The 1,153,433-nt window shown below is 40.1% G+C and overlaps 3 protein-coding genes and 1 non-coding gene across 14 annotated transcripts; 2 read left to right on the forward strand and 2 right to left on the reverse strand.

Moving 5' to 3' along the window:
• Nucleotides 1-7,993: 7,993 nt before the first annotated feature.
• SREK1 (splicing regulatory glutamic acid and lysine rich protein 1) lies at nucleotides 7,994-44,081 on the forward strand. 2 transcript variants are annotated; one of them, XM_069492137.1, is made up of 12 exons: nucleotides 7,994-8,263; nucleotides 16,573-16,706; nucleotides 22,386-22,501; nucleotides 24,797-24,961; nucleotides 25,102-25,280; nucleotides 26,485-26,615; nucleotides 27,562-27,676; nucleotides 32,516-32,635; nucleotides 33,010-33,390; nucleotides 37,607-37,702; nucleotides 38,957-39,101; nucleotides 40,457-44,081. In XM_069492137.1, exons 1-12 carry the CDS (start codon nucleotides 8,103-8,105, stop codon nucleotides 40,604-40,606), a joined length of 1,893 nt encoding a protein of 630 aa, XP_069348238.1. In that variant the 5' UTR covers nucleotides 7,994-8,102; the 3' UTR covers nucleotides 40,607-44,081. The 2 variants fall into 2 exon arrangements, with proteins under 2 accessions (XP_069348238.1, XP_069348239.1); XM_069492138.1 differs by having other exon boundaries at nucleotides 38,960-39,101.
• A 26,195-nt stretch (nucleotides 44,082-70,276) lies between these two features.
• On the reverse strand, nucleotides 70,277-70,379 carry LOC138398550 (small nucleolar RNA U13). Its single transcript, XR_011236025.1, has one exon. It is a non-coding gene; the product is annotated as a small nucleolar RNA U13 (small nucleolar RNA).
• Nucleotides 70,380-355,480: 285,101 nt separating this feature from the next.
• MAST4 (microtubule associated serine/threonine kinase family member 4) lies at nucleotides 355,481-865,967 on the forward strand. 10 transcript variants are annotated; one of them, XM_069492548.1, is made up of 31 exons: nucleotides 355,481-356,099; nucleotides 493,655-493,808; nucleotides 516,681-516,805; nucleotides 619,132-619,163; nucleotides 633,115-633,150; nucleotides 764,047-764,135; nucleotides 794,020-794,089; nucleotides 797,993-798,001; nucleotides 799,209-799,287; nucleotides 804,677-804,834; nucleotides 806,037-806,112; nucleotides 807,937-808,146; nucleotides 810,958-811,059; nucleotides 814,266-814,398; nucleotides 817,995-818,062; nucleotides 819,025-819,110; nucleotides 825,044-825,252; nucleotides 826,691-826,829; nucleotides 828,203-828,335; nucleotides 829,210-829,375; nucleotides 831,598-831,699; nucleotides 837,980-838,102; nucleotides 838,303-838,415; nucleotides 840,337-840,464; nucleotides 840,823-841,058; nucleotides 844,938-845,138; nucleotides 847,724-847,953; nucleotides 848,515-848,637; nucleotides 856,250-856,386; nucleotides 859,049-859,230; nucleotides 859,595-864,867. In XM_069492548.1, the coding sequence occupies exons 1-31, from the start codon at nucleotides 355,743-355,745 to the stop codon at nucleotides 863,422-863,424; spliced, it is 7,836 nt and encodes a 2,611-aa protein (XP_069348649.1). In that variant the 5' UTR covers nucleotides 355,481-355,742; the 3' UTR covers nucleotides 863,425-864,867. The 10 variants fall into 10 exon arrangements, with proteins under 10 accessions (XP_069348649.1, XP_069348650.1, XP_069348651.1 ...); XM_069492549.1 differs by lacking the exon at nucleotides 633,115-633,150 and having other exon boundaries at nucleotides 859,595-865,967; XM_069492550.1 differs by lacking the exons at nucleotides 633,115-633,150; nucleotides 797,993-798,001 and having other exon boundaries at nucleotides 859,595-865,967.
• A 9,256-nt stretch (nucleotides 865,968-875,223) lies between these two features.
• Nucleotides 875,224-888,638, reverse strand: CD180 (CD180 molecule). Its single transcript, XM_069492572.1, has 3 exons — nucleotides 888,549-888,638; nucleotides 879,047-879,213; nucleotides 875,224-877,380 (listed from the first exon to the last, which is right to left on the reverse strand). Exons 1-3 carry the CDS (start codon nucleotides 888,636-888,638, stop codon nucleotides 875,652-875,654), a joined length of 1,986 nt encoding a protein of 661 aa, XP_069348673.1. The 3' UTR covers nucleotides 875,224-875,651.
• Nucleotides 888,639-1,153,433: the final 264,795 nt, after the last annotated feature.

The raw sequence follows: 1,153,433 nt of genomic DNA on the forward strand, positions 1-1,153,433 counted from the left end.
TAGCCTGGGCAACAGAGAGAGACCCTATTTCTAAGTAAGTAAGTAAATAAATAAATAAAAATAAAACTTTAAAACACAAAAATAAGAGAAAAAAGTCTTAAAAGCAGCAGGGAGGGGGTGAGGGGGGCGGGCGGGGGGGGGGGGGGAACCCAACAACAATAGATTATCCTTAAGGCAAGTAATTAACAAATAGACTGACAGTTAACTTCTCAACAGTAAAATGGAGGCCAAAAAGTAACAGAACAAATGGAATTCTATACTTAAAGTATTTTAAAGAATGAGGTCCACTAGCTGCAATTTCTTTCAGCTTTCCTTTCTATAAAAATGTCTTATTTAACCTTCCTTCATTCTATAATCATATTTTATAGGATGTATGCTTATAGGTTATTTGTTTTTCTTTCAATATTGTAATTTTTCCTCTATTCCCTCCAATTTGCACTAATTTGGATGAGAAATCAGCCATTATTCTTGTTAGTGTTCTTCTGTATGGAAGATGTATTTTGTCTGTGACTGCTTTTACTTTGTTCTTTATCATTCTTTTTCAGAATTTGACTACAATGTGACCAAGTGTGATTTTCTTTTATTATGCTTATTTTTTTAAAGTTCTTAGATTATAGTGAGATTGATTATGGAAAAAAAGAGAGAAGGCATAATATAATAATTGAAAAATGGAACATTATTACATATCTTACAAATATGAAAGACATGCTAAATATATATTATGAACAACTTTATGCCAATAAACTTAGAACTGTATTGAACAAGATAATTCACTAAATAAATATACTAACAAATGTAATCAGTAGTCTTTGGAAAATACTTATTGATACAAACCTCTAAATATAACAGGAAAACTCTTGGTATTTTTTTTAGTAAAATCATTTAGAAATTCAACTTGAGGATGCCAAAGACAGGATAGGTACGTTTAACTTAAAATTTATGGCAATTGGAATTAAATATTTTTTAATATTAACCCTTTTTCTTCTATTCAAAGATTGAAGGCAAACTCAGTGCTTCAGATTTTCACTGGTTCTTAAATCAACAACTTCTCCACTAAAAGAATCTCATTAGGTGCCAAGGAAACCTGTGGCTTGTGATTTCAAGTATAATTGTGAACAAGGCTGATTTTCTATATCTGATTTATATAAATTCTCTTTTCATAGTTATTGCTTCTTGCTCTGAATTCCACCTGAACCAACATAAAGATCATGATCTCTGCTTTTCTTTAGTGAAACATTATTATTTTTACACATTCTGTGTCACTTTATTTGACATTCAGTACATAGTTAATGTATCTGTCAGATACCAGAAACTGCTGTAGTTATTTTCAGCAGAAAGGAATTCAGTACAGGGAACTTGGTGCTTATAAAATCTCTGTAAGGGCTCTAAGCTGCACCTCCTGGAATGACTCTTAGAGAAATATTACAAAACTAGCCTATTTGGGGAGGTTCTGTCTTTGCCACAATTGGTAATAAGCTGTTGGATCTGGAAACTGCCCCTGTAGCTCTTGGCTTTAGAAATACACTGTTTTATCTGTGATCCAGGCATCAGAGCAGCCACAGAAACCATTACATCCAGGAACAAACCACCATAATCCCAGGGACTAGGAATCTGCGGCCAGAACATTTGTGGGGCCATGCTGCACCTGCCATGTCTGTACTGACAAAAATGGGTGCCCTGTGTCCTGCTTCTCAGCCCACTTGAAGCTTAGTCCTTGGGCCCTTTAATGCAGCTGCAAAAACAAAGAGCCCTATGCCTCCACAACCATGTTGGTCAACAGAAACACAGAGAGATGCAGAAACATGGACATCCTCATGTCCACCTTCCAAATTTGACACTTTCTTATAAAATTAAAGAATTAACCCTATGACCCAGCAATTCCCCCCCTAGGCATTTGCCAAGGAGAAATGAGACCGGTATATGCATGTTCTTTTTTTTTTTTTTTTTTTTTTTTGAGACAGAGTCTCACTCTGTTGCCCAGGCTAGAGTGAGTGCCGTGGCGTCAGCCTAGCTCACAGCAACCTCAAACTCCTGGGCTCAAGCAATCCTCCTGCCTCAGCCTCCCGAGTAGCTGGGACTACAGGCATGCACCACCATGCCCGGCTAATTTTTTCTATATATATGTTTAGCTGTCCATATAATTTCTTTCTATTTTTAGTAGAGATGGGGTCTCGCTCTTGCTCAGGCTGGTCTCGAACTCCTGAGCTCAAACGATCCGCCCACCTCGGCCTCCCAGAGTGCTAGGATCACAGGCATGAGCCACCGCGCCCGGCCTGCATGTTCTTAATGACATTATTCATATAGCCAAAAACTGGAAACAATCCAAACGTTCACCAACTGATGAATAAACAAAATGTTGAATATTCAACAAGGACTGTTATTCAGCAATAAAATGTAATAAAATGCTAATGATGTTCCAACATGAATGAACCTCAAAAACATTATGCTCAGTGATAGAAGCCAGACACTAAGACTAAATATTGTATAATTCCATTGATATATATTTTCCAGCAGAGGCAAATATATAGATAGGGTTAGAAAGCAGATCAGTGGTTATAGGAGCTGGGGAGTTATTAAAGTTGACTTACCTTATTTACAGGTAGTCCATGAATGTCTGCTGCTAATGTCCCCAGAGCTTCCCTGGTCACTTCCCTTCCTAAGATTTGTTTGTGCACCTCTTTCTGCAATTCTATTAGATACCTCAGTCATGTTATATATTTTCTGTTTTTTTTAGAGTAGCCACAGTCTGTTAAGATTTCTAAACATGCCTTAGTCACATCCCTTCTCAAGGTTTGGTTGTGCAATTATTTCTTCCACTCCATGGAATACCCTTGCCATCATTGTCTACATTTTCCTTTCTGTTTAGACAAAGTCATTTTTTAGTAATAAAAAAAAAGTAATGCCAATGATAAGGTTCCAGAACCAACCCCCTAGAGACATCATGAATTGAGAGTTTTGGATCTTGAAAGAAAAAGGTCATGTGGCACAGGAGCAGCACAGGAGAAGACCAGGAGTTTCTCCTTCATTTCTGGAAGAATCCTACTCCAAAACACAGCGCACACACACACACACACACACTCTTATGTACGCATAGTTCTTACTCCTTTTCTGATTCATTCTAGTACAATCTTTTAACCTTTCTCCCTGTCCTAAGACTACAAATCAGCACTCCTTCAAAGATAGACCTACTAATAGATCCTTCCTTTCTTAAAATTACTTCTAAATTATACCCTATTGTCAAAATTTCCTTTTGAATTCCATAGAGTAGATTCATAGCCCATTCCACCCATTTGAAAGCAAAACAAGAAGACTAAACAAAGTCAACAAAGCCTCTTGTAAATATAGTCCACACTCATCTGCATACCTTCTCACTCAAGCACTCTCTTCCTGTCTCTGTTGTCCCTGTAACTGCTTTCTCTAGCGTCACCTCCTGATTCTCAGTCCAGTAAGTAGGTAACATTTTAAATGTATATCTTTCTCATTTTTTCCTGTTTATTTACTGGAGTTTAGTTTTCTTATTTTTGGTTTCTGGTTGGCTCTCATGGGCCTGAGCCTGCTTATAAGGACCCTTCTCTTTCTTCACTGATACTTTGTTCTGGTTTGTCTTATTATTTTGTTTTTGAAAGTGTTGGGTCAGTGTGCAGATGAAACCAAGAGGCCTGGTGATAAAGAAACATCTGCAGATTGGAGCCATGAAAATGATTACAGAGTTTGGCTACAGAACATAGCATGAAGGTTGGAATTCTAAAATGTATCTCAGAGATCCGGTTTGGAACAGTCTGACATTGGCCACAGTGCAACGGCTGGGCCAGGCCCAGGATGGAATACCCTCCCCAAGGTTGGGAAGTTTCACTGAGAGTCTTACAGAGTGATACTGTTGCCTCTTCTTCTCTAAAATGGTGTAGGTAGCTTTTGTCTCAATAGCCACATTGTATCTATCAGTGGACATAATTTATCCCCGATACTGTCATCTTTGTAGAATTTGACACTTTTCACCATTCTTTCCTCCTTATTTCTCACTTTTTCCATGTTAAATTTTTTTCCTTCCTTAAATGTTGTGACTATTCTCCCTCTTTGTTTTCCTCCTGGCTTGATTTTGTTTGTTTTTGGCTATTTGTTGTATTTGTCCCTGTAATGTTGTCTACTGTACTTCTGTTGCTACAAGTGTTCCTGGCATATCTGTATCTACTCTCAATCTTAAATCATGGATATGTCTTAGTTCTAGACATTTTCCCTAAATTTCATTTTAAAAAGTTGTCCATAATGGATCTTAATATTTTCTGCTCCTTCCTCACAAAGCTACTCTTCCTTCATATTTTTGAACCTAAATTATGGCATTGTTCACTCAATTCCCCAAGCCAGAAATCTAAACTCCTCCTCTGCTATATTATCAACAGATTACTAAGTCTGCTGAATATACTTCTTTTACAACCTTCTAAACCTGTGGTTCTCAACATGGGGCTTGTAGACCACCAGCAGCAGCTCAGCTGGGAACGTGTTAGAAATTCAAAATTTCAGGCCCCACTTCAGACTCTCTAGGGATGTGGGATGTGGCCAGCAATCTGCCTTTTTCTTTTTTTAATGAGACAAGATCTAGCTCTGTCACCTGGGCTGGGCTGGAGAGCAGTTCTGTAATCATAGCTCACTGTAACCTCAAACTCCTGGGCTGAAGCCATCCTCCCGCTTCAGCCTCCTGAGCAGCTAGTACTTCAGGGACATGCCACCACACCTGGCTAATCTTTTATTTTTTGGTAGAGATGGGATCTCACTATGTTGCTCAGGTTGGTCTCCTGGCCTCAAGCCATCCTTCTGACTTGGCCTCCCCAAATGTTGAGTTTACAGGCATGAGCCTCCATGCCTGCTGTCATCTGCTTTAAGGTGCCCACAGGTGATTGTGATGCACACTAAAGTCTGAGAACAACTGTTTTAAACTAGTTGCTATTAATCCTAGGGATCCATGGTTGGGCTTCCGGAGGCCCCAGAAGTACTGGTAATTGAAACTAAAACTGAGTGTATGTCCATATATATTTTTCTGAGTGGATAGCTTTGATTCCTTTTATCTTCAAATGGGTTCAATGATCGCCAACTTGGAACTGTTCCTTGCCTTCCATTATTACCTCCTCTTACTTTGTTCAGGACCTCATTATAGCTTATCTAGAGTATTGCAAGCAGTTCCTTTGCCTCTAGCCTGCATGCTTTTGTGTGTGGGTTTGTTTTTTTTTTTTTTTCTTTTTACTGAGTCTCCACCCTTTTCAATGTATCTCCATGTTGCAGTGACATTGATCATTTTAGAACATGAATTTGATCATAGTCACTGTCCTGTTTCAAGGTCTTCAATAGCTCTCAAAAGCTTATGTATGATAAAGTGACCTTTTAACATGACAAACAATAGGCTGGGTGTGGTGGCTCATGCTTGTAATCCTAGCACTCTGGGAGGCTGAGGCAGGTGGATCGCTCGAGGTCAGGAGTTTGAGACCAGCCTGAGCAAGAGTGAGGACGACCCCCCCCCCCCAGGTCTCTACTAAAAATAGAAAGAAATTATCTGGCCAACTAAAAATACATATAGAAAAAAAAAAATTAGCTGGGCATGGTGGCACATGCCTGCAGTCCCAGCTACTCTGGAGGCTGAAGCAGTAGGATCACTTAAGCCCAGGAGTCTGAGGTTGCTGTGAGCTAGGCTGACGGCATGGCACTCACTCTAGCCTGGGCAACAGGGCAACAGCGAGACTCTGTCTCAAAAACCAAAACAAACAAAAAAAACCACGATAAACAATGGCATGGCACTCACTCTAGCATGGGCAACAGGGCAACAGCGAGACTCTGTCTCAAAAACAAAAACAAACAAAAAAAAAACTCGATAAACAATACATACCCTTCATCAAGGCTTATTCTTTTGCATGCATCTCTAGTCATTTGCAATCTTCAGTACAGCAATAATAAACTTTAAGGATTCTGGACCTCACTTGTGCTCTCTTATACCTCCCTGCTTTTGTATATTCTATATGCTCAGTGTGTAGAACCATGTATGTACAATATATATTCGTTGAAGATTCAGCTCAAGCACCATCTCTTCTGGGAAGTCTTTCATTAGAACTAAGTGGCCCTCTTATGTGCTCCCAATTCCCATGTGCTTATCCCTATGGTAATAGTTCTCAAACATTTTGGTCTTAGGATACCTTTACACTCTTAAGAATAACTGAAGACCCTAAACATCTTTTAATTTATGGGATATCTATCCATATTTACCATGTTAGAAATTAAGCCTGAGAAATTTGATATTTTGAAACTCATTAAAAATAACAATTATAAGCCCACTATGTGTTAACACAAATGATGTATTTTTATGATAAAATGTTTTCCAAAAAAATTGGTGATCAGAGTGGCATTGTTTCACATTTTCAAACCTCTTTACTGTTTGGCTTAATAGAAGACAGATTCTCATATCTCTTCATGTATTCAATATGTTGTGATATGTTTTGGTTGAAATATATGAAGAAAATGTGATCTTACACAGATCAGTTGGAAAAATGAAAAACTATTTTCGTAGCCTTTTCAGATAATTGGAGATATTCTTCTTGGATACTACACCAAACTTGACATGTAATTTCTTTGAATGCAGTTGGAATGTGGACTGAATCTGGAACCACATCAATTAACTTATTGAAATCCTTTAGTCTATTTTGCTTGTGCAAGAATCTTTTTAATTTTGTAATAGCACTCATTGGTCATTTGGAAAACAGTTGTTCACTGAGTCATAGACATCATCCAAATGTTGACATATTACATAAGGTCAAAAAATGCATTTGTTATTACAATATCAGTGGTGATTTTAGCAGAAAAGTCTCTAAGTACTGAAGGGCTGTTAAGCTTAAGGTAACAGACACAAATTTAGCAAAATTTGTATTTTTGCATAAAAACTCAATTACACAAGTGATTTTTCTGGAGAGAACTATCCTACTGGGGCATGCAATAGCAGTAGTTTCTATTTTTTCACACATTTAAAAGATGTGCATGCTACGGCGAAGATTTGATAAAATTACTATAATTTCTACTCCTTTGTCAAAGACATTCTTTAAGTGAAACTGACTTATTTTAAAATCTTCAGTTTTGTATGCAGTGAGTGGAATGAGGTGAAGAATACAAAATACAGTGAGTAAAGTTTGGGCCACTGCCTTGATTCCCGTTAAGGTGTCAGCAATTTAATCTTTTACACCATTAGTGCAAATGTTAACAAGGTGAAAAAGGTCAACAAGCTCTTAGTATTATTGTGAACATCATTTTGACCTTGCCCACCCACTAAAAAGGTCTCAGGTCTGGGGTCCCTTAGGGATTTGCGGAGGGCATTTTGGGGATAGCTGCCCTAGTTTCACATATATTACTTGCCTCTCATTAGGTTTCAAGTTCTATGTGGACCGTCTGTACCTGTGTTTTATGTGCCCTTGTCTAATAGTGTCTCGGACATTACGCTCAATAAATATTAATACCTATGGAACGAGCGAAAAAATTACATAGTCTTCCTACCTCCTTCCTTAATTGGATCTGAACCTACACGTTTTATATAATAAAATTTTCAAGTTTTTCACAATTAGGACGCCTGCCATTTTTTGGGCGAGTTGCCTGTATATAATAATGACGCACCAGAGTTTGGTCAAGTGCTCATCTGCGATGAGGGGAGTCATTCCTCCTTTCCAGCCTCGCTCCAGGCCAGGCCGCTAGGTTTCCCAGTCGACTCTAGAGTAAGACTGGAAAGAGCTGAGTCTCCCACGTTGACAGGAGCACAAGAATTTGAACGAGTTTCAGGGGAAACAAAAACACTGATAAAAATCTTGGCGGAGGGAAAGAGCAGCTGCAAAGACCCCGGAGACCCCCAGAGCCTAAAGCAGCCGCTGCACGAGACCGGCCGCGTTGCCGGGGCGACGCTTCCGGCCGGCGCGCGCAACCCCGGGAGCAGCGGAGTTGTGAAATGGGCGGCTAGACCTGCCCGGCGCTGTGCATTCGCCAGCGGGAGCGCGCTCGCGGCCGCGCGTTCTCCGCTTTCCCGGCTCCGTCGCTGACGCGTCGTAGACGTTGGGGAGCGGGAAGGCAGCGGCAGCAGGATCAGGATGAACAGCGGCGGCGGCTTCGGGTTGGGCTTAGGCTTCGGCCTCACCCCTACGGCAGTGATTCAGGTGACGAATCTGTCGTCAGCGGTGACCAGCGAGCAGATGCGGACGCTTTTTTCCTTCCTAGGAGAAATAGAGGAGCTGCGGCTCTACCCCCCGGAGTAAGTGCTGGAGCTCGGCTGGGGGAAGGGCGCGGGCGCCATAGAGACCTCGGGAACCGAGGCGTGGGGGGAGAGCGCGGACGCGGGCGTGCGGTGCCTGTCACATGACCGCCCGGGCTTACCTTGGTGCCCATATTTGATAAGGGCACTGGGGCCTCGCGGTTCCGCTCTCCTTATGAGTCGGATTTGGGGGTTAACCTTTGCTTCGAGCCCTTACAAAAGATTTAGAGTGGTTGCCTTTTCCGCGCCTCCGGGACTTGTGGTCGCTGCCAGGACTTCGAATTGAGTGCACCCCTCTTCCATTTTTTCCCCCGAACTTAAGATGGCCGCAGGTGGGCCCGGAGTAGTCCTCATGGCCAACGCCTGTTAGCGTTTTTGCGCTCTGAAAATCGCAGGAACTGCGCCTGAGCAACTGATCGGTTCTTAAGGCCTAAGTGTCAGGCCGTTATTGCTGACGGGAATGCCTGCGGCTGATGACATGATAGGATTAGGACTGTATTTGTTCCCCAGGGCGGTCTCACAAATTTAGCATCTTGGTCTTAAAGATCGTGTCTATTTACCCTTTTGACAACAGATTAAATATTTCTCCTGGAAGGTCATACTGCCCCAGACCTTTCAGAAAAGGTGCAGCGTTATCCCTGCTTTGTACTTTTTAAAGTCCACATCTTGGCTGGCATTCACAGGTCGTGGGCCCTTCCCAAGTGGTGAATTTTGAGGTGGTAACATTTTCCCTTGTACAATGTTATCTACCCAAAAAACTTGTAAGGGTTTGGGTGTTGTTCATATTCTCACACGCATAAATATCCTTTTTTTAAGGTCTTAGAACCTTAAGATTCTCAGTTATTTGTTCATTATGTGAAAATCCTTTGAAGGAAGAGGTAGTTGTTGCCCAAGGTTTCTTTCTTTTTTAAAAAATTTGATTTGACTTATTTCATAGGGATGCCTATAGACCTATTTTTCTTTAATTTTCTGCTTATAAGTTATAGCAGTGCTACTGTATAGATATAAGTTATTTGGATATTTAAATTTGCCTTTTACATTTTTCTTTTCTACTTTTGATTTTGAAATATTTCATGCATGCAGAAAACATAGAACACCCTTAACGTGTTCCCTTAACGTGCATTTGTCCATTTTTTGCTACAGTTGATTATTAAAATTTCCTGTTATTCTAATAAAGCTTTTTTTGTTTTGATCGAGTATATATAATTATACTATCTCCTTTTAAAGCTCCAGTTAATCCTTTTAGTTATCTCCTTTAATCCAGAACAACTCCCATCACCTTTTAAAAATCTTTCATACATTTTGCCTGGTAGGTAGTTTTTGCTTGTAGAATGACCCATAGTCTGAGTTTATGTAGATTGTTTCTTCATGATGAGATTCAAGTAATACGTTTTTTGGCAAGAATACTGCATACGTGCATGCACATACATTGCGATTGATTAGCCATGGCATTTATAGCTTTGAATATCTTATTTAACTTTTTTTTTTTTTTTTGAGACAGAGTCTCACTCTGTTGCCCAGGCTAGAGTGTCCTGGCGTCAGCCTAGCTCACAGCAACCTCAAACTCCTGGGCTCAAGGGATCCTTCTGCCTCAGCCTCCCGAGTAGCTGGGACTACAGGCATGCGCCACCATGACCAGCTAATTTTTTCTGTATGTTTTTAATTGTCCAGCTAATTTCTTTCTAATTTTAGTAGAGGGGGGCGTGGGAGGGTGAGTCTTGCTCTTGCTCAGGCTGGTCTCGAACTCCCGACCTCGAGTGATCCACCCGCCTCAGCCTCCCAGAGTGCTAGGATTACAGGTGTGAGCCACTGTGCCCGGCCTTATTTAACTTTTGAAAATGCTTTCAGCCATCTTGATTTAAGTACTCAGAACATTTCTTTTCTTTTTCCTTTTTTTTTTTTTGAGACGGAGTCTCTATTTTGCTCTGTTACCTGGGCTATCGTGCTGTGGCATCAGCCTAGCTCACAGCAACCTCAAACTCCTGGGCTCAAGTGATGCTCCTGCCTCAGCCTCCCGAATAGTTGGGACTACAGGCGAATAGTTGGGACTACAGACGCACGCCACCACACCAGGCTAATTTTTCTATTTTTATTGGGGGGGGTGCGGGGCCCACACTTGCTTTGGCTGGTCTGGGACTCCTGACCTCAAGCAATCTTCCCGCCTCTGCCTCCTGGAGTGCTAGGATCACAGGCGGGAGCCGCCGCTTCCTTGCCCTGCCCTGCCGGAACATTTCTTAATTGAGAAGTATTTGGAGGAGTGCTGGTGTCCTGCAAGAATTGGAATCAGTCAGTAAAATATTTTGTACATGAACCTTTGTAAAGTAGCCTTGCTTTCCAGGTTGTGGTAATATCTTATAGGTAGAAAAAGTATATCAGAATATTCTTAATTGCCGACATACTACTTATATGGTTGACACCTGGGTTTGGGTGACAATATGCTGCCAGTTATTAACTGACACATCAAGAGTTACTAGTGTTTAAATGTCAAAGAGAATAAGAAGCTTTTTACTTAAACATGGAACATTAAAATGGAGTTAGTCACAAACTAAAACATTTAGCAAAATTGTAGCATAAATGTAACACAGGCCAGGCAAAATCCTTAACCAGTTTTTCCATAAGTGCAACACTAGATCCCTCATTCTTGTTTTGCAGCAATATTGACATGCTTTATTAACAGGTTCTCTGCTTTGTAATGAAGTTGTCATTACCTGGTTCTTATATTAAAGATGTGTTTGCAAATTGGGGCTTAAATGGATAAAAACACAGTAGTAGTAGGTTGTATTGAAGATAGAGATAATTGTTTTGCAGTGTCACATAAACTATTTTATGATTAATCTTTAGACGCTGAGCAGAAATTCAGTGGTTTTAGAACTGGAAATATATTTCTTCAATAGAATATGAAAATAATTTCTCATTAAAATTCTATGATTTCCATTGCTAATATGAAAATTTACATTTTAAATTTAATTATTTTGGCATGAGGCAGTGATTAATTTTATTTTAAATTTTAAACATTAAGCATTCATGTAAACATTCATTATAAGCATTAAGAATTCTTATTTGTAATTTGTCGTCCTTTTTTGTGCTGCCAGATAAGTATCCAGAATTACTATTGTAATTTTTTGCATAATAAATGAATCTCATAGCTGATGAAAACCTTTTTACACTTGTAAGAAATCTGTTTTTTTCAGTAAATTTTTCATTGAGGTATAATGTACATACAGAAAAGTGCATGTAAGTGTACAGCTTGATGAATTTTTTCAAAGTAAACATACCTGTGTAACCACACAGAGCAGGATTATCTGCACCCTGGAAGTTCCCTGTGCCTCCCTTCAAGTGACTAACCCCCAAGGATAATCCTATCCTGATTTTCTGACACCAGAGATTTTTGCCTGTGTTGATTTTTTGGCTTACTGGTTTCCTTCACTTCTCTGGTCTTCAAAGATTCTAAGAAAGAAAGATAAAATGTATCAACTACTTACTTATTTAAGTTTATTTAGTTAAAAAATTAATATAACCAATATAGATACTTTATGGAAAATAGAGGAAAGGAAACACTTGTGATTCTACCACTGTATCAAAGCCTTTCTCCATTTCCTTGTATTTCCTTCCTGTCCTGCTTATATGCATTTGTTGTAATACAGTGCAATTGAAGGAGTCCTACACTGTGATTGTAACTCTTCACTTAACATGTAATAAGCATTTTTCATATTGCTGTTTTATTTATAGTAATATTTAAAGACTAATATGTTCTAAGTGTGTTGTGTTTTGTTGGATATTTTGGTTGCTTTTTTTTTTTGGTATTACAAATCAGTCGATTTTAGCTAGAAGCATTTGGAAGTGTATTTATGATTGCTATGATTGGAAGGCCTACTGGCATTTAGTAGGTGTCAGCAATTCATAAGAAAGTCTGGTACAAGGAGGAATTATGTTACCAAAGGACCACTGAAGCCGTGTTATAAATAAAGAGTCGATTAATATTTTTGTCCTAGAACTGTATACTTTGCTCATGTTTTGAACTATATCCCTTTTGATAGATCCTCTAAAGGATGTATATTAATGTACTAATAAAATACTGGACATTTTATTACCACATTGACTTTTAAAAATATCATACAGGACCATCACCCTGTTTAATGAAAAACAAAATTAACTCTTTAGGGCCCAGAAAATTTAACTGATGGTCAAAAACTTGGTTCTTTGATTTCTGCATTTACAACTCAGAGGGAAATTCTAATTTTTTTGAAAAATGGTAAGATTTTATATTTAAAAAAAAGTTGGAGTCATTAAATGAGGCCAAACTAAAATCTGCTAAATTTGAGTGCTGCTACCTTCTATAGATGTATACATTTAGACCACATGGAATATGTAACCCCCCCTTTTAAAAATTAAAACTAAAGATCAAAATTACATTTTTAAATGATTAATTTAAAAAGTAAGTCTATTTGGTAGTTTAGATATACTAAAGAGAAGGATCTAAATATAAGATTTGGAAACATACGGATTTGTAAATAAGTACATATTTGTTTGCTGGGCTATTTATCATCTGTGTGTAGGCTTGCCGCTGTATCATATTTTAGTCCATAATGTTAAAAATAAAAGTGTTATGGCCGGGTGTGGTGGCTTACGAATGTAATCCTAGCACTCTGGGGGGCCAAGGCAGGAGGATCGCTTGGGCTCAGGAGTTTGAGACCAGCAAGAGCAAGACCCCATCTCTACTAAAAATAGAAAAATTAGCTGGGCATGGTGGTGCACCTGTATGTAGTCCAGCTGCTCAGGAGGTGAAGGCAGGAAGATTGCTTGAGTTCAGGAGTTTGAGGTTGCAGTGAGCTATGACGACACCACTGCACTCTGTCTCAAAAAAAAAAAAAAAGTGTTACTCCCTCTCCTGAAAAGCCCAGATATTTATAAAGGAAATATAAATTAGCCTTTACTCTCTTACTTTAAGGGAGGTGATTTCAGACAAAGATTAAGAAAATTGCTTAAAGCAATGGGATAGTCCTACCTACTACCCACACTTCCATTATGCCATTCAGAACAGACCAGTGTTTTTTTTAACCAGTTTCCAGGCTTTTCAAATCTTGGTGACATGTCTATTTATGTGTAGGTGCTTTACAAACTAGGCTCAGATTTCCTATTTCTGTGGATGTTTTAAGTTTGAAATGAAGTAAATTTCAACTAGGGGTATTTAGAAATGTGATTTTAGTTTTCAATAGTAATTGTTTATGTTTACATTCTTTGACCAAAGGATCTCAGGCTCTTAATTTCAGGGCTAAAAGAGTATTCCTGTTGCAACTGATAGGGCTTTAGGAGGTCAGTGTAATCCTAAATTTTTTTGGTTGCAAGGGACAGAAAAAGTGTTACCCAGTCTAGTTCAAGAAGAGATATTATTTCTTAAAAAGAGATTTCATTAAATTGTAGTACAGCCAGGCCTGCTGGGAACTAGGACTGGGAACCAGAAAGGTATCGGCAATCAAGGTGACTATCTCTTGCTTTCAAGAGTATTGTCAGTTCAGTTTGTTTCTGTGTATCTGGCCCAAGGCGATTCTATGTAACTTTCCAGCCCAGTGGAGAGAATCTGATTGTTCCAAGCTCATTTGGTTAAGCCTGACTACTCAAATTGTGGGTTGCTGGTCAGCCAATGAAATGGGCCCATGTGACAGGTGTGGCTAGAGAAGTTTACAAGATCTGTTGAAGATTTCACTTAAGGAAACTGTGATAAGGCCTGTGTCGAAGTTTTACAGAATGTCTTGGTAGCACATATAGGAGGGGTACCTAATCACTGTGGTATTTTTTTTTTTTTTTTTTTTTATCACTGTGGTATTTTAAGATGGCTTACACAACCTTGGAAACCTGAGCCTTGAGGAAAAATGGAATTACCGTTCAAAAAGGGAGTTAGAGGACATCACAGCCAAATGGAACAGCTTATAGAAGACCCAGATGTTCATCATGTGTTCTCAGAACCACAAGTATTTGTATGCCTGGATTTTTGGGTGCATTTAGATGATGAAGCAAGAACAGAAGGTTGCCTTTGAGGAAATTTAAGCTATGGAATGACATGATGAAATTTAGGATTTAGAAAGATCATGCTGGGAGCTTTTGTGGAAGACCATTAATAAGGGGTTGAGGTTGGGTGCAGTGTGGGTGGTTAGGAGCCATGGTAGTAATCCAGACGAGAAATGATGAGGGCCTGACTTAAGGCACTGATAGTGAGAATGATTAAATTAATTGAATTAATCCATTAATGCTTAATGTGATAAATATTTGGGAGGTACTCTTAGCAGGATTTATGGACCTATTGGATAAGGGTACAAAAAGGTCTAGAATGGTTTATCAGTAGGATAGGCAGAGTTTTGGAAACAACCCCAAATCTCAATAGTTTGACAAAACAGATTATTTCTTACACTAAGTTGGTAGAAGTGTGAACTCTGCTTATTGTGATCACTCACTCTAGGGTGAAGCTGATGAATCTTTTGAATATTGATGATCACTGTGGCAGAGGAAAAGAGCCTAACAATTGCTCTTCAAGCATCTTCAGAATAGTGACACGTTAGTTCTGCTCATACTTAATTGGTCATAGAGAAATTATGTGTCCACACCTAACTTAAAGGAGCAGAAAAATAGAATTTTATCATGAACCTAGAAAGAGCTTTGGAAATACTTGGTAAACTGCACTAATGACTATGACGCTAGTGACTCCCAGATTTAAGGCTTGAGTAATTCGATGACATCTTTCACTGAGATATGAAATAAAGGAAAAAGGGCAGGGTTGGTAAGGAAGGAGGATGGTGAATGTATTCTGTACTTAATGCTTTAAAGGTGACCCTGTTAATCATCAAGGTGTAGTACTCCAGCAGGCACTTGGATCTGGGGGACTAGAGCTCATGAGAGGCCTAATAAATTGGAGATTCGATGATGTAGGGTGGTGAGTTAAGTCTGGATGGGATCTATTTACCTCAGTGATAACACATAAAATGCTTTGACTTATTGGATGGCCTTAGGCAGAAGTGAGTTGAGTTGGGTGTGAAAAAGGTAGAGGTCTTTTTATCAACTTTAATTAATTAATCTTACTAATTATGTTAATGATGTAAATAGTTTCAAGTTCTAAATACAAATACATTTTATCATCACAGTGTTTGGTTAATAGCATAAATATATATAAATGTAACCATTATTAATGTGGTTATTCTACATTGTTTTTAAGGACGGATTTGTTGCTATATGTGAAGGATTGCAAAGAAAGACTTTTGAATTTTAAAAATGACCATTTGTGGAATTCCTAATTAAATAATATATCAAAATGATATTTAAATTCTTGATTAGTTGAATAATTATGGTTGCATGAGATTTGGAATTAAGTGATTAGATTTTAAATCTTTGCCGTTTGCTTGTTCTGGGATTGTGGTCAACTTCCTTGACCTGTTTTGTAAACCAGAGTAAATTAATATTATTGCACAAGTCATATAAGATATTTTTCGAGTGATCTCTGTTTCAAATGATTGTATGTTTATGTTATAGATTAGATATATATTTAGTTTGGGCCTTTTTTTTTGCTGAAGATAATCACAGACTTTAATGAAAAATAATTATGGATAGGTTGACAAAATGATTGTCTATGAAGATAGTATATTTTGGAGTCTAACAAGATGGATTCATATTAGGAAAAGTTCCTTTCATTTGTAATGTGTCTGGTTCCTTTTTACCATAGGCCTAAGTTGAACTGAATCAAGTAAGGGTAGAGTCTATGCTGGTTTGCATATAAGTATGTAAAATTTTGTTTGTAAAATCTTTTTGTCTGGAAAATTACATTGTCCAGCTTAAAGCAGTCTGGTATAGGCAAAAGACCTTAATTTTAATTCCGTATTTGATTGTTTCTAGGACTGTTGTGAAGGTTTTAGTAATTTAAATGCTGGGGAATCATATTTAGGAAGGGTTAGAGCAGTTATAAAATTTGAAGTTTTGAGGACTGGAGCTTTTATAAAGATTTTGCCTACTTATGATACACTGGTTGAACATCTTTGGGTTAAATTGGCTGTTATGCATTTCACTCAGATTAAGGACAGATTAATTTTGAGTTTCAAGTTTTACAAATAAGGCTGTAGGCCTGCCTACATTGCCTTCTCTCTTGGCAGACAGATCACCATCAAATGACTAAGTTTTTCTATTTTATGTCTTAATGATCCTTAGCAACAAAAATTTCTTAATTGATTATGTGAGATTATGGAAAAATTAAGAAAAAAATTTTAAATGAAAATGACAAAACCAAGCTAATGTTTATTAGTCTAATTATTTTTCTTTTTATCTTGCAGCAACGCACCTCTTGCTTTTTCCTCCAAAGTATGTTATGTTAAGTTTCGTGACCCATCAAGTGTTGGCGTGGCCCAGCATCTAACTAACACGGTTTTTATTGACAGAGCTCTGATAGTTGTACCTTGTGCAGAAGGTTGGTATCTCTCATGTTTTTTCCCCATTGTTTTAATCTCTGTCCTGTCTGTTACTGCCTTTGGCTTTCCTAGAAATTGGCAAGTAGACAGTATTCGTGTGTGTGTGGGGGGGCGGGGGGGAAGCAAAAATGAAATTTGGAGAAGGAAAAAATTTTTACCTAATAGTAAATTATATTAAAATGGTTAATTTTTGGCTTATGTATGTTTGAGATTTTACAACTTAACATTTAAAAAGTTCATAAATTATTTGGCTTCTCTGGTTTGCTTTAGCTTTCTGTAGTCAATTTGCAGAATATGAAGAAATCTTTCTAAAATTAAAAAAATAGTTGATATGGGAAATTAAAGCATTAGGAAGTAAGCCTTTACTCCATGTGTTCAGCATTAGTACTATTACAAATTAAAACAGTGTACACATTTTGCCAAACTGAGGTTAAGTGATATTTATAAGAAAAATATTCATAATTTATACTTTCAAGAATCCTTTTAAGGTAATTTACCTTAATTGTTACTGTGACACCATTATTTTAAACTCTTTGTAATTGTTTACTATGAAACTGGAACTTACTTTTTTCTTTTATTGGCTTTTTTGTCGGGGGAGAGAAAAAAAAAAAAAAAAAAGAAAAAAGCAGTTTTCTAGAGTCTCCATCAAGGAGGAGACAGTTGTTGAAGATAAGAATAAAGACCTTACAGTTACTTGTTAAATTTTATGACTCAGACTGCTTTAAGAACTAATTATTACTAATATTCTTTAGTAACTTCTATTTACAGAGCCACTCATATAATAAGCTGTGCTGAATTTTGACAGGTCTGGTGTGTAATTAGCTTTTATTCAGAGTACTGACTATGGCATGTGTACATGGATTTTAGAATTGGGTTATTGTAAATTTAAATGTCCTTAAAATAGATTTTCTCTGATGGATGATGGTAACTATTTTACAGTGTACAAGTTTACCTACAACAGTTTAATGGGATTTGATATGTAATTTTTAAACCCTCTTTTAGTGGCCAGGTCAGCATTAAAATATCTTAGTGGGCAATAAGCAGTTTTCTGCACTTACAGAGTTTATGCTTATTTCAGAATTCCTATTCTGGGATGTCAAAAACATTACAATCAATTACAGTGAGTTCCAGGTTAGTATTTTTGAAGTCCCAGAATAGGACATTCGGGATTTTTTCAGATAAATTTGAAAGTATGTTTCCCATGCTTCAGGTTAAAGTGGTTAGAGAAAATAAAAATGGATTAAAGTTAATTATTTGCTAAATATATTCCTGTCTGCTGATCTATAAGGATACAGTGAGCCCAAAATTAGAGAGTGAGATGGAAAAGGAGCCAGTTAATTGTTTAATTCTACATACTTTGTACTGAAATTTCATACCGAGAAACTGCATGGGAAAAAAGAAATCAGGTAGAAGGTTTATTAAACTGGAAATTTAATTATCTCAGGAAATTATACCACCAACAGCACAAGATGTGTTATGTTAGGTCATACTGAATTGGAAGGAAGGATTTTAACACGGTTGCTTGGTTGGGACCTTGCTATATTCCCATAGAATCTTTCATAGATCTGAGAAGCCCTGACCGTGATTTGTTGTAAATATTCAAGGCTATGGACATCTAAAGGTCCCTTTCATTGTTTGTTTTACTAGATAGGGATGAATACATGCACATTCAGATACAGCTTTTTGATATTTTTAATATTACCATTTTGATACAAAGTTTTACTATTTTTGAACATGAAAATTTAAGCATACCTTTATTGCAATTTAGTTTTAAGTAAGTCAGTATTTTAGAACACTAACCTATAAAATAACCGGAATTAGCAAAACAATCAGATACATATTTTTCATTGGTTACAGCAACAGAGTTGTATTTAATACATACAACTCATAAATGTATGGAATTTATGGAACTTGAAGAATTTGTTAAGTCTGATTATGCACTGTAAGCAAAGAATGTGTTATTTTACTAAAAATAGCAGAGTGATTTTGAAATAACCAAAGAAAAGTGTTCCAGTGGAGTAGAGTAAGTTCTGTAAGAGGAGATGTATGTACTATGGTGCTGTAAGCAGTCTTGTGTTCACTTCATTGACTGCATACTTTTCCTTGATGTTATACAAACAGCATCATGACATAAATAAGAAGAACCTTAGGAAAAAATTTTAAGTTTTTTCAGTTTCTTTCAATTTGCTGTTTTTTAGTGCAGACATAAATGTGTGAAGATCATAAGCTGTAAAAGTAATGTTTGATGTGTAATAGGTTCATGCATATTAAGCATTAACTATTAATGAAACATACCATTTCAAAATAAAGTATACATTCATTATACTTGTCCAAATATGACCTCTTTTTGTTGTTGCGTGCACTTCAGATTTCTTTTTATAAATGTTAACACTTGAAAAAAGATAAGGTCAAACATAACAAGGTGTCAGCCTAATCATCAGTCATAACTTTATGTCCACATTTTCGGTAGATGGATTTTGACTATTAATTTGGTTTTGTATGTTTTCTCTATGTGATATTTGTGCATTATTAGATGACTAGACTGGCCAAGGCAGACCTGTTACACTTGCCTGAGTTAGGCATTGTTTGCCATGCCACTAAACCTGCCGTCAAGTGAAACCTTCATTGGGGAAATGAGATCGAAGTCTGAACCGCAGAAGATGGACGCCCTGTCTCTGTTTTTTATTGTTTTACTTTAATTTCATTTCTTTTTCTTTATTTTGTCCCTTTTTTTTGTTTTTGTTTTTGTTTTTGTTTTGTTAAATCTCTTTCACTTTAACTTGTGAGCTGGTTTTCCAGTTTTTTGTAAATGGTATTCCATTAAGGGTTCATAACGTGTTACAAATTATTTTGGAAGATGATTAGCAGAGCTCAACGTCAAGATAAATTAAATTTTCATGAAGTAAATTAGGGTACAGTGTCGTGAAGCTCATTGTGAGTCTTGATTGGTGTTTATGAATGATCAGGTACATTTTGTTCTTGAAACATTACAACCCTGATAATCTTAGGTAATCTTAGGAACACTACAACATTTTTGTAGTTTTTTTCAAGTTTACATCTCTCATAAAAATTAAAGTTTTTAATTTTCATCCTTCCCCCAGGAATTTTAGGCATACAAAATCATCAAGGAAAATAAGGAAATTTGTTACTGCAATCTGGGAGTTGAGAAGAGCCTTTCACTTTTCTGACTATTATTAATTATAGAACTTATTTCCTTGACTTATGAAGACTTTGTTGCCTATGTGGGGAATGGATATCTGAGAAACTGTTGATTATTTATTTGCATGTGTGTTTTTGTTTGCTTCAATTTTTTGTTAAAAATTCTTCAAAGATTACCAGCTTCTAAGTGGATTTTGAGATTAGGACTAACACTTTAATACCATGAGAGATGATGTTTTCCTCTCAGTTGTCTTTGAGGAGTGCAGTTTGGGGAAAATGCCAAATACTTATTGTTTTATACTTTTATATTCTCTGATAGTATTTGCAGGGTAAATTTGATAGATCTTGGAAATTAAGCAGTGGAACTTGTACTTAAAGTACCTTTAATGATAATTGGAATAAGACAAACATTATTGTGCTTACTGTTAGAGTTATAGATTTATAGTAATTGATTACTATTGTGAAAGTCAGTGAAAGTATGACAACTTACTGATACTTTATTTAAGGCAGAAGTGAAAGACTTCATAATACTAAGTAATTAACTTTTGGCCTGTGTTGAATACCCTTTTTGTTTGTGTAGTCTTTCTGCGCTGCCTTCAATGGATAGATTTGCTTATTGACAGGTAATATTAAATTTGGAACATCACTAGATTGGAACTCTTCTTTATTTTTTTTAGGTGCATACTTTAGGGTAGTGAAGCATAGGGTTTCCACCTCAGGACCTCAGTTGATTTATCAAGAATGTTCAGGTTTTATAAATATTAAAAAAAAAACCTATTTACAACAGATAAAACAGGTGTAATATCAACATAAATAGTATAGTGTATATGTGGGTATACATAAATACATGTGTTCATACTAATAACTAATACATATAAAATAGATTATTGTTATTTGATGTTTTCCTTAAGACCTACTTTTTGTTTATTTTTATGCATGTTAAGAAATCTGAAGAATTACATAGAAAAGATAAAGTAACTTTGTTTTTGAAATTAGTAAATTAAAGTAGTATAAACTTAGATGCTGCAAAATTAGAAAATAGTAGGCATTTGCTAAAGCTATTAAAAGGTAATTTTTAGTCTGTTCCTAAAATAAGACATAGCATTATTTAAAGCAAGTTTTAAATGTCATCTTGAATTCCATCTATATTTAGAGATATATTCAGATATTGTTGAGAGAGTTATCTCTGCACATATGGTTGTTTTAAATATAATTTTTACCACTGAAGCCCGGCATGGTGCTTTTGAAAATTTACTGCATATGCTGTATTTGAGTTTAGTGTGATTTAGTACACTGTGTGTTTTAAAACACTTTGGAAGAATTCATAATTGGAATGCATAGCCAATTACCACATGACTAGTTCTTCTAAATGTATCCACATGTCAATTATTTAAGGATTTTTATTTTTTTTGGCTAAGAGGGTAAGGAAATGTGTGAAAGTTGCAGTCCTTATCAAAATTAATTGATTAGAATTCAGCAATTTAATATGGCAGATTGGACTTATTTCAGAGTAAGTTTTTTATTTTTTAGGTTATAGGGATTTTTTTCTTTTTAGTGCCTAAGATAATTTTGTTGTCCCTGTTTTTATTGCTATTAGGCAGTTGAAATATTTATAAGCAAGACATTTAGACATTAACTTCCTTTCTTCAGATAAGTGTGCATAAATTAGTTGTAAGTTAATATTTTAAGTTTCCTGGACTAAGGAACTTTTTTTGTTAGTTACTCTAAAAATTTTTTAGCAATTTCCCAAGGCATATATTTTGGAACTGAGTTCTTAGGCATCTCTGATATTGGTGAGATGCCTTATTAACTGAATGGATGTAGGCTTCCTTTTAAATTGAAGCTGATTACATGAAGTATGTTTTTGTTTTCTTCTGTTTGAAATTGAATGGAATCTATTGGAGGGTTATCAAAATTGTTTGCATCATAAGAAGGTAGTTCAGTAACAGGATAGGGGCACTCATTAAGGAACAAATTTCAATTCGCACATATTTGTTTTTTCTTTTTCTTTTTTTTTTTTTTGACTAATTTGGTTATTTGCCATTTCTGGGGATTAAACTTTAAAAAATGTTCTTCTTTTCTGTATCTGATGTTCTGTGTGCTATTAGTGATGCAGCCAACACGAACGGTTGTCATGTGTAACACAACTTTCGATCACCGCGAAAACACCGTCCTGGGAAAGCGTCCATGCTTGATATCGTTTGGTTCATGAACATTAAGTTTCCAGTACAGGTGACCCATAGCTCAAAGTGTTAAATAATTGTCTACATTATTCAGTTTTTAAAATAATATTCCATTAATGAGATTGTTAATCTTTGAAGTTTTGCTCACTTTTATTTTTCCTAGTAGAGCAGGATAAAAGGAAAGACTTAAGTTTTTATTTATTTCTTTATACGGATCTGATAGATAGATTCATTTATTATTATTGTTTTTTAAGTGCAAGGGTAAATTATAAAATCATAGTGTAAAGTTCGTGTGGTGTTTCTGCTTTCTGTAATGTTTGGAACTTGCCTCTGCAGGTAAAATCCCAGAGGAATCCAAAGCCCTCTCTTTATTGGCTCCTGCTCCAACCATGACAAGTCTGATGCCTGGTGCAGGATTGCTGCCCATACCAACCCCAAATCCCTTGACTACAGTAAGTACTATAAGCTTTTTTATGAAGGGTGAAGTTCAACTTTATAATCAGTTGTATAAAGAGCTTAGAAAATTATTTCCATTAAGTGGAGAGAATTCAAAATTGTTACTTAAATTCTTCTCCTACGTTATCACTGACTTGAACTTTTGGAATTACTCTTCAAGTAATTGGGGATTCACTTAATTTAGAATTCAAATAGATTATTCATTAGAAAATCAGTTATTGAAGCAGTATTTTGGATAGTATAGTGAATTGGAGGATGTAGGTAACTGTATTTCCCAGTTCATGAGGACTAAATCCATTTTTTAAATGAAGTGATCCACAACCTTGGTAATGGGAAAAAATATCTGAGAAGCATTTGTCTGATATTGAAAAAATGCAATAAGGTGAGAACATGGCCAAAATATTTTCCCATTAATTATGGAGAGTGAAATAGTAATTTAATGCCTCCTTTGTGATTTCCAAGTGGGATATTAAAAAGGGATATTACTATTACTGGGCTCTTGGTTTTTGTATAAAAAATTCTGGTCATATTTATTTTAAAAGAAGGGCCATTTTCTTGAGAAACCTAAAACAAAATACAAAGCTCAGATTAATTGGAAGTTGAATATAGATTGGTGGTGCTGGATAGGGAGTAAACTTAATAGATAAGCTTTGTGCTTGTAGTTAATTTAATCCAGATTGTAAAAGTAGTTTCTGAAACTTCAAAGTGCAGAATTTTAGGTTTTTATGTAGGGCTTTTTAGACCAGGGAAAGGAGTTGAAATTTATTCTTAAGGTAATTAGAAGCCATTGTTGAGTTTTAAGCAGTAGTGTGGTGTAATTTGGCGATTTGAAAAGATCAGACTGGCTGTTACAATAGCAATAGTGACTGACATTAATTTCATAAGCTTGTGTTTTCACCTTTAGGAAGTGTGCTGTTACTTAACAGTTGTTACATTTTAGTAGTTTTGCAACATATTCACATGTATAGTCATTAGTAGTCAAAATTTTCTTGAATAGCATAAGCAAAAATGAAAAAAGTGGTTGTATTTTCTTTTTTCACCCATGGAATGGTCTTTTTGTTATTTCTGAAAATTTTTTCTGTTTTCAAATTCTTATATCTCTTCTGGTTTAAGTTAACATTAAACTTAATATTTTCCTTTATACTTGAACTAAAAACTGCATTTAGTAGTAATGTTATGGAAAGATCATTCAAAGGTTTTTGTCCTTTTCCTACCATAATGTAAGTAAGGAGCTTAATATTTTAGATTTATTTTCTTAGGTAAACTTTGTTTCATTCTGTGATGGTGGTACCTTGCTTTTACCACTGAATAGCTTTAGGCAAATCATTTAATCTCTTTAAGTCTTTTTTCTTTATCTGTGAAATTGGCATAATAATATATGTTTCAAGGTTGATATGAGGATTAAGTTTTAATAACTCAGCAAAATTAGATGCTATGATAATTGTTAACTATTTGGAACTCACACAGTCTGTGTTTTTGAGTGACCATGGTACAGTTGATCCTCATTTGTGAATTCTGTGTTTATGAGTTCACTTACCAGGTAAAATTTTTTAGGACCTCCCCACATCAATCCTTGAAAGTGCTTTTGTGGTCATTTGTGGACATGGAGTGATGAAAAATTTGAGTCAGTTGATGTGCACTTTCCCAGATGAGGTCAAACTCTGTCTTCTTGTTTTGCTACTCATGCTGTAAACAAGTTTGGTGCCACATTTTTTAAATTTTTGTGCTTTTTGTTGATGATCTGCCCCCACGTGTAATGCTAAAATTCTCTGTAGTACAGGAAGTCTGTGATGTGCCTTGTGGAGAAAATACAAATGTGTTAGCTGAGCTTCATTCAGGCATGACTTATAGTGCTGCTGGTTGTGAGTTCAGTGTTAACAAATCAACAATGTATAACAACTAAGGCGTCTTTAAACAGAAGCACACATAAAATAAGGTTATGTATTTATCCGCTGATGAAAATGTTGTGACCAGAGGCTGGCAGGAACTTCACCCTTTTTTTCCCCTGGGAACAATGGTTCAGCATCTCGAATAATGAGAATCGACTGTTTTCAGCGTCAAGTTGAAAAATAGCTAAAATATCTGACAGTTAAGAAATATATTTCTAATTACATTTAAAACTAATGTGACCTCACTCTCTTAATAATTCAGAAATAAACGTGGCTTAAAGTTAGGGGTCCCCAGTCTTCTTCCGTTCTTGTTGAGTTGATCCATTCTTTTCAAGATCAGAGAATGGTAATTTTGGATACTAACAGAAAATATATGCTCTGTGTGTTTTTTTCTTTTAATAGCTTGGTGTTTCACTTAGCAGTTTGGGAGCTATACCAGCAGCAGCACTAGACCCCAACATTGCAACACTTGGAGAGATACCACAGCCACCACTTATGGGAAATGTAGATCCCTCCAAGATTGATGAAATTAGGAGAACAGTCTATGTTGGAAATTTGAATTCCCAGGTAACTAATTTAAGAAGACGTTTAGCAACAGAAACTCTTACTCTTTTTCCTCTTCATAAAAATCGTATCAGTTGATAAAGTAGTATTGACCTGCTTTTTGAAAGAATATATTTTATTAAAGTGTCACTTTGTTTCCTCAGACAACGACAGCTGATCAACTACTTGAATTTTTTAAACAAGTTGGGGAAGTGAAGTTTGTGCGGATGGCAGGTGATGAGACTCAGCCAACTCGGTTTGCTTTTGTGGAATTTGCAGACCAAAATTCTGTCCCAAGGGCCCTTGCTTTTAATGGAGTTATGTTTGGAGACAGGCCACTGAAGTAAGAAATCCTAAGCAAAGAAATTTTAATGATTTTGAAAAATGTGAAATTTTTTTTATGTAATTAAGGCTTTTTTTCTTTTTGATATTAATAGTAGTTGGCAATTTGTGGAAAGAAAGACTGTGAAGTACAAATGAAATACATGAGATACTTATCATTTTAGCCTTTAAATGCCTGTATCTAAAGACATTTACTTCATCATTTTCTATTTTATAAGGTCTAATTTAATGTTAACATTATTTATATACCCTACACAATGGTTGTAGATCTTTTTCCATAAGCTTTAACAAGTCAGGTTGGTTTTGCATTATGACTCTAGACTAATGGGCAACTTAACGTGTAAGTTGAACCTACAATAATTCTAGTTATAAGAAGTTTGGTAAATTCAAAATCTCAGGAAGAAAATAAAATATTAAGTACCCAGAAATGTTGTAAACCAAACATTTTGACTTTTCAGGTTTGCTCATATCTTTGCAAAAAATTGATGTAGCCTTTCAGAAACAGAAATTCTATTTTATGCAGATTATTGAGGCAAACATAGTTTTGTCTGAATTTCATAGATGATTGCCTTAGTTACATAATTTGATCAGAATTTTGCTGTTAAAGGGTAAATAACTTCTTAGTGGATATTTGTCTTCTCTGTGTGGAAGGGGTAAAGCAAGACACATCAGATTCATTTATGTGCATCAGAGAAGCCACTGTTAGCTAGTAGAGGAAGAGTTTTGTCAGATGCTACCAACATTCTAGTCTGTGTCTGACTTAGCAGTGGTTCAGGGTCACTTAAAGTGATGCACATGATAAACAGCTTTCCCTTCATCCTCCCAGTGTGTACAGGTTATCAATAAAATCTTACCTAAAAATAGAAATGATTCATTTTAGTATTGGTATCATTTTAATATAATTCTAAGCTATATCAAAAAGCACTTGGTCTGGTCTATTTGAGTTTTTAAAAAAGTCAGCTAGGGTTTAGTTTTTCTCTTTTCCTTTCTCTTGGCTTTGTTAATAAGATGATGGGAGGTAGAAATGAGAGATTAATCTTGGTTTTAAGGTTGTTTTTGGTTATTCTGTATATAGCTATATCATTCTTAATGTGTTTCTGAGATGTCCTCAGATTTATAAATATGTGTATCATATAAACATTTGATTGTTTCATGTTTTATAAAATATGGTGTGTGTTTGTGATATGCTAATATTTTTAATTTAGAATAAATCACTCCAACAATGCAATAGTAAAACCCCCTGAGATGACACCTCAGGCTGCAGCTAAGGAGTTAGAAGAAGTAATGAAGCGAGTACGAGAGGCTCAGTCATTTATCTCAGCAGCTATTGAACCAGGTAAGGCCATGTAGCGTTGTTACATAGGTCATAGTTTAAAGATTACAGACTCTTAGAACTGAAAGGAATTTTAGAAGTTATCTTGTTCAGTCCCTTCGTTTTACAAACAAGAAGACTGAAACTCAAGAAATAGTAAGTGACTTACTCATGTCAAAGAACAACTTAGCACAAATCCTGTCTTTTCCCGTGATACTGAATCAAGGCACATTAGTCTGAGTTAATCAGCTTTAAATATTTATATTTTAAGAGTCTCATGCTCTACCGACCGAGCTAGCCGGGCGCCTTTAAATATTTATATTTTAGTAGCACAATCTGCTCAAAACTGATTTGCTAAAAGCAAAATATAAATGTTATTGAGAGGCTAAAAAGAAGAGTAAATGTATTTAAGATGTTATGATTCTGTAGGTTTACTTTTCTTCAAAGTTTTAGCTTTAAAAATAGAAAAGAGAGTCCATGATTTAGGAAAAAACCCCACAGGTACTGTTTTAGCACGGTAGAGAAACACCTATTCAAATTTTTGTGTTGCTCACTAAAATAATTTAAAAATCCAATCTAAAAATGTCTAGGTGGTTTACATTTGAGCAGATTTTCTAAATTAACACTCATAATTTAAGCTTCAATTCTAGCAGAGTAAATGGAAAAAGGACTTAAAATCACTGTCATAGGAATTACAGACATGTTATAATCGTACGTTATGGCAGCAACAAAATATTACGAACAGCTGTTTATAATCATCTGGTTTATATGTACTGCTGCAGGGTGGCTGCACTCAACGAGTTTATGCAATGACTTTCTTGGATGTTTCTGAAGGATAATTGCAGAGGAGGAGGATGTACAGAGAGTAGGCCCCTTGCACTATATGTGGTACATTCCACTTGTGCCTAATTATTAACTGGGATCTTTAATTGTTCTGAGCTTACACTGCAAAGTGGTTTTTTCCTCCCAGAGTCTGGAAAGAACAATGAAAGAAAAGGCGGTCGATCTCGTTCCCACTCTCGCTCAAAATCCAGGTCTAGCTCAAAATCCCATTCTAGACGGAAAAGATCACAATCAAAACACAGGTGAGAATTTCTACCATCTTATTTAAATATTTTTTTTAGCTTTGAATTTAAAATAGTTAAGATTTTATGCGTTTTTTGTCAAAATACTAGAATTTAGAAATTTCAGTAGTGTTCACCTGGAAGTATGTGGTTACCATTAAATATTGCTCTAATTATAATACTATAGTTTAAAGAATCAAATTTTGTCTAATATTTAATTTTTAATATTTCAACTAATTTTCAATTTTAGAAGTTGGTTTTCTGTCTAAATATACTTTATTTCTGCGTTTTCTTGAGAGTGAACTAGTCCTTATATATATAGAAGTTGCAGAAACTCTTTTTATTCATCATATCGAGAAAAGGGAACATATTTAGTGTCCATACTGAAAATATTATTCATGTTGCAGGTTTTTTGTTTTCTTTTCCCACTCCAGGTCTGGGGAGCACCACCCCAGATCTTGGTTTCAAGCAATTCCCTATCTCCAGTACCATGTGTCCAGTGGAACACTTTGAGTCCTTGGTACTTCTGGTGATAGGCGCCTCCTCTGCCCACTTTTGGACTTGAAACACAGGAATAACTTGCAGTTTGAGCTCCAACTGGTGTACTTTTCCTAAGCTCAGTTTCTCTGTTCATCTTATTTTTGATCATATCTTTGTCATTTTGATTTTCTTTATTTTTTCTTTGTGTTTGGTGCAAAGAGGACCTCAAAATGTAAACGTGCAACACTATCTTGACTGGCAGTACCTTAAAAATCATGTCTAAGTTAAAAATTTTGTCTTTAAGGTATGGAGGGCAACTACTGTTGAAATGTGAAAGTGTCTATAGTGGATCCTAATTGTGTATTATGTGTGTTCATACTTATGTCTTGAGAAAGGAGGGAGGGAGGAGTGTGTGCGCATGTTGTGTGCATTAGAGAAGGGGAAACGTTTCAGGGGAGGCAAAAAGGAACCCAGTGTGCTGTACATTGAGCCTTACCATCAAGCTCAGTTTAGTCTGTTTGTCTGTGATCGAGAAAATTCAAAGAATGTAATAGGAAAGTAGGATGTTCTTTCTTTAATTCTAGTGAACTGTACTTCTCGCTGTACTGGTGTATACATCTCTATCATTCTAAGTTTGCAAAATCTCCTTTGGAATATGGTTTTACTGTCTCTATCCAGGTTCTTATAGTAAGGCACATTAAGAACCAAGTGAAGGAAATTGTTTCATGTACAAGGAGTAAGACAGTGCAGCAGAAGCCAGAATTGGAGAAGAGAAGTAGAACAGAAGCAGCAGTGGTACTAGACTATGGATATTTCCATATGTTGACAGGATGTGGTGAGGATAAAGGAGATCAAGGAAATATAAATTGGGCTGAAGAGTAATAACTTCCTTTCTGAGGGAAAAAAGGGCAATGATCTGAATCTAATTTTTGTGTTGATTTTTAAGAGAGCTAAGTTCCAAGGAAAAAACCAAAACTTGATTGGTAGCGTCATTGTTTCTTTGATAATCTGTGTGAAGCTTTATGTGCATATTGAAATTATGGCAAATAAGTTAGCTGTCTACTTTAAGGTTTTTGTTTTTATTTTAAGTATATTTGGCTATGTTCCCCTTCTAAGGGTTAGTAGGGAGGGGTTATTCAGTCTAAATTAAAATCTGTTGATTACTGTTCTCATTCATGGGAGTATGTTCTTGTAGATGTGTCTATATAGCATTAGAAATTGTTAGCTCTTGGCACATATACATACATATATATTTTTGTTAGCATATTCTGTTTTTATACATGCATATGGAAACCTTGACTAAGCTCTCATAAACAAATACTAATGTAAAAGAGGATGAGTTCTCTTTAAAGGAGAAAAAAAAAAAATCCCTTACCTAAAAACATTTGGCTTAAGGGTCTTGACCTAGAAGGACTCCAACCCTCAGGAGCCTGGGAGGGAATGACAGGCCTTTCTTGACTTTTCCTCCCATAATAGTGGGAGTTGATGTCCTCCGGTCTTGCTCTGACCTAATAGACTTAGCAGGAGTGTGGGTTGTAGGAGCCCTTTCTCTTAAAGGCCCAGCCTCTTCTACTTTTTCACCATCTTCATATGCTTCCAGAGCTGTGCTTCCTACCTTCTAACGACCGGTACAACCTTTCTCTTTTCCTTCCCATTCTTACTATAAGAAGGAAGAAAGGGTTTCTTGTTACTGTGACTTTGGCTAGGACTGAGGAATTGTGTTTCCATTTTGTCCAAATTTGGATACATGTTTTATTAATAGAAACAGTGTTAGAAAAGGTGTATAGCACTATAATTGTTGTATTTTTAAGTTAAGTAACTTTACAGATCAGCATAGAAAAACTATTAGACATTTTGTAGTGATTTAATGGAAAAACAACTGATTTACAAATGAACTTTGATGCAACATAATGGTAAGTTCCATTTATTTATAGTTTAATTTAAAATACAATTTTGCATTATTCAGAGCAATGAATATAATTTGTCATTGTTAAAAAATGGGAACTGCTGATAACACAAATCTTTATCTTTGGTTGGATTAGATCTGCTCTTGACTACTTTTAGCATTCTTAATCAGAAAACTACTGGAATGGGTGAGATAGAGACATGAAAATACTTAATGTCAAAATTAAAATGTAATAGTTACCCTTGAGCAGTGATTTTTGAAATCTCAGGACCTACAGGGCAAGATGAGAAGCCAAGTGATGAAGTTTCTTTGCTTAATTAAGATGGGAAAGTACTGCTTTGAGGAAAAATTATTTGTATTTTTAGCAAGGATAATTAGAACAGAAATCTGTATATTAAGACTTTTTATTAAGGTACATAGAAGCAAAGGCACTTTAAAAGAGTACCCTATGTGGATATCTGTAAATGGACTAATAATGTTCTAAGTTACACAGTTTTGCCTTAAGATTTACTCCTTTACTTTAGTGTCTCTTAAGTTACTAATGATAAAGACTTCAATAAACTATGAATTATCTTGTATTAAAAATGTGACTGGATGACAAGTGTATTATTTTAAAGCCATACAACAAATGAATGTTAGAAAGCACATTTTTAAATTTTTAAAAATTTTGTTTTAACTAATTATTTTTTAGAGACAGGATCTTGCTCTCTTGTCCATGCTGGAATGCAATGGCATGATCATAACTCACAGCAGCCTCAAACTCCTGGGCTCAAATGAACATCCTAAGTACCTTGGGATACAGGCGCACATCCCCACATCTGATTAATTTTTAAATTTTTTTTGTAGAGGAGAGGTCTCGCTGTGTTGCCCAGGCTGGTCTTGTACTCCTGGCCTGAAGCGATTCTCCCACCTCAGCTTCCCAAAGTGCTGGGATTGTAGGTGTGAGCCACTGCTTCCGGCCTGGAAAACAAATTTTGACTAACTGAAAAATGTGTTTAAAAAACAAGGTTTTGTCATTAATTGAGGATTGTAGAGGTTATTCTGGTTCATGGCATACCACAAGCATGGTTATTTAAGTATGTTTTGTAGATATTTGCTCAATTGAGTTTTAGTTATAGAAAGCATACTGTGGAAGTTCATTTGACCTCCTTAGAATAAATAAAGATTACATTTATGTTAATTTTTAATGATGATTATATTGAGAATTAAGAGTTTCAAGCATTAACTCTGTGCTAGAGGCTGCTAGGCAGTTTTGCATACATCCTCAGATTTAATCCTCATGACTGCCCTAGGCAATGTAGGTATGATTCTTACTTCATTTTATGGATGAAGATACTCAGGCTTAGAGAGCTTAAGTGACTAGCCAGAGTTCTCACAGCTAGTGTATGGCAGAGCTGAGTTTCAGAGCCAGATTGTCAGACTCCAAAGCCGGTGAGTCTAAATCACTTTGCTATTTAAGTTGTGTGCATCTATTTTGTTACATTTTAATAAATAGTGCTTAGGATACCTCCTTATGGAGGAAAAAGAATCAATTATTAAAACAGTTATTTCAGTGGGGGGTGGGGGGCTAGCCAAAATTGAAATAACAGTTGTTTTTCTTGCAAGAATTCCAATAATAGTTTCGTTTAATACAGGTTGAGCCTCCAAAATCTGAAAATCTGAAATGCTCCAAAATCCAGAACTTTTTGAGTGTCATGATGCTCAAAGGAAATGCTCATTGGAACATTTTGGATTTTTAGAGTTTTGCATTTGAGATGCTCAACTGGTAAATGTATATATTGCAAATATTCGAGAATTTGAAAGAATCTGAAATTTCAAACACTTCTGGTCCAAAGCATTTCAGATAAGTGATACTCAGCCTGTAGCTATGATTACAGTTAAAGCTATAAAACCAAAGCATTGCAGATCTAACATTTGATTATATCTAGTTTTAACTTATGAGTAATGATTTTTATCTTCCTGTCACACTAGCCACCATCATTAGTAGTGTGCTTCCCTATATATTCTTCTTAATATGTTTATGACAAACAGCACACAGCCATTTGAACCACATAACCACTACTCCCTGTTAAGATGCATTATAACCAGATTACATGCAAATCAAGAGCTAAAGACAATTTATGGTATGAAAACGTGGACCATGGGAAAAGTTTTCTATACTAATTTGAGGCATATGATTAGCAAAAGAAAGCCACACCTGAAAATATCAACTTAAGTCTGACATAGGAAATAACTGTTAAATTCTTTGTTTCTATCTCTGTGGTTTAGACAACAAAAATATCTGGTAAAGTTTCTAATAAACTTATTTCAGATAATCCTAACAAAAGCATTATATAAGAGAAAATTTTAAAATACTGATAAATACTGTTAGGACAGATTATTAAATTCTCTTCTTTGAAAGGCATCTTAAATTTTTTAAAAATTGAAATTCTAAGAATAAGTTTTGGTATTCTAACAATTTTGTTTTTGTTTAGGAGTAGATCCCATAATAGATCACGATCAAGACAGAAAGACAGACGTAGATCTAAGAGCCCACATAAAAAACGTTCTAAATCAAGAGAGAGACGGAAGTCAAGGAGTCGGTCACGTTCACGGTGTGTTTTAGAGAAATTAAGCATAATTTTTTTCGTTGGCTTCACTTGTTAAAAATCTGTTGTGGGTTAGGCTTTTAATGAGAGAAATGATTTTTTTTGCTGATTGTTTCAGTAATCTAGGATTAATATTGATTGCCATTGATTTGAATCGGATGTCACTATGACACATGACGTTTCCAAACTCCCCAATTCTGCTTGATAATTGCTTCATTTAGTGGCTTCTTGGACACCTGAATTATATAAAAATTTATATGTAATGTCTATATAGCCATTATAAGTTGTTTTGTGTTGGTAATTGTTGAGGAAAAGGAGGGTGGTACTTTTGTGGTGTGGAATTATTTTAGTTACAAATTTATTTTTGTTTGTTTTTAAAGGGACAAGAGAAAAGACACTCGAGAAAAGATCAAGGAAAAGGAAAGAGTGAAAGAGAAAGATAGAGAAAAGGAGAGGGAAAAAGAGAGAGAGAGGGAAAAGGAACGTGAAAAAGAAAAGGAACGGGGTAAAAACAAAGATAAAGACCGGGACAAAGAACGAGAAAAGGACCGGGAAAAAGATAAGGAAAAGGACAGAGAGAGCGAGCGGGAAAAAGAGCATGAAAAGGAGCGAGACAAAGAGAAGGAAAAGGAACAGGACAAAGAAAAGGAACGAGAAAAGGACAGATCCAAAGAGACAGATGAAAAAAGAAAGAAGGATAAAAAATCCAGAACACCACCCAGAAGTTACAATGCATCAAGAAGATCTCGTAGTTCCAGCAGGTTTGATAATGCTTAGTATTTTTACCGAAGGGTTTACTGATGACTATGAAAACAACTTTTCACTGAGTGGGGAAAGGTTACTCTGTATAAATGGAACCAGTACGGTAATATCAGAACATTTTACCCTAATTGCAGAGTAAACATTTCTCTAGCAGAGAGATTGCCACAGTATTGATCAACTATTTGGAAGAAGAGATGATACTGGGCAACATTATTTTTAAAAGTTTTAACTATCCTTTGTAACCCACTATTTTAATCTGGCTAAGTGTTGTTATTAATATTGCTGTTGTTATTTTCTTGGCAGGTGGGATGGCGGGGGAAGGTATTTTCTTTTTAAAGAGTATAGAAGAATTGACCTCTTTAGACTTCTATATTTTTTTGGAATGGTGTGGTGAATTTTAATATGCAATTTTTTTCCTAAAGTTGCAGTGTTAGCCTTTTTTGTCATCTGAGTTATTTTTTACCTCTATTTTGTTGACTGGATCACATTTAAATTCTGGTTCTCTTTTATTTGTCAGTTTGTTTTTTTTTTTTTTTTTTTTTTTTTTTTGAGACAGAGTCTCACTCTGTTGCCCAGGCTAGAGTGAGTGCCGTGGCGTCAGCCTAGCTCACAGCAACCTCAAACTCCTGAGCTCAAGCGATCCTCCTGTCTCAGCCTCCCGAGTAGCTAGGACTACAGGCATGCGCCACCATGCCCGGCTAATTTTTTCTATATATATTTTTAGCTGTCCATATAATTTCTTTCTATTTTTAGTAGAGGTGGGGTCTCGCTCTTGCTCAGGCTGGTCTCGAACTCCTGAGCTCAAACGATCCGCCCACCTCGGCCTCCCAGAGTGCTAGGATTACAGGCGTGAGCCACCGCGCCCGGCCTTATTTGTCAGTTTTAATGGTTAGATTTTCTTCCTACGACTGTTCTCTCAATTTGTTAATAGGTACATTGCCACCAGGTGGCAGCAAGTTGCCATAGTAACAGCTGCAAAATGAGAACCAACTTTGAGATTTGAATATCCCTTACTTCAGATGATAGGATGACTATAAATAAATGGAAGTTCCTAACTTATGTTTATCACATTTAAAAATATTAAATGTACATATATTTTTAGCAAGGTTTAAAGATATTTTAAAAGATGATTTTCTATAGAAAACAATTTGAGATAAAGAAATGTATATTTCCTAGTTTTTAAATGTATGTTTTGATAATTTATTCTTTTTTTTTTTTTTTTTTTGAGACAGAGTCTCACTCTGTTGCCTGGGCTAGAGTGCCATGGCATCAGGCTAGCTCACAGCAACCTCAAACTCCTGGGCTTGAGCTATCCCTTCTGCCTCAGCCCCCCGAGTAGCTGGGACTTACAGGCATGTGCCACCATGCCCGGCTAATTATTTCTGTATATATTTAGTTGTCCAGCTAATTTCTTTGTATTTTTTTAGTAGAGATGGGCGGGGTCTCGTTCTTGCTCAGGCTGGTCTTGAACTCCTGAGCTCAAACAATCCACCCGCCTTGGCCTCCCAGAGTGTTAGGATTACAGGCGTGAGCCACCACGCCCGGCTGATAGTTTATTCTTAATACTAGCCTTGGACTAGGTAATGAAAGATAATTGTGGGCATTTATTGGGTGCTTTACTATATGTTAGATATTATGTCTCAGCAGATTTTTTTCATGTCTCACCTTATTTAATCCTCACATAGAAGACTACTATCATCACTGTTTAATACACGAGAAAAGTGAAGCTTAGAAAAAGGTTTTCATCCACCCCTATGCTTTAATATCAGAAGTATAGTAGCTCTTTCTCTTCTTCATACAGATTAAGTTTGAAACATTTCTAACTATAGTACTTGGTACCTGGTTTTAAAAGCTGCCTCAGAATCATAAAGTTGAAAGCAATAGTTTATGTTAAAATGGGGCTCAAAGTAAACAGATCATTGTAGGATTTTGGCACATTGAACCAAAAATCGAAAAATTAGTTTAACCTCTGCTGTGGGTATCATTTGAGCCTTATAACTGTACCTTTACTACAATGTGATTTTATTGATTGTGTGTTATTCATGCCTTTTTGCTTATGTGATTGTTTAGAAATTACCCTTTACAGCACCAGATAATGTTTTGATTCCTTTTTAAGAACTTGAATTTACTTTTTCTGACGACTTTGAAATGTTTGATTTTTTTCACAGGCCATTTTAAGTTGCTTGGTTTATAGGAAAGTTCAAGTGTTCACATTCATTCCTAAATGTATTCTTAAACGGCCTCTGGGGCCTGGAGAATAAAAGATGACTGACAATCGTTCATGTTTCAGCAATTTGAAACATTCCCTGCTTTCAGAAGAGCTTGTTAAAGAGCTATAGTTTCTCATCTTTTAGCTTTTTTTTTTTTTTTGCTTATTAGATGCTCTGATTTATTAAATGAGAAATATTTTAACTAAGAAAAACAGTCTACTTAATATTTTAATTTTCAACATTGTCTCTTAACCTACATTTGTAATGAAAATTTTAATATTTAAAAAATGTTTATTGCTTAAAAGTTATTGTCAATAAAGGTAAGACCAAGAAAGGGAAGGAGAGAATATTTATTGAGTACCTATTATATGCCAGACTCTCTGCATAGTGTTTTCCAGGTATTATCCCATATCCTCAAAACAACTCTAAAAGGCTTGAGTTGTTAATTATATCTCCATTTTGCTGTTGAACAAACAGACTCAGGTTAAATAATATGACCTTTGTTGTGCAGCTAGTAAATTGTGTAACTAAAATTTAAATAAGTCTAACCAACTCCAGTTCATACTATAGCTTACAGCTTCTTTCTTAAGTAATTGATTGTCTAGGTTGCTGTCTATTCATTCAGCCTTAGCTCTTGTTATCATCACCTGGTAGTAATTAGACATCCACCTGTACATTGTGCTTTCTGAACACACAAGCGAAGAATTAAACTGATTAAGGCAGAGCCATTTTGTGTAAACTTAAAGTCTGGATTATGCTGACATTCTCATGCAATGAAAAAAATTACTTTTGGTTCTTACTCTGAGCTGCTACAGATGGCATTGAATGAATGAAATATCATTATCTAATTTCCACATTAGGAAGTATGATTTTGGAATGTGTTGGGAATAAAAGTGCGTAATGGAGAGAGAGAGCCTTAGGTCAAGTTGGAATTGATTTATTTGTGTTCTCAAAGTTCTTGAGCTTTTTATAAGATCTTTTACAAACATCTGCCATATGTACCACATGGGAACATTATTTAGTTTTTTATTTTATAATTGAAAAATTTAGAGAAAAGTTTTATTAGTCTCTTATTATCAATTTACTGGGGTGATAAAAAGAACTTGAATTCCAGAGGATTTGGTTCTTTCAGCCATGTGGTCACTGATTATCAGAGCTCCTTGTGAGATAGATGATTGAATACATTAATCATTTAATATATATCCTCACACCTCATCTAAATTATAGACATAGTGAAGTTCATTGTTTCTAAATTGAATGCCCTTATCAATGAAGTAATTTAGAGTATTCATCATTTGCTAATACGTTAAACAAAATAGTTTCTAACAGTAAACATTGTTAATCTATTTACTAATTATTTCTCACTTTGTCATGTTAAATTCCAGATTTTAACTTAAACATCTTGTTTACTCAATTTCAAATTAGTTGAACAACAATAATGAAATGGTAGGAAGTTGGAGGGAAAAGCAATTTCTCTATAATGATATAGTGTAATTACTTTTTAGAGCCCTTCTAAATATTTGGGTCTAGAAAGTTCACATTTTGCAAACTTATCTTTCAGTTTTTGAAAAGGGCCTGTTAACTTTGTTACAAAATAATCCACAGTGGGGCAGCAAGGAGCTAAATGCATGACAAAGGATCTGATAAGCAAAACATGTTTTAGGTGCTAAGAAAGAATATAATTGAGAGAAACTGAAACATGATTAATATTTTTTCTACTCAATAAATTATTGTTCAAGTAAATCAGACGAAAAGGACACCCTCTACCCTAGTTTCTAATATGAAATTTGTAGGTGATATTTTCATCAGTCATTGAAATTCCTGGTTCACAATTTGATCTGCCCTAAAATTAGGTAATAGACCATGTTCATCAAGGACATGAGTTTTAACTGGCCTCTAAGGAATACTATTCACTTGAGCATCTCAAGGACCCTTTTGCTATTATATATTTGAATTGCTGTTTACTTCAATTACTGTTTTCTGAAATGACTTTTTTCGCTTTCAGGGAAAGGCGTAGGAGGAGGAGCAGGAGTTCTTCAAGATCACCAAGAACATCAAAAACCATAAAAAGGAAATCTTCTAGATCTCCATCCCCCAGGAGGTAGGTTGCAAGCATGTGCTAAAACTAAAGAGGAGGAAGCAAGCAGGAAATATGAAAAAATTTTTAAAAATTCTCTTTAATCTATTAAACTTTATCTTTTGAATGAGTAATACATTTGCATGATCCAGAAGTTCAATAATATAAAAAGTTCCACTTTGAGAAATCTCCCATTTATGTGCCCATCTATTCTATCCTTATAAGTGATGACTTTTATTAGTTTTTTTGTACATCCTTCCAGTTTTTATATACAAGATGAGAATGTATCATGTTTTCCTTATATCAAAAGTAACACAAAATATACACTGTTGTGCACTTGATTTTGTCACTTAACTACCAGATCTTTCCATACTGGTCAGAGAGAGCTTCTTCATTCCTTTTTATAACTGCATCAGTTATAACTGCATTGTATAGAAATACCTTGGTTTATTTAACTAGCCTGCAGTAGAAAGGGTTTTCTGAATTTTCCTACTATAAATTTTGTAATACTGTAATAAATAGCTTTGGATTTAAATTGTTTTGTTGTGTGCAGATGTGTAGGAAAAATTTCCAGAAATGGCATTACTAGTTTAGAGAATGAATGTGTTTGTAGTTTTCAGATACATTTACAAATTCCTCTTCATAAGAGTTGGCAGCAGTTTGCACTCTACCCAACTATGTAATGCATTGTTTTTTCCCTATAATCTTCAGGGTATGTTATTTTTTAAAAATAATGGTTATGGTGTTTATTCCATCATCTGTTTAACTTTTGCTCTTGAATTTGTGAGACTTCTGTCCAATGGTGGATAAAGGAGGGCAAGTGGCATAGTAGGTTATTTGAAGTTCCAAGTTTTGCTAGTAATCATTCAGCTCTGCGTGGGAGCCACATTTGATTCTTTTTAATTCCTTTCTTCTTTATTTATTGGTTTGGAAAGGTTTGTAAGAAAACAGTATATTTGGTTTTATTTTGTCCTTATTACAGTTAGATAGATAAATCTTGAATATTTCAAAACTAATAAACTGGCAATGCCAAATTGTGTTTTCTGTGAACACATGGTGGCCTCTGCAAAAATGACTTACATAACTTTAAAAAACTGAGTAGGAGTGGAGTAGGTTGTGTTATATGACTTGTTTATGTTATTTTGTCAAACTACTGGTAAGTATACTTATTAACAATGAATTATTTTAGATACCCTATGTGAGATAAGGATATTTTGTTAAGAATATAATAGATTTTTAATTTCCTAGAAGTTAATTGACATACCAATATTCTTATAGCAGAAATAAGAAGGATAAAAAGAGAGAAAAAGAAAGGGACCACATCAGTGAAAGAAGAGAGAGAGAACGTTCCACCTCTACAAGAAAGAGTTCTAATGACAGAGATGGAAAGGAGAAGTTGGAGAAGAACAGTACTTCACTTAAAGTAAGCGGCTGTCATTCAGTGTCTGGGCATTGTCCTTTATTACATAGAAATAGTTTTAGACTAAAAGGTTTTTAAGGGAAACAGTGTCTTGTACATTGTTGGTATTTTTAAATTTTTGAAATTGATAATTTTTCTAAAGTAAATTTTGGAGAGATGAAAGCCAATTAAAATGGAAACAATTGCATTCCTTATTTTAAAGAATCATAACATGGTATGCAATATGAACATTTTTAGAAATCTATAGGTAACAAATGTATTTGATTTTATGCTGATAAGCTTTCTACCTTATGCCATTTTCCTCAATATATGTTTCAGCAAATTTGAAAAGACTTTCTGGTAGCATTGGTTTTGTAATATATAGTTAAAATGAGGTTTGTTGAGTTAGAATACTTAATGTAAAACCAGATTCCACCAAGGAAGATTTTTCTTTTTTCTTTTCTTTTCTTTTTTTTTTTTTTTGAGACAGAGTCTCGTGCTGTTGCTCTGGGTAGAGGGCAGTGGCATCAGAGCTCATTGCAACTTCCAACTCCTTGGGCTCAAGTGATCCTCTGGCAAATTTTTCTGTTTTTAGTAGAGATGGGGGTCTCACTCTTGCTCAGACTGGTCGGGAACTCCTGAGCCCAAGTGATCCTCCCGCCTCAGCCTCCCAGAGTGATCACAGGCGTGAGCCACTGCACCCAGCCAGTAACCTTTTCCTTGGATAAATATTTTAAGAAGTTGTGAATTATGTTAATTTCCTTATTATGCTGGTATAATCTACTTGTATTTGGAAGTTAATTATGTGTTCTTGAGCTTTCATCTTACAGATTTATTTATTCTTATGCTGATAGAGGTTTATCATAATTTTCAATTACGTTGATAGCATTTATTGAGCATTTATTATGTGCCAGACATTGTTCATTTCCATTTAATTCTCTGTTAAGCTGAGGGCAGAATTTGGAGTGTTCCTGAACAGTTCTTTTTTTAGGAGGAATAGTGACTTCCTTTTCTGTATTCCCTTATTTTTGCTTCTTTGATATCCAGGTTACAAACCTATCGTGGCATGTTTAGAAACTGTTTCGCTCTTTCAGCAGATCTATTCCACTTTTTCAAGTCTGTCAGTAACATTTATTGAGTGCTTCCTTAGAATTTATGTTTACCTATTTGATTCTAATTTAGTTTCCATGGATTGTCCATCTTTTATGAGACTACAAAGGGCAAATTGATGGTGTTTGCATATTCTTTTTATATGAAAAAGTACTGGAAGAAAATACTCAGTTTTATTAATTCACAAAAGATAAAGTTACATATTTTAGCCATAATATCAGACAACTCTTGAGGAAAATATTAAATGTATGCCTTAATATTCTTTATAGGAGAAGGAGCACAATAAAGAACCAGATTCAAGCATGAGCAAAGAAGTAGATGACAACGATGCACCAAGGACTGAGGAAAACAAAGTACAGCAAAATGGAAATTGTCAGCCAAATGAAGAAAACCTCTCTACCAAAACAGAAGCAGTATAGGATCAACAAGTGCACCTTTACACTCAGTGCTGGAATAAAATCCAAAGCTTTTCATTTTCTCAACAAGATGTAGACATGGAAGAAATCTAGTTGAGCATAAAGATAGGCTCTAACAGCTTTTCCAGTTGTTAGGTGACACTGTGGCCATCTTGTTGCTGAGTAAGAAAATAAAGCATGGACGTCGTGAAAACAACAGATGTTACCCAAACTCATCTTCTAAAATCTGTGCATTTCCATGGTGGCTGACACACTCATCATGTGGTTTGTTAGTGTTTGCCAAGAACCATTGCAAATAAATCGAACATCAAAGATCCAAATTTGTACCATCCCTAAAGACTGGAGATAAACATTGGAGGCTCTTTTAAAAAAATGCAAGTTACTGAATTTTGTATTGTTTTACTTTTTTTTAAAAAAATTCAGTATATACAGTTTGATGATGTGCTTGAAATTGGTGCAAACATATACACATCCTTGTAAGTGCAAAGTATGTAAGAAGTTTTAACATTTACTTCACAGGATTTACAGTGATTGTGTTAAATTCTCACTATTGTGTTTTCTTTTGCTCACTGTTTAGGACAACGGTTTTTCTTTAAAATAGTTTTGCAGATTAAAATTGCTTAAATAAGTGGATTAAAAATACAACTGACAATGCATGTTACTGTTATCTTTCAAAAGGAAGAACAACTGTGTTGAATACTAATATTAATGTATTAGTATTCAGTGTTTAGAATCGTTGGGTGTACCCACAAAATGAGCATTTCTTTTTGAACTTTCTTGACATTTCCAAGCTTATTATGAATAATATTGCAGTGTGTCTTGTCAGCTGTAGGTGGCAAAGGTGCCCTTATAAAAATGAAACTGGGTTTTCAAAATGGGCTATGGGAGCACAAGCTGAAGCTTTAGTGCCTTCTACAATGTGGTATACTGTTTTCTAGAATTTTATATGTGCTAGTCATTCTCAATCATATGGAATCTAGATGGATATTTCATTCATATCCATAGAGAAGTGTGCAAGTGGTATGTCAGAAGAGCTTCTTACTTGTTTCACCTAATATGAGAAGGAAGTCCTGTTTTCAAGAATGGCTTTATTTAGAGTCATACAGTTTTGGGACCATCAGTTTTATACTGTGATAATTGAAAATGAAACATGTTCTTATTTTTATTAAATCAAAGGAAACCCTTTAGTTGTCTACATTGGATGGCCTTAATTATTACCTCTCAATCATATTCTCATAAATGATGTGCAGAAATTATACTTTAAGGGAGGACTAGGACTACACAGGAGGTTATTTGTTTTATGTTTAAGGATACATTTACTTGAGTTTATCATATAGGTCATCCATCATTCTAAGGCTCACTTTTTGCATATAGTATGCTAATAGTAAAATGATAACGTTGTTTTTCTCCAAACTATAACTTGTCATTTCTGAACTCTTCGTTGTGGTTTTATTTCCCAAAATGTAATCTTTTAATTAGCATGTTACTAAAAAAAATCAAGTATAATTATTTTAATGCAATCTAATACAATCAAATTACTCAGTTGCCTTACCTCATGGGAAGAGTTACTTTTATAGATTTAAAAAGCTGAGTAGCACATTGGTTACTTGGTTTCAACTTGAGTTTTCTTTTAATGTTAGTACTATTGAAACTTAAGTATTTGGTGGAGAATGGAAAGAGTTGCCCTTATTGCAAGTAATGAAGCCTGGTTTGATTATGAAGCTGCTTAATCACTCTTCATGTGTTCAAAATTACTGTTTTTGTTTTTTCCTTTTTGTCACTGTATACATTAAAATTTTGGAAAATGCTTTACTATGTAAAGTATAAGATGGTCATTTTAATCATTCAACCCATACGGTTGGCTGGTAAACGGCTTATTCTGATACAAGAATGCTTGGGTGCATATGGAAAGATTGTGAAAGCGTGTGTGTCTTGCATCAACAGCTATCTTATTTATGATATGTAAGTAGCATAGAGCAAATGTTTGAAATCTTTGTTATTTTTAGTACTGTTTCTTTAATAAAGCTAAGTATTTTAGAGGAAAATATTTGTTTATGCATTTCAAAACATTTTAGTTTCATCCTGCTCGTTTTGGTTGGCATAGAGATTGTTTTGACGTGGAGAGTGTGTTTGTATGGTGTCTATAAAGCAGTCATTTAGAGTTTGAGTGTTTTTTGTGCTCTGGACTAGTTTTTTATGTTGGTTATTAACATTCAATTTGGTTTATGCTGCTAAATATTTTTCTTGCTGATACTTATTTAGCTTTAAAATAACCATACTAATCTTGAAAGACTCTAATTTGTAAAAGCAGAGAATGAATAGGAATACAAGCAATCTGGAGAAAGTGAAATCAGATTATTATGTGGGACTTGACATTTCCTCATGTGGGTTTACGGAAGCAAAGCTTTCTAGGGTCTAGGGTGTTGTGTGTGTGCGTAGGGATATGTGTGTGTGTGTGAGAGAGAGAGACTTATTTTCTCCGTTCACTTATATGAGCTCATTTGTTTCCATTATTTTCTTTGAAGGTATTTTTTTTTTTTTTAAAGACTATTCTTTTTAATCTCAGGTAGATGTCAGGAAAACTTGAGGTAAGGCCAAGAAGACAGCCATTTTACACTTGATACCTTCTATAATTATCTTTTTTAGCTTGATTATATAGAGAGTACACTCTTCCTTAAATTGCAGTTGCTGTTTATCATTCTAGACAAATTCTGTTGGTACTTACTCTTGCTTTTCAGCAATGCACACTGAACTGGTAACAGAAGATGATGGTCCTTCGTAAGCTAGCCAGTCAGTTCCATATGTCAAAACTTACAAATCCTGAGGATGGCAGTCTTTGAGATGCTAGTCCACTGCCTTCCTCATTTACTGGTAAATTAATAAACTTCTCTTTCCTTTTACTTAAAAAAAAAAAGGAAAAAAAAAAAAACCCCAAACTTATTCTTAACTTCATTATCATCTAATGTAATTGGCTTATAATTGCAAACACTTGTCAGCTTGTGATCTTCCCTGTGTTTAGAATTCTTTTTTGGAAGAGTTTTAATATCTGGTATGTTGATCTTTAGACGTCTCATAGGCTTCAATTTGGACATGCTCAATCAAAAGTAAAAACTGGCATTTGTAATCAAAGGGGTTTTTTGGTCAAGAGAGTAATTTCTTTTGCGATAGTAATCACTTTCAGGGCCCTCAGTCATTCCTGTGTATATGTTGATAGCTGTATTTTAAAACTTAACAAAAAGAACCCTAATCCAAACTTCCTTCCAACCGAAGATATTATTTAAGTTTAAGGATTATAATGTATAGTTAATAGGCTTTTAAAAGCATTTTCAATCTACCAGAAATAAAGCACATGATTTGATTTAATCATCTTTAGTTGATGAATTGGCAATTAAAATGAGTCCTTTTGGAGAGATGCATTGAAGAGCTTAACATTTCTGGTGAGTCATTTCTTTTCCTTAAAAGATAGTGTATGATTTTCACTGGGTGGGTTATGAAGTAGAGCCATTCCCCAAAAGTAAACATGCAGTGACCATATCCTTACATCTTTAAATATTTTTTATTTTCTTTACATATATACTTAGTATTTTCTCATGTTTATTTACTAGTGTAATATTCACTTGAAATTAAATTTTATTTTCAGATTTCAAAAGGTAGTGCTCTTAAAAGGGCTAAGTTATATTTCTGAAAGCAGCATCTAGTATAAATGTAATAAAAAAAACCTTTTAAAATAAAATTGACTTCCCTGCTTAATCTTGGGTTTTTCAGTAATTTTGTTTGTTTTTAGTATATTTTTATTGGTGGATTTGCCTAAACAGTAATACATTATTTTAAAAGTCAAAGCTAAAACTGTTTATGATTTTGGGTCATATTTAGTCAGGTTGGATTTAGTACCTAATAACTAGCTTTCATTCCATTCCATTCTAAGATACTGTCATGGTTTCTAGCCACTAATTTGTTATAATTATTAGTTTATATCTAATATAACATTTCTTAATATAATGTTTTTAAAAGTAGGTTTGTAGTCTGCTTGATTTTTAAATTGATATCTAGCTAATATTTTAGTTTTGAAAATTGCCAACTTTGGGGAGACTTCACATATTTTACCTCTAAATTTTATTTTTCCAGGATTAGAATGGATTAGTAGTTCCATCTATGGTTGATTAGTTTTTATTTGCTAGACAGATAATTTCTTAACTATATATGTAAGTTCACATTCATGAAAATCATGCTGGAAGAATTAGAAGAGATTTGTACCAGTTTAAGGTTACTGGCAGGCAACACACTGTTGGGGAGTAATCTAAAGAATTCCTGATTTATTAAATTTGAGTATACTGTGTAGCTGTATAGATCAATTTAATGGTTAAATAATTCCTCCTTAATCTAAATTAGTTTAATAGAACAGTGCTGTGGATTATCAAGGGAAGAGTTTAAAATGTAAACATAAACATGCTGCATAGGTGGTGTATATTTGTGAGTAGGACTACTTTTAAATGGTACTAGTAAAGATTTATCAAATGCTGCTATTATGTTGCTATATTTTTAATAAAATGAAAATCTTAAAATCTTGCAACTGTTGAGTAATAATTTCACCTGTTTCGGGGACACTATTTGCATATTTATACCTTATTTTTATAACTAAAAGATGGTAATAGGCTCTTCCAGGGTTCAAAATTGAGGGGTTTGTATATTGGGCAATCTTCATGTTGTATGGCAATAATTCTAGTAAGCTTTTCATACTAAACATTTTATAGTGTTTTGAGTAAGTGATAGCTGCTCTCTGAATCTCCCCTTTTTTTTTTAACCATAGAATCAGCTTCTTAACTAGTATATTTGTACAATGAAAATTGTTACTGTCTTTTAACAGCAAGTGGAATACCTTCTCCCATTTATCAAAAGTGTAGCTCATCATTTGGTGGATGAGCTGTGTGCTCAGGGTGGTTATTTAAGTGAGACAGCCTATTAGTCAAAAGTGCCTCTAAAAAAAATTACCTGTCAGCTATGTAAATTTAGAATCCTGTATGACCTGATGGGTTAATTGGCCCAGAGATGATGAGGCTATGTATATTGATTTTTCTACGTAGGCCAGCTATTATAGCTGCTTTCTGTGGTTAAAGGCCATGAGCCATTTTGGTTTTCAGATATATTAAACTGCAATTGTGGGGGTAGGAGAGGAGAGGCCTTTAAAGTGTACCCCTTGCTCAGTAGTGGGATTGGGCTTCTCTGTGTGTGACCTTCTCACAGGACTTCCTAGAGGAATGCCAGTTTGAAGTAGAAGCTGCTTTTGACAGCTGACTTTCATACAGAATCTCTTATGTTGCATTATCTTTGAAGGATTACTAAGTCATAATTACTTGAGTGTAATGATAGAACATTTAGTTTTTAAATATATCATTTTCTTACCTTTGGAAAAACATCCTAAGATTCACTGAAATGTAGTTAAGTCTTAAAAAGTATGCTACTCTATTTAATGTAGTAATAGTGACAGTATGATAATCAGAGGTGGTATATGAAATCAGTTATATAGGCTTGATCTCTAGTACTGTATGTCCCTTTCTTCTGAGCTTCAGCCTTAACTTTCCCACTATCTCATACAAGAACTGTTTGAATATTAGCTATTATAATGCTGGATATCTTACTACCACCCTAAATTCATCCTGTTCCAAACCATTCAATTTCCGATCCCAAGGACATCCCTCTGCTGTTCATTGTTTTTCACCAGCACTAAGTTCCACGTTGCCGCCATTACAGGCATACTCCATGTTACTGCATTTTGCAGACACTGCGTTTTCCATGAATTGAAGATTTGTGGCAACCCTGTGTCACCATCAACATGTGCTCACTTCATGTTTGTGTGTCACATTTTGGTAATTTTTGTAATATTTTGACTTTTTCATTATTGTTAAATCTCTTATGGTGATCTTTGCTGTTACTATTGTAATTGTTTTGGGATGCCAAGAACTGCGCCCATGTTATGGTGAATTTAACCAGTAAGTGTTGTATATATTCTGACTGCTCCACTAACTGGCCGTTCCCCCATCTCTCTCCCTCTCATTAAGTCTCTCTATTCCCTGAGAACAGCAATATTGGAAGTAGGTCAATTAATAACCCTACAATGGTCTTTAGGTACTCAAGTAAACGGAAGAGTCATGTATTTCTCACTTTAAATCAAAAGCTAGAAATGATTCAGTTTGTGACAAAGGCATGTCAAAAGCCAAGATAGGCCGAAAGCTGGGCCTCTTGTGCCAAACCTTATAATTGAAAGATGGCAATAGGCTCTTCCAGGGTTCAAAATTACTACCAAGATCTGAGGGTTTTGTATATTGAATTATGAATTTAAAGGAAAAGTTATGAATTCAAAGAAAAAGTAGAAGGAAGTTAAAAGTACTACTCTAGCGAACACACAAACACTAAGAAAGCAAAACAGCCTTGCTGTAGGGAGAAAGTTTTAGTGGTCTGGATAGAAAGTCAAAACAGCCACAATATTCCTTGAACCCAAAGCCTACTCCGGAGCAAGGCCTTAACTCATTTCAATTCTGTGAATGCTGAGAGAGGTGAGGAAGTTGCAGAAGAAAAGTTGGAAGCTAGCAGAGGTTGGTTCATGGGGTTTAGGGAAAGAAGGCGTCTCTGTGACATAAAAGTTCAAGGTAAAGCAGTATATGCTGCTGGAGAAGCTGCAACAAGTTATCCAGAAGATACAGCTAATGTCATTGATGAAGATGGCTACATGAATCAGTAGATTTGCAATGTAGACAAAACAGTCTTACATTGGAGGAAGATACCACCTAAAGACTTTGACAGCTAGAGAAGAGAAGTTAATGCCTGGCTTTAAAGCTTCAAAGGACAGGCTGACTCCTGTTAGGGGCTAATGCAGCTGGTGACTTGAAGTTGAAGCCGATGCTCACTTACTATCCTGAAAGTCCTAGGGCCCTTAAGAATTATGCTGAACCTACCTGCCTGAGCTCTGTAAATGGAATAACTAAGCCTGGATGACAGCATATCTGTTTACAGCATGGCTTACTGAATTTTAAGCCCATTTTGGAGACTTACTGCTCAGGGAAAAAATTCCCTTAAAAATATTACTGCTCATTGAAAATGCACCTCTCTGAAGGAGATGTAGATGGAGGTTAATGTTTTCGTGCCTGTTAACACAACATCCATTCTGCTGCCCGTGAATCAAGGAGTAATTTCAGCTTTCAAGCCTTATTATTTAAAAAATCATTTCATAAGGCTGTAGCTGCCATAGATACTGATTTTTCTGATAGATCTGGTTGAAGTACATTGAAAACCTTCTGAAAAGGATTCGCTGTTCTAGATGCTATTAAGAACATCATGATTTATGGAGGCATAAAGATGTGACTGAATTGCTGCAAACTCATGTTCCAACTTGAATGAATAAGGAGTTGCTTCTTGTGGATGACCAAAGAAAGTGGTTTCTTGAGATGAAATCTACTTCTGGTGAGGATGTCGTGAAATTGTTGAAATGACAACAAAGAATTCAGAATATTCCATAAACTTAGTGATGAAGCAGTGGCAAGGTTAGAGAGGATTGACTCCGATTTTGAAAGAAGTTCTACTGTGGGTAATACGCTATCAAATAGCATTGCATGCTACAGAGAAATCATGAAAGGAAGTCACTTGATGCATCAAACTACATTATTGCCTTATTTTAAGAAATTGCAGCAGGGTGTAGTGGCTAATGCCTGTAATTCTAGCACTTAGGGAGGCCGAGGTGGGAGGATTGTTTGAGGTGAGTTTGAGACCAACCTGAGCAACAAGTGAGACCCATCTCTACAAAAATACAAAAATTAGCCTGGCGTGGTGGCACATGCCTGTAGTCCCAGCTACTAGTGAGGCTGAGGCAGGAGGATCGCTTCAGCCCAGGAGTTTGAGGTTGCAATGAACTATGATAATACCACTGCACTCTAGCCCAGGTGATAGAGCAAGATACTGTCTCAAAAATAAATAAATAAATAAATAAATAAAAAAGAAGAGGAAGAAAAGAAAAAAAAAAGAGGGAGACAAGACAAGGCTGACCAGAGACATCAACTGCCAGATTGTCTCAGAAAGAAGAAAAAGTTTTACATAAAAAAGAAAAACAAAACAAAACCCAAACAAACCAAACATAGATCAGGTGTAGTAATTCTGAGGGAAAAGTGCCAGAACCTATCAGAGATTCCACAGGAAGAAGTTGTGGAGCTGAACAAGAAGGAGCAAGATATTGGCAGAGATAACTCCCAAGAGGTTTGGAGCCAGGTGAAAAGGTAGGTTGAGGGGGTGGGAGGGGGTTCTCCTTCACATCTCTGGCAGTCAGCAGGCTCCCGAGCTGCTGGAGAGCCTTTCTACCCTCAAGCCCCAAAGCTGCTGCCACCAGTGAACTGTGAGCTTCTTGAGGACAAAGCACCAGGCTGCCAGCCTCGCAGTGGCGCTTCCTATTGTCACAGACCCAAGCAGAGACAGCAGGCACCACATTGCTTCTGTACCCACTGTGTGCTTTGTCCTCCCCAGGGAGCTTCAGCCCCTCAGTTTTTGTCTTGCTGGTTCCCACACAAACATTTCCCAATGCTGGCCCAGACTGTGGGAGCCACAGGGGTGGGTGGGTCCCAGGGGATCTGTGTGACCCCAGAGTCTGGACATTCTGGGCAGGCTGCCTTCCAGAGACAGGGACAGGGATGAACAGAGTGCTAGCTGTCCTCCATTCAAACTCTTTTCTTTCCTTGCTCCTCCCCTGCCCGTGGCTGCTGAGACAATTGAGCTGGGGCTCTCAGGTGTGGCTGCTTGACCTCTCTTGGTGTGTACACCACACTGAGGCTTCCACAGAGAGCAGGGTTCAAACCTTTCCTCTTGAAGACTTGCAGCAGACTAAGGTGTGCTCAGACTGTGAGTTTCCCGCTCACTGTCCCTTCCTGGGGCTGCTTGCCTGGTTGCTTCATCAGAGCAGGGCACCCCCTGAAGCAGACAGACATCAAACCTGCTTGAATATCCCATAGGCAACTCAGGATCAGTACGCTTCTTCCTGATACACTCAGGGCTTGATCTTTAGGGACCCGGGGACAGGCCCACAGTCCAGATCCTGTACCCCCAGGACTCAATCGTGTTGCTCAGGGACATGGAGGTGAGTTTTGTGAACTAATCTCTGGAGAAAGGGAGCCTGCATGGGCAGAACTGAGAGAAGAGTGTGGTGTAGGTCCTAGCCCTGGCATACTTGTGGAGTACTCCTTCCCCCACAGGAAGGTCATGCTCTCAGCCCAGGTTGGGATCTGGGACAGGGAAGCTCTCAACCTGCAGTGCCATTGCTGGGGAGCTCAGCTCGTTTGGGTTCCTGCCTGTTGGCAGACGCTGAAGGGAGATCGTGGAGCAGGGAGATTGGGGGAAGTGAAATCTGCTCCTGACAGCCAGATTGTGAATCTCAGATGGCCTTGCCCCCACAAGCAGACTTTCTGGCTTGGTGGGGGCACTTCAGCTCCTCCCTGGTGGCTTTCCCCGGCAGCCTGGGAGAAGACCTTTGGCCTCTGCCAAGACAGCTACCTCATCGGCTTTTGTGGAGCCTGAGGGCATGCTCACTTAATCCAGCCCCACCGAGCCTCACTCCCTCACCTGCCTCTGCTATAGTGGAGAATTAAAGACTCATGTGGAAGTTCCAGGGTCCTACCCACCACCTTGGGCATTTGAGTGCTTCTCCTGAGGGGCTAGAGCCAGTTATAGATCCCCAAAACAATACTGCAGCTGGTTCTTTCTGGCAAGAACCACATACTGGCAGGGAGGTCAATTTGTACAGCCCTTTACAACATTTACTGACTCAATCATACAGGGTGTGGTTGATTCTTACCCACAAACTCCACCTACTGTCTCAGAGATTAAACTGAGCATCCCAATATAATTCACACTGTTAAGAAAACCACAGGGCTGGGGAAAGAGAAAGGATTTCAGAGACTTCCATCCTCCCTCATCAACAAGAGACAGGGAATCTGCCCCCACACACAGCTAGCCACTGCTACACCCTACAAATAGCTAACAACTGAGGAAACCACCACACTAAGGATATCTATAGCCAAGGCATCCATCCAGAACCTAGACCACCATCAAAGCACCCACAAGCAAAGCCAAAGGTTCCTTACCCAACATATGCTACAGACACACCCTTATGAGTGAGGGGTGGAGGAAAGTCTTATCTAAACAAAAGAAAATCCAAGGCTGGGCATGTTGGCTTATGCCTGTAATCCTAGCACTCTGGGAGGCCAAAGTGGGAGGATCGCTTGAGGCCAGGAGTTCGAGACCACCATCCTGAGTAAGAGCAATACCCCACCTCTACAAAAAATAGAAAATTTAATTGGGCATAGTGGCATGTACCTGTAGTCCCTGCTACTTGGGAGGCTGAGGCAAGAGGATCACTTGAGTCTAGGAGTTTGAGGTTGCAGTGAGCTATGATGACACCACCACATTCTGGCCTGAGTGACAGAGTAAGACTCTGTCTCAAAAATAAGTAAACAAATAAATAAGAAGATTCCCCAAACAGGAAGTGACAGCTGCTCCAGATCAGAAGGAATCAGCACAAGAACTCTGGAAGTATGGAAAATCAGAGCAAAAGGACACCCTCAAAGGGGCACATCAGCTATCCAGCAATGGATCCCAACCAAAATGAACATATTGGAATGACAGATAAAGTATTCCAAATATGGATTATAAGGAAGCTCAATGACATCCAAGAGAAAATGGAAAACCAACTCAAAGAAACCAGAAAAACAATTCAGAAAATGAATGAAAAATTTACTAAAGAGATAGACATATTTTTAAAAAAACCAAATAGAACTTCTGGGAATGAAAAATTCATTTAAGAAATGCAAAACAGTGGAAAGCTTAAAGAATAGATTAGACCAGGCAGAAGAAAGAATTTCAGAATTTGAAGACAACTCTTTCGAATTAACTCAGTCAGTCAAAATAAAGAATAAAGAATTAAGAGGAATGAACAAAACCTACAAGAAATATGGGATTATGTAAAATGCCCAAATATAAGAATCACAGACATCCCTGAGGATGAAGAAGAAAATGCACAAATTTTGCAATCAAGGTGTCAGCTAGGAAAAAAAAAAAATGCACAAGGGCTAGAAAACCTATTTGTTTTGTTATGTTGTGTTTTCATTTTCATTTTCATTCAGTTCAAAAACTTCATAATTTTTCCTTAGGTTTTACCTTTGACCCCTGGGTTATTTAAATGTATGTTATTTAGTGTCCAATTATTTGGGAATTTCCAAAGATCTTTCTGTTACTGATTTCTAACTTAATTCCATTGTGATTAGGAAAATTAGTTTGTATGATTTGATTCCTTTTAAATTTTTTGAGACTTGTTTTATGGCTCAGAAATAATCTACTTTGGTAAGTGTTCTTTGTGTACTTGAGAAGAATGTGTCTTCTGCTGTTGAGGGTGAATTAATTAGGTCATGTTGGTTGAATGTGCCATTAAAGTCTTCTATAGTCTTATTGATTTCCTATTTTTTTATCAATTTTTAAAAAATTATTATTGTTATTATTTCATAGAGACAGTATCTTACTATGTTGCCCAGGCTTGTCTCAGAACTCCTGGCCTCAAGTGATTTTCCCACTTCAGCTTCCCAACGTGCTGGGATTACATGCATGAATCACCATGCCCAGCTGCTTTTTCTATCAATTAAAAGTCTTGAAATCTCTAATTAGATGGTGGATTTGTTTATTTTTCCTTTTAGTTCTATTTTTGCTTTATGTATTTTGAAGCTCTGTTATTAGGTTCATAAATGTTTAGGATTGTTGTGTGTTCCTATCAAATGGAAAATTTTATCATTTTTAAATTACCCTTTTTATTTCTGTTGATATTCTTTGTTTTAAATTTTTTTTCTGATATTAGTACTAGCATTGAGTTAAGAAAGATTTTTTTTTTTCGTACTGGCATTGTATTATCTTTTCCCATCCTTTTACTTCAAACTTACTTGTGTTTTTATATTTAAAGTGTGGTTCTTGTGGGTAGCATATAGTTTTGTCTTTAACTGGATACTTTTCATTATCCCATTTTATCTTCTTTGTTGGCTTATTAGCTATAATTCTTTGTTTTAATTTTAAAGTAGTTTTATGGTTTATTGTGTGTGTGTTTGTGTATTTGTATTTTTAAAGTTATCACAGTTTACATTTTTTTTTGACACAGAGTAGTCCCATCTGTTGATCTTCAAACCTCTGTCTCTGTGAAGCTCTTTCCTCCGTACTCTGTCCTGTGGTCTCTGGTCACCTTGGCCTCAGTGGACTCCAAACTTCACCTATTCAACTCAGACCACTGGGTTCAGCCCGGATTCCTTCTCTCTTTACTTTAGCCTGGAAGGTTTTTCTAGACAGTAAGCTAGGGCAATCACAGGGCTTACCTTGCTTGTTGCAAACTAAGCTACACTGCCTGATGTCCAGTGTCTGAAAACCATTATTTTATAAACACACACACACACACTCACACACACACACACATATATACTGCCCTCCCCCACCCAGTTTTTTATTGTTTCAGGTGGAATGGTAAACATAGTTTCCATTATTCCATTTCACCCCAAAGTGGATGTCCACGGCCATAATTTTTAGCCTGTGTTTTTCGGCTGCAAACTTTTTGCTGATAATATATTTTACTTCCTACAAAAAAATTGACCATGTGGATAACATTGCTAAGGTCCCTCCCAGAGCCTTGGAAAGGCTGTACAAGTGAGGAGGTACTGAAGCTTAAACTTTATTAGCTTCACAGTAAATCCATCTTTGGGTCTTATTTAGGAAAAGAAGAAGGACAAGAACTGGCAGGATGGAGGCCTCATCCAGCCCAATTAGACTCTCCCTGGGCGCAACATGGCCAATGACAACCGATGAAGGAGGCAGTGTTTACAAGGACTAATTCCTCCACAGATCATAAAGACTCATTTCCTTGAAGATCCAGGTAAGCCTCTCAGCCAGTAGCTTGGGTATCAACATCCAGTGGATCTACCTGTGCCTCTAGGGTCAGGCAGCTTGGGGTCCAGGTGGCTCAGGGGCAGGTGGAGGTGGGGCCATCCACCCAGGCGTTGCTCACCTGCATAGAAGAGGTATCACTTCACAGTACCACTTGAGCCGAATCTGTGTTGCGTGCCTATATCTTTTTTGCCCTAACCTCAAGCTCCTACTTAATCCTAACTTGGCTCCTTGCATGGAGTGAGAGGAAGCTAATATCAGAAACTTGAATAGAAGTTACAGTGAGATACACTGAAATCACAATAATGTGATTATAGAACAAATCATGAAACTAACGACTTAAGCTAAACAATTTAACTAAATAACTAACAACTTAGATTGTTGTCATGTGTATAGTCTGGTGATTTAAGGACAACTAGAATTTTGAAATTATATAGCTAGTGTGTTCGTTTGGAACATTCTCTAGGTTCATGGGCATGTAATCTTTTCATAAGTTCTTAAGAACGGTGATAAAAAATAGTAATAAATTAACAGTATAATAAGAAATATATTTTTTAACTGTCTTCTCTGAAACAAGAAAGGAATCTGGCAGCCTCTCAAAGAAACTGTGGAATCCAGGGAGGTGGGAGCAGGGCTGCTGCTGGCCTCTTTGGTGCCTCGGTGAATTAGGAAAAGGTGCTGCCTCACAGGTGCGCGGCTTGGCAAGTGGAGCTCAGTTTGGAGTTCAGGCTCCCTTGCCTCCTGGACTGGGCACTGTCGTGCAATAAGCAGACTGCACAATTGTAGGGGGTACCAGTGGCACAGGAGGCTGCTCCAAGTCTCCCTCTTCCAGTCCCTGCCTCTGGTTGGCCTGTTTGACAGGTAGAGGGACTGACGGTTCAGTAAGAGATTTATTGGCTTAAAAAAGGATGAAAACCTAATGTGAAATCCTGAGCCCATATAAATATGCTGCAGAGAAATAAGAATAAACTGTCCACAGACAACAGTAGTTGAGAGCTTGATAGGATCTTGGAAATGATCTAGTTCTTCCCTTCCTATTGTGACTTTACATATGAAGAATTCCAAAGCTCAAAGAGGAGGTGAGTAGCCCCGGGTCTCACCAACGGGTGAGTAGCCGAGTCTGGAGAGGACCCGAATGTTATGATTTTAGGCCACGTTCTTGCCATGACCCAGAACTCAACCACCAGCAGTTTCCTTTCCAATATCTAACTACCATTTTTATAAATTAAAATATGAATAGATTTTCTTTCAAAGTGCCCCTTATGTTACAATTCATCTCCAAAATACAGACAAAAATGTAAGTTCTCTGATTCAATGATTGCAGGACTTCCAAACATCATTTATAGTATCTGGAAAAATACAATTTCCATTTCCATGGAAATCATGGCTTCTGGCAGTAATAATTCTATTACTCTTAATGAACCAAGTGAGATAACCCAGTTAATGCAATTTGTGTTCCAAGATGTCCTGAAAAGGCCGATGTAACTTTATTATCAGTACGTGACTTTTAGAAGTACTGTAGCTATTAAAATAAACAATGAGAACATTTTCTAACATCACTCTAATATGATTTTCTGTTCTCTCAGGTCAGGTGGCAAAAGTTTAATGAGCAATTTAATCACTTGATGAATCATATAGGTCTTATTTTCTGCTCCAAGGGTTGGGGTAACATTGGTACAGATGAAATATTAGAGTTTTGGTTAGAGTATTTTACCTTCAAGGAACAAGACATGCCTTAGAAATCATTTCCGATCCTCCAGATCCTTTATTGTGCTTACTTTCATTCCCTTACTAGTTACTATTCGTAAAATCCACACACCTCAGAACCAGATTTCATTTTAGAAATATTTCTATTATCATCTTCTCATTTTGCCCAAGTGGCAGGTGATAGGGCTGCTGTTAAAAAGCACCACCAACAAGGGGGCTTAAAACAACAGACATTTATTCTCTCACAGTTCTGGCTCCGAGTCTGAAATCAAGGTGTCAGTAGGACATGCTCTCTCTCTGAAGGCTCTAGGGAGAATTCGTCCCATGCCTTCCTCTTAGCTTTTGTGTGGCTGGCAATCCTCATTGTTCCTTGGTTAGTGAGGCCACAGCTCTCCAATCTCTGCCTCCATTGTCACATGACATGACATTCTCCATTGTGTGTCCTTGTGTCTGTCCTCTCCTTTTTTTTTCTTTAGAGATAGGGTCTTCCTCTGTTGCCCGGGGTGGAGTGCAGTGGGGCGATTATAACTCACTGCAGTTTTCAAGCAATTCTTCACCTCAGCCTCCTGGGATTACAGGCACACGTCACCACACCTGCCTAATTTTTAAATTTTGGTAGTGATGGGGTCTTGCTATGTTGCCCAGGCTGGTCCCAAACTCCTGGTCTCAAGTGATCCTCTCTCCTCAGCCTCCCAAAGTGCTGGGATTACAGGTGTGAGCCACCATGCCTAGCTTCTTCTCTTCTTATAAGGACACCAGTCATACTGGATTAAGGCCCCATCCTACTCTAGTATGACCTGAACTTAACTAATTATGTCTGTAATAGCCCTGTTTCCAAATAAGATCACATTCACAGGTACCAGGGGTTAGGACTTGAAAATCTCTTTTTGGGGAACACCAGTCTACCCGCTGCAGCATGCAACTCTCCTACTTCTAAATACAAAGACACTATGGGCAGACATTAATTACCATAACTTTCTGTGGGGCTCTTTGAGTTAGGTGAAAGTAGGATGCAGGGCATAATTGCATATATAAACCATTCCTGTCCTCAGAAAGCTTACAGTCTCATGAAAAAGCTGATGATAAACAAGTCAACCCATAGATATTCATTAGAAGAAAATATGTATAATGCCTTCGTCCATTTGGGTTGCTGTAACAAAATACCTTAAACTGGGTAACTTATAAACAACAAAAATTTACTGTTGAAGGCCCCAGCAGATTTGATGTCTGGTGAGGGGACACTTTCCCATAGGGGGCACTTTCTGTGAGTCCTCACATGACGGAAGGGGCTAACAAGCTTCCTCAGGCCCCTTCGATAAAGGCACTAATCCCATTCATGAGGGCTCCTCCCTTAGGACATAATCGTTCCTAAAGGCCCCACCTCTTACTCCTACTGCACTGGGATTAGGTTTCAACATATGAATTTGGGGGACACAAACATTCAGACGATAGCATGTAGTGATGGAAAATACTACGAGAACATGGTTTACATGCTGTGGTCAGGGGAGGCCTCTCTGAGGTTATGACATATAAACTGGGACCTGAAGGATGACAGTGAGTCAGCCATGGATAAGGATAAGGAGAGGAATGTTCCAGGTGAAGTTAACAGCAAATACTAAGGCTCCAAGGTGGGAAAGAGCACAACACTTTCCAGGGACTAAAGGAACAAGGAGGGAGAGATGACAGAAGATTGCAATTAAACATGTAGGCAAGGGCCATAACCCCGTGGGCACTGAGTGGCTTCCAAGCTTTTTCGACTGCAACCCTACAGCTAAGAAATACCTCTGATATAATTCCTGGTATGCAGATGCGTATCTGCACAACTGGATAGTAAATGGGAAGATAGTGAGTAGTGGTGAGATTTTTCTTATCTTTTGGAGGTAGTATCTCAGAACATCAATTGATCATGCATGGGAAGGTGACAGAATTCAGGATGAATTCAGCATTTGGGCTTCAGCTCTTGGGTTGCAGGATGTGCCAATACCTGAAGTGGGAATGCCTGGGGCAGGGAAAGGATTTTGTCGGGGAGAATGTGGCTGTAAATAAATAGTTCGGTATTTGACATATTAAGTTTGAGACACCTGCAGAACAGTAGGAAAACAACAAATTGTTTTCTCCTACTATACTCTCAACACTCAACACAGAATACCTCACATCTGGTCACCAAAATTTGTTGGGGGGTTCCCCCCGACAGCCAGTTCTCCGGCAGACACCAACAGGCCTGTAACTCAGATCAATTCTCACACCATCTAGACAGAGTTAGAGTCAGACCCCAGAGGTTAAGGGCTCAGTCCCCCAAGACTGAATCCCACTGCAGGCACTGATCCCAGGCCGTGAACTGCGCTTCTGATGACTGGCTATAAATTGGGGTTCCTGTGACCTCCTCTTAGGATTCACCATTTGCTAGAGCAGCCCACAGAACTCAGAAAAGTACTTTGCTCACATTTACTGGTTTGTTATAAAGTATATCACAAAAGATACAGAGGAACAGCCAGAAGGAAGAGATGCGGAGGACAGGGCCTGACTGACGGAAGGTCTCAGAGCGTCCATGCCCACTCCGGGCGTGCCTGGGCACTCCCTGAACCCTGTCCTTTGGGTTTTATGGGAGCTTCACGACAGAGGCACGATTGATTAATCATCGGCCATTGGTGATCAACGCAGCCTTCAGCCCCTCTCCCCTCCCTGAAGGAAAGGGGTGTGTGGCGGTTTAAAGTTCCAACCCTCTGAACACACAGTTGGTTCTCCTGACATCTTGAGGCTGTCTGGGAGCCGCAGCCACCAGTCATCTCCCCAGCATGCAAAAAGGTACTTATAACTTGGGAAATTCCAAAGGTTGGAGGAGCTCTGTGCCATGAAACTGGATGAAGACCAAACTGTATTATTTCTTCTTATAAATCACAATAGCATAGTTACCGAGGTCGAAACCACAGAGACCATCACTTAAATAAGAGGAAGCAAGCTTCCTTTGCTTCTTTCATGCCGAATAAGCCTGAACCCCAGTCCTGCCTTCTGTGAGTGTGTGTGTGTGTGTGTGTGTGTGCATGAAAGGCTGTTCTGGGGTAAAGCGGAGTTCATGAGCCGAGACTGAGCCGAGCTGTCCAAATTGGTTTCAGCTGACGGCCTTTGTTAGTGGCGTCTGCACTCCTGCTATCTGTCTTGTTATTTTTTTCATTTTCTCTCTAAATTCATTTCTGGAGCTTGGGGCCTCAAAAATAACAAGCTTTTAAAATGACCGAGCGTGCTCTCTGGCTCCACAGGGCCCAACTTCCCCGCTGCGTGCTCCACGCAGGCCTCCGAGTCCTTGTTTTCCAGACCAAGCCCACTAGAGCAGTGGCAGGGAGCCAGTCCGTTCGTCCTCTGGCTGGGGAAGGAGGGGGCTGAGGGGGAGAAGAGGGAGGGGAGGGTGGGGATGAGGGAGAGGAGGGAGGAGAGGGCGAGAAAGCAAAGGTAAAATGGTGAGCCTGAGGCACGTGAGATGCTGACAAATACTGGGTAAGATCTAAAGCAAGCTTTAGCCATTTTAAGATTGTACGTAAGTTTGGAATTGCTTAGCAAATGCTTTTTGGTATAGATGCCTCTTTGCTCTGGCCTTCATCCTCTCGGGCCATGTGGCACCTGAGGGAACCTGCCCCACACTTAGAGAGGTACAGCCTCGCCAGATGGCATTTGCCCTTTTTAAGATCTGCCCCCACCAAGACTTGCCTCCAGATCAAGACCAGAGTCAGCAGGAAGCACGGCTTGGTGCCCAGAGGAAATACTGAACACAGTAAAAGTCGCGAGGCCTAAATAGTAGGGGACAGCAGCGCCTGGGGGCCGAGTGTGGAAGTGGATCTTGAGGGGTTGGAACTGGGGTTGGCAGAATATAAGAGTGGAAAGGGGAGAATGTGTTGCCATACGAGCCCTTCTGGAAAAGGCACCTGGGCCCATCCCAACAGGCTGCTGAGTTGCTCTCTGAGACATGGACAGTGTCGGCCTGCGGTGAGTGAGGCAGAAAGCAGAGCTCGCTGAGCTGGGTGCCGAGGAAGGGAGCTCGGGGCACTGGGAATGTTGGAGTGGATTTATCTGGTGAGGCCAGAGAACCACCTGGCTTGCTCCTCCAGAGACCCAGAGGACACCCCTCCCCGGGGACAAGGCTGGGCATTTCCCAGATGCTCAGACGCTGGGGAGGGGTGGGGGCTGAAGGCTGGGCTGACAGTGGGCCATGCTGCTGCCCACCTGGCCTCCCCAGTGGGTGTGACAGGATCGCCTGGCGGCAGACACAAGTGGATGCAATTAACCCGACAGGCGGGGGAAAGTCGATGCCGGTTCATAGTGGTGAAGACGGCACAACTGCAGACTGGAGCTTAAGCAAGCTCTTCTCGTCCCACAGTCCGTCTCTCCCCGAATGGTATCACCATCCAGTGGCAGCTCAGACCAAAACCTGTAATCAGTAGCCCCGATTCATGACCCCACTGCCACCACGTCCTGCTGTCTGTGAACGTCCCTCGCACAGGCGAGACAGCGACAGCTCTCCACCCTCTCCCCTCCTGCCTTGGTTCAGGTCCTCGTCAGTTCTCATTCCAATTACTCGAGCAGTTTCCCATCTGTCTCTCCCACCCATGTCCAGCCCTCGTGCACAGCGGTCTTTCTACACTTGGGGCTGCTCCTACCACTTCCGCGAATACGTCGTTTAGTGGCTTGCCGTTGCCTTCAAAGCACAGCCCCGGCCAGGCGCGCACGCCAGGGCCATGACTGAGTGCCTGGAGGAAGTTGGCCTGCAGAGGGGAGAGTGAGGCCAACACAGATCGGGGAACACAGCTGAGGAAAGGGGACAGAGGGAAACTGACGTTTTTTAGCACTGCCTGAGGCCTGCTGCATCCCTGGACAGGCCAGTTAGGAGAGACGATGAATTCCCTGTTTTTTTGGATTCGCCTAATTTGAACTGGGTTACAGTTACTTCCACTGAAAGAGCCCTGCCGCCTCAGGCCGCATCAGACTTTCCACTCCATGTTCCTGTGCTGTTGATTACAGACTCTGCTCCCCACCACTCGGCCCTTTCCTGTCCTTGCCTTCGCAGCTTGGCATGTCCTCTGCACCCAGCCCCTCCAGTCCCATTTCCCCAAGTCCAAATTCCACTTCTCCTTCAGGGCCCACGAAAAATTCCCTCAGATATGATCGAATGGTTAGTTACGGTTTTCTTCCCTGCACGCCGCAGCTCAGCCTAAAACATTCAAAGGTAACAAGTCCTTTATGGCACACAGAGAGCTGTGGCCTTTCGGGAACGAGTATTCTGTGCTCAGACAGGGCTGCCAACACCGCCCCGAGTCAAGACAGGATCCACACCATTTATCATAGAAATTGATTTTGCTCCAACACGTATTACTAAGATAGATCCATTTTACTTTGAACTTGGAATGTGCCGCAGCACAAAAATCACAATAAGTATTCAGCAGTAAGGTCAGTCAAAGGCACTGATGCTCAGAAACGTAATTTGTTTCATCCCAATCTCAGTGAGAATCAAGAATGGCTCTGGGCTTTGCACAAAGCCCCTTCCAACCACCTCAGCCTTTTCTGGCATGTTGTTTGGGATCCGAGAGGAGGCGTAAGAGCCATAGCCAAGACCTACCAGTTCACAGAACTTTTATTGGCCTGTACTTCTTTTGGGTCTACGGGTTGAACTCAAGTTTGGAATAAACCAAACCAATCCCATTTTGTCAGTTGCAGAATTCGGGGATTAAAGTAGAAGCACATTGCTAAGGTCATTCCAGCTTGGATTCTGTGAACCAAGAAGATGTTCCAATGTAGATACAAGTTAACAGAACTTAGTAAGCCTAATTATTATAGATAAAACAAGTGTAAAAATCTCTGTAACACACTGAGTCTATTTCCTCTTTGGTCGGGTGAGGGATAATATTATCGACCTCACAGGGTTTTTGTAAAAATTAGAAATAATCCATATAAAGTACTTAGCACAGTATCCAGTGTCACAAAGATATTTAATAGATGGTGGCTGCTATTATTGTAACCATTTATTATTTATTTTAGAGACCTGCAGAGAGTTATAAACCAAATACTAAGGGAGTGCCGTGAACGAAGGTGAGAAAAGCTTCCCGATGATCTCACGGATTTGGAAGGAGGGAAGGAACGGTGTACAAAGTTGGATTTTGGTAGCTGAAGGTGGGAGCAGCCCTTTTGGTCACAGGATTTGCTGTGGTCTGGAGAATATTCTCCCTGCTCCCAATTTGTATCTAGAGCATGAATGTCTTTCCCATTAATAAAGTTCTATTCTAACCTCACCACCACACAGGTCCCTCAGCCTCCTCTGTTCATGCTGTGGTTGTATATTACGCCTGTTTACAACAAACCCCCCATCAGACAATGTTGGCACTTTTCAACTTTCATGCATGTTTTAAAGAACCCAAGAGGAGAATAATAGTCTATTATTACCAGATATTTACCATTTCTGTTTCTCTTCCTTTGTTCCTGAAGATCCAAGTTTCCTTCTGGTATCATTTCCCTACTGTCTGAAGAACTCCTGTTAGCAATTCTGTCAGAGCCAGTCTGTTAGCAACGAGTTTTCTTTATTTTCCTTCATCTGAGAGTGTCTTTATTTACCTGCAGTCCTGCGAGATATCATCCTGGATATAGAATTCTGATAGTTCTTTCCTTTCAGCGCTTAAAATGTCGCTCCTTTTCGTTCTGGCCTCCAGGGTTTCTGAGGAGAAATTTGCAGTTATTCAAATTGTTGTTCCTTGTCAGCAGTGAGTTTCTTATGGCTTTTGGGATTTTTGTCTTTGTCTTTGTCTGTCAGCAGTTTGATCATGATATGTCTCGGTGCGATTTCTTTGGGTTCATCCTAATGGAGTTGTTGAATCATGTTTATGTCTTTCACCAAAGTCAGGAAGTTTTCAGCCATTGTTTCTTCAAATATTTGTTTTACACTACAATATTTCCTCTCCCAAGACTGTAATGACATGAATGTTAGACCTTTGGTATTGTCCTATGGTCTCTGAACGAACTCACAGGTTCATTCTTTTTAATCCTTTTTTTCTCTTTGTTTCTCAACTTGTATAATTTCTGTATCTATTTTTATGTTCACTGACTTGTTCCTCTGCAATCTCCATTTGCTATTTATTTTTATTTATTTTTTTTATTTCATCTTATTGTTATGGGGGATACAGAATTGCAGGTTACATACGTTGCCCATGTACCGCCTTTCCCCCCAAGTCAGAGCTCCAGGCGTGTCTGTTCCCCAGATAGTGCGCGTTACACCCTCCATTTGCTATTAAGCCCCTTTAGTGGGCTCCTGCCTGTAATACTAGCATTCTGGGAGGCCAAGGCGGGAAGATCGCTTGAGCTCAGGGGTTCAAGACTAGCCTGAGCAAGAGCGAGATCCTGTCTCTACTGAAAGCAGAAAAATTAGCTGGGCAACTAAAAACAGAAAAAATTAGCCCAGCATGGTGGTGCATGCCTGTAGTTCCAGCTACTCAGGAGGCTGAGGCAAGAGGATTGCTGGAGCCCAGGAGTTTGAGGTTGCTGTGAGCTAGGCTGATGCCACGGCACTCTAGCCCGGGCAACAGAGCAAGAATATGTCTCAAAAAAAAAAAGCCCCTTTAGTGAGTTTTTAGTTTCAGTAATTGTATTTTTTGGTTGAAATTTTCCATTTGACCCCCCTTCCTATTTTCTGTTCCTTTGCTGAAGCTTTCTTTCTCTTCATTTCAATGATGTTCACCCTTACTTGGTGGAGAATTATATAATAGCTGCTTTCAAGTTTATCAGATAATTCCAACATCTGTGTCAAATCATCTCTGTGTTAGCATCTGTTGCTTGTCATTTTTCATGGAATTTGAGATTTTCCTGGTTCTTCATATTCCAAGTATTTTTGGATTTAATATTGAACATTTTGACTATTCTGAGACTTTGTTGTTTAAATTCTGTGGAGTATGTTATTTTTTCTTTGGAATTTGCATATACCTGCACTTATGCCAAATTAATCACTATCATTTAAAGTGTATATTAAGAGGCAATTGACCCTCTGGGGTTCAGGCTGCAAGTTCTTAAGCAGCCTTTTGTGGGTTGTGGTTTCTAAGCCTTTGGAGTGCTGTCCCGTGTGTGTATGTGTGTGTGTGTGTGTTTATGCGCATGCATGACCTAGTGCCCAGTCCGACACTGGGGCCCTTAGCTCGGTTCTCAAAGTCATTGCAATGCTGGTTAGGATTAAACGATCCTCCCGCCTGAGCCTCCTAGAGTGCCAGGATTACAGGTATGAGTCATTGACCCCTGCCCACGACTGGGATTTTACTGTTACATGGAACTCTATTGGATTAAGTCACTGAAATTTGGTGATTTATTCTTTAGAAAGAATCATTATTAACATTTTGGTGTATTTTTCTCTGTTTGTTTGTTTTTTTCCTATGCACTTTTTTCTCCATACTTTAGATCAGGGAATGAATTTTTTTTAAGGCTATTAGAATGGATTACCAAAATGCTTTTCAAAGATGTTCCTTTAATTTATATTCAAGCAAGTCATACTGTATATGAGAATGGCTTTCTCAGCATCGTTTGTTTATAGTTGCCATATTTTTATGCAGATTCTTAGACTACTTAAAAAAACCCATCTAGGATATGTGACAATCTTTTAGATATCTTATTTCTCTTATCAAACTGTAAAGTTTTTTTTGTTTGTTTGTTTTGAGATAGAATCTCGCTCTGTCACCAAGGCTAGAGTGCAGTGGTCTCATCGTAGCTCACTGCAACCTCAAACTTCTGCGCTCAAGCGATCCTTTTGCCTCAGCCTCCCAAGTAGCTGGGACTACAGGTGCACACCACCATGCCTGGCTACATTTTGTATTTTTTTAGAAATGAGGTCTCACTGTCTTGCTGAGGCTGGTCTCTAATTCCTGGCCTCAAGAGTTCCTCCCACCTCAGCCTCCCAAAGTGCTAGGAGGCATGAGCCACCATGCCCTGCCTTCAAGTTGCCTGTTAGAGGCTTGTCATTGATCACTTAATTTTAGAGTCAGGAACACTATGCAGTTCTCTGAGTTCATCTGGCTTCCCAGCCTCCAGAAAGCTGTTCCATCCAGTCCCCCTTTATTTGTTCACTTAGTCAGTCATCAAATATTTATTCAGCACCTACTGTGTGTCAGCACCTACTATGTGCTAGAAGTTTGGGTTATGGCAGTGAATGAAACAAGATTCCTTTTTCCACAGAGCTTATGTTTTAGAGGGGAAGATGGACATTAAACAATAAACATAATAAGTAAACTCCAGATATGTTAGAGGACATGGAGAAAAGAGAAGAAAAGCAGAGTAAGAGGAACAGGAAGTTGCAAATTAAAATACGGTGTGTTAGGGTAGGCCTCACAGAGATGGCAACATTTCGGCAAAGACTTAAAGGAGGTAAAGGATATCTGGGGAATGAGTCATTCCAGCGAAGAAAGCAGTCTATGAAAAGCCTAACGCAGGACCGTTGGTGTGTTCTGGGGACGGCAGAGGCACTGTGTCTGCCACAGGGTGAGCGAGGGCGGCCAGACTAGCGGTGCAAGGCAGGGGAGCACATGAAGGGACATTCTAAGGGCTCTAGATCTCACTCTGAGTGAACTGGGAAGCAGAGGAGTGACATGGCCTGACTTAAGTTTACAAGGGTCGTGCTGACTGCTGTGAGAAGAAGCTGCAGACAGGCAAAAAGAGAAGCAGGTGACCAGATGGAAGCCTTTTTCAAAGTCCAGAAGAGATGATGATGGCTTAGATCAGAATGGTAGCAGTGGCTACAGGGAAAGAAGTAGGAATTGGGATATATTTGGAATATAGAGCCCGCAGGACTTCCTAATAGACTGGACACGAGGGTGGTGGTTGTAAGAGAAAGTCTCCATGGTGCAGATGGAGAGAGCTTCCTAGCGTGCAAATCTGAACTGTCCTTGGCTTAACTCCAGGCAATAGCTCTCCCTCATCCACCAGGAATAACGTCAACCAAAACAAATGTTTAACAAAAGCAGACTGGGCTCCCCATATCTAGCCCAGGCCTGGTCTCATCTCCCTATTGCTTGCATTTTATACACCAGCCTGGATCGGCCAGGACTCCTCACCTTCCCCACTCCCTCTGCAACTCGGCTCTGGCATTTTTTTTTTTTTTTTTCCTGGAAAGTCTTTCCCAACTTTTTGGTGTATTTCCTGTGGCTGCTGTTACAAATGACCACAGACTTCATGGCTGAAAACAACAGAGATGTATTCTGTCACAGTTCTGCAGGCCAGAGTCCAAAATCAAAGGGTGGTCCTGGCCGCATTCCCTCGGAAGGTTCTGCAGGAGAATCCATTCCTTGGCTGTTCCAGCTTCTGGCGGCCTCTGGCCTTCCTTGGCTTGTGGCAGCGTCACTCTAATCTCTGCCTCCCTCTTCACATGGCATTGTCTTCTGTGTGTCTGTATCAAATCTCCTTCTGCCTCTCTCATATGAGGACACTTGTGATTGGATTTAGGGCCCATCAGGATAATCTCCCCATGTCAGGATCCTTAACTTAATCACATCCGCAAAGACCTGTTTTCCTTATGAGGCAACATTGACAGGCTCCAGGGGACAGGACCTGATCTCTGTGGGTGGCCATTAGTCACCCTCCTACACATGATACCGGCCCTTGTATCCCCAGCCACAGCACCTGCACACTCGATTGTAATGACTGATTTTGAGCACGTGCACACACACAGGTCTTCCCACTTCTCAAGGCTTCTTAAGGCCAGGGATTGTGTCTTATTAGTAATCACTGTTTTCCCCACCCTGGCACAGTTTCTAGCTCATAGCTGACAGTCAGGACGCACTGGTTGGGTGAGAGAGTGAAGATTCGTGAAGCAGAGTTTGTAACTGGTAGGTGTTAATGGGACTTAATAACCTTATGAAAATGGAAACAGGATTGTGTTCCTGATATCTGCACCCTCTTTACCCGAACCTGCTCAATCCAGGCTTTGGGCCCAGTTGTAGCCTTTGATAAACATAGCTATCGTTGGATAGAAGAATACTATGTTTTCCTTTGATTGGAGTATAAAATCTAGAATTTAGTGTCTTTGAGGTTAGCTCTGAGAGCTAAGAAAGTTGATCACGCTGCCCGTTTGAAATATCAGATCTCTTGGGATTATGGGTGAGGGGCAGGGCATCCCGGTAATTGCCCTTCCTCTGTTATATGGGAAGTCATGATATTGTCAGGAGGTGGGTGAGACTGCGGGGGGGTATTTGGGAAGTCACTATGACTTTGACGATAAAACATTTGTATAACCCCTGCCTACATGGGGTAGGATTTACCCGCAGCGTTGGTTGGCTTAACATAGTGAGACACAATGAAGGACACGAAGTCCATATAATCTTCCAAGATTCTACTTGCCAAATGGTTTCTGATTTTATTTACACTACCCTGGGACTTAGTCACACATGGCTACAGGAAGAATAGGTACTGGTGGCTAAAAAGCAAATCAGTGTTGTGCTTTTGCAGTGGGTTCTGTCTGTCTAGAAAAGGTATACTATTTGATTTTCCACCTTGAAATTTAGTTTCCCATCATTTTCTATGTTCCTTTGATTATCGTGAGCTATGTTTGCAGACAGCAGTGACCTACTTTGCTATATTTTAGTAAATCAAATTTGTTATCAACCTTGACACGGGCCAGACACACTCAAACATTCCACTGGTTAACATCACATGTGTTTTCAGACACCTATAGGGCAAACTGCGGCACTTTTAAAAATTGTTGAGCGAAGTCTGAATAAATGAAATGATAAATTTCCCCTACTGTTATGGAAATGCAATGATTTATATTAATAATCTGCCTGATGGCAGAGTCCTCCTGAATGAGTTCTGTTTTTTTTTTTGTTTGTTTGTTTGTTTTTTATTTCTAGCCCTCCTTGTATACTGGCAGCTTGTCCCAAATATCCATTAGGCCGTCCCCTGCCTAGGGAACATGGATCTCATTTTTATCAATGAGAAAATTCTAAATGTGTTGACGATGAGGGATTAGGTGGAGAAAATTAGACTGGAAGAGGAGAGGCAAATGGAAGAGAGCTATAAGAAAGAGCTCTTTCAGCTGGGTACCTCTGGGTCTCTTTAAACTTGCTGTCACTTCTCATGATGTTTTTGCAGCAACTCTCACAAGAAACCTGCATTATGGTCTGTGCTCTGCTGTGTGCGGGTAATTTAAAAGGGCCAGGGAGATCATGAAAGCCAAGCCTCGCACTTGGTTAGTGGACGGGGAGCAGAGCAGGAAGGACCTGGGTAACACAGAGAGCCATCTAGAGCCAAGGACACTGAGACTGGCTTTGCCATCAATGAGGACCTGCCCTTTGTATACATATTCTCTCTAGAGTCCTCTGCTGTTACTGCCCACTGGCAGTGCTTATTGTTTTCCTGTGAGTGCCTTCAGAGGCCCTCTCCTCCCACCCCGCTACATGCTGGGTCTTTTGGACCTGGTCACACTTCAGGCTCTTGTCTGTCTCTCAGCCTGTGCCCAACCAATGTCTCCTCAAGAGAGCTCTGTGATGGGTTAGAATGAGGAATCTTCCTGAGAGGCATTTGCATTTTGATAGGAGACACTTTCAAACCAATCTTATTCTTACTATTATTTTGCAAATGTTGCCATTGTAAATATTACTAAATGTAACATACATATAGCAAAGAGCCCAAGTTTCAGTGTATAGCTTGAAGTTTTGCTTTGTAAAACCACAACCCTGGTCAAAACCAGTGTGTAAGTGGCACCCTAGAGGCCTTCCTTGTGCCATGTCTGGATCACCCAACCTGTTGCCAAAGGCAACTGCTATTTTGATTTCTATAATTATGGATTACCTTTACCTGTGTTTGAACTTTATATCAATGGAATCATAGGTATATACAGTTGACCCTTGAACAATGAGGGGATTGGGGGGCTGTCCCCTGTGTAGTTAAAAATCCACAAATCTTCAAAAACTTAACTACTAATAGCCTGTGGTTAACTGGAAGCCTTCCTAATAACATAAACAGTTAATTAATACATATTTTGTATGTTATATGTATCATATACTATATTCTTACAATAAAGTAAGCTAGAGAACAGAAAATGTGATTAAGAAAATCATAAGGAAGACAAAATATGTTGACTATACATTAAGTGGCAGTGGATCATCATAAAGGTCTTCATCCTTGTCATCTTCATGCTGAGTATGCTGAGGATGGTCTTCTTGTCTCGGGGGTGGCAGAGGTGAGAGAAAATCCGTGTACACGTGGACTTGTGCAGTTCCAACTCGTGTTGTCCAAGGGTCAACTGTACGTTTTTTTCTTTGCTCTGGCTTTTTTTTTTTTTTAATTCAATCTTACGTCTGTTAGATTTATCAAGGTTGTTGCTAGTAGCAGTATTTGTTCTTTTTGTTGTCATGTAATATTCCATTTTGTGGAAAAAACTTTACAATTTAGAGATGGCCCTCAACTTCTGATGGTTCAACTTAGCAATGTTTCCACTTTATGATGGTGTGCAAGTGATACACATTCAGTAGAAACCATATTTTGAGTGCCCATACAACCATTCTGTTTTTCACTTTCAGTATAGTGTTTAATAAATTACATGAGATATTAAACGTTTATTATAAAATAGGCTTTGCGTTAGATAATTTTGTCAAATTGTAGGGTTAATGTAAGTGTTCCAGCACTTTAAGATAGGCTAAGCTATGATGTTCAGTAGGTTAGGTGTACTAAGTACATTTTTTACTTACAATATTTCGAGTTATGATAGTTTGATTGGGACGTAACCCCGTTGTAAGTTAAGGAGCATCCGTATCCATTATCTATTGTTGATGAACATTTAAGTTGATTTGGGCTATTATACACTTACACAGTTCTGTGATATTCTTAAACATGTCCTTTGATGCACATATGTGCATTTCCTTTGGATATATTTTACTTAGGAGTGAAATTGCTAGGTCATAGGGTGGGCACATATTCAACTGAGTAGAAATGGACAAGTTCCTTTCCTGGTGACTAGCTACAGAGCATCTTTCCATAGACATATCGGCTATTTGGATGTTCTCTTTTGTGTTGTGCCTGTTCAATTGGGTATAGATTTCAATGGATGGTCTATGCATGTATATACATATATCACATAAAATTTTTTTTTTTTTTTTTTAGAGACAGAGTGTCGCTTTGTTGCCCTGGCTAGAGTGAGTGCCGTGGCGTCAGCCTAGCTCACAGCAACCTCAAACTCCTGAGCTCAAGCGATCCTCCTGTCTCAGCCTCCCGAGTAGCTGGGACTACAGGCATGCGCCACCATGCTCGGCTAATTTTTTCTATATATATATTTTAGTTGGCCAGATAATTTCTTTCTATTTTTAGTAGAGATGGGGTCTCGCTCTTGCTCAGGCTGGTCTCGAACTCCTGACCTTGAGCGATCCACCTGCCTCGGCCTCCCAGAGTGCTAGGATTACAGGCGTGAGCCACCGCGCCCGGCCTACATAAAATTTTTGATGAACGCATAATTGGGATAATGTAGTACATACTTGTGATAGATTGAAAATTGGCCCCCTCCACCTTTCCCTGTAAACACAACCTTTGCAATGTGATTTGGAAAATCCTCCCATCAAGAGGCAGTGTTAATTTCCCTCAAATCTCTGCTGGCCTGTGGCTCCTTTGGGCCGATGTGATGCAGTGGAAGTGACTGTGGCCTTGTGGTGTCCTTGCCTCTGCCGTGGTAGCAAGCTGGGGCTAGCTTGATGACTGCAGAGGGCTGGGGCACTCAGCTGATAACCAAAGACCCTTATTAAGGAAAAAAAAACCTCAGGTTTGGTAAATGAATATAGTATTGTATCTTAATTTGTATTCCTTTGATTACAAGTAAAATTGAACATTAAAAAATCTATTAAGTGGCCAATGCTTGTTTATATCCCTTGTATATTTTTCTCTTGAAGAATTCATCTATTTATAGAGCTTTTTATATAGAAAGAATATTAACTCCTTGTATTGTATACATAAAATTTTTATCCAGTTTATTTCCTTTTAAATTTTATTTAGCACATTCCTATAACCAAAAGTTTTAACTATTTTCTTTCACATTAGGTGGGTAATGTGACAATGTTGTAACAAGGTTTGAGGGAGGCACATTCCACACGTGACTATGAAAACCCAGTCATCACACTTATGAACTACAAAGGATCCTTTTAACTTTTTATGTAATTAAATGTATTAATATTTTCTTTTATAAATCATTTTTTTTGGGGGCAATGCTGAGAAAATTAGTTCCCTCTCCAAAATTATATAGTTATTTACCTATTACCTATAGGGAAGACAAATATACAAAGGAATAAATCTCTAATTGTGAGGCACAGGACTTGGTAGTGTACTCAAGAAGCTAATTTGGGCATGGAGCCAATATCAGTTAGGATGCTTTCATATGCCAGTGACAGAAACTCTGCCTTAAATTAGTTAAAAATAATGACACAATTACTTCACATAAGAAATTTAGAAATACGACAGTTTCCAAAATTGTTTAAGTCAGCAGCTCAACGTTTTTTTTTTTTCCCACAAACCCAATTTTTTTTTCCGGTTTGCCACAGTGCCATCGTTGGGGTGTGGCTTTGTCTTTAGGTTCTCTTCACAGTCACAATATGGCTGCCAGTAACCAGAGGGCAACACGCTTCCTTTTCTATCCAGGAGAAAGAGAAGTGTATCTCCCAAGCATTGAATATATGCTCCTCCCTTCAGTATAGCTGGGCCATCTAAGGTCACGTGCTTACCCCTAGAACAATAACAAATGCTAAGAGAATACTAATCCAGGAACATCTTAGATCAATCAGAACTCCCTTTGGGAATTGGAAATTGCATGATTAATATCAAACATAATTGAGGTTTGGGCAGGAAGGAGCAAAGGGAGAATGGATGTTGGACAAGTCACCAACAAGGTTTGCTTCAGGCCTACCTAGGCATACCTCAGATTGGATGCCATTTCCCAGTTTGTAGTCTTAAAAAATTGTAGCCATTTCCAGCATAGTCTAAAACAATTATGGTCTTTGTATTCTGTTCAACCCTAGTTTGAATTCAGGCTCTGCTATTTATCATCTGGGGCATCTGTTGCAAGTTATTCAATCTCTTTAGACTTGTTTCCCCATTGGTAAAATGGAAATAATATCTATCTGGTTTGGTACATAGTAGATCGCCAATAAATTATCATTTTTTATTATGACGACTCACAAATCAGCTCATAGTTCCAATTTTCTTAGCTCTATTTTGTCTCAAGACATTTGAGCGAATTTGTGATTATTATGCCGGGTCATTTCTGCTTCGAGGCCAGTTTTAAACCCTGAGCTGGCTTTTCCTTACAACCACAGTCCCACTTGCCCTCCCACTGCCCTTCTAGCTCTCTTGAACTCTGATGGGTTTCAGTGTTTTCTGCACTTTATCCATGAATGGTATTGATTTTTTTTCTCTAGTGAATTACGTCTGACTTGGAGTTCTGAGGTTAGCATTTACAAAAAAATGATTCTGTCTGTGGTGAGGTTGCCAACTCTCTAACATGTTTTAAATCATTCTTTGGTTTAATAATAAAAACCAGCTCCCTTTTCCCATATGAAATTACATATGTAAGCAGCGTTCCTTAATTTATATTACCTCATGCTTTTCACATGAAGCTGGGTTTCGTTGAGGCATCACCTGTGTGTGTGTGTGTGTGTGTGTGTGTGTGTGTGTATGCGCATGCGTGTGTTTTTCCCTTAGTATGACACAAGGCAATCTGTCATTCTGGCAATGAAGAATGAGTCTCATAGATAGCAGGATTGAGAAACAGAAAGTCTCCTTGTGCTGTCATTCTGGGCTGATGACCTGGAGCCTCTTCACACGTCAAAGCAGTCAGCACTAACGCGCAGGTCACGACCAAATGAATTGTTTCTGCAGCTGGCAGCCGTGGTGAGCTGCTCTGGAGCTGAGACACACCTTTGTTTCCTCTTCCAATGCTGGAGTGACTGCCTGCTTAGTAACCAAACAACGCACGAGCCATCCAGGCCTCCTTAGCATACTCCAAAATGTGCCACACCACAACTATGTGCGGTGACAGCCACCGCTACACAAAAGCAACATGGCCTCTCCGGTATTTTCAGAGGCATCAGGATCTCCCTCTCCTCACTGTGTTTTCTGTTTCTCCCTCAAGACAGATGTCCCATGAGGCCATGAGATGGGAAGGCGGTATAGACAAGTGATTAATCAGCCTACCCAGGTTACTAGTTCCATGGTCTTGTTCAAGTTAATTAACGTCTCTGAGCTTCAATTTTCCCATCTGTATAAAAAAAGAGAACAGTACCCACCGCACAGGGTTGTGAAAATGAATGAGTTGATCCTGTAAATTGTTTAGCACAGTGCCTGGCCCATTGTAAACACTCAACAGGTGGTAGTGTTGATAAGGGTTAGGATTTCTTTTTAAACTGCAATTAGACCAAAGCATGGAAGAATTATACCTGCTTACTCACTTGGGAATCATTATTTTATTTCAAGTTGATTTTTGTTCAAACATTCAGCAAACCGTCCAGTTCTAGACATTGTTTTGAAGAGCAGTTGACGCCACTCTGTCTCTCTGTGGAATGGCATTGATCCTTTTAAATGAGTTGTGGAGAAGCACATCTTTGTCGATTCATAGAGGAAAACCTACCTATTTAGCTGAAGGTTTTGTTGTTATTGTTGTTTGTTTGTTTGTAATTTCCATTTTCCTCTCCTGGTTTGTTTTCTGGGGAGAGAGCTAACATTTTGATGTGGTTGCATCCTGCAGGGTTGCATGGGGTCCTGTGTGCCTGGTAATCCCTGCGGCAGAAAAAGGGCTTGGAGGCAGGTCTGGGCAGGGGCGGGAGGGAAGCAGTTAGTCTTCTCCGAGTCTCGCTGGACCATAGAAACCAAGCGTGTATTTGAGCAGGCTGGTTGACCTAAACAAATGGTGCTGAAGACCTGGATGTAGAAAGCTTGACAACCATCGGGCACTTAACTAGGTTTGGCATGGGGCCTGCATCATAGATCTTTTTTTTTTTTTTTTGAGACAGAGTCTCACTCTGTTGCCCAGGCTAGAGTGAGTGCCGTGGCGTCAGCCTAGCTCACAGCAACCTCAAACTCCTGGGCTCAAGCGATCCTACTGCCTCAGCCTCCCGAGTAGCTGGGACTACAGGCATGCGCCACCATGCCCGGCTAATTTTTTCTATATATATTTTTAGCTGTCCATATAATTTCTTTCTATTTTTAGTAGAGGTGGGGTCTCGCTCTTGCTCAGGCTGGTCTCGAACTCCTGAGCTCAAACGATCCGCCCACCTCGGCCTCCCAGAGTGCTAGGATTACAGGCGTGAGCCACCGCGCCCGGCCCATAGATCTTATCACGTGGCCTCTGAGATAAAATTAGTTGGTGGAAATCATGCTTGTTTTGTCTCTAAAATGTCCAGAGGGCCTTCAGTTTGGCTGGGTTTTATTCTGCTTGAGCAACAGTTTTGCAGACTACACATTTCCGAGAGGGCCTGATAGAGGTGGGGGACCTAAGCCAGGGGGCTCCAGCCTGGTGCTGTTGGGGGCTCCATCCAGAATGGGGCGCATCCTCTGCCTCTCTGAGGGGTCAGGAGGATGAAGCTTGGCAGCAGTGCTGAGGGCCACTGGGCTGTGAAATGCGCCAAGAGGGAAAGTGTTTCACAGTTCCACGCCACTCAGAGGCTGTGGTCGAGGCCTCTCTTGTCACGGTCAGGATCTCCTTCCTCCCCGGCCCCCCAGGCCTGAGCACCGAAAGGGTTCTGTCCTGTCTCAGCACCACAACCAGGACTTGAGTGGGAGCTCACGGAGGGCTTTGTGCTTAGGGGTGACATCTCTGAGCGCTGGGCTGATGGCTCTGGAGGTCTCAAGCAGTGTTCTGCGACTGTCACATACGTGGTAGCCCCAGGAGCTTGTTAGGCTGCAGGCTCCACTGCAGGAGGTCTGGGGCGAGGCCCAGGATTCCGCATTTCTAACAAGCTCCCTGGCGATGCTCCTGCTGCAGGTCCTGGGACCACAGGTTGAGCAGCAGGGTCTAGGGCAGAAGGTCTGCAAGGGTGGCACCCAGCAGCAGCAGCTGCACCCCCTGGGAACCTGCTAGAAATGCACATTCTTGGGCCTGACCCCAGATGCACTGACCCAGGAACTCGGGAGGCGGGGGAGGGGCGGCAGTCTGTGCTTCAACGCGCTCTCCGGGTAGTTCTATTTGCTCAAGTTTGAGAAACACTGGCCTTGGGGGACAGGCCCACTTAACCATTCTGACATCACCAGTCTACTTTTTCTCAGAAATGACAGAGGGAAACTTTTAGGATACTAATGTATTGATGTTTGAATATAAAGTGCCTGGACCAGATCACAGTGTAACAAATCTTTACATCAGCTGTCCACACCTGGCGGTTTCCATTTGGCCAACAGCTGTGAAGGAGGCAAAAAACGTTTTTGTTTTTTTTTTTTCCTTTTAATTACAAAGGAAGTCCATGTTCTCTTTTTGAAATTCCCACAATACTGAACGTTATAACAGAAAAAGTGAAGGTTCCACCTCCCTCTCTCTCTCTCCCTGTTTCTCCTGGGAAGTAACCACTGCTCACAATTCGATATTTAACATCAGAACTTTTTCTTGGAGCAACTAAAAGTTCACAAACACACTATCTAGAGCCCATTTTTAAATACAAAAATGATATTGCCTTAATATTTGTGAAATATCCTGACACAGAACTCATAAAACTCCCATAATCTCTTGCGGGATACGGGTGCTAGGAGCGTTTGCGCTCTAGTAGTCGACCCCAGTTCCTCACACGGAGCTCCCAAGCCCTTGGAATCCCCTGGGTGACAGGAGTGGCTTCTGTTCTAACGAGGTGAGTCTTGGTGGCCTCCTGGGTGGGGCTGGTCACTGGGAGGACCAAGCCCTGGTTAGAAGCCTGGAGCTTTCAGCTCTACCCTCCATCCTCTGAGAGGGGCTGGAGAGGGAGTTACTAGTCTGCTGTGCCTGTGATGAAACCTCTACCAAAATCTCTGAAGTACGGGATTCAGAAAGCTTCCAGGTGGGTGGACACATCCACATGTCAGGGAGGTGGCACACCCCAAATCCACAGGGCAGAAGCACCTGCGTTAGGGACGCTTCCAGACCTTGCCTTACGTACTCTCTCATCTCGCTGTTCATCTCCACCCTGTATCATATCTTTTATGATAATCCGGTAAATGTTGTGTTTCCCCAAGTTCCGTGAGCTGTTATAGCAAATTATTGAATATGAGGAAAGGGCCATGGGAACCCCCGATTAGTAGCCAAGTTGGACAGAAATGTGGGTAGCACGGGGACCCATACTTGTGATTGCTGCCTGAAATGGGGTGCCGCCTTGTGGGACCGAGCCCTTGACCTGCGGCATCGCACTTACTCCAGGTAGGGCTGCAATTGCATTGTGGGACAGTCAGTTGGCATCTGGAGAGGGGGCGAGTTGGTTGGTGAGAAAACGCCCCACACATTTGGTGTCAGAAGTAAGGGGTTGTGAGAGTGTGTAGAGATAAATAAGTTTTTCCTTTTCAATATTGTTTTCTAATCTGTTAATTGCATTTCACCTCATTGCACAGGCATATGAAAATTTCTGAAAACCTGAGGACCCCAGTGGAGCTAGCTCTGTGATTGTCCCATGTTCACGTAGGCGTCCCCGGGCAGGGCTCTTCCCCATGCTGAGCTCTGGTGGAGGCAGAACCTGTCCACCGCACCTTCTCCCTCTGCCTGCTGCCCTGCAGAGGGCGGGTTAGGGAGCACGGGCCTCCCTGCCTGCTTCTGTCCAAATCTGTTTAAATCTCTGAGCTTCCCACACTCCACTTGGTTGCAAAGGACAAACCTTTCTCTTCTCCTTATTTAATAGAATCAGGCTGAGATCATATCTTGAGTCTCTTCTACGCTATGAAAGAGACTTGATGATCTGAATTGGCCGGTGAGGCGTCTAATAAAGGAGCTGCGTCCGTCTGGGTTTCAGGTGGCAGCAATCACTGATTGGTTTTAGCATTCACGGATTTAATACATTTTGTTGGTTGGGCTAGGGAAGGAGGTTCCAGAACAATACAGCAGCATTAGTTCACCAAGGGTGCTGCGTCCACTGCTGGGGACGCAGTAAACCTCGGCCTCAGCCGCAGGACCCCTCAGCCTCAGCCAGCATCTGAGCCAATAAGCTGGACCCTGTGCTCTGCCAGTGCGAAAGGCACCTCACTGAGGCTTTGAAAGTGTCCTGTGGTGTATCTGCTTGGTGGCAGCCAAGTCCTAGGCAGAGCCTGAGTTCCAAGGGGGTCAGGGAGATGCAGTCTTGCTCGCCAGCCTCCAGCGCGTGCAGCAAGGCTCCCAGTGGGTTGGAATGGAAGTGAATGGGACGATCTGCAGTCTCTACCCGTATCTGAGGACTAGAGAAAACTGTGCTGGCTTCATAGTTCCCCATATTGGTATCTTAATTCCATAGCCACAATGTCCTTAAGCCTCATTTGTTTAAATGCTTCTAGAACTTGGTTAAAAAAATCTGTGTTACTTCTTGAGTTCGGAAGTTTACCAGGCACTATGTAAAGTGATGTGTCTTTTCACTTTTCTTTCACAAAATGAAAGTACAGATATCTTCAGGCCAGAACTAGGTGTTAGGGAGACCTTGAAATGGAAAAAGAGAGAGCCCTCGACCCCAAGGGATGCACAGTCTAGTGGGGATTCACAGGAACTACCTAATAACAATAACCATCACTATTGAGAACCACTATGTACAGTTTAGTGGCTACTTTACACACACTTCTCATTTATGCCCTATAACAGCCCTGCCAGATCCCGATTATTTATCCCTTTTGACAGATGAGCAACCTGAATTTCGAAGAGGTTGGGTCATTTGCCCAATGTCACAGCTAGCCCATGGCAGGGCTGGAATTTGGACCCAAAACTGGGCAAAATCAAAGTTGACACCTCACTTTTTATCACTGTTTCCTGTAATTGCCTAAGGTTTGGAACACATTTAGACATGCAGCCTAATCACGTTATTACAGATTTAAACCAGGGATCAGCAAGTTACGACCTGTGGGTCAAATCCAGTCAGCCACCTGTTTTTTGTAAACACAGTTTTATCAGAACACAGCCATACCTACTTGTCTGCGCACTATCCATGGCTGCTTTTGTGCTACAACAGCGGAGTTGAGTCGTTGATAGAGAACAAATGGTCTGCAAAGCATGAAATATATGCTGTCTGCCTTTTTACCAAGTTTGTTGTGGTTTAGATAATTCCAAGCTGCCTCCTTTTTGTCTTTCCAATAAGAGCATAACAAAGTCATCATTCGGGGATTTCCCATTTCCGACCGTGTCTCGTTCCGTCTGGTTTCCCGAGCACACGATTGCGTGAGTGCAGCTTGGACTCGGATAAGCGTGCTTGAGCTCTGGTTCTGCCGCTCACTACTTCATTGACCTTTGAGAATTTGCTTCATCTGCCTAAACCTATTCTCATTTATTCACTCATTAATTACAAAATATTTATGGACTACACACTGGGTGTCAGACACTGCTCTGTGTGTTGAGGACACAGCAGTGAACAAAACAGATAAAAATCCACACCCTCGTGGAGTTGTCATTCCACCAGGTGGAGGCAGACACTCAAGAAAAAAGTGAAAGTTTATAGTATAAAGATGACAATAAGTGTCAGGATGAAAAATAAAGTGAGAAAGGGGGACAGGGAATTTCAGGGAAGGGAGATGGGGTGCGGAGGGGCTGTAATTTTAAGTAGGGTGATCAGGCAAACTTCAATGAGAAGGTGATATTTGAGTAAGGGCTGGAAGGAAGGAAAAGAGGAAGGCAGTGAATATCTGGAAGAAAGAACATTCCAGGTGGAGGTGAGAAAAAGAACGAGACCCCGAGGCAGAAGTGTGTCCAGCATGTTGAAGGAACAGCAAGGAGGCCAGAGGGACTGGAGTGGGATAAATGAAGGGGCGTAGCAGAAGAGGGGGTCCCTGAGGTGCTGGAGGCAGCAAATCTAGGGTCTTCTTAGTTATCATAAAGACCTTGGCTCTTACTTTTAATATGATGGGAAGCCAACGGAGGGCGTTTGAGGAAAGAGGGCCGTAAGCTGACTTTTTTTTTTTTTTTTTAAGACAGAGTCTTCCTTTGTTGCCCGGGCTAAAGTGAGTGCCATGGCGTCAGCCTAGCTCACAGCAACCTCAAACTCCTGGGCTTAAGCAATCCTACTGCCTCAGCCTCCCGAGCAGCTGGGACTACAGGCATGTGCCACCATGCCCAGCTAATTTTTTTTTCTATATATATTTTAGTTGGCCAGCTAATTTCTTTCTATTTTTAGTAGAGATGAGGTCTCGCTCTTGCTGGTCTCGAACTCCTGACCTCGAGTGATCTACCCGCCGCAGCCTCCCACAGTGCTAGGATTACAGGCGTGAGCCACTGTGTCCGGCCTGACTTGTGTTTTAAATGGTCCACTCTGGGCACTGCGCTGAGAAGAGACTGGGCATGGGGAGAGTGGGCCAGAGTAGCAGCCATGGCCAGGCAGAAGGCAACTGTAATAACCCAGGTGAGAGGTTACAGGGGTTCACTCCAGGGTGGTCATGGTGAGTTGGTAAGATGTGGTTGGATTCTGGTTATATTTTGAAAGTAGATCCAACAGAATTTCTTGATGGACTAGATGTGGGATATAAGAAGTATAAAGGTCCACGCATGTGGAAGGATGGCGCTGCCCGTAACCAAGATGGGAAGACAGCAGCTGGAGCAGGTTTTGGGGAGGGATCAGGAGTTTGAGTTTGGATGTGCTAAATTTGAGATGCGCACCAGACAAAGGGGATAGTAAATGGGCAGTTGGATATACGAGTTGGGATGCTGGAAATCGGCATTTGGAGGGATGCTGTCACTGTGCTGTGACAATGGGAGCGAGGCCCTGAGGTAGGGTGGAGGCCAAGATCTTAAGGACCTGAAAAGATCATCCATGTGGGTATTAAAATCACCGAGAATTTTGATAAGAGTGCTGTTGGAGGATGTGGTAGCGAGCCCAGGGTGAAGATCTTAGAGGAATGAGGGATTGATGTCAGGCAGGGGCTCAGCAGGCGGCTGCCACAGTGAGGGCTAGTGGGTGAGAACAGTGCGATGACATCAGACACAGAGCCCAGGGGAGGAGGCTTAGGAAGAGGAGAGGTCTAGAAAAGGCAGTGAGGAACAGAGGAAGCGGCCCATCCCCGTCCAGGGGCTTAAGAGGTATGAGGGAGAACATGTCCAGCATTTGAAAGGGCCGCAGCCAAGGCAGTGTCCCCAGGTTTTAGTCAGAGCAAGAGGTGAAGGAAACGGGCCCAGAAGAGGCTGAGAAGAGAGGCGATTTTGCTGAGGACAGGCTGGTGTGACCCTGCCAGCCCAGTGCAAGGATTTCAGAAGCTACGGGTGGGTGCTTCAGGGAGATGGGGTCAGAAAAGGGGACATACAAATGCTTTGGAGTCCTGGGCTTCTTGTGGTGGCTGATGTAGCAGAGACAAAGGATCTGACGGTCACCAGGCAGACGGTGGTCGTCAGGGTGTGAGTCATGGGAGGAGGGGGACAAGGGGGCCTTGCCAGAGCAGGTCGAGTTCTGGGGCCCCTTTTTGGCTCCTGCAAACGAAAGTGCTGAGGCTGGAGGGGGTACAGTCTTCCTTGTGGCTCGAGCTCCCTCTTGCGTCGGGGCTATGGGAGTCATGGAGGTCACAGCAGGGAACAGAAATCTAGCTTCAGAAAAGGGAGCTTGCTGGAAGATCTCTCTCGGGTGCCAAGGGTGGTGTGGATGTCAGCAGCCAGAGCTCCCGGGGCTCCTTTTCAGTCTCCGCTGCTAACACTCAGCAACCAACTTTCAATCTCTCTTGTTCTCAGTTCCAATTTGGGCTTTTGAATGGCCCCACTGACAGAATCAGGTGGTGTTACTACCGACATGTTTTTGGGGGAGCCACCTCTTTGGATTGTGTGACAAAGATAGGGGAGTTTGAAGAGATGGAAATCGATTGTGAATTGGGCAGACACTTGCCAGTGTCTAATTCACCAAACTTCAGGCTCTCATCTATAAAAGGGCAGAGAGCAGCAATACTATTCTCCTCATTCAGTTGCGATAATACAGAGACAACATTCAGCACAGTGCCTGGTATCCAGTTGGTACTCCATACCCATTAGCCATTATTTTTATAATCCTGGGATCTAGTAATTTGTCATCTTGCTGAAGGACAAATTTGACTTGTCCCTGCTGTGTGAATCATTCGGCTCAGGGGGAAGCGGGGATGAGGTGTGTGTGTGCTGGACAGGACGGGAGCGCTGGGGTCTGGCTAGGTCCCCAGTAGGATGCCCAGCGATGAGCGCTGACATTTCAGAGTGCCTTTGTTGTCCTTTACCTGGGTCTGAAGGGGACACACTGCATTTCTATTCACATTTTATTGCTTTTTATTGGCGAATTCTCCTATAGAAACTTCTTTGAACAAGGGACCCCTGATGGCCTGGGGACTCATTCCCAGCTAATGCTGGGGGTCTCGGTTGGTCTCCTTTGGCGCTGTCTGCTGTGGCAGCCCCTTCATCTCCCTGACCTTTATAGCTGACCTCTGCTGGCTTGCTTTTGTCTGCTTTTTCTCTTAGTTTCTATTAGGACAGATCTTGAATGTGAGCAACCATGCATTCACCCCCTGGATAAGAATTTTAGTTAGCTCTTTTATTTGGTCATTTAGAATTTATTGGCTTCTGTATCTATCTGAGCACTTGTGGATAAATGTGGGCATGATGCATAGGTGTGCCCTCTATTGTGTGCTTTAAAGAGATCATAAATGTATTGATGGAAACTGTATGATAAGAAAAATGAGGTTTGGGCTGGAATAATTTTGGTTCCTACGGAGAAACCTTGAGGGCACCTAAATGTACTGAGTCTGTAATGTATTATTGAAGAGGAGACTATTCTAATTCAGATCACAGTGATTTGCAGCCGCTACAAGGTCACAGAGACCCTTTCTGTGGTCGCCTCTGGATTGTCCCAGGTAGCAGAGAATGTTAAACTGTTGATATCAAATGCTGATTTTCCTGATTTCTTGCTTTATTGCTGTGGATCTTGCTGTAAAACGTGGGCACGATTTTGGGGAAATAAACTGCTATAGATTTGAGGAGCAAAAGCCCCAAGACATTTTTTGACATGAGCCATAAATAAAATATGGTTATAACTCAGAAAATACATGACTATAAAAATTCTTTGAGTATGTTACCAAGGATATTATTTGATCAGCTTCTTCCAATTTATCTCATCAGATGTCCGAAAAAAGTAGATAGGTGACTGAAGGCAGGTGTTTTAAAATACATGATTTAAAAAATATTGGCATTTTTATGCCTACCCTCTAGCAACAGACTAAGTTTCTCAAGCCAAGTGTTTTCCTCACAATTATTTACGACAAATGAGCCTGCCAGAAAGTCTTATTAATACTCATGTTCAGCCATGATTGCTGTTGAAGACGGCATGGAACGTTCTGTTTTTCCTTCTTTACACTATCATGGTATTTTGTTACTTCATTCTCTCTGGTTTTAAAGGATTTCATGGCAAAATACATACCTTATTATTATACTTTAGGTGGATTTTAAAGTAACCATGCTGTGAAATATTACATGGTTATTATATTGATTCAATTTGCTTGATTCTTAGAAGAGGCAAATATATAAAGTTATCTTAAGTTATCACTTGAATTGAAAAGAGCCATGTTTTTATTATGTAGAACAAGTCATTAGGGTAGACAGGACAGAAGCATTAGACTTTGTGTAGGGGAAAATGTTTCCATTGTTGCAGACCATACAATGCAGCACCCATAGCATATAAATCAGCTTAAACTCCACACTGAAAAGCAAAGAATGAATCTAGTTTATTCCCTGTTCTTTGACTGTTTGCTGGATCCCTCCTCTTTGACCTGGCTACAGCCCAACAGATCCTCCACCCTGGTTACTGGCAGTTCAAAGAGCTCCTGGGCCACAGTGGGGTGACTTCCAAAGCAGGTTTCTCACAGCCATCAAAAGAGAATGGACAGTGTTTCTAAAGGTATATTTGGGGCAGCATCCAACCCTGGAATCTGGATGGTTCTTCACGAGTGGGCCAGGCCAGTTTTCATATGCACTTGTCAAAGCTGGTGCCAGTGTACAGGCTAAGGCTGCTTTAGTCCCAGGGGTGCAGCAACCATTTGGCTCCCAACAGAGATTCCAGTCCATACCCAAGAAGGTACCATGGACTTCAAGTCCAACTCTGAGCACCTGCCCCAAGAAAACGCAGCTGCTACTCATGTGAGATTTGACAGTCCTTCTCCAAAGCCAGGATATTATAATCCCCATGGATTAGTTAGTATCCACATGGAGAGCTTCAAGACAGGTGCTTTCATTTCTTCCAGTTTGACTCTCTCATCAGCACGGCTTTGCACAGGCCCTTCCCTCTGCCTGGAACACCCTTCTCGTCACCCTTCTCCTGCCTGCTTTGTGCTTGTCCTTCAGCACTCAGCTTAGAAGTCACTTCCCCTGGGCAGCCCTCCGAGCGCCCAGGCCTGACAAAGATGCTCTTCTAATACCTCCTGCTTCTGCTAGGGCAGCCCTTTCTGCCCCACGGTGGAACTTTCATTTGTATAACTGCTTCTTCCACAGGCTATAAACTATTTTCTTTGTCCTTTAAAAAATTGCTTCTTTTTTGCATTTAAATCTTTAATTCACCTTGACTTTATTTTAGTGTCAAATGTGAGGTAGAGATTTAACTTTCTTATCCTGACATTATTTACAGAAGAATCCTTACCGTAACCTTTTCTTTATCTACACTGACCGACCATGACACACTTATGGCAATTTCTGTGTACAGCCACAGTGGCGGATGCTGGGGATGCAGAAATGAGTGAGGTGCTGCAGCCCCTGCCCTCATGAAGCTTACATTCTGCTTGAAAAGAACAAATGCAAACAAATGCCCATTGGTCAGATCATAGGACATTGCCATCTTCGTAGGTCAAAAATGATCAAATATTGGCAATTTCACATGGTTTAACCCCGTACGATACAAAGTAAATACAATGTCTTTGGTTGTATTCCCTGAAAATGGAGGCCTAGAAAACATAGGCATGTAGGCAGTTTATTTGGAAATGATTCCAAGGAGCAGTAATAAGGGAGGGGCTGCGGAATGAATTGGGGGAGGGAACACCAATGCACGAGGTCACCTTCTGGAGCTGGCCAGTGCTCAGGCCACTGGTGTTCCATCTGCTGGACCTTCGAGGAGCTTTGTGAAATGCAACTCAGAACTGTGTACAAGAGACAAAAGGGGAAACTTTATCCATGAGTGGCCCCAGAGGTGTTACCCCCCTGCAGTTCTTCTGTGTGGCCCCTGTGTGTGTCCAGGGGGTTTCTGTGGATGTTCCCATGTTGGCTTCAGAGAAGGCCTGGAGCAGGAGTGACAGGTGGGCAGAGAGGGTGGAGGAGAGGAGCAGTCAGCCTGGGCTGAGTTGCTGCAGCAGTGGCTGAGGGAGGCTGGGGCTGAGAGGATGTGAAGGGATGTTGGATACAAATGACAGCAGTGGTATATCCAATGAGGAATGGTTAATTCCTTGGAAGTTTGACTGGAGGGGACTACGGAGTGGGGACTGGGGAAACAGAGGAAGGGAGGGTTGAGCTGAGACTTCAAGGATTCATTGGCACCTTCCGGGTGGAGGGGGCTGGGGGTGGGCATTCCAGGCAGAGGGAGCAGCGAGAAGGAACACAGCACATCTGGGGGACTTAGAGAAGATCAGTGTGGCTGGGCAGTCAAGCTTGGGGTGCAAGGCGGGAGGTGGCTGGAGAGACAGGCATTGGTCAGATCAAGAGGCTGACGGAAGGTGTATTGATTTGCTGGGTTTGCTGTAACAAGTACCACAAACTGGGCAATTTAGTGTATTGTATCACAGTTCTGCAGACAGTAGTCCAAGATCAAAGTGTTAATAGCAGCAGCAGAGTTGGTTTCTTCTGAGGGCTGTGAGAAGAATCTGTTCCAGGTGCTCTCCTAGCTTTTGGTGGTTTTCCGACGATCTTTGGTATTCCCTGGCTCGTAGATGCATCACCACAATCTCTGCCTCTGTCTTCACACAGCGTTCTCCCTGTGCGCATGTCCATGCCCAAATTTCCCCTTTGTATAAGGACACCAGTCACATCAGGTTAGGGCCCACCCTAATGACCTTATTTTAACTTGATTACCTCTTTAAAGACCCTCCCTCCAAAAGAATTTTACCTGTTGAGGTACACTGGGAGTAAGGCTTCAACATATGGATTTTGGGGAAACAAAATTCAGCCCATAACAAGAGGGAAATCAGAGAACATGCTGCGAGTCAGCAGCTGAACCAAGCAGCCTCTACTGGTCAGGCTGAGCTGTCACTTCCCTTCACCTTCCCACACTTCAAGGCGGGCCACAGACGTTCAGTTCTATGTCTTACACTGGGGCTGGTATCTCTTCCAAAGCTCTTACCTGCATTGGACATTGCAAGGCAATTCTGTGGGGGTGTATATTTGAACAGGGTTTTAAGGAAATGTCTTTAAACAATTGAATCTGCAACATCCTTCCAAAGCTAGATCACCCTTTGGTTCAGATTTTATGCCTTGACTTTGTCATTATTCTCTTTATTACTGGGACTTTTTAGAGGGTTATTGTGTGTGTGTGTGTGTGTGTGTGTGTTTGTGTGTGTGCGCGCACGAGTATGTGTGTTATTAAAGAAGAAGGTTGGTGTTAGATGAGTTTGGGTTTTATTAGCTAGGTACTGGAGAGCTACTTATTGAAGGGTTTTTTTTAAGGCAAGAGTGGTATGATTAGATTGGTGTTTTTCCAAGATCATTCTGAAAGCAGGATAAAGAAGAGATTTGAAGAAATAAAACCTGGAGGCAGGGGTGCAAGCAGATGACTCGTGCAATGATTCAGGCATGCAACAAAGAGCACATGCACTAAGGCTTGGTTGCATGGAAGAACCCACAGGAACTTTAAAAATATCAGTGTTCAAGCCCTACCTCAGACCAGTAAAACCACAATCTCTGGAGGCTGGATCCAGACACTGGTGTATTTTTATTGAAAGTCCCTAAGTGGGTCTGATGTAGAGCCAACATTATGACCCACTGAGCTAAGGTGAGGCAGTGAGGAAGGTTGGTGGCAGATAGGTAGAGATATTAAGAAGGTAGAACCATAGGTCTTGGTGATTTATTTGATGAAAGATTGATGGGTAGAAAAATATCTAGGATGAATCTGGTGTCCTGCTTAATTAAGCATTATTATAGCTACCAGGTATAAATTATAGATTTCTAAAAAATTAGAATATGCTGAGATACACTTAACACGCAACTTATATTAAATATAAGTTAGTCTTCCTCTGATTCAGAAGGTATTTGGGGATCTGCCCATATCTCTAAGACATTGTTATGTACATAACTAAGTTTATTTATTTATTTTTTGGAGACAGAATCTCACTCTTTTTGCCCTGGCTAAAGTGCTGTGGCGTCAGCCTAGCTCACAGCAACCTCAAACTCCTGGGCTTAAGCAATCCTTCTGCCTCAGCCTCCCGAGTCGCTGGGACTACAGGCATGCGCCACCATGCCCGGCTAATTTTTTCTATATGTTTTAAGTTGTCCAGATAATTTCTTTCTATTTTTTAGTAGCGACGGGGGTCTCGCTCTTGCTCAGGCTGGTCTCAAACTCCTGACTTCGAGCGATCCTCCCGCCTCGGCCTTCCAGAGTGCTAGGATTACAGGTGTGCGCCACTGCGCCTGGCCTAAGTTTATTTTTAAGCGCTATGCTAGATGTCCACATATAGGAGAAAGCGGTACATCGCAAACCACTGCCATCCCCATCTTCCTATGACACCATTTCACCCAAATTAGTGCCCTGCTCAGAACCTTTAATGACCCACCAATGTTACATAATCAGTTCCACATTCCTTGCCTGATATTTGAGACCCAAGTCTTCTACCCATCCCCTAAATAAACCTATTTTATATGGGTTTTAGAATATTTCACTGTAATAATTAGTATCAGTATGCATTGCGCTAAGGCATTTCAATGCCTATGAAGTCACTAGGCGATTAGGAATTTTTCAGCTCCATGATAATCTTATGGAACCATCATTGTATGTGTGGTCTGTCATTGACCAAAACGTTATGTGGTGCTTGATGGTACACCACCAGGTCTTCCTTCAACCTAACTCCTTTCTAAATCTTTTAATTCTTTTAGCTGATGCCAGTCCTTAGCCCTTATCTTAGGCTATTGCTCCAGGCTGTCTTCTGGTTTTAGTGGATCTGTTTCACCAACAGTATGGTTACCTCTGTGAGAGCAGGAAGCTTGCCCACTAAACTTTGCACTTTCTGATAATACTTAGCATCATCTTTTCCACACATGAGGTATTTGATATTATGCTGTTGATCTCATTGCTTTTTGGATAAATTACCCATGTGCAGTTGTAAAATCTCCATTTGTCCCCACCTTATAAAGATGAGCACAAAAATGCCAACCAGGCTCCAGGTGATTGGGACTTTATTGTGTTTGCCTAGTGCAGACTCCACTGACTTTGGGGGCGGTAAAACTCAGTGTGACCTTGGCCTGCACTGCTCACATCTCCAGACTCACTTTCTTTGAAAAGATCACCTCTGGCTCTCAGAACCCTGGCCGCCCACATCCAAGCATCATCACTGTAGGGCATTACTTGCCTCCCCTGAGTCGCCTCATCCTTTTCTTATGCGGGAGTTCTGTCTACCTGTTGAATTTTGAATGAAAACCCAATGGACAGAATCTCTGTGCTGAATTCTATATTTTGTTCCTTGCTGAGCTTCCATGAATATAAAATGCCAGCACAAAGGGGAGAGCCCGCAGGCAGAGATCAACACTATCCATATTTAATGGAAAGGGAGTCTAAGTGCATAAGTGTGAAAACTAAGTTAGAAGAAGGCCAAGTTCAATAACTTAGCCACGCTCATGGAGTGAGTTTCTAGCAAAAAAGGAATAAATATCTTGTAACAAGTTTTTATGATTTTTGCTTTAAAGTAACACCATCATTTTAGTGCCTAAGGAGGGGGAAAAAAAGCAAGCAAGAATGGGATTAAATAGTCATTGGTAATCAGGAAACTTCCATCATCCACAGTGGAGTACAAAAGTGGGGACAGGGGCCCACATTCTTGATTCCTTGACCAAGAATCTGAGCTCTTTATTAACTTGGATGGCCTAGAGCCCTTCACCCCCATTTCTTTCTCCTTAGGAGAAATACACTGAGACACCCACAATCTCTACCTTTTACTAGAAACTCAAGGTTGCAGGGTAGAGCAGCCTGAAGCACAGTGGTCTCCCTACTGGTCCCGAGGTACATGGCTTTCAATGTGGAACCCACAGTGGTTCTGGCCAGCGGCTCCCAGGGTGGCTCTTTGTAAGGCTGTCCCAGTGACAGCATGTCCCAGCACAGTTTCTTCTCTGTTCCAGTGGCTTTTGACATCCTTCTGAGGAAACTCCTCTGGTGGCAGCAACATGATCAGTAGCAGTGGCTTTAGTCACAGCACCTGCAGCTCCCAACAGCTGTTGCTTCTAGAAACTCTCTTCGGAGTTCCCAGGATCCCTTCTGTGTCTTCTGCCTTCTCTGCCAGGTTTCTCAATAGCTGGGCAACCATCAGGACTCTTTCAGCATCAAATACACAAATACATATGTTCTTATAATAACTACATGAACAAATAAAATATGGGTCCCACCCTCCCCACTTCTATTCACACATATTCCTTTTGCATTGGACATAGAAACACCAATGAATATCATGACCAAGAAAGATCTTGCAGGTTTTCAACCCATGTTCGCTGGAACTATGCATTGCATTCTTGTTCACACAGCTGCTTGCTCATACAAATGAGTCGATCCATTCATTCAACCACCCACCTGATATTTACTGAGCAGCTACTATGTGCCAGGCACCGTGGCATGGAGAATTAGACCCAGTCCTGCTGTTCAGGTGCTCACAGTCTAGTAAAGGTAATGATTATAATAGTAATGGCAAATACTTACAGAATGCTTAGTATGTGTCATTCCTCAATAGCCTGAGGTTAAATACTATTATTCTCCCTACTTTACAGATGAGAAAACCAAGGTCAAGTTGCCCATGTTCACACAGGCAGACAAGTAAATAGATAACCGCTGTTTCCCGTGGTAGTCAGTGATGCAGGGAAGCTGCATGTGCAGAGTGTGCCCACAGTAAGGCGTGATTCAAACCTAACCTGCTTATATACTTGCACCCAGACACTTAATTCTGGGATTTTCCAGAGGTAATCAAATTTTAAAAAGAATGAATGCTTGTTTTAAAGAGAAAGCCACAGAAAGGCACTAACAATAAAAATGAAGTGTTCATTGCAGATGGAAAAAACAGTCAGTTCTAGGGTTAGTGTGACTTTAAGTTGCATGTGTCTTCCAGTGCTCCTGGCAAAACTCAACCCTGTGTGTGGAGAAGTGGTCTTTACAGTGATGAATTAGAAAAAGTCAGAAAGATTTGTGATTGCTAAAGAATTCTCAGAAAACCTTTTCAAAGCAGAAAAGACCAGACACATGGAGCCAATTTCCTTCCATGTGGAAGAAGGTCTGCAGACACAGAAGGGAGAGCCTTGAAGCAGCAAAGCTGCTCTGACACCGTGGTGTCTGCTGAACTTCCTCTCCCTCCATCGTGCGGACGCTGGCTGCTTTGCAAACCTGAAAGGCTGCCAGGTCTCCTTGCGAGGATTTTTTGAGAACTGAGAGAGGGCATTTGAACCCAGTTGTACGACCAACAGCTTGAAATAATTAATAAATACACACTCTGGCTATAGCCGCATGATTCCAGGTCCCTCATCAGCTCTATCAGCTCAGAGAAGGAAAAAAAATCAATGTGGTGCAAACTCCCCAGGTTTCAGAGGATTGGAAGGAGTTCTGAGACTGACACAGTCAGCGTTTGTTTTGTTGTCATGTAGAGGCTGCCCGTTGTTTGGTTTCCGTCTTTCTGTTGCTGTTCTGCTTTGGTGATCAGCTACGAATGCTCACCATGGTGAGAGCTGAATACTTTTGGTAGTATTTTTCCACAGCAGTTTGGGACTTGACAGAAGTGTCGCCTGTCAGCAAGCACAGAGTATCATCATAAAGAAGCAGCTTCACCAGTTAGCGGCAGTGATACCTCACTTATCTCTAGAAGAAAGGCTTAGGTTCCAATGTGCTTTTGCAAAGCAGTAATTCTTTGTTGACTTCTCCTTAACCATGCATAAACAGTTACAATTAATCTCTTTAAGTAATAAGGAGCATTTAATGAAAATAATATTTTGTTTGATACTATTCTTAAGAGACTTTGGGGGCCTTTTGGAGATTTGAACTCAAGTATGAACCACTACCCAATTTTGGCTTTAATAAAATTCCTTGCCTTTGTAGCCTCTTGCAGACTATGGAGCATTTTCGCATACGTTCTGCTGTTTTATGCTTCAAACAACTGAATGAAGTGATCAGGGCAGGCGTTATAATAGTTTAAAGATGAGGAACTGATGCTCAGGGGCGTTAGGGTCTTATCTGAACCCTTTAAGTGGCAGAGCTGGGACTAGAATCCACGTTTTCTGCACAGTAGGTATAGATACACAAACTTTTTTTGTATTGTACATTTTGATTTTTATTATATTGTATTGGAGTTAAATTTTATTGCTTAGGGTTTCCTGTGATTCTCTGCAGATTTGACAATGTAGGTACTAGCTCCCCAATAGGATTCTAACTTCTCTGAAGGTGGCGATCACGTCCTGTGAGGTTCCGGGCGGGCGTGACGAGGGGTGGGAAGGACCTAGACAGAAAGTCCAGAGACTGGGGTTTCGCCTTGATGGTACCACAGACTGGCTCTGTGACAAAGGGCAAGCCACTCACCTCTTTGTACCTGTGAAGCAGGGATCACAAATACTCAAGGGACAATAACGAAAGCACATTGAGACAAATATAGTGTTCAACAAACATTGCAATAGGAAGTAGGAATGCATTGTGCACATATGAGGTATTAATTGTTAAAAATGTTTCATTATAGAACATTTAAAACACATTCCAAAGTAGGGAGAATAGTATAATGAACCCCTCCATACCCATCACCTCACTACAACGATCAACTCAAGGCTTAACTTTTTTCATTTATACCTCCATCCGTTCCCCATCCACCCTGCGTTACTTTGAAGCAAATCCGAGCCATCATATCTGTAGTAGTTGTATCTGTAAAGCTGCCGTGACAAAGTACCACAGACTGGTAGCTTGGAGCATCAGAAGTGTGTTCTCTCACAGTTCCAGAGGCTAGAAGTCTAAAATCAAGGTGGCATAAAAGCTGGTTCCTTCTGGGCACACTGAGGAGGAGTCTGTCCCATACCTCTCTCCTGGCTTCTGGTGGTTGCTGGCGACCCTTGGCATTCCTTGGCTTGAAGATATGTCACGATCTCCACCTTCTTTTTTTTTTTTTTTTTTTTTTTGAGACAGAGTCTCACTCTGTTGCCCAGGCTAGAGTGAGTGCCGTGGCGTCAGCCTAGCTCACAGCAACCTCAAACTCCTGAGCTCAAGCAATCCTCCTGTCTCAGCCTCCCGAGTAGCTGGGACTACAGGCATGCGCCACCATGCCCGGCTAATTTTTTCTATATATATTTTTAGCTGTCCATATAATTTCTTTCTATTTTTAGTAGAGGTGGGGTCTCGCTCTTGCTCAGGCTGGTCTCGAACTCCTGAGCTCAAACGATCCGCCCACCTCGGCCTCCCAGAGTGCTAGGATTACAGGCGTGAGCCACCGCGCCCGGCCACGATCTCCACCTTCACCTGGCATTTTCCCTGTGTGTCTGTCTCTGTGTCTCTTCGATTCTTATAGGACACTGGTCACAGTGGATTAAGGGTCCACCCTACTGCAGTACAACCTCATCTTCACTAATTATATCTGCAATGACCTTATTTCCAAATAAGGTCACATTCTGAGGATCTGGGAAGGACATGAATTTTGAGGGGTTACTCTTCAACCCTCTTTAGTTGGAAATATTTTTGTATGTCTCTGTAAATCAGAGGGCCTACTACAACAAAATAAAACCACAATACAATTATCATACCTCAATACAATGAGTAATAATTCCTTAATATTGTCAGATATCTAGTCAGACTTATAAATTTTTCCAAGTTTGTCTGAATCAGGATCCACATTGTTTGATACGTGTTCAAAAGATCTTTTAATCTATATCATACCTACTTTTATTTCTTTCCTTGTAATTTTTTGTTGTTGGATAAACTGGATTGTTCATCATATAGTTTCCAATTTGACTTTTGCTACTTGCTTCCTAGTGATGTCCTCTCTAGGTGATTGATGGGATTTAAAAAATCATATGAACTATGGGTTTAATGATATTTGATATGTTTCAATCCAATGCAATTATTAATCTATTAATACTCCAATAGCCTCATGTTTAGCCAGTTGGGACTTGAAGTCGACTCCTGAATTTGTTTTTGTTTTTGACATGGATCTTGCAGTGTTTGGTAGCTTCCTTGCTATGACAAGATGTTCTAAGCTCATCTTACACATTTCCTGCCCCAGACACAGACTCAGCCATGTCTTTAAGAAACCCTGGCTCCTTTGAGTGAGAAAAAGTATTTAGAGACCACAATCTGGGCATGAAGCATGCTCAGCATACATAGGCCTTATCGTAGGTAGAGCTAGAAATTTTTATTTCAGATAAAGTATATTATTAGTTCATACTGATCCTTGAAATTAAAATTTAGAATATCAGACTTTTTAAAACCACATCCACTGTACATCAACATCTCCTTTCTTCAAGCTAAAAATACTGCTTTTCAATAACACCAAACAAATTGCCCGTCTGTTTCTTTCTCACAACACATACACGGTAGTTTTAGAACACCAAACCAACACTACAACGATCAATAATTTGATTACGGAAAAGAGTTTAAGATTATTTTTGTAGCTAGGCGCGGTGGCTCACGCCTGTAATCCTAGCACTCTGGGAGGCCGAGGCGGGAGGATCACTCGAGGTCAGGAGTTCGAGACCAACCTGAGCAAGAGGGAGACCCCCATCTCTATTAAAAATTAGAAAGAAATTATCTGGCCAACTAAAAATATATATAGAAAAAATTAGCCGGGCATGGTGGTGCATGCCTGTAGTCCCAGCTACTTGGGAGGCTGAGGCAGTAGGATCGCTTAAGCCCAGGAGTTTGAAGTTGCTGTGAGCTAGGCTGACGCCATGGCACTCACTTTAGCCCAGGCAACAGAGTGAGACTCTGTCTCAAAAAAAAAAAAAAAAAAAAAAAAGATTATTTTTGCAGTTTATCATTAGGATACGTCCCACTAGAGATGTGCAGCCAAATTATTGCATTTTGTTTTCCTTTATAGTTTAGTATTCACTTCTGAAATAAAACTTTCTTTTGTTTCTAAGCACTATCACCTCCCTTTTTAATCTTCTTTTTCTCTACTTGTAATTGGCACCATGAACAAACACAAAATAACATCCTCCCCCATGTATGTTTTCCCTGTAGCTTTCTAATGCTTTGGATTCCCAGGCCAGTAGGGCTTAATGACTAGAACATTACAATCTTTGTGTTCAACTAGCCCTTTTACCTTTTGAGTTGTCTCCCAGAAACCGCAGACTCTTCGCAGGATAACAATGCCAAGATTCACCATCCATCATTAACTTGTGACTTCTGAATTAGACTTCCTGCATGAGTTGCTTTCAACACAACCTGCCCCAATACTCATAGCCACCTTCCTGAACCCCTTACAACCCCCCTCCCAGTTGGTCAGGGAGATGGATTTGAGGCAGTTCTTCATCTCCCAGGCAATGTCATCTGTAATAGATTACCTTTCTTCCTTGGCACTCCTCATTGTCTCGGTAATTGGCTTTCTGTATGGTGAGCAATCAGACCTAGACCAGAACACCCTTGTGGTTTTGGTGACGTTATCACCTAATTTATGAGTTTTTCTAATTCTGACTTAAATTGTTGTTTTATAGCTTCTATTATTTTCTTTCTTTTAGTGTTTTAAAATAGTAAGTTCACTTTAATTGCCTGTAGGAATGTTGTTCTGATCCTTATTTTCTTAGAATAACTTTGAACGGAATCACAAGTAATTTTTTCTCTCATTTTTTAAGTGAAATGAGTTTTCTTGTACTTCTATACAAGAGGTGAGGGGAGAGCAGGCCAGAATAGTATTTTTAGAGTCATACTTTTGGAGGTTTCTCTTGCATCATTTTTGTAGAATGATGAAAAACTTTGCCTGAGATCTGCCTCCCCTGCTCTTAACTGGACTTTCTCTTTGGTTTTCCTTCATCTGTTAGATTTGGAACCAAATGTTGGCCACTGATTTTCTCTGTTGTTTTTCTGTTCTCTTTGTTTATATCTGATTTAATCTTTATTATTTGCTTTCTTCTTGCTTTGGGTTTATTTTGCTTTTCTTTTTCTAGTTCCTTAAGGTGGGCAATTAAGTTATTCATTTGCGATCTTACTCTTTTTAAAAAGTAGGCCTTTAAAGCCATGAATAACCCTCCGAGCACTGCTTTTGATGCATCTGATTGGTTTTGCTATGTTATATTTCTGCTTTCATTCATCTCAATGTATTTTCTAATTTCCTGTGAGATTTTTTTTCTTTGATCCATTGGTTTTTTAGGAGTGTGGTAGTTAATTCCCACATATTTGTGAATTTTCTAAATTTTCTTCTATCATTGATTTCCAATTTTATTCCATCATGGTTGGAGGACATAGTTTGTATGATTTCAATGTTTTTTAATTTACTGAGACTTTTTTGTGGCCTAAAATATGGTCTATCTTTGAGAATGATCCACTTGGGAAAAATGTGTATTTTGCAGTTTCTGAGTGGAATGTTTAATAGTTATCAGTTAAATTTAGTTGGTTTATAGTGTTGTTCTAGTTATTTATTTCCTTGTTAACTTTCTGTCAAGTTGTTCTATCTGTTATTAAATGTCAGGTAATAAAGTCTCCAACTGTTATTGTTGAACTATTTATTTCTCTTTAATGTTGCCAATTTTTTTGTGTGTGTTTTAGGGCACCATTGTTACATACATATGTATTTATAATTGTTACATTTTATTATTGTATTGACCATATTATCATTATATAATGTCCTTCTTTGTCTCTGTGACACTTTTGGTCTTAAAGTCTATTTTGTCTGATATTAGTGTATCTATTCCAGTTGTTTGTAGAGCTGTTACTGATTGCAGGGAATATATTTTTCTATCCATTTACTTTTGACCTATTTGTGCCTTTCAAAATAAAGTGAGCTTTTTGTACACAGCAAATAGGTGTATCATACTTTTGTTATCCATTCTGCCAATTGTTGCCTTTTAATTGAAGAATTTAATTCATGTATTTTATGTGATTATTATATTATGTAAAGAATTCCTTCTGCCATTTTTCTATTTACTTTCTCTATGGATTAGCTATTTTTTACTCCTGAATTCTTTCATTACTGCCTTTTTGGTGTTAAATACATATTTTCTAGGGTATCATTTCAATTCTCTTCTTTTTTCTTTTACTATATATTTTTTAGTTTTTTTCTTAGTGGTTGCCCTGGGGATTAAAATTACAACTTAATTTATAACAACCTATTTTGAATTAATACTGGCTTAGTTTCAATAGTATACAAGGGCTTTTTTCCTATATAGATCCACCCACTTTACAAATGCTGCTGTTTTTACAAATTAAATCTTTACACACTGTGTACTCATCAATGTACATTTATGATTGCCTCATATAGTATCTCTACATTAGATAGGAGAAAAGAGGAGTTACAAACAAAAAATACATTAATATTGTCTTTTATTTTTACCTACGTAATTTCCTTTACTGGAGTTTTTTATTTCTTCTTATGGATTCAAGTTACTGTTTAGTGTTCTTTCATTTAAGCCTTTAGCATTCCTTCTAGAATAGGTCTGCTAGTGACAAACTCTCTCTGTTTTTGTTTATCAGGGAATATATTAATTTTTCTTTTAGTTTTGAAAGATAGTTTTGCTAGAATTCTTGGTTGACTTTCTTTTTTTTTCACCACTTTGAATATGTCATCCCACTGCCTTCTGGCCTCCATGGTCTAATGGGAAATTGACTGTTAGTCTTATTGAGGATACCCTGAATGTGGTGAGTTGCTTCTCTCTTGCTGCTTTCAAGATCCACTCTTTGTCTTTGACTTTCAACAATGATGTGTTTGATTTGTGTGTCTTGGTACGGATCTCTTTGAGTTTCCCTTACTTGGACTTTGTTGGTTTCTTGGATGTGGAGATTAGTGTTTTTCATCAAATTTGGGAATTTTTTTGCCAATCATTCTTCAAATATATTTTTCCTTCCTCTTGCTCCTCTCCTTCTGGTACTCCCATTGTGTATATGTTGGTGTGCTTGATGGTGTCCAGTAGGTTTCTCAGACTCTTTTTTTTTACTTTCTTATTATTTTTTCTGTTCTCCAGATTGGATAATCTCAACTGACATATCTTCAAGTTTACTGATTTTTTATTTTGTTTGAAATTATTTGCTGTTGAACCTCTATTGTAAAATTTTAATTTCAGTTATTATACTTTTTAACTGTAGAATTTCTATTTGGTTCCTTTTAATAATTTGTCTTTTTAATTGATATTCTCTATGTGGTGAGACATTATTCTCATCTTTCTTTTAGTTCTTTAGGCTTTTTTTTTTTTTTTTAGTTCCTTGAACATACTTAAATAGCTGATTCAGAATATTTTTCTAGTAACTTGCTACTTCAGGACAGTTTCTATTGATTATTTTCCCCCTCTGTATGGACCGTACTTTCTTTTCTTTTCTTTTTTCTTTTTTTTTGAGGCAGAGTCTCACTCTGTTGCCTATGCTAGAGTACCATGGCATCAACCTAGCTCACAGCAACCTCAAACTCCTGGGCTCAAGCAATCCTCCTGCCTCAGCCTCCCGAGTAGCTGGGACTACAGGCATGTACCACCATGCCCAGCTAATTTTTTCTATATATACTTTTAGTTGCCCATATAATTTCTTTCTATTTTTAGTAGAGATGGGATCTCACTCTTACTCAGGCTGGTCTCGAAATCCTGAGCTCAAACGATCCTCCCACTTCGGCCTCCCAGAGTGCTAGGATTACAGGTGTGAGCCACCATGCCCGGCGGACCATACTTTCTTGTTTCTTTGTATACCTCATATTTCTGTTGTTGTTGTTGAAAGCTAGAAAATTTGAATATGATAATGTGAGGACTCTGGAAATCAGATTCTCCATCTTCCCTAGGGTTTTTTTGTTTGTTTGTTTCTTCATGTTGTAGTTGTTGTTTGTTTTTTTTGTGGTTTTCTTGAACTAATTTTTAGAAGTCTATATTTTGTCATTTGTGATCACTGAAATTTATGTTCCATTAGCTTAGTATTCAGCTAATGATTGGACATGGCTTTCCTTAAATGAAACAAAAAATCTCTCAGTCTTTGCAGAATGGCACTATATGTGTTGGGGTAAAACTTCAATACTCAGCCTGGCAGTTCATAACTCTGTCTTAGTCTTCACTTCCTGCATGTGCAGAAAGTAAGGATCAGCCACAGCAAGAGCTTAAGATGTGCTTAGGTCTTTCCTGAACATGTGCACAGTGCTGTTTATGTGTGTGGCCTTATGGATTGCCATGAATGTGTCAAAACATTTTGAAGCTCTTTTTCCTAAAACATATTATTCCCCAGCCTTTCCTTCTAAGATTTTTAGTCAACAGTTTACCCCAACTATTATCTATCGTCTCAGATAGCAACAAAATAAAATATCTGCCTATAAATGTTTTTGATAAACGTCCCTCAGGTAGCAATTATAGTGCTCAGTGAGTACCGGTTAGGTGATGAATCTTTTCTCTTACTTGCTTCTGGATTTTGAGGCACAGTGAGAAAATTTTCCTTCTGTCTAATTCTAGAGCCATTTACCTATGTTTTCTTATGGTATTTGTATAGATTTTATTTACATTTAATCTATAATCCATTTGGATTTGAACATAGCATGTGGTGTGAGAAATGTATCCAATTTTATCTTTTTCATATGGCTATTCAGTTATCCTCTCAGCACGTTCTCATTGATTTTAGATGCTTCGTTTATTGTGCACTAAATTTCCATGTGAAATTAGATCTATGTCTCAATTTTCTATTCTGTTCTATTGGTTTCTGTAGTCAGGTGCCAATACCACACTGTTTTTAATTATAGAGGCTTTATTATATATAAGCTAGTCCCCCATAGTCTCCACATTGTTTTTCTTTTTTAATTTTTTTCCTGGTTATTCTTGCTTGCTCCTCCAAATGAATCTTGTAATAAACTTGCTTTGTGCCAGAAAAAAATTATGACAATGCATATGCTTCCTGATTTATGATGGTTAGACTTACAATTTTCTGACTTTACAATGGTGTAAAAGCAATTCACACCATTGCAAAAGCAATTCACAATTTATACATTCAGTAGAAACCATACTTTGAATTTTGCTCTTTTCCTAGACTAGTAGTATGCAGTATGATACTCTCATGATAAAGCTCTCAGTTAGCCATATGATCATGGGTGTAAACAGCCAATACTCTACACTGTGGTGTGTTGCCAGTGTTTTTTGGATGTTGTGTTTTATGATTTTGTCTACAAAACACTCATTTTTGACTTACAATATTTTCAACTTACAGTAGGTTTATCAGGATGTAACTCTATTGTGAGTCAAGGAGCATCTGTATATTATACTGGGATTGTGTTTTATGTGTATAATACCTCTAAAAGAACTGATATGCCAAAATATAATATGTTTTTATATTTCTTCACGTGTGCTTTGGAACTTTGAGGAGTGCTTTGTAGTTTTCCTTATAGAGGTTTTGGGCATTTCTTATGAATGTTTGCACCTAGGTATTTTGTTTCATTTTCTGATGTCATTAATGGGGCATTTTCTGCAATTCTCATTGATTTTTGTTTGTATATATGAAACCTATTAATTTTATTATACAATTTGCTATTTTACTATGATTTTTAGTAGTATTACATTGATTCTTTTGGGCTTCCCAGTTATAAAATAATATCAGCTGCTAGGGCATTATATTTTGGTGGCTTTGGCAAGAACTGTGAAAACCCCATAATAACAAAGTTCTGGACATTAGTATTCAGTGATAAGACCCATTAACCAAGTTATTCTCTCATATATTTCAGCATTTCCTAAGATGTTAGATTCTGGGCCTAAATCAGCCTCTTCAAAAGTGAATTTAAAAAGTGACTGTCTTAATCTGTTTGGACTCCTGTAACAAAAGCTGGTGGCTTATGGACAACAGAAATTTACTTCTCACAGTTCTCGAACCTGGGAAGTCAAGATCAAGGCTGTGGCGATTTCGGTATTTGATAAGGGCCTTCATTCTCTTTCATAGATAGGGCCTTCTAGCTGTGTCCTCTTGTGGTGGGTGGGGAAAGGCAGCTCTCAGGGGCTAATTCTATTCAAGAGGGCTCTTCCCTTGTGATCTGATTACCTCCCAAATTCCCACCTCCTACCACCACCATCACATTGGTGATTAGGTTGCAACCTATGAATTTTGGGGAACACAAATATTCAGAACATAGCAACAACCCTTTGTGTCTTCAAACGCACGTGTGTACACAGTCACACACATGTACACACAATCTTCTGTTTTGCTTTTGAGAACTAAATGTATGTTTGGAGCTGAATATGTTCTACCCAATGAAGCAACCAGGTAAGTTATAACGTGTAGTATTTTTGAAAATGACATCAAACCCTTCACCTATCATTTGTCAAAGCTGAGATAATAATTTCTTAAATTTTGCTAACACTCTTCACTTTTAACATGCAATTTTGTGCCTATCATTGCTTTTTATTCTCATAGTAGTCCTATGGCAGCAGGTGGGAGGTTGCTATCCCATTCTAATTCCATGAAACAAAGGCACAGAGGCTTGTCAACTGGCTAGCAGAGGAGTCAGGATCAAAACTCAAATTTTCTAAGTCTTAACATCCGTTCTTTCCAACATACTCAAATACCTGCAAATCCGTCTGCTGCTATTAGAGCCCATTTCTTACCTATCCTCAGAGGAATGGGGAAACAGTTGCTCAGCTTTCCATATTATAATAGCGCTTCATGTGCATGAAGCCTGCCAGTTTGTTTCCTTCCCGCTTCCTCTTCAGCAGGTTAAATAGCTCTGACTCTGTTCCTCATAGAGTTTATCTTCCAACTCTTTTGTCAGTTTTAACAAAGAGGTTGTGACCCTTGGGTTCCTCCTCAACAGAGCTCTTCCTCATTATTTTGTAACCTTTATACCTCCTTCCAGGGAGAGTTAAATAAAGCCTGTGGATTTCTGATCTGAATGTCTGGCAGGCTCAAGGCTGCCCAGGAAGGCTTCCTGCAGGGCTTGCTGATGAAAGCCCTGCTCCCTCTGCCGAGTCTCATTCATGGCAAATGAAAGGCAGTAGCATCTCTGCTCCATCCCAAACCCACAAACGGGAACAGTGCCCACATGAAGGTCCAAATTCCAGAGCGAGTCCCATTTTGGCAGGGAGAGATAGGTTGTAATGAGAATATTTAGAAGCTAGGGACCGCTGCCTAATTACTTCAGGTGAACAATTCTTCTTTGGAAAGGCACTGCCCCTTCAGCTTGCTAATCATGTGTAAGAATTACCCCTGACCCAGAATTTCATTATTGCACCTGAGCCAGCCTGAAAATTGGAGGAATTAAATGCCATAAAATATGAGCAATAAAAACGAGAATCAACCTTGAGAGTTAACAGCTACGCAGCATTCTGGATGCTAAAGCACGAAGCATGTCAAGCATGCTTCAGCACGTTTTTTAAAATGACACCAGATGCCACTTCTCTTTCAGCACCTAGGGTCTTCTTTGTAGCTCTTCTCTGTCCGCACAAAAAGGGTGTCAGATTTGGATGATGGGAGGGTGCTTTACCCTCCATCAACCAAGTTACTTGCTTCTCTTTCCGGGAGTGACGTGTGGCTGATGTCACTGCCCTTCACGGGACATTGATCCACGAGTCAGAGAAATGGGTTCGTGTCGGCCTCTAAAGCAAAAGCCTTGTAACTGTCTACCTGAGCAACTTCTCCCCTGCTTAGGAACAAAGTCTCTGCAGCCTAACACTGACCCTTCTCCTGGGCTCTCTGCTTATTCTGTCACTGAGCCCTTTAGGGAATGTAAGAACCACTGGATTCTGAAAGGAAAACTCTCTTCAAGGTTAGCATTAGCCCAGGTCAAGAAGAGAAAGTGGAAGGGGCTTGAGGAAACTCCTCTGCAAAAAAGTGTTCCTTATCTTAGAGTGAAGAGCTAAGACTGGTATAGAACTCATTATTTGTTTGTAAAGGATTTGGATAATGAGGCGGGGGCGGGGTGGGGGGTGGGCAGAACTTTCCAGAAGGAGGCTTGTGGTGAATAGAGGGTAAAGGTGTGAATGATGAAGCTGACTGAGGACCAGGCGTCTACCCACTCCGGTCCCAGGCAGTCTGATTTGGGTTGAGTGGGGCCTGATTGGAGTGGCCCTAGGTAGCATGATGGGGCAGGGGCGGCCTCTGTTGCTTCTGGAGCAGGGAAGGGACATTGTAAAAGTGGTCTTTAGAGAAAGTCTGATGATGGTGTGGCATGTGGCTTGAGGGGCAGTGGTGACAGGAGAGGATGACATCAACATCTGGTATGAAAGGAATCTGCTTGCACCTTTGATAAGAGGAAGCTGTGGTCGAGTGGAGAAAGTTCTGGTCTGGGAGTGAAAAGGCCTTAGTTTGAATTCTCGCTGTGCCTTCAAGTAGCTGGGTGGCCTCAAGAAGCACTGCCCTGAGCCTCTAAGTCCGAGTTGCAAACTGGATCTGTGTGTGCATCAGTTTTCACCTGCAGACATGCTTATTGTGGCTGACACAATGTCGTCTTTTCCACAGTCCCCACCACTCCCTATCACATCAGACTAGCTTGCTTCACGCTTTCACATCACCAGCCTGGCCCCTCTAGGTGTTCAATCTCTGCTATAGATCTTGTTAAAATAAGTGTATTTACGTTTGTCTAGTTTGCTGTTGCTCACTTTAGGTTACAAATTCTCAGAGTCAGGAAACTATTTGACTTATTTTCTTTTAGCAGAATGTCAAGGGCACATTAGTAATGAATACTCACAGATAATATTCACATATGCTAACATACACGCTCTTCCTTCCCTTTGCTTTTCCTCTGCTTTCTGGGAAAACCTCCAGTGGTTAGAAAGCATGATTGGGGAATTGTCATAAGGTCAGATTTTATTTTACTTGTATTTTCCTTGCTCCAGTTTGGACCTTTCATATATTTAGAGCCACAAATGCACAGGTATCTGTGTTTGAAAAGAAATTGGTTCTGGCCCCTTTTGTTAATTTGAGAGAGCCTTGAGGATTGTGATGAAGGCAGAATAGATGTAAAAGTAGAGCAGAAGGCGGTCCGGAGATTATCAGGCTCAACACCTTTATTTGCAAGGGGAACAACCCAGCCCCAGGTAGGACAAGTGGCTTGCTTAGTCCCCACCTCCAGGGCGACAGCCCAGCTGAGCTCATGGCTTCTCTGATTAGCCACTTCCAGAGGCTGCATTCTGCTTGGGACTTGGCGCAAGACATTCATCTAAAGCTAATTAAATTCTTTAAATTGAAAACCTATACTGAGTAGCTAAAATTGCATTTTAAAAAATGAAAGTAGTGATGTGTTCTCATAAAACTAAAAATCTATAGTCTAAGTTTACTTTCCCCCCAAGTTTTAAGAGCTGAGTCATAGAAACCAGATGATTCACAAAATGTAAAGATTAACTCAATTATCATAACATTCCAAGTATTTAATCACATTTTAAGATAATCATTTAGTTATGCTAAGTGATTTTGGCTTCCATTTTTCTTTCTTTATTTTACTTATTATGAATTCTTTTATTGTTCCCAAAAGAGGGTATAACTTTAAAATCAGTTAAAATGTTACATGACATTTTTTTTATTAACATGAAATTCAATTATATTACATTTAATTCACTTAAGTGTTCATTTAAAGATTGCATTTTTAAGTGCTTTTCAAGTTACTAGACATAGAACTTCTCCTTTTTTCCGTCATTCTCTTTTCCTTTCCTTTTTCTCCTTTTGTTCTTTCTTCTTCTTTCCCCTAAAATAAATTCTTCAGTATTCTCTCCTGCTCACAGGCTTACACATTACAGCATATGAGGGCTGGAAAAGGCCATAGAGCTTCTCTACAGCCTTTCTTAGGAGTTCCTGTTGTTAACAGTTGTGACACCCCCAAACCTGACTTTAAAGCCGTAAGGACACTGGGCACCACTGCCAGGAACCACCATGTCACGCAGCACTCTCGTGTAAAACCTGCAACCCCCAACCCCTGGGTCCAAATCAACCCAGAAGGAGACAGTGCTCTCGGTGGAACGTATAACATTTCCTCTTCCAGCACTCCTCATGGACACCCACCCCTGCCTGGGCGCCACGAGCCTCCCTGTGGGCTGTGCGACCAGGAAGCTTCTACTGTCCTGCTCTCCACACTTCACGTTAGCAGTTTCATCAGGTAGTAGAGACTTCTAGCTTCGTTGTCCACATTAATGTAAATTTTCTTATTTTCAGACACAAATATCAACTCCTTCCCAAATGTTCTGATCATGGCCGGCTCACTGATTATTAACAACCATGAGTGGATTTAAAAATTTCTCTCTGAGCAGAGGTGCAGTCTTCAATATGCAGAGAGAGGCTTTTTTCCCCTCCCTCTGATGGTGATAAAGATGATGTCTTTATCTTTTTTTCTCATGTTCTATGTTCTAATATAACGGAGACGAATCATGCCAGGGCATTTAATCACAACTGTCATAATGGAGACTTTCATCCTTTGGATTCTGTTTTATTAGCAGTATTTAAATATCTGTAGCAACTCAGATCACTCAGCTCAACAGCTTGACATAAACTCTTTTCAAAAAAAAAAAAAAAAAAGATGAAAATAAATAAAGGAAGGAAGAAAAAGTTAGCTGTGTGACACGAGGCCATTTGAAGCACTGGGCCAGGCTGTGTCACCGCATGCTGCTTGAGAGGGACGCAGGAGCTGCGGGCCCAGAGAGGCGCGGCAGAGGGGGGTGCTGTCTCTGGGGCCACTGGACACACACCTCTGAGTTAAGGGGCTGTGAGACCTTAGGTGTGTGTGTCCCAGGGAGGACACTGAGGTGAGGTCCCCTCTGGGGTTTTCAAGCCTGGCTTTCTCCTGCTTTGGGTTTCCATCTAAGTCTCTACATAGACCTCAGGATTATTTGCACCTCCATGACTGATGTCTTGGTGGGTCTTGACTCTGGAGGGCTCCTCAGATCTGCCCTTTCCCTTAGTGATTGGTAAGTCAGGTGACGCTGCTGTTGTGCTACCCCACTGGATTTGCCATCCCTCTCTGGGCTTCCCGGGCAGGCAGTGAATTTTGGCAAGATTAAGACCGCAGCAGCACACAGAGGTATCTCTCTCAACCGTCTGGGGTTTAGCAACATTTATCAAGCCCCTGGTTATCATGGCGACCGTGCGGCATCATGTTCTGGGGCACACAGCACTTAGTGGCAGCCCACTATCCTCAAGGGGGCAGTGGGGAAGAGTTTTAAATACATCAAGACCGTTATTTGGTTTGTGGGAAAGATCACCCACCAGGATCCATTTCCTGGGTGGTGAGAGGAAGAAGGATGTTCCCCGGCAGGCAAGCTGAGCACTTATATTTCTTTGGCTTATGGACTTAAGAGTCTGAGTTCAAACTTTAGGTATCACTCTGTGAACCTCCCAATATATGGGTGGTCACAGTGATACAGGAATGAATCTAAGCACTTGATGGCAAAAACTTACTTGATTGACTTCCACACATTTTTTTGGCAGAAGCCTTTAAAATTGATTTTCAGAGATTTTTTTTCATTATTGACATCAAAATTAGATGGAAAGGAATTTTAAACCACCTGGCAGCAGTGGTGTGTGTGTGCGAGAGAGAGAGAGAGAGAGAGAGAGAGAGAGACGAGTGTTGATATTGAAAGGGGGATAGCCCTAGAGTCTTTCAGGGGCAGTGTTTGTGAGGAAGCCTTATAAATAAATACACTTCTGGTTTATTTCTTACTAAAGTATCTGCAAAGATGGAGTAAAATATGAACATTCATACCATCACCCCAAACTAGACAACCTGTCTCAGTCTGTTCAGGCTGCTATAACAAAACACTGTAAGTGCACTGTGCAATCCAGTGACAGAATCTGGGAGGGACTGACTATAATTATAAGGAGGACGGGGTTGGACTAGGAAAACTCTACTCAAGTTTAAAATTTAGCTCCAAAGCAGATTTCCTGAAAAATAAAAGTTGAGAGATATTATTAATACATATGCCCCCACCATTTGTCTTCTCACTAAGAGAACTTAGGTCCTATGTAACTTGTCGATGATCAGTTACACCTTTTTGGTCTCCCTCCTTTCCCCAGGTGCCTCCCTTACCATCTTTCTACATCTAGGCAGACACTAAAAAATCTCAAAAATCATCTGAGCATGCAGTATGTGTGAGTGTATGAGAGAGAGCATGCACATGTATGTACAATAGTGCTATGTATTTGGAGGGATGTAGTCTCTATGAATAAAGCACTAGGTTAGGAGCAGAGACATGAAGACTTTGGAAGCAGCACATGCTGGGAATTCCAGTCCCTCATGTATTCTGTTGGTTCAGGTAGAAGGGAACCAGGAAGAATACACCTCCACAGTAAATCAAACGATTATTAAATGAAGACCCACGTGAAACAGCATTAGCCTGAGAGATGAGCTAATTGGATATTACACTGTCTGTTGACAAGCTGAGCCTAGATAGATGCTTCATTCAAGGAAGAGAGAACAATATCATGGGGCACATGCAAAATCGTGCGGAGCAAAGGAAAGGATTTAATATCTGGGAAATTCAGATGAAAAGCGCACCTTTAAAAGTCATTACAGAACACAGAGAACAGAAGAAAATTTCACAAGACTTTTTGACGTTCTTAAAATAGTTCAGAAAGACTTGCTCTCTATGAATAAGGAGAGAAAGCCAAAAGTAAAAAATAGCTGAAACAAAAAGGCAGTTGGATAAGATAAAAACGGAATTAGATGAATCAAGAAGTTGGCTCACAGCTGGGAGGCAATTGCAGACGTAACAACTATTAATACATTGAAGGCAGCGAAAGGAGAACCAGGCTGAAAAAAGCAGAATGCAAATATCCCACAATCTCCTTTAAAGAGAATGTAGATAATATAAAATGAATAAGAATCTGGATTTTAAACTCCAGATTAACAAAAAAAAATTAGAAGTGGACAGAAGAGAAAGAGAATGCGCTTAATTCCTTATCTCAAGTAAGGGTGACTGAAAAAATTCAATTATTCAATTTAAAAAGTATTTCTTGGTTCTGACAGAGAAATATGGCTAAAAAATTAATTTTAGGGGCTTAAAGTTATTTAGTGGAATAAAAAAGAAACTAATTTTCAAATCTTGGAGGATAGAAATAAAAATCAACCAAATAAGCATAAATTTTTTTTTTTTTTTTTTTTTTGAGACAGAGTCTCACTCTGTTGCCCCGGCTAGAGTGAGTGCCGTGGCGTTAGCCTAGCTCACAGCAACCTCAAACTCCTGAGCTCAAGCGATCCTCCTGTCTCAGCCTCCCGAGTAGCTGGGACTACAGGCATGCGCCACCATGCCCGGCTAATTTTTTCTATATATATTTTTAGCTGTCCATATAATTTCTTTCTATTTTTAGTAGAGATGGGGTCTCGCTCTTGCTCAGGCTGGTCTCGAACTCCTGAGCTCTAATGATCCGCCCACCTCGGCCTCCCAGAGTGCTAGGATTACAGGCGTGAGCCACCGCGCCCGGCCGAAATTTTTGAAAAAAGGAAGTCTAAATAGTGAAGCATAAAACTAAATTAGCATTAAAAAGCATAGACTATGGAATAAAATATCTTTATTAAAAAAACAGATTCTCATATTAGGTCAAAAAACAGAAGCCAACCTTACGCTGTGATAAAGCAATATGTCTAAAACAAAGTGAAGCAAATGTTTAACTTTAAAAGGATAGGTATATAATAATAATGAAAAAAAGAGTTGGGGGGATATAAATATAATTATGTCGAGTTTAAGGAACAAATTAAATGAGATTATGGGACATTTTACAATGATAAAATAAAGAACTTGTCAAAAATCGAACTGTCATGAACCTTTATGAATTAAATGATAATTGCTTTAAAATCTACAAAGCAATTACTGTTGGGAGTAGAGAATCTGAACATCAATAATAAGGGTTGCTTTGTAATCTATGTCAGTGCCATTGCAGAATTAACAATTCTGCAATTTATGTATAAAATTTGGTTTGTGAAAATGAAAAAAATCGTATTTTTCATACATGGAAATATTAAAATTATTCAAAATAGATCTAAAGGAAGTAAAATTTTCTAAAAACTAAAATTAATAAAACAGAAAATTCAACCAAGTATAGAAATTATAAAACACTTCACTAATTAGCTTTTGAATCTAAGTGGAAATAAAAACTGCAAGTACAGATGGAAGAAATAAGCATGATCACAGAGCCTCATTATACTCTTATTAATTAGAATGTTCAATTTAGGGACTTATGGAATCTTTTCTCTGAATATCACTAAGAAAATACTAGAACAATCATTGTTAGAATGGTTTATATAAGATTTCTTATAAGGAAGGGTATTCTGAGGTTTCTAAATTTGCCTTTTAACTTTACTAGGACACTGATATGGTTTGGATGTTTAGCACCTCCAGATCTCGTGTTGAAATTCAATCTCCACTGTTAGAGGTGGGGCCTGGTTTGGGTGATGGGGGCAGATTCCTCATGAATGCTATATTCCCTCGAGAGCTGGTCATTTAAAGGAGGCTGGCACCACCTCCTCCCTCTCCTGTTCGCATTCTTGCCCTGTGACACACCTGCTCCCCCTTCACCATTCACCTTGATTGGAAGCTCCCCGAAGCCCTCACCAGAAGCAGTTGCTGGCACCGTGCTCCCTGTACAGTCTGCAGAACTGTGGGCCAAATAAACCTCTTTTCTGTATAAATTACCCAGCCTCAGGCATTTCTTTTGTAGCAACGCAAGACAGACTAACACAGATTTTCCCCCTCCCCCAATGAAAAAAATTAATTTTTTCAATGTGAAAACAAAATAAAACAGACAAAACTCAATTTCCAAAACAAACAAAAGCAACAAAACAAAACATCCAGTCAAGCAAGAACCAACCCTTGAAAAAAACTGAAACAGAGTAAGACACCACCACCATCACCACTACCACCACTATCCTTGAGATCTGCAAGAACATTTCCCAATGCACGACCTCTCTAGGTCTCCAGTTTGCCATGGTCTCACCACTCCCTGATTGTTTGACTCATTTACATAACCTGTCTGGCCCTGTGCATTTGAATTTGCAATCCTTGACAAAGGCTAAGAATTTAAGAATGTAGAAAGACTCTTATTAGCTTCTTTTGGGTTAACAGCCATTACGCAGAAGTTTGCACTCACTGAGCGGGCTGGAGGCAGGGCTGGGGGAATCTCCCACAGTGCAAAGTAAGTTCAGGTGAAGTCTGCATTGGAAGGCTGAAGCAGGGCTCTGCCAAAATTTCAACTAGGGATCACTGTTCAATTGTGTTTGAGAGGAGAGTTAACTCCATCTTCCTAAAGCAAAATAGAGAAATGGAAAGCAGATTAAGCAATGATTGATGGCAGTTGTAGATTTATTAGAATGGCTTAAATAAGATTTCCTATAGGCAATGGTATTCTGAGGTTTCTAAATATATTTTCTAGGCATATTTAATTCCTAGGTATTTTGCATCCCTCCATTTATACTTGTGTCATTCTAAAAAGGATTTGAGGCAGTTATTGAGGCTGTGGCATGACAACGGATGGGAACAGCCAGCTTCAAGGACAAGCGAGAGAGAAGCTTAAGATCAATAATAAAACTGACTAAAAGTCAGTCTGCTTTTCATTATCACTCGCACTGGCAATTCTAAATAATGCCAGTGATAAAATATTCCTCCTTGCCAAGATGGACCACTCCACTATTTATTTTAAATACAAATAGTGTAAGTGTTTATATTTATTTTAAATCGTGTTTCAAAATTGTGTATCATTTCATATAAGTTGAAATATAGTGTCAATGCTTCATCTGTAATGAAATTTATTTTCAGTGAAAAATTTATGCAATATGCCTAAAAAATAACGGGTTATTTTTCTATAGAACTCAGCCCGTGACTTGCTTAGGTAAATTGATTGCCCAGCTGAGCTGCCTTTCTCTTCAGAGCATTGATCAGCCATCACTATTATTAGCCTAGTCCCAGTTGCTGGTTAAGGTTGAGGAACTAGGCAAAAATAAAAATTTTCATATGTGCTAGTGCCTCAAGTCTATAATTTAAAAATCACAGGAAACATCACCTTAATTTCTATTTCTTAAAAAATTGTCACATATAGTGATGAGCAGAACTGATGTTGTGCCACATTTTTAGACTCTTAGTAAAATATTTGATGGATAAATCTTTCCCTAAAATAGTGGTGCATTTCTATAACTTATATCTGTATGTATTTAATCCACTTTAAATTAGAACTCAAGCCAATTCCATGTACCGTCTCATTGGTTCTTCTTCATCACATTGGGATGTTTATCTCCCCTTGACGTAAGTGGATGTCACCTTCCCTTTGATAAAGTATTTGCTCAACGTTTCATTTGTGCTCTCTCTTTCCATGAGAGAAAGAGGAAATCTGCAAACTGAAAACTTTTTCACTCTTTAGCGTCTTGCTGTTTCTCAAAAGTTAGGAAGCAGGTTCCAGAAAGGCAGATCAAAATAGTCACTTAGCGTGGAAGTATTAACAACCTGCCTATATGACTTTTTTTTTTTTTTTTTTTTTTTTTTTTTTTGAGACAGAGTCTCACTCTTTTGCCCAGGCTAGAGTGAGTGCCGTGGCATCAGCCTAGCTCACAGCAACCTCAGACTCCTGAGCTCAAGGGATCCTCCTGTCTCAGCCTCCCAAGTAGCTGGGACTACAGGCATGCGCCACCATGCCCGGCTAATTTTTTCTATATATATATTTAGCTGTCCGTATAATTTCTTTCTATTTTTAGTAGAGATGGGGTCTCGCTCTTGCTCAGGCTGGTCTCGAACTCCTGAGCTCAAACGATCCGCCCACCTCGGCCTCCCAGAGTGCTAGGATTACAGGCGTGAGCCACCGCGCCCGGCCCTATATGACTTTTTAAAGATGTTAAACTCTTGATTATTCTGAGGGAAAATTAAGATAAAGTAAATGTATTTTAACAAAATATAATGCATTCTGCACCCCATTCTCTTCATTTTGAGTCATAGACCCCAATGATATCTTACTTCTTAAGAAAGTTGCAGTCTGTCACTCAACTTTCAGGTACAAAATCATCCTCTCCTTCTAGGTGGGTGTCTACCAATTCCTTTTGGCAGTGGCGTGCATATGACATGGTAGGACAGCGGAGAGGGACACCTGTGTCGATTGGACTGAAGATGTGGCTGTAAAAGCTGCAGAGAGGTGTATTCATTTGCTGTCATTTTGATGCTCTTGTTCTAAGTTGGTCTGTCCCCATCAGGCTCGTGATGAAAGGGACCCAGGATAAAGCAGAAACCAGTCAGAGCACTCAAGGGTCTTTATGTGTTGCAAAGAGGTGTGAAATTGTTTGCTGTTGCCAGACTCACTCCAGTGCCAGGGGAATGCAGGAGGGTCGTGTACGGTGCCCAGGCTCATCCTTGTAGATTGTGCTTGCCACAGGTAAGGGGTTTGGACATCTGAGCCCAGTTGTTAGTATATAACCCATGCAAATTGTTCAAAAGCGCCGTGGACACAGTCAGACATAACTGCTGCAAGGAGAACAATGCATCTGAGAAAGAAGATAGAGGGGGACACAATCTCCTATTTTATAGACTTTTCTGTTCCCTTCCTTATCTTTTGAGAGGGAAAAAAAGGCATTAAAAGCAGTCATTTTATAGCTTGCAGAGGATTGACTTTGACAAGTTTTGGAAAGACCACAAAGGACTGGCTTTGGGGTATAGAAATTGCTAATTGTCAGCAGGAGGAACAGGTCTAAAGGTTTTTAAACACCTCTTTAGGGGATAATTATGAATATGACTTGGTATATCTCATATATTCTTGCAAATGCATTCAAATCCACGACACACTTCCCTTGGTCATCTCTCCTTTCTTTATGCCAATGTCAGAGCCCTTGAAAAATTGGTTCCCTAGTGTTATCACACAGCCAAGTACTCAGGCAAAGGGTACAATAAGGGTTATAATGAAACTATTTAACAACTGGCAGTGCAAGCACCACCCAGTCAAATGGAGCCCTGATGAATCAATACAGATGCACACAGCTGGCACAGCTGTGTCCGTACAAGCCTGCTGAGTGTCAGCCCAGGGACAAGGCATGGGCTAACCTTGGGAACGTCAGAACGTCTTCATTAGCCACCTCACCCCACCAGAAAACAAGCACACTTTCTGTCTCTCTCCCCCTCTGTCTGTCTGTCTGTCTTCGTCTCTTTCTCACAGGAGAGAAGTGAGATTTATCAGAATTATCAGATTAAAGGTCAGGCATACCAAGGCAACAATCTATAAACGGCACTAAACATCACTGAAATAAAAGGCAAATATTATATTTAATTCAGGGCACCTTACATAACTGGTGAAGTACAGATCTATTTCTCTCTTATTGAAATGAATGTTACCTTTAAGTGGAAGTAAGTATAAGGCACTGATCTATTTCTATTTGTATTTCTGTATGGGGCGAGATTCATGGAGCAAAAGCAGATTGTGCCAAGAACTCTCAAACCCACCAGCCGATGATTGCCTGAAGTCTAGGTCGAGTCCTGCTGAGAAACTGGAAGTGAACAAACCTTGGAGTATTGCTCTATACTAGACTTGGTAACAGTGGCATAGAGGTCAGAGATTCCCAGTAGTTTGTCACTGGTATGCTGAGATGTCACAGACAGGTACATGTGTGCTGTAAGACAACAGTCCCCAACCTTTTTGTCACCAGGGACCAGTCTCACGGAAGACAATTTTTCCCACCCATGGGGGTTGGTACAGCCCAGGCGGTGATGCGGGCGACGGGGAGCTGCTGTAAATACTCGCTTGCCTGCCCCCTACTCCAGCTGTGCGGCACCCCTCCCCCCAGGTTTCATGGAAGACAATTTTCCCACCGATGCTGGGGGAGCCTGGAGCATGGCGGAGCTCTGCGGCCTGGTCCCTAACAGGCCAGTGGCGGGTATTGGACTGCAGCTGTAAGCCATTGTTCCACTTAGCGCTGAAGGGGGTTTGGCAGGGCCTGCCGAGGTGGAGCTCCTGAGTAGCTTTGTGTGGGGCACCTCGCAGGACAGCCCAGGGGAGCAGCGTCTGCGGCTGCCCTGTGGTCCCCCCCTTAGGTGGCAAGCATGGTGACTGGCATCCAGCACCCGTGGCTCTAGGTGGACGTGCTCTCTGAGGTCAGGGTGCTCTACCAGTCCGAGTCCTACTTCCGCAGCCGTCTGCGGAGCGCATTGCCACTGCCTGTTGTGGACAAGGGGCCCGTGGAGCTCTTAGGGGATTTGTGGCTTTGGTGCCTAAGGAATGGATGCTTGGAGGTGGGGGAGGGGCAGAGGTTGTGTATGGTTCCATGTGGGTCTGGCGCCAGGTCCTGCCCCAGCGTTAGTCTAAACACATACACGTTTTCGATTGCTGCTATAACAAATTACCGTAAATTTAGTGGCTTAAAAGAACACAGATTTATTATCTTATAGTTTTAGAGGTCAGAAGTCTGAACTGGGTTCCATTAGATCAAAATCAGGCTGTTGGCCAGGCTGCATTCCTTCTGGAGGCTCTAGGGGGGAATGTGTTCCTTTTCCTTTATTAGCTCCTAGAGGACACTTGCGATCCTTGGCTCGTGACCCTCTTCTCCACCTTCAAAGCCAACAGCACAACACGTTCAAGTGTCTCTTCTGCCCTCTGTTTCCGTTGTCACGTCTCCTTCTCTGCCTCTGCCTCGCCTGCCTACTACTTCTCCTTATCAGGACCTTTGGAATTACATCGAGTCCACACAGATAACCAGCAAAATCTTCCATTGAATTCCTAATTCAATCACATCTGTGGGATCCCTTTCGCCAGGGGAAGTGACATTCACAGGTTTCGGGACCTGCAACATAGATATCTTTTGTGGCCTATTATTCTGCCCGCTGCACACAGGCAGCTGGTCGGCAGCTGATTGGCCCTGAAGGGTGACATTCATGCCCTCCAAGCTAGAGTGTTGTCATTATTTTAAAATACTTAATGTGAAAAAGTTCACTGGATTAAAAATCTGTTCCCATCATTAAAGATATTTCATTATTATATTTGCCAAGGGGAAAAAAAGGAAGAGTAGTTAGATTTTTAAAATATAATTTTAACTTTGTGAATTTTTCAAAGGTTGTAAAATGGTTTTAAAATGTGTATTATTATAATTGTGTGAACAAAATTTCCCATTGATGTGACTTTCACAGATTTGAAGAGTCATCATTAAAAATTCTTAATCAGGAATTGTATATACCCATTTCAGCCTTAAAATCCTATATAAGAAAGTTATGTTTGTTATGTTCATGGAAACAAATTCAAGATTATTTTTAAAAGTGTAGAAATCGTTGGGAAAGTTTTATTCAAATTCACTATTTAATATCTTCCCTACTATTTTTATATTTTATTTTTATTGTGATTACATATAAAATTAAGAAAAGTCATGAGGTTTTGTTTTTATACCAAGCTCCAAAGAGATATACCTACATTTCCCCCTATTACCTCAGTGTACTATACAAATATCGTTTTCTATGTGTGGATAATGTGGAAAAAGTTGGAGAGCATGGTGTGAGTGACGCCATCCTTTGTGACTGTGTGGGACAGACACATAGCCGTTTCAAAGAAAAAAACTACAAAATGATAGACGATTTCAATATAAGATCAATTGCTATGTTTAGAATGCATAATAAGTCCCTTATTGTGACTGTAAAGAAAGAAGTCTATAGCTTTCATCCACAGAATATTAGCCTTTCCCCATCCCTACTAGAGAATGGTGAATAAATTCTTATCATATGTAGGGATGCCCATTTATTAGCCTTCTGTGGGTCCCCCATGTTTTGGTCTTTCCAAATCATTTTTGAAAGTTTCCTTAGATTCCTTGTTTTTTTTCTTTTCTTTCTTTCTTTCTTTTTTTTTTTTTTTAAGACAGAATCTCGCTCTGTCACCTGGGCTAGAGTGCCATGGCGTCAACTTAGCTCACAGCAACCTCTAACTCCTGGGCTCAAGCAATCCTCCCACCTCAGCCTCCCAGAGTGCTAGGATTACAGGCATGAGTCACTGCACCCGGCCAGATTCATCTTCGAGTATAAAATAAAACTATAAATTCTAAGGGGGTTGAGTCAGTGTTGAATAAATAAATATTTTAGTAAAGATTTCAGTGGACACTTATTTTTATTAAGAAAGGCAGCAGAAATGACCTGTAAACCCCTGTCCTGTAATGGGCTCCCAGTTCTACTGCTCAGGGCGCAGAGGCAGGGAAGGGGGTCCAAAGGCAGCTGCACAGGGTCCTGGGCACATAGGAACGGACCCTGGCCTGGAACACTTCCCTACCGAGAGATAAAGAGCCCCACGGCCTGTGCTGGGCTTACTGCCTGGTGTGGGAATGTCTTTCCCTGTTGCAAGCTTCTTTGTTCTGCCTAAGCCTGTGCATCACATGGCACTGGGCCAACCCTGCTGCTATGTCTGTCCTCCACTGGGAGGGGACTGGGTCCTTCTGCAATGGCTTGGGTGTGCGTAGCCAATTACCTGGTGTGGGCTGTCAGGAGAGACCTGCTGGCCACGGAGTCCCAGCACACACTGCTGAAGTCTTGCTCTGTCTCTTCTCTGTGGGAGTAAAGCATCACTCCATTCAGTGCTTGGCTGCGTAGTGTTTTCCTGGTGACTCCGATGCTGTGATGCAGTGGGCAGAAGTATTTGACTTCTCTTCCTGGTGGTTGGCATAGTGATGGTCTTCGCTATCCTATTTGTAGCGGGAGCCCTCCCTTGGGGTTGGTGTTCTCCTACCCTGGGAGTGATAATTGGTGCACAATATTTTGCTTACCAGAAGCACAGTGAGAGCCCCTTGGCTGCGCAGGGAACCCTGAGAGAGAGAGAGAGACCAAGAGCAGCGTCTGCAGCCCTGGGTGGGACAGTTGTAGGGAAGGAATGTAGGCCTTACTTGGATAACCTCTGGCCCTCCTCTGTTTGGGGCATCCGTCCTCAGGTCAGCAACCCACTAACCTCCAGCCCTGTCATCCCCACACCCAGGATCTATCTGGAAGCTGGCTCTCCACACAGAGCTTTTGGCTCCATTCCACCCTGCAGAAGTAAAGACAAAACTCTATCCAGGTAGTCTTTCTGTGCATGAAGCTGGTGCAGTTTTGTTCTTTGTTTTCAATTCCTTTTCTTCGCTGCCTGATCTTGCTGTCTACCACCTCCCACTCCTGGGCCGATGACTCTAACTCCTCTGTTTATGACGTAGGATGGCAGGCATAATCTCTACAGCTCTTTGTTTTTCCCCGACATCCAGAAGGGCAGAATCCCCAAGCGTGAGTCAGGGGCATCTCAATGCTTGGTATATAGGCAGTGCTCAATAAATACTTGTTGACTAAGGGAATGAGTAAATAAATGAAGACATGAATTTTATGGAACAGATTGGATTACCTATTAAATCTTTCAGAGAAACTGAACAGAAACAGAAATTTACCAAGAGTAAAATCCTTAGGTCCTCTTTTTTTGATTTACCCTTTTTAGGTTGTATTTTTAGATCTTAATTATTTTTATTAAAAAAATAGTCAATGCATCTATGCTCATTGCATATACTTTTAAAAAGTATAAAGAATAAAATAAAGATTGATTAGAATCTCTTATCTCAGTGATAATCACTCCTTATATTAGTGTACATTTTTCTAGTCACATACCTGCATATATATTTATGCATATATGCACTTTTTACAAAAATGGAATTCTATGATGCTGTTTTGTAAGATGTAACCCTTAGCAGTTCAAATATAACAGTATATTAAAATGTCATATTAATATAGATCAACTATAATCCTTACATTTTTAGTCTTTATATATATCCCTATATGTGTTTGTATATATACAGGTATATATGTGCATATATATAAGTATATAGATACATATATGAAGAATCTTATATTTCAATATCCCACAACTCTAGCCTCTTGCTGGGCTCCCTGTGGCATGGGAGTCAGACAGGCTGGCACATATTTTGGCCTCCCATGTCCTTTTGTGGGCCCTGGATTGGGTTTATTGCTTAACTTGCAGAGTGCCAGTGTAACAGAGGGAATGGACTGAAAAGGGTAAAATGTTTTAGGAGATGTCTCTTTAATACCCCTCCTACCTAGTCTTTTCAGAATAAAAATCTGCATCCCTGCCAGAGGCCAGTAATCAGAGGGGCAGGGGAGTGTCCTCTGTTCTTTGTAGCATAGGAGACGGCTCAACAGAATTGTCCCTGCAGAGGTCATGGGATTGTCTTCACTGGAGATGGGGTTGATCAGTACCATGAACTGTAGTTAAAAAGCAATAGCCGCAAGCTGAAAACTCCTTTTAAAAGCTGGTATTCCTGCTTATAGATAAGACTAGAGTACTTTAAGACGTGAGTGTGCCATACTCATCATTTGCTGGCAAATTAATAAACTTCTCTTTCCTTTTCCTCAAGCCACTTGTCTTTGTTCTTCCTTTGGGCATGGGGACAAGTACTGAACTTTCTGTAATTTCAGTTTCTACCTCACATCTGTTACCTATTTCATAGGATTATTGTGAAGGTTGGAGGAGATTAAGATGCACAAAAGTTTTTGTGACAACTCCTGAAGCTAACAGTGATCATTTAATAAATGTTAATTCTCTTCTCCTTTAACCTGTTTGTTAAGAAAATGCCTTTAAGTTATGGGTCTTTTAAAGTAGAAAAGACCCATTTTATGGATAAATGAACTGCAATGACCATTATTGTGATAGTTATATCAGAATGTCTCACTACTGAACCATCACGGTTTGCATAAGTTACTGCTGCTGCCCAAGGCTGGCCGTAGGGAGCTCAGTGCAGCAGCAAGGCGGTTTGCCACACCTTCGTCTCTTTCTTCTCTGCTGCACAGGCATAGGCAGTCAGTTCCAAAGTGAATGGCAGCAAACAATAACTGCTAAAACGCACAAGCTGTGGAGTGAGCCTGCCTTCAGCTTTTCTTTGTATGCTAAAGGCCAGGAGCCCTGCCAGGGCAGGGAGGCCCCACAGTGTGTAATTATTCTAGCAAACCTATAGGTATTCAGATCGAAGTCATCATGGTCCATGACAAATAATTATTAAGTCCCACTTTGTGTTTGGTTTCTAGGTATAATGAATGAGGTGGCAGAAGGTTTTAGGTTAAAAGGCCTAAAATCCATTTAATGCCTGGATGGACACCAGAATTAGGTGACAGATGAATCATGTGAAAGTCAAGGCAAGAAATGGTCTTTTCCAAAGTGAATGTGAGCACTGAGGTGACGGTCTCCAGATCGCTTCTTATGCTTTATATTCCCCACACGCCTGGGGACCTGGGTGTTTACTTGGAAAGTGCTTGTTGATTTATTGTGTTTAGTATTTTAGAATTAAGTAAACTGTTCTCTATTTTGAAAATATGCAAAATAGTTTATAAATGTTGATAGTGTAGGAAGATGTCTACATTTGCAAGTGGGGAAGAGATTTGGAGGATTAAAAACAGATGTGTGTGAGCAGCCTCTTTAGATGAGTGAGGGTGGCTGCGCTCTGGCGTCCACCTGTGGGCAAAGTAGCTCATCCTTGGGCACAGGTGCCTAGTCAGGAGGTGAGACTATTGCATAGCTTCAGTTTGGGCATAAATTAACAAAAGCAAAAAGGCCTAGGTTTTGGCATAGTTTTGTTAGAGGACTGGTGCCTTTTAAGATTTCTGGACTCTTGGATCCTGGGAGGCAGCAGGAAGAGGGAGGTGGGGGGACAATGACGATGCTGCCTTCTGTAAATAAATGTTCTCATCTGCAAGTGAATGGGTTGCACGGTGCAGCTTGAGCTCAATGCCCCTTTCCTTCCTTTTCCATGGCTCCTTCCTGCCTTGCCTATTTCCCATTTATTCACTCAACAAATATTTACATAATGCTGGGCCCTGCCCCTCCATGTGGCACCAGATGGTAAGAGAGACAGATAAATGAGCATATGGCCACCATCTAGGGGAGGAAGTGACTTGCAGCCTGAGACCTGAAGGGTGGGTGGCAGATGCCAGGCAAAGGGCCTGGGTGGGACTTAAGGCAGGTGGAGGGAGGAGTGTGCCAGCAGCGTGGCATGTTCTGTCCGTGACCCAAGATCCTTCTTTCTCTAATCGGGGGTCTCCAAATACAAGAAAGGGTGTTGTGGAAAGCTGTAGAGAGGCCAGAAACAGGCAGGAAGCTGGAGCCTCTTTTCCTTTCCTTTTGCTTACTTTTCCTTTCTTACTCTTCTTTACTTGAAACTTCTCAATTCATATGGATTTCCTCTGGCATGGGAATGTGGGGACTCAAAAGCAGCACATAAATGCCCTGCCCCCCAACTGAGGCTCAGACACACTGGTCAGGTGGGAGGACAAGTGTGCTGTGCCTCATCTTCTAGCAGAGCAGTTCCTCAGTGCTCACCTACATCAGAACCACCCGGAGAGCGCGTTGAAGCACAGACTGCCGCCCCTCGCCCGCCTCCGGAGTTCCTGGGTCAGTGCATCTGGGGTCAGGCCCAAGAATGTGCATTTCTAGCAGGTTCCCAGGGGGTGCAGCTGCTGCTGCTGGGTGCCACCCTTGCAGACCTTCTGCCCTAGACCCTGCTGCTCAACCTGTGGTCCCAGGACTTGCAGCAGCAGCATCGCCCGGGAGCTTGTTAGAAATGCGGAATCCTGGGCCTCGCCCCAGACCTCCTGCAGCGGAGCCTGCAGCCTAACAAGCTCCCGGGGCTCCCACGTATGTGACAGTCGGAGAACACTGCTCGAGACCTCCAGAGCCGTCAGCCCAGCGCTTGGAGATGTCGCCCCTAAGCACAAAGCCCTCTGTGAGCTCCCACTCAAGTCCTGGCCTGTGGTGCTGAGACAGGACAGAGCCCTGTCGGTGCTCAGGCCTGGGGGACCAGGGGAGGAAGGGGATCCTGACCATGACAAGAGAGTTTTCCCTCTTGGTGCATTTCACAGCCCATGTGGCCCTCAGCACTGCGCCAAGCTACATCCTCCTGACCCCTCAGAGAGGCAGAGGATGCGCCCCATTCTGGATGGAGCCCCCAACAGCACCAGGCTGGAGCCCTCTGGCTTGGGTCCCCCCACCTCTGTTGGACCCTTTCAGAAATGTGCGCTGTTGCATCCAAAACATGTAAAGAATGTCCCTAGATTAAAAATAAAAAGACAGGCTGGGCACAGTGGCTCATGCCTGCAGTCCCAGCTAGCTGGGAGGCTGAGGCGGGAGGATGGCTTGAGCCCAGGAATTTGAGGCTGCAGAGAGCTATGATGGTGGGGGGGGGGCCAACTCTTGCATAGCTTAGAGATCACGCCACTGTACTCCAGCCTGTGTGACAGGGTGAGACCCCATCTCTAAAAATAAATAAATAAGTAAAAATAAAAAGACAACTCAATAAGAAAATGGGCAAAAGATATGAATAGACATGACAAAGAAGATATACAAAATGCCAGTTAAACGTGAAAATATGCTCAACATCATTAGTGAGCAAATTCAAATAAAACCATAATGGGATATCACTACATTACACCCATTAGAATGGCAAACAAATAAAACAAAATACAGCACAACAAAATGCTGATCATGCCAAGTATTGGTGGGGACGTGGGGCAACTGGAACTCTCATATGCTGCTGGTGGAAACATAAAATGTACAATCACTTTGGAAAGAGTTTGGCAGTTTCTTAGAAAGTTAAACATACACCTACCATACGACACAGCCCTTCCACTCCTAGGTATTTACCTAAGGAAATGAACACATGTGTGCAGAAGAACTTGTACACAAATATTCATATCAGCTTATTTTGTAATAGCTCCAAACTGACAACAAGCATCCATCAACAGGAGCATGGATAGACTGTAGTATAGCCATACACCAGAATGCTATTGGCTATAAAATAAAATGCAGTACTGACATACACAACAACATGGATGAATCTCAAAACAGTTATGCTGAGTGAAAGACCCAGACTAAAAACAGTCCATCCTATATGTCTGCAATTATATAAACTCTAGGAAGCGGAAAGCAATCTACAGGGACGGAAAGCAGCTGAATGAGCGACTATTGCCTGCTGAAAGAGCACAAGAGAATTTTGGGGGTGATGGAAATGCTTGTTGATTGTCTTGATTGTAGTGATGCGTTCACGGTAGTATATGTGTCTAACCGATCACACTGTGCATGTTAACACGTGCAGTTTAGTGTGTTTCCATATGCTCCAGTGAAGTCCCCGAGTTAATCTGAACTGAGTGGGTGGTGAGAAGGTCACCCTGTGGGTATCTGATGTTCAGAAGCCAAACAGAGCCTTGGGAGTAAGAAATGGTCTTGGCAGCATAAAAGCCCAGAAGGTAACGGGGAGGCTATGGTCAAGTCTGTGGGTCTGTTTTTGACCAGAAGCCTGACTAGATTAAATTCACTTACCAGACCTTTCTTGGCCCCGTGCTGGCTTCAGAGATGGAGATAAAGACCAAGACATATGTAAGAATCATTACATGGAGAAAGAAAGAGAGACACGCACGAGAATATTACAGGGAAGGCACGAATTGTTGGCAGGTGTTGGGACACAGGGGGTTTGCGTGAGGGCTGGGGGAGCCCTGCTCGCTCCTGTGTCCTTGGCGGAAAGTGCAGACCCAGCTCCTGGGTTTGCTGCCTGGAGCTGCTGTTGCTTAGTTGTGTTGTGTCACCTTTGTTATTTCCCTCTCTGTACCTCAGTTTCCTTATCTATGAAATGGGGATAATACTCATCCCATAGAGTTTTAACATTTTTTATTAATAGATTTTAGTATTTTTTAGAGAAGCTTTAGGTTTACAGAAAAATTGTGCAGAAAGTACAGTGAGTTCCCTCTGCACCCTTCATATTTTATAGTTCTGTGGGTTTTGACAAATGTATGTCATGTGTTCATCATCACAGTATCATACAGAACAGTTTCACTGCCCTAAAAATCCCCCGTGCCACCTCCCTTCTCTACAACTCCTGGCAATCACTGATTTTTTTTTTTAACTGTCTCTATAGTTTTATGTTTTCTAGAATGTCATATAGCTGGAATCACAGTAAGTAGCCTTTTTAAGACTGGCTTCTTTCACTTAGAATATGCATTTAATATTTCTCTATGTCATCTCATTGCTTGATAGCACTTTCTTCTTTTTTTTTTATCATATTTAAATTTTTTTTTTTTTTTTTTGAGACAGGGTCTTGCTTTGTCACCCTGTCGCCCAGCCAGGCTAGAGTGCAGTGGCCTGATCACAGCTCACTACAGCCTCAAATTCCTGGGCTCAAGTGATCTTCCTGCCTCAGCCTCCCAAAGTACTGGGATTACAGGTGTGTGTCACCATGCTCAGGTGGTTTCTTCTTATCACTGAATAACATGCCATTGTAAGTATGTGCCAATTTGCTTATCCATTGATCTATTGAAGGATATCTTGGTTACTTCCAATTTTTGGCAATTATGAATGCAGCTACTGTAAGTATTTGTGTATAGGTTTTTTGTGTTGACAAAAGTTTTCAATTCATTGGGGTAAATGCCCAGGACTATGATTGCTGGAAAGTATGGTAAGCCTATGTTTAGCTTTGTAAGAAACTGCCAAATTGTCTTCCCAGGCAGCTGTACCATGTTGCATTCCCACTAGCAATGAATAAGAACCCTGTTGCTCCACATCTTTGCCAACATTTGGTGTTGTCAGTGTTTTGGATTTTGGCCATCCATAGAGTTTCTGTGAGGATTGAATGTAAAGTTCTGAGCATGGGGCCTGGTCCAGAGGCATCGCTCAGTGTCCAGCAGCTGTTGCTACTCTTTGTGCGTGCTCTTCCTCCTTCCCCCCTGCTCTTCCTCCCTTTCACGGTCTACTTCAAGCTTCTCTTTTATTTGAGACATAGTTCTCAGTCCTTAATCTCTTTACTCCCAAGCAAGTCCCTGATTATGTCAAATGGCCTTTTTAATAACCCTAAAAATGTGTTGTTCAGGTGCAGGTCTGTTCCACTGCCACCCAGGTAAAGCACATGTGCCCTGGGGTACCCAATTCTCTCTCTCTCCCTCCCCTACCCCTTTGAGAGAGGCATCGTGTGTGAGGACAGCAAATGTCTGGACATGCTCATAGCCCCATGCAGACACAGGGAGGGAGATACCCAAGTTCAGCTTATGCTTCATTATGGCCTCAGTGTGTGGCCACACACCTGCCATCTCCTACTTCCTGGTGGCTCTGCCCCACTTCTGATGGCATAGGTGGGACCCAAATGTTAGGGCTGGGGGGAGGTGGGAGGCTAGCTAAGTAGGGTTTTATTTTCTGCAGAGCAATTTTCCTAGTGCTCAGAGGTGAAATAAGAAGGGAAGATATCATGCTTGCATTTTATAGTCTTTACTCTCTGTTGGCCCCTGGAAGAGATTTGAGGGCCGAATGAAATATTCACAATCACCCACGTATCGGCTTCAGTATTGATCACTGCAGATGTGATCCTTGAACAGCAAGGATCTGTGCTTTGGCTTAAATTCCTGAGCTTGTATACAGGCATCAGGAAGAGAGGGTATTCTTTGGTTGGAACTCGTTGCTGACCAGGGACATGGTACCGGTGTGAGGGTGGGGAAGAGTGGGATTCTTCCTTGGAGGCAGGTGCTGGCAGTCTCTAGGCAGCACATTCAGAAATGAGATGTACGCTTGTAGCTATCCTGCATACTCTGGCATCTTTCCAAACTAGGTCTGGTAAACTCCAGGACGCTTCCCCTCTCATTCCTTGGAAGGCGGTCTCAGGAAGATGAGGAGAAAAGGCAGAAACACTCTTAGTATTGTAACACTTTGTGCTTTTGTTGCAAAGATGATCAATGGTAACAAAAAGAAGATTTATTTGACTTGTTTGCTAGGGAAGCACAAAGGAATCAACCCTTTCTAGCTTTATTGAGGGTGTCTTGTAGGGAGGTATTACAAAATTCATTAAAAAGATGGGGATTAGGCCAGGCATGGTGGCTCACACCTGTAATCGTAGCATTTTGGGAGGCCGAGGCAGGGAGATTGCTTGAGGTGAGGAGTTCAAGACCAGCCTGAGCAAGAGTGAGACCCTGTCTCTACAAAAGATGGAAAAATTAGCCAGGTGTGGTGGCATGCGCCTGTTCTAGCTGCTTGGGAGGCTGAGGCAGGAGGATTGCTTGAGCCCAGGAGTTTGAGGTTGCAGTGAGCTATGATGACACCACTGTACTCTAGCCTGGGTGACAGAGCAAGACCCTGTCTCAAAAAAAAAAAAAAAAAAAAAAATAAGGACTAGGGTAATGGGGAGAACATGGAAGAAAGGCCAAAGCAAACAGAAGGAAAAAAGATGTGGCCTATGTGTGAACTGTAGGCAATGCAAAGGGAAAAGTGACAAACTCTTGTGAGTGTGCCTTTGAATTCTACGTGTATGTGTGACCACCAGACAGTAAGTAATAAACTGTGGCTTCCTGCCCTAGAAGGGGTTACCTGCATAGTCTGACCCTTGCCTCCTTGATTTCACGAGTCCCCTGCAAAAACATATGAATGATCTTGAACCTCACATGCCCTTTGTCATTCTCAAAGCCAGCACATGGTCCCTATGTCATTTGACCTTGGAGGCAGGGGCAGGAAAGCCCCACACACCTCCTTCCATGCTCTCTTCTCTTCCACAGGGGCTTGAAATCTGCAAACCACACTCCCAGTGCTCTGACAGAAGGGGACTAAATTCGGGGGAGGTGGGGAACCATCGTGTCTGCCTCAGTGGAGCCTCTGGCAGCGGCGAGTGGCTGAGTGCAAGTCTGTCTGCAGCAGCTCCTCCAGCAGCAGAGCTGAGTGTAGGCTCCTGTCCACAGGCAGCGGCAACTTTCTGACTTTGGGGTAAATCCCCTTCTCCTTGTGCTCTGTGGCCACACCACACCTTTGCTTTCTCTTGTGTTCTTCCAGCCCCTCAGCCGCATCTATAACCAATTCCCTGCTTAAACCCCTTTCTCCTCAAAATATCCCCAGGGGTTTTGTTTTCCTGAGTGAACACCGACCCAGCCATGAATTTTTCCCAAGTCCAAGAATGTTCTAGAAAAACTCAAACCCAAAGTGATTTTTTCTATTCTCTCACAACACAACAACAATCATCACAGAAGACTTCTGTGACCAAACGTGGCGGATTTCTCCCCACCACCAAGCAATCAGTCCTACAGCAGACACCAGCTGGGTGTCCTGTAATTCAGTTCTGATGCCATCTACTTGGAGATAGCGTCAGATCCCACAGGGTGAGGGCGCAGTCCCCACTGCCTCTTCTCACATTGATCACAAGTCTGGGCCTCTGGAACTTCTGACAGATGAGCTTTAAGTTAGGGTTCCCATGACCCTCTCTTTGGATCCCATTAAATTTCTGGAGTTGGTCACAGAACTCAGGGAAACACTTACATTTATGGACTTATTATAAAGGATATTATAAAGGATACAGGGGAAGAGAGGTATAGGGCGTATGGGGGAAGGGGTGTGGAGCTCCCATGCCCTCGCGGGGCACACCACCCACCAGGAACTTCCACATGTTCAGCTCCCCAGAAACTCTTTGAACTTTGTTCTTTTGAGTTTTTGTGGAGGCTTCATTATACAGGCACAACTGGAGTATGGGCGATTGTGTTGAAATGTGATCGGACAAAGAGGGTGTGACCTAAATAAACCCAGCAAGGCCTGTCTGCTCAGGTTCTTCTTGGCCTCTCGTGCAGCCTTCCTTCCTCCAGGCTACGGGCAGGACCCTCTCTGGCAGGAGAAAGGAGGGCAGGAGAAGGTCAGAGAGATTCTGTTTACTGTAATGAGGGATATGAGAGCTATGAGCTGGGAACTGTGGATGAAAACATATATATGTGATACTGATTGTGATATCGCAAAGGCCAGTCCCAACAGGGGCCCAGATTTGCTTGTTTTTGTTCTCTAAGCTTTCAAGTTTGGTTTGGCAGTTCTGTGGAGCCTTACTCTGATGGTTAAGAGCTGTTGACATTGTTGTTTCAGAGTTAGTATTTTTTGTAAAGGCAACCAATCAAGAGACTGATGGACATGTCAATAAACTGTAGTGACGAGAGCCAGGGAAGAAGTATGGGGCTGTGCACAGTGATAGAAATTTGAACCTGGACTCAGTTCTGCCAGGCCTCTCTCCTTATACTCACCAGGATGTTAGCTGTTAGACAAGCTTTGCCAAAAGGTGACTGAATCTGTCAGTCGATGTTGTGTAATGAACTTGAGCTGACATTGGTTACTCTACCAATTTTCCTTAATCTAATCTACAGCAGGTCCCCCAATAATGTCGTTTTGTTCAACATCATTTTGTTATAACATTGATGAGGAGAAAAAAATTGCTTCTGGAGCCGGGGCCACTGTCTATGCAGAGTTTGCATGTTCTCCCCACGTCTGTGTGGGTTTCCTCTGGATGCTCCGGTTTCCTCCCACCTCCTGAAGACGTGCACGTTAGGGGAACTGGCGTGTCTACGTGGCTGCAGTCCGAGCGTGGGTGTGAGGGTGCCCTGCCATGGGCTGCCTCCCACCTTGCGGCCTGAGCTGCTGGGATAGACTCCTCCACCTGTGACCCCAAACTGAAATAAATCGGTAAATAATCATCTTACTTCTTTTTATTAATCTTTCTTAAATGTATACATAACTTATATTTATTTCAATGTTTAGTTTTAGAAGTATTTGGGTGTTTAAAAGTTTGTTGATGTTTTTGTGATCAGAAATAGGCCAGAGAAACTTAACTCTTGTTTATATCAGTTAGCCTATAGTAAGACTGGTTTTGTTATACGTCGTTTTGCTTAAAGTTGCAGTTTCCAAGAACCTACTGATGGTGTTAAGTGAGGACTTCCAGTCTATTTCACAGACAAAGGGGAAGGGTGATAGAAACATGGTTTACTTTTAAATAATCAAGCAGGCATAAGTGATTAAGTGATATTTTTCAAATGCATGTGTATGTATATTATTTTGAATATATGTTTCAGGCGAGATGATTTTAATTATAAGAACAATGGCGTAAAGAACTCTAAAGGACTTAAAAAGAGGTTTATTGGGCTTATATCTCTGGAAGTCCCAAGACAGGGTGGGCTTCAGTGTTGGCTTAATCCAGAGGCTCCTGCCCTGTTTTTCTGAGAGGCTCTTGGCTCTGCTGGCCTCTGACTTCTTCCTGGGCTTGTAGGTGGGCTGTATGCCTGCATCTGGCAACATCCAGAGAAAGAGAGTAAGTAAGGGATGCTTTTGGGAGCTTGAGAAGCCTTCATAAGATCTTTTCTCATGTCTCATAGGTCCCAACTCAGTCATATGCCCCTCTGGAACCAATCACTGGGAAGGCATGGGAATGGCATTACCTTTGGAACATTCTGGAACTGGGAAGGTGGTCAGCTTTCACATTTGGGCTGCATGGAGGAGGGTGTTTCCCTGAAGGAAATCAGTGTTTGGTTAGGGAGGAAGAAGAGGGAAAGGCATGCTTGAATAATTAAGACCACGGAACAGCAAAGTGGTGTTCACAAGTCCTTTTATTGTACTGACTCGGAAAAGCCCTCTGTGTTGTTGATGTAATTGATGGGCTTACAGTTTTTATTCATTCAACAAACATTTATTGTGCCATTCAATCTGTGGTTGGCACTATGCCAAATGCTAGAGCTATAGAGAATAATAAAAATATTGTCCTATCCCTTGAGGATTTTGCAGTCTAGTGGAGGACACATATAGGTGAAAAAATTATTATGAGAAATATATGAGGAGGTTTTTGAATAGAGATAAAGTAAAGTTTTATGAAAACTCAGAGGAAGGAGCAACTAAATCCATGGGAAGGAGGCTGGGGGGGGAGCAGAAGTCTGGGAAGATGAGGAGGGCATCCCAGCGGGAGGAAACAGCATGTGCAAGGGCACGGGGCACGGGAGAGGGTGGAATGTTCCAAAAGTACAACCACCTGTGTGAGCACGACACACTGAGCATGTGGGAGATGGCGAGGGACAAGCCCTAGGACCCAGGTGACGGGGAGATGGAGACTTCATCCTGTAACAACAGGAAGGAGAAATTTAGCAGGTAGGAGGGCCATGGGATAGGACTAGTAAGACTGTTGTGGCTTCAGGGTGGAGATTGAATCAGAGAAGGCGAGTCTGAAGGCGGGAGGTTCTGTCAAAGGCCAAGTGAGAAATAAAAGGCAAGGAGAGCCTGAAGTGAGGAAGAAATGGAGGGACTAGAGCAGAGGGGACAAATCAGAGGAGATTTAGAAGGAAGAATCAGCAGGTCCTGATGACTGCCTGAAAGGGAGGGGGAGCAGAGGGGGGAGATGAGAGGGAAGAAGGGACGTGATGAGCCCAGAATGTCTGCTCGAGTGTCCAGGAGGTGATGGTGCCAATGACGGAGACAGGGAACCCAGGAGGAGGAGGAAGAGCAGGTCTCGGGGCAGACAAGCAGTTCAGTTGTGGACACGTGGAGGATGAAATGCTTGCGGCACATCTAGGTGGAAATTCCAACAGCAGCCAGGACTGTGAGTCCAGAGACCAGGCAAGGGCTCTGGTGGTAAGTGGAGGCAGGGTGGGACATTTGAAATAGATGGTCAGAAAAGGCCATTCTGAGGGGGAAACATTCAGACACGTGAATGAAATCACTAAGCAAGCCATGCAGATATTTCACGCAAGCAGCTGGCCAGTTCTCCAGGTTGCTTTTCCTAATTGCTTTAGAGCTATGGAGCCAAGCGTTGGGAGGAAGATGCTCACGGACCCATAAAGGCATGACCTCCACCCTCCTCCTTTGGGTCTGTGGGTCAGGAGGCTGTTCTTCTGGGAACCCCCGTGAGGCTACTGGCCTTGCTGTTGAGTGTGCCGGAGACTACAGGATTCCCCTGCCTCCAGCTATGTCCCCTTCTTCTCCTTTCCACCCTTGATTTTGAGATTGGGCGCCAGAACATTCCAGATCTTCCTTGGGGTTTGGCTGTAGCCTAGAATGAGCCGCAGTGTGAGCTCCACTTGTTGCAGATATTGCCCCTGAGCACTAGGGGGCTCTCCTGAGGACCTGAATCAGTCTGGATAGGATCTAGGGAAAGGTGTCTTGGGAAAATTTCTTGTAGGAATGTGTCAACAACGGATTGAAGCATTATACAGTTTATTCAAGCTCAAATCATACTTTTAATTTGGGCCCAAGACCTCATCTGGTAAATGCAATGACTAAGACAAGAAAATCCCATAAAACCCTCATTTCTCTACTTTTCTTTACTGATTTTGGTCTTGAACTATTTGTTGAGTGAATGAATGAGTACTTTTGCAAAATTCCAGGGGAATTTCCAAACAGGGATGAGAATGAGAAGTAAAGCAATATCTGTTTTCCTATACTCGAGGCAAGTCCCATCTGAGTGCCATTCTCTGCCTACTTGAAATGACTCTTTGTTTGTGTCACTGCTGATTTGCACAGAGACCTTCACCAGTTTCCTGATAATAAAGGCCTCATAGGAGAGGGTGAGAAGGTTGTGGCCACTGGAACACTTTGAGTTTTCTAAGGTACCCTGGAAAGGTATTGTCTTGCTACAGTGAAGCCTCACTGTCACAGAATATGCGAGATCAGTAAGGTGGAGTTTATGCTAGGCAGGTTTGGGTGGTATGATATTAAAAAACATTAAGTTCATTGTGTAGAAGGAAGAATGGCTACCTTTCTTTGGATAAAAAACAGTTTTTTAAAGTTTTATTGTTTCAAAAGGGAATATCCTGTTCATTACTTGAACGAGGTCATTCTTTAATGCCACTATGTCTTTAGCATACTGTCTGCTGAGCTAGGCCGGTACCAGACAATGCGTCTTAGATTATTGGCCCACAAATGCCATATTCTTGCCGATACAATCATCTATCGTGTCTTAAGGAAGCAGATTTATCATAAGCACCAATTTAAATAAAAATGAAAAATACAACAGGCCAGTTCTGTTCTTTTCCATTATTGCTGCTACCATATTTTGCCATTGGATGTGATTTCTCAAGGTCTGGTCCCTGGGGGATGGGCAAGTGAGGATGAGAATTGCAAAAAACTAGACTTTGATCAATAGGCAAGTTCGGTGAATTCATTGTTTTACCATCCTAAAAATAATACCTGTGAAGGCTTTCATATCTGACACCACTAGATGTCACTAAATATCAAGCTTCTTAGAACAATTGCCTTAGAGGCTTGAACAACCACTGTTCTCATTCTATTAAAACGGTATTGTAAAAATGTATTCATACTGTATACATTTTCCACATTGAATCTTTTACATTTAATGTGACATTCATTCCTAGGAACAGCACTTCATCCTGAGCGTAAGCCAGCTTACTGTCTGGGTAGGGACAACTCCTCTATACGGCAAGTGAATTTGCATTTCATTTGCTATTAAAATATCCTGGTAAAGATGTACATGGTTCTGTTTTTCATGTTGGCCAAATACTTGTTCTCTGGCAGGTTTTGGTTGACCCAGTGCAATGTGACAAGCTGGAAGCTTGATTGCCTTGCTTCTGATTTCATAGAAAATATGACAAGGAAGCCTAGAGAAAGATACTTTCAGAAAGAGGTCATCTGGGGCCTTCAGACAGGGACACCATGTAAACCATCTGGGGTGGGTGAAAAGCCTCTACTGGTTTAAAGACCTCTATAGAAAAGGTCTTTGTTAAAACAAAACCCCTTTCTTTGAAGTCCCTTAATCCCTTTATCTTTCTCTAGGCTTCCTTGTCATATTTTCTATGACAGCTCTCACGGGACCAAGGCCAGCAGAATTTTCTATGCCTTGGGACTATCTATCCCCATCAGTAATTCAGACAGTAGGAAGGAGAACTTGTGTGTTCCCAGAGGGACCCTTCAATTGTGCATTTGATGTTGACGGCTTCCTTTGTCATGAAGAATGGAATTCAGGGGTACATGGATCACACAGTCTAATGATAAAGCCGTGGAGTTATATCAGGCTTTACAATTTACAGAGCTCTCTCACATCTGTCACCTCACATTATTCTCACAACAATCTATTAAGGGAGGCAGGATGGCTGTTTTTATTTCCATTCCACAGGAGAGGAAGCAGAAGCTCCGAGAGGTTAAATGGCTTGCCCAAGGTCTCCCAGCTGCAAAAGGCAGCATCTTAACACTCACGTGCATCTCCAGGCCCCTGGGCTGTGTGTCCTCCCTTCCTGTGTGACACCAGGCTGCTCCCTGCAGTGGAATTGTTAAGGGCCACGAGAAATGGACTTCTAGCAAGGCTGCTTCCACAAAGATCTGGCGTTGAGTTCAGGGCAAGAGCAGAGGAGTCCCTGGTCCCTTTGCTGCCAACTGCCCACTTCCCAAGGCATCCACCCAAGGCTCACCAACTCTGGGAGATTGCTTGGTTGGCGCTGCTTGCCAAAACTGTTATTTAAGAGATGTGAAAACGATGGAGAGTACAGAGGGAGCCTCTAAAAATACCTCAACAACTGCAAGGCACTTTGGGAACAAAAAGTATTCAAAATATAATCTTGTTTCATTTAGAGAAGAAAACTTGAGAAGGAGAATTTGAATATTGTTTTCAACTCAGAATCTAAAACTTATCCTGTCTTTGGAGTATAAGAGGAGGTGGAAAGGATGGGGTAGACTGAGGCAATGGAAACAACAATAGCAGCGTCTGCGGGATGAATTTACTGCCTTCCCAGACCATGAGGGTCAGACAAGAGTGGGGGAGAGGTGCTGGGAGGCAGCTTTTGTCAATATCAGGAGCTATTGCTTGACCAAACCACATCTATAAAGCATTTTGCTAACCTGATGAAAACCACTGGCTAATCACTAAAATAATCTGTCAATCTGTTGAGTGGAATCCCTTTCCTGATGAATAGAGACTTTGAAAAATACTGCTTAATCAATGATGACGACTGAGCTAATTTTCAACCACAGCCGATATTTGACTGAGAATGGGGCTGAAATTTCCTATTTATCAGCCATGGCTGTTGAAACTAAAGGCATCTGTCTGGTGTTAATTCTGAAAGAAGTCCTATGTGCAAAATCCGTGTTTGTGAATTCCAAAGCAGCTTTATTTTTGCATACATTCTGAAATACCGGTCTTTTCACCAGATGTCTAATTATTTCTTAGGTCCAGCCTAAGTGCCATTTAAGAAACAGGCAATAATGTTTGCCTCTGCTTTCTGGGGTTTGTTTTGCAAGACTAGCCCCTCAGTTCTCGTTAAAGCCAGTAGTTCTCCACCTTGGCAGCACATGAGAATTGCTTGACAAGGTTTTAAAAATTGCTGATACCTGGGCTCCACCCCCTGGATGTTAAGCTTTAATTGGTTTTGGGTGGAGCCCAGGCAGTGGTGTTTTTAATAAGTGTCTCAGATGATCTAATGTGCAGTCAGGGTTAAGAACCACCGTGTTAGAGCATCTACCCTGGGTGAGCTGCGCAGAGGATGCCCTACCCACAGGTGTGGGTAACCGAGAAGTCTAGCTAGCATAGCTTTCTAGTCTAGTTTTTTGTTTCAGTGAAAGAACTTTGTTCAAATAGGTAAGTGCAAACATCCAGTAATCAGTAATTTCATTTAAAAGCTAAATCGCATTTTAGTACTAAATTGAAATACCTATAATCACCTACATATAATTTGCCCCCAATTTAATACAGCATTTCTCAAAGTGTGTTTTTTTTTTGGCAATTCGTGTCAAAATAATCCAAATGCCTGTTAACATGCAAATTTCTGAGCCCCATTCCAGACCTATTGAATCGAGCACTCTGAGTGGAAGCCCAGGAATCTGCATTACAGCAGTTGCTCCAGGGGATTTTGGTGAGAGTCAGCACTAATGCTTAACTGTTGTCAGTTAGTATTAACCCTGTTTGTCCTGAGGGCGTTAGGAAATCTCAGTGCTTATGTGTTTTTTGTTTTTACTGTTCCAAGTCTTCTAGCCAGGCAGTGCCTCGCCCCACCCTTCTCCATCAGAACCATACGTTTTTTCTATATAGGTTGTTGGCTACTGAGAGTTGGCCAACTAAAATGTCCGTTGTATCTTCCCTCAATTCTGTTACAAAGTGGAAAAAGAAAGAAAAATGAAGTAGCAGCATGATGTCACTGGTCTGCTTAAGAACCCCATGATTGTCGATTTCCAATTAGCAGTTTCCCTGCCAGCTGGCCTCTGAGTCTCTCCAAGCTTGCCCTGGCATCGGCTCTCCAGCTGTGTAGTGTTTGCTTATTTATTTGCATCAAATAGCCCCTTAATAACTATCTCTCACAGTATCAAACACCTCTGATTTTTGGCATAGTTTTCTCTCAAGAGTTTGGAGTTATAAAGCCAAGCTCTATCCTTGGTATTGAAAACCTATTATTAGAGAGCACAATGTAATTGTAAAGTAGCTGTGAACATGGTTTCGCTAATACTTATGAAGTCTTTTAGATTCCTGCTTTGCTATTTTCCCTCTCAGGTTCTGGACTTTCTTATAATAAACAGATTCTGGGTGCCTTCCACATATTTCTATTATCATATCATCTTAAAATCAAGATGCCTTAAATCTAATTCCCAGCTACACTAAAGAATTAATGTAATGACTTATGAATCAAAAGGTCAGATTGAGCATATGCTGAGAGACCCTTTCCCCAAACACAGAGAAATGCCAGAAAAAAATAATAAATTATTCAAAGTCAAATTAAAAAGAACCAAGTAGAAATCTTAAAAATGAGAAAGAGTCATTAAAATTAAAAGCTCGGTAGATGGGTTATAGTATAGGTTAGATAGAGATAAAGGGAGAATTAATGATTTGGAAGATAGGACCTACAGAGTTTTTCACATATAGTACAGAGAACTCAAGAGAAAGAGATAGAAATATGGCAGAAATTCGGAGGCATGAAGGATAGGATGAGAAACTCCAATATATACCTCATAAAAATTCTAGAAGCAAAGAATAGAGCTAATAAGAAAATAATTGAGATAATGATAGAAAACCAAGATTCAAAGAAACAATGGCTAAGTATTTTCTAAATATGGAGACGTAAGTTTCTAGAAAGAAAAAGTCAGAATACCAAGAAGGATTTAAACAGAAAAAATTATCTTGTTGGATTCTATTGTGGTAGAACAGCAGAATATAAAATCCTAAAATCTACCAGAATTACCTATAATTTGCTATCAATCAAACCTGACAGCAGACTTCTCATGAATAGATGTCAGAAGACAATGGGTACTGCTCTGAAACACTCTGAACACAGAATTTCATATCCAGCTTTTAAGAACTAAGCCTGTTCAGTCACTGCCTTATTCTTTTGGTAAGTTTTGGTGGCCTTCAATGATTAGTAGTGAGTGAGGTCCCTTTTTGTACATTGTTGCCATCAGGTAGAATATTATAATGAAAGCAAGTCTCAGACTGAACTCTGCCACACTTATAAACATTTTTTTAGTAAGCAGGCACAAATAATAGTCATGTTTGTTCTTATTAATGAAACTCTAGCTCTCCATTCTTTAGGCATTTCTACCAATGCATAAAACACTCTGTAGAGGCAGATGTGCCAGTAGTCTAGAAGCAAGATCAGCTGACCTTCCTGTTGGATCAAGTGACAGAGTCCTCTATTAAACTGGTAAAACACAAGTAGAAAGAGAGCCCATTGCTCCACAGGGAGTTCAGGGGCTGGGCCAGCCTGATTCTATACCCTGTTCATGCAGAAGTGAAGGAAGTGTCTGTACAATATTCTTAACCAATCCACCTAGCTTGACCCCCAATTATTTCAACAGTGAAAAAAAATTTCAATATCATTATGCTGATTAACATGACCTCACTGTAGTTCGGATAGCAGTATTTACAGGGCTCATAGAAGTTGCTTCTGGGGAGTGGAATCTTGAATGGGATCTTTCAATTCTAATTAACCACCTTGGAGTATTTATCATTGATTGGGTATGTCCAATGTTAACCAGCCGTGACCATAGCTTACAATTATTAATAGCATACGTTTACAGATATGTGTTATGCTATTTCTTCTAAAATATTTTAAAGCACATTATAGACTATATAACACCAGACAAAGGATATTTTAAAAGTGAGGGAAAAAGAAAGACATTAGACATGAAAGCACTTGAAGAGTTTACCACTCACAGATAGAAGGAAATAATAAAAAATGTCATAAAACAGGAATAAAAATGAACTAGAAAAAAAGGTATGGGATACAAGAAGCAAACAAGAACTTATTTATATGTTTAAAAGCAAAATATAACAAAGCTTTGTGATTGAGTTCATTCGGGAAGGGAGTTGTATACGGATACCAAATAACTTTAGTCTTGCTTGCAAAAATGTAAAGTTAAGTGTGTATTGTAAAATCTTAAGAGTAACCAATAAAAGAATAGAAATAGAAAGTGAAACTTTTAAACCAGGAGTAGGAAATAAAAGATCATGAATGTAAAATTGTAAAAAGAATGGACTGAAAGATACACACTAAACTCATGGTGGTGATTTTCTCAGGGTGCAGGTTGGGGAGAGAGTAAAGAAAAGGGAAGAACAAAGAGACAGCAAATAAAATCATTAATTCTGCATGTTGGGGATATGGAATGTAAAAATAGTATTCTTTGCTACTTTTTTGCATTGTTTTTAAAAAAGGAAGTCTTGAGAAAAGCACATGTTGCAACTTTGGATTAGTTTAAAGGCAAAAGCCTGGAGGCAATCAAAGGCTTGGGTGAAAGGCACATGGACTGAGCGCTTTAAGGGCAAGAACCAAGTGTTTTAGTTGGGGCATGAAGCTCAAAGTGGTGCTCAATAAGTGCTTGTGGGTGCAGGTGTGACTCTGAACACCCATTTTCTTCCTGGGAATTCCAGACCTCCAAACAACTGTCTTTCTCTGGAGGGCCAAGATTGCTCTTGGGATTCTCTGTTATTGCCTTTCTCCATCGGCCCCTCCTGAAGTTCCTGACCTAGCACAGCCTGGAGTGATTATAGCTCTTTCATCTGATCTCAGAACGTTTGCCCTTCAAGTGTTTTCAAGTCACGTGGGCCCACAGAACCTTATAAACCCCTCTGTGGAAGACTATTAAACAAATCCCTGGAACATTTGAGGAATCATCCTCAAAACCATTCCTCAGTCAGGTGCAGTGGCTCACACTTATAATCCCAGCATTTTGGAAGGCTGAGGCAGGAGAATCAATTCAGGCCAGGAGTTCAAGCCAAGCCTGGGCAACATATCAGGACCCCATCTCTAATGGGGTCCTAATTTTTTTAAAAAGTTAGCTGGGTGTGGTGGTGTGCACCTGTAGTCATAACTCCTTGGGAGGGTGAGGTAGGAGGATTGCTTGAGCACAGGAGTTTGAGGTTGCAATGAGCTATGATGATGCCACTGCACTCTAGCCTGAGTGACAGAGCAAGACCCTGTTTCAAAAGGAAAAACAAAACAAAACAAATCCATTCCTTATCAACACTGACATATACCTGGGACGAAATTCTGTATCCCTTACCTATCTGGAGGTAAATTCCCTGCCTTCGTGTGTGTTTATGGAAGCCTTCATCTTTCTTTGTACAAAGAAGTGTTGTCATCCTTTCTCCATGACTACAAGAGAAGCTTCATCACTGGAGGAAGAATATTCTACCATTTAGGGATGCCACCCCAAAGAAATGGGATACCAAAAGGAGTGAACTTCAGGTCATTGGAGGTGGCCAAGCTGGATGGCAACCTATGGAGACACAGTGAGGCTGGAAGGCCTCTAGGATCCCTTTTAATTCTGAGATTCAATGATTCTGGGATCACTGGGGCGAACTCCTAGAGTCAAGTTACCCTAGAAAACATGCATATATAGGGGGCCTCTTAGCAACTAATAAATGCTTCATGCAAAGAAGTAACACCTTTGATAGGGATTCTGAGGTCAGATACCTTGTCAGAGTAGCAGGGTATTTTCTGATGCCTCTGAGAGAAGTCCACTATAGACAAGCATAAACACCGTCTGTGAATGAAACTCCTATGCCACTGCCTCCCCTTGCAATGCAGAACTGACCAGGGATTCCTCTGATGGAAAGCTATTTTCTTTGCAGTTAGCAAAGGGAATGAAATTCTCTCTGAACTCTTTGATGGGATATCCAGAAATTTAACTTGTTCCACTGTTCCTTGAAATTAAAATCATATGACATCCATTTGGTATTTATTGCATGACACTTTGCTTTATGAGTTATTGTTTGGTGCACAGATATTTTTTGTTCTTGGTTTTGAGATAGGATCTTGCTCTGTCTCCTGGGCTAGAGTGCAGTGATGTCATCATAGCTCACTGCGACCTCAAACTCCTGGGCTCAAGTGATCCTCCTGCCTCAGCTGCCCAAGTAACTGGGACTAGAGCTGCACACCACCATGCCTGGCTAATTTTTCTATTTTCAGTAGAGATGAGGGTCTCACTTTTGCTCAAGCCGGTCTCAAACTCCTGGTCTCAAGTGATCCTCCTGCATTATCCTCCCAAAGTGTTAGGATTACAGGAGTGAGCCACTGTAGCTGGCTAGGTACACAGGTTTTATTTCCTCAATTCACTTATAACCTTCTATAGGGAGGGGCTGTGGTTTATTCTTTGTATCACCCACAGCGTTTAGCAGAGTATTCTACACATACCTGTGTTCAATAATTGTTCATTGACTTATTGGCAAGAGCCAATACAGAACTTGACAGGAATTATTAAGGTTAAGTTTGTTTTAAAGAGGATAGTCAGCGTATCCCTTCAACAAAAGCTCTGGTTTTTATCTGCCATTGGTTTTTTGCTCCCTTGTCTCCACTGTCTACTTCTGTGTGTTCTCCGGTGAATCACAGGATCGTACATGCATCCATGCAAAGTATGAATCGATGACATTCAAGAACGAACTGTGGCAAAACAACTCCAAACCAACCAAGAAGACACACGCAATACAGAAGGAAATTTCAGAGTTAAATTAAATATTCAAAGTAATGCCCGCCAAAGCAGAACCCAAAACAAGGATTTGAGGGCACATAGCTTATCTGGGAGGTCACCCTAGGAACCACCAGCAGAGGAGTGGGAATGAGGCAGGAAGAGGCCAGACAAGGGCGCGTGACAGCCAGGCGCCTCTGAAGGCATGTGGAGCTCAGTCTTGTGGGAGAATGTCACGAGGTGGTGTAGGACTTCCCCAGGGTTATCCCAGCTGAGGGCTTGACTCCCCAGCTTTCATCACTGGTCAGGTTCCTTCTAGAGGCATTAACTCCTGGCTCTCCCAGCTTCCCCTGTGTGTCGGCTGAGTGTGCTCCCAAGGTCAGGAAAAGAGCCCTCCTCGGTCAGACAGTCTCAGGGGTTCCAGTAAGCAGTGTTTGCCGTGTTGCATAGAAGAGAAGCTGAGGGGGCTGGACAGGCATCAGAGTGTCCACGACAGGTGTGCACACATGCTGCCCCACGAGGAAATGCTAGTGTGAAGACCGGAGGGCCTCCTGTGGTTGCAGCTCACATTCCACCTCCCCCTGGAACTCGTTTGTCCCTATCTCATAATTCCCAACCTTGGCGAGTCAGCCTTGGCTCAGAGATCAGCTCCCTCTGCCGCGCTCTTTCCTGAGCATTAGGTCAGGGCTGCGGCAGCCAGGGAGAACCGTTTCTGGGCTCAGCACGCTGAGGCAGCTAAGAGGAGAAGAGTGAAACAAGGCTGTGTGGCTTTGGTCAGTTGTCACTTCTGCCAAAGTGCTATTTGAGGAGGAACAGCTCCCAGAGGTATTGGCATTTGAATGGGTGGCTCTCAGTGCAGAACAGTCTACAGGATTCCAAAGAGTGAATCTTTAGGTGCATTTCTGGCATTTTGACAGTCCAGGGGGTGGGGAGGCCTTTGTGACAGGCAGAGGGGCAAAAGGGGAGCTGGCAGGGTAGGGGAGAGACTGGGCTCCCTGCAAACAATGAAGATAGCCATCCTTTGAGAAATTGCCCTATTGTTATGAACCCCACTGGATTTCAAAGGCTGAAAAGAAAAATATGCTTGCTTTCCTGGGGCTGGGGGCATAAGGGTATAGCTTCGAGAGAATTGAAAAGGTCAGAGGGTTCTTGCTACATGAACTAATTCTGATAGAGAGTCCCTGGAATGGGGTGGGGGATGACTGAGGCAGACGAGAGAGAACTGCCATCCTGGAAGCCCATGCTGGGGGTGGGCAGCCTTCCATGAACTTGGCATTGAAGTCCACCATCCTCCTTCAGAGGAGCAAAGGTACAGGGCCAGCACAGGTGGATGGGCCATTTCAGGCTGCGGGAATCCAATTTCAACAGCCACTTTGGTGGCAGCAAGGAACCCAGGCAGGAGTGACTTGTCCAGGGGCCAGTGCTCCCCTTGCTGAATGTGGAAGGCAGACTGGCCGTTACTTTGGGGCTGTGGGTATTAGGAAAATACTGGAATTATTGCTTTAAGGTAGGTGGATGATTGAGCCAGTTTTACTTTATAGAAGAGAGAGAGAGAGAGAGAAAGAGAGAATGCCAGCTGTGGTCTGAATTAGCGGAGCAAGTCTTTGCTCTGTGTCTCTTTGGAGTAAAGATAGGAGGGTTCTTTAGAGATGTAGAGTTGTCAGGAAAGTGACCATTCTGTGACAAGAAATCTAGGAGCTGGACGTGTGCCCCTTCCTCACACAGGATACCTACAACAGGCATTCGTAACCGCTTTGAAATTCATACATGACTTTTCCCATTTAATCCTCACAATAACCCTGCAAATATTAATAGCTATTTCCCTCTGTTTTAGAGATGAGAAAACTGAAGGCTAGAGAGATGCAGCAACTTGCCCCAGGTCTCGTGGTGGAGGTGGTGCTCCAACCCCGTCTGTCTGATTCCAAATTCCACGTGCTCCCGTATCCCATTGTCCCTCACGGTTCCTGTGCGCAGTGTTCCTAATGTGGGAATTGAGTCCAGTGGCAGTTCCACTGCATACATTTTTTTCTTTATTGCTGGGAGTCTAGGCTTCTTTAAGTGCATAAATAATACATAAATTAGTATGTTGAGCTGATTCCCACACTTTTTCAACAGGCCTTCAGTTCTTCCCGAGATCAATAAAGCTTAAAAGAAAAGAAAAAGCCAACTCAGCTTGTGTGTGGATCCTGGACGTTGCTCTAATACAGACTCCTCTCCTGGAGTTTGAGCCACACTTGACAGCTCAGCTTTCTTGTCACTAATGAGTTGGGATGTGGTTGTGCATTCAAAATCCAGCAAGAGCTAAGTAAGCGCACTTGGATCCACACCACTGATTACACACAGAAAGAAATTTCTTTTCAAGGGCCTGTGTAAGAGGAGAGGCGAGAGAGGTATATGGGATTTCTGGTTTGTGCAGTGCTTCCTCTGAAGCATGGCTGCCGAACTGTCCACAGGGGCCATCAGAGATGAAATCACACAGATGGAACAGAAGTGAAAATAACCAAAGGAGACAACAGCAACAACTCGAGGTATCAGAATAAGCAGCAACAATATATCCATCATGGGCGCAACTCAGTATCAGGAAGAGAACGCAGAGCTGCTGCCAGCCAGATGGTACCTTGGTGCAAAGTGGAGAAGGCACCCTCTCCAGGCACACGCAGTCCTGTGTGGGCTGAATTTCGGTTCGTGCAGAGAACACCCTGCCTTGCTATGCATGGCGCCCCCAGTAGCCACATGTAATTCTCTCATATTTCCAGCCATTCTTTTTCTTAGATTTTTCCTTTTTTGAGAGGCTCAGTAGCTACTTTTTTTTTTTTAAGGACTACGAAGCTGCAGCCTCTGACATGATATGTAGATAAAAGATGTCACGGGGATAAGAGCTAGAGAAAGCTTTAACGAGAAGAGCTTAGACCATTTTCAAAGCTCCTCCACAGTGCACGGAGGGGCCCCAGAGCCAGCGAGCGCCGGGTGACATGCAGCGTCAGTGGGCTCCAGCTCGCGCCAAGGCCTCGCTCTGATGAGCTGGGCAATTGGGGGACTGTTTGAACAGACCAAAGAAAAATATCAAAAGGCAAATTGGAGTCAGGGAGAAAATGAATAGCCCATGATCTCCAAGGGAGATTACAGAGGTAATGACAAAGTAGTCAGGTTTTTAAAGGGGCTATTATTCCAAGAAAGGTAATTTTGTTCAACTTTTTTTTCTCCAGTGGAAAAGAGGATGAAGAGATCAGCACTGGCTAAATCATCACTGTCAGATAAAAGATAAATCTTTCATTAGGAAACATATCTTTACATGCCCTTCTGACATTGAAGAATATATTTGATGTAAGGATTTGGGGCTTTATTGAACTGTAATATGCTAAAATAAACAAAACCACAATGTCATGTTTTATTGGAGAAGAGGAGCTATAAAAAAAAAAAGAAAGGAACTTTTAAGATTAATAGTGCATTTTCCCTATAGGAGCTTTGCTCCTTTTGATAGTGTTTTAAGATCCATACTTGCTGAGTGTTTGCATACTCAGCAAACATAGGCTCATATAACAAGAGAAGCTGCTTTGACCCCCTAGAGATTCAGATACAAACTCCTACCCAGAGTTTTCTAATGTCTGCAAAACTTGAGAAGGGATAAAAGAAACCCTCACCAAGAAGGCCACCCTGCTGCTCGTCCTGCGGGGACCTGGTGCTTCTGCCAAGGCTCTCCTTCCTGTTGCCATTCTGTCTCTCCCTGGGCCCCCTCCCACGACAGGACTATGCACCGGCCAAGTCTCCCTAGGACTGGCATTGTGTCCCATGTCACGATTCCTGCTTTTGACTTCCCTATGCCTGTCCCAAATCACGATGCAGTCTGTTCCCATCTCCCTGGGGAGAACTCTACCACCTGGTTGGACCCCTAACTCTTTACCCTTGGCTGTAATTCCCATGTTCACTGTCTTTTGTCACCCCCTTGCTTCTCTGGATGCTACCTTCTGACTGCTGAGTTTCCCCTGCAGCTGTGTTCATGGGCCAATATCTGTCCTACTTTGATAGACAAATGTTTTCCCCAGGTTTCCAAACCCTTGGTCTGGCTTGTAAAACTCTATCCCAGTAGGAGGAGTTCATGGCTCCTTTTAAAAATTGGTATGCTTTAGGAAGCATAAACAATGTTGATTCTGCCGACCCACGAGCATGATATGGTTTTCCACCTGTTTGCATCCTCTGCTATTTCCTTCCTCAGCATTGACTGCTAACAGCTCACAGCTGTTCCTTTCTCTGGTGACTCATCCACTGCTGACAGGACAGCAGCTCCCACCACTGCAGGGAGCACCTACAGCCAGAGCCCTTCAAGCCAAAACTAGACTTTCCTGAGGTCACATCCTTGCCCAGCACTTTCCTTTTTCCTATACTGTTTCTCTTATTCTCTCATAGGCTTTTCCTGAAGAGTACTCCCTCAATAAATCATGTGGACCTGAACCCCTATCTCAGGCTCTGCTCTGAGGGAAATGTGACCTAAAAAAGTGACTCAGTTTCTGTCTCTGGGAAGTGAAGTAGGAGGCTGGGTTGATGAGCTCTGAGGTCCCCTTCTACTCTACTATTCCTTGGTTCTTTTGCTATGCATTGTCTCACTTCTATTTTAGACAAAGCTTAGGAGAAAACTAGTGATAGTATTGGCATAACCATGTTTCTAGGTAGCTTACTACACAATTGACATAAGCTAAGGGTGTCTTAGCCAATCAGATCTCAATACTTCCTTTGGTTACTCCTGGCAATAGGATTTGGAAGAGTTTCCAGGAGTGATTTTATTGGCATGCTATATTATGTGCACACAAAGTTCATGACTTGCTGAACGATGTAGACATTTCAGGGTGCCAAGTTCCTGAAATGTGGACCTATCCAGTCACTCATATCAGCCTGACTTGGTACTTGTCAACACCTAGGCAGATATTTGGAAATCTCACATGGTGTTCTTCACGTACAGCAATGTGTAAGTCATTTAGAGCAATAGGCAGGCTGTGTTCCAATTTATCTGTATCTAAAAAATGTTAGTTGCACATGATTGTATTATTTTCAGTCTTGGCTTGGGTCATGGAAAAACTGAAGATGAATTAAATCATTGAAGTTGATAGCACAAACAACCCTGCAAAAGAAACAATCTCCCAAATTGGATTTCTCATAACATAATTCCTCCAGAGTAACTGTTCTAACCATCCGATGTCTCCCTTTTCTGCCCTTAAAAGTTAACAACATTTGCCAAAACTTTATCACATGACCATTGTCAAGTAGGCATAAGTTACTTTCACTTAGGAAACCTTATTAAACTAAACTACTGAACAGGCAGTTGGGGAACTCAAGATCTCACTGCTTTCTCTTCTACTGACTTCACCTTGTTAGCATAACCAGCCACTCCTGTGGCTGAATGATTTTAGCCATCTGTGGGCGATGGTAGTTATTTCCAAAGGGCTCTGTGAGAGTTGCTTAAAAAGTGCTTGCTGCACCTCCAATAGGGCTCCAAGTCAGCTCACAATGTTCCCCCCAAACACACATATTAATACCTAGCTGGGGGTTATAGTAACATTGAATTCAGAAGTCAGTAGTTCTCTGGTGACTGTTCCTCCAGATCTGAACACAGTCCAAAGCAGAGACCTCCTAGGGAGCTCATTCTGCCTTGGGCTGCACTTTGAGCTCCAGCGGTTGTGGTGGGAGAAGGAAAGATTGTGAAGAATTGTTATCTACTCAAGGGCTTTATACTAACAGCCCTGCCTTATGCCAAAAGGAACCATGGTGTGGACTCTGGGCTCCTTCTATTCTGTGCTGTGTATCCTCTTCAGTTCGTTTTCCTAAAGTCCAGGGCCATACAGCTCCCAGGGTCCGGGAGAGGCAATCTGGAATGGTTCAATGGAGTTAGGACCAGGAGGTTAAAGACCAGTCTGAGTTTGGCCAAATCAGTTTACAATCCAGGATTCAGAGTTCCTGATCTGAAACAGAAGGGGTTGAGGAAAAAAAATGGCTCTTTCTATCATAGAATTGTGTCATTTTAGACATGATAAAGCCCCAGAAGTCACCAAGACCAACCTCCTCATTGATGGATGAAGAAATGGGGCCCAAAGAGTCAGTTCTCCTACCTCCCAGATCTGTGCTCAGAGTTCCTAAGCACTGCAGCCGTAGACACCGTAACTCCTTACTGTGCACCTACCAGGTTTGGTGCACTTGGCCAGGCCACCCACCCTCAACTTTGATGATGTTGGTGACCCAGAGTCAATTTCAGGGTTTGGTTTGAAAGTGGACTTTGGGACCCTCTGGACAGTTCCTGGGACCTTATTTACATGCACTTTTTGTGTCCAGTGTGGGTAGAGTGGGTGTGTAAGGAGAAATTTAAAAACTTTAGGTTGTTGCCAAGTTCCTTAAATACCTGATGCTATGGTTTGAATATGTCACCTCCAAATTTCAGGTGTTGCAACCCAATGGCCAAGGTGATAGTATTAACAGGTGGGGCCTTTAAGAGGAGATTAGGCCACGAGAGCTCCTTCTTTGTAAATGGGATTAAGGGCCTATAAAAGAGGCTTCGTGCAGCGCTGGGCTTTCCTGCCCTTGCACCTTCTGCTGGTGCGGCTGCAGCGTTCCTTCCCTCCCAAGGACACAGCAACAAGGCACCATCTGGGAAGCAGAGACACAGGGCCCTCAGCAGCTGGCACCTTCATCTTGGACTTTCTGGCCTTCAGAACTGTAAGAAATAAATTTCTGTTCTTTATAAATTACCCGGGACCAGGTTTTTTGTTATATCAGCACAAAACCAAGACACCTGAGGAGAAGGTGAGGGGTTCAGCGCTGCAGTACTCAGTTGGGTTGTGGCGGCAGCGGGCACGGACGCCCTGGGTCTGTGCCCTGCTCAGAGCACAGCATGGGAGCTGGCGAGGAGGTGACGGGTATGCTGCCAGGTTGGTGGCAGAAGGGGCTGGGTAGTCCTCAGCACGCCCCCAGACACGGACTAAAGGGCTGCAGACCGCTTCCTTGAAAGAGCTCGGCAGGTTCACCAATCCGGTGGGCGGGGACACTGTTTTGAGTCGTCTTCCAGAGTTGAGCTGAAAGAACACTTAATTGTTCTGCCAGGATGGAGTTAGAGCACTGGGTCCCAAGGGAGGATATTTCCAGTGAACTTACTGGGAACCATTCTGGTGTGTGGGAGTGTGGAGAGAGGAGACAAAAACAGAGACTGAGTTTGAGGAGACCTTTGTAAGTGAAGGTTTCCACCATCCCTGAGTGAGTTTGTCCCTTTAAGGGAAAAGTGGGCTGGTTCCCATTCAGATCTGCTCGTCCCTGGGGAAGATAGCAGAATTTTCCACTAATAAACCTAGGAGTTTAAAGATTCACAACGTCTAAGTGGGGAATTGAGTTGGTAGTCAAAGCCTTGAATTAAAGCTTGGTTTCAGAGTCTCTGTGGGGCTGGGTGGGGTGAGGATGGTGTGGGTGCCTCACTTCAACAAATGAATCCTAGAAAAGACCTGGAAGCATCTAGCTTCACCTTCTTCCCACCCTACAATTCTCTCACAGATGACCATGTGGTCTTCTGCTTCAATTCTTCCATTGACAGGCAATTTACATACCTCTTAGTAATAGCCTTGAAGTCCAGCTGTGGGCCAGCCTTAATTGTTAGAGCCTGCTTCCTTGTGTGACATTAATCGGCCGCCTGTTGGCCACAGTTCTCTTCTAGATCTAATCCTTTACACCAACTTTCACATACCGTCTTCCAGATTTCCAAAGAGAGCTATTATTTAGCTACCACCTTACTCTTCCCCCTTGTCAAGCGTTTTCTTTTTCAGGCTAAATATTCTCAGTTCATTCCACTGTTGATCACAGAACACAGCTCTAGACTCCTCTGTGCTTCTCTGAATGTTTTCTGATTTGTCCGTGTGAGCTATGACCTGGCTCCTTCTCTCTGCAGGCCAAGAAGATTGTAGCACTGTGTGTGGTGGGTAGGAGTTTTCTGAGTCTTGCTGAATGATTTTCTGGCACAGTGTGGCCTGTCCTATGCCTAGTGATTATTTGTGGCTGCCCAAAGGTGGGGACTTTGCCCAGGGGTGTATACTCTGGCCTGGGCAGCTGGTTGTTCCCAAGAGGTGTGGAAGAACTAAGTTGGAAAACACTGCCTGTCCTCTTCACAGATCTGCCTACTCCCCAAAATGGTCCACGCTTCTCATTTTCTCCAGGACAGTGGCTCCCTGAGGCCCAGGGTCACAGCATAGAATTAATTTTGGCCCTACAGAAGAGTAGATAATGATCTGGCATCCCTGACCTCCATCCGTCCGTGCATCCATCCACCCACCCACCCAGCCATTTATCAGCTGTACCAAGCACTAACCATATGGCAGGCCATGGACCAGGCACGGAGACAGGGCCTTTGAGACGCAGGTTCCTGCTGACTGACCTGTCTTCTCTTCCTGAGCCCCACCCGTCTGTGGGTAGCCAGAGACCCAAAGACGATTTAAGAAGATCCAGGAAGTGGATCCTTAGGACATTATTTTAAGTGAAATAAACCAGGCACAGAAAGATAAATATTGCATTTTCACACTCATATATGGGACCGAAAAAAAAAATTGATCTCAAGGAGGTAGTGAATAGAATGGTGGCTACTAGAGATTGGTAAGGGTGGTGGGAAGGGGTAATGAAGAGGTGTTGGTGAAAGAGTAATTCTGTTAAATAAAGGGAAAAAATTCTAGTGTTCAATAGTGCAATAGGGCAACTATAGTTAACAATAATTTATTGTATTTCAGAATAGCTAGAAGTTTTCAAATGTTCCCAACATAAAGCAATGGTAAATGTTTCAGGTGAATCATGTCCCAATTACCCTGATTTGATCATTATATGTTATATGCTTGTATCAAAATATAACATGTACTCCATGAACATGTTATACATAATTTGTGTATAACAATTGTACAATTATGTATCAATAAAAAATTAAAAAAAAAAGATTCAGGAAGATTAAGGCAGAGCCTCAAGTAGATCACAATCTAAAGTAAGTTTATAATGAAAAATCTCAGTGAGGGGGCAAAAGGGAGCATCCCAGTGAAGGGGATATCGGAATCTCAGGCAGTGGGATAAGAACGAGGAGAGGAAGACTGGGGGACACAGAAGCAGCAAGCTTAGTTCCAAAAGCATGTGCTTAGATCAGCATTACATCTTTTATTGAATCGAAGTCAATATACTTAATTTACTTAAAATTCATGCAACTCTTAAAGAGTGAGATTTCTATATTTATCACAAGGGGGCACGGATTTTTAAGAATGCCAAGAACCCCTGGCTTAGAGCTTATTTGGAAGGGTTAGGCCCTTCCCTCCCTGTTTCTGTTCTCCCTTCCTCCCGAGATGGATGGAGCTATTTTTACACTCGCTGCTTATGGCTCACAGTTCACTGATTCTGAAGAATTGGGGAATATTTTCTTGGCACACCCTATTGATCAACTTCTGGGACCTTCTCCGTCCACTCTCTGGCTGCTCACGGAGGGGCAGGGCTCAGGAAGAGAAGAGAGGTCAGGCCGCAAGAACCTGCATCTGGCTGCTGTGCCCTCTGCCCATTGTCCGGACTCTCTGCAGGCCACTTTCTTCGAGACAGCGCCTGCAAAGGCCCAGGGTTCCTGGGCCACCCCAAACCCTTTCCGTTAGGGAAGTGAGTCCGGGCTGAAGGTGGCAGCTATTCCATCCCCACCGCATGCCGCGGTGCTGAGGTCCCAGAGGGCGCTGCTCATGGATGCAGAACAGTCCGCAGTAATGAAACTCAGAGCAGGCAGGGGACCTATTAATAGTGAGCAGGGACCGTGCCAGCCTATCAGTCAGCTGCCTCCTGCCAGCTGCTGGAGCCAGCGGGTACACAGCCCTACCTCCACCTTCTTATCCCTATTTCCAGAATTTGCTCCACCTTTCAGGCAAAAGTTTCCCAGGTCAAATTGCCCTGAGGGGACATTGTCCCCTTAGCTTTGGTTCCTTTAGCCAAGCACCTGTCATTTCTAGGTGGGATTTGCCTGCAGGCAGGAAGAGAAGGGTCAGCCCTACCCAACTGAGTTCTGGTACCTAGTAGGTGCGCAGTAAATGTTTGTTGAATGAAAAGTGCACTGGGCTGACAGCAGAAATGGCCTTTGCCAGGTAGAATTCTTGAATTCTGGAAATGATTTTCAGGGAGGGAAACATTCTCTTGGATATATTCCTTTAGTATGTATGTATGTATTTACTTAAAAATATTAAGGAGGTACAAGTGTTTTTGTTATATGTCTTATTATGTCTTACATAATGCTTAAATCAGAGCTTTCGGTGTGCCCATCACCAAGATAGTGTTCATTGTACCAAATAGATAGGGTTTTATTCTACGTCCACCCTCCTGCCCTCCCCTCTGCTTGGTTTCCCATGTCCTTTACATCACTTGGTGCCCATGTGTACCCATCTATTAGCTTCCACTTATTAGAGAGGACATAAGGTGTTTGGTTTTTCCATTCCTGAGATACTTCATTTAAGATAACGGTCTCCAGTTCACTTCACGTTGCTGCAAATGACTTTATTTCCTTCCTTTTCATGGCTGATTAGTACTCCATGGTGTGAGCATGTGTGTGTGTGTGTGTGTGTGTGTGTGTGTATGTACACGCACACCACATTTTCTTTATCCACTAATGAATTGAAGGGCACTTAGGTTGATTCCATATCTTTGCAATTGTGGATTATGCTGCAATAAACATTCTAGTACAGGTATCTTTTTGATTAAATGACATCATTTCCTTTGAGTAGATACCTAGCAGTGGGATTGCTGGATTGAATGGTAAGTCTACATTTATTTCTTTGAGGAATCTCCATACTGTTTTCCATAGAGGTTATTCTAATCTGCAGTCCCACCAACAGCGCGTAAGCGTTCCTTTCTCTCTGCGTCCATGCTAGCATCTGTTGTTTTTTTTGACTTTTTAGTAATGGCCATTCTGATAGGGGTAAAGTGGTATCTCATTGTGGTTTTATTAATAGTTTACATTTCCCTGATGGTTAATGATGAGCATTTTTTCATGTGTTTTTTGGCCATTTGTCTATCTTCTTTGGAAAAACTTCTATTAATGTCATTTGTCTACTTTTTGATGGGGTGGTTTGTTTTTTTTTTTTCTGATTAGAGTTCTTTGTAGATTCTGGATATCAGTCCTTTGTCAAATGTATAGTTTGTGAATATTTTCTCCTGTTCTGTAGGTTGTCTATTAACTCTGTTGATTATTTCTTTTGCTGTGAAGAAGCTTTTTAATTTAATCAAGTTCCATTTATTTTTGTTGCTACATTTGCCTTTGGGATCTTAGTCATCAATTCTTTGCCTAGGCTGATGTCTAAAAGAATTCTTTTCCTATATTCTATAATTTTTATGGTTTCATGCCTTACATCTAAGTCTTTTATCCATCTTGAATTAATTTTTGTATATGGTGAGAGATAAGGATCTTGTTTCATTCTTCTGCATGTAGCTATCCAGTTTTCCCAGCACCATTTATTGAATAGGGTGTTGTTGACTGCTTTGTCAAAGATCAGGTGGTTGTAGATTTTTATTTCTGGGTTCTCTATTCTATTCCATTGGTCTATGACTCTACATTTATACCAGTACCATGCTCTTTTGGTTACTATAGCCTTGTAGCATAATTTGAAGTCAGATAATGTGATGCTTCCAGATTTGTTCTTTTTACTTTGGGTTGCTTTGGCTATTCAGGCTCTTTTTTGGTTCCAAATAAAGTTTAGGATTATTTTTTTCTAGATCTGTATAATATGACACTGGTATTTTCGTGGGGATTGCATTGAATCTGTTAATTACTTCTACCAATCCATGAGCAGGGGATGTTTTTCCATTTGTTTGTGTCATCTGTGATTCCTTTCATCAGTGTTTGTGGTTCTCCTTGTAGAGATTTTTAACCTCCTTTGTTAAGTATATTCCTGGGTATTTTATTTTCTTTGTAGCTATTGCAAATGGCTTGATTTGACTCTTGCTTGTCTGTTACTAGTATGCAGAAATGCTACTGATGTGTGTACATTGATTTTGTAACCTGAGACTTTGGTGAATTAATTTGTGAATTCTAGGAGTCTTTTTGGTGGAGTCTTTAGGGTTTTCTAGATATAAGATCGTATCATATCATGATCTTGTATCTAGAAAATCCCTTGGATAGTGAGAGTGATAAGCTGGTGCAATTTTATTACCCAGTCAGTTTCTTGCAGAGAAGCTGGGCAGGTCATGTGCATTGGAATGTCTAGAAGTTGGAAAGGAAAACCTACCTCGCTCTGTGCCCACAAACTGTGATATCAGAGGGAAGTCTGGGTCTGACCACCTCAGGAAGTCTTGGAAAAAAGGGGGGTGGGCTGCCTCAGAGGAAGCAGTTAATGAACAAAGCCCCATCAGTCTCCGTGAGTGGGAACAGGGCTGGCTACATAGTTTTGTGGGGCCCAGTTAAAAATGAAAATGCTGGGCCCCTTGCTCAAAAATTATTAAGAATTTCAAGATGATGAGAGATCATTAAACTGATTGCAAACTCTTCTAAGTGTGAGGCTCTGTGTGACTGCACGGGTCACGTGCTCAGGGTCTCCATGGCCCTGGGTGGGAGTCATTGCCTGTCCCTGTTTATCCTTAAAGGTGGGCCAGTGATAGTGTTTGGGAAAGTAGCTTGATTCAGCTCCTCTCTGATGCATTTGCTTTTTACTCTCTCCTTGGCCTAACAGCATTAAGCCCACTTTGCTCTGGTTCCAGACCCACAACGTTTGGTATTCCCTTGCTCCATTGTTAGCTGCTAACAAGTCTGAGGTTAACACTGAGATACCATTTATCAAGGTCTACCATGCTCCAGGCAGAAGTGCTTCATATACGTTATCTCTAATCCTTTCAGAAACACTCAGTGGTATTTTTAATACCATTTTATAAACAAGTAAAAGTATGGTCAGAGACGAAAAGTCAATTGGCTAGGGCTACACAAATAGTAAATGACAGGAGCAAGATCAGGATGGCTTCACAATCCCATGCTCTCCATTCACTACCTGGTCTTTGAGGGCACAATTTTGTCTTGTTAGTTTTTGTGTCACCTGCAGGGCCTTGTACATAGGCTCACAATCCTTTCTCCCCCAGCCCCCACAATGCCAGGTTTGTGATAGGAGAAGCAGTCAGATGTGAAACTCAAAGGAGAATTGGGGACCTTGACTCCCGGTAGCACTCTGCTCACCTGAGTGTGGTGCCATCCTGTCCATTTCTGAGCATCCTAAACCACAGACAGCTGTTGTATGTTAGGGGCTTCCTGGGTTCTGGAGCTCAATTAATGTTTGGGGTTTCCTGACTTGGGTGGGCTTCATTTGCACGTCTTTCTGCCTCTCACAGGCACTGAGCTCATTCTAGCCAACTGCATTCTCCTGGGTGGGTCCTCTGCTGAAATTTTACCTCCTCTGCTGCCTTGGGGAGCTGGGCTGGTATGTAGAAGCAACTTGCTTTCCCCTCTTTTCCCAAAGACTCAGCCAGAGCAGGTCTCCACCAGTGAGCTCTTTGCTCCTGTCCCCCGGGCTTCACCCTGAGCCCTCTCAGCTTCCAAAGGCCCCTCCTGAGCAGAAGGCAAGCCCAATTCAATCATTTCTTTGGGGAGGAGAGGAAAGGGGCAAGTGAACACAAGAGCAAGGAGATAGTTTTTAAATGATGCCAATGAGTCAACTCCCCACTCCTGCAGCATTGGAGGGGTTGGGAGGTGAGCAGTATTCCAGGGAGGGTCATAGTGTGTGTGGCTGATGCCTCATTTTATGCTAATCAGAGCCCCTTTCAGGAGCCTGCAGGAAACTGGAAGGGTGGGTTTGGCCAGTACAGGTAGACTTCATGTAAAATAAAGCCTCGTTGCCCTCCTGCTTTCTAAAGCAAGACTCACGGGTACAGATACACCTCAGCTTACAATGGGGTTACATCCTGGTGAACCCATCGTAAGCTGAAAATGTCTTAAGTCCAAAATGCATCTGATATACCTAACCTATAGAACACCACAGCTTAGCCTAGCCTTCCTTATACATGTTCCGAACATTTACATTAACCTATAGCTGGGCAAAATCATCTAACTCAAAGCCTATTTTATAATAAAATGTTGAATATTTCATGTAATTCATTGAATATTGAAAGTGAAAAACAGAATGGTTGCATGGGTATAGGAAGTATTGTTTCTACGGAATGCATATCACTTTCTCACCAGTGTAAAGTCGAAAAATCCTAAATCGAACCATTGTTAAGTCAGGGGCCATCTGTACACTTCGCTGTGCTTAACACACACGCTCCATGGGCAGGTAATATGGCCTGAGAGCCTTTGCCTCTGTCTGCCTGGCCCTGCGGTGTGGCCATTAGACCCAACTCTCTAAGATATTGGTGCCTTGCCTCACTGAAGTCCCCGGAGTCTCTGAGTTTACTCACTAATTTGAGTCTCTGGTTCAAACTCTGCTCATTTTCCTTCGGATGGGATTAGGTTAGTGCCTTTGTGCAGCTCAGGATCTCAGCTGAGTCCCTTCCCCACTGGCTTCTGATGAAGAATAAATTGAGAGGACTGATAGGGATGTTCTGCTGATTCTGACTGTTTGGGGACAAGGGGGTGTTTGGCAAATCTCATTTTGAAACTGTTACTTCTATGTCCAGAATATTCAACAGGACAGATTTTTACATAAATAATGTGGAAAATTGATTGTATGTGCCTGCTGGGCCATAGGGGATTTCCTCTTTGGAATCACAATTTAAGCAATGAGATTCTGAGAACACTGCAGCGAACTGGAGCTTCCATTTGGAAGATCCGATTCTCTCGAGTCCTTGTGCGTGAGCTGGTTCAGGTTTCACGCTGTTTTGCTCATCTCTGTTCCTGTGTTTAGTAGCAGCAGAGGAAGGAAAAAAAAAACCCCTGCTCTTCTGATGTTTATTTGACTATTGAGGCTAATTGTTCATTTGCTGAAAAGAATGAAATCAAAGACCAAGGGTCTTTAAAAGATTCTCTGTGTGTGTATATGTGTGTGTGTTGTGTGTGTGTGTGTGTGCATGTACATATATGAGTATGTTTGTGTGTACATGAGTACATGCTTTGTCAGTGTGTGTTAGAAAGTGAGAGGTGAGTACCAAGCTAAAAATAAAGACAACATTTTATAAAGAATATTTCCCCTGTGTTTTTCTTTCCTCCCAAAAGACACTGCCTTTCAGCTGTAATTACACTCTCTTTTTACCCCTTGCAGAGAATCAGTTACACATGTCCCTGCATACTGTTGTGTTACCATGTTTATCTTTCAATATATAATTGTGGTAGAAAGTCAAAAGGGATGATCAGATTTCAGGAGTAACAAGGAAGACAAACTGAAATCTGAGATCACAGCTCTCTGTAAGCGTTTGACTCAGGAAAGAGAATTCTGTCTACCGAACTTGGTGCTGAGACAATGCCTCAAAACACAAGTAGACCTCTGCGGGCAGTTAGAAAAACCATTTCTCCAGAATATGTATGTGTCCATCTAGGGAGGAGGGGGAAAAGGTGGTAGAAGGCTGCCTGAGATCGTAGCCACTGGAGACTGCTGATGAAAATTGTACATAGCTGAAAGAGCAAATCGCCCTCGTTTTTCAGTGATTGCACTGGATTTTGAAATTAAACCCAGCGGGGAGAATGTACCTGCCTGAGCTTTGAGAGAGGTGCGGGCTTTTGTGGGCTTAGGAGCTGTGAGCATCTATTTTTCAAGCTCTGGAGTTCTGTGCCTGTCCTGCTGGAGCTTCCAGTGTTGAGTCTCAGGACTGGTGATCTCTTTAGCTCTACTGTAGGCAGAAAGGAAGCAGATTTTGCCTTGGGAAGGTGGGTGGGGGAGGATAAGGTGGTGGCTCAGGTGGTAGAAAATCGTAGCCCCTTTTTTCCTTTTTACTACATGTGGGAGGTTTTAATCCTATTCCTCAGGCTAAGCTTAAGGGTGATTTAAACTGTTCAAAGTAAAGACCGGCTCTCAAAAAGCCTTCAAGGTTTCTAATTTGATTAGAATTTACTCAGTCCTAAACTGACAGTAGTGCTGGGACGTTGTCTTTTTAGCAAGGGTTGGGTTTTAAAGTCAGCTTGGAGGGTAAAAATTGTGTGTAATCAATATTAGGCTTGAAAATCCCTTAACAAAGTATGCTTCAAGCTGCTCAGACCAGGGACGGGTGGGGAGAGCCGCGCCAATGGAGGGGAGTGCCTGTGCTCCCTCTCCTCTCTGATCGATTTGGGGCATGTGCTCTCTGAGAAGAGGTGAGCAGGACCGGCAGTATCTGAATTATTTGTCTCTGTCTCATCCAGCCAGCTGGGCATTCCTGAATTTGCTTATGTTAAATCCATGGGAGAAGAGATGGGGGATAGGGAGCAATTTGTTGAAGAAGACAAAATTATAGCTAGATAGGAGGAATAAGTTCTAGTGTTCTATAGCACTGTAGGATGACTATAGTTAACAATAATGTATAGTTTCAAATAGCTATCAATAGGAGGATATTGACTGTTCCCAACACCAAGAAATGATAAATGTTTGAGATGTTGGATATGCTTATTATGCTGGTCTGATCACTATACATTTTATGTATCAAAACATCACTATGTATCCCATAAATATGTATAATTATCATGTGTTAATTTAAAAAATAATTGTGATTCATGGGAGGAGGTCAAAATATCAACATTAAAAAACAGGAGTTTGGAAGAAGTTGATTCCAATGAGGGGTTCAAGACTTAAGAAGAAGAAGTAAGTGCAGATGTGGTGGAAATAGCAAGAGAACAGAATTAGAAGTAAAGCCTGAAGATGTGACTGAATTGCTGCAATCTCACAATAAAACTTGAATGGATAAAGAGTTGCTTCTTATGGACGAGCAAAGAAAGTGGTTTCTTGAGATGGAAACTACTTCTGGTGGAGATGCCACGAACGTTGTTGAAATGACAACAAAAGATTTACAATACTATGTAAACTTAGTTGATGAAAAAATGGCAGGGTTTGAGAAGATTGACTAATTTTGAAAGAAGGTCTACTGTAAGTAAAATACCATCAAACAGCATCATGTGCTATAGAGAAATCTTTTGTAAAAGAAAGAGTCAACCTATGCAGCAAATTTCCTGTTGTCTTAAGAAATTGCCACAGCCACCCCAGCCCTCAGCAACCACCACCCTGATCAGTCAGCAGCCAACAACATTGAGGCAAGACCCTCTGCCAGCAAAAAGATTATAACTCGCTGAAGGCTCAGATGACTGTTAGCAGTTTTTAGCAATGGAGTATTTTTTAATTAAAAAAATTAATAAACCCATGTAGGATGCAGTTTCACTGTACCAGTGGGTGGTTCAAAAATATGCACTTGCCTTATCTGGAAGAGGAGAGAGAAGGTGGGGGCTGTGGGGGAAGCAGAAAACCTGGATCTTGATATACCCCTAGCCTGATCACAGAGACCTCTAGCTTCACTGTGGCATATTTACAGGGCCTTTAGCTAATAATAATTGCTAATATGTAGCACTGAAAATGCCCTAGGCACTGACTAAAAGCAGTTTACATATATTAACTCATTCAATACTCAAAATAACTTTATATGATAAAACTTTATTATTCCATTTTATAGCTGAGGAAACCAAGACCTAGAGCCCATTCACAGTTTTGTCCCTGAAGTTGCTTAGGAAGACGGGTGTCCGGAGCATGTAGGCAGAGGCTGGGCAGAGGAGCTGGACCTTGCAGCCGCTTTGCTGAGGTCCGGTGAGGATGTTACAAGTGGGAGGACCTGTGCTGCTCGTCCTCTGGGCTCAGCGAAGCAGCCGATCCAGCTCTCTTCCTCTGGGTCTCCAGTCTGTCTTTTGCACAGGTTGTTTCCTCTGCCTGGCGCACTCGTTCCTCCTCTTTCACCTTGTAACTCCTATTCATCTCTCCTCTGCTCCTGTAGCTGGATTAGGGTTCTCCCCACCTGCTGACCCCTTCCATAGCTGTCACTCTCTCTGTCCCATCCCCTAGACCAGAGCTTGTGGCCAGGAATGCTGGTGTTTCCTTGGTGTAGCCACAGCAACTCAGCACGATTCCTGGCTCCCTGTGGTACTCGGGGATGTTTGCTGAATGATAATTGAGTAAGCAAAGAGCTACTTTGTATCATTTCCTAAGCAGTTTCTGAAACACAGGCAACTCCCATTTAACATCAGTAATCCACTCCTAAAATCAGATATTCTGCACAAAAATGCTAACCATAGCCTAGTTCCTATTATTTTAAATGGAAAAAAATTACAATGCACTACCCATCAACCCCAAATCCCTAACCAATTTCCTAAAACATAACTGAAACATAGTAAAATGCCTGTATGTAACTAAAAGATTCTGCTATTGGAATGTAAAATGATTACATCCCTTCCTGATCTCAAACTATCAGTGTGGTTGTTGGCAAGCAATTGCTTTATGTGTGGTAAAATCCTCTCTTCCAGGGCCATGGCTTTTTCCCTGGCTTTACTTTCTTCTCCAAGTTTTTCTTCAATGCTTTCTCAAATTTTGGGGGACTTGTATAATACTAAGCAAAAATTAGGGCAAATGAGCCAAGGCTGTGGAAATATGTTCAGGGCAAGCACATGACAGGCAGGGAATGGCTCACAGTGAATATGAAATCTTATCCACTGAATTTGGAATTTAACTTAAGGCTTCTTCCACACATTATTTTGTTTAAAACAATGCATTGAGTTTTGGGGATGTTAATGTAATTATTTTTTTCTACAATTCCTGCTTCACTTGAAAAAATATTTTATCATAGCCAGTGCCTTCCTTTCTTCCTTCTGTTCTTCCTTTCTTTCCTTTTTTCATTACTTCTTTCTTTCAAAGTAATTGAGTCCATAAAATTTGGCTGTGACCAGTGAAGGGACCAGAATATGCCACCATGGCATAGAGATTATTTTGAGTTGAAGGCATTTGAGAATCAACAGGTGAACAAAGAGCCTTTCTCTACTCTCTTGTCTGCCTAAAAGCAGAGCCTTCCAAAAGAATTCTGCTGTAATAAATCCTGCTTTAAGGGAAGGCTTCCTGTACAAGAGGAGAAAGAGTGACTCCTGTCACCAGAGATGAAGAGTTGACACCGGTTGCATAAACCACACATTACTGAAATAAACCTTATGGTTTTATAAGGAATTGATTTATATGATTATGGGGGCTGAGAAGTCCCATGATCTGCTGTCTGCAAGCTGGAGACCCAGGAGAGCTGGTGGTGTGGTTCCAGGCTGAGTCCCAAGGCCTGAAAACCAAGAGCTGATGGTATAAATTCTAGTCTGAGGGCATGAGAACTAGGGGAGTTGATGGTGTAAGTCCTAGTCTGAGGGCAAGAGATGAACGTTCAGCTCAAGCAGTCAGGCAGGGAGAGTGAATTCTCTCTTCCTCTGCCTTTTTGTTCTATTCAGACCCTCAGTGGATTGTGAGGGGCCCACCCACATTGGGAAGCACAATCTGTTTACTCAGTCTACGGATTCAGTGCTAATCTCACGCAGAAACACCCTCACAGACACACAGAAATAATGTTCAACCAAGTGTCTGGTTGGTTCCCTGTGACCCAATCAGTTAATATATAAAATTAGCCATTTCACTACCTTCTTTTGGTTACCCCGATTTTTCTCAGTCATTTCCCACCATTTATTACCCCTTGAGATCCTAATCCTGTCTCCTTATTAAGATGGTTTATAAGCACCGAGCTCTAACTGCTTCTTTGAGCTGCTTTCTTGTTATTAATAAGTTCCTGAGTACATACGTGAATAAACTATCTTTTCTTTTGCCAATCTGTCTTTTGTCAGTTTAATTCATAGACCCCAGATCACTGAACCTAAGAGGGTAGAAGAAAAGTTTTTCCTCTTTGACATCAAGAAATTTTCTATTAGGAAACTATAAATCTGGGATAATTCTGCAGTGCATGCTTTATTTTCAAATGTTTAAAAGTCCATGTATGCCTAAAACAGGCCAGAGAATTGTTGTTTTCTGAAGTTTTCATGAATGGTGATGCTGGCATGGTTCGCTTGTCCCTTAGTGGCCTGAGACCTGCACCTGACTCTGAAACCGTGGCCTTGAAGTAGGCCTGGGTTCCAAGTTAAGAAATCTGCCTTACATGGCTCTTGGCTCCTGGCTAATGGAGATGCCCAAAACTCTTGACTCATCAATGTAATTAAGACACTCCATCTTTTGATATAAAAGCAAATACCTTACAAAACAGACACTTAATATTGGTTTTTCCCTTCCTTCTCATGGTAACAAAACCCTTAAATTTTAACTGGGCACAGAGTGAAGACTACATTTTCTAGCCTGCCTGGCCATTGGTGTGGCCACATGACTGGCTCTCACCAATGGAATGTGAATGGAAGTGGCATCTGTCACTTCTGGGGTGTTGCTAGTTTTAGAAGCCAGGGGTCAACAGCTATCCTCAACATTGTCATAAAGTGGTTTTGCCCAAGATGGGCCCTGTGCAAACTGCCAAGAGTTCAAGTTTGCACAGTTCCCATTTAGGGAAACCAGGAACGTGTGCAGCACAGTCCCTGGCACAAAGTGGGAACTCACAAACACGTGTGTTGAGTGAATGAATGGTTGAATAAATGACCATAGAAATCTAGGTGTTCATGCTGAATGGGGGTCATCTTTCATTATTCAGGATGGACGACTTATGAATCAAAGACAGTTCAGCTTTCAGCGGCCCTCAGGCTGCCCACTGCTGTCATCTGCACCTTTTCATTACTGGCATGAGATCCCTCTAGAAAGGTCATGCTAGTATTCTCCATATTTTGTGTGCCCATGCATGACTCCAATCGACTTCCTCATAGTGTTACTACATTGAGGCCTATAAAAGAACAGCCTTGAAACTAAGGTATGCTGTTTTGTGGAATTTGCCAACGTGTATTATAGCCAGTTTCTTTTAAAAATTTATTCACTGGATTCAAGCATAGATTATCAAATAAAGGAACAGAAGCTCAATTCTTGTGTAGGAAGAAGTGAATACAGTGCTTTGGGGGTAACAACCTTTCCTCTCCACAAGATACAGCAGACAGCCCATTTGAAGCCTTCCAGGCCTCAGTTACAGAGGAGTGCTGCGGTTGTCAGATGTTAATTTGCTTGTGCCTGATGTCACTGGCTTGAACTTTGCTCTCAATAGAATTGGGCCTCAGGGTGCGCCATCTCTCCTGCATGATGGCTCTAGCCATCAGGGAGATAAGCCTGATGCTGGCTAACGGAGGCCTTCTGAGCACCTTGCCTATATCCTTAGCACTGTGCCTTTGGATTTTTATCTTTTTTATTTGGAAAAAAAATCACAAGGACATGGGGCCTAACCGCATTGATTGTCTTGATAGTTTGTTGATTAAGTCCACGAGATGCTGGCATTTGCAAATATATCTTATTAGGTGTGATCAGGCAAGTAAATTGTCCCTGCCCTCCAGCATGCTCCAATAATTAACTCAAATACTAACAACTAAAAGTTAATCACAGCAGGTGCAAAGCCAGGCTGTCTTTGTCTGCATGCAAAACCTTTTTCCCACCATGGCTTCAAGGTGTTAGCTCTGAGACTTGGAACAGGTCCTTTGAAAAAGAGCCTTGCCTTTCAGTAAAAGCGTTCCACATATTATTTTAATTTAATTAGGTTTTAAAAAGGTTAACCGTGACATTTTAATAGCTTGAGCTCACATTAATATTCTGAGAACACTGTTTAGCCCAGCCAATTGTGATTCAAAAAGATGTTTTTCCAGAAAAGGAATTGGCTTTTAGGACAATTACTGAAAAATAGCTTTCATTTGATTAAGATGGGCATTTTGCTATTAAAAATGTTACTGAAATGAAATACATACAAGACATAGAAAAACGCTAAAATCTTTGTTTGATGTAATTTCTCTAGGAGAAGGTGCGACTAGGCGGTGTGTTTATGGAGATTATCCCAAAGGTGGCTAATGTCCTTCAGCAATGAGCAAATTAGTGGACTGCGCTTGTGATGTGCTGTGTGTTGTCAACCTAATGTTTTATTTATTTGCCTGAGAGCTGCTATCTTCATTAGGGAGTTTAGGGAACAAAGCAAGATGATATTTACTAGCCCGGCAAACTAATAAGCTCTTCTCATGTTTCTTCTTTTGCTATCATGGCTAATCCTTGTTTTTTAAAAAACAGCTATTCAATATGCTAATGGATCCCGTGGGAGCAGGAGGAAACCATAACTTCCTAGAGAGGGAAGCAGCAATTCAGTCATACATGTGCATATGGCTACCGTGTGCCAAGCGCTGTGCCAGCTTTGGGGGCACAGAGATGTTGAAGCCATGGGCCAGCCCTCCAGATACTCACAAGGAGCAGGGAGCTGGCGTTGATTGTACAACTAACTTCCATGAGACAGAATCATAGGTGCTTTGCCCGCCCCAGAGAAACACAGGGGACAAGTAATTAGTTCAGCTTGGTGTGATTGGAGATAGCTGCAAAAAGTAGGGAGGAACTAGAAAGAATTTGCCAGAAGGGAAGTCATATGAGGCCGACTCCAGCTTAAACTGGTGGTTCTCAAAGTGTGGTCTCCAGCGTCAGCATCACCTGGAATTTGTTAGAAGTGCACATTCTCCGGCCTCACACAGAACCCACTGAATCAGAAAGTCGGTGGAAGGGGGTATGTGTATGTCCAGCAGTGTTTTAACCAGCTTTCCAGGTGATTCTTATGCTCTAAAATTAAAGACATGTGCGTTCATGGCCCTTCTGGTCAGCTGCGAGATGTTTAACTTTACCAGAGCTTCCAGATTGGTGGAGGCAAGGATGGGATCCTAGGCTGTGAAGCTGGAAAGGTCAATTTGGAAGGAAGGAAGGCAGAAAGGGGAGAATATTAATATTTATATTAGCTATCTTTATGTGTGCTTTTGTACTAATGATTGTTCTGGTGCCATGTAACAGGAACCAACTTGAACTATCTTAAACGAAGAAGTTTATTAAAAAGATACCATGAAATCATTGCTATCCAAAGGAGAATTCAACAACCAGGCCTCAGGGAGGTATTTTTTTTTTTTCTTTCTCTATTTAATATTACTTCCTTAGGATAGATTCCCAGAAGTAAGATGACTGGTTCAGAGTGTGAACAATTTCACGGCTCTTGATGCGTATGGCCAAATAGCTTCTAAAAGTTTATAGCAGCATATGAGACCTCCGGCTTTGAACACAAACACCAGTTTGACTGCATCCTTATCAACATTTTTATTATTTCTAACTTGATAGGAGAAAGGGGTGCATCGTTGTTGTTGTTTCAGGTGATTGATTATTAACGAAGTCAAATATTTAAAATCATATTTATTTACCATATTATCATATTTGCGTATCCTTGAAAAAGATTTTTTGCCCTTATTTTGTGAGGCAAGGCTCTCCTCTCCTCTCCAGGGATTCAGGATAACAGTAATTTTATTAATAGCAAAATAAAGAGGAAATTATATTGATTCTGGTGGCTGCAGAGGCTGTCAGTTCAACAGTGGGAGCATCCTCCTTATTGTCTTCACGGGCAGCTGAAGGGGCCCAGGTATCAAGAGAACCGTGTCCCAATCCCAGCTCTGCCACTTCCAGGCCTTGTGATTTGGTGTAAACCTCTGCTCTCCTCTGAGCTCCCGTGTCCTCACTGGAATATGGGAACAATCCGCTCTACTTACCTGATATTTTGAAGATCAGAATGAAGTCAGGTACTTGACAATGCTTGATGAACTATTAACCTAAAAGCACTATAAAAATGTAAGATTCACTATTGTAACATTGGCTTGTGCAAATAAACAGTCTCCATGAGGTCACACTGGATCAGGACTTTTGCTGTTGCTCAATAAGCAGAAAATTCAGCTTTTTTACTTCTCACACAAATGAGATTCAATTCACAGATGCAAATTCAGGAAAGATACAGGTGGTGTTTCAGGTGGTTTCACTGCCACCGGCAGGGGATGCATTTCACAAATATGTGGAAGGAGCTGACGTTTCATACCTCTGGATGCATAGTTTTCTCCCTCCCTCCCTTTCTCCCTTTCTCCCTTCCTTCCTTCCATGTGTCAACACTGGGGATAAATAGTGAGCAGGAACCCCTGCTCTCACGGAGCTTATGTGTTCATTCAGAAGGGCACACTGCCCAGTGTCCCTAGGGTTGACATGAGCCTTTACTTGACTGAACAGTGCTTTACAGGTTATGAGGTGTGTTTATAGCAATAAGTGCATTTGATTCTGCCAACTTGGTCATGGGGAAGGCTGAGAGGCATAATCTTCTGGAGTCAGGCAGGCAGGTTAGGCGACTTGCCTAAGATCCCACGGCAGAGTAAGCTGTGGGGCCAGAACCTGGGCCCAGTTCCCCGGCACCTAATGCAGTGCCTTTTCCAGGGCGCCACCCTCCCCACTCCTTCCCATTCTCGTATGTACAGTGGGTTAAACGGAGCTCTGTTTTGATGAGGAAATTGCAATGATGGGATTCCCCTGCAGAATCCTAACTCACCTGAAAACTGGGCTGGGCTTTTGTTGTGTGAAATGCAGCTCCAAATGTAATTAAGACAAGAAAGCCTGGCAGCCAGAAATTAAAAGGCTAAAAGAAAGGAAGGTACGGTCTGGAAAGTCCCCACTGACTTAAGCAGCCAGGCAGCGGGTCCGCCGGGGTCAGAGGGGCTGTCGAGGGGAGGGGCCGAGGCGCGGCAGCGGCTCAGCTCTGCGCTGACGGAAACGTCCCTGCCAGTCAACGGAATTACTGGATGGTTCTGAGGGATAAAGAGAGATAAGTGAGCCAGATAGGAAAGCTTGCAGAAAATTGAACAAAACCAGGAGAAGATGAGATGGGCTAAAAAAAGCACCTCGGGAAACCTGGGTAAGACAGGTCTGCGTTCCTTAGCTTGTCTTCAGTGAGCAGAGAGAGGAGGTGTAGTCTACACAGCCGGCCAGCCAGCAAGGGTCAGCTTGAGACATGGGCCCAGGAATGGCAGTTTCACCCTGTCCCCTGAGTCCTCTGTGCATCGTGGCTGCACAGTGGGACGATTTACTCACCTGATGATGCATCTCCTCCACTGGGCTGCGAACCCTGGCAGGGCAGAGCTGCCACGTTCGGCTTTCACGTCCAGCATCTGGCAGGGCACCCGGGGCGCACCCATGCCAGCCAGCCAGCCAGCGTCATGGGTGTGTGCAAAGCCATGCCTGCTAAATCTCTGTTTAATATGTTATGGTTTTCAAGCCACTGAGATATTTTTTAACACAAAGTAAAAAATGCTCTTACGTGCCCAATATTCCGTAAATTAGGGAAGGAGCATGGATTGGGGTTTGGGGAATTATTCTGGCCCATGAATCTGTAGGTGAAACACAGAGGTGGGGCAGATACCCAATCATCCAGGTTGATTTTTTTTTAAAACCAAAATTTCTGGGACATTGCTCCATTCTCTGCCTTAATCTCAGGAAAGAATGGTTTGACTGGTGGCTTCTGAGTGGGACATGGGCTTTACCATCCTGCTTTCTAGAGGACAGAAATAGCCAGCTCTCTGGCTTCACCTTCTGAGGACTGAAACAGGAGAAAGTAATACAGAATCTCCTTTCTGTGCTTGCCTCCCTGCTCTCCTCTTCCTCCTCCTGCCTTCTCCAGCCTCATCCATACTCTTATCTTAGGCTTGTAACCTAGATAGCAGCTGCCTGGGTGCCTCCAATACCTCCAGCTTCTTGGGGCTACCTTCCAGTTGGCAATTGAAGGAGCTCAGGAAATTTCACCCCAAAATATGACTCCCTGGTATTTTGAAATAAGGCCCTTAGAAATTAACAGGCCCTTGGAAAAGAACAATTGACTTCCTTTCCCCTCCCTCTTATCTCACTACATTGCAAGAAAGAAAATGAAGAATACAACCAGCCCTGGCCCAAATAATTTAAAACTGTGTTCCCCAACCCCTGAGCCATGGACAAGTGCCGTTCCATGGCCTGTTGTGGGCTGGGCCACACGGTGGGAGGTGGGCAGCAGGTGGGTGAGCTAGGTAGGCTTCCTCTGTTTTGCAGTGGCTTCCTATCACTCGCATCACTGCGTGGGCTTCGCCTCCTGTCAGATCAACAGTGACATTGGATTCTCACAAGAGCACGAGCCCTCCTGTAGACTGCGCATGCGAGGGATCTAGGTTGCAAGCTCCTTGGGAGAATCTGGTGCCTGATGATCTGGGATGGAGCTGGGGTGGTGGTGCTGGAGCTAGGGAGTGGCTGCAAGTGCAGATTGTCATTGGCAGATTTGACTGCACAATGAATGTGGTGCACTTGGGTCATGCCTTGGGACCTCCCCCAGCCCCAACCTCCCTCTCTGTAGAAGGATTGGCCCTATGAAGCCAGTCCCTGGTGCCAAAAGCTGATTTAAAACATAATACCTGTCTCTAAAGTTAATTTACAAGTCAATCCTTTTCCCCCATCCATTCATCCTCCCTAGCAACCATTTATTGCCCCTAAACAGAATTACCTATGCTGTTTATCTCCTCCTCCTCTCTGAAAGGTGTGTATAAAAATATCTGGACCCCACTGGGATATCAGGTACACTCTGTGATTCTCCCTATGTGCTTGTTTATTTTTAATCTGCCTTAAATGTGAGCTGATCTTTCAGGGGAAAGGGCAAGTTTCCCCTCACCCCTACTCAGTCCAATAGAAAGACTTGCATATCCATCTCCTTCTTGGGAAGCCCAGGGTTCCCCCAATATCTCCAGGAATTATGGATAGCCCTTTGTTCCTTCTCTAGCTCCAAGTTCCTGCTTTTGGCAAATTCTTTCTTAATCCCTTCTCCTTGTCTTTCATCTTCTATAAACTGTCCTTTTCTGTACATCCTCTCCCCGCCATGGGCACAGCCCCCTCTTTGTCAATTCCCCAGGGCAGCCACACACACAAAGCCATGACGTGTGGCAGACTTTGTTGAAGGAGCATGGTGCTGATGCTGGTTACACTGCCATGTCACGTGACAGATGATTTTCACAAAGTCAAAAAAAACTGGATGTTAGACATCTTGTTATTGGAACACCCTCATTTTCATTAGCTCTACTCACCACCATGTTGTTTTGGGTCTTCCACTTTCTTTCTTTACTCATGTCTCTTTTTTCGCCTCTCCTGCTCGCTTTACCTTGCAGTTGGCCTTTGGAAACTGAGTGCCAGGAGGAAGAAGAAGAGGGGCAGAGCCGAGCCCGCCCCAGTTACTCTTCTGAAATTTACCAATCATGGGCACATCTGGGAAGACTATGTCCCAGGAGGAGGGACAAGAACCAGGGCGGAGAGAGGCCAGAAAAATTCCTCATTTGGAAACTATTCTAAACCTGTCTATTCTCAGCCTAGCCTGACCAGCTTTTATATCTAAATGTAAAACAGTGGCCAAAAAGAGAGTGTGTGATTTTCAGTGCTTCACTGCTTGGAGAGTTTCATAGAGTAGATTTCTTTTACTCTTTAACTGCCACCATCCTTCTTTAGATGTTAAATGTCACATGCCAACCAGCAGGCACCTGGAACCTTTACTGTTAGCTTTTGTTTTTCTTTATTTCCTGACAGCTGTTGTTTAAAAATCAACATTTATTGAACACCTAAAATGGTAGCTCTGCGGTAGGAATGGTGGAATATGCACATATGATTAAGACATGCTCCCTGCCCTCAAAGGAGTCATGATCTAGTAGAAGTAAGCATAAGGTTGTGCTATGTCCTATAAAGTGCGTTTGAAAAGATTACCCTATAATACTTGTGAAGCAGGGAAGGCAGATGATCTGACTTGAAGAACGACAAAGGAGAGACTCAGAGCTATGAAGTGACTGGTCCAGACTTTCACAGCTAATAAGTGATAGAACCACAATAGGACCTGCAGTTTTTGACTCCTGATCCAATCTCCTTCCTACCATATGCCCACATTGGGTGCATCATATTCCCAGAAAGAGAAAAGAGTATTCTGAAAATAATTGGATAGGTTCCATAGATGGAGGAAACTTACCAGCTCTTGGGGAAAAGAGTATGTTGTGGTAGGCAGTAGCTTTCCTCTTTATTTATTTATTTTTTAAGGCCAGTTGCTGAATCTATCAGCCTCCATAAATCATACTGGGATGATTTTCAGTTTTTCAGGTTAGGTGGATGTGTATTTTTGTTTTATGAGGGTTGTTATCCTGTCCCTGGGTTGGTTTTTAAGCAAATATTACTTGTGAGAGAATGAATAATTGTTGATACCCCAGAGTTCAACAAATGCTTACTAAATGCAATAATTATGTAAATTATATGATAAAGTCTGTTTTGACACAATTCAGTATTTTTAAAAGCTTATTTTGACTTCTCCTGGTCAGAGAAAACCCAATGAGAAAGATGTGAACCACAAATATACAAAGCCTGTGAGGTGGTATAATCCTAGAAAACAGAGAGGCAGAGCAGACACTAAATTGTTTTTCAACATCTCCCAAATCACATTTTCACAGCCAAGTGTCATTTTCTTTATGCAAATCTTTGTACATCCCAGAGCAGCCATTGGCCATATTGAGGTATATGTGGATTCTGCCTGGAGACCCACAAAGAGAGAAAGGGAGAGAACCTTTATGGCATCATTGAGCAGCTGAACAAACAGCTCCGGAAGACTGTCCTATCCTGGACTTGCTTCCTTATTATTGGGTCAGGTTGATTTGAGCTGTTTGAGTATTTGTGGAATAAACTCCCAAAAGAAAAGAAAACAAAACAATCTAAATGAGAGAACATTTATTTACCATTTTGATTATCTCTTTTATGTTCCTCTTCCATTAGCACAAAAAATTGAGAATTGGACTATTCTGCAATTTCTGTCCCTGACAATGGCAAAGTTCTTCTGCAGTGCCGTATAAAGATTATCAAAATATGTGTAGGTCCTTTTTCTGCTCTGGTCCCAGATAAATGTAGGAAGGTTGTATGTGCATGAAGTTGTAGCAAAAAAGTCATGGTGGCTGATGTAAACTAGCCAGCACCTAGCATGCCTGCTTCAGATGCTCAACAAATACTTGTTGACTATCCTCTGATAAACTAGTCCTCTCATAAATGTAGCGTACATTATCATCTCTCTTGAAACCATCACCATATTAAATACTTGTCCTCATATGGCTTGTAGGGTTTAAATATGTCTTATCATATTAGTATTATTTGATAAATGATAGAATGCTGTTTGAGAACAATAACAGTAATTACTGTTTATTGTTTTCCAGTGGCTAGGATCTGTGCTAAGTGTTTTATATACGTTGTTTCATCTTATTAGAATTCCACAGGTGGCCATTATTAACTCCATTTGCAAAATGAAGAAATTGAGGCTATCTTTTGATGGAAAAGTTCTTAACTTTAATATATTCAAATTTATCAGTCGTGCTGTTTATAAGCAATGTGTCTATATCTTCTTTAAGAAATCTTTTCCTACTTTAAGGTCTAAAATATATTCACCTATATTTTCTTCTAAAAGTTTTCATTTGTTTTTTGCCATGTAAGACTAATTTATCTGGAGTTGATTTTTACATTTGGGATCTTTTATTCCATATGGACAATTATTTTATTTTCCAGCTCTATTTAATTAACAGTTTCTCCTTTCCCCACTGACATGTCTTACCAACTCTGACACATACCAGTTATCCACATATGCATGCACACAATGAAATATTCTACCACAGTTTACAACAGACCACATGCAAACCTGAATGAATCTGTGCAATGGGATGGACTAAAGAGGAGTGTGACAATCCAAAATTAGTGACTGAGGCAAACATCTCAATCAATTGGGGTTTATTAAGCCACCTTCCCTTTTGCATGAGGAGTTGGAGAGATGGTCCTGAGATTTTAATTTTCCTTCATAAGGGTGTGTCAAGAACCAAGGATTATGATGAACCAAATTCTGCCCGTCTGAGATTCTAGGGGAAACAAACCAACCCGAAATTCAATGACTTGCCCAGACTCACTTGGCTGGGAAAGCAGTAGAGCCTTAAAACTTTGGAAACCAATTCATCTTACTCCAAACACCAAGCTTTTCTATCAGACGGTGCAGCACTACCAATTCATAACCTTCCTTAGAAAGCATGTCATTCTTATGATAACAACACTGGAGATACAGCTATATCCTCCTGGGGAACAGAACACCACACAGCTAGAAGGCTCTAGATGTTTCTCTCCTCCTGGATCCCTGAGGTCCTCGACCCATTAGCTGTGCCCTCTCTCCCCTGTGTATTCTACCTCTGCCTAGGCTCCTTTCTGCTAATGAAAATGCTTGAATTCCTGGTTATGCTTGGGTATGCATACATCTTGATGAAAGAAGTATGAAACCCCTTTGATCACTTCCTCATGCCCTCCCAGCACTTGACATATCTTGCATAGTTCTCACTTGTTTATATGCCTCTTGCACAGAAAGCTCTGCAGGCCAGGGACAGCTGCCTTATTCACTCGCTGTACCTAGCACCTGGCACAGTGACTGACATATGGTAGGCTCTCAATATATTTGTCTAATGAATGAATAAAGGTGAGATTCTTACGTGTTTCTAATTCACTATTTCTATTAATAGTTTCTGCCCTGCCCTACCTCTCGAAAGAGTCCTGTTCTGAGGTGAGGGAATTGAAAGTTTGGAGAGCTGATGATTTAAGAAGCCAGTGTTGTTGTCAGGCACACTGAGTCCACGTGTTCTTCATTCCCGGCTAAGGAGCTTCCGCCTCTCATCTCTGTGTGGGTAAATAGTCCCTGCTACATTGCTCCTGCAGCCCTCCAGCAGACCTGAGCCACAGAGAGCCTTGGTCCTCCTGACCGAGTCCCTGCCACCCTCTCCACATGGCCTGACACAGTTTTGCCTGCAGCCTGTCTCCCATGGACTTCTCCCTGTGGCCTGAGCCCAGACCCCCTTCCACACCCACCCTGTTCCACTTGGTGCCTCTTGCAGGGCCCTCCAGAGAGCTGCTGTGACTTATGCTCCTCTACACTCTCATTTGCTCACTCTTCTCTGTGCAAGTGGCCATTCATGCTGCTGAGCCTTGGAGGGACCTGGCTGCCATCTAGGAGGTCCTTACAATCGCCTCAGGCAGAACCACTGTTCCCCGGATTCTTGTTCTCCACGAAGGATGGGAAGGTTAGGGTGTAGGGGGAAGAGGTGGGACAGGAAGGCAGCAGGGTGGCAGACAGGAGAGCCGTGGGAAGTTGGTGGTGGCCAGTCTTGCTGTAGGTCCCACACCCTGACTGGGGAAGAGGTCGTGTCGTGGTGGCAGTGGGTAGCTGAGGCTGAGGAGGGAGTGTATCTTATTTGTCTTCTTATCCTCAGTACCTCCCACAGAGCCTGCCATGAACAGGTAGTCAGTAGACGTTAGGGGAAATGGCACGAATACATTCCAGTTCAGGCTGTGTCCCTAAAACTCTGTGTGACATTGGACTAATGAAGTCACCTCTGAGCTTCAATTTTCCCATCTAAGTGTGAATCATAGTGACTCTCACAGTGTTGTTTCAAGGATGAAATAATTTAATGTGCTTGAGATTATGACATCCATAGCCTCCAAAATTTTTTCAGCATATCTCCTGTCAGGAGCTTTTAAATGTATGTATCCCAATGTATGTATATTTATTTATTTTTAAATTACATCTATGTTCTATTACTTATTTACATAATGCATATTTTTAAAGGATGAGGCAAAAATAAATAGAAGTTTTAACATATTCTTTCTGTAATCCAATGAATAATTTGGGGCACTCCTGGGTTTGTGTTTATCTTACTTTGGAGATCTTGACTTTAAAGTCTGATATACACACATAAGGGGGAAAATTGTCTAAAATCTGAGACTATTTTTACGCACAACATTTCTGACTTTGGATGCATGGTGTCTTTTCTAACATCACTTCAACTCTCAATTCAATTCTGACATTATCTACCTACAATCATCATCGGATCCCACAAAGTAAGGATTTAGTCCCACAAGACTGCTCCCACATCACATGCCAGTTGCGAGTCCCAGGTTGTCACTGGTGCTTCTGACCAGCCAGCTATAAATTCAGGGAGTTCCCACAACATACCCCTCAGGTTCAATAATTTGCTAGAATGACTCACAGAACTCAGGAAAGCACTTTACTTAGTATTACCGGTTTATTATAAAGGCTATGATCCAGGAATAGCCAAATGGGAGAGATGCACAGGGCATAGGGCAAGGTATGGGGGAGGGACAGGGACCCTCCATGCTCTCTCCAGGTGGGCCACCTTCCCGGCACGTCCCTGTGTCCACCAAATTCCATGCTCTCCAAACCCCTTTGTTTAGAGTTTTTATGGAGGTTTCATTATATAGTCATGATTGATTAAATCACTAGCCATTGATGATTGAACTAAATCTCCAGCCCCACCCCCTCCTCCGAGGTCCCAGGGCAGGGCTGAGAGTTTCAACCCTGTAATCACATGCATGATTCCTTTGGCAACCATCCCCCTTCCTGGAGTTATCTTGGGGTCCTCCAACAGTCACCTCATTAGCATCAACCCAGGTATGGTTATAAGGGGCTTGTTATGAACAACAAAAGACACTCCTATCACCCCTTTCACTCGGGAAATGTCAAGGGTTTTAGAAGCCCTATGTCAGGAACCAGGGACAAAGATCAAATATTTATTTCTTACTGTACCACAGATATCAATGGATTGCTGTTCATATTAGCATTTTAGTGGCTAAAATGTGATGCCCATTTGCTCATTGATATTTGATCAATAAACGACATCATCTCAATGGTAAAAATCCACCACCTCCCCTACCCTCATAGGATTCAGTAAAGTTACTTTCATATTAAATTTTAAAATGCTGATCGTAAACATTTATGCTTTTCCTGAGCTGGCTCTCCACCAGAAAAGGTTGCTCACCACTAGTTTAATGTCACTAGTAACCATGTGTGTTTCTTGGAAATGTAAATTCTTGGGCTTGTTAAAGCAAAATGCTCCTTAGGGCACTATAAACAGATGTTGTGAGGCATTACCCACATCAACAGAGGAAATTTCCCTCTTCTTGCTCCGTCAAAGAAGTTACATTGGCAATAAGCTGGGGTTCATTCATTGCTTCATCTAGGAAATACCTATTGAGTGCGAGGCCCTGGGCTAGTCCCTGGAAATGATTGAACGAGAGTGATATGGACTTACACACTAACTGAGGTGAAAGAGCCACACAGCACAGCGATGTACAAATGAGGCAGTTACAGACAGGACAGTCTATAGAGGAAACACTCTCAATGCTGAGACAGCTGTGGGGATAGGTGTGGGACCCTCCTGAGGGTCAAGGAAAGCTGCTCTGAGGAGGTGACATTTCAGCCCTCAGTGAAGGATGAGAAAATATCTGGCCGTGGGACAGAGTGTTGGAAAGCATGTGGTGGGAAAGGGAAGGGCTGGAGAGTGGTGAGCTAGGGGGAGAGATGCACGATGCTCAGCTGGAGAGGAGGTGGAGACCGCACAGTGCAGGAAGGCAGGGACCCTCCATGGATGAAGGCGGGGACCATGTGATGCATGAAGGGAGAGACCATAAGAGGTTTACCTCATTAAGTCATGGTAGAGAATTGGGATTTTAAGTGCAATCAATGGTCATTAAAGGGGAAGGAGAGGAACACAGAGTAGGGAAGCTGCTGTGAACAATGGGCTGCAAACCTGGAGTTGGGGGTGGGGCTGCTGTTAGTAGGTACCATGGATCTGAGTCAAACTAAAGTATGCTGCAGAAATGTAACTTGTAATCATTTTTTTTTTTTTCCTCTAACAATTTAGCTTCTCCATTCTTCTGGGTAGTAGAAACTTCATCTAGAGCCTAGGTTATCTAGATTCTAGACACTTCAAGATAAACACAGTCACTGCAGTGTTTTCTTTACCGTTTTAGGGTTTCACTCCTCCTCCTCCTCCTCCTCCTCCTCCTCCTCCTCCTCCTCCTCCTCCTCCTCCTCCTTCTCTTTCCCCCAGGGCTGGTCTGAGTGCAGGGGTTTATTTCTATGCCTTCAGGGCCCTGAGGAACTGGATCTGCTCTGCAGGCATCACCAGCCTCTGTACCACTGGCTTCCCTGAGGTAAACAGTCCCTGTTGGATTTTTATCATCTTGTCTCTTGCCAGGTTCTTGCAAATCAAGAGCACCTAGGTTGTTGAAACTACTAACTCTACCATGAACTCCACCATGAATTTTTTAAAAATCTGCTAAGAAATTCAGTTGAATTTGTCTTCTCTCTTCACTGTGGTAGGTACAAGCACATGTCACTCAGAGCAGTGGACGAATGCTGATGAATCTTTGGGCACGGGTCAGGAGGAGGAAGAAAGCTATGGGGCGAATGCAACAAGAAAAAAATGCGCTAATAATTTCACACTTTATCCCTCTATATTTTTTCCTAGTGAAGCTTTGAATATCTTCTTATGTCCTCTTCCAGTCCACTCCTCCACCTCCCACCTCAGCGTCTAGCAGCAGGGAGCTGGGGCAGAAAAATAGCAGATAAGTTCTTTTTGTGGATATGTTCCTTTCATGCAAATGTTCCTCAGAGGCTTCTGTTGCAAGAGGGAAGATTAGGACATCATAACAGGAATGCAAAGAGAAAGAAGCATCTTCGTTCTGCTTTGGAGTAGCAAAATAAGATCTTAAATATCAACACAATAATGTCTTGAGAGAAGAAGATGTTTTGAATATCTATATTCCTGGACTGAACAGTAGGCAAAGAATATGGGTCAGAACAAGTTTTCTCCACTCCCAGAGAGCAGGTGAGGATTTCCCAGGCTATGAGAGTAGAGGTGAGGGGAAGACTGGTGCCCAGGCCCCCTTGCGGGATATGGGGGGTGACTGGCCTCCTGAAGAGAAAGAGAGTGAGGGGAGGAGCGAAGATCGAGGTCTGGCTTTCTGTCGGGGGCATGTGCCGCCTTCACACCTTGAAGTACTAGGCTGTGGGGAAGAGGGCGGAATCCAGCTGAAAAGGGAAGGGATGTCCTCAGGTCAGAGGTAGATGTCAGTTAGAGCCAGGAGGCAGAATAGGCTTTTAGTGAAAAGGATCTCGGAATTTGTTCTTGGTGGAGTGTGTGTTCCGGTGTGAGGCAGGGCAGCTCTGGAGTCAGTGTTGTGAGAGGAGATTGGGTCAGGAGGAATGAACATGAAGCTGGGAGAAAAGACAGATAATCAGAGGGACTTGGGTCTTAGGTGGGGACCAGGCCACAGGACTGTGAGGCCTTGTGGATTTGGGTGACTGGGAGGCTTTTGCCCCAGCAGCCTGGGAAGGACTCAGGCCTCCAGAAGGAGCCTGGTGCTTTCCACCGCAGCCCCGTGACTGAGGGAGCATTGATGAGACTGTGGTCCCTGGTTTGAGAATAACTGTTCCTGGCAACTGTGAAGCTTTATATCGCTCAGAGCACCTTATGCTTTTCCTAGTCCCTGCGAGGGACTTAGGAAATGTGTAATGAACGACCAAAAACGTGGCTTTCCATTGTATTAGTTTGCTAGGGCTGCCATAACAAAGCACCCCAAACCGCGTGGCTTCAACAGTGTAGGTTTATTGTCTCACAGTTCTGGAGGCTGAAGGCTGAGATCAAGGTGCTGGAGGATGGATCCTTCTGAGGGCGTGAGGGAGAAACTGCTCCACGCCTTTCTCTTAGCTTCTGGTAGTTTGCGGGCACTGTTTGGCATCTGTTGGCTTATAGGCATATCACCCCCATCTCTGCATCCATGTGCAATGTGCTTGCCCTGTGTCTTTGTCTTCACAAGGTCGTCGTCTTAAAAGGTCACCAGCCGTGTTGGATCAGGGCCCATCCTGCCCAGTATGATCTCATCATTACATCTGCCATGACTCTATCTCCAAGAAGGGTCATGTTCTGAGGAACTGAGGGTTAGGACTTTAGCATCTGAATTTTGGGTTGGGGGCAGGGGGGCACGAGTCAACCACAACACTCGTCTTTTTGAAATCCAGTCCATCAGGGTGTCCCACAAACACTGCCTCTGAAATGCGGCTTAAAGGCACCCGTTTCTCTCCAGCTCCTCCTCTGCTGCATGGTCCAGGCTGCCATCAACACTCACTTGAACTACTGCTATAACCTATGTGGTTGGCTTCACACTTCCCATGTGCAGAAATGTAGCTTTTAAAATTTTTCTGTAGCTTTGTTAGATTTCTGTCTCCAGTCACCATGGTAACTGATGCTGAAAGCCTAATCTAGTCATGCCCGGGTCCACTCAGTCAGACTGGGTGACTTCTAAGTCTATTCGGGTTTAAGCTCAGTCATATTCAGGTCTTTCTCACTCCCTCCCTCTCCTTGGCAGGGAAGACTGTTCTTCCCTTTGGGGGGATGTCACGGTGCAGTGGCACTGAGGAGGCACCTGGATTCATGGTTACGCAGGGCTGGCACCCATGTTCTGTGTGCTGTCTGGTCTGGATCATTGGCGGTTGGTGGAGATCCCTTACGGGTGTTGCTGCAGTGGGCGGGGCCCTAGTTTCGGGACCATGCTGCCATCCATACCATCTCATCCTCGTGTCCACAGAGTCCTGTCAATTCTGTCTTTCCCTGGAACATGGGAGAATTTGGTCACTCTCCCTACAGCTGCTGGGATGTATAGGACCCTGGCCCAGTGGTCTAGACTCTTCAAATAGCCGTTGGTTCTCTGCGGGTTTCTCTGCAGGGTTTGCTGGTGTCCCAGAGCCCCAGGTGGAAAGTTGGCACAGCTTCTTTTAGTCCCAGATGTCCTGAAACATATTTGAGGGTTTAAGTGTCTGTTTTCACAGGGTGGATTGTTTATTGACTAGTATTTCTTAGTCTGCCTTTAGTAAGTGATACCTTTGTATCCCCGTACCTAGCACAGTGGCTGACATGTTCTAGGTGCTCAGTAGAAGATGTATTCAAGGAAGATTCTGGAGAGCTACCCTCTGGGGAGAATATGTGACATCTGCGGTGGATACTGTCTTAGGACTTCAATGTAGTGGATAAATCGTGGGATCTGGACGCAGAGCAGACCCTCATTCAGATGCCGGCCCCACCGTGTGCTGGCTGCACCACCTTGGGCAGGTGTCTTTACCTCCATAAGAGGTAGCTTTCTCAGACATAGATAGGAAACTACTTCCTAGGTTGAGACTGGGTGTAAACTAGATAATGTATACAAAGCACTTAGCATGCCTCCTGCTGCTTTAAGTAAGTGCACTATAAAAGGCTGCTTTTATTATTACATTTACAGTGCTTTCTTTAGCTTCTGCGAACTCCTCAGAGCTTGCAGATAAAATGATTACTGTGAGCTCTGGAGGAGGGACGGATGCTGCTTTGCCTGGGAGCCACAGACAACTTGGGTTTGACACTTGCACGTCAGGTGGAAGGATACGTGAGTCTGGCAGCTGTTCACGTGTTCAGGTAAAGGGAGAAAAAACGTTATTGTGGTTGAAAAACAAACCACTTTTTTTCTAGAAGGTACCAGAAGATGAATCTAGACTTCATTTCAAGTTCCAGAAGTAGCAGAGATAGACAGAGAGATACAGTGGGGGTGGAAAAAGATGTGTTTTGCTGGCAGGAGTTCCTTTTGGACTTAGGGTATAAGCTGCCCTATGGCTATGTACTCTAATCACTGTAATGAAATGGTGGGATCCACAACCTTCTCTCCACTCTTTTCTCTGCCAAGTATGTTTGGAAGGGCCAGAGTGGGGTGGGGAAGCAATGACATCACTATTTTCTGTCTCTAGGTTGAGCAGATGCCAAGTTGAAGGCTGGCTTCCATTTTCACAATTAGGTCTCACTCTGTTGGGGAAATTTTCCAATGTGCCATTCTATTCTGAGCACCGTGCTTTTATTTTTAAGGAGGAAACTGACAGGAATCTAGCAAGTCTGAAATGGTGGGTGAGTTGTTCATGAATACTGACCTCCTTGTTTCCAAAGTGCACCAGGGGGACATAAAATCACATACTAGTACCCACACACCAAAAATCAATCTTATGTTCAGAGTAGAGTTTAATGGAATAAATAAGCAGTTAAACAGAAGGCTGAACCTCAGACCCAACTCCTGCAACAACTTGCTCTCTTGGTTTTCTTGTTCATAAAACTGGGACAAGAATAATGATCCCAATTAAATCACTTTTCATTCAGCTCCAATACCAATAATTGATAGCATTTTTTTGAGAATGAAGTGCTCGATGCTGTTCTTCACGGCAACCCTTGGAGATGAGATAGGTTTTATTTCCATTTTACAGGTAGAAGAAACTGAAGCAAAGGGAAGTTAAATAACTTGCCTAACTAAGTTAGGAAATGCAGGACCAGGATGTGGACCCAGGCGGGCTGACCTGGGTCTGCCTGTCCCTAACCATACTTTTATCTGGCTGCTAGCCAAGGAGCAGTCTGAGGTCACCGTCTGCTAGAAGTGAAGTGAAGTGATGCAGGAATAGTATATTTTCTTGACAAGGGAAGATTTACTCTGTAAGGGTCAATCTAATATTAGCCATTTGATGAAATCTTTCTATGAACATATCTCTTTTTCTCTATTCTTTTAACAGAGTGTACAAAAAAATGACATAACCATTTTATACTCTAACATACGTAGCCTATCATGCCTACCGCAGCCTAGATGTGCCAAACCTGCTCCAAGTGCTTTACCTGCATCACCAGGCACTTCAGTCTACTAACCAATGTTAAAGGAAAGAAAAAAAATTTAGACAAGTTAAATTTGCAGAGTTTAATTGAGGAAAAAAGCCCCATAATGATTTGTATATTAAGCGTCCCTCAGAACCAAGGACAGGTTCTGAGAACTCTGGCCAGGAATAGGGTCCAGCAGTATTTATGGATAGAAAACGGAAGTGAGGTACAGAGCTCAATTGGTTAAGCTCGAATTTGCCTTATTTGAGTCGGTTGCCTGTGATTGATTGGTGTTCAGCTGGCTGAGACTCAGCTGTTTGTTACAAAAGTATATTCCTAGATTAGGCTAGGCATTCAGTTAGTTTCCACACTAGCCCAGCCTGCAGTCCATTGTGTAGGCATCCTCAGGCCAAACTTAGGTTGCTTTCCACCAAGGAAGCAGGCATTGATATTGACTCCTTTCTTTGATTATATAACAGAGGCACAGGGAGATTAAGCAACTGGCCCTGGGTCACAAAGCCTGCCCTGAACACAGATTTTAACTTTGGCAATTTGGCTCCAAGACCTGTGTGCTTCCTGACCAGCAATTTGGAATTATGACACAGTGGAACGTGCGTGGCGTCATAGCAATGATCGTCTTTGACGTTTATTGATTCTTGACTCTATGCCAAGCGCTGTGCTAGAAGCTTTATGTGCCTACATCACTCAGTCCTCTCCACAGTTCCTCTGACTTAGGTGCTGCTCTAACCCTGTATATAGCTCAGGGAACAAAGAGGAGTTAAGTTAACTTGTCCAATACCACATAGCTGGAAGGTGGCAGAGTTAAGGTTCAAATTCATGTGTATAGCACCAAAACTCATTCAACTGTGCACCTCTGCCTTCACATATGGGCATCGATAAAAAAAAGACCTTCAGAAGTTGCTCAGGATTCACATGAGGTTGTCCTCCATGGGTTGGGCACAAGTTCCTCCGCCACCGTCTTGCTGCTCAGCTGCTTTTGCCTTCCCCAGAGTCCTAAGCCTTGGTCTCTTGCTCAGCAGTTCCTGGCTCCGTGGTTTGCACAGAGACTGAGCAGTGCTGGTCAGTGCTGATTACGTCCAATTCAACCTCAGGCTGAGTCTGTCATTAGGTAATTCTGCAGGATGACCCAACACCCAGTCCCCTTCCCCACCTCTGCTCTCTCTTTGGGGGAGAAGTTTGGTGTTTTTAAAAAAATCCATTAGGAGCCATTATCAGCACAATTCACAGATAAGTGGGGACCCTGAGAGTAGTCATATGCTCCTTTGCACAGTAGCCCTAGGGTGATTGTTTCTTGGAGAAGCAAAGTCAAAGTCATGCCAATAGAGGAACATGCCATCTTTACACGGAATCAATCAGAAGATGTTGTCTTTGGAGAAAAATTAGTTCTCATGAAGCAGGCATAAATGTCTATATTTAAATTGAGGTGTTCAAGAAATAAAACTTTAAATGTTACAACAGAACTTAATTTTGATTTCTGATGCACTCCCTGGTGTCCTCTCCCCACCCCCCAACTCTTCTGGTTCAGCTAAAACACTGCCTTTCCTGGGGTTTCACCCTGGAGGATATGCCCCAGATCTGGAGAGTTCCCCAGTGCCCAGGTGCTGGCTAGTTGGCTCTGGGAGACTGGCCACACAGCAGGGCTTGTGAACACTGTCATCCTGGTTCTCGTGGTCCTGTGGTATGATGATTCTCTGCTGCCGCTGCGGTGCTTGACTCATGGATAGCTTTGATTCTAGTCCAGACTACCATGAAGCACTGTGCAGTCATTTTTATCTGGAGTCTTTCTGCTTTTCCACTGTGGCTGCCAGGATTTGGCTCTTTTTCGCTTTTAGAACCCATAGAACAATTGATCTCTCTCCCTTCCTTTTCTTCTTTCTTTTCACCTCACTCCCTCCCTTCCTCCCTCCCTTCTTCATTTCTTCTTTCTGTCCCTTCTGCTCCTCAACCCAACCCTGAAAGAAAATGTTTTCTAAAATTAAGAAAATTCTACTCCAGTGCCTACATCACTCAGTCCTCTCCATTGTTCCTCTGGCTTAGGTGCTGCTCTAACCCCATCTTATAGCTAAGGGAACAAAGACTTGGAGAAGTTAAGGAACTTGCCCAACACTCCATGTCAGTAATAAGGCTGTTTCATTTTCTTATCATTCGTGTGTTCACTGGAGTAGTGCTTTTAATTTCTTTTAAAAAGTTTTCCTTTGCATTCATAACTTGGCTAACTGTTTGGTGAAAGAGGCCTAGCTTTTAGTCTTTCTTTGCTTTCAACATCCCTGGGTCCTCATGAAGCTTAATCATTTCTAGCTTTTGATTTAAAGTGAGAGACCTATGACTCTTGAGACTCTTCCTTTCACTTGAACATTTGGAGTCCATTGTAGGGTTATTAATTGGCCTAACTTCGCTACTGTTGTGTCTCAAGGAATAGGGAAGTTCAAGGAAACGGAGCGGGATGGGGAATGGTCAGTTGATGGAGCAGTTAGAACACACCCAACATTTATCTATTAAGTTCACCCTCATATAGGCGCAGTTTGTGGCATCCCCAAGCAATTACAAAATTAACATCAAAGATCACTGACCACAGATCACCATAAGAGATATTATAATAATGAAAAAGCATGAAATATTGTGAGAATTACCAAAATGTGATACAGAGACACGAAGTGAACCCATACTGTTGGAAAAATGGTGCTGACAGACTTGCTCAATGCAGGGTTGCCACAAACCTTTGATTTGTAAAAAGAATAATATTCGTGAAGCACAATAAAGCAATGTATAATAAAACAAGGTATGTCTATATTTAAATGCAGGGATATGGGGGTAGAGGATAGAAAAGAAGGATACACAAAGAAAATAATCATAGAATCATATTTTTAAATGCTATAGAGCAGCATTCCCTTTGTTTAGTTGTGCTTCTTTGGTAGGTGCCTGGTACACTGCCAGGCTGTGCTGTTGCTGCCAGGGAAATGGAGCTTTGTGTGCCTCCCCACCCCAGGACTGGAGCCTAGACTTTCTTCTGGAAGCCCTTAAAGTCTGAGGCATCAGGCATCACAAGGGAGTAGGGGGAGGGGTGCTGGGCTTTTTTCTTTCTTGGAAAGGTTAGCATTTCCTGATTAAAGATTGGGCTCCACAATCAAGCAAGAGAAAGAAATAAGGGGCATCCAGATCAGGAAGGAAGAAGTCAAACTATCCCTGTCTGCCGATGATATGATCTCGTATCTAGAAAACCCTAAAGCCTCCATCCAAAGACGCCTGCTGAATAAATAAATTCAGCAAAGTCTCAGGTTATAAAATTAATGTACACAAATCAGTAGCATTTCTATATACTAATAACAGTCAAGCTGAGAGTCAAATCAAGAACACAATACCATTTATAATAGCTGCAAAGAAAATAAAATGCCTAAGAATATACTTAACCAAAGAGGTGAAAGATCTCTACAAGGAGAACTATAAAACACTGATGAAAGAAATCACAGATGACACAAACAAATGGAAAAATATCCCATGCTCATGGGTTGGAAGAATCAACATTGTTAAAATGTTCACACTGCCCCAAGTGATTTACAGATTCAATGCAATTTCCATCAAAATACCAATGTTGTTTTTCACAGATCTAGAAAAAGTAATCCTAAACTTCACATGGAACCAAGAAAGAGCCCAATACCAAGGCAAACTTAAGCAAGAAGAGCAAATCTGGTAGTATCACATTACCTGACTTCAAATTACACTACAAGGTTATAGTAACTAAAACAGCATTCTACTGGTTGGTATAAAAGTAGAGACATAGACCAATACAACAGAATAGAGAACCCAGAAATAAAACTATATAGCTACAACCAACTGATTTTTGACAAAGTAGACAAAAAAATACACTGGGGAGAAGAAGCCTTATTCAGTAAATGGTGCTGGGACAACTGGATGACCCAGCAGAAGAGTGAAACAGGATCTCTGTCTCTTGCTGTATACAAAAATTAACTCAAGATGGATCAAAGACCTAAATGTAAGACCTGAAACCATAAAAATTCTGGAAGAAACCATAGGAAAAACTCAACCTAGGCAAAGAATTTATGACTAAGAGACTTAACTAAATTAAAAAGTTTCTGCATAGCAAGGGAAAATAATCAACAGAGTAAATAGACAACCTACAGAATGAGAGAAAATATTTTCAAACTATGCTTCTGACAAAGGATTGATATCCAGAATCTACAAAGAATCAAACAAAGCAGCAATAAAAAGTGGGCAAAAGACATGAAAAGAGATTTTCCTAAAGAAGATGTACAAACGGCCAACAGTCATATGAAAAAATGCTCAACGTCATTAATTATCAGGGAAATGCAAATTAAAATCCCAATGAGATACCACCTTACGTCTATTAGAATGGCCATTGTTAAAAAGTCAAAAAACAATAGATGTTGGCTTGGATGTGGTGAAAAATGAACACTTATACGCTGTTGGTGGGACTATAAATTAGCATAACCTCTGTGGAAAACAGTATTGAGATTCCTCTAAGAACTAAAAGTAGACCTACCATTTGATCCAGCAATCCCACTGCTGGGTATCTACCCAAAGGAAAAGAAGTCATTATATCAAAAAGACACCTGTACCTGAATGTTTATTGCAGCACAATTCACAATTGTAAAGATACGGTATCAGCCTAAGTGTCCATCGATTGATGAGTGGATAAAGAAAATGTGACACGCACACCATGGAGTACTACTCAGCCATAAAAAGGAATGAAATAGTGTCTTTTGCAGCAACTTGGATGGAACTGGAGAACATTATCCTAAGTGAAGTATCTCGGGAATGGAAAAACAAACCCCACATGTTCTTACTAATAAGTGAGAACTAACAATAAGTACACAGGTAATAAAGTGGTGTAAAGGACATTGGAAACTAAGAAGGGGGGAGGATGGGAGAGGGGCAAAGGATAAACACTTACCTATCAGGTACAATGTACACTATTCTGGTGACAGGCACGCTAAATGCCCCGACTTCAGTGTTATACAATTCATCCATGTAACAAGAACAATTGACCCCATAATATTTTGAAATAAAAATTATTAAAAAAAAAAAAAAAAGATTGGGCTCTGGATTCAAGGATCTTCAAACAGGGAGCTATGGCAGGTGTTGGGGGATGGTGGAATTTAGAAAAGAGTGTGAGACTGAACTTTGCAGTAGATACTTCCCACCCAAGGTCTGAGACTGTGGTAGTGGAAGCAGGGCAGGGTCCTAACTCCTGCCCATCCTGCGTTACAGGTTCTTACATATCTATATCTGCTTGCTGTGTGATAGTATGCAGAGAGTCAGGAACAGTCTAGGGAGTTGTGGGAGGGGAAGATGGTGGCAACTTCCCAGTCACCTCATGGGATCTGGCCAAGACAGTTGCCCCTCAACTGGGGCATCACTGATTGCCCCAGATGTGGAGGGACCTATGGGCCAGGTGTGGTCAAGACGATTTCTCATCCCTTGAGACCTCCTTAAGACTGAGGTCCCTGATTTATCTCACCCCCATAGGTGGGCAGATAACCTCAGGACAGGAGAGAGGGGCCCTGGCATATCTGGGTTACACATTTATTTATTCAGTCAACATCTATTGAACACAGCCTATGTGGCAGCCAGGGAATTTCTTTTTCTTGTCATACAAAGATTAATGAGGGAGGTAGTCCTTGCCCTTGAAAACCTCAGAGTTCAGTGTAAGAGACAGAATTCTGTACAGAAAATTACAGTCCCCAGGGGTGTGTGTGTGTGTGTGTGTGTGTGTGTGGATTATTTTCTTATTATACTGTTCTTGTGTCTCTCCCCCCACCACGACCCCTCTCTCCACTCCCCATCCCTACTCCCTTCCCTGGAATATCAGAAATAAGGTTCTGCCCTGCCTGCCACCTGTCACTCGCTCTTCCTTGGAGCAGGAGAAATGACTTACCTATTTTCTGGGAAAGGAAGATACTAACATCCACTGCCCAGCATTGAAAGGAATGATGTTTTAATTTAAAGGTCCGCATTCCCAGAAGGGCCCCTTTTCCTTCTCTTTGCAAACAGCCTCTTTGCAGCAGGCATGAGCGTGCGTCCTCCTCTGTGTGCCAAGATCCGCTGCGTGAGCGCTCCCGCTGCTAGGGAGTGGGGCGGGCGGCGCGGCAGGCCTATAGGGGTGTGCGTGTGTGTGGGGGCGTGTGGCAGACAACGACGAAGCTCCTTCGGCTACAGTCCCGCTGCTTCCTCCCATCTGGCTTCGCCTGTTATATGCGAAGCTGGTAGTGTGAGCTCCATCTCCTAGACTCCTGTGTGTTTCTCGATTGATTCCAAAATCACAGGGGACGGATATGCTTTATTTCTCCTAAGTCCTAGCACAGCACAGGACTGTAACAGAAATGTGAACAGAGGGCCGTGGTGCCCAAGAGGAAGGGGTACTGGTCAAGTCAGCCTTTACAGAGTAGGTGACAATTGAGCTGGCACTTGGGTGGAAGGCCACGAGCCAGGTGTGGCCCAGAGGCTTGACAGTCCTCTGACTGGTCTTTGTCCTCTTTGGCCTTAGCACGGGGCTCCATACCTGTCTGTGGAATGGAGAGATGGTGACCCCCGAGAATGCTGTCTGAGAGCCGGAGGAGTCCCTGGAAACGTGGGAGGGCCGCTCTCCTGCCACGCCCACCTGCCACCTCCAACTGCACAAGGCCACGTGTGTGGTGCACCGCAGGGAGCGCAGGGCCCCGACCCACGGCTGACCGCAGGCGAGGAGCTGGGTGGAAACTCGGAAGGTGGAGATGGGAGAGCGGGGTGTGGGGAAAATCTAGGGCTGAGAATGTGGAAGTCAAGAAAATGCCAGAGCTTCATGCGAGCGGCTTTTGAAAGAAGTTGCGCGCTCCCTTGGAAAAGAAGGCAAGGAGAGCAATTCAGGGAGGTGCCGTGGAGTCGAGCCTTTTTCTGGTACGGAGCGCCAGTTTTGCTAGAGGATTTCTCCTGGGAATTGACGGTGGGTAAAGGCATCAAAGGACTCAAGGAAAACCCACTGCACAGGCAGAAAACCAACTTGAGCTGAAAACAAAGGACTAGAAAATTATTATTGAAAAATTGTTTTTCTGTGGTTAATCATTCTACATTTGAGAGCTGGCATTTTTTTTTCATTGATGTAATTAGTGATTACATTTTCTAGAGGACATTTTTCATGTCAAGCAGACAATGGCTCTAAAGGTGAGGGAGGATGGAATTTCATGGGAGGAAAAAGAAATGCCACGGTGACACAACGGAGGGGTAAAACTGCATTTGACAAAGGCGCCCTCTTGCACTGTCAGCTACCCCGAAGTACCAGCAAGTGTGAGCTAATCTTTGAAATGTAGTTGAAGCCTTGTAATAATACCTTGTAATAAAACCTTGGGTTCGCCAAGGGATTTGACTGTGCTAGGATTTTGCTGGTTCAGTTCAAGTTCACTTTCTCTCTCTCTCTCACCTCCAATACATACTGGAATTAGAAATACACAGGTGAATAACACATAGCCTCTGTCCTTATGGGGGAGAGGAGTGTGAGTAGACAATAACAATATAGCATGAAAAGTGTTGTGAAAAGGGTAACACTAGAGGAAGGGCACCTGACCAAGCCCAAAGGAAGGTCACTGAAGGTAGTCAGTGGCCACAGTGTCTGAGATGAGCTACGGGAGGACTTGTGATGCCTTACGTGGTGGTAGCTGTTAAAGTCTTCCTTGGAGCTAATGCTTCGAACCTGTTCTTCTCTTTGTTTCTCCAGGATGCATCCCTAGGATGGTGATGCATTGTGAAGGTCATGGGAGGTGGGGGAGGGGGGGATCAGATATTTCAGCAGCTGTGCAATCAGGGTTCCTGGAGATCTGGAATGTTCTTTTGGAGCAGGCAGCCTGGCACTCCCTTGTAATGGAAGTGCCGGTCACAGGGCCTGTCTTGTACTTGATATTTAGCCTCTTGGTCTCGGAGCTGTCCACTGCTTCTGCTGCTGTTCTCCCCTGCCCTTCTTCCCCATTTGCATTTGCGTATCCTCAAAGAATTACTTCTCCAAATCCTGGGTCCAGTTGGCATTTCTTGGGTACAGCTTTTCTTGACACAGGTTTGACAGTGTGAGTGCCAGGAGCCACCCAGTGCCTGCTTTGCCTGGAAGGTGGCTGGGGCATGGCTGCAACCTAGGTCTGCGCTGACTGGTACTGGAATTTCCCTTCCTGACCATGCCCGTTGTCCCAGAACAGCCAGATACTCTGACCTGCACTCACAGAGTCCAGCCTGTGCTAGGATTCCTTCAAGAGTCTCTAGCCTGCACTCCAGGACAGATTCTACCCTCACTCTGACAGCACAGGTCACAGCCACTAGCGTTTTACCTTCTCAAACTATTACTGTTTTAAAACAACACTATCATGCCTTAGGATGGACCATGAGGGCCATTTTTTCTAGGCTTGGGGACTGAGCAGCCCTACCTCAAAGGCTCTCAGCCTGCCAGTCAGCTCAGCTTCAACTCCACAGGTGCTCAGGGTACTCACTGGCAGCTTAGTGCTTTCTCCTGCCTCAGCAGACTTCATCTTACTCCGGTCATTCTACTTGCTACAGTTCTAGGTTATATTCCTCAAAAACATTTGTTTTGGTTCCTATCACCAGTTTAATGCCCCAGTCAGGAGTCCAGCCCGGGGGCTAACCCAGGCATGGATAAGGCAGACCAGTTCCGCAGAGAGCCCCGTCCCCCGTACGCTCTCCTGTCCTGCTCCAACACAGCCAGGGAGGACCTTTAAGTGACTGGAGCACATTTTACATCACTAAACTCCATTCTATTCAACTGATTCACCTCCAATCAAGATAGGACTTCCAGAGGATTCTCCTTGCTCCAGCTTCTCCTGATGTTTTGTCATTGTGGAAACTAAGGTCATTTTCACCAGGAAATTCAGTTCTTTACAAATGATAGACATCAAACACTCTCAACCCAATAAATATTTGAGTGCTTACTATATGCAAGGTGGCGTGTGACGTGGTATGGATGGGGCACTCATGGCCCTACCTTTAAGCAGCTCCCTTCCCCTGTGAAGTTACCAAGGGAGGTGTATTGACAGAAGATGATGTCAAAGGAATGCACAGTTCCACTTACTCTGATAAGGTGTTGTGCCAGAAACCCCATGGAGGAAGTCTGTGGCTTAGGCTGGAAACCTTTAGGGAATCTCTCCTTCCCCTGAAACACAAATCTTCTGACCACTCATCAGCTACATCAGAGGATAGAAAATGAAATAAACACAAGAACATGGGAGAGAAGAGCGAGAGAGATGGTCAGACCTCCACTGGCCCATTTACATCTTCCACACACAGAGAAAAAACATTGATGTGTAGGAACTTTGAACACGCTGTGACTTTATTCCTTGGTAAACAGGTCTAGCTGTGTCCTGGAATTTCCAGTTCAGACCATCTCCACAATGGTCCCTGCATGGGGAGCAAGAAGAAGGGACAGTGGAGAAGCCTGTCTGGAGAAAGTGGCCTTGAGGCAGATTCCTGAAGGGTAATAATGTTTCCAAATTCATGAGTAGATTTAAAATTCTCTTTTGGGACAGAAATGCTGGCTCTTTCTTTCTGCCATCACCTCTATGGCCAGCCCATTCATTCTGTATCCAAATAGAAATTAAGTCCACAAATATCCACAGTAGAAAATTACTATGGTAGGGATCCCTGGAACAATCTCGCTTAGTGTATGGATCCCTCGAAGAAAATGCCACTGTGCAGTGAGACTTTTTCTTTGGTCACTAGTCTGTCTTGTAGAGTAGGAAAAGTATGTAGCCTTAGCTATGAGCCTGGTTGACGCACATTGGTTGGAATACTGCAGTGTGAATTCAAGTGACAATGCTACGATGGACTTATTGCTACATGATTGTCTTCTAGCTGTATGTACGTTTTGTAGGCTTATATTTGAAAGTGTCACTCAGCAAGAGTCAGGATCATACTCAGGTGATCTCATTTGAGGAGAAGCACAATGCCCATCCCTTGAGGACAGCTTAAGCCAACAAGGAACTGCATTGGGTCCTGGCCACTGCTGTTCTACCTGCTGGGACCCTATGAAATGTTGAGATGGCATCACCTGCCTCTTTCTGCCATCAATGTGGACATAACTCTGCCTAGAGTGGTAAGAAATTATAACCCTGAACTTCCAACTTCATCTAGGGACTCCTCCCATTCCTCCCCATTTGGTCTGGGGACAATGGGAGGTGGAATGAAAGCTGTCTTGGTTTTTGTCCACATTGTGAGTCTGACTTTTTTTGTAAACTCCCATTAGCATAGAAGAAAAAGAACCCGCTTTATTTCTACCACAAGAATGAGCAAATTAGTCCTTAAGTAGATGAATTGACTCTGCCACCAGCTCACCAGATGTCTAAAGAGAATGAATGACTCTTTAGACAACAACAAACGGAGCACTTCATATACTTGTGAGAGACTCAACTAGAAGTTGTCTGCAACCTGGCAATTGCTAAAGGCTACTTGAGACATCTGTCACTTGAAAGAGTCTAGGGGACATGCTCCACATCACTTTCACTATATCCTCTAAGCACCATTTATGTATTAATTCAGGCTTCCAGGAAATAGGAAGTGAACACTTTTGAGCTCCCTAAAGAAAGGCCTAGCAGGAGTTAATACTGAATATTATGCTTTTGAAAATCCTGAGAGTTGATGTAGCAAAGGAACATTTTCCAAGTGTTTCTGTATTTTTTGTATGTCTATTTTCGAAAGTGTCACTTGTTATGCAATTCATGTTACATTTCTTGAAATTCTTTGATAGGAACAAGTGTCTTTGACCAGATTAATTTATTAATTCTCCCAATAAACCTTTATGGAATGTTTTTTATTTGCCAGGCACTGGGCTAGGTACTGGAAAATGACATACATACCGGAACGATGTATGTCAAAAAGCTTATTTTGTTTGATACAAGTTTTGTGTAACTTAAGCTGTATTCACTTTTGCTACATTTGGCAGAAGTACCAAATTAAATTTGGTGTTCAAGTACATTAACTACCACTTCCCAGGTACAGCTATTTTATTTTTATCATTAATAAAATTATTGTCTTTTATTGGTAAAACTATATTATAAAGAAATATATTCTCATTTTAAAATTTTCATGTAGTACAGAAAACTTTGTGAGCTCTCTGTTCTTTATATATCCTCCAATTCTATTCCTTGGTGCAACCACTATTAACTGTGTGTTATATGTGAATCCAGCTGTGAAACACATACACACACTATCACACACACTTGTGTTCCATTCCAGACACCCTACATACACACACATACACATGCGCGTGCGCAAACTAAGAGCAAGGAGAGTGGCGTGCTCTACCCCAGGTGCAGGCAATAAGGAGGTACACTGTTTGAAGAGAATTGTAAAAAATAATAAAACTTCTGAAGAGAATTGTAAAAAATAATAAAACTTCTGAAAGTCAGTCTACTTTTTATTACCATCATGCATCAGCAATTCTAAACAATGTCAGGGATAAAATACTCCTCCCTGTGGGGTGGATTTCTCTTTCCAGTTCTCTCTTCCATTGCTATAACACTGAACATACCCACATTTGCACATAGACACACACATCTATATAGGCAAATGCATACAAATGTATGTGTATGACATATATCCTTTGTAAAATACAAATAGTATAATATGCATTATTCTTGCAATATTTTTCTATTAATTTATACTGGAATTCTTTCTACATCATTTCTTATAAATCCAATTCTTTCTTAATGACCATCAGATATTCTATTATATGAATGTACCATAAATTTTTTATTCAAGCTCTCTTCCTTTTTTTTTTTTTAACTATAGCATAAAAGATAGTTGAGTTTTGCTAATCCAGACTTACAGTATTTTTCTTTTATTAGGTAAGTTTATCTCATTTACATATATTTTTTGTAATAGATATATTTGTTATACTTAATTTTGTCACGCTACTATTTCTTTGGTTATAGTACATTTATGTTTTCTGTTTATATTGTTTCCTTAAAGTTTTTTTTTTTTTTTTTTGCTAGTCTGTGCTTCCTTTCTTTTGCCTTGTCTTCTAATAATATCTGAAACTTTGATATAGTTAAACCTCTATTTTTTGTTTTATCAGTCTTGGACAGTTTTTATACCACATCATAAAAGAAGAAAATTTATATTTCACACTTTCTTCCAGCTCCTTCCCCTCATCTTACTTTTTGTTTTTTTTTATATTACCCAGATTTATAATTTATACAGAGCTGAGCTCAGGAAACATTATTACACACTCAGTGGTCACCAACTGTCCTTTTATCCATGGCTTTCCCATTCATGACATGACTTTAAACATTTTTCACTTATCTTTGGGTTGGTTGGATTTTGTTATCAAGTGTCTTTTTTTTTTTTTTTTTTTTACAGGACTCATAGGTGCTATATTGTCAGAATTTTTGCATTATTAAAACTATTTTTCTGCTACTTTTAAATATAAAGCATGTATTTCTTGAGCCACATATTTTCCCCATCAGAATTCTGTAGATATTGTTCTACCAACTTCTTGCAGTGAATGTTGCCATGGAGAAGGCTGAGGTCAGCCATTTTCTCCTTTTGGGAATATGCTTTTAATTTCTGAATGCCTGTAGGGTTCTCTCTATATTCTTAAAATCAGGGTCCGCACTAAGATATGACTCAAATTTAAGACTGTATTTTTCTTGGACAAAAATCTATGTTCTTTAGATTTTAATCAGTGGATTCATATCTTTCTTTCAGGAAAATTTTCTTTTTTATATCTTTGAATATATGTTTTGTTTTCTACTGTAGGAAAATCATGTACACAAAGAAACTCCTTATACTGATTGTGTTTTCAGTATTATCTATTCTTCCTGCTGCCTCTAATGTGATTATTTCCTCTACAATCTCTTTGATCTTTCTGTTGTTTTCCATTTCATTTTGTGTGAATTTATTAAGCTATCCCTCCATATTCCTGCCTGTGGTTTTAGGATTATCTATTCTTCTTTCTGCCTCTAATGTGATTTTTATTCCCATGTTTTTGTTACTTTAAATTTATTCCAATGCTACTTCTGATTATATTTCCTCTTATTGTTTCATACTCTAATCTTTGATTCTATGGTTTCTTTTCTTTATTCCCTCCCTTTTCCCAAAGAACATAAATTCTCTTTCTTTGTAAGTAGAGTAAAAGAATATTAAGTTGCTTTCTCTTTTCTGAAGATTCTTTTTTAGAATAGTTTTTTTTTCAATCTGCTTATTGTTTCGTAGGTTTGTTTCTTTTTAGGTACTATCTTTACATGGATCCTAATTTGTATTTTTTGTGTTAACGTGTGAAGAGGGGCAGCTGTATATAAGAGGATCATAATCGGGGTATGCCATGAATGTTAATCTGGAGAGTGTCCTTGAAAACTCTTTCCAGATTTCTCTTCCTCTCCCTCGAGGGTACATCTCTCCTAAGTTTTCTGATCTTACCCAGTTGGGGAGAGCAGATCGCCTAGATAGGAGGTTACTGTGGCTCTCAGTGAAGCCTCCAACTCACAACTGATTGCTTAAACATTCAGTATAATAAAAATTCAAACAACATAGAATGATGTAGATTAAAAAACAAGTCTAACCACTTAACCCCTTCCCCTGAGGTAACCACTCTAGCCAGTTTTTGTTTATCCTTCTGGATCAAGAGTCTGTGCATATACAACTCTATTATTCAAATAGTAGCATTGTATATAAATGCTTGAGTTTTCTTCCTTAGCAAGATATGCCAGCAGCTGTTGTATACAAGCCTGTACTGAATCAATCTACTCTTGTTAATAGCTACAAGATGTTCATTTAGACTCACACTCAGGGCTTCCTGTACAAGTTCAGGCTTTCTCAGCCAGCACAAGTTTTCCAAATGATGAAGAGGGAGTATTTTCTTTCCTTCTTGATTTTTTTCCATGTATTCTCCCACTTTGTGAGCTCTAGAGTTGCCAGGACCTCCTGGAGGCCTAGTAAGGCCCCGGGGACAGAGCTGAAGTCAAAAGGACAGTGAGTGATGGCTGCTCATACCTATGTCTGTTCAAGCTTCAAACGCCGGACTAGGAGAAACTTGACTGTGATAATAAAACAAGTATTAAAATGGGAAAGAAGGTTATGTAAATAAATATGGTACTTTAGAGATCTTTGTTTTCTCTCTAGTTCCCCTTCCTATGAGAGGGGATGAAAACCCAGAAGACACCAAAAAATGTTTTGTTTTAGCATATCAGAAGCTTGGCTTATACAGCTGGCTTTACTCTGCACTTAAAATGTTTTTCATGAAAACAATATAGTTGTATCTGAGATCGGGACAAAAAATAAGTTAATAATATCAGATAGATTAAATAAACAGATTTAAGAAGAGCTGAGATGAATCACTGGAAGTTTTAACCTCTACAGGAAAGATTTTTTAAAACACAGATCTTGGTGTCAGGGCACTGTCAGAGAGTTGTCCTAGTTCTTTGGCCCCTTGCTTGGAAGAATCACAAGCAAGGCCTGTGTGACAGAATGATGACAGACACGAAGCACTTCCACACAAGCAGCCTTTATTGCAGAGTAAAGGATACAAAGCAAAAAGTGTGTCTCGGAGAAGGGACAAGTCTGTCTCTGCTAGTGGAGAAGACCCTGGGATCTTAACACACTTCTACTTTTATGTCTACATCTTATGATATGCTAAATGGTGGGTGGAATATTCATTATTTTTCTGGGAAGAGGGTGGAGAGTTATTGGAGCTAAGGGCCTTCCCCAATTTTATCCTTATAGGGTAACTTCCAGGGGTTGCCATGACATTTGTAAACCATCGTGGCACTAGTGGGTGTGATTTTTTACTATGCTAATGTATGTTAGTGGGGGAAAGATTACCTTTGGTCATGAGCTCCTAGTTTTTGTGCATGCTCCTGACTGGGAAAATTCCCTAATCTCAAGTTTCTGCCATTGTGGGTTTGGCTCTAGATGTTCAATGGCCTCCTCATACTTACCCTCCTCCTCTTTTCCTGTGGTTAGCGCTGCCAACCTGGGCCTGTCCCTATCATTGGGTCTGATCTCCCCACTCATATTTATTATCCTCCATTCATGAGGACAAACAGAAATTTCTCCAGGGGGTTCTTGGGAATGCCTTTCCTGGGGAGATGGGACTCTTCCCTGTGGTACTGTTGGCCAGAGTAGAATTCAGTGTCTTGTGCCCACACGAACCTCCTACATTGCCACCAGTAACTGTTGTGGATCTGGTGGTTGTAGTGAGAATGGAGAAAGGGTGGGGCATTCTTGTTTAAAAGGATCTTTTAAAAAATGTGTAGTATGTGCTTATTATATTCCTGGCACTGTGCTAAGGCATTTATATGCATTAACTCCTTTAACTTTCACAAACAACATGATGAGATAGTTAGAGTCAGACACCTGGGATCCAGTTCCAATTCTGCCATCCCTAATTCTTGGCAAGATGGTTTAACTGCTCTGCCTCTATTTTCTCCTGCATAAGACAGGGCTAGTGATAGCACCTGCCTCATAGGACGGGTGTGAAGATTAGATGAGGTGATTCATGGAACACACCCAGCAGGGTGCTGGCCACCTGGTCAGCACTCACAAACTGTCTGAGCATATTCGTATTATTACTCTTATTCCTCCCATTTTATAAGTGAGGAAACTGGGACCCCACCAAGTTGGTGTTTTTGTCCTGTTGCCCAGTCGGGAAAGTGGAGCCAGGGCCAGGACAGACATTGATCTGGCTGATGGTAGAGACTGAGCATTTAAATATAATCCTGTCTGCATATCCAACATCACCGCTCTGGGGCTCAATGCTTTTTGGGGACACCCTATGCCCTACCCAGACAAAATGCCTCTGAACTTCCTCGTATAATAGATGCATTCCTAAAAACCATATTCATGCTGAATCCTGTTTTTCCTTGCTTTCATTATACAAATAATTTTATGATTGTACCTTTCTTTCCTGATCAGTATTTTCATTCAAAGACTCATAAACACGTTTGAATCATAGGTTGCTCTCTGGAATCTTTATTATTCTTTCAGAGTTTTTTATCTATTTACTGCAGAATTAAGCCTCTACTAGAGTTACTCGTAGGAGGAGCTCAGAAGCTGTTCATTGAATGTCACCAAGAGTCTCACTAATATGTGTCCTTTCACTAATTAGTGACTGCATTCCTAAAATGTTTTGTTTAGAACAAAATATTGTTTTGTGTAAAACCAATTGCGTACTCACGTGAGAGGTGGTTTTTGTTTTGAGTTTTTCAAGTATGCCATTAGTTATATCTGGAGACAGAATACAGCTTTTGTCATTTTACTATCTTTTTTAGAAAATAATGTTCAGAATAATTAGAAGTATAGCTGAGTCTCGTTATTCATGGTAATCATGTTTTATAAAATCACTGCGAACACTGAATTAGCGAATACTGAACAAGGGAAAATATAGGGCTAGATTCCTAGGAGCCCATTTTTGTCATTCCATCAGTACAATAACCTTGTTTTAGATGTGTATCTATTTAAAGACATTTAATATATATAGTTGATTCACCAACATTGAACTCATTGCCAACAGCACTCATTCACGCCTGAAGGAAGATTATCTCTAAAACACATATTTTCTCCTCAAGGCACATCAGTCTTATTGTGCTTGGAAACAACAGACAGCACTTCAATACTACACTTGGGGGCCATTTTGAATAGCAAAATCACTAATACAAAGCACAAAAATGCAAAAAATGTGATACCAAACATACTGCAAAAAGAACACGTCTACAGTATGAGAGCTCAGACAGAAGGCAGAGGGTTGCCTTGTTTGACCTACGCTGGGAAGCTGTGTATTGGGCAGCTCAAACTTTTCATTGCTCTGTGCATGTCCATGAACAACTGTGAAATGGACACACACAGAATTTTGATTTTGAAGTTACAAATAAATTTTAGCAAATAGGCCAATTTGCAAATTTGGAATGCACCAATAATAAGGAGCAACTGTATTTTGCTTTCAAAATGTCCCTTTTTGCCCACTCTTAATTCATGGACTTTGGTAGCTTGCATGAATGGCCTTAGTATCAATTTCCCAGTATAAGGCAGGCCTTCTGCTCTGCGACTCTTGATCTCCTCTCACTTTAGTGCCAGGCTTGGACAATGGGATGATAAACCTGGTGCAAGCAGAAGCTTGCAAAGCACATGTGCAACTCCTCTGTCTCTTTTGGACCCCTGCCACCACCATGAGACCATGCCAGCCTAACCCAAAAGAGAGGTGTGAGAGGCATGTGGAGGGGAGCAGAGTTGTTCCTACAAGGCCAATCTAGACCAGGAAGCCCTGAGCTGGACCACTAGCTGACTATAGATGCATGACAGAGCCCAGCTAAGATCAGCCAAGACTTCTCCACTGGTTCCAGACATCCTGAGAAATAATCAGTTGTTTTGTTTTAGGCCACTATGTTTTGGGGCAGTTTTATGTACATCGGTGACTAACTGATACTGGGGACACGAGCATCTCTAGTTTCAATATGAGGACTTTGGCATTCAAGATCCTTTAGGAGAGCACCAGGCAGCTTCTTCAGCTGCAGATCGATGTTTCTGTCTCTCCATTATGTGGAAGGTGGAAAAAGAGAGCAATCATTTCAACACAGACCAGAGAAGTTAGAAGAAAAATAATGGCAAGAGGGGAAGGAGGATCAGACTGGGATAGAACTGAGTGTGGTTTTTCACATCTGGTTTCCCAGGCCTTGATGAGTAGCTGCTCATTCTTGTAATTTAATTTTAGCTTGGTTAAAACACAACCTGTTATTTAAAAAATTTTTTTCCACTGATAGTGGTAGTTATTTTATTTATTTTGCACTGAAAGAAAAAAAAAAAACAGGCAGGAAAAAGGAGGGATTAAAGGTAGAAAGAAGGGAGTGAATTACATATAAAAAATAATTTCTCATGTTCCAGCCTCAGAACACGAAGGGAAATTCACAAGGGGTCTGATACATCAATAACTACAGAATATTTCTCTAGAAAAGCTGCTGGCCCCAAGGCATAATAAAAGTTACACTTAAGAAGACCATAAACCTTTTAAAAGTCATATTTTGAATCAAAATAATTTTCTTATAAAATATTAATTCTCAAAATGAGTTGTAAAATATGAACACAAAATGGCATAGGCTATTTTTATTTCAGGCAATAAAGCAAAATTTCCTAGAGAAAACGACAGCTACTAGACTGTAATTCTCAGAGTCAATGAATGAAAATGTAAGTCTGAAATTCACTGTGCTAGGCACTCACCAATCCAGGTTTCAAAGGAAAAGCTCAAAATACAGTTGGAGCATAATTTCAAGGTTGGATCAATTTCAAGGCAACTCATTATTCTTTAATTGTTCTGAACTTATTTCCTGGACATTGGCTTTTAAAAATGAAAAGATAGATATGAGCTCAAGACACAAATCAGAGGCAATTCCTTAAAAATGTAGGGAAAAAAATGAACTCACGTATTGAAGGACAGCTCCCCGAGTGGAACTGAAAATTCTTTAATTAACTGAAAATTACCTTACAAAAATTTGTGCAAATATAATACCTTTCAGTTAATGCTAAAAGCATTAGTTCTCTAACTTATAAATTTTACTGTTGGGATTTTTTGTACAATGAATATTGGTATTATGACTCACTCCTATGGGTCTCTGAAGTCAGCCTCCCTGGGTACAAATCTTAACTTTAGCACTTGCAAATTACCAATCTGAGGCGGGGCCTGGTGGCTCATGCCTGTAATTCTAGCACTCTGGGAGGCTGAGGTGGGAGGATCAATTGAGGTCAGGAGTTCCAGATAAGCTCTGATCAAGAGTGAGAGTCCCCCCCATTCTTCCCCACCCCCTACTCTGGTCTCTAAAAATTAGCCAGGTGTGGTGGCACATGCCTGTTGTCCCAGCTATTTTGTATTTGGGAGGCTGAGGCAGAAGGATGGCTTGAGCCTAGGAGTTTGAGGTTGCAGTGAGCTGTGGTGATGCCACTGCATTCTACCTGGGGTGAAGGAGTGAGACTCTGTCTCCAAAAAAAAAAATTACCAATTGGCAATTTTAGGTAAATTTCTTAACCACTCTGCCTCAATTTCCTAATCTATAAAATCTAGATTATTCTATCAACTACCTCACATTTGCAGTGTGAATTAAATGAGATACATGTAAGTGTTCATTCTACGTCAGCTATTAATAAATATACATTAGCCTCAAGTGGGAAACCAAAGCTTTCCTAATCCATTCTCTGACCCAACCCTAGTGTTGGTTCCAGTTCCACCTACATTAATGCCCTCCTCTTCTTCTCCCCAGTAGTAAATGAATTTTCAGGTGTTCCTGTAAGTGTCCTGCCAGGTATACTGCCCTCCCTGTGAAATGTAGAATCAGCACAACCCTTCCAGATTTGGCTGACTACACCTAAATGCTTTTTTGAGTGGGAGACTAGAGGAAATAGGGGCCAATCACCAAAACTGTTCAAAGAGCCCCGTTCCCCGGCTGCTGAAGAACCAACCCCGTAATGCTACTCTGCTGTCCTCCCAACCCCTGCCCAGCTCTGCCTGCATCAATTTCCCTGCTCATGTGTCTCAACCTAGAAATTCCCTCTGGTTGCAGGATCTGCGAAATCCCTGCCCAGGAATGGGCCCTGGTGATGACTCTCTGAGGCTATTTAAAGTATTTGTTTACATCTTTGTTGGATTTTGACGTGCTGTACTTGAAACTAACTGGACTTTAATTCTTTACATTCATATTTTCTCTAAATTGAAGTGATCTACTTGTTCGTGGCTCCAAATCTCCAGGGATTTCCTGCTCAACCCTATGAAATCCTATGCACCTGGTGGACTCTGAAGTCAAAATATACCTGAGTAAACTGAACACACAGTCTTGCTTTCCTCCTAATGCTTTTTCAAGTCTATTTAAGTGCAATTCCAGTCCAGAGCCTCTAGCAACTCCCTGTCGCACTTGCTGAGCCAGCCTCCTGATTGGCTGTCAATAGATCAGTTCTCATCTTGCCTTATTTAACTCATATGCTCTCTTGAGCTCCCGTTACACAAACAACATCAAGTGTGGGGGGTCACCAGGGGTAAGAAGTAATTTAGAGTTGGACGATGAGGTATAATTTGGAAAGGCCTGACTTCAGCTGACCCAGCCTCCAGCCATAATTCTACATTGCCGTCCACACTGCCCATCATCAATCTTTCCTCTTCCAATCAGCCCCCTTCCCTAAAGAACAGCGACTCACCCACAGTTACACAGCGTCCAGGAACAAAGTTAATTAGAAGTTAGGTCTCTGAATAGTTCCTTCTTTCCTCAGGAAAAAAAATTCCTCCTGTTTCCAGAAAATGGGGTTTAAAACAAAGCAAAACAAAAAATGCCGAGATAGAGCATAATGACGTCTCTCTGGGAGCTGTGCCTGCTTGTGTGTTTGGGATCAATCAAAAGAATGAAGGAAGACTGAGACAGACTGTGATATTGTTTAAATAATAAAATAACAATAATGGCTAATATTTTATTAAGCATCTACAATATACCATACTTTGTGGCAAGAATTTTCCATATTTTATCTCATTTTGACCTCCACAACAACCCTGTTACTCATTTAAAGCCTATATGTGGTGTTTACCATGTGCTCAATAAATAAATAAAAAAGAATATAGGTGTGAAAGGGATAATATTGTCAAAATATTAAGCCAGTACATTTTAGTTTTTCTCCTTCATAGCCCTGGCAGCCATTCTCTCCCCTATTTTGTCCTTGGGAAAAGGGACAGGATTGTTGGATGTGACATAAGAAGGTCCCGGAGAGAAAGGAAGAGGAAATAGAAATCCTTTGTGTTCCATCCCCGGGGCTGTGGAAAGAAGAAAGGGCTCCAATGGGGGAATGAGGTGGTAGAAACATGTGGGCTCTGACTTCTCTTCATCTGGCTGCAGTCCAAGGGGGATGTGTGGATGTGTGTTTATGGTCGGGTGGAGGAGCACTGTTGGGTTGGGGTGAAAGTTGAAATCAGAGGAGATCTTGGTGAGATGTCCTGTTTGGGGCTCATAGTGAAAACTGCCTTGCTGTGTGAACCACAACCTCAACAGCCATGCTGTGAGGTGGAGAGAAAACCTGAACCCTAAATGTCATGAAATGGGTCAACAGTGATGACTGAATAACCCACTACGATCCAGGCCTTTGTCTTCCTAAGTAACAGAAACCCAATTTGGGTGCAGTCATTGACCCTGATAAAAAGACTACATTTCCCAGTTACCATTGCAGCTGGAATGGCTATAGAACTAAGTTATAGACAAGGCCTCTTAAAGGAAGCCAGCCTGGTAGGGTGACACTTCCCATTATTCTTTGCATTATATCCTATAATTTGTATTGCATTATGCCCAGGAAGCTGGACATAATAGCTGGAGCTCCAGCTGCCATCTTGTAACATGAGTCTTGGGGACAGAAATGTGCTCAGGAAAACACAATCATATAGGATCCATGATGACTTCATGAAGCCGTCACACAAACCCTGGATTATCTTTGTCTAGATTTTTTAAAGAGAATAAACCTCATGGTTTAACTCATTACTATGTTAGATTTCGGTTAGCTACAGTTAAATATTATCCTAAGAGGTATTCAGAGTCCACTTAGAGTCAGGCTGAAGAGATTGCGGGGCAGGTGGTTTGAGGAGATAGGTTCACAGTGACTGGAATAAAGAGAAAATGCAGCTAGGGGCTATGGTCTGGGGATCGAATGGTAATCACAGCAGATCCCAGGAATTCACAGTTCCAGCAAGGGCCCAACTGAGGCCAAGGCAGCAGAGAAGGTCCACCTGGCTGTGATTTAGCAAAGAGAATAGACAACACGGGAGACAGATACTGGCTTTGGGTAGCAGCAGGCCACCCTGCAACCAGGCAGAAAAGAGAGACCAGGGGAGTCTGTGGACAGTACAAGGACATGCCCAGGTAGACCATATTTGCCCAGGAAAGTCTCCAGAGGCCAGCTCTCCTCATGGGAAGGAGAAACAGGAGGGAGGGGAATGCCTAAAGATTTGGTGTTAATCTGAAAGAGATTGAATTAACTAAAGAAACTGCTCTAAGTGTTGAATTGGGCTGAATCTCACTGGATTGGATTAAATTTGTTTTCTAACCCTACTATCCAGTTGGCAGTGGAGGCTGTGAGGAGGATCAGATCAGATATAGGGAAAAAAAGACACTAGCTATATTTGTTTTGCAGACCTGAGTATAGTGCCTAAATTGGCTTCACCATGACATGGGTAATTTTATACCCATTTCACAGATGAGGAAACTGAACTTGGAGAAGTTCAGTAACTTTAAAGTCACACATTGTTAGTCATGTTCATATTTAATATTTCTATTTCTAACAAATTTTATGTTTGGGGGCCCGACCTGCTTTGATCCAAGAGAAGGACTGGGTAGTTGCCATGGACATAGTTTACTTGCTTTGTGTGTTCAATGTTGGGTAGTGGGTTGAACTAGAACTCATTTTCAGAGCCTCTGCAAATTCCAAACTTCTTTCTGCTAGATTATGCAGCATTTAAGAACTGAGTGATCTTGATCTGACCCCAAAATCTGTCAGCATATGGATAGAAACCTATCATTCTTGGCTACTGAAACTTTCAACATATACCTGATTTTTGAAGTGAAAGTCAAAATCCTGTGGACAAGATCCATACATAAAGTGGCAAATCTAGATTGAAGGGGTATTGATTTATCAGGGCACAGCTCAAGGGAGATTAGAATGGCAAAACCTAAAACAAGGTCTTGGATCCTTGAGCAGGTGCTCATAGCTACGTTTTTCATTGATTCATGCGTTCATTCATTCATTGAATATTTTGTGAATGCCTACAATATGCCAGGCAGATTGAGTGGGGAAGAAAATAACTAGGAATAGCTGGGTGGAAGCTGATCAGTGCCCTATTATCTCTTTATCAGTTCTGCAATCTTTCCTACCTCAAATATTCCAATTATTCCAGAAAATTCTCTTTAGCCCCTCAAAATAGAGAACACCTAAAACACAAACATTTTATAAACAAAAATGTCTACGGAAAGAGAAAAGGTGTAAGGAATGTATACATAGTACCTCCCAGAAGATCGATGGTTCTCACTTGTTAAATTCTAGAGTTCAGTTCTGCAAGTTATCAATAAGATCTGTATTTATGATTTATATCTTATTTACCTATACTTATCTAGAAACATGCTAAATGAGTATACCCTCTGACCCAGCAGTCCCAATTCTAGGAGTTTATCTTTATAGACATACTTGAATATGTGCTGAAAGGTATTCACTGTAGCGTTGTGTGAAATAACAAAAGTCTGGAAACGATCTAAATGCCCCTGAATATGGAACTGATGGAATAAATTAAAGTATTTCTCTGTAGTGGAATACTCTGCAGCCATTAACAAGACTGAAGTCGATCCACAGATCTAACATCATGGAACTATTCTAGCACACTTTATTCAGTGAGAAATTTCAAGGGGTTTCTTGAGTTTTCTTCCTGCTTTCTTCCTCACTCTGTCTCAGTCCTATGAGGGACTCATCCCATACTACAGAGGAGCAAATTCATCATATTTGTATGATAAAAATGCTACTATTTGATATTAGTCCATTAGGTGGGCAAATTTATACAGAAAACTGAAAAAGAAATGTTTCTTTTCTTTTACATTATTGGAAAGCACTTGCTTGGTGCGAAACCCCCAGTTTGTACAATATGCCCTGAATGTGGGTCTGAAAGACGAATTGGTTCCTTATAATAATACAGATCTCTACATTCAGGTAAAAATTTTAATGATTATGACATGGCTGAGATAAGCATGGCTGCAAATCAGGAGTCAGACAGCCTGCGGGTTGCCTGCCATACACCATGCTTGCTTTTTCCCTGCGTGAGGCAGAAGGGGGACTGAGGGAAGCAGAAGGGAGTTCAGAATGTGGTGGAAACCAAAGCGGGGAAGGGTAGTGAAGAGTGTGAGAGAAAAGCCCTGCACAGCACAGGGTGGAGAGCTTGTTTCTTTCTCTGATCTACTCTCCACAGGGGCACCTCCCAGCTGCCTCCTCACCCATATTTGGAGCTGATGTGCTGAAGGATAGGGAGGGAAAACTGTAGTTCCTCACCAGGGCTAGGCAGCTTCTTGGAGTGGCCGGGCCCCAGGCAGCCCCTCACTCCCAGCCGTCTTTCTGTGCCTGGCATTAGGGTTCATTAATCATTCAGTGGGACAGATTCATGGTGGGCAAACAGCTCCATGTCACCATTTCCCTTGTGGATAGAATATGAACATAATTAAATATTTGCAAAAGGTGGACGACAGATGGGCTGTTTAGAACAGCCTCATTTATGGTCATTAAATGGGACCTTTTGAAACAGAGCAACTGGAATGATGACAGTCTCTTTCCAGGAAGGAATTATGAACCCCACACTATCCGATGTCTGATTCCATAAGCTTTCCCAGAATCCCAAGCGACTTTCCCATAATCCCCCACCCACGTCCCCAGTCTCCCCTCCCTGACACAGATGCCGCTGTGGATCCTACCTTCTTCCTCTGCCTGTCTCAGCACCATCAGGGACTCACCCTCTACTGCTAAGATCCTTCACTGTAGAGGAGCAGATTTCGGGGGACACAGCTCCTTACCTGAGAGGAGTGGTGCATAGTCAGCTCTGCCTTAGCTTGGCCCATTCCTGAATCTTCTTCCTTTCCTAACTCTGCTTTGAAAGTGAGGTACAAAAGTGGAAATATTGGTATGCAGTTCATTTATGGAAGTAATTACAGCTCTTGTGAAGGCTGACATGCATTAGGTACTGTGGCCCTGGGGATGATCCCAGAGTTGTGGAATCTACGTGTCAGAACTGCGAGGATAAAGGCTTGACTCCACCCAGTACGTGTTTGGGCCCCGGGTCCTAGAGGTGTAAGGTGCCTTCTAAGGTTACACAGCTGGTCCCCAAACACGGATGCCCTAGAAGTCAGCTCTCCCAATTCCACAGGCATGGTTGTTCCCACATTGCATAGACTGGTGATGTGATGTGTGTGTGAATGTGGGAGGGGTGGGAGGAGGTTGGTTTTCCAAGGAAAAGGGAGAGGCTCTACTTTGTGTTTTCTTCCATTCTGTGGTGACATTAGTGCCCAGCAGGCGTCAGGCCCAAGGATATTAAATCCATACAAAAGGAGGGCTCACACATTCCTTCACACTCTCCTCCTAGGGTGCCCAGTCCCAAGAACCTCAGCCACGCACCTCCCAATGTCACCCTCCCCACTCTGCCTGACACAGCCACCCATCCCTGCTGAAGGCTCGGGTGCTCCCTCTCTCGCAAGTGCTCCAGACAACCCCCTCCAGCTTCCGCTACTTCTGAGGAACTTTTCATACTCTGACTCAAAGTGCTGGTAGATTTTGTGTCTGTCCTCTCTTCTCAACCTGCCTCGAGGAACCTGCAAGCCACACTTGAAAAGGGCTATGAGTGAGGTCTGATGCAGCAAGTGCCACGGGCTTCACAGGGGCCTCGTGGGACCCAGAAGTGACCACAGACTTGACCTCCTGCTCCATGGCATCTGTTTTTCCTGTAGCTCCAGTGTTCTGGGATTCCCCCGAGGCACAAGGGTCGGGCCCTGCAGCAGGAGGCCCCAGGAAAAGCCAGAGTGGAGACAGGCTGGCTCATGCCTCCTTTCTCCTTTCTGTTCTTCATGTTGTCCCTCTTTAAAATGTGGTTCGTGCCCATCTCGGAGCTTGCAGCCTTTAGCTCTCAGCTCATTTCTGCCATGCCATCTAGGGAGTGCAGCATTAGAGGAGATGGGCTATTTCTAGAACCATCTGTTGGGAGGTCTAGAATTCTTACTTCTGCTTCTATCAACCATGGATCGCAATATGGAGAAACAGAGTAAGATGAGAGATTTAGGTGTGATGTGTAAAAGAACTTCTTGGCGATACTGGTACCGACAGGCATTGGCACCCTCAGAATTTTTGGAACTCTACCCAGAGAGCTGTGAGAATGGCACATGAGTAATCTATATCATCTAGTGTAGGTGTGATTCTATTCTGAGGTAGAAGGATGGATTAGACTTGTGTTTTCCAAAACACGGTATGGTAAGCATCCCACAAATAGTATATAAAATTTTAGATGATACATGGACCAACATTGCTCATTTTAATATTAAATATCCTAATTTTAATTAATCAAGTTAATATCCTAATTTTAATATGTATTAGAAAAAAGGATCACTAGCACATTTAAGCTCTAATTTCATGGCTATTATTGCCTGGGATGGGGCTAGATAAAAGTAAATCAAAATACAGTTGATTTAAGAACAAATATTAAGTGAACAGAATTACAGGTATGGTGCAGAAATGGCAAAAATCATGGAGGTGGCACGCAGAGGACAGAAGCTGGGGAAACGTTAGAACAACAGAGCTCCCACTTTGGTTGCTTGCTCCCATGACCTTTGTAAGAGTTTCAACATCATTTAGATCTTGAAGGTCTCCTTCTTTCACCCACTGACAGTGTTTAAGGCATTGTGACAGGAGAGATTTCGCCTGGCTAATGTGATTTTCAGGTGTTTGGTGAGGAGACCCCTCAGCCCGACCTGGGTAATGAAGAGTTCTTCTCCCCGGCAGCGGAGGCAGCTCATCATCCGCTGTGCGGTGCGGGATGCATGGCCACTGATGAAGATAGAATGGCCAGGCTGCGGTGTTATTAATGCCGGCGTCGGATCTGTGAGCATCTGCAAGGGAAACAGTGACATGCCCTTCACTTAAGCCCAGGAGGACAATGAAAGCTAGTGTGCAGCTTGGATGGGAGCCAGAATCAGGGTCTGTTGTCAGAGTAAAGAAATTCATTAAAGAAACTCTCATAGCAAGGGCTGAAGAGGGGAGAAAAGGAGGAGTGGGTGCTGATCAAGAGACAGCAAATTAAAACTTCGTCCCTTGCTCCAGGGACAAAGTCTCTGCTTCTTGAGGAGATTTATGACACAGAGGCCTGGGAGGGTCTTGCAAAAGCCTGCCATCACCCAGCCACACATCTGCTACCCCCTAACCCTCCCCAAGCCATGGGCCCATTTGCTTCCTAGAGTGAGAAGAAGGGGCTGTCATGACATCTCTGCGCAGATGGTAGAATTCTGAACAGGAGGATGTGCTGCCAACAGAGAGTGAAGGGGTCTCAAGTCCAATGATAGTAAAATGATAGTGTGAGATACAGACATTAGTGAGATACCTGGCACAAGCTTGCAAACTTAACGGGGCAAGGCAGGTCACATAACCTGAAGTGCACCAGGAGTACAGGCAATAGGAAGTGCTGGAGGTCACTGCTGCCTGGAAGGCCCAGTGCCCCATTCAAAGGGGTAGCCATGGCTCAGCACCAGCTGATCATTTTGGCCAGGGAGTCCAGGCCCTCGTTCCTAGACTGGGTCAGGTTACAGGAGAAACTAGACATGTATATTTTAGAAATATATAAAATATCCCAATTTAAAAACATTTAACTTAAAATTTTAAGAAAATATTTGGAAATATTAAGACAAAAAAGGAAAGAAAAAGGCTGATCAAATAAAACATGCCATGGACTGGATTTGGCCTGTGGGGTAAGTAGAATATTGGTCTCCTAAAGATGTCTATGTCCTAAGCCCCAGGACTTGTGAATATGCTACTGCATGACGAAAGAAAATAAAGGTTACAGATGGAATTAAGTTGCTAATCAGCTGACCCTGAGATGGGGAGAGTACCCTGGATTACACAGATGGGCCCAATGTAATCACAGGGTCCTTAAAAGTGGAGGAGGGAGGTATAAGAGTCAGAGCTACCGTGAGGAAGGCGTGGGCCGTGTTGCTGACTTTAAGATGGGAGGGGCCCCGAGCCAAGGGGTGCAGAAGGCCTCTGGAAGCTAGAAAGGTCAAGGAAACAGATTCCCGTCTCCTGCAGCCTCCAGAAGGGAGAGCCGTCCTGCTGACATCTTGGTTTTAGCCCAGGAAGACCTATTTTGGGCTTCTCAACTATGAAACTGTGAGATGATACGTTTTTGTTGTTTAAGCTACTAAATTTGTGCTAATTTGTTACAGCAGCAATTGGAAACTAATATGGCCTCTATTTTCAAACTCCAATCCAGAGATTGAAAGGGAGGGAAAAGTAAGTGTAGTGAAAGCAGAGGAACACTGTGAAACTCTAGCTGCCCTTTCTAATACTGAGGGACAAATGGAGAGAATAAATGCTAGGCTTGGCTATTTAAAATTTTTCGTGACCATTTTAATAAAAATACCTGCTTGGTTGAGCAGAGGCAACTGAGCTTTTAATTCTGAGACACCCAGCCCTGTCCTGGGGCAGTTTTGGAGCAATGGTCCAGAGGATCTCTAGGTCAGTAGTACCTAGTGTACAGTGGCAGAGACTCTTACTGCTCTCCACTAGCTGTGGGATCTGCTGTAACTTTCAGCCTCTCTCATGGCTGGGTTGGGGCCACATGGCCAAAGGGACATAAACTACTTCCAGGCCAGGCCCTTCAACAATCCCATATGATCTCCAGTTCCTCTCTCTTTCCCTACCATGGTGACCCTGGAGGCCTCGTGTTCTGGATCACTTAGCTACAGGACGGAGGAGGGCTGTCCACTTGTGTCATGAGCAAGAATTACACTTTCGTTTTGTTGCACTACTAAGATTTTAGGGTTGTCTGCGGCAACACTACTTACTCATCAGTTACTGAGTCTAAAACATAGACAAAATAGGATGGGAGAGTGGATGTGGAGAGACAAGCGAGTTGGGAGAGATGTGTGCGATGGCTCAGGGTAGGATCGTGTTTTTCCAAATGTGGTCTGTGAACCACTAATAAGAACTGAGCCTATGTAGACAGCAAGCAGAAAAAACACTGTAAATTTTTTCATAGGCATGCATTTATTTGACTATGCATTAGAAAAAAATTTATCCAGCATGTATGTTCACTCTGTAATTTCACAAATATTTTTTGCTTAGGAGTCAATTAGAAGTAGATGTAAAGAAAAAATTAAATAAAAAATATACAAGTGGTATATAGGTATGGAAGAAAAATCTGAGGTTGGCATTTAAATAACTGAAATTTGGGGACTATGGCAGTCAGCATAGGAAAATAAGGGTGGCTTAGAGTATATCTCTGAAAAGAACAGATAGCTGCCATGGCTTTTGCTACAGGTAAGTCATATTTTTTAGCTCTAAAATTCTAGGACTTGAGGGAGACCTAAAATTACCAGTTCCTTGTTGCCTTTATAATGATGTCCAACTTCTGCCTGGCATTCAAGACATTCTGGATGTATAGAATCCAACAGTAACTGAACTTGCCAGTTTAATTTCTATTGACCTCTGTACAGGGTTCCACCCAACTTGTAAGGCACAGCTCACATCTCATTTCCATAAAAAATAATCTCACCCTCTTTAAAAGTCTTAGAGCACCTATTCCTGGTACCACCCAGACATACGGTCTTGAAGTGGTGTTATTTGTGTAAGCATCTTGCCTTCCCATTTACATTGTAAGCTCCTGAATAAGACTGTGTCTTATTCTTACAATATTTTGTTAAAACATTCACATTTCCTGGTAATTTTCAGTAACATAGAATCAACATATTTGTTGTTACTTTTTGTTGTTAAACATCTGTTTCTTATGCTTCAGAACTTTTCAAAGCACAAGCCAAGAATTGCTAGGTGGAGCAGAATTGAGCTCCCCTATGACATGAGGGTAATTTATTGAGCTTTCTGTTTGAAGAAACTTCTAGGCTTTAATGAAGAAGACTATTGGGAATGTCATGATGTTTGCTATTACCTCGTTTGTTAAAATGGTCATTTGGTGAAATGTTTTCAGGCAAGATGTTAAAATAACGGTAGCTACTTAAACAAATAGACCTCAGAATTAAATAATAGAATTTTATTTCTCACATATAATAGTTAAGACAAGTCAGCTTTCCTCCTTGTGGTCATCCAGGTTCCTTCCACCTTATGGCTCAGCCATTCTCTAAGGCCTTACCTGTGTCCAGCTGGCAGAAGGTGAAACAGAATATCAGCTGGGTGTGATATCACACACCTTCGATCCTAGCTATTTGGGAGGCTGAGGCAGGAGGATTGCTTGAGCCCAGGAGTTCAAGGCTACAGTGAGCTATGATTGTGCCACTGCACTCCAGCTTGGGTGGCAGAGAGAGACCCTGTCTCTTAAAAAAACAAACAAACAAACAAAAAAAAAACGAACGAAAAAGAAATGACCACGTGATTCCAACTCATAGTCCATGGTGAAAATTAGTCACATGGCCACATCTAGATGTTATGGGAATGGAAAATGCAATCACTAGTTGCTTTCCATCACAATTCTTAATTATGTACTAGAGAGCCTGAACTTCTGGCACACAGCAAGGGCCAGCCTACCCTGAAACCAGTCTTTCAAATTTACCCACCACTTCATTTGACTTACAAAGAAATGCGGAGGAGTTTGGGAAATAATTGGAACAACAGAGGAAAACACAGTGGAAGAAGATGACCTGAGACATAAGTGAAACATAAACAAAGCCCATCTGGGTCCTTCAGTTACTTTCTTAATCTTTTTAGGAGAGGAAGAAAAGCATAGCATAGGTATTAGAGCCCAGTTATGCTGAGTTCTGGAACAGAAGAAGCAGGGGTGGAGAGTGGCTCCTCTAATCTGAGTGTTTATAAGAAGAGTTGTGTTGGGATTCCAGTCAAGTTGCCAGGCACTTCCGTCTGCACTGCTGGCCAGGCTCTGCGATTGTAACCACTGGATATGGGAGAGAAGAGCCAATAGCGCTGGCTCTCAGGTAGAACACTATATATTTTTCTGTTGCATTTTCACTTGTTCTCTTATTTGAACTTTGTAACAATTTGGTATAATAGGGAATATTACCATTTAACAGATTAGAAAAGTGAGACATGGAAATAACCCAACCCCTTAGGGTCAGGACTAGACCCTAAATCTCCTGGCTTTATATTCAAGGCCCGTTCCATGACAGTACAGTCTCCTCTCTGGGAAACAGTTGGTTTTCCAGGTTCTCTTTTCTATGAGTTTTTGCTCTCTCAAAGATCAGTTCCCTAATTTCAATCAAAACCTGCTCGTATTCCCTTGGTTGTGCTAACTCATCCCTCTCCTACAGGCATTGGTGTTTTTTCCTAGGTTAACTCTAAAGAGAAGTGGTTCTATTAGTGGACATTCTCTGGGAGGATGTTGGTGAGCAGGAGGGTCTGTTCCAGCACCTACAAAACACAATTAAACAATCACATGCTCCAAAAAGCCAGTTCTGCCTTTAGCCAGCATCATCGTAACCATTACTTCTTGCCAAAGTATAAGTCTCACAAGTCAAATTTTACAGCTCTGAAGAATTTCAGAAATCAGCCAATCTAGCTATTTATTTTTAGGCAATAAATATATGAGTATTTGAAAAGATGTTCAATTCCACTAGTGATCAGAGCAATGTTATTAAAACAAGAAGACAAAGTTTGTCCCTATCAGATTGAAAAAAAAACCAAACACAAATTTATCTAGTATTAGCAGGGGTGTGAGAAAATTGGCACTCTTAAGCTGTTATGAGTATAGATTAGTAACAAGCTTTCGGGGGATACTTTGGCACATTTCAAAGCAAAAATTTAAATATCCTTTGACATAGCAATTTCACATCTGAGAATCACTCTACCTGTGGAGGTGCATAAAGTTATGTGTTCATGAATAATCATGATTATAATCATGAAAAAATGGAGAAAATCTAATTGCATTTCAATAGAGTAAGGGTTAAATTAATTATAGGGCATCCATCTTGCCAAACTGTGGAATTTTGTGCAGCTATTAAAAAGAATGAGCTAGAAATATAAAATGGTACAGCTGCTTTGGAGAATACTTGGCAGTTCTTTAAAGAGTTGCTATATGACTCAGCAGAATATACCCAAGAATGTTAAAAACATGTCCACACAAAAACTTGTACGTAAATGTTCACAGCAACATTATTCATGACAGCCAACAAATGGAAAGAACCCAAATGTCTATCAACTGAAGAATGAATAGGCAAAATGTGGTATATCCTTATAATGAAATATTATTCAGCCAAAAAAGGAATGAAGTATTGATGTGTGCCACAATGTGGATGAACCTTGAAGAAATTATGCTAAGTAAAAGAAACCAGACACAAAAGGCCACACATTGTATGATCCATTTATAAGAATGTCAATAAGAGGCAAATTCTAGAGAGACAAAAAGTAGATTGGTAGTTTCCTGGGACTGGTGAGAAAAAAGAGCAAAAGGAGTGACTGCTGGTCAGTATAGGGTTTCTTTTGGTGGTGACTGAAATATTCTAAAATTAGATAGTGGTGATGGTTGCACAACTTTGTGAACAATATGCTAAACCAATGAACTGTATACTTTAAAAGCATGAATTTTATGGTATGTGAATTGGTTCAATAAAAAAGAGAAGAATGAGTTAGTTCTGTTTGAAATGGAAGGAAGTCCCTGGTACACTGTAGGCTTAAAAAACAAGCTGTAGAACAAAATGAAGCCTATTTTATAGCAAAACAAAACAAACTATATGAGTCATGGTCCAACCAGGAAAATAGAAAGCCCTCTAAATATTTAAAATAAAGGCAATTTAATACAGGGAATTGATTACAAAGGCGAAAAGCACTCCTACAAACTGAAGAGACAATTTTATCAGAGCCCAGATGTTGTGGCCACTTAACCAGGAGCAAGAAGTAGGAAGGTCTTTCCAATGGGAGCTGAAGCCAGAGAAGAATTGCAGCCACTGTCAGAGATGTCACCAGAACCAGGAGACAGGGAGAAACACTTTTGGCTTCTTTCCTCCTCCTACCCTCCAGTCTTCCCCCAACATCTCCATAGGTCATATCTACTTGGAATCCAGATGGAAAAAGATCCTAAGAAATGCAGTTCCCAGAATAGAGCAAAAAAGGAACAGAGAATGGATATAAAAACAAGCAGTTGACCTACACAAGCAACTCCTCTTGCAACCTGGCATCCATCCTCATTTGCCTGACACAAGGCATGTGTTACACAAACCAAAATGTTCCTATCCTCTTCCAAAGAGCGGGGACTCAAGGTCCCATTAGTTGACATAATCCTGTTTCAAGTGCACAATTTCCAGCTGATATTATCCTTTCCAACTTAATGGTAAAGTTAAATATCACTAACACTTATTACAAAAAATAAGGGAAAAGGAAAGTAAAGAATAGTGTATACTTAATATATAATATATAATAGCTGGAGTCCTCATTTCTGTAACTGGTCATGAGACCACAGTTGATACTTATCACTTCCTCTTCCCACCACCCATTCCCTGTCACCTGGCCCTTGGCCAGCACTCCACCGGGGTAGGTAACTGAGTCTTGAGTGGCCATGACTTTATCGGACTGTTGTAGTCTTCTACTGCTCTTTACTTGGAAGTATTAATACTAAGAGGCATCTTGGAATACCCTCCAAGCTCCAGTAATGGCCTCGTTGCCTCCATTGTGTAGTAGCAACCCAGTTTCCCCTTGATAATTTAACCCCATTATCTGTTTTTTGGTGCAGTGATACAAGGAAATCCCGACAGCTACATGGAGTTTCCCTTTCCACTTCCTGTGGAAGTAGTCCTCACTTGGAGACAACTCCAAGATTGCAGAAGAAGCAAATCTCTGAGAATTACATACAACAGTGAATGGGGGCCAGTCTTCACCCTTTAGTTCCCAGACTCAAGTGTTCTGGCTACACAAGAAAGAGCACCAACCATTTGTTGCAGTTTAAAGCATATATTATATTCTATAGCATAGTACCCAACCTCATGAGGCCTTGTCTTTCACCTGACAGTGTAACTGAGTCTGCAACAAGCCATTCAGGCCAGCTTCTTTTGGGCAATAGAGGAATACGGTGAGGCTGTGAATTCTGTGAGTGAGAAGCCACTGCTGCATGTCCTTCACTATAAAATGTACTGCTTGTTCAGAATGTTGTGTGAGATATCAGGGAGATAAACGAGAAATCCTCTAAATCCATGGACAGGGGTGCTTGACAGAAGAATGCAGAGCTCATTACACCAGGGAAGTTTCGGCATCCTGATGTAATTGAATGTAGGTGGTTGAATCCCAGTTTCAGTCAACCAATCAAGGAAACTGTTGGAACTGTTTCCAGTTGCATGAGGTAGAACATGAAGTCTGGAATCTTGAGTAAGTACATCCTTATTGGTAAATTCAGCATCCTCTCATGTTATTTTCTATTATTGGACTATCACCCTTAGAATTCACATGCCCAGCTGTTCTCCAGGTTCCTGCTTATACAAATTAGCAAGATCTTACATTTCCTTTGGTGCATAAGATATCTTTTCCCAGAACAGACCTTGCAATTCTCCCCCCAGAGTACAATGATATCTGATTCTGTTTATGGGTCCAGAAGCAACGAGGACTTGTGGAAATAGGTCTAGAGCAGAATAGTATCCCATTGCTAGCTGCTGCCTAAGATCAGATCATTGTAGTACAGAGACTGTGAGCAAGGGCAGACGGGGAGATGGACTGGCTCCACAGGAAAGGGGAGTTCAGAGGCACTGTCCATTCAAGCTTCTAAGCATCTTCAAACTATCCAAATGTCCCCGTCTCAAGGCTCAGGATCCCACATTTTCTCAAATAATTGTCTTAATGTTAACATATGAGACATGGCTGGGTTTTGCATCCAGTTTACATTGTAATTCTGCAACATGCACAATTAGATTTTGCGCCAAATCTTCACCTGTCTACCCAGTGGCTACTAGAAATAAGAGATTATTTTAAGGACACTAGAGAAGCCCAGGGGTTCTGTACGTGTGCCTGAGCTGGTAGTTTTTTTTCCTGTAAGCTCTCAACACCTTTAGAAGCAGCAGCCACCTAACAGCTTATATCTGTTGAGAGAAGGAATTAGAGTCGTTGCTTAATTACAGCGGTACATTCTGGGAAATGTGTCGTTAGGCAATTTTATTGTGTGAACATCACAGAGTGAGTGTACTTACACAAACCTAGATGGTAGTGCCGCTCCAACCAACGTCATATATGTGGTTTGTTGTTGACTGAAACATTGTTACTTGATGCATGACTATTTCATTTTCCAAAACCTTAACTTAACTGACACATTATCCCAAGCAACCTTTAGGTGATGATTTAAGAAAATGTGTGGCCACTGCTTGCCACAAATGACTTCCCTTTGCGAGGAGGTCATCACTGTATTCAGGCTTTAACAGGTGAGCAACCCAAGCCAGAATTTTATCTTGAGAATCTGTTTCTTAAAACCACTGCAAGAACCAGAGAAATAGAACCTCTCTAGTACTTAAAACAGAATGAATCTACAAGGTGAATATATTTCACACTACTGAACTGTACACTTCGAAATGGCTAAGATGGTAAATTTTAGGTTATGTGTTTTTTACCACACCTTTTAAAAACCAGAGTGAATCTAGTATAGAGAATTCGTTTCATGAAATGAAAGAGCAGAGAAGCGAATAGGAAACCATCCAGCAATTAGCAACAGCAGAAAGCTGTCACTGTCCCTCTGCTGAAGGCTGTTTCAGGGCCTTCAAATCAGGGTCATCCTCTGGGAGCTGTCATGTAGGTTCTGAAGCTGTGGACAGATGTCACAGGAAGCAGAAAGAGCCTCTTCCTGCCTCCTACCCTTCAATCTCTGTTGGTTTCTCCCCTTGGCAGAGCTGACCAGAAGCCCACAGATGTAGAAGCAGAGCAGGAGATAGACTGACAGACACTCGAGCTGCACACCAGCCTCTTTGTAGATGTATATAAATGCAGAGAAAGTCTCCAACAACAAACTATTTAATGCTATTAAAAATAATATAAATATTCACTAACAATAGTACATTACTAGGTGCTGGAGAGACAATGTATAATCCCTGCCCTCAAGCAATTTATCATTTGGGTTGGGGGTTGAGGGAGGGAACAGACTTATGAAAAATATAATACAAATAGGTACTTGAGATATATAACATGTGATGAAAGAGCACAGTGAGGAGGACTACGCTCTCTTTGGGGTTGGGGGTTAGTAAATAAATACCTCACAGGGTAAGTAAATTCTGACGGGGCTGTAAGGCATGAGTAAGAAGTTTCCAGGCAGAGGAATTATCAAATGCAACTATATAGTTGTATAAGGATGAATTATTGTTGACGAGTTATTCTAAATGTGAGGTTCTATGTATGGTTAAATAAATCTATACTAATTCTGTCAGATTTCTTTTTATTTTGGAATTTTTGTTCTCAAGTCTGACATTTTCAGAGGTCCTTAAAAATCCCATGGACCATAGCACTATACCTGTGGTGCCCCAGAGAGAAGCCATAACAGTGTCAACAGGCTGTCCCCTTCTTCTGAGCCAGGACATATGGCAGCTCAGAGGGCAGGGAAGGGGCCATGCGTCCTGCCTCTGTGGGTCTCCACACACTCCTCTCTAGCACATCTCTGGCCTTTCCAGGCTGCACACGCAGGACAGAAGCCCTCAGAACTCTGCCCTTTTTTGGGGGGGAGGGGAAGGACAGTCAGCACCAGTGATGACTGCTGAGTGGTCAGCCAGTTGACCCCATGTGTACCCACTCCACTTCTCCACCCGCACGATGGGAAAACCTGCTGCTGATATCAGGGGAAAAGTGGAGAGAAAAATGTCCCAGCCCTTCCATTCACGAAGTCAACACGTGCACATGCTCCTTAAGAAAGTTTAATTCAGTCTGTGTGTTGTGGACTGAACTGTGTTGCCCCCAAGTTCACATGTTGAAGCTCTAACTCATAATGGGGCTGTATTTGAGGACGGGGCCTATAGGGTGGTAATAAAGGTTAAATGAGGTCATAGGGTGGGGCCTTACTGTGACAGGACTGGTGTCCTTATAAGAAGAGGAAGGGACACCAGATCCCCACACCCCCCACCCTACCCTGTGCCTGCAATAGAAGAGGCCATGTGTGGACACAGTGAGAAGGCAGAAAGTGATTCCTCACCAGAAACCAACCCTGACACAGCACCTTGATCTTGGACATCTAGCCTCTAACACTGAGAAAATTTCCTGTTGTTTAAGCCATACAGTCAGTGGTGTTTTGTTATGGCAGCCTGAGCTGATTAATATACTGTTCTCCAGGCTTAATTGATGTAACCCAGATTGCATACAAAATCCAAAGGGTGTTAGGGATTGGAAGTCGGGTCCAGAAGCCTTGCAATCTATTACAGTGTCTCTAGTTTCTTGGGGTGTCTAAAGTCACCGTTTGCTAAGCCAAGAAAGAACACGAATTCTGTGCCTTTCCCCTTGTACTCACCTTCCCCCCTTTCCCATGGCCCTTACTCTTTATTTCTTCTTTTCTCCTTCAAACTCTCCCTGCCTCCCCATCCCACATTTCCTGCCACTTCTTGAGTCACAGCCCCTGGCATGGATTGCCTGTCGCCCTCTATTCTGCCTTGGACTGCTGCCTGACATGGGGAGGAAAAAGCTTTGGATCCTGGTGTGCAGTGGTGGCGGGAATGGGGGTGGGGACTGCTAAGAGGCCGTCACAGTGATGGTGGGAGAGCTTTTTAGAGGAAATTTAAAAATCTCATCCACTGATGTATAATCTCCTGCTAGCCTAAAACCTGTGCTTTATTTTGCTAGAAGAATGCCAGTCTCTTTCCCAACTTGGAGTTCTTGAGTAACATGTTATGTTACATTACATTTCAAAGAAGCCTCTTGTGTTTCTCATACTTTGTGGTCACAGTAATGTGCCACTCGGATATTTCGCCAAGGAAGGTCCTGCTGCCAGCTGCTGGGAGCGCTGTAGACAGATGCCTTCAGCTGCCAGCCCTTTTGGGGATGGCCTCAGCTGCAGAGAGCTGCTTCACCCAAGGTCATGCACCTTCCCGGGTGCTCACATCCAGTGACTGATTTCAGTGGGCATATAAAGGCTGTTCCAGCCCAACACGGAACAACTCTCATGGCCAATTTGAGCTCTAGAAATCCCAGGGAGGCTGCCCAAGGCTCAACTTCTCCTTCTGCACACTCCTGCTGCATTCTCCTCCCTTCCACCAGTGTGATCCCAAGGGAACTGCCTACTAAACTTGCCATATGCTAATCTCTGTCTAGAGTCTGCTTCCTGGAGAACCCAACCTGCGACAATTCCCTTCCTTGGAAGGTACCAGTTTCCACGCATTTAAGGAACAGGATTGAGGACAGTTTCTTCATATCATAAGGGGAAGAGATATTCTTCGCAGTGTTTTGTGCTTGAGTGAGTGCCTTTAGCAATTATCTATGAAACGGAAAACATTGTATTTCATCACCTGTTGCCACCAGGAAACTCTCCCCACTTTTCTGTGCTACGATAACTTCTGATTTTCTGGACAGAGCCCTCTTTTCTCCACAGGTCTTGTTTCTTTTAGAGACTTTCCCATGGGGCTTGGTGAGCGCAGACTCTGCCAACTCCCATAACTCTGAGCCACACAAGCTCTGCTTCCCTGAGGCGAGAGGTTGCAGGATGACCATGGGGACTGATAGCCACATCTCTGGCTTTAGCTCCGGTCTACTCCCAATTTCCATCTTCCAGTTATAATGGCTTTGTAAATGTATGCTTTGATCCATCTAATCTGTTTCAAACACATGTAATTAGAGATAAACTATAAACAGATAAGATGAAAAAGGCATGGGCAGACTTAAAACCAAGACAAACATTCCCTGAAGCAGAAATGAACCAGCAATGAAAAGGATAAGCCAGACTGAGACCAGAGTCAGGTACTGGTGACTGGGTGTTTCATTCCTGTAGAGTAAATGTGCTCAATGCAAGATGGAATGCCAGACCAGTCATTGTTTAAAGGCAGGGATTGGAATAGGGCTGTCCTCTTAAAAAAGGGAGCCAGGAAAACTTATTTCTGCTGACAGCTGTTGAGGGGCTATGGCTTTATTGGAAGCTCTGGGCTTGGTGGCAGTCTCATGACAGCCTACTGATTTGGTGACTGGAGTAGCTATGACACCCTGAGACAGAGCCTATAAACCACATATGAAAACTAGTTTTGGACTTGAGGATCAAGGATCCAAGAGGAGGCAATCATGAGATAGAAAGGAGAACAAAACCCAAGAGACATGCAAATGCAATTCCCCAAACTTATAGAAATCCAATGCTCAAAAAGACAGTCATTACAGTGGACAATTAGAAAAAAATTCACCTTGAATAAAATTAATTTCATAAAACAATCTTATAAAGTCTTTATAATAATGATTAGATATTCAAAGAGCTAAATGAAAAAAGTATCCATAATCATGAAATTGTGAAACAGCAACAACAAACAAGGAGAAATGAAACAATAAGAGGTGCATATGAGAAAAAGATTAAATTAGGATGTTGGAAATGAAGAAATATGCTAATTGAAAATTTAAAAACCCAATAGATGGGATAAACTTTAGACTGGTCACTCTCAAACAACAAATTAATGAATTAGAATATAGTATTGAGGAATTCACCAGGATGCAACATAAAAAGAGATTTTTTTTTTTAAACCTGAAAGCACATTTAGGAGATACAGTGCTTACATTGAGAAACTCTAACAGACATATAGACAGGGGTTCCAGAAGAAGAACATGAAGGGAATGATAGAAGCACAATATTTGAAATATTGCTGAGGATGTTCCTGAACTGAAGGAAAGATACGACTCGATTGAAAGTGCACCCTGAGGAACAAGCAAGATCAATAAAAGTAAACCCACACTGAGATACGTTGTGGTGAAACTGAAGAATACCAAATATAAAGCAAAAAAAATTCTTTAAAGACTACCAGAAAAGACACTTTATCTACAAAGAGAAACCACTAAGACTGATAGCAGACTTCTCGTCAGCAACAATACATGCCAAAGAGAGTAATTTCCTCAAGGCACTTGGGGGAAGTAATAGCCTCATATTTTATAGCCATTTAAATTATCATTCAGGAATGACAGAAGAAAAATAAAATTGTTAGAGACTCAGCATCTAGAAGAGGTTACCACCTTCAGAAATAAATCGTTAAAAAATATCTTCTGCAAAATGAACGTAAGCACAGAGGGAGGCTGGTCTACAAGAAACAATTGTGAGCATACAAATAAATAAACTTTGCAAAAAGTTGGTAAATTTAATTAACAATTTATTTTAAAAATAAGATCTTTTTGTGTGTGTGTTGAAAATTGCAGGGTTAAAAAAAGGATAAACAACAAGATGGGGGAATGAAATAGTCAATATTTAGTGACTATAATAATAAAGTGGCAAAGTCCTTTTCATGTTCTACAAGGGGATAGAAATAAAGTACAAATTTAGACTTTGTGAGAAAATTTATGGCTAAATGTTTATATTAAAAATTTAAAGATAACCACCAAGAGAAGATAAACACAATTTGTAGATTGCAAGCCAGTGGAGGCCGGAAAAACAGAAATAAAAATGTTTTCCAACAGAAGGCAGTAAAAGAGATCAGAAGCAAAGATAAAGGTTGGTAAGCAGAAACACAAAACGTAGTGGCAAAAATAACTCCAACTCTATCAGTGACCAGAATAAATGTAAAAACATTAAATTCACCTATTAAAAGATAGATTATCTGATTGGATTTTAAAAAGACAAAGGCAAGTCATATGCTGTGCACAAGAGCTGCACTTCAAACAAACAAAGGCTGAAAAGAAAGGGCTGGGAAAAGCTATGCCTGGAAGAAACTGCTCAAAAGAAAGCTGGAATTTCAGGCTAAGGTGGAAAGCAGATGATTCTAAAATCTCAGGTGTTATCTTTGGCCTCTTAAGGGTTCCATGCTGACCTACTGCACACCTATTCAGGGCCCCACAGGTCTCCAAGTCAACTGTGCAAAACTGACATCACCATTTTCCTTTCCAGTCTGTCTCTGGTACGTACTGAGCCTGCTGTCCACACAGTTGCCCAGTCACCTTTGGTCTCAAGGCCTGTCACTTTTTTTCAGCTGGGCTTGCTTTGATTATGAAGGCAACCAAAATACAGACTGAATCTCTCACGAGGTCCCAGAGACTTCCTGGAAAAGATAAGAACACATGCTTTTGAAGAGAACGCCCCACTGGAGTGCCAAGGGCAAGGCAGGCTCCCTGCGGCAGATGTCGTCAGTAACAGAGAAATGGCGAGTGGGGACTGAACCCTCCAGTTTAAATTGAGTCCTGCCACCCCTGCCTTCTCTGATCCAGCTCTACCCAAGGAGGAGCAAAGCACAGTAGCAGTGCTGGCAAAGCCAACAGCAGAAAAGGAAGCTTTGCTGAGTGGTGAGAAGTGGCTTTAGGGGGATTGAGTCTGGAAGAACAGCCAGTGCTGTAAGGGGAGTGAGTGGGTGGTTTGGAAGGAGACTGGCAGATACAGACCCCCCTCCCCCCGCCCCCCACTGTCAGAGTGTCAAATCCCAGTCCATCTGCATGCCTGCCTGGGGGGCAGGGGGAAAGGAGTGTGGAAACCTCTGAATACTTTGGCCCTCCTTATATTTGACTGTGTCAGTTCCAAGATGTTCACCTCAATCTGGCAGGTGACAGTGCCTTTTACAGTAGCACAAATCAAATATTCTATTGGGTCGATGTAGAGCAGTCATTAAGCGACCCACCTCAGGGAATTGGATGCATCATTGTCATCAAACTGGAACTTTCCTGTCAAGCAGGCACAAATCTGGCCGCCAAGGCATGGTTATTTCACGACCCAGACTCGACCACAGGGGCGGTAGCTGCGGCGCCCTTATAAACCCCAGCCTTCATTCTGTGTAGATCAGCACTCTGCCTTAATTGAATTACGTAAATGTTCATTTTTTAAATGCAATGATGAGGCAATTGCTTAAACAGAATACACATATTTTTGATGGCTTGCTCTCCTCTGTATTTAAGGGAACAAGGGCAAGGCGACCCTCAAACAGTTTCCAATCCTGGGCATGGCCAGAATGTGGACAGTGAAGAGCAGGGAAGAAGCCCCTCGCTTGGACAGGCCTGTGGGCCCCCCCAGGGGCTCAATTACTCTTTGTCTGTGTTGCTCTGTTGCTGGCCTGGGACGGAGGTGTGGACAGACACTTGCACAGTCTGAATGTGTGCCTTCCCATTTGGGCCCCCGTTTAAAGGGGAAGCCGTGAGTCCTGGGACCCAGGAAGACCAGGGGAAACAGGGCCCCCCTTCTGCAAACCCCCAGTGGTGGGCCACTGAGGCCTGCCCATCTGCCACACTGCCTTGGTTTTAATGAAGACTGTCCATGTGTTGCTACTCACTCCTAATTATCTGTGCTCTGGCCTGGCTGGCTGACGTGTTTGTTTTGTGGCTGCCAGACTGGTGGAGACAGTTCTTTCATAAAGAATCACACCCCTTTCAAGTTGAGGTTTCTTTTTGCCCATCATTTGTTTTTGCAAACATTGCAGGATTAATTGAACACTCTTCCCCTTTCCAACCAAAACACATGCTCGCCTTCCCTGCACAATATGGCGATCTTGGCATTTGATCATTGCTGTACTCTTTCATTACTGAGTCCCCAGTGCTGACAAAAGACCAGTCTCAAGTCACCTCAGGCCGCTGTGTTGGAGAAAATTGAGTTTCATTTCAGATTGGCCTCTTCAGTTTCTGCCTCTGAAAAGCTCATTTTCTATAAATCTAGGTTTGGATAACTTCAGGCTCACCTTGAGCATGCGGCTGCATATCTTTTGCTCGTCTTTTTAATTATAACTCTAGGTGGGGAAGCTTCTACAATACGTCATGTTTTGAGTAAGGGAAGAAGGGAGAAAAGAGTTAGCTCTGGGCAGACTTGAGGAAGTGTCAAATAAAAATTGTTCTTCTCTAACATCATTTTGCTGTTAAGACTCCACCGAAAAAGGTAGCTAGGGATTGAAATGATTGTCTCTTTTATTTCTCCTACTGCATACTCCATCTTGTAAGACAAAACCAAATAAAAAAACTCTCTATCAATGCCATTATCACCCCCCTTTCTCTTTTTAGTGTTGCTTAATCCCAACTGGTCGAAAGAATCACCGGGGGTGTTTAAAAATGTTCCTGTGTGTGGGAGGCAGAATGATGGCCTTGCAAAGATGTTCACAGCCTGACCTCCAGGATCTGCTCCTGTGGTTAGGTTAAGGATCCAAGGTGGGGATTATCTAGGATTATCCGAGATTATCCAGGTGGGACCTAAATGTAATTACAATGGCCCTTACAAATGGAAAAGGAGGCAGAAGAAGAGAGTCAGAGGGAGATGTCACCATGGGAAAAAGGCACAGAGAGATGCAACGTTGCTGGCTTTGAAGATGGAGAAAGGAGCTCTTTAGAGGTTTGAAAAGGCAAGAAAACAGATTCTAACTTTCTGGAAAGGTCCATTAGCCCTCCTGGCACATAAGATTTAGCCCAGTGAGACCCATGTCAAACTTCTGACCTACAGAACTGCAAGATAGTAAATTTGTGTTTTAAGCCACCACGTTTGTGGCAATTTGTTGCAGCAGCCATAGGAAACTGATGCATCATGTGAATGTAGTCCAAAGAAATCTGAATTGTGTGAGGTGGGGCCCAGGCGTCAATAAGAGTTCTGAGCTCTGCAGGCGATTCTCCTGTGCAGCAGGGCTGGCTGCACTGATGGCTCCCAGGTCCTCACACTGCCCTGCCTCTCAGGCCCCTGCAACCTGCTGCTGGGCCCACCATGCCTCTGAAACTCTTCTCTCACACCAGTCGCTCCCTCCCTGACAAATCCTGTGGACACATCTCCCTCCTTATTTTACTCAACATTGACACCTGCCATTTCCTTATGGTGAAACAGCCCCCCACTTCACCCTTCCCTGACATCACTCATCCATTGTCCCTTTTACCTCTCTTGTCATCCTTGTGATTCTCCTGGGCTGCTGCTTTTCTTTGGCCCAACCCTTAGATGTCAATGCTTCGAGGGCTCCATCTTAGGGTCTCATCTCTTCTCATGCTGTATGTTCCTCTCAGCATGTTGCATCTGTCCCTTCAGCTTCCACGTACAGATTCATGCTTAACCTGAATCTTTGGCTCAAGTCTCTTTCCTGCTTTTCAAAGCCATATATTCAAAGTCTATTTCAAGCTCAATATGTCTAATGCTGAACTTGTTTCCCCCACCATCATTCCCTTCCTCTCTCTATGGTATTATTATCCATGCAGCAATTGAAGCCAGAAACCTGGAAATCATCTTGTCTCCTCCCACCCCCTCACCTCCTCCTCCTCTAAGTCTACTGAATCACTTCTCTACATCCACTCACTCTCATCCTGGTTCAGGCTACCTTCATCTCTACCTGAGTTACTACAAGAACCAAAGCCATCACTCAAAAACAAAAACATCACAACTCTACATAAAACACTTTAACATCGCCCTGATCCTCAGGAATAAACTCCAAGCTTTTCACTTGTCTTCAAGACACAGTGTCACATTGCTCCTGTTTTCCTGTCCCACGTTATCGACTCCCACTCTGGCCTCTTTATCCTCACTCATCCTCTCTCCAAACTATGCCAGGGCCATTTTGAACTACAGTACGTCAGCCATCTAAGTTCACCATGCCTCCTCTTGTCCCCGGACTTTGCACATGCTGGTCTCTCTTTCTAATCATCCTCCTTTCCCACTTTGGGACTATCTAAGTCTTCCCATGCATTGGTCTCATCTGTTGCCATGTGCTTTTTGCAGCTTAGCATCCCTTCACTCTTCTTTCAGCATCCTGATTTCCTTCTGCAGAATTAACCCTTTTCCCCTTGGTGTCTTCTTGGTTAGATGGTAAATCCAATGTCAGACCCCTACTGCAGAAGCCAAAGGGAGTTGGCTACTTTCTCTCATGGCCCTTGTATAAGCAGGTGGATGAGCTGTGACCTAAGCTGGTCAATCAGATGCTTTCTTCCAGTACTTTGCAATATTATACAAATAGTGCAAGGATGAAAGAATTTGAAATTCCTCCATGTCAATGGCAGGACTCTGACCAGAGTGTTCTGGCTCAGAGACTCTGCCTAGGTTCCTACTTCCCAACCCTTCAAAGCTGCTTTGATTTCTGCCCCTTTGTAAGCCAACTTTTCTAGATGCTCTCTGTTTGTATACATTACCCCTCCATTAAATTCCTTTAAATTTAAGTGAGAAAGAGTTGGTTTCTGGTGGCCTTCATTTATAATGTCTTCTCTGACTCCCTAGCCTTTCCAGGCTATCCTTCTCATAGCATAGACACCCTTCTGTGCCTGTGCTACTGGACATAAACTTTTTGAGGGAAAGGAAAATACCTTGTTCATTATTGTACACCCGGAGCCAAGGACAGTGGCTGGAATATAGTAAGCATTCAATAAGCATTTGAGGAATGTGTAAATGCAATTTCATTCTTTGATGTGAACAGAGTAAATGTAGAAAAGGCTTATAGTCTATTGGTTGCAGTGTTTCCAAGCAGGCTATTTCTAGCTTAGAGAAATTGATACCAGAAAGATTAAGGCTTCCTCTGCCTAAAGACAACCATGCAGATAATTGTGCAAAGTATAAAACAAACCAAATCAAATCAAAACTGAAAATATCAAAACAGGGACTTTTACTTCCAGGAAAATGAGTAAACATATTTTCCCTATTCCCTCTATTCCCAGCAAAAATCCCTGGGGAAAAAAATATAACTAATTGATCACAATCAGTTATAGAGTCCTTTGTTCCTTCTCCACTCCTACTGCTTCACTTGACTACCCTTAAAAAACAGTAAAAAATAAAAAAATAAATTTAAAAAGAGGCAGCATGAGGAACTCTTGTGGTCATAGGAATGTTCTATATCTTGACTGTATCAGTGTGAGTATCCAGGCTGTGATATTGTGCTATGTCATGTGCACTGTACAGTTATGGACGATGTTAACATTGGGGAAAACTGAGTAAAGGGCACACAGGATCTCTGCGTATTATTCTTACAGCTGCATGTGAATCTCCAATTATCTCAAAATAAAAAGTTTCTATTTAAAAAATCAAAATAACTGATTTATTTAGACATGAGTTCTGGTTCTGGTCAAGGTGGAGTTAAGTCCACTACAGCTTAGCTCTCCCATCGATACAACTAAAAATTGTGGACAAATACAAAAAGCAACTACCTGAGGATGGAAAGTAAACAGAAGCAGGCAGATTATGAAAAGGGGTCAAAACTTGTAAAAATGGCACATATGGAAATGAGCTTCTCAAAATTTTTTTCTATTCTTTACTGGCTTTGCCTTGAGGGGGAGCCTCAGTCAAGGAGCTATGAGGGTGGCAGCCGTGCCATGTGTGGCTAAAACTCAAAGAGAAATGTCGCCTTTCTGGCCAAAGGAACTGGGAAAAGGGGCCCTTGAGTGCCGGAGAATATGAAGGGAATCCCAGAGAAGAGAGAGCTTTGTATGAACCTCGTTCAGTGTGTGAACCTGTAGATGTTCTTGGAACAGGCCCCAGCAGCAGCCCAGAAAAGGCTTGGAGTGTTGAACTAGGATTTAAACCACTGCCTAAGGCTCAGATTAGTCTTGAATTGTGCACGTGCAGGACAGACCTAAAGCAGCACAGTAAAGACTTGGAAACTGAACTAAGAATTACCACCCACAGAAAGAAAGTGAGACAATATTTGCAGTCTGAACCTAACCAGATTGATGGCCTGCTAAAATAACAACAGCAGCAGCAAAATCTACATTCTGTGAAGGATTTGAACTGGATCTAACTAACGTCTATACAACATAACATCACATTGTCAGGATCCAATCTCAAATTACTCAATATACAAAGAATGAAGAAATGTGACCAATTCTCAAGGGAAAAAACAATCAATAAATGCCAACCCATGTAAACCAGATGTTCGATTTATCAGACAATGACTTTAAAGTATGAGTATGCTCTAATGAGGGGAAGAGAAACATACTTGAAATGAATGGAAAGATAGACATCCTCAGTAGAGAAATAGAAACTATAAAAAGAATAAAAATGAAAAAAAACCTGAAAAATACAATATCAAATTAAGAATTCACTGGATTGCCTCAATAGCAAATTGGAGATGATAGAAGAATCAGTAAGCATGAAGATAAATCTGTAGAAATTATCCAATCTGAGTAACAGAGAAAAAAATGTTCTTTTCAGTTCATTAAAAATGTGTATGATAGCCGGGTACGGTGGCTCACGCCTATAATCCTAGCACTTTGGGAGGGTGAGGCAGGAGGATTGCTTGAGGCCAGGAGTTCGACATCAGCCTGAGCAAGAGCAAGACCCCATCTCTGCAAAAAGCAGAAAAATTAGCCAGGTGTGGTAGCGTGTGCCTGTAGTCCTAGCTACTTGCAAGGCTGAAGCAGGAGGAATGTTTGGACGCAGGAGTGTGAGGTTGCAGTGAACTACGGTGATGCCACTGCACTCTAGCCCAAGCAACAGAGCGAGACCATGTCTCAAAAAAACAAACAAAAAAAAGTGTGTGTGAACGTTGAAAGCAAAAACTGTAACATTGTCTGATGGGATATTCAATACTCCATGTATGTAGATAAAATACATATGTATGTAATACATATGACAACAATAACATAAAGGTCAGTGCTGGAGGGTAACAGGATCTGTATGGTCGTAAGGCATTTACATTTTTGAAGTGGTAAAATATTAATTCAAAATAGAATATGACAGATGCGGTAGGTATGTTATAATTCCTAGAGAAATCACTGAAAAAAAATAATTCAGAGATATATCCAAAATGCCAATAAATGAATTGAAGTAAAATTTTAACTAAAATATTTGAATTAAATTTAAAATGTTCAAATAATCCAAAAGAAGGCAGGAATAGAGAAACAGAGGAACAAAAACAGATGAAATACACAGAAAACAAACAATAAAATGATAGACCTAAATCCAGCCATATCAATAATTAGATAAAGTGTAAATTCTTGTTTATACCAAGAAACTCTCTTGAATTATAAAGACATTGACAGAGGAAGATGCATTGTACAAACAATAATAGAGCTGTAGTGGCTACATTAACAATCAGACAAAGCAGACTTAAGAACAGGAGTGTTGCCAGTGGTAAAGGGGGCATTAAATAATGATAAAGGTATCAATTCACCAACAAGATGTAACAATTCTAAATGTATATTCCAGATCTGTTGTAGTTTGACAAAAAACTGGTTGATTAGTTTTTTTTAACCGCTTACTTTCTCATTATAGACAGAGTTTGAAAAGAATGAGTATAGTCTTTATCAGAAATAAAAAGTTGTAATTATTATATCCTGCAAAAACTTCCAAAACTATGTCTGAGTTGTTTCCTAGTCAACAAAACATCCCCTGGAAGTGTGTATTCTCTAATAGATGTGAGTGTTGGAAGCTATAACCGAGCCCTGGAGTGTGTAATTGTAAATGATCTCACATGCTAAGAACAATAGTCTACTTGTTGCCCCCAGTCCTAGTTTGCACGTTGCTTTCTGCCTATCAACTTAACGAATAAGACACCTCTGGAAACCAAAGCTGTGGTCTTAGAGATTCTCTGAACTCCCAGCTTCTATGGCCCCCTCCTTATTGACTGCAGGAGGCCTTGATGGTGCCACTAGGGAGTATTTCTTGAGTGTCTTTCTTTCATGGGATGGAGAGTCATTATCTGACACTGATTTCTTCTATATTTTCTCATAAGGTAAGGGAGCGGTTACAGGCCAGCCTATCCATTGGTTTGGACCAGCTGCCAACTATTCCTTCAAGTCACAGAACAGGATCTATAGTGGGAAGTCAGCAATCAAAAAGATACTGGTAGATTGCTGCAATAAAATAAAAACATGATAAAATCATCAGTAATATAAACATCAAGACCAGTTTTTCTGTTTCAAAAATCCATTTCATTATAATCAGCATATAAGAGGCCACCGTAGGAAACCCTGAGGAAATTGGTAGCAAGGTCACTATCTGAGAGTGAAGCTAGTAAAAATCAACTTAAAATGGATGAGGACAAAGAGCACACGCATACCCACACGTACACACAAACCTACAGACTGTTCATGACAATCATTGCTACAATCATTGCAACCATCCTAAATAAAATATGTGCAAACAGATAGCATATTGAAAGATTAATATTACATGACCAAAGAAATTTATTCCATAAATGCAAGGATATCACAGTATTTGTATATTTATTAAAATATTTCACATTAATGGCCAAATATACATATGATCATTTCCATAAATTTTTTGAGAAAATTCTACACCTATTTTTGATTTTAAAAAAATTTCAATAAAATGGGAATCAATAGATATTACCCTATTACACAAAACCCAGCATTTGCCTAACAGGGAAAGAGTAGAAGCATTCCCATTAAAATCAGGAACAAGGAAATGACACACTATGACCATTGTGAGTTACCATGGTATGGTGGTGTTTTTCAGCACAATTGAAGAGAAAGAAATGAGTGGTTTAAAAGTTGGAATACAGGATGTAGAATTATAAATTTTAACAGATAACATGACTATTTGCCTCAGAAATCCAAGAGAAAAAATAGAATACAATTATAGTCAGATAATAAAGTAATTGAACAAACATCAGAACTGGAAATCAAGCCTTCATATATGCAAACTATAATCAATAAGAACAAGAGACCTCAAGAGCAAATACAAAATACATGAAAGACTTATGAATAAACTGAAGAACTGTGCAAGATCTACAAGATGAAAACTTTAAATACTAGTGAGAATCACACAAGGACACTTGAACAAATGATAAGCAATTCTTGCTAAGGTCAACTCAAATTGTAATGTATTGTTAATAAAATGCAAACTGGATTTTTTTTCTAACTAGACAAGCTACTTCTAAAATTTATATGGCCCCCGTCACCTAATGGATAAGGCATTGGCCTCCTAAAATTTATATGGAAAAATAATCCAGGAAAGCTAGGAAAATTCAGAAGAGAAAAAATAATGAGAGGGGACTGTTTCTACCAGATATGAAAACAATATTCAAAACAATGTGACACTGGACCTTAAATAGATAGACTAATGGAAAAAAAGTTAGAAAGTCTAGGAATAGACCCCTTGAGGGATTTTTTGTATTAATATGATAAACATGGCTTTGCAAATCAGCGGATGGGCCGATTATTTGTTGGCACTTAGCCCCATTCCCAACCTTCCATGCTCTCGCCTGTTACAAAGGTGCCGGCCGGGAACCTGTGTATGCTGTGTTTCTAGATTCCCTTGTCAGCTGCCTGTGGTCAGGTTCTGCAACTGAGAGGCACTCACTGCTCTGGACTGAGGGGCAAGAGGTAAGAAGGAGCCATTGTTTTTGGTTCTGGTGATTCTTCTGGGAGTAGGAGTAGCAGCAACAGCAACAGCAGGCAACTTGGACTCCACCAGCATTAGTGAGAATGGTAGTAGCGTTAGAGTGCAGGTCCCTGGGTCACAGTGTCCACAGTGATGTTCCAAACAAATCAATGGCCATGCTACTGGCAGCTCAGCAGTGAGCGTAAACTGATGGTTTCCAAACCCTGAGGCACTAGCAGCATCATGACTGCGGAGTAATATCCCTTTCCCCCTTTCCTTCTTTGTCATTAATTCTTTGCATAAAATTAATGTTCTGCTTGAAATATCTAGAGTGCTTTTGTACTTCCTGACAGGACACTAACTGATATAAGGAGAAAATAACAATTTTTCAATAAATAATATTGGTGAAACTAGGTACAGTAAGTCCTCACTTAATGTCAATAGGTTCTGGGAATTCGCAACTTTAAGCAAAACGAAGTATAATGAAACCAATTTTACCATAGGCTAATTGATATAAACAAGAGTTAAGTTCCTATGGCATATTTCTGGTCACAAAAACATCACCAAACTTCTAAGGACCCAAAACACTTCTAATATTAAACACTGAAATAAATGTGAGCTATACACACATTTAAGAAAGAGTAATAAAAACAAGGTAATTATCCAATTTTTGGTCAATCAATGAGTGATGGAGGTCATAGTGTCAGTAGGTTAAATCAAGGAATAAATAATTGCAAAGTAAAAATTGTAAGGAGCACCTCTTCCTACCACCAGGAAGTTCAAAACAAACAGGAACAAATATGTTTGGCTCACTGAGAGCTTTTATACCTCATCTGTGAATTTTGTTTATATTGGATGTTTACTGTCTAGATTGTGGTGATGGTATGATGGGTGTTTTCATATGTCCTAACTTATCGAATTATACACATTAAATATGTGGAGTTCAGGCCAGACACTAGGGCTCATACTTTAACTCCAGCAGTTTAGAAGGCTGAGGCAGGAGGATCGCTTGAGGCCAGGAGTTTGAGACCAGCCTGGGCAATATAGCAAAACTCATCTCTACGATAAGTAATTTAAAAACTTAGCTGGATGTGGTGGCACATGCCTGTAGTTCTAGCTATTTGGGAGGCTAAGGCAGTAGGATTGCTTGAGCCCAGGAGTTCAAGGTTATAGTGAGCTATGGTCATGTCACTGCACAACAGCACGGACAACAGAGCAAGACCTCATCTCTTAAAAAAAAGTGCAGTTCTTCATATATCAATTATAACTCAATAAAGCTGTTGAAAATATTGTATCTCACTCATATTAAGGAAATTATACATTAAAATCACAATAGATAACATTTCTACCTATCAGATTGGCAAAGATAAAAGCAAGTTTGATAACTCACTGTGGAAGTTTTAAAATATATCCACAAATTCTTTGATACTCTTCTCCTTCAAGAGGTGGAGCTTAATTTTCCTCCCCTTGAATGTGAATTAGACTTAATGATTCACTTCTAATGAATAAAACACAGCAGACACGATGGTTTGTGATTTCTGTGACTACGTTGTGAGAGGCATTGCTATTTCCCACTTGCTCTCTCTCTTGGATTACCCACTCTGGGAAAGGCCAATTGCTATGTCATGAGGACACTCGAGAAGCCCTGGGAAGTCCACATTGCAGGGAACTGAGGCTTTCTGCCAACAGTCATGGGAATGAGACATTTTGGAAGTGGATCCTCCTGCCCCAGTTAAGCCTTCGGATAATTGCAGCATTGGTCAACCTCGTGAGAGTCAGTGAGGCAGAACTACCCAACTCAGTTCCTTTTAAATTCCTGACTCACAGAAACTGTGAGATAATACACGTTGTTTAAACTATTAAGAGTTGTGGTAATTTGTTACACAGCAATCAATAACTAATGAACTCTCTGTGGTGAGTGTGTGGGAATAGGCACCCTCATGAATTGCTGGTAGGAATATAAATCAGATCAATGCTACAGAGACATATTAGACAAATCTATTAGAGTAAAAATATAATTTCACATCTAGAAATACATCCAAAGATGTGTTTGCACAGGTGTGAAATGTTAATTAAACAATGCTATTTATTGCACCAGTGTTTGTAATGACAATCTGCTGGAAATAATCTAACTGTGCATTGTTCTTGGGACTAGTTAAATAAATATGGTACATACATACAATGAAACTCTGCATAGCTGTTAAATAGAATAATTCTATAAATGAGGACCAAAACAATGTACACAGTATACTACCATGATGTAATACAAAAGAAAATATATATAGATTATCTTTGGATGGATACACAAGAGACTGACAGCAATGGAAGAGACAGGAATCAGAGGTGGGAGAGAACTTTTCACTATGTGCCTTTTTGGGACACATTTTGGGAAAAAAAATCTTTTATCATGTACATATATTACTTATTCCAAAAATTAAATAATTAGAAAATTAGATTAGATGAACAGTCACTCATGTTAAGACAGAGTTTATAAATGTGCTGCTGATACAAAACTGGAAAGCCTTCTACTGCAATTTTGATAACTAGGAGAATATCTTCAAGCATGGAATATAACTTAAGAAAGTTATGACCTAAGCCATCGTATTTTCTTCTGCCCAAAGAAGGAATAGATTTATAGGAAGCGGATGGTCTGCTTAGAGTCTAGATAAAGAGAAATCAGATAGTAAGAATTTGTCAGTGTTTACCCAGACCAAGGGAGAAAGGCAGGATTTAGCAGACATGAGTACTTGAGGACTAGGGAGATATGTTTTATATGATTCAAGAACATTCAGTTCCCTTTGTTTAGATTCTGTGCTCAATAAAGTAAACTTTTAATTACTAATTAACTTTCCCTAGGTTTTTGCAAGAGATTTACTTCATATTAGACACAATTATCATAGTCACTGCAAAAATATAGACCTCATTGGAAATTTTAAAAGGACATTATCGTCTATGGATCAATCTTTTTGTAGTTAGATCTGTGTGAATTAGGCCCAAGAGTCTGAACGGCAGCAATGACTTTTCTAATATGATGGAGTTTGTAGACACATAAAACTGAGGAGCAGAATCCATTTAGATCCCACCTCCCTCTGAGGCCGAGTGGAGTAGCCAGCCAATCTCTTTCAGAGAGTTTAGTATCAACTTTTAAATGCAATAAGCATAATGAAGCAAAACGGAGAGCATGCTGAATAGCAGTTCATCTGAAAATCCTTGTGTGAGCTGATAATGTGATCCAACCAGGGAAGCTGATGGAAGCTCAGGTACCATAATCATATGGGGACCAGATAATGGAAAAACATCACCCCACTGGGTTTTTGGCTAGTCCATTTGGAAAATCTTTCACCTTTATAATTTGAGAGGACTATGCCCTAAGATCTTGCAAATTCCCAGATTTTCTGATACCCCTGTAGTATACCACTTGCATTGTAGAATACATGAACTATAAAAGTCAAATGGAGGCTCGGATGTTGGAGAGTCAGCTAGGCTCACTCACTAGCTAGATGATTTAAAGGGCTTACCTGTCACACTAACTTGGTGGCATCAATTCAGTTTTGTTTTGTTTTTTTCCATAACCATAAATGACTATATTGTGCAGGCCTTTAGAGTCACTCACAAATAATTGAAACTGCAAATGTTAACTTGGTGGTTGTCAAAAGTCAACTGTACTGAGCCTAGGCCTTGGGCACCTCACTTCAATGAATCATTGACTAACTTGAGAGGATGGGCAGGTGAGTATTTGTGTCTATCCATGAATTATCCCTCCATTCATTTATTTAACTTACATTTATTTGCCAAGAGCTATAGTATGTTTCTGGGTACTCTGCTATGAGAAACAGCTGAGGGGACTTCAGATGCACCACCAAAAGAGAAGGTTTAAAGGGGACATGACAGCTGTTTTCAAGTACGTGAAGAGGAGGAGGCTTATCTGTGTTTCTCCAGAGGGTACAATTAGGGAAAGTGAGTGGATGATAAGAGAAGTCAGACTTGGGCATAAATTACAGAAGAATCTTTTGACTTTGCAAGCTGACCAACAATGGAATCTGCTGCTCTGCAAAACAGGGATCTTCCGGCAGGTCAAGGGAACTGCCAAAGCACAGATAAGGAAGATGGGGCCCAGAAAGATTAAATGACCTGGGCAAGGGCTCGGGGCCAGTGAATGGAGGGCCTGGCTTGGGACCCAGACTGCAAGGCAGTCCAGGCCAATCAACCCTTGGCAGGTAATGATTTTACCTTTTGCTTTTTCAGCCCCAGAGCTTTGTGATGTGTTGTAATTTTGATGAAAAACATGCTACAAGGCTAATGTGTGGGAGTGAGTCCCTGAGATACCAAGTAAATACCTGAATCTCAAAACAGACTTTGAAATTCTAGGCTTGTGGAATACACAGTAATTCTTGGGGTGTATAACAATTTATTTTTTGTTTCATTGCTTTTTGTAATGAACAAAAAGAAAACTAAGTGAGGGTTGTTATCAGAAATATGAAGGTTTGCATTAATTAGAGAGGCATGTTAAATTCAGAAGTGATGTGGATCTGTGAGGCGAAATTGTTTCGTTGAATGTTTCACGGTTTTGACGGCCACAGAAAGAGTCTGAAATGTTCAAGGAAATGATCAAGAAGAAAAAGAGTGTTCTGTACCCATTCAACTGTATTTTGCAATTTCCCTTGATCTTTTGCTCTAAATAATTTGAAGACTGGTTGTGAGAAAGGAGAAAGAATTCCTAATCAGATCTTACCATTCTGGTAAGAAGTGTGGGGAGGTATTACACAAAGGTATCTCGTGACATGTGGCCTCCCTGCAGGTCTACGCAGCCCATGGGAGACCTAGGCTCCCTCTAACCTGTCAGATATTCCAGGCCAGTGTGATTCCAAAAGATGGGAACAGAGTCCAAGATGTTTCTGCCTGTTACTTTAAGGAATAGGCCTATTCTTGTCCGCACCAGGCCTGAGGGTGTTGTTTCAGACTCAGCCACTTTTTCAGTTTTCCCCAGGATACCAGAGGCAGTTCAAGCTTAAACACAGAAGGACTTTTACAAAACTTCCTAGGCTCCAACTGCCCTAATATAGTCCTTCTCAAAGTGCAATCCCTGGACCAGCAGCAGCACCTGCATCTGGGAACTTGTTAGAAATGCAAATTTTCAATCCCTGCCCCAGAGGCAGTGTATCGTAAACTCTAGGGGAGGCCTCAGTGATTTGTGTTTTAACAAGCCCTCCTAGTGCTACTGATGCAAGCTGGAATTTGAGCACTGCTGGAAGACCTTCAGGAGTAGGAAGAGTGACTTGGGTTTAATAGTTGGTTTGGTGTCCAATCTTGACTACTCCGCCTTTCTCTCCCTCAAAGAGGAGTGTGCTCATGGAAGCCAACAATGACCCTGACCACCTGTGTGCATCAGGAATCTACAGGCTTTGTCTGGGATTTCCTGGAACACAGAGCAGTAAGTAGAAAATGCTGTTCGAGGCTTTCTGTTTGGCACCCTATAGCTCTGCCAAGGTTTAAGTGGCACCCAGGTTTTTCTTAAATGGAAATGGAGATGTCAGCACACCCGTGATGAACCATGAACACTGATCCAGTTTGCAGAAACTGTGCCGAGACCCCCCAAACCAGCTGCTTTTTGCATATTTCTACCTAGAAAGCTGTCAACACAGCACTTTTGCCAGCTCCAAACATGAGAAAGCCAAAGCCCAACCATTTATATGATTCATACATTTTATTACTAGAACTTTACCAAATTAAATGCTTAATAACCAAAATAACAAATTCTTTACCTCTGTGTGTGTTGTTTGCCTGGTAAATATTTCAATCTCAGTCATTCCCCTCCTCCCTTCCTCACTTGGTTCTTGTTTTTCTTCTTTATGGCAGGCTGTGTTTATGTGACAGCTGTTTTACATTGAGATAAACATGCACCCCACTCCAACTGAATAAATGTCAAGGGAACAGCGGGAGGCCTATTTCTTCCTGTTACATCGTATCTCGGCTCTAAATGTGTGGGCCGCTAATGACAAGCAACATTTGCAGTGTCCACACCTGGAAGCTAAGAGGTTGTTCACATTCTAAGAAGAGCCCAGACATGAGGGAGTTCTGGATTACAAACCGGGAGTGGACCTTCTGCAGTGCAGCGACACTTGGACACTTGCTTGCGCTCACTTGCTGTTTACATTCTCACCGTGTTTACCAAGGGAGGCCAGGGCTAAAAACCAGAGTGCTGAGCAGGGAGGAGATGTTGCCGGATGGTGTGGGGGAAGGGAAAGGGCTGGATTCGCATTAGCAGCTCTGAAGCAAGGCCTCCATGATTCAGTGGGTTGTGATTTGGGGAGAGGTCACAAACACCTCAGGATTTTATCGGGTTTAAAAACTGTGATATCGGTTGGCTCTGAAGTGTGGTATTTCCAGGTGGTGCTCTGGTAAGCAGATGGTTAACTGCTTAACAAAGTCTCTTTGTGTTGAAAGCAGCTGATTTCAGAGTTTAACCTCAAAATCTCTGTTCTGCACCCCGCTCGTGGTCTGAAGAAAGAGGGAAGGAAGAGGGGAAAAAATATCATAATTAGATACATTCATAAATTATAGTCACAGAGTCCTGAATACATGTTCTCACTGAAAAGTGAACTTTAAAAATTTAAGGTGTGGTTCCCTCCAGCGGGAAAAGGGTGAGGGAGGCTCTGTCACGTGCAGCTGCCCTCTTGTCCCTGCTGGAGCGCGGGGGCCGCGTGAGGAGCTGGTCCTTGTTCCACCGCTTACGCGATGCCTGTTGACAGCCTGTGTGAAGTAAACGCTGGGTTTGTGGACGAAAGTGGGCCTCTTCCTATAAACCTCTCGCTGGTGGTTAAAGAAAGGGCAATTTCTTATGAATAGACCAATCTGGGTTGGCCTTTACCTGGCTGGCAGAATGCATTCTGGTAGCGTGGGGGGGGTTTTATACGAAACTTCTGTGTGCTAAATAAAGGTCAGTGGAACGGTGGGCAGCCTGTTTCATCCCATTATGTCCCTGTCTCTTACAAACCAGTTGAGCCTCCAAACCTTCCTGACAATACAAGGCTTTGAGGGTGGCAGGGCTGTCCCGCTGTTCTATTCACAGTCATGGTCGCCAGCAGTGCCAGGATCCCGTGGGAGCTGGGGTGGGTGAGACTGTAGTTGAACCATGGGGCAGGGATTGACTCAACCTCTTGGAGGGTCTTGGGCCCCCAGTGGTATCCCTGAAATAAAAACTTCCCCCCTAAACACAATTCTGGGAATGGAGAGTAGGGTTGGCTAGGGGTTGTTGGGGAGTAAGGAGCCACAAGAGGGCATGGATTACGGAACGGAAGACATTCCTGAAGAAACGGGAACCCCAGAGCAAATCAGTGTTATCCCCCATATATTTTACCATGGAAAAGTACATTAGAATGAATCACAGGAGGGCACCGGAAGGCAACATGATAGAGCATGTGCCATGTGCTAGGCATTGTTCGTGATAAATACATATATTGTGTCTCCTAGTACTTAATACAGTGGATTCTTTCATTTGGTCCTCATGATAATCCTCCGATGTAGACAGTCTTATTGTCCCCAATTTCTCAGATGAGTGAATGACGTTTAATGCACCTAGGATCACACGGGTGGTTTAAATGGAGAACCAGGGATTCTAATTCAGGTGCTGTGAATCTAGCCTCTACACCGGACCACTGTTAGGAATGAAGAGCGAACGTTAATGGGCATAGGAATCACCTAGAGATCTTGTGAATGGCAGAAACCGACTCCTTAGGCCTGTAGGACCTGGGATTCTGTATTTCCGACAGGCTCCCTAGTGCTGCGGGGCTGCTCCAGGCTTCTGGCCACTTCCAGGTAGGAGGTGAATGATATGCCCAAGAGCCCAGGGCCTGGCCTCCCTTCTCCAAAGCTTCATGTTGCACCACCTACCCTGGCTGTGCCCTCCCCTCCTGCAACCCAGGAAGGAGACAGGGGAAGGGATGTCCGGAATTTCCACTGTGACACTAACTCCCAGGCTGCAGAGAGGACCTTTGTACCCATGGCCACGCACAGCACCACTTTCCTGCTTTCATGACCCCCGGGGCTGAGGTGTCCAGCTGCAAGAACATCAGAAGTGTGCTGCCTAAAGCTATTGATTTCACACCCCAGCCCCAGCCCTTGGCTCTGTCCTGGTATTTTAAACCACATCTTACAGCCACAAGAAAACATCTTTGTGCATCTCGCATCTGTGCCACTAGTGTAATGGCAACAGCCCTGGATTGGAAGGCAGGGGCTTAAATCCCAACCCCAGGTTACATTTTCATTTGCTCAGTGACCGGAAGCTAGAAGCTTAACCTTTCTAGGCCTTCGTTTTCTCTATCTTTACATGGAGCTACTAAAACTAATCCCCAATCTGTGGCCTAGGGATACTCCAAGAATTAAGGAACTTGCATTTATAAGACAATTTGAGCTTCCTTGGAAATAAGTTCTTACCATGGACATGTATAAATAATAATATAATAATTGCCAAAGTCTGTGAATGCTTTCTGTGCCATTCAGCAACTCATTAGGCTTAATGACCAGCTCTCCTTCCCTTTGGTTTTAAAGACCTCTCCTCATTACAGCATTTCCCTGAAGTGGTCAAAGGAAGTGGCCTGCTTGAAATTCACACTCGATTTCACCATCAGTCAAACCCCACTTAAGTGCCAAGTTGCTGCATTTCTGGAGAGAGAATTCCACGTCACAGATCCAGGCTGCAGCAGAGGGTGGCTGGACTTCACTACAGAAACAGGTAAAAAAAAACGAGACGACCCCACCAGCCGTGCTAGGTGCAGACACCCTGCTGTGGAACCCAAACTGCTTCTTTGTTTCGATAAGAATAGCCATTTGGCCAGTTCCAGGCAGGTCCACATTCCCATTGTCAGTGTGCGGAGTGGATTAGTTGGAACAACTAGAAAGAATTCTCCCTGGCGCCCAGAGCCTGGGAAGGACTGCAGGCTGGAGAATGCCTGTGACAGGCACGTTCAGTCCTTTATCCAGAGTGCCACTTCTCACTTCCTCTGCAATATGCAGGGAAATTGTTCTCGTCTTAGGGCACAATTGCTTTATTCAGAAAAGAAGACGTTCACCTGGAGTATTGCCTGCCAGGGAATCAGGCAATCGTGTTGTTGAGACGATGATTTATCTTGTACCTGAGATGTCTTAATCTTTCTATCATTTCGTTACAAAGCTGTTTTTGCTCTCCCTGCCTCTTGACCCACAGCATGGAGTTCTCTTGCCTTTTCCCATTTGATTTTCACTTGTTCCCCTGCCGAATGCATTGCCAAGTCGGGGTTCACATTGCTAGTGACAAGGCTATGGACTTAGAAACCATTTATAAGCAGCCGGGGCAGGGCTGCACAAATCCAAATGCACTAAGAGACTTAGAGGGTAGGTTGGTTGGTTTGTGTCCTGCCAAACAGATTATCTTTCATTTTCCTGTAAAGAGGTAAAATGGTAGACAGGGGTTTACAGTTCTCCAAATGCCTCTCAACCTAATTAGTCACCCCTCACACAGCATATCCCTAAAGGCTGGTGTGTCCGGCTGCTCTGCTCTGCTTTCTGGTCCTTTAGTCCTGCACCCTTTTCTCTGTTTTCTTGTCCCCTCATTTTCCTCTCTTTTTCTAAGTCTTTGCTTTGTATCTGGCACAGCCTCCCACTTTCTTTCCCACCTCACTTAAGACTGATTCCAAGCTGTTTTCCTCCAGTAAATCTGACCAAATAAATCCACTATGTAATCCCAGCAATTTCCACCTCAATTTCTATCTCCCCTCATTTCCAATTAAATATCTTTACAAGTCAGAATTGGCCATTACCTCTCTTGATTGATTTGAATCCATCATGGTGTTCCAGATATGAAAATATGCCTCTGGATGTTGTGGAAACAAAACCAAACTCCTTACAAAGTGCACAATTGTCCCCTGCACCCAGGTTGTGTCTTGGTTCTGCCTCAATTGACCAGTGCTGTCAGATGCCCTGTTCTCTTCCTTCCCTCTCTAGGAAGTAACACATTTAAGGGCCCAGGGAGAATTGGTTTACCCCAAAGTTCAAGATGGCCCATTCTTTATGGTAGACCAGAACCTGGCTCTTCCTTGTGTGGTTTCCTCGAGTTGCTGGCTACTGTCTGGAAGCATGGGTTTTCCCACCAGCTGGCTCCACCTTTTAATGGCTATTTGACCTTGAGCTTAACTATCCCCACCTGTAAAACAGGAATGATTGTATATACCACGTGGAATTATTGGGAGGCTAAAACAAAATAATTTATGTAAAATATTTAGCATGGAGCCTGCCATATATTTATGGAAATGATAGTTTATTAATTGTTTCATTTATCAAATAACTACAAAGCATGGAGAGAAGTTCCATTTATGACATGAAAATGCCTTTGCCCACCCTCCCCTGCCACACACAGCCCTTCATCTCTACAAAAGGATTTGAATTAGGCAATTCACAAATTGGTGCTCCCTTCTGCACCCCCAACCTTTATTTTTGGCCCTGGATGCTGGTATTTTCCAGTATTCTGGGTAGAGCTCACTGTGACTCTATACCACCTAACTCCTGCAATAAAATACCTCTTTCTCCTCAACAATTTTTTTCTGCTAGTGAAGAAACATAATGATCATTAGTGCTACGATACAAACATAAGCCCCTTCATGACTTTTGGGTAGGACTTTGTCTATATGGCTTTGGAATGGTCTATTTTTACATGTGTAACCACAAAGAGTTGACATAAAGCATACAACATATTTTGCATTTTCTGCACATTAAGAGGCCTTCTCTCACTTATCTAACTTAGTGCATTTGGTAAAATATATTTTTTGAGAAAACTTTTCCAACAGTGGAGCCAGCTGCTAGATAGTTTATGTTTCTTCTTAATAAAAACACTCAGGACACACTGCCCGGGTCCCTCATTTATATGTTCTTGCTGGTAATATACTTTGGAGGCACTGTTTTATTTTCACTTTAAGTGCTTTGGACTTTAGGGAATTGAGTCTTGTTTTGATTTGTTTTGGATGTTGGTGTGTGTGTGTGTGTGCACGCGTGTGTGTGTTTTACTGCCTGCCAGCCTGCCTGTCCTCTTCCCTCCCTCTCTCCTTTATTCTTTTCTATCTATCTTTTTTTAAGGTTTCTTTTCCTAAAGGAATGAATGACATCTATATGCTTCTCAAACACTCAGACTCAGCACCTATTAAACTCTAGAAAGTCCTTCTTAGTCATTTAAAATAAGGATGCAGAGAGTGTGGTCTTGTATATTGAGCCCTGTCCAAGCTCTAAATCAGTTGATTCAATGGTCAATATCCTGACCACATGCAGGTCAATTGCTCCATAATCACTGAGCCCTTGATGTGATTTGATTTACCTAGATTGACCATTTTGCCTCAACAACTTAATTGTTCTGCAATTTAATATATTGTTTTTCTATTATTAGTTCTGACTGTGGAAGTAGCCAATTAGAGAAGAAAATTATTGAGTAGGTATACCATGAGGACACTTCTCAACATCTTTGTCAAAATTAGGGTTATAGTTGGAACAAGTGAACAGTAATGCTCTGAACAAAATTTCTGAGTTGATCATTTTTGACTGATTTGACTGCTTAATTTTGTCAAAAAATATCTATCAATTTGATCAGGTGACCAATTTGATAGTGTGTACACGGCACTGAATTTATGCAACAGTTTGTTCACAATGGCCTCTACAGCAACTGCATTCATTTATTCATTTACTCCTTCATTCATTCTGCACATATTTCTTGAGCATCCTATTGTGTTCTGAACACTGAGGATACGATAAGGAACAAAATAGTCCTTGCCCTAATGGAGTTACATTCTAGTGGAGAAATAGACAATAATCAGGAGAGCAAATCATCCATATAGTAGTTTTAACAGGCAGACATGCTCTAAAGAAAAAGAAGCCAAGGGGTTGGAGAACAGTAAGGAGGATCATTTTATATTGTGATCAGGGTGAGCCAGTCTGCGAAGGTGATGTTTGAGCCAGCCGACTTTAAGTATGGCGAACTCACTATGTTGTCCTCTTTCTGTCTGTCCACCCATGCTTTTCTGGGATGAAGCCTGGAAAATTTTAGTTTTAAATCAATTTCCCTACAATCTACAAAAAAAAAAAAAATTGCTTCTAAGCTGGCACACCACTGCTGTTTCTAGATCTTTTATTTCTGTGGGGTTTTACAAATTGTAGATGGTGTAGATGAGCAGATTTTTCTGACAGCCGCAGAAAATACTTTATGATCTCTTCTTTGTCCATTCATGTCTTCTCTAATTTTTTTCTTTCATTTGTGATTTAAGAGCCCTTTTATCTTCTCACAAAATAAGGGCTATTGTAAACAGAACTTAAGCAAGTGCTCAGGCAAAAGTCCATTTCAGGATATAGGGATGAAATAATTATACCACAAACAAAAGAAAGCAAATGCCTTTGAAATTCTTGTAGCTCCAACCATGAAATGCGTCTGTTGTGAGTTTTTGGTTTCCTTTCAAAGGTTTTTTTCTCCCTTACTGAAATCATCTAAATAAAGTATCTGAAGCAGTTGGGATTTTTCCATAGTTTGTTTAGTTGAACTGAGATGCTAATTGAATATAGGAGTTTTTCCAAAGGGAGATCATGGTTGCATGAATGCATGATTGCCTACCCATGCGGATTCAACATGTCTAAAGGAGCGAGACTCAGTTCTGTGTGCGTATATGGAGCCAGATTTCCCCAAGGCCTAAGGCATTTTTCAGAAACAATAACTAGCATTCATTAGTGCTCTCCAAGTACCAGGCATTGTTCTAAAACTTTTTAAAACTTATTTTTCAAACATTGTGATTATCTTCATTCTGGAAATAAGGAAACTGAGACACAGACAAGTTTAGTAACCATCCCAAGATCACACAGCTAGAATGTAGCAGAACTGAGAATAGAAGCTAAGTGGACTGGATCTGGAACCCACCCTCTTAACCTCTACCTTAGACTGCCCCTCAGTGGGAATCAGTGAGGGCCTTGGGAGTTGCACATTCAGCCAGTATGCACAAGTGTGACCTTGCAGGTTGTTTACGTCACTGTATTCCTCCTGGTTAGTTGGTGGCCCATTCTAATTGCTAGGTGCCCATGGGTACTGATTGCTAAAAATTTTTGATTTTGTGGCAGATTTAATCCACTTCCTTCATCTCCAAGCTCTGCCTGAATATCTCATGTCTCATTCACCACAGAGCTCAACAGGATGGGGATTTTGCTGCTCAGTTGTAGCAGAAATACAGTCCAGAAGCTGAGGGTGTCCTTTGTATTCTTTAAAGATTAGCTGTTTCAACTTATTCATTTGATAAATGAGGAAACTGGGCTCATAAAGTGAGAAGAGGTCCCCAGACTCACTCAGCTCAGTCCTTAGTCTAGAACCCAGGTCTCCTGACAGAGGGCCGCCTCCTGTACACACCTTCTTCCTCTCTTCCACTCCTTCCGTGGATTGTGGCCCCTGGGAAGCTCAGAAGCATGGAGAGAGGTAGGGGGAGGTGGAGAAGGCAAGTAAATGTTTTACTGCATGGTATTCCATCAAAGATTTTGAGATACTGCTATTATAAAATGGTTGATTTCCATGAAACTGCTCTGCTTGGTCCTACGACACCTCTCTCTGGTCTCCTGTGTGGCTGCATTCCAACCCCCACCAAGATATAATATTGATGGTCCCCAGGGGTCCAACCTCAACCCACTTCTCTTTCAAAGAACACATTCAAATACATTCTCCTGGCAAACTTTCAGCTGACACTGCTTTATTTACACTGACACATCAATGATTTATGTCTATTTCCAGGCTCCTCTCAAGATACAGACCCTTATTTCAAGCTGTCTATTGCCTCAATGTCTCAAGCTAAACATATCCAAAAATAAAATCCATTATTTCCCCCCCCAAATCTATTCTTCCTTCAATATCCCTTTTCTGGGAACCCTGCCTTGGTTAAGGCCAGCACTATGAAACCGGCGTCCCAAACACTGTTTCTCCCTTGCTCACATTCGGTTAATTGTCAAATCCTATTGATTTTACTGCTGAAATCTCTCAAATCTGACTTCTTCTCCCCACTCATACATTAAAGCAGTCCTCCTTATCTCTCTCTTGCATTTAAAAAAATGTTGAATTGAAGTTTACCGTACATGTAAAGTACACAAATCTGTGTACAAGTGAACATACCCAGAATCAAGCAGCACAGCATTACCCCAACTGCGGCAACGCCCTCCTCCTCCTCAATGTCTGCTGCTGAAATTCCTCTGCTGATGGTGGCTGACTTTCAGGCCCCAGTCCTTATCAAAATGCAAATATGCAAGGTGGAATAGCATTTTAGGATATCATCAGTTATGTATAGCTAGGTATGTGTGAACAACTTAAGAGCGCAGTTCAGTAAATATGGGGAGAAAGAACATGGGCCGCTGGGGAATTGGGAGATGAAAGTCTGCCCAAGGGTGAGAGGGTTCTGAGAGATGTGGTTGGAGATGCTGACCTGCACTGCCAAAGACAAACTGCCTGTTGGACAGTGTTGCTGTCGACAGACTCCTATGGTAACTATGTGGGGTGATGAGAACCTCTCCCTTCCCCCCAAATGTTCTGCTCCTTATTTGGATTCAGCTCTCCATTGTAAAGCTTGAAGGAGTCAGAAATAATAACAGCAGAAATAAAAGTCAAGGTGAAACTCACCTTCAAAGTCAGAGTAGGTGAGGCCAAAGAAGTGAGAATCCATTTATGTGAATTTACCTAACTCATGTAACATTAAATTCATTCTCTGCCTCATGATAGATCAAAGTAAAATTCTGGGTATTGAACTTCATCTGAGGAGAGATCCTGAATGGCACATTACTTACCCATCCTCTGGTCCACGGGAAGCAGCACCCCACAGGTTCCTTCTTCCTCTACAGGTTCCTTCTTCCCCTCCTGGAGGACTTTCTCTAACCTTAGGATTGCAATTTTGCCCTCAACTATATTTATGCTTTTGGCCAATAGTGCCACAATCCTACCTATTTAAATAGTTATTTGTATAAAAAACACTCTCCAACTTTCTTTATAGCCATTAGAAGAACACTTAGATTTATTTTTAGTGACCAGGAAGTAGATTAATATTGCTGGTCAAAAATTTTCATAAAGGGTCTTCCCTAGGCTGGCTTTCATGCCAAGAAGAATTGTTACATGCCATGGAGTTATGCCAGAATAATTTTTAAGCTCAGTTGAATAGTGAGAAGAAATTTTCGAATGCAATTCAGTTGCTCCCAGCTCTATCAGACACTCTTCAATTGCCTCTGTAGATATCAATGGGCAACTCAATTCCATCTGATCTCTTCAGGAACAGTTGGATTGCTGCTGAGTAACTCAACTGACTCTCACCTTCTCAGGTAGAGCTCAGTTGTATAAAAAATGAAGGACATGTGGTTAAGGGAACACTTAGGGGATATTGGCTAAGAATTCATCAGATTTCTTTTTACACTGCAAAGGTTGTTGGGCTGGAGCAAGAAAAGGAAACACTTGGGATGCAGTAATGCTCACATCGCACACATTTACTTTTTCAAGCCTGCTAGGTGCAAAGGCTATAGAGATTAGGTAGAAAGACCACAATCAATTCCCTCCCCAGCTCCATTCCACTTTTTCTGGTTATAGTCCCTGCTCTCAGGAATGGAGAATCCATCCTTCATGCTGAATCTGTGCAATCTGGGAAACTTCGCCCAAGATTTAGGGGTAGAACATGTGATCCTGGTTTAAGCCAATGACTGCATCACATTCCCCTGGCCATGATGATTGATTCAAGAAATGTCAGGGGGCCTCACCTGATCCAATCAGAGTGAACCTCAGACTTTCTAGAGAGCTGTCCAAAGAGATTCTGCCTCTGTCTGTTATCTGAAAGAACGCTGGGTCTTTTGTCCACCTGAAAGGTGTTAGCAACTCCGTGAATTTCACCGCCTAAAGAGAGAGCTCAGGGCTGTCAGGGGTTATCATGGAAGTTAAACATTAAGCCAGTGTAGCAGGAGGCTCAGCAATGGGATGTTGAAAAGCAGGTACAGTGAATAATCGGAGCTCTGAATCTAACTGTAGCGAAGCCCTATATCCTTATACCTTACAGCATAATATCCAACTTTTCAAATTAACAGGTCAAGGTAAATTTTTCAGTGGATGTAGACAGAAAAAAAAAGGCTGAACTGAGTCCATCTTCAATCAGAATAAACTCAAGATCAAGGAAACTGAAGCTGGTAGAAAGAAAGTAATAGAATATAACAATATTTATGAGGGGAAGGGAGTGATTGGGTTCTTTCCTTCCCTCTGTATGCTTTTCATCTTCAGGATGATACTGACCCAACTGGATGAAAAGTGACAAAAACAGTCAAGATTTCTAAGTGTGTGGCCCCAAGTAACCAGTGCAGCTCCTGGTTTTTTAGTGAATTGATTTGCTGTGTGCTTGACCTGGCTAAAGCAAGTAGAAAACAGCCTTAACATAAGGCTTAAGAATGTAAAATACATAGAAGGTAACCAACAACTCTGAAGGATCTTAATGTCAAGCTATGGAATGGAGTAGAGAACCTCCTGGTTCACCAAAATTTTTTCTCTCCTTGACAAAGAAAAAGAGCAAGAACTGTTAATTACAACTTAGAGCAGAAGAACAGAGGGCGTGGTTAGTGAGAACAGTCTGGACAGACAGTGGGTGGTGTCTGACTCTGGAATAAGATTTGAGGGCCACAAAGAAAATCACTTTTCTGGTCTCATGATTTTGTTAGGAGTTTGGGTCTGTTTGATGTAACAGGAAAAATGTACTACCCGATAACAATCTAAGAGGACGTGATAAAATTATGAAGCCATGTCATATGGCTTCAAATGCTGCTAGGTCATTTATATGGCAGTGACAGCTGCTATCCTGTGTATATAGATTTTAGCCTTGTCATGATCACTTTCATCATGGTAGCAAATACGGAGAAGATGGGGGATAGGCATTCAACTTTTAGCTTTCCCTCTGGTATGCATTCCTAGTCTTCACTGTCTGGAAAGCTAAAGGAGGCATTTGCTAAACTCCCTTACAGCTAAAATTCTTGACAAGATTTAGGTTTTTTCAACTAGATATATCCAAATGAGATTTGAAAGGCAAGAATGAGGCATTGAACATCTTTCTTCCCCTTTTACAGCATTTTGCTGGCAAGCACACTTGCAGAGCTGCTCCACTGTGTTTTTTTGCAGCAATATTACAGGATACAATCGCTGGCTTCGTGGGTACCAACAGGTAGAGTGTAGAGCTTCCGGTGTACATCTAGCAGGCATGGGTATGATCTTAGAATTTCAATGACTTCCTGATCCCTAGATCACAGAGAAGGGGCCGTGCAGGAAGTCAGCACCAAGGCTGAGGTAGCAGTTCACCTGATGGCCAGTTCTCCAGGGTTGTTCTTGGAGGCCCAGCCTGGCCCCCTACTCTATCCCTTCTTGTGAATTTGCACACTTATGGCTTTCTGTTAAATCTGCTTCTACTTCAGGTAGCTAGAGTGCTTTGTTCTCTGCCATTGAACCCTGATGGAAACAATCACCACGATCAAAAAGCATTTATGCAGCAAGGCTCTAGTTTGGAGTACTATACAAACAGAAATACAAAACTCTTTTACTTCCCTTGAGATTATATTCTAAGACAAAGAACAGATACAGATATATCTCTCTAGGATATAGAGCAAAATCAAAATATTATCTATGGAAAAGAGGTAGAAAATAGTGAGGAACGGGACAGAATACAGAAAGTGATTGAGTTTGGTGCCCAAACTTAGTAAGGTGAGAAGTAACTAAAACCAGGAAATCCACAGGCCAAAAAAAAAAAAAAAAAGTTAGACTCTTACAGCATACACAAAAATTAACTCAAAATCTATCAAAGACCTAAATATAAAACTGAAACAATAAAACTTAGTGGAAAACATAAAGGAAAAGCTTCACAACATTGGATTTGGCAATGATTTCTTGGATATGACATCAAAAGCACATGCAACAAAAGAAAAAATAAGTTGGACTTCATCAAAATTAAAAACTTGTGCATCAAAGGACAATGTCGACATTATCAATAGAGTGAAAGGCAACCCACAGAATGGGAGGAAATATTTTCAGATCATGTTTGTATATCCATGTTCATAGCAGGATCATTCAGAGTAGCTAAAAGGTGGAAGCAACTCAAATGTTATCAAGGGATAAACAGATCAACAAACTGAAATATACATACAATGGAATATTATTCAGCCTTAAAAGGGAAGGAGATTCTGATTCATGCTAGAACATGGGTGAAACTTTAAGGCATTATACTTACTGAAATAAGCCAGTCACAAAAGGATAAATATTGCATGATTCCACTTTTATACAGTACCTAGAGTAGTCAAACTCAAACACAGAGGCAGAGAATAGAATGGGGGACAGATGGGAAGTTATTGTTTAATGGGTACAGAGTTTTAGTTGGACAAGATGGAAAAGGTTCTGGAGATGGACGGTGGTCATGGTTGCACAATAATGTGAATGTATTGAAAGTCACGGGACTGTACACTTAAAAATGGTTAAAATGGTAAATTTTATGTTGTGTATATTTTACCACAATTAAAAAAAAAACATGAGAAATCTAGGATATGGGTTTTTATTAGGAAATATTGAAAGAGGCAGATGTAGTGGTAGGATGTGGAGAAAGGAAGAATTAAGAAGCAGAAAACAAAATAATGGAGATATTCTTGGGTAGCTTGGAGAATGGGTTTCATTATTTGAGAGTCACAGATCTCCAAGCTTTCAAAAGAGCAACCCATGTATATACTTTAGTTAGTATTTTTTAAACGAGAAATAATATACATTTGTACAATGTTGATGTTGTATGTTATACTCAAGGCAGAATTTCATGGGTACCATGTGTCCATATTTAGATCTCAGGCTTAATTCCACAGTAGGACATTTTTATCTCTTTACAAGGTAAAATAATAATAATAATAATGATAATAATATCATTTGAAAACTGGCAGGTAGTGATTGTCCAGGTTAACTTGTAATGATGTACCACGTACTGGCTCTAACTCTTCTCTGAGACATTACAGTGAAAATTTGATTCAATTATGGAAGATAATCTATTGGGAAGAAGTGCTAGTGATGTTTTTAAAAGGAGCTGTGAGTCCAGGAATACTTTGATTTCAAAGTAATTAATTCCAAGGGGAACCTTTCTGAGATGAAATAGTGGAGGTTATTTGGTCATGAGAGCTTTCATAGCCGTGAAGAAAAAAGGAAGCACCATTCTTTTATTAAATTGGCACTGCATCAGGAAAAAGAGCTAAAAAATGATTGATTGCAAATATAATGTAGGGGATAGAAGCATCTGTTTCAGGCATAAATAACGAAGGCTCTTCAACATATGGCACTAATTTGTGTTTATGCCTCTATAATCTTACCTTTTCAAATTGCTATGCCTTTCTCAAGACGGGCTGCTCTGGGTATCAATGTGGAGCAGATAGCACAGGGAAGACCCAGTGTCTCCCTGGCCTCCTCTGGACGGAAGAGGTGTTTGGTGTTAATACAAGGATTTGGGGCGTGTGTGTGTCTCTGGCTCCAATTCATCTGCAATCACAGCTGCAAACCCAAGAATGAAATGGCTTTAAGTCTAGTAGCCTTGATTACAAATTGAACTCGAAGTGTCAAAGTTGAAGCCCTTCAAAGGTTTAAATTCTCCCCATTTCTAATGCAAAACTGAACTAGCTTTGGCAAAGCACAAAAAGATGGGATTTTTTTTTTTTTTTTTAAGACCTGCATCTCTGTCCAAAGAGAGTTAGACTTCATTTAACTTTAACAAAATCATAGAGGACTAAACAGTCCCTTCAAAATTGGTGGCATCAGGCCGTGCACCGTGGCTCACACTTGTAATCCTAGCACTCTGGGAGGCCGAGGCAGGAAGATCACTCGAGGTCAGGAGTTTGAGACCAGCCTGAGCAAGAGCGAGACCCCGTTTCTACTAAAAATAGAAAGAAATGATTCAGACAGCTAAAATTATATGTATAGAAAAAAAATAGCCGGGCATGGTGGCTCACACCTATAGTCCCAGCTACTCGGGAGGCTGAGGCAGGAGGATTGCTTAAGTCCAGGAGTTTGATGTTGCTGTGAGCTTGACGCCACGGCACTCTAGCCCAGGCAACAAAGCAAGACTCTGTCTCAAAAAAAAAAAAAAAAAAAAAATTGGTGACATCGGATGAATCTTCCTTTCATTCTGCAGCACTGTTTCTTCTGACTCTCCCGCACTCTGCGGTGTGGTCCTGCCTTTAGGCATTCTCAACCTCCAGGCAGCCTCAACCTCCAGGCAGCCACATAAACCCTGGACATTGGACCTCTGCTCTCTGCTCCCAACAGTTCGCAGAATAGGAAACCAGGAAAAACCACGTTTTCAGAGAGGACTAAAGATGACCAATATACGTGAGATAATAGAGGATAATGTTTCCTTTGGATTTAACTATTGAGAAAAATGTCTCCTCCCTCTTTCAGGAAATGCCACATTTAGACCTGCCTTCCCTCCGTTTTCTGAGGACAGGGCTCTAACTCACGGCATGGTCCAGAGTGCTCCACTCTCAGCCTGACCTTGACCTAGGCAGCTCAGTTACTCAGCCAGCTGCGGCCATGACCTTTTGCAAAATTTCAGGTTACATCCTTGCTGATCTTTGAGAACAAGTCCTTTTCCTATAAACAGCCCTACTGTCTTCTCACAGGAGAAACTGCTCAACTTTTCATGACCTTTTCTCATAAATCTAATTTTTAAATTTCTTTTTGTAAAATAAAATGATTTAAAAAAAAATAGCTGTTCTCCAAGCTGACAGTTTTCTGCTTCCTTCTAGTCAGTCCCCTACTGCTGTTGAGCAGAAGTCTCCCATGAAGTCCCAAGTGTCCGGGGCTCACTAGGAAGTTTTACTAACTCTGAACTGTTCTGAATAGATTATTTATAACATTTAAGATGAATATCATCTTTTCACTTTTTGGCTTCATTACTGACACATCTGAAATTTCCTGACAATAAAACTCCACATCTTACCTCTTTGTTGGGGCAGGAGCCTCTATTTCATGTTCTGATCCAAGATAACGCAAGCAACTGATTGAGTAGAATTTTTTTCCCCCAGAAATGGCTCATGTGAGCATTTTGAGACTATGCAGACATAGTATATAGTTTCCCTACTTTTTTCATACTTGAAAAACCTCATACTAGTGTCTAGTAAATTCTAAGTTACTGACTTCAGCTCAGATTTTAAAATTATGAAGCTCATCCTATGTTTTAAAGTTATCTTCCAAAGATTTATAATCTTCATGAAAATCTGTCAACTGAATAGTAGATGAAAATATAAGTTTTGGATCCATAATAATTCCCTGCTGCAGGGAATACAACCAACCAACTGAAATACAAACAAACAACACCTGTATGTCCAATTTGTTTTTCCTGTAAATGTAATGGCTGCTAAAACACTTTCATTTCTCTGGGAAACTGCTTTTCTCAAAGGGCAATACCTCGATAGACTGAGACAGGGAATCATTTAGAGCAGTGGTCTGCAGCCTTTTTGGCACTAGGGACTGGTTTCATGGAAGACAATTTTTCAACGGACCAGCATGGGTTGCCAACTGTGGAGGGTGGTGGATGGATTTGGGATGATTCAAGCACATTACAATTATTGTGTATTTTGTTTCTATTATTATTACATTGAAATATAGAATGAAATAATTATACAATTCACCATAATGAAGAATCAGTGAGAGCCCTGATTTTGTTTTCCTGCAACTAGATGGTCCCATCTGGGGGTGATGGGAGACAGTGACTGATCTGACAGGAGGCAGAGCTCAGGTGGTGGTGTGAGCAATGGGAGCAGCTGTAAATACAGATGAAGCTTCGCTCGTTCACCCACCGCTCACCTCCTGCTGTGCAGCCCGGTTCCTAACAGGCCACTGACCCATCCCAGTCTGCGGCCCAGGGGTTGGGGACTGTAGATTTAGAGGACAAAAGATGAGTTAAGGTGTATGTATGTTAAACTCTGTGACTACTATTCTGGAAACTGAATTATATTTACTCAAATTACAAAAATTTTTTGTCTGCTCACATTTCTGGCAAAACTATGGAAATGCCAAATTGTATGAGTTAGGACTTTTAGATTGTAGGCTGAAAACGTGGTCAAATATATTTGTTAAACATAATAGCTGCTTGTCTCTGTGGCAGCAAAGACTGGGAAAATCTTCAGGGAGGAAGAGGATGAAAGGCTTTGGGCACTTGTTACTTTCTGGAATGGAGTCGTGGCTCTCTGTACAGTAGTATAGAAAGCCAGAAGCAGTTGTCAGCTTGGGCAGGGTGGAAAAGTACATGAAATCAACTCAGTCTGAGCTTCTCTCATTATTATGCTTCATCTGAGTGCTAAATCTGATTAGATCTAATGGAATTAAAAGAATAAACCTCAATATAAAAATTATACATAGCAATGATGGTTATCCATGTAAATATTTTGGAGGACTTTGCGTGTTTACTGAAGATTGAGAAAGTGATCCTGCTTTTAGCAAGCTGTTTAATTCTTCTTTTTCCTATTCACTTTCTTCGTCACCTTATCATTATGGAAAAGAGGCACTATGCCAGAAGTTAGATAATGTGAACAAAATCTAGGCGTTGTGTGTAAGTGGGAAATACAGGTAATTAAGTTAAAACATTACTTATGTAAATATTCAGTAACAGATGAATCCTGTGGGAAACTTTTGCTTTGTTTGTTCCTGTCTAAATGTACCTTTTGGTTTCCTGCCCCTTTCTATTTGTCCCAGCTTGTATTTTCTGCCTGTCTCTACCTGTTAATATTACATGATGTTATTTACCACAGTATAAAACGTGAGCCTTTATGAGGCCAGACATGATCCCCTCCTTTGACCCCTGTACAACTTAATTTCTGTGCCAAGAGTTTGACACTTATCCTGCAAAATGGCTTGCATTAGAGTTAAAATGACATAGGTCCTGGTTTAACTGAGGGCTGTCCAGATTTACTTCTATTCCTGCATCCCTTCTTATTTAGCATTTGTCCCCAATTTTTTTAAACAGAGTCTTATTATTAAGAATGACATTAAAATGAGCCAGGGTGGGTTTCCTTGACCTCCACTTTGCACTTCCATCTTCTGCCATGGCCTCGCCCAGTAATGTGGGGGGTACACGTGCAATGAACAGAATTCTCACCTGAACATGTAGTTAAATATAAACATGACCTGTCTCTCTTTGTCTGATGTTTTTAAGGGGTAGTGTCAGCTAGCATTTTCCTTTTAAGGACAGTTTGCAGGACACTCATTGATAAAAGCTCTTGCTTTTATCACACAAGTAGTAAAGGACAGCTTGCTCTTGCAAGCCTTAGGTGGTGGTGGAAGGGATTGACTCTGCCACTCCAGCTGGACACGTGGTGTACCAGCCGGTCGTGCCAGGGCCTCCAGGAGCAAGGAGCAAGGCCTCGAGACCACCTGGCATGAGGGTCAGTGGGAAATTAGGGAAATGATAGGTTTGACCATGGACTATGTCCAGAAAGCAGAGGCTAAACAGTCCTGCCGTAGTGCACAGAGAGAAGGTTGTTGGCATGCTTTTGCTGCAGCAGTTCTCTCCTTTATCACATGGTGCCTACAAACATTGATTTTTTTTATTGTTTGGTAACACTTTTTAAATTTTATAAAAATAACTCTGTCATCAGCATGAGCTTTGTTAATATTACTGAAATAAAATACACACACAAAATTTACCATTTAAATAAGGTGTACAATTCAATGGTTTTTGATAGATCCACATGTTGTATAACTATCATCACTAATTCCAGAACATTTCCATCATACCAAAAAGAAACTCTGTACCAGTTAGGAGCCACTCCAACTTCCTTCTCCCCCTGTTCTCTGGCAACTACAAGTTACTTTCTGTCTTCATGGATTTGACTATTCTGGAAATTTTAGGTAAATGGAATCACAGAATATATAGCCTTTTGTGTCTAGCTTCTTTCACTTAGTGTAATGTTTTTCAGGTTCATCCATGCGATAGCCTGTACCAGTACTTCATTCCTTCTTATGGTTGCATATATTCCCCTATACAGACACATCATATGTTGTTTATCCATTCATCAGTTAGTGGACATTTATGTTGTTTTCACTTTTTAACTACTATGAATAATGCAGCTGTGAACACTTGTGTGTAAGTATCTGTGTGTATGTATGTTTTCCAGTGTTTGCACAGGGGCTCTGTTTGTTAGGGCATGCCTTCAGTGCTTAGCCAGGAAGTGTACAACTCTGCCTTAGCTTTCACTTCCTGTGTCTGCAGAGCCCCAAGATCAGCCAGAGGTTTTAGGGCCTTCTCAGGTCTTTCCTGAGCATGCACACAGCTCTGGGGTTACGTGTAACCTATGCTTCCCAGGAGAGTGTCAGAGCTTTTCAAAGCCCTCACTCCCTAAAGCGTCTCACTCCCAAGACTTTTCTCCTAAACATTTTGGTTCATCTATAATTTTTCCCAACTGTTATTATTGCATTAGGCAACAGGGACTGAAATGTTTGCCTATAAATGTTTTTCACAAGGATGCCCTACTTCTGTATCAGCTTGACCACAAGGGGAAAGTTTCAGTCAGGTGAGATAAAAACAAGTCTTCTGAGGAAGTCTTCCAGGGAGCCACCAGACAGATCAGCTAAAGAGAATTTACAGATGATGTCTGCTCTACACTCTCTTCTACTGATAAGGTATGGGGTATGCCCACTGTTACTTTCAAGGCTGTCATAGAGCTGAGAAATGGAGGATGGGACTAGGTAAGTTAAGATGTGGTGAAGCTCATTGTTCTCACTGAGATTCAGTCATTTTTCTTGAATAAGCACTTTCTGGGTTGCTCCAAGCTTTTGGTTAGTTTTCAACATTTCAAAAAAATTGATTCTGATTGTTTTTGACAGTTTTTTCACTACTTTTATGCAGGAATGGGCTTGTGGAGTTCCTTACCCCCAATCTTCTCTCAGCAATGAGCTTTTTAAGATCACATTTAACAAAAATTTAAGAACTGAATTTTAGTTTCTCAAGAAAATCAATGGTGGATATGTAGTCTCAGCAAAAAACAGCTCATTCTTACTATTCACCGTGGAGGCAGTGGTGACATCTCTGACCACCTGAACACAAGGGATACAAATTTATTGAGGAATTATCAACACCTATTTAATACTTTAAATGTAGTTACTCTAAGAAGACTATACCCAACAAGATTTAACATATATAGCTGTAGAAAGTATGTTTGCACATTAACTCTGAAATATGAACTTTTTTGATAAAACTATTGTTCTATATTAATTTCTCTCATTTTTATTCCAAAGTTCTCTTGTGCATATAGAAAAAATGAAATGATAACTGTCAACATGTTGGCAAAAGAAGAAATTTGCAAACAGATAACTGATGCCTGCATCCATGGCATCAGATGCTCCTGACAGAAAAATCAGTCAAGTTAATGTAAATAATGGTTCATTTTTGTCACCAGATCCACAGAGTCAAAGTAAAGCTTTTGGAATTTCATTGTGCTGAATTTGAAATATTTGACATGAATGTGGATTTCATTATAAATATAGTTCAAAAGTTTAACACTGAAGACAAAATGATTTGTTTTTATAGTTCTAATACAAATACAATTGTTGGTAGGCACAGTATCATAGCAATGGCAATGTTCTTACTAAATTAGAAAACAGTGGAGCAGAAATGTATTTGAAATTGATTGTGTGCACACAATTGATAGTTGTGTATTCAAACAAGCTGCATGCAGTATCCCACCAATCAAAATAGAAATTTTAGTTGCTAAGATTTACAAATATTTTTATATATGTACAGTGTAACAGAAGTACAAATTTTTTTGACAAAGTTAATGCTAAATACATTAGCATACAGACTATACAAAATATATTTTAGTCTGGCTGTATATGTTTTCTCTCTTCATTGTCCATCATCAATTGAAATTTAGAAAATGTTGGGTGTTTGGAGAACTACTTTCTAAATCCACCTAAGTGACCTAATGTGGTATTATGTTATTTTGTAAACAAGTCTTTCAAATCTTGGTTGCATTTTGTTTAAAAAACAGCCTTTAGTAATAAACAGAGACAACATATTTGACAAGTTTTATCCTAGACAATTAATTGCCAAAGAAAATTACTCCAAATAGAGGCAAAAAGTGCTAATGAAAATATCAAGCTCAAATGTTTATACATTTCAATTCTAAAAAGTAAAATTGAGAATATCTTTCATTTAGTAGAATTTTCGCTAAGTTTCCCATGTACCTCAGCCCCTGTACAGAGTGTATTTTCTAATCTAAAATATTGTGGCCTACCAAGAAAAGTCAATTGAAGGTGTCAACAATTTCAAATTTGGTAACTATAAAAATGCAACTTTGAAAATATTACAGTAAATGTTATGAAAAAATGAAGAATAATTATACTAAATAATTATAATTAAAAAGCATATTGGCCAGAAAAACAGCACTGGCATGTTCTTAGAAACAGATATGACTAAAAAACAGATTCACATAAATGAATATGTTCCAGGAATCATCATTCTGTTTTTTAATATTCAGAAAACCAATACAAGGAATTTTTAAAAATTTTACTTTAATGTACATGGACATTATGTAATTATACCTGTGGAAACATTAATTTAAATTTTCTAGAAAGTTTTTATATTTGAAAATTGTTTGAACAGAACTTTTTTATAGATCCACATATCATAATATCAATTTGTTACTTAATTTTAAAAGTCTGTAAAAATTATATAATTGTAGTTATTCTTAGTATCCTTTCACTCTCAATGATTTTCCCGTTTGGATGATAAATTATATAACCATAGTAATAGTTATATGTCAGGTACTCAGAATACCTGGACTTCTGGGTAATCACAGCAAATTGCTACATTAAGTTATCTCTTCTATTAATCCCACCAAAATGACTGTAGGGGAATACAATGGTTTAAACTTGTTAAAAGAAAAACTTCAGACAAATTGTCTTTAACAGAGTTTAATTGAGCAAAGAACAATTTGTGAATCGGGCAGGACTCACTTTCCCCCACACAGAATAGGTTGAGAGCTACTCCGGGACTGCCACGTGGTCAGAAAGGATTTATGGACAGAAAAAGGAAAGTGATCTACAGAAGAGGGTAGTGAGGTATAGAGACAGCTAGATTGGTTACCGCTCAGTGATTGCCTTACTTGAACCTGGTTTGAACAGTTGGCTGCTTGTGATTGGCTGAAACTCGGTGATCGGTACAGGAGTAGGTTACAGTCTGCTTACGCGTCCAGTTAGGTTATGGTGCACTAGGGATGGAGAAACTTTTAGGTCGAACTTAAAATATGTAAGAAGGCAGCTTTAGGCTAAACTTCATTTAACAAACTCATAACGCCAGAGTAGAGGCATGGAGACAACAAAGAGTGCAAGATAGCAACAGATTGGTGTAAGATCCAAGGCAGATGGATGGGGGTAGCTGGTGAAGCGGAATCAAGAGGCTTCAGTCCAGCCCTGTGCCTGCAGCGGGGCGAGCCCACCACCGGGCAAAACCCCGGCAGCTTCAGGACTTGTAGAAAGGCGGGGTGAGGTGTCGAGCCGAAAACCAGGGGAGTGACTGAGCGTCTGGGTAATGTAATTATTACCTACCTTTCTCGACTGAGGATTCTGCAAGAGAATCAAACTCTGCAAAAAATGGTTTGAGCTACTATTCTCTCAGTTCTCCCAAGGATGGTACAAAGTTAGTGTTACTCTCCCTGGCAAAGGAGAGAAATTTCTTCCTTCCTTACAGTGGCCTTAGCTCATCAGAGCTGAAGCCCCCAGCAGCACCCAGATAAAGAAGGGAACTTCAGGGCCCTCTGTTGCCCTGAGCAGCTACTCTTGAAAACGTGAGTTATGAGACCCTTAGGCCCCTTCCTCCAGCCACTTTCCTGAATGCCAGCAACTGTATTTATACCTTCCGAAAGAGATTAGAAGATTCTTCCCTGGGGTGATTGAAGGACTACAGAGGAAAGACCTAATAATACTGACAGTGAAACCCTTCAGTTGACAAGCCCTGCCAAGACCCTAAGTTTTCCATCAACATGTCAGTGTGTCCCGATCACATTATGAGTGTCAACAGATCCCCAGAGGTTTGAAGAGACCTTGTGTGTCAAAGACAAAGGCCAGTATCAATAAATAGAAGAAAGGAACCCTGAGGAAACAGAGACAATGAGAAACTGCAAACTTAAAGTAACTCTTAATTAAAAGCCTCAGAGAAACTGCAAACTTTAAAGTAACTCTGCAAACTTTAAAGTAACTCTTAATTAAAACCCTCAGAGATATATTGCATCTAAGATACAAAAGGAGCCAGAAATATGTTGGAAATTGAAAAATAACAGCAAAAATAAAAGTTTCAGAAGAACATCTGAAACATAATGTTGAGGAAATCTCCTAGAAAGCCATAGGGGGAAAAAAAAAGAATGGAAAATAGTAGAAAAAAATAAAGAAAATTAAAGAATGAATTGAGGATCTAAGAAGAATTTTAGAAAGATAAAACAGATAAAATGAAGAGGAAATTATTAAGGAAAGTATCTAAGAATTCCCAGGACTTCGGGACTCACATCTCCAGATATAAAGGATCCATCAAGTTCCCTACACAAAGAATAATTTCAAAAAGATCCACATTGATGCATATTAAGGAGGGGGAGAAAAAGCAGGTCACACACAAAAGATCAGGAATCAAAGTGACATCAGGCTTCTTTTTTTTTTTTTTATTTCAGCATATTATGGGGGTATAAAAGTTTAGGTTACATATATTGCCCTTGCTTTCCCCCCAATCAGAGCTTCAAGAGCGTCGATCCTCTAGATGGTGCGCATCACACTCATTATGTATGTATACACCCATCCCCTTCCCCCCCAAACATCTGTCCAACACCCAATTAATGTTATTCCTGAATGTGTTCTTAGGTGATGATCAGTGAAACCAATTTGATGGTGAATACATGTGGTGCTTATTTTTCCATTCTTGGGATACTTCACTTAGTAGAATGGGTTCCAGCTCTATCCAGGAAAATACAAGAGGTGCTCCATCACCATTGTTTCTTATAAATGAGTAGTACTCCATGGTATACATATACCACATTTTATTAATCCACTGATGTATTGGACATCAGGCTTCTTGTTAGCACCACAGAAAGCTCGAGGGCAATGAATGGAGCAAGTCCTTCAAAATCTGAGACAAAGTGACTTCCAACCTAAAATTGTTAACTAAGCCAAATGATCAATCAAATGTGAGGGTAGAATAAAAACATTTTCAGACACTTACATCCCATGCACTCTTTCTTAAACAGCAACTAGAAGATGTTCTTTTAGTAAAAGGCAAAAGATTTATACGATCTGAAGAGAAAGCAGAGTATTGAAGATGTTCTTTTAGCACGACACGGGAGTAAATCAAGAAAGGAGAAGACAAGGAAAAGGAAATTGGAGAGCAGGGAAGGAAGTCCTGGGACAGTGGCATGCAGCAGCCTGGGTGTGACTCAGCTCCCGCTGGAGCAGAAGGACCAGAGATGCCAGGAGGGAGGTCTCCAGGTGTGAAATGCTACCCATAGATGATATCATAAGTCTGACCTAACGAAAAATAGTGTCAAGAGCAGTTCTACAGAGCTGTTGGAACTGTGGGAAGAATCAGTAAAAGGCACATAGAAAATTAACCAAATGGGAAACAATGACATCAATGAAAGGAAATCATGAACATGACGTGGCTCAGCAATACACAACATTTATTTAACCGTAACTGTATATACCTTAGTATTAGGTTAACCAAAAATCATGATTTCAGTATGTTGGGAGGATGCCAGTAGAACAGAGGACCCAAGATTTAAATGAGTCTGTTTGTAAAAAATACATTCTACAAAACTTTACCAGGCTCCTGTTGTGTGTCCAGCTCTGTGCCCGGCTTAAGAGAGTAAGGTGATAAAGATATGTCTGCAAGGACTGCACAGTCTGACAGGAGAGATTGAAAAGTAGTTTGTGTTAATAAGATGTTTCCAGCACATTCCCTAAGGCCTGGGTCACAGGTGTGCCTACTCCTTCCTGAAAGCCTGGATCTTTTAAATGGATGGCAATTTACACTTGAAAGAGGATTCTTAAGTTAGCAATATTTTTACTGCAGGATCTTTTTCATTGTGAACTTTTGGTGCATTTAGTATTTATTTACACACGATTAAGTGTTGTAAAAAGTGTAGGCTACAATCCTAAATTTCCCTTCTTGACTAGAGAGAGAAAGCTATATCTTTGAATCTTAAGTATGCTCCCCAAATTGCTTACCTGTACCCTCACTATTCTATACTTCTCTCTTGGCAGAGGACTAAGCTCCACTAGGCTTGCCCATTTCCTTGGGTCTCTATGAGTACTATAGTTCCCCTAAGATTCATTATATTTATGGAGCACTTATATATGACTGGCTTGATTCAGAAACAGGATGACTGTCCTGCTTTAACACACCACTGGGAGGAGGTCTGGTGAGGTCTGAAGGTGAAAACGTCTTCAACAAGAGAGGAGGGCACTTCCTGAAAGGAAAATGTGATAAAACAAAGGCATTAGGCCTTTCCTTCAGAGAATGGAACATAGAGTAGCTCCCTGTCCAAGAGAACTTTCTGTGCTGATGGAAATTTCCTGTGCTGTCCAATACCTTATGGCACTGGACATGTGTGACTATGAGGCACACTGGACTATGAGGCTATTGAGTATTTGAAACACGGTTATTGAGACCAAGGAACTGAAATTTTAATTTCATTTAATTTTAATTCATTCAAATTTTATATTTAAATAGCCACATGTGGCTAGTGGCTACCATATTGGAAAATGCTGGTCTAGAAAGAAGCTATGTTTCCTATTCAATAAGTCACTATATAACCTTTTAGGTTTTCCTGAACCTCTCATTTCTTCCCCTTTAGGGACTAATGATAGAACCTGGAACTACAAGGGCCTGATTGATGATTTTAGAGAGAATGTAAAGAGGGAGAAGTAGAGATAGGTTTGGGGAATAAAACAATCCAAGGTGGAGGCTGTGGTAGTGGCTTTTAATAGAAATAAGAAAGGCAAAAGTACTGTCTTTGGAAGATGAGAGTGAGAGGGATGAGGGAGGGAAAAAGAGAGGGGGGAGGGAGGTGCAGCAGAGAGGAGTGAGGGAGAGAAGAAGGAAGGATGGACAGATGAAAACTTAGCAAACACATCATGGATGAGTGACTGAGCCTGTGGGCTGCAGGCTGCTAGGGGAACCCAAGCAACTGAAGGATCATGCTACAACTAACGTGAACTCAATTCTTTTATTCATTTTATCAAAATTAACCACTCATTTATTCTGAGTAATGTCTTAAATTTAAACATTTAAATTACTATGAATAAATGAAAGTGTATTTTACCTTGGTTAGCATAATCAACGCTATAATCCTCTTTAAAATTAATAGATGAAGTCTAACGTATGCATTTACTAATTAGCTATTTGAACTCCAAAACATGTGTACAAGGGCACATATATGCACGTGCACACACACTCACACACAGATAATATTACCTTACTTTTCAGTAAGTTATCTAAATCCTTCCTTAATTTATTGGCTGAAAAATATCTGAGCAACTATCCCAAGGAACTTCCTGTCATTTCTCTAGAATGCATGATGTCTTTCCTTCAGCGTGGCAGTAAGGCCTGCAATGTACAACGGGGACATTTTTCACACACACACAGATGGGCTGCTTAGTTTTTTCCTAAATCTTTGGGTAAATGAATAGATAAATCTGCATCATCTGGAGGCTTACTTTCTTTCAGAAGAAATAGCAGGTTTCTTCAATCTGGATTTGGTCAAATGTCTTTTGCCTTCAGAAAAGTATCAAAATTTATCGTAAACTATCATAGATCTGTAAGTCCAGGACCTGACATGTATTCTCTTTGGAAAGTAAAACGTAATTAAAATTTAAATAATTCAAATTTACACACAGCATTATTACTAGGGCTTATTGGCTCAGAGAAACCATTACTACATCATAGGGGACTGTGGGAAGAATTAGTGAGAAGTTGATGAAAAAAATGATTCAATGGTGTTTATTGATGAATATAATGAACCCACATAGCTATAGCATTACTCAAAGTAATACATTTAGTTATATTTAGTATATTAGTTATATTTAAATTGCATTCTGAAACCTTTCAAAAATCAAAACTTGCTCACAAGTCTTTATTTAAAGAGCTCAAGAGATTGGCAGGTTAGCAAATTTCAGCAGATTAGCTAGGAAGAAAAAGCACCACTTAGGAAAAGAAAAACAGACATTTTTGGATAAAATGTTCTTCAGAGAGGCCGCAATTTTAGCACCTTTTCTTCCTTAGTGTCTTCAGTTCTTGTACTAGAAAAGTACGAGGGTACAGGTACATTTATAGTCACCTACATTTGTCAGTCAGTGACATTTATTGGGTCTGTCCTCTGCAGAAATGTGAACTCACATAGTGGGAGGGATTCAAAAGAACTGCAAGACCAGATCTTCCCCTCAAGAAACTGCACATGAAAAGAAATGAAACGCATATTCATAGAATAACATAGTGAGAGCGTATGAATACAGTAAAATCTCTAGGTACATAATTAATGAAGGCTCATTGAGTAGAGGAATTAAGAGAATTGGGTCAAGTTAATCAGAGAAAGTTCTTACGGAGTGATTTTGAAGCTACATTTGAAAGGTGAGAGAGAGTTTAATGGAATGGTGAGAGAGGATACATCCCTCATTGCCTGCCCATCCCCGCTTAAGGATGGGTATAATTTTGAGCTTGTGTGGCCAATGTCATTTGTCGTATCCGTTAATGGTGCAATTGAAGCAAGGTGGCATTACGCTGGAAATGCTGTTCAAGTGCCATATTATGAGGCAGGCAGGGGACAGGGTGGTATTCTTTGAATGCCAAGTTTCAAGCCAACCTCAGATCAGATGAGAGTACAAAGACTTCTTTTTTTTTTTTTTTTTTTTTGAGACAGAGTCTCACTTTGCTGCCCGGGCTAGAGTGAGTGCCATGGCGTCAGCCTAGCTCACAGCAACCTCAAACTCGTGGGCTTGAGCGATCCTCCGGCCTCAGCCTCCCGAGTAGCTGGGACTACAGGCATGCACCACCATGCCCCGCTAATTTTTCATATATATATATATATATATATATATATATATTTTAGTTGGCCAGATAATTTTTCTATTTTTAGTAGAGACGGGGGTCTCGCTCTTGCTCAGGCTGGTCTCGAACTCCTGACCTCGAGCGATCCACCCACCTCGGCCTCCCAGAGTGCTAGAATTACAGGCGTGAGCCACCACGCCTGGCCTAAAGACTTCTTAAGAGAAGAGGCAGTTGAGAGCAGGAACGCTATTGTGAATTGTGAATTGTGCTGCTATAAACATTCGGGTACATGTGTCTTTGTTACAGAATGACCTTTTTTCCTTTGGGTATATGCCCAATAATGGGATTGCTGGATTCACAATAGCAAAGATGTGGAAACAACCCAAATGCCCATCAATACATGATTGGATTAGTAAGCTGTGGTATATGTATACCATGGAATATTACTCAGCTATAAGAAATAATGAAGATACGACATCTCTATGGTTCTCCTGGAGAGAGTTGGAACCCATTATATTAAGTGAAGTATCCCAAGAATGGAAAAACAAGCATCACATGTACTCATCAGAAAATTGGTTTCCCTGATCATCACCTAAATACACATCTGGGAACGACACCAATCGGACATCAGACTGAGGTGGGGGTGGGGGGAGGGGATGGGTGTATGCCTACACAATGAGTGCATTGCGCACCGTTTGGGGAATGGTAACGCTTGAAGGTGCTGACTCGGGAAGGGGGGGTGGGGAAGGGAGGGATATATACCTACATGATGGGTGCAACGTGTACTATCTGGGGATCAGACACGCCTGGAGCTCTGACTTGGGGGGAAAGGCGGTACATGGGCAACGTATGTAACCTGCAATTCTGTATCCCCCATAACAATAAGATGAAATTAAAAAAAAAAAAAAAAAAAGAGAGAGCAGGAACGCATGCTGAGACGAGTTGCCAAGTAGAGCTGACTTCGGAGGTGCCATGGAAGGAGGCGGGTCCTTAGGGGAGAGCGCCCCCTGTGGACTGCTGGATGGTGGTGGAGAGAAAGGAATCCAGGTGTTCCTACAAGGTTGAGGGAAGGTTGTTGCCCTCCTACCAGGTGCTGAATACCTGCTTGTGCTCAGATGATTGCTGCTCTCCAGGAGCAGGGAGGAGATGGAGGCTGTGGGCAGCAGGAAGATTAATGAGTTCAGGTGATTATGCTATGGGGCAGGAAGTCTATCCCAGAGGTGAGCGAGGACACAGTGGGGACCCAGGGATGTATTCTGCCTGGGGCATGTGTGAAGACTTCACAGTGCTGGTGAGGGACATTTGACTTTCACATCGGGCCTTGAAGACACGGTAGTAATTTTCCAGGTAAAGAAGGCAGGAAGGGCATTTCAGGCAGTGGGACAAGCTGGTGAGAAGATATAGAAGGAGGAAAGGGGTGAGTTGTCTAAAAAGGCCCAATCTGCACCTGGGGGGAAAGGCTCCTACCTTCTGGGCAGGGTAGCAAGAAGGAAGAAATTCTTGTACCCAGACATGTGAAATTCTCTTGACCCAATTCTCTTGACCCAGTCTCACAAATCGGACTGCTCATCTGTAGGAAATCTCAAGGCCAGGAGAACATGTTGGATGGCACCACTGGTAAGCAGTCAGCCAAATCCAGACTGGGCTACGCCACTGGCCACACTTCCTGAGTTCTTCAACAGATACATTGTAAGGAAAAGAACAGGACTGAGGGGGTGTCTGTAGGTCAAAAGAGCCCTAACACAGCAGTAAAAAAAAAAAAAAAAAAGGGCAAGACTATAGTTTTTATCACTTGGGTTAAAAAAAAAGAATGCTAAAGAAACACAAGAAAAGATTTCTATAAAAGTAAAGAAGCCAGTGGTGGGCACCCGTAACACTAGACTTTGGAAGGCGGGAGGATCACTTGGGCCCAGGAGTTCAAGGCTACAGTGAGTTATGATCACCTCACTGCACCTTAGCCTGGGTGACAGAGCAAGATCCTGTCTGTAAAAAATTTTTTTTAATATATATATGTATATTATTTCAGAATATTACAGGGATACAAACATTTTGGTTACATAAATTGATTTTGTACCATTTAAGTCAAAGTTATAAGCATTCCATCACCCAGATAGTGTGCACTGTACCCGTTAGGTGTGAATTTATGCACCCTCCCTCCCCCCACCACCTGCTGGATTTCTGATGAATATTTTTTCCATATGAGCACATAAGTGTTGATTGATTAGTTCCAATTTAATAGTGTGTACATGTGGTGCTTGTTTTTCCATTCTTGTGATATTTTGCTTAGAATAATGGTCTCCAGTTCCTTCCAGGTTAATACAAGAGGTATTAGTTCACCATTTTTTTTATATGGTTGAGTAGTACTCTATGGTATACATATATCACATTTTATTAATCCACTCATGTAATGATCGACACTTGGGTTGTTTCCATATCTTTGCAATTGTGAATTGTGCTGCTATAAACATTCGAGTGCAGGTGTCTTTTTTATAGAATGTCGTTTTTTCCTTTGGGTAAATACCCAGTAGTGAGATTGCTGGATCATCTAAAAAATTTTTTTAAAATACTGACAGTACTAAGAATTTTTTTGAAGGATAGCTTTACTGGATATTAAAAAAAAGTCAAGAGAGTTTGAGACCAGGCACACGATGGAGCTTTGGGGGTCACTGGCGGAGTTCTTTTCTTGGCCTGAATGGTGGTTATAAGGGTGCTTGCTTTAATTGTTCATTAAGCTACAAATTTGTGAGATTTTCAATATAAAATATTTTTAAATAAAATTATGAGGAAAGCATTTCCAAGAGTGAGCTGAGTTTCATGCAGAGATGGGTCCTAGATATGGACAGAGATCTTGCTAGAACCACACCCAGTACCATCTTAACTGAGTCAGAGTGACACCGAAAGGAAAGACTGAACCTGCTGAGGATGGCAGAGATTAGCTGTGCTTTATCTTGGCTGCCCAGAGCACCAGTGCTGAAGGCACAGTGTGACCTGCCTAGTGAGCCATCCGCTTCCACAACCTGCCTCCCTAAAGGCAATAGCTTGTATCAGAAAAGCAGCCAAATAACAAGCTATATGTTAATATATTACCCCAGGTCCTCCTTGCTAGAATGCCCTGGATCTTTGCATCCTACATCAGCTGGGTAACTTAATTTTGGTTAACTTGGCTGAAAGTGTATTCATTATTTCTTCAGTTTGCCTTTTAAGATGGAGAGCAATGTGGGTCTAGGGCAGAAAAAAAATAAAAGTATGTGCATGAAAATTCCCATGCCCTTCTCTCTTACCAATAATCTATGCATTGTGCAGGCCTGGTGTTGACTTTCAGATCACATCTCCCAGTTCCTGAGACAGTCACACATGTTTGTTTTGTAGTAAGGAGTTAAGCATCTCAAACTGTGGGTTCCAGCACTGAGTATACACAAGTGCAGCCAGACATTAAGCAGGATAATAATAAAGCAATAAGTAATATGGTTAAACAAATATGTTCCCAATTGCCCTTGTCTTCTTCAAACATCTAATGCAGATGTCTCTGTTCTTATTAAGAAAGTGCTTTGGTCTCCATCTGCTTTCCTCTGGCATGGTGGAAGCAGCATGTCTTAAAGAAAGCTTTTGCACAGAAAAGGCTGTCAGCCTCTCTTAAATATAAACAAGTAAAAGTAACTAAGGACTGTTGTGTGTGTGTGATGCTTTGATAATGGTCCCTGTAGTAATTCCAGCTTGCTCGTTTTAATGAGTAAGACTTGGACCTTGCTGTCCTCATATGTATTATTAACTCCACACACAAAGGCAGGGAGGATATTGTGGGAATAACAAATCAAGGATCAGATGCTTCAGGTCAACAGGACATTCAGAAATGAACACTGTTCAATGTCCTGGCCAAGGTCAAATGAAACTGGAACAACACTGGGCAGAGGAGAAGAGATATAGAAAGAGCCTTCAAAGTTTAGAGAGAATGAATGAGCAAAAGTTAGCCAGCACATATTAGCTATTCCTATAAAAGAAAGCTCACTTTAAATCGTTTTCATGTTGACCTTTTGCACAGAATTTATGGGAGACTAAAGCCTCAGCTTTCTAGTATCCTTTTGAAATGGATCATTCCAGATAGCCAAGCATAATGCATAGCCAGAAATTCATCCAATTAAGCACAAAATGTTTTTAAAACCTTGTTGGGTGGAAAACTTTCAGGAAAATGTTTTCCATACTCTTCCAAATAACTAATAGAAAGAGTGCAGACTTTGGAGGCCAAGAAAGCTGTAATACTCACAGCCCCATTTATTAATTGAATGTCCTTGAGTAAATTAATTATCCTACTGAACCTCAGTTTCTTAACCTGAAAAATGAGCATAATTGTACTGTATGGTAAGCATTCAGTAAGTATTGGTTAATTGTGCCACGTAATAAGCACTCCTTATTAACTGGCCTCTCTTCGGCCACCAGACTGGCTCCAATCTTCCATGTTTTAGATAGACGTGATCTGGAAAAAATGCTAATATTTCACCTGAAAGATCACACCTGACTGAGTTGGAAGGATGCATGGTTTGAGGGGGTTTAGAGGGAATTGAGATGTTTGGGTAGGGTTTGCTCTGAACACTGAGTATGTGGCATCTGTGTGATACGGTTAGAGAATTGGAAGTTTTCCCTGCCATCTACTGACTATAATCAGGATGTCCTCTTTGGGGTCAGACATTGATTCTGTAAAAATTCCTGTTATAAAGGTTCTTAGAGGGTGTGGCAGACATGGCAAGACAACACACAGATTCTTCATCAAGGAAGTATACACTGCCCAGCTGCGAGGAGTGTAATTAGCTATAGCTTTCAGCTGTTCCTTTAGAGTTGGCCTTAGCTTACTGACCAAGGACACACTCTTCTTGGAGCATCCACCAGCCAATGTCTGAGCAAGGGGATGGTAGCTGAGGGCACATTTTTTTTTTTTTTTTTGCGTGAATGACTGAAGAAGACAGGGGTGCCAGGGCCCAATGTTGGAGCCCTCTAAGGGGGAGTGGCTCCCATTGGAATGGCAGAGGGTTTGCCCTGTCTGTATCATGGTCTGAGTTCCCCCTGCCCAGTCTTGTTTCCTCCTTTTTCCTTTCATAGTGTTACTTTCCAATAAACTTTTTGCACACTTAACCCTGTCTCAGCATCTGTTTCCTGCCACAGAATGCGTCGCACGTCAGCTGGGGTGTGGAGGAAGAATTAGCACAGCATACATTACTGAGTCAGTGGCCATGAATGGGGCAGAAAGCTCTGCACAGTTTAACGAGGACAAGAAAAGTTGTGAGGGCACATTAGGAGTGATTTCCAGGATAGCTTCCCGAGTCGGGGTTTGGAAGAGGGCAGCGCAGAGCAACACTGTCTCCTTCACCATGGGCTGAGCGCCGGAGTTAGAGGGATCCATTCGGGGTCACAGTTACCAGCCAGGAGCGGAGACAGACACAAGGGAGGCGGGGGGTGGGGGTGGGGGTGGGGGGGGCGGGTCGGTTAGCTGAATAGTGCTTTACACAGGTGATCTTCAACCTCACGCTAACTCTAACAGGTTTGATATAAATAAGAAAAAATGAGACCCAAAAGGATTAGATACTTGCTCAAGGTAGCAAATGGTGAGAGTCTGTCTGACTGTAGATCCCTTGCACTGAGATGCCTCTGTAAAGAATGAGATGCATATTTATCACTCTTTTGGGCCCACTCAGCATCTTTTGCCTTTCAGAATGGACTGTCAGTCATGTAGTCCCGCCTTTTTAATCATGGAGGGTGGGTGGGGAGGAGTGGCAGGACTCAGTCTGGCCAGTCAGATTACTCAAAAGCTCTGGACTTCCTGAATGGTCTGAGGAGAGCATGTGACCCAAAGGGGACAATCAGTATTTTCAGGGGTTGCTATGGATGCTGAAGGAGAAGGGTCAGCTTTTTTCTTGATGGAACTGGAAACCAAAAGATAGTATAAACCTGATTTTCTAGACTATCTTTTCCCTGTCTGAGGATGAAGCCATTGTGATGGCATAATTTGAGGACATTTGAAATAAATGAAAAAAAAAAAAAAGTATTCTTTTTATTTTCATGTGCTATTTTGGCCAAATCTGGCCACTACCTGTTTTTGCAAAAAAATTTTTACTGAAACATAGCCACACTCATTTGTTTATGTAACATCTATGGCTGCTTTTGTACAACTGCAGACTTGAGTGATTATGACAGAGATTATATGGCCCATGAAGACTACAATATTTACTGTGGTTTCCTTACAGAAAAAGTTTGCCAATCTCTGCTCTAGATCCTCATTCTGGAACTTCTAATAGACTTAAGTGAACTTCTCATTCTATATCTTGTGTCTATTAATCTCTAGTCCTAATTTTTTACAATTTTATTTCTCTGTGCTACATTCTGTGTAGTTTTCTCAGAAGTATTTTTTTGGTTAATGAATTCTCTTTATAATTATGTGTAACCTAATATTTAATCTATCAACAAAATTTTTTATTCAGTTATATATTTCATTTCTGGAATATTTTTTCTTAAATTTTTAAATGTTATTTTTTCCATTATGGCTTCTATTCTCTACCTCTGTTAAGCATTAAAAATGTTTTTAAATGGATTCATCACCTCCAGTTTTTATGGGAATTAACTTTCTTTTCGTGTCTCTACTGACTCTTGTTATAGTTCATCACTTCCTTTAGTAGCTCATTATTTTTGTTTGTGAGCTCATCTTTGGTAAAGATTGATTCTTTTTTCCTATAGTATTTTAGTGTGTCCTGGGTTCTGAAATGTCCCAGTAGAGAAGTTTGAAATTTTCTTTTTTCAGACACCTCAGGGATTCACTGCTCTGGAACCATTTTTTACATTAATTTTTTGGCTTAATAATTCCTGCACCTGTGAGTAATGAAAATTTGCATTACATGTTGGTACATGTATAGGCTTGGGATTTGTTTTTGTTTTGTTTTTTTAAACTGGAGATATTTACTTTCTACTCTGACTCCTCAAGAGAAATAAGCATGCTGTGCCTTATTATTTACTTTCCTAAGCCTGTGGCAAGAGGTTTGAAGTTTTAGGGGACATCTTTTCACCAAGGAGGCGAACTCTTCCAGAATTCTGGTTTGGACTGGAATCTCATTTCCATCATTTTACCTTGAGGAGCCCAGGGACACATTTTATAGTCTTTATTCTGACTCCTAGCTCGGGATAGTGCCTTTATCTAGGTTCAGTTCCCATCCCATTCTATTTACCACCACATCAGCTCATAAGCATAGCACTCTGATTTCAGTTCCCAGTTATTTAAATAAAAAAAACCAAAACACTAATATATAGTAAAGATGTCATTTTGGAGGGTAGAGTTCTATGAATTTTAACACATATATAGGTAGATTTGTGTAATCACCACCACAATTAGGATATAGAACAACTTCATCATGGCGAAGTTTCTCATCAGTTTTTGTAGCTAGAGATTTCTTTTTTTTCCTAAGTTCAGCATTGTATTAATTTTTTAGGTTGTATTTTGTGTATTATTTCTACCTATGTGTATGAGGAGTGGGGACCAATTGTCTCAGTCTGCCATGTTTTCAGACCCACAAGTTTGCCCATCTCTTTGATTCATTATCCTAGCCAAAACACACATGGCAGCCATCAAAAAATAATCTGTTTGTCTGGTGTATTAGTCAGGGTTCTCCAGGGAAATAGATCAATAGGACATGTATATATGTAGAAAGAGATTTATTTTAAGGAATTGGCTCATGCAGTAATGGAGGCTGGCAAGTGCAAAACCTTCAGGGTGGGCTGTCAGGCTGGAGACCCAGGAAAAAGTTGATGTTGCAGTTCAAATCCAAAGGCTGTCTGTTGCATAGGTCCCTCTTGCTCAGGGGAGGCCAAGCTTTTGTTCTATTCAGGACTTCTACTGATTGGATGAGGCCCATCCACATTATGAAAGGCAATCTGCTTTACTCGTAGTTCACCCATTTAAATGTTAAGCTCATCCAAAAGCCACCCTCACCAAAACATCCAGAGTAATGTCTGGTCACTATCTGGGCACCATGGCCAGTCAAGTTAACACATAAAATTAACCATTATAAGCCTGCCCCTTGTCAACTTTGGACCTGTATGCATCTTCGTAAACCATACTTAATCTCTAAATAAAGACAATTAACAGGGTCATACTTCCACCTACTGTGATATAATTACCCTGTGTATAACTGAAAATGCACTAACCCTTTCCCTAGAAGAGGATGCAATGTCCTTGGGTGATACTTACACTTCTCCTTGATACCTCATAACTTAAATACTTTAATATAAAGTTAGTAATACTTAAATACTATGACGTAAAGTCAATATATCTTATGTTACATGATAAGGGGCCAAGAGTAGGAAGAAAACTAAGATGTTTGATACACACACACATGAACATATTCATAACAAAATAAGGAAGAAATACCCATACCGATTACAGTCCTCATTTCTGTAACTGGTCATGTTGTTGTAGTTGGTATTCATAACTACCTTCTTCCACTACCCATTCCATATTCCCTTTGCCCTCATCAACCACATCAGCTGGTTATAGTTCTATGCCTGGTGGGGTGACATCCAAACCTTCGTTCCTGAAGACTCTGGGCCATTTATAGTCCTCCCTAGATTGGGTTGTTATAGTTTTCCATTGACTTTTTTTTTTTTTTTTGAGACAGTGTCTTGCTCTGTTGCCACAGCTGGGCTGTGATGGTGTCATCATAGCTCACTGCAAACTCAAACTCCTGGGCACAGGTGATCCTCCTGCCTCAGCCTCCTGAGCAGCTGGGACTACAGGGCCACCATGCCCAGCTAATTTTTCTATTTTTTGTAGAGATGAGTTCTCTCTATGTTGCTCAGGCTGGTCTTGAACTCCTGGCCTTAAGTGATCTTCCTGCCTTGGCCTCCCAAAGTGCTGAGATTGCAGGTGTAAGCCCCTGTGCCTGGCCTCCATTGACTTTAATTACAGGACATGGTAATACTAAGAGATGCCCTAAGGGAATTCCTATGTTCCAAACATACTCTTCGTTACCTCCATTGTAGAATGGCAGTCCTATTTCTCCTCGGTAGTCAGAATCAACCACCCCAGCCAGCATGGTAATCCCCCTTTTTGCCTATCAATTTAGAGGCATAAGGAGCCCAAAATGTCTGTGTGGCTGTCTTAACTTCCAGTTCAATAGAATCATTGTTGTGTCTCCTGGTGAACTAAGACCTCAAGGCCAGCAGAACATAAGGTCACAGTGACAGAAAACAAAAATTTTGCTAGTGAGTCACTAGGGGTAATAGTGAGTGATGCTACTTCATCTCCACCCCTTGGTTCCTGGACCTACGAGTCTTGGCTGTGAGAGAATTAGTACCATGTATTGGATGCTGATTCAGAGCATATACAGCTTTCTGGAGAACCTTGCCCAAGCCCTGCCCAGCATTGCCACCTGGCTGGCATGAAGCTGTAAGTCTTAGCTGTAACAAGAGTCTCAAAAGGCTGTTTCACTTTTCTGTCAAGCCAGCTGCTTCAAGACAGTGGGGAACATGGTACCACCAGTGAATTCCATGAGCGTGGGCCTATTGCCACACCTCATTTGCTGTGAAGTGATTTTCTTGATCAGAAGCAATGCTGTGTGGAATGCTATGGTAGTGGATAAGACATTCTGTAATTCCATGGATGGTAGTTTTGGCAGAAGCATTGCAGGCAGGTACGGCAAATCTGTATCCATGATAGTGTCTATTTTTCCTGGCACCACAATGTTCTGGGTCAGCCATCCTTTCTAAAACAGCATATAAACATAAACACAGCTGATTGACTAGTTGCAGGTACCATAAAAAAAATGGAAAGCTCATGAAAGAAGTAACAGTATTTAAAAACTAGAACGAATGTAATAAACCTTTGCAAGCATTACTGAATCCACAGAAGTATTAAAGGATTCATATTCCAGAAATCAACCTGAGCTACAGAAATTATTAAAACCTCTACAAATACGTACTCATTTCCCCTTGTACTAAATGTAGTCAAATTCTAGAAAGAAACACCAGTGACCCATATTTTAAACTAAAGCACACACTGCTTTTAGTGAAAAAGCAAAGTCATTTAAAGCAGCTAATTAAAACACCATTTAAGCAATTACAATGGGTAACAGGATCATAATATCGTTAGCAAAGTAGAAGCTTGTTACTGAAGCTTCCATATCTTAAAGACTAGAAGTAGACCGGTCAGGCTTTGTAGACATCAGATAAGTGAAGGCACCAAACTCCATTAAGTCCTCAAATTTCAGTGTCCTAATTTTTTTCTAAGCAGCACTAGAGCAAAAAGAAAAAGCAATGGTAAGAAAAATACACCATGATCTATGGTAAGGATTGGTCTGAAGTTTTAGGCAGACAAGCTCTGTGTTGGTTTTGCATATATAAGGCATCTGGGTCAGGTACTTACCGGATACTTATATGTGCTAGTGCTTTGCTGGCCACTCTGGGGAAGGCCAAAAGAAGTATCAAATGCTGTGAGGTTGATTCAGCCTAGTTGAAGAGAGAAGACTTAGACACATGAGAGTTAAAGCCCAGAACAGTGTGTATCGCAGGGCTATATCATGCAGTCCCAACCATTAAGGAAGAAGTGCTTTCTACATGACAGATCACCAGTGAGATGTGAGAGGCCTGACTGCAGCAGGTCTCCAGGGACTGTAAGATGCTGACCAGTGGCATCCTACCCTCAGCAGCTATTGACACCAGGGATGAACTCATATTCAGAAATAAATTACTATTGGGTTCAAATTTGGATAGAACCTTTTTATAACTTAAAGCCACCCAGTCATTTGAGTTGCCTGGAACAAGAACTTTTTAGAAGGCCTAGCAACTCTGCCCCGCTTCAATTACAAATTCCATGCCCCATGGAGCTCTTATTATTATATCTGTAAGGCCTGGGCTAGGGACCCACAAGCAGGTGGCATAAAGTGCCAAAGGACATGATAGCAAACAGTGTCTGCCCTGGGAGCAGCACATATCTTGGTGCATCCTTCTTACCAGTGCTATTCTCCTTCAATCTGGACTCCCGAGGTCCCTATGCCTAGACCTTTCAGCTGTGCCTGATCCTTTCTAAATTTCCTGTTCTCTGGAAGCCACTTGCCTGACTGCTGAGGTTGGCCTCCTGCTTCCAATTCCATCTATTTCCCTCCATGTCTTTCATGACTTCTTAGACCTGTCATACCAACAGATTGCTCATGTCAGTGGAACTCTGAGTTCTAAACAGCCACCCTGAAACCCAAATCTGCTGTGCCCAGGGTGATTCACTCTAATGATCTGGAATAGGAAGATTCACCTTTATGTGATTATCCTCAGAGGTACAGTGTTGGTGTTCTGCTCTGCTTGCCCTTGACATGTGGCTGTGTCTTAAGGTCCTGTCCTCAGCCCACTTCTTTTTTCACCCCTACACTCTCTCCCTGTACAATCTCATTCCCCCAATGGCTTTAATCTTCATCTTTTTTCTGAGGAACCCCAGTGCCCCCTCCAGGCTTTAGAGTATCTGAGCTGGCCAGGGGCCTGAGCTGCAAGCCACAGAGGCTAACTTGAACCCTAAAGTTCAAGTAAATTATCAAGATATTGTGTAGCTTCTACAGTTGTTAGAAAAATTGAACAAGACATGGAAAATGGGCTGGAAGAAGGGGAGGCCACAGCTAAGCCACAGCATTTGTCCAAGGAGGTCCCTGCTGCCCCAAACACTGCACACTGCAGTTTGCTCTGCCAGTGTTGCTCCTTGGGAACCGGGTGTAGTTGCCACCTCCAGAATGAATTCTCCACTGATCTTGCTTCTTTGAATCACTTGTTCCTAATTCAAAGTCTCAGATGGGTGCATCTTATTGGCCAAGCCTAGATCACATGCACATATCCTAGCTGCAAGGAGGCTGGGAAAGCAAAAGTCTGGCCTTTTAAGATGTTGTGTTGGGGTGTGAGCTGTCTCTCATCAGGACTCATTCAGTGGGGAATTTCCCACCTCTCCAGAACAGGTGACATTGGCAATAGAAATAAATGAGGGAGAAAGGGAAAGCAAAGAAGGGAAAGAAAAGGGAAAACAAACAAATATCCACCACAGAGTCATTTATCCAATTGCCCACTGTACAACTTCATTACATCTCCTACAAACACCTCAAACTCTGTATGTCCAAAAGTGAACTCTCCAACATTTACCCCAAACTTACTTCTACTCCTCTTTCCTTCCTTGGTATCTGGTTATGTCCTCATTTATCAAGTCACTAATGTCCCTAAACTCAGAGTTATTCCACCCCCTCCCCTTCTTAAAGCCACAGGTAAACAAATCCTATGGATTACATACATTTTACAAATGTTTCTAAGATACATCTCTTTTTATGAAAGCCCACTGCCATTATTTCAGTCTAGAACTCATCAGTTTTTGCCTAGATGACCCCAGGAGCTCTCTATTTTCTCAGCCTCTAACATCGTTCATTGGTACTTGTCAACAGTTGTCATTCCATTTGTTATGGGATTATCCTCTTGTTCTATTTTCTTCTGCCTCTTCATGCCATTTCTTCAGTTATCTAAAAGTAGAATAGTGAGAAAAACATCTCTAAATAAATTGTTTCATCATAATCTCAGATTACCACCTTCTGCCATTTCTCGCCCCGAGATCAGGAACGCTATGGAGTCATAGTGTTCCCCTGTACAATTAACTCTTCAAAAAAGATAAACTGAAAGGAAATAGATGAGAAGTACATAAAGTTTCTTACCAGGTCATCCTAACTTCACTAGACCTTGAACTGGCATGGTGCTTATTCTCATTGTTGAGTTGGGGGTGTGGTAACTATTCTGCCATGGTGCCCAGTGGGCCATATCTCCCAGTATGTATTATTTTATGTTCTCTCCCACCTCGAACCTGGGATGGACCTGGGACTCTCTTGAACCTATAGAATTTGGCAGAATCCTGTGCCAGTCCTGGGACTAAGGCTTGAGAAGACCTGGCAGTGTCCACTTCTGTGGTTTTGGAACTCCTGAGCTTCCATATTAGAAGTGTGGTTACTCTACCGGAGACACCACACGGAGAAACCTCATGGGGAGGACATATGGAATGGGAGAGGCCCTGAGGCTACATGGGGAGAGAGAGAAAGAGTCAATGGCTCCAAAGTTGCAGCTGTACCCAATCTTCCAGCTGTCTGCACCAAGGCACCAGACACAGGACAGAGCCAACTTCGATGTTCCAGTCCAATTGAGCCCCCAGATGACCACAGCCCCAGCTGACATCATGTGGAGTAGAAGAACTACCCAGATGAGCCCAGAAAGCCTAGTGAATCATGAGAATAATAAAATGATTTTTGTTTAAATCTGCTGTTTTGAAGTGGTTCCTTACGGCAGCAATAGAAATCTGAAACAGGGGCATTGATTACATGTGTGGTCTTCTTCAATTATTCATTTAACTGAACTCCACTTCTAGGCATTTAGTGTGTTTTTCTGAGGGTTGATATTAGCTATTCAATGCAAAACCCCTCTAGTTCACAATCAGCACAGGGCTTTGATTTTTTAAAAAAGATGAATTCTTTGGTGGTCCTTATCAATATTTGAAGGCCAGAAAAGTGCACACATAACAAAACCACAAGCTTCAGGCTATACATTGAATTGGCTAGATTCTTCCTACTCTTTTCTCCCTCAGAGTTCGCATAGCACAATTACCTTGGTCTATGAGTTAGTTGTTTAGGGCCCTGAAATAGATTGATCTGAAATTTCCTTGGCAAGGAATAGGGACAATAATAGATAGAAGAAGGATGAAGTTTTAATTTGGAGAAATTTTATGAAATAAGAGGGAAAATAAAAGACAGCTGCCAAATTGAATAATGCCCATCATGTTTAATGATGCTATTATTAATGTTTTACCCATTGGCAGCAGGGAATGAACCTTACAATATGTTGACTTTGTGTTCCCCCTTACATAGAAGGAAGTTGTCACTGCGAAGCAGCTTCCTGGCCAGGGACTGTGTCTCCCAGCATGCTTTGCATCTAGGTGTGGCCATATGACTAGTCTTACTGATGGAGCGTCAGTGGAAGTGACATGTGTTACTCTGAGCCACAGCTTTTAAGAAGTCATCTGCCTTTCCCATGGTCCCTTTCCCATTGTGCTGGCTGGATTTAAATGACTACAAAGCCCTAGGGGATGGCAGATCTCCCAGAAGGAAGAAGCCTGGATGTCTGACTCATGGTAAGGAGATGCATTTGCCAAGTGGGAACATCCACCTTGAAATGTAAAACAGAAGAAATAAACTTCTGTTGCGTTTGAGTCTTTATAAACTTGAGGTTTATTTGTTACAGCAGTTAGCATTCCCCTAATATATATAGTGGTTCATTTATTTGAAAATTCACTTAATTTTTTCATAGATGAGATCATCACTAGCTTTGAAATTGTGGGGAAGTTAATTCATTTTCCTCAGCCTCTATTCTCACATCTATAAAATGGGGCTAATGCTCTGCACCTCCCAGGATTGGTGTCATACTAAATGAGGTATGCCAGTATCTCATTTATTGAACATTATCATGTGCCAGGCCCACTGCAAAGCACTTTACATACCTTTATTTCACTGAATCATCCCAATTACCCTGTGAAGTAAGTTCAATTAGTCATCACATTTCACAGGTGAGAAAACCGAAGCTTAGAGAGGGGAAGTACTTGTGTGGTGTTACACAGCTAGTCGTGCCAAAGTCAAAGTCAGGCAGCCTGACTTCAGAGGCCACAAGCCCGGCACTAGACTGCTCTGAGTAGGACCATACAGAACACCCAGCACAGAGCCTAATACACAGTAAGTGCACAATAAACGAGAATTTTATTTTCTCTCCACTTTGAGGAAAGGAGCAATATAAAACATCAGTACGAATGACACATTTTTGGCTAAGTGCACAAAACACCCACATACACAAACTTACACAGCCTCACCTTTATTCACACTCACATTCAGCTCGATGTGTTTAAACTAGAAGTGAAACTAGAATTTACTAGAGTTTGTTGCCCGCACTGCTCCAAAACATACATAGGTCATCTCAATGGAGAACGTTATTACTTTGTGCTCATAGCCCAACTGCAGCTGCATGATCAAAAGGAGCAGCAAGAACACTGAAGAAATGAATCTCAAAATGACTAATGCATTTTAAAGTTGCTTGTGAAACATTCATGTTATCGAGCTGCTGGAGGAAAATTGACAGAAAACCTGGTTTAGGATGGACGTTACTACAGGAAGTACAGGAATGCTGGGTCCCTAAAGTCTTTCTCATTGCATTTACTATACCACATATTTCTTGAAGCAAACTAGTTTAAACATCCAGTCTGAAGTATATCTTAGAAATAGACTGCCTTTATAGTTTTGGTCATTTGGCACTTTATATACCTGAAGTACTTTTAAAAAAAATTATAGAACCATAATGGGAATGTTGGTGCTTTCACTAAAGTCATATCAGCTGTTATTAGATGGTCTACAGAACCAAGTTCAAAGTGCTTTTTCAAAGAAGGTACAGCAATTTTCCCCATTCTAATTGCTATACGAAGAGTAATTTGTCTTCTGGGCTTTGGAGCTGCTGAACCACTTTATTCTTTTGCCTGAAGTTTCATCAAGGCAATATGCTTAATCAATGTTTGCTGATGTTTATGGTCTAATGCTTACTGACAGCAGGTGAAAAAAAAAAACCCAGAAAAGTGAATCTCCATCTGCATAAAAATCTTCCTTAAATTCACCAGCATGCTGTTTTGCTGTAATTTTAGCAGACAGGTGATTTTTCATGGCACCCTCATGAGCTGTTTTCTCCCCTATAGTTGGCTCCATTTCTCTCCCTGCTGTTCCCAGAAGCTGTGGTCTTATTTACACCACATGTGGTAGCCCCTTTCAGGCTATCTACTTGGCTTGTTGATCAACTCTCCTTAGTGCTTGATGTTGCCATTCTGGTCCAGGAAACGGACTCCAACCCTGAGTAATTTAGAAGCTGTTGCTGACCTATCAGTTAAGCCAAGCCACAGGTGGGCTGTAGGATTGTACAGGCACACCTCAGAGATACTCGGGTTTGGTTCCAGACCACTGCAATAAAGTAATTGTTGCAATGAAGCAAGTCACACAAAATCTTTTTGGTTTCCTAGTGCATATGAAAGTTAAGTTTACATTATATTGTAGTTTATTAAGTGTGCAATAGCATTATGTCTAAAGAAACAATGTACACACCTTAATTTAAAAATAATTTCCTGCTAAAAAAATGTTATCATCTGAGCCTTCAGTGAGTCATAATCTTTTTGCTGGTGGAGGGTCTGACCTCCACGTTGATGGCTGCTGACTGATCAGCGTGGTGGTTGCTGAAGGTTGAGGTGACTGCAGCAATTTCTTAAAATAAGATAATAATAAAGTTTGCCACATCAATTGACTCTTCCTTTCATGAAAGATTTCTCTGTAGCACGTGATGCTGTTTGATAGAACTTTCAAAATTGGGGTCAGTCCTCTCAAATCCTGCCACTACTCTATCAACTAAGTTTAGATAATATTCTAAATTCTTTGTGGTCATTTCAACAGAGTTCACAGCATCTTCACCAGGAAGAGATTCTATCTCAAGAAACCACTTTCTTTGCTCATCCATAAGAAGCAACTCCTCATCCATTCAAATTTGATCATGAGATTGCAGCAATTCAGTCACATCTTCAGGCTCCATTTCTGATTCTAGTTTCCTTGCTATTAATATTTCTACCACATCTGCAGTGACTTCCGCCACCAAAGTCTTGAACCCCTCAAAGTCATCCATGAGGGTTAGAATCAACTTCTTCCAAATTCCTATTAATGTTGATATTAAACTGCCTCCTATAAATCACAGATTTTCTTAATGGAATGCAGAATAGTGAATCCTTTCCAGAAGGCTTTCGATTTACTTTTCCCAGATCCAGAAGAGGAATCACTATCTACAGCAGCTAAGACCTTATGAAATGTATTTCTTAAGTAATTAGACTTGAAAGTCTAAATTACTCCTTGCTGCATGGGCTGCAGAATGGATGTTGTGTTAGCAGGCATGAAAACAACATTAATCTCCTTGTACATCTCCATCAGAGCTCTTAGGTGACCAGGTGCATTGTCAATGAACAGTAGTATTTTGAAAGAAATCCTTTTTTCCCCCCTAAGCACTAGCTCTCAACAGTGGGCGTAAAATATTCAGTAAACCATGCTATAAACAGATGTGCTGTCATCCAGGCTTTATTCCATTTACAGAGCACAGGCGGGGTAGATTTAGCATAATTCTTCAGAGCCCTAGGATTTTCAGAATGGTAAATGAGCATTGGCTTCAACTTAAAGTCACCAGCTTCAGTAGCCCCTAATAGGAGTGTCAGCCTTCCCTTGGAAGCTTTGAGGCCAGGCATTGACTTCTCTCTAGCTATGCAATTCCTAGATGTAATCATCTTCCAATAAAAGGCTGTTTAATACACCTGCAAAATCTGTTGTTAGTGTAGCCACCTTCATCAATGAGCTTAGCTAGATCTTCTGGATCACTTGCTGCAGCTTCTACATCAGCACTTGCTACTTCACCTTACACTTTTTATGTTGTGGAGATGGCTTCTTTCCTTAAGCCTCATGAAATCACTTCTGCTAGCTTCCACCTTTTCTTCTGTAGCTTCCTTACCTCTCTCAGCTTTCACAGAATTGAAGAAAGTTAGAACCTTGCTCTGGATTAGGCTTTAGCTTAGGGGAATGTTGTGGCTGGTTTGATCGTCTATCCAGACCATTCAAGCTTTCTCCATATCAACAATAAGGCTGTTTCACTTTTTTATTATTCATGCGTTCACTGAAGTAACACTAATTTCCTTCAAGAACTTTTCCTTTGCATTCATAACTTGGCTAACTTTTTGGTGCAAGAGGTCTAGCCTTTGGCCTCTCTCTGCTTTTCACATGCCTTCCTCATGAAGCTTAATCATTTCTAGGTTTTGATTTAAAGGAAGAGACATGTGACTCATGCGACTCTTCCTTTCACTTAATCACTTTAGAGGCCATTGTAGGGTTATTATCTGGTGTAATTTCAGCATTGTGTCTCAGGGAATAACGAGGGAGTCCTGAAGAGAGGGAGAGACACAGGGGAATGGGTGGCGGGTGGAGCAGTCAGGACACACACAACATTTATCGATTAAGTTTGCCATCTTGTATGGTGCCATCTTTCATGGTGCCCAAAAACAATGACAATAGTAACACCAAAGATCATTGATCATAGATTGTCATAAGAAATATTTTGATAATAATGAAAAACGTGGATATACTGTGAGAATTACAAAAATGTGACACAGAGACATGAAGTGAGCACAAGCTCTTGGGACAATGGTGCTGATAGACTTGCTGGATGCAGGGTTGCCACAAACCTTTAATTTGTTAAAAAAAAAAAGAAGACAAAAAATGTAATAACTGCAAAGCACAATAAAATAAAGTATGCCTGTACCTTTTCAGAGAGCTTAAAATAGCTTCACTGACCCAAAGGATCTATTTCTAATGGTAAACAATGGAAAGGAATTTAACCTGGGGAAGTCTATTAACCTTAATGATAGCCACTTGGCTAATTACCCAGCGAGGCCCTGGAAATGTGTATCTAACTACAGCGGCCTCCTCATTATCATTTGTTTACTGAAGCAAGGGAGGCTGGTGGCTCACCTTTCTGCTCCCCGTTAGGAAAGGGTAGTTTATAAACCAAAGACAGTGTACAATGCTCCAGGCAGGCATTTTTTCACTTTGGCTTCTTCATTTCAGTTGACCTTAGATTCTTTTGGGCAAAGGTGACAATTTATCATCCATTTCTGCTGACAGGGAAAAAAGGAGGAAGGCTTGGCCTGATGGAAAGACTCCTATTGACTCTTCTGGGTCATCAGTGTTTCTATGTCTCTTCCTGTCCTGCCAATACGCAGGGTTGCTCTGAAAATCATGTGAACTCCAATGTTGATCTTATACTTTAAAGTATTATACAAAGTTAAGGCATTATTTTACCAGGTAGAACTCTTAAAATTTTGGTAGTGTCATGCATTGACCATAGGCTTGTTCCAATCTCAGGGAGCTGCAATGAAGGCAGCAGAACTAAATCACAACATTGCATGACTGTTTGGTTTGCTTGTTCTTGAGACATGGAAAATACACAACTGCCTTAAACAGGAGCAGTCCACAGACTCCCCGAGGATATTATACACATTTTAAAACATAACTGAGTTGCAAATAGACTGCTGCTTTTTTATCCATGTGGTTTTCCCCTCTATCACACATTATTTCTAAAACACTATATGAATATCTTGCTAAATTAGCTTTAAAAATAATTTAAAAAAGAGAAAAGGGGTTGGGGTGGAAATCAAGTCTCTTACAGGATTCAAAGGCCAGATGTAAAACAACAAGAAAGAGAGAATTAAACAACCCACGTGAGAGAATGCTCAAAACAAGCTGCATCAGAACCAATAGAAATTCAAGATCAATTGTGTCAGCAGACCAAAGACAAGACCTGGCATAGGGAAGAGCCTTAGCTGTCATCGGGGAGATGCATCCTGCTTACCAGAGTGACACAGACACTTTGTTTCTCCAAGGTGGTAAGGCTGGCTTTTGAGTAAAGATCAACCAGATTGAGCAAAGCAGTTACCTTTTCCCATACGACTGTGGTTAGAAACGGAGAAAGAGGTAAATTAGCTTTATAGAAGGCATCCTAGACAGCCTAGGTACCAGAAATTTTAGAGGCTAGAGTTCAGCCTCTCTGTTAGAGGAGCTATTCTACCTAAACAGCATCTATGTCGCCTTGGCGGGTATTTTGTAGCAAGATTTCCTCTGACTGCGCTTCACTGAGTGACCCTTGCTGTTTATCTGGCAGGTAAGCAAAAAACCTGTTTCTCAATTTTAATTTAACAGACTTAAATAAATGTATTGTTGGCTGAGAGTCAGGACCATGGTGCGATGGTAACCGGCATGGTAGAGAGACTTGGCAGGAACTACTGCACAGATTTGTCCAGACTCTATTTAGAGACCTGCAGGAGATGGAGAGCGGTAGACTGCCAGTACTCTGTCTAGCTACCGGGAGTCTATATTCATCTCAGTACCGGAACACTTAAAACAATGCTCGAAATGAACCATGCTGTTTATGCAGTGCCAGTGATACGCATACCTAGAAAAGTAAAAAGGTAACCAAATGTGACTATAAAATTGAAGTCTTCTGAATGTTTACCTTTTTAGTTAAGAAAGAGTGCTCTCTTACCAAGATATGACAAGGACCCATATTCCTAATAGCCTATAGTCAATAGTAAAGTAATTCTCAGTTCCTAAGGAGCAGATGGTGTAAACAGAGCTAAAGCACCATGAACAACGAATGTGATTAAGTAGATGATTCAAAATGCAATTGAGCTATCACATAGTTGTTATCAATGTTGATAGCCACTAAGTGATTCAGTTGCATTTTTAAATAGATGAAGATGGAAAAATGGGACAATTTGGCTGTTAATTGAATATTTGTGTGAGCTGGGTAATTATTGATATTGGGAAGTTAATTATCATCACCATGGGGTACATGAGAAAACTGAGCCACAGAGGAGTAAGTTCAGCCGATTTGCTCTAAGGAATTGGTGCGTGTGTCATGCATAATAATCTAGCTTCGGATGTGTTGATTACCAAATTGTAATGTAGCGCCTTACCACTGCTAAATGCACGTCAGGAAATTTTTTACAGACATAGTCACATAAGTCCATAAATAGGTGCTGTGAAAAATTATCTCCATGAGACTCTAGACAGCTAGTCCTCCCCAAACCCTCCAAAAATCTCTCAGTTGGTAGAGTTTAGACAGAATATGGGTGAGAAACCTTAAGATTTCAGATCAAACTTGGGCCTCACCTTAATTTCTTTGGCTTGAGTTATCACTTGGAATGATTTCTTCAGTAGATCTTGCATTCCACCCACAGCAAAGCCTCTAGCACAGTTCTTACTGGTTCAGTGAGGATACCAAAGGGATTAAATGAGCAAATAAGCTAACTCTCTGGTCCTCTCCCCCACTCCCACCCCTGGCCACAGATTGGTATAAATTAATACTTTTACCTCTTACTGGCCAGGGAAAAGACTTTAGAACACTTCAAATCTCTCCATTCTTACATGTATGCCATTATTTTCATGTATTTTAATTCTATATCTAATTTAAATCACACAAGAAATTGTTATAGCTGTTTTATACACTCAGTATTCATTTTTATTTTTCCACACATTTGCCCTTCGGTTGCTTTTCATTCTTTCCTATATCTGAGCTCCTAACTGGTATCATTTTCATTGTATGTCCTTTAGTGTTTCCTGTCAGTAACAAATTCTGGTTGGTTGGTTGGTTGGTTTTTGTACAGTTCACTTTTATTCTTGAAATATTTTTTGCTGAATATAGATTACTATTTTGCAGGTATTTTCTTTGAAGGTATGATTCTATTGTCTTTTGACTTCCATTGCTTCTGGGTGAGAAGTGTAATGTCAATCTAATTGTTGCTTCTTTGCAGATCTTATGACTCTGGATACTTTTAAGATTTTTCTTTTTGTTTTGTTTTTCATTTGGGTTGTTTTATTTGTTCATTTGTTTGCTTGCTTGTTTGCTTTAGTAGTTTTATCATTATGTGGCTCGTTATTGTATTTTCTATTGAATTATTCTGCTTGACATTTTTAGAGCTTCTTGGAAAGGAGGCTTGATAATTTTCATTATTTTTTGGAAACTTATCAGCCATTATCTCTTTAAATATTGTTTGTATTCTTTCTCTTTCTCTTATTCTTCTGGTACTTCAATTACATGTATTTTGGACCTTTTTCACTGAACTCCCATGTCTCTTACATTCTTGGTAGGAAAAAGATCCCCCAACTCTAATAAAGGTTTTCTTTCCTTGGCAGTTTTGGGATCCTAACATCTACCTGTCCTAATCAGTTTGTTGATATACTTATTTTAATTTCAGGAGGTTCATTTTCATTTGTAATTTCTGGTCAGTTTTAGATGCAGTTTAATATTTACCTTGGGGCATCATGTGATATCTTAATTTCCATCATAGCTTTGAGATTGGATGAAATTTACTACATCAGGGTTTCTCTCACTGGGAATGTTCTTAAAATGCAAATTTTGATTCAGTAGATCTGGAGAGGACCTGAGATTCTGCATTTCTAAAAAGTTCTTAGATGTAGCCAATGGTGTAGGTCCTCAGACCACATTTTCCAAGGCTCAACAGGAACATCTTGTGGAAAGAGTTGTTCTTAAGGCATCTGAGATCTTACCCTGGGCCCAGAAAAATCTCTAGATTTATGCACATTTAGCAAAAGATTGCTGAGGAGCATCTGGGATACTGCAATGTATGGCTTGCTCCTCATTGCCATCCTGGAGAAAGATGAACATGTTCCACCAAAGAGCTCCCATGTGGGATGTACTGGTGCTGGCTCACATCTTAGCCCTCTGTGTGCATCTCATCCCAACTCCATGTTTAGTGGTGGTAGTATTTCCACCATGGAAATCGTCAAATGCTGTAATTTAGGGCTTTTTCTCCCCAGAGAGCCAGTCTACTAGCACACCACTCTGACCAGTGTTCAGTGGGAAGACTACTGTGGATCACCTTGGCGTGACCCTGAACAACACAGGTGGGAACTATAATTTCCCAGCATGGTTTCTGGTTAGGAGAAGAGTCCAGCTTTAGAGGAATCAAGTAATAACTGAGTTCACCTAGAAAGGTATGGAAGAAAAGAATAAAGAGGTACACAGGAACATAGAAAATGGGCTTTAAAGGTAAAGTTCATTTTCTCTATACCAATGTTCCTCACTCCAAGCAAATATAGGCCAACATTAAAAGAACATTATGCTTGCAGCAAGGGGTCTGTAGCAGGAGCTGATGAACTCTTAAAAGCAAATACATCATTTTAAGTATTCATACATATTAAAGTCAGGGAGGGAAAAACAGAGAAAATATATTATTTAGAACAGGAACACTTTCATTAAAGAGTTAGTAAGTCTTTAGTGTTAGCTAAGAGCACAGAGGAATCAGTGTGGTGACTTGGGAGTTGAGTTCCTATTAAGAGACCACTACTGCAGCTAATGTAATGGCTTAACATGGTTCTGTATATATATGTATTTTTACCATACTTTCCTAACTTGTAAAATAATAGTAAAAATAGCTTTCACCCATCTCACCTCCTCACAAGTTCCATAGCATGTTGGATAATAAATGAGGTTGAAATGGAAGTTGGGAAATATCTGCAAATTACTCTGATTTAGGAAGAAATGCCTATGTGTAGGCTATTACTACCTGCAGTGAGAGACCTGTGTCTTCTTTAGGTAGATTCAATCCCAGTAAAGCCCAATTAGAAAGTATAGTAAGTATACGAAAGAAGTACATGTTATGGAAAACCTCACTGAACTACCACAGGAATGAGCAGAGATCGACTGAGGTACCTCATCCTAACCACATGCTCTATTCATTGGTACTGTCCTGTATAACATGAAAAAAAGTTCTATATTATGGCCAATACCTGTGTAATGCTTGTTCTGTGGCCAACTCAGAGCTTTCATTCCTTCTCCTAGGCATTTATTAAATCAACATTTAAAAACATATTTCAGGAAGTTGAATTTTGAGCTGCCTTTTCAAGGAACCAATCTCATCACATATAATTTTTATTTTGATTCAAAATTATAGAACAAAAGCCAGTTATAAGACATAGAAAATATGATCTTAAGTCTGTTAAAAACATAATCATATGTGCCTTCCAAAATATAGGAGGCTAAATCTTTACCAAATTATTTCTATGATTATCTCAGGACACTGGAGTTATGGATGATACTGATTTTCTTTTCTTTTCTTTTTTTAATTTTAAAGAGATTTATTCTGAGCAAAATTTGAGGACTATGACCCAGAGACAAGCCCATGAAGCCTTGAGCAAGTGGACTCGCTGTGGTTGGGTTACAGTTTGGTTTTATACATTTCAGGGAGACAGGGGTTACAGGTAAAGTCATAAATCAGTATGTGGAAGGTTTGGCCCCCAAAGGAGGGCCATCTCAAAGTGGGGGCTTACAGGTTATAGGTGGGTTTAAAGACTCTTTGGCTTGTAATTGGTTAAAGACACGAAGCTTTTGTTTAAAGGCTTAGAATGTTAAGATAAGTAAGTCTGTAAATGGAGACAAGCCACCAGACATCTATTTGTTGTGTAAATTGAGGACCCGCAGGTTTGTCTTGCATAGCCTTAGGCCTGTTAATGGGTTACAATGGATATCTCCAAGCGAGGGGGGCATGATGAGGCAGTCTGACCTCCCTTCTTGTGGCAGGCAATTTAGTCTTAGGATATCCCCTTGGCCAGAAGGGGGGTCCATTCAGTCAGCTTGCTGGGGAGCGGGGGAGCCTTAAGATTTTCTTTAATATATTTTGCTCCGTTTTCTAAATTTTCAAAAATGAAGATTCATTATCAGAAAAAAAATCCACATATTCTTTTTTTTGTCAATTTCCCATGTTTAAGCCTAATTCTTTCAACAACACTTTACAAGACCTGTCTAATATGTATTTTGAAAGCATCTACTAAAGCTTGTAGAGCCCAATAGCTCTAAAAGAGGTTTTCACTTAGATGACGAATTGATGTTTTAGAAAAAGTTGATTTGTTGAGTCACTGTTGCAAGTGAAGATTTTCTATCTCTCTCTCCTGTACTTCATCATCTGGTTCATGCTGCTTCTCTCAGTCCTTAAAATCCAACAACGTGCACAGACACAACTTGCCAGCTGGAACTGGTGTTATGGCAAACGAGGTATTGACATCATCCGGCCAAACAGCCAAAGAAATGAACATGCCTGATATATGTGTGTCCTGGTTTACTTTGGAATGCCACTCCACAGCTCACAAAAAGGCAGTTGTACTTTTTCCACTTCGCATCCCAAAACCCACATACTGCTGGCCAAAATTTAGAGCGTTGCAAATGGTAAGGAAAGACAGGAAAACCTGCCACGTCATATGTACTCGGAACTGTCTGATTAGGGAAAGGTTATGTTAGATGTTATGTTTAGAATATTTTACTCCAGGATTTCCATTCTAGACTGTGACTTCACCTGATTATAATTTGCATTTTACCAGTAGAGTCTGTGGAGCACTAACCCCTCAGGAGACATTACCTCATTGACCCTCCCCATGGTCCTGTGGGAGAGGTGGCATGTTAGGGAAGAGAAAGCAGAAATTGGCTTTCTGTCAGGACCTAAATTTAGAGGCACGGGCCCCAGTTCAGAAGGATCACAGGCTCCTGAGTCCACTGCCCGGGCTCCTGCACCAGGGAACCCATCAGGGAAGTGGTTCCTGCATCTCAGTGTACCCCTGCCTCTGAGCCATACAGTGGATCCACGGTCCCTTCCAGCTTTATTTTCTGTCTTTTTCTTCCCCTACAATTTCTTTAACTCCCCAGCACATCCCCAGATCCATTTTGAATTTTGTTCAAACATATCAACTATTTCCTTTGGTCCTCTAAATGTTGACCTGTGGTTTTTAGTCTCTTCATCCGAATCATAAATTTTTTCTAACACAGCAATGGTATTTTATGATTTCTGCCCACCACTCCCAGCACCCACTGGCACAGCACAATGCATGCCTGCCTCTACCTATCTCATCCTTCTCTGTCCCTTTAGCCAGTGTTATTTTTCTGATTTGTACTTATTGCTTATTGGTGTCTTCCCCCTCTAGGTTGTAACTTCCCCAAGGCAGACTCTTTTGCTGTTTTGTTCATTGCTACATACTCAGTGCTTAGAATAGAGCCTGGTACATGGGAAGCCCTCCATGAATATTCACTGAAGAAAAGAACTAATACTTAAAGAAGGAGTTTGATAAATGTGTGGATGTATATTTTTGTTATTATTGATTGTTGAAAGCTGGTTCTCCAGTTACTCTGCTCTGATACCTTTTTGAAGAAATCTTGCTTGAAGAGTGACCAAGCAAAAGATCACAATCGATGGCTCTTAAGTTTACAGAGATGATGGGCCCATTTACAAAGGAGAATAGGTGGAGGAGGGCAGAGGAAAATCAGTTGAATTTTATATTTAGAGAAGACATGTTTCTTGATATTGAAGAAAACTGTCAGCCCAAATGATTCAGAAAAATGTAGCAACTAATACGGGGGCCAGAGAAAGGTACCACTGAAATACTAGAAGGGCATAAAGCACTTTGCATTCCCTTAGGCTTAAAGAACCTCAGCACAGGCAGCACCTGAGAGATACTGGGGTGGGGAAACTGGGATACAGAGAGATGGAGATGAAGTCTTTTACTCAAAGTCACAGAGCTGCATAACGTCTGAGCTGACTTCCAGTCAATGTAGTATACTAAACAATCTTTAAGAAGTATTTATTTAAAAATAAATCTATTGGGATCCCACACCTAGTAAACTTCCATGGTTTCTCAGGATCCAAAAAGTATCTTAGCTAGTTTTATGGAGTCATTGATCATGTAGAATCAAGTGCGGTATTTTGTACAGCATCTGGTTGTATCAGTTCAAACCAGGTTATAATTTGGTTTAAATAAGTGAAGCAAACCTTATAGGATGACACCTAAGTAGGAATCACTCTGTTCCAGCAGACACTTAGAGTTGCTTCCAGCCAGTGAGCACACAAATAATCACCATGCAGCAGTGCTCTTCAGGGCCCAAGCGGTGGGACTCTCTTTCCAAAAGCTGAGCAGGACTAGAATCTGGCTTTTGCTACCAGACTGATGGCTTGAGTGCTGCTGATTGAAGAGGAACAGGACAGAAATGCTGTGCAGTCACTGTGTGGGCGTTGAACTCAGGGGGATGCTCTCCTTCTCTATTCAGAGCTCACGCTAATCCCTGCCCTTAGGGTGGCTCTCTGAGCTGCTCTCCTCTTAGGCCATGCATGTGATCAGAAAATGACACTGCAGTCAGTCTGTGTGCTTTAGAAACCAAACTTCCTTTCCAACAATTTGAATCAAGTCAATATTCTTGGTGGGTACTATATTATGGAAACATGAACTTATTACCAGTTCATTCAGGAGTAGACTACCTAGAAATATGTCTTTCTTAGTGGACAACAGTTACCAGCAAGGTACTGCTCATTGTCACCTAAATGTTCTTCTTTGTCTCCTCCACATTTATTCTTTTATCCATCCTTTTCTCTTGATTCCCTCTCCCTCCCTTCATTTCTTCCTTCCTCCCTCCTTCCTTTCTTCCCTTTCTCTTTCTTCCTTCCTCCCTTCTTCTTTCTCTCTGACTCCCTCTCTTTTTTCGTCTCTCCTGCCTGGTGCTAAGCCTGCCTGTGACACTCAGAGTCCTTATTTAGCTCTCGCTTCAGCAGGCAGGGCTGAAAGACCTTCCTGACCTCTCCACTAGCAGCTCTCAAGATGCTCTTCACTAGATCCTTTCTCTTTATTCAAATAGAGAGAATATTCAAGGTTGTTGTGTTAGCTTCCTAATGCTGCTTTAACAAATTATCACAAATTGGTGGCTTAAATCAACACATATTTATTATTTTATTTCTGGAAGTTAGAAGTCCCAGAAGTCAAGTTATAAGCAGGGCTAAGTTCCTTCTGGAAAACACGTTTCCTTGCCTTTTCGAGATTCCAAAAGCTACTGACATTCCTTGGCTCAGGTCCCTTCATTCATGTTCAAATCCAGTGGCATAATCTTGAGACCTCTTTCTCTCCGACTTCTGTTTCCATTGTCACATCTCCTCTGATCCCACCCTCCCGCCTTCTGATACCGACCATTGAGATCACACTGGGCCCACACTGATAACCCAGAATAATCCTTCATCTCAGATTCCTTAACTTAATTGCACATGAAAAGTCCCTTTTGCCATGCTACATGGGCATCTTTGGGCACCACTATTCTTTGTACCACAGCTGTGAAGCCAGTGATCCCAGAAGCAAGTTACTGGCTTGAACATTCTCATTCAAAGAACAGCAGCCTTGAGTCCTCTTATGGGTATGAGCTCAGTTTCCCACAATAAAACTAAATAAATACATGGGAATAGTATTGCATAGAGATAGGATTATAGTTGCTTCTGGGTACATTTGGTTTGGAGAAAGTTGGAGCAGTGGCATGGTTGAGCAGAACTTCAAGATAAACCAGACTCAGGGTTTAAAGCCAGGCTCTGGCACTTGCTATAGAACCTTGGGTATGCTTGCTTAATTATAAAGTGAGATTCATAATTCTTCCCTCATAGGGGTACGGGATTAAATGAAATTATGTATGTAATATGCCTAGTATGGTAACTGGCCCATAGATAATGCTTCTGGAAGTTATTTCTTTTACTTTCTTTCTTAGTGATTTGCCAAAAGGTTAAGAATGTAATTACAGTATGGACAAAAGTAATTAAGTTGAGAGCAATCAAATGGATGTTGAGCAATGGAATTTTAAAATAAACTTGAAGGACACACCCACACAATCCATTGGGAACTGACAAAATCTATTTCTTCTCATCTGGCTTTAGTGTAATTACATTTTATGTCTCTGAATTGAATGAGGATGTATAAGGGAAGATCTGACTTGTCTCATGCCTATGCCTGAAGAATTATAGAAGCCAACTGGTGTTTCTCTCATTTCCAAATTTGATAGATACATATGATCTAAGGATCAATGATTCTTTTTTTTATTCTTTTTTCCAGCACCTTGATCTTGGATCAATGATTCTTTAGGTACCATCCAGAACAGCCTTCCAATAAATTCAAGCGCTCTTATTTGCCTTCACTTGAACACTGTCCACAATGAGAAGTTCATACCTTTTGAAATAGTTTATTGCATTGTTGGCCAGTTCTCATTAGAAAGTTTCTCTTTATTTTTAGCCAAAACACCCCCCCCAAAACAAACAAACAAAAAACCCTGTTTACCCAAAGTTTCTATCTTTTGATTCTAATTCTGCCCTCTAAACCTAATATAATTTTCATATAACAATCCTACAGGTGCACCCCACCTGAGTCTTTTCTTCTCTAAATTAAAATTCCAAAGTTTATTCAACTATTTGTCGTTTACTATTTTTTTCAGATCTTTCCAAATCTTCCAGTTGCCCTTTTTTTAATGTTTTCTAGTTTATCAATGTCCCCTGCAAAATGGGTCACCCAGAGCTAAACAGAGTATTCTGAATGTGGTTGGATTCATGCACACTATGTTGGAACTTTCATTTTTTTTGGATCTGAATTATATGCCCATTGATGAACTCTGATTGCATCAGTTTTGTTAAAAGTAGTCGCATAACACTGTCATTTGGCTAATTCTGAGCCTGCTGTGGATCAAATCCCCAAGCATTTGTTTCCCCTATCTTTACCTGTTCAATTGATTTATTATAATGGTTATCATACAAACAGTATTATAAAAAGATTAAAAATGAAATAAGTGACCCAGAATCTTACTACCTGGACATCAGCAATTTTCAATTGTCCATGTTCCTTTCTAGTTCTTGCTCATATGCTTATATAAATTTTATACAGTTCTCATCATAACCTAGATAACTTTTCATATCCTGACTTTAAAGTCTAACATACTAACATTTTCCCAAGCTACATTATCTTTCATAATTAGACTTTAAAATAGCTGCATTCAGTTCCATAGTAGGATGTACCATATTTACCCAATCATTCTGTGTCTCAGACAGGAAGTTGTTCTATTATCATACATAAAATGTTTTCCTTTGGGGGATTTTAATATGGTCCTTGAGATCAAATGACTCTTTGGACCCAAATCAGAATTTTACATTTTTCTATTTTAAATTTCTTCTTTTTTAGTTTTATTCCTCATCTAGACTTCTGTGGGACCACTTCTCCAATTCCTTTTCTCCTTTGCTCTTAACCTCATCTTTCAATTCAGAACAAATGAAATAGAGAGTCAGACAAGACTGAGGTTTTGGGCTTTAGTATCCATATTATTTCCTATGGGGAGTTCATGACTGTCTCACCCTCATACGACAACCTCCATCAGTGCCAGGCGAAGAGCTCCTATTTCAGGGGCAATTAGAAAGCCGTGCCCACTTAAAATGCTCCTTTCTTACTGGCTAGCTGGTGCCCGCAATTAATGGGGTCAAATTTTCTAAGTTCCTTAGGGCGCAGGCTGTGTGTCACTTTCGCTTACCGTATTCCCAACTTAGTCATTGGAGGCTGTCAGTGAATATTTATTAGTAGAAGGAATGAAAGAATACAGTATAATTAAAGATAAGACTTAACAATTTAAATCCGCCTGGGGGAGATACAACTTCATTCGCACTAATGAGTAAATTGCTGGTATTAGTTATTTCCCTGGGAACAGGTTTTTCTATAAGGTAGCAGGGGTAGGAAGCAATCCTGTTCTGTTGGAGAGAAGAAGGCCATGAGCTTGGGACGCCTAAGAGAGGTACCTTATAATTTTGCCTATGGCCAGCCTCATACTTTATAAACCCAACTATTAGTGCTGTAACTAATCACACACAGAGATTGGAACTTGTAGGGCCCGTAGAGTCTGCCCTATAAAATGCATGGGATGCTTTTGTAGCCTTCTGTAATTTCTGACTGGCCTGTTTAACTTGGACTGGTGCTACCAAATAACAGAAATTGACTTTGATGTTACTACTTAATAGAATAGATATTAAGCTCTACTGCTTCTTGCTAAAGAGCTAGCAGGGTACAGATTGACATCCTTTCCTGGTATCCCTCACTCGAGTCAGGGCCTGACCTAGGTGGGGAGGAATGTTAGGGTGACCAACTGTCTGAGTTTGCCTAAGATACTCCTAGTTCTAGTTTTAATACTGAAAGTTCCCAGGAACCTCTCAGTCCTGAGTAAATTGGGACAATTACCCAGTTAGGAGCTGCCAGAAGTCTTGACTGGACTCTCTGAGAACTAAATTGAAAAATGGCAAAATAGCTACAGATTCCTGGACCTCTCTCAGCCTTCTGTCTGTGCCTCTTGGCATGGTCTGTGGAGGGTAAAGAGAAGTTTTCCTTCCTGCCTCCCCTGTTCCAGCTGTGTCAAAACCTGATGGGATGTGATGTAAGAAGCTGTGCCCAAGGAACTCCCCCTTCCAAACTTCTCTGCCCTACTGATCTGTCACGTTGGCCAAGGTACCTTTGGAGCCTAAATGATTCTTTCTAGAAAATCGTCTTTAGATATAAGTGCTACTGCATACTAACTCATTTGTATTTCCATCATATTAATATTTGTATGAGTAGGCTTGCCAAACCATCACTCAGTTGTTGTTTTGTTTGTTTGTTTGTTTTTTAGAGACAGGGTTTAGCTATGTTGCACAGGCTAGGCTGGCCTTGAACTCCTGGCCTCAAGGCATCCTCCTGTTTCAGCCTCCAGAGTACCTGGGATTACAGATGTGAGCCACAGCACCCATCTCCAAACCATCACTTAGAAGAGTGTTCTAAAATTAGAGGACAGCAGATAGGAATATTCTGATGGGCCCAGAGCAATAAGTATATGTCTGGAAGTTTTGCTCTAGTGAGTAGCTCAGTAGAACTTTCTGTCCAGCTGGGGGAGAAAGAAGCACTGTGTCCCTTGGAAAAGAGTAGAAAGGCACCAGTTATTTGTAATCCAGTTTATGATTTGTGTTAACTCTTCTTTAGGTTCCAGAATAGAAACACTCTCCAAGTTATCAACTGAGACTTTGAACATTCATATCATTGCTTGAACACTGTTTCTCTCTTTGCCACTAAGCAGCTGCACTGCCCCCAGCATTTGGGTCTCATTTATTAAGCCATCACCTAGCTGTGCTGGGTTGGAAACATCTCCTGGTGGTGGATTTATGTCTTTATCCTCTTTTCTTGTTCCCTTTTGTTTTTGATAGTCACAGATCAATTCATTACCTCTTCTATACATATATGTTGTTTTTAACTTCTCTCCCCTTTCTGCCTAATTTTCTAGTTATCTTAGAAAAATCTTTTGTCATATTATCCTTTTTCCCTTCCTGTGTTCCTTTTACAAGTAATACATTCATGTGTCTATGTGCATATATGTACGCATGTGTGTGTACACGCACATATACATCCTCACAGCCTGCTTCAGGTAAAAAGGAGGGACAGAGATTTTAAGTTCAACATAGTAAAGGCTCAGAAACTTCAATTTCTAGAGCACTTGGAAGTGTTCAGAGGATTTCCTTCATAATTTTTGCAAAAATTTTCATCTGCTCCTTTATCCTCTGCTAATTGAACCAGTTTTTTTCTCAAGCACGAGTATTCAAAATAAATAGAAGAAAATAATTTCCTACTCATTTTTTCTTGTTTTCTTTTCTCCTTCTAAAAAATCATAGCTAGCATTGTAGTAGCACCCTTTCTATTCTTCATTGTAAATCGAAGGCACATGCAGCAATATTATGTGTTAAATAAGGCTTTGTGGAATATGTGAAAATACAACCACTACTTTATTAGGAATGATTAGAAATAGAGGGAAAGCAGGTGGTGAGGGGGTTTACAAAAGGAGACTAAAAGACACAATCACACCAGGATTTTGAACTGTAGTCCTTTATTTGTTGTGGGAGGGGCCTGAGAAATCTTTGAGAGAGACCTAAAACCCAGTATGTGCTTGAAAACACAGCAGAGAGTCCCAGTGTGTTCCAGCAAGTTCTAGTATGTTCCAGTGGGCTCTGGCCTGAGACCACCACTGAGGGTGGCACTAAGAGGATGCAAGCTCTTTGTGAACAAGAAGTCAACAGAACTGTGGGTCTGTCCTGCAAGCGCAACATCTCCCGGACCATAAGGAAGGTGGGTGCACCTTCTTGCCCTCCCAGCTGGATCCACTTCCCTGGGGTCCTGAATCCTAGAATGAGGAGGGCAGTTCTAGGCCATCCGAGCTTCAAACAAGGACTTAAATTGCATTTGTATGCCAGAGACTTCGTGTATTTTACAAAGGTCTTTTCATTAATTCGCACGGCAAACCTGTAAAACATGGCTATTATCACTATTTTATAGACGCTAAGTAATTTGCCCAAGTTAATAGTATATTTGACTTTTCTCTCTCCCTCAGCTCCAAAGAATCAAAGCCCTGTTGATTTTTCCCTCAACATGCTATGCACACTCGTTGCTCCCCTTTTCATTGCCACAGGTGCCTCCTGTTCCAGGGCTGTGTCACTTTGTGCCTACACCCTGTGACAGCCTCCTAACCATGCTCCTGGCTCTAGCCTGCCTTGGCTTTAATACATCCAAATATCCAGATACCACTGCTAAGGCTCGACGTTGGATTCATTATCGTGAAATTGCTTTCTCTATGTCACTTCCCTATGCAAATCATTCGATGACACCGCCATCCCTCTACAGGATAACAAACTAGAAAGCTTGACATTCAAGGTCTTCCATCATATTCCCTTGGCCTACTTTTTCAGCCTTTGTTCCTCTCACCCTGCATGACAGTCAAACTCTTTGCACCTTAAATGACATTGACACTCCACGTCCACACTTACACTTGTCGAGTTTCCCCACCTGAAATACCACCTGTCCTTGCAGCCATCTATCTAAATCTATGCAGCTCAGACCTCATCTTTCTGCAAAAAAGCCACACTTAGGGTCTATACCAGCCCTCACCTATTAATCATGTAGATACAGGTGACATCTCTTTCATTTCTGCTTAATATTGTTACTTTGTTCTTTATGGTTATTAATTTTTACAAATTTACCTATTTTTTCATGTGTTTTCAGTTATATAGGCAGCTTGGAGGCAAGAACCATGTTTTCTACTATTTTGATATAGCAAAATAATATCTTGCAATATTAATCTTTGTGCTTTTGTTTTCTTCTTGTCCTTGTAAGTGACTTTTCCCTTCTCAGGAAGAGGCATCCACATTGCCTCAAGCAGAAAGATACAAGCAAGACACTGTCAATGTTCCAGGTTTGTTTTTTTAAGTCCCAAAACAGATTTTTTTTTTTTTTTTTTGAGACAGAGTCTCACTCTGTTGCCCAGGCTAGAGTGGTTGCCGTGGCGTCAGCCTAGCTCACAGCAACCTCAAACTCCTGAGCTCAAGCGATCCCGTGTCTCAGCCTCCCGAGTAGCTGGGACTACAGGCATGCGCCACCATGCCCGGCTAATTTTTCTATATATATTTTTAGCTGTCCATATAATTTCTTTCTATTTTTAGTAGAGGTGGGGTCTCGCTCTTGCTCAGGCTGGTCTCGAACTCCTGAGCTCAAAGGATCCGCCCACCTCGGCCTCCCAGAGTGCTAGGATTACAGGCGTGAGCCACCGCGCCCGGCCAGATTTTTTTTTTTTTTTTTTTTTTTTGAGAATCAAAAGGGAAAGTCTGGGGTTTTATACCATGCTCTGAGTTTATACCATAACAATGGGATTGGAAAGAGAATGTAGCTTTTGAGAGGCCTGCCTATTACTCATGGTACACTCACCCAAAGGAGGCCTGCATAGTTCTGGTACCTACCTGAGATGATCCACGTAGACACCTCCTGCTAATACTATGGTCCAGGACACTCAATGACATCACCAACCTTCAAAGAGGACGAAGGTTCTAATATCCTGGGGGAGATGGAAGCAGGAAGAAAAAGCCTAGCATTGAGATATGGGCAGAACCTTGTATTCCAGTGTCCTTGTATCTGTGCTGTCCCATACAGTGGCCACTAGCCTCGTGTGGCTATTGAGCCCTTGGAATGGGGGAGTGTAACTAAGGAATTGAATGCAATAGCCACACATGGCTAGTGGCCACCACAGTGGACAGAGCAGCGCTAGAGCACCGGACCCAGTTTACCTGCTTCTAATGATTAGCAGTGTCCAGCACAATTCCCAACACACAGTAGGCACCCAATAAATATTTCTGGAATGAACTGATGACTCACACTATAAAAGCAATAAATACATGTTGACTACTGGTTCAAGATAGACCTGAAGCTTCTCTCTGAACTTCAATGTTCTCTATTTTCCGGATCTCATAGAAGATACTGCAGCTTTCTCCATTTAAAAAACTATAGGAATTGATTTTTCTAGGGGGTGCATAATTCCCAAACCATCGATGTCAACAGCTAGCTAGCTATTGGGCCTGACAACCGCTACACTGCTTTGAATTTGAAAGCATGTAGACCAGGCTTGCCAAAGCTTTAAATTCCTCTCTCTGTAACACTCTGAATAGAACTTAGGTAGCATGCTCTTTTACTTCTCCTGTTTAGTTTAGTGTTATTGTATATTATATTTGTAACCGGAGTGTCTTGGACCTTACCAACCTGTGTGGATAAAGAGAGAAGGTCATATTGATATTCAAATCACAGCAGCTACAGTAGTTCAGCCTCTAAGTCTCTCTGGTGTTCTCCATTATTTCTCCTGTTGCTTTGTAAGAAAACACTCTCCACGGGGCACAGCCAGCCTGCCCTGGGAGCCACCCCCAGCGCTCAGAGGGCCCAGACTTCAGTGTGGTCATTAATGGGTATGCGAAAGAACGTGCCACCCAGGCTGGGCTCCACTTGCTTCCCAGGCCCTGAAACAGCTGCTTATGTTCCAAGTCTCATGTCAGGTGTTTTGTTTCTTTGTTTCATTTCATTTTGTTTTGTTTAAATGAACACAGACATTTCAGTTTCTGGTCCACCTTACTCCTTTGGAGATCAAAACCAATTTATCAAGCCAGAAGACTAGGCCGAATCAAATAATCAACAAATACTTGTGGATTCTATTTTGTGTAAAACTTCTATTTTTTTTCAATTGATAGATATTGAATACACATCATAACGCTTAATATTAATATCCAGACATCTTGCCACACTCCCATCTTCCATGTCTCCTTCCTGCATCTTGAAAACCTGAAACTTCTGTGCTTTTCAGCTCATGGAGTCAGAGGCCCGTAAGCATCCCCCGTTACAAGAGCAGCCAGTTGCTGAAACCCAGATCCGGTCATTGGTTTAATCCAGAGGCTGTTAAACCATAGTGTGGCTCGGAACCACCTGTGGGGCTTGTTAAAACACAGATTGGTGGACCCCATCCCAGAGTTTCTGATTTAGTCTTGAGTCTTGGGTGAGACCCAAAATTTTGCATTTCCAACACATTCCCAGGTGATGCTGCTACTCATCTGGGAAAACCACTTGAAAAACCATTGCCTTAATCATTTGGTGACTAGCCTTCCGGGAAAATAGCTTTTGAATGCATGACAGCCCTCCAGCCTCACTTAATCTTACTTTTCATATGCCCTAAAAAATTAGTCGTAAAGATCTTTCTTGCTTGACTCCAAGAAGGTAACAAGTTTGAAATAGGAGAGTTCTCAATACCTTCATTTTGACTTGTTAGAAAAATGATCAGTTTGTTTAGGGTTTCTATAAGCGTTTGGGCAGCTTGGCTTCTACGTGGTAGAAAGCAGTGATTCACTGGGTGTCAAGACACTGAGTCATTTAAGTAAATCTCCCTATAACCTCACTGTAGAGATGACTGATTAAGTGGAGCTCTGTCTGCTGTCTGAGCCCAGAGGAATGAGTCCACTGTCGGATGGAGATTGTTATTCTAATTATATAATATAAATGACTCCAAAATAATGTAAAACAGAATTCGACTCCTTTGCTTTTCATTATTTAGGTGAAATTTCCCAAAAGCCATAAAACATTTACTCAGTTAAATTAATCAATTAAAAAATCCAGTTATCATACAGATGTTTTATCCACATGACTTTTAACCGTCAGCTGGATAAAATTTTCACTGTCACCAGATGTTTTGCTGTCAGGAAGACATAGCTTCACTTGAAATGTGTTAGGAACCTGGATTTTTCTCTGGGCTTAATTACTCTTCTGGTCAATAAATTCTACTTTCAATGTATCTAAACTTCACTGTTGGAATTTAAACTCATTTCTCCTTTGTTTCTATCTTTCGTATAGGGAATGAGCAATTCTGTTAATTATCTATCGGTAATTATTCTTAATTTATTTGCAGACAGCTAGTCACTCTTTGTCTTTTTCTTTGTCATGCAAAATTACCTCCAATCCCTTTTAAACTTTCCCTCATAGATCCTAATTTCAGTCCCTCTAATTTATTCATAACTGTCCTCTCGGCTCTATTTTTTCCAGGCCCTTTAAGAGCTCAGACCGAAATTGTGAATTCCTTGCTCCTCACTGATGTGCCTTCATCACACGGGCCCTGAGCAGTGAGGGCTCCTAATCTAGGCTGCTCAAGGAAGTCCTGGGACTCTCGGATCCTCAAGCCTTGGTCTCCAAGTCTCTATCCTGTGCGGTGCCAAAACATGACATCCACGTCTCATCAGGTTTGAGGAACATGGTGATGTTGCAGGGTTTTGTCCTTAATAGTTAATTTTTAAAAATATAGTAATTCAAAGATGCTATTTGTTGTATACAAGTTGATGCAGTTCACAGTTAAGTAAAATCAATACTGGTTCCAATTAATGAATGTAACTCTGCTTGGTTTACTTTCATTTGGGGTTCAGTTTGGTTTATTTTAAGGTGAGTTTTACATATACAGAAGTTAAGACAACTCTCATGGATATGTGATGAAAATTATTATTATTTTTTTAATTGTGAGAAACCTATTGCTCTAGACTAGGGGCCTTTTCCTAGGGGAAAATCAAGATATAGGTAACAATTGTCCTTCATTCTAATCCTCACCTACCCCCTTAGTTACTGAGGCCTGGGGCCCCCCAGCCTCCTTTCTTCCTGGGGTTCTATGTGGCTCAAATGCCTTGACAGCAGTTGTCATTTTTTAAAATCATTCTACTAGTTATGATAGAATAGGATGAAGTTCCCTCCTCACAAATTACACTTACATCAGCAGTTATCAATCTTGGCTGCTATGTTGGTTATTGCTGTGTAGCAAATTTCCCCCAAATTCGGTGGCTTTAAACACCACTTATTATCTCACAGGTTTTGTGGGTCAAGAATCTAAGCACAGCTTGACTGGATCCTCTAGCTCTGGGTCTCTCACAGGTTACAATCATTTAAGACTCTACGGGAAGGATCGACTTCCTGGCTCAGGCACGTGCTTGTTGGCAGAATTTGGTTTCTTGTGGAGTGTTGGGTGGGAGGTCTCAGTTCCTCCTGACCTCTTGGTTGTAGGCTCCCTTAGTTCCTTACCACATGGTGTCCCATAGAGGATCTTCCTACACGGCAGCTGGCTTCATAAGCCCACAGAAAAGAGTGCAAGACACAAGACACAACAGTACCAGTCAGATGACAGTTGCAGTCTTTCATGATGTAAGTACAGGAGTTACATCCCGTTGCTTTTGCCGATTTCTATTTGTTAGAAGCAAGTCACTAGGGCCAGCCCACACTCAAAGAGGGGATTACGCAAGAGCAAGGCTAACCAGAGGCAGGGACTGCCTATCACTGTTGTACCCCATACCGTTTAAATTAGGTTTTATTCATTAACGTGGTATAATTTACATACAATAACAAAAGTATACAGTGTTTAATTACCACCACAATCATAATGTAGATTATTTTCAACAGCCTAAAAAATTCCTTTTATGCCCTTTTATAGTCAATCCCCCTCCCCACTCCAGCCCTTGATAACCAATGATCTACTTTCCATTGCTGTAATTTTGGCTTTTCTAGAATTTCATGTAAGTAGACTCATGCAGTATATAGTCTTTTGTGTTTTTTATTTAAAAGAATGCTTTGAGATTCATCCATGTTGTTGCACGTATCAGCAGTTGGTTTCCTTTTCATTGCTGAGTAGTATTTAATGGTATTTATTTGTCCATAAACCAGTCAATGGACTTTGGATTGATGTTTATCATGAATAATGCTGCTATGAATGTATGAAAACAAGTCACTGTGCAAACATACATTTCCATTTCTTGTGAACAGATACCTAAGTGTAATTGTGGGATCACATAGTAAGTGTATGTTCAACTTTACACATAATTACCAAGTTGTTTTCCAAAGTGGCTATCCCATTTTGCATTCTGACCAGCAATGTATGTGAGTTCCAGTTTTTCCACACCCTCACCAACATTTGGCAGCCTTGTAAACTTTAGCCATTCTGATGACGTTTTATAGTTTTAGCTCTTACGTTAAGATCTACAATCCATTTTGAGTTTATTTTTATGGGTGATGTGAGGTAAGTGTCGAGGTTCATTTCTTTGTTTATGAATGTTCAGTTATTCCAGATGATTATTTTGCCCCTGAATTACCTTGGCACTTTTATTGAAAATCAGTTGATCATATGTGAGTGAGTTTCTTTATGGACTGTGTTCTGATCTATTGATTTAAATGCCTATTCTTACAGAAATATCTTACTTTCTTGATTATTGTAGCTTTATGGTAAATATTAAAATCAGCTAGTGTAAGTTGTCCAACTTTGATCTTCTTTTGTGAAATGCTTTTTACATTTGTTTTTCTCTATAAATTTTAGAAAAAGCTTGTAAATGTCTACAAAAAGACAGCTGAGATTTTGATTGAGATTGCATTGAATCTGTAGAACAATTGGGGGAGAATTGACAACTTAACAAAATTAAATGTTCCAATGCATGAACATGGTATACCTCTCCATTTTACGTCTTGGATTTCTTGCTACAATGTTTTACAGTTTTTAGTGTATAGATTTTATACAGATTTTGTTAAATTTATTCCTATATCTTTCAGTCTTTTATTTTTTAATCCTATTGTAAATGGTATTGGTTTTTGAAGTTTTAATTTCCAATTGTTCCTTAATAGTATATAAAATTACAGTTGACTTTTCTTTATTAGCTTTGTATTCTATAACCTTGTAAAGTCATTTATTTGTATCAGTAGCTTTCTTTTTAGATTTTTAAAGGATTTTCCACATAGACTATTTTACTGCCTCCTTCCTGATACATATGCCTTTCATTTCTTTTTACTGCCTATTGCAATTTTACTTCTTCCTTTCCAATCTGTATGCTTTTTATTTCTTTTCTTGCGTTTCTGCATGATTTTAAGCATTATTTTAGCTGCAGGTTTTTCTATACATGCCCTTTATCAGGGTAAGGAAATTCCTTTCTATTTTTAGTATGCTGACAGTTCTTTTTATTAACAGATGTTAGGGATTTTGTCAAATCTTTTCCTGATGTTTATTGAGATTATCACATGTTTGGTTTTTGTTTTGTTTTTGATCTGCTAATATTGTGAATTACATTAATTGATTTTCAAATGTTAAACCAACCTTACATTCCTGGAATAATATCCACATGGTCCAGATGTATTATCTATTGTATATACAGCTGAGTTTAATTTGCTAAAAATTAGGAGGGATATTGTTCTGTTGTTTTCTTTTCTTTTGATTTTTGTTCTGGTATTACAATTAGGATAATACTGACCTCTTAAAAAGAAGTAGGAAGTGTTGCCATCTTTTTTGTTTTTTGGAAGTGCTTGAATAGAATTGATATTATTTCTTCCTTAGGTGTTTGGTAGAATTCACCAATGGTTTGGCATTTTCTTTGTGAGAGTGTTTAAATTACAAATTCAATTTCTTTACCAGAAATAAGACTGTTCAAGGTATCTACTTTTTGTGTGAGCTTTGATTATTTGTATCTTTCCAGGAATTTATCTAACTAATCTAAGTTGTCAAATTTATTTTCTTATTATCTTTTTAATATCTATGGGATAATTCTTGATATTGGTAATTTGTGTATATCTTTTTTTAAATAATCAGTCTGCCTAGAGCTTTATCAATTTTATTGATCTTTTCAAGAATATCATTTTAGTTTCATTGATTTTTCTCTGTTGTCTTTTTAAAATTTTCATTTATTTCTGCTCTTATCTTTATTATTTCCTTTATTCTACTTATTTTGGGGTTTTTTTGTTTGCTTTTCTTTTTTTTTTTTTTGAGAAAATGTCTTGTTCTGTCCCTGGGTAGAGTGCAGTGACATCATCACAGCTCACTGCAACCTCAAACTCCTGGGCTCAAGTGTTTCTCTTGCCTCAGCCTACCGAGTAACTGGAACTACAGGTGTGCACCACCGCGCCCAACTAATTTTTCTACTTTTTTGTAGAGACAGGGTCTTACTCTTTCTTGCTCAGGCTGGTCTTGGACTCCTGACCTCAAACAATTCTCCCACTTCGGCCTCCCAAAGTGCTAGGATTACAGGCATGAGACACTGTGCCTGGCCTTATTTTGATTTTAATTCACCCTTTTCTTATTTATTAAGATGGCAAATATAGATAATTAGATCTTTTATTTTTTCTAATATAAGCACTCAATGCTATAAATTTCCCTCCAAGGATATTTTTAGCTGCATCCCAAAAATTTTGATTTTTTGTGTTTTCATTTTCATTCAGTTTAAAATATTTCTCACTTCTCTTGTAGTATCTTCTTTGGCTCACTTGTTATTTAGAAGTATTGTGTAATTTCAACATATTTGATTATTTCCCAGGTATCATTTTGGTATTCATTTCTAGTTTAATTCCTTGTGGTCAGAAAATACATGTAATATAATAATTTATCGAAGACTTGTTTTTTGCTGAGCATATTTGGCAAATTTCAACGTGTGCTTGAAAAAGATATTCTGTTGTTGGATGAAGTATTAAATATGTGTCAATTCTGTTACTTTGGTGGATGGTGTTGATCAAGTCTTCTGTATCTTTACTGATTTTCTGTTTACTTGTAATTTACTTAGTAATTGGTAAACAATTACTAAGAGAGGAATTTTGAAATCTCCAATATAATTTTGGGTTTATCTATTTTTCTCCTTTTAGTTCTATCAGTTTTGCTTCACATATTTTGAATCTGTATTATTATTGCATATACTTTTAGGATTTTTATGTTTCTTAATAAAATACTCTCTCATTGTGAAATGAGTTCTTCCTTGTTCTAAAATCTGATGCTAACACAACTACCCCTGCTTTCTTTTGATTAGTGATTGCATGGTAAATATTTTTCAATCTTTTTACTTTTAATGTATCTGTGACTGTATATTTGAAGTTTTTTCTGTTTTGTTTTATTGGTTTTTTTGAGATAGCATGTAACTGGCTCTTGGTCTTGTTTTTTCATACAACCTTAAAATCTCTGCCTTTTAATTAAAGTATGTAGACTACTCACATCTAATGTAATTATTTATATGGCTGGGCTTAAATCTAATATTGGCTATTTGTTTTATGTTTGTCCTATCTACTCTGTTTCTTTTTTTCCATTTCCTGCCTTTTTTTGGATTAATATTTTTTAAATGATTCCATTTTATTTTTACTCTTCTTATTATACCTATTTGTTTTATTTATTTTTTAGTGGTTACTCTAAGGTTTACAATATACACTTTTAATTTATCAAAGACTAACTTCAAATAATATTGTGCCAATTTACATATGGTATATGAACCTTACAACTGGTACAGTGCACTTCTGTACTCTTACTGTTTGTGATGGTTGTTACAAATTTTACTTCTTTATATGCTATAGTTTGCATTTTCAGAATATATTGTTATTTTTATTTTAAACAATAACTTTTTTATAAGTTTTACTAAAAGAGAAAACAACAATATATTTACCTATGTATTTACCATTTTTGGCTCTCTTTATTCCTTTATGGATTTGCATCTGGTATCATTGAACTTCCTTCAACTTTGCTTATAATTCATGTTGGCTGGTGACAAATTTTGTTTGTCTAATGTCTCTTTAATTTGCTTTCAAATTTGAAAGATGTTTTTATGGGTAAAGAATTTTAGATTGACATTTTGTTCTTTTCATACTTTGAAGATGACTTTCCATTGTTTTCTGATTTGCATAGTTTCTTATAAGAAGCTTGCTATCATTCTTGTCATTATTCCTTTTTATGAACAATATTTTTTACATACAACTTTTCTCTGGCTGCTTTTATATTTTTTTCTCATTGGCTTTTAGTAATTTAATTATAATATGGCTTTGTATGTTTAGTTTAGGCTTATTCTGCTTTAATTTATTGAGCTTCTTGAATCTATAATCTTATAGATTTCATCAAATTTGGAAAATTTTGATCATTATTTCTTTAAATATTTTTTGTTCTCTCTCCTCTTCTTTCTGAGGCTTTAATTACATGTATGTTGGCTCACTTGATAGTATCCCACAGGTCACTGCTACTTTCTTCATATTTTTCAGTTGTTATTTTATGTTTCGTTTTGGATATTTCTATATTATGCCTTCAAATTTATTGCTCTTTCCTCTTCATTGTCTATTTTCTATTAATCTCATACAGTGTACTTTTCATGTAAGGAGTTGTATTTTTTTTTCTTCGGTAGTTCATTTGGGTCTTTTTTCATATCTGCCATGTTTCTCCACATCATGATCATGTTTCTCTATACTTTATTAAAACACATGGAGCATATTTATAATAGCTATTCTAACATTTTTTTCCAGATTCTTGTCTGCTAGTTCCACCATCTCTGTCATTTCAGGCTCTGTTATGATTGAATTTTCTCTTGTTTTTAGTTCTTGTTTTCCTACTTCATTGCATGCCTATTAATTTGTTATCAGATGCTAGATGTTGTGAATTTTATATTGTTGATTGTTGGATTTTGTGGTATTCCTTTTATAGTATTGGCTTTTGTTCTGATGCACAATTTATTTACTTGGAATCAGCTGAATCCGTTAGAGACTCCCTTTTAAATTTTGTTAGGACAAGTCCAGAGCAGCCTTTAATATGGAACTAAAGAATATCTGAGGAATTTACCCTATATTTTGTAGATTATGATCACTTTGCACTATTGTCTTGTGTGAACTCTGGGAATTGTTCTGCGTAAATATCCTGATGGATTTTCCCTGGCCTCAGGTAGTTTCTGCTCAGGCATGCATGTTTCTGCTTAATTCTCAGCCAGAGCCTCTAGAGGACCCCTCTACAGATCTCCTGAGCTTTTTCTCTGTGTAACTAGTACTTTGATGAAAAAATTCTGACTGTCTCAGTCTCTCTGAACTCTTCTTTCTATATTTTCACCTCATAGAGACTATTGGACTCTGTTTGATTTCCCCTTCTCTGAACTGCAGTCTAGACTGCCTTCTAGCACTAAGCTGGTACAATTGTTCAGCCAACCTTTCCCTTCTGTCAGGAAGCATAGTCCCTTGCTACCTTCTGTTCAATGTCTATGTATTAATAGTAGGCAGCTTCTAAGATGACACCCAGTGACTCCAGCCTTCTAGTATTCACACTTTGTGTAACCCCTTCCTCTAGAGTGTGGGCTGGGTCTAGTGACTAACAAATAGGATATGGCAAGTATGATAGGATGTCACTTCTATGATTAGGCTAGTGAAGACTATGACTTCTAACTTGCTAGCAGACTCTCTTTCTCCTGCTGGCTTTGATGAAGCAAGCTGTCATGTTGTGGAGGTTCACATGGCAAGGAACTGAGGGCAGCCTCTGGCAAACAGCCTGCAAACAACTGAGGACCTCAGTCCAACTGCCCACAAGGAACTGAATCCTGCCAACAACCACGTGAGTGAGCTTAGAAGTTGATCTTTTCCCAGTTGAGTGTTCAGATGAGACCACAGCACTGGCCAATCCTTTGATTGCAGCCTTATGAGAGACCCTTAGCCAGAGGACCCAGTTAAACCATGCCTGGATTCCAAGAACTGTGAGACAATAAATGTATGTTGTTTTAAGCTGCTCAGTTTTGGATTAACTTTGTACTCAGCAATAGATAACTAAGACAGTCTTAAAAATCATTGTTTTATATATTCTGTCTGTTTTTGTTCTGTTGTTTAAAGGAGGAGGATAAATTAGGTCTTTGTTACTCCATCTTGGTCAGAAAAAAGTCCCAGACTATTCAAATTAGTATCTATAAAGGTGGGACCCAGACATCAATATTTTGTAAATCTTTCCAGATAATTGCAATATGTAGCCAACTATGAAAGCCACTGGCTTAGATCCATGATTCTCAACTTTTAATGTGCATGTGAATCACCTGGGAATCTTGTTAAAATAAAAAGTCTGATTTAGTAGGTCTGCAGTGGGACTTGGGATTCCGCATTTGCAACAAGGTCCCAGATCATGCTGACGCTGCTGGTTTGTGGACCACATTTTGATTGTGAAGGACTTAGATTATTGGGTACCTTCTGTTTATTCCATTTATTGAGAAACTTGAAATACCTTTCTCAGCATCTGTACCAAAGGATATTCGAGTAACTCTACTCTCTATCTTATACAAAAACAGCACTCTCCATAACTGGTGTTTCATTCGTGAATTTATTAGTTCAGCAAATATTTATTTTATATTTCTTATATGATAACCCTTTTGCTGGATGAATGAGACACAGCTCCCTATCCCTTGCAATCTGCAGTCATTCTCAGTTTAGTGGATAAAGTAGACATGTAAAGAAGTATATTATAAGTAGGCTAAGTAAAAAAATAGAAGCACAAATTGATTATGAATTCTCTTTTATGGTTTAGTGGTCAAGGAGATATGAATGGTCTTCCCAGTGTGTGAATTGGAGAACAGTGTTCGAAGAGAGTAAATACTGGGACTTCCATCCACCTGCTTCCTCTCACTGCTGGAGAGCCTTAATCTTGGTGTCTCAGGCCTGGCCTTTGAGGCCCCAGGCCCAGATAACTGTTTGCTTTCATGCAAATTGGATTCCTGGTAGACTTACCTGACATCTCAGAACCCTGAGATAGGTAGGAACAGATTAGGTTCCTACTGCAGCCCTTACTGTCTTCATTCTCTGTGTTTAAGCAAACAAATTTAAGAAATATATTATTTTTAGCCTCAAGTTAGTTTTATTGTAGAAACGTTCCAACTGTCAAAAATTATCATCTTTCATTTTTATCTCTACTCATTTCTCAGCGTGGGGGAGGTAGGGAGTGCAACAGATAGACAATGTCATGTTTCACATTTATTTTATACATAGCAGCATTCCTGACTGTTCCCATCAGGAGAATTATATGTTATGAAACCCCTTTCAACACCCTCCCCAAATATTTCAGATTAACTAATGAAAGTTACAAATGAACCTATGTAGAAAACAAAGCAGAAAAGTGTAAGCTTTTCTCTATTAGGATCATAGGTAAGAGATCATTAGTGCCTTTTGTAGACTGGCTAGTTCAATGTAGGCTTATGCACTGATGATCACCGAGATTTTTTTCCCCTTGAAAAACTCTCTCTTCATAATTTCTCAATAAAGATTGGAGAGGAGAACAAGACTGGTCGCCCCCACAGTTAGAATATGAGGACTCTTTGCTGCTACTACACATCTGAGCCTAAACTAACTCAGTGTCCCCAGAAAAGGTGTGGTTAGAGATACAAGAGAGCTGATTAGTAGTCCACAAAATCTTGTGCCTATTCACAATTATAACGGCATTGGAATCCTAGAATTAAATAGTAAAAAGTTTGGCATCCAGGTTTGGAAGATTATTTTCTTCTAACCATGAAGACACACTGGTTTACTCTCCCAAAATCTAAGGAAAGAATCCATGTTAATAGTTGCTATCTGATCTTGATGATTCTGATTGTGATAATGATGAAAAGGGTAAATAGAGCCAGTGTATCAGTTAGCTTTTGCTATGTAACAAACCACCCCAAAATGTAATAGCTTAAGGCAATAAAAATGTATTATTTCTCACTATTCTGTGGGTTTTCTGGGCATTTCTTATCTAGGCCAGCTTAGCTGATGCCAGATGATTTGTGTTGGCATCACTCATATATGTCTGGATGATTTAGAAATGGCTGGGATGGAACCTCTACCTGACAGGTCCCTCATCCTTCAGAAGGCTAGCCAGGGCTTATTCACACAGTGGTGGAAAGTTCCCAGAGAGCAGCAAAGAGATGGCAAACCCCAGTGTGCCAGCAGTTTTCAAGCTTCTGTTTGCATAACATTTGCTAATGACCCATTTGCTAAAGCTAGTTATGTGGCCAAGCCCAGAGTCAAGTGGTGAAGAAATTGACTGCACCTCTTAATGGGAACACATTGAAAAGGGCACACGTATCAGGAATTGCAATCTACCAGGGGCAGGCACATCTTGGTTCTATTCTCAACACTCAGGTTCAATCATCCCACACGTCATTCTCAGCCAGCCAGGTAAGTACAAGCTGGTCACCAATGGTAACTTTCAGAATTACTTATTATTCACCTCCAGCCACACCCTGTCTTGTGTTGTGTCTTGTCTTGTTCACTCTCCCTCTTGTCTTTTACCAAAAACACCTAACATCTCTGGCCTGTGCACATGTGGTTTCTTTAGGCTGGAAGGCCCGTCTACAGTTTATTCATCTAGTGAACTCCTATGTATGCGCTAATCCCTAGCTCAAGTACCACTGCTGTTAAATCCTTTTGTGACCCCCTCAGTTGGATCTAGATGAGCTCTTCCACAAGGGGTAGGAGAAAAAGCGTCCTAGGGTTGCACTGTGATATCACATCAAAATCCTTTATCACTCCCACTGGACCATAAATCTCTAAGGTGAGGGAAAGCATTTGGTCTTCAGCTTTCCATTCCTGGTGCCTCACCCAGGGCCTGGCTGGCAGTAGGTGCCTAGGAATTGCTGACTGAGTATATGATACATAGATAAGTAAAACATAAGGAATCCTGTACTTAGGTAGTTTATGTTCTAGCTAGAAAGACAAATGTATTCACCTGTGAAACATCCAGAGAACAATATAAATTATTTGCTATAAGAATTAAGGAAGGGAAAAATATTTCCTCATTCAGTTTATGGCATCTTACCCACCTTAAATTCTTCCCTTTCCATCATGTCTTTTTGTCTCCCTCCACCCCCAAGTCTAATCTGTTGTCATTTTTCTGTGACTCTGGAAATAGAACATTTAGGTTCCAATCCCGGTCACTTGCTGACCTCATACAAGTTACTTAACCTCTGAAAGTCTCCTTTTCCTCTTCTTTTTTCTGAGGATCTGTGAGGATTAAATAAGTCAAGACACCTAAAACCACTTGGCACAGTGCTTGACTCATAGGAGTGCTCAGTAAATATTAGTTTTTATTAACGTGCATGACATCATTATTGCTATTATTAATACATTTCCAGCTCTACTCCTGCTTTTGTTCTGGCCCTTGTCACTCCTTTCCTGGACCATTACAATCACATTCTTTTTTTTTTTTTCTTTTTTTTTTTTGAGACAGAGTCTCACTCTGTTGCCCAGGCTAGAGTGAGTGCCGTGGCGTCAGCCTAGCTCACAGCAACCTCAAACTCCTGGGCTTAAGCAATCCTTCTGCCTCAGCCTCCCGAGTAGCTGGGACTACAGGCATGCGCCACCATGCCTGGCAAATTTTTTCTATATATATATTTTAGTTGGCCAGATAATTTCTTTTTATTTTTAGTAGAGACGGGGTCTTGCTCTTGCTCAGGCTGGTCTTGAACTCCTGACCTTGAGCGATCCACCTGCCTCGGCCTCCCAGAGTGCTAGGATTACAGGCGTGAGCCACCGCGCCCGGCCTCAATCACATTCTTGAGACTTTTTCTCCTAACCCATCCTGCAACGTTCACCTGATTGCCTTTACTAAAAGAAATCTGACCACCTTGTTTGCATGCTTGAGAACCTTCCTTGCTCTTCATTGCCTGCAGAATTCAATTCAAACTTCTCAGCATTCTTCCAGCAATGCTAGACAATTTGCCCTTCTCTCAATATGCCCTGCTATTTCAAATACATCTGCTTTGCACAGTGGCTGATTTACAATGATGCGTGAGGCTTGTGCTTCAGGGACCCTCACTGGCTGGTGTACCTTCCAAGGCTTGGCACATTCTCCAGGACTCAGGGAGGAAGCGGCAGCCCCATAAGGGTCCGGAGCCAAAGGAGCACTGTTGTACCCTGGGGTGGTAGTCCTGAAGCTGCAGGCAAGGTCAGTGGTCTGCCAGCACCCCCTCCCCATCTTCCCAGATCTCAGTGCCAACCTGCCTTGGAGACCTCAATAGGCATCCAGACCCCATCTTTGACTCCCAGAAGAAGATCTGAACTAGAGAGGCTGCTCTCTCACTGCTTGGGGGGGGCCACTATGACCCCAGTGCCAGGGATACCTCATGCTCCCACCCCCAGTTCAGGGTCTCTTAGGGCTTTACCCTGCGTGGGAAGCACTGCCTGAGCAAGAAACAGCAGAGGAAGTTACCAGTGAGGCATGACCAACAACAAAATTGTGAAGCCAAAAGAAACTTCTAAAGCCATCAACAACAAAAAACAGATTTTTTTCTCACCCATGGGAGATAAAAGACTGAACTGTCTTCCCAATCTCTCTACAGAAAATGATGTTACAGAATCAAAGAGTAGGATGCCAAAATGTAGGGGTGGGGTGGGGAATTATCACAAAGGTCTTTTAGGCAGTTCACACACTGAGAAGAACACCAATAGTATATTGCTCTTCTGGAATTTGTGGTGCTCGTGATATTTATCAGCTTTTGAAAATTTGTAGTTTTTCTTGACTATTTGTAATGTTGCATTCTTTTTAATAAAGGGCCCCAAATTGCATTAGCTTCGGGCCCCGTAAACCTGAATCTGCTCCTGTAGCCCACGTGCTGCTCTTTCTTTGTAGGGCACCTGTTGTCTCTGAATGTCGTTTAAATGTGGTCCCCTCTGAAGGCCTTTTGGATTCCCTGTCTGCCCTGACAGAACTGACCGTTCCCTCTCTGGGGCTGTCACACACCCTGTGCACCTGCCGTTCCTGCGGCCCGCGGCACGTTGACCGACACTCACTCATTACTGCCCTCTGTAGCCTTCTGCAGGGCAAGAGGCTGTTTTGTCTCATCTTTGTATTCTCAACACCTGATATTGTGTCTCTGTTACATAAAAATACTTAATCAATGTCCTTGAAATAAACATGAATAGCTGGATAGACTGGACAGTAAATGGGCACAATCAGAGACAGTTTCTTGGAGACGTGGATTCTGCACGATACCTTGAAAGATGATACTGTGTAATTTGGAGGAGAGGAGGTGTGTGCACCTCCTAGGTAGGGAGATAAACATAAACAAAAATGAGGCCAGGATGTCAGGGGTTACGGAGGAAGGAAGGGGTGACAATGCAGGGACAGCACTGTAAAGGGAGTCTGGGGCCGACAGAGATGTTCTGCATCGTCTTGATGATGCTGGTGATCGCATGAATCTCTACACGCATGAACAGTTATTGAACTGCAAACTAAAGAAAAATGCGAATTTTACTGTCTGGTAATTCAAAAAATAGAATTTAAATAAAAACAACGAGGACCACAGAACGCCTGGTGTTCGTGACAGACAATAAGGAAATTAGTTTGATGAAAAGTAAGGGATTAAGCTTTATGACTTGCATAATACAGTTTTAAAAAATGAAGCAAATGATTTATATTGAAAATGGTGGAAGAGAAAACTGAATAGGCAAAATGATTCGGCCTTCAGTGAGGATTGATATTTGACTTTGACTCGATATGTGACAGGGTATTTTACCTGAGAAAGACGTGTGTTAGGAGGTTCATCAGAGACCACAACGGGCTTAGGTTGTGGGGATGGCAACAGTAACACCATGACAGTCACAGAGCAAAGACAATTTGAAAGGGAGAGTTGGCAAGAATTAGAGACTTAAAGATACCTTCAAGATTTCAAATTTGAAACAATGACTATCGAGGGATAATGAAGCTGCCGCTGAGAGAAATGGTGGGATTGGAAGAAGGTGATTTGTGGAAAGAACAGAAGGAGGCTCCTGGTGAGTGCGATGCACTGTCCCCCTAGCCCAGGAGGAGGAGGACAGACCTGATGGAGACTGGGACTTCCGGAGCAAGAGCCAGTGGGAGGGGGCCCCTCACCCAACCGTCACGTCCCTGCTGCAGTGAAAGAGAACTGCCCCTCCCGAGGGCTCATGTCTGGAGTGCTTCCTGTATGCCAGGACCGGGTGCAACACCTCCCCTGCCTGTACCCCCTTTAGTTCTCTCGATAGCCCTATGATGCCAGTGCTATTGTTATGCCCATGTTATAAAGGAAGAAACTGAGGCTTAGTAAGTTGCCCAGAGTTATAGGTAGGAAAAAGAAGTGCCAGGGTTTTTTTAAACACTTGACTTCAGCCAGTGTATTGTGTTACCTCTAGAGCTCTAATCATCTGAAACCATTTTAGGGTCTATTTAAGACGTTATCAATGCAAAAAAATGCCTAAAATGCCTTAAAGACATCACAGTTTCCATCAAAGTGGCAGACAGGCTTAATTTACTCTTGTTACTTCATTTTGTACCAAGATTTTCTTAGTGTAATAAGCTAAATTTTATTGTCTTTTGTGCACATACCAGACCACAGTTAAATCTTGGTGTTTGGCAGAGGCTTTTCCCTCACACCAAGTTGCTTACGATTTAAATCTCTCTAGAACTGTTTGTGTTCCTGCAGGGAGGATCCCTTCCCCTGGAGTTCTCTATAGCTAGCTCAGGGAATGCTGAGAGTGCACACTCTGTCCAAAGTATGAGTGTGTACGGCTTCTCTCCAACCAAATTGCGCTTACCCATAGCTCTGTTGTACCTGGCTTCATTTCCCCAAGTACGTGGCTCTCTGCCCTTGCCAAAGCTGAGGATGAGTGCAGCAGTGAGTCACATGGTGATAGTCACTGTTTTCTCCATATTTTACAAGAGAACCCACAGACACTTACCTGTTTCCATTCTCTCAATTGATCCTTCTTCAATAAAATAAGAGATCAGAGCAAAGGGGTGTGAATCACTTGGAAATGATGAACAATGGCCTCCAGCAGAGAAAAGTGTCTGTGAGGGGTGTGGTTTTTCCAAACCTAAAATATTTGCTTTCAACACACTTAGCAGGGTTATAATTATAGGGTGTTAAACTCCTGAAGTGTCATGCCTACTCAGCACTCCACTTGATGATCTTTTTTTCTAAAAAAGTAACAGCTTTATTGGGATGTAGTTTACATATTCATAAAGTTGTGCTACCATCACCGCTATCTAATTTCAGAGCATTTTCATACCCCAGTAAGAAGCTCTGCACCCATCAGCTGTCGCTTTCCATCCTCCTTGCCCCCCAGCTCCTGGCAACCACTACTTTTTGTCTCTATGGATTTGCCTATTCTGGACATTTCATATAAATGAAATCATACAATGTGTGGTCTTTTATCACTGGATTCTGTCACTTAGCGTAATGTTTTCAAGGTCCATCCATGTTGTATCACGCACCAGTACTGGATTCCTTTTTATTACCAAATAATATTCCATTGTATGGATATACCACATTTTATTTATCCACTCATCAGTTAATGGATATCTGGGTTGTTTTCACTTTTTTGGATATTATGAATAATGCTGCAATGAACCTTCGTGCAGTTTTTTTATGTGGATATATGTTTTCAGCTCTCTTAGGTATATACCTAAGAGTAGCCTTGCTAAGTCATATGGTAACTCTGTTTAGATATTTGAGAAACTGTTAGACTATTTTCCTGAGGGGCTATACCATTTCATATTCCCACCAACGGTGCATAAGTTTTCGAATTTCTCTATATCCTTGCCGACACTTCATTATTTGTTATTTTGATTACAGCCATCTAATGGGTGTGGAGTTAGCATATCACTGTGGTTTTTAATTTTTATCTTGTACAATGGATGGAATGTTTGTGCCTCTCCCCTCCCCACCTTCCCCTGCTGTATGAGGAAATCAGGAAGAGATTCTCACCAGAATCTGACCATGGGAGACCTTCCAGCCTCCAGAACTGTGGGAAATGAATGTTCATTGTTTACACCACTTAGTCAATGGTATTCTTGTTATAGCAGACCAAACTGGCTAAGACATCATGGTAAAATATACATAACATAAAGTTTATCATTAACCATTTTTTAAGTATACAAGTCAGTAGCATTAAATATATTTACAATGTTGTGCAACCATCCAATATCCACTTTGAGAACTTTTCATCATCCCAAACAGAAACTGTACCCATTAACAATAACTCCCCACTCCTTTCTTCCCCCTCAATTGAAGTTTTGACTTGTGTTTTGCTATTGGCTAATGATATTGAACATCTTTTCATATGCTTATTGGCCATTTGTATATCTTCTTTGGAGATAGCTCTGTTTAAATCCTTTGATCATTTTTAATTGGGTTATTTGTCCTTTTATTGTTGAGTTATAACAGCTCTTTATATATCCTGAATACAAGCCCATTATCAGGTATATTATTTGCAAATATTTTATCTGATTTCATGAGTTCACTTTCTTAGTGAATAAAGCACAAGTTTTAAATATTGATGAACTTTGATTTATCTATTTTTTCTTCTGTTGCTTGTGTTTTTGGTGTCATATCTGAGAAGCTACTGCCTAATTCAAAGTCAAAGATTTACTATATTTTCTCTGAGAGTTTCATAATTTTTGCTCTTATATTTATCTCTATGATCCATTTTGAGTTCATTTTTGCATATGGTGTGCTGTGGGGATCCAATTTCATTCTTGCATGTGAATGTTCAGTTTTGTCTCAATATCATTTGTTGAAAAGACTATTCTTTCCCCCATTGAATTGTCTGGCACCATTATTAAAAATTAATTGACCATAAGTGGACTTTCACATCTATTCCACTGATATATGTATCTATCCTCATGCCAGTAGCACACTGTTTTGATTATTACAACTTGTATTAAGTTTTAAAATTGGGAAGTGTGAGTCCTCTAACTTTGTTCTTATTTTTCAAGATTGATTTGCCTTTTTTGGTTCCCTTGCATTTCCATATGAATTTTATTATAAGCATGTCAATTTCTGAAAAAAATTCCAATTGGGATTTTGATAGGGGTTGTATTGAATTTATAGATCAATTTGGGTAGTATTGCCATCTTAATAATACTGTGTCTTTAGATCCATGAAGATGGAAGAACTTTCCATTTATTTAGGCCTTCTTTTGTTTCTTTCAACATTGTTTTATACTTTTCAGTGTACAAATCTTGTGCTCCTTTAAATTCATTCCTAAGTATTTTATTCTTTTGATGCTATTATAACTGTAATTATTTTCTTAATTGCATTTTTGGATTGCTAGTATACAGAAATACAATTGATTTTTGAAGATTGATCTTGTATCCTGAAACCTTGTTGAACTTGTTTATTAGTTCTAATAGTGTTTCTTGGTGTGTTCTTCAGGATTTTCATGTCAAGATCATGTCATCAAAAAAAAAAAAATCTTGTCCTCTGCCAATAGAGATAGTTTTACTTATTCCTTTCCAGTCTGGGTGCTTTTTATTTCTTTTTCTTGCCTAATTGCCCTGGCTCAATGAACATTTTAAACCCAATTTAAGGAGAGCCAGGAGAATTTAGAATTTTTGTTTTTGTTTTTTTTGGTCAGAAAGGAAAATGTCAAGAAGGGCAAGGCCAAGAATGTTTAGGACCCAGTATCTTGCAAATAAATCTATTTGTTGATGTTCTTATTTTCTCATTTCTGATTAAGCCATCTCTCTTCTCTGATTCCTCCAGTTAGGAAGGAATATGTACTTGAGGCAGAGTACTTTTTTAAAAGTGTGTTCTTGGATATTCATCAATTTGTCTTTCACCCTCGATCTCCTGTCTTATCCTAAACCACCACAGTGGACACAAAGGGCAGGGAAATGTATTAATAAAATTTAAACAATAGAAACCAATAAAGTTAGGTTACTTTTCATTTATATACCCCAACCACCAGATTATGGCTATCAGTTTTTTCCTTTTCAACCTCCTCACCCTGGCTTGAGATATCTGATCATTTTTTTTTTCTATATCCCCATCTATGTCAACATTGGGAAATAAATGTCCCAACCTTGGAGGCTATGTTTATCATCTGGCCTTTGCTGCACATGTATTATTTAGCCTCTTTACTACCTGGTCGATGTAGAGAATTTAAAGTTCCAACATAACTCTGATTTTAATTTTCTCCCAATAAGAACTGAAAAATATGTCTCATTATAATGATGCCATAGACTACAATGGGAGAATATTCAATTCCTACTAATAACCCTGACAAGTCTGAAATCATGTGTTATTTTTGGAATTACTGTATTACCCTTTTAGCTGGCAGGGCTATTTTTCAGGGAAGCTGCTGTAAAATAACGGAAAGAGCAGCACACTAAGAGCATAGTACTGAATTCTGGTTCTTCTGCAGTTAGCTCAGTGTGTGGCCTTGGCTAAGTTGCCACTTGAGCTCTCTGGGCCTGAAACAAAGGGATTGGACTAATATTTTATGATCCTGTGAACGAGAAGTATGGTATACAAGCCAAGTAAAATAGTGCTTTATGCAGGCCAATGCAAGAAGCCTGTGGCTTTCAGGGAGCACACTGCAGAAGTGATGTAATCAAAGCTACCAGGGCAGCAGAGTCTCTTGAAGGAGGATGGGCACAAAAGGTTCAATTTTAAATTCCTACCTACCAGCTTGTGTAGTCTTTCCCTTCAAAGACCATGGAGGGATGAGGGAAATATATAACATGTGGTACTAGAGCATGCATTCTAGATGAGGATTGGTTTGTCCAGATAATTATTAAGAACAAAGTTGATCTAAGCAGAAGGCAATATCAACTATCAATCTCCTGAAGATTGCACATGTACAGCCTAGAGAATTTCCTCATCGATGCTCCTCCCACCCTAGCCTAATGGCCAGCCTGAAGTAGGGGCTGATGGGTCAGGCAAAGGCCCAGAAAAGGTCCCATAGCCATGGCTCAAAACCTTTGTTTACAAGTATGTGGCATTCCCTGGCTTGTCCATGAGTCTGTTTATACCTGTTATCCCAGAATAATTATTGATAGGACCCTTTTCCTCTCTAAAGTCTTCTGGTTTAGATAATAAATTATATAATCACTGTAAAAACTTATTTATTCCTAGGTCCATTTACTTAGGTGTTTTTTAAGTAGTAAAATAATATAAAATATTGTTTAATTAAATTCCTTCACTTGCTTCATTTTCTTGCCTTAATAACAGTATTAGCTTCTATTTATTGCACACCCACTTGCAGCATGCTCTGGGCCTCGCATTCATATTTTACATGTGAAATCTTAGTCACAGCACCTTGACAGGTGAGTGTCATTAGCCCCTTTATGGACCAGGAAACTGAGGAGAAAAGTAGCAGATCCAGAGTTTGAATAGGTTTGTCAGCATCAGAAGCCTCTTGTCATTATGTTAAAACACAAAACAAAGTATTTTCAACCTTCAGGAAAGGTAACTTGTCTCATTTTTTAGATTTGGAATGCTGATAATAAAATTAATGAAGCACTTCAAATCCTGGCATGGACACCCATTATGTCACCCATTATGTATTCTTTCTGTTCCTCAGTCTCCTCTTCAGGAAAATGGGGCCAATAATACCTCCTACCTCTAGGTAGGTAGGTACCTCCTACCTCATGATGAGAGTGTTGTGAGGATTAGGAGCTAATAGTGTAAAATGCTTACAACAGTGTCTGGCTCACTGCAGTCTCTCAATAAGTGTCAGTGTTAGTGTCATCGTTACCACCATCATCATCACAATGTCATCATCTATGCTTGAATGTCGTGTCCCCAGTATGCGTGCCTCACTAATAAAGCTACTGCTCTCTGCCACCTGAGCTCAGCTTTGCCCAACTGCCACGCCTTATCCTGCCTGCCAGTTTGCATTTACCTTGCCATCTGTCTCTGGTTATATTCATTTCTCATTAACACCTTTTTGCTGTTATAATTTCAATGAATACAAAATATGTAAAAAAATTATGTTTTTACCGTGGAAACATATGTTTTTTTTTCCTTCTATCTACCACCTGATTTATCCAGCTTTGAAAAGCTGAAAAGTTCTGTGGTAATACTTGAAACGTTATAACTTGAAAAGGTGAGAAAATTACCTGAGGGATCTGTGACCATTTCTCAATTTTGCATTAATTCACCATATGACTTCACCCCTCAGTCTCTCTACCTCTAAAATGGAGAGGACAACAATTAGCTGCAAGATTCTATATAAGATTCCATGTAAGAATATGGAAGTTACAGTCTTAAGGTAAAGAATTGGTAGTTAACTATTGATTTAGGCATCATAATGGTTGAAACACTTGAAATGCTGAGAATCATATAGAAAACATAATTTTAAAGTTAAAAATAACCTTTTTCCTATTATCCAAAAGAATAACATGTTCTTTGTTATATATATTCTTCATGTGTATTTATTTTTTTATTGTGTGTATATACGCATATATAAACAAAATGAGATCAAACTGAAGTAGTATTTTTCAGTCTGCTTTTCCCACATTAAAAAGTACTGTAAACATCTTTCTATTCCAATAATATTCAGTTCTTTCCCAACTATTTTTGGCATCAGAGCCAATTGTCTGAAAGGAACCATCCTACATAAGACATAAAAGTGAAACTTTTGAGATTGAAACATGAATGTGAGGTCCAGGGCCCCACTCACTCAGGCTCCCACCATCTTCCTTTCCCAGCCTTCACTCATGGCCCCTGATATGATTTGTATACAGTTTGTCCCCACCAAAGCTCATGTTGAAATGTGATCCCCCTTGGGGCAGTGTTAGGGGGTGGGGCCTCATGGGAGGTGTTTGGGTCATGGGAGTGGATCCCGCATGAATGGCTTGGTGCTGTTCTTCTGGTGGTGAGTGAGTTCTCATTATTGTGGGACTGGCTTAGTTCTTGGGAATTGATTAATTCCCATGAAAGTGCCAGGATGCCCCTTGGGTTTTTCTCTCTTTGCATGTGTCCGCTTCTCCTTTGACTTTCTCCACCACGTTGTGATGCGGTGGCATGAAAGCCCTCACCAGAAGCCAGGACCATGCTCTGGAATAGTTCAGCCTCCAGAACCATGAGCTAAATAAACCTCTTGTCTTCATAAATTACCCAGTGTCAGGTATTCTTTTATTGCAACACAAAACAGACTAAGATAACCCCTGAGGTATCACCAAAGGACCCCATGCATTCAAGGATCATTATAGTGTGCCATGATATATTTAATCAATCTCTCATTGTTTAGATTATTTTCAAAGTTTTGCTGTTATAAGCAATACTGCTAAGCTTGGCACATATATCATATATATGTATATATATATATTTTCTTAGGAAATACTTTTTTAGAAGTGGAGTTTCTGGGTCAAAATGTGTGCACATTGTAAGTGTATTTAAGTCAATATTGCAGAAAATGTCTTTTAGAAAGTCTGTACAAACCTGCTAACCTTGGGTATTTTCATTACAAAAAATCTTGGCCAAGTGGCTTTTTTAAAAAATTTTTAATGTGTAAGCTAGAAGAAAATTTATAATGAGGAAAAGCAGTAATAGAACAGACATCTCTGGATCATTTCTTCAAAAAGTGAAAATCTAGCCCCAAGTCTCTCCAAAGTCTTTAAAAAGATGCCTGTTAAATTTCCTCAGAATATTATATGGATCTGCGTTCTTTGGATTTGGGCATTTTTCTGTGCATTTGAACATTAATTACACATTTTATTTTCAACAATCACATCAGAAAATCCTATTTAAATCCTCTGATTTCTTGAAGGTGTTTCTCTTTTATGTCAGAATATTACAGGGCCACAAATGTTTTATTACATGATTTGCTTTTGTGCAGTTTGAATCAAAGTTATATGTATGCCCATTACCAAGATAGCATGCATTGTACCCGTTAGGTGTAAATTTACCCATCCCCTTGTCCCTCTTCCCACCTACTTGGTTTCTGTTGCATTTTACTACCATATGTGCACATGGGTGTTGATCAATTAGTCCCAATTTAATAATGAGTACATGTGGTGTTTGTTTTTCCATCCTTGTGATACTTCACTTAGAAGAATAGTATCTAGTTCTATACAGGTTGTTACAAAAGGTATTAGTTCACCATTTTTATGTCTGCATAGTACTCCATAGTATACATATACCACATATTATTAATCCACTCATGTATTGATGGATACTTGGGTTGATTACACATCTTTGTGATTATGAATTGTACTGCAATAAACATTCAAATACACATGTCTTTTTGATAAAATGACTTTTCTTTCCTTTGGATAGATACCCAACAGTGGGATTGCTGGGTCAAATAGTAGGTCTACTTTTAGTTCTTTGAGATATCTCCATACTACTTTCCATAGCGGTTGTACTAGTTTACAGTCCCGCCAACAATGTGTAAGTGTTCTCTTCTCTCCACATCCATGCCAGCATCTGTTGTTTTGGGACTTTTTGATAAAAGCCATTCTCACTGTGGTTAGATGATATCTCATTGTGGTTTTGATATGCATTTCCCTGATGATTAGACACTTTGAGCATTTTTTCATATGTTTATTGGCCATTAGTCTATCTGCTTTTGAAAAGATTCTGTTCATATTTTTTTTCCACTTTTTTATGGGGTTGTTTGATTTTTTTCTTGCTGATTTGTTTGAGTTCTTTATAGATTCTGGTTATCAGCGCTTTATTGGATGTGTAACATGCAAATATTTTCTCTCATTCTGTAGGTTATCTATTCACTCTGTTGATTGTTTCCTTGGCTGTGCAGAAGCTTTTTAATTTGATCAGGTCCCATTTATTTATTTTTGTTGTTGCTATGATTGCCTTTGGGGTCTTCCTCATAAATTCTTTGTCTAGGCCAAACTCTGTAAGAGTTTTTCCAACATTTTCTTCTAGAATTCTTATACTTTTATGCTTTAGGTTTAAGTCTGTTATCCATTGTGAGTTGATTTAGAAGTGAAAGGTGCAGATTCTGTTTTAGTCTTCTGCATGTGGCTATCCAATCTTTCTGGCACCATTTATTGAATAAGGATTATTTTCCCCAGTGTATGTTTTGTCTGTTTTGTCAAAGATCAGATGGAAATATGAGGATGGATTTCTATCTGGGTTCTCTGTTCTGATTCATAGGTCTATGTCTCTGTTTTTGTGCCAGTACCATACTGTTCAGGTTACTATAGCCTTGTAGTATAGCTTGGAGTCTGGTAAAGTGATGCCTCCTGATTTGTCCTTATTGCTTAAGGTTGCTTTGGCTATTTCGGGTCTTTTCTGGTTCCATACAAAGTGTAGAACTAATTTTCTAGATCTGCGAAAAATGACATTGGTATTTTAATGGGGATTGCATTGAATCTGTAGATCACTTTGGATAGTACAGACATTTTAACAGTGTCGGTTCTGCTGACCCATGAGCATGATATGTTTTTCCATCTGTTTACATCCTCTGAGATTTCCTTTCTCAGTGTTTCATAGTTCTCCCCGTACAGGTCTTTCACCTCCTTAGTTAAAGATATTCCCAAGTATTTTATTTTGTTTGTTGCCATTGTGAAAGGTATTGGGTCTTTGATTTGAATCTCAGCTTGACTGTTTTTGGCATATATGAATGCTACTGATTTGTGTACATTGATTTTGTAACCTGAAACTTTGATGAATTTGTTTATCAATTCCAGGAGTATCTTGGCAGTGTCTTTGAGGTTTTCTAGATGTAAGATCATATTATCAGCAAAGAGGGGTAGTTTGACCTCTTCTTTCCCCATTTAGATAGCTTTGATTTCCTTCTTTTGTCTGATTTCTCTGGCTAGAACTTCCAGTACTATGGAAGTTATTCAGTGTTATGGAATAATTTCTGCAGGATAGGAACCAGTTCTTTGAAGGTCTGGTAAAATTTGGGTGTGAAACCATATGGCCCATGACTTTTTTTTGTTGGAAGATTTTTTATTGCTTCAATTTTGATACTTGATATTGGTCTGTTTGGGAATTCTATTTCTTCATGATTGAGTCTATAGAGGCTGTGTGTTTTTAAGAATTTGTCCATTTCATCCACATTTTCAAGTTTATGTGCATAGAGGTTTTTACAGTATTCAGAGATGATATTTTGTATTTCTGTGGTATCAGTTCTGATTCCTCTCTTTTTGTTTCTGATTGAGCTTATTAGAGTCCTTTCTTTTCTGCTTCTGGTTAATCTAGCGAGAGGCTTGTCAATTTATCTTTTTAAAGAACTGACTTTTTGTTTCATTAATCTTCTGTATAATGTTTTTGTTATCAATTTCATTTAGTTCTGCTCTGATCTTGGTTATTTGTTTTCTTCTGCTGGGTTTGGGATTGGTTTGCTCTTCCTTTTCCAGTTCCTTTAGATGATTCATTACATTGCTAATTTGTGTTCTTTCTGTCTTTTGAATGTAGGCATTTAGTGCTATGAATTTTTCTCTCAGAACTGCTTTAGCTGTATCCAACAGATTTTGATGACTTGTGTCCCCTTTATCATTTAGTTTGAAGAATCTTTTAATTTCCATCTTAATTTCCTCATTGATCCATATCATTTAGCAGTAGGTTGTTTAGTTTCCATGACTTTATGTGTAGATGAGTATTTCTTTTATACTTGATTTCTAATTTTATTCCACTGTGGTCTGAGAAAATACCTGGTGTAATTTCTGTTTTTTCAAATTTGTTGAGGCATGTTCTGTGACCTAGGAAATCTTAGAAAATGTCCTATAAGCTGAAGAGAAGAACACATATTCAGTGATTTTGGGGTAAAATGTTCTATAAATGTCTGTTAGGCACATTTGTTCTAGAATTATGTTTAAGTCCATTGTTTCTTTGTTTATTTTCTGTTTGGAGGCTCTGCCCCATTCTGTCAGTGGGGTATTGAAGTTCTGGCTGTTACAGTGTTGCTGTTTATCATTTTGTTTAGATAAAGTAGGATTTGCTTCAGGCATCTGGGTGTTCCTGTGTTAGGTGTGTAAATATTTAGAATTGTTATATCTTCTTGTTGAACTGTTCCTTTTACCATTATGTAATGACCATCTTTGTCTCTCTTTACTTTTGTTGATTTGAAATCTGGGTTATTTGATGTGAGAACGGCTACACCAGTTTTCTTTTGGTTTCCATTTGCATGGAATATTGTTTTCCATCCCTTCACCTTGAGTCTGAATGAGTCTTTGTGGGTTAGATGTGTTTCCTGGAGACAGCAGATACTTGGCTTGAATTTTTTATCCATTCAGCCAGCCTATGTCTCTGGAGTGGGAAGTTTAAGCCATTCACATTTATTGAGAGAATTGATAAGTGGGGTAGATTTCTGTTCTTCCTGTTGAATAGAACTTTATTGCTCTGTTTTACCTCTTGAGCCATTGTGGTAGCTGGGCTCTGAACTTTAGCTTTTGGATTATTTTACACTGGTGGATATCTATTGTGCTGATCAGTATACAATGCAGTTCTGAGTACTTCTTGCAGGGCAGGTCTGGTCTTGACAAATTCCCTCAGCATTTGCTTGTCTGAGAAGGTCTTCATTTCTCCCTCATGTGAGAAACTTAGTTTTGCATGATACAAAATTCTAGGCTGGCCATTATTCTGTTTGAGAAGACTGAGAATGGGCTCCAGTCCCTTCTGGCTTGTAAGGTCTCAGTTGAGAAGTCTGCAGTTAGTTTGATAGGTTTTCCTTTGTAAGTTACCTGAGTTTTTCACCTTACTGCTCATGGGAGTGCCTTTTTTTGTGTTTACTTTGGCCAGTCTGATGACTGTGTCATGGTGATTGCCTCTTTGCAATGAATCTCCTGGGAGTCCTTTGGGCTTCTTGTATCTGGATATCTAGATTTCTAGCAAAGCCAGGGAAATTTTCCTTGATTATTCTTTTGAATAGATTTTCCAACCTGGGTGTATTTTCTTCTTCACCCTCAAGGAGGCCTATGATTCTTATGTTTGGCCTCTTTACATAATCCCACATTACTTGTAGCCTTTTTTCGTTCCTCTTGTTTCCCTATTCTTTCTCTTCAACTGAATTGTTTAACTCAAAGGTATTGTCTACAAATTCTGAGATTCTTTCTTCTGCCTGATCTAGCCTATTCTTAAGGCTTTCTGCTGTGTTTTGTAATTCCTTGAATGAATTTTTCACTTCCAAACATTCTGTTTGGTTTTCTTTAATAATTTGATTTCTTTAGAAAATTTTTCACTCACTTCCTGCATTGTTTTTGTGACTTCTTAGTGTTGGTTTTCTATTTTCTCTTGTATTTCATTGAGCTTCCTTACAATCCATATTCAAAATTCTTTATCTCTCATTTTAATCTTTTCATTTAGGTTGGTAACCATTGGTAAGTAGTTATTGTTTTCTTTTGGGGGTATCCTTTTTCTTTGATTTTTCATTTTTCTGGAGTTCTTTTACTGGTTTCTTCTCATCTGGCCTCTCAACTGAAAGTGGAGGGTGCTAGGGCTGGCTTATGGACCTGTCTCTGAGTCCCTGAAGATCAGTCCCTGACTGTGCCAGGGGAGGAGTGCTGGTCCTGAGTTGCCTTTGGGGTGCTGTAGCAGGTTTGATGAATCTCTCAGGTTATGCTGCTGTGGCGGCTCCACTCTCAGTGGTGGCTCTACTGGGAATGTGCCCCTTCTACAGTGAAACAGGCCTCTCAGCACCGAGTACTCCTGTAGTTACTATGGGGGAGGATGGGTTGTGGTCTTCCTGCACTGGGTCCTGCCCACCTGTCCAAGCCACCAGCGAGCGATCTTGTGAAATGTCACTGCAGCAGCTCCATTCTCAGTGACAGGCTCAGCCAAGAATGTGCCCCCCCCCCCCCACAGAGAAACAGGCTTCTCAGCACTGAGCACTCTTGTGGTTGCTACAGGGGTGGAGGGGCTACAGTCTCCCTGTACTGCTCTCATGTCCTGGGGGCACTGGGTCCTGCCTTCCTGTCCAAGCCTGCTGCGGGAGATCCCATGAAATGCCACTGCTGCAGCTCTGCTCTAAGTGGCAGGCTTGGCCGTGAATATGCCTCCTCCGCAGAGAAACAGACTTCTCAGCACAGAGCACTCTCGTGGTTGCTATGGGGAGAAGGGGCCACAGCTACAAGACAGCTTGAGCCAAAATTACTTTCTGTAGTGCCAGGAATGGAGGAGGTGCAGAAGAGGTGGTGTCTAGGTATAAGAATGCTGGCTTTCTGCTCTCTCGTGGCACTCTCCTGAGGGGTAAGAGTTTTGTGTCCCACTGCTCAGCAGAGTCACCCAAGTAGGGGAGAGCCCCCCCCTTATGCTTTCACTGGGTTCTAGGCCTCTCTTGATTTGCTTCATGGCGCCGTCCTCTCTTCTCTCTCTTCCTCTTTCTTAGCTTTGCAGCCCTTCTTGGTGGGGTCACCGGACACCTCTGCTGTCTTTCCCTGTGATCCACATTCGAGCTGCAACTGTTCTCTGCTCTCCTCAGTCCAACCTTCTACGCTTCAGCTGGGACAGTCCAACAAGCCATGTCTCTAGTCTGCCATCTTGGCTCCTTCCTCATAGAGGTGGTTGGCCAAATGTTTTGGTTAATGGCAAAACCAGAAAATTTAGAACAAACACCACATACCATTAAATAGAGGAAGAGAGACAAGACTCTGTCACCTCTACCCCTTTGTCCCTCCTACTTTTTCCTTCCCCTAGACCTTTCTTCCCTCCCAAAGGCATTTTGTCCTTTAATGTTTACAGAGAACTTGAAAGCAAAGGCCCTACCTTCAAAGAGCTTGTGTTTTAAGGTAAAAAAAAGATAATAAAATGTGGATAGAAGCTTGCTCCTTCCTATGAACTGGTCTTAGTACAAGGTCTAACACAACACACACTCTTGAAGTAGGAATTCAAGAATCAAATGGCCCTAATAATGCTGATATCTTGGCAGAGCATGGCTAGTAAAGGCAGCTATGACCTGACTGTACAATGTAGCCTTATCCACCACGGTAGTCATACATTTGGCCCACTGAGCACTGGGCCTATCACTTTAATGGTCCCATTTTGGGTCAATGGGTAGTCCTTGACAAAGCCATTGAGGAGAAGCTCCATGAAATCACTTCTGGCTATGGAGGGTGCTGTCCTGATCTTGGTCATCTGCCTCACCACCTGTCACCCTGAGATATTATGGCGTCAGTGAAATTACACTGGGTTGGGGAGCAGCCGTAAGTGATGTAGCAGTGAAATATCATCTCCTTCAAGTTGGGTAGAATTTTTCTTCCCTTTTTTCCTCTTAAAGAAGAAATTGGCTTACTTTTCTCAGGAGGTTTTTGTGTGCTTTGCATTGCATATCTTTTGGAGTCAGTAAGATCTCTACAAATTTCTCTGCAGAGAGAAACAAACCTGAGGAAAGAGTTGGTAGTGGAAACCTTGGGTACATAGCAATGCTTTACTTTTATATTTGATTCCTCCTGTTTTAGTAGGTCTCTGAAGGTTCGTAAGCTAGCATTGTGCATAAATTTGAAAGGTATTCTAAATTAAACTAAAAGTGTTTCCATAGATAATTTCCTCAGCTACAAGTCATCTTTAATGCTATAGGTTACCAGGCTCAATGCTGCACCAGGGCAGTGGTGCTGAACCAGCTGCCCATTTGGAAACCTAAAGTGCACCTCACCTACTTGACTCTACTTTCCTAAAGAGTCCCAATGCACACTGGCATCATTCAGAGGACTTTTGGAACAGGTGCCTAGATCCAGCCCCAGATATTCTGACATATTGGCCTGGGGTGGGGGCTGGACACAGACTGCTTTAAGAGCTCACCTGCTTTAAGGTGATTCCAGGGTGCAGCCAGGATTGAAAATCATGAACCGAACCCACTGTTCCTCTACTGTCATATTTTTGCCTAAAAATTGGGTTGAACGTAAAGAAGTCACCTTAAGGAAGTTAGGAAAAATAAAGAGGAAGATTGGAAGAGAAATAATTTCTGTATTTTAAGAATGTGTTTCACTTTCCTAAAATAAAGCATAAATATTAGGGCAAGATCAGGGCTCTCTGTCATTAACTTACCTGGAGGGAGGTTGAGCACAGCGGTAAAAACATGAGTGGCGTATGAGGAGACAATATGAAATTAAAATGAGTTTAAGTTAGTAATGTCTTCTGTGGTGTCATTGCTAAATGACATAGCCAGAATGGTTGAGAGCAATCATTCCAAGCCAAGTTCTTGGCACTTCAGAAGGCTGCCACACTTTTTCCTCTGGACCAAGCACTTAATTACTTCATTTGTCTGGGATCTCATTGTGGAACTCATTACTAAATCCATCAGGACCCAGAGGGTGTCAGAATGATTTAGCAGTCTTATAAATTTCTCTATATTGTCTAGTAATTCTCATTGTACATTAAATGCTTCAGAATGACAGGAAGATGTAACTTATCAAAATGACTGGGAATGACTTTGAAAACATCTTTTTCTCTTTTTAAGAGGAGAAAAGAGCTATGGAAAGAGTCTTTTAAATCTCCAAATTAGTATTTAACTAAGTTAGCACTAAACCTGCTCCCGTTCAAGCCCTTGATTGCTTTATTAGAAGTAATTGCTTATCTCAGTTTAAGAAAATTGGCTAAGACAGGTTACTTGCTTTCTTGTCTCACTCATATAAACTTTGTAGTTAAGTATTTTGAATGCATTTTAACTCTTAAGGTTGTTCAGGAACCTACAGAAAGAAGAGGTATATCTTTTTAGCATTAATATATTACTCCTATTAAAAATATCATTCCCACTAATGTCAAATGGTCTTTTGGTACCTAATGATCTTGGCAAGAACAAATACAACCATGTGGATTTGGAATCAGGAGAGAATAGGGTCATTTATCTGCGGTGCTGTGGGAGAGACATTTTCTTTTTCAATTTTCTTCCTCTGTTTTCTTATTACAATTACCGTTTGTGTTCATTATGACAACTCCCATCATTATGACTTTTCCAGCTCACAAGCCAGCAAAAGATTAATGGTAGAAGAAAATACAGTCTTTGGCATTAGAGCTACATCTAGTTGTTAACATAACAGAGTAGAAATACATGAAATCCATTTATAAGATTTATGCTTGTGCTGAAGAAAGTGGTACAAGGTATAAAATGTTAAGATGTAGAACCTGGAACGTTGGCAGGTAGAATGTGAATTTCAATCATTCATTCATTCGCTCATTCGTTCAACACATTTCAAGCATAAGTTATGTGTAGATGTTGTACACTGAGCTTAACATAAACCCTAGTCAGACCGAATCTGATAGGGATGTGGGGTAGGAAGGAAGCATAGGGCTGCAGTTGCGGGTGGGTGGACTGCCTACCTGGTTTTGACCATTCTGAAGACTAGAATTCTGATTCTAGTTACCTAGTGGGAGCCCCTGGGTCTAGGTGTCTGTTACAATGACAACTAGAAGTTCCTTAACACAAAGCTTTGTTGAGAATAACTGAATCTATAAATAAGGACTGTATATTTATTAATTCATTCTGTAGTACATAAACAATAAAAGCGCCACACTTAGTCTGATATAAGCCTCTAATTTCTCCTCACCAAAGAAATTGATAATTCTTCTTTAACTGTTGTAACAGAGAGAAAAGTTCTGGTCCAGGCTGGGTTACTTTCTTCCAACATGGCAGTGTATCCATATTGTCCTCCTTTGATATGTTTGGAGTTGGCTTTCTTGCTGCAAGTCCCTTATTATTAACCCCGGGGAGTTAGGCTTTGCTTTTTAACCTTGGAAGGGACTGCTCTAGGTCTTGCTGATGAGAGCTCTCTGAATGTTCTCTCTGTGGGATTTTCTTTCTCAGCCCTATGGCTTTGGGTGGGGTGTTTTTAAAACCTTTGAAATGGAAGTGTCATTTCCTGTTTGGAGGTCTATGTGTAAAGGCCTTTGTCATTGCTCAGAAATGGGGAGTCTATGACAATTGTTGTGTAACCCCATTCAGCACGCTCCCAGGTAGAAATAGGTTAGTAGCAGCTCAAGGGTGTTGCCCTTTAGTCACTTCTTGTTCAATCTCATGTAGGTTACAGTCAGCACTACTGGGTACTGGAGATGCAACAATTAAAGCGAAGTGTTCCCATCCCCAAGGAACTTACAGTCTGGTGAGAGAGTCAGGCAATTACAGAACTGTGTGATTAGTGCTGTGATAGAGGTACGGGGGAGCTAGGGGGAGGATCATAGAGAAGAGTTACTTAATCCGGAAAGGTTAAAAGCACTTAATGTTTTGTTAAATAGCACAATTTTTAGAACGTTCATTACTCTGAAATAATCTGGGAAATTTCTCCAAGATATTTTGTAGTTCTACATTAAAATATAAACTGGTAAATTTTGTACTATGTTTATCATGGTAGCATCCTGTTGTTATTCAATTCCATTAGCCCCTTGAAATGTGAGAAGAGGCTGGTTAGGGACAATTTCCCCCCAAAATCCTACCAGAGCTGAGGCCCAGTGAACCAGTGGCAGGCAATAAGCCAGAGAAAGTCAAGAAGGGGAGAGGGAGAGCTCTGTGCAGGGGAAACAGCACGTGCAAAGGCTGGGAGGCAAGACGTGGCGGGTTGGGAAAGTTGGGTTGGTGCCTCCAGGGCTGCACTGAGAGGGGAAGCCTAGAGTTGGGAAGGGATGAGGCTGGAAGAGTAAGCAGGGGTGTGTCCATGGGGAACCTCACATGTACTGAATAAGGTGTTCGGACCTTATCCTGAAGGCAATGGAAGAAGGGAGATAATAAAGGCCTTTGTACAGGAACTAACGAGACAAGATCGGATTTCTAAAGGGTGAATTGGAGGGACAAGACTGAAGGCAGGAAGACCAAGGGGAGGCTGATGCAATGAACCAGGGAAGAGAAGGTGGCACCTGAACTTAGGCACGGGTAATGGAGGACTGAAAGAAATGATGGGCTGGACAGTTCCCTGGACTGGATTTGGTGACTGGACCTTGAGGGGATGGGGAAGAGGGGAGAATCCTATTCAGCCTTGGCCATCAGCCTGTGGGTCCAGGGTGTTTTACAGATGAAAACAAATTTTAGATAAATGTGTCCAGTTATACACATTTTAGATAAATTTGCTGTAGAGACAAGATAGCTTTTCCCTTCAAATCACTGCTGCATGAAATCAACCTCTAGCTTAGGTGTCCTACAATGCAACTGGCATGAGGCCTGCTCCCCTGCTGTCCCAAGGAAGTACCTCTGTTCTAGCAATTGGCCTGGGTTATCTTTGAAACAGTTGCAGTCTCCCCGCCCGCCAGGGGCACACAACATTTCATTGCTGGCAATATTGGAGTCAAGGAGCCCTGCCTACCTAACTCCAGGTGTGGAGTTAGAGCTGGTGGAGTCTGTGGTAATTTTATTTGCTTTTGCTATTGAGTCAGTAGGAAAACCGAGAGGATATTGAATTTCACTAACTCTTACTTAGAAGCACAGATACTGCTTGGATTATGAACACTTTTGAGTCTTCATCAAGAGAAGAAGAAAAACACTATGGCAAAAGGGTGGGTGTTGTCTTTGGTTCTCCTTCAGGTGTGGCCCACTTTAAACACAAGCCCCTCTACCCTTGCACACCCGCCTGTCACCTGGTTTCTACTGACCTTCATCACGCCCCAACCTGCAAAGCCCAGATCTTGAGAATTTCACGTATTTTGTCTCTTACATTGAACTGTGTCTATCCCCTTCTTCCCTTGCTGCCACGGCCATGCCTGTGCTGTTGCGTCCGTACACAAGATGGGGACTTTGCCCTATTCCCACCTTTAAACCTCAGTGTGCTTCAGAATCCCTGGGAGTGCTTGTGAAATTCCTGGGCCACTGCCTTTGCACAGCAGGCCCCTCTGCTGTGATTCCGACCTGGTGAGGAGGCCACATTTTGAGCCAAGCCCACACTCTGCAGCAGCAGAGCAGCCCTGTTCTCTGGTCGGGAGGCCTTGGTTTAGTTCTGGCGCTGCCTTCCACCAGTTCTATGGCTTTGGGTAAGTCATTTCGACTCCCTGGGGGAGCAGGGAGAGAAATTGCACTGGACATCTTAAACTCCTGTGCCCCATCGTCTTTCCTTCTCACCTGCCTGAAAAACCCCAACCCGGGGCGGCCCTGCTCTCTCCCTTCTCTTCCCCGCACCTGGGCTGCTGAACGTGCCAGGACGTAGTCACAGACCCAGGCCAGTGCCCTGCTCAACAGAGCTCTCAACACCATGCAAGGTGCCACCACGCTCTCCTGTCAGCACTTTCTCTCCTTCCTCACAAGGACCGCTCCAAATGCTCTTCTCTCTTCTCAAACTTCAGACCCAGCTACTCCCCTGCATCCTAACATGTGAACTTAACTTCCAATTCACAGAGAACGTAGAAGCCAGGACAGAAAATTCCTTAATCTCCTCCCACCACTCCTACAAATACGCCGGTGTCCACACATGTCCTTTCTTGCTTCCTTCAATTGCATCGTCTCTCCTCCTGGCTGCATCTTCTCAGATGCTCTCGATTGCGTCCCTTCTGTCTTTCCTTCCTGTCAAGGCTTCCCCATCTCTCCCACGTCTTCAACCTCTTCCTTCCTACCATTATATTCCTACCACCCAGAGATTGGCATTATTAACATACTGACATAATCATACATTCTATACATCATTGGGATTTTTATCAGTTAAAGTTTGGACAGGGGGAGCAAAGTCACTTTGTTATGGGATTTATTATATAAATCAGGCCTTCCACAATTGTGGGAGGAGAGAAGTGAAGGTCTAAGATGGGAATATTGGAGGAAGAGAGGAGTCCTTTGTCCATCCACCGAGAAGCCAAGTGCATTCTCCTGGGTTATCCAGGTAGGTCCAATGTGGTATGAGAGGCAGGTGGAAGGATCTGACTATGGTAGTAGGAAATGTGACTGTGGTGGGAGCCACGTGAGGAAGGGGTCCCGTGCCAACAAAAGCAAGTGGCCCGCAGAAGTTAGAGAAGGCAAGGAAACGAATTCTCCCTAGAGCCTGCAGAAGATACAAGCCCTGTCGACACCTTGACTTCAGCCCAGAGAAACTGATTTCTGACATCTGGCCTCCAGAACTGTGTTGTTTTAAGCCACTGAGTTTGTGGTCATTTGTTACAGGAGCAAGAGGAAACAAATACATCCATCCAGCCACACAGGGAGAGCACTCGGGGAGCATCTCTGGACAAGCCTATCGAAAGCAGTTGCGTCTGTATTTAGGTCCCTGTGGATCTGCAGACGAGCACCCGAGGCCGGGCCTGAGACCACTGCTGGTGGGTCAGCAGGGCCAGGAGCAAGGGGAAGTGCTGGAGCCCACCACGCCCTGTCTGTCTGTCCTTACTACGTCTGACCACAAACACTTGCAGAAAGCAGTGGCTACTTTGTCACTTTTGCCTTCTAAATTTCACGCAAGTTTCTCTTCAGCCAGCTTTAACCTATGCAGAACTCTGAGACCCATAGTTACCAGCTTAACCAAGTTGACACAGCACATTCCATATGGTTTTATAGGTTTTCACTGTCTCCCCCACCCCACTTAACATTTTAGCAAGAGCATCTTTCCATATCATTGGAGAGTCTTTCAAACTAACTTAGAAAAAATTCTGATGAAGCATTATTTATTTAACCATCCTGTATTATTGGTAACTTAGGATGTTTCCTGTTCTTCTGTATCACAAACAGTGCAGCAGTAACTCTCTGCACATACAAATATTTTCAGTATCTCTGACATTTCCTAGGAATGGATTCCTAGAAACGGGATTACTGAGTTAAAGGAAGTGAATTTCCACAGATCTTGATGATTCTTCCCAAATTGCTTTCCAGAAATGATGGATCAGTTTTCCTTCCTATTAACACTGGGCTCTGGCCAGCACTGAATATTATATTTTAAATCTTTTCCAAGAGACAATTCTTGACTACTTCTGATGCTGGTGATCATTATTGCTTAGGAGGTGAGTTGGCTGCACCATTCATCTCTGGCTGGCTGGCTGGTGACACTTTCTTCCCTTTTCCTCTGCGGGTACCTGCACCTTCAAAAACTGTACTCTTAGTGAAAGGGGACAACATGTTTTGACAAGGAATCCAGCAATTTTTGTTGATAACTTGAGAAAGTATGTTGCTTAAAAATTAAATATGATGAGTCAAAAGCACTATGTATAACCAAAATATTTGTACCCCCATAATATCCTGAAATTTAAAATAAGTAAATAAGTCAATCAATAAATAAAAATTAGATATATCCTCAATAAGCACTTTGTACACAAGAACAACTACTGTTCCGATATCACAGAAAGAGAAACAGAAATAAAAAGAGAGTAGGTGACTTCCCCAGGTATAGCCAGCAAGTTCCTAGCAGGGTTACGATTAGCATTCACTTTCCAGAAGTTTTCAATCATGATTTAAGACATTTCAAAGCATCTATATTGTACCAAAAACTAGATTCTGCATCACACAGAGAAAAGCACAATCTCTGGTTTATTGCTAAAACACTAAAACACATTAATTGACTGATTCCCATTGCAAACATTTGAATTGATAAGGATCATTTTATTGCACATAATTTTAAATAATATTTTTGATTCTCAACTTTGCTGCAGCAGAGATGAAAATAAAACACAATTGTGTAATGCTGAAATGACCCAAGGAGAAAACCTCTCACATCAGAGAATTTTGTGCAGGGAGTGATTAAGCAGTCTATGCCACATGTTTTCCTAAATTTATATTTGAGCTGAAATTTAATGGCTAGGATGGATAAGCAGTAATTGGTATACTGAGAAGAGAAATTAGGACTGACTTATCTTCTCTCCAAACTGCAAAGTGTATTTTTTATGTACAATCTCAGAATGCTAATAAAATGATCTAGTTTCTATTTATCAAAATTAGAGATGCCTGAATTTCTGATGATTGGCTTGCTTTTTGAAAGTCTATTTTAGAGTTATCAGACTGAGATCTTTGGGGAACTTCTGAATTAAGTGAGCCAACCGGCAAACAAACATGCACTTAACACGTACAAAATCCTGGCAGGCTGAGCTATGAGGAATGTGGTAGAGATGACTAGTGGTTCTCGGAGTGGTCCCTAAACCAGCAGCATCAGCATCAGCATCACCTTGGAACTGATCAGAGATGCCCACCGCAGACCTAATGGATCAGAAACTCCAGGAGGCAGCGCTGGGCATCTGTGTTTTAACAACCCCCTTGGGGTATGCTGAACTTTATTTAAAACTACTGATCTGGAGTGATGCCTTCATTCTACAAGATGAGGAAGCTGAAGCCCACAGAGGTTAGGTATCATTCCCTAAAGCAGCCAAGAAGTCAGTGGGTTAGCAGGACCAGATTGCCCAGTATCTAGACAATTTCAATAGTCTTTCTACAACAAGCAACTTCTCTGAGATGTCCAGTACAGATGTAAGTCTGTTTAACATATTATGCCATTACATCCAGGCAAGCAATGGGGTGACGTATTTTAGAGGGGAAGGCTTAGTGCTACAAGAAGCCACTTACACAAAGCTCAGCTGCCAACCTTTCAAGGAGCTGGCTGAATGAGTGATTACTCCACCACTGGATTTGATATTTTAATCAGAAGCATTAGGGAAATTTCTATATTGAGATCACAAAAGCTCCCACAGAGGTATATGTAAAATCTGCCCAATTACCTGTCATGTCAAACATGAAAAACTGTGTAACTCTACCCCTTTGAGGGAATTACCTGTTCAAATGACCTTATTCACTGGGGGCAGGGAGAAAAGTAAAGAAGTTTCACTGAGTGGCAACTGCACAGTTCACCTCTATGATCTCTAACCAAAGGGAAGTTTTCTTATTTCTAAAGGGAAACTCTTGCCATGATAGCAACTGGAAAAGACTTTGATGAAAATGATTTTTATGGTATATAAAGAATCTCAAAGATGTTAAAGGAAAGAAAAAAAACCAAGTCACTTCTAACTGATATGGTGACCTTATTAAACAATTAAGTTTCTCTTCATTTAATCAAATTATATTTAACCAGATGGAAGAAGGGATTTATTTGATTGAACTTTTTTCATAGTCAGCAAGGACACCTTAAACCTTACAAATATCAAGGATATGATATCTCCATTCTAACAGTAGTTTCCTATCTTAGCAAGGACCAAATGATCCATGTGACATTGTCTTTGCTAAAATATAAGTCTATCTGCACAATGCAAACACCATACCCAAAATACCCAAGACATTGTCACTTTTCTTTTAGGTCATGGACATGATCTATGCCCATTAGCACCTTAAGAAAGGCTTGCAGAAAATACCTACAGAATTCTCATATAAATTTAAATGCTTGTTCAAGAGGCCCTAATATGCCACACTGACATTTCTGGAAAACCAGGATGAGAATGTGGGAAAAACATTATAGACCAGCACTGCCAGAAATATAGTATGAGCCACATATGTAATTTTAAATTCCTTAGTTGCTACATTAAAAAAGTACAAAGAAACAGGTAAAATTAATTTTAACAAGTTTTACTTAACCCAAATATCCAAAATATTTTCATTTTAACAATGACTAATGAGAATTTTCATTCCTTTTTTGTACTAAGTCTTCAAACTCCAGTATGTATAATATTTTGTACTTACATCTCAGTTCAACAAGCCACATTTCAAGTGCTCAGTTAGCCACATGTAGCTGGTGACTACATATTAGCACAGCCAACAGAACATATTTCCCCATACTTGTCTGCCTTCATTTTACCTCAATCCTAAATTTCAAATTGTCATCCTTACCCTCTGATCTCCGTAAGCAACTCTTTCAAAATACCTCTGGGGCTTCATTCTCCACTCCATTCTATCTTTGCTCCACATTCTCTTTCTAGATCCTAAGGCTTTAAATGCCAGCTATATGCTGATGATCCTCAAATTCCCACCTCCAGCCCAGAACTCTCCCCTGAACTCCAGACCCTCATGTCTGATTACATATTCAAAATTTCCTCTCGGATGTCTAATAGATACAAAAGATGTTGCGTGATCAAAATAGGTATTGATTACCAACCCCTAGCATCACCATCATATTTGCTCCCTGTTGGTGATAAATGGCACCACTACCTACCCAGGTGTTTGATTAAAGCCCTCCCTTTCCCACGCCCCACATCCAATCCATCAACCGACTCTGTTGCCTCTACCTCCATAAAGTATCCCTATCCAAACCCCTTCTCTCCACCCCTACTGTTATAACCCAAGTCCAAGACACCATCATCTCCCTCCTGGATTACTGTAACTATCGCTTAACTAATCTCCTTCCTATAGTCTATTTGCCATTTAGTAACCAGATTGGACTTTAAAGCACGAATCATATCATATATCTTTCCTCTGCTTACAACTCTTCCATTGGTAATGAGGACATGAAAAGATGCTTGACATCATTAGTCATTAAGGAAATGCAAATAAAGTCCACAATGCGATACCATTTCATACCCACTAGAATGGCTACCATAAATAAGACAGACTACAATAAATGTCGGTAAGTATGTCAAGAAATGAGAAGCCTCATACATTGCTGGTGGGAATATGAAATGGTGCAGCCACTTTGGAAAACAGTTTGACAGTTTCTGAAAATGTTAAATCTAAAACTACTATATAACCCAGCAATTCCTTTTCTAGTTATCTGAGAAGAATGAAGGAAAACATGTGCAAACACTTGCATAAACTGTTCATAGCAGCATTATTCACAATAGTGAAAAACTGGAAACAGCCTACATGTTCATCAACAGATAAGTGGATAAACAAATTGTGGTATACCCTTACAGCACTGTTCAGAAATAAAAAGCAACAAACTCCTGACACGTGCTACAGAACCTCAAAAAACATTATTCTACAGCCTGAGCAAGAGCGAGACCCCACCTCTACTAAAAATAGAAAGAAATTATATGGACAGCTAAAAATATATATAGAAAAAATTAGCCGGGCATGGTGGCGCATGCCTGTAGTCCCAGCTACTCAGGAGGCTGAGACAGGAGGATCGCTTGAGCTCAGGAGTTTGAGGTTGCTGTGAGCTAGGCTGACGCCACGGCACTCACTCTAGCCTGGGCAACAGAGTGAGACTCTTGTCTCAAAAACAAAACAAAACAAAACAAAACAAAACATTATTCTAAGTGAAAGAAGCCAGACACCAAAGACTATACATTGTATGAATCCATTTATAGAAATGTCCAGAAAAGGCAAATTTATAGAGGCAGGATGTAGATTAGCAGTTGCATGGGAAAAGGAATAACTTTAAGTGGGCATGCGGGATCTTATTGGGAGGATAGGAATGTTCTAAAAGTGATTTATGGTGATGATTGCACACCATAAAGATCATTGAATTACACACTTGAAATAGGTGATTTTTAGGATATGTAAAATAAACCTCAATAAAGATTTTTTTTAAACTCTTAACTTCCCGTTACTCTTAGAATCAAACCCCAACTTATCAAACTCCTTATCGTGGCTCACAAAGCTCTCTATGATTGACTCTCTTTGTTCACTGCGTTCCGACTACACTGGTCCTTTTTTCTACCACTTTAACAAGCCAAGTTCCTCCTGCCTCCAGGTGCTTGTTCCTGTGCTAGGGCTGGTTTTCCCCCAGATCCTCGCGTGCCTGTCCTCTTCTCAACATTCCCGTCTCAATCCCAAGAACTTGGCCAATGTCATCTGGGCTAAAGCAGCAAGTCCCCTCCCGCCACAGCCCAAGTCATCCTCTGTGACTTTACTTCTGTTATCCTCTTCATGGCCATTGCCAGTACCTGAAATTATCTTTGTCGCTAGATGCTTACAAGTTTACCACCCATCTCTTGCTACTAGCCTGTGAATTTCCCGTGGAGGGACCTGCCTGCCTTTTAAAACAATGTGTTCAGAACAGTAAGTTCTGACACACAGGAAGTATGTGCTGAACCAGAATAACTTGCTGAATGTTCTTGGGCATTTTATTTAATCCTCTGAGCCTCGAATCATTCTTCTGTAAAAAAAAAAAAAACAAAATCAAAAACCAAAAACCCAGATAATAATTATATCTCTTTCTTACTTCATAGAACCGTTTGTGAGGCTTGAATCAGAACTCTGTGAATGCTCGCTGTACACAACGCTAGTTGTCACTATTTTATGAGAGGATTACCTCATGATTCCTTTTGCCCATCCTTCTGTCTGCATATTTCAGGGTCAAGAAACTACTGTGAATGAACGACTGAGTTGGACGCTCTGTCTATACCGGAGTAAGGGAGACAAAGCGGGCACAAACAACCATCCTGTGTGGTCACGTGAGGAAGCCAACACTCCACTGATGTGTAGGACGTACAATGCCCTTTCCTGTCCCCTAATGCCGTAAGTGAAAGAAGACCTCATATAGTCTCTCTCTGTTTGGTGGCCTTTTGCCCTTACTGTAGAAAGGAGGACAAGGACGGAGCACTTGCCGTACTTGCTGAGAGTGTAAAACCAAAAATTCCAAGTAGAGGAAACTAGACTTCAAAACTGGTTCATTTCAAACAAACCCCTAAACTATTAGAGTAATAACTTCACTGCCACTTAACTAAGCTGCTAAATAAGAACTTGTCCCTAACCTTTTCATTCTTCTCTCTCTCTCACTCTTTATTAAATGTGTAACTTTCCTAAATATTCTCTTGGAAATTATTTCAACAGTAATCAAAACCCTTCTTTTTCTCAAACTAAAATACAGTTTCCCAACTGGCTCAGTATTTTTAAACTTTAATCTCTTTGTAAATTCTTTAGTGCAACAAGACTTTCTTGTACTTAAAATTGTCATTTCTTGTTCCTTCTAACTTGAATGCTAGTTTTTCTAGGAACAAAATACTTTGTTCAAAATACTTTCCCCTAAAATTTTGAAGAGCTTCCCTAGTGTCTGCGAGCATGCAGCATTTCTGATAAGAAGTCTTGATGCCAAACTGATTCTCGTTCTTTTATAAGTGATCTTTTTTTCTTCTCTTTGGAAACTTTCTTTTCATCCTTGGTATCTGGAATTTCATCTAGATGTGTCTACTCCAACCTGCTTAGCATTTTTTGTACACTTTCAATCTGAAAATGTGTCATTATTCAGCTCTGGGAATTTTTCTTATGTTATTTCTTTGATTTTTTTTTTCTCCACCATTTTTAATATGCTCCCATTCTGGAGCTCTTCTTAAACCATTCCCATTCCCTTAGTAATATTTTTTTTAACATAATTTGGGCTGTGGTTTCCTCTGCCAATGTGATCACATCAGCTTTGTTCTTTCAGAGTTTTTTCAAAATTTCTGATTTGCTAATGACATGATATTTCTTCTTTGCAGAGTTGACAGTGTGTGTATTTGTGGGATGCTCGCGTGTGCACATGTGTGTGTGTGTATATTAGGTTGTTTCTTGGGATCTGAGAATGGGAATTGGAATATGTAACCAATTTGCCATATTGATCCAGGTTTCCACGTGGTCATTTCTATAAGGCTGGATTCTACCTGTACCATATGTGGAAGCTTTCTGTTCGGAATTTCACGGGGCCTTCCTTGGTCAAACCTTTGGAAGAGGTATGATTTTTTTGTGGATGTAGAATGCAAAAATTCTTCCTTTGTTGCTCTGGTTCTGATATGTTATCCTTTTCCATTTTAGTTTGCTGCATTCCTTTTGGAGTTCTACTTTCTGTTAATATTTATAACTGTTCTTAACATTGTATTATTTTTGTGTGGAATATAAATGCAGTTATCACAAAGAGAACAGCGTTCAAATTTCCATCCCATAATTATTGAAGATCTTGAAAAGAGGTGGTCCTTTTATCTAGCTTAGGACTGGAGGGAGGGATCTTTTTAAAGCATGTGGCTGGGCTCCTGAGTGTTAACCTTGTGTCAGCAACACCTTTATATGTTTTCAACATTTTAAGGGGAAGAGAGATCATTAAAGAAAGAAAGTGGTCATGCACCTCAACTCCATAGTCCTGGGAACCAGTCAAAGGAATAATAATGTTCCAGCCAGAGTAATCAGAGCAGATATGGCTAATAGATTTCAACTTGAGTTGAAATAATAAATGATTGATAGGGGATGCCTGGAGCACAGCTGTGTTGGAAAAGATTTTGAGGCCACATCTGGGTTCACCGGACAAAGTGTGATTTATGATGTCTGCCATGGTTATGAGAGGAGGTAGTGGTGGTAGCCATGCCATGTATTTTTAATCCCTGAATGAGATTCTTCTGATGAATGCAACTATTCATCCATGAAGTTGCCAGATTGCACTCGGAAGATTATGGGCATGTTCCAACAGCATGGGGATAAGATGCTAATGCTATTTGGGCTGATATTATTCAGCTTGTAGCCAGAATGATTTCCTGACTTGCCAGAGCCAGTAAGTTGGAGAATAAAGTATGTCATATCTGTACTCCCACTGCTTGGTGTAAGCTTAAACACAGGACCATAATGCATCCCAGTGCAGACACAAATAGGATGTTACATGGAAAACAGGATGTTAGGCTGCTTGAATTATCATTCTAATAAAAATCTTCTTGTGTCCTAGAAGGTAGGGATGGATTCTTTGTTACTTGCATTATTTTATGCTTTGTGTATCAACATAGAGAGATATAAATAAGAGAGTAATATTTACCCATAATATCTCTGCCAGAGACAAATATTGCTAATATTTTGGGGGTGGAATCTTTTAGAGTCTTTTCTATGTATATGTTGAAATTTAATGGGATCATATCATCGATCCTGTTTTTAGCCTAAATTTTTCATTGAACAAAATGTAGACTTCTAAGTTAATAAATATGGCTGTGGTATAGTATTTAATGGATCAATACTATTCCGTTGTGTGTACGTACCATCACTTATTTAATCAAACTCCATAGGTTTCTCATACTTTGGTATTATAAACATTTTGATGAATATCCTTGTGCATAAATATTTGAGCACTGATTATTTCCTCAGAATAATTTTCTAGAAAAGCCTTTGCTGGGTCAAATTTATGTTTTCCTTTTTATTCTAAGGGTTTTGATACTATCTTCCAAAAATGTATTAACAATATACTTAATAACTTTTGAAGAGAGTGACACCGAAACCATGATAAAATTTCTATGATCGCTACCGTGAGTAAGAGCCTGAACTACCCCATCCACACACCCACACAGTCTCTTTCTCTACTTCCTGATATTGTATATCTCAATTGTAGACCATAATAATTCAAAACTGCAGCAGCCAATTCAGAAGTGGGTATGTGCACTTGGAGCCTATGGAGTAGAACCAGATATAATGACAGAGGGTTGCATGATTCTACAGACCAAGCACAGTTCCAGCTGTCCCGAGACTCCTGAGCTCTCTGGAGGGACCAAGCATTCTGCTCCGCATGTCCTAGGACTTGCAGGCTCATGTCAACAAATTATGCGGGTCCCCTAGTTCCTTCTATTGATTAATCTCTGAGATTTCCTGCAGGCCTGCAGAGCTTGGGAGACTGGGGAATAGAGGAGAAGTCTAGAGCAAGACTGAGCTACAATTCCCACAGCGAGGGAGAAGGCAGAGCGTTGCCCCTCAGGGTGAACATTATCAGAAGAGTTGAGTTAGCAACCTAGTTCAGGGACAATTCAATCCATCAGTGGGTCAGGACAGTGTTATTTTATCTAAATGTCTTTTCTTTATTCCTTCTGAGATACATCTATCTTTATCCCATTCCATTATTTTCTTTTTCCTCGAAGGACTTTTTGACCTTGAAAAAGTCCCCTTTTTCATTTGTGGCATCTGAACAAGTGTTTAGTGTTGTATATAAATACCAGAATAAATGACTTATAAATCATAGTTAATATTATCTACAAACAGTAGGAAATTAAACCTCAAATAAGCTATATCTGCACATTTTAGAGGAAAAAGTTGTCTCTGTTTCATTTTCAAATTATAGCCTATTTAGTGATTCCACCCTCAAAAATTGCATTCTTCCTATAAATTGTTGTGTTGGTACCTTTTTAAAACTAGTAACCAGAGCAACTAGGGCAACTACCTCTGCACATTGGAATGAAGGGTGAGCTAGAAGGCGCAGCGGAAGACTGTTAGCTCACATGATTCACAGGGCCAGTTTCCAAACACACCCAGCCTGAGTCCAAAGAATGAACAGTTATTATCAGTGATAACTGAATTTAGATTCAGACCTGGAAAATCTTGTGTGGCAGAATACACGCACACACACACCCCTCCCAAGAGACTAGGATAAAATGCAATTTTTCAAATTCCATTTGTTTTCTAAAAACATGTTTAAAAATTTTAAATTCCTTATTACTGAGCTATAAACAGATCTGATTCTTTTTTCAATACATATGAACCATGTGATATAAAGTTTGGAATTGTGCCATTTAACTTGACATAATTTTGCAAACATTTTTCAGTTTCACTAACTGTTCTTCAAAAATATGACTTTTAATGACTGTATAGTTTTCCACAAAATAGATATATCACATTAATTTGGTAAATTTTCAAATTATCTTTCTTTATATTATAATAAATTCTACAACAAACATTTGTGTACATAAATCTTTCTATGTATTTCTCATTATTTTCTTAGGATAAAAATTAGAATTAGGCCAGTCTGGGGAATTTTATTCCAAACATTTATATTTTAACTTATTTTTAAAATTGATATTATTCTGTACATATGGATTGCCACCCACAGTTTTCACTTAGCAAATTGTGGGTACTATGCCATGTCATTAAATATTTATTGAAAACATTATGGTTTGCTTTAGTGGCTACATAATAATTTACCTTTTCAATATACCATCATTTATCCTTTTTAAAAGCCATTTTCCTATTATTAAATAATCCAGCTGTTACAAATATTAGCAGTGTTATAAATATTACCACTCTACATGTATTTTATTTAATTAAGAAAATAGAATAGAATAATGAACTTCCACATTTCATCACTCAGTTTCAACAATTATTAGCACATGGCTAATCTTGTTTCGCCTATAACCTCCATATCTCCACTCCACAGTGGATTATTTTGAAGCAAGTAGCCCAGGACATTTTTGTTTCATAAGACACAATAGGAAAATGATCATTTGGAGCAGATAACAGCTTTAGAGGATCCTTTTTGTTGGACATATCTGAAGTTTTTTAACTCAGTAACTTATCAGAAACTATTAGAAGATTCACAAGAAGTAGAATACAACATTATTGAAAAAATATGGTTTTCAAATAAACACAATGTTCTTAATTTTATGTTAGTAAATTATAGGTTTTTCCTGATTGTCTGAAAGTAAAGGAGTCATGATTAGGATACTTTGGCCAAAGACTGCTTGAAATAGAGAAAGTAGGTGCTGCTCTTCCTAGATAAACAAATATCACCTTCTGAATCTCCATAAATGGTTAAAAAATGTTAAAAAAAATACCCAGAATACTTATTTACTTTATAAATTACACAAAATTTCCTGTAATTTCATTTAATGCTTTTAGTGCTGCAAGTAGGAAGAAAGAATAAATGTACGGTTCATATGAGGAGAAAAATTGTTCGATGTGGTCCTCTAGAAATGCAGTAACAGGCTTTTTGAAGTCTTGTGTGTCACATATGCACCCACTCTGAGCCATGTGAGGGAGACTAAAACTATAAATGCAGCCCTAAAATATTTAAGTACATCAGAGGTCAGGTATCAGTAACAGACACTCCCCTTCCTTATAATCCGGCCGTACTGTCTCTGCACAGAAAACCGTCAGCTCCTTCTGCGTCCACACTCTCCGGCTTCCTCCTAGAAGCTCCTTCCCTAGTTTTTGTTAGTCAACAAATATGTATTAATTACCCACAGGGGATCCAACAAAGTGTTAGGCATTTGCTTCTAAATCCTTTCATTCACAGTAATATCAGAACAAATTTAATCTTTTCCAAACATGGGGCCAGTATTTCCTTAGTTCTATTTTGAAAGCATCCATTTGCTTTCTCTTTTCTTTCCTCCCTAACTTTAAGCACTTTGGTCTCTCTTTGAAGCAATCAGAATCAGCCTTCTTTTCTCTCTTGTTTTCTTTAGCAGTTTTTTGTTTCCTTAATTATTTCTCCCACCATTCTTTTATTTTCAACATTTTTTTCCCCAACGTTGTTGTATTTTCAGGCTGCCACCTAAGAATTGATGGGTTCTCACTTTATCAACCTCTCTATCTTCTTTTTCTCGTAAAAGACAAAAACAAAACACAACCAAAACAAACCACTGTCAAGGCCAGACATTCATCCCCAGGATGATTGCCTTGTTTTTCTGCTAGTGGAAAGTTTGCCCAACTAAGGGGACCTTATTTTATATCTTTTTTTAAAAAATCATAAGCTCTAACTAGGAAAGGTAACTTTGCACAAGAGTTGCTTTGCAGCCCCAGCTCATTTGGAAAGCAAGTTGACATGTGGAATCATGATTCAGGATAGAGTCAGGTTTTCTCAAAAGAGAATGAGACAGATGGAGAGATGCCAAGATGGAGAACTTTCTTCTAGTTTGGGGAAGAGTTTGTCCCAGGGCACTCATGCTGTAATTGTAGAGGCACTATATGTCTATATTTTTCTCTCAATTTCCACTAAGATTTCGGGCGGGGGTTGGGGCATAAAAGGATGTATTCTAAAAAGAAGAGAGCTAGAACTTGTGGAGAATTGCTTTAGCAGTGGCCTGGAAAAATAAGTGGTTACAAATATTCCTTAATCAGGAATAGCCAAAAGTGTATAAATTAGGGAAAGTGGTCCAGAAATTTGAGGTTTGTTTCTTGGGAGGATAAAGGGTAAGTTAATTCTATTGAAACTCAAAATAAACCCAGGATGAAATTAAGCAGTGATTAACAACAAAGATTATGAGAAAGGAAGATATAATTGTATCAAGTATCTGACATTTCTTTAAATCACACCCTAATTATAGGTCCTATTTAAACAGAGCAATTAGTAATATTAATAAATATTTGTGCTTGTCTGCTTTAATAAAGAGTTTTCCTTTCATGTAGAGAGGCATAATTACAGGGGAAAACATACTAATCTTTCTCATTTAATAATGCCTATGGGACATCATTTCGGGGAGCAGCAAAGCCATAAACACCACCGACACTCTGACAGCTAACACTATTTATAGTTTAAATGTTTATAGTCTAAGTTCCAGTAATGGAACAGAGTTTTTAAGGATTGACCGTAGAAACCCAAATTTATAAAATGATAGAAAATGTCAAGCCAACTAAGACATATCTAAGTTGCTTTTCTCCTAACAAAGAATCTTCAGCAAATATCTTAAATGATATTATTCAATCACTTACTATGTGCATAGCCCATATAATTGTACATTAATAAGACTTTTGAAATATCATCTAATGTATTTTTTGTTCCTGGAAAGTCTTAGTTGTTCTGTTTTCCCCCATTATATCAAGGTATTTATTGGTCAAAAAATGGAGAATATAGTCTAGAATAAAGCTATTCTCACATTCAAGAAAGTTTTTGAAGTTAAGAGCAGAGAAAATAGTCTGAAAGCCACAACATTTTTGATTTTTAAGAGCCAGGCTCTTCTTGAGAAAGAATAGGTTTGGGTAGAGTCTCCCAACTTGGCTTCGTGTATCAAGTGCTATGGCCTGAATCAGCATGAATTTAGAAATTTTCTAGTCTTCTGTACCACTATAGGATGACTATAGTTAACAATAATATATTACAGTTTCAAATAGCTAGAAGGTTATCAAATGTTCCCAACACAAAGAAATGATAAATGTTTGAGATGATGAATGTGCTAACTACCCTGATCTGATCACTATATATTGTCGGTACTGAAATATCACTATGCACTTCATGAATATGTACAATTATTATTTGTCAATTTAAAACATGAAAAAAAAAAAGTAAAGAATTTGTGCCACGAACTGTCAAGAAGGCCCATGTCTAATATGGCTTCCGAGTGGTAGAGCAGCAATGACTGGGGGATCTGCCCACCACAGTGGAGGTGCAGGTAAGCAGCTGAGAGCAAAGGGGAGTGGCTGGCGGACCTGAGCGAGAACAGAGATACTTCAGCTTATGTGAATCCACAACTGTAGGCCATGACGGGACCTCAGCTGCTAGCAATGGATGCAGTGAAGATGGAGGTTGACACTCAAGATCTACACATGAGCAGAGTCCAGAGAGAACAGCGGACACCATGGGAAACATCCCCTGCAAGGACGGTAAGTCAGCACCCCTGGAATCCAGAACATCTCCACAGAAGGCAAAACCAAGTGGAATGAATATAACTCTGGATTTGAGCATGTTAAAAAAAAGAGTGTGTGTGTATGTGTGTGTTTTCAGAGATGGAGTCTCACTCTGTCACCCAGACTTGGAGTGCAATGGCCTGATCATAACTCACTGTAACCTAGAATTCCTGGGCTTAAGCGATCCTCCTGCCTCAGTCACCTGAGTAGCTGGTACTACAGGGTGCACCAGGCGTGCACCACCATGCCTGGCTAATTTTTCTATTTTTTGTAGAGACCAGGTGTTGCTATGTTGCCCAGGCTGGTCTCAAACTTCTGGCCTCAAGCGATCCTCCTGCCTCAGCCTCCCAAAGTTCTGGGATTACAGGCATGAGCCATTGCGTCCAGCCACCCCCCTGCCAAAAAAAAAAAAATGTTTTAAAAATAGAAGGAACTAGGCCGGGCGCGGTGGCTCACGCCTGTAATCCTAGCACTCTGGGAGGCCGAGGCGGGTGGATCGCTCGAGGTCAGGAGTTCGAGACCAGCCTGAGCAAGAGTGAGACCCCGTCTCTACTAAAAATAGAAAGAAATTATATGGACAACTAAAATATATATATATATACAAAAAATTAGCCGGGCATGGTGGCGCATGCCTGTAGTCCCAGCTACTCGGGAGGCTGAGGCAGTAGGATCGCTTAAGCCCAGGAGTTTGAGGTTGCTGTGAGCTAGACTGATGCCACGGCACTCACTCTAGCCGGGGCAACAGAGTGAGACTCTGTCTCAAAAAAAAAAAAAAAAAAAAAAATAGAAGGAACTAAATGACACCAATAATGGCAAGACCAAATCTGTTCTTAGAAATGAGGAGCAGATAATTAATTTCAGTTAACAAAAAATAGTTTTAACTTTATACATCTGACTTTTGTAACTATGTGAAATTCAAATTGGCAACTTAAATAATCCCTGGCCATAAAGAATTTATAACTTTAGTGAGACCTTAATACCTAAAAGAGTTTTAAAATGATGACCCAAGACCACAATAAAAGGGGTGTCAGAGACATGTCTGCATGAAAGTTATGCCTTTCAGATCTGACTTTATTTGGCCCCCACTGCATTTGTCTCCTCTCTGCTCCTTAAAACAGGAATTTGTCTTGATTTTAGTGACTCAGAGACTTTGGTTTCCTTGCTTTTTCTCTGATTCTTCTTTTCCTTTACCTTATATGTTCATGTGCCTTTGGGTTCTTGCCTGGGCTCTGTCTTTCTGACTCCAGCCCTGGAGAATCTCATAATCTCATCCATGCTCAGGTCTTTTACTATCCTCTGTGAGCCATTGACTTCAAGTCTAAATCTCCACCCACTTCTCTCTCCACAACCCCAGACTCACATGCTCAATCCTCTCTAGAACAAATCTGCATCTATATCCCACTACCTATAAAAACCAGTGTTTCCAAACTTATCTCACTGTGGCACAGGGCCTGGTACAAAATAGGTGCTCAAATATGTATTGTAGCTATAATGTATTGTAGATGTACTGTATTGTAGATATAATACATCATGAGCATCTGTCTTCTCATCCATCTCTGGCAGCCTGTTCATACCTCGCAAGCTGGGTTCATGTTTTTCTCAGAGCCTATTGATTCCTCAGCATCCAGCACAGTGTCTGTCACTTAGTAGATGCCTCAGTTAATGTTTCTTGGATGAGTGAGGGTAGAGAATAATTTCTTTGAAATTTAGAGAAGTGAGGGGTGAACATAGGCTTGAGAGGTCAGGGAAAGAATTTATGGAGTGTTCTAATTACTATCATGGTATAACAAATTACCCCCAAAACTTAGTAACTTAACCGTTTATTTTGCTTGTGATCTGGGAGTCGGGAATTCGGGAAGGAGTTGGTGGTCTGATCCTGGGATGTTGTTTGGGGGTGCAGTCATCTGAAGGCCTGGCTGGGCTGAATGTCCAAGGTGTCTCTCTCCTTGAAAGGCGGTTACGCTAGAGCTCAGCTGAGTTGTCACTGCTGTTGTCTATATGTAGTCTCTCTGGCGTGGTAGTCTCAGAGTCTTTGGACCCCTTATATGGTGCCTCCCTTCCCCCAGAGCAACATTCCATGAAAAGCAGGTGGAAGCTACAGGGCCGCTTCAGACAGAACCTTGGAACTTATGCAGCAACTCTTCTGCTGCTTTCTATTGGTTGAGTGCAAATCCTTAAGGTCAACGCAGATTTGAGAAAAGGGGACCTAAATCCCACCTCTCAGTGGGAGGAGTGTCAAAGAATCAGAGGACATGTTTAAAACTGCCATGCAGGGGACTGGATTATTAGTTCAGTTTTGTCAGATATATAGATTTTGTGTAGTTGTCAGACTTTAATGGGCAGGTAGCTCCTGTTCCTACATTAGCCAGCTGATTAAATAAGTACAATTAATCTTTCTCCAAGCAATATAATATGTAAGATCATGGTTTGAAATTAAAAACTGTAATTGTTGGAAGAAGACACCAAGGGGAAGCTCTTTTCAAAATTTCTCCATTGTCTCTCTTCTCTGCCACCTGCTTAATAAATATCATATTTGAATCCTTCTATTAGATGCCACCGTAATTGTGAATTTTTTTCATTTTTTCTTTCTGAAAGCCACTTAAGAAAACATAACAATAACACTGAGAACAACCACCACCAACAGCTGAACTTCATAAGGCAGTATGGATTTTATCCTATTCAAGAAGATCTCTTGGCTTTCCCTATTGGTAATCCATACTTACATTGGTGTGAACAGGCAGAGCTGTGGAAATCACTTACTGTTTTTATTTATGTTTCATTCCATATCTTTGAAACTAAGTTTACATCTGGTGTTGGTAGATATTCGTTACCTTCCTAAAATGCCACTTAAACCGATTGCTTGGGGAATAGATGGCAAAGAAGGGGACATTTTACACTCAGATGGTCGATCCTATTCATAAAATGCTATGTTTAGAAGTTCGCCTATATTTATGGTGTATACTGTTAATTCCACTCGTGGACCAGGATGACTTTCCTGGGCTTCTTTGCATCTTTCTGTTTTAAAATAATCTTTATCTTTTTTCTAGAGTAAAGCTTTTGTGTTCTATGAAATATTATGCATGTTGGCAGCAAGACATAAATAATGAACCATCTAAAGCAACATTCCAGCTAGCTCACACAATTTGAGAGGCTTATTTATACTGGAATTTTCAAAAAAAAGCACAACACATGATAAAGGGGGAAGAAACAACCCACTAGAAAATGAAAAAATAAAGAAAAAAACAAGTCTTTCTTCACAAGGAACATCCCACATATGGATGTCTGTGAGACTCAGAAATTAGTCCTAGAAGTTGTGAGCCAAGTCTTCTCTGAGGTGCTATTCTTTCCCCCAAAGAAGTCATAACAGGTATATATAGAGAGAGCTATAATGCCCTTCTGTTTGGGAAATGAAAGTACTTTCCAAACAATCTCATAACATTGTGGTGGAGGAAATGATGGCAGGTTTTATATTACCCCCATCATACAGGTGATGGAGGCCCTGATAAATGGAGTCAGCGCAAAGTCACAACCAGAAGCTAGGCCTTCAGTAGTTAAATGAAAAATATGTTTCTGGTTTGCTCAACCCTTTCTTGTCTTTCAGAGGGAAACTTCCCCATCCGTTTTAACCCTTACTTGTTCCTGCACAGACATGCATTCTCCCCACCTCCGAGAGATAGGGCTCCTGGCTCAAATTTTAAATTTGAATCTTATATTGCAAAATGATATCACAAACAATAAGTGCTAAGATCAAACATAAAAAAATTTCATCGAATTTTTAGAAGCCAAACTTACAGAAGCCAAAAGTAAAATGTTGGCTGCCAGGGGCTGAGGGGGAGGGGAAAATGGGAAGTTGCTGTTCAATGTATATAATAAAGTTTCAGTTACACAAAATGAAAAAGTTCTGGAAAGCTGCTGCAAAACATTGTGCTTATAGGTAATGATAATATTCTGCACACTTAAAAATTTATTGAGAGGATAGATCACATGATATGTGGTTGTTTTTTTCACCACAATAAAAAACTTTAGTTGGAGTGTATCCCCCTGCCTCAATGACAACAGTTTTATGATCATAAACTGGTCTACTACAATTTTGCGGAGTACAGTGGTATATTACCATTGGGGGCTTGGCTATATTTCCCCTTGACATCTGATATAAGCTGTAAATGATCTCCCCAGAAAGATGCACATCCACAATGACATGGGCTCCTGAAGCCACATTGTCAGTGGTTCCATAAATGCCTTGGTTAAGAACCCAAGATAGTAGGAAGAGCATGGACTTGAAAGAGACCTTGGACCAAATCGTAGCCCCCCTTACTGTGTGACTTTGAGAAAAACTACTTAATTTCTCAGCACTAATTTCTTTATTTATAAAATGGAGATTATACCCTTGAATTGGGGTTATTGAGGAGATTAAATATATAGTGCGCATAAGGCATTTAGCACAGTGTCTGGCATATAGAATGTGTTTAGTAGGTGATAATTCTCTTCCCTTACGAAATAGTTAGTGGGGAAATGACTCTGACGTTTGGAGCAGCTATCCTTAAATGGATGCTCAGGCCCACATCTACCTGATGGCTGAAAACATTATACCAGGGGGCAGATTGGTACAATTAATCAGGGGCTGGAGCGTTTTAAAGTCTAAATCATTTTGTTTGCCCTGTTAGCCAAATCTTTTGACACTCCTGTATTATGATGGTTCCCCATGGTGTGAATCCCTTCTTCTCAAGATAGAATGTAAAGCTCCCACATTTCTCAGTTTCCTTTGCCTCCAGGTTTCAGTCATGTGACTTAGGTTCTGCTAATCAGATGCACATACAGAGATGCAGATACAGAAGTGATTCATGTGAGGAAGCAGGTGGGGTACAGGACATCAATTTTGCAGGCACAGATGGTAGGAGAGGCAACTTGGTTCTGGAACTGTGAGGAGCAGCAGTTCCCTTCCCTGCCAGTTCTGCACTGAGGTTCTGGAAGCTCACTCCAGAGCCTGTTTCTTCAGTTCTTCCAAAGACTCAGTAAGCATTCTAATATCGTTTCATAAATCACTTCCGACTTAAACCAGATAGATTCCATGGTAGGCAACTGAGAACATTGACTTTCATAGTGCTGAAATGTCCCACCATTTCATTTAATCTTCCTCCTTGCCACAATTCCCTTGTTAATTCTGCAACAAGACAAAGTGTAATAAAGGGTCCTAATATTCTTACATAAGGATATAGTTTACATAACAATTGGGCTTTCCTTAAATAAGAGGCACAGACTCTTCCCACCTGGACTAGGGAACCGAGTGATGTCTTTGGGATGCCTGCAGGGAGATTCTTGTAGCTTTAGTCTCAAGAGTTCCTTCTACCCTATTCACATCACCTGCAAGCAGTGCTTATTACTTGGCTGTTTCAGGAAGGCAAATAGTTGGGAGGAAACTACTATGAGCATGACAGAGTAATAGTGGTTTGAACTGAAGCTTTTTATGCACTTATTATTTTTATTAAAATGAGGGACTCTTTAGGAACAAGGCCACCTTACTACATAAACAGATTTTTTTCCTCCTAAAATATTTTGGGTTCTTTTGATAAACCTATACAAGTCTTAGACTGAGTAAACTTTTTTTTTTGTAAAGATAGACTTTTAATAAAGATTGTTTAAAGTCACATGGTAGCAATAGTCTCGTCAATTCACTAAGTATTTTTCTTGAACTACTGTATGCCAGATGCTGTATACTGGGTAAGATACAGTATGCTCTCTTGCTCTTAAGACTCTCATAACCTAGTAGAAAGACAGACAACTCCAACATAGTGTGGTGCCAGGATCTGTTTCTGCCAGAATTAGAAATAGTCTTTTTTCTGCCAGTGCACTCTTATTCTTAAGTGTTTTAACCTCCAGTAAGAGGGAGAGCCCTTCTTAAACCTGAAATGTTCATGGTTTGCTAGAATTTGGTGAAAGCAGCACCCTTATTGAGGTCAGGAATACATCTTTTAGTATCACTAGTAGCTTTTGAAATGCATTCAGATGTCTTCTTCCCACCTGGACTGGGTGACCAGTGGATTCAGGTCAGCCTATCTGTATTTCTTAGGGTTCCTTGGTGGCAAGCAATGGTGGACTTTAGCCAATTCAGTCAGAAGGAAGTTTCATTGGTAGCTCAGGAAATCCAAGGAAAAGCTGGAGACTAAGACTTGGAAAAGTACTGGAACCACAGGAGCTCTGGATCTAGTTAATAGGAGCTAATTGACAGTCTTGTCCAGATACCGCTGCCCTTGTGTTACTCTTTTCAAGATTCAGAGTCCAAGAATAGTCCATTCCTGGATTGATAAAGTCAAGACTGCTCAAAAGGAAATACCTAAATCCTTAAAAATCAATTGGGATGCTCTTACCAAAGGAGAGCAGACTAGATATAGGGCAGCCAGATTCCAAACATATCTACCATTGTGTTTATGTTCCAAGTGTGTGGTTCCCATGGTGCTCACCACCGACAGTTTCCTGGGTGGATCTTGGCTTAGTGTTGTTCTTACCTCAAGCTTGGCAATTTGATAAGGGTAAGATAGGAAAAATTATTTTCCTTGTGTAAGGAGAAAGGAGATAGGGAGGAGTTGTAGTTCTCAATCTTGGCTGCATTAGCATCACCTAGAGACTTTTGCTTTTTCATTATTTATTCTTAACTAATTTTAGGCTTAGAGAAAATTCATAAAAAAAAAAAGTACAAAGAGTTCCCTAATTTCCCTCACCCTGCTTCCCCTAATTACATAATTATAACCATATAGTAATTATCAAGAACAGGCAATGAGCATTGGTACAATATTATTAACTAAACTACAGACTTGATTCTAATTTCACCAATTTTTCCATTAATATACTTTTTTTTGTTCCAGGATCCTATCCAGGATCCAGCATTGTATTTAGCTGTTACTTTATAGTTTCTGTAATGGTTCCTCACACTTGCCTTATCTTTCATGCCCTTGATACTTTTGAAAAGTATAGATCAGTAATTCTGAACAATGCCCCTCAATTGGGATTTGTCATGTTTTCTCATGATTGGAGTGAGGGTATGCATTTTTGTCAGGAATACCAAAAAATAATGCTGTGCACCTTAGCAAGGGGTTCAGGATGTTAATAAGTCTTACTAATAGTGATGTTTACATGGTTAAGTCGAGGGAGGTCTGCTAGGGTTCTCAACTGGAAACTTACTATCTTTCACTTAGTATTGGTAAGTTTCTTGGGGGAAATACTATGAGTCTATGTAAATCCTTTTCTCCTCAAACTTTTGCCTGACAATTTTAGCATACATTTCTGGGTCTCATCAACCCAAAACAATTATTGCTGTGGTGTTCCCCTAATGGTGATTCTCAATTTCCCTTTCTTTATACAATTATTAATTGGATCTCCATTGTGAGGAAGAGCTGTCTATGCTCCTCTACTTACTTTTTAATTTATTTCCTTATTTATTTATACAAGTTTGGGTTCATGAGTATGTATTTTATTCTATGACTTAAAACACAACACTATCATTATTTATTTGTTGCTCAAATTGTTCCAGCTTTGGCCATTGAGAGCTCCTTTAGGCTGGCACCTGCTTTCTTCCAATAAGCTCCCATGATTTTTGAGCATTTCCTTAATTTGTGGCACCAAATGTTATTCCAGGCTCTTCTTATATTTTCCCTGCCTCAGCCCTAAAATAACCACTTCCCACGTCGAGAACTTATTAAATCCTAGTGTCCATACCCCAACCCAAACCAATCAGGTCTCGGGGGTGGGACTCAAGTGTCAGTAGTGTTTAAAGTTCCACAGGTGATTCCAATGTGCAGCTGAGTTTGGGAACCAGTGGCCTACAGCAGCACTTTTCTAACTTTAATGTGCCTCTGAAACCCTGAGAATCTTACTAAGATTCTGATTGAGAGATCTGGGGCAGAGACTGAGAATCTGCATTTCTCACAAGCTCCTACATCTGTTTATTGTGTGATCACACTCTTAGAGGAAAGGGTCTATGAGATATTATCTCCTCAAATTCTTAAGTACTCCTAAGGTTGCAAAGTGGCTCAGGACTTTGGAACAAATCGCTATCTGGTAGGTTACTATTCAGTATCATTTTATTTTCTAATTAGTTGAGGTTAATGGTGGATGGAACTACTTGCCATGTAGTGTAGACAGAGTCAAGGAGATTGCTCAAAGAATTGAAAGTGGAAAACAGAATCGTTTGACTTTGAAAGAAAAACTTTTTAATGAATAAAAACGAGTAAATGGGTTTCTTTGTCTTCTATTTCCTCAATAGGCAAAGAGTAGTGAATAAATCTTTTGGAAAAAATGAAAAGTGATAAAGGAGCATTTCATGCTGAAAGCATAACAAAAAATTCCCAGATGTGAATATCCCTCTTGGAAAGACAAATGCAAAAGACTGGAGTCTTCTGTGGGAAATAGGTCACCATTTTGAATTTTGTTTAAATAGAATCCTCGAGGGAACATTATCCTCAGTTCCTTTTGTGTATTAGCTCAGTTTTTCCAGCTGCTTTTAGAATAGCTGCATATTCCTGTCCAGCTGCTGGGCTGCCTTTGTTTCCTCAAGGTGATTGGTCTCCAGGAGAACAAGAACAAAGAGGTCCAAAGAGACTGTCCAGATTATTCTAACTACCTTCTACAGAGCCATACATGTTCACCCATAAAATGGCTCTTTGATCTCCAAATTAGGATTATCTTCAGTAAATCTCAAGCTTTAGGATGCTTGATATTTGCTTGGGGTGATCCTTAAAAAATACAGATTCTCAGTCCCTTGAGTGGGGACCAGGGAATCATCATCCTCTGCTTCCCCAGTGATCTGATCAAGCGTTCCACATACAACACGCTCAGAAACATTGATCTAAGAGATCAGATCAGCAGCATACTCCTGTTTGGGCTATCACAGGCTTGTTTTAATTTGCTAACATAGCTTAGTTTCACATCTGTCTTAACATCTAGGCCAGAGAATCCAACAGCTGAAATTCACATTACTACCCTTTCTCCCTGTCCTTTTTGACCATCATTTAAAAATTCTGGGCTAAGTGTGGTGGCTCATTCCTGTAATCCTAGCACTCTGGGAGGCTGAGGCTGGAGGATCACTTGAGGCCAGGGGTTTGAGACCAGCCCAAGCAAGAGTGAGACCCTGTCTCTATAAAAAACAGAAAAATTAGCCAGGTGTTGTAGTGCGTGCCCACATTCCCAGCTACTTGAGAGGCTGAGGCAGGAGGATCGCTTGAGCCCAGGAATGAGAGAGGTTGCGGTGAGTTATGATGATGCCACAGCACTCTAGCTGGGGTGACAGAGTGAGACTCTGTCTCAAAGTTAAAAAAATTCTGTTACTTATCTTCTAGAACCTTCTACTAGAATCTTTCCTTTCCTAGAGCCTCAGACACAAACAAAAGCTTGAGAGGCTACAAGGGCTTTTCCTCCTGGCTGGCTGGTCAGAAACTGCCATGGTTTGTATTATGCTACACCCTCAGGTATAAATCAGGCACCCCAATGTAGGCTACCTCAACAGCCTCCTTTTGATGGATTTCTGTCTAAAAAATTCTGTCTAAAAATTATACTTCATTAGTCAGGGGGAGCATTATTAATAATGATACTAAAAGTAACTTATCAAAGTTGGATAATATCATCTTCATAATTCAAAGACAATCTGATATTTAAGATTTTTAAGTGCATTAAATAGAAACATTTTCCTGTGATTTTGCAAAAATTATTCAGAGTTTATGATGTTCTAATTTCATGTATAAGAAAGGACAATTGATTTCAATTTTATTATATCCTGAACTTAATGCTTGGGAGAAAGGTCATGACACTGTGAGTAGACTAAGGGTGTGATGTCTTGTGCTGGAATATCCTCCATCTCTCAGAGACAGAGCTTGACATTCATTCAGAACTGGTCTCGCCCACATGGCAGAAACTACAGAGACTCCCAGAGGCGATGTCTCCCATCATTTCTGAGAACAACATAGAAACCTGAGCAAGTGTTCAATCACAAAACACAATGAACACATACTGGGTGCCCGGGAGTGCTTGTCCCTGAACCAAACACCTGGGGAGTATGGTCAACAGAATGTATAGAAACTGATTACCTTGGAGTAGGCTGACCTTGTCCCTCCTAGTCTGTAGGCTAGTTTGGGTCTATCATGTGATGCTATACTATTGGCTTTTTAGGAGTTATGACTATGTTATTTTTAATTTGTCTGGCTCCTGTCTATAGTGACACTGCAGGAAAAAAGCTGTGCTTTCATACCCATCTTTGGTCCCAAGTTTATGAGACGTCCTCCTGGAGGGGGCACTTTTCTGGACATCACAGGAAATGTTTATAATTTAATTATTAAGATAGGAAAGCTGAACTGCGAGATTTAGATAAATCAAAACTGATTTTGGTTCAGTGGTTTGGTCATACCCCGGGATTTGTCAATGGGTCTAATTGGGACACTTTGGGGGAACTATCCTGACCTGCTGATCATCTTTTATTTATAGAGTCATCCTTTGAGTTTGCCCAGTTCTGGTCTGAAAACTCAGCCTGAACTACACTCACATTTCCCTCACAGGCAAGTGTGGAGAGGATCAGGTATGCTCTGAAAATGCAGGTTTCAAAGTTGAGTGTGAAATCCATTTAGTGGACCACAAGTAAGTACCATCTTTATTTTCAATAAAATATAATAAAAATTTCAGACTGCTTTGCTTACAGGAAGGGTATTGGTGAATGAAATTTTATTTGTATTTGTATGTATCTATATGTGTCATGAGTTGCAATGTGAAATAGATTTCTTATTTGGGGTTAAGGTTTAAAAAGTTCAAGAAATACTGATCTAGTATTTGACTTTGATCTACAGGGGTTAAGAGCACAAATGCTGGGGCTCAATGTTCGAGTTTGAATCCTGGCTCCATCATTTGCTAGCTGTGTGATTTGGGGCAAATTCCTGCTCTGTGCCCTAGTTTTCACACATTTCATAATTGTGACATGGGAAGAATAGTAGGAGCTACCACAATAGGTTGATATGCGGATTAAGTAAATTAACATTGTAAAGTGCTTGAAACTTAACGTAGTACATAGTGATTTATAAATGACTGTGCAGAAAAAAAATCTGTTCCTCAAGTATATTCTCAAGTATTTTACATATTGAATCAAGACAAGAAAGTTCCTGCCCTATGGATATTTTTAATCTAATATATACATACATACTTGAAAAAGTTGTCTGTTCTGAGTGGCATTATACTGGAATGCTCCCACAGTGCCTTGGAACCACATTGCTGGGTTCAAATCACAGCTCCACCACTCATGTGCTGTGTGAACTTGGACAAGTTATTTGACTTTGCAGATCCTCAATCTCTTAATCAATAAAGTGGGACTAATAGAATCTATCTCATAAGGTTGTTGCCAGGATTAAATGGGACCATCCACAGAAGATGCAGAGGGCTCAAGCAATAATTCCTATTGTCATTCTTACTGTTATTCAGATCATGCCTTTTCTTCTTCTTCTTTCCTGATATAATGAAAAGCAACCTCTCCTCTTCTTTTATGTGAATGGCTGAAGTCGTCATTGCAGTTCGACTGTGGTGAATCAACCACATAGGGGCTCAGATAAAGACCAATACTCATGAATAGGAAAGTAATTGTGAAGCCCAGGGTTGGATTCAGACCGCCCCACTGTGCTCTCTCTTCAGTCTTGCTCTCACAACTTAGCTAAGTCACTAGACTCATCCTTTTTCCTCAGCAGGTCTTCACATCCCTGTGGATAATTCTGAAGTGTCACAATGCAAGCCTGACAGCCGGAGGCCGTTTTTCAGTACAGCCCTCTATGGCAAGAGGGTCACATCATGTTTCCTTCCCCTTCATCTTGGGGGGAGGAAACCGATCAGGACAATGCTTGCTGTCCAATATGATGAAGCGCTTTGTATGACGTATCACTTCTAAATGCCATGATAGCATGAAAGGGCTCATTAGCTGAAGGGGCTTTCAACTTGAGCCCTTCAGTTCTTAAGGACCTTTGGCAAAACTGTAATGACAAAGAGAAATTTAAGATTCCTGAGCACCTCTGAGCTTGAGGACATGCTACTATTTTTCTGTAACTCTTTCCTCCTCTCCCATGGCACACTGTTCTTTGTAACATTTACCACAGCTTTTACAAATGGATAATGGAGCTATATTATGCAGCATCAATCTCTCACTTGACCATAAGCTCCTCAAGGACAGGGGACCTGCCTTATTCATCTTTGTATCCCCTGCCAGCCCCTGGCACACATCTCAATCAATGTCTGCGGAATTGAAGCTGGTTGAATTTATATCTCAGGTTACAGTGGCGGAGCTCAGAATGGGAATAGAGCTGAAGGCAAGTGAGAAATCATTTATTTCCCATTGCTGAGCTCAGTGCTGGCTTCCAAGGAAATTCAAGTCATCCCAAAGGCTGCATCTTCCAGCCCCAGGGAGGACCTTAAGGAGATTCTATCGATGCCTTTGGTGAAAGTTCTTTCTTCTAGTTCTTAGAGGAACTAAGGCAAATGAAGCACCCCATCCTGCATCTTGCTCATTTACAATCCAGGGTCAGGAGAAAGTAAACTGGCAATGTGCACTCTTTCCATCTTCTGCTTAGCTCATGTACACAGACAGACAATGGTTAGGGCCACAGAGCCCTTTCTTATTCTGCTTGCTCTAATTAAATACAGGGGCATAATTTATCTTCCTCCTTTTCAAAAGGTTCAAGTCTTTGACTTAACTTTTTAGTTTAAAACAGAAATAAAGGTAGAAAATGGTATTTTGAGAACTTTCCAGGTGTCCAAGCCAGGCACTCCGCCTAAGTCGTATATATATTTGCTCTAATCCTGGTCACAGCCAGACAAGACTGGTATTAATGTCTCCATTTATTAATACAATTGAGGAAACTGAGGCCCAAGGAGATTAAACGGAAATTCGAGATTGGCGATCAGCTCCCTTTGGAGCCACTCACTATACCACAGAGTTTCTCCCTTTTTCCTCCAGCACGCTGGTGGGTGCGCGTGTGTGCGCGTGACTGTGCGTGTTTCCTTTTCTTCCCCATAAAGCTGTCATTCTGGTCAGTTTTCTTGATTCCACTTTTTGGAGACAAAGTCCAGTTCTTCTCCAAGGTCTCACCACCCCCTTGCCGTTTCCTTCAGGCGTCCCAAGGACGGCCAGCCACTCCCCCGCTAAGTTTGGAGTCCCGGCCCTTGGCTCCGATTCCCAGCTCCCCTCCCACACTCCAGGGACCCGCGCCGCGTCCTTGCCCCGCATGCCCAGCGTTCCTGCGGGACACAGCGGCTAGCGCCTCAGCCCCGCCTCCCCTACCTGACGCCCGCGCGGCCGGGGGCGCCGCAGCCTCCGCCCACCGGCGCACCGGCCCTGCCATTGGCTCCCCGGGCTGCCCGTCTCCCTCGCTCCGTCCCGGAGGCAGGTTTCGCCGGAGAAGCCGCAGTCCCGGCGGCTCCGGCGCAGCGCGGGAGCATCGTGGAGCGCAGAGCGCGGACCCGAGCGGGCATGTCCCCGCGCTCGGGAGTCCCCGTCGATCGCCGGGCCCAGGTGTCTGCTAACTTGGCGGCGGGCTCCTGTGGCCCCGTCGCGGCCATGTAGTCGCCGGCGGGGCTCCCTGCAGCCCGGGAGCGGCAGTGCGAGTGAGCCGGAGCCCAGCAGCCCGCGGCTTCCCCTGGAGGCGCTGAGTGCGCGCCGCGCCCCCGCCGCCCCTCGGGCAGCACTTTGGCCCGAGAGGGAAATGGGGGAGAAAGTTTCGGAGGCGCCAGAGCCGGTGCCCTGTGGATGCAGCGGCCACGGCGCCCGGACTCCCGCCTCTGCGCCGGTCGCCGCGTCCTCACCGGGTGCTTCCTTGGCCGAGTCTTCCTCTGGCTCAGAAACTCTGTCGGAGGAAGGGGAGCCCGTCGGCTTCTCCCGCAGGCAGCAGCCGCAGCCGCCGCCGGGCGGCGCCCTGGGCGTCCGCCTGCCCGTCGCGTGGGCTCCCGTGCGCGTGCTGCTCGAGCGTGGAGTCCCTGCGCTGCCGCCGCCGCCCCTCGAAGGAGCTGCGCCGCCCGCGCCCGGGGGCAGCAGCGCGTCCCAGGAGGAGCAGGATGAGGAGGTGGGCCCCGCCTTCCCCTGGCTCGCCCCCACCAGGTCCCGGGCGACCCTAGCTCCCCACTTCGCGCGCGGGCTGTGGGCCGGGGTGCGCCTTGGCCTGGAGAGGGAGAGGGACCCCATGCGCTCTGCCCGAGCCCCTGGTAATGACAGGAGCCTCCCTGTGGGTCATTGACTTCCCCGTGGCTGACACCCCCGTGTGTGTCTACATGCGCTGCCTAATGGTCTGCTGTTAAAATGTCAAAGCAGCAGACTCCTTAATGTCTGTATCTTGCTTTGATCGGTCTGTGAATGGATGCGATCTGGACGCCTGGCATATTCTCACAACTAAGATCTGATTTCCAAAGTGGGAGTTGTTTCCCACCGAAGCGCTTGGGGAAAGGGGGACTGTACGTTGGGGATGGAGAGGCGAGTGGGATCGGTAGCCGCGGAGTTGCATGGCGGGGTTTCAATGTTGCCAGCCTCCTGGGGTCTCCAGCGGGTGTTTTTGGGGTGTCGTAGTAGCATCTGTCCCGGGAGAGGAGGGCTCCCCGCGCTCGGCCGGCGGTGGAGGCATGCGCGCCTGCAGCTCCCGTTCGGACTTGTTTCCAGGCTGTCTAGATGAGCGCTTGTCACCAAAGCGAATAGGAAATGTCCCATCTTGTTCAGGGGATGTGTCCTTCTTAGAACTTGTGGGTCGCTTCCTGACACACTGAGCATATGACTTTGGTGTCCTGCCGGCTGTTGTCTTTGGCATTTTTTTCCTGCTTTTGGAGAACAGTGAAGGAAGCATAAGGTTCTTCGTGTCTTTAAGATTGTTTGCTTTGGACGTTTCTTGTGGGGAAGTCGTCTTGATCAGGCAGGGCCATAAATAAAACATCGCCCTCACATAGCCTCGTTGTGAAATTAATTCCTCAGTGCCAGAGTGGTATTTCCCTGATCTGATTGGGTTAGCTTTAGTCAATAATTGCCTTTGTCCCTTAGAAGCAAGTGGCGGGCCCCCCCTCCCCGGGGTCCCCAGCCTGGAAGCAAAGGCTGGATCTGGCACAAGATGAGAGGAGGCCAGTCCTAGCCTGGCAAAGATGGAACAAGCCTTAGCGGTCATCGGCCAAGCCTCTCCCAGTAACCATGACCCATTCCTGAATGCCCCCTCCCCCATTGCAGGATCCTGACTCCTGTTTCGGATCAAGAATTTTGGATGGATCTGAAGTTCCAGATTGATCCTACGGGCAGGATGTCGGGAGTTCTCTGAACGTTTAACGACTCACTGAGTTATGTCCTGGGAGAGATGACCAAACCTTTTCCTACACCAGCATTCCTTGCTGGTTACATCTCTCTTTGAAGATGCCAGGCATGTGCCAGATGTTTGTGCTATGACTTTTGCTTCAACTTTCAGTGATGAGCACACTGTCACGGGAAAACTAGGGGTATACCCTAACTTAGTGATTTAACATTAGATTCTAATTTATTATTGTTACCGGTAGAGAAGATGGTAGAGTCAGTTGCCCTGTTTTAGCTATAGGAGGATGCTCTGCTGTAAGAGATGCGGTCTTGGGGGGCAGTCAGGAACTTCTCAGGTCTGGTCCCAATTCTGTAGTTGACTTATTGCCTGGCCTCAGGGTGACAGTGTTTTACTTTCTTGGAAGTGGATATAATGATAGCTTATTTCACAGGAAATGCAGTGAGAATTGGTTGATTGAAACACAGTTTGGAAAGTGGAATGACTAAATAACATTGGTCACTATTTGTGAAATCTCTGAATTGGATGTAAACTGATGCAATATTGCAATTTGTTGTGTAACTTAACTTGGGGCAAAGGATCCTGGAAATTGTCCAGGAGTGAAATCTTGACTTGCTCTGAAAATTTTAAAGCGAAACTAAAACTATGGTAGTTTTTTTTCCTCCCTTAGGAGTAGAGAAATGCGATAGTCTTGGTGAAAGGGGTTGAAGTCCAGTGTGCATTTTTTGGTTCTTACCCTGAGGGTGTGGTGTAGTGGGTCTTAGCCTTTTGTATTGTTGTGGGCCTCTTTGAGGATCTAATGAAAACTCTCTGGCCCCTCTCACTAGAAAGCACAAACAATTACAAATACTGTTCCAGAGGGTTAAGGAAGGCCAAGTTACAAACACTCAGTTTAATGGAAAGACCTGCTTTGATTTCTCCCTCTGTCACCTTGACCAGGTGTGGGATTGTGGACCATTCAACTTCTGTAAGCCTTAGTTTTCTCACCTTTTCAATGGAAATAACAGCAATAGAGTTGGATATTTTACACATGCCATCTAATTTAATCCTAGCACAGTAGCTAACATATATAGCATTGAGTGCCAAGTAAGTATTACTAAATATTAATTTTTCAAGTTCTTTTGTGACAAAATTTTGTGAAATGGAAGTACCTGGCTGGGCTCTCCTGTTCTTTCATTAATGCATGATTTATATGCTACCTGCTTTCAGAGAATCTGAGGCTGTGTCTATTCAGTTTATTCCCATTTTATTAGTATAAACTGGGAAACAGTTTTTATTTGTCCCGGGTTGTATTATGACAAGGCACTGTGAGCATAGTGTTATAGCAAGGCACTCAGTATAAAGCATTAAAAGGCTTAAGTGCAATTCAGAAAATGGAAAGAGGTTTATTTTAAAATTGTTGTGTCTATCTTGGGAGATTCATTGTTTTCCAAAGTGTTTTTTTTTTTTTTTACAGTAACTTATTGTGTCAATATTTAAAAAGTAAAATTCAAGTTTCTAGGATATTATTGCATGCTAATTTTTTTGACAGCCTTGTTAAAGTCATTTTGAATGTATTTATTAATGTCAACAGTTTGACCTATTTCATATTTTATCTTACTGTCAATATTTGTATAAACTTACAAAACTTATACACTTAAGTCAGCCCTTTAAGCTATTGGTGTCTTAAAAACAATAGTTTAACATGACAGTAATTGCAGTTTGTATGTACTTAATATCAAACCCGTGAAAGTTAGAGATAGAACGTGAGTTTTTGTTTAAAAAAACTGCACCTGACTTCTCCTTCACCAAGCTCGTGGATTTGGGGTCTGTGTGGGTTAAGGGCTACCACACTGCATTTCTGATAGTGAGGACAATCTAGATTGGAGGACTGTTCCCTTGATAACATTTTTGAGATTTGGCTTTAGGCATTCTGCCTTGTCCCTTCCCAAAGCTCCTTCTAGGGGCTCTAATAAAGTATGGGCTGCTGTTTGGTAACTGTGTTGGTAAACTTGTTGAAGGCAGGAGTTTTGTCTTTTATGCTTAGCACGGTGCCTCTAATGTATTAGTAGGGGCTCAGTAAATATGTATTGAATGAATGAGAAAAAAATGACATTTTTGAAAGTAGTTGCACATTTGATTGAAGGGTGATTGTGTGATTCATTTATTTTGTCTGTTGTGAATTATGAAGCTCAAACCTCTAGACTTCTCATCAAGAAAAACGTTGGGCATCACAGCAAAAAATATTATGAACAGGTTTTCCAGGTAAATTTTGAACAAAGTCAAATCACTGAGCTTTTACTTACAACACCTTTGAAGGGACTTGTGTATTAACTGTTACTAACTCTGCTTCTCATTGTGTATATTAGAACTTGAAACTTTCCGGGATTCTTAGAATGGTAGAAAAGGGCTTAGTAGCTAAAAGGATTTCCGGCTCAATATATACAACCTGTTTGTACTCTGCTGCACTAAGGGATTTATTTTATTGGCATAAGCTGGGAAATAGTTTTTCCTTATTAACAATAGGCACAGTTATGGGATCTCTTTAAAGTGTTCTATTAAATGGTATATGAGTATGAGGATTGCTTGTAACATCATTTTGGGTGTGTATGTAGATTCCCCACGTGGTAGTAATGCGGTGGGTGAGTTTCTGGTGTTGTTGGTTAAGAGACTAGATAGCAAGAAGCAACCATGAATTCAGCAAAGCTTTTCATTGAATTTATATTTTATTAATCACAGCAGCTACATAATACAGAAAGAGAAGTAGTGCATAAATCTTGGCATATTTATTATTTAGTCCACTTTTGGACTCACTACTTCAGATCAGAAATCACTCAATCAACTGAACAGTATGTGTTCAGTGTGACTCTGTGTGAGGCATCGTCCTGGGCACAGAGATGGTTTTGATCTCAGGGAGCTTCTCGTCTAGTGGGGGAGATAGTCACTAAATGCATGATTATTAATTAATTGGTTTCAGAGGTGGCCAGTGGGGGAACAGGCTGTAAGGGCGTGTGTGACCGTATTCATTGAGTTTGGAGTTCAGGACTGCCTCACTGAGGAAGTGATGTGTGAGCCGCACCCAAAGGATGAGTAGGAGTTAGATGGCAAAGGGAAGGGATAGGTGTGACCCAGGTCTCAGAGGCCCCAAAGCTGGAGAGAGCATGGTGGGTCGGTGGCTCCGAGAGGAATCAGGTTGTTTGGCGTGGAGGAGAGGAGAACCTGGCGTCACACGACATTTGAGAGAGAAGCAGCATCTGGGTCACAGAGCTGTTTGGACTTTCTTCTAGGGGCACTGGGAACCTATGAAGGATGTGAAGCAAGGAAGTGGCTTGATCACATTTGTGTTTGGGGAAAGCCAAGGCAGCATGAAGCCCACCTGTTGGGAAAGGCTGGGGTAGCCTACTTAATTGTCCCAGAATTGGAATTGATAAGCTAAGAAGATGGTCTTTTAGTAAATGCTATGTAGATGAGACAGGGGTCACTCCTGGTAGTTTAGGTACTCCAGGCAATTACATAAGAAATATAATAGGAAAGAATTTAATTCAATTCAAGAAAACATCTTAGTGTGAATATTAATGCTAGTTTTCACTGCAATGTTGTCTCAGGCCTAGTATTTTCTTGAAGGAAAAACTTTATTGCCGTAAGTGGAGAGAGAGAAGAGGGCCTTGCAAATGCTCGTTTCCATAGCAGATTTTGGGGATGCATTTACCCGAGGTGAGCAGGAGGGGAGGTGGTCTGAGACGGTGCCTCCCTGTTGCCAGGAAGCTGGGGTTTAGGTCTGACACGCGTCACCAGAGTCTGGCTTGTTAGCTTGGATTTTCCTAGAGAGGAAAGCATCGAAGAACTGGCTTTCACCCTTTCCACCTCTGCTCTGAGGTATTCCAGGAAATACCCAGTGTTTATATGTTGCCAGTGTTTTAGAGCCTGTAACAAAGGCTGTCTGTCCACTCAGACTCAGTGGACAAAGTACGTGAGTCCAGTTTTTTTCCAGTTTGGTCCTGTAGGGAAGGGCATGGAAGTGGGGTGCAAAGAGAGTAAACTCGAGAACGAATCCTTGCAGAACATGCCTCACAGTGAGCCACATCCACGACCCAGTGGCCTGGCCTTGGAGAAAGCTGAGGGGGAGGCGTGTGTGCATCTTAGAAGAGATGATTGTACTTTTTAGAGAAAAGCCCCCCCGTATTGTTTCTGATCATGTTCTTATTTTCCATAGTGTTGCCCAGATAGGGCTCGTGTTCCTTTCCTTCATCCCTTCAGAGCCAGCAGCCAGTGTTCCCCTGCTCTGGGGTCGGGGTCTATAGTGACTAAGGGTCGAGACTTCTGATCCTGGGTTAGCTGCTAACAGGCCAGATAACCTCTGCTAGGTTATTAATACCGACACTATTTCCTCATCTGGGGAATGGGCATGTAATATTTGTTACTGAGGGTCATTGCAAGGGCTAATGACATGTTTTATGGAGAGTACCCAGCATGATGCTTGGCTGTAGGAAGCACCCTGTGATGGTGTTTGCTGCTATTACCGAGTATGGAAAAGCTGGTTTATGCAGAGCATCGGTACCATCAGGACCACAGCCAGGTACATAAGCAAGAAACCTAGGAGTCCTCCCCTGATGGACTATGCTGCCAGCATGCCAGCTGGTAGTCCCAGCAGGCCCTTTCATTCATGAGTAGATAGATATGTAACATAGTTATCTCTTTTAATTTCATAGAGAGAGCATTTCTTATGAGGTACTAACAGCACAGCTTTATGGTGTATGATCCATTAACCCTTCTATTAAGACCCTATCTCTCTTTTGCTTATGGAACCTGCTCTTAGTGATCAGTTATTAAATAATATCCTAAAAGACTCTATGAACATGTAAATTACTAGCTGCACTCCGGGATTTAGTCAGAAGGCAGCATGTCAACCACGTGCGGAGGCTGGTGAGATGGCCATGTACTTTGCTTAAGCTCCCTAGATAATGAGAAGGGAGTGAGAAGGAAATCAGGTGATCATCTGGAAGTCAACTTTGGTTTATCTAAGCGTGGGAGGGGGCAAGGCAGTTGGCTAGAAGCCAACACAACTTCTCAGAGGGGAAATGTGTTAGAAATGTGATAGAACTTTCAAAAATGCAAGAACTTACGTTTGCAAATTACCCAACAGAAATTCTGTTTTATCCCTTGGGACAGTATAAACATTTCGGTTTTTAAGACAAAAATGCAGATAATCTAGGAACACTTTTGCTATAACTCCAATGCCGGTGCAATGACAGCAGTGCGCTTCTCTTCCAAATACCTGGTGGTCTGCCCTGTGTACTTGGTCAGGTTGACATTTACAGAGCTTTGCATCATTTAGTTCAAAGGTTCTTATTTTCTTTTATGTGTCCAATATTTTGTCCATGGTTTCTTACCTGGTAATGTTATTTTAGGTTAAAGCATTACATAAAACACAAGATTAAGCAGAAGTTGATTTCTCCAACAGCTGTTGTGCATTTGTTTTTCTCCCTCTCTTTCCCCTTCTCTCACCTGGTTCAGAAATCCCGGGAAGGATTGGACAGTAGTTACCTGTGCTTTGAGGGTTAGGGGAGAAAAATCATGCCTTAAGTGTACAATACTGGCTCAGGACTGTGGTCGCTGGTACATACACATACTCTGAAGTCACATTAAGTGTATAGAGCTTGTATGAAATTCCTGGTGGCTTCTCCAGCTTCTCTTAATGAAAAGCGGCCACTGCTCATTTAATGATTTGAATTCATAACTAGACATGTGTCTGTGAGACAGCTTATAAATTTGTACCCTAGGCCTGTACTCTTGCTAGCCAGCCCATCAATTCCCCTCTCAGACACAGTCGATATAATTTTGATTACGGTACTTACTTCCACTGAACCTTTCAGCCCAAATGCTTTGTAATGATACTGGGGGAGGGGGGAGTGAGGGTAGGCGGGAGGGAATATGGAAATACTGACAAATTGGGCTTCTTTTCTTAACTAATTTCATAGGCTGTCATGTGGAAAATGAAAATTTAATTTTAATGTTCTTTGTAATTTAGCGGTGTTTTCGGTGGACAGCAAGATCACAAGTGCACCCAGTTTAGTTTGGGTAGGTGAGTGTGTATTAACAAATAAACTCACATCAGATGTGGGGCTTTTGGCTTCTGCCTTAGAAATTGGTTAGCTACTTTTTTAATAAGCTGAGAAGTTAGGTACGTAGTTCCTTCTTGGCTGATGATTTTGTGCCTTTCTATCTTTGTCTAAAAAAAATACTCATCATGTCTCGGGCTTTTGGTCTTAACATTTATCTTTTCAGGCATTTCTTTATACAGAGACAGGTGCACCTTCTGCAGTGCAGGAAGGGCCCCAGGGCTGCCTTGTCAGTGGCGGGGAAACACAGTTAAATTGGGTTAGAATTGGAGGTTAAACTCTTGTGTCACTGTACACCGTCACTGAGACTGATGTTCACAAAAGCCACAAATTCCAAATGACTTCGTAGAGCAGTCATAGCCAGCTAAGCCACATTGAAGTATTGAAATGGGATGCAGTCGTGATGAAATCCATTTTGTGTTTGAAGGTCAAACGATTAATTTCACAAATAGGTTCTATATGAATAAATTAGTTCCATGGAAACATATCCAGCTCCTAGACACACAACACAAACTCACAAAATTTGCTTTTCACTCATAGTTTTAGCTGGAGTGGCTTAATTGAAATAACCTGACCCCTCATCCGGGCTTTTGTTTTAAAAGCCCAGCTCTGAGGAGGCTCATTTAGACGCAGCCCAGCCAAGAAGAGAAGAGGAGGGGAGGATTGCTCCAAGAAAAGCGCGGCTCTACAGAAAGAACCACTGAAAGGTTTTTACTCTAGGAGGAGGATTTCAGACATTCCCAAATGATTAGAGTACATTCTGGGAAAACCCAAGAAAATGCTGACTTTCCTGTCCCCCTGACTCTTAGCAGACTGGTAGGTAGAAGCTCCGTGTTAAGTGAGTGCAATTTTACTTTGAAAACTGAGTGGGAGTGAGCGTGGAAAAGTGAATGAGGGGAAACTTACTTGCCAAGTAAGAAAAGACTCTCTTTGCCCCACATTTTGGTACTTTATTTATCTACTGTTCAAAATATGACCTTGGTAAACTTTAGTTAATGTCCTTTTTATTTCCTTGGAATTTCTTGGTTGTTTGTTCTACAGGCGTTGGCCAAGTTACCCTAATAAGGTATTCCAGTTCCTCGTTGGTTAGGGAGGGGGTTAGTCCCCAAAGAGCCTGTAGGACCTTTTAGGACCAGCTTTAATCCATAGTAATGGGTAGGTCCTGGCCACGATGCAGATTCCCTATTCGGAGGACAGGAGATAAAATGGAAATTATAACTTTGAACTCTCTTGATTTTTCTTCACAAAAATGCTAATATCATTTTTAGGATTTCCATTTCTAACATTAAAACATTTCTACTTGGAGAAAACTTAGCACACCTGTGTGAGCAGCCTGAGGGGCAACAGGTTTTGCTTTTTTTTTTTTTGAGACAGAGTCTCACTCTGTTGCCCGGGCTAGAGTGCCATGGCCTAGCTCACAGCAACCTCAAACGCCTGGGCTCAAGCGATTCTCCTGCCTCAGCCTCCCAAGTAGCTGGGACTACAGGCATGTGCCACCATGCCCAGCTAATTTATATATATATATATATACATGTATTAGCTCTCCATATAATTTCTTTCTATTTTTAGTAGAGACGGGGTCTTGCTTTTGCTCAGGCTGGTCTCGAACTCCTGAGCTCAAACAATCCACCTGCCTCGGCCTCCCAGAATGGTAGGATTACAGAGGTGAGCCACCGCGCCTGGACAGCAACAGTTTTAAAATTATGGAGTAAGACTGATTGGGAAGAGTTATGCCCGTATAGTAACACTGCAGTTAGGAAACTGCTAAAATACTGTTTTATGTTCTTTTAAAATTATTTCAGAATCATCACTTTCTGTGTATTATGTTACCTGTTTTTGCTTGTTCTACTTCTTCTTTCATTTTCCCCCTCTCTCTCTATAGCGTTGTCATTAGAATTTTAAAAAGAACATGGCAAACCACTTTAGGTAGAAGATTGTAGAAAAACCTTTGTTAAACAGAATGTTTGAAGGGAAGAAGCCTTCTTTGGTTACTGAATTTTATGATTCACTGAAGATTAATTTGAAAGCTCTTTCTGTTTATCACCTTGTTGCTTACCTTTTTTTCTATAAAGTCATGGTGTGTTTTCCTGCCTTATTATTCAGTGCTGAACAAGCTAATTTTTTTTTTTTTTTTTTTTTTTTTTTTTTAATGATTGGACATCTTGTAGTGCTTTAGGGCTCTCTGGGCATCAATCATCTCTGAAACATATTGAAGATGTGAAAGTGTATATGAAGAAGTAGAAAGTGAGTACAAAATTATGTGTTCTGTTAACAAAAGTAGTTACCTTTTTTTCCCCTAACCTTAACAGTGGAAGATTGCAAAATAAGTTCTGTTTTCTGAGGGTTGTATGGCATTATCTTTGTTCCTGAGTTATGCCAGTTCTCATATGTGTGTGTTTTGTGGATTTCTTACAGTTTACACTACCCTTTCTCGTATCATTTCAACTGTTTTCTCATTCCCATTTTGTACACCTTTCTTTTCTTAGTAAATAGTTCATAAATGTCTCCCCTGCTGGACTGTGAGCCCCTCAGGGAGGAAACAATGACATACCAATTCAAATCTTGCAATAGGAAGAGTTCACGGCATATGGTGGATAATAATGCATAACACAAAATTACAGCTGAGGCATAGGGTATGTCAGGACACTGTTCTGAATGTTTCATGTGCATTTATTCATTTAATTGTTACACAAGTCTTTTTGAGATTCAATTGCTAATTTATTTGGTCCACAGTACCAGGCTGTAGCTAAGTGACCTGTTCAGCCTCATACGAGTGAGGAGGAGATAATGGGTAGAGACTGGGAGAGGAGCAGGTTTGAGGAGACAGGGAACCCCTTGGTCATCTCTGTATGCCAGAGCCTGGCATAGAGCCTGCTGTGATGTGATGCACACAATGGTGGCTGAACGAAGGATTCGGTCCCTGTGCATTTGGAATAAGAGTTTATGTTAAATGTCTGTAGAACTTCTGTTAAAGTTACTGGTAAGATTTAAAGTGATACTCTTGGGTTTTAATTTAGGTCATTAGTTAAGAGGAGAGTAGGTTTCTACAAATGGAAAAGTTTGACTATACGCCAATTCTTATTTTCCTGTTGGCTTCAGGAAACTGTATTCTGCTAGGATAAATTTTGGTTAGTCATTAAAACCACATGTGTAACAGTAAGACATTTTTGGCCACATGTTTAAAAGACTTTTCATTTCTGATGAAATATTGACAGCCAGCTTTAGATTGTTACCAACGCTACTGGGCTGGACTCAGTTCTCAGGATAAAGCTGCTGTAAGTGGAAATGGGTTGCAGGAATTATGGCAGTTTTATTAGTAGTGGAAGTGTTGGCATGCGATTGGGAGCTCTGAACTCTTGCCTTGGCTCCTCGTGTGTGATGCTGTAAGAGCCCCATTTTAGCTCCAGCTGTAGTTTTTTATTTACTCATGACTATAAAAATACTTTTTATTCTTATTTTATTTTATTTTTTTTAGACTCAGTCTGGTTTTATCGCCCATGCCTGAGGGTAGTGGCATGATTTTAGCTCACTGCAACCTCAAACTCCTGGACTCAAGTGATCCTCCTGCTTCAGCCTCTCAAAGTGCTGGGATTACAGGTGTGAGCCACCACTCCAGGCAAAACATTACTGTAAAATGTTAAAGCTTTCATCAGTTTATAATTTGTTAAGAAACTGTTCATTGACATTTTTCTTTTGACAACAAACTTGAGAATCAATTGTTTTCTGATTGGTGAATAGGCACATATTCTTCCCCCACAGCTTTATTAAGGTATAATTGATAAAAATAATATTAATATGTTTACAGTGTACAACATGATGTTCTGATGTATGTACACATAGTGAAATTAAATTAAGCAAATTACCCCATATCCATCACCCCACATACCTTTTTTGGGTGTGGAGAGAACATTAAGATCTATGCACATATCCTTGACAGGAATTCTCACGTGGACACTTGAGATTATGCTGACTTAAACTTACAGGAGAAAAAAATGGTTTTCTTAATGTTCTACTTTTATGCATCTTTTACAATTATCTGCACATTTCTGTCAGTATCCCTAGGTATTGAGGGTATTGCCTCTTACCTTCTGCAGAGAGGCTTGACTCCAGAGAACAAGGTCAGTTCTGTGTCTTGATGCTGAAGCTTCGTGTTGTCATCTCACCCATTCAACTCCTCAGGCTTCTGCGTAGTTTTTAAAATACTTAGATTTTATTTCCCCCCCCCCAATACTTAGATTCTTTAATCGCTTTGAGCATGAAGATTCAGTTTTAGAATAAATCTTGTAATAGAAGACTGGCTTGGCCAGCAGGGGAATGTGGATGGAGAACGTCGGGTTTGGGTTTGGTTTTGTGTGTGTTTGTTGCTTTGTTTCGTTTGGGTTTGTTGTTGTTTTGTTTTTTTTTTTTTTTTTTTTTTTTTTTTTTTTTTTTTTTTACCAATGTGCTTATTTTATTTTTTAAACCAGAGAGAGGCTGGCAGCTGTGACCTAAGCTTGTTTCATAGGTTTGTTTGAAAGTCAGCTGGAGTGTGTGGTCCCATAGAGACATAGTTTTAAATGATGATTTAGTTTCTGGATCAGCCTACATAAAACCTAATTAGCTCCCAGAATGGGGATGATAAAGTCCTAGAAATGGGATAATAGCACTAGAAATGGTGAAGACAGCAGAATTTTGGAACAGAAAGGTGAAAGGACGTTTTACAACCTGTTTTCCCTACTCCCTAGAGGTCGAGTGAATACCTGGGTCCCCTGACTCTGTCAGCTTCTCCTGCCCCTGGGTGCTCTGCCAACTCTAGCTCTTCGTTTCTAACATGAGTTCTATTTGGGATGCTGGGGGCAGGTCTGTCTGCTCTATAGCACTGGGGACAGTACAGTGGCTTCTGGGGTGGATGTCTATGGCACAGGTAATTCTCATTCTCAACATCTGCACACCTGGAGGAGCAGGCCTTACCCTGCAGGTGTTCTGAGTTAGTAAACAGGTGAGCTGGAAGGGGAAACCTACACACTCAGCCTCCACTCCCAGCCATGAGGTGGCTCTGGAGAACCTTCTGGAGACACGTCAGTGACCTTTCTTTGTCTTTAGGACACCTTCACATATGGGGGCGAGTAATTTCAACCCAAAGCATCTCCTGTCATTTTTCAGTTTGCTACAAATGGGGGAGGCCAGTGAAGGCTCAGAATTTAAGGTAGAAAGTGGTGACTTCAGAGAATCCATGCCTTTTTAAATAAACCAAGCGCTATTACTAGAAACAATGAAAACTGAAGGGTTTTTGTCCAAAACCTTTCTTTTGTAATAGTTTCCTTATAAAACAAATGTTTTAATTTGCACGGTCAGTCTCCCCATCACCAGCAGACTTTAAATTCTCCTGTAGTTTTTCTTGTAGCTTAACTCAGGTAATGGATAGCACCTGTAGATGAGGCTTTAAATAATTGCCACTTGTCCTTGTTTCAGTGAGGACCATACACTCCAAGGTGTGTTTTCTTAGGGGCCTCTTTGTTTTGGAACCCAAATGCACAGTTTGAGGAAGGATGTCCACATCGCTCCAACTGGAGGATGTTTTATTCATATGCTGTCAGCTGCTTGTTTTCTCTCTTCTTTCCCCTGTCTCCATCCTCCTCTCGTGAGAGGGTTAAAGCTGACTTGTGGAATTAGTGCAATTTGCTCTTTTAAGAGATGGCAAAGGCCCCATCAAAACTGTTTATAGCCATGATCTAGCAATGAGGTTGATTCCATCAGAGCCTCTCTCAATGTCCCTTTAGAGATCTTCTGTGGTAATTAAAAGGAAAGTGAAACACAGATTTATTAAAATGATAAATACAGGTTTACCAAGTGACTTCACAATGAGAGGTGTAAACCGTGCTGGGAAACATTAGGAGGTGGTCACATTGTACTCCAGGAAAAACGTATAATCAGATGGGCACTGTCTTGAATTATTAAGCTACTGTTACCTGCAGTTTTTAGACATTTGTTTTGACACTTAAGGACACCTGAGGATGTAAATTTAATTGCTGCTGCTTTCTTTGTGGGCTTGAATGAAAAGTGGCAGATGATACAATTGCCACTAAGATGTAGTTTTTTGAAACCTAAGTTTCATGGGTGTGCGAAAATTTTATTTCTAAGTGTAATGTGGATTAATGACTTTTAAAGCATTACTCCTGGGTCTTGGGCCATCAGAATAATGTGGATTTTGAGGGGTAGCTCTAACAGCTGCTCATTTAGGATATCCTAGAAAATGAGGGCCTGACTACAGTGAGGTCTTATGTGGCTCACATAACCCAAACTTGCTGGCTGGAGCGATAGCTCTGATGGTATTAGAGTTCTCGGGTGATGAGTGAACTGGGCTAAGTCACCTTCTGGAGGGTAGGTTTTTTTCTGCAGGGCTCCGTTTCCTTCCCCTTGCTGGCTTACACTTCTGCAGGGCAGGGAGGAAACACTATTAGAGTACTGGATGGGCTAATATACAGGGCTCTGGGGAGTTAAGGGTGTTACCTTTGCACTGTTTCACATAACAGGTGCTGGGGAGGACCCTCTTAGAGGAGGGGAGGTGTGGGACTCTCCCATACTCTGGCTGCTACTAACCCTTCTTGCTATGGGAGTGGAGCTGGTGTGAAACTGCCTGTTCTTTTTCAAGTCGGCCATTATTTACTGAATCTTACTACTTGCAAGGCGCTGCAGGAATTGGTGGGTGGGGAGAGAAGGGAGATGCAAAAGAAACAAAAGATGTGGTCAGTGCCCATGGCAGCCTGCAGCTGGGTTGGGAGACAGTGCGGGGATGTGCTTGGTGCACTATCAAGTGAGAAATGGGGTTCAGGCTGAAGGTGGATACGGGGAGGGAACCAACGATGGAACAACCAACCTGCTGGGGTTTATCTGGACGCGGATTTTCTGTGGCGCCTTAAAGATTTTAAGCATTGGGAAGGAGAAAAGGAGTTTGTACCAGATTGAAATTATTTGGCCTATCAGATATGTTTGCTAGAAATAGTTACAGTCTTAGGGAAGTCTTCTATTTTTCTCTTTAAAAGTAATATTTAGAAGGAATAGTAATGGACAGGTTTGTTTTTCCATGTTTATGGGTAATTCTTTGTGCCTATGTAACTTAAAATTGCTGGTACAAAATACATTACCAGAATCGGTGTTTTCTCTAATACTGCCTTATTTATGGCTTCATAACTTTCTAATCAAGAGTGTTTTTTTAAGGTTTATATTTCCCTAGGTTATTAAGCAACGTTTACAATTAATACTTAGCCATTGTCTTAAGGAACTTATTTGTTTTTGTTTTGAGGCCAGAGTTTAGGAAGAAAGTATGTTGGCTAACAATTGACCAGGTAACTCATTTTTCATAATATTTCTTTGTATTTTCTTCTCTTGCTTTGGGATATATTTTGGTTACTCATTACTTGAAATTTGTGAAGTTTAGAGCAGTGATGATTTTGGCCCATTTAGAATTTCAAATAACGCTTCAGTACCCCTCCACCCCCCTTACAAGGCAAGAGCCTGTGATCCTCTGAGGTGGTTTCTCCAGGCCTCAAACCACTGTTTGCAGGCAGGGGAGGGGAAGTCAGCCCACTGAGGATAAGACCCAGTCTCTGACCTCAGTACTCCACAAACATGAGGAAAACTTCCTTCGTCAAAGAGTTAGTGAAGGCCAGCCGTGGCCTGCTGGTCTGTGACGGGGTCTCTGCTTCCAAAAGCCCCACATGATACAAAGCAAGGCAGCAAAGGGGACTGGTGGAAATGGGTTTATAACAGGAGTGGGGAAAATGAAAAGGAGAAGGTGCTACTTACAAATATGTAAGCCCAGGTGGAATACTTAGGGCAGTTCGGCTTTTATAATTAACATTAAGCTCCCAAACGAATTTCACTTTTTGCCCCACTTGCTCTTCCCTGGCCAGCACATCTTATCCTTCACTTTCCGTCAGGAAAAGTCACTACAAAAGCAGTCTGTGAGGCCCCGTGTGAGTGTCCAGCGAGCTCCACTACTTCTTCAAAGATTCTCTGTCCCAGTTATTTTTATTAAAACCACAGTGTGTACTCTGGACTTTTGAAATTTGCTGCTGCAACTCTGTCGATCTTAACTCTGAAAACTAAATATTCTCACTGTCCACATAGAGCTTGCAGACAACCTAGTAAATGCATGAAATGGTGGAATAGAAGCTAATCCCTTTAAGATGTTAGTCTTCTGGCATATGAAGTCAAGGAGTTTATTAGCCTGTATTAAAACAATATTTGGGGTCTCTAGAATTTGTTGGCTCTTGATGAGGGCAGTGAGGTCCCAATCTTCAATTTTGAAAAAAAATCTTTATTAGAGGTTTTCCGTGTTGCAGAACAGATTACCATTGAAGGGACCTATAATTTTCTCATTCTTTGGAGAGCAAGTTCTCTCCTGCTGTTTTAACTGGCAGGTCTCTTTTGTGCCAAAAAGAGAGAAAGGTATGGTACTTCCTACACCTCCCAACATGATGGGGCTGCTAGGACAGAGGTTTGGGGAGAGCAGGGACCTCCCGGTACACATGGTGGGAGAGGTCCAGAGTCCCCTCATGTGAGAGGTGGCGGGGGGGGGGGTGCTTCTATCGGAGATGTTTTTATCTGCAGCAAAAGACAAGGCATCCTTTCTCATGCTTTCTTTGGGGTGGGGATACTTGTGGCAAAATAATTTTTTTTTGAGCTATTAAATCTATCTCTTGTTCTTTGTTTTTTCTCTTCTGGTATTTCAAGCAGGAACTGGGACCCTTGTAATTCCTTGCCTTGGGCATACTTGCCTGGCAGGAAACTGAAGCAGTTTGAAGTTGAGACTCTTCAGTCTCTTTGTAAAAAGTCTAAACCTGTGGAAGAGAGTGCTGTGCATCCTGGGGTGGAAGGTAGTTTCCTTTTGAGAGAGGGAGAGAGAGAACAGATTCCCCCAGACCACAAAGGGGTCAAGTTTGGGTCCTGAGGTACAGGAGTTGGGACCCATTGGTGGCAGCATGAGGCAAGGGAGGAGGACACTGGCCACTTGGTGGGCGTGGGGAGGCTGCATTTTAGACACCTGGGTGTTCTGCCTTGGCAAGGTTCTGCTGTAACAGGTGGGGCATGGAAGCATAGATGTGCTCGCTTCCAGCGGCCTGCGGTTGACTGAGCATTTCAGCAGTAGGCAGGACAGGGTGGAGGCCCTTCCCTTTGGGTAACATCCCAGGAACAGCTCTGAGGAATCGGTTCCTACCATGGGCCTTGGAGTCAGAATTAATTTGATCTCAAGAAAAGAGTGATTATTTTTGCACACCCGACTTTGTGTGTTGAGATTTTATACCTGCTGTCCTGATCAAAACTTGGGTTCCTGAAAATGCCCAGGTGTGATACTCTATGGCCCCATAAACTTAAAATCTTGGTCCTGCTCTGTGTAATTTTACTAAAAATTGAAGTGTCAAGAGCCAGACAAATCAGAGGAATGCACGGGAGCTCAGCTTCTCTTACCTCCAAGGTCGTGTGCTACCCCCAGCAAGGTGGTGGCTTCTTGGGCACTCCTCACAGGTCTGCGAAAGTGCTTACCTTGTCATGCTGTGAAGCTCTCCCCTCTCCAGACTTGCGAGCTACGCCAGAGCAGAGAGCCCTCTGCTTGCCTTATTCATCTTCGTAGCCACAGCAGTTGCCTCCCAGTATGCAGTGAATCTTCGAATAAATACATGCACAGAGGAAACTTTGCAGCTTAAGGGCAGCTGAAGCTCTGAAATGAATGCCAGCCCCTGCAAGGTAGATACAAAAGGACTCCAGGAGAGAGGGTCCCCTCGCTTCGCTTTGTAGACCACAGGCAGGTGCAGTGCGTGAATTTTCCACAATCAGTTCATGTCCTCTCAGGGTGAGTAATTCAGAGTTGGATTCAAAGAAGAGATGACTTAAATTTAGATATCGTATGTTTGACTTATATGTAAAAATCAGTTTCTAGCAGTCTGGCGCTCTGGCTGGCCAGTTGTCGCCTATTAGGCAGAACTGCCTGGAATAAGACCAGCTCTGGCTGGCTGGACATCTGTGGCAGACGTCGCGGAACTCCTGGTTCTCTTCCCGTGGCGCGTCCCAGGGGCCTGCTGAGAGTGCTGGTCCCAGAGAGGGGTGAAGCCCAGCATGGGCCTCCTTGGAGGTGAGGGGCAGCTCTTCTAGATTGACAGGTTCCGTAAGACCCCCAGGAAGGCCAGGGTTTTGCTTTCTCTGCTCCAGATGGGAGGCTGTCAGGGGCCTCTGGGTGAGGGGACAGCTCGGGACTGGATGTGAGCGCTGTGTACACCACCCCCTGAACAGGCGCACATTTAAAGATGTGTGCAAAAGCAAGTTCTGGACAAGAACTAAGACTTCCTTGTATAAAAGTTGGTAAGTGCTGCCCCTTTCTTTCCTTTCACTAATTAATTTCCTTGACAGCATTGCTTGCTGGCAGCTCTTCTCTACAACTGGCTGCGGAATTGCAATGCTCAATTATCTGTGTAATAACATGCTATAAAAACATAGAAAGCCAGGAAAAAATGGGTTTTGAACCCAAGTGGCTGAGCCTTGAAAATAGACACTCTGCACATTCACATCTGGACCAAAAAGAGAACATTAAATCTGTCATTAATGATTTAATTGACTGGATTCCTTTCTAAAAGGTAAAGGAAAACATTAAAATTGAGTATGAGGTGCTCAAATTACCTTCAGATACAACTCGGAGCAGTGTCTCCTTAAAATATTTGGGTTTTCTGATGCCATTCATTAGAAGTGATTCTCTGTGGCTATTTAGCTTTTGAAAACGTTGATGGAGCATCTTAGCACAGGCCTTATTGAAGGCCTACTGCGTGCCAGGAACTGCTCGCGTGCTTTGTGTACACCACGGCATTTGTTAATAATCCTGCCCTTGGTCTTGCCAGGAAGGTGGTGGATGTCGCCATAAATAACTGGCTCATGTGTTTGCATGATTTCAGAACCAATGCTCTTTCCCAACATGGGTCAGTAAAAGCAGAGGGTGGCTATTTTTTTAAAGTTTTTTTTAAAGTTGCTTATGAATGGATGTACCAATTTATTGAAAGCTTTTTAAAAATGTAAAAAATAGTGCATAATTGCCAAGCCCTGCCTGAATTCCTGGCTCATAGAATTGTGGGGTAAAATGAAGCAGTGGTTATTTTAAGCCTCTAAGTCTGGGTTAGTCTGTAGCACCCAGGAGATGAGCAGCTCACGTGCCCTTGGTTCTTTCTGCCTATCTTGCTCTCCTGCTTGCCCTTCTCAATCCGCCACCCCGCACCCTACTGCTTGCGAGCTCACCATGTGAGGACCGCTGTGGAAAGGCCAGTGACCATCAACAAAATGAAACACCAAAGCAAACTAGTAAAGGGAGAACGGCGATGCTCGGGAAAGCCAGAACACCATAAGCAAAACATTTAGCCTATTCCTGGCAGCTGGGGTTAAATCGGGAACCGGGTGCTGCGGCTGTATTTTTGGTCTCTGCTTTGACTACATTTGAATCCCCCCGTGGAGGTCTGACGACGTCTGGGCTGGGAGATCCTGATTCTGCATGTGTGCATGTTCAAGGCCTGCCAGGGCGTTCTGTGAGTGCCCAGGGTCGTAGAAGCATTGGCCTCGCTCCTGCTGGCTTGTGGAGAAAGATAATCTTTACTGCCCAGGGCCGTTTATGAGCAGGAGCTGTGCCAGATGTTCACATGCATTGTCCTTTTTATCCTCACAGCAAGTGTGCCAGGTGGGGGGAGTAGCCCATCTCATGGGTGAGGAAACGAGGGTTTCAGAAAACCCAAGTTACTGGTACTAGGTCTTCCAGTTAGCGACAGGGGATAGGATTTGAACTCATGTTTGCCTTTCAAGTGTATGACTTTGCCCTCTGATTCCCCCCCCCCGCCCCCCCCCCCCCCCCCGCCCCGACCTTCAGCCTTGACCTGGGGGCAAAGGACACTGACCTGCTCTCTCAGTGTAACAGGATTTTGGACACTTGGTTCTACTTGGATTGTTCATGAATACTTTTGTAGCTTGCAGAAGACACCAAGTTTTTGTGTATATGTTTTTGTTTGAAAGTGTACTTCCTTACAAATTTATGTCCCTTCCCCTGTCTAACTTTTTGGGTGAACATTAATGTCTTATTGCAGAACTAAACACTTTTCTCTGTATTGACAGGAAACTGACATGCCTCAGATTAACTGTTAATAGACGCAACTTTTGCTGTGTTTACCCTGACAATTTTTGGGTTGATCATCAAATACCAAGGTGGCTATTAAAAAGTATCTTTCCCATTAGGAATATTGTGCTTTTCATTTCCTTCAGTAATCTGAGAATTGCTAGTATACATTTTATAAAAAGATTTTTTCTCCCCTGACTTAATTTTGCCGAACTGATGGATATGTGGGGATGTAAGGAGAGAGGAAACAGAAGGAAGCTCTCTCTCTGTCTAGGGCATCGGTGTCTTTCTGTTGTTTTTAAGCCTGCAAAAGGATGTTTTCCAACAAAAGTACCACTTAGCAATACAATATTCCTAAAGGCAGGGCTATAACACTTGTGGAGGATAATAGGGATAGTGAAAATAGTGGCAAAAATTGGCAGGTGAAGAGAATAACGCTCGACTATTACGTTGTGCTCATCATTCGTCAGTGCTTTGATCCTCAAATAGAAGTATGGCCATTATGTGAGAGTAACTTTTCCAGGAGTAACTATGGTAGATGGGTTTGCATTTGGGACTTGATGGGCTTCCTGCCCGGAACCTTCAAGCCCTCGACACAATGGGGGCTTGCTGGGTGCTGAATGAGCCCTGTGCCACCCTCCAAGTAGGGACTTGGTGAGCGAGAGCCCCAGGCTATGTGTATTTCATTCCCTTGGAGATGTCAGGTCTTATCAACCTTTCGTTAGGAATATTTTGTTCTCCCTGAAAACTCATAAAAATTCATGTTTGTAATGTTGATGCTTGCAGGATCCTGTAGAATTTTGTTAAGCTGCTTCTACCCTTTTCTCTTAATAGATGTATCATTCTCTTCATATACACAGGTACAGGTGTGTGCTTGGGAATCTATACAGGAAGCTTATGGAGATGCCAAAGTAGGTTTGCTGAGGGGAATGAAATAAACTAATTTTCCTCCCCACCAGTTCAATGTGACCAAGATATTTCTATGCATAATCTCAGAAGATTCCGTTCTGGGAAATATTATAAATTTTATTAACCTCGTATATATTTTACCAGATACCTATTCAGCATATGTCTTTATTTGATTACCATAATGATTCGTTGCTTGCGTATCTGGAAAGAAAATAATGTGGATTTAATTTTTTTACAATATTTTTTTAGCAAGGTCACCTTTTGTATTGTTTGAAACAACAGATTTGTAAATTCTTAACACTGTGTATATCCTTGAGACTTTAAAAGAAAAAGGAATGGTGTTAGCCTAATACATCATACCAGAATTTTATTAATAGTATTTTAAATACGGATCTTAAATCGAATGAAAGATATAGGCTACTTTTTTTTCTTTTTGATGGACTGAGGAGAGGGACAATATTTAAAAATTGTGACCCAGTAATGATAGTACACTGTTATGAAAATACTCTATAGGACAAATTATATCTCATTACGCTTAACTATGTAAGATGAAACATTGATAAAGTAGAAAGCATATGCTTGTCCTTTTCCTCAGTGCTTTTATAACAAAGTGATTGTACTGTATTGTGTGTATATGTTTGGGAATGGAGAAAATATATGGACTTCTATAGTACTTTCCTTTACATTAAACTGATATGGAATTATACCTATAAGTTGATGTATTGTAAAAACTCAGTACAATTTTTAATTCTGAACAAAGTTATGTAGTGCTTTTTTTTTTTTATTATGAATAGAGAAGTTATCATTGTGTGAAATTGCTACGGACAGGTCATCTGTAATACTCGCTGTTATAGCAGTCAACCCTAGCTGATGGCCTTTAGTAAAACAAAACAATATGTAGCGTTTCTGGTTAGTGGAGAACAATTCAGCACAGTGAGCAATAGTCTCATTTATGGAATGGTAATTATCTGTAGATGGTGACTAACATTTGTATGAATTTTATAAGAAAATAATTGCTAGTTTTTGTTCTTTTTTTTCCCTGCCTCTTTGCCCATGCCTCTTTCCTCCCACCTCATATGGGGACAAATCTGTTTTTACAGGTCTTGATTTTTTTTTTTTTTTTTTTTTTCTTTCCTCCCTCACCAGAAGTGATAAGTCATTTTGTTAGAATGGTAGTGAGCTCAGAAGTGGAGGATTATGACTTCAGTTGGGGCTTAATCGGCCTGAGCAGGTGCATTCTAAGTAAGAGAGATACTGTTCTAATGCAAATGTCCCCACTAATTCAGAGAAAGGGAGACATATATAGGAAATGACATAGCAGTTAAGTCAGAATTGTTTCTAAATAGATTGTTTTTTTTTCCTCTGAATCCTCTGAGCACCAGCAGCAGTGTCTCTTTAATAAATTGGAGAGAGATGGAAAGGAAGAGAAGTTAAGGGTGACTGTCTTAATTTTTTGCTCTGAGGAATCAGAAATGCTTAAGAAAAATGAAGTCAGATTTACATAGTATAGTGTTCATTTTAGACTGGAATTTGATTCTGGGGACCTCAAATAAGAGGGGATGGTTACATTAAAAATGCCCAAGGCCCTACGATTAGGCAACTTTAACTTAAATGGCATATGCCTTAACAGGGTTGCTTTATAGTGAGGTTCCAGAATTGTTCTTCCTTAGTCTTGGAGGGTGCTATTGTATGAGAAGAAGTGAGAAAATGTTTGAGTAGTATGTCTAAGAACCAGGGCATGCAGAGAGAACTAGGGCTCTTTGTTAGGTGAATAAAATTTTTATGTCAGGTATAATTCTGTTTTGCATTTTAGTTAATTTGGCTTTTAGAGAAGTATATTTTGACTTGAAAGGCATTAGCCGTATCTACTTATTTACTTGAGTGATGGTTATTCTGTAATTATTACACTGCACTTTTATGTTTTAGGTATTTTTCTGCATATTTCACAATAAAAATGGTTTGAAGAAAAGTCACTAGTGTGTCCTAGACCTTCCAACTGAACCATGCCAATTTATTATTCATTCCTCCATTTACTCAACAAATGTCTGTTAAGCACCTACTGTGCACCAGGCGCTGTTATTAGCACTGAGGATACAGCTGTGAACAAAATGAGTAAAATGTCTCTGATCTCATGGGACTTGTACAGAGGGCAGACAGATAATATGTGAGATGGTGGGTTCTAGCAGGAGTTGACAAGCTTTTTCTATGAAGGGCCAGATAGTAAATATTCTAGGCTTCATGGGCTACATGGTTTCTGTTGCAGCGACTCATCTGTGCCACTGTCGTGTGACAGCAGAATAGACAATACATACATGAGTGGGAGTAGCTATGTTCCAATAAAACTTTACAGAATTGGGTGGAGAAAAGGGAACTCTTGTACACTGCTGGTGGGAATGTAAATTAGTACAGCTGTTATGGAAAATGGTATGGAATTCCTCAGTAAATTGAAAGAACTATCATATGGTTCAGTAATCCCACTTCTGGGTATCCTGTACTCATGTTCTTAGTGTTACTCACAATAACCAAGATACAGAAACAACCTAAATACCTCTCAACAGGTGAGTGGAGAAAATTTGGTATATGTGTAAAATGGAATATCCAGCCTTTAAAAAGGAAATCCTGCTGTTTGCAACAACGTGAATGGAGGTAGAGGATGTTATGCTAAGTGAAAAGCAAGATACAGAAGAGAAATACTGCATGACCTTACAGGAGTAGTGTGAAATAGTCAAACTCAAAGAAGCAGGGAGTGGGATGTGGTTACCAGGCACTAGGGAGAGGGGAATGGGATGATGGTGGTCAAAGGGTATAAAGTTTCGGTCATGTGAGATGAAGAAGTTCTGGAGATGTGTTGTACAACATGGGGACAATAACAGTATTGTATATTTGAAATTTGCTAAGAGGATAGGTCTTGAATACTCTCATTACACACATACAAATGGTAACTCTGTAGGGGTGATAGAGAAGTTAATTAGCTAGATTGTGGTGATCATTTTAAGATTTATATGTATAGCAAAGCATCAAGCTATACACTTTCAATATATACAGTTTTTTTGTGAATATCTCAGCTATTTTTTAAAAAATCACGTGTTCCATGCACTGTTAATGGTTCTCTGTGTGCTACTTAAAGAAGGTACAATGCTCTCCTGCTTCACTGTTAGTGCAAAAAAGCAACATGTAAAACTCAGCACCAATAAGCTGTTTAGGACAGTCATGTCTGCTAAAAATGTTCTGTAAATTCTCTGCTAGAACATCTGCAAATTGTTTCCTGAATGCATTGCCAAATTTATGATAAAGCATAATGATTTGAAGACGATAAGCATTGTGTTTTGTTTCTAGTAAGACAAATGCTTTAGTCTTCTTGTCTTACTAGAGTGTTACATGTCAGTGCTGAAAATGCTATACTATATGGTATAAAAGGTATTAAATCCTCTCAGTGGGTGGGGTTGAGATTTCTATTAGACATGCAAGTGGAGATGTGAAGAAGGAAGTTGGATAAATGAGTCTGGAGGTCAGGAAGGACACCCAAGCTAGAGAAATACATTTAGGGAGTCTTCCCTGGCAGGTAAAGCCCTGGGACCAATGGGATCTTTGGAATAGTTAGCATAGATAGTTAGCAGTGCCTGGGCACTTTGGAGTTGACCAGCCAGGGAGATAAGCAACTAGGATAGGAAACTAGGTCAAATTGCCAAAGACAGTAGATTTAAGAGGGAAATCACTATGTCCTGGAAGCCAAGTAAAGTGGTGTTCTGAGGGAGGAGGATGTTGATAAACCATGTCCAATGTTGCTCAAAGGTCGAGGAAGGCAAGACTGAGAAGCGAGACTTCACCAGGATAGAAGTCATAAATGACTTGGGTTAGAGCAGAGTAGACAAGAGTTCCTGAGAGAATTTTTAGATCAATGGCTACAAATAATTAAACTCAGAAGATATAGTTGGGGCATCTGTGACCTGTATTAATGATTGCCATTTTCTTCTATGCTAATCAGCTATCATAATCATTATTTTAGTATTAAAAAACTTTCTATAGTAAAAAATGAGCTTATCCATTTCAAAGAGCTGAAAGAGATGTGAAACCTCTTCTATGAAAATTTCATTGGTCTTTCCCAGTTAAGCCATGTGACTTTTAGGGTCTCATTGTCAACACAGTTTCAGTGGTGACGCATGCTCTTTCAGATTTGCTGGAAGTTGAGACAGATTTGTTAAATGCTATTCAGTTCCTTTGGGCACAGTACCATGTGTGCTTTTTTTTTTTTCCCGCCCCCAAGTAGGCTGCAGAACTGTGAAATGAGGGTCCTTGTGAATAGATGAAAGGTGTAGGAGAAAATTGTTGCTTATATATTTAGGCAAAATTACATGTTGATTATTTACAGTTACTTGATTGTCAGGTTGAATTCCTTCCTACAGATTGTAGAGGGAATTTCTACTTGTGCTCAGAGAATAAAATTAAAAGATCAGGAAATTGGAGCATCAGGAAAATTAAATATGTGTAGGGGAAAGTCATGGTGAGGTGACTGTACAAGAATGTAAGAGAGCGGGTGCTATATATTTGGCTGAAAAACTTGACTCTAGATTTCATAGCATTATAGCAGCTTCGGCAAAGAAGGAAACATGACAGTTATGTGATTTAGTGTTGTACAGGCAAAAACAAACCAATAACTCGGGAGAAGCAGAGCTCTGAGGTCTGAGAAATTTTCCCACAACATAGGAAATGTTGGATAATGAATATACAGTGTCCCTACAATAGATATTTCAGAGTGAATTGCATTTTACATTCAGGGATCGTGCTAAAAGCATGATTATATTAGGGACTCAAACAATGCTATCATTTTGGGAGAAAACCTGCACTACAGATACCGATGTTGTCCACTTAAGGGCATCTCCATGTGCTTTGGAAGTTGAGTGAGTGCAGCTGAGGACTTGCGGAAATTGAGCCTAGTGGTGCTGTGTACCTGAATGGCTGATGACCAACACCAGGGAGGGGGAGGCCAGGGAGGGTGGGCTTCTTACTGGAATGCCTTTTAGATAAAACATACTTGGAATATAAAAATATGTTCTCCTTGGACCCAGATTCCTGAATTCTGGTTGTAAATTCTGGTTTTTGATACTGATGGCTCTACTGCAAACTAGAGAAGCTGAACACACTTTAAGCGGTATCCTGCATTGGATACCTGTGCAGTTAGCTCTGTGATGAGCCTGGCAGAGCTCTGACCCACACGCCGACCTGCGGCTAGGCCTCTGCCTCTGTAAACTGCCTCCTTTTGAATCCCACCCGTCCTGCTCTGTTCAAGTTTTAGCAGATTACTTAGATCATTTCATATTTAACATCATGAACCATATCCACCTGGGCCCACACATATCTCCATTTATCTCAGTGCAAGAATTTCAAATAAAGCTTCAGTATGTTTTGCAGCACATACGGTGGCTGCTATCTGTCTCCCCTTTGTTTCCTTTGGTATAACTCATCATTTAGTGGAACACTTCGAGATATTGTCAAACCACAAAGAATTGCCTGCCCATGGCTCCTGGTTGCCGGGAACTGGTACAGGATTGACTGGGCACGTGTGAATTAATATTAAAACAATTTATTAAAAAGCTAGCATTTAATAACTTCAATCAGCTGGAAAGATGGCCTAGGAGTAGCTAATACTCACATTTGAACGGGAATGTATTTTTATTTTTGAACTTTGAGATACGTTTGAACTTAGAGTGGGGTAGAGGGTTTAACACCCATTTTTAACTCATTAGGTCTGATCTCTATAGATAAGAAAGGGGACAGTACTGGGGCAGTGGTTCTCAACACTGGTTGCATATTGGAATCATTTGAGGAGCTTGGGGAAAAAATAAAAAATCCCTGGCCCCACTCCAGACCAATTAAATCAGTCTGCCAGGAATGGGGCCTGGGTATTGCTGAAGTTTCCCAGGTGGTTCTAATGTGCAGCCGGGGCCGAGAACCACTGCTCAAGGACTTTACAGACTCTGGCCGTCAGAATGCAGTGACGTCAAACCGTAACTCTTTGATTGTAAAGAGTTGGTAAAAACCTCTAAACCTCACTTTTGTTCTCCATCGTTATCATGCTAAATGTGCATCCTGTTTTCATCATGCATGTGCTGAGGAAAATTATAATGACTCTACAAATACAGTGGGGAATAGTAATTTGGATTTGTTGTTTGGGGATTTGGCTTGCGTAGTATTGAGGCTGAAGATTATCCCTGTTCTACCTTGAAAAAGAGACTTTGTTATAACATAAGCAGCATAAACACAGTGGTAAGGGGAGTTTAATATAGCTGATAAAACAAATCTACAAGCACTTTAGAATGTATATTGAAATTTAAACTATTCGTGTTATAATTATGTCCTTTTCTCTAAGGTTCTGTAAGATACTACCTGGCAAAGCCAGTTTTTATCACAGTGTGCATAGTTAAACTTGGACTATCTGGAGCTCTTTGAGAAAAGATTATTCTATTATCTCAGCTTTCCCGTATAGCTTAGAGTTCATCCCAGCAGAGAACATCGGAACTTAAATGTGGTTCCACAGAGCAATCTCTCTGAATCTCTGCTGCCTTATAGATTTCTAGCTAATTAAACCGTTTTATATTGGCTCAGGGCTAGTGTTACAGACACAGGTGCTACGCCATAAAGGTGTTGCATTCAGGAGCACTTGGGAAGGCTGCTGTTTGTCCTTTCCCCGAGTCCCCTCGGACTGCTGTGCTTTGGGTTCTATCTTGTTTTTATGATTTTTCTATAGTAGCCCCCATTTTTTTTCTTTTGTTGTTTCTAATCTGCCATGAATCTGGAAAGTAGGTGATCCAATTCTTTAGAATTGTGGGTCAAATAAGAATAGTTTGTCCTTAAGGGCCTAAGGACTTCTACAAATAAAATCTGAATTGCAATAAATGGACTTCACTGACTTTTTGTTTTATTTCTGGTCCTTTGTGTTCTAGAAAGGTGAGCTTGATGGTAATTTCTAAATAGGGGATAAGGAGCTATGTAGAATAGTGAAATGGGGAATTAAAAAAAAAGCATTCTAGAATTTGGAGTGTCCATGTTTTGTATGTGCTTCTAGTTCTAAATCTGAGTCTCCTATTTCAGCATCCAGTCTTGCTGAGAAGATAGACACGTACACACGTGAAGGGCAGGAGCCACAATAGTACTAAGTGTCACCGTGAGCTGAGGGAAACCAGAGTTAGGGAGGTGAATAGGAAGAGTTATTTAATGCCTTTTATGTTCTAGGTATTGTGTGTGCTTTCCATGTACCGTAACCCCCTGAGTAATGCAGCTTTGGGTATAAAGCTGTTGGTGATTGCTGGGCATTATGGAGCCAGGCTTATGGCAAAAGCTTGCCCAATATATAACAAGATTTTGTATTGTACGTGATTTAGTATTTTGGACCCTTCATGTTGAGTTGTGATTTCTTTTTTATTATATTCATCTAATATTTGAAAAAATTTTATGAGTTAGGTATTACTGCTGTCTCCATTTTGCAGATGGGGAAACTGAACCAAAGAAAGTTTAAGTAACTCGCCAAGAGTTGCTCAGTTAATAATTGTTAGTGCTAGGATTTGAATTGAACCTGGGCATTCTGACTTGCCCCACGCCCTTATAAGCTGTGTTCTGCTGTCCTGGAAGATGCCTAAGAATGTTCTGCTAGTCACTTGATTCTGAGTCTTTATTGCAAACAATGATGTGCTAACCTTTCCATGCATAATGTTTTCTTCTTTGGATTATTTTTGTAGAAAAAATCCATAAGCAGAATCTAGCTGTCATGGGTTGGATTGTACGTGCCTGAAATTCATATGCTGAAGTCTTTACCTACACTATCTCAGGATACGGTGCTGTTGATAGTTCCACTATTGTCCCTTCTGAAGAAAGCTGTTGGAAGTAATGTAGAATTATTTCCTTAGTGTGTTCCATTCTTTTGTAAAGTAGCTCTACTGGGGTGATAGAAATCGGGGGAGTAGAGCTACCTTACAAAAGTCCTAATGATGCCATTAATATTATCAGTACCAAATAATATTATTGGGGGAACAACATAATAGTTGAGCAGGGGCTTTGGAGGAGGCAATCAAATCCCCAACTGTGAAATGGGGGATGGTAGTGCCTGTCTCATGTGATGGCGGTTATTAGCCATTACACTCCCCTGCATTCATCTGGCTCATACCTAACAGCCCTGTGCACATTACCTGCAACCTAGCGATCTCTTTTCCAGTTTATCCAGGTAGGTCATTAAAAAATTCTATTGCCCATTTTGGTGAAGTGAGCTCTGTGTGCGTGTGTGTGTGTGTGCGCGTGTGTGTGTGTGTGTGTGTGTGTGTGTTGTATGGCTGATATAGATGCTTGGTAATACTCACTATAAAATACTTTCCAGACTAAAAATTATTCTGGCCTTCATGGTATGCAAGAATTTCTTATGCAATTTAGTTATTGTTGGTAAGTATAAAATGAAATATTTTCTCTGTATGCACACAAATACATACAAACATACATATACACATATAAATTGCTTTTAGTACAAATGTTTGAGTTTTTTCTGTTCATTAACCAATAATTTATACTAATTTTCTTTGTAATGTATTCAGATATCCTGAATTTAAATGACTGCTTATTATTGTAAAAGGGATGCTTTAGAGAGCTGTACTGTCTTTATTCCGTGGCTTATGTATTCACATCACCAGCTGCGTACCCCCTTGAGGTACAAGGACCTCAGTTTGAGAAGCCTGATTCTGGGGCCTTGGTTGATTTGTCCTTGTGTCAGAAAAGAACTCCAAGTTATTTTTTGAAGACAATCTGGTCATGCCTGTAGCTATTTCTACAAAGGTGAGAATGTCTGCTTTTTAGGAATAAGTTCCTCGATGGTACTACTTGCAGCTGGGATGAGATGTAAAACATTTGGAATGGTACTTGACTGCAGACTGTAGTATCAGTATCAGGTACATGATGGGGTATACAACTAGAAATTCATAGCTGTTCAATTATGTAACACTGGACTGTGGGTAACAGTTATGGAGATGTGCCTGAAGAATATGCAGCCAATTCAGTTTTTAAATGAAAAATACTTTATGATCACCATGCCTTATTGCACATGATTTGGTCCAGTTTATTACCTGCCCATTTGTGTAGCATTCTCAGATGGTTCCAAAGATCACTCTGACATCCTATTGAATCTTGTTGCTGGTAATGTTAGATTTGATTTTTTTTGTAATTAGAAACTTTCAAATACAGTTTCATAGAATTCAAGCACTTTCCTAAAGTGTTTACAGGGGGCAAGGTCGGTTGGTTTTTCCAACAAGATTGCCTGCCTTTGTTTTTTTATTTTATTTATTTATTTATTTATTTATTTTTTTAATATATGCATGTCTTCCAGTTCTCTTATATTCTAAAATTTGTTGCTGGATTAATTCAGCCCACCAGACAGCTGAGTTCCTGAAAACCTGGTTTTAGACTTGGTTCTTCTGAATGGAGGTTTGGTATAAGGCTGTCAGCTTACACTGAGGCACACTCCTCAGGAAAATCCTGGTGAAACTCTTATTTACCATGAGATCAGGTTACACAGTTGCCTCATTATGAGGACACAAGGGAGAAATTTCTCCTTGCTCTCAGTTTAGACAGGAGTTGTGTTGTTCTAGAGTAACCCGCTTGTTTTTTCTTAGGAACATAGTTTTTCATGCAATTGACCCTGTTTCTTCTTCATGCTGCCTGCGATCATGCAAAAAGCCTAATTTGTGGCCTTGCTGTAGTGCCTAGAACCTCAGATCATGTGGGATTTTGTTTTTTTTATTTTTGTAAAAAAAAAAAAATTGGTCTTAACCTTATGTTTTTAAAATTTAGAATTATCTTCCTTTTCCCCCTGTAGAAAAATGCCCACATTTTTGTGAACTACTTCAGATGCTTTTTTAGGACACATGAGGGAAAAAATAATGATAGCAGGCACCTGGTGAACGTCGAAGCAAATACAGCGTAGCCTTCGCATTTACCTTTTGTTGTGGTGGCCTGGCTCTCGGGAAGGCTGGGGCCTGAGTGATCGATCAGCTCTACCCCAGTGACCCGTGCAGCCCAGCTGGGCCCGCTGTCCTGAAACCCAGTGTGAGCCCCTCTGCTTCCTGCTCCCACCATAGTCCTGCCCCATCAGCACTCCACATATGACCAGATCAGATGTGCTAAAAATACAGTCCTGCCTCCAGGATGCAATTCCTGCCATCCTACTATTGTCCTTGAGAAGCCTTAGGGTCTACATTTGTAAGTGACAGAGGTCTATAGCCTTTCATTTTCGTATGTGAGGTGTATCATTCTGGTTAGGCTAGGTTATACCGCAGACCCAAACACCACGGAAACTTCCTGGCTTAAAATATCATCGTGCTGCATGTCCATTGCTGGTCCACAGGGGCCCCGGGCTCCCTGAGCAGCTGCCTTTTCCAACCTTGCTGCTAACCCTGCCAGAGGGAAGGAGCTCTGGGAAGTTTCCATCAGCAGTTCAATGTGCTGGCCTGGAAATGACATGTGCCACTTTTGCTTGGAACTTATTTGCTGGAACTAGAAATATTTGGTCATGCACATTAATGACGAGATTTTGGAATTAGCATTATGTTTTGTTTTACTTATATTTGTCATCCTATCTTTGTTCTCCCCACCCCCCCCAAATCAGTTTCTCAGGATACATGAACTTCAGCAAAGCAACAAATTAAGTTTGGAGCAGAAATTAGTACAGGGATATGAACCTCAACCAGGTATGCAACTATTACAACATGCATATCAAAATGAACTGTATATTTGTTGAAGGTAGACATTAAATTGAAAGCTACACTTCCTAGCAGCCCATATAAAAGGAAACCTGTGAGAGGGAAACTTGACCCATAAGATGGGGATTCTTAACCTGGGGTCAGGGGAGATGTCTCTGAACTCCCTGAAATTGTATGCGTATTCTAGCATGTGCATGTGGAGAGGGGAGTCATAGCTTTCATCAGATTCTTGGGGGCATGTATGATGTTCCTCCCCAAGGTTAAAAATCACTGTGTAAGATAAGTACAGACCTTTTATTCAGAAGATGCACCATAGACTTCTGATGCTAAGTCCAGACAGGAATTCCTCCCAGGGGTAATTTTAGGAGATGGCAATATAACAACTATTCTCTGCACTTACCAGTACACATGATGAATTTCACAGGTGTGTTTATTACTGTACTCCACAATTTAGGCTGATCAGATTCTGTGGAAGCTAATTCAATAAAAGCAAGTTTGTAGGGGACTGGGAGTGGGAGGGTTGAGATGATAGCTCATTGTGGTTTTGATTTGCATTTGCTTGATTTAGAGATACTGAGCACCTTATCATATACCTGCTAGTTATTTGGATTTCTTTTGAGAAGTATCTCTTGAGGTCCTTTGCCCATTTTTTAAATCGGGTTTTCGTTTGGTTGTGGGTGTTGTGTTTTTGTTTTTTTTTGGTATTGAGCTGTATGAGTTCCTTATGTATTTCAGATGTTAGCCCCTTATCAGATATACGATTCACTCATAATGTTTTAAAGTGTATTTGCTTGTTCCTCTACTAAAAGGGCCTGGAAATGATCAATCCAGTGGCAATGAGCATCCCTAGTGCCTGATTGTGGTTTGTATATTTCCCACCAAGAGGAGGAACTAGGGTTCCTGGGAGAAATGGCTGGTTCCAGGTCTGGGGTGGAAAATAGAAATGAATCAGAAACAGCTTGTTACACAAGGAAACGAGGAAGCTATCCAAGATAAGGTGAGGGTTGTATTTGAAAGGATTCAGGATTTTCTCACTGGCTGTAAATGTAACAGAGTTTGAGGATCAATAAGAAAAACTACAGAAAGTTGAAACACATCAAATATAATTAAATTCATGACTTCATAATGATACAAAAAACCTTATCAGTCACCTTCAAAGGAAGCTAGGAAATCAGTTTGTTACTTTGAAAATGGTAAAGAGAAAATAATCATTTATCCTACCTTTCCAATTGGAATTGGACCTCAGGGTGATGAAATAATTGAAGTTTCTCTCTATAGAAATATTTTAGTAATTAGATGAATTGATTTAGAATATTACTATTTTTCAAATTCTAATAAGAATGGATTCAGGCAATGATCATTAAGAGCTACTAACATCACACAGGGACAACCTGACATTAACTATATTATCTGATGATGGAGTGGACAACACCACCTGAGATGTATTCTAGCCAAAAAAACAAAAAAACAAAAAAACCCTAATTCTGTTAAAGTTTCTGGATCTTGGATCTAACTGCCAGTTTCCAGGAAATAAAGTGGAAAGAGGAACATATTTAATGACACCATGGGAGTGCAATTAGCAAAATCTAAACTGTGGGAACCTGTATACAGGACAAACCATAGGGTTTCTTCAACAAATTGCAAAGAATGAAAACATGGGGAAGAACCTCAAGATTTAAAAAGACTTAAAAAGTGTATCAGTTAGTTGTAACGTACGAACACTATTTTCATCTTGGCTCAAAGAGACCAATATTTTGAGACAATTGGGGAAACTGAACAATGACTAGATGTTTGGTTTTAAGGAACTACTATTCAGTTTTTAAATGTGATACTATGGTTATGCCTAAAAAGAGTTGTCTGTTTTAGGGATATGTACGGAAACTTACCGATGAAACGATGTCTGAGAAGGTGGAGAAGTATTCAAGGACAGAGGAAACAAGAATGAACACAAACTGATATAATAGAAGCTGTATCACTATCTTTACTTTTGTATAGGTTTGAAAATTTCCATTTCTTTTCAAACTGACTCTTGTTCTTACCCCCATCAAGAATCACTAGGTATGATTACCCATGATGATACATACATCCTGAGAATCCTCAATTCTGAGAATATACAAACAAAATCAGTGACTGAGTACTTTGTCAAATATTGATTCTGAATTGTATTGCACTATCCCTTATAACACATGGTGTTCTTCCTCTGGGAGTTGAGGATAAGCATGGCATTAATAATAACTTCCAGTATTGTTTGCCATGGTTTCTGTTTTCATTATGCACGTAGCTTGAAAACTGGGAAGAGGCACCAGGCCTTTAATCTAAATTGAACCCATAGCTTTTGGGCATAAACTACCATGTATGTAAATGTGAATTTCAGAACATCTGACATTTAATTTCTTTCAATGGACTGCATGATTGTTTAAAATATATATATATGGCTGACATATCCTCAGATCTGTATTCTAAGACAGATGGTTTTAGGTTGGGTCAGTTATATGACATTATAGAATTAAATATAAAAAATTACTTGCAGGATAGACTTAGAGAAAATCCACTTGGTATGTTTTTGCTTCCCATAAAATGTTAGGGGAAGCATATTTTCTCAGAAGGGACTGTTTGGACTTCTAGGAGTGCTGACTTCAGGAAGTCGGTGTGGAAGTTCTCTTATTATTGAGTTGAAGCTTAGTAATATTTGTTGAAGCTGTTGCTGTGTTCCTGTGATATGTGAGACTGTATTATAATACCCACATCTATCTTCTATTTAAAAAATTTTGTTTTTCAGTATTAGTCACGTGCAAAGTTCAAGTAGCAAAAAGAATTAAAAGGAGTGAGAATCTAAAACTGAACTAAACAAAAGGGATATTTGAGGGATTTCAGTGAGAGGTGATCTTCAGTAATTAATTTTTTCTTGTGTATAGGGCAGGTCCCCCCATTCCAGTGCCTTCAGACCAGGCCTCGGGGTACATTTTTAAATTTCTCCTTGGCTTCAGCTGCTTTTTCTATGTTGGTATTCTCCCTTTTGACGTGCTTTTTGTTTTGCTAGTCAAAATGAGTTTTTTTTCTTTTAAATAACATATTCCTCTGGGTTCAATCTACCTCTGCAAAATTAAGCTATATTCCTTCTGTTTAAGTCATGATTAAGTTTCAATGCAAATGGAAAATCCATTTGCATTCCTAAATTGTTGCTGATGTTTCTGATTCTGAGGGATTTATTGGTAAGGAAAGAAGAGCATGGCTTGATGGTTTTGTTTGTTTGTGGGTTTGTTTTTTTTTTTTTTTTTTTTTTTGTTTTTTTTTTTTTTTGACATTCAGGTGACTCAAATAGCTTTCAGAAATAGAAAATGAATTTTGACCAAGAGTTGTAATATTCATTATTGGCTTTATGAGTTACTGTGTCCTGTATTCTAGAGTCCTTCATGTAAATAAAAGTGTTCATTTATAAGCTTTTTTAAACAACTATGTCCTTGGTTGTTAGTGCCTACAGTATTTTAGTAGTTAATAGACAGTTGGAGAAAAGTGTAGTTTGACTTAGTTTTCCTTTTAAATCTGAAAAGGAGGAAAAAAACTAAGATTCATTAGATGGATGTATGAACAATATCAATAGCTGGTCAAGTCTTATGGTTTTGAAATAGTAGCAAACAGTTTTGTGTAATAGGGATCCTACTGATCAGAGCTTTGTTTTTCTAGCGATTATGCTTGAGGGATATGTGGGAGATTATTGGTTTTATGGTCAGTTTGTATCTAGGCAGAGGAAAGGATGAAAATACTTATTACAAAAAACTTATTGTGCCAATCAAAGTCTATACTCTAATTTTTATTTACACATTCCCACCATTTTACTCTAGTTGCTTTGTTTCTTAATTCAAATTATTGAGACATCTTGTTGGCTCAGCTCAGCTTATGGATTGAATCCCTGAGAGAGGTACCCACCTTGTTGTTGTTACTGTTCTGTAATGGAACATTCCATTTGGTACAGTTGGCTTCCAGAGGCTACAGGTAGGAATGGCCAAGCCTGCAGAAGCTGGGATCCAGCCAACACTGTACAATGTCTCAAATAGGGATCTGCAAGAGATGACCAGGATGGCACAGCTCTAATGAGGTATGATTCTTTGGAGAGTTGCATTTGAAGTAGATTAAAAAAAAATTGAAACTGGATAAGATGTCACATATAGGACATTTCTTAGCTATCTGAAATGCACATTGTCATAGCCAGGCTCTAACAATGGTGGGTATGTCCCAGTCTTTAGTTTTGGGAGATAATTTGTCAAGGGGTAAGGTATCATACCCTAATGACAGTGTCAGAGTATCAGAACTAGATGGGACCTTTAGAAATTTCTAAGGACAGGGATGAGAGGTGAGATTGATGGATGAGTTTTGGGGGTTAGGGGCATGGTGGTCTACCTCCCCAGAGTCATGTAGAAAATGGGCATGTGACTGTTTCTTTTTAGGGGATATCTTGAGCCTTTTACCCAAATGTCAGAAGCCCTGTAACCAGAAAAGATTAGAACCACTGTAAACCTAACTCTATCATTTTAGAGACAATAAAACTTAATCCCAGAGAGATGAAGAGCTGTAATTCGAGTCATTTTGCTGAGTCATCACAGAAAAATCTGGATTAAGATCTAAGTTTCAGTTAGTTTGTCCATTTTTATAGGCACATTGATTTTTATAGACGACTATCTAAAATGTTGGCATCCTAAATTTAGTTCTTTCAGACTGTGAAGTGGATGGGGAAAAAGTTATTCCAGTTAATTTTTCAGAATGATGTACAAAAACTATGTCTGGGCTGATGTTTTAATAATTTGATTAATATCTCAGCTGGGGCTTTGAGGAGGTGGTAATGGCGTTGGACAGTTCAGAGTTACTGAGTATTCATTTCACTTTTATTTTCAAGTACGTACGTTGACCATTCCCAACCAATAGAACGTGGTTAGAGAAGCTGCTTATAAGCTTTGATTAACTTAGCAAATGTCTACATGTAAAGAGAGACTTCAACACGAATTTTTCTCCCAACCAGTTAAATGTCTTGAAATCATATTTACTTAGCTACTCTTTTGTTATTAAAAAGTAATGGTAAATTAGGTCTAAAATTATATCCTTTTATATTAAACCATTTTATACTGCTTGCAAATCTCTTGCAGCATGTATAATTTTACTTTGAATTTTGACTTTTCAGATGTTAAAAACTTTTATTCTTCAAATTCCAGCCCATTCCACCTTTGTTCCCTTTTCCTCCTCCTCTGCTAGGACATTCTTCCCAGATTTGAAACTTTTTCATTTTTGGTTTTAAAACATTCTAGAGAGAAATGTTTTCTTTATTCACATGTGACTTAAAATAGTTGTATTTTTTTCGTTCCATATTGCTGATGTTTTGATTTTACTATAACAGGTTAAAATGTTCTGGAATTGACTTGATAACATAGTAAATCATAGGGCATTTGCCAACAATTGAAACAATGGTTTTTTGCGTTCGTTGGTTTGGTCTCATTCCTCTACCCTGTGTTTCATAATCATTCTCTCCACACCATGTGGTGCGTAAATGTTATAAACCCTTTTTGCCATGCAATGAGATCTGGATGAGAGAACTTTTCGGTCATTAATCATTATTAAAGGATATACTTCTAAAAATGTTTTGTGATAAATCATTTTGATTGCTTATAGAGCCCAGCGTTTATAATGGATGCCACTGGTTATATATAGGCAGACATCAGAAATTGAATTGTGACAGCAACTTATATTAAAGCCCCAATTATAGACTCTGATTTAATCCTTTACTACTTGCTGAAGCCTTGAGCTTCTGTAAGTGCTAAAAATTCCTTTCAATTGCTAGCTTTAAAAAAGTGACATTCTGTCTCTACTTAACTTGTCATTTTAGCTTATGTAGGAATAACAAAAACATGAAAAGGTGTTAATCTAGTACGGTTTTTCCAGAAAGCCAGTATTATTGTAAGGAACAATATGGCATTCATATCTATATTCACAGATACCAATTTTTTTATTAATATGTTTTAATACCATATTTCTAGAAAATCATTGTACCCTTTCTCATTTACCTCTAATTCATGTTTCACTTACTCCTCTGCTTCAGTGGGTGACGTCAGATGTGTCAAGAGCACTTTATGAAACCGTTTATCATGACTGTACGAGAATAGGCCACATAACTCCAGAACATTATAGCCCCAAGCAGCTACCCTAGGTGACAGAAGCAAATGTCAGACTCAAGATTGACATTGGGTTTCTTTGTAATGCTGAGGCTTAAAGACTATAACTTCTAAAAGCTTATTGCTATCAATGTGATTGAAAATATTTAAATGACTTTGAAAATAACCTTTAAGGTATCCGACTTAGCTATTTGTCTAAATCATTCTCGTTGATTTCACATTTGGGGATTTGCCCTCTGCTTCCAAATGTAATAAAACATTGATTGGTTTCCCAGTGCACTTAACTGCCGTAATAGGACTAAGATTTGGGGTTACGAATGTTAGTGCTTCGTAAACAAATTTCTGAATGACCCTCAAATAGTAAATCCCTGGCCAAGTAAACTGTCTACTCATAACCTGTGTCTCTGTTCTCTTCTGAAACACTTGGATGTTTTTCAAAAGTTTGGCTCGGGGATCACTGATTGGGACATTATTTAAATATTTTGTATTTCCACAACAGATCTTCAAATGTTTAAAGAAATGGTGAGTTGGAAGCGCCCTCTCCAAACGAGTTATTCCAACCTCTGATTCACCTCTCCTCCCACTCCCCAGTGGCTGCCCTGTATCCTTGAATACAACATCTAAACATTTCTGCCTTGTAATTTCAAAATATCTACGAAGTTGTTTTTCCCAAATGACATTGGATATTGAATAAAGAAATCGATAAGAGCAAAAGCTAAGTGTTTATACTGAAGGTTGAAAGCCATTATCCAATGTTTTACGTAGATAAACCAAATCTAAAAGTTCTTTTTATTTTTTTACGTAGAATTATCTGCATTATTTTAAATAAGGAAAAAAGAAGATAAAATGTTCTAAATAATCTAACTGTGGTGGCAGTGGTTTGTAGCTTGATTGAAGACGATGTTGGTATAACCAAATGAAATTCCTGTGGCAAGGGAGCAAGGTGGTGGGGTTCCAGGCTCCCTGCAGGTAGCGCGGGAGGTAAGGGCCCATTTGGATACTCACACCTGGCTAACTCCGGTCTCTTTACCACTGGTGGGCCATCAGTGCTTCTTGAGAATTTACTGCACAGTTCACTTTTCATGCCTCTAACTCTGTTGCCTTAAACATAAAGGAAAATGTCTGGGTTTCTGAGTTGAACTTCAGAAATATATGGGGCACAGTGGGAATTAGGCCTAACTCTAATAAACCCATACTTTAATTACATCTGATAAGTCATTTACATTACTGACCTTCTATAACCTGAAGGAAATTCCTAATTTCATTTGAGTGGTTAACGTCCTGTGTGTATGTCGCATTTCATCTTTCCTTGCTATTTTCAGGCTTTGTGACAATGTGGTAATCTGGGTCATATTATAATAAAAAAAAATCACAATTCTGAAGCTACTTTTTGCTATAGATACCAGTCATTTTAGGGAAACTTTACTCGGTTATTTTTACTGGAGTTTGCTGTGCTATGATTAGAACAAGATGATTTGGGAAAGTTTAACTTGGCCTGGCAGAGAGGCAGCTGTGGAGAAAAATATTTGGTGAAAAGAGTCAAATGAATAGGATGCTCAAGAGTGAAGTTCAGCCAAAGCAGGAAAATAAAACGGGGCACCCTGTTATGTACTGGTTTTTATATCAGAAATGTGTTAGGTGTATATTGAATTGTATCAGAGAAAGAGTAATGGCTTTGTGATTTAGCCTTTTTTCCTCCCTTAAATTAAACAATTCTGTCTTGCTTATGACATTCCTACAGAGTTTTTTTACTCAAGTCTCTGAAGAAAATAGCCTTATTAATTTTAATATTTCATTGCAGACTAACAATCTCAGAAGAATAGATTGGTGCTCGATTGAACTGTATCCTGAGATGTTTCTAAATGAAAGCCTTGTCAAATATTTTATTTTCCTTCGGTGTTTCAATATTTGAGTTGTCATCTAGTAGAATGACTTTAGTATGCTTGGTTTACCAGTGTGGCTAAAATGAAGTTGATTTTTACATTATTTGCAGTAGAGTCAAATAATGTAAAATACTTGCAGAATTAATTCTTGAAGCAAAAATCTTACAGTAAGACTTGATGTTTTGTGATTATGATCATCCAATATGAATTAGGGCTGTTTAAATTAAAAATACTAGTTTTTAAAAACCTTTAAATTTCATTTTTCTGTGTAAAATTGCTTTTGTTAACTGAGTGGTTTGGACATACCTTCATAAGCATAAGTAATGGGTGTGTGCTTTGGATTTTAAGAAGTACATAAAGGGTATGATCTCTACATGTCTGCGTTTTCTTCCTTGGTTGGGAGTACAAGATATTCCAGCTTTTGTGACTCAATGTTTCCTGGAAACCGTGGCCCAAACGCTGCATTAATTGACGTGGATGTCTTTCTACTTATAGACAGTCCTTGTTTATAAGTGCTGTTACGAAGTGCTGACGAAATTTGAGCTGTTGAGTTTTATTACTGGGACAGGGTCAAGATTGTCTGGCAGGTAAAGGAACAAAGCATCAAATGAGAGGTGAGAACAATTGTGGTCATCAGTGCCTGAGCACGTGTGTTGGGCCAGGCTCTGTGCACGTCTCTGGGGTTACAAAGATGGACAGGGTCTCCCCTAGTAGCAGCCCCCACCTGATGTAGGGGGAGCAGGAATGGGCCATACCCTCACCCTGTTGGTAGTCCAAGGCTATCTGTGATGCGTTTTGATCTAATCATTTGTCAAAGCCTGCCCATTTCCTCTGTAGAATTGCTGCTGCTGTTGATTCTAGCAGCTCCTTTTTTTTTTTTTTTTTTTTTTTTTTGCCTGTAGTTATCTCTAATGGAACTATTACAGTATTCTCAGCTCAGAGATCACTTCCACTGGGAAGTCTTCCCTGATCCCATGACCTGGGCCAGGTCCTCTTCTGTGTGCTTCCGTAATACCCTGCCTTTGTCCTTTCCCTTGTCTCTTGGCACCCTGGATTGTATTTGCCTCTCTCTGTACTGATCTGTTTCCTTCTCTCTCTCTCTCTCCCCCCCCCCCTCTCTCTCTGAATCCACAGTGCCTGGTATCGGGCCCAGCACATGGTATGGCTAAACAAATCCTCGAATTCCCTTCACAGGCAGTCCTCCTTTAACATCCCAATTAGTCCTAAATACTGCTGTCTAAAGCACTATGCTGTTTGGACTCTGGCATTTTATCATTTGCTCACGTTCAAGGCCTGTACAAGTTCACCTTTTTTCTTTTTTTTTCTTCCTTAAATGGCAGTCTTACTTCTTCAGATAGACTAATTGACCAAGCTCCAACTTGGACCATGTGTTTCAGTCAACCATTGCCACGATATTGTTGAATAACAGACTGTCCTCTAACTCGGATTATTCCAAAAGCATTTGTGCTCAGACCCATGGGCTTGCTGGGTGAGTGTGGATCGGCAGATCTAGGTTCAGCTTTGGCTGGTGGCTCTGCTTCAAGCTGCGGTCTGGTCGTCTTGCTGTGGGTTGGACTCCAGTCTGCTCCTTATACGTTCCTTCTAGGGCCCCAGGGTGAAAGGACAGAGACTACCAGGAAGCATTTCTCATGGCGATACAAGCCTAACTGGCTTCCTGGAAGAAACGACAAGCTCTGATTTGTAGCATTTGCCTGTTCTGTGGAGTAAATACTCTTACTACAGTCGATTTCAAGCTAGTAGTACTGATGTGACATCACTGAAGAGAGCTGCACAGTAGCACACCATCAGATAGCGTTTTTCATCATGCAGATACAATAGACAACCTCAGAAACATAAGTAATAGTAAAATGCAGTAAAAGAATTAGGAAGTTATGAATTTTCAGCACCTTTATTTTTACTGTTTAAGTTTATATAATCTTTATTGGTATGTTTTTAACATCTGGTCTGTAAGTTCCTGAAAATTAAATAATTAGCTCTCATGAGCTGGTACAAGCTGGCTCTAATATATCACTGTGTTAACCCAAATAGATACATAGAATACTCCAGTACATTAGTACTCCAGTACTCACTGGGTTAACCCAAATATGTGCAATAAAGCCTGGGCTCCAAACTGGCACGTTGTCACTTCTGTTCATATCCTGTTGGTCAAAACAAGTCTCATGGCAGAGCTCAAATGGACGGGCAAGCACACACGGCCTCTGGAGGGTGGACCTGCAGAGTCCCATGGCAAAGGGTATGGCTACGTGGAGGGAGAAGAATTGGGGCCAGTGATTCATTGTCACACCTGGTACATACTTGCCATGTCACATGTTGGAGCAGTATCTATATTATGTTAACTGCACTTAACCTTTGAAATGCTTAAATCATATCCATGGGTGCTCCCATAAGAAGTCGAAGTTCTGTTAGCAGATTTAATTAAGATAATGTTTTTTAAAAATGTATGTTTCATAGAATATAATAATTGCTGTTCAGGAAAGATCTAGGAGTAAAACAATAAAGTCTAAATTTTTGCTCTGTATGTTGTAAAGCATTGTTAGGCACTTACAGATGCAAGATTGTTATTTCCTAGTGGATTGCTCCTTTATCATTCAGTATACTCTCTTTATGCTTAACTTTTTTCTTTAAAGACCTTTGTCTGATGTTAATACTCAGTCTTTTTAGTGCTGTGTGTCCTTTGTAGCATGGATATTTTTGTAAAATTTGTCAAAACTTTTTGTGATGATTGATGATTACTTACGATTTGGGGTAGCACCAATAGTGAGTATTATCATTGACCAGTTAATTAGATGCATTTCAGGTGTACTAGATGACAGTGGATTAAAAAAATAGATTTAAGACAAGGAAGATCTTAAAAGGACTTTTAAAATATTACTTAGTATTGTCACAGATACAACTTTTTAAAACTTAGTGTTACATTTTACAGATGGCATTCACATTATTATATTATTGCTGTGTGACAAATTCCTCTAAAACTTAGCAGCTTAAAATAATTATCTTATGCTTTCTGATGATCAGGAATCTAGGTATGGCTTAGTTGGCTGCCTTGGCCTCAAGTCTTTCATGACTCTATACTCTAGAAGTTGAGCCAAATCTGCAGCCTCATCTGGAGGCTCAGCTTAGGGGAAGATCCACTTCCTAACTCCCTCATGTACCTGTTGGCAGGATCAGTTTCTTAATGTCGTTGGACTGGGGGCCTCAGTTCCTCACTGGCTGTTGGCCAGAGAACTCCCTCAGTTCCGTGCTACATAGACCTCTCTGTAGACTAAGCAAAATGATTCACAGTACTTACACTGAAAATGAGCTTGGAGGTCAGGCGGTGATGCTAAGCGATGGGGAGTGGCTGTAAATACAGATGAAACTTTGCCTGCAGCCGCTCACCACCTGCTGTTCAGCCAGGTTCATAAGTTTCATGGGAGACAGTTTTTCTTGGGTAGGGTGGGGTGGGAGGCGGAGCTCTGTGGCCTGGTCCCTAACAGGCCACTTGACTAGTCCAGTCCACAGCTGGGGGGTGGGGGAGTACTGCAGGCCTAAGAAATAGAATTCAATCTTCAATGTAAGCTGAGAGAGAGAATGACATAGTTTTCAAAAAAAAAAAAAAAAAAAGGAAAAAAAAAAAGATGGTTCTTTGGTTATCTTAGGTCTGAAGAATCCAGTTGCCTGAGTGTTTTTCTTTTTTTCTTGTAACAATATGCTTTGCTTTGGGAATTACTTTAGCATTTGGGTATGAACTAATATTACCTTTAACTTTCTTCAGGTTCCTCTTTTTATTTAAGAAAAAACAATTGCTTGCTCTATTTTAGGCAAGTCTTTTCATTGCCTCTCTCTACAAGGCCCCAGCCTTGAGCATTTGAATTAGTGATTTTTGATCTTTGCCTTGTTAATGTGAAACCTGATGTCTTTGTGAGGCCACTTGATTCTATCTGTAGGGAGTAGGTCGTATTGCAGCCTATGATGTGATGACTTGTTCAAAGGGGCAGAGCTGTGCTAGATCCATGATTTTCAATAGTCATTCTTATAATTAACCTCACTTAGCTAATCTTAAGTGTTACCAGTTGGTGTAAGGACTAAAGCATTTGTTATTAATAGTAGTATGTTGTTCTCATCTCCCAGGGCGTGGTAGTATATGCATTTACTTGAGGAAAAGGATGCATGTTATTTCTTATCTCTGCTGAAATCTTCATTTCTCCCTTTCTGCTTTTATTCTGTTCCTCTGGCCAAGAGGTGTCAGTTGTGGGAACTTGCACATCTTTAATATTTGTTGCTTCTCTGTTCCCACGGTCATTACCCTGGCGACCACTCTACCTTTATTGGTCTCCCTGCCTCTAGTCTTCTGCTACCTGGCTGATCCTGTAACTGCTGGGCCAATTCCCTCCCAGTGCCAGCATGACATTGCCTGCTGAACCTTTTGAGTTTTTCTTTTGACCGTGGTGTCAAATGCAAATGCTTCAGTCTGCATTCAGGGCTCTTCCTAATCCGGCCTTTCATAATGTGTTTCCAGGCTGCCCAGCTGGCTCTCCGTTTAGCAGCATGAGTCTTGCATGTGTCATTTCCAAGGAGACCGGGGTTATTCGTATCTCCTTCCTTGGCATATGCTTTGCTGGTTCTCTCATTGTGGAAGGCTGTCTGAATTCTTCTGCAGCCCTAATTTAATACATCCACCAATGCCCAGCATAAGCCCTGCTTCTGCCACGTCATCTTCTCAGATGGCTTTGGTCATTCATATATCTCTTCCTTGCTAGGTGCTTGTAAATTTATACCACACCTTTTGATATTTGTGCATTTTTCTCTAGTTGTAGTGTGTCTTGCTTCCCCAATAAAGTTGTAAGCTCTATAAGGGAGTACCATGTCCATTACTTTTTTTCCCCTTAGAGCCTGGCACAGTGCTGAACCACATGAGCATCCCAGATTTCATTGATTTGTTCAACAGTTACATATTGAATACCTTGTGTTTTCAGAGACACTGTACTAGACATCTGGTCTCCATTGTTGAATGAATCAAAGTCCCTGACCACATGAGGCTTAGAGACTTGTGAAGGAGGAAGATATGATGGTCAGGGAGACTTCTCTGAGGGGTAATGCTTAATAAAGTCCTGATGCTAAAGCTTGGTATCTGGAAAATAGAAGTGGTACAGTATAATCCCCCATTAGGTGTTCTGAAAGGAGAGTGGTATTCATCAAACATCCTACACCTGTGATCTTTCTTTTGTAAGGCAACCAGAGGTGGTTTGATTTTGAAGGACCCTGGTTGCTATGGAGTAAATAGTAAATAGATCCTTTCCAAGAGCTTCATGAAAGGACTGGGGGACCCAGAGATGGAGATGGGCTGCCAGAGAAGAGAGACTGTAAGGGAGTTTAGGTGAGGACAGAGTTGCAGAAGTGGCCACTTTGCATTCCTCATTTCAGAGGAGAAATGAAAGAAAGGTTCAAGTGGACAGAGCATGTAAAAGAAAATCGAAGATTTAACTGTTAATGATTTTTTTTTTCTTTTTTTGAGTGCAGATTAAGTAGCAAAGGTGGAAATGAGGTTTAGAGGAAAGAATAATTTAGCCACTGCATGGATAAAACCATATTAGTAGAACAAATAACTTTTCACTTTTTTGGTAGGTGGCTTTATTCAGAATTATGTTCGGATTATTTTTAAGCAGGAAACAAATATGATTTAGCTCAAAGATGAGAGAATCACACAAAATTAAATACGGAAATTCTGAGTTGCTGGGATGTGCTTTCTGTGAGTATGTTTGGTTAGCGGCCAAGTGAATGCATCATGATTTCTTTTTTGGGGGGAATTTCTGTATAGACTCGGTTCTGTCACCTTGCTTACATTGGAATTGTTGGTATTAATGAAAATCTAGAGAACTAGTTTCAATATTAAGAATAAAGCTAATACGTATTGACTGTTTTACTAAATGCCCAACATCGAGCTAATGCTTTTCATTCATTCTTTGATTTAACCTTCACCACATTGTGAACAGGCACTGATTTAAGTTCAGATGTGTTGCATTGTGGTTGGAGTCTGAGAACTTTGGTGTTAAATGCTTCATAACTGTCCTTAATGTTAGGGTGTTATGCTTTTATGTTAAGAGATTGTGATACATTAAAAAAATTCTATTTTAGAATTTAGATTTATGGAATTTTCACAGAATGGGCTTAAGTATTTTGTAGCTGAGGGAGCTGAAAGAGAAGTAAAAGTGACTTAAGTTGTTTTAGCAGAGCTGGAACCAGAACCTCCCAGGTATTTGGTTCCTGGTCAGCAGTAAAAGACAAAGAGCTGAATTCCAGAAACTGGGAGTTACTGGAAAGAACAGTAAGTTGGATGTCAAGAGATTTCAGTTCTAGGAGTGAATTTCCCAGAGACCAATAATCTTGATGTCAACTTTTTGTCCCGAGTTTCTTTTGCAGGAAACCAATATCAAGGTAGGTCCGGCCTGCCTTACAGCAAATACTCAAAAATAGGGTGCTCCAAGGAGACAGTACAAAGACAGCACCCCGCTACAAAGAGAACGCTCAGAGTAGTCTCTCTCCAGGAGTTTACACTCCAATTTGGGAAACAAGATGCATCACTTTGTAATTATTCTACACTTACTCATGCATCATGATGCAGTGTGAAGTGCATGTGTGTTAGCATTCATACAGTGGAAACTGGCTCATTACTAAGTAGGCCAACCTAGCTGAAGTGTGGCTGGTTGTACCTATTCTGAGTGCAAAGAATGGCATGATGCAGAACTTCTAATGTGTTTTAAAAAAATCCACAAACCATTACCAATAAGTTTCCCCTGCTTTTTTCCTTTAATGTGGAAAATATTTATTAAAAATTTAAACCCTTAGAAATTTAATGGCTTTGGAAGTTCTGTGGTGTGTAAAAGTTGGGGATGGCATCTTCAAGGAGATGAACAAAGAACATAGGAGTAAAGACGTGGGGTGTGTGATGTCGCAGAGGAAGGCAGGCTTGGTGGGCTGGAGACACCCAGGGGAGGGCGCTATGGAGGGGCCGTGTGAGAGAAGGACCTTTCTGTACCGTAGGGACCTCTGCATATCACATTGCATGGGGTTGGAGTTGTTTTTTATGACCCTGAAGTAACATGAATGCTGTCTCCACATTATCTTCCATGAAATTTGTCTTCTCCAGCATATTTTCCTCAGAAATCGCCTGCTTGCTTGGTGATGAGGTTGGGAATGTCGTTAAATCCTGTTCCATTAAATTCCACATTTAACCCTTTTCCGTTTACTCAGTAATGCAATAGCTTCCCGGGGTGTGTTAACGCCATTTAACAGTGGAAAATAAGCTTGTGTGTATCGCCCGTCAGTCACAGGGTTATCTGGTCTTTTGCAGTTGGGGAAGAGGAAGCATGGAGGAATATTGATGAGAAGACAGTGTGGGTGGGACTCTAGATTCGATTAAAGAAACTCTGATAACCTCACTTGATTAGGTTCACTGGTTTCTCCATGCAGTGGAGAGACAGCTCTAAGGTAGCTTGCTTTATTGGCTAAAAGAATGCTTTTTGCATTGCAAGTGCACCTTTTTTCTGCTGTGACTTGACTTTATAAAGTAAGAATATTCCCCCAGTTTTAAAGTACTCTAAAAGTGTCAGGCCCCACATACATTTTACAAATTACTAAGTGAAATGTTTTCTTTCTCGAGTGCCTTGGAAAGGAAAAATGCCTGTGTTTATGCCTGTGAGAGATAATTCTTAGGTATGTAATGCATGTAAGTTCAAATATTGGGTATATTGGTTTCATTTTTCCCAAGCAAAATTGTATTTTGAGAGCCCATATGTCTTACTTTGCCCAGTGGTATCAAATCTCTCTCTCCTTTATCTGTTTATTTTTGCAGCTATCGAATAAATATTATTCACCGTATTTCTGAGAAGATTGAGTAAAGGTAAAACTTACAGTAAAAATACTCCTTCCAGAGGTTTTATGAATTATTTCTGCTTCATGTACTGATTGCTGATCAGCTGAATAAAGCATCTGTCTTTGCCTACCTTTAATGACTGAATCTATTCACCATTCATTGTTGTTTGGGTATTTGGACGTCCAGCCTAAATCAATACCCTATCTAGTTTGCTGGGAGACAAACATAGATAAAAATTATCATCGTTTTAACAGAAGACACTGTCTTACCACCAAGGAGAATATCTTCAGAGTGTTTAATAGTTTAGCGGTCTGCAAACTGATCACAATTGGGCAGTACCCAGAGACCCCTTAACATTCTAAGTTGTGTCCTCATAGAATAAATAATGCTAATGTTGCTTGGAGAAGAAATCATATATTCTATGTTAATGTGCAGATATTCCATCCCTGCCCACTTCAGTAGTAATACTTTGTTTCAGCATTTTACAAATGAAAGTGAAATCGGTATTTGTAGTGTAATTCCCCGTATATATTTCCAGTTAATCGAATTTTGCTTTTATAAATGTATGGTCCTGAATGAGAGATGCATGCATGAGTACTACCAGCAAGGGAAGTTTAATTTCCATTCAGCTTGAGTTCTGCTTATTTCTATGTGCTCTTTCTTCCTACTTTGCTGCCTGTCATTTTCCTTAACCGTGAAGATGACTGGAAAATGTGCCTTGGTTACTGATGGTTGTGGAGGTTCTTTAGTTCTAATCAAAAGTGACAAAACATAGAAATGGTTAAAAAAAAAAAAAAAAAAAAAAAAAGCCTACCCACACAGGTTGGGAGATGGCAAAGCAGAAAACAAAGGAGGAAAGTAAGAAGTTGAAACAGGCTTCCTTAAAATCCTCTCTAGTGCTTTTACCTGGGGGAATATGTTTGTGTTAAGCTACACAAAGAATGGTTGTGTCTACAATTTTAGTATCTGCATGTATACATTTATTTTATGGATACTGGTGAGCTTTGGATGGTCAGTTTGCATTTATTCTCCAGTGTGAGGTAACTTGGTGCTGCCACTTCAGAGTGAGCTGATCACTTCTGAAAAGAAGCATTAATTAGTTGGAGAAGCATTAATTGGTGTATAACAAGAGCTGAGGGATAGGAATAGCTGAATACAGGCTACATTATTCTGCTTTTTAAAATTTGCATCATGAAAATACATAAGTTACATAGTTTTTTTTAGGCGTAATTGTGCACATACCTTTGATTTCTCCAGCTAAATATTTTAGGTTGGTCTGTTTGAATTATTATAAAAGTGAATGTTCCATTCCTGAGAAACGAAGTGTCACAAATACCGACCTATTTCCAATCAAGTTTTATGTAAACTTAAATGTTAACTGTAGAACTGTTACGGGTTTTTTTTTTTTTTTTTCCTCTTTCCTAAAAGAGAAATCAATATCAAATTAAACCTAAGCAAGTGAAATTATTAAGGCAACAACTGGCATATAGTCTTTCAAGGAAAACACTGTAGTGAGAAGAGAATAAGTAAACCAGTATGGTTAAACTGAAATGGTAGAAAAGCAGCATTTTGTAAAATAAGCATTATGAGCCTGCAGGATGTGGTGGGAAAAGGCCTGGTCCGAGTTCAAACACTGCCTCTTCAGTGGTTCATTCGGTGACATTCGCATGCCCCCTAGGTGCCAGATGCTGTGCTCTGGTTCAGGGATATAGCAACAAATAAGAAACTTAATCCTCATAATAGCCTGCAAGGTGGGTAGGAAAGCAATTGCTATTTGATAGCTGGGAAGTAGCAGGGCTGGGATGTACCACACTGCCATACAGTGTGCACCTCATCTGGATGCTGTAGCCCGATGAGACAATGTATATGTAAACAAATGCTAAAGTGCTTTTCATATGTAAGGTGGCCTTGATATCCAGAATTAAAAGATGTCTAGGCCAACGGATGAGCTAAGCAACTCTTTATTTTCCTTTAAAGATTCTGTTTAAAGTCAACTTAGCTTTATATATACTCTAAGTCATTACTTCTGATGCATTTTTCTATGATATTGGCGATAGGGGTGCCATGAGGCACCAGGTAGTCATTGAATCCTTCAGTCATTTGGCAAACATTGATATTTTTCCATGTCTCTCGTAGACTCTAGAGCAGTTTTCATGAGCAGTTCATAGCCAAATAAGAGAATAAGAGATGTAAATGGAGAATTACAATGCTGGGTAGCACATGCTCCAGGAGAGATGTGAATGAAGTACTCTGGGGATAACCTTCGCAAAGAGGACTAGGCTTTTGTTCTGGGTCTTTGAGGATCGGTGGGAGTTTGCTGGGTGGGAAAGTGGTGGGAAGGGCTTCTTTGGCATGTAGAAAAGTGCTTGTGAAGACACAGAGATGTGGTTTGCTGTTATACATTACCCGTGGCTGGGTGTCACTGACATAAGTGATGTCCAGGAGCAGTAGCCTTTCTCTTCTCCAAAAGCAGAGGACATGGAGTCGGGACAGTCAAGCCTCACATCATCTCTGCCCTGACTGCGACCGGGGCTTATGTAGAGAACATCTGTGAATATTTCTTGAAACTTGACTATGTTGTCTGAGGTATCTTGAAATTTGTGATAAATACAATAATGGCGGTATGGCTTGCCTAACCACAAGCTAGGAAACAGTATTTGCGAGTCAATAGGTTTTGTAAGCTTTGGGAGGGATTTTAATTTTTGAGATTAAACTATTTTTTTTCCAATGGTAGCAAATACTTTAGAACATTACATATAAATAATTATCTTGCTAATTACCAAAATGAAAGTAATACAATTAAGCTCTATAATTCAGACTTTTCATTAATGGTGATTGTATTTCCCAACCCCTGTATGAATTTTTTAAGCTTAATTTCATTTAATAAAAGAATGTGTCATCTTAAAAACTTAGTTTCTCTTAGCACCAGATCACTATTATATAATCAGACTCTCTCAACGTTATTGCCTGGATAAAATGTGAGAAATCATATTAGCATGTAGTGTTTTTATTTTTATAAATATGCTGAGTTAATAAGTTTAGGAAGAAGAATATTGCCTCTGATCTTCCAGTCACCCCTAGTATATCAGTGAGGATTAGATTCAGCGTAAGAAATGCAACCTGAACAGTGACTTTAACCTAGTGTAAAGGTTCTGCTTTTTCTCATTGAAGGGAAAATGAGGTAGGCAGTCCACAGCTGGTACGTGATTCTGGTATTCCCTCAGTAAGTCCAGGACCTTCTCTCCGAACTCTCCATCATCCTTGGCATGCGCGTGTCCTCTCATGGTTTTAAGATGACTGCTCTAATTCTAGTATTGCTCCTGTCTTCCAGATAGGATGAAGGGGGAAGGTGATAGACAGGCTACCACTGCTTGGCTAGAATCCCCCTGGCCACTTAAACTCATATCACTGGCCAGTACTGTTTGATGGCCACTTACAGTTACAAAAGAGTCTAGAGAATGTAGATTGATTGACCAGTTGATTGCCTGGGCACTGCTCTTCTGAACTTGGCTAGTGAGAAGAGGAGGATGTTTGGTCAATTGTAGTGTCTGTTGTCATACCCTGTCTAAGGATTTTCAAATCTGCCTGTTCAGAGCCTGGATCTTTCATGCATTTGCCACATAACCTTTGGAGATGGGATTAATATTCCATCCTGCAAGAGAATGCCAAAAAAGAAAGTTCAAATTAAGCCAAAGTAGACACCTGTGTTTGCCCTTAATAGTTGGGAAATAGGCTATAAAAAGAATTCCTTAATATTTTTAACTGAAGGGTATTTTCTCAAATAGTTAGCAGTGATTGAATTTTAAGAGTTGTGGTCAATTTTAGGTCCACTTAAGTTTTTATTTTGAAAGAAACAGCAGGATACAATAATACTGTTATAACCTTGCTTTTCCCTCCTTTTTGCCTAAAATACATATTTTGGATGTTAAACCAGAAGGCAGTCATGCATTATAGATAGGTGGTATTTATTCAGTGGTGATGGTATTCAAAGCAAGTAGGTTTGCCCTCCACTGTGCCCAGTATTCGGTGTACTAGTTAACCCCTCAGATTTTTTCTGTGAGCACTTAATATGCGTCAGACACTATTCTAGGCTCCGGAGATACAGCAGTGAAGAAAACGGACATCTGTGCCCTCATGGAAGTTGCAATCTAGACTGTTACATGAGTTCTTCATAATCTAATGATTGGGGTTATTTAAAAAAAAAATAACACTCTTTGGATGATTCTTATTGCTGTTGGAATTTGCTTTTCTATCTTGGAGAGTTTTGTTGGCTGTCTGTGAGACATAATGGTTAATTAATTAAGCTATAGGCTTCAATTTCAGAGGCAAAACACAGGCAATCAAAAGTTACGAGTAGAAAGACTTCTCTTTCGAGGCTGTCAAATCATTTCATTTTAAGCTCTTCATTTCACATTTCCATCATGAAAAGTACCTTAATTACAGAACTCTTTTCATTTCCTAATTAAATATTGTAATATAGTTCAGGATTTTAGTTCTTTACTAGACACTTCTTAATATGCTCAAGAGCACTTAATATTCTGAACTTTGGGCGTGTAAACAGTTTATTTTAAAGTTAAAGGGACAGTGGTGTTTTAAAAGCTATAGTTTAGTAATTAGAATGCTGAGCACGCTGGGCGCTTTTTACTGCTGCCATCTGTTTAAAGACAATGAAAAGAAATTGGAAAAAGTCTTCCAGGAGACTGTAGATTGTTAGCTACAGAATATGTTCTTTTTTTGAAAAAGAGTGATCCCTTGAAGATACTTAGTTATAAAATCTTTGATAATTTTGATCTTTCATTGTTGGACCCTCAGTATATTTGTGCGTATGTGTATGCCATCCACGCTGCATGTACGCAGCGTGTGTACATGCATTTTTTTTTTATTAATCATAAATTCTCCTTTTTAGGAATGGTGTCCTTTTAAGATACATTTCCTTTTTAAAAATGGTCTTCATCTATTCATACAAGTCAGATGGGTACAGATTAATCAGTTAACTTAGTTCTTCGTTATTCCTTCTTTCCTTCAGTGACTGTTTCAATACCTACCACGTGCCTGACTCTGATTTCTCAGTGATAAACAAAACAAACAAAACTCTTCCCTTCATAGAGCTTAAAATCTAGAAGGGAGACAGTTAAATAAACTTGATAAAACACATAATCCGTGTCAAATGGAAAAAATGGTTAAGGGAGCTAGGAAGCAATGGAGGAGTTGGTGTTTTTTTATTGGTCAGTTATAGGAAGTCCCTTTGAGAAGGTGACATTTGAATAAAGACTTGACAGAGGGGGGCAAGTCATGTGGCTGTCAGGGGAAAGGGTGTTCGAGGCAGAGGGGGCAGAAAATGCACAGCCCTCAAACGAGCAAGTCTGACTTCTGACCTGTTCAAGGCACAACAAAGAGGCCACCATGGCTGGAGTAGAATGAGCAAGGTACGAGGGAGAAGATAAGCTCAGGAAGATAACAGGGTGGATCATGTAGGGCCTCTGGGCCATTTAAAGAACTTTGGAACTTTGCTTTTTATACTGGTTGAGAAGAAGGGACAGTGGAAAGTTCTGAGCAAAGGAGTGAATGATGTTAACTAAAGCTGAACTCACTCTGGCTACCATGTTGAGAATAGATTCTGGGAAGCTGAGGTGGAAGCAGGAGACTACTGGGGTTATTGCAGTGATAGTGCTTGGCCAGGGTGGTGGTGAGAAGTGGTTGCATTCTGGATGCATTTTGGACTGGATGCGTTGGATTCACCAGTGGACTTACAGGATGTAGGGGTGTAAGAAAGAAAAGAGATAATGATGAGTTTCTGATATGAGGAGAATAGAACTGCCATTTACTGAGATGTAGAAGATTGCTAGATAAGGTGGTAAAAATCAGGAGTTTGGATTTGGACATACTAACTTTGATAATGTGCTTATGAGGCAGCCAAGTATGGATGTCTGGTAACCAGAGGGATGTAAGAATCTGAAGTTAAGGGGAAGGGGCTGGAAATACTAATTTGGAAGTCATCAGCATAAAGGAGGTATTTAAAGCCAGAAGACTGATGAGGTTATGAAGGGAGAGTGAGTATAAATAACGGAGAGAAGAATAAGGAAAAGATGAGACTTGTTCAAAAACCAAAAGGAATAGAAACAGACTCACAGGGAATTCTGAAAATGAGGACAAACTTCAACTCTCATTACGTTCAAGGAATTAAAGATGAGATTGAGAATTTTGTAAGAGAATTGGAAACTTAAAAATAAATGGAAATGTTACAACCAGAAAGTGAAATAATCAAAATAAAGAACTTAATGGAGGGGTTTAATGGAAGATTAGACTCATTTGAAAAGAGAATTAGTTAACTGGAAGGTAAGTCAGATGGAAATCTTCAGACTTAAGCATAGAAAAGCGCTTCAGAAATATGTGGGAACTGATAGATCTAACCTACATGTAATTGGAGTCCAAAATAAGAGAAAAGGGAAACTAGAACAAAGCAATAATGGAGAGATAGTGGCTGAGAATTTTTCAAACTGATTAAAGAGGAATGGGAGAATTTGGTACAGTATCTATAGAGAATTCTTTTGAGGAGTTTTGTGTAAAAGGAAGCAGAGAAATAAGGCAATAGCCATTTGGACATGGAAACAAGCAAGTTTTTTATTCCTATTAATAGTTAGATATTACAGCATGCTTATATGCTGATAGGAATGACCCAGGAGAAGAATACTGGTACAGGAGACAGTGGGGACAATTGTATGTCATGGGATTTGTCCTTTAATGAGTAACATTGGCTGGGATCCAGTGGCAAGAATAATATGAACATTTTTGCACAACCATCCCCAAATCCCTATTTGCCTTTAAATTAAATAATTAATGAGCAAAGTAGATCTGCTCTAAGAATGTTATTTCTTAGAAAGCAGAGAAGTATTTTAAATTGTATAATTCTCATTATCTTTGATTTGCTATAGTATTAATAGCTTATCTAAGCACTATCTCTCTTATGCCCTCCCTTTTGTGATTCACCTAACCCCAACCCCACAGACCTATTGGATACGGAGACACCTACTTAGGACCCCTGGGAATGTTTTTAGTGGCCAGTATTTGAACTATAGTCATTGTTAAGAGAGCCAACATGGGAGATAGATTGCTCAGGTTTGAATCACATTTTCTTGCTAGGAATGGGATTTTGGGCAATTTATTTAACCCCTCTGAGCCTCAGTTTCCTTGTTGGTAAAATGTGGTGTGATGGTATGTTAGTATCTACTTTGTGGGGTTATTGTGAGTATTGAGTGAGTTAATGTTCCTAGAACTGTGCCTAGCACACAGAAAACAGTCAATAAACGTTGCTTGCTACTATCTCTGGTTCTGGGAAAGCATATTGGAAGTGGAAAAGTAGTTCTCCTTTTGGTTGTACGTTAGCGCCCTGTTAGGGCTTTTTGAAAATACCAATGCCTGGGTTCTTTATCCTGAAATTTCAGTTTCATTGGTTTAGGGTCAGATCTCTAGACCATTAGTACTTCATTAAAAACAAAAACACTTCAGTTATTCTAATTTGTAGGCAGAGTTGCACTGGCCCAAGAAGTTGATTAATTTAGTTGTTCAGTGTATCCCTGCCCTCAAGAATCTTTGTTCTAGTCTTGTATTTGCTAAGACTGTGTTTAAAAATGTCCTTTTGATTGAGCCTTTAAACCTTGGCTTGTGTTTTTATTCTGGACGACTTTGAAATGTCTGTGATGGTAACGATATTTATCTCTACAGACACCAGCCAGCTAGAAGCGTATCATTCTTGCTTCCCATGTCCTATCTGGTAATCTGTATTCTGCTGTATGAGTCTCTCTCATGGAAACTGTAGTCTGGGAGAAATTGCACAAATCATACCAAATGAATTGTATGGTATGCCAAAAATAAAATGGAATATTCATTCCTGCACAGTTGCTTTTTATATGACTTAGAGTATACAGCCTTTGGGACAGTTGTTATCACATTAACTCCACTATGGCAAGGAAAGCTAATTTAGTAGAGAAATTGGCTGGAGTGTCTCATCTAATAGAAATAAACACGAAACCACTTCAGTGTCTCCTCTTGTCAAGGACTGCTATTTTTCCATAAAATTTACAAGCCCACAGATTGATACAGAAGCCCTTATAACTCATGTGGCTGTGGCTTTACAATTTTAAATATCATTTCCCCATAAATTAATAGTCCTGAGAAATGTGAGACCATTTAAAAATCGCAGCATGCAAATGAAATTTTGGAATAAACTTTGGCATAGCTAGTAAAGGGGCCAGATGAGTAAACAGACACTTAATAATGAAGTGTAGCCAGTGCTAGGGAGAGGATAAATGTTGGGTAGCATGCAAGCATGTAGCAGGGCAGTCACCAGGAAAGAGGCAGTGTTCAGAGAGGGCTGCAGGGTGAGTGGGAGTAGCCAGAGGTTAAGGGAGGACAGGGTAGGGTGGGGGAAGAGCATATGCTGAGGGTCACGAAACAGTGTGGTCCAAGGGAAGTTTGGCCATACCTGTGTATGCCTGTCGTTGTATAATTACTAACAATACACCTTTTTACTTACAAAAATGAACTGATTTGGATAGTAAGCTATGTATCTGGTCCCCATACCCATGTTTAAGAGTTGTACAGGCTGGGCGCAGTGGCTCACACCTGTAATCCTAGCACTGTGGGAGGCCAAAGTGGGAGGATCGCTCAAGGTCAGGAGTTGGAGACCAGCCTGAGCCAAGAGTGAGACCCCATCTCTACTAAAAATAGGAAGAAATTATCTGGACAACTAAAAATATATATATATGTTATATATATATATATATATATATATGTTATATATATATATATAATATATATATATATAAAATTAACCAGGCATGGTGGCACATGCCTGTAGTCCCAGCTACTTGGGAGGCTGAGGTGGAAGAATTGCTTGAGCCCGGGAGTTTGAGGTTGCTGTGAACTAGGCTGATGCCATGGCACTCTAGCCCGGGCAACAGACTGAGACTCTTTTTTTTGAGACAGTTGTACAAAGGAATGATAAAATATATAGGCTTTTGATTGATTAGTTGCTCTCCTTTCAGGTGGAGTATCATTCACACCTAGCTAATTACTCTATTTAGAGATACAGTGGCTTGTACTAAATCTACTACTGGAATATAACTGCCAGTGTCTTGTTCCTCCGGAGGATCTTTCCTTTGCTTTGTTTTTAATCTTTTTTTCATGAGATCCAGTCCTATTTTAGGATATGTGATGATCTTCTTACCATGTTTCTGTTGGCCCCTGTTCCTCTTGTCTCATCTTTTTATGTGGCCTTGTGTAGACCGCGCCCGCCCCCGCCAGTGCTACTGGCAGCATCATCTAATGCGGTGACCCTCAGTAACCCCAAAGTCATGGTTAATCTCTAGTTCTCCCCTAGTTATTCTTTGTCCTTGTTGATACTGAGTTCCTATTCTACCACTTAACATTGCCGGTAAATTTTATTCTGTTCATTTTATTGCACAGAGACTAAAATCTTGGGAACACTATGTATTTGCATAATCCTTCAGTCCTGTGGAGTTGGGGCTGCTGCTTCTAATAGCATCTCCAATGAACAATAATTGATTTTTTTTGTTGTTGTTCAGCCAATGGTGATAGAATTTGGTATTCACATTGTCAAAATGTAATTCATTTTCATCTATTCATCATAAATTAAAAATGTTAAGGGCCAGCACCACTATTAATCAGTAGTGAGACTAGCTTTTAAAAGAATTGCATTTTGGAGTTTAACAATTGATGACTTAATTTTTTCCCCATGCATTGAACTTGAGATTGCTTTATTTATTGAATTACTTCCTATTTGCTGTATAGTAAGGAAAATCTTCCACTTGAATTTAAACAAGGAGGAAATGAGTCCCTGGGATCAGTGAGTTGGCCCATGGCTTTCTAGCAAATGACAAAGCACTCAGTACAATCAAAGTTGGGCTAATTTGGAATGGTTTTATTTTATAATAACAATTTGAGATGTAAAGAATTAAAGTTATGTTTTCTACTTTTGGCTGAATAGTCTGTAACTGGACATCAGTACCTATGGTCAGGAAGCTTAATGTAGTCAACTCTAATTTTTGACTGGATTTTGTATGGAATTTTCTATCCTGAGAAAGTCTTGCTTTTACAGCCTTTCTGAGTGTATCTGCTCTGCCTAATTACTTGCTTGTAGCAAGTACGCAAGATGTTTGAAACCTAATCGCCAAGCTTTTTTCTGCCTTTTTATAAAGGGTTTTAGAGATGGCTTTTCTGCTTAGCTTGGTAATTTGTACCCATTTAAGAAGACACTGGAGTGGAGTGGGGTGGGGATGATGCTGAGTTGGGGGGTGTGTTAGAGGGAACTATGCAGCTTTGTCCCCTGTCCTAGTTAGACTTCCCCAGGAGGGAGAATCTCCTTCTCTCTAAAATGGGGACAATATAGTGTCAACCCTACAAAGTGGTTGTGAGGTCTAAATGTTAATTCATGTAAAGTGCTTAAAATAGTGCCTGGCTCTTAGTAAGTGCTGGAATATTAACTGTTATTGATCTGGCATGATTTTGTTCAAGAGAATCTTCAGTACCTCAAACTTACTGTCTCAGAAAAATTGTCCATGTTTGTGAAATATGATTTGCTTAATATCCCGAGGTAGAAGAGGGAGGAAGCTGAAGGTGGGAGGAAACCTAGTCTTGACCGGAATTTGATGGACAGCCGCTTGTTGCTCAGAGACGGGGACAGTGGAACTTGCAGAGCTGTTCTGGCAGCGTGGCCAGATCCAGACCGAGAGAAATCGGGAAGCTGCCCTAGACATGCTGAGGAAGAAAAAGCACTCGGGAAGTATCTGAAGCTCTAAAAATAAGGAGCTTAGTGGATATGGCGAGAGCGTAGCGTCCATAGTTACATGTTCCTTTTTCTAAATCTCAGTCTAGTGCCTGCATTAAGAATTCAGTTAGAGGAAAACTGTAGAACGAGCATGAGAGCATTTTCTTCTCTCCGAGCATCTCCCACATCCCAAGCTTGCTTTTCAGGGATGCTCCCCTTAAAGAGAGAGAAAGGTAGTTTTCGCCAGTAATCTCTGGCTGTGTGTGCTCTGGGGCCAGGACGCCGCCTGAAGACTTGGCGTCTAGAGGAGTGCCACAACTTCCACCGTGTAGGTGCCACTGGTGGGGAAGGGGGATGCACCAGTGCTGCTTATTGATTTGAATTGAGAAGAAATCAATGGGTGTAGTGAATGGTACCAGGTTTCATATAGCTCCTTTTCTTTGCAATACTGCATGGCTGAAGCACGTCTGGGGCTGTTTGGGGTAAGATCAGAGTTCGGGGGGTGTGCTGTTGGGGGAGAGTGGGTGTCGCATATAAAGGATTGCAGAGTGTTGAAGTGGAGACTTTCCCCTCTGGGCTCAGCAGTGGGGGAGGTGGGGCTGCTGGCACTGGACTTGCCAGCTTGGCAGGGGAGTAGAGTGTGGACTTGAGCTACTGGCTGAAGGTTGAGGCAGAGGAAAGTTTTGCTTTTGGCCTGGGTCACTGGTGTCTGCATCTGATGGTGACATTTGAGTTGAGCCTTGATGGCTAATAGGTTTGCCAGGAGAAAAAGGAGCAAAGGCGGAGTCTGAGGACAAAACTTACCTTCCGACTGTGAACTTGAATGTGGAGCATGCAGGGAGTGGGAAAAAGTGACCTGAGAAGCCAGGTTACCTCTGGGATGTGCAGGGCTTTCCAATGCCTTGCTCAAGATTTGGTAGTTTACACTGCAGGATTGGGGTGAGTCCCAGTGAAGGGGTGGCAATTAACCTTCTGCACTGCAGGGTTATAATTTTTGTGAGGCAATTATGGAAAGTGACAGTCCTGTGTATCTTCATCTTATTCAAAAGGAAGTACAAGAACAAAATACTCCAAGGTCAAATATGAATGGCTCTTGGAGTTACTGTTATTTCAGAGTAGTCATAGCTCTAGTAGACTTTTTCCAGTGGTACAAATAACCACTCTTTGGTCAGGTGTGGGTCTCAGTTCTAGGAAACAAAATAAAAATATTTTAATTTTCCATATAATCATACTAATTTATAATTTACCAACCCCTATTCTTTGATTTACATTTTTCTTGGGTGGATCAAGTTCCTTCCAGAGTTTGTTATAAATCGGGATTCTGGAAGTGATTTAGTTATGTTACCTGGTGAGCATGAACTATGTGACTGTATTTTGTATAAAATATGCCAATTTACAAGAAAGTCTGGCTGGAAGATTTCGCAGAAAAACTATTGTTAATTGAAGGTGTGTAGAAAAATATTAAGAGATTTTTATTGAGGATTCCAGGCAGCGTACCTCACTAGAACTATTTTGCACTGACTTTCTTATAAGGGCAAGCACAGAGTATGTTCCAAAGAAGATGAAGGGCTGTGAGTAGGTGGTCGGCTAGAGAAAGTAAACGTGAATTTTTGCTCTTTTGTAACTGATAAAGGTGAGATAAGGACGTTACTGGAAAATTTTTGAACAAGTTAAAAACATTACATCTTATAGCTTTCCTGGGGTAGTCTCTATACTTATCTCAGAATAATTATTGATAGCACCCCTTTTCATTCCAAAGTATCCCAATTTGGAAAGATGATTTTGTCACCTTACCCATACATAGGGCTACCTCCCTGACACAGTATTTTTACATTGTATATTGCTATTCAGTCTTTTACCAAATCATGAGTTTTTTCTTATATAGTTGCCATGGTGGTTTGCATGCCATTTCATAGTCATTTTCACTTAATAATCTCTTCTAAGTATTTTGAATATTGCCACATAGGTTTTGTATTTTTAGAATTGCTACTGTATCAGTTAGGAATGCATTTAGCTAAAACCCAACTAATAGTATCTTACCCAATAAGGAGTTTGTCTGTTTCACTTAACAAGGGCTGGTGTGACTGCTGCAGGTTGTTACCAAGGATTGAGACCTTGTCTTCCCATTCTGCCATCTTTGGGGTCTGTTTTTTATCCTCTTGTGCATGTCCAGCATCCCACCTGTGTTCTGGGTGGAGTGGGGTGGGGAGTGAAGGGCAAAAGGGTCCCTGCCAGATAAGTCTGTCCCTTGCTAGAAATTTTTGCCTAAGACCCATCTAACAACTTCTCTGAATGTTTCACTGGTTGGAACTGACTCTCGTGTTTACCCCTGGCTGCAAGAGCATCTGGAGGGTGACAAGGAGGAAGGGGCTGTGTATGGCTTTTTGGGGAGCCAGTCCACAAAGTCTGCCACAGCTATAAAGTATTGTTACGCGTTGATGTAGGAATGTGGTTTTTTGAATAGTAACATCTTAAAGAGTTAACCACTGCCACACCACTACAAAACCCTGTAACATCCATGACTGAGCGAGGATTATGAGAGGTTAAATTGAGCCCTTTCAAGTGAGGTGCAATAATCTTACACAATGTCCAAGTTAATTTTTTTCCTAATTTAATTTTAAAAATAAAGCTAATTCATTCACCAACTGTTTCAAGAGTGTTTCATTATCTTAGATTGTGGTAAGCATGACCAACTCTACAAAATACTTAATGTCATTAAAACTTTGGAAAACCTGTTTAATTTTAAAAAGCATCTTGTAATGTCAAATATCTTATATTGGCAAACTAACTTTAATTTCTCCCATTTTTAGCTGAGTTAGAAACTCACCAAAGATGTGCATGAATATTCTAATTTTTTAACGTCCTTCCAAGAGCCTTAATTTTGTTTGATTTAAACATATAGTGTATTTTATGTAATACCTAGTGCTGCTATGAATCGAAACTATGTTCAGTCAATGTTGGGTACCAGTAATGAAGTATAATTGACTTATACCTAGGTTTTAGCTTGCCAGGCTTACCCAGATCATGTATGTGTACATGCATAGCCTTCCCTTGCTCCCAAAGAAAAGCCTTCTCTGCCCCTAACTCCTGACACCTGGGACTTCTCATCCTATTTTTGTCAAAGTTTTATTAAATGACATGTCCTTCCTTTTTCCCTCCTATCTCATAGTCAATTTTTATTCTCTCCCATCCTCCATAGGCAATCACTTTAATATGCATCTTTTTATTTGAATGAGTTATTGCACAATAGAAAATGGAGGAGATATGACTTCCTACAAACCGTTTATTTCAAGTAAGAGGTAGAGTCGAGACCAATATAAATATCGGTTATAAGAAACTGAATACATCATCAAAATAGCATTTTCATGCTTGACCTTCCATAAAAAAAAAATCACTGTTTTATTTGAATGTATTTCTATATTTTTTCTACTTTATATTGCTTCTATTTATATTACTTGCCTTTTTAAAAACTATATATCCCCAAGGATGATGGAAGAAATCAGAAAAGAGAAAGAATATGTGGTATCTTAAATTACATATCATATAAATCACAGTGCTTCTCAGGTCCCATTGTACGTTGGTCTGTGCATGGGTAGTCCCTGTCTCTAGCTGCCCTCTGGGGGGTATATCCACCACATGTTACTTATATACTGTCTCATCCATGGGCATTGATGGCTTACCATTAACTTCTAGCTGCCACAAAGTGTGCTCCAGTAAAAATTCCTGTCAATATTGCCTTCTGGATCTGTGTGACGATTTCCATGAGATTTATAGCCAGAGGCAGAACTGATGGGTCATGGGATAATCGTACTGCCCATCATTTTACCTAAACGGTGCCTGTTTGCTTTCTCTTGCAGCTGTGTGACATACAGTTTCTTCAGTGCCCTCCCCCGCGCCCCCCCCCCAAAAAGTAGTAAGTGTGATTGGCATAAAGTAGTAACTTTTTGTTTAAATTAGCTTTTCTCTGATTACCACTATTTGAGCATGTCATCAAGTACATATTTGTGTTTTTCACCTTAGTACACTGACTTTTCACATCCTTTAGTCATTTTTTTTTTTTTTTACTCCAATTATCTTGTAGCTAATGGTTATCTTGATTTGTAGAGGTTTCTTGTGTATTATAGAAATTAATCCTTTGTCAGTTTTGTCAGATCTGGCCTTTTGGTGGACTATTGTCCTGGTTGTTTAGCTCCTTGCTTGGAAAACTCACAAGCAGGGCTGGTGTGATGAAGTGACCACAGAGAGGAAGGAATTCCATACAAGCAGCTTGTATTGCACAAAAGAAGGGAGCTACACAAAGTCGAGAGTACATCCCAGAGAAGAACGGGCCAGTCTCCATGAGCGGAGAAGGACGTTGAGGAGTCCCAGGTGGTTTCTTTTTACTGACCTGGTCCAGGGAAGGTGTGGACTGTTACCAGGTGATTGATATACATGATTGACAGGTGTTCTTATAACGCAGTTGCAGCTCCACAGGTGTGTCTGCCTCAAACCCCCAAGTTCCTGCTGCTCGTGGTTGTTAGCTGCGTTTTCCCGCAGTCCCCTCCCCACTTCCCCACCCCTTGGAACAGCCCTGCTGGCCTGTATCTGCTGCCTGCAGATTTGGTCCCTGCCTAACAAGTTTTATACATTTAAAATATCTGCTTAAGTTTTAGCTGCTTATTAACTTTGTCCCTGGTGTTTTTCTTTAGACAGAAATTCTAAATTTTGATATCATAATCATTTTTGTTTTGGCAGATTTCTAGGCCATTAAACTGGCTCCTTTCTTTTTTTGGTGTTCGATTTTCTAAAAGTGTTTATTATATCTCAATTTTGAAGAAACATCATTGTTAGCATCTTATGAAATCTCTGCCTTTCTGAAACAAATTGTTACATTTTTATCTATTGGAGCTATAATAGGCTAGATTTTTTTTTTTTTTTTTTTTAGATCTCTAGCCAGAGTACTTTAGACCTAATAGAAGTTGAAAGTTTTAGCATATTTCATGGCTTTATTGGCATAATGAAGTGGTCATGTTCATGAAACCGTACCTTGCATTTTTATGATCAGTTAAAAAATTTAAAACAGTGGTAAACAGTATAAGGTTCAGGATTGTAAACAAAGTCTGAAGACAGTCATGAGATGGTGAAGTCTACATACTTAGTTTTGTTTCTCCAGAAAAGAACATAGAAAAATAACATGAAAGTTAAAACTTGACAAGAATGTGGCTAATTACTGAGGCATACGATCTGATGTTCTCTTAAAATTAAGAATGAATATACTGCATGGGATTTTGAGAGTCTAAACTGGGGAAGGATGACTTGAGACTTAAATGTTTTATTGACCTTAGCTGGAACAAACTGTAATGTACAAGTTGAGGGGGAGGAGGAGAGAGGTAGTAGGTCTTGAGAGAGTAAATGTGTTCTTTTTAAATACATCCAGAGGCCAACTGTCTGTTTAGTTTGTGAGAGTTTCTGGACTCTTGTGGGCAAAGACCTTTAAGCTATTCACAGGAAAAAAGCACGGAGATACAACACTACTTGTTAAAGTGGATGGGTTACAGAGAAGGAAAAGTACTAAATTTCTGGTTTGCTTTTTTTTGCTCTCTTGTTAAAGAGAATAAGATTAGAAAGAGTGGGGACTAAGCTTGGTAAGAGGAATTAGAAACCTAAGACAAGTGAAAAGATTTGACAAAAAGCACCTTTTGCTCTAAATGAGTTCAGATTCTCTGTTTTGGGTGAGTTAACATCCCAGTGTCCTGAAAGAACCTGTAGATGGAATTGCTGAACTTACAGTTGACCCATTTTTTGGAATTGTTGGGGCGTGAGAGCAGTGCCAGAAGTGGAGATAGTCGTGTCTAGTTTTCAGAAGGGGTAAGAGGTGGATTCTGCCGTGTTGATACGGCCCTCGGGCAGAATTCTAGACTGATTAGTAAAGATAGGGAGGCTGAGTCCTTGGTTGCAAACAATAGAAACCAACTCTGCATAACTTAAACACAAGTGGGAATTATTAGAAGGATATTAGATACAGTGATGGGAAGACTGGAGAGCCAGTCTCAGAATGGCAGGCACCAGGAGAGGCCAGACAGCTAAGAACACCACCAGCTGGTGCTGGGGCAGTGGAGCTGTTAGAAAGCTGCCTTGGACCCCTGCTATCGGACATTCACTGCTACACGCTGGACCCTTGACTCTGCTTCCAGTGTGCATTCTGCACTGCCCCTGTTCTTCTGTGCTGTGCATGCTGAAGTCAGTCCTAGCTAGGTGCACCTGTTCCTTGAGCCGTGTTAAGTTGTCCACACTTCAGCTGCTTGTGTTCTGGGAGAGACTGCGTGCGTTTAGTTTCCTTTTCACCTTCCTTAGTAGAAGGTGAAGTTCCCCCATCCCCAAAAGGTCTCTCTCACTGGCAGAATCCTTACACACAGGAAGCGTATTCAGAAATTGGACAGCCAAAAAAAAAAAAAAAAAATATTCATTGCAGTAGTCATAGGAAGGGAAAGAGATTGCCACTGGGACACAGTGTGTGTGACCATGGGCTGTTTGTATCGAATGAAATGCATCCTTTTTGATGGGATTCCTCGGTTAGAAAATGATACAAAAATGGTTATTCTGAATTTTAGAAAGGCCTTTGCTGAACTCCCTCTCAAGTCTCATGTACAAGTCATAACTGATTGAGCATCTGGACCCAAAGAGTGTTGGGCAAAGTGAGCGATGCCTGGAGGCAGCCCGAGGGGAGGGAGCCTGCGCTCCTTAATGACTCGGCCAAGAACATGGGGGAGGTGCATCAAATCTGCTTTTGAAGTTAAGCTGGAAGGGATAGGGAGTGCACTGACGAAGAGAATTAGGATCCAGAAAGATCCCTGTGAGCTGGAACAAAGAGCTGCATCTAACAGAGTGACATTTAATAGGGAATAAATACTACGTCTTGTTCTGATGTTCAGAAAACCGGCTGCATCTATGTGATGAATAAAGAAGGAACCACTTTACAGCATCACTTGTGAAAACCCCTTTAACGTTTTAGTTGAATGGAAGCCCTGTATATGAGTCAGTAGTTTAACATCTTTAAAACAAACTCCTAAGGGGATCTTGCAGTGTGGTAGTGAAAACAAAATGTCCTTCACAAGGCAGAGATTTGCCTTGTTCTATTCTGTGTGGCTCAGGTGACATATGATACGTTCACCGATTTTTGGATGCACTCAAGAATGCTTTTTTGGGTGGACAATGACCAAAATGCAAGTGGATATACAAGCTTGGCGTGTGAAGGGCAGTTAAAAGGATGAGCTGGTACCTTTGAGACCTGGGAGACACAGTAGCTATCTACAGATACAGGCAGGTGTCCGGAAGCAGGAGAAGGTGGCGTGCTCATGGAGGGAAGAGCTAGAACCAGTGGATGTCACTTGTGAGTAGGGAGTTTTCCTATGCCAAGAGCCAACTGCATCTGGACAGAAAATAGTAAGTTGCACATCACTTGTGGCCAACTAGGCACTTGGAGAAAGTCACATGTTTCATGTGTTGGCCCATATTACTTTCACAGGTCTTAAGTCTCCCTGAATATTGAAGTTACCCCAGCCTCTTTTCCCGAAAAGACTGCTGAAAATATTAATACCGGTATGAGGTTAGTGAAAGACTCGGAATAGCTTACAGACCTGGGAATATTAATTTGTCATAAAGCTGGAAGGGAAGGTCTTAATAAAGAGCAACATGAGACGATAAATATTTGATTTGAAAAGATGGGATCATAAACCAATCAGCAAAGCACTTGCTGAGATGCAGGTTTTTTTCTTAACTGGCACCAGGCTGCCATCACACAAGTGGCTGCTTTTTAGGAGGCTTGTAGTTTTCACATTAAAGGCATTTTATTTTAAACTTATTTTCATCCTAATGATGTCAGTGTGTTAGAGTTGCCTGGCTGATCAAGTAAATTCTAAAGGTAATTGCTGTGGGAGTCTAACTAACTTGCCAGAGACCTGGAGAAGTCTCTTTCATACTTTAGAAGATATAAACAAGTTGCAAAATAATGTTTCTGTCAAAGAAAATCACATATTGATTCATCATCCAGTATTGGGAGTTGGGTTTAAAGGGTTTGTTCATAAAACATCTCCTTTTTGAAGGTCATTTAGTGGAGGTGGGGGGATGGCTTTTAGGGTTTTGTTTACTTTGTAGCCTGTGTTGATTGCTGCTTTTCCCAGTGGACATTTATTGAATACTTTTTGCAACCATTATTGCAACTGAGGAGAGTTCTGGCACAAATACCCAGAATGGCAATTAAAAGTTTTAAAAGTGGTGTTTTCAAGGTTTTTGGCCTTTACAATGCAAACTAGTACATGTATCTTCTCTAGCAAAAGTATTTATTGAGAGAGATTAGCATAAAAGTAGTTAGCTTGCAGCACGATTTGAAAATTACAGCCTTGTAAAGGGTCCCCAAGTTACAACGGCAATCGCCAGAAACAGCATTGTAAAAAGTCCATGCTGGTCTCTGTACTAATTTCATTCCTCTGGCATTCCTCCTCCCCGTTCTCTAACCAACCTCTCTTTTAGTTTATTGTTCTGAGATAATGAAAGACTGTTTGAGGGCAAACACTGCCAGCTATCCATTTTGGATTTGCTCAGAGTTTATGCATTTGTTCATTTATTCAAAATTTGATTTGCAACGTTAATTGAATGCCTACTGTGTGTCAGGGTAGTAGTGGTGATTTTTTAAAAAAAAAAATTATCTTTCCTGTAGCTCTGAGGCTAGCAGAGACAGAAAAGGAAATTTAATGTGTTATATCTGCTATGCAAAGGGAGCTTGGGGTACCCAGAGCAAGGGTGTGTGTCTGGGGAAATGTTACCAAGGAATTGATGTTTGAGCCAAGTCTGGAAAGGTGGGTAGAAATGAGCCAGGCACACTTGAGAAGGCAGGTGGCATCTGCAGAGGTTTGGAGGAGGAAGAGGAGGTAGGCCTGGAGATGGAACTGGAAAGCCGGCAGTTTAAACTTCAGGGTGGAGTTCTTACGATGTAGCTCTATGAGAACACCTGAAGATCTTGTTGAAAATGCAGATTCCTGGACCCAGTCCTGCCCTCTGGGATAGGATTCTCTGGAGGGTGGGACTAGGTGTGTCTGATTGTGAAGTTCAGAGTTTGAGATTATTCTTTTGTAGGGATTGGGAGCGTTGAAGAATCTAAAGCTGGTGAGTGCCATGATCAGATGAGATCTTTAGAAAGATCATACTAATCTAGTTTTTGACAATGTGGATAAACCTGAAGCACATTACGCTAAGTGAGATACACCGGGCACAGAAAGACAAATACTGCATGGGAATCTAAAAACGTGGAACTCGGAAGCAGAAAACAGAATGGTGGTTGCCAGGGTCTGGTGGAGTGTGTGTCAAGCAGCAGGGGAACAGGGAAAGATTGGCCAAAGGGTACAAAGTTAGGATGAGTAAGTTCTGAAGATAATGTACACTTGAAAATTGCTAAGTAGATTCTAAATGTTCTTACCACAAAAGACAAATATGTGAGATGATAGATATGTTCATTAGTTTGATTGACTCATTTTGCAGTGTATACATAGATCAAAGCATCACAGTTTACACTGTAAATATATGCAACTTTTGTCAGTTTTACCTTAGTAAAGCTGGAGGAGGGAAGTAAAAAGAAAAAGATGACTCGGACAGTGAAGGCAGGTGAAACGCTGTGAGAGCAGAAAGAGGCGGGGGGTGGGGGGCGGATATTGTGATAGTTTGGGGAGAGAATGGCAGACATTAACGCTGTAGTGGGGTAGATCTCAATCATACTGAGGAGATAGAACCGACCAGGTATAGTAGTCAATCGTGTGTGGCCTCTTGGGGACAACTCCTTGGTTTCTGGTAGAAATCAAGAGCCACCTTGTGTTTAGAAAGATACCAAGAGCACTGTGGCAGAAGCTGCCCTGGTGGCAGGTGTAGGCTCGGAACAGCTTCTGTCTTGGAGCATTTTGCCATCTCTGGTTTCCCGAGAAGACAGTATGTGTAGGCTGCTGTAGGCATAGACTCTGCTGAGAAGGAGACCTCTTCCTAATTGCCATAACCTCTTACCCTTCTTCCTTCACCACTTAAATTCAATAAATTTGGCAATTCTAAAGTGAACCTTTTGTATGGAAAGCGTGCATAGTTACACCATTCCGATGATCCTAAAGAGGTGGAAGCTGTAGGCTTCTCGGTGGGGTTGCAGGCTCTCCAGTGTTGGGGAGGCGATTAACTCGGCACTTCGGAGCATGTGCACTTTGCACACGTCCTCTGCAGCAGGTGCTTGGGCCCTGCTGTGTGCACGACTGTGATTTGGCTCTAACCTTGACCAGTGCCATTGGGGCTGATGGTGGAATTCATCATCCTCTGAAGTCCATATTCTGAGTCACTAAGCTCAGTACACTTTTTTCTTTATGGTACAGTTAATATTACATAGTATTTTTCTATTACACAAAGATTTATGAACTCTCTGGGTGTAAACTGGCTCCTTATATCCCCTTTGGATAAAGACTAGGGAGAACCTTATCCTTAACACAGAGCCCAGTTTTCATTGTTTGGACCAGGCTCTGGTCTCAATCTGAAATGACACACGTAAATTGGAGGGTGAGGTGGAGAAAGGCTGGGAACACACTTTGCTCTGAACCTGGGTCCTTCTCAATTTATTAGTTCCTGGCTCCTTTCATACTGGAAGGATATGCTAAATTGAGGCAAGTTCTGTTGACTCTTTTTTTTTTTTTTCCCATAGGATTCACTGGTTTGTAATCTATTTGGTTGTCTTAGAAGGAAATAAGGAAAGAGCCAAGCACCAGTTGCTAACCCTGTATCTATGCTGTCATTCATTGTCTGGCCCAACTCGCTTTGTCCTCCAGGACACCTCCTAACCTCATTGACAGTCTCCTCTGCGCCTGCTGCCAGCGGCCCACCCTCCCTCCCCCCTTAGTAATTAAAGAGGGAATGGGAATGTCAATTCGACTTCTCACTCAGGGCTAGCGCTAACCACAGATCTTATTTTAGGGCAAGGCCTTTCCCCTCTAGCTTCTTTAAATCCCCTATTAATTCAGACACTTTATTTACTGAACAAACAAGCCCTGATTTCAGAGAACAGTGAACAAGTGCTATACTTCGGTGGGGGTGGGGGACGGTGTGGAAAAAGCTCTTTGTGCTGTTCAGCTCATGCTGAAGCACGAGAGAGGTTTTTCTCTATTTTTTTGTGATGTCACTCCCCTCAAAAAGGCAAACCCGAAGTAGAAAAAAGTCAAGACTGCAGCAATGTCTTGGTGGTTTTGATAAAAGTTCTTTTCACTGGAAAGATCTTTCAGGAGCCCTCTCCAGAGAAGGGGTCGCCTTGACTTGGAGCGGGGTTGCAGGAAGGTGTGCCACTGGGTCTGAGTGCCCAAGGGCACGGGCCTCCCTGCCTTCTGGGTCAGTTGTTGGCACTCTTCTGGGCACAGCCTATACCCCTGACCTCCCAGTCATGCTGGCGCATGTGTTTGGGCACAAGGGGGACCAGAGCAGAGTATGTGTTTTATTCCATGAGATATTAACAATATTTTCTCACCCGCAAATCCAGCTTTGCCTTACCTCTCATATCCAGGCTGTACACATGCATATGGAAGGCAGTAACCTTGTGAGTTTGTGAAACAAAAATACAGGGACTATGAGGCTTACCATCAAAAGCACTTTTCACAGTGCCAGTATTTCAGATTATTGGCATTCTCCTCATTTAACCGAAAAAGAAAGCTATCCAGGTTAAATGACTTGCCTTAGGCCCTGTAACTTCTAAGCAACTAAGACTTGAATTCAGGTCTCACAGTGCTGCTTCTAGAATTGCTTCCCCAGCTGCTGGGCAGGAACAATTTGAGTCACAGTTTGACCCAGTGTTGCAGGGGCCACCTGCATCAGGTCACCTGGGGTCCATTGAGAATGCACATTGATGGGCCTCCTTCCAGAACGACTGAATCAGCATCCTGGTGGGGGTGACTCAGAACCTGCATTCCAAACAGACTTCCCACTGCCTGTCGCCTTACTGATGTTTGAAAACTGCTGACAGATGTCTTCAGGATGAACTTGGGCTCTGCCCTTGTTCCAGCTGCAGGCTTCATCCTGAATGTGCTTCTTTGGCCCTAATTGCTTTATATTTGTGCTTCTCATATAAAGGACACAGTTTGGCTGACAAGAGGCAATTGCAGGGAGGATCTGGATGTTTCCTGAAGGAACGGTGGTGGTGATAGCGCAGTTGGTGCCAACCCACCTGCACCTCTGTTGTCTTCTCTGTCCTCCCAAATGCCTCTTCACTAAATAACAACAACAACAAACTCATTTTCAATTGTCACTGCTTTCCTGCACATTCTCCTCTCGGGCATTCCCATCACAAAGTCAATTTGGGGTCATTTGGCAGGATGGGTGATGATGGATGGCTGGAGCACCAGTCAACATGACTGGTGACTTAGGAGGAGGCAGGAGGGCTGGACAGTGTGTTGTGTGTATTTTAACTGTGTAAATGTGCAGACAGGTGTCCAGGCTTTAGATCATAATCTCATGTGCTCCCTGACCTACATGAAAGCATCCAGGTTGGACAGGCCTGCTGCTACTCCCTGGGTTGACTCTTCACATGAACAGAAGTTATAAAGCTGCCCTGTGGGTTAGCACCAAGAGCATTGGTGGGTGGCCTCACACCCCAGAAATGAATTAGTCCATGCCTGGCCTTTGAGTGCTTTGGGCCTGAATTGCAGGGGCGTCAAGGTTAATTTGATCGGCATTTTCGTGACTCCAAGTTTCAGTTTCAGTGCCTTCTGATGTTTGTGAATTCCCGAAGGACAACGTGAAGAATCAGCTAGACCTTCAACTTAGACACTTTGACCTGGGAAAGGTGCTACGTCAATGCTGGTAGTGGTGAATTGCATCAAGAGACAAGCTGAAAATAAAGGTAGGTCCAGTTGAGTTAGGGTCTGGACTCAGATCTGTCTTGAATTCCAGACCTGCTGTTGGACTAGTATCATAACTGGGAAAAGAAGACAATAGTGAGACCTATCTCTTAGAATTGTTAAATTAGCTAGTGTATCAAAACATTTAATATGGTGCCTGGCAAAGAGGAGGGAATAAGTGTTGTGTAGTATTTTGCAAGAGAGTGCCATTGGTAACAGCCTACTTGTCTGAAGAGGTGAAAGGATTGAGTGGCAAATAATTGCATAAGTGAGCTAAGAAAGCCATCTGGTTGTGTCTTTTGTTCTGTTTTTCTTTTTTTTAAGAGATGGGGTCTTACTGCATTTTCCAGGCTGTTCTCAAACTCCTGGGCTCGGGCAATCTTTCTGTCTCAACCTCCCGAGTAGCTAGGACTACAGATGCACACTATTGTGCCTGACTCCATCTGGTTTTTAATTCCTCAAGGGCTGACCTTTGAAGAGGTTGTTCATTGTATTCTAGATTGTTCCTTGGCTGTTCTCTTGGCTGGTGTAAACGGAGAGCCCTGGATGCAATAGAGGGCGGGGGAAGGGATGGTTGGGACCTTTGGAGAAAAGGAGGACTCACTAGAGGAGACCTGCACCCAGGCTTACCTGGATCAGAAATAAGATTCTGTTTTATCAATGAATATTCACTTCCTCTGATTTGTGAACAGCTACTTCACTGTCCCCAAACAGAAGCTCCTCTTTCTCCGTGGTTTGATCAGTATTATTTTGGCTGCCATTTAAAATTTAAACTCCTTAATTTACCCCCAACTCTAGATATGGAAGTTAGCCCTCTGGCATCACTTAGGTTGAAGCATGAATACCATTAAGACCTAACATTTGGAAGCCCCTTTACAGTTTGTTTATTGTGACCGTTACTATGGCCCCTTGGACTGTTAGGTGCTTCTGCTGGCTGACGACCACTTGTATTTAAAAGGTACATGTGGTGGTGTTTCCCACATTAACCTGGCAACTAGTGCCTGACCTGACACAGTAAACATGTGTCTCCAAACCACTGTTCTTACATGTACTGTCTTGCATTCTCTTAGTTGGCCAGCCTTCAAGCAATTAAGCTAGGATCAGAGTTGATGGTTCACTAAAAGTAATGACAGACGTGTCCCAAAGGTGGCTTTGTTGGCACACTGGCACCCCTGGAGCAGATTTCCCTGAGCAGCTAAGCATACCTAAAAATCATGTGCCAGATGTGTGCAGATGGTCTGCCTTGGGGTCATTAAAGGCTGTGTGTCCCCAGAGGATTGCTCGAGACTGGGCTTTGGTTTGCCTCCAGTTCTCTTTTCTAGCTAGGAGACATCCAGTGGACCCAGGCTAAACATAAGTGTTGCCCTTGGCACCGTGAGGGAGGCTGGCGTAGGATGCAAAAACTGGTATTCACTTTGACCTGGCATCCATGCATGCTGTTTATGATGAAAGAAAAATTGGAGTGGAGGGCAGGGGATTGTGCTGGGCAAGTAGGTATTGTGCCTTACAGGAATGACATCAGAACACATGAGTCATGTGTTTTTCTTCCTAATCTGTTTAGATGTTGGAGAAAGGCCTTTGTTGGCTAAAGTACTAACACGGTAGCCTGTTTTTAAAAGACATAGTAGGGTGAGGTGATGTTTAAGGATGGTCAGTAGGTTCTGTTCCACACTTCTGACAAAAGCCAAGGCCGTACTTGTCCCTGCAGAGCCTGTTTCGATGTCTTTCCATCCAAGTAGGGCACAGATCTAAGTGGTCGTCTTGCTGCATGGCCCTCCGGATCAGCCTGCCCATGTCATGCGGAGGCTGACAGTGACACTGGGCAAAGGGGAAGGAATCTGTTGTACAGGCATCAGAGGGAAAATGTAGTCACTTCTTTTCTTCCAGCGATACCAGGAGATTTTTTCTTTTTCCTTTTTTATGTTCCATTCTCAAAGAGCACTAGTTAATAATTCACATGTAGTTACCAATTAAGTAGAAATTTCATCTGAAGCGACAGTAAGTTCAATTAAATGTGTTTGGAAATCAGGTGTCTAAATTGCTCTGGAAGGAATTTGAATATTGATGTATATATGCATTGTGAATGTGGGTGTAGGTGCATGTATATGTTTTATACATTCACATTTGGCTAAAAGGGTTGAAAAATTGCCTAAAGGGCTACTTGCCAGTCACATGTCTAATTAGTTACGCATATGAAATGTAACAATTGCTTTCTTGGTTATAAACAGAGGGACTTTCATTTTCAACCTGGTATTACTGGAACGAGTAAGGCTAGTAATTTGGCGGGGGGCTTTCATTAGGAGAGTTGGGAGAAGAGGTAGGAAAAGGGGGGTCACTGTCTTGGTTTAGAAATACTATAGAACCAGCAGTTGGTGGTACTGAGTTAGCACCTGCTGCTCAGTGGCTGTCCTGAGCTTGCGGGAGGTAAAAGGCCTTGACTCGGGCTTCTAGGATTCTAGTAAGTTCTTCTGGTATATAAGAGCAGGAACAAATGGGTGTGGGGTTGGGCATGAGGACTTAGCAAAAGAATAGCTACACACATGGTCAAGAATTCTACAAACATAATCTGACAAATTTTAAAGGGTAAGGGCATATAAACAAAGAGCTGGGAGAAAGTCACAGGTATTAAATAAAAGATTTGCAGAGTTGTATTAATGGAGCCAAACAGTTGAACCACTTTGCTTTCTTACTTTCTAAAGACTTTTTCCTGAGTAGATAGGAAGGAAAATTCCGTACAGAATAGTAGTGGTTAAGTAGGTCTTTCATAGAAACAGCTAGATTCATCATGATTTAGTCCTTTGATTCATTTTGGGTAACCATGTTTAGGAGAGAGATCTCATTGCTGTTATCCATTGCTGTAGAAAGAGGTGTACTTTCTACTGAAGTTTGCTTCAGAGAAAAGAGTAACACTTGATCCCATCACTTAGCATAGAGGTTAAAAATGTGCACTTTAGAGTTAGACCACCTAGATTAAAATCTTTGGCCCTGACGATAGCTTTGTGACATGAGGGTAGTAGTAACCTTTCTAAGACTCAGTTTCTTTATCGGTAAAATGGGGATAATAACATTACTTACCTCATAGGCTGGTTATAAGGTTAACTGAATTAATGATTTAAGTACATAGAATAGTACCCAGCACAATAATCTACACTCAGCAAATGTTAGCCATTAGTAGTTGTTGTTATTGTTATAATTTCATTGTTATAGCTGTGTTCACTTTGGAAAGTATAGAAAATATTTATGGAAAAACCTTTCTGAATAAAAAGAGTGGTAACAAATTTGCTAATTTGGAAATTTAAAAACTAAATTTAAAAAACTGTCATGGAACTAAAGGTATTTTTAATAAGATTTAAAGGAGAGTCCCTTGTTTATATTTCTGAGCTATCCCCCAAGAGGACAGGATTTTCCTTGATTAGCCCTGCTGCTAGGATGGCATTTAGAAGCAGCACATTTCACAATATCAGAATTCCAATTCGATGATTCAGATTGGATTGCTTCCTCATTAGCCTGCAACCAACTCTGTGCTTCTTCCCTGCCCTCCAACCTACATTTTATGCTCTTTTGAAAAATTGCTTTGTATAGTTCAGTCTCTCCCTACCCCTATCCTACTTCACCCATCTAGCTGCCTTGTAAGAGTCTGTGAGCTCTGTGGGTAGGGATTACAGCTTACGCCTCTTAGATATCACTGAATACCTAATTCAATGCCTTCTATGTAAAAGACATTTATTCAAAGTTCAAAATGTAAAAGTATAGCCATCATACTTTAGCCTTATTTGGCTAAATTTTTTCCTTTATTTCTAGGAATTTTAAGTTGTTTACCATTTGTAAGACTAAAAGATAGGTGTGCAAAGAATATTCCTTTACAAATATTGTTTTAGTGGATTGGTAGAAATTGTAATTTCAATTACTTCAGTTTCATAACTGATTTCTAGCAGCTATTTTTTTTTTTTAAAGGATGAAGTTGACTTTAAAAAAAGACATTGATCCTAAGTTCAATTGATGTTTTCATTTGAAGATGATGTGGCAGTTTTCCAGGTACATAGGTGGGGCACAGAATGTTAGCTCATGATAAAGTAGTTGCAATAAGTAGTTGAACTGTCCTTATGTCCAAATCTTATATCCGTGAGACTTGTTGAACATCTTCTCTGTTGGGCAAACTTTTGGCTTGGTTTGGACATTAATGTGGCATGACTCACTATCCATCTAAGGTCATGATAGCTTTTAGATTCTGCTTTTTAGCGCAGTTCCCGCTAGGTTCTTGTGTCTCTGCCTTGGGAACATGTCTATGCCAAGTCTACCAAAGGGGATGACCTCTTTTCCAAGACTGCTATACAATACTGGTGACACGGGGTGCACCGATAAGGGTGCCTGCAGTGATTTGACATGGCCGCTCAAATGGATGTGAAGTAACTTTAGGAATGTCCTGGCGGTCATACCTCCCGAAGTGCTATCAGGATCTGATTCTGTTCATGCTTTCAGAACAACTTTGGATGAGCTGAGCCTTACTGGCCAGGCTAATTGCCATTTTGGAGGACTGAATTCTGGCTGGGACCCTGAGCTATGGTGAGAAGGGTTGCTGACTCCTTTGTACCTTTTATTCTGTTTCCTTGGACAAGAAAATTACCAGTCTTTCTAGAGACTATGTTCGATGGTTGGTGATTAGAGTGCTGTGTTTTCAAGTACTGGAATAAGACAATGAGGAAGGCATGATTTGTGTATTGTGCAGAATTAACTTACAGAAAAATGATTCCCGTTCTAGGTTTAGTGATTTCAGGGGCTGACAACTAGGGTGACTTTCTGGACTCTTACCCAGGCTATAGGAGAGTTGGATAAGGATCTTGCTTGGACCAAGACTGGCCATTAAGGCCACCAGTACAGAGCCAGTGAGGACCTTCCCATGGCAGCCCTTGTAATATGTTGGGACCAGAGATGTAATTAACTGAAGAGGCATATTTTGTAAAATTTAGCTGAAAAGCCCTACATTTAAATTTATGTTCCTACCTCCCTCATCAGAATAGAACCACAAAAGGGCTTTTCCCAAGCATTTCAATGTTTATCCTATCCTTGGAAAAAAGTTTCAAAATGAGGATCAGAAGGTCTTGTAGTAACAATGTCATAAGTGTCAGTAGCTGCTTTGCTTAAACAGTCCCTCTTTTTGTGATTTAAGCTTTAGTGAAAATGAAAACAGTTGGTTACTTTGATCTTTAGAAAAATTCTTCATATTTGTGAAGGTCATTAATTGGCACTTAGTGTTCTTTTCTTCAGGCTATCTGATCTCATACTACTTTATCATTTTATCTTAGATCTCCTCTGAAAGATCTTGTGAGCTCTTAGAAGTGAGCCCAGGGTCAGGTTCAATCTGTGCTGTACCCTAAGTAGGGTTTCTTGAATTCCAAGAAGAGGGGAGGATTGGTCTCCGTGGATAGTCACTTGAACGGGGCTGCCATTGACGATGGATGCCTTGGTCTACTCTTGTCACTCCTGTATACTAACTCTTCTTAGGCTTTTTTAGGTGAGCTTTCCCCCTCCCAGATGTTTCTTGCTCTTACTTTGCTTTCCTTCCTACCACTGCTCCATCTTCCCTGTTAAACTTCAGTCCAGTGCCTATTGTTTATTTGACCTCCCTTGAACTTAAAAATCCAGTGGCCTTACAAGTCATTTGGGGTTCTCAGCTAGCCCTTGTCCAGTGTGTGCTGGTTACTATTTGTCCCCGAAGTTGATGAATAACCTCTCCAGTGACTATTGAACATTAGCTCTGTGTTTCTGATTAAACTGTTTAACAACTGTCAGGATGAAGAGTAAAATGAACAGTGCTGGTAGTGCAGTGTGTTGTACAGTACTATCCGTATGGAAAGCGTAAGTATTGTGCGAGGGTAGTGGGAGCTGAAATCTTATTTTCTACAGCCTGTTGAGCAGCAGTAGCATAGATCTTACAGGCTTTTGTTCTTTCACATGATTTGGATATACCTGGAATTGGCCTCCTCTATTGGAAAGCTGTAAGTATATTACGGGCGCGTGATGTGGAAATTTTGGAGCAGCCAGAATCCTTTCAGTTGCATTAATGGCCATAAGTAATGATTAATCTGTGTGAGGTGATGGAAAAGCCCTGACTTCAGGGAAACTCCACTCCTGTTCTCTCACTTACGGGCATGTGACTCTGCGCTAGTCGTTTAGCTTTTTATGTCTCAGTTTCCTCATTTGTCAAATGAGAACCACGTTACCTGCCTTGTTGACCTCACAGGATTGCTAATTTGAGGGTCAAATAATGACTATACAAGCATTTGAAGAACTTTGGAAAATTTTGTTAGTGTGTGAAATTTAGTGTTGCTACTTAATAAGTATTAATTTATAGAATTCTGAAATCTGGGAAGGAGATTAATTTTTATGTTTATCATTTTAGAAACTACATGACCCTTATTGAGGAATTGTATTTTTGTTTTCATTATCCAGTATTAGAAAGTGTTTGCTGTACATTTCTTCTAGTTATTACTTCCCAGCCTTGAGCTAAAACCTCATATGCCATTAGCTGTCTTTTAAAGGAAATTTTCAACTCCCTTTTCTTCAACTGTTGAAATGTTCTGAGTGACACTTCATGCTCCTTCCTTGTGATTGTGATTATTTCGTCCAAGCAGTGGACCCTCTACAGGGCTGTTTCACGTGCTTGTTTTGAATTCTGAGAGACGAAAACAGTTATTTAAAGAACTTCTTATCTAGTTCTGTTAAATGTGGGGAGGTGAGTTTTCAGAGAGCCAGAACAGTGTAACTTTTGGTGAAAGTATCATCTCTGCTTTAATAACCTTGTAACTGTAGTTCTGGAAGTAGGAATGTGTTCCCTGGTAGTTCCACTGATGATGGGATGGCTACTCTCTCTCCAGCATTATGAAGCCTGTGGGCATCTTAGAATATTGACAGTTGCTTTCAATTTAGACTGGTAAATAATAATTGGACACTTTTATTTCAGTATACTTATATGTGCCGGTTATTGAGTACAGTTTGCTAAGTGACATATAACATTGCCTCATTGAACTTCATTTTATCCTCCCAATAACTCACTTAGCGTGGCAGTAACTTAGCAATTTAGGTTAGCAAATGGCCTAGGGTTCCAAAACCAGGTAAATGGTGGAGGTGGAATTGTCATTCATTAGCATTGGATAGGTTTCTTCTTTCCACAAATGTTATTTTCAAAAAATTTCTTGGGGAAAAATAGAAAATTTCAGATCCCTTTGGAAATGGTTTATTAAGGATTCAGTACCTTTTTGTACTATTAGTTATGATGGCTTAATTGTAAATTACTGCTTTTTCAAGTGTCTTAACTCTTCTAGGGCTTTTGCTAACTCCAAGGAAGGTCTTATGTGATATTAAGGCCATTTTTAATGTGTAAAGACTCAATTGATTAAAAAATACTTTTCAGAGTACGTGGGTTACAATAAATAAAAAGGCTACATAGAAAATGAGCTTGATGTCTTAGTTTGGGTTTCTATAACAATATCATAGATTGACTGGGTGGCTTATGAACAACAGAAATTTATTTTTCCCACAGTCCTAGAGGCTGGAAAGTTTTCAAGATCAAGGTGCCAGCATATTCATTGTCTGGCCAGGGCCTGCTTTCTGGTTCATAGATGGCTGACTTCTTGCTTTGTCTTCACTTGGCAGAAGGGGCGAGGGAGTGAGTATTCTAATGTGCTTTGAAGTAGGCTGGTGGTAGCTATCAGCCAAGTGAGAAGAAAAGAGAAAGGGGGGTGTGTTTTGACAGTCTTGTCTATAAATTGAATCATGAAGTCTGTCGCCCACATAAATGCTGAAATGTATTTCTTTGATTCCAAAGTTTGTATTATTTTTTTGCTTCGTTAAGGTGCTCCCAAATGAGCTATAACAACGAATAGCCACAGTAGTATAAAGGTTACGAGATTTCACAAGATATTTTTCTGGGGACCAGCAGGTCTCTTGCTCCATTTAACATGTTCTGGGACTGAAAATTGAAGGTCTCTGTCGTGAATTTAGCAGCTAACCCCTGGGACCTCCTTACTATTGTTTCTTGTCTTCAGCTTAATAGTTTCACAATTGTAAGGTGGCATCTAAAAAACAGACAAGAATAAAATATTTTAAAATGTGTGAAAGTTTTATAGGTAACAAAAGATACAAAGTAAGCACTTTATTATTCATTTCATATTCTTTTAATAAGTTAAGCTCTTTTGGGAAAAACCCTGATTTGGAAATGAAATTGTTGAACTACCAAGTGTGTGTTTTATTTTCATTCCACCACAAGAACATGAAAGAAAGGCAGTTGCCACAGTCGCTAACAAGATGAGCAAGATGTGATTGGGGGAAGGTTTATTAAATGCCTACTGTTATAAAAAGCAGTGCTAGATGCTATCAAATCTCTTAAGATTGTAAAACACAGTGCTAGATACTAGCAAATCTCTTAAGATTAGAAAACACAGTGCTAGATGCTATCAAAATCTTTCAAGATACGATACCAACTCTTGTGGAACTTTTAATCTAGATGGGGCCATAGACATTGAAGAGCACAAAAATGTGTAGGTGTGCGGCTGTGAGAAGAGAAACAAGCTAGCAAGTACTTCGGGGAGGGTAGGAGGTTCTCACCCAAGGTTGTGGTGATCACAAAAAAAGCTTTAAACAAGGTGAGGGATTTGCCCAAACCTTGAATGGGTAGGGCTTGGATAGATACAGATAGGCATAGAACATTTTAGGTAATATTGAGGGGAATGCTAGAAGGCTACTTGCACATACTTGAGGGGAAAGCTCAAGCTAGATTTAAGCTGGCCAGAACAGAGGCTTTATTTTACAGAGCTTGAGATTAAGTTCAAATTGACAGTGGCTGGGGAGTTTGGCCTTTCTACCACCTGGCAGTGGTTTTTAAGGTGGACTAAGCATCAGAATCCTCAGGGAGTGCGTTGAAGGACTAAGATGCCCAAGACCCACCCTAGACATCTTGAATTTATTTCTTGGAATGGAGACCGAAGCCTGGGTGTTTTTCAGGTGCGTCTGAGATGTGAGTCTGTCTGAGACCATGCCACAGGTACGAGAAGTGAGCCAAGGTGCACTGAAGGGCCCACCCCTTTCAGTGGTTTCTGGCAGCCAGCAGTTCCTCTGCCTTACCTCGGATATGCCACCTTGGAAGTAGGAAAGCTATTCTTCCTGCTGCTGTGGCCACTTCCAAGCTATTGTTCCTCCTTTCTCCTTTAAAAATCTGTGCTACCTTTAAGCACGTGTCCTCAGGCTTTAGCATCCACCTCCCAGGTGCACCCTTCATTCACTAGTATCTACCTCCCCCCTCCCTTTCTCTCCCTTTCTCTTAATGCTCCTGTTGTTCTTGTAACTTGAGCATCCACATGATGAACAAGTCCACATTCTGGCTTCTGGGGTGTTTGGCTTCCTCAATGCAACTATGTTTTCTCCCCCTGACTTCAGCGACAGGGTATGCATTCGTGGTGATACCCTTAGGCTGATGGCTGGTTCTCAAAGTGTTGTGGGTCCACTAGATCGTTTCAGGAGTCCACAAGGTCAAAAGTGTTTCCGTGGTAACACTAAGATACCATCTGCCTTTTTTACTACGCTGACATTTGCACTGATGGGCAAAAGCATCAGTGAGTAAAACTGCCAGTGCCTTAGTGCCTCACAGTACTGGTAGTCATTGTATTCTTGGGTCACTTACTTGCAGTAAATAATGCCACTTTCACTTAAGAATGTCCGTGATGAAGCAGTAAAAAAAATTATTAATTTTATTGTATCTCAACTCCTTTTTTTTTTTTTTTTTTTTTTTTGAGACAGAGTCTCGCTTTGTTGCTCGGGCTACAGTGAGTGCCGTGGCATCAGCCTAGCTCACAGCAACCTCAAACTCCTGGGCTTAAGCGATCCTACCGCCTCAGCCTCCCAAGTAGCTGGGACTACAGGCATGTGCCACCATGCCCAGCTAATTTTTTCTGTATATATTTTAGTTGGCCAGATAATTTTTTTCTATTTTTAGTAGAGACAGGGTCTCGCTCTTGCTCAGGCTGGTCTTGAACTCCTGACCTTGAGCGATCCACCCGCCTCGGCCTCCCAGAGTGCTAGGGTTACAGGCGTGAGCCACCTCGCCCAGCCTGTATCTCAACTCTTGAGAGCGCTTCTTTTTAATACTCTGTGTGATGAAATGGGAAGTCTGCATAAAGCATTTCTATGTAGTGAAATACGTCGGTTGTCTCGGGGAAAAGCCCTGGTGCTGTTGTTTGGCAGACAAACCATGGTTATCAGATTTAGGCATTTAGCAGACATTTTCTTGAAGTCAGCTTCGCACTTCAAGGAAAACAACTGTATTTGTTGCCAATGATAAAATATAAACCTTCAAGTGAAAATTAGAATTTTAGAAAACTTATACATCTATTACCCTGAGCTTGAGAGCTTCCTGATATTTAAAGACTTTGCTGATATGTCAGTTTTTGGAAGATCTGTGTAATTTAGGGAGCCAATATTTTCCAAATGACTGGTGTATGATGTTTCAAAATTATGCATGGATAAAACATCCATTCAAAATGCAAGATAGACTAATAGACTTAATGTTTCAGAGTACAAAAAGTTCATTGATACTGTTTCAAACTCCAGTTGCAACTAACCTTTAAGAAACTAGTACTTGAGTTTTCATGTAGTATTGAAGAATAATATCCACAATCATCTGAAAGTCTATTATCTAATATTCCTTACTTTTTTTTCAACTACATGTATTTGTGTGAGAACAAATTGTCTTCATGCACTTCAACCAAAACAACTTATCTCAGACTGAGTGCCGAGCAGATATGAGAATGTAGATGTCTTTTACATTGGCCATCAGGAGGTTTTCAGAAAGATAAAACGATACCACTCTTTCACTATTTTTTGAATACATAGTTATTCATAAGGATATTATTTATGTTAACATGTAATACATCTATTTTTAAATGAATTAGTATTAAGTATCTGTTTTAGTTTCTAATCTGGTAAATATCAATAGATATGACCACAATAATTTATCATAGGTATTAGACCCAGTAACTTTTATGAGTTCAGAGGGGTCCTGCAACCAGAATTCTCAGGAACTGCTGTCCTAAGCCAAGTCAACACCGATAACTACACCACCTCCAAAATCTCAGTTCTAAGCATTTCCTTACCATAACCGACACTTTCCATCCTTCCACTTGCATGTACCTTCATTTCCCCTCAGTGAACCTCCACTCCACTGGCACCACCTCTGTTTCACAGTCCACAGCCCTGGCCTGGCTTCCCTCCTAACCCAGCTTAGAGTGTGTAGTCTGGACTCCAGCACAGCTCTTGCCCCTCTCCCTCTCCTGATGGACTGGGCTTAACACTGCCCAAGCACCTGCCCTCTCAGTTACCGCAGCTCAGTGTGGTGGAGACAACTACGAACCAAGCTCGCTGGTCTAACCTAGGCTCTGCTGTACTATCTCACCCATTCCCATTCCCTGGAATGACTGTCACCTCCCCTGCCCTCCCCTCCAACCTACTCTCCACTGCCTTGCCCACCCCTCTTCACCCACCCACTTTCTTGAGGCTTCCATGTCCCTACCTGCTCCTGGTTCTTCTCCCTGACCGGTTGCTTTTCCCTTTATCTCTTACACAGGTGCCTTTTTGCCCAGTCTACAAAGGTTGCAGTAGTTCAGGGTTCTGTCCTCTGCTCTCTTAATATGTCTAGACATTTGCTTTAAGTGTCATAGCTGTCTAGCCCTTGACTGTAAACAGCACCTGTAAGGTGGTGTCTCCTGTATCTCTAAGTCCAGCCTGATCTCTCGTATGAACTCCAGATGTATGGTCATCTGTCTGCCTGGCATCTCCACTGGGATATCGAATGGGTGTCGATAAGGCCCTTAGGCCTTGTGAATTGTTCATTCCTCTTGTGTTGTTCACATCCCCACTCAAGTTCTGCAAGTTCTGTGGCCTCTACCTTTAAACTCTATTTCTGCTGCCATAACCCTGGTGCAGGACACCACCTTTCTCATTTGAACTCCCGTACTCTGATCTCTCTGCTTCCACCTTTGCCTCCTTGTAGTCTAATCTCCATCTGCCAGGTCAGTCTCCATCTGTATCTTGTTTAAAGCATAAATCTTGAGTTCATGTCCCTCCTCTGCTTAAAATCTACTGGTGGCATCTCAGTGCAATTAGGATAAAACCCAATTTCTCTTTGCCATGTCCGGGCCCTGTGTGGTGCTGCCCCCTTCCACCCTGATGCCCCAGCACTGTCTCCCCCAGCCACGTTGGCCCCTCCTACTTCCCTCATTGATTCTTTTTTTTTTTTTTTCCAGAGTATTATGGGGGTACAAATGCTTTGGTTACATGAATTGCCTTTGCACCACCCAGCAAGTGGGCCCATCCCCCAGACAGTGTACACCACATCTGTTAGGTGTGGATTTACCCATCCCCTCCTTCCCCCACACATGCCCGACACCCTATGAATGTTACTTGCCATATGTGCATGTTAGTGTCTATCAATTGATACCAATTTGATGGTGAGTACATGTGGTGCTTGTTTTTCCATTCTTGTGATACTTTGCTTAGAAGAATGGATTCCAGCTCCATCCTGGAAAAATACAATAGGTAGTTGATCATTTTTATGGCTGAGTAGTACTCCATGGTATACACATAACACATATCATTAATCCACTCATATATCGATGGGCACTTGTGTTGTTTCCACCTCTTTGTAATTGTGACTTGTGCTGCTATGAGCATTCCAGTGCAGGTGTCTTTTTTAGTCTAAGACCCTATCTCAGCGTCTTTGAATGTGCTGTTAGTTCTTTCTTGAATGCTCTCTACCTTGACCTTGCAGTTGCACCACCTCCTCACTTGAGTCCTAGTCAAATGTTAACTTTCTCAGGAAATGCTCCTGACTGCCCCAGCAGCACCCCCACCCTGGGCCCTGGTGTTCTGTAACACATCGTGTTGCTTTATTTTCTTAAGAACCCCGTGCCCTCCGAGGTGGAACTGTTTTTTGTTGATGTTCATTCATCTCACGTGATTGGAGCAGAAGTTCCAAAGGGACTTTGTCTTTGTCACCAATCTGCCAATACTGTTTGTCTCATAGTAGGTGTGCAACACGTTTTCTTACGTAAATGAACCAGTTATCTGCTGTGCATTGTGCAGCTGCGATTGTGAAACTGGAGATGTGGTAGAGGCTGCACAGCTGCTGTTGCAGACATTTTTTGTGTTACCTGTAACCTGGTTTCCTTTTTGCCCTGGGCTTGCCTCTGCTCACCTCCACCCTTCCTTGTAGCATGAGGGCGTTAAGGCCAAAATGGAAGCTGATAATTTTGATTGCTCTATTGGCAGCACAGAGTTAATGGTAGCTTGAAGAGCAGAACTATATTACCTTGCATTTCTTAGCACCAAGATATTTAATAGAAATTTGCCTGCTATTTCATGATGGAAAATAGTGATAGTTTCTCTCTCCATTGTAACTGCACACAAACATTTGTTCTTTCTGTTAGTAGTCTTAAGCCTTAAATTTTGATATGATATAGTTAAATGTTTTAAGTTTTATGTTAATCTTGCTAGAATTTGTTAAGCTTGAGCAGCCTCTCAGAATCTTATAAGCTAGAAATTCACATAGAAGCAAAACAAAATTTGCATATTGGAAGGCTTTATTAATAGTTAAAATATTTACTATTTTTTTTAAAACTTCTCAATGTAATGCTTATGTAGACCGTTTAGCAGTTTAAACCATTTAGAAGTGTACTTTTCTAATCAGTTCTTCCCAGATTAAAGATTCTGCTGCAGGAAAGTGTCTTTTCCTGGTGGCTTTTTGACTCTGAGCGTTCACCAGTTGTGGTGTGATGTGAAACTGAACAAGTGCTTTCTCTGTATGGAAATGAGACTGTGAAATAAAAATATAAATAGCACTATGCTAGAATTTCTCGATTACATGTTCAATGTCCTTTTATTTGTATAAAATGGATTGCTTAATTTATGGCCCTTCATGTCTTTAAATATTAATATACTGAAAGCTTGGAAACGATTTAAGACTATGATTACCAATATGTTTTTAATCTTTTGTGTTGCAGTGTAAATGCTGTGTACATTTATTATTGGTGATAAAGTACATTTATTATATCATTAGTGAAATCACTTAAGTAGTAATTACTCAAATAATTATTGATTTTTTATGACTAATGACTAATATTATTTATCGAAGTCATTACTAGTGCATATTTTGAATACATTTCAGTAAATTGTGGTTAACTTAAGGTTTGAATTTTAGTAACTGACCAAAACTTGGCTGTTTCTGTGTAGGTTGGATTTGCATGCAGTGATTCTCATGACCTTTGAGGTAAATTATATAACTCGCTTTTTTATAAATTTATCTTAAATACATTCTGAAAGGTTATGGTGCTGATGTTTGATGTCTTGTAGCACCTGGCTGTGTTTTATTTGGTGTGTTCTGCCTCTTTCTGTATAGTTAGTAAGGTGCATCCGTGTATCTCTCCTTACAGCAAGGGGTCTGTATCCCTTATATCTAATTTTCTGTCTCACTTTACTGCTTCTCTGCATTCATGGTAGACAAGTCTAGGTGTACTTACCAATCTAGTTTCTGTGGTATGTCAGGCTTTGGTTTTCCGATCTAGCACCATTGAGTTTCTCAAGGGTTCATGTCTACCACTATTTGAATTTGGATGTATGTTTAGTTAGGTCTGCATTTCACAGACCACTTTCTCTTTTTTGGAACTTGGTTTTCTATACACATAACATAAATAATGGAAAAAGTAGTGTATTTGAAATAGAATGAGGTCAAGTCCTGATGCTGGGATTTTATGGCCTTGAGCAAGTCACTTAACCTTTTTTAGCCTCTGTCTGTTCATTTACCAAATGGAAATGATGGGGATCATATCAACCTCATGAGCTATAGGGGTATTGTTTAAAAAAAGTGAAAATGCCCTACAAGTATTCGTTTTCACCTTTTAGAAGACTCTGTTTTTCCTAAAACATGGACTTTTCAAGTTAAAGACTCTTAAAAATTAAATTCACATACACTTCAAAATATACCAGACTTTCATACTCACTTTTGTCTTTATTCATACTTCTGTTAAAGAAAAAGTATTTTTTTCCTGTGGAAGTGTTTTGGAGGGTGATGGTTTTTGCTCAGATAATTGTGGGTCCTGAATGAGTGCCACTGCCAGGAGCAGACTTTGAACTTTCATGATGGGAAAAGTCCCTGGTGTGGATTTGCTCCTTGGCTCTTTCCTCTTTCTCCCCTAAGGAGATGGGGAGCAGCATCAGCTGCTGGACCTGCTGGGAGTGCATAGCTGCCTTCTGCAAAGCGGAGCATCCTCATCCCAGTGTATCTCTGCTTTCTGACGTGGGTTTGTACTTGGGTTTGTGCTTGCTTTTATTCACTGACTACCACCAGGTGTTTATTAAGCACCTTTTATGGGCCAGGCTCCATTCCAGGCTCTGGAGATAGTCTTTCCTTTTGTGGCTTTGACATTTGGGTATAGGGAAGGTAGAGACCGGCAGCAACACACATGATTACATACGGCAATGTTGCGGAGGTATGCTACAGATAAAGCAGAAGCAAGGTAGAAGGGGTGGAAGAAGGCTGTGTGTGTATGTGGGGGTAATGTTTTAGATAAGTTGGTCAGGGAAGGCCTTTCAGGTAGGGTGCCATTTGGGTGGAAGCCAGAATGGGTATCTAGGGCATCCACAGTAGGAGCCCTCCGGGCACAGGAGCAGCAGGTGCGAAGGCCCCTGAGATAGGACTGTGTTTGATGTGTTTAAAGAAAAAGGTTAATGTGGCTGGAGTAGAGTGAGCAAGAAGGGAAGAGCACATTGATAGAGGAAATCTGGAAGGTACCAGGGTTCTAATGACAGTAGGACCTTTAGGCTGTCGTCAGGTCTTGGGCTTTTGTACTGAGTGGCTGTGAAGCCACTGGCAAGTTTTGGTCTGAGGAGTGATGTAATTTGACTTAGGTTTTGAGAGGGTCACTCTAGCTGCTGTGTTGAGAATAGACTACAGGGAAGTTGGGTAGAAACAGATCAGTGGAGAGGCAGTTGGAAAGGTTCAGAAGGGAGATGACCCAGGCTTTGACCAGGAATTGGTGAGATATGACCAGAATCTAGACATATTTGGAGGGTGGACCTATCAGCATTCAGTACTGGTTGGATGCACATCCTTGTGGCTCTCCTCCCTTGACAAGGTGGTTGGCATGGTGCTGGTGAGCGTACTCTCCTGTCCTTCATGAGTGTGTTCTTCACAGATGGGAGGGAAGTTGGTAAAGGAGGGGGGAGGAGGCTCTCAACCTTTCAAGAATTCCTTTGGTGCTGTGAAGAAGGCTTTATTCCAAGCAAATAGACTCAGAAAGAAGACGACGCTGACATGACAAGAGTTCTTAAGGTTTAAGCTCACTTTGCGCAGCATTTATGGCATAAGCAACCTTTAAAATAATGCCTTCAAAAAGTCATAATATTTAATGTCTTACATAATATCTGAAAGAAGTATGATCACTCTCATAAAAATCACTTTACATTTTGAGTAATATCTAGCTTTATTAGTTGGGTCAGTCATGGTAATGTGGGTGTTGGGATAGAGAATGGGAGTAGCAAGATTAGAACTTTTGTTTTTCCCAGCCAGTAACCCTACTTTTGCAGGGTGAACTCTACAGGTGTGTAGCAATGGGGTGGTATTGTTTTTAACAACTTTATTGGGATATAATTTATGTACCATAACATTTACTCATCTTTTTTAAATGTCTAAGACTACAACCTTTTTATTAATACATAATTTACATATTTATGGGGTACATGTGATATTTTGTTATATGCGTAGAATGTATAATGATCAAGTCAGGGTATTTGAGGTATCCATCATCTTGAATATTTATCATTTCTATGTGCTGGGAACTTTGCAAGTAAAATTTACTCATCTTAAGTGGATAGTTCAATGACTTTTAGTAAAAAGACAGAATTGTTGCCCTCATGAGCATTTATAATCACTCCCCGTTCCATCCAGTACAGTGGTTTTGCTACTCTTAGGAATGTCCAAGGTAAGAAATAGTCATTAAACTAGTATATAAAAGATCAAATCAGGAGGAAAAGATTGTGTTTATCTATGCTCTAGTTTGAACTCTTTAGGCAATCAGAAAATGTGAGCTGTCATGGAAACACACAGATCATAATATTTTGAGTCATAAACTTTTATAGGAACCTGAAGTATTAACGCATGCAAACAGCTTGTCCATATTTTAGATAAAGTGTAAGAATGTTGTAGGCAGATTAGGATGGTCAGTGTGTTTTTAGTGATTGCCAGGGTGGAGGAAGACAAAATAGACCAATTTTCATCAACATTATAATTTTGTTCCTGGGTTAATGTGTTCCAGAGTTTTATGAGTGAGACATAGTTTTCTTGAGTACCTGGTTTTTTCCCCTATCACCATTTACATCTCATTTTATTATGCCATGTCTGTCTGGAATGCCAAAGTCATCCTTCTAAAAGTACAGTCAGTTGGGTTGACTCATTTGTTCATCAGAACAATAGCTATATTGTATTGAGTACTAAGTGCCAAGTGTTCAGCCTCAGTTTCTCATCTGTGAAATGGGGATACTAATAACTACCTCATGGGTTATGTGCCAATCATTTTGTTGTGGCAGTGAAAAAATAATTGTTCGGTAATTGATGGCCACTATTGTAGTTAATAACAGTTACTCCTGTCTTGGAGTATTGTGCCCCAGTTTCGAACTACAGGCTAGACTTTGGTGACCAGAGAGCTGCTGTTCCTTCCTCCATCTCTACTGAAGACTCCTTCCTTCTGCATCCTACTGGTGCTCATTGCTCTGCTCTCCCACTCTTAAAAGCTCGCAGCTGATCATCGTCGTTCTTGCTCCTCCCCTTTCTTCTTTCTTTTGTGTCTTCTCTTCTCATGTAAGAATCTCAAGCCCACCATCTTCTGGGGAAACGATCAGAAGTTTAATCTGTTTTAGGGTGCTGGGTGTCATATTGAGCTCAGCATGAGCATTTTGGGGCTTTCTGTCCTGGGATCAAGCTGTGACTGTTTAGTGCCCACCAGGCCACAGGAATTGCTCCACAGTTCCTCTGGTGCCCTAGTTCTTGGATGGGGATTCATTCTAGAAATGTCCCAGAAGCCGTCTCTGGAGAGTAGAAATGGGAGCGTCAGTTTTCCCGGTTTTTATTTACATGCAGTAATTTGGAATTCTGCCTGCACCAATTCACTTGAGATCATCTAAAGATTAAACTTACTGTGTGCCGTCTGCATTTCCCTGTAGCTTCCTTTTTTCTGTTTTTAATGGGCATAGCATGAGCATGTTCAGAATTATAACACCGGAAACCTCACCGTAATTAAATACATGTGCTGCTTCAGTTCTACAAAAGTCCCGGGTGTGTTTCTAATCTCTGCCGTACATAAAGATTTTTTAAAGATTAAAAAAAAAAAAAAAGATATAAATGGTTTTTTAAAAATCTGATCCAGATACATCATATACAGATGAATGCTGTGGTGTTGTATTGAACAGCAAAGTCAAATCGTGTTTCATAGGAACAGTTTCAGGTTCCCCTGAGTCTGCTTTGACACCTCCGTTTTAAGACACTGTATGATGAAGGACCTAGTTGACTACAGAACTGCGTTTTCAGAATATATTCTTATAGCCTGGCATTTACCATTAAATGTTATTTAAAAACTCGGTGCTCAAAACTTCATGATTTTTAATCAGAAGATATGTTTCCCTGGTTCCCTTACGATATATTCATTTTCCTGTAATAAACGGTTAATAAGTCACTCAAGCCAAATTAATAAATTCAAAGTCTCTTTGCATAACATATAATAGCCAGCGTATTTGAACACTTGCTGTAGGTTGGGCAGTGTTTGAAGTATTTGAAGGCTTTATGTAGATTATTTTGTGTCATCCTTCAATACCTCTTGGAAGTTAAGTACTATTATTTTCCCTAATGCATAGGTTGGGAATCAAGGCTTACTAAGGTGAAGTAGCATCCCCATGGTCACACATGCTGTAAATAATTGTGTCAGGTTCCAAAGCCAACGGCCTCAGCAGATACTCTATGGTACTTTAGGTCTTAAACTATATTCAGAATAAGAATCAATCGGGGGGTTTGATTAATATGAAGTTTCCAGGGCTCTACTCTAAGGTTAAGTTAGTAAATCTAGGTCTAGCTCACAAATCTGCGTTTTTAACAAGCCCCCTTCCCTGATGATGCTAGTTAAGTTGATTCAGGGACATATCTTTGAGAAATGTTTCTATACTGTCCCCAGAGTATTTTTCTTCCTCAACAGGATCGAGGACTTTAGGGAAACGCAGAGACCTTACATGAGCTTAATCCCTGCATGTGGTGATGACTATAAGCCATCGGGGGCAGAGAGGGCTCAGTACGTCTCACAAGGTGAGTTGGAGGACACGGCCAGGCCCTAAATCCACCCTGTTCATAATGCCGTATGAAAGGGGAAGGCAGCTTATAATTTGAAATTTAAATTCATGAGAAGTAGGAGTAGTATTTGAGCTTAATAAGACACATCATCCTATACGTGGTCTTAAGGAACGTTTTTTACTTGCTATTATATTTTCTGTTAACTTCCTGTGGCTGAATGATATTCCACAAAAATGTAGAATTTTCCAGGAAAGTGTGTATTCTGAGTAATGATGGAAAACAGAAATAGTAAAAATTTTTTGTCCTTTTAAATGACCAGATAAAACCCTCAAACTAATGATTCATAAACATTCTTCATCTTGAGTTTAGTCCGCTTTGTTCTTCAGACCTGGTAGTTTTGAATAGCTGCCATAATATAAAAAAGAGATTCAGCTCTCTGGTGATGATCCAGAAGGTTTTGGCTTCGATTTATACATAGCTGTAGCTGAATTACTCATTGTTTATTAAATGTTTTAACCATAAGAAGCTTTGTTTGGGGGCATCATTAGAGTGTTTAATAACAACAGTAATAAAATTTCTTCATGCTCTGATGTAAGTCAAGAAATTACAAATGTGCAGTGCTAGCCTTTCATAGTACTGTAATTTTTACTTTTAGTTATACCCACAGGAACCATGAATGCTTTGTGATGTTCTTGGACGTTCAGACAGTGAGGCTCCGTCTTCTGTGCCCTAACTTGCTTTCCTGCAGGGAGGCCGTCCGCCTGAGCAGAGCCCAGACTGACATAGCTAGATTCCAGTAAGACGCCAGCGCTTTCCTGCTTCTGAGTCCAGTCCCTCCTCAGGGGTTCCTGTCAACCAGCCACTGCAGTCGAAAGTGCTGGAAGACGTTGATCCTTCTGTGGTCTGCAAATACGTGAAGGGCTAGTACACAACAGGCTCCCGTTTGCTACTCGTTTGTGTCTGGCTCTCAGCTGGTTTTCTAGCAGCATGTGCAGCGACTGTAGACCCACAGCTGTGTGTCCCTCATGCCCGAATGGGCTGTAAGTGGGGGTAAGATGTCACTTGGTGTATCAGTTTGCTAGGGCTGCCATAACAAAGTCCCACAGACATAGACTGGGGGGCTTAAACAACAGAAATGAGTTTTCTCACTTCTCGGGAGTCTGGAAGTCCACGATCAGGGTGCCAACAAGGTTGATTTTATTCTGAGGCCTCTCTTCTCAGCTTGTAGTTGGCTGTCTTCTCCCTTTGTCTTCACATAGTCTTTCTTTGCTTGTCTTTGTAATCTCCTCTTACATAAGGACACCAGTCATAGGGCCTACTCCAGTGACTTCATTTAACCTTAATTACTTCTCTAAAGGCTCCATCTCCAAATACAGTCAATTCTGAGGTGTCCTGGGGGGTGGGATATCAACACACGAATTTAGGGGATGGAGGACACGATGTAGCCCGTAACAGTAGGAAAACATTAGCTCCTAGATGGATGGAAACCAAGGGCAGAGGCGAGAGCTGTGGTAATGAACAGTGGCTTTCATACTCGGGAATCCTTTTGTGTTGACTTCATGAGATTGATTTCTTTTGGTAGCATATGCTCAGTAGTGCTTTATGGAAGACTTACTATGAGGACAGAGCTTATGTTATCGATAATAGTAACAGCTACCCCTTGAGTGTCTGTGTGTACCAGACCCTTTACATATTGTCTGTGGTCCTCACAAGGAGGAGGATGGCACTGGTAGATCCATTGTACGGATGAGAAGACTGAAATTCAAAGAAATTAAATGGCTTTTTTGAGTTTACACAACTACCAACTGAGAGTCAAATCCAGCTCTCCAAAACTTGTTCTAGTTTCACTATACTGTGCGGTCTCTCCGTCAGGCTTTTATTATTTGTGGAAAGAGTGTAGAACTTGGAAGATGAGGTTGTTACCTTGGCTTGACCACCAACGTTTGACTACCTTGGGGAAAATTTAACTCTGTCTGAACTTTAGTTTCTTGATTGATCAAGCGGTATTGGTACTAATATCTCTATCACTGAAGGTGTAAGGATTAAATGAAAGTGTGAATGGACCCCTCAAAATCTCAGCAAGCTCTTAGTCATGTTGAATTTTGTTGCTAAAGGCAGCATCCCATAATTACACAGAGAATCATTGTTGGAGCCCATCATACCTAATTGACTCTATGTGAGCCACCCTGAGCTTTAGTTACCTTTTCTATAAAAAGGAAAGTAGTATCTGGCATGCAGTGGTCAGTGTAAACTGTTCTGACCTCCTTACCAGGATCAGGTTTGCTGTTGGTTTTCTTCTTTGTCTAACTTTGGCCTTCAGTTTTCTGTTGTTATATGAGTGTTAAAAATTGATTTTCCCCTAGTGATGGTGACCTGCACATTTGGCCATTGTTAAGGTTTTAGGTGGGCAGGCTGTTGCAAACCCATTTTGTGGCCATTAATCATTTGAAACAATAGTAATACCATCCAGAAAATTGAGTTTCTGTTTTCCATGCATTACCTTTGACCATAAGTGTATTTATTTCCTAGGGTGTTGGCAGTGTTTCCAAAAATATAAATGATCAGGGAAAAAACACAGAATTAAAAAATGCTAAAATTCCAAAATAATGACAAAATAGGATAGAAATAAGATTTTACATTGAGAATTTTGGGCTGCATGGGCAAAAAACAAAATTTTCTTTACTAAGACTTCAACTGGTTTTCAAACTTGGGGTTGTCTTTCTTCCATGTTTGTTATTTCTTTTTTCCAAAGGTACCTGAAACATTTTTTTTACAGATGGGTGCTTTAAGGAAATTTTCTGTAACATTCTTTAATTTTTGCTTCCTTTGTTAAAATTATGAAACATTCCACATATCCAGACTATCACAGATACCACCCAGATTTAGCTATTGTTGATATTTTGCTTTGTTCAAGATTTTTAAAATTTTCTGAAGCTTAAAATTTACCACCCTGCTTTATAGGCATCAGTGAATGTATAGTTTGTGTTTGACTGTATTATACTCAGGGGCATTGAGGCATCACAATGAATTTTTCAAGGCCCAATTGACATTCTGGTTATTTATATTTATTTCTTTTTATGATTGTTATGAAACATATCAATTAAAGAATTCAGTTAAGTTACATATAATATTGTTGAATGTCAAAAAAAATTCAGGTTACTTGAATCCCCACTTTATGATGTGCTACCTTTGTGATTGCTAACGTCTCTGAGCCTCCTTTGGCACCTGTGGGTGTTGCAGTAGGAGATTTTAAGCTTTACAAAATGAAGTGTTGCGCCAAAATTTGGTGCCTTACAGGCAATTGGACTGTGAACTGTTTTAACATTAGTACTGTGACTCCTTTTAAGCCAGCATTCTCCAGTTGCCCGCCACATAGCTTGATGCCCTTGGCTTTCATAATACAGGGGAAGAAAAATGCTGGTGTCCACTGCCTCTCTCCTTACCTCCCTGAAGTCAGGCAAGTTTAGCTTCTTCCATCTCTCTCCTGGATTTAGTAATTGTTAGTCATAGAAATGATATAACTGGATTCAGATTCATCCTGATCTGATTTGCCAGAGGAAGCGAAGTTTGATTTTTTTTTTTTAGATGGAGAAACATTGTATATTTTAAATTCTACCCATGATGGGAGGTGTATGTTTTATAATATATACCACATCAAGGTCAAAGTATTAAGACTTTCATTCTTCTTTTATTTGGTAGGAGGACAAAACAGAAGAGCGCTGTGTAGTAGCATCTTGACCTTGTTAGGTGGCTGGGGCTTTTCTCACTGATCGTTTGCCTTTACCTTCTTTCTTCCTTAGATGTGTATCAACAGACTCGGGTTACATCTTTCTTAGCCTAGAGAATTCACTGGAACTTCTTTGCTAAATTCTTTACCCTACTTTTGTTACATAAGATAAAGGTTGAATTTTTGGAAAAAGAATTCTAGGTTATATAGCCTTTTTTATTTGCATAAAACTCATCTTCTGTTAGAAGCATTGGTTTATTTTTGTTTTCCAGAGACCTAATTCTTCCTTTTTCCTTATGGAGTCACTGTTGGTAGTCAGTGGTCTTATCTTTCCTTCCCTCACTGCGTGGGAAATAATGGCCAAGCCCTGGGATTGCTCCCAGACATCACTTCTCCAAGAGGGATTATTTCATGAGTCATTTGGAGCTAATGATTGCAAAAACAAAACAATATGTAGTTTTTAAAAATAAAGCTCTTATTTATGTATAACATGTAGAGAAAACTATATACATTATGTGTGTACAATTTGATGAATTTTCTCAAAGTAAATATACCCATGTAACTAGCACCCATATTAAGAAAGCAATTATTACTCCAGAAGCTCCTACACCTCCTTCAACTCAGTGCCTCTTCCCAGAGATAACCACTGTCGTGATCTGTAACACTATAGATTAGTTTGGCCTGTCTTTGAACATTATATAAATGTCATCATACAGTGTATTCTATTGTGTCTTGCTTCATTTACTAGACACTGTTCGTGAGAATCATTCTCCTGTGTAGCAATAGTTCATTCTTTCTCATTTCTGTGTAATTATCCCATTATATTTTAGTTTCCTATTGCTGTTGTAACAAATTATCACAGATTTATTGGCTTAAACCAACACAAATTAATTCTTTCATAGTTCTGGAGGTCTAGAAGTCCAAAATCACTGGGCTAAAACCAAGGTATTTGTAGGGCTCGTTCCTTTTGTAGGCTCTCAGGAGAGAATCGTTTCCTTGTCTTTTCCGGCTTTGGTGGCTGCCTGCGTTCCTTGGCCATGTGGCCTCTTTCTCCATCCTCGAAGCACATCTCTCCAATATCTGCTTTTTCGTATCACCTTCTCTTCTTCTGTCATCAAATCTATCTGCTTCCTCTTCATAAAGACACTTGTGATTACATTTAGGACCTGCTTGGATAATCCAGGATAATCTCCCCATTTTAAGATTCTTAATTATATCTGCGGTGTCCCCTTTGCCATGTAAGGTAATATTCACAGGTTTAGGAGATTAGGATGTGGATATGTGGGGGAGGGCATTTTTTTAGCCTTCCATGCCTATTGTGTAAGGAGACTATCATTTACTTACCCATTCTACTGTTGATGGGTTTGTTTGTGTTTTCAGTTTGGAGCTATTATGAATCATGCTCCTGAGTATTCTTGTGCATGTAACTATTATACACATTCTCACATGTGCATATACACACTACTTTTGTGTGTGTCTGTGTAGGAACCATTCAGTTCAGCCTTAGAATATAATGCCAAACAGTTTTCCAAACTGGTTGCACCAACTTGTGCCCCAGCTAGTAGTGCATAAGGGTGCCAGATGTCTTTTTTGAAGAATAGAGCATAGTCTGGCGGTTTTGTTGCAGAATTAAGCCATGGATAGCCCCCATTTTAGACCCTTTGTATATAATCCAGAATTTTCCAAAGTGTATTTATGCGAACAGGAATCCCAAGATACACTGTAGGAGAAAAGGTGGCTTTTAATAAATGAATTGGGGAAATACTGGATCCTGCTGGGAGACTCACACTGCAGATAACATGTTAAAGGTCATAAGCCTGTTTAGGTTGTTTGCCTTATGTCTCAAGTGGATTTAACTTTGACTCAGTTGCCCTCTTTGGATGTCTAAAAGAAATAGAATTCCAAGGAATACCCGCTGAAAATTCTGAAATAAACTATAATTCAGGATGTCCTTTGCTGAAAAAGTAATGAGAAATTATTATCCCTTTAGAAGAAAACACTGCTATGTCTGTGAGTATTATCTTCATAATGTAAGACCTATTTAGAGAGAGTAAAACTATCAAGAAAAATAGGTTGAATTTGCTTTTATTTAGTTTTCTTTTACTGAGGCCTATACTTCTGGGAAAATCAATTTGCAATACTATAATATTTTGCATCAAGGAGCCCAATATGAAAAATAATTTCTACTGAGAACAATGTTGATGGGATTTAGCAAAAAACGTTAGCCTCGATGTCTTTTTTTTCCTTCATCTAAGTATTTCCACACAGTCCCCCACCCCTACCTACCTTTTTATTTTTACTTCTCTAAGCTAGCCTGTAACAAGATAATTTTTGCTTATTTCTTCTTTCTTTTGGTTTCTGGGTTGTTATTTTATTTTATTTTATTTTTTTTAATTCTTATTTGTGTCACCGATGATTCTACTTGTACCATCACAAAGGTCAAGATCCCTCCTCTGGGACACACAGCCCACCCAGTAGATACCCGGTTCTCCTGCCTCAAGCAGTCCTGCACGTTTCCTGGGTCACACATTCATCTGCTGGTTGTGGTCTGGGGAGGAGAGGCTGAGACTGATGGGACCATGGAATATGAGCAGGAGAAGCACTGAGAGTGGCTTCTGAAATTTAGCTTGGAAGTTAAAAATAACCGGCGTATGTATACCCCTGAACATTCTCTCATAATCACTTCATCCTTCTGCCTTGGAACATACTGAGTTATTAAGCTAGACACGCTGTAGATAAATTACTCAAATACTTTACACTATGAAGTTTGGATTGCTTACCGTCTTCCATTTCATTTGCATTTCTTCATCATCAATTGAATCAAGATCTTCACTAGAATTGTTTTTTTAAATTTTTTGCATTAGTTATTGCAAACTTTTCACAATCATGGAAGAAATGGCCTTCTTGTGGCTGTGTTATAGTGCTTTTATTAGTGCACTAGTTGTCAATATTTGTTTCTTCCCACAGTGGCTGGTGAGACCAGTGGAGAATTAGAACTGATGTTCTAATCTGAGTTTAGTGATCTCTTTTCCTAATGGTCTAGTTCTTTATCTGTGATCACGGTAATCGTAGTAGCTGAAATTTATTTCCATGTGCCTGATAAATTTTTATAAATGCCTTCTAGATATCAACTCATTTAATCATTATGATCTCATTAGGAAGGAACTTTTGTTTTTCCATTTTACAGGTAGGAAAAGTTGAGGCACAGAGCTTTAAGATCACTTAGCTGGTAAGTGAAGGAGCCGGCATTCACACTCAGGCAGTCTGACCCCAAGTCTCTGTTCCCTGTGTTCCTGCTAGACTTCATCTCTGGCTACTCAGCTGACTCATGCAAGTTGCCGTTTATTTTAGTCTCCAGTCTTTTTCAACTCGGTGTGCATGAAGATGCGTGAATCAGGTGCATTGCTGGTTGCAGATGAATGTGTCCCTGGTGGCCTGGGAGACTCCTTGAACTGCCAGTCCCTGCCTGTGCATCACGCTGGTGGTATGTTGGAACCATCTGCCAGGTTTTGGTATTTTCTTCTTAGAGAACATGAATGGGGTTCTCTGACTTCAAAAATCCAGGAATTGAGAAGAACGGACCTCTCATTTGAGAAGATAGCGTTACCTCCCACTTGGTGTGCCAGTGCCTGGCTCAGGCCTGGATTAATCCTGTAGCACAGTGATCAGAGTCTTTATCTCCTCTCTTGTTCTACATCTTGCCTGGATCTTGAGCTTGTCCTTGGCATTCCCTTCTGCTGGCAAATTCTATTTCTCCACTGCAAGTGACTACCCAGATACAGTGCCCAGAACTTTCTGCCATTGCTCCTTCTGCTCTTGCTGCTCTTAGCCTTTTTTAAAAATCTCACTGTTTAGATGGCTCATTCTTTCCTGGCCACACACTGAGTGGGAGCCCCTGCTCACACGTGGTTACCTGAGGTGCTCGCTTATCTGTCTGCTGTATTTCGTGGTCCTACCTGCATCTCTGCTGAGCTTGTTTTGTCTTATACTCCACTGAAAGGTTAGCTTCTCTAGTCTACGTTCTCTCCTTCCACTGGTGTTTGAATCCGTTTCCTCTGTCTAAGTACAGGCTTCCAGCACACTGGTCCTCGAAGTCAACAAACGGGAATGTATGTTACCCTGGGGAACATGACTTTCCAAGAGGTATGGGGCCCATGGAGAGTTATAAGGAAACTATTTCAGATCTTTAGCTTCCCTGTGTACTCTTTCCCCAAATGCATCTGCCCAGGAACACACCTATACTCTAATGGGTTGCCTGGTTTTAACTCTCCCAAATCTTACCATGGCGTATAGTTGACAGGGAGTAACACCGACTCGAGGGCCAGACAAAGGGACAATCACAATATCAGTGATGTTGAGAAGAGGAATGAATCTGATGCCTTAAAGATTAATCCTTTTGCAAATCAAGTGTCTTCCAATTTTTTTTAAACAAAGTTGAAGATGACCCTAAACAGTTTGTGAAAGATTGGTGATTATCATATAAGTTTGTTTAATTATCTATGACTTTTGGGCATAAATCTCAGGAGTTTGAAGAATTAATTGCTATAACAACACTTCTTTCATTCCTATCAATTTATTTACATGAACAAGGTTTTTACTTTATATATCTAATACCAAAAAATGGAATAGAATTGCTATTGAAACATTTCATATTCCAGCAATAAAAAAAAAAATACCTTTATGGATTCTTGAACCAATTGGGAAGAAAAAAAATCCTATCCATCTTGTTGAAAAATGCGTTTCCAATAAAAATTTGCTTTTATGCTTACTTAATTTTTAATTACCATAAAATTGTACATTTGTTTTGTCAAGTCACATTCTACTAATAGTTTCATTGATAATTTAATCCAGATGAAATTTTTAACAATTAGAACCTAGAACCATTTGGTCAGAGAAAATAAATAAAGTTTAATTTTTGTAACTTTGCTGCAGGATAAGTAGTATCATTAATAAAAATCTTTAAAGCATGAAAGTACTACATTGGTATAAAATTATATGAGAAATGGAAATACAAGTTTAAGGAGAAAAGGAACTATAAAAAATGTGAGTGAAAGGAAAGATGGGTCATGTATTTTTTATGTGGATAATGGGTATCAAATCACTGTGGTATTTAAATAACAATGGATACATTCAAAAGCTTGAATAAAAGCAGTTATGATTTAAAATGTCAGTATTTACAAAATACCAGAAATTAGATACCATTGCACTATTTAAACATAGGATGACCTATTTTAGATGTTACATTAAATTGTGTTAGGGCATTTATAGTATTTCAAAGTTCTTTGGATGAATTTGGAAGCAGAAATGTTGGTAGCCAACTTCTCCAGGGCATTGACCTGCACAAGCAGGGCTCCTGTCATCCCTTGTGCTGCTTTCCTGGCCATCACCTTGACCACATTAACAGGGTAATGCAGTCCCATGAGCAGAACTGATGTCTCCTTTATCAGTTATATCTGTCCCTTCTGTTTTGACTCAATTCCCAATGAGTCACTGTTCATTCAGCAGACACACCTGGCTGCTAGTGTGCTAAGCATGGGTCTCACAGATGAGTACAGAATTCTCCTGCAAGCTCATTCTGTGGAGGAAGACTGGCCACTCTGATCTCAGGCCATTCTGGCCATTCTGATCTCAGGTAATGAACAGTAAGCTGGAGAGAAGCGAAGGTTTCCGTGGTGAAGAGGAGGATTTCCTGGAGGAGTCCTGGTGGATGGAGACCTAGGATTGGCCCAGGACTATTTAGCCAGGTGAGGGAGGAATGCTACTCTATTCTCTGGATAATGGAGAGGGAAGGGTTCATTTCCGGTAAAAATGTGGCTATTAAGATAGAAAGATAGCCAACATTCTTCCACTGAGGGCAGAGGGAGATGCCTATTTCTGTGATCTTTTAAACATTTCTTCTGTAAATAATTTTCATTAGGCAAAGGCCAAAGTGGATATTTTAAATATCATAAACAGTAGCTATTCCCATATCCATAAAGAAAAGACTCCTTTGGGACTTCTAGTGTCGAATGTTTTCTAGCAAATTGTGGGTGGGTAGCGCATCCAGTGCATGAATTTTGACATATGATCACACCCAGTGCAGCCTCAGCCAAGCAGTCTCTTGGGAATTACAAAGGGCATGAAGTTAAATTTCCCAAGTTGGAAAAAGGCTTTTAGAAATGAATTTCTCTCTTCACTGTGAGTGACTTTGCTACTATTTCCCTGGGGAGGTTGCTAGGCATTTAATAGATCTCTGTGTTAGGAAAATAAATTCTTGCTAGAATTTCAGCCTAAGGTGTTTTCCTCCCTTGGCCTCAGTTTTGTATTGTGGGGGCTGTATCTGATCTGCTTTATGTTCGTATTTATAAAACGTTTTTAGATGACTAGCTCTTCCTGTTATCATTTGGATAGTCCCAGGTATTAGTTGTCTTGGTCGTTCCCAGTTAGGCGTAGTACTGCTAACTGCCTGAGGGAAGGAAGGAGGCCGTGGGACCGCTGGGTCCAAGCCCGGTTCCCACCGCCTCCCCACAGCTGCTAGCCTTCCTCCATCTCTGAGTTCTCGCTGGGGACAGGAGGGGACTGCATTTCAGTTGTGACAATGTTTTGTTGCTCTTGGCCATTGCACAGCAGCTCACATCCTGTGGTTTAAAAAAAATGTCCTCCCTTCAAAGACCCTTTTCAGAGTCTATGGGGTGAGATGCACAGAAACAGACGATGTATATTTAAAACCAGTGTTTTGTTAGCTTTGCTAAGGAAATAAAGCATAAGCAAAATGAAAGGGGCTATATTTGAAGGAATCATTTTTTTGAAAGCACCCTTTAAAGCTTGTCTTTAAGTTACTGAATTATGTCGTCTTGCTCATTATATGAGACACGTAGCCTCTTCTACGTGCTGTATTTTGTTAGTTTAGTAGCGGCCTTTTTTTAGTGAAGGCTCTTTTGGTATCTGAAGCTGAAGGCCCCGTGAGGGCCTGAGACCAGTTTAAGCTCCCAGCAGAGGCTGGTGAGAGAGTGGGTGTGGTGAGCTCAGTGTGTGGAGGTGTGTACCTCAGCGCCCACCACCGCCCGTGGCTGTCATGGGACAAACAAGGCTGCTGGTCTCCCAGGTGGCCCTCTTCAGACAAAGGGCCTGAGGGCTTGGTGGACAGCCTTGAAAATATTTATTACGGGGTGGTTGTGTGTGTTTGAAAATAATAAAATTTGAATTGTTTCAAAAAAATATCACTATTTGAGTTTTTCGCTGATTCCTAATCTCCCCAAGTTTATCTGAATGTGCCCTGTCACTGCGATGCTTTGCTGTCATCCTCGTACCTTCTTCCTCATTGGTATCCTGCTTTGGAGGTCTCGTTCCCTTGTGGTTGCTCTCGGTGCTGTCTAGCGTCCCTTCTGTGCCTCCTGCTTGAGTTCCAGGCTAGTTCTTTAGCACAGTTTGCATTTTTAGAGTAACCTGGTGTCCTTCCTCAAAATGCCTTTGCGTGTCCATGTGCTTAACTGTCTAGACTGATCGTCTTTTGGTCTTCAACAGCATGTAGAGTTACATACTAGCATTAACTAAGAAACATCCAATTTCCTAAATTCCCTAGAGGAGAAGCAGCAGATCTTTCAAATGCCAGAATGGTTGGGGCGAGTTAGGGAAGTGAACTGCGTGTGTTTGGGAATAATTTTCCTTTTGGAGGCTAAGAATACAACTACAGTAGACAGCAGGAGGCTGCCTTGCTCTAGGGCCAACCACTCCCAAGAAGGCACCACCTTGGCTACTTCCTTTTTCTTGATTTTTAAAAGCTTTCTCAAACCTAAGGGTTATGAGAAAGTGTGTAACTAATTCTTCTTGGAGGAACTATAAATTAATTTGATTCCTAGTGAGTTGTCTTCCCAATGGGAAATCTCGGTGAAATAAAGCTGGGAAGGAGAAATAAGAGTTCTCAAAGTTTCTTCCTTAAGCTGAAAAATTTCCCATTTGTAAACTATCAGCTGAGTAAACACGAAGATCAAATGTTTAATGGGCTATACATTGTCCTACATTGTTTACAAAATGAGATGAAGTAAAGTATTTTTGTCCCATTGTTCAGAGTTTTACAGATTTACTCTTTCTCAATTCATTGAAATTTGGGCAAACACCAAGATCTACATTGTTAAAACAAAATGCAATTAAACCAGATTTTTTTCCTTAAAGTATTTGTGTTTTGTGTTTTATTGCAGAAAGATTTGTAATTCACTTGTCTGAATTTACACTCGAATTTTCAAGCAAGTTGTCTGTGTCATTGGTCCAACGCCTCCCTTGAAGACAGGGAGGAGTTACCTTTATAGAGAGTAAATATCAGTGGTAGGAACAGATAGTCCTGTTTAAATGTAATAATAGTAATACTAATATGGCAGCTAACATTTATTGAGCACTTATGTTTCTGAGGTTAGTGGGAAGGCCTTCAGTAGTTTATTGTGAAATAGGATCCCAGATGTTGATTAGTGATGACAGATACTGTTTGATGTGAGTTTACTAAAATTTTTATGAGGAATGATTTAAATTTTTTTTTTCAAATACAGTTTTGGCATCTAACAATATGATCGTGTTATAGCTGTATATGATTTGATAATTGTGTCAGAATTTTAACTTACATTTATAAAGTAGATTTATATTTCTTGTACTATTTTTTTGAAGCTTTGATATCAAGGTTGTGCTGACTTTATAAAATGGGAAGCTTTCCTTGATTTTTCTATACCATGTAACATTTTCAATAGCACAAAACGTCTGTTTTTTAAAGGTTGATAGTGTTCCTCTGTAAATCATTGTCAACATTGTCTATTTCCATAGAGTTATTGAATTGTTCAGAGTCTACCTCTTCAGTCAATTTTGATAATTTATATTTTCCTAGGAATTGTCTCTTTCATCCAGTGTTTCATAACTTTCAGCATAAATTGTGTATCTTCCCTTATACTTATATTAAAGCTCCTTTGTCTCTTTGGCTATATCATCATCTTATTTCCGATGCAGGGTAATTGTATTTTCTCTCCTTCTTGATGAGCTTTGCAAGAGGTTTGTATATTTTATTGATCATTTCAAAGAACCAGCTGTTCTACTGTTTATATTCTAATCCTTTAATTTCTGCTTTTATCTTTTTAACGATTCTTTTTGTTTCCCTGAGGTTTATTTGGTAGGGGTTGTTTTTTCAGCTTGTTGAGAAAAACAATTTAATATTTCATCTTCTTGTTTAGTAATTTTTCAGGTGACTTTTTAACCTTTTTTTTGCCTTTCGTGAAGGTGATTTTTTTTTCCTCATTTTCTCTCTCCTCAAACGTTAAATGTCTCTCCATCTTCACTCTTAGCTGATGAACTGGATTCCCACAATGGTGAGAAAATTGAAGCAGCCAGAAGAGACTCCCCAACCTCATTTCCCTACTACCAGCCTCTCTACTCCCATCCTCTCTCTTCCTGCCTGTTGTCCTAGGTAACTATTCATGCTCCTACCTGGAGCCAGTCCCTTCTTGTGCTCCCCTATCCTGTCTCCTCTTGCCTCCTCAAAAGAAACCTCCCGGCAATTCTCCCCGCCTCTCATATCATGCAGATCCTGGATCTTGCCCGTCTGCGCACAAGCGTGCTCTTACAGCTCCAGCTCCCATTGACCTTCTTTTGCGCTCCCTTTACCGCCAGATGCCTATAATTTCATTGTCCTGTACAGTCAAATTTCAGAGTAGAAATGACTTCACTCCCCTCAAATTCATCTTCCCCCACTCTTGAATCCAGTCCTCATACTCCATAGAGACTACTCTTGTCAAAGTTTCCAATGACCAACTGTCACTTATTGAACTACAGTGGTCAGTTCTCAGACCTCACCTTACATGACACAGTTAGTGCTCGCTCTTTTGTCACGTGTGGTCCTCACTTGGTCTCCAGGATGCCTCAAACTCTTGGTTTTCTTCCTGCCTCACTGGTTGTTCCTTCTCACTCTCCTTTGCTGGCTCTTCCTTTTCTTCCTGGCCTCTTAATGTCGATATCAGAATGTAGTCTCAGTCCTCCTCTCAGGTCTGTTTTCACTCTATCCTTTGTGATCTTATCCAATATGATGGCTACCACCTGTATACTCATGGCCCCCACATTTATGCCTCTAGCCCTGACCTTTCTCCCAAACTCCAGACAAGCATATCCAGTTGCCTACTAAATACCTCTACTTGAATGCCTAATAGGTATCTCCATCTTAATGCATCTCCAGTGGAACTTCTCATCTGCCTCCCTGTCTTGTTCCACTGAACTTCTCCATCTTGGGAAATACCTGTTTCATCTTGCCCAGGCTATATTGTGAAATCATCCTTCACTATTTATTCTCCTGTACTCCATATCCAAGCCACTGGACATCTCTCTCAGCTTACCCTCAAATATATCCAGAATCTTGTCCCTTCTCACCTTCTGCACTGCTACTGCCCTGGTCCGTGTCACAGTCATCTCTCACTGCAAGTACTGCTGTGGTCTCCGGAGTGGTCTCCTTGCTTCCGTCACTGCTCCCAGCTCCCATGGTCTGTGCTCAACAGAGCAGCTGAAGTGAACTTCTCCAAGTGTCAGCAGATGACTCTTCTGCTCAATGCTCCACAGTTGCTCTGTGTTGCACTCAGAGTAAAAGCCAAAATCCTTGCGTCCCTGCTTCTCCTCAGACCTTCCCAATTGTTACTTCTCCTTCTCTCTTTCCACTCCAGCCACATGGCTTCCTTCTTGGTTGCACATGCCAGACATGCTGTTGCCTCGTGGCTGTTTCAAGCCTCTGTCTGGAAATTCTTCGTCCAGATATCCAGGAGGCTAATTCCCTCTGCCCCTTTAAACCTTCACCAAATGGCATCTTCTCCATGGGGCTTACAGTGACCAACTACCCTAGGAAGCTATAGACCTTCCTCTCAACTTCCAACTCCATTTACCTGGCTTTAGTTTTCCTTTTTTACGTAGTATTTTTAATTATTTATCAAATTATTCATTTATTTATTGTCTGCCTCCCTCATTAAAATTGTAAATTCCAAGAGGGCAGGGATCTTTGTCTCTGTTTTTCCCTAAGCTGTCCTAAGTACAGAGAACAGTACCTGGCACATCGAGGGAATTTAATGAATATTTGTCAAATAAATGAGTGACTTAAGGCTATGATTTTGCTGTGAGAAATATTGGCTACAGCTCATCAAATTTGATGTCCAGCATCTTCATTGTGCCTAGTTTCTAACTAGTTTTTTGGGATTTGTAATCTGTTTCTGAGTGGAGGGAGATGACGGGTTAGGGAGGTGATCACAGTTGCACAGTGAGGGGGAGGTATCTGGGGAGAGATGCCCTCCGTGCTTCTCATCAGAGTCTGAGGTGGAGAATGGGACAGCTGCCAAATACTGATTTGAAAGGGATGTGTCTGCATCAGGGTAATGGCGGAATTATGAAGCAACTTCCCACCATTTTCAATAAAACCTATTAATGAAGTGAAGTGAGGATATGTTACGAGCAGAAGCGTGGGTGTATTTCTACCTTTTTGTCATGGTGGGGTAATTTGTGTTTCCAGCAGCCCTGGTTTTTGAAGGTAATATGAATATTCGTTCTTTTCTAATTCTTTAGTGGCACTTTAGTGAGAGATTGGGAGAAGCAGCACCAGGAACTTAGATGGGGATACCATTTTTAATCAGAAATCTGTTATTTTGAGATGGAAGTTCTTAGAAGCTCTTGTCCAATGTTAGTTGATCTTTATTAAGTCCTAAAAGATTGTTATTTCTGTTGGTTATTCAGTTGATTCTTCTTAAACACAATGAGATCTATTGTAAATTCTTGACTCTTAACTCTCCTATTAAGCCTGACTTATTAAATGTCATGAGAAGCAGCTACAATCGCTAAAAGGAGGTTTAGCTATGGAACTGCTGACTTTGCCCTTTCACAGGACTTCCTTCTAGAATTTTTATAGGATTAAATCTTATTGATGAGAAAAATGCTAATATTTTATTTTTGATACCACATGGAGATATGAAGAATTTGATAAATTACGAGGAAGCACTTTTTCCCTAATGAAAAATTTGAGCTTTTATTTTGGCTTTGTGAATCCAGGATAATGGGAATCTTTGGAGATGGGAGTGATCTCAAATTGATTCCCTTTTACTTTCTATTCAGAGATTATTATATAGTATTTTTCTAACTTAACCAGATCACTTAAGAGGAAAGACCAAGTTAAGACCAAATTTTTATTAAAAGTTACACTTTATGAAGCTGACTTCTTAGTTTGTCTCTTTTTTTTTTTTGTAACAGAAACACTTTTTTGGTGATGGTGAAATTTACAAATAGGCAAATTCTTCCTGAGCAGTTGCTGGGACCACCTCCCTGTTACCCCCACCCCTCTTTGCCAAATGCACTGTCAGGATATTTCTGGGATGGGTGGTCTGAAGGAAAATAAGGGAAATATTTAAAAGTTTGATTCAAGGATATAAAACATAAAACTGCCACTTCTAGTGGAATTACTCTGATTTTTATTGCCAAGCAAACCTGGCTGATTGCACATTGGCCTACTTCACTAAAAAAGGTATTCATTTTCTTCCTAGCAGAGGAGAGAACTTTGTTCACTCTGTTCTTTTATTCTCTTTCCTTCTATAACAGTTACAACTATATTTTTGATTCATGATAGTTTTGTTTGTACGTTGTTGATTTAAAAACATACTTCCAAGGTGTGAGGCATAGGGAAACACAGGGCAGGCAGGGTTTTGTGTGTTGACCTGTCAACCCTGGTTTACCAAAATGTCACAAAGCACATTTTAAACTCAACATGTGAATTATCCAGGTGGGATTCTGGCCATTTATGATGAGTTACGGTTTGCGGTTTGGGTCATTCTTGCCCTAACTTGGTAAATGGAGAGCGCATTTATGTATTATGAAATGTAGAACCCTTTTCAATAGTGTTGCAGTCATGTGGTTGCTTAATGACGTGTATTTTCTGAGAGATACGTTGTTAGGCACTTTCTTCCTTGTGCAAACATCACAGAGGGTACTTTCACAAACCTAGATGGTAGAGCCTACTACACATCCAGGCTGTATGGTATAGCCTATGGCTTTTAGGCTACAAACCTGTACGGCATGTGACTGTACTGAATACTGTAGGCAGTGTAACACAATGGTAAATATTTGTGTATCTAAACATAGAAAAGATACAATAAAAAACACGGTATTTTGTGGGACAAATGTCATATATGAGGTCTGTGGTTGATCAAAACATAATTTGGCAGCACTTACTACTGTATCTCACATGGTCCTAGAATGTGAGGTTATTTATGCTGGTGAGTCTTTTTGAGACTTTTTGCTTCAAGAATCTTAATAGTTAACATCTTCACATCTTGGTTTCCCTCTGTAGGCCATAACCATGTTTCTCTCCGGACATTCCATTCTTTTCTTTTTGAGTACACTCAAGAAAACACTCCTAATTTTTCAGCTAAGTTGGCTTTGTTCTTCATGAAATATTGTGCCATTTTAAAGAAATGCTGCTCTTTTTCTGGTCATGTGATTTTTCTGTTTTTTTAAATTTCTGCTAGTTTTTTTCAGTTTATGGCTTAAGGACAAAGTGATACTATATACTTTTTTATTAGAACATCTATATTAATCTTTGATCCGATGGAAACTTAAAAATGATTTCACATTTCTTTTAAAGTTTGAAGTATTCGCAAATCTGTGTTTTAGCAGAAATTACTTACATACATGTGTGAGATTTGGTTTTAAACTTCAAGAACATATGCATATTTTATCATTCTCTTTACATTCTTAATTTGATTTTTTAAATGAATATAAATATTGGATGTGCCCATGTCTTATCAAATAAAAGCCTCCTTCCCTCAAAGAATAAGAAGCCTAATGGTTCATTTGCTTCAATTGCCTTCAGAGCTTTAATGGTTCTAGTGTCAACAAATATGAATGCTGAAAATATGAATATTAAAAGCTCTTAACTTTTATACCTTTATACCTTCATGCCAAATAATGAATTTCTTTTTAAGAAAATATTCATTTCCAAAAGATAACGGATGCCTAAAAATGTCTTCTAGTGGCCTGCCCATAATGCAGGTATGGTGATGTTCTAAAATTTCTGCTTTTGGCCAGCTAACTGGTCTGTCTAGCCATATTTCTTTCTGTCCTGTGTCTGTTGAATGGAGAAGAGTATGAGACAAAAAGTGGAATTTGTCATATGAGAGTTTGTATTTTCACTTTTAAAATGCAAACATTTATTATGTACTAACTCTGCAGGAGACACTATGATACATGCTGGAGGCTCAAAGTTGAATTGATTACAATCTCTGATCTTGATGGCATTTGCTCATTTATTCATTAAGCAAGTATTTTTTGAGTGCCTCTTATATAGCAGTAATAAAACAAATAACTGAGCTGACATTCCTGGTTGTGGAGATAGTAAAGTAGATAAGTTAAAAACATATGTATGTACACTAACATTTTGTGTGTGTGTGTGTGTGTGTATACACATTAATTAGACAATGATAAGTGATAAGGAAAGGAAAGAGACCAGTAGAGGGAGCTAGGGAGGGGGCGGGGAACCAGTGGAAAGTTGAAAATTTTAGATAAGGCAGTCTGGGAAGGCAGGGATGGTCTCAATGAGATGACATTTGAGTTAAAGACTTGGAGGAAATAGATAAAAATTTTCTTGGTTAGCGGAAGAAGCAGGTGTACAGGTAATCTAATTTTCCTGGGGTAAGATACCAGACAGATGTAGATACGGGGTATACTGGAGCCCAGAGTAGACTCGCTTAACCACGTTCCAAGGTTCCAGGAAGACTTTGAAGGAAAAGACTCCCGAGCAGGTTCTCCAAGGAAGAGCAACAGCACAGAGGCAAGGAGAGATGACTAGACAGATCTGTGTGGGTCTTACTGCTTGAGCAGTGACTGAGGAGTTGGAGGAGGTGAATTTGGAAGGGGCTTGGGGTTGGTTTGTATAGCACCTGGTACGCCATGCTAAGGGAACTTTGGTTTGATTCTGTAAACACTGCAGGCTCTTAAGTTGGGGATTGGCGAGGTCAGACCTGCATTTCCAATAGATCATTCAGTGGTAGAGGGTGGAGGCTGATTGCAGGGGACCACGCAAGATAGGCAAGATAGGGGAGACCGATTTGGAGACTGTTCTAATGGTTCTGGTGAAAGATGTTGACCTTAATTAGGAAGTGCTATGCACAGGGAGGGGAGTTAGGGGCCAGAATAGGTTTAGGAAATAAACTCAGCAGAACTTGGTGGCTGCATGTGAGGGATGAAGGTGAGAACAGTCAAGTAACTTTGTAACCTATAGTGAAAAATACATTTTATATCACAACCTGGTACACACACTACACAACACGCATATAACTGATTATAAAATATGTTGCTAAAATAGTTACATGAAACAGTGTTTCACCTTATTATGTGTAGCACACTCTCATGATTTCTATTTTTGGTTTCTTTAAAATGCTGGCATTGACCTGCTAAATTGATTCCACTGATGGGTCATGACCCACCGTGTGGAAAACACCTGCACAGGCTTCTTTAAGTTAACCCCCGAAGGATAGGATGCTTCCTCCTTGAGTTTCTTTGTGGCCCTATCTTTCCAGATAGCTTTCACTCAGCGGAGAGGAGAGAGGGGGAGGGCAGTCAAAACGATTGTTTCCACATTCAGTGCGCTATGGAAACATTCGTTTAAAGAAATACTATGCTGACCATTTGGTGGGCCAACTGATGGCCATACAGTGGGACAGTGAAAGAAGTGCACATAAGAATATGTCATAGCATCTGTAATCTTTCTTTCTCTATTCCTTTGTTGCTAGAATACCTGTGCTCGTTAGAATATAGAATGGCAGAGGTTTGGATGCTGGAAGGATCTTAGGGGTCTTGACTCCATGGTTCCCTTATCCAGAACTAGTGACCACTTGGTCTTGCCTAAGGTCATGAGCTACTGCTAAATACTTGGTACCCACTGGGCTCGCTCTCTGTTGTGTTGCAGTGGGAAGCCACCTGCACCTCTGGTGTTTGCTTGGGGGCCTCTGGGTTGGGCTCCCTATTGGAAACCATTGTTGGTTTTCTCTGATCAAATGACTTAGGTTTTTCAGCTCTAAAAGGGGATAATACCACGTACCTGGTTCAGTTGTTTCATGAGGATTAAAGGAGACAACATGTAGAAAGTAGAGTGTCTGAAGTGTGGGAAGCATTTAAAATAAATGGCTACTGTTATTTTCTTCCTGTAACTAAAATATTGTGGACATTGGCCTACTTTGCTCATTTAAATTCACACTGGGAAAGATGTGGAACCTTTCTCAGTTTCTCATATAGAATGAACTAAAATTAAAATTCTTCTGTTGGTATGTGCTGAAACTTTTTTTTAACAGTATAGAAATTTCCATGAAAAATAAAGATGCATTTGAATTCAGGAAGAAAGATATTAAAATACATCAAGTTGAGATGTTCTATAGATGTCTTCTTAAGGACTTCAGTTCTTTGGAATAGCACACCCTGAATTGCTTAGGGTGAACAAAACTGTTAAACAGTGCTGGCCTTTTGCCGCCTAAATGACATACAAATAATAGAATCTTGAATATTTTAATTTATCTTCTCTGTAGTCTTTTGTACAGTAGGTTTCCAGTGCATTTCAAATGATTAAGCTTAAATTTTTGAACATGAGATTTCTGGGTGGGAATGGTGAGAATGCCATGGCTTTAAGAGATTGATTTCTTTTGAATAGTGAAAGTTAGAGTTTAGCTCAAAGAAGTCATTAGTATAGATGTCTATGGAAATAGGTAACAAACAAAAAACACATCTATCAGCAGAATTTTATTGGTACCAATTTTCACATTCCCTTTAAGTAAAATGTGGAAAACAGGATGAAGGAACATTCTTTTCTTTTTGAAAGGGCATGGCACAATGCTCCTTAATAAAAGTCCTGATGGCTTTCTTGAACACTAGTACATGTAACTTTCTAAGGAAATAATACCCAAAAGTCAGTCCCTCCTATTTGGGCCTAGTGGAAGGGACCAAGGGTTAAACAGGGGTGACGGAGGTTGGCGGGGAGGGGAGGATTATTGAATGCTCTTTGGTTCCTAGGGTACCATCAGCTTTTTCAGAGTTTCTGCTCTGTTGTGTAAACCCAATACTATGTATTCAGGGAAGTTAACTGAAGGAAAACCACATAATATTTAGCTCTTAAATTTGCGATTTGGAAAAGGGAAAGTGGTGGAGCAGCACTTAATTGGCCCATTTAAAAGGAAAGATAAGGTAAGTGTGTGTTTTATTCCAGTGAGTGCAATGATTATGCAATTAGGGATATTTAGATATGGATTTTCTGCTGCAATCTGAGTAAGAATAGTAAGTTTTTTATTAATGCTAGGCTTTGAAGGGGAGGTATCTGTTTAAATGATGGAGTATATTAGAAATCAGGTGCTTTGGGGTATGTGTTGATGTGGACATTTACATTACAAATGAAACATTTGAAGGGGCTTTGTTTGAGAAATGATGGTGTTGGTTATCTCTAGTTCTTATAATTCTGTACATTTAAATAGTTCGGTGCTGCTTCTGCATCTCTTACACTACGTGCCCAAGCATTACTTCTGACTATGGCATTCTTTTCTCCTAATGAAATGTATATTAACTATGCAGGCCCTTCATAGAGCAGTGTTTTAATCATTCTGTATTGATTTATACATCACTTCAGTGCTGCATATTGAGGGCTGCTTATTCTGAATCTGCTTTACGGGGATTCTCATTCTGTCTCCCTGACTTGCATAATATTCTGGGATCCTCTTAATTTTTCCCCCCCGCTGGGGAAGCCGTCATGATTAGGAAGCCACAAGAGGTCAGGAATATTGTTGCTTTCCCTCAGCTTTCTGAGGTGCCCAGAAGAAATAATGGGCTTAGAGAAATATTGTCATTGTCCATAACTGATAATGGGTATCAGAACTCATTTAAAATTAATAAATGCTAAAGGTTTGCGCTTTGGCATGAGCCTGAATGATTTATTGCAAGCTATGGATGCCAAGAGAATGCCTTGTGTTTACCAAAAGACTGGAGTAAAGACAAGAAGAGGACCCCCTCAGTGGGGGCCTGAATTTCCTGCAAGGGGAGCATTCTAGGCAGTGCCATGAGCAGCCTCCTGAACAGAGGTTATTCTTTGAACCTAGGATTGTTGCTACAAGCTGGCCAGTACCAATGGGAATATTTTATTTTTTTCTTTTGTCTTAATGTTAATTTGAGTGAGAGGAAGTGTAGCCGGGGTTGATGTAGATGAAGGATGCCTACACGGACTTGAATACTGAAATCGAATCCCTGACCTCCATCTGCAACTTAGAATCTCATTTGGATTGAAAGACTAGAGCTAGATTTTACACATGAAGAAAACTCCGCTCACTTCATTATTATTCATGGTCAAATCCCCAAATCTCCTCCCTGAAGAGATGTATTCTTCCCAGCAAATTAAAACATCCCTGTTTTTTTTAGAGGCCAAATGATGATGGTGTCAACTATTGATGAAGATGAATAGGTAATTCTTTTAGCAATTTATACGTTCGTTTCCCCCCTACTGTTCAGAATGGGGTTTGCTCATTTAAACCGAGATCCAATATTTCATTTACTCTCCTCTCCATAGGTTGTAGGTGCTGTGTAAATCTCCTGGTTAGATAATGGAGGAAAATGTTTGAAAATGTGATAGCTCATTATAAGGACATTTGACATAAGCATATTTGCTGATGACGGATTGCTGATCAGTGGTAATTTAAGGGATTCTGAGCAGTAGTTAGGTAGAACATTTTCCTCAGAATAATCAGTTATGATCAGGATAGTCTAAATTACAAATATTTTTCAAAGTCTCTAAGTAAAATGTAGATTTTGGAAGCTGATGATGTGAATGTGCACATACCTTATGCTTAACTACTGTGTTTTTTCCTGTATGTAGTTGAATTATCCTGAAAGAAGACAGGGGTTGCCAATGTGGCATTTTACTTTGTAGACTCACAGATTACCACTGCCCCCCAAAATAAAGGGAAAACAGTACTTTAAAAAAAATGTTAGAAAATAAGAAACTGGGACTGCAATGGGATAGTGACTTTTTGAAGTTTTCTAGATATTGGCAACAGAAGTGGATATCAAATTCTAATCTTAATAGGTATTTTAACTTTAATCAAGTATGTCTTTAATAGCCTGACCTAGTTATACATACTACTTAAAATAAGCACTATCCCACCTTTGAAAATTATCGGAGTTTTTGTTTATGGAAAAACATCATACATGAGCCATGGATGAGTAACTGTTGTTTAGAGACATTTTGGAGCTCCCAAAGAGATGCACAATCGCATACTAACGCTTCAGTTTCTCTATGATATGCTTTATGATTAAGTAGCATTGGGTGCAGCTTAGCAATATCCAAAGATCAGAACAGCTGTTATCCGCAGAGACATGGGGGTATATCTGTCAGACGTTTGCATATAGAACAAGGTGTTTTAGTTAATGTGTCATGATAGTTTAATTACATCACCTTTCTTGGGAGTTTGCTTGATTCCAGGTTCAAGAGCATCCAGTGAGATGACAACCTATCCATTTTTCTGTCTTTAACAGCCTTCATTTATGTTATTGCTTGGTAAGGTTATATCTGCTCATTTCTAAAACACACATGTAAAAAGGAAAAAAATGTCCATCATTCTACTCAGTTTCCCTAAGGTGTTTAATCTTGCTCTGTAAAACCACTTTGTCTTGTTTTGCTTCTAACTTTTTGTATAAAGAAAAATCAGTCTTTTCCTCTGGCTCATAGTCATCTAGCTGTCTTAAATATTGGTGGCCTCTCCTTTGTCTCCACTGTCATTGTCTTATTGTTTCTCTTTTGTGACGGCCACATTAATTTCTGTCCTGCCCCTCGCTGTTGGATTTTCACCTGCTTTCTTGGTAAACCCATTAGGGTGTCCTGAAGGCAACCTTAATTCTGTGTGTTTAAGAACAATTCTTTCTGTCTTTGCTCCCCAATCCCCCGCCAGCCCTGCTCCCTCCAAGTAAGAACCCCATGGGGGTTTGTGACCTTCTGTTCTTCACCTTCCGTCCAGGTAGGCGCAAAGACTGTTCACGTGTGCTCTGCCCTTCCTGTGGGTACCGCTGTCACACAGGTCCTTGTTTCTCAACAGCCTCCTCACTGGCCTCTTTTCCTGCCTTCTCACCTCTGTCCAGCTCACCTCCTAGACGACTGCTTGTGTGCTCTTTCTGAAGCATATGCTTAATTTGTGCTATTGCTTGGCTTAAAAATGTCTGGTTGCCTATTGTCCTTAAGATACTGCTTGTCCTTGTCAGCTCTGCTTACAAGACCCTGCACGAAGTGGTCCCAGCCTCCTTTACCGGCACTATCACCCTCCTACTGCTCCTTCTCCTACCCTGTCTCCCCCAAACCCACTGTATTCATCATTTCTTCCACGCAGTACACACTTTCAGTCTTACCCACTATGTCTATGCTGTTGCCTCTGGTGGAGAAGCTTGTCTTTCCTTTTTTTCTCCCAATAGATTGAGGGAGTCCAAGTGTTTTTTGTTATATGGATGAATTGTAAGTCAGGGCTTTTGTTGTACTGTCACCGGAATAGTGTACGTTGGACCCGACAGGTAGATTTTTATCCTCAATCCCCTCCCCCTCCCCCTCCCCCTCCCCCCTTCTTAGTAACGTTTCGTTGCCTCTTCATCCCAGAAGGCTTTGCTGACCCAGGCAGAACCGCTTGCTGCACCTTCTGCGTTCCTCTAGTTTGGACACGACTCTGTCCTAGCACAGATCACTTTGTGCTGTAGTTACTTATTTAGGACACTGGCTTTTGACTGTGGTTTCTTAAGGGCGGAGACAATCCTTTCTGAACTTTGTACATCTGGTGCCTGGTACGTGGTAGGTATTAACATTTGATTCACTGAATGAAACACTGAACGGATGCATCCTCTGTCTGCAGGTGGCTCAGCAGCTGGCCGTGTGGCGGCATGGGGACAGAGGTTGCCCCTTTCCATCTAGGTGGTCAGCCATGGTCCATCCTAGCTCGTTAGGAAAAGAAGTAGGTCAGCTGGGACCAGCCCAGCTGGTGTCGCGGGTCAATCAGCTTGCTCTGTCCTTGCCCCAGCTCATCTTTCTTTTAGTTTTCTTCCTTTAGTATTACGCCATTCGGTTCCTGAAGCTCTGCTTGTGTTTGAGGATGTGAGCATCATTTTTTCTGTTCCCACTGGAAAGTGCTGCAGTTCCCCACCGTCGTCCCCCCCCACCCCCCCGCCTTTCCTCACCACTGTAATCCAGGGTTTCCTTCATTAAGCCTGTTTTTATGCTTCAGTTGCCACGGCTGGGCCTTCTAGCTCAAGTCCACTTCCAAGGCCACTTTCTCCAGCGCTGCCAGGCAAATCTGCCCCAACTTTAATTTTCCACCAAAAAGTGGTTCCTTCTTGCCTGGCAAATGTAGAAATTTACATATAAGACTTTTCATTAAACACCTCCAGCTGTTTCCCTGTGTCTCTGTGTCCCTGTCTCTGTCGTTCCTGCACATACACACACGTTTACAAATGTGGTTCCCTTTCTTCAGATAGACCATTTACCAGTTTGTGCCATAGTTGTTCTTACCCTGTAAAGCAATATTTTTCATCCTGTTGATTGGAACCGATGAATTGGTCATAAAATTAGTTTAATAGGTCATGACTTGTATTTTTTTTTAAATGAAATTATAATAGAGGATATCATAAAACGTAGTAAGGCTAAATTACTGTTTTATGAAATGTTTGCTTCAGTGTGGTATATGCCTACTGAACGATAAAATGTCTCAGTGTGGTTTGTGGTTAAGTAGTTTTGAAAGTTACTGATATATAGTAATATAAAACCATTACTGTTTTTCAATATTCAACTAAAAGCTTACTTCCTTCATGAACCCTTTTATGACAAGATAATAGACTGATACATAACCCTGTCATCCAAGCATTGCTGTTACCTTCCCTTTTTTTTTTTTTTACCAAATTTAAGAAAAATTATGGCTCAAACATGGCTTTTCTCATTCTGCAATATGTCACCTTTGCATTCTTTATGAGAAGTTGTTACTGTTACCATGTATTTATTTGCATGTTTTGTAATGCTTCCCTATTCCTGTGTGAGTCTTTTAGTACCAAGTTGGATCACAGAACTTAGAGAAGCAAAAGGAGAAATAAACTTAGATGGTGTGTCCGGTTCCTTAATTTTTCAGGTGAACAATTGAGGCGTTCCAGAAAGTTCCTGTTTTCAAGTAGACCTAATCTCCACTCATGAGTCAAAAGAATTAGGAGGCAAGTAATGAAATGAGTTTGTGGAAAAGATAATATTTGAATGAAAATCAAAATTCTGTCTCAGAGAAATAATGTGCCTCGTTTCCCTCAGACACTTGTGATTAAATACAGCATGACTTTGATATGTGGCTATGGAAATGTGGGCTGGAAATACAAATAAAGTCATCTATATTTCCTTCTCTCCTTTTCTCCTTTCTTTCCTCCTTCCCTAGTGAATTCCTGATGGCTAAAACATGTCTTATTATTTTAGAACTTTCTGTGCAGGGTATATGTGGATGTTAGGAACTCAGAGAATGTGATTGGCTGGCTGAGAAGAATAACCCACAGGCCTTCCACAGGTGTGGTAGCCCCTGAGCCACTTGAATCTCAGATGGGGTCCAAGTGCATCATGGGCTGGACTGTGTAATGTGGGCCTTCTCTCCATTGCGCTCAGAATTCTGAATCTTAACCATTTTTTTACCTCCTTTGTGTCAATTTACATTCCTTTATAATTATATGGAAAAACTTAGCTGCAAACAATCAATCTCTGAATCTACGTACTTTCTGTTCAAGGCTAAGTAGTTTCTCATTGTTTTCTATGTTCTCTCTTTATAGAATAGTGCTGTCCAGGAGAACTTTCTTAGATGATGGAAATGATCTATATTCTGCAATATCCAATATGATAGCCATTACCCTCATGTGGCTTTGAGCTCTTAAAATGAGGCTAGTGCAAGTGAGGAACTAAATTTTTAATTTAAACTAAATATAAATAGCCTATGGTTATAAATAACCATAGGCTTATTATAAATATAAATAACATATGTTATTATAAATATATGTTATTATAAATATAAACAACATATGGTTAGTGGCTACTATATTGGACAGCACAGTCGTAGAAGCCTGAAAACACATGAGTTCATATTTCTTTCTCTCCTATTTTCTAGATGTGTTCTGACTCTCCCCACCCTGTGCAGGATCATTCTTTTACTTTTGGTTCCAGTTATTCCTCCATTCTTTCACTTGACACCTGTTAGTATTCTTGCCTCACCCGTAAGAATATCCTCTGCCCTGTATCCGAGAGTCTGTCTCCTGGAAGACACTGCAAAAACTATGAGAGAGGATTTTATTTTTTAAATCCCTAGTGCCTAATTCACTTGTCATTCATGTTTTCTTTTTGACAGCATAAATACAGTTTATGTAGAGAAACTGAGCTTTTTTTGAACAGGAAAAATTCAAGTAAATTTTTTTCTACCAGTATTATAGCCAAAAATTAAACTATTGAAACCAATGAGAAAGTACTCAGCTTGCTCTTTTGAAATTACAGAAAATGTTTTATATTCAGAATTAATCATACAAAATAACTACACTTAGTATAAGGATGGGGTTAGAAATGTAGATTTTTACAAATTTAGGTCTCATGCAAAAATTTCATTTTAGTTTAATTACTGTTATTCATGAAAAGTGATGCCAGAAATATTATAGTGTTACTTTCATATAGATGTTACTTTTACATGAATGTATGTGTTTTGCCTTTTAAGATATTTGGTATTTGATAAGATTGAAGATGGTGTTTTCAGCTGTGTAGAAGAGAGGATAGGCTAACATCTAATGTTACAAATTATGTAATGAATAAAGTTCTGCATATATTTTGCTCCTAGTAGATCAAGACACATTTATCCTAGGATCCATGGACCTTGACAATTTATGGATAATGTGAAATTGTTGGCAAAATTTTGTTTTTCCCTGGATATATATTTATCTGTGGAGAGGAATGGGATTCACAGATCTGAGATCCTCAAAGGGTAAGAGTCACTTGTTAGATTGAGATACATTACTGATTGCAGGGGCTATGTTTATTTATCGCTCTACCCCCGCCGCCTACTCCTAGTATAGTGTTATAACACTGAGCAAGTGCTCAATAAATGCTTTTGGAATGGAATTGGAAACCATTTCTTTCATAGGTGACACAGTGCTTTTCTTTTTATCTAGGCAAAAGGAACCTATGCTGACCTTTGTTTTTCATGCCTCTGTTGTTAGGTTTCTGTTATTGCTACGAGTTAGGGTGATATGGAACATCTAATATTGGAGCAAATAGCTATGGGATTCAGGGGATCTCGAGAAGTTATTTTTCCTATTTCCATCGCTGGTTTTCAGATATCTTGTTTTCTGTTGGCAATGACTCCACTGTGAACCTTAGTTCTGTCTTATTTTAACCTTACCCTACTCTCATACCATTGTTCTTTCCTGCCCTGCCCTTACCTAGGATGGGTTAGTGACAGCGTAAACGTGGTGGTTACAGAACTTAAACCATGGACTGCTTGATGGTCATTACCCTGTACCACTTACACTCCCACTAGGGAAGAGGCAAAAGATGCAAAATGCCAGGAAATGGAGAATACTTTGGCAACCACGTAGTATAGGATGTTTTGTACTTTTGTGTGTGTTCCTTGGCTTATATGTGCTTCCCAGCCTGCTGACACACAGACAACTGGTGTTGTATTTGCTCTGGGTCAGTCACTGAATTACTGTTTAATAGTAAATTACCCAGAGAATCAGATGCAAGTCTGAGGAGGGGTAGAAAGGTAACAACAACAGTTCAGCTGCTGAAGATGGCAGTGAGTCAGCGCTGGGGAAAGTGATTCCTACTAGAGCTATTCTGCTAAGTTCTGAGTCTTTTTTGGAAAATGGTAGAGTATGAGTAAATACAAATAAAAGTCCCACATTCAGGTACTGTTAACAGGGGTCTGTTCCTTTCTTTGCTGGTTTGCAGTTCTTCAAGAGTTTTTTGAGTCATGACGAAGTGAAAGGGCCTATCGTAGATGATGTGATAGAGGTGAATGAAAGTGGTTTTCATATGTGACAGAGAGATGCAAGGCTGTTTTCAAGAGATCAAGGTAGCAATGAAGGGGACCTACTCTTGAGCACTTAAATGACAAGAAAACCTAGGGTTAGGCACCAGGAGATACTGTACTTGGTCAAACATGTTTGCATCCCCTCAGTTGTATCTGAGTCATAGGGTCACTTTATAGTCCATTCCATAAAGTCACAGTGAACATATGCACATACCCAGGCTAGAGGACACTTGATATATTAGTTACCTTTTCTGTGTAAGAAATTATCCCCAGGGCACGGTGGCATGCCTCCGTAGTCCCAAATACTTGACAGGCTGAGGTGGGAGGACCACTTGAGCCCATAATACAACATAGTAAGACCCCTGTCTCTTAAAAAAAAAAAAAATAAATAAAATCAAGAGCAGCTTAGCTGGGTAGTTCTGGCTCTAAGTAATTCATGAAGGTGCAGCCAGGGCTGCAGTCATCTGATGGCTTGACTGGGGCTGGGGGGATCCACTTCCGAGATGACGTTGCTGGCATGTTGGTGCTGCCTGTCATCAGGAAGCCTCAGTTCCTCACCATATGCCCTCCCCATTGGGCTGCTGAGTGTCTTCGTGTCATGGCAACAGCTTCTCCCAGATGAGGCATCAGAGAGCGAAAATACACAACACCTTTTCAAGCCTCAGAAGTCACACATCATCATTTATGCTGTGTTCTGTTCCTTAGCAGCAAGTCACTAAGTATAGCCCATATGCAAGGGGAGGGTTATTAAGGTCCACCTCTTGGAAAGTGGCGTACGAAAGAATTTGTCTACATGTTGTGAAATCCCCAGTCCTGGGGAGTCTCCTCTTGGCTTAGCACCCCTCCGCGCACTGATGGCTTCTGTCTTCTCCTGCTGGGCTCTCCGTGTCTAGGGTCCATACTGATGGGATGATTTCATTCTTGAGACCCTGTGCTTTTCTGGAAGGAGCTATAAGCTCTTTAGAGGCTTCCGAGTAAAACCATCTACAAGACAAGCCATACTGATCACTCCTCACAGCATGACTTCTAAGTTGCTTGGCTTTGATCAAAGAATTCTTCAGGACTGCTTGAGGCAGATGTGGAAAGAAGGGAGTGAAGCTGATTTTAAGAAAAGTTCTGCCTACTCCCTCTCCTGCCTTTTACATTCTTTAAGAACATGGCTTTGGACTTGGTACTAGGAAAGGACATGAGAATTGTTCTAAATTAGAATAGGGCACATTGTGAGTAAACAGGTCCCCTCAGAACGCCATATGCTGTGTGAGCTCTGCGCAGAGAGCTGACACAGTCAACCACAGATTTCTACTGAGACCTTACCCTATCGGGAAGGGGGGTTACAACCTTCATCTTTGGTGGCTTAAAGCACGGAGGTTTATTTTTTGCTTGTGCTTTATGTTCAATGTGGGTTGGCTGGGCCTTTGCTCCTTGTTGTCTTCACTCTGGGACCGGCTGACCAAGCAGCTCTCATCGGAAGCAGGCAGTCACTGAAGCAGAGCTAGGTAAGAGCACGCGGGAGGGTCTGTCCTGCAAGTAAGTGCTTTAGCATGGATGAGACACACCCCGCTTTTTATCATACTTATTGATCAGACCTTATCATGGGGCCTTATCCAAACACAAAGGGGACACAGAGCACAATATCATTGTGTTACCTACAAGGTAGAAAATCCAAAGTAGTCTATTCTGTGCTAATGGCTACCACATCTACTATGTGCCAGGGACTCCTCTAACCTCTAGGGAATGAAACAGACCCAAATCTCCACCTAGGTGATACTCTAAGGGTGGAGGGAGACAACAGTAAAATATGCAGAGTGTTAGATGATACGTACTGTGCAGGGGGATATAGTAGGTTGGGGTAAGGAGTGGAAGGGGGGTGATCTGTATTCTGAAAGTACTTCCTGACAGGCCAATATAGGTAGTCACGATGTCCTCCAGGTTGAGAATGCTGTGACATTGGTCTCCTTTCTCAGGTTTTGATTGTTCTGAACAAGTAGCTATTGTGAAGCCTTTCCCACCCTGAGCCACATCATACTCTTAGGCTGTTCATGGATCCCTTTCATCTCAGTGCTTTGAGCTTTTATTTATAACTGTATTAAGTACCGTTGTTGAATGATTAGATTTTAGTTATGAGATATTGTAATTACATAAGACTCTGAACTGTAAGAATCTTTAAAGGTTTTAGGTAGATAACTTTGCTCTTTTGGATCAGTTATTGAAGTCTTAAATTATTGATACCTTCACTGTCATAATCCTATAGATCTTTTTTTTTTTTTTTTTGGCTGTACTTAGCTACAGTAACGAAGAGTGCTTTATTGTCAAGTAAAAATTGCTATGACTTAATTGCATTTGTGTGGTTTGTGTAATAGCCATTTCTAAGTTCTCAAAAATAATTCTTAGAGTTGACTTTGCTGCTTTTCCCTATATTTTCATTCACTGGGGGAAGTGGGGAAATGGCACATAGTTCTCATCTTTAGGGAAATATCATTTATGTAATATAAAATGTAAAGTTATTCTATACTTCCAGACAATCCTGCTATTTTTGTCTCCCTCCCCAGAGGACACCCACTTGTTTAGCCACATGTGTCTTCAGTCATGGGGGCAGCAGTCATTCTTGTTTATTTCCCTTGAGCTCTAGACCCCCTGGGGCAGGAATTCTAGGAGGAAAAGGGAAGAAGAGTAACTCGGGCCTGGGACAATCACAAAGGGCTAGGGATAGGCAGTAGAGAGTGATTGGGATTTTTCCTGTCCTTGAGGAAAGTTTTAACTAGCCAGCCCTCTTCTCATTTCACATATACAGAAGCTTTTGACTTTATTTCAGGCTTTCACTCCTCCTCAACGGTGCATCTCTTAACTCCCTGGGAGAAGCTGTCATCTAATAATACCCTGAAGTCTGAGTAGATGTTTATTCATGTGACACATATACTAAATGTTGACTGCGTGACACCTTCTGTTAAGTGTTGGGGGCCACAGATAAGGGATTAGGATTCAGAGGGGGCAGCAACGTATTAATGAAGAATGACATCATGTTTTCCCGGGTAAATGCTAACATAGAAGAATCGGCAAAGCATTTTGCTTATTTTTTCCCCACTGAGCAGGGTGTTATGTTCCATCAGTCTTGCCATTTTTTTCCATCCTATTTTTTGTAGGTAGCATTTATTGAGGGATGCTCCTCGTTCTCCAGTGCCTATTGCCGCGGAACTTTGTTGTGTGAATGGTTATTAGGTATCTTAGTAGTATTATGTTTAGGGCTACAATGGGAAATTAATCCTCACATCTGTCTTGGGAACCCTGGGAAGTAGTGATAAGTCACCAGGAGTCCCACCTACCTGAGGGCTCCAGGCCTGTGGGAGGGACGACGTGTCTATGTGGGTAGCTGGCTGCCTTAGGTTGAAACAGTTGTGCCATGGACACCATCTTTATGAGGAAAGCATTTAGAGGCTGATGAAAACTCTTAGAGCAGGAGGGTTGAGGCATCAGAGGACACGTTCTGAGGTAACAGAGATGAGAATGTGGCTGTGTGTCTTGGCTCAGAATATTGGATGACAATTGATCTTGAGGAACACAATGTGTAGTACGTGCTGTCTCTTCAACTTAAATCGTGCCTGCTGTGGGGACTCTTCCAACAGTTCCTGCGTTGTGGAATGCAGAAGTCCAAATAGAAGACATTGTGTATTTCTACTTTGATATTTTCATTAACTGTCATCTCCCAGAAGTGAAGTCCACAGAGTGCTTATTACATCTGTGCTTGGCTTATAGAGGGCCTTCTGCAAATGTCCGTTCCCTTTCTCCTTTCTTCTCTTGTATTACTTAGTCTTCCATAGCTTGGCTATGTTTTGGAGGTAGTTTTATATAACGTTAGCGGTGGAGGAAGTAGAGAAGCTCAGTGAGAACATGGTCCAAAAGTGGAGAGTGGAAATGGAAGCAGGCCCAGTGAAGTCTCTTCCCCCATCCAGCTTGGCCCGGCTACAGCAGTTGCTTAGAGCTGTTGGTCTGTGGCCGGGTGATGGTGCTGCCTCCATGAATATGGACTGGGAACCAGTACCGGAAGAGCCTGGCAGCTAGCCACGGATCTCCATCTTTATTGGTCACTAGCACTGATATCTTGGGTAAGTCACTTAAGCTCCCTAAGCCTCAGTTTCTTTATCCGTGAAATGAGGGTGAAAATAATAGCACTTTAGAGGGTTGCTTTAAAGATTAAATGAGATAATGCAGAGAAGGCTTAGGATGGTGCCTGCCCTGATTGGGGAAGGGCTGGTGGGTTGTGACCGTGGAGAAAGAGAACGTTGCCCAGCCACCTTGTTTTCTTCTTTTCAAACATACTGAACTCACTCTCACTTCAGGGCCTTAATACGTGGTATTCCCTTGGCCTGGAAGCCTCTCCTCCCTGCGTGGCCTACTCCCTTCCTTCCTTTGGGTCTCTGTTCAAATGACCCCCCTAAGAGCCATTTTCCTTAATCACTCATACAGTAGAGTGGCCCTTATTCTCTGTCCATATCCTGTTGTCTTCTTCATAGCCTTTGTAACTACCTGAAGAAAGGGACTTTGTTCTGGTCACTGCTGTCCCCAACCAACAGTGCCCAAACCACACTTGGCACATACTACATGCTCAGTGAATGTATTGAATAAATCAGGCACCCACAAACTTTTTCTGTAAAGGGGCAGATAGTAAATATTTTAGGCCTCGTGGGCTATACGATCTCTCTGGCAACTGCACAACTCTATTTTAGGCAGGGTGCAGACAGTACTTAAATGAACGAGCATACTGTGGTCCAGTAAAATTTTATTTGGTGCACAGGCTATAGTTTGTCAATCCCTGGAATGTCAATGTATGGTGAAGGCCAGGCATGAACCTTCAGCAGCTATAGTGGTTTGCGCTTGGTGGGGATGGGGCCTCTCAGCAGTGGAGGGATGACCTTAACCTTTACAGTTAGAGGACTATGTAGAATCAGAGGAAGAAGAAATCCAGAGCGCTGGTGAGGAGGCAGCCTGGGCTCCTCCGCTAGGACGGGGGATCTGTGTGCTTCGCTGGCCAGACCAGCCAAATGGGTGTGGCCTCATAAATCAGAGCTCTTCCTTTATATGCCGTGAACTGATTTTTGTTAATCTTTAAATAAACACATGACAGAGGAATCCATTGTTTCAAATCCTCACATAACGAGAGGAAATCTAATTGATCTACTGTAAGTTCAGGCTTTTATATATAATACTGGAGTCCTAGATTTATGGAAAGGAAGGCTATTTGTACCTGCAGTGGGGAGCGCTCTGTTCTCAGGCAGGTTTTGGGCTCAACGTTGAAGCTTGCCGCTTAGCTTGTCTTCTGGTTCCAGCCTCTCCATCCACGTGTCTGCAATGCAGAGCCCTTCACCAGCGAGGCGCAGGCAGGAATGGGAAAATACAGACCCGGAGGAGCGTGGGAGACGGAGCTGGGTCAGATGCTGACTGTATAGTTGCTTTCGGGGTCTATTTTCAGAGTTCGTCAGATGCCAGTGTTGTTTGCGCCTTCCAAGGTAGGGACTGGTTAGCACTCTGGCCTGTTCTATTGTTCCTTGGGATTGTGTATTGGTGTTTCTTTCCTTTTGCTTTTTATAGGGAAGGGAAACAGAATTGCTGCTCTTACTGGCTAAGACTATGTATAATTTTAATTTTAGAATAATTGTTTATAGATGTAGTTTTTTAAAAAAAGGAGAATATGATACAACTCTCAAAGCCCTTCAGCTCTGCTCCGGTTGCTGCGCTGGGCTTGCTTATGCAGCTCTGTGCAATCCCCAGGGGCTGCCTTGAAGACGCAGGGGACTCTCGACAGTGAGTTATTTTCTGTTTTTACTACACTGGGGCTTCTCTATTAGTGGAGTTACGGTCCTGTACCCAAAGGCAAACTCTTCTCCTTTCCTGATTGCATGTGGATGCAAGGAACATTTTGATTCCCGCTATGCCTTTGAAACCTGGAGGAGAGTTCTCTTCCTGGCAAGCAGAGGGGCCAGGCTGTTTGGAGGCAGATCGTCACATGTGGATAAACACATGTTAGTAAACACATGTGAAGAGGTCTGAGTGATGGTCAGCTAATCAGAATTTCAAACGACAGTGTGATCAGGTTGCTCATATGCTCATAATCCAGGTGAATAGTATTAATGGACTAGGAAGAAAAGTTTAAGTGGATTTATTTTTCTGCAGAATTTACCAAACTAATAATTGTTCTCCTTTTTCTTCTGTTTTCCTTAGTGCATTTGCACATCTTCTCTTTCTCCTGTTACATGTCTCCCTGTCGTATTCTCCTTCCCTTGTTTCTCTAGTTCATGTTCACTTGGGGGGTTGGCAGGTTAGGTTTGGCCTGACTCTTGGGGACTGGGAGTCCAGGTGGTGGAGGAAGACTTGGGGTTCAGCCCTGGGCTGGTGTGAACCAGAGAAAGGAAAGCTGGGTGCCAGCGCCATTACCCAGTTTTAAAGTAAGCCCCAAATCCAGCGTGCGCCTGCAGCAGAGACAGGGCAGACGTTTGACAGTGCATTGGGCAGGCTGGTGGCACAGGCTGGTGCTGCATCCAGGTCGGGTTCCCAACAGTTTGTGGTTCAGAGGCAGGAGCAAGTGCAAGAATCGGGGCACACAGCAGCCCCCAGGCCTTGAGTTCTGGGGACATGGGACAGGTAGACTGGTAATTGAGAAGCAGAGACTCGGCCCAGGGAAACCCTGGGGGAGGGGGGGCAGGGTGCAGTATGGTGGGACCTGCCATATGAATTCAGGGGTAAGATGGGTCTGCCACTGAGCCTGGGAGTGGCTGCCCCAAGGCCTTAGAATTTAAAAATCTATTATGGAGTATATTTACCAGTATTTAATAATATCATTTGGTTATTAAAATTACTTATTGTTTTGGCTGAGAGAGAGATTGGTTTTTGGTTCTGCAGCGGGGCACACCCTGGAGTCGTGAAGGACTCCAGGGCCTGGGAAGCCTGGGAGCCAAGCAAGTGCTTGGTCTTCTGAACATCTTGCTCAGTTACTTTCTCCTCTTTCTACCTTTGCCTTTCCCTTCTCCGTCAGTCCTTCCCTTCCTGTTCTTCTCCATTCCCTTCATGTTCTCTGGTTATTTCTCCCCTTTAAGAAGAAGTAAAGCTGATTAAACCCATTGGAATGGCTGCATGCCACCCTTCCAGCCCCCAGGGCCGTTTCACCCTCTAACATTTGCCAACTTCTCAGTGGTTGTCTTTGTATATCTTTCTAAATTATTTCCATTTTAACCAGGTGAGGCCCCTGAGCTGCTAAGGATTTGCAACTCTTAAGAATGCTTTTCTTAAGAACATTGATTTTGCCTCTCGGGTCAGAGCTATCCACTGTGGAATTGCTCAAACAGCTCGTTTTCCCTCTTAATGTGAAATCATGAAATGAATATTAATTTTGGGTGTCTGTTCAGTTAAAGAGCTGAAACATTATTTCATAATGTCAGGATTGGGTTTTTGAAAGAGAAATACTGTCCTGGTTCTTTGGCTACTTGCTTGGAAGAATCACAAGCAGGGCCAGTGCGATGTAATGACCACAGACAGGAAGCAATTCCACACAAACAGCTTTCGTTGTAGAAAAGAAGGAAGACAGAAGAAAGCTACAAAATTGTAGAAAAAAGGGAAGCTAAGATACACAAAGTGAAAAATACGTTCCAGAGAGAGGAATGGGTCAGTTTCCACGAGTGGACAAGGTCATTAAGGACTCCCAGGTGGTTTCTTTTTATTGGCCTGGTGGGGGGGAGGGGTGGTTAGGATGTTACCAGATGATCGATAGACATGATTGTCAGCAGTTCTGTGTTTTCCTGCAGTCGCTTCCCCTGTATAATCCCTGACTTCTCCACCCCTAGGAACTACCCTCCTGGCCTATATCTGCCACCTGCAGGTTTGATCCCTGCCTAATGATAAGAAGGGTTTATTTTGAAGTTTTTTTCTCCAGGAACTTGTACAAAGTTTATTTTTAGCTTTGATGGATGTTACTGAACAGAAGTTGCAACGATTGATTATTTTCTTTCATGGTTCTGACAAAATGTACTAGGCTAAGAAATGGCAGGGAATGGGGGAAGAGAATAAATGTTCAAGTGCCTTCTAGGTGCCAGGTATGATGCCGGTAACTTTATATTGATCAGTTGACAGGAATCCTGTGAGGAGGATATAATTATCCTTATTTAAAATTTGCTCACCTTTATATATGGCTTAGTGGCTGAATGTAGTCTCAACTGCAAGCTTGTCTCAAACCACTGCCTTCCCTGCTGCCGTTTTCTGATATCTTCAGGAAGCGGGCTATGATGCACTGTGTGACTCCTAGAGCACCTGGCCCACGGAGGAGCAGTTGGTGCCTAGAGAAGAACAGATGTTTAGGATCTCATGGGCCTGTCATGTGTGGTGCCAGGGGGCTGGGGCAGACTCCGTTTTGTCTCTTTTGCCTCTTAGAACATGGTGAAGGGTTTGAAAAGCCCCAAGTCAGAGGGGAAGTAGCATGTGTTTAGACACCACTCTGTGTGCCTTTCTGGACTGGCTTCTGGGTACCTGAGGAGAACGTAATCTGAGTCAACGCAAGTCCAGGTGTTAAGTGATAGCAGCACTGCTCAGCCAGCAGTAAGCGTGAGAATGAATTAGATGCTGGACCACAGCTCTGCTGAAAGCCCTGCAGTCCCTTGTAGCTAATTCTATCCCCACGTTTGCTGTGTTGTTTTGTGGTTGTGGTTTTGTGTCTGTGGGCTGGGATAGACGTGCCCTGAGGAAGACGACTGCATCCTTTGTGTTCTCTAGCTGCAGCCTTTAGCGGAGTGTTGAATCCGTAGTGGGTATTTGTGAAAAACATTTTTGTACAACAACTATGGGCTGATAAAGCATGTATGAATCGACAACCAGAGGAAATGATATAAGATGAATATACTAGAGTGAAGAATACCATGGGGTTGCAGGAAGCAAAGTGGTTTTGGGAACACAGTGTGGTGGGCAGTGGATTGTAGGTCGGGCATTTGGGTTCTGGTCTGGATTTATGCACCAGCTATTAAATATCTTTGTCAACCTCGGCAGTTGACTTGATGCATCTGGACCTCAGTCTTCTAATAAAACCAGGACATTAGACTACAGGTGATTTTTTTTGGTCCTTTCCACTGCTAATAGTTTGTGATTCTGTAATTCTTACTTAAAGATGTTAGCTACGGAAGCCCTAGAAACAGCTTGTGTAAGCCGCCAGTTACGACTGAACTAGACCAGTTGAGTTGGCTGACACCAGAGTCTGAGAATCAGGGGGAGTTAAGGTTAACTTTCCAGGGCTTTGGGACTTCGCCGCCACCACCCCTCTCTGGGAGACACTTAGTAATGGTGAGAGGAATCTGAGCTTTGGAGTTAGGAATCTCAGGCTTGATTCTGCGTGGTGACTTCTAATGAGCTGATAATTTTGAAGGATTAATATTTCTGAATGTGTTTCCTTGTTGGACTGCCCAACTGGAGTCTACTCTGCCCGTGGGAGGAGTGAGCACATGATGTAGGTTCAGTGGTGCTGTCTGGGAATATTCCCTTCTGACTTTAAACAGGGAAGACGACGGCGGAGAGGTATATTTTCTTCTTGCTCATTAACCACAGTCAAAATCTTTAGTTATGTTGCTGATGGGGACATGATGGTATCAGGGGAATTTAACGACTTCAGATAAGTAAACAACTTCAGGCACAGATCAGATCCCTAAATAAAGGTCAGGGAAACATCTAGAATATTAAAGTGACAGGAAAACAGGTGATACATATGCAAAGTCAAATTAGTATATTCCCTGTGTTTTCTAAGTGTCACTGTGAACTTTGAGAAGTGACTCATTGTCTGAAAACATATAAACATAATTACTATGTTTTTAAAAACTGTAAAGTAATATTAGCTTGCCTGTTTTATATCTTTAGACTGTGGAATTTATTGCTGCGTGTACATGTTACATTAAATGTGTGCTGTGTGGTGCTCTGTCCTTGGGGCTGTAATGATATTGTATTGCTGATGGTGGATGAGAGTGTGTGTGTGTGTGTGTGTGTGTATGTATGTATATATAGAGAGATGTTTATAAGCAAAGGAATTGACTTTCTTGAAGTTGAGTTGACAGACAAGTGAGACAGTGGTATCAAAGTGCTAATTTACATATTTCTCTTGGAAGGGAACAAAGAAAATCAATTTTCTTAAGAAATGGATGTAGTGGTACAGCTCTGTTTAGGTGCATTTCACTGTAGTTTGATCTAATAATGTATTTTAGGATGTTTCTGAAATACTTTTTATATTGCTAATTGAAGTTTAGGATTCAAAGAATTAATTACCAAACCAAAGATGGAAAATGATGTTGGTAGCTAGTACATTTTCCAGTGTAAATACATTCTATTGATGTACTTTTTACAACATAAACATTCATTGAGAAAGTGAATTGTGATAAACAGCAAAATAATTTGGGTAAATTAATGTTGCTCGGGAAATTGCTTTCTTACCAACTCTTGTTGACACAATTTTTGCTAAGATTCTATCTATGCTCTTTGTCCCTCTTGTTCTCAAAAGGCTTTAAGATGACCTGTAGCAACACATAAGTCAGCAAGGTGAAAAACTTAGAAATAGGTGAAGATAGACAAAAAGGAAAGTAAGGTAAAGCCAGGGTTGGTTTATTTGTTTGGTGGGTTTTTTTTTTTTTGAGACAGAATCTCTCTTTGTTGCCTGGGTTAGAGTGCAGTGGTGTCAGCCTAGCTCACAGCAGCCTCAGACTCGTGGGCTCAAGTGATCCTCGTGCCTCAGCCTCCTGAGTAGCTGGGACTACAGGCATGAGCCACCACTCCCAACTAATTTTTTCTGTTTTTAGTTGTCTGGCTAATTTCTTTCTATTTTTAGTAGAGATGGGGTCTCGCTCTTGCTGAGGCTGGTCTCAAACTCCTGACCTCCAGCGATCCTCCAGCCTTGGTCTCCCAGAGTGCTGGGATTACAGGTGTGAGCCACCATGCCCAGCCAAAGCCCCAGGTTCTTAACAATGGTGTTATTGATGTTTTGGGCTGGGTAATTCTTCGTTGTGGGTGGCTGTTCTGTGCATTGTAGGCTATTTAGTAGCATTCCCGATAGCAACCCCCATCCCAAATTTTAACAAACAAAAATGGTTCCAAACATTGCCACATGTCCCTGGTTTGGGAGTGGGGGTGATGGGGGGGGGGGTGGCAAAAATTGCCAGACATTGAGAACCACTGATTTAGAAGGTAAGGTGAAATCTGGACAAAGGTTAGTACAGCATGTGGGTCCATGAGGTCTCAATTAGAGATGGGACTTGCCACGCTTGTTGGCGATGGGCTGCAAGCTTTGCCTGGGGATTTCTAGCCCCTGAAGTAGGTAGAGAAACATGACTAGTTAAGTGGTTCACGGGATTCCCAGGATGAAAATAGACTATAACCCAGCAGAAGCACAACTAATTCCAGTGCGGGAGAACTGAAAGGATTTTCTCCAGGTGTGTGTCTCCCTAACTCCAATGAAACTCCCAGTGGGCAGGGATTTTTGACTGTTTTGTTTATTGCCTTGTTGCCCAGTGCTGTGCCCAGAGTGATGCCAGGCACACAGCTGCTTAATAAATCTCTATAAAAAGAGATGAGTCTTGACAAGGAGGGCACTGGGTAATAGAGGCCCACTTCCTTGCATGTTTATAGAGCAGAGTGCCAGGATTTATGGGGCCGTTTCTCACATTATCATTAAATGGAAGAATGCATTCTGGGTGGCATGATCCAAAATGAATGCCAGCAAAATCAATCAATAGGCCCCAGTATGTTGTGCTCAGGATTGTAGCTCTCTCGGTGATCTGACTCAATCTATGGTTAGATTTTAGGATGCCAGGGAAGCGGCCTTGCATATTCTTCAGGCAGTGCAGAGAATAATAGTGTTTTTGTTTTCTATGTTCTCTGCTGTAGAGAAGGAGGTAAGAGGGCCTGAGAGGTGCCACTCGGAGGCTCCAGGTAAGTGGAGAACCACAGGCTGTACCAGTCACCAGGCTGAGGGAGGGGACACTTGGGCTAACCCCAGGATGGTGGTGACAGTTACGGGTGTTACTGGTTATTGAGTGCGTATCTGTGCCAGCTTTTCACACATCTCTGTGCATCCTCTCCACCTCCGAGGTCCGTACTTCAGAGAGAAGTAGCTTGCCCAGCGCCTGGCCTTGGGATCCTGTCCCTGATAGCTCAAATGGGGACAGGCTCCTCACCACTGTGCCGCTCTGCCGTAGCGTGGGCGACCACGCCCAGGGTTCTATGCTCCAGAGCACAGGCATTACAGCCTGAAATAATTTTAAAGCAGTTTTGATTAAATTCTCACTTTAGCTACAAAAATGAAAAACAAACCAAAACCTCGGTAAAATTGCAATCAGTTTAATTTCCTTGCAAAACATTTATGATCATGTACGCACAGAAATGTTTACCTGGATAACGAATGAGGTGACTTCGCATTTGGGAACAGTAATGATAACCACAGCAGACATTCACCGTTCCCCTCTGTGCGCCAGGAACTGTTTTACAGGCTTCATGTACGTGAACTCTTATTCCTCACTACCACCTCAGGAAATAGGAACTGTTGTTACTGACATTTTGTGGAGAGGAAACAGGCACAGAAATAAATATTTCAGTTAATATAGGAAGTATCGGCTCTAGTCTGAGATCCTAACCACTCTGGAATTAGTAGGAATCTAATAATGACTGTCTTAACCATAGGAGTCTGCTCTATCAGTTTTTAAAATATTGATTGTAGGCTTTGGTTTAAAAATAACTAAAATGCAATTTTGAAATACAGTAAAGTCATTTCAGGTTGCCAGTTTGATTCTTCATTGGGTGGTGAGGATGAGGAAAAGATAGAGCAGTTTATTAGGATTATAAGCATAGTTTATAGTTTTATATTTTTGTATCTTTGGTTTCTTTTAGAGTATTTAATATCAAGAAACAGAATAACTGAACAATGTCTCCATAATCTATGGTACTAATCAGCCTCTTTAAAGCATAAAGAGGACTTTACTGGGAAGCCCTCATTATGTATGCGGAAGACACTCGTGATCTCTTTGAACTAATGAACTTTGGCCTTAGGGCACATGCATTCTGGATGGGTCTTTAAAATGCATGTGCCACGTCTTGGGAATGAATGCAGAATTATAGACGACAGGAATGGGATAGGAAAAGGCTGGATTGTTAGGCAGGTGAATATGATAGCAGGGATACAGTTAAAAAGCAGAATAATTCATTATTTAGGAATCACTTTCAGAGGTAGCCGCATTCAAAAATTAGCATATTAGTTTGGTACATAGAAAAGATTCTTTGAAAAGATATGGTTTGCCTTAACCTAAAGATCTTTTTCATATACGAAGTTTGCAGTTTTGGCAAAATACTAGAAACTCACTATAGTGTTTCACCTTGAGTAACATTTAATATAATTTTTTTCTATTTTTTCAACAATAAAAGCCTTTTATAGCATGCGTTCTGTATTTTTTCCTGTCATATTTTTTTTTTTACTAAATGCCAGAGATTTGCAATTCATTTGTTCTTTGCTCAAATATTTAAAGGGTGCCTTTTATGTAGTTAGCACTATTCTAGAGATGGAACAGTGGACAAAACAGACTAGTACATAATTTCATGTAACATTTTAGCAGAGGAAGAACAGCAAGAGACAAACACAAAAGATCTCATATAGATGCTATGAAGAAAAATTGTAGAAAAGGGAGTAAAGTGGTGGGTGTGCTATTTTGCATAGGCAGTTATAGAGGGCTTCCTGGGAAGAGTGACATTTGAATAGAGACCCAGAGGGGGGAAGGGTAGCTAATACCTGGAAATTGTCACAGGTAGAAAAGGTAAATGTGAGGTCCTGGGTGGGAAGATGCCTGGGACATCAAAAGTCTGGCAAGAGACGAAGGTGGATTCAGTGGAGTGGCAGGAGCTGGGATCAGTGAGGTGGGAGTAGAGATAGTTGAGACCTTGTAGGCTACAGGGAACAAGGGTGGTAGCACTAGAAGTGGTGAAGTGATTGGATTCTTGGATATTTTACTATTTGGGAGGTTGAGCTAGAGAATTTGCTGGTTGGGTATGGAATGAGAGAAGGTTAGATTACCTGTAAGATTTGTGACCTCAATAGCTAGAAAAAAGGAGTTGCTATTTACTGAAATCAGAAAAATTCTTCTCTTTCTGTTTGTATGATCATTGTTAATATTTAGAAATTATGAATTAGAGAACTAATGTGCTCGGGCATGAAAGATGAGGTTGGAGAAAATCGTCAGGTAATAAGGTTGAAAGTTCAATGTTGATGATGTAATATGCCTTTTTAGAGATGGACAGATGACCTATATACTAGGGACTATAATCACAGAAAAAGAAACCTGTGGTTCGTGTTTGAAGATAGTGGTGGTGACCATGATGGCAGAGACACTAAACAAAATTAGATTGAGCCTCTCAAGTGATTTACCTTTACTTTTACTGTTTTTTAGATACATTTTTAATTGACAAAAATTATGTATATCATGTGCAATATGATGTCTTGAAATATGTATACTTAGTGGAGTGGCTAAATCTAGCTAGTTAACATGCATTACTTTTTTGCGGTAAGAACACTTAAAATCTACTTTCTTAGCGATTTTTCAGAATATAATATAAATACATTGTTATTAACTCTGTCCTTTTAATTCATCTTCATTGATGTGGCCAAAGCCACAATGTAATTGTGGTGGATTCTTCTGTTTTTCTCAGCCTGATGATTTGAAAAATAGCATACAATGGGCGGGGATGATAACTGTAGAAAATACAGGTGTAGAATTCTGGTGATCAGCACTTATACAGGACTGACAATTTTGGAAACCTTCCCCCAAGTCTGCATCAGACTTACCTTGGTTACATACCTTTTGTCCCTTAAGATGTTTCCATGTTTCCTGTGATGAACTGCTAGCAAGAGCACTGTACATCATTCACATGTAGGTGGTGTGCTATGCCCCATCTGTCTGAATTGTAAATTCAGTAATATGCAAACACACCTTTTCAAACTGTTCTGTGGCTTTTCAGGGAACTAAAGGAGGTTGTGAAAACTAACGTAGGAAGTTCTTAGCAAGTCCAGTCACTGTAAGTGAATATTTGCTATTGGTAAATTGAGGGAAGGATACATTTCTGGGGAGTTATGTTTCAGTCCAGGATACTTTGTGGCTAGCAGCATGCTAGGTGGCAAAGGGAGTAGGATCTGGCCCTCTAGGAGTCCACTGTCTGCTTGGGGTGGGAAATCAGAGTTTTGTAAAGCAAGTATAAAAAGCTAAGGCTTAGGTGACCTTGAATGTCAGTGAAAGTTTCAAGACAACCTCTGTCTTTAGTTAAACTCCTTGTAGTATGAAGACTTGGGGAGTTTGGAAAAGTTGGAAAACATTAAATTGAAATCATTTAAAGGACAATGTCCAAAGTGAGATGTTTGATGTCTACCATAAGCTCTAGGGTGTGATGAAATGTTTTTAAAGGGATCATGAGTGTTTGAATCAGGACAAAAAATGAAAAATTGCAGGGCAGCAGTAGACTATTTTGAGAAGCTTTGACTAATTGTAGAAAGAATAGTAGAGCCACTGACAACGGAGCAAATTTGGAAAAATGATCTATTTAGAGAGAGCCCTGTTGGGAGTGTGATTTGATGTGGTGAAGGAAATGGGATCTTGGAACATTCCACTATGCTTATAGGTTTTCTACTCACATTATGCTTGAAACGTTTGCAGCCCTCACAGTTCACTGCCTCAATTTTCCCAGACTTAAAAATAATACTCCTCTGTTGGGGTTGTGATTCTGATTAAAAACCCTGGCGTATGGACTAATAGCTTGTGGCTATATATATGTGATATGTGGCGAAATACATTTTTTTTTTTCTTTTCCCTACCTTTTCTCCTTGATTTCCTTCTCTTTCTTCCACATTTGTTTCATGTCTTTTATGACTTTGTTGGAAATATATAAGAAAATCACATAATTCCTATTTAGGAATTATCTTCATTCTTCTGCTTATGTTTCCACCCTCTGTTAATTTGTGATATAACAATCTTCCCCCAGAGTAATGAATTGTAATTCTACAAGCTGAAAAATTGAACTCCAGGTGAAAAATAAGTAGCAGAAGCTGATGAACCTTAAACAATAAATATTTGTATTTTATGCAGCTGCCACTAGTAATTAAGAGAAAATAAGTAGAACGGACCCTAAGTCGCTTGATTGCCTTGAGGGGTGGCCATTCATGCTTGGTGCGTTTGCTGAGGACTAATAACTATTACGGGACATTTTGCTGAATGTCTGTGGCATATTGCCACCTTGTGGCTGCAAGTTTTCCCTAAAAAAGAACAAAGTTATTTATTTATTTATTTATTTAGACAGAGTCTCGCTTTGTTGCCTGGGCTAGAGTGAGTGCCATGGTGTCAGCCTAGCTCACAGCAACCTCAAAGTCCTGGGCTTAAGCGATCCTACTGCCTCAGCATCCCGAGTAGTTGGGACTACAGGCATGCGCCACCATGCCCGGCTAAATTTTTCTATATATATATTTTTAGCTGTCCATACAATTTCTTTCTATTTTTAGTAGAGACGGGGTCTTGCTCTTGCTGGTCTCGAACTCCTGACCTTGAGCAATCCATCTGCCTCGGCCTCCCAGAGTGCTAGGATTACAGGCATGAGCCACTGCGTCCCACAAGAACAAATTTTTAATGCTAAATCGACATGATATAATCTTAGTTTACATTTTTCCTAGTATTTACACTTCACCTTGATCACAAAAGATTTGAGACACTGTATAAGAATATGTAGAATACAGGATAAGAGAATTTCAGAGAATATCCTTGTTCTTATAAGAGGTATGTTGAAGTACTTAGGGGCAAAGAGGCATGGTGTCTACAACTATCATTCACTGAGTTGCGTGCACATGTGTGTACAGAGGGAGCAAAAGCAGTGTGGCAAAAGGTTAACTCGCCATTGGTAAAGGGAATGTGGGTGTTCATTGTACTAGTCATACAACTTTTCCGTGGTTGCAAATTTTTTTCTGAAAATTTTCAAAGTAAGGAAAAAAAAAAAAATAAGGGCAAAAAATGGAGCCAAGCGGGAGGGAAAAATGATCTGACTACAGACAGACCAGTGATTGGATTTTGCATTTTCTAGTAGCTGATGTGTAACTGTTTATGTTTCCCTGGTTACAATTCATTGTCCATAAGATTTAAGGGCAAAATGTCTGAGGCCAGACAGAAATTTCCCCTTGGAGTTCCTCCTAGGTAGGACACTGATGTAATATACAGCAGCCTGAACAAATATGATCGGTCCAACTCCTTATTCAAAAGGATTTTTTTAAAATTTGCACTCAGGAATTCCTTTTCCCTGCTGATCTGGTTTTGAGCCTGGAGTGGATGGGCAGTTTAGTTCTTCAGGGGTCTCTCTCTGAGATACTAACTGGCAATGTGTTTGAGATGGTACTCATAGAGAAGTGTTGGAAACCAGCTATTTGGTGTTCCTAAGGAGCACAGTTGAGCTAGGGGGTAAGTTGACATCTCTTAACAGTTGAGCCAATGAGATCTGTTCTATCGACTAACTTGGGAGGGGCCACTCACACACAGGCAGGGCCTTTTTTTTTTTGGTGCATGTAGTGATTTTGAATATGCTGCCATGTATAGACAGACAAATGGATAACCTAGACTCCGAATTTCTTTTTTTATAAATACATCTGTGGTAGTCTTAAATTGAAAAAATTCAGACAGGTAGTCCACCTCTTTTCGCCATGAAAACAAAATAAGTCTCTGTAAAACATTCCTTAAAATACCTGGTTTTGAGCAGCAATGTTACCCAAGTCTTTTCTGTTCTTAAATTTCTAGAAAGTTGGACCTTTTATGTGGCAGTTGGGATTTTCATGAGTATCTGAATATATTTTTGCTGTTCTTTTTTGGTCCTTAATAACTATCTGGACCTATGTATATGCACATGAGTATTTTTGTCCTTAACTGTCTAGACACATATATATTCCTGCGTGCTTACTTGAAGGTGAACATTTCAGGAGGTATGGCACGATGCAAGTGTAAGAGGCTTTCTTGTAAAAGCAGAGCACATCTTGAAATAAGTGTTGTGACACAAGGGATTCTTTTATAGAAAGCTGTCTCTTGAAGTGACTTTGGTTTCTCTGGTTCTTGTGACAGGTTTTCCTTTAAAAAGCTATAAAGTGATGTAGGAATGTATTGATTTCCATTAACGGCTATGGTGCTTAGAAATTTCTCTCCTGTACATATATTTGTGAGCAATGTGTGAATTTTCTTTTGTAACCAACTCAAGAAGTGATCTATTGGCTTCTCTATAGTGCAATATTCTTCAATTTTGGGGCAAACCATAGCCTACAGAAATACATATTTTATATATAGTGACCCAGGACACACACAAACATGCATAACTGAATCAAAAATTTCATGAAACCATACCTTCTCTTTCTTCATTGGATTCTGATAATTTCTGTTCTGTTGCATTAAAAAATACTGTTCACAGTGTACTAAACTTGATTTCATGACCTACCAATGTGTTACAACCCATAGCTTGAAAAACACTGCTATTGAGATTTGCAGCAAGCCAGACTCTTGCAGATGGAAAACACAATAGTGAAGTCCTGAATTCTCTAATCTAGCCAAATTAAAAACAGTTAGGGAGAAAGGGGTTTGGAGAAGAGAAAGAAAGGAAGAAAGTGTGAGTGGATGGTATTTCCTTCTGGGTTGTGTTTCGTGTCCCCAGCAAATGATGCCATTCTTCTCTCTGCAGCTCGACCACATATTGTCCCCTCCACCCATGCCGTTTCGGAAATGCAGCAACCCAGATGTGGCTTCTGGCCCCGGAAAATCACTCAAGTATAAAAGACAGCTGAGTGAGGATGGCACACAGCTGCGGCGAGGGAGCCTGGGAGGAGCCCTGACTGGTGAGTCGAGGGTGGCTTGTATACGAGAAGGAATTGCCTTTCTCTTAATAGGGTCCTGAAGGGCCATTGAGTTCCACGTGTGACAATCAGCCTGCTTGAGAATGCACCTGCCTCTCTGCAGACCATGTGGTAAAATTGCATCCAATCCAGAAAGCAGTTAAATTGATTATTAGTAAACTTTACTGAAATACAATTTACATGCAAAAATTGTCCCCATTTTAAGGGCACATATGGATGGATTTTGGAAAATTTATACCCCAGTTTAACTACCCCCATGATCAGGATATAAAATGTTCCCTGTGTTCTTCCTAGTCAACTTGCCCTTCACCTCCACCCCGACTCCTAATCCGTGGCCCCAGGCAACCATAGATCTGCTTTCCTCACTATGGATTAGATTTATCTTAAGAGTTTTATATGAATGGAACCATCCAGTCCCTATTCTTTTGTTTCTGGCTGCTTCTGCTCAGTGTGATGTTTTTAAGATTCATCCATGTTGTGCATGTATCAGTAGCTAGCGTTTTATACCACTGTAGGGTGACTATAGTTAACAATAATATATAACATCAAATAACTACAAGGGTATTGAATGTTCCCAACACAAAGAAATGTTAAATCGTGGATAATGGATATACTGATTACATTGATCTGATCACTGTATGTATAGAAACATTACTATGTACCCTGTGAGCACACACTATTATTATTTGTCAATTACTAAAAAAAAAATAAAATTAAAAAAACCCCTGCAAAACTGTTTTCTAAAATTGTACTATTTTACATTCTCACCATAGATGAGTGATCTAATTACTCTGCATCCTTGCTAACCTGTGGTATTACCAGTCTTTAATTTTAGCCATTTTAATGGTACGTAGTCCTATCACATTATGGTTTTCATTTCTATTTCCTTGATGGCTAGATAATATGGAACACCTTTTCATGTGCTTACTGGACATTTATATATATTCTTTTGTGAAGTATCAGTTCAAATCTTTTACCACTTTTTAAATAGCATTGATTAAATCAGAAATTTTCAAATCTAGAAACCCCACAAATCATTTTTGTTGTCTTGCAAAATAGCCAAATTAAGATAAGTTAAAGCATGGCTTTTTCAAAAAATAACTTGCCATTTAAAAGTTCATGTTATTTAACTTTAAATCACTAACAGATTTCTGATGTTTCATCCAAGTGCTTTTGACTCTAGATATAAATGTTTTCAGAGTACTTTATTGTTTTTTTTAAACCCCAACAGAAAGTTTTCTCTTCCATATGACAGTCCTGTCTGCCAGTTCAAAATTGGCCTGGAAAATAAGTTGAATTACTCGCCTTTTTTTTTTTGGTTGAGAATTATGGATTTTGACTGTTTAGGGATGAAATTTCTGGGACTAGAAATGCTTTTGCCACATGATCAGTAGAGTCTGGAACATTTGACCCAGTGTGGTGCGCTGCTGGGATAGAGGGTGAAACTGACCTCCGGCCAAGGGGAAGAAATTCATCAAAAAATCGCTGCACTTCGCTGACTTTGAGGCAAATGTTTTCAGTTGAGTTTTACTGATGTTCTTCTAATGCTTTGTTCAGACATTTTTCTTTGTTTTCCTTTTATAGATGCAGTCTGTTTGCTTTTTTTAAGTGGGCGATCGTAAAGATTATTTATTCTAATTCATATAGGTAGGAAAACTAAATCTTAAAGACACTTACAGACCGTTAAATCTGGGCGTGGCTATATTGGGAAGGCGCCTGACAGCTCACAGTTAGGAAGCTGCCGAATGAGGGACAGAACCTCAGGATCTTGAATCCTGGCTTCTTGATATGCAAATGAGTGCCCCAAATCCTCGTCCTACATTGCACAACTGTGATGTGTGTTGCAGCCCTAACAGTCAGAAAATGAAGGCTTCTTTTCCTCAGGAAGAGAGTTGTGTTTTTCAAATGTCTGGGTTGTTGAAATGCAAAAGAAAGAGGAATCTATATATGTGTATAACATGCACATAATAAGAAAACAGCTTTGTAGACAATATAAACTAAAATTTCTAAAACCGTTAGCATCATGATGTTCTATCTTGGGGAAAAAAGTTAACAGTTTTCTTTTTCAGACTATGGAAATCAATTTGGAATAACATCTGAAAATTTTAAAAGCATTTTAGAGTGAACTTTCCTTGAAGAGGGAAAGGAAAATCAAACCATAATCCTAGAAAACATTCTTTCATTTAAAATTCACCTGGCAAGCTAGAGGCTGGAAGATTTCTTGAGGCCAGTTTGAGACCAGCCTGGGTAACATAGTAAGACACCTGTCTCTATAGAAAAAAAAAAACAAAAAAAAGAAATAAAGAAAATAGAATTAGCTAGATATGTGGCACAAGCCTATAGTCCCAGCTACTTGGGAGGCTGAGGCAGGGAGTATTGCTCGACCCCAGGAGTTTGAAGCTGCAATGAGCTATGATCATGTCACTCCAGTCCGGGTGACAGAGCAAGATGCCATCTCTAAAAAAAAATAAATAAATAAAATTAACTTGGAAAGCATTATGTTTGAGTACTGTATAGCACTTAATGAGTTTCTTATCCTAAAAGCCTCCTTAGCTTAGTGGGCAAGTCTGAAGGAATTCAGATTAAAGCCAATTTACATAAAGTATGGCTGTTTTGTGGGTAGCCTTGGTGTTTGGTAAATACTGCACCTAAATATTAATGCAACTTAAACTCTCCTATATACTCTAGATTTCATTTTTGTATTAATAATACCATCAGAAGAATGCCTATATAAAAATGGTATATGTTAAGATGGTGTCACATGCTATGACAAACCAACCAAAAGGTATCAGTGGCTTAACACAGTAGTAGTTCATTGCTTGCTCATGTAACTGTTCACAGTAAATGTTTTGGGTTAGTAGGCAGCTCTCTTGCCATGGTGATTCAGGGACCCACACTCCTTCTGTCTTCTGGTTTTGTTCTTAATGGCCTGGAGGTGCTCGGTTTCCAGTTGGCAGAAGTGGAAAGAAAGCGGAGAAACACTTTTGACTTCTTAAAAGTCCCAGCCTGGAAGAAACATACTCATTTCCATTCACATTCTCTTGGAAAGATCTAGACACATGGTCACAACTGAATGTGGGGTTGGTGTGTGAGCTGCCAGGAGACACAGGGTCCATGCCGGCCTGTGGCCTCAGAGTCCAACTTACACAAGAGGCAAGGGGAGCGTGGCACTTACCAAGTGAGGGAAGACTGGGAGAGAAATAGATCTTAATAAGAACACAGGATGTGATTAAGTCCGTTGTGAGTTGAGGATGTTAAATTTGAAATGCCTATGAAACATGCTAAATAGGTATGTCATGGGCTGTGGAATTATAGGGGCAGAAGGAAGCATATTCAGAGAAGGAAAGGTTGGCAAACTATATATTGCCTGCATCTGAGAGAGTAAGAAAGATGAGGACAGGAAAGCATCATTGGATGGGACAATATAGCCACTGGGTCATCTTGGGGAGAGTAGTGAGGTACACATAGAAGCTAGAGTGGCGTGGGTGAAGAGATAATGGTAATTTAGGAATTAGAGATGGCTTATGTGTTGATAGATGTGAGCGTTCTCCAGAGGCACAGAACCAACAGGAGATATATATATATATGAAAGGGAGTTTATTAGGGAGAATTGGCTCACACAATTGTAAAGGTGAAGTCCCATGGTAGTGGTCTGCCAGTGGGAGAATGAGAAAACTGGTAGCATGGCTCAGGTCAAGTCCAAGTCTGAGGCCCAAGGCCTGAGAGCCCTTGCTCTGGTGCAAATGCCAGAGTCTGAAGGGCAAAGAACCTGGAGTCTGATGTCCAAGGGCAGGAGGAGAAGAGGTGTCCTGCTCTGGAAGGGGGGTGCGGGGAGAGAGACGAAGGTTAGCAGGCTGTGAGTACCCACCTCCTTCAGCCTGCTCTGTTCTGGATTGTGCCTACCCACACTGAGGGCGGGGCTTCCTCTCCTAGTCCACACCCTCCCAGACACACCCCCCAAACAATGCTCACCAGCCCTTTAGACATCCTTCAGTCCAGTCAAGTTGACACTTGAAATTAACCAGCACAAAAGATAAAGGTATAGATGGCTCTTTTGAGAGGTGGTGCTGTGAAAGGGGCTAGAAACATGACGTGTGAGCTGGAAGGATGTGAGAGGTCAGAGCCATCCTAGTGCGTGAGACACAGCATGTTTGTAAGGTGTTGAGGATGGTTTGGATGAGAGATGGTAGCCAGCGAAGGTATTTGGAGGAATGGGGTCGGGTATCCAGAGCACACGTAAGAGAGTTGACGTTTTGTAGGTGGAGGGGCCGCTTCCTCCACTCCATCAGGAGGAAGAGGGAGAAGATAGAAGCCGAAGCAGATAGTTCAGGTACAATCCATCTCTACCATGGAATACTGCTCAGCAACAAAAAGAAACAGATTATTGATACACACAGCAAATTGGGTGAATCTCCAGAGAATTACGCTAAGTGATAAAAGAATCAATCCCAAGGTTATAGAGTTCCATTCATAGCTAACATTCTGGATATGATGGAATTATGGAAATGGAGAACTGATCCGTGGTTGCCAAAGGTGAGGTGGGAGAGGGAAGGTAGGCATGGCTAGAAAAGGGCAACATGTGAGGGACACTCGTGACGATGGAAATATGCTATACTGGACGGTGTGCGTGTCAGTCCCCGGGTTGTGTTGGTGCACTATAGTTTAAAACAGCAGCCCCCAGCCTTTTTGGCACCAGGGACCATTTTCATGGAGGACAATTTTTCCACAGACTGTGGGGGCGAGGATTGTTTCAAGATGATTCAAGTGCATTACATTTATTGTGCACTTTATTTCTATTATTACATTACAATATATAATGAAATAATCACACATCTCACCATAGTTTAAGATGTTACCATTAGGGGAAACTGAGTAAAGAGGAGAACCTGAGGTCTTTCTGTATTATTTCCCACAATTGCATCTATATCTACAATTATCTCAAAATAAGTTTAACTTTCAAAATGTCCCCTTTCCATATCACTGATTTTAATAAATTTGCTTTTTTAAGAAACAGGTTGTTTGATAGATTTGGTGTCTTTGCTTTTCTCAGTACATGGGGAGAGATGTGGGTGGGGTTCGGTGGGTTACGTAGGAGTTGAGAGAAGAAAGTATGAAATAGTTTTGAAGAATAGGGAGGGAGCTGTAAACATAGGATTCCTTGGAACCATTGATAGCCCATTTAAGGTCTGAGATCATGAATTGAAAGTGAAGCCTGTCTATGTGTTTGTGCAAAAGGTTGAGGCACCAGGGAATTTTACGTGCTGGGTGTTTCGGTTCCACAGAACATAGCAGAGAGGCCTGGACAAGGGTCACTCCATGAGAGGGGTGAGGAGGGTGGAGCTGAGTTGTACAGAAATGAGAGGAAGTTTCAGTGCCCATGCTGGGACTTTTCAGGGGTTGAGCCAAAGCCAGTGGGAGCTTGGGAATAAGAATAGAAGCGCTGGGACTTGGGTACATGGTGGGGCTGGGGATTGAGCAGTGGTTGGGCTGGGTTTGCCTTAATCAGCCCCCCGAAGGATGAGTGAAATGTTAATATAGTCATGGGGATACGTTCATCTTGAGGGGATTTTTGTCGTTGCTTGAACATCACAGAGTGTACTTACACAAACCTAGATGTTATAGCCTACTACACACCTAGGCTACATGGTATGGCCTATTTCTCCTAGGCTACAAACGTGTGCAGCATGTGAGCTGTACTGAATACTGTGGGCAGTTGTAACGCAGTGGTCAGTATCTGGGTATCTAAACTTGTCTAAACATAGAAAAGATACAGTAAAAATATAGTATTCTTATGGGCCCCACCCTACAATAAGTGGTCTGTTGTTGACTGAAACGTTACTATGTGGTGCATGACTGTATTTTGAAATTTGGCACACCTTGACACTTGTAAAGGGCAAAGATCTTTACGGATGGTGCTCTCTTGTGATATTCTCAATTTGGGTTCTTAGCTCTTGATCAACAGGAAAAACAAAACTCAAACTCACAAATCACACTTACGGTTCTACTGACTTAAAAACATCCCGCTTCTATTTGTTTTACTATTTTTTAATAATCGTAAAATCTCTATGCTGAAGACACCTAACCAAGGGCAGGAATTCTTTTAAGTTGGTGTCATGTTCTGCTTTAGAACTCATAAAATTAGGTAGTTCATCAGCGATAGTTCAGGAAGCTGGAGAATGGCTCTACCTATTTTTCTGAGTCACCAGGCAGTAAAGAGGCAGTTCTACTAGCGTCTTCTTCCTGGTGCGAGTGCAGGATTTTAAGAAGCCTTTGCATTTATTGTCTTCACTGTTCCTGTGGCAGTTTATATCCTGGATATTTTGTTTGCTATCTAGGTGTTCTAAATAGAAGGTGAGTATTTTGTTGTGTTTTTGCGTTTGCAGTTTCTCCTTGTCATAGTAGGAAGGTCTCATGAGACCTAGACTTAATGGGACACACAGCTGTCAGCTCGTTCCTTTGGCAGATGCTGCCTCCCAGTGGCTCTCTGTCAGGGAGCCTTCTGCTGTAGCTCATCTCCCATGCAGATGGTCTACTGATGAGTCATTGCCCCTCTAACGGGCTCACATGGTGGTTCTCAGGCCCTGGGTCACCTGCTGCTTAGAAACTGCCAAGTAGCCACCACCTTGTTGACAGCCAGGTTGTAGCCTCTTATAAACCTAAATCTCTCCTTTGGCCATTTGGCAGCAAGATTAAGCCTTCCCAAGAGGTGACAAGTCAGGTGTGATGGAGAATTAATTAAGGAAAGAGGCTAAATGAGGGCTTGACCATCAAATGCATTTCTCTTGTACCGAGAGGGAGATGAGGGACTGGGCTATTGGCTTCGATGGGTATGTGAGCTCCAGAGAGTGCTGGGAGCCGTGCTAGATCAGCACATCTGGCTCTTCAGAGATCATACAGTTCTGTGCCTGATAGGGTTTGAAGGACTTAAAACTTGGTCGTGAGTGTTAATTAAGAAGATGTTTTCCATAGGAGGCGCTGTTTCTCTTAAGATTTTTGAAACCTTTTGCAGAGCAGAAGGTAACTTGGGCCTTAAATCACTGTTGATGTAGAATTTCAGGATTGCCAGGACAGTAAAATACTCAGACAAAACTAAACCATTATCACCTGCACAACAAGTTGGCCTTCTTGGCCTTCAGGTGGGTTTGTTGGATGTGGCAAACCGAATCCAGTAACTGAAATTCTCCCATGTACAACAAAAAGAAGAGAGTGCCTGCTGGTCATTTAAAGGTTTTGCTGGCGTGACTTTAAGTATATTTCTGTAAGGAGGGTCTGTATACCTATTAGGCTAATGAAGAAACTTAACAGAAACAAGCCAAAAATGTAGAAAATATTAAGATCCACAAAGATCTCTTCCCCCCACCTTCCACCCCCTCGCTCATTTCTTATATTCTAGTGTGAGTCTATAATAATAGACTTTGGTCCTTCCTGAGGAAAAAATGAATTTATTGAATCCATATAATAAAAATTTGTGTCGTTTTGTTCTTAAAATTCCCTTTAGAATAGGAAATTGATTTTAGGCAGTATTTTTTTTTTTTTTTTGTATTTTATTAAGGTGTTGAATTTTCTGAAGAGGCATAATTCTGTTTCTTTTTGTTTTCTTTCCACTGGCTGTTTTTTTATTTTCCCTCCAGTACTTCCCTGAAAGTCTGTTTCATTCTGATAGAATGGACTACGGCCTGGGTATGGCTGGGACTGGTTTGGCACGGTTTTCCTATCCTTCATACATTGTGTGCTTTTAGGTTCTGAAAAGCATGCTTATGCCAGGCTTGTCATCTCAGTCCCTTAAATGTGCAGGCTGTAAGAGATGAAGAGGTCTGGGCTCCCTGTGAGTCTTTAGTATATACAAGGAAGCCACAATGTTGAATTGATTATATTACAATTAACAGCATGAAATATTAATTGAAATAATAGAAAATTAGTATTAACTATTAAATCTCACACTGACCAGTCCTCAAGTTATTGGGGAGGAGGAGATAAGGTTGGGGATGGTAAGACCATGGCGGGTGGTGCCATTTCATGCCACCCAGGAACCCAAGTGTGCATAGTTGGATGTAGGTAACTGGCTCTTCTGGTGACATTTTCTTATTGCATACAATCAGATTGCAGGGCAGCTACACAGTGGTGCGTGTGAGGTGCTAACTGCTCATGTACTGAGATTTGTTAAATTGCAAGGTACATAAATCCTCTGGAGAACAGAGGCACAGTAATAGGGTGTGATGCAGTAGTGATTTAGAGGAGAGGGAGGTCAGAAAGAGAATGGGATATTTGAATTAAGTGGAATGAAGTTTAAAGATAGAAAGCAAGTGACTTGGCTGGGTGGAGATGGCATCTTGACATCTTACACTGCTGTTTCAGGGTGTGAGAAGGATGTGAAGTGGAAATGTGAGGCCCAGATCTAGTCCCAAGTCAATCTCTAAGTAGCCATGCCCTCGCTGTTGGTTGTGAGTTCTTCATCTGCAGGATGGGTAGGTTGCACCCTATACTCTCAAAGTCCCTCTGTGCTTGAGTAGTAAATAATTTTAGCTACCAAGGTGAGAGGAGAAGTCTTTATAGAGAATGGTTTTCCTTCGTTTTCTCTCACTTTCTACACTTGGCATGCTCACCGCGGACTGTATTCCTGCACACATACTTTCTCCATTGCCACGCCGGGAAGCCCACCTTCTCCTCTATTGGAGCTGCCAGTGGGTGTCCTGTCACTGTCTTCTGAAAGTGAGCACACCAGGCCATCCATCTCTTGCTTAAAATTCATTTTTAGTGGCCAATCAAAGCTACTGGGAATGTAGAAGTTTTTTTAACTTCCCAGATGGAAACTGAAAATGATGCTGACTTCATCTCAGCTCCACAGGAAAAAAAGAGTAGGCAAAGAAATGCAAATGCCACCAACTGGGAAGTTTAAAGATTTATAAAAATTAGTGTTTCTGATAAATTAATGACTTCGGTATGACTTCCGTGGTGGTAGCCTGCATTTGTCATTGTCATGTTCCATTGTCATTCAAGTACTTAACGCATATTGTCAGGGCTAAATTTATTTTCTTGTGTCTGCCTAGCCATATAATTTCTCTGTTCTTTGACAGTACTGTCTCAGGCACCTGCATCAGACCTGGGCCTGAAGGGAAAGCGGAGGGTAAGTCCCCTCCTTGCTTTTAACTCATTGCTGACTTGCTCACTGGGGAAAAAATTGTAAAGGGGAGAACAATATCATTTAAATGTTCTGTTTCCCTCTTTCTGAGTAAGAACACAGGTGGAATCATGCTATGGTTTGAATGTGTCTCCTCCAAAATTCTAGGGGTTGCCAATTTGATAGTGTTTAGAAGTGGACCTTCATAAGAGGTGATTAGGCTATTAGGGCCGCTCCTTGTTAATGGGATTAAGGCCCTTTTAGAAGACGCTTCACACAGCAGTGTTTGGTGAGCCTGCCATTCCAACTTCTGCCATGTGAGGGTGCAGCAAGAAGGCCCTCACCAGACCAGATGCCAGCACCTTGATCTTGAACTTCCAGCCTCCAGAACCGTGAGCAATAGATTTCTGTTCTTTATAAATTAACACAGTCTTAGGTATTTTGTGTATGATTGCTATAAATTATTAATGCTACACCAAATTCAACTTTAAGAAGGATTTTGTATGAAGTAGTGTAGCTTCCAGCTCCCCGGTCCCTGTAAAGGAAAGGCATGTATATAAAGTAACATATATGGACATTATGTGTTTACATGTATGCATGCACACGCCACATTGCACCATTGGTTTTTATTTAGTGTCCCAATAATGTAGGATATGGTTGTATTTCTGTCCTAAGTTACTCTGAAGAACAGTGATAATTATGTCATTGACCTTCAAAACCTCTGAAACAGATTTCTCTGTTTCTGAGCTCAGAAACAAGGGTTTAGATTGGTCTGATAAATCTGAATTCTTTCTTTTGTTAAGTAATGGGAGCTGGATAACCTACTGTTTGTGTCTTTGCTTTGATTGCCAGAAATCTCAGTGCAAAGTATTTTGTTTTGATTTTGCTTATTTTGCTGGCTTTTGGCTGTAGTGGTATATAGAAATAACATAAAAAACATGGGGGAATGATCCATCATGCACACACCCAGGGTGATGAATGTTGTTGCCTCCCGCCCCCGCCCTTAGCTGGATAAAATGGAAATACAGCACATGGTCTTTAAAGCTCTTTTCTACATTCAAATTCCATTCCAAACACCTTCAATCTACTTTAGATGACTCTTCCACTTTTCTCTCTCTCTCCCTTGATATCATCTTGTATCGTTCTTAAAGAATAGACCACTTTTACTTTCTATTATTTGTGTACCTATCATCACTTTTGCTAGTTTTTAAATTCCTTTAGGAGTTTTTCCTTGTATCCTCAAAGCAAAGCCTTGTGTGTTGCAAATACTAATACAGTTACCAGATAAAACATTGGGCACTCAGTTAAATTTTAATTCACATAAACAACTAATCATAATTTAAGTATACATATGTCCAGTGCAGTATTTGGAGCATACATATTCAGACTTATTTGAATTCAAATATATTTAGGCTTCTTGTATTTTTATTAGCTAAATCTGGCTGTCCTGTCAGTAAATACTGGAATGGTTCTGTACCTAGGCATCATCAGACATGTTTTCTCACAGGTGCTTTCCTAGTATAGATGGCAAGGGTTTAGAGGCACTGCACATAGACATTAGTTCAATACCCTTTTCTTGTGGAGCTTTTTCCCCTGCCAGCTGCTTAGTATCTCTGGGGTCAGGACCATCTTTGCGGATGACCCCAAGCAGATCTGATACATGATAGACTGTACTCTGGGACGTATGAAAGTCTGTGTGCATGTGCCCTCTTATGATGCCTTCAGTAGTCACAGTGCTTTCTGTGGATTCCAGTAATGGGAGATTAACTGCATTTAATGGAATGGCTAGAAGAAAATGATCAGGCTTTCAAGCTTGAGAGAGGACCATTCGCAGGGTGACTGGAGCAACCAAATGACTACCTCCCCCACCTCAGCCCACTGATTTCCCCATGAGCACGGCTGGATTCTCTAAAAAGGCATGCTAAGTAGCCTGGCAAAACTGTTCCTGGAAAGCATGAGGCCCTGACCTGCGAGCTCACGGTTACTTAATGTCATCTGAGCTTTCAGAAGTAGTCGGTGGCTAAATGATAGACCGGAAATGGAAAGGCGGAATTCCAGCCCTACACATGCCATTAATGTCGAAGCAGAGCTGAGGCATTCCTGATGCTGATCTTGGCTTTGATTTCTCTTTTCTTAAAAACAAGGACATTGTTATGTTTTGTGAAGCACTTAGCGATTTGTTAAGATTTAATTCAGGGTACAGGGTTGGATAACAGTGGTTCCTAGATCTTCTCGCTTTGAAACCAGGTAGAGTGGGCATTAACTAACTTTCCTAGTTAAGGGGACAGAGCAGCGTATGCAGTGCCTGGTTGAGATCTCTCATCCCAGAAATGGGGGCCTTGAACAGCTGGCCATTTGGAGGTGCTGGAGGAGATCCAGTATGTGGTATTGTTGAAGGAATGTTTTATGGTTATAGTCTAGATTTCTAGCTTATCCATAGGTCAATATTAATGAGCATTTCTTAAGACAAAAATATTATATTCTTTAGGGAACATCCCTTAGTTCCCTAGACATTGTTACTGAAGAGGAGGAAGAATTTGAAATCTATTAGAATAGACCCAGTGTGGAACTAGAAACATGGAAATATTTGTGGAAATACACGATTATGTGAATTAGTCTGTGTATAGACATTTCCTTGTAAAAAATAGAGAACGTGTCAGGAGATTTGGACTTGTCTGGAAATTTCTGCTTAGATTGCGATATGGAATGTATTTTATCCCCTCTATGACTGCTTTTGTTCTTTTTGTTTCTCTTGCAAAACTCCTGGTCCCTAATCCCTCCTTGGCCTCTGTCAGAATGGTTTAGATGTAGGGTAGTGGTCAGAAATGTTTAGTGTCTTAGGGCTGCCAGTGACATTTGGGTGCATTGATCAAAGCATCCTGGTGTGTAAAAGAGTGTTACTGAGGTAGGATTCATAATTTCTTCAAAAAGTAAGATATTGCATGTAAATCATCCTCTAGCGTGTTGAGGTTAATCAGCTTACTTCAGAAAATATACACATTATATCGTGGGGATGGTGGACTGCTTTTGGAGGTGGTTTTTAGAAGAGAAAATCAAAGCCAGAAGAAGTGACGTGATCTCTTCCATATCAAGTTGAAGGCCCGTGAGTCTTTTTCATTATTGTTACCTTTATAAAACAAACAATTGAACCAAATTTGAATATTCTAGGTAATGTGGAACTAAATAATGGAAAAATGTGATCCCTGGGAGAAATATAATGAGAGACATAATAGAAAGCCCATATGCGCAGACTTAAGTATCTGATTCTGCAAAAGCCCCGTGTTTTCCACATGTGAGACGAGGGGCTACAAAGACAGATGAGATGCCGTCCCAGTCGACACTCGGTTTACAATGTAGTGGAGTGTATTGTGTGCAGAAGTAAATGGCGTTGTGTACGATGCACCCCCACCCGTAGAAGCAGGTGGTGTGCTGGGGGAGGGTAAGGCTGGTTGCACCCCTGGTTGTGGATTCAATGCCAATGGGGCCAAAACAGGTAAAACGTCCTGGACGGGGACCTGAATCTCCACAAACATGTGTTCAGCACTGTGCCTGGCTCTTCATGTGTGTTACCTTCTATCATCATCACTAGAGGTGAAGAAATGAAAGCTTGGAGAAGAAAAGTAATTTATTCAGGGCTCCCTAGCTAATAAATGGTGAAGCCAGGATGCAAACTCAAGTCTGATTGCTTCTCCCACTCTGCGCTCCTGAGTCCACCTGGTGGATGGAACAAGAACCAGGTATCCCAAAGTGCCCAGTGCTGGAGAGAATTTGATCCGGTCTGAGGATGACACCAAGGAGGAGGACCCTTGCCAGAAAGAGCTATGTAGCTGTGGAAAGTAGAGGGGATAATAAGTCATTGTTTATTGCAGGCCTTCTGTTTGCCGGATGGTACGATAGGCTCTTTATTTACATTCTGAATCAGTTCTCACAATCGCCTCACAGGGTTGGTATCATCGGCATTTGACAGAATGTTTCTGTGACCTGAGGCTTATAAGGTTAAGAAGCCTGACCAAAGTCACACAGCTACTACTACATGATAATAGTAGTCAGGGTTTGAATTCAGGATTTGAACTTCATGCCTGTGTCCCAGTGATGATGATGGACTTGAAATCAATAGTTTGATCTCACAAGTTTAGAAATTTAGGGTCTTCCCAGGATTGGAAGGGAGGGACAGCAAACAGATTTAGATGGAGTGAAATTTTGGAAAGGATTGCACTAACTGGATTGAGAAGTCAGAGTAGGATGGGGAAGGAGGAGGAGATGACTCTTATTCATTTGATTATTATTTTAAAGAGGGCAAGGGCCTGGTCCTCAGGGAGGCTTTAGAAAGGTGTAGAGGAGGCAGATGGGGAGAGGAAGGAGGAGGAAGACACAAGAGGGAGCTGACAAGTAGTTTAACAGCTGCTCCACATATCCACAAAATGACTCTGAGAAAAAATGGTTCTATTTATTTGCCGTTTCCTTCCATATATCTTGCCAGCAGCATTCATCAATATCTGTCATTTCCCAGGGGGTTTAGACATGTCTAACAATTCATTCTACTGATTTATATTTCAATACGCGAATTGAGGGAGGCCAGATTGCAGATGTTAACTCCGACCTCTGCCCAGCGTCACTCAGACCCCGCCACCACCCAGCTCCTTGGGCGCCCTCATTCAGACATTCATTCATCCAGAGCAACACTGCTTGGGGTCAGAGTCTTGTTGCCGTGTTCTCATTAGAGTAGGCTCTATTTAATACTTCTTTAAAAAATCAATTTTAAGTTGTCACATTAGCCTTTGGTTTATGCAACTGGAGTTTAGGGCTAAACCATTACTTATTTTTTTTTATAAGAATTTTAAATCCAGGCGATGATCACCTGAAGAGTGACTGCCTTGGCAGTCTAGGTGCAACAGGGAGTTGGTGGCCAGGGCTGGGTCTCATAGAACAGGAGAATTTGCTGTTACTAGTACACCAAGAGTCAGTGATGTACTTGTAATGATAGAAACATATTTTTGATTTAAAATTGCATCTATAGTTGACATGGGCAGTGGCAGCTTGAGGTTCTGCTGCATAGCCTCACGGTTTGTGCAAGGCTTTGACTTCTGTATTGTAGGCATATATGTTCTGTTATTTTTCACCTGTCCTCAGCTCTCTCTCACCATGGAATTGGGCTTTAGTGACTCCTTAAAGCAGTGGTCCCCAGCCTTTTTGGCACTAGGGGCCATTTTCATGGAAGACAGTTTTTCCACGGAGTGGGGGATGGGGAGTGGGGTGTCATGGATGGGGGAGGATGGTGCAGTAGCTCAGGCGGTCCCTCAGGGGTTTAGGACTGCAGCCTTAAAACACTTGTCAGGTGTCTGGTCTGTCTGGACTTGCCCGGAAGAAACTGTTAACTTCTGATACCTGCTCCCCTTGCTTCCTCTTATTCCTCTGACTTTGTCTTCTAGGCTTTTGTAATTAGTAATGTTGCTGTGCCATTTTATGTTAAATGTAGAATACCAGTGATAATATTCTAAAGAGTGCAATTGGGCATCTCTGGTAAATTTGAGTCTAGTGGCAAACAGGAGTTTAGCTTAAAAAACAACAACAAAAAAAATTAGGTCTTGTAGCAAACCAGGTGGTTAATTTGATTAGGACGTTGATGCTCGATTGGCATCATCCTGCTCTGAATCCCAGCCTTCCAAGAGACACACATTCAGCCTCCAGTTTCCTCACCCATTGGAGACCCCTGGCTAGTAGGCAGCGATGTCATTAAGGACTGAGGGTCAAGGTTCTGCTTCAGACTTCTCTTGTGTTAGTAAACACACACTACTTTTTTTTTTTTTTTTTTTTTTTAGCTAGAATAGCAGCTCAGTAGAGGAGTCAGTGAACTTCTGCACTGTCTGGTCACAGGTCTCTTGGTTTCTCAAATTATATTTATGCCATTAAGAATGATTTAACAGCATTGTTGATGCTGTCTAGGTATAGTCATTCTTTTGCACAGAGGACAAGAAATTGGAAGTCAGTCACCCATGTGAGCGGGAAGATGTTGCAGTAGCAGAGCTGAAGATGAATAAAGGGAGACTGTAATTGCCCGTGAGGACGAGAGCCCCAGCGACGAGGGAACAAATGTTTAGGAGTGAGCAATGGGGCGTAGAAGAGGAATGTCTGGGCGATGATGGAATTGGGGTGATGGCTGCTGAGTCATGGATTCTGACCAGATTCAGCAGGTGACTTGCTGAAGTGCGGTGGGTTCTTTAAAAACTCACCTCACCTAACTTATAAATGATTGGAATGGCTTAAGTTATTAAATGTAATTTGCAAAAGCACGTGCTGATGTCGTTAATGTGTTTATCTCCTTTGGACAACAAAAAGGATCCCCTTATCTTTTCCTCTGTGAGATGCAGTGATTTTAGCCAAGCCAGGGAGAGTTTTTTAATACTGTCATAAAATATATGTAATTTTTTTTTTATCTCTTTAACCATTTTTAAGTGTACAATTCAGTGACATTAAGTACAATTATCACCACTATCCATCTCCAGAACTTTTCCATCATCCTAAATTAAACTCTGGATCCATTAAATAAGAACTCCCTTTCCTCCCTCCCCCGACACCTGGAAACCACTGTTACACTTTCTGTCCCAATGAATTTTACTATTCCAGGTACCTTCTGTAAATGGAATCATACAGCATCTGACCTTCTGTGACTGGCTGATTTCATTTAGCATAATGTCTTTAAGGTTCATCCATGTTGGAGCACAAGTCAGAATTTTTTTTTAAGACTGAATAATATTCCATTGCGTTCGCGCACGCGCGCGCGCGCGCTGTGTGTGTGTGTGTGTGTGTGTGTGTGTGTGTGTATTTTGTTTATCCCTTCATCCCTCGATGAACAATTGAATTGCTTCCTCCTTTTGGCTATTGTGAATAATGCTGCTACAAACATCTGTTCAAGCCCCTAATCTCACTTCCTTTGTGTATATACCTAGAAGTGGGATTAAGCAAGGAAGACTTCACTAGAAGGTAAAATGGTGGGAATGTCCCTCCTCTCAGTTTAGTGGTGGGTGTGAACTTTCTGGCAGCCACTGTGAGAGCTTCAGTAGATGTTCAGGTGAGCAGCAGGCTGGTAGCCAAAACCTATTAACCAAACACCTGTGGAGATACAGAATGTGAGAGAAGAGTAAGTTCTTGCAACAGAGCATGTGGCCCCATCTGCCTGCTCGTGGCACTGGCCGAGTTGCCAGCTTGCCATTGTTGTTTTTGTTCCCAGCCCTGAAGCCTCTGTAATGCTACCCCTGTTCTCCCTCCATCCCTTATGTGGCTCTCCTACCTCCCCCAAACCCCTTGATAGCAACACATGGGCCACCTCAGCATCCCTTTGTTCCTGGTTGGTACTTGAGAGGGATGAACAGACTTTTTCCGAGTTCTCATGTGTTACTGAGCAGCAGAAGTTAGATTGAAAGAGTATTTTTTTTATGGAGTTAGTAGGTCTTATTTTCCCTTTGAAGTTCTGCATGTGGTCCAAGAGAAATAACCCAAAATGAAAGACTGTGGACCGACTACTAAATCTATGTTGCACTTCAGGTGATGTGGAACTTTTTTAATGGAAGCTTTCAAAGTCAGGTACCACTATTCCCCAATGATAAAGTAGATCTCCACAGGCTATATTTAATTCTTTATATGGCCATTCTGTTAAAATTATTGCTGACTTGGTATTTTCCTACTTCACAGGGATACTTCTAGCTTCGGGGTGCATTGAAAGCATGTTTCCCGTGTTCGAAAACATGCATTTATGAAGTTCCTACTTCTTGTTTCTTAGAATTCAGGATGGAAACAAAGGAAAACACATTCCAGAAGAGGTCATATGTAGCCTCTATAGAACCAAGGCACAATCTGGATCTGGGCTCAATAATCTATCTATTTTAATATACATATAACCATAAAAGGCTACAAAACTTTTCGCTCTAAGTGGAGGTCCCATGGCAAAAACAGTAATAGTAACCAGTATAAAAAGTCCATTCAAACAACCCATCTATGGTTGAAACCTGACCTGACAGGTTCTTGTTTCATTCTGACCAACTGATTCCAGCTTTAATACCGATTTCCATTGCCTCTAAATTTCCAGTTATGTCAATAGAAAATTTTGATAAATGTCTTAAGCACAGTAGAATTTTAGAAACATGTTTCCAAAGAGCACAGAGCTGATCAAAGTTCCAGTTCTGACAACAAGCTCAATTCAGAATTAAAATAGAGTAACCAGATTGCTAGGCAAGCTCACCTCTCTTACAAATTGGAAATGGTATTATTCATTAGTTTCCACCCTGTGCAGCTGAATAATGCCATAGACAGATGCTAATTTTCTTAAATTGTAGGCAGCAAATGATGCATGACTACAAGAGCAACACACTTTTTAGAGGCTCTTGGTAGTCATCAGAAGCGAATTTATATAAAGTTTGATGTAATCACTACCAAGTATGGTACTACATTACTGCCTTTTAATGACTCCCTTAAATCCATCTGTTGTCCTCTTTTCCCTATTAACTCTAATGGGGGTCTAGGCAGGAATAAAACATCGCATGTGTTGTGTGAACAGACCTTCCAATTTGTAACATTCATATGATTCCTTAGGATAAGACCTATGCAAGAATAATGACATCTAAAACATAACCCACCATAGGATTATAAACATTTCATGGCATATGTGTATAAATGCTTCCTAATTTATTCTTTTGGAGTGGCTTAACAAAATTTTATTTCTTGCTCACTTTATAATCTGATGTGTGTTGGGTAGGTAGCTCTTTGTATTTTTTTTTTTAAGCTTATATTTGTTCGTTCTATAATTCAGTTGAGATTTTTACAACAACCCTGTAAGTTTACCTCTGATTTGCAATTGAGGAACCTGACGTTTGGAGGAGTTCATGATGGTAAGTGATGGAATCAGTTTTGGAGTTCACAGTTGGAACTCAGTAGTCTGACATTTAAAGTCAACCACAACTGGAGCGATTAATTTTTACCATTACCAAGGACCTTTACGTCCTGTCCAGTTTGAAGAGGGTGTAAGACAAGGATATGGGCTAAGGCTGGATCAGTTAGTGAACATCAAAGGGTCGTCTTTTGGGTTAGGCTGTTGAGCTAACTAAGGAATTGTAGGGCATACCTTTGGTTTTGTGACCAAGATTGGATTTACACATGAGGTAGCAATAAATAAAATGTATTCATTAGTGTTAAATGGAGCAATTTCAGAGGACAAGATGGCATGCGTGCCTTGTTACCAGTGGTCTTCTGCTTACCTTTAAGTCTCCTGTGAGATTTAACAACTGAAGTGTTCAGGCCGGGCGCGGTGGCTCACGCCTGTAATCCTAGCACTCTGGGAGGCCGAGGTGGGCGGATCATTTGAGCTCAGGAGTTCGAGACCAGCCTGAGCAAGAGCGAGACCCCATCTCTACTAAAAATAGAAAGAAATTATATGGACAGCTAAAAATATATATAGAAAAAATTAGCCGGGCATGGTGGTGCATGCCTGTAGTCCCAGCTACTCGGGAGGCTGAGACAGGAGGATCGCTTGAGCTCAGGAGTTTGAGGTTGCTGTGAGCTAGGCTGACGCCACGGCACTCACTCTAGCCTGGGCAACAGAGTGAGACTCTGTCTCAAAAAAAAAAAAAAAAACAACTGAAGTGTTCAAAGCGTAGGTTAGAGTTTATGGAGAAAAGGTGTGTGGTTCTGGTTCCCCTTCTTTTGGCTCCCCAGCATTGGTTCTGTCTTCTGTCCACAGTCTGGCTTGACAGTAAACGATGCCTGGTCTCATTGAGCCAGGATCCTAGCATGTGAATTTCCTGCGCTGAGGAACTATTTGCCTTTCATTCCTCCCTCCCTCCCGCTGGCAGAGAGAGCCTCTCCCAGTCACGGCTGCTGTGACTTTGACACTGGGATGATGGTTCTTCATGGTTCTTCTTTGCTCCCATTCCCCTGGCTCCTTGTGTCCCTGCTCAGGACCCTTGGAGTGTGCCCACCATCCCCCTGACCCTGGGGGACCCCTAACCTGAGCCATAGGAGCTCCCATTTTGGGGAGTGGAAGGAAGGTGCTCCTGGCTAGTTTGCCATGTTAGAATGCAGAACGCATTTTTTTTGCTAGGAATCATTATTAAAAGCACTATTATAAAATATTTATAGAAATAATAGAGAAGTATTCAATACAACCCCATATGCCTACCAGCCAGCTTTATCAAAATTTGTTATTTGTTACAGTCTTCAGATACATTGTAAAGATTTAGTGCTAAATTTATTAAAGCCACAAGTCAAAAGCTTAACTTCTTCACTTAAACTTCTTCACTTAAACTTTTAAGTTGAATTATAATAGCAGACCCTATCATTCCTTGCAGGTAATCTTTAAAATAATAAAGAATTACAGATCTAGCATCCCCCGTTTTCTCTGCCAGAGATTACTATAATTATGAATTTACTGTTTTTCACTCCCAAGAAATACTACTTTAACATTATTTAGTATTTTTCTTTATTTCTTTTGTGGCCCAGCCTAAGAAGCTACTTACCATGTTTTATTCTGTTGCTATCGCTGTGGTGGAGGATGCAGGTCTTATGATAACATGAATGGTGATAGTAGGTTGACTGCTTTCCATGTCCTAGGTGGAGAGATTTAGGTGCCAGATTTAATCTTAGCTGCCATCTTGTAAGGTACTCTCCCCATCTTAGAGATGGGAATATTGAGGCTTGGACGAGTAAGAACTAGACTGCAGACCCATGTTTGTCTGATTCCAAGCCTGTGTGTTGAAATCACTCTGTTCCCATCTTTCCAGATGATTTTTCTCTTTCTGTATATAATATATAGTCTTATAACTACAGAATCATACTGTCTTAACTTACAACCTTTGTCTTTACCTAAGCATATGTGTTGAATATTTTCCTGTGGTAGACTGGGCTTTGGAGTCAGAATCTTGGTTTTGCCCACTTCCTTAGCTATGTGCCCTTTCCTAGTTATGTAACCTCTCTGGGTTCAAAGTGGAGATGATAATATCTAGCCCATAGGGTTGTTAAGATGCTGCAGTGCCTGGCATATCATAAGGCCTCAATGTATTTTAGCTATCATGTTATACTTAAAAATGGAATTTGAGAAAGTGATCTGTTCAGTGGTATTCTTTCTGTTGAGATTTGATCAAGTATTGTTCAAATAATATACTTTAGTGGCATTTCAGTCAACAAACATTTATTGAACATTTACTGAGTGCCAGGCCCTATGCAAGATACTAGAGTTACAGAAATAAACTTATTTCCTCACATTATGAGATTATAGGGAGACTGTCTAATAATTATTTTCTACTAAAGGAAAAACAGGACTGACAGAATTTTTCAGTGGACAACAATACTTGGCCTTTAAATTTTTCCATTACATTCTCCAAGTGTTTTCCTATCTACCCTTAGTTTTCTTTAAAATGAAGCACCTGGGGTAGAACAGCAGCGAGGCCAGAGTAAATTCTCTCCATCATATAAACCTCGACATCATGTAGCTTCTACACCTCCTATCTCATGCCTCTTTCTGAAACATGAACAAAGCAAATACAAAACATAAAATATAGGAAAAGACATAGGAAGGAGGAAAAAAAAATCTATGGATCCAGATTACTGGACGTTGGTATGTTTTTAACAAGTAACGTCCTTGAAGTAGAGTTATTTTTATGTTAAAGAAACCATTTATTCATGTGATACTAATGCTGCAATCCTAAATGCTGTCTTATAGTATTCTTGCCCTTCCTCATTAATCTCCTGCATTTGGGCCTAATGGGGGTTAATTTCTCAAAACCCCAGTTAGTTCAGCTTTTAGTTTGCATTTCAGAACTAGGAAAGGAAAAGAAATAAAATTCTAGACTTTAAATGTAACATTCCTTGTACAAAAATATGTCTGAATGTTTTTGAGACGGTGATCAGACACGCAGAGGGTAATTACATTTGAATTTTCAGTGGTAGTGTTTGTTTCAGTTAATTGACATTTGCTATATTTATTTGCTTGGAAAAGGTCGTAATCTATTATGTGGGGTTGGCTGAGAGCAGGTGACAGAAACCAGCATAATTCCATTTTTGCAAGAAAATATGTAGAAAGAAACTCTGGAGGAAAATCAGTAAAGTATTGATACTGGTTTTCTCTGGTTTGATCATAGGTGGTTTTTGTTCCTTTGTATATATTTGTGTTTTCTTCTTATACATGAAAAGAAACACATCCCAGGTAAAAAAGAAACTTTTTAATTTTTCTGCTGTTAGGGCTACATAGCTAACATTTACTGAGTTCTTTACTTATAAAATCCTCTAATCCCATCAGTAACTTTACATAGTCGATTCTGTCTATTCCTATTTTAGAGATGGAAAAACCAAGGCCAGGAGAGGTTAACTAACTTACTTCCCCAATGTCATTCAGCTACAGGGCAAGATCTCAAAAGCAGATCTAGCTTTTCTTCAGAGTCTGTGCTTTCACTACGTAGTAAGAGAGTAAAAGAGCACTTTTGGCAGAATAAGAAGCCATTTTTTCCTCTGGAACTAAAATATCAATTTCTGAAAGCATTTGGATTAAATAAAGTAATGGACCTTTTAATATGGACAATTGAGGGGAGATGCCCCCAGCTCCTATGCTTTGGTAGTGCTGGTAGTTAGCACGTACAGTAATGCTAAACTAGTTAATGTCCTGTAGTAGTTATTAACCAGTGAGCAGATGTTAACTCCGCTGCAGGGCCAGCAGCTACGCATGCTGTAATTCCTTATTCTTCTGGAGAGGAATAAGCTGGAGTCCCCCCCCCCCCCACACGGCTCTCGAATGATTCTACGAGTTGCCTGCTGTCTTTTCATTGTCTCTATGTGTTTTCTGGGAAGGAAATGCCCACATATTCTTCTTCCATTTGATAAATATTTATTGAGCACCTATTATGGCCCGTCATTGTGCTAGTATTGGGGCAAAGCAGATAAAAATCAAACGTGTCTCTGCTTTTAGGGACCTTCATTACTGTGTGACTATGGATGTCCCATCTGAACTTCCCTGAAGTCAAAAAGCCTCATTTCCTGTGTATTGATACTAGTCAAGTCCATGTACCAAGGAAGTAATAGAGTGAATTGGTTCAGCTGTTTGACTTTTAAAGGCATAAATGTATATATTAGAGTTCAAGGTTGATGGAAATTGCTCAGTGAACCTAGATTGACATTGATGTCCTGATTTATGCAAATGGATATGATTATGTATCCCACAGACACGGTTGGATGGCCACCTGCACTTCGGAGAGAGAAGCAGGGGGTGGGGAGGAGAAGGGGCTCCAGCCCCATTTCACCTTGGAAGAACTCCACTTCCTTTTGTTGGTCACAGTCTCCACGCTGTAGATTCTTTTCTAATTGGTTCCTAGATCACTTTCCATGTTAAGATTTTTTTCAAATAACACTGACAAACATGTTTATTTCTGTGATGCTGAGAATGCTTTGTGTGTGTATATATATATCTTCAACATATTCCCATGGAATAGGCAGACGGAAAAAACACTTCATCCTACCCTGGTAAAGCTCTACACACTGCGGGGGTCGAAGAGGTTCACTTGGGTTTATGGGGGACGTCAGGGTCAGAAGCTGCCACTGAGTTGCCTGACTTAATTAGAACCATTTTTCTCTGGTTGCTATTAATAAATGTTATTACCAAGTATGGCAGGAAAAAATACAGGATAGCGAGGAACACCCCCCACCTCCCCTTGCTATGGAACTGCCTGCCACTTACATTGTCTTCTTTTTAACCCCAACAGGGAGGTACCTCCTTCCAAACCCGGTGGCGGGACAGGCCTGGCCAGCCTCGGCGGAGACGTCCAACCTTGTGCGCATGCGCAGCCAGGCCCTGGGCCAGTCGGCGCCCTTGCTCACGGCCAGCCTGGTGAGTGTCACCGGCGCGGGTGGCGGTTGCGCTAGCTCGCCACCTCCCTAGGAACTATTTAAGTTTAACCAGATTTAAACTTACGTGTAATGTTAAGCACAGATTTGGCAGTGTGAATATTTCTTGCTTTCGGTGTGATGATTTCCACCTCCCCACCCCCACCCCAAATTTGGAACAGTGCTCTTAAGTGGGCCCCATCTCTACCCTTCGCCCAAAAGAAATGAAAATGTTTCTAGGCTTTTTTTTTTTTTTTCTAACTTTTTATTTGGGAAGAATTTCAAACTTACAGAAAAGTTGCAAGAATAGGGAAAATATAGACGGGGCGCAGTGGCTCACACCTGTAATCCCAGCACTGCCTCAGGCAGGAGGATCACTTGAGGCCAGTGAGTTCCAGACCAGCTTAAGCCACTTAGCGTGATGCCTGTCTCTACAAAAAAAAAAAAAAAAAAAAAAGTGGGGCATGATGGGGTGGGGCATGATGGGGTGAACCCATAGTCTCAGCTACTTGAGAGGCTGAGGCAGGAGGATCGATCGCTTGAGTCCAGGAGGTTGAGGATACAATGAGCTATGATTGGGCCACTGCATTCGAGCCTGGGTGACAGAGCAAGACTCTGTTTCTCTTTTAAACAAACAAACAAACAAACAAAAAAACCCCCAAACTTAGAACATTAGTTTGCTCTTTATCTAGATTTGACTAACATCTTGCCCAATTTGTTTTGTCTCTGTATGTATGTAAATATGTGTGTATATATGTACACACATGTATGTATAATTTTTTGAACTATTTGAGAGTAAATTATACACATACTATAGCCCTTTATTGTCACAATTGTCAACTTGAGTACATTTATGACTGCTACAATCCTATACTCTGCCATCTGTATTTCAGTTTTATCAATTAACTCATTAATGTTTTCATAGCATTTTTTTCCTGCTCCGTCGTGGGATCCAGTCTAGGGTCATTCGTTGCATTCAATTGTCCATCCCTTTAGTCCTCTTTAATCTGGAATGTTTCCACAGCCTTTCTTTATCTTTTGTAACATTGAAGTTTTGGAAGAATTTTTTTTGATAGATTATTTTTTTTTTTTTTTTTTTTTTTTTTGTTGAGACAGAGTCTCACTTTGTTGCCCAGGCTAGAGTGATTGCCGTGGCGTCAGCTTAGCTCACAGCAACCTCAGACTCCTCGGCTTAAGCGATCCTACTGCCTCAGCCTCCCGAGTAGCTGGGACTACAGGCATGCGCCACTATGCCCGGCTAATTTTTTCTTTTTTTTTTTTTTTTTTTTTTTTTTTTTTGAGACAGAGTCTCACTCTGTTGCCCAGGCTAGAGTGAGTGCCGTGGCGTCAGCCTAGCTCACAGCAACCTCAAACTCCTGAGCTCAAGCGATCCCCTGTCTCAGCCTCCCGAGTAGCTGGGACTACAGGCATGTGCCACCATGCCCGGCTAATTTTTTCTCTATATATTTTTAGCTGTCCATATAATTTCTTTCTATTTTTAGTAGAGGTGGGGTCTCGCTCTTGCTCAGGCTGGTCTCGAACTCCTGAGCTCAAAGGATCCGCCCACCTCGGCCTCCCAGAGTGCTAGGATTACAGGCGTGAGCCACCGCGCCCGGCCGTAATTTTTTCTATATAGATTTTTAGTTGTCCATATAATGTCTTTCCATTTTTAGTAGAGACGGGGTCTCGCTCAGGCTGGTCTCGAACTCCTGACCTTGAGCAATCCACCCGCCTCGGCCTCCCAGAGTGCTAGGATTACAGGCGTGAGCCACCGTGCCCGGCCGATAGATTATTTTTTAAGGGAGTATTTGTCATGTTTGTCTGCTCTTTCCCTTGGTGAGAGCTGGGTTTTACATACCAGGCCAGAGCACAGCACTGGTGATATCCTGGCCTCTCAGGCCATAAGACCTGCAGGCTCATGATGTCTGTCTGCTGCTCACTGTGACATCAACTTTAATCATCTAGTCCAGGTGTTGCCCAATTTCTCTGCTGTAGTTAGGACTTTTTCTCTTGCAATCCATAAGCAATCTGGGGAGATACTTTCAGGCCATGCTCATATGCTTTCCATCAAAATTTTCCTATAGATTTAGCATCCATTAGTCATTCCTGCTGGGGCTGACCATTCTTTTCAGTGGTGAGTGAAAGTGGTGATTTTTCCAACTCCAGCACTCTCCACATTTACCACTTGGCACACAGCATAAATATTTGTGTATTTGTTAGCAGCATGGACTTGCACATTCCTGTTTTTTTCCCCAGTGTAGACTTTTAGTTTTAACATGATGCTTACTAGAATTTTTTTTTTTCTGGTTGGTCCCTTCTTTGCTTTAAATCTTTTGGCTCAGCTGATAAGTCTGTACATGCTACTTTCGAATTGGTGGTAGGGTTGTATGGTCTGGAAATAGATTTTAAACATCTTTTATTGATGAAGATGCAAATAATATATAAATCAGTGTGTTACAATGTCTTATAATTTTTATGTATTGGTAATGAATTCTGTTGGATATTTGGGAATCAAACTATAATGAAAAGAGATTTGATTTAGGTTTAGCCTGTAGCCTTGCTTTTGCCATTAAATAGCTGTATAAACTTGGGCAGGTCACTTACTTTCTCAAATTCTGTCACCTCCCCTGCACCTACAAGAGGTACTGTACAGTCTATGAAGTCCCTTTCAACTCTAGAATTCCCCAATTCTCTTTTCAGAATAATTAAGATTTGGAATGTATGGAATAAGTATCTTCTAAGGAAGTTTCTTTTGGAATATTTTGTTTGTGACTTCAAAATTGTGGAATGTTTGTGACTTGAAAATTGACTATAATTTTTAAGCCAAAATTCATCTTTTTTTCCTCTTATGAAAATTTTGGGACTTATTTTTTAAAGATACAATTAAAGAGATGGTAGTCCAAAGTTACTTTTTCTCTTTTGAGGATTTTATTAAAAGCTTGTTTTACTCTGATCATTTGTTTTTTAAGGAAAGAGAAAAATACCTCACAACTTGTGCGTGTGTGTGTGTGTGTGTGTGTGTGTGTATTTTTGACAGAAGTGCTTTTTTAGCCACTACAATATTCTTCTTCACATTTAAATAGTAATCCTGTATGTTTATTGCCAAGTAAATCATTCTGATTAAAACAACACTGTCACAAAGTAATATGTCTTGTTACCTAATACTGGTAGTCCCATACCCAGAAAGAGAAACTGATTTATTCACGGATGAAAAATGCAAGTCACGTGACCTAAGATATTTGGGAATAGGATACAATAATGAGAACTATTAATAGAAAACATGAGAAGAGTACCTCCTAAAATCTGTCAGCTGACATTCTTATTGATGAATTACTTAAATTAATAGCTTATCTACCTGTAAGTTTTTATGTTTATGGTGTTAGCTCAAGATCAAAACTGGGGAAAATGCTGAAATACAATGTAGAGCAAATTTAAAACAGTATCTGGCATATAATAAGTCTTAAATGTTAGCAATATTAATAGTTACATTGTTATCACAAGGTAAATTTGAGCACAGAAGCCAGAATGTGATCAGCCATTTACTACTAGATAGTGAAGGTTTAAAATTTAACCATCATTCTATCTTTCCCTTTAGAAGTTTCATTAGTTCCTAACTATAGTGTATGGAAAACTATTTGTCCCCCGCCTTCTGCTGTATTAAGAGCAGGAGAGGAGAGCTGCCTGGAGAGCACCATCTTGATTTCCTTATTCTGCTGCGATGTGTCTAGATTTCTCTGCCGTATCACTTATTTCTGCATGCCACTCAAGTAAATGTTAATGACTTTTCCTGCTTTTGGTACCATTTGTAGAACCACATAGCTAAAGGGACACATTAAAGTTAATCAGTTTCATGTTTCTACCAAATTTGGATTGGATTCTATCTAAATTATCTCTGCCAATTACAATTAAGAGATTTGATAGAGAATGGTGCTGAGGAGGTGAGAGTGTACACCTTTTAGGACTCTTTTTCTTTTTCCTTCTTTCTCTTTTCCTTTTCTTCCAAACAAGTTAATGTTGGTGGAGGTGCATTGTGCAGTGGAACATTCCTCACTCTGATTGATTCTCTCTTCCTGGCCATTCTCCCCACCCCATTACCCCTGTCTTAGAGCTGTAAGTCATTCTTTCCCCAGCCTCCCCTTAACATTTATCATGGTACTCCTCTGTTTTTGTTCTTTGTGTTTATGCCTAGTATTTCCCTGCTAGACTGCAAGCTCCTTGAGGGTAGAATTCTTGCCTGATTTGACTTTCTTCTACTCCTCACTGCTTTTAGCACGATGCCTTGCATGTAGGAGGCATTCAATAAATAATGATGAAGGAACAAATAAATATCGTGGAAAAGTGACAGATTCCTTTAGTTGCAAGGTGAGAGTGATGGTGTGATTCTGCATGCTGTAATGGGTGGTGTAATAAGACCATCCATCTAAAGTCTCCATGGTTTTGCTGTTCAGTGTGCATCTTACAGTTCTGGTTAGCCTTAAAGTCCATATAGGTCAAATCCTGTTTAATTCCACATCAGATGGTCATAAAATATGGTGACAAAATTGTGAAAAGATTATCGGGGTCCACAAGGGAATTTCATTCATGTGCTTTTAAGCAGTCATGTAGTCACATTGGCTTGAATATTTTGTTGATTCATTGAATAATTAAGTTGAAGTGATATGTGTGTTCAAGTGTGGTGGAATTAGAAAAATAAGGAATCACGGTGGTTTATGTCCAAATGACAACATTGCACTCGATGTAGCAAGTCCATGCTTAATCTCAGCAACATACATTTCAGGAAAGTATAGACCCTCAGCCTGAGAGGTATTAATATGTTAGTAAGATATAAATGAAGGCCCTGAGGTTTGGTAGGGATGAATTTTAGTAAGTGCATGACCTATAGTGATTTAAGTGCCATAGGCAAGCTTGAAGGTAATGCTAACTAGCTTCTCAAGGAGGAGATTAATTCCTAGCCTGAAGTATCTAGTTTTCCTTGGCAATGCTAAATGTAGTTGTGTTCCCTCTCCCGGACACATTGGGCATTTCAGATAAATGGCATGTTGCCAATTCATCCTAAGTAGCTTGGTAGCTGGCAGAATACATGCTCAGCCAGTGTCTGCCTGCTGGGACGCCAGCCGGGAGTGCTGATGAAGTGTCAGATGTATACTTCATATACATTAATCTGAAGAGGGGAAAACTCATTTTCCCCATTTGCTTTCTCCATCTTTTTGTCCCTCCCCACACACATGGGTAGTTTATCAAAGAAGTCGTAGTCGTCAAAGCAGAGGGATTTATACAGATGCTGCTTTCTGGCAAGAAAGATGGAAATTTCAGGAGGCAAAAGCAGGACCAGTGGTAACTTATTTCCTTGTAGGAAAATAAGGCAGTAAGCCTTGATGACTGAAGTTCAGAAATGGTATATGTGGCCATCCTAAGAAATATTCACTACTTTTGTATTTTGGAGTAATAAATGGATAGCAGAAGCACCATGAAAATTAGTTTCCAGCATTTCTTTCCCATTTTCTGTTAGATTTGGATCATGTGCCTCATCTGTTTCGTTTGTGTGAAGGTCCCATTCACATTCTTCCTCACTGAGGTCTTCCTTTGCCCATCCTGTTTCAAACTGTTCACTATTTGCCACACATCTCTAAGAGCATGGGCTGCCCGAGATCAACTCCAGGTTTTGCCATTTGTTAGCCTCAGGTGGGACTAACTGTGTGAGCCTTAGTTTCTTTATCTGTGAAATGGGACTAATGATTGTTAATAACCTCAAAAGGCTATTGTGAGGATTAAATGAGTGAACTCTTGTGCAGCACTTTGCAGAGTCACTCAAGAAATGCTGTCATCAGTGTTCTTGGGGTTGGTAGGAAAAATATTTCTTGGAAGTTGTGAGCTAGGCTTAGCTGGCATGGTTTATCAGAAGGGAGGAAAAAAAGCACTTTTCCTTAGATTGTTTGATTTGAGGTAGCAGTTTTTGTCTTTACCTTTCACAATGGTATATTAGCTTTTTTCCTTCCTCATCTTTACTCAGAATTTACCAGCCGAACAAACTGGAAGATACCTTTGTAGAATACCTAACTTTTTTGAAGCTGCAAGGTGCTTTCAAATACTGTTTTTCAACTTTTAAATATTAGGTTAAGTAGTATAATTTTATGTTTCTTCACTGGCTGTCTTTTGACATCATATCCATTTCTCCTAATGAAAAAATTATATTTCATGATGTACTATAAATATTAAAACCAAACTGTTTAAACTGTAATATATTCCAAGAGCCTTGATGAATATTCATCTTTTCCATTTGCAAAAATGCATTATAAGGAGTCAGGGAAAATTTACTAAACGTATGCAAAAGTGTATTTTTCCTTTTTAATTCATTCTGAATGTAGAGACATAATGTCAGCATTTATTTAGGGTGCAGACTTTATTTGCAGTCATTTAATATTATATCAATACTTCATTAGCCTTATAACTCAAAAATAAAAACCTGATCCGAAGTCCAATTAGTTAACTCCGAGAGAGTATCTGTTAAATATTGATGAAGGAATAATTTGAATGCCCTTGGATAAATTGCTTAACAAAAGTTGTAGAATACATCTATAAATTAGCATTTCTCCATTGCCATAATAACTCAATTTAAGGGCTGCATAATATTCCGATGTATGGATTTATCATAATTTATTAAACGATTTCCCCTTGTAGTTTATTTCCAAGTTTCTCCTATTGCAAATAATGGTGATGAGTGGACTTTTAGTAAGTCCTTGTGTACCTCTAATTGTTTAGGTAGATTCTTGGAGTGGGATTATTGGGACAAAGAATATGAGCATTGTTAAAGTCTCCATAGCTTTTGATAAATTGTTTCTGGGAATTCCGTACAAATTTGTACTGCTTATATATTAAGAAAATACATCTTTCTTCACTCTGATCAGCAGTTAGTATTCTCTTCTTTAAAAAAAACTTTGTTGGTTTGTTTGAAAAATAATTACACTTTTAAATTTATGCTTTAGTGAAGTTGATATGGTTATTTGACATGTGGAACTCGTACGCTAAAGCCAGCAGACAAAGCAAATATGAAATTAGGGCTTTCTGTGCTGCCTCCCATAACGTCTCCCTTCTGTTCCCTAAATTAGCTCACCAAACCAACTGTTGGTAACCTGTATTGCTCTTGGGATACAGGAACTGCTGAGTGTGATTACAGTGTGTGTAGCTGAAGGCATTATTCCACGGTTCAGAATTTTTTTTCATCTGGAAAGTAGTAATCTCAATTGTGAAATAGTGCCTTCAGCTGTGGACATTATAATCAGAGTCTCAGGAGTGCTTGTGTTCCAGGAGTAATACATCTCGTAGTTATTACCCTCTGAGCTAGGTTCTGTTTATAGTGAAGGGATGAATTTTCATAACTCAGTGCTGAAATAGCAAGAGGGAGCCCCGAGCAGATTATTATAGGTCAGGCCTAATCCATGAAGATAAATCTCATTATAGGCTCACCTGGGCCCATCCACAGTAGCTGGTTTAACGTGAGTCTGTAAATCAAAGATCAACTTAAAAATGAACTCTAAAATCCTCACAATAATCCAACGACTGCCTCTGTGAAGAGATGTTCTACATGTGCATTCTTGCTCTAAACATGATTGGGTGCCAGAGGATGATTAGCAGACATGCAAAGGGTGTTGAGTGAATGAAGAACTACGTATTTTTGTGAGAGATTATTTTCTAAAATGAACTCCACTCAGAGCAGTCACTTAAAACTTTCTGTGTCTTAGTTTTTTCTTTCCATTTTGCAGAGATTAAAAAATATTGATTACCTTATGTGTGTGTTGTCCTTGGAAAGGGTGGGGCACCTGCTAGAGCAGGTCTCCACGTGGGTCTCTGCGTGGGTGTACCTGGGCGGACCGGTCAAGTGCAGACTTCTTGTTATCAAAGGCATTCTCCAGCCACTGAAGTGACAAATAATAAAAAGCCTGCACGTATTCTGTGGGCTTTAAAGAATGGAAATGTGTGCCCTCTTTTACTTGATTACCATCACAGGGGGGAAGCGAAACAACTTCATGACAGCAATACCGTACATCTGTGTACATACATCTCTGTGGGTTAAAGCACAGATTTCATTTACTGCCTGTTTACCCAATTGGCGCACCTATTTAGAAGGTGGCCACCAAGCATAAAGATGTGATCCACAGGGTGATAAATGCTTGCACCTCAGCTGTCAATCGCCACTGTATCATTAGCACCAAGGACAGTACTTGGTATGTAGTTAGCACTTAGAACATGGTAGTTTATTAATGAATACTGAGGAAGTCTTAATTCTAAGTTTCTGTTGTTTTCTGAGGCTCCTGGTGTGCTGTTTCCTGGTGCCCAGACTAGTTGAATGGTTTGGCTGTCAGGATTTTATTGGGTCCTGTGTATGAGGGAGATGATTGAGATAAAGGCGGCAAAGCAGTCCCGGCCGCCATTAAGGAAGCACCTGCTGGTGTGGTGGTGGACAGGTCTCCTTCTGGTGGACCGCTGGGGTGACACAGCTTATCCTTTCTGGTGTCCATTTCTCCCAGTGGTAAAATATTGGGCTCTGCCTGTTTGCTGTCCTATTCTTAAAAGGACTTTGCAGCTCAGAAAAAACTAAAAAACCCGTAGTAATTAGATAGCGGTTGTGAGGGGAAAGGTATTGTGATGTAGCATTTCCTGTCGTGGGGAAAAATGAAAAATCGTCATTGTACTTCATAGTGGCTTAGGAAATTCTTGGTTATTGTGGCTCTGGGAAAGCAATATGCTTCAATGTCATTCCTACTTTATTTTCCTAGATACACTTTCGTAGATAGTGTAATGAGAAGTTGGGGTAATTGCATTTACTCCTGGTTTGTTGGCACCTGAAGCTTCAATCTAATGTTGGATTCTGCATCAGTGTTTCCCCATCATGTTCATTGATGAGTTAGTTGACTATGAATGGAGTCCCTAGTATTCAACTAGAATTAAAACTTATACAGAAAAGATATAGCAAGCACATGGTCTTGCTTTTAAAGAGCTTATAAACTAGTTGAAAAGAGGAATTCTCAGAAATCAGACAGCAAGACAGAAGATAACATGCTGGGAGGTTGCGGTCATCAGAATTCATAAGCAGCATGAGTTGGCCTGCCAGTTTCTGGAAAAGCTATGCAACTCTCCTCTTTTTGCCTGGCCAATAGTGTCTATGCTTCAGCTCATGCACTGCTTCCTCCCTGACCTCTTTACCTGCCCTCACCTAATCTGGGTTATGTGACCCCCCTTGGCATTGTGCATATCTGAACTAAAGCATTAACTATATCATTATGTTATGTAGGACTAAAAGACTCTCCATGCTTGCCTTCTCCCCCTTCCCTCATCATCTGCAAATGGTTTGATTGCCTGAAGAGCCCAGGAAAATGAGCTGTAGCTGTTGAAGATGTGAATCTAGAATATTTCATTGAGTGTGCTCTTTAAAATGGCATTAAGTGAAATACGAGGGGCTGATATTTTGTTGTGCCTGTACCACCTCTCTACATTATAATTGACCTTTGAGAGCCTTACTTTTGAAAATGAATGCTGGAATTAGAGAATTTTATGGATGGTAACAGGTAGACCTCAGGTCATCCCTTTCCCTTTGGCCAAAGAGATCATGCTCTGCAGTGGCCCTTATCTAAATTGTGATCATTTTTACAGGCACTTGATTCAGAATTTAATTATGATAGGCAGTTTAGAGTAATGTTTAAGAGCATGGGCTCCAGAGCCTGGTTGCCTGGGTGGGAATCTTGACTTTACCACTTACAAGATGCATGATCTTGATGAAGGAATGTCACTTTCTGGTGCCTCTGAAAAATGGGAATGCTGATTAGTACCTATCTTACGTAGTTGTTGCTGGAATCAAGTGAGATGATACAAGTAAGGATATCCACTTGGGACACATCAGAAAAGCATGGTAAGTGCTAACTATTACTGTCATCTTGGATAAGAGGATCTGATGTATTAATTAATCTGGGAAATTTAAATTTTATTAAATGCATATGTGAAGTTTATGGTTTATAGAATTGATGAAGCTGGCCTTGGAAAGATAAGCTTCTCTATGATTACTTTCAGATAACTACAGGTCTACTCTGTTTTCTACAGGATAATTTGTCAGGCGTGGAGCTTGTTTGAAATCAGAAGTCGCGGGAAAAGGATAATTTAACATTTTCAACATGAGTAAGCTTTAAGGGATGAGGCCATTAAAAAAATGGTGACCAGAAAAAGGAAACATAACTCCTTTCTTTTCATTCCTCTCATGGTATTACACAAAAGACTTATCAGAATCCTCTTCATGAGTGTATCAAAGTCTTTTGTACAGAAGTCTGCTTTCTTTTGAGTTGACATTTTGTATACCACTTAACACAGTGCCTGAATACTTGGAGCTTTAGAATATTAACGTCTATTTTACTGAACACATTATTAATATTGATATCTTTTTTTGCCCTTGCCAAATATTGCTGTCATTTGCCCAGTTATAAGAAAATTAGAGGAGGGCTATTGGGCCTTTACCATTTTGCAGGTTCACCCCATCAATAAAACATTTTTTTGAGTGTGCCTCCCTAACATGTGAACGTATTTTAAAGTTATTTTCATGTGCTTAGAGGTGATGGTAAAAATACTTTAACAGGCCTGTGAATCTCCTCTAGAAAATGATTACAGAGGACACTTACTGTAGGATTTAAACAGGACCTGGAGGAAACTGAGTTTGCCAGGTGTTAACCATTTAGTTGCCACATCATGGGGAGAGTTAGGGAGTCCTAGAGTAGTAGGTGAGGGGGAAGATAGGACATACTTGGAGCATTTGAGGCAGTGGCTATCTGCCAACCTATAAGGAAGTATTTTAGCTATGAGTACTGGTGCATATCAGCTGAGTAGAAGCCTAAATATCAATTTATGAAATGGTCTAAACAACAACAACAAAAAAAGATGTAAAACATGGAAACTGAAGTTCCAGTATTTTTTCTTGAATCCCAGTTGATTGTGTTGTGCACCACTGGGGTGCCCATGTCCCAATTTTCAGACTCGTGGGTAAGCCACGAGGTCTGCCTTCTAAACCTTCTAGAGGAGAACTTTATTGATTAAAAATAGAGTCTTAAATATTCAGTGAGGCTACATGTCTTTTCTTCTTTGGAAAGGTTTATTTTTTTATTTTTAAGTGGAAAAAATAGATCTTCGTTACACATGTCATTAACTGCCACTAAATTGACACAAGTGTTGACAGTTATTGTGAGAACTGTTTCAAAGCTAATTATGTTAATTAGAATGTAACATACCAGTAATTGCATGTATTCAAACATCATACCATCACTTTTTGTGTTTTCTTCTCCAGATGTAAGACATTTATTTGTTGCTTGAAAAGCTGCAGAATTATAGCTAAGATAACAAATAATTGCCAGCAAATAAAATTGGTTCCTTAGAAATATACCCTAATTGGTTAGCTATGTAAAAGAAAGAAACAAATGCTAGCATGTCAAGCATATAAATTAGGAACATTGCTTATGAAATCCTTAGTTTTGGGCTTTTCATTTAAATAAGCCTTCTTATTGCAATTAATATTATCATTTGTTTTATGGCCCTTAAAAATATATTCCCTTTCAGCATTTCTTGGAGTTCTAATTTAGCTTTCTTATACATGTTAGATGATTTGCAATTTAGATTTTAATTTGATTTCCATTTTTTTCAAATGCCATTTTTCTTGTATTTCACTTTTATTTAAAGCATAGTTTTCTCTGTATTCATGGAAGTTAGGCATAAACAAACTACTAGAAAAATCAAGCTATTAAGTGAGCTGAGAACATAAAACATTTTAATAGGAATTTCACATAACTAAACTAAATATTTGAGAGCCCAACCAGAGATTTATGCATCTTTGGAAACAAACTTTATGGGACACGATGTTCCTAATTTTACCCTCTGTTATAGTTCTTTAAAAATTAGCGTTTCAGTCATTGACTTTAAATCCTCATCACTTCTTGCATATGTAAAGCGTTAAATATGAGTCTTCCTGATGACTTGGGGGCCGTGTGTGTTCAAAGAGATTTGGTCTCTGTAGTTTTTTTGAGTTTTGAATATAATTTTTTAATTGAGAATGTTAGTGTGTGACTCTCTTCTAATTTGAGTGTGTATGGGGTTCTCTTGTTTTTCCAGTTGTGACACACATAAGTTAGCCCAACACGTTCAGTGCCATGACTTTAATCCTCTAGGACTGCGGTCCCCAACCCCAGGTGTCGGTCCTGTTGGGAACAGGGGCTGCAGGAGGTGTGAGGGGCAATCAAATGAAGCTTCATCTGTACTTACTGCCACTCCCCATTGCTCACATCGCCGCCTGAGCTCTGCCTCCTGTCAGATCAGCGAAGCATTAGATTCTGTATTATGGTGAGTTGTATAATTGTTTCATTATATATTACAATGTAATAATAATAGAAATAAAGTGCATAATAAATGTAATGCACTTGAATCATCCCAAAACCACCCCCCTGCCCCCTACCTCCATGAAAACTTTCTTCCATGAATCCTTCCCTGGTGCCAAAAAGATTGGGGACCGCTGCTCTAGGACATGAAATATACCATTTCTGGTTAAGTGGACTCATGGTCTGGCTTAAGAGTGATATTCTCAGAAGGGAAGAACATTTCTTCTTGATCCCTCTTAAAATGATCACTATGTAATACTGATGTCTTCTGCCTATTTTTATGCTAAGATTTTTATTCAGTGTTTTGGGTGCTGTTCTCATCTTTAGCATACAGGCCCTTTATCTTGCTTTGTTTACTAATTGTTCAAAACACAGCAGATGTTGAAAAAGATTGGTGTGTTTGTGGTTCGGAAATTAAAGGCTTAATTCTAGCATAGATAATTCTTGGCTCTGTAATTTTGGGCAAGTGTCACTAACTCATGGAAACTGGTGTCTCTCTTAGTAAAGGGGGAATGGTTAATCCTGACAGCATTATTATAACAATTAAAGGACATAATTCATATCAGAACAAACTGCTAATATTAGACATTTGCATTCTTTGTGTGTTTCTCTACATAAGTCTGTTTCTGGGCTCTCTATTCTGTAATTGGTCCATCTGCCTGTTCCTGGGCCAATATCACACTTTCTTAATTACTCTAACTTTTAACAAGTCTCAATAACTGGTCAAGAAACTTTCCTTATGTCATTGTTGTTCTTCTAGACTGTTGGCTCTTTTTGGCAGGTTTATCTTCTGTTTAAATTTGCTCATGAAATTCTGTAAGCTGATTGAGATTTTGATTAAAATTACATTAAATCTCTAGATCAGTGTGGAGAAATTGACATTTTTATGATGCTGAGTTTTATTATGGAATATTCTATTGCTCCTTTTACTTAGGGCTTCTTTAATGTTTTTAAAGATTTTATTTTTTACAGAAGGAATTTGTACATCTTTTGTTAGATTTATTCTTAAGAACTTTAAATAACATCCTTTAAAAACATTACTGGCTGTTTTCTAATATATGGGAATTCAGTTAGCTTTTATATATTCTTAAATTAAGCTTGCTAATTTTTATTGATTCTTATCTGTGTATTTGGAGGAGGGGGAGTTCTGTAGACAATAATGATCTCCAAATAACCTTTGCTTTTGCTTTTCTAATCCTTACAGCTTTTATTTTTTTCTTATCTTCACTAATTAGGACCTCCAGGATTAAGTTGAATAGAAGTGGTGATACCACACATCCTTGTCTTATTCTTCATCATAAAGAGAATACTTTCAGCATTACATACTAAGTATGATAAATGCTGTTTTTTTTTTTTTTTTAACCTCTGTATCAGGTAAAGAATATCCCTTTTCTTGTTTGCTTAGTTTTTTTTTCTTACTATCAAATGCCTTTTCTACATTTGTCAGTGACCGTTAATCTTAATGTTTTTGGAAAAAATACATTATCATGACAAATAACTTTATAAAATACATTTCTGCATTGAGTTAATACTTTAAGATTTTTAAGTGGTATTAGCTTGTAGTTTTCCTTTGGTGTGCTTTGTCTGGTTTTGATATCGAGGTTATGTTAGCTGAACAAAATAAATTAGGAATATATATCGGCCAGCTATTACTGCAATAATGTGTAATAAATCACAATTTTTCAGTGGCATGCATCAATAGCATTTATTTCTTGCTGGGGGTCTGTGGGTTGGCTGGGGTAGCTTTGGACTGTGGATCTGTGGTTGGTGTGGCTCATGCCCAGACTGCAGGCCACACTCCTGTCTGGTCTACGTGTCTTTCTTTGGGACACAGGTTGAAAGATGCACGTATCTGAGGTGTGTTCGTCACAAGCTGGGAGGCTGGAAACTCCGAAAGTGGTGAGCAGACACACTATTTCTTAAGGTCTAGGCTTGAAACTGATGTCGTATCACTTCTGTCCGTTGGCCAAAGCAAGCCACGTGAATTAAGTCTGGCTGGCATCGGTGGAGTGGGAAAGTATAGCCCTCCTGTGGAGGTAGAGAGTGGGACAGAGTATTTTCTAAACAATTTTATCTACCTGAGGGAAATGTCCCTCTTTTTCTAATCTCTGGAAAAGTTTGTGTAAGCATAGATTGAGCTCTTTGCTGACTCTTCTGAATGTTGCTTATAAACGCATTTGGACCTGATATTTTTTTGTTGGGTGGGGGGACTTTTGACCCAAATTTTTAATGGTTATAGGATCATTCAGATTTTTAAAATTTCTTCATGAGGCAGGTGATACTGTGATTTTTGTGGAAATTTGTTTATTTAATCTGTTTGAAAATTATCTGTTCATTCTGAGTGGCATGTTCAGTTTTGAGTCCTTTTTCATTCTTAATATTGTTTAGTTGTCTTTCACTTTTTTTTATTAGCTCTGTTAACTTTGAGTTGCTTCTGGATTTCAGGTTATGCTTAGAAAGGTATTTTTTCTTTAGATTCTAACAATATTATCACATATTTTCTTATGTCCTTATGGGTTTTTAATGTGTAAGTCTCTAATCTATCTGGACCTGTTTTTGATAAGGAGTGAAAGAGCAGTTCACCTTATTCTTTTTCCAAGTGGCTAGCCAGCTATTCTAGCACTAGCATTGAAAAACTTCTCTTCTTTGCACTAATCTCTAATACTACTTTTAGTATATACCAGATTCTCAATTACGTTATAGATCTATTTCTTCATTCTGTTCTGTTCCTTTGATTTGATCGTCCTGTATTTATATCACATAACCTCATTCCTGTAGTTTCCTGATACGTTTAACATCTAGTAGTGCTGATAAGGAAGCCTCATAACTCTTACAATTAAATTTATTTTCACTGACATTTAAAAAACATCCCCTTACTTTAACATTTTCTATCTCTGGAAATAACTTCCTCATTTTCCTTGAAAACCAGTGAGAAAAAAAATCACTTGTGGAAATTAATATTAACTATAGCTACTTTTATACACTCATAGTCCTTTTGGGTTGTCAATGGGGAAAGAAACTGTTTCTTCTTCTGTCAGATTTCCATGTTTGCCTCCCAGCCTGGACCGCACAGTGTCGAGGTGCCGTCCACTGAAGCGGATGTGACTAGTTCTTGTGAAAATTTATGACACAGAGCCCTGGACCTGGCTGCTGCCTGGAGCAGGACCCACTGATTACTGCGGCCATCAGCCTAACAAACAGCAGCTGGGTGGCAGCAGGTCTCCGAAGGCTGGGGAGATTTTCGGAAACAGGAGTTGGGATGGTGAGGTAACTCTAGGTGTGGAGATTTACCTCCATGACTAATCTCGGGGGCTACTGCTTTGATTTTATGAGGAAAGAGACCCAGCTGTGTCGTAGCTTGCAGTTGTGAAACTGTGATTGCCACCCACTGCCGTGCTAGCTCTAGAGATGTTCTCTGCTATGGAAACTTTTTCTTGCCAGCAGGGTCACAGGAGCCAACGAAAGAAGCGAAAAGTTAATGACTTCACCACTTTGCTGGGCACGAGCTGTTTTCCTAACCTGTCTCTAGCCTGAGTTATTCAGAACATCCTCTGTCTCTTGCGCTGATGAGAAGGATGTACTCAAAGGGGGGTGGGCACTGACAGCATATCAGGAATAATTCCCCTCATCCATCAAGGCTGACAACCCCTGGATTCCTCGCCTTGTCAGAGCAGGGAGAGGCTTGGGCAGAATTGAGTGGTTCCCACTTGTCTGGCATTTTAAACAAATCAGCATCTGATATGAAATTAACTAGATGTAGCTGAAGTTGCTGATGGCAACAGTTCTCACTAAAGTCGGAAGCTTATAACCTGTCCCACAAGGCCGCGGGGTGTCGCAGACTTGCATCTGAATTATGAGCATCCTCTGCACCCCATCAGTGCTGAAAGCTCTTCATTAAGAGGGAAGGGCTGTGAGTCCGATATCGGGGCCATGGAAAATCACGTCTTTAATCAGGTAGAACTTAATTTAGCTCCCTCTCTAAGGATCTTACTTAGATCCACTTGGTCAGTTGGGACATTCAGGATTAGGTAACTTCTGCATTCTTTATTTTTTATCGTAAAAAATAAAATTTGTCTTTTTTATATCATAAGATAAATTCCCCTAGACAATTAAAAAATGTTTCTTAAATAGGAAGGGAAAAAATAATGGATAATATACAGTCATTCTTTTAACACCTTTTCTCTAAACATAGATATTTTTTTCTTTTTGTGCATCCTAATAACTTGTGATAGCAAATGTGTACTTTTTCATATCACTTGTTTTCCCCAAGATACCAGGCTTGGGCTGATTTTCATATCTCCTTGGTTTTCTTGCCTGTCTGAATTGAATTTCTCCCTTTGGCTTTCCCTCTAACCCCGTTGTCCTTTCCTGTATTTCATAACTGTGGCAGTGGAACTCTGAGGGTTTCCGTGTTATAGCAGGTGCTAACCCTTTGTCCCGGGTGCTGTGTTTCAACGTTGCTACCCACACTCCTTTTTTAATTTAAAATTTTAAAAAAATTTTGTTTGATCTCTTCCTTCTTATTCTTCTAATTCCCTGTGGCCCACTTTCTCCTCACAGAGGAATTTACTTTCTTATGATCCTGCTGGGAGCCGAAGGTACTCAGCTGCGGGGCTGGGGCTGAACGTACTCTGGTTGGGTATTTCCTCCTTGGCCTCTCCTCAAACAAGGCAGGGACCTGGTTCCTGAAAGAATGTGTCCCCCAGGCAGCTGCTTCCTCCCCTTCCACTCCCATCAGCACTTTTGTTGGCTGCGTTGGTATCAAAGCTGATATCCCTAGATAGCTCTAGGTGGCAGCATCTACCTCCCTCTGCCTTGAGGCTACACTAGAAAAGAACAGTTGACTGTCACCCCAAGGATGTTTGCTGTGTCGCCCTGATCTTTAAGACGCACGCCTCCCCTTGCCCTTCCCTCTGTTTCCAAGTATGTTTTAAACTTCACAGATCATTGTGAGGAGGAATATCTGATACACAATACACCTCTTTCCTGGCTTCCCTGTCACAGTCTTCAGCGTGCCAAGTTGGAGGCATGAAGCTGATTATTCAGTCGCGGTCAGTCCAGCGGAATTTTGTTAGAAAGAACATTGCTTTAAAATGCAGCCTGAGGTCTTTTGTTAGTGATTTCTTAGGACTGCTCAGGAGGGCTCAGGGGCAGTGCTGCCGGAATGGCGCAGACGACGAGATGTTAGATCCCTGTTCTCGCAGTCGCACCCAGTGCTGGCTGGGCAGGCCCTCTGCTTTGTGAAGCTCTGATTTGATTTTTGAGCAACTCAGTTTAGCACATTGACTGCCACACTAGGAAAAGAAAAAAACTGTTTCTCTGGGGCCATGGTGTTTTATTAAAACAAAGCGATACGTTCTAATTTGTTATTTTTTATTTTCTGTGTGTGGGTTATATGCAATGCAGTCCATGTATTTCAGATTCAATTGTCAGTATTAATTGTAACAAGACGAATATCAACAAGTAAGATTTTCACAAAACCACTGCAGGATTTTGCTTCACAAGGCCCTGGGCTCAAAACTAGTGTGAATTAAATACAACTCAGATGGCAGTTAATGTGTTAACATTGATATCAAATAGGTAGCCCCGAATCAAATAAATTACACTGTTTTTTTGGTTCAGAACGTTTCAAAGATAAAGATAATGCAGAGTTAAAATCAAGTACAGAAGAATGTTCAGTTGTTTTTTTTAAAAAAATTATGGGTACCTAATAGTTGTATATATTTATCAGCTTTTAAAAATACATGTATTATTGTGTTGGAATGTTTAGCTAGTTGTAATTTTTTTAACCCACCTGTTCTGCCGTGAAACTCTGGACTCCTTGAAGCCCGCCAGAGTCACATCTTTGTGCCCTGCGTTGTTGCCAGATGAGGTCTGGGTGCGCAGGAGCTGCTCCAGAAACCTCGCTGGCATTCACAGCGTCCTCTTTGCCCTACATTTGGTAGTGTCTGATACCCGTAGCACAAACATTTATCTCAGAATATTTAAACACACATTTCCTCTGCCTTAACTTCTGTGTTCCAGTGGAATCATGTTTAGTTGATTTAAATAAAATCTGGAGCAGCCCAGAGAGCGCCTACATTATCCTGGATCTTGGCGCCTGCATCCTGGGTCAGCCTTTTCTCTGCTGCTGTGGAAATTAAACCCATGCAAAAGAGATGAGCCAGACTCTGAATTGTAAGAAGCATTTTTTTGTACAACACTTTATTGGGAACTGTGCAGGTTGAAGAGGTATTCATTTTCTGAAGGGTATTTTAAAAACAAGACCCAGAATTTCTCCCAGGATTAGAGAGCTCACTCCTAACTGCAGACCTCTTACACTGTGCTTGCATGTCAGCATCTGTATGTGTCCCCTTCATTCTGTTTTTCTTTCTTGGTGCCTTTCTCCACATAATTTAAAACTGACGTGCTTCCCCTCACCTCCCAAATGTGGTATTTAGACAAATAGCAGTGGACTCAGAGAGGGAAAGGCATATGAATTCATCTGGGAGGGAACTTCCGTGGAGCTGGCTCTTAAGGCATTTCTGCAGTGACCATTAATTAGAAATGTTCTTGCCACATGCTACTTTTCTAATAAACAAATAGGGTCACCTTCATGGTCACCCATGACACCAATACGAACTGAGAACTGTATAGTCATGATGGACCAGCAACAACCCCGTGGGGGTCCTCGTGTGGGGGATAATCTTTCTTTGAGGAGGGCACGAAGCTCGGTCATTCTAGTGACACGATCCTTCCTTCATTGCTGCTGATTTACATTTTCACAGTAACCTCTCTTAAATACAGGGATGTATGAAAAAGAAAAAAATAGCCCACAGTGTTGATACTGTTGACATTTTTATAAAAAGTGATACATACACTGTATTAGAAAATTCCAAGAAATACAGAAAGGTATAAAGTATGATTGATTCCCTTCTCCCCATCCCTCTCCCTAAGGGTGATTATTGCTATTTGTTTCTTATTGTTTGTTCCAGAAAGAAACTGTGTACAATTAAAATATATACAACTAAGACATTTTATACATGGTTTGAGGCTTGCTTTTTAAACTTAATCTGAAGATCTCTGATAGTCGCACGGTATGTCATCGCATGGATACACCATCGTATAAATTGCCTGACCAGTCCCCAGAGGTGGCCTCTCACACGACAGTTTTAAAGCCCTGTAGCTGTGACCTCTATGACATGTGGTGTAAGAATGCTTGCGCACCGTTATTTTTAGTTGTGGGTGATTTGTAGTTGTTGGTGAGGTAAGTCTTCTCCTGGTGTTTAATCAAGATGACTTAGAGTGCATTGTGTTGTATTAAAGCAATGCTAGCTGGCATAACAGATGTGCTTAGAGTTCTCATTGCTGTAACATAATAAGAGTTTTTCCTTCACTTATAGGCAGTTGTGGCAGGGCTGTGCTCTGTTCCAGGCAGTCACTCAGGGACAAAGGCAGACAGAAGTTCTGCCATTTTTGTCACTTCCAAGGATGTTGACATCTGGAGGGTATATGGGAGAAGGATTGCATTTGAGTGTCCGTGGGCCAGATCTTGAGTGGCACACATCTACCCATGTTCCATTATCTGGAACTTTGTTTTGTGACCACACCCACTGCAAGGGAGTCTGGGAAATGTATTCTAGCTGTGTCCCCCAGACAAAAGGAAATGGATTTAAGGAACAAATAAGTAGCCAGTTAACATGGCCAAAAGCTAGAATAGGAGTGCCACCAAAGCATCAGCTGCCACCAGAAGTGGTGCGTCTGGGCTGCCTGCCTGCCTTCTTTGGTGTTGCTGGGGTCAGGCCCACTGGCAAGCAATTCAGGAAGGGCCACTCTCCCCTCTGCTCTGCAATTCTTCTGCCTTCCCTGCAACTTCGTCATCTTTAATGACTGCGATAGAGTATTGGCCATATGCAGAGATCTTGACCTATATGTGTGGCTGAACTTGAGAAGAAAAGGGAGCTAGCAAAGTGGGTTGGATGGGAAGGTTTTTGCTGAGTTCCCCAGAGGACTTTCCTGTGAAAGCAGAAGTTACGATAATGTTGCTATCGCTTGGCAACACGACTGCGTGTCCTTTCCCTCTGTTCTTCTAAGTAGAACTATTTGCAGGAGAAACATCACTGGGGGCTTTCCAGGTGACGGCTTTCTGGAGCAGAGGAGGGCCAGGCATGCATGGGAGCTGGGCAGAGGCCCAGAGCATCTGCCAGGCAGAAGTGGCTGCAGTTGGCCTCACTGTGCGGCCACCTGGGCTCCCTCACAGTTGGTGTCTGAGCATGGGAGAGAGAGATGTCAGTAACGCTCTGCTGCCCCTTGGCTCTGCTGCTGAGGAATCCCAGCCTGGCTATGGCAAGGAATAAACAGTTTATGCCACACGCAGCTTGATCGTTTGAGAATCAGTGAAGATAATATATCACTCTGCAGTAGCATTCTGCCTTTTTTTTTTTTTTTTTAACGACACCATTTTTGGGTGTGAGCGAAAAATAAAAAGCAGCTGTGTTCTTGGTATATGGATATGTTTTGAACATGAGAAATAAGTACTTAAAAGATAGACTCATCTAAACACATCACAATTTTAACTGAGAAAATGATCCAGGAAATGTTGGAAAATAGGTTCTCTGTCCCTGTACACACACCCCTCCTTTGGCCACTTTTCTTTGTGTTTATTCAAATAAATTGGATGCATTTCAGAGCTTGGGAAAGCCTCAGAGTATTTCTGATGTCTTGATAGAACATATAATACATTCTGGTAGGTTAGCATCTGTTATCTTAAGCATTTTAGTAGTCAGTCATGTCAAGAAAGTATAATCTGGTGAACATCTTGATTTAGCCATCTGTTGGGTCCTAGTGTAGTAGTATGTAAAGGGGGCAGGAGGGACAGATAAAAAATTTAAAAGATCTGTTGGTCTCAAATGATGAAGGCATTGCACACTCTTTAAATAATGGAACCTGTCAGGTTTTTGGACATTTTTCTCAGAAAGGAGAGATGATATTAAAAAGATAGCTGCAAATGCAACAGGGACTGACAGAAAACCTGGTGACTTTAGGAATCAGTAGTGGAATTGCATACCTTTGCTGTAATTTATCAAAACATCTCAAAGCAGTTTATAGAGGAGTGCGCGAGAACACTAATTTTACAAATCAAGCAGTTGGTGGCTGACGATAAACTGCTCCTTACCCATGGTCTAGGGCTGTGTTTGGGTCAGGAAGCGGAGACAGCAAACAACACAACAAAAGGTTGGAGCAGGCCAGTTGGAGAACGGTGTGATCTTACCCATTAGAAGGCCATCGATAAGTATCATTACGGCACAGCCAGTGGGTGCAGAGCTGACCGCTGAGCCACACCGGACCAGGAAGTATGCCAAGGAAACAATCAATAGAAGACGTATTACTGAAAATTAATATTCTGCTGCTGAATTATTGTTATCGATCCTAGGGATTTTGAAAATGGCCTGAGGTAGTTTTATGAACAAAAAGCCTTTGTATTTCTTGAGCAGAAGACCAAAATAACAGAGGAAATCCCATCTCTAACACAAAACCTTGAAACATGGCTCAGGAAACATGACGCTTTATCATACATCCTCAGGAGGGCCCTACCTGTGTTTGCTTAGAGAGGTAGTTATCTCCAAGAGCCACACGGGTAGAGCTTCATTTGCCGTGGTCCAATCTTTGCTCTGATAGAGACCGTATTTAATAGCCAGAAGAAACATTAATAGCATAATCTTCAAAGAGGAAAAATAGAAATGCTTGCGATGTGTGAAGCGGGTCAGACCTTTGAGTTGGGGAGATGTAGGATGAGGGTGCAGACGGAGTTTTGAGAGTTTGGGAGTAGAAGACTGTGGTTTGCTCAGAAGGATCGCTCGCCTGTGCCGCTGCGGGGACATCAGTGGGGTGGGGAGCTGCTGCCCTTGACCACGTGTGGCAGCCTCTTCCACTCCCTTCGCTCTTCATCAGCCTTGTTCTCAATTTTCCGTATGAAGCCCCCGCCTCGCTTGTGGTAGAGAAGCGTATTCTTCATGGTGAATGAAAAGTTAGTGCTGATGAGAAGCAGCACCACTGGGGCTCAGCTCTAAAGTGGAGCTTTGGAAATGCACAATCTCCAGCCCTGAAATGGGATGGTTGTAGGGGTCAGCTAAGGCTGGCCATCCTTCTTGAAGCATTTCCTGGGAAACATGAATGAGAACTCTTTTGCATTCTAAGAGTTTTTAAGGAAGTCTAGTTCCTGATAAAATATTCTTAGGAAATCTTGCTCAACATATGCTTATTACTCTTTTGTCATCTTCTTGTGGGGAGCTTTTCATTCCAAGACTTTTCTATTAAGTTGGAAAAACCATTTTTGTCTGGAATGTATTGTCACAAATGTTTATAGCAAAAAAAAAAAAAAAAACAAAAAAACAAACACAAAAACAAACAGAAACCCCCAAAACCTGTAGAGAATTGTTTGTAAGTGATGAACCTGAGTGAGGGGGTATAAGCATGTTTATTCTTCTAACTTTTCTGTGGATTGGAGAGTAAAATGAAGCCAAGTGTATTTTCTCCTCCCTTAAGTAAACAAAGACAAAGGAAACAACTTATTCAATGACTTTTGCAAAGGCATGCAAGGGTTAAGGGGCAGAACCGGGAATAGATTCCAGTTGCTCAGTTGCCCTTCTGCTTTTTAAGGCTATATCTCCTCCCTAAGGGAGAGACAGATGTGGAAGGAGTTTCCTCCACGTACTGCTTCTGAACAAAATGTCTCTGAGCTGCGCAACGTGGCCAAGGGTTTCTGCTTATAAATTATCCAAGTGGGAAAAGCTAGAGATTGGTACCTAAGTGTCAGTTTTATAAAACCGCTAATTAAATGGTATTACGTACATATTTTGCCCACTGAGAATGAATGGGCAGTTCTAGTTCTGAATCTGGAGTGTTTCTTTCTTTCTTTTTTTTTTTCTGAGGGCTTGAAACAGAAAAATGAGTCCATGGGAAGAAGTATTTAATAGCAAAAGGAGGAATGTAAGGTACAAATCTGGTAGTCTGATGGGGAGACAAAATAGGAGTGGAATGCTACACTCTTACGTTGCTGCAGCATTGAGTGTTTTGTTGGAAGGGCATCATGATGGAGTCTGAGAAGGCCTTTAAATCATCCTTCTTGTCCGTCACCTCTGCAAAGTTAGGAGACAGAAGCCGAGCACTTTGCTCCAGCTGACCCCAGGCCTCTGTGGGTTAAGAAAAAGATGGGCCTGCAGGGGCAACTTCACAGGAACAGACAGTTGTATTGCTGGGCACCTTCGCCCATCTCCTCCCTCCTTCCTTGAACCTCAGGGAGGGAGGGTCCCCAGATATTTTCAGAGTTCTGTGATGTGACCTGGCCTAGTAACAAATTATGAAACAAAAATACCTGTTTATGATCAGCATGCACCTCATTAACCTTCTGGCATTTGGAAAAAGCTAAGGGTTGGTTACTGTGCCTCCTGTGTGCTGGGGAGCTGTGAGTGGCTTGTCAGCATGGGACGCAGGCCAGGGCTTTCATCCCAGCCTCAAGGAAGCACTGTTCTCTTGTGGGTCTGTCCTGACCCTTGGTTGCCTTTCTCTGGCCTAATCAAGCGTGATGCGCAGCCGTAGGTATGCAAGAGGCCAGCACTCCCACCCAAATCATTCAGAACATCACCTCCCGGAGCACCTTGGATGGGACAGACTCTGCATTTCTCATTAGATTATTCTCTGAAAAATACTTTTACTGATCTTCATTTTCCATGACTCAGAAAACCGGGAGTTTAAAAAACCGGGGGGCGTGGGGAGGGTGAAGACAAGAGTGAAGTGCACTGATGCAAGTGGAGTTTTCTCCACTAGGTGGCGCGTCAGCAAATCTCCTATGCAATGGATAGAACTGAAAATGTTGAGAGGATTTTTTAAAAGGATGCATCCATCTCTGCATGTCAGAGAAAGGTATGCCCTGTGTGCAAGGTGACTGACTAAGTCAACTGGGGAAAAGAAAGAAGTTCAGAGTAGATGCTAATAGACTGCTTGAAATTAAAAAGCTTTATGATGTATCCTGGAGATTTTTTTCCCCACGACAGTTGGGCTCCAGATCACTGCTGCAAACGAGAGTGCTGCTAACCTTAGTAGCATTTCGAGTTTATAGAATAGTGTGTGGAAGATGTTTTGGTACCCTAGGTTTATATATTTGAATTATGTTCAGAAAATAGTGCATACTTGAGCTGGAGAGATTCTTTCCAATAACTTAAAAAATAATTTAGTGGAACACATTAGGTATAATTTCTTTTTGAAGTAATAGACTTCATGTTGCTAGACTGCATAATCAACTATTATTGCATATGCAGTTAAACACGGTTAAATGAATAACTCCATGCCGAGAGTTTTTAGTTATGGTTTTTATTAATATACTTGGAAATGGTTAAAGATGCTTTTTTAGAAGCATGTAAAGGAAAGAACATTTTCACTTCTTAATACAAGTACCCCCTCTAAAAACAGAGGAGTAAAATTAGTAACATACAATGGTTCCCCCCTTACGTGAGGTTTGCTTTCCATGGTTTAAATAGGTGATATAGTACAATAAGATATTTTGAGATAGACACCAGGGTCTTAGAACGTATCCCCCGAGGATAAGGGGAGGCTGCTTTACTTTTAAAAAATGTATTTCAGAAGACAAATCCTGCTTTCTCGAAAAGAATTTGAATTTTATTGTATTTTTTTCCCTTAAAGAAATCTGTATTATTCCTGATGGCTGAGGGCAAGGAACCTCTGCATGTTGCTTTACAAAGTGGCATCAGGTTTAATCTGTTAGTTTTGTCTGTAGGTAAAACAGTCGGGATACACATATCCCGTTGTATCCAGTTTTCTTCAGAGGACAGTTAAAGCATACAATTAATGGGCTCCTCACAAACGTCCTTACCTGCCGTCTCAGAGAAGAGTGGTGACAAGTTCTCAAGGTTGTCAGGTGAGGTATGAAATCATCACCAGAGTTCAGGTGGCATTGAAGCAAAACCTCAAGGAGGAAAAGAGGAGGAACCGTGTTTGCTTTTAATAATTGAGTCATATAATGTGTTTAGTAAGGCCAAGACAGGTAGGACTTATCCAGTTCACTGAAGTTCAGTTTTAGAGGAAAATCGTGGAAAAAGTGCCTTGTCTTTCCATGAAAATGCTCGTCTTCGGTGAGAAGAGATGAAAGTCATATTCTTTCATGCCCACAGGAGTCAGTGCTTCCTTTCTCTCCTATCTCGCAGTCACTTCTCCCCTCCCCTTTTCTCAAGTTTTATAATCATTTATGGGAAAGATTATAGGAACAATAGTAAGGTTTCTAATGTAAGTCATTTAGGTTATTTAAGCTGTTTTATGTAGGAACGTAATAAGGAGAAGGAAATGACACCCTGAATTTGGGAAGAGGGAAAGGAGCAGAACTTGCAGGGTCTGCTTTTATAAACCAGTACAGATGTCAAAGTCCAGGAAGGCTGTGGTTGTAGAGAGCGGCTGCTTTTAGGAGTCAGACCCACCATGCCCCGGTGGCAGTCACACCACACCGTTTTCAGCTCTGTTACCCGTGTTTGGCTTTGCACACGTGCTGTTCTCTTTGCTTGTCGGGCTTCTCTCGGCTCCTCCTGTCCGTCCTCTACCCCACTTAGAATTCCTGCTTCCTTTAGGCCAGTGGTGCCTAAACTTGGCTGCACATAGGAGTCGCGGGGGGAGCTCTAGAAACTGCTGTGCCTGGGGCTCACCTCCAGAGCCAGAGATTGTGATTTAGTTGCTCTGGGTGTGGCCTTAGTTTGTGAAATTTATAAAAGTCCCTCCAATGATTGTAATGTGCAGATAAATCGGGGAACTGCTGTTTTGGACTGTTTACCTCCCTTCCCGTGTTCTGTACCCATCCTTCCTGGGTCCTCGTGCAGCACAGCACGGTGAGTGTGTCATCCCTGCCTCTCCGCTGACCTCCCTGTGTTTTGTTTATTCATGTGTCTCGGGACCCCATGGCTGCATCCCGGTGGGACTGAGTCTTTTTCCTCTTTCTGTCCTCAGCATCCATCATGATGCCTGACTCATAGTAGATGCTTAGTGATTGGTTTTTGAATCAAGGGGATAAAAAAAATAGTAATACAATGATTTAGACAAATCGATTCATGCACTTCTGACTCACGACATTTTTATTGCCGGGATAGATATTTCTCCTTTACTTGAAGAGCATAGATTCCCTAATCTCCTGTCGTTTCTTAAAGCAATGATAAGTATATAAAATTAAAGAGGAATATGTTCTGTTGTGTGGTATTAGCTTGAGTCACAAAAGCCAGCTTTAGATAAGGGGACAAAAGAGAGCTAAGCCTGTATTCAATAAGGCTCAAGGAAGTCAGAGTAAAGTGTTGCCGATTTCTAACAGAATAATTCCCTGCTGCCTTACTTAAAGAATATTAATTTATCTAATTGATGATAATCTGGTCAATTTATTATAGCATTAAAAATGCAAATCAGTTACCATACCAAAATATTCACTGACGTGCCTGAGAATTTTTAGATTTTATTTTATTTTATTAGGTGATAATGGGAGGCATAATTGTTAATGTTTGATTCTGGCAAAATACAATTAGTTTCTGTGAAACACATTGTGCATTAATGATATCATTAAGATTAATGAATATAAATGAGCTGGGGATTTCAAACAGAACATAGGGACTTTATATCAGGGTGTAAAACTTGAGACAGATTTCCTTGATTTTTAAGGATAATGTGCTAGAGCCCTTGTTGAATTCTTATATAGACTAGAGAGAAAATAAATCCAAGAAATTAGCTACCAGGAGGATCAAACTTTTTTTAACATTTACTGTCATCTTTTTTTAAAGACTGTTGTAAATTGATTTCTGTTAAAGTCACCTTTTAGTAGTTTTACTTTGAGAAGTAATTTAAAGACAGCTTTTAATGGAAATTTCTAGGTCCTTTATGTGTAAAAGTACATATATATTGGGGTTCATAAAGCATTGCTCATTTAATTGAGATATGACTTTATGGTGTTCTTGTATATTCCAGATGTTTTGCAATAGATGTCTATTTTATAATTTTAAAATGTTACTAAGAAAACTAGGCACATGTTTATTTTTCTTGAGTTAAGACATGGAGAAAGGCAAAAGAGAGAGGATGCTCATTGAGGTCTTAGGGAAGAGCCACGGACTCGGTGTGTAACCTGACTCCAAGAATCGTATGGTATTTTGAGTATTGATGCATGACCATGTTTTTGTAGTATAGAGAGAGACTTTGCCACTAAGAATCAAGAAGAGAACAGATTTAAGTATGGTCTGTGCCCTTGTGATTTAAGCACTGTGTTTTCTGCATTCTCTTGCTCAACTAGAAGTCCTCAGGTGGTGCTTAATGTGACTCCTTCATATGTATATATCCTTGGTCTGATCTTCACTTTGTGCTGCCGTTTCTCCCTCTGTATGCATATGTAAGCCTCGGTACGCACATATTTGGTTTTTTATTTGTTTGTGTGTCTATTTCAGAGTTTTGCAGGGCAGCCCTTGCCCTTGACTTGCTGTTGGGGTAATGGTGAGATGGACCATGAAGGTGCAGGAGGAAAGGGAGGTTTTCTGGAATGCGGCTGCTGTCTGGGCCCAGGGTCCTGGCCAGAGAAACCTGAATTCTCTTGTTAGCGCTGCCTTTTTACTGTTTTCGTGACCTTGGGCTCTTCTTATAACCTCATTGTCTCATTTTCTTCATTGGTAAATTGGCCTCGTTTCTTTCCTTTCTACTTCACAAGAAACTGATGAGGATTAATGAGATAGGATCTGGAGACCATTTTGTGTTTCTTGAAAGAGTACACTTAAGGAATGCTAGAAGACAGAGTTAATACCGTAGAGAAGAGAAACACACGTCGCATACTGTGCTACGTGATAGAGTCTCAAGGAGCACTTACTTTCTTTCAGCCATAAACTAGTTGGCAGGTGGCAGCCTCATTTCTATTCGTGTCTGAAATGGATGACATGCTAGTGCAGGATGATAGAAAGTCAAACTGAATATAGGGAGTAGTAGAATGACAAACAGGATTCAGGGGGAACTTCTAAACTTCTGCATTTTTGCCTGAAAGAAACCTGCTTATTTAAAATCATTTGTATATATACCTCTTGGACCTATTTGGCTGCTTAGTATTTGTAGAAGAGTCACTAAAGGTGCCGGGCTATGTGTGCATAATGCAAACAAGATCAGAATGAGGATTCTGGTCAAAGCCTCAGAATTAATTTAACCTGATGCCTCTAGGTAGACTCAGGCTGAAGACATCTTAAACTAAGGGTTGAAAACAGTAAACTTGCATAACACGATTCAGATCTATATTGTGTAATGCATGTCAATATAAAAGCACAGATGTAAGAAAGAATGCTTGATAAATTCATATGTGGAATCTCATTCCAATTTTAGTTAGCATGTTTGTCTTTGGTCAGCGGGGTTTTAAATTCTAAGGTGACACGATTGGTTTTTCTCCGCAGAACATTTTCCAGATTTTTTTCTACTTTGTGTTTCCTTTTTTTGAGAGTTTAGCTAGGCAACCGTACATTTAATCTAGAACTTAGCTTTTTGTCACTGTAGGATTAAAAAAAAGTTTAATACATGTGTTGTCTGGGCCGGGCGCGGTGGCTCACGCCTGTAATCCTAGCACTCTGGGAGGCCGAGGCGGGTGGATCGCTCAAGGTCAGGAGTTCGAGACAGCCTGAGCAAGAGCGAGACCCCATCTCTACTAAAAATAGAAAGAAATTATCTGGCCAACTAAAATATATATAGAAAAAATTAGCTGGGCATGGTGGCGCATGCCTGTAGTCCCAGCTACTCGGGAGGCTGAGGCAGGAGGATCGCTTGAGCCCAGGAGTTTGAAGTTGCTGTGAGCTAGGCTGATGCCACGGCACTCACTCTAGCCAGGGCAACAAAGCGACACTCTGTCTCAAAAATAAATAAATAAATAAATAAATAAAATTACATGTGTTGTCTGAAAGTTCTTTTATAATCTCTGATTCAGCAGCTACACTTGGAATATAGAGCATAGAGTTGAAAATTTTAAAAGATAATCTTCCTTGATCTTTTATTTCTAGGTATGTCTTGTCACTTTAGAAATAATTTTAGGAATATCTTTCTGTTTCAGAAGCTCATAAAATACTTAGTTGATACCAGTAGTATTATCACTAATAAATATACGTAGCAACGTACGCATTTCTAAAGCTTGTGGAATTGATAGGTATCCTATAGTGGCAATTCTGCCAATGTCACTTCACTCATCTATTCCCATAATAATCTATATATTAATATGAAATATGGAATTTTGCTAAATGTTCATGATCCTAGTGTTAGCTGTGTATCATTTAAACATAAAAGGACGTAATTGAAAAAAAATACTGGAGCTATTTCCAATTGTCAGATCTTCATAAATGGTTTCATATGAAAAAAAAAGAAGTTGTATTACCCGGTTTTATTAGAAATGCTATATTTTGTTGGATTCGTGTGTTTGCAAAGTAGAGAATATTTTCCTGCTGTGATTGATGTTAGGGCATTTATGAGGATAGTCTGCTATATTTCATATGTATATGAGGGTGTCATTGTTAAGATCTTCAAAAGAAAATTATGTATGTGATTTATATTTTATTATTTCCTCCTAGGATGTAATTTTTTCAATACCATGATTCCTGTCATATTGTCAGTAGTGATTTGATGGCTAATATGCCAGAAATAATTAGATAAAAAAAAGGTGATGCAAACGTCAAGGCAATATAGCTTTCTCCTGAAAAGCCTTAAGCGAAATCATGCATGTTACATTGTAGAAATCACCAATTGCATGCATTTAAGAAGTCTTCAGGATTGCAGGCAGGGAGAAAATAATGGAGCTAGATGCAGGAAGCGTGGGATGCAGCCTGTTTCCTGGGCATATGCCTGCTACTGACCTCACCTTCAGTTTTTGCTAAATGAAACATGTGTTTTAGAAAATGCTACTCTTTGGATAAATTCAGACTTTGGTATGTTGTCATGGGGAAGGTGTTAGAATGCTCTCTTTTCTTTTAAGTGGGGAAAAATTTTGTCTTTGACTGGAAGGCAGCCTGCCCTTTGTTTTAGTCTTCTTCCTGACAGGTTTAACATCTTTTTTTCTTTGGGGACAAAAAAGACACATACCGTATGAACTGCTGTTTCTTTACCTTTGTTAACCTTAGAGGTTAGAACTTTATTTTAAAATTTCAGGTGATTATTTTTAAATACAGGAAAAGAAAATTCACAGTTTCCGTGTTTGTTCCTGAGTGTAATACCTCCTGGTACTTTAGGATGGAATCTATTTCCAGGTATTGTTTTTCTTTTGAGCATTGATGACACTGGTAATTAATATCTGGTTCACTTGCTATGTTCATTTAAGGTATAGTAAATATTTCTAAAGATCAGACAGCAATAACATCACGCAGTAATATTGTAATATTATAGTATTAATATTAGACAGTAGTAAATATTAGTGTTGGCCTCAGCCAAGGATTTAACCTGTTCTCAAGTTAGCATTAACACTGCAGAGTGTGTTTTATGCACTTGAGCTTCAGCTTATCGCTGGAGTCTGAACTCTTTCTGACTTGGGGCAGAGGGGTGATGAGGATGGCTGGTGGGAAACCTCCTCAGCCTGGAGCCAGGCAGGATGGAGGAAGCTGGGAAGCCAGGAAGGTAGCTGAGCGGTTGTGTGACGCAGGTGCTTGGGGAGATGACAATGCCCTGGAGGAGGAAGGAGAGTTGGGAGGCTCCGCTGTGGGCTTGGCAGGGAGGAGCCAGGTGTCCACAGTGAAGTGCATGGGCTGCTCTCACCTTGAGGGCAAGGGGACCAATTTCCCGATTTCCCATCAGGTTGCCTCCTGCCCTCCTCCCCTCCTCCCCAGCTTCCTGATCATAAGCCCATAGTATCTTCATGTTACAGCTGAGAAACCAAAGCTCAAGGAAGTTAAGGGACTTGTGCCAGCCTGCTGGTTGCTCATTGGCGGGGGCTGGTTCTCAGCACATGGCACTTCTAAATATGCTGGGGAGTCACAGCTTCCAGAAAGTGAAGGGAAATATTTGGGATTCCCCCCTCTTCCCTTTCTTTTTCCCAGCACTGCTGAGAACAGAGTGAGCAGCCTTGCCCTGAGTCATTTCACCTAAAAGGAAAGAATGATTTAAGGAGCAGCCTTCAATGGTAAATTCCAGAAAAAGTATCAGACTAGCAAATGAAAAGCTGCCAAAACTCCCTCAGGTTAACCGGGGTGTGTATTATGCCCGGCACAACAACTGAAAGGGTGCCTTTGGTTTTGTGGAATTCACTTGATTATAAATAAATATGTGTTATATTTGGAACTGTGTAATTTTGGAGTTGGAAGGATGAAGAGTTGTTCAAACTCAGTGTAGGCGCAGAGACATTCAAGAAGAAAGCAGAAAGAAACTTGTCCCTGGCTAGCCTTGTTCCTCTAGCCCCTCCTACCCAGGGGGCTTTCTAGCTCCCCTCCCCCTGAGGAGGTAGCTGAGACCCTGCTACGTTTCTCTTTCAGAGGCTCCTGGCTCAATGAATTTGGGATTTGGAATGCTCTTTCTGTTTTCTGACCACTGACAGCTTACTGTGTGATACTTTTTCCTTAGGAGCTAAGGAATCTGACAGCTTTCATGTCATTGTTACACTTCGAAAGCACTTTTTCTTCCTTTATTTAAACCCTAAGAGGCAATAGAGCATGGTCGTTGGGAACCCAAGCTCTGTGATCAGCCTGGTCAGGGCTGGTATCTCAGTTGTGCCTTTCCTTTGTGTAGAATAGAAGGAAGTTACTTAACCTGAATGTTGATTTCCTCATCTGTTAAATAGGATACTGTTGGTACCTAACTTACAGGGATGGGGGCCGGCAGCACAGTGGACCTCGCCTGTCACTCCTCCCTGATCCACTCCTCCTCCACCAGAACTCGATCCTCTCCGCTCCCCTCAGACTTTGGCTCTCTTGCCTTCTGGATAGATAGTTCCGGAGCCAAAGGCTGAAAGCTCTAGATGGGGCTGAATTAGACCAGCAGAGTAGAGTGGGAAGGTTAGGTTTGGAAACTTCCCACACCTTTGTGTTGTTTAAAAAAAAAAAACAAGACTAAACTTCGTATAGTCTTCACAGCAGTTCTTCAGTGAACATTCAGTTGCTGAAGAATGAGTAAAATCAGAAGAGTTTGGAGTAACCCACGTAGAACTAGTGAAGAAAGGTAACTTGTCTTAAATGCAGCCGTGTGTCACTTAACAACAGGGATATGTTCTGAGAAATGCCTTGTCAGGTGACTTTGTTGCTGTGTAAACATCATAGGGTGTATTCACACAAGCCTAGATGGTGTAGCCTGTACGCGTCTAGGTACAGCCCATTGCTCCTAGGCTACAACCCTGTACAGCATGCTACCGCACTGAATACTGTAGGCAATTGTAGCGCAGTGATGAGTATATGTATCTAAACATATCCGAACATGAAAAAGGTACAGTAAAAATACAGTATAGACAATAAAAAATGGGACACCTATATAGGGCACTTAACTACGTATGGAGCTTGCAGGACTAGAAGTTGCTCTGGGTGAGTCGGTGAGTGGGTGGTGAGTGAATGTGAAGGCCTAGGACGTGTTACTGCCCTAGTGTAGACTTTATAAACATTGTACACTTAGGCTACATTACCTATAAAAAAATTTTTAATTTCTTTAAAAATAAGTTAATAGTAGCTTACTGTAACTTTTTTACTTTAAAAACTTTTTAATTTTTTAAAGCTTGTTGACTTTTTGGTAATAACTTATCATACACAATGGATAGCCGTGCAAAATATTTTCTTTATATCTCTATTCTTTAAGCTTTTTTCTATTTTTAAAATTAAAAAAATTTACAACATCCTTTTTGCAGTATATTACTGTATGTGAAAAATATCTGACCATGTAAATCAGGTGACAAACCTGTGTCCTTGTACCACATATCATCATGGTGGATAATAATTACAAAATCTTAATCTACGTCTTTGTGAAATGTGTGCAGCCAAATGTTCCCCCCCACCATTTAGTTTTTCTTAGTTGGGATTTGGAATTGTTCTTGTTTCTGTGGACCATTTAGCTGTAATAATTGTTAAAACTTAAATTTGACCTCCATTAGAGTGACCATAGATTGTGATTATTCCAGGAAGGTAAATTATGCCTGTAATACAGTGGGCATGTGGTGTTTCCATACAAATAATTTTTTTTTTTAAATCAAACACCACAAAGCCCCTGGCTTTTGATTATAATTAATGACAAAGTCTACCAGATTTTATTATTTGACTGCACATGTATTAAATAAAAGAAATACATATTAAGGTAGGTACTTTGTGAATTGACTCAATATTGTGAACATATTCCATGAAGGTATAAAATCACAGGAGAAATGAGTTTATTAATGGAAATTAGGCTAGCTCCTAATTATTACCTGTGAATAGTGTCATCATTTGAAGTTTTTACTGCTTTTTAACACATGGCTTATCTTGATGAGAAAATACATAGCAAAGGGTAAATGTAGCAATTTTCCTTTTACTATTCCCTCTGCTAAGCTATTATTGCTTGATGTTATTTTTCAGCAGCCTTTCATTTTTGTCCCAAATGTTTTTGCCTCTGGCTGGTTTTATTTCTTTAAAATGTATGTGTATCACTTCTCAAAATGATACACTTTGACAGGTAATCGATATTTTTTCATACTAGATTTGATGGTGTGATGGTCATAATCCTCATCTTAGACTTAATGGTGGAACACTAACCTAGATTTTATCTCAAAATATTCCTTTGTGAAGAAACATACTTGTCATCCTTAACCAAATTCCTTTTTATCACTCCCACCTACCAAACAACTCTAGCGGCACGCGGAGACCCCTTGTCTGGGATGCAGATCAGCTGACTTTTTGACAGGATGTCCTCAAAATGTCTTCTGAGAGCACTTCCAAGTAGCTTATCCCATTGGTCACAGAAAAGATACTTCTGGGCTCTCTAGGTGTGTGTGTGTGTGTGTGTGTGTGTGTGTGTTGGTAACGTGTGAGTCTTATTTCAAGGAGAAAAGTGTTTTTTTCCCCCCTTCTCTCTGTCCAGGGGGAACATGGTACCCTCCACTAGAAACCCACATTTCAGGGCTAGCACAATGAGGATCACAGTCTTCAGAGCAGAAGTGTATACAAGGACACCATGCTTGACTTTTGCTTTTAAAAGTTGAGCTTCTTGGGTTAAGATTTTTTTCCCCCAAATTATTTAGGACCTCCTTATGCCTCTGTGGGCAGATAACAATGACACTCTGAGTTGGTAAATATATTCTGACCTGCTGCCAAGGCCTTGTCTGAGATGGCTCTTCAAATTCAGGGAACTTTTTGTGCTCCTCTCTCTCTGGAGGGTGACTTGAGGGAGAAGGGGCAACAATTGTCATTCCTTTTGTTTACACCGAAGAGCAAGATTTTCCCTTTTCAGGAAAAGATTACAAAGCAGGTGAGCCTGTGAAGAATGGGGATCTGTTTTCCACCAGCTTTGCAGATTGCCAAAATATAGCAAGCCAATCTCTTTCTCTCTCCTTAGTGTTTTTCTTTTTTCTTTTTTTTTTTTTATTTTGTCCTTCAACTTAAAAAAAATTGTAGTTTTTAAAAATCTTTTTAAAAAAATTGTGCAAGAATTGTTGGTACACTTTGATTTGAGCGATGACCAGGTTTGGGCTGTGTTTTTTACTCTTAAAGATGGCATTACTTCTCCATGTATAAGTGAGAGCCAAAAACCCTCTGGGGCTTTCTTCCTTAAGTGGTATCAAATGAACATGCCTAAGTGGAAAAACACCCTGACATCCTTTGCTGCTTTAGGGGTAGCATTTCTTGAAAAGGCTTGTCTTTGTATGTCTGGAGATATATGCAAAGACTGTTAGGGAACATAAAATGCAATCAGTTTTCCTCAGTGGTTAGATTCATAAATCCCTGAGCTATTTTTAATGACATAATCTAATCAATTGATAGCAAGCCTAATAGTGTGTTGACAGCCAGAAAGAGATGGAAAGCTAGCGGAATATCACGTGAATGAATGAGGAGCTACTAGATACTTCCTTCCTCTCTCCCTCCCACATTAAGAAATCTCTAGATATCTGGGTTAGGTAGAATCCAGGAATTACTGATTAAAAAATTTTTTTTATGCCTGCCTTTCTTTCAAGAAAAACAATTTTTCTAGTGGATAGAGTGATGGGGGGAGGAGATTGTTCTTAAACTACAGATAGTCCTTGTCTCTCAGGACCAAACTATTCTCTCAATTTAAATATCTTTAGAATAGGCAACAAGGAAGAATAATTTATTATAAATTGGTAGTATCGTATATTGTTACTCCTGTGCCACGCCAGTAATGAAAACTTAATATTCATCTCTTGGTTGCTTTGAACTGAAATAAGATGAGGATGAGCGGAGTAAACAAGCTGAAACAGAGTGTGAAATTGCACATGATGGGAATTTTTTTTTTTTTTTTTAAGCTGCTTGTGGACTATACACAGGTTAATATTCCAACTAATGATAGCTCTTAGAATTTCTTCCCCCTTTTTACATTTTGGTCAGGTATCAGCAGAACTAAGTTATTATCAGGAGGGAAATTAAAACCTAAACTGTTTCTGTCTTTGAGCTAGGAATTGGCTGGTGAGGTACTTATGTAAATGAATGGGCTTTCTTGCTGGGAGGTGCGAAGTGTTCTGCCCAGGAGGGGGAACAGCCACCCTGAGCCCTCCGTTGGTAGGTTTTCAGGCAGGGTGTGTGTTCTGCTACGTTTTGTTTTCTTTGATGCCTTCAGAAAAGATGAGCGCCAGGCATAGTGGTGCTGCTTGGCTGACCAGCTGTGCCCTAGTTTTTCACCGTCCCAATCAGCAGCTGCCTTTTACAGAGGTGTCTGTCACCGCTGATTTACTTAGCCACTTTGACCTTATAGTTGCTTCAGAAGGGGCTTGACCCGAAGCCGCTGCCGATAAGCCATTTACTGGTCGCCTGGAATGCCACGGCCAGCGGTTTGAAGAAGAGAAAGCAGGGGTCTCACGATTTCCTGTCTTTAATAGCAAGAGCTTCCACCGCCTGGATAAATGCATTAGGTATCTGAGCCCACTTGCTGCTCTTCTCCCACTGAACTGCAAGCATCCGTGATCTCCGAAGTTGCTGGAGTGAATAACTAAGCGGGACCAGCTGACTCCGGGCTCCAATCAGCTAGCGCGTGATGTAAGTGTTTAGCAGCTGCGGGGCTCTGAATTAGCGTGCCGAAGTAGAGGTAGTACAGCATGGTTAGACTGTTGTGAGAGGCTCAGAGAAAGCAGAGGGTGAGATGGATGAGTCCAGCATTCTAAGACGAAGAGGGCTCCAGGTAGGAGACTGCTCCATTCTTGACATGTAGCATTGTCCGTGGCCAGCCATTGAGGATTTCAGAGTTCCCTTGTCATTCCTTTACTGGGCATGAATGTGTGCACAGTTCTTAGTATCTACACGGCAACGTGATACACTGAGTTTCTAGTTACAGGTATGACACATCACAGGGTTCAGTGAGGAAGGTTCTTTTGTCAGAGACAATAGATACGACTTTGAGTTTGATACTTTGGTGGTTTGTTTTTCTGCTGGTTGTTTAAGAATAGTTAAATCGTGGCTGGCAGTGACAGCTGATGAGACGATTTGGCATTTTGTCAAGTGTCTGGGAAGTCTGTTTAGGGTAGGAACTCCGATCTGTTCTGGGAACATAGGACTCAGTTTTGTGTTGGGCTCAATCTCTGCCCGGCAGCATGTGTCTGATCGCCTTGCAGTTGTGTGCAGCTGCTGGGAGTTTTTCCTGACAGTAAAATGAAAGTTTTTGCTGGCAGCTCAATCAAAGTTCTCTGTAATTTGTTTATGTTGAGATGAGAAAAGATATCTATCTTACTGCCTTGCCTTTTTGTGCCCAAGTTTCTTTAATTAAATTACTCTGACTTTAGTGTACAAATGCATTCTGAGTTAAAACTTGGCAAATCAAAAAACTTGAAAGAAACATCTGCTTGGCAGTTTGTAAGTTTAAGGAAGCCAAAACATAAGTATGTTTAACTCCTTGATAACTCTTTTTCCTGTATATGTGACACTTTTCTTTGTGAAAGAATCTAATCTTTAGCCATTGTTAAACTCGTAATTCATTATTTTTGAATTAAAAAATGCATGCTTGAGAATACTGAATATATAGCACATTTAGAAATGCTTCCTTAATGTTCTTTGAGTTACAGCTGGTCTTGTTATCTGCTTCTTTTTTAAGTATCAATTACTAATACTAATATTTATATTACTATAATATAGGCAAACTAATTATTTGCAGGTAAACAAAAAAGGGATTAATAGAAGTTGGGGTTACATGTCATCTATTGTTCTAAGCCTAAGTAAACAGACTACCTCCTTAATGAATTTCAGTGTGGTCATTGTTTTTGAATGTACAGTGTGGTTAGTCACTGCTGTGGATTTCCTTTTCTTTGTTTTCATCACCTCTGTAAAGTTCTGGTAATGCACAGCTGTTTGTGTGTGTCCACGTCCTCTTTGGGGTCCCTGGTTAAATACGGAAAGGCTCTTTGTTAAGAAGATGATAAACTCTATTAAACTCTTAATAGCTCAGATCATTAGTAAATTGATAGTAATGATGCTGGGAGTTTTCTTTCTCCTTTAATTCATTTAGATAATTTTTAAGTGTATTTTTGAGAAGAAATTCCTTTTTGTGTGGTTTTTCATTTCTGTGACATAAATGTATTACAACTTCGGAGGAGATGGTTGATACATATGTTGCTTTTGAGGGGCATGGATTTCATGGACTTTTAATTTTAGAAATAAAGGAATCATTTTGGTTATTTAAAAAAATGGGCTATTTTCTATCTAAAAGATTTGCAACAAAACAAAGGAATACTTGTTAATACAGTATTGGAATGCTAGATCTTTATTGTACTTAAGATACTTTTACTATACCTGCCATCATCTGTGTAATGGATTAAAAATGTCTGCTTTCTATTATGAATGGGATAAAAGTCTTCACGCTGTGAGAAATAACAACACAAAAGTGCTTAAAAGTTCTGCCACTTCATAGTTACAACTCTACTCTGGCTTTTTAAAGCCTATTTTGTTTGCACTCCTGTCATATCTAACATTTTAAAAAAAGGCATCACAAATATAGAGTAGCTATTTTAAGAAATTCCAATGTAAAGAAACTATTTACAATGTACAAAATTTAAGTATGTATTTGTGTTACAACAGATGTCACTATAGAGTTCCTAAGAGTAACGCCACCTAGTGAATTTAAGAATTAAGTTAATTTACAAATATAGCTATGTGGAATATTTCAACATGCAAATGAAGTACACCCCTAGCAGTAAAACCAGGCTGAAACCTGCGCTTTCATGTTCCCGGCTCCAGCCCTGCGTTGCTAGGTAATCCTGCACAAGTCACACACCATGTTGGTGTCTTGGTGGTCTGTAAAATACACACTGCAATATATGACTTTTGAGTGTACTAAATAAGTAGATATAATTGAGTTTTTAAAAGTTAAAGGCCATATAATAAATACACTAGCATGTAGTAGATACTCAATAAAAATTATATTGTTGAAAAGCAAGGGATGATTTCTATTCTTTTAACATTCTGCATCACTGCTAACAAAAAGAAATCATTATACTTCATGTTTGTTTGAATTTGTCTTTAAGTTAGAACATTTAGGCTAGTAAACGTTATTTGCAGGGATCATTATACCAGGCTAGCATAGGGGATTTTGTATTATAAGAATGAAAGTCTGTGCACTGCATAGATGCATAATATGTGAGACTAACCAGCTCTGTAAATAACTTAAAACCTAGTGTCAAAAATCTGGAGTACACTCTACTCCAATTCTCTAAAATCTAATTTTACAATAATGCAGTATATGTTTAGAGCTTATTTAAAAAATTTCAGTACCTCTAGCTGTTAAAACATAGGCCTACTAGTGGTGTTTTTTAAAATTTGGACTTTGAAAAATTATTTTTAGTCAGAACATATAATTTCTCAAAGCGTGACAGCCTCATAAAATGGCAGCACAACTGAGTTGTTCATCTTAAGTGACTGCACTTTTCCATCTTTTCTATGGACTGTATTAATATTTCCAGTGCTACTGATAGCACTTCAATCACTGCCTTTGAAATAAGAATGAGAGAAAGAGGCCCCAATGGCTTCCACTGTTAGAAATCTGGGAAACTTTTCCGATTGCTTCTCAAAACACAGGGAATTCTGACGGATGGATGGGCTTGGGCAGACCTTGGACTTGGGGCAATTTGAATTTCTTGACAGGTCTAATTCGTCAGAGGATAACTGGCTCCTTTCGGGCCTACTATCCCTCATATGTGTGTCATATTTTTTAACTGTCAGGGAAATTAATTGTTTCAGTGATTTCTATTTTATGTTTCCTTTATATTTGTTTTAATGAAAGTGTCCCTATCCCTAATGTGATAGATTCCAAGGCTGGAGAACAATGAACAGCAGGCATCGTTAAGGCAGGCACGAGTCACCAAAAGAGAGAGGCCATCCCAGAGACTCCTCTTTCTGGTGCTTTTCTCTGCCTGGCATCATCATCTCTGTTTGACCTTCCTCCCCCAATTAAATATGACAATTTCAGTCTGCTTCCACACTCTCGCATGCAGCTAGAATGTGAAAATAAACTTTTCCCTAAATTACTATATGACACAGTTAAACAACAAAAATAACTAAATATTTATAATTTAGACTTCTAGATTTGTGAATGTGTTTAGGTTTTTTGTTTTGTCTGCTTCATTTTCTCCTATACCTGACCTCACCCATGCCCCCAACCTTATTTAAAACAACAAAAATCTAGGCTAGTTCCCACTGGCCTTGGTCTGGAATTCAATTTTAGAAAGCAAAAAAGCAGATGGACTCTTAGTTCTGACTAGGTATCAAACTACCTCTATTATGAGGTGCTTGCACGAATTCAAGTCCTAATGTCTCAATGTTGCTTCTGTGTCAACTTTTTTGTGACTATGGATATGTTTACACTTGACCTGAAATTTAATAGTAGGATCGTTATGTGGGAACATTATTCATTTGAAGACTCTGGGTGTTTATAGGGAAGAAGTCTAGTTGGAGTATTGTAATTGAAACACCTATGATAATATTAATTCCTTTTTGGGATAAGGTTCTTGTGTTCTTTAGCAGTTCCAGAAAGACATAAGGACTTCTTCAGGGCAGGAAGGATGGAAATGGTAAATGAACTCTTGGTCATTGTGGGTGCTTAATTTATTAGATAAATCAGGGTTCTTTTCTGAGTGGTGTTTCTCATCCATTGGAGTTCAGTTTTTGCCTCTGAGATAGAGATAATGCTATAGTTTCAGTTTCCTGATCCACAGAGGATAAGGGTGGCATGCCCTCAAAAATTTTACGTTCAGGAAAAATTTTTATTTTGTACTCTAAGAATTATTTTTAACAGTGTAAAATGAGCAAATTTGGTTACTAGCTCCTCCTTGGTACCTTCTGACTCTCTGGTATAATTGTTAATAAACCAGAATGTTGTCATCTCTGTATTTCTGCCAGTGAAATAATAATTCTCCAGTTCATTCTGGTTCCCACCTTTGATTTCTCCATCTGTTGCCCACTGCCTATTCTATCATAAAAACATGTGTAGAGCCTAGTCCTAGCCTCTTTCACACCTGGATTGCCAAAACATGTGGTATTCCTATGTCTAGGCCCTTCTTCAATCCATCATGCTTCTCAGCCCAGATCCTGTATCACTCACCTGCTTTAAAATTCCCATGTGACTTTCCAGTATCTACCCCAGGATAGAGTAAAAGCACACACTGCTCTCTGATTTAGCCATAGTCTTCCTCGCTGGTCTCATCTCTAAACCTTTGCTTTCCCAAACCTCCTCTCTAAATCTTTGCCTTTCACCACCTCCTCTCCCAGCATGGTTAGAGATTTCCAAACTTCATACATCCCCTTTACCTACAATATCCTTTATTTCTTTTGCCCAAATTCTTCCTGTTTATCAGGGACCAAAGTCAATTCTAATGCTTTCATTAAATTTTCTATATCTACTGCATTCCACTCTGAACTCTATAATAGTCGTCTATTTATTTGCACACCTAATCCTGAAACATGCATAATTTCAGAAGTATTAAATTATTTAAGATTATTTCATTTATGAGTATCTTAAGCTGAAACTATAAACTTGTTGATGGTTAGTGGTTTTAGAAGCGGATATGTGTTCAGTGACATTGAATAGCTCTGTAACTTGTGTAAAGTTTCTTAGCCACTCTGAATCTCCGTATCCACACCTGTAAAACGGAGATAATAAATGAGGTGTTTAAAGATTGAAGGGGAGTGTAAATCTTTTAGCATGGCATCTGACAGTACTCAGTTAACCTTAGCTCTCTTCCCCATCACCACGAAGCCTTGCATAGTGCAATTTAAAATAATTAAATGTGGGTTTCAGGCAGGGTCCAGGCAATAAAAAGATGGCATGCATGACTTGGATCATTTGAGTAGAGTTTAGCAAAGGGATTGTTTAAAAGATGTGGCAGATTGGGAAAGTTTAAGGGATGGTGCAGTCCCAGGTGCTAGAAGCAACAGGGAGCTATTACTACTAGGCCTCAAAGGGTACGGGAGGGAACAGTTACACAACCTAGAGACAGAAGCCGTGAGATGGGAGCAGTGTCCTTAAGTAAAGAGACACAGCCAGCCATGTTCACGGGGAGGCACCAGGAGGATATCTCAGTCTTACTATCCTCTGTCCTTGTAATCACTCGCTGTGCCCCGTATTAGCAGAACCCAACTAGAAGTCAGAGGACAAGGGAGCCCCCATGGGTGCTGTCCATGCAGGTTGGACCCCAGGGCCCAGTGTTGGGTGGAGAGTAGATCTGGATGGGCAAATGAAGTACACCCTTCGTGGCTTATCATGGACACGTGTTGAGCTGCCCCTTGCTCTCAGCATTTTGCCAGCTGAAGCCAGTACTGAAGTTTTCATAGCGTACATCGTTGGGACCTGAACTACTAAGTTCCAGCATTTGAACAGATTCAAACCTGCTTTTCGTGAAAAGCTGTGCACCACCCACCCCCAGCCTTTGCCTACTGTTGTGTAAGATGACATAGACTCTCCAGTCAGGCTGTTAATCCTCATGGGAAAATGTTAGTTCATCCCCTTCCACTTCAGTGTCTGAAGCACATGGCTCTCCTTTGAATCAATAATGCAGGATACCTGCTGCAGGTCCTGCAAGCAGTCTCAATTTTAAATTGCTCTGCTCTGCAGATGCTGTGAAAGCTTGGCTCAGAGAAGTGATATGTGAGAGGAATAGCCCAAGAGACCTCTTACCATTTATCTCCCGGATTCCCCGAGGTCTGCCCGGTAGCAGGTCCTGTCACGCGAATGCAGTGCTCCTACACTGCCAGTCTCTGCTCCTCTCCAAACCCCTTTACAGAATTACAACTTCACATTATGTCCTTGGCTTTTATTGAGGGTTGCTAAAAGAAATGACTGTGAGAAAACATCTTTGCGCTTTCTGTAAAACTCCCCTTGAAGCCCCATCCATTATGTTGTGCCCTGTCCCTTATGTGAGGCCCACATGATAAATTAGCTTAGAATTCAGCACTGAAAAAAGTTCCTCCCTAGGTGAAAGTTTCTTTTAATCAGATGAGAACTGTGACCTCTCTTATGTCTTTCCATTTTTGCCTTAGCCACCCAGACTGAGTTTTATGCTCAGTTTTGATAGCTTTCTAGATAAAATTAGCCACCACTTCATTGTTAATCTCATGGTTCCTTCTTTCAAGAGTTGCGTGGTTTTATTATATCATTTGAAAATCTTAAGTTGTCTCAAAAGATTTCTTAAAGTAGATAAGACCTAAAATTCTTGATAATGTTGCATTTAAAACAATGAAATTAATTAAAAGAATGACAGAAGACAGAGGGAGATGAGCAGGCCAGCTAATCAATAAACCAGGTAAACTATAAAAATTGAGAATTACATGAACTTCGATCAATATGCATGCAGCAACCGATCGTTTTATTGTTGGCACCAGAGTCTAACTAAATCAAATAGGGTGTTTGAATTTACTTGAAACTTACATTTCAACTAAACTGGGAGTAACAATAGAGCTTTTTAAAGTGTCCTAGGAATCACATGCCTTTTTTGGAAGCGACCGAAAACATGGACATTGGCAGCTAACTTATGAGATAGTCATGTTAAAGGACAGCATTGCCCTTAACATCATGCTTTTGACAAATATTTAATGATATGGGGAAAAGCTGACAATAAATAATGTCAAGTGAAAAAAAGAACGGGTTACTAACTATACAGATAATGTATGTACAATTCTTTTAAAATAGGCGCTGTACGTAGGTACATACACATACATATGTGTGAGGCAGGGTGAAAGAGTGTGTGTGTGAGATACTGTAGCCCAGTTGGGATGGAAGGAAAGAACACGCACGAGCTTTAGAGCCTTCAGGGTCATCTCTATCACTTTGTGCTGTTGGCCAGGCTATTTAATTCCTCACCAATAAAATACTAGCACTTATTTGCGGAGTTGTTGAAAATGAATTAAAATAAGGTATAAAAAGCCTAAAAACTACTCATCATAGCTAACATTTCTTGATAACCCATATTCTTTTTCTTCATTATTTTCATTTACAAGAAGAAAATGTGCCAAAATGTTAATTCTTGGCAGGGTCATACAAATTTGTTTTTGTTTGAACCATTTAACAGTAAGCTTGTATTACTTTATAATCAGTCCAAAAAGTGTATTGGGGGACCCATTTTTAATTTTTTTTTCTTCATTGTCTAAGAAAAACCTTGATAGCTGCAGTCCCCGACCCCTGGGCTGTAGATCAGTACTGGTCCCTGGCCTGTGAGGAACCAGGAAGTGGAGCAGGAGAGGAGGGGCGGAGGAGCAAGGAAGCCTCCTCTGTATTCACAGCCGCTCCCGGTCGCTGACGTCACTGCACAAGCTCCACCTCCTGTCAGGTCAGCGTTGGCATTAGATTCTCATAGGAGTGTTAACCCTACTGTAAACTGCGCATGCGAGGGATCTAGGTTGTGCGCTCCTTATGAGAATCTAATGCCACCGCTGATCTGACAGAAGGTGGAGCTTACGTGACGATGCTAGTGCTGGGGAGCGGCTGCAAATACAGATAAAGATTAGCAGAGAGGTTTGATTGCATAATAAATGCCATGCGCTTGAATCATCCGGAACCCCGTCCCCCGCTCGTCCCTGGAAAAATTGTCTTCCACGAAACTGGTCCCTGGTCCTAAAAAGGTTGGGGACTGCTGCTTTATAATACTCAGCACCATCAATGAAAAGTCCTTAAAGACTTTTTTATTTTGTGCAATTTTATTGAATTTAGACAGCCCAATCAACTTTAATGTGATATGTCTCCAAACCTTAGGACAGTGGTTCAATTGCAGCTGGCTGCCCTTTTGAACCACCTGGAGAGCTTTCTTAAAGCCTATAGTCTAGATACCATTCACATCAATTCAGTTAGTATCTGTCAGTGCTGTGCAGTCCAAGTTGAAACCCACTGCTCCTAGGGTATTAAGTGTCTAACCCCCAAGTCACGGAACATACAACTTCTCTGTCTGCAAATGTAAGGTTTAACAACCTTTAAAACATGTGACAGAGCTTTGGCCTGCTTTCTTGCAGTGAGACTTGGGAATATGTGTACATATATATTTTTGTTTATGGAGAGGTAGGTGGAAAGTAGATGTATTCACTGTATGTGTTTCTTGAATTCCCAAAGAACAGCAGTGATGGTAATGAGAAAGCTCAAACCATTAACAAACCTGCCGTGGGGGGCCAAGTATTGCAGTAAGGTAGCTGGAGGCAGCTCTAGACCATTACTCTGAAAGGACCCATGTGCTGGTGGTGTCCAGGTGCAGTTTTACACTTTTTAAATTGCTGGCTCATACTGCACGGTTTACATCAGGCAACACCTCAAGGGCATAGTAAGACAGTTGCTTAGTTCCTTGAAGCATTCTCCTAATGCTTAGCGATAACAAAGGCTTGGATATGGAATGAAACCCTTATCATAGATAGTCTTCAGTAACATTCGTGTTTGAGTTCCCAAAACATTGGATGTTTTAGTTAGACTGTGAATGCATTCTTTGCTTTTCTTTTGACAAATGTTTAATAATCATAGCATATATTGAACAGATTTATGTCTGAATTGTGTGTCATGCCTTAAATCTACACTGTTGTACTTTTATCTCAGGCTCTAGCAGTACAAAAATGAGTCGAATATGATACTGACCCATGAGGGGTTTATAGTACGGTGGGGGAGACAGACAGCAATTTCTGAGACAGCAAGTGCTGCAACCCTTGTCAGTGAAGATGCAGGGGCCTTGGGGATGGTACCCAGCTCTGCTGAAGGAGGCCGGGAAGGTTTTATGGAGGTGGGGATGTTTCTGCCAGATGGTGAAGGAAGAACAGATACTGATTGGGCAAGAAGGGCATTCCAGGCAGGGGAAATAGTGTGTGCTAGGTGTGGTGGCTAGACAGGGTGCACCCTTTTCGAGGAATTGCAAACTGTGAATGTGAGAAGCGGGAAGTGATGAACAGAGTTCCAAGAATGATGCCATATTGAGCAATTTGGGCTTCATAATCTAGGAAGCCACTGAAAGATTTTAAGCAGGGCATAGAAATATTTCACCAACTGTGAACTATTCCATCAACTACTGATAAAGAGTGGTTGGTAAGAGGCCAGAAATATAAACAGAATAAACAGCTAGGAAGTTAGAAGTGAGGAAGTGAAAGATGATGCCACTGGACCAAGAAACTGGAAATAAAGAAAAGGCAATTGAAGGTAGAATTTACAGGACAAGGTAGAATCAACAGGACATGGTGACCTGTTGATGGTTGGGAAAGGAGAGATGAGAGAAACTGGAGGTGACTCCCAAGTGTCAGGAATTAGAGACTAGAAACAAATAAGGGCAAGAAATAAATGTGATTTGGATGGTGAGAAAAGGATTGGTTGGTTCTGTGAATCTTGAGTTTGAAGAACCATCTCGGTGCCTATGTTCAGTAAAGCAGTTGGAGATGTGGTTTCAGACTTCTAAAGAGAGGTCAGTCCTGGATAGGAAGTCTGAAGCTATCAGCTTTAATAATTAATTGAACTAGATTACAAATAAGAAGAGAACACAATTTCTCCCAGACTAATAGATTGCCACTAGAATAGTTTTCACGAATTATACCATAAAGTGTATTTTAACACTTAGTTTGCAGGAATGGTTAAAATTACATAGTGTGCAAAGTAGTTTTATGGTTTAGCATCAGGCCTTGAAAATAATGTATCCAATTTTGAAGATGTGTATTTGCCTTTTTTTTTTTTTTTTTGCAAATTGCTTCCAACTTTGACAACTTACCTACAAGTCTCATTCCAATACAATTTTGAAAAGGCAGAATGAAACATCTCAAACTAGAGGCTGTAATGGAAAAAGCAATTCATTCTTAAATGAAGATGATGAGGTGGTACTCTATTGCTTGAAACAGTGAGTGAATTTAAAACCTGAGTGAGATTACATCAAATTCAGCCAAGATTTTTGTTCCATTTGAATGGAATATCATAATTGAAGGTAAGGGGGTTCAACTAAGACACACCTGACATGTACAATTTTATCAGTTCTCTTATGCTCTGTTTTCAGTTTCTTTGTGCATATATGTGTACGCAAAACCATTAAATCATATTGATAATTTTGAAAACTGACCCTTTTCTCAGACAACAAATGAGCATATGAGCTTAATTTTATTAGCAACACTCTTTTTGAGTTCCTGCCTTGCCTAGTGGTTTAGTATGTTGAACATGCAAATCCTTAGGAAAGCTGTAGGGAGTCAGAGGTAGAATCTATTACAATGACCTCAAAATGATTGTAGAAAACAGTAAACATTTTCTATTGGATTTTTTTTTTTTTAGCCTTGTGCTCAAATTTAGAAGCTAGATGTGGAAATATTTCATTTTATATGATTTTTATCTTAATATTTTTCATGATAAGATAGTTCTATATTTTCTAATTACTCATTCAATTTTAGCATTGTTGTGAAGGTAAAGATTGAATAATACCATTGACTTGACTAATTTATACTTTTTCATTAAAACTTTATTCCCAGTATAGATTGTTAAACTCACAGATTCATTTTCCATGATCTGTTCAGCAACCAAACTAAGAGACATTATGGTGAATATGAATCAAATTTGGATAATGTGATAGATTCTGTTCTCTTAATTTTTCACCTCCCTGTGTTAGAAGTATACATTCACTCCCTTGTCCCCCAGCCTCATGGTGGGCCGAGATACTGCCCCCCACCACTGCCACTTGACTTTGGGCTCAGCCATGGTGACTTTTAATTGTCCAGTGAGCTGATAGTGGATGGGTCCATGAACAGAGGCTGCAGATATGCTTGTGCACTTTGACAAAGTCTTGTGCTTTGGTGATCCACCTTGAGAAGAACATGCCCAGGGTAGCCACTGCCCATTTAGCCTGGGTCCCAGAACAAAACCCTGTGTAGCCGACCTATGTAGACCTGTAGCCTGGAGTAAGACCAACAAACTCACAATCTACCTGCAGATTTGCGGGTGTGAGAGTAAGTATTTATTGCTAGAAGCCACTAAGCTTTGTGGTAGGTTGTTACCCAGCATTATGATGACAGAGATGACTAATACAGGGGGCAAGCTTATGTTGTTGGGGTTAAGAGCAGTGGCATTGAAATCTCCTAGACTTCTTCTCTTTGAATGTTTGTCTATCACTTACTGGCTTTATTTTCTTAGACATGCTACTGTCTTCTAAACTTTAGTCTTGCCATCAGTACTCACCTCCCAGGAATGTTGTAAAAGTAAATAAGATGTGTGCATGTCAATTACTTTGAACAATGTCAAGCAGATAGTAAGAATGTCATAAGCTCATAATAAGTTGTGGTTATTCTTACTGTTGGATTTGTAGACCCCTGAGCCTGTCTCCTCCTCTGCTTCCTTTGCATCATGTAGCTTTGCCGTATCCTAGCTATGTGACTTTGGAGCAAGTTCAAACTTTCCTGAGGCTTAGTTTTCTTTTTCTATAATATGAGAATACTAACATCTGGCAGGATTATTATGATGACTTTACCAAAGGTAGGCAAATATATAACTATTTTAGTTAAGATTGCTATAACAAAATGATATAGACTGGGTGGTATGAACAGCAGACATTTACTTCCTACAATTCTGGAGGCTGGGAATTCCAAGATCAAGGTGCCAGTAGATTTCTTTTCTGATAAGGGCTCTCTTCCTGGTTTGCAGACGGCTGCCTTCTGTGTGATAGAAAGATCTCAGGTCTCTTCCTGTTTTGATGAAGGCATTAGTCCCATCATGAGAGCCCCACTTTTATGACCTAATCCAAGTTAGCTCCCAAAGGCAGCCCCATCTTTAAATACCATCATACTGAGGCTATATAAACTTTGGGGCTGGGGGGGGGAGGTATACAAACATTCAGACCACAGCACTAACCCTGGCTAGGTGAGTGAGTACTTAGTAAGAATAGCTTTATTATTATGTTCACTATTCAGGTGTTCCTTCATTCCTTCACTTACTCATTTCTTTAAGCTAAGTTGTCCATTCCTAATCCTTGGGTTTCTGAAATGAGCTAAAGCATAACACCTTGTACTTTTGATTTACCTCTTGGTTTCTAGCAATCCTGTTTTCATTGAAAGGAAAGAAAGACTGTGGGTGGCAGAAATTGACAGGACAAAAATTCTGCGATTGGGAAGGCACAATATATTGATACAGTCATTCAAATATGTAGTACTTGTGTATTTACTATCCTTTTACTCCTGTGGGGATTAAAAAAGTCACTTCTTAGAAGTAAGGGGATTTATAAAGGGCAAGGAATAGCTAATGTGGAGCCAGGAAAGGCTTTTGATTGCAGGATTGCATGATGCTAATTAAGAGAGATCAGCATTAGAGTGCATGGTGATTGGGGTGGGGTGGAAACACAGGTGGTCGCATGTGTATAATATGTCTGTATTAATCAATGTAGTGCAGGTGCCATCTAAAATGCTTTTGTTTTAAATGGACAAAATTTGCGAAACTCACCTTTTTACCTGTTGGAAAAATGTTTTTATGTGTTGGCTTTCTGTCTTCCGATTTTCCTGTTCTTTCATTTTTTTTTTGTTTTTTTGTTTTTTTTGTTTTTTTGTTTTTGTTTTTTACGAGTATTGTGCACTGCCTTGTCTATTTCATTTCCACTTGTAGGTTCACTGACCACATCAGCTGTTAACACCTGGTATTTTAAGCTTCCCCTCCAGAATTTGTTCCATAGAAAACCTGTGTCCTCAACATATTTACTTTGGAATTATTTTGATCTTTATCAGCTGGAATAGGTTTAGAGATCCTAGATATTAACTTCTGTATGCCACTTTCTCTAGAAGCTAATTGACGGATTTTTGGATGGAGGAAAGGTGAGAGTCTATACATTTGACCAATTTCACAGAGCTTACCTTGCAAGCTATTGAAATGTAAACATAGACTAGCTTAGAGACTCCAAGATTTCACACATTCAGTTTTTTGTTTTCTTCTGAAACATAAGCATTCAAAATTCCTGCACATTCTATTATTCATGTGCTTCATATTTAGGTTCCACTTGTGTGTCTAGATAAATCTTATCACCATTAATTAAAATTTCATGAATGAAACTTTGCCTCTCTAATGCCAACACTAACCTAGGCAACTTGAGCCAATCAAAATAATTTGCAATGCAGCCCTTAAATGAGCTCTTGTGTGTGTCTGTGTATATGCCTTTAGTCATACACCTGTGCCGTTACCTCATCTATAACTCTTCTTCTTTTAAATCTACTCTGTGTAAAATGGGTAAGAATTCAAAATCTCTTTATGTTGTTTTGCGTCAGAAAAACCTGAATCTTTCAAATGCGATGTTTAAAAGGCTTCCATGAGATAGAGCACTGATGTCAAAGCACTTTTTCTTTGATAGTTGTCACGTTAGTGGTCCTGAAACAGAATACTGTTTCCTGTGCTGTCCATTCACTTGTATTTTCAAGTCATCCCCCACTTTTCATTTGTCAAGTCCTTTAAAAAGAATATTATGTGTCAGCAAGACAGTTCCACTGTCATTTGATCTGCCCTACAAGTTAGCCTTCCTGAACAGTTGATGCCTTTTTAGAATCCCTTTACTCCTGAGCTGTGGTCACTGCACCCATAACAGAGGGGAGAATGATTTTCTTCACCAGATCCAGAACTCCCCCTGCCCAGTCTCCTGCCTGATGCGATGAGTGCTGGCACTAATGTTTTCTGATAAAGCCTTTGATACGTGACAAGGCTCACGATCTGTCCAGCATTATGTTTAGAAGAAGGAACATAGGCTTAAGTGAAGTTCTTTGTGAAGCCTTGTGTTCCCATAGAAGAATGTTGATGGTGGTTTGAATTGAGCTTTCTATCGCTTTCTGGAAGCCATATCAAAAGTGATATTGAAGGTTCTGTAGGTTCCAGGTAGGGTCAGTTGTTCTGACGAAATAACAAGTGTCCATGGGAATTTTGATACATGGGTCAGTGTATATCAGTGCCTGTGCTTAGAGCACAAAGGGATCGCAGAAATTGCTGTGACTGGACCCTCTTTCCTGATTTCATGACTTATCTCAGTTTTTAGCGTGCCCCTCTTCAGGTTTGTTAAAATGGCTATGTGGGGGTGGATGCTCGTGGTGAACAGTGGCTGAGTCATTTCCTGCCTTCTCAGGCTAGGAGGGTGTCTTTCATTATGATAGCCTTCCCGTCTGGGTCAGATGCTTTCCTTAAGTTGTTCTAAACTGAAAGCTGGTGTGAAGTCTGGCATTCATCTTTAACAGCTGGTCCAAGTCAGGGACATGTGTGTGTGTGTGTGTGTGTGTGTGTGTGTGTTGTTCTTGTTATTGTTGCAGGGTGAGAAAGGTGTTGGTGGTTATGGGCTTTAAGTTTCTGCTTTCCACAATTCCCCTTACCCCTGGATTTTCTAAGTTATGGACTCCTGTGACTTCAGATGCACACTTTGGTAATGTTCTTTCCATCTGTATTAAAAAGAGCAGTTACTTTGGATGTAGTATAAGAATGTTGATTTGATTTGAGTACCTTTGGATTTTATATCTCTTTGCTGAAAACAGCTGCATTCTTCCTAGCACCTGCATCTCTTCCTGGTATTGTGGTCTATGGGAAATGTTTTAGCTGATCATCATTGGACCAGTCTGATGGGAATGTTCATTCACTCGCCCAACAGAATGTTGTGCATACTTTGTACCAGGTTGGGAAACAAGGGCAAATAAGACCCAATTCCTGTAGTTTTCTGGGAGCTTATGGCCAAAAGTGGGGAAGGCAGACTAGGAACTAGACAACTAAATGCAGAGTAAGTGTTATGATAGTTAGCCTGCCACATGGCAGGTACTCAGTAAATGGATGTGTAGATGGGTATATGGATGCTGTGGTACCTAAGCAATGGGGTTATCAGAAGCCTGGCATCAATGGTGGAGGTTGGTGATTGATTTTTGTCCTGCTCATGTTAAGTTTTGGGTCCCTTTGGGAAATTCAAGGGGAAGTATCAATAGACAAGAAGGATATATATGAGCTTGGAGAGATGTGAACGAAAATGGTCCAAAGATAAAGATCTAGGTGGCATTATCATATGGGTGCTAAATGAAGACATAGGAGAGGATGAAATCGCCCCGTGAATGTGTGAGGCACAAGAAGAAAGGAAGATCTAGGAAGCAACACTGATCCATTACAGTCACTCATCTTTAGGGACACTTTAAGATTAGTAAACCAAATGAATAAATAAAAAGGGAGACATTTATTTATTGGACAGTATGTATTTGGTCCTCCCTCTCTGCTGGGACTTCAAAGATGCTCTTGAAAATTGCATCCTATGTAATATTTATAAACATAACATTTATTGAACTTCTAAGTGCCAGGCACCATTCTAAGTGCTTTACATGTGTCAGCTCATTTCATTTCTACAATAACCCCTTGGGGAAGCAGCTGTTATCCTCACTTTTTAGAGGAAGAAACTGGAGAGTTACGCAACCTTAAGTTAATTCATGGAATCAGTAAGTGACAGAGCCTGGCTTCAAACCTAGGATGCCTGGATTCAAATCAAGGTGGTTGGGCCTCACTTTTAATGGTCTTATGCTGCTTTTTTCTTTTCCCCCCTCTTTGAGGTAGGCCAGACAGCTGGTCCAACTTATAATTATCATCTATTGTGGCAAGTTCAGTAGAAGTTGTATCCAGGATAACACGGGAGCCCGGAGATGGGTTGTAGGGTGTCTTTGTGAAGGTGGTTAGCTGGACAGAAAAATAGTAATAAGCTCCACTCATCCATACTTCTCCAGTGGCCTTAAGGAGTTAAAACTATGTTATGTTTTTTCCAACTGTAGGCTTAAAGGGGCGTATCAGTTTTGGATATTTTTTCCATGAAAAGCAGGATGAAATAATGTTCATTGTTATAAGAAGTCGGTTGTCTTAGTCTGTGGAGGTGCAGTTAGTTTGTTGCTAGAAATGAATGACTTATGTCCTAGAGAAGATAGAGCTAATCCAAAATTGTAAATTATAAAGTATGTACTTATATCAGAAGAGGTATATTATGGTATAAAATTTCTGGGACATTCTCATGAAGTTTTGGAAGGATTTCAGGAACTAGTTGATATATGGAGAGCCAGGCTGGCAAACAAGGAGAAATGAATTAAAGCAAAAAAATAAAGTTTTGGTTGCTAAGTTAATTTTAGTTCTTGGAAGATAGAGTGAAAGATACCCAAGGGTCTCATGAAGATAAAATGGTGTCCAGGAAAATTTATTAATTTTAATGTGGAAAATAATACTGAGTTAGAGCCTGTAACTTTGCATAACTTAACCAAATTGAGATCTTACTGCGTTAGAAGATGTGCTTCCTTGATGCTGAAGCCCTCCCTGGCAGCTCCCTTTCCCAGTGCCTTCCTTACCAATCCCTGTTTCCATTTAGGAAAGATGCTCTTTCTTGCTGGATATTAATTGGGAAATACATAGCCTCAACAGTAACTGGAATCTACTTTGGGTGTATGAAGAAAGTTTGTTTTTTAGGAAGATGGCAATACCATGAAAGGTAGGGCCAAGCCATGGAAAGAAACCTAAGTCCTTAAAGACAACATAAGGTTACTGGATTAAACTGTACCTGAAGCAAACCTCTCACTGGACATTTCAGGTACTCCAGTGGGTAAGTCCTTTATATTAAGTTACTGTGATTTGGGTATTTAGTTACTTAGGACAAAAGCATCCTACTACTTAGGGTTTTAATTTTGTTACTATTTGCTTAAGATAGAGATTTTTCCTTATGAATATTCAGAAATTTTTCTTTTGGTGTCAAAGTTTATTTAGTGTATTCCTCTCACCCCCAAATATCTTTTTTCTTCTAAAAATATTTCTTATTTTTGTTATTTTATAATATAAATCTGTTTTATAGATGAATAATTTGCTTATGAAGGGGTTAGAAGATGTGCAAAAAGGTGATACTTAAGGAATACAGATTCATTTCAGTGAAATTTGTCATAAAAATAAAATTTTTTCTTCTTTGAAGGATTAGTACTTATATGCTTTGACTCTGCTAACCTTTTTAAAAGCAGGCTGATGATTTTTTGTTTACTAAGAATTACTGGGCCTGACTTCACCAATGATCAGTTATCCTACGTTATTATAATTTTTAACCTAAGTGATTTGACAGTGATAAACAGATGAGGCAGCAAGTCAGTGCAAATCTTTATATCATAATTGCCTTTTATCACTTCTGCTCTAAATAAGTGTTCTCATCTGTTGGCTGTTAGAGGCAGTTGTATGAGGATTAGTATGTATGGAATAGGAAATCCCGCCTAGTGATTTTTTTGTTTTTGTTCTCTCTTTCTTTTCCTTCTTTTCTTCCCACCTTTCCTCTTCTCTCCAGTGCATTTACTTTGTGAAAGTTGTGCTCATGGTTTAGGATCCAGTTCTGTGGACGCTGTTGCCAGACCACGTGTGTGTCTGTAGCTGCAGCATTTATACACGTGGTCCAGGCAGCTGGGATGGCCGGTGTGTCAGAAAACCAGTCCACACATGTAGAGGTAGTTGCCTTGTATGCTGCCCACCCAGCTTTTTTGCTCTTTGTGCATCATCAGTTGATACAGTGGGATTTTGTTGTGTGTCGGAGCCTCTGCAAAAAAGGAAACCTGTTGGACTCAGTGAAATAATTACTCTGAGTATCCTAATTATGGATAATTGAGTGTCCTTGATCTAGGTTCTTTTGGGTATCTTTGAATTGCGATGAGGTATCACAAGCCAAACTGGGCTTCCGTGGTCTGGAGGCTGACCATGAAGCATTGTTGCAGAGTTGATGGAGGTTCTGAGGGTTCTGTCTGGTTTTCCCCAATTTGTTCCCTTCTGCTTCATACCCTAGTTCTGAAGCTAAGGAAGCATCAGAAACCGATGATGGTCTGTGTCAAGTCTTCACTAAGGAAACCCCGCCGCCCGGAGCAGCCCATCTCTCTGTTTGCTGGCTAGCGCTCCCCTCATCCGCTTCCCTCTCCTGTCTGTCCTTCCCTTCTCTTTTCTCTCTTCCTCTTCTCTCCAGCTTTCCTGCCCCACCTCCTCTCCTCTTCCCCTGTGCTTTTTCATTTATTCTACCTCCTCCTCTTTCTGGAGTTCACATGAACATTGTTTTGCCCAGAGAAGCAAACCAGGGTAAGGTGTTCCTTCTGCAGGTGCCCGTCACCTAGATGAGCTGTTGTCAGACTCCACGTAATGGCCTGTTCTGTCTCTCTCCTTCCCAGGACTCTGAACTTCTTGAGATCAAGAAAATTGTCTTGTCCTCTGTAATCTCCCCAAAACATGGGTCAGACATGTGGTAAATGATCCATAAATGTTTATTTTCAAGGGCTAGGGTTACAGGTGTTTTTGAGCCATTTTATTAGGAATCTATGCTATATTTATTTTTATAATCAGAAAGGTTAAAAAGAAACATAATTTAATAAGAGCTGTGTGTGAAATAAAGGAGATTGTCTCCATGTCTGCTCAAATGTCACTTGGCAAAAAGCATATTACCTCACAGGCATGAGACAATTACTTGGAGTGGTTACATCAGCCAGAGTAAAAATGATCAATTCTGGATTCGTGTCCCTGCACAACCTCTGACTCATTGCAGAATTCCAGATAAATAATTTACCTGATGTGCCTTTCATTGCTTCTGTAACTTCTCCAGGGTTCAGATTTAGAGCTTTTCTTTGAAAAAAGAAAAAAAAAGTGTTTCTTTTGTTTCAGTTGCTGAAACTCTGAGATGCTTTAGATTTAGAGAATCATAGAGTATTGAGTTCAGGAAACCTTTGATTTAATCTAGCTTAACTACTTCATCTTTCAGCTAAGAACACAGAATTTCAGAGAAATAAAATAACTGAAGTTATCATAATAGTGAATATCAGAATCAAGGCATTTTCATTCACAGTTGTCAAACATTCTTTCGTCTGTTCTTGCTTTCTACGTATAGCTGATGCTTGAGTTGTTCTGCTGGCCACACTGAACTACACATTGAGCATCCCTAATCTGAAAATCCAAAATCTGATACTTTTTGAGTACCAAGTGATGCCACCAGTGGAAAATGACATACCAGACTTCACGTGATGGGTCATAGTAAAACTGTCAAAACTTCGTTTCATGCATAAAATTATTAAAAATATTGTGTAAAATTGTCTTCAGGCTATGTGTATAAGGTGTATATGAAACACGAATGAATTTCATGTTTGGACTTGGGTCTCATCCCCACTATAACTCATTATGTATATATGCAAATATTCCAAAATCTCCCCAAATTCAAAACACTTCTTGTTCCAAGCATTTTGGAGAAGGCTTACTCAACCTGTATCACTTTTTAAATAAGAAATTAGTTCTTGCCTAACAGAAATGATCCCATTTCAGAAAGTTCATTAATATTTTTCAGTGAGTCTTCTGATTTAACTTGGTAAATTGCAAAATACTGCCACAAGTTGTTGCCACCCCTCATTTTCTAGAATTTGAATTCATATGTATTTCTTAACTTTTTAACCGTATATTTTAGGAGAATGAAACAAAACTAACATGTTCTCAGGACTAGACACATAAGATACATATGTAAGGCCCAGTAGGGGCACAAAAGGGATTGGTGGAGCCTGTGACCAAACTAGAGAGTATATGTCCTGCCTAAAGGCATTAAAATTCCATTTTTATTTGGAAACGTTAAGCCCAACAAAACATATTAAGACCAGAACTAACCTTTGAACCTAGACTTTGATTCCTTATAAATCTAGGCCCTCAATTTTTTTTTTTTTTTTTTTTTACAGAGAAGCTGTTTTAAGCCTTTTTTTAAAAGAAAGAAAACTGCATTCAAGTATCTTCTCTTGGAATGGAGAGAGGGTTTCTCCTGCCAGTAGAGGCGACTTAGGCAGTATTTATACTTATTGCATGCCTCATAGGTGCCCCAACAATATTTCCCCACAGATGGTAATCTCCATCTTTTATAATGTAGAATGATTTCAAATCATTCTAAAAACAAATGGGATTTTAGCACAGTATTCCAACTTGGCCATATTTTTTATGTGTAAAAAATCTAACTATTTCGCTATTTATATCTGATCTATGCAAAGACTAAGCAGAAAGGCTTGGAGAAGACAAAAAAGGTTGGGTAGAGCATTTCCTTAATTAGGGTTTAATAGGAGGGTGGGCAGGAGTAGCAGTCTAATTGATTAGGCTGCCAGGCAATTTGAGCCAACCCGTTAGTTACAAATTTTTGTTACGCAAAATTTAACACCCATGACAAGAGCCCTGAGGATGCTGCAGCTAGCCTCAGATGCATTCTTTTTGTGCTGGCCGTTGCTCTTAAAGGACAGTTTAATTCGTGTGAGATACTGTTCCAACTTACTGTCCCTTTTTTTTCCTTGGGAAATGACTCTTCCGAGTCACCATTTTCTTAATGTTTTAAAAACCTGTGTGACATATCTAAAACCCTTTTTATTTTTATTAGCACTACATATCACTGGATTATTATAGTGTCTGCACCTCTCTTTGTTGAGTCTCTATTTGTATCAGCATTTCCTTGGTGCAGATTTCCTTCTGAAAATGAGCAGTAGCTAATTGTGGGATAATTCTTTTTGGGAACAGTTTCTATCTATACCCTTCCTTTAGACTATTTTCAGACTTGCTAAGTGTACCTAACTTCATTGTGTCATTTATTTTAGAGCTAGACAGTTTCGGAGGTTGACTTAGTTTGATCTCCTTATTGCATAGCTCAGCGAGGCCATCTGACACTAGCAAATCCCCAGTATTTTTAATGAATAGTAACTTCCACTAACAGTTCTAATATTGGGCTCAATGCAGTGAAATATTTTAAAAATACATAATAACCTACTATGTTGCAATGGATATCTACTAAATGTTACACCGTGTGTGTATTAGCTGTAATCCTCAAAATGACCTGGCTAGGCATTACTAAACCCATTTTATAGAAGAGGATACTGAAGCTTAGAGATGTTCAACAAACGGCCTGGACATCATAAGCCTTGTGTGTGTGGATAGAAAACCTGTATCTCTTTGGCTTCATAATTTATACTTATTCCCTGAACCATGGTGTGGCCCTTTCTTATGCCAAAGTGATTTTGGAGGAAAGGTTGGACTTTTTGCACAGCTGAAATCCAATTAGATTGTAATGTGGGCTACATTTCCCACCTCAAAATTAGGAAAACAGATAAACCTTTTGTATAGAAAATATCATTGCCACGCAAATTCACAAAGCTCCACTGTGTACGGTGGTGAGTTTACGTAAGTTTCAGAGATAGTTGTCAGTAATCTTCAAAGGACATCCTAATAAAATATAAACTATTGAATATCTTCCCTCCCTAAATATTAATGGAATTCCCATTATAGCCTTTCTGGTGAGGGAAGAAAAGGGCATGCAGAAAACATGATGAAATGAAGAGGAAGAATATAGTATCATCCCATCTGAAGATGGAAAACAAATGTAGATGACACAGTCTTCTTAACAATGTAAATAGTGGGTGGTGCCCCCTGGTTGAAGCCCAAAGGGAGTCTAAGAGGAGGGTGGTTAATAAATCTCACGTCCTTCTGTGATTTTCTCCCCTTATATTCTGGTGACTCCATTCCTTGGCTCATGACCTTCTGCCACGATAAAAGTAAACTTTTGCTCGATTAATGTTAGTTACAGTGGATTGTACTGAAGCAGCGGTCCCCACCCTTTTTGGCACCAGGAACCGGTTTCATGGAAGACAATTTTTCCACGGACAGGGATAGGGGGATAGTTTCAGGATGATTTAAGTGCATTACATGTATTCTGTAGTCAAACCTCTCTGCTAATGATAATCTGTATTTGCTGTCACTCCCCAGTACGAGCATCACCGCCTCAGCTCCACCTCAGATCATCAGGCGTTAGATACGAATAAGGAGTGAGCAACGTAGATCCCTGGCATGGGTTGTTTACAGTAGGGTTCTACCTGCTATAAGAATCTAATGCTGCTGCTGATCTCACAGGAGGTGGAGCTTATGCAATGATTGGAGCTATGGGGAGCGGCTGTAAGTACAGATGAAGCTTCCTTGATCACGTGCCACTCACCTCTTGCTGTGTGGCCTGGCTCCTAACAGTCAGTGGACTACTGATACTGCTCCCTGGCTCAGGGGTTGGGGACTGTAATACTAAAGGAAAGAAAATAGAGGCATGTTCAAAAAGCCTGCATAACCAGTGTGATAATTTAGTTAACATTGTAAAAGATCTACCTGGGATAAGTTTAACTATTCTAGTCATACGGGTTTTATAGGTCCGTGTGTGTGTGTGTGTGTTTTGTGTGTGTGTGTGTGTGTGTTGGTCTTTAAATTTCTCACTGAAAAAATCATTTCCCCTTATCTTTCTTTTCCTGTTTATTCCAAATGGTCACATTTCTTTAAGTATTCCCAGAGCTGTTTATGATGCTGTGGGAAAGCTGATGGTATTTTTAAAAACAAATAAATAGGACTAAAGAAGTGTTTTATGAATAAGCGAGAAAGAATGCTCCTATTTTTTATCAGTTGTCCTTTCTAGTTACTATATACTGTGAAAGGGAGAAGGTCCGTCACAAAAGATAGAAGTCTCACATAAGTAATCTTGTTCGGTAATGCTTAAATGTTTATCCCGACTTTATACAGTGGTTACTAAGTCTCATCAGAAAGGGGAGAATGTAGACTTCAAAGCAGTTGACTTGGAAAATATTATGGAATGTTTGAACATGAAGTTTTCCAGTTCACTGCTTTTTGGGTTTTCTGCCTGTGGGAATAGCTTCTTGAATGAATGGAAGGAAAAGGCCTGATTCCTGTAAGGATTTTTGTGGAGAAGAAAATCAGAATTCTTTTCTAAATATATAACTTACGTTTTGAGCAGATGGAATAAGCCTTTGAGTATCTTGCATTGACCATAAAGTACATTAATATAGCAAAGATATTTTAATTCCATATTTAATGGATTATTTATAGGGTCAGTAGAAATTAAACATTTGTAACAAATCATAGTTTAAAATAAGTTAGGGAAGTGGCGTAAGTATATTTGCCCAAATTTTGCAAATTTGCCTTTTCCATAAAGGCAGAGACTGTGCCATTTTTAAAAGTTGTTTCTGCACTGCCTAGCACATAGTAGATGCTTATTGAATAAGTATGTGAAAGACCAAGAATGAGACATTGGACATGGTGTGCCTAGACCATATCCATGTTGTTGGTAATTTTTAATCATTGGTTCTCTATGGCTTTGTAACAAGTTATCTCAAAAATATAGCTGCTTCAGGCAGCAAACATTGATCATGTCATAGTTTTTGTGGGCCAGGAATACAGATGCAGCTTAGCTAGATGTTCTGGCTCAAAGTCTCCCGCATGACCAACATTAAGGTATTGGCCGAGGCTGTAGTCATTTCAAGGCTGGACTTGGGGACAGCCTGCTTCCAAGCTCATTCAGGTGGTAGTTGGCAGGATTCAACTCCGTGCAGGTTGTTGGACTGAGGGCCGCAGTTCCTTTCTAGGTGTTTTCTGGAGGCCGTCCTCTGTTCCTTACATGTTGCCCTTTCCATAGGACAGTTCATAGCATGACTTACTTTGGAGTGAGCAAGTGAGAGAGCAAGAGAGAGCAAGCAAATTACCCTCTCTTGGAAGGAGGCTAGTCTTTTGTAACCTAATCTGGAAAGTGACACCTCACTTTTGTTGTATTCTAGTCCTTAGAAGTGACTCACTAAATCCCACACTCAATGGGAGGAGATTACAAAAGGGTGGTATGGACGCCAGGAGACAAGGATCACTGCGAACCATGTAAATGCTGCCCACCACGGTTAGAAAGAGGAACAGATGGTGACCCGAGAGCATCTCCACAGGCAGAAGCAGTCGCCCCCACCTTCACAACAGTGCTGTATCCTTTACACACCTTGACATTAGCTGGTGTTACACTTTGTTACAAATGTGTGTGAATTCTGTCTTACTAAATTGTGAGTTCCTTGATGATAGAAATTTGCCCTGTTTATTTTTGTGTCTGTGTGCACATCACATGCTGTTTGACACTTTACATTTAGAAAATAATAGTATCCATGAATAAGAAGAGATGCCTTTTTTTTTTTTTTTTTTTTTTTTAAGAGATAGGGTCTTGTTCTGTTGCCCAGGCTGGAGTACAGTGGCGCAATCATAGCTCACTGCAGCCTCAGTCTCCTGGGCTCACGTCACCATGCCCAGCTAATTTTAAAACATTTTTTTTATAGATGGGGTCTCACCTTGTTGCCCAGCCTGGTCTCAAACTCCTCAAGCAGTCCTTCTACCCCAACTTCCCAGAGTCTGCGATTAGAGACATGAGCCACCATGCCCAGTCAAGAAAAGATAAATTTAGAGCTGGACTAGGTGGTGGTTTTTCTTTTAAATTGGGTTTTCCTAAACGCAGAGCTGGAGACAAGGATTTGAGAGCAAATAGATGGGGGTGTTCTCAAGAAACAGGAATGCGGGAGGAGGAAGGAAGAAAGGAAAGCCAGTATAAGGTTGCTGTGATGGGCAATGGGAATGCCATTCCACTGGGACCTGCCGAGACACATTGAAAGAAACTCTCTGGAATCATCCATGTGAAGGACTCCTATGGGAAGCCAGAGCATTTACCCACTACCAGCTCCTGTCTTCTGGCCAACTGGTTGTCCCAGGGGAATTACCTCCTTTTCACTTCTGGGCCTGGCAGGCTCCCGTGGTTTTGCAGAATGCCTAGGGCAGAAGAAGAAAGATGCACAATGTGTCTCCTTGAGAGGGGACACTCTTATCACCAGGTTAGTGTGAGCTTGCACTGAGTCCCCACTGCAGCTGGCACTGATGTCAGAACTGGACAGGGGACCATGAGGAATGAGACATGCCAACTGTGCTGTGGTGTCTGCTGCACTTGCAAAGGGGGACTAAGGCCCGATCCCAGGCAGGACCTTAGACCTTGATGGTTAGGATGGGAAAATGAGGGAGATCAAAGATGTAATGTAGTCAGGCTCACCTAGAACTTAAATGGAGAAATCCTTTTGTACAGTAGTTACTTAAAAGTTTAAGCTGTTTTATTTTACAGTTTCCACTTGAACAAAAAGAAAAGTGAGATATTTATCGCAGTTTTGAAGAGTTATTAATTGCCCTCACATGTGCCAGTCAATGTCGATGCTGTCTGGAGGGAAAGATTAGGGATTCCTGTGTGTTGCCTTTATCAGGACGACACATGCCGACTGATTGCCTTCCTGATTTTAAATCTGATTTTGCTCGTATCTGATTTTAGTCAAATATGGTACATTTGCCCAAAGACAACCCTTCTGCCTGCATTATTGTAGGAAGATCTTTTGATTGTGCTTTTTATTAAATTGGAATGTCCTCTTGTTTTAAATGTCGACCTAGACAAGAGTATAGAGAATAAATAATACAACAAATGCCTTTAAATCTGACAGCTAAAGTTAAGAAATGTTTATATTTTGTCATTTTTCTCCAGATAGTATTTTTAATGAAAGCAACTGGACATTATGAGAAAAAAAAACTTAAAACGTAAAAAAAATTTTAATATATCATGACTGAAAATCCTTGAGTGTTCTCTTTTCCACTCTTTCTCCCAGAAGTAAACACCATCATATGTTTGATATGTATATTTCTACTTTGTTTTTATTCTCTCATATATATTTTGCAACATTTTTTCACTCAGAATTATTTTTTTAGATATATCTACATTGATTCATGTAGATCATTTACTTTAAGCCCTGGTTCGTATTTTACCTTATCAATGTACCATAATTTCTTTTATCCTTTCCCCTAATAATAAACATGTTAAATGTTTTTTGGTTTTTTTTTTCCTTAGTATTACATCCAATGCTTCAGTGGATATCCACATGTGGATTTCTTGCTGTCTGTATGTAAGGTTTATTTTAGGATATGTGCCAAGAAGCAGAATTGCTGGGTTCTATTATGGTATACATGTTTTTAACCTTAATAGATATTGCCAATCAACTTGTCAAAGTTCTTGAACCAATGTACACTTCTTCCAGCAGATCCCTATTTTTTTATACTAACATTTGAAGCTTATTTTCACTATGCTGATGGATATGAAGAAATGATTTTGTTGTTTAACTTTGAATTATACTAAAGAGGATGTGTATCTTTTTATATGTCTAGTGGTCATTTTGGGTTTCATCTCTAATTTGGATTGTATCTTTTGCCTGTTTTTCTTTTTTTCTATTAATTTGTATATTTTAGATATTAGAAATACCTTATTTCAGCCTGTCCTTTTCCTTAAAATTTGTCATTTGTTACACAGAAGCTTAAATTTTAATGCAGTTCAATTTATCAGCCTTTTTTTTTTTAATGAGTTACTCTTTGTACCTGTTTAAGAAATATTTTTCTATGCATAGGTCATAAAAATCTCATATTTTTTTTGTCTTCTAAAAATTTTTAAAAGTTGTGTTTTGAGATTGTTTTTAATTCATCTGATTTTTTTTTGTTGTTGTTGGAGTATTGTGGGGGTGGGATATGGATTACATTTATTTTTCCAAGCAGAAAGTGAATTTTTGCCATCTCATTTACTGAATTAGTATCTCTTTTTCCTCACATTTATTCTATCTCTGTTTTATACTACCTTCCCATCAGTGTTAGGGTCTATCTTTGGGTTTCTCTAGTTGCCCCAATCTATTTATTCTTGAGTGAACCCCACAATTTAGCTATTGCAGTTTTATAATAAATTCTTCGTTCTGTAGGACAAGTCTCTTATTTTTGGTGTTTTCTTAAATTTAGAATTGATTTGGATATTTTTGACCATTTAGGCTTCTAAGGAGATTTTAAATATCGTTTATTTAATTCCACCAAAACACATCTACTTGAAATTTTGGTTGGAATTGCAACGGCTCTTCAAATTAATGTGGGGAATTTTTGAGTGTTTTCAGCTGTGTATATGGTATATGTTTTCACTAATTGTGGTATTCATTTGTGCCCATTAAACTATTTTACAATTTTCACTATATAGATTTTGTTCATCCTTTAATACATATATTACTAGATATGCTATAGTTTTTTGTTGCTATTGTGAAATACATAATTTTTCATTTAATGTTTTCTAATTGTTTATTGCTGGTATATAGAAATACTGTTTATTTTTGTGTATTTATCTTGTGTGTAAAATCTCTTGAGCTCTTTTAATAATTCAAAAAATAATATCTGTAGAATCTCATGATATTTTAGTAGAGACATTCTATCAGCTGCAAATAGAATAGCTTTCCAATTATTTGCTTCTTACTTTTTATTACTGCAATGGTGAGGACTTCTAGTACCTTGTTAAATCATAGCAATATTATAACATTCCTTATTTTGTTGCTGTGAAGTATGAGAATTAAATACTGCCTCTTTCTAGTAATCTGTGATCTTTCCTTCTATAATCTCTGTTAGACATACATTAAAATTTTTTATCTGTCTTCCATACTGGTAATTACCATTCTACGATTTTGTATTTTGGCTATTCCTTAATACTGTGCTGTATTTAAGTAATGAAATACTGGGGGTTTTGTTGGTGTGATACCTTTATTTAAGACACAGGTCAGTGGCTTCATTGACCCTTGGTTCTCTGTCCAGCCCCACCACCCCTGCCCTTTCTTGCCTCCCTATTTCCCTAAACCGGGTGCCCTTCCCATGAACTCTCCTAACTCCAGCCAGAAGCAGGACCAGATTGGAGAATTTTCTCTTGGCTAACTCTTCAGTTCGTTGACATCTTTAGACTATGTGACAGTTTTCCAAGGGACATCTTTATTTTGTCATCTATTTTTTTTTAATCAAATTCAAAGATAGTTGAAAAGCAGTGATACTGAGGGTTGAAATGTAGTCCCCTGGTTTTGAGGAAGCAGGGGAAGATTTGTCATTGAGTGTAGTATCACATGAAATGAATGATTGAAATCCTGGAGGAAGAACAACCTAATGGGCACAGCACACAGTCCGTGACATCTCGATCTCTCCAGAGTGTTAGTGTGACAGCGGAGGTGGCAGCAGAGAGTCCTGTGCTGTCTAAGGACTCTTCATCCTAGAAGTTAGGACATGCCTGAGACTGCAGGTTGTGTTGTTTGTGGCTCTTGTAGAATTGGACTTTTAATAGAGCAATAGATTTCGGTTTAAGTAGGCATTTGTATGACCTCAAGACAGCTTGGTATACATGAGGTCACTGAACTTAAAAAGTCAAACTGATAAATCACTGCCACCTTAAACAAATGATTCGATATATCTTATTCTTTATGACTAATGAGACTGAATTTGAATCCCAGCTCCACTTCTCACCAGCTCTGTGATTTCAGACACATTTTAAAACCTTTTTACACCTTTATTTCATCATCTGTAAAATGGGCATAATAATAGTGCCTACTTCATTGGGCTGTTACAAGGATTGCAGTAGTTAATACATGTAATGCAAAACAGAGCCTAGCACACAGTAACTGCTATATGTAACTGTTGACTATTTAAAAAAATCATATATCCACAAGAATATTTGCTCCTTTAAGGAGCAAATTATTGCCTTGCAATTTGATTGAGGCAGTAAAAAAATGCTATCCTGGCTTTTTATTGTTGCTTATACGAGAGGTTCACATTTAGAGAGAAGTGGTGCTCATAACTTAAGTCATGGAATATCCTTTATTCCTTTGAAAATGCTTCAGAATTAAGTATTCCTTCAGGATTAAGAATTGAGAAAGACAAAAATCTTACAATGTTTCTTTAAATATCTCTTTCAGCTGCGTAAGATTGGCACGTTTTTCTTGGCAAAGAACCCCTTTTCCGTTTTCACTGGAGTATTTTTCGTCAGCGACCTTTCTTGTTTTTCTTTCCAAACGCTTCCTGTGCTTCTCTCTTTCTGTCATCTGCCCTCATTCTGTTCCCCATGCTTCAGCACTTCCTTCCTGCCACTTCCCAGCCTCTAACCTAAAAAAAAAAAAAAAACAAAAAACCCCAAAACTTTGTTCATTGATTGTTTAGTGTGCTTCCTTCCTATTTTGCACACTGCTGGAAGTGCACTGACAGCATGGGAAAGGCACTGTGGACGGCGGAGACACTTTTATGGTGGAGTTTCAGGATCTGGGGCTGGTGGGCAAGAAAACGCAGCGCCTGAGTCTGGTGCCAGGAAGGCCGGCTCTGAGGCCATCTGCTTCTAGTCTGGGGTCACTGCTCAGTTGCTTTCAGAGAGGCTCACCCAAGATTTGCCTTATAATTGGGTAACTGGAAGTACCTGTTGCATCTTTCTGCTACCTCTGATCTGTCTAGGTTAAGATGGGATCTGAGACACTGGTGGTCCCCACGAAGTCTGGAACTCACAAAGGTCTGAAGCTCCTGTCTAGGCTCTATTGCTGTTTGTTCAAAAGTGTAGAAAACGCTCAAAATCCTCACAAAATCAATTATGTAGAGTTCATAACTAGAAGTGAATTGGGTCTGTGTTAGAGGTGATGTAAATGAGCAGTTCCTGAGAGCCACCTCTACACTTACAGCCAGTATTTACGAAGTGTCTACTCCTGCCAGGCATGTGCTGGGTATGGTGTATGCACACGTCACCTCGCAGCCCCGTGGAGGTAGCTGCTATTGTCTTCGTTTCACAGATGGGGAAACTGTGGCTCTGCAGGGCATGTGGACCTTGTCCACCAAGAGAGACCACCTTCCACACGCATTGTGTGTCTCCCCCGGGGCAGAGCCTGGCCGTGGGACCACTGTGGGGAGCGCCAAAATGCCATTTTTCACATTCTCCAAGTAAAGTAGGTTTTAGTTAAAGAGTGAAGAATGAAACTATGGCAGTATAACCTGAACATGAGGCTGATTTTATTTGTACTTGTTTGAAGTATGCAAAGTTCCTGACTTCTAAGCCTCAGGGCCTTATTAATAAGAGGGATCGACAAGGTGACCTTTCATCCATGTACTGGCCCCTGTAATTGACAGTGATTACGCTCTTGGTAGAAGACATGATTGCCATTGTGTTATGGCGTTAGCAGCATCGTATTAGGTGTTTAATGCTTAATTATGATTGGGGTGTGTATGCGGGCCCTTAATCTGTTTCACATATGAATCTGTGTGGTCATTAACTGCCAGAGGAGAGGTCAGTTAGAGCGTCCTACCCCAGTCTGCGAAGCCAGGCTGCTTCCCCCTTTCCGGGACTCTGGCCATTTTCCTCATGCTAGCTGGAAGAAATGAAACAAATCAAAACAGCTTTGAGGAGTCTGGTGCATCCCCTGCTTAATTTAAACCCCAATCAAGTCTAATTATCAGAGCCACATTACTTGCTGGCAATAATTTGCTTTGGGTGCAACTCGGAGCTATGTTGAAAATTTTATTTTGCCTTTAGAAAATTGGTTTACTTTAAAATTTTTTTCCCCCAGATTTCCCTGTGGAAAATTGGTTCTCTTAATTTAGGTATCCTGTAAGTTTTCTCATTAAAAAAATGTGTGGCGTGTGATAGCATTAGATTTTTTTCTAAATTGAAGTGACTTAAGTGGGTTGACATATGTGTAGTAATATAATTGTGCTGTGTTTTTGGAGCTCAAGTCAGTAATTACATCCATAAACTTACTGTCTATGGTAAAATATGTTAACTGGTCTTTGACATAAAATTCATTAATCTGAATCAATATATAATGTTCTAGGATGCTCTAACAAAGGGTCATTGACTGATGGATATAATATAGTCTAAGGCCCAAATATTTCTCCATGAACAGCAGTAAACGTAAACATTTTCTAAATAGCTTGTCAATAGTACGATTCCCAAAACACACATGTTATAAAGGCTACAAGAAACTTGAACTATGACATGAGCCTAATAATTGAATTTACTCATTTATAAAACAGGGTATCCTGGATATTTTCGATGTTTACAGTATTGAGCCAACTTTCAGATAGGCTCTTGGAATTTCAGACCTTCACGTCCTCATGCCTAGTTATAGATGTGGATGCTGAAGTCCAGGAAGGCTGAGTGACTTGGGCTGGCACCTACCACCAGCTGGTGGTCAGGGGGAGGATGGCGTCAGTGAGGTTTTCTCTTCCCTTTATCCCTCTGACAGTGCCAGGGCTGCCTCCTCTCCGTGGTTGTGAGCGGATTCTATGCAGACCGGTGTTTCTACTTTCCTAATGCTGAATAATTTTAAAAGGCAAATTGAATTGTGCCAGGGTTGGGGAGTAAATCTGAATTCAAAGTAAGAATTTCATCAGGAATCCAATCCCGGGGTTTTCTTTTGACTTGAGACTGCAGACCTATAAAAATTACTGTAACGTGAAACCTTGACAAAAGAAAAATCTTCGTGATTAGATATGTGGGCTTCACAGATAATATCTAGTTCACCCCTTCAGCATTTCTGGGAAGTGGGAGCCGGGAGGAAAGCACTGTGCAGCTTCTTCCCTGGGATTGTTTGCCTCTCCCCCCATCTAACACGTAGGCGCATCCACAGTGTTTCTAGAACAGAAGGATTTTGAAGTGAAACCACGTGCTGTTTAAGAAACTGGGACTGAGCAGAGAAGGGAGAAGGGATGTAGTCCCTTTGGTTGCTGCTGACTTTTGCTCAGTGATTGTGCAGGTACCTTAAAGCTTTTGACCCCCAGATCACTTTGCACCTCTCTGCGTATTTCCCTCTCCCTGCTTGGGCTGGCTGAATGCTCTACTGAAAAAGCAAGGGGATCTGCCAGCTGACCCTCCCACCCAGCTCTGTTCAGATTCTGGAAGCAGCTTCCTGCCTTTCCCTCTGGGATGGGCCTTAGGGCTGGTGAAGGAGCCCTCCTCCTTTGTAAGTAATCCCTTACTCAAAGTCTCACCTATCCGGTCTGAGAGCGCTGTTTCCTGCAGGAACCCTGCCTGAAGCTCTAGGTATGTTTGAGCTGCTGGTGGGTAACTATGCGGCATTTATATTTTTATTTTGATTTACATATATATTTGTTTAATAAATATTTATGCCTAATAAGTGCCAGGTAGAGAACAAATGAGACGAAGTTCCTGACCTTGTGGAGCTTACAGAAAGACAAACGTACACATGCAGCATCATATCGGGTGGTGGTAAATGTGAGATGGAGGAGAAGGGGGAAAAAAGTGATGGGGTCCTTCTTTAGAGCAGGGACATCTGAGCATTCCTGAGTGAAGTGAGTGGCATGCTTTGCAAAACACATGCACTGCTTTCCAGTGAAGGGCGTCCCAGAGTCCCTGAGTTGGAACTGTGCTGGGAGAGTTCCAGGCACGGCAGGAAGCCAATGTGGCCAGAGAAGAGTGAACAGAGCCAGAGTGAGGCCAGCTGGGGCTGGGAGATAGTAGGATCCAGACAGGGGGCCAGACTGGGCCATCCAGGCCTTTGCAGATGTGCCTTGGGGGCACTTAGAGTGAGTAGAAGGGAGGAGGAGGGCACTGAAGGGTTTGGAGGAAGTGACGGTTTCTGTTTTATGAGGCAGCTTCGTCTGCCCTTGGGAGACAGCAAAAGAGAGGCGAGGCTGTTGCTGGAGGCCAGATGACTTGGGAGGGCATTACGAGTTGAACTGTGTTCCCCCCAGAAATACGTGGAAGTTCTGCCCCCTAGTACTTCAGAATGTGACCTTATTTGGAGACAAGGTCTTTACAGAGGTAATCAACTTAAAAGGAAGTCATTAGTGTAACTGATAACTTGATAAAAAAGGAAATTTGGACCCAGAAATAGACACGAGTAAAGATGATGTGAAGAGACACAGGGAGAAGATGGCCACCTAGAGGCCAGAGGGGGAGGCCTGGAGCGGGTCCTTCCCTCGGAGCCCTCCAGAGAACCGGCCCTGCCTGTGCCTGGCTGCTAGGCTCCCGCCTCCAGGAGGAGAAGGAGGCAAACAGCTTCCGTTGTTGAAGCCACCCAGTTCATGGGATGTGCTACAGCAGCCTTAGCAAACTGATAGGTAGTTTAGACGAGGTTGATAAGAGAAGGAAGAAGGGGTTGAATTTGAAATGTATTATGAAGTTAAACCAACAGGATTTGCTGAGGGGTTAGATATAGGGGTGGGGGCAGCTCTTTGGCCCATGAAGGCGGAGAGCAGGAGACGGAACTGAGAACAAGAACGAGACAGCAGTGTTGACTCCTGGGTCATTAGAGTGACTGGGTGGATGCAGGTGCTCTTTCCCAGAGATAGGAACACTGGGGAGGGCAGATTTGGGGGACAAAGGTCAAGAATTGGGTAATGGACTTCTGAAATTTGCAATCCCTGTTGACATCTCAGAGTTAGGCAGTTGGAGTTGTCAGAGAGATGATGTGGTGGGGTCACAAATGCCAGCTGAGGGTGAGCGCCACCCGCACCCCGAGACCGCAGAGCCTGGGCTGCTCCCTTCTGTTGGTAACTGTGCTTTGGAACAGGTTTTCCCGAGGTGGTGTGATGACACTAGTCAGTACACAAATGTTTTTAATTCAGCATTTAATATATTTTTTAATATGCATTAGGAAAAATGCATATTACAAGGACATGATTTCAAGATGTTGTTATGTAGACCATTGTTAAAATTGAAGTATTTACATTTTTTTTTTAAATCATCTTTTTAAAAGAAAATAATAGTACCTGTGGAATATCTAATAGTACACAGATATGGGGGAAAACTAATACCTAAATGACTGAAGTGTGGGACACACCTACAGCATTTTTACTGAGTTCCTGGGTGATTCCTATCTCATCTCAGTTTAAGAACCATTTTCTTAGTGTGATTTTTAACTGCAGGTCATCATCAATTTAGTAGGTAGAAGTCAGCATTGGTTTTAAAAGGAACTAAACTAGATCAGAAAATACAGTTCATTGCTGATAGTATTGACAAGTACTGTTTCATGACATAGAATATGAACTTCACAGTGAAAATAGTTAGAAAGCCATTGTCTTAGGGCCTGAGCTTTAGAGACAGGGGCATCCCATTTTGGTAACACACCTCTTGAGCTAATTTGAAAATTCCAAGAGGAGATGAGAAAAAAATGACCTCTGCTCTTTACGAGGTTATTAATGATGGAGGTTTCATAAATTATTTTGCGATTAATTCCATGGGTTTTAGAAGCCTGTGATGTCATAATTGAAAATGTGCTTTATCTTCTAAATCACACATTTCCTGGATGTTCATTTGGGTTTCTGATCCTTATTTTGATATGCTACAGAACTGTTAAATCTCCCTGTCTTACGGACTCTATCAATGAATTTGTTTTCATGGAGTTTTTTGGACTTGTCATGATCTTATATTGCTTGTTCAGGGTCCCCTTTAATAGCTCCCATTTGTAATAACTTTGTTCTATTTGAGTATAGTGTTCAGCAAGAACTTGAGTGGGGGTGGAGAAGTAAAATACAAACTCAGAATTGCGTGGAGAAGTTTAGTCTTCTCTGAAAATGCATGGGATTCTTTTCAGAATTAAAGCTCTTTAATAAAGTAGTCTATGAGGCCTTGAAACATTTAACATATACTCCTTTATGTGATTTTCTGTTTTTTTTTTTTTTGTTGTTGTTAAAATTTCTGGGCTGGAAATATGTCTAACATTTTTTTTTTTTTTTAAATAATGGGACTAATGCCAAAATTATAGATATGCTTAGTTTTAAATTTTCCTTGTGGTTCTCATTTTGATGTAGAGTGACTTATACCTGGTTTAAAGAATTAGGCTTTTATAAATAGTCTGATGTCAGCAACTAAATTCATCGGGCACCCATTATTTCACGCCTGATATGTTGTTTTCCATGGAGCATTCTTGTAAATATGTTTACATGATGCAAATTAAGCTAAAGTACTAAGCTATCAGATCTGTAATGTTAAGGGAACAATAATTTCTTTAAAAACTATGATCTGTAGTGTTAAGGGATATTTATAATTTCTAAAATGACTTAATAGGAGAAGGCTTGGTGAAGGCATTTAGCATAGAGATGAAATATGTCTCATTAAGTTTCTACATTATGCACATGTCAACTCTTTTGTTATCCTCTCAGTTTATTTACATAACTGAGGGCTGCTACTTTTTATTAACAATGGTTATCACCGCAAAATGATTTTGGTTGAAACCAACTAAGCAATACAACGTGCTTCCACTTTCACAAAACTAATGGTGAGGAATCCAACCCCCACCCCATAAGCTCCCGTTGCAGTGAAGGGCCCCTATTTGCATATGTAAATAAGCCATTCACTTTAGAGCCCTGTGGGGCCCGCCCAGGTCTAATTTGTTACTTTGCTGATGCCATCTGGCTGATGGCATTAGCCAGAAGGTAAATGGTACCAGGAGACTTACGTCTCAGTCAAGAATGACAGATACCAAAGCCTGAAGGTTGTCGTTGAGGAGGAGAAATGGATTCTTGGGACTTAAATTTTGGGAAAGAAAATGAAGCCGCAGATTTTGCCCTTAAGTTGAGTGATAGAATTTAATGTTTTCTTGAACATGGAAAACTATGTGAACAGATTTGTTATAGAAACATTGGTTTCCTGGGATACCACAGAGCTGGTATCCTGTTTGCTTCCTAAAAATGTATAAAGTATAATTGAATGGATGTGGCAGTATTTAATTGCCTAAGTGCAAAGGTTCATCATTTGTACCTTCCCTGGATGTGTAGGGGCATCTGATAGGTAGCAAGACTGGAAAAAAGGAAAGAAAAATCTTTTCAGTTAGGGTCTCCCTGAAGTGAAAAAGCAGGCATGGTTAGCTTCTAATGAATTGAATTCCTCTCAGAGGTTTCCATCTAGGATCTGGCTATGTGCACCTTTCTACACAGTCTCAGTATCACCAAACTAACTCTAGGACATATCAGCAACTAACTACCAACAACTTTTTTTTTTTAAAAACAACAGAATACAATGTTGACAATTTTATAGAAAATTAAAGATATGGGTTATGTGGAGCAAAACTTGCTGTGGGCTGTTCACAGTTCCTTCATTTTCACTCCATATGCAATTTATTAAAAGACTTTATTCTTCCTTGGTTTCTATTAAGATGTATTACTGGAATCTCTGTGCAAATACCTTGATTATTTCATAGATCTATTTGTTCATCGCAAGCAGACCATTGTTACAGATTCATTGTACTTGGTAATAAATGATAAAATAGAGACCAGGTTTCAAAAACCCACCTCTTTTGGAGGATGTGCTTGCTCACTTTAACCCAGCCTTCTACCTACGGGGAGTTTAAGATTCAGCTCCCAGGTTTAATATCAACATCTGCCCCCTGCTGAGTTCATGGTACAATTAGCTAATTAAAAGAAAAATAACATTTTCACCTTGGAGTCAGAAGAAGAGCAATAAACCACAGGCCCAGGATTTAGTTAATTTGCACATTGACTATAATTGTGTATTTAATGCTAAGATTAATTTTTTTCCTGATGAGTAGGAGCCTGTCGCTGTGCATTGGAACTCTTAAATCAGTTGTAATCATTCCATAGGGAAGGTTAATAAGGGCGAGTAGTTTTCCAGGTATATTCATGTGGATAATTGTTTATTTACATATGATTTCTTTTAGGGAGGAAAAAAGCATTGAAACCACCTTCTGATAAACTATTAAGTTTAAAGGAGGATTTTCAGACTAAATCTATTATTTAATTTTTTTTTTCCCAAAAACTGTGTTTCTCATGTAGAAAGTCTTGGTTCCATTGAATTAGGAAGCCCTACTCTGTATTTTTGTTTTTGTTTTGCCTAATATTCAGTGAGTCAGTGGATATCATTTCTGCTATTAAAGCTTTGGTACATTTTCTAGGTCAGTTGAGTTTCAAGACTATTTCCTTGCCTTTTTTCCGAATGAGAGTAGAGAAAGAATGCATGTTGGCAGGGCAGTTACTAGGAAAAACATAATCCTGACTTGCAATCTGCTACTTATGATATTTCCTTTTTGAAAGGTAAGCATTATACCGTGGACACCAAAGCAGTGATTGTCGGCAATTCGAGTGGGTGTGATTGATACATGTCTTAAAAATAATAGAGCTGTTACTCCTAGAAGAAAAAAAGAATTTTAAGTATCGTGATACAGACATTGCATTTTTATCTAAGTAGAAGGTCTTTTCACCCTCCTCTGTTAGTAGAGCTGAGCAAATGCTAGCTTCTTACTGAGGGTCATTTTGCAGCCTCTGTTGTCTCTGACTGGTATCAGGGCCTTTACACCCTGGGGTTTCGTGAGATCATCCCACTTTTGCTTTCATCTCTCCATCCTTGGAGTTGATGCTCACAGTGGGTAGTGTGTGCGGGTCTTAAATTCTTGTTTGCTATTGTCCAGCTTTGAAAGATGAAGAAGTAAAACTTTCTACCATCTATTGAGGCCCATATTCCAAACTTCCCTTTATAAAAAATACAGTACGTTGGGTTGTGTGTTTATGTGTTTGGTGTGGAATGAGTAATGGGGAAGATGGTGAGCCTTTGTATGTGATCTACTGTGAGTCCAGTATGTGCACGAGGGCATTAACAGGGTTGGTCTCAGGAGAGACCCCTCTTTTACATAGGTTTAAATTATAAACTTAATGCTAAGTCTCTACTTAAGCCAATAAAATATATGCATTTAGGGGCAGAGTTTTTGGTGGCTGCCCAGACACCATAAATTCTACCAGGATGATGGAAAGAGGAGCTTCTGTGTCAGGGGGTTTTTCGTGGTTTTGAGGAGGATTGAGATTTCCCTGTCATTGTGGCAATACCCAAGTGGGTGGCAATCTAACTCCAAAATGCTCTAATGCCTTTTGCTATTTTAAGGAGACTGATTTCATGTTCAGGGAAATTATGTTCCAGTTTTCCTTAGTATCCTTGAAATATAATTGGAGGCAATTATCAGATCATAGAAAAATGAAGATTTGATGGAAAATGTCTTAATACTAGGCTGTGTTCATGACTTTATTGCACATGTACATATACAAGACTATAACAAAATAACTTGCACGTGGCATGTGCTTTTGTGGGGGAGAACTTGTCATGTGTTTTTGTGATTGACTTTTTAGCTAAAACAAAGTACAGTGCCGTTAAACACTGTCCCTCTCCCTTTTCTGACCATTTCCCCGTCATCCCACGTCCTGCCTCTACCTCCCCGCCTCCGATCACTCCCCATCTTCCATTCACTGTCAGGAAGGGCAGCCTCCGAAGAGCCATTTCAACTCAGCCCGGCATCGCCAGAGACTAGTGGACCCAGCTGCTTCAAAAGTGAGTGTGTCCCGTCGTCCTGGGCAGCGGGCATGCATGATGGTGTGGTTCCTCTGTGATAAATGGGGTGTGGGGTTTTATTTATGCTGTTGTATTTGAAGGCTGTAGAATGTGGATGCTGAGAGGAGGCAAAGTCTTCTCTATTAATTCAGAATCCATGTACACCAGTGGTGTTCTAGTAAATGTTTAACAGCCAGCCTGGAAAGCAAACCCCTGAGTCGTAGCATTTGCTGGTTTCCCTGGTGTACATACCCCGATGGCCAATTTCAAGTACTGGTGTGATGTCATTGAACTCAGAGCTGGGAAGAGATGCCCAGTGGAGCACAACTATATGGTTATATGATACAGTTTTTCCACCATATAGATAAAATTGATGTAAACTCTAGTATTAATAAAATGTAGCAAAATGATTAGGAAGTAAATCCGTTTTGAGTACCTATTGCCCTTGTTTTCAATATAATGAATTACTTACAGATTTAGTCATTTTAATTTATAATAATGGCTGAGTTTAACAACTGGCATGTAAAACTCCTGACAATTTACTAAGCTGGTGTGAGTTGGCTCCAGTGCAGTAATTGTACATGTTACATATATGTTGAGATTAGTTTCAAGCCAATTTGGTCATGCCCAGCTCTTTCTGACAGATAGCAACAGCCACACAAAAGTGGCTGAAGTTTTGGGTGAGTATTTGCTGATCCCACACAGCTCCGTAAGTCTCAGGGCAGTTCTGCGGCATATAGACTTTAAATAAGACATTTAGACATTTATTAGCCAACAGGCACGAAGCACTCATGAAGCCTGTCTTATAAACTCAATGAAGTCCCTGCTCTCTGGCCTTTTTAAGTGCTCCAGTTAAATTTTTTTTGGTGAAGTTCCACTGAAGGTCAACGTGACAACTTTCCAGAGAATAGGATTCTCTAACTTTATAGTGGGCATGTAGCAATGGTGATCCCCTGACCCATTGCTAGACGTAAGGCCAGTAAGCAATTGAACCTCAGGTGTCAGTCCTAAGGGTGCAGGTTTCAGGCATCCCTAGCTTCCATGCCCTGTTCATACAAAGGTGGAGAATTTTGCCAATTCACTTACCTTAAATTTCTGGTGTTTATTAAGATACAGATACTGTTGATGTAATGTCAGTTGACCACACTGGAGGAGTATATTCTGATCACTAAACTGTGTCTAGGATATAATTTTAATCCATAAATATTACATTGCCTATGTTGACGTATTTGAGAGTAGGCTGAGGACGTCATAGCCCTTTGTGACGCTTATTAGCTGCCTAGGATGCTCCGTCCCCTCTGTGCCCCAGACAACTTGTGTTGGCTCAGGAGCCTTGCGATGAATTTAAGGAGAATCTATTGGTATTTTAAGAAAAAGATAAACCAGCTTTGAGTAAGTCTGATGGTTTCATCATATAAAATGTGAATTTTGCTCAGGTAGAGCACAGCTCTGAGTACAGCAGGCCCTTCTTGGACCCCACCTACAAGTTTTAACTAAAAGAGACACTAAAATATTGTGTGAATTAAGCATATCCGTTGTTGTACACAGCTTGCACCCTCTGGTTGGCAGTGTTTTAAGGGCTCAACTCAGCCTGGGCTTTTGTTGCCCTCTCTTCCTTTTGTCCTGCATTCATTTCATTCTGTCTTGGCATTTTCAGAAATGCCGTGCCTCACCATACAATGTGTTCTATAGTATCCTGTAAATTAGCTGACTTTCTTCTGTTGCTGGTGAGAGTCTTTGTGTTCTGTTTTGAGTGAGACTGGTGGCTTGTTTTTCTAGACAAAATTGAAGAGGAACTCATTAAACTGCTATAGAGAAGATGTCTGGTGCCTTAATGTGCTGTGTGAATTGGTTTGGCTATGTTACCACATAGGTTTAGAAGGTCACATCCTTTCCTCCCCAAAATAGTGCAGTGGGAGAAATTTTTGAGAAGGGCCTAAAAATCTTTTCTAACATTAAGAAGACATAGGAGGAACCACTGTTTGCTGGGCAGATATATCACTTGGACAATAAATGGCAAATGGAAATGTGCATCTGTGTAGCCAGTGACCTTTCATTGTAAGCACACTTGGCTTAGAATCTGCACTATATCATTTTCAACTCAATAACCTGCGTTGTAGTAAAGAATTCCTACAAATTACAGGTTCCTATATTCTGGGGGGCAGTAACAATTTATGGTAAACCAGCTGCCAAATCTTTTGCGAACATTGATTTTATTGTGAGTCTGCATTGTATAATCTAGGAACAAGTGTGGTGAGGTAGAAACGTTTTGCTTCCCGTTAGCAATATGGTGTGGCACAAAGAATATACTAGCCTGGGTTGTACATTCAGTTTTGTCACCAACTTCTGTGGCCCTGAGTGGTCATTTAATGCTCAGCCTCCACTGCTCTAAATTTCTCATCTATAAAATGAGAGTATATTAAATGTTCTCTTAATCAAATGATGAAATTCTTTTTCCATCAAGGCTATTTATTAACATAACCAGATACTTTACTATTTAGTCTAAGATTCTTGAATGGCATTTCTCAACCCTAAATCCCTCTACAAATGGCATCATTCCTCGTTACTTGCAAAGCATTATTATTAGTCTTCTATCAATGTCTTCAGTGGAAGTTAATTTTTAAAACAGAAATTACTTTAAAGCTATGGGGAAAATATGGACCAGAAATAAGGGCTCATTCTCTGCTCAAGGAGTTGGCTTTTTTTTTTTTTTTTTTGCCTGAATTTTTTCTTTGTTTTAGAAAGCCTTTAGTGCTTTGAGTGTAGGAAAATAAGCTTTTAAATCTTTTATTTGAATAAGAGTAAAGGGTTAGGGGAAAGCAAAGATAAGTATGTACGTCTGATTGGCTAAGCTTGTCCACTGAGAATTTCTAAAGTGTCTTTCACTTTGAGAACATGCTCACCTGTCTGTCCCCCAGTATGAACGCTGTAATACAGCAAGCGAACAAAGAATGAAGCGAAACGGGCCGTAGGAATAATAGTTCAAAGACCACAGAGCAGTTATTTGTGAAGCTGGTAAAGGCCTCTGTTAAATAAAAATCAATTTGATATGGGAGCATCGGGGACACGATCTGCTGGACAGAAGAGAACATGAAAGTGTGCAAAGGATTAGTTTTTAAATCTCCTGGCATTTCGGCGCAAAAGGATGATGAAGATTTATTCTAGATGAGCTGTCATTTTACATTGGAAGCTTTTCTGATCCAGAGTAAATAGGTTCATAAAGATTGCATTAAAATTTTGAGCATGTGGTAGGCATAGCATCTAATAAATTTCAAAACCAGAAAGTATTGTAACTATCCTCCTTTAAAAAACAAACGATTCATATGCACAGATAATCCAACTACCAAAAACCTACATATAATTCTAAATACATTATTTCAGTATTTTGTAGGGCTTTGAAAATCCTTTCTACTAATTCTGAGCGATTTCTCTACCTTTCTCTAATGATAACAAGGTTTATAAAACCTGGGCTCCCCTGCTGGGAAAATCAGCCCAGAGCTATCTCAGAGCAGATGGTCTTCTTTTCTCACTACTATAAAGCTTTTAGGATTGATCCTTTTTTTCATTTTTACCTATCTGAAGAATAAATGTCTTTGAGACCTTAGAAACCCACTGTTCAGAGGGGACAAGCAGCTGCCTTGACCAGAGTTCATAGTGGCACAGATGATGTGAAATAAAGCGATGGAAAATCATGAAATTGTGTCTCTGTAGTATTGAAAAAGGTTGATTTTTAAGCACTCCAGGGATAGACTTTAAAATATCTATATTTTTGAGTCATTATGCATTGAGTTTCTGGATGGTAATTGACACCTTCCTGGTCCCAGGAATTTCAAGTGTTAAAGAATAATTTCTTTTTTGGAGGGTGTAACACTTGTTACTATATTTAAGGACATAGATGGGGAAGAGATTGGAAGGCTGGTTGCCATAATTATTCTGGGAGTCTTTTAGTCACACAAAATATGCTATGTAAACTTTTTATAAGGGCCCTTAGGGATGATAAGTTTCTAATAGAAATTTTTGAGGCAGCTTGTAGTTTTTGTTTTTTATATCAGTCATCTCTAAATTATCATTGGTCCCAACTAAAATGGGCATGGATCTCTTTTCAGGAACTTATTAGTCAGGACTTTGAGCCAATTACTTAATCACTCTGAAAAAGCTTTAGTTTCCCCATCTAAAAGATGGAGAATCAAATACCAATGTCATCAGGTTATTTTGAGAATTAAATGAGATAATGCATGAAAAGTTTTTACCATATGGTCAGGCACTTAATGAGTACCAAATTGTAACAATCCTTTATGTAATAGTTAAGAAGTAATCATTATTTAAATTTTATGGGATATTTTTCCCCCTATTTTGTAAATAAGTGGATAGGACCAGATGATCTTTGGGGTAAAATGTCTGTGTTGTTAAAAGTCTGTACAGTTCTACTTATTTTAAATGCCTACTATGCACTCAGCAGTGTGTTAGGCATGAAAGAATATAAATTGTAGGATTTAATTCTTACCCTCCAGAATGTAATTTAACTGGTAGGGACAATAACGAATTGTCTGGTAAACAATATCAATGCAGTGTTCAATTTTGAGTGCAGGGGGATCTGTGAGTGGCAGCCAGAAAAGGCCTCTCGGCAGTGGTGGTTTTTCATCTGGGCCTAGAAGTGGGGGGTAGGGCTTTTTACATAGCACCAGTGAGGGGCATGCACATTACACGAACGCATGCAGCAGTCATCAGCCAGACTGGGCTGCAGGGGATGTGGCACAGGTGGAGATGAGATGGGAGGTTGCTCCTGTCATGGCCTTCGTGGTGGGATGCACACTGGCTCTCAGATCACGTGGACCTGTTTTCATACTCCGAGTACTCATCTCTTCATCAGTACAATGGGGGAATAACACCACCTACCTCATTAGAAATGACGTCATACTTAGATGGTCTGGTGCGGACATTCTGTAGAGTAATCAGGCTGTTTGGGGAGGAGTAAAGGGGCAGTACTTAGTTAATCAGATGTAGTCTGCCCTATGACCCAGCAATCCCAATATTAAACAGGTTGCTTGTGTATGAGGACACGTACACAGGTACCTCGTGGAGCATTGTTGTCATGCCAGAAAGTCAGCGGTGTTGTAGGCGTGGACAGTTCAAAGGATGATTGGGAAAACAGGGTGATGTTGTCAAGTAACATTCAGCAATTAGAGGCAACAGCCTGAAGGAACAGGCAGCAATAGGGGTAGAGCCTCAACATAGTAGTGAGTGGAAACAAGTTTTAAAAATCAGTTCTATATTAGCATACTTTTAACATCAGTTTAAAGTACATACACATCATACAATAAACATTTTACGGGGGCACATGCAAATAGCTGACGATGCGTCCCACGTATGAGAAAGGTTGCTTGGGAGCAGGCAGGGAGGGTGTAGGACCAAAAAGTCTGCAGACAAGTCAGTGAACTGCTGGGTGATGAGGAGAAGGAGTCACCCTACCCTCTCCTCTGCACACAGATCTCCCCACAAAAAAGTAGATAGATCGGCAAAGAAATACATGAGGGCCACTTACGTGCTTCAGAAGTGGAAGCAGCTGCCTGGAACGGAAGTGTTGCTGTGAGTAGTGGAACAGCTAATGCTTCAGCAGGGAGCCTGGCACAGTTCCAGGTGCTTTATGCATGTGTGGACTCCTTTCTTCCTCACGGCAACCTTGGGACATCACTGTTGTTGCCATCTTGCAGGTGAAGAAACTGAAGTGCGATGAAGTTAAATAGCTTGCACAAGGTCACACAGCTAGTAAAAGGGAAGCCAGGATTCAAACCCACTAAATCTGGCTTTTAGAGTCCCTGTTCTTAGCCATGAAGCGTCGTTCCCTCCCGATGGGCATAACTAAGGTGGTGATGGAGAGGTACAGACACTGTCTTCAGATGATGCCGTTGGCACAGGCCTGGCAGTCACAACCACTACCTGTTTGTGGAGGCTGACAATTTTTTTTCAGTGGGTGTACACGTATCTGAAACTTTTCATTGAAATATAATATGAATTCATTAGTATACAGCTTGATGAATTTCCACGAATGGAACAAGCCTATGCTACTAGCACTCAGATCAAGAAACACACAGCAAGATGGGCAACCCTGAAAAACAAAGGAAATAAAAACTTCAGTCATTTTTATTATGATGCTGGAAAGCAACGTTATGAAAAACATAAGCCTTTAAAAGCAAAAACAATAGAAATTTAAAACATTCTGAAATTGCCACAGGTACCATGGGTTTCTAAGGCATAGCAAAGCCCTGTACCTTTTCATTGATTTTTACCAGTTAGTTGCTTCTGCTGTGATTGGCCGAGGGGCACAGACAACTTGTGAGGGAAAGCAGAAAAGTCTCTCAATGAATTTGAAGGCAATGTCCTGTTATCAAAGGATAAAACAGTTTGAGCTGCAAGCATTAGGCATAAATAAATAAATACCTACCATGATTTGGATTATAAGGAAAACCGTGCAATGTGCAGAAAAAGGATATTTTCTTCTCTTGTGGTCATCCTCTTTAACTATGGAACAGTGTCTTAGATGTTCAATTTCAACTCCTATGGGGACCACATCTGTCAGTTTACAGGACAAAGCTATGACAACATGTATCACACTAAAAGAATAATGCTTTCCCACATTTCAAATGATCAATGTCCTCTCTTTATGTCCAGAAAAACTGTCATATTGCATTTTGGGGCTACACTTATCACATCTTCTACCTACCTGGCAAACCTATACACAATTCACTACCTTTGGGCAGGACAGCACAGTTCAGTTAAATAATGTACACAAGGGCCCAGAGCTAGCAAAAGGTAAAGCCAGGATTCAGACCACTTAGTCTCTGTACTTTGCCCTTATGCCACGTTCTTTGCCACCGCCATCTAGGAGGAGCTAGGGCCTGTCTTCCAGGCCACGGCCTATACCAGGTGCAAGCTTTCTCAGGTTCAAAAGGAAGGCAGCCACTATACCTTCTTTTCACCTCAAATAATGGTGATGTTCTTTTACCTTGTGTGCCAGAGAACTCCTTTAGCCTGGCCGCCACCCTCCTGCCCTCTGACTCCACACTGCTAGGGACCCAGGTGATGCTGCAAAGCTGGCAGAAGAGTATTTATGCTCCATATAGTTCCTCCATGTGCCTATCCCAGTCTACAAGAATTTTTGTCTCTGTTGCCTTTAAGAACTCTAGACCCCTAACAATTCAATTGAAAATGGGCAAAGGACACCACTAGTTTGCAGAAAAGCAAATAGGAATAAATGGCTTTTATGCATGGGAAGTAAGTCTCAACTACCCTCACAAAAGAAGTACAGATTAAAAACTGCACTGGGATTTTTTATTTTTTTCCCATCAGATTGGCAAAAATCTAAACGTTTGATACATTTTCTGGGTAAATAGCTCTTACACTGCCAGTGGGATTGTTAGTTACAGGAGGCAAATTGGCAATATTAATAAAAAATGCATGTGTGTACCTTTTGACCCACAATTCCTCTTGGGGGGAGTATAACCATCAGATACACCAGCATACATGAGTCATGGAAAAGATGATTCATTACAGCAGTGGTCCCCAACTTTTTTTTGTCACCAGGGACTGGGTTTCATGGAAGACAATTTTTCTAAGGGTGGCGGGGGGGATGGTTTTGGGATGATTCAAGCTCATTATATTTATTGTGTAGTCAACCTCTCTGCTAATGATAATCTGTATTTGCAGCCGCTCCCCAGCACTAGCATCACTGCCTCAGCTCTATGTCGGATCATCAGGCATTAGATTCTCATAAGGAATGTGCAACCTGGATCCCTCACATGCTCAGTTTGCTGTAGGGGTCTTACCCCGTGAGAATCTAATGCTGCAGCTGATCTCACAGGAGGCGGAGCTTAGGCAGTGAGGAGAGTCATGGGGAGTGGCTATAAACTACTCTCCCGCCCCTTACCTTTGCTCTGTGGCCCAGTTAGTAACAGGCCATGGACCTGTACTGGTCCTCGGCTCAGGGGTTGGGAACTGTAGCATTACAGCATCTTTTCTTTCTTTTTTTTTTTTTGGAGACAGAGTCTTGCTATGTCTCCTGGGTTAGAGTGCAGTGGTGTCATCATAGCTCACTGCAACATCAAACTCCTGGGCTCAAGCAATCCTTCTGCCTCAGCTTCCCAAGCAGCTGGGACTACAGATGTGTGCCACCACACCAGACTTTTTATTTTTTGTAGAGCTGGGGTCTTGCTCTTGCTCAGGCTGCACTTAAACTCCCGGCCTCAGGCTATCCTCCTGCCTCCGCCTTCCAGAGTACTAGGATTACAGGCTTGAACCACCAAGCCCAGCCATAGCATCATTTTTAACAGCAAAAGATTGGAAACTATGAAAATATTTTTTGGTTAAAGATCCAGTTGACTAGATAAGCAAATTGTGCTTCACCTGTGCTGTGGAATACCATGCAGCTGTACCAAAAAATAAGGTCACTCTTGGTACTGATACGGAAGGATCTCCTGATCAAAGGGAAAAATCAAAGTGCTAAATAGTGGGCTTTCTATGAAAGGAGAAGAGGACTAAGAATATGTACTCATTTGTTTATGTAATCAAATATTGCATATTTGCTCTTGGCTCAAATTCTTGATGAGTACCTACAAAACTAAGAACTGTGGCTCTCTTTGGGAGACGAGTATGGGAACTGGGTGGTTGGGGACAGGGATGGAAGGGACTTTTTAAAAAAACTAGATGCCTCATTATGCTTCATAGATTTTAAACCACGTTAAAATATTACCCATTCAAAAAAAATTTTATGAACGTGAAGCAGTCCAGAACTCTGTGAGTCACTTTCTCCCTTTCAATTCTGAGCTACCTCCTAAACCTCCCTGGCCACCTGGCCACTTCTAACTCCTACTGAATACTGCTGAATTGCCTAGCTTCCACTCAACAATGGAATGTTTAAGCACATTCACTCTCTAAAGTTTATTGCAACAAAAGACAGGATACTCGAGGACAAGGAGGAGAAGTAGAAGGCCATAGAGCTCACCCCCTTTTTTTCAGCTTAACATCTCTCAGACCTGTGCAAATAATTCTAAGGAAAGTGGATTCCATTTATTTTCCATGATGTTATCTATGAAGTATGATATAAACACAATGTTAAAGCACTTGAAAATGCTACGGATAAAAAATAACTTTGGAATCCAGTTCCACTAATACTGAGCATTCACTTTGAGGCTGGGCACTGTGCTAAGTGCCAGGGATTTAGTAATTAGACGTGAAGGTGAGTATAGCCAGCTGTCTTTCAAAGAATCACTCCTTAATCTTTTTTTAAAACTTTATATTGAAGAGTAACATATATACAGAAAAGTGCATGTATTTTAAGTTTGATATTATCCCATAAATCTTAGACAGCAGTTTTTTTTTCTGTGAGAATAACACATATCCAGAAAAGTGAAGATATTAGTGAACTTGCACAAATTGATTATATTCATGTAATCAGCACCAAGATAAAGTATTACCAGCACCCCAGAAGACCCCTTTGTAACAATTTTTAGAACTCTACTTTGTATTTTCTATTCCGTTTTGAATTTCTGTTCTTTTTGTTTTTAAAGTCTTATATTTTTCATGATACTGCTTTATAGCATCCTAGTTGATTATCCAGTAAAATGATGGTGGTTTTTGTTTTTTCCTATGTTTTTAAGATAAAGGATAGGATTGGGCTTCAGAATATAGGTAAAATAAAGAAGTGTAAAGAGCACAATCGCTATGGCTTTTAGTATTTCAATGGCTGGAATTTGCATTTTAAGTTCACTTGAATGTTGTGACAAAAACATTGGGGAAGAAAATTTTACTTAGATCATTTCTAACACAGGAATACATTATTTTTCTCCTTTTTTTTTTTTTCAGTTGGCAGAGGTTCAATGTGCATAGGTGAATTGTTACAGCCCAACCTCTCTCATTCTTAGGGGAATTTTTTTTTTTTCGGAAGGACTTAAGAAAACTGGTAATTACAATTTGTTGATTTTTCTCAGAGTCATCAGAATTGTGCTTGCCAAAGACTTGTGTAACAGGAAATTTGCCAAGATGGGATTAGCAATTCATTTGGAGAAAGGGTGTAGGAAATGTTTTAAATTCAAAGGTGAAAAGATCACAGAATAGGTTAAGTACAGGTTACCCAATTTTGCTTCTTGATTTATAAGGAGCTGCTGAAATCATCCCCTTGCCTTCAGGGATCTCTGTGTCCCATTTGTCCGTATGTCCCTGTACCCATCAAGCAAAAAGAACAACAAATCAAAACATAACCAACAACTCTAAAAAAAAAAAGTAATTTAGACATTTAACCAGGCAAGTTTTATCAAGTCTTGTCTTGTCTTCTGTGGATGCTGGGAGGGTTTTGGAAGGAGTTTGTTTCCTCACAGAGCTTGAGAAGAGCAGCCTGGACAGCTTGGACACACGTGCTGGCCGGTGCTCAAAGACCAGAGATAACCTCTTTTTTTGTAACTGGTGTCAATGTCTTGATAACTCCATTGTCTGTTTTAACATTTTTTCAAATTAATGTGTTTTGAGGATTTTTTTGATAGGTACTCCCTTCCTATTACTTCACACATGTTTACTTAGTCCCACCTGAAAAAGAGATTTGAGTATGATGTACCCATTGTATGGTTTTCCTTTTATTTATTCTGCCTGGGATTCGCCAGGCCTCTTGGCTGTGTGGATTAGTGACTTTCCTCAATTTTTGGAATGTCCTTGCCATTATCTATTCAAGTATATCTGCCACCCCATTTTCTCTTCTCTCCTGGGACTCCATTTATACCTATGTTAGGAAATTTGATACTGACCCACAGATCTTAGACACTGGTTTTTATTTTGTATTTCCTTTTTTTCTCTTGGGTGATTCATTTTGGATAATTTCTGTCATTTTGACTTAAATTTTGCTGATGCTTTTTTTTTTTTTTTGCTTTCCTCTGCCAGCTAGTAAGCCAATTTCATTCTGATATATTTTTCAGTCTAGATTTTCCCCTTTTTGTTTTTATCATTTTTTTCTCTGCTGAAATTTCCCATGTCTTCATTTATGTTGTCATATGTTTGCCACTGCATCCTTTAGCATATTTTTCAGTCTTTGCCTGATAACACTAAAATCTTGAGCGATCTCTGCATCTGTTTGTATTAAATGTTTCTTTTCTTGACCATGGGTCACAACAGTGCCCAGACCCAGCTCAGGCAGAGAGGGGAATGACTCCGCACTCGTACTCAAGTGGCGTGACACAGAAGAGTTACACCTTTTTCTGGAGCTAAATATTATTTACCTCAGTTTCTACTGTTGTTTTATTCAAAATGTTTGGCACCTACTTGAAAAATTATAGATAGAAGACGAAAAAACTTGTATTTCTGAGATTTCCTCCTCCACTTAGACTAATCACGGGGGAGCATAGCTCTCACTCTAACAGTTAAAACAAACTGGGTAAGTTACAAAATCATAGTTTTAAAAAAGTTATCAAAAGGGCTGAGGGCATAAATAAACCTTAAAAAAGCAAATTCTGGAGGGTGATAAACTCTTCAGAGAAAAGGAGAGGGCCGTGGCTTCTCCGAGTCCTGGTGGATTGGCGGGAGGAAGAGAAATTTGCCATGGATGGGCGGTAAGGAGGAACCAGCCAAACTTAAGACATATTTTCATTTCTAGCTTTTCTTCATATCTTCATTCATGTTGTGAGCAATGGTCTCTTGTGATTATTTACATACTAAATGGAAGTCTCAGAAATAGGAAATTTGTTCAAAGAGATCAGGAAATTTGCTAGTTACGGAAGAGAGAACAAAGATGAACCTTGACCATTGATGAATAGGACACAGTTCTTTTCTGTCGCTGTTACAAATACATGCATGTGGTAAGAGTCCTTAACTGGGTTTGTCTTTCATATGAGCTGTGGGCCTGGGGTATGGTGTCATGTATTTTTTAAGCCTTGTGTTTATTTCTTTAGAGGTTTGATCACTATAGTACACAAGGGCTTTGTTTCTGTAGCTCTTGTTTGTAGTCTTTTGCATTTGCTGTTGAGATCTTGCAAGGTGTACAAAAGGACATTATTGAATTATAGCATAGGCCACCTACCTCTTTTATCATAGTGCAATTCAAGACTGAAATTTTAAGTGACTAAGTACAATAACTTGCGTATGCCCTGCCAGTAATTTGATCTCTATTTTCCTTACGGTCATCCTACCACTGTACTAAAACTAGGGCTCAGTTAAATCTACATTTCTCAAAGTATATTCTTTGAGAAACACACCTTGTGTTTCCCCCCAAAATGTTCTGTGGTCCCATTAAATTTGGGGAGCATTACAGATTATATCCCTTGCTGATAGGGAATAAAATGCTGATACTGTAAAAGTCTTAGAAATTTTTAAGCAAACCTTCCAAGTTGTATTTAATTAGGTGTTACTTAAACTTATTTGAATACAGAACCTTTTGCCAGGGAACTTAAAATCCTTTTTTTTTTTTGGTCAAATACTCATTAACAAAGTTCAAAACATTCTTTAGGGAAATGTTGAGTTAAATGGACCCTATTGCATTTCAGGGAATATGAATAATTCATATCGGGCTGACATTCTGCACACCTGGAAAACCTCTTCTCTGCTTTCTGATAAGGACCTAGGGGGCTTGCTTTTGAGGGGAAGGAAGAGCTCTAACCCAGAAGCCTATCTGGTTACATTATTGCTCAGGGTCTCCTTCGTATAACAGTGTTAATGTTGTATTGCTCTGCCATTGTAGGGGTGTTCTAGTCTCGACTGTGTAACTTGTCCAAGGACTGTCCTCGTTTGTTAGTCTAGGAAAATAAGCTAGGTCAGCTGTCATATCCCCCGAAATGAAAAAAGACAGCTAGCTGCCTAGACTGCAATTGGAAGGAAAGGTCAATCAATATGTTACCTTTCTTTCCATGTGTTCCTTGGCTGCCGGCTAAGTTGTGCCTTCTTGCTAGTGGTGGTAATCTCTTCTGCTAAATTTTATTTTAACCTTGCAAATAGGTTAAAGGAAGGGCACAGTTAATAACGTCTTCTCTCATACACCTCTGAGCATATTATTTAGACTGAATCTTGCTTCTTTTTTTCCCCTAGCTGTAAGCCTTGCATTGTCCTGTTTAGATGGAGTGATATGCAAGTAGCTGGTTTTATTTATTGTGGGAATTTCTCCTAGAGCTCTGTCATGCTCTTGTACAGACAGAATGCAAACATTTTGTGATTTTTGACAGTAGCTGGGATCTATGTGGAATAGGGGGTTTTCAAAACATTTCTCAGTCAATATGTTTACTCTACTTCACCAGCCATGCAGTGTGATACGGTGCATCACCAATACTTGAAATAGACTGCAACAGGAGGTCAGAATGGAGCATAGATTTTCTAACACAGCATGTTAGATGAAATGATTTTGTGTACTTTGAAGTGGAAAATTCAATCAGAATTTTCCACACTTTTTAGTTAAAGCAACACTGTTATTTATTGATGAAAGGTAGACTGAGAAAAATACAGAATGCAAACAGAGTAGACAAGGAATCTAGCATATTTGTCCTGGTCATAGCAAGAAATACTTTTTCTGTTGTAATTTAATGAAAGCTACTCGAGATAAAAAGAGTCTGCTTAAAATTTATAGCTATAGAATGCTTGGAACATATGCCAATATGTTTAACATGTGTGTGGATAAAAATGGAATCTGTTTTTTTAAGAAGTTTGTTTTTCATTAAGATATGGACTTCATGCTCGATAAATGGCAGTTACAATTGCCCAGGTAATCCATTTTGGCTTAGTTTTAAAGTAGCAGAGTTCATTTGGAAAGCACCTGAGAGTATCAATAATAAATTCAAGAATAGATTCTCGAAGCTTTCATTGATGTAGGCGTAGAGAGTATTTAAATTTATTACTAGTTTTTATCTGTCCTTTTGGTATACTGAGTAACTACTTATTATGTAGATGAATACTTTATGCTTTCAAATTGCAAAACCTTAGGGTTGCAATGTCAGATTAGTGCATGCATATTTAAGATAGAATAATAACCTAGTATTAGAGTGCTCAATGTGTGCCAGTTACTTTTCTAGGTACTTTATGTGTATTATTTCATTTAATCCTCACAACGTTGTGACCTCCTAACTCTATAGCTTCCAGTGAGAGAAGAAAGCCTCAAAGAGGGTAGGTATTTTACCCAATGCTGTATGACAAAGTGAGGCTGGCACTGTTTTAACATGCAGACTCCTAAGCCAGTGTTCTGAGCCACTCTGCCAGGACACAACCCTAAGGCTCTGCCACCTCAGCATATTCATCCTGGTGTGGTCCTAAAGATGGGTGGGTTGGTGACTTAATTCAGTCAGCATATAAGGTTTATTAATAGCATATGCAACTTGTATATTTAGATTCTTTCTTTAAAAAAGACAGAATTCTTTAACAGTCCATTTTACTCTAGCTACTTTTTGTGTGTGTGTGATTGATATACAATTCAACTCAGTGTAATTCAGTTTGCTTTTTCTTTTGTAAACTAGCATTTAAAGTGACAGAACCATTTAAAAGCATTAGTGCAAATTCATCAAGTTGTCCAAATAGTGTGGCTTTGAATGATAGTTCAAGCTGCCTAAAACTTGGTATTTTTCAAAGTTTTCTTATTTTAAAGTTGATTTTTCCACCACTTTGTTCACACTGTTTTTATCAGTTTTTATTGTTTGTGTGTGTGTTTAAACTTTTATTCTATAGAAAATGAGTCTAGGATCAACTATCAACTTTAGGTTTGCAAGGTAATCCAGTGTAAAAGCACATAGGTTCTATGTAATTCAGTAAGCATACTAGACCAGTATGATCTAGTATGCTTTTTGTTTTTCAAAGGAGGAATCTAATTAGTATAATAGAAGCCAAAGTGAAAACCACCAAAGCTCATTCCTACGTTGCAGATGGCTGCATTCACATATGATAAGGGTAGGGTTTTCCTGCTTGGAAATCACTTGATTATTTTCAGTTAACAAAAATAAGAGACCACCTTATGAAAATTTTCTTAGGTCTCAAATTTAAATTTTCATCCCAGTTGTAGTCCTTGTGATCCCAAAAAACCACTAAGGGATCGTTTTGACTTTGAGGGAAGGATTCTGTCTTGGCAGTGAGAATAGAATTCAGTCTTTAGGAAGAAGCAATTAAAAACCCCAGAGCCTTTTATTGCATTTGATGCTTGGGGGGCGGGGGGGGCAAAACCTCACTACACTGAAATATTTTCTGCTAATTAACTGTCACAAATGTGATGGCATTGAGCTTGGAATCTCTTTGGTTAACTTCAAAGTCATTAACACACACTGTGTAGCCCTCCCAAATATATTTTGGAAAAGGGAGACAAATGGACAGATCTGTAATCAGTGTTTTCAAGGTTTTGTTTCTCATGGAGCCTAATCCTAGTTTAAGGAATATTTGGCCATTTTCTTTTGGTAGCATGCATCAGCTGATGGTGCCAGGGCTCTCGTTGATGTCTGGTGTGGATTTGGACACACTGTGTCAAAGCAGACTTGCAAAGTTCAGTACTAACTACTTTTGGAAAGTATCCATTAGGAATATATTTAGCTACAAATAACAGAAAACTCCACTAATAATAGCAGCTTAAATAAATAGGGATTTATTTTTCTCATACAGAAATGTTTGTTGGTAGAATGTCCAAGGCTGGTCTGAAAGTGTCATCAAGCACCCTGACTACTTTTGTCTCTGCTCTGCTGCCCTTAATGTGAGGCCTCTGACCTTGGGCAAATCATGATACAACTTTTCCAAGACTCACTTTCACCACCTAAAAAAAAACAAAACGGTGGCAATTCTTCCTATAATTGCAGGGTAGTGGTAAGGCTTACATGAAATCCTGTATGAGAAAATGTATAGTACAGTGCCTTTTCAGAACAAAGTTCATTTTTAATACACAGAGTCCATAATGGTGATGGAGTGGAAGGTGTGAAGTAGGAAATGGGTACTCTTGCCTTAACCCATGGTCTTCATTCTTGAAGTTCACAATTCCAGCATACTTCCAGCTGATGCTATTAAAATAGCATAATTGGAGAAAATACTTTTTAAAAACGTCAGATATTGTGCCCTATAACAAATAGGATCTATTACTTACTAAGTGAAGTATGTTCCCTGAAAGCCAATTGTTTATTTTATTCTGAGACCTCTTTACAATAAATTTCAGTACTATTAGAGGCTTAAGTTCACATTATTGATTATTTGAATATGTGTGTCATTAATCTTCCATCACTCTCTTGCATTTTATATGTACATTTTAAGTGTCGTCTTTTGCATTTAAATGGAGAAGAATGGCCAGAAGAAAGTAGACTTGCGGGTATTAGCTTCATATAGCCCTTCAAGAGCTCCCTTGAGCTGATTTGCCAGTAAATTCCTACACTAAAATAGGCTTTCAGAATAGTGACTGCTAGATAAACTACGAGGTGTCTTTAGTAAATAAAAATGATTAATCTCTTGGAGTAAATTCACTATTACTGGTCAAATAGTCTTATCCAATTCTGTTTCCTGGTGCTATAAAAAGCCTTTTGCTTTTTGTATTAAAGTTGTCTGTAATTTTAATGGAACCTTTGAATTATTATCTGAATTTTAAAAATTGGTTCATAAAAGGATATTGATTCTTTAAATTAGGGGTGGTTGAAATGTTGTTTATAGGCAAACTGGTCTTCTTTGATGGGTCTTCTTTCACGTCAAGAAAAACTCATTTTAAATCTGTGTTAAGATACACCTTTTTAAAAATGATCTCAACTTTTAATTGACTTTGGGTTGGACAATGATGTTGGTATGGAAATGCAAGAGAACTGAAAGGTAAAAATAGAAATCTGTTAAGGAGGTTCTTTCTAGTTGCTTAGTTTTTATTCTCCATCGTTTTTCCCAGGGCATTTTCCTGGGTAATGAGAAGACTCTAAAATCAAATAAGGCTTTTGAACGTTGAAGATGTTTGCCACTGTTCTGTTGAAGAATCCTATAGATTTATAGTGATTCTAAAAGGTGTCTCATATCCACTATATTAACTAGCTTTTTAGAAGCTTATGAACATTGTAGCTTTTATTGATTCCAGGGAATTGGACCCAACAATAAGCAATAAAAGTCAATGGTAACTTTCTTCCCATATAGGGGTGTGCAGATCAATATTTTGAATTTACTGTAATTTGCTGGTAATGGATGGAAGAACTGAAAAAAATTGCAGAGCCTTGTGGGGCGCAGCTGTGTGGTGTTGCCTTTTTATCTAAGCTCACTGTAGGTCACAGGCCTTCCCAAGTAACAAGAAACATAGTTAAGTGGCAGGGCTGATTCGAGTATTTATCAAGAACCTTCATAAGGCTGTTCTAAGGAAAAAAAGAAAATCACAAAACTTGTCCATGATGACCTTAATTTGATAGAGATCCTGAAGGCCCTCCAAATTTGCATTGTCTTAAAGGCAATTAAAATTCTAAATATCTAGCATTGGTGTTTGATCTCTTTCTGCTAAAGGAATTTTCCTCCTGATTGATAACAGGATGTGTGATTCACTGAAGCCTGATTTGCTTTGACTCTTGAAATTGTTTCCCAGCAGGTGTCCAGGTTCAGTGTTCAGGAGTGGAGAGGGTGTGGGGGTCATGCTGCCTTGGCGTTTTTGGCTGATCCATGTTCTCTCTTGCCAGTTGTGCCCAGGGGCCTCACCTAATTGGAGAGGTACACTTGAATAGTAATAGCTAACATCTCAGGTGCTCTTATGTTTAGGAATGGTGCTAAATGCAGGGCATGTGTTATCATTAATCTTCTCAGCGCCCTATGAGATAAGTTGTATTACCCTCGTTTTTGTAATTTAGGAGAAGTTGAGGTTTCTGAAGGACGCTTTCTAGCACTGGCTTGGATTAGAATATGGGTATGTCTGAATCCTGATCCTGTTTGTTTAATCACTATGAAATATACAATTGACTTAAATAAGGATTTTTTTTTTTTTTTGCTTAAGTTCAATTGACCTAATACATGTTTTCTATTTTAGCTTCTTTTCCTGTGAAAGACTATGGCTTCTCTAATTTGATCCAACCTAGTTTCCTTAATTTCAAAAGTGACACAGAAACCTTCACTTGAAAGGGATAGTTCTTTTGTTCCTTGAGAACAAAGTGAGCACACAAATACAATATTACTGTAGGCTGGAAGCTACTAACCCTTAACATAATAAATGCATTTCACTTATGCATTAAACTTATGCATTTCACGTATGCAGTAAACACTCAATAAACTGGAGCTGTTACTCATCTAAGTACTAGTTATTACTCAGCAAAACCCAGCAGAGAAGCATGTAAACTTTGACTTAGGAGGCAAATTTCCCTTAGGTAATACTAACTTGAAAGACAGTATATAGACAAATGTCTGCTTCCCAAACTTGATTTTTTTTTTTTTTTTTTTTTTTGACGTCAAGGGTATAACATGTTAGGAAGCATCAAAAAGCATAGTAATTGGCTAGAAAGGAAGCTTGTTTCATTTGCTCATTTAGTTGGGGTTAGCTGATTATTTGACTTGTTACGCTTTTTCAACTTTAAAAGGTCTGTGTTAAAAGTGATGTATTTCCAGGGCTTTGCTTCAAATGAAATCAGTCTATAAAAATAATTTAAGTGTGAAATTTGCTTAGAAAGAGCTGCCAAGATCTGTGTTGTATCTCTCCTTTCTAAGAGTAATTGGCAGTCAGTGTGTTACCAACTATGAATGCAGCTTGGTAGCCTACACAAGGGGGTCCGTGGCACAAAATACACGAAGTCGTTACTTGGTGATGAAAAATAATTAAAATACTCTGGACTCAGGCAGATGTGGGTTCAAAGACAAGCTCTGTGACCTTGTGTGAGTGAGTTAACCTGTCAGTGCCTCAATTCTTTCACCTGTAAGATGGGAATAATAGTGAAGATTCAATAAGATAATGAGTATTGCCATCCAGTAAATGTTAGATACTGTTATTAAGCTGATGAAGGTAGATGAGTTTAGTAAAGAAAAACAATTTCCACCATCGCCATAAAAATTTTAGGGTGGAAAAGGGGTTTGTCACGATTGTCGTTTAACTTTTCACCCAAGTAAGACCTGGGATGCCGACCTTTACTCTTACTTTACTTTGCAACTTTATTGCATGTTTCTGCCCATCAGGGACTCTCTGGTCTAACTTAAATGGTTCTGCCATCCCCTCATTCCCTTTCAGATTTCCATTATGTATTTAACTTCTGAAAGGCCTTCAGTGCATTTGGACAACCCTTTTTTCTAATTTCTGGATGGCACCCTGCCCTGAGCTGGTCTAAACCAAGGCTGTTCTAAACCCTCCTAGAAGTTAAGCATTTCTTCCCAACTCTTGTGGACCCTATACACACATTTCTTTCTTGGTTCTGCTCCTCCGTCCCCTTCCCACTGCCCCTTCCTTTGTCCTGGTCCTCAGCTATGCTTTCTGGATGATTGAATGTGCCTCCCAACTCCTTTCCTGTGAGCCATTTGACACCCTGCTGCCAGAGTGATTCTTTTTTAAAAAGTTGATTTGACCATCTTAGTCTCCAGTTAAAAATGTTCCAGGAGTTCCCCATTGCCTATAGGATAAAGACAGAGTCTTCCAAAAACCCTTTCTGATTAGTCTTGTTTCTACCTCTGCTCCTTTTGGTTTTTCCTTTCTGCTTTCCGTTCTGGCCATACAGAGTTTCCGAAGAGTTGTGTACTGTTTCACTGCACCTTACCTTGCTGCATCCGTTCCCGTTCGGGAATGCCTCATTCCTCACCCACTCCTGGGGCTGTCTGGCTAATTCCCAGACATTGCAAAAGAAAGACCGGGCTCAAGTATTGTGTCACGTAGGAATTTTTCAATAGCGAGGAACAGAAAACACAAGTTAAACTGGTTTAAACAATAAAGGGACTTCACTGGTTCATGTACCTGAGAAGTCCAGACATATGCAAGGCTAGATTCATTGTTCAGACACATCACCCAAGACCCAGTTTCTACCTGTCTTTTTTCCCTGCCACCTTTGATGCCTATCCTGGTGGCAGCCGCCATTAGCTTCCTGGGGTTAATGTTTTATCTTTCCTGTTAGCTCCCTTGAACAAAGGAGGAAGTTCTTCCCAGGAGCCCTGAACAAACATCATTTTGCATCATATTTGCCCAGATTGGGTCACATGTCATCTTTGAACCAATTACTTGACCAAAGCAATGAGCTTTGTCATTAGCTTAACTTAATCAAAGCTTAGCCTTGAGGTTGAGAATAGTGTCAGTTCCACCAGATTTTGTTAACATGAATAACAGGAAACATCGTTGGGGAGAAACAGTCCTGACCCTCCCCCCTGAGTGGTATTGCATACTTTGAAAAAACCTCTATTCCAGGCCTTTTCACACTGTATTTCACAGCGAGTAAAGTCCTTTATCCCCGGTGCCTGGCACAGCACCAGCCGTATCGGCCTTCGCTAAAAAGTGTGGGATTGAATAAAGGAAACCCATTTTGCTTGCTTTAATCCCCACACGTGCCCTTGCCTTTACCCTTGGCAGAAGACTTCTGCCTTCGGTGTTTCTGAAGTTACACAACTCCAAGTGGATTGCTTTACTTTTATTTTGTTCTTCTTTAAAAGGTACCTATTTTCACCTGTATCTTTCTTCATTAGGGGAAAAAGGTACCCTCTTTTTATCATCAGTGCCAGCCCTCCCTGCCTGTGTATTCATTCAGAACCCTTTTCTCAGTCTGTCCCACTCTGGCATTTTCACAGTGGAGCTGAGGAGAAAACAGTTGGAAGTGGATGATATAGGTCTACATTTTGATTACACCATCTCATTGCTTTGAGATTATGGTCAATTGCTAATCTTCTCTGGGCTTTGCATGAGAAGACTTGAGTATCCTACCTCGGCAGACATATGATTTTGTGATGAAGCTCATAGACTTCGGTTTATGATAAGATCTTGCAAAACCAAAGTAGACCCTCATATCATGACTCGAAGACTTTGTCTATGTAACAGGTGTATGAGACCAAAGTCTTAAGGATGATTTGGGTTTGTGGCAGAAAAAGCCTAAAACTTAGAAAGGAAGAAGGTAGCTATTTTATTTTTCCAAGAAAGTGAGTACATGGTTTTGATCAAGTAAAATTTATATAAAGGTCCAGCAAACATTTTGTATGAACTTTTTGTGGTTTATTTTGTTTAACTTTAATTGTACAAATATGTTAAAGTACATTATGACTATAGATATAAAAATAGAAGGAAATAAAGCCTGCACAAAGGGGGAGATTCTTTAGGATTCTCCACCCATCTCATGTTTCCCAGTAGGATTTTCCTGGTGTTTTACAGGTTGAGTGGTTTGAATGTTCAGGCATCTCTATAAAGATCTACCCTACTGATCTTCAGGCTTTGCTTTCTTCATGCAGAAAACCATGTACTTTATGGGCAGCTTACTGGAGTTTTCAAGGGTTGTTTGAACATAAAAGCCAGTTTTGCTTTCTGCTCTGATTCAGAACCACGTTTTCATGCAAGATCTGTTTACATGGTGTGAACTTTTCGGTCCTGTCTTTGTGCCTTCACAAGTACTCTCAAAAATGGAGGCCAGAAAACTGCAGCCTCAAGGATTTCTTTAGGAGAACCCATCCCTGGACAAGCCTTTACCTCCAGCTAATTTTGTACTCTCTCAGGTAGGGAGAGTTCCATTTTGGGTACCTTTCCTTGCTCCACAACACTTCCCACTTGCAAAGGAAATAACTAAAAACCTAAAACTTCAATACTGTAATGACAGCCTAGAAAATTAATATTCCCTAAAGAAAAAAATCCAAAGGCAAATGGTTTATGTAAACTAATAGTCCTTAAGGGGACTTAAAAGTACTAACCTCTAATAAACAACTTAGACAAACAACTCTCTCTCTTTAGATCTTTAGGGGTAGGGCTCAGGCATTGGTATTTTTAAACACTCCCTGGGTAACATTCATGTGTAGCCAGGCTTCAGAGCCACTGCTTGAGCTGAATTATCTCATCTCCTTTTATTTTCTGTCCCCTGTTAGCATTTACACATTCAAGGAATACTGCAGAGTCTTGCATCTGGTGATATCTCATGTTTTCTATGTGTGTGTGTCTGTGTGTGTGTGTGTGTCTCCCCATCTAGCTTTTACAAATGTGTTTTATTTTGTTTTTCCTCATGTGTCCCAAACAGCACCTGATAGACAGCCTTGCACATCTCAGCTCTTTGAACTCTTTCCCTACATTAATAGTTTGTTAGTGCAGAGTACATGTAGTAACCCTGAATGATGGGATAAGGCCACCAATGACTAATTAAGGAGAGATGACAATGGGGAAGCACATGTACTTTAAATCTACTGGTTTCTGGAAAGTGGTGAGGAAATAGTGTGTGCTGGACATTGCCATTCTACTAATAGTTGTTTTCGGGGTTTGATGAGGGCAGCGGGGTTGGAGGGTTGGAGCAGGAGTCAGGTGTCAGTTTGGCAGGTTGCCCAACTTCCCAATTCCTCACCGCCCCCCCCCTTTTTTTTTTTTTTGGAGGAACACAGAGTGTGAATCTTGGCAGACTTGGCCCTGCCTCCTGCTATGCTAGTGAAGGGAGTTAATGTTCCCTTTTCCTGCCTGCTTAGCAGCTGGGGCAGAGACCCAGGTGTGATCATGTTGACACTCACAGGGAACCTGCCGGGAGGGATGAAGTAGAGGTTCTGGGGGCAGAGATCCTTCCTGGAGGCTGTGCTCCTAGGGAGTGTTCAGCTGCAGAAGTGTCCTAGCTGGGCTGTTCCCTGGATGTAGCTGCATTCCCTGGGTTTAATCTCTTGGTTCCTGCCCATTTGCTGACCTTGTCTGCCAAACCGTTCTGTTGACTTTAAGAGTGCTGGTAGCTGTCCAGTAGATAGGTTGTTTACTTGCCAAGCTCGTTCAGTTTCTATTGTTTTGAAGAACCCCAGCTGCTGCTGAGTGCAGTATGTCAGTTACCTGTCCTCCCCACTTCTCTGTTTTAAATCGTGAAGTGCTCCTGCCCTGTATCCAGGTGTGTCTCTTCTCCTTTGTCTGTTCTGACCTGTCTCATACAGTCCCCTGGCTTTACATACCATCTTATGTAATGATGACTCCAGAATCTATCTCCAGCCCTGACCTTTTCCTGAACTCAGATTCATACATCCACCTCCCTATTTGGAAACTTCTGCTTGGAATTCTTACAGACATCTTGGATGTAACTTGTCCAAACTGAGCTTTTCTTCCCTCAAACTCCATATGTTCAGGCCAGAAACTTTTGACTCCTCCTTGCTTTCTCTTGCACCCTCCACTTCCAGTTCTTTTGTAAATTCCATGAAAACACTGCTCAGATCTGACTACCTCTCACCATCTTCACTGATGGTCCTAGCCACAGTCTTCTCCAGACTATTTCTATAGCCTCCTAAAAAATTGGTATTAAATAGTGCTTTAGAATGAGCTTAGAATATTTAGATATTCATCTCTTCCATTTTCAGTCATATACCATATACCAGTCTTCCTTTCTTCCTGTCTCCCCCTTTTGATATGTTTTAAAAAATGTTGGGATAATTTTAGATTCACAGAAAAGTTGTAAGATAGTTCAAAGAATTCCTGTACACTCTCCCCCCGGTTTCCCCTAATGTTAACATGTTATGTAACCTTAATACATTTGTCAAAACTATGAGCTTAACAGTGGTATATTACTGTCAGTTAAACTACAAACTCCACTAATGTTCTTTTTCTGATGGAGAGAATCCAGTCCAAGATTCTACATTACATTTAGTCGTCATGTCTCCTTAGTCTCCTCTGATCTGTAACGGTTTCTCAGCTTTTCCTTGTTTTTCACAGCCTTGACAGTTTTAAAGAGTACTGGTCAAATGTTTTTAGGCTGTCCCTCCATTTGGGTTTGCCATATGTGTTTTCATGATTAGACTGCAGTTATGTGTTTTTAGGGAGCGTTGCACAGGGTGGAGTGTCCCTCTCATCACATTACATCGGAGGGTTACGCGATGTCTGCATAACTTACCATGGGTGATGCTAACCTTGATCTCTTGGTTATAATGGTGTTTGCAGGTTTCTTTACTACAGTCTTGCTATTGTTCCTTTTCCTTACTCTGTTCTGTGGAAGTGAGTCAGTCACAAAGCCCCAGCCACTCTGAAGGGGAGGAGCATTAAGCTCCATCACTTGGATGCCGGGGTATCTACATATATTATTTGGACTTCTGTAAATATCCTCTTTTAAATCATAAATTTACCTATCAGTTAAAAAGGATAGTTTGGAGATTCTCCAAACACACATGGCATGTGTAGTCTTACTTTATTTGTATATTTATAGCTGTTAAATACTTATTAAATACTATAAATATTTTTTAAATTACCACTGTGGAAATTGCTTGTACACATAAGACATCACCGTTTTCTCTCCTGTCTTCATGAATGAACAATTCCTTTCTCTCTCGGAAGCCAAGGACTGGAGAAAGGGGCAGAACCATTTGTTTTGTTTCTTTTGTCCCCTTGGTCGCTCCATGAGTTCTCCTCCTGGATTGGAGGAACACTCTGGTATCCTCAGTCTTATCAAGGGATCTCAAGAAAATAAAAGGGTTCTCAGACAAGATTAGTTTTTACTTCACCTTTATTTTCTATGCAAATATTTGCAAGTTAACACTTTTAGAAAAGGAGGCAAAGGATATAATGTCAAGCAAATAATGATAAGCAGCAACTCTAAAAACATTAAGTCGCTGAGTAATCAATATCAATGAAAATCTTAAATATTTTAAATCTTAAGTAGTCTTAAGAATTTCTTTACTCTGGTGATAATTAGCATATTGTTTAGTGCAGATGGATGCTTTTTTCTCCTTTTTCCTTTTTCTTGCCTCCTCCAATTCTTACCTGACACTAAATTTTTAACACGTGTTCTCCATGTACCAAGCACAGCTTTGGTTTATGACTCAGCCCAATACCACATGTCTTATCTAATTATCTAAGTATGTGTTAGTGACCTTATCCTGACATTAAGAAAATAAAATGAGGACACATACACAAAGTACCGCAGGGGCTTTGGCAGTAAAATGCCTTGATGCTGTTCATTTACGTCTGACCGGTGCAGATTGATCAGCGTGTGGTCCCCGTACATTAGGGCAGCAGCTACTCCGTGCTCCGTCTGCAATTGCTCAGCCCTCCTGGTATTTGCAGACTTTTGCAGCTACTGTTCACAAGGTCTTGGCCACGGCACATTCATTTCTCTCACTTTATTACCATCACATCTGATTCCAATTTGCTACCAAATTGAGTTTCCAGTCCTGAGCCTGACATTCAAGCCGTCAGGTGGATTAGCTCCTTCAGCTTGGTTAGCGTGGTAGCTTCAGGTCAGTTGACAGTGGCCTATTAAATGTCCTCTGCTCCTCATCTTGGAATCTCGGCTGCCGTCCCGCAGAGCAGCCTTGCTGGGTTGCCCACCGTAACCTTGCTCCTTGTTTAGAACTCATAATTCTAGACCTACTGGAAAGACTTCTGATTAAAAACAGAGTTGGTTTTTATCCCTTATCTTGCTGTTTCAGCAGCTTTTTCTCAGAGCAAAGCAGCCAGTTTATGGTCAGGGCATTGGGTGGATATATGATTGATTGAACTATTTGGGTCATTCATTTGCCCCTTTCTCTCTTACATCTTCTGTGTGATCTGTTTGCATATATAGTTGAAATAATATCTGATTTTTTGGTTATTAATGACAATGTCTCAGGTGCCTTTTATGCCGCTGTCAGATCTATTGGACAGAGCAGTATTATTCATCTGAGCTCTAGGCCTTTGGCTGTGCAGTGCGTCTCAGTTCCTTTCTAAAAGAAATAGTCTGGTGAGCTATTAATTCTAGGGAGTTCGCTTTTTTTCCTTTTCCTTTTTTAACCTGAATGCAGCACTAATTTCTATGTGTGTGTCATAACCAAAGATACACATATAGAAAATTACTCATTGGTCTTCTATTTATGTTTCGATTCCCAAGGAAAACTGTCTTGGTCAGAGACTTTTTTCTTGTTACTAGGGGTTTTAGTAAATGAAGGTATATTTATGTTTCAGAATCAGGGAGCCAAGTTCAGCAAACACTATAATTTCTTGGGGCTAATCAAGGATTAAAGAAAAAAGTGAAACAAAACAAAAGTTAAAGCGCTTCGCCGCTGAACCCTGCAGCCCTTGAAAAGAAAATGTTAGCTATTGGGAGAAAGAAGACACTTTGTTCCTAAAACTGTTGGTTGATCTCGCTGTTAAACAGTTATGTGATTATTATAACTGTGTGTGGAAATACATTTGCCAGTTAATAAGCAAAGCATCCTCTGTTCAAAGCAGCAGGCCACAGAGCTTTCTTCCTCTTTGGTCTGACGCTCTCAAGGCTGTGTTTTGCAAGTTGAGCTGGGGTGAAAGGCACTGCTTGGAAATGATATCTCAGGCTTCTGCCCATGACAAACATTTAAGGATCTGATAAAAATAGGAGTGAGTTTGAAGCTGATGGGAAACGCCTTTCAAAAGATAATACCCAAACATCTGAAAAGCAAAAAATAAATGAGAATTATGGGAATGAATAACCAAATTTAGTCAGATCTTCTGAATATATAATGCCCTTCATTTTGAGTTTAACCAGGTAACGTATTGCTTCTTATTCTATAATTATTGTCATCAAGTAATCACTCTTGAGTAGCCAGTCTTTGAAAACTTCATTAGTGGGTAGAAGTGTTTTTGAATCCATTTTTGTTTATGTGGTTGGTTGGTTTATTTGCTTGGTTGGTTGGTTTTTTGGTTTTCCATAGCTGCTTCTGATTAGGTAGATAATGATCGTAATTTAAGATATGTGTGAGAGCGCCCTGTAAAACCGTGAAACACTGTAGGAATTGTTGTGGCTGTCTGTTTACCTTTTAGAGGTTCATTAACACACTTTTAAATATATTAAGTAATAAATAACATTTGTTTTGAGAAATAATACCAAAAGGGTACCTTCTGCATTATTTTTTAAAAAAATAATAAAGTACAATCTTTGGTATGCACAGTGTTTTGCATGAATTTATTTCTGCTGAGGGCAAATAGTCTGATTTGTTTGCCCTTTTCATTTCACCTTTCATTTAATTATAATCCTGCAAAATTTCTTCTACTTCTTATATCTCTTTCTTCTTGGGGTAAGTCCTTCGCTTGCTCAGATTTTCGTTGTGCTCAATTATAGGGCTACGTAACTCAACTCAGTATTTTACTGTGGTTGCTTCAAGAAGATTGATGTTTTCTGTGCTCTGAGATTGAGATAAATTGTGTTTGTACCTTAAACACGGTATATAAAAAGAAAAATGTAAGAAGGAATCCAGCATAAAATTATGACATTAAAACCTTTTCACTATAGGAAATGCCAAATCAAGCACGATGAACATTTCATGTTATACATTTGGTATCCGAGTAGTGTAAGGTTAATGTAGCATCTCCTATATGCTTTTTTTTTTCTTTTACAGAAGGAGCTGAGTCTCCCCAGAAGAGGAAGTTTGTAAGTAGTATTATTTTGTTTCTTTGTTTTCTTTTTGTATAGTTCATAATGTGAGTATTCTCTGATTTGTTTGGTTTTTAGTGACAATTAATGATAATCAGCTGGATTAAGAAAAAAATTGAATTTATTTATAAAAATCAAATAGTAATGATTTTATTATCATTTTCAGGGTGTTTCTTATGGGCATTGTAAACCAAAATGTATATTTATTCCTGGGAGAATCTTAATTTTAAAAAATTCTATAATGTCACCAAGCATAAGCATTAGTCTGTAGAGAGTATAAATTGATCTGAATCAAGAATTAGTGTTCTTCTATATGTTCTGGAAATTCATGATGGTTCTTTATACTATGGATTTGATGCAGAGTAAATATACTTCTGTATTTGAAGACTTTGAGTCACATAAACTTGCTACTATGAGATCTACATCTTATTGAACTGATTCATGTAATGCTCTTGTATTAAAATAACAGTTTTATGAAGCTTGATTTCTTTATAGTATGTTTCAACCTTTTATTTTTAAGGCCAATAACATATTTGTATAAATCATAGTTTTTTTCTATTAATAAATTGCAGAATGAAATTAACTGCCCTTGCTGTTTTTCTACATTTAAGGTAGATTTGTTGTCAACTCATTCTGTGTAGGGGCTGATCTAGAAGCATTTAGATCTGGTGTCTGATTTATATTGAGGAAGTTAGGGGATGAGGAAGTTCCTTTCTTAAAAATATTAGTATAAAATTTAAGATAAGCTTTTGCAACCCTCCTTTTGGAGGATTAGAAAAATACATGGTGATTGTTGAAAGACAGTATTTGTCCTATTGGCTAAATTTTGGAAAATTTCAGCTTTTGCATCTAGGAACCAGAACGTCATCAGCTGTGAACATTTCATTACTATCCATTTTTCTTCCTGCTTTTTGTACAAGTGTAGGCTGTGAGGTTCAGTATTTTTAGAGAATGTGCCTAGATAAGTTGCCACTATCTCCCAGTTTCCATCTATCTGTGCTAGAGGTTAACGGAAAATAGTTTGCTATAGAAAATGCCTTAGAATTAAACACTTTCTCCTCTTCTGGATCATGAGTGGGACTCTCTTGCCTAAACTTGGAAAAAGTCCAACCTTTTTGATATATCATGACGAGGAATAAGAAACAAGAAAAATAGAAATAAAACTATATGAAATATCTTCATAGAAAAAAATCTCATTTCTCTTGTACTTTTATTTAAGGCTTAAACACCCTAGATTTTTCTTGTATACTTTATTTGAAAACTTGAGAACTTCAGTCAAATCTTACTTTTAGCCTTTATAATATATTGCAGTTGGGCTTGTGGGTTTTTTTGTTTGTTTTTATGTTACCACATTAGTATGCCTCCAATAATTATCATAAAGATCATGTTAATTACCAAATTACTAATAGAGTCCTTATATCTATTTTAAGGGCCATTTCTCTTTTTGCAGGTGAGTGTATCTTAATTTCTGTTAATGGTAGCTGATAACCATGAGTTGATGTGAAAATATGTGAGAAAGAAAAAAGATATTTTAATTTCTTTACTTGAGAGAGTGGAATCTCAATGAAAAAAAATGAGGACATACGTTTATTTGGAGCTTATTCTTTGCATACACAGAGAAAATTAGAATTATATCTGAGCCATTTAAAATCCCTCCCTAATAAAAATAAATTGATCACTCAGATGGTAGGAATAAAACATTATGTATCAACATAAATCTACCTTTTTTAGTGAATTCTGGGAATATTAATACTTCCAAGTGAAGAAAGCCAAAAATAAACATGCTATTTTGTATTTTCTATTAAATACAAATATTCCCCACAGAATTAACGATGCCTAATGTAGCTGTTCTGGAACCTAATGCTACTCAACATTTTCAGTTAACACCATTCAGATGCTAGTAATTACTCTTCTCATGCGAGGTTTTTTTATGACTTTGAGAATAAGAAAAACTTTTTAAAATAAATGCTAGAGTGATTTTAATGCAAATCTAATGAAGAAAGCCACAAGTGTATCTTTTTTAAGCACCAGTGTTAGCCAACATAATAGTACCTGATTATTAAACCTGATAACACTTTCTCAGTTTATTTACTGCATAAGTACCACCTCCATAAATGCTTGCACATCTTTTTATACCTTCTCCCGAAAAGATTAGAAATTTGGTTCTGCTCTTCTGCTGAGTTTCTGTGTTAACAGTGAGCAGCTGAACACAGTGTGATGCATTTCTCATTGTCTTTGGTTACACAGCAATGTGACTGAACTTGACAGAGGGTGTGTGCCTTCCTGAAAAGACACCTTATTTTGATACATCTGCTGCTTCTAATTTGTATGTCTTGAAGGCTAATGTTTTAAAATTGCATTTTCATCATTCTGAAACTTATGGGTTTTTCAGACTTTTTAAAAATTTGAGTATTGTTATAAATAAGCTTAAAGATATTTTTTAATGTCCAGAATCGTATGAGAACAACATATATTTAAATTAAAGCTTTCACAAAAGACCACAGAAAATGTTTTTCTTGTTATTAATTGTAAGTATGAAAAGCAAACTTTATTTTGTCTAGAAAAAATAATTCGTATCCCCATTAATTTATAATTTACAATCATTTTGACAAAAACTAACTTGAAGACTCTCTTATTTCGTATATATTTTAAAAAGTTGCAAAGGTAATGATTGTGACCCTTTTTTATGGTACAAAGGATAATAGACAAGAGAAGTCAAAGGAACTGCTTTCCAGGCAGGATATTACCAGATAATAACCAAGTGACTCCAAACCAATTTTCCAGAGGCTTTCCAGCCCTTCTTTAAGGCCCCAGATCCTGTTTCTACTCCAGCTCCTTGTATAGCTGGGTTTTAGCCACTTCTCTTCTTTTTCCATTCAAAGAGTAGCCCTTTGCCAAGGCTTCTGATCCCAGATCCTTCTAGCAATTTCCCTCTCAGTCTCCTTGGGACTAAACTTGTCACACTCTCCCATCCCCTTCCTCCCAGCTGCCTGTCAAAATCATGCCATGTGATGAAATACCGTACAGCAGGCAAGATGAGCTAGAGTATATGTATCAACAGGTATAATTATCAAAAACATGATGATGGGTAAGAGCCAAAAGAAAATTCCAGGTGTAAGATAGCATTTACACTATAAAATTAAGAAAAACACAAAGCAATATATTACATTGTTTCTGAATGCGAACATTTACAGTAAAGATATAAAAACATGCATGGGAAGCAAGTTTATGATAAAGGTTGCTTATCAGTGTAGGAAATAAAAGAAATGGGATTTGAGAGGGCTTTACCGGGGAGTTTCGTGTGTATCGTTAATGTAGTATGTACATAGTAATGTGTTTATATTGTACTCATTACATTGGGGTATTCTTGAAATAATTTTATTTAAAATAGTGACTGTTTGAAAGTAGAAGTCAAGCTGTTTTAACCAAATATTTGTGTCAATTTTTAAACAATTTGAAGAAAAACATATAAATTTATTTTGAATAAGAGTATAACGTACCTTTGTTTTGTGTTTTTGGTTTGTCTCATGATGAAGATTAGCCCAAATGTGTGTGATTTTACAATAACACAAATATGTACAGTGGCAGATACCCATTGATTAATGCGAAAACAACATAGAAAAAATTATGATAAATTTGGATATTCTTGAAATGCTTTGGTGTATACTACCTGTCGGTAGGTGATGAGGGAAATGAGATAACAGCATGTGCAAATGGTACATCGTAACATTTAGCTTCTGGACTAGGTTTGTTGCTTAGGGGTTTTAGCCCTTTGGAGAGATGTGAGTGCGATTCACTGTTCCTTATGTTCAACAAGGTGCCCAGTACAATAATTTCGTAGCGTAGATTTTGTGGAATGTATGCACGTCTGTCTCCTTCTCCTGGATGGTGAGCCTCTGAGCAGCGGATGTGCCCTGCTCACTCTCGCTAGTTCATGAGGACGGCAGTGATTCCGTGGCTGATGCCAGATCCTTCATGGTTTAAATTCAGTGTGGAATACAGAGATTCACTTGATGTGATTTTGATTTTTCTAACTAATCTGTACTGTCTGTATTTATAAAAATGCCATTAGTGTTGTGGGTCTCTTATCTAGGCTTCTCCCATATTTAGAACTTAACTCCTGAAATGACATTTCTAAGTAGAAAAACTCACTGGGAGGTGTTTGTTTTCAGGCAAAGAAAGTGGAAAAAGTGGAAAACCCTAAGATAGAAGCTAATGGATGGTTAGGGGCAGAACTGAGGTGTCCCTGGCAGCTACCATTTATTTTTAAAGGACCCCTTTGTGTTTTGTTAATTGCCCAAATAAACAGCTCTCCAGGACTGAGAGGCCTAGGGTGCCTTGGTAGCGTTTATACACCAGAGAGAGGAGCAGGAAATTGGCTGGGGCCATCTCCCTTGCCTCCTCACATCCTGCTTTTTAATGGTCTTTCAGATTTCTTCATACAGAGAAAGAAACTGCTCTATCTATTCTTAGCAGATATAATTCTCCCTGCTATTTAAAACGGCCTTTTCTCCACCTGGTTTAATTATGAGCATCAGTGCATTGTTTCATGGAGCCCTGGAGGTCTGGGATCTATAAAATTATCTGCAGTTATCACTTCATTTTTTTAGAAGCTGTGACTGATACTTGGCGGTTTCTTAGCCTTATGTTCTTTGGCCACACATGCTTTAGAGATGCTTTTAAAGGGGCAGCCAACAGCAGGAGCCCGTAGCAGAAGCAGCTCTTCATGTGCACAGCAGTCCTGGAAAAGTCTTTCTCTGCATGCAAGGACTGGCTGAATGTATTGAAGTTACCTGAGAGGCAATTTAAGAGTCTTGGCTTATTTTAATTTCTTGATCTAGCAACAGTACTAGCAGCTAGTACCAGTATTCTTCTCTGTAGAGTTTTTATGCTCCTTCTCTTTTCAGCTTTTTTTTTTTTTTTTTTTTTAATTATAATTCTGAGAGTAGTTGGAGTCTAGTAGGGCTGACCATGGAATAAGTAGGGTAAGTGTCTACTGATGTTTGATAGTTTCAGGTCTGCTAGGAAGTCAGCCTCCCTAATCACAAAGGGGGTATATGTATTTTAAACACCCCTACCACGGTGCCAAACATCCCAGTACTAGAATTCATTCAGTCGGATCTTGAAGATGTTTTCTCTTTGATGCCTCAGTGACATGTATATACTGTGGACAGGGTGTCACTAAGCTACATTTAATATAGCAGAAGAAGATTCATTAATAGGATGCTTCTAGTAAACTGGTAAGAGACAAGGTTACCAGAGAATTGAGCAGGTGTGGAGAACCATTTTGCCTCATGAACAAATTAATAAATGATGAAAAGAATAATAAACTTATTTTACTTCTTTCTTATTTTGTCTTTCTTGGGTAGGGGCCAGGAAGGATGTGTAGAGGTGGGATGGAAGATGAAAGTTGATCAGTGGAGGGAGAGAGAATTGTCAGAGAAGTAGGGGAACCCGATGGTTGCTGGAAGCCCCTGGGTGGAGCAGGGCCTGCTGGACTTCGAAGATGGAGCTTGTCTTACTGTAGGTATATTGAGCTGCATGCATTGGATTAGGGTAATTCTAAGGTTGGAATTTCTCATTTTGAGACAAGATAGGAAGCAACCTTCTATGTAATGGAATAGGTCTGGGTTGATGTAATTGGTGTATATATGTCTGTGTATTTTTTAAAAAGAAGCCTTGCATTCAGACCTGTTATGTTTCAGAACACATTGCCTTGACTGGCTATTCAGAGAAGTATTTTGAGTAAAATGAAGTTATTTCTAGAATGCAAGGGGAGGGAATCACCTTGGTTTTACAACTGATTTGAATTAGATTTATGAGATTTCCAGCAAAGTGAAAGCAGCATTTCCTGAAAGAGAGGGAAAGAGTTTAATTCAAGCAAAATAAAGGACATGTAAACTGTATTTGGATACGTTTTAAAATAAATTTAGCTTTCTTCTTAGCGCTTTCTACCCTCCCACCCCCACAAATATTGAAGCAAGAATTCAAAATATGTATTGTGGAAGCCAAATGTAAGTCCAGTGTCATTTTGAATGTTAGAAACCCAAAAACAAAACGAAGAAAAAATTGAGTGTTGCTTCTGAATTAGCATTTAAAGTGGCATGTTTATGTAAAAAGAGAATGGTGTAATATATCCTGAGAGTAAAGAGAGGATTTCGGGCTGTGGAAGAATGTCAATTGCATTTATGTATTCATCGAATAGCTGGTTTGGTATTTGGCATGTATTTGCAGCATTCCTTATCATACATGCATTTGTCTTCTGTGAAGTGGGCAGGAAGGAGATTTGGGAGATAGAAGCAATGTAGGATTGATCTTCTTACCCTTGAAAATTATAGGAAGACCTTAGTTTTGCCCCAGGGGAGAGGGTTAGGTTACTTGGGGGAGGTTTAAAAAATACATGTGCATTTTCAAACACCTTTGAGATTGCAAACCAGAATCCTGTGTGTGTCGGGGAGTGGGCTGCAGGATAAGATGGAGGCTTTTGTATACTTTTAACCAACTCTCAAGGTGAATCTAAAATGCTACCCCAGTGGAGGATGACTGTTCTTCGGTGAGCTCCACGGTGTATGAACAGTGGTGGAGTGGGCTTTTGGATCCCCAAAGGCATGAAGGGAAGTTCCCTATTTCATATCTACTGAAATAACATTTTAGCAAGTCTGAAACAAACAGTATTTTGGGGAGGGTCTCTCGGTGAGCAGTCCTTTTCAGCAAGGCTCATCTGGTGTGGCCCACTGAGACAGATGGGTATTTGTGCTCCCTCACTGTTGATAAAAGCCACCTTCTCGAGTCTGTTAATCAATAGGTATCCACCGATTATCATTTCAGAGCATGGACTTAGAAGCCTCACTGCCTAGGTTCGAATCCTATCTCTGCCATTTAGCCAGTTGTGTGACCTTCAGGAAGTTACGTAACCTGTGTGTGCCTTAGTTTCCCCATCTGTAAAATGGGGATATTATTGTGTCCTGGCAGAGGTTCCCAACCTTTTTGGCACTAGGGACCAGTTTCATGGAAGACAATTTTTCCACAGATGGGGGGTGGGGGAGATGGGGAGTGATGGGGAGTGGCGTTAATACAGAGGAAGCTTCACCTGCCTTGCACCTCCTGCTGTGCGGCCCATTCCTAACAGGCCACAGATGGGTAATGTGGCCCCGGGCTGGGGACTGCAGATGTAGAGGGTTAAATTAACTAATATTTGTAAAGGGTTTATAATAGTACCTGGCATGCAGTAAGTACTGTGTGTCTTGTTAAATAAGACGTATTAGGAATTATACTTTCTTCCCTATCCCTGCAAATCACTTAGTTTTGTCTTGTTGGGTTAAGCAAAAGACCACAAAGTAGGCTGGGGAAGTCTCCTTAAAGCCAGGTCATTTGTGTAGCACTTTCTGAGAGGCTGTTTTGTTTCCCTGGAGAGGGTTAAAGGAGCAGTTGATCTCATACCCTTGGGTGGATCTTTCACTTGCACCCTGGGCTGGGCAGCCTGATACGAGGAGCTTTCTGCATGTGCTCTGGAGACTGACCCCACCGTGTTCTGGCTCCCTATCAGGCTGTGAGGGAACTAACTCCCTGTTCTCTGTGGCTCCTCTTACAGAATAATCATCGCTTCTCTGCCAGTGACACAGGTCACTTCTTGAAATTGTGACTGGGGACAGACAGGTGTTGATGAGAATGATAAGGAGGATTATTATAGCTGTCCATATGGAAAACTTTCATCATAGGATTTCAGAGCTGGAAGAAACCTTAAGAGGCATCTAATGTGAGATATCTTTATTTGATAAACGAGTGACTAGCAACTCAGAGGATTTGCGATTGCTTGTGCTCAGAGAGTATGTACACTGATTGTGAACCATAACCAGAATTTAGGGTTCCTAACCAGGGACTGGAAAGCAGCCTTTCCTTTTTGCGGTCAGGATGCTTGAGTCAGAAACACAGATACCAACATGAGAGTGGGTATGTTTTGTTCCATTAGGACATGAATTCTAGCATCAACATCCATAGTATGGACCAAATAAAGGGTAGACCTCAGAGTTTGCTTGACTTCACCATGCTTGGCATAGTTTCTTTGAATGTTTTGGAAATCAAGACTCCAGACTCACCGTAAAAGCTTTGTAGCCAAAGGGAAAACCTGGAGTCTCACACCCAGCACTACCAGGATGCTAAGTTTACCTCAGACTAATAAAGAGACCAGTGACAGCTATGCTGGTGACAGACCCAGCTGCAGTAACTGGCAGTCCCCAAATATATTCAGTATCTAATTAGACATGTGAGTAGAGCAGCTGAATTCTGTATTGTTCTATCCTTACCCCATTGTGCAAGTTGGGCCCTCTGTGGAACCGCAGAGAGGGAGGTGGGATTGCCCTTGAGCCTCCTTAGAGTCTTTGCCGTCTCCTCTGCCATTTCAGCTCTTGAGAATTAAACTCTTTTCTCTCTTACTCTTTGTGGCTGCAGACTGTCAAGGCGCTAGAGGGAAAAAATGTATTTTAGCATTTCTTTCTCTGCTTTTGTGATAGAGACCCCACCTTCTGAGAATTTTGGTGGGTCATTTCTTTCAGCTGAATACACACGCATTGTCTTTTATCATGTTGTTTTATAAAGTCACCTCTTCCAGGATGAGGTTGAAGACTTTCCCGTGCTTCTGTGGAACAGGAGACATGCCCGTGGAACATGCCAGTAACACCTGCCTTCTCTTGCCAGTGGCCCTCCAAGCTCTGCTTCACTGCCTGCATCACCCTGAGATCACGGGTGACCGGCACAACGAGGAGATTCTGTGCAGATAGTTCTGTGAACACATTTATATGGGATGAAAAGCTTTTATCAACTATTTAGCTTATATGTTTGATTTGCATGTGGAAATGGGTAGCATGAATTTGACCTAGCATGGACACATACATTTTAATGTATTTCTAGAATGAAATTTCTAATAATAAATTCAAACATGCATATTGTATTTAGGGAAGATTTTTAAAAGGCCCATATTTTAGAAATGTGATCTTTCCAGAAACACTTGTATATTTTGTAGGTGCTTATGCAAAGGTGTCCTTTATTAGAAAATATTAATTTAGCATATACTATGTGTTCTTTATTGTGTGGAAGAAAGTCATTTTAAACTTTTGATACGTCATAAAGATGAATGGGATTAACCTTCTGGTGACATTAGCACTGAGCACTCTTCCTAAGCCCTAATTTTCCAGGCTGGGCTTTTGTTGTTATTGGTGGTGGAGGTGGTACATACGTGTTTTTACTTAGAGAGGGCAGCTTTGAGGCAGAGGTTATCTTTAAGATTTATTTTTAGGAAACTGAGGAGAGCATTTGCTTTAGAAGTTAATGCTGTGTGACTTGCACATATAGCTGGTGTGGAACTGGTGGTAATGGTTACTCCAGGGGCAGTGGGCCCTTCGTGCTGGGCTAGCAGCAGAACACAGGGCGGGAGAGCTTTGCTCTTCCTCTCGGCTCCCCTTGGCCTCTCTGCCAAGGCAGTAAACATCGGTATTTGCTTTGCATGGGGCACATGAGTGAGTTCACCAGGGGTTTTGTATTTCATGGTATTAAGCATAGTGTTTAGTGTCTAAACAAACCAAGAATCAATGATCTGGGAGAATAAGCAGAAGGTTTTTTTTTTTAGTCTAGGATAAATTAGTTTAAATGCTAAGACCAGTCCTTGTGGATTAAAGAATCACTTGGGAGCAATGGAGTATATTTTTAAAATGCACTTGACATCATACACTGAAATGAAATTAATCGATCCCTACACAGGTTTCATATCTTAGGGGAACAATGGTGGCTTCTTTAGGTGAAATTCTAAGGTATTACCAATTTATATGTAAATGCAACTGATTGATAGAATCACAGGGAAAATATTGTCTTCACACATCTAGTTAAAAGCGTATTACTTAATTATTATCTTTGAGAATTCAGACCACTTAGCTCTAGTCTAATTTTTTTTTGTTTTTTTTCTGAACGATGTTGCTCAGGCATACCTTTAAGACCACAGTAGGACTGGTAATGGTGGTGGTTGTATGGAGAAATGCTTAAAAGAAGAATTAATGCAAAAATAGTTCAAACTGGTACTTCATTGGGGTCTATCTAGTCTTTCCCTGCCAACGCACACCACATCTACTATTTAATATCCCCCAGGCTGTAGTATGTTAACATACCAAAGGATTGTGAATTCTGTTTCTATTAACCCAAAGCAGAATTTAAAACAAGACCAAAACTCCAGAACTTCTTCCTCTTATGGAATCCCTTGTACCGTGAACTGATTTCAGCTGTCCCCAGCCTACATGGTCTAGCAGTTAATGCTTTCCCCAATAGCTAGCATTGCCTGCCTGCCTGCCTGCCTGCCTTCCTTCCTTCCTTCCTTCCTTCCTTCCTTCCTTCCATACAACTGCATACATTTTGGACATGTGTACATGCCTGTGAAACCACCACCACACTCAAGAGAATGAAATGTCCACCCCCCGGAGCTTTCCTTCTGCCCCTTCGTAATTGCTCCCTTCACCGCCACATCCTCAGCCAGGTGGTTGCCAATGCTTTCAGCCCTAAAGATGGTTTGCATTTTCTAAAATTTTATATAAATGGAATGATATTGTATGTACTCTCTCTCTCTTTTCTTGGGGGGTGGGAATCTGGCTTCTTTCACTCAGCATAATTATTTTGAGATTCATCCATGTTGTAGCATGTGTTAATAATTCATTGCTTTTTATTACTAAATAATATCCTATTGGAGGGCTATGTCGCAGTTTATCTATTAATTTGTTCATGGACATTTGGGTTAGTTATAGTTTTGGGTCATTATAAATGCACCTTCTATCCATGATCTGTAAATGTTTTCTCTCAGCCGATGACTTGTGTTTTTATTCTCTTTACAGCAGCTATTGAAGAGCAAAAGCTTTAAATTTTGATAAAGTCTAATTTATCAATTTGTTCTTTAAATGCTTTTGGTGTTTTATTTAAGTCATCTGTGCCTAATCCAAGTTCACAAAGGTTTTCTCCTATATTTTGTTCTAGAAGTTTTATAGTTTTAAATTTTACACTTAGGTCTATGATTAACTTTCAGTTAATTTTTGTATTTTGAGGTGAAGTATATATCAAAGTTTGTTTTTATATATGAATATCTAATTATTCCAGAACCATTTTTTGAACAGATTCTTTTTTCTCCGTTGAAGTGCTTTGTATTTTTGTTGAAAATTAGTTGTCTGTATATGTGTGTGTCTATTTATAGGCTTTCTGTTCTGTTTCACTGATCTATTTGTCCTTATATCAATATCACACTGTCTTGAATATTGTAGCTTTACAATAAGTCTTGATATCAGTAGTGTTAGTCCTCTACCTTTGTTCATCTTTTTTCAAAGTTGTTTTGGTTATTCTAGGTTCTTTAATTTTAGAATCACTTTGTCAAATTCTACCAAAAAAAGCTTGCAATGATTTTTATTGGTATTGCATTGAATCCATACACTAATTTGAGGAGCTGTGAAAAGCTGACCGGTAATAATAATGAAACTGTAGTCTTAGAGGTGGTTTAGAGAGAATACTATGTAAGTTGATAACAGTGTGGAAAGATGGGGATGGAATTGCCTACGAGATGTATTGATGGAGGAAGTGAGTGACCCAGGCAGGGGAGACTGAGTTGAGGAATAGGTGATTATAAACAGGCAAATACTTTGTCAGAAAATCACCTAAGAGAAGCCCAAGGAGGTAGTTGGATAGGTGGTTCTGGGAGCAGCTCAGGTAATAATTTCAAGCTGAAGTAAGAAGGAACTAGCCACATTTCTTCTGGAAAGAAGAACTGCAATGGAGAGCTCAGGCTAGATGTAGAGGGGATTGGACAAGGAAGAGTGTGACCCAGTGAGGTTCAATGGCCAGAGGAGAGGGCCATAAGGCCCATAAAGATTGTAATGCTGGGGACCCTGACAGAGGGTGACATCATGCTTTTAGCAATTGCTGCAGTGTCTGAGTCCTATAACAGTGAAGGTGAGTTACACAGTTGAACTAACTGTTGCTCTATAACAGTGGGTCTCAACTAGGGGTGATTTTGCCCCTAAAGGGATGTTTGACAATGTCTAGAGATGTTTTTGGTTGTCACAACTACTGGGGGCACAGAGTTTCTCCCACTATCATCTATAGGGGAGAGATCAGGGATATTGCTAAACATCCTACAAAAGACAGGACAACCTCTACCCTCACACCCAACAAAGAATTATCTGCCCAAAATGTCAACAGTGCTGACGTTGGGAAACCCTGGTCTAGAGAAGGAGGACCAGAACAGGAGGTGGAATGAGAGTGAGAGCTGATTGGTCACTCTGAGATTTTATACATGCATCGTCTCAAGGAGAAAGACTCTCTTGCATGGTGACTGTGGAAAGTTACCCTGGATGACAAGGAATTAGGCTGTGGGACTACTCTTCAGGGATGTTTTCAGAAGGTTTCTAAAAAATACTATCAAATAAAGCTGGTTTAACAAAAGAATAGCTTGACTGCAAATAATTGGTAGAAATTTTAAACATTTAATTCACTTAAGGAGAAAATGATTCTCTTTGGATATGGCTTTATCCATAGATGAGTTTTCTAATTAGTCTACTTCTGATTCCAAGTAATAGGAAACCTAATGTAAAGTGACTGAAAAAAAGGAGAAGAAAATTTACCAGCTCATATGACTAGAAAATTCAGGCTTCATGCAGAGGTTGATCCAGAGGTTCAGTTTCGACAGAGGACCCAGGTTCTCCTGCAATCTTGCTGCAGGCTTCCTTCCCAGCTTGTCCCTCGGTGTCTGCCAGGGTTCATTTTTTTTCTTGTGCTCCCTTATCAGGACAGAAATGTTCTTCTCCTACCATTGTGGGTTTCTCTGTGCTTGGACCATTTAAATCATGTGTCTACCCATGGACATGGTAATGCTTACAGCATTACTGTCACTAGCTTCGACCTGTGCTCTCTAGTGCAGTGGCCCCTGGCCACATGTGGCTATTGAGCTTTTGCAGTGTGGCTAGTCCAAAACGAGATGCAAAAAGAATGAACTATCTTATTAATAATTCTTCTGCTAATTACATGTTGAAATCATAGTATTTTTGCCTACGTTGGGGTGGATTAAATATACTATTAAAATTACATTCACCTGTTTCTTTAAAATTTTTTTAATGCGACTATGATAAAATTTTAAATTATATAAGCAGCTCTGAATTGTATTTCTGGTGGAGACTAGTGGCTTAGACCATTCAGAAGTCCCTGGAAATAGGGAGTGGTCATTCCCACCCAAACTGCATGGCTGATACACAAACAGGAATGAGAGATAGAGTGGACACTAGGCAAGTTGCCAGTGATGAGAATACCATGGTGAGACTGGCATAAGTGAAGAGGGGATATTTGTTCATTTGCTACTATTTTACTAAAGATGAGTGTCTGGAAGTACTACTAGCCTACTTTCAGTAATAAAAGCTAATAATGTTTTTAAATGTGGTTTTGAAAATTATAAAATTAATATTATTCTTATAGTAACTAGTGAAACAGCACAAAGATATGCACAGAGAAAGTAAATAATCCCAATCCCTTCCAATCCATGTCTCCATTCACAACCTTCCCTTTGGTAGCTTTTGTTAGTGTGGTCCATGTTCTCCCATTCTCCACAGCCTGTGCATACAGGTGCTTCACTCACATTGATTTGTTGCAGTTGTTGCTACTACTTGTCTTACCAAGAACATTAAGCACCCACTCTTGAATTTGCTTTTCTCACCTTATGAATCTTCCAAGTCAGGAGATACAGATTTATCCCACTCATTTTAATAATTATGTAATATTTTACATTATATGCACCATATTTCATTTAACCATTTCCCTATTAGTGGACATTCATGTTGTTTTTGGTATCTCCCTTTTCCCCCGCCCCACAACAAACACTGCTGCAATAAACATCTTTGTACTTATATCCTTACGTACTGGTCCTTTTTTTTCCCCATAGGATAGATTCCCAGAAGTGGAATTGCTTGGTCAAACGGTATGTGTGTTTTTAATTTTATTAGGTATTACTAGTTTGCTTTACCCGAAGGAATAGCAAATCACCTTCATACATTAAGAGTGCCCATCACCTAACATTCTCACCAGCGCAGATGTCACTGCCCTTTTTAATTCTTGCAGATCTTATTTTGTCTGATCATTAATTTGCATTTCCTTCACTGTCACTGATATTAAGCATGTTTTCATATGTTTATTGTCCATTTGAATTCTCTTTTCATTTCATGTTCATTTTCGCTGCCCATTTTTCCATTTGGTAGTGTTGTTCTTTCTCAATTTCTAGGAGCTCTTGTGTTTTAGAAGTATTAATCCTTTGTTATATGTGTGCAAATGTATCATTACAGTTTTTATCTATTTATAATGTCTTTTGCCAAATGAAAATTGTTAATTATTATTTAATCAAATATATCTGTCTTTTTCTTTATTGCTTCTGAGTTATGTTTTGCTATTGTCTGCTCCAAGTTCCTACAAGTATTCTCTTAAATTTTCTTACTAATTTTTTAAAAACATTCAAATCTTACTCCAGTTTTAAATTTTGTACATGACTATGAGGTAGGATTCTTTTTTTATTTTCCTAGATGGATAACCGGTTACTTAAGTCCTATTATAAAGAACTTTTTTTTTTTCATGGGATTGAATTATTCCCCTTGTCACATGTGAAGATGCCATATATATTTGGATCTGTTAATATTTCTGGACTCTCTGTTCTGATCCCTATCTGTCTGTTTCTGTGCCAACACCATTCTGTTTTGAATACAGTGGCTTTCTAGTGACTTTTAATTTCTGGTAAGTTCTTCTTCACTTAGCTTTCTTTTCACATTTTTCATAACTGTTTTTGGGCATTTAAATTCTAAAATTTAAAATTGGAGGGGTTTTATCTTACATGTTTTTAATAAGAAATGTGATATAACACTACACAGTAAATAAAACCAAAAATTAATGTTTCGCAGTATAGGGATCTCTTTACTTGATGCCACTAATTGGAAAAATATTTACTGATAAACTAAGGGTTATTTCTTCTATCAGTTTAAATTATTTAAATGTTATTTTGTCACTGTGATAATTGTACAATTACTCCAAGATGCAAATGTGGGGATACAGGCATGACATTTTAATCTATCCCAGAATTAGGTTATTGCATTAAAGCTTAAGTGGTTAAAGTGTTCATGACTGTAACTTTATGAATAATTTGTATTTCTGGTTATGTATGAAATTATGAAGTATATGCATATCTGGATTGGTTGAGAGGTTTGTGAATATGATATGAACAAGGAACTGTAACTGAAGTGTATAATAAACCATGTACTTTGGGACCTCTTATGATTTTATTCTTTTTAAGCTTAGTATTGAGCATTATATGGACTTTGGAAATTGCCACACTTGAAGTTTGGGGTAAAGTTGTCTAGTATTTATATGTTTTTGACAATTCTTACCTTTTAATTTATGCTGTATTAGTATGATATTAACTGAATTGTATTTACTGACATTTGTAATTCCTTTTTGGAAATTTAGCTGATACAGTGTTAAAATAATAACCTTTGTGTTTCTCTAAAGGCATTTGAAATATTGGAGCTAAACACTAAAACTACCGGGGATTAAAAATACTGATAATATTAGTTTACAGATGAACATATATGCAAATAAATGTGAGGTCTGTATTTTACTTACGGAAGTAGAGGGACATCCCATGTAGGTTCTACCTATGTTTATTTGATTAAGTAAAAAAAAAAAAAAAAAATTGTTCTATACCCAAAAATGAAATGGTAAAATTATTAAGGTGTTAGAATTATTACTGAATGATATACTTGGATAAAATAAAATTATTTTAAAAATTGAGGTTTCTGCTAATTTCAATGGTAGTATAATTCAAATAAATAGATTGGTATGGTACTTTTTTGCATATGTATAAATATTAAAGATAATTTAGAAAAGGGGGGTGAAATTAAATTATTCACATCAAGACCAAAAAGGACAGTAAACTTAAAGAGTTAAATTGAAGTCTTCTATATGAACTTACCATCTTTACTAAATCAAAACCAAATAGTTTGTTGTGTTTTGTTCTAAAAAAGGTGAACAGTAGCCTCCAGGCTTCCCTCTAGTACTCGTATGAGACCATCTCGTAGGTGCTTCTTGTACCCTGATTTTGGTCTCTAATATTATTCTCCACTAAAGGGGATGATCAAGGACATTCTTTGGAATATAACTGATACCATGATTGAGATAAGCAGAATTTTGTTGGTTTTGGAACAGTTTTTTGCTTATGAGCAAGGATACTTTCAGCAATATGTAGAGGCTGAGCTACAAGGGGTAGATGAACCAAACTGAAGGAACTTCTGGCCAGTAGGGAAAACGTAAGCAGCAAAGAGGACATGGTAATTGTAAGTCAATCGTGCTATATGCACAGGTGACAAGTGATTCAAACTGGGCTAAATAAAAGGCATATTGTGTTTCCAGTATTTCCAAATAGGCTATATTTTGATCAACTCCAATTGTGTTTCCTGCACTCAAGTTTGAGTCGTTATCAAAATTGATAGTTGATAAACATAAAAAAGATATAATTAAGTGTATTTTGAACATAATTATATGTGTATATCTATGTAAATTCCCCATTGTTAAACTTGTTTCAAAAAATAGGTAGAATCTCAGAAATTTAAAACCACAGTGAAAACCAATAAATAACAGGTGTCATAAGATTAACAATAATAAATGAATATCTCTTTTATAATATTGTCAAGTATTTAAGCCTTTAATTTGTTCCAGGGATGGCCAATTCCTCAAGACTCTGGAGGATAGAATTGTTTAAATTAGGCTGGAGAACTTCTCTATTTTTGTAAAACAAATAAAACATAAACAAGCATCCGCAATTGGGGTTTGGAGTGACTGTGGGAGTCCACAGGCAATGCCGTGGCTGTCGACTTAATATTATTCCTGAAGCTAGAAAAACCCATAGTTGCTGTAGTGGATCAGTATGTCTAAAATACCACTTAAGATTAGAGGGTATGAAGGAATAAATAGGGAAGCACTAGAATAATAAAAATAATGTTCATAGGACTTAAGGAATGAGGAAGAGGGGGAATTACCCTAAAACTACAACTTTGGGTAAAAAAAAAAAAATTATGTACGTTGATTTAAATGAATCAGCTAAGGTTATGTCAAAGCCCCCAAGTGTAAAAATACTAAGCAAGTGAGTACTCTTTGCTGATCAGAAAACAATGATGTACCTCCAAAAACATGTCAGGACTTGTATTCATAGCAGTACTCAGGGATATCATTCCTGGACCTAAGGAAATGAGGTAAACTGGACCCCACCTTAGTTTGTGGGCATTCTTAATCTACAGCAAACCCAAATAAAACAACCTATGTGACATTGTACTTTTAAGAAATTAAAAATATCGTAGCTAAAAATTAAAACTGAATCAAGATAAGTATTTGGCACATATTAATGATCAATCTAAGTCTTGTAAAGTTTGCCTATAGGTGGCCAGGATAAAATGTAACGTCATTTAACATTGTTCTAATTAAATACTATAATCTTGTTCTTGTTAAAATGTTACCCTTATTAAATGGTACCTTTGTAATATTTTCTCAAAGTGAAATGCCACCAGCCTCCCATCTTCAGTTTGCCTTAGTACTCCACTGCTAGAATACATTAAGCCTCTTATAGGCATTGGCAAGACATTGATGCAAGAGTTTCAGTGCCAGTATGAGACTTCCATATTGCTTACATTTTAAATGGCTCTGTCAGTGGTAAAGTGTAGCATCCCCAGAGAAGATGTAGTTCTTTTGGAGTAAGGACACACCCTGTCCCTGGGCTCGCTGTAGAAATTGTAAATCAGTTGTAATTGTGACCCGAGTGCTTGTCTTTGCTGCCATCAGATCTTCTCGGCATTAAGAAATGAGTTGAGACTGCTCTGTGTATTGGAATGAAGCCATGGGGTCAGTAGTCAGTGACCCTTATTCTCTGTGCCTTAAAAAGAAATGGCAGCCTTTTTCTTTGAGGAAACCTATTGTGAGCTGGCGACGTGTATTGTCAGCTGCATTTAACTTCCAGGTTAAGTCATGTCAAAGGACTACATTTTAAAACGGCACATTAAATTTGGCCCCTGGTTATTAATCCCCACAATATTATACCTCTAAATGTTTAAACGTCAATTTCCTCTCAGTTTTCTGCTGTCATTTCTGCTAAAAATGACAAATTCAGATTCTAATGAATGAAGTAACTGCTTGCAAAAGAAAAAAATACCACCAGTCCCTTCTTGTGTGCATTGTTAAAGACCAGGTTACTATCTCTTAGAAAGGGGTAGGACTATTGAAATGTATGAATAGAATACTTCAAAAGTGAACCTGTCAAAGCAATAGAAAGTAAAGATATTTTAAATATAATTGCAGTTGAATTCAGTAGCGGAAAAAGAAAAGTCAAAGCATTTTTATTTAATGTCATCCTGAGGTGTGAAGCATTTTGTAAGAATGAGTAGGATATTCACCTCAGCATTCTCCAATTTGGGGCGGCATGTTCCCCAACCTCCAATTTATCTGACCAGGTCTCCACCGTATCTATTAGGGCCCCCTTCATTTTCATCTTCTCAAGCGTCCAGCCGTGGAGCATAAGATCACATTTGTAGGGACACTGCGACTGAACAAATATTTTCTTTTACATGGTGCTTTCAGAAGAATACTTTTATGTCCTAGATGGCCAGACTCCTTGGAAGCTGGAACAATGAAAAATCTGAGCGAGCTATTTCAGCACCAGAATCCTGGGAGCTTAACACGCTTTGAAGTGGATTGCTCCCCATTGTGGGGCCACAATGAAACGTGAGGTTTTCATAGACCTTGTGTTAACGTCTGCAAAGCCAGATGACTTTGTAAAATGAGCCCAAAGGCAGTATAACTGATTAAAAGAAATGCCAGGTAGTTAAAGGCTTTCATACCCAATGTGAGTCTAGCAGAAAGAATTGTTCTCTTGGAGTATGATAATATTGGGGCATTTTACTCTCCCATCTTCAGGGGTCAGCCAAAGACAATCGAGAAAGGTGCTGGTCACAGGAGCCTTTAAAGTGAGGGTTGAAAAGATATCTCTAGCCAGACCTTGGGAGAACTGCCTCAAAAAGCAATAATGCAACTGGCCAGTGGGGCAAGCACTTTAAGAGTTGTAGAGATAGTCATTTCTGAGGTTGTGGCCTTACATCAAGTTGTCCTCTCTTTGTTGGCTTTTTATTGTGGTCCTAGATCTGCAACGTCCTGAAACCCCCAAGGTTCTGTGTCTCCCACCTCAGGGTGATGGGACTCACGCTGCTTCTCTGTGTCATGTCAGTGACTCCACTGTGGATGCCAGAGCTTTTGCTTTTTGGTTGCTGCTGTAGAAATCATTCTGCCTGTGTTTGTAACCCTGTACGCTGACCTTAACCTAAGAACACAGTCATATATTTCAAGTAGTTTTGGAGGGGGGGGATGGATGAAACTTGGCCTTGTAGGTAGAGGAGTTCGGAGATGTGATAAATTGTTCCTTGGCTTCCTAATCTACCATTCGATTATTGGGGAATGGGGTTCAGAGCAGAAGGAAGAAAAGCTCATCTTGAGATGACCTTTAAAAACCTATCATAAAATAGGTAGCCAGCTCTGGGATTATTTGTTTTTTCTATCATCAGGAAACGCTTTAATCTTGCAATGAATGGCATATGACAGGGTTTTAGACATCAAACCACCTTGGTGTTCCATTTTCTCTCTGTTGCCATCTATTCTCCCTGACTCATCAGATGTGGTGCTGATCTGCTTGCAGAGTAGGGATGGCAGTGGGCCTGGCACCTGTGTATTCGATTGAAATAGCTAATTCTAGAAGAGTTTGTACATTTTGACTTTTCTGAACTTCTGTGGATCTTTTCAAAGAGGGAAGTAGTCCTAACCTGGAGGCATTTCCAAGAATTGTTTGGGAAAATAAACTGAAATGTGTTTCCCTATTAATATGGTCTATCTTTTGAGTAATGTAGAATTTATAATATTTTAATAAGTTTGCACTGATTAGTGTTTGTAGAAAATAATTTTATTAATATTTCTATTGATCATGCAGGTGATCATTGTAGAAAAACTAGAAAACACAGGTAGGAAAAAAATGCATTAAAAATTACCCTGTGTCTTGTTGCTTAGGGAAAAGACAGTTTTAAAAGCAGAGAATTATGCTTTTGCTTCTGTCTTTTGATGCATTAAATAATTTTTCCTTTAGATACAGGAAAGGAAGTGTTACAGTCTTAGTATTTAAGACATGGGGTGGTATTTTATTTTACTAAAATTTTTAGATCATAAAGCATTAATCATTTTTTATGAGGTTCCATTATAGAAAAATACAGAAATACAAATAATAAGATAGCTTTCACCCATAATCTAACTATATGAGATAGTCTCCCTAAACTATATTTTAGAATTTTTTCTAAAATCTTGTTTTTGGTGATTGATTTTTGACATGCATTTTTTTTCCCAGATGGGAAGTACTTTCTGAAACTGGCCAGTTGTATATGAATTCAATGTCCTGCTTGCTCACAAAATTTACTTCATCTTTGAACATACACAGCCAAGAGAGCAAGGTGCTAGACTGTATCTAATGGTCACGTGTAGTTGTTTAGGGTACTGAGGCATTTCCTTACTTTGAGCAATTAATTTTATGAAATTCCAAATGGTAACATTTTTTCTTCAGCTATTGGTGGTGTTTGTTTAGGTTTAGGAAAGCTATCACATTTTATGTGCAAGAAATCACTCTGAACAACACGTTTTAATAGGTTCCAATGGTCAACAGAGGTGCTATATTCATTCAGGGAATAGAACAGATTTTCTTTGTTTTGGTTTAACACTTGGGGCTTTATCAGATTTCCCCAGAAACCAGCGTGGTTGCCGTTCTTAGCCAGGTTGTGATTGGTAGAGTGATTTATTGATCATGCAGGGTTTCCCAGAGTTCCTGAGGCTGTATCATTAATGTACGTACTGTCCTGCTGGAATGGAGGCTCTCTGGAGGTACACAGTTTTTCTTTCTGTTATATCTTCTGTGCCTAGGACTGTGCCTGGCATGTAACAAGTGCTCCATAAATATTTGTAGAATACTGTTCTATGTGTTTTCACATCACACCTCTCCCTTACCAGTTAGCACTCTTGTGGACAATTAATTAAGTAATTATTGAATTCTTACTGTAGGTTGTTAGAACTTTTAATAAGAACATAATGTGCTCCAAGTATAATGGTGAGCATGGGGTCCTCCACTTAATGAGCTTCCAGTCTAGTACAATTTTATTTTTTGCCTTAAAGTCTTTTATGAGAACAGGTAAGAGTGATGGATTCATTATTGATTAATGTTTTCCAGTCCTCTATATAAAAGAGTATAATTTAATATTACCCTACATTCTAATTTATCCTGTGTGCATGTGTGAAGGGTTTTCAGCATAGGTGATGTAGGCTTCCATTTACTGATATAAATTACTGCCAGAAAGAGATACCCATGCAAAGTGTTTCCCATTGGTCTGACTTGTATTCCCGGTATCACAGCCTTAGTGGTGGTGGTGGGTGGTGGTGGTGATAACACAGGTGAAAAACAGATACTAGTTGATAGTAATAAAATTAAGCTGTTTTTAGTTTTTACTCCCATGGCTTGAATACATTGATCTGATAGTTATTCTTTTGTTATATGAAGGAAAGAAAGGGAAGAGATAGTTTTTAAAAAAATGAAACTGATGCAATGGTGGCCCGGAAGCACCATCATTTTGGGCAGGTCATACTGGAAGAACAAAGACATGCTTGAGAATAACAAACACCTGATTCGTGTCAGTGGCTTCGTCTGGGGGAGGGAGGGAACTGAGATGAGGGAGGTTGCCGGGGCAGTCAGCTGTGTTTGTGTGTGATTTATCAAGGTGTATGGATATGCGTGGAAGTGAGATTGCCTCCAGTTCGCTTTCAGCGTTAAAGGGTTTAGCTTTCTTCAGCTTTCTCTGCCTCTGTCATTTCCAGTGTCTTCCTGGCGAGTCCTGTGGTGAGATGGACAGCAGAAGGAAAGAAAGGAGAGAGGGATGTTACGGAAGCAGAGAATTACGTGTAAGAGACACTGACGCCTAGAATATACATAGATATTTTGAACTTGTTGAATCATCAGAAGTAAGCGATTACAATATCTCCCGATGCATAATCGTTTACATGCCACTGTATCTTTTTTTTACTCAGGTGGTTTCTATTTCTGCGTAAACCTTTGGCAGCTACACATCCACGTGGTTACACACATGCGCAGACTTCTGGTTGTTTTGGTCATAGTAATAATGTATGATCCTTGTCAGGATGGAAGGCCCTGTCGCTGCCCCTTGCTTTCAACCTGACGGTGAATATTCCCTGGAAGCACCCCTGGAATCTGCATGGCTGGAGCCCCAAGTGTGTACATGATGGTGGCTGAAGCTGTGTGAGAAGTAACTTGAGGCAGAGGCAGAGTGAGCAGAGGGGCACACAGGAGGATGGGGAAGGGGAAGCAATGTGCTGCACGCAGGAAGGTGGGCAGAGAGGCTCCATCCACCCTGCGTTAGTCTGCCAGGGCTGCCATAACGAGTATCACCAACTGGGTGGCTCAACAACAGAAATTTATTGTCTCACGTTCTGGAGCCTTGAAGTCTGAGGTCATGGTATCAGCAGGTTTGGTTCCTCCTGAGGGCTGTGAAGGAGAATCTGTCCCAGGCCTCACTCTCAGCTCCTGGCGGGTTTGCTGGCAGTCTTTGGCCTATGGCTTGTAGATGCTTTACTTCTGTCTCTTCCTTTATCTGTACATGGCATTTCTCCTGTCTGCATGTCTGTCTCTGTGTCCAAATTCCCCCCTTTTGTAAGGGCACAGTCATATTGAGTTAGGGCCCACCCTAATGATGCCATCTTAACTTGATCATCTGCAAAGACACAAGTTCCAAATAGCATCACATTTAAAAGTGCCAGGGGTTAGGACTTCAACAACTTTTGGGGGACACAATCCAATGCATAATTCTCCTCCATTCTCATCCCCACTGCTCGGGTCTGGAAGGCAGATTCCCCCTCCAGCAGGCATCGCCCTGCTCCAGCGTGTTGTGGTTGTGGAATGTCCCTTCCTTGTCCCAATAAATTCTTCAGAGTGAGCTCCATTGCCCCCCTGATAGAGAGTGAAAGGGCTGTGGAAAAACACAGGGATAAGACGGGTTACCTGTTGGGGAGCAAGCAGTGGAAAGGTTCAAAGCCGGGAAGGAGAATGAGTTGCTCCTCACTGCTGTTTCTTCCGCCCTCTGTCCAGGCTCTTCTCTGAGACTAATCTTAGAAATCCAGTCAATTCCACTTTAGATGATGGCAAATGAATATTATTTCTACTACATTACCTGTGAAATAGGACTTTGTGGGTAAGCCTGGAAACCCCCCACTATGTGTAACATTGTTTATCCCAGAATGTGGTCTGGTTTCTTAAACTTACAGATATGCCTTCTGAGCACACCTTGCATGTCCTGAAGACAGACTGGGGAAAGGGAGTCGGCCAGGACTAGAGGTCATGGCAACAGGAATTCTTCTCCCACGTTGGGTGCTTTGGGAAAGATGCAGAGGGACGCTGAGCAAGTGTGCTCTTCCATGCTAGAAGGCTGTCACCCTGCTCGGCAGTGGTGTCTCTTTGGTGAAGGAGGCTGGACCTTCAGGTGCCTCAGGGATTCCCTCGAGGTGGAAGAGACTGTGCTCAGGCCCGGAACTGAAACCAGCTGAGTGACTGACAGAGGCATCAGCGGTAGACCTGGTGTCTGTGTGTACTAGCCGGGTTCTCCAAAGAGACAGAACCAGTAAGGGGTGGATGGATGGATGGGTGGATGGGAGGGGATTTATTAGGGGAATTGATGCACATGATTGTGGAGGCTGAGAAGTCCCACAACAGGCCATCTGCAGGCTGGAGACCCTTGGATGCCAGTGGTGTGCCTCAGTCCATGTCTAGAAAAGCCTCAGCCAGGGAAGCCGATGGTGTGATTATCAGTCTGAGGCCAAAGGCCTGAGAACCCTGGGGGCTGTTGGTGTAAGTCCTAGAGTCGAACGGCCGCAAAGCCTGGAGTTCTGATGTCCAAGGGCAGGAGAAGATTGGTGCCCCAGCTCCAGGAAAGAGAGAGAGGAAATCTCATTTCTTTTGCCTTTTTTGTTCTGTCTGCGCCCCCAGCTGGCCAAATGGTGCCCACCACACTGAGAACAGATCTGCCTCACTCAGTCCACTGACTCACATGCCAGTCCCCTCTGCAGACATCCTTCCAGTCACACCCAGAACTAATGCTTTACCTGTTCTCTAGGTATTCCTTAATTCAGTCGAACTGGCACCTGACATTAACCGTCACACTGTGCTTCCCCTCTGCCTTAATGATAAAACTGATTTTTATCAGAGTGGTATTCAGCTACAAGACTCTGACTCTCTCTCTCTCCCTCTCTTTTTCCTCTTTCTCTCTGTATGTGGATAAATACATACCAGCTCTCCACCCCCCATAGATATAGCTATAGTACTACATTCTGGCTGCTGAGATGTAAGCAGAAGTTGTTCAAGGGATAGACAGCTGGTGAGGATCTTTCTTGTTTCCTCCTTCTTTCTCCTTCCTGTCTGGAATGCACTTGTGTTGGCTAGAGCTGCAGCAGCCATATTGTCCATGAAGTAAATATGAATGGTGACTTTACCTACCAGGGATGATGGAACTGAAAGGTAGAAGTAGCTTGAGTCTAATGATTTGGTAGCCACCAAACCAGCCCTGCTTCAGAACCTCTTTTATATAACAAAGCTATAAGCTATTTTGTTTTAGTCTCTTATTTGGGTTACCAGTTATCTGCAGCTACACCTAATCCTAACCCTTTCCATAGGAACCCCAGTCACTGGTGTGTGGAGGACAGTATATTGAAAAGGAAAGACTGGTCCAAGGAGAATGAAGAAAAGAGAATTTCTTCCTAAGACCTAAAAGGTGACCGGTCTGCTGTGCACCATGGTGTCTTTTCCTCAAGGCATTTTTTAATGTGAGCTGGAAGAGAAGACTCTGAACCTGTGTCCCCTGGAACTACTCCCTTATTTCATCAAAACTCCACTTCCTAACACCATAGATGGTGTTGGCTCTCACCATTTTCTGCCAGCTAATTTAATTTCAGCAGCAGGATCTTGGCAGTAAAACACTGTTTTGACTACTTCATTGCTTTTTACCGTTGTTCCAGAAAGTAGATAGAAGAATGTGCTGATATCAGTTAAGAAGCATGGCTCCCATAAACTTAATGCAGCTGACACCAGAGGCAAATTATTTGGCTTCCCAAAAAGGACAAATCTTCAGCTTCAATCAGACATTCATTGTATTTAGGCCAGTGGTGTGTGTATATTATTGTGAATGAAAAGAACAAAATTAAAAGAGGTGGACAGATCGGAGGTTTATCAAAGAGGCGTGTTAAGTGAGGAATAATTAGGAAGCCTGAATTTTTTTTCTCTCTTGAGGTATTAAAATTTCCCTGGCAGTATATATTTGACTCTTTGACGTCTTTTCGGGAACGTATGAAGCAGGAAGGTAGAGAACTCTCTTTATACAGTTCTATCTGGGTTCACTGTCTTTCCACAGTTGAATGATTCTCTGACATTACGTGGTAGATTGGGAGGAAACAAGGATGGGCGAGCCTGCGTTAGGATTACACAGCGTGGACGTGTGTGGTAGGAGAGGCAGAGCTGTGTACATTGCTGAGGCAATAATGAGGTTATCTACTCGGGCCTGTGGAGGGTACCCACTCCACACAGCTGTGTAGGGTAAATAAAGGTTACTCTAAAGCTTCTTTATGCATCTTGAATCATTCATGTTTCTCTGCATCTTTGGATTCACAGCCAACCCCTGGAGATGAACATTTTCTTGGAGGACCAGATTTAGGGGAAATACAGCTGCTTAGAACCTATTTTATCTATAACAAGGCAAAGTCATTTCTAAATGTCTCATTTAAAGTCACAATGATGTAAGACACTAAAAAGTATCTTCCGCCGTGAGAACCTATAAGAGAATTAATGCTTTCGTTTATACTTACTTCAAGTAGGTAAAATGTCATATTTTCTCACTGAGTGTGTTTGTTCTTACTTTATTTTTATGGCGTTTCAAATATTTATAAGGACTTTTAAAGGTTTATTTCTAACTTCAGTTCTTATTACCTTATTTCCCCCCCAAACTATTAATTTTACCAATCGTGAGTTCACCTTTCTTGGTGCTTATTAAGAACCTAATTCTTTGTGGTGGGGGAGCAATTTCTGCACTGGTTTTGTCTGAACGTCTCCATTATCCTTTTTTTTTTTCTTTTTTTTTTGAGGGGCATGGGTGTTACAATGTGGTTGGTAAGTAGGCGTCTAGCCAGCTCTTAACACTTTGCTAATGAAGTTATTATCATTGTCACTTGTTGAAACAAGATTGGGCTTGATATTATATTAAATTTTATTTATCAGTTTCTAGTTATTCTGTGCAATCTAGAAAGTTTGGAAATTATTCAGGTTTTATTCATACAATTCCTGACCTCAGATCATATTGAAGACAGTATTGCTGCCTGAAAGCCACGTGTATATTAAGGACACTGTAAAAAAGGAACAGCATCCAATTTCCCAAATGCAGGACTATGGTAGTTTCACACTGAAATTACAACCAGAGTGGGAATACTGACACCCGGTGATCCTGTGTGATGGCCTCACCAAAGTTTTAAAAACACATGGAGTAATCCCTGAAGCCATGTTATCTTCAGGGAGTTCTGGAAATAGTGTAAAACGGGGTTGGTATCCAGCATTTTTTTTCAGAGATGGGGAGGGGTGGTTTGGAGGATATCTTCAATAGTCTAGCTGGTAAGAAATATAACATTGACTTCCTTCAGTAAGCTATCCCTTCTGAATTATTGTTCATAAAATCTTAACTGATGAAAGTTTTTTATACATGTCTGTTTGTCAAACGGCAATTTGAATTATTTGGGAGATTTCTGGAGATGAGTGGGCAAAAAGTCTTCATCAGGAAAAGCTCTGTTACCTTTATCAGAAAGATGCCAAAACCTCATCAGTTGATGTGCGATTGGCCTCTCCATTGGGAATTCCTGGGCGTGGAGAGAGGGGTTCAATCCTAGAAATGAATGTCTTGTTTTATCCTCTAGTTTGCTTACTCAAATAGTAATTTCATAAGATGCCTTTTCCTTAGGGGACTTTGAGTTTCATTATTTTATTTTAGCTGGATAGTGTGATTTCAGGACTGGAGGCGACTGAGATCTAGGGGCCACCCCACAGATTGTTTATTTCAAGAAATAATTTGTTTTCTCATGAAAATAAAAGGGAAACAGTAGAGAATAAGGGAGATGAAATAAACTTGTGTTGAAATTGTGCTTATGCTTTGAATTCAATTCCCTGCATGGCTGGTTCTTATTTAAGACCTGAAATGATGGGACCTTGATCTGAAAGCTGCAGTATGAACTGCATAAGTGATGAAGGTTTCTCCATGTTGGGCTTGGTAATTAGCTATGCGTGAATCATGGGTTGAGGATTAGTTCTGGTCCTCAGAGCATGTCTGCAATCTTTGATATCTACTTAAGCTATGTAAATAATTTGCACAGTTTTTATTATGATTTTTCTATTAATCTTTGAAAGTGAAATTTGAGATTGTTTTCTGTGACAAACCATAAAATTTAGCAATTAAATGCTTTCATTCATCCAGAGTCTGCACTTGGTTAAAATAAATCTCAACAAAACATTGTGTTCGGGCTTTCAAGATATTATTTAGTGGTTTTCTTTAGCAACCAGTTAATGTGTAGCTTTTCGTAATTATTTCTAATTTCCTCATAGTTATATCCTTTAATTTTTACCTAAATAAGAATCATATTCTGAAACACGTAGACACTGGGCAGCCAGAGACGTTTTGGCTCTTCAAAACTTAATGTGACTGACCTTTTGCATATCTCTAGTTCATCGTTTATTACTACACTTAATCCCCCTCCATCTATTCTGTCCATGTCTGTTTAACTCGAGTTAAACTAAGGACTTAAATTTCTAATAACGCTCTATGCTAACAGTGTACTTATATACCCCTGTTATGTAGAAAAAAATTCTGATAAATAAAAATATTTCATACGTGTATTTAAGCTTTCATCAGCCAAACTTATTAATAATTGTTCCTCATTCTTTTACTGGTCCACTAATAAATTCTATATGAAAATAGCCTGTTTTTATAAGCCAAGTATCTCTGAGAAGAAAGGGATCCTAAAGCGCCCATATGAACATGAGACGTGGCCGCTTCTAAACTTCGGAAGTTCTCATTCAAATTAGGAGAACAAAATATCGCCCACTAGAAGGGATTAGGGGCACCTCAGTGTACTTCACATGTGCTGCTTCATTTACTATACTGAGACTGTCTTCCCATCTTTGAATCTCCAATACCTCACAGCGTGTAGCAGCTAGTAGGCACAAAGTTAACGTTTGTGGTCTAATGCAGCAGTCTCCAACCTTTTTGGCACCAGCGACCAGTTTCATGGAAGACAGTTTTTCCATGGACTGTGGGGAGGGGGAGCAGGGTGTTGAGGGGGGTGGTGTGTGCAGAGCTCAGGCGGTGATATGTGGCCTGTTTCCTAACAGGCCATGGACTAGTACCAGGCCATGGCCCAGAGGTTGGGGACCACAGGTCTAATGGATTTGGAATTTATTTTGGTGCATAGTGAGATAAAATTTTCTTCTCATTTTACTAATCAGTTCCTCCCTTCTCCCATTACTGAGTAATCTTCCTCTCCCCATTGATCTGTCATGTCTCATTATGTTTAATATATGTTCTTTCTGATTTTATGATCTGTGTTTTCTTCAGGCAGGACTATACTATTTGTAACAACTGTAGACATATGTGTTCATATTTGCTCTTTTTCAGGTTTTTATGTGGTAGGTTCATCTATTCATTTTTTTAACTATTCATTTTTTCTTTTTTTTAGATAAAAGAGTCATATTTGAGCTTCTCCTTCCATGCCATATTTCCAGTATGAGTGGCCTTTTTGAAAGTACACATTTCATTTAGGAGAAAGTATCATCTTGTGGTATCTAGTTTTTCCTTCTAGGAACATGTTTTATATTCAGTCTAATGACACTGGTATTCGTTTCTCTTTCTAAAGTGTTTTTTTCCTTTGTAGTTCACCTACATTTTTCATTAAGATTATACCTTGGAGGATTTTTATTTAGTTGTTCTTTTTCTGTAAATAGGCTTTTTTAATACCACATTTTCTTTTTGTCACTAGTAGCAACACTGTTAAATCTGTTAAGTGTAATGTATTTATATGGGATCTGTTCAGGCTACTTTTATATTAATTCCAATAATTTTTCAATTGATTCTATTTGGCTTTCTAGACAGTATGTCATGTACAAATAACTTTTATTTTTCTTTTTCAATATTTTTACCTCTTTTTGAACCATCATATTGCGTTGAACCACATTCCCAAATCAGCATTACATAATGATTATGGAAGACAGTTTGTTCCTGAAATGCTTCTGATTCCTTATTACGATAAATGTAGACTGTTAGTGTGAAATATAGTCTCTAGTTTAAGAAATATAATTTAAGGGCGATATAACTGAACAATTTTTTAAGTTACGTAGTAATTTTGTCACATAGTGCTTTGTTCTTTTTGAGGCAGAGTCTAGCTCTGTTGCCCTGTGTAGAGTCAACCTCAACAGACTCCTGGCGATCCTCCTGGCTCAGCTTCTCGAGTAGCTGGGACTTCATGTGTGCACCACCATGCTTGGCTATTTCTTCTCTGTTTAGTAGAGACTGGGTCTCTCGCTCTTGCTCAGGCTGGTCTAGAACTCCTGAGCTCAAGCCATCCTCCCACCTTTGCCTCCCAGAGTGCTAGGATTACAGGTGTGAGCCACTGTGCCTGGCCCTTGTTTTTAATTAGGAGTTGCTTGCTATTCAGAAAGAGAAAAATCACTTCAAAATAAAAAAAAAAAAAATTCACCTGATTTTCATGGACCTATTGCTTTTAATCAGAACACTGTCTTAGTTGCTTTTACAGTGAGAATGGTGATGACTATGTTCTAGTCATGAGTTTAAAGAGGAGCTGGGCAAAGACCCATCGGGCTGTCTATTGAAATCCTGGGAAAAGTTTTACCTTGGGAACACGGGTGAATCAGAGGTATGCTAAACCACACCTCAGCTGTAACTAACGTTGACTCAGCTCAGGCTGTGATTGCACTAAGGTGATTAATTATCTTCCTAGAAGAGGAAGAGTAACTCTCTCTGATAGAAGATAACATCATTTAGAGCCTACATTCTCAATAGGGACAATATTGCTCCCAAAGAGGTAAAGATTGGTTCCCAAGGGGTGAAACACATATTAAATATTATAATGATTTGGAGCCCTTCAAAGGCCTACAGTATATAAACCTGTATGTATAATATATCTGGTGGTTTGGAGAAATTAAGGAAAAAAGTCTAATAAAGCTCTTTATGGGAATGATAGTGAAAAAGTAAAAGGAAACACTGATGCTGAACCTCTTCAGATTTTTATACACAATACCCGATAATCAAGTTATAAGTATGCTAAAAGACAGGGCCATATGACCAAAAATACAAGAGAAAAGATAGATAATATATAATAATTTGTAGTTCCAATTTTGCTCTAGAGATTGGAGATACAACATAGGTATATAAAAATAACATGATTAATATTAAATTATGTTAATAATTTAACATAAAATGTTAAAGAAAAATAGATGAAAATTTGGAAGATTTCACCAGAGAATTGAAATTTATGGGGGGAAAGCAAATGGAAACTTTCATAACTGAAAAATACGATATCTAAAATTAACTCTATGGATAGGTTTAACAGTTGATTAGACACAGCAGAAGACAGGATTAGTAAACTGGAAGACAAGTTAATAGAAAATAACTAAACTGAACCAGAGAGAGGAAATAATATATAAATGTATTCCACTAACAAACTCTTCAAGAAGTACCATCTCTTTCCATATCCTTACCAGCAATAAGTATTTCAACAATGTTATATGTTTTGCCAATTACTGTATAAAGGTATCTTACTGTTAATTTAATTTGCATTTCACTCACTAACAGAACATTTTATCATCTTATTTTGCTAGTTAGACATTCTTTGAGAAATATCTATTCCTGTATTTTCCATTATGTCTCTTGGGTCATTTGTATTTTTTTTTTTTTTACCAATTTCTAAATATTTTGTATATGAGATAATAACCTTTTGTCATCTCTATTACAGATAAATTTTCTAGATCTACATATAAAACATTTCTGATTAATTTCTTTTGCAACAGAAATTTGGATCTATTTGTATACAGGTATGCCTCAGAGATATTGTGAGTTCAGTTCTGGACTACCACTATAAAGCAAATATTACAATAAGGCAATATCACAATAAAACAGCACATGAATTTTTTGGTTTCTCAGTGCATGTAAGAGTTATGTTTATACTATACTGTAGTCTATTAAGTGTGCAATAGTATTATGTCTAAAAAATGTATATACCTTAATTTTAAAATACTTTATTGCTGAAAAATGGTAACAATCATCTGAGCCTTCAGTGAGTCGTCTTTTTGCTCCTGGAGGGTCTTACTTCATGTTCATGGCTACTGACTGATCAGGGAGGTGGTTGCTGAAGGTTGGGGTGACTGAGGCAATTTCTTAAAATGAGACAACAATGAGTTGCTGCATCAATTGACTGTGCCTTTCACAAACAATTTCTCTGTAGCATGGGATGCTGTTTGATAGCATTTTACCTACAGTAGAACTTGTTTCAAAATTGGAGTCAGTCCCCTCAAACCCTGCCACTACTCTATCAACTAAGTTTAGCTAATAGTCTAAATCCTTTGTTGTCATTTCAACAGCATTCTCAGCATCTTCACCAGGAGTAGATTCCATCTCAAGAGACCACTTTCTCTGCTCACCTGTAAAAAGCAACTCCTCACCCATTCAGGTTTGATCATGAGATTGCAGGAAGTCAGGCTTCAGGCTTCATTTCTAATTCTGGTTTTCTTGCTATTTCTGCTATGTCTGCAGTTATTCTCTCCACTGAATTCTTAAACCCCTCAAAGTCATCCATGAGGGTTGAAATCAACTTCTTCCAAACTCCTGTTAATGTTGATATTTTGACCTCCTTTTATGAATACAAATGTTCTCAGTGGCATCCAGAATGATGAATCCTTTCCAGAAGGTTTTCATGTGCTTTGCCCAGATCTATCAGAGGAATCACCATCAATGGCAGCTATAGCCTTATGAAATGTATGTTTTAAACATGAAGATTTTAAAGTTGAAATTACTCCTTCATTCACTGGCTGCCGAATGGATGTTGTGTTAGCAGGCATAAAAACAAGAATAATCTCCTTGTATATCTCCACGGGAGCTCTTGGGTGAACAGGTACATGTCAATGAGCAGTAATATTTTGAAAGGAATCTTTTTCTGAGCAGTAGGTCTGAACAGTAAACTTAAAATATTCAGTAAACCATGCTGTAAAAAGATGGGCTGTCATCTAGGCTTTGTTGTTCCATTTATAGAATACATGCACAGTGGATTTAGCATAATTCTTAAGGGCCCTGGGACTTATGGAATGGTAAATGAGCATTGGCTTCAACTGAAAGATGCATTAACTCCTAAAAAAAGGAGTCAGCCTGGTGCCTTTGAAGCTTTGAAGCCAGGCATTGACTTCTCCTCTCTAACTATGAAAGTCCTAGATGGCATTTTCTTCCAACAGAAGGATGTTTTGTCTCCATTGAAAATCTGTGTTGTTTAGCGTAGCCACCTTCATCACTGATCTTAGCTAGATCTTCTGGATAACTTGCTGCAGCTTCTACATCAGCACTTGCTGCTTTGTCTTTCACTTTTTCGTTATGGAGATGGATTCTTAAACTTCATGAACCCACCTCTGCTAGCTTCAGGCTTTTCTCTGCAGCTTCCACCTCTCTCAGCCTTCAGAGAATTGTAGAGTTAAGGCCTTGCTTTGGCTTAGTCTTTGGCTTAAGGGACTGTCGTGGCTGGTTTGATCTTTTGTCTGAATTATTCAAATGTTCTCCATATCGGCAATAAGGCTGTTTTGTTTTCTTATTTGTGTGGTCACTGGAATAGCACTTTTAATTTCCTTCAAGAACTTTTCCTTTGCATTTACAGCTTGGCTAACTATTTGGCACAGGAGGCCTAGCTTTTGGCCTATCTCAGCTCTGGACATGCCTTCCTCATTAACCTTAGTCATTTCTAGTTTATGATTTAAAGTGAGAGATGTGGGACTCTTTATTTCACTTGAACACTTAGAGTTTATTGTAGCTTTATTAACTGGCCTAATTTTAATACTGTCGTGTCTCAGGGAATGAGGAAGCCAGGGGAGAGGGAGAGAGATGGGGAAATAGCTGGTCACTGGAGCAGTGAGAACAGTTATTAAGTTTGCTGTCTTATACGGACACAAGTCATGGTGCCCCAAAACAGTGACAATAGTAACATCAAGATCACTAATCACAGATCACCATAAAAGATACAATAATGAACATGTTTGAAATATTCTGGCAATATTTCAAATTGTGAGAAAAAATGTGACATACAGACATGAAGTGAGCATTGCTGTTGGAAAAATGGTGCCTATAGACATGCTGGACACAGGGTTGCCACAAACCTTCAATTTGTGCCCAAAAAAAAAAAAAAAAAAAAAGTGATTACTTGTGAGGGTGTAGTAGAGCAAAGTGCAATAAAATGAAATATGCCTGTACTGAAAATCATAGTGGAAGACTATATAAGATGATAAAAGATGAGATTTCACAACATACGCTGAACTACCTTGATAAGAATATAATTCTTATTTTCTCTATTCCAGACTGTCATGCATACATGTTTGTGCACGCATCTCACAGGTACCTTGGGTGATTAGCTTGTATGACAAAGCTGTCGGGGAGTCACAGTCAGGTTTTTTCATGACTGCCTTCTTGGTCTTGGATTAATTATGTCATGTACTTTTATGCTTAGACATTAATATAGTCATTGATCTGCAAATTAAGAAGTTATTCAGGTATAATTAAGTAGCTCAACAGCTTTTGTGTAGTTTGAGGTATCACTCTGTTGATGCTAGTATGAGAATGTGTGAGAGAGGGTGAGTGTGCTGTGTCCCTGTAGATATAAAATTGTTTGATTATTGGCATACATGTTTATTGGCATACAAAAATTTTTATTGACATCTTCTTCTTGTAAAGTAGCCATAATAGATGTGATGCCTCTAATATTTTATTAAGGGTAATTATGTCATGAAAGGTAGTATAGCATAAGGATTACTTACTTATTTTCGCTTTGGAAGCTGTCTTAAGTCTATTCAGGCTGCTATAGCAAAGTATATAAGCTAGGTGGCTTATAAACAACAGAAATTTATTTCTCACATTTTCTGGAGACTGAGAAGTCCAAAATTAAGGTGCTTGGAAGATTCTGGTGAGGACCTGTGTCCTGGTTCACAGATGGCCATCTTCTTGCTGTGTCCTCACATGGTGATAGAAAGGGACAGGGCAGCTCTCTGGGGCTTCTTTTATAAGGGTACTGATGCCATTCATGAGGGTTCTGCCTTATGACCTAACCACCTCCACTTCCAAATACCATCAAATGTGATAATACACGTCGTCAAGTGCTAGCCCAGAGCAAGCATTTATAAATGCAAACTATAGTTAATATTTCCAGCAAAATATGCTGCTCACACCATGTTTAAAGTATAGAGTATTGAACAAAGACTCTGAGATTAAGGAAGATTTAAAGATCCTTCCCCATTTTATAAAGTTTCCTGTTTTTTAAAAGTTAGTAGTGACTGCAGGGAAGTTTCAGGTGCCTAAATAGCTCCTGTTGTCATTATCTCATGCAATCTATAGCACACATTTGGAATATATTTATATAAAATTAAGACAGCAAATTCCAAGAGGCTCATTTGTTTAATGGAATTGCACGGTGAATGCATTTCTTCAAGTTTTGTCCTTAAGCAAAAATTATTACTAATAGTCCTTAAAACTTTTTAGTATTTATTTGAATATTTCCAGTTCATCTCCTGGAACACTGGGCTATCAATTATAGTGCTAAAAAATGTGTGCCTATAGAAAAAAAATGCTGTCTTTTCCCTGTGGCAGCATTCTGGAATCTTTTGAGGCTATGTATGATACACATGCTTTTTCTTAAAAAGAATCAAAGTTAGAGCATGATAAAAGTTAGAAATTTCAAAATAATTCTAAAGTAGCAAAGATGTGTTTTTGTGTTCACTGATCTTCTCTGTTAAGCCAGCTTCAGTTTTTTAAGGCAGCTCAAGGGTTCTTGTAACCTTAGTGTTGTATTTTACATAGCATTCTGGACTTTTCAAAGTATAAGTAACGCTCTCCCCACCGTTTGCTCTATTGATTTGTTAGAATTGATGTGCACAATTCCTATTTTAAAAACATTTTGAGGGTATTTTCTGATTTTGTTATTTAAAAAGTTCACAATTCCTGTTTTCTTTGGAATATCTTTGGTGCAGCTCATTGTTTTCTGCATTGCGACATGGATTGTGTTGCATCTGTTTCTAAAATAATGTGTTTATTTTTCTACCAGTAGAGTAAATTGGTCCTGAATGACCTTATATGGTAAACAAATGAGTTTGTAGAGTTGATTGAAAGATCGTAATCCCCTATCCTTTGGTAGTTGTTCTGAGTACTTTTAAAATAAAATCTTCAAAGCCATCTTTGAATGATACCCTTTTGGTATTAAAAGATTTCAATCATGATAATGAAGTTAAAACTCTTGTTAAGTTGGTAGTAACTTGGCTTTAAATTGGAACTCTGTATTAGAGTAATAGGAGACATTAGAACTTCTTTCTAAATAAAACTTTCTTTGCAAGAGGTGACATTTGTAAAGCGTCTGCCAGAGTGGCACAATAAATCTCAATTCTCTCTCCCTCTCCCTTCTCTCTTTCTAATATGTGTATTTGGTGTTATTTCTGATGTCACTTCTCCCTGTAGTTATGGACACACATAAATTTATACTTATGGTTTATATTGGTTTTCTATTGCTATGTAACAAATTACCATAAACTTAATAGCTTAAAACAACACCCATTTATTATCTCACAGTTCTGTAGATCAGAAATCTGGACAGTGCTTAGCCAGGTCCTCTTCCAAGCTCTCCAGGTTGTTGGCTTGCAAGTGTAGAAGTGTCTTGCAAGTGTAGAAGTCATGGCAGCTTCCATGTTATTTGAAGCTTTCAGGAGAAATAGTTCTCCAAAGCTTTACGATCCTGTAAAGGACTTACCTGATTAGGTCAGACCCACCCAGCATAATCTTAAGACAAAGTTAATCAATTGGTGGGAATGATATCGCATCATCATCTCAGGTTCTTCCCACAGTCCCAGGGCTGGGGGATTATCCAAGGATGTGGGTCATTAGAGTCATCTTAGAATTCTGCCTGCCATATCCTGGGCTTTTCAAACTTTTCTATTGGGGGGGGGGAAGGTCAAGGAAGGAAGGAAGGAAATGAACATCTGTTGACTAGGTTGCTAAGCACAATGTTAAGACCCTCGTTTCACAAATGAGTAAAACTTAGATTCTCAGAGACTTAAGTAACTGACCCAAGATCTCTCTGACTTTGAAAGGGCCAAACAAAAACCACCGGAGGTAAAAATCTCCAATTGAGTGAGAGCCTCGTTTTTTTCGTTGCTTTTTAATAAACAGTTACAACTTCCAAGTGAGCTCTTTTCCAGCAATTCACATTCAGGTTGGTTGTTTAAAACCTATGAACACGTTTCCCCTGGGAAGCTATGTTCTAAGTGATGGGTAAGTCCCCAAGCAGCTGCACAAAATCCACCCTCATAGGCGCTATGAGGAAGCTTGCCTTCAGAATAATCCTGAACATCGTGTGTCCTAATCCCTGAATCCCCCATAGAGGTAGTTGAAGCTGTGCCGCTGCCTTGTGTGGGGATAGCTCCTCAGAGGTGAAAGTCACCACGGCTCGGGCCATCGAGGAAGGTGCAGGAGCAGGTGCTACTCCCTTGGCTGTCTCTGCTGGAGGTAGGCGGAGGCACTGGCAGAATTCGCTCCTGTGTGGTCCCAGCAATGAGCACCAGGATCATATTTAGTTTATTAATTAGGTAATTATGGTATACCCTATATGCAGAACCTTATTAGCTAAATAATCTTTTATAGAGAACCAGATAGTCCCCTAGTGATAGTTTTTAAATGGTGCCTGTTAAACTTGCAAATAGGTTTTATGTTAAACTATCTGACAAGCAATTTTTAGCCTTCAGCTAGTTTTCTTTAACTGTGTTCTGTTAAATCTATCTAGAGATGGCTTTTAAGGCAGATACAAAACTAGTATCTGCATGTTAGGTAGAATCGTTTCAAAATAACGCAGCCTCTCTTTTTCTCATCTTCCCATCTTGAGTTATATCACGTTCTTCCTGTCTTTAAAATGTGCTTGAGAAAAGAGGGAGAAACATGAAAAATTCCTAGGGAATCCCCACAGGAAGAAGGAACCACTCTCAACCTGAAATTACTGGAGAGAACTGTAGTTATGCTCATGACTGGAATACAAGAGGGACTGTGTTCATGGAAGGTCAGGTAGAAGGTGAATGAGAAGGAAAAGAGTGGGAGGAAGGAATATCTGGTTTTATATGTCCTTAACTCTTTCTGTTGCTTGGGCCTTGATTTTATACCTCAATGTCCTGCTTTGTGCCTTAGATGAAATTATTGAACTTCTTTATGGCTCTTAGGAACAAGGTATTGATGTTTGCCTAAATTTAGACTTTTTTTTTTTTTTAAAATCCTAAATTTTACTTTCTTTTCATTCAGTGCCTCAGGTAAAATAAATAAATAAATGAATTCTATTCCCTTTTGATCTTCATTTCAGGTTATTCAAAATGTATAGCTGACAGCCTTCAAAGGCATGATGCGGGCATTGGATGTTTTATTCAATATATTGCCGCTCTGCCCTTTTGTGCAGCTATTCAAATTGCTATGGAAGTGCCTGAAAGGTTGTCATGGATTTTGCCAACAGTAAATGACAAGTGGTAATATATATGGTGAATGTTCTAGGTGTATTGGAAATTACTGTTGCAGCCTCTATTTCACGCAAGTTTGTTTTCCACGTTCTGCTAAAAGTTCAGTCCAAATTCTTTTCGTTAAATAGATTCAGGTCTTACCTCATACGTGATACATGGAGTAAAAATAATTTAGAATGCAATTACGAGTGGAGAACGCATAAAAACGCATAGTAACTTTTAAAACAGATTGTTCTTAATAATTCTGTGCCTTTGGGACAAATGACGTTCCCTTTTTATGCCCTCCCCCCTCAGGACATCCACTTCCTTTTTCACTGGCTGCAGTGAGATCTTTGGAAGATCATTACGTTAGTGCCCCCTAATGAAATGTAAATAAAATGAATGATCACAGCTTGATTATGGGTCCAGTATTTATGAGCCTCCTAGTAACTTGCTGCATAAATTTAAGTATGTGAGTAAATTCTCTTAGGGACGGTCAATGTGAGAGTATTTTATTTTTCTTTCTTATTTTTTATGATGTACTAATTCTTTTCACCTCTGGATTCTTTATTGTTGTTTCTGCCATAGAAGAAGTAGGACCCTGGAAAGTGAGTATATTTCTTCTGGGGTGACTTTTATGGCCCCTGTAGGGTTTGGACCAGACCTGAGTTGCTGCCTGATCCTGACCTGTCAAAGGAACATTGAAATAAAGGAATACAGTTTTTTTTTTTTTTTCTTTTTTCTTCCTGTACCCTATCCATCTCCCCACAAAGAAAAAGGTATGAACGTTTCTCCCTTCTGCCTTTCCTTGTAAAGCACATCAAATTTCAAGTCTGTGCTTTTACAGTAATAGAAATCACAGTGTAATAGGTTAACAGCCTCCTCTGATTACTTAGAGGTTTTGAGTATTTTAGGCTTTCTACTTTGCCGTCGAGATATTGGAAGCTAACCTCCCACTCACTTTACTACTCAACGCTACTTCTCTGTGCGGCCTCTTCTTTCTATGATAGATTTGTTACATAGTGAAATATCCTCAGGACAGTCTCTTGCTGCCACAATCCTCACCCAGCCTGCAAAGCACTTGCTATGGCAGGAGACAGAACAACCCTCACATCTTGTACATGTTAGCAAAGCCCGTCTAGGCAGCATATCCTGGACCCGACAGAAAGAGGCTGAATTTTAATTTAGATTTGAGATCAGGGCTACATTTCAATTCTTAATGTTGGGTCTCAAGAATCTCCCTTCTTTAGAGCCAGTAGCTTATGATGTGAGGAGGCAGCCCGGGGACTGAAATTGGTTAAAGATACATTAAAGACTTGTTTAATGATCTCATGTGGCCTGGAGACTTTTTTTTTTTTTTTTTTAAATCTAATTTCTCTCTGCAAAATATGAAAGAAAATAGAGTAGATAACAGAGTTCCTACATAAACTTGACTGTCCCTCTTATGCACAAACCACGTGTGACAGGTCCCATCGTCCGGAATACTGCACATAGATAGAAGGGTTGGGTGACAAAGGGGGCTGGGGGCTTATGAGGCTTACATTTCAACAGGCCAGGGGGCTGAGATCCCCAGCTGGCTGAGCAGACAGAAAAGGAGAACGAGTGCATGTCATGTTCTGAGTTGTGTTACCTGTTAGAGAACCAATGACTGAGTTCTCTTGGAGTACGAGGATGGTAAGATACATGTACAGTCTGATTCCGAGTTTTAGGTTATGTGGGAAGAGGTAAGGCGTTGCTGCTGTTCGTCCAGAAACTCTCCGTGTAGGATCACCAGATTTTTCTTGAGTAGTTCACAGAGCTACCAGACTAAGTGGTTTTATACTTCTTTCCTTCCTCCGGGCCTGAGAGGGCAGAGCAAAGCCCCTGAGCTGCTCCCCTTCCAGGCAGCGCACAGCTTTCCCTCGCAGCACTTTGTGAGCCACATAACTGCTCTTGGTACAAATCATGTCACTGGGCTTTAAAACGCGATCTGTGTCCTCTGGCTTGGACAGAGCTGAGTAAAACATGGCGAGCTGAACTTCTCGAAATAGCCCAGAGTGATTCTGATTTCTCTAGTCAAGAGTGGTCACCAAGCCCTCTCAAAATGACCTTCCAGTTGAATTTGACACCTTCGTCCCTTGTGACTATACTTTTAGTACTCTTTGTTAACAGTTAATTAACTCTTTGCTTTGTCATGTATTCACTGAGCGCCTACTGTGTGTGAGCCCGGTGTTAAGCACTTAGTATAAAATGCTGACTATAAGGGGCATGTAACTTCTGTCCTCCTGGGGCACTTAATTCGCACCAAAAATTTATTTCTAATAGCATTGTTGAAAACATCATCTATAAATAAAATGATACATATGCCAAAAGATAAGCTGGGGAGGGGGGTACTTGTTGAAGAACTCTGAATGTAAAAAAATAGCAAATAGATAAAAAAAAAAAAATTAATACATTACCTGGAAAAATGCTACTGGAATCATTTTGTGAAACAACTCATCCATACTAAGATCTGGAAAAGGGTCATTTGCTGTGGTAGAAAGAATACAGTAGTTGGAGTCAGAGCTGATATAAAGTTCTAGCTCAGTCACTTACTAGCTGATGTTGTGCAGGTAATTATTTTGGTCACAGATAGCTCTGTAAAATTCACCCCTTTACTTTAAGATTCTGTATTTCCTCTATACCTAGATTCTATTTTTTCCCACAAATTTTTCTTTTAATTCTATTTGCCCTGGTTCTGATTTAATTTACTTTTCTACTTGCTTCGTTTGTTGATTTCACAAATAGTTATTGAGTATTGTATGTGTGTGTTCTTACGTATTGCCTCAATTGTCCCAAATCCTGGGTGAAATGATGCTGAGTATAAACAACTTTTTAAAGAAGGAATATATTTGAGAAGCGTTTGAAAGCTGTAAAACCTCTAAAATAGCTTCTTTGCTTTTATGAGTGATGCAGCTTGAGATTTTGAGGAATCCCTGAATTCACAAGCTTGGGAAATTTTCACAGACTGGGCATGTCCGTGTAACCAGCATGTAGGTCAATAAACAGACATTATTCCTCCCTCAGAAGCCCGTTTGTATACCCTGTCTCTACCTCTCCCCACCCCATACCCTACCACCTTAACCACTGTGCTGACTTCTGATAGCATAGGTTGCCTGTGTCTCAGATTTGAACTTCATAAAAGTAGGATCATAAGGATACAGTTTATTTTTCCTTTTTATTAAGTTGTGGAAAAATATATGTAATATAAAACTTCCATTTTAACCATTTTTAAGTATACAGTTCTGTAGTGTTAAGTACATTCACACTGTTGTGCAGCCATCACCACCGTCCATCTTTAAAACTTTCATCTTCCCCAGTTGAAACTCTGTTCCCGTTAAACACTGACTTCCCATTTGCCCTTTCCCTGGCCTCTGACAGTGACCATTCTGCTTTCTGTCTCTATGAATCGGACTACCCTAGGTATCTCATATAGGTGAAATCATACGATGTTTGTCAATTTGTGTGTGGCTTATTTCATTTAGCATAATTTCTTCATGGTTGTAGAACGTGTCAGAATTTCCTTCCTTTTAAAGTCTGAATAATATTTTCTTGTATCGATAATACTGCATTTTGCTTATCTGTTTATCTGTCAATGTATACCTGGTTTGCTTCCACTTTTGGCTATTGTGAATAATGCTGCAATGAAAATGGGCATATAAATATCTGTCTGAGTCCCTCTCTTCGTTTCTTTGGGTATATACCGGATCATACGGTAATTCTCTGTTTAAGCTTGTGAGGAATCGCCATGCTGTTTTCCGCATTGGCTACACCATTTTACATTCCCACAGGATAGTTACCCTTTTTTTGTTTACTCAACATTATGTCTGTAAGATTCATTTACATTACTGCACATAGCTGTGGGTCACGTGAGTCTCACTGCTGTGTAACGTTCCATCATGCAAATGTGTCATGATGTATGTAGCCATTTTCCTGTGGTGGACACTTGGGTAATTTTCAGTTTTTGGTTATTTCAATAATAGTGCTGTGCTATTGCAGTGCATTTTAAAATTAGGTCTTAAGATTCTGTAGCTTTGTTGAGTTATTTTCTTATGGGAAGGAGAGAGTTAAGTTGAAGACATTATTTGTACAACTCACAAAACTTCCTGATTGTATCACTTGGTAATCTTTGTGTCACAGTTACAGAATAGCCAACCCATCTTGTCCTGAGAGAAAGGACTTGTTGGATAATGTAACTGGAAAGTTTAGGTGTTCAGCTTCTGGCATGGCTTGATCCATGGCTTAAACAAATTTATTAGCACCCAACTCTGCTCTCATATGTGTTGGTTCTGCCCTTTTAGATGTTATAGATGTCATTCTGGTGGTCACAAGGCAACCAAAGATATTCAACCTTCCAACTTCAAATGTAGCAGGAAGAGAATCTCTTTGCTCTGTATCTTATCTCCAGCCTGACTTGAGTGGCACGCACATCCCCAGAGTGATCGCTGTGATCAGGGGATGGATTATGCTGCTTGGATTAGCACGAAGTTTGTGCATGGAGTTACGATGACAAAGGGAAATCCCAAGAAAACTTCTGCCATGCAGCAGACTAGACAGCACACGGTCCAGCTTGGAACAGAAAGATGCAGGGCTCAGAGGGGGGCTCTGGTGTGTGATGATGTGGAGAGGACCAACAGGGGTGTAATAGTTCTGTTGGAGAGTACAGAAAGGATTCATGATAGCTACATAAGATCTAAGAAGAGGAAAAACACCCCAAATATTAACTGTAGCAAAAACACAGTTATAAAGGAGAGGGAACATAATTATTGGCTCATCCATGAACAATGCTGTCTATACACACACACACACACATACACACGTGCATACACACACACACACACACACACACACATACATATTATGGGGGCAGAACAGTGGTCCCTCTGAAGATGCTGCAATCTCCAGAACCTGTGAATATATTATTTTACATGGCAAAAGGGGCTTTGCTGATGTGATTAAGGTCTTGAAATGAGGAGAATACACAGTATTATCTGGGTGGACCCACTGTAATCATAAAAGTCTCGTAAGGGAAAAGAGGGGTATGAGAGAGTCAGAGTCAGAGTGGAGATAAAAAATGGAAGCAGAGGCTTCCGGAGGGATGTGGCCAGGAGCCAAGGAGTAAGGGCAGCCTCTAGGAGCTGCAAAAGGGAGGAACAGATTCTTCCCTAGAGCCTCCGGAGGAATGTTGCCTTTGATTTTAGCCCCATAAGACCCATTTCATACTTCTGACCCACAGAACTGTAAGATGATATGTTTTTAGTGTTTTCAGACATGAAGTTTATGATAATTTGTTATAGTAGCAATAAGAAACTGACATATACATAACTAGAATAATATAAACACAGAATATTGATTTAATAAAAAATAACACTGTAACAGTGTTACAACTATATGGGAAAGTTGGGGAATGGAAAAATAAAGTAGTATATCATGAGGTAGTATAAAATCTTTTTTTTTTTTTTTTTTAAAGAGTTGGGGTCTTGCTCTGTCACCCAGACTGGAGGGCAGTGGCACAATCATAGCTCGTTGTAGCCTTGAATTCCTGGGCTCCTGTGATTTTCGTGCCTCAGCCTCCTGAATAACTGAGACTACAGATGCATGCCACCATGCTGGCTAATCTATCTTTCTTTTTCTTTTCTTTTCTTTTTTTTTTTTTTTTTAAGACAGAATCTTTCCTAGGCTGGTCTCGAACTCTTGGCCCCAAGGAAGCCTCCTGCCTTGGATTCCAGAGTTGCTAGGATTATAGGAATGAGCCACCATGCCCAACTTAGGAGTTAAATCTTCATGTATCATAATGAGAAGTCAATATACACTGTAAAAATAAACAAGAGCAACCTAAAGGCATTATCGTGAAATGTGGAGCACATCATTAAAGGGGAGATCTCAGAGGGAAGCAGGACTGGGTGGTGGGGAGGGTGAGGCAGGACCATGCAGGTGTTCATAAACCTGGATGCACTATTTAACTTCTGCAATTTCATATAATTATACATTATTTGGATAAGAATAAAAAATAATTTTAAAAAGAAAACAATAGCTGCCAGAGATATCAGTGATTCTTTGCTGTATCTCTAAATTTTACTATATCCACTTTTACTGAAACATCTAATTTACATGCATTTGTTATCTACTGCACTAGTATTTTAAAAATGGGAGAGGTGAACAGTTTCTATCTTTAAGATTTAGTGATTTTTCTTCCTTACAACATCTCCCCCATGATCAATGTGAAACAAAGCTTTGTAAATAGAAAGAAAATGAAAAACAAATATGAAGCAATGTGCAGAGTAGTACTTGAAAATGAAGGAGTGATTAAAAATGTCAATAATCTTCTCCATGTGATACAGTCTCCGGGACCCAATGCCATCCATATTCAGTGGATTGTGACACTTCCCAGTGTGAATGCGTGTGGCTGCCTTTCTACCCCAAGTTCCAAATTGGTGGTAAGACACTGCTCCTTGGTTGTAGTTTTTACTCTGGAGTGAAAATTTATGCTGCTTACCAGACCAACAGTTAAATTCTTTTTTTCCCACCAGCTAAAGACCAGGAGCTTTAGCAGCTATGAATTATGTTGACCAAACTCCCACAAGGTGCTCCCTGAACTCAAAAGCATAGCACCTTCTCTCTGTTCTTACAGCAGCTGTGCTCCCCTTTTGCTTTGGGGACACCACTCCACCCCTCCCATTCCACTGGCTTTGAGCAAAACTTACTCTGTGTACAAGCTTCAGACTAATCCAGGCGGCGTGATCCATCCCCTAAGCACAGCGATTACTTTGGGGATGTAACTCAAGTCAGGCTGGAGACAAGATACTGAGGAAATAAGTTCCTTTTGGCTCTCTCCATGTACCACCCTTCCCTTGATCGTGTGCCTTTCTCTTAAATGGTTTATTTCATTGTTCAGATGGAGCGTATCCGCCAGTAGTTCCTTGAGAAGAGGTGTACTCTGACTGGAGAGAAAGGGACTCGTGTTGTGTGGGGAAGGAAGAGGAGCAGGAGAGGAGGGTGAGAGAGAGGGCAGGGAGAAGGAGTGGAGGATGCTTCTACCCTGACCTTTTCTCATCATGCCTCTGTCGGGCAGAGTCAGGTCTCAGACATTTCATTTCTCCAGTGTCTTGCCCACAGGGAGCACTTAATATACATCCTTCAATGAATGAACACATATAGGCAGCCTCATATTTCCTGCTCTTTGACGTGCTGAAGAGTCCTTAGAAGTCATTAACCAGCTTCTTATAAAGACCTGTTTGAAAAACAAACTCCAGTTATTAAAAGATACCACCAAAATCCAACCAGTTTCTTGCCGCCTCAGTGCGTAGAACATAAATCTGATTCTCCCTTTAACCTTTATTCTGTCTCTCCTCCTGTTTCCCAGATGATAAAATCCTGAAGAGCCAAACTTACGTGTGGCTTCTCTTGGCATCCCCCATAATGCCATGCATGGTATAAATGCCCAGTAGGTACTTGTTCGGTTATGACACTTCACACATGTGGCCTTTTTTATGTCCACTTGCCAGCCTTGTTCCAGCCTCAGAGGCTGTGCAACAGCTGCTCCCTCTGTCTGCAGCTCTTCTTCCCTGACTCCTCCATGAGCTGACAATTTTCATCTTCTAAATAAAGCGTGTGCATCATCTAGTCCTCCCTGCCCTGATCTAAAGACACCGTCTGTTCCCCGACTGACTGACCATCATCCTGTGATGGTAATCCGTGTCGTTACCAGAAATGATCTTATTTGTGTCCTTATTTATTTTTCCTGAGAAATGGAGACTCCACAGAGGTGCTTTTCTGTCTCATCGACTGCTGTATCTCTTGTGGCTAGAACAGAGACTGCTGAATAAAAGTTTATTAAATGAATGATATCAGCTATTGAGAGAATGACAATGTTAATACCTTCATCTATCCTTTACTGGATTACGTGAGTGGTGAAAAAAAGCACACACGTTCTACCTTTTTTGAAAGTTTTCCTCAACCTTGCATACCTTTTAAGAATATATAGATAATTGAACATTCAGGAAGAGTGCTTATCCCAGGGTTTTGTTTTTTTTTGTTTTTTTTTTTTTGAGACAGAGTCTCACTTTGTTGCCCAGGCTAGAGTGAGTGCCGTGGCGTCAGCCTAGCTCACAGCAACCTCAAACTCCTGGGCTCAAGCGATCCTCCTGCCTCAGCCTCCCGAGTAGCTGGGACTACAGGCATGCGCCACCATGCCCGGCTAATTTTTCTATATATATATATATATATATATATATATATATATATTTATTTTTAGTTGTCCATATAATTTCTTTCTATTTTTGGTAGAGACGGGGTCTCGCTCTTGCTCAGGCTGGTCTCGAACTCCTGACCTCGAGCGATCCACCCGCCTCGGCCTCTCAGAGTGCTAGGATTACAGGCGTGAGCCACCGCGCCCGGCCTCAGGGTTTTGTATATTCCTTCTGGAAGCCTTGAATCTAGAGAGAGACAAAGTGAGAAAATACTAGATTGGGGATCTCAGTCCCTTGAACTTCATCTGAAAAGTTAAAACCCTTATGTTTAAATCTCATCTGTCCATGTGCCTGAGATACATGTACTTGGCTTACTCTTGAGCCAGCCTCTTCAACTGTGGCCTCAGCAGTGTGGAACTTATTTATTGTGTAGTTTGGGTCATATTGCTTTGCACGATTCTGTATCTAGGTTGCTGTTCGTGTATGTCATGAAGACCCTGGAAATTAGGTTTCTGTGACTTAGACAGACTTCTGAGGCTCTGGCTATAAAAAGCCATTCCCCCTGAAAACAGGACAAAAGGATATGCACATACTCAGGTTGATAATATTGCTGGACAAGAAATGTGGACGGGGAAGTGAAACAATTAAGTGCTCCCCTTCCCCATTTGAGTGCAATGAAGTCATGATCAAAATGTTTAAAGCTGGTCAGTGATACTGAGGGTTCTGTGGAAATTGATCCTTGTCTCTAGAGCAGAGTTTCTAGAACATCACCACTGATTTGGGGCTGGGTAATTTTTTGTTGTGGGGGGATGTCTTGCGTATTGCAGGATGTTTAGCAGCATCCCTGGCCTCTACCCTCTAGATGCCAGTAGCAGCAACCCAGTCCCCTACTGTAATTTGTAAAACCCGAAATGCCTCCAGATGTTGCAAAACCTAATTGAGAACCACTACTCTGGAGAATATGTGGAAGGACCTAGCCTCAGGGAGGACAAATCCTAAACCCATATTGTCACCATTAATATAGCAGGGGTGTCCCTGTCCTATAAAAACAGGAGGCTCCTTAATTTCAGCCTTGATATGTGTCTTCTTAGTCATACCAAAGTATAAGTGTACCATACTAAAGTTTTATTTTTTTAATTTTTTTTTTTATTTCAGCATATTACAGGGGTACAAATGTTTAGGGTATGTATATTGCCCTTGCCCAACCAAGTCAGAGCTTCAAGCATGTCCATCCCCCAGACGGTGCACACCGCACCCATTTGGTGTGAATATACCCATCCCCTCCTCCCCCTTCCCACACACCCGATGAATGTTATTACTATATGTGCACTTAAGTGTTGATCAGTTAATACCAATTTGATGGTGAGTACGTGTGGTGCTTGTTTTTCCATTCTTGGGATACTTCCCTAGAAGAATGGGCTCCAGCTCTATCCAGGACAATACAAGAGGTGCTAGATCACCATTGTTTTTTGTGACTGAGAGAACTCCATGGTATACATATACCACATTTTATTAATCCACTCACGTATTGATGGGCACTTGGGTTGTTTCCACATCTTTGCAATTGTGAATTGTGCTGCTATAAACATTCTAGTGCAGATGTCTTTTTTTATAGAATGTTTTTTGTTCTTTTGGGTAGATGCCCAGTAATGGGATTGCTGGATCAAATGGTAGTTATACTTGTATCTCTTTTAGGCATCTCCATATTGCTTTCCACAGAGGTTGTACTAGTTCGCAGTCCCACCAGCAATGGATGAGTGTTCCTATCTCTCTGCATTTATTGTTTTGGGACTTTTTGATAAAGGCCATTCTCACTGGGGATAAGTGATATCTCACATACCAAAGTTTAAACTGTAGTTTAAACCCACCCGTTACCCAAAATGTATCACACTGCTGTATTATAACCTTAGGCTCCTCTCTGCACACGCGTGTGTACAGCAGGTCCATGGTATGTGCCAGCCAGTGGGGTCCTTTATGGGCCTTCATGTGGTATCTGAACATGTCTCAATTCTCCACTTTCTTGGAGGCCACTCTCTGAGGCCATTGCTCTGACACTGTCTATTTATCTAACACTGTGGAGAGTTATAAGAAAAAGGAGGATGAATCTCTTTAATTGGTGGTTTCTGCAATATAGGGAGGGCCATTCATTCCTTTTCAGCACATACTTATTGAATACTTGCGTGGGCTGTTCTTGGCACTGGAGATACACAGGTGTCAGCACCACACAACACACTTGCCTTCATGGAGCCTACACTCTTGGAGGGGAAGACAGACAATAAATGAATATGACGTATGTCAGGGGATAATAAATGCCAAGGAGATAAATACATCGAGATGAAGAGAAGGATATACTAGGTGTAGGCGTCTTGGATTTCCAGATAGGGTGGTCGGGCAAGATGTAAAGGAATTTGAGGAGCAGGACGTTTTGACACCTCAGGGGAAGTTTCAGGCAGTGGGAACAGTAGGAGCAAAAGCCGTGGGGTAGGAGTGTGCTGAGTGCATGTGAAGAATAGTGAGGGGGAGGTGTGGGTGTGTGCACATCATGTGGAACTTTGGAGGCTTGGTGAGCCTCTTCTTCAATTTTTTATTAGACAAGATTTCAAACATATACCAAAGTAGAGAGTATAGCATAATGAACCCCTTACCTACCTTCCACCCAGGTTTAATAAATAGTAACCCATAGCCAGCTTTATTTTATCTATAAACCTCTTATTACCCCTCCCCAGATTATTTTGTAGCAAACTCTACACATGTTATTTCATCTGTGAATATTTTTTTACATATTCTAAAAGATAGGGAATTAAAGGTGATCATGATCAACATTTAAAAATAATTGATTAATTTTATCAAATATCCAGACTTTTTGCATATATACACACATATTTATACATGCATTCAATATATAGGCTGAAGTCGTGGTAGTGTGTGTAATTAGCCCACGGTGATTATCTTCTAAATGTGCAATTGTGTGTTTGTGTTTGTTTACAGTTTAGTTGATATCAGGACACACAAAACATTCATATATTACAGTTAGTTGCGATGTCTCTTAAGCCTTTTGTAGTCTTTAGATTCCCTTTCTATCTCTTTTCCTGCCCCCTGAAAATTTGTAAAATACCAGGTCATTTGTTGTGTCTTTCACGTCTAGCTTTTGCTAATCACATCTTTCTGATATTGTTTAGCATGTTTCTTTGTCCCTGTATTTCCTATAGATTGATATTTTGATGTAGAGGCTTGGTTGTATCCAGGAGTGATGTGGCCTTTTTGGGAAGACTGCTTCACGTGAGTTGTTTCAAGAGGCACATAGTGCCTGGCGTCTCTCTGTCTGTGATGTCCGCAGTCATTGATGATCGTGGTCTAGATCCATTGATTTATGAGAGTTTGAAAAATGGTGATATTCTACACCAGTCATTCTTTCTTTATTTACCAATTGTAATACCTCCATAAAGAGAATCATTTCCACATCTATGAGGTATAATTCATAGGGAAAGCATAATATATGGTTGATTCTTTCCTTTTGTCAGTTTTCAAGATTACTGGGATGGTTCTCTAGCATCCTCCCAAGATGACATTACCTACCTTTCTCTCTCCTTCCGTTGCTCCCTCCTTCCCTCGCTCCCTCCTTGAGCTCATGACCTTAAATGTTTGGTATGTTTTATTACATTACCATTATCCTTCCTGTTGATGCTTGATTATCTCTTTCCGGACCAAGCGTGCTAGGTTTTTGGCTTTTACTCAGCAAGAGGGAACTTGTTGGAGGGTTTTGAACAGAAGAGTGCCATGTTCTGGAAAAGATTACTCTGGAATTCATGTGGCCAACAAAGTTAAGTGGGTACCAGGGAGAAAGTATAGAGACCAGTGAGGAGGAAATTGTAATAATCTAGCCAAGGCACAAGGTATCTTGGATCAGGGTGGTTTAGGTGGAAAGAATGGTGAGAGTCGGATATTTTACAGTGGAAGGAGGTTTATTTGGGAGAGTGGAGAGGGCAGGATGGTGGGTTTGCTTTTGGATATGTTCAGTTAGGGGTATTAAGAGGAAACTCAGTGAAAATGTTTTGTGGTCCATTGGCAATTGGAACTGAAATTTATAAGAACATGGAATACTGCTCAGCCACAAAAAACCACGGTGATCTAGCACCTCTTGTACTATCCTGGATAGAGCTGGAGCCCATTCTACTAAGTGAAGTATCACAAGAATGGAAAAACAAACACCACGTGTACTCACCATCAAATTGATATTAACTGATCAACGTTTATGTGCACGTATAGTAGTAAGGTGGTAACTAATTCTTTTATTTTCCTTTTTTTTTTTTTTTTATCATAACCTGGTTTATGACACCCATACTTTCAAACTTTCCCTAACTTTCCTAAGTAGAATGGGAAGGGTTTCATTGTGTCTTTATTATTTCCTGTTGTGATGCTTTTTTATATCCAGTTATAAGGGTTTTTGTTTTTTGTTTTTTTTTTTACATTTTTGTCTGCCTCCTATAGAGGCAATGACCATCTGGTGACCTTATTTCCTGATTTCCTGTATGGATTTGTTGCCCCTAAAAGGTAGGGGAGCTGCTGGTTAGTTCTGTGAGCCCACACTGAAGGAAAAGCTGGTACCTAGTTAACATTAACAATGCCACAGGCCGGGCGCCGTGGCTCACGCCTGTAATCCTAGCACTCTGGGAGGCCGAGGTAGGTGGATCGTTTGAGCTCAGGAGTTCGAGACCAGCCTGAGCAAGAGCGAGACCCCGTCTCTACTAAAAATAGAAAGAAAATTAGCTGGACAACTAAAAAATATATAGAAAAAATTAGCCGGGCATGGTGGCTGGCACATGCCTGTAGTCCCAGCTATTTGGGAGGCTGAGGCAGGAGGATTGCTTGAGCCCAGGTGTTTGAGGTTGCTGTGAGCTAAGCCGATGCTGCGGCACTCTAGCCAGGGCAACAGAGTGAGAGACTGTCTCAACAACAACAACAACAAAAAAAAAAAGCCACTAGAACAAGTTGGCAGGTAAGGGTTTAGTAGAAAAAGGTTCTGGGAATATCATATTAAACCTCCCCTAGCCTTTAAGTACCTTCATAGAGCTAGAAACAAGTGAAAAGGGGCACAGACATTGTGAAAATGGGAAAAACAGGGTAGAAGCAGCTCAGAGCCAGGTTCAGGCTGGATGTCAGCCGCTCCTCCTCTCCTTGCCCAGCACCCTTGTGCAGTGCACTACCTGAACAACTGCATAGAACATCCCTGCCTAGGAAGGCTTCTGAGATAAGAGTGAACACACCAGGATCGAGTCCTAGCACTGCCACCATCAATTTCTTCATCTGTGAAGAGAGAGAGTTTGACTTCATAGCCTTTGAAATGTAACTACTGGAACACACTTGCTGTTAAACCATAATGTGTGTGTGTGTGTGTGCCTGACACCTTGTAGTTCTTGAAAATTAGAGTTCTTGATAAAATTCTAATTTGTTCCAGTATTTCTTCTAAACAAACTAGTGGTTGCCAAATTTTAAAACATTTTAAAATGCATTAGAGGAAGTGAGTCAGATACATTCTTCATACACGACAATGGAAGTACACTTAGTTCCAAGTTAGGAATACTGTGAAAAATTGTATTCTTTGAATAAATGCAGGATGAAACTCTCAGGCTTTCCAAATATATGCTCTCTCTCTCCTTCCTTGTTGATACTAGATTGCTTTTTGTAAAGTATGGAGTACTGAGATGTTCTTAAAAACGTGCTTTTTGAAAATTAAAAATACAAGCTCCTCTCACGTTTCCAGTTGGTAGTTTTCCATCACAGGGTTTTGCCTGTTTTCCCAAGTCTGCCTCAAAACAAAGTCCGACTCCCCCAAATTAATCGGTTAGTTTATTCCTCTTTCTGATGATTGCCATATATAGAAAAAATGTAATTATTTTCCTGTGCCACCGTTCCTCATCTCTTTCTTGGGGACTATGAGCGATTTAGTTAACTCCACCAAGCGAAGAGTGAGCAGAGCCGCCCAGGGTGGCCGGATTCCATTCAAGAGCATCACAGAGAGGTGGGGAATAGTTGACGTGTGCTAAGATAAACTCTTTTCCAAGTATGACACTGTTGCTTTATTTTTTTTTTTCCCAGTTTGCATGGTGAAAAGGACTTTTCATTTCACTGAGGTGAAAAGTGGGTCTGTGAGTGGAGCGACTTTCTTTCAAAAAAAAAAAAAAAAATCAGAAACCAATTACTTGATATGCAGAGCTGCAAGCCTCATTCCCTTAACGAAATCAGTGCAGTGTGCACCGCGTGAACCTGAGGAAAGCGGCTGACATCTCTTGATTACGGCTGGAGGGGAGGCGGAAGGACCCAAACTTGCAGGATCCCCCTCCCCCTCGAGAGACTGTTAGTCCAGTCCTTCAGAGAGGGTCGTGTGGTTCTCTGTCATCACCGGGACGCTGGCAGGGAGTGTGTGTCATGGTTACAATAGAGTGTGGTAACATATAACAACCATGAAAGCCCAGCGGGAACGGCTACAGATTCCGGGGCTGACCTTGGAGTAAGTATTGTCTGCCTTTAATATTTTAATGCTTTCTGCATGGCACTGGCTTTCCGGCAACCAATAGCTATTTAGCATTTGTTTGTACTGACAGCCTCAGAGCACTGCAGTGTGAGGTGGAGGAACATGTCTTAAATGCATGGCATTTGGTTGCAGCCAAGGTGGACACCCAGACCAGCATTTTGCATTGCAAGTCAGGAAAAGCCTTGCTGCATATTTAAAGTTACTGAACCTCAGTTCTGGAAACATCTTAACAGCTCATTGTGAAAGAATGTATCAGTAGGCCATGGTGTATCTGTCTTTTTCTCCTCCTCTCTCACTGTTTGTTTATCCCCATGTTGCCTTTTTCTAAAGAAAGGCCTCTGTCTGAATTGAATAATAGAAGACATCACAATGGATTAGAGTGCAAGAGAAGGGTTATTTGTGGCATTCATTAGATGTGATCCATGTTTTATCTGTGCAACAGAATATTAATGAACTGTAGTACATTTAGAATCCTCTCTGCAGAGTCTCCAGCCACTGCATGCAATGTGTTTACCTAGTTGAGCTCTGTGTTTGCCTTGCTGGTTTTTTTTTTTTTTTTTTTTTTAACCCATTAACTCATCTGACTGCCTTCTGATGTGAAGTCGCTACATGAAAATGTCCACATCTAATTTGTGGCGCAGAAGTTAGACATCTGTGATGCAGGAAGTGTCAGCAAATTTTTATTTTAAATCTGTTAGTCAAAGATGCAGAAGCTGTGAGTTAGTCTGTGCTGGCACACTTAAAATAATAAACAGTAAGATATAAATCTGGTAGAAAAATATAAATATCTCTTTTTCTAACTCATGGCACAAATATAAAATGACGTTTTAGTGAAATCTGTACAGTTCCAATAATCTCATACCAGACCACCTTCAGAAAGACACTGCAGGAAGTGAACTGTGTTAGTTCTGCGTGTTAATTATTTCTCTTGAATTCTGTAGATGCAGCATACAAAAGAAATTATTTCCTTAATTAACAAATTAATAAAAGCATGACATTCTGGAGTGAATACTTTTCTAATCAGTCCTTGCTCTAAAAACGTACACTGATTTTATATTAACGAGGAGCTCACTTATAAAAAGTTAGAGAGCTCTTAACCTTCTTGCCAGATGTGACGTTTTTCGTATTTGAGGTGCAAATAGTATTTACCCATTGCTCTAATATTTTTTCCCATCTCCACCCCCACCCTAGCATTCAGCCCTCACCATCTGTGTGGAATATTTTAGTTGAATGCACTCACTCATTTTTCTATGTAACCCTCCTCTCCCTGGCCTTCTGGAAATGCACAGCGAAGCCACAGCTCTATGTTTGAGACCCAGGAGCATTAACCTTCAGCTTTGCTTTTACCTCTGTTTTTGGTTGTGCTGTTTCCTTGTTGTTTTCTTTGTTAGTAGATAGATCATTTCACATTAAGCCCTTTCTTTCTGTCATTTATTTTTATCATCTGGTCCACATTGAGGAGACTTCAAAATAACTTTTCTAAAAATAGAAATTCAGTTGTACCAAATATTCCATTTTATAATTTGGAAGACTGAGGCATGCCACAAGTTTTATGACCCTGCCAGCGATGACATAGGAAACAGGAGTCAGCTAAACACAGGGGGTTCCCTGAATTTTGTTTTGATATCAGGCTACACCTCCTTGGTCTACCCTCTACCCTGGTAAATGTTACTGTGCATTTAAAATAACTCTTTTCATCTGAGGAGCTTGAAACTATAGACTAGAGGAGCACTCTTAAATGTCATTGTAGTATTAGTGTGTAATTTACTTTGAACATTTTGTTTACTTTGAAATGTAAAATTGCTCTTAAGTAGACATAGCTAACTTTACATTCATTCATGGAGAAAGCTAATTCTGTAGTCTTTGAGGAAATTCAACTTCTAGCCACTACAGTGAAATGGTGTAATAGAAAGTTTTATCACTGATTTTATTAAAAGAAGATTTAATGCATATAATTTTAACTATTTGGGGACCTTAAAACAGGGTGCTAACTCACAGAGCAAATGTGTAGAATGGTTTTTGCGTATTCTCTCATGAGATATTACTGTTTTTCTTTCAGGAAAGTTTATAGGCAAGGCAGCTATGTAGTATTACATGAGCATATTTTATACTTTGTAGATGCAATCCAGAATTTTCCATCTGACTTATATCAGTAAGATGGGGCAGTTTCTGACTATTTCAGACATTGAAATCCCAGATGTGAGACACCAAGTATATAAGTTCTTCAGAAATTAATAGGTCATTAATTTATGTAGAAATTTATGATATCTCGATAGCCTATGCCTGGCTTTCCAATTTTTGAGAAAGAAGGTAGATTTTCTGTTTTTTCTTTTTTCAATGTAAATATAGAATTAAGTGCATAGACATTCATTGTACACATCATATGTGTTTCTGCTTGGAGACGGGGATTGGTGTCAGTGCCTATGTGTGCCTATTTTAGGACCGGAAGGGATCAATAAGACTATACTTAGATAAAATGATGGCGATATCAGGGGATATTCCTGAGAGCTTTCCAATGAGCTGTTAAGTTAGAGTACAGTATGTTTAAGAGCAGCAGGTTTTGAATGTGCTCTGAATGTATAGGGAAACCCATTCCTTACCAATTCCAACTACTGGCACCAACTCAGAGAATGCTCTTAGAAGATATAAAACTTTGCTCTGTTGAAATGCTATTAAAAAAAGCTGAAGCATTTTGAGCAATAATTTATATTTCAGTTTAAGACAGATACAGCCAAGTCTCAGTTATCCATGTAATGGGAGATGACGGTGGCATTTAGAATTTGCAAGCCATGGTAAGCCCAAATCTGATTTTAGCCACTATTGCCAACTCTCCGTACCAATGAATGGCACAACCGGCTTGAATCAGCTGATAACACAGTGCTTTTCCAAGACCTCATTCACCAAGGAAGGAAAACATGATACAATGTAGAGGCATTGTTCAGTGGAGAGGCAAAAAAATGTTCCTTAAGAAACTCATTGCACTATAGCAAGAGTTTCTATTGCTCATTTGAGCTTAAGAGTTGGAACCCGAATATCTAACTAATTTTTACTTTGATTTTGCCATGTAAAAACATTTGGGAATTGACTAGTATCAGCTGAATAGTTTAATAGCTATTGGTAAAATTCTCATAAGTAAGATATCTAATTTAAGTTTTGTCTCCCTTAAAAAGGAGATACCTGAGGCCTAAAGAAAAAAAGATAAATGAACTCAATTCCAACCACCCTGTAATGAGTATTTGAGAATTGACTGGTGAATGTGCTTGTTGGTTTGGATGGGTTGGTGGAGGGTGAGGATTACGATTGACAGTTGTATTTGAGAAAACCTCTCTGGAAAGTAAAATAATTTATAGATACATGTAAGAATTTAAAAAATTATTTATTATGAATATAAACCTAAGAACACTTTTTATCATTGCCCCTGAGGATTAGAGAAAATGTTGCATCATTGTTATAAGGAAAACTTGTTTTTCTCTGCAAAGTGCTTAAAAACATACCTTCCTATGTGGAAATGTAGTTGCTTTGCTTTTTAGAAACTACAATATTTAACCTTAATTTTTATTTGCATTGTCTGATATCTATTTCCCTTTAGTTCTGCTACAGAATTACCATTGATTCTTAATCTGGAATAAAATAGACTCAATATAAAATGGCACTGGATTTTCTTTGATGCAAAAATCACATGTCAAAGAATCTGCCAAGTTGCATTGTGACAAAGAAAAGCCTCAAATAAAAATGGCAGCTGTAGTTTTTAAAATGTAAATTTCAGCAGGAAGCATTTTACTTGTTCTGTATGTTAGAGCTGAAAAGGGCAAGTGATTAGATGATTACCTAGTGGTGTTGATAAGCCTGCCATGGTGATTCTGGCCTAAAGGGAACACAGTCCCTTAACTGAGCTATGCTATTTTTACTGCAATCAATTCTCCCACTTGGAATGACATTATTTTAACTTTCAGTCTCACTCCCAGGAGCCTGAGTCCAACCCCATCCAGCCCAGGCAGTCCTTGTAGTCCTCTCTTGGCTTTTCACTTTTGGAGGTAAGCGCGCTCCAGGGCCTGCCCAGGGCTGCTTTGTCTTTCTGTTTCCCCAGTTCCCAGGAGCATTTGCACACTTGGACTCTGTAATACACAAATAATAAACAGTTTCTTCTTAATTGTTGCCCTCACAGTTAAGATATAGAGTGAGGAAATTGGTTGAATTGTTTGCTTGATAACTGACTTGATCGCATTCCATTTTAACGTACCTTACTAATGTTTCACTTGGTGTTGTGTAATTAGTTGTTGGACTTCTCTGTATATATTACAGTTTTTCCTATTGCCTTCTTAGGAAATGATCTGCACTAAATTCCATTAATTTTGATCAGTCTCTTATAAAGATACAATTCGTTATAATTTCTAGAAAACATTTCCTAATTTGTGCAAGAGTACATAATATCTGTTGCCAGAAAGTATTTTATACACTGTTATTTACAGGATAAAATATTTAAATTGTCTAAAGGGGCTAGTATTTTTTAAATCTTTTTTAGAACTCTCAGTTATATACTCCCACCCCCTCACACATAGGCTGATTTAAATTCATTCTTCTGTTTGTTAGAGAAATATCACCAAGAAACTCTTCTTGTATTTTAGCATAGTTTGTTACAAGACTACATGACAGAAAATACTGCTAGTATTATAAGTATAGCACATATGTTCTGATAGATTTTTCATGAATTAAGTGTTTATAGATATAGTGGATCTCTCTATATCTAATCAGAAGATATACATAGAGTACCCAGCATTTCTTCCCTGCTCCCTTAAATTTTTATTTATTTATTTATGTATTTTGTAGAGAGAGGGTCTCTATATGTTGCCCAGGCTGGTCTCGACCTCCTGGGTTCAAGAGATCCCCCACCTTGGCCTCCCAAAGTGCTGGAATTATAGGTGTGAGCCACTGCACCTAACCCCTTTCTCCTGTTTTAAATCCTAAGGAATGAAGCAGAAGCAAATTCTCAGTTGATGGAAGGGGCAACTTGAATTATTATTGATAAATACTTTCTCTTTCTTATGTGCAAATGAATGGAAAATTTGCTACTCATGGCCACTTCCTTAAAAATACTAACTTAAGTCTTAGATAGTATCAATGAGATAATTTAACAGATTTGTTTTTCTCGTATTTCTAAAGTAAGGCTGAACTGAAATTTGTGAAGAATTGAATAGGGAGACAAATTAATGACTTTGAACTTTTGTTCTACTCTTCTGCTGATGGGATTATATTTATTATTGTAAAAATGACTTTCAACATGAAAATTCCATGTAATAGCTTTTGTAAACCATCCTCTGAAATTTAATAGATCCTAAAGCATAGGAGTAGTGAAACTCTTCAGAGTAGTTTATCCATTGTTGGCAATGGAACCACAAGAATTTGAACTGTCTTCTGAACTTCTTTTCTTCAGTGTAACATGTTTTCATTAAATACAGTCTTTATATTTCCTTTTCTTTTTCCTTTCTAAAGACAGTGGGCTATTTAAGATGAAGTTGCTATCACTAGTGGAGGAGCAAAGAGAATTAGACTATAACTGCTAAAGTAATGCAGAGGAGGATGACATTATGAAGAGTGCTTTGAAGAAAAGTTTATGGAACTGGTTGTGTTTGAATTGGACCTTGAAAAATCTTGGGGATTCAACGGGGAGGGGTGAGGGTAAAGGACAAAGCCAGACAGAGTAAAAAACAAAATCAAGGAGGTAAGAAATTACTGCATATGGTAGAAATAATGTGTGTCACTAGAACACAGGGTGGGTGAAATAGAAGAAAAGCATGGATAGAAGCATGTATAGAAATTGGTAGGGCTTAAAAATTAATTTGGGATGATGCTATGTAGGGCGTTTAATACTGAGCTAAAAACTGTGACTTTCATTTTGTCAGCTTTCAGGAATCATAGATTTTTTGAATAAGGCAATGATAAATCTGAGTTCAAACTGAGGAAATGTACCTTACCAGTAGTAAGACTAGACTGGATTTTAGGCAGGAACTCCAGTGAGGTTGCTGCTACAATATTTCGTAACAGGTCCTAGATTAGGACAATTGCAATGAATTAAAATCGGCAAAGTATGTTATAGTTGGCCAGGTGGTTTTTATATACATGATTTCATCAATTTAATCCACCTGATGCTACCATGAGACAGGAAGGAATATTGTTTTTGTTTACAGATGAAAATGCCAGCACACATAGAGATTAAATAGCTTAACTAGCCTAGGACTCAAAATGAAGTCTCAAATCTTTCCACTGTGACTAAGTTAAGACATAAGCACATTGCTGTGAGATCATTTATATGGAGTTTTATTTACCTGGTTTAGGTAGACCTTGTGACCTCCTTTAGTCCTTTTTATTTCCCCAGTGCCTCACTCAGTGCATGGAATGTACTAAGTGTTTGAGAAATGTTTATTAAAGAATGAATAAATGAGTGAATAGGAAATTGAAGATGTATTAGTTAAAGTGCTGCTAACAATCACCAAATAAACGTACAATGGCTCAAATATTGCATTTTTCATGCAGACCAGGTTTGGTTTGGTGAGGATCTGCTCATTCGGGGATCCAGGGAGATCTTTCGCATGTGACCTTTAGGGTTGCCCTGGGCTTCCGTATCCAGCTGTTGGAAAGGGAAAGAGCACGAAGGACAGTGTGCTACCAGACCTGGAGGAGGCACATGTCACTTCCACTCATGTTTCATTGCCTAGAATGTAGTATCCTGACTACACCTACAACAAGGATGCCTGGGAAATATGGCTTCTTTGTGTCCAGAAAAAGGAGGAAGTAAGTTTGGTAGTTAGTGATCTTTGTTGCAGAAGTTGGTGAAAGAAAGGTACCCATAGTAAATGGTTAGTAGATAGTTTTCAGTGATTGACATTGAGGTTTCTAGCATTAATGATTTAAATGGAACCCAAGATCATAGAGTTGGGGAGGGGGGAAGATGTAGTAATGATGAGTCTGGTCTTGAATACATCGAGGCGGTTCTAGGTAGCGATATCTTCCTGGCAGCTTGGAACTGGGTATCTCTGACAGTGTACCCCAAAATGATGGTCTAATATTATAAATTGTGGAACTCCAAATATGTTCATGCTATTGCCACACCAAAAAAAGCATTTATTACATCCCTACGCAGAACTTTTCTTTTCTCTGATTGGCTGTGATGGGTCGGATTTCTTTTTTGTTCCTTTTTCGTGAGTGGGGTTTGAAAGTCTAAGGGAGAAGAATGATGGTGAGCCTCACAGTGCCTGTGCCCTTTGAGATGCCAACACGGGGAGTTTCTAAATAGGGCAATGGAAGAGTCTATTCTTTTCCTAGCAAAGCCCTGGAGGCAGGCTGTGCCGAGACATGAGTCAGCTGTCCCTCTGCAGCAGGACTCCAGGGGCTTCTCCAGGCCAGGCTTCCTGAAGGTTGGCCAGAAATAAGAGATCTGCGGCTTCCAGGACAGCTCAGTTGCTAATGTAATTTATGTCTGGGGAATGAGACTTTGCACTGCTGCGTGGAGTTTACGGCAAGGCAAATTTTGGCTCAGTGTAAGAGGAAGAATTTTCTAAAGAAGCTTTCTGAGCATGGAATGGGCTGCCTCATCAGAAGGCCAGACGCCCACTAGCTGGGAAGATGCAGGGGATTAGACCACATTGTTCCCAAACGCCCTTCCATCTTGACATCCTGACACTGTTTTTTTTGTTTGTTTGTTTGTTTTTGTTTTTAATCTTTAGCAAGGCCAGAGAAAGGCAAAATACACACTTTTTCTACAGACTCAACGAAATGGCCCAAATATCAGTTTATCAGCTGCCAGTGTGACAGCATCTTCAAGACCTTAAGTGGAATTTGTGGATGCCTTTCATTTTCCCCTTCTGAGGCAACTGTAGCCATTCAGAATTTTCCACAACCTTCTATGCTTAATACACTTACTGCCATTTAGGAGATGTTCATACACTAGTGACCTCAGTGCCTTCTGAGTAAGGGAGATGGGACCTGTGCCAGCTCCTGATCTGGACTATGATTAGATAGCAGGATTCCAGAGGAAGCTACCTCATTCGACATTCTCAGGATCTCTCTTGGCACCCAGCACGACTTGCCCTCAGTAGGGACCCAGCAAGCAGCTGGAGGCTGCCCCCGTTACTCAGTGAACGCGCTTCTGTTACGCTGCATGATGTTCTTTCGTCCACCAGCATCTGAGTGCTTGGCAGCCTCTTGAGCGGCCTGCTACACTTCCCTGAGCTCCTTCTGCTTCACTTCTTCCCCCCTTTTCTTTGCCTTTCCATTTGGTTCCTGGAGTCTCGGGATGGTAAACACACAGCTCTGCCAGAGTTGGCATGGAGGAGGTATTCTATTTCCTCTCTTTCTGCCTCCCGGAGCCTTCTCTCCCCGTTTCAGCTATGACTGAAAACACACATGCCACATTGCTGGTAGGATGTGGTACTAGTTTCAGAGAAGAATATTGTCACTGGGCTATAAACTCCCTGAGGACAACAATTTTTGTCTATTTTTTCACACATGTATCCAGAAAACTTAAAATAGTGTCTGACACACAATAGGGATGGCTCCATAAGTACGTGTTGATGAAATGAATGAACGTGTTCTTCCCTGGGACTCAAGCCTGGTCTCACGTTTCTGCCTGTGCTCAGAACATGTCATGCAGTTATATAGTAGGTATGTCTTGAGAGTGGTGCTGACACCGTGAGAGATACAAGGCATGCATTTTGATTCTTTCATAAATAGTAAATTATAGCCATCAAAAAAATGTAAAAGCTGACCAGGTATAAATTATAAATAAAGTAAAGTTCAAGGGCAAAGTAGGAAGGCAATATTGATGAAAAGTAAACCCCAGAGTATATTAAAGAGTATACCTGGCTGTGGTAAGGGACGGAGAAAATGCCCTGGAAGTCAAGGCAGCTCACACACTGGAGAGGGTAAGTCCCTCTGTGGAAAGGTAGTTAGAATGTAAGTTCCGTGGCACAAAGGCCTGGCCATCTTGCTTATTGCCCTCTCCCGTCCACCTGTAACAGCACTTGGTGAATACTGGATGCTAAATAAGTTAATTCATTGTTAAATGTGCTTTGAAACAACAAAAGAATTCCAGACTGGGGACTTTTGGGGCTACTTTTGTAACACTGAAGCCCATCCCTGAATCTGTTCCCTCATGGGCACTTTGTCTATGGCTGGGTCACTGTCGTCCTGTTTTGAAGGGCTGCTGTTCTGCAGCTCAGCCCAGACTCCTAGCTGGCTGCCTTCATTCCTATTAGCTGGCTGGCCCTGGAGACGTTTGAGTTTGTGACCCCGACAGACTTGGAGTCACAGGGCCTGAGTGAGTCTTGGTCACTGCCCTCACCACATACAGGCTTTGTGACCTCAGGCAAGTCATGAACTTCAAGGACCCTCCTTGTCTTTCCCACTGAGCTCCCCACCTCACTGACAGTGCGATAATGGTAGCTTATAGGTGTTTAGTGTGATAACTTTGTCTTAGAAGCAGTGGAACATAGGGTCGTCCTCAGAGTGGTGGGCAGGAAAGGTAGATGATCCCTTTACAGCGAGGGCATCAAGGACCATTGTCACCCCATCCCGTTCTGTCAAGAGCTGGCCCATTTGTCCTATTGCTGCTGGAAAGGTTACCAGGTGTCCAGGCAGCCTGAGTCCCCCTCACTTCACTTGTTGCCATGGTGAGGGGCGGACGGAATAGGCATTACCATGAAATACGTTGTGATTTTGTGTCTCCTTTTCACAAGGAACCTGTAAGAGTGGGATAGTCACCTGACTGCTAAACCCTTTTAGTTTCACTTGCTTTTTGGGATGAGTGGGACCATTTATGTTTTTTATTCTATTTTCCCCCTTTCATTATGTGGAGAACGTTGAAAAAATCTGAAGAAGCTGGTACCAGATGGTAATTTCCTCATCCTCTGTAGACACCAGTTTCTGTGCTTTTGTGAATGTGACGGTTTAATGAATTGCCTTCTGCATCCTGGAATCTTATTTCTGAATTGTTATGTAGGACCGCATCTGCGCAGCGCAGGCTCTCCGAGGAATGGCTCTGCTAAGCGTAGATGCACTTGATTACGAATGCCGTGCTGGCCCCGGGGGCGTGGGGCTGGGCAGAAATGAAGAAGGTTGGCAGTCCCAGCCATCACTGGGGTGATGGCAGGGGAAATGTGGACAGGCCGGTTAGCACTTCTTCCCACCCTACCCTTGCTGGTTTCTGCCAAGGCCACCACCTGGAGACTGCTGTTTCTTGTAAGAATCTAAAGAAGAAAGAAAGAGATGATGTGTCTGTAATACTCCAGTGGGGTCAGGGAGTCATGTGGCTAGCAGTCATGGGGAAGGGAAAGCATAATAAATTTACTGCAGAAAGATGCAATAATGTAGTTTCCTTCGATTTTTCTGGAATACGTTATTTTTTTTGACAATTATTATAAGCTCATCTGCTATAAAGTTGCAGAGCTTAGGAGATGAAGTCTCAGGAGGTCAGATGGCAAGCAGTGCTTTCAAGTCCACGGGGGCCCCTGGGACACGAGTCCTTGCAGAGCTTTTGCTCAGCTCACGTACCTACATATGCCAGGGGTTCCGGGGCCTTGGCATGATTCGTGTTTTTTCTCTTATGCGCTCACCTTTCACATTAACTTTTCTGTTTTGTCTACTGACTTGGGATAAAGGGCCAAATTACTAACCTAGGTATTTGCATGTGCTGTGGTTTAGTTGGCAGCGTGTGTGGAGAGCTTGCTGTGTGCCTGGCACTTTCTTAGTGCTTCACATAAATTAACTCACGTAATTCTCACACTGTTCCTGGGGGGCGGGTACTGTCTTCATTTTACAGATGTGAAAACTGAGGCACCGAGAGAAACTCACCCATGGAGACCACTCATCTTGGTTTTCCCACCTTCAGGTTGATTTATGCCTTCGTCCCAGTGTGACGGTTATGAAGAAAGTGCCCCATTTCACTTTCAAACCCTCCAATTTTGACCAACAGATTATACCCACTTCCCAGGCTTCTAGCCAGAGAGCCTGTGCTCCTGTTCTGTGGGGTAAAACTACACAGTCTGTGTTTTCCTTCTAGGACTTCAGTGTGCAGTCATTTTGCTTTGCATTCAGAATAGAATCCGTTTGCAGGGGAGGTGATTTTGTTACTGCTCCTGGGCTTGGTTCCCTATACGTCTTTCAGTTGTGGGGTGGGGAGGGTGTTTTGACTTGTGGAGCCCTATAGTTCTGTTCTTTTTTTTTAAATTTAGACCGAGCCTAGATGATGCAATGAGGGTTAAATTGGATTCATTTGGAAACGCGGCCATGGGCCCCAGCGGCTCTAACCTGAGCAGTCTGTGCCGTGTTCCTTCAGCAAGGGCCTGTCCTGCTACTACCCTAGGGGTGGCAGCCACCTTTGCGGTGATGATTGGAGGACTTGTGAGCTCTCTTAGGAGACCAGCCTCTTTAGTCCTAAAGGAGGAGCCCCACTCCATTTGCAAGGAGCCAGGACACTTCCTCTGTACCACCCACTATTAACCGTTCTTTGGCCCTGTAGCTCGAGTGTGTTGATTACTGTGTAGTCTTTCTGGGCCAAATATTGTGAGTAGTTTACTTAACCAACTTTAAAAATTTTTGCTTTCAGAATATATTGAAATCACTCTGTCTATGGAGCCTTAACAGTTCTCTCTTAGTTATTAGATCTTCTTGGGGCAAACGAAAAAATTACTTTGCTCTGTGTGTGTGTATGTGTTGTTTGGAAGGTTCTTTTCTGTGCTCCATTTTGTTACTGCATTTCTTTGTGACTAGAGAAAAAGACATTTCACATAATTTTTAAAAACCTGCTTCCTCTACATTTAAGATGTGGATACAGCCATTAACACCCACCCTGTTGATAAGAGAATTAAGTTGTGATATTCTTTGAAAGCGTAAGATGGTGATGATAATGTGAAGTGAGGAGGTGTCTCTTCAAGAGGAATAATACAAGTGCAGAATTTTAAAAACATTCTCAAGTTTCTCCAGCAGTAGCTTGGATAATAATACCTCTTGGAGGTGTTGTAAGAATTAATTAGGTAACACATGCAAAGTGTTCTAAGATGAGTGTTCTGTTGTATTATTGTTAGCTTCATATTGTTCTTGGAAACCCAGCATTGAAAATGAACTACAAAGCCTGACCTTTGTATCAAGGCTGTTGCATATTCTAATTGAATGTGACGGTGAGTGATGAGTTATTTTGAAACTGGGATAGCTACTACTAATAGTCCTGGGTGGAAAGAGATGAGCTAAATAATTTCATGGATTCTTATGCCTTTGTACCTTTTTCCCATGATGATTTGCTCAGCTGAATCATTACTAGCTCCAGTTAATAAAATATCATGGAGATACCCCAAAGTGAGAGGAACATTTAGTTTCTTACAGTGGTATTGTTTTTTCTCTCATCTTTATATAAAATAAAATTTGGCTCAATCTTAAATTTTGAGTCAAAAGTCATCTTTAATTCTTCCCTTTTTAAAATAGGCTTGCTGTGTGCATGTGTGGGTATTGTGCGCTTGTGGGTATGGCACACGTGTGTGCGTCATCCATTAGGAGGTCCGGTTGATTCTACTTGTGCATGTGTTTTGCTCACCACATGCGATAGTTTTGCTGTAGCATCCCCACCTTAGTCTGAGCCACTGTATTCCTATGAGTTGTCCTATCTCTTTAGTATCCTTTAATTTAGAAAGTTCTACTGTCTTTATTTATTTATTTTTGTCTGTAGTACTAGGAAACTGTCTTGTTGCCCATTCCACAATTTGGATCTGATGGTTTCTTCATCTTTAGATTCAGGTTATACATATTTGACAAGAACAGGTGATGATGTCCTGTCTGTAGGATCACACCAGAAAGCCCCAAATCTGATGTCTGTCAGCTTTTTCCATTGCAGTGATACCCTATTAAGTAATCCGTGGGGTGAAATTTTTAGTCTGTGTAAATCCACTTCTCCCAACAAGCTTTTTTACTCAATGGTTTTTGTATCCATTGATGACCTTGCTTGAATCAGTTATTACTTTGCTATTTGTCACGATTTTTCACTTGTGTTATTAGTTGATCTTCAGTTAAAGAAAACCTTTTCCTCACTTCTCTCTCCCACCCCTCATTTTTTGGGAGTATCACTATAGACTCATGCATTTTTATAAAGAATAAAAGAGAACTATAAATTTGATATGTAACAATCCACAACCATCATTCCTCTTTTTCTTGGTCAAGTTGTCCTAAACTTCATCAGTGGAAAGCCTTTTTAAGCTGACTCCGGGGTCCTCTTAACATGACCCTATTAGTCTTTGAGCACTTCTTTACTTTCTGGCACAAGAAAATGTCCTAGCTGTCCAGAACAGCTAAAGGAACACTCAGATGGCACCCCAGTGGGTTCTGTCCTTCACTTCCGTGATGTCTGTACTAAATGTGACTGCCACAGAGGCCTTCCCTGGCCATTCTGTGAGAGCACCACATCCTGTACCCTGCTTCGTGACATTTCCTGTAGGCATATTTCCTAATATATAACATTTTTTGTTGCTGTTTATCTTACCCAACTGCAATGAAACCCTCAGATTAGCAGGGATTTTCCTATTTTGTTTACCACTGGGTGCCTAGTGTCTGGTCCATAGTACATTCTCAACAAATACTTGTTGAAGAAAGGAATGACTAAACTTACCCCCATCTTGAGCCTATATCATGCTCTTCCAGATCAGCTGCTGCTATTTTTATATTTCTTGACACTGAGATGAGCCAGACTGACTGCACAGGAGGTTCAGAGACGTTTATCTGGAGTTCGTTACAATTTTGTGTCTAGTAGTTTCTCTGCCTTTGCGTTGTGGGTAGTATTCGGAACTGTGACTAACAATGCATTACAAATGACACTCACTGCAAGGCACTTGTCAATTGACAGTGGAAGCATTTATGATACAGTTCCTTCTCCAGCTTCTCTGAACAGACAGTCTGGTTATTTTAGAAATAAAAAAATTAAACATTTGACTATGTTAAAATTTTTTTACATGAAATCTAATGCTAGGAACTAAAAATTGAGTAGAGTAAGGACCCTATTTTCTAAACAAACAAACAAAAAAAATCCCATTTTTTTCTGTGCATAATACCATAAAAGCCTTGCAAAGTATTTGCAAAGTCTAAGAGTTGGTTCTTCAAAGAATCTCTATTCTAGCTGACATAAGAATTAAGAACAGAATGTAGGGCAGGAATTATGCATCAACACTTAGTACAGTTGATACATATAGTGGGCTGAATGGTGGCCCCAAAGGTATCGGGGCCTAACCCCTGGAACCTATGAACCTTACTTGGAAAAAAAGAATCTTTGCAGATGTGATTAATTTAAGGATTTTGCAGTGGGGGATTACCCTAGATTATCCTGATGGGCCCTAAATCCAATCACTAGTGTCCTTACAAGAGAAAGGCAGAGGGAGGTGTGACACACACAGGAGTTGGCAGAGGAAGGAGCAGACTGTCCCCTACAGCCCCCAGAGGACACTTTGATTCAGGCCTATTGACACTGACTTGGGACTTCTGGTCTCCCGACTGAGAGAGATACATTTCTGTTGTTTTAAGCCACTGTTTGTTATAATTTGTTACAGAAGCCGTGGGAAACAAATGCAATGGTGAACTGTACATTCTCTCATTTTTATTGTGACTGTAAAATGACCCTGTGAGGGTGGCGTGGTTGGGCACTTTTACTTTCGTGTCACGGAAGAAGGAGCAAGGGTTGAGGGCGTGCTGTGACTCGAACCAGCTTTTCCAGTTCTTAGTCAGGTGCCCTCTTCCCGTCTCTTCCTCCTAAGTAGATCCGGCCATCAGCAGAGTGCCCGTGATGGCGGTTCCAAAGAGAGATCTCACTGCAGCTGAGAGATCAACAACAAATTCGTGCAAGGGGGGATCCCAAGGGTGTCCTTAAAGGAAAAAGATATTTAAAGAGTCCAAAGGTGACAGTCCTGTTTCCCACAGTCCAGGGATTTATTCCATGTTTTAAGTGCTATTTTAACCATCCAGGTTTGAGCATTGCATCCCATGCATCTGTATTCGTGTAGGGAAGGGAAGCCCTTGCTTTCTGTCTGACGGCACGTTTTAGCCTTACCTCATGGAATCGTTGCCTCTTCAGTGTCCATGTGCATGGTGGCTTCCTGATGTGTCACATGTGAAAGGATATGGGTGATGTCAACCAGGCTCCAAGCAAAACCCATGGAGTGAGGTGCGGTTCCCGCCCTCCAAGGCCACTGCCCCTTCCTGGACAGTGGTCCGCTGGCTCACTCTTTCTCCCTGGCGGCCATTTGGGTTCTGCTCCTGCGGGCCTTGCTGCAGACTGGTGCTCTAGGCCTCGTGGTCTGTGCGGCTGCCACCTACGGCTTATCCCAACAATGGGAGCTTCATGTTCTCTAATTTACTCAACCATCCTTTTGCTTCTGGGAGCCACACACGATACTGAAGAGATAAAAATAAAAAGGATTCCATCCCTCTCCTGCCTGTCACTCCGGGAGCTCTCAGACTTGTATGGAAAACAGACAGGGAAACAGCTTGACTGAAGTGTGGTAGCCAAACATGGAGGTGATAACCTCCTGCTGTTTCCTCTGCCCACACGTTAGGAGAAAAGAGTGATGTGTTTAAGACACAGACTTTGCGGGCTCATCCGGGAGCCAGGATGGGGGAGAGAATCCCTGGGCCGTGGCATCGGCAGGAAGGTCTGGACAGCGAGCATCCCCATGATGTAGATCTGGATGTTTTAGTACGTGATGATTATAATGCGTTTTGGGTTTAGCCGTCCTTTACCTGTTAAATTTAGGGAACTTTGTTTGGGAGCTCGGATCATGTGGGCTTCCAGTTTAGCTTGGTGCAAGATAAAACTGCGTGTGGATAACTGAGCACCCTTTTTTTATCAGTTACAGTAGCCACTGACCATCATCCTCAACTACTTTGCACCTACCTTTTTCTATTGATGATTGGGGCTATAAAAGTAGCTAAATGTTGTGGACATTGCACAGAGTCCAGCAGACCAAAGCTTAAACAAAGCCACAGAACTCCGTGGGGTGAGAGGACAGTATGGGTCGGCATCAGGGTGCTGATGGAGGCGGCCTCACCTTTGTGGGTGTGGGGATCCTTTTTAATGTCAGACGTCTTTTAGAACACCCCACACGATCTCTTGAGTGAGTGAATCTCCTGATTGAGAAAACAGAAAAAGCAGAAAATGACTGCAACTTCCAATTTCCAGAGCAATTAGAAGTTTATATTTTATTGATCACAGCAACAGCTATAGATATTTGGGAAAAAAAAAGACCACCGCGTCTATGCATGACTTTGTTTATTCAGTCTGTTGGCAGTGTCTGGACCCACAGATCCCTCATCATAGCTTCACAGGAATGAGTCACTCTTCCTCACCTTGATGGTCCCCAGCAGGTTGTACGCTGAGTTGACATTGGCCATGTCTCTTTCCAAAAAGAGAAAAAGATTGTATGTTATTGCTGTTAGTGAAATAAAAGAAACCCCATCTGATGTCGTATTCTTTTGTGAAAACATAACTGAAAGACTGGCAAAAAACTTATTGTTTTGTCGGTTCTGTGTTTAAATTTGTGCATTCTGGTGGCATCTTGAGAAAATAGTAGCAACTACAGAGGTCTCAAACTCAGAACTTGGAGCCCTCTGATGATCCTATCTCCTTAGGCGGTTTTGCTTCTATTCTCTGCTTCCTTGGAGCTTCAAAGTAGATTTTATTTTTCAGTGTAGAATCAGTTGCCTTAAAGTAGTGTTGCTGTAAAATCACACGTGTACATTTGATACTGTTTATTTGGAGACATTGTTTTGGTATATGCACAAGTTTCTGAGTTTGACTATGAATGAACGTGAAAGAGGATATGCTTTAAAATAATTGTGATCATTTTAACAGAACTAAAATCAGAAATCATCTTTCCCATAAAGTAAAATGAATTCCTCTGTTCTGTCTTTCCCTTTAAAAGTGATACAGTTTCTTAAGAGCTCCCAAGGTTGTAGCCCTTGGGTGAGATGTGGTAATAAGAGTAGGGTTTACTAAAGGAAAAAAAAGGCCTAAAATGCCCCCATCCTAGTTATTCTGTGTTTTAAAAATCAGTTCTTAGGAAGTCGTCTTAAGCTTTAACTTACCGATCAGTCAGCAAATGTAACTGACCCTGGTTAGGTTGCTCTACTAATGCTGTGGGAAAGAAACCAAGAAGAGAAGGCGTTCTTACTTTATAGCAACTTATTTTGGTTTTAAGTAACAATTTGGTTAAGCTAGACACCTGAAAAAATGTAAAGAGTTATGTCAGGAATGCCACAAGCTGTACATCCACAGGCTGTGGGGATTCAGGAGCAAGATTTAATTTAGACTATGAAGGCTGATTAAGAACTAAGCACATGCAAAGGAGGAGAGAAGGTCAACAGGGAGGAGCGGAGAGGAGTAGGAGTGGAAGGAGTGACGGAGACTTGTTCAGGGATGTGGAATAAGCCAGCTTGCCCTAGAGCTTACATAAAGGGAGTATGCGGGCGAAGGGGTTACATGGAAAAAGAAGCTGGGAATAGACTACAAGTATCTCACATGCCAGTCTCGAGTTTTCTTGTTTGGTGTAGGGCATGTCTGAAGGTTTTTTTTTTTTGAGACAGAGTCTCACTTTGTTGCCCAGGCTAGAGTGAGTGCCGTGGCGTCAGCTTAGCTCACAGCAACCTCAGACTCCTCGGCTTATGCCATCCTACTGCCTCAGCCTCCCGAGTAGCTGGGACTACAGGCATGCGCCACTATGCCCAGCTAATTTTTCTATATATATTTTTAGTTGTCCGTATAATTTCTTTCTATTTTTAGTAGAGACGGGGTCTCGCTCTTGCTCAGGCTGGTCTCGAAATCCTGACCTTGAGCGATCCACCCGCCTCGGCCTCCCAGAGTGCTAGGATTACAGGCGTGAGCCACCACGCCCGGCCTGTCTGAAGGTTTTTAACTAGGAAAAAGAAATGATAAACATGATAGTGTAGTCAGATTTCTCCAGTGGAGAGACCCAGTCTGCAAAGAGTGGAGGGAGGAAAGCACACAAAGTGATAGAGAGCTGAACTGCAGAGGTAGCATTGAGAGCGGAAGGAAGACCAGAAGAACATGAAGGCATTGTAAGAGAAGAGTCGACAGGACCTGCTGAAGGATGGGAGGCATTACATGGACCCAGAGAATTATGATAGCTCAGGTACAAGTAGGGATAAAAATTGGCCGGGCACAGTGGCTCACACCTATAATCCTAGTACTTAAGGAGGCTGAGGCAGGAGGATTGCTTGAGGTCAGGAGTTCAGGACCAGCCTGAGCAAGAGCAAGACCTCCATCTCTACAAAAAATAGAAAGATTAGCTGGGACATCATGGTGGATGCTTGTAGTCACAGCTACTTGGGGAGGCTGAGGCAGGAGGATTGCTTGAGCCCAGGAGTTTGAAGTTGCAGTGAGCTATGAGGATGCCAGTGTACTCTAGCTGGGACAATAGAGCAAGACCCTGTCTCAAAAAAAACAAAAACGAACAAACAAAAGATATAAAAAGCCATTTTGGAGATAACAATTTCACTTTTAGCTATGTTTAACAATGTCGAATCTGAAAATGATGCCATAACAGCCCAGTAGAAAGGTCCGGCCTGCTACTGGAGATGCATCCAGAGCTGGGAGAATGCTTGGGACTTCATCTATAATGTAGATGAAGGTATGGGAGATACCAGCAGAGTCACTGCGGCCTCTTTCAAATTGTGGGTAGCTGGGCAGATGCTCTGCAAAATTTACCTTGTTCCTGTGGTTTGGGTCTGGCCTCAGAAAAAACAGTGATCAGTTCCCAGCTCAGAGAACAGGGTCTAGCTTTGGGGAGGCATGTTCAGCTGCTGCCTGCAACTGAGATTTCTTGAGTGCAATTAACCAGGGAGTAAGCCTAGTGTTCCAATTTGAAGAAACACCTGAATGGCTTTAAGTTCTGATTTAGGTCCACCCTCTGAGTCCCCTGTGAATGCCCCAGAAGATAAAGAATGATCCTTAGTTGTGTGAGCAGGGACACATTTGTCTCTTCTTTCTATCACTAGCATTGGGCCTGGACCATGTGGAGTTGAAGGTTGTTAATGCATCAAAGTAGCTGTTAAGAGTTTAAATGAGCTTGCTTTTGCAATCCTTTACACATCAAGTTCAGTTCCAAGATACTGAACTTTCTGGCAATAATTTGGCTACCTAGCAGGTGCTGTACAGATATTGTTAGAGGGTGTCATTGAGCTTTGTGAGAAACAATAGCTATTGAAGCTCTGCTAGCCCTGTAGCTCACACAGTCGTTGAGTGTGTAAATGCCCATGTATATAGGATACATTCAGCTCAGAGCCGTCAGCCGATTACGAGTGCAGACAGTTCTTATGCATCTGACCGAATTGTGCAGAATAATTCTGAATGTTGTCATCTTTGATTTGTCAAGGGAAAATCATTGTCATGTATCACTGTTATGGTAAGATTTCTGCGTGTTGAAGTCATCTGTGAAGGAATATATGTCTTCCTAATAACTTCAAGCTACTTGCTAGACACAAAATTCTATTTAGATGTAAAGAAATGTCTCATCGCGTCTCAATGTATGTGGGTAGCCAGATGTAAACGGCCATCTCTTGCAGCACCTCAGGTGTGCCCATCTGGCAGAGGTGAGCGTCCCAGTGTCAAGGCTGGCAGCCAGGTGAGTGGAGCTACTGCAGCCGCAACACGAGGTGCACGGTACCACCTCCCTCACCTTGAACGTTTGTTCATAATTTATACCTACCTCCTTTGAAAAAAGATGGGAGGTGGTTTACAAAGAAAACATACATGTCAAATTAGTTTGAAAAGATAAGCAAAAACTCAAACTTTATCCAAGATACTGTTACATTGAGATAACTAATGTAATTGAGGTCTAAATTTAACTTTGTTTCCTAGTAGTCAAGGCTAAAAGGGAATTATTACTGGTCCCACTGTCTAACTAAAGAAAGCATTTATATTTTTGAAGCTTTGTGCCTTTTCCTGATGTGGAATTGTATAAGAAATCTTTAAGGTAATGTCTGATGACCTTAATTTATTAGAAAGGGTGAAAATATCTTTTAAATGAGTCATCCTTATTATGGTTCAGTGAAGAGTGTTAAGTTCTACATTTGTTGTAAGAACCTGCTTCCCAGCACTAATGTAATTAATCTTAAGGCTGGAACTTAGACAAATACATACATAGCACACCTCTCTTTGTGTTTCAGGTATCACTCTTATCAATGTATTTTTGCTCAGATACAAGTAGCCTTCGGTTATAGAAAGAATGTTCTTGCTGGTTCTAGAAAGTACAGTTATTCTGGGTCAGTCAAGAAGAAAGCCTTCTCCCTTCTGCTTTTGATGCTGATGAGGACCCTGAGAAATTCTAGCATTAACCAAATTAGGGCACAAGAAATTTTAAAGGCAAAATTTTGTAACCAGTTGCCTTTTCCATGTATCTCAGAACACGGTAAAATGTGTGACTGTGAGTGATACTGCATATTTTTCAGCCTCCTAGTGTGAATTTCTCATAAAATATGACCTAAACTAGCTAAATATATTGATTTGATGAATAATGATTTTATTTGTTGGAAATTATCTGCACAAAATAGAAATTTTATTTTGGAAAGAAATTTTACTATAAAGTCAATTGCCCATTTTTCTACTCTAGGGATGGCTAATAATAGGTTCTTTTTTTTTTTTTTGAACACTATTTTATAAGATCTACTCTGAACTTTGTGATAAGAAAGATTCTGAGGTTCACTCTGGGACTCAGTGGCTAAAAACTGTAATCAATCAGAAGTACTTACTGTGGTGATGGTAAGGATGGGGGTGGGGTGGTAGCACCTGTGCCATGGATTTGCCAAAGGAAATTGTATTCCAAAATTGACAGAGTTGCAATGAATTTATTTTGAAATTGGCTAGAAGCTTCAGATGCTACTAAAAAGAAAAATTCCTAGTTTGTTGTTCTTGGAGAGCACGCATTGCATAGCCCTATAAACAGAGTTGGGTTTTTAAGAGATAGTGCAGGCGAGGGCCAAGCTTATTTTTGCCCCATTTAAATTTGAGATCTCATTTTTCAAGAGATTCTCTGACCCACTTTGATTCTGAGGGCCGTACAGTGGTGTTGCTTCTGGAGAAGCACTACAAATGCAGTGTCTCTGCCGAGATCAATTTGGCTCAGTAATTGTTAAGTGCTCTCCAATTCAGGGACACTTCTCACATATAAACTCTAATTTGATTCTCATAAAAGCTCAGTGAGGTCATTCTTGCTGTTGTTTACTTGAACTTTAGCCCATCTTTTTTTTTTTTTTTAATAGTATTTGAAGCAGCCTTAAAATGATTTGAGATCTCAACTCTGTTGGAATAGGCAGAATAGGAAGAGTTATTTGGTGGCAGTATTCCCATTTTGAAGGTAAGGAAATCAGGATTTACAGAGATTAAGTAACTTGTCCAGAGTCTCACAGAATAGAAAGTGGCAAGACCAGGAGCTAGTCTCTTCCTGCAGAATGACCTTGCCCATCTCAGCTTTCCGTAGGCGAAATGTTCTTTTCCTTCTAACGCTGACAACCTTATCCCATTCCAAACTATGTGTGTTTAAGAGTATGTGCTTGCTTTTAACTTCTCCATTTTTGTTTACTTGGAAGACTGATTCTAATAAGGATTTGGTAGAGTGTCTCACTTGGCGTGGAGGGGCACCGAGAGATGTCATTGAGTGAAATGAATGTGTCTGGACACTGTTACTTGCATAAGTGGGAAAATTATGTTATAAAAGAGTATTTAAGGATGACAGGAAGTTTTTATTATTTATCAAGGTGTGTATATCTGAAGCCATCATGACAATCTATTGGAATCTCCTGTTGATAGTCAGGAAGAACTAGCACATCCTCAAAAAAATGGCATCAATAAAAAACACTTAAAGAGCTGACATTAGAAACAAAACCTATGTTCCCCCTGAGAATATCATATCGCAGCCTAAGCCTCAACCCTGGGCTGTCTGGGCTTAGTAGCAGCGTCTTGCTTTGACAACCTTTTGTTCTCCCTAGCTGATGTTTTGGCTGCGGATATCAGTGCAGCAGTTAATGTGCTTTCCCTCCTGCAGGAACTGATTTGACTATAGTTATGTTACCTCATATTTTCTCCCTCATTAAAGTGCCTGTCTGCAATTTGTTCAAAGGAGTTTGCCAGCCGGCAACTACTGTTGGAGCGTTGTGCCCTTTTACTGGTGATTAATTTGCACAACTATACAGGGTTTAGTGTCTAGTTAGATTTAGTTTTAATATCAATCTAAACTACATTAAAATATGTATCAAGGAAGGCTCCCTCATTCCTCAGAGAGTTACAGCTTTTATTTAGCACATAGCATTTATATAGCACTTTTATTAAGGGAGCTTGGTGCTGGGTATTGCTTTGACCACATAGCTGACTTCATTTCTTCAAGGTAGATATGTGGTTTAAAGTCCCAATGCGATGCTGCCAGTGAACTTTCCTTGCACTCTTGATGCCAGTGTGCAGTAGCTTCTTCGTTAGGAGGATGTGAAATGTCATGAGTGGTCGGTTTCTGCTCCATGGCAGCATTTGTGGGTGAGATCACTGGGAAACCAATGTGTAGATTTAGTAATCGAGACATTAGTCAGTGTTACTTATCTCTGAGGTGCTGCTTCTCCATGATCACAGATGGCCATGAGCTAGCTTTGTTCCAGAATCTGAATGTGTGACTCTGGATCTGATCATTCTCATGACTTTGACAGAAGCTGGGATTTGGGATTCTGCTTTAGTAGAAAGAGAAGCTTCTTCTATTCAGTATACCTAGACCTCTCCCAAGACCTTTTAACCTACCGTTTGCAAGGCAGGAGGGGCTCTGTCACTTGCTCAAAGGGAGTCAGGGCTATTTACATGGTCTCGTGAGCCCTGGTTTCCTCATCTGTATAATGTGGAAGTCAGCATGAATCTTCCAGTGTATGAAGATGATTAAATACCAGGTATAGGGAAGATGATTACCAAATAGTATCCATCAAACTGAGGAAGAAGAGGAAGAGGGCTTAGAGTTATTTCCTTATTTCATGTTTTGATTTGGTTATTTCTTTACGTAATGCTGTGATTTGTCAACAGGGGGTTTATTTCAATAGCATGCCTTCTCCAAAGTATTATTAAAGGTAGAAATCCTGGAGAAATACAAAAATGTAGCCTGTGACATAAGATAGTGGAGCTTTCAGAGTAAAATATCATTAAATACAAATGGAGGTGGACAGAGAAAGAAGTCCTGGACTGTGAATCTCAAAATCTTTTGGGTGAAAGTGTTTAGAGTTAATGCAGGAGAGATGAAACATTGGGCCTGATTTTCATTTCAGCAAGTGTTTCTGAGCATCTGCTGCTAGCCAGGCTGTCTTCTAGGCTTTGGGGATACAGTAATGAACAGGTCAGATGCAGAAGGTCTCTGCTGTCGTGGAACTTACATCCTAGTGGGGTACAGGGGTTAAGGGGACGAGGATGCACCATAAACAAACCAGAAAAATGCTGGAGCATGCCACGTAATCTGCCAAGCAATGAAACAGAGTAGTCAGGTGGCTTCTTTCTCTCGGAGGGAGTGGCACGCAAGCTGGAGCTGAATGACTGGAGGACAGCAGCCACGAGCAAACCAGAGCAAAAGCATACCTAGTAGAGAGACCACCCAGAGCAAGAGCAAGCTAAGAGGAGTGGCGTGAGTATGGGACGGGTGTGTGAATAAACCGGGCAGATGGGGGCAGGGCCATGTCCTGAGGACTTCATAAGTCAGAGTAAGAAGATTGAGTTTCCCTTATAGCATGATGGGGAGGCACTTGATATTCTTAAATAGAGGAATAACATGACCTCATTTGCCTCTTTCTATTTCCCCTGGTTACTGTGTAGAGGGTAGATTGGGCTCAAAAAGTGGTCTAGATGGGAGAGAACGTTGACTCAGACTAGGGAGGGGGTTAAATAGTGAAATTAGAGCGAAGTGGATGGATTCAGGCTGTATTCTGAAGAGAGGCTGTAGAGGACTGGCCAGGGCGTAAGTTGGAGGAGGGAGGGGGGTAAGGGAAAGCGTGGACACAAGGATGGCTCCCAGATTGTCCACCGGACTAACAGAGAAGGTGATGGTCTGTTCACAAAGGTAGGGAGGCTTGGGGAAGAGCAGGCTTATGGAAGCAAGTCAAGAGTTTGGCTTTGTTCGTGTTAGATTTGAGATGCTTTTATAACGATACCCATGTGAAGTCTGGAATACCAAGGAAAGGTTAAGTCTGAAGAAGTAAATTTGGGATTCTGGCAAGTAGGTATAAAGCCAGGGGACTGGATGAAGTCAGCTAGTGAGAAGTGGCTCCAGGGAAGATTCCTGAGATCCTACAGGTGCCAATGTCAGGCTGAGCCACCAGAGGAGGCATGGCCAGGGATTAGGAGGAAGTCCAGGTGGGTGGTTTCACAGAAGTAGAATGAAGGGATTTCAGTGTACACAGTGATACTGAAAGGCCCATGCCAACGTATGAATAGGCCATGGAATAAGTGACCTTTTGGAGGTGGGGGATTGATGGGAGGCCTGTGAGTGGAAGGTAGAATGCAGGTGCTAGAAGAAACCTTTGACAAAGGACAAAGGCCTTTTTGATATTAGCAGCTTGAGGGATCCTTGATTTTTCCTCCTGGGTAAATTGGGGTTATTGGTCATTGAAAGATACCCAAGAACTATCCTTTTTGATGCCCTTCCTTGTTACCAAATCAGGTTTATCTTTAGTGCCAGCCTTATTTCATCAGCAGGCCTAGAATGATTTTACAATATTTCTCTTTCTTTTCCTTCAACCTGTAGCCTGCTTGTGCATGCCTGAGTAGTTGGAAAAGGCCTTTGGAGTGGATAAGACAGGAGTCCCAGCTTGGAGGAAAGATAAGATTTTGGGGTAGGTGGGATAGGGGTGTGGGATGGGAAGGGGGAATAGAAACAAAGGCAGAGTAGGGGAAAATGGTTTCCACATGTGGGGCCACTGCCTGTGACACTGAATCAGAATAAAAATATTGGCAGTGTATTTAGCATGGTAGTGAAAACTCCAGTAAGGAGTCCAGCAACAATAGAAACCTCAACTTCATTTATGTCTTGCATCCTACCTACTTCTAAGAAAGATTTGAAATCACCTACATGTAGGCACATGTTATAGAACCACTCGTTCATCCTACAAACGTGTATTCATTGTCAATAATGATCCCCAACAGAGGCTGGGCTACCAAGATAGATGACCCATGACCTTCCCTCAGGGAGGACAGACAGAAGAACAGCTGTAATATAATAACAGACCAGAGGAGAGAGGATTAATTCTGTCTAATTCAGTTTCAGCAGGATGTGGAAGGATGCAGAGTTGCCCATCAGGAAGAGAAGAGCTAGCAGGGAAACCCCGGTGGGGCAGAGGGCACAGCAGCCGAGCAGGGAGGTCTGGGGGAGCTCAGTGGTGGAGGAGGGCAGGGAAGAAGTGTTAAGTGCCCAGGCTGGAAAGGGAAACTGAGCCCAAGCTGGGCTTTATTTTCATAGGCAGTAAGGATCCATCAGTTTTTAAACAGAGAAATCATTGATCTTTAATATAGAAAGAAAATCATTTCCTCTGTTTATTTCTAGTCCCACATGTCCAAATGCAGAGAGAACATCACCCCTTAGGTGAATTGCTGCCTTATTAAAGAAATGTCTAAAACTCATAGTCTTCCCTTTTCAACACTGCCTTGTTTTGTTTCACACAAATATGAATGTGCGTGTGTGTATTATATACTTCTCAGAATCTTAAATGAGTATGAAATTATGTAGACTTAATCAGATTCTTCATGGTATTGCATGTGCTAGAATAAATACTTGATGCTTGTATGTTAATATGCATTGCATATGGTACGTTCTTTGATGCGTACATTTTATTCTGAAAGAATAAAATACACTCTTTAATGGACATATTTTAGCTCAGAGGTTTTTTTTTTTTTTTTTTTAATCAGATATGTGTATATGTGTGTGTAAATCTTACAGGAAAAAACGAGAGCTTTGTTTTGGGAACATCTTCCATGCCATGTAGGTGACATTTATAAATGAAAGTGAATTTATAAATGAAAAACGTAACACTTTTATAGTTTACTTGGTGTAACCTAATCAGTATATAGCGTATAGAACATGCTGATGAATCATGTGCAATGTGTTTTTAAAATCAAAACCTTTCAGAAGAGCCGAATACCTGAGTGGCTAAAATGACTTAGGATATAACCTGCTAAAAAATAATTTCAATACTCAAAGAAAATCTAGTTTACTTCGTAAAATATTCCTTGTGTAACAGAACTGTAGTTGAAAATGTGGTATTTGTGTGTGTGTGTGTGTGTCTTTTTCTGTTGTGTCCATATACCCCTGAGAAAGTTAATGGTCTTAAGGAAAACACTCCAGGCCCAACAGATCATGTCAAATATTTGGTTTGGTAGGATTAATATTTTACTGCAGAGCGACAGTGGGAGCGCTGCCCTAGTTTTAAGGATGATTATGTAAACTAATGAGCCCTGTTCATTAAAAAACTTAGGGAAACAAAAAGCTATTTATTATGTGGATTACACTGACTAAGAGACACTGAAGTTAAGTATGAAATAGTTACAGTGAGGTTGCATTTAATTAAAGTTGCTCTTTTTGTGATGCTAACGTTAATAATTATGACACTATGCAAATGTTTAATATTGCTTTATTTTTTTAAAAACTCAAATGTTTGTTATTCTGTGCCTTCTTAGCCACTGGCCTAAAATTGACTTTTCGCTTAAGTTTACCATTGTCTGATAATTTCCATTACAGCCAACCTGAAGCATTGCACTTGGCTGGGGGAGTTGTACTTGTACACCTCAGCCACTAGAGGGAAGTGACTAGTATTTATTCTGGGGAGAGAAAGATGCTTAATCTCCCTGATCCTGTGCCTAGTCATTGACCCTTAAGCCATGGGAGGTTATCCTTAGCATTGGGATCACCCCTGCTCCTTTCCTAAAGAAGAAGCTTTGAGAAGGAAAAGGTAGAATAAGGATGTTGGTCTAGGACTTGGTATATGGATGTATCTGCCTGAAATGTGGGGTCCATCCAATTCCTTCAAGATAGGTTCCACTAAGTGAGCAGCTTTGCTAGGGGAAGTGAGTGTTTCTTCCAGAACCATTTTATCTGTCAGGTATAAAATAACAGTAATGTGACTAACACTTCTAGAATTTCAGACACTGTTCTAAATACTTTAAAAGTGTGACAATCCTAGCAGAAGTCTTGTGAAGTAAGGACTATTATTTCCATTTTACTGAATAGGAAACTAAAGCACTTAAAAGTTAAGTAATTAACCCCAAGATCACGGAACTAGAAAGTACTGATGCTGTAATTAAAAATTTGGGCAGTAGCTCTGGAAAACCCATATTCTCAACCACTATGTGATACTGCCCCTCCATACATACCCAGGTTCTCAAGCATGAAGAAACATTCATAGAATTTTGACAAATTTGAATCCACAAAGGGGAAAGAGATTTTGGTTGAAAAACACAAAAAAACTGTAGAATCAAAATTTATACCATAATTTATGTATGAAAACATACATTTTTCATTTTAATATCTCTGAAATCAGGTTGTGACTTACAGCTTTTTTTTTTTTTTTAGGGGAAATAAGATATTTGTAAACATCACATATCAACTTCATTAATTGTTAAATTTAACATTCACAAAAATGTTATATTTGAAAGCAGTTTCTATTTTAGATCTTCACACTTCGTGAGAATTCCCAAGTGTGTGTGAAGATTGCTAAGATATGAAGCAAAAATATAAAATACTTACAACATGTTTCACAGCGAAAAAAATTCATATGGAATATTGGTGTATTTTAATATGTCTGACAGTCTCTCAGATGGGGTCTCCAAAGGTAAGAGTTCCTGGGACCTTGATGTTTTTAAATGGCCCTGGTTTCTGCCTCTTCTCTAGGTCTGTCAGAAGCACTTTTAAACTGTTTCTGCCTCCCCTCATGCCTCCTTGTTTGTAATCTCCTTTAGTTTCTTTATTTTCCCTTGAGGAAGCCAGTTATTCTTATCAAGGCTTCAAAAACAGTAATAGTGTTGCACGTCTGAGAGAGTTGCTTGTCTCCCGAGTGGTTTAGCCCAGTCATTGATCAGCTGAAGTTCTCACTGTGTCACTGAAGTATGTGACAGTCCAGAATTTATTCAGGCAAATTGGGCAGAGTCTGGTATCTGGGAATGGCGGCACAGCAGGAATGCAGGTGTGCGGCTTTGATCAGAACCCCCGTGGGCAAACAAGCATAGCCTGTGACAATACTGTGTATATGGTGAAACATAATTTTTTCCACCCACTGACATTTGGAAACCAGCTCCCTTATGGAAGGAAATATAGTTTTGGATAAACTTTTTAAGGGAGTTCCCAGGAGTCTGCAATGAAAAACATAGTCATACTAGGCAAAAAAATTTTTTTAAGCCAAAGAAGAATAAAACAACATTTTTCTAGAATAAGTAAAATATGATAGTTTTTTTTTTTTAGTTAAAATATAAAGGAATTTTTAGACCATCTGTCTTAAATCTTTGTTTTAAGTAATTTTATTCCATGTCTCATATTTTTAAAATTTTAAAATTTGTAATAAATGCCAGAATATTCAGTGACTTAGATACACATAAATCAATTAGCTGAAAATGTTGCTTTTGTAGCTTCATTCTTGACCTCTCTCTGAGGGCATTTCAGTGCTGTCCAGCAAGCCCTTCACAGGTTTCATAGACACGGAGGAAGTGAAATTCAGATTGTGCGTTTGCCAGTCGTTGACAGCTCCATGGAAATTTCAGTGTGGCAAAAGTTAAAATAATTTCATAAAGTGAAATTATGGATTATCAGTGGATTTCTATGAATTATGCTTTACTTGTTCTCTTTTATCCAAGAAATTTTAAAAAGACCTCTTTTTAAAAAAATGATATGGCTTTGGAAAATGTTAGTTTTAGAATCAATGATAAACTTAAGTTAGAAGTATATTTATGAGGTCAGTTTTATATTCAAATTTAAAGAGCCATGTGACCATTCTGTCTTACTCAGTCTCTTGGTTGATTATAAATGTACCTGGTTATATTTCTCTGAAACTTTTTCATAAGTTACTTTACTGGACTTTTAAACTTCTAGATATGAATCTATTCTAGAGTTTCCTGGAATCTGACAGATAAATTAGATGGGATCTCTTTGGGGAAACAGATATTATTATTGTTTTATTTACTGGACTATTTCTGGGAGAATAGAAAGGTTTGTTTTTTTTTTTTTTTTTTTTTTTGAGACAGAGTCTCACTCTGTTGTTGCCTGGGCTAGAGTGCCGTGGTGTCAGCCTAGCACACAGCAACCTTAAACTCCTGGGCTCAAGCGATCCTCCTGCCTTAGCCTCCCAAGTAGCTGGGACTACAGGCATGCACCACCATGCCTGGCTAATTTTTTCTATATATTTTTAGTTGTCCAGCTAATTTCCTCCTATTTTTAGTAGAGATGGGGTCTCGCTCTTGCTCTGGCTGGTCTCAAACTCCTGAGCTCAAACGATCCGCCCGCCTCGGCCTCCCAGAGTGTTAGGATTACAGGCGTGGGCCATTGCGCCTGGCCTGGGAGAATAGAATATTATGAATTTAGCTACTCTATACTGAAATGCTGATTCTTTGGGTTAAAAAAACAAAACAAAACAAAAACCAAGGTCCACATTTGCTTCAGTGAAAGCTTCTCAAAACATAATGACTCTGAAATCTAGGACCTTAAATTGCTACCTCACTCAAAGAAGCAATTATGCCCTAATCTACTCTGAGGTATCAGTGGGTTGGGAGAAAGGATATTAGAGAGACTCCAGGCATGAGACATTCTTCTGATACTTACTGTGCAATTATAAAAACTGGCTGTCTGGCTTACATACTCTGGTCTATTTGTTTGTTCATTGTTTCCCACTTGTTCTTCATTGCTTCCGTTGGAGAGTAGAACATTGAAAAAAATTCAGTAATTTATGGCATGACTCATATTTATGAGATGCCACCAAGAGTTCTTTTCCCCTTCTCAAAAATGGTCCTCCTTTGGATACTTAAATGTTAAGTAATGGGCACAACCCCTCGGTCACATGTTGAAAGACGTGTATTAGACTCACTCAGAACTTGCACTACCTGTCTCATATCTTTAAAGCACATCTGAAATAACCTTTGTAATTTAGGGGACTGGGTCAGAGCTCTTCTTTACGTATAGCAGGCTTTGCTCCCCAATGAAGCTGAAAGTAACAAACAATACCTCTACAAGTTTTAGGTACTTTCTGGGACAGAATCATTGGATGGATCTTTTTGAGCCATGTATTCTGCAGTAATGTTTTTAAAGCTGTAATATTAGACACAGATTAAGCAGAAGAAATGATTATTTTGAAAGGGGAGAGAAAAGACTTTGATGGTATCTCATTCCACTCAAGATGTTAAATGACGATTGTGTTTATCTTGTAGCCCCAGGCAATCTATAGTTGAGCCTTTCTAAAGGACTGAAGGTTGTCCTTTCCTGAGCCCTCACCAGAAACAGCCTGGGACCCTCCTGCTTTTTCTGTGTGATTTTTTTTTTTTTTTTTTTTTTTTTCTGTCAAGCAGTGTTATTTGAAGGTAGCTGGAGTTGCTTCAGGGAAGATGAGTTGGCAAGAAGGTAAATGGATATAGTCATGAAGCAAGTTACTAAAGACCAGGAAATAACTATTAAAATACATGTTTTAAAATATATTAAAACAGCAATAGTGGGAATAAAAACAAATAAATTAGGATGAACTGTTCTCAGTTTTCTATGATGCCTACAGATGTTTTCTTGTATGCATACATGATTCTATATGATTGTCATCATAACATAGTTATGCTTTTTCTGTTGCTTTTTTTCCATATAATGTATTACCATGCTGTTACATACTCTTCATAATGATCATTTTTGATGGCTGCATAATTAGTAAATAGGTCATCTACTCTTGATGACTGGGAGGAAAATAAAAGAGACAGTAGTGTCTACATCAGAGACCTTTTAGCCTTTTCAGTGTTTTGCATCTTTGTTTCTGTTTTTCTCTAATGGAAGGGGTGGGGAGATGGAGTGACGGCCGCCACTCCTCGGGAAGCCTGTCTCCAGATTCTGATTGGTAGCATCATCCACTAAACTCAGACTTCTGAAGTCACAGGTAGACTCTTCCCATCACTTATGCTTTGTACTTTTATCTAAAACTTTCAATCCCCTCTAAAATATAAACCCAGCTGGATGGTCACATCTTTAGTGTTATCAATGGAAATGTTAATTCTTAGTTAAAACCTTAGCTGGGATTGATTGTGGAATACGAGCAGGACAAGATGTGGGAATGGGCATTTGCCAAAGAGGAGGAAGCGTGCTGGGAGAGGAGACAGCGTGCTGGGAGAGGAGACGGACAGAGGAGGCTGATTGTCAAACATCACTCTGATCTGCCAGTCGGAAGCCTGTTCATCTTCACAACTGCTCCTCAGTTGGGTGGAAGGTTTCGCCCTGGAAGTTGACATATCTGAGCCAGAAGCCGCAAGCTGTTAGGTGGTAGTCAGCAGATCACACACCTTGAGCACTCTCAATTCTCATCTGTTCTGTGCAGTGGGTTGTGTGTGTTGATCATGTTCCCAGCAGGATTGAGTTTCCAGCCTTGGAAAAAGGTCACTCTGCCTGAGTTGCTGTTTTTATCCATCTTTTCAAGGGAGACAAAATAACACTTAAGCCATACATATTGTGAAGGAAAGTAAAAGCTAATAGTGGTTTTTGGTTCTTTTCTTCTTAATACACCATTAAAATCTGCCTAAATATCATGGACTTAACTTTTTGTGGGTTTTCTTTTTGTTGTTACTACTCATTACAAAGATTGTCAATAATGACAGTACTTTTAAAAAATCATCCAACCATTTGACAAAAGACAGAATAATTTTGGAAGCATCTCCTTAGGGCTCATGTGTATAAGTTGGAAAAATAGAAAAATAACAGGGTTTTTTTTTTTTTTTTTTTTTAGCCTTAGAAAATAACGTGCGTGCATCCATTCATTCTGCTGAGTATCTACTGTGTACTTCGAGGACACAGATGAATAGAAACTGTCCTTGTACTTGGAGGGCTTAAAGCCTAGTGGGGAATTGGTCTTGTAAACATAATCACGGTACAGTAGAATGATTGCTGTAAGAGGTGTGTATATGCATAAAATTCATTGGGGAGCCAGAAGAAAAACCACTTATGTCTGCAGAAGAAAGTCAGGCACACTTTGTCAGAGAGGTGACCTTACAGCTCGCACTTGAAAGATGAGCAGAAGTTTTCCAAGCAGAGGAGGTGGAAATTCTAGGAAGAGGGAACAGGATGTGCAAAGGCAATGAGGTGTGGCAGAGTTTACTGTGTCTTGGGAGCTCAAAGTAATTCAGTCTTTCTGACAAGTACATATTTTACTGTTATTGGAGCATAAAGGATAAGGGGATGTGTGTCACAGGATAATACAAGAGGGATAACTAGGGATTGCATCATAAAGTATTCTATTTAGAGAGATTTTGGTTTCTTTTGTGAAATGCCTGTCAAACTTTAACGTGCACAAGAATCACTTGGACATGTTGATAGAATGCAGATTCCTGGGCTCCATTTCTAGGCTTCCTGATTCCATGGGTGTGGAGAAACCCCCCCAAATCTGCATTTCTAACAAGCATTCCAGGTGAGTCAATGGTGGTAGGACAGAAACCATACATGGAGAAATATTACTGTAGAACAATGGGGAACCATTGAACCTTTTTTCATGGGAGAGTGATATGATTGTGTGTGCACATGCTTGAGATGGGCAGTTTTGGAAGAATGGTTTCAGTGCCAGGAGGGAGCACTGAGAGGCAGGAAGGGTACTGCACTAATCCAGGAAAGAAATAATGGAAGCCATGACCAAGGTATAGGTAGTGGGGAGAAAACATGATAATCTGTTGTTCTTTTATTATTTTTTATACAGTAAAAACTTTTACCCAATTTACTTTTCATCCATTTTCCAATTTTCCAACCTAGTATATTTTTCTGCCACTTTTTAACTTTTAATTTTTAATTATTATGTGTACATAATAGTTGTATGTATTTATAGGGTACATGTGATGTTTTGACACAGGCATGCAATGTGTATTAATTAAATCAGAGTATCCATCACCTCAAGCATTTGTCATTTTTTTGTGTTAGTGACATTCCAGTTCCACTCTTTTAGTTTTTTTAAAGTATACCATAACTTATAGTTGACTATCACTTTGTTGTGCTATCAAATATCGTTCATTCTACTTAACTATATTTTTGCACTCATTAACCATCCCCACTTTATCCCCCCAACTCCCTGCTACCCTTCTCAGCCGCTGGTAACCATCATTCTATTCTATCTCCATGAGATCAGTTGTTTTAATATTTAGCTTCCTCATGTGAGTGAGAACATGCGAGATTTATCTTTCTGTGCCTGGCTTATTTCACTTAACATAATGTTCTCCAGTTCCATCCATGTTTTTGCAAATGGCACGATTTCATTTTTATGGCTGTATAATATTCCATTGTCTATATATTTATATATAGAATTACAATTTCTTTATCCATTCATCTGTTGATGGACACTTAGGTTGATTCCAAATCTTGGCTGTTGTGAACAGTAATGCAATAAACATGGGAATGCAGATATCTTTTCAATACACTGATTTCCTTTCTTTTGGGTACATACCTAGCAGTGGGAATGCTGGGTCTTATTGTAGTTCTATTTTTAGTTTGAGGAACCTCCATGCTGCTATCCATAGTGGTTATACTAATTTACATTCCCACCAACAGTGCACAAGGGTTCCGCTTTCTCCACAACCTCCTCACCATTTGTTAGTTATTGCCTGTCTTTTTGATAAAAGCCATTTTAACTGATACCTCATTGTAGTTTTGATTTACATTTTTCTGATGACAAATCATGAGCATTTTTTTTTATATATCTGTTGGCTATTTGTATGTAGTTTAAGAAATGTCTTTTCAGATCTTTTGCCCATTTTTTCAATCAGATTATTTGATTTTTTTCCTATTGAATTGTTGGAGCTCCTTATATGTTCAAGTTATTAATCCCTTGTCAGATGGGTAGTTTGCAGATAGTGAGTTGTTTCTTTCCTTTGTTTTTTATTATTTTTTTTTTAGAGACAGGGTCTCACTCTGCTTGCTGCCCAGGCTGGTGTCGAACTCCTGGGCTCAAGTGATCCTCCCTTTGGCCTCTCAAAGTGCTGGGATTACAGATTCGAGCCACCTTGCCTGGCTGTCTCTTCGCTTTGTTTATTGTTTCCTTTGTTATGCAGAATATTTTTAGCTTGATGTGATAGCATTTGTCCAATTTTGCTTTGGTTGCCTGTGTTTTGGGAATGTTACTCGAGAAATCATCGCCCAGACCAATGTCCTTCAGCGTTTCCCAATGTTTTAGCAGTTTCATAGTTTCAGGTCTTAGATGTAAGTCTTTAATCCATTTTTATTTGATTTTTGTATATGGCAGTATGTTCTTCTGCATATGGATATACAGTTTTCCCAGCACCATTTATTGAAGAGACTGCCACTTTTAAATGGGATTTGCTTTTTTCTCTTCAGTTTTCTATTTCTGCTGTGTACATGTCATCTGGCCTTGTTTTTCTTTTATCCTTGGTATATTAGCGTTCTTCATAATTCTGTATGTACTTCATTTCCTGAGAGTCACTAATAGAGATGATTCTTATTTCATGCTGATGGATATTCATCCATCACCTATCTGTTACTATATTAGGTGACCTGACTGGCTATTATTATAACTCTTATTAACTGGAATAACTTCTTTTTGAAAGTTTTTTCTTTCAAAAAGTTTTTTCTTTCCGGGAACTTTAATATGGTTGTCTTCTATAACGTGTATGACAATATGTTTAGTACAAGATTATTTCAGTGGTTGGCACCAGAAACTTAGTCTGTACCTTTCAGAGCTCACAGTCTAGCTAAGTAAAGATAGTAAAATCTCAATTATTTAGCTTCAGGGAAAATAAGAAATTTCTGTGTGTTGGGGAAAAGGGGGAGATAATCCCACATTATAATTATTTCTTTGAAATGAAGAACATCATTTTTAACTGTATACATACCTGGATACTATTAAAAGTAATATAATAGTATTATATTACTAGCTAGCTTTTCAAGAGTATGTGATTTTTCTGAGCAACAAAAGAAGAAAGCTTTCATTATATGACACAATGGAGGGCAGAATGTCTGAAATTCAAAACTTCTCACATAAATGCACAGCCTTACCAATCTGCAAATAATATATATAATCAACCCAAACCAAAGCACTCTATGGATTTATAACCCAGTCAGCTTAGGCAATACTCAATTGTCCAGTTGTCATAGACAAGATTTATGTCTAGAAAGAGATATTTTTTCATTTTTATATTATAAAATTCCTGGGAGTAGGAATGATTTCCTTTTTCTAAAGCAATTTCAGTATTTCTTTCCAAGGTTCATAGAACTTTTACATATGCATTTTATTTCATGTGCCAGGAAATTGCAATCAAATTTTATGAAAATGTCATAGTAAAAGTGTTCTTTCTTAAGTTTGTAAACTCTTCAAAATATTCTAAAATTCACAGGAACTCAACTTTTCATGTCATAACAAGACTCTGTCAAATGTGTGGCTTCTAGAAATTAAAACATTTTTTAAATTAAAAATAGATTTATTAACAATATAAAAATTATAAAGCAGAATAAAATCAATCATAATCCCACACTCATGGGTGTTCACTAAAATACTTCATTTCCATTTTTTTATTTATATATAATCATATATGTATACTATTTTAAACGACATAGATCACAGAACTCCATTTTTTCTTTTTATTTATTTATTTTTATTTCAGCTTATTATGGGGGTACAAAAGTTTAGGTTATGTATATTGCCCATGCCCCCCGCCCCCCCAGTCAGAGCTTCAGGCATGTCCATTCCCCAGACAGTGCGCATCGCACTCATTTTGTAGGTATGCACCCATCCCCTCCCCCCACCATTCATTGTTTTCTTAATTGTATTTCAGGAGCATTTCCTATTTATTACATTTTTTTGAAAACATCATTATTTCAGTTTTCTGTGTTTACTGTAACAAAACTACTGTAACAAATTATGACAAACTAAATGGCTTAAAACAACATATATGTATTCGCTTAGAATCTTAGAGATCAGAAGTCTGAAATCAGTTTCACTGGGCTGAAATTAAGGTGTCTGCAAGTCTGAGCTCCCTTTAGAAGCACTCAGGTGGAATCTGTGTCCTTGTCTTATCTGGCTACTCGAGCTGCATTCTCTGCATTCCTTGGCTCTTCCCCGCCCCCCTTCCTCCATCTTCACAACCTGCAACATAGCATCTTGCTTCAGTGTCACGTTGCCACTGCCACCTTCTTCGAATCTCCCTCTGCCTCGCTTTTATGGAGACACTTGTGATTACATTTAAGGCCCACCTAACAGCCCAGGATAATCGCATCTCAAGATCCTTAATCACATCTGCAGAATTCCTCTTGCCATATAAGGTAACATATTCACAGGTTCTGGAGAGTAAAACCTGGATGTTTTTGGAATCTATTATCAGCCTACCATAATGGCCTGTATTGGTTTTCTAAAATTCCATTTGATGGCTGTTTGAGGATTCATTAGCACTTGACTTTGTCTTGTGCCTTTGGGCTTTCCTCCAATATAATATATATGTTCCCTGTGTGGTACTTTGATGGAAACTCTTACCTCTCATTTTAGTGGGATAATTTTCTATAACTTTAGATGTCTGACCTGGAAAAATATTCAAGAAAGGAAGAACTGATGAATTAACCTTAATCTTATATTACAGAAAGGTCTTAGTGTCAGCTACTAAAGGGCTAAATATAACCACAGTGACCCACTTAAACCAAATTGACACTTCTTATAATTGCACTGTAATTCATGCTCAAGAGTTAGATGAGAAATGATGTACCTTAGACCCAAGCTTCTGGATCAAGAAGCACCATGTCCTTGAAGTTAATTCCAGATCGAGAGTCTAACGCAATGGTTAGTAACTGGGATTCACTACCATCAAAAAGCATTTAGCATTTCATACATAGCTGGCTATATACATATACGTACTTACATATGATGGTCTCTGTTTTCTGAGATTTTGAAATCTGAGACAATAGACCTACCTAATAGATACAACATACATAGATAATGGAATGGAGTCATGGACCCATGAAACTCAAATAGGAATAGACAGAAAAAGCTTTTAAAGACATAAGATAGGACCAGTTTTCAAAATATCAGGCCTTCTGCCCTAGCTTTGCTCTCAAGGGTCACATCCTCACTCTCTTCTTCCCCCTGCCCACTCCTTTACCCCCAGTGCTTTCTTCATTTCTCCTTCCCTTTCTCCCTCATCTTAACATTCATCCTAATGGTGGTAGTGCCAGTTTAAGATGAAGAGAGTATAGCTCCTGCTCTCAAGGAACTCTTACTCTATGGGAAACTGATCTGCACATAAATGGATTTGGATTTTGATACAGTGGGAGAACCTTTCACACAGGAACTCCCAGAAGCAGAGCCCAGTAGAGGGATATCTGATCCATTGTGGGTGGAGGGTATCTATGAAGGCTGCCTAGAGCAAGTGACAACAAAGGTTGGTCTCAAAACAAGATAGGGGAGTTAGCCTTCCTATTTGTCAGATGAGGCATTGGTCTCCAAGTGTTGCTCCCAGCTCCATAATTGGATTGCTAGCTCTGTTAGAGGCCAAGACTCCATATAGTATGTTGGTGGATCTTCCAGGTGGCTCTTTGAGAATGGAGAGACACACTCATCTCTGGATCTTGCCCAGTAGTCTCCTTCCCAAGGATGACCCCCTCTGGCCCTTTATGGATGTCTGTCATGCCTTTCTGGCAGCATGTCCAGCTCTTTTCCTACCAGGTAGAGTGGGTAGAGCCCTAAGCTGTGGGGTTTCTCCCAGGACCTTCCCCTGCTTGAAAGTCAGAAGAGAAGAGTGCTACAGCACGCTTAGGAGGAATGATTCTTCACCTTCCCTAGTGCCATGGTCTGCGCTGCTGTATAAACGTTCTGCTTTACTTATCCATCATACAAATCAGAGACGTGCTACTTTGGGAGAAAAGTGCTTCATTTCCCATATCTGTGCATTCTCTCCTCGTAGGTTCTGTAATGTTACTGGTTATCTGCTATCCTTTCCTGAGCCCATTTGATTCTCCTGGGATCCAGAGAATGCCTGAGGAAAGTGTTAGATTCTCCTCCCATTCTGGCCAGTCTCAGCCTGTCCTTTCTTTCCTCTGTCGAACTTTACCCTTCACCCCATGCCTGGGTATTGCCTAGTTCCCTGCTCAACCTATCAGAAAAGAGAAATCAGTTTTTATTTGTTTCCTTATCCATTCACTTTAAAAATCTGAGTCTCTCTTAACCCTGTGATAATGTTTAGAAAATGTTTTTGTAATATTCCCAGAACGACGTAACCCTCCTTATTATCTGTTTCTGGTTTTCACCATTCAGATGTATAAGTTAATTTTCATTTATCTTTTTATCTTCCTCCATATTTTAGCACTGTAAGCACAAATTTGTTTAATAACACTAAAAGAGCTTTCTTTCAATGTGCTCCTTGCTGATGCAGCTTTCTTCACATTTCTGTCTCAGTCTTTAAGCTGTATTTACTGGAGTGTACAGAGTGATTACAAAGATTGCTCATTCAGGACAGGCCGTTTGCAATTCACACTCCTAGCCTTATACTCTCAAGAAAGCATTTAGAAGGTGACCAAAGTGGGCCTGAAGGTGTGTATAGCCTTGGGAAGTAGTCACTTCTAGGTGCTCTGACAATGAGGATGGGAAAAGGGCAAAGTTCACAGCGAAATCCCTAAACCAGGCCAGGATCAAGTGGAATACTTACGGACTCTCTCTATCAGCCCCACTTTCCGTAGTGTCGCCTCATGGCCAGAGTGTCCTGAGCAGGGAGCTGACAGCTTCCCAGACCTCACACTCACACTGGAAAACTTAGTCTAACTTCATAGTATCTAACTTCAAGACAAGGCTCCAGAGATATAATCTTTTGACATTGTTCTGTGTGGAGTGGGAAATACCCTTCTCAAAGGGCATGGGGCAGTGGGTCAGAACTAGACAGAATTCAAGTCAGTAAAAAGGACCTGGCATTTTTTGTATGTAGGAGGGGAATGAATATGAAGGAGTTGAGCATTTTTAAATATTCATTTCTTTCTAAGCTAGTATTTCGTTAAGATGACAGGCTCACTCATTTTCACTTAGCTTAATGGTCAAAATATCGTCTTGATTAAATGAATGGGCATTCTGCATCACAACACTTGTCTATTGTTGTATAGGGTTAGTTGTTATGTGGTAAGTAGAAAATCTTGCTGAATATCTATATATTGACCTAGATCAGCTATAGTCTTAAGTATTTCCACTAATCTCAATTCCCTCTTAGTTCTGCAGTCAAGAGTTTTACTGCAGTTGCAAGTAAACTGTAGTTTCTGCCCATATAATTATTTTGTCTGTAGGAAAATGTCAGTAGTTCTGACAGTTTTAATTCTTGTGTTTACTGACTGCCTTCTGAATCATAGGTTCCCAAATCAAGTCAAGCAGGTTAGAAGACAAGTCACAATTCAGTGTCACACCTACTCTTATCTTAAATGAGTGTGGGAACATATCAGCTACTTTCACTATATTAACTAATTCATTTCTGGCTCCTGGTATACTTTGCCTATTTTTATTTTTTCAGTTTGGATACAACCCAAATCCTCCCAAGCCTTTTAAATGCCAAAAACATATTAAAGCATATGTAGTTTAAAATGCTCATGTCTTTTTACCCATCCCTTTGAGAATCTGTGTAATGGATTTCTCAAAATGCAGAGTGTGAAGGTAGTAATGACATCTGGTGCCCACAGACCCGGATATCCATCATTCAACCCAGAGAAGAAAGCAATGATTTATGTCATTGATTTATTTATTTTAGTTGCTATCATCATTATAGGGGATGCCCAAATATGTGGGCTTTTCTAGTAGGACCAGAGAGAATGAGAGTTGGGAGGTAGAGATGTCATGAGGTCTTGAAACCTTCCGGAGCTTGAGTGCCACTCACTGTATCTCCTTCAAGTTATCTCTGCTCAGACACTCCCATAGGACATCCACCCTCTCAGCCTTTTTCATCTTTGGATGCAAACCCTCTTCCACATGGTTCTTTCTGTTAATATATTCAAGGACAGCTATTGCTTATTCCCTAAATTTTCTTTTCTCCACTTTCAGCACACAGTTCCTTCAAAATCTGTATGTCCAACTTTGAGGTCCCCTCTCACCATCTTGATTACTCTTCTCTGGGCAGCCTGTAATATGTAATTATCCCTCTTCTGGATACCTAAACGAGAGCACAAAAAGCTACTTCCTGGGCTTGCCTTGGAGGAGGGGAGTTTTACTTGCATTTGGTTGTGACATTTCTTATAGCCATGTTGATACCCTTATAGCCATGTTGATACCCTTATAGCCATGTTGATACCCTTATAGCCATGTTGATACCCTTATAGCCATGTTGATACCCTTATAGCCATGTTGATACCTGAGGAATGTTAGCACTAATATCTTATATAGATATAAGATATAGATGAAAACAAGTCAATAAGAGAAAGACTTTAGAGTTTAACATCTTGATAGGATTCTTAAGAATTCAGTATTCTTTAAGAAAATCAGTTGATCGGCTAATATTGATCATTTCAGTCCATGTTAAGAGAAATAATAGATACCTGGGCATCTGAAGTGTCCATTCAAAAAGGATTTATTAAATAACTGTATAAACCAGGAGTTTTCAGGTTCTGGAAATACAGAGACCAATAAAACGTGGCTTTAGCCTGGAGGAACTCACAGACTGTAGGGAAGACAGCACTAAACAGTTAATTATAATACAGTGTGATCAACATCTCGGTAGGGACATCTTCCAGGCACTAAAGAGTAGAGGGCACATTGTGGGGTGCCCTGTGCTCTAGTCTCAGGTCTCTCAGCATAGTATTCTTTTAGCTTCTGCATGGTGCCAGCATTTGTGCACCGTGTGTGCTAGACATTGCATGAAGGGGTTTATGTACGCCGTCTCCTTTTCATTCATGTCTCTCAGCCTCTTAGAGGTTGGTCCTATTGTGGACCCCATGTTGCAGTTGGGGAAAATGGACAGAGATTAAGTGACTTGCCTGAGGTCATAGTAAGTGTTGGATCTAGAATTTGAACCCAAGATTTTTGCTCTTCACCAGTGCTCTGTACCACCTTTCTCTGAGGGAGCCTTTATATCTAGAGCAGTGGTTCCCAACCAAGGATGATTTTGTCCTGGAAGGAACATTTGGTAAATGTCTGCAGACTTTTTTGATTGTCACTACTGGCATGTAGTGAGTAGAGGTCTGGCATGCTGCTAAACATCCTCCAATGTATAAGAGAGCTCCCCAGACAAAGAATTATCCAGCCTGAAAAGTCAGTAGTGCCAAGGTTGATAAACCCTACTCTGGAGCATGGGCATTGTCTTCTCAGCCTTTAAAAAAATCATTGTGGTTTTTTTTTTTGTTTGTTTGTTTGTTTGTTTTGGGGTTTTTTTTGTTTGTTTGTTTTTTACCTAAAAACATTTTTTAAACAAAGCTATGACTTACTATGGGGCAACAATACTGGACTATGCCCCTCAGTATCCGGTGAAGTATGCTTTGTTACTTAATATTGAGAAAATGTTGCCTTCTGTGTCTTACCTCTACTGGTTTCAAGGACCCGTGGAGGCTCAGTAAGAATGTGAGGAGATAATGGGTAAGTAAGCCCTATACAGGAATACTCATCAGAAACTCTTAGAGTGCTTGTTGTGAAAAAGTTTCTGTGGGCTACAAGAATTAGATGAAGAGGATCCCACAGCAAACTTGTATTTGTTTACCCTTCTCCCATGTGTCTGACATCACCACTTTCTCTTTATTCTCTTATTTTTTTAAGCAAGTTTGTTCCCAGTATTTACCGGATGAGAGACTAAGCCATTTTTTAGAGTTTAATTGTCCTTAAATTTTTTAAAATTTAGTATGCTTTTGCCATAACATACCAGATTTAGGGCAGCTAATTTAAATTCTATTTTTTTCTTTGTATACTTTGACATAAGCATTTGGGGTTTGGGGGAGTTACTTAAATACCAGGCTTTTCTTCAACATGAATAATGACAGCATTGATTCATCCTCCTTTCATTTCTTCCTTTCAAGCTCTCACATAATTGAAGAGAAAATATTTCTAGCATTTGTTAAGTAAATGCCAGGCAGTGTCTTTTTTTTTTGTAGTAGTTGACCATTACCTAGATCTGTATTGCTGTCCATGAAGCCAAACAGGTGTGCACTGTAGTAATTCATCGAATGGATGTAAACTCATAAATTTAGTTTACTGAGGTTTAGGGGGAGTGTGGCTTCCAGTCTGCGTGCTTTCCCAGTAGGACAAATAGCGTCGAGGCATGGAGTCATCGTGGACTTCCCTGGGAGTGTTTTAATTGTGATCCGTCCTGCGGTGAATCACCGATCAGCCTTCAGGTGTGCGCAGCGCACACTTCAGCGTGTTCCGGAGCAGCAGCTGGATTTATTTATTTATTTAGTGGGACTGATCCATTCCTGGCTCCGGGATGGGGGAGCGGCCGCGGCGAGGATGCTCGGGCGTCCGGCGCCTGCTCCGGGGCTCCCGGGGGGCGCCCGCCCGCCTTCCGAGGAGCCCGCGCTCGGCTCGCAGGCGGCCCGCTGGGGGAGCGCGGGGGACTGTCTGCCCAGGGGCTGGGGGGCTGTCCCTGTGCGAAGGGGCCCTGCTGCCCTTCTTCCAACTGGACCCCGGGAAGATACACAAAGGTGTCAGGTTCAAGTCCTCTAATAGGCCAGTTTTGTAAAAGTGCTTTTAAGTTTTGCTTTTTTTTTTTTCCAAGAGGGGAGGGCAAGAGGTGCTTTTTCTATTCAAATTCTTTTCCTTGTATGTAGATACCAAAAGGAAACTCCGCACTGGGCATGTTCGGATGTGAATGGTTGTGCAGATAAGCAACAGCCTCCCGGAACCGAAGACTTAAAATAGTCGTCGTCCCCACCCCCGTAGGAGCCGCGAATGGTATCTGCCAAACAGATGACAAAGTACCTTGGACTGAATCACACACAGACAGCATTTTGAGCAGAACGCACGGCTAAACTCCTGTAATTACTGTTTATAGCCGGCCAGGGCTGACTAGGAGAGGGCAAACGCAAGAGGAAATAAGTTTCCTGAACCTTTTGAGAGATGGCTGTGTGTTAATTAAAGGCTAGGACAGGACGGGTACTTCTCAGACACGCTCCAAGTTCTTGAGATCACAGTTCACATCACGTTTTCTCTGGAGGGAGTGAGTAGATAATTGGGATTTTTTTTTTTTTTTTGTCTTTTTCTTTTCCCATTTTGGTCCTATGGCCTTGAACCCGCAGTGAATTGAAGAGAGAAAGAAATGGATATGTCTGACCCTAATTTTTGGACTGTGCTCTCAAACTTTACTTTGCCTCATTTGAGGAGTGGGAACAGGCTTCGGCGAACACAAAGGTAAAAAAAAAACGCGGGGATCCTTTGCCTGGAGAGGGGGTGGCTTTCCCTTCCCAGGGGCCTGAGCTGCCGGAACCCCTGAGCAGCTGGGGTTTTGTTTATTGGGTGACAGTTTGAAAAGTTTATACCCTGCTGGAGGGGCACCGTTTCAGGTATATTCCCTCGTCCTTGCTGTTTCCTGGGTAATTCTGATGAATGTGCTTCTCAGAGCTTTTCCCTTTTGAAATGTAGATGATGAGACATTTCCTTGTGAGAGGTGGGGAGAGAAACTGGGAAGGGGGAGGAGATACTTTGTGGACGTCTGTCACGCTGACCTGATCATGTCTATCCATTTCATTCACCTAGATACCGGGGCTTCTGGTACTTGCTGTCGAGCCTTTCAGATGTTCCTCTCTATTAAATATTTGACCTTTATAAGATGCAGATGTGTGATACAAAGATAGCCCAAGTTAGCCCATTTCAGATTATCTGCTTACAGAGGCAGATCTGCATAACTTTGCCATTTTGATTTTTCACTGGTTTGCTGGCATTTATTACTGATAGAAGACTGGCCTTTTCATTGTGTAAACATATATTTGACAGAATAGATGGAGGAAGAAAAGAATTTTCGAGTCAAGATGAAGCTCATGCCACAAGTGAGAAGCAGTTCAGAGTCAGTTTGCAGACGCTTGTGTTGAAAGGCTATGATTTTAAAAGTGGCATCTTTCCTCTCTCTACGTTGGTGTCCGGCACAGAAAAGTTGCATTGTTGTGGTTTTAAAGGGGCGCACCTTCTGAGTTGTGTAAATACAGATTCTTTGTTTTTCTTCAAAACTTGCCTTGCATGTACACGTGAACATGCATGAGAGCAACAGTGCAGTTAAATAAACAGGATGCAGGCTATCAGATTTGGAGCTTCATAATCTCTAGGCTCAAAGAACACTAGAAAATGCTTCTTTCTGTTTGGTTATACCTGCAACTTTTTGTAGTATAAATGCAAATATGTAATACTTTGATAAAACTTAGTAGTTTTTCCTTTTGAAAAATTTATTTATTTTTTTTGAGACAGGGTCTTACTCTGTCACTTGGGCTAGAGGACAGTGGCGTCATCAGAGCTTACTGCAACCTCAACTCCTGGGCTCAAGCAATCCTCTTGCCTCAGCCTCCTGAGTAGCTGGGACTACACGCCCTATACGCCCGGCCAATTTTTCTATTCTTTTGTAGAGACGGGATCTCGACATGTTGCTCAGGCTGGTCTTGAACTTCTGGCCTCAAGCGATCCTCCAGCCTTGGCCTCCCAAAGTGCTAGGATTACAGGCGTGAGCCACCGGGCTCGGCCCCTTTGGAAATTTCAGTGGTATTTCTTACATTTCAGAAGCATCTTGAAATACTCTCACATACATTATATATACACACAGGCATATACATAAGTCACATGTACACCTATATATGTATGTGAAAGAGAGACATCTGGTAGATTTTAAAGTTAGACTCACTTTTTAATGCAATTTGAACAATGTTGATACCACTAAACCATGTTGGATTCTAAAGTTGTACCTTTTAAATAATATGGCTGTGCTTTTCTCATTTTGCCATATAAGATGTTCAGAGACCCTCTCTTTTGGTATTGCTCATTTTTGTTCAAGCTGTGTCATCTGTGCACCAAACCTTCGAAACAACTTATAAAGTTGGCGAGAGATACATGCTAGACATGAATTGGGCCACTGCTCCTCATGGTGGTAAATCTTATAATAAAACTTCTTACCTTTTCAGTTCGACAGGAACACTTAAATATTTCCGAGTGGTGTAGTCCTGGCTGTGCAGCCTCCACTCTTACCTGGAGCCAGTTCTTAGAGAGAGCAGTCTGCTCTGGCATCATACGATGTGTCTGAACCTGAAAAGCAGCTGGGGCCTTTTCTCCCCCTGCCTACCTGTTGAGAGTTTTATGAAAAGAGCCAGATGCATGAGGAATTCTCAGGCTGGTTTGACCCTGGCTTTAGGGCAATATTTATCCAGCCCAGACGCTCCAATCCAAATAGCTCACAGTGGCATAGAGCCTGGCTTCTAAAGTAACCTGAGTTCTTCCCAGCAAAGTGGGAGAGCGTGGGAGTGTTGTTTCCATTCCTCAAGTCATGGACTCGTAACTTCAGTTTGGCGAAACAGAGGGGAAGGTGGATTTTCTCCCCTCCCTTCTACTAGTAGAGGTTATCACAGCCTGTTTCTTACTGAAGATGAAGCGTCCTGAAGAGCATCTCCTCGTTCTTCCAGTCATTGTCCATCTCAAAAAAAACCAGCACTGCTTTATATTTATTATGGAAATTCAGAAAGATGAAGAACAGGTGTCCTCCTCTCCAGGACAGTGTACGGGGCTGTTGCCTTCTATTATCATCCAGTGATCAATTCTGGCTCTGTGTCCCTCCCTAAGGACATGAAGCGTATGCTTACCTTGTGACACTTCCCCTTCTGGGATGCCCCTTACCTGCTTTTACTCCTGTTTCCTTTTCCAAGTCTAACCTCATTCCTTACCTGGCTGATAGGGATCCCTAAAAAAATCTCTCCTTCCAAATGACTTCTCCACTCCAAGTTGTCCTGTCTTTTTGCTAGGCTCGATGAGGGTGTTCCCTGTGTCCAGGTGAACACACCTGCCTTCGCCCTCAGTCAGACATGACTTAGCCTTTGGAATATCTCTTGGACCACGCCTAGCTTCTTTCCTGCACTCTTGCTGATCAGTCTGACGGATTGTTCATTTTGCATATTTTATCCCAGCTATTTTTTTTTTTATTAACAATGTAATCCAGAGGACTTCAGCATAACCTTTTCTTTAATATTAGCTTCTTGCTTCTATCAAAGACTGAAATTCAGCTTTGAGCTTGTGAATGAGGGTCTTAGAGCTCATAAGGATAGGATGTTTGTACCACTGAAGAGGGGTTTAATGGTCTCAGACTCTTACCTTAAACCTTTATTATGGTAGAAATTATCATCATGGAAGGATTTTGGTTTGCTCCATCACATTTGCCTCTCTAGTTCAGCATGGTGCCGGTTTGCTAGTTTGTCCTCTCACAAAAACTTTTCAGGTTTCCCTTCCAGCTCAGGGCCCTCCCTGTGTCTATAAGTCCTAGAGTTCTTGCGGGGGGAAAAGCCTACAGACTTACTCTGAAGTGTAGGTGCATGGAGTTGACACAGTACCAATGAACTGAAAGCCTCTGTCCCTTGTGCTGTGTCCCTGAAATGGTGTATTGTGCCCTTCGTTCTTTTTTGTCTTGACCATGGCAGACATTGAGTTGTGTGCACGCACACTGACTTGTCTGCTGGTTTGCTGTAAAGCTCACACGTTCCATTGGAAACGGTTCCTTTTCCATAGCTGGCTTTGGCCTTCTCTCTCCTTCCCTTACCAATTTCTTCAAGGCAGTCTAAGGATAGCCATTTACCTGCTGCTTTAAGGGACAGAAATCTAGGCTTAACGGATGGACTTTGACCAGAATTTGTTGTTTTAGACTAAAGTAGCAATTGCATGTTTTAGAGACTTTCAATTTCATAGGTCTGTGTATATTCCATTCACTGAGGATCCCCTCACAACTTAGAATGGAAATTAGTTGGCCTGCGTTTATGTCATTGCTTGTCTTTGTGGCATCTTTTCTCATTGGATTAAAAGCTTTTGGGGGAATAGGATGAAGCTTCTCTTTTACTTATATATCTCTGTCACATTGTTTAGTAAAAGGCTACAATTGATTTCTAAACGTGGCTACTAAGTTTTGAGGTGGGCCTTTAATTTTGCTGAAGTGCAGTCTTGAGAATCTAGAAGATGCTTGATTTTTAACGTTATGTGCAGAAATCTGTCATGTTTTCATTTGGTTTCAGTGATAATCTCTAAGCCTCAGTGGCACTTACATCAATAAAACCCTTGTCCATGCCAGTGGGCAGTTTGCAACTCAGTTAATCACTTTGAGCAAGTTTCCAAATGCATTTTTCTGGGAACCAGAAATTCTGAGAACCCATGGGATAAAAGAAGTTCTGGAGGTTTTTATTTTAGTTTCTTTTGTGTTGTTTTTTGCTGAATTCACATTACTCAGCAGTTGCTATGAACAGCAGGTACCTTCAGGGATCTTAAACTAACTGCTGTAGTTGTCAGGACTTACTGAATTTTTTATGTACACTGCATCTTCCCTTTAGAAACATCTGTAGCGTTTGGTGAGTTTTTGTTTTGCTCATGAATATATGTCATGATTATATAATAGGTCATGAATGTATGACAAGTGTGGAGAGCAGTCTTCTCTCTTGCCCTGGCATTCTAGGTGTTAATAAACTTCTACTTGACTTTTTTACCCAAATCCTGGTTAAATCCACATTTATTAAGCATGTACTGTGTACCTGGGCACTGTGACCCAAAGCTGAAAGCCGTAGGCATGCCTTCAGTGAAAACAAGCAAATGAATCATTGCAAACCAGGGCAATAGAGAAACATTTACAAGGTACAGATAAGCCATAGGAGTGGTCAGTGGGTAAGAGAGACTTTAGTCTTAGGGAGCCAGTAGAGGAACCACATAGGAAAGGCAACACCTCGGGAGGTTTTGAAAGACAGGTTAGTTAGTGTTTATCAGACAGAAGGACAGGCCTTTCCAAGGAGCAGAAGAAATGGTGTGTACAAAGTCCTGATGGCCTTGGCAACCCAGAGTTCCAGGAACTGTACATAACTCAGTATTGCTGGAGCATAAAGAACCAGAAGCATAACTCAGTATTGGTGAAGTAGAAAGGGTGAATAGGCAGGACTGCACGATGGTGAAGAGGGTCCATCTGAAGCCCATTCACCTGGCTTGACATCTTGACTCTATGAGCTTGGGTGAGTTAACTTCTTTGGACGTCAGTTACTCCATATGTAAAATAGGGATAAGTAAGTTAATTACCTCATGAGATTTACAAAGATTAAAATGCATCAATATGTGTAAAATGGTCAACATGATGACTGGCATATAAAAACTCTGAAGTCTTAGCTGTTAGTATCATTACAACATAGGGATAAGTAGTGGGCGGGGAGGCTGGGGAGGAGAGTTGAGGCGCTGGGCATTCGAGGGGTCTCAGCCTTTGTCCTGCAGGGGAGAGACATGTCTAGCGGCACTGGCAAGTTCATATCTGCATATGGGTGAGACCTGGAAGCCAATTAATAAGTTTTTACAATAGCCTATCTGAAAGATTTTGCAGGCCTGAAAAGGAATGTGGTGAGAGTATGCCTTTGAGATATATTAAGGATATAAAACCGAGAGACATTGATGAGCCATTGGCTCTGAGGGAAGAAGAAAGATTCCATGACGTGGCTGGACGCGGTGGCTCACACCTGTGATCCTAGCACTCTGGGAGACCTAGGCGGAAGGATTGCTTGAGGTCAGGAGTTTGAGACCAGCCAGAGCAAGAGCAGTACCCCCATCTCTATATTTAAAAAAAAAAAATTCCATGATGGCCCTGGGGTTTTTGACTTGAGAGACCAGAGACAGGGAGGAACCACCTGTACTTATAAGACTCAGGGAGGGGAAGGTAAAAGAACCTGTACTTGTACTTGCTCCTGTTATCCCCCAAAACTCAGTTAAATCCACAATTATTGAGGATCTTTGTGTGCTGAGTACCATGGTGCATTTTTTTTCCTTCATTCAGCCAGTATCCAAACCTGTACCCCCTGCTGGGCAAGGGATACAGTGGTGAAACAAGACAGAGTGTTTGCAACTCCCAATAAACAAGTGTCTAAGCAAGCTGATTGCTAAATTGTGATCAGTGTTCCAAAGGCCATAAGCAAGAGCTGAGGTGAGAGAGTAAGCACGTGGGGGTGGCGATGGGAGCTACTTTAGATAATGTGGGAAGGGAAGATCTTTTGAGAAGGTAATATTTAAGGGGAGCCCTAAAGGATGAGAAAGAGCTGTTGGGAAGAGTTTGGGGGCAGGCATTGGGGAACATCAAAGGCATCAGGAGGGAAAGGAAGAACCTCCTAGGCAAGCAGTTGAATATATAGGTGTAGGGCACTCAGGCGGGCGGGACCAGAAATAATAGGCATGGGAGTATCATTAAGATCATCTGAGAAACACGTTAGGTTTATATGTGGGACAGCAGAGACACAGCGAGGCATGGGAAGGGAGACTCAGTGGGGGAGAGCCCCAAGAGAAGGAAGGGAGCCAGGAGAGTTTGTCCCTGAGATCCCAGGAGAACTGTCAACATCACTGGCACCCCACGGGGAGTTGAAATAAAGGTGTGTGTTGCATCTGGCAACTACAAGGTCACGGATGACTTCAGCATCAACAGTTGCCCCAGGGTGATGGGGTGGGAGTGGGGCTGTCACAGGCCAGAAAACAGAAGTGAGGCGAGGAATTGGAGAGCATGGGCAGTGGCCACTCTCTCTGGGTAGCTAAATCTAGCAGCAGCGTGGCATGACGGCCTAGCCGTTGTGCATTCATGGCTGGCCTGTCAGCCCTCCTTCCTGAATCACATCCCCTTACTCACTGTTGCTCATTTTATTGTCTGCTTCATCACCACACTGGCAATGACAGTTTCCTTTTCACCTCCCTTCTGGAAGCTCAAGTTCTTTCCACAGCCTATGAGTATCTCCCTTCTGACATGTTTGCAGTTGGAGTTTCTCCTGCTGCACAGCCCTGACTCTGAGCGTCTCTGGCTCCCACGCACCACCCCTTAGCCTGCTCCACAGCCCCCGGTGCCCACCCCTCCCCGCAGCCTGTCCACAGGGGACTGAAACCTGGCCCCACCTGTTGCTTCTCCTCTCCCCGCCTGACCTGCAGGCTCTGCCCCTCCCTGAGTCCCTGCGCTCATTTCCTCCCACTCTTTGCTTTGCCCAGGCCTGTTTCATAGCTGCTTCCTTTCATCCTTCTCCTTTTTTTGTGCTCTGGACTGTGTTTTTTGCAGGCAGGACAGGCCCACATATCATGCAGGGCCCGCCCTTCGATCCTTCTCTAATCTCTGGTGAGCTCTGATGTTGCTCATATTCCGTGAAAGGCATCCAGCAGCCTGGGGCTGCCCTGCCCTCACTTGTGCCCTCACTTCAGAATGCCCCCCTTCCCCCACCCAGCCTGGTCAGGGACACTCCTAGAGAAGCGGAGAGGGAGTCCCCAGCCTGGAGTCCAAGCTCTGAGTGACTTCTGCCGAGAACCCGGCTGTCCCACGTGGCTGCATGCCCACGGGCTCTGGGCATCTAAGGCTTACCGGACACAGAAGCCAGGCAGGAATATGCACGTTTCAGAACTGCTTTTAGCCCCCAGTGGGAAGCTTACAATAGGAGATCACAGATTGTTTTGCCCGTGGAATTTTTGTAGGTCTTTTGTGAGAGAAGAGGGAGAAAGGGAGAGGAATGAGAAAGAAGGGGAGAGAAAGAAACATGTGAGTGCAGAAAGTAGATTTCAAAAGAAGTTCATTAAAAATAAAACGTTGGGAAGGGGAGCGCCTTCTCCATGGGGCGGCGTGGGCTGTTCATTGCTGTAGTTGTGTGTGAACGTGTGCTTGGGAGTACGTGTCTCAGCTCTCAAAGCACTGGTGGAGGGATATACTGATAGTTCAGTGAGGGATAGAACATGATATTTTATGGTTTTGCTTGCTTCTTTTTACACATATATCCTGTTATCAGAAGCCTAAATAATGTCTTTAAAGCAGGGGAATCATAGACTTTGAGATGGAGACCATTTACCGTCTGGGCTAAAACTTGACAGGTGGTGTGGTCAAAAAATCATTTGAGTTCCTATGTGGAGATGGCCCAGGGAGGAGAAAGCTTGGAATTGGGCTCTATCTGAATCATCTGGGAGAGGCCCCCTTCGTTGGTTGAAATGGAAATAGCTGATCTCACAGGGAGATTAAGACTGGAGGCCCTGGACCCTAACCTCACCCCCCATAAACACCATCTCTAGTGCCAGTGAGCATGCACAAAGCTATTTTAATCTCAGCTGTCTTCACTACTTGTAACCTAGTCATTTGGGAGTGACATCATGGGAATTGAGTAATCCCTTTGAAAGTTAAATAGTGGAGCCAAGATATTACAATGGTCCCGGGGCTACCTGGATGAAAGTAGACACAGGGTGTGTATAAAACTGTCTATTAAAAAGCAGAGTCAATCTCTATCAGTAGGAAGTTTGGTTTTTGTGATAAGTGGCACATTTTGTAACTAGAAAGATCTCTAAATAAAAGTTCACAAGTTGGTTAATACTTGTAGTTCTGGTACTCTCCTATTATCTAGGCAGGCAGAGGAAAAGAAAATATAAAGTTCCATCATGAACTTGGCTTTAAATTCTTAAACTTTATTGCTAGATTAAGAAGACCTGTGTGAATTTTGCTACACTAATGGCTACCACACATGCTTATTTAGAGAAGGTAATTATACCAATATCACACTGATATAATAATATCAAAAGTCAGGTTTTTTTGTTTTAAAGAAAAAAAGACCCTAGCGGAGAATTTATGCTTGATCAGTACTTGAAGGTAAAATAAATCAGTAAGATGAATAGGCAGTCATTAATGTTTATCTCTTGTCTTTAGCACCCCATTGCTTACTTTCTTATAGAACCCTGGGAATTTCTAGCATTCTGGTTGCTAATTTTGTGGTCTTACATTTATCTTGGCTCTGATTTAGTTAAGAGTTTAGGGGCTCTTAGCAAACAGTCATTGCAGGCAAAAGTACAAGCAGAATGCAGACCTTGACACCTAGTGGAACCGCCTTTTGTATTCTGAAGTTCTTCAATAAGCTTTTGGCTCTTCAAAGATAAGAACCAGCTCCCTATGTCCCTGGAAAGTTTCTAACCTGACATGGAAGTTCAAATGGCAGGTATCTTTTGGAGGTAATCTATTAGGTTCTGAGTGAGTCACCTGGGTGGAGAGAATGAGAAACTGGCAGATCACAGGAAGATTAGTGAAACTTGCCGAGGTCTCCCCAGGTCACAGAATTAGAGAGGGAAGAAACTGATGGATTCACCATGCCCGTTTTGCTGTATGAGTATTCATTGAAGCTGTTTTTGGTATGCTTTATTCTGTCTGATTTTAAATATTACAATGAATATTTATGTCTCAGACATTACTGTGTTTCTTCCTTAAGAGTCATTATTAAAATATTATCTAGCCATTGCCAGATTTCTCGTCTGCTAAATTTGCAGAGGGTGATTTCTACAATCATAGCTTGCATAAAAATCACCTATGCCCCTTTCATAGTCATGTCTCTTAAAAGGCAACATGATGGATATCTTTAAGTTGGAAATTATAATTATTAAATATTTCACTTTTATAGATGTCTGGAGGGGTTACGGGGAAAAAAAAAGTTTGTCATGGGAAAATCTGCTGCTGAATAAAGTACTCGAGGAAATATGGTAAATGAAGCCTTTGTTACTGTAAAACAATAGCCAGTAAGTGGCTATTATGTAATGTTATTTCTTATGTCTGATTTTTGTGGCTTGTTGATCTTGGAACTTGTGAGATATAATTCCTGTAAAAATATTACTTTCACTTGCCTAATCTCAAAACTTTTGATACAAAAATCAAAGATTTTTCCAAATAGATTACCTAGATCAAACACTAAGCATTAGAGATATTGAAGCTATGTCAGAGTTTTTTTGGCACATGAGGACTGATTTGATCTACTTGCTATTCTCCATCCTGGTACCCATCCATATAAACACAAATAATTTGCTAACCCTAAAACTAGTTCATTGTAAAATTAGCCTAGGCTTGCTCATCCATTCCAAAGGGCAAGCATGTGGCAAAACGACTGATAGGCACATCACCTGCCTTGGCTAGTTGAATGGATGATTACGAATTTGCATTTTCCATAATAGGTCCCTGCGCAAAAGGAATTCTCATCGTTGATCTCAAATAGTGGTGGCCAGTGGCAGGACAGATGGAATGTGGGACAGTTCGTGTGCTTTACGTAATAGTTATTGTTATGGATTCTGTGAAATAAGCTTCTATGCTTATGAATTATAATTTCCTATATATTTCGGCTTTGATGTTGTATGTGTTTTAGGATTTGATGTCAGAGGTCTAGATATTTAGACTCTAGAGTTAATAAGGAATAAAAGTTGTCATATTTTTACTGTGTGTTTTGTAAAATTTGTTATGTAGCATTCTTTCTCAGTAGATGCCTTCTCTCCTGTCAAGTTCAGGGAAGTTGGCCTTTGAAATCAAGGATTTTTAAGCAGAAAATCAATAGAGGTTTTCTTAACCTAGGAATCCAGGCTTAAGGTCAGAGGCCTTCTCTCTTCAGTCCAGTTCTTGGATCTTAGTGGTTTTGATGCCATTTTACCAGCATAGTCATTGACAATGAGCCCCCTTGGCAGGTAGATTTCATTTTTCTTTGGTGCTGTGATTAATTACTTATTAATTATTTGATGACATCTTAAAGGAAGCTCTTTAAACAAGAGCAATTGTGGTTTTTCTTTCTTTTTGAGATTTAACCTTAAAATTAGTCTACTTTCTCATATCAGATATAGGGTGGTTTTGGGGTCAAAGGGTACAGATACTGAACTGGTTAAGTATTAATATGATGAAACTTTTTGCTGTCATTCCTAGGGTACACAAATATTCCCTGGAATGGGTCCCAGGTTGAAAATCCATGAGGGAAAAGGGTTCTGACTCTTGGCAATGATAAACATGTTCAGAAATGTTGTATTCAAGCCAGAGTAAATATATATGCCCTTTACACTTTTTTTTCTGTTAGCAGAAGTCACTTCTAAACACTTACTTTGGCATTAAGGAAGCTCGTCATGACCCATTGTTCCAGAAAGATTATAGTCCTCCTTTTAAGCCAGTTCTTTAGTTCCCATGTAAGTGACGTGCCTGGCCTGGAGCTGAAGAAACAACCTTCGCTTTTCAAACCTTTCATTCTTATAGGTGTGCCCAGCAGGCAGTGGTTTGTAGCTGTTCTTCAGCCTCTTAGGTTTGATTTAAAGCTTTTTAATAGAGAAACTAACATGTGTGGAGGAGATTCATGGCTCAACATTCATGGATTTTGTTGGGAAGTCCCAGGTGTGTATATATCTTAAAGTCTTTGTTAAGGCCTAGATTTAGCTTTTGTTTTTGCTTTGCTCTGTTTTGTTTTTGCCTTTTAGTCATAGACTGGATTTCTTAAAATGTTGCAGGGATTGGATTGGGAGGGTGTAGCCTCAAGCCCTGAAGGCTGTACAGCAGCGGTCCCCAACCTTTTTGGCACCAGGGATCGCCATGCCAGGTTTCATGGAAGACTATTTTTTCACAGGCAGGGGTGGGGGAGATGGTTTCGGGATGATTCAAGCGCATTACATTTATTGTGCAGTCAAACCTCTCTGCTAATGATAATCTGTATTTGCAGCTGCTCCCCAGCACTAGCATCACCACCTCCGCTCCACCTCAGATCATCAGGCATTAGATTCTCATAAGGAGCCCACAACCTATATCCCTCTGTGTGCAGTTTACAGTAGGGTTCCAGCTCCTGTGGGAATCTAATGCCCCCCACTGATCTGACAGGAGGCAGGAGCTTACATAGTGATGCAAGCGATGGGGAGTGGCTGTAAAGACAGATGAAGCTTTGCTCCCTCGCCTGCCTGCTGTGTGGCCTGGTTCCTAACAGGCCATAGCCCGGTACCAGTCCTCAGCCCAGGGGTTGGGGATTGCAGCTGTACAGCTCCTCTTTCAATTTCTTTTCTTTGGCTGCCTTAGAAGCACTAAAGAGAAGTCAGTGATTATAAATTGGGCCAAGAGTCAGAGAAACCAAGAGCTGAAGGATTAACCTCTAAAACAGGGGAAGTTAATTACATTTAAAAATACGTAGAGGGGGCTGTTTATGAGTCATGCATCTCTGTGTGACCCTTTTACTACTTTGGGAGCTTGTGGATGAGGCTGAATCACCTTGTGAAACCTGATAACCTAATAACCTAGTTTGACTAAGTTTGACTTCAGTGAACAGGGTCTGGGGATTAATCACATCACCTCATTTTTTCATTTATGTGCCAAATATTTATGAGTGCCTTTTACGCGACCGGGGCTATGATTATCACCTGGGGAACAAAGATATGTATGGCATGATCCTTTTCTTGTAGCTCAATCTAGTGGGGTTAGAAAGTAACGTAGACAATTATAGTAACATGTAGTAACTGGTAAGATTCCTATCAACATCAGCCAAGGAGGAGGGAGAGGGAGAATGTCTGCTGAGGCAGTTTGGTGTATATTGTCTCATTTAATCCTCATAATTCTGTGAATGATATATTGTTATATTGATTATACAGATGAAAAATTGAGGCTTAGAGAAATTACTTAACTGTCCCAAAATATCACCAGTAGTAAGTAGTGAATCCTAATAAAAACGTTACTATCCTGTGTCCAAAGAAAATAGGACTCCAGCAATTGTTCTAATTATTGAAAATATTTGTACAGCAAGATTTTACCATCTTAATTTTATAGGATAGCAGCCTCTTGGTAATTCAAAAGATATTTGTGGAATATAAAGCTCTGATAATTTTTATCTTTGCTATAGATATGCCACCTGCTGTCTGAGGAAAGAGAGTGAAAAATAGAAGTAGCTTTTACTTTGTTTTAAAATTGCCACCTGCTGATTCTCTTTCCCTTTAAAGGAAATTGTAAATGTATTCTCCTGTAATTTCCTCATCTTAAAGTATCCCGGTTTATGATGGTATTTGAGTGGGCTTGTGCTTTTAAATTGAAGTTTTACTTACGGCGTAACTGTGCACGGCTGCTACCTCCTAGGCCTTTGAATGAATAACACGCTGCTGCACTCAGGCTTATTTTTCTGAGATTTCCCTCTATGTATTATAAAATCCTGCACATTCACATGAATGTGTATGTTACGCACACTATCAAAATCTGTGCTGATCTTGGAATAGTGCATATAGCTCATCTCATAGAAGGTACAAAAGTTCTTGCATCTTACGTGGCAGTGCAGTGGGAATGGTGGAAAAGATCTGTTTGGGCAGTTTAGAGAAGAATTACGTAAAGGCGTCATCCCTTTTTAAAAATATAATTCCTCTTGAATATGCTGTTGCTAATTCTTTTTAAGAAGGATGATTTGATGGCACTCACTTAAATACATCTTTTCCTTTGGGAAAATAATTCTCTAAACCACAAAAAAAAAAAAAAAAAGCCTTCATTGGCTATTTCTTAGCTTTCAGTGGTACAATATGTGAGCGTTTTGAGGAATACTTTTCTCTCTCTAAGGATGGAATGAAAGAAGTTTTCCCTCCACGTACTATTTGAAATGTTAAAGAAGATGTGTTTTATACTAGGCCAAGACTTCTTTAGATTCTTACTAACACAGGGTTTGCCACTTGTATTTACTCCAGCAAATGGAACCAAAAAAAAGTCCAGGCAACTAAATATTTTAAGTCAGGTTTGTTGGGAATCAGTTTACACACAGTAAAATCATCCTTTTTAGGTGTGTAGTTCAATGAGTTTTTAAAACTACAGTCATGTAGCTAATACCACAAATATGATATAGAATATTTCTAATACTTCAAAAAGCTTTAAATATTTTTAAGTAGTTTGATGCTAATGCTAATACAGGATTAGAATAAGATGTTTTGTTTTGCTACCCCCTCCATTGTTTAAATTAAACTTCACATTTTATTAAAATTTCCAAGTTTTTTTCCTAATATCCTCTTTGTGTTCTAGTATCCCATCCAGGATACCGTGGTACATTATGTCATCCTCTTTAAAAATCACTTCTGTGAGGAAATGATTAACACATAGTTTGATTACTTGGTTGACAGTGTCAAATGAGGTACTGGAAAAATGCATCAAAATGAGATATTTGGAAGAAAAGCATAAACTAAATTGTTCATTTCATTATTAATGTATAATAGCCCCTTTGATGCTATGTAGATGAAAAAGTGGTGAGAAACCAGATAAACAAATTTGACTAATGGTTAGAAATAATTTGGGAGTGTTTATTAGGGAAGGAAATTGGGCCATGAGGTAGAAGATTTGGAAGCTATGTAGTCTGAGACATAGATTATGATTACTAGAAAATAAGTACCAAGCTCCAGAAGGAATAGGGGTTTTTCTGTGCAAGTAAAGATTGAACGAAATATGCATTTTACAGAAGATAAATTCAAGGTACCTTATTTGCTTTCTAAAGTAATTTACCAAGTCCTTTCACTATTTTTATGTTAATTTCAGTGGAACTTATATGGCCTTTAAAATAAATTTTAAAGTAACATATGCTAAACTCAAAGAGTGGGGGAAATACAAACAATCATAAAATTAAAAAACCCAAATTCTAGTACTAAGAAAAACCGCTATTAAAACTTTGGGAGGGTAATTTTTTTCTGTGTGCGTGTGTGCACACACATGCGTACATCTGTTGTGGGTATGTCCACAGCCAGCCTGCTGGTGCGCAGTGGGGGTGGGGCCGTTGACACTGGTGATGTCACCCTGCATGGTCTCGCATTTTAGGTCCTGTTTGTCTCCACCTGTATTCAGATCTCTTTTGAAATGCCCTTTTAAAAATACTAATGCTAACACAGAAAGATTCCAATTACCATGTCCTTACAGGCTTAAATGTTAAACCTCAAGATATAAACTTTATCCCTTATGTGTGTGAGCAGGCTTGCCAGATGGTAGGCCAATTAATATATTTTTGCAAGGTGTAGAAATGTTTTTTTCTCCATAGGGGAACAATAAATCCATCTGTTCCACATCTTCCTTTCCCCTCTGTCCTTTGGGGAAAATCATCATTTGATTTTCAGAAATAAGTTGTACAACTCTATACGTGATACTTTCTGCCTTCTTAGGGAAGTAGTTTTAATAATTGAAACTTTTTTTATTATAAAATTTTAAAGAATCCTATGTCATGGATTAAAATATACAGACATTTGAGTTTCATCCAGAGAATTACTCTTTTTGAAAGTTGGGTATACAGAATCATATGTTAAAAATCTGATTCACATAGATAAAGTCTGGAAAAGATTTTCAGGAACATTTAGTTGAACCCCCTCATCATAAGATGAGAACATTAATGTTTAGGTACCAAAGTTTCAGGCTGGTAAACAACAGAAATGGACTTGGAACCTTGTCTTCAGGTTCCAAATTAGGACAACCATGGTGAAAATAGAATCCTTAATCTCTCAGGAGGAAAAAAACAGGCGTGAAAACCTAGTTAAGGTTCAGCTAGAAGTACACTCATATTTATTGCCTATTCTCCCTTGAGTTGCAGGCACTGAACTGTACATGTCACCTTTACAGTTTGCTTTTACCCTCAAGTGGCAATTCAGATCAGCAGGTAATTAACTATTTAGTTGCTTGCCTCTTGATTCTGTTGAAAGTTTCTAAAGGACAAGTGCCACATCCTTTTTTTAAGCATTTACATAGTGTACTTTCTGGACATTTAATGAATGAATTACTGAATCCGTGAATATCAATAGGGTTGTTTTACAAAATCCTCTCAGAGAGTGTTGGAATTCTAGGAGGGCGGCCACACTGTAGTGTTGCCACAATCTGCCACATTGTGATACACAGAATTTGGTTTCTCTCCTCTTACGGTATGAAGGAACTTAGTACTGAATATTCCAGAAGCTGCTTTTGGGAGGATTGTTTCCCCTGCTTACCAGCATTTTTGATGTCCTCCATATTTTGTAATAGGTGGGCTTAGATCAGTTAATGTTAACCAAGAAGGAAGGATTTAGACTTGGCATCTTTTTTTTCATTCAAGTTGACCCCTCCTCTTCCTCTGTATTCAGTCTAAGAGGCTCTTCTCATATAGTAGAAAAAGTTCAGACTGTGGATTTTGACAGACCTGGGTTGGAATCCTGACCCTACGTCATACATGTGACCTTGGCAGGCCATCTTACCTCTGGCACGTGGTTTCCTCATTGTTAAGTATGGAAAATAACCAGCAACCCTTTTTTGTACCTTAAATAAAATAGATTGCGAAACACTTAGGGTGGGTGTAGACAAACTGTGGCCTGCAGGCCCAAGCTGGCCCACCACCTGTTTTTATACATTGACCTTTATTAGAACACAGCCACACCTGTTCACTTAGGGTGTCTACGGCTGCTTGTGCTACAATTACAGAATTGAGTAGTTGCGACAGAGACTCTGGCCTGCAACAATCTGGCCCTTTACAGAAAAGTTTTGCCAACCTCTCTCACCTAAGGCAATGCCTAGCAAATGTAGGCACTCAATAAATGTTAATTCTACCCTCTATTGATTGTTTCAAGTTCAATCTTTCTCTTTAGGCACTCTTTCGAGAAAGAAAGTTCAGGTATGGCCTTCTCTGCTAATCCTTGTAAAGCCACACCCCACTTCTGGAGTATGGCCAAAGCCTTCAGCCTTGCTACAACACAGAGCATGTTGAAAGAGGTATCTCCATGGCTCCCAAACCTGATATGTAGCATGTCCTGACTTGAATTGGATGTTGTGCATGTTACAGGAATAGAATTCTCTCTAATCCCAGTATAAATACAGGCATGCGATGTAGTTGGCAACATGTCCCAATTTAGATTATTTCTCACTAAATATTACAAGGTATGTCCAATCTGTACTTCTTCAAAACCTTCAAAACACAACCCCTAAAACTGGAATTTCCTCATGTGTAAATATACTAAAAAATCATTGCAAATTACAAATGCCATATTTAGCAAAGGACCTTGTGAAATCTTAAAGCAGGAATTTCTCCAGAGACTCTGGACCGTTTGAAAGAAGAAGTTCTCAAAGGCGCGATGAGATTTTTTGGTGTATTTATCTTGTTTTGTTTTTTAAGCAAAACGAACTCAAATTTCCTGAGCAGTTTTGATTAGGGACGCACTGCCGTCCAGTAGAAGCGAGGACTGGGCACAGCCTGTGGCCGAGTGTGCCAGTCGAGGGCTTTGTGACTGATTCCCGCACTCCAGTTCCCACACACAGTGGGGAGAAAGACGAGGGGTCTGAGAGCTGCTAAGGGCAATTGTGCTTGCTTGATGTTTTTTACTTTAAAAAATATATTTGAGGAATAGTTTTTCAGAATATTATAAAAGGATTTGTGTAATATTTTATTATCTTGTGTCTTAAAAAAAATACTGTGAAGAAATTACAAGAGCATTACCCAAAATTTTATATAAAGTTCTCCCTAACTCAAAATTTCTCTCTGTCCCCGTCCCTTGTTTCTTTTGCTTCTGTACACTCTGCTGTTAGCATTTATCCCAACATGTTGTAACTTTGTATAGTTACCCGAATTTCAGGCTGACTGTGAGTGTCTTGAGGCACGGACCTTATGCCAGCATAGTGCCTGGCACATAATAGACACTTAATAAAGGTTTATTGAATGAAAGCACTCCACAGTGAGCATATTCGTGCATATAGCTTTTTCTGTCTTTTGGACTACTTCCCTAGGATAATTTCCCAGACGAGAGATTTCTAGGCCAAAGTGACGTGAACATGTTTATGAGTCTTAATACATGATGCCAAGTTGCTTTTTGTCTACTTGAGGTGCCTTCCAAGTTTGTGACTCTCATGTAACATGGTATATTATTGCTAGAATGGCAGTCTGGTGTTCCATATTTTCTCTAGCAAAAAAATGACAGTAGGGTACATCGTCGCCAAATTCAAATCTGGAATGAACATTGCATATGCTTTAGGATGAAATGTTTCTAAAAGAATAAGAATCCCTCATGTGGAACTTGGGAAGCAGAGGGAGGTGGTAAGGTGTTAGATGAAAGATATTGTTATAGGAACAGATACCTCCTAGAGTTTCATTGCTGCTCTGAAGTTTTACTGAACTGTAATCAATATTTCAAGAAAGCAACTGGATATTTTTTTATTTGCTTTTTCCCTTTTAACACATTTAATGTTCAAATGTGAAACATTACTAAATGCGAATTGCTGTCAACACACATTCCAAGGTCTGCTTTTATCAGAGTTTGAAACTCTTTGTCTAATGTATAATGCATTTCCATCTTCAATTGATCTGATTTGTGTGTGTGAAATAAGATTGAGCTTCCATGCTGTGACCTAGGGCAACAGTAGTTTTTGTTTTTTGTTTGAGTTTGATATTTTCCCTTCCTTCATCTAGTATTTGGCAGGCTCATAAATTACTAATGATAAATAGCCATATTTACCTTTGGGACAAGTCTGTTGTTGATGAACACATAGAGTCACCTAAATGATACCTTATAAGATGGCATATAAAAAGTTTGTGGTGTCTAAGCTGAATAGAGCAAGAACAGTGTTCTATGAGAAATATCCTGTGGAGATTGAGGATTCTAATGCATAGGAAGAATCAACAGATATTCTAAAGAATTATAATTTATGATCATTATAAGTTAGATACTTCTTTTTATATGTATTCTTTTCCAGCTTAGCTTCAACCCATACTCAAAATCATAATTCAGTCTCTGGAGATACAGTGAGGTGAAGGAGTAAGAAAAACTTCCTACATGCTAGATCTAACGTTCAGATAATACCCCTCATCTTTTCTAGCACACTAGAGTTTGTGGGCCTTGACCTGGTTAGACATTTGTAGGAGAATTTTTGAGATGCCAGTAATTACATGGTAGCCTAATTCCTGGTCATTCCGAACTATAGCGGCCAGAAAGGATTCTCTGAGCAATGGAGTCGGTGTTTCCAGATCCCTGCCACATCAAGACCTTACAGATCTAGGTGGCTTGTGAAGAATCAAAGTGAGAACGTCTTTCTGTGGATCCTGGGTCCTGTTATTTAGGCAGAGCCAAATGCATCTTCATTGTATGGATTGGAGTGAAAATGTTGAAGGACTAAGAACAGATCCTCCTAACCCAAATAAATTTATTTTAACTCATTTGAGTTGCGAGTTTTTTTATTCTTAGTTATTTACAAACTTATGGTTGGGGAGCAGGATGGTGAAGTGATTATGACTGGGGATATTGTGAGTGTTTGAAAGACCGTTTGGCAAATGTAGGATAAATATGCCTTCTTAGCTTATTCATATTCTGCACTTTTTATTTATTTTTGCCTAATCATTGGTTCATCTCTTCTCCATTCCATTTCAGCCTTTTATTTTTTAGGGTGAAAAAAATTTTAATTGTATACATAAAGTGTCTCATCTTGATCATTTTTAAGTGTGCATTTCAGTAGTGTTAAGAACATTCACGTTGTTGTGCAACCAGTCTCCAGAACTCTTTTTGTCCTGCAGAACCAAAACTCTGTACCCATCAAGCAGCAACTCCCCACTCCTCCTCCCCCAGCCCCTGGCAACCACCATTCTAATTCCCATCTCTATGAGTTTGACTACTCTAGATACCTCGGCTAAGTGGACTCTTACAGTGTTTGTATTTTTGTGGTTTATTTCACTTAGCATAATGTCCTCAAGGTTCAGCCATGATGTAGACTGTGTCAGAATTTCCTTCCTTTCTAAAGACTGAATAATATTACCATGTATGTTTCGATCACATTTTGTTTATCCATTCATCCCTCCATGGACATTTGAGTTTTTTCCAGCTTTTGGCTATTGTGAATAATGTTACTATGAACTTGGGTTCATAGTAACATAGCTGTGTGCAAATAGTGTGCAAATAGCTTTTTGAGAACCTGTTTTTAATTCTTTTGGGTCTGTATCTAGAAGAAGAGAAATTGCTGGATCACATGGTAATTCTATTTGTAATTTTTTGAGGAATCTGCTATACTGTTTTCTGTAGCAGCTGCATCATTTTACATTCCCACCAATAGTGCACAAGGGTTCCAGTTTTTCCATACCCTCACCAACACTTGATTCTTTTTTTTTTTTTTTTTTTGGATGGAGTTCAGCTCTGTCACCCCGGATAGAGTGCAGTGGCATCATCACAGCTCACTGCAACCTCAAACTCCTGGGCTCGAGTGATTCTCTTGCCTCAGCCTCCTGAGTAGCTGGAAGGGATTACAGGCATGTACCACCACGCCCATCTAATGGTTGTTTCTGTTTTATAGTAGCCATGCTAATGGGTGTGAAGTGGTTCAGGCTTTTTATTTTCACTTGTATTTTTTTGTATTTCTTACCTCTCTGTGGTCAGTGGAAAATACTTTTGAATGCATTTCCCAGAAAGGATTGTGGAATCTTCATCCTAAGTAATGTTTAAGTACTATTTGGGGTGGTTGAGGATAATCCTCTTTGATGGTAAATAGGCGAACTGGTTTTCTGTTTCTTAGATGTTTAAATTCTCTGGCACATTTACCTAAACTTGTTGGATACCTTAAAAGAAGAAACTTCTGGTTCCACATGTACAGATGACAATAAGAGATTGTAAGAAGGGAAGAGAATGGACATGAGAACCCAGTGGTTCATACAGTGGCTTGAATATGCTTCCATTACATTCCCTGTCTTTTGGGAATAATCCACTGATTTTTTTTTTTTTCCTAGCTAGGGTCAACTGAAGTGATACAGTAAAATGAAATGAGCCCTGAAATGTGACTCGAGATCTTGTTTCTTATTGCTCTGTAACCCATGAATATATACTGATATTATTTGTCAGTTGAAAAAGATCTTGTTTCTAGTCACATTTCTGCCATTAGCTCACTGTCTGACATTGGGAAGACATTCTGGGACCTCTACTTATCTGATTTTTTTTTATTCTGTTGGCATTAAGGTGAATCCCATGGATGTCTTTTCAGGATAATATTTTTAAATGCATAAGATAAAATATATAGTATTATAAAGGAAACCAGTTATATCAGAATAGTCATGAACACATATTAAAATATTTGTGATATATATCATTCTTTATTAGCACATCACATCTAGAGGGAGGTCTAGCAGCTACCATAACTTTGAAGTGATAATGCAAATGATTTTTAATATAACTGCAGCAACTATAACATGATATGAAAATATGTGATTTTTTATTGGTAAAAAAAATCATTAAGTACTGCTCATACTGTGTACATATATAAGTGAAAGAAATGTTACATTTTGGGTTCTGGTTAGTGAAAATAATGATTTTTTTCTTTTTAAAGAATACAATTTCATAGACCCAGTGAAGTCTGTTCATAGACTTCTTAAAAGTCCATGGACTCCAGGTTAGCTCTCCGGTGTCTTAGACACTGTGCTAGTGAAGACAAAGGCTGACCAGGTGGGCTCTGGAGTTTGTCATGGTACTAACTCTGGGGCCTGGTATGATTGGGCTATTGTTATACTAGAATATACTAGAATATTCTAGGTATCCTAGGTATACTAGAAAAGTAACCTTTGATTCAACTGGTCAGGGAGTAAGCAGAAAAGTGCTGAGTCTTCATCAGTTACGTTTACCTCGCATGTAGCTAGGAAAGCCCAGGAGTGAATTAAAACCCACAAGAACAACATGAGAATAGTAGCGGTTATTGTCACCCTGATCATTTGCCTTTGGAAGGACCCAGAAGCCAGGGCTTGTGGAAATGCAACTGTGTCCTCTGCTCTTTGTGTAGTAAATTGCATCCTGTACTTATGTTAAATGAGCCTGTGTCTCTGAGCATCTCCCCATCCCTCTGTCGTAACCACATGCTTTTCCCTAAATAAGTATGGCCATAAATGTATAAAGATCGTGTACTGCACCTTCCTACCTGCCAGGATTGAATTGTATTACCTACCTGAAAGTAAAATCTTTGAAACAAGAAAAAACTAAGGAATAATAATGATAAAGCGCTTTTCATCTGCTAGTCTTAAAGTAGTTTTCTTAGAGTTTATAAGTGTTTTAATGATCAAGGTCTAAGTATGTTCTGAATAAGAGTAGTGGCAAGCAAAATTTATCCTAACCATTTTGGAAAGGGTTAAGATAAATTTCTTCTCATTATCTACCTACCACCTTCAACTCTGCATTTTGGAGAGCAAAAAAAAATTTAAGAGGGAAAGCTACAAATGCTTTTGAATGTCATGCCACTTCCCGATTACAGCAGCATCTCGCAATAGTTTCTAATGGATAGAAACGTTCTTTTTGGCCTTGCAGTTGCTGTATAATGCCTCTGTGTTAATCTGAGTACAGACTCTTAGCCTGCTAGACTGGGGAGTAGAATAAAGTGCAGAGATTGATTTGTCCATCTGCTTGTGCAGTGTAATTCATGCAACCATCAGAAGAATGCTTTGTAAACATGGAATTATTTTCGGGTTAAAAGATCCTCTAGCAAATTAGATAGGAAGCTTGAAGCATAGACTGTAAGCAATTTTTCCTCCTTTAGTTGTTGCTATGGATCGATATCTTTTATTGACCTTTCTAGGGTTTGCATGCAATTTTCTATCATGGTCGTTTATGCTAATCAGCATGAAACAGAATAATTGTAAATCATAGCCCCGTAGGCACATTTTTCCCTCCTGGAATACTTGAGACTGCAGAATTCTGTTCAAAAGAGATAGAAAAAACAATCCATTTTTTAGTCACTCACGGAGACTGACACAGATGTGGAGGGCAAGCACTCCTTCCCTCCTTATTTTTGGACTTGACTTTATGTTTTAATTCTGAACGCAAATGAAAATGAAACTCTCTCTGAAAAGAAGTTAGGTTTAAAGCAGTCAGTTACCTTTATTTGTGAAAATCTAAATATATCATGTTAAATACAGAAAGTAGAGTAACTGTAACATATACTATTTTAATGCTTTTACGTAAGATTATTAAAAGTTATCTTCAAGGAGGCATATTTATGGAATGATTATAAATTATCAGACTTATTGCTAGAAGATGTACAGGGATATTTATTATCTACATTTTTAATGATACAATTCAGTGAATTAGCATAGAAGACAGCAGTGTTTTAGTTTAATGTCGTACTGAGATAGATGGTTTGACCACTGTTCACATTTATTGGTAGCACAGAACTCATTGAAATATGAAGTTATTACAAAAACAAAGCAAGGTATATCTATCTTGACCTGTAGCTCATACAGATTGTTCTTTATTCTCATCAGAGTCCAGCTCTGCTGTGAAAGCAAAGTTGACTCTAGCTGTATAATATATCCCTGCGACACCTACAGGAGAATGTAAATATGTGCTGTGCACATGAGGTCCGGAGGGGCTGATGGTACCTTCTAGTACAACTGCAGAAAGCAACACTGGTTAGTGACGGGGTCCTAGTGGACATGGTTCCTAGATGCACAGTTGCTTCTAACCATGGAACAGCATCAAAGATGGGAGAGCTTCCTTCTAGTTTGCTTTTGATAATTCTAAATGAAAATTTTACCTATCAGAACAAAAAGTAGAAGCTCTACATTTCATAAGAACGATAAGTCTTTTCACCATGAGGATTTCCAGTTTAAAAACAGGTTTGTGGATTGTCATTGAATAGAGAATTGGATGAAGAAGGAATTGTTTGGCTTCTAATCTATTTAGATATGAACCATCCTACTTCCTGGATGCAACCCTTTAAGGTGTAGGATCTTTTGTTAGGGCCAGCTCTAAATTTAAGAAGATATGCCTAAAGCAGGGGAGATTTCACTCAGAGGTGAGGCTTGGAACGTGGAGCTGGGTGCAATCAGCTCTCCATCCTGGGCATTTATTTTTTTCATTAATTAGTAATATTAATTGAGCACCTTCTGGGTGTTAGGCACTGTACTGGGGAGGCAATGGTGAAGGAGACAGATGGTTCCTACCTTCTTGAAAGCTTGCAGCTTTATGGGGGAGCTCTAGAGGTGGATGTGGGGGCAGGAAGACACAAATGAGTAACAAGAATTTACAGTATCATGTGTGATTACACATCTACACTTACCCCCTCTTAACTGTGCCATCATGGGGAATATAGTGGGCTTTGAGAGCATCCAGTGGACCCCTAACAGAAAAAGGGCTGTCAAAGAAGTAAACTACCTTGATGGGTGAGAAAGAGATCATTTGAAGGTGGAAGAGGATATTCCAAACTGAAAAAACCCAAGTAGCTGTAAAAAGAAACAGCTTTTGGAGAGAGAGTTGAAGAGAAATTCCATTAAAGTGACATAGAGGGGCCTGCAATTTACTCTGAGGGTAGGAAGGAACCACTTCAGGTTTTTTATACAGGGCAGTAAGATCCCATTTGCCCATATAAAAGATTCCTGGCAATGAAGGATGAATTGGAGTTACAGGAGGGGACCAGGACCCAGTTGGAGCAAACATCACCGGCTTCTGGGGCAGAGATGGTGATGATGCCAAAACCAGGCTGGTGGCCAGGAGAATGAAGGGAGATGCTCAAGAGGTAGATTCTACAAGACTGGAAGACTAATTGGATGATTAGAGGGAGGAAGAGCCAAAGTGGAGGGTGTGCTCTTATTTGTGCATCAGACTGTTGGATAATGGTTCCAATCACTGAAATTGGGGATGCAGGAAGCAGAACAGATTGAGTGAAGGTGATAATTTCAGTTTGGGATTCATTGAACTGGAGCTTCTGCACACACCCAAGGCGGAGATGTAGGATACATGGGTCTGGATGGAAGGCAGGAAAGAATCCCAGATTGGAGATTAAGAGTCATCCACAGAAGGATTAATGAAGAGTGCCAAAATTAATTAGTGTTGAATATTTGTCTTTCAGGAGGCTCAGGTATTTACAGCTGCTTAGATCTAGAACTGAGCCTAATCTTTCCAGCCCTCTGTGTTTCCAAGAGAAATGGAGGCAGGGGTGGGGAGATGATTTGCACATGGTTTAAGGTGTGTTTTTTAGGAAGGACAAGCTATCGGGCCATGTACTTACCTTTTCCATAGGCATATCTATTTTATTTTTCTTTGGAGTAGTGTTTGGGATTTAAATATCTTTGATCATAGGAGAATCAGATAACTACTGAAGTTTCATCACACTGTTAGCATTTTTCTTTTAGTTAAGTGTATCAGGGGACCTCACCATTCCTTAGAGATGGAATATATCTTAGAGATATATTCCTATATATCATCGCTAAGAAAAAGGAAATAAGATGGAGAGGGATAAAAAGAATTAATTAGGAAATTGGGATTGCAGAATTCTGTGGCAAGGTGATAGTATTTTTTGATTGTTGGGTTTTGTATATTTTGTTTTTTCATTCTATTTTATGAGACCAAAAAGTATTTTCTATTTAGAAAACTTCTGTAGACAACATCATTTCTGTCCTTGCAGAGGAAAAATGAAATGGACAGAATGGTAGGAGTTTTAGAAAGATAGTACATTTCCTCATATGGAGAAATGGGTAGGAGAAAGGAAAGTATAAGTCCATTCCTGCTGAGTTTATAATTTGATATTAATTAACCACATTATTGAAATATCTGTGGATTTGTGCTATCTACAGGTCTGTACCAAGTTAATCCTAATTAATCTGAAGATAAGATTCAAATTATTTCTATACATTTTGAACTTCTTTGAATTATATACTAAAAATTTTGTTTAAGGAAATTTTTTCATTTAAATTGAAAAATGTGCACATGTTTAGCATTGAAATTTACTAAAATTTCACATGATTCAGTGTTAAATGTTATATATAGTTAAGAACATCTAAGGAATTATAAAACCAAATTTTGAGTTAGAAATGTATTTTTATTACCTAAGTATTTTATATACGTATGGGTAAATTTTCACATCCTCATTGGCCTTCATTTAACAAGTCATTTCTCAGGGCAATACAATAAAAAGGCTCTATAGTTAATTTAGTAATATTACGATATACCTCTGTCCATATCTCCTTTGTTTTATAGTCTCAGAAGCAATATTTGATGTTTACAGTTGTTTTCCTTTTAGACTTTGGCTTGAGCCAGACTCATACTGAGTGAGAGCTCTGAGATGACCATCTGATGGTTATTGGATAGCTGTTGTAAAATGACATAATCATCATTTTGGTTTTTGAAGAGGTAACCATAGCACTAGTGGCAAAAATAGATCATCTGAGTGACATTTTAACTCAGAAAATAAATACCTTTTCATTTCTGTAAGTCATCATTCCAGAGCAGGCTTGAGGCAAATTGGTCAGAGTCCCAGGGGTGATATTTAGAATAAGATCTGTTTTGTATTAGTAATGAGATTGTGGTTTTAAGCCCTTCCATTCTATTTTGTAGTTTCAAGAGAGTTGAGCTTGAAACATTAAAACCATTTGAGCCTTGTATGTTTGGATCACCTAATGTCTTCTAAATGTTCTGTCTCTCAGCTCTTTCCTATCTTGGGTGTTTGTGTCACTCTCTTACAATGTCTCATTTTATAAAGACTTGGGTGTCTCCATAGCTATATTTTTATTTAGTATCTTAGTTCAATAGAGCATTGTGCTAAAGAGGCCAAGGTCATGGGTGTTGATTTTATGCCAATCAACTTTTGCAGTGATTTTTTTTTTTCCTATAGCTTCAACTGGTATTTCAGAACTTGCTGATAATATTTGATGACTTTTGTTCAAAGTATGGTTGACGTTGCCTAGCTCTGTACTATAAAAAGCAAATCTGATGTCTATTGTATGGAATACTTCCAAACGAGGACGATAACTATTTCCTGTGTGAAGTAAAGCATTTACTTTTATTCTGTGGATGATTTCCCACTAGAGTAAAATGTGTGCAAGTTATTCAGTAGACTTATTTTAAGTTTCTGGTGGGTGGAGACTGTCAGTCTCTATATCACTAGCCCTGCCACTGTCCTCTGCATAGACAGAGAAACTGTCAGCTCCTTGGCTGGTTCAGCAGAGGGCACTGGGCATTTCCCACAGTTGATGGCAGAGGAGGTCATCTCTTGCCACCTATTTAACTTGATTTATTGCTTTTGAATTTTTTAATAAGGACATATTTTAAGTTCTGTCTGGGGACTGAGGGCTTGGATCATTCATGCAGTGAACTTTGAATCAGTCGGAAAGATTGGATGGGCCCTATTATCATAATGGATGGTGACTATGTGACATTTACAGTGGTATGCACCATTTACACTAAAATAAATGAATTTGTATTTGGAAATAATTTGCCAATTTTTTTTTTCCCTATCAGACTTAAAGTAGAGGTTATTTGCATCCCAAGTTAAACTCTGAAAAACTGCATGCAGCCTTAGTGAAGATTTGTCAGATACACGTTAATTGGCGCAACCCCATTAAACCTGATTGCACTGATCTGTTAGCTAGAAAAAGAGCAGGAATCATCTTACTTCCACATCTCTACAGTGTAAGTTGTTAGAGTTTCTAAAGACAGGAGGATTTCTCTGAAGTGAATATTCTAGTCAGGCCTGCTGACCTTACTGCCTACAGACCTGTTTATGGTTAGGACAGTGGTTCTCCCTGCCGGGTCAGTTTTCACTCCACCTTCTTTAGTCAGAGAACTAATTTGCTCAGCTCTCCCAGGTGGAGAACTAGATCACTGGTGTCCTTTGCTGCCTGTGATGCATGTGGAAATGAGTCAGTGGAAAATTCACTTACTCATCGTGACCTACTTCTGTCACTTGTGTCGAAGGTGTGCTTATTTGTCAAAAGCAGTCTGTCCCCCTTCCAAAAACCCTTGCTCCATGGCTGCTTTAACCCCTTAGCCTATAGATTCTTTTAGAGTATTTACAGTTGCCTAGATCTTTGTGTAAAATAATCCTGTTGTACCTGTAATCCATTTCGGTTTGCGCCTCTGGAGGCCAACGGTAGAATCTGACTTTGTGTAGCTCTCAGCACAGCCTGACCCACAATCACTGCTTTCTGACGAAGATTCTAGGATTTTTAGGAGAAACCATAAAATGGAAACTTTCCCTAATTTCAGAAACAAGGATTTAAGAAAGGTGAGCATTTATTACGACGAAACTCCTCCATCCGCATTTTCAGCAAAATTTTTCTTATTTTTATTAGCTTATTCTTTGAATGATTGATTTATTTAACAAGGTTTAATCAAGTGTACCTTTGTGCCAGGTGTTACATGAGGGCCACAAAAAGAACAAGGTAAATGCTTGCCTGCAAGGAGCTTACAATGTCTGGTAGGAGAGCTACAAGGAGTCATTTTGGAGTAAGACCAGTTTTAAACACCATTTTTATTTTGGGGGAATATAAAATATTCTACACCAAGACCAAAATAAGTTGCTTCTTACCTTTGTTATTCTCAGCATCAGTCTTGTCTGTCTTGATAAGAGGGTTTACCAATTGCCTCTAGTCTTATATGTCAGTATGTGCAATACTTATTTACTGTAGAACTTTATGTAAATGACAAAAAGATGTATTGAAAATAACAGAATTCAAAACTCTAGAAAACGAAAATGAAGTATATTATGTATTTTATGCAGAAATACACAAACACACCTATAGTAACTGTAAATAACATACAGTAGGTCAGATTTACTGCTATTTATTTAATGTTCAATATTGTACAGATAAAGTATTAGACATGATATACGTATTTACATTTATACAAGATGAAGAGTCCAGCATTATTTAAGATAATTGTTTTGCCTTAGAAGAACATATATTTTTTGCCCCGTTCTCACCATGCTTACAAATAATTTCAAATTAAGAATGGTCTTATATGATAAATGTTTGAGATGATGGATATGCTAATTACCCTGATCTGATCATTATCTATTAAATGTATCAAAACATCACTATGTACCCCATGAATATGAATATGTACAATTATTTGTCAATTAAATTTGTAAAAAAAAATGAATATTCTTACTGAGAGTAAATATATGGAAGTAAATGGAAACCAGCATTTGTTGAGTAGAATAGGATGCCTTTGGAAATCCATCTCATTCTTGGCAGCCAATTAGTTCTCACTGTGAACAGCTCACGCTTAAAAAAAAAGAAAAACTCTCCCTGACTAGATAACACTTTTTAAAAAGTGGCAGCTATTAACATTAAAATAACAAAGTGGAAATTTGTTCTCAACTAAGAGATAGAGTTGTAAGCATTACTTTATTTGGGTCTTAATTTCTTTGTGCTTTTCAGGTTGTTACAGTTACCCATGCTTTTTAAAGAGACTACATAGAGAAAAAGTCAGGGTTGGGCGTAGCTCGTTGGGCATAGTACCTTGTAACATAGGCAGGGTTTATATGCTAGGAAATGTTCTTTGCTTTTTGGCCAAGACACAGAAGCTCCTGGTCAAAGTCATAAGTGAAGCAGCTGATTCAAAAGTAACTGCAAACTAGTTTGCCTTAGTTAAACAGAGTTGCAATGCTGAAGCAGTGATGTGTGGTGCCGTGAATTTCGTCACATTAGAATGATCTAGATTTCGCAACATAATAAACTGATTAACTTTGTGGGAAGACAGTCTGTCCATGTTTACTTCCTCCTTACAGTTGCTACTTTTACCTTGCTTTGCAGCCACATTCTATGATAAGCAAAATAAGCTTAAGTTTCCAAGAAAAGTATCAATTTATTGTCAAATAATACGGCATTGTGAATCTGCATCTACATACGCCATGCGTCTGGAGATGCATGTAAACAATGAAGTGTAAGAATAGGTTTTTAACCTACATTACATTTCTGTGTATTTATTTAACCCTGTTTATCTATTTGGTCTTAAGTGAAAGAGGCCCTTCATGGCAGCTTATTCTTCACAGCAGACCACATTTCCAACAAGAGATTAGAGCATAAACCAGTTGGCCAGTGACTTAAGTATGAAATGTCTTATCTGACTTGGTACAATCTCTTCATTTAAAACAACTTACCTAAAAGGCTTATGTCTTTTGTTGTGGTGTCATCGCCAGCCACACCTAGAGAATTCATAATTATTCCTTAGAGCTTATTCATATGTTTTCTGCTAAGCTGCCTTTTATGTAAGGTGCTGAAAGCCACCATATCCTTTATGGGCCCTGAACTAACATAATTGAAATGCTCTCTGTCACTACAAAAGCATGGCATTTCTGGCCAGGCATGGTGGCTCATGCTTGTAATCCTAGCACTTTGGGAGGCCTAGGTGGAAGGATCACGCAAGGCCAGGAGTTTCAGACCAGCCTGAGCAAGCTAACGAGACCTCTTCTCTACATAAAATACAAAAAATTAGCTGGATATGGTGGTGCATGCCCGGAGTCCCAGCAACTCAGGAAGCTGAGGCAGGAGTTTTGGATCACTGGAGCCCAGGAATTTGAGGTTGCAGTGAGCTGTGATGATGCCACTATACTCTAACCTGGGTGACAGAGCCAGACACTATCTTACAAAAAAAAAAAAAAAAGCAAACAAACAAAACAGCATTTCTGCAACCTTTGGAGAGGGCTCAGGAGGGAAATGAATGGGATTCATGCCAAGTGGTACTTGTGGGCATTTTTAGGGAGGTGGAAGTGGGGGTAGGGGTTGCCTAACAATGATTCCAAAACCATAAGGTCCCTCTCTTCTCTCTGGTGCTGGATTGTCAATTTACCTGTCTTGCCCCATCACTTCTATAGCCACAAGTTCCACAGTGAGAGTCAGGTGACCTTCCGGAAATGTCAGGTATTGCAATAACATGATTTGTACCATATCACTAACCCTTTATGCTTTCTTAACAAGTGACAGTGTGATTTTATTAATAGTTAGATTCAGTATTGCAGCTTCAACTTTGTAAATTTTCTACAAATTGAATGTGAGACACTTTATATTCCAATGCAAATGGTAATCACTGCCCAAATATAAATCCAGTAATTAAAGCTCTAAAAGGAGCGAATATATTTAACGGTGAAAGCTGGGGAAAGATGACGTCTGTGGAGCTCTTTATTGTTTTAGAGTAGCTAGTTAGGTCTAGCACTATAAAAATTGTGTGCTCTATGTGGATATTCTGAAGAACAGAGTCTTCATTTATGAATGTACCTGTGTAATTCAGAGGGTTAATTTGTAAACCAAAAAATAATGTTTCCCTGAAGGACTGCTGGTTTAGAGTGAACCACAGGGATTATCTGCATTTACTTTCAGATTTCTGCAACTCCAGGGTTGTGTGTGGGTTTTGCTGTCGTTGTTGTTTGCATTTTAAGTAAAGAACATCTTTTTCCTTTTGGCTTTGCCATTTCTGGAGTTTGCCAAAATCTGGCTATGTGTCCCCAACATCATTAATAACTATTACAATGAGCCTGGCCTGGTTTTGTTAGCACTTCTGTGACTACACAACCAGCACCCATTGGACCGTAATTAAAGGGGTGCAGACAATTCCTTATATTCACAAACTGTCCGGTCAGCATTCTGTGTCTTGTTTCTGTTTTCATGTTTTAAGTCAGGTTCTGAGGAGGGATGGGCTTTGGCTAAAAAAATAAACTGGCCTACAGTAGATTGATAATTTCCTGAGAAAGACAAGTTTGCTGGTGCTGTGGTTTGTTGTTGAGAAAGTTAGGCCTGCTTGGTACTTCTCAGCCAAGGGGGATCCGTGGTGTTGGCTTTTCTACTACAGCTGCTTGATGTGGTTTTCATGATATGGTCAGGTGACATGGAAACCAGAAATCACTTCCTGCTCATCAGGGTTGCTTATGGTCCAAGCCCCTGTGGAATAATGTGGCTGTTCTAAGGTGGAACGGATGTAGTACTCCTGGATGCCTACTGTGGGAAGGAACATTTTTAACTGGCAAGCATGTCTCCGGTTCTTAACTGTGTTCTGCTCACCCCTAACACCAAGCCACACACATGCCCACCACGGAGCCCGTCATCTTCTGTGTCTTGGAACCCTGCACTGGAAAGGAGTGGACACAGGTCTCGGCTCCCCCCACAGTCAGCCACACACCAGACACCACTGCCTCTCCTCACTCCCCGCCCCCAGTCTCAGGAAAGCTAACCCCTGTCTTCTAGGCTTGCGTGGTTCCACCCATCCCGTTCCAGGGGAGTGTCTGTCATGAGCTCTTTCCTCCTTAGGGAAGGGCCTGGGCGGGGCCTTCGGGGTGTCTCACCACTTCTGCTTCCATTCTCGACACCAGAACTCACGGAAGACCCTCCAAGACCCAGGAGCCCAGACTCTGAACACAAAGACTTCTTGCAATGGGGAAAGGAAAAAATACTTTCCATTCTCCTCCAGTAGAAAGAAAACCACACGTTAATATCTGAGTAAATCACTCTGTCACAGGACCCACTGTCATCTCTCTCTACATCCTGCCTTTCCTCTTAGGGATCGTGGCTGGCACTATTAGACATCAGCTTTTCTTTATAAAACTCACACTTTTCCAGGTTAAGAGGTTACAATATTCATGATTAAAAATTTTTGAAAACTAAAGCACAAGCATACATACATTTATACTCCCGTATTTCTACCACCGAGAAGTAATTGCTGTTATAATTTATGGACATTTTCCTTCCTATCTGTATTTACTATACGGGGTCTCTCGGTATCCAAGGGGGATAAGTTCCAGGACTCCTGAGGATACCAAAATCCACGGATGCTCAAGCCCCTGATATAAAATGATTCTAACCTCTGCACATTCTCCTCTACACTTTAAATCATCTCTAGATTACTTATAATACGTAGTACAATATAAGTACTATATAAGTAGTTGTTCTACTGTATTGTTTAAGGAATAATGACAAGAAAAAAATGTCTCTTCCTGTTCAGTACCTAGGAAAATTTTTTCTCCAAATACTTTCAACCTGAGTGCCTGAATCCATAGGTGTGGAACCCATGGTTACAGAGGGCTGAGTGTATTTTGAATATATTTGATATCAGGCTTTTGGATTCTACACTTTTCACCTATGTCTATATTGTTGAGCGTGTTTGGAATAATATCCCATCTTACGGCTGTAGCTTAGCTTAACTACTTTATTCAGGGTTTTTAGGAGAAAGAGACTGATCATTGTTCTATATCATCCTTTGTTCAATGTCCTCTCAGGAAAAGGTCAGAAAGGAGTGTGTATATCCAGGTGAGGTGAGTGAGTGGTAAATTGGCTTGATCAGAAACAAAAAAACTTGCACCTAGAGGGGGCAGTTAATTCCAGGGTGGTGGCTGGGTGGCCGAGCGAGAGAGGCGGTAGTTGCCAGTCCCAGCTTCTCCGTTCTGGGAGGGCAAGCCAGTCCTGTGTCGCCTCGGTCCTCTTTGAACTGCCCTTTCTTCCTGCCATTCTAGACTTCATCGTTTGATGTTAGGGCCGTGTGACTCAGATAGAACCAGGTCTCTGTTATGGGGCAGATTATTAAAAATACATGGCTCATTTAGTACATAAAAAGCATTTGGAGGATAGAATAACCAAAAAATGAACTCTCCTAAGAAAAGTTGCCAACCCTATTTCTATTCCTGGATCTTATCAATTTTTTAAAAAACATTTTAAAAAGATCAGGGGAGCAGTTTTCTTCATTTCTATACAAATTGATTAACTCTTTCTCTTGGATGAGTTAGAGATTAATCTTTTTGAGGTAAAATATGTTAGAAGACGGAGTAGAAAACTAATCAAAGTTCTTTAAGAGGAAGTTTGAACAGTTGAAAAATGACCCATCTCTGTAGCAGAGATGTGGCAATGAAGGCCAGGAGCATTTGGGGGATGGAGTTATTTATAATTAATATGCCATTAGTTCTTCCTAACTGGTGCCAGACTCATTGCCAGTGTTTTTCTTTTTTTCTTTCTTTCTTTTTTTTTCTGTTTTACTGGATTACAAACAGTAATTGGTATTCACAGTAATACAATTTAAAAAATTATAAATGGAATTATATTTTTTAAACAGTGTATTACAGATACATTAAATCGTCTTCCTGGAGACCTCTCCTTTCTCCTACCCTTTTTCATATTTCCCAATGACAAAAAATTACTCTCTTGTTAAATATTTTCCCTTTTCATTTCAGAAAATGTCTTAACCTAAGACAGGAACACTTTACCTACCTGAATATTAAAATCTTTCTCTAACCAGTTCCATTTCTAGTTTAGATGATTTTATAAGTTGATTTATTTTTGTCTTTAGTCTTTTTTTTTTTTTTTTTAACATAGCTACCTTGTTTCAGTCCAATCTTAGGTAGTCAGATTTTTATTTTAATTTATTTTCTTTTGTCCTCCCAATTACACAATGCCATTCAGCTGAACAATGGAGTTATTTAAAAATGCAGGGAAAAGTCTCCCTCCCCAGATTTCCGGATTACAAACTTCTCTTAGGTCCTGGTACCAGCCTTCCTCTGCCTGGGGCAAGATACTGTCTAAAAAATGTTGGGGGATTTTCGGTGGAGTAATAAAGCTACATGCATGTCAGAAAAACAAGTTGAGTGAAAACAAGAAAACCAAATTGATGGTGGTATTGGTGGAGAGGGGTGGTAGTTAACTTTGTCTTATGGACCTGTTTGTCACCAGGTGTGCTTGTCTTCGGTTTGTAGAAAGTTAGCCTAACTTTCTGCTTACCACTCATCTGCTTTCTTTTACATTATTTAAAAATATTGCATCTTTTAGACATAAAAATAGACACTAAGATATTTCTGTTTTTTAAGTGAAATGAAAAATGATTTTTTGTCATTTGATGTACATAGTTATCAATTTTTTTGTGTACCCTCCCTATGAAGCAAACTAATAGTACAAAGTGTTTTTGCGCTTTGCCGTATTACTTTGTGAGTTCAGAAACATTGATGCCTACTGTAAAAAACAGTTTCTGTAGCTAGTTTCTGAAGATCCAGGCCCCAAGGAGAGAGCTTTAAGGATGTAGAAAATACTCTTCGTTATGTAAACGAGCCCCTCAATTTTATGATTATGCTCTGAATGAAAATATGATATGACCACAGAGCCAAAGGAATGACTCACTCAGTAGCTATTGACAGATTTTATTTTTATGATGGGTTTATCTACATTGTTGTTTTCATATGTATTTTGCCCTTTCAACAGGATTTAGAGTCTTTAAAAAAAAAAAAAAAACCCAAAGTAGCCAGAAGAATATTTCATATTCATTTCTTTCATAGTATCAATGTTTTCTTTTCAGTAAGTTGAGGTATTCTAATTCTGGTCTTGGTGTGCAATTTAATTTCATGTGGGTGAGGCACTCGGATCCTTTTCAATATGGAAAGTTTACACAGTAGGATGCCGTCTATACCATTGAATTTCTACTTAGCAGCCTTTCCATGTGAAGGTCAGGGATTCCACAACTTTAACAAACAGGAATCCAGGAACACAATGAACAGGAACACTCTGAGTCACTGCAGGGACCGCAGAGTGAGTTTACATTGGGTGCCTGGTGAATACCGCGAAGACGCAGAATTAGTGTGTTATTCTGGAGCTCAGGGTACTTACTAATAAGGACCAAATCCCAGGCTAGGGACAAATGAGGTCATCTCATTAAACAAAAGGCTGGACCTATGAGAAGTAGGTAGGTGGTCATGCCCATAAGAGGAAGGCCAGAGAACAAAAGGTGACTGAAGCCAGAGTTAAACTTTTCCTTAGTCACTGAAGCACTCTTGTCTTATCTAAATGTCTGCCATAGTTTTAATCTAATTCACACAATTTAGCGAGGCCTCTTTCAACACACAGATCCCTCTCATAGGTGCTCTCTTAGAGTCTGGGGGGCCTTTGGGGGACAAGAATGGGGGAAGATACCACACTAAAAGGATAAGTACAACAGAAGAATCCAAGATTTGGGGTCACAAAACTATAAGAGTTTGTAAATATATAGATTTTAGGCTATTGTTTGCTTTATTCTGAAGTATAGTATTTGTAAATACTTGATCTTAAAAAGCCTGCCTCAATAGCACAGTCAGTATACCTTATTATATGCTTAAGATTAGCTGGCCAAATTTACTTCCTAAAGTCTATCACAATGTGGGCAATTAGTTATTTTCTCCAAAACCAGTGTGTACGAGGATGGTTCACATCACAGATTTGATTTCTGTAGTCTCTTGAATACTTAAGAGTCAGTTATCTAAAATTAGAGAAGCAAAAAAGCTACATTAAAGGGGACATGATCCAGAAATTTGGATTTGATTTTGAAATCCACTAAAAAAGAGTGGAAAAAAAATCTGATACACACGTGGCGTCAATACCGTTCTGTCCCCAGTTGTGTCTGGCTAGACCAGCTGGTTTGGGCAGGGACAAGGAACAAGTGCCTGCTTGCCATGGATAATCCACATTTCGGGTCATCTACCTGTGGATCCTTGAGAAGGCTCTGTGGAGGAGAGAGTATCAAAATCATGTCCATACACACCTGTCTAGCATGAGCCTAAAAAAATCTGTTCACAACTGTATACTGGGATAAAAAGCATTCCCCGCTTGGGAACCTTGGAGTGTCTGTCCACCAGGGTCAGGCTTGCTGCCTCCAGGAAAACCTTACAATCTGGTGTGAAGCTTGATAACTTAACCCACCACTTGTATCTGACCCTCAGGCTGCAGGCTCAGAAGTACCCCAAGAACCAGCTCCATCTTTTAGGCATGGATTCATAGTTACTGAGTTCACATGACTTACGTATATTGTAAGAATGCTGACATGTTAATTTGTAAGGGTAAATATAATTGTTCTTGGGCTTAGGCCCCTCAAAGTGCTTATTCCCTGCCTTGTAGACAGTTTAGCAAAATAGTCAAGAGCACAGGTTCTAAAGGCAGACTTCTGGGTTTGGATCTCAGTTATTCCACTTACTACCTTTGTGATCTCAGACAAGTTACTGAACTTCTCCGTTCTTCAGTTTTCACATCTCTAAAGACGTGAGTGAAAATTAGTCCTACCTCATAGGACTGATGAAAATTAAACCATTGCTTAGAGTGTATTAAACACTCAGTCAGTGTTAGCAGTTGTTACTCACTTTTGGGTTGACCTCTGTTTGGGGACTGTCATCGTAGAGAAGACATGTTAGATGGCTTAAACAAGTAAAGGCATTGGGCTAAGCTGGGCTGATGCATGTGGTTTTTTATTTTATTATTTAATTTTTTAAGGCTGGTCAAGTGAAGAGGTGGGAGTGGAGAAGGAACAAAGGAATCTGTAACTGGTTGTATCAATTAGTTGTAAACACTACTGCACTCAGACCAACCAGTGCGTGTGGTTTTGACGGTTGGTCTGGAGCCCTGAAATTTGCCGGGTGCAGTCCCTTGCGTGCTGCTGCACGTTGATGTTGCCCATGTGAAGCCCTTGGCCAGTGCTTGGGTGGGTACTTTGAACTTGTAGTTATGAAGCTTTTGTTTTTCTGTTTCAAAAAGCCAACTAGTTACCCTTCTTATTGGTATAGTCTTTCTATAACTGGATTATTATTTACATTTACTGTCAAGTTTTGCTGCCTTAGATAGAACTAGCCTCTTTAGCTCTTGCATAATTTTAGTGTTTTGATTTTAGGAGGTAATTCTATGGACAGTCTTATGCTCCTTGTTCGAAGATCCTGAGGGAAAGCGTAGAATAACGTTCCAAGTATGAAAGCATACATGCATGAGAGAATGTGTATAAGAGAGAGAGGCCAAATACCTTATTGTGATCGTTAATATTTACAAGGTACTTGCTGTGTACCAGGCACTATAGGATAGTTTCTTTGCATACCTTATCTCATTGAATCTCTACATAGCCCTCTATGGTAGTTGATATTCTTATCCCAATTCTACAATCAGTACATTGAAGCTTAGGGAGGTTGGAATTTGAAACCTGTTCTACCAGTGGTAAGTCTGTATATTTCATGACTGCATTCTCCTAGGAAACAGCCAGTCCATTAAATCTAAAACAGAACTCTCCGTTTTTTGAACGAAATTATTATTGATAGAATTATTGTTAATAGTAGGTGTAACCACTTCATGTAAGAAGTAGTTAAATGTAATAATATCTATATGTCTGGTGCACATTTCTAACTTTAAATGTGCCCTGGTTGTGGGAGCCACATGACTCCCTTCTTAGGCTCAGTTTGCCACTAATGGGTGGCGCTACCTTGGCAAGTTACTACATCTTTTCCAGACCTAAAATTCTCTTACTCAGCCCATAGATGCCAACAGCAAGAAGCATTCATTACCCAGACTGAATACTGAGCAACTTAAAGGCCAGCATCTTCTGGTATCTCCCCAGCCCTCCTGTCTTTAGCAACAGCATTTGTTTCTTGCGGCCAGTTTCATCTTTGCAAAATGAGAGAATGACTAAGAAAACATCAGTGAATGCAAATGAGAAAAGAAAAGACATCTGTCAAGTTAATTAAGGGAAAACAATCCTTTGACCTCTTGTTTTTTGTGCTTTTCACCAAGGTGGGCAATTCTTCTCTCCTTGGAGGCTACTTCCCTTTCATGTTAGCAACAAATAGCAGGGGACCGAGTACCAAAGCATGGGATAAACACACAACTAATTTTAATATCCATTTGGCAGTTTTCCTGTTGCTTCTCCATTTAGGAAACATTTTCTTCTCCTTCTGCCCATTATCACAGCTTTGACGTTCATGTCATTAACAGAATGTCATTTTGCAAGATACTGAATTAGGAGCAGCTAGCACCAAAACATACTGAACAGAAAGATACTGGCTCTTTGCCACATGACTTTTCCTCACAGAAAAGAACAAAGTGGAGCTGCGATGTCGCTTTTCCATGTTTGTATGTTTGTGTTCCGATTGTGGAGGCACATGGAGTCGGGGACGGTTCACTTGCGGGCAGGGCGTTATGCCAAACTGCGATGTAAAAGCGAAATGCGTTAGAGCTGGGAGGTGTTAAATAGTCATACTGTTCATTCTGGGCTTGAAATGAATTTCTGTTCAGTGTCGTAAAAGGAGATTCAGTGGTCATGGAGGCTAACTCTCCTCCCTTTTGTGGGTCAGAAAAACGTGACCCCAGAGTCCTTGGAACCAGAAGGAAGGAACACAGCCTTTTATTTTTATGGGTAGCATTTATTAGCTAAGTTATACTAATAGACTAAAATATATTCACCAAATTAAATATTTCTAGGTGTAACAAGTTAAACTAAGATTTAATTTCTGTATGGAGAAGGCTAGATTAGGTAAAGCTATATTATACTAGTTCAGCTGTTGTGTGTCCATCCAAATAAGTTTTGGGTATAAGAACATCTCCCAATCTAGCTTTCTGAAGCCAATAGCCATTTCATTAAAATAATAAAAATGGGAGATGAGGTATAGGAGAAAGAAGTTAATAGAACAATATTACTATGTTATTTCCAAAAAGGAAGTTGAGAACATTAAATGTAAGATGTTGTATTTACTCTGGTTTGGGGCTGCCACCACTGTCTAGGGCCTTTTTAAGATTTATTTCCTCATTACTGGCCAATTGAGAATAATCCAATGCCATTAAATTGATTAAAGTCATTTTAGAGCAGGACTTTGAACTTGGTTTTTTGCTACTTAGAAAAAGATATATCAGATTGTGACTTTGTACATTGTATTGAGTATGATTCATGAAGTTAAGAAAAAAAAAATTGTTTATGTCACATTCATCTCCCCTATACACACACCCTTGTAAAGTAGAGCGTTAGAAAAACATTAGTTTGTGTTTTGTTTATTTTTCCTTAATTCCCCAATACGTCTATAGACTTCTCTTTGGTCCCTCTCAACAACTGCCTTGTGGATAGCCAACAGCTTGGATGTCTGTGTCGTAGGTATTTGATCCTGACCTTTCTCCCAAGTATAAAATTGGCTCCACCACCTCCACCCCTCCCCCGACTTTCCAACTTTGCCACTGTGATGGCCCAGCCCTAGGTAGGCCCAGCCAAGTGATAGCAGCTCTCTCCTTGAAGGGACCATTTGAGTTTTGAATGACTTCGGACAACCTTTGGACCAGGAATAGCCCTTGAGCAGTTTCCCAAGATACAGCACATGCCTCTCAGCTCTTAGGTCACAGATAATTGAAGTTCCCAGAACTCTCTTCTCACGCATCTCAAGTAGGAACATTCTTTATTGTATGTCTGATCTTTGGACTGTTGTACTAATCTTAAATCTAAAAGCCATCTCCATCATTGACTCTCCCAGCCCCTAAGGGCCCTCATATAAATAGATGGCCTGCCTTGATGATTTAGGATTTTGGGGCTGGGCATGTAGGCTAGCTACCTCTTATAAAATTAACAGGTATTGAGGCATAGGCTCCTCTCATTTTAATTACTTTTTGCTTCTCAACATTTTTAGCAGTTGACTTTACCCTGCTACTATAAATCCCATCATATTATTCCCGGTTTCTACTGACTTTGATCATTGTGCCATGTCCTGTCTTTTAATTAGACTGATGATCCCATTGTAATTTTATTCGGAATGGTATGTATCTTGGTTTTTTCAGTAAGATGTTTCATACCATGCATCCAGCACCACAGACCTTGTCAGTTCTTTGTGTTTTCTTAGTTATATACATGATCTTAATCAATTCAGCAGTATTAGACTATACTATAATATCATCTTAGATCAGTTTATTACAAATTACTCTATGTTTGTCCTTTTCTGTATTTTTCTGGGTATCTCAAGGAATTTATCACCCACTCCTAGATTGTAAACTCCACATACAATCTCAGTTAATGTTATTGAGTGAATAAGTGGCCACAGAGTGATACTGTGTTTGCCAGGATTACTGTGACACAACAAGGTGAATGTCAGCCACCAATCTGTCACGTGCTAATATGTCATTAATTGAGGCATGACTGTATTTGTGTTAGGCAGATCACTGAGATTAAGAGATTAGTTAGAGAAATTCTATGAAACAGATAATTTGCAATGCATAGTATATACTATAAAATTGTACTGTTTATTTGTGAAAATATGTTTAAAAGCTGAGTGGAAATTTATCTCATACTTCAGATGACAACAAATTTTTGTTGGTATCTCTCTTCCAGTTTCTGCCTTAGCATATAGTTATCTGTGAATCAGTCTTATCTCTTCTTTTGTACTGTAAACACTTTGAGAATGTCTTCATTTTCTTGTCTCCCACAGTACTTTGTGGAATAGACACTCCATAAATATTTGTTACAGTGGATAGTGCCTTCCTGATATCTGAAGGTTCAGCTATCTCTCTTTTTCTCTATGAAGACAGAAAATTGGGCCAGATCTCACTGTGGGCTTACCTTAATGGATTAGATATATTTCCAAGAAGTACTGTGTAAGGTAATATATATATTTTCCTCTTGATTTTCCTCAGAATTTTTGAAAGCTTAATAGACCTAGCTATTGTAATTAGCCTAAGTTTTGTTGTTGTTGTTGTTCACATGTGAAAACAATATGAGCAACCATTCATTCTCATTATAATTAATGCCTTTAAAAAAGTATTTCTGCTAATGGAAAAGTTAAGTTCAAGTATCAAGCCAATAATATCAATAGTTAAATCCCAGATAATTATGAACTGGGTCATTATGTTGGTACAAATATGCAAACACCTGAGGTACTCAGGCTTGTTAGTTACCTCGATATCAGCACTTTATATTTCTCTAATTTTTTTTTTTTTTTTGGAGGCTATGCAAAAGAGCATGGGCTGGTATAAAGCACTTGCATTGAATTTTGGAGCCATATTTATACAAATTAATTTTTAAAATAACATACTGTCTTTTAAAGAAGAATCACAGGAGATGAGCATGCATTCAGGGTCCACATCTGCTTACTTTGCTAACTGGTCTTCCTGCTTCCTCCTTTGGCTATTTCAGTGTAGCTGCCAGAATGATTCTCTTAGAACAAAAGTCAATTTATGTTCAAAACCTTCCAACAGCTTCCTTTTTCACTCAGACTCCCACTGTGGCCTGCAGAATGCCACAGGTCTGCCTCCTGCCATCTGCCATCCTCCTGTGCTGGGACACTCCTGCCTCAGGGCCTTGGCTCTTGCTGTGTGCTCCTCCTGCAGTCTCTGGTCTTTTCAGATCTCGCCTGTCCTGACCACCTATTTAAAATTGTGATCTCCCGCACCTGTACCCCCTGTCCTACTTGCTGCATTACTTTTTCTCCATCACCATCTCACATAGTTCACATTTTACTAATTTATTGTGTTTATTCTCTGCTTTCCCCTCTGGAATGTAAGCCCCTTGAGGGCAGAGATTTTTGTTTGTTTTCAATAGTGTCTAAGCATGTCTTAGGCATTCAGAAAGTAGCTTGTTGAATGAATTAATAAAAACCTGGAGGGAGCCTTGATTTTTATGGGCCCAGGGAAGACACTGGCAAGTTCCTTAAGTTCATGTAAGTAACAAAGCATGTGACAGAGGCAGAGATATCGAAGCTTTGTTTTCTGCTGCCTTCTAAGGAGGAATAGTGCTTATCCAGCCAGCTACTAGGTGTGGCCATGTGCTGTTCAGAAAATGTGGTAGAGATGTAGATTTGAAGATGCTCACAGAAAGGGTTGATTTTCATGAGAAAAACAAAGTTATTTCTGGGAGAAGAAAATAGAATGAAGGCAGAGATAAAGATATCCAGGTGAGACAGCAATAAGCAGGATTTGGAGAAGAAGAATCCAAAGAAGATTTTAAGGAAGATTTAATTTATGTTGCATGATATAATTTTTCTTTCAAATACAGCTTCTTATTAAAAAGACATTTTTCAAGGCTTCTGCAATCAGATTTACAAATGCACAGAATTCTAGATACTTAACATTGCAAAGAGGAAAAAAAAAAGTCCATGATGTGTAATTTTAGTCCACTTAAGAATTCTAAAATTTGCTTCAAATGAATATTCTATAAAAGGAATGAATTAGACCCATATTTATGTTGCCATGGTTAAATCTCAAAAACATAATGTTGAGTGGAAAAAAGTTACAGAGTATCTATAATATATAGTGTGTGCTAAAGTGTAATTTATCCAAAAGTCAAAAACATGACTGTCATACAAATATAAACTGAACATATATCAAAGATTTTATTTAACTTATTAATTACTGAGGGTGGTGGTAACAATAGAACAGATTCAAAGAGATTTTTAAAAAACAGACATGGATATATAGACAATCAGGAATTAGGAAATGAATTTGTTCATAGGTCCAAAACTGTTTTATATCTTGTAGGACGATGATATTAAATATTTGAGGTCATCTTTCTATGGGGTCGATGTCAGTTGTCTCTTCACCAGATAAAATTCATTTACATTATTGCAGACAAGAGTCGTTTGTATTACTACCAGTTTTCTACAATGTAACTTCGACTCCTACAGAATTTTAAAGTAGCCTAATCAATAGAAAGACAATGAAATGTGTATATCTTTATGAGAATCAGGTAATTCCAGGAAGGTCCAGTGTACAAAGCCCAGCAAGCCACTGAAAAGAGACCATTGATGTCTTTTGCACAATTCCAAGTATTTATCAGTCTCTCCTGATAATTGATACCACTAGTGAAAATGTAAAACCACACACATGTACTGTTCATTATACATGTACGTAGGCTACAGTACCAAGAATGAATGGCAAAGCTATAAGCCATAATTCTTCTAGTAGTTGCTTAGTTGGGGAGTGGAAAATGTTACTGGTTTGGATGTCATTGGATACATTTCATTCTATCTCTAATGTCTGTATATGTATTTTAAAGATTAGAAACAAATACAACAAATGACATAGTTGTTTGTTCCATGGTGGTGAGAATTATTGCATTAATTTTTCTATCTTTTCAAAATTTTTCGGACCAAAAAAACAAGTTTCTTACTATTTCTCTCATCTGGTCCAACCCTCTCATTGTAAAGGTATGGAAGCAGAAGCCTACCTAGTGTATAATATTTATTTAGCAATACCACATTAGCTAGATGATTTTTGCCTCCTGGTCATGCACTTTCCTCCGTCTCAGCCTTCTCCTTTGTTTAAGGAATACAAATGTTCATATTCTATTAAGGTATTAGGAAACAGTTAGCAGATGTTCATGTACGGATAGCTTTGGTCTATAATCAGTCTCCTGTGCAAATTTATCAATTTTTTCATGACGATGAAGTAATAAATGGTAGCCTAGCTTTCCAGATTGCTAGGGCTCTTCTTATTCAGTTCGTTGTATAATATTATTACTGCCCCTTGATGATGGTTACTCATATGCTGTACTGTTACCTTTCTGAGTCAGCTGTGAATATAAAAATTACTGCCTGTTGGGGTTTCCCCTTCTCAGAGGTCTTGTCATGAGGAGACATGGTCAGAATTTATGTCTCCAAGTAAATGTAATTTAAAATTAAGCTGGATTTCAGCTACTCAGAACAATTGCAAAAAGCCACAGCGCGGTGGGCCTCACAGCTTTTAGAGACCTGGTAGGGAATGGTTAAGCGGTTTTTCTGCTAGGAAACAAGTGACAGACTCAGATGAGAAATATTTACAGATCCCACCACGACTTTCTTATGGAGCCCTGAGCATAAGGACAATTTAGACAGAAGTGTAACGTGGGTGCTTTAGACCAAAAATACATGCACCGCCTTCCCTACCCACCTCGCCCCCCGCTCTTCAGCTCAGTAGCCCGTATTCCTCTGTGTCCTCACCCGGAGTCAGGCTCAACCTAGATGATGAAATGCAAGATCCCTCTGTTTATCTTCCTAGCAGATGGGAGGTGCCCTTGGCGGTAATTAAGAGATTGAGAAGCTCCTTGTGAAACTGTTTTGGTGATGGTGACAATGAACTCCGGGAGCAGGAGTGGTGCCCTGTTCAAGCCTCACTTCACCTGCCTGAGCAAAAACCATGCAGACAATATAACTTCCTGGTGGTGGCCTCATGTCACTCTAAACATCACCTGAGTGCTCATCTAGCTGTGACGCTGTCCACACACAATGTTCTGTCCCCACCTACTTGCCTCCCAGCCCTCAGGGGCAGCCAGTCCCCACTACCCTTTCACCTTCCCACTCTTCTCAGACCCCAGGCCCACAGTCAGCTGGGTGCATTTCTTGTGCTGTGTTGTATGAGTTGTCTGCCTTGTAGTTGCCCCCAGCTGGACCTTTCCAGGGAGGAACCAAACGAGTGAAGTAAAAAGAAATGTTTACTTGTGAACATCACCCCATCCTCATCCATTTTCCATCTTTTCCTTTGTCTCAAGTTGTACATGGCTGTCTTCTTGGACCAAATTCTGATTTTGCAAGTAAAGAATCTGGCTGTACCATTGTATTAATAGAACAATAGTAGTCACCTTCCAAATTCAGAGAACAAACCCAGCATGTTATCCACAGGAAAAGGAAGTTTTTCCATGTGTGGCTTCAACCGGAGACCTGAGAGGAGGAAGTACTTTGTGGGAAGGGGGTATTCCTGTGTTCGGCCTTCAGACTGGAGCACAGGTGCGGTGAATGGCTTCTGTTTCTTCTTGAAGAATGAAGTCAAAAGAATGCACTTGGGGATGGAACAGATGAAACCTGAGTTCCTGATTCTTCTTCAGTTTCATTTTGCGGTCATATATCTGTGCCCCTTTAGGCTAAAAACTAGAGATAACTCTTTATAAGAGCAAATGCTTAGATGAGGATGAATTGTAAACAAGTTAAGAGATTTCTGCTATGGGAGAAGTGGTGTCCCTGTTTTACCTGGTTGGACAGCACCTGTTTTTCCCCTGGGTGGCTCTTCTGGGAAAAAAAGCAAGGCAGAATCAACTTAGTCATGCAGTGAAAAGGAAGAAAGCTTTATTTTGCCCAAGAGGAAATGTTTCCGCTCTTTTGTCACTTTATGGATTAAATGAGTAGTAGGTGTAGTCACAAACACCTGGGGAGCCTGCCGAACATTTGGCTGCCATAAACTTCTCCTTTCATGGGCAGAAAATCTGATGTTACCTCATGACAGAGAGGTCAGCTCAGCATTTTGCACCAATGTCATTATTAACGTGAGCAGTGCCAGGTGCTGTGGCAATCTAAGTGGCACATATTCATAGTTCCTGCCCCCCCCCCCAAACCCTGGAGTTTTCTTACTGTGATGTTAGTGCAGATTTTAATTCATTTATGAGAGAATCAGGTACCTAGAGTAATAAGATTAGGTGACTGTCAGAGATACCAGAAGCTGGTGGCATCCAAATTCGATGATTGTTCCCTGTCGTACGTTGGAAAACTTATCTACAGAGTATCTCAGTAGAGTCCCAGGATTTCAAAAGTATTACTGTATATCGAGATCTAGATATTTTGGGATTAAATGCAGGGTAAAATGCCCCATTACTGTCAAGAGTGTTAGCAACAAATTCATTTGTGATGCTAAGATCCTACTTCATAAGTATAGAGATTTATTTTGTGTGTGCATGGAAATCTGTCTTGTCCTGTGTTTTACCATTTCTGGTTTTGCCATATTGGTGGCATTTCGTGTTTAAAGTTTCCTCTTTGATCGTTGAGAGAGAGTCTTTCAAGAAAATTCAAAGTCTGTGACAATTTTAATACTATCTCTAGCTTCATGGTGAAGATGAAGAGGTTAGAGGAGGTACATTCAGTTATGAACTGTGCTTTACTTGTTCCTGGCATTTGTCGATAAGCTGTCTTCAATAATTATATACTACCAGTACCTTAAATATGGTAAACTGTTCAAATTCTGAGGCCATTTGCTTTGAACTTCTCTTCTTTTAACTTGCTCATGTATTCACAGATGACGTAGGCTATGTTTTCTTTCTCTGTACGTTGCATTCATAATGAATCATCTGTTTGTAAGGATTACAAATCTTTATAGAGAAGTAGGCAAGCACAGGATGTCTGTGATATAAACCTGTTTGCATATTGACCAAACAAGTATATTTCATTTTGGGGTTTTATGTAGACATTGATTTTTTTTAAATCACTTTTCCACCATTTTGATAGACTTTAAATAATGGATACAATTGTGAGGTTTTTTGTTTGTGTTTTTCTTTAATTTTAAATCTAAATTGTTGACTATTTTGCTTGTTGTGGTCGTACACTAGTCATTCCATATGTTTCTTAGGAAAATTCAATATTTTAAGGTTTTCTTTCAGAAATACTTTCTAAATTTAATTTTAAATAAGTCAGAGTATTTCACTGATATCCCTAGGTAAGATATTCATTATATTACTATTTGTACTGGCACACATTTCTTATTTTACTTACATTTTTTTTTTTTCATTTTTTTCATTTTTTTTTTTTTTTTTTTGAGACAGAGTCTCACTCTGTTGCCCAGGCTAGAGTGAGTGCCGTGGCGTCAGCCTAGCTCACAGCAACCTCAAACTCCTGGGCTCAAGCGATCCTCCTGTCTCAGCCTCCGGAGTAGCTGGGACTACAGGCATGCACCACCATGCCCGGCTAATTTTTTCTATATATATTTTTTTAGGTGTCCATATAATTTCTTTCTATTTTTAGTAGAGATGGGGTCTCGCTCTTGCTCAGGCTGGTCTCGAACTCCTGAGCTCAAATGATCCGCCCACCTCGGCCTCCCAGAGTGCTAGGATTACAGGCGTGAGCCACCGCGCCCGGCCTTATTTTACTTACATATATAAACATTAATAATTATGTTGATCTTTATAAATGATGTAGATCAAATACTAAATATGAAGAAAATATAAATAACAGTCTTGTAATAACCTGAATTTCAGTTAATTTGCTTAAATAACTTTGCTAAGATTTCCAGGATAGAAATCTGTCATTTATAATTTCTTTCTATAATATGAACATCAGCAAGTTAATATATTTAATACTTCTATATTGAAATGAAAGGAGATATTAATTTGAATTAACACTAAGTACATTATACAGTATCTTTTAAAAGCAATGAGACTATTTGATTTAATGATTATGAATTTAATAGGTCGAATACATTTCTTCGTAGGTGAGTTGGTAATATCACAATCTACCTTCATAATTAAGTATCAAGGGTCTATTCTCATTTAACAGCTTCTTTAAGGCTGAGTAAACATAATCTTAATTAAACTCACAGACAATGCTAGAGCATGTTGATTGCTGCAGTAAGGAAAATGAAGTGATTCAGCCTGACCTTAAACGATAAATACGAGAATGTTGACAAATGATGATAAGCAGCAAACATCTGAGAGAGGATCAATTCCCAAGTCAGTAGTTCTGAAAGAAATTAGGTTTGGTTTTCAAATGTGGTATTTGAATATTTAGAAATGTTCCTTTCAAATATGTTACAGAAACCCTGAATTATGTCAACTCACTATACTTAATTTAAAATTCAGGTGAAAATTCCTGTCTCAGGAAGCTGGTATAGTAGAGGTCTGTCTCAGATTAAGAAGACATTGCAATCAACTCTTAATGGTGGCTGAGGGTAGCACGGTGTAGGAGGACAGAGTCACAGAGCCCTGACCCTTGTTGTAGGTAAAGTAAATGAGATAACTTGCTAGGTTTTATCACCACCACCCCCCTTTTCTGACTACTGTACTGATAATAGAGACTGAAGTGCCAATCTGTATTGAAGAAAAGCAAATTAAAATAAGATAGTATCCACTTCACCATCTACTGGTTTTGTCTTTGCCTTATTCTTTGAGGCTTGTGAAAGTTACTTGGAAATGAAATTAGCCATTTTATAACTCCCTACTAGCAGAAACAGGAAAAAAAAAATAGTTGCTTTGTACCCATATCTAGCAGTTGATTTCTACTCACTGGGTACTCAGTAAAACCAGCAGCTAGCATGCCTGTGGAAAAGGACCATTGCTATTATTTTAACATACTGGAATCTGTTTTTATGGTCCCCAAACATTTACCTTAAAAAGGAATTTATGAATGCTGTATATATGATGAAAAATGAATGAGTGGTGAAATACATTTATCTTAGGCATCAGCTGTTCTGTTGACAAAAGGCTGAAATATGAAATTTGTCTAAATAATTAGATTTTTAATTAGTGCATCATTGTAAGATTAATGTCATTGTGTTTCATTGCATGTAATTTTGTATTAGTAATTTTATGCCAACAAAGATGCTACCTGTGGTTTGCTGATTTGAATCGTTAATTTATCACTTGTATGCATGGCATGTCACATATTTGCAGTCAAGAGCTAAAAGGTAATTGATTATCGCTCCACCGGTGGTGAGGAATATTGATGGTGTTATGCTATATGAATACATTATATTTTCTAATATTCAAGAGGTAGCCACCCCTCAAATATTAGTGAATGCATAATAATTTGCAGTAATGTTAACAATATCATCAGCAGATAGGTTGTTCAACCTAGTCTGTGCCTATGTTGAACATGCTTGAACATGGTTGTTACCATATTCCATTTTTAAATCTTTCTTTTTTCTTTCCTTTTAACAGTTGCCGAACAAGCAACCGGAAAAGCTTGATAGGCAATGGGCAATCACCAGCATTGCCTCGACCGCACTCACCTCTCTCTGCTCATGCAGGTAATTGATTACCCTTTCTTGAATTTTATTTCTTTTTGTTTTTAAAATAATTCATGCATTTTGAGATGCAGATGTGTTTTCACAGCTTATCTTGGTTTTCTCGTCATTTTATCACCAAGTTGTTCTTTCTGATAGGTTAACCGACCCACACCTTATCCTCTGTTTGATTAGACTCTGACATAAGGAATTCCTTCTTATATGGGATCTTTTTTCAAATATTTCTTTCTCCATTTCTAAATTTTTGGATGATACAAGACATGGTTTTCATGTTCGGAATATGTTTGGGAAATGTAGACATGATAATTCACATGAAGAGGGTTAGTGTTAAAAACTGTTCAGCATGTTTCTCCCTAAAAGTGAACTTGTCTGATACTTTGTGATAGCCACTGTAGGGAGGAGGAAGATTCAAGAGATGAGGCTCTTGTTCTCAAGTACTTTGTAGAATTATAAGGAAGGTAGAGCCATATTATAAAAACTATACAATGAAGACTGTTTTGTATGCTATTTTTTTTTTTTTCAAAGTTCTATCCAAGCCAAGGCAAAGAGAGAAGGGTTAATTTCAATCAGGAAAATGTGGGAAAGTTTAAAGGAGCCATTTGCCCAAGATATTGAAAGATGACCAAGACTTTGGTAGGTGGAAATGGGATGAGAGAAAGGGAATGCCCAGTGTATGGCAGGTGAAGAGAGTGGAAGGGGTTTTGACTTTGAATGCCTTTTAAGGATTTTGAGGAGGATCTGTGTTTTGGAGAGGCATCTTCAGGACTGTGGAGAGTGATGGGGTGAAAGGATAAGCAGTTAGCCCTGCTTTCATTGTACTCTTGTGAAAACTCTAAATTGACACTGATGTGCTCGCAGGTGATCTTGATTGCATCTCCCCAGAAGGCAGTCCTTGAGCTCACGGAGGCTCTCAATTTAGACCATGTGTTATCTGTTAGATGTTTGGGAAGAAGAAAGAAGAGAAAGGTAGTTGTTCCTTTGGAATGAAATTTTATTTTCCTCATAGTGATAAATAAAAGCTGGTATAGTAGAAAAGGTAAAAGATAAATTGATAAAATTACGGTATTGTCAAATGACTGCTAACATCCCAAAATGCCTCTTCCAGGTAAAACTTTAGAGAAGCTCTTGCACACATGAAGACAAGTTCTAGACCACTCATAGCAGTATCATTTATAATAGCTAAACATTTGAAACAACCTGAACACCAGTTAGAAAATGGATAAATGAAGTGTGGTACAGTCGTACACAGAACGCTGTGCGCATAGAAAACCTGTAAACCAGCACTGTACGTGTCTTCACGGATGAAACTCAAATATATTGTTGGACAACAAAAGCAAGGCACAAAAGAATATTACATAAATGTTTTATGTATATAAAGTTAACATGCTACATACAATATTTAGGGATATATATAAAAATATATAAGGTACATAATATGTTATAATTATATTCTATGTATTAATTATAAAATACATTATATATATTATATATGTTAACAGCCTAAAGGAAAACATGGTACTCTTAAAGACCAGTTTCATGACAGTAGTTATCACTGAGAGAGTGAGTGTGAAGGGGATATAACTGGGGAGAGAGGGGTAAGCAGTAGGAATACTGTTTCCAAAGCTGTATGATGAGTATACACTGTTTACATTATTACTTTTTATATTTTTGAGATTTTTTATTACAGCCTTCTCATAGTAGTAAAACCCCATAGAGGGCCAGGCAAGGCCAAATACCTCACTTGGAGTCTGGAATTATATCTTTATAAATAATCTTTACATTCCTCCAGCCCCCAACATGCTGCCTGGCAGTATATACTATAATAGATGCTAGTGAATGATGAGTTCTATTTTTTACATATAATTCAATAGTGATTAAAAAACTTAATCTTACTCTTCTTTGTGGTGTTCTGTAGTAATTTCACTATCCTTTATGTGCCCGTTGATTAGTCTTTTATTGCTGTGATATTCTTCAGTTCTAATATTGAGAACAGAACAAATGTGGTTAAGACTTTAATGATCCTTTTAATTATTTTTCTTTTCTCTAATAGTCTTAGCTTAAATCCTTTTCCCTTCAACATTAATTTAGCATTTAATAAGAGGAATGGGCAGAGAGAAGCCTGTCATTCAGGTTCTCAGAGTATTTTTACTTATGTTACTGAGCCAACAGGTTGTTATTCACTCAGAGGCAGGAGAAATCTGTCAGACTTTTTGTGAGAAGTAGCATTTATCACAGTCTGGTAGGTTCCTATTTCTATGTAAAAGAAGAAGAAAATGTGAAATGAAGGACCAGTCCTCATGTCATGATAATGTGCAATGCCTCCTCACGCACCGTGCCTTCTCCCTCTTCCTTTCTGCCGCTGCATTCTCTAGCCCGTGTTTGATGCACAGAGTGCCAAGTTGAGGGTTCCTAGATGTCTCCATGAAAGATAAGAGAAAGCAAACTGCCATCTCAATGCTTCTTAACCCAAGAGTTAAAGTTACACATTCAGTTTTTCTTAGGTAGGCATTATATAAGCCTGGCCACTCATCACTGATGCTTAAATTTATATCCATGAAATGCATCAGTAGAGATGTGGACATTAATTCATTTGTGTAGGTGTGTCAGTGGTGTTCTGCGGAAAAAGACATATTGGCATACCTAGTGCCCTGGAGCATGTCTTCACAAGCAAAATAGTGTTTGTGGCAAGCCAAGGATTCCTAAAAGAACAGCAAACTGGACAGTTCTATTTAAAAAAAAAAAGTAAAGAAGTCACAGCTCCTAGTTCCAGAAAGATTCTAAGCAGGAAAAATAATCCAGAAGTCTCAAAGAAAAAGACTAGTGTATCTCTCCTAAAGTAAGAATTTCTGTATAATAAACAAAAGCAAAAGAAATCAAAGTGTGAAAAATATTTTTGTGCCCATAACTTAGTGCCCATCTAATTTCCTTAATATGCAAAGAGTTTGTGTAAATTGATATGAAATGGTGAATGCGCCAATAGAAAAATGGACAAAAGATGTAACTAGCATGTCCTAGAACAAAAATGGCCAGCAGAAATACATGAAATGCTGCTTCTTTGCAATCATAAAAGAATTGTGAACCAGTATAATGAGATGGTATCAATCACATAGGATAGTGCCAAAATCATTTTTCAATTGATAAAATCTAATGATAACAAAGATATGGGGAAGCAGTCCTTTTCCCATAATAAATAAAAAATGTTGGTGTGAATTAGTTACAACCATTCTCGTTAGTGGTTTGCAGTATTTGCTAAAATTTCAAATGCATTTAACATTTGGTCCAGCAAATCTGTATAAACTAATTTATGTTACTTATATTCTCATAGCATAACAAAACCATAAGTATAGCATGGCTTGCAAGTAGCAAATGGAAAGGTAAGTTGTTGCCAGTTTTCTATTTAATTTGTCCTTGAATAATGGACTGGTTAAGTAAATAATGATTCAGGCATATAATCCGGCACTACATAGTGGTTATAAAGAATGAGGGTGGGCTTTTTTGTGTTGGTATTGGAAAGATGCTAAGAGAGATTGTTAAGTGAAAAAATGCATATTGTAATTTTGTATATGGGTGTGTTTAGAGTGTATGCACACACTTGTGTATTCATGCATATTTATGGGGAATTTTTGGAAAAAGAAAGGAGAAACTGTTAACAGTGTTTATCTCTGGGGAATAAAAAGGTAGAGAAATTAGCATATAGAGCTTTTATAATAAAAATAAGGTTCCAAAAATAAAACCAAAAGAAAAGAAAATAACATCTGCAGTAGTTTTCTACTGCTGAGTATAAATTACCCACAGTTTACTGGCTTAAACAACATGCATTCGTTAATTTTGTAGTTCTGTGGGCATAAGTCTGGACAGGTTAGCCTGGGTTCTTTGCTCTGGGTATCATAGGCCAAAATCAAGGTGTTGGTTGGGCTGTGCTCTTATCTGGAGGCTGGGAAAGCATCCATTTTCAAGCCCATGCAGGTGTAGACAGATTCAGATCCTTACCTTGGTAGGACTGGGGTCCCCGTTTTCATCTTCTAGAGGCGGCCCTCTGCTGTCCTCCAGCCAGCAGTGGCACATCCAGTCATTTTCACGCTTCAGATCTCTGACTTCTCCTTCCATCAGCCAGAGAAAACCCTTTCTTTTAAAGGGCTCATTTGACTGGGTAAGGCCTACTGAGATAATCTCTGTATTTTAAGGTCAGGTGACTTAGGACTTCCGTTACAGCTGAAAACCCCCTTCATAGTAGTGCCTAGAGTCGTATCTGATTGAATAACTAGGGGATGAGAATCTTAAGGAGACCACCTTTAGGATTCTGCCCACCATAATATCACTTCCATGTTGTATTTTGATTCACATGGATGAAGGTAGGAACTCTAATAAGAGTGATACTTAGTGAGAAGAGTCACAGAGGAGAAGGATATGAGTAACTGAAACCCAGTGTCCCCAGGCTTTTAAAGTCCTAAGGTATTGGCCGCAATACCTATCTCTGTGTCTTCAGAAGTTGTTTTGCTGGGAATTTTCAGGTGACTACTTTGATTCATTTATAAGAGGATTTCTGTAAGGAAAAATGGAAAGGAGTTTCACTATTGGGCAACTCTAGGAATTATTAAAGATGAGAAATATCCTAAATTTCTATGTCTATTAATATAGATATAAATTTTGGTTACAAAGGGACTTCATTTCTTAAGGATTAGTCACCACCGTATTTGACACAGCTCTGTTCTGACTGTATTAGGGAAGCCTATGGGGGTTGAGCAACAAAACACAACATCCCAAATCCCACTATTCAAAATGAATCACGGGGAACCTTTTGTTGCACATACATTCATTATATTCCCTGCTTCTGCCTCCTCACCCTCACCCATGGGGCTTTGGATTAACAAATACAACCCAGCTTATGAATGAAGGTGGTTTCCAAGGAGGAGCTATAAGACAGCATGTATATTTTTAAAAATAAAACGTTCATTATTTCAGAAAATTCTGAGGACCTTCCACTTTTGAACTTGTTTTGGAGTTTCTTTTTGAGCTACACATGAAAATTGTCTCACCAGTTTACAACTTGCTTACCTTGCATTTGAGCTACGTCAGTTCCACTCACCTGGAATCGTGCAACTCATTCATCAGATGGGACACTCAATTGGATATGGGGGTAAAGGCAGTGGTTTTACAAACAGGCGTGTTAATGCAAAGAATTGAAAGTTAATAGTCTGGCAAGGAGGCAGAGATAGGAAAAAATGAACAAGGTGGACTAATGAATTCAAAGAAGACAGTCTGGGATACAATAGGCTAAGAATTCCAGTGTGCCAAAGATATTCCTGGGAGCATCATTGTGTGATAACCCAGTGGCATCCTTGATACCGGCAAGAAACTTCATACTAATCCACTGTCCCCAGACTGCAAACTTGGAAGATGTATAGTTGGGCAGTAAGGGATTTACTAAATGTAAAACCCAAAGTTTTGGCCCACTATGCCAACCAAATACTTACTCTGTTTACCAGCACACATATGACCATGTGTCATTTTAAGGATATGGTAAAATTTTACAAGAAATTTTGCAGGCTGTGTTCTGTGACTCTATCTTTTTAAGGCTGGTTTGCTTAAAAAATAAAATGCGATTTTTTCTGATTATAACAGTAAAGCTAATAGTTTGTAGGAAATATGAGAAATTTCATGGAAAATGTGAATCCACTATAAACCTACTACTCGGAGATAACCCCTGTTAACAGTTTATTGTATCTCCTTAGTCTTTTTTTTCTCTATATGTATTATGTGTGCATGTATGTGTCTCTCCTTGAAATGCCTATGTGGAAACTTTTATTCCCTTCTTGCCACCATTGAATATTACAGTTTTTAAGATTCCGTCAATATAAGTCAAACATAATATCTTAGTATTTGTAATATGCATATTTTATTACAATGGAATTTAGACATTTTCTATACTCATTAACCATTTGTATCTCTTCTATTAATCTGTATTTTTATTCATGGTCCCTCTCTTTTGTTTCATTTTTAATCTTATTGATTTGTAAGAAATGAGATTGATATTATTCTTTTCCAATTTCCTATTTCTCTTTTTACAATGGTGGTTTTTGACTAATAGAAGTTATTCTTTTTCTCGTTTTTAAATTTTTTGTTGTCCCCTCTGTTAGTCTTTTCCTTTCTGATTTCTCCTTTTTCTCGTTGTGTGTAGTCATCGTGTGGTTTTGTTTTTTTTAACAAGACTGGTCTTGCTCTAAGAATTGACTGCTCTGACCTCAGTTTCCCCTTCCTTCTTTATACTTGACAAGTTTAGTATCAGTGACACACTTCTTTACCTTCTCACACTCCTAATCTGTCTGTATAGGGTGATGGTTTTCCCAAGTAGTGAGCAAGTTTTTGAACAAAAGAGTTTTTCTGAATCGTTCTAAAACTTTATAGGCTAGCCTACAAAAGAAGGAAGACTGTAAGCCAAGCAGGCATTAAAACAGTTATTCTCAACTCCCCAGACTCCTGGGGGAGAATTTACAGATATATTTCTGCTCAGATGTTTGTGGTACTGTCAGGTTTTCATGTAGCACACAAAGGGGAGGCCGTCATTGTGCATTTTAGCTTGCGGGTGAGAGCAACTTAGTCAATAGAGATGAATGATCTTTAGGTACCAGTGAAAGATTTCTGCTTAGATAAGGGGAGACTGGGGACATAGCCCTGAGTGTGGAATAGTGCCTTTGTTTCATTTATTTTGTGACTTTCATTCTAAAGGCCTCAGCAGGTTTTTCGTGCTTGAGATATTATTTACGAAACTGTTGGAACTGCTTTATAGATCTTTAATGAAAATATTCGTTCAGCAAGGCAGTGACCTCCTTTGGCAGCATGGACATAATAGTATGAGATAAATTGTTCCTTTGCTTCTTTATATTTGGGGCATAGGACAAAGCAAGATTATGTGCCCAGGGAGTCATAGCAAGTTGATTGTTAGCCCTAATAGGAATTAAGTTTTCTGGTACCCCATATAACCACTGTTTCTTTAACATAAACTTCCTTTTTTTACTCCAAAGGGATCACTGATAGGATCACCCATTGTCCTTTTTTTCTAATTATAAGTCAGTCTCACCAAAATCAACTTAAACTTGTAAAACCTTGTCTTCAGTCTAGAGGGCCTTGCTGTCGTCCTCACAAAGTGTCACTTTATGTTGGTGGAAATAGGCAGATCATATGGCTAAACTTCACCCAGCTGATTGCCTTGGTCAGCCTTGGGTGAAGCATCACCTTGGAATCATCTAATTTTATAAAAACCTTCAGTGGGCCCCAAGACCAGATTTCTTAATCTAGTGTGTGTGTCTGAGCTGTGTCATTTCACAATGCATCGGTTCTGGGACTTCAAGTATTTTGTTAATCAGTTTTTCCGCATTATGGAGAATACTGTCTTTAAAAGAAAAGAAAAAAAAAAAAACCAACTCAGTATTTAGTTTTTATTTTTTTGACCTAAGCCTTTGTGTAATTGCCAATTGTTGGCTTGAGTAATGACACATCTTGCCCTTCCTGCTTAAGGAAAAGAATGATAAAATCAGATGGACTGACGTCATTCGGTGTGTTTTCCTGGTTTTTGGTTTTGCTTTGTGTTAAATCACTAATTGAGTATATATACCAACACCATTAGTCTTTGTTAATTCCTTTATGCAGATCCATCTGCCCTGTTACCTGTATTTGTCACTTTGGCCCTTTGAGAAGACTGTAATGTTTCTGTGTAACCTATTCCTAATAATAATCTAATGACTGACACCTTTCCATGTTTCCCTAATCTCTCAGTGTAAGAGAATTTAATCGGAGTGGCTTTTGATTTATCTTTTTATTCTCTCCGTCATTATAAATTAAAGCTATTGGAAGCTGACACCCAAATTTAATTTTAAAGATGCTCCCCTGTGTCAACAAAGTGGTACTAACTTTTTTTTTTTTTTTTTTTTAAAACGTGGGCCCCCTGGGCAGGAATCCAGGAAGATTTTACTCCTCATTCATTCAGAAGGGTTCTTCATTTTTTTTTTAAATCAAAATTTTCTAGCATTTTTGTTGTGTTTATGTATCAACTATGGATTTTCTTTAGGTAGGCTTGGTTGTTGAAGTACCAGTTGGATCTTAATTATATGCTTTTGAAGTTAGAATTGACCATACTTAATGAAAGATTGGGTGTGGGGTGAGAGTTGATCAAAGGTGGCTTCCAGATGGCAGGGTGGAAGGGTGGCATTTACCAAGATGAGAGAGGCAAGAAAAACAGATCTGAAGTCATGCTTAAGAGTTCACTTCGCTGCATATTGGGCCTTCCTGCCCGGAGACAGCTAAGGGACATAAATAGACAGTTGTATATAGGTCTGAAACTCAGAGGTCGAGTCTGCCCTGGCAATATCGGTTTGGAAGCCATTAATTCACATTTAAAACCTTGGGAGGGGGGGAAATCACTGAAGGGGGAGAGTTTGGAGCGAGGAGACAGAGCCTGGGGCTGGGCCTACGTTGCCAGCATGTTGAGGTCCTGAGAGGACAAATGGCCAGCAAGAAACTGAGAAGCAGCAACCTGAGAGGCAGGAGGGAAAGAGGAGAATTCAGTGTCATAGAATCCAAGAGAAGACGGGGCTCCCAGAAGGAGGGAGAGGTAAACTTTCCCGTCAAGTCAGCAAGCCCTGTCAGGCACTCCACAAACGTTTGTTGAAAGGGTAAATAACGGTTTATATAGAAATGCCTGCAGCCTCATTTGACTCTTAGGACCAAAAATGCAGCATATGCCCTGATGTTAGGCAAGGTTTCCTTTGCCTGAAAAGAGGGAGTCTTTTTAAACACTGAAGTACTTACGAAACCCACGTAGTATATTATCTTAATTACTTTATTTTAAAAGTAGTTTTAGCAAATCTTTCATTTACCTTGTCTGCAATATAATCCATTTCAACCGTTGCTAAAAGCTGAGAGGGTGCTATTACTTTTCCAACTCTTTAATAATTTAGTTGCTAAGGTGATGCTGATACACAACCTCCCAAGTCCAAAGAGAAGCAAAGAGAGCAGTGCTCCACCTAAATTAAGGAAATCTGAAATTTTCTATTTTTAATAGAAAATAGAGATTGGGAATTCTCGAGGTGACTTTTTCTGTGAGAGAAGAGATTCTTAGAAATTTTGGAGGGGAAAAAACTCTTGAGAAACTTGAGTCTGAGAATAGCAAGTTTTGTTAAAATTTCAGTTATTGAGATAGGAGAATCTTTTTAATTTCAAATTTTATAAAATATTACAACTGGAAGTTAAAACAATTGGTTTATCAGCTTTGTCTCCTTTTGGATTAGACATTGTCAGGTTTAAGTCTGATACAGTATATAACTATATATTTCATTGTTTTAAATATATGTATAATTAAGTAGTATAAATGACATGTATTATTAGATATGTTCTAAATCCCTAAAAGTTTATATATTCAAATTGGGAAAAAATAAACTTTTGTGATCTGCTAGTTGAAAATAGTTGTTGTCTCTCCAGGGTTGCTTTTGTTCTGAGCCATGAAAATGATCACTTAGAAAGTAAAAAGTACATTTAAAATCCTTACTAAATCACTTCTTCTCCTCGCCCTGGAGGTTTTCAGAAGCTGATGGTCTCATACTGGACAGCCTCAGTGACTCACAGTGGCTTTGGTTTCTCTGATTGTACAGGGGTTGTCACTCACTCTTCACCGGTTTACCCCAAGTTGTCTTTGAATTTGAGTGAGAAATCCTCAGCTGTATGTAAATATCTAGTCTTCTAAGGCCATTAGCCAGGAAGACAGTGTGTGGATTTGTGTCACAGACAAACTATTCCACAGAGATGAAAGAACTCAGGCAGGGGCTGTTAGCATGGGGACAGGCCAGCCATCTGCCTTAAGTGCCCACTGCTGCCAATAGAAGGCTCAGCACAACCGAAGTGGCCCGTATCCGTACCCATAAAGCAACCTGTAAGGGACGTTTCAAAGTCTCCATCTTAAATTCAAATATGTATGCTAAAGAGCATTTTTCTTTTTGGCACATTTAAATATCATGTACAGCAATGGCATCTCTCTCTTTGAACTTCCTCACGCTGGCGTAATTACGATTGCAGCTTTAATGATGCTTTAACACAGATTTTTGTGTTTACTGCAGCAGTGTATGAGTACTTCTCTACAAAAGCCATGTAAACTACAGGCTTTTTAAGTTCTAAGCTTTTATGTTAGGAGTAACAGTGGGTAATTACAGAGCTTGTCAGGAAATGTTACTGTGTACACACACTGTGGTACCATCAGAAGTTTAGAGAGTTCAGCTGGGGGGGAGGAGGGGAGCATTGAAGTTGGTAGTGTATTTTGGTTTCCCTAGACTAGGGAGGAGAAAGGTGAAGAAAATTTAGAAGAATATAAGAAAAGTCATATAGTTTTAAGAGGAAGAAATGATCTTTGCTTAAAAAACTGAAATATTTTAGATTTTTTTAATGTGTTTTTAAAAACTACTTTTTTCTATTTCTAAAAGCTATACATGTTCAGTGTCAAAAGTTTGGAAAATACAAGAAAGTATAAAGAATATAAAAATCCTCTATATTCTTATTCATTACTCAAAATTAACTACTTGACATTTTGAGTTAATGTCTGAATATGTATATTGTATATGTCTATTATATTTATAATTAATAAATTTGTAGGTCAAACATAATTTTTACATGTATATTTGTATATACATGTATAAATATGTAATCATAGATATAATATTGTGTCTAGATCATTTTCTTTGGGTATTATATTTTGAAAGCACCGAATCCTAGACACTAGACCACCAGGGAGCTATGGGTATTATATTTTGAATATTTTTATGTCATTAAATTTTTTTCCTTTAATACTTACTTTTAACAGATATATTCTATTTTATAAAAGTGCCATAATTATTATACTTAACCCTAATGGACATTTTGGCTGTTACTAGTTTTTTTGTTCTTATAAGTAATGTTGTAGTGAATAGCATCATACATGGATCTTTATGATCAACTGTGATTGGTTTCTCAGCTTAATCTGGGAAAGTATTCTTTAAAGTGCTGGTGTTTTATTGTCCTGTATTTGTGTTGTTGGGCCTTCCATTATTGTCTGACTTAGTTGTGAGGCCCTCAAAGCCAGAGATTGTGTCCACAGGAAATACTCTTTAATGCTTGCTGCAAATGACATTTAATAAGCATCAAGAATGTGTTGTGTAGGCACCAAAATAACTTTACACATATCCAAGTACATCCAGGTGTGTTCTCTCCAGCTGAAACAATAGTTATTTGTATTAGGCTTCCAGGAACTTTGTACCCACTAACATCACGGTGACCTGGTGATGTTAGTGAGATGAATGAAGAAGGAACTATTGCATCAGACTGCAGAGCTGTCACACTTGTGTTCCACGTTGAGGACTAGACTCTAGTGTAGAAACCTCCGGCTACTGTGTAACGCAGGAATTCTGCTACTTGAACCCCTTTCGTTTTGAGATTGGCAGCAACTGATCTTGTACTAAATGGTGTATGTAATAAAACCGAATTTAGGGTAAAGGATCTGGACTTTAGCACAGCTCTACCACGTCTCAGCAGTGCTACTATGGGCAAGTCATTCCTGAATCTGAACTTCTCATCTGTCAAATGGAAATAAAACTTGCCCTTGCAGATTTTTGTATCATATGATCGTTTAAATGTGAAAGTGCTTGCAGTATCATAAAGTACAACAACATTGTGAGGTTTAAGAAACTACCAAAGTAATTAAAACCAATCTGAATTTTTAACGTAGCTAGAAAGGATACCATAGTGTGCAAATATGGAGCTAGTAAGAACACAGGCTTATTGGGGTCTCCAAGTGGGTTGCTGACAATCAATGTGGCATTCATGTAATAGTCTCTGCTGGGACGCACATGCAGTCGTCTGTGATATCTTCATTTCAGCCTTCCAGACTTTGGAGTTTGCTCCACTGGGGCACTTACTCTGGTTTAGAGCTGATTTTGGAAATTAGTAACGTTAAAAAAAAAAAAACCAACTCCAGTGAATCAGAATGACAGCTGTTTAGAGGGCCTGCCTCAGTGATAGGAAGTGGGAGGGATGAGCTGGTAGTGGGATTCATAGCCCCCCACCTCCCTTTGCTTCATTCAGCTAGAGAAGTTCAACCTGTCACATTCTGGGCTAGGGAGGAATCTCTGGAATCTGGCCCTGAAGATGCCTTCTGGAGGGGAATCAAGGAAGACCTGGAACATGTCCAGAGTGAGCTTTGATGCACTCTTCTCTCTGGGGCCTGAACACAGTGTCTAGATGAATGGGTTTTCTTCATTTATATTTCTTCTGTCCTATTCTATCAAAGAACTTGGTTCCCCCACCTAAAGTGGGTGACAGTAGCGGGGAGGGAACTTCACTTTTCAAAAAAGAAATATGTGTGTTTACAGGCAATTTGTTGGTATATTTATCATTTAGGGGATGTTTTAAAAATAGGAGTGGTCAGGAGATGAGCAGGGTCATGTAAGCTAACAGGTCCCCATGTGACATGTAACGAAATCAGATGAAGAATGGTCAGCAGGAAATGGCACCTCCCTGGGAAACACATGGGCTGAGAGAGAGAGACTTCCTAGCCATTTTGATGAAAACTGTGCATCTCCTGACTAAACTGATGACTTCCCTGCCAACCTCCCCTCACTGGCAGAGAATCTCAGACACAGGTATGGCCAAGGATTCCCCCAAAGCAGGAACATTCTAACTTGGTCCAGTTTCAGTTATCAGATGTTGGTGGACAAAAAGACTAGCATTTAATTACATGAACTGTACTCACCTTTTATTCTCAGATGTAAAGAAGTGATATCTCAGGTTAATTTTCGTAAAGTTTTATCGTGGTCTGCTAACAATCAAATATGACTTTGAACAATTCTCCCATCTTCACTTTGCCTTAATTTCCTTTTCTGTTAAAGAAGATTGGATTATATATATGTATTTTTTTTCTAATATTCTGTTAAAATATTTCTTTTAAGGCTGTAATTCCATATTTCTAGTTCTTGTGTTTTTTCTTTCTTTTTTTTGCTTTTATTATTTTTAATTGACACAATATACATATTTATGGGTACAATGTGATATTTCAGTACATACAAATAATGTGTAATGGTCAAATCAGAGCAATTAGCATATCATCACATCAAATATTTATCATTCCTTTGTGTTGGGAATATTCAAAATCTCTTAGCTACCTGAAAATATACAATAAATTGTTGGTAATTATAGTCACCTTATAGTGCTATAGAACACTAGAACTTATTCCTCCTATCCATCTGTACTTTTGTATCCGTTAACTAATCGAAAGAATATCCCTTATACATTAGTTTTTATCATATATCAAGATTATGATGATTGACATAAATTTTTAAATCACATAGCATTGAAGATCAGTGGCTTGAGGTTCCTAAATATATGTACATAGCTTACAGTTTTGGATTTTTTAAAGAACGTTTTATTTTATTTATTTATTTTATTTTGGAGACAGAGTCTAACTCTGTCACCCCGGCTAGAGTGCAGTGGTGTCATGATAGCTCACTGCAACCTCAAACTCCTGGGCTCAAGCGAGCCCCCTTCCTCAGCCTCCCTAGTAGCTGGGACTACAGGCTCACACCACCGCGCCCAGCTAATTTTTCTATTTTTAGTACAGACGGGGTCTTGCTCTTGCTCAGGCTGGTCTCAAACTCCTAGGCTCCAGTAATCCTCCCACCTCGGCCTCCCAGAGTGCTAGGATTAGAGGTGTGAGCCCCTGCACTTGGCCTAGTTCTTCTGTTATAACGGAGATATTTTTTTTGCCACACTGTTTCCCTGGATTAATTTATACTGGCCTTGTGTTTTTCACTGGAGGTATGCTTTTAGTATTCCGGGGTCTGATGACAGGTGACACTCTTAGCATCTAAAATACCATGGAAAAGAGAGTGCACAGCAGGTTGGCCCCAGCAGACGTAAGATGTGGTGGCATGCTTGAGTGACCCGCAAGCATGACCTGGATATGGCCACTTTCTGCATTTTTCATCAGCATCTGATGATGCATGTTTCACTGGGAAGGACTTTTGATAAGAAAATGGGTTGTCCTGTTGCCTGTGCCTCCCAATCACTTTGAAGGCCATTCATCCCCTCGTAGAGTAGCAGCACATCACAATTCGTGGCCATTATACCTGTCAGTTGGAATAATTAGGCCTAAAGCCTATTTTTGCACATGTGGAAATGGGAATCTACAGTAGTTATTATGAGTGACCAGCCAGTCATTGAAGGAGTGTAGTTTTGAAGGTTTTGAGTGAGAAAGAATGTGTTTAATCCTCAGGGAAAGAACATGCCCTACTTCAGTGTTTAGAGATGCAAATCACTTTAAATAGGCCAAATGCAGGAAATGAAACAAGTTCCTTAATTGGTAAAAGCCCACTTCCTTGTGGGATCAGTAATTTGGCATGGGAATGGACACATTCTAGCATCCTTGACATTGAAAGGAAAAAACTAGGCGAATTGGTTCATATTTGGTACTTTTATGTCATTATTTCAGGAGAAAATGTGGATTTTAAGCTTATCACTAGTCATTTCATATGACAGTTTTGGTTTTCAAAAGAAAAGGCTCAAATACAAATTCTTCTCCCTCCTCTGGGGACTTAGACAGACTTTTAACATCCAGAGATGCACATACCTCCCCTGACAACAAATTTCTCATAAGCAGTATCAGTCTCCTTTGTCAGTGGTTCTGTGAAACTGTTCTATTTCATCCTTACTGTTCTCATTGTTGACATAAATAAATGATGGATGTTCATTTCTTCTGGTGATGTAGGGCCTTAACCATTTCTGTCATGAGTATGTGCCTGTCTAACCTGAGTCCTACTTTTACCAGTTTGTTTCTGAAATTGTCTTTACTAGCTGGGTAGAAGTTACAATTTCTAAATAGAAGTTACTGATATTAACATACCTCGGGATGAGCAGTTGACTTATGGGTTGTATGTTTGATACCTAATCATGCTTTTCTTTAAAATATCCATAACACCTATCACCACCCCACATCTGTAAATCTGTGATAATACTGGAGACTAAGAATATACTAAAGATGGGTCACATCTTGAGTAGGTATTACCTTTATCACCTATGTACAACACAAAATCTGTCAGTACTCAGCTCATGGCTAGACTCAGAAACAGTATGACAGCCAGTTGGCAGGAGACAGAAGGTAGATTTCACCCGCCTGTGCTGCATACCCTGACATTAGAGACTTAATGCCTGTGCCAACAATCCAAATATCTGGCAGTCACCTCCTACCAAATGGAAGCTGCTTTTTCAGCTGGCCAGAGAGATCCATTGCCCTCTCAACAGTATTATCTTTCTCTTCTCCATTTGAGAAACTACAGTTTCTGGAATTAAGCATCCTACATCAGATAAACTGGGGATTCATTTATTAATTTGTAACAATATACCTTTTTGGTGGGAGACCAAATGGAACAAAAGCAATGATCAAAAATACTAGTAATGAAAACAATACTATCAGTGAAGACTTTCTTAAGTTGGGGAAAAAAGCAAGTAACTGGGAACAAATAATAAAACTCTGCCCTAGATACAGTCCTGTGACTTTTTAATTTTTAAGCAATGGAGGAAAAACACCTACAGGTACCTGAAATTATCTGAACAGAAGAAAAACAAAAACTGATTTTTTACAAAAGGATAAAATACATGCTGACCTCAGTTGTCCCTTCCACTGATAGATAATGATGTTGTGGCCAAAACACTCTATTTGCTAAGGTGATATGTATACACACATGTACACACACACATTATATATATACATTATCATATAGTCTTACTGTAAACTACTGGGCTTTATTCTAAGAATGATTAATATTATAAACACTATTAACATATCATAGCAATGGATCACATGTTCATCTGAATAGATGTTGAAAAAGCACTTGATAAAATTAAACATTCATTTCTGCTAAGAATTCTTTAGAAAATGAGAATGAGTGGAGAACTCCATAATGTAGAAATACTGTATATTACCAATTATGATGAGTTAGAAATGATAGTGAAAAAAAGAGTGAATTCATGACAGCATTTCATACTCTTTTCCCATCCCCTATCAAAGGGCAGAAAATATGCTTTAATGTAACTAGAAGGAGACTCGAAAGGGATTGCTATGAAAAACAACATAACTTTATTATTTGAAAACTAAACTGTTTTGAATAATGGAGAGACATGTCCTGTTCATTGGAGAAAAAACTAAACATCTTCCCCAAAATATAGTTCTAATGCACTTCTGATCAGAATTTTGAGTGTGTGTGTGTACGTGTGTGGGTAACTTTATTTTCTTCATTGCAAATACCAAATGCACTCTTTCTAGTTAAAGCAGGGGAGGGATTTGTTAAAGTGTATTAGAGACAGCTCATAGAATTTTCAAGAGCACCAGAGAGTGAGCATCTGAGGCCAAACAGCCTGGAAAAACACCCAAGCCACACCATGGCGCTGTGCCAGAGCAGGTCCTGGCTCCTGCTGCCCTGATGCCTGGATCCCAGAAACTCTTGACACTGGTGACCCCCAAGAGGAATGCTTCTGCCTCCACTTTAGCCACCAAAATGGATTTCTTTGTCAGGTCCCTTTATTGCCATTGTTCAAGCCAAAGTTGAGTTTAGCTTGAAAAACTCAAAAAGCCTTAGCCTGTATTCTAATTGCAAAGAAAGCTGGAGAAGTGGTTGGTGGCATCAACTATGGGGAGGGCAGGACTCATGATGCAGGAAATTCCTCTTACATAGGGGGCTACTCAGAAGATAACTGGGTGACCATAAAGATGACAGATGCTTACTCCGGGGTAACTTGATGTAATGACTGCAGGGCACATCTGGAAAACTGAGTAGATACAACTAGGCAAATAAATTCAATGAGTTGGACCTGATGTACCTGAGATTAACATATATCATAAAGTGACAATAATCCAAGCAGCCATTCACATATGAAATAAAAATTGACAGACTGATGATATGATGAAAGAAACATCACAAACCACTGAGAAAGAAATTGTTTAATCAACAAATGATATTATAGACAATTGGCTATCTATATGAAAAATACTTAAGGTGAGCTTCCTTCATACTATATGCTAAAATGATTTTTGTATGGATTTTAAATTACTTGTAAAAGTTAAACCCTAAAAAGTAAAATTAATATATAATTGAACATTTATATATTTAGGATGAAGAAACAATTTCTGAGCATGAAAAAGTGGAAGAAATTGCTAAAAAGAAAAGTTTGATAATAGGAGTTTAAAATTCTACAAGTTAAAAAATACCATAAACCAAGTTAAAACACTAACAAATAACTGAGGAAATATCTGCAACAAATGGGCAGAACATTAATATTGTTAAGTCACAAGGAGCTCTTTTTAATGAATGTATAAAATACTGTATTGTCCCACTAAATAAATAGGCAAAGGAAATAGCTCCACAAAAGAAATAGAAATGACAAGTAAACAAATGAAAAGTTCAACCTCTCACTAATCAAATAAATGCAAATCAAAATGAGATACCAGTTTTTACCTGATTTGCAAATATTAAAAGGCAAACATGGTAATATTCATTTCTAGTGATGGTATAGTGAAATGTGTATTCTTACTGCATTAATGTAAATTTACAATGGTTTTAGAGAACAGCTTGATACTTTATGTAAAGAACTCTAAAAATAGTTCATATCACTTGAACTATTTGCACTTCATGAATATAATTTAAGGAAATAATCAAAAAAGTACTCAGAAATACATATTTTAAGATGTTAATTAGAGTATTATTTATAATAGCACAAAATTGGAAACAATGTAAACATTAAATAGTAAGAAGAGTGATGGTTAAATTGTACTCCATCTGTGTAATGGAATAATTGGTAGCCATTAAAAAATCACCACATTTTTTGAAAAACATTTAATGGCATAGGAAAATTATAATTACAACCTAATGATAGAGGACACAAAACTGAATATAGTTTGTGATCTAATTTGAAAGTATGTTTATATATACATGTACACACTGTCAAAAATAGACTAAAGACACAATATTAGTATGATTACCAATTTTATTTTTATAATGTAATGTATTTTCCAAGTCCTCTGCCATGATCATGTGTTACCTTTAGAATCTAATTTTGAAAAGTTACTTTAAAAGTGAGCAGTTCTCTTTCTATGGATTTTAAAACATTTCACCAGAAAAATCCCATGTGCATATTGTTTCCACCCTCACCATCTGCCTCCAGTTTAAAGCAGTTAAACAGTTTTACGTGTAGCATTTTCCAATACTAGTAACAGTACTAAAGTTATCCCCTCAGTCTAATTTATCCCTAGTCACCCCCATGGTGCTGATTGACATACGCTACTATCTTCTACCTGACATCTACCTAGAAACATACGTATCTGCTGGAGGGTAGCATAGGATCTGGATGAAGAGTGGAGTGTTTTTTATGACCTATATTACTGAATAAAACTATTTTTTTTTTTTTTGGTCTGAGTTGCTGTTGGAAAACATTACAAAACTATTTAGTAGAACTTTTTTCTTTTTTTAGTAAAAAATGTTAATTAAAAATGTTCTAAGTAAAACTGTTCTCCATTAAGATTCCAAAATCATAACTCCTCTAGTCTGTATGGGAAAAGTTGAAATTTTGCTATAGCTATATATCATAAAATATAAAAGCTAACCACTTGGACATTATCTCACCCACTTTCTGCCTGATAGCACATTTTTAAATTATACTATGAAATGATTTGCTGTTATAACATTTGAAATTTCTTATTTTTGACATTAAACTTAATTGAATAACCAAATGTAGATATTGTTATTCATTATCTTTATTATATGTCTTGGTGAAACAGAGCTAGCAATTGGTACGCCAGTACCCTTGAGAAACTAGTTTAGGTCTGACATTGCTCAAGATTCATCGATGATGTACTTAGGCTTGACAGTATCCTGTCTGTCCTACTGGTCCACTGTTGGAGATCCACTGTGATCGCCCAGTGGCCCAATCCAATGACCTCTTGGTTTAAAAAAAAAAAAAAAAAAAAAAAAATCATCCTGAGCGCCATGCAGGATTTGATACCAGGAGCCATGTCTTGTTTCTTGACTATTTCTTTTCTCTTGCTTCCTATAATATGTGCTTCTACATTTCTGTCCTTGTTGGCTCCTTTTGTTTCTTCCTCCATTTTAACTATTGAAATCCCTTGGATCACATGCTCGGTTATCATTTTACCTGTGGTATGCACTCTGTCCCCAGGGTCTCTTATTTCATGCATGTGCCACGGCTTCATCTTGGGCATGGATGTTTCTCCTGAACACAGGTGCATGTGTCTATTTATTGGCACATAAATAAATGTGCCATGGGAGTGTCCCACCAGCACCTTGAATCCAACTGTCATCCACTACCAAATTTATTGCTACCAATTCTGTTTATTCTCTCTGCTGTTAGCAACGTCATCCACCTAGACACCCAAACTAGAAAGCACGGCAGCATCTTCTGTCACACCCTCCCTCCCACTTTCCTCCTTGGATGTGTTTTATACCTGGCACCTCTCCCAAGTGCCACAGCCACTGGGTCAGGGATTTTGCAGTGGACAGAGAAGTGAGATCCCTCCTTCTGTACACTCTCACTTCCTGTGCCCACCTCCGTCAAATCTCTTTTCTACTTTGAAGCTAACTTTTTGAAAGACATGAACTTAATTATGTTTTTCCTTAAAGTAAAACATTGCATGGTTCATCATGACATACACAAGTGTGGTGGTTCCCAAAGCGATCCCCAGAACAGCAGCAGCAGGAGACTAGTTAGAAATACAAACTCTGAGGCTCCAACCCAGACCTACTAATTAAGTAACTGTGGGGGCAGTGACCAGCAGTCTGTGAACCAAGAAGTCCTCAAGGTGATTTTGAGGTGCTCTACAATTGGAGAATAATTGCATCATAGGTTCTAAAGCCTGGCTGCACATGCGAAGCTTAAAAAAATACCCAGACCCCAGATCAATTAAATCAGAAATTCAGGTGGCTGGCCTGGCGTCAGTATATAGCTTTTTAAATGGTCCCCAGAGATTTTGATATGTTGTAAAGGTTAGAGAATAACTTAAACCATAAAATTCACTTTTTTTCCTTTCTTGGCAGACTCTAAAGCTGTTTCTGAAACTTGAATGCACATGGGAATCACCTGGGAAGCTTTAAAAATGACTGATGGTTGCTCCCCACCCCCACCCCACCCTCATTCTGATTTAATTGGTTTGCAGTGTGGTTTGGGCTTTGGGGTTTTTTAAGTTCCCTAGGCTCTTTTAATGTGAAGCAGCCAAGGTTAAGATCACTGTTCTAAAGCTGGGATTCTGAAACTCTGGTGTGCCTGAGAATCACCTGGAGTACTCGAAAAAACAGGGGCTTCATCCAGGTGAAGAATCACCTGGAATACTGCCCCAAGGCATATTTCCAACTGACCCTGGCCTGTTGTAGCTTGATCTTCGTCCATTCTCTGTGTTTCTCGTGGTTCACTGCCCTGCTCTAATTTCTTACAGCTCCCCCTCCATGGCATCAAATTACTTCAAGTTCCTTGAATGTGTCTTGCTTAAATCATTGGAAGAAAGAAAGTGTAGATTATTCAAGCCAATAAATTGTCAATTGATTAGCCATTTGGAAAAGAAGTAAACTGGACTCCTATCTCACTCATTAATAACAAACAAACCCCATATAATTAAAAAATTAACTTAAAAAAAGAAACCATAAAAGTACTAGGAAAAATATGGATGCATTTAGAAAAATAATTTGAGGAAGACCTTTTCAAACAAAGCATAAAACATAACAGCCATAAAGGAAAATGGTTGATAAATTTGATTAAATAGAATTTTTCCTGCAGAATAGCTACCATAAGAAATGTGAAAAATAAACACAAATGGGAAACACATCTTCCATGTATTGACAGAACTACCTCAATGTGCACAAAAAAGGAAAAACAGACTAACAGAAGAACTCAGTGGTAAAGTATGAGCCAGGTCATTTGTGCAAAAAGAAACACATTAAAAGATGCTCAATCTCCTTTCCCTTCACTTTCCTTGCTACTGCCTTCCTTCAGTACTCGCATGGAAGGTTGCCCCTGTGAACCCATTCTTCGCTCTCCCTCAGTGTATCCTTACCCCATGAACAGAGCCCATCCATTGTGTTCTGTTGGGCCTTTCTTCCCTGCCTGGCGGGGTTAGAGGCTTGTGGTCAGGCATGGTCTCATTCATCCTTCTTTCTTAAAGGCTAGCAAGGGTCTGCCATATTGTAGCCAAAAAGGAGGGAAATATGGCAGTACTTTGATGTCCAGCTTCTTAACACTACTGCCTTATAGTCACACCTGGCCTGACACCAAAGGAACTGGCCATTTTTGACTGCTTGGGTATTCCCAGGATACAGAACTCTGGCTTAATAAACTGTGGTTCAGTAAGGTAGTGATTCTCTGAAGGTTGATATTTGTACCTGTAGAATCTTAGAGTTCCATGTCGTTTGAAACAAGCTCCACTAGTCACACTCGTCAATTACTTTAAGATTGTCCACTTAAAATATCATGGCTACGTGGATGCATGTACAGAACATAGACGAATAAGAACCTGAATGGACATGTTCTTGTCATGAATAAGAGCTAATCATGTTGTCTGCAAGAAGAAATGATTAAAATAATTAGAGTGAGTGCTCTTAGTTTTGCTTTTGATAATCAGTTGTTGAATTCAGATTCCATGCCTTGATTTTAACTGTCCTATTAATTTTAAATATTTTGAAAGTGTGTGGTCCAAATAATAGGCATTCTGCCTCAAAAAAAGTGAAAACATGAGATGCACAGATTTTAAGTCAAATATTCATGTTTTATTAGGTACTGATTAAAATGAAAGCTTATTTTTTTAATTAGCTGACTTTAAGATGCTTGAAAACTGGTTTGAACAAACAATTGATTAAAGTTGGTTTAAAATTGTAAATAAGATCATGGTCAATGAATGTTTTCCTTTTACAGAGAATTTTAATCTTAATACAGGAACATAGGAATGATACACAGGCTTAGCTTGATAAAGTGGGGAGTGGGGAAGGGTCCTGTTTTAGAGAAAGGGAGAAATTGTGGATATGATTGGGTAAGAGTAATGATAGTATTTGGGTGGGGGAAAGTACATACCTGCTTAACCCAGGAGGATACCTGTGGGCAGGTGGGATTTCCAGATTGTTGACATGGTAGGATCCTCCTATTTGTTTGGGCTAACAGGGAAGGGATTTCAGGTCTTAGCTGTTTGAGGATACTTAGAGGTCAGAGGGAGGTGAATGTACAAAAGGGACATTGAGCTAGTATTCATGAAACAAGAAAGGAGGGAAATTGAGTTATAGAAGGAAATAGGAAACTGGGGGGATAAAAAAGCCCAACACTTCCTGGTTAAAAGCTCTCAGGAACAAGTGGAATTTTAGGATATGATTTACAATACACAAGAAATTCAAGGCCTTGGTTCTCAACCCTAGCTGCATATTAGAATCTTCTCATTTAAAAGGGATGGGGTAGGGCCTGGACATAAGCATTTTTAAAGCTTCCCAGGTGACTCCAGTATGTAGCCCAGGTTGACAACTATTTATTGATCTAAGGAAATGGCAGTGGTAAGTGTGAGAACAAGAGGAGGAGGAGTCTCAAGGCCCGGGGTTTTCCATGGGTTTGTGGGAACTGAAAGTCAGAATACTGATTTGATAGATTCTTGGCACATTACATGTTATTTTATTATGAAGCAATAGGGTTGATATCTATGATTCTTTGAGTCTGAACAAATTTCTGGAGTTAGAAACTGAAAAATTATTTAAAAGAAGAAAAAAAAAAAAAAACCTTGCACATATTTTGCTTCTTCCAGATAGAATTTCTGTGTCCTAGAAGCAAAAGGAACATTTAACATTTGTTAAATGGGACCACCTTAAATTTAGCATTTATTTTTTAACTAAGAGCTGAAAGGAGGAAGTTTATAATAGTGAATACCTTCAGACTACATTTAGAAAGTTAGATGGATATGTAGCATTTCATTTAAATACTTCCTCTTTGGCTAGAAATTACTCAGCAATTGAAGCAAACAGCCTGAGAAGAACCAATTTCCTGATAACATCCACCCTTCTTCTAGGTAAAAAGGGGAATTCTTTGTATCTAATTATGTTAAGGAATTAAATTCCTTCATGTAAGATGGGGAAAAAAATTTGCACGTGTTAGGTTACGTTCTTTAACTCAGAGTCTTATCAGACTCAGAGACTTATTAATTATCTGAGATTAATAGAATGAATCAAGTTTCATAAAATTGCATGAAGCTTAGGAATATCTGTTACAGTGCTGTGTTTTTTACCTCTCTTCCTTGACCTTACAAATGCTACTCAGTAACTTTAAACAAAGGGTAAAAGTAATCTCTTCTCTGTTACTGGGAAGATGAATTACTGTAGATGGGAGGAAAACATACAACAAAAAAAAAAATCAACTTTCTTCATCACTCTTGACATTCACCAGTCTTTACTCGGGATCACCTTGAGATGTGACATCAATTCAGAGTAATAAGGAAGGGTCAATGAAAAGCTAAAACATTCTCAAGAACCCATTATAACACATCTCCAAGGGATTCCTGTCAATGCCACAGCATTTCAAATACAGTACACAAATTCCAGAGAAACAGCTTCATGAAATAGAGACAATGGGCGTCTGTGCAAGTCTTACGACATCGAAATTGACCTCTTATTGGATCTCTCTTCTGCTCCCTACATGTTTTCCACCCCATAACCTCATCAGTCATCCTTAGAAAGCATTACATGTACATTTATCTGCAGTCTATTGTGAAACAGTACATTCTTTATATGCTATTGTCATTGGTAGTTTTTTTTTTAAGTAAGTTGATACATTTAAAGACTTTGGCTTAAGAAAATTTCTTTGTCACTTGAATAAGGATCCAGAATTGGTTTCATAACATGAGCCTGGAGTTGGTGTTATACATACCTGCTTCCATCAGCAGATTTTTAGCTCTTTACATGTTGTTCAGCTATTTAATCTGTTCCAGCAGTTAGCTCAAAGCCCTGTGCATAAAAAGAACTTAATACGTAATTATTAGGGAAAAAAATATTTTCAGTTTACTATTAGTATATAACAGGAACTAGGTTAGGCGCTGAGAACTGAAAGCACACTTTTTGTTTCACTATAGGTAAAATCAGAGTTTATCTCTCACCAGCGTTTAGAATTATAAATTAGTTAGAGGAAGGGAGAAATGGAATATGGTATGCATATCATGACAGAATGATTAAGATGATCATTACCCCAACTTTAATATTTAGCCTGTAGAATTTTCCTTCTCTACAAACTTTTTACTTAGCATTATTGACTGGTTTGAGTGTCTGAAGCAGATCGGGGCCATTAAATTCGTTAGGCACTAAATAATGTGAGATGAGAAAAAAATGTTATTTGCTTTAAAGTACATACTACAAATGTTATGTATGAGAACTGCAACTAAATGTAACATTGTTATATGTAATTGCATACATGCGGAATATGAATATATTTTAATATATTTAAAATTATTTGAGGTGGAGCCTCCATAAGCAAAAAAGCCTAAAGCTTATCCAGGTATTCAAGTTTTGCTCTTAATTCCCTCTCATTCTCCCAAACTCTCCCTCAGTCTTCCCTATCTCAGTTAATGCCACCATCTACCCATTTGCTTAATCCTAAAATCTAGAAGTCTTCCTTGTTTGTTTTCTTTCCTCTTCATTCCACGCAAGCCTGTTTTCCAGCAAATTCTGTTGGCTTTACTGCTAAAACATAAGTGAGATCTGCAGTCACCCCATCCATATTACCATTGCCTTTCACCTTGTCTATGCCAGTAGCCTCCTAACTTACCTCCCTGCTTCTGCTCTCGCTTGCTTAAAGCCCGTTGGCTATGAAACAGACAGCTGGAAGAGCCTTTAAAATGCAAATCAAATCATGTCATTCCCCTCTGTGTAGTAGAGGATTAATAAATATTTGTTGACTGGATCAGTCAAGTGGTGAGTAATGGTGCTGACTCGGGATGGATCAATAAGGCAGGCATGGGAAAAACCAAGAGATTCAGAGAGCCCAGATTTTAAGAAAGCCCGGATTCATTGTGTGTAATTCTGTCTTTACTTGAAAACCCGAACATAAAAGTCTACTTCTGTTCATTGGCCTGCTGTGAACACATTACAGCCTACCCAGAGACAATTCCACTGATGGCCAATCAAGGTTTTTTCCTGGCTACTTAGAGTCGAAACAGCTGCCCAGGTTTAATTAATAGTCTACAGTTATACCTGGAGAGGAGCCAGTTTCTGAAACAGGTGGCTAAATGAAAGGAAGATTTCTGACTCTCTTCAGGTGTCCCTTGGCTGGGTCTGGTGGGATAGACTCAGAGTTCTCTGGAGACTTGAACTATTTATTATTCTACAGAGTTCACTTAGTTTGGGTTCCTGCATAGTGTTCTAGTGCCCACCTTGCAAAGAGATCCCAGGTTTGATTCTGGGAAGTTTGGTCTGAAGGCTTTTAAGCAGTGCCCATGAGTTGCCAAGAATCTCTAACAGCAGTAAGAAACACAGCACTGATTGTAACGGTGCGAATATCACAACCTATTTAAGGGGATCATCAGGTAATGACAACAAGGATTTCAACGGGGCTCACTCCTTTATCCACCAGGAGTTTCAAATGGCAATTATCATTAATTCTTGGATCCCCTCAGTCCTGACAGAAAATCAGGGTATCAGAAACTATCATTTCATGAACAGACAGCTATTAAAAACACATGAATAATCTACAGAGGGTATAGCATATGCCTTTTAAAAAGATTTGCAGCTTGCTTCTCTGTGGTGAAGACACAGGACTTCTCCAATCTAATTACAAAGCAATCAAACAATTTAATTAATCTGGAGATCACTTTCTTAACAATAGCTGCCTCTGAAATGGGTACCCTGTGTTGCGCCATTAGGTAAAGTATGGTTTTCATACACTGCTGTGTATTAGCCTTGCTAGTTCCCCATGGGGATCATGGAGTTAATTACCTACCAAATGCGTGACCACTGCTCAGCTTTACTTTACCAGGTCAGAAACAGCAGCAGCGATACCAGCAGTCTATAAAGTGTCCTAGCACTCAAACATCCAAAGCCAGCAAATCCCTGGGAGCAGCAGGATTTGAGTTATAAGCAAGTGCTGCACATATGGGCAGAGAATTAACTGGCACCAGTTTTCATTTGAGAGTCTCTCAGGTATTGCTTTGCAGATGGGTGGATGAATTCAGAGAGCAGTGCTGTGAGAAGTGAAGGTCATGTATAGGACTCTGGTTTCAATCCATCTTGCTCTCTTATCCTGGGAAAGGACTGTGCGTGTGCACAGCAGACAAGCTCTCATCTCTGAGTTAAGAATATATAAGATGTGCTTTCTAATTTGGCCTAATCTAAATTAGCAGTATTTTGATCACTGTATAACAAAATAGTATTGCTGAGTCTTCAGAGACTGAGTAGAAATCAATTTTTCTCTCAAATAAGAGCAAAGACTTCAAAGATTGACTTTTACCTGTCTAATCTGATGTTCTTATAACTTCTCCCTAAGGAAAATTGAGGAATTTTCTATAATACATGACACAGAAGTCTACAGAATGCTCAATTACACTTTTCTTCTGTTACCGTCACTGGTCTACTTCATTTCCCAAATTGCTTATCAACGGGTCAGTCATTCTCCTGGTCCACCCACATTGGAAATCTCAGATGCCTTTTGTCTGCACTCTGTTCCCCCACTTATTTCTACTCCATGAGTGATGCTTGGTTTGCCCACCGAAATATCCTTTCTGTTGGTCTTCCATGTCTTGCTCTAGCTTGTTCTGTGCCAGTCCCCTGCCAACCCATGTGAGGTTCACTCAGACCAGGTCAAAACCTCTGGTGTCTCTCTCTTGCCTCCAGATATCTCTGAAGACCTCCCACTAGTTAGTACTAATAAACACAGTTCACAGCTCGTTGGCTTTGCCGGTCTGAATTCCCTTCAGCCAGAGCGCCTGTCTCCATTGCCCTACTATGTTTGGGTTGTTTCTGACCCCTTCCTGAAGTCTCCTTCTGTTTGTCCTCTTTTCTAAAGGTTGCTGAATTGCCCTAATTTGAGCTGGAGTCTCTTGTCCTTAAGGAATTATCAGGTATTCTGGCCTGCTTCACCCTCACTGATCTTCTCTAACATCCCAAGATGCTTAAGATCCGTAATGATGATTCCTGTGTGTATGTTTATTTGCATTTCAATTTAGCATTTCAATCTGACATGAAACAAAGATCTGCGATTAATTAGATAATACAGATGGCTCTGTAGTCTTGAAGTTGAAGATGTGAAAATTTGGGTTTGGTTTTACAGCAGCACTAGAGTAGATGAGAAGAAAATAAGGAAATTTTTCAACTGATGGACCTGGAAAGGCATCCCAAAAGGGGAAGGCAAAATCTGAAGGTGAGGATGAAGTTAATGGCAGCTTTAATTTTTTTTTAAGAGCACAATTAAATTAACCTACCTCTTGTATTTATATCTCTGCCCATCCATCCTCAAGGTGACGGGTCACCACGTATTATAAAATGTTGCGTGGCTTCTTAGGGACCTCTAAAAGTGAAAAGGGCTTTATGTTAATTTATTTTTTCAGTTAATTTCTTATTTTTCCCTTTTTCAGATTTTAACACATTAACTGCCATGTGAGTTGTATTTAACTCACGCTAGTTTTGAGTGAGGCATCTGTAACTCACATGTCTCTTTACCTTGGGAGCTGTGTGAACTGTTTTTTCAAGTTGCATATAACTCACAGAAAACAATGAAAAAAACAAATTTTTCATTAAATTAGAACAGATAGTTTTGTTTTCAAAGTTTTTATTCTATTTTCATAATTAAACACTGTGGCCCCAAGGAAAAAAAAAATTTTTTTCTAGTGTGGCAGTCAATGTGTTACAAAATGTTTAATAAGCTCTCTCTAATTGTTCTAGTTAATCACATTATAATCTCCAGATACAATGTTTTCTTTACAAAGAACACAGTGCTAAGAACTTGGTGCCAGGATTCATTGGTCTTACTATTTCATTTTCAGTGAATAGGGTACCAGGGATTGTTCTCAAAATGTCTTGGCTTCAAATAATCAGTTATTTTGTTACTCCTAATAATTTACTGGTAGTTTTCTCTATATGGTATGTGAGCAAAGTGAACATTTTTCCCAAATGAAAAACATAATCTATACGAAGATTTCTGGCATTAGATCATTTCCTTTAGGAAACAAAATTTTTTAGCCATCTCAAAATTACCAAGATCTTTCAAGGAACATGAAGAGTAATATACAAGCTAAGTTCGGGGTGCAGAAGGAATGAAGGCTGTTGAGAGGGGTTGAAAGAACTTAATTTAGCTGTGTAGATAAATGGACAAAATGAATCCTGGATTACTGGATGGCAAAAGCGGAATCCATTTTCCCAGGGGCCCCAGGAACAACAGATGCAAAGGCATGATAAATTTCATTGCAGCAAGGGGGAAAATGCCTCATGATTCTCTATCCATAAAGAAATGGGCTTCTCAGCGCTTCCCAATTAAATGGCCGTGATTGTGCTGTCTGTCATAAAGTTAATGGCATTTGTTGAAGACATCACTATAAAATTTGCAACCTTAAGTTAATTGAAAATTTTCAGTAGAGATGTAGCCAGTCCAGGAGTCCTCAAGGTAACACTAAACTTATCCTTCTTAATGTGTTCGCCTATTCTTTTTGCACACTGGTAATAAATTGTTTACCTTTACAGCCAGGTACTGACTTTAAAATCTTGTATTCCTTACACCTAATTACAGTAGTCACTTTCGTTAAGAAACCAGTAATGTGGCAGCTGATCTGCTGTTAGGGATTAAACATATCTTCCTGATTTATTTTCCCTTTTTCAAGAATGAGCAGGATGACTTTGCAGCCTTTCCTCACCCCCTTATTTAAACCGACTACAGTCCCATGCGGCCCTCAGACAATTTTGCCGGTCTAATTAAACATGCAGAGGGAAGCAGGGTGGTCTGGAGTGTCCTGAACTTGCCCTCACCAGCTGCCCGCCAAGCTTTCTCAATGATCAGCAGCAGGTTGAGTGGTCTAATGGAGAAAGTAACAAGCCCCGGAGGAGCTGCCCTCCTTCCAGCGAGCAATCGCTGCTCCACGCCGCCTCTGAAGGACTTGGGGAGACGTGCTCTGCCAGCCTTTGTGTGGCTGTGGCTTTTTTAGAGGCTGGTGGCCAGTCACAGTCCAGCTGCTCAGGAGCAGAGGGATTGTTGAAGAAAATATTGACAAGGGGTAATCCTGCTGGGCCGCCCAGCGATGCTGAGCTACATCTGGATCGTTTTAGAAATAGGTCCCAACTGCTGGGTTCTGCCCAGCATTTTATGACTAGTTCTTAGACATGTACCTTTGAAATGTGTACTTTAGAATATGAGGATTTATCTTCCAGAGCTCAGACTTTTATTCAGCCTACTGTAAATAAATACTAAGGCTGCCTCCCTAAAATTTAGAAAGCATCCTCCCCACCCCACCCCCGCCCCCCATTGAAGCGTACACTTACCCATCCATCCTGCTGTTTGAAATGTTAGCCTCTGCAGGGTCACAACCAATACATTTATATATCCATTATTCTATGGGACTGAAATATTTATGCGATCGAATCTATGGCAGACTGCTGCCTGGTGATAGAAGTGAATGTGTTTGTTCATGTATCTTGTACACTTGGAAAACTGCTGGAACTCAGGCTCCGCCTTCCTCCAAATCCCTGCTCCAGGTAAAACCTTGGGGGAAAAGACATTTTACAGAAATGTAAAGAACTTTATTCCTAAGGAGATGATTCTGGACGTGAATAATGATACAAAAACAAAATCATGTTGTAAATTTTTCTCTTCTTTCTCTCTGTAGGAAATAGCCCTCAAGATAGTCCACGAAATTTCTCCCCCAGTGCCTCAGCCCATTTTTCATTTGCACGGAGGTAAGGTCTTTTTGTGAGTGGCATAATAGTGTGTTGTAGAGAATCCTGTCTCTTCTATACCTTGCCCTTCTGCCTTCTAAGGTCCTGCTCGTTCTCATGTAAGACCTCTTGAAAGTCCCCTGGTCAAAGGAGCTTAGGCTGCTGCAGAACTTCCTTTTAACACACCTGTTTCAACAGTTTTCGTAGTGACTTCTGCTTTGGGTTAGTTATATGCCCTCTCTTGGTCCTTTGCTAATTGGTCCAAGTTGCTGAGCTCCCGGTGAGGGCAGGACATCGACTTTTCTCCCACCCCTAGTGTGATGCATTGTACATGCTTGGTGCTCAAGAGATTTTTACTGAATTTTCCGAGCTGATGTTACTGAGACTCGATTCATCTGTGTCCTAGTGCAATTTTTTTTATTGTTGTCAAAATACTTTTTATAAAAATGACTTGCTTGGGATCACAGAGTATATAAACTGTGAGATGCCTCTGTTTGAGAGCATCAGGTCAGCAATATCTTGATCCCTCTGAGAAAAAGCTATGTGTGAGCTAGAGGATGTTTTGTGTTTTCTCTTCCTGTCATGTTTAGATTTGGGCACCAAATATCAAAGATATTTGTCATATCTAGGTCACTGAGTCAAGAGAAAGCATTTGTTGCTCAGAGGATGGTGGGCAAATGATCTGATGTCAAACCTTTTCAGTTATGTGATTTAGCCAAGTTAGAGGAGTGTCCATGGTCATTTCTTCTGCATTCTGCATGTGGAATTAGAGTACGTCACCTGTCAGATGCAACCTTCACCTTTCTGGGCTTCTTCACCCTTCACATGTGTATGCCTTATCCTCCTCCACCCAGGAAAAACACAGAGAAAGCAAAATGCCCCTTCAGCCAGGTTTCTGAATATTCGGGATATATTTGGTTTATTGTCTGAATGTCCTAGATATTTGCTAAATTTTCTTCAAGAGATGTAACCATATCCTGAAGTAAATTAAAGTAGCATGTATAGATAGGCTTAAAAAATATATTCTTACACAAAACTGGTAGTGCCCTATCGTTTATCAACATGTAATGCACTTTATATTATGAAATCCAGGGAAAAAGGATATGTTTGCAGCATTTTCAGAATTTTGTATAATTAAGATTCTATTATAAATCTCATGAAAAAGTTTGTTTTTTCATTAGTTTAGTTATCATAGGCTAAATGCCTGTATATATATTCTACCAGATGATACAAGACTAATTAAAATATTATCTTCAAAGAACTTAGAGACCCACACCCTGATTTTTTTCCCCCAGTCCCAGCTTTCATTTTTTTAGTTCCTTATTTTAAGTACTGTTAAAGAAAATGTGAAAATTAACTGGAAAGCTTGTTTGCCCAATGAATATTAATTCATGATGGTGCTTGTATTTTAAGTGGGAAAAATCCTATAAAAATTGATAAATAAGTGCCCACCACAGTCTTTAAAGCACATCTCTAAAAAAGGAGGAATGCATTTAATTACTATAAGTAATAAGAAAAGTGGAAATCTCATTATAGAGTGCATTTAAACATGACAGAAATCATAGTGTCTTAATCCTGCCAGATTTATAAAAATGAAGAGAATCTAATAATTAAGTAGGTGACTAGAGGACAGATGAATCTGGTTTCTGTGCTATAAAAAAAATACACAAACCCTTAGGCATGTTAATTTTTGACAAATAAACCATAAACCGTGACAGGAGATTATCACAGGAGACCTCTAGTTCATTTTGCATAAATTTCCAGATGGAACTCCCTCCACACTCTTCAGAAAGTATTAATTTAGATTAGGATATGAGTGATCATCTTTTTAAACTTTTATTCAAGTAAACAGAACCTTGTCTTATGAACACTCAAACTGGTATATTTTTATCTAACATCTGGGGTCTTTCTCTCCATTTTAAAGTTGATTTTCATGCAGGAAACATGGAGATTCCTCTCATGGGTGTTAATTCCCTTCCATTTGGTGTGCATTTCCGAGCCTTTTAGAAATAATGTCATTTTGAGACTCCTGGCATTTTATTGTTTTGTAAATTTAGCCCAATAGAGGAAATATTGCTCTGTTTTTGAAATTTGTCTTAGGCAAAGGGATAAAAGGCTTATTAATCTTTTCTGATCTTTCTTGTATCAATATGATAATACTCCCCTAGTAGACATTGCCTGTAATATAAAAATCTATTTGTATACTGGAAAGTACGGTAACATACATTGCTTCCCATATTTTTCTAATACAGATTTGAGAGTAAAATTATCAAGTTACTTTTTTAATGTTAAGCTAAAATAAAGGATTAAAATGAGCACTATAATGTAGATTTTGTCTGGAGCAAGGAAACATATTTTCACATTACTAATTGTAATACTGATTTATAATCCACCTGATTGTGGAGTTACTTAATATTTTTTTACTTGGTGGTAAAATGAAGGTGATAATACTGCCCCACCTTTCCCAGAAGATACAGAGGTTTATGTTTTGGAAATTGCTTTTACTTCCGTTGGAAATATAGAGCCCTTGAATAAATGCCTTGGGTCTCTCCTGTTGGCTCGTTGTTATTTAGCAGGTTAAATCTCACAATGTATTTCTACAAGCAGATTCCTAGGACAGCTTTGCCTGCTGGGTTCAGGTCATCAGACACTTGTTGAGTGCAGAAAGGCAGAGCAACCTCCTAGTTACTCTTTCACAATTCCTTCTGGAGTGGATTTTAGTTGGTCACATTGTATTGGCATAGTTCAACTGGCATAGTTCATAGCATCAACTAGAATACACAATGTATCACCCCAGTGACCATAACAAATAAAGAAATCAGCTTCCTCTTCATATAGTTATATTATAATAGCCGGGTTGATACTGGAACTTTTTATTCTTTCTTTGTTGGATGCCATATTAATCCATAAATTTTTGCTAGTAGTTATGAAATGATGTTTTTTTTGCCAATCTCTTTGTGTTCTGTGTTCCCATCAGATGTTTTTTCCTTCTTACTTTTTCATTTGATGTAGCACTGAGATTGCCACCCACAAGGAAAAAAAGTCTTGTTGCATTGGCAAGAATGTAGACTTGTCTTCAGATAACATTTTATTGGTACCTACTGCAAAGAAAAGCCGGCATTGTTAGTATGATCCAAATTGCATTTGTGTGATAGCTTTCTTGAAAAAAGGACATGCTGTCTCTTAAGTACTGCATATAGCATATATAGTAACTTGTGATGTGCGGTTGTCATGGTAATGAAAATGCAATGGTCCTTTGTGCTCCATTTGAGTAAATAGACACAGACAACTTAGAGAACTTTATGAGACGTAAATTATTTCTGATCCGTGGCTGTACAGAGTACTGAGCACATTCTTGTTTAAACATCTTTCTAGTTGTGTGTTTTCCGGAGCAAGCAAATGTAATTTATGCCTCAGAACTAATAAGAACATGTCTCCTCTTGGAATTGTTCATTCAGCTGAAATATGTTCATTGATACCTGAGGGAAAGGGGAATTAATGAATCACAAAACAAAATCATGGTGGGGGAAATTGTGTCCCTCACTCTTTCCAGAGACTAGTTTCTGATAATTGCTATTAAATGGACTGAATAATTCTTTTAAAATCATTTCTTTTTCTTATATTTTTAAATTGGAGGTGTTTAAAATATAAAGTACAGGCATGTATTTTTAACTCTTTAATAAGTAGCCAAATAAAATAGGATCAACCTGTGGCCATTTAATAGATATCTTTATAAGCATGTTGTAATAATTATTTTCTTCTTAAATTTTTAACATTTTAATTGTTCAAAAATATTTTTAGAGAACACGTAACTTAGTTCTCGCAATCCCTTGTATCTGGTATATTTACATACATCTTATTTTGCTTCTTTTTTTTTTTTTTTAAAACATACTTGATTCAATTTGTACTCCAATCATGGTACAGAAATGACAGGTAAATTTTTACTAATATCTTAACATTGTAGTAGTTCTGTGATTTGTTCACTTGAATTTTGCCATTTTGTCTTTGTGGATCATTTGCATTTATTGAAGGTAACAGCCATGGCAGCCTATGATTTTATTTTCCCTTGAATGTAAATTTAGGCCAAAATGTCAATTTTTTACATGAACATCTAACTGTGACCTTTCTTAAATTTAAGTCCCAGTCTTACTCAAAATGGCTATTAAACTAATAGCTCTGGAATGCCAGAGATTTTATAAAATTAGCTTTCTGGTGTCCTCTTGCCTTTGTGGTAGTATTGTGTCTGCTACTGTATTAACTCATCTGAGACCCTTGTAAGGACCCTAATTCATAACCAGAGTCCAGCTCAGAAGTTACACATCCTATCCTTATTTGAAGATAAAAACCACTCTCTTCGTGGCTCCTGACAGCTTTGCCTCTAAAACTGGGGCAGACAACTTTACTCTTTGCCTTAAGTTCTTTCACTAGTGGAGAATTTCTCATTCTGCCCCCACTGTCACTGGCCAGAGCTGGGCTGCATGCTAAAAAAAAAAACCTCTGCAAGAGGCTTTTGCTGTAACACTTCATGAAGCCAGGTCATGTCAGAGGGCAATAACACTTAAGAGATTCTGAGCATAGATCAGTCACTTTCTTAATACTAAAGTTATTGGCCACTTCAGGCTTAAGCCAGCCGTGAGCCAAATGATCCCTTCTTCCCCAGGCACGATGAGCAGAAATGTTTCCTGGAAAATAATAGGCAGAAAGTGTTTTGAATGCTCTAAAAGTCACCACAGGCTCTTGTGCCATGCTGGAATTCAGGCCCTTCTACAGATCGTTGGCTCTGGGTATGAGTTTCCAGACGAGAGTGTTTTTCCTCCTCCCTTTCTGTTTTTATTCATTTGAATCTGCTGAGTCTGACCATTGTAATTATCCCTGGTATTCATTTTGTCAACGTGTATTAGTGAGAGATCAATAATATGGATCAACCCATTCACTTTCTACTTGTTTGGGTGTATTGATTCAGTTTAAATAAAAGTCAACCTGCTGTATAATGTTTGTTTACCCTGACCCTTGCTGAACGTTTCCACATCCTCACAGACTCTGTTTGTGTCAGTGTTTGACTCAAAATACTCGGTTTCCTTGGGGTTCCCGTGTAACAGTACTCCGGTGTTGGCCTAAGCTAAACTCACTTTCCCAATAGGACTGATGGACGCCGCTGGTCGCTGGCCTCTCTCCCCTCCTCTGGCTATGGGACAAACACACCCAGCTCTACGGTCTCTGTAAGTGCCTGACATTTTTTCTCTCCCTCACAACCACAGAGCTATTACGCAGGCAGTGTTTTCTCCGGGTGTTTCCTGGTAGGGAGGAGAAGATAAATTCTGCATGTCTGCCACTGGGAGTAAGTTATGCATCAGATGATGGCCTGAGAAACATAACAAGGACGTACTTTTGCTGCAAGCTTTTAAACTGTGGTACATAAGCTGAGTAAGTTCCAGGATTACAAGTTTAGAGGAGATGGGGAGCTTTCATTTTCATACCATTTGGTGTAGTTGGGGGGAAAAAAACACAATCTGGTTTTATTCCTTTGGTTCCATGTCAGTGATATTAGTGCTGAAAATGCCATTAAACTTTGATGGACTGGGTCTTTTTTCTTGTGTGGCTAGGTAGAGCATTGGTTTGTTTTGTTTTCTCTCTCTTTCAAAGAAAAGAAAATGGCAAGCCTTAAATTATCTGTGCCTCCTAGGTAAGAACTTTCTTTTAAGGAGAGATTAAAACAACTTAGAAGGTTAAGAAATGAAAATAGAGTAGAGGAAAAAGGGATGATACTCTTGCCCCAGACTATAACGTTTCTAGCAATTACTAGAAACAATTTGGTAGGTCAGATATATGCTTTTTGGGTTAAATTAGTGATGTTGTGGGATATTTGTATCTGCAGGGCTTTAGAAACCAGGTTCATTTAGAAAGGTCCAGTATGTTGTAGGCCTTCTATAAATGAGGTGAACCAGCCCTTGTACCCGGCCAGGAATGTGGACCTCTGGCTCTAGAGGCCCTTCTGATTCATTTCCTTCCTCATTTTGTCAAAATCTCTGGTTCATTGTTTAGGGATATCCATCTATTGTATTTTTCACAGCTCCCAGCACTGAGTTAAGCACATAGATTCAGCCACTTAATAATACTTGAATTGAGAAGAAACTACAATGACATAAACTCTAACTGATAATCACCATTGCCTTATATTATGTGTTTCCAGAATTCCAAGAATAATATGATGTGGGTTTTCTGGAGCACCTTTAAAACCAAGTTGTTAAAATCTGTTGGATTATTTTTTACCATCTCCTTATAGTATTTTATTGAGCAGAAGTAATTTATTTTTCTACCCATTCCATTTTTTGTGATACATGAATTTATTGTCCATTTAGAAACATCCTAACAACCTTGAGTAATTTCAGTGGCACATCAACCTCACATCCGTAAAGGATGCCTAAAAATTCTGAATGGCATCAGGGAATAAAGTTGTCACTAAATAATGGTGAAGTCATTCCTGATTATTATGGCAGTAACCGTCATTGGTTATTGGCCCATATTTTAGATGTGTCTCCTAACTTCAAAGTCTTTTTCGTATTTCAACTATATCACTTTGTGTTGCCTTCAGTCACGTTTTATTATAGCTCGGATACAGAAGTCTCTCTTTTGCAAGAAACATAAAGGAGAATATAGAATCTTTCCATCTCTAATGGTCACAGACCATTTTTGAAAGTGACTTGATAAAGAAAGGGTGTGCTACATAGAATCTGATCCCATTTCGTACAAATAATTTTTAAAATTATTTTTACAAGTTCTTATATGGTAGGTACGAGTCTAATTAAAATTCATTGGCTCATTTAATCATAGCAAGATACCCTAGATGTAACTGCTATTGTTTTTCTCATTTGATGGATCAGAAATCTGAGATACAGAGAATTAACTGAGAGACTGTTTACCATTCCCTTGTTCCCTCAGTAAGATCACAGTAAGCGGTCTAGGTCCCAGCCTCTTGGCTCTTTTTAAGGAATTTACGTGGCTTTTCTTAAACCTTGTCATTAATAAGCCTGACCTTGCCATTAGTCACGTGGAATCACTGCTGTCTCTAACTTCCATATTTGTCTACAAAAGAAGACCCGTGAGACAATTTTTAGTCATACACACTTATTCTATGTTTCTAGCAGCTTTTCTTTAAGTGTTTATTTTATTGAAGGTGGTATCATATAATTATTGATGTCAGTATTCCTACTTTTTCCTTCAGAATGAAACTGTAGTTTCTGAAATTACTATTTTTGCCTGACAGAAAGAACTGTTTGTGGACTGGCCGTGCCATAGTGTGAAAGCTCAGTCATCTTTTGTCCTTATTGGTTGTTGATAAAAAATGATGAGTGAAAACTATTATAGAAAAAGTACTTCTCTTTTTCCTTAATTTCTTTGTGTTCTTGTTTTTTAAATATTAAGGCAAAAATGGTGCCAAACTGCTTAGTACTTGGAGTTTCTTCTTTTCTAAGTCTAATCTGTATCACTCGTAGATTCTCATTTTTCTTGGTTAATTGTTAGTCATTTAGTCAATTGGAAATGTTATTTTTCAAATAAAAATATAGGATATGTACAAATAAAATTATAATCACTTCGAAAATATGTTTTAAATTTTACAGATAATTGTGTTGTTAGCTGAATGCCAGAACTGCTTATGCTGAAATGTAAACATTAATATATCTTTATCCTTTGTATATTATGGAAACTGCAAAATTGCCAAATGTTAAAAATGCTATACTCTGAAGTTAGAAAGATTTGATCATATGAAGTTAATCAATCTTCCCAGAGAATATTTAGTATTACAACTTCTTTTAATGTCAAATTTTGCAATTAAAATTAATTTATGGGGCTTTTCCAAGGCAATATTTAGGTAATAATTTTTAATTTTGAAATAAGTAATATGGAATTGCAGCAGTAGGAAGATAGCCTCCTCTATTTCTTACCAGATAAATTATTTTAGTTTCTACTGAGTGTGAAAGAATGGAAATAAAAATATAAATACCATAAATATGAGATATGACTATAAAATATTATTTTTAATAAATAACAAGTGGAAATTTATGCATGCATGTGAATACTATACTTTGCAAAATGCTTGAGAGCCTAAGTGCTTATTTTAATGATATTACCCAGAACATGTTTTTGGAATTCTAATTGCCTTGAAAACTAGCAGCACAGTTTTTTGTACAAGGCTTCATTCTTTGAAAGTCAATTTGATTTGCGGTCTAGTCAAAAGTCATATGCAAACAAGTAGGTGATGAGACTTATTACCACACTTAGAGAACATGCTGGAAATACAAAGTAATGAGACTCAGTTTATTGTGAAATTCACAAACTAGTTCTCAAAACTCTTCAAAAAGTGGTATTCCAGGGACATCTTGACCCTTGGAGGTGTCTCTTCAGTAACTGTATGGGTTCTTGAAGACAGCACTCGTGTTCCTCTGTCCTCCTGGCAGCTCTCCTCACTGGCTTTCAGGCTGTCCCCTGACACCCTCATCTCCGCTGAAAGTGAACCTGTACTTCTCTGTTGTCCAACATGACTCGCCTTTTGGGCCCTATTTGGTATCTTTCGAATCACCCCCAGGCCATTTTGCTGGCCACCTACAGTTGTTCCCAGTGCCCTAGGCTCATCCTGGTGTCCCTTGGCTCTGGCCCTGTTTCCATTTACACCTCGCTTATTCCAACTGAGATGAAAGGGGTTCCCTCCCCGAGAAGCTCCTTGTCTCCTGCTTTCTTTAATACTGTTAAGGTTATAACACTGACTTGTACCACTGCATCCTTCAGCTCATCATGTTCTCAATCACTAAACATGGGCCACATTCCTTATGTTATCTGGTTATGTTTATGATATAATCACAAAGTTTTCCTTAACAGACATTAACATTTTGTTATATTTGCTACAGCTGTTTTTAAAAGCAAATTTTTCTTTCATATAATAAATAAAATGTTGAAGAAACCACTGAAGACCCTCTCTGCACCAATGTCTTTCTCTTCCCTTCCTCCACAGAAAGACCCCTCTCTGAAATTGGTTGATATTGTTCCCATGCAAGTACAGATCCATAATATTTTAGGTGAAACTCTTGAGCCTGGTATGTTTTGGAATTAATTTTCACCTTTACAAAGGTAACATGATCCCTGTACTGCACACAATAGTCCAGCAGCAACTGGACCAGCAGCTCATAATCAAATATATTAGTATTTCTACAGCAACCTGAATCAACATTCACACTAACTGGATTAAATAAATATTTTAAATAGCTTCTCATCAGTTCAGTTGGTGCTTTGCCACCAAAAGAGATTACTGTAAATTCATGAACAAACTTCTGGGTTTGTGGATTTTGAAATCTTGGCTACAAGATTATGGACATTGATTTACCTTTGAGACATATGTATAGATTCTTAATTCTGATTTTCTTTTTGCTAATTTCCTTATCTTTGCTTTTATCACCACTGCTGCTCTCTCCTGCTTGCATTGATTTTATTATTCTTTTCCTGATTTCTTGAATTGGCTTAGTTCATGTGTTTTATTTCTTTTTTCATAGTGAAAGTGTTTTAAGACTGTGCCCATACTTTCTGAATCGAGCTTTGGTTTATCTCATAATTCTTTCTAGTAGTCTTCTCATTTTTATGGTTTATAAAATAATCTCATTACATTACAAAATCCTTCTTTGTCACACAGTGTGTACTTAGTAAGGCGTTTTATAATTTCCAGTTGTAGGGATCTTTGTAAGCTTTAGTCATTAATTTCCAGTGCTGCTGCATTGCAGTGCTTTGGTATTTACGAAGGGTGCCTGTAATGTAATGACAGATTTTTTTTTAAAATAAAACATCCTGCAAGAACTGACATTTTCAAATGAGTGCTATCTTTCCAAATATGCTTATTCTAACCATATTTCCACATTCTCAAAAATTTCTCCATCTCTTTTATTAGAATTGCTCACAGAGTTTACCTCCCACTAAAGATGAAAACCACAAATAATTTCTTTGCTTTATAGTTATATGTCTCAGATTGATTAAAAGCGATGTTATTTAGCTGTTCACCTTTTCTCCCTTATCTTGTTCCAAGTGTTGAGTGATTTTCATCTTCATCCTCCGTCTTTTTACCTATGGCACAGATTGATGGCAATTGCATCAGAGGGCAGCATGCATTATAAAAAGAGGTTTCACTACCCTATTTTTGATTTTACGTCATATAATTTAATTATGTTACTTAACTGAAAGTTATAGCATTTGATTATGAGCAGCGGTAGATATGGGTGACCATACTCAGTCGAGAGCTCATCTGTGATGTAATGCATTCAAGTCTCAATCCAGTGGTGTTTTGACTTTGACTAGGTCCTGTCCATTTTCAGAGTCTGGCTTTTCTCCCAAGAGGAGACTATATTTTGGGAAATTGTCTTACAAACAAATGAGGTGAAATATGGAAGGCATTTTGACCTCTCAGAGCATCAACCTACGTATTTAGGTAGTAGTTCTTGTAATTGTAACATGAAAAGGAAACGATATAAAATGGTGGTATCACCCACATTCTGCACATTGAACCCCTATTATTCGTTTGAACAATCTCTTTTTGAGGTAGTCATATAATCTCACTTTGGTTTGTTTCAGTCATCGTGTTCCTCCCAGGAGAAGTTGCATCAGTTACCATATCAACCAACGCCGGATGAATTACACTTCTTATCGAAACATTTTTGTACCACTGAAAGCATCGCCACTGAGAACAGATGCAGGAACACACCCATGCGCCCCCGTTCCCGAAGTCTGAGGTGTGTGGACCTAGCTGTGAAAACCTTTACTAGTTGAATTATCTGTTTTCAACACTTTGAGTGAAGATTTCTGGTCCCCTAATTCATATATGTGTTAAATGATTTGTGAACTACTATAAATATAGTGTAATTTTTCCACCGATGCATGATATTTTTGATTTCCTTTGAAATGAATGTTATTTTTCTTTTAAATTCTCACAATTTGCTAATTGCTGCAATAGCAGTAATCACGGTAGCCTTAGGGGACGACCTACAAAAACTTCTAGCCATGGGAAATTTCAAGGCAATCTTGTTTGTTAGGTGTTCAATCAAAGTTTACCAAGAAGGGTTTTCTCTTTGTGCCATTCTTCTTCATTTAGCATTACAAACTAACACTAAACATAGCCACACTGGATAACTGTGGGATGTGTTAGGATATTCTGAGATATGGAATAAAAGACCAGTTACCACTTCATCGACAGGCACTGTTTTACCACATGGATGCCATTTTTTGTTTTATTAAAGGAAATCCTAAGATATCTGGTGCAAGCTGAATCTACCCAGGAGTATAAACACACTGAAGTTGCACAACTGTGTACCACTAGGAAGGAACATAACGTACTATTGAAATAAATAAAGAAAAACACACAACAGTTGTATGTCTTTGCTTCACATTATACATAATGCCTACCTCAGCAGCCCAAATAAATATTTGCCAGGCTAGAAAATGGATTTCAATTATGGCACCTGTGCCACGGAAGACACCCAGACCTCTTCAGTGGTGTGTGGCAGAGCGCAGGTGTATGATAAAAGTGTGAAATTACACTGTTAAAGGTGTTGTAGACGTTGCTGTTTGTAGCTACCCTATTTTGTTTTATGTTGCAGTGCATTAATTGGTTTCCAGAGTTTACACAAGCTCATATTGCATGCAGAATATAATCTCAGTTTAAGGACATTTTCTGAAATGCTGCTGTATTGTAACTATAATTATTTTGTGGCATTCCCCTTCTTGAGCTTTCTTAATCCTATTCAGAGTGTCTTTGTGTTTATGGGTACATATGTGTACATGTGTAGTAATGACTGATTTTATAGTTTATTACCTAGCATACTTTTCTTACAAAGGTTGTGTAGTGTTTTTGATGCAGCTGACTGTTTATAAATAAAAAGCTTATTTTCATTTCATGCTGTGGCAAGTTTAAAAGGGTAATTTGCTTTGCTTGCAGCCCTGGACGTTCTCCCGCCTGCTGTGACCATGAAATAATTATGATGAACCATGTCTACAAAGAAAGGTTCCCAAAGGTAATGAATTGAATTTAAGATGCCTAGCGTCTAAACGAACAGGCAACATAGGTCTAGAGTCTGTAAGGTGGTTTTGTTTTGGGAAGTAATGAGTTGCATAAAATAGCACCATAGCCTTCTTAAAAAGATAAAATAACTTAAAAAAAATGTAAGGTAACAACTGCTGAGAACTAGCCACTCTCTGTACTCTGACCTGGCTTTAGAGTGAGTTTAGCTGGTGTGGCCACACACTGGGTGGCTTGGGGAGGTGCTGTGTGGACGGTCTACTTTGAAAGGCCTGGAGACTGTGTTCCTCGTGCCCACGCTCTGGGCTGCTGCTGTCTGGTCAAGCAGACACTGCTGTTCTCCCTCAAAAGCTTGGATTGATGTGTCATGAAAGTTGGTTTTGTGTGTGTTTCTTTTTACTCTTACACCTCATTTTTCTTTTCTGTGATTTCTCATCTCTTCAGCCGTTGTACTTCAACTCTTATTAATTCAGAAAGGAAGGCACAGTTGCAGCATCCCCCAGTTAGACGGGTAGAAGGAATTTGAATTGAGCCAGAGAGTGATTTGTGAAGAGTTGTTGCTAAACCCCTGGCTGCAGCCATGGTGCCCCTGACCTCACCTCGTTTCCCTGTCTTTCCCACCAGAGCGTTTCCCCAGACTTTGGAGAAGGCGACCTCTCTGTATTCTCCCCCGCTACCTTTGTTGCCCTGAGCAAGAGAACAAAAGGAAATCTTTGATTTCATAAATCAGGAGTAGAGTACCTATTATTTGTAATGAACCCAACATTGATGTCATTGATTGCAGCTGTTTTAGCTATTTATCACATGTCACTTGCTCAGTAGGGAAGCAGGTACTGACTGTCCCTAGTTAACGCAGGGCAGGGTGTTAGAGGGGAGCAGGAGGAAGAGGGAGTCTCCCCGCATGTGTAATTAACATAAGCAAGGAATATTGATTAGGCGGTAGGTGATCAGAGAGAGTGAAAGTTGGAAAAGAAATTTTAGATTTATTTTACCAAGGGAATCCCCTTGGCCTCTTGCACATGATGCCGCGTTTTGAGAAAACAATAAGGATGGTATAAGATGCGGGCTCCTGACACATTAAAACCTAGTCAAGAAGACAAACTTTGGGCTTACCCTATGGAACTCTAGCAACAATCCTGATTTTTGAGTTAAGTAAAAACATAAAGAAACATTTGATATTTTTGACAGTCGTCTTCTGAAAGAGCCCGGGATCTAAAAGGAAAGCATAACAATTCACAGATACCATTTGAGTTATTTGAAGCAGCTTATGTGGACCATTTAACATTTGATATGACATAGGAAAAAGGGTGTTATTGCTCTGAAATAGTCATCTTCACTTTGTACCTCAACTCTTTGTTACACATAGTGAGGCTGCTGCTTTTTTAAGTAAATGTTATCTTTTAGAGCACTTTTAGCTGCACAGCAAAATTGAGTGGAAGGTACAGAAATTTCCCATATACCCTTTGCTCCACACAGGCACAGCCCCCCGCCCCGTCAGCACCCCTCCACCACCACCACGGTGGTACATTGGTTGCAGTTGATGAACCCACAGTGACACATCATTATCACCCACAGTTCACAGTTACATTGGGATTCACTCTTGGCGTTGTACATTGAATGGGTTTGGACAAATGTATAATGACATGTATGCACCATTATTGTATCACACAGATGTGAGGATTCTTTTTAATGTAATTTCTAGCATTCTATTTACCAACTTGTAAAGGTCTCTGAAAATGTTAGGTAAAGGAGGTGGTTGGATTGTTCACATGTTTGTTTCCTTGTATTATATCTGCATATGTGTGTCTTCTCTAAATAGGCTACAGCTCAGATGGAAGAACGTCTAAAAGAAATTATCACCAGCTACTCTCCTGACAACGTTCTTCCCCTAGCAGATGGGGTGCTTAGTTTCACTCACCATCAGATTATTGAACTGGCTCGAGATTGTTTGGATAAATCCCACCAGGGTCTCATCACCTCTCGATACTTCCTTGAATTACAGCACAAATTAGATAAATTGCTACAGGAGGTAAGAACCATACGCCATATAAAGTTTCCTGATTTGTTTCACTTTTCCCCTGAAAAAAAATTTTTTTTGAAATCATTTGCTCACAAGTTATAACCCTGAGATGGAGTTTACATTCCAGGAAAGCAACAAAAAAGCAAAAACACCTACCCCTGATTGCTACTTGCTATACATCGATTCTGGTCATTACTTACAGTAATAGAAAATTAATGTAATAACCTTTACAGGAACCTTGGGACCTGACGGTCTATGACTCTAGGATAAGTGGATTGGGAAGGAGTTTGAAGCAGTGATTTTTTTTTTTCCCCCTTAACCATAAAGTTATAAATTGCCTGAGCATATGTGTGTTATTTGATGATGCTATCTAGTGCTAATGTCTGAAAAAATTAAATGGAAAATTGCAGGCTTCTTCCAGGCTGTGTGTTCTATTAATTAACCTGCCTGTGGTGTTGGGTAGTAAATGGCAACGTATATTTTTGTTAACGTCAGTTCTCCTTATAACAAAATATCCGATTTCAAAATGACAAATAAACACAGGAGGCGTCTGGGCCTAACACTTGCATGCCCAGCTCCAGATAACACGCAGGACAGGAAGGGAGTGCGTGTGCGGGAATGGAATCAGTGCCCAGTAGTGCAGTGTGCTTCTCACTGAAATTGACCAGCCACAGCCAACAAACAAAACCTGTTTAGCCTCTGTATTTGGATATATTGTATTTGTGTATCTCTTAGGGCATAAATTATGCCCATGTAAACATAATCATAGGTGGTTTTCCTAAGCATGAATATATAAATAATTGCATAGAACTAAAGGAAAATACTAGCGTCCTAATCTACCTGTCCTTGTCCCTACGGAATTTAGTTATAGCAAGATAAGAAGATCCCACTCTGGCTAGCAGCCCCTATCTTTCTTCCTTTTCCCATCCAAACTTTCTGTTCTCTGTCCCCATTTCTCACATTGCAACTACTGCAGTCTGCTTTAGCAGTGCTTCTCACACTGTCTTCGGGGGTGAACACATTGTGTTAGGGTTTTGTTTTTATTAATTTCTAATTTGGTATAGACCAGTTCTCTTCCATAAACTAAAATAACATGAGTCTTAGAGGAAAATGATCATTTACTTGGGTGTCTTGGCAGCATAAACTTGCTATAAAAGTCACTAAATGCTTACGCTCCATAATTGTACTTGTCACTTGTACTTGTCACACTCTGATATCAAACGGTTTGTGGATTGGTGCTAGTCTGCGGACCACACTCTGAGGAGCACTGTACTTGCATATAAAGTCTCCGTGGACTATGTCTGCTTTGTTCATCTAGGATGGTGTGTGACTTCTGTGTTTGTTGAATGAATGGCTTCTGAGCCCCTCTCACTAAACTCACTGACGTCCTTCTTACTGTCATATCCACAGGGCACTTTATTGAAACATTATTGCATCCCTCCCCCTTTTAATATATTCTCTTGTCCTTGGTACCCCTCTGACCATTTCTTGGCCTCTTCCAAGGGTTTCTCCTCCCACTCATATTTTCTACAAGTTTTCCCACGATCTCATGTTGGATCCACTGCTCCCCCTCTCTCCTGGTGATCTTGTTGGCTGTCTTGGATTAAAGTCCTGTGGACTCTAATGGCTTCCAATCCATCTCTCAGGCCAGCAGCCCTCTCTCAGGTTTCAGATTCATGTGCCCGCCTGCCTACTAAATATCTTTCCACCTGATGGCCTGCTGAGGCAGCAGACCCCACCTGTCCTAAACTAGACTCAGCATTTCCTCAACCACACCGGCCTCTCCTGCATTCTTTGCTCCATCCTTGGCACCACCACCTGTCTGATCACCTGCCAGAACTCTGAGACATACTAGACTCCTTCCTTCCCTTCAACATGCAACTGCTGCTAGAACTTCAGTTTACTTCCTCAGTATTTCTGCAACTCTTTCCTCCTATTCTATAACCACTACCTAGCTCAGACCCTCATCCTCACTGCTCTGCCTCCCTCCAGTCCTAACCCCTCAAATCCACACTTTCATGTAGCAGCAAGAATATCTAACACTCTTCAGTGGCTCCACTCTGCCTACAGGTAAAAACTGTAACATGGCCCGGGGCTGTGCCCTCCCTGTCAGTGCATTCAGACTATGTGTATGAGGTGTATATGAAACATAAATGAATTTCTTGTTTAGACTTGGGTCCCAGCCCCAAGATACATCATTATATATATGCAAATATTCCAAAATGCAAAACACTTCTGTCCCAAGCATTTTAGATAAGGGATACTCAACCTGCATAATATTATCCAGCTAACATTTGAGATAAACATTTCACGTTTTTTATATATGATGAAACAACTAATTTATAGGCTAATTATATTGTATATAGGAAATATATTTCATGAATGTATCAAATGTCCAGCATAACAAAAGTAGTCCTTCACTATGTCAGCCATTACGTATATATCAGATGTTACATCTGGAAAATTAAGGTTCTTAGCGAGCTTCCACCCTGCTTGCACCATTACTTAATGTGTCATAAACTTTTAATATCTCCTTCATTTGTGGTTCACATTAAGAGCCCTTACATTTTATTTTTAACATAGATAATAAATCAAAATTTGCAATTAAGGTTTAGCTAATAGAGCTCTTCTGTAGATATAGACATTTAATAGTGTCCATTTATGTACAGATAATGTCTGTTTATCAATCTTTTAAGGGTATTTTCTGAATCACTCAATTTTTTAATATTTGCAATTATCTAATTAGCATGCTTTGCTGATTTTTTTTTCCCATTACTGGAGCAACTCTGTATCATCATTCTTTTCATTGCCTTTTCATAGGCTCATGATCGTTCAGAAAGTGGAGAGTTGGCATTTATTAAACAGCTAGTCCGAAAGATCCTAATTGTTATTGCCCGCCCTGCTCGGTTATTGGAGTGCCTGGTAAGTTGCTCTTAGATGTGACTGCGTTATTTATTGTTAACTGTGGGAAAGCAGTAACCATCAGAAAGCTCGTTTCATTTGGTTTCAAACACCAGAGCTAAATGGAAAGAGGACGAACTACAACTTGTGAATGTTTACAACGACATCCATATGTGATTTGTCTTTTCTTAATTTAAGAAAGAATTCCAGGACTGGTGCTATATTAAGTGATAGTCATATCACATTCTGGTCAACCTTGAAAGATCATCATGAAATAATGTCCTTGACCTTATCTCAGCGTAATTACTTTGTGTCACAGCTCATTTAAAATGCTGGCTGTGCGTCACTTTTTTGGAGTTGCCAAGATGCAGAGAGGGAAATCATAGAGAAACTGTGGCTTGTAATTATAATTATTATTTGTTTTTAAAATGTGGCATGTTAGAAAATAAGCGCTGGTTAGCAACCCATTTGGGAAAATATAGTAGAGCCTCATCTAGATTAGTTCATTTTAACAATTACATTTTTTTGGCCAGTGGTAATTTTCCTGTTTTAAAATTTTTGTTTTATAAAATTTTGATTGAGATTTCAAGCAAAACTGTGAACAAATATAAAGCTTTGAACTTAAGAATTATTTTAAGGAGCTATTAATATAGCATCAAAACTCACTTTTAAGTTGCACTGGCCATTAAAGTAATTATAACACCATGTACAAAACAGCTTTTTCAGAAATACACACACACATACATACATGGTTGTAGTGCTTTGGTTTTGCCCTTATTTTAATTAACATTCATAAAGCTTTATAATCGTGCAATATTTATAGCCCCATAAACATATGTCAGTGTATAGTGAGACACAGCAGAGGGAAAATCTTGAGAAAGGTCGGGAGTTGGAGGGTTGGGGGAGGGCTTTCCATCAGTGGTGAGAACCCGTAGAATCACAGAGTCAAGCACACCATTTGGCATTGAGTGTCTCTGGAAGAAGAAAAGGGAAAAAATACCTTGGATACCTCTGGGGGAGAACTGGGTAACTGGTGAACCCAGGTAGAAAGGAGGCTTAACTTTTTTCTTACTCCTATTGCAGCTTTTGAATTATGCACTCCGTGTTTGTACTTCCTGCATTGTTTAATTTAGGGGAAAATGTCATTTAGCATTAAAACTTGTTTTTCTGGACAACAGATATGCTAAGAGCAGACATTGACTTAAAGGGGAAATAATTTTTTTTTAGCAGTAATCACTCATAATTACAAGAGAAAAACTAAAAATATATCCTCTCCAAGATAGAAACAAGTGACCTTAGAAGTACCTTGGAAATGTTGCCGCTTTCAGTACTGTGTAAAGCTCAGGTGAACTGGAGTTTCAGACTATGAGGGGTTGTTTCCCCAACCTGTCATCTTGTGCCTGCGGTTCCCAGGCTTGCTCCATCAGGTGATGTGACTCTGTGTAAAGGGCACTGAGTGCTTACATTGTTGGCTTTGCTCCACTTGCAGCGAGCTTTTGTATATGGCCTTTAGAAATTCTTGAGTAATTCTCAGGTGAAATGCTGAGATTCCAAAGTTGCCTATTTTAGACATTAATCAGAAAGGGGAAGATGCTGGGGAAAAAAATTCAGGGAATATAACTGAAAATAGCAACTGTGCTTTAAATCTGTAAGCATAATTATTTATAACACATAAATCCATGACATCTTTGTGGACATAAGGGAAACACCAGACTCAGTTTCTCCTACTATACTCTCACAACACGCTTCTGACACCAGTTGTATGGGAAACTCACACATAAGCAATTCTGTAGCAGATACCAGCTGGGTGCCCTCCAGTTCCATTCCAACACTGTCTGTCTAGAGATAGCTTCAGGTCCTACAGGTTGAGGGTTCAGTCTTACAAGACCGCCTCCCACTTCCTGTGCCAACGGCAAGCCCGAGGTGGTTTTACCTGTGCTTCTGACCAACAGGCTACCAATTGGGGTTCCCATAACCCTCTCCTTGGGTTCAGTTAATTTGGTCGAGTGGCTCACAGAACTCAAAGAAACACTGATGTTTACCAGTTAATTATAAAATATATCACAAAGGATACAAATGAAGAGATGCACAAGGCGAGGTATGGGGAAAGGCATGGGGAGCTCCCCTGTGCTCTCTGGGTGTGCCACTCTCCGGGAATCTCCCCATATGCAGCTATCTGGAAGCTCCCCAAACCCAGTTCTTTGGGGTTTTTATGGACACTTGATTAGGTAGGCATGACTGGTTATATCATTGGCCATTGGTGATCAACTTAGCCTTCAGCCTCTCTCTGAAAGTGAGGGTGGGACTGAAACTCCCAACCCGCTAATCACATGGTTGGTTCCCCTGACAACCAGCCCCCATCCGGAGGCTTTCCAGGGGTCCCTAGCCACCAGTCAACTCAGTAGCATGAAAACATTACCACTTTGAAGATTCCAAAGGTTTTAGGAGCAGTATATCTGAAAACAGGGATGAAGACGAAAAATATATTTCATAATATCACAGCAGCTAACTAGAGCGATGTCATCCTGAAGATTTTTATTACATACTAGAAACAACAGACAGCCAAAAATAAATAAAATACATAGGAAAAATATATTCCCAAAGTTTTACAGAGGACAGAGGTAATTGGAAGCTTTAATTTCCTGTTTTTCTTTCTTAATCTGTATATTAGGTGACTACTGGTGTCTTAATTTTAGAGTTAACTAATAAAAATGATGATTTGAAGGTTTCTTCCTAATATTTTCGGGCACCTCTGTATTAAGGGAGTTTCCTTCAAAACCTTTGAGTAAATGTATTCTAACATTATTCCTTCTGTGACTGGTTGTGCGGAGAGAGAAGATGAATCTCAAATCTTCTGCATGGAAATTCCCAGATTTTAAAAGTTTGCTAAGAAGGCACAATTAAAACTCAGACCTGTTCATTTTCAGTGAAGTAGAGATCTTAAATGGAGCATAGTAACTTCAGAAGTACCTTCAGAGTTAACCTTACAAGGGAATTGGAAATGATCATTATCTTTGGGTTACGAGTGCATAAATGTATTGGCTTAAAATATGAATAGGCTTCATATATGAAGTGAGAATTATATGCTTTTTAAAGCCACTGGTGTCCTTTCTGCATAAATAGGCTAAAACCATGTATATCCAGCAGTTTTACTGTGAATGGGATTTATGTAATAAAACCTCAGACAGTTGTGGCTCAAAGAAATATTCATCTGTGTCTTCTGCTAGGAATTTGATCCTGAAGAATTTTACTACCTATTGGAAGCAGCAGAAGGCCATGCAAAAGAAGGACAGGGTATTAAAACTGACATTCCCAGGTACATCATTAGCCAACTGGGACTCAATAAGGATCCTTTGGAAGGTGAGTACTTTGGTTGGGCTGACCTCTTACCTGCTCACGTACTATGGCCTCATAGAAGAACTTAGTGGCAAATCTTTGTTTTTCCTCATGTTTTGGCTCTGTCTAATGAAAGTCCATATTGGGGGATAGTTGTGATTTGAAGGAAGTAGCCACAAGTCCAGGGGAGCAAATGAGCATGACCCATTTTGTGTTTACCTGGAGTATGGGGACAGGCCTTGAAATCATAGGCCCGTAAGCCTGAGAATGCCAGGGTATCCCAGTAGGGTTTAGATTTCAATCTTCTCTGAGTATTTTTTCTCTTGCAAAGCTCAGTTGGGCTCTTCTTGAGAGTACTTTTAATTTTAAAAAATGTTGCTAAAGAAATTATCATTAATTAAGTTGACATTTAAATTTAATTTGGGAGTAATGCAACTGATGGTAGATTACTTTAAATTGAGTGCAGTATCGGTGGGTATCTTTTTGCTTATTTGTCTCAAGACGATATGAAAGATAGTAATATACAAGCCAGCCAATGAAAAAAAGAAATGTTTTAAAGCTTATAAAAGGATTTATGGTTGATTCAAATAAAGAAGATATCATATTAAAGACAGAATAGGAAGCATCCTGTTAGTGGTAAATCTAATACTGGTAAACTACTCCTCCCAACCTGTTCCTGTCCCTTATTGTTTGGGATTGTTATTTATAACATTTAGGTTATATACTGCCCAAAAAGACTCAGAAACTATCGTTGACTCCTTCATTCAAAATTGTCTTCTTGGTTCATAAAATTGAATTTGCAGACAGTGTTTATCTTGCTGAATTGTTTGTAATGGTGATAAACGTGGGCACAGAGATTTTTCCCTCCAGAGCGAGGGAACCTGCTGCTCTCTGCCCTGCTCTCCTGTCTTCCTGGCTTTGTTTGCTCTCCCGGCCATCGTATCTTTGCTCCCAGTGAAATGATGCATGCATTACTGTGAGATAATGCCAGATAAATTTATACTGTACTGAAAGCAATACCACAACAGATTCATCACTTATCAGAGACTGGCGGCTGCTTTTCTGAAAAGTTCCCTGGGGAGAGATTTTTTTTTTCCCATGGCTTTTAAATTACCATCTTTACCTTTTTGAATCATGAGTCTTCAGAAATGGTTTAAATCAATGAAATAAAAAGGGCAGATGTTTAATGGTATTTAGATGAGTTTTAAAAATCATTTCAGGCATTACAAAATGATGCCTTAGCTTCCTGCTTCAAAAGCTGACTCTTGGTTCAATTCCAGGACTACCCACTGCTTACAAATAATATGTATTTCCAAGATAATAGTTATTTAGCAGAAATTCTATTTAAAACAGAACCATCTTTTAATTTGCTTTTTTTTTTTAAATGAAAATAATTGGAGTGGGGAAAGCTGTCAAAGTAATATTACAGTCACTTTACACACCAGTATAGTGAAGATTGTATCAGCCCTAGAATGGTAACGTGATGAGGTGTTTACAATTTTCTTACATTGCGGTAGGTATCACTGGAGGCTGAACTTTGCTAGGTTAATACTCTGAGGCCCATTTATGTACCTTTATAGAGGCTTTAAAAATTAATAATCTTTGACAAGTTTGGAGTTTAGTAATATAAATTAATCACTGGGAGTTACGTTTTTGTTTTTTTAATTCTTGATACTTAATTTTCTTAATTCAAATCTGAGGCTAGCTTTTAATCTATGTGTTAACACTTAAAATGTGACTTCTCCAGGTAATTAAGTAAATGATCACAAATCCTGATTGATCTACATTTGTTTCCCTTTCTTGTCAGCATCTGAACCGGCATACCTAAAGCCTGCCCTTTGGAGGCTGGGCACTGAGAGCTCTGGAGCCCGGCTGCCCAGGGGTACCCTCTGGAGCCAGCACCGTGGTTGTGCGACCTTGACCATCCAATCCATGAGCCTCTTTGTGCCTCAGTTCCTCCCATAAAAATGAGATAATAGTAATACCTATTTGTAGGATTGTTTCTGAGGATAATATGAGTTAATCTCTGTAATTGCTCATCAGAGTAACTGCTTAATAAGTGTTAGCTGCTGTTTTTGTTTTATTTAAACACTACTAAAGTTTGCCCGTTTCCTTGAGAGCCCTTCACCTGAATACATTTTAGTTCACCTTCAAGTCTGTAAATCTCAGGTGCAGGTCACATTGAATATTGACATCGTTTGAATGACACTGAGAAAGCACATAGTTTGTGCTAAGCTCATTTTTATTCTGGAATTTCCCCTATAGATAAACAGGGAAACTTAGTGTCAATGTTCAGTTATTTCAGAATCTAGAGTTTGTAAATTTTTTATCTAAAGGTAACATTCTAATTTTATTTTGCTTCATCTCTCTCATGCATAATCTCTACTCTAAAAAGATGATTATATTTATAAGAACATGAATACATGAAATAAGAGCCTAACAAATAATTTATATGAATACAAAAATTTATAGGTAAAACTATAACTTTTTATCATACATGTTCAATTTTGAAAAGTTAGAAAATGCAAATAACAGAAGAAAATACTAATACTACTCAGATGACATCCATCAAAAGTTTTAGAATTCCTTCATGTTCTTTTTTATAAACCATGATTTTTTAATTTAAAGAAATATAAAAATTAAAATGAATACTAAAAGAATTAGGTTTTCTGATCATATAAACTCAAGGATACATTCCAAAGTGCGTTGAACAATTAGATGCCTTTGTCTCTTTTAACTAGACCACACAGTGGTACTTAAGCTGCTGTCTAGCATGTAGCATCCAGCCCAGGATTGACTACTTTACCTAATATATATAGTTAATTAATAATCAATATTTAATGAGCACTCAGTTTTTGTTAGGTAACATGCTAAGAGTTTTACGTGCATTATCATATATAGTATTCATGAAAAACTCTAAGGGATAAGTGATATTGTTCCCATTTTACAGGGGAAAAGCCTGAAGTTAAAAGGGCGCTCAGCTTGCGAGTGCCCATAGTGGTGGTAACCCCAGTCTTTTCATCTCTAAATCCCTCTTAATCATTATTATTGCTTCCTCCCTGACAAACGTCACATTCTCAGTGTACTTGGCAGGATATTTCTCTGTGGATGTGAAGGGATGGAACGAGATGTTTTTACAACTTCAGAGTCATTTCTGAGTAGCAGTCAGTGCTCCTTTGATGCCTGTCAGAGTCTGGGAAGATGCCTCTCTTGGATATCTGATTATAAGCAGAGTCGTTGACCCACCAAACCCATTCCAGGCTGTGATGATTGCATCAGCCAGTGAATCCTGCTAGCTGGAGCAGAGACCAAGTCTCTAAAGTCCCTCCGTCTAGGTGTTCATAGGAAATGCGGTTCCAGATAGCCAAAATAGCTCTGTGGGGAGAGCGTGAGGCTGAAGAAATGGGGTTCCACGGAAGGATGTGTAATGGAACAATTTCAAAATATCAGGTGTTGGTTCTTGCCATTTTGGATTTAAAATTTTCTCATGGGCACATTGGAGTATAAAGTTTTCTTTTTTTTTTTAATATTGGAGAAATTATTCTTCTTTTAGCTTAGTATTCTTGTCTAATTGCAATGTTTTTCCTAAACTTGTTTTTTTTTTTTTTTTTTTAACTTAGAAATGGCTCAGTTAGGAAACTATGATAGTGGGACAGCAGAAACACCAGAAACGGATGAATCAGTGAGTGTAAGTATCTTTCTTGATGAAATATGATGTTGGTTTTCTATTTATTAGCATCTGGAGACTTTGGCTGTGTTAATTAACTTATTTGTTCAACAAATATCTATTGTGCTTCCTGTGTGCAAGGCATTGTGCCAGGCACTAGAGATACAACTATAGTCTCTTCCTTCAAAAAGAAACAGAAATTAATAAAAAGAAATCACACACAAAACTAGAAATGATAAACAAGATCTTTGGGGAAAAAAAGACCATATGCTACTAGGACATAACATAAAGCAATTTACTTTTGTCCAGTCCTAAAAGATTTCTCAAGGAACTGGCACTTGAGCTGAAATATAAGGAATTATAGGATAAGAAGGGGTGGAGGCCGGGCATGGTGGCTCGTGCCTTTAATCCTAGGACTTTTACATGCCGAGGGGGAAAGATTGCTTGAGGTCAGGAGTTTAAGACAAGCCTGAGCTTACACAACAAGATCCCATCTCTACAAAAAAATAGAAAAATTAGCCAGGCATGGTGGAGTGCACCTATGGTCCCAGCTACTCAGGAGGCTGAGGCAGGAGGATCGCCTGAGCCCAGGAGTTTGAAGTTGCAGTGAGTTATGATGACACCACTGCATGCTAACCCATGGGAAGGTTTGGCATTTTGAATTGAAATCCCAAAATGTTAGAAAATTAGGACAAGGCCAACCTGACTAGTTTACAGAGGGAAATTAAAATCAGGAATCTTCCTTGATCTCCTGGAAATGTGGGTTCACGGAAATGCGACTGAGACGATGCCAAGAGGAGCAGTTTATCAGCACTGCTGTGGCAGATTGATCTTCAGAGCTGTCCCCAGGCTCCTGTGGCAGGAATACTGTACCTCAGCACATTAAACGACATAGTCTGTCATTCAGCTATTATCTGTTTTGCTGATAAAATAATTCTGTCAAATTCTGAGCTGCTTTTTAACTTCCATATTTTGTTTCCAAGAGTTCTAATGCTTCCCTGAAACTTCGAAGGAAACCTCGGGAAAGCGATTTTGAAACGATTAAATTGATCAGCAATGGAGCCTATGGGTGAGTAATTCAAGAAAAGCCCTCTTATTATATTTTAACACGCCTGAGCAATATATTTGTTCTTCACATTTATCTTACGCCAGATGCATGTTGTGTAGGGACTTGACTTTTCACATCACTGCTCCTTCCTTGAGAGGCATAATGTGCACCTCAAATCACTTCTTATGGGATACCCCATCGAAAGACATATCAAGTGACCTAGGAGTTATTTTAGAGGGTTGGAGAGAAAGATTTTAAAGGAAAAATTTGATATATTCCTGTTTCTACCCCCTTCATTCTGCCCTTTTGGGTTCAGAATTATCCGACTCTTTTCTTTATTGAGATATATACATATATACACATATTTACATGTATATGTATATATTCACACACACATACATATACACACCCCATATTATATGTTGTTATATATGTGTAATTTTATATATAGCATTGCTACTTGAAAATTAGCCTGTATTTCCCATCAGTAAACCTTATGAGAAAAGCATTTAAATAAGGATGGCTGAAAATTTAAAGCAATACATTTCTTTTGGTTTTTATATTACACCAGGCTTTTAAAAATTGAACTCTGTGCTATAATCTAATCACATTAGTGGTGCTTCTTCCTTGATCCATTTTTATAGACAATTTCCTTCTCATGGTGCAGGGAGAAGAGTGAGTCACTAATAGTTTGGAAGGGTATTTAATGACACACTATGACCTGATCTATTTCAGACAGCCCAAGAATTCTGGTTTAATTAAGTATTAATCTCAATTCCATCTGTATATGGAGAGCAATAAATAATCTCATAGACATTTATTGCCATTTATCACCCACATGCGCAGATAAAATATAAGCGATTTTTGTTGTGCCACAAGGGATCTTTCTCTTTACTATTAAATATTTTTTCACCTCTAAAATTTTCCACACCATTAACTCAGTGAAGAACTTAAATATTTGTGAGTCCTTTATATGCTTCACTGATTTGTTTTCAGGATCTGTCAAATGCTGTATTTCTTGATGTGGCTTATAAATGCTTTCTGATGTACATTTGCAATATATTATTTCCTTCAAGGACCTCATTGAAGCTTTTCTACCTAGGGAGATTGTTCTAGCATGCAATTGTTTGTGATTTTTGTTTGTTTACCATTTGTTTTTTAGTTCTTTATACTTTTAGAGATGATCTGAGGATGTCTTTCTTCATTAAGGGAAAGACTAAACTTTGATTTAATGGGTGTATAGGTTTGAGCTCTGCTAGATTTTATTGGCAGTGGAATTCTGGAATAAGACAAACTGTGAGGCACCACTCTTAAAGAAAACTTGGGTGTATATCTTCACAGTATTTGGAGTTCTAACTGGTTGAGTAAACTCATTTGTAGTGCAATTAAACCACTGTATAGTAGACGAGGTATATCACACTTTGGGGAACGGTTGGGAATATACAAGAAGTTAAACCAGCTGTGAATCAGTGAACACCCAGGATGCAGGCCAAGTCATTACATGGGCTCACACGCTGCCTGTGGGAGCCTCCGCCGATCAGCCACAACTTTTTTTTCTCTCTTTTGCTCTTCTCAGATTTAATCTCTCATTATAATTCTGACAGATTTCCTCTACATTTTAATAATCTTTAATTTGAAGTTGGAATGGAGCTACCCTCATTGGCTCACCCAGTCAAGATGCTGATCGCAGGCTTAAGTGAACTGGCTGAACAAATGGATCCTACTCTGGGTGGGCAAACGGGGCTCTCAGAGGCTTTCTTAGAAGCCTGTGCAACAGGGTCTGCCACTCACACCAACGGCTCAGAGAGACACTGACTCCAGGACTTCCCGAGAATGGTGGTGCTGAGAGCTAACCCTCTCATTAGGAAGGGCCTGTCTGTTGTGCTAAATACCCAACATGGTTTTCTTAGCATCATACTTGGTGGAAATTCATGTTATAAAACCAGTTTGATAGACATCTGATTTCCTTCTCTGTTTAACATTTTCTGATCCCTGACTGGAAGTTAAACATCCATTTATGCCAACTTAGCACTGTACCAGTTTTGTTTTATATCTACCCTTCTTACAAGAGCCCTGTGTGGTGGTTGATATTTCCAATCACCTGTGGGGAAGGAGAGGTTCAGACACACAGTCACAGATACCCTGATTCCAAGTAGAGTTCTCTTCTTTAAGTATCCTTTTGTAATAACTTGTAGCCATATTAATTGAGGTATAGAGTCCTACTTCTTCCATTGAGCACTTCTACTTGGATTTTTAAGTTAGAATGTTTTCAAAGTGAAAATAAACTTGACTTAACCTTTTTAAAAGTAAAAAACTAAATTTTAGCCAAATACAGTGGTGCACACCGGTAGTCTCAGCTACCCAGGAGACTATGGCAGAAACATCGCTTGAGCCCAGGAGTTTGAGGCTGCAGTGAGCTATCATCCTGTGATTGTGCCGCTGTACTCTAGCCTGGGTGACAGAGTGACCCTGTCTCTGATAATAATTTTAAAACTTAAAAAACTGAATTTGAAATGCTCACTCTTTCTCCCCTACTTTGCTTTTTCTTCTTAACTTTGATGCACATTATTTTCTTTTACCTCCCTGTAGTCTCTCGTCTCAGGTTTCCTCTGGCGTTTGTACCCTGATTTGCACTTGCAGATTTGCTAGGACCAACTCATGTATTGGGCTCTCAGATTCAGGCTTAATTTTACACCTGTTAGACATTCTTGTTCCCTGTAGAGCTGAATTCATTGTGCTCTAGATCCTGTCAGCTTCTAATTCCACTTCTCCCCACCCTCCCATACCTCACTCAGTTCCATGTGAACTCAGAGAGAACTAGGGTCCTTGGTCATCCCTCCCCCTGCATCCCTCCCACCCTTGGGTTTTCCTGTTTCACAGGAAGGTCAGTGTGGGAAGAGAGACAGAAGCAGCCTTTTCAAAGAAAGTACAAGCCCTGGGCGCCAGAAAGCAGATAAATGTGGGGTTGTATCAGTTCAGCGCAGTTTATAACATTGGGAGATTCACAGTCTGCTTAACAGTGTTATGTCTGTGTCAGCTGCATGTGTGTTTTCTCTCTCTCTCTCTCTCTCTCTCTTGTCTTTGCTGACTTTAAGTAGATTTGGAACATCAACTTATAGGAAAGGTATATGTAAGAGACAATAGTTATTACTCAATAAACAAATTTCAACACAACGAATAGTATTCCTAAAGCAGTCCAGAAATATAAAAACCCAAGAACATAAAACAAAAAAAGAACCCAACTACAACTAATTCTAATTAGGAAGTCTTATTGACCCCTGCAACTTAATGAAGATATGTGTGTCCTGAGGCAGTGATAGCTCAAGCTACCTATAGGGTTAATTTCAATTGGTTTAGGTCAGTTTCCTTAAGGAGTAACTGTTTAAGTACATCATAGCAAGGGAAAGCGGAGGGTCAAGCCATATTTTATGAGTAGCAAATCTGAGAATAGGGATGAAAGCCATTTTTTACGCAGCGCCACAGAGAGACCTAGTCAGGATGCTAGGTCACATTGGGCCTGAGGCATCTTTCTCTTTTATTCTTTTGTAAAATTGTGTACAAGTCTCTTCTTCTTTCTACACTTCCTGCTCTCACATATATTGCAGAGCAGTTATTTATGTATGAAATGGTGATGGTTGATTGAAAATTAAAATGGCAACTTTGTGATAATGTATGAAATTTGTAATATTCTAAGGGTTCTCGGTGCTAAACTTAAATACTGAAGGAAGAGATAGAAAGTAATATGTATTCCAATAAAAAAAAAGAATAAGCAAGCTATAGAAAGATACTATTTTTTTCTTTCAACATTTTGAATTTTAAATATCATTTAAAAAATATATTCTCTATTTCAAAAAACCCATTTACTAACAGTATGTCTTTACCAATGTTTATCTTAGATTTAAGTGGTGGCCAAGTTATTTTCTGTGCTCCTTCGTGTCTGTCTATCCTCCCATCATCTAATTAGCCATAGCTCAAGTTATCTGTTGGATTCCTGATTTTATCCAAACAGTAATTGGAAAAAGAAAAATATAGTAAAAGCCTTTAATCTGATACAGAAAGACCTGGTTATTGGCTGGTTAATTAAAAAGTTGGTCAAAGTAGGAAATCATTAAAAAAATGGTATGTACTTTAAACATGTGAATTTAATCTAAATATACATAAATTTATTGGTCTTTTGGTGCAAGGCCTTTTTAAGACAGCCAGTATAAACCATGCTGATACTACATGATTTCTGTTTTCCAGCTTTAGCTTCTTTAAAGGTGAAACAACTTGAAGCAATCTGCATATAGGAATCTAGATTTTTATTATTTTTTCAACTTTTAGCAATCTTTTCAACCACACTAAATCAATAGGAATTTTATTTAGTACCTCACATTTACTAAGACTTTCCAAAACATTCATTTAATTTTCTTGTGAACAATAGTGCGTTTCCTTTTCACACTCACGTTACATTGGTTTAAGTATGTATTTAGTGCAGTTGGGAGCAGTGGAGCAGAGTGTGGTTAAGAGAGCTTTTCGCTGTACAGTGAAGGAAGAGCTAGAAAACCGAAGAAATGAGGAGAGAGGGAAGAAAGGAGCAAAGCTAAATAATAATAGTGTTTACACAGAGACAAAAAATATAAATGTGTGACTTGTGAAAGCAGGAAAAAGATGCATACGATGAGAAGACACAGGTAAAGGTATGCATACTTGAAAGAGAAAGAAATTCCTAGCTGAACACATAAGTGAGAAATGTTAATGTTGATCAGACTGGGATTGCGTACGCTGGGGATTCATGTCAGTGGCTCACCCTGACACACTGGCTCAGCAGGAGCGTGGGGGTCCGTGACTCAGGGACCATGAAATAGCTGGTGGAAGAGGCACCTCAGATCATGGCGGCCCTTGTTCAGAAGGCAGGCCCCTGGGTACACTTTACTGTGGCTGATGGCTCTTTGGGAAAATTATTTCTTGTTGGACAATTGGAGAGTTCAAACTTGTTCTCCCGTGATACTGACCAGGGAGGAGGGTTTGGGAGAAGGGAGCTCATCTGAGGCATTGTCCTTCCAGGTGGGCTCTTACAACGCCTCCTCCTAATTACTTTTTTCCACATCATCCTGAGCCTCAAGGAGTCCCTCGTCTTTCCCCAGCTTTAATTGGCTCTATAAAGTATTTGGGTGAGGTTTTCCGCAGAGATTGAGTGCAGCCGTGTCTGATCATAAAGTTGCCTGACACCCTGGCCATGGGTTGGAGGGAGGAGAAATGCATCGCTGGTCTGCTTTTATGTTGGGAAATGCACTTCCTGTTGAAATGGCCATAGAGGTAGCCGAGGTCAGTAGTGAGGACGTATGCTCTACCCTTCTTTGTAGGACAGCCTCATGTAACGTTTTACGTGCTTCTCATTTATCTGGAAATTTCATGGGAAGGAAATTGCTCTCATTTGGAAGCCAGATATTCCGAGGAGTTATGGTCCTTTTTGCAGATTCCAAGGGTATCATTTAGAAAATTATTGCTTTTGTCAGTCAAGAAAAAGTGCCTAACATATGTCTAATGCTAGAAAGGATCCAGTTTATGATAGGTATGCAATTTTGTTAATTCTTTCCTGTTCTGTCTTATAATACTGGACTTTGTTTTATTTGTGAAAAAACAGAAAATGTCAGCCAGCTATTGGAAAATAGAGAGCTATTGGAAAATTGTTCCCTGGGAGGACTGTCCATTTCCTTTCTTCAGCAATGAAGATGAATTTGGTGCCTTATTTATGACCTGTGACCTTTACTGAAAGAATTAAAAAATCAATCTAGCCAAAGGGGTTTAGCTTGGAATGGCATGTTTGTAGCTGCCGGCATAGCTCATGTGAGCTTGAGTTCCAGCTGGTGTGTGAACTTTTAAAAAGTTGATGATTACATGGTTTACTGTATCCCCAAACATGCTCACCTTCTCTCTTCCTGTGAACTCCAATTCTTGTGCTCCTTTTCCAGGGCAGTCTACTTTGTTCGCCACAAGGAATCCCGGCAGAGGTTTGCCATGAAGAAGATCAATAAGCAGAACCTCATCCTGAGAAACCAGATCCAGCAGGCCTTTGTGGAACGGGATATCCTGACTTTTGCAGAAAACCCCTTTGTTGTCAGCATGTATTGCTCCTTTGAAACACGGCGCCACTTGTGCATGGTCATGGAATACGTGGAAGGTGAGTCAGTCTCTGACCCAGGGAATACAACACCTGTACCCAGAAATCCCTTGCTCATTTGTGGTGTTGCGGCTTTCTGTATTTGTGCCACGTAATGGCTGTATCCATCTAGGAGCTGAAGCCAGGCAATGAGATGGCTGTATTCCCAGTCATTATCTTCTGATAATTGCTTGTAAAGTGCCTGCTCTGCTATAACAAAGGGAAAATTAGTGCTATTTGGAAAAAGGTTGTTTATCTTTTTTAATAGCTTTTAATCCTAACTACCTCCTCTCAATTGGTCATTAAAGTTGGAATATAGGTGATGGGATTTTTCCTACTTATTTTTATTACATACCATAAAAGCATTCATTACAATTGGTCGTCTTAAAGAATGAATTAAAAATATATCCTTTTCAGTATGTGGTATAAAATTAAAAATGAGTTAGGGGAAAGGAGATACATTCAAGAACATCTAGCCAGTCTTCCCGACGTTCATGTGGTGATTTTTTTTTTTTTTAAAGGTTTGTGGTCTAACTTTCAAATGTTCAAGGAATCTTATTTCCATCAATTTTACATTCGGTTTCTGAGTGCTGAAGTAGCTGTGACTTGTTGACATAAATAAAGTTAATAAAATGAGTAGATCAGCAAAGGCCAAAACAGTTTTCAGAGCATCCAAATTAAGCTCTTCTCTTGATTGAACAGAATCTCAAAACTATAAAACTCAAACATTAGATATCCTTTTAGTTAAAATTTTTCATTTTGCAGATAAGTGAAATGAAGTCCCAGAAAGGAAAACTTACTAGATATTGAGTAGTAGATAAAAGACAAAAATATAGCTTGCCTGGTGTCCACCCATTGTTCTTAACGCCACACCAACGTTTTGCCTTATTAACCTTCATTGTGGTCATTTAAACAATAACAATAACTAACATTTATCATGTTTAATGTGTGTTGGTCAATATCCTAAATTCTTCACATAGATTATCTCCTCTGATCCTCACAGTAATCCTAAAAAGGCTGACATCATTACCATCCTGCTATTGCAGATGAAGGAACTAAGAGTAGTTTGCCTGAGATCTCTCAGCCTTTAAGAGATCTCTCAGCCTTTAAGAGCCATCGCTAGAATTTGGACTCAGCCTGATTCCAGAATCCATGTATTATATTTTAAATTGTTACCATGATCCTAAAATTGTGCTCTCAGTTCTTCAAAGGTACAGTTCCACTTCAGAGCCACACCTGCTCTCGTATAAATACTGCTTCTTAAATAAAAATCTGTATTTTCTCCCTACCACATTTTAATTAGAAACATGATTATTTAACACACAGACTCCACTTATGAATATGATATAGTATGTCTATGGATAGAGATGACTCCACTTTGAAATTCTGCAGTCTAAACTGATGATGTTTGTTAATCCTAGCTATGATAGCTACTAAATCTTTTCCTTGTGTTTTATAGGAGGGGATTGTGCTACCTTAATGAAAAACATGGGTCCTCTCCCTGTGGATATGGCCAGGATGTACTTTGCTGAAACGGTCTTGGCCTTGGAATATCTGCATAATTATGGAATTGTACACAGGGATTTGAAACCAGACAAGTATGTACACTGATGAAACATGTCTTCTTTTACATAACACAAAAAACTTTCTTATGTCTCTAAAACCTTTTCCTTTTAATGCAATTTGTGCATCTTAAAATTTTTTCATAATGTCCAAAATGAGTTGTTTTAACAGTACATATGGTACTTTTTACATCGAAGCTCAGGAAACTCATGGAAAAAAGGTCATGATGCTTATATTAATAACTTATAAGAAACAAGAGAAAAAGATGACTGTAAAGCCAGAGTTAATTTTTTTCTTTGTGTTTTATTTTTTATTTTTCTTTAATTTTTTATGAGTTTGTTTATGATGTAAACTTTTTAATAGCTACATAGAATGCTACTAGTTGTTTTCTGGATAGTTTCAGCATGGTTATCATACTTAGACAATCCTTCCCTACTCCAAGATGATATACTTTTCTATTTTATTCACAATTTTAATTTATGTGACATTCATTTTGATTCAAGATACAGATAGGCTTCTCCCCCACCCCATGACTAGTTATTCATCTTGGTATGATTTATTAAATATTTCATGCTTTCTTCACTAATTTGAGCTACCTCTAAAAACATTAGATGTTAATATTCAAGACTTTAAGTGTGCTGAAAATTTTATAAAACTGACTCATGCTTATTCCAGGAAATTTGGACAGTGCAGGGAAAGAAAAGAAAAATTTTTATTCACAATACTACCAAAGACTCCTATTAAATTTTTGTTCTATTTCCTTCCAGTAGCTTTTTTTAACCTCTCTCTTCCTTTACATTTTTAAGTACTATGATATTGTATATACCATTTAAAATTTTTATTTTTCCACTTAAAATGAAAAGTTTTAAATATATTCAAATGTGAATTCTTTGCATGTAGAAGAAGTTTAGGTTTTGTGCTTAATGAGTAGAAATTTAAATGAGAGCTGGAAGTTGAACTCTGAAACAATCCTACATTTTTCTGTGGAAGTTCTTTATCTGGTGTCTCATTTGACTCACAGATGGGTTGCTTATCTTAGTTCCTGGGGTATGACAGGGGATTATTGGTAGCCCTTTCTTTTCTTATTCTGAAAATGGAAAAGGGTCAGAGTTACACACTTGCATTTTTCTAAGAGTTTGAGGGTGTTGTAAGTGACACCATATGTGACTGCTCTGACAAAGGTCAGCTATGCCTTGTCTCTGGCCCTCCCTTGTAAATTACACTCCGCTGCTAGATGCAAGTATTTGACATCTTTGTGTGACTTCATTTCTTTCCAGGCTGAGTTTTGTAATAAGCTTGACACCAATATATTAAATCGTGTTACAAATTGCTGGGTGAAGGGGGGAAACTTGAAATAAAGAACCAGCTTCAAAGTGATTGTTGTACTATGTGTCCTTCTCCTTCATAGCTTGTTGGTCACCTCCATGGGGCACATAAAGCTGACAGATTTTGGACTATCTAAAGTGGGACTAATGAGCATGACTACCAATCTTTATGAGGGTCATATTGAGAAGGATGCTCGTGAGTTCCTGGATAAACAGGTAAGTTTGGGGGCTGTTCAGTTCTATGCAGAAATACGAAGCACGGTATTGCCATTGAAATTCAGAATGAACTTGTGTGGACCATCTCCACGTTAGTACTGGTGGTTTAGATGTCTGTATAAGCCTTACGTTTAATAAAGTGCAAATTGCTCCCATTTTTCTCCTTGGGCCTCTTTGAACTGTCCGCTCCCTCTACCTTCCTCCCCCAACATTATGGTCTGTTAGCAAGACGAATGATCTAATTGCACACAAGTGAGAGTGTGAGAGAGACAAATGGAAAACTGTTTTTGTAAGGAATTCAGGAGTCTCAGTAGACCACTCGTGAAACTCATGATGCATCGTACAATCACGGGTGCTAAATCCAAGCCACGGCCCATTTGCCTTTAAGCATGCCTCATTACCATGTGCCCACAATCTGTTCATTGTAAAGTTACTTAAGGTAAACACATCTCAACTGTCATTGCTTTTATGAAATAACCAGTGTGACTATACTTTAGTCATATAAATATTATCTCTGATAATGACAGATTTTAAAATGCACTATTATTTTAAGTTTAAAGATTACAAATGTTTTTAATATTGTAAAATAGGTAAAACTACCAAATAGGGTCAGATTCTCAATGTGAAATTAAACATTGCACATAATTTAACATGAGAGCAGAATTTCAAGCTTTCCTTCTTTGGTATTAAAATAATTTTTTTGCCTTGGTATTGCAGATACCTACTTATAATTGTTGTTCTTCTGTCTTTGTCCATGTGGTTCCATGTGGTTGAGCAGGTGTACTCTGGGCAAAATAATTGGTGGTTAGCCATCTCGCTCATTTTAATTCATGTCTAATATTCCAATTACCCTAATATTGCAATCATCTTTTAGGTCTGTGGCACACCTGAATATATTGCACCAGAAGTCATTCTGAGGCAAGGCTACGGGAAGCCAGTGGACTGGTGGGCCATGGGGATTATCCTCTATGAATTTCTGGTTGGATGCGTGCCATTCTTTGGGGATACTCCAGAAGAGCTATTTGGACAAGTCATCAGTGGTAAATATCATCAGGAGTTATCTTTAAGCCACTGTTGGGAAGCAGCTATTTAATGCAAATCTGTTGAGTGTCGCAGTTTTTACTACTAAAATGTTAACCTTTATCAAACAGTTGAGCCAACAAATTAAAAGAACTCGCTCATCATAGCATATAATTGACATTCACAGTATCAAAAGAGCAATTTTGGGTTGAAAATTGACCCAAGGAAGTTTTGTTAACATGGAATTTGGAAATGTACTGGCCGTGGAACCAACTTTCATCATTTGTTTTTTCTGCAAAAGAAATTGGTGTGGGATTTGCAAATGATTTAGCTGCCGTCCAGTCTTCCTTTCCATAACAGGAAAGTTGCACCAGGGAAGAAAAGGTTATGTGGGTAACATTTACATAAATGGGAAAAATGGCTAATGGCACAATGAAGAAATTAACAAAAATATAATAAACCCTAAAACAAATGTCTACCAAATAGTAAATAATGAGAATGGGAAGGAAGCAAATTGAATCCACAGATTGTTAATGATTTCATTGGTAGTTGTTATGGTGTAATGTTATTTCTGTAACAGCTGTTCATCTTTCATTTAAAATTCAATAACTTTGAGATCTTAACCTGCAAGCTGACCCTAACTATTGTTGTGTGGCTTGTGGCAAAATGAAATGATAATTAAATAGGATCTATCACTACCCTATCTGCTGCTTTTTAGAAATTTCCCCGAAGCATAGATCAAAAAGGCCTCTCTCTTCCTGAAAGTTTGTCAGGCATCCCTGACATCTCTATTAACCACCCCCAGTCTGTTCTGGACTGTGTTTACAAGGTCTAGCAGCGGAACTAGGGGAAAAATTCATTTTATGGACGAGGAGCCCCTTTATCACAACATTGTTTTCTGTCATTGACTTTGCAAGCCAGGGATATTTGTAAACTTTAACAAAGCAGATTTGTGGGTTGCCTGCAGTGTGTAAGCCCTTTATACAATATCTGAGCTGTTTATGGATTTATAACTAGGCTGTTTTCTGATACCAAGACCTGAATGGCAAGGGGAATCAACTGTTTAATTAACACAAGCAGCAAATGCTGGCTTTGTTCTTGATGCCTTACGGCTCAGATGCATATTCATGTTTTATTTTCCAAATCAGATTTAAACTGCAGCAGAGGAAGCTAGAGGCAGGCACATACAGAAATAACTCATGTTTTTATTGCATTTCCTTATACACAAGCATGCACACCTGTCTTCGGGCAAACTCCTTTGGAATGAGAACATATTCTAATATTTATGGCAGATTTTAAATACTTCCATTACTATGATTACTTTGAGTTTTTTTTTTTTTTTCTTCATCTTCTTCTTTTTCAGTCTTAGCATTTTGACCTTTCCTTTGTCTTTGGAAACAGTTGTTTTTACAAAATTACTTTTTGCTTCTCAGAGCTGAAGAACTCTATGGCTATGGCCAAATTCTCAGTTGAAGAAATTGAGAGAAAAATCTTACCCTCAGATGATCCTCAGATGGGTGGCCACCTGAAATGCAGGTGTTTTTGAGTTTCTGTTATATTAAGTCTTCTTAACATCTATTTTTTTTTTTTTTTTTTTTGTTTTTTGTTTTTGAGACAGAGTCTCACTCTGTTGCCCGGACTAGAGTGCCATGGCATCAGCCTAGCTCACAGCAACCTCAAACTCCTGGGCTCAAGCAATCCTTCTGCCTCAGCCTCCCAAGTAGCTGGGACTACAGGCATGCGCCACCATGCCCGGCTAATTTTTTGTATATATTTTAGTTGTTTGGCTAATTTCTTTCTATTTTTGTTACAAACGGGGTCTTGCTCTTGCTTGGGCTGGTCTCGAACTCCTGAGCTCAAACAATCCGCCCGACCGGGCTTCCCAGAGTGCTAGGATTACAGGCGTGAGCCACCTCGCCTGGCCAGTCTTTTTAACATCTGTAAGGGGCAACTTGTTGGGAGCCAATTCTGTGAAAGAAAAATGAATCAAAACGAATGAAAATACCGGTTATTGAAATAATTCTCTTCCTGCCTTAAAGACAGCTATTCATGTCTTGTAAAACAGTGCTTCTCAAACTTGACTATGCATAGAAATTAACTGAAGACCTTATTAAAATTCAGTAGGTCTGGGGTAGGGCCTGAAATTCTGCATTTCTAACAAACTGCCAGGTGATGTCCATGCTGTTAGGACCTGGACCACCCTTTGAACAAAGAAATTATAAACTACTTTTCTTCCTTCTAGATGAGATCAACTGGCCTGAAAAGGATGAGGCCCCCCCACCCGACGCCCAGGATCTGATTACCTTGCTTCTCAGGCAGAATCCCCTGGAGAGACTGGGAACAGGTTAGAGCACATGTGTTTTAATTTTGCTAGTATGCAAGAAATAACATCTATGTGGAGCGCTGAGGCTTTTGTTTGTGTTTTGCTTTTGCATAGGCAACATCTGTTAGTTGATGCCTACAACACATCATAGCAGTAATATTTTGGATTTCGTTTTCTGGTTCAGAGCAGTATGTATGCTAGAAGAGTTGATTGTTTTTGTTGTTTTTGTGTGTTACAAAGCAGAGATTATTCTTCATTTATTTTAATAAATAAAACTTCTCTGGAAGAAAACTTCCAGGGCACATGTAACTCTTCTGTCCTGAAAAGCATGCATCTTAAGTGACTTAAACCAGGAGATAAGATTTGTGGAGCTCTTTTTGTTTTTTAATAGATGTTCCCATAAGGATTTGACCCAGCATGTTACCATCCACAGGCTTTGAAATGGGTTATCAGTACTTGAACTAATTACTAGAAATGAGTGCCTGGGGTTGAACCATGCCGTCCCATCAGCATGATTAGTACCGTGACCCAAGAAAGAGAATTAAAAACCACTGCCTTTCAAGATTAAGGAGATAGTAGATTTGTTTCTTGCTGATTATTTTTCCTGACTCTTTTGGTCGCAGTTTTTTATTTTATTTTCTTCCCTGTATTCTGAATATACAGACCTAGGGATCCCAGTATAGAGTCCCCCGCCTGCCCAAGTATGTGAATTTATCATACTATCACATATTTAGCCAAGTATGTGAATTTTAGATAAAACTAAAATAGTAAATATAAATGCACATACTCTAGCCAGCATCCATGATTTTCATCAGTGAAAATTGTTGCCTTGATAGGTTGTTTACTCTGAGCTGTTTCATTCTATTTTATTTTAATAGAAATAGCAGAAAATACTGAGGAAATAATTCTCTTCCCCATTTTTTCCTAAGACAAAAATCATTTGCAACAGCTCCAAATATTTATCTTATATTATTCTCCACATTCACCCACAGATTGCCCTGTTAGAGGGTGTTGTTCTTGCTTAAGTATGAAATGCTGTGCTACTGGACTTTATGATAACGTATTAGAGCAAGCGTCAGCAAACTATGGCCTATGGGCCAAATATGGCCCACTACCTGTTTTGTAAATAAAGTTTTATTGAAACACAGCAATGCCAATTCATTTACATATTGTCTATGGCTGCTTTCATGCTACAAGGGCAGAGTTAGGTAGTCATGGTAGAATGTATGGCCCACAAAGACTAAAATATTGATTGGCCCTTTACACAAAAAATTTGCAGACCTGCATTAGCGAATCCAAGAAGGCTTAAGATCAAGGCTTAACTGGAAAATTTTTTGAGTTGAACCTCTTACTAGAGTAGTACCTGTGACTTTTTGCCTTTTTAGTGGGTGAGTGGACTTTTAAATTAGAAAGCCAATATAAATTGAGGTTAAGGGCACAAACGCCAGAGTCAGACAGTCTGAGCTGAAATCTCAGCTGTGTGATCATGGGCAGGTTACTTCTTTTCATTTCCTCATCTGTGAAAAGGAGCTTTTAGAAGTGCTACCTCACAGGATTATTGTGAAGATAAAAAGCGGTCCTCCACATAGGACTCTTACCACCAGATGCAATGCTGCCAGCACTGTTGTTTTTAATTTTATCCGTATATAATCTCATGCTTTCCATTCTGGACATGCAAGGTATAGCGATGGTGGTGGTACCCCTGCCTTTGAACTCTTTGGACAGAGGACTTTATATTTCTTCCTACTTACTGCTTTTCTAGTTGTCTGAAGTGACTAGCAAACTTGTTATGTCACACCCTCTGTGGGACAGTTAGATTTGCTTTATGGTTTAAGAGATATGAGGAGCTATCAAAGATTTAGTGTCAGGACTATATACGGGGCAACATTTTAATGACTGATTTTTACTCACTTGAGCCAAATAGGAGAAGCAGCGGCATTTTAAGACTGTCCTGCAGTAAATACAAATATTTATTTACACATCCCAATTCAATTTACACAGAGAAATGTCATCCTAACATCTGACTAAAAATATATTAGAATAGGCGCACCCCTTCTAAAGGAAACTCAACGGTCCCTTTCTTTTCGGTGTTCAAGTATCAGTTTGGAGAATTTTTCTGCTCAATTCAAGTTGAGTATCCCTTATCTGAAATGCTTGGGAGCAGAAGTGTCTCAGATTTTGGATTTTTTCGGATTTTGAAATATTTGCATATACATAATGAGAGATCTTGATGGTGGGACCCAAATTTAACACAACATTTATTTATGTTTCATGTACACCTTATACACATAGCCTGAAGCTAATTCTATAAAATATTGTAAGTAATTTTCTGTATAAAATGAAGTCTGTGTACACTGAGCCATCAGAAAGCAAAGACATCTCTATCTCAGCCACCCAAGTGGACCTTCTGTGGTTGTTTGGTGTCACCACCATTCCTGGCTCTGAATTTATATGCCACCAATGAGCACTTTCTTACATGTATTCACACATGGATACTTAACAATTAAAAAAAGACATACCATTAATACAGTGAAAAAAGAACGTGTGCAGGGAAACTCAGCAGCACAGTAGCATCACCAGGGTGCCTGTATCGGCTCTTAAGCAAGAGCAGCGCAAACAATGGCAGGCTTTTAGTGTCTACCTGTGATGCTGTGTTTGGATGAAAAGGTTACCGTACACTGTCTTTTATTTTTTTAGGTGAGAAGAAACATCAGAGGCAGTTGAGGGACCAGGAAGTGGGTCCTCTGGGGATTAGGAGCCCTTCTGCAGGATGTTTTTTTATACATTCCTGCCAGAGTCATCTGCCTCCCTAACAACAGTTTTTGTCTTAGAAGTCTCTCTTTGATTTTTATAAACTGACATGATTTCATGTTCTGTTAGGAATGCACACTGCTCTCATCCTTCAATAAGCCCATCACATGTTTTGACTGCAACCCATCACATGAGGTCAAGTGTGGAATTTTCCACTTGTGGCATCATGTCAGTGCTCAGAAAGTTTCCAGTTTTGGAGCATTTCAGATTTTAGATTTTCGGATTGGGGATGCTCAACCTGTATTCTGCCAGGTTCACTCCTCCAAGAATACTGAGATTCTTGATTGGGCTTGATGTAATGAGGCAGGGCTTTAACGATGATGAGCACATCCATGTTTATATATCATATGCTGCAGGTTTCTTCTCTGCATGCTTCCTCATTGACTGCTACATTCAGTCTTTTCAGGGTTTGACAGTTTGAGGAACAAATCCCCTAGCAGAAGCCCAAAAGAGACATTTAAAAGACCCTGCCTGAGCTCTGAGCATTGTTAGGAAGTGCTTGCCAAACAGGCAGGCCCAACGTGACAGGTCCCAGTAGGGCCCAGAGAATGAGGCTGAGAATCCCGCAGGCCTGCCATGCTGCTTCCAATGACAGCATTTTGTATTTAATGCATATTTAGCGGGCAAAATAATGCACCGTGAAAATGTGCGAATGCACATTTGCCCAAGAGACTAGAGAGGCTGAGAAAAAGGGTGTGAAGAACATAATGGATATTTAAGAAACTTCCATGAAAGGAGAGAAAAGGGAGAATGTCAGTGCCAAAGTGTAACTTGCAATTTGGGAACTTGTCCTTCTTAAACTCTACTTTTGAACTTGTAGAGTATTGAGTGACAGTCTGGCTCATTGGACTTCAGAGCTTCTCGGATGTGACTCCTACCCACATAACAGCCGTGAGGACTTGAGTAGTTTCTTCATTGCCCTGAGGCTCAGTTTACTAGTCTGTGAAGATGGGCCTGTTATAGACCTCACAGGATCGTTGTCAGGAGTAAATGCAAAAGTGTTCTTAAAGGTGTCTAGTACATTGACCTAGTAGTGCATAATAGGAGCAAAAGAAATAACCAGTTTCCCTTCCCTTCATGGTGAATTCTTGCAATGAGAGCTGTCATTGGCATGAGTGATTTGTATTTAGCTCATAATGCCATCACCCATATTTTGCCAACAATTTAGCCCTGAGGTTATTTCCCCTCAGTTTGTCCCTTTAAATCCTTATCTCTCTGTAAGTGCATGCTTGATAACCAGCTTCTTCAGTGAGGCTCAGAGGCAAAGGGTGAGAAATGTGAGCTAGAAGAGCAGTGGACTGTGGGGCCTTGGGGAGGGACCCGTTTGTCACGGTCCACAGAGATGAAGCAGAGGCGCTCACCAGCTTGGGTCCCAGAGGGTGGCAGGCAGGGGAGTATGGCCCTCACTCTCTAGATGTGGTCTAGAAGTGCTATTTGAGTCCTTAGCCCTAAAGAAACTGCTCTCCTGGGTAAAATTGAACAACTCAAAATGTCAGGGCTGGGTCATTGATTCGGCCCCACGAGTAGCAGCAGAAGTCGTGGTCATCGTGGTATAGTGCAACCATGGCTGGACTAGGAGTCCAGAGAAGTGTGTCTTGGGCCACTAATTAGGGCCTCATCCTCTGGACCTCAATGTTGTCAGCACAGTGAGGGAGCTGTGTGGGGAAACATGTAAGCCTTCTTGGCTTTGGTATTCTGCTTCTCCAAGTAAAAGAGCACTGGAAGAAAATGACACTGGCAGCTGTGTTTGGGGACATTGACTGGGGCTAGATGAAAGCCAGGATGCATGGTGGGCTGGAAGGGGGCTGCAGAGCTGCTGTAGAGCAGCCACATGAAGCTGCTGTCAGGCTCAGTTCCTCGGTATTGGCAGCTGTGAGTCCATTTACAAATCGATGCAAGAGATGGAGCAGGAGCACGCTAGGGCCTGCCGCCTCCTGCTGTGGTGGGCAGTAGGTACTGGGGCACTTAGGCTGGGCGGGTGTTTGCAGATAGGCCTAGATTCACCCCTCTAATCCTTACCCTCAAGGGGATCTTGGTCCAGTGAGCTTTATTGCTTATCCTTTGTTTCCACATCCACAAATGGAGTTGATAATGCCTACTTCCTGGGGGTATTTTCAGTGTATTAAAGGAAACAAGGTAACTGTAGCATCTGGTGCAATACTTGTCATAAAGCTGGCCTTCAAATCGTAGTTGCTAATGCTTAATATCAGACTTCAGTATTTTCCTAGAAACATGGAAAACACCTGGATAGAATCTTGGATAAAGAATCTAATCAAATGCTTTGTAAAGAAGAATCCGTTCTCCTCTTTTTTGGGTGATTTCCCCACTTTGCCCTTTTCTCTCCATTCCATTGTTTTCAGAGCACCAGCTTGCCTTGGCTGGGTTTGGAGTGAGAGCCCACGCTATGCCTTGTGCTAGAGGGACATGGGGACAAAGTTGCATCCCTGAACCACACAGACGGCACCCCCACCACCCAACCAAGATCCACAGCACATTTTCCATTCAGCTTGCATTTCTCATCCTATTCCTTTTGTACCCCACAGAGGACAGGATGAGAGGCATGGGTGACAACTGCAAGGAAGAGGCATTTGCATTGCACCTAGAGGAGATCTCCTGGCAGGGAGGATGATTAGACCCCGGCATTTGTCTCCTGAGCAATCTCTCTTCCTAGTGGTTTTTAGGATTAATTCTTTGTTGTCTCCCCCTCCACAGTGTGTGTGCTGGTGGCAGGGCGGGGGTCTGCCCTCCTGCTGTGATTTCATAGCGTGTACCTTCTTCTCTTCACATGTTTTGATGGGGCCTGTCCTTTAAAATCCCTCTTTAAAATCATGAACTGAATTAAAAAATGTTCACTGACTTGTGCTACCATGCTGACTTGGCAAAAAGAAGCCTAAAACTTAGAATTGTCATTGATTTTTATTGGAGGCATTATACATCCATAAAACAGGTTTGTCAGTTTGTTACTTAAGAGTCTGTAATCCACAGAATCTGTTTCCTACCTATGTTAATGAGCAATCCAGTAAAATTGAATGGTAACCACTACATATAGTATTTAGGAAAATGTCATTATTTTTAACCTTACCTCCAGAGGGGAAATATTGCTGTGAACACATTCTGCACCTTGTTAGAATTTCTTTGCATTTTTAATGAGTGGGTCTGCTTTGGGCCAACATGCATCCACATCCCCAGGTTTGGCATAATACGATTTTAAGTAGCCGAATCATTAACCTTTGAAAAATGGAGGAAGTCATGGAAAAATTAACAAAGAAAAACTGTGCCATAGCAACTGCTGTTTAGCAGCATCAAATCTCTTACTGATAAATTATCAGAAACTTTTTTTGGGTTTTGGTTACAAAGTGAAAAAGTATGATTTCCATGTGTTCTTTATTTCTCTGATGAATTTTTAAAATTGTTCTTAGAAACTGATCTTTACCTTTGCTCGAGAGACAGTTAACACTTTCTTCTCTGTCTCTACCCGCCCCCCTTCCAGGTGGTGCGTATGAAGTCAAACAGCATCGCTTCTTCCGTTCGTTAGACTGGAACAGTTTGCTGAGACAGAAGGCAGAATTCATTCCCCAACTGGAATCTGAGGATGACACCAGTTATTTTGATAGTATGTGTATCATCTGACGTAAAACACTGTTTGGCCTTTACTTTGTTAAAAATCAGCTTCACTTTTGAACCTTCCAATCTCATACCTATGAGTTCCTAAACGTATAATGTTGATTTGATACGGACACTCGTATTTAAAATGTGTAAATTAGAAGCTGCAGTTCTGAGTAATTGGAGCTATTCCCAAACATTTCTCTGCAGCTCGGTCAGAGAAGTATCATCATATGGAAACGGAGGAAGAAGATGACACAAATGATGAAGACTTTAATGTGGAAATAAGGCAGTTTTCTTCTTGTTCACATAGATTTTCAAAAGTAAGTGAAATGTGGCATAAACCTACAGAGTCTTTCTGGGAGAATCTCCCACTGGCCAGATATTTGGTACCCCTAACCAGCTGGGTAGGATTGAAAAACTGCCTACCCTTTGGGGGGTTTCGAGTCTCCTGTGCTTAAAATTACTTTTTGTTTAAGAAAAGTGACCTTATCAGCCTGATGGTCCAGAGTCCCTACCCCGCTCTTTCCACAAATTGTGATTCCACAAATTTTTCTTGGAGGCATAACCTTGCACGCATAGTCCTCTTTTTGGAACGTGATCGCTACTTATGTGGTGACCTTGCCTTGCATGTCCCTCGGCCTATCTCAGTGCCAGGCTATGGAGGCATCATCCATTTCTTTCATCTTGTGGAGGAGAAGGCTCAGTCCTTGACATAAGCAAAGATACTTTGGGACAGTTGACTTTGGAATCAGAATCTGTGGTAACCAGTGATAGAAATTGTAAGTCATATTGAAAAGGCAGTAGCAAGCCAAGCCAGAATTTTGGAAATGGTAGAAGATAATAAAATGGATGCTTGAGAAATGCCTTTTTATGGATATCGGTGAGATTAGAAAACAATCAAAACAAACAAATCTGATATTCTGAGACAGGGCGGGGCCGTAGGAAAAATGGAAATCAACCTGAGGGCACCCCACCTCCCTTTTGCTATTTTCAGTAGCAACATATTTTCTGTTGCCATGGCATTTTGCATGATGATTGTTTAGTTTTTCTGTAACATTTAGTGATTTTTAAAGTGCTCTGTAGCTTTTTCCAAGTGATTACATGGAGTGCACCGGCAGACTGGCCAGCACTACCCTCCCTGTTTATAGGGATGACATAGAGTGGATTTCCCTGGGGAGGATGGTGGCAAGTCCATCCCAGAGCCAGGAAAAAAGCTTTGCTAACACTGAGTGTGGGTTCAGACCAGGACCTGTTCTCTGGCTTATCAAAGCCAACCCTGAACTCTTTCCGTCTTTGCCTTGGCTGGTATGGCATTTTCTGCTGTCTCCTGTTCTTTAGCCATCGTCCCTTTTTTTTTTTATTTCATCTTATTGTTATGGGGGATACAGAATTGCAGGTTACATACGTTGCCCGTGTACCGCCTTTCCCCCCAAGTCAGAGCTCCAGGCGTGTCTATTCCCCAGGTAGTGCACCTTTTAATCCCGCGAGTTTGTAGGAGGGCTGAGGGCCATTGCCGTGAGAGCAGCGCATGGCTGAATAAGGTGGTAGGGCTTCCTGCACCGGCCTCTCAGCCTCCCTGTTTTCCTTCCATCTTCCCTACAGGACAGCAGAGATTCAGAGGTGGGCAGAGACCTTGGGCTTGCCTGAGCTCTGAGCCCCTTCAGGAATACTAGTACCGTCACATGAGGCTGCCCGTCTGTATAGGTGATTTGTAAGCCAAAAAAATAACTCTGGCTCTTATAACCAAATATGTAGTGCATCCCCGCCCTCCCCTCCCCTGCCCAAGTCTTGAAAGAGATAATTTATTCTTTACTTTGCACTCAATTCCAATTCATTTTTCTTCTTCCTACCCCTGACTGGTGGCCATTAAATCTTTTTCTCTGTTATTTTCTTTTTCCGATTGACTTCATGGTTAAAAAGTAATCTAAGATGTGTATTGATTCCCAGGCCTAGAAACCCCAGTGTGTCTATGGATTTAGTTTGCAGATGTGAAGTCCACAACGAGGTATGGTGAAAGAGGATGATGAATTCATAGCCCCCTACTCAAAAAAAAAAAAAAAAAATACACTCCATGACCCTTCATCTCAGAATTCAAGTAAACAGCATTGGAAAGTACTTTCTGAATACATGGTTTCAGTTCAAAATTTAGTTATCCTCTCAGGTTTTTCTCTCAAGACTTTTTTTTTTTCTGACAAACTCTTTCTAGACGATATTAATAAGCACCGATTATTTGCCTTCCAGGTTTTCAGCAGTATAGATCGAATAACTCAGAATTCAGGAGAAGAAAAGGAAGACTCAGGAGACAAAACCAAAAGCACAACCTTGCCATCCACGGAAACGTTAAGCTGGAGTTCAGAATATTCTGAGATGTATGTGAAATGCCTCTTCAATAACATCATGAGCAGTAGCTATTAGAGCAGTCTCTCTTAAACTTTAGTGAGCATCAGAGTCTCTGGGGGCTTGTGAAAACACAGATTGCTGGGCCCCCTCCCAGAGTTTCTGATGCAGTAGATCTGGGGTGGGGCCTAAGAATGTATGTGCATTTCTAACAAATTCCTGGATCATGTTGGTGCTGCTGGTCTGGGTACCACATTCTAAGAACCATTGCACTAGACGTGTCTTGGTTAGAGGCTTATCTAAGTCCCATTTTTACCTGACTTCTTCCAAAATACACCTTTAACAGTTTCCTAGTATGTATATATGACTGTGTTTTTGTTTTTAATGAAGGCAACAATTGTCAACATCCAACTCTTCAGACACTGAAAGCAACAGACGTAAACTCAGCTCTGGCCTGCTTCCGAAACTGGCTATTTCAACAGAGGGAGAACAAGATGAAGCTGCCCTCTGCCCTGGAGACCCCCGTGAGGAGCCGGAAAAACCAGCCCTTCCTCCTGAAGAGTGTGGGCAGGAGGAGCCCGAGGTCACCACCCCCGCCAGCACCATCAGCAGCTCCACCCTGTCAGGTAAGCCCCTGGGCACGTCCTCGTCCTCGCACGGAGAAGTGACTCAGTGCTCGGAGTCCCAGCCAGGTGGTAGTGAGGGGTGTTTTAAGCTACTAGACTCCCTCCATGGCCTTACTTCTTGGGCGAGGGGAACGATCTCCTGAGAGCTAAGATCAGAGGTCCCAGACGGCTCCTTAGTGCCTGGCCGTGTGGCACTGAGGTTTGACCTTGGAGCCAGCCTTCGCTTTCACAGCCGGGTTTCTGTGGGGTCTGTTCATGACAGTCAGACACGCTAAGGGAGCACGTTCTCAGTTGTTGATGCAATGACCTGCCTTTTGAAGTTACATCTAACTCAGAGTTCAGAGTAAGGGACAATATTAAATAGTCAAATTATCAAAATTACTTTTGAAAGACAGTTTCAATCACTCATAAGGTACAGGATAAAGCCACATTTCCCTCTAGCATTGAAACGGAGGGTTACTTCTTCGAATGAGTTGGCTTTTGCTAAGGGGTCGTGCTGTGTCTCTCCACAGTAGACTCACGCTGCATACAGTGAGATGCTTCTGCTCTGAGGTTCATGGATGCCTTCTGGTGCATCTAGAACAGAGGGGGAAGAGGAGAGTCAGAAATACCAACACAATTTAAATTGGTATTTTTTTGTGCATATGAAATAATTCCACTACAGACAAAAGTTCCCTTCCCAGTCTCCGGGTGACAGAGTAAGAAACTCCTGAGACATCTTTGCCTGTTTAGGAGGCAGTCAGAGGGTTTGAGCCTTTTCTTTGAAAGCGCTTTTGTAACATTACCTTTGTGCGAAGTGACCTCCCTAGCAAGAGCATCTTCACAGGTTTTTAAAGTGCTTAATGTATCATGGATATTTGTTGGCTCTTCATAGTGGAGGCATCCTCATTAGGTAATCAAACTTGCACTTCCCTCGGAATAAGCTTCTAAGTACTTTTAAAATATCATTTGGTTTATAAGAATTTTATGCATAGCATATCCTTCTTTGGAGCCATTTATTTCAAAAAATCATAGATTTGGCTTAGGGTTGCTATAGTAAATGTTTTCATTAGGCCATATTCAATATGCTATATTGATAACCATGAATGATTCCAAGACTTTTCATCAATTTTTTTAAACTCACTGAATATTTATAGTGTAAGATTTAAAAAAAAAATCATTTCAAGAGAACAAATCTTACAGGCTGGATTTATTTCAGCCTCACTAAAGGGTTTGGGTCTGTGGAACTTCACATGTGCTTACAGTTTACTGTGGGGAAAAATAGTGTTGGGTTTTCTTCTTCTCTCTCTCCACCTCAGTTCTGGTTCCTTGTTGGATAATTCCACCTTTCCTAACTATAAAGCCAAGAGAAGAGCAATATAGAAGTTAGTAGAAAGGCAAACTCTGACCATTGTTAACTCATTTTGGTTCTCAAAGGTAAATATTACTGGTTACAAAGGTGTCTGTCTGGTTCTTAGTAATCTTACTGTGAATAGAGTATATTCATCTCCATTTAAAATTTATTCTTACTGCGGTGAATTGTTTACCATCTCTTAGTTTCCTCAGCCTCCTTACTATCAGAAAGGTAGGAGGTAAAGGGAGGGGAAGAGTGTCTAAGCATTTGATTGATTACTTTCATAATTAAAAAAAAAATCTGCCTGGGCCCTGCCATGCATTTTGATTAATAGATTCAAAGCACCTCTCTCTCTCTCCCCCCCCCCCATCTCCCCCATGCACATACTAAAAATAATCAAAGACCTCGGGGGCTGTACAGAATAGAGAGACGAGCTGATTTTCTTATAGCCAAGGGTAATTAGGGAATCTGAAAACTGTGACTACAGTAAAATTAAATGTGTTGATTTTTATATTGCTCCACCATCAAAAAGAAGGAACCCTTGACATTTAGAGAACATTAAGGTGACATTATCCACCATTGGCAGAAAAGAAGCACATGCCCACGTGCAGTGCTGCGAAATGAGATGGCAGAGGCGGGAGGGAGGGGACAGGAGATTGTATATCCACACTCTGGCATTGAGGGAAGTGCAACTTTATACCTGTTTCCCTTTTTTCATGACTACATTGTATTTGAATCCGTGCAAAGTAAAAGTGTTGAAGCCTTAGGTGTGTTGCTCTAATGCTTCCAGCAGTTACTCATCATGAAGAGATTTGGCTTTTCATTTTATACTTGTCATCCAGACTAAATTAGAAAGATGAAGGGAGTGTGTAAATAAGCCAAAGGTAAGCTTAAGTTTTGTGCAATGAGAGTTTTTACTATGAAGCAGTTTTTATCTAGTCCTTCAGCAGTTGATTTCTTTAAGGGAATGGAATATGCTGTTAAGTGAGAATGAGTTTAGCATAGAGGAACAAAAAGCTGGTAGATGTTTGCCTTAAAAGTATCTTGCTCTGTTGGTCAGTTGGGTGTAACATGGAAGTTACATACAGCATAGGAGATGGCCACGAGGTGTGCTGTGCCCAAGCCCGCTCTCCCAAGTCCCAAGCCTCCTTAGCAGAGACCACAGCTGTAAGGTCTGTGCCACCTCCATGAGCGAGGGCCAAACCACAACTGTACAGCTGAGTGGTGTGTATATAGCAGTGCAACAGGAATGTCAGTTAAGTCTAATTAAGCCTAACTCTTTCATAGGCAAAGAACATCATGTGGTCAGCACTTTAAAATGTGCTGGCTGATCTTTCAAAGGATCGTTTATAATGGTATTAAATACTCTGCATGGACATCTTAAGGTGAAGATGGAATTGATTGTAAAGCACAGGAGGCTTATACTATGGCATTTAGAAATACAAATGAGATGAGCGTTGCCTCTTCTGGATAGACAAAACTGTCTTTTCTTTTAGAAGAGAAAAAGAAAAAAATAGAAAACTACTGACTTGGGAAAGAAAGAGTAGGAGAAAGCACAGTGGGTAGCTGCTCTTCTCTGGGGGACTCAGTGTGTCTTCCTGCTTGAGAACTTTCTTTACTCTCAGCCTCTGCAGTCCCCAGACCAACACCAGTCGTTTTCGGTTTCTGCGTCTGCCTACGGGCTTACGCTCCACTGTTGAGGGGAGTCCTAACTTTTTAACTTAAAAAAATAACTCTAGTTTATATGAAAGATTAATAAAATTAAAAGTAAAGAAGGTGTGGCTTAGAGGGGATGGGAAATAACTTCAGGAAGGATCAAAGTATGACATACTGTCTAGATTAAAAGCCAGGAAGATGAAGTGGGCTGTTGAGTAATGTGGTGAGTAATATCCTTCGTCTTTGTCTTGTCCTTTGACATTGACAAGGAGCTTAGAGTGGAAGGAGGCATATGGCGTGAGAAGTCCAAGGGGGCACGTTAGGCTCTTTCTGCGAGTTACGTACCTGAGCCTAGTGTGAGGTGTGCCCTCGGAGATAACACAGACAAAAGTCTACATAGAGTGATCGAGTGCTGCCCAGTGACAAAATTGTTATTAACAGCATTGATAGTGATGATCAACAGTATCAAAGGACAATCAGAGTGTGAAGTGGGTGGTCATGATGTCCGTGGGGAATGTTTGAGTCACAGCCTGACCTTTCAGGGTGAGGAGTGGTTGAGGGAGAGTTATCTCTACAAGGGTTCTAAAATACAGATTGTAGAAAGTAATTTATTCCTTCAGTTAAACTGAGCCATTGGTTGAGAATTAGCAGAGTTGTGTGCAGATAGAATGAAGGCCTGAATGGTCACCTCTCCTGTCTCTTCCTCCTCCACATCACCTTTCTCAAACCAGTCGTGTGTTTTTAATGTTCTCCTGACGCCAATGGACGTGCTACCCACGTGGGAGTATGTTTTCCAGCATTCGTTCCTCCTCCTCTCCCCCTCTCCCCCTCTCCCAACCTCTCCTATCCTAGATTTTCCTGAACATGTTTATCCCTTCTTCTCTGTACAGTTGGCAGTTTTTCAGAGCACTTGGATCAGATAAATGGACGGAGCGAGTGTGTGGACAGTACAGATAATTCCTCAAAGCCATCCAGTGACCCCGCCTCTCACATGGCTCGGCAGCGATTAGAAAGCACAGAAAAAAAGAAACTCTCGGGGAAAGTCACAAAGTCCCTCTCTGCCAGTGCTCTGTCCCTCGTGATCCCAGGAGGTAGAGAGACACCTGCTTGCATGAAATCGTGTGATTTGTGCATGTGGCCCCGTGTGGAATGCTGGTTGGGATGCAAGATCGCTCGCAGCAGTGACGGGGCAGCCTGTTGCATCTCCCCTTCTGCGTCAGGAGGTGGGAGAGGCTTCCTGCCCACGAAGGCTGATTTCTTTCCTTTTCTTTTCTCCTTCCAACTTAAATGATACATTTCCCTCCGCTGAATAATTTTTCATCTCTAGACTATGTATTATTTATACACTTTACAGAGCTGTTTACAGCATCTGTGTTGGGAAGCTAAGTATAGTTTTCCTCATCTAATTAATGGGGAAACAGACACAGAGAACGTAAGCTTTTCATTGCTGGAGCTGCAGAGTCACAGCATTGAAACTGTAAGTTTCCCCAACCCTGTCAGTTGAGCTATGCTTCCTCCTACTGGTAGTCAAATCATTTTCTGTCGTTTTTTGGTAAACTGGACTTAATTACAGTTTGGTTGAATTGCAATATTTTCCCACAACCTGGCTTTGCCTCTAATGGTCACTAAGTCTGTAGTAATTCCACTGGCAGAGACAAAATACACACCCCGATGGTTGTGATATCACTTCAGTGACAGCAAGAGAGTGGAAATTGGACGTGAACTATATTGCATATGGCTTGTATTTGGAAGAATACAGACCATGTATAAAAAGGATTGTTTACATTTTTAAAATTTCGTATTTGTCCAGAAAGAAATTTGATATAAACAAATGCTCATTTGGGAGTAGTGCTCACTCTAGCAGATGCAGTTTCTGGGAGATGTCCCACTTAGCACCATAGAACAAACACCTGTCTCTCTAGTCTGAGTGACTCTTCATAACCCAGAAATAGTGGTCCCGGTGCAGCTGCACAATAGGGAAGGTAAGTTGGAAGTGGTCCAGTGTACTTGTGAATGCCCGTACTTTGGTGAAATAGGGCAATTATTCAGTTTGGGAAAATAAGGGAGACCATCACGAGGCAAAAAATTAGGAGCTTAGCTTTTCAGCATTTGGGGCCGATATGTGTCCACTCTATCCTCTTCCCACCTGCATGTTTTGAAGTTCCCTGCCCACCAGTGTGCATCTCTTCACCTGGCCCTTGATTAGACAGAAGGGAGCCAGCAAAAGAGAACCATGGTGCCACGTGAGGACAGAGAGTGAAGGAGCGTGGATAGTGAGTGCACATTCTGCTTTGCTCTTCTTTGGACAAGTGTAAGCATTGGAACAATGGGTGGTGTGGGTAAGTTCAGCTCGCTGGGACCACAGTGGAACGTGCCACACCTGGTGAGCCTCAGTAGCGCCGGGCACTTTGTAGCCTGGCTCCCAACTAAGCTCATATTTAAACCTCAGCATCTGGTATAGATTATTCTCCCTTTTCTCAAAAACACACATACACATATGTGCACATGCAGACAATTTCACATCGCCACTTAACACCTATTTAGATCCACGTAGATGGAATGGTGCTATGAACAATAAATTAAAAGTGTATTTGTGTTTTAGTTCATTTCTGTCGCTATAACAAAATACGTTAGACTGGGTAATATGTGAACAACAGAATTTATCGTTCATAGTTCTGGAGGTGGGAAGTGCAAGATCGAGGTGCCAGCTGATTCAGCGTCTGGTGAGGGCGCGTTCCTCAGAGACGGCACCTTCCGTGTGTCCTCACGTGGCAGAAGGGGCAAACGAGCTCCGCCAGGCCTCTTTTGTGAGGGCACTAATCCCATTCGTGAGGGAGTAGAACCTCAGGACCTCGTCACCTCCCGAAGGCCCCACCTCTTAACACCATCGCCTTGGGGCTCAGATTTCAACATATGAATTTAAGGGGAACACAAGCAATCAGACCACAGCAGTTTGCTGAGAAAACAGAGTAGAGCTGGTATTTTGGGATATGAATTGAGTTTCTCTTAACGTTTCTCTATCTCACCACCATTATCCTCTCAGAAACCTTATCAGAATTACAGATAATATATGAAGAGAATCAGTTGTAACCATACTAAGGAGTTACTCTTTTATAGAGAAGTCAACATTTCCATGTTTTCTTGATTAAAATTCTTTAATCAGTACTGGTTCAATAGCATTGTAGATTAATAAATTAACAATTGCTTTCCTGGGCATGTGTGTTAAACAGGACCATGTTAAAGTTGCCTAGTACAGGATTTGGAGTCCCGGTGTCTCTTACTGTGGCACATAAAGTCTTCTGTGCGTGAGGACATACTTGAAATATATGCCTCTACGATTTATTTCTTTAGTTAAAATATATTAAGTAAAAATATCACAGCCAGAAAGTTGCTAATCTGTGTCTTTTAATTAGTGTAGACAATTAAGAAATTAGAACTTTCTTATTTGTCTACACTATGATTAACTGAAAAATTCATTGAAATAGAAATACTTTTGAAGTTTCCCTGACAGGCTGCTGTTTCAAAATCCATGCTTATCTCTTTATTTTGCTGTTGGAAATGAATGGGTTTGTTTTGTGACTGTGCTCCCGGTCCTGGCAGGGCCCACGTGGCGAGGGCTGGCTGCATGGATGTGCGTGGCCAGGGCCAGCTTTGGTGACCGGCTTCTTTGTTGCAGATATGTTTGCCGTCTCCCCACTGGGAAGTCCAATGTCTCCCCACTCCCTGTCCTCCGACCCTTCTTCTTCGCGAGATTCCTCTCCCAGCCGAGACTCATCAGCAGCTTCTGCCAGTCCACACCAGCCCATCGTGATCCACAGTTCAGGGAAGAACTATGGCTTCACCATCAGAGCCATCCGGGTGTACGTGGGAGACAGTGACATCTATACAGTGCACCATATCGTTTGGGTGAGACCAACAGTCCCTCATACTTGCTATTAGTGTTCATTTTCAGCCAAGCTGGAGACTGGATAAACTGGCTGAGGCACAGTTAATACCAAATGTATTTTCTTTTAAGATGGGTGTTGGGACCAGTTTCATTTTCCGTTTAGAGCTCTTTCCCTTTGTCTATGTGGTGGAATCGAATCTAGCAAAAACTAATCGTTTCTCATAATTCTGTCCAGTTTTCATATTTGATTGTCCACTTTTAATAGGTACCATGCTGACAGATGTAGTCAAAGGCAGTCCTATACCCATCCTTCTTTCATTCTCTCTCTCTCTCTCTCTTTTTTTTTCCTGGTCTTTTTAAAAATTACCTTCTCAGTTCACTTGAAAATTTTCAAGGAACCATAAGAATTATCCAATTTTGGAACAATGACAGAATAGGAATAGTAACCATGCCTTTTTGATTTTCTATTAAGAGCTTAGAACCATTTGCTAATTAACTCAGAATATTCTGCCAGAGAAACAGTAGGTATTAGGGTTGTCATTTGTTTGCTTACAAATACATTCTCTCCTCTTGGACTGTAGAATGTAGAAGAAGGAAGTCCAGCGTGCCAGGCGGGACTGAAGGCTGGGGATCTGATCACGCACATCAACGGAGAACCGGTACACGGGCTTGTCCACACGGAAGTCATAGAGCTTCTGCTAAAGGTATTGCCGTTTTTATGTCAGGGCCGTGCAGATGAGGTGGGGAGCCCAAGGGAGCTAGTAGCAAGAGGTTGACTGCTCTGTGGCACTCCATGTCATCAGTCTCATTACTGAGAAGGTATTCAGTAGTCTGAGGTTTAATAGGAAGACAAAGATATTAGGAATTCTCTGGTTCTATATTCTGAAATAATATCCTTATATCTGCATGCTCATTCCCTAACTTAATTTTGCTTCTCATTCTCCATTGTAAATAGTAAGAATTCTCTTTGTTTATATACCTCACATGGTGACATCTGTTTGGGAATCACCTGTCCTGAAGGGGAATCTCTTCAGGAACTTTCAGTAGGAACTTCCTAGTATAGTAGAAGACAAAATAGTATTACACTGTAAGGTTAGATCTGAAGCTTTAGTCTGAGAATCGGAGTTCCTTTGAAAGACAGAATTGTGAGTATACACACGTGTACTATAAATTATAAAAATACGTGATACTGGAAGGAGGGATTCTAGCAATTGTGAGGCCTCCCTCCCCCTTCTCAAATTATCTTAAATGAGGATCAATTTGTATTTAAAATGTAAGCTCCATAGAACCTATGGAGTAAGGAGCTCACGTGAGTATAAATGGAGAGAGAGCATATACACCGACCCTCTCGGCCAGTTCTGTTGAGTTATTTACTTTGCCACCTGCTGACTCTAGAATATAAAGTTACAGCTCCAAATATGAATCTGGTTAAAACAAATAAAGAGAAATTTATGTATTTGATTTAAAATTTTCTCAGAAAAAGGTAGCTACGTTATCTGTGATGAGAAATATAGCTCCTAACTTGTGGGATTATTTTACAATCAACATACTTAGGGACGACCTTTTGCTTCTTGGGCACAGTCCTTCAGACTCTGGAAGGGGCTACCAGCCAGAGAGAGGTGAGCTGCAAAGGGCCTGCGGTCTAGTTAGGGAGGCAGAGCATAAATACAGAAAAGCGTAAACACCTACACATCGCTTACGTAATGTTCATTCAGCTTGTTTCTGTAGCACTCGTTCTGAGGCAGGTAGACATCGGTGACATGGGAATTAAGCTATGGTCTCTGCCCTCAAGGTATGGGACATGTATGTGCAGAAACAGCAAAGCTTAATTATTCGGGCTGTAGCAGAGAGAGGAATGTCATACTTCTGGAGAGAACATTCTTGGAGTGGGGAGAGGCATCACAGGGAAGTGATAAGGAGCTGGAACTTGAAAGAAAATGAGGAATTTGGAAGAGACTACAGGGAAGTGGGTGTGCACATCTTTCAAAAGCAAGTGCAATTGAATGACTTTTCTCCTCCCTTCTCTGCTGTTCCTCCAACCCACATAAGTATATTCTCCAAAAGATTCGGGGTCTGACCTAGGTTCCAGGAGTAGTAAACAGCATGTATATCCAAAGGTCCATGTGAAGTAGTAGATAGGAGAGTTATTGCTGTTGATTAATTCATGGCATTAACGGGATTTTGGTCTTGGGCTCAGGCCCCATGGGGACCGGGGGCTCAATAAGTTTGTGGAATTAAGGTGAACCATGGAGTCCTCCTTTTGCAGTGCAGAAGTGAGCACGGGGGAAGCCAGGTACCACATGGCTACTTTGTTGTGTCCTAATTCACGTCTGCTGAACATGCTCTTCAGTTTGGTAGCAAAAGCCTTAAGATGACTGGGGTTAGCTTACACGTTTGCTGTATGGCTGCCGAGTAGAAGCAAATGCCACTTCCGGCACCTCAGTGCCTCAGATCTGGGGTTTTTAATCCCATTCAGCATCTGTCTCTGATAATATCTTTTGTCCAACTGAGATGGAACAGCTCTCTCGGAGAAAATGCCCAAGAAATGGGAGGCAGAGCAGGATTGCTGACTGTGAGATCCCTGGGCTGTGAAAGTCACCTGGAATGATCCTAGATTCCCAGAGACGAAAGTCAGGGGGAGACACAAAAATTCATGAGTGTGACCAGCTGCTTCTCTCGCTGCACTGAATCCTGTGGTCTGTCGTGCCCTATCGTGGGGTCAAAGCCACCCCTGTGGAGAAGGGCCCGGGGAAGTCGGTTTTTCCCTTTGTCTCCTACATCCAAAATAAGCCTTTCCAGTTGGCAGGGCCTGCAGAGATGGGCAGAGGTGCTTGCTGCCTCCAAAGTGCTCCTTGAGCTTTTCTAGGTGCCCTTTTCTTGACCTTTTGTGTTGGAGAAGTCTGTGTTCTGTAGGCGTGCATGCTTCTAGTGATCATTCATTCTGCTAGAGCTTTTCCAGACCTTGGCATCTGTGACTTAAAAAAGGTTAGAGGGATTTCAAATGGTGATGTACGTTTTGTCTTCTGTATTCTTTGTAACACTGTTGTGTTACATGCAGAATAGCTCCTGCCATGGCATAGCTCTAGGTCACATGATATCTCTCTCCACAACATCAGAATAAGAAATAATAGACTGAAATATAGCTATTGAGAAATATGCATCTATTTATTTTGCTGAGACATAATGGATCACTTTCATGATTTATTCTGTCAAGTATTTTAATATGATTCTGGATTTTAAAACTTCTCTTCCTGCTTCTATGAGATTTGAATGTGTATTTCCCCTAAAGGTCTCTTAGCAGACGCAGATGATCCCATTTATAACATTGTGCCCTGGTCTGGTTACGGAGCCGCTTCCATGCCTGAAACCTGGATCCAGCCCCTGGTGTCACCGCACACAGGGGAGTGGAGCCGCCGGCACCCTCGGAAGCCGTGGGGTGCTCTGTCACAAATCCAGACAGAGGATCCTGCCTGCGCTTCATGAAAGAAGCACTCAAGAGGAGTAACCAGAGTGTAGTGAAACAAAGAGGATACAGGGGATTTAATTATCTTCCCAGTGAACTGTGTAATCATGCAGCTTTCTTGCAAATTTAACCAACGATTCTTGAACGAAGAGTGTAAAGCGACTGGTGTCAATGCTGGGCCCCTGCGCGCCATCGCGGGTTTAGCATCGGCGTGGGCGCTGCACTCCGGTATTCTTGGATGCTGTCTACACAGTGTTGTAGACTTGCCAAGTACTTTACAAAATCTCATGATTTTGTAAAATCAGAGAAAGGTGGAGAGAGGTTATGACCGAGGGTTGTGTGTATGTGTTTAATAGAACCACATGAGTACATGCACAATATTTATGTTTGGGATCATGGACATAGTAAGCATTTTTCACGTTTCATTTGGGCTCATTTACCTTCACAAACTCAAAGTGAACCCACTAGGGAAGCGCTAACTTCCACGCACAGGGAAACTTGCCCAAAGTCACTTGGCGTCCTGGATCCATGGGTGTGTAGAATGTCATGGTTATCCAGCTCAACGTCCTTTACAGTGTACTCCTCCAGCTGCACCTCACACCTTTCCTGCCCTGCTACAAGGGCACCTCCATTTGATAATCTGCCTAACAGAACTTCATCAACAGACTTTCATCGTTCTTCACCCATGACAGTTAGGAGTGGGGACCATACTGATCCAGCGCTATTCCCTGATCCCATGATAACTTGTCAGGCTTAACTTCTGTGATCCAAGAAACTTTCCACTCAGCCAGGTTGCTGTTTTAATATAGCATTGGTTTAAATCCCCAAAGCATAAGAGAAGCCCTAAAACTTCACCAGCCCCTGCTTCAGAAAAGTCTTTTCCATGAACTCTGGGAGCCTCCAGGTGCTAAAATGAGGACCGTCAAATAGCATCATTACCATTCTCATGTATTTACTGAGCCTCTGATATGTGCAAGCCTTGTGTGGAGTGCTGCAAAGGTGACACAGAAATGACATGGATGAATAGCTAATGGGGAAAGAACTTCTGGTACCTGCCAAGCAGTGTTATAAGTGCTTGACAGGAATAAACTCAAGTAACCCTCATAGTTACACTCTGAGGAAGGTGCTATAAATACAAATGCTCCATTTCACAGATGGAAAAAACCAAAGCGGAGAGAAGTTAACAAAGCAACCCAAGCGTGTCTTCTAGGAAGGGGCAGAAGGTGATTTGTGCCCAGGCAGTGCAGCCCTGGAGCCTGTGCTTTCCCCTGCTACAGGGTGCTGCTCTGCGCATGACGTCTCTGATTGCCAATAACTTAGAGTCTCATGTCCACAGGGGGAAACGGTGGCAACGCCAGGCTACAATCAAAGTGTTAACATAGATAACGGACTGTAAACACGCCAGAAGTTCTGAGGAGAGATGGCTTTTCTCCAGGGTGGACAGGAATGGTGTCAAAGAATCGAGGGTTGTCAGTGCAGGGCTTTGAGAGAGGGTTGGAGATTCAGTATATGGAAAGGGGCTGCAGGACAGTCTAGGCAGAATGAAGAGGTGTGTAAATGCAAGGGCGGGGGATCTCAAGGCATATGACGTACACAGGTGAACCCGTGTGCTGGAACCTCGGTTAATGTAAGGATAAAGTGTGCGAGGTGGCTGGGGCTGGGTGGTGAACAGGTGAGGACACAGGGATGCAGAGAGAGCCCACCGCCCATCAGCGGTTTGCAGAGAAAGAAATGTAAAGGCAGTCAAGAGTGGTTTACTCAAGACCCACTGATAGCTAAGACAGAGCCAGACTGCGAGAAGCAGTTGGACCACCTGACTTCTGCTATTGCATTCAAGTCAGCCTGTTTAAAAGAATTTTCCTCCAGCTGTGCGCTAATCACGAAATAGTTTACATTAAAAGTGAACTAATTGAACATTTAACAGTCTACTGACTGCATGTTGGTGGTGCTCATTTTTTAAACAAATGCCATGGAATTTCTCTGATAGGAAGTTACTCATTAATCAAGAGAAGTTAATTTTGGATAAAGCAGCCGGGTAAGCCCCTCTGAGTAGTCCCGGTAGCGCTGGCTGTAGCTGAATGGATCCACCAGGTGGCAGGCTTTGCAAATCTCGCCTATTCTTATTTTTCCATTCCTTTGCCATTTTTGTAACCATTGATGTTTCCAACCTAATATTTGCACTCTGCATCCTTTGTGCTTGCATTTCCCCTTAGAGAGTTTGGTGTTTGTGCATAAGTCCAGTGCATTGTACTCTGGAGCAGCTATATATAAAAACAAGAAAGAGCAAGCTGGGTTTCGTTTCTGTAGGGGAAGGAACATTTATTTGTGCAGAGCCTAGTGATGTGCTGTCACTTAACAAGCCCTGGTCTTCACTATTTTCTGATGTTATATGTATTTCCAGGATTTACTTTTGCCTAATACAATTTTATGATATGCTTATATCTCCTTCACTTCTTTTTGACAATCTGATACCTTGACTGTGCCTCGTGTCAGTGAAGTGCCTGGTTCTTCCACTGTGCACTAAGCACCAGCCATGCACTGTGCCAGGCACAGGAGGAGCAGAGGGGACCAGAGCGTGCCCTGCCCTTAGGGACCAGCGTTTGGAAGGAGGGAATTGGGGGTGAGGGGCAGGAGAGCCAGGCTCGGGTTCTTCCTCTGTGGCCTTGTGATAGAAGATTATCAGCATCTCTAAATCTATTTTCCTTATCTGTAGAATAAGGATAACAATTTCTTCCAAATCTTGAGGATGAAACAAACAACCTTCATGCCTTAGTTATGAAAATAAATTGAGAGACTATATTTGAAAAATGGTTTAAAGATCAAAATGTGGTTTTAAAATGCCAGGTGGCATTGTTAATCTCTTATGGGTAAAGATGTAAAAGTTAGGCTGAATCATATTAGGAAAGAGCAGGGCGGGACTGGGCCCCGGAGGTGGTGCGGCTCTGTGTCCGCTCTGCGTGTGTGGGGAGGGGGAGAGAACTTCAGGAAAGATGAATTCTAACCACGTGTGTTGCCTCCATCCTTCACCGTAGGAAGAACTAAAATTTCGGCATGGCCTTAATTTGTGAAAAGAAGACCTCATTCCAGAAAACCTTCACTAGTAGACCTTACATATAAGCTGAATTTTTCATTTAAAGAATAAATAGAATACTGATAGATAAAGATTTATTTTTAAAGTTTTGACATTTGCCTGTAGAATACCTAATTTATTATTTTTGGTCTTGTTACAGTTAAAACCCCATTTCCCTAAAATGTTTTCTACAAATATGACATTATGTATGGAATTATATGATCTTAAATATATAAAGAACTCTAAGACCGATGATAAGATAGGAAGACTTTCCAATATTAAACTGGATATAAGACATGAGCAAATCATTCCCTAAAGAAATACAGATAACCAAAACAAATAAGAGACAGTGTCAACACTTACAAAAATGGAAAATAGAAAACAAGAGCAGTAGGGAAATAGTTAAGTAAATTTTGATTCACCCATCTGATGGAATATTTTATGTAGTCAGTAAAAATCACATTCCTAAAGAATATTTAACAATGAAGGGGAAGTTTATCAAAAATATGTAACGTGAAATGAAAAACAACGTAAAACTGTAAATATAATAAGAGTAAAATTGTTTATTAATGCATGTGTATGTAAGTGCGTATTTATACATACCTGAAAAAAGACCAGCAGGAAATACATTGAAATATAACGAGTGGTAGCTGGGTGGTAGGCTTCTCAATGGTTTTTATTTTTTTTATTTATACTTTATTATTTTCTTCTTATAATGGTATGGATTACTTCCCAAATCAGAGAGGAAATAGATGTTATCATGAAAACTGTCATTTCCTGTTCTTCCCAGTCATCTGCCCCTACCATATTTAATTCTCCTTCCTCTTGGTACCATTCAGACCTCAGCTGGTAGATGTCTTCTGGGCATGGGCTTTTAAAAAGGCCCTTCTTACTGTATTACTTGTATTTTCAAGGTTTCAGGGCAATCTCTGACTTTGCAAAGGACATGTTTCTCCCCTGGTTGTTATGAAATTCAAGAAGGGATAATTGATGCCGCCTGCCCTGGGCACCCCTCCACCTACCTGCTGACTCTGCACTCAGCTCTGTCCCCAGGGCCTGGCCAGCAAGCCCCTGTCCCAGGATTGAGTGAAAGGACACAGAAACCCTCCAGGAATTACCTCACCTTGCGTGACCTGGTTAAAGAGAGGTTTCCTACTGGCTGGCATAAACTCTCCAGCTCTGCAAGCTGACAGGTTTTATGGCGATAGAAAAGGAACCTTTTAAAAAAAATTAAAAAATAAATGTCTCATTCAGTTTTGCTACTCTATAATTTCTAAGCCAAAGGAAAAACACAAAAAGGAGAAAAAAGAAAAATCAACCAAGAGCAGACAGCCGCTGGGCACATTTATACTTAATACATATGGATGAAGATATCTGTTATTTATAGAGCTCTTTCCATGTGTCACACTCGGTGCAAAAGGCTTTGCAAACTTTCTCTTACTTAATCCTCACATGAGCCCTGTGTGATAGGTAGGATGATATTGTTAGCTGGTACAGAAAGTTGGCAGAGGGGGAGGGTAAGCAGCTTGCTAAGGTCACAGAGCTTGGATTTGAACTCAGATCGGTGGACTCCAGAGCCCACCCTCTTAAAGAAACTTCTACCCAGTTTGTATTCTGTCAGGACATCACTGATGGGAGGGTTGTTTAGAAACGGAAGGCCTTTCATATGCATGCTCATGTCTATTTTTATTTGTCTTTGAAGCTCCTACCTCTCTTCTGATCTTGCTTCATCACAGCATTTCCCTTTAATACCACCTCATTTTTTTTTTTTTTTTTTTTACAGAGTGGAAATAAGGTGTCAATCACTACTACTCCTTTTGAAAACACATCAATCAAAACAGGACCAGCCAGGAGAAACAGCTATAAGAGCCGGATGGTGAGGCGGAGCAAGAAATCTAAGAAGAAAGAAAGTCTAGAAAGGTTAGTGAAGTTATTATTTAATGGTATTTGTGAGTTGGGTGTATACCCATCTTGAAGAAAAGTTACTCCTTACTTACCTTAAATGCTTACATAGGAGAAAGATCTGTTTCTCTCTGAAAACTTTCATGTTAAGGTTCACGTGTATTATACATTAAAGTTCATAGTCATAATAGCATTGATTTCCATAGTAAAAGGATTTACATATTTACATGGTAGAAGGATTTAGATTGCTGCTTATCATATGTGAAAGCCAGGAAAAGTCCTTTGCTGTTTTTTTAAGCTTCCCCATTTCAGTTGAGTTGGATTTGAGGAACTGGACTTTCAGGCAGTTTTTATAATAACATTAAATCTACATTTAAAATGTCCTTTACATTATCTAAAAACAGTTGCCACTTTTTTAAAAATGCCAGATATTCTAAAATAACTATATCTTTAAAGTTTCCAAGTAAGCCTAGAAATAAAAGGGCTTTGTTTCGTGGACTGGAACTCTAACCAGCTCCTACACGTCTGCAGCCTGGGAAGCAGTGATGACTGTCTTGTTGTGCTCTGTGCAGACGCCCGCAAGATGCGTGTGTGTCTTCCTGGCAGGGATGTTTCTTGCCGGGCAGCTCTGTGGGTGTTCCTCCTGCGTAGCACCACAGCATTCTCCTTTACCCACTCTGACCTCATGAAATCTTACCAAATTAAGAGGATTTTTTGATGATAGAAGTGTAGAAAAATAAGCAAACAAAAAAGAATGATTTATTAATGCTAGGAAAAATAAATAAATAAGGAAGCAGAATTATATTTCTCATGGCCCGGCTGTGAACAATATTTATAACATAAAATAAGACACCAGCCATTTTTCTAACCCAAAATTTTATAGCGATATTTGGAGGATCAGACAAGGGAGGAAGTGTTTGGTCAAAAGGTAGGAGGGGGCTGTACAAGAGCTCAATTGTCATCTTTCATAGTGGAAGATCAACAGACAATTTCTAAAACTGGAAAACTCAAACACAGGGTAAGCACATCGTTTACCAATATACAAATGGGAAGAGAAAGGGGTAAAAGAGTAGCAAGTGGTTTCCCTGGGGAGTGGCGAGAAAGAGTAGAGGAGTTGCTATTTTTCATTATAAGTTTATAGAACTATATGACTTTTCAACCTGAGTATAATTATTACTTTGATTAAAATTAAGCACACACAAGTTCTGGGATCCTTCTTTTCTTTTTTGTGTGCTTTACATTTTAACACATTGAAGGCCACACAAAAAAATCAGAAACTTTTCCTTGGGGCCACAGTATTTTATTATGAAAATAGAGTCAAAACTTTAGTATAATTTAAAGGTAGGCCGGGCGCGGTGGCTCACGCCTGTAATCCTAGCACTCTGGGAGGCCGAGGTGGGTGGATCGCTCAAGGTCAAGAGTTCGAGACCAGCCTGAGCAAGAGCGAGACCCCGTCTCTACTAAAAATAGAAAAAAATTATATGGACAACTAAAAATATATATATAGAAAAATTAGCCGGGCATAGTGGTGCATGCTTCTAGTCCCAGCTACTCGGGAGGCTGAGGCAGGAGGATCGCTTGAGCCCAGGAGTTTGAGGTTGCTGTGAGCTAGGCTGACGCCACGGCACTCACTCTAGCCTGGGCAACAGAGTGAGACTCTGTCTCAAAACAAAAAAAAAAAAAAAAAAAAAAAATTTAAAGGTAAACATAAATAGAAAAACAAAATGTATTGACTTCTTCTATTCATTTAATCTATATTTTTAGAATTGTCAATATTAATTGTAACAAGAACATCAACAAGTAATATATCATGTATGCTTCACGTGGCCCCCAGGGTCAAAACTGAAGTGAGTTAAATACAACTCTCATGGCAGTTAAGGTGTTATTTATGCTTTCAGTCATACAGAACAAACTGTTTGAGTGGTCGCAGTGTGCAGGTTCTGTTTAAGCTCTCAGGGTGCATTAGGCTTATATCATGGTAAAAGAACTCCATCACCAGGGCACCCACGTGCCCTGACAAGCCATTGGAAGCTGTGATCTTTGGCTTTAGGATGTGCTCATTGAGCCCTAACTGCACATTTGCTTCTAATGCTGCACAATGTCTGCTGCCCTGCTGATACGATACACTTCAGCTTCACCTTTCTCGGTTTTTCTATGTGAATGCACAGCCTCCATTGTTGTCAGGAATATTCAGGAGCCCACAGCGGAATAAGCACAGCAAACAGCCCTTCAGTGATAAAGCCTCTGCCCGGTGTATGACCACTAAAGAATTCTGTACCCAGGATAATGGGTTTTCTCCCAGAGATTCACTTAGTATTATTTCTCAGTTAAATCGTGTCAGCATATTTGAGGATATGTACTCAGAAGCTTTCAGGCAAAGAACACCTTCCTTGTAAATCTAACAAGTAAATGAATATTTTTAATATATTTTTCCTATTTTCCTGGCTCTTCTTAAAAGTGTTGGGATTTAAGAGAGCTTCTGTTGTGTGCTACCAAAGACTGTGCCTTTACACATCATAAAAAAGTTTTAATATAAAAGTGGTAGCCTACTATTTAACAGGGTCTGCAAACATTTCACTGTCTCTGACAGAGCCTTTGAACCGACTACACTGGTATTGTAGGGAGGCAGGGATAGTTCTAAAAGTAGACTCTGGTCCATGTTTTCCTGTTTTCACCCTAGGAGGAGATCTCTTTTCAAAAAGCTAGCCAAGCAGCCTTCTCCGTTACTCCACACCAGCCGGAGTTTCTCCTGCTTGAACCGATCGCTGTCGTCAGGAGAGAGCCTGCCAGGGTCCCCCACCCACAGCGTGTCCCCCAGGTCTCCCACGCCAAGCTATCGCTCCCCCTCCGACTTCCCATCCGGTGAGTGACTTCCCTGGTCTGGACAGCAGGGGAGAGTTGAGAGGAGGCAAAGTTACCATCTGAGGTCCTGAAAAGCATGAAGCTTATTCCACCTTAAGGAAAGCAGGTTGAGGATGTGAATGATACAGGATTTACAGGGAGGTCATAAGATGTAGCTGTTCTGACCAATAAAATAAGGCGAGAAGTCTGGGGCTAAACTTTCATATGGGGAAGTTTATCTGAAAAGTGTTTATTTCACTCGTTATAGGCTGAGACAGTTTGCTAACTTTTACCTGGCCTTACCTATAACAGTATGGGCTACAAATGTAGAATTAAAAGGGGACATGACCATGGATGCTCACAGCCTTCTGTTTTCCACCCACAGGTACTAATTCCTCCCAGAGCAGCTCCCCAAGTTCTAGTGCTCCCAATTCCCCAGCGGGGTCAGGGCACATCCGGCCCAGCACCCTCCACGGTCTGGCCCCCAAACTCGGTGGGCAGCGGTACCGCTCCGGAAGGCGTAAGTCGGCTGGCAACATCCCGCTCTCCCCGCTGGCGCGGACACCCTCTCCAACCCCCCAGCCTACCTCCCCTCAGCGTTCCCCATCCCCTCTTTTGGGACACTCCCTCGGCAATTCCAAGATCACACAAGCCTTTCCCAGCAAGATGCACTCCCCTCCCACCATCGTCAGGCACATCGTGAGGCCCAAGAGCGCAGAGCCCCCGAGGTCCCCGCTGCTCAAGCGCGTGCAGTCGGAGGAGAAGCTGTCGCCCTCCTACAGCAGCGACAAGAAGCACCTGTGCTCCCGCAAGCACAGCCTAGAGGTGACCCAGGAGGAGGTGCAGCGGGAGCAGTCCCAGCGGGAGGCGACGCTGCAGAGCCTGGAGGAGAACGTGTGTGACCCGCCGCCCCTGAGCCGCGCCCGGCCGGTGGAGCAAGGCTGCCTGAAACGCCCTGTCTCCCGGAAGCTGGGCCGGCAGGAGTCTGTGGACGAGCTGGACCGGGACAAGTTGAAGGCCAAGGTGGTGGTGAAGAAACCGGACGGATTCCCCGACAAACAGGAATCCCACCAGAAATCCCACGGACTGGGGGGCGATTTGGAAAACCTTGCTATCTTTAAGCTAGAAGAGAGAGAGAAGAAAATCTATCCGAAGTCTTTAGAAAGGTCACATCATTTTGAAAACAAGGCAGCCATGCAGGAGGCCCAGTCTCTGGGCAGTCTGCTGAAGGACGCGCTTCACAAGCAGGCCAGCGTGCGCGCCAGCGAGGGCGCCGCTTCCGAAGTGGCGGTGGCCGGCTCTGGCCTGGCACCCGGGGAGCACAGCCAGGGCACCGGGGACTTCAAACGGGCCTCCACTCCCGGCACTCTCCAGGACGGTCTCTGTCACTCTGTCGACAGCACGGAGAAGGCCAAGGACCTTCTGCGATGTGAGAAGTTAGACAGCAAGCTGGCCAATATCGATTACCTCCGAAGGAAGATGTCACTTGAAGACAAAGACGACAGCCTCTGCCCCGTGGTGAAGCCCAAGATGACAGCTAGTCCCCACGAATGCCTACCAGGGAACCCAGTCCGGCCCATAAGTGGGCAGCAAGAGCCCCCTCCAGCCTCTGAGAGCCGAGCCTTTATCAGCAGCCCCCACGCGGCCCAGATCAGTGCCGTCTCTTTTGTTCCCCTCAAGGGCTTAGCTGGCCGGGTGGACAGTGGAGCAGAGAAGCCAGGCTTGGTTGCTCCCGAGTCCCCTGTCAGGAAAAGCCCCTCCGAGTATAAGCTGGAAGGCAGGTCTGTTTCATGCCTGAAGCCCATTGAGGGCACTTTGGACATCGCTCTCCTGTCTGGACCCCAGGCCTCCAAGACAGAGCTGCTTTCACCAGAGCCTGCCCAGAGTCCCAGCCCAGGTGGTGACGTGGGGCCTTCTATGCCACCGGCTCTCCCTGGCAGCAGCAAGAAAAAGGGAGAAACTACCAATCCAAGAGAGCCTTCTCCTGCCAGCTTAAAGATGAATAAATCCCATCTGCTTGAGCCTCGATTCCTGCCCCCAAGCCGGGGTCTCCAGAATTCACCAGCAGCTCCCCTGCCTGACCCAGAAGTAAAGCAGGACAAGAAGGTTTCCCATCCTGCTGCCAGGAGCCTGGTGACAGTCATGGGAAATGATCCCCAATGGAGAGAGAGTGGCCCCCCAAAACACCAAGACCACACCACCGACACCAAGCTCCTCTCCTGCCTGGGGCAGAGCCTCCATGGTGCCGACCCGGCCAGGCCACGGGGCCCACTCCCACCCGAAGGTGCCTCCTCCAAGGAGAAGCCAGGCCTGAGGGAATCGTCTGAAAGGGTCCCTTCCACAGGCAGAAGCGAGTGGTCTGCTGCAAGGGCTGATGTATGCAGAGACCCCTCCGTGGAGCCATACCTGCCGGAAACTGCTAAAAGCAGTGACAACTCCAGAAATCTCCCCTCGGTGGGAAGGACCCGCCCGGATTTCTACACGCAGCCCCAGGCCATGGAGAAAGCACCGGGGCCTTGTGGGAAAACAAGCCACAGAGATGGCCGGGATGAGGTGAGGCCCCTGGCCAGAGAGGATTCTTTGCACTCAGCTGGGCTTCCTTGTCAGAAGCAGCTGGGCAAGGGGAGAAGCGGCACAGAACCCAAGCCTGAAGCCCCTCCTGCCAGGCCGTCTCTGCAGCCACCTGGAGTTGACGGTGGGAAAAGTGAAAAGCTCTCCAGTTTCCCATCTTTGCAGAAAGATGGTCCCAAGGACCCGGAAAGGAAAGAACCACCTCTGCAAAGGCATCTCAGCAGTAGCCCTCAGCCCCCACCGACCACCAAGGAACTGCCCAGCCTGGCCTCCTGGCAGCATTGCAGTTCCCCGAGCCACACTTCCAGCAGAGAGCAGGGGACCAAGCCCAGTGCTGCAGAACCCAGCCCGGCCCCCCCAGAGCCTCCCAAGCCTGCCGCTTTGCCCAGCGAAAGCAGCAGCCACAAGCCCCGGCTGGGCCCTGACCCAGGCCCTCCCAAGTCTAAGCATGCAGACAAGTCTCTCTCCTCACAGAAACCAAGCATCGGGGCCGCGAAGGGCAAAGAACCTATCACTCAGACGCTCGGTGGCTCTAGCCGAGAGGGGAAGGGCAGTGGTAAGAGTGGGTTGGATGCGTTCCCTGTCATCCCAGGCTCCCAGAACAAAGCCAGCGATGCGATTGGCCAGGGTGAAAGTAGGCCCTCTGTCCCACTGCACACTGAAGGGGGTCCTCCAGACACCACACTGAAACCCACCGGTGGTGGGCGTCCACCCGAGATGCCGGAGAAGCCCTCGCATTTGCCACGGCAGGGACCCCCAGGGATTAGCGAGTCAGTGGAGCAGAAACTTTCCACTGTCAGCGAAACACAAAACCTATCTCCAAAGCACCCCAAACCATCCACTGTGAAAGATTGCCCCCCTCTGTGCAGACTGACAGACAAAAGCCCAAGTCAGCAGGCCACCACTGACAGGAAGTCTGAAGGGAACAAATGCACAGAAGCACTTTATGTCCCAGCAGACAGCGAGAAGCTCGAGTCCAGCCCTTCCCCCGTGCACGGGGAGACCTGGCTGAAAGGCGCGGAGAGGCCGGCCGCAGCCGTGGGGAAGGGCCTCGGTCCCCAGAAACCACTGACTGAGGCAGGCAAGCCCAGCAGCATGAAACGGTCACCCTCGGCCACGGGGCAGAGTTCTTTGCGATCAGCCGCCCTCCTGGAAAAGTCTCTGAGCTATTCCTCCAGCTTTCCTGAAGCCAGGCCAGCAGTCGGAGAGGCCTTTACAACCAACGGCGACACCTCTGCTGCCAAGGCCAATGGGGGCACAGTTGAGCCCCCAGCCCCCAGCAATAGGGACCATAGGAAGTGTCAGTCAGGCGGGGACGGCAGAACCCAAATGACAAAGAGCGACTCTTTGCCATCCTTCCGGATCTCCACCACCACTCCGGAGTCGCACCACCCTGACCCAAACGTGACGGGCGGAGCCAGCCACCGGGACAGGGCGCTGTCTGTAACTGCCTCCGCAGGAGAAACCAGAGGGAAGGAGCCTCCCCCGGCGAGGAAGCAGAACGCGGGCAGAGAAGTGACCAAGCCCTCGCCAGCCCCGAGCACTGACCGCCCCATCGCCCTTTCTTCTGAGAAGGACTTTGTGGTGCGGCAGAGGCGGGGGAAAGAGAGTTTGCGCAGCAGCCCTCACAAAAAGGCCTCGTAACGGGGCCGACCCTGGGGCTGGCCTGCGGTGACCCGGCCTGAATGTGTGACTGTGTCTTGACGACCTTTCGAAACCAGCACTGTGTGGCAGCGTCCGCCAGGCGGAGCGCGGAGCCTCATTGAGGAAGGAGAGAAAGAAAGAAAGAAAGAAGGGACCTTCTTCCAGATGCCTTCCCAGTTGTAACCAGTAAAACTGTTACCAGATAGTGTTTGTATGGGGGGGAAAAAAAAACACCTTTACAGTTGAGGGTTGTTGAGGAAAAAGATTTTCTCTGTAAATAAATAGCAACGTGTTTGGTTTGGGATGTGGAGTCTATACCTTGCTGCTGATTGCGTCGTTTACTACAGCTTTTTATTTTTTTTAAATAAGATTTTTGCTTTACGGTTTATCATAATGTAATAGTGAAGCAAAATGGTCAAAACTGGGTGTATGTAAAAATATAGATACACTCCTATTCGTGTATATGCACATCCACCCCCATATTTTGGTCTGTGGTTTAAGAGACTATTTCAAGGTTCCATTTTTATAAGCTAAAACGCTCTAAGTGAAGTTAAAGATGGAAGAAAGCCCTAAATACAGTAGATTGTGAGTTTTTATGTGTATTTTTAACCAGAGTTTCTGATAGTACTATATCTGGCTACCTATGTTTCCAGATCTAAAGCAAGAACTCCTCTAGTCACTGCATTTGGCGTCCTCCTCCGTTAGGACGGGCCGGGACAAACGGAGCTAGCCGTTTCCATTTCACAGTCGTCCTCATGGACGTTCTGATCCTGGGTCCAACTGTCTGAAAGGCCAGTCGTCCTTGTCTGTGGATGCGTATGTCTGGTCTTCACCTGAAGTAGAGCAGGGACTATAAACACACATCAGCATTATTTCTGTTCTTTTCCTTTCCCTTCTTTTCAAGCTGTTAAACTCAAGCCTTTATGCTGTGAGTGAGTAGTCCAAGAAGCACACATTTTGTAGAAGTCCAGAACCAGCCCTGCTCTTGAATTAAAAGGAAAATTGCTGGCTGCACACAAATCTGCTAGTACTTAGGTCAAGTAATAAGCATCAGGCATTGGAAGAGGTTTTAAATTTGCTTTTGTGAGGAAAAGAACGGGGGCGGGGGGATTTTGGGCATCATAGCATATATATTAAGGAATAATCAGGACATCAGATACATTTTAATACATAGCTGGGGCCTTATGTTGTAGATGAAGCTTGCTGTTTTTAGCAAGTTCCTAGGTTTCACATTCATTTCTGATGCATCAAGTAGCTCCATACATTTCATAACATGATATCTTTATTTGTATGCAAAAAACTATTAATAAAGAGCAGCATTTTTGTAACAGAGACTTGGAGCTATTTGGTGCTTGAATGTGACCATCCTTTTTACTTTTGCTAAGCCTTATTTAAATTTTGTATACTGTGGAATATGCAGAATTTGTCAAATCATTTTAGTGCTGAAAGTTTCTGATTTTGGGGTGTTTTTTTTTGTTGCAGGTTTTTTGGTTTTTTTTTTTTTTTGGTGGCTTGTTTTGTATTGTAATATGGCACTTGCTGTTGTAAGTACTAAGGCACTAAGAGAAAATACAGATAAGTATTCATTAGATGCATGGGAACCATAGCAGGAATTTTTTATTTCGTTTTTTAAGAGAAAAAAATTACCAGCAAATAACTAATTCAGCACCCAAATCCCCTCGGGGATGTCTTAGCATCTTCAGGCTATAAAATTGTTCATCCAAGCACAGCATAATATACAGCCCTGTGGACTGTAAATCTTCTAGGGAGGCTATAAACTCCACCTCGAAAACAAAAGCATAACTTAACCAACTACTCAGTTGTCCTTGATTGTAAAATGAGTTGGTAATGGGCAAAAACAAAAAAACAAAAAAAAGAAAAATGTCTCTTCTTTGTCCCTAATTTTCTTCCATGTGGTTTCAACCATTCCACATCACTACCTTGTGAAACTATAGAAGAAACACATCTTTTACAAGAACTTAAATGGGTTTCAGAAGTGTTCTCAGCATTTATAATACGTATCTGTGTTTGGTGGTTGTCATAATCCAATCCTTCTACACTCAGACATCGAGGCAGGTCTATCGGGGAAGTAGTTCATGGTTTACAGCCTTTTTTTTTTTTTTTTTAACTGTCCAATTTCCTTTAAAGCACAACTAGCTGTTTACAAATGATATTTTTATGTATATTTTGTATAGTGTGTTATCATTTTTGCCAAATATGTTTTTCATCATGGATGAGTAAAGAGTACTTAAGGTTGCATTCATGTAATACCTGTTGTTGTAAACCTCTCCAATCAGCTGGTAGAAATTCTCCTAGTTGTGTTCTGTTTGGTCAGTCTCTGTGTGATTGTAAGATGTGCTCCTTGGTAGTACTCCCAGCTGTAGATTTACCAGCTTAAAAGTTTGTTAGGATCTGTGCAATAAAGTGTTTGCAGTCTTATTTTCTCTAAGAAATTCCTTATGGATGTCATAATTGTTGTATATTGAACAAAATATTTATACTTATGCAGTTGCATAACATTGAAATAAAAATTTAGCATGAAAGATAATGACTAAGTGTTTTCCAATATGCACATATACGTACCACCTCCAAAAATATTAGTGATTATTATTACTCTGTAATATGGAAAAATTGCTTTTTGCTGAGTGGAACAGTTTGCCTTTTTTTTTTTTTTTAAACTTACGCTCGGTCCATTCTTCAGGATTAAGTCCTCCTCTCATTCCTTCCTATTTTCTCTCCCAACCTTCCTTGCCTGCAGAATTTACCAGCATCCACTCCCATACTCAGCATCTTCCTGCAGCCTCTGGGGAAGAAATGCCCTATCTGTGGGATGCCACCTTCTCCTCCCAAGGTCTCGCTCCACCTGTTACCATCATCTCCCTCACTGTTCTCTTTTCCCTCCCTCCTCTTTCCTTCCAGAAAACACTTTCCTTAACCTTACCTTTTCCCTCCTGTCCCTCCTCAGCTGAGCTCCCAAAGGAATAATCTGCACTTGATATTGTCAGTTCAGTGTATCACTCTTCACCCCATTGGAATCTGGCTTCTGTCCTCCATGGCATCAACATTGCTCTGGCGAAGGTCGCTAGTGATGTACAGCTGAATCCAAAGCCCACTTTTCAAGACGTCACTTAGTAGACCATCTCTTTGAGCACCAGCCTGCCCTGACGCTGCTCTCTCCTAGTTCTCTCCAGCCTGTTTTTGTCTCTTTTGAAAATTTTTTCTTCCCCCTGTGAGTACTGGTCTTTCCCAGGGCTCATTCTGGGGCTTCTGGGCATTTCCCTCTGCACCCACCCCTTGGCTTTTCCTTTCAGGGGCATTTCCACTCGGCTCCTGCTCAGGCACCTCACACTCTAAATGTCCAAAAACCTCATTCTCTTCTGTGCCTCTTCTCTCAAGCACACTGTATTCCCTACCTTCCTTTCAAGTCAGATCCTGGCTTTCTGCCTTAACTCTTCTTTCTCTCTTTACACCTAAAAAAAAAATCACTGAGTCCCACCGATTTTGCAAAACGCTCTTCTGTGCAATCCCTGTCCCCTCACTGTTCTGCTGGCAGCCGTAGTTTCATCTCTGTCATAGTCTCTTTCCGGATTACCTCCACTCTTACCCCTTCCAGTCTGTTCTGTGTCCTTAGAGTGAAGTTTCTCAAATGCAAGCACACCTTGTCACTACCCTGCTTTGAACCTTCAAATAGCTCCCATGTTCTTTGGGATGAAGGCCAGCTCCTTAAACGTGTTCTTAGCTTCGGTGACACCAGCTCAGCACGCAGGAGGGGCCTGGGCATCTGGAGTAGGCCTTCCGGGAAGGATGGGGCTGGCCCGTGGACCCACTGTCTGCGCTTCTCTGTGCATCCGTCTCACTGCGTTAGTTTGGAATTATCTGCTTCTACATGTGTATCTTCTTTACTAGACTCCAGGATCCCCCGGAGCACGTAAGAGCTGTCAATAAATGTTTGCTGAACTGAATTGAACAAGAAAGGAAGTGTTAGTGGGAGCTACCATTTGTGGTACACGTCCCAGGAGCCAGCTACCACACTGTGTACATCTTCTCAATCTCCATGCCCTTTGAACTGTGTGTTGCTTCATTTTATAAATTAGGAAACCAAGACTTAGGTTAAGTGACTAACCCTCCTGATAGGCAGGACTGAGACTTGAACTCGCGAGCAATCTGACAGGACAGCCCACACATTAACCTCTACCACTAGACATGCCTTGCCGCCCCCCACCCTGTTCTACAGCGGTATGAGTTACAAGATGAAAGGGGACTGATTGTGATTACATGATTTTTACTGCCTGCATGTTATGGTTTTTCCTGCTTAGAGGAACCCACTCTAAGAATCACATTTTTAAAAATTACGGAAATGATCATTTTAATGGGACTTGAATATCACGCTATGCAGAAAAGTCAGCCTGCATCATAAAAGAAAAACCCACAAAGGATATTAAGCATAGATATCACAGAGCCAATAGCAGCCACAGCCACAGCATTAGCTGGTAAATAACCAATTTAGAGCCAATACATGAACTTGTTAATGAAAACAAGTGAAAGGTTGAAGTTTCAAAGGTATTTGTCGTGGTCTAGACTAGGTAAAACCACTGAGGTGATTAAAGGACAGTCAACTGGACAATCATGCTCTTGTGGGTCTTGCCACTCGGGGGCATCATTTCTTGTATCATATTTTCAGCATCCATATGGTGTTATTTTACCTTACTTGGGGTATTTTTAATGTAAATGTAGTTAAGTGTTTGGGGGTATAATATTTCACTAACAAACTGTGAGGGCTACATCTCTTAAGCCCAAGCCCTGTTTTGTTTTTGTTTTTTTTTAAGAGATGGGGTCTCACTATGTTGCCCAGGCTGGCCCTGAACTTCTGGGCTCAAGCAATCCTCCTGCCTTGGCATCCTGAGTAGCTGGGATTACTGGTGTGCATCTGGCTCCTCAAGGCATTATTTTTAATCTCCATAACAGAATGTAAGTACAATGGGATGCAGCCTACAGACATTCCCCACCCAGAGGCTGACACTTAACTCATTCCTATACCTCAACATGAGACCATCATAAATAGAGCTTTAAGATATTTCCCATATAACTGCTGGTCCAATTACCCTGGACCCTAAAGCCATTTCTCATTCTAAGTGTGGTTCTCAGGCCAACAACATCTGCATCACCTGGGAGTGTTAGAAATGCAGAATCTCAGGCCCTGCACAGACCCACTGATTTTCTGCGTTTTAACCTGATAGCCAAGTAATCGGTTTGCTCGTTGAAGTTTGAGAAGCGTTGTCATCACTATTTTCCAAACTTCCTGGGAGATAAGCATTACTTGGGATATTTGTTAAAAATACAAATTCCCAGACCTCATCTCAGATCAACTAAAAAAATCTCTGGAGAAAGGCCTGGAAAATGAAGTTTGTAATCGGTGGATGTGGAGAGGCAGGGGCAGGTGAGTCTTATCTGGCAAGCGTGGGAAATACTGCTGTATTAATCTGTGTTCAGATTTGTCTACAACCAAAGTCTGTGATGATTTTTTTAAGGCCTTGTCTATAGAAAACTCATAATTAAAAACCATTAGGAAGAAAGCAACCTAAACATTTGTTGTCTACCTGTTTTTTATATGTGTGTGTGTGTGTGTGTGTGTGTGTGTGTGTTTGCTCAGTACAGGGCAAGATGCTTTTCATCTGCCATCTTATTTGAACATCAACATAATCCTCAAACCAGGTGGTGGCATTCCCAATTCCCATTTTATAGGTGAAGAAACAGGCCCGGACAGGCTATGTAGTTTACTTAACGTACAACCTGTACAGAGAGGTTGGATTAGAATCTGGATATTTCTGGTTCTAAAGCTCTTGACCTTTCTAAATATTACCAGGTGTCGTGTAATTCAATTCAGATTCAGGTCTCTCTCTGAATGATCTAAGCCATCTTATTTCCTCTTCCTTTACATGAAGAAAAATCATATGATATTAAATTATGAATTTGATGGTTGGTGGGAAACCATAGGCAAAGGAAGCTAGTCGTTCTCTGTAATAGGGCTCCTTTATTAGTTCTAATTAATCGTAGGGAATTTCCCGTCTAGCACTTTCAGTTCCCAACACAAATGTAATATGAAAAAGTGGAGCTATAGTAGCTACAGAAATTTGCTCCCTTCAGTCTAGGCCAGACATGAAGGAAATCTATGAGGGGCAGTTCTCTACGTTTAATTCCCTGCTACCAGGATGGTTTAAACTCATTCCTCAAAGCAATCATTTTGTGTTATTCCTCTCTTTCTCTACGCCCTACTCTGGTTAATATTGTACATGTCTCAAGAAAAGCTAGAGATGACCAAGGCGTTGTGGAACCTCAGTTTCATTACCTTTTGTATACTGAAAGCCACTCAGCCTGGCCTAAGTTCAAGTTCTCTGGCAGTTCGGACACCTCAGGCCCTGGACTGCAGACATTAGCAGCAGTCCTCATAGGAAAACACGCAGCAACATCTCACTGATTTCTGAGACTGTGCATTCCGAGGGACAAGATCATTACCTCTTATAACATCACCGGCTGATGGTGGAGCTGTCCATCCCAACACTTGTATGCAGGCAAGCACTTCAGACATTTTCTGTACACTCCGTGACATGCCTGTCCAGTATGTTCAGAAGTAGGAAAAAGATCTGTTGCATATGGTTACAAGTTATCGCCCTACACAACTTTACAAAAAGTCTGTTAATATTGTAAAGCTGAAAGCCCCTGACAAATATTCATCTGCTATTCCAGTAAGCACTTCCAGGAGGTGGCTGTCAGCAGCCGGGACGAGAAGAATGAAGATGTTTGCAAGGCCCGCAGCAAGCACGTTGCAGATACCAAGTCTCCATGTGTCAGGTTGGCGTCACCATATCCTCAAGCCCTAACCTGTCTAAATAAAAATCTTTTGCCTGAAAGTTCTGTCCCTTTGGAATATGCACGCTGTATTAAACAGTGCTGTGCTAAAGTAATTTTCCCCAGTTGGAGACATATCTCCTCCTGTTGGGGCTGGGGGCAGTTCTGTGGAGCCCTCCGTGATGCATGTCTTTCTGCTAAATTCAAGTGGGGGTCCTTGGAACCACTGTTGGTTCCCTCTGTTCTCTCAGGAAAGGAAAGCAACCCATAAAGCCTGGGCTTTACTGTTTACATTTGAAAACACAAAGCCTTAGAAAAATACTGCCCTTTTTTTTCAGTACCTGTATGTTATCACAACAGATGACCTCTTTATTCTCTATGTTTGTAAAAACAAAAGTCTTCCTTTCAAAAACAACTCATTTTTCTCTTTATTGCTCATACATAGTCATTGAAGGCAGATTGGAAACATATTCAGTTTACTGGGGTGAAAACAAAGAAACATAGATAAGCAAGAAGAAAAGCACTCACTAAAATGCTAACAACTATTCTTTCTATAATGTTTAGGTATTTTTTTGCTGAAAAGTGTAATAATAGTGGGCATGCTGTTTAGTAACCTGCTCTTTTGCTTGAATATTAAAACACAAATATATTTTAGTATCTATAAATATACTTCTACAATATTATATATATAATGGCTGCATGGCATTTCTTTATGCATATATGCCATATTTTCTTTCATGTGTGTGCGCACATGTGTGTTAGATAGAGGACCTCAGGTGCAGACAATAGAGGTCATCTTAGGTTTCAGTTCTTGGCATCTCAGCCTTGGCCTATGCTAAGGTTCATCTAATTTATCCAGAGTTCCCTTCCATCCACCTCTCCCATCCCATAAGCAACAATGTTAATGGTTTATCTTTTTGGTTGTGTTCTTGCGAAATATATGTGTAATTTTTCTGCATGCATTCCTTTTTGATTTATGTAGATGATCATGTTAGCATGTCATTTTGGGTTTCTTTTTCCCCCATTAAGCTCTGTTTAAGATTCAACTATGTTGCTATGGCTGCATCTAATCCATTGCTTCTAACTAGTGTATAGTGCCCTGTGTGGCGCATCTTCCCCATTGTACCTGCCCACATTCCTAGTAATGGACACGCAAATTGTTGCAAAATTTCCCCTGCATAAATAGTGCTGTGAAGAATATCTTTGTGGACATGTGAAACTTTCTTGAGATATAGCCGCAGAGCATAATTTGTGGGTCACATATTTAATTTGAGTAATTATTGCCAGATGGTCCTAGAACAGCTGCACAGTCTACGTCCCCATGAGCAGGGCATGCAGGTCCTAAAACCCCACATCCCACCTATAGTAGTATCCAGCTTTCTCCTTTTTGCCAGTCTGACATATTTTTCTGACTGCTAATAGAATCACCATGTTTGTAGTGTTAAATTGTTCCACCTAAGAGCATGGAATATCTCCCTACTTACTCAGAGCATCCCGAATTTATTTCATCATTTATTGTTGCATATTTAGGTTGTTTCCAAAGAAAAAAGAAAGAGAAAAAGGGAGACCCGAGTTATGTAGAAAGCCCATGAGCCAACATGTGGGGACTTGTCCTCTGCTCACCTTTGCAGGATTCAGCACGTCTTGAACAGTCAGGTGCTCGGAGAACATTAACCAAAGACAGGGAGGATGTGAGGAAGGTGTTCAAGAAACTGCCCTGCTTAATCTTTCATGAACAATAGCAGCTTTTGAATGTAATCTGTAGATTCTTTCCTTTTTCAAGTCCCACAATATAAGTGGGACTTGAAAATAATAAATAATAAGTGCTTTCAAATTGTAAATATATAGGATATAGGAGAGTGGGTGGGGTGAGGGAGAGAGCGGGGTGGCTTTAGCAGCAGAGTCTTGGAGCCCGGCAGTGCGGGCAGGAGAGACTAACAAGCCGCCTGCCCATGATGTTTCACTCTTGGAGTTGAGGGCGTCTTGGCACTTTTTTCCCATTTTGTTAAGAAGCTTCTTCTCATGGGATATGGAGCAGTTCTTCAGCTCATTTGACTCATGGAGCCTAACATATGCTTCTGCTATTGGTTGATAAGATTAGGGAAGGGTTTTACGTGAAATCATTTGGCAAGGATCCAGGGCCAAACCCAGTCTAACAGAATCCCAATATCTAGGGATCAGGATTCTGTTTTGTAACGAATGCCCCAGATTATCCTGGTGTTAAACCAGGTTTGGGAGCCACACTGGGGTAGTCCATCCCTCCAGGCTAACGTCGCCGTGTTAGATGTTCACACAGGCATTGACTCTAGCCCAACACTCAGAACCCCCTGTCATGGCTTGGTTAGAACTAACCACATCCTTTCTTGCTGTAATTCAAGCTTCTCTTTAGCATTCAGGGCAAAATAATGACAGCCACCCCTCTTGCATCCTGAACTAATATAAGAAAACACTTAAAAGCCATTTATTTCATATTCTGTAAACTTTAAAATTGCAAATGACACTTATTGGAGAGTTGAACGAGTGGAATGCTATGATGGTTTACTGTCTTGGAATTTTATAGATAGTGCCCGTGTTCAGGGCTGTGCTGTGCTCAGTCAGTAGCCGTGGTTGCTGGCAGAGGGAAAGGTATAATTCTCTCCCGGACTGCAGGAGTTGCAGCTCACGCTGAGTCCTCTGTGATGGAGGCCAGTCAGCTTTTATGGACTTCAATGCTATTTGCTTCAGTACACTTTGAAATGCAGGGTCAGCTCACTGAGCTACATCATGCAATAATAACACATTTTTATAGGAATAGCTTGTCAGAGCAGCAACAACATGCAATACATAAAACCAATAAACACACCATGTCTACACATTCTATCCTAGTAACCAGGATAAAGCAATAAAATTGACAGCAGCCATCAAAAAGCTCCCTTTCTGACTTTGTGGGGTGAATTTACTGTTGCTTAAAACAGGGGAGCTGTCACAAAGCCTTAGATCAGTGTGCAGTTCTGGAGTGGCACGTCGCCTCTCATGGAAGGGAGCAGGCCTGAGAAATGAAAGCACAATGGGCAGTTTCGCTTCACTAAGGCACGAGACCCTGTCATCTTTAGCATGATGCAATCCATGCCAGAGATTTTAATACAGAATTTGTTTTTCCAAGTTACATATGATGTATTATGGAGGACAGTGTGTCATGGAGTGGTAGATCAGAAATTAATATTTCCCATCCGTAGCTTAAATCCTTAAGACAGGAAAGAGCTTATGTTTGGCAGAATACACAGAGACTGAAAGGGTGATGCTAAGACTAGTCTCCCAGAGTGTGGACCTTCCGTGCTCTGAGATGGGAGAAGTAGGAGGAATAAACCTATCATTAAGAATAGGGAGGATCTTACATGAGGTCATGTGGCTGGCAATCCAGAGCCAACCTCAGTCCCACAGAATCCCAGTATCTGGGGGTGAGGCCCAGGAATCCTTTTCTGTAAGATTTCCCCAGGGGACTCTGGTGAGAAACGGAGGCCCAGGAAACAGTGGAGCTGCTGGAGTGGTCATGATGGGCATGGTGGCAGGACTAGGAACTGGTAAGTGCTCTGGGGTCAGATGCCAGGCAAAATGACAGCAATTATCAAAACTATATTGAGTCCTTACTATGCTCCAGGCATGTTCTTGGACACTGCTGGGCAAAGACCCTCTCATGGAGCTTACATTTGGGGGAGACAGGACAAGACAGACAAATTTAAACAAGTGAGGAAGATAATTCCAAACACTGACAAGCATTATGAAGACAGTAAAGGGTGCTATGAGAGTGAATTGGGCAAGTCATAGAGGTTGGTTTGGATTGACTAGGCCCAGGGAAGTGCTCCGCTCAGAGGAGAACGTTTGAGCACTGAAATCTCGGGGATACAAGGGAACCAGCCATTTGGAGACTGATGGTAGCATCTTCCAGCTAAAGAAAAGAGCCAGCGCAGAGGCCTGAAATCTCTGAGCAGGGGAGAGGGTCAGCCACTGCTCTTCCCCTGCCTGTCCTGCTTTTCCTGAGGGTGAAGAAGAGGCCAACAGGATTGGCTCCCAAGTTTCCATTCTGTTGTGATGTCCTTCAACATAAGGGCTAATGAATTCTGATTGAATATTAAAGTTGATAAATTATTACTTCAATAACCAATCAAACTTTCATAACAATAAGTTACTATATCTCTAACCTAAAATTGATTACAGAACTTAACTCAGGCCTTCTCAATGCAACACCTGGATCCAGGTATGTCCAGCAAACCTGTCTGGCAATCCAGACTTCAGAAGACAGAGCCTGTATGAGTGTGACCCTTTGGGACTAAGTGATGACATTGCTTTTTGTCCATCTGAATTCAGTGGTCCCCTGTCTGTCACTGGAACAGCCTTCACTGACACCCCCAGCCTCAATAGAAACCGCTTCTCACCAGGCCAGCCTTATTGTGTTCCCAACAGCTAGTATGCAGGGTGTCCTCTTCCACTAGTTTTCACTGCAAATGTGCTAGCTCAAATGCTCTCCGAGGTAAATAGCCTCTGAGTGCTCGCCTGGGAACCAAACAGCGCTTATCTCACGGTTCCTGTGGGAAAGAGGCTTCCAAGGCCAGACACCCCAAGTGGGAAGAGCGTTTTGGACCCCAGCCCGCCTGTCAGTTAGGATCTGTAACATGAGAGCAAGAACACCAGATAGACAGAGAGAACCTCCCCGGTTCTGAAGTGATTGAAGCAAATGTGGCAGAAATCCTACACCTGAGGGTGAGAGGCTTCTTTTTGTTTTGTTTTGTTTTGTTTTGTAGCTATTTGCACCCCAGGGACATTATAGAGACATTACAGAGCTAAGGATTGAGGAGATTAATGAAGCCTATTTGATAGCAAGCTTCATTTCTCAGTCTTTCCTTTTACATGTATCCTATTTTTCTTTTTTCATTTAAAATAAACATGGAGACTGTCCCGAACTAAGTTTCCCAAGTGGCTACGTTACTGAGAACCCAGACTCGAGCACAATTCTGAGGCAGGGGGTAGGCGTGGCCCCAGCACTGCCAAATTGTGGGGGCTGCTGGTCTCCTTTCAGGGACGGGGTGTAGGTGAGTGGAAGGGGGTGGCCTCTCCGTGGGCTACTCCTGGCTTGTCCCTGTGACAGTCTGCCCCCATCCTCTCCCTTCCATGTGAGGAAATGGCTGTGTGCCTCTCACAGCAGTATGTGGCCATCTGGTCCAAGTCAGGGGACCTGCCAGGGAGGCTCATTAGCTTATAGGGGTAAGAAGCTCAGAAAAGCACAGTGAGTCCCTGCCCAACTCCAGGAACCAATCTGAAGGGTCTGGTCACCAACAAATGACAGTTCCTTTACTTAGGGCAATCTTGCTAAACACGTTATTTGCCTTCTCTGGAAACCTTCAACACTAAATGTGTTGGTATCTCCACCTGAGAAGGTATCGAGCTACAAAAATGAGCAGAATGATTAACAAGAATAAAAATACTATGAGAAAGAAAATTCCTGTAGCTGTCATCCCACAGGACAGCTCGACATCAGAGAGCTTAACTCCCCTTAGAGAGGGGGGGTTTGCACACACAGTCCCCTCTGAGCCCTCAAGTTTTTGCAGGTTTTGTTTGTACCATGTTAAGAAACGAACATTGGAGCAAGTGCAGTCCAGGGGATTTTGACTTAAATTAATGGTGGTCTGCTGGGACAAGACGGGGAGGAGACGGGGTGGGATGATGCGAATGCTGTTGGCGGCCAGGTTGAGGTAGAGCCCCTTAAGGTGACTAAGGGAATCAATGCTGTCACACGTCAGGCTGTTGTGGCTTAAGTCTACATGACTCATTTTTCCAAGGCTGTGGAGGGCTTGCCAGTCTATGGAGAGGAGATCACAGGAAGATAAAATCAGAATCTCCAAGCTGCCCACCGTCTGCAGTAGGTTGGTCTTCGGGATAGTCCCCTCCTGAAAGTGGTTGCCCCTGAAGTCCAGATGCCGGAGATCTGGCAGGCCTGCTAGAAGAGCCTGATTGCTGGTATCAAGGAAGCAGTGAGAGAGGTTCAGAACCTTCAGGAAATGGAGGTTTTGGAAGGGACTTCGTGGAGCATTAACACGTAATTGAGTAAATGCCAAATCCAGGATTTCTAGCCGAGGACATTCTTTGAACGCCTGACTCTGAAGACCAAGGGGCTCGTTGTAGCTCAGGTTTAGGCTTTGCAAGTGGGACAGATTTTTGAGTTGCAGGTTGCAGCAGTCAGAAGCCTCTATGTCATTATGGCTTAAATCAAGTTTCTGAAGATTTTCTAGTTTTTCCAAACAGCCAGCACCGAGGTGAAGTCTCTTCCTGTTGCCTTTGATGTAGAGGTGTGTAAGGGAGGGGAAATTGGCAGCATTGATTTGACACAATTGTTCAAAGTTATTTACGTTGAGAACTAATTTCTTGAGCAGGTTCATACCCTTAATCCCAGGAGGTAACCCGTCCAAGTGAGCTGCCGTCAAATCCAGTTCTTGGAGTTGGGTGAAGCACTGAAACGTGGCAGATGTGAAATCAGAGAAATAGTGCTTCTGCAGGTTGACGCTCTCAACAGACATTTCGCACAGTCCGTGGAGCATGGATGAACTAATGTCTTGGTCATTAGTGTCCTCAAATGACCCCAGCCAGAGAGACTGAGTAGTAGAGTTCTGTAGACCACTGAATATAACAGACAAGTTAAAAGCCCCTCCAAAGTTCAAACTTTGGAAGACTGTTGAATTGAAAGCCCCAGGCTCAATGCCTTTGATGTCATTGCCCTTGAAGTTAAGGCTCAGGTTGGTGGCCTGCTCCAGAGAGTTCATATCTTCTCTAGAGAGGTAGTGTATAGCATTATTCTGAAAATCCAGTACTTTTAGATTCCATGCTGGGAAGTCTTTTGGGAACTTAATGGAGGAAATTTGGTTGCTTCCAAGATACAAACTTTCCAAATTTTCCAGATTGTGTACTGGAATAAACTTGAGATCGGATATTCCTGTTTGGATTAAGAAAAGATGCTTCAGGGTCTTGGGCCCATTAAGTGCTGTTTCTGCCATGAATATCAGAGGATTTCCAGTTAACACAAGGGTACTCAGTTGACAATGGCTTTGAAAAGTGTTTTCATGTATCCAGTTAATTTGGCATCTTGAAAAGATAATAGAATTTAACAATAATTAATTGGAAAAAAGGAAAAATCCTGTCACAGTGATAGGCATTAGCAAAGCATCTTTTGTGTACAGTAAAAACTGATTATATTATTATTCAATATCAAACATAAAAAACTTTCTTCAGGACCCATAGCTGGCCTGTTGAATGAATTAATGAGTAGCCTCATTTCTGAATATTGATCTAGAATTTTTTCCAGATATCTTGCCCCTTAAATTGAACACTCAGAGGTTTGTGCCTGTATTCTAAGGAACAAAAACTGATTTTCTTATGGGCAAAATCAAACTATTACTATTTTAAGTAGTACAAAATATATGTAATGCATATTAGATAATATATGATATATAATATATGAATATAAGAATCTGTGCCATCCTGGGCAAGTTACAACTTTTCTCAAACTTGGCATTTTCATGTATGAAGTGTAGAAATGACTACTTTACAGAACTGTAGTGAACTGAATAATATATGTGAAAATTCTCTATAGAACTGCAAAACACAAGAGGTTCAGAGATGGCCAGGCATGGTGGCTCACACCTGTAATCTTCACACTTTGGAAGGCCAAGCTGGGAGGACTGCTTGAGCTCAGGAGTTCCAGACCAGCCAGAGCAAGAGCAAGACCCCATCTCTAGTAAAAATAGAAAAATTAGCGGACATTGTGGTGTGTGCCTGTAGTCTAAGCTACTCAGGAGGCTGAGGCAGGAGGATTGTTTGAGCCCAGGAGTTCGAGGTTGCAATGAGCTATGATGACACCACTGCACTCTACCCAGGGAGACAGAGTGAGACCCTATCTCAAAAAAAAAAAAAAAACCCAATCCTGGTATTGCACCTAAAAATGTGTGTAATGGGTTACACACACACACACACACACATACACACACACACACACAGATGGTTTCCTCACCTAACCATACATTGAATGGTAATAGTCACTGTGGCCACCTCACAGTGGGGTTATAAAGATGAAGCGGTACTATAGATGTGAATGTCCTCCTCTGCAGAAGCTTAAATTGAGGAACCAAAGTAGAGGAAATAGAATGGTTGCAAGGGGTACAAACAGCATCTGTATGCAGAGCCCCCTCTTGCACACACACACGTGAACACACACATACATACACACAGCCCTTTTGTTTTCTTCCCTTATTTTCCTGTAATACTTCTTCCCACTGGGCCTCAAACACTGGTTCAGTATGTAGAATCCTGACTCTGCCATTAAAATAAAATGTGGAATTCTTTTTCCAGTTTTTAGGGGGGAAAAGTTAGTAGATTGTGTCTATGTTTCTCCTATAAATTTTTCTTATATCTTATTACCCAATAATAAACTATGCTAAAATGTAGTATAGTTTGTAGTATAGTCTGATTCAGTATAAAATATTTTTATTTTTGTTATCAATATTCTTTATATCTTCTTAAACAGCACTGCTGATACATCTAGCTTGAAAACAATCCACTTTTCTCTCCATTGATTGGTATTTATTTAAAATACATGTCACCCACATAGAAGTATTTCATGGAAAAGGGTAAACATGCAGAATAAGCAGATTATCCATGGACCCCAAAAGAAGATCCTGCAAATAAACTGAACACAAGTTGTGTTTTTACTTAAGTAAAACATCAAGCGTGCACAAGGAACTCAGATACATACCTGGTTAAATCCAAAAAGGTAAGATTTAGGAGTCTGCTGAAGGTTCTAATTTGAATTGTAGGCAAAAAATTAAAGCTGAATTCCAAAATTTCTGTTGTGTTTGGTAGGGTGTCAGGGATTTCTCTGAGACCTAAATTTTCACAGTTATATGTTTTGTTGGCTTCTTTCTGATGGGAGAAAAAAATGTAAATTAATATAGACTTAATAATTTAATGGACTATCTAGCAAAATTATGTTTTACCCTTTGAGCAGCAATCCCACTTCTAGTAATATTTACCAAATATAAATGTACCAAAAACACAAAATGATTTATGCACAAGATTATTCATTATAGTATTTTTTTGTAATAGTGAAAGATTGGCAATAACCAGACTATCCATCAGTATAGGACTAGTTGGACAAAATATGGTGCATTCACAAAGTAGAATCCTCTGCAGCTGAAGGAAGGATGAGAAGGATCTCCACTTATTGCTATAAAGTGATATCCAGGACATATAATAAGGTGAATACAGCAAAGTGCAGAACAGTATACATGGTATATATAGTATATGGCATGTAGAATGTAGTATGCTACCTTTTGTGTAAGAAAGGTATGTGTGTATTTTCTAATATTTATGAAAAGCAACCTTGGAAAAACCCAAAAACTGGTTCTCTTTAAGGGGAGGGGAGGGACCAGATGGAGGAGCAGGGATAGAAGTGAGACTTCTCTGAATGTAGTTTTTATTTTGGTTGCATGGAAATGTTTTATTTCAGTTCGAAAACCAACAAATCAGTCTTAGATCAGCATCACTAAAATAAGACAATGAAACATTGCATACCTTCTGATGTGGTATAATATGAGATATATAGCACCACCTATAAAGTATTCTTGCCAAAAAAAAAAAAGTTAAACTGGAATCCCATCAAGACTTTAAGCCTAACTTCATGTCTCCAAGTGATATGGTGGATTTAAGTTAAACAACGCAATCGGCAAAATGAAGAATGTGGGACATTTTATTGAACAACTGACTTTGTGTTACCAGCATGTGAAAGACGGGGGCAGGGCGGGGGGAGCAAGAGAAGAGATAGCTCTTGTTAAAAGAGACAAAGAGATATAAAATCCACCTCAGAGACATAATCAATGCATAATAGAGTAGCCCTTGTTTTGGTTCTGATCCAAATAAAGCAGTCAGAAAAAGATATAAACTTTTAGGAACTTTGAATGAGAGCTAGATTAGGTAATATTAAGGAATTATGAATTTTGTTAATGAGAGTGGCCTTGTGGTTATGTAAAAGAAATGCTCTTATTCTTTTGAGGTGCATATTGAAGCATTTAGGGGTAAAATGGCATGATGTTTGGAATTTGCTTTAGAATACTCTGGCCAAAAAGGAGGAGAGGAGTGGATAGTGAAGATAATAGGCAAAACACTGATGATTGTTGAATGTTGAATGATACATACATGGAGGATCTTTGTTACTAACTACTTTTGTGCACATGTAAACATTTTTCTTAATACAATGGTTAAAAAAATTAGCAGGGTGGCACAGACTTAGGCCTTGCAATCTTTAAGTGTGAATTAACTTTGAATGTTTGGATTTGCAGGCTGCTGATACCAGCCCCTATGCCTTTGGGCATAGCCCTGCGCGTAAGTACAGAGAACTGCCTCATGCTGTGCGCCAAGACAGTCAAGCATTCAGAAATCTACCAATCATCGCTTGTTAAGATGCCCTAACTCAAGTTATAAATTGGACTAAGTAGGTAAGTTGGTTAGAAGTCTATAGAACTGTGGGGTCATAGTTTATCTGGATGATGCTTTAGGATGAAGGGTAGTGGGGCAGGTAGGAAAATCTGATGGAGTATATTTTGCCTGGGGAGGCTCCTAGGAAAGAAATGATCTCATGGTGAAGTGCCTGCGATGGTTTGAATATGTCCTCCAAATTTCAAGTATTGAAAACTTCATTGCCGTTGTAACAGTAGTAAGTGATCGGGTCATGAAGCCTCCGCCCTTGTGCATAGATAACTGTTGTCGTTCAGAAGTGGGTTAGTTATCACAGGAGTGGGCTCCTGGTGAAAGCATAAGTTTGGCCCCATTCACTCTCTCTGTCTCCTGTGCTGACTTCTGTTATTACTTTCCTCCATGGAATAACACAGCAAGAACATCCCCACCAGATGCCGGTGCCATGCCCTTGGACTTCCCAGCTTCCAGAACTGTGAGAAATAAATTATTTTTCTTTATAAATTACCTAGTCTGTGGTATTCTGTTATAGCAGCATAAAACTGTCTAAGACGGTGCCTTTGCAGACACAAGGATACTGATGCCCCAGGACCTTGGACCAGCTCTCAGGTCATCTCAGGCTCCAGCCAAGTTCATACAACCCTCCAGCCCTTGCCTTTCCCTGACACACATGGGCTCACTGGGGGCCCCACTGAGACTGCCCTGGCCTGGAAAAGACCTACTCAATCAAACTCCAGATCAGCAGCTTTCCTCATGCGGAGTTGCAAACAGACCTGCTTAGCTGGAAACAGAACTGCACATCCTCCTTTGCTCTGGAGTGGGCGGCTTTTGAGATGTTGCCATTTTAATTGCTTTTTGCTTTACTCATTCCAATTTATGCTTAGTGGTGCACTTTTTTTGTGGCTACAGTGAGCATGCTCATCTACAGAAAGTCTCCAGTTTTCTTCAATATCGTGAAAAGATTATAACCGTCACTGATAAAAATGCCATATTTATATTTCCTTGTAATTCATTCTTTGTTTTATAAACCCAAAGTCCTCCAGGCACTGCCACAAATCCACATAATGTCCTTGAAATGCACACTTTGCATTTAAAACTTAGATTTAGCTGACTGGTAGGGAAAAAAACCCCACATGTTACCAGACCTATCCTCAGTGCCCATGAATATGGACGAGTCGGAGAGAATATGTATATGCAGCTGCTGCCCCGATGGTTGCTAAGGTGTCGCTTAGCTTGGAGGAGACATTTTTCTTTTCTGGTCTCCACTGGTGTAACTGATGTCACAGACAGTTGGAGAAAATTCGTCTTCAATTCGTCTTGCTCTATTCTGGCCCTACAGCAAAAGGCTCGACGCTGGCAATTCCCTCCTTCTCCTGAATATATAAGTGCCCGCGACTCCTAAATTATTCCTAGTCTCAGCCTCTTGTGTGCTTTACTAAGCACTTTACTGCCTAACGTGATTCGGAAAGTTAAGAACCCAGGGGGAGCGCTGCTGAGACTGTGGCCTGGGGGAGCTTCTTGAGAATGGAAAGCAGGTAAGTGAAATAGCTCAAAGCTCTCTTTCAACCCAGAACAGCTGAGAACCAGTGTGACACCACCAAGCAGCATCAAGGAGCCCACCTCGAGCCTTGTGCCATAACATTAACTAATTTCTAGCTTGGTGGAGATGAATCCTCTGCCTTTGAGTCCCAGGAGACAGAGGCAAGTGACAAGAAACGCAGCTGGTGAGAGAATTGAAAAACCAAGCACATTTCAGGGGATGTCTTCTCTGGAGGGGCTCAAATTATTGACATCATGACCATAAACACTAAATACCTCAGTTTATGTCTCCTAAGAACAAGGATATTCTCTTATACAACCACAGTGCCCATTATAAAATTCAGGATATTTAACATCAATACAATGTTACTATCCAACATACAGTCCATGTTCAGTTTTGCCAGTTGTCCCAATATTGTCCTTTAGAGTAATTTTTGTTTCTCAATCCAGGATCATGCATTGCAATTAGTTGTCATATCTCCTTAGACTCTTTAATCTGAAGACAATTCTTTAGCCTTTCATTGTCTTTTATGACACTGATATTTTTTGAAGAACACAGGATCACATTTTGCAGACTGTTTCTCATCATGAATTTGTATGTTTTCTCATGATTTGATTCAGGTTGTATATTTTTGGTAGAAACATTGCATTTAGTAAGGCTGTGCCTTTCTCCCTGTCAAGAGTTACAGCAGACTATCTCGACAGTGAGTTCTGGTAGCAAAGCACAGGGTTCCAGAACAGCAGACGGATAATGCAACGGAGAATGAAAGAAAGGACAGGATGCAGGAAAGGAACGCAGACAGCAAGGCCACTGCCAGGAGCGTGCTTCAGCTGCTTTTCCAGGCAGGCAGCCACCACCGCTGCAGTTTCCAGAACTCCACGTGATCGTTTCCTATAAACCCAGACTTCGCTTCTAGAGCTTAGCATGTGGTCAATTTCCAAAGTTGCTTTCTCACGCCTCTGCTTCAGCTGGCTCCACTGCAGACAGGACCTTCCTGATTTGAACTCCTGCAGCCAGCAGAGCTGTGGCAAGGCCACGTGGTATTTTCCCTGTTCCAAGTCAAGAGGCTTTTGCTTAGGACCCACTGTGCACTGGGACCTGTGCCAACCACTTTGTCTCCAGCTCTGCCTCAGAGCTGTGCCTTTCACACGGGGCAGGACTCCCAAGTGCTACTTCTGAATTTGCAATCCCTTTTCCCTCTGGGGATTCATTTGCATTTTTTCAATCAGAATCTTATTTTGCTTCTTTCTGCTGTATCTCTAACTCCCTCTCATCCCACCGTATTTTCTCTCCTTGCAAGCGTTGAAACACGTTCTAATTTGGAACTTATTGAATATCACTCAAATGCTTATTCCCACCTTTTCAGATTTCTCATCTGCACCTGACAGACAGCAGGCAGCCCCCCATGCATGAGGAGTCTGGGACACTGACCCCCCAACCCCTCCTTGTTAATCATGCCTCCATCCAAGAGACAGCAATTTGACTGAGCCAAATCTCTGAGAAACTATTGCTCTCTGCAAACAAAACAAACACTCCCAAGAGAGCACATCCCTAAAACTTTATTGTCGATTTGACTCCTCCAGGCAAAGGGCGTCCAATTATGTGCACTTCGTTTTCTGCTTATCTTTAGAGTGGACTGCTTGGGTTCAAATTCTAGCTTGCAACCACCAAGCTGTGTTCTCTGAACTTCCCTTTTCCTCAGCTGTGGGTGGAGGATAATAACCTCAACTTGCAGGCCTACTGTGAGGATTAATGAGATAATGTGTGTCAGCAGTAAACAAAAGGAGTTAGCGTTTAACTGGACCATCCCAACATCACATTATTATCTAAAGCTATTGGTAAGCCCTTGTGTCTATGAACTTGGAGTTCCCCTCAAAAAAGAGCTCTGCTAAGCAACCCTCAACCTATACCTATACCTCGGGACTGAAGGATTCTCTTCTACCATGGTTTGCGGGGACAGGATGGTCACGCTGAGCTTACGTGGAAAGGAGAGGCACACCCACACTCCCAAGGAACTGGTTGACAGTGCATCTAAAATGCTACCACAATCCAAATCACAGAACACTGAATTCCAGCTATTGTTTGTATATTTGTCAGCTTCCAAAGACTTGGTCATGGGTATAATTTTTTTTACTTATCTCTCTCTCACACACACACAAACACACACACATAAACACACACAAAGAGAGAGAGTGAGAGAGATGTAGCATTTAGCAATGGAAGAATCTATCCGGAGTTTTTATGGGTGTTCATTATAATATTCTTAGAACTTGTGGGTAGGTTTGAAATTTTTTCAAACAAAAAGTTTTATTAAAAATTAATCTTGACTTCTATCTGTGTGTATAAACAACTCCTGACAGAGTATAGATCTACATGTGAAACCTAGAAATAGAAATAAATACAAAACAATAAAACTTGTAGAAGAAAACATGGGATATACTGTGGCCTTGGGGTGGGCAAAGCTTTCTTAAACAGGACGGAAATGCCCTGAAAGTAAAGGATAAAGTGATAAATGGAGCTATATTAAAATACGGAACTTCTGTTCAGCAAAAGATACTATTAGGGGAATGGAAAGGCAAGTGGGAGAAGATATTGGCAACCTGAGGAAGGACTTGTATCCACAATGCATAAAGAACCCCTACAAATCAACGAAAAAGAAAGACAACCCAAATGAAAATGGGCAAAAGATTTCAACAGGCACTTCACACACATAAAAAGGAATATGCAAATGGTCAAAACAAATGTATGGCAATGTACTCAATTTAATTATTTATCAAGAAAATAAAAATTACCCCCCAGTGAAATATGACTACTCACTCATCAGAATGGCTAAAATTTTAAAAACAATACCAAATATTAGTGAGGCTGTGGAGCAGTTAGAACCCAAATACATTGCCCATGAATGTAAACTGGCACCAACACTTTGCAACACTGTTTGGTGATATCTATTATATTAAACACATGTTTAATATAATATAATATAATTAGGTATACATCTAATAAAGTTTTGTATATATGTTTACGAAAGACACAGACAAGAATGTCTAAAGCAGCATCATTCATAACTGCCAAAGCATTGGAAACAATACAAATGTCCATTAACAGTAGACTGGATAAATAAACGGTGGCTCGTGAATACAACAGAGTACTATTCATCAATAAAAACGGACAAATGACTGCTGCACAGATCATCAATAAATCTCACAAATTTAATATTGAGCAAAAGAAGCCAGACACAGAGTACACACCGTATGTTCCCATGTATATAAAGTTCAGAACCAGGCACACCAATCCACGGCGCAGGCAGAGAGAGCACTGGATGCCTTTGGGGGCTGGTGGCAGGGAGGAGCCGTGAGGGGCTGCAGAGGTGCTGAGAATGTCTGATCTGGAGCCCTGTGCTAGTTACACGGACGTGTTTGCTTCGTGGAAACTCATTTAACTGCACACTTAGGACTTGTGAACTTCTCTGTATGTACGCTTTACTTCAATAAAAAGTTTACCAAACGCAAAACAAAGCAAAACAAAAGCCTTGTTTTCAGGGTAGGGGATGTAAACAAATGTGGACCTGAAAGAACCAATTTTTTGAGATGGATTCCGGGTGGCTACATGGGCCTACATTTTCAGTAGAGCCGAGCAGCTGTGGCTGACTGGAGCTCACACAGTACGCTGAGTCTCCAGGAACACCTCACCTCTGTTTACCTTTGGGACTTTCAAAGCTCACCTGAGCCAATCAGTCAGGGCTCTGCCTTACTGGCCAGCCAGAGCCTAGCACTAGCCACTATCAGGGCTCCGCTGCATCAACTAATTGGCACTAAACAAGTTGGACCCCTTCATCTGCATAAATGGACCTGATTGGAAACTGGTGGGAACTCTCTCTATAAAAGCCAAACCCCCAGGCTGCATCTCCATGGTTTGCAGAGGGTTCATTGGAATAAAGTCTCCTTTCAAATTCCTCTTCAGAGAACCTCCCTTCGAGGGCGTGATAAGGTAACGGTGGTCACATGAACCTACAGACTGTTATGTGGTTTGCTGTGCTGTAGGGGAAGAAGAAAAGAGGAAAGGAAAGCAAGGGGGAAGGGTGGGTAAAGTGGGGGTAATTTGCACTTGGGAAAGGGCCAAACCCTTCAGGCAAAGGCACAACTTTCTTCTTTTAACCACTGCTCTTTTTATCCGACCTGCCTGCAGCCTAGACATTCCTTGCTCTTGGGAGCAAGTCCACATTCATCTTTGTATCCTCCCTAGTATTCACACAGTGCTGAGGGCTCAGTAAATTGCCTTGGAATCCTGCAGCTGAGAACTCACTTGACAGAAGAGGCAAGAGAAAATATAGATCCAATGTTAATTGAATGGACCGCAAGGTCATTTATAATCAGAGTTCTTTCAGAGGGAGGGATGCCGGGAGCGGGTTGTATTGGAGGGTTTCAGCCTCACCTGGCTTATCCAAAGAGGGAAGCCCTTGCTGCAGCCCAGGGCCAGGCTTGCAGACCCTGGGACCCTGAGCACCACTCTGCAGGCATGAATAGTACTGAAGGCCCCGGGACAGGCAGCCGAAGGACCAGGGGTCCTTCTCCTCACGCAGGGATTTCAGAGTTGAGCCCACAGGGGTAAGAGTAGGGCATTTAAAAGAGCCTGCCTCCTGGTGAGCTGGAATTCAATGGTAATATTGTCCCATCTCAGGCCGGTGCCATTGACCTTCCAACCTGAGTGATGAGGGGGTAGCCCCTGGGGCTGATAAAAGCTCCTTCTCCTTCCTCTTCCCCCCCCAATTCCTGCATTGAAACACTAACCCCCAGTACCTCAGAATGTGACTGTATTTGGAGACAGGTTCTTTAAAGAGGTGTGTAAGGTAGAATGAGGCCGTAACGGTGGGCCCGAATCTAATCTGCCTGGCGTCCTTACAAGAAGAGGAGATTTAGACACACAAAGAGACACCAGGGGCACTCGTGCAGAGGAAGGGCCATGAGAGGACACGGAGAGAAGGTGGCCGTCTGCACGCCAAGGAGAGAGGGCTCAGCAGAGGCCAGCTCTGCCTTCCCCTTGATCTCGAAATGCCAGCCTCCAGAACTGTGAGACAATCGATTTCTGTTGTTCAAGCCACCCAGAATGTGGTATTTGTCATGGCAGTCCAAGCAAAAGAACACATGCTCCCAGCCTTAATTCCCCTGGGCATTACGCCTCTTCGGGGTGTGCTGCTGATTCCCTCCTAATACCAGACTCACAGGCTCTGCTGTGTCTGCCCTGAGCCCACCCTGGCGCTGGTGTTGCCGGGCTGGCGTGCCTGCTCTCCCAGATCACCCTCCAGTGCTGCCTCAGCGCGACTTCACCTGGCCGCTCCTGCCCCTTACTCTTCTTTCCACCCCCACCCAGGAAGACAGTGCCCCAAGCCACCAAGACCCATGGTCCTTCCTATCTGTAGCCCTAGTCCGACAGGGCACATGGTGCTGGACGCTTGCGGGGTCAGAGGCAGCGGGAGGAGGGTTGAAGCATTTAGAATGGCAGGAGACTGAGGCCCTTCTCCTTTCCCTCTTGCCACCCCCTCCAAGAACTTCCCACAGGTTGATAAATATTGTTATGGTCCAAAACAGAAGGTGCAATTTGGCTCTAGTCTCAGATTTTCCTCCTGTGGGTTAGTGAAACAGATGGAGGGCTGTCCAACTCGAGGAGAAAGCCAAACTCATTCAGAGTGATCTTTAAATGCTCGAAAGCCTGGCACAGGCCTGTCTGTGCTAATTCTCACCCTGAGAGCCAGGAGACCAAGGGACTCTTTGGGGTAGTGGCCACGTACTGGGATGCCGAACAAACAGCTGTGCAAAGTTTGGGGGTCTGCTCTTTGCACTGAGACCCTGTTGATATTTTATGTCCCAGTTGGAATTATTTTGGGGAGAATTGTTTAAAGAGGAGGAAAACTTTCACTTCTTCCTAGAAAGATGCTACCAGACAATCCTCTGGCTGGGCTCTTTGGCTCCTTTCTCACAATAAAGAAAAAATTCTATATATTCCATTGCCCCTCCTTTTTATTTTTTGAGACAGGGTCTCACTCTGTCACCTGGGCTAGTGTAGTGGCATGATCATAACTCATTGCAACCTCTAACTCCTGGCTCAAGGGATCCTCCTGCTTTAGCCGCCCGCCCATTGCCCTTTTAAAGACAGTGGATGTTGGGATGCCAAGGCTCAGATGGGACTGCATGTGGAATCTCAAATTTTCCAGACAGTTTAATCTAGGTAAAGACAAACAGTTTGGACTCACCTCAATGCACATCTGATCCAAGGAGGTGATGAGTTTACAGCTGGCAGAGCACAGCAGTGCCAAGAGGAAGCAGCTGACATTGGGAGCCATCACAGGACCAATGCAATCCCAGCTTGGGGGGCTTATCTAATGCTTGGAGCTGAGAAATCAAACCACGCTATCATGGACCCAGCAATTTGGCAGCTAGAGAAGTGCTCAGAAGGGTGATCTTGGAACAAGAAATGCTGATGACTGCTCAGCATTCTGTGACCCTGTGCTGCAAAAAACGGGAAGTCCCTTTTGCATACTACCCATCTTTGCCAAAAATAACTGAGGACCCAGCCCCAGAATTTCCCAGTGCATTTCCTGTGTGGCCCTCTTGGGCTGGTCACATGGACTCTCACTGAGATGGTTCTGAGGGACTGTATGCCAGCTTCAAGCGTTTGGCTACCTCCAACAGCTTCTAGTCCTTTCCCCAGAGAGAGGGTGTGGAAGCTGGAAACTGTACTGACCAGGCCACTTTGTTAGTTGTCCTGGGTGAGCGACTAGGAGAGGTGTCGGGGCATGCTGGGAGGGCAGAGTGCTCTGTGGGGGTGACGGAAGAACTGAACCCTTCGGTAGCATCTGTTGATCCGGGACTTGGAGCAGGAGGGAAGAGGTTTGAGACTGTACCTGTTCTGTGGGCCTCGGCTGCCACCTTGGCCAGCTTGTCCATCCACACCTCTGGGCTTTGTACAGGAGGAGGATTACTCCATCTCTCAACCTGGTGACTCAGGCCTGTTAAAGCAGGTGGGATGGAATCTCCTCCTGTTCCCTCCCAATCTGACCCATGGAAGTAGGCGACACTGCTGTAAGCAGAGCAGCCTGGCTAAGGGACAGCAGAATTAAGGATGCCCACATTGGCTCTATTTCTTCTTAGAAATAGCTTTGAAGCAGGACTGCAATTACCCTCATTATGGTACAAGATGTGGCAGTGATTAAGGAAAGTGGAGGTTCAGGCATTACTCAATGGGCTGGATTGAGTTGCTTCATGGTCTGTTCTCCAACCCTCTGGCATAGAGGAGATACTCAGTGTTACTGTTCTCCCTGTCCATTGCTAAGAGCCTCATGCTTAGTACCAGAGTTCACAATGACTTGAGATCCTACTGCTACCATATTATGTTACCACTAAGAAAATGACTATAGCAGCTCCCATTTATTGAGTCCTTACTATGTGTTAGATACTGGGCCAGGTTTTATTTTTGTTTTGGGTACATTTCCCTATCCTAGACTACTTCCACATATTCTATTAAAAAGGTGCTATTATTTCCCTCATTTTATAGGTTTAGAAACTGATGCTTAGAGAAATTAAATGACCTCTCCATGACCCCACACCTAGAGAGTGGTGGATTACGGCTTCAGGTCCAGACACTCTCACTACAGAGAGTGCCACTACTCTTCACGGTTTAAGAAACAATTCTGCCTCCTTCAGGAGCTGAAGAGTTGATGGGGTAAAGGATGTTCTTCATCTGGAGATCTCAGAGCAGACACTAAAAAGGAAAAGGTTGGAGAAACTACATAGTTGGCACTATGCCGGGGCTGCTACACCTCTTTGGGCTTCTCTGGTCACCCTTAAAGTGCCATCTCATCAACAAAATCACCTCTGAAGATGCTATTGGCAAAACGCAGTGTAAGCAAACCCAGACCAGTGACAGATCACCTGGCTTCAAAGAAGGCAGCCCTGGGATGAGAAGGGCTGAGGAGGGAAGGGGTCTGGTTCTAAGCCTCAGAGGCATCGCTTACCAACTGAGTGACCTTGGGCAAGTCCCTTCACATCTCTATTTCCCCATCTGAAAAGCAGGAATTGTAATTCCTATTCTGCCCACATCACAGAGTAATTATGAGGATCACATAAGATCATATATGTGAAAATGTTTTCTTAACCTTAAAGCCCTACATAAATATGAAGAATTGAGGTAAAGACTCCTCTGAGGAACCAATTCCAATGTCATGTAAATATCACTCTCAGGAAATTCTCTCCTGCCCCAGAGACGTTGCAAAAGCCTATTACTTTGCTTCTTAAAGAAAGGTTTGATGGCTCAGTTAAGGCTATAAGATTTTGTCATTTTCTGAGGCCACATGATTTGCATATAATTTTCATGTGTTTGCATAATGGACTCAAAAGACTCAGTGCAAGTGTATAAAGAGTAAAAGAAAATAAATGAATATGAGTGACCTTCTGCCACAGCATTCAAATCAAATATTCAGGGCATAATACCCTGAAATATGAAATAGATTAAAATTTAAACTATTGCAAACAGATGAGAAGATAGGTTTTAGAGTTTAGAGGCAAGAATGAAACTCTTATCTGGCCCCAGAATTGGGTTGTAAAGAATCACATACTCTTACAGGTCACCCCATCCAAATGATTTTCATGCCTGAATTCTCTCCTTCACATCCCTTACCCCACTTCTCCCTGTAGACAAAAACATACTCACTGCATTATATTCTATCTACTCTGAAATGCCCCAGGTGACAGAAAACTTACCATCCCCCAACAAATTGTTTTGACCACTTCTGACTGTTTAAAATGTTTTATCTTATAGTGAACCTTTAAAGTCTTTCCTCCATGTTTCCCACCATGTTTCTTGTCTCCTCTGGCTAATAGAGTAAGTCCAAGCCCTTTTACACCTCCCAGTCCTGTAGGTATTTGAAAATATTTATCATGTCCCTGAATCTTCCCCATTCTAGGTTAAAAATCTCTGGGTCCTCCATGTCATAAGTTCATGCGTTATAATCCCTAATGGTCTGTTTATTTGAATATTTTCCAAATGCCCCAAGAAAAGCACTGACTTGAATTCTAATCCTAGCTCTGTCATTAACTGGTTTTGTGTCATTGGGACAATATGTGTCTCAATTTCCTCAGCTTTAAAATGATGAGGTTGGACTAACTCATCTATAAGACACTTCTCTTTTTTTTTTTTTTTTTTTTTTTGAGACAGACTCTGACTCTGTCACCCTGGGTAGAGTGCAGTGGCATCATCACAGCTCATCACAACCTCAAACTTCTGGGTTTAAATCCTCCTGCCTCAACTTTTCCAGCAGTTGGGACTACAGGCACATGCCACCATGCCTAGCTAATTTTTTCTATTTTTGGTAGAGACAGGGTCTTGCTTTTGCTCAGGCTGGTCTCGAACTCCTAACCTCAAGCAATCTTCCTGCCTCTGCCTCCCAGAGTGCTGGGATTACAGAGGTGAGCCACCATGCCCAGCCTAAGATATCTGTTGATGTAAAATTCCATTACTCTATTTCAAAACTACAATTTCCAAGTTACTTTTGTAACAACGTTATTGGCTTGAGATAATAAAATTGAACTACATTTGTTTTTTTGTTGACAACCTTCCTCCAGGAAGTCTTAACCCTACTTGGCAAACAAAATGTATAGACAGAAGTTTGGCTGGAGCAATGGGTGCCACAACTGCTGCAGTCCCAGTTCATTCACAGTGGCATTAAGGAATGGAGCTGCCATCAGCCATGCTTAGAACCAGTTCTTGCAGAGATATGGAGACAGAGAGAAGGTGAGAAAAGGCACCGGTGACTAAATTATTTCTACTGATCAGCAAACACATCAGTGGAGAAAACAACAGATCTGTGGACCCCAGAAGTTTTGATAAAGTTGAAGTATCCTCAGATTAGATATTAACCTAGATTTACATACAAATCCCAAATAATGCTTTTTGTTGTTGTTGTTCTGTCTTTTATTCCACCAGGTTGCCATGCGGTTCACTCCCTGTGGTCAACTGTCTCCCCATGGGTGACCCTCATTACAACTGCCCAATTTCATGTCCGGTGAGGCCCATATTTTCCCTTCCCAGTTTCCATGTGATTATAGTCTGGAAGCAATTTGGATCCTAGGATACTGGGTTTGGCTCTTCAGGCCCTTTCCTGGTGATAATCCAAAGGCTAATTTGCTTTCTTTCAAGGATGTGCAAACCAAAATATGCTTTTGTGATTAGATTTAGCAAAAAACTAGATGTGTAATTGTCATTATATGTTACAGGCACCAGTTAGAGTTAAACTGACCTATTTCCCCCCCCTCTGTATAGTTAGTTTTGGTTCTGCTTTTGGGGCAAGCCTACTTTCCCCCCTCCTTCCAGATGGTTAAATTTACTTGCATCTAAAATCCTACTTGAATATTTTAATATATTTCACGGTCAATTTTACTCCTTATCATTATATTTCCCAATATGTGTTTAATTTTTTACCAAATTATGATGGCACAAAGTTCAGAGCCATAAAGGTCCAAAGTAAATCCTTCTTCCAAGTCATTCCCACCTCTCTCAGATGGTTACATGGCGGGTGTGCCGCCTCACGCGTGCGTCAGAACAGAGCCCTGGGTTCCTCTGATCCTGATTCCTTATCATGCTGCTACGCTGCTACCACCTGCCTTTGCAGCTGGTGACATGTGTGGAGTCACCAGGCTAAACAGAGAAAGTGATGCTGATCCCCTCACACCTTGAGAAGGGACATGGCTCTTCTTATGTCCTGCTTGATTTTGTAGGAGAAGAAAGAGTTTTTCCTCTACCCTCTTAGGTTCTGTCTTTTGTCAAGACAAATTAACAGGAGAAAAAGCCTAATAATTTTATTTGGTGTTAATATTTTTATGTGGCATAGGGGGCTCTATAGAAAGAAGGGAAAACCCCAAAGAAGCAATTAGACCCAGGGGCTTATATACCGTTTTTTAACAAAGAGCAATGAATTGCAGAGATGTGACAAGACAAAGGAAAAAGGGCTTTGGGCTAGGAGCAGTAAATTGTGGGAAAGTGACCAGGAAATATAGGGGGAAACTAATGAAAGAAAAGGGTTGTTTAAGTAAGGTCTGTTTTGGCTCCTTGTCTCCAGTGGTGAGAATGTTCTCTCCTTCCTGTGGGTACCTTTCTCGTGGGAAATGTATGCCTTACTTTTAGGTAAAAATAGGGGAGGGCAGAGAGCCCTTCTTTCATCTGCTATTTCTCAATTGCCTTCAGCTCAAAATAATCAGTACACCAAAGTGGCATATTTCGGGTGGCATGTTCTGATCCCCATCAATTTCAAGCTCAGCTGTGTCCTTTTGAAGCTGGACAGCCTTACTATGCTGCTCCAATCCTGCCATTACAGAGCCTGGCTATTTCTCTGTGCTCTTGGTGATGGCACTGCCACCAACAATAACAGCACAGTTTCTCCACATGGCATGGACAGTTCGCCTCTGGCACAAAAAATACTCTAGGTGTTTTTTCATACCTCCAAGCCCAAGTCCTCTTGGCGTCTGCACTCAGGAGAAGAGGGGAGTCCTTCCTTGTCCAATCCAGGGACAGTCTGTACTCCCTGTCCTAGGATTCACCTCTTTCCAAGATGACTGATACTGGAAATATTATTTCCCTGGGGCCCTCATTATGGCAACTCAAAAACTGTCTGATGTTGGAATATTTCTCCAAAGCTGGGTTCCACTATTTTTTGTGGTCATCCAGTTACACGTACATGGTTCTGGAAATATGTGTAGCATGTTAGAATATTTGTCAAGCTTTAACTTTCAATTAACCATAACATCATTGCCATTCACTAACTTCACTTTCATCTGATGTATTTTATACAGGCAGAAATGTTAAAGGCATCCCTAGGGCTTTTCTCTTGAACTGTCAATGAATGTAATATTTCACAGGCAGTGAGATACAGGGACTAGAGTGAGTACAGGGCTGGGAATTGGGGTTCTGCGATAAGCTCTCAACTCTGAAATAAAGTGGTTTTAATAGTGGTACATTAAAATTAGAAATTTTAAAGCTAAAAGTAAGTTTTAAAATAATCTAATCCAACCCTGTCATTTCTTTCATTAAGAATGTAAATCAATAGCCTATGAGTCTAACCGTCCCAAGAGTTGAGATTATTCATATTATTATTGAGCCATTTACTTTTAGCTCTTCTGGAACGTTTTTCACATCCTGTCTGATGTCAAGCCTTTTATTGTGAGCATTGTATTATATTAAATTCCCATAGTCCTTTACAGTGAACATGGGAGGAAAGGATTTTCCAAACTAACAAAGAGGTGGGTGACAACTTCTATAAATGGTGATACGGCATCCTTCCTTCATTCTGGTGAACCTCAGAAATGTCTCCATCAGTGTCAATGGAAGCATTTACTGGGGGTGGAATGGTATTGATGTAAGGGCAGCTTTTGTTCATTCCTCTGCTCCAGTGCTCTGTCTTCCTCTTGTGGGTAGGGTTAGCAGCAGACAAGGGTTCACCAGCCTTTATGGGTTTCCATCTTCTGCCACAGGTACTTACGTGACCTTGGACAAGCCACTGGCCTCTGAGTGTCTCAGCTTCTATAAAAGAGAAATAGTCTCTCCCCTGCTTACCTCTCAAGTATGCCTGTGAAAAGAAGGGTAACCCGTAAAGAACTATGAAGAATTATATATTATTTCTAGTATAAAGCATTTGACCAGTATTATCACATATAATTTCAGCACAACTTGTTGATGTTTGCCTATTTTTACCCCAGATTTATAGATGAGTAAAGCAAGGTCAGGGTGGTTCAGGAACATGCACAAGTTCACAGGTGAAAAAGTGGAAGCTCCAGGAGTCTTCACTGGCTCTGTCTGAACCCAGACTGGCACTCCTGCCCCCCACCGCACTTCCTCTCAAGAAAGCCCCTTGATTGCAGCAGAAAGAATCCCAGAACCCAGCCATATGGCAGCAAATGTGCTCGGCATGATGTCGCAGGCACTCAGGTTTGCATTCAGGCCCTCCCAGTTTGCGGTCCTCTGCGGGGATTCTTCCTGGCACTTATTTGACAACCACATTTTCATAGGATAGAGAGAGTATTTGGAAGAGATGTCAGCCTTAGAAATTTAATCAGCTGGGCTGAAAGCAATCAAGATGCCATCTGGACAGGCTCTGACTTCCTGCCCAGAAGATAAAGACATCTGGACTTAGTAAATGCCAAGGACATGCTGACTTGGTCCCCAGGCCCGTGAGCCACTCCTCGCTTCATGCAGATGCATTTTCTTAATTGCACAGAATCTACAGCTCGGAGCTGCTTCTAGGGCCACTGAGTGCCTAATGCTGTTGACCATCAAAGCTTTCACTGCTCATGACCAGTAAACACAGTGAGCCGTAGTGACTTTCCAGTGCTAAGGAGAGGGATTGACTGCAAAGGCCACTGTAAATAGGCCTCTTTAATGATGGAGCAGGAGGTGGCTGCCCCAGGCCCAATTGATGGTCGATTCAGAGTCTCTGAATTAGGGCACATTGTGACTGAGAGGAAATGTTTGTACAGACGAAGAAGCTAATTATGCGGCTTGCCAGGTTTCCTACCCAATCTCTGCCTACTGCTGCTGCTTCTTCCTGTGGGGGAGGCTCTCGCCAATCCCTACAGGCTCCAGCAGCCAGCCTGAGTGCCCTGGGTGGGAGATGAAGGCGTTTGGGGAAGAGCTGAAGAACTAGAAGTAAAAGGTTAAGATTCTACACAGTAAGGCTTTCATCGAGACAACATCTGAACATTTGCACATGGTTTTTAAACACCTTGTAGAGATGGCTTGAATCTCACATACCAGTTTCTGTCTATTTTAAAGCAGAGTTTGGGTCCTTTCAATAAGTGCCCAAAGCCTCCAAATTTGGCAGAGTTGGAATCAAACACCCCCCCAACCCTCAATTACTTTCCCAGAGAGAAGCACTATTTGTTCCAAGTCCACTCATGAAATTCCTGTTCTGTAAATAGCACTGATAAAACCTATTCCAAACAGTACTCTTTTAGCTCCTGAGTGGTTGGCACATACTAAAGATTTTTAGATTTTTGGAAAAGATTTGCTAGTTTGGGGTGATTTGCATTTGAGAGGTTTTATTTCAAAATTATAAAAAATATTGTGTCTATAAATGTTTACTAAGCTTTCAATTCTAGCCTAAGATCTTGAACCAACAATTGTTTCTGACTTAAGAACAAAACCAAACCAACCCCAAGAGCAGGAATTTATCACTTTAGATGGAGATTGATGGAAAGTTGGTCAAAACCTTGCAGTCCCTCTGGCCTCTGTGTTCAGACAAACACGTCTTCATTCTTTTCCTTTGATTTTCTTATAGGCTGCATTTATTTCTTTGTCATTCATTTCACTTCTACTGCATTTTCTTTTGGAAAATCTTTTTCCCCGTAAGACCAGTTTTGTTCGTATTGAGTCCTTGCTTCAATTGTTGTCTATCTCTGTAAGGTTTCTTCCCCTCTCAGAGTTTTATATTTCTTCTTATTTTTGAACCTCATGTTTAGCTATGGCTTTTCATCACGTATCTTCTCACTCGTTCCTCATTCGTCACAACTTTGATGAATGTGTGGGATCATCACATTTCTTGGTCCCTGGAAGGCCCAGGAAGCACCCATTTGTTTTCTTTCCTCAGAATGTTGTCTTGCAGGAGCTCAGTTTTCTGAGTCTTTGGGGTTGCCCAGAGCCGGATGGGGCCAGCAGCCAGCCTGCTAGAGAGGAAACCTGCCTCACAGATCAGCCTTCCACCAATTCAGGGCCTGGGACCTAGTGGTCAGCTGAGCCTGGCCAATGCAAAGTGCTGCTTGGAGGTGAGCTCGGGAGTGGTGGGCTCTAGCCCCCTGTGATGTAGCGTGCCCCCCAGCCCTGACATTGGCCAAGACAGTAGGCAGTTCACCCCTGAGGTAGTACAAATCTAGCTTTATGGCCTTTTTATTCAAATAAGATGCAAGTATTCAGAGGCCGTGGAGAAGAAAATAGGAAGTTAGGAACTGGTGTGTCTCAGGATTTTCTTTCTTTCTTTTTCCTTTTCTTTCTTTCTTTTTTTAAAAATCTTTATGGAACAGATTTATTGTCATACAATGAAGACAACTGGGCAAAGCTCTGTCACTCTTACGGGAACGTATAAAGGTCACTGTTTATAGGCAAAAATAATTTTAGGTCTATACTTAAAAAGCAAAACCAAACCAAACAAAAAGCAAACTAGTGAAGTGATTTTCACAGGATGACACACCATATATAAAACTGAAAAAAGGTGAAATGTTTGCATGTCACTCCTAAAACAAAAATTAATGTCAGACATAACTCAAGAAAATAAGACAGATACCAGTAGCACTGAATTTTCTTGAAACTATAAAAAATATGCATCAAAATGGAAAGACACCAAATGTGGACAGCTCCACGTTAGAAAGAGAAAAATGTTTCCTTATAAGACTCAGAAATAGCCCTAATTTACCCCATGACTAAAACATTTAAGTGTTATTGGGTTAATTATACTCCTATGCCACTACTATCTTGTTAGTGATCAACAAATGTTAACAGTCCTAATTTCTTTCATTTTAGCAACTTAAAAAGCTACATTGGCATGAGAGATGGAAGATGAACAGATACACAAATTAAGTACAAATATCTTAATTTTCAGAAGGTTTGACTTTTCATTACTCTGAATACCACAAAAAGATTCTCAGATATTTTGGAAATATTTCTAAGAAACAAATATGGAAAAATTCTGTTTGGTATTAGAACAGGCTATCAGATTTTTCAAAGTATAAGAATTTCAACGTCTCAGGATTTTCAACAAGAGAGAAAAAAATCCATTTTTATTGCTAAATAAGCATATATCAGATAAGACCAATAATAAATGGACATCAAGGTAGAGAAGTCCTTGCATGGAGACAGAATCAGCAGGGGCCAAGCATGAGAAAATTGTAAAATTCTAGTGTCAAATTCTACCATAATCTTTCTCTTTGCGACACAATTATTATATAGTTCCTGTTGCAATCTATAATTAACAAAAAAAAAGGAAAAAAGAAAAAAGGAAATTCTAAACCTCTCCTTTCACTTTCTAAATATAGCTTAATTTTTGCTTTAAGTAAATCTTCCGTAACAACTTCTTAAATCTGTAGAACTGACAAGAATTATTTTATCAAAGGGCTCATTTGTGTTTGCACTCACAGAATAGCGTTCCCCATAGAATTCCTTTTCTTGGTAACCAAACCTAGTGCATTTTTTAATGACCTGATTTTTAAAAATTTAACTTCATGTATCTCTATTTTGTGAAGTGAGGCTGACTTATAGCTTTGAAACGTGCACAATAGTCAAGAGTCAAGAAATAAGAAACTCAACAAATGACAAAAACTGTTTGCTTCATGTGAGTCAGTAATGTCATAATTACTCTCCAAATTGACTTTGCGATATCCTAGGCTGTGGTTTTCAGAGTTAAATATATGGCCTGCGTGGGGCACTGCAGTTTTGCAGTGTCTGGAGAGGGCAGCTGTCATGTCAAAATGGCGTCCTGGTATGGGGAATGGCTGAGCTCCTCCACAACCAAGGCCGGTAACAAGTGGTTAGGGTACATGCCAGCCTCAGGGCTCAGGCCCTGTTTCTGCTGGGGATGGAGTGGGAAGCTGGATACTTTGAAGGGTTGGTTGCTTCCCAGGGCAGGAGAGGGCCCATTCCCAATCCAAAATTCTACCAAGAAAATAGCCTGGCCATGGTCTGCAGTTCCAAAATAGATGTGCTTTTTGTTGGGTTGTCACTTTTTTATTTACACTTTCATCTGCAACATTGGAATTAGAAGGTTTTTGTTGTTTTACTTATGACTTAGAATGCTAAGCATTTAGCATCTTCATAAGGAAGTTTATAAAAAAATGACCTTTTATCCCCTCCACCGAGAAAATAATAATATCTGGCATTTAGTCCTTACTATTAACAGGTACTGTTCTAAGTACTGTACAGATATTAACTTATTTAATCCTATGACTAGACTCTGAGTAGTCATCTCTGGGTAAAGAAATGCAGGGAAGCTATGTAAATTGCTCAAGGTCTTTGGGCAATGTGGCTGAGGCCGGGCTTGAACCTAGGGAATCTGGCGCTGAAGATAAAACAAGAGAAGGAAGGTGACCAGGAAGCCAGAAGAAGGGAAAAACCATCAGAACAACCAGTTTTGCCCAATGCTTTGTTGAAAACTTTGTACGCTGTCTCTTCCCCTGCCCATGAAATATGCCCATTTAGTCCAGGCCTCTCTGGAGGGCAAGGGCAGAGTGAGGTGGGGGAATGCCAGCCCGAGGCTCTGGGACCCCAGCCCAGCCCCACCCCCTGGGCTTTCTCTTGCGCAGCTCTCACCCAGGCTCCTGTTGTCTCATTAGACATCAGTCCCGTTGCGTAGGCAAGCCCTACGCATCCTTCTGAGCAACCCCGTCCAGTTGAAACGCCGGGAGCCACACATGCAACTGTAAGTCTTCCAGTAGCCCACATTAAAAATGTAAAAGGAAGAAAAAAGCACCATTACCAAAAACAAAAACGAAACAAAACTGCCACTGCTTCCTCCTTTCACATTTTGCTTTTTAAACTTGTGTTTTGTATTTAGGTTGTTGATTTTTAAAGATATCCTGAAAAGCAGACAGTAAAACAGCTCTTGGAAGAATTTATAACTGACTGCATCGAGGTCTGGGAAGCTGCGGAGCTGGAGGGGGACTGGGATTGGGATGAGTGGATGGGAAGGGGTTTCCCTCCGTCACTGCAGCCTCACTGTGGGTCTAGGCAGGGGGACCCTTCCGTCAAAAGGGAGGTAGGGACAAGGAGGGGAGGAAGGAGAGGAGGGAGAGGGAGAAGGAGGTAGAGGAAACAAACAGAAAATAAAAGGTCCTTGTTGCCTGCCTGAATCCAGAGGAAAAAAACCGCCTGCTGCCTGCCCTGTGTGGAGGGAAGGAGCCCTCAGAGGGGGGCAGTGGGCTGGAGGGAGGCTGGGCAAGGAGGCAGCCCTGGGACCCCGGGTGGGCACTGGTGGGGAAGTCTCTGGGGTCCCTGGGGCCCTGGGCCACACCAGCTACTGTGTGCGGAGCCATCACCCTGGGTGTTCCCGGAGCAGCTCCTTGTTTTGTTTTCTTTCAATAAACGATGTAGCAGGTCCCCCTCCTTGAAAAGAAACGGGTGAAAGTAATTAATTTTAATAATATATTTTATAATATTTAACTTAGTATATAAAAATATTTCAATCATATAAAATCAATATAACTGATGTAAAATGTGAGATGTTTACTTTCTGACCTTCATACTATGTCATCAAAATCCAGTGTGTATTTTATATTTATGCCACATCTCAATTTTGGCACTATATTTTCAATGGAAATACTTGATCTGTATTTAGATGTCATAACATTTATAGAGGAAAAATGAAACGGACATAACCAAGTTGTTCCAGGCATACTGAAAAGGTTTTCAATAACTACATCAAGTATCAGTTTTTGTATTTAAATGAATTAAAATGAAATAACAGTCAATATTCAGTTTATCAGTCTAGCCACATTTCAGGTGCTCAAGAGGCACATGTGGGCTGGAGAGAAATGAAACTAAATAACCACGGGTTAGTGAGTTTCGATTAAGCCTCACTTATTTGCACAGGAAGCTGCAGGCAGGCCTGCAAGTTTGGGGTTTGAGCACCCGGTGTTAGTTCCTACAGGGTATGCAGCTACAGGCAGCTATTTTGCAAATGTTAACCCTGCCACCTAGTGACCACTTTCTGAATGTCACACGGAGATCCCGACAGCTGTGAGACTTTCCCACGTGGCACCGTGCCGCTGGATGTGTCATGGCTGTTTTAGGGCTGCTTTATCTATCGCTGAGAGTAAGCACCAAGTTGTCATTTCCCGCCTTGTTTCCCCACAACAGCAAGGTGCTTGGAGAACAATGAACATGTCTCAGGAGCATCCTACGTGCTGAGGAGACGACTTCTGTCCCCACAAGGGTTAGAGTTGCCACTCCCCCTTCGGCTTGATTCTCTCGAAGCTCCCGAGTCTTCTGTTTGCTTATCTGTCTCCCTTCTTCATTGAACTGTGAAATCTGTGCGGACAGGGTCAATATCTTGCTTGTGTTTGAGCCCTACAACCTAGTTAGTGTCTGATGGTATGGCTCTAAGCTCACAGTCCTTCCGGCATTCTTGCCACAGTTCTCCAGATGGGGCATTAGCCTTTTCCACTCTCAGTGTGAGCTGTGTCATCTTCTTCACGGTTCTTCAGCCCTCAGCCCCCCCCCCCTTCTTCCATTACATGCTCAGCACACGCTTAGTACATGACCTTGCCTTGAATTGGGGGACTACAAAGTTGAAGCTGGGAATGCCCTAATTTACACCCATCAAACCTCCAAACCTACCTGCACCTGTACCTACACTTGCACCTGATCGTCTTTGGATGCAATGCCATGCGTTCCAGGTGTGCTCTGAATCCCCGAACCACTCATTGGAATTGTTAAAGCTGGGCAGCTTTAACAATGATTAATGCCTGAGCTCCAACTCAAAAAATAAGATGTCATTGGTCTTGGGTTTAGGGTGGGCATTGGGATTTTAAAAATGCCCCCAGGGGATCCCAAACCACAGCCAGGATTGAGACCTGCTTTCTGCATCCTCCTGCTTCCAGCCTTCTCAGGCTTTACCAGGTAACCCCCCTCTTACTTATATTTCCAGTTGTTCCTATGATTAGGTCATTTTCCAAATCCTATGCAATGCTCTAAACTCTTTCATCTGAAAATAAGAATGAAAAAGACTTCCTGGATCCAATATTTACAGCAACTCTCTGTTCTTTTTATACACTTTCCAAGCCAAACTTTAAGAATAAGTTGCTCACACAGGCTGTTTCTGCTTCCTCATCACCCACTCACTTTTAAGTCTACTCTGGGCTCGGTTCTGCTCTGGAGATGATCGCCCTGTCATTCAAAAAGCCTCACCTCCCTTGGCCTCCAAGTCTCCATGTTCTCCTACTTTCATTCCAGGCTACCTTTCCACCCAACCTCCCAATGTTGAGAGTTGCTCAGGGTGTGGTGCTTCGCTGTGTTTTCTTCTCACTTCATTTCTCATGGTTTTCCTGTCCCTGGAGAGCTTAGAGCACTTGCTCAGGCCATTCTGTCAGTCCCATACTGCATATCCAAACCCCTGTCCGACTCTCTAGTAGGTGTGTGATAGGCACCTCAGATTTCATGTTCCAGACTGAATCTGGATGCACTCCTCCAGCTTAGACTCTCTTCATATGGTAGTTCCTATTGTATTAATTTCCTGTGGCTTTTGTAACAAATTACTACAGACTGATTAGCCTAAAACAGCACACATTTTTTCTCTCACAGTCCCAGGGGCCAGAAATCCAAAATCAGTTCCAATGGATTGAAATCACATGTTGACGGGGCTGCGTTCCCTCTGGAGGCTTTAGGGGTGAATCTGTTCCTGGCTTCTTCCTCCTTTTGGTGGCTGCTGGCATTCTGTGGTGTATTAGTCAGGATTCTCCTAAAAAATAGAATCCATGGGTTCTATGTCTATGCATTAATCTCTGTATATCTATAGCTACAGCTATCTGGAATTGGCTCAGGCAATTATAGAGGCTGAGATTCCCATGATCTGTAGTCTGCAAAGTGGAGACCTAGGACAGCTGATGGTGTACATTCCAGGCCAAGGGCAGGAGAAGACCAATGCTCTAGCTCCAGCAGTCAGACAGGAGAAATTTCCTCTTCGCCTTTTTTCCTATTCATGTCTGCAATTGATTGAATGGGGCCCACCCACATAAGGGAGAACAAGCTGCTTTACTCAGTCTATTAAAGTACTAATCTCCCCCAGAAGCACCCTCATAGACACATTCAGAACAATATTTTGCCAAATGCCTGGGCACCCATGGCCCATTCAAGTTGACTTATAAAATTAATCATCACACTTGGCTGGTGTTCACATCATTCCAATCTTCAAGGCCAGCATCTTCAATTCTCTTTCTGCTCTGTCTTTACACCACTTTCTCCTTTGCATGTGTTTTCTCCTTCTGCCTCCCTTTTACAAGGATACAGGTGATTACATTAGGGCCCACGCAGATAATCTAGGATAATCTCCCCACTTTAAGATCCTCAGATCAATGATATCTGCAAAGACTGTTTTTCCAAATAAGGTCACATTTACAAGCCCCAAGGATTAGGGCTTGAATATCTTTTGGAGAACCTTTTTTTAAGCCTACAACACCAACACCAATTCATGCTATGGTACTTTTTTCCGCCCAGTTTCTTGAATCAGGAATTTGGGACTCCCTTTTGTAATAAAATTCTCCTCAACCCCATTTAATCCATCCACAACTCTTGTATTTTCTATCTTCTAAATAAATCTTGAACCTCCTCAGCAATTTCCATGTCTTCCACCACCAACCTAACCCGAAACATAATGTTCATTTTAGCAGTTCATTTATATCAATTGTAATTATCTCCTTATTTGTGATATTGTTTGTTAAGTGTCTGCTTCCAGTCACTAGACTGTAAGCTCCATGAAGGCTGAACAGTATATGTGTTGGTCACCAATGTATTTTAGGTCTCAGCATAGTAATTGGTACAGCGAAGGTGCTCATTACATGCATAACATATATATGAATAGATGGAGGGTACATTTTCTGCCATGAAGGAACTCCAAGTATGGTAAAGGGGCCATTCAATTTTTTTACCCTAAATTACTTTGTTTATGTAAACTATTTATATGGAGGACAATTTATATGCCAGACATTCTATAGGCTCACAGGATCCACCAATTAACAAATCATGTAAAACTCCTTGCTCTCATGGAGCTTTACATTTTTGCATGGGGAAGACAGAAAGCATAATAAATACATAATATATGCATTTCATATATGTATATGCGCTTATGTGTAACATTAGAAAGTGACAAATGACATGAAAAAAATAGAGCAGTTCAAAGGGAGTTTGTATACACTTGTAATTTTCAATGGGGTAGAGCTTTCGGAAGAGTTGACATTTATGAAAAGGCCTGAAGGAGCTGAGGGGGTGGGTGAGTCATGAGTGTATCTGGGGAAAGAGCTCCCAGGCTGGGGAAGCCGCATCTGAGGAAGTCCCGGGGGGCAGGGCTGTCCTGGTCAGCACAGGAGGGTGAGGTGGCCACTGTGGCCGGGGCAAGTGAGTGAGATGGGAAGTGGCCAAGGGAGCCAGGTGTGTTGGCTCTAAGGGCAGTGGAAGGACTTTGGTTTCTCCACTGAGACAGGAGCCCTTGGAGGGTTTCCAGCAGAGAAGGAACATGTTCTGACTTACATTTTCCAAATCTCTCTCTGGCTGCCTTGTGGACTGAGTGTGGAAACAGGAACCCTGGGGAAGTCATTTCAGCAACTGAGGCAGGAGATGATGATGGCTTGGACCAGGGTGATAGCAGCAGAGGTGATGAGAAATAATCAGATTTTGGATATATTTTGAAAATACGGCCAATAGGATTTGGATACATTTTGAAAATAGGGCCAATAGGATTTCCTGACAGATGGGCGGGGGAGAGAAACAGGAGAGAGAGGGAGAGAGAAAGAGAAAGGGAGGTATAGAGAATATCGCCAAGGTTTTTGGCCTGAACAACTGGAAGCTAGACTAAATTCAGAGTTTTGTCTGGAACTCCTACCCCAAATATCTTAATTCCCTAAAGTCACTGGAACGGCTGAACAGCTCTGAACTTTCCAGACAGCTGCACGGAGTTGTCATCCGTCCTTCCCTGGAGAGTGTCTGACCCCTTCCCTCCGCTGGCGCCCCCCTCCTGGTGCAATTCCACGTGCAGAACGATGCTCAGCCCAGAGCCCGCCTTCCGTCCTTGACAAACGTAACCGCGCATCCTGGTCCGAGTTTGGCCACACGGTTTGGGGTGTCCTCTGGCCCACCCACGGCTCTAGGAGGTTGGCCTGATTATTATTTCGCTCGTAAAAGTTTCTCCTTGTTCTAGTCTGGAGCAGTTGAGGTCATTCAGTAGCCCCTGGACCTCTATTGGCCTGAGTGGGCTGGCCAAGCACCACTGGAGGTGACTGTGACCTGTTTACTCAGCTTCCTCCTGGACTTTTCATATTCTCCTTGTCGGGGCGTTTGGGACAGTCTGTAAGACAGGCTCGGTGAAAAGGCCGTTCTGTGAAGACGCTGCAGCTGTTTCGGAATGAGACCCCTTTCCCGTGTGTGCAGCCATGCGCTATGTGCGCCGGGTGCTGCGGGGCTCCGGGAAACGCGGGGCGTCGGCAGCGAGAACAGTTGCCTGTGACAGCCGGGACTTGCTAGCCCCCGTGCCTCAGCCCGCAGAAGCCTCGCAGTGAGTAGCACGGAGGGGTCAGGCATCTCATGTTTCTTCCCCGATGAGATCAGGGATGCCACTGCGGTGGCATTTCTCCCGCTTCTCAGGTTGCTGCGTGGGCCCTGTGTGTGCGTGTGCACGAGTGCGTGTGCACGTGTCCGTGAATCCACAAATCATGTGTATGGGATGCAAAGTCTCTGGGGAGAATGAACTTAAATTGACTGGCAACTATTTGTTCTGGAGCGGTGCATGTTTATTTAAGCCTCCCTCCTAAATGCAGTCACAGGCTCTCCCAAATTCCACAGGCACCCATATAACTGCATATTCAGAGAGCTCGTGCCCTGCTTCTGACGCTGCCCCAGGCCCACCTTGGTGGCTGTCTGGGCAGGAGCATTCTGGTACCAGGGCTGTGAGCAGCCAGCGTGGCCCAGGAAAGCGGAAGGCCTCGCCAGGTGTTCAAAACCAGAGTACTGTGGGCTTCCCTGGGCGGGGAACTGAAAGGGGTGAAAGCGAGGATGTGTTCTTCGGGCTCTCAGACAAAGTCGTCCGAACTGAAAACTGCTTACGAGGGGACATAGAGGCTTGCCCTTGCCGTGATTAACTTCTTAAGTTCTATCTCCTGTGAGTTCTGCTCTAATTAGAGGACTCAGGTGGAAAGGTTTGGAACAGTAGCCAAAAGCAAGGAACTCTCCACACCACCGTGAGCTGGTTCGGGGCTGAGCCCGCTGTGGCCAAGCTGCTTGGGGGTGCGGACTCAACGCAGCTCATTACATCTGAGTGAGTTTATCATTCGTTACAGTGTAATCCAATTAACGTTCAAGAAGGCATTTCTGAAAATGTTCTGAAATTTCTGTTTTCTGAGAGTGGTTGTAGCAAAACCCACCAGGAAGCCTTTATTCTTCCACGTATTGTTTAGTCTTGGCAGAATCAGAGGGAAGTAGGTGTGACTTTATTTAGGGCAGTGTGAATTCTGATGGCAACGTTTTCTGCAAATGCCACACAAAGACCAAAAGAGGTGACAGCCACGCCTACAGGGAGTCTGTCTCTGGAAATGGGCTCTTGTCCAGCAGAACCACATCATTTTCTCGTGTGCTCCCGGGGTCTGGTTGGTTTAAACCCTTGAATGTCAGGGTGTGGTGATATACCACATGTGAAGGCCCATTTACTATGGGCCAGGCTTTGGGCTGGCATATATTAACTAAGGGCTAAGGGCTTTGCATATATTAACTTAGATTTTAAAAATTACTGAATATTGTTAAGAGCAAAACCTAAGGAGCACAGGAATATGCATGTCTTCATTCCTATAGAAAAGTAATAATTATATATTATATACATTTGTGAGTGAGGGAAGCCCAGAAGGGTACCCAAGAAAATGGTATAGTGTTTGTTTTTGAGGAGCTGAACTGAAGGATCGTGGTCTTCAAGGGAGGCTTTTCATTTAATATACGTTTGCTCTATTTGAATTTTGTTTGACTATGTGAACTGTATTCCTGTTTCAATAAAAAATACTACATTTATTTTTAAAGAGAACAAAATGAAAACTTTATGGACCAAGTTAGGGAGCAGACCTTGGGTGCTGGTGCTGGAGTTGGGCACCCGCGGTAATACTGTGCATAGAATAGCTGGGAGAAGCATGGAGGGGAACTTAGAGGAGAGCTGTTCTGTCCTCAGGTGGAGAGATTGACACAAAGGGGCTTGCCGTCCTGGTGGCTAAGCAGTGGCTCTCATCTCGAATTGGAAGCCAGAAAATCTAGGAAGGAAACAGAAGTTTGAGTCCACTTGATATGAACCAGCGTCAAGGTAAAATGAGAAATTTGAGTTGACACCTGTAATGCATGTACTCTGTATGCATCACGGTAATCCCAAGATTTCCTCACCCTACGAGATAGGCAGCCTCACTGTCCCACACTGCTAGAGGCCAGCTGGAGAAAACCCAGGCCGTAATAAGTGTCATACACAGTCAGGATGCTGTCCTCCAATATATGTAGGTAGAAGTCACTGTGCAGAGTTTGTGAGGGAGCCCAGACAGATGGGACTCAAAGCCTGCCACTCCAGGGAACCCACACTCCTACAAAAACAACACAGGCACTGAAAACTCTATAGCAGAATTGACTGTGATAAGGACTTCTAGAGGATAGATACAGGGCTATAGGGTTTCCAAAAAGAGAAAGATTATGTTAGTCAAAAGGCAGTTGGGGGCATCAAAAAGCACTTTGGGATTTTGATAGAGGGAAGAAAAGATATTTCCTGCAGAGAGAGTGGCATATGCAGTAAGAGTGAGGTGTGTTTAGGGACCAGGTAAATAAATTTGATTGAAATTCAACACAAAGGAAAGGGAGTGGAGGGAGCACAACCTGGGAAACTGGGGAAGGGTCAGCTTGCAGAGGGGTTTTGGGTTCCATTCTGCGTAAGTGATGAGAGGCCATTTAATTGTGTCAAGCAGAGGAGTGACAGGACTTGAGCCGCAGCAGAGTAGGGGGAAGAGATGAAGAACCAGGGCTTGGAAACAGATTTGGAGGATGCGGGATTAATAGTCCGGCTGACAGCTAATGAGTGAAAGGGAGAAGGAAGAAGAGGAGCAGCCATTCCTGACAGATTTCTCAAAGGACACAGAGGAGAAGTGACAACAAATTGGGTGGTGGAAAAGGGAGCAATTGGTGGAGTTTCCAGCCCGGTTGATCAGGAGAAAAGGGCTGGAATAAGCAGGTTTGGTGGTGATGGTGCCAAGGAAAATGCTGAGTCAGCCCAGGGACTTTGGGGGCTTGCACACGACTCACACAAGTTTGCGACCGGAGCTGGGAGAGAAGCTGGAGATATTTTGGGAGTGAGCTTTGTGGTCAGAATAGCTGAACCCCAGAGAATAGATGATCTTTGCAATTAGAGATTGTTGAAAGAGGAAAAAAAGAAAATGATCAAGATAAACTAAAGAAAGAGGAGCCGAAACAGAAAACCAAGGAGAGGGTGGAGTCACGGAATCTCAGTGCTGGCAATGTGACACAAGAATTTGTGATAAGACACTCCATAACACAGAAAGTTGAGGAAAGTGAGAGGAGAAAGGCCATTGTTTAAGGCTACATAGAGGTCGCTGGCAACCTTTCAGAGAACTGTTTTTGGAGAGCATTGGGTGAAGGAAACCAAAGGTTTAAAGCATAGTTTGCAAATTTCAGCATCCTAGGCTGAGTCAACCAGAAGAGGTATTTTATCTGACCCTCAGTATCTAAAGAATCAAATGAATTTCTAATATTTAAAATTTGGTGGATTTCATGTAAAAATATATAATTCCAAACCCAGGTGATCTGGCTCCCCACGACCCTTGTTCCTCTGGGGCTGTTGTTGGCTGGAGCCCTCTAGCCCGGGTGTGGGGGAGGCGAGGGGAGTCGTCCCCTCCAGGGTGCCCCAGAGCCCCCAGCCTGGCTCTCTCATCCCCACTGCCTGCCTGTCTGTGCTTATGGTGAGAGCATGGGGAGGTGGTGAGGAAATACAGGTTATTTACCCAGAATGTCCCTTCGAAAGTGTGGAGATGGCGTGCAGAAGAGAAAGAGGGTGGCAAATCAGGGTGCTGAGGAGGAGAAATTGCTGTTAGGGTAATGGAGGCTCAAGCTCCATTGGGTGTTGCTCAGGGGGAAGGATTTAAGCAAAGAATAGAGGGCGGAAGAAGTGAGAGAGGAAATGATAAGACCAAAATTCCATGTGGGAGCTGAGGAAGAAGCAGCTTTGGAAAGGAGCCTCAGACTTTGAAGTAGGCGACAGAGTGACAGGCAGAAATGGCAAGGGTGGGGGCAACTTTGCAGTGGAGAGGATGGGACTCAGGAGAGGAGCTGGGATCATCGTCACTTGCTGGGCATGCTAATAACATGGGGCTGAGGTCAAGGTGAACCAGCAAGCGTAGTGGCACCCTGGGGCAGGATAAGAATTTGGTGGCCCTCAAGTGGATCTTCTTTAAATATTTGTCCAATAGTCATTTTGTGATGGCAAGGCAAAGATGATTGTCTCTTTAAAAAATTTTATACCTATGTTTATATTTTAAAATTTGGGTTCATTACACACACTGAATATAGTATAACATTTAGACTTAGTTGAAATTGTCTTTCACCTCATGTATTTTCATAGCATTAGGCACTCCTATTTACTGAGTGTAAAAGAAACTACATGAACAGTAAAGTTTTGTTCAAAATGTATTTAAAGGTTGTTTTTTTAATCTGACTTTCAGAATAGCAAAACATTTCATATATTTCTTTATTTCTTTATTTATTTTTTACTTCAGCATATTGTGGGGGTACGTATATTGTCTTTGCCCCACCCAAGTCAGAGCCTCAAGCGTGTCCATCCCCCAGATGGTGCACACCGCACCCATTAGGTGTGAATATATCCATCCCCTCCTCCCCTTCCCACTGCTCGACACCCGATGAATGTTACTACTAAATGTGCACATAAATGTTGATCAGTTAATACCAATTTGATGGTGAGTACATGCGGTGCTTGTTTTTCCATTCTTGGGATACTTCACTTAGTAGAATGAGCTCCAGCTATATCCAGGATAATACAAGAGGTGTTATGCCACCATTGTTTTTTGTGGCTCAGAGAACTTCATGGTGTACATATACCACATTTTATTCATCCACTTGTGTATTGATGGGCACTTGGGTTGTTTCCACATCTTTGCAGTTATGAATTGTGCTGCTATAAACATTCTAGTGTAGATGCCTTTTTTATAGAATGTCTTTTGGTCTTTTGGGTAGAGGCCCAGTAATGGGATTGCTGGATCTAATGGTAGTTCTACTTATATCTCTGTGAGGTATCTCCATATTGCTTTCCACAGACGTTGTACTAGTTTGCAGTCCCACTATCAGTGTATGAGTGTTCCTATTTCTCCGCATCCACACCAACATTTATAGTTTTGAGACTTTTTCATAAAAGCCATTCTCACTGGAGATAAGTGATAGCTCATTGTAGTTTTGATTTGCACTTCCCTGATGATTAGAGATGTTGAGCATTTTTTCATATGTTTGTTGGCCATTAGTCTGTTTTCTTTTGAAAAGCTTCTGTTCATGTCCTTTGCCCACTTTTTAATGGGGTTGTTTGATTTTTTTTCTTGATGATTTTCCTGAGTTCTATATCGATTCTAGTTATCAGCCCTATACCAGCTGTGCAGCATGCAAATATTTTCTCCCATTCTGTAGGTTGTCTGTTTGCTCTCGTAATAGGTTCCTTGGCTGTGCAGAAGCTTTTTAATTTGATCAGGTCCCGTTTATTCATTTTTGTTGTTGCTGTGATTGTCTTTGGGGTCTTGTTCATAAATTCTTTGCCTAGGCCAATGTCTATAAGAGTTTTTTCAACATTTTCTTCTAGAATTCTTACAGTTTCATGCCTTAGGTTTAAGTCTGTTATCCACTGTGGGTTGATTTTTGTGAGAGGTGAAAGGTGTGGATCCTGCTTCAGTCTTCTACATGTGGCTATCCATTTTTTCCAGCACCATTTATTGAATGAGGATTCTTTTCACCAGTGTTTGTTTTTGTCTGCTTTGTCAAAGAGTAGATGGCTATATTTCTTTGGTTCACTTTCTCTCTCTCTCTCTCTCTTTCTTTTTAAGATTTATTTTTTTAACCAGACAACTTCATGGGAGACTTACTAGAGTGCTCATACTGGGATACTCAAGTGAATCACTTGTGACGGGTAAGTAAGACTACACCCTGCACCGTGCAGTGTCTGCATTTCCTTGGCTCCTCAGGTGTGCCGAGACCTCAAGATTTAATCTCAAGATCTGTGATTCAGTCTGTGGCTGAACCATCCAACTCGCTGGAGCATGCCACAGAGGAAAGATCACGCCATGCAGAATGGTTTTAAATTTACGCGTTGGTGGGAACCGGGAGTGGGCTTCCATTTGGCCGATTACGTGAAGAGTGTCACATGGGAAGCTCAGCTCACTGGCAACATATTGTAGATGTATTCCCATGTTGGTCTGGTGTCCTTCTATAAACTGGCAGCTGTGCTAGCTGGCCCACTGCCTCATCTGGGTTTGGGTGGGAATGGGTTTGCTGTCAGTATTTCTGAGGATGTGAAAGGAGGTCTATTTAAGGTAAATAAAAGAACCACGAAGCCTCAAAGAGAAGCTTGCAGATCTGTGGCAAAGGGAGATACCTGAATAATTTTTCTCAGGAGGCCAGCAGGGTGAGTGTTGTTGAAGTGACAGGTCTTGTGGGCTCTCATGGGGAAGTGGAGCCAGAACTGAGTGTAGACTGATGGTGCCTGGGGCGAGGAGGTGGGGAATGACAGGGAACTAAGAAGTGTGGAAGTATAGGACTTTGTAATCAGAGTTCAGAATTCTAGTCTTCATCATTGCTCTAGTGAAATCTTTGTAAAGTACAGTCCTATAAAATGATTGTTTTAAAAACACATTCTCTCTGATGTGTGGATTGCTTTGAGGACTTCCACTGTAAGTTTCATGTGACTAAAACACTTCCTGTTTCCAAATTGTCTTCAGTCTGAAGTGAACACCCAAACTGCAGTGCATTTGTGGCAACCTTCAGAATAACAGCTTTCTCACGTGATGGGACGTGGCATAGCACTCTAACTTTCATTCTGCTTTTTCTATTAATCATATATGGGTAGCACTGATCACTCATACCCACTGAGGAGAGAGGCAACCTTCATAAATATATTTGCCTCTCGTTAAAATTACTTACTTAGCATTTAAAGAGGGATACTCACTAGCATCATTATGGCTTAACCTCCCTGAGTCTTAATTCCCTTATTTTAAATTGTGGGGACTAGGAGTCGGGTGGGCCAGAGGGTTTCTAAAGTACCTTCCCCCTTTAAATGTTTAAGAACATAACGAAAGCTTGGACGATATTTAGGATGGAGTCTGAATGTCATGAGAGTTAAGAAGGCAGCAGCACAAACTTATTAGCTTGGGGGGTTGTATTTGTTTGGTTTTTGTTAGAAGAATAAGCCATTCATGTCATTACCTCAAAAAAGTCTTCTGAATTGCAAGAAGACAGTGATTGTCCATTGCAGGTTTAGAGCTCCCTATAGCTAGGATATGCATTTGTAGGCTAAACACAGTGAGCTCTTTGGAGAACACAGAGAGGCCTTATATAATCAGTGAGTAAAATAGATTTATTTTGTAGGATTTAGGGTATAGTGTTACCACTTTAAATCATTCTGGAGGCTTATGGCTCCTGCTTCCTAGTGTCCTATGCATTGTGAGATGCTGTCCAGGGTCTGGCACAATGACAACTCATAAACGGGATGTCTTTCCTGAGATGATCCCACTCTATAGCCCCTGTAGGCACTGAAACTTTCCCAGGGAAATTCTTAAGGAATGTTTCATGTTCCTATTTTTGTGGTTTTACCTATTTCCCCTTTTTGGAGCAGCCAGCCTTCAGGCACTGTCCTTCTGCTGGTGATGGCTGTCGTGTCGTGGGCTGCCATGGGGAACCCTGGAGAAAGAAAACCTTGCGGACCTGACTGGATACTCCCTTTAGTGGTCAGAATCCCACACTTTCCAGATCAGCACAGTGACCTGATTCACAGAAAGAGTGTCATGCATTACTATTCAATCAGGCACATAATGAATTTCTTGATTAGGTGCCTGCAATTTTAGTTTGGTAGTCCAACTTTTCTGCTTCCTTCTGGGCACTCTGCATTGGAATGAGTCTCTCGTGGGTTGCACTTACTGAAGGTTGTAAGGAGTTGTTAGGGAACTCTGGTTACCTGATATTTAGCTACAAGGTCTCCTAAAACCTCATTGCTTGTGGGCACATCATCTGAATCCCAGAGCACAAAGTGCTGTCATGTAATCAACTGCTTTATTACCACAAATCATGAACAGCTGACTTCCCATCCTGAAATGAGGACTAGAAATCAGACAGGTTCTCTCTCTCTAACTCTGTTGGACTGGGATTAAATACCTTGAGAAGTTCCTGGTACCTAGTGATGTAGAAGTTTAAGTTTTGAAGCTACTGTAGACTGTGAGTGATAAATAAACAACAGGATAGGGGTGTGTGTGTGTACGTGTATGTGACAGAGAAAGAGAAAGAGAGAACTTTAGAAAGATAGAGCTAAGCAAAGAAAATCTTTGGGTCATTTTGTTGCTTTTCTGTACAGAAGGAATGCTATAGAAATCATTTCACCATATTTTAGTTGATTGCTTTATTGATCATACATGTGGCTATTGTTGTGGTACATGGTCCCACATTGTTTCTATACAGCTTCTAGGTAGGGTCTAAGCCAGGAACACAGTGACGTGATTTTCTGCCCAGAGCCTCTGATGAGTGTATGGTACATGATAGAACTGTCTCATTATGACCAGCGAAGCAAGAATTATGATCCTTGTGCCCCAACACTAGCATAATGGTGGAAATCCTGCCGCTAAACTTCTACGGCATGTACTTTGACTACTTTATTGAAATACATTTGGAAGTGGTACATCCTTTTGATTTTCTAATAGAGTTGTGAGGGTACTAATCATTCCATTCAGGTTCGACCTCTGAATCTAAATATAAACAGCTTCTTAGAATCTAGGCAGAGAGACTAGGGAGATGGAAGATGGACACAGCCCCAGGAAGACCTGGGTTTGACTTTCTGTCCTCTTGGTCACCGATTGCCTGACTGTGAGCAAGGTACTTTGCCTTTCTGGTTCTCAGGTATGTATCTAAACACCTGGGAAAATGCTTGCCCTTTAACAAAAATTCACAGCAAGAGAATTTCAAATAGGCATATCTATAGGAAGTTGCTTTTACATAAGGGGGATTGTAAATATAATTATTGTCCCTTTCTCACCCCAAACATAATTTGTCACCTGACTTCAGATGTTTTGGCCATTGTCAGTGAGGCTGGCTTGACCAACAAGACAGACATTGTGTTCTTGAGTGTGATAATTTCTAAAGCAGAAGTGGAGTGAATGAACATCCCAGTCTTGTTTCTGATCGTGGGGAACATGGTCAATACTTTAACATTAAGTATGATGTTAGCGGGAAGTTTTTCATAGATGCTCTTTATCTGGATGAGGAGGCTCCTTTCTGTTCCTGGTTTGCTGGTAGTTTTTGTAATGAATGGATATGGAATCTTCTCAAAAGTTTTACTGCATCTGTGGAGATGATTCTATTATTTTCTCCTTTATTTTGTTAATGTGGCAAATTGCATTGAATGATTTTTGAGTATTGAACTACCCTTGGATTCCTAGGATAATGCCCATTTGGTTATGAGGAACTATCTCTTACATGTTGCAGATTTTTATTTACTAATATTTAAAGACCTTTGCATGTATGTTCATAAATGACATCAATCTGAAAATTTATTTTCTTGTAATGTCTGTCAGATTTTCATATCAGGGTTAGTCTAGCTTTAGATTTTTCTGAAAGACTTTGTGTAAGACTGATAACATTTTTCTCTTAAGTGTTGGATGGAACTCATTAGTAAAGTTACCTGGGCCTTGGCTTTCTTTTGGTAAGGTTTTTAATCAAAAATTTAATTTCCTTTGTAGATAAACTAGATAATGGATACATTTAATAAACTCAACAAAGTAAATGTAATAAATAGATACATTTAGATTTTTGTATTTATTCTTGTGCTTTGGTAAGTTGCATTTTTCAGGAATTTGTCCATTTCATTTAAATTGCCAAATTTATCAGCATAATATTTTTTTATATTATGCCATTATTATCCTTTTAATAATGGCTACAGTAACTATACTGATGGCCCCTCTTAAAGTCTGTCACTGGTAATTTGTATTTGCTATTTTTTTCCTTGATTAACCCTTCTAGGAAGTTTTCAATTTGACTAATGTTTTGAAACACAGTTTTTTGTTTGTTTGTTTTCTAGCTCATCAGTATCTGTTCCTATTTTGGCTGGCTAGTTGGCTAGTTTTAGTTTGTTATGTTAGAGATCTGCTTCACAGTGGCGTTAGGGGATTGTAATAGCAAATGTTAACTAAGAGCTAATAATAAGACAATTATCAGACTTCCTAGTGGACAGGTTACTGCGTCATGCACTTTGCACAGATCATTTCTACTCTTCCATGCTGAGTGGGTATTATTTTACCAATTTTTCCAGGATGAAATGGTTTGGAAAGGTCACACGCCTTGCCCAGGGTCACATAACGACCAGTGGCTGACCAGGAATTTGGAACCTGCTGACTGCTAAGCCTGTGAGCTTTCCACTATTCCTTGTTGTCTCCCCACGGGGCTTTGAGGGTTTCTAGTTGAGTTGACAACTTGAATTCTCTTGTCTTCAGCTTTTTCTTCGCCTTCCATTTTCATTCATGTGCTCCTCAGACAGAATATCTTCCCCCTTTCCTCTGTCAGAACGTATCCCTCCTAATTTAAACCCCTGTTAAACACACTACCCCTCTTCAAAGTGCTTACTAACTCAGCCTACCTACCTGTGATTAAACTGTCACATTGCAGGTGTTCTGGTTATCACTAGTCTGCAGATGAGGCCTGAGAGCATGAGTTTATCCTTACTGGCAATGCATGTAATTAATAAATACTAACTTTTAAAACAAAGAGTTATCATGGTTTTTAATGATTTATATCTGTCTAATTAGGAAAAAATACACCAGGCAGCTTAAAACAGCATGTGTAACACTCTTCTAGATACTTTATATACATTAGTGCTCTTCTCCATTAAAAACCAATGAGAAAAGGATTATTACTGTTTTCCAAATTCATGTAATTAGAAAGAAGCAGGTTCAAATTCATGCTTTCTTCCTCCATGGCCCAAACTCTTTTTACCACACCCATCTGCCCCTTTACTATCTATACCGCAGAGCAAAGAAGGTAATTAAAAATATAAGTCATGCAAAAGTTGTTTATAATATCAATGACCAGATTCTACCTCTGTTGCATTAATGTTTAGAGATTAGCATTAAAATTTGCTCTGAGCTTCCCTGTAGAAGGGAAAACCGAAGGGGGAGTGGGGTAAGGGGGAGAGAGAGAGAGAGAGAGAGAGAGGGGGAGGGACCGACCTATGTTCCTACACATTTAACCATATTTTAATGTAAATTTATGCTGGTAAATTTAATAAACAACTTATTACTAAATTAAAAAGTCAGACTGTAATGTAATGAAAAATATTTGAAGTCACCATTATTTAGTTTCAAAATGTTTTAAAAGTAGAGCTGGATAGAGCTGGAGGCCATTCTACTAAGTGAAGTATCCCAAGAATGGAAAAAAAAGCACCACATGTACTCACCATCAAATTGGTATTAACTAATCAACACTTAAGTGCACATATAGTAGTAACATTCATCGGGTGTTGGGCAGGTGGGAAGAGTGAGAAGGGGATGGGTTTATTCACACCTAAGGGGTGCGGTGTGTACCATCTGGGGGATGGACACACTTGAAGCTCTGACTCAGGTGGAGCGAAGGCAATATATGTAACCCAAACATTTGTATCTGCATAATATACTGAAATAAAGAAAATAATATTGGTAACCAAATAAAAAAAGACTTAAAGTAGATGGTTTAAAGCACTAAATCAAATCCCACGCCACCCTTGTCCTCTTAATAGACGGGTTCTAAATGCCAATCTGAAGATGATCTCACCTATTTGCAGAAAAATTTATTGATTAAAAGACCCCTACTATGTGTATAATACAATAATCACATATCCCTATTTTGTTTTTAATGTTATAATTTTTTTTTGTCTCCACCTCTGGATTATAAACTCCTTATGAGTGGAGACCCCTCTTCTAGGTCTATGAGATCCTTCTAGGGAACTTACCAGGAGCAGACCCATTAAAAGCTTCCTAAACTGCAGTAGACAGTCAAAAGTGCTTTGAGGCCATGAGATGAGATGTCTATTAGTAAATAGGAACCAAAAAATGAAGATGACATAGATGCCTGGCAGGAGAGACAGATCGTGCAAGAGGGAAACAGGCACTGCAGCCTGGCTGCCTGCTTGCAAGACTTCTTAATCAGGCTTCAGCAACCTCAGATGGGGAGATTACAGCACTTGGTGCCGTACCCTCCTCTCCACCCTGGAAGGGGACACCAGGTGGGGTCATAAGGCAGCCATGATCTGCCGTGACTCCAGATTGGGTGGATATTCAGGAAGATATTTGTTTTTTGAGCAACCAGACAGGCTGTCTCCGGAGATCTGACCAAGACTGGAACTTGGAGGAGATTCAACTGGCTTTGGTTCAAACCAGACAAACGGAAACAATGCTAATAGCCAGGGGAAGGAATCTCAAGACCCACAAGAAGTGCTTACTCACCTTCAGTCCATAGTCTATAAACTCTTAGCACGAGAATGTGAGCAGCCTGAGAGTCCTTCTGGATGCCCTTACTGCCCAGAATTATGAAAACATTTTCCTTTATGGGAAAGAATAACTGCTAAAAATTTATAAAAATATTAAGTGATATTGCAGCCAGGTGGACATGTCATGGGTCACAGGTAGAAGTGACACAATGTAGAATGTTCTTAGGCTGTAGACGATTGGTCTAAACTCCTTAAAGAAATCCTAACGATGTCATTTATTGAGTGTTGACCATGACCAAAATGTTAGGCACATCTAACTGTCTGGACTCCACTGGGTGAAAAAGCAATGTCTCCTAAGATGAAAATAAAATGGAGGGGACGGTTGGCAAAGACATTGTTCATATTTGTCAATACTTTGGAAGCAGATGGCCTGCTAAGACTAGTGGCAAACCACCACGGCCCTTTGGACCTGGTGCCTATCTCTTGTGCATTATCCAGTCCTCTGTTTGGGTTGGGGCAGTAAGAGTTGGTTGGAAACACAGAAGCCAGGCTGCTTCTACGGCTTTTCTGTCTCTGTCTCTGTCTGTGTCTGTCTGTCTGTCTGTCTCTCTCTCTCTCTCTCTCACACACACACACACACACACACACACACACACGAGGGAGAGCTGAACAGAGAATGTGGTTTAACTTTCAGAGCCTTAAATGAGAGCTTCTTTGTTAGTGGAAAGCAAACAAAACCAACTGGACATGGGGTCAGCATGCTCTGGAATGCAGAATTGTTTGTCACCAGTCAAACACTGCCTGATGTTGAGTTTACACAACATTTCAGCAAACTGAAACAATGAGGACATTTACCATTAACTCTAGGCCTGGGCCATAAAACCAGATTGGGAAGATCGGGGTCACTAACTCTGATCCATAAGGCCCTCAACAAACAGTTCTGCCCAGGGTGAAATAGCTACTTAGACCAAGTTGTCCAAATTTATTAAACAACTGGTATTTTGCCAAAGACTGTGGAGACGAAGATGAAAAGACACAAACCTCTTCATAGGGCATGCCTTCAAGGATCGTGTTGAGGTCTAGCTGGAGACAGAGAAGCAAATAATGGTCATGTGATTCTTGTTAAAGTGATTTTCCTTTAAACAAAATGTCCTGTGTTTGTATAGCAGAAGGGAGTTCAGAAAAGGTTCCAAGGGAGGTAGCATTGGAGTTGAAACTAGCAAAGGGAAAAGCTTGTCCGTGTTTGCTTCTTAGAAAGGTTGGTGCAACGGCCTGAGGACAGGTTGCAGGGGGGGTGATGTGGTTCTGTGGGGAGGGGAAGGGTGAGTCTGCAGTGGACACTGACTAGGAGACACTGAGGCCCAGTTGAGTTGTCAGAGACTCACATGGGGAGCTATGGGGATAGTGAGGGGGACAATGGGACAGCAGGATTGGGATGGTGGTCAGCCCTCGCTCTGAGCAGATCCTTGGGCTGCAGAATGGCTCTGAGTAGCCGCAGGGCCTCATCACTGACTTCTGAGAGCTGTTCTTCCTGCTGGGCAGTGGTTTCCCCACTGCCCCAGTCCAGCGTGGGCTGGAGAACCAGGTCATGTCAGCTCTGAGTGGTGCCTCTGATATACGGCTTCTGTGCGGTGTCTGGAGCTCAGCAGTGCATTTTAATAAATATCTGCTAATTAAATGGAATTGGGCACTGGTATAGGAACTAGGGGTGCAGCTGTGAACTAATCACACCAAAAACCTGTCCTTGGGAAGCACATATTCCAGGTGATGAGATAAGAAATCAGCAATGAAATATTAATATATAGAAAGCAAGGTGGCAAAATATGCTGTAAAGAAAAAATAAGGTGGGGAGACTGGTTTGCACTTTTAAATGGGCTGGTGATGAAGGCTTCACAGAGAAGAGACCTGCAGGAGGGGAGGGGTGACTGGTTTAGTTTGTGGAGAAAAGCATTCCAAGAAGAGGAGAGAGACGGTGCGAGATCCCAAGCTGGGCGTGTGCTTAGCGAGTTGCGGAGGAGCCTGGGGGGCTGGGAATGTGGTGGGGGCACCCTGAGTAGGATGAGTAGACTTGGTCCTCCCCTCTGAGTGAGAAAGTCAGATTTGTTCTTGTTGGTGTCCTTTGCTATATGCCACTGTCCTCTCTTGCCTCTTCAATGACAACTCACCAGTGGTCGGCGTGGACATTCTATGGCAATTGGCCTGATGCACATCAAAGTCACCGTGGTTAAAGTAAAGGGTAGGAGGAGTAAGAGGACTGCTCTTTTTAAAGAGGACCTAGAGAGCTATAGCGATCAAACACAATGTTTGCATTCTTAGGATAAGGAGAGAGATTGGAACATGGACTAATATTAGATGATATTATGAAGTACTCTTAATTTGCTTAGGTGTGATAATTGTATTAAGACTATGCAGGAGAATGTCTGTATTCTGAGAAGGCAGATGTTGAAATATTTAGGGGTGAAGTGTATGATATGGCAACTTACTTTCCAAAGGTTGGGCAAACACACACACACACACAAGATCAAATGGACATGTAGGTAGATAAAGCAAGAATGCCAAAATATGAATAATTGTTGAATCTAGGTGACTGGTGTATGGGTATTTATTGTAGTCTAGCAAGTTTCATCCTAGAACATTTTCACATTACAAAGTTGGGAGAAAAATCATCTATGCTATGGTCTGTTTCTTTTGGATCTGCTTTTGGTTGCTGTTATTTATTCCCGTGAGTGCTGTCCAGCCCCCTTGGCCACTTATTTATTCTGAATCAGAAACGTTTGCCTCGGGAGACGCAAAGAAGACGCCGAGTGCAGGGATTTGGGGGGCGGGGGGGGGGGGGGATGGCATTCCAAACCCTTTCTGGCCGGCAGAGCCCTAACAGCACAGGACCCTGAGTCTAAGGGTGGTGGATGCCTCACAATTTTAAAAGCCACTTCCAGGGTAAGGAGAAGGCAGGGAAGAAATGCAGCCTTGGAGAGTTTAATTCTCCTCTGGAGTGCATGCTTTTCCCTGATGTAAAGGCTCTAAATTATTCCACTGTTTACCTGCTGCGTGACTTGACAAAAGGGTAATGTGATTTAGAAACTCAGCGGTCATCTAGAAAGTCTATTTTCAGCCAGGCGGTTACCAGGCAATGTCAGGGGATTGGGCTCGGGTGTATTAAATCCCAGATTTAATCCAGGAGCCAATGTGTCTGTGAATATTAGAAAAGCCCAACTGCCCTTTGCATGGGTCCCATCAGTTTCATACAGTATTTTCCACGTAGGCTCGAGGATTAACGCATCCAGAAAGCTGGGCTTAGCACCTTTAGATCTTCTGATGAAAATTTCAGCACATGGTTAGGATGTAAGCATTTATATACACACACCCCCTCTGCCAGTTACACAAGACAGAAAATTTAAAAATTACCCAGGAAAAATAACTTAAATCTTAGAGAAAAGAAGAATGTAGGTGGTAATATATAATATTAAGAATTCCCTAAAGATACAGTTGTTCACGGGCTTTTATTTTGTTAAAAAGTCTTTTGTTTTGCTGCAGGAATAGCAATAAAAGATAAAAATCGTTTGAAACCAAGGGAAGAAGCAGAAAATGGTCTTTATTTGTAGGTTTGTCTATTCTTGGCACAGTAATAATAATAATGGCAAACCCAACAACAGTGAACGTTTATTGAGTGCTTTCTCAATATACTTTACACACTTACACACCTTACACACTTAACAAATTTAATCTTTGTGACAACCCTGTTAGAAAGCTGCTATTATTCTCATATTTAGGGAGCTGAGGCATATGCATCAATTATGAGTAGACAACTGCAGCGGCATATATGAATTTGTCAGCAATAGAAATTACTGATATTTTCATATCATCTCACAATGTTGCAGATATTTCAAAGTATCACTCCTGTTCGTCACTGCATCAAAATTATGCTAGTTATCAGATCTACCATTAGATCTTGATATTAAATATTTAGTGCATTAATAAAGAAATGACTTGCGTTAGTATATCACAAAATTTGTTTTATAATATTTTAATTGCTAGTGGTATTTCAACATAATTTTATTTTATGCATTTAAATACATTATAATTTAGAAAATAGGAATAGAAAAGGGGAAGTGGGCAATGACTCCAAAATAGATGAAGGCTTTGGCTAGAGGAGGGAGAAGGGCTTGAACATAGCTGGTGGTCTGTGGATTGCTTCTCTAGAAATGAGTCCTCTCTCGAGCTTCCCAGCATCAACATCAATCATTGTGGACAGTCTGGCAAAGGAGGAAGTGGGGTACCTTTGCTAGGAGAGGTGGAAGTTGAGGCACAATGAGTTCTTTGGGCCTTTAAGTCTTTCTCTTGTCTCTGTGTGTGTCCCTCTTGCTGCACAGTTTCACATTTTTGCCATCTTATTCCCCCATGGATGTGCCTCTGCCTCTTGTGTTTGGCACACAAATTCATGTAAGGACCTTAGAATTAACTACTTTGTTTTGATGAATTTAAGTTAAGAAAGTCAACTTTGTTTATTGGATGCTCATTGTTCACACTCTCGACAAGAAACCAAAACGAATGATTGTCTTCACAACAGGGTGAGAAAAGCCTACGTTTCTGGACTGAGTCCTGGCATTAGTCTTCCTGAATTATCATATTGCCTCACAAAAATAAAAGGCCAGGGAAGTGACCAGTGCTTTAAATTATTTCTAGGCCTGCATTGTAAAGTGTTGTGAACACTAAATAATAAATAATAGACCCACACTCTCACGAAAGTCTCTGCTTCGATGAAGCCTTGCTATGGTTTCCATTCAGGCTTGTGTCAAATGTACCCATAATGTTCTGTATATTTACAGAAAAACAGATTACTGTGTGATTTATGAATTTAAATGTTTGACATAGAGGAATTATTTTAATCTTAGGATCATTAAGATACACAAACTTTAATTTACCCCTGAAATTCCTTTGAGGTGATATAAACTCCATGATGTTATCAGAGTTATCTTTCTTAAAAGCAAACTGAATACTTCCCTCCTTCTTTATAATCTTCCATTTTCCTCTATTGTCAATAGGATGGAGTCCAAGATGTTTGGGATGGGATCCAGGGTTTCATGGTCTGGGACCTGCCACCTCTTCAACCTCATGGTTGGCCATTTCCCCACATGTATCTCTATTTCAAGCTTTCTAAAGGTAGAGTGTATTTTCCTGCACACATTCTGACCTCTCCAACTTGCACGACTACATAGGTGATTCAATCTTCCTTCCTGCTTTACTTCCTGGAAAACTGCTATTGGTCCTTTGAAACACCTCCTGGGCACCACCGTCTTTCTGAAGACTTCCCTTATGTTGACCTCCATTCCTTGCTCGTCATCCAATGGATGTAGGAGAATCTGTGTTCTCATATTAACTGACAGGGTTGATCTGAATGCATTCATATGGTTTATTTACATGGTTGTATCTTCCTTTAAAAGGGAATTCTTCTTAAGCACAAAGACAGAGTCTTCATCTCTGTTCCAGGTGCCTACATGTAGCAGAGGCACATCTGACCTTGAAGGAATATTGTTGTTATGCTAACCTAACTGATGGCATGTTGGGAGGATAGAATAGTAAAATTTAAGCATTGCACACTGTACAGGTCACTTTTTGTGACCTTCCTTGCATCCTCTTAGCCTACCTTTTGACTCCAGCCATGCTGCAGCAGCTATGTGCTGTTGCAACCCATTAGCTCCTTCCTTCAGCTGCCCCACAAAACTCTTGCTTTCTCACCTGGGGCTTCTCTGAGGCTGTTGCTGACGTTGCAGAAGCCGGGTCAGCTATTCTGCCCCGTGCACGTGCTGGAGGTAGGAGTGAATTAAAACCCTCTGTGGCAACGATGGGAGTTGGGCATAAATACTTCCCTCCTGCATCCCTCAGGAAGACACACCGGGGGCTCATCTTAAGAGGCAACTCCAAGCATCCCAGCAGGACTCCTCAATCACCCGTACCAGTGACCAGCTCCATTGCCTTCCCCTCCTTCCCTGTTTCAACCTGCCTAGTTCTTTACTCCTGTTCCTTGGAATCACTTCCCAAAATAAACTCTCTTGTCTCAGGCTCTGCTTTTGGGGAGAACCCAGACTAAGCCAGCTAATTTAAAATCAGCTTCAACTCAGTAAAATTTTTTTAGAGTTAGAGATGTTTGGAAACTATTTTCAAGTCTCATAAAATAAACACTAAATAAAGATGGTATGGAAAACAAGTAAATAGGATAGAATCCATTATATTGTATGTAAATGTGCTATAAAGTAGGAACGTTTTTGTGAATTAGGCATTCTTTCTTCAGTCACGAGACAGATTCAGACAATTGCTTCGTTTTGGGAAAACACTTCTCCATAATTCTACAGCTGTGTCTTGGATGGTAACTGAATAGTAATGTTTTGATCACAGCTTTACAGATGGTGAGGCCTAGACACAGCAGCTTTCCCGGAGCAAGTGGTGAGGCCCTAGAAGACACATGTCTTTCCCACAGGAGGTCAGCGCCAGGGTCTTGGGCATGAAACCCTATGCTTAGTGCAGTGGGCTGGATGGTTTGCCCAGTGTGAGTGCGTGTGTGTGTGTGTCTGTGCCAGCATGTGTGTATGCTCCTTCATGAGCACAAAGGATGGATTCCCATCTAATTGTTTTAAATACCATGATCCTTGGATTACAAACAGAAAAATGACCTTTTTTCTTTGGAAATGGAAAGTATTGGGCAGTAAAGCTGACATTTGAAACCCTGTGCATTACTGAATGCTTATATCATAGAATTTTTGTATCTTTTGCAGCTAGAAGGGACACCCAAGGTCACTCAGAGCTGCAGACCCAGGTGGTTTCTAACAGAGGTAGGACTAGAACCCTTGCCTTTGGAGTCCCCTTCTCGTGGTCCTTGTAGTACCCCACATTGCCTTTTCTTGACGACTCTTGTTTTAAACCAGAGGTTGGCAAACTTTTTCTGCAAAGGCCTAGATAATAAATAATTTAGGCTTTGTAGACCAATGGTCTCTGTTGCAGCCACTGCTGTGTGAAAGTAGCCGTAGAGGACACTTAAATGAATGAGCATGGCTGTGTTCCAGCAAAGGTTTATTTATAAACGCAGATGTAGGCCTCACTTGTCCCCCAGGCTGTCTTTTCCTGACCCCAGGTTCATACCATTCAAGCCATAGCAATTTCTGTTTGATGGTCACCAAAAGGCTACTGGGTCTTAGAGAGTCCAAGCCACCACCCAGCTCGGTGGTGAGAAGAGCTGTTGCATCAGGGATCCCACGTGACCGGGCAGCCTTCCAGACCTGTGTATGCTCAGACTCTGAGCCAGCAGCCAGGAGAGTAGGCTTGGCTCCCACAGTGCTTGGTTTCCAGAAGGAATCACAAATTCCCTTCCTGTGCAGACAAAGGAACCATTGTGCCATGGGAGAACTTACTGGAAAGTAATGCAGGGTCACGAGGAAGGAACAGGAATTCACTCCTCGGTCACCGTCTTCACAGTCTGGTTGGGAGTCAGTCAGACCTGGAAAGGCTGGCTGGACTGTAAGTCTGACCTCGGCAGGCCTCCAGGGCCTGATGATTTCAGGACAGTTGGTTGGGTTGTGGTGACTTTTTGAACTCCCGGCCTCAAGCCATCCTCCTGCCTCAGCCTCCCAAAGTGCTAGAGTTACAGGCATGCGCCACAGCACCTGGCACGGGGCGTGGGGATTTCTGTGGCCCACTCAGAACTTCCTTTGGCCATCTCAGCCTCCTCTCAGTCAGGGAGATAGTAAATAACACTCCCACTATTTTTCCCTGAATTATTATCTGTCAGTGCAAAGCTATTGTTTCTGTTAAACTAAATCGCCAATAGACAAAGATTGTTTTCTCTCAATTTCATCTTCCACAGAATTTCACTTTGGATCATTTCTCCTATGCTGTTATATCTGAGATGTGGTTCCAGACCTGAGATGCTAGAAAGCAAACATCTTCCATAGGTCAGGGCAAGGGATTTGGGTAAAACCCTATGCTTATGCCAAGGGGCTGGTGCTCGTGTAGATGTGTGTGTATATGTGTGTGCACGCATGTATATGTGTGTATATGAGCTTGACCTTTAAGTTGGAAGGCCATTTGACCTTTAAATTGGAAGGTCACCTTCCCCTTGGGCCCCTGCTCAGGGAAGGTGCAGCAGCCTCGGTGCTCTTGCCATCATTCCCAGGTCTTCTCTTCATTCTCTCCCTCTCATTTTTCATGATGTGAATCCACATCATGGTCTGTTTCAAAGTTGAAAGAGCAAGGATTTTCAAAATCTGGTTGGAGTTTTCAATGAATTTAATGAACTAACCCTCACAAAGGTACTTGCAGTTACCTGTCTTGATAATCAACTGGCCAGGTGGGTAAATGGGCGTAAGTTGTTAATGAATGTCTACATCCTTGGAGTTGAAGTGATTTAGGGAGGAAAAAAAATCATATATTATCATTATTATTGTTTTCCCCAAGTAGCACACTGGCCCGTGGAGAGGGGATGCTGGTAGTTGTGTGAGAGGCAGCAGAAATGAGGAGGAAGGAAGGAAGGAAGATTTGATTATTTCTTCATGAACAACCAATTCCTTCAGCACCTGCTATGGTGTCTGCTGTTGTGAGGAGAATATCAATGGCTTCAATATTCCATTGTTTGTGGCTGGGAAGCATTTGCTCGCTGTTCCGGCTGCCTGCTTTTCAGACCCACCATAGGGCACAAAATGTGGCAGATATGAAAGGAAAACTTTAGCCAAAATGCCTTAAATCAGGTTAGCTTTCCCCTTAAAGCCCACTTTGGAATTCCTGCCTCCCTCCCCCCCTTTGTTTCTTCACAAGCTCTGGTTGATTTTTAGGTACATTTCTTTGCCCTGAAGAGACTCTTAAGTGTACAGGTTCTACCGTTCTGCTCCCATTAAATGTTTTTTGTTAGTTTTTTTTTTTTTTTTAAAGCAGTCTACTTTGTTTTTATGAAATCTTTATTTTCTTCAGTAACACTAATGCCAAGGAATGATTAGCGAATACAAATGAAAGAAACAGATCACAAAACAGAGGCGAAAAAAGATGGGGAAGAAGTTATGCTGGGTGGATAAATTTGAAATGTCTCATTACCACAAGGTGGCACTGTTAAAACACCTCATTTTAAAGTCTTAAAAAAGGTTGCAAATAGGACAACACAAAATTAAAGAGCCTTTCACAAAGAAAATACTTTGTATCAAAAGTAGAGTATGTGAGGCGCTTGTGTGTGTGAGTGTGTTGAAAATGTAATCTTTTAAGATGAAATAAATATTATTATTATGGGGAGTGGTGATAAAATTGTGTGTGTATGTATATGTGTGTGTGTTTGAGAAAGGCATTTCAAGATTGATACTAATAAATATTAAAAATTTATATTGAATTTTAAATACATTTAATCCCAACCAGACCTTTTCTGGAATCTTTCTAATACATGACATTGTAGACATCAGAATGATGGGTTAAATTTACCCTTCCTCAATCCGCTTTCCTTTCACATAGAGAGTTTGCACACTAGAGGCATTTATTTGAAAACAATTAGTGCCCCATTAGGGGAAACACGAAGCCTGCAGTCTCAGATATTCTTGACTGCTTTGGAAACTTGTTGTGCAGAAAGTTGGTAAATTAATACTCTGTGGAAAAGAATTCTTTACTTTAAAATATGTTGTCTATTATGTGACTCCCAGATGCCTATACCATTGTTATTTAAAGTGAACATTTTCATGTTTGTGCATTCTGTGTGTGCCTGGGGTATCCATTTACTGACAGAGAGATGAAAAGCTGATATTTCACAAGTTTGTACATTGAAGATGGGGTGTTGATACAATGGTCCAGATAATCTTACTCTTGAAGAAAGGCCAGGAGTGGAAAGTGATCTAATGCAAAAAAGCAGAAATGCCAAGAACTTTACATTGATGGTCCCTTGTTTCACCCTCAGAGCAAAAATCTGAATCAGATGATGTTGGTATCTCCACTCTTAAGGTGAAGCTCCAAGAAGTTAAATAACCTGTTGACTGTCACAGAGCCACTGTGTGGCAGAATCAGGAGTTAAGCTCCAAAATTATTTTAGGGAAAAAAAAATGCAGGAAAGAGAAAGGGAAAAAGGTCTAGGTTGTTTTGCAATTTGTATTTAGATAAAACCTGGTAAAATATTGTGGATATACGTGAAAGAAAGAGGAAAGAGGCCTGCTCTGTGCCGGTGCCTTCCCCACAACCAGTTGCAGGCTTTGCATATAGCATTGTATGTACATAAATTTTTTCCTACTTATTTTACATAATTTTTATCAACTTCTGTCTCAGCATAACCGTAACATTTTCCACCAACCACAAAGCAGAAAGCCTTGGAAAACTGCTGGATTTTGCCATATGTGGGGAAAAGAGTACAGGTTGCTCATGACACCTGTAGCTGTGATAGCTCCCAGATAATTCATACTACAGAGGCATTGGCCCAGCTGGAAATGAAATTCATGACATAGAAATCAACTGGTTCCTACTTGGGAAAAGATATGTTAATGAGAATATGTAACTCCAAAGAGATTGCTTGGTATACATTAGACACTCCATATGCTGGCAGAATCTGCCTGGATGGCAATATAAAAAAAACCCAATGTTGTATTGTTTTGAAGCATCTGAAGCACCATATAGTTATTATTAGACTTTCTATTTGAATCATATTTAGGGTAGCATTTTTTAGCCTATATTTTGCAGAGATGCCTCAGTGTCCACCTGGGAAGTTATGTGGAGGGAAAGATTGTGTATGGGGGCCAAAGGTGTGTGTGTGGAGGGAGCACATGGGGAGGTGGGCTTCGTCATCCACCCTAGCTTGTATGGAGCAGGTGGGCTATTTCTGAAACAGCTGCTATTTTTGATAATATGCTTAAATATATGGAATACTTGATTATGATGTCAAGTCCTATATACATCAGGGGTCTAAGTGATTTATTGGGAAGAATTCATCATATTATATTTAAGATACTCTGATACTTTGATTTTTTTAAAAAATGAGAAAAGATTCCCTGTGTCCTATGGCTGTCAGAATTGAAGGTGACATTATATTTGAGAAAAAAATCATTACAGATCTCAGAGAGATGCATCACAAAGGAACTGAATTCCTAATATGATAAAAAAATGGGACAAATCTGATCCTCTGATGATGAATCAGCTGGAGGCTGATTAATACAGAAGTAAAAGCAGCTAGGAAGTGTTTTGACAGAAGCAGAAGACCTGGGGTTTATGTTGAAGTTTCTGATTATGTCCCCTAATGGTTCTGATATACTGATAGGAATGCTATTTATTTGTTTGTTCCCTTGTTCCTTTATTTGCTTGTATGTATTCTGAAGAGGTCTAAATGCCAACTGTAGAGAAGGGAATCAGAAGACTTGGATCAACTGCCAGGTGCAATGATTCACTTGGATCATTCTTGGCTTATGAGAAAGATGTGTTGTTTATATTCTAGCCTATTAGTTGAGTTTGTCTTTGGTGTCGAAAATGTGCCACCTGCCTGTTGATCCAATTGCACTGTTGCCATTTGCCTGTTTTGCTAATGATTTGCTGCAGTTGAAACGTGGTATGACGTGGTCTAGTTCCCAGCCCCTGAAGACCAGGGGAAACACAGACAGGTACCTGCCTGATCCTCCAGAGCTGCAGACATTCCTCGGCGAGTGCTGTGCAGTACATGCTGTTCTTCCCCGGTCATGCCCACAGCCAGCTGTCAGGCCCTCACCCTGGAGGGCTTGGGGGATACGGGGCACAATTTTGTTGATTTGGGCTCAAGGTCAAGAAAGTTATTTTAGAAACCTTAGGAGATTTAGGAGAATATTAAAAGGTCTCGTAAAAGAACTTTGTAAAGTTGGCTGGTTTGTTAATGAGACTGAAGAGTCATACATTATCTTGGTATTTAATCAGTTAATAAATTATTTCAATATGGTGTATCCTTTTTTCTTAATTTTTTTTCCCCTAACAGTAAAAGCTTGCCAAGAATATTGCAGAGTCTTTGGTAATCTCCTGTGGAATATGCCTTTTGCATTTCTTTTTATGAGGTCCCATTCCTCCCCAGTATCGAGAAACAACAGAGGAAAATAAATCAGGGAAAATTACCAAATGTAGAGTCCGGAATCAAACTGAGGCTTTTGGGCTCCAAGTCCAGTACACCATTTTGGCATTATAAATAGACAGCTAGGTATTTAATAGCTAATCAACAAGAACTTGAGATTGTGGCTCCATTTTTTATTTTCTGAGATCCACATATACCAACTATCAGGGAGCAACCCCCAAAATGTATGTTTATTACTAATTTATTTGCACAAAACCTCATTCCATACAGGAAATGAAGTGGTCTGAAACAATAACACAATAATAAAGTAATGGTAAATTGTAAGATCGAGGACCTGGAAGATAAAGATCAGGATAAAAGGCCGATATGAAATTAACCAGAGGACTTCCAGTATGTTCTGAGGGTTAAGACAGCTGTTGTAATTCAGCCTCATATCTGGAAGCAAGCCAAACTGAATCCAAGTGTAAAATGGACCATGAGACAAAAACTAAAGAACACAGAAGCTTTCTCTGACAAAAATATCATCTCTGAGTGCTTAGAATTTGCATTACTCCTTAAATCACTCATTGCACTGCACACTAGATTAGCAAAAAAGTTTAACACGACTAAACTTTTAAACTTGCCTGCATACTAAATCACAATTTATTGTTTGCAAACAGGGCCCTAAACAGGTAAGTTTTTCTGGCAAAAGAAGGTCAGGTCAGGAGCTCAGCACCCTGAAGCTGAGATCCAGGGGGGCAGCTCGAAAGTCTCGGCACCTGGGCAGGCAGACGGAGTGTGGAGCTGAGGAGCTGTGTGACAAACGTGAGCTACAGCAATCTTTGTTTTTGTTTTCTAGCATTGGTTCTAAAGAAATAGATTATTAAATACATGGGAGGAAAGGATTTATAATTGCTTTGTAGAGAAATAATGTTTGCTTCATTCTGAGAAAAGAAAGAAAACGGTCAAGGGATGCCCTCTTTCTAGAAGAAAATATGGAATACTTTTATTTGGCATTAGCTATAACAGGATCATTCTAACAAGGCTAAGTTAAGATTCAGTGAAGGAAAGAATTCAGCTTAGCATGATTTTATTTCCCAGTTTCTTCATGTGTCATATTGTGAGGCAAAGAACAGTATCTGCAAATGACCTTGGGCGTGCACTCTGGGTTGCCTTGACAATGGTTCAGCTTTCCCTCTCCCAGCTTCTTTCGACTGGCATCTAAACCCACACCACCTGGCGTGCAGGTCTGTACTCTCTGTAACAAGGCCACTTTATCATGTGTGTCCTTAAAAGAAGTATAGAGACGGGGCTTGGGTTCCTTTGCTGGAATGTGAGCCACACTGTTTGTTTAGCAGTGTGTATTGGCCCACTATGGGGACCGAGGGAGCAATGGGTGACCCCAGTCTCCTCTATTCTTGTTGAGCCTAGCTGTGCAAGTCTCCTTTTTCTCCAAGAAAGCTCTTTCCTTAACCCAAACTCAGACATTATGGAGTTCCTTCTAAGCACCGTGCTTGATAGGTGCACGGCCATAAGAGACCCACCTTCAGAGCAATTGTCCTGTTCTTGAGGGCAACAGGAATGGCAGTCTTTTAGGGCCCAGGTTTAAATTATGACCCAGAGGTCCCTAGAATAACACAGCAAAATGGCACTTTCTTTATTATTAAAAATCCTCCTGGGTTCAGGGTTAACTCTTATCCTGAAGGTAATAGACTCTTCTAGACACCATTATAGCCTTACAGGGTAAAATGCTCCCTCTACTTAAATTCTCATCTCATTACTGTTAATTGTGTTTTTCTCCATAGGTAAGTGCTAAGTAGGCCATAAAAAGAAGTGCTTCTGGTCAAATTTCATACTGACCCCCATGCGAATGATGTAGAGCACTGTGGAAGGCCTTGTCAACGCAATCACTGTCACTAATTATTATTTATCCAGCTCAGTTGAGGCGCTCAGCTCTGCTGGCTGCATGCTGAGTGAGCTCCAGCATCGGTGACAGATATGGGTTCTAATGTCATGAAAACAGTGCAGCCTTATGCGAGTGTAAGTCACTGCTTGGTTAGTATTCTTTTTGTTGTTGCTGGAACATTGGTTAATTCAATTCTGTCCTCTAAATTGAACTTTAACTAGGATTAGTTTTTATGACAACTACGGACATTGCTCATAAATGAGGGAAAATAAGAATCGAATTGGTCTTCACAAGTCTTTCTTTTAAGCTTTGTATCTGAGCATAATAGAACCCTGTGGCTCTTGTTATTGCTTTAGCATAGTTTACTATGCAGATTCAAACAGGTCGTGAGTCCATCACGTTCCCTAAACAAAGCATTCGCTTATAAATTAAAGGCCTATATTGCATATTAAGCCCACTTATGGATATTGAGGTCTGTATCTCTACCATTTTCAACATTAACAAGAATTTCATTAAGTTTCAGATAAAAATCCAGATCATTAAGTGAAATAGAAAACTGAGTGCTACTTAAATTGAAGTACTATATAAACATTAATATAATAATGATTGAGGATTATACATTGCAAAAAGATTTTCTTTTTTTTAATTTCAGAATATTACAGGGGTACAAATGTTTTGGTTACATAGTTTGCTTTTGTACAGTTTGAGTCAAAGTTATAAGTGTGCCCTTGACTCAGATAGTGGGCAACGTACCGGTTAAACGTACATTTACCCATCCTCTCCTCCCGACTCCTACCTACTTGATTTCCATTGAGTTTTGCTTCCATATAAAAAAAGATTTTCTTTATTTTTTTAACCCTAGGTACACAGAATTTTATTGATGTTGATCATAATCGTTGGTTGAAAACATATTTGGTTCAATCTTTTTAATAATATAATGCCCACTAATATAATGACCATTCATGTACCCACTGTCCAACCCCAGAACAAGGGCATCACCAAAAGTAAAATCTACTATTAGTATTATTCTTTATGGTCAATTAACTTGGGTTGTCCCCTACTGGTTGTTTTCATTATCACTATCATCATTGTTTTCTTGAGGCTGAGCAACACCAACAGATAGATTTTAAAAATCTATCAGCTATAAAAATTTCCCCCATGTGCCACAGAGGATTAAGCTAATACAACCAATCCTGGATACTTTCGGTCAATTCAAGCTATCATGCTTCTTTGGAAATTCTCTCTTTGCAATTGCAGCCTCAACTGCACCTAATGAGAGAATTTCACTCCTAGCAGGTATCAACATCTCATATTCCCGAGGCTTCCTGACTGTTTAGTTGCAATCCTTGGCTTATTCATTTGTTCAGAGAAAATTTCCTGAGCACCAGGACTGAGCTTAGTACTAGGGTTTCAAACTTAAAACGCGGGAGACCAAGTTGTAGAGAGATCGTTGTCATTTGAAGTAATGAATGAGACAAGCTCTGTGCAAAGGAAGTGGTTTGAACAGGACAGAGCACTTCTTTCTGTTCTGGGAAAGGTAGTGAAGGCCACCAGCAGAGGCGATATTTGACTTGGGGATTTTCCTGATGAAGAGGTGGAAGTTTAACACAATAGTGAATAATGTCACTTAATGGAGAACAGGGATGGAGGAGGTTTGAGACTACTTCTTATCCTCCTTTTTTCTCCTCTGAAAGCCTGCTGGCTTTATGCAGTTGTTTATACCCGCCACTAGTCAGAGAAAGAAAGGGTACAAAACTACTACGCTGAGACCCCATCTCTTACCTGGAGTTTATCCTGTGCAGACACTATCAGAGCTCAGTTTTTTTTTTTTTTTTTTTTTTTTTTTTTTTTGAGACAGAGTCTCACTCTGTTGCCCAGGCTAGAGTGAGTGCCGTGGCGTCAGCCTAGCTCACAGCAACCTCAAACTCCTGAGCTCAAGCGATCCTCCTGTCTCAGCCTCCCGAGTAGCTGGGACTACAGGCATACACCACCATGCCCGGCTAATTTTTTTTATATATATTTTTAGCTGTCCATATAATTTCTTTCTATTTTTAGTAGAGATGGGGTCTCGCTCTTGCTCAGGCTGGTCTCGAACTCCTGAGCTCAAACGATCCGCCCACCTCGGCCTCCCAGAGTGCTAGGATTACAGGCGTGAGCCACCGTGCCCTGCCCAGAGCTCAGTTTTTTTTAACAAATGGAAAGGTATACTTGTACTGTCTCAGGATATACAATGTGTAGATATAATGAACAGAAGCACACACCTGTGGTTCCAACATCTTTACTAACCTCAAGGATAAAAAAAATATACTCTAATGTCAGTGATATCACAGTGCTATTCCAGAAGTAGTTGTCCTTCTGTTTGCTAAACAGACACTCAGTTTTGTCTTTTCTCCAATGGAAATACAAAATGTTTTTGGAAAAGCCCCCAGAACCAAACAGAATACTGTGTTCCCCGAGGCCGCCACTTCATCTGCTTTCTGGAGATAATGGGGGGAAAGACCAGTAAACAAGGACTAGAAAAGCACGTTTGGGGTCTACAGTCTCTATAATGATGCTGTAGCAACAGTTCTTTGTTTCGTACAGTAATTGAGTCAAAGGCTTATAATAATACGATTCTACAGCCAGAGCAGATAGCAGATTTCTGTGGACCGTACTCTCTCAATTAGATTTCTGTGGCTCAGCCACAGGAAGCCATCAGAGGATAAAGACTTAATTTTTCTCAATGGTGTGTCCTGAAGAAAAATGATCAGTATGTAGTTTTCCTACTGCCTCTCTGTCTTGTAACATTTTATTTTATCTGCTCTTTCCTGCCATTGTCATTATGGCTATTCATTATTACAGTCATGATGAATGGGCTGATGGTGTCTTTGTTCTCACTTTCTGGAATTGTGCTTTAGTTAGGAGAGTCTGCCTTGGGTGCTGGGAGACCCGCTGTTCATCCAGACGGGCCCAATTTCTTTAGTGGGCATGTTAAGTTCACAAACTACATTTCCTCCCCCACCCCAAACCTGAGTTTTAAGATCACTCCCGTCTCCTGGTAAAGAAAGCCATTCAGAATGTTCATTTAAATTTCATCTCAGCAGAGGGGCTCCTCTCCTGGATGTACTGAAAGTTATTTTCAGTTTTCGAAAACACCAACTAGTGCTCAGCAGGCAAAGGCACGATGTGACAAGGCAGTGAATACAAGGTGCGGGGCATGAAAAAATCAACACTGAAGATGTTTGGAGGGGTCTTTTCCATGCTTTAGATTCTTGAGAACATTAGAATGGTGTTCGTTGACTTCGTATTTTACTTCTTCTGACTCTGTGGGGACCCTCTAAGGTGAAGATTTTGACATTCTGCATTTTACTGAGCAGTGGAAACTTACCATCAGGACCTGTGCCCTGACAACAGGTCACAATTTATAATGACACCTGCAGGAAGCGGCAGGGAAGCCTAGAAATGAGAGAACCAGGGTTCAAATTTCTGCATCCTCCTTTGATTTTCAAGGCAGGTTGGACTGGATTTTTATTCGTTTCACTTATTATGCTGGTTATGCCACTTATGCAGGTTTTTTATTTATAAAAGTCAGTGGATCACTCAGGTTTTTCTCTTTTACCTTGTGAGACAAGGTGACAAAAGTCCCTGTCCATCATGTCCACTAAGGGTAAGGAATGAGGTTTATCCGTTCCCTTCTTACTTAGGGCACAAGTTCATGGAAGAAAAACATTAAAAATCTCCCTTGAGTTATCACTGAGTTACACAAAGTCTTCAATAAGCTTTCCTGCTTTCCTTACAAACCCTAACTCATTGGATTCTCATTGCAACACTATGATGTAGGTGCTATTATTATCATTCCCATTTATATGCAAGAATATTGAGGCACAGAAGGGTAAAGTAACCTGCCCAAGTTTGCACAGCTAGTAAGATGTGGAACAGGGATTCAAACTAAGTCTACTCTGGATTCCTCCCTCTCAACCTCTATTCTTGGCTGGTACACCTCCTGCCTAGGGTTGGCTAGTTTTTTTCTAGTACTTCTTAGGAAAATATTAATATATGCACATACAACTTCTTTATAACAGGGAGTGACCCATAATTCTATGCTCATCCTTTTCCAGGTAATATTCAAGTAGAGGAAGGCCTGTTCTGAACTAAGCTGCTCATGATGCGGAGGATGGCACAGATGGGATTGTTGGCCACTTTGGTGACCGGCCTGCCTTTCCTAAGATTCAGGAAAGTTGTGTGCATGAGCTTAAACCCCCAAAGTATTAATAAAATAGAAACCAAATGAACTAGCTTCTCAATTGTAAACTGCAAAAGAAAGTATAGAATAGTCAATGACAGTGTTTTGATAGTCAGAGTCAAAGAATTCATTTCCTTTTTCGGAATGAACCACTTTTACTGTGTCAGACTTTATAGCATTGTATAATTTATGTACTCCCCTGATGTTGCAGGCTCATGGAAATTCAGTGAAATTGCTCTAGGAAACCATAATCATCGATTTATTTGAATTTTGGATCTTCCCCTAGGGATTACATTTAATGCCCCCTTTTATAATTCCAATGTTCTACGTGACATCTGAGAAATAAGTATTTTCCCCTAATGTGGCATTACGATTACAGACCCAAATTTTGTTGATTTGTAGCAAAATGACAGTTATTTGTTGACTTGTTCAATTGTCCTTGTCTTGGACTCTGTGCTGTAGTTTAGGGTAGGGAATAACTTGCTGAAATGTCTATTCCCTCTGAATTTCAGAAAACAAATTGTAACAAAGACCTATCCCAGATGGTAGCACTTCCTGTTTTGCATTTAGTTAAAAAGTTTTATTTAATCTAATAATGCTTTCCAGGTACTAAATTCCATAGCTCCCTAGTTGTAAAAGGCAGCATCGGTAAAGATGCTAGTTGGTGAGTAAAAGTAGTTCAGGAATGGGCAAAAAACTAAGATATCTTGAGTACTTACTATGTACCAGGAATTGTACTAGTGCATTGTATATGCATTTTTATTTGGTTCTCAAACTAAACCCGTGAGGAAATTACTAATTGCCCCATTTTATGGCTAAAGAAAGCAATATTCTAAGACTAAGTATTTTTCCCAGGGGTTCAAATTAAATAAAGACTGGGGCTGAGAAGAAAATTTGGGTCTGTCTAGTTGCAAAATGTGAGCTGTTTTCACCTAGCAATGTTCACCATGAGTCAGAAGATCTGAATTTGTTCATTCATTCATTCCACAGATTGTTATTGAGCACTTACTATGTGCCAATAACTCTCCTGGTCCTTGATAATTCAATAGTGTTCAATATAGAAATTATGACTGTTCTGAACTTTACCTTCATGGTGGCAATGAGGGAGAGGTGAGGGAAGATGATACACAATACACAAATACATCAATAGATAAATAAAATTCATAATAAATATTTCAATAGAAATAAAACAGAAGGATGTGATAAGAGAGTGAAGGGGTCTACTTTAGATTGGATGGTCAGGGAGGACCTTGTTGAACAGACGACACTGAGGCGAACTTTGAGTGACAGAAGGAGCAGCTATCTGGGGGAAGAGCTTCCAGGTAGAGGGCATAGCTTATGAAAAAGGCCCTAAGGAGGAAATGACTATGTGAACACCTGAAAGGAGGCAAAGATGCTAGAGCACATTGAGCAAGGTGAGAGCAGGTAGGCAATGTGGCTGGAAAGGTGTGAGAAGCTCAGATTATGTAGAGCCTCACTGGCCAGAGTAAGACATTTGGAGTTTTTAAATTGTCATGGGAAGCCCCTATGTCAGCAGGGGATTGATAAAATTTGTTCATTTATGAAATACAAAATTAGGTTAATAGGGGAGGTGTGGAATCAGGAGGACAGTTAGAAAGTTATGATAGTAAGATCATATCATCAGCAAAGAGTGATAGATTGACCTCTTATTTCCCCATTGGATACCCTTCTCTTACCCGATTGCTCTGGCTGGGACTTCCAGCACTGTGTTGAATAAAAGTGAGGACAGTGGGCAACCTTGTCTGGTTCCAGTTCTAAGTGGGAATGGTTCCAACTTTTCCCCATTCAGTATGCTGTTGGCTGTGGGTTTGCTGTATACGGTTTTTATAATTTTCAGGTATGTTCCATCTATGCCTATTTTGTTAAGAGTTCTTATCATAAAACAGTGCTGAATTTTGTCAAATGCTTTTTCTGCACCTAGTGAGATGATCATATGGTCTTCATTTTGCTTCTGTCTATGTGGTGAATTACATTTATGGATTTACGTATGTTGAACCATCCTTGCATCCCTGGGATGAAGCCCACTTGGTCTTGGCGGATTATTTTTTTGATGTGCCACTGAATTTGGTTTGCTAGAATTTTGTTGATAATTTTTGCATCTATATTCATAAGAGATATTTGTCTGTAATTTTCTTTTTTGTGTGTGTGTTCTTTCCTGGCTTTGGTATCAAGGTGATACTGGCTTTGTAGAATGAGTTGGGGAGAATTCCTTCCCAAGAGCAAATAGAGCAGCAGTGATATGTTATCTGCATGGTGGGCACACTTGTACTTTGACTGAAGCTGTACCAAAACAATCTATGTAACCAAAACATTTGTAGCTCTGTAATATTCTGAAATAAAAAATAAAAACAAAACAACAACAAAAAAGAAAGTTATAATAATAGTAATAACAGATAAAATTTGCCAGTGCTTTCCCCAGGGTGGTGGTGATGGAGATGAGGAGAAATAGACTATTTAGGGATGAGTCCTGAAGACAGAGTTCTCAGGACCAGTTGGTACCTCTACATGCTAAGTTGTGTTGCAAGTGAAATGGGTGACTTTTCAAAAACAATTAGTATCTCTGGGCATCAAGAGATCCTTGTAAATCCTTGTAAAATGAAGCCAACTTTGATTCCAGTTGTATAAGTCTAAGTTTCACAGTATCCTTGTAAAAATGAAGCCAACTTTGATTCCAGTTGTATAAGTCTAAGTTTCACAGTAAGCAGTTGTAAAATATAACAGGGAGAGGAAGCCATTCACATAACAGCAGACATTATAATATATATGAAGAAAGTGAATGCATCATTGAGAGAAATCAAAACTTGAATAAATAGACACACCTTGTTTTTCCTGGAAGGAACAATTTACTCAAATTATAAGGCTATCAGGTCTTTCCAAGATATTCTAATGGTGTAAAAAATTTTAATGATAATATCATTTTCATTTTTTTTGGAAACTGATAGAATAATTCTTAAATGCATTTGAATGAATATAGATGGTAATAATGAATGGGAAATCACCCTCTGAGACATTGATATGGCTTGTAAAGCTATAATAACTAAAATAGATAATATTAGGACTATCTGGCATAGGAATCAGCACCAAAGTCTATGGACCTGAACAATACTTCTAGAAATAAACATAAGTATATATAAAGGTTTGGTATAAAATAAAGATGTAATTTAAAATGAGTTATGAATTTATAGATTTTTCATAGATATTATTGTGACAGTTGGTTTAATAAATTGTAAGAAATAAAGTACCTCTTACACTAAGAAATGCTACATAAATTAAACATTTAAATGTAATAATACTTTGGAGGTACAAGAAGAAAATTTAGATATTTTTGTAACCTTGAAGTAGAGAGAGATACTTTTTGAATATGATGTCAATAACAGAAACCAAAAAAAAAAAAAAAAAGGAAAAAATTTAGGTTCTCTGCACTTTTGAAATTAAAAAAATTAAAAGTAAATGAAAAAATTGGGAGAAATATATTTGATGAATTATTTTGGCAAATAATTACTATAATATATAATGAATCCTGAAAGAAAAATAAGCTATGGGCATGAGTAGGGATTTCACACAAAAAACCTAATAGAATCAATGCTAAAAAACATGAAAATGCTCCACTCCTATAATAATTAAGGAAGAGCAAATAAAGCATCAGTGATATTTTATTATTTCCCCTTTTAAATTGGCAAAGATAATAAAATGCTAATACCCAATGTTGATAATGGTGTGGAGAAATGGACACTTTAATACCTTGCTGATGGAAATGAACATTCATACACATTCCCCAGGCAACTTGGCAATATGTGAAAAATGTATATTTCATTTTTAGAAATTTATCCTAAAGAGATAAAAAGGTGTGTAAGAATTTAGTTATTAGGATATTTATCGCAGCATTCTGTATAAGACCCATAATGTCCAAAAGTTGCTTATACACATTATGTGGGAATAACCATGGAAACTAGTCATTACATATGATGTGGTAGAAATGCATTCATTGATGTAAAAAAAACCTCCACAATCTATTTCAAATGAAAATACAAAAGTACATGAAGCATGATCTCTATTCTCCTTTTTTGTTAAATTGTGACTGTATGTAGATGTATGTCTGTAGAAGTTTTGTAAAGCTTTCTCTAAGGGAGTATGGTTATACAGTTGACCTCTAAACAATATGGGGGTAGGGGCACTGACTCCCCACACAGTTGATAATCTGCATATAACTTTTGACTTCCCCCAAACTTAACTACTAACAGCCTACTGTTGACTGGAAGCCTCACTGATAACAAACAGTTGACTAACACATATTTTGTGTGTTATATGCATTATATACTGGATTCCTACAATAAGAGGAAGTGAATCATCATAAAGGTCTCCACCCTTGTCTTCACGTTGAGTAGGCTGAGGAAAAGGAAGAAGAGGAGAGGTTGGTCTTGCTTTGTTAGGGGTGGCAGAGGTGGAAGGAAATCCAAATGTGAGTGGACCCACACACTTCAAACTCATGGTGTTGAAGGGTCGACTGTAGTTGTTTTTGTTCTACTTTTTATGTATCTAGTTTAAAATTTCTATTGTGAAAAATTCTGTTTGGAAGTGTGGGCTCTGGATTCAGGTGGACCTGTATGTAGTGCTTTCTGACACTAGGGGAGTTAACTAACATAACCTCAGGCTTTCACCTATAAAAATGTATATACAGTCACATGCCACCTAATGATGTTTTGGACAATGCTGAGCTGCATGTATAATGGTGTTTCCATAGAATTATAATGGAGCTGAAAATTCCTATTGTGCAAATACTTACCATTGTGTTACTATTTCCTTACATTATTCCGTACAGTAAGGTGCTGTATGGATTTATAGCCTAGGAGCAACAGGCTATTCCATATAGCCTATGTAGTAGGTTACACCATTCAGGTTTGTGTAAGTACACTCTGTGATGTTCACACAACAATGAAATCACCTAACAGTGTATATCTCAAAACACCACCCTATCGTGAAGTGACTCATGACTATGTTTATTTCTTACCTGTGTCAGATGGTGTCTCTGGATTGCACAATGCAAATTTCAAACAGCCAGTTGCAAAGCAGTTACCACTTGGGTGGGATTATAAAACCACTCTGACATTACTATTTGAGTATAATCCACAAAAGTCCCACATACTCTACAGTTTCAGCGGATCAGCTGGGAAACTACTTGATTTTGAAAGAGAAAAATAGACTAGAAATAGCACCTGAGAACATCCCTAATTAGTTCTAATGTTTCCCTATGTGATGGAAAAGCAAATTATAGCATATTAAAGTAATAGTGAGAGACTGTCAAAGTTTGGTTGGATTCAAATCACAAACACAGTGTATGGGACTCCTTCTGAAATACGCCCTGAAAGGGGTGGGGACCGGTCTGTGGATTATTTATCCCTGGAGGTGTCTTTGTTCAGACCCATGGTCATGCCATGCATGTTTCAAGAAATAATATTTTCTAATGTGGTGCCTCTTAAGCTTTTGTTCAGCTGCACATACGGTTATCTGGGGCTGGAGGTAAAAAGGAAGGATTAATTATGCCTCTGATGAATGCCTTGCTATTGTTGTTCAACTCTTGGTCCTTCACTCTCTTTTTCTTGTCTTGCTCAATTTCTTCTTCCTGCATCTTACATGTAAAACACATTCATCACCTGTTATCAATTTTCACCCAGGAATGGGTAGACTTAACAGTTATAGATGAGTGCTTTATCTATACCTTTTTTGTAATTTTGATGTGTTTAAATGCATTCTTCCATCTGAAGGTTGCTGGTAATGAGTTACAGCACCTCTTTGTCTAGTTAAGAAATACCACCAGAATTTTTAAAGGTGCTTCCCATCTAGTCCTTTATTCTATAAGCTAAGAAAGTAGATGAGTTCCTGGGACTAGCCTGTGGAATTTTTTTCCATCAGGCACTCATTTTAATTACAATGGAAGAGCTGGAGCCAATAAGAGCTATACAGGCTAACAAGTGGCTTATTTGACTTTATATGGAAAAATATAAAATAATGGGAACTAGGTCAAAAATGGCAAAAAGGATTACAGCTTAAATGAAGACAGGATTCCAGACAATGATGGGAAGAGGATCTGGCAGTAATAGTGGCTATAAACCCCAGCCATCAGCTTCATGTGTGGCAGTAATTAGGAGGCCAAAGGAATACCACAGTGGACGGACAGAGGATAAGAATGGGAAAGGGAGAGGGTTGACAGGCTCTGTGGAGCTCGATGGCCTTGCAGAGGGTGGGGAGGGCTTGCAGGATGTTAGAAGGAGAAATCAGGGGAGCCTCTTCTCCAGTCTCTTTGTGGGTGGCCAGGTGATCGACACACAGGAGATGTGATGGAGACAGAGCAGGAGATGGAGGGAATGGTGAAAGGACAGGCATGAGATTTCCTATCACAACAACCTGTTGGGAGTTCACGTGCCACCACCCATGACTTCTCCAGGTACTCCAGGCCTGTGGACCTGTGGCCCTTCTGTCCCTGTGAATTTGCATCAATCTCCCTCCCACCAGACTCCAGGAAGGTGTCAGTTATTTAGAGGGATCCTTGTTTGCTAGGACACCTACACCTCCCTTAACATCCTGTTATTGAGTCCCTCCAGCCTTCTGCCTCCCAGAGAGGCCAAACACACCCAGATGTGACAGCCTTTTGGACTTCAGCACTGGTTCTCCAAGCCTTGCCAGTCTCTCTCGTTGTTGAACCAGGACTCATACCCGCTGGGTTTAAGAGTGCAGCTGGATGCCTTTCAAGGCTCGTCTGAACTTCAGCTGCAGTGCATTTTTTGTGTGTTTGTCTGTGTTGGAAGTGCCTGTTCATGCTGGGAAGCTGAGCAGGAGTCCTTTCTTTTCCATTCGCTCTGCAGAACACCATGTGCAAGGATGTGTCCAGTCAACACTCCAAGGTAGTTAGGATTGCTAGAGAAACTGGGGAATGGACCATACACAAAGAATGAAAGGCTCAAATAGACATGCTGAGCTCTGGAATCTGAACTCAAATGTGGCTCTTCTTTGGCGTTTGAAACCAACGCACTATCCCACGAGGACGGGAAAAGCACAGTTCATAGGATGCCTTTGTTGAGTTAGTCCTCAGCAGGATTGGGTTGAAGATCTGAGGTCTCTTGAGGTATAAGAGAAATATCAAACAGCTAAGCTCAGCAAGGTCCAAACCAAGGGAGAGGAATTAGCTCTCGCGTGTCACCTAAGATGTTCATAGTGTCCTTTACCAGGAAGGACTTAGGCCTTGGCCTCCAACTCTCTTATCATGAGGACTGTGGAGCTGTTCACATGAACCATGCCTCCTGATAAGACTTCATGGCAGTTTGATGCCCAGTTAGACAATGGATGCCACGATTCTGAGGTTTCTTTCACATTTATTTCTCAGGACACTTCCTAGATACCAAGATATGAATTTATGCAATCTCAGTCATCCCTTTGAAAAGTAAAGTTAATTAACTCAGTTGGAAACAAGCACTGTTTGAGGTATGGAGAGATATAACCATGAAAAAAACAGACATAAGTTCTTATCCTCAAGGCTCACGCATTCTTGTGGGTGGCCAGGGGAAATGCAAAATTAATAAGTGCTTACTTATATAGTGTGAGAGATGATGGTAAGTGCTAAGAAAAAGAAAGGCAGGACAGGCTTAGGGAGTGTGGGGGAGGGTTGACTTTGATTATCTTGAAGTATGCGGGTGTTTGGCAGTACATAGACATAATTTGGGATGTCTGGGTTATTATTTTCAGTTACATTGTAGATATTGAGTTTGAGTGAATAACAGTATTCTTAGATTTGCATAGCAAGTTATTTAATATAATTTTCAAAGCACTTTCATATCTGTTATTTCCACAGGCTGTGCCTCTACCAATCTCATGGAGATAAGCAAAATTGCTCCATTCAGGCACAGATTTGAACTACAGCAAATGTAGGCTTTACAGTACATTCAGGTGACTTACTGGAAAAATGCTCTGTTCCATCTTATGACTGTCTAATGTGAACTGTATCGAGCATTCCCTCAGGAAGCCAAAGAGTAAGATGTCTCCCCCATGGCCTGGTAGACCCTTGAGGAGCTCTGGAATGATGAACACGTCAGCATGTCAGTGTTTTATTACACTGCCTGGGATATTTTTGAGGATAGTCTCATTCCTCCTTTAAGTATGTAGATCATGTAAGTGACAGAGAGCCCCTGGAGACAGTCACATATGTGGGGACATTTCATGACTGCTGTCATGCCGGGGCTCTTGCACCCCAGCTTCAGCTTGGCTGTACATTTCTCCTTGGGTGTCCTACTTTCATATCCAATTCCACTTGTCTAAATGAAGCTCATCCTCCTCTTCCTGTCCCTCCCAATCTGATTTCTTCTCCTGAATCTTAAATCTTGAAGGGTTCTTCAGAGCTCCCCAGTCCCCAGCCCCCATATTTAGCAATCTGTCCATTTTTTCTGTTCTTTCTTCCAATTGCCCATGGGCCAGTTCAGGACTCATTTGGTCAGTTCCATTTCAGTTTCAAGGTTCTCCTCCTTCGTCTTGGCCTCACATCCTCTGTGGGCATAAACCTAATGTTCTAACCAGACCCATAAATGCCTGGCAGGTCTGCATTTCTGTGCATTTTGTTTGTCACCCCTCCCATACTTTCCACTAGGGAGAACCTGTCCACTTCTCTCTGCTCTCTCTGAATCTGACTCACCCTTTAAGATCTTGCTCAAATGCAGCCTCATCAAAGATAGGGTTGCCAGATAATATATAGAACACTTAGTTAAATATGAATTTCAGATAAATGAATACTTTTTTTTTACTATAAGTATTTCTCATGTTGCATGGGACATGCATATACTAAAAATTATTTGTTTATCTAAAATTCAAATTTAAATAGGCATCCTATGTTGTAATTTGCTAAATCTAGCAACTCGCCTCCATGAAGTTCTTTCTGACTACTCTGTCATTCCCAGAGCTTGGTCTTGGTCTCAGTGGAGGGCCTATAGGACTTATTCATACTACAGCACTTACTCAACCTTGAATCTTTTCATAAGAGGGTGGAGCATAACCAGTAAAGTAAAAATGAACACTATTTGTATTCTTTAACTTAGCTGTTTCCTAAAACCTATTATGTGCCAGGAAGGGTGTCAGGGAGTGTGGACACACGGATAAAACATGGTGCCTGTTCTCAAGAGGCACCTAGCACAGCGGGTCCCCGCAGCACACAATCACAAGGGAACATTTTGGTAGCCACTGATGTTCACTGTGCTTGTGATGGGAAGACTCCTTGTAGGAGCTTGGACTTGAAGGATGAGTAGGTGTGCGGGAGGCAGGAAGAAGGTCTTTCTGGGAAGAGACAGCAACACGTGTAAAGGCCCAGATGAGGGAGAGATTATAGAATGCTCAGGAAGTTGAAAGAAGTTCATTGTTGTTTGAGGAGGAGTATGGATCGTGTAAGATAGTGGAGTGGTGTGTTTGGAGATCTGGTTGTTAAGCATTTACCAGCTTTTTTCTGAAGACGAGGTTTGGAAAGTGGACAAAAACCAGATCGTGAAGATTGTGTGTGTCATGCTGGAGGCTGAGCTTCCTCCCAAAAGCTGTGGGGAGCTACTGGACCATTTAGGGTCATGGCACGCTTGGATTTAGATTTCTGAAAGATAATTCAGGGAATGGACAAGATTGGCAGCAAGGGACCTACTGGGGAGACAAGGACATTTCTGGCTTGGCCAACAGTGGAGGTGGCAGGGACATCCATCAGATTAGAGGGTATGGGAAGGCAAGCAGGCTTTGGGTGTGAGGATTATGAGATCTGTGTGAACTTCTTTTATCTCACATTTGGTATTTACTATACTTTTTGTTATATTTTGCGTCTCATCTTTTTATGTGCTCTGTTCCTCTCCCCAGGTGGACTGATCTTTCTAAAGCCCTGGATCGTATTAACCATTGCCCCCATGTCTTTAACTCATTACCACTTTTTGAAAGGTCACCTTGCCAAACACGGGTACACGAGGCCCCACGCTAAGCCCGTGAGCAGCTGCAAGCTGTATTGTCTGCACGGTTGAGCATGGCAGGAACTTTGAACCAGGACCCGATCTCACCCCAAAGATGTGCCTCTCCTCTGAGGGAAGCTAAGCACCCGAGATGACCTGGCTCCCTGCTGGGAGGAAGGCCACATCTCACATTTGACAGCAGGAGGCTGCAGGTCAGTGGGGTGATGACCCGGCCCTCAGAGACCTGCGCTCGCTTTCAGCAGAACCCCATAAATCCTTTACAAGGAAATAAGTCATTCCCTCAGGATCAAGAGAGCCCTCCACATTCTTGAAATAAATGAAGGCAAAATGTACAGGGATTTCTGAGAAAAGTAAATGTGGTGTGAGCATGATTCCTGGGTGTTACTATGCTGCAGAGAAAGCTTTTTTTTTTCCCCTCCCCTGAATGATGTTCTTTGCTCTCAAGTTAACTCATGCACTGGATTCCGTCCAAGTACATTTTGTTTCTTGATTTCCAGCCAGGCTTCTCTCAGTTGTGGTGCATTCTCTTCTTCACTCCCCTCCTTCCCCCATCCCCTTCTCTCTTTTTATAATCCTTTCAACTTTTCCATGTGACTGAACTGCTGCAGAGGAAAACCCACCGGCCTGGATAGGGCTTCCACCAGAGCGAGGCCAGGGGGACTCCTGTGCGAACAGCCAGCCCCTCACCCGGCAGCAGCCTGCATGGCGAGGTCCGTCTGAGGCAGCTGAAGCAGAAAGCGTTTGAACTCTGCCCTCTGCCAAACAATTTCCAGATGTGCAAACCCCAGCCTCCCTCCGTACTCTGACTGTAGCCCTGCCAACATACATCTGCAGATTCCTAGCGCACAGGAAACTTGAAAGAGTATCTTTTACAACATCTGCTGTCTTTCCCAGCTCCCCCTCTCTGTCTTCTCGGACCTTGCCCTGCATTTTATCTGCTCCCTTAAACAAGTCCATTAAAGCACCGAGGCACAGCTCTGCTCGGCTCACGGATGCCAGCTTGTCCGTCTCACCCAGGGCCCGTTCTTGGCTCTCTGGACAGCTGACCGAAGCACCACTAGAATCACTGAAGAAGCTTATTGGACCCCCTGAAGGAGAAAAGAACCCAGTTTTCTCCACTGGGTTGATGCCAGTCCACAGCCTGCAAAGGGAGATTTGGGCCATAGGGTCTGAGCAGAGCCCTAAGGATGAAAACACAAGTCTCCATGAGGAGTTTGCCTGCTGTGCTTCCTTCAGAGAAGCTGAGGGTTGCTTTTAGAATCTTTTTTCATAGACATTCAGTTTCTTGGAACAAACAAGGCTGACTTCTGCAAAGTGGGAAGTATTGGGGTGCAGATAGGTTCTTGGCCTCCCCCTTCCCCAGGGCATGGTACCCATCAAGCAAAGAGAACAGAAGAGGACCTTTGTTGTAATGTCACTCAAAGTGGGGGCAGGAACCAAAGGGCCAGAGACCCTTTTAGCATAATGGAGCAGAAGATTTTTTACTGAGGCATTCACTCGCACTCGGGAAAGGATTTGATTGCTGTGTAAATACATGCTTGACCTCATCCTGCCCTTTATCCATATGAACCCTAAACCCTCTCTAGCTTCCTCCTAGGGGACATGGAAAGGAGTCAAGTGACAAAATCTGGGAGAGGAGAAGAGGGAGCAATATAGAAGGAAGCAGAGACTTGAATGGGTCTATGGGCTCAGGGGCCTGAGAGGGGAACAGCTATGGGTGAGAGGTCTCCACCTACCTGGAACCCATGTCCTAGGTGTGCAGGCCCACCTGGGTGGCAGTGGAGCTCACTGGGTTAAGGAGAACTGTTCCTGATATTGGCTCTTTTGGGGAGTGAGCTTGTTAGCCAGGTTACCTCCCATATCTGCCTAGTGTGGAACTCAGCCCTTGTACCTGAGCTGCCTTGTACCTGAGAAGATAGTGCTAGATGGCTGAATTGAGAGGGGTCGAAATGGAGCACAAGGTGAATTCGATATATCTAGGCCTGAGATCAGATAGATTCTAAACTGGTCCCAGATAAATAATCTCTACCTCCTGGTATTGTATAATCCTTCCCCTTGAATAACTTGGTTCTAATAAACAGAATATGGCACTGTTGAAGGATGATACTTCTGTGATTAAGTCATAAAAAGTTATAACTTCCGTTTTGCTACCAAATTCTCTTTTATTTGCTTTGATGAGATGGATTGCCATGATGAAGAGGCCCACATCGAAGAGCAGCCTGCAGTTCACAGCCAGCAAATGACTGAGGCCTTCATTCCAGCAGCCTGTGAGGAACTGAATCCTGCCAACAACCACACACGTGAGCTTGGGAGCAAATCTTCTCCTAGTCGAACCTTCAGGTGAGGCCCCAGCCTTGTCTGACACCTTGATTGCAGCCTTGTGAGAGTCTGTAAAGCAGGGGTCCAGCTAAACTGTGTCTGGGATTTTTGACGCACAGGAACTGAAACAAAAAATGTATATTGTTTTAAGCTGATAAATTTTAGGGTAATTTGTTGCTGAGATGACCAATAGTCCCAGTTTGCCTGGGACTGTCATAGCTCTGTCATTGAAAGTCCCAAGTTCCAGTAAACCCCTCAGTCTTGAAACTGGAACTGGAATTGAAACTGGAACTGGTGACGGTGGGACAGTTGTCCCTCTACCTGTGATGTAGCAATAGACAATTAGTACATGTGTGCATATGTTATTTCTCTCTTAAGTGGGTGTAACTTCAAGATAGATTCCTAGAACTGGGTTTTAGGGATCTAAATGGTAAATTCATCTGGAATTTTAGTAGATATTTCCAAATTCCCCTTCACAGGAGTTGTACCATTTTGTACTCCCATCTGTAGTCCGAGAGTGCCGGTTTCTCCATGGTCTCCTAACAGTTTATTTTCACTACCTATTATAATATTTATTTGATTATCAAAACAATTTAATCTTTTATTATATGTATAAGTGTAAGCTGACTCAATCCTACTGCCTCAGCCTCCTGAGTAGCTGGGACTACAGGCATGCGCCACAATGCCCGGCTAATTTTTTCTCTGTATATTTTTAGTTGTCCATATAATTTCTTTCTATTTTTAGTAGAGACGGGTCTTGCTCTTCCTCAGGCTGGTCTCGAACTCCTGAGCTCAAATGATCCTCCCGCCTCAGCCTCCCAGAGTGCTAGGATTACAGGCGTGAGCCACTGCGCCTGGCCAAAACTTTTAATTTTTATGAAGTCATTTATCAATTTTTTTCTCTTATGATTCATACTTTTTGTGTCCTATCAAGAAATCTTTGCCTAACCCAATTTTGCAAAGATTTTTTTCCATGTTTTCTTCTAACAATTTTATAGATTTGGGACTTTATACTTAGGTCTATGAACTGCTTAGAGTCAGTTTTTCTATGTGGTACATGGTACAAGTTGATATTCATTGTTTGCATACGGACGTCCGAATTTCCCAGCATCATTTGTTGAAAAGATTATCCATTCTCCTTTCATTGGCATCTCTGTCAAAAATTAATTGTCCATACATGTATGGGTCTATTTCTGAACTCTCTTCTATTCCCTTGTGTGTGTTTATCCTTTTGCCAGTACCACACTATCTTGATTATTGTAGCTTTATAGGAAGGCTTGAAATTAGGTAGTGACAGTTGTCTACCTTTTTCTTTTTCAAAAGTGTTCTGGCTATCTTAGATCTTTGTTTTTCCATGTGACTTTTAGAATGAGTTTGTCAATTTCTTCAAAAAAGGCTTGTGGGATTTTCCTTAGGTTTGCAATAAAACTATAGATTAATTCAGAGGTAAGTGGCATCTTAACAACATTCAGTCTTCCAATTTTTTTATATTATTTTTTAAATTTTAAAATTATTATTTTTATAGATTTAGGGGGTAAGTGTAGTTTTGTTGCATGGATATATTACATAGTGGTGAAGTCTGGGCTTTTTGTGTAACCATCACATAATTAGTATACATAGTAACCAATAGGTAAATTCTCATCCTAGACCCCTTTGCTACTCCCCACCCTCCTGCCCTTCTGAGTCTCTAGGGTCTACTATTCCACTCTCTATGTCTATGACCATGTGTACACATTATTTAGGTCCCATTTATAAGTGATAACATGCAATATTTGACTTTCTGAGTTATTTCACTTAAGATAATGGCCTCCAGTTCTATCCGTGTTGCTGCAAAAAACATGATTTCATTCTTTTTTATGGCTGAGTAGTATACCATGGTGTGTATGTGTTTGTGTGTGTGTATGTGTATATATGTTGATGGACACTTAGATTTATTCTATATCTTTGCTATTGTGAGTAGGGCTGTGACAAACATACGAGTACAGGTATCTTTTTGATATAATGATTTCTTTTCCTTTGAGTAGGTACCCATAGTGGGATTGCTGGATCAAATGGTAGCTCTATTTTTAGTTCTTTGAGAAATTTCTATACTATTTTCCATAGAGGCTGTACTAATTTACATTCCCACCAACAGTGTATGGGTGTTCCCTTTTCTCCTCGTTCTTGCCACCATCTACTGTTTTCTAACTTTTTAGTAATGGCCATGGTGACTCGTGTAAGGTAGAATCTCATTGTGTTTTTAATTTGCATTTCTCTGATGATTAGTGATGTTGTGAATTTTTTCATGTGTTTCTTGGCCATTTGTATGTCTTCTTTCGAAAAATGTCTGTTCATGTCCTTTGCCCACTTTTTAATGGGAGTTTTCTTTTTTGATTATTGAGTTGTTTGAGTTCCTTGTAGATTCGGGATATTAGTCCTTAGTCAGATGCATAGTTTTTGGATATTTAATTCTCCCATTCTATAGGTTGTCCATTTACTCTGTCGGTTATTTCTTTTGCTGTGCAGAAGCTTTTTAGTTTAGTTAAGTCTCATTTGTCTATTCCTGTTTTTGTTGCATTTTCTTGTACCACTCCCCCCGCCCCCACCGTGCAGTGCCTCATCCTTCAATTACTCTAGGATTGCACACTGCTCTGGAGGTTTCATGGCCTCAAGTCCCTAATACTGGTCCTCTGGTACTTCTCTCAGCAATCCTTCTTATCCTAATTTCACCTCTGCTATTTTTCATGCCAGTACATTCTAATTGCCAATACTTTAGTTGCTGAAAATTGTTGGTGCTTAAGATCCTAAAGTGGCCAGACCCATCCACCTTTCTTATTTCTTCAATGGGAAAAAAGGACTACTTTCTGATCAGACAAAAATGTGAAGATAAAAGCGTAAGTGGAAATAAAAGTCACCCATAATTTACCACTCAAAGAGAACTACCATTAATATTTTGTTATATTTCTTTGTTTTTTATTTTTCTTTTTAAAAAATGCATTCTACAAGTGAGATTTGTATCCTGTTTTTGCCACTTAATATTTTAGCAAGAATATTTTCCCCTGTCTTTAAATATCATTTGCAGATAAATTATTAATGGCTGTGGAGTGTTTTATTGTATGGATGCAAAATAATTTAGTCAGTTTACTATCATTGGGCATTTGTATGTCTTATGGGATAGATTACTGGTTGGGCTTATTGGGAAAATTAAAATATTTTAAACACTTCTGATGTGCATACCAAGATCCCTTATAATCTGGTACATTTTGTAACTACCTGGATGGAACTGGAGACCATTCCTCTTAGTGAAGGTATAGCAGAATGGGAAAGCAAACACTGCATGTACTCAATACTAAATTGGAACTAATTGAGCAACACTTGTATTCACACATAGAAGTAAAACCCAAGGGAAATCAAGTAGGTGGGAAGGGGGGAGAAGAGGGATGGGTAAGTTCACACCTAATGGGTATAATGCACACTAACTGGGTGAAGGGCACACTTATAACTTTGACTCAAACTATACAAAAGCAAATTATGTAACCAAAATGTGTGTACCCTGTAAAACTCTGAAATAAAAAAAGAGGCTGTCCCAATGTGTACTCAAAGCAGACATACATTAGGTGCATATCTAACCATATCAGCCAAGTATTTGATGTAGATAATGAAGAACAATCCCTTGAATCAATCAATTCATTAATTCATCTATGAGTGTTTGTGATTCTCAGCCCTGTCACTTACCATTGGTATAAACTTTGGCATCCAGTCCCCTTTTCTATAGTCGTAAGTGGGGAATTTAATAGCATTTCCAATAAAATGGGCATAGTCTTTATAGCTTCTTTGCTTTCATTTCAAGATGCTTTTCATAATTAAAGTAAGAAATGAAAAAATATTTTATAAACCATAAAGCACTGTGCAAGCATATTGAGCCCTGTTTCATGACCAGTAATCTTCTTGGCCCTTGAGGGAGAAGGGTTGTAAGGAATATATGGAGCATAATTCTTACAACTCAAGAACTTTAACAATTGGTAATATTCTACATGTGGCATCATTACAGCAACCATGTGTCCAGGATTTCCTGGAACTATCCTGTCTCCCCCTGAAAATCCCATATGCCAGACTTTGTGTCTCAATTATTCATTCAGAAATATATTAATTATAGACATAATGCCTGTTTTACAAGAAAGTTCCTAAACTTCATTGAAGTTAATAGGTTTAGGGATTGTTTCTATATTAGTATTAATTTTTTAGTTTTGAAATATGAAAAAGTCTAGTTGCATGAATGTAATATTTCCTTTGCTTTTGGTGAGCCTGAAACATGGGGGTGTGTGTGTGTGTGTGTGTGTGTGTAATATATATATATATATATATATATCAGTAAAAATGCTCTCTCCTTTCAGGTTTGCATTTACATGATCAGTTTCATTTCCCATCCTTTAATATGAAGTTGATTTCAAGTCAGCTAAGCACAAAGGAGTGTCTTGGCTCAAATATTTCCTTCCTTCCTTCCTCCCTTCCTCCCTTCCTTCCCCCCTTCCTCCCTTCCTTCCCTTCCTTCTCTCTCTCTTTTCTCTCTCTGTCTTTACTTTCCAGAAACTTGATTCAGCGAGTAAAAATCTTCCATCTCAGTGAAAAGTTTGCTCTCAAAGGAACAGTTTTTGTTGAAGATAAAGGTTCTGTAAAAGAAAGCATTTTCATAAAGAAAATAAATCTAGCTTTACTTTGTTTCTGCAATATTGCTGAGTTGCTCAGCAAGATCAGGTGACTGATGTCCACACAAGTAGGGACATTGAAAGAGGAACAAATGTTATTCTCAGTAATTACAGCTGTGATCGTGTGCTTTCTCTGATATACAAAAACAGGGTTCACGGATTTTGATAGGAAGTGTGTGCATAATATCTTCTCACACATAAAATTTTAAATGAGTGCATCATTAAAAACATCCTAGTTGTGTGTCAACTTCTTCCTGGTCTTTGCTGAAGTAAAAACTAAGCAGAAATCTCTTAAGTTGTGTTTCTGAGGGCTTGTTGTCTGTACCTGACACGAATATATACAAAGTCAAACACAGGTGTTCCTAGCCTCAGGGACTCTCATCTTCATTTTGGGGCCTCCCTGGATAACAGTTCTGGAAATTGGATGAGAAGGCTGAAAAAATTGTTTTTTTTCCATCTCTGCCTACCCTTCTCCCGTGGTTTATCCTACTTCTCTTCTACCACTGAGGGGCCTTGAATCCTTCCCTAGGGAACCTAAAACATCCCATGAGGGGCTGGTTTTGACGGCCAGACATTCCCCTAACCCACCATGCAAATCTGTACTGCCTGTATTCCCATCTGCTCCAAGACCAGATGGGAGTAGGGGGACCCAGACTATCTTAATACAGAAAAAAGGTTGTGAACAGATGACTTACTGAGTAGTTAACTTAGGGGTGTGCAAACTAACAGTCTAACAATGCCTTGTTTAGGCCTAATCATTTCACAAGGGAAAGCTTGTGTTGAATCAAGATCTGGTGGCATAAGACCACTCCATCATTGCCAGGTCCTGACATTCTCTTACCTGGATACACCTTCGGGTGAATACAACACTCAGGAAAGAAATGAGAGCACAGTGCTCCTGCTGGCCCCACAGAAGCCCTTCATTGCAGGGACTCTGAGCTGAGGTGTGGGAGGAGGACAGCAGAGCCTTTGTGAACCATACACTCCTAGAGTTTCTGCCCCATTTCCTACTAACCGCCTTGTTGAAAATCATGGCCCTCATGAGCTATGTTTTGGATAGAGAAGTATCATATCCCTTAGGTAGGTTGAGGATGGAAAAAGTTGAGAATAATTTTGCTGGTGGCCTTTATAATGCCATGGGCCTGTGATCTTGTGCTAATTTGTATGGCTAGATGAGAGTCAAGTTCAACCACAGAACCAGAACCAGTAGGAGATAGATAAATAGAAAGACAGATTGATTGATAGATGGTAGATAGAAAGAATACAAGATTGGAATTGGATTAATGACTGAGAGAGCTGGCTAAGCAAGTCTGAAATCCACGGGCAGGCATCCTGGGAGGGAAGAGAAAGAGCAGGTCGGCACCCCCCAGGCATAGACTGCAGCCGTCACAGGAGGTCAGGAAGGGAGAGCAATTTTAGACTGAGTTGCCATTTGGAGTCTGGCTCAGAGAAGAAGAGAAGGTACAAGCCTTCTTTTAAAGTGTTTACACTGATTAAGTCAGACCTACCAAGATACAGTACTTTTTGTTGTTGTTTTGATTTCTCTCTCTCTTTTTAGTTTATTTGAGTCAGTTTTGATTCAGCAGTAGTCTTACTTAACGTCAGTTGATTAGGGACTTTAATCAGATCTGCACAATTCCTTCATTGCAGTGCCAAGATTAGCATTTGATTAAATAACCGATCAAAGGCTGATCTGGGAGAAGGTGTGTATACGCTACTAAAGGGCTGCTGCTTCCTCTCTGTCCTAGTAGTTTAGCCTAGCCAGATTGACACATCAAAAACTATTCCTCTCTCCCTTCCTTTCTTCCTCCTCTCTTCCTTCCTTCCTTAAAAGATCCAAACTTTTTGAGACTTGGAACTCAATCATGTCTAAGGTGTAGATGGGCTTTTTAGAATGCTTTTGATGGAACTCTTCGTACTGTCAACTAGAACTACATTAGCATAGGTCCTTTGTCTCTGAGTGCTCCTTTGGCCTCTTCCCTCCATCTCAAGGTGCCTGTTGATGTTCAGATTGAAGGCATTGGCTGCACTACGTGCTACCGCCATTCCCAAGTCATTCCAGGCTGGGCTGCAAGTCCAGGAACACAATAGGAGAACCAACCACTCACAAGAATGACTTTAATATGGAAACCTCTCCCCTTGCCAAATCTGTGCACATGAAACAGCCACAACAAAGGGGGCTGTAAACAATGCCGATTGTGTCGACTTCACAGCACATAGATGCATCCACTTTTCAGATTCATTTTAACAAAGGGATAAATCGGCTGTTGTTGGCAAACAATTCCACATTGTCATCCCTCTCTCCCATAACAGTCTCCAAGCTCTAGGAAGCACTGCATGCTTGGATATAAAACCCCATGTGACATTCAGTAGATAAATGCCAGCTACCCCAAGATCCAGACTTGCTTGACACTCGATCTGAACATTACCCAAACAGGGCAGCATTAAAACCTTTAATCCAAGCAATTTTCATCTAGGGAAGGTCTTTCTACCAACAAGTCCAGTCTAGAGGTCTGGCCCAGCGGTCGTGTGGAAAGTCTGACTGATTACTCAGCCCAGCGCCACAAACCGGGGGACCATTTTCTTCTTTTTCCCCACCTCAGTGTTTAGCTCATGTAATTATGCGTTTGTGTGATTATAGTCTGTTATTTGCCATGAGATAATAGGGTGGCCTAAGTAGCTTGAGTGCAGGAGTTGAAAATGCACAGATGATTTACTTTAGTGGCTGCACAGCCTTGGAAATGATCAGAGGGGTCAGAATTTCAGGACAGAGTAGCTTATCTCTGGTCTCAGCATCTGAGAGGAACACAGCCTTCAGCTTCTCTGCCTCGGTGAAGGAATCTTTAACGGAGAAAACAAACCTTCTCCCTTGTGGTCCTTGGAAAAGGCATCTAGAATGCTCCCTGTTCTTATCTCTCTCCTGTGAACTTGGAGAGGGATGAACAATTTTCTGTAAAGAGCTAGATAGTAATATCTTAGGTGTTCATGAGCCATACTATCTCTGTTATAACTTTTCAACTCCTCCAATGTAGTGAAAAAGCAGCCACAGACAACATATATATACATGAATGAGTGGGGCATATCCCAATACAATTATATTTATGGACACTGAAATCTTTCTGTATTTCTGTATTAAATAGAAATCTTTCTATTTATGGACACTGTAATTTTTAAGTGTGACACAATATTTCTCTTTTGACTTTTCAGTCACTTAACAATATAAAAACCATCCTTAGCTTATGGGCCACACTAAGACAGGCAGCAGGCTGGATTTGGCCCATGGGCTGTGCTTTGCTGACACTTGTCTTAAAGCATCTCAGGACACCACCTGGAATCTGGAAGGGAAAGCTTCAGGGCCTCTTCCCGCAGTAGGATCTGACATTTGGACAGAAGCCATATACCTGGCCTGCCTTTGTTTTCTTGTCTTCTCTCTGGGGCTACCCTTATTGCCCTGGCATCCCAATATAGGAATAAACTAATAATTGTAAAGTCCTCAAAGAAACCTGAATTTAAGTTCAAACATCCTTTGTAGTTTGACTTCCATCTTTCTCATATTCATTGTGGTTTTGAAACATTTTATTCCTCTTTAACTGCCTCTTCTGAGAGCCTTGTTGGCTTTGAGGATTATAGTAGTTTCAACAAGATAAGCTTGTCATTGAGATTTTTGAAGTCAAGGAGGGTGTCAAAAGTCACTGGATGTCAACATGCTGTGGGGCCATTTTAGGTTCTGCCGAGTGCCCAGTGGAGTCCACTTAAAAGCTCTGTCTTGTCTATTTCTCTGCTCTGTGTCTGCACAGAAGAAAACCCTTTCTCAGATACCTTATCTGTTGGTTTTCAATGATATATTGCTTTTGTGAAGCTTCTGGTGAAAGAAATACTTTTGAACATCTACATGTTGGGCATGGTTCTATACTTGAAAATATAATAAACTCTTTGGATAAGATTCCTTGTGAGAGTTTAATCACAATTTATAAGATTTGGCTTTTTTAGGGCCGAACAACCTTTAATATGCTTTGAAATTTATTACCTCTGCTCTGAGGATTGCAGACCACCTGACCTCAGATAAAAGACCAATATATAGGAATAAGAAAAGGTGAGAGTGGATCACAAAAGGCCTTTTTGCCTTTGCCTGCATTGCATCTGTGCTTACAAAGGAGCCGAGAGAGATAAGCCCGTAACACGCTGTCATCCTTTGGCAGAGACTAGGACTGCGCCCACACCAGCCCCCTCCCTGATTTTCTTCGGCTCAGAAAGACAGAAGGTAAGAGTTTTGTCCTTTTTAATGCACTTAGGTTTGGAAAGGATTTTGAAGTACAGTTTATCATACAATTAGATTGAAAATCATAATGTTCTTCACAAAAACAACACATAGCCTCTGAAAATGCTCAATAACTTTATCAGCCACATGCAAAACTTCAGCAAGATGGCAAGGCCTTATTCCCTAGCCTGCCCGGCTCAAACACACAGCAGGGCCCAGTGAGTCACCCTTGAACCATGGAGCAGTCAGTGGCCTCAAAGAGAGTCCAGTCCTGGCCTATTGTTAATGAGTGTTCCCTGTTTCAGAGCTATTCTCAAAAGGGAAGTAGCTTTTCTGTGCTCTCCCGCCGACTCTCAGGTGGGTGGAGGCAGCCTAGAGTGCAGGATACTTGTTCCCAGTCTAGAGGGAGGGAGTCATCCATGGGGCTCAGGGATTTCATAAATGACTAAGAATTTGGTCTTCTTTAGTTTCCTTTTCACCTGTAAATGTGACATGATGCCTCCTGCCAATAGTACCTGCCGCAGGACTTGGTAACCCCTGATCTTTCCAAACACCTGTTGTCCCTACCTGCAAGTTATTCCTTATGTTTTGGCCTCTGTCTCCATCTCTTCCTCCCCATCCCACACATACGAACACACACACACACACACACACACACACATGTACATACACATGCATGCACACACACATGCACACACATGAGACCCAAGGCCAGGCATGGTGCTCATCCACAAACTACACAAAGCGTTGACTACACCAGACATGCAGGTGACGGGAAGGTCAACCTTCAATACTAAAAAGAGCAAGTGCACCCTCAGAGCCCTGGGTGCCTGTTCCCCTTATTAGCTGACCAAATGAATACTAATAAAGGTGGTTTGCATTTCTATTCCCGATTGCACCTCCCATCAAGAAATAGAATGATTGGATCCGTGAAAAACATTCATATTATATCAAATATTGACTGAGTGATTACTATATACCAGCACTGAGCTAGAGATAAGAGATTGAGTGATGAGAAAGAAAAGTTTTTCCACTCTCTCTGCCACTAATTAAATGTGTGACCTTGGGCGAATCCCTGAACTTCTCTGGGAAAGGACTAAATCTCTAGCGTGGGCTCTTGCTAAGTCTAAGAATTCCGCAGAAATGGGGAAGCAGCAGGGAAGGTTAGCTTTGGTGTCAGTAGCAGAAATGACTCCTGAAGGGATGTTCTGTTCAGTGATAAAACCCTCCAGAGGAAAGAATGAGAAAACAGTGAATAAGTTGACCTAGACCCAAGGAAAAGGCAGCTCATTGTCAAGGCAGTTAACTCGAGGTTGGAGAGTCCCTTCAGAAATGGATCATTTGCTTCTTTCAAAATAGGGAGCTCTTCCGCCCACATCGCCTGTGCGTAGGTTGTTCATAGAACCAGGGCGAGGAGAGGAAGGAGTTCTCCTCCACTTTGGCTGATGATTGCCTTGGTCATCTGTCCCTTCCTTGAATAGACCAAGGGATTTAAGTCACCTTCAGCAAGTGAATGCTCCTTGAATCTAGAGGATTTAGAATGGAAGTAGAAGTGTAGGAAGAAAAGAGAAGGTCTTGAAGCCACTCAGGGCAGCCTTGAGTCACACTCTTTAATGACTTCCTGAGCAAACTGTTTAATCTCCATGTATCTCTGTTTCCTCATTTTTATAAATGGGGCTAATAGGAATTCTTTATGTCTGGGTAATAATTGATTATTTTCAGAATAGTCTCATATGCATGCCTATTTAACGCCATGCAGAAGGTAGGTGGAAAGGAAGGCAAATGCTAATTTGCACAAATCCTTTGATAACATGCTGTCCTGTAAACAGCTACCTATGAGAAGATTTTGGACAAGGGCTCTGGTCTATCTGGAACAACATTTAAATTGGTCTTTTAGGGGCCCTTTGACCTTGAGATCCCTGGGACTTACAGCCATTATAAAGGTGGTCATTATAAACATTGTTGCTTTCACACAAAACAAGATTCCAGCTCTACACATAACATGAGCTAGACTTATCTCTGAGAAATGTGTTACTGTATTTTTTTTATAACTGGCATAATAAGCTCTGAGAAACAGTAAACATCACTGAGGCAGGCATGGAGGATTCTAGACGCACTGAGCTATACTTCCCAGGTGGCTGGCTTTATAGACAAAGCACCTAGCACAGCATAAATGGTTGGTTCTCCCATCTAGTCGGTATCTAACCCTTCAGGATGAACTTGAGAATGAAACAGCCATTTCTTTATTCTCTGTCCCAATAGAATTTTGAAGGATTCTGGCTGTATTGTGCATTGAAAGCCCTCATTAGCAATGCAAGCACTTCAGAAGGCAATGAGTGACTCATACAAGGTCCAGAAATAGTACTGAGGAAAATTGCTTTTATGTAATTTTTTCTCAGAATGTCATGCTGTGAATACTTATTATCTCAGCAGAAACACGTGAAAAAGATTGCATCTGCCTGGGCCTGCAGGGATGCTCTCTGTCTCTCAGAGCTCTGTCACTGCCTTGCAGGCCTCCAGGAGCCACCAGAAATTTGAGGGCAGCTGTTTAGGCACAACAGGGGAGTGAACAAGGGCAGGGAATCTGAGCGGTGACTTCTGCCTTCAGTTTCCATAGTGTTGCATTCAGCATATATGCCCCGATTCAGGGATGCTGTGGTTTATTTTTTGTTAGTCTTGTTTTTGCTCCCCGAAATAGACTCTTTTTTTGTTTTGAGACAAAGTCTCGCTTTGTTGCCCGGGCTAGAGTGAGTGCCATGGCGTCAGCCTAGCTCACAGCAACCTGAAACTTCCTGGGCTTAAGCAATCCTCCTGTCTCAGCCTCCCGAGTAGCTGGGACTACAGGCATGTGCCACCATGCCCAGCTAATTTTTTTCTATATATATATTTTTAGCTGTCCAGATAATTTCTTTCTATTTTTAGTAGAGACGGGGTCTCATTCTTGCTCAGGCTGGTCTCGAACTCCTGACCTTGAGTGATCCACCCGCCTCGGCCTCCCAGAGTGCTAGGATTACAGGTGTGAGCCACCACGCCCGGCCTAGACTCTTAAAAAATTTTAAAAATTGTGGTAAAAATTTACGCGACATAAAATTTACCATTTTAACCATTTTTTAAGTGTACAGTTCAGTGACATTAAGTACATACACATTTTTGTGCCACCATCACCGCCATCCATCTCCAGAACTTTTTCATCTTTACAAACTGAAACTCTGTACCCATTAAAACAATAACTCTTCATTTTCTCTCCTTCCAGCCCCTGGAAACCACCATTCTAATTTATGTTTCTATGAATTTGACTATTCTAGGTACCTCATAGAAGTAGAATCATATCATATTTGTCCTTTTGTGACTGGCTTATTTCACTTAGCATAATGTCTTCTAGGTTCATCCCTGTTGTGGTAAGTGTCAGAATTTCATTTCATTTTAAGGCTGAACAATATTTCATCAAATGTATATGTTAATACATTTTATTTGTTCATCTGCTTATCAATGGGTTCTTGGGCTGCTTCCACCTTTTGGCTACTGTGAATAATGCTGCCAGGAACATGGTTATGCAAATATCTGTTGGACACCCTGCTTTCAATTTTTTTGGTATATATACAGTGGAATTGCCAAAAATAGACTCTTAAAAATTAAAAGGGTAGGTCCAAAAGGAAGTAGGCCATAAAATTTATACTATACTGGCAAAGTAGAAAGAGACGGGACAGAGGCAGATGATCCAGGACTCTGAATCTACTGAGGTGGATGGAGGCAGCTGCCCAGGCAGGATGGGGAAGGAGAGAGGGGTGGGATCGATCTAAAAGGAGGGAAGACCTTTGGCACATTGAGGACAAGACCTTGAGGCTCTCCTTGGAGAGGTTGTAGGCAGCTTAGAAGGAGCTCTAGGGAGCTGAGCCACGGTCAGCACCTCCAGGACATTCTAATGACACCACCAGGAATTCATGCAGAGAAACTAAACCAGCTCTTCTCTCCTCTGCTGCTGGGTGGGACCTTGCCGTGGACAGTTCTGTCCCTTGCCTGGTGATTGCTCAGCTGCAGAATGTCTGCTGGTTTTCCCCATGAGAGAAATGGGTATAATCTCAGAGTGTTCTGGGATCAAAGATGTCCTGGGGTGGGTGGGATGGACACATTACCTGGAGTTTCCTGCAGTCACTTGGCCCTTGTGAGCCAAATCAGACTCTGGAGTTTAGTGCATGGCTCCTAGGGAGTCCCCAGAGGGTGACTCTACCGTGTGCAGCCCTTTCTGGCTGTGTAAAGCCTGTGGGGGAGAGGGCAGATGAGATGGGGGTAAGCGTGGAAGTCATGGCAATGGCAAAGGCTTAGGATGGTCACCCTCGGAGGCCTGGACTCACCTGACTTGGCACTGGAACCTCCTCTCTCAGGAAAGGCCAGCCAGTGCCCTGAGGACTTGCATCTTGTTCCATGTTGCTTCTTACATTAGGCAATGATCGCAGCACCCTAGATAATGACCACCCTTGGAAAGATTAGCACTTTACATACTTGGTTGAAAAAAAATAATGTAACTGGTGTTCTGCTTTTTCCTAGAATCTTTGCCTCTCTAAGGACTAGTCTTTGCTCTTGCAAAGTGAAGGAAGAAAGGGATCCAAAAAATATTGGGACACAGGAATTTTTGATTAGCATCCCTGGCCAAGTGATAAAGATATATCACATGCTACACAATTCTACAAAAGCCCATCCAAATCCCGGCTTTGTTGCCTGAAGGAGCCCTTTGCAACACAATAGCTCACACTTCAGGCCTGGATTTCAAGTCAGTGATGTGAGGTGGCTGGCAAGGGGATTTGGCCCCATGACAACTTGGAAGCTTTGCTATGATTTGGAAAGAACGGCAGCCCTTGTTCTGAACAGGGACAGGGAAAAGGGGACAGAGTTCTGAGCTGAACAATAATGAGAATAAGATGAAACTGCTTCCAGAAGATGTCCAGCCAGCAGTGGAGGAGTACACTTGTGCACGCTGCCAGTGACTGGGACTCGGGGCTGGTCACGGTCACGTCGGGGGCAGACTGACCAGGATGGATGGGATGCTCGCTTTAAGAGCATCCAGGCAGCTCTCCTAAAAATGTGCTTTCCTCAGAATTGTAAACAGAATTTAGTGTGCATGTAAAACAAGGATGCTCTTGTTTAATTGTCTAGGTTTCTTACATTTTGACTTGTGGTCCTTTAGACTTGAATGGCAGCAGAAGACATTAATTTTTATGCATCTCGGGTATGAGATATAAACAAAAAGAGCAGACATTACTTTTAATGATTCACAAGGCAGTGGAAAGAATTCTGCTTTAGGAATCAGGGCAATGGAGCTAATTCTGCTGCTCCGCTCCAACTCTGGCTCTTTGAAACAATGATACATTATTTTACCTGTCGGGCTCCCTGCTTCCTCCTTTCATAAAGGGTTGGGGGTGGGTGGGAGGCAGCTGGGTTAGATGTCCTTTAGCCATGACCCGGCTTTGGATATCTCACCTTCAGAGATCTGAAATAGTTTGTAATATATCTTTGTGTATTTAGGCAAGTTCCCTTGAAAGAAGGTTCATTGCTTTTTATCACATTTTATTTATATATCTATTTATTTATCTATGTATCTATTTATTTATTTAATGAAGGGGTAGGGGGTTGTGAGGACCAGTGTTCAGTTGCCTTTTTTTTTTTTTTTAATGAGACAAAGTCTCCCTGGATACAGTGCCGTGGCATCATTGTAGCTCACTGCAACCTCCAACTCTTAGGCTCAAGTGATCCTTCTGCCTCAACCTCTGGAGTATCTTGGACTACAGGCAGGTGCTGCAATGCCCGGATGGGTTTTTTTTTTCTTTCTTTCTTTCTTTTTGGTAGAGATGGGGGTCTCACTCTTGCTCAGGCTGGTCTCGAACTTCTGAACTCAAGCAATCCTCCCACTTCGGCCTCGCAGAGTGCTAAGATTATAGGCATGAGCCACCATGTCCTGGCCTTATCACATTTTTGAAAGTGATCTGTGGCTCCTCACATATTAAGAACTCTTGAACTAGATCATTAAACGTCTCCTCCAACTCTGACAGTCTTTGAATATGCTGTTGCACATCTAAGGTTGTTCTGGTTTATTCCGAGAGGTGATTGTCATGCTACTTTCCCTAAGTGTGTCCTGTTCTCTCATTGTAATGTGAGAACAGTTGCAGGTATGTGAACTTCTCCAGTTCACTCTCATTTTCTGGTCTCAGCTGGCCTTTCTGGGGGAAAATAATTAAGAAGTAGGAAATAGGCATTGTTAGCCCTTTAATCTTCGCAGTTCCTGATTGTGTCTGCTCATCACACTCCTGTGGGTCTCAGCCCCGTCGTGGAGCCCAAGCAGACTTCTGCCCTGGGTCCTTTTCTCCTTGATACCTTTCTGTCTCCACCACACCCTTGCTCCAGCCCTGCACCCACATACAAACGCTCCTCCACTTAGGATGGTGTCCCTCTAAATCCATCGTAAACTGAAAAAAATCATAAATCAAAAATGCATTTGATATACCTAACCTACAGAACATCATAGCTTAGCCAGGAACGTGCTCAGAACACTGACATTAGACTACAATCAGGCAAAATCGTCTGGAACAAGGTACACTGTAGGGTACTGGTTGTTTATCCTTGTGGTTGCTTGGCAGACTGGGAGCTGCCACTTGCTGTAACTGTCCGGCATGCCGGAGAGTATCATGTTGCATGTTGTCAACCCAGGAAAAGATCAAAATTTGAAGTACGGTTTCTACTGAATGCTTATTGTTTTCACACCATCATAAAGTTGCAAAATCTTAAGTTGAATGAACCATCCTTAATCAGGCACCATCTCACTGCCCATTCTACACCCATTCTTTAAATAATTGGCTATAATTGAAAAGTCACATGGGGAATGATCATTGAACAGGTGACTCTTTTAATATCTCTAGGATCTCCTCTGCCTCTGATAAAGGAGCATCTATTGCTAAATTGCTGACCTCTGCACATGCAGGAGCTGGAGATGGTGTGATGAGTTCTTTTTGAAGGGGAGAGTTCCTGGTGCAGATTTCATTCTGGCTGAACTTGCTGGGAACACCCACAAAAGTGGCACATCAGACCATTCTGCCCACAAGCATTTTAAAATAAAAATGAAATCAAATGATCCTCTGTTCAACATACACAAAATTCACTGTTTCAAAAACACTTTCCACATGATTTTTGTTCCCTTAGATTTCTTGTTCTAAGGATTTTGCCCCGCCCAGTAGGAGAATTACTGAATATTCTGAGAACTGTGTCTTCTGCCCTGAGAGTGACCTTTTCAGTGCAATACCATTTCTCAGGGATGGTCACAGACAGAGCATGGGTCTTCCTAGTAGGCTTAAGAATGTGTGTGCTGTGGGTCGGGGGAGAGAGTTCTGCCTACATCAGCTATTTCTGTTCCTTAGACATCATTAACAGCTTTGCTTTCCTTGAATTGTGAGAAAATGGTTTCCCTGAAATGGCACCTGGGACTGTCCAGTTCTAAGGCACTGGGTGAAGTAAGCTGGCAGAGAAGTTAATAGGGCATTGCTGGTAAAGGTTACCTTGTGTCTGTTTTGCAAAAGTTGCTAAAGCATGAGTTGGGTGGTGCAATAGTGAGCCTTTCCTATGTTCTCTTATAGGAACTCTGATTTTGTTTTCCGAGAATAAAAATTTAGGCCATTTGAAATTCTGAAAAGCATGGAATTTCCTTTTTATTTTTCATTTTTTTTTTAAAAAATTCTCCATCTGAGATATATTAAACATACAATATTTTAAGATACTATTTTGTGGATACAAATTCATGAATTTAATTTTATACTTCTTATCCTTAATGCTTCAGGTATCTTTCAACATGAATGCATGTGACCCCACAATTCATTTCACTATTTTTGCAGGGTACATTTCAATGATAATTTGAAAGCTGGGACAGTTAACCTCTTCCCTTCCACTTAGTGACCCTCTTTTACCAGCTTTAGTTATTTTCTCTAGAATATTTTAAGGAAGAAAATGTACAGAAACATTTCTATTCACATGTCGCCAAAGCCCTCTTGTGGGATGAGGTTTAACTCTTTAACAGTGGCCCTTTGATAGCTAAAAATTTGATGTTCAGCAATTACTGCTTTTTGAGAACTCCAAGTACACCCAGCATTGCAATTTTTTAAACAATCGGCTCTTTTCTCTGGGTCCATTTCTCATCTCGCTTGGCTCCCCATAGAGATATGAGACAGGCCCTCTGTTTCTATTGAAGTAGAACAACTGACATTTATGGCCCAGCTGGAAGGAGAGCGGTGGCTTGACTGATTCAGGCTTTCATTTTTTTTCTTTTTTGTTTTTTAGCTGAAAATGTGATATGGGTTTGTTATGTTTGTTTAATCTTATTTCAGGCTCCCCTATAAAAATCCCGGTGGGAGAAAGAAAGCAAAGCTTCAGTGTATGTGTTGAACTTGGAATAAGAAACTTTAATCCTTGGAAAAACGGTATCGTGTGAATTCCAGGTTGCAACTAATCACAATATATTCAGACAGTGGCAGGAGCATGTTATTTTTCGTTTTAATGTTCACTTCACATAATCTGCATTAAAGTGACCTTTTGAATGCCCATTTTCCTTAACTTTTCTTTAGGCTTATATTTATTGTATTTGACAGAAACCCTACGACCTATGTAAAGTAAACCAGATGTTTTCTATTTACAGATGGTGCACCTGACAGTCAGAAGCTGAGCAGGTTTGCTGGTGGCCAGCTGTTTGCTCCTACCCTCAGCATCAGTATATGTTTTACCTGCAGAGAACAAATAAAAGAGTCCATTTATTGGGCATTTATGTGCTGGGTTCCGTGCTACATGCTCTAGGTTCATTAGCGGATTAAGGACTCACAGTCCTATGAGGTAGGTCTTCTTACTAAAGCGTACTGCTACATTGTTCAGAAAACTGAGGATTGGAGTAGATAAATAGCTTTTCCAAGGTCACATAGATGGAAGTTAGAAAGTACACCTGGGGTGTCTGACTACGAGTCACTACTATGTCATATCACTTTGACCCAAATGTCAGGCGCCTCCTGCCCCCCGCTCCCCGCCCCCGCCACTTCTAAACAAGACTGCCTCGAAACTCACCCCTATCCAAGACTCTGAGAAAAAGTCCAATAGCATCGCGTGTGCTCCTGCGACGTAGCATCTTTTCAGGAGCGGCAGTTCAGCTTGGCTTTGAGAGCACGGGCTCTGGGGCATGTTGTCTAACCTCCTGTGCCTCACCTGGAACATGTGTAACCTGGAGATCAGAACAGTTCCCACCGCAGAGGGCTGTCCTGAGTGTGACACTAACCCTTTCAGGCCATGACTGTGGAGCCTCAGGGCAGTCCTTAGCCCGCGGCCATGCTCGGGTGTCTGCCCTTACGATTAGTATGGATGGTGCTTCTGGACGGGCCCTCCCGCTTCTGTGAAAATAAATTCAGTGCACGGGTGGGCTCATCCTTGCTACCTGGGGCCCACCCCGTCAAAGAACTCAGCCCTTTTGATTTCCATAAAACTTTCTGCTATTTCTCCAGGCCTCTGTGTGCGCGTGTGTGTGTGTGTGTGTGTGTGTGTGTGTGTGTAGTAGGTGTTACCAAGAGTTTGAGGGAATCAGAGGGGAATTTACATCTTCACATCTCAGAAAAGCACATAATCTCAGTTGAGAATTGGATGCACTTTTTTTTAAAGTCCATGTTTTTCATGTCGCATTTTTTGTCTCCTGCTAACCGCTGTCCTCACAGTCTCACACCCTACCTTCTTAAGATGTTTTCATAAAGAAACAGTTTCCTAAACAGAATCCTGGAGCTGGCTAATGTTAAGGTGATTTCTTTTAAACTTGAACACTGACTGACTTCAAGGAAGATGAGGCTTGTTGTTGTTGCTGTTGGTCCTCCCGGTCTTTCCCTGTCCTCTCCCCTCCCCTCCTTCCCTTTCCTCCCTTTCCTGTTTCCTTCCTTCCTTCCTTCCTTCCTTCCTTTTTTTCATCTTCTAAAACATAAGACAGGTGCTGAAGTAACTGATTGGATATTTTCTAATATCAAGAAAGATATATGTTTTGAAATGTTATTTTGTCCCTTTTTAGTGCTATTGAATTTTCAGAGAATCTTTCCTTTTTTTCCCCAGTTATCTCTTGGAATAGTTTATCACATTTACTTCCCAGCTCTAATACAAACTGACAGTGGAACCATTATCTGAGAGCTCCCCTGGCAGGACACACCCAGAGTGCCCTTCGCCCCTCACTCACGGTTCCCCCCCCACCCTCCCCCCGCATCCCTGGGTCTGCGGTGCTAGAGCAGGACTGCTGGTTAGGGTCAGATGCCTAGATGCTGTCTAAACTTTCTCTCTCCCCTTCTGACCTAACAGAAGTGTGGTTAATATAAAATGTGTGTGTGTAGTAATTATAATTATCTAATTATTTTTCTGATTGTATAATCAATGCATGTAAATTGATTAGGAAAATATGGGAAAAAAACCAAAATAGATCAATAAAAATATCCACAATATCACCATCCAGAAAAATCTCTGCTGAGATATTGCTATATTTCTTTGCAGTTATCTTTCTGTGACTATAAACACACATATATAACTTGTATTTTAGACCAGAAATAATTATATACCTACCCACTATCAATAACTCTATTTAGTCCAAGGGGGAATAAATATGTTCTTTTGCCTGACAAAGGGAACTGCTCTTTACAACATTCTGGGAGCAATGCTTCTGTCCAGGGAGCTCACTATTTTGTTGAATCTGCTCAGCTCAGTCCATCTCGGCATTTGCATTCTTGCTCATCCTCTCTCACCTGCTTTCTTGACCTAGGTCTAAATATTTAGGTCTAAATATCCTAAGTTCTCTGTGCCTAATCTGGCCCCATTTCATGCTTCACTGATAGGAATGTCTATTTACAAACATTTTTACACAAGGATGAGCTGCACGAGACATCTACTGTTCTTTCTCAGGTGTGTGAGAAATGTATCATTTCAGCATTCAAAAGCAAAGCAGGACAATATTAGACTTGGAACAAGTTTCCGAGATAAAACTGTGCCCAAACACTGGACCTGAACTTAGATGTACCTTGGTAAAATCCCTGAAGGCAGGCAGACGTAGGTTCAGGCCTATTCTTTTTAGCCAGTTTTATGATCTGTAAAATGGGATATTAAAGGTGAGCACTTTACTCAAAATTATTGTAAAGATCCAATGAGATGACTTGGGAAGTGTGCTTGGCACAGCATGTGGACAGTACTCAACTTGTGAATATAATGGTGCACCAGCTGCAAGAGTGAGAACAAAGTAATGTGCAGTATTCATGTGATGTTTTCCCAAGGTGAACCAAACAAGGTGGAACTTCCCTGCAAATAGCTGACATCGAGGGCGAGTGGAAGTGGTAGTAATAGTGCCATACAATAGTAGCAACAGCTACTCAAGTGCTTCCTGCATTCCAAGCCCTTCAGATGATTTCATTTAATTTTCAACTGTAATTCTAGGAAGGGGATATCACTACTTTGTCAGTTAGGATATTTGAAATCCCCAAAGGAAACGGATTTAAATGGTAAGAAAATTTATTTTCTCTTACGACAGCAGGTCCAGAATTTGATCATTCTGCAGAGTTGGCTGATCCAATGATGACAAACATCAAGTGCACTCCTGATTCTTTCCCTCTGTGCTGCTGTTTCCTACACTGGCTTCATTCTAAGGCTAGAAGCAAGATGAAAGCAGTAGTTCCAGACTTCACAGCCAAACACAGCAAAGTCCCGAGTGAGACCATCTGTACGTGTGGCTCTCTCTTAGAAGTGAGAAAAATTTACCCAAATGTCTGCAGCAAATTTTTCTTTATATTTTATTGTTCAAAATTTTGTCCATTTCTGAACCAATCATTGGAAAAGCACATAGAATTACTCTTAGATCAGTCGGGTCCACTCCTGGAGTTAAGAGTGGGATTAGCTTCCCTGAGGCTCATGGCTGTATGAGATGGGGTGGGTACCTGGCAAAATTGGGGTCTTGTTAAGAAAGAAGAATGAAAGCAGTGTTGGCACTCAATAGCATCCAATGAAAGGATCATCCCAGTTTTTCAGGGGAGGAAACTGGCAGTCAGAAACCTTAAGTAAAGTGTCTGATGTCCTGCAGCTTGCAAGGGGCAGGGACAAAATTCTAGTCCATGGTTCATCTGACTCAATGATTACACGTCTCTTGAAAACAGGTAAATAGACAGCTGTCCTCATGTTTTGCAAATACTCAGACTGCACAAGTGCATTTAAAGCAAGATTCTTTTAGGAGATTATAAAGCCTATGGACCAGCTGAAGCCTAACACTTTGCTGTGTGGAATGCTGAGAACTCCATGTGGAGCCAGCGTGACCTGGCACAGAGCCAGAAATGGGGTGGCACCTCTTGGGAAACAGTAGAGGTGAAATGGCTGATCCTACAGCAGTGACAGGTCATGCAAAGAACATGTGTGGTCCTGTGCCAGAGTCCAAACTGTTGAAAGGAAAGAGAGACAGGAATTAGTGTCCCCATCAATGATGTTTCCAACACCAGCTTCTGGGCTCTATATTTTTCACAGATGTTTACTGAGATGTTTATCATGAGATCCAAGAGAGGTAAGCCCTCTTCTCTTCAGTATACACAGTGAAAAGGGGCATCTTGAGGAGTCAAAGGTTAGTGTGAAGCCCCAGAGTTAGAACCTGAGTCCCCTGACTGGGTGCTCTAACCACATTCCTATTTCTCTGACAGCTCTGTCAGCTGCCCCCTTTATGTGCCCTAGAATTCCATCCTTGACCTTCCCCTCACTTTACGTGTTCTCTCTGACTGTATCTTCAAAGATAACCTGAATGCCAATAATGTTCAGGTGTATGTTTCAGACTCCTGCCTTTTGCCTAAACTCTAGGACTCAGTCCCAGCTACCTATGGACGCCTTCATCTGATCACCCTATAGGCTACTCAAACTCAGTGTGTCCAAATACATTCATAGCTGCCCTCACCCCTACCAATAACACAATAGAAATGTTTGTTTCTATTCCATCCAGCTGGTAGTCCAAGATAGAGTCCTTGGGATCATTTTGACTCCTAACGCCTAACTGACATCTAAGTAGTCAACATGGCCTGATGGCCTCCTTCTCCTATCCAGCCATCTCCACCTGCCCCTCCCTGTCGACTCTGTCCTAGTTCTGGCTTCATCTTTTCATACCTGGGCTATTTGAACAGTCTTTGCCTTGGCCTCCCCACCTTGCTGTCCTCCCATCAAATCCATTCTCCACATTGTTACTGAAGATCTCGTTCCGAAACACAGACACAGTCACACCACTTCACTGAATAAACTCTTAAAGTGTTCTCAATGCCTACAGGGTAAAGTTCATCCTCTTCAGCATACCATACAAGACCCTTCAAAATATCACCCCACTTTACCCCTACAGAACTTTCTTATCGATTACAGAACTAATACATATCTTTCAAGACCGAGCCCACATATCCTCTGGATTCCCCAGGTAGAACCAATAATTCTTCTTCTGTGCTCCTCTAGTAGTTTGTACATATCCTGGTACCCTGACAACATGCTTGTGGCATTACATTGCAACGTACCGTATTTAGGCTACTCCTCTAAACAGTGAGGATCATGTTTTTCTTTATATTTTTGTCTTCCATTTAGCTAGTTGCATCTGGAAGATAAGTGTTGTTGGAAATGAAATAACTTCTTTCAGCTGTGTATGGTGAATGTTCATAGCTAATTACTAAACTAGCTAATACATTTTTTCAGTTTTTTTATTTTTTTTTAACTGTCACATCATTCATGTAGGCGACACACACCCTTTGTAACATCTCTTATTTTTGATAGTGATCCTCACCCTTCGACAAGAGGGTGGACTGAGCTGCCCTTTCATCCTCCCTCCTTGTTCCTGGGAAACCACTGTTCTATACTACCATATATATGTTCAGAATCATAAGAGCTATCAGTTTTAGGTTCATCCCCTGTGCTAGGCCTTGTTCCTCATTGCTTTACATGTATTACCTCATTTATTTTAATTATTTCAGCAACTCAGTGATCTTGGCACTACCATTTCCCCAGTTTACAAACAAGAAAACTAAAGCACAGAGAGGTTCAGTAACTTGCCCAAGTTCACATCACTTGATAAGTGATGCTGCAAGGAGGTGAACGCAGGCTGTCCTGTTCCAGAGCCAACAGGGATCTTGACCACTAATTGCCTCTGGAACCACTAATGACGGCTTGGGTTTCATCTTATAGTCACAGTTAATCTTTTGTTTTCACAAAAGATGTTACACTTCAATTAAAATCATTAGTGGTCAGGAGCAAATGTGAATATGTTTGAATTTCTTGCTCCTGGCATCGTCTAGCTGGGACTCTGTTCTAATCAACACATTCTTCTCGATTTCATCTCACACCCACTTAAGTTAAAGAATGATCTCGTCTCACAGAGATGGGTAACAAAAGATCTGAGTCATTAATTTGCTAAAATATTTCCCCATTGTGCACTTTAGATCTTTTTCTCCTTTACCCTCATAATAACACACACATGTTTGAATCCTCTCTACCCTGATAAGTCACAGAGAATCTTGCTAAAAACTGGAAATTTACTGACTTGGATCTTGAGGCGGGAAGTGAATGGAATACACCCCCAACCAACAACCGTTAAGAGAGGAGGGCTCTAATTATTCTGCTGGAATTTGAACCATGGTGACAGGGAGTCTGAGCATTTGGAAGCCTCAGGCTGAAAATCACTGAACTTTCTGCTATATGTGTGTATATTGAGGGGCTGTGTTGTGCAGAGGGAAGGGAATAAAATAAAATCCGCTTTCAAACTCAGGGTTAACCATTATTTTGCTTATACTTTGGAAAGAAGAAAAAGGCTCCTCTCACTGTAAATACAGCACAGACTGCCCTATAGATCTTTCTTATGCTCCATTCTTCCATATTTTCTCCCTTCTCCCCCGCCATCTTTCCCTCTCTCTCCATCTCGTTATATGTCATCAGCCCACTGTGATTCCTTGTCCTGCTATTGAACAGTCACTTTGCTATTTCTTTGCATTTGTTCTGGGCTCATTCTGCCTGTTTGAGTGTTCTCCTAAGTGAAGTACCTCAGGAATGGGGAAAAAAAAAAAAAGTACTGCATGTTCTCACTTGTAAGTGGGAGCTAAACAAGGGGTATATATGTCATAAAATGCCATGGGTATTGGAAACTAAGAAGGGGGAGAGTGGGAGAGGGTGAGGGATAAAAAATCTACCTATCAGGTACAATGCACACTACTCTGATGAGGGGTACACTAAAAGCCCTGACTTCAGTATTATATGATTTATCCGGGTAACAAAAAACACTTGCAGCCCCTAAATCTATTGAAATAAAAAAAAAAAAAAAGAAATTCTAAGTGAGAGAGAAATCCCACTGCAGAGTACTAACTCCCTAAGATCAGAAAAATGTAGATTCACTGGCCAAGTGAAGCGGGCAATGATTCATTTCCTGTCATTAACAGAGTGAAAATGATGTCCTTCATGAAGTTCTTTAAGCTGGAACAGCACATTATGCTAAATACTCAATTTCCTGATGGATAGCATCAGCTCTCCTCATTCCCTTTCAGCAGCAGCGTTGCTTTTGGATATTTCCAGACTGGAGGCTGTTGGGGCACATGCTAAGTGGCCTGGGTGTAGTAAGAGGGGCAGGGAGGACGTTTTGCTAACTCAACCCTGGGGAAAAATAGTGACCTCAGCTTTCCCCTGAGTGATATATTGATGTTTCCTCCTCAAGTTGCTATAGAACATTTCTAAATATTTAGGGATTCAATCTCAGGTTATAATGTTCATGTTCAGGCTCATCTGAGTAAAAATCAGCTAAAACAAAACAAAACAAAATAAGCACAAAACCAAAACCCAACCTCCTATTTAAAATTTCAGTGCATATTATTTGTAGATAATCCCTTCTTGGGAGACAAATCTTTTCCCTAGAAAAACAAGTATGCATTAAATAGTCTATTTAGTTTACTTTTTGATATTGCCAGATTGCATAATCATAGGTTTGAATTTATAAAATGCTCCTTTTTAAGGAGCTCAATGAATTTAATTTTCTTTTCAATTTATTTGTAGAATGCCTACAGGAGGAGCAAGATAGTAACTAAATTTCCTTTCTCACAGGTGGCAGAGGGCCTGGAGTTACAGAGAGGGTAAGTAATTTGCCTAGGGTCGCACAGCTAGAACTGGGATCTGTTGTGAAAACATAAGTGCTTGTTTGCACTTTAATGCTGTCAGCACTTGTCATTGGTATTCCATTGTCATGTCCCTCTCAGCAGACTGTTGTCCTGGTTCTTTGGCTCCTTGCTTGGAAAATTCACAAGCAAGGCCAATGCGATGGAGTGACCACAGACAAGAAGAAATTCCACACAAACAGATTTTATTGCAGAAAAGAAGGGAGCTATACAAAGTCAGAGAACATTCCAGAGAGGAAGGAGTCAGTCTCCCTGAGTGGAGAAAGCCATTGAGGACTCCCAGGTGGTTTCCTTTTATTGGCCTGTCCTGGGGGCGGGCTTACGGGAGGTGTGGGATGTTACCAGGTGATTGATGTACATGACTGACAGGTCTTCTTATAACCGAAGCTGCAGCCCCACAGGTGTATGAGCCTCAAACCCTCAAATACCTGCTCTTTGGGTTGTTAGCTCCATTTTCCTGCAGTCCCTTCCCAGCTTCCCAGCCCCTACGAACCGCCCTCCTGGCCTGAATCTGTCACCTGCAGATTTGGTCCCTGCCTACCAGCATCTCAAGTGACTAATAATCTCTGTGTATGGGGTACCTGAAAAATACGCCCCAGGCTGAAGACTAGCGTTCAGGCTTGTCAATGCCTGGGGCTCTCATGTAATATGTCTTGCTTCATCACCACAAGAGTTTTATGAGGTTGGCCTTGCTGGCTCCATTTCACAGATGAGAAAATTGAGAATCAAGGTCACATAGCTGGCAGACGACGTAATAGGATTTGAACTCATATCTGATTCCATCTTATCAAATGCCTCTGGAACATGTAAAAACAAAGATCCCTGGACATGAAATGTACAAGAGGCAGTGCTTTATTGATATCTTGGGAGCTGGTATTCTGAGAGAAACTGAAAAGCAAACATTTCAGATAAGGTTTGATTTGCTAGTTCCTGGCGACAATAAAATTGTTAGTATGTGTTTCCCTCTAGCTAAAAGGAAGTGAGTACATGTGGTGTTTGTTTTTCCATTCTTTAGATACTTCACTTAGGATAATGGTCTCCATTTCCATCCAGATTGTTGCAAAAGGCATTAAGTCATCCTTATGGTCCAGTAATATTCCATGGGATACATATAACACATTTTGTTAATCCACTTTTTTACTCTTATAATACTTTGAAATAAAAAATAAATAAAAAAATACTCATAAACAACAACAAAAAAAGGAAGTGCGAGTTGTTGCTAACAGGGTTTGGTATAAGAGCGGAAGGAACATAGCACAAAAAGGGAAGCAGTGCCATTGAAGATGACCTACTTGCTGTGTGGCCTGGGACAGTCCTGTCTGTCTTTGGAGAGATTTGATTTTGGGCAGAGAAGGGGAGAGAGAGAGAGAGAAGGGGTGCAGAAGACAACTGTTAGCAAGACATCGATAGCCTTTAAGGGCCCCAGGGGAGAGCATCACCTCAGTCAGAAAGATGGCAATACCACCTAAATGCCAAAGTCCCAGAGAGGAAAAAATTAAAACTCAAGAAAATAGAGGAGAGAAGGGATTTGGAAATACCTAACAGGAGGGAAAAAGAAAGATTTTCCTGGCTCAGGCCCTCTTGGATGACCTGGGAAAACTGGCTTGGGAATCCAAATGGGGTGAAGTGCGTCCTGGTACCAGCATCACCTGGGAACTTCTTAGTGATCAAATGCTCAGGAGGGGGCCCAGCCATCCGGGTTTAAGTGACCTGTCAGGTTTGGATGCACCTGTCTTTGAGAACCACAGCTCCAAGACATACAGAGGTGACCTCTAGACAAGTGAGAAAGAAACTTGCGCAGGTACAATGATACATTTATCCATGTGATGATTTGATTAATTAATAGCCACGTGCCACACTTCAGACTGTGTGGCACACAGGAAGATGACATTTCCTAGCTTCCCTTGCAGTCAGACTGGGGCCATGTGATTGGGTTCTGGCCAATGGAAAGTCACGGAAGTGAGGTCATCCACGTCAAACCTGGGTCCTGCCAGCCCCTGAGGGACTCTGAGAGATACACTTTCATTATATAAGCAACTAAGATGGGGGGGGGGGGTGGTTCTCACAGCAGCTTCTTTTAATTTCTCTGATTACTATAGACTGTGAGCAAAAAGAGGACAAGGGCCAGGCACGTGTTTGCTTGTGATTATATCCAGGGAGGGTCATCCTCCAAACGCTAACTGAGGCTGTGGCACTGGGACCAGTCAACCCACACAGACAGTGACCTCAGGGCTGAGTAGGCCCCGCAGGCCCCTGCATGGCCAGGTGCTAACCATTTAGTTGGGGATTTGCAGGAGCTCCAGGGATTCAGAGGGCAGGGCATTGCTGGGGCAGTGAGGAAGAACTTCACTATTTTAACAACCCACACAGCCACACTGGTGCATGCACGCCGATTGTATCACTCATGTTTAGCACAGTCATGGCACAAGTAGGCAGCCAATAAATATAGTTTTGAATCAAAACCAGATAATTTGAACATAATGTAGTTAGGGTCCTCATTGAGCATTGAGGATATAAACTACAGACACCTGTTAGGACTCCCGGCTGGTATAAATAGTCTGCGGAATCTAGAGACATCCACGTGGGCTTCGTTTGACCCGTCTCCTTGCTCTAAAAGTTGGATGGCGACCTCCTCATAGCGTGGTGAGTCTTTCATTGCGGTTCCGAATTCTTTCGGTGTTTAACTAAGCTCCTTTCCTAAACATGCGCTCATATATACATAAATACAAGGACGTGGATACTGTTTTAGGGGGCTCATGGGTCCTTTGAGCTCTACCTCTGGGAATGAAGAGTAAAACCGGGAGGAAAGCTGTTCTCGGAAGCAGGTAAGTGGGAGCTGGGGCCGATTTGCCTATGTGCAAAGAGTGTGTAACTCATAAAACCGAGACGTAAGAGGTTTCCGTAGTATCTATAACTTCGTGATGTTTAATTTTCCTGTCTTCTTGTTTGTAGTGCACAGCAGTATAAACTCTTAAAACAGAAAAGGGCTTTGCGGCTTTGTGTAGAAATTGGTATTAGCATTCATGTCATAATTTGTAAATTGAGTTTGACTTATATACAGGGCAGTGTATAAAAATGCTGCATAGTATGCCCAGGCACTTCCTTCTCTGTCTCGGCTGCTGCTTAGATACACAAGGGGTTCTTCACGCTGCCAGACCCTGTTTATTTTAACACCCACCAAAGGGGAACCCGTCTTCCTGTTTCCCCACTGGATATAAAAACTGTTTGCTGGTGAATCCTGTGGATCTGATGGGAGGAATTTCTGGCTGGTGGGAGGTGGAGTGATTCACTTCCTGATGTTAGTGAAGTGAGAAAAATCTCATTCATAAATGTCCTCTCACTTGTAGCAGCTTTAGCTTCAGTAAGTTTTCATTACTGGAACATTCCAGACCCTGATGAGTCTTTGGCATGGTTTTGAAGATGTGAGGACACTTGCTATTCCACGGGGGCCTGTTCAAGGAATAGTGGCCACTCCAGGGACCTGAAGTAAACAGTCATCCTGAAGCAGAGGTCGAGGTGATGCTAGACAAAATGAAGTGGCAGTTTTTTTTTTTTTTTTTTTTTTTCAAGTTAGCTTTGTCTTGCTGAGGTTAAAGAAAAATGTTCTGGCTGCCCTGCTCTGTTGCTTTCAAATGAGCTTTAATTTTGTCAAGTCTGAGAACTGAGTATTTTAGGGAAAGGACTCTAGAGACCTTCTGTAATTTGCAGGTGAGCCTGAAGTCTTAGGATGTGAAGGGACTTGCCGAGGGTCAGTGGCTGTACAAGGGATGGCAAAACTTTGCACCTGGTGAGGGCAGGGTTTCCATGGAGAGGCGAAGTAGAGCAAAGGCAAAACACGTGGCCAAAGGAAAGGGTAGGGGTGGGTTCAGAACACCTAGGCAAGAATTTGTGCTTAATTCCGTGAGCCATAAAATACTACCCAAGGTCTCTGAGTATGAGAGAGAGGCCACCGGTGCCAGGATTTGTCCAGGAGATAAGCCAGGAGCTGGGCAGACTTGGTACCTTTGGTGGGTGTGTGGAAAAAAGTCACTGCTCAGTAACTCTGCCTTGGGCCTCTCATGCGTTTGGTGCTCAGGTGCAGGGCAGTCTCCACCCTCCCACGCCAGAGGGATCCCATCCATACGCAGTGGGCTGGTGAGGCTGAGGCTCGTGAGGCTAAGGGAGGTGAAGTGGAGGCCAGGGGCAAGGGCATACACACAACTGGAACCAGGGAGGATATTGAAGTTCCTAGAATTGTGACCAGTCAGGAGCTGAGGAGCTCATGGGATTTGGAAATCCTTATAGCGTAGCTCATCAAAGCCGGGACACGAGGGCAGACCCCCAGTCTCCAGAGAAAGAATCACAAAGAACACAAGGGCACTGTGTTTTACGCCCATCAACTCAGAGAGGTTTGGTTACTCATACCCGACCTCACATCTTGACTCTGCAGACGCTGGTGCTAGGACGTGGGGCCCCCTCTTCCATTGGTTTTAATTGCATTCATATAAGAAAAGGAATGGATAGTGGCCAACATACAGTAAGTCCTCAAAAATGTTAGGTGCGACCACCTGGCGATAATGATGTCGTAATCGGCAGTAGTAACCCACTGCTATCCATTTTCACATTAGCAAAGAGTCATTTCTCATATTAACCTGGCACTGAATAGGGATATTTTGATGGAGGGTAAAGCTTTTAAAGGCAAAATTTTGACGGGCTGGCTGGAGGAGTGAGGGTGTACCGCTCCTGAAAAACGACTCATTAGCTGGTGAAAGGAATGCTCTGGGATGACTCAGCGGAGGAAGTGAGCTGCACAGTAGATAATGAGGGAGAACTTCCTCCCCAGCTGTGGACTGGTGGAGGTGTAGACCAAGCATCAGTGGCCAAGGTGGTGAAGGGATGAGGGGAAACGGGGTGGGATGGACACCCTCAGCTAGAAGCGGAGCCGGAACCTCATACCGACCAGGAACCAGTGCAGGAATCGGCATTCCAAGTCCCTCCTAAAGGCTCTCTGTGATGCCCCGTGAACAAGTTTATCGCCCAGAGGTGACATTTTAATACAATTAAAACAAGCCTTGACATGATTGAGCCAGATGGGGGTGGGAGATGGGGATGGTCTGTGAACTCCAGCTGCTCTGCAAGGTGAAGAAATGTATATAAATTCTCTAAAACGCCTCAGTAGACCAGTAATTGTGGATTTTGTGTAGTTCTAATGAGAAAGCATTTTAGTTTGGCAAACACATCAGTGCTGTGTGTCCCCAAAGTGCAGCGGTATTTGCCTGCTTAGCTTTTGAACTCCAAGAAGTGGCATAGCAATCTCCTGTAATCACAGGAGATTGCAGATCTCCAATGGGTTTATACAAGAAACGTCTTAGCACATGGCTTAGGAAAACCTCACACTCTAATTATGTGCTGAAAAAGGTCATTGGGTGGAATTTCCTTAAGAAGGATTCCAGTGTTTCCTACAGAGAGGCCGGCAGGCGGAGGCCATTTTGACAGCCTGCTGTAAAGCCAGCTTTTTTGTGCAATTTCCATGGAAAAGTGGTGAAGAATTCTGTGGCCATTAAGTCTATGTGAATTTGGAGAGCTGCTTCTAGCAGGAGGGCTTTGATAAAAATGAAAACTGGGTAAAGAAAATTCTAAGGATGCATGTGGAAAAAATGGGAAGATATTGAAGATTTGAAAATAAACAACACATTTTTGGGATTCATGTGACTACAACTCTATTGTGTGGTTTCTTTGATGTGCTGGGTCCTTGGACTGAAAATTTAAACTCATCTCACTGTGGCCTTTGGAAACAGAGCACTAAGCCTCTGTCATGCATGTTTATGCTGGGGGAAAAGAGAACAGAAGATAATTGTATTCCTTAATATTCACACTGTTTTTGGATTAGAGAGGATGAGCTCTCATTAGAGAAGGGGTATATCTGTGTCACTTTTCTGAATCTCATACAGAGTGCAGTGACCATGCAATCATCAGCAGGTTGCACAAGGCCACTAAGGCTAGGAGAAGCAGTGGATAGGAACTTTAGGTGTGTTGTAGGTGCCTGGAATAACGGCAGGCAGCAAACCCATATGTGTCTATCTCTAAGACAAGGTCTAGTTGGTATGAGCATGGGTGAGTGAAAGGGTGGGTCTTATTTCAGTTTTTTTGTTTTTGGCCTAGGGGATATGTGGATAGACTTACCTGGCAAGGAAAAAAAGTTCTAGAAAATTTGAGGTGAGTAGATTCTGTATCAGAGCATGGACCCTTTGCTAGATGCAGCCGCCAGTGAAGCTGTCTTCTAAAATAACCTTAAGACTTTCCACTTACTGTGTATTAACATACCTGTTAGCATTTCTTTTTCTACTAGAATAAGACTTCTTAGCTCTAGGGTCCAAAGCTCTGGTGCCCTGGGGACTGGCTTCCAGCTTTAAGCATGGCATTCCTCCTCTTCAGCCAGCCACACTGCTTCCCTCCTGCTGCTGACAGGACAATTATCGATCATCTATTAAGTATTTCTCGCCTCATCACATTCTCCAGTTGCTTTATTCCTGGTAGTGCCTCAGCTTTTCTAGGATGGAAAATGAAAGGCTTGTTGCTTGGCCCTGTGGAAGGTTTTCCTCTTTGCTGGCACAGCCTGTAGAGTACAGACCACGGTGCACAGTCCTAAGTGCTGTTTGTCAAATGCATCTAGTTGTCTCGACGTGTGAGCTGCATATCCTAGCCCCCTGGTAGTTGCGAGAGGTCTGCTAAGTAGGTCTGGCTAATGAGTTGTGAGCACAGTGACATGTGTCACCTGTGAGTCAGAGTATTACAGTGCCAATGTGAGACCCTCCAGAGCTCTCCCTTCTCTCTGGGATGGTGACCTGACATTGTAAACAGAGCCTTTCTGCCAGCCAATGATAAGAAACCCACATTGCTTTAAGTCATTAAGATTTTGGAGTTATTTGTTATTACAGCATAACCTGCCAATCCTGACCAATTTAGGGAGTTACCTTTTATGAAAATTCAGAGTCTTTCTCTGTCGTGGGGGGTAGCCTGCTATGATTTTAGAGATTACGAAAAGGCCATTCTACCTCAGAATATTGCCACTTCCTCAGAGCCCCCTCTCTGCCCCCTGAGCTTACCACACCTACCTGAAGCTATGTGGCCTAGGGCAGCTCACTATTTGTCTTTCTGAGCCTTTGTACTCTAACTTTAAAATGGAAAGTTGGACGAGATGACTTCCAGGACCACACACAGTTGGCTTTCCACTGTGCATCTCAAAGGTAGATTGGTCTCCTAGGCACCTATTCTGGTAGGGCTACAGCCTGAGATGGGATTTGTGGAGTTCGTGGATCTTTCCCTCTGCTCATTCTATCTTCAAGGTCTTTGCATGTTTTATTTCTTCTGCCTTCTTTCATCACTCGGCTTCAGGGAGCTTAATTGCCATCCCCCCAGAGAGGCCTTCCTTGTCACCCAATGTAACACAAGTCACTCACTTGAGAGTGACTCTATCACTAAGTTTCATTTTCACCGAGGCCTTTAACAGTGCTCGCATTGGTCACATCTAGTGGTTATTTTATTGTTTAGAAAATCGACTGCCTTTGAAGCAAGGAACTTGTCTTTTTCATTCCTGGCTATCTCCCCATTACTTACAACCAAACCTGGCACATACAGCCTGCAGTTAATCCTGGTTGAATTAATGCCTCCTGTGCTAGGGGCTGAGGCGGCAGCCTGAGCAGTGCAAGACCAGCCCTGGTGCCACAAGCGGCAAGCTGCTGCCCGTGTGCCAGCTCTTCTGGGCAGAGTCTGCACACCAGTGCTGGCTTGTTGGGAGCATAATAAAAACAAAAGCATTTTCTTTGGTGGTTCCTACAGCTGGGGAATCAAACTGCTAGAAGGTCCTGCCATGAAGGTAGAGACTGGGTATTTGACAGCAGCAAATGCACAGTCTGTCTGTGAGGAGCAGGGAAGCGAGTGGGCACAGGCAGAGCTGGCTTAGGACCCTCTGGGAATAGCAGCACCCTCTGCGGTTCTCTGCCTCTGGCTGTAGAGGCCAGAAGTGAATGTTGCTTTATTTATTAATATTTGTTTAGAATGATTACCCTTTGAAGGAAGAGCTTTTAAAGAGATATATGTATTCCCGAGACTCCTACTGTACATACTTTGCAGTGAATTTCCAAGTGGGCACATGGTGAGCATTGGTGTCATAAAATCTTGGTCGTCTTTTTATTACCCATTATCTCTTTTTTTCTACATATGTCTATTCAGTAATAGCGAGAAAATGAAATAACGCCTGTTCAACAGAATCTCGTTTGGTTTTGTATGGAAGAGTAGACTGGCTTGTTAAGTAGCATCCAAATTGCTCCTCAATGAGATGGCAAGGGTCAGTTTGGAGGCAGGCAGACTCCCTGCTTCTCCTGCTTTTTCCTTTGGCATGAAATACAGCAGTCAGATTATTGAAGGACTGGTTTTTAGAGTCCCTGGCTTCTTTGGAAACACCTATTCATTGCCAAACATCTGGTCTTTTGGGTACTAATGATATAGTCCAACAACCTTACATGAATGTCAGGCACAAAGCTGGCTAAGCAACTTGGGGGGTCAACTAAATTGACGAGCTGTGTTGATATAAGCCTCTGAAGAGTGGATGAATCCAAATGTGTGATTCAGAAATTAGGATTAATTTATTTTTTGAAAATATGGCTTTTATGCATAATGCATTTTACATTTTCTTCTTCCAGAATATGGAAGAAATGGATGATCTACTGACTCCTCCTTTCATACTCAAGCCATCTCTAGCTGCATTAGAGGACTTCCCACCTACCAGGGACTTTGGTTTGTGCATGATACGGCTGGCAAGCCCCTCGAGGCTGCTCTCGGCATCATGCAGAGGATTGGTTTCAGCATACTCTCAGCACAAGGGCCAGTTCATTCAGGCCTCACTGTTGGCAAAGCCGCAAATTGCTCTTTTGTGGGGGTTGAGGAAGTCACAATTGGCCATCTGTTCCTTGATGGACACAACAAAGAGGCAGGGTGGCCCCTTTTTCTTGAGCTCAGGACAGGAATTCAGGAGCTTTGCCTCCTGCCTCCAGCTCTCCCACTAAGGGGCTCTCCCGTCGGAGTCAGTCAGTCAAACCCTCTGTGACTCAGCTCCTTCCTTTGCAAATTGAGGATGGTCAGATTTATTCAGGAGCTGTGAGGCATGTTTGAAAAGGTCTTTGAAAATGCCAGCTTATGTAGAATGACTGGCTAAATTCTATGATTTGGGAACTGGAACAAAGGTTGGGGAATTTCCCTTTCTTGGGTGGAGGTCTGTGGCTTTCTGCACAGAAGTAGGGCTGGTTTGGCATAAAATTCCCCTGATTCCTTCTGCTTCCTCTTAGGACCTGGGTCCCATGGTAGAGTCCTGTGCTTGTCATTTCAGTATTTTCATTTTGGTTGGGATCCATTGCTAGAGACCTGGTGTGTTCTTTTGGGGATATCTTCTCATTCTGATTTTTGATGCTTCCAGAGTTTTTGTGCTGATTCCTTCTCATCTGGAGCAGCTGTTTCTTGTTTTTGGATTTTATTTAGTTTAGATGGGGTTTTATTTTTCCCTTCTCACTCATAAGTGTGTGTCTGTAGCATATGTTGGGTAAGGACCTTTGGCTTTGCTTGGGGTACTTTGATGAGGAAGTAGGAATGAAATAATGTCCTTTGCAGCAATATGGAGTGAACTGGAGACCATTATCCTAAGTGAATTATCTCAAGAATGGAAAACCAAACACGATATGTTCCCACTAATAAGTGGGAGCTAATAGATGAGTACACATAGGCATAAAGTGATACAAAGGACATAAGAAACCAAGAAGAGGGGAGGGTGGGCATGGGATAAAAACTTACCTCTCAGGTCCAGGAACACTATTCTGCTGATGGGCACACCATAAACCCTGATTTAAGCATTATACAAGATATCCATGTAACAAAAACACTTATATCCCCTTAATTAATAGTTTGAAACAAACAAACAAACAAACAAAAAAAGAATCCTCCCAGTAGGCCCTGTCCTGGCAAAATAACAATGAAAGGAAAATGGTATCTCCTTATCATGATCAATCTTATGATGACCTGTGGTGACACACGACAGAATAGAGAGCCATACAAGGAACTTAATTGTCTAATTGAAACAGACTTAGGAATGGTTATGATTTTCTCATACTTTCCTATAATAAGCTGAGGTTTTCCCTGAAAGAAATACCAGTCCTTTTTAAGGCAGGAAATAAGGTGTCTCTTAAGACTAAATGAGGGAGATACTTCCTCCACTACTCTCAAAGGTGACACCAGTGCCATGGGGTTGGGGGAGAGGGAACTTCTGAACACAGTAAGGTTAAGGATTGAAGCTCCTTTGTCTGAGGTCTTCTAGCACTGGGGTGCAGGTGTGGCATTTTCTTTGGCATAATGTGACTGTGTGTGTGTGTGTGTGTGTGTGTGTGCACATGTGTGTACTGAAAGCACAGTGTAACTAACTGTAGTAGCATCGGAAGCCCACGCTACAATGATATCGGGTAAATAGAGCTGCAAGTAACATACAGGGAGAGAGACTGTCTCCATTTACTGGAAATCTGGAACTCTTCATTTTAATCAGCAGAGATGCAGTCTCGGCCCAGGTTCACTAGGAAACAGCCTAAGGCAAAAGCCTATGTGCTTTCCTGTACTTTATGGAGGGTGCGCCATCCCAGGGAAGCAAGGGCAAGGAGAAAAAAAGATGTGAGACAAACAAAGAGAAAGAGAAAATATAAAGGGATGTGACTGTCACTGCATGAATCACAGCTGCGCAGCGGACTGCTTGGTCACTGGGATGTCTTCACAGAGGCTTCATACAGAGGTGACTCAGAACCACCTGGCCCCTGTACTTGTGGGTTATGTAGCTGTCAGTCTGGGAAGCAGCTGGAGAAGCCAGGGCCCCTGTGGGTCCAGCCAGCCAGTGCACAGCTTTCTCATTGTCAGTTAAGGAATGGAGTTCTGTTGGTCTACGGTGGGAGCAATAGTGGCAGTAGCAACAGCATCAGCAGAAGTCTCAGCTTTCCAACTATGGGAATATCTTGAGCCATCATTAATGCTTCTGGGCTAGGAAGCAAGAAAGGAGGAATGTGTCTGAGGCCTATCTGTAGGGGAGTAGGTGGGCCTGAGACTAGTGCCATGGGTACATGCTTAGATGGCCACAGCTCCTGTAGCTCTTTATTCAGCAAATAAGAACTGCATCAAGCTGTTGGGATGCCCAATCTCAGTCTCCCTCAGAGGGAGGGACATGCCTAGTTCCTTGCATTTTCCCTAGCAGTTGACAATGATTGTGCTTGAGCTTCTAGATCACTTATTTTCAACAACATGAAGTAATGGTTACAGCTCTGACAACAGCAGAAAATATGGCCCGTCCATGGTGGCCGCTGATTGATTTTGCATTTTTCTTTCCATATGACATCACCAGGTCTGATTCCCTGCTGAGTCAGCACCCCTGGGGTGTTGGACTTATCACAGGAAGGAGAAGACAGTCACTCATTCTTTATAAGGAAGCTTGGAATCATTTAATTAGAATAGATAAAGAAATATGAACTGATTTTTATTTTTTAGGTTTTTATTTGTTTTTGTTTTTTGTAGAGATGGGGTCTTGCTATGTTGCCCAGGCTGGCCTTGAACTATTGGGCTCAAGCAATCCTCCCACCTCAGCCTCTCAAAGTGCTGAGATTACAGGTGTGAGCCACTGTGCCTGACCAACCTTTTTATATCCCAAGTTAGTGAAAAGGGACCTATCCAAGATCCATACTCATTCATTCAGCTTGATCAAATTCCTGGGTATGAGTAAATTCCTTTGTCAAGGTAAGTAGAGAGAACCCAAGAAATGGAAGGATAAAGGAAAGAGGAATTATTATTTAAATGTTCTTTGGTAGTGATTTTATTGACATTAGTACAAATGTGATGGCAGGGATTATGACTTGGTAAGGCTCAGCACGTGTATTGAGACATGTGCATTCCAAGTATTCAGTGTTTGGTGGCATGTGGAGTACACCTTAACCACTTAGTCAAGAGCACTGGGATACACCCTCTTCCCCATCTGTAATGTGTTAATTCATACATGCCATGCTATTTTGAGGAATAAATAATTGTGGAAAACCTTAATGATAAAATACCATATTATGTGAATGGCAATTTTATTTTCTCAATCACCAATACATACTAATTGAGTACTGAATTGAGTTTTAAATGGTCTTTGGTTTAGGCCCAAACCAGGGTTTTTATCTTGATGTTATGTATGTTTAAACTTTGAGGTTAGATTCAATCAATGAACTTTCCATTTAGAGTATCTGGCATTTCTCCCATGAGCACCATCAATTCAACATAAAACAGCAAGATTAAAGTTCTTATGTCAAACACTTTCTGTCTCGAGGACTTGGTTTGTCTACTAGGTTTATGATACCAGCAGAACATCTCATTCATGATCTGTTTAACTGGTCTAGTCATCTTGGTGAATTTACAGCTGTGGCTACTTGAGAGAGTGATAGTATTAGGCCACAAAATAAATTATTGATTTGAAATGTGTATCGATTAGGACCCAATCAATAAAGAACAAGAAAATACATGTTTTTGTGTGTGAAGAAGGAGTTTATTGTTATTTAGGGATGGAATGACAGGTCTCTGGGTTTTATTTGATTCCTGTTTTTCTATGTCTAGGCAAGACTGCCACTTACTTTCTGTAGCATCCTGTGGCATTGATCATCCTGGTTCATAGTGAGGCTATTTGTTTTGTATCACTCGCTTTTTCATGTAGATTTTAATCTGCTTGAGGTCAGTGATGGTTTGTTGTATGCCTCATAGGATCTTGAATTTAATAATTTATGCTTTTGATTGCATGACAATTGAAATTTCTAGTAAACTATCCAGGGTTAGCAAAGGGTCCATTTTAATTGCCTCAGAACTCTGAAGCTTTATAGAAGCATTCTGACATTTTACCTTGAATCACATTTCAATAAAGATTCTTATAATTATTTCCAAGCAGGTGAACTTTTTTGAATGTCATGTTTAAGGGACCATATGGGAATAACATCAATTTATGACTTCTCGGTGACACTAAGGATGTGTTCCAAGTGTGCCAGATTACAAAGCCCATCGATTATGTCTGCAAATGTCCTAGGTATTTCAGGAAACCGTCACCACTTAGAGTTGCTTCTTCCGAGCAGAGTCTTCTATTGGCTTTGCAAACCCTGTTCACGTGCTACTCTGAAAACAAGGCTGAGCCCGGGGAACTGTCAAGGAGGGTTCAGAAGAGGTTCTGGAAAGAAAAATAGGCACCCAAATCCCCTTGGAGCAAAGTTGTAGTTTAAGTCTCACTCTTTATTTGGTTCTGCATATTTGGCACCCACGTTTCTGTTGGAGGATCCTAGTCCTAGGTTCTCTTAATGCCAGTGACCTTTCTTTTTTTTTTTTTTTTTTTTTTTTTTTGAGACAGAGTCTCACTCTGTTGCCCAGGCTAGAGTGAGTGCCGTGGCGTCAGCCTAGCTCACAGCAACCTCAAACTCCTGAACTCAAGCGATCCTCCTGTCTCAGCCTCCCGAGTAGCTGGGACTACAGGCATGCGCCACCATGCCCGGCTAATTTTTTCTATATATATTTTTAGCTGTCCATATAATTTCTTTCTATTTTTAGTAGAGATGGGGTCTCGCTCTTGCTCAGGCTGGTCTCGAACTCCTGAGCTCCAACGATCCGCCCACCTCGGCCTCCCAGAGTGCTAGGATTACAGGCGTGAGCCACCGCGCCCGGCCCAGTGACCTTTCAAAGTCATGGCGAGAGGCAAGGCAGACAGACTAAACACTCTGAGCAGTGTGAACTTATTCTGAGGAGCCATCTTTGCTTGGTTGTATTTTCCTGGTTGGTTTGAACCATGCACCTTAGCTATCCAGGTGAGCCTTGACGAAAGATGGTGGTATTTCAATCAAGGATGACAGTGGTCACCCTAAGCCTAATGGAGTCTTGAGTGTAAACCAGGTAGAAGATTGTGTTATTGCTAACACACATGACCTTGGTTCTTTTTATACCCTGGCAGGTTATATTCTTTCTCTTCATTTCAAAATATTGGATTCCAATGGCACATGTCTGTTTTCATGCTTCCCGGGGTGGCAGTGTAGGGATATGTGTGCCCACTTGGTGTTGCTCAAGTTCTTCTCTGAATCTGGAACCCCAAATCTTTTCTAAGGCTATCCCCATGAGTCAAGCAGCCCAAAACTACATCCCTGGACCCTCCCCAGGGTTTTGAGCAAAGTGTCTCTAGGGAAACTGTGTATTCCCACCATGCCTGAATGGAGGAGGGGAAAATGTGCCCTCTAAACATTTCAGTGGGCATCAGTGAATGCTCAGAGCAGCAGCCCAGGCATCAGTCTTGTTTAATGCTCCCCTTTAGGGGAAGCTGCCTGTGCAGGTGGTCTCTTAATGCACACAGCCGCCTCTCCCTACCTTCCTTGTCCCAGGCTAGATATGAATATGCATGAATTTGGCTATAATTAGATCACAGAGGAGATGTTATTAATCATATCATTACCAGGGGAAAAGATATATGGTGCTACATACCACAGGAACAATGTGTCACCCACATTTGGAGTGTCTTGCTCTCATTTACCAAGAGACTGCAAGGGAAGGTCTAGCTTGAGGCTGAAATACCTGCCTTCTGTTGAAAACGGGGCTCTCTGAGGGACAGATGTTATCTGACACTGGAGGACTTGCTTTCTTGTGCCAATGGTGATTAAACAACAGCAACTAGAAAATAGCCTTGCTACACAGAGCCCGTTGCTATTTCTCATTATTGTCAGAATGTCTTAAATTGCCCAGGGGTGTTTTTTTCCTTGTTGTTATTGGTTTAATTATGGCAATGCCATCCTATGGGAGAGAACTAATTAACCTTCTGTCAAGAAATCAGCTCTGCTATATTGCATATGACATTAATGGTTTGGAGTGTTTCAGGGCAAGTTTTTAAAGGTAATTTTCTGTTTTGTTATTATTGTTGACACCGAAAGAGGAAACTTTTTTTTTTCCTAAAGCAAATACAGTTGTATGCTTTGATGTTGATATGGATATTGTGTTGTTGTTAATAATTATTATAAACAAAAGGATGATAAATAGAAAGCAATTTAGTGAAGCACAAAATTTATCCCAGGAGTGTTTGCTACCTGAAGTAAGTGGAAAAGAGATATTGAAGAGAAGAGGGAGAGAGAGTAGGAAAGGAAGATGACATTCGGTGAATGCCAACCACACACGAGGCACTTCATGTCTTCACAACCCTGCAAAGTAGGATTTATTCTCCTCATTGTACACATGAGGACATTTGAAGTTCGGAGAGGATGTTAAAGTAAAACATAGAGCCAGTGGTCACACCAGGATTGGCATGATTTCAAAGCATGGGCTTTTTCCACAAAAACAAATAACACTTGTGCAGTGCCTGACACCTCACTGGGCACTCTCCTGCCCATTAGGGCATTCGCTGTTGATAGCTGTCCGAGTTGTGGCTTACCGTAGCATATATTTTTGTCTTTATGAGATGAACTATGTTAACTTTATTCTCAATTCCATTTTATATCCCGACTCTCTTGTTTTTCTGTCTTTTCTTAGTCCCATTTCTTATACCATTTTACAGTCTTATATGTTCATAGCAGCTGTCTTAACTCCTTTCTGAAAGAGCATATGGTATTACATAAATAAATAAAAATAATTTTCACAATGACCCTGTAAGGTAAATGTAACTATTATCCTTACATTATAATAGATAAATCATTTACCTAGATCACACACCTATAAGTAGAACTCTTGACAAGAGCCTTGAACCTAGATCTTCTGATCTTAAGCTTTTTTATTATACCACACAGCCATGCTAACAGTGGATGGATAAAGTGCTAGAATCAAGGACATACTGAATGGCTTATGCTGGGGCAGAAGAGTAATACGCTCTTTGAGGAAAGCGAAAATGAGTAGAAGGAACATTTCTGCTTATGTCGTAAGCCAAAAGCTAAGCTGGACATAGACTACTGTTAGAATATTTCCATAGACTCGAATACATTTTGCTATGTATTTTTGTGGCTTAGGTCTGAAAATCCATACAAGTATAGGGATACTTTACATACTTGATTTCACGACCAAGTCTTATTTTTTTTATTGGAACTTTCAGTGAGGGTGACTTCATCCCAGTTAGCACCATTACTGAATATTTACCTAGGATCTTCTGAATATAAGGTGCTATATGTCATTTTAAGGCATAGTTTCTTCCTTGTTGAGCTTAAATAGTCTTACATCAGTTGTAAAACAAGATAGTATACAAGTGGTACTTTTTAATAAATGATGCCAGAATGCACATTTATATATAAATATCCTTCCTTTTCAATATCTGAGACCTCCAAAAAAACCTTAGGGTCCAGCCAATCCCACCCTCCTAGTGTGTAGATGAGAAAACTGAGGCAGAGGGAAGGGAAGTGATTTGCTTAGAGTCGCACAGTAGGTAAAAGCCTTGAAGCTCTGAGTAACTTGGGTGTGAAGACCAGCCTTATCTTGCAGACATTGTCAACAAATTTCTGTACCACAAATCCAGATGAAATTTGTTGGTTACTTTGCTGTGGAAAATCAAGTAGAGTTGACCTGCTCCTTAAGGTGTTTTCCCAGAATGTGGATTCAAAGTAACATCCCCAGACAGTACTAATACTTATCCTGTACTGGAAGTATTATAACAAACACCACTCATTCCACCCAACAGTTTAGAAAGCTCCTTCTAGGAAGAAATAGCTTCCCAGCCTTGGAGGCAATGCCCAATACTGACGTATTTCCCTTCCAAGAGGAAGTCATACTGAAATGACTTGGTTAGAGTGCCGAATATTGACGGAGTCAGATTTTCCAGTGGGAGAAACCGCACGCAAGGGCACGGCTCTCCCTGCTCTTCTTCCATCTAAACAAGGATTAGAACAAGAACTTGGCCCTGGACCGGTTTTCTCTTCCCCTTCCTGATAGCTAGTAGTTAGGTTCTTGGGAGTGCTCATCACATTTAAACTTGGTGGCTGGAAGGGAAAGACCACCCTGAGGTCTTAAGCCTCTGTAAAGGACTCTTGTTCAATTTGCCAGGGAACTCTGCTTCTCTCCTGGCAAATGGTAAAGTGGAGTCTTTTGTTCCCAGTTGCCATTGTCCTAGGTATATATATCCCGCAGGAAACCACTAAGTTGGACACAAGGGGTGTGGGTGGTGGTGGTGAGGATACGGGACAGTGCTCACTGGGCCAAGGCAGAATTTGAACCTTTGTGCTTTATCCTGGCCATGGTGCCATCTTACTATTTCAACCCAATTCTTTTCTTTTTTTCTTTATTAGGTACATGAATGACAATGTTTCTGTGTATGTGTTTATGTGTTTAAGTTTTATTTTCTTTTTAATTGACAAGTTATAATTGTATATATTTATGGAATTCAATGTGGTTTTCTTACATGTACATATTGTGGAATAACCAAATTAGGCTAATCAGCGTATCTACCACTTCAAGTATTTATCAGCTCTTTGTAGTAAGAACATTTAAAATCCTTTCTTTTAGCAATTTTGAAATATACAACACATTATTATAACTATGCTGTGCAACAGATCACCAGAACTTATTCCTCCTACCTAACTGAAACTTTGCACTCTGACCAATGTCTCTCTTTTCCCTGCCTACCCTCTCCCAACCCCCAGCTTCTGGTAACCACCTTCGTACTTTGTACTTACATGATTTTGACTTTTTCTTATATTCCACACATAAATGAGAGGATATGATATCTGTTTCTCTGTGCCTGGATTAAGTCACTTAGCATAATGTCCTCTAGGTTCATTAACGTTGTTGCAAAAAACATAATTTCCTGCATTTTTAAAGTCTAATGATATTTCATTTTTTATATATATATATATATATATATACACACACACACACTATGTTTTTTTAATCTATTCATTTATGAACACTTCCATTATTTCTGTGTCTTGGTTATTGTGAATAATGCTGCAATAAACATATGAGTGCAGACATCTCTTTGGCATATTGATCCTAATTCCTTTGGATATATATACCCAGAGGTGGGATTGCTGGATTGTATAGTAAGTCTAATTTTAGGTTTTTGAGGCACCTTCATACTGGCTTTCAAAGTGGCTGTACTAATTTACAATACCACCAACAGTGTATAAGTGTTCCCTTTTCTCCACATCCTTGCCAACACTTGTTATTTTTATCTTTTTGTGTTTTTTTTTTTTTTTTTTTTTTTTTGAGACAGAGTCTCACTCTGTTGCCCAGGCTAGAGTGAGTGCCATGGCGTCAGCCTAGCTCACAGCAACCTCAAACTCCTGAGCTCAAGCGATCCTCTTGTCTCAGCCTCCCGAGTAGCTGGGACTACAGGCATGCACCACCATGCCCGGCTAATTTTTTCTATATATATTTTTAGCTGTCCATATAATTTCTTTCTATTTTTAGTAGAGATGGGGTCTCGCTCTTGCTCAGGCTGGTCTCGAACTCCTGAGCTCAAACGATCCGCCCACCTCGGCCTCCCAGAGTGCTAGGATTACAGGCGTGAGCCACCGCGCCCGGCCTTATCTTTTTGATAATATCCAATTTAACAGGTGTGAGATGATACTTCATTATAGTTTTGATTTGCATTTCTCTGATGATTAGAGGTGCTGAGCAGTTCTTCATATACCTGCTGGACATTTTTATGTCTTTTGAGAAATATCTATTCAGTTCCTTTGCCCATTTTTAAATTGGTTTTTTTGTTTTCTTGTTATTGAGTAGTTTGAGTTCCTCGAACATTTTGGATATTATTTGATTTGCAAATATTTTGTCCCAATCTGTGAGTTATCACTTTGCTCTGTTAGTTGTTTCCTTTGCTTATAAATATTTGTTGCATAAATATATGAATGAATGTAAGTGAGGCTCAGCTCATTAATTTTTACTAAAGTTATTTTTAATGATTTGGGGAAGAGAAAAACCTCAGTTCCACTGGATGCGAATTAGGAAGCATTTATCCCTGGGAGCTGCACTGGGAAAGGCCACTCTGAGAATGGAGGCAACACTGAGAATGTGGAAAAAAGAAATTTAGAGACAAAACAGATCCCATCCCCATTGTTTGAGCCCAAGATAGAGACTGGTGTGAAATCTGCTCTATTTCTGTATTTTCTAGTGATTGATCTCAAAATTTTCCCATATTATCTAAGCCACTCCGAGCTGGAATTTTTGTTAATTGCAACTGAAGTGATTGTAAATCTGCAGGGATGAGAGCCATGACAAGAATATTTGGATTCATAGAGGAAAGGAGGAGGGCAAAATAAGAGGTCAGAGTAGGGCTAGATAAACAGAAGCTTCATTCACTTCAAACTTTTGTGTACAGCAGGTCTTGATCTCGATTGACTCTCTCTCTCTCTCTCTCTCTCTCTCCCTTTCTCACTCTGTTTCTCTTGCTCACTCTCTCTCTTTCTCCACTCCCCTCTCCTCCCCAGAGTATTTCTGGGGGCAGTATAGACTTTGACAGGAAATGATGCTGAGTTCAAATCCCTTATCTAGCATCCCCAGGATGTGACCTTATCTAGGACTTAAGCTTCCTCATGTGTAAAAGGAGACTAATACCTACCTTGTAGGCATGGAGAAGAGTTCATAAAATAAGCACGTATTATTCCTAGCACATAGACTGTATTTAGTAGATGTAAATGTTCTCTCTTCCTCTTGCTTTGGTGATCTCACAAAGGAATGTTTAACAATTAAGTCCCAGATGGATGTTGAAACATTTATTCAAAAGTAGTTAATCCTATGTAAATGGTGTTTCTAAATTGCTGCCAATTTTGGAAGGCCTAGAGTTTCATATAATTAATTAATCACTTTCAAAACAACTTCTCAATAGTTAGAATCCCAATGAGAGCAAAAAAGCGGCTTTTGGAAGAGGAACTGGTACATTTCCTGATGTTTGCTTTTCATTCGGGATGGCTATGGTACAGTTCCTCTTACATGGTTTTGCTCCCCTAAAACATAGTGGGGCTGATTGGAGGATGCATAAATTAATTAGTAAAGACCTAATTGTTGCCTGGAGCAAATTTATAACTACATAGAAGTCATGTGTTTTATTCCCTATCAAGTTCTACAAGTTTATGTGTATGAGACTCAACATGTTTGTTTCTACACCTTTGAGTGACTGGAAGCTGGTATATGGCAAGATCTAGGTGTTGTGCTATTAATACTTTTCTATGATAAACTGAGTACTTTCCCCCCAAAAATAGTTGATCTGTTGCGTTTAATGCCAACTCCCAACATCTCCTCTTTAACAGTAGATTCAGGTGATCATACCTTCTACAGTTCATTTCATTTTGGGTTAATTTTGTGAAATGCCTACTGTGTGCTTGCTAGAGGGAAGTTTTACAGCTGAATGTTCTGCCTCAGAGCACTATGGTCTCTGTGGTATGTTTTAGAATTCCTCAAGTTTATTAGAGGAGTTTTATGTATGTCATTTGTTTTCTATTTTATGCTGTTCCAAGTTGCAAATATGCCACAAGTGATTTCCCTTTCTCCTCTTCTTAGCCTTATTTACATTCTTTGGAATTCATACAGACACATCTTGATGTTTTGAGAGGCTGTCGCTTATATGCTCCTCTGGGATCAAACTGATTTTGACTGTGAGAGTTGATATCTTTGAGATCTCATGCAAAAGACCTGCAAATCGGCACTCTAGACTTGGGAAATGCCATCCCACGTTCCATGGAGTGAATGTGGGACAGGCCAAGGCAGAATGATGGATATCCTGTAATTCTTTGAGGCTATGGATGACCATTTTAAAAAATAAATTTATATTTTTGGATAGTGTTAGATTTACAGAAAAGTCTCAAAGAAAATACAGAGTTCCCATATACTCCTCATCCAGGTTTTCTCATTATTAACGTCTTCTATTACCGTGGTACATTTGTCAAAACTAACAAACCAACGTAGTTACAGTACTATTAACTAAACTCCAGATTTTATTTGTAATTCACAAATTTACACATTAATACCCTTTTTCTGTGCCAGGATTGAATCCAGGTTACCACATAGCATTTAGATTTCACATCTGGTGTGTGACAGTTTCTCAGTCTCATCTTGGTTTTTAGGACCTTGACGGTCTTGAGTAGGGCTGGCCAGGTATTCTGTAGATGTTCCTCATTTTGGATTTGTCTGATGTTTTCCTCATGGTTGGAGTAGGGTTATGTGCTAGGGGACAATATGACCTGTTTTAGGGAGGACATGATAGCAGCATGATTAATCACTGCTAAGTTAACTTTGATCATTTGGTTAAGGTAGTGTTTGCCAGGTTTCTCCACTGTAAAATCATTATTTTTCCCTGACCATACTCTATTGTATGGAAGCAAGTCACCAAGTCCAGCCCATGCTCAAGGTGGGAGGGGATTTAAGCACCACTTCCTGGGGGGAGGAGTATCTACTCAGTAGTTAGAATTATTCTGTAGGAAAGAGCTGTCCCCTCTCTTCCAAATGATTTTTTGAGATATTGATGGAATGGAAATCTTCTGAATCAGTAAGAGGTCTAGTGCTGGTTGTTTGGGAGAAATATAAACTTTGATCCTCCTCTCTGTTTCCTTGAGAGCATCAGGAGACAAGAGAAAATTTCTAAAGCAGTCATTTCTATGGCACGCAGACAGAGGGAGAGCCTGCCCGGCCCATGCTTTGTCTCCCCTGTGGCCTTTGTCCAGGCAGCTTTTCCTCATGTTCCCACCATGAGACTGCAATGCCCTTCACCACCACGCCCCAGGTACCCGGGATCTTGGGATTCTCTCTTAAAATGGCTCCAAGCCCACTCCCAGGAGCTCTATGTTCTTCCTGCCCAGGTCTGTTCTCCAGAAGGAAGACTAGGCCACTAATGCACATTCTCCTAGGCTTGAGGGGGGAGTCAGACGGCTGCTGTGGACGGAGTCTGGATATATGGTCTGGGATATGTGGTAGAGGAAAAGCTCTCACCTCATCAACACTCATGTTATCAGGGGGCATGATGTCAACATGATTTATCATGGATGAGGGCAACCTTATCATTCACTTAAGGTAGTATTTCAGGTGAAAAACAAACATTAGAAAATTTACCAGTATCTCTTTTAAAAGCTGATGTTTGCTCTCTCATTGGGATTCTTACTATTGAGAAGTTGTTTTGAAAGTGACTAATGAATTATATGATATTTTCCTTGATTCTGCAAATCCCTTCTTCAGAAATGTGATAGGGTTACTCATTTGCAGCTGTGGGTTTCCACAGGTGGCTGCCCCTTTCCTAGATACTTTGTATGTGGTTCTGCCAAGAGGCCACGAGGTACAGTGACTCCTGCATTGGGAAGCTGGGTGACCCCATCCCCCAATTTCCCCCCCTCCCCCCGGCACACTTAGCATGGTTTTACACTCAAGTGGCTGAGTATAAGTGCTCTATTTTAAAGTCTATTTAAATAAGATATATGTTAGAGCAAGGCTGAGAGACATGCTTAAGAACAGGTACAACTAGATGGTGATTCAATAATCATTATTGATTCCCTAATCAAATCATGCTTTTTCTCCTCGGTTTATTAAAATGTTTTCTGTAAGTCATCTGCAATCACTTATATGAGTCAAAAGCTCTTTTGAGGGAAGATGTGGAACTCTAGGATTTCAAGTAACCCGAGGAAGTGCCAAAACCTTGTGGTCATATCCTAATCAAAGTGACTTATTGGCCCTTGAGGGTCATTTTTCTTTGCTAGCCATGCATGGGAACCCAGCTCTTTCCTTTCTCATAGTCTCCCCCTTCATCACTTTTTTTTCCAATAGTTATAAGGGAACTATCTTTCCATTTTTGTGGCCAAACCAAAATCCAGAGAATGATGTCCAGGTTGGAAGGAACTCTTCCTTTTTCTTATTCCTCCTGAAACTGTCTTTCTTCAGTAAAGTACTAAAGATATATTGTTCTTACTATTTTTTTTTTCACAGATTTGCTTCTCTAAAGACAATATATTCCTCCTCCTCTTCTTCTTTTTTTTTCCTAAAGAAGCTTTCTTGAGGTATAATTGATAAACAAAGAATCGCACATATTTAAGGTGTGCAATTTAATGACTTGGGACATATATAAACACCTGTGATACTGTCACCACAATCAAGCTAATAGACATATCCAACATTTCCCTTCACTGGAACACCAAAAACAGAGGTGTCCTTTAGTTCCTTTTTACATTCTTTTTTGTAAGAACATTTAATATGAGATCTACCTTGTTAACAAATTTCAAAGTGCACAATACTATATTGTTAACTACAGGCAGCATATTATAGAGCAGATCTCTAGAACTTAGTCATCTAGCATAACTGAAACTCTATACCCATTGAACAATGAGTTGTTGTTCAATATATTCCTCTTCTTGCTTAGTAATCTTTGGTTTTGAAGATAAGATCACTGTGGCTACAAAAGAATATAACTAAAAGGTAGTAAAATACATCAAGATTTTAAAATAGAGATATAAAATTGGGTTCATTGCAAAACTTCCGTAACATATATATTTTTTTATATTCTAACGTACACTGTCCTTTACTTGTTTTATTCATTCATTCATCACATATATATTAAGCATCTATTATGTTAGGTTGTGTTCTAGGTGCTAAGGATATAGCAGTGAACACACGTACAAAAATTATTGCTTTCATGAAACTTCCATTCTAGCAAACCCAGAGAATCAAAAGAAATAAGTAAAATACACACTATGTTGGTGATCTGTGTTATAGAGAAAAACAAAACAAGAAACAGGGTTAGGAAGTGTTGGAGGTAGGAATGGAGAGTTGCAGTTTAAATAAGATGCCTTACAGCAAAGGGGATGTTTGAGCAAAGATTGACAGAGGTGAGGTTGCAAGCCACTTGGATCTGGGAGAAAAGGCATAGGAAACAGTAAGTGCAAAGTCCCTGAGGAAGCAGGCCTGGTGTGTTCGAGAAACAGGGAGGAAGCTAGTGGAGAGCAGAGTGAGCAGGGGGGCGGTGCAAGAAGACGAGGCCGGGGTGATCAGTGGGACCAGTTTGTGTGGCCCCTTGTAGGGTGTTTAACACCATCCCTGGCCCCTACTCACCAGATGCCAGTAGTATTCCCCCATCTGCTGTGAAAAACCAAAAATGACACCTTCGGGGCAAAATCACTCCTGTTAGAAAAACACTGTCTTAAGAAAATACGTGGTTAACTGTGACTGTGGTTCTTTTCAAGTCTAAAATGTGATTATTTTGTATCTGCTTTAAGCAATCCTTCACTCATGTACATACATGATCCTTTAAATTCCTTCTAATATGCTAGACTCACTAGACACTTTCATTTTTCTTTTTAAATTTTTTCTTTCTTTTTATTTTATCTGTGAGTCATAGAATGGTGATACTTGTGGAAAATAAGTATTGAGGCACAGCTACATATTTTGCAAGAAAAAGGAAAATCAGAGGTTTTAATCAGGAAAAAGTCACCATAAAACTCAGTGCTATCTATCTTTTTCAAGCTCTTCTTAAAAATTTTATTATTTTTTGGAGATGGGGTCTTGCTTTGTTGCCCAGGTTGGACTCAAACTCCTGGGCTCAAGTGATCCTCCTGCCTCAGCCTCCAGAGTAGCTGGAACCACAGGCATGTACCACTGTGCCTGGCTCTTACGAATATACAAGAGTCAGAATCTTCAATATCATCTGTTCCTATCTGATAGTCTTCTGATTCAAACTTTTGTTTAAGCATCAACATCAGGTTGAATAAAAACCCATTTGGATCTAATTTAACATGGTTATAGTTAATTAATATAGTAGTATTATAAGAATATGGCTTTTCATTCTTGGGGTCTAGCCTAGGAACAGAGCTGACACTAAAGGAATTGTAGTGGAATAACACATTCAAAATCCCAATGAATGACCTTGAAATGAACTCTTGGGATATGACTTCTAAGTTGGTGACAGCATGTGCTTTTTATGATTGACTTACAGCACAGCGTTGGTGCACAGAGGCAGGCAGTGAGTTCTGCAGAATTGAGGGTGTTCCAGTGTGGCTTTAAAACAATTTTGTTTCTAGCTTATGAGATGGGGAATTGAGATGAACAGTGCTAAGAATGGTTCCTGGCACCACCCAGCAATGTCCACCACATTCTTCAGGAAGCACTTCTTTGCTAGGTATTGTGAGGAGTTTAAAAAAACAGTTACGGTCTTTAAGCAATATTCTGTCTATAGAGCAGACAAGAAAAATAGGAAATTGTGCAGAAAAGGCAAATATGCATAATGACATCTATGTTTCCATGACCCTGAGAGCTAAATAATTACTGCTGGTGGGAATAGAATAAATAACGGGAGCCAAATGGGGTTACTCAATAACCATGCAGAATAAATTGCTAATCAGAAGCGGAGCTAGCATAGGCTAATAAATAACAAGGTTATTTGATGTGAAGAAAGAACCTGCTTTTCCTCATGTTGGTAATTATATCAATACAGAGAAAGAGACAATTTGGCTTTTGCTGGGTCATAGCCAGATGATATTGTAAATCAATTACATGTCAATTACATGGTCCTAGGCACCCTCTCCTACTGACAGTCGCCTGTCTGGAGTATAGGTAGCAGCTGATTCCAGTTTGCACAGCCTTGATAATTGCCTTTGTGCCTAGCCTGTGTTTGTCTAGAAAACTTGGGCTCGAGTCCATGTAGAGCAGTGCTTTCAGACTTACCGTGCACACTAATTACTTGGGGATCTTGTTAAAATGCAAATTCTGATTCAATAGGTCTGGGTCGGAGCTTGCGAGTCTGAGTTTCTAACAAGCTCCCAGGTGATGCCAATGCTTCTGATCCATGGAACATATTTGATTAGAAGAATATTGGGCTGGAGGAGAGTCCTTCAAGGGGAGGGAGAAGTGGAATTTGAAGGAAGTGGGAATAGAAGTAACAAGTGTGTGGACTTAGGGTGATGTCAACAAGATGGCTGACTAGAGGTGCTCAGGGCTTGTTCCTCCACAAAAAAAGGACCCAAACAGTAAATACACAACTGTGTTTTGACCAGAGTGACTAAAGGGCAGTGCTGGAGCATGGCAAGGAGTGGTGGATACCCTGTGGAGCACAGAAACTCAGGACAGCATAGAGAAAAGAAGGAAACACCGTATCTCTGCCACACTAACCCCTGGTCAGGATCAGCTTGAAACCAGATGGGACTTCTCCCTGCAGGAAAAAGATAGGCAGCAGGTCCTAGTGTCCCCCATCACTGCCGTAGATCTTGCACTTTTTGCTACTAGAGAATCCTGAAGTCATCACAGGTCCTGAGCCCAGCTTTGGGAGCTGCCTGGAGTTCACATGGCTGCACTGCTCCAAAGAAGGCCCTGAAGTGTGCCCTTCCCCCCAAGGCCCATGCTGCTACTGTGCTGCGCCATCTTGAAAGCAGAGCGACTAATTACTGTATCCTTTCATCCCTGGGGCTCTACTGTCATTGCCCCATGCTCACATACATGGCAGAGCACCATTCCTCACCGGAACTGCTACAGATCTCAATCCCCTGAAAACAGGCTGCCTAGGAGGTACTTCGTCTCACCCATACCGGTTTTTGCTACACTCAGCTACTCAGAGGTTAGGCCCGGTGGAGCAGCCAAACCCCTAGACAACTGAACCAACCTGCTGCTCTACCCCCCGGGAATCGGAGCTTTAGCCTGGGGAGCAGCCATGTCCTCAGTGCCCAAGCCCACAAAGTGTCCTGCCTCCTGGGGACCAGGTGTACTGGTCCAGCAAAGAAGTCATTCCTGATGAAGCAGAGCAGCCATACCCCTCAGTGCCTGCACCAACCTTGTGCCCTGCCTCTTTGGAAGTCAGAGCTTGGCCCAGGAGCAGCTTTTCCCCCCAGAGTCTAAGCCACTGTGGCACCCCACCCCTGGGGAACTGGAGAACTTGGGCCTTGGCCCATGTGTTTCCAGGCACCTGAGCTGATACGGCACCCTCCACTCCCCAGGAGACAGAGCCCTGGTTGGGCTGTGCAAAGTACTGGAAGTACTAATAAGAGCAAGCTTACCTTTGGACCCAGCAATCTCACTACTAAGTATCTACCCAAAGGATAAGAGGATATCTGCAGTTGAATGTTTATTACAGCACAATTCACAATTGCAAAGATGTGGAATGAACCTAAGTGCCTATAAATTCGTGGGTGGATTAAGAAAATGTGGTATGTGTATACACACACACACACACACACACACACACATGTATACACATACCATGGAGTATTGAGCCATAATAAAAAAGAATGAAGCAACTTGGATGGAACTAGAGAACATTATCCTAAGTAGAGTATCTCAGGAATGGAAAAACACCACCACATGTACTCTTTAATAAATGAGAGCTAATCAGGGGGCACACATGGGCACAAAGAGATGTAAGGGTCATTGGAAATCAAGAAGAGGGAAGGGGAGGTGGAGGGACAAAAACTTACCTTTCGGGTACAATGAACACTATTTGGGTGATGGGCACACTAAGCCCTGACTGAAGCATTATAAAAGGTATCTATGTAACAGAAACATTTTTACTTCCTTAATATTTTGAAATAAAAAAAGCAATTAGATAAGAAAAATAAATAAAGGCATCCAAATCACAAAGGAAGAAGTGAAATTATCTCTATTTGTAGACGACATGATCCCGTATGTGGAAAACCCCAAAGATTCCACAAAAAAACTGTTACAACTAATAAATGAATTCAGTGAAGTTGGAAGATACAAAATCAACATACAAAAATCAGTAGCTTTTCTGTACACAAATAGAAACCAAGCTGAAAAAGAAATCACGAAAATAATCCCATTTACAATAGCATAAAAAAATACATAGAAAAAACTTTAACCAAGAAGATGAATGATTTGTACACTGAAAACTGTAAAACATTGCTGAAAAAATTGAAACAACATAAATAAAAGGAAAGACATCTGTATTCAAGGATTGAAAGAATTAGTATTATTAAAATGCCCATAGTAACCAAAGTAATATAAAGGTTTAACACAATCCCTGTCAAAATTCCAATGGCATTCTTCACAGAAATAGAAAAAAAAAATCTTTGACTAGCCAAAGTAATATTGAGAAAGAAAAACAAAGTTGGAGGCACCACATTTCCCGATTTAAAATTATATTATAAATCTATAGTAACAAAAACAGTATGGCACTGGCACAAAAACATATACCAATGAAACATATTAATAATAGAATTCCCCCAAGTCAAACTTAAAAGGTCAACTAATTTTTGACAAGGTCACCAAAAGGACACAATGGGGAAAGGATAGTGTCTTCAATAAATGGTGCTGGATTTCCACATGTAAAAGAATAAAACTGGATCCTTAAGTTACACGACATACAAAAGTCAACTCAAAATGGATAAGGGACTTAAAGGTAAGACTTGAAACTATAAAACTCCTAGATGAGAACTTAGGGGAAAATTCTGTGACATTTACTTTGGCAATGATTTTTTGGATAGTACACCAAATGCTCAGGCTACAAAAGCAAAAATAGAAGAATTGTACTACATCAAACTAAAAATCTCCACAGCAAAGGGAACAGTTAACAAAATGAAAAGGCAACCTACGGACAGGGAAAATATTGTTGCAAACCACATATTTGATAAGGGGTTAATATCCATACTTTATAAAGAACTGTTACAACTCAGTAGTAGAAAAGCAAATAATTAAAAATGGACAAAGGATCTGAATAGACATTTCTCCAAAGAAAACATGAAAATGGCCGACAGGTGTATGAAAAGGTGCTCAGCATCACTAATCAACAAAGAAATGAACCTTAAAATCACTCTGAGATATCACTTCATACCCTTTATGATGACTATTATCAAAAAGACGAGGAAACAACCAATGTTGGCAAGGGTGTGCAGCAAATGGAACCCTAGTACACTGTTGGTGAGAATGTAGATTAGTACAGCCATTGTGGAAAACTGTGGAGGTTCTGAATGAAATTAAAAATAGAACTGCCACATGACCCAGCAATCCATCTTCTGGATATATTCTCAAAGTGGATGAAATCATCACCTTGTAAAGATACTTGTAATCCCATGATCACTGCAGCATTAGTTGCAATAGCCAAGATATGACAACAGCCTAAGTGTCTGTCAACAGATGAATGAATAAAGAAACTATGGTACACATATACAATGGAATATTATTCAGCCCTAAAAAAGAACATGATACTGCCATTTGCTACAACATGGATGATCCTAGAGGACATTATGTTAAGTGACATAAGCCAACCATGGAGAGAAAAATACTGCATGATCTCACTTATATGTAGAATCTAAAAGAAAAATTTCAAACACATAAAAATAGAGAACAAAATAGTGGTTACTTGGCAGGTGAAGTGGGGGAAATGGGGCGATGTAAGTCAGAGGATACAAAATACAAGACATGTAGGAGAACAAGTCTAGATTTCTCCCATGCAACATGAGGGCTATAGTCGATCAATTTGTGTTGTATTAGGGATTTTTTTTTAATAAGTAGATTTTAGCTACTGTTGTCACAAAAAAGTAACTATGTGAGATGACAGATATGTTGATTTGTGCCATTATTGTAACCATTATACTGTCTATATGTATCTCACAATATCATGTTGTGAATCTTGAATATACACTGAAAAATTTATTTTTAAAAAGATAAATGGATTTAATCTTTCTCTCCCATTCTTCTCTTTCGGATTTTTCTCTTCCCTCGCTCGAGGTTGTCTGCTTCTTCTCTTTCCTCCTACCTCTTACACACACTGGACCAAGAGAACTCTGATTCAGTTGTCCTGCATGGGGGCCCAGGCATTGGCACTTTCGACTGCTCCCTAGATGACGGTGACACGCAGATCTATTTGAGATATACTGATTCATCATATTTTTCTAAAAAGACCTTATGTTTATCTTTCAAACAGTCTTAATTCAACACCTAGAATTGCTATATGCGGTTAAATTCTTAATAATGATTTTTGTCAATGATGAACAACATGCAATATGTAACAAAGTTTATCATTGTCCAGGCACTCTCAGTCAGTGGCCTCCTCGCTGGGTGCCCTCCCCACAGTCCCTCCTCTCACTGTGGCCAGTTCTCTGGGTTCTAGATGCCTGCAGTGCTAGGATTGCTGGGAGCTTGTTTAAGATGTAGAATTCTAGGCCTTGCCCCAGGTCTCCTGAACTAGAATCTGTGTTTTAACAAGGGCCTCAACTTCACATTTCTGGAGCAGTGTTCTAAAGCACAGAATTTTCCAGGCCACTCTGAGTACCACCTGTGCTGTGCCCCTCACTGTGTGAGTCCGGAGACCCTCAGTGCAGGGCCACTGTGTCTCTGCCGGGGACAGTGGAGAAGCCTGCCTCCCTTTCCTGCCACCCCATCTCTGAGCCCATTCTGCAGTCCTCAGTCCATCCGATGGTCGCGTGACAGCTTCTTCTTGGAGACCTTGCACTGTTGGTGGAAATTTTTCTCCAAAGAAGTTAAGTTCTGGTTAAATTAGTGTGCTTTGGGGTCTGTACTGGATCCTGAGTGCCAGCCTAGGTATCGGGAGTAAGGGTGGCACTAACATTCTCCTTCAGGGTGACTGGACGTGTCTGGTTCCCACGGAGCATCTTGCACTCGAGTTGTCAGCCTTCTGCTTGGGCACGAGCTCTTCATCACAATACTTGGGCCCCGACGGGCCTCTGTTGCTCCTTTCTGGAATATCATCCCAACAGCCCAGGTTTCATAAACGTCCCCGCCGATGAATGCAAGTATCTGTGTTCAGAAACGAACATGCCACAGGCGGCTCGCACTATTTTTCTCCCTGCAGCTTCCTGTCATTTGTGGTGTTCTCTGCAGAAACCGCAGGGCTCGGCGGTAACAAGCGGCTGTTTACAGAGCTCTGGCTGTAATTAAGTCAAATTGGGGCTGCTCTCTGACTACGGCGAGGAAATATACTGACATCCATTGTGTGCAAGCTGGAGGGGAGGAAAAGAAAGCCATTCCAGTCAGTTTTGATACATGTTCAGGCTGGAGAACACGTGAAGGATCAAAACAGAGCTTCGTGAGCAGCAGAGCTGCGAGGAGCTCCCGGCGCTGGCCCTGAGGCCAGGAGGAGAGGCGAGAAGGGGCCAGACCTCTGTGGCGGGAATGAGACTTGGGAGGGACTCTCTGGAGCGACGGGGCCCCACGTTGGAGGGAGAGTTAGTGGGCACTGTCAGTACTCTCCCTGTGAATGTCCCATCCTAAAGTTGACATTGTCCCGCCTTCTACCCTGGGTCCTCGTCCTCTGTGTTACATCACTCTGGTTTTTTTTTTTTTTTTCTTTTTCATAGAATTGATCAGAGTCTGCAGTAATTGTGTTTATTTATTTGGTTACTTTCCTATTGTTTGTCTTCTCCCCCAGAATTTAAAGCACAGGAGAACAGGGACCTTACTTGCCTTGCTCATTGCTGTACTTGGAGTGCTCGAGATTGTGGCTAGAAAATATTGGGAGCTGTATTAGTTTCCTGTGGCTGCTATAAAAATTACCACAAACCCGGTGGCTCAAAACAGCAGAAATGGACTCTGTCACAGGTCAGGGGGCCAGAAGTCCAAAATCGGTTTCTATAATATTTAGTTGGAGGTTTAAGTTGACTGCTCAAGTGTGTAAATTGGTGTACGCAAGATAAAGCCAAAATCAGGTTCAGGACATTAGTCAAGAGGCTGTGCCTGATGATATGGAAGTTGCCTTTCTTGAGGTCAGAATTTCATCCGAGAGATGATGACCAGGACGGCCAATGAATGACCGAGGGCAGAGAGGAAGCTGTGGAGATGCAGGGTCCCAGATGCCCTGAAGTCCAGTTAGAGCAAAGTAAGGTCCCCTCATCCACCCACAACATGTGGGTGTCCTGGGAGGACTGAGCACAAGCTGGTCACAGCAGCTGAGCAGTGGCCTGGTCTGTGGATCCTTGCATGGGTAATGTTGTGTTCAAGGACTTTTTTCTGCATGACGATTCCCTTGAGTGTCCCCTAACCTCTCTGTTATTAGACAGTACATCCTGCTCTCAGCTATTCTTGAGACTTTTAATGCTCAGGGAGAAATAGTTCAGGGAAAAAGACAGCCTGGACAACTAGTTGTGAGCTGGGCAAGAAATGACCCACTGGAAGGAAAGAATTGCTAGGAACAAGACGGCTGATGGAGGTGGCAGGTGACAAACAGGATGGACTCATGTGATGTGTAAGTCTCTCCAGAGAAAATAGTGAGGGAAGAAAATTCCCGGAAGACTGGACTGGTGGTCTTCTTGACGTTATGCAGCGTGAGTGTTCAGACTACTGGCTATTGAAGGCAAGAATGGCTTAGGGCTACTAAAGTGACGGGAAGCCTGGATTGCACACTCTAATTAAACGCTTCCAAAGTTGCTGGCTTTTGATACAACTCGATTCAAATTGTCTTCTGTTGTTGCATTTGTTTTCACTTACCGTTATTCACTGACCACAGCTAATTCACTTCCCCAATTGATCTGAGTGTCGCTTATAAAGTGCCACATCAACAACCGCAGCGCCAGCAAAAGGCGGCTGAGCTGCGGAGGTCTGACAGCCAGCTTAAACGCCGTGTGGGGGACTCTGGGGGGCTGGGGCTTTGCCAAGTCCTGAGAGGCAGGCAATGGTGTTTACTCACAGAAGTGCTGGCTGTGGTAAGGTATTGCATGGACGAATAATTAGCATATGATTTTTAAAGGGTTCCTTAATTCAGTGGAGCTGTATTTGTTTTTATGTAAATAACAGAATGTCCTGTTCGGTGGACTCTGGGAATGAATGCTTCAAAGCCTGTAACTTCTCAGAAAGTAACTGGAAATGTACACACCTTTGCAATGTGTGATTATTATACTTGCGAGTTGAGTGGGAACACGGACAACTGTAGTGACTGACCCGGTGCACCCTCCCCTCATGGTGAGGAGGTCTGCTCTGCTCCAGGGTGGTTGAGGTCCTTGACGTGCAAGGCCTCTGTGGGCACCTATTTAAACCCAGGAACCCCCTCTGCTTCTGATTCAGTGACGTGCTTGGCGCCCAGCAGAGGGTGAGTGTGAACTTTCTCTGGGCTCTGCTAACAGCTGGGTATTCCTTGCTTTCCCTTCTGTTTTCCTGCCACCCACAGCCTCCCTGGAGGCAGGATGAAAGAGAACGGAGTTGCTTTTCCTTTCTTCTCTGGCTTTGATTTCCTCCTCTTCCTTTGTGTTTCTGAACACTTTAAAACAAGCAAACAAATAAAATATAACTCCCACCCTTCTAATCCTTGATCTCCTCCCTGGTGTGTCCCCCTTTATTGGCCCACACCATTTTCCTGTTGACTTTCTCCTTAGTTCCCAAGTCCCCTTCTCTGTCTTTGTATCAGTTGGGAATTGGGTTCGGCTGCTTCAAAGTAGAACAAGTAACAGTGGCTCCAACTGGATCAAAGTGTATTTCTGTCTCATACAACAGTATGTGCTGGTAGGTGACCAGGGGGACAGGGAAGTGGGGTCTGTGGGGGATCCAGGGTCCCAGGCTCCTTATAGATCATCCTGCCATCCCTCAGGGCAGTTGCTCTCATGCCCTTGGTCAGTGTTGACACGTGACCCCCGCATCAGCATTCTGCCCCAAGGAAGGAAGAAGGAGGCTGTGGAGGCTGAGCACCATGTGGCAGGGCCTGGAAATTGCACTTGGCACTTCTACTCACATCCTCTGGGCCACATCTAGGGGCAAGAGAGGTTGGGAGAAGTCTCTAGGTGGTGGCCAAGGGCTCAGTTAAAACTTGTGGGGCTCTGTTATCAAAGGGAGGAAGTGGAAAGTGATGTGAAGGGACAAGTAATAGGAGGGTGGCTTGTCAAAGTACCAGTTTATGCAGCGGCAAGGTGGAGGGAAGGAAATACGAGGCATTTCAGAAGGTGATGCCTCCACAACCTTCTTGTGTGGCTGTCGTCAGGCACCATCTCTAATTGATGCTGGAGTGCTCTGCCTAGAAGACCAGCCTACCAATTGACTTTTAAAAATAAATTTAATACTTTTGAAAGGTCTTCTTCCTATTGAATAAAATCAGAGCGCACAGATCGATAACGGCTTTCTGATGCGTCTGCCTTACCCTTGTCAGAGCTGGGCCCACCCAGGGGTGCAGCTAAGTAGATGTGATGTGTTTTAAATTCCTGGCTCTTTTTCTAAGTTGCCGTTAGGAGAGCAAGTCGTGTTACATGGACATATTTCCAATCTGTTAGCTCAACATTTAACTCCTTTTATGCAGACTGGTAAATAGCCCTCAGATGCTAGCGAATTGTAATTGCAGCCAAGGAGAAGAAAACAATAACAGAGCCAGTTATTTAGATGTACAGAGCTGTATATCTCTTCAATCCCTTGGGGCAATCTGGCCCTTCAAAAGGGTCTGCCATCCGGGATGCATAATTTCTAAACTAAAGGTTCTGATTGAATTTTGTGCCGGGCAGCTCTGGTGAATGAGTGTACTGGTAAAAAGCCTTTGATGTTCTGGGGGATGCTTTTTAGCAACTGGCTAATCCCTGTGGTTTCTCTCCTATAATTGTGCACAGCAGGAGGACATGAAGAGTGTAACCTTTTTCTGAGGTGTGAAAGTGCATTAACTTGTGCTATTATTTTGAAGTCATGGCTTCCGTTGGGGTGAGCAATGTGGAATAAACATACACGGGCTAGTCTTCACTGCTAAGAGCTTTGGTAACCTGTTTTTTCCTCCTCATCCCTGAAAGTGCCTTTGCAATTGCTTCTTTTCAGGTTTTAAAAGATAAAATCTGTACTGCCATTTATATGTGTATATACATATTTAAAAAACTTTTTTGGTGTTAATATTTATCAGAATGAAGCCCCAACTTTTTTTCAGGATTACATTCATTTATTTATTAAACATTGGTTGAACAGTAACTCAAGTATATGAAGACAAATATGACATCAGCCCTGCCCTTAAGAAATTCACTTATGAGTAAGATAAATTAATGTTACCATATTGCATGGCTTCTTGGGTGTCATAAAGAAGGAAGAAACAATTTATAATTCATGCAACTTACCCAGATACAAATGATAACCTCTTCAAAAGCACTAACTGCACATAAGATCTTTTACTACCCTGCATGCTTACTTTGCATGATAAAAATATTAAACAGAGAATATACTTTTATCATAGACATCTATATCCAAACTTTATTCTCCTAAAGGTTCACAACATGGAATATGATTGTGGTTTTATTGTATCTGGGGAAATTTCAAAAGCCTGGGATCTTGTTGTATGTTACTGCCACCAACCCTGTAGACTTACCTGCAATGTCTTTAGCTTTCCCTTTTCACATTCTTTTGCAGTGAGAAAAGTGTCTCTCCTCCTAAGGTTAATCACTGTCCATGTTTTCCTGAGTCTCCTCCACCCCTACTCCTCCAAGATTTCTGTTTGAAGTCCTTGTCCCCTTTCCTAATTCTATAGGAGGCTCCCTGCATACTGAAGTGAATTCCATCAAGATGTCAATGCGCCACAAGCTCTCCATCATCAAAAAATTCTCTTCTTTAACCCCATGCCCCTCTCTGGTAACTGCCCCAGCTTTTGCCTTGCTTTTGCCTTCTGTTCATAACCAATTTTCTAGAATGAGCTATTTATACAGATTTTCTCCTATTCGCCTATATCATTGCAGCTATCTACAAATCCAGCCTTATCACTTCACTGAAAAGACTTCCATCGGTTCGCTAATGATCTCTATGTTGCAAGGCTTATGAATATTTTTCATTTTGATTTTACCTAAGTTCTCTGCACCACTGATGCTTTTGCCTGCTCTCTTTCTTTTTAATTAACTTAAAAACTACACAAATGTGATTCACACTGAGGGTAAGATATCCCGTCAATAGTGGAGATATATTCATTAAATGGTACCTTACAGCCCCTCTCAGACCGGAGACTGACTCTGCAGTCTTGTTTTCTTAGGGATCTTTTTGACCATCTCTTGTATATTCTTCCAGACGTATTCAGTTTAGATTCAATATTTTTTTTAAAAAAACACTGTAAGATAACACCACACATATTGTTCTTCCATCTACTTTTTTCATGTAATGTATTTTGAACATTTTTACATATCTGCACGTATGATTTCTTTCTTGATAATTTCAGCATATTATTGTAAACTTCTCCTTCTGAAAAGATCCTGCTCCCAGACCACAGCAGTGGCCTCCTTCCCTCTGCAGGCATTTTCTCAGTCTCCTCTGCAAGGTCTGGGTCTTGTTCTGAGCCGCAGCTCTTTTCACTCTCACCTTCTCCTAGGTTGGTGTCATCCACTCCCATCATCACTGTTGTATATTGTTGACTCTAATCTTTATCTCCGTCCAGATCTCTCTTCTAACCTCCATACTCAACTGGCTACTTTCTATTTCCACTTGAATATACTGCAAAAATCTAGGATTCAAAACATCAGGAACTCAATACATAATCCTTCTCTGTCCCTGTTCCCCAAACCTGCTTTCTCTCCCCAGTTTCCTATCACAGGGAATGCTATTCCCAAGCAACAAAGTGCTAATGTCAGATGCATGAGGTCATCCTTAATTTCTCTTTGTCCTCAGTCTTCATGTGTAATCACCATTATTACTCCTACATATTTTTTGAACAGCACCACTTACTTATTATTATTCCCCTAATACAAGCCACCATAATTTCTCATCTACATTATTACAATAAGCCTCCTAATAAATAACTCTTCCTTCAGTCTTCTCCGCCTGTAATCCATTCTCCCTCCCTCTTGTAGAGGGATGTTTTTGAGACACAAGATACGGCAAAGTCTAAATTTCTTCATGTCTCCAATGAGAGCCTTCAAAGCCCAAACATTTTTTGTTTTTCTGGTCTTGCATCTCCTCACGTTGTGTCTGAATTCTACACAAGCTGGAATGGACTTTGGAGGCCTAAATGAATCAGAACATCTCCCAACTCTCACTTTGTTCCCTTCTCCCAGAACCCTGCCCCTCATCCACATTCCCTTTCTGCAACCTGACCACCTTCTATTCAACTTCTGGTCTCAACTTGGATATCATTTCCTCTAGCAAGACTTTGTTTCACTGTCCCTTAATGTGGCTCTCTGTCCATTTCACACATCTACTTCTAACCCCCTTCCCGCTATCTCCCATCACACTCATTACAATTCTAATGACCTCGCTTTGCAAATTATGTCTCCCTGTCTTTTTTCTCCCTTCTGCACTGCAGGCTTGCTGAAGGCAATGATCCTGGTGATCTTTGCAGCTCTCCCAGTCTGCCTCTATCACCTAGGCAGAGTAGATTCTCATGAAATATTTATCGAGTAATTCAATACCAGGGAATAATGTCTTAACTTCATGAGAACTGACAATCCTTTCCTGATTTTCTTTCTGTTGATTGAAACAGGGATGTACCTCTGCTGTATCCTTCATTTCTCCCAACTCCCATTTATGCCCAAATACTGGATATTTTTATTTCTTCAAGGGACTCAAGTAGAAACTAGACTCTTAGATCTTCAATAGAATCAGGAAATGCCTAATGATTTTTCCAGATTTTTCCTAGTTGACATACACATCTCTTCTGTGATGGTGTCCTCCCAGGGCACAGAGGGCCCAAGGCCATATCCACCCTTGGCATTGGAAACCGCTGTATGTGCAACTCGTCATAGGCATGAGGCTGCAGGATCTTCTGACTCTCAGTGGACACCTTCACCATAGCAGACAGACAATGATGGCGTTGGTCTAGCAAAGACATGACTTGTAAAATTCTCAAGAGTTAATTACCTGCCAAAAAAGAAACTAAAAGGGTGATAAGAATGTAAAATTTCAGGGACAATAAAAAATACACAGCACTTTACTACAGGGGTAAAATTAATTATTTGAAGGAAAAAAAAATGTGTGGTCAGCAGGGTGATGAATGTCTAGAGCTCTCCTTGCAGGATGCTACCATGGGGTCATATGTATCCTGGATTTAATTACTGGGACTAGCCCAGGGCCACGTCAGGGGCATCTTATTGAATTCCTTGATGTTTGACTTAGGGATGGTGAAGTCTGATAAATCCATGAAATATTTGAAATGTAAAATTTATAGGACTTCTGCTAGAATTTGAGAAATGAGTGGGAGAGGTTGGGAATAGTTTTCTAGTTTAGAGAACTAGATAGATGGTGGCTCCACAAAAAGTGTAGGAAATAGAATGAGAAGTAGGTTTGAAGGTTGGAGAGGAATAATACGACTTTAGACATTTTCAGTTTGATTTCCCTATGGGCTGGCTATTCAGGTGAAGAAGGTCATTAAGATAAAAGGTTGTGAAACTCATGAGAAATATTATGCTAGAGATACAGATTTGGGGATTGCTCAGCATATCGATTGTAACTGAAATCTGGGAATGGAAAAAAGTTGGCTCCTAATTTTCTCTATAACTGGTAGTTCAGGCAAGGGTCCCCTATTCAACTCTGCTACAACTTTTTGTGAAATTTCCAAATGAGGTCTTCCTCCCTCCTGGGTTCGGTACTGTCTTCTGAAACCCCAGCACATTTACTAATCACCTTCGGGTCTCAGAAACTCTGGTGCCTCTTTGTGCCTAGGTGGAGTGAGAGTGATGAGAGTGAGCGTGTGTAGCATGACAAATGGAGTGGAGCTCTCACCTTTCAGAGGTAGGTAGAGGCAAAGGAACTTACTGAGGAAACAGAGAAGGATCTGCTGTAAAAGCAGGAGGGACTCCAGGAAGCTAAAGGTGGGCGAGCTTCGAGAAAGAGGGAGTGGTGAAGAAACAACTCCTTTGCGTTTTCTTCAGAGCTGGTTAAATGTGGGTTGCCTTGGATTCATGCTCCCAGAAGATAGTGACCACAATTGCCCTATTGCTTGTTGTTGGCTATGATATTTTTCATCTTTAATGAAGTTTCTAGAAGGAGCCAGAGTGAAGTAAGGTGGCAGGCTTCCCTTTGGGAAGTGTAATATATGGGGGAACTGACTACATTGAGAAATTTCATTTAAAGTGATTCACATCACTTTAATGCCTTATCTATAGATGGGAGGCTCAGCCAGCTCTTTCTCAGACCCTCATCCCCGAGCAGGTTGTTTCGTTGGCTTTCTACCTTGCTTCCCTAGCTTGGCTCAGTACTGAGAATGCTTTTGCTGGTTGTCGCCAAGCTTTCCTATCGACGGCAAAGTTGAGTACGGGTTACTTTGAGATGATCTTTGACCCATACATTTCAACTAGTTTACAAAAAGCGAGCACTAAATTTCCAGTTTTGAAAACCTCTCAAGTAATGTGGGACATAGCCATCCTCAGACTGTCTTTTGAAGAAGGGGTTCAGGGTTGAGGTAAAGGTCACAGGTGGAGTAGAAGATCAGGGATATCTGCTTCACACATCACTTTGTAATTTTTTTAAAAAGTCATTTTTCATTTTATTGACAGCTGTTTTCATGGGCCTATGTCCTAACATTCTCCACAAATAAACAATCTAGTTAGAATGCCCTGCTTTGGCAAAACTGATCCCAAGGATACGCTGTACTGCCTTACAGATTGGGGATGGGAGAGTATAGACAGCAGCGGCAGTGGTTCTTTCAGTGTTGAACAGTCATTTAAGCTACTTGTGGCCATGTTTGTTTTAAGCACAGTGGAAACGGAGGTTATTTACCATAGGAACTGTGCTGGGTGCTTCCCACACATGTATTATTGTACAGGTGTTATTCCATTTTTCCCAGGAGAGAACTAACAATCAGAGAGATGAACTTATCCAAGGCCACAACCACGTAGGTTACAAATGTTCTAAACTCATGAAGTCCCCAACGCTGAAAGATTTTTTAAGAAAACGATGAAGTGTACACTTGACTTGGGGAACACAATGCCTTTGTCAGAGTGTTATTTTTGTTTCAGTGCCAACAACCACAATATTTTTCCAGCGAGATACTGATGTTTTGTCTTTTTTCCTTACTTGCTCAAATGAGTCACAGATCTTTAAAAGCTTAAAAAGGTAATTGAATAAAGTGTCTTTGTAAAAGCACTCTGGGCTTAAGGAGGTTTGACTGTTCCAGCTTATGTTGAAGATGGAGAACTATATTTTGAAGATAATTGCGTGTTCTTTTTGATAAAGCAAAAACATTCACAAACATGGGCATAGTTTCAGATTGGTCTGCTGAGCCAACTGATGGCTGTGACTAGTTTGGGGTAATGACTCTTCTACTTGCCAGGTAAAAGAGAGTTCTGTGGGATCTTAACTTGGTGAGGGAGAACAGACTGGACCAGTGGGTCAGCCTTCACATGTAGCTCAACACTTCTCAGGATCCAGTGCCTTAACTTAAAAGGCTGTGAGGGAACATTACACTACACACTGATGGTTAAGAAAGGACATACAGAAGGCGCTAGGAAGCAACATGAAACTAAATTCGTGTAACTGCTTGCTGTTATTTCATCTCTCTCAGTGCTTCCATAATAGGTATTGAGCTAATATTCATTGATTGCTCCTTCTCTGTGTCCTTTGCTGGTTCTTCTGCATCTTCCAGACTGCTGTGCTTTCCAGGGCTAGAATCTACTTCTTTTCCCCATCTGCATTCACTTACTGAGCTATCTTATCCCAGCTCACCAAGTACCATCTGGAAGCTGGTGACTTGCAGAGTTAAATCTTCACCTCAACTTCTCCTCTAAACTCCAAACTCATATCTAATGGTCTCTTTGACATTTCCTCTTCATTTCTAATAGACTTTATAAACTCAACATGTTCAAAATGGCCTGATCTCCTAATCACCAACTTTCTACCTTCCATCAGCCCATTCTTTCTGTATCTTAGTATAATAAAAATCTGTCTCTCCAGTTTCTCAGGCTAAAGAACTCTTGCGTCATCCTTGACTCTTCTCTTTCTCCTACTCTCCACACCTAAACCACCTCAAATCCTATTGGCTCTATCTCCAGAATATATCTGGAATCTACCCACTTCTTACCATGCATATCTCTATTATCTCAGTCCAAGCCACTGTCTTCTCTCACCACCCTTGCCCCTACAACCTATTCTCAACACAGCAGAGTGATCCTTTTAAATGAGATTTAGGAGACATTATGTTCTTCTGCTCAAAACCCTCCAGTGGTTTCCTTATCACTTGGAACATGAGTCAAAATCCTTACTATGGTTTGCAATACTCCTCATGGCCTGCTCTCCCCCTTCCCATCTCTTCTTTGACCTTATCTCTTCCCACTCTGCCTTCACTCTAGCCAGTCATAAACATACCAGGCATACCTTCACCAAGAGGCTTTGTTAAAAGTCAGATTTCTGGGTCCCACCCCAGAGTTCCTGATGCAGCAGGTTGGAGGTGTGACTGGTTAATTTGCATTTGTAAAAGGTTCCGGATGATGTTGCTGGTGTTGCAGGGATCTAGCTTGAGAACCACTTGGTGCTATGTTTTTTTTAATTTTCATTTTTTTTCCAGCTGTAGGTTTAATTGACAAATAAAAATTGCATATTTTCAAGGTGTACAATGTGATGATTTAATATCTGTGCATTATGTTAAATGAAGTCTAGCCTAAAGCTGCCTCCTTACATATTTTAAATTTGGCCTAAAGGTTTCTCCATTCATAATGAACTGTAACTTAACCGGATGTGTAACCCAACCATGACATACTCTTACAACAAGTAGCTGAGTCTCAGCCAATCATATCAGCCATACTTCAGCCACTCACAGGCAGCCAGCTGTTAAAATCATGTTCAAATCAGGCAAATGTAGATCTGTTACCAATCCAACTTTTTCTGTATCTCACTTCCATTTTTGGTATGTTTTTTTCTGTTTTCTGTCCATAAATTTTCTCCAACCAGGCGGCAGTGCCGGAGTTGCTCTGAACCTGTTCTGGTTCAGGGGGCTGCCTGATTCTCTGGGTGTGTGGGTGGAAGCTCTGATTTACAGTGTTTGCTGATTTCTGTGATGTGAATACTCCCAGCATGGCCAATTTCAAACTACCAACAGAATATCAACTCGTTCACACAATTCCTGGAAACCTACCAGTCAGCTCTCATGAGGGCACCACCATAACCACTGGGCTAGAACAGCTCTCCAGGGCCCGCTTGGGGAAGAGAGTTGAGGAAGGGAGCTATTACTCACTGAATACTATTGTATGCCAGTCACTATTCTGGTCCTTGACACACAATGTTTCATTGGGTCCTAACAACAAATCAACAAGATTATGTCTTGTAATTTTCATTTTTTAGATGAGGAAATTGAGAAATGAAATTACTTCTCTGAGTCACACAACTGAGATTTAAGACCAAGACAGCCTGAGCCCAAAGTCCCTTTCCCTCCAAAAAAATAGTACCTTGGGCCTCTTTGGGTGGCACCATATCACTGGGGACATCATTGCAGGGCTGGGAGATGAAACATTTGAGAGGCTCCAGGTAACACATGGCATAGATATAGGCTTAGAGGTGACAAATTGCCATTCAGTTGGGTTTTTGGAAGGCAACCTTGACGAGTAAACCTGTATGTAAAGTAGGCTAGCCACGTGGGGGCTGCAGCTCTCAGAGCTGACCACAGCCCGTGGGTCAAGTGCAGCTAGAGAACATGTTCCTTCCCCTAGTTTACTGCCTGATAGTCCAGGAACTAGTAAGTGTAGATCAAAGGAAACTAAAAAGCTCATATATCAAGAATTCTGATGCCAGGTGCTGAAATAATCTTCCTTTGAGGGCAAATAAATTCCCTCAATTGATGAAACAGAAGTTGCTCCAGGCAAAGGCCCCACTTGTTTTCCTGTTTAATTGCTTCACTACCCTCATTCTGGATGGAGCTTCAATCACTGCACTTTCTAAGCTTGGAGCCCCTGGGACAGGTTTCCACTGGCAAGCTTTGCAAGCAACAAGAGTGATTATACAGGCATCAAAATTGCTTTCCTCGGGCCTTTTTTAAAGCCAAGCTCAGTTTCTGTTCCTCCAAATCATCTGGAACGCCGCCCTCTGCCTCATAATCCTGTGCCAGTGGACACCTGGTCTCAGGCTGGGCAGTCGACTACTCGCCCGAACGAAAGGACTCCAGGCCCCAAATGTTATAGACCTTGTGCTGACCCAAAAGTCCAACGCAATACACAGCAAAGTCCAGGGTGATGAAAAATCAAATTGTGTGCTCTGCTGCTTTGTTCTTCACATGCTTTATTAGGCTAGTTGGTGCAGAGCTTCTGTACTCTCATTGCCCCTAAGGCATTTCGATGGGGCTTAAAGTGGCAGAGGAGAGGTAACCCTGAAGAGGAGCAGGGAAAGCTCCATCTGTCTTCTACAGATGGGCAAACAAAGGATATTCCATTTCTTTTATCATGATACATTCATTCATTTATTCATTCACTTGTTCATTCATTCAGATGCCCTTAGAGCAAGTACAGCGGAAAATTAAGGAGGAAGACATTACTTTGGAGATCAGGGAACAGTTTCTGGAAAGCTTTGGGAAGGATTTTTGGAGGCAGAGTTATGAGGACGTGCTAGGCAGGAGAAAGGGAGAGACCCAAGGTGGTTATATACCCAGAACCTCCAAATGTCAGAATTTTTTTTTAACCTACCTAAAGGACAAGAATCATGTTAAAGTCATCAAAAAAATGGGGTTCATCTAACTTACTGTGCCCCTCCCAAGTCCTACTTGTAATCCTCAGATGGATTGAGAATCGTGCTGCTATTCCCTACTCTGCTGGCGAGGCCTCCTGTACCTCAAAGCCAGAGAAGGGGATATCATGTTTTGTCTGATACAAATCCGCTCAGACAGAGAGTAAAGGCTAACATTTTTGGAGCTCATATGACTGCTTCTTACCCACAAGAAGTCTTTAAGAAGACCTAAGGACAGAGAATCAAATATGACCTTTGCTAGGATAAAACCTTAGTGTGGGGGGTGGTCATCTGACGACAGATGAGATGGCCCACTGATGTAGTACACCCTAGTCCTGGGAGGAGGGATAGTGGTGCCTTGGCCCTTAGTGCGAAAGAAGCCAGGTACTGGGAGAAGCAGCCTCAGTTTATTCTTCCCATTAAGACTTCTCTTCCCTGGGGTAGAGTGAGAAAAGTTGGGCAAGCCAGACCAGTCCCGTCTACCCAGGACGTTAGGAATGAGGAAGAAGCATTTAGCCCTCATGTTATGCATCAGTCAGAGAAAGAAAATGTGGCTGGGGTTATGGGTGTGGGGAGTGTCCTCCCAAAGCTGGGCCAACATGAAACATCTCCAGCAGGGCATTTCTTCTTTCCCCTTCCATGAGAGAGAAGGCTGGAGCAGGCAGACCCTGCGTGGGTTCCACCGACAGTCATTCCGGGCAGTCAGGAGGAAGAAGAGGCGAGAGAGAAAGAGAGGGCTTGGCTCAGCAAGACACAGGCCTCTGAGGCCTTTGAGGCTTTGAGAGTAAAGCAGACTTCACTTACTCTATCTCTCCAGGACCTTATTAAAAGAAAAAAGGATAATGGGGATTTTGTAGGACGAGAGAAGAATAAGGCTGAGTTTATGCTCTCTTATGTATTCAAAAGAGAAAGAAGGAAAGAAGGACCAAATATGGAATTGGACTTCATTTCTAAGCATGAACCTTCATCACTTTCATCAGTAGCCATCTGGCATGCAGTGTTCCATGGCATTTCTCAAAAATGACTGGCAACCTCCAACAGTTTCCTTGGCACTGCCACTGAGAAGCCTCCGTCCTTAGCAATGTGCTAGGAATAGTCAAAGCTCAACACAGACAGGTAGTGATACTCTTAATATTAGTGCCTTATTCAGTCCCAGTACAATGAAGCCCTCATTTCTGTGTGATACTTGCAGATACAGATTCAGGACTTCTTTGTTTTGCCTCCTTCTCATGAGGCTTCTTAAAAGAGATGACAGGAACAGGGAAGAATAACACCACACACATGCATATAAAAATCCTTCCCTCCTTTGGGTTTCCGTATCACTGTATGCATATGGATATATAGCACTTATTATATGGTACTATAATCATCTGTTTATATGTCTGTCTCTTCCAGTAAATTTTAGCACTTAGAGGAAAGAAACTACATACGTTTCACTTATGTATCCTTGTTACTGAGAACAGATGCTCAAGGAAGATTTGTTAGGACAAATTTTTCAGCTTTATGCTTTCTGCCCTTAGTACAATTGGTTCACAACAGGTAAACCTATCACTTGTTTTCAAAATGTAAATGAAACTATTAACTCTATAAAAAATAGATGATTCCAAAGAGGAATTTTTTTTCCCTAAGAAGTGTGGACCTTTCTGAAGGTGCTATGGGAGGAACCAAGCCGATACCCAGAGCAGGTCTGACCAATAGCCCCGGGATACTTTCCCCTGCACAAAAGTGTTCTGATGTTCTAGCCAACACTTGAAACCGGCAATTGATTTGACTGACTTAATCCAAGAAGTCATTCAGGCTTTCAAGACGCCAAATTGAATCTCTCAGCATTTTAGAAGAGAAAAAAAATATACACATGAACAAAATCACATACACAAAGATTTGAGACGCTGATGAAAGTTTATAATGATCATGTCACAAGAAGTTTACCCTATGCTAGAGAGAAGAGAAAACATACATAACCAAGATTTGGACAGAACTAAGCTCTGAAGAATGGAGCAAGCCCCTGCAACATTATATGAAAAAAAAATTTTATTGAGAAGAGAGTTTTTATTGATACTATTTGTATATCTGAATAAAACTCCACTTGCTGTGTGTTCCAGCTGATTTCTAAACCTGCTGCTCTATGTACGTATGCATACCATCCACTCACCCATACTCAGTGATGGCACGTGCCTAAACAGAATGGATGCATCACTTAACCTCAGGTAATGTAATAGCTAAATTTTCAGTAACAAGTTTTGACACAGCAAATTTCTCGGGCAAGTGAAAAACTTGGACTCTATCTGGAAGATGTCATCATGGTTTTTGACTTATAAGTGAATTTTTCTGTATAAGTTTTCAGACACTTAATGCTGTGATGTGGAGTAGCTTCACTAGTAAGCAATACTTCCTGAAACTATCTAGGCTCTGGTGATATTTGTTTGAGTTGATATTTGGATAGTCTCCTCCAGGATCTACACTGCAGACATTTCACTATTAAAATGCACATGTAAATACAAAGAAAATTTGAAATATCTGTACAGAACATACATTTTCCATTTTATTGCCCCCCGAAACAACAAGGACATTTGGTTTGTTAAAGTAGCTAGAGATCACGTCTGGAAAGCAGTGTATCTCAAGCTTGGAAATCAAATAGGCTACTTTTAAAAGCAAACAAAAATCCTTCAAGATTCTCTTGGGGCATCCTTGGAACCCAGTTTGATTGACTTAAAAATTGGAGTTTTAATTTACGAAAATATCTTTTAAAAAGGAATATTAAAGACCCATGCTTCTTTTGATAATCAAATAAGAAAACATATAGTAATCATTTCATAGATTTTTATAACTGGAGTTACGAAAAATTCTTAGAACAAAGGGCACCACCTATAAATGAGTTCTGTAGAACTCTTTCCATCAAAAGTCTGAGTATTTTTAATCTCAATTAAGTAAATGATGGAAAAGAACTAACGATTTCTCACCTTGAATACCTAAAGATTAAAGTAAAGAGAAGGGAGTAAGCTTTTGAATTGTATATGGACAGTTATTTTAAACCTTGTTTTAGAAATATTTTACAACGGTTTATACAGGAATTATCCTTAAAGCTTGAGTTTTCTTAATGCATGTTATTAAGCAGCAAATCAAATAATGTCAATTAACTGAAGAACACAAATAGAGTGGTGTGGACCGATTGTTTAGAATAGGTTTAAAATCTTTAACTGACACCCCAAAAGTAAATCAAAGCTCTATATACAGAGTTAAAGGGCTTTGTGTGAGAAGCTGGCCTTTGTCTTTTCACTTCTCATCGGTGGTTGGGATGGAACTGCCAGCAACGTTGTTGTGGGCAAAGATGGCAGAGATGAGTCATTGTCTCAGTGTGTGGCCCGAAGAGCTAATAAGAATGTGTATACCTTTGTTTAACCAACTTATTTTTAGCCTGCAATAATGAAATGCACTCATACAATTAAAAACACTTGTATTGTTGAAAACCCTAAAAGTCAACCCATTTTATTATGTAAATATAAAATTCTCTTGCTTTTGACAAATTTTCTCCTGTTGAAACAACTATTATTTTTAACATTTTATGATAACCTGATAGTTTTTAAGTTGGAGCTCTCATATTATTAAAAAATATAATGTTATTATATTTTTTAAATTGCTGAAATAAAAAAAGAGTTCTCTACCTGCTCCCTTGTAAATGCTGATTAAATGGAATATGTTAATGACTCAATTAACTATACCCATAGTTAGATCCTGGGCATTCAGACTATGATGTCATTGTCACAGGATAGCAATTCATCTGGTGACAGCAAACTCCTTATTTAAAGTACTCCAGACTTATGGTAAAAAGTCAGTGTTTGACTTTGTATATCTCGAGAATCCTTTCTGAATTTTCTTCTTTCTGTCTCTATATTCTGCTACAACATTCAGCTGCTAGATACTTGAAAATAGACACTTTCATCATACCAATTTTTATGCTGTTACATTTATTTAGAATACCCTTTGTTATCATTTAGCATGGCAAAATTTGCTCATTTGGGCCAGTTTGGTTTTCATGTGCTCCATGATGTTTTTCTTCAAGACAAACCAGTTATCCTTGTGTTTTTACCTCATGCAATGCTGACTGTGGCACCATTATCGGGTTTGATAGTTTGATAGTTCTACAGGAGAGTGAGAGTGTGGATCTTAGAATCGGATATAGGAGGATATTTATAGCTTCGTTTTTCAGAACTTGGCTGTCGGATCTTAGGCAAGTTATTTAACCACTTTGGTCTCATTTTTCTCAAGGTGAAATGGGATTAGCCACCCCTCAGGAAGTTTGTGGGGCCTAGAAAAAAAACCCAATATATAGCATGGTTTCTATCATACAACAGACATTTAGTAAATGGTTATAATTATTTTTAGTGTATATATGTCTTAAGGTCAGAGATTGTCTTCCCCATGTTAACATGTCCAGCATGTAGAAATCCAGAGCAGGGTAGTAGTTTAACAAAGATAAGTGATTGAATGAATGAATGGTAGAGTATCAGAGAGAAAGTAAAACCACCGCCCCTGAGTACTTAGCTCACAGGCTATACTTTTAAAGTAATGAAAAGACCTCATACCCATTTCCAAAGCTTGTTGTAATTAAAAGATATCATCAGGTTATTCAATTAGAGCCTGATATTCAAGAAGTTGGGGCCTTTGATTCCTAAATGAAAAAGAGGTTAATTGTATCCCATCATCAGTGGGGGTGTCTTAACCATAGGGAATGATTGAGAAATGCTTGCCATTACTCTTCTGGTAATTTGGAGGAGAGAGGAGGAAGGTATGATCATTCCAGAAGCTTTTAAAAAGTCAGCATTGATCAGTATGTTTGCCTTCTAAAGGTGGGAATTTTACTTTAGAAGTTATATCCTGGAGATGGCACAAAAGCTATTAATGGAAAACTTATGAATCAGCTAATCAGAGGGCTATAGGATTATAACCCATGAATCCTAAATCTCAGCCAACTGTATTGAGTATTCTGACCCATGATGGTTAATTTTATATATCAACTTGGCTGAGACTCATTTGGACAACATTATTCTGGATATTTCTGGGAGGGTGTTTTTGGATGAGACTTACATTTAAATCAGTGGACTTTGAGGAAAGCACAGAGCCCTCCATAATGGGGGTGGGCCCCACCCGGCAGACCTCACCCAGTCAGTTGAAGGTAAGAGGGAATTTTCTAGTAGGTGGCCTTTGCACTTGGACTGTGACTCTTTCCTGAGTCTCCAGCCTTCTAGCCTCTTCCATCAGATTTTGGATTCCCCATACCTCCAGAATCTCGTGAGCCAATTCCTTAAAATGAATCTTTCTCTCTATGTACACATCCTATTGGTTCTGTTCTCTGGGGAACCCTGAACTAATACAATATATGAGACCTATAATTTTATATATCAATGATTATCATGTTACTTTTTTTTTTTTTTCACAACACCATTAAGAAAACTCAGCACAATTTTTACCCAATGATTTTCAGAGTGTTTTCCAAAGAGTCTTAACCCATTGGATTCTGTACCTGTCTGCCTACATCAGAGTCATCTGAGGGGCTTACTAAAATTCATATTTCTAGGTTATACCTCAGATATATTGAACCAGAATCTCCATGGGTGGGACTGGACTCGGTGGTCTGTGTCTTTGACAAGTTGTACTAATTCTTGTGCACATAAAAGTTTGCGAAGCGCTGGTTTCTATAGGATGTGTTTCTGATTGCCTGGGTAGTGACATTACTGATGAAGAGACTATTATAACTAAGATCAAAACCAGTTGCTAAAGAAGGATTCAGCAGTGGGAATAACAGACATTCAGATGATAAATTCTACGTGGATTATGTATTTCCTTCCACATATGGGTTATGGGTGGATTATACATTTCTTTTAAATGTGGGATCTAGTTCTTGTCATCGGATGGGATTATATAACAGATCCAAATTTAAAACATCACAGAAATAGCCTAAATTGTTATTCCTTGGTTTAAAGGGAAATAGGGAAAATACTGAGGGAATGTGCAAAGATGCAAAAGAACGGGACTGAGGCACATGAAGAAGAAACAGGTGGTTGCGTAGAACAGCAGGCCAAGACCGACTGTAACCTGGGACCTGGCTTAGAAATGCACCCACGGGAATTGATGGAGCACATGCAGTATCCACTTCATGGCTGTGGCCAATCTTTCATTCTCTAATGGAAAGTGGGGAAGAGGGAGAGGAATGGACCCTGTCTCTATTTTGTAGATGCCAATGTAATGCACAACATATGGGATATATGTTTTTCATCAACACTGTGCCAAAAAGATTTTGACCCACCTAGTTGTAGAAAGGAGTAGGTTTGCAAAACAATTATCATATGGAATAGATTATGAAGAAGGTCATCTGAGCATCTGGCTTACTGAAACTCTGCATTTCCTATAACTCGAGGACATAAGAATTGCAATTCCCGTAACAGATTAAGGCCAATAACATGAAGAACGACTTATTTTCACCCAAGATGACCCTTGGAGTTACTAACATGGTATTGATTTCCTGTTTGCTTTTTCTGAGTTGACATGGAAAATGATCTTTAACCTCTAGCAAAGTCATGAAGGCTAAATAGTCAGACAAGTGAATGTTAATGAAAGAAACTAATTCTTTATATTCACTTAGACTTTTCTGTGAGCTGTTCATATGGGCTGTTTAATTTTTTAGAGACAGACTCACTGGTTAAGTTCAAAGTAATGACAAGTAGTAAAGTTCAGTTTCAAAAGCTCAGAGGCTCTATTTTCTCCTCCTTTTATATCCAGAAATTTTTGGAAATAAGGACACCATGCAAAATCCTTGAAAATTTAGGCTGCATAAGATATTTTTAAATTAATGGGAGTAGACGAATGTGATTTCTGCTCATAGAAATATAGTCAAATTATTTAGCTGTTTTAGGCAGAACTGTTAATTTTGAGACCTATACATTCTAAATTTATTGTAAAACCTTTGGGAAGAGAATTGACTATGAAAAAATAATCCAAAATCTTATGCTTACTATTGAACAAGCAAATCCCATCCACCCGTTGTCTCCACAAACAAAAAAAAAACTAGTAGAAAAACCTGAAGGCATTTTAAATTTTATCTGGTTTATGAGACAGGGTGAAAAATGAAATGCACGTAATGAATCAGCAAAATTGTTCTAGTCCAGGGGTTGACAAACTATGGCCTTTATGCCAATTCCAGGCTATTGCCTGTTTTTAATACGGCATGTGAGCTAAAAATTATTTTTACGTTCTTGAAGGGTTATAAAAAATACAATAAAGAAGAATATACAATGGAAGCCATATGCGGCTACAAAGCCTAAAATATTCACTATCCTTTTCAGAAAAAGTTGCTGACCGACCGCAATCTAAATAAGAAAAGATTTAGAACCATTCTGTTACTCCGTGATCCCTGACAAACTGCATGTCTGCTCTGAGACCACTCCCTTATCTGTGGCTTTAGGATGATTCAACCTGACCAGACTTACAAATAAAATGTACCTGTTGACCAACCTCTCCCCCTTCTACCCACCTGCTCCCAGCCTTTGGTAACAGCCATTTATTCTCTACTTCTGAGATCTGGTCCCCTATTGCACAGTAGGCTGACTATAGTTAACAATAATGTATTGTATATTTCAAAATGGCTGGAAGAGAGGATTGTGAATGTTCTTACCACAAAGAAATGACAAGTATTTGAGATAATGGATATACTCATTGCCCTGATTTGATCATTACACAATGTATACATGTATCAAAACATCACACTGTAGCCCATAAATATGTACAATTATATCAATCAAAAACAAAATAAGACTTTTAAAAAATGGAAAAAAAAGGAAATGGGGGAAGTTTGAAAACTGTCACTTGCAACTAGGCATGAGTAAGTAATATCATCTAAAATTTGCAGCCTCTTTCTCTTGAAAAATAAGAGTTTTGAAGGAATTGCTTTTAAATTGGGGGCTGGGGAAGAGAGAGACTTTTATTTTGGAGGAACTTTATTTTAGGGACATGCCTGTTCATCAAACAATTTGCTTTGAGGACACATCAGACATTGACTTCAAACCAAACTCTTGGTACTTAGGCCATTGCTCAGACTTGGTCCAATCTTTATTGGGCAAATGAAGTCTTCCTTCATAGATGATGGCACTTACCATCACAGGAAAAGTAGCTGTGTGAGTGTAGGATGGGGAGAAGATTGGAAATTCTTGAAATCAAAATGCTTTCTAGTGTCCTCACTTGGAGGGGTGATGATGACACAGAGGGTCTTGGGTGTTGGGGAGTTACTGAAGCTGAGACTCATGTGCAATGCCAGTGTCTCGGGCAGGGGAAGATGGATATTAACTTCCTGCTGAGAACTGAGAATGCTAAGAGGAGACCCAAAGCCCTGGCAAATAGAGCCAAGGGTGTCCCTCGTCATGGAGGGAGCAGAGTGAGGCAACTAAATTATTAGCAAATTGAAATAATGAAAACGATCAGATATTCAACACTTAGCACACTCCAGCAACGGGTCTAGCCAACCCCTTTGGGGTTATCTCATTTAATCTTCACAACCACATTATAGGTAGGCATGATTATCTTCATTTTATTGGTGAACAAACTGAAAAAGGTCACAGAGAAGTTAAGGAACTTATTAAGGTCAAACTGGACAAGAGTACCCAGGAAGTCCCAGGAAAAGAAGAGTAGGCAGAAAAGAGATAACTGGCTGACATCCCACAACCTCGATTTTGATCATGAACTATCTGGATTTTACTGCATTGATTACTGCTGTCACCTTGATAACATCCTACCCTGAATGATTTAAGCTAAGGGCCCTGCTGGTGGTGATTATAAACCTGAGTAAGTAGTGAATTTGAGGAAGGAGGAGAAGGCAGTAATCTAGAGATTTTTTTGTTTCATTTTTTAAACAGTTTGCTCATATTTTCTGTCTTGACTAAAGTGGGTTCTTTACTAGTTAATAATTTGTTAGCCTAGTTTCAGTAACAGTCGTACACTTGAATGTAACAAAACTTCTTTCCACATATTTCACAATTTAGATGGCTGTGAATCTATGCCAATTCAATTCTCCCCAGAACAGAGCAATTCAAGCAATTCAAGTGACCGCTCAGTATGCATAGACTCAGGGTTGAAGGAATACCCCATCCCTGTTCAGTAATATTTCAGATCTGTATATCATAGTATCTCATTGTATTGGACAGGGAAGAAATTCCAGGGGACATTTAGTCCAACCTCCCTTATTAGTCATAAAAGAAAACTAAGGTGTGGACAGGTTATGTGATTTGCCCAAGGTAGTGCAGTGCACATTAGTAGCATAGTTGGAGTGGCGGATGTGAATTGTGGACCACACATATGTAGCCTTTGCTGCCTCTGAATGCCCTACCTGTCTGCAAGAGAGCAAAATCCAAGCCCCTGATATAGCATATCCTGTGAGGAGTCCAACTGGCCAGTTGGTGGCAAGGTGTCTACCTTGGGCCCATCCTGGAAGGGCCCATTGTTCATCCTTACAGGGATTGACATCCACTCTGGGTGTGTGTTTGCTTTTCCTGTTTGCAGAATCGTAGCCAGCACCACTCTCCAGTCTGACTTACAAACGTGATCTGACCCGGGATCCAACTTCACAGCAAAGGAGTGGTGAGCAGGGGATTAGGACAGTAGAATCCACTGATCTTATCACATGCTGCACCATTCAGAAGGAGCTGGCCTCAAAAAGCCCTGGAATCACCATGTGAAGGTGTGGCTGAAGCACTAGCTCAGCAGAATCTCTTAGAAAGGATGGGGGTGCCATCCTTCAAGATGTAGTATATGCATTCAATCGGGGACCTCCCTATGGCACCATGTCCCCAAAAGAAAGAATATTTTGGTCTGGGAAGCAATACTTTTTCTTCTATTTAAGGGTTGAAAGCTCAACTTACCATCACTTCCAAAAAGACCCACTGGAGATTTTGTGGTTCCTGTCTCTGGAACTCTGGGCTCTCAGAGTTGGAGGTACTGGACCCCAAAGGGGACAACTGTCTTCCAGGGGACATAGTCATGTCCTATTGAAGTCTGAGCTACCCTTCCTGCCCAAGCTCTGTGGACAACTCTGTTAGAGCCCAGCAGGCAAGAAGAAGAGTGACCATCCTGGCAGGGGTAACTGATCCTGACCTGCAGAGGGTATAGGGCTGCATTTGCACCACAGTGGCAGGGAGGAATATGTACGGAAACTTCTGATCCATTTTGGCATCTGCTAGAACTCTCTTGCACCAGTAGAACTATGGGCGGATGGATATATGCAATAAATCTGAGCCCAGAGGGTATGACTGTCAAGCATTCAGACCCTTCAGGAATGAGGGTTTGGTTCACATCACCATGTGGCAGAAAAGAATGAGAACTTATAACCCTCAGGCCAACTAACCTCTGTCAGTAAGAGGGGCTGCCAGGAATCACTGAGGAGCTGCTCCTAAGGCTGTGTGCAGAAAAAATCCGTGCAGTGTAAGAGGAGTGTGGTGGCCGTGAAAATGAGTGCTCAGATCTCCTGCTGTCAGAGTGTTGTTCACTGGTGGCCCCATCTGCCCTCAGTTCCCGCTGAGTAGCACCATGTTCCCACAGAGGCCACACTTGCCACAGGCCTCCCTCAGCTGAGCACAGTGGGGGACTCATGCAAGCCCTTCCCTGCAAGGTGAGGGACTCTTCTTACGGGTGACTTAGGCTCGAGGACTTCCTATTAGCTTGGTCTAGACTTTCTTGGAACTGCACTGAAGTCTGGGACTCCTGTCCAATCCTGGCTCGCTCTCCTTCTCCTTCACCGGGCACAGACCTGCATCCCACACTTGGTCACAGCTCGTTCAAATCCCCCACTTCCCCTGGATCCCTTTCCTTTTCCCTTCATAGTGTTTCCTCCATAAATATTCATCATATCTAGTCTGGTCTTTGTTTCTGTTTCTCAGAGGACCTGACCTAACACCGCAGGGCTGTTTCCCCTTCTCACTGAATCTTCTGTCACTGACTGGCTGGGAGATACCTTCTGGCCTGCGTGTTCCTCCTCCCCCTCCCAGCATTTCTCAGTCTTCCCAACCCAGAGTTTCTTCTCCATGGAGTGGACATCTCTGGAAGGCCCTTTTATTCCTCCTTATATCCTACCACCGCTGGCTCAGATTCCTACGACCAAAACCTTGAGTGAAAGTCTATCTTCAGTAGACCACATGCTACCCTCAGCTTCTTTACCTGAAGGTCCTACTCCAGAATTCTGCCTCACAGTGAATCCCACATTAATGAGGAACATTCTCAAAATGTAGCAGCCAGTCCTGTCCTGCAGATCTGTGGAGATGCCGACTTACCTTGGCCTCTGAGTGTCCCTCACTCATTTAGCACTTTTCATAGGTATTCAATCCTTACAAAAGTTCTATGAGGTGTGTGATGTTATTATGCTCTTTTTACAGAAAAGGAAATAAGGGATAGAGTATTTAAATAACTTGTCTATAAACCTACAGCTAGTTAATCCTATGGAAGCAGGATTTGAACCAAGGCAATATGAGGATGAGAGAAAGGAAATGATTCTTAGAGAAGAGGAGAAGACTGGGTCAAGGGAAGGCCTTTCTTTTTAATCAGAGACTTGAGTTCCTCCCTTCCTCCCCCAATTCTGAACCTACTTTTCTTAATTCAGTTATTTATATTTTTATTCAGCAAAATGCATGTGTTGAACAACATAATTTCCTTTTTATTTACTTGCTTCCTTGTTCTTTTGATGATAGGAAAAGATCCAGCAAGCTGCACACTTCTCTGTGACTCTCAGTCTTTCTTGCCTTGTCTGTTCTTGGCTCTTCTTGTATTGACACATAAAGCACCACAGCTCCTGGACATTCTCAATTTGCAGATGTACCGTCTCCAACTAGTAACCTCTGATGCTGCAAAAATCTGGTTGCTTACTCTTTCTTGTTCTTTCTCGTTAAGAAAAAATGAGAAGTATATCTAAACTCTTATAAGGCCCTACACAATACAAAGCTGGGACAGATGGGTGAGTTTCTGGACACCATGCATGAGCCCTCTGGCAGTGCCACCTGTGCGCAGGGAAGGGGTAGTGATGAACATGCTCGGGAAAGTCCTGTAATGTCACCAGCCTGGGGCCTTCCTGCTACCCAGCACGTTGGAACAGAGTTAAATGGAGCCTCAAGGATTTGTGCAGGTGGAGTGGAACAAAAGGACAGAAACAGCTGATCAGCTTTAAATGTCTAGGCGGCTAAATCAGGATTAACCTTTTTGGCTTTTGTGCTGATGAGATTTAGGGAGCCCTGCACGTCGCCCAGCTTAGAAGCAGATTTTTTGCTAAATAAGATTTGTACCGTTTCGTAAATGTTAACCTAGACTTACACCATTAGTTAAAAAACAAAAATGCCTCTGAATTAAAATCTATATGTTAATTTCATATTCTGTTTGAATTAGTTGGATTGATACTAGGATAAAAATCTTTGTCAAATTTTGTATCAAGTTGTGTATTACTGGGAAACTAAAACAACACATACATTTTCTCCAACTTTGGTTTTTCTGTTTGTCTATGGATGATGTCTTTCTTCTAACACTTCATTTTCTATGTAACCTACTGAATTCTTAAAGCATCCTATGTTAAAATGGATACTTAGAGATTCAAACATGTTTAGTAACTTGCTTACAGTAGGTGGCAGAGTCAGTTTTAGACTCATGTACTGTGACTCCAAACCCAGTGCTTTATTACCTCATGTGTTAATACATTTACTCTGGAGGCTCCATAGAAAAGCGTAGAAGATCATGGGCTCTGAAGGCAGAAAAACTCATGATCAAAAGGCATGTCTGCTACCACTACAGCATGCGATCCTTGGAAGTCATTTAATCTCTCTAAGTCTCTATTTCCTTATCTGTAGCATGGAGATAATTTTCCACGTACTGAGTTGTTTTAGTGACTACATGACAATAGTGTAAGTAAAACATTTAGCATGCTGCCTGGTCTGTCATTAGCTCTCATTCAATGGTAGTGTTCTTAGCTTGTTTTGTTTGCTTGTTTATTGTTTTAAATAAGGCCATTGGATGTTCTTGGTATAGTAACACAGTAACCCATAGGGAATAATCTTTTATCTTATTTTTTTAGAATAATACTCTTTTTGAAATATATTTCAAACCAAACATTGGATTTTATGTTTTGCTGCATCCCTTGTAATGGAGTTCCACTATACACAAGCAAGGTTTCATAAGAAAGGAGAGATAAAGTTGATATTGGGCTGGTTGGCTCTTGATCAATATCTACTAACTGTAGGGCTTGGGGATTTTGTTAATGGCCCTATTTTATCAGCTGATTCACCTAGCCATTGTACATTTATTTATTTATTTATTTATTTATTTATTTTTTTGAGACAGAGTCTCACTCTGTTGCCCAGGCTAGAGTGAGTGCCGTGGCGTCAGCCTAGCTCACAGCAACCTCAAACTCCTGAGCTCAAGCGATCCTCCTGTCTCAGCCTCCCGAGTAGCTGGGACTACAGGCATGCACCACCATGCCCGGCTAATTTTTTCTATATATATTTTTAGCTGTCCATATAATTTCTTTCTATTTTTAGTAGAGATGGGGTCTCGCTCTTGCTCAGGCTGCTCTCTAACTCCTGAGCTCAAACGATCCGCCCACCTCGGCCTCCCAGAGTGCTAGGATTACAGGCGTGAGCCACCACGCCCGGCCAGTTGTACATTTATTTAAGGATTCTTTTTGTTCCACTTTTTCTGCTGACCAGACCAGAAAGCTTGGGTCAAAGCTGAAAACCCTGTAGTATAATTATTTGGACCTTTGAAAAGCTAAACTATGGGATGAGAGCTCAACTAAAACTTAAAAGGACTGACTCCACTTCCCATGACAGATTCTGTGCCCTCTGCTGGGGGTGGTACCATCAGTGAGAACTTCTTTGTCGGGTAGGACTTTGGGCCTTTGACTGACCTACCCCTTGGAGGGGTCTTACATGGTCCTATCAAATTCCAATCTGTAGGAAAAAAGGTACAGTTTTCAGCTACTTACACATAGTATATGAGTTAATTTGTGTCTTATCTAATGACTGGTGTGTAGAAGTCTAGACTTAGACTTGTCCCACACTAAGGAAGCCATCTACTGAAGAGTTGGTGAGTTTACAATTTGATGCATACCTTTCCTTTTATTACTGTTAACATTATTCTTTATTTTCTTAAGATTTATTTATTTATTTTTTTTGATGATTCTAGCTATTTGTTGTAATGGGATAGACTGTAACTTTTATTTCCTATAAAATAGTTACTCCTTTTTACTTACAACATCTTCCCTTTAGATGCCTAAGCAAAGCATATTGTTTGTGTAGAGAAAACTTATGCATATATAAGAGAGCCATTTTCTGGCTTTGTATCATTACCATTTGACCTTAGGGGCAAATCATGCTTACAATATCCTTTGTCCTCTGAATAAAACCATATAATTTCCATCACTGTCAATGCTGCCCAACTGTAAGTGGAGACAGAGACTACCACCATGTGCTGATTTGATTTCATAAACATTTGGTTCTTCTCACATCACGTGCATATCATCATGTGAAATATATTACATACAAAGGCTTAGGCCCTCATAACCTGAGGATTTATTCTGTCTGTCCCCTTTATTAATCTTTGTCTTAGTGCTTGGAGGTTGCCATTTGTGCACAGATTGCTGTGAAAATGCCCATTAACACCTAGAGAGTATGAGAAATGGCTTGGGCAGATGCAGGCAGCTGATGCTGATTTGGGTTAACAGCCTTTTTATGTCAATGTCCACATGCTGGAGCTGATTAAAAATCAGATTGTTCTTTCCATTACTCAAAACTTATCTGCTGTATGTGTTAATATATGCATTTTTGTCTAAGTATATATGAGCCTAGAGAAAGATGTAGAAGGATACATAGTCACCTCTTAAGAATTGGTTATCACAGGTGGCTAGGATGGGGTGATTATTAACTTTTTACATATACATTTCATATTGTTTGTTTTGTTACATCAGACGTATAATGCTTTAAGAAAAAACCAATAAAAAGAAGCAAAAGACAAACTATAATGCTAAAAAGAAAAAAGTTATAAACTAAATCAATGCTTCTCAGGATTAACGTGGATACAATTCACCTGTGAATCTTGTTAAACTGCACATTCTGATTCAGTAGGTGTGGGGTGGAGCCTCTGTTGCTGCAGTTCTAACAAGCTCCCAGGTGATGCCAATGCCATGGACCAATCTATGGGCCACATTTTCAGTAGCAAGGAAGTAATACTAGAAATGGATGAAAGGACTTGGTCCTCGTTGGTAAAAATAAGAAGGAAATAGTTGTTGTCATCATTCCATATCAGTTCCTTTTTAAAAAATATTCCAGTAATTTCACAAATCTAGATTAAATTTAAAATATTTCTTCACACCAAACTAGAGAAATGGCTTCGTAAGCACTTGATTCCTGTAGCACAGTGCTAGCAGAATAAGGATCCCATATAAATGATTATATTTAAACCAATCAAACATGCATTTACTATAAACACATTTGCTTTAGAAGAATTAGATGTAGTCTGTGTCCTCCAAGAATTTATGCTCTTGTCATAGAAATAAGACTTAAAAATCATTTGTGCCTGGTAGAGAGTAGCATTGTTTGCAGGAAAATGGGGGACATTGCAGCTCAAAGTCAAATGTAAAGTAAAGTACAAGGGGCATTCAAAGAAGGCTGGGATTGCCCACGCTGGTGGCTGAACTTGGACTAAGTTTATGGGTCCAGAAGGGTTGGATGGTGTGAAGAGTACAGGTTGCCTCTTCAGGTGAAGTCATTGTCTTTAGAAGGAGACTCTCGGGTGCTTGCGAGAAGCTTAGAGTTTTTCCTAGCTTCAGGTTTCATGCAGACCAAGTACGATTAGCTGCTGATTAGCCAGGAATTGCTGACTAGGATCAGCTCTGTTCAGCAAAATCTCATTCTCCCCATCACATCCTCATATTCAATTACTCCATCTAAAATAAGTATTTGGGTTGTGTCTGCCAGATGGTCAGCTTTCTTTTCTCTAGAAGAGCTGTTCATTAAAGTGGATTAGGGAGAAAAATACTTGATAGAAAATGTATAAATAAATGAATTACTTATTATATCTTTGTGCTATTATTTGAAGATCCCATAAGGGAAATAGAAAAGGACAGAAATACTGTTCAGCTTGAATTCCTGCTGCTTTCAAAGCAGATTAGGAAGACAGTGCGCCAGACTGCCTGTATCATTTGGTATCACACTGTGAGCACAGCTTTTATGGCATGTATAGTTCGTGACTTATTTGCAGTATTTGTTAGCAATATTTTGTCCATTGTTACTATTCAAATGGGTAGCTGTTAAAAATATTATCATTCTCATTTGATTTTTCAATGTACATTTTGTTTGCACACGACTTTATTTCACGTCGGGACCCAGTTATTTTTTCCAATGGAAGACATAATTTGTATGAAATCCAATAAGAAGAAAGAACTTCTATGATAGAAATTAGATTTAAATCAGTTTTTCTGAATTGTGTTCAGGGCATTAGGTTGAGGCAACTTATATTAGCATATACAATTAAAGTACAACTAGTTGTTCAAAATGGAAGGGATGGATTTTTCACATTTCCAATTAGCTGGGGTGAAGTGGTGACAAGCTCATTCTATTACCCAGTCAGGTCTGTGACCAATGACATTGAGTACGTCAGTATATGAGCATTTGCAAATTGCTCACTGCTAACCTCACAAAATCAGTGAATTTGTAGTTACTTGAACTTTGAGTGAAGAGTTTTGGTTGTATTTACTGATTCCATTTTCAGACTTTCTTAGACTTTCAAATTATGTCCAGGTGCAGAGTTTGGGAACATGGGGGAATGAGACTAGAGCTCGGGTACAGATGCCCAGGGAAGCAGCCCAGAGGCCAAGGGATCAGCTCTGAAAACAGAATGTCTTGGATTCCAATCCTGTTTTATCAATTACCATCTCTGTAATCTTGAATGAGGTACTTAATTTCCTCATCTTTAAAGTGATGATATAAATAATATTTAACAATTTTAGAGCACTAACTAGGTGTGAGATATGATTCTGAACACTTTACATGAATTACCTCATTTAGTTATTACCAATAGGAAAAACTCCATAGAGTTGCTGTGGGTGTGGGTAAATGAGATTAGCGCATGTAAATACACCAAAAATGTTGGTGGCTGCCAATTATGGCTGTTATTTTCTTTTTGCCCTTATGATTATCATCAGCACTATCTATGATAAGGTCTACATTTGAAGGTGAGTGAATCCATGCTTCTCACTGATCAGAGTCCTTCACTAGTTGTGCCTGCTCTAGAAGGCACATCTGCCAAATGGGACACTTGCATTTTTTTTTTCCTTTTTATAAAGGGTAGTAGGAAGAGAAATAACCTGTAAAATATGTCTGGCATCATGAACATATATTTTACCTCCTTGAAGAAGTGGGCCAAGGTTGCCAGCTATATTTACATTATATACTCTTTCTACTTTTTAACATCCCACCTTGGTAAATATTTTTGCTTTGTTTTGTTGTATTCCATTTTTAGTATTTTGAAATCACAGGAAGAAATGTTCATTATTGGTGGATTTCTGTCTGCACTTTGCAAAAGAAAAAGGACTAATCACTCCTGAAAATATATTTACTCAATTTTAATTTTCTTAGTTGTAGATAAAGAAAGGCGTGAGGATAAAGTAAACCTAATTTAGGACAGGGAAAGGGGTGGGAGAAAGCGCTTGTGGCTTCCATTCCCATTGCTTCTCCCACTGCGGAGCTACCTGGGAAATTAACCCATGAAAGACGAGCAGTCTCTCCTCTCGCTGACCTAACAGACTCGGGGGGTCACACACACACACACACACACACACACACGTACACATACTGCCCACACCAAAACACAGCCTTTAGTGAGCCTGTTAAGATGTGGAATTAGTGACAGACTCTCTCAAATGTTTTTTTCCAATGGAAAACCCAATATTTCTAGAAAAGAAAAATGATCAACATAGATAGTCTCTAATATTCAGGTTCAACAAATTGTATTCTTTATTAAATTTTTTTTTTTTTTTTTTTTTTTTTTTTGAGACAGAGTCTCACTCTGTTGCCCGGGCTAGAGTGCTGTGGCGTCAGCCTAGCTCACAGCAACCTTAAACTCCTGGGCTCAAGCGATCCTTCTGCCTCAGCCTCCCGAGTGCTGGGAGTACAGGCATGCACCACCATGCCCGGCTAATTTTTTCTATATGTTTTTAGTTGTCCAGCTAATGTCTTTCTATTTTTTCAGTAGAGACAGGGGTCTCGCTCTTGCTCAGGCTGGTCTTGAACTCCTGAGCTCAAATGATCCGCCCACCTCGGCCTCCCAGAGTGCTAGGATTACAGGCGTGAGCCACTGTGCCTGGCCAACAAATTGTATTCTGGATAACAGAAAACAAAAGACAGTGAGAACCTTTAAAAAAGTCTCTTTTTCACCACTCATTTCAAAATCTTTTGGTTTTTTTTTTTTTTTTTTAATTGCAATCACCCTGGAAGTACTTTCAAATTTCATTTTGCAATTTGTTTCTCTGTGCCTCATCTATTTCCATTTTATGTCCTTCATTTCAAAGGGTCGACTAGTAAAATCTGTTTGTAGCTGCTCTGTCATACAGAGTTGTGGGATTCTGAGCATTTTTTATCTGTATTGAAAAAATAAGAAATGAACCTACACTTGTTTACCAAGGGATTCTTTATGTCTGACTGACTTCCATGGCTGCCCGCTAAAATAACGTGTGTCTGGAGAAGCGATCTGCTCTTCTCTTTCTTCATTTCTGCCCTCACACTGCTCATCCATTTTTGGCGCGACCATCACCGAATGTGAACGACTTACACATTCACTTCTCTGAGCGTGATTTCTCTCCTGAGCTCCAATTTCCTTTCTTTCTTCCTGATCAGGTGGTGGACCTCTTCTCCTATCAGTTCAGTATATCCAAGCTGAGCTCCTCTTTTTTCTCCTAAAACAATACCCTAATCTAGGTTTCTGTATTTCTTTTCAATGTGCCCCCACTCTTATGGCAACTCAAAACTTCAGTCTTCACGCCTGTGTCTTCCTTTCCCTCCCTTCCTTAACATCCATCGCAATCCTTCAGGCCGCACCCCTGACTGCTCCCTTCCACACGCTTCCCCTCTTTTCATTTGTTATTTCTCAACACCACCTCTCAGACCTTGACCTTACTCTTCTCATGCCTGAAGTACGGCAAAGATTGCTCGACTGATTTTTCCCCATTTGCTCCCACTCACCTCTCTTTTCCCATTTCCCATCTGGTTAATATGTGCATTAAGGATGGGACTATACCCTAGAAGAGAAATTTCCACAATATAGCATTCAAATCCTGGTTTTTCAAAAGGACAAGAGGTCATTTCCAATATTCACCATATGTCTCTGGTTAGAAATCTGAAACTAAACGTTGTGCAGACTTCATAAAAAATGTTACGCAGACCAATTAATTTTCTGTGATTGTTAGTTGACTTGGAGGATCTCTCAGTTTTTTCTCAATTTCATTTCTTGACTCTAAATTTTCATGATAACAGTAGTATAAGCAGGGTCTACATGTATAGCACAATGTTGAAAAATGTATAATTTAAGCTGCTAATATACATTTTTATTTGAAAAATATTTAAATTGAACAAGAGCATATTTTTCTCATTTTTTCCTAGTTACTTAAAGATTTTAAATTTATAGTTCTAGATTCAACTGTAAAAAGAAAAAAGCCAGACTTATGAAATATCTATTTTAAGCAAACATTTAAACACAAGAAGAAAAATTTCAATCTGCCAAGTTATCTTTTAAAGAAACCAGAGCAGGAATACCTAAAGTTGAACAATAGTGGTTCTTATAGTGGATACAAATAATTTACTCTGAGAAAGGAATCATAATTTATTTAACCTTCCTTTCTTCAATGAGAAGAACTTAGGAATATAGTACATGTATCTTTGAAACTTCCTGGAAATATGACACCTGTGCTTTGGATGGAAAACAGGATGTTTTTGCTATGCCAGTTATAGATGGACTTAGTATCACGTCAAGCATTTATCATTTCTTTATGTTAGGAACATTCCAATTCCACTCTTCTAGTAATTTTGAAATATACAATAAATTATTGTTAACTGTAGTCACCTTATTGTGCTACTAAACACTAGGTCTTATTCATTCTATTCAACTGTATTTTTGTACCCATTAACTATCCCTCTTCATCCTCCCCTGAACTCAAGTGAAATAAGCCAGGCACAGATAGACAAATATCGTATGTTCTCACTCAAATGTGGGAGCTAAAAATAAATAAATAAAAAATTGAACTCAATGGAGATAGAGAGTAGAATGATGGTTACCAGAGGCTGGGAAGGTTAAATCTGCTTAGACTGGAAAAGAAAAGTCACTGCTATCTCATTATTTAGCAGACTTCTCTCCTCCGCCCCTGCTCTTAAATGCGCATATCATCCATTGTGAAAGCAGCCCTGTGAAGGTTGCTGGATGTATATCTTCAAAGATTATTCATTATTTATTTTTGCACTCCATAGAAGTTTTAATTTTTTCTTATCTTCAGGATGTGTAAATCTCATGAGAATGTGGCTCAACCCAAGAACTTAAATTCCTCTGTCTTTAGGGCAGATACCACACATGGCCCTTTGTATCAACTAACTGAATAAATCCTCAAGAAATCCAGGCCGTCATAGTGGCCTGAATTTACATTCAAATGCAGAGGAATCATGCGATAGAATAATGCTCTGTCCAAGCCGCTGACATCTGGATTGTACCTGAATCCTACCCCAGAAACAATTTTCACTAAAATTACCAATAACTTCCCAAATTGCTAAATCCAATGGACGTTTTTTTTTTGTCATTTTATGTGACCTCTCAGTGGTTAACTATTTCCTTTCTTTGAAAAATTTTCTCTCTCGGTTTTCATGATACCATTTTCCTTTGAATCCCTTTTTGTCCTCTGCTCTTTCTCACTCTCCTTTTCTTACTGGGCAATAATTGTTAGAGCTACAGGTTCAGTCATGGGCCCTCTTCTGGTTCTACTCTACCCTCTTCCTCTAGGCATTTTCCTCTATACCATGGTTTATATTAATTGACATGAAAATTATATATGGAATATGACATGATGTTTTTATATGTGTATGTATTGTGGCATAGCTAAATCCAGCTATTTAATATACACATCACCTCATCTACTTATCATTTCTTTGTGGTGGGAAGACTTAAAATCTACTCTTAGCAATTATCAAATATATTGTTATTAAATGTAGTTACCATGACTTCCATGGCTGCCCATTAAAATAATGTCTCTCCTCAGGTGTATCCGGAGAAGCGGGTTTGCTCTTCTCCTTCTTCATTTCTATCCTCACACTGCTTATCCATTTTGACACGACCATCATCGAATGTGAACAACTTACACATCCACTTCTCTGGCTGTGCAGAAGCTTTTTAGCTAGAAGATAAACCATGGTATAGAGCTTTTTAGCTAGATGTAATTCCACTTGCCTATTTTGCTTTTGGGGTCACATCCAAAAAGCTTTGCTTAGACCAACGTCATGCAGCTTTTCCTCTATATTTTCTTCTAATAGTTTTATAGTTTCAGGTCTCATGTTAAGTCTTTAATCCATTTGGAGTTGATTTTTGTATATTGTGTGAGGTGAGGATCTGATTACATTCTTCTGCATGTGGATATCCAGTTTTTCTAGCATCATTTACTGAAGAGACTGTCCTTTCCCCATTCTGTGTTCTTCACATCTTTGTTGAAAATCATTGACAGTAAATGTATGGCTTTATTTCTGGCTTTTCTTTTCTGTTTCCATTGGTCTATGTGTCTGTTTTTATGCCAATACTCATGCTGTTTTAATAGTATACTATGGCTTTGTAGTAGATTTCCAAATCAGGTAGCGTGATACCTCTAGCTTTGATCTTTTCCTCAAGATTGATGTGGCTATTTGGGGTCTTTCTGAGTCCATACAAATTTTAGAATTGCTTTTTCTATTTCTGTGAAAATACCATTGCATTGGAATTTTGGGAGGAATTACCTTGACTCTGTAGATCATTTTGGGTAGTACGGACATTTTAACAATATTCTTTCCGTCTATGAACATGAGATATCTTTCCTTTTATTTGTTTATCAATTTCTTTCATCAGTATTTTATGATATTCAAATCTTTCATCTCCTTGGCTAAACTAATTCCTAAGTTCTTTTTTTCTGGTAGCTATTGTAAGTGGGGCTGTTTTCTTGATTTCTTTTTCAGATACTTTGTTGTTAGTGTATAGAAACACTGCTGATTTTGTATGTTGGTTTTATATCCTGTAACTTTACTAAATTCATTCATTAGTTCTAACAGTTTTTTGCTGGAGTTTTTAGGGTCTCTATATATGAGAGAAATGAGAGTTTTCTATATATAAGAGAAAAAAAATTAGTCAAAATGAAAATATTAATTTTTTAAACTAGTATCACTGTTTTTTAGATGAAAACTGTTAGTATGTGGGATTTTTCAGTATATGCTGACACATAAAAAGTCAGACACACAAACATCATCTGCAAACAAAAACAATTTAATTTCTTCCTTTCTGATTTAGACAGCTTTTACGTCTTTCTCTTGCCTAATTGCTCTGGCTAGGACTACCTCCAGCACTGTGTAGAACAGAAGTGGTAAAAGTGGGCATCCTTGTCTTGTTCTTGATCTTAGAAGAAAGGCTTTCAGGTTTCCACTGTTGAGTATGATGTTAACTGTGGGCTTGTCACATATGGCCCTGAGCATCGTTTGTTTGTCTATATGCATACTGAGACATTCAGAAAGTGGTCTACTGAACATCGATGGTAATTTGGGAGACTGTGACAATTTAAATTCTCTTTCTTACTTGATTTCTTTGTAAGAAGGCATCAATTTTACAAAAACAATGCATCATTTATTCTTCAAATAATCACCAAGTACTTCGTTTATTGTCTTAAGTCTGACAATTATAAAGAATTTGAGCTTACACAAAATGTCACTTAGTGACTTTGTTTTGTGTACTTTAATTAAACATATCGGTGAATAAGGAATCAACCCTGAGCTAATTTTAAAGTGTAAGTAATTTGGATATTGGAAATTGACTCTCTGCTTTGAATTCAATTGAAGAACAAGGTTTATCAAGTCTCTGCCCTCTCCATTAGTAAAAAGAACTGGTGAGACATCCCAGGGCATGGTCATGGAAAGCAAATGATATGATTTCCCCACTTAGCCACCTTTGGCTAATTATGCTAATTATAAAACAAGCTGCAGGGGGCAAACAACTCCTCCTTAGTGCGATGATTTGAATTTTACTCTAAGCATTAATTTTGAGTCACTAAACAGAGGCAAAGGATAAAATATTTGAGCCATTTCCTTATCTATAATAGATATCTATGGAAAGAGAGGAGAAAAAATTGATTGGGTGGTTATGGGGCTTGATCGTAAATTTAAGTGAGATGCCTTTTAGCAAAAGACTTTAGAAACAGGACTTAAAACAAGTGTAAAGTCGAATATTCATGGTTGATAAATTTTTAGTGGGTGTCCCAATACTTTGAAATATATTGTCCTCACTGATTGATAAATGGTACAACGTTTCTCATCTTGCTTCCCCCCATCCCCTGTGCTATCTTTCTCTTTTGCCAGTGCGATTGCCATGGGAAATTTTTCTTGGCTAATGAGTCACAGTGAAAGTACTAATTTTATTTGAGTTGGTAACACTGTTCTTTATATGAAAACTGCTAGTGTGCTGGTGTGATTTTTCAGCATATGCTGACACACAAAAAAACCAGATAAAGAATTTTTTAATGCCAGTGATTGTGAAAGGGAATGGCATTTTGGGCTAGAACATATGTCTTCTTGCTGCGCATTTTTTTTTTTTTTTTTTTTTTTGGAGGCTCTCCTTGCCATCGTGACCACTGACTGCTTTTACACTTCAAGGGCTTTCTTTATGGTTTGAAATCATGACCTTCTAAAGCAATTATCACAACCTCTTATTAATGTGGTTTTCCACTGCCTTTCATTGTAAAGGTAAACTATATTAGCTGCATTATTTGTTAAAGAGTCTTTCATGGGCTACTCTGGAGACCTAACTACTGCCTGAAACATTGCTTTGAGATGAAAAATTGGCTTAACTTTCGAGTTCAAGTTTACAAATGAAATTTGGGAGCACAAATCCTTTTAAAATTGTGGATTGCTAAAAAAAAAAAAAAAAAAAAAAAAAAGGTATAGCTCTGTATTCAGTTTATACTGAACACCTATTATGGGCAAGTTATATCGGGAGGAAACAAAATACCTACCCTGGGGGAACATACAATCTGTCAAGGAACTTGTAATTTGGTGAAAATATTAATAAGATACAGCAATGTACGAGTGCTAAATGGGTTATATCAAGCATACAAGTTATTAAAAGTACCCATAAAATGATTTAACTGAAAGAATATACCGCAGTTTGTCCACACTTGTCTTAAACCACTTGCCATGTACTCTCTTGTATCAGGGAGGAGCTACACATGGGGAATGTCTGAAAACTATCTTCCCATATTGAAATTAGGAAAAATCTTCCTGTGGAGGTAAAAACATGAGCTACTAATCTTACTTGCTTATGCTAGTGTAATTTTACATTTTAATATATTGCAATGAATATTTACTGATTTGTGATTGGAAAGGATTTCTTATGAACTCTTTTCTAACAATAGCTTTTAGAAGTTATTTGGATCTACATTAATGCCTTGCATTAGATATAAGGGTCACACAGTTATTAAGCACATTTGGTACAAGAATATTACCCTGGAGACTTTTCTCTAGGAGAACTGCATTCTTGGTTATTCTCTTTTTTTTCCTGCTACTCTCCAAAGGAGTATATAACACATTTTATAGCAGGTCCACATGACAATAAAGCATTCGTTATTTTGGATACTGGCGGAGCAGGTTGGAGAAAACCTCAAAGTGAGTGTCATGAATTCCCTCAATAGATTCTCTTTGGAGTCCTCTTCATGCCTTTCAGTAGCTTTCTTGTTACCATTTTCCCTTATAGATATAGAGGGGAAGGATCTAGGAGTCCAGGTCAAGTTCAGCTTTTCTACCTTTCCTATACTCCACCCTTTTAGTAGTAACCAACAATCATTCTCCTTGCTTTCCTCTGTCCTAAAAGAGTTCTAATTTGGTTTTGATGTCCAGCCTCTTCCCCATGGCTCATGGCTTCAGGAAAGGCTGGTCTGTCCTCAGACCCAGAGAGTGCACTCTCTCTGATTGTTTTACCCAGTCATGGCAATTGTGGTCTTCTTGTCAGTAACTGGTTCAGGCATTGGCTTGTGATTACATTTTGGTCCCAAACTATGCAAATAAAAGTATTCTATGGGCTTCTAGGAAAAGCTTCCCTGTTCTTACAAAAAGACACAAGAAAAAGATGACTTATTTTCTGTCTAGAAATACTGTCATGCTTGGATGTGACGCCTTTTGACCTAGAGTGGGCCTAGCATCTGAGCATGGGGCCAATACATGGACGGGAGCAGAGCCTGGAGGGTCACAGGAAGACAGAGATTGGGTGGGGGTCAGCAATCTTTTTTCTGTCAAGGTTCAGATAAAAATATTTTAGGCTTGTGGGTCATATAATTCGGGTCACAACTACTCCTCTCTCCTGTTGCTGCACAAAGGTGGCCATAGATAATACAACAACGAATGGTCTTAGCTATGTTCCAATAAAACTTTATTTACAAAAAAAAAAAGCAGTAGGTAAGATTTGGCCTGTGGATTGTAGTTTGCTGGGCTTCTCACTGGAACCCAGCTTAGTGTATGTCTAGAGCTTCTCTATATTTACACTCCTTTGTATAGGAAAGCATAAATTTTCTAATAGATTAAGGCAGTTGCATCTGTGTTTTTTGTTACTTGAAGCCCAAACATTTCCAGAATCATGATCTTGGATAATAGGATATAAGACCTGTCTTCTCTGTTCCTAGGTAAAGCCTGTATGACAAAAGAAGCCTTCTGAAAACAATGTCATTATCTTTGTTGTGTAATCGACTCTTGCTGCATATGCCTCAAATTGTAGGCTTGATCAGAAGTGAGAAGGACTCTAAATTGGTAGGAGATTATTCCAGGGCAAAGGAGGCCTTATGGAGAATCTTATATGCCATTGTGTAAAGAGCTGCCCACCTTGCACATACAACCAGATAGAGCGTATCTTGCTGGAGGTGAGCTCTGGTTGGTATTTTGATAGCTACTGACCATTTTAGGTGTGGCTGCTCTGGTTACCTTTCCTCGTAGGAGACCTGAATATGACAGCTTCACTCCCCATTGGTGTCTCTTGTGAACTTCACAGGGCATTTGAAAAAGTTAATGTAAATACTATTCAAAAATCATAAAAAATGCTTTTGTGAGAGATGAGAGTAGTGGTTTCTTGGGAAAGACTTAATTAAGCTGCTCTGTGATGAAGTCCTTCCTGGCTTGGTCATTTACTGCGTCTAGCCTGGGCGTACGTAAATTTTCATAATGTGACTGTGAAGTTTGTAATTAAATTCTTCTGACCACTTTGGAGTATACCAGGAATGTTTTAATTACTTTTTATGGTTTATTGTTATATATTTCCTCAGGGGGCTGCCTCTTTTGAGTAATTCCATGCTTTTGGATTACATGGTGTTATCCTAAAAATAGCAGTTATTTTAGGCTTACATTTCTATCCCTGTCTTATTGTATTTTTAACTAAACTCAGTGTGGCATCTCTTTGAAGACCATTGTGTAGGAAGTCCAAGTACTGTTAATCCTCTTGAAATAGATGGAAGCTAGGAAAGAGGATATATGAGACAATGAAAGACAGCTATTGGAACTTTCAAAACTCAAAACGCGTGAGGAACGTAGTAAGTTAGGACCCTGACCAACCAATCTTCAACCTCCCATCTTGAGGCTACCTTACCCACAGCTTCTGCATTCAGGTTGGACCCACACTCCTCTCCCCCTTATTCTGCTCCTTGGATCTACCTTTGCCCTCCAGATATTCAGTTAATTTTTTTTTTTTAAATCAGATACAGTATATCTCAGATGATTAAAAACAAAACAAAGTAAATAAGGTTAGTGTGTACTTATGTCATACCTACTAAGTAACTCATACTTTTATGAGAATGAAGATTTTACCATGCCCTGAATCCTCTCTGTGACTTTCAAAATTACAGCCACAGTTACTATAAGATCAGTAATGGAAATCAGAAGAGAAATTCCTTGAGAATGTTAGTTTATTTTCCTATGGCCTTGTGGGAGGCCTAGCTATGTACCTGCACAGTGATATTTAGAATTCTTTTTTTCTTTTCTCTCTACCAGAAGCTCTATTTTTGTCTTCTCTGCGTGTCCCTACCCTGGAAACACTTAGATTTCTGAATTGATTAGGTAGAAGGGATTGTTTCAGTCCAAGGATTGACTCAAGAATACAAAAACAAAAACCTAACTTCAAGTGTTATCCAGTATGTGACCTCATCTTTAAATTCATAGGGGAGTCTATTCTATAAATTAGAATTTGGTGATTGGAATTTGGTCTGCGTATAAAAGGTGCAAGAAGAAAGGATAAAGTTAAATGGCAGAAGGCAAGAAACAACCTTGGTGCACTGCAATCTTTTCTCTCCCAAAGTCAGAACTCTGTGCTCCCTAGCTTATAGTGATAGCCAGGAAAGGGCCTTTTTGGGGTAGCTCTTAATTTTGTATTTCACTAGTTTTTGATGCCTCCAGGGCTGAGAGATTTGAATTAATTGAACTGAACAAAGGATAAAGAGGTTTGGGTTTCATTGAAATTTTTCGTTAGAGATAAAAACATAAATTTTTGCCAGTAGAGACAGTGATTATGTGAAGTTTTATTTTCCCTAAGTACATCCAGCAACTGGGGCTGGGGTTGGGGGTAGATGAGGAAGGATGGTTGGAGGCCTAGGAGGTGTATTTTGCCTAAAAGGAGATAACCTCTATCTGGTCAGTAAAGAACAACTTCAATCCCTCCTCTACCCCCTTATTCTTGGTATGCACAGGGGAATTTGGAACAAAATTTTTTTCCCCAATTATCTTTGGGAGAATTAAGCATAATTTTTTTTCCATATTTATTAAAATCTCATTTCAACACACTGTGGTGGGAGCTGCAGAAATGTCTGTCAGGATGAGAAAGCTTGTCTTCTGAGACTCATTCCAGTCTTCTTTCCATTCCTGCATATCCCAGTTCTCTGCTGTCTGTCTCTCACCACACATGCCAAAATTTAGGTACAATGTGTATTTTGAAAAGAGTTAAGTATGGCACTTGAGAACTGGGTGAAAGAGTTCTTGTTTTGATCCAATTTTGAGTTGAAATTGTAAACACACATACTGTCAGTTCCTGGAGAGAAATGAATCTCCTCTTGCTGGAGATATTGTTTTACTTTCATCTGACCTCACTGAAAAATTCAGATTAGAGTACAAGATGAGAAAAATACAATTAAGACTCTCAGAGAACAAAGTCTATTACACGTCCCTTAATCTTGGTATTCCCGGTACCCCACTTTCTCACTGCTTTCTTAATCTAAGGCCACTCCCGGGTATTCTCACCTACTCCCATTGTCTTGATTCCATCCTATATATGCTTATGATCCAAGAATCTTTTCCTCCAATCCAAATCTCTCTCCTGAAGTCAAACACTATAGATGAAACTATTTCTAGCATCTGCAATTAAATGCCCCATAGGACATGTTCAGACCTCAAATTATCGCCTTTCCGTTTTGAGCCGATCCTTTCCTATGTTCCTTAATGTTGTTTGTAGTTGCACCACATACAAAGTTAGTTGCCCAATTATGCATTCAGCATCAGGATACCTTTTATCTGTTACTCTCTTTATTGCCAACGTCACCTCTGCACCTCTGTTCACAATCATTTCTCCACTTTTCTATTGTCATTATCTCCTAGATGAATTCCTGCCTTTGCATCTCAACTATGAATACAATTATTTTTGCATTTTTTGTCAGATTTACTGAGACAGAATTGGGATATAATAAACTGCACAAATTTAGAGTGTACAATATGAGGAGTTTTGAAATCATCACCACAATAAAGACAACGAAAATATCCTTCACCCTCAAATGTTTCCACATGCCCCTTTGTAATCTCTCCCTCACTCCCCTCTCCACACACCTCCATTCCCAGGCAATCACTGATCTAGTTTTTGTTAGATGGATTGCATTTCTTAGAGTTTGATGTAAGTGGAATGTTCTCTCTTTTTCTGACTTATTTTACTCAGCATGATTATTTTTTGCTTTCCAATCAGTAATCCTTTGTTTCTTTATCTTGCTTTATTACTTTTGCTAGACTCTCCAGTATAAGTTGAATAGAAGGGGAAAGAGAAAACATTGTTCCCTCGTTCTTGATGCCAGTCTCTCAACATTAAATATAATGTTAGGTGTAGGTCTTTATAGCTGTCTTTTTGTCAGGTTGAAGAAGTCTCTATGTCATACATGTTACTTATATGTATGTTACAAACCCTACAATACATTGTCATTGACCTAAAGCTGTCAATTCTCTTTTAAGCAAATTTAAAAAGATTTTAAAAAATCATTAGCAGTGCTCTTAATTCCCTTAATAGATCCAGATTTCCATCTGATATCAATTTTCTTCTGCCCAAAATACTCCCTTGAATATTTCTTGTTTTAATAGTACATGTCTACTGGTTATAAATTCTTTCAGCTTTTCTATGTTATGGAAAAGTCTTTATTTAATCATAGTTTTGAAAAGATTTTCCCTGGGTATAAAATTATAAGTTGACAATTTTTCTTTTTTCTAGTCTTTTAAATATGTTGCTTAATCCCTTCTACCTTACATTATTTCCAAGAAGAATCCTGCTTTCATTCTTATCTTTGTTCCTCCAAATGTAATGTGTCTTTCCCCCTGTGGCTACTTTTAAGGTTTTCTATTTATTACTATTTTTAAGCATTTTTTAATTGATACATAATAGGTATACATAATTTTGTGATACTTGTGATAATTTAATAGATTCATATAATTTGGAAAGATCAAATTAATGTACTTGTGACATCCATCACCTTAAATATATTTCTGTTCTTTATGCTAGGAACATTCAAATTATTACTGGGAAAGAGGAGGTCAAACAATTGCTTTCTGCTGATGATATGATCTTATCTCTAGAAAACCTCAAAGATTCCACCAAGAGATTCCTGGAATTAATAAATAAATTTATCAAAGTCTCAGTTCACAAAATCAGTGCACACAAATCAGTAGCATTCCTTTACACCAACAACAGTCAAGCTGAGAGTCCAAACAAAGACTCCACACCATTTGCAATAGGTACAAAAAAAGTGAAACACCTAGGAATATACTTAAAGAAGGAAGTGAAAGATCTCTACAAATTATGAAACACTTAGGAAAGAAATCGCTGATGATACAAACAAATGGAAAAACATATCATGCTCGTGGATTGATAGAGTCAACATTGTTAAAATGTCCATATTTCCTAAAGTGATTTATGGATTCAATGTAATCCCCATCAAAATACCAACATCATTTTTACAGATCTAGAAAAAATAATTCTATGCTTCATTTGGAATAAGAAAAGAGCCTGAATACCCAAAGCAATCTTAAGCAAAAGGAACAAATATTGAGGCATCACATTATCAGACTTCAAATTATATACTACAAGGCCATAGTAACCAAAACAACATGGTATTGGCACAAAAATAGAGAAATAGACCAATGGAACAGAATAGAAAACCCAGATATAAAACCATCTACAGATAGCCAACTGATCTTTGACAAAGCAGATAACAATATACAATGGGGAAAAAAAATCCCTATTCAATAAATGGTGTTGGGACAACTGGATAGCCACATGCAGAAGAATGACACAGGATCCATATCTCTCACCAGTAACAAAAATAATTCAAGATATATAAAAGACTTAAATATAAGGTATGAAGTCATAAGAATTCTAGAAGAAAATGTTGGAAAAACTATTCTAGATATTGGCCTAGGCAAAGAATTTATGGAGAAGACCCCAGTGGCATTCACAACAACAACAAAAACAAATAAATGTGACTTGATTAAATTAAAAAACTTCTGTACAGCCAAGGAAATAATGAACAGAGCAAACAGACAACCTACGGATTGGGAGAAAATATTCATAAGCTACACATCTGATAAAGGGCTAATAACCAGAATCTACAAAGAACTCAAGCAAATCAGCAAGAAAAAACAAAAAAAACAAAAAAACAATCCTATTAAAAAGTGGGCAAAAGACATGAACAGAAACTTTCAAAACAAGATAGAAAAATGGCCAATAAACATATGAAAAAATGCTCAATGTCACTAATTATCAGGGAAATGCAAATCAAAACCACAGTGAGATATCACTTTACTTCAGTTAGAATGGCCTTTATTAAAAAGTCCAAAAACATAGATGCTGGCGTGAATGCAGAAAGGAACACTTATACACCGGTGGTGGAACTGCTAATTAGTATAACCTCTATAGAAAACAGTATCAAGATTCCTCAAAGAACTAAAAGTAGACCTATTTTATCTGGCAATCCCACTACTGGGTATTTATCTAAAGGAAAAGAATTCATTTTATCAGAAAGACACTTGCACTCGAACGTTTATTGCAGCACAATTCACAATTGCAAAGATGTGGAATCAACACAAATGCCCATCAATTCATGAGTGGATTAACATAATGTGGTGTATGTATACCATGGAATACTATTCGGCCATGAAGAAGGATGGCTTAATTCCTTTTGCAACAATTTGGATGGAACTGGAGGCCATTATCCTAAGTGAAATATCTCTTCTAGGTATTTTGAAATGTATAATAGATTACTGTAAACCATAGTCACCCCACTGACCTATTGAACACTAGGTCTTATTTCTTCTATCATACTGAATATTTGTACCCATTAATCAACTTTCCTTTACACCATCCCCCATCCTTATTTATCATTTTTTAACAAATTAGATTATGATGAACTTTGGTGTTCTTATATTCATGTTTCTTATGCTCAGGGTTTATTTAACTCTTTGAATCAGTAGGCTTATAATTTATATCCAGTTTGAAAAAAACTTTTCCATTATTTCTTCAAATATTTTTTCTGTCAAAACTCCCTTTTATTTAATGACTTCAATGCATGCATATTAGGAAGTTGGAAGTTCTCCCACAGCTCGCTAATACTCATTTTGATTGGGATGGGGGACTTTTTTTATTACCATGTTTTCAGACTCATTGATACTTTTTTACTAGTATCTAATCTTCTGTTAATCCTATCCAGTTTATTTTTCATTTCTGATCTTTTTTTTTTAAATGTCTCTACAGGTTTAGTTTAGGTGCTTTAAAAATTATCTTTCATATCTCCACTTAACATGTTCAAGCATCCTTCGTCTTCGACATCTGGGTATTTAGAATATAGTTACAGCTTTTAATGTACTTGTCTACCAATTCTATTATCATTATAATTTATGGGACTGTTTCTGTTGATTGATTTTTCTCCTCATTATGGGTTTTATCTTCTTCCTCCTGGGCTTAAGCCTAGAATTTTTCTCTACATAGGAATCTGAGCAATTGAAGAGCTTGGTCTATTCCCCCCACCCCCTTCCCTTAGAGGATGCTCTCTGGCTGTGCCTATTGTCATGTCTGAAAAACTTGTTTCATATATTTTGTCTAGTTTTTTTTTTTTGGTAGTTGTTTTGGGTAGAAGGTTAAATCTTGTTCCTGTTATTCTATATCGACCCAAAGACAAAGTTTCTTTATAATTTATTTTGTGCACTATTGTGTGAGTTATTGTTCTGAATCTCTGGTCTGATTTTGTCACTTTCCCACTTAAAAACCTTTGGTGATAACTCTTTACCCTCAAATCAAAGTTCTAATCATTATTAGCACCTCTAAGGCCCTTTATATTGTGGCTCTTTCCACCCTAATTTTTGGCCATAATTCTCCCCTTCCCCACCCCACCTCCTACATACACAAGCACCTAAAATCAAGCCACGCTCAATTAGCCACGATTCCTGGAATTCGCCACCCTATTGTTTTGATCATGTTTTTTCCTTTGTGCGTACCAGTTTTCCTTTTTAGGCTGATGAAATCCACCAAGTCCAAAAGTCCTAGTTCAAACATCACCTCTTCTGTAAAGTCTTCTGTGACTTTACTCCCACCGGCCCTGGAAAGATTAATAGCCTTCTTCTCCCAGTTTCCTCATCGAGACATGTCTGTTCCTTACAGAGTCAGGACATGAAAAATGTACTCTGTAAAGTAACAAATAGTAAATATTTTAGACTTTGAGGGCCACTACCTGTCTTTGTTGCATATTCTTTATTTTACTTTACAACCCTTTACAAATATAAAATCCATTCTTAGCTAGTGGACCAAGCAAAAACATTCTGCAATAGAGGATTGAGATTGTATTTCATTCATTCACCCCCTAGAGTGCCTGATCCTGAGGAGAAGATGCTCAATAAGGATATGCAATTCTTAAATAATGAACATACAATAGTCTATATTATTTGAATGCTTAAAATGTGACAGTGACTCTTCTAAGAATTTAAAGTAGGTCATATGATTTGGTCTACACAAAATCAGATTACATTGTTAGCTTGGTTTCATGGATAAGGCAGTTGAGGCATGCAGCCAAATATTCTTAAGAAGTTGGAAAAGGAGTAGGACTGTCATGGGAGGCAACTTTATATGTTCTTCCTTTGTTGGGGCAGGTTCCCAAAGAGGACGGAGTGTCTCTGAAATCAGTGTACTCAACATCCCTGTCTCTGATGGAAAACAAATGTAGACTGACAGGTGTCTACAGTTTTTGACCTAAAGTTTGAATGAGTTTCAAGAATAAGTAACCACATCTGCTCACTTGGAATTGGGTTTCTAGGAGGGTTAGGTATTACTTTTTAAAAGATTAAAAGTCTTGGATGTATTACCATCATCATCTTTTGTTTCTTTAAAATCTAGAGAACTCCTGTTCCTCTTTAAATATAATAATATCCTTCAAACAAAACACTTTGTCTAAATTAGTTTACTTCAAAGCATATCTGATTTTGAGTAAGATGCCGAGGAAACATATTATTTGAAGCCACACACAAATGTTTTGTTTATTTTTAAAAATTTTTTTTACCAAGAAGGAAAAGATAATTGTCTTTGTGTTTTATAAAAAACATTACCTCATGGCCAACAGTTTGCAACAGAGTGAACTAATGTGAGTTGATACTAAAGATTTTGACAATGACTTTTGGAAATCCCCAAAGACTGGACTCCTCAGCAGAGTGGGATTAGAACACCAATAATGCATCAAACCATCATCACGAACCAAGATACCCTCAAAGCAGCTGCGATTTACAATTAAATGATAATGATCTTTATAGAAAAAAATTACAGTGGCGTAAAAAGCACCTGCTGTCAAAATTAGCTTTTCAAAAAGCAGAAGCTGTTTTTCTGCCATAACTTCAAGCAATAATTATTATTAGGCCAATTTAAAGCAAATTAGTAGGTGTTTGGAATTAAATATACAATATATTTACATCAAGAGCAGTATGGTAAAGACAGTTAATTTTCCCTGCTGGGAATTAAATGTGTTTTATCAAACGGCAACTGTGCTCTTGCCTGCACGGAATTCCGCCAGCCAGAGCACAGATGCAAGCGTGCTACATGGAACAGGAGCGCTGAGTGTAAAGTGTGCTGCTGCCAAAGTAGGGGCCTATCCTTTGGAATCGCATAGCTGGCATTTATTTCAGTGTCTAGATATGTATATCTCTCACTTTCAATCACTCACTGACATTTCTCCTTCCTTCCAGGATTTGTTTATGTCACTGTGTCCCTTGACATTATTACTGACAGCCAAATAAGCAAAAAACAATAAAACAAATGAGAAAGAAAATGGTGTGGTAGCAGCGTAAATATAGACTACAGAAAGGTCGTTACCGGGTGGGCATCGCCTATTCTTGAAAATATCAGGGTTACCTCTGAGAATTAGGGAAAATTAGAGTGGTGGATGTAGTTCTACATTCTTTCAGGTGAGGCTCCTGCCATGTGCTCTTCTCTGAGGACACATGTTCCCAATCGCTGGTTCAGCTCCAGTTGGGTCTTGTGGCAGAAAGCGGGAGAGGACCGTGTCAGAGCCCCCTTGACTGGCCGCTGGAAACTTGGGATGGGTTTGCTGTTGATTTCACGTCCTGGGTTTACCTGCATAAAGCCACACAAAGGACAAAATTTGCCATCATATGATGGGGACAGGAGTGGGAACTCTTTTATTAAATTCAAAAAAAGAATCCCTCACATTCTATCTGGAGAGCAACAGCACATGCCATACCAGGTGGGGCTGAGAGGAATTACCATTTGACCAGTGGAGTTGATCATTTGGTAATGAATTTCTAAGGAGTTGAGCAAATGCACGAGGTAAGCTGGGCATATTTATTTTACTTATTACATATTTTATTTCCTTACTTGTTATATTATTTATTACATATACAAGCAGTGGCTCCCTGAGAGGATCGTCACCCAGTGACCATGTTAATGGTCAATCTTATTTCAATCAACACTGGAAGCAGTGTTCCAGAATAGAGCTAAGCAACAGGACTCTAGAATCTGAGGACGAGTCTCTAAATGTGTGACCTCAGGTGGTTTTTAACCTTTCTGTGCCTCAGTTTTGGCATCTGCAAGACTGTGAAATGATAGAACTTACCTCACAGGAGTGTTGTGAAGATTAAATGAGCTAATTATGTATTCTCAGGATGGAGCAGGGTGCCGAGTAAACACCCGACAGATGTCAGCCATTACTGTGATTATTACTAGTGTGTGCATTTGTCCCCAGTCCCCCATTCTCACTGCAATCAGGCTCATCCAGCCACTTGTTAGTTCTTGGTTTGCCTTTGAAGCAGTTCCTACTTGACCTCCCCATCCCTAGGGTCTTCTCAGTTGCATTCACCTTATATTCTGCAGCCAGATTAACCTGGCAAGTGTTAAGATTTTTATGCTCCTGCTCAAAAAGATTGAATTTAGAAAGTAAAGTCTTTAATTCCTTTGCTTGGCGCTGATGATTCTATACTGTCTTCCACTGTCAGTTACCATGGTTCCCCTTTTGGGACCGTTCAGTCCAACTGAAACAAACTTCACACTCTTCTCCACTGAAGCGCTGCACTCTCCACCTCCTTGCTTTGCTCCTGGATCGCCTTCCTCTCCACGCTCTTCCCCACTTGGCCAAGACTTGCATATCTTTGAAGCCCAGCTCAGAAGGCTCTATTGATGGAGACTTTTTTTTTTTTTTAACCACTTTCTGGTCCCACAGAAGGTAACATGCCCTTCCCCTTACTTTCCATAGCAATTTATCTGCCTAATGTTTCTTTGTTTCTTTGTACTTTCTGATATGTTTTAGTTATTTAAGTAAAGTACTTTGTACTTTCTTTGCTTATGTTTCTTTGTACTTTCTGATATGTTTTAGTTATTTAAGTACTTTTGTTAATCACTAGTTTGGAGCAAATTTATGGTTGATACAACTTTAAATTCCCCTCACATCAACACAGTGCCTAATTCATAACCAGTGCTCACAGTATACACACACTGAGTGAGCAAGTGACTGTTCTTGGGTCTCTGGGTCCAGCAAGGTGCTCTCAGCTAGTAGATGTCCAATATGTCTTACGTGATTTGAAAAAAGAAACAGAAAAAATTTCTTCCTTGTTTTCAACCAATGTTACAAATTATTCATAGTAAAACCCCTTTTTTTCCAGTAAGAGTTGCATTTTGAACTGTAGAAATCACAGCATTTGGGAGTCCACATGGACCTTTAGAGGGACTGGTCCAATCTCCTATGTGAAAAACTAAGGCCTGGAGGGGGAGAGAGTGACTAATCCAAGGTGCAGGTCAAGTTATTGATAGAACTGGGACTGCTAATGAGTTCTGTACCCCCCGGGCTGGCATGATTTCCTCTTGATTATTCTAAAATAATATCTTTGTGGTCTAGGAGTAATAATCGGAGAATTTGAATAAAGTCTCTTTCAAACTCTAAAGTAATTTCCAAAGGGGAAAATTATTTACCACTTATAAAGAGGTTATAATTAGCATAATGGCACATCTTGAAGAATGAGACACTTTAGACTGCAGAATATTTGTTATACTTAAATATGAGAAACACTGAAAATACTGGAAGCAATAGGATGGGAAAACATTCATGTACATAGGTTCTTCCTGAGTGACAATAGCCACTCGCACACTTTCTTATGTTTGAATAGTTATTTACACACTCATTGTCTTCCCTTTCCCAATTGCAAAGTCATTGTTTCTTTCCCTCTTTCTCCAAGTAGCAACTAGTTCTTGGCTCAGAGAATGATTTTCCTCATCTGTAAAATGTAGATTATAATTTTTATCTCAGTGGACTCCTGAGGATTTAAAAAGAGAATGTGTATGAAGCACCCGATCCAAAGCAAGTAGTGGTGATTATTAGTCCCCATTTCTTCTTTGTCTGCCTGGCAGAGACATAGCAAGGACATCGTGCATATGTTGCCATTCCCCATTTTATGCCCCAGTTAAACATAGCAAAATCTTCATGATATTCTCTGACTGAGCCCAAAGACAGCCTTAGAATCCACTTTGGCAGAACACTCCAGGCAGCTACTATCAATCAGATGGGGTTTACACATGAGAGAGAATTTGTCAACTCATCCTAGATTACAAACTCTTTGAAGGGAAAAGTGAGAGATGATACTTTTCCCTCAATCCTAAATATGGTTCAGCTACATCTGTCTGCTTAGACTCCAACCCATTCCTGTCTAGCACGTTGCCTTTTGCCTTTTGCTTTGTCCTGGCTCTAACCAAGCTCTTGATCTCTATTTCTTTTCCCACATTCTAACGTGGTTCCAAGAAACCAAAGATGTGGTTTATAAGGGATTCTGTATGTAAAGTTATTCTCTGCTGAGTTGACTGTTAACAAGTTTGTTACTTTGGTTATTCTTTTATTTTCTCAAAAGAAAACAAGTTTTTTTCTTTTGTTTTAGCCAAAAAAAAAAAAAAAAAAAAAAAACAAAGGGAAGATTTTAATTCAAAACACGATTTTTGAAAGTATGAAGACCTAACTGAAAAACAAAAAATTAGAACCTGAATCTGATATTATGTGGACACTTCTGTACATATCAGGGAAACATTGGCTTGAACATACTCTTTTTGCGTTTTAAAAATGTCTTGTGAGTAATTTCTAATTCTGAATCGTGATTCTAAAGTTGTTATTTAATATTGCCTAAAATGAGGGGGAGGTGGTTCATAGCTCTGGCAAAGCTGAGATTTGAACCCTATTTTGACTGGACCCAAAGTCCCATCCTGTTAACTACCACACAGTGCTACCTGCCCAGGCTAAACCGTCTCTCAGTGCTGGTCCTGCCAGTTACTAAGTGCCCCTGGGAAGTGTTTAAATTTTTCGATACACAGTTTTCTCATCTGTAAAACCAGAGTACACCTCTGTGCTTGTTACGGCAGCTATCAGGAAACATTCATGATGAGTGCTTACTGAGCACAGGGTGTGTCCCTGAGTCAAGATACAAACAACCACAGAAATGATCCTCAATTTACCCAAGTGTATTTCAGCATAAAAAAACAAGGAAAATTCTTATGCAAATTTCCTACTGAGAAAATAGCATCTTATTTCCTTCTTCTGGAAGAATGCATAACCTTTGACAAAAATCTCAAACTTAAGCAAAAAATTGCTTAATAAGCTAGTTTGCCAGACTTAGCAAGGAATGTAATGAAAGATCTTTTGCATTTGAATCCTTTTTCTTTCTTTTTAATAAAATAATCATCTTCAAATATTCTATAGAAAGCTAGGATTATTCTTTTGAAAAGTAGCCTTAACCTGAGCAAATGGTATAATGGAATTTATTGTAGAAGTTTTAGTTCATCTAATATTAGGGATATGCTTTAAATTCAAATGTGTCTCAGTAGAAAGATACATACTAAACTGTTAAAATAATGTATCTTGATGGTGTTGGGGATAGAATTAGAGGATAAAGTAAGGATTCTTTTCTAAATATATTTTGTATTGCTTGAATTGTTGCAACAAGAATGTACTAATATTTTTAATAGTGAATTTTTAAAAGGCCATTAAATTTTTAATGTGAATCATTTTTACTTTTGGCCCTTGGTAAAATTACAGTGCAGCTGAAGTTTGTAGTCTATGTCTTCTTCCTCCTTATTCAGTAAAATTTTATTTCAGCTTTTTCTTTCCTACTGCAGCATCCATATTATTTTTCTATCAAAGTTTTCTGCCAAAAAGGGTATGAGAAACTCATATACTCTTAAATATAATAAAATTCTAACAACATACACTTATGCCTCTCTAAAGGATATTTGTTATTCAGTAAACATTAAAGCAATAAGATCAGATGTAAAGATCCTCTTGCTTGAGTTTCTATCATCCATCAGCAAGAAGAGGGCAAGTGTTTGCAAGTGCAGGAGACTTCCTGGATCCAGACAGTCATATTGTCTAGATGTGGGATGTGGCTTATTCTGCCCTGGGCACATATATGGACCTCGTTCCTAGACCACATGGTAGGATTATTAACTGACTAATGCTGGTGGTTCGGCACCAGTATGTATAGACCATATACATCATGATGAACACTTTAGCATTTTTTTCCCTAAGTGAAATGAGGAGCCAAGGCAGGGTTTTGAGGAGATGAGGGATAATATTTGCTTTAGTATTAAAATGATTACTCTGGCTGTTGAGACTAGGCTGCAGAGAAGTTAAGGCTTGAAAACAGATCACTAGGAGGTTGCAGCTGTGATCTGGTTGAGAGATGATGGTAATTTACATAGAGTGAGGGCAGTGGTAGTAAAAAGAATTGGTCAGATTCTGGATATTCTTAAAGATAGAGGCAACGGGATTTGCTGGTGGTTTGGATATGACATACAAGAGTCAGTGATGATTCTGAGGTTTTGGCTCAGGCAATTAGAAGGATGAAGTTGCCATCAATGGCCACAGTAACTGGTATTTGACACCAATTCTCAACAAGGTCCAGGTGAAAAGTTTAGCTGGAAGGGGCTGAAAGAAGTATTGATTCCAGGCTTGATTGTCCCTCCTCTTTCATCTCTAGTCCTGGGAAATCTTCCAGTTTCTTTCAATTCATATTTTATTTAGGTCAAATGAATAACTGTCTTGTATCACTATTAATATATGAACTGAAGGAAGTTTATCACTCTCTTTAATTGCTGAAAGTTCAAATTTTAAGTACAGCATCTTCATAAATTGTCTTAATAAAGCTACTATGATTTATGTTCTGATTAATATTCATACATCTGTATGGTACTAGAATTTAAGGAGATGCAACTCTCTGATATCTGCACTGCAAACAAATGTCTGCTGTAGAACTCTGAAAATTTTAAAAGTGTCTGCTCTTATCACTGCAGTGCACTAGTATTGCATTATTAAATGCTGTCCCCTGGCAAAAACTGCATCAGTGTTTTTTCCACTTAGGTATCTCCTGCCCATTTACGTGTGAATGACATCAGACCAATCAAGCCACTTTGAGAAATCTGCCAATTATACATCATTATTCGTTTATATCACTCATTCAAAGAACATCACCTGTTTCTTTTCCATTTAATCAAGAAGAAACAATAGAAAAGACATTTATTTCTTCTTTACAAATGCTTTCTATCTGGCCATAGCTAAAGGACAAATAAGGTTTTTCATTATTTTAAGAACATTATTGCACTTTCTCCTTGATACCCCAATGGTATGAGAACATTTTGTGATCATATTTTCTTAGCTCAGCCAAAGAAATCAATGGAAACCAAACTGAATAGCTATAAAATATTCTGCAACAACTGTTAAATAGAATCCAGGGACCAAGAGAAGAGAGGTGGGATGCTTTATGTTGCAAATGCCTTTAAAAGAAGGACATAAATAAAATCTTTTTCAAGGACTAGTATTAAGCTGTCCTTTTTAACAAACTGTTTATTTCAGTCTTCAAGTGATTTTGGGATTTGATGTTTTGGGATTGTGATTTTTGGGATTTTAGACTTCAGCGATTTTGATATTCTGGGATTTCAACATTTGGGATTTTGACATTCGGGATTGTGATCAACTCCTGAAATCTGTGCTTTTGTCACTTGTTTTGGAGATGGGAAGGAATTGACTGGGAAGGGTCATTAAGGAAAGTTCTCAGAACACTTAGATTAGGTTGCATTTGGGCAAATTATCTAACACAACGTCTATTTTATAAAAAAGTGTTGACTATGTCATGTAATTTATTGAACACTGTACTGAAAGAAACAGAATTCTTGTATAGGTACTCAGAATATGGTTTCTACTGAATGCGTATTGCTTTCCTGTCATTGTAAAGTTGAAAATCATAAATTAAGGCATTGTAAGTCAGGGGCTGTGTTTATGAGTTTGTTTTTACATCTGGAATGAATGAAGTACCAAGTACGAATATCAATACTTTAGCTTACGTGGCATAAAAAGAGTCACCCTTTTTCATTACCTGCAATCGTGGGTCTATGTCCCAGCTGAGTTGCCTCAGCTACCCCACATAAGGCCATTTTTTACCAACAATCTAAGGGGCTTAATATAAACACATAATATGTTTATCTGGCTTTTGGGAAGAGGATTATCATGTCTAATTCAGAATTATTACCTAGTATTCTTTTAGTCTTGGACTACATTTATGGTTAGCTGAATGGCCAATACCTGTTTGCCCTAATTTTTTTTTCTCAGTAGAGATGGGGTTCTTGGTAGATAAAGCATTGATATCGTCTGTGATTCATAAATGAGTCTTTTGTATCCTAGGTTGACATTTTCAACCCCACAGCCACATTCCATGGCTTCCTGGCTAGAAAAAGGGAAGGACAAGGATGTATTGTGGGGCATCAGGGGTTTGCAAGACTGCTTGAATATTGACAGGTTAAAATATCCATCACATTATTTTGGTGATTCTCAATGTTCTCGTAATTACTTATAAAATATTTGCTTTCTTGATGAGACTCAGAACTACATAGGTACTAGGACACTGTGTATTTGGTCACCACTGTATTTCCCACATCCTTGTACTTTGTGAGCAGGTAACAAGTAACTGTCAAAGGAATGAATGGATGAATTGGAATAGGCAATGTACATCAAAAGCTATTTCCTTCCTTAATCTCTCCCTTCTTCCATTGCTTCCTATTCCCTGGCACTAAAAGTAATCTCTCTATCCTGATATTTAAAAAAGCTAAGCACATAGTATTTTTTCTGAACAGTTCTTGCATCATTTACTTTCCACTTACACTGTAGCTATTTAAGAGCATATTCAATCATACTGCTAGATTGTCAATTTCTTGTCCAGAGGAAATGTTTCTAATTTATCTTTACATTTCCTATAGTGCCTATGCATTTTCAGCAGTCAATTAGGTACCTTGTTGAATGAATGAATCATAAGGAGCCTTGTAAAACTTAAAGTGATATTTACTGAGTTCTATTTATTAATAGTCAATGAATATTTTATTGGGAAGGCAAGGAATTTTACCTCCATTTGTATTAATCAGTCAAGCATCTAGTCAATAACCACTGCTTTTGTCCTTGGCCACGTGAAGGCTCTGGGGATGCCTTGTTTAAGTAGGATACACTGTAGGTAAGCACATCTTTCTGTGAGTTCCTAATTCCATTACTCAGAACTTCTTTAATGACATTTCCCTTCTATTAGACAGATGTGCTGATTCTCACAGAGTGCTGACTGGCAAAAGATGCTTTTAATTACATATCAATTTAGCTTTTGACTGATCAGCAACAAGGTTCCGGTTATTGGAGAATCAAATTAAGCATGTGGTCCGATGGACCTTGAATTCTTGGCATCTGACCTATCATGGTGGGAGTAAAAGTTTTCACTAGTTGTTCCCACCTTGGGGAAGACATTGGCAGCAAGTTTTGTGAGTCTTCGCTAATTCCTTGGGCCACCTCATTCAGCCTGAGAGATTATGTATGCCTCAACCCAAGGAAAATTCATGGTAACCCATACCTTCCTCTAGAGTCTTTTCTGAACTAAACCTTGAAAACACATTATTTTTGCAGGTAGGATCATCTTATCTCTCACATGAGGTTGGGGGATGGCGCATGTATTTTGAATCTTTTTGTTGTTGTTGTTGCAACAGGAATGGGGAAAAGAGCAAAACAGAAGGAGGGACAGGATTATCAGAATGTCATGTAAGTAGAACCAGAGAGGAAAAGAGAAAAGCAGCAAGTGAAGGAATAAGGAGAAAGCAGAACCCTGGAATGTCCCAAAGGCCAAAGGCATGGACAGTTTCAAGAAAGGGAAGTCAGTAGTGTGAAGAACTCCTGTCTTAGTCTATTCAGGCGGCTATAACAAAATGTCATAAACTGAGTGCTTATAAACAACAGACGTTTATTTCTCACAGTTCTGGAGGCTGAAAATTCCAAGATCAAGTCCTGGCAGATTGGTGTCTGGTGAGGACCTGCATTTTGGTTTCATAAATGGCACCTTTCTGTGTCTTCACATGGTTGAAGGGGTGAGAAATCTCTCTGGAGTCTCTTTTACAAGGGCACTAATCCCATTCATGAGGGCTCTACTCTCATGACCTAATGTTCCACAGGTAGCAGGTCTATGCAAGCCTACTCCCAAAGTCCAAGGAAGCTGAGAGGCAGAAGGAAGGGGATGACAAATTCATTTTCTCAGAAAGAAACATTGAAAGGCAACATGGCAGATTAGCATCAAAGGCAGAGTTGCTTTAGCCCACACATCCAATCACCCACCAAGGGCTCCACCTCCTGATACCATCATTTTGGCAGTGAGGATTTCAATATATGGCTTTGGGGGAGACATAAACATTCACGCTATAGTAGCCACCGAGAGAATGAAGAAAATGAACCAGAACTGAGAAAAGAAACAATTTGATTTGTCAGAAAGTCAGAAAGATGCTATTGAAGACCCTAAGGTGTGTCATTTTAGCAGAGTGGTGAGGAGGGCAGCTGATTGTAAGGTAGTAATGAACAAACAAGTGGTGAAGTCACAGAAACGATAAGTATAACCTGCTCATTCTAGAAATGTGGCCATGTTCTCTGGATATCATGTTTTATGTCTGTTACCTTTACCATTCTGTTGGCCCAGTTTGAGTTATAAAAACTTTTCCTTTGAGTCAGGGAGGAGAAATAACTTGCTATAGCTGAAGAATTTGGGCAAAATTGGCAAGGTCACATCTTTGGCATCTTCACATTCAACTTCTTTCTCTATTTTAAGAACATAGAATGATGATGAGTGGTTCTGTTTTAACATTAGAATTACTTTCATGGTTTCCACATGCAATGAAATGCTGAGTCCCCCAAAGGGCTTTTTTTTTTTTTAAATACCAAAGTGACCATGGGGAGGGGGTCAGATGAGAAAGCTTGTGGAAGCCTGTTGAGAAGACCAAGACTTTGAGGATGTGGTGGTGAAGACGGAGTACAATGCGAGTACAATGCATTTATTTTGGAGGCAGAGACTTAGAGTTTTAGCACCTGGCACTGGCCTTTAGTTAAATGTTGTTTGTTGATGCTCTCATGATGAAAGTCAAGAGAAAAGATTATTATGTTAATGGTTTTGTTCCTTTCGAGCTTCTGTGGCTGTGTGCACTACACTGATTTAGCCTGGGAGGCCCCAGAGCAGTTTTTGTAATAACCTAGTGTTATGTTTTTGAAGGAAGGTCTGTTTACCCTTTGCCTCTTCCGCTGCCTCAAAGGATGGTGTAGGGGAAGATCACTAAACAGGAGGTCAGAAAGCTTGGGTTCTAGTGATCGTTCTGTGTCCTTGGCCTTATGATCTTCATCAAGCCACTCAACATTTCTAAAACTTAGTTTTCTTGTCTGTAAAGTGGCATTAGGAAAAGGTAAATGTAAGCATGCTTTCTTAAAGATTCATTATAAATTGGTTTTTTTTGTTTGTTTGTTTGTTTGTTTGTTTTTCCAGTAAATGGAAGAGCTTGACAGGGAAACACATTTGTAGGCAAACACTGAGAGTATGTTATTAGAATTTGTTTCTTTCTCTGTTGGTTCATATTACAAGAGTTTATATACGTAGCTATAAAAGGCAAATATAAGCATACTATCTTAAAGCTTCATCATAAGATGTTTTCTTTCAGTGAATGGAAGAGTTTAACAGAGAAAGATATTTGTAAGCAAACATTGAGAATAAGTTATTAGAACATGTGTCTTTCTACTTTCAAACTTCATAGACCTAGTAGAAAAATCCAGCAATAAAAGCCAAATATAAGTATGCTTTCTTTAAGGTGCATCATAAACTGTTTCCTTTCAGTGAATGGAAGAATTTTATAGAGAAACACATTTTTAAGCACACATTGAGAATAGGTTGTTAGAACATGTTTCTTTCTCCCTTGGTTTGTATTACACAGGTTTACATATGCAGCTATAAAAGGCAAATGAAATCACGCTTTCTTAAAGATTCATCATAAGCTATTACCTTTCTATGAATGGAAATGTTTGACAAAGAGACACCTTTCTAAGAAAACCTTTAGAATATGTTATTAGAATATGTTTCTTTCTCCATTGTATTGTAATAGAACACATGGAAAATTCAGCAATAAAAGGAAAATGTAAGGATCCTTTCTTTAAAAAAAAAAAAAATGAATACCTCCCTATCTTCTAGGTTGGTTGTAGGATCAGATGAAATAGGCTGAAAAACACATATTAAAACCAGAGTGAACTATAAATACAATGCAATGTTATTAAGGAACCAGGGAAGGAAAGTGGAAGACGGTGAGGAACTGAGGCAAGGATAAACGTCCCTTCTCTTTCTCATTATCCGCATCCCCATCGGGGTTACTGGAAACCATCCTCTTTTTCAGGCCCCATCATTCAATTGAACTCCCTCCTCATTGAGTCAGGAAGTCCAAGCTGGAAATGGAAGGTCTGGGATTCTCTTTGGTTTGTATGAAATGCCTTTCATTGGGCCTCACACATATTCAGCTCTCCATAAATGTTTATGCACCTACCTCTTCTCATCTGCTCTCCTTCCAGCCATAGACTTATTAATGCTACCCATGGATAGATTCAGGTTTCTGGAGTCAAAAGCATATACGATACTGGAGAATCTCTTTAAGTAGAACAATACAAAAATATTTTCTTTACAAATTTTATTGAAACATGTGGTAATATGAACACATTGCTAGAGACCACGCAAGACCTTGGAAGGGGTCTATACAAGTGACGATTCTTAAAGCTTAAATGTTAGTAGTTTCGTACTGAATCTGCTTCAGATGGTGATGAAAAGCCCAATGTGTATATCTTGTCTACTGCTGTGTTCAGTAACTCATTTGTTGTGTGTGTGTGTGTGTGTGTGCATACACATGTGAATTGTCACATAGCCTATTCACATAATATCCACATACAATATAATCTCCTAAAAAGAACCACATAGTATGTATATAATTTGACATTTAAAAAATATAGGAAATGAAAAATATTTTTGGTTTTAGAGTTTTATGACATTTATTAAAATCATTCAAGAGCCTTTAAATTCCTAGAATATCAGATGTGAGAATCTCTGCCCCAGGTCACTTTCTGCTTAAAACTGTCCGTAAAGTCCAACTTGTAAAATGTGTTGTTTAGTTTATAGCACATTTGCTATTTTTTCCTGTCTATAGTGACAGAGTGGTAATTTGAGTCATTTAGTCCGGCCCACTGCCTTCAGCAGACCACGTAGAAGTCGTGCCTGAGATAAAAAACTGTCCTAGTTTTAAAGGTCTTCAGAAAGGAGTGCTCTCTCTTGACCTTGCTTTGAAAACTACTGTCCTTGTTAGGACTTTGCACCTCTGACCAACCTAAAATCTCCAGGATGTAACAATGTTATGTGAGCAGCCATTCAGAATGCAACTGTATATTAAAGTTAGGAAGATGTCCGGTGTTTGCTAATTTTGCTGTTAAGAAAAACCCCTTCTTCGAATCTCTAGTATGCTTTCCCAGTTTTGGGGAATTCATCTGTTACATACAACCTCCATGATGAATATCCACAACAGAGAGTCTATTTTCCTGGGAATTGATGATAATATACTGTGCAGTGGATGTGAAAACTCAGTTTATGGTTTGGCTTTAAAATAATTTTACCTTTATTATGAAAAATACAGAAAACTTGGAAAGTAAATAAATATATTTAATAGACAGGAAACAGAAATCATGGATATTTCACAACCCAGATAAAACTATTCATATTTTGATGTGTTTTCTTCTATTTTCCTATTTATGAGCACACAGATATTCATAACAGATAGAACATTTTATCTTCCTTTTTCTCTATTTAGTAATTTATAATGGATATTTTTCTATATCACTAAAATTTATTCAGAAACTTAATCTTAACACATATATGATACTATATATTATCGATGTGCTTTTGTTTATTGCTATTTTCTTTGATCTTATTCTTTATTTATATAGAGTGTGTAGAACATTAATAGTACTTTTGTACATACAAGATTAAATCAAGTAATATGGCAATGTATTCTCATTTTAACAGTCTAACGTAGTTAAAGTCCTCCAGTATTTCTCATCCTCAGAAGTTACTGTTTTATCAATTTTGTATGTATCCTTCTAGCATCTTTTCTATAAGAATTCAGAAAATCTAGTTGTTTATGGTTTATGCTTCTTCATAATTTACTTAAATCCTTTGTTATCAATGATTCACATTCTTTCTAATTTTTATTTTCATAAATAACAACGAATAGCTTTGCACATAAATGTTTAATGCATCTCTGATCATTTATTTGGGATAAATTTATAGGATTATTGGGTCAAAGAATATGGTTCCATGGAGCTATCTTTAAGAAGAAAGTACTTACTAATATACATGTTTCATTATTACAAACTTGGGAGTTTTTAGTGATGAATGAGTATACCTGTCTAATAAACAAAAGAAGAAAGCAAAACAATTGAAAATATGGGGGAAAGGTTACAGAGCCAAACAGTGGGGCAAACTGAAATGTAGTGTTGTTCTGAGTGATGGAGTGTAAGAAGCAGTGCTTGATGAATCACAAAGCCAAATCTTCAACAGACAGGGAATTCAGGAAGCAGAGACTGATACTCTTAATACCTGAGTAATCTGTCAGTGTTTAAAATTGCCATAATCACTACTAGCTTCAGGCACCCTTGTATAGCTTTTTCATTGTATGTTATTTTACTTGTAGCTTAGCATTCCATTATTACTTTTTCCTTGAAAATTCATCCTATCCATAAGTTTTTGTTTCAAAATATTTTTTGTGTTTGAAAATAGGGTGGGATATTTATGGTTGGTTAAAAGTTTGTTTAGACTCTTGGTTTTTATCACAGAGTTGACTGAGTTTTACTATTTGGAAATGGAAATAGATGCTTATTAATAATCACATATTAAAAATATGTATAGAGACACAGTAATCCCAGTTCACGATGCTACCCCTAGTCCTAATACTTGCCTTTTATCTGACATTCAGAAAGTCCTTCAATTTCATGGTCGTTATTTTCTTTTGCTAATTTCATGGAAAACTGAATTAAATAGTTTCATTTTAAAATCATGTATAATGTGATTCACTTTTTAAATTATTATTTTTATTGGTCTACCTGACCATGTTCATAGAGAGTATTCTGAAATGTGTGTCAAACGCTAATGGTTATTTCTGGGTGATAGAATTTTAGATGACTTTTTGTAATCTTCTTTTTCTGTTATTTATTTCTTGAATTTTTAATGCCAAGCATATATCCTTTTCACAAAAGTATTAAATTACTTTTTAAAAATAGCACATCAGTTTGTACTCCTAGTATCATTGTATGGGTGCATAGGCCTGGCTATACCTTCACAGCATTGTTACATCTTTTTAAATTTTAATATTAATTTGATGGGTGAAAATATTTTATTCTCTTAATTTATATTTCCCTATTATCTAGTTTGGATATTTATTATTATTATTATTATTGTTTTTTTTCTGGAAACAGGGTCTTGCTCTGTCACCCAGGCTGGGGTGCAGTGGCATGATCATAACTCACTACAGCCTTGAACTCCTGGGCTCGAGCAATCCTCCTGCCTCAGCCTCTCAAGCAGGTGGGACTACAGGTGCTCACCACAACACATGGCTAATTTTTAAATTTTTTGTAGAGACAAGGTTTTGCTATGTTGCCCAGGCTGGTCTCAAACTCCTGGGCCTCAAATGATCCTCCCTCTTCAGACTCCCAAAGTGTTGGGATTACAGGAATCAGCCACCACACCCAGTTTTTCATTATTTTTTTGTTAACCATTCCTCTTTGAGAAATTAACACTTTGTCAATTTTTCTGCATTCGTCTTGTCAGCATCTGTAGCATCCAGACAATTTTAGATATTCAATGTTTTAGCAGTAATTACTTTTTTAAATTAGAATTTTTATTGAGATAATTGTAAATTCACATGCCATTGTAATAAATGATACAGAGCAATCCTGTCTTTGTACACTTTGTCCTGTTTCCCCCAATGGTAACTTTTTGTAAAACTGTATTATAATATTACAACCAGGATATTAACATTATATATTCAAAAATCTGAATTCAGATTTCCTCAGCTTTACTTTTACCATTTATGTGTGTATGTTTAAGTTCTATGCAATTTTGTCACTTGCATAAATTGGCATGTTCTCCAGCTCAGTCAAGATACTACAAAATTCAGCTATCACAAAGATCCCTTATGTTGCCCTGTTATAATCACAGCCACCTCCCTCCATCCCCTCCACAATCCTCTGCAACCATTAATCTGCCCTTCAATTCCGATGAGTACCCTTTCAAAACTGTTCTATAAATAGAATCTTCCAGTATGTCGCCTTCACATTTCATAAAGTTGAAGAAGACTTGAATGTCACATGCCAGCATTGTTTTCTTCTTTTTTCTCCTCTCAAACCCAAGAGCAGTTACCCAGCATACCTTTTACCTTCAGTTTTCTCTTCTCAAGTTTTGGCTTCTAGAAATACTCTGCTTTTCAAACACTCTCATTCTTATCTCAAGTGATTGCATAGGTTTTGAGGGATACTAAGAGCAAGGAATGGCTGTGGCTACTGTTGAGAAGGAAATGAAGTGAAATCTTGTCTTAAGTTATGAGAGTGAACAACTCCCAGAGCAGTGGGGGTCAAGTGGTGATTTCAAGGCTCTCATAATTCCTCTCCATAGTGTGTGCCAGAGAGAAATGTAGCTGAAGTTTAGAATTCTATCAGGGGCTCTTCATTATCAACACAATGTGGCAAAGTTGGCAGAAACTTGAGGGAAAAGATTCTTTTTCTTTTCTATGTTGAATAAAGGAAAGAAACATCAGGGCCTTTTTTCAAAAGAAAAAATGTGAACACGAAGAACAGAAGCAACTATTGAAGGCCACCACTTCATCAAAAGTGTCTGCACTGAGAGCATCACTCTTGGTGGCTAACCACATTGCTAAAGCTAAGAAGCCCTTTACAATTGGTGAAGAGTTGATCCTACTTCTGCTAAGGACATTTGCCCTGAACTTTTAGGAGAGGCTGCAGTTCAAAAGGTGGAACATGTTCCTCTTTCAGCTAACACCGTAACTAGATGAATTGATGAAATAGCAGGGGATATTGAGGCGCAATTGTTAGAGAGGATTGAGTTACTATGGTACACAATCCAGGTTGAGGAGTCTGCCAATGCTGACAACAAGGCAACAATGCTTGTTTTTGTGCAATATATTTTTTGGGAGGATGTGCATGGGTATATGTTACGTGAACTTTTGTTGCCAACCAACACCACAGTTGTAGAACAATTTGAGTCTTTGAATCATTACATATCAGAAAATCTCAATCGGTCATTTTGTATTGGTATATGCATGGATGGAGCAGCTGCCATGACTGGACGGCTTTCTGGTTTTACTACTCAGGTCAAGGAGGTCACTTCTGAGTGTGAGTCTATGCACTGTGTCATGCATAGAGAAATGCTGCCTAGCCAAAAAATGTCACCTGAGCTAAATAATATTTTGCAGGATATGATTAAAATTATCAACCACATTAAAGTATAAGCCCCCACTCATGTCTGTTTGAGCAGCTCTGTGAGGAGATGAATGCAGAGCACACACGTCTTCTCTTATACATAGAATTGAGATGGCTTTCTAAAGGCAGATCACTGGCCAGAGTTTTTGAGTTACAAGAGCCACTCCAGAGATTTCTTTTTAAAAAACAGTTACCATCAGCAGCACATTTCAGTGACACAGAATGGGTCACAAAACTTGCTTACTTGTGGGACATATTCAATTTGCTCAATGAATTCAATCTGTTGTCACTTCAGGGGAGAATGACAACTGTGTTCAAGTCAACAGATAAACTGGCTGCATTCAAAACCAAACTGGAATTATGGGGGCAACAAGTGAACACTAGGATCTTTAACATATTTGAAACGTCATCACAGATTTTGAAAGAGACCGAGCCAGGGCCTTCTTTCTCCCAGCTGATGCATGATCACCTATCTCAGTTTTCAAAAGAGTTGGAACATTACTTCCCAACCACAAAAGACCCCAGAACTGGGAAGGAATGGATCTGTGACCCATTTGTGAATAAGCCAGGTGAATCAACTTTGTCCGTGCTAGAAGAGGATCAACTTCTTGAGATCGCAAATGATGGTAGCCTTAAAAGTATGTTTGAGATGACTTCAGATCCCCATAAGTTCTGGATTAAGGTCAAGGCAGAATATCCTGAGACTGCCACAAAAGCACTGAAAGGCCTGCTTCCCTTTCCAACATCCTGTCTTTGTGAAGCAGGGTTTTCTGTAGTGACAACAACCAAAATGAGATTACAACAAGATTATGGAGTAGACTGGACATAAGCAACACACTTTGGGTGTCACTGTCTCCCATTATCCCCAGATGGGACCATCTAGTTGCAGGAAAACAAGCTCACGGCTCCCACTGATTCTGCATTATGGTGAGTTGTATAATTATTTTATTATATATTACAATGTAATAACAATAGAAATAAAGTGCACAATTAATGTAATGCACTTGAATCATCCTGAAACCATCCCCTCTTCCCCTGGTCTGTGGAAAAATTGTCTTCCATGAAACTGGTCCCTGGTGCCAAAAGGCTGGGGACTACTGACTTAAATATAAGACCAGATACTGTTAAACTACTTGAAGAAAAGATAGAAAAAAAGCTTCTTGACATTTTTCTGGGATTGCTTTGAACTAAGATGTTTCCACACAGCAAAGGAAACAATCAATAGAGTGAAGAGATAGCCTATGGAATGGAAGAATATATTTATAAATCAAACATCTGATAAGGGGTAATATTCAAAATATATAAGGAACACAAACAACTCAATAGCAAGAAAACAAATAACTCGATTAAAAAGTAGGCAAAGGACCTGAATAGACATTTCTCAAAAGATAATGTGCAAATGGTCGGCAGGAAGATGAAAAAATGCTCAACACCACTAATCATCAGGGAATCGCAAATTAAAACCACAATGAGCTGTCACTTCACACCTGTTCGAATGGCTACTATCCAAGAGATGGAGGATAACAAGTGTTGGCCGGGATATAGAGAAAAGGATACATGTGTACATTATTCGTAAGAATGGAAATCAGTGTAACCATTATGGAAAACAGTATGGGGATTCTTCAAAAAATTAAAAAGGTAACTACCATATGGTCCAGTAATCCTACCTCTGGGTATATAGCTAAAGGAAATGAAATCAATATGTCAGAAAGATATCTGGATTCTGATGGTTGTTGCAGCATTATTCACAACAGCCAAGATAAGGAATTAACCTAAGTGTTTATGAACAGATGAAAATGGATAAAGAAAATGTGGTATATATACACAATGGAATAATATTCAGCCTTAACGAAGAAGGAAATCTTGTCATTTGAAACAACATGCATGAATCTGGAGGACCTTATGTTAAGTGACATAAGTCAGGTATACAGACAGACAAATACTGAATGAACTCACATGTGGAATCTTAAACAGTTGAATTTGTAGAAGCAGAGAGTAGCATGGTGGTTGCCAGGGATTGGTGGGGTTGGGGAGGATGGGGAGATGTTGGTCAAAGGATATAAACTTTCAATTAGACAGGATGGGTGAGTTTTGGAGATCTTTGTGCAGCATGGTGACTATAATTACTAATAATAACAATGATTGCATATCTGAAAATTGCCAAGAGAGTAGATCTTATATTGTTAATTTTTTCCAGCTTTATTGAGGTATAATTGACAGTAAAAATTACATAAATTTGCCATGTACAGTGTGGTGTTTTGATATATGTATACATTTGAAATGATTAACATAAATCAACTAATCTGTGCATCACCTCACAGTTAGCTTTTTTTTTTATTGTGGTGAGAACATTTAAGATCTACTGTCTTAACACATTTCAAATATATAATACAGTACTGCTAACTTTAGTCACTGTGCTATCCATTATATCCTCAGAACTTACACATTTTATAACTGAAAGTTTGTACCCTTTTATACCATTTTCCCTTGTCCCCAGCCCCTAGCAACCCCCATTGTAATTCTGAGAGATCTTTAATGTTTTCACCACACACACACACACACACACACACACACAAAATGATAACTATTTGAGGTGACGTATATGTTAATTAGTTTGTGGGAATCATTTCGCAATGTATACATATACCAGAACATCACATTGTACACTGTAAATATATATAATTTTTATTTGTCAGTTATTCCTCAGTAAAGAAAAGAATAAAAGGAAAAAAAGAAAAGACAAGAAATAAAAAAAAAAAAATGAAACAACAAAAATCCCTCAAAGACTTCATGCTACTCGAAAGAGGCAAGGAACCAGGCAGGCCTTTGTGCCTAAGCTCAGGCTCTGCCCTCTCCCTGTTAGTCTTCACCCCTCCATACCTCCAAATCCTTCTTTCTCCAATGCTTTGAACTCAAATATCTGTTAGGAGGAAAGAAATGAAAGGAAACTGACATGTATAGAGCACCTATTATGTGCCAGACATTAGACTTTGTTTTCCCTTGCTTATTTCCTCCAACCCATCAGCAGATCCTGTCCCTTCAACCTTCACAGTGTCTCCAGAATCCAGCCACAGCTCTCTGTCTTCCTGCCACCACCCTGGGCCAGGCCACCAGCACCTCCCTCCTGGATCATTGTCTTGGCCTCCTAAGTGGACTCCCTGCTTCTGCTCTTGCCTTTGCATTTTAATCACAGCATGTGAGACAGTGATCATATCCTGACTTTGCCTAGAACTTTCAGAGGCTCCCAACTCTTTCAGATTAAAACCCAAAGCCCTTGAAGGCCCTAGAAGATCTGAAGCCCTGCTGTCTCTCTGACCTCATCCTCTACCACTCACTCCTGGCCCACTGTGCTCTAGTCATCTTTGTGTCTTCACTGCTGTGTGGAAATGCAAACATGTCCCTGCCTCAGAGCCTTTGCACCTGCTGTTCCCGCTGCCAGAGAGCCTAGATTGTCCTGTTGAACATCTGCATGACCCACTAGGGGCCAATGCTAATCACCTTATATTAGAAATGGAGTGCTCTAGAGCACTTCCCACCAGGCAACTATTCATCTATTTGTTTATCGTCTGTCTCCTTAAAACCTGCCTCCCCACTATTGTCTCTTCCAAAAGGGCTGGGATGTCACCTGGTTTGTATACTGCTGTGAAGGCTTTATATTATTCAATTACCATGACAACCCTATGAGGAAGGTACTATTGTTATCTCTATTTGATTGAGGACCAAACAGGGAGGATAATTTGTTTAAGATCACATGAGTGGCAAGTGGCAAAGCTGGGGTTTGAACTCAGATAAGTGTGACTCTAAAACATGTGTTCACACCAACCTGACGATTGCCTTTCCGCTACTCAGTATTTGGCAATCTGTGCAGGATCCACGCATGAGTCAGGAGCCACCTAGGCATTCTGGATTCTGTCTGTTCCTCATTTTCTATTCCCGGAACGTGAGGCCTCAGCCTGCTGTCTTCATGCTTTGCTGCCACATGGGGTCATCTTCTTCCTAATCAAAGATTTGCTGAGGTCTGTGAGTAGAGATTTAGAAACGAATCTACCTTTAGGCAGGTGGAAGGGCTCTAAACTTCGGGGCTGAACAATCAATACGTCTTGAGGGGTAAAAGAATGTCCATTTAGGTGTAGAAAAACCTAGGTTCAATTTCCAGTTTGCCCACAGATGCCTGGGCCCCCGGGGAGGAGATACTGATCCGGTGGGTCAGATGTGGAGCCATATGTGTATTTTAAAAATTCCCCAGATAGCTCTGATACTCATCCTAGGTTTAAGGATCCCTAAAATAGAGCATAGAGAAAGTAAATTATTCTAGGGCAAGAAGGAAACTGAATTATCATGCAAATTGATGTTCACTAGATAAGATGACAGAGAGCTTTAAAAGTTTAATACTGGAGCACAGGGGAAAAGCATCAGGCTCTAGAGTAGATTGCCCTCAAATTCCTATGCTTAATCAGAATATCCTGAATAGCGGCCCAGTGTCACATGATGGAAGTCTCCCCAACACCCTTCAATGTGATGCTCTATGCTGCCACTGTAGCAGATGAGCATACAGCATATGCAGCTAACTCTGCCTGGGGAGTCAAGGAACATTTCTCAGATGAGGTGATCTTTATATAGAAGACATATAAACATCAGTCCTTATTTGAACACAAATCTGGGAACATTTTAGAGCTTGAACAGGGAAGGGTTTATTTTGGAAGAAAGTGGAACAACTCAGCAAATCAGCTCACTTTGCTCCATCTGACCAGATTCTAGTCTGTGGCCAGTGATAGAAAACACCTGCGTCACCTTATCTCACCTGCCCCACCCTAACCTGGCCTCCTGGTTTTGCCTTTTTTCTATCTACATACAATCCCCTCGAGCGAAAGCATATAACTAGAAATCAGAATAGGAATTTTAACAGACACACTGGTGTATTTTTATTCTTCTTTACTATATGTTAGCTTCTGCCCAGTCTGAATTGTATTTTCATTTTGGTTAACTTAATTATCAAATATTTGGAATATAAAGACAATTCAGAAAATAAAATACCTACATTCCTATTCAGGGGTGGGGAACCTACAGCCTTAAGGCCACTTGTGGCCTTGTAGTTCCTTAAGTGTGGCCTTTTGAATGAATCCAAATTTTACAGAACAAATCCTTTTACTAAAAGAGGTGCCGCAGAGAAAAATGAAGCTTTTCTTGCCTCCTTTGGTGCTTAAAAAAGGACAATCTTGAAATCAAAAGGCCTCAGGCAGAAATAAAATGTTACAGAGACTGTCAGTGCATACCCCTATCTTGCCTCTAGCATCTTTATGTTTATTAAGAAAAATACTTCTGTAATATTGATGTTTACCCTGCCCAAAATAGCACTACTTAAGAACTGTACGGGACTTTAGGGATCGCATATTCCAACTTCTTTTGACAGCTAAGTGCTGGAGATTCTAGGAAGTAGCTAGGGTTCTGGTAATATGGCAGAGTTGGTCACCTAACAATGGTGGCTTTATTAATACTATTACTGATTGGCCTCCGTGCTGTATATCAGGAGTGTCTGCATGAGTTTTGGAAAGAGAGTAATGTTCCCATTTTGATCTTTAGGGTTTGTCATATCTCTTGGCCCATCTACCCATCTTCAATCCCATTGCAGCTGGGTTAATTCAAGCCTGGCTAACGCCCAATGATGATAGCAGTAGCTGCTCTGCAGCCTCCCTTAGACTTAGCCTTACCTGTCACATACGTTGCACATCTGGTGTCCTCAAGTTGTTTTTGAGCTCCCTATTACACCCATCTTCATGTGACTTTTGTTAAGGGGAACACAGGAAAAGATTTGTTGTCTGATATAATAACAATAATGATCTTTAATATTTATTGATGGCTTACTGTCTGCCAGGATTTGTTCTATGACTTTTACATGAATTAGTTCATTAAATTCTCATAGCATTTCTATGACACAGGTATTATAATTATCCCTGTTTTAGAGATGAAGAAATTTAGGCTCTAAAAGAATAAGTGACTTGCTCAAGTTTTCCCAGCTAGCATGTGGTAGAGTTAAGGTTTGGATTTGGGCCTTCTGGCCCCAAAGCCTGTGTTACTTACTGCCATACGTGCAGCTTTTGATGGAAATGAATGGGAGAGCAAGCCCATTTGGAGACTCTGTATTTCTGTTAGTCCTTAATACATAGTGTACTCTGATCCTTCAATTGTCAGTGTTTTGTATCTTTGGAATGAGTTCTGTATGGAAATTGTTGTGAAATTGAATTATCTGTACCACCAACATATTTCTCCATACAAACAATGTAATAAAGAGCAGTTAAATTTCCAGACAAATCCATAGTCTCTCTAAGCCATGATGGAGCTGAATACCCTCATTTGCAGTAAAATATTAAAAAAAGAGCAATGCTGCCACATTATCAGTAAAAAGAGAAAGCCAAATGTTCTTATATTTTACTCTGAAGTGATTGAAGGAAAGGATGACAAGGAAGCAGATAGAAACGCTGAAGAAGACTTTAGGTTTGTGAATACTTTCAAGGGCTTTGAAGATTAGACGTTTCTTTTATCTAATGTCATTTCAAATTTAAGGGCTTTCCTCTTATTTGATATACTTGTACATGTAGTAATGTTCTTATACGTCTAGAGCTCCAAAACAACAAGAGCTTTTTAGTTGTTGTTGTTTACAAATATAATCAAGAGAAGATGAGAGATTTTCCTGGAGTCATTAGGCAAGATTTAGAAAGAACAGGAGAAAGGGGAAAGGAATGATAAAGAACACATAACGCTTGTTTTGTAAACAGAGATCATTTAAGCTGTAATTAGCTTTAAAAAATAGGGAAGGTAGAATAGGTGGTGTGTGTACGTACTTTCCAAGTGAAAAAATGATTGTGAGGAAAAGATCTTCGGTAATATACTTCCTTCTGCTGGTCAACGGTAGCACCACTGACTCAAACCAACATGGTGGATGGGAGGAGGAGGAAAGTCTGCAACCAGCTAGAAAAATGTCCCAGAGGGACATTTGTAATTTCACAAGTGCTTTGTATTTGTCTCATGCAAAGTATATTCTTTCAGGTTGGAAATGGATTAGGCATGCTTTTGAGAGAATGACATTAAAATTCTTCTATAGAATACAAAAGAGAATGCATCAGAGAATTATTTTTTTTCACCAGTAGCATTTGCCCTTCTCTTTTCTTTATTTTTTATGCCACTGCTGAGGTACCTCTGCAAGGTCTCTTTTAAGTCTAGTTATTCCTGAGCTCTTATTATGGGGCATGTAAGAAGAATTGCAAGAGTGGTTTCAAATAAGCTGTTGTTTATTGTGGCTGGGGCAAGCTTGCCCAGCTATGTAGGCTCTGCCCTCTTCTCATTCCACCATCCCTATATTTTGTTTCTTTGTTTCATGACATAGTTAGTTACTGGGGTGGAAAGACATTTCTTAGCCACCATAGCAGAAAGCTTGCCTCCTTATTATCCATGGAGCTGTAGTGTAAACTCAACTTTGGCTGAAGTGAGGAGGAAGTGTTAACTATGCCATTGCTAGGGGAGTTAGAAACATTGCCTTTTTCAAAACATGTCACCAAGTCATTAATTAAGCACTAAAGCAAGTAACTTGAATCAGTTAAAGAGAACACTTTCCCCCATAGCTCCCATTTTGGCCCATGTGAAATACATTTAATTTAAATCTTATTGAAAACTTCTAAAGGCTCTAATCTTAATTGTCAGTGCCACAGATAATAACATAATTTTTTCCCGTTTGTCAAAGGAGAAATAATGGACCTGAAAAAATTATATTATTTTCATTTTCATTACCCAGCTAATGATATTGGCATAATTGATTTAAGATATTCATACCTACTGACTTGAAGTGTTTATGGTATACAGCTTTGTAAATTCTGCTTATGTGATTCCCTTTGAGTTAGTCCTGGAAGAACTTTGTTCTAAGATGCTGGGATGGGCTCTTACATGGACATCTATTCCCCAGAGGAATATAAAATCTGACTTGTCTAAAGTTCTTGGAGGAGTGATAAATACCATGGCATCCTATTTATTTTTCACTTTCTACTTAGAACTGCGGCCCTGAAATGTTCCAACGAAATTGTTCAATTGCATCACCCAACTCAAATCAGTGGATGCAAAGCTTTTTTTCCTGATTTCTGGATTTATGGGTCCCAAGTGAAATGAGTCTGATGATTTCTTTCTGCTGATTAGTAGTTTAGAGAGGGTGCTTTTGAAATTTTGTAAAGTAACATTTCAGAGAAGTTCCTTTGGATCTTTTTCCTGGGATATAGTAAGCAGGTGGGGAAAACATGGCTAGACTTCACAATCCCTTTATTGGATAAATATTAAAATGCCCTAATTTCACACTGATGGTCCCAAAAGTTTTTATGCAAGAAACTTGAAAAATCACTTATATATACTTACATTTCACACCCTTTTTTTTTAGTTTGAGATAGGATTGAACACAACCACATTTTAAATGCTCATTAATGTATATTTTACTAGTAAAAGTAGAATTAGTAAGGGCAATTTTTATATTTCCCTTTGTTATCCGTAACCCCCCTAGTGGCTGTAGATATAGAAATGCAATTTTTAGCTACCCATAAAAGTTTGCTTTTAATACAAAAAATTCCTCAGTAATATTTATTTAGTCATACTTTGCTATTTTCCACTAAATGTTCCATTGCTACTCACTGGAGAAGCCATTTAAAGAATGAGGCATGCTATGTGGGAAGGTTTCATCATAGAGTTATGGGGGTTCTGGTGGATTGGATGGGTTTGAGTCCCGTTAGTGAGTCTATCCATTGGCAGGGACAGTAGGATGCAATTTGGTGAATGGCATAGCCGGGCCACATCTGGTTAGTAGCATCACATTAATTTTCTCAAGAAAAAATAGAAACAACACATAAGTCAAGTACAAATTAGCAAAACTGAAGTGTGTAGAGGAAAGAGCTATAGATCCAGATTCAGAATGGTCTCTTAACCATGTGGCCCAGAGATACCAGAGTCATCCAACATCTCTGAATCTGCTGTTTCAATCATAAAATGCAGGCAGCAATCATTTTCCATGAAAATTAAATGAGATACTCTCTATGAAAATGTTCTGTAGTCTCTAAGGTCCTGTGCCAGTGTAGCATGCCTTGTAACTTTGTGACTTCTTATGCTTTGGTCAAACTGATACCGATTTCTTGAATGGACTCTGTTTTTTAAAAATTAACTTTGAAAGAAGTAATGATAGGTTTGTAGAGTTGAGGCCTGAGATGTGAGTGTGTGCTTGCAAGGGTAACACGCAGCTGCTCCGAAGACCTGTACTCCACTGCTCCCTTGGGTAGAAACCAGGCTGAAGCTTGCCTGTGTCACCAATTAGCAACGTGATATGGGACTAATCACTGGACTTCCCCAAGATTCTTTTCCCCTTCTAGGTGGTATAATAATCCTGCCTCCCAGGGTTATTTTGAGGATTGAATAAGACACTAATATACCTAATATACAGTGTTCAGCAGATGAAAATAATAACTCATACGGATAGGGCTTACTAGGTATCAGGCATGGTTCTAAACACTTTAAAGATATTAACTCTTCAAATTCTGCCAATATTCCAATGGGTTGACAATATTTTAATCCCTATTTTATAGATGAAAAAACTAAGGGACAGAAGTTTAAGTATAATAGCTTGCTCAACATCAGATAGCTAATAAGAGTGGCAGAGTCACACTTTCAATGCGGGGCAAGCTGGCACCAGAGTCTGTGTGCTTAACCACTTAACTCTCTCAATAGGAAAGATCTGTTCTATTAAGGAATCCAAGACTCTGATTTTGATGTATGGAACATGCATGCCTTTACCATATGAAGGATACCTTGAATTCTTCAGAAACTTCTTGCAGAAACTTTCCTAAAATAATGGCTTGAAATAACATAATTTTTGTGTAGTAACAAAGAGGACACAATAGATTCACAGTATTATACAGATTTTCAAATAGATTGTTACATATACAAACTGAAAGAAGCAAAACATAAGATTTAATTACCAATGCCATGCCTGTACTGTATTAGCCCATTCTTTTTTTTTTTTTTCTCCTTAAAATATCAAGGGGTATAAATGTTTTTGTTACATGGAAGTGTCAGGGCTTTTGGTGTGTCTGTCACTAGAATAGTGTTCATGTACCCAATAGGTAAGTTTTTATCTCACACCTCCCCTCCAAGCCTCCTTTCTTTTTGGCTTCCAATGTCCTTTATATCTCCTTGTGCCCATGTGTACTCATCATTTGGCTTCCACTTATTAAGGAGAACACATGGTGTTTGGTTTTGCATTCTTGAGATACTTCACTTAGGATAATGGTCTCTAGCTCCATCCAAGTTGCTGCAAATGACATTATTTCATTCCTTTTATGGCTGAGTAGTACTCCATGGTAAACATATACCACATTTTCTTTATCCACTCAGGAATTGATGGGCACTTAGGTTGTTGCCACATCTTTGGAATTGTGAATCGTGCTGCGAAAAACATTCAAGTACAGGTGCCATTTTTATAAAATGACTTCTTTTCTTTGGGAGGATACCCAGCAGTGGGATTACTGGATCAAATGGTAGGTCTACATTTATTTCTTTGAGGAATCTCCATACTGTTTTCCATAGAGGTTGTTCTAATTTTGCAGTCCCATCAACAGTGTATAAGTGTTCCTTTCTCTCTGCATCCACACCAGCATCTATTGTTTTTTTTTTTTTTTCTTTTTGATAATGGCCATTCTGATAGGGGTAATGTGGTATTTCATTGTAATTTTAATTTGCATTTCCCTAATGATTAGTGATGTTGAGCAGTTTTTCATGTGTTTGTAGACTATTTCTCTATCTTCTTTTGAAAAACTTTTGTTCATATTTTTTGCCTCCTTTTGGATGGGGTTGTTTGTTTTTTTTTCTTGCTGATTTGTTTGAGTTCTTTGTAGATTCTGATTATTAACCCTTTGTTGGATATATAGTTTGTGAATATTTTCTCATTCTGTAGGTTGTCTATTCATTCTGTTGATTGTTTGCTGTCCATAAACTTTTTAATTTAATTAAATCCTATTTATTTTTGTTGTTGCTGTATTTGTCTTCAGGCTCTTTGTCATAAATTCTTTGCCTAGGCCAATATCTAAAAGATTGTTTCCTAGAAATTCCTTTTCTTCTAGAATTTTTGTGGTTTCATGCCTTACATTTAATTCTTTTATCCATCTTGAATTAATTTTTATATATGGTGAGAGACAGGGGTCCTGTTTCATTCTTTTGCATGTGGTTATCCAATTTTCCCAGCACCATTTATTAAAAAGGGCTTTATTTGCCCAGTGTATGTTGTTGTCTGCTTTGTCAAAGATCAGTTGGTTGTAGGTAAATGATTTTATCTCTAGGTTTTCTATCCTGTTCATTGGTCTATGTCTCTACTTTTATACCAGTGCTATGCTGTTTTGGTTAGTATGGCCTTGTAGTATAATTTCAAGTCTGGTAATGTGATGCTTCCAGATTTATTCTTTTTGCTTAGGATTCCTTTGGCTATTCAGGGTCTTTTTTGATTCCAAATGAAACTTAGGGTTATTTTTTCTAGGTATGTGAAATAAGACATTGGTCTTTTGATGGGAATTGTGTTGAATCTGTTGTATTAGCCCATTCTTAATGATATTTTTTCTTAGAAATTTCTTTAGTACTAATAATTTAATGATTTGATGTAAAAGTTACCTTAATAAATGTTTTTGTACATTTGCATAAGTAGACTGGAGTCAGAAAACTTAATTAGTTGTGTGATTTTAGGCTAATCCTGTGAATTCTCTGAGACCTACTACTATTCTAATCTGCAAAGTGGGAAATACAATACTTCCTGTGTCTACAGTGAGAATCAGATGCAAACATTGATGTAAACATCTTTGGCGAACTCTCAAGTGCTATGTAAATGTTGAGGATTCTTATTAGTGTCAAGGGAGTTTCAGAATTTCATGTGATTTCTCATTAAAGTGCCTACAGAGCTGGGATGTGAAATCTACATTTCTCAATCCCAGACCTTGGCCAGTGGTCCAAGATATTACCCCTTTGCGAATACATGAGACTTATACCATATTGTTTAACTGACTCCAATGAGAGGTGCTGGCTTATCAAGAGAGAGGGTTTCTATGAATCAGATAAGGGCTGGCCTAAATTGATCTCCACGATCCCAACTCCAAGAACTTAGACTTCTAAAATTAAAACAGAGGAAGCTTTTCGGCAACTTAACTGAGACTGTAAATTAAAACTTTGAGGTTATTTAGTATTAGCATTTTACAGCAGAGCATTTGCTAAGAAAACCAAACATAATCACCACCAGTGTTTTTGAGTAGGCCCAGCTTTTCACAGGAAATGGAGAACTCTTTTACATTTTAGCCCCAGGAACTGGTATTGTTTATTTCCTCATCCATATGTTTTGTGTCTGGAAATATCCTCAAATCCTGAAGCCCAGTGGGTCATCAGGTCTCCTCCCCCATACACCCTTGAAGCTCATTCTTCTCCTCCTCTGCTCCTTACTGTTCCTACAGTTCCTACTGTTCCTCCTACTGTTCCTACAGTCCCAACCCTTTTTCTTCTCTTGTTCAGTGTTCTTCCTCACAATTTCCCTGTCCCCAGCTCTCAATTGTCCCTCTTTTTCCTCACTGGCTGAGTTTTAATTATGAATATCCAAAAGCATTGTGCATTAAAGTCAGTAACTATAATTTACCATATTTTCCTCAAGCACCAGTGGCCCTTCACCTGGGCTGCTGGTCTCTGATAATGAGCCTGTTATCAGAGATAAACTATCTGGGACAGGATAAAGAATGTTCTCTTTCAAACAAGAGAAAGAGAAAGGGAACATGGGACAGAACAAGGGAAAGGCTGCTACTCTTGGCCTCCCTGGAAGAGCCCAGTCCCACCATGCCTGTGATTTTCCCTCAGAACAATTCTGGCTTCCTTCTCCCATGCTGTTCCTGGCTGTCCCCTGGTCATTCTTCAGCCCTCTCTCTGCTCCCTCTCTGGGCCTCTCCGAACTGAATGCTTCACACTTTTGCTGCTGGTTTTGGAAAAAAGATTCATGATTTCTGCATCCTAAATATTAGTTCTAGAAAAAGATCTCCCTGGTCATCTGATCTAATTTGGCTGAGGTGTTCACTATCTTAAACCGGAGGATGGGACAGGAAAAAAGTTGTGAGATTCTTGCCAGCCCTTACGCTGCTTCACTGGTGAGTTGTCACTTTTTCTGAGGTTTCTAAGCTTGATGTGAAAGTCATAGTCTGAAACATAAATATTCTCTCTTGATTATTCTGTTCACTTCATGTTCAAACTAAGAAACCGGTGCTATTATTTATTTTACAATGGTCTTGCCTCTAGCTAAAAATCGCATTAATGATGTTTGAGGGATTAAAAATTCATCATTTGGTCTCATCAAATTATTTTGCATCATTGGTGTCTTTCACTTTCCTTTGGATAATATCATGTTGGGTCTTGGTATAGTCAGAAAAGTTGTTTTTTGTTCTCCGATTAAAGTATGCCTTCCCCGCTCTCTTTGCTATGTCATTCCTCATTATATCCTCTTTCCCCTTACCAAGACCACCCAGTACAATTTCTTCCTTCCTGGAGTGTTTACAACCTTTAAAATCTTGCACATCATAAATGAAAAACGGCTGAGCATTTGAACCTTGCAAGTGCATCAACAGAGAGTCAATACGGCATGACAAATGAAACTGTGTTTTTGACACGACTGTTTGTTCTTATAAATTTAAGTGATTCTTGACCCACTTAGTGCAGCAGCCTGAACTATCAGAAATCCCTGAAATATTTTGATACTGCCACATGTTGATTTCTATCACATTCTCTGTAGGACTTCAGTAATATCCATGACAGTAACAATGTGTTGAATCTTTTATTCAAATTCATGAATTTAGTCTCTGCTTACATTTGAGAAATGGAAAAGGCATTTTTACTGATAACATTTAGAATAAATGGTAGAATTTAAAATTTCTTATTTAAGCAGAGACCTTAGCAAATATATTTCTCAGAACATCATAATTTGTTCAGATGTGGTAGGATGGGTATATAATTTTATTTCAATGAAGAAAGTTAATGAAAGCAAATTGACAAACCAGAGAAGATTCCGTAAGTAGAGAATAATAAAACTTCATGTTTATATGAAATGTAAATACATCTATTTGAGTACCTCAGTGCAGCCTTACTAGCTATAATGGTTGATTATAGCTAAAAGAACCACATTAAGAAATTTTTCCTGGTTAACTGCTTAATGTTTCATTCTATTTTTGGTAAATACGTCTGAGGTTGTGTACATACTGGTAAAGAAAAGATTTTTTTACTTGCAAAAATTCTGATGATTTATACATTTTTGAATAGGCCCAGTAAATGATTTGCAAAACCATAGGAGAATAAACTGGTGCCTTGTTATGTTGTTTACAAATTGTAGAAAAAAATTATATTGCTTTGCCTTCTTTTAATGTAACATACAATACTTTTCTAATGTAGAAACAGTTGAAACTTATTTAATTTCTTTGAAAAATGCTTTAGAATTGAGGACATTAACAAACCCACAAACCATGAGCTCAAAGTGTTGAAGAAAACTTGCTAAGAAATATCATGCCAAAACCTTTGGATTCTTAAAATCAACCACAGGTTGGTTAGAATATCTTTGGAAAGGTAGAAAAAAGTTGAAAAAATGTTCAATTGGAGCCTCTGTATTATTAATCTATTATATACATTCTATACAATTAAAACTTTTTGTATTGACTCCTCTTGGAAATTTCATTAATAAATTTAGTAAGTTTAAGGCTTTGGAGTCAAAAGAACCCTGTTTAAATTGTGGTTTTGTCATGAGCTAGTCATATGTCTTTAAGTGAATTGCTTAATTATTTTTTTACTTATTTATTTTTAGTTTTTCTCATTTGTATAATGAACTTAACAGCAGTATTTCCCCTGTAGGATGGTTGTGAAGATTAACAAGCTAATGCACACAAGTTGCTTAATAAATTGATCATGCATAGGAACTGGTACTTTTTTAAAAAGGCAGCACAACTTTTACAATTATCATAAACATTAAATTCCATTGAATGTTTATTTTTTATTATATAAATACTGAACTAAGATATGTTATCCTCTAAGATGTGTGTAGAGCATTAGATTCTCTGTAGTCTTTAATTTTTATCTCAAGGTATATGAGTAGATGTAATCTGAACCACATGGGGTATAATATCTCATCCAAATGGTTCTCAGGTTGGAATGGATGTGACAGTGAACTGAAGTCCAAGGAGTGGAGGGTCTGGGACTAGATAAAAGGTGCCTGTGAGAAAGGGCTAGCCTTTCAGGAGTTGTTCATGGCAGGTACTCATTTGCTTAGCTTTGCTGTGGTATCTCTTCTTTGTCCCCCTTTCTCTACTTCAGCTACATACTTTAGCTGGGGTTTTTATTTTACCCTTGCAGGTCTAATACCTGACTGACCCTCAGAAACTCTCTGGGACCAAATACCTTCTAGTTTTACAAACTTGCAGTTGGAGTGAAGAGGTCTTCTGTCCCTGTACTGCTGCACCCCTGAGCACATCCTTGGCAGGAGAAGGGACATCAGAGTTATGGTCAGCAGCGGGCAAAGCATTCACAGTCTCTAGAACCATGTCCTCCTAAAGGGTGCATTGCTTAAATAACCGGGGAAAACAGATCTACAGAGTAGTAGGCTTAAATAGCTCAGGCTTCACATGCTATTTTTAGCTACTTAATAAAAATGCTCAGATTCAAAGTGGGCCCTTTTTTCTAAGGTGGAAAAACCCTCTCATGTGGGTGGTCTTGGGGCTTCCCCTTCTGGATGGGAAACTTGTCAGTCCATATTTCTATCAGAGATTTCCTTTGTTCCTCACTCTCATCTGGTTGGAACTGTGCCCTGCATTTTTCTCTTTTATATTTGAGTGTCTAGCCAGGCACAAGGACCAAAGGGCTACGTGAAATGTGGACAAGGGTTTACTGCAGTGCTTTAAAAAAGGGCAAAGCTCCTTTTAAGAAGTTTTTAAAACTTGTCTACCAAAATAGCCATGAATATTATTTTCTGACCCCTCATATGGAGCCATAATCCAACATAAGTAATTTCAATTCATATTTGGTTCATAAGTACACGTGATGTTTCACACTGTGCATTTCAAATGCATGGGACTTGTTTTCATATTGAATAGATGTAATCAAGTGAAACAAATTTCAGTGGTGCAGGGAAGGCAACAGAACAACTGTCTAAATTCAATCACTCTCCTCCATGCTTTTGGGCAGTTTCAACATAAGCATGATGTGCTAACAAGTTACTTGATTGACTGGCACAAGAGGTCCTACCCATCACAACTAGTAGGCTTTGTAATCCTTTGTTGAAAGTCAATGGAGCCCTGTGGACAGTCCAAACAACTTTGTAACCAAACAAGCTCTCATAGAAAGCCATTTCCTGTAGAAAGTGGAAAGAGTAATATAGCAGGGTTGAGGGTTTTTCTTAGAGAATAAGCATAACTTGGAGCTTAAGCCCATATTTTAAAATTGATCTATGTGTAGGGTGATCCTATGTCTTAGTACATACTTGTTGTCCTGGCATAATTATTAGTAGTGCCACTTATGACTCTCAAAAGTGCCTGGGTTTAGACAAATAATTTTATGGTCACACTAACAACTATGCACATGGGAATTTGGAGCCTGAGCAATGCTTCTGCAATCTTAATATCAACATTGGAGTATATATGCAAGATGTAAACCCAGCAGCAAATAAGACTTGCAGAATCATTAATGTTCTTAAAATTTCTGTGGTAATAAATACTCTTTCTCAGGTGTCTAGTCTTGGAGTATTTAATTATGTTTTTTATGCAAATCTTGAATTAGTCATAGACTAAAATGTTTATTATTTATATGGAGTCTCATTTTAAACAGAGTAGAGGTGTCATAAAAACAAGTATAAAAGGAAAAAAATAAGTCAGAAAAATTGATGAAAATGGGGGAGTGAAGTTAGTAAAAGTAAAATGAATCCTTGGTCATATTTATTACTCCAAACATATGCTTTAAAGTCTTGTAGAAATAGGCTGGAATTTTGCTTTTGAGCTTCCTGGAAGCCAGTAAAAATAAATATGATCAGTTCTGTGATTCATAGAGTCCATTGGGAAGAGAAAACAAGGGGTATGAGAGACATTCATGTTGTTCAATACCAAATCCATGCACAATGGAAACCTAGAGGTGCTTAGGAAACTTCATCTGCCTATATTGTCTATCTCTCTCCTTTGGCAGCCCTACCATAGCAATTCCTCTCACTTTCCCCCAAACTCCAGCTCTCATGATATTTCGATATATCCTTGCATGGTTTTTCCACCTGGCCATCAGCAGGGCCAGAGTGTGATAGACAATTTCCCTATGCAAGCCTCAGCAGTCACTGAAATAACTCATCAACCAGAGTTCCATCTGCATCCGAGTTAACCTGACTCTGTGCCTGTCATGACTGGCCTCTTCCCAAACCATCAGCTTCTTCCTCCAGGAATCTCTTCTATTACTCTTCCCCTGGTGCATTTTTCTCCCCATACTTTTTTCTACTGCATTTTATCCCCAAACCCTCCCAACAGCCTTCCCTTTACCTTTGGCTCAGGTCATACTTTTCCAGGAAGGCTTTCCTAAATTTTCCAGAACATGCCATGCCCCAATAGCACCTCAATCGTTTATCTTCAGATCCTACTTACTTATCTGTCCACTATGAAACTGTGGGTACCTCAAATAGGATCGAATGTACAGCATGAGGACTATAGGTAATAAAATTGTACTGTACAAGGGAGGGATTCATGCTAAATGAGTAGATTTCAGCTGCTCTTGTCACAAGAACAAAAATATGGGTAACTGTGTGAGGTGATGGATATGTTAATGTGCTTCACTACAGTAACATTTTTCACCCTCTATCTGCATCCCATAATATCACATTGTATAACTTAAATATACATGATAAAATTTATGACCTCTTGATATATCAATTTGCAATGGCAGATAAGAAAACTGAAGTTTGGAAATAGCAAAAATTTGTTTTTTTAATGTAAAAAATTAGATCTTGTTCATCCTATATACCTGCTGCTTCGTATCCTCCAACATACATCTCCCCATTTCCTCTCCCCACCTTGCCCCTGGTAACCATGATTTTGTTCTTTATCTCTGTATATTTGAATTATTTTCTTTTAGATATCCCATAAAAGTGACATCACACAATATTTCTCTGAATGTGTATAGCTCATTTCATTTAGCACAATGTCCTCTGGACAATTTTTGTGGCAAATGGAAAGATTTTATTTTTTAGGGAAGAATAATACTCCATTGTATGTATGTGCCATAGTTTCTTCTACCATTTGCCTGTTGATGGACACTTAGGTTGTTTCTCTATCTTGGCTGTTATGAATACTGCTGCAGTGAACATGGTATTGCACACAGCTTTACAAGGTGGTGATTTCATTTCTTTTGTGTATATGCCCCAAAGAAAGATTTCTGGGTCATATGGCAGTTGTATTTTTAATTTCTTTAGAAATCTCCATATTGTTTTCCACAATGCCTGTGCCAGACTACATTCCCACACCTGTGTACAAGAGTTACCTTTTCTCCATACCCTCACTAACGTGTTATTTTTTGCCTTCTTGATAATAGCCATTGTAACAGGTGTGAGGTGGTATCTCATAGTGGTTTTCATTTTAATTTCCCTGATGATTAATGGTGTGGAGTACCTTTTCCTATACTTGTTTGAACATTTTTATATCTTCTTTGAAGAAATATTTATTCAGTTCTTTTGACCATTTTTAAAATTGGGTTATATGTTTTTCTGCTACTGAGCTGTATGAATTCTTTATAAATTTGGATATTAATACCTTGTCAGATTTTTTTCTTTTATAAATTTTTTTCCTAATCCATAGGATGCAGTTTCATTTTGTGTATTGTTTCCTTTGCTATGTAGAAGCTTTTAGTTTGATGCAGTTCCATTTATTTTTGCTTTTGTGGCCTGAGCTTTAGAGGTGATATCCAAAAATTATTCCCAAGGCCAATGTCCAGGAATTTCCCCCCGATGTTCTTTTATATAGGTTTTATATTTTCTGCTCTTCTATTTAGGTCTTATTTATTTCAAGTTGATTTTTATGTATGCTGTAAGGTAAGGGTCCAATTCATTCTTTTCATGTGAAATCCAGTTTTCTCAGCACCATTTATTAAAGACACTATTTGGAAAAGAATTTGGATACCTCAAAGAACTAAAAATAGAAATACCATCTGATCCAGCAATAGCACTATTAGGCATCTACCCAAAGGAACAAAAGTCATTCTATAATAAAGACATCTGCAACCAAATGTTTATGGCAGCACAATTCACTATTGCAAGGATGTGAAAACAACCCAAGTGCCTGTCAATTCATTAGTGAATTAATAAAACATGGTATAGGTATACAATGGAATACTACTCAATTATAAAAAATGATGGTGATCTAGCACCTCTTATATTTTCCTGGATAGAGCTTGAGCCCATCCTCTGAAGTGAGGTATCACAAGAATGAAAGAATAGGCACCACATGTACTTGCCATCAAATTGGCACTGACTGATGAACACTAAGGTGCTCACACAGTAGTAATATTCTTTGGGGGTAGGGGGTTAGGGGTGGGTAAACTCATAACTAATGGATGCGGTTAGCATTGCAGGGGGGGAAGGGCACGCCTCAAATCATAGTTTGGATGTGACAAAGTCATAACATGTAAGCAAAATGTTTGTACCTCCATAATATCCTGAAAAAAAAAAAGACACTATTGTTTTCCCATTGTGTCCTCTTGGTGTCCTTGTCAAAAATTAGTTGATCATATATGTTTGGATTTGTTTCTAGGCTTTCTATATGTTCCACTGGTCTGTGTGTCTGTTTTGATGCCAATACCATACTTTTTTGATTACTGTAGCCCTGTTATATAATTTTAAATCAACAAGCATGATGCCTCCAAGTTGTTTTTTCTTTCTCAGAAATGTTTTGGCTATTTGGGCTCTTTTATGGTTTCATGCAAATTTCAGAAATGTTTTTCTATTTCTGTGAAAAATGCCATGGAGATTTTGATAGGGATTGTGTTAAATATCTATATTGCTTTGTGTACTATGGATTTCTAACAATATTAATTCTTCTGATCCATGAGCATGGAGTATCTTTCCATTTGTTTATGTCTTCTTCAATTCTTCTCATCAATGTTTTACAGTTTTCAGTGTACAGATTTTTTCATCTTCTTGCTTAAATTTATTCTGAGATATTTTAGTTTTTGGATGCTATCATAAATGGGATTATTTCTTGATTTCTTTTTCAGTTTGGTTGCTATTTTTGTATAAAAATGGTACTGATTTTATATACTGATTTTGTATTCTGCAAGTTTTACGGAACTCAGTTCTTAGTTCTAACAGTTGCTTTGTGTGTGAAATCTTTGGGGTTTTTTACATATCGAATCATGTTATCTGTAAATAGAGATAATTTTGCTTCTTTATTTGAATACCTTTTAATTCTTTTTCTTGCGTGATTGTTGTTGCTAGTATTTCCAGTATTATGTTGAATAGAAGTGGTGAGAGTGGGCATTCTCCTTACCTTGTACTGGATCTTAGTAAAAAAAAATTCAATTTCCCCCATTGATTATAATGCTAATTGTGGGTTTTTTTTATAAGTGGACTTTATTATGTTGACAAAATTTTCTTCTATACAGAAACTGTTGAGAGTTTTTATCAAGAAAGGATATTGAACTTTCTTGAGTGCTTTTTCTGCATCAATTGTGATGATAATGTAGTTTTTATCTTGCATTCTGTTAATGTAATATATCACATTGATTGATTTACATATGTTAAACCAGACTTGCATGCCATGGATAAATTTCACAGGGTCATGAAGTACAATTTTTTTGATGTGTTGCTGGACTCAGTTTGCTAATATTTTACTGAAGATTTTTCCGATGATGTTTATCAGAGAAACTGGCCTATAGTTTTTTCTTTGTTTGGCTTAGGTATCAATGTAATGCTGCTCTCATAAAATGTGTTTGAACGTATTTCTAGGTTTATTTTTGTCAAGGGTTTAAGAAGTATTGATAATAATTCTTTGAATCTTTGGTAGAATTCAGTCTTGAAGCCATCTGTTCTTAGGCTTTACTTTTTTGGGAGGTTTTTAATTACTTCTTCAATGTCTTTATTTATTATTGGACTATTCAGGCTTTCTATTTCTTCTTGACTCAATATTGGTAGGTTGTATTTTTCTAGGAATTTATTTCTTCTAAGTTAGCCAATTTGTTGGCATGTAATTGTTTGTAATAGTCCCTTATGATTTTTTTTAAATATGAGTTATGGGTTGTAATTTCTTTACAAGTGTGTCCCTTGGGTGAGACACCACTTCAGCTTGGCTGTAAGGGAAAGGTACACCAGTGACTGTGATTGGGGGGATGAAATGACTCTGCATAACTTGGCTCTAGGGGTAGGGTATAGCAGCAACTCTGCTTGGGAATGGCATACTGGGTGAATGTAATGCAGTGGTATCTGAGCCTAAGGGTAGGAGGGATGCAGTGGCCACTTGCCCCCAAAGTAGGGTGCACTCCAGCGGCTCTAATTCCAAGATGGTATAGAGAAGTAGGAGCTTGGGGCTTGGGGGACAAAGCACAGTGTCAGCTCCTTCTCTGGGGGTGGCTCAGTGTGTTGACTCCTGGGAGCTTCACCAGCTGGGCTCAGAACCTGTGAAAATTTCAGGAGTCTCCAGTAGGGAAGACTCCAGGTGTCTATGGTGGTGATAGGGGTTGCTGGGGTCCTCTGGCCTACCTTTACCTTCAGGGAGAAGTCCCTCCTGAATCTAAGTGGGTCCTGACTGGGAGGATGGGGTGGTAGAGATGAAGTGTTTTCTTCCTTTACTATGTAGACATCCTGGGTTTCTGTGCTCTACAGAATTTCTGCTCTTCTCTAGTGCTCTTCTTTAGTTATTTTGGTTAAATATAGTCATTTCCTCATTTTGGGTTTTCTTGTGGGGTAGAAGAATGCTAGAAGCTTCTAGTTGGCTGTCTTGCTGATGTCACTCCCAATTTTTCAATTATACATCATATATAGAGAGAAAAAAAAGTAACATTAAATATAGACAGATGGAGAAATAATGTCATAGTTAAAACCACAAGTTTTCATTATGTTGGAAATTGTTCTTTATAGAAGCTTAGGCTTAACTTTCCACACCATTACTATATAACCTCTAGTGATACCACAATTTACTGTATCATTAAATTCTGTTCAATTTCTCACTGCTTAAATGCTTTTTGGCTTGTTCAAGATAATAATTCCATCTCCACAGAACTTTAGTATTTACAGAGTCTACCTATCATGAGAGGACATGACCCAGGCATATTGAAATCTTATTTCTAGTGTCTAGTGCCTACAACAAGTCACCCCAACCTCATTTAACACTGAACTTACAAACTTCCAATCTGGGACTCTGAGGCACCTGATATGCATCAATTATATACAATTTCAAGCTCTTTGGAAATTCAGAATTGCATAATCTTGAGGGAAGGAAATTTATCAATATGCTAATTTTCTTGTGCATTGTACCTTTAGTGCTTGGCTTGCTCCAGCTTCCTCTCTCCTTTTCTTCTTTACGTGGGATTGTGTTTCCTGTTTATATGAACTGGGGTGATCCAGAGGCCTCCACAGGCAATAAATCCTGCAAAGGAAAGGCAGAATAAGATAGGAAAACATTCTTTCCCCCAGCACAAATGGCAAGGCAGCTCTAGAGCCTGTAGTACAATTTTTATATTTTTAAGAAATTTCTAGTGTCTGTTGTGACAAGGAAGGACCAAGAACAGCAGACCATTTCTCTCTATCTCAATTCTCACTCAGAAAAAGCTCCAGGAAGCAGAATGGAGATTGTGCACAGGAATAGGATTATATGTGATATGATGATTGTAGTTTAATTAAGAATAGAATTAGAGAGAAAGTTATTTCTGAAATATCTCCTTCCTCCCTGTGTTTGAATTTTTCAAGATAAAATAGAAAAAAATGTGTATGTTTTATCTACAAAATGAGGTGCATTTAGAGAAATGATTTTCTCTGATTTTTAGATTATTTTTAAAATTTAATGAAATTTCCAAATAACAGAATATTAGGGTTGTATTGGGCTTTCCAATCAATACTTTTGTTTCATAGATGAAGGAACTGAGGTCCAGAGAGACAGTAGATCTTTTTATCTTAATATACAGGCTTCCCTCTTTTTCCATCCATCTTTAATTCTTTTAAACATCCATTTACATTCCTTGCCTGCCCCCATCACCCCTAAATGTACTTTCATATTCCCTACCTTCATTTTGTTCAGGGTTCATTGGCAACAGCAGGCTGAATATAAAGCTGGGGTTCTTGAAGTGCCCTCAAATGATAACTGAGCAGTTAAAACTCAAATCACATTCACTGTAATCATTTCAGAAGAGAATGGACAGAGCAGCCACAAGCTCCTTAAGTTCTCTTGAGCATATAAGGAGAAATTGGTAAGAAAGCACATCTCAGATCCCTGAGACAAACCATGATACTCAAAGAAAGTGGTCCAAGATCCAATATCTGGAGAAAAAAAAATCCCAAAACTTCCAAGAATTGTTCAATTGTTTTTAGCAAGTATGGAGGTGAGAGGACATATGATAGATGTAGAGAAGGAAAATCAAGTGTATACAGAGAAGAGTTAAAAGAGAGGCAACTCCTTCAAGTGACCAAATGGTCCAGGGCTGGGTAATAAATCTCTTGACAGTTTTTTAAAGTCTAAGAAATCTGTGTTTATAAGTTAGCTGAAACACCTGCTCAAGTTTCACTTTTGGGTCATTTATGTTCTGTAGAATTTAGCTTGAGTTTTTAAAGGGTGATGAGTGATTAGTGAAGCTGACCCTGATCCCTACTGAGTTTTTAAAATTAAATTAATTGCCTTTTGCACAGATAACATGTGTTGTGGTTAAAGTGTTGGCCATCAGCTTCTCTGAAGAGGAATAAATGATGGAATGAACTCTCAACCTTTCCATTAACTTTTTATTTTGAACTGGTTATAGACTTACAAGAAATTGCAAAAATAATGCAGAGAGGTCCCGTTTACTCTTCCACCAGCTTACCATTCCCTCACTCCCCATGGTGACATTTTACATAACTAGAGTTCATGATTAAAACCAGGAAATCAACACTGGCATGATACAATGAATTAGACTACAGATCTTACTCAAATTTCATTAGTGTTTACATGTACTTATTATTTTTTTTAATCTTTAAAACAAACTGATGTCATGTTTTATTCTGGAATAGGCATCTCATTAATTTTTGACTTGAAAATGGCATGATCCAATAGACATGCCTATACATTATCATGTTGAGCTCATTATAAGGACCCATACAAGTAAATTGGTCTAGGGATTGAGTCTGGTGCTATCATAAGTTACATTTAAAAATGGACATTTATAATGTTTTTGCACTGCAATTTACTTGATATCATTAATAAATGGACAGATAGTTGTGTGTACAAAGGGGAATAGAAAGAAATAGATGATGTAGTAATGAAAAATTAATTTTATTTATCATTACAATAGGTTTAAGTCTAGAAATTAAAATGTTTTATAATTATGGAGCGAAGAAGATGACCATTCTCTTTTCAATAAAAATATGTGCCATGAAAATTTATAGAGCATCACATTTGACTCTATAAGTGTCATCAAAATACTCTACAAGTGCATGATGAAGAATTAGAAGTTATGACAAGATGAACCATAACAGGGACATAGTTGAAATCTGAAATCAAAATTTATAAGTTAGATATGTCCCTGTAGTTGCATTCAAAGGGTACTGACTTTCTTTTTTCTTCCTTTATTTCTTTCTCTATGTATCTATGTATCATCTTTAAAACTGGAAAAATATGGAATAAAAATTTGAATGTGCTATGGTTAATTCTTATTAAAACTTCTAATAACATTTTTTCACTATCACTTTATTCTTCTGTGATTGTTCATACAATGACAAAACTATAAAAAATAACAAGGGGTTATTGGGCACAGATGGCAAATAGTTATGTCTATTTTCCTGGTATACTGTGGGCTAAACAGAGTGGAAAAATAGTGTCCACTCAGTGTACATTGGAAGCTTGTGGACAGTATTATCTATTTTCCTTATTTAAATCTGTATTTGATATGAATTTTGAGAAACAGTATGACATTTATGAGGAGTATTAGCCTGAAGCCAAGACAATATGGGTCTAGCCCTTGTTTTGCCACACTGCTGGGTGATCTTAGGTAAACAATTTAATTTTTTCTGGACCTTAGTTTTCTAATTCTGTAAAATAAGTAAGTAAAGAACTTTTCCTGTCACATGAACAATGAAAGATATAGTCATGTTGAAATGGTTAAAATCTGCTGTTTTTATTTTTATTTTTTTGTAGGCTGCCAACACATATGTGGTTTAATTATCTTAAATTGTTTTGTAGGAAGCTAAAGCAGATATTCTTCCTAATCAAATCATCATCTTTCTCATAAGCCAATCTTTCATTCAACCCTTCATTCCTTCTTCCACCAACTACTTGAGTATGTGTTCCATGTCAGCTGCTAAGGGAAAAATAAATAAAACCTTGCTCTTAAAAGTCAGATGTGTAAGAAGTAAACACAGTAAAGTCTGTAAGTGTTATGATGTGAATCTACGATATGGAAGAAGTACAAGGAAGGGAGTCAGGAAGTCCCTGGGTGCTTTGATGGATATGCTCAGAAAAGGGGTTAGGGAGAACGTGACCTTTGGAAAGACTTGACTTTTACTGTGGGTTCCCTGGCATGAAGAATCCACAATAGCCAGGTGGCAGTTTCAACTTCCATTTCAATGGAATCAGTGCCAGTTTCCCTGAGATAAACATCCTTCCCTTGGAAACTGAGCCTCTATGCCAATGGAGCTAGAAGTTACAGGAATGGGAAGTAAATAATTGTGTATTATGACATACAGTAATGAAGGGAACCACTCCTGCTTCCATTCCTTGATTCTCAAAACTGTATATCCTCGTTTTAGGGGGAAAAAGCACTATATATTGATCATGGATTTAAAGCGTAGGTTGCATTCTATAAAATAGAATTCCTATCTTTTAAGGTACTGTCTCTCAATTGACACTGTAATTGAGTCTTCAGGTAGCCATTACTTTGTTCTGTCCCAAAGTAACCATCCTTGTACTTCTTTTGCTGTGAAATAATTACCAGGTTAGGAGCACTTTTGTGTAGGATAGCATGAAAGTGAGCAAAGCATCCCAAGTCCACAGTTTGTTGTGATGACAGAAGCATTGTAGGTTAGCAGGGAGTGTCCATATTCAGAATACACTTCTATTCCAATGAGGTTAAATTTTTATGCCTTCCATTTTGGAAGTGGTACAATGAAATCAACCCTTCACTAAGTGGCTATTCCCTCTGGGGAATGGTGTTGTATCAGAGATTTGCTCTGAGTCTCTGCTATTGGATGATTAGGTGTTCAGAAATAGCAGTAGCCAGATCAGACTTGGTGAAGAAAAGTCCTTTTGGTGATTTTAAAATTTGTCCACAAATTCTTTGACACTCCTCCTTTCAAAAGGTAGAATCTAATTCCCTCCTTAGATGTGGAATGGACAAAATTATTTGAATCTAATGAATAAAAAGTAGCAGGAGTAATGCATTTGATTCCCAAGACTAGGTCATAAAAAGATAGATTCTGCCTGCTTCTCTGGGGGCTAAGGAGTAAGGAGCGGGAGGGGGCCATGTTGTGAGTACACTCAATCAACCTTTGGAGAGGCCCACATGGGAAGGGACTGAACCCTCCCACCAACAACCAGTGCTAATTTGCCAGTCATGTGAGTCAGCCACAGTGGAAAGACATCCTCCAATCTCAGTCAGATCTTCAGATGACTGCAGTCACATCTAACATCTTGAATGTGATCTCATGAGAGACCCTGAGCCAGAACCACCAAGCTAAACCATTCCCAAATTCCAATGGGAGGAAGTACCCTTGGAATATGTTCTATACATTTTAAGACAAATTCTCTATGTATCATCCCAGATTTTTTAAAAAAGGGGTACATTACTTTTTGCTGTATTATATTACATTCACAGTGAGAGTGAACTGTGTTTTTTTTCTCTTTCTTGCATACACACAGATATGGAATATTGGAGAAATATTCAGATGAAACACATGCTTTTTCACACATATTTTGCAGGTTAGATAGTCACCACAATGAAGAGTCCCTATATCTCCACTAGGAATTTCAATGAGAGATAAAACATTTAAGTAAAATACAGTGATATAATTGCAAATTCCAGAGTATAGATCAATATATCAAAAGCTGGACTATGGAATGACATGGTATAGTTACAATTCTTACAACTCAGATTTTAAAAATTAACCTTTTATTGTATATATTAATTGCAGGAAGTATAAACAAGTACAAATAGATCAGGAGTCATAAATATATTAGAAAACATTTATAATTCCATCACCCAGAGAGAATACTATTCATATTTTATTTTCTGTTCTTCTCTCTATATATTTTATTTTTAAACATTAATCATATAGCAAAAACTATTTTCTAATTTCTCTATTTTACATAATGTTCCTGAACATAATTCCATGTCATTAAATATTCTTATGCTTCATCATATTTAATAGATATATAATATTCTATTGCACACACAATCATTTATTCAACCAATCATCTATTAGATAGATATTTATGATGTTTCCAATATTTTTGCTATTTGGAGTGACTCTCATAGATAAATATTATGTATATTGATGATTTTTAAGGCAATAGAGTGAAAGGATTTAGAGTAGGCTTTTGCTATTTGCTAGCAATTGCCCTCACTAAAGGTTTTAATAGAAACATTTGTGATAAGCTGGCATTAGAAATGCTGCTAGAAACTCCCAAGAGATAAAAGAACAAGTCATTCTATTCTGACAATTAACTAGATTGACTTCTATTTGATGGGATTTGGTTTTATCTGAGACCACACATCAGCATTATATTTCTTATGCTTTGGATTAAAAACTTAAATGTAAGACCTGAAACTATAAAAGTATTAGAAGGAAACCTAGGGAAAACTCTCATGGACATTGGTCTATACAAAGAATTTATGACTACGACCTCAAAAGTGAAGGAAACAAAAACAAAATAGACAAATGGGACTTAGTTTAACTAAAAAGCTTCTACACAGCCAAAGAAATAATCAACAAAGTGAAGAGACAACCTGTTGAATGGGAGAAAATATCTGCAAGCTATTCATCCAACAGGGAACTAATATCCAGAATATATAATGAACTCAAACAGCTCAACAGGAAAAAATAAATTATTCCATTAAAAAGTGGGCAAAGGACATGAATAGACATTTCTCAAAAGAAGACACACAAATGGCCAATAAGTATATTAAAAAATTCTTAATGTCAATAACTATCAGAGAAATGCAAATCAAAATCACAATGAGGTATCATCTTACTCCAGTCAGAATGGCTATTAGTAAAAAGACAAAAAAAAATAACAGATGTTGGTGAGGATGTGTAGAAAAGGGAACTGTTATACACTGTTGGTGGGAATGTAAATTAGTACAGCCACTATGGAAACTGGCATGGAGAGTCCTCAAAAAATTAAAAATAGAATTATCATTCAATCTAGCAATCTCACTGTTACATATCTACCCAAAGGGAAACAAACCAATATATCAAAGGAATACCTGCACTCGCGTGTTTACTGGAGCACTATTCACAACAGTGAAGATAAGGAATCCACCTAAGTGCTCATCATTGGATGAATGGATAAACAAAATGTGGGATTTATAAACATTAGAATACTATTTGGCCATGATAAAGAATGAAATACTGTCATTTGCAGCAACATAGATGGAAGTGGAGGTCTTAAGTGAAATAAGCCAAGCACAAAAAGACAAGTATTGCATGCTTTCACTTACATGTGGAAGGTAAAAAATTTGTTCACATGGAGGTATAGAGTGGAAAGAGAGAGAACAGAGACTGGGAAGGGTAAACTGGGAAGGAGGGGAGAGAATGAAGAGAAGTGGGTTAAAGGGTGCAAACACACAGTTAGATGGGAGGAATAAACTCAGTGTTTGATAACAGATAGAGTGACTATACTTAACAAAAATATATTATACTTGGGTGATGGACACCCTGAATACCCTGACTTAATCACTATGCATTATATACATGCAACACAATTTCTCATGTGCAAATTTGTAAATTTGTACAAATAAAAACTGGGAAGGTGTTGGAAGAATAGACAAGGAAAAATCCTAGGACTTGCTTCAAGATCAGGTTTGGTAGATGGGACGCTACTTAGCACTGTGGATGCCTCTCTACACTGTGCTACATTGCACTGCACAGAGAGACTCACCGTGGCTCTGCCCAACACATTCTGAGGAAGAGCGTGTACGAAGCAGAGTTGGCCCCACTAATAATATCTTCCTTAGAGCTCTTAGTTAAGACTTCATGACAAAGCTTGAATCTCTACTTAGAAGCCCCTGAAACTGGGAGGTCACCAATTACTCATATTTGAGCAGTGGCTCCCAAATCTTATCATGGATAATTGTGGCTGAGGTGCCTATTAAAAATGATCAAACAAAATCTTTCCGTTTAATGAGGCCTGGATGTTATCTACTGCATTCTCATTGTACCTCCTAAGTGTTTCTGGTGCCTCTAGGCCACATTTAAAGAACTGTGACCCAAAATTGTATATTTTGCCTCCCTCATTTTGATAGTGATGGAAACTGAACCCAGAACAATAATTAAATTCCATTCTAAAAAAATCACCTAGTGTCTGGCCTGGAGCTTGACTATCTTAACTTCCAAATTAATACTTAGTATTGAAATGACAACCAAGAATCTCACTTTTTTAAAAGACAAAGGAAAAATGCATGATTATACGCATAGGAGATTTTTCTTTTCAGCCAAAAAAAAAAAAAAGGTTTTTGGCTAGAAATCACGAAACCTTGGACTAGTATGCCTAAATATCAAACAGAAGAAAGCCACCCCTGTGGAAAGAATTCACGGGTAGCACAGCACTGAGAGCCAAACGATTCCTATAAGGACAAGGTCTCAGAATATAAATGACAAACTATGTTTATACAGTTTCCCAGGAGCTCAAAGCACTTGGTAGACAATTTTTTTCTTTCTTGTGAATAATTGTTACACTAAACTCATTATTATTGATTCTATCTTACTGCTATGGAGACAAAAACTCAGAAGTGCCTGGTTTGTGGTAATGAAGACTGCAGTGCACACAGCTTAGGGGCTGAGGACCTACCCCACCTTCTCTCCAGATGGAAGCCAGCCCATAATCAGACAAGCTCAATGGTTTCTTCTTGGCTCCACCTGGCAACAGAGTAACTTTTTAATATGATCTGAGAATAACATTTGCCAATATAGACTTCAGGTTCCTTTTTAAGGCCTATTGTTTTAAGGTCCTAGAGCCTTATGTCTATCTACAGATAGATACAGACAGATAAAGACAAATGTAACTGCGTGAATACCCAAGCAGATTGCCTGTAACTTAAAGTAGCAGTTCTCAGGACTGGAAGCAAAACAAATAGAATGGCAAAGGAGAAGCAGCTTAATTCACATATTGACTCTACCGAATGCTGCCAGTGTGGGAAGTACAGGATGATGTGTAAAGTAACGACTTCCTGTATGACCCTAGAAAAATAGTCTTGAAACACTTGGTCTGAGTATACAAACTGTCCCCACATTCTGTAGATTCATTCTCAAGTTTAATTTGAGCACTAGAGTATGAACCTTACTTTTTCCTATTTTAGTTTTTGGTATTTGGCTAAAAAGAAACTTGCTGTATCAGGCAAAGCAATCAATATGTTGGAGTACCTGAAAATAACTTAACTTTTAAAATAAGTTTCATGTTTTGCCAATGTCAGTTATAAATTTCTGAGATTTGTTTATGTTTTATAACTTATAAGAAATCCCCACTACTTTGTATTTATTTATGCAACCACTATGTATTGAGCACATATTACATGCCAGCAGTATCCTAGGGATCAAGGGAAACAATGGTAATATTCAAAATGATGAACCTATTTCCATTTATTAACTAAAAGTACTGTATGTTTGCTTTTTATATTTACATGCAATTAATAATAGTTTTACTTTATAATTATTAAGCAAATAGTATCATTAGAAGAACTGGCTTAATCATTATGAAGAAATGAAGCCAAAAATTGTTTAGTGAATTAAAAAGGTGAACAACATTTGTCTACATATTTTCTTGATCTAAGAAATGGATCTTTTCTACTTTGCAATAAATGGCTTCCTTCAGCCACATGTTTTTGTAATCTTGATCTTTAATATTAGACTCAATTATCTGCCTAAAATTGAGCTTCTCTGCATAATTTTTTTGCTATCTTATAAGCCATAGAATTTTTATTTTGCCAGACAAAAAGAAAAAAGTGAGAATGATTGATGACTCCTATTTATCTTAAAAATGGAAAGAATTTAATGCCATATTTGCTTTTGTTTTCAGTCTTAATTTGTCATTCCAGTGTCCATGGGGGAAATTTGTACAGCAATAATTCCATATCATATAAAATTATTTTTTCTTAAATGTCTGTAGAATACTGGCTTTCCCAGAATATTTTCCTTTCACTAAATTGTTTCATAGTTTGGATAAGTAAGTCGACTTGGAAATGGAGATACTCAGGCACAGAGAGATACTAAATAACATTCTCAAGCTAGTACATGCCATTTGTGACTTAGATGTGACCAGAATAGGTGTGAGTTTTTCACCAAGTCATATAACTATCTGATATGTGAAATACAGAATATATACAAAGTTGAAATGTTCTCCCAATTATGTAATAATGTTTAAGACACATCAGATCTTTGCAAGTCACACCACATAGAGAAGTTACTCCCAGTAGACCATGAATATGTGTATGCATCTGTAATTAGTCATAAAATCTCACTTGTTGTGATTACATTGGAAAGAATGAAGCACATTATTTTTCATGCTATGCTGCATGTCTATCTGCAGATTTATTGCTTGGAACATATTTACTTGTTTATTGCAACATCTGCTAAACCTGTTGGTGTCTTATTAAAATAGCAGATCTAAGTATAAAGTGGTATCATTGGATATCACTCTTGGATTGGTCAGAGAAGTTTAACCGGGCAAAGGTTATGTTTGAAACATGTGATACTATTTTTATAGGTAAGATTCTACTCATTTCAATAATAGAGCTGTTCTGGTAGCAACTATTGAGAATTGGGTAGGAATTCTACCTGACCTCCACTCCACATACATTGATTAATAATGATACTGATAACTATTTGCACAGGACATTATTGTTTTTAAAGGACTTCAATAGATATTATCTCATAGACAAAGTGGTGATATAATGCTAATTAGGAAGGTAGTAAATACAAGGCACCCATACGGAGCTTTACTTGACTTCAGCAGATTCAAGCAGCTTTTTGACTAAATCTTGGTAATTTTCCCTATTGGAGGCAGCTGGAAGACTTGAAGTTCATAAACCTATCATTTTTCAGCTTGTCTCTTATCACTTTTTCCGGGTTTACTTCTCTAAGTATCTCTGGTTTTCCTAGTCCATTTATCACTCTCATTTTGGGTCTCCTAAAGCATTTATAGTCACATCTCATTATTTTTATGCTTCAATGTATACTGCCATTATTATATAATGCATGCAAAGTCATGTTTTACATGATAAGTTCCTGAGGATGTCACAGGCAAGTGTAGAGTCTATTAAAGTCCTTTATTTAAAGGGAGCATATACCCACCAAATCATCCTCAAATTCTGTTTTCTTGCATACACTGACCTCATACATCACAATTGCTTCAATGTATATCAGTTCAATAACCCTCCCAACTCATACCCTTGCACAGAAAAAATATTCTTCTAGGATAAATGTACTTTCATTCATAGCAGAATAACTAGTCCTGTAATGGGCTTTCCTCTCCACTGTAAGCAAAACAGAAACCTGGAAAAAAAAATACAAAGCAACAGGTTTCAGGCATCCGACAACAGGCAGACTAGATAGTGTCCCGTGAGAGATGGGGAACAAATAAGGTAGGCCCTACAACTGTCCCAGTGTTCTATCTGTAAGTGTTCAATGAATACTTGTTCACAGAGAGGGAACCCAAGTAGAGCATGGTGGTTTCACTGAAATGAGGTATCAGAGATTAGAGTTTGTGGAAACTGAGGCAGCTGAAGTATCAGAAGAAGGGAAGCTTCCTAGAAAAAGAGCTCTAGAACTCTTCATAGAGAGTCCCTTGAGTCTTTGGGTGAAAACTGGGTATGTACAGGGTGAAATTCCAGGGTTGCAAAGAATGACCAGGGAGCTGTAAAGCCAAACAATTCTAAACGGTCATATTGGGATGGGAGACATTATAGTTTTAACTAGTCATAATGGACAGACTCACTGGACACATAGGACATTCAGTGGAGACTTCCAAAAGGTCAAACTTCAGAGGTACATCTAAATTAGACCTGCCCAAGAAAGCTTAGAAACAAGTCTTGGAAAGATTAAGTTGATCCTTTCAATTTAACCTTCTGAAAAATTAAAATATCACATTCTTTAAAGGAAGACAGCACAATTCAGATACTAAATTATATAGAATACATAGTGCAGCATCTGATAAAAAATTACTAGAGATTGGAAGAAGGAAAATTATGTGATTAATTACCAAGAGGAAATTCAGGCATGATAAACAGACCCAGAAATGACAAAGATGATGGAATTAACAGACAATGAATTTACAATAGCCTTTTAAAGCCTCTTTTAAATATTACATAATTTAAAGTAAAATATAAACATGAGTAGAGGAATGGAAGATTTAAAAGAAAGAATCATGTGGAATATCTAGAGCTGAAAAAATAAATACATGAATTGAAAAATTCACAAGATGGGCTTAACATATTAGACACTGAAGATGAAAAGATCAGTGACATGAAGGCAAAATAATAATATCTGGAATGAAGCCCTTGTATCTAGAATATAGAAAGAACCCAATACAATACAATTCAGTAAAAATGTAAACACACCAGACCAATCCAGTCCAACTTTTATTTAGCAAAGTTGTCAGTCGTTTTTCAGTTGCCATGGACTTACAGGTCAAAGATCACATAACCTGAGCATGCCCAGATGAACCAAATATGCAACCGGATGGAAACTATGTGCTCAGACTGTGGAGCAAGGACTGAATTAAGAAGCAGACACCAGGTGGCAGAACACAGGATCCAATCAGATTAAGCCCTGACATCATCCCATGGCATGGTCCAGTCAGAGCATGCCTCCTGGTATCAGCCTATTGCAAGATCCAATCAGATCATGTCTCATTACACTATGCTTATAAAACTGAACCCAGCCCCCAGCTCAAGGAGATAGATTTGTGTGTTTCCTCCTGTCTCCCTGCCACTCAACTTGCACTAAAGTTTTTCTTTTCTCAAAGGCTGGTGCCATGGTATTGGCTTCTATGCACATTGGTTGCTTGGTAACAGTAAGAAGTTACACAAACCAATTAAAAATGAGCAAAAATTTGAACAGATATTTCACAAAAGAAAACCTACAAATGGTCAATTGGACATGAAAAGATACTATCATTAGTCATTACAAAAATGTAAATTAAAACCACAATGAGATATCAGTATATATCATTAGGGTGACTAAAATAAACAAACTGACAGCAACAAGTATTCTCAGAAGAACAATTGGAATTCTCATTCATTGGAGCTGGTACTATAAAATGAGAGCCACTTTGGAAAATAATCGAAAAAGTTAAAACACTAGATAACCAAGAAACTTAGCTAGGTAACTATTTTCCTAGCAAAAATAAAAATAGCACATATATGAATATTTGCAGAAGTTTTATTCAGAATAGTGAAAAACTAGAAATAATTTAAATGTCCATCAACAGATGAATGAACAATTAAATTGTGATATAATGATGCTTTTAAAAATTGTATTGTGGCAAGAACACTTAACATGAGGTCTACCCTCTTACATTTTTATGTGTACAAAACATTGTTGTTGACTATAGTACAATGTTTTACAGCAGATCTCTAAAGTTTATTTCTCTTGCTTTACTGAAACTGTATGCCCATTGATTAGTAACTCCCCATTTTTCCTCCCCCCAGCCCCTGGGAACCATCATTCCATTTTTTTTTATTCTATTAATTGGACTATTTTAGATGCCTCATATAAGTGGAATCATGCAGTATTTGTCTTTCGATGACTGGCTTATTTCTTTAGGCATAATGTCCTCAGCGTTCATCCATGTTGTCACATATTACAGAATTTCCTTTCTAGGATTTTATAGTATTCCTATACATATATGCTACATTTTCTTTATCCATTCAACTGTTGATGGACATTTAAGTTGTTTCCACATCTCTTTGAGTTCCTGATTTCAGTTCTTTTAGATAAATACTTAGAAGTGAGATTGCTAGATGATACGGTTTTTTGATTTTTAATTTTTTGAGGAACCCCCTATATTGTTTTCCATAGTAGCTGCACCATTTTGCATCCCCACCAACAATGTGAAAGGTTCCCTTTCTCCACATCCTCACCAACACTTTTTGTCTTTTTTCTGGATAATGGCCATCCTGACAGGTGTCAGGTGAGAGCTCATTGTGGTTTAGATTTCCATGTCCCTTATGATTAGTAACATTGAGCATTTTCTTCATCTACCTATTGGCCATTTGTATGTCTTCTTTGAAGACATATCCATTCAAGTCTTTAGCCCTTTTAAAAATTTGGTTATTAGTGTTTTTTTAACCATTGAGTTGTATGAGTTGCTTATATATTTTGGAGATTAATCCTTTATTAGATATGTGGTTTGTAAATATTTTTCTCCTATTCCCTAGGTTATCTTTTACTCTGTTGTAATAGAACATTACTCAGCAGTAAAAATGAATGAAATTTGGGGGATGAGGTCTACTTGGCTTGGTTGGGATAAAGAACTAATCCTACTCAGGGGCCTGCCTTCTGCACTGCCAATGCAGTACAGTTACTTATCTCACTAGTTTTTTTAAAAAATAGCTACTTTTCCTGATAAATGTTATTCATTAGCATAAAAAATGAACTTCTGATACACTGAGAAACCTGGATGAATCCCAAAAATATCATGCTGAGTGAAAGGAGGTAAACCCAAAAAAGAATATGCTTTATGATTCCACTTGTATAAAATCTAATCTAAACATTAAGATGAAAATATTCCTCCAGTCTTTGCCACTGTGTGTTCCTTGCCTTATTGAACTACTGTTCACCACTTCTTCCTGATTTTCTGTTGCAAAAGTCCAAGCAGTTAAGTGGCTAAGCAGGACATTCTTGATTGTTGGGGAGGGAAATGGGCAAGACACAGTAGAGCAAGCTGTAATTATCTGTAGTTGTAAGAGGTAAGCAGAATGCTGGGAAAACTCACATATCATTTTCATTGTGTCATAGCCATAATGCTTTTATTGATTACTCAATTTATGAATTAGACACAGCTTCTCTTTCAAGGGCCTTAAAATCCTATTAACAAGAAAAAATACGGAAAGTGGCATCATAACAGAAGCATAGAGTGTTGTGTGAGTTCACGTGTATTTCTGACTTAGTTTGGCATTTCATTGTGCTCAACGTCAGTCTTATTTCTCAAAATAAGTTTTAAACGAGAAAGCAAGGATAACCTTTTACATTTCTACTAAGTGCGTAACCCAATTTTAAGAACATAGATAGAGCTCAATAAATTTATAATTGCTCAATCAGTTTTTTAGTTAGTCTTAGATTTGGCAGAATCCCCTGAACAAAAAAGCCAAATAACTATGAAATTAAAAACACAAAACTTCCCTTTTCTATCTCCCATAGGAAGTCTAGAGATGAAAAGTCCAGCACTGGCAAATCAGCAGCACAGTTATCAGGGGCCCAAGCACCTCTTCTGCTTTCTCATCCTTGATGCCTCTCATTTATCATCAAGATGGTCCACGATGACTGCTGGGGTGCCGCAGCCCATCATGTACTTGTTCTAGTCAGAACCAAGAAGCAGTTTGTTAGTGGTGGAGAGGGCTACAAATGAACACTCTCCTGGGAAATTGGCAAGAGCTTTCTCAGAAGCCCCACCCAATTGGAAGCCATTTAAGTCTCATTAGTCACAGACAGTTGCAGAAAGACTAGTGCTATGACTTGGATGAGTCCTTCCAAAAGCATGTGTTAGAAACAATCACCAATGTAACAACATTGGAGGTCAGATCCAATGGGAGGTGTTTATATCATAAGGGCTCTGCCCTCATGAATGGCATAATGTCTGTTATAAGAGGGCTTGAAGTTGCAAGTTTGATTTCTTACTTTCTCTTATCTGTGCTCTCTTGCTCTTCCACCTTCAGCCATTGGATGATGCAGCAAAAGGCCCTCACCAGACTCTAAGCTGATGCCTGTGCCATGCCTTTGGACTTCCCAGCCTACAGAACTGTGAGCCACATAAATTCTTTTCTTTATAAATTACTCTGTGGAATTCTGTAATAGCAACACAAAACACACTAAGACAACTAGAGAATATAATCTTTTAACTGATCATATTGTCTCCCTGGATAAAATACTTATTTGTAAGTAAGGAAGTCAGGGGTGGGGGAATATAAAAACTAGGTGGTCAACTAGCTATCGTTGCCACAGTCTATTTTTTAGTAATCTCAGCTTGTGAAGGCTAATGTGGCTGTTATCAACCACAACAGGTGATTATGTTTTCCCTTTTCTCTAATCTATGTGGAAGAAACAGTTAATTCATCCATTAGAGCCTCCAAACTGGCTGCATCTAAGAGGGACCCTATTCAAATAAAGCTGCCAAATAAATAATTATGTTTCCAATAGTTTTTCTCTTTTTATACTTTCTTATAAATTTGATAATCCTCTGGTCAGGTTTTGGGTTATATTTAATGCCAACTGATTTCTTTTCCACATGACAAACTAATCCTATTTGTAGTGGCAAATGCTGGAGTTCTTGAGGTTCCATGTGTATTTCTCTTCTGTAATGCTGAAATATTTTTCTTGGCACGTAGGAGAAATAGCTTTAATGAATTGCAAAAAAAAAAAAAAAAAATACAGACACAGAGAAGACTCCTGCTGAAGTGATGGTATGTGGGATATTATGTATGATGCAATGATAAACTGATTACAAATCAGCCTCCATGATCTTTATGCCAAATTGCCAGTGTCAAAGAAGAATGTTACCTTTGAGTAACTTTGAGTTACATGAGGGAGATGTCAGATAGGTCAGAGTGGACCTCTTTCCAAAATTCAGAATGGGCTAATTCTCCTGCAAAACAAAATGGACAAATGCACTTTTACTGTAATTTAGAAGCACTAGCTTTGCTGGTGCCTGATGGCTAGAAATAATAATTAATACTAGCCACCAAGGTCCCAGCAACACCGAGAAATTGAATTATTACTTTATTGGTCTCTCAAATAGGATGATACAATATTTTTCTAAATCATTTTGATCTGCAGCAGGAGGAATGTTGTTCTATTTGAAAGCACTGCTATTATCAATAATAATGGAAAGGACAGTAAATGGCACCCAGACCCAGGGCATCTCATCATGATACAATTTTTCATTGCATCCGCTCTGCAGCAGGTGCTATGCAGAATGAAACTTAAGTATGGTTTCTGCCCTGTGGCCCAGATCCATTTTGCAGCCATTATTCTGTTTTTCAGGACTAAATGGCCAATTGTGTAGTTAGGTTTTTGCCAGCGCATTTGTTGACAGCAGCAGCATCCATTTTTGTGATGAGTGGTACATACAAAATTGAACAGGAAGAGGAAAAATAAATGAATCACAAAGCCTGTTAGAGGCCCTTGAAAGTTTGGCCCAAATGCTAGTAAATGCTAAAGGGGAACATATTTACTGTAGTAGAGATAGATTAAATGGATTAAATTGGTAGGTAATTGGGAAAAGTATGTGGGAAAATTGAATGAAAGTAATGGGTAAATAGCATAGTGCAAATGGAACAAGTTTCTGATGTCTAAATTGGGTACAGCCAAGGCCAGTGCTGATGTCACCCAGATGAAGAGACTGCAGTTTGCTCAGACCAGAATGTTTCAGCCTGCCATGGACATCTGGTTTGAAGCATCTTTAACTTAGCAATGCCCTTCAGAAGAAAGGCTTTACTAAGGTAGAGAAAAGGGGTACAGTGCAAGATAACGCATCTATGAGAAGGCCTAGAGACCATAGACTTATCTGTTCACCTCCCTCCCTCCCTTCCTTCCTTCTTTTATTCATCAAACAATTATTTAATAAATGCTTCTTCCATACAAAATTCTGGAAAATAAATAAAACAATTTTTTTATTAAAGTCATAGCCAGTGTCTGAAGGATTAACACATTTATATTATACTTGCAAAGATAAAATGTAAAGAGCATTCATTATATATGAAAAGGGGCTATATATGGCAGCTAGGACATTGGAAATACTATTTGAGTGTTTTTACTAGGAGATGTTTCAAAATGTTCTTTGAAGAATTAAACAATATTTAGGACCTTAAGATTAAGAATCACAACCATTAGTCTTCTTTCTTTGTGGTTTGTAAATGCTCATTAAACATTTTTCCCAATTATGTGGCTGACAAAGTAGTAATAATGACTTCATTGCATATTCGTTATGGTTTAGCATTAGTGGATCTTTCTCATTTTGCAAAAAGTTGTTTATTTCCAGGACTGACTTGGTTGAATAAATATTCTGATTAACTGAGCATTTTGATACATGAATTTGAATTTAATATAATACCCTTAGCAATAAAACTATCCCAGAAATGACTTAATCTGATTTGAATCTGTAGCTACTTCAGAAATTTCCAAAATAAAACATAAAAACAAAAACCACTAGCATCAACCCAGTGCTCAGTTTGCAGGACATATGTGAAAGCTGTGAGATGTGGAGCTGAGTCTATACAAAGCCTAGGCTAGATCCCTATAAATTATTTTAGAATAAATCTCATATATTAGTTTATGATTTGTCTCTTTTTTCATAGAAGTAGAATGCAATATATATACAAAAGAAAAGGGCATAAGAAGCAAGAGCCAGGTAAACATGTAAGAGTGCTATGATGCATTAGAAATATCTAGAAAATCTAGGCTGGGATGATGTGTATATAAGCTTTATGAAGACTTTAGAACACAAGGAGGTCGTGTTTTTTTCTTCTCTCTTAACTTATACCACTTTAGAACCCTGAAACCCTCATCCAAACTCTCACCTTAACCAATATTATCATCGCCCAGAAAGTGGCATTTTCTCTCTAACAGTCCTTTCTTCCCTTATCCCTGGTGTAGCCAGTGTGGCTGTTGGTCCAAGGACTGATCAGGAAAAGAAGAAAGCAATACCAGAAAAATTCTTCTTTCCCACTAGCTTAAAGCTATGGTGGCTGCTAACTACTAGAGACATGGTGCTTGGAGAACTCACTCCATTGTCTGAGGTGTGGATGAAGCTACCACCATCCTGAATTGTATTAATAGATTGAAAACTTAGATTTTGAATAATAGGGAAATATTGTAAATTCTGGAAATGACTGAAATATTTTCTAAATTTGCCATGCGCAATGCAGTGTTTTTAAAATTTTTATTTTAAACATCATACAGTAAAATTGACTTTGGTGTACAGCATTATGAATTTTCACACATATAGATTTGTATAATCACCTCTGGAATCAGGATACAGAACATTTCCAACAGTCCTGCAAAAATGCCCATATGCTACTTCTTTATCATCACACCCTCCCCTCCCCCAATCCATGACCACTGGCAACCACTGGTCTCTCTTTTGTGTTTTTGAGAATATTATATAAATAAAGTCAAACAGGACATAAATTTTGATACTGGCTTTTTTTCACTCAACATAATATCTTTGAGATTCATCTATTTTGTTGCATGTATCAATAGTTGATTCTTTTTCGTTGTGAGTAGTATTCCATTACAAGGATGTACCACCCCATATAATCCTCTCTCTTGTTGAAGGGCACTTGGGTTACTTTTAGTTTTGGGCTATTATATGTAAAGCTGTTACAAACGGTCATGTACAAATTTTTGTGTAAACATAGTTTTCATTTTTTCTAAGGTAAATACTCAGGAGTGGAATTGCTGTGTTATATAGTAAGTGTGTGCTTAACTGCCAAACTCTTTTTTTTAGAGTGAGTATACCAGCATGTGTAAGCAATGTATGAGTTTCAGTTGTCTTCATCCTTGCTTGTTCTTGGTGTTATCAGTGTCTTTTATCTTTGCCATTCTAATAAACTAGTGGCATCTCGTTGTGATTTTGATTTGCATTTCCCTAATGGTCAGTGATGTTGCATTTCCTTGCAAGTGCTTAACTCCCACCCTTACTTACATCGTCTTTGGTCTTTTACCCATTCTTAAATTTAGGTTACATTTATTTATTTATTTTTAAATTGTCAAATAATTGTATATATTTATAGGGTTAAAATGTGATGTTATGATACATGTATACATTGTAAAATGTTTAAACAGGCTAATTAGCATACCTATCACCTCACATATTTCTCCTTTCTTAGTGGTGAGAACATTTAAAATCTACTCTTTTACTAATATTGAAACATACATTATTATTAACCCATAGTCATCATGCTGTGCAATACATCACTAGAACTTATTTCTTCTAACTGAAACTTTGTACTCTTTGACTAGCATCTCCCCTTTGTCCCTGCTCCTCTCACAGAGCCACTGGTAACCACCATGCTACTCTCTACTTTATGAGGTTGACTTCTTCAGATTCCACATATGTAATACCATATGGCATTTGTTGAATTTTGAGGATTCTTTATATCCTGAATACAAGTCCTTTGTCGGTTTTGTGATTTGCAAGTATTTTATCTCAGTCTGTAGTTTGTCTTTTCATTCTTTTGACAGTGTTTTTGGCAGAACAACAATTTTTAATTTCGAGAAAGTCCAATTTGTGTCATTTCTAAGAACTTTGTTGAACCACAAGTCATGAAAATTTCCTCCTGTGTTTTCTTTTAGAAATGTTATAATTTTACATTTAGATCTTTGTCCATTTTGAGTTAATCTGTGTATGAGGTATAAAGTTTAGGTATAGTTTCAATTTTTGCATGTGGATAACCAATTGTACTAATATCATATCTAAAATATCTAAATTATCCTTTCTCATTAAATTGTTTTTATCCTTTTGTCAAAATCCAATGGCCATATTCGTGTGTATCTATAACTGGATTCTCTATTATTCTGTGCATTGATCTATGAGTCTTATTCCTTCACCAATACTACACTCTCATGATTATTGTAGCTTTATAATAAGTCTTAATATTGGATAGTGTGATTTCTACAACTTTGTTCTTCTTTTTCAATTTTTTTTAGCTATTCTAGTGCCTTTTCCCTTTCATATAAACTTTAGAATCATCTTATCCATATCAGGTAAAATCCTGCTTGAATTTTGGTAGAAATTAAATCTATAAATCACTTTGAGAACAATTGACATCTGTTATGTTAAGATTTCCAATCTATAAATGTAGTATACCTTTAAATTTATCTAGATCTTCTTTGATTTCTTTCATTAACATTTTGTGGTTTTTAACCTACAGAGTCTGACCATGTTTTTTAAGACTTATATTTAAGTATTTCATAATACTTAAGTAAATATTTAAGTATATCATATTTTGGTACCATTATAAATGGTAATGTATTTAGGTTTTGGTTTGAATTGTTCACTGCTTATATATAGAAATACAACTAATTTCTGTGCATTGACCACATAACCTGCAACCTTGCTAAATGTACTTGTTAGTAGTACATGAGGAATTTTTAAAGGGATTTTATGAATTAACATAGGAAGATGTCCCTAGAAAAGAAGGAAGAGGGGAGTTTGTTCAGAAGAATTCAAACCCTCAGTGGAGGAATATTACTGAGCGTTCTTTAGAAACAAAATATTGTAAATCTCAAGAGGGACAGGGTGCTCTAAGCAGTGAATGTTTTTCCCCCTATTTCCAGGTTTTCCCTCTCTTTCTCTCCTGGTAAATGGCACTTAATTATATAATTGTATAATTGTCAATCATTTTTATATGCAAACAATGGAATTATTAAGATTATTTTTTCTTTGCCCAAAAATATATGACATGGGTTTAGACTTGATTCAATCCTTTAATGAAGGAAGTGTGATTCAAGTAGAGTCCTGGGTGGTCCCACTCCTACCCTCCAGCTTCTCATAGCTCCTTTCCCCCAGATCTTTATAATATGTTAATTGTCCTCTTCTCTCTTTCATATAGAAAATGATTTAGTTCAATAATATCACACCTATGTTAATATTTTATAGTACAGTGTTTAGTTTTTATGAGGCAGGAGTTTAGAAGTAACTGGAAAATTATCTTGGGAGGGCAATTGACCGGTTATTGAAGCAGGCTGGGTCTTCTAAAGGCACAGAGCAATGAAACTCATTGTACTGTAGCAGGTAAATACATGTTTTTCATTTGGGAGACATAAAGCTTTGCTAAATATGGATTGAATAGAGGCATCTGGGTGCAGTAATGTTTCAGAAAGGAAGCATTAATGTCTGTGAACATTTTCTTGAGATGTATTTCAATTTTCCCCTCCCACGCATGCATACACTACTAAAATCTTGGCACTTTATAAATAAATGAAAGAAATGATTTCTGAGAGGCATAATATTGTTAAGGATAGCTGAAAACCCAATCATCATGCACAGCTTCCAAGCTAATGATGTATCCTATTCCCTACCCCCGACCCCCGAATCTTAACTAGTTAATTCACTTGTTTCAGAGGTTTGGTATTTCTGTAGAGCACTGAACAAGTTTTATACACCAAAAATAAATACTGAATTACCTTACTACTCTCTTACAGCAGAAGGAGAAAGCAATAAAGAAGAAAAGTGGGTTGCTTGTAAGGGAGAAAATGGATTCACAAGAGGCAGTCACTGAGAACTAAGTTAAAAATACTGGCCAGAAATTGACACTGACACTATTGCATTTAAAAAGTTAGGATATAGATAGATGGAAAGAAGAAGACCTGGTAGGATTGAGGCTGATTCATATGAGTTCCTGGACACATCTGTACATATTTCCTGCTGAGCTATGGAGAGGCTCCATTTTTTGGATGTACTGTCATGGAAACTAATGCTATCTATAAAGATTTTTTTATTTCGGGTAATCTTTGTTTGTATGTGTTTGCATGATTTTGATTTAAACCAAATTTCAACAATTTGATAAAAGTTAAATCCAGGGATTGAAAAGACCATTCACAATGCCATTTAGTTTTTTGCCCCAACCCTAGCAACTTGGGACAGCATGACTATTACCCTGAAATAGCTATTCCTTCCTTCATGCTCTTCCTTCCTCCCTTTCTCTCTTCCTCCTCCTATCCCTCCTTTCTTTCTCTCTTTTTTTCTTAAAAATCTACAGAAAAAAGCTCCCATTTTTGAGTGATGCATTCTAATGTCTAATGACTAACCCAGTGAAAGAAGAAAAGAAATGCTTATTCTGCCCCAACATTAGTTTTACAAAAAGAATGCCAGAGGTGTTTGTACCAGCAGCAGAGTAAACTAACCCTGACTTATCTATTGTGGCCTTTCATTAGGCTTAGCTGAGCACATCTCACAGTAAAGTGCAATGGAATTTAATAAAAATTAAGCTTGGCAAATATTCTTGAAACAAAATAAACAAACCTGCAGAGCATTACTCGATATAAATGGTGAATTCAAAGAAAATAAATGTGCTGCAACCAAAGTGAAATTAGCATTTTAATTTTATCAAATTTTGTAAAAATATTCAATTCTGGAAATTACAGAATTTTAATTTTTTTCTGTCACGATATAATGGATACTAACCTACCTTTACATAAATGTATTTTTCTACTACCACCACATTTTGTAAGTTGTGTGCCCTTCACAATTGTGCTCTTGTTGTGTGCCCTATTGAATTTTAGACACGTATAATAATATCACCATCTTATGCCTAAAATTAGAAAACTAACTTAGGCCCCAACCTCAGCCTCATCCAATAATATCTTATTATAGAGCAGTTTTAATGCTTAATTGAATATTTGAAAATATCAGACTTGATGGAACAAAATTGATTTGCTTCTATTTCAAGTATCAAGTCAACACTCAGTGAGAAGTAATAATTAAATATCAGACAAATATAACTAGTCACTGGCAACCTCTTCATATTTCTTTCTTTCTTTTGCTAGTTTGATAGTTGACATCTCATACTACCAGTATCCTGAATAAGTTTAAGCTTCATTAATTAATATAACAAATTTATTTAGTAGCAACTATATATTTGGCACTATAATGTGCTCATCATTGTTCAAAGATTTTCTCTTCAAGGAGTACACACTTAAGTAGGAGTGACAGAGCAAGTAGCCAAATGAGGACTGTATATATAACATACTAGCTCCCAGTTACTGAACTCTTCCTATTTGTTAGGCACTATGCTGTGTGGTCCAGGGTGAGCAGGTATATGCAAACCTATCCTCAAAGGTTGAGGGAGCTGACAGACCAAAGAAAGAAGATGACAAATCCATTTTCTCAGGAAAAAAAAATTTAATAGAGACAAACAGAAGCAATGTCTCCAATGGCGACAAGATGGTAGATCCCTGCAGCTGCCCTCCAGGTAGCAAGCTTTTAGGTAAAACATGGGCAGCTAGTCAAGTCTCAGACTTATGTAACCACTGGGGAGGTTAGATAAGTATCTTTATGAAGGGTTATTTATAGCACAGGCATTGTTTTAAGACCTTGCTGCAGAACACCTTGGTATGCAGGAGTCAAACATCGGTCATCATGGTGGCTTTGTTTCAAGATGGCGTCACTCTTGCCATGGAACAGGCTTTTTTCCTACACTATGTTTTATGTGTTTCAAATTATTTAGCATCATAAGAAGTTTACATGCTAGAAATTATTACTATATGATATTTTTCAGATGAGGAACCTGAGGCTTAAGAAGATAAATAACTTGTCCACAGTCATAAAACTAAAAGAACAAAAATTCCATCCCATGATGTCTGACTTCTGTGTTCCTGACCTGATTCGTTAAGCGTAAACTTTTTAACCATCAACCCTTTTATGTTTTGTAAAGATACAACCCAGTGATGCTTAGGGAAACATAGCAAAGTGGATGTAGTTATGTCTGGTTAGGACATCAGCCATTGTGTAGGAATTTAAAAGTTGTCACTATTAATGTCCTTGAATTTATGGATTTTTGTAATTCTTTCTTCGTAAGGCTCTACTTATGATATCCTGATACTTGAAAGAAGTTAGTAATTTCTTTCTACTAACCACTTCTGCTACAGTTTTGAGTAGAATGTTTATTACCATGCCCTATTTTAATTTCACCTTTAACCAAGGAGTTATATAAGAGTGTGTTTTGGGTTTTCAAATATAGTCTTTTAATTGTTGATTTTCATATGAATTATATTGTTAAGTATAGTCTTTATTATATAGAATATTTGACATTTTAGAGATTTGCTTTGCGGACTATTATGTGATCAATTTTTTGTAAGATTTCCTCATGAACTGGAAAAAATTATTGTGTTTTGGGGGTGCAATGTTCTAAAGATAGATATGTGTATGTTTTGTTAATGTTTTACTTAAATCTTCTATGGTACAAGATTTTTTTTTTTTTTTGTCTGATAGGGAACTGTTAAAATATCTCACTCTGATGTTGTAAATTTGTTAATTCTTCCTTAGTATTCTGTCAGTTTTTAGATGCTATCATTTGTAGAAAATAAGTTCATACTTGTTAGAACTCCTTGGTGGCATGGTAGATTCTTTTATTATTGTAAAGTGTTCCACTTTATCTCTGCCAATAATTTTGCCTTAAATTCTACTTTGTCTCCCATTATCTGTCACAGTAGCTATTTGTCTAATAGAACTTTCCTCAGCATTTCTGAGATATAAGCAGAATTTAGCTGCATTGTAATCTGCCTATGTCTTTGGGGGGGATTTTATTTGTGTATTTCATTGGGAGCAGAAGGTCTGCATAAGAGGGCTAACTTTCTGCTCTGCCTTGGCTGGAAGTCCACTGCTGGGCTTTTGATGGGAGGTGCAAGTAAAGTGTTTCCTGTTACTGATCCCAGAGTGTGGCATTTCATGTTACTGATCCCCATGAACACTGGCAACCATGTGGTCTCATACAGTTGAACACAGGTTACCCCACCTCTTTGTGGCATTGGGTTAGTAAAGGGCTCTGTAGGTAGAACCAGGACTTTCAAGAAGATTCAGTGGCCTTAATTTGTAAAGTGTGGCTGACAGATTGTAGCTAGTAATTGTTTTGTCTCTAATAAAAAACGCAGCAGCCTAGCATGAGGGTAAAACCCTAACTGTACATGTCACAAAAAGTAATTTTTCCACAAATCAATAATAATATTAATACAAACTGGAAACAAACACAGAATTAGCTTATTTAAAGTAAGCAAATGCATCAATAGGAATTTTTATGAATGGATTATAACCTGGAGTAATTTACCTTAGGAGACAATTTAAGGTCTCTTTAGGGACCTTTAGGCCTCTTGTATTTTTTTGGGGAAGGCCTGAGAGTAAATATTAGTGGTCTCTATAAAAGTTCGGCTTAATGTTTTGGCATCTTGGGAATTCACCCTAATGCCTGCCTGATAGCTGTCCAACCCTGGTAATCACTTCTCCTCAGCCTGGTTTGCAATGATTATACTTTTAATACTTAAGAGCATCTTTCCTCTAACCCTCCTGGCTTGATTGATGCAGAAGCATAAAAGTAAATCAAGTCAGCATGATAACTCAATCCCAGTGCAAGCTTAACGGAAACTGTCTTGCAAAGGACTCAGTGTTCTCTTCTGCCTAATGTGCAACAGTGTATGTGAAATGGGATAACCGTTAATGAGCTGAAAAGCTTATTTATTAAATACGAGTCCTGTTTTAAATAGAAGGATCTTGGAGTTTTAGGTTTCCAATACTAATATCCGTGCACATACTTGTATGAGAGTATTTCTGGGTCAAATTAGTACATGCAGGGCAAGATAGATGCTAGGTTTGTGATGTTTTAAAGACCAGTGTAAATGTCAGTAAACAAAACAGCAGACAAGATGAGGCACAGCTCTGTAATGATTCTGAATTGTCTGGACTGGCTGATGTTTGCTTCTCATTCAAATATCTTTTTCATCAAAATCTCCAGGGCAGTGTAATGGCCTTTCCACATCGATGGCTTCTTAGCTATGTGCTCTTTTTCTATATCTGAGAGTGAAATCTTCTCATTTCAGTTTAAACCACTGAGTCTCCATGTGCCTTAAATTTACTTACATAACAAATTCAATACAATTAGAAAAATGTAGTAATGTTTTTATAATTCAAAATTATGTCCTCATTTACATATTCAGATTATATCCTTTTTACTTTTGGGGATTAAAATAATTTTGAAAAATAGTATGATGAAGATAGTAGTTGAAAAAATTTTAATGTGCTTACTTTGTATAAAAAAATCAGCAATTTTTATGTAGCTCCTTGGATAATTTTTTCTAATTTTATAGGATTGTGAAATTTAAAACCCTGGGAATCAACAACTCAAGTCATTCTTTTGGAATAAAACTAGTTCTTTCATAGAGTAAGCAGATTAAGTGGTATTTTTAAGACTAGAAAAAAGTATTTCTAACATATGGAATGGATAGAGGTATTTGAGTAACGTATACTTGATTTGAACACATTGAAAGTGATTTTTAGCTCTTCACTGATCTGCCCACTAACTGTGCTTAAACCAAAAAGGAGTAGACAAATGAGCCTTAAAGTAATTTAGGCCAAAGCAAGGCACTTAAGTCTTCAGAAAAAACTCAGTGCTGTGTCATTTTCAAGGCAGTAAAAATAGAAAACCTTTAAATGGCCGTGACCTTGAGCATTTCTTGAGCTTGCTTATACCATGGGTATAAGCATCTCTCTGAGGTGATTCAGCATGCCTTATGAGAAAAATACATAGGAAAAATTTGAGGCACTTGTCCAAGTCGACAAATTCACTCTCTTTGGAGAAATCAAGAAGTCATTGGATCCATAAAAGCTCTTTAGCCACCATGAAGAGACACACAGACACACACACACAAATCCAGTTTACTTTTTTTTTTGCTTTTTGAAAAATGCAAATTACTATCAACGAATGAACACATGCATAAGCCTATTATGCACATTGATTCTTTTTTAACTGGGGTTTCTTCCCATGGAATGGCAAAATTCTCAACACTCAACTGGTGCCGAGAAGAAGCATCTTAGCCTTGGTGTTGGTTCCGGTTTGGGCCATCGTCTGCATCCCACTGGACCTCCCTGGGCTGGTTTTCTTGGAAGAGTAAAGTCTGTTCTATGAAGCTTCTGATGGCTGGAGCTTTTCCTTGAGCTTTTCAAGTCAATACTTCCAGCCTTAGCTACCATGGCTGCTCTAGTTGTGACTACTTTTCACATCATCCATCATCCTTGGTGCATCTCATATGTTTATACAGTATATTGGATATATAACATATGATATTTTGGATAGTTTAAAAAAAGACACAATCATCTTCTTGACAGGTAGCTTTTACCTGTGGTGATCAGTGCTGGGCTTCCCTTCCGAGCTTTGCTAACCAGTCCCATCTCTCCCAGCTTTATTAGGAATCTGTTTCTCCAGACTAAGCTTCCTCTCAGGATTCTTGGTCAAAAAGGTCTCAGGTCTCCTGGTCCTTTAAGGTGTGGTGGCCTCATTGGTGTCATTCCTTTTTAAAGGACCTTCTTAACTTACTCATGGGTCCTCTGTTAACACCAGCCACATTTATTGGTAGGTGCATATAACGAATGTTACCTCATAGATTCTTTTCTAGACTCTTGGGTCTTTATGATCCTTCTGGAGACCGATAGATATTTGCCACTGTGATTTGAGAAAGAAAGGACTGTGGTAAAATGTTTTTCTAGGAAACAACAGGTCTCCCTAGCATTGTGTTTGTGCTATTTCCTCTTTAACTGTATCATCCTTTCAGCCCACAGAGCTGCAGCTCATATTTTAATTCTGCTATCCTAGGAGAAAAGCCTTTTTCTGTACTTTTTAGCTTTTTACTATTGTGCTAAGAAGGACAAGATTTACAGAAGAGGTTTTTTTGTTTTTGAAGAGGTCCTAAGACCTTGTGTTTCCCTACAGCTGATAATAAAAATATTGGTTAAATGATTATCAACTGAAAGAATTTTAGGGACTCAGGTACATAACTTTAAAGAACAGGAGCATTAGGATGACCTGAAAACATGTTTATACATGAAACTATCTGAGCCTACCATACTTAATGTTTTTAGCATTTGCAGAGTACCTTTGCTAGGGACTGTGCTAACTTCTAGGGATGTGACACTGAGTTAGAAATGGCCTTTGCCCCGAAGGAGGTTCAAAGATTTGCAGAAGCTCCAAACCTTTGGGAAAGAGCCATTGTTTTAACACAAGACCTAGATAAATTTACGTATTTGTTTTTGAATATTTGTTTTTATTTTTTTAATTTCAAGATATTATGGGGGTACAAACATTTTGGTTACATGTTATGACTTTGCCACACCCAAACCATGATTTGAGGCGTGCCCTTTCCCCCCTACAACACTCACCGTGTCCATTAGTTGTGAGTTTACTCACCCCCAACCCCCAATCCCTAAAGAATATTACTACCATGTGAGCACCTTAGTGCCAGTTTGATGGCGAGTACATGTGGTGCCTATTCTTCGATTCTTGTGATATCTCACTTTGGAGGATGGGCTCAAGCTCTATCCAGGAAAACATAAGAGGTGCTAGATCACTATCATTTCTTATAATTGAGTAGTATTCCATTGTACACATATACCATATTTTATTAATCCACTCATGGACTGACGGGCACTTGGGTTGTTTCTATATCCTTGCAATAGTGAATTGTGCTGCCATAAACATTCGAGTGCAGATGTCTTTATTATAGAATGTCTTTTGTTCCTTTGGGTAGATGCCTGATAGTGGTATTGCTGGATCAAATGCTATTTCTATTTTTAGCTTTTTGAGTTATCTCCAAATTCTTTTCCACAGAGGTTGCACTAATTTGTAGTCCCACCAGCAGTGTAAGAGTTTTCCTATCTTGCCACATCCTTGCCAGCATTTGTTGTTTTGGAATTTTTTGATAAAGGCCAATCTCACTGGGGTTAGGTGATATCTCATTGTGGTTTTGATTTGCATTTCCATAATGATTAGAGTGTTGAGCATTTTTTTATATGTTTGCTGGCCATTATTCTGTCTTCTGTGGAAAAATTTCTGTTCATGTCCTCTGCCTATTTATTGATGGGGTTGTTTGATTTTTTTCTTGTTTTTTTTTTTTTTTTTAAGTTCTAGATAGATTCTTGTTATCAGCCCTTTATTGGATATGTAGAGAGAAAGTATTTTCTCCCATTCTGTAGGCTGTCTATTCACTCTAATGATAGTTTCCTTGGCTGTGCAAAAGCTTTTTAATTTGATCAGGACATAGGACCTAGATATATTTAAACATAGGCAGTTAATATCTTATGGCTTAGAGACATAAAGAGATCACTCAGTATGGTCTCATTTATTTCTGCCTACCTGCACGATAGGTATTATTTTTGACAACTTTAGCTGTTCTACAGTTAGAAATTATGAAGCCAGTAAAAATGCCTTAATTGCTGTTTCCTGTATTTCATCTCAAAGCTTCTTAAATTTGAACTCTTTAAGTGAGATTTCTTATGGAGATAGTCTGAGAAGAACCTGTGCACTGTGCTCCTCCTCTGGCTCGTGTCCGTTGCCTGGCTGGTGCCCCGTGCTGAACTAGAGGGTGCCAGCCGAGGAAGCTCAGCATCTTGAGCATCCTACTGTTAAATCACCCAGCACAGGGAGTCAGCCCAGGGGAGCAAAAGGCAGGCCCCATTAGCCATAGCGGGCTTCTGGCTGCCTGTGGACCAGCCATGAAAACTTTTACCCAGTGAATTTTTTAAGCTTACATTTTTGTCACCCAGATAGCTGTTCCAAATCCATATCTACTTCGTTTAGTACAAGAACTAGGTAATGAGAAAGAAGCTAGTTCTGGTAAACGAATCCCTAAGGCTGCAGTCCTTTCCACCTGGACAAATAGAGGACAAAGCCTGCAGGACATACCACTAATGCTCAAGATCAGCTTCCTCAGTTGGAAGTGCACTTAAAATGAGGACTGTAATAGCAATTGGAACGGGGCTTTAAAAAGCCCTGTTTTTGTGAAAAAGCAAGAGGGTGCGGCTTGTTGAAGAATGCAAATGATGGCTTGCTTTCGTTTCACAAAATGTTGAGAGGTGGTGTTAGTTATAATTACCAAATATCAATTCGCACACACACACACAAGTACACTCTATATATCTGTGAACAAGTCAGAGACATACATTTTATATAGTAGTATATTCACTGCTTCCTAGTTTCTAGAGACTGATGAAAAATAAAAGTCATCTCTAAGCGAAGGAGTTTTCATAATTGATGATTTTGGACTTCAGAGACAAGAATTGACCTTCTGATCTTTTGAATGGTCAGAGTGGACAAGGAAATCAGGCTCTGCTTTTATCTGTCATTTGATACTTCTTTTATTTATGGCCTATCCCAGAAGGCCGGGGACCTCATGCTTTCCCACATGTGCAAAGTATGTACTCCTTGCAGGTTAAAATCAAGACTTTGGCTTCATTTTGAAAACAGCATACACTAGCCAACTTGTTTTAATGTTTCGGATTTCCCATTTACAGTGATTATAACCTGTTTGGAGCTTTGTTTTTAGACTAAGACAATTTTTAATAAATGCTATGAAAGCTTCAAGTCTGATGATTTAATTGTCAGAATCCATGTTCCTGTTAGAAAACTCAACAAAATATTTTGCTTGTGGGGATAGTTCGATAAACAATCAGCCAAGGTGATTCAACAGAAATGGCATAGTTACAAGTCGACTGGGCTCGATAGAAGGCCCTGTTCCTCAATCAACAGAAACTTTGGCAGAGACTATTTCTTCCCATAGCTTTCTCACTTACTGCACTAAAGGGAGTATACAATCCTGAGCAAGCAAATTAATTTGACAAAGCACTTAGAAGCTGAATTTAAAGTGCCAGTGGAGACCATTGGAAAAGTATGTCGAGTGCCTTTAGTGAAAATTCTACTTACTGCCCACTTGTAGCCAACAGATGAGTTGTTATAACTGTCAAGGAGTCAGACTGCTATGAAGAGAACAGTTATCAGAGTGCAACATGATGAATACAGGGCGAACATGATTCCCATGTCTTGATTGTAGATTGGAACTATCCATTGGGATGTAAAGGACATTATCTAGATCCATTCTCTTAAGAATTGTTCCAAAGATTTGTCCAGAGATAGCAGAAAACATCCCACAAACCCACAAATTATTTTTTTCTGAACACTTTACTTATAAATATAATAATCACATAAATTATCATTCAAAATTTTGTCTGGGAAGAATGTGAGGTTGGATGGGATGCTGAGACTTCCCTGGGCACCAGGAGAAATATGGCCACAGGGTGTATGGAGAACGTGCACAGTAGACTAGGCATCTGGTGATAGAGCAGTGATTGATGGCTCCGCCACCACCTCTCTGTGTGAACAAAGTTGTTTATTATAATGTCTCCATTCCCCATTCCTTTTCCACATGCTCCCGTCTAGCCAGCAGCAAGCTACCATAGGTGAACTTTTTTGAAAGAAAGAAAAAACTAAACCCAGGTTTTTGCATTTATTTATTAATTTTGGAGTCATCTGTTAAACTGTTTTTGAAGCAACTTTTACTTCTCGGAGTGTGTAGAGCAATGGCTTTCAACCTACATACCCTGGAGTGTAATCAGTTGTGAGGTGTGTCACAAGTAATAGGCAAGGCACCAAAACGTGTAATATATTATTCTTGTATAAATTCAGGTGAATTCAGGGTTATCACTATAATAATATAAGTCTCACTTACTTGTATTGCAAAATGCTCCCTGGAATAACAGAATGGGTTAGAGCTTGAAATCAGCCTATCTTATTTTAAAAATCTGGCTGAGTTAAATGGAGTGTCTTCTGTGCCATTGTGTCTCTTACCTGTGTTCGGCCAGGGAAAAAGGTTGAGAATCTGTGTTTCAGTTATCCATTGCTGCATAACAAACCACTCCAAAACTTGATGGCTTAAAAAAAATAACATTTATTTTGCTCATGAATTTGCAACTTGAGCAGGGTTCAATTGGGATAGCATTCTTCTACTCCTCTTGGAAGCAGCTGGGCCAGTTTTAAAGCTCAGGGCTGGTATCATCTGAATGCTTGCTCACTCTTATGTCTAGGGAAGGAATGTGAGTTGTTGTGACTAGGGGAAGCACTGCAACACACTGTATTTTCCAAAAGAGGCCATAGCTAAATTTCTGTTCCCAGATACCCTTCCAGAACCTTGGCACTCACCCATCAAAATGTGGGGTGTATGTTCCTTCCCCTTGATCCTGGGAAGGATGGGGAATGCTCTGACCAATCACATATGGCAGAAATATTGCCAGCCTTGACTTCAGAGGGTGGGCTGCAAAAGGTAGCATGGCTTCCACTTGAAATCTCTCTCAGGAGCTCACCCACCCTTGGAAGCCCAGGCCGCATGAAGAGGGCATTGGTAAGTGGCCAAAAATCGCAGCTAAATTCTAGACTAGTAGCGAGGATCCATCATCACACATGTGAGTAAACGAGTCTTCACTTACTCCAGCCCGCAGGTCTGAGCCTTCCCAGCTGATGCCATGTGGAGCTGAGATGCATTATCTACAGAGTCTCATCCAAATTGCAGACATATGAGTAAAATAAATAGACAACTGAAATATATAACTAGAATACTCTACAGACTAAAGAGAGGGTGTGCTCAAAATTTTCTGAAGATCCAAGATGTTACTTTGAAACAAAAGTGGTTTCATTTATTACCCCTGCTGATGTATTTTTCTTCTATAATTAAAAATGGTTACGGGTCTCTTGTCAAATTTCACTCCTTTCCATCAGATATACTCTGATTCTCTTTTCTAGAAAGCATCCCTGCTGTAGAACGTGGAGGTGACACAGCTAAACTGACAATCTCCAATTTCTGTTATCTTTGTCAGTGTGTGCCCCCAAATTCTTTACCCCTATCCTCTTATTCTTGAGTTATTAGGTAAGATAATCTTAAACTACAAATTTTGAACAGAATGGTAATGACAGAACATTCTTATTAAATTAGTATTGGTGGATGCCAGGATTTCGGGGCTCTGGCATTTGCATGAGTCCAACTTAGTGACCATACACTATAGGGCATATAAGGATATTATGTGACAATACATAATGGAAGATAAACAAGGTCAAGATTCTTTTAAAAGAATTTTGCTACCTTCACCAAGTTCTTTGTTAAATAGGAACATATTAGCGTATAATTTTTGCTTCTGAAATGTCACTGTGTTGTTTATCCATTAAAAGAATTCTGATAAACGTCACAATTCTTCCCTCTCAGAGATAATAAATGATAAACACTGCTGCAAAATTCCAAAAATTTATCATGGAAGAAAATTTTTCCTATAGATGTTGTCCATCATGTCATTCTGTCTTCTGGGTAGATCTTTAGGGTATGCATCAAACACGGTCCAAAGCAGTCATTTTTAAACTTCAGCATTCACTGGAATCATCTAGAAGGTTTAAGTCACTGATTGCTGTGCCCCAGGCCTCTACAACTACTGATTGAGTGGTAGAGTGAAGCCCAAAAATGCATTTCTAACACTGCTGCTGGTCCAGGGATCATGCTTTGAAAACCAACGATCTAGAGGAACAAGATAAAGGCCGAATGTTTATGTAGAGATTTTTCTAACTACTACTCTCTGAAACACACTCTAAATTTAAAACAGCTTTCAAGTCATCACATGACAAAATAGTTTTCATTCATCCGGGGGTTAGATAAGCCATTTCTTCTAACCACATTTTAATCACGTATTGGGGCAAAGTACAAGAAGAAACAAATTGATTCTTTCAGTCTGAATGTCATCGAGTGCTAAATGGGATCTAAAATGGAGAATGTGTCATGGGAGAGTTATTGCAAGCATTTCTCACCAAAGCACAGTGAGAGAACCAGTGCTCTTTGCCAGTTTGGTTAGAAAATAGCCAGAATTCTTTCTCAAATATTTCAGTAATAAATATACAATGGACAAAATTAGATTATGCCTGGGAGCTCAGACCAAATTTGCTCTGTTCTAGATGCCTTGGACACCTGAGTCTCAAAAAAGCTTCTAAAAATAAACACATAGAACAATGGAACAGAATAGAGAACCCAGAATTAAATCCATGCATTTATAGCCAACTGATCATCAACAAAGGCACCAAGACTACACACTGGGGAAAGGACAGTCTGCAATAGATGGTGCTGGAAAATCTGGATATCTATATTCAGATGAATGAAACTAGACCTCTCTCTCTCATCACTTACAAAAATCAACTAAAAATGGATTAAAGACTTAACTGTAAGACCAAAAACTATGAAACTAGTAGAAGAAGACATATGGAAAGTGCTTCATAACATTAGTCTGGGCAAGGAATTTTTGGATAAGACCTCAGAAGCACAGGCAACAAAAGCAAAAATAGACGAATGGGATTACGTCAAATTAAAAAGCTTATGTACAAGAAAGACAATCAGCAGAGTGAAGAGACAACCTACAAAATGGGAGGAAATATTTCCAAACTCTGCATCTCATGAAAGATTAATATCCAGAATACATAAGAAATTCATACAAATCAGTAGCAAAAAAACAAATAATCCAATTAAAAATGGGAAAAAGGTCTGAGCAGACATTTCTTTTTTTTTTTTTTTTATTTCAGCTCATTATGGGGATGAGCAGACATTTCTTAAAAGAAGACATATAAATTGCCAAAATGTATATGAAAAAATGTTCAACATCATTAATCATTAAGGAAATTTAAAGGTAAATCAAAACCACAATGAGACATCATCTCACCTGAGTTAGAATGGCTATTATCAAAAAGACAAAAAATGAATGCTGGCCAAGTTGTGGAGAAAGGGGAACTCTTATACACTGTTGGTGGGAATGCACATTAGTACAGCCACTATGGAAAACAGTGTGGAGATATCTCAAAAAATAAAAAATTTAACTACCATACAATTCCACTATTGTGTATATATCCAAAGGAAACGAAATCAGTATGTCAAAGAGATACTTGCACACCCATGTTTATTGTAGCACTATTCACAATAGCCAAGATGTGAAGTCAACCTAAGTGTCCATCAACAGAGGAATGTATGAAAAAAATGTGGTTTATTTAAACAGTAAAATATTAGTCATAAAAGAGAAAGAAAGCCTGTCATTTGCAACAACATAGATAAGCCTGGAGGACACTATGTTAAGTGAACTAAGCCAGGCACAGAAAGACAAATACTGCATGATCTTGCTCATATGTGGAATCTAAAAAAGCTGATCTCTTAGAAGTATAGAGTAGAATAATGGTTACCAAAGGCTGGGAAGGTTAATGGGGAGGAGTGATGGAGAGAGGTTAATGGGTACAATGTTACAATTAGGTAGGATGAATAACTTCTAGTGTACTATTGCACAGTAGGGTGACTATAGTTAACAATAATATATTATATATTTCAAAATAGTTAGAATAGAGAATTTTGAATGTTCTTAACACAAAGAAATGGTAAATATCTGAGGTGATGGATGTGCCAGCTACCCTAATTTGATCATTACCCATTGTATACATGTATCAAAATATCATACTGTACCCCATAAATATGTACAATCATGTGTCAATTAAACATTTTTGAAAAATCAAAAAGCTTTTTAAAATTAAAGGTCATATCATAAAATTTTAAAGAAATTAAATGGTTTTTAAAAAGTAAAACATGTAAATTTAAAAAAATGAACAAAATTATAACTTACCCATAATGCCATTCCCACCTCAGATATTATCTTTATTTACATTTTAATGTGATCTCTTCAGGTATTTTTTATGCATATAAATGCATTTTCTTGAAAATAGAATTTTCTGTACATATTGCTTTATCTTTTTTGCTCAATAAGGTCACCATAGTAAATATTTGTATATATTTTTTTCTTGGATAAATTCTTTCTTTTGCTTTATTTGTAGGCAAATCATTATATGTTAAGGATATGTTGCGATTTTTAAAACCAAATACACAAAACAAAAGCTGACAGAATTGCAAGGATAAACAAACCCATGATTAGAGTTAGATGTTTCAATACCCCTCAGTCAGTAAGTTATAGAATGTATAGTCAGAAAATAAGTAAGCATGCAGAATACTTAAACAACATCATCAACTCACTAAATGTTTATAGAACACGCTACTCAATGTCAGCAACATAAACAGTCTTTTAAAGTATACACAACATACTTAAAAACATACACCACATCTGGTGCCATAAAACAAGTTTCAATGAATTTAAAGGAATTCAGGTGTACATATATTCTTTGATCATAAAGGCATTAAATTGGAAATTATAGAAGGATATCTGAAATACCCAAATATTTTTCCACTAAATAACCCATTCCTAAATAACCCATGGGTCAAATAAAAAAATCAAAAAGGAAACTAGAAAGTATTTTGAACTGAAGAAAAGTAAGCAGAGGAAAGGAAAGAAAAAGCAAAAATCAATGAAATGGAAGAGAAAAAAATAGAAAATGTCAGCTAATGGAAAAGCTGATTGTTTAAGAAAATCAATAACATTGATAAACTTCTAGCCAACTGATCAAGAAAAAATTTAAGAGAAAAGACACAGTCTGTCAATATCAGGCATAAGAGAGGTGACATTGTTAGAGATTCTATAGATATTAAAAGAATAATAAAGGACTATTATGAAAAACTTTATGCCAATAAATTCGACAACTAGACGAAATGATCAAACTTCCTGAAATACAAGAAATGCCAAAGCACACTTAAAAAGAATTGGAAAATATCAAAATTGAATTTTTAGTTAAAAACATTCCCACAAAGAAAATTCCAGGCCCAACTGGCTTCATTGGTGAATTCTACCAAACACTTAAGAAATAAATAACATTAATTCTTCCTAAACTCTTCCAGAAAATTGAAGAGAAAGGAATAATTCTCAACTCATTTTATGAAGCCAGCATTACCCTAATGTCAAAAGAAGACGGATATTACAAGAAGACTACAGGCCAATATCCCTAATGAACATAGCTGCAAAAGTTCTTAACAAGATTTTTAGCTAATTGAATCCAGCCATATATAAAAAGGATAATATATAATGACTAAGTAAGGTTGATTTCAGAAATGCAAGGTTAGTTAACCTAGAGATCAGTCAGTATGATTCACTATATTAACAAACTAAAAAATACATAATGCTCATCTTAAAAAAAGTATTTGGCAAAATTCAACATGTATTCATATGTTCCAATGTTGCCACATTCTCAGCAAAAGTTCCGTGAAGGAGAATTGATGTGAGAGTAGAACGACATTTTGGGCTCCAACAGATTTTTTAAGCCCCCATGGAAGCCCATGTGGTCATTAAAAGCTCCCCTCACTTTTTTCTACTTCAGTAGAGTCCCTTGTCTTATGCAAAGTGTGACCTTTTCCATGACCATTCCCAGAGACAGAAGAAGCCACTTGCCCTTGCTTACCTAGGAATGGCTTATTCCTCTCCGAAACTTAGTCTCTTTAGACTGCTTTGTGTCCGTGCTTCTCTAGTGTCATACACACACACACACACACACACACACAAATTTTAATGCATTTTTCTTTCTTTCTATTGTTACAGCAGGAAAAAATGGGCATATTTTTGGCCACAATTCTGTAGTGTGAATCCACACTGTATACCTGACTCTGAAAGAAACTTGCTATTTTGGAAGCATAATGATTTGGGAATGCCAGTTTAAGTATAAAAGGATGAAATTATTTATATCAGCTCATAAGACAGGATTGGGGGAGAAGAGAAAGTGGGGATCAGGTGGAAGAACTGGCCTTTCTCAAAGGAGAAATAGTAATTCTTCTATGTTTTGGTATTCTTGGAGAAGTAAGAGGGTTTCATTCTCTCCGTAACAAGTGTCTGGTTAATAACCTAACAGCCAGTGTTTATTTAGACTGTGGTTCTTGCTCATATCCCATCTCCTCACACAGGAGGTAGGGTGGAATAACAGAAGCTGGGAAATTGACAAAGGATTGAAAAAGTGGGGGCTTTTGGGGTATATCCCCATATGTTGTGTCAGCAAACATTTATTGGCTACCTATTATGTGTGCTTGCAACCTTTTATGTACTTACAAAATACATATGACAGAAACACATAAAAGAGAAGTTTTTGCATCTCTAATTCGCTCAGAGATAAATGTATAAATAGATACGCATATTTGAGAGCTCTTGGACTATAATCCTGTAAGAAATAGAGGTGAAGAGAGGCACCTTTACCCAGTAAACCACACCAGATTAGCAAATTTGTGGGCAGACATAAATTTTACTTTAGGGTAAGAAATCTGTACTCTATTACTTATCCATTTTCCATTTCTGATTGATTCTGTTTTCTCTTAATTTTATGTATTAACTAATTTATAATTGATTCAGTTTTTCCCTAATTATACTAAGAAATTTCCTTTAGTAAATACCAAACTTATTTCAACAGAAATAACAAAAGTGGGATTTTATTTTCAAATCTAATAAAAATGTCTTGGGACATCATCAAAGCTCCAAGTCTAGAGGGTATGTGGCATGGTAACTGTTTATTCTTTCAACCACTCAGACAGAAAATATTTACTATGCTTTTATTAAATAATGTTTGTTATATAACCAGTCTTCTACTCATGGGCATTTGTTTCCAACTTTTTATAATACTATTATAAACAAACCACAAAGGACATTTGTGTGTGTGTGTGTGTGTGTGTGTAATCTTTGCTTGTCTGCAATTATTTTTTCCCATTAAAGGTACTCCTAAAAGTGGAATTGCTGGGCCAAGGAATATAAATATTTTAAATTTGTATAGATATTGCCAAATTTCAACACCATAAGCATAAATAATTCATCTGTACATACAGCTATAATATGATATAAACATAGCTGTATTTTATACTGATGAGGACATCACAGGTACTACTACAACTGTAGGTAGGTTGTTTCTTTCTTTCTCTCTCTCTCTGCTTTTATTTACAATTGAAGGTATTCACAATAGTATTCATAATACTAAATTTTTGTTAGAGGTTAATAAAAATAGAATATGATTTTTTTTCCATCCGGTGGACCCCAGGTTAAGAACTCTGGGAGGGTAACATGGCTGAGGGGGTCATGAAAGTTTGGAACCTACTGATTTCCAGCAAAAGCAATTAATAGACTAGATGGAAGCAAAGAGAGTTAAGCAATTGTTTTCTTTATGCATAAGAATTTCCCATAATAAGAAATAGGTAACAAAATTTGAAGCTCAATATTAAATATTAATAAGACAAGTATTAATAGATACATTTTAGGCCTCTCTTCCTTTTTATCATTCTTTACCTTGTTTCTTTCTCCTACTTTATGAAAGGAGGCAGGCTTTTTCCCAAGTTATGGTCTTCTTAATAGTCAAAATCCCTGTTGATATTTCCATATTTGGAATGCACTTTGGGATTTGTAGGTATCCTAGATATGAAAATAAAAATGATATATATCCCAGTAAATGTTGGCTATATAGTCCTACATTTTAAAAAAAAACACACATTAGTTTCCTTCTTGGTCCTAGAGGATGGAGTCTATATATGAATTTCTGTATAGACCAATAAGGAGCTGGATGTAGCAAGCCCATATGATGAGGTCCTTTCTGTCTGATATGCATAAGCAAGCCTCAAGAATCTGGATCTGCAGCCCTTAGGATTGTATGTGATCTGTCCCTTTTCAAGAAAAATCGAGTGGAAACCCGAGACCAAAATGCAAAGCCCAGGCCAGACCTGCTCTGACGTGGTCTTCCCTTTCCCTCTCTGGTAAATTGAGATGATGCCAGCACCCTCTGACTGTGAAACTGGCCTTTACCATCCATCGTGCAGATGGAAAAGTTAGTAAGTGGGATTGGAGGGGTGATGTGAAGAGCACTGAGATCATCTGACTATTAAGATGTTGTTCAAAGCAGGGATAATATCCCTTTAAGGGTGAAAAAAACCTTCCAGAATGAAGACATTCAGAAGAGTTTATAATTCAGTAACCAAACAAGTCTTGTCAAGTTTAAAGAAGTACAATTTAGAAAATTAATGGTTGGAAATTCAGTGGGGCATGTTCATCAGCAAAATGCTATAACATTTGAAACACTATCCACTGTTAGAGCTAGGCAGGGGCCTACCATTACTGGTTTAGAAGCTCATATTTTCTTAGCTATATTAATTGTCTTAAGACAAAAATAATTCACTTTTCACTTTTGCTCTTCCTTTACTATTGAAACTGAAAAGATATTAACTGGAAAAGGAGTAGATTAATTTTTTTTTTAATCTAGGAGAAAGTTATTAAATGTTATATGGTTATAGTCATAATAAATAGCATATGAGGTAATACGGGGAGTTTTATGTGATTATTGGTATACCTCATGGCATTCTAAGAGAAGGGTGTCCCTTGAAATGCAAAACGTGTACTGTTAATAAACCATTTGGGAAATGGTGCTGGAAGTATTGATTGGATTGACTCTAGTGGCACTTACGTAGTTGATTCATATACAGAGTACCCTTGCCAAGTAAGCCACATTTTACCACGCCACAGAAATTTTCATGAGCTTGGTCACTGTTTGCCAACCCAGTTAATCCCCAAAGAGGACCATTTGTTGATGGTAGCAGGTCCCTAGGCTCACAGATCCCAGGCTCACTATAGGCACACAGGATTCTAGAGTCAGTACAGCAAGATTCCTGCAGGCAGCAGCTGCTGGTGGCACTGTTCACGCTGACACGAACAGTCTTCTCTGCTCAGTTACTCCAGAAGTGCAGGAGGAGGAAGCGCCATCACAGGGACATGGCTTCTCCATGTTTGGACGTGAAGATGTCCAAACCAACCACTCTTGGTTAAGCTAGTGCCTGGACACTGTGCATTCCTGCACTCTCCTCCAATCTTCAAGGGGTTATTTACTTAACTGTCTCATTTTCTACAAAGAATCTTACATTTTTCCAATAGTAGAAAAGGGGAAACAGAGTTTTCACCAGTTCTGGCCCAATCTTTGCCTCTGGTGACATCCACCACGTAGGGCTGACAGCCCCATCTCATCCAGCTCTTTCCAGCTGCCTTTGCTGGTCCCACTGTGAGAGGTGGCATGCTAGCTCAGAGTTATTCACACCTGAGGCAGGTACCTTGGCCTTGACCCCGACTAGCTGACAAAGGAACCTAGGAGTGGAACTCAGTGTCATAATCTGCAGCTCCTGCGTGTGATTTGAGATGCCAGATATGTGTGTGCAATGTCTGGAATGAGTCATCCTTTTGTATTGTGCCAGTTGGGCCTTGTCTTGCTAAACACCACTTTCAGGCTTTGTTGGGTGGGGCCTGTTGCCTTCACTTGAACCACGTGATGTACTTAAGGATCACTAATCCAAGTGACATGGCCTCTGTTCACTGAGGCAACCGAACCCCTGACATTTCAGTAACACTCCAACTGGTGAAAAGCAAGCCCTTCTGCAGGGCCGGTGTCTGTAGAGCTCAGAGCCAGGCTGCTCTGCAGATGACACAGGCTTTGCTGGGTCCATGGAGGGGATGAACAGGAGCGGGCGGCATTGTTCCTGGCCTTGGCACACAGGCCCTTCCCGCAATGCAATAATCCCAGCAGGCCAGCCCCGCGCCGAGGCCGCCAGCATACCGTGCTCAAGTATCAACTTCTGACCTCCTGGCTTCTTCCCCCCTCCCGCAGAACTATTTGGTTTAAAATGCTAGCTGCCCTGTCATAAATTATTCTTCAGTGAAGGGGTTTGGCTCCTGTGTGAGTTACCATGGTTTGAAAAGGAAAAGGAAAAAAAAATAAATAAATAAGAGAGAACATCTTAGTTTAGCCAAGACACAAAGCCTAACCACGGAAAAGTGGAAACAGGCGGTGAAAAGGCAAAGTAACAGGCAGGGAAAAGGGTTTTTATTCACGTGCTGTTTTCAACTGTGCAGCTCATTACTTGATCACATAACTTTTTAGAAGTGTGTTTTTCTGTACCTGAACTTCGCTGGGGAGTGGGCTAAGAAGAATACACATTTCGGTGACAGTTAGCTTTGGATTTTCATACGGGTTAGAAGGATTCTTGTGAGCCCTGTAGCTGCTTCTCTGACATGCCCTGAGAGTCCAGAAACAGGCCAGAGTTTCCCGGGCAGAGGTTTTCCTGAGCTCCCCAGGGATCGCTGCCGTGAGCAGAACAGGAGGAAAGTGGCATGCATGGGTCTGGCAGCGTGCCAGGGGAGCAGGGCTCTGGCACTGCCACTGGCTTTTGCAGAGAAGACTTTTGTTTGTGACTGAGCTGGCATTTCCCTGTGCCATCACTGGTCATTTAGCAGGAAAACAAAAATTAATCCAGTGTCCAGTCGAGGTTAATGTTTTGCTCTTATCACAACCATTTAAACACTCTCTTCAGGTAGTATAAAGTCTCTTTTGAATAAAAATGGCCAGTCTTTCCAACGTGTCTTCCTCCCTGTCTCTCTCCTTTGCAATGGCCTTTGCTCATGTGGGGCACTGGGTGAAATGGGCCCCTCGCGTCTGGCCGGTAGTGCCTTGTCTCCTGGGCACTGAGCCTCGAGCCCTGGGTGGTGCTGACCACACTGGCACCATATTCCACAGCAGATAAGTGTGTGGCCTTTTCTTTTGGCTGAGAGTGTTCCCACAGAGCCTCAGCTTGCTGATTTGGCCTCCCCATTGCGCTCACTGGCTGTGAAGCATCACCCTCCTGCCTCAATCTCCCCCTGCCTTTATGAGGTCCCCTCTCTGTGGTAAGGTCCCTAGCAAGCCCATCCTCTCCCAGCTGAGCCTGGGATCAGCTCAGGAGCACAGCTCAGAGCCTCGCTTCTGCCTGATCATGATGCCTTGTCTTGGTGGGGTCCAGCTTGGGGATGTCTGGCTACCTGAGAGGCAGCACCTTCTCAGAGGGGGTGTCCAGGCAAGAGCCACTTGACTTCTCTGTTCCCTCTCATGCCTCCCACCCTTGGGGACACAGCCCAGAGAGGGGGAGTCAGGAGACATAGCTCTGATTCCTGCTCCTTCCTGCCTGGGCTTCTCCTTACTTCCCTCAGGAATGAGATTAAGGAGTGGGATGTCCCTTCACTTCCTTCTTCCTCTTTAGTTAAGCCTTAAACAAGGGTACTTGTGGGATCATCTCTACCACAGAAGACGCCAGTTAACTGGGCCCTCTTGGACTGCTCTGTGTATGCTGAAGGAGTAGAACAAAGAAATTAAGTGTCTCTTTCCACAAAGCCTGATTTTTAAAGCCTAAAATCTAAGAAGTGAAATGCCATCCTTGGCCATGGGGTGATATTTCTAGTAACTTGACCTTCAGGATGAGAAATTGCAATGAAATATCCATTAAAGGAGAAAGTCAAAACGATAAGTTTAATATTTGCTGAAGTATTTTCAATATTTAAACCTCAGGAGGCCAGAACTGCCCCTCTGTACAACTCCAGGGGATGGGATTGGCGCCTCCTGGAATCGTGCTATGTGTCACTAGTATCTGTTCTTGCTTTTATATGCATGTGTCCGTCTGGGGTGGAGAGGATGTTGGAAGGCAGAAAATCCTTTTAGGCATCCATCAAATTCTTAGCCATGATCTTTTCTTCTTAATATTGCATGCTCCTGTGATGAGGGAATAATCAGGAAAAAGGAGAGTTTCTTTGAAGTTAAGTAGCCAGAAGCTCCAGGTGAAATAGCTCTTGATGATCCTGTTCTTGGCCTTCTGCATCGACTGCTTCTCCATGGCACCAGTAGCCAGAGATGTCTAGTGTTGCATCTCTCTGCTGTGCCTGTACTCGTAGGATGCCATCCTGACACCTCTGTGTTCCTATTCTCTGCTTGGCCAGTCTTTCTGTGCCTTAGTCTTCCTTTGGTAGTTTTCCATGAAAGTTTAAAAATGAATACTAAAGTAAATGACATGCTGAAGGGTACATTTTGAAAGAGTGAATTACGTCAATAGCACTGTTATTTTTAAATAGAGAAAAAGGCATGCAATCATCTACCCACAGTATTATATTTTTTCTCATTCAAAAGAAAGGGTCATATCACATGAGCTTCTTTGAATCTTGATTTCTTTGCTGAACCATAAACTGGAGAAATTCCTCTAAATTAATGCACATTCTTTTTAATGCTACCAAATACATTTTATGGATGTAGTGATACATATATTCAAGACTTCCTCTATTGATAAGCACTTTATTTCTGTTTTTTCACCAAAGTAATTCTTTATTTAAATAGTTTGTAAATATATTCTTTTATATATTAGTACCATTATTTCTACAGAATAATTCATAGGAGTGGAATTGTATGGGTTTCCAATTTAATAGATATTGACAGATTGCTTTTCAAAAAAGACTAACAATTCTCATTTCTACAAGCAATATAGTAGCATTTTTCCTGTATCCCTGCTAAAAATAGGTATTACAACTCTTTATTTTTGACCTTCTAATGGATATAAATTACCCCATCATTGCTTCAGCAGGATTGAATGCTTTTTGATATTCTGTTTTCAATTGACTATTTATATTTATTACCCCAACATCTATTGGATTGTTTTCCTTTTTTTTGTTAATTTATAAGAGCTTTTCATATCATAGAGATATTAACCATTTTTATGTCATATGTATTACAAATATTTTTCCTAATGTTTTCCTTTTTCAAAGAAAATTTTTAATATTTTTATATGTCTACACTTTGGGTGCCTGTGGGTATCTGGGTTCCTAGAATTGCTAAAACAGTCTTCCCTGCCTCTAGAATTGCACATATAACATTTTTGAAAGATTTTTTTTGTTTTAATTTTTACATGTAAGTGTTCTATTCATCTGGAATTTATTTTTACATTTGGTGTGAATTAAGGTTCCAACTCAATTTTATTCCAGATGGATAACCAGTTGTTCAAGCCCCATTTATGAAATAAACCACCTCTTCCCACTGTTTGAAATATCACCTTAGTCAAATATTAAACTTCAGTTTATACTAGGATTTATTTCTCTTTATTCCTTTTATTCCACTAACTTGTTTATTCCTATGCCAAGACTATAGTCTTTTGTTTGCAGTAGCTTTATAGAATGTTTTCATTTCTGGTAGGGTGAGTTCTTCCTTCAATATTCTCAATGACCAGGAAGAAAAGTCGGAAAGAATACCCACCAGGTTGTTTACTTTAGCTCATGACCTGCAGGATGAGGAGGTATTGGAGAAGTCATGCAGGGTGAAGATGGAAAAGGCAAAAAGAAGGCTAGGTGGAAGAAAAGACAGCAAGATAAAAGCAATTCATAAAAAAAATATATATATAAGTAATATCCCACCTCTTTTCCCTTCTCTCACTCCAGAGAGTTTGATGGTGTGACTGTTAACGATAAGACATTATCACCATTAGGGTCATTTCCAAATAAGCATCATCATGTGCCTACTTAACTGCTGTAGCTGGTAAGGCCCATAAGAAAGTGACTGAGATCTCTACCCTTCTAGCCTTGACATGAGTTTGGTCCCTGACTCCAAAGATGAATGCAGTTGGTAAAATCTAGCCCTCTAAAAGGAGAAATATCTTTTTATCCAAAATGATCAACCATACTAAATTAATAGTAAACAGCAGAGCTGGACATCATTTTGAAAGTTAAATATCCTGATGGGCTCAAATCATTGCACATTTGTATTGCACTCTTGATGAAAATAACTAAGTGCACAAAGAGAAAATTGTTTCAGGGAAAATCTTGGATTTTTCCCTCGAGTGAAAGGGTCCTTTCTGCTTCAGGAGTTTTTATTTACACCAGCTCTCCCAAGGGTCTCCCCATCTGCTCTTTCTTTCTCACGGCCTCAGTTAGCATGCTATGCTAAGAGTGCACATTTACATAATTGGCTATTCCTGATTGGAGTGGATGTATTTCAACCCACTTTGGGAAGCATACAGTAAATATCCCACATTGTAGATTTTCGGAAGCCTCATTGTTTACTTTGTTCTTTCAAATCCTCTTTTTTTCTTTTCTATACCTAATGCTTCTTCAGTCTTTATGATTTTTTTCCTTGTTTAGTTAACTTGATTATATTCTCTATGAAACCATTATAGACTTACCCTTTATCCTATTGCCAAGGAGAATGTATAATTAGAATCCTTCATTTAACGTATAGATTCTGTGTAAAAGAAATGGCATGGGAAAATTTAATGAAGTCATTTTAGTGAAGCAATTAACAGTCATTTTGTATGTGAAGATTAATAGGGGAAATTGGGGTGAGTTGTAGAAAAAGATGATGTAGAAAAACCTAAATGTCCACTTTCTCTTTTTCTTTTAGCATCACCTATTAGCATGGGATGTTTACATCCCTTTTACTTAAATGATTTATGTATAGTTCATCTTAAACAAAAGTAGATTTCATAGAGTATAAGTCTTTGTAATTATTTTTTTGAATGTTTTAATTAGAATCGTCAAAAAGATGTATATGAGATGGAGCTCTGGATTGTTAATGTGAAAAAAGTACATCAAGAATGATATAGGGGATGAAGATTTCAAATGATATGCGTTCGGTTTTGAAGTAGAGCTTCCGCTGCCCTCTGAAACTACATCAAAAGATATATTTCAAGCCCCCTTGGCCAGCTCTTCTGAGCAGATTTTACACAAAAGCCTCTTAATTGGATGTCAGTGAGTAACACCTAGTTCTTTTCTGTCTATAAGATGTGGGAGAAAAAAGAGAGGCATAAACTAAACAATATAATATTGTTGGAAATTATCTTGTAGACACAAGCTTTGATTTCACATCTGTAGACTTGTTACTAAAGGAAAAGTTTCCCCTCCCCTTCCTCTCACCATTATTCTAAAGCTGGTCTCAATTTAAGATAAAAAGAAAGTCCTAAAATTAAAGATTATTTTAATATCAAAGAGAGATAATGAAAATGGCATTTTCATCAAATTATAAGCTTATATTTTCTTTTTAACTTAAACACACTTAAAAAGTCAACTTCCAAATTTTAGCACAGAAGTTCACAAATGGTAGGGACAATGTTTATTTAGCCAAGGGAATTAATAATTAAGTGTTGTGTTACACTAACCTTATTCGACTTTTAATTCAAAAAGAATATTATAAATTAAAAGGGAAAAGCTGTTTCTTAAAAAAATCTTAAAAATCAAAAATCAAAATAAAGAGCAATCTTTTGAATTTGGCTCAAAAATGTTTGATATGGCTCAGACACAGTAAGAGAAAGGACTATGGGATCGATACATAGTTCTGAAATCCTTAGCCAATGTTTTTTCTTTAAATATTTTCCATTTTCTCTCCTATCTTTCAATTTGATAGGTGGTTGGAGCTCATTGTTTTCTAGATGCTTTTTTGGTTTAAAATTCCAAAGACAAAAGTTTCAAGGGAAATAGGTAGCATGGATTTGCAACTATTCAACTCAGATATTGTAGTGGAAAAGCAGCCAGAGATAATTCATGAATAAACAGGCATGGCCCATTTCCCAATAAAACTTTATATACAAAAACAGGTGACTGGCCCATAGACTGTAGTTTACTAATCCCTGATATATAATAGAAAACCTAAATGGCATCATCAAGTAGGTTTTATATATGTGTGTGTAATTATGTATATATGAATATATATGCATGTGTTTTCTACATAATCAAAAAGATTTACCTAATCAAATATATAAACAAAACACTTTTTAAGTATATGAGGAACAGTCACAAAAATTGACCCTAATTTAAACTGTAGAAAAATCCATGAATTCCAAAGATTAAATATAATGCAGGACCATTTTCTTACCATAGTACAATAAAACCAGAAATTAATGACAAAGAAAATCCCACAAACATTCTAACCCCTGGAAATTTATGGCATTAAATTCTACATCCCATAAAAGTAAAAAATTCACATTCAAAAAGTTAGAAATTAAAATATAAAATCAACCAAAATAAATAAAAGATTAATAAAATAAATGCATAAATTGACAAGTTAGAAAACAAAAATGCCATAAATCTAAAAGCTCTGCTTTTGTAAAACAAAGCAATAAAATAGATAAGACATTAGCTAACCTAATCAAGAAAAAAGGGGAGAAATTTGGAAGTATACACAATTAGAAAGGAATAAGGAGAAATAAATATGAAAACAGAAAAAATTAATTTTTATTTTATTTATTTATTTATTTATAGCACAATACTTTTGAAAACTTAAATAGACATGTTTTTAGAAAAAAATGCAAATTACCAAAAGTGACTCCAGGGGGGACCGTCTACACAGATAAATAAATACACTAAATACACCCCTATAAAAGAAAACCATCTCCGGATAGCTTCATAGAAGAATTCAGTTAGGCCTTTAATGATAACATGATTATAATGCTATGTAAATTACTCCAGATCATAAAAAAGAAGACAAATTAGACTTTATTTTTATGAAGTACATATAGCATTGATCCTCAAAGCTGACACAGATTATGCCAGAAAAGAAAAACAGACTAATCTTATGAATATTTGATACAAGGATCTTAAATAAAATTATAAATATTAAATATATAATTATAATTAATGTAATTATAAATATTAAATATTATAAATAGACTCCATTGGTACATTAAAGAAGATGTATGAACAAGTGGGGTTTATTCCAGTTGGCATGATTTAATATGAAACCATCCTTTGGTTTTATATTAGACAAAAACATTAAAAATACATCATATTAATAAAGTCATATTACAAAATCATATGATCATTTCTACAGATACAAAAAATGCCTACGACAAAAATCTAAGGACACCCATGTTCAAAATACTCAATAAAATGGAATTGATGGATATTTCTGTAACATGATAAAATATATCTATAAAATAACCATAAATGGTTATGATTAGAAATTCTACTATAAAATGAACTCATATATAGGCCAAAAAATGTGCATTACAGCATTGTTTATAATAGCAAAATTTGGATATTAGCTAAATAACAATCAAAAGGCATTGCATTGTATTCATCAGTTAATATGATTAGTTAATTATTACGTAAGTTAACAAATATGAATTTACTAGTTAATAAGAATTAAATAGACTGGCTATGCACCTATTTGCTAATTTCTATCTGCGTGACCTTGGCAAACCTACTTAATTTCCCTGAGCTTTGGTGTTTCTATCTGTAAAGTGGAGATAAGGACATCTACCCTGCAGTGTTGCAGTAAGAATTAGAGTTAATGTACGCGTAAAACTCTTTGCACAGTGTGAAACATGGCAGGCACTCAGATGATGATTATCTGAGAAGTACACTAACGCTGCCAAGTTTATTTAACTAGGTTAAAGCAAATGGACTAAATAGAGCTTTAATAATATGGCAAAAGTTAGCAGATCCTTTTCCTTATGTTGCCTTAGCTGAGGTCCACATCTTATTGCTTGAATTATAACAACCTCCTATCCGATCTTCCTGACTCCAGTCTGTTTCCTCTTATCAAGGGTTTTTCAAACCATGGGTCACATCCCATTAGAGGATTGTGAAATCAATTTAGTAGGCTAAGACTGGAATTTTAAACAAGGAAACAGATTAGAAAATATCAGTTCATTCCTTATAGTGCAACTAAATGTTGTTTTGCGAAACTATTTTTTAGTTTTCTTTCTGTGTGAGCACATGAAGGGGGAGCATTTATTGTGAGTGACAAAGTTTGACAGTCTGCGTAGGTCAGCTGGAGTGATCTACTGAGATGTAAATCTGGTTATGCCCCTTTCTGATTGATTCTTTAATGCTCTCAATAGCTTTCAAGAAAAAATTTAATTTCCGTAGCATACAAAGCCCTTCATGATCTTAGCCCGAGATGTTTTCCAGTTTTGTCTCCTCTCCACTACCTCCAAATTACCCTAGTGGGCACCATGCTAATCTATTTGTAGCTCACTAGCATGTTGTGCTGTTGGCCTTTATGCCTTTGCACATGTAGTCCCTCCCCTTGGTTGCCGTTTTCTTCCTTCTGTGGCTAGTGTCTCCTGTTTGTGCTGTAAAACTCAGCTTCTGTCAGTCACATCTTTCAGGAAGCCTTCCCTGATGCCCTTTCTCCTCTGGGCCCCACAAATGCCATATCATTAACTTTATGCTAATATTTGTTAGTGAGTATGACAATTTAATTTATTAGTTTGTCTCATCAGCTAGAATATAAGTTTCCTGAAAGCAGGGACTGTGATTTATTTGACTGAGAATCCTCATTGAATGTCAGAGAAGCTGGCATTTCCCAGGGCCCCAACAGGTGTGTGTTGGTTGATTAATTTTGCCTACTTGGGTAGCATATGAGAGAGCCTGGTACACATGGTAAATGTCTTAGGAATAAATATGTTTTGTTTTTTAAGTTCAAAATTTGGCCTTTCATTGATATAGAGGCTACTATTTTTTTATGGGAAAGCAGAAAAAAGGACTATTTGGAATTACTGATAGGAAAACAGATATAAATGTGGCTGCTCTTTAATATGTTATAGTCTTTTGTCTATTAATTTTAACTAGAATGCTGTAGTTAGGAAACTAATGCTTTAATGTCTTTGATACACACGTGTCTATATATAAAAGACAGTTTGCTAGTGTCTGAAAGCAGCTAGTTAAATAAGGTTCACGTCCAGAGTTGCTTTGTGGCAGGCTGCCCCTAATAAACACATCTCTGGCACTATAGCATGATAAGTCTTTTGAACATGAAGCTATGTCAAAGAAGTGACACATTGTGGGCAATGAAGATTCCTTTAGATAGGTTGCATGTGGATCTGATATAAATAAAATATATTATTCAAAGATGGATTTTCTGAGTTTTAGGCCATTTCACAATTTCCCTCTAATTTCCTGCCTTTTGATCATTTCTTTGCAGTTAACAGCTTTGTAAGAGCAGGAATATAGAGAGAACAGGGGAAAATGAAAATGCAATGTCAAGTTCCTAAAATTCATAAAAATAACTAAATGCAATTCACCACTTACTATGTGTCAGACATTATATTAAGTACTACTATGTGCATAGTGTATTTTCTCATTAAATCCTCATACCAACCTTATAAGCCTAAGCTGGAAGAATTAAAATTGGGCAAAGTAAAGTAAGCAATCACAGTTATATAAGTCAAACTGGTTTCTCACTTTTTATATCTAAAAATGACAAAGTATGATCAGAGTGAAGGTGGAAATGAAGGGCCAAATTGAGAATTTGAGTTTCTCTTTGTAGTTGATTTCTCAAAAAACACACAAACAAAAAAAAAAAAAACCAAAGAAGAAAAACAACAACAACAACAAAAAACCCTCCTGTCCATGAGTTACTGAGGGCATCCTGAACAGTGGATGCCATAGTGTACCTCACAGAGTTTTTATTTGTCTTGTGCATTTTGGTGTACTTTTAAGAAATTAATAAAAATTAAAAAAACTAATAGCATTCACTCATTTATTCGTGCTTTACAAACACTTAAGAAACTGTTACGCAAAAATAGGAAAAATTAAAATCATAAACAATTAAGGAGTTAGACATGTAAATAACAATTATAGCCCTATAATCAGAGATATAATTGGTATGAACATGCAACAGTAAGGGAAAAATAGATTAAGCACTTAACTCCTCCTGGAGAAATCAGAGAGGCCTTTCTGAAGGGATGGCACTTGAACTGAGTACTGAGAGATGAATAAGACATTGCCTGTTGAATTCCCAAAGGCCCATTAAAAAATATGGAGCCTGTGGTAGCCATAGGCTGTCCCCCAAAGAAAGCTGATAATAGCAGTAGCCGAGTGATCAGGATTAGAACACTACAACTTCCTGGATGTTTCCTGTTCCCCAGATGTTAAAATCTATTGAGATGATAGAAACGAACTTGCCTTATGACTATCTGATGAAAGCTTGATGGTGGGAAATGAAGGAAATATGAGAAATGAAGACATGAGACAACCACTGTTGTAAAGCACTCTGTCCCTCATCATTTTCATTCTTTCAGATTCTATCTCTTTCATTGTTGAATGAGGCACAGTCATAATAATTCTGTTACTCTGAACATTTATTGTTCATTACCAGATAATGTGATAAGGATTATCCTCTTTCTGCCCTTCACCCCCTCCTCAACTGCTTTTGCGTTCTTGACAATAGCATTGATCAGAAGACCAAAGTGCTATCATTAATTACCCTTGAACTTATTGGAAACATCAATTTGAGGGAAAGCCCTAAATGATCTTTCAGCTATTATCTTTGGACACATAAAATAATGGAAAAGAGTAAAATCAAGACTAGGACGTGTTTTATTTTTCCAGATCCATTTGGCTTAGGTGCAAAAGAAACCGTAGATGGAAGCTCACAGATGGAAGCCGCTGATCATACAGCTGTTTCTTTGTTGGTACAGAAAACCAATTGTGGGTGGGAGCAATGGAGGAAGACACAATATTAGAATGCAATGGCATTTTAATTATACCTACCATAATTCTAATGTTCTGTTCTGTGGTGAAGTGTGTGGGGAGTTGTCTTGAAATTAGAATCCAATCCTGCAAATTTGAATCAATTAAAGTAGTACTGTTTGGAAATATACAGAGAAGCAAGTTTGAAAAAGATTTTCCAGTAATCTTGCTTTATAATGTTTAGACTTCTTCTGATGAATCTGGGACAGGAGAGGATAAGGAAGAGAGAAGGGCAGGAGATTAAGTGCTCCACTTCTGCTCCTAAAGGATGTCCATTGGAGAGCACCCTTAATTCCTTGAAGTATTTACACTGTCTCTGAACATTCTTACAGAACCAGACATGCTAAGCACGAACCTTACTTTCCTGTAAGAAGTAATGTGGCTCTAGGCTAGTGCTACCATCCCTATTTTCCAGGAATTGAGACTTCAGTAAGTAGGCTGCTTACTGAGAGTCATATTGAATTTCATTTCATAAGTATTTATGAGTCTGCTGCATTCCAGGCACAGGGGTAGTGAGAGACATGCTGATCTTGCCCTCCTAGAGTTTGTTGTCTAGTGTGGAAATATACACTAAGTTGATGAATTAATTATATGGCAACAAATATAATAAGTACATAGAAAAGTGTGATACGAGAGCACATAAGAGTGGGACCAGAAATAGATTGAGGGTCACCAAAGACTCTCATGGCCAACTTAAGGCTTGTATGCTAAACAGAGTGTGTAGGTTAAGAGAGAGGGGGAAAGAGCTCTGAGTAGAGGAAACCATGTGTGACGTCTTGAAGGTGCAAAGACTGTGATTTGTTTGAGGAACCGAGGGAAGACCAGTGTGACTGGAGTACGGATCTCTAGCGCATGAGGTCAGGGAGTGGGCAGGGATTAGACTGAAGAGAGCCCTATAAGCCATACTAGTGAAATTTCACTCAGTCCTAAGAGCAATGGGAAACCACTGATTGCAAACGCTCTGACCTGAGCATTTTTAAAAGGTCCATTTGACAATTGTGTATAGGTTGATTTGGAAGGTCACGAATGTGGACGCAGATTTAGTTAAGAGGTGCTTGTGGCAGTGGTGATGGAGAGAATCTCACAGATCTGAGAGAGATGTAGGAATCACATCAGTGAGGTGTGGTGACCGATTAGATATGACTTACAGAAAAGAAAGTGGTGTTAAGGATGACCTGAGTTTCTCAATAAATAAGTGGATATCTGGTTGTACATCTGCTGACATTAAGACCCAAGAGAAGGACCAAGCCTGGTAAGTGAGTGCTGGGCAGGAAAATTGTGAGCTCATGTTTGGACAGTTGAACTTAGGGTGCCTCTAAGACACACCTAGGTGAAGTGGAAAAAACAAACAAACAAAAACAAAACTGGGAGACTGGGGGCACTGAAGTGTGACAAATCTGAGCTTAGGATCTCCATTCTGCTACTCACTATCTATGATGTTTTGGGCAAGTTTTTAAATATTTTTATACATCAATTTCCCCATCTGTAAAATGGGGATTACAGTAACAGTACCTCCACTGAGTCATCGTGAAGATTAAGTGAGAACACACACCAGACTGGGAACAGTGGACACTTGTGGGTGGGGTGGGATGAGGTGGTGTGGGAAGGGGAACAGTAGGAAGACTGAGATGACTTTACATCTTTTTTTATTGTTTAAATTTTATAAAAATGCATATATTACATTTATACTTAGAAATGGATAAAAATAAAAAATGAAAACATTATAAAAGATGAAACAAAAACATCTATGTGTAGCATTCAGTGTAGTACTTGGTAAACAGTCAATAAATGTTAGTTGTTTGTAGACATAGGGACCTGGAGCTCAGAGAGAGGTTTGGTTTAGAAGTGTGTTGTCCTTGCTGTTCTAATAGTAACAAAAGTCGTGGGAGTTGATGAAATGATCTGGAGAGAGAATGTCCAGGAAAAGAGGGCTAAGGGTTGAACTTTGAGGAATTTCAACTGTTAAAGATCAAGCAGAGAAGAATGAATCAGCAAGAGAGTATGAGAAGGAGCAGCCAGCAAGTCAGGATGAAGACTCTGCCCATGTGGTGAAGGTGAGCTTCTGTTCTGCAGAAAAGGTAATGACACAGCATGTTGTTGCAAGCTAAAATAAGTGGAAAACTGCAAAGTGTGCTTTGGATAAGCTAAACTGGAGTCTTGAGCAGACTCTTTGGATAATCAGGCAACAAGTTTTTGTTTTAGCTGTCTGGTTCTTTATTTTAAATCAAATCTTAGCTTCTGTCCCAGAAACTGGGCCAGTTGGTCACATGGAAGTTGAATCCATATTTCTTATGGATTCTCTGTCTTTAAGGAGGTGCTGCTTAAAACTGACTTGATATATACAAAATAAGAAGATATTGCTGATGCCAGAGAGAAAAACAAAAGGGTACAAAGAAAGGAAATTCCATGCTGTTTTTTCGTTCTTCCCAGACTGTCCAACTTATTTAATTTTTTTCAAGAAAAATTATTTTATTTTCTTGAATTATCATTCAATAGACTGCTACTCCTCTTTTTAAATTTTCTTTTTTATATATGAAAATTGATCCTTTCTCCCCTTAGGGTTGGAAAAATGATGGTTGACCCTCATAAAAAAGAGATGAGTCTTGTTTATAGCATTACAATAAAAAGTTATAATAAAACCACTCAATTTCAAATAAGTGGAAAACTTCCAAAGGGAAAGAGCAGTTTAACTCTACACTCTGTTTTAAAGTTATACAGCATTTTACTCTAAGACACTCAAAAATGCTAGGTTTTATTAGGAAATAAAGTAATTAACCTGAATCACACCATGAGGAGACTGGTAAATGAAAGACATAAATGGGTTGCCATAGATTTGTAGTTTAGGGTGACATTCTGAAGGCATGAGTCGGAGCTGCACATTCCGCCTGGACTCTGAGCCAGGGTGGTGGAGGGAGTGAGGGCTAGATGCTTTAAATGGCATCTCCTGCTTGGCATAAGTTTTGCACATTCAGGGTGCTTCAGAGGATGAAGTTATAAGTCCTGTGTTTTGTACCTTTAACTTCACAATGGCCTGGTTTTGAATTCCAGGCAAGTCATTTACTTCTAGGAACATCACTTTACTAATCTATACTAACCTGGGATTTGGTGATAACAGTCCTGACATCATTGTAAGCTGTTAGGAAGAGGGGATAACTTAATTCAGGTAAAGCTCTTGGCATACAGGAAACTCTCATAGAGTACAGACAATATTCTGAAACACGAGAATCCTCCCAGTAGAATTGTTAAATTGTCCTTCATTTGTCTTAAATTCATTTAGGAAATGTCCTTTTCATCTTCCTAATCTCCTTCTCCCAAACTTTAATATTGGCTTTACAAATATTACAGGTATGGCCCTCAATCAACTAGCTCAGATAAGCAAAATAATTTTTTTTATTTTTCTCAAACTCAACTTGATTTTTATTTTGAGACCTCATTTGTCCAGAGAGGGTAGAGATGTCACTGGCCAAGTTCATGTCTGTTTTGCCCTCACATAGTAAATCAATCACTGTGACTTGGGTTTTGCAAAAGAGAACAGATTTAAGGCAAGCCACTGAGGAGGCAGGAGAACAGCTCTCAACTCTGCCTCCCAGAAGATAAGGCCTGGGGATATTTATGGGTTCGGGAAGTGGGATGGTCTGAGGCCTGGGAACAGGCAACTGGCAGTGGGCAGAAATGAAGTAATAGGTTTGCTCTGTGCAAGCGTATTAGGGGTTCATGGCATTGCATAGGACATATGTACAGAAAATGGCAGTGTTAGCATGATCTGAAGGTGTTTTGGGCCCTCCCACATCAAAAGACCAACTCCAGGGCACTTGCACAGGCCCAGGTGAAGGGTCAGTGGTCTCAACTGGTTTCAACTGGACAGGATCTGGCCCAAATTCCTAAAAAACAGCTGAAGTGACGATTACTGTGGTGACTTATGAATGTTATCTATAAAGTAGCCAGTGAAGGTGAAGTTTCAGCATTTGGTGGTGTGAACTTCAACTACCAGGGCCTTCAGCTTTATGGAAAAAAGAAAAAATAATAACAAAAAGCAAGTGACCAAGAGCAAGCAGGGAAGCAGACCTGGCCAAATTAATTCCTTAGTTTTAGAAATTTAATTTCCATCAAATTGGGCATCTCTCTTCTTCTTTCCTCCCATCCCCTTTTCCTGGGGTTATAAGTGAATGTGTGAAGCATCTATAATGCCAAAGTTCTGGAACATTTGTCCTTAAATGTGCCAGGAGTGGCTTCAAGGTCCATGCTCTGGCCCAGCCCTGGTCCCCCTCATCACTAGTCCCAGTGGGAGGCCATGGTCCCATATGTCTGATGTCTCTCCCAAAGGCATGCATGCTGGACTGCGGAACTTCCTCTCTAGGGCAGGGAAGCTATGCTTTCTTCCAAATTCTCCGAATGATTTGTTCTATACCCTGAGCCACTTAGTTCTCCTACAATCTTTGGTTTTTAAAATATAATAACCAAAGACTTGCAAGTCATTTCTGCTCTCCCATCTGTCACATCTCTCCTTCATAGCAGTGAATGCAAAGCCAACTACCTACCTGGTAAGGGACAAGGGAAGGAGACTCCCAGAGAAGGAAAAACCAAAGGCTATTATCTCAAATGTGTGCCCTGCCCCTCGAGTTTACAGAGAGACTAGGGAAGTTAGTGCTCTCAACCGTGGAGCACACTGAGGGCATACAGAGTAAATGAAACCTCACACAGAATTTATTATGCATGCACAACTCAGCAGAAAGACGTTTTAAAAGTGCAAGTTTTGTTTTTCTTGGATGGACCACGACTGTATATACTGACTTAATGAATTTTAAAATCTCCCATAAGTAATACAAGAGGGCTCATTACACAGCCGAGTGAGAGGAATCTTGAAGTTAAACTTGACATACCTATATCAAAGAGACAGACGAGGACCAAACATTACACATGCTTTGGAAAAATAAACTAGTTTTCTTTGGTGTTAGTGCTTTGACTGAAGGCCTGACTCCATGCTTTTTGGCATTATAAGAATTTTTCTTCACTTTTTCTAGATGCAGAATTTTGCAGAACTTAGCAAGAGAGAAAAAAATGTTTGCCTTTACCCTCTATGGTCTACTCTTATAAATGTGGTTTTCCTGTTTCCTGTTTACTTTTTGCATTAACAGTGATTGGAGGGAAAATAATTCAAAATTTGGTTTGCAGAGGGGGAAAAAAAGGGTTCCAAAGCATTATTTACCTACCGAACTGAAGCAGACCTTGGTGGCCATCTGGTGCACCATATTTTTGGGTAATTAACATGCAGCCACACTTCTATTTTGTTTCCTTTTTGAAGTAAATCTGAAAATGTGTGCTAACAGACTGTCTGTAACACAAAGGAGCCAATGTTAAAAAATGATTATACTCATCCCCTTTTAAAAAACAATAAAAAAAAAATCCCCAAACTTTGTTTTGCCACCAAAGGCAGAAGCTGCCCTGAGAGCTGCCAAAGACTGTGGGTCCCAGATGGAGTTGCTTGTTCCCTTTAGTCACCACATTTGGTGAGCAATGTTGCAGGCCCAGTGTTCCCCCTTCCTGTCCACAAGGCTTGCCATCCAGAGCCTTCTGGGGACACATACATGATCGAGTGCTCACGGCTGCAGTGGTGCAGCCCCATTCATTGATTGAATTGAATCTGGGATTAGTTCTCAGTGCTAAACAGCTTAAGTTTGTTTTTCCAAATGACTTTATCATAACTATAAATTCAAGTGGGTCAGCCTATTGGATGGTGACTCTGAGTGTCTGTGTTGGCAATACGTATTCAATGTAATCTATATGGAGAAGAAATTATTCTTTCTAGCATAAAGTCTTCCTAGAAAAACCAACAAATAGGTCACATAAACAAGTTTGAACAGTTTCTTGCTGGAAGATTTTACTTTATAACATGTCAGAGAAATTGCTTCATCCATAAAATATCTGCATGTATTTTAAGTCACCCTGAACAAATAGATGAGAAAACTCAGGCTGTCATGGTGAACTTAAGTGAAATTACTTATTACATGAATAAAAATTTGCAGACGAAAAAAGCGGTTGAAGGATAAGGTGGAAATTAAATGAAATTTCATTGTAAAACAATCTCACAGCAGGAACCTTGCAAACTAAATTGCTGGCTTTTAATACAAATTGATATTTAATGTTTACTTTATAAAAATGTAGAAAGATTAGCTTGTTTTGGTTGAACATAAATTATTTTCTGATATTTAAGAGTAATTGTTATATTTTATAGAGAGTTATATATACCAGAAAATAAATATTCTAAAGGCATTATTATAGTTCCCTTTTACAGATAAGAAAACTGAGGCTTAGAAACATTAAATTACTTGTTCATGTTTACTTGTCTAGTTAGACCTTAAGATGAAATGGAATCTAGATTTAGTTAGTCCCTCTTCCCTCTCCTTAAATTATTTTGTGCCTGCCATGATTCTGCTAATAAGATAGGTGCTGGAGTACACAGATGCATAAGACAACGAGACCAAAATATGGTTATAATTCACCTAGGAAGAGACAAAACAACATAAAAGCCATACAGGTATGGATATGTAGAGCCTTGGGAGCAGAGAACAATGCTTGAGTGTGTGCATGTGTGTGTGCATGTGTGTGTGTGTGTGTGCGTGTGTGCACAGTGTTGGCAGGAAGTGGTCTAGAGAGTTTCAAAGATCCACAGGAATAAAGAATGCAATAAGTATTTTGCTCCATGGGGAAAATAAGGTATAACTGTTATATTGTTTCTCTGCATGGGTTCCCCTTTATAAATTTACTCAATTCTAATGGCACCAGACAAAAAGTCAAAATTGGGGCTAATGTCTAAAATAACCCTTCTCTTGTGAGACCTTACCAAAACTAAGAAGGGAATTCGGAGTTCAAGTTCAAGATGTCTGTGCCACAGCCCCACGACAACCGGCATCTTACACTGTTATGCATAAAATGCCACTGAAGAAAGTGTTTATTCTGTCCGATTACTATTTAAATCCTGTAGGAAGCTATTTTGTTTTACAAACCATCAGAGAAAAAAACTTTAGAACCTTTTCCTTAGAAGAGGTGATAACATTTTACTTCTATATTTAACACTCAAAATAGGAGGAAATTCTTCTGGTAGATAAGGCTTTAAATCTCTCATTCTGATCTGTTCAACCCATTTCATCTTTGCTTGATTTAGTGGAAGAGAAACAGCTGGTTTTCATTCACTTTGTAATAAATGCTTGCTATTCTTATTGAGGTTAAAGTGGCCTGCTTGCTTTAACTTTTTATAGTGGCCCTATTTTTAAAGGATATGTATATGAATATACATTTTATTATATATTTATTAATATATATCCCATGTATAGTATAGATGTATATTTATTAATGCAGACACACACACATACACCCCTCCAGAGAAGTGTAGGCTGTGTTTTGCTTTATCACTAAGAGGTTGCTAATAGAACCAGTTGGCATAAGAAAAATTCTGGAAGATATATTAGAAACTACAGATGAGTGATTCTCAATGTGCATTCGCTAAAAAACTAAGTCATGAAAATAAATACACTGCTAAAAATCAAATCTGGGTTTTAAGCCTACTCTGCCATTAACTATCTGGATGTTCTTGGGCACATCACAAAGTCCCCTCTGTAAAGTGTGCAGCTTAGGATAAATGAAATCCAAGGCTTTTTCCTGACCTAAGAGTCTTTAACAGTGGTTTCCAAATTGTTCATTCCCTGGAGTTCTAGTATTTCATAAAAGTGTCACTGGTTTGGAGGGTGGGATGGGGTGTCCAAAGGAGAGTTTGAGTAAGCCATGATCAGGGCCTCTTATCCCTCAATACAAAGAGAGCAGCTGGGTTTTATCTGTTTTCCATGTTGACTTTAATACAAGATTCTCATTTCAAAAAACTTCAATTTTTGCTAACACTGTCTCTGACAAAAAGCAAGATTAGCTAAGTCATGGGTAAATGTAATCTAATCACTTAGGCAACGTGTCTGTTTTTTGGCATAACCATTTTTATTATAAAATGTCATATGAAGAAAATTGCATAAGATCATAGGTGCATTTTGACATTTGTCTGTAAAGCAAACATCCATATAACTCCATCAATTCATGAAATAAAACATTGCTGGAACCACAGAATTTCTCTTACACCTTTTACCACTCTATTTACTACCGACTCATCATAAGGTAATCATGACCCTAACTTTCCTAGTACTCCTTTTTCCTTTATTTACAGTTTTCAACACCTTTGTGACCATCCCTAAACAATAGATTAGTTCTGCCTATTCTTGAAGTATATGTTAATAGAATACTGTAATTAATATTTTATAACTTGCTTTCCCCTGGCCATACATTTCTAAGTATATGTATATATCTGTAGTTGGTTGAAATCTATTTCAATATAGTATCCCACTGTAAGAACATAAAACATTTTATATATTCTTTCTGCCAATGGTAGGCATGTGAGTTCTTTCCAAAAGTGATAATTATAAGCAATATTGCTATGAGCATTCTTAATCATAAATCTTGGTATATGTAATCAAACATATCTTTAAAGTATATATGTAAGAGGGGAATTGCTGCATCACAGAACAGTTTTATTGAATTGCTAGATCATAGTGCATCATGCATTCAGTTTTACCAGATAATGACACACAGTTTTCTAAAGTTGCTGAAACAATTACACTCCTACCAGTAGAAGCATTTCTGATGCTTATATCCTCACCTACATTAAGCCAGACTTTTATTTTTTTCTCAACTTTATAAGTGTGTAGGGGTATCTTATTATAATTTTAATTTTTGGTTTTCTAGTGACTATGTTCAGCACATCTTCATTTCATTACTAGCTACTTTGTTCTTTTGTGAAATACCTCTTCAAGTCATTTGCTCATAGAAAAATGTAATTCAATTAGGTTTTTAATGGATTTATATAAGTTCCTTATATATTCTGAAAAAGTTATTTTTTTGGTTAATATATATTTCAAATAACTCCATGATTTTTCTTTTTATTCTATTTATGATGCCTTCCCATGAAGAGAAATTTTAATTTTAATGTGGTTAAATTGATTATCCTTCTACTCTACTAAAATTTGTGTCTTCTTTAAGAATCCTTCTGTTGGTCTTCAATAAACTAGGAATAAAAGGAAAATTCTTCAGCCTGATAAAGGGCATCTACAAAAATTTACCTAACACCATGGACAATGATGAAAGACTTAGTGCTTTCCTCCTAACACTACAAACAAGACAAGGATGTCTATTCCTGCCACTTTTATTCAGCATTGTACTGGAGGTTCTAGCCAGGGAAATTAGGCAAGAAAAAAAATTAAAGGCATACAGGTTGGAAAGAAAGAAATAAAACTATCTCTATTCACAAATGAGGTGATCTTGTATATAGAAAATCCTAAGAAATACAATAAAAAACATAGAACTAATAAATGAGTTCAGCAATGTTTCAGGATACAAGATTAATATGTAAAAACATTTGGTTTTATATATACTATCAATGAGCAATCTGAAAATAAAATTAAGAAAACAATTTCATTTACAATAGTACCAAAAAAATAAAATTCTTAGGAATAGATTTAACAAAAGAGGTACAGGGCTTGCACACTTACAAAACTGTATTGAAAGAAATTTAAAAATACATAAATAAATAGAAAGACATTCTATGTTCATGCATTGAAAGACTTAATATTCTTAAGATGGCAATACTTCCCCAAATGATCTACATATTCAATGCAGTTCCTATCAAAATTCAAGTTGCCTTTTTAGTAGTAATTGACAAACTGATCCTAAAATTCATATGGAATTGCAAGGGACCCAGAATAGCCAAAATAATCTTGAAACAGAAGAACATAAAACTTTACACTTTTCAATTTCAAAACTTACTACAAGGCTATGGTAATTGTACACTACACTATGGTACTGCTGTAAGAATAGACATATAGATAGATAGAATAGAATTGAGATTGCAGAAATAAATTCTCACATTTGTGGTCAATTGATTTTCAACAAGGGTGTCAATTCAATGGGGAAAGAACAGTCTTTTCAACAAATGGTGCTGAGAAACTGGATATTCACATACAAAAGAATAGATTTTAACTCCTACTTCACACCATACACAAAAATGAACTCAAAATAGGTCATAGTTTTAAGAGTAATAGTTAAAACTATAAAACTCTCAGAACTAAGTATGGGAGAAAATCTTTGTGGCCTATACAACACCAACCTATATAACAGCCAAAGCACAAATGACAAAACAAAAAAATGGATAAATTGGACTTCATCGAAATTAAAAACTTTTGTTCTTCAAAGGACCCTGCCATGAAAGTCAAAAGACAAACCACAGGAGAAAATATTTACAGTTATGTATCTGACAGAAACATATACAGAATATATAAAGAACTCTTATAACTCAATAATAAAAAGACAACCCAAATTAAAAATATGAGCAAAAGGATTTAAACAGACATTTCTCCAAAGAAGATATACAAATGGATAATAAAAATATAAAAAGATGCTTACCATCATTGGTCATTAGAAAAATGAAAATCAAATCCACAATGGGATATCACTTCACAATCACTAATACGGCTAAAATTTAAAAAGACAGACAATAATAAGTATTGACAAGTTTGTGAAGAAAGTGAAACCCTCATATATTGCTGGTAGGAGTATAAAATGGTGCAGCCACTGTGAAAAAACAGTTTGGCAGTTCTTCCAAATGTTAAACATAGAGATACCATATGTCACACCAATTATGTTCTTAGGTAATAAAGACAGAAGAGAAATGAAAACGTATGCTCACATAAAACCTGGTGCATGAATGTTCATAGAAACATTATTTATAATAGCTGAAAAGTAAAAACGACCCAAATTTTCTTCAACTGATGGATGAATAAAAAAATTGTGGTAATACATACATATAACAAAATGCCATTCCGTTATAAAAAGGAATGCATTATTGATACATACTACAACATGAATGAACCTTGAAAAAATTATGCTAAATGTTAAAAGACAGTCACAAAAGACCAAATATTGTATGATTCCTCTTAAATGAGATGTTCAGAAAAGTCAAATCCACAGAAACAGACAAAAGTGGGTTTGTGGCTGCCAGGGACTGGGAGGAAGAGAGAATGGTGTGGTGGTTAAGGGGTACAGGGTTTTTTTTGAGTTTTCTTGGAGTAAGAGTTGAATTTTATCAAATGCTTTATTTGCATTTATTGAGATGACAATATAATTTCCCCCTTACTCCATTAACGTGGTAACTTATGTTGTTTCAGTTTTTGAAGGTTAAACAA

This window comes from Eulemur rufifrons, chromosome 17, assembly GCF_041146395.1.
Source record: "Eulemur rufifrons isolate Redbay chromosome 17, OSU_ERuf_1, whole genome shotgun sequence".
Taxonomy (NCBI): Eukaryota; Metazoa; Chordata; class Mammalia; order Primates; family Lemuridae; genus Eulemur; species Eulemur rufifrons.

What these genes read in the sequence shown, in the direction of transcription:
- CD180 (XM_069492572.1), bottom strand. Translation starts at nt 888,638, where the DNA reads ATGGCTCCCAATGTCAGCTGCTTCCTCTTGGCACTGCTGTGCTCTGCC. An exon ending in TGGATCAGATGTGCATTGAG is followed by an intron (nt 879,214 to 888,548) that starts GTGAGTCCAAAC and finishes TTCTCCCATCAG; the next exon opens with AAAGAAGCCAACAAAACATA. An exon ending in ACCTTTTTGGATTTAACCAG is followed by an intron (nt 877,381 to 879,046) that starts GTATGTATCTGA and finishes TATCTTTTCAAG; the next exon opens with ATGCCAAATTAACTGGATAC.
- MAST4 (XM_069492548.1), top strand. Translation starts at nt 355,743, where the DNA reads ATGGGGGAGAAAGTTTCGGAGGCGCCAGAGCCGGTGCCCTGTGGATGC. An exon ending in CCTTGCTCACGGCCAGCCTG is followed by an intron (nt 516,806 to 619,131) that starts GTGAGTGTCACC and finishes TTTCTTTTACAG; the next exon opens with AAGGAGCTGAGTCTCCCCAG. An exon ending in AAGAAAGAAAGTCTAGAAAG is followed by an intron (nt 856,387 to 859,048) that starts GTTAGTGAAGTT and finishes TTTTCACCCTAG; the next exon opens with GAGGAGATCTCTTTTCAAAA.
- SREK1 (XM_069492137.1), top strand. Translation starts at nt 8,103, where the DNA reads ATGAACAGCGGCGGCGGCTTCGGGTTGGGCTTAGGCTTCGGCCTCACC. An exon ending in AGTTGTACCTTGTGCAGAAG is followed by an intron (nt 16,707 to 22,385) that starts GTTGGTATCTCT and finishes TTGCCTCTGCAG; the next exon opens with GTAAAATCCCAGAGGAATCC. An exon ending in AGATCACAATCAAAACACAG is followed by an intron (nt 27,677 to 32,515) that starts GTGAGAATTTCT and finishes GTTTTTGTTTAG; the next exon opens with GAGTAGATCCCATAATAGAT.